The sequence below is a fragment of the Centroberyx gerrardi genome, chromosome 21, assembly GCF_048128805.1.
Source record: "Centroberyx gerrardi isolate f3 chromosome 21, fCenGer3.hap1.cur.20231027, whole genome shotgun sequence".
NCBI classification, from domain to species: Eukaryota; Metazoa; Chordata; class Actinopteri; order Beryciformes; family Berycidae; genus Centroberyx; species Centroberyx gerrardi.
Window position 1 is genome coordinate 15,994,000 of NC_136017.1, and position 1,096,901 is coordinate 17,090,900.

At 41.2% G+C, this 1,096,901-nt stretch overlaps 31 protein-coding genes and 2 long non-coding RNA genes across 47 annotated transcripts; 24 read left to right on the plus strand and 9 right to left on the minus strand.

Annotated features, from left to right (window-relative positions):
* Positions 1 to 687: 687 nt before the first annotated feature.
* Positions 688 to 27,760, minus strand: arhgef7b (Rho guanine nucleotide exchange factor (GEF) 7b). Of its 5 annotated transcripts, none has more exons than XM_078291057.1 (22): positions 27,596 to 27,760; positions 25,094 to 25,177; positions 20,060 to 20,144; positions 19,256 to 19,380; positions 18,873 to 19,071; positions 15,195 to 15,295; positions 13,613 to 13,707; positions 12,974 to 13,069; positions 11,744 to 11,866; positions 11,359 to 11,497; positions 11,042 to 11,101; positions 9,771 to 9,917; positions 9,535 to 9,621; positions 8,903 to 8,981; positions 7,339 to 7,469; positions 6,942 to 7,166; positions 6,719 to 6,812; positions 5,828 to 5,917; positions 4,929 to 5,087; positions 2,715 to 2,811; positions 2,535 to 2,589; positions 688 to 1,594 (listed from the first exon to the last, which is right to left on the minus strand). In XM_078291057.1, the coding sequence occupies exons 1-22, from the start codon at positions 27,758 to 27,760 to the stop codon at positions 1,472 to 1,474; spliced, it is 2,559 nt and encodes an 852-aa protein (XP_078147183.1). In that variant the 3' UTR covers positions 688 to 1,471. The 5 variants fall into 5 exon arrangements, with proteins under 5 accessions (XP_078147183.1, XP_078147182.1, XP_078147181.1 ...); XM_078291056.1 differs by having other exon boundaries at positions 2,715 to 2,801; positions 4,916 to 5,087; XM_078291055.1 differs by having other exon boundaries at positions 2,715 to 2,801; positions 4,916 to 5,087; positions 18,873 to 19,054; positions 19,218 to 19,380.
* A 4,903-nt stretch (positions 27,761 to 32,663) lies between these two features.
* Positions 32,664 to 64,771, plus strand: LOC139913964 (protein-tyrosine kinase 2-beta-like). Its single transcript, XM_071902137.2, has 30 exons — positions 32,664 to 32,769; positions 32,886 to 33,276; positions 34,645 to 34,823; positions 36,105 to 36,192; positions 36,421 to 36,500; positions 36,660 to 36,722; positions 37,185 to 37,239; positions 37,359 to 37,499; positions 39,403 to 39,477; positions 40,143 to 40,244; positions 41,432 to 41,549; positions 42,148 to 42,187; positions 42,739 to 42,770; positions 43,361 to 43,408; positions 44,880 to 44,974; positions 45,152 to 45,233; positions 47,971 to 48,071; positions 48,799 to 48,914; positions 50,392 to 50,492; positions 58,040 to 58,129; positions 58,515 to 58,719; positions 58,958 to 59,063; positions 59,428 to 59,475; positions 60,470 to 60,592; positions 60,773 to 60,808; positions 61,313 to 61,337; positions 62,042 to 62,085; positions 62,274 to 62,408; positions 62,607 to 62,687; positions 64,016 to 64,771. Exons 2-30 carry the CDS (start codon positions 33,073 to 33,075, stop codon positions 64,253 to 64,255), a joined length of 2,853 nt encoding a protein of 950 aa, XP_071758238.2. The 5' UTR covers positions 32,664 to 32,769; positions 32,886 to 33,072; the 3' UTR covers positions 64,256 to 64,771.
* An 8,020-nt stretch (positions 64,772 to 72,791) lies between these two features.
* LOC139913945 (inosine-uridine preferring nucleoside hydrolase-like) lies at positions 72,792 to 78,430 on the plus strand. Of its 2 annotated transcripts, none has more exons than XM_071902111.2 (8): positions 72,792 to 72,869; positions 73,180 to 73,383; positions 73,946 to 74,125; positions 75,718 to 75,829; positions 75,978 to 76,114; positions 76,230 to 76,307; positions 76,845 to 76,961; positions 77,431 to 78,430. In XM_071902111.2, the coding sequence occupies exons 1-8, from the start codon at positions 72,831 to 72,833 to the stop codon at positions 77,581 to 77,583; spliced, it is 1,020 nt and encodes a 339-aa protein (XP_071758212.2). In that variant the 5' UTR covers positions 72,792 to 72,830; the 3' UTR covers positions 77,584 to 78,430. The 2 variants fall into 2 exon arrangements, with proteins under 2 accessions (XP_071758212.2, XP_071758213.2); XM_071902112.2 differs by having other exon boundaries at positions 72,837 to 72,869; positions 73,162 to 73,383.
* Positions 78,431 to 84,305: 5,875 nt separating this feature from the next.
* Positions 84,306 to 101,092, plus strand: LOC139913965 (inosine-uridine preferring nucleoside hydrolase-like). Of its 2 annotated transcripts, none has more exons than XM_071902140.2 (8): positions 84,306 to 84,321; positions 93,449 to 93,633; positions 93,750 to 93,929; positions 94,815 to 94,926; positions 95,035 to 95,171; positions 96,041 to 96,118; positions 99,596 to 99,712; positions 100,398 to 101,092. In XM_071902140.2, exons 2-8 carry the CDS (start codon positions 93,454 to 93,456, stop codon positions 100,548 to 100,550), a joined length of 957 nt encoding a protein of 318 aa, XP_071758241.1. In that variant the 5' UTR covers positions 84,306 to 84,321; positions 93,449 to 93,453; the 3' UTR covers positions 100,551 to 101,092. The 2 variants fall into 2 exon arrangements, with proteins under 2 accessions (XP_071758241.1, XP_071758240.1); XM_071902139.2 differs by lacking the exon at positions 84,306 to 84,321 and adding an exon at positions 90,778 to 90,841.
* A 2,304-nt stretch (positions 101,093 to 103,396) lies between these two features.
* On the minus strand, positions 103,397 to 111,286 carry unc50 (unc-50 homolog (C. elegans)). The gene is made up of 6 exons (XM_071902123.2): positions 111,193 to 111,286; positions 109,712 to 109,983; positions 108,967 to 109,087; positions 105,499 to 105,638; positions 104,634 to 104,741; positions 103,397 to 104,160 (listed from the first exon to the last, which is right to left on the minus strand). The coding sequence occupies exons 2-6, from the start codon at positions 109,977 to 109,979 to the stop codon at positions 104,024 to 104,026; spliced, it is 774 nt and encodes a 257-aa protein (XP_071758224.1). The 5' UTR covers positions 109,980 to 109,983; positions 111,193 to 111,286; the 3' UTR covers positions 103,397 to 104,023.
* A 629-nt stretch (positions 111,287 to 111,915) lies between these two features.
* On the plus strand, positions 111,916 to 122,926 carry LOC139913941 (NADH-ubiquinone oxidoreductase 75 kDa subunit, mitochondrial). Its single transcript, XM_071902108.2, has 19 exons — positions 111,916 to 111,996; positions 112,913 to 112,989; positions 113,887 to 113,978; positions 115,602 to 115,709; positions 115,880 to 115,956; positions 116,467 to 116,548; positions 116,967 to 117,097; positions 117,215 to 117,400; positions 117,484 to 117,618; positions 118,157 to 118,271; positions 118,630 to 118,775; positions 118,959 to 119,087; positions 119,541 to 119,670; positions 119,895 to 120,055; positions 120,207 to 120,361; positions 120,538 to 120,713; positions 121,444 to 121,578; positions 121,879 to 121,951; positions 122,581 to 122,926. The coding sequence occupies exons 2-19, from the start codon at positions 112,917 to 112,919 to the stop codon at positions 122,670 to 122,672; spliced, it is 2,196 nt and encodes a 731-aa protein (XP_071758209.1). The 5' UTR covers positions 111,916 to 111,996; positions 112,913 to 112,916; the 3' UTR covers positions 122,673 to 122,926.
* Positions 122,927 to 143,597: 20,671 nt separating this feature from the next.
* arl6ip6 (ADP-ribosylation factor-like 6 interacting protein 6) lies at positions 143,598 to 148,326 on the minus strand. Its single transcript, XM_071902128.2, has 4 exons — positions 147,968 to 148,326; positions 147,113 to 147,166; positions 146,525 to 146,657; positions 143,598 to 145,991 (listed from the first exon to the last, which is right to left on the minus strand). Exons 1-4 carry the CDS (start codon positions 148,239 to 148,241, stop codon positions 145,898 to 145,900), a joined length of 555 nt encoding a protein of 184 aa, XP_071758229.1. The 5' UTR covers positions 148,242 to 148,326; the 3' UTR covers positions 143,598 to 145,897.
* Positions 148,327 to 149,009: 683 nt separating this feature from the next.
* Positions 149,010 to 170,701, plus strand: arhgap1 (Rho GTPase activating protein 1). Its single transcript, XM_071902119.2, has 13 exons — positions 149,010 to 149,083; positions 159,172 to 159,389; positions 160,355 to 160,453; positions 162,513 to 162,600; positions 163,629 to 163,760; positions 163,998 to 164,084; positions 165,182 to 165,280; positions 165,783 to 165,890; positions 167,163 to 167,239; positions 167,655 to 167,732; positions 168,034 to 168,162; positions 168,254 to 168,357; positions 169,420 to 170,701. The coding sequence occupies exons 2-13, from the start codon at positions 159,266 to 159,268 to the stop codon at positions 169,585 to 169,587; spliced, it is 1,293 nt and encodes a 430-aa protein (XP_071758220.1). The 5' UTR covers positions 149,010 to 149,083; positions 159,172 to 159,265; the 3' UTR covers positions 169,588 to 170,701.
* Positions 170,702 to 191,517: 20,816 nt separating this feature from the next.
* LOC139913942 (excitatory amino acid transporter 3-like) lies at positions 191,518 to 195,736 on the plus strand. Its single transcript, XM_071902109.2, has 9 exons — positions 191,518 to 191,660; positions 191,914 to 191,956; positions 192,064 to 192,135; positions 192,579 to 192,763; positions 192,885 to 192,992; positions 193,129 to 193,251; positions 193,348 to 193,542; positions 194,921 to 195,055; positions 195,568 to 195,736. Exons 1-9 carry the CDS (start codon positions 191,518 to 191,520, stop codon positions 195,734 to 195,736), a joined length of 1,173 nt encoding a protein of 390 aa, XP_071758210.2.
* Positions 195,737 to 198,833: 3,097 nt separating this feature from the next.
* On the plus strand, positions 198,834 to 200,769 carry LOC144543014 (CD59B glycoprotein-like). The gene is made up of 3 exons (XM_078290987.1): positions 198,834 to 198,897; positions 199,344 to 199,469; positions 200,663 to 200,769. The coding sequence occupies exons 1-3, from the start codon at positions 198,849 to 198,851 to the stop codon at positions 200,767 to 200,769; spliced, it is 282 nt and encodes a 93-aa protein (XP_078147113.1). The 5' UTR covers positions 198,834 to 198,848.
* A 20,118-nt stretch (positions 200,770 to 220,887) lies between these two features.
* LOC139913935 (uncharacterized) lies at positions 220,888 to 222,947 on the plus strand. The gene is made up of 3 exons (XR_011784732.2): positions 220,888 to 220,993; positions 222,269 to 222,388; positions 222,768 to 222,947. It is a non-coding gene; the product is annotated as an uncharacterized LOC139913935 (long non-coding RNA).
* Positions 222,948 to 249,412: 26,465 nt separating this feature from the next.
* On the plus strand, positions 249,413 to 253,498 carry LOC144543031 (uncharacterized). Its single transcript, XR_013507609.1, has 4 exons — positions 249,413 to 249,724; positions 250,150 to 250,206; positions 251,451 to 251,573; positions 252,978 to 253,498. It is a non-coding gene; the product is annotated as an uncharacterized LOC144543031 (long non-coding RNA).
* Positions 253,499 to 257,356: 3,858 nt separating this feature from the next.
* anos1a (anosmin 1a) lies at positions 257,357 to 288,100 on the plus strand. The gene is made up of 16 exons (XM_071902135.2): positions 257,357 to 257,405; positions 257,581 to 257,726; positions 259,476 to 259,709; positions 265,562 to 265,609; positions 272,127 to 272,192; positions 272,764 to 272,986; positions 275,026 to 275,210; positions 275,805 to 275,934; positions 277,373 to 277,578; positions 279,783 to 279,930; positions 281,589 to 281,696; positions 282,683 to 282,771; positions 284,083 to 284,254; positions 285,375 to 285,610; positions 286,037 to 286,178; positions 286,895 to 288,100. The coding sequence occupies exons 1-16, from the start codon at positions 257,357 to 257,359 to the stop codon at positions 286,945 to 286,947; spliced, it is 2,235 nt and encodes a 744-aa protein (XP_071758236.1). The 3' UTR covers positions 286,948 to 288,100.
* Positions 288,101 to 305,379: 17,279 nt separating this feature from the next.
* sts (steroid sulfatase (microsomal), isozyme S) lies at positions 305,380 to 317,103 on the plus strand. Its single transcript, XM_071902116.2, has 10 exons — positions 305,380 to 305,505; positions 308,032 to 308,206; positions 310,130 to 310,251; positions 310,849 to 310,971; positions 311,810 to 312,212; positions 312,478 to 312,614; positions 314,594 to 314,731; positions 315,170 to 315,329; positions 315,655 to 315,776; positions 316,456 to 317,103. The coding sequence occupies exons 2-10, from the start codon at positions 308,052 to 308,054 to the stop codon at positions 316,848 to 316,850; spliced, it is 1,755 nt and encodes a 584-aa protein (XP_071758217.2). The 5' UTR covers positions 305,380 to 305,505; positions 308,032 to 308,051; the 3' UTR covers positions 316,851 to 317,103.
* Positions 317,104 to 321,100: 3,997 nt separating this feature from the next.
* Positions 321,101 to 326,291, minus strand: pnpla4 (patatin-like phospholipase domain containing 4). Of its 2 annotated transcripts, XM_071902120.2 has the most exons (7): positions 326,118 to 326,291; positions 324,787 to 324,975; positions 323,543 to 323,637; positions 323,178 to 323,313; positions 322,694 to 322,759; positions 322,105 to 322,257; positions 321,101 to 321,395 (listed from the first exon to the last, which is right to left on the minus strand). In XM_071902120.2, the coding sequence occupies exons 2-7, from the start codon at positions 324,964 to 324,966 to the stop codon at positions 321,264 to 321,266; spliced, it is 762 nt and encodes a 253-aa protein (XP_071758221.1). In that variant the 5' UTR covers positions 324,967 to 324,975; positions 326,118 to 326,291; the 3' UTR covers positions 321,101 to 321,263. The 2 variants fall into 2 exon arrangements, with proteins under 2 accessions (XP_071758221.1, XP_071758222.1); XM_071902121.2 differs by lacking the exons at positions 324,787 to 324,975; positions 326,118 to 326,291 and adding an exon at positions 323,735 to 324,606.
* A 13,290-nt stretch (positions 326,292 to 339,581) lies between these two features.
* On the minus strand, positions 339,582 to 809,294 carry LOC139913931 (ankyrin repeat domain-containing protein SOWAHC-like). Its single transcript, XM_071902094.2, has 2 exons — positions 807,089 to 809,294; positions 339,582 to 339,593 (listed from the first exon to the last, which is right to left on the minus strand). Exon 1 carries the CDS (start codon positions 809,116 to 809,118, stop codon positions 807,322 to 807,324), a length of 1,797 nt encoding a protein of 598 aa, XP_071758195.2. The 5' UTR covers positions 809,119 to 809,294; the 3' UTR covers positions 339,582 to 339,593; positions 807,089 to 807,321.
* On the plus strand, positions 373,986 to 398,560 carry pudp (pseudouridine 5'-phosphatase). The gene is made up of 4 exons (XM_071902125.2): positions 373,986 to 374,057; positions 375,226 to 375,444; positions 376,790 to 377,019; positions 397,396 to 398,560. Exons 1-4 carry the CDS (start codon positions 373,988 to 373,990, stop codon positions 397,570 to 397,572), a joined length of 696 nt encoding a protein of 231 aa, XP_071758226.1. The 5' UTR covers positions 373,986 to 373,987; the 3' UTR covers positions 397,573 to 398,560.
* On the plus strand, positions 447,795 to 503,387 carry nlgn4xa (neuroligin 4 X-linked a). Of its 6 annotated transcripts, none has more exons than XM_071902102.2 (7): positions 447,795 to 448,245; positions 456,717 to 456,761; positions 459,529 to 459,534; positions 462,777 to 462,929; positions 495,867 to 496,052; positions 498,248 to 499,037; positions 502,493 to 503,387. In XM_071902102.2, exons 1-7 carry the CDS (start codon positions 447,795 to 447,797, stop codon positions 503,385 to 503,387), a joined length of 2,526 nt encoding a protein of 841 aa, XP_071758203.1. The 6 variants fall into 6 exon arrangements, with proteins under 6 accessions (XP_071758203.1, XP_071758204.1, XP_071758205.1 ...); XM_071902104.2 differs by lacking the exons at positions 456,717 to 456,761; positions 459,529 to 459,534 and adding exons at positions 451,043 to 451,087; positions 460,562 to 460,595 and having other exon boundaries at positions 447,849 to 448,249; positions 462,803 to 462,929; XM_071902106.2 differs by lacking the exon at positions 459,529 to 459,534 and adding an exon at positions 455,512 to 455,522 and having other exon boundaries at positions 447,849 to 448,249; positions 456,738 to 456,776.
* Positions 662,798 to 687,182, plus strand: prkx (protein kinase X-linked). Its single transcript, XM_071902099.2, has 8 exons — positions 662,798 to 663,531; positions 669,381 to 669,549; positions 672,541 to 672,804; positions 675,881 to 676,000; positions 680,492 to 680,587; positions 682,443 to 682,500; positions 685,048 to 685,125; positions 686,382 to 687,182. Exons 1-8 carry the CDS (start codon positions 663,375 to 663,377, stop codon positions 686,505 to 686,507), a joined length of 1,068 nt encoding a protein of 355 aa, XP_071758200.1. The 5' UTR covers positions 662,798 to 663,374; the 3' UTR covers positions 686,508 to 687,182.
* Positions 713,645 to 728,283, plus strand: mxra5a (matrix-remodelling associated 5a). Its single transcript, XM_078290977.1, has 8 exons — positions 713,645 to 713,829; positions 714,013 to 714,142; positions 715,012 to 715,402; positions 715,923 to 717,745; positions 717,815 to 720,110; positions 721,394 to 722,312; positions 722,807 to 723,133; positions 725,276 to 728,283. Exons 1-8 carry the CDS (start codon positions 713,645 to 713,647, stop codon positions 726,864 to 726,866), a joined length of 7,662 nt encoding a protein of 2,553 aa, XP_078147103.1. The 3' UTR covers positions 726,867 to 728,283.
* gyg2 (glycogenin 2) lies at positions 735,827 to 750,397 on the minus strand. The gene is made up of 9 exons (XM_071902132.2): positions 750,391 to 750,397; positions 748,592 to 748,730; positions 744,118 to 744,292; positions 741,767 to 741,929; positions 740,509 to 740,635; positions 739,123 to 739,309; positions 737,700 to 737,819; positions 736,830 to 736,943; positions 735,827 to 735,952 (listed from the first exon to the last, which is right to left on the minus strand). Exons 1-9 carry the CDS (start codon positions 750,395 to 750,397, stop codon positions 735,827 to 735,829), a joined length of 1,158 nt encoding a protein of 385 aa, XP_071758233.2.
* Positions 751,748 to 767,868, minus strand: cd99 (CD99 molecule). Its single transcript, XM_078291074.1, has 15 exons — positions 767,610 to 767,868; positions 763,768 to 763,800; positions 763,468 to 763,521; positions 762,156 to 762,191; positions 761,939 to 761,992; positions 761,698 to 761,730; positions 761,532 to 761,588; positions 761,331 to 761,369; positions 760,435 to 760,482; positions 759,892 to 759,978; positions 758,242 to 758,274; positions 757,794 to 757,817; positions 753,706 to 753,822; positions 753,515 to 753,568; positions 751,748 to 752,887 (listed from the first exon to the last, which is right to left on the minus strand). Exons 1-15 carry the CDS (start codon positions 767,668 to 767,670, stop codon positions 752,859 to 752,861), a joined length of 759 nt encoding a protein of 252 aa, XP_078147200.1. The 5' UTR covers positions 767,671 to 767,868; the 3' UTR covers positions 751,748 to 752,858.
* LOC139913946 (E3 SUMO-protein ligase ZBED1-like) lies at positions 777,489 to 782,686 on the plus strand. The gene is made up of 2 exons (XM_071902113.2): positions 777,489 to 777,596; positions 779,851 to 782,686. The coding sequence occupies exon 2, from the start codon at positions 779,903 to 779,905 to the stop codon at positions 781,943 to 781,945; it is 2,043 nt and encodes a 680-aa protein (XP_071758214.1). The 5' UTR covers positions 777,489 to 777,596; positions 779,851 to 779,902; the 3' UTR covers positions 781,946 to 782,686.
* On the plus strand, positions 777,494 to 797,310 carry dhrsx (dehydrogenase/reductase (SDR family) X-linked). The gene is made up of 7 exons (XM_071902115.2): positions 777,494 to 777,596; positions 783,332 to 783,439; positions 785,075 to 785,143; positions 789,444 to 789,545; positions 793,477 to 793,684; positions 795,299 to 795,506; positions 797,128 to 797,310. Exons 1-7 carry the CDS (start codon positions 777,494 to 777,496, stop codon positions 797,308 to 797,310), a joined length of 981 nt encoding a protein of 326 aa, XP_071758216.1.
* Positions 809,295 to 809,817: 523 nt separating the features above from the next.
* Positions 809,818 to 818,578, plus strand: LOC139913932 (septin-10-like). The gene is made up of 10 exons (XM_071902095.2): positions 809,818 to 809,953; positions 810,904 to 811,018; positions 811,901 to 812,096; positions 812,413 to 812,599; positions 814,416 to 814,577; positions 815,466 to 815,562; positions 816,063 to 816,231; positions 816,760 to 816,892; positions 817,074 to 817,261; positions 818,452 to 818,578. Exons 1-10 carry the CDS (start codon positions 809,921 to 809,923, stop codon positions 818,465 to 818,467), a joined length of 1,296 nt encoding a protein of 431 aa, XP_071758196.1. The 5' UTR covers positions 809,818 to 809,920; the 3' UTR covers positions 818,468 to 818,578.
* A 1,554-nt stretch (positions 818,579 to 820,132) lies between these two features.
* Positions 820,133 to 828,307, minus strand: cep70 (centrosomal protein 70). 2 transcript variants are annotated; one of them, XM_071902118.2, is made up of 16 exons: positions 828,171 to 828,307; positions 827,507 to 827,606; positions 827,060 to 827,183; positions 825,533 to 825,713; positions 825,082 to 825,257; positions 824,919 to 824,978; positions 823,882 to 823,981; positions 823,716 to 823,804; positions 823,540 to 823,617; positions 823,228 to 823,297; positions 822,878 to 823,030; positions 822,526 to 822,678; positions 822,017 to 822,185; positions 821,314 to 821,428; positions 820,550 to 820,629; positions 820,133 to 820,367 (listed from the first exon to the last, which is right to left on the minus strand). In XM_071902118.2, the coding sequence occupies exons 1-16, from the start codon at positions 828,177 to 828,179 to the stop codon at positions 820,294 to 820,296; spliced, it is 1,731 nt and encodes a 576-aa protein (XP_071758219.2). In that variant the 5' UTR covers positions 828,180 to 828,307; the 3' UTR covers positions 820,133 to 820,293. The 2 variants fall into 2 exon arrangements, with proteins under 2 accessions (XP_071758219.2, XP_071758218.2); XM_071902117.2 differs by lacking the exon at positions 828,171 to 828,307 and adding an exon at positions 827,735 to 827,834.
* Positions 828,308 to 830,011: 1,704 nt separating this feature from the next.
* On the plus strand, positions 830,012 to 835,762 carry cnot9 (CCR4-NOT transcription complex subunit 9). Of its 2 annotated transcripts, none has more exons than XM_078291041.1 (8): positions 830,012 to 830,184; positions 830,878 to 831,057; positions 832,683 to 832,798; positions 832,957 to 833,066; positions 833,450 to 833,559; positions 834,289 to 834,387; positions 834,471 to 834,562; positions 835,037 to 835,762. In XM_078291041.1, exons 2-8 carry the CDS (start codon positions 831,016 to 831,018, stop codon positions 835,203 to 835,205), a joined length of 738 nt encoding a protein of 245 aa, XP_078147167.1. In that variant the 5' UTR covers positions 830,012 to 830,184; positions 830,878 to 831,015; the 3' UTR covers positions 835,206 to 835,762. The 2 variants fall into 2 exon arrangements, with proteins under 2 accessions (XP_078147167.1, XP_071758198.2); XM_071902097.2 differs by having other exon boundaries at positions 830,012 to 830,155.
* A 4,356-nt stretch (positions 835,763 to 840,118) lies between these two features.
* On the plus strand, positions 840,119 to 857,130 carry plcd4a (phospholipase C, delta 4a). The gene is made up of 15 exons (XM_071902096.2): positions 840,119 to 840,143; positions 840,693 to 840,851; positions 840,974 to 841,202; positions 841,534 to 841,663; positions 841,915 to 842,146; positions 843,352 to 843,553; positions 844,215 to 844,359; positions 845,123 to 845,275; positions 847,996 to 848,163; positions 852,201 to 852,357; positions 852,884 to 853,000; positions 853,481 to 853,659; positions 853,849 to 853,981; positions 855,470 to 855,619; positions 857,039 to 857,130. Exons 1-15 carry the CDS (start codon positions 840,119 to 840,121, stop codon positions 857,128 to 857,130), a joined length of 2,271 nt encoding a protein of 756 aa, XP_071758197.1.
* Positions 857,131 to 859,484: 2,354 nt separating this feature from the next.
* slx9 (SLX9 ribosome biogenesis factor) lies at positions 859,485 to 885,431 on the plus strand. Its single transcript, XM_071902124.2, has 6 exons — positions 859,485 to 859,757; positions 860,474 to 860,600; positions 875,220 to 875,288; positions 878,679 to 878,853; positions 883,834 to 883,902; positions 884,911 to 885,431. Exons 1-6 carry the CDS (start codon positions 859,557 to 859,559, stop codon positions 885,035 to 885,037), a joined length of 768 nt encoding a protein of 255 aa, XP_071758225.1. The 5' UTR covers positions 859,485 to 859,556; the 3' UTR covers positions 885,038 to 885,431.
* A 35,103-nt stretch (positions 885,432 to 920,534) lies between these two features.
* adarb1a (adenosine deaminase RNA specific B1a) lies at positions 920,535 to 948,983 on the plus strand. Its single transcript, XM_071902110.2, has 11 exons — positions 920,535 to 920,634; positions 936,293 to 936,367; positions 938,936 to 939,870; positions 941,174 to 941,288; positions 941,600 to 941,768; positions 942,267 to 942,269; positions 943,302 to 943,453; positions 944,540 to 944,708; positions 947,023 to 947,204; positions 947,650 to 947,828; positions 948,176 to 948,983. The coding sequence occupies exons 1-11, from the start codon at positions 920,535 to 920,537 to the stop codon at positions 948,350 to 948,352; spliced, it is 2,256 nt and encodes a 751-aa protein (XP_071758211.1). The 3' UTR covers positions 948,353 to 948,983.
* A 48,102-nt stretch (positions 948,984 to 997,085) lies between these two features.
* On the minus strand, positions 997,086 to 1,001,577 carry LOC139913958 (CD48 antigen-like). The gene is made up of 5 exons (XM_071902130.2): positions 1,001,516 to 1,001,577; positions 999,879 to 1,000,175; positions 998,219 to 998,464; positions 998,029 to 998,103; positions 997,086 to 997,141 (listed from the first exon to the last, which is right to left on the minus strand). The coding sequence occupies exons 1-5, from the start codon at positions 1,001,574 to 1,001,576 to the stop codon at positions 997,086 to 997,088; spliced, it is 735 nt and encodes a 244-aa protein (XP_071758231.2). The 5' UTR covers position 1,001,577.
* Positions 1,001,578 to 1,003,582: 2,005 nt separating this feature from the next.
* On the plus strand, positions 1,003,583 to 1,010,910 carry LOC139913939 (gap junction alpha-1 protein-like). The gene is made up of 6 exons (XM_071902100.2): positions 1,003,583 to 1,003,719; positions 1,004,209 to 1,004,278; positions 1,004,860 to 1,005,105; positions 1,006,946 to 1,007,032; positions 1,007,196 to 1,007,291; positions 1,007,489 to 1,010,910. Exons 2-6 carry the CDS (start codon positions 1,004,210 to 1,004,212, stop codon positions 1,008,140 to 1,008,142), a joined length of 1,152 nt encoding a protein of 383 aa, XP_071758201.1. The 5' UTR covers positions 1,003,583 to 1,003,719; position 1,004,209; the 3' UTR covers positions 1,008,143 to 1,010,910.
* Positions 1,010,911 to 1,022,338: 11,428 nt separating this feature from the next.
* Positions 1,022,339 to 1,043,848, plus strand: gucy1b2 (guanylate cyclase 1, soluble, beta 2). Its single transcript, XM_071902129.2, has 17 exons — positions 1,022,339 to 1,022,380; positions 1,025,164 to 1,025,237; positions 1,025,372 to 1,025,466; positions 1,028,127 to 1,028,287; positions 1,031,194 to 1,031,293; positions 1,032,135 to 1,032,304; positions 1,032,414 to 1,032,507; positions 1,033,089 to 1,033,192; positions 1,033,306 to 1,033,407; positions 1,034,062 to 1,034,155; positions 1,035,357 to 1,035,553; positions 1,037,465 to 1,037,588; positions 1,037,668 to 1,037,816; positions 1,038,603 to 1,038,749; positions 1,040,936 to 1,041,090; positions 1,041,369 to 1,041,550; positions 1,043,640 to 1,043,848. The coding sequence occupies exons 1-17, from the start codon at positions 1,022,339 to 1,022,341 to the stop codon at positions 1,043,846 to 1,043,848; spliced, it is 2,199 nt and encodes a 732-aa protein (XP_071758230.2).
* The last annotated feature ends 53,053 nt before the right edge of the window (positions 1,043,849 to 1,096,901 follow it).

Here is a 1,096,901-nt window from a genome sequence, read left to right on the forward strand (position 1 = left end):
GAAAATCTCCATTCATTTTCCCTTTGAAGATGATTTCTTCATATACCAGTAACACTGAGTTTATCAGTTGTTTTTGATTAGGTAAGGTCATAAACTATCATCTACAACAAAGTTAATTGCAACAGAGCATTGTCAAAATTCAATTTGTGTTTAGCAGCCTACAATCAATCATTCAGATAATTTCCATACAGAATTGGAGCCAGTCACACAGCTACTCTAGTTTTGTTCAGTGTACCAGTGCGAATCAATTGTCGTTTATCCATTGGGGTGTAAACATATGAAGTATCATTCAAAAACTATGATATTCTCCAAAAGAATGATTGGTCCAAGAGTGTGTTCCTATGGTGTCACCGGTCAGAAAACTACATATCCTATGGAGCCATGCGGTGGCATGTAGACCGATTAAATAACTGAATACTCCTCATCTCATCCTGAAAAAATCAGTTTCATTACATTAGGTCACTTAAAGTAATAAGTGAAGCCATGGCAGCTGTTTAAATCGTAGTTAGACTGTGTGAGTAGACTCACTGCACTGTGTGATGACATCCTAACATGCGACCAAATTTGTAGTTTTTTTGTAGACATTGGCAATTGATAAAATACAATATCATAAAATAGAATTTAAATTTCCATTTAAAGATAACTTGCAACATTGTGATTCAACCTAAAATCTGGAAATTGATTGTAAGACAAAATTACTGCTGTTAGCTGTGATGAGTGAGGAAAGAAATGTCTAATGCCGGTTTGAATGGGGAATTTTGCAAGTGATTCTAATCTCAGCACTCTTAAGAAGGCTGTTTGGAGAAACCTCAAAGGAGCATGACAGGAAGTGATGTCGTTGGCTTCACAGCTTTTCGGTCAGTCGGGATTGTTGTGGTGATGGCCGGCATTTTCTCTTGGTGCAGAGTTTAGTACACAAGTCACTGTGTAGTTCAAAGTAGAGTCAGACCGATATATTAGTTTGCCGATACTGGCGTTTTATTTTTAAAAAGTCGGGTATCAGCAAGTCAGTGTGGTCCACCTCTGATATGATGGAGGTTCCTCTCTGATCACAGCTAGTCAATATGTTTTTATTATTTTTATACCAAATGTCTGACCAGGGAAATCATTCCAGTGTGGTGTGGAGGATTTTACTTAACTGCTTTAAGAAACTGCTAACCCATCTAAAACAATTTCTATATTTTAGTATGGCTTTCAATGGAGAGTTTCAGTGTCCCCTGATGGTCTAAATGAACAAAATTCTGGAGGAAACACTGAATACTTGTCATTTTTTGGCATGAAAATGGTGAAAGGATATTGAATAGCGGCACAAAATATTGGCTATTGGCAGCTTCAATCCAAAAATATCAGTATCGGCCTTCAGAAACCCATACCGTTCAAAGCTCATTGGTCGGTTTAAAGGTTGTTAAGTTTGGTCATTTAAAGATCAGAAAATGTTCTGGTCCATGGTGTTCAGATATATATATTTATCTCAGAGGTTAGTCTCGTCCCACGTCGGGTCGTTCAAGTTCTTCAGAACTCTCCTGATGATCCTCTCCAGCTCCTTCCTCGCCCGCTGCTCCTCCTCCAACGTCCTCCTCATTCTCTTGTTGTCCTGGAGGGAGAGGAGAGAGAGAGAGAGAAGGATAAAGTGAGAGTGGAAGCGACAGAAAGAAATAGGTTTGATGTGGATGGAAGTGATCAGTGATATGTTTTATCATCTCCTTGTTGTGAACGGTTGCTGAAGGTCCTACAGAAACCACGTCTTTCTACTTCTGCCACTTCCATTTTTTCCCTTTACTGTAACTGGTAGCTGACGTTGCCTTTGATGTTAACTTATCAAAAATTGATACTGGTGAATAAGGAAACTAGTGAGTCTGCTGTCAGTCTGATGGAGCTATTTAGTAATGACTACAGCTGCATAAGATTGCCTTCTTCTCACCTGTTGACTACCATATACCTGTTGTCTATTTCAGGCCATGGACCCTCATTAGATAAGATTTTGTCCCTGAACCCCCATATGGGAAGACTTTTGTTGTTGATTTAGCATTGAATTGTACAACAGTCCACACTGTAGGATGGGAGATAATAGTGGTGAGAGTGAAACATATTATTGCAACAGTCATTCTCATACATACTCTAAGTGGATTAACCTGCTGGTGAGACGCATCATTCCCTCAAGTTTCATCAAAATCTGATTAGCTGTGTCTGCACTACCACTCATGACACATGGATGACCAAACAAAAGATAGAGCGCGCCCTTTGGGCCATTCAGAGTAATGTTGAAAATGCTGGAACGCAGTGGTGAGATGCATCATGTTCCTGAGTTTTGTGAAAATCAGATCTATATCGCAAGTGACAGAGAGCAGAATGAACAAACAAACATACAAAAAATTCATGGAAGATGATCGATTGATTGTCCTCCCCCAAATTTCATCATGGATGGACAAATGAAGCAAGTTTTTCTCAAGCCCTCCAAGTGCGAAGTAGATTTCAACAGAAAACTGATGATAGTAAGATAGCTTAATAATACAGTGAAGAAACCCCCGACTCACCTGTTTGAGTTCCTGGACTTCATCTTTTAGACTGTACACAGTGTCCACCAGACTCCTGGAGGGTGAGAACAGCTCTGCTTTAGTTCACCACATACCAAGATTTCATATATTCTCACTCACACACACACACACACACACACACACACACACACACACACACACTGATCTCTCCTCTCTCACCTCTCCTCCACCACAGTCTGTCCGTTGCTCCTGGTCTCCTCCACTATGATCTTCTCCTCCTCTGGGAACAGCATGTGTACATCTTTCCTGCTAGAACCTGATTGGAAAAAAGATAACAATGTTATTAGGTTACTAAGCTCACGTCACACACAATGTGACAAGTGCTCACAGGCATACGGACACACATGCACATGAACATACTTAATCTGAATCTGCTCAACTGGTGAACATAGGATTCAAAGACTGTGATGTTTCAGAAGGGTTTGGATACTGTTAGGGTGCCTTACACCGGTTCCTAGCATACTACAAATGAGCAAATGTGAGACGATATTGCTTGGAATCCGAACAGTATCGCCAATCAGCATTCAGTGTGGGTGTAAACTTTATTTTGTACTCTTTTTATGTCTTTCCTTTTTTTAATGAAAATGAGTACCCAAACCGTAATTAGAAAAACCTTTGCTAGTTTGTAAAACCTCATTATCATAATGTAAACTACTGCTCCAAAAATGAATATTTAATCAGTTCTGACAATTGTGCCAATTCTGACTTAATTTATAGCATAAAGTTATCCTACTAATCACTTGACCAAATAGTACCTAACCTACAGGTTTATTAATTGTAGGGTTACTAAGTACAGGAATATAGGAAGTACCAGTCCAGTTTTTCACCAAGAGACAAGGTGACCGGTTTTGGAGGCCAGAACAACACAGCTCGCTACGTTTGTCAGTGTGGAAGCTTCATTGAAACTACTGGCTGCTATTTACTTTATCGTGCTGTTCTGCTGTTCACTCGCTCGCAAAGCTGTATCTTAGGAAATGGTGTTACGGCCACCAGCTGAAATGGAGCACTATCTTGCTACTTGTCCAGCTTTGTATGTATGCACTGAAACACACTTTAAATGGGGGGTTTAGATTAAATATATATGTGGAGGTGCACACGGAGCAACACGTTCACAGGGGCTCTTTCATATAGGCTGCACAGACAAATACTGTATGTACACACACAGATAAAAGGCATGCTTACTATGGGGCAGGGCAGGAAACTTTTTGTCCACTGGTTACAGTGGCTGGTTCTAAAGTTTCCCTCAGTCACTTTCACTGTACTACCTCTGGCGGCCATAGTGGAGGTCCACAGCTCTTGGGCAACAGAGGCTGTGAACATCCAATTGCAATGGGAACTGATAATTTCGCCACTGATACATCTGGTCGATTTTGTGTTTAGATGTCAGATTGTTAGCTAGCTAACCATAGTATCTGGTCAGCTGACCCTCACTATCATGTACACCTGATTTGCACACTAAGGTATCTAGTAGAAGCTAGTGTTAGCTAGTATACACATAACATTAACATTGCATGCTTTGCTAAATTAGCCTGCTAACTAGTTAGCTAGCTAACAAGGCCAAAAAACCAACTGAGTTGACTTCTCTAGTTCCCCTTTGGTCCTAGTAGAGACTAGGACCAAAGCAGGGGTTAGGGATAAAGACAAGACAGTTTACTGTGTCAATTTGGACACAAATCTACCTTATCAGACCTTGCACTTTTACTTGTGATGTTACTGAATCCTACACCCACACCACAGCAATCTTTTTAAGGCATCTCTCTTTTTCTAGCCATTATTTGTGCATAGCCAATACTCCAGTGGACCTCCATGATGGTGCCAGGATGCAAGGATTTGTGATGAAAAAGCATCTATATCCCACCAAGGAGTGGGTATACTGGGTGGGAGGGCAATACAGTGGGAGCCATTCTTGTACAGGGTGGATAATAAACTATGGAGTAGGTAGGGTGTACCCCCTGCTTGGACGCCATTACCCATGCCACAGCAGTACACAGCACCCAAACATCAACTCTTGTAAGTTGGGAACCACTGGGTGCCTGATAAACTGTGGTGATGGACCCAAGACTGCTAAATGGCAATCCAGGTGGCCACCATCTTTATACAGCTGGCTTATTAAAATCAAATGGCTAAAGGGCTTGTGGATAGGGTTCGACCGATATGGATTGTTGAAGCCGATGTTTTTGGAATGAAGCCAATATTTACCGAATATTTTGGCCATTTTCATGCCACAATTCCAAAACATTTATGAGTATTACTTGTGTGGAATCTAATCAGTATATCACATATGGGCCCAATATATTAATATATCGGTCTAACCCTAGTTGTAAGCTAGCTAGTTGGGTAGTAGGTCTGGGGTTTGTGACTGCAATGTCTTACGAGAAACCGAGGCGGTCCTGTAACTATGGGCGGTCCAGATACTGTCATAATCCGAGTCCTCTGATTGGTCAGAGCATGGTGGGTTGCCGGGGTGACCAGCGACGGTGAGGCTGGCGTCGGCGAGCACGTGGTTGTGCATGAGGTCAGTCCCTTGCCAGGCTGTACCATAAAGTAACCAGTAATAGGGGGGGAGTGGGGCAAACCATATTGAATGTTGGGAGAGGGTGGTGGGGTACAAACCATATTGAATAGGAGGAGGGGGTGGGACAAACCATATTGAATAGGAGGAGGGGGTGGGACAAACCATATTGAACGTGTGGGGGTGACAATGAACAGCAAATTGTTTGAAAAATATGGGATTTAAACCAAATGGAACCAAACGCAACAGGAAAAAAGCGGTTGTATGGGGTAAACCATATTGAATTGGAGGACGAGAGTGGGAGAAACCATTCGGAATAAGAGGGGTGTATGGGCCAAAGCATATTGAGTTGGAGTGGGGGTAGGGGTTCACACAAGGGATGATGACAATAATGATGATGAGACCAAACAAAACAGTGTGGAGGAAGAGGTTAACGAAAAGCAATTTGACAATATTGCAAACAGGTTGAGAGGGGGGAAGGTGTTTTTAACGGATTTAAAAAAGGGACATGGCGAAGGATTTAACAAGAAAAAAACAATGATTGAAGGAGGAGGAGGACAGAGGAACAAAGGGATTACAGAGGAAGAGACAGAGGAGAGAGAAAGAGAAAACACTGTTAGAGCTGAAAGCAGAGAACAAACGGTGGTTAGCAGTAAGCTAGCTAGCACTGTGTGTGCGTGTGTCCATGCATGTGAAGATGTGTGCGTATTGTGTGTTTATATGTGTGTGTAGGCCTGTGTGGGTGTGTGTGTGTACTCACTGGAGTTGAGCGTCTGTCGTGTCTTGGCGCTGGTACAGTAAGCTTCAATCACTTTCAGTATCTGAGCGTCCTCCTCGAGAGCTGCTGTACCTGAGAGAGAGAGAAAGAGAGAGAAAGGGAGAAGAAAAGGAGGGATGGAGGATTAGTTTGGTTTAGTAGCTAATGTTTCGGGTGTTTTCATAGTTAATTCGTTATTTTTTATGTGGCTGGAGCAGACCAGGCGCTGTCTTCAACCACATGTGACGGTAAGCAAATGACGTTAACTTCACTAGAGCTTATTCTGTCAGGTAACATTAAATAAATCCCAGAAAGATAATCTGTGACTGCCTTATTTTTGCTAATCACATAGTTAGCCTACTGTTTGTCAATGCTCTGAAATTGCACCAACAATATCTTTTAGCATTTAATGGTAGTTGATAGCATAAAGATGAGTGAGCATGCTGATATTTATTTAACGCTACCCAACAGAATAAGCGCAGAATAAGGTGATATTATATATGTATTTATTTATTTTTTAGGTAATATCATTTCAGCTCAAAACTCAACCTGTCTTGTGGCTGCACTGCATTCTGGTCTATTGAGGCTACTGTTGGTGGAGAGATTGGTCTCTCTCTTCTATGATGGATTTCTCCCTGTATGATTGTTGAACGTCTCTTGGTGCAAAATGGCGGCTCTAGAAAGAAGCCCTCGCTCTTTGATTCTAAGGGACTGACACCAAAACCTGATGTTTACTGCTGATGTTTCAGATAGCTGAAAATCTTTCTCTTTCATCTTTCTCCGTTTTTAAATAGTGTTTAAGTGTTTTAGGATGGATGATTTTTTTTTAAAACTGGCCACTATCAGAGTGGAGTTTTCAACAAATGTATTTTAGTTGCTTGGTTGTGTACGTACTCTTCCTCACAGTAAAGTCCTCTTCTGAAGGTTTCCTCTCCGGCTTCCTCTTAGGGAGCAGCTTCTTCATGTTCTTAGGACTCTTATTCATGTCCTGCAAACAAGGAGACAGAGAGATATGTATGAATGTATCTCTACTTTAATCAATGGACAATTTATTCCAATTTAACAAGAGGGATAGAGAGAAAAACCATCTCTACTCATTTGAAGCATGCTAGTGTACCTCCTTGTAGCAGAGAGCAGCGGCGGGGCGGAGAGGAGGTGCGGGGCGAAGGCAGCTGAGGCTCCAGGGTTTGGGGGTGCTGGGCGGCTCCAGGGGCCCCCACATGGGGCCGTCCCTCTGGGCCGTCCCATACGACGAGGGGTGGGGAAGGGTGTGGTAGGCTGGTCCGCCGCTCCCTACGCGAGACTCCGAATGTCTGGAAGGAGTGAGGGGGTGGGAGGGCAACTGGGAGGAGGAGAGGAGGAGAAAGGAGGAGAGAGGGATGGAAGAGAGGAGAGAAATCCAAAGAAAGATGTGAGGAATACACACAGATCTGATATACGTAAATATGAAATGACTGATAGTAGAGATAGAGACTGACTGATTAACTAATTCCTTAGAAAATAGGAGAACTTACCGTGTGACAGACAGACAGATGCTTGTGTGTGTGTGAGGCAGTAGTGTGTGTGTGTTTGGTAAGAAGATCCAGCCACTCCTGTAGGTCCTGCTGAGTGTTACACGCCACCTGCATCCGCTCACACTGGCCGCCTACACAACACACACACGGTTATTACATGCCAACAGAACATAATAAAACAGGCATGCTTGGACACAAGACATGCCAAGACACACACACCTGTTCAAATTAACTGATTAGTTGAGAAATTGGTCTTTCTCCTCTTCTATGATGGATTTCTCCCTGTATGATTGTTGAACGTCTCTTGGTGCAAAATGGCGGCTCTAGAAAGAAGCCCTTGCTCTTTGATTCTGAGGGACTGACACCAAAACCTGACGTTTACTGTTGATGTTTCAGATAGCTGAAAGTTGTTCTCCGATCAAACTCCATTGTAGCTGCTGTAAATATCTGTTATATAAATGTAAATATGTGTTACAGTGTTTTAGGTGGATTTTTCCTTTAAGTAATAGGATCTAAATGCTGAAACTGATATAAAAGCTAAAATGATATACCGTAAATCCTCTAATATTGGCCCGGGCCTTTATTTACCTCAACTGCAGAGGGTACCAGGCCTTTATTGGAAGCAGGCTTATATTAGAGACAGGCCTTTATTTCTAATTCCCTCTGTTTGATAAGTATATTTGCTCATATTTTAGTACAAAGCCTCCTTGTTTTCTGATCTGCTTCTGTTGGGGTACGTTAGGTAGACGTTTTTTTGTTACTGCAATGCATTACGATAATTATGGTAATCAACGACGGCATGCTCCAGAGACTTCCACCGGCCGAGCCATCTTGTGGCACTTGTACGTTACTACAAACTACAGTTACAAACAGGCACCAGGAGTTTACCGGTATCCACCGTTGTTTGCATGTAAGCTGAAGCTAACTGAAGCTAACTGAACCTGGGCGCCGATTTGTTCCCGGTGATCCGGCCGAGATTTCGGCGGGGGTCCTGACGCCGATGCGCACCGGGCGTCCGGGGCTTGGATCAGGAGGATCAATGCGGGCTGAGGGCGCGGTGGAGAGGCAGTGGCGGAGAGAGGAGACGGACACGGTCCAGCCATATACTAGGTTTTGACCTAGTCTTGTTTCCTTTGTTTTTCCCCCCGGCCTGTATTTGAGGCCGGCCTTTATTTGTTCGTGTCGACCACGCCCCCAGCCATTATCGGATACGATTACCGGCTTTTAATTGACTACAGGCCACTATTAGAGGATTACGGTAATAGAACTTTTCCAAAACAGTTACAAAGGCTTTACAAAGGAATGTAAACGCAAGCATGAACAGCCGATAGGAATCCCTTGTTTTTAATCTAGACATGGGAACAGCCAATAGCAACCTGCCTGTGGATCCCAGGCTGTGATGTGGTCCATCACACCCATGCTAAAAGTGATCAGTAAAATCTTAAAATGAATTTTGAAACGAGCAGGTAACCAATGTAAAGATGCTAAAATCAGGGTGATGTGATGTTGTCTTTAATAATAGGACTCCATAAATGTGTGTAGATTGCTACATGAGAGGACTCACCAGATATTTCAAAAGCATTCCTGAGGTTTTCTCCATCTTCTATCCTGGAGATGAGCATTCCCGACAGCGGCACTCTCCCCTTCAGAAGGACACACAGAGAAATGCATAGTCACTGGACCACAGGTCTAACAGGAAAACACTGGTCTAGAGAATAAGATCTGCATGTGTGTGTATGTGGTTAAATATGTTATGATAATGAGAATAGACAACAATGCACACACGCCCTTGCACATTTTCACTTTTTCTGTACATATAGTTCGTATAGGAGTTTTTGATATGGTGGACAGCTAATAATGCACATATGCAAATCTGCACATTCTGCACATATCAAGGGTTTGGTGCAAAAATAAATGAGTATCATATGTCATTGGAAAGCTCTTGTTGAGCTGTATCTGATGGTAAAAAGGACACTTTTGGAATTATAAACAGAATGAAGATAAAAGACTCAAGTGTCCAAGACTCAAAACAAATTTGGTGCAAAAAGGCCATAACTGCACTTTTTTATAGAATATTTGTTTTCTGAATCTTGAATACAAATGATTCCTATGTTATGTTCGTAGTAAAAAAAAAAGATGCAATAATTTTATTTTGTTTTTTATTAGGATCATTAAAGTTTCATTAATCTTAGTTACCTGGTAGATGAATCCACTCATCCTCGGACTGGCAGAGAGCATGAGCAGAGTGTGAGGGAAGAGGAGGAGGTAGCGTTCGTTCGTCTCCTGAAACACAAAGACAATACCTCTAATACATAATATCATATTCTTACCAAGAGTAGAACAGGATCTGATCACCCAGGGTGCATGTTAACGCCATGTGGAAAGGGGATCTCAGTGTCCTGGTTTTGTTGTTAGGAGGTTCTGGTGGGTACCTGACAGCTCTGTGTATGGATGATGGTCTGGGCCATGTGGAGGACAGGGCCGAGGGTTTTGATGTCATCTCCCTCCCAGTTTCTGATTGGCTCCGTTAGAATCTGCAACTCCAAGTCCTTCTTCTTCCTCACCTCCTGGCACTGAGACTGAAGACACACACACACACACACACACACACACACACACAGATGGACACATGTACAGACACACAGATGCACAGGAACACGAAAAGACACAAAGTTTGTTGTCATTGAAACAGACCATGAAGTACCATGAAGCAATATTCTTAGTGTTATTCCAAGTATTTTGAGTTTTATATTTTTTCTTAAGCATATTGAGATGAGATATAGGCTAATCAACTGTTGACTATTAGCTATATATATTGCCAAAATAAAGAGCGTTGGGCCATCACAAGTTACCAGAATAGCTTCAGTGTCTTAGCATAGATTCTACAAGTATTTATAACTAGGTTGGAGGGATGCAACACCATTCCTCTACCAGAAATATATTTTTTTCCCATGGCACACAGAGACCGCAAAGTCAGGTCAGTCAGTCAATCATGCAAGACTTCAATCCCTCAAACCACGGACAAGGAACCTGTGCCATGGTGCAGGAGGCTACGTTCATGTAGTGTATGTACGTTAATAATCTTTTGTATTGTGCTGATATTTTACTTGTACACAATTAAGTAAAAGTTCAATTATTAAACCATAGGATTGTGGGAGTTGCTATGGTTGTGCGAAAATTCATAGCTAACGAAATGCTAATGCTAACGAAACGGTGCTTGCTCACCTCGTATTCAGTAATGCACACTCGCCCAGTGTTTGTATTACAGTGTGTGTTTATAACTGCAGTGGCTACTCTATGCTGACAAAAAACTATAGTTGTGGAATTTATTAAATTTGGGCAGCGAAACACTAACAAAACATTTTGGCTAACTGGCTACTATGATACTAAAAAACAGCTAACCTAGCATAGCAATATAGTAGAGTGTGCTTATCCTGATTATTCCAGGACTGTAGTAGTTTAAACTACAGCAACAGTTGATGCTGCACACCTAGCTAGGCGCCGCAGGACAGCATCTATTCTTGTTTGTTTGGATGACAGTGACGGAACACATCAGGCTGCTCAAGAATCTCCCATAAGAGCATCATCATTTTCATGCTAATCAAACCATTCAGTGACTACTGGTGCCTTGTTGATGGGGTTATTGTCATCCTGTGTGTGTGTGTGTGTGTGTGTGTGTGCAATGTTAATGTGTGTGTCTTACCGCAAGGCTTTTGAAGGCCGTCATGGAGGCATGGAGGTCTGCTCTGTCAGGGTGTTGGTCCTAAGACAAGTATTACCAAAAAACAAAGTTCATTGCGTTTGTCAGAAAAAGGGGGAAAAAACGACGAACTAACTGCTGACTATCACTATCAACATAGTGTATGCAAAAGTGTTAGCATGGAGCCAATGATCTACTACACATGGATGATTTTGGTGTCTATGTTCTCATCACTTAACAACTAAGCTGACCAATGAGACAATCTCCCAAAAACTCACTCAGCGAGACAGACAGGCAGACAGACAGGGATCAGGCCTCACCTCCATGTGTCTGTCCAGCTCTTTCAGCAGGGTCGGGTATCGGTCCAGTCTGGTGAACGCTTTACTGAGACCGGTGGTCAGGGTCAGGATGCCAGGACTGGACGCTCCCTTTGACTCCATGTACTCCCCCAGCTCCTCACTACAACACACACACACACACACACACACACACACACAATATTAAATGATGCCCAAACACATGGACACACAAGTTGATGCCCTAACACTCACAGAGATACACAAACATAGGCATTCAAACACAGTTACACACACAAAAAACACACATAAATAAGAGCTTGGAAGGCGTGATGGCTTTTCTGGGGTTTGTCGTAATTGTGTACACACACACACACACACACATACACAGTGATTTCCCTTACTGTACCTGTGTTGAGTGAGCACGTTGACAGCAGAGGGGTGGTTGGAGCAGTAGGCCACATAGAGGGTCTTCATCTGGGGCATCAGATTCAGGAAGAACCCCCCGACTCTCTGCTGGGACTCTGGGAGCCTACACACACACACACACACACACACACACACACACTTAATCTTACACCTAAGTAGACTTAGCAGAGAATGACAACTCAGAGACACTGGTTTGGTTGGCTTCCATGTTTGTCGAAATCATTGTTTATGCAGACTGGATGACTACTGCAACTGATGCCATTTAATTGCAGTTACTCATAAAGATAAAGCTTTGATTGGAGGATGATTAAGCGTCAGTTGGGTAGAGCAAGGTGTGGCACTCTCCATACCAAAGTCCAAATTTACCTGGTAGTTTTGTAATAGAGAGGAAAGATCTAACAAAAATCCTCAGAAATGTATTTGGAAGCTAAAATAAAACAAAATTCCCATCAGGGGAATGTTCAAGATTATCATCATCATGTTCCCTCTAAGCTGATAATTTGGTGACCTATGTCTACCAATTTATCACACCGACCAAATAATAAAATCTTGTCAGTCATCAGTCGTTGCTCCACTTTGTCCCCAAAAATGTTGTCGATATTAATAGTTTTCATCGCAAATAATATTAGATGCAAGGTCTTTGCCATAGGGTTTAGTAGACAAAATGAAGAAGCAAATCCCCCTTTGCCTGTCCACTCTATAAGGGTGACTGTGTTACTTCAGTCTACCACTAGGTGTCTCTACTGCCACGTTAGCTGTCTATATGAAGCTGCTATCTGACCACAGGAGGGTTTGAGCTCCAGTTCCTCAGTCCGTCTGCTGGGTCGAAGTGCTTTAAGGTGGAGCTGGAGGATCTGTTGTTGGTTCAACAGGATGTGACCATGAGCAGGCTACTTCAGAGTATCTGCAGCTTTCAGAAAGCCACATTTAAGGCTTTTAAGACCTTTTTAATGCTACCTGGGATTTAATTTAAAAACCAAAATAAAGAATTTCTGATTGAACATGACTAGTTCTGAAAGTATAAATGGGTAGAATAAGAAAAGGAAATTAATTGTTAAGGGACATGAAGTCCAACTGTGTTTAGTAAAGCAGACAGGATACATATTGTATTACTAACCCTGTTCTGTATCTAATAGTGACTGGTGAAAATATATGATACTAGTGCATCTGTACTAGACAAAAAAAGAGAAGAAAAGAGGGGTGTACTGACTTGGTACGCTCCTCCAAGGACTGAACCAACATCTGCTGGAAGGTCGAGATCTCCTCCAGATTTCCCTGAATATGACTGATGTCAACACTGTTTAGTCTGCAGGAGAGGAGAGTAGAGTAGAGGAGAGGAGAGGAGAGAAGAGGAGAGGAGTCATTAGTAATTTAAAACCATGCTGGTCCCAACCCTCCACTCTCTCTCTCTCTCCTCTCTTTCTCCTTCTCTCCATGTATCTTTCATGCACGCATACTAATCAGTGGAGTATATACAGCAATATATGTAATATAGGATAAACCATATATATGTTCCACTAATGGATTTTTGTGTGGAATCACAATCAAAATGTCTCATTAGAATCAATTCAGGTTTCCATAGACAACCAGTGTATTGATCAATTCTACAATAAATATGTAATCAATCAAACTGCATCATATCCATCATATCAGAGGTGAACCACAATATCTAGTATGTACATTATATGTCATGTGTGTGTGTTCTTCTATACTGTGCATCTTGGATATATTGCATATATATACAGAATATTGGTACAGATTCCATGGATATTTGATTCTCTAATGTGTGTAAACTGATCCTATTAGAGCAAAACAATAAAAAGTTGATGATAAAAATCTATATATGTACTTGTCAGTGGGGTGAAGGGAGCGCAGGTACGAGGCCAGCAGACTCTGTAGTTCTCTGGAATATTCACTCTCTGTTTCCAAGATGTTCTGCAGGACCTGAGAGACACACACACACACACACACACACACACACACACACACACACACACACATTTCTGTTACTTAAACTGAATGATGTAGTGGTACATAGAAATGTTGGTAAGCCATGACCTCACAGCCACCGTTGACCTAGTGCTGAGGACCTCCAATATGGCCGCGGGAGGGTGTGTTACATCACAAAGCCACAAAGCCCTCTCTACATGTATACACACACACACACACACATACACACACACACACACACACACACACACAGACAGAATAAGCCCAAAGCCTGCATCTTCTCCTTTTACATTCCTCTCTTTTAGGCTTTCTGGGAGAATCCATTAGAGAAAAGAAGAGAAATAAACTTATTTTTTTATTTATATCTTCTTTTTTCTTTTGACATTACTGGCTGGGAACAGTTTTGACTTCAGGCAGTGTGTGTGTGTGTGTGTGTGAGAGAGAGAGAGAGTGTGCATGTACGTGTGTGACTCAGGTACCCCAACCAGTGATGGAATGCCTAGTGGGACTGTGGCAGCTTGTTGCATTATTAAGAGACACACAAACACACTCACACACACACACACACACACACACACACACACACACACACACACACACACACACACACACACACACGCACCCCAGCAGCCAACCCTGGGGCAAGGCTGCCCCAGAAACCAGTGGAATGGAAGAAATAACCTACATTACATCTGCTGCACTCACACGCACACGCACACACACACACACACACACTCACACAAGTCACACAAATTATGACATGCTCGCACACACACACACAGGAAATAATCTAATGCTATCGGGTCATTAATTGGAAGTGTGGATGAAAAATAATTGATTGTTGTAGCAGTCCAACTCAATCCACAGCACACACACACACACACACACACACACACATTTGCACTACTAAACATGCAAGGACCCTCCATTAGCTAGATTCACCCGCTAATCCTTAACCTTAACCTTAAAGCTTTTTATGTAAAATACAGCTTATTATTCTAAATCAGTGGTTTTTAATCCTGGTCCTCAGGATCCAGAATCCTGCTAGTTTTCATTCTAGCCATCTAATCAGGGGCCATTTCACACCTGGGACACCAGGTGAATGTAATTAACTGCAATTAACTAGGTAATGACAGGTAATGAAGTTCTCAAACTTCAAACAGTTGCCTCTCGCTGCCATTCGGAGCCACCAACGTGCAAAGTTGCCTAATACAGGTTTAACTCTGTCCACTACATGCCTAATTCTAACTCTTATCCTAACCTAAACCTACTCCGAATTCTAACCTTGACTGTAAACCCGAGTCCTAACCCTTAACTAACCCCCTTGTACAAGTGAGGACTGGCCAAAATGTCCTCACTTTGGAGGATCTTCCTCTTTCCTTCTTTGTGAGGACATTTGGTCCTCGTAAGGGCAGAAATACAAGTCTAACACACACACACACACACACACACACAGAGTCTCTAAAGAGTGTGATACTCACCACGTTGTAGTAGGTCTTACTGATGATAGTGGTGTCAAAACCTTTTGGGGGACTTTTCAGGGTGGCTGACTTGGGCTTGTCTGGCACTGACACTGGCTTGTCTATAACAGAAAGAGAGGGAGAGAGCAGTTCAGAATACCAGTTTAAGGCTTTTTAAGATGCCTTTTAATGCCAGTTAAAGTAAAATATAAGATCAATTTCGCAACTGAAATCAATGTGAAACTGAAAACAACTTAAGACTTATCGAAGCACACCAAGACACCACAACATGTTTAAGACTTCTAAAACTGAATTCAAGACAGGATGCATGGAAAGAGATATTAAGAGGGAGAAACAGAGAGAAAAACATCAATACTACAAATTCCCTTTGGTTTTAAAACATTTTCCTTTTGAAAACTGCACTTCTTTCAGACATTAACTAGGACTGGATTTTAACTTGGTGGACTTGGTGTTTAGCATGATGCATGCTGATAGTGACTGGGAAATATGACTGTCAACTGGGCCATATCCCTCTGTAGTTTAAGATTATTGTACACAACAAATTTCACAATGACAGTGGGTCTACAACTACATGAGTGTTTCAGTAGAATAATACAAACATCAACATGGAGGTTGAATCATTGTTTCTCCCCATTAAATGAAAACAACCAAAGAATGTCTCCCCACTTGTTTCTATTAAGTTCCAACATTTCCCAACCACAGCACTATAGCATCGCCATTACATTTATGTAGCACAGACTTTAATTCAATGATTCATTCATTCAGTCACATCATTTCACTGTCCTAGTTATTATCGTTTCAACATATAGCCAATAATAAGGCATGTTGTCCTATCCTGCCCTCCAATTAACTATTCTGCTTTACGGCCACTGAAATGTAATGCCTGAAGAGTAATAAGAACAAGAAAAGGCAGCATTTTCTAGATAATGAGGTACTTTTTGGACCTATCTGATTGGCCGGAGAAAGCCTGCAATAGAGAGCTTATTAAGGCTGAATCTGCTATAATCAGGATGCTAAAGAGGACGAAAAGAGGTATTCTCTTCCTCCCATTTCTTCTGAGCTTCTCTAGAAGGTTTTGGAGTCAAGCTTTTGATTTCTACCAAATCCTGGAACTGGTTTCCTCAACTAGGAGTCGAAACAAAGAAGGGGCTCGATCCTGCTATGCATCCCACAATTCTTTGCCTTTCACGTGTAAGGGGGGGTCTTCTTCATGGAATGAGAAAGGAACACTGGAATGACTGGACATAATCCTGAGATAGGGAGTCTCACATCAGAGACATCAACATCTCAATAACTGGGATTACAGTAATATCAGTGAACAGGATGACAGACAAGTGCTGCCCCTAATTCAATGCCATTTCATTCACTGAAGTGGTTCAAAAACATCCACAACCATCAAAACACTATGACTAGTGTCGACTCCCACTAGTCATATGGATTTTCTGCCATTCCAGTAGTATGACGGTCCTTGTTTTCTTCTCCAAGCTCTGGGCCAGGAAGTTCCCTCCATACAGCAGCTCCGGAACTTCCTGTCTTTGTCTGTTTGTGGAGCTTCCTTCCTCCCTTCCCTGCTCAGAAAGTTGCCAGCAACACAACTAACCACCGCAATCAAAAGAACCGAGAATATATGAGTCTTACGAACAGAGGGGGCAGCCATTACCAGGCTGAGGAACCCGTGGAGTCCAGTTTGGAGTTCAGAAAATGCTACACTGGTGTCATCATGACGGCCTGAAAATTGCTGACAATTCTCTATCTCTATTTGCTCTCTGTTTGCATATATACTTATTTTATTGTGGTGGGCTTTTGCCTATTCATTTTGTTAGACAGAAACTAAGCATATTATAAGCTGTAAACCAAGCTAAGAGCCTCACCGATCGCAATATAGTAGGCACACTCTGATATAGTATGATTCAAAGATAAATAGGCCAGCCAAAAGACATAGTACTGCTAGTGAGCTACTATGAAGAATAGACCAACAGGAAGTCTGTATGTGTGTGTGTGTGTGTGTGTGTGTGTGTGTGTGTGTGTGTGCAGGTCTTACTTATTGCATGGGAAAATCCCCCCCTTATTTTTGGATTCATGTTGGAAGGGTATGGGTCTATTATAGTTTATATGTGCTTTAGGCCTGACCACAAGGAAATTAGTTTTGACTACAGTGTTTATTGTATTGCAATTCAAATCGCAAGTGCAATATAATAATTTATTAGTCCTCATCATACAGCCAAACCCATATAAGATAAGTAAATTAGGAGTTCTAGTTCAAAAGCTAGCTGTTGCATTCTGAATTAGCTGCAGATGGGAATAGCCTTTCCAGTGCAGGCAAGAAAACCAAGAGTTATAGAAGTCAACACAAAATTAAATGACGGCATGAATAACTTTCTCTATGTCAGAAACAGATCTAATTTCAGAGATCCTTCTTAACTGATAGAAATTAGGTTATTACTGAACAACTCTTTGGACATGAGTTTGGACATTTTCTGGTAGCAAATTTGATATTATTTGCCAGGTTTCCAAGATTTTTTGAGATATCCAACACTTAATGTCTAGTAGACAATCATTAAGAGTGTCAAGAACGGGCGTAAGAGGTTCACAAGTTGCCCAGGTGCAAGAACTGCTATAGGGCCCCCCTACCTCAGCACGCCCCCTGCAACCCAACCTAGCCATGTCACAAAATGGACTGAATGCAAGGCAATTTTGTGAATAATGAGTGCTAATTTTAGTTTGATGATTGAAACTGTATGTTGATGCAATAACAAAAAAACAAACCCATGATACATAGCTTGAGACTGCAAGATAGTACGGATGCTTTACAAACTACGCTTGTCAGTAATCCACACATGGGACTGTTCAACACCATCAGAGACCCCTGTGCCAGTCAGGCTTGACCACATAACCAATCAATCACTTGGACCCAGGATCCCTAACTGGCACTAATAACTTGAACTCTTGACCTTTGACTCTTGACTATTGCACAGGGATACTATGTACCTCAGGAATATATCCATGGAACTATCCGAATTGCATTTATTTGCATTATTTGCACTATCTCTATTGTCTCTATTGTTGTATATTATGTTCACCACCTTTATTAGTTAGTAGCTATTTCCTTTATTTCTTTATTGCCTGTACTTGACATACTTTACTTCTTTGGTGTTGTCCGTCAATTGCTGCTATGAACCTGAATTTCCCCAAGGGGATCAATAAAGTGCTATCTTATCTCATCTTATCTTACATCTGACTTCCAGGGAGGCCATTCTGTATTTAGAGGGCAAAAACAGCTGTGTATCATCAGGGAAGCAATAAAAGGAAATATTATGTCTACTAAGCGGGAACATATCAAAAGAGAAAGGGCCCAGAATGGAACCTTGAGGTACTCCACAAGCAAAAACCTGCTGAGAAACATATAGAATTTCTCAAGGCAACAGAGAATTGCTTATCTCATCTCACACTTGACGGACAGTACCAGTACAAAAACTGAAAAAAAAAAAAAAATCGGAATAATTTATCCCAAGTATAGGCCTAATGTTTATTATGCTTTCATAATAAGCATCCAAATAATGTCCAAAACAAGGATGGGACGAGGAACCAAACCAAATTATCCCCTGCCACCACTATTACAAACAATGACAGGGAAAATACTGATGCAAAACATCTAAAAAAAATAAGAGTTCCACCCACCGCTTCCTTTAAGTTCCCGTGCATAGTTGCTGGGGAACCACCCAGTCTTGCCGTTGATCGAGCCTTCCCACCAACCCCCCTCCTCCTGCCGGCTCACGCTGATGATGTCACCCTTAGCGAAGGAGAGCTCGTCCTCATTGGTCTGCTGGAAGGGAAAGCGTGCTTTGACCAGCACACACCCGCTGCCCTCTGACATGTCCTGGGAAAGAGAAAGGAAAATAATACAAACTGAATCTTTTGGTGAAAATCCAACATGTGGAACTGGCATATCTTGACAATTGCATAGCGTTGGTGAAGGTATGCGCTCATCTAAGTGTCATCTGAGCGTTTATTTACTGTCATTACTCTTGTGTTTTGTTGTTGTTGTCGTTATGGTAACTCACCAGGCTGCGGTACTGAGGCTGCAGCAGTTTGGAGGAGCGGTGGTGAGTGTTGAGAGAATCAAACGACTTGATCCGCAATGATGAGGAGTGCTGCACACACACACTGTCCCCGCCAACACCTATATCTGGATAGAATGATTCAATTAGTACTGCACTTAAAGTACACTAAATTCATTAGCAGTCCACATAATAATAATAATAATAATAACTAACCTTTATTTATAGAGCACTTATCACAACAGACTTATAAAATGCTTCACAAGATAAACATAAATGTAAGCAATAAAATAATTAAATACAAAATAACAGTTATTACTACTAAATAACAATAACAAATCCTTTATAAAGCACTTATCAAAGCAGTTACAAAATTTACAAGATAAATGTAATAAAATAATATCAGAAAAATAAAATTTAAAAAAAAACTAAAATAAGGTTGGATAAAAGAAATAAAAACAAATGCAGAGAACAATTGAAACAGAGTACAAATAAAATAAAACAGAAAACAACTAATAAGGAAAAAATAAAATCCAGTGCAAAAAATGACCAATAAATAAGGACAACAAACGAAATAAAATACAAACGGGCAAAGGCATAGAATAATAAAAACAGAATACAAGCAAAAGCAAGCCTAGAAAAGCGTGCCTTAACACACACACACACACATTTAGAATATTTATTTATGTCCACATAAATACAAGGTACAAAGGACATAAACACTATTAATGCAAGTAGATATTGGGTCAGTCAGTTACAAAAGTGCCTGCGCCACACACACACACACACACACACACACTATGTTACCTTCAGTAGCTTTATTGAGGGCAACCAGGGAGTTGAGGACCTTGGAGAAGTTCAGTCCCTGAAGGAGATCATTGACCTCAAATGGCTAGAGAAGAAAATACAGTTTACACAGGAAAATAAATAAATAACAGGAAAGAAATTCAGCTGAGAAAGCCAATAGAAGCATAGGGGGTTTGGGGCAGAGGAATTCATGATAAATTCATAAAGTATGACATCAACTAGCACACAAAGCTTCCTATGCTTCCATACACACACCTCACACTGTAGTGGTAAATAAAAAAGAGGGTGAACTATGACTTCCAGTGGGTGATCATAAGATAGTAATCATAATAATTTCCAATATGAACAAAAATCAATTATATTTTCAGAAAAGAGCGTTAATTATTGCTTTTGTTCATACAACTTACAGCAGTTTGATAATGCTTACTATGATGTATACTATGGATTCACATTATTAAGATTTAACTAAAGGGTACACTGAGTTTCAGGGCCGTTAACCCTCCACTGCATCCCTGCTCCCACTCCAGTCTGGTCCAGGATTACTCCAAGTCTGAGCTCCCCCTTTTAATCCCCCCATCACACACACACATACACACACACAGCCACCATCAAAATACCTCCCAAGCCCCTAATCTTGTGTATACCACACACTGGCTTCTGCAGTCTCAAGGCGTTACGGGTGGAGAGATCATTTGAGCCTCAATGTGAAGGGCTTGAACTGGAGCGAGAAAGTCAATGGTGAAATATAACGTTTTGGGACTGATACGTCAAAACAAATCAAAACAGTTTTAAATGAAATATCACCACAGTAAACCATAAGACCAGCTAGAAATAGCTGGACACACACTAGAAGATTTCCTAAATCCTAATTCTGCATTCCTTTACAGATTGAGTCTCTTTCATTTAATGACAAAAGCACATAATTTTTCCACACAGTCTTCCATTTCCCCAATACAGAACAGCCACGAAGAATTATAAGAATCCACTAGGTTTGATTTACATAGGCAAATTAATAGTCAAAGCCAAAGTAGTTAATACACACTTCCACCTCTTTCACTGGCGCTGGGCCAAGATATGATATCAGATTTCCGCACACTGCTCCAATAGGAACATGCCAATACTGATTCTGCATTTGATACTGTTTTTACATGATGCATTTTAGGCATTTAGCTGGTGCCCCTATCCATATTCCCAGTATAAACTAATGTATCAAAGGACTTCTCCAATACTGAAATCTGATATTAAGAACTACATCTAACATAAAAGAAACAGAACAGAAAGAGAAGGGCCGAGCAATTCGATTCTTCACCTTCTCACTCATACAAGGATCAGATATGTCACTAATGGAGCAAAACTACAATTTATATTTAAACATATTGAATATTTTAGAGTTAATCATAATTTAATCTGATTATTAAATATTCAATGAACTCTATAGGACCTTAATAATTGCAACAACATCAGAGAACTGTTATCCTACACTACACCAGTCTCTCCCCTATGTTGACATAAATAATAAAGCCACATTTTCGCAGCAGAGAGGAGTAAACTAGCTAATTAGAGCAGAGATCCAACAGAAACCTCTAGTGAAGAGGTGATGTATCATGATGCAAAGTACTGGAATAATGATACTGCTTTGCCATTTGCCAAGGCCTTTGGGGAGATTTTGTTCCAAAACAGTGAGTATTGAATGCCAGAAATCTCAGCACCTGGTGAAGTAATCGTTAAGTCATTTATTGATCAGCAACTCTATCATCCCCCCACAGATATATTATGGTCAGTTTGCGCTATGGGACAGTAAAAATCTTACGTATTGCCCCTTTAACAGCTTTTATTGTTCCTGTTTGTTTTTGCAAAGGAACATCACCACACGCATGTTGTTTTGGTGTGTCATCTGAAGCTGCAGAGAAACACTTCAGTCATTCTCGGATGGGAAAGGGGGAGGGAACAGGGGAGGGATTGCCTGGCAGAGCTCTATCACTGCAAGCAGCATGGCTCTGATGGCTCCCACTGCTTCCTAAGAGAATGCCAAACAGATTATTTTTGCCTAATGTTGCTTGGCAACAACATTTAGCTCCGCAAAGTCAAAAAATCAATAATTGGAGGCTGAGAATAGTCCCTCAATGGTGCAACTTTTATATGGCCAAGGCTTTGGTGTGGATTACTTAGCCTGCCAATCAACTGCTCTCTCTAGAGACAATATAATAATAGCAAACACTCTGTGTGGTTGGTAATTTTTTCAAAAACAGTTTACAGAGTTCTATAACTAAATAAATAAATAAATACATACATAAACAAACCAAATAAAGTAAAAACAAGACACCACATGATATAAAGATAAGAATACAGAGTAAAAACAACATAATAGTAAAAATAAAATGGCACTGATTGTCTTCCATACATGGCATGGTCCTAATCAACTTCATTAAGTTAGAAATGCTGCTACATGTGTCTTATAATTCTGTGCATTTTAATGTGTCCTCTACAGCATTCCAAAACAAAACCAGCTTCCTAGTTTTATTACAAACGCTGCGATTGTTTCGAGGTTCATCACTTAATCAATGAAGTCAAAAACTATCCACTGGTAGTCTCCCCTATCGGACAGACAGTCAGCCTGGTCCTCTGCCTGTCCGATGTCTGTCTGGGTGAATTAGTGAGCTAACGTCACTCAGTCTGCTGGTAATGGAGGCCTTGGCTTCCAGCAGCACGGCTGACACGGCTCTAATCAACCTGATTGGAAAATCCACCGGCCGCCTGACACGCTGAATTACATCAGCCCCGCCCCTCTCCTCCCCTCCACTTCGTCATCCTCTTTCAATGTGTGGAAGAACCCACCTAAACTCACTGTACCCACCTTTTGACTGACACATGCCATCCACCCACTATTAGCAGACAGTGTGAATCCAGTGTGAATGTGTGGGACTGTATGTAGGGCATCGCCGGAAAAGAGCAAACGCGCTTTCTCGACTTTCCCTGGATAAATAAAGGTGAAAACAAATAAAAAAAATAAAAAAGTCAACCTCCTCATTACCGGCTGAGCTTTCTGCGACATCAAAGCAGCTTTCCAAGTGCAGCATGAAGCACAAACCTGCCTCATTAAAAAGCCTGCAAGCTGGGCGGGACTCCTCTGTTGCGTAATCTGCTCTTTTCTTTAATGAAGATATGGCTTTTTCCATGGCCAAGATCAATAGTGTGTGTGTGTGTGTGTGTGTGTGTGTGTGTGTGTGTGTATGTGTGGTGTCACTCTGTAACACTATCTACTCACTAACTCTCTCTTCACACCCACTGTGACAGGCTATAACCTGACGTGACCCAGAGTTTTGCACACACACACACACACACACACACAGATATGGGTTTTTGAAGGCTGATACCGATCCTAATATTTTTGGATTCAAACTGCCAGTAGTTGATATCTGTGCTTATGTAAAAAATCTTTACATTTTACCATTTTCTCTCTGACTCAAATCTGAGAATATTTTTATTGTTAGATATGACTTTGTCCAGAATTCCATGACTATCTGTATTGTAGGTAGAGAGAAAACAGTGAAACTATGATCAAAATAGTCATTCTTCTACATTCTCTTATTCTCTAATTGTGTTAACTTCTTGTAAATGAAATAATGGTGAAGTTTAACCATTTATCAATTTGCTGAGGACCCCCTGGAACCCTCTCAAGGACCCCTGGTGGTCCCTGGACCCCACGTTGAGAACCGCTGCCCTAGAACTGTATTCTTGTCAGGGTGGAAAAGCCTCTGAAACAGCATTTAGACCATCATGGGACACTAAAACTCTCCACTGAAACCCAGGATGATAATGAGAATAATCGTCAGTATCATCAGCATACATTCACGCTCCCCATAGACAACCAGTGTAGCATTGATTCATTCTACAATAAATATGTAATCAATCAAACAGCATCATATTCATCATATCAGAGGTGAACCACACTGACCGGACCAGATCTGATTCATGACTAAAGGACAATATCCGCCTCTTATATCAGTCTACCCCTAATCTCAACTATTATTGACAGTTATGTTGACACATCAGACCAGCATGCCGATGCTCATCTCTGCTTCTTGTTTCCATAACTAGAAATGAACCATAAATCATCCTGGGTGGCATTCACACAGCCATAATCCGTTTATACCTACAGTTATGAAAATACATTACATACTATTTAAAACAACAGCTGTAGGCAAGCTTGGAGGGCAAAGCCACCTAAACCCAGTTTACCACCTTTTTAGACTCATCAATCTTCATAACATAAATTCATAATATGCAGCATAGTAAGTAGTACCAAACTGATTAATGTTATATGAGTTTATGGTATATGGGGAAAATAATGCTTTTCTGAAAATGTAAATGATTTGTGTTTGTTTGCCTTATGATGATCATTGACTGGAGGTCAGAGTTCACCCTACTTTTTCACATCACTGCTTAGATAGATGTAGTGAGAGTTATTGATAATTATTGAGTTATTGATTCATAACCCAACTGTTCACTCACAGTGAGTTTATAATATTGCAATATAGATTAGCTATTAATAATAGTAATAACCTTTGTAAATATAAAGCACTTTAAAAACAAAGAGTTTACAAATTGCTTTAACAATCAAATAAAAGCAAACATTAAACTCATCAAATGAATTAAAACCAGTAAAAACAAAAAGACACTACAAGATGTAAACAATAATAGTAAAGTAAGACAGCAGTTCCAATAACATGACTTATCAGTTTCATTAATGTCATTTCATTCATTTCATTGTAAATGTTGTCACCATTCATAATGGAAACCACCTTGCTAGTCTGCTGAGAAATATTGTAATTGTGTCATTAATGCTCATTAGTACTGAGATAGTAAACAATATAACAGCAAAAACACAGGATAATCATCACAGACAAGCAAGTATATAAGTTTCAAGAGGTGACATAAAAGATGAAGTAGTGAGATGAGTTAAGCAATCTTTTATCCAGGCGTCACAATGTGGAAAGGTGTATTAGTATATTATATTAGCCTATGTTAACTCACCTCCACGCTGAAAGCCCCGCAGCCTTTAATGAACTCGGTAATGTTCCTCTGACACTCGCTGTCGCTCCTCGGCTCCTGGAAAAACTACAGACAAAAAAACGCTGTAGTGGCTGCAGATACTGTTCCCTTCTTTAAATATTGATATGTTGTTGGTAAACTGGATAAAATGGATTTTTTCGTATGACAAATCTTATTCCAGGCGTTGCTCGTGCACTTGCCACTTGCTGCTGCCTGCCAGTTTCACGTTTGCCAGGATAAGACACGGAACTTCCGGTTATAACTTTCAAAATAAAACAGATTGCAGAATTGGCGCTTCATTACCATAAGTGACATATTTTACGCTTTTATTTTGAAGGTAAAATCGGCTAACTCTCGGTCATGTTGTGGCTAACTCTGGCTAGCTTGACGCAGTTCTCCGATCCACAATCTCTCTGGGAAGTTGGATTAGCAAAAGGAGGAAATGACGTTTGTAGCCTCACGGTCCGGTGTGTGTGTGTGTGTGTGTGTATGTGTGTGTGTGTGTGTGTGTGTGTGTGTGTGTGTGTGTGTGTGCGTGCGTGCGCGTGCGTGTGTGTGTGTGTGTGTGTGTGTGTGTGAGAGAGAGAGAGATAGAGAGAGTCCCTTCTGCTACTGTAAATTTGATACAGCAGGTGTGACTATAGCATTAGCATTAGCATTGCTACATAGCACTAGATGCTAAATATTAGCATTATAGTAACGTTATTAGTAGTACTATTACTGTATCATTAGTATAATTACAGTATTAGTAGGCTATTACAACAGCATTCATAGTATTATTATAGAATTAGTACTATTACAGTAGTATTCGTACCACCAGTAGCCTACTACAGTAGTACTAGTTATAGTAGTAGCCTATTAGTGGCATTACAGTAGCATTGCAATAGTATTTGTAGCCTATTATTACATATTAGTAGTGTAACAGTACTACAGGAGTAATAGTGTTACAGCAGTATTTGTAGAACTATAGCAGTATTAATGCAGCCTAGTATGTAGTAGTATTACAGCAGTATTACAGTAGTAGGCTATTAGTAATATTACAGTAGTCTTACAATAGCATTAGTATTAGAAGTATTAGAAGTATTTCAGTAGTATTATTAGTATTAGTGGTATTAGTGGTATTACAGCAGTATTGCAGTAGTTTTGGTAGTATTAGCCTACTTGTTAGCAGTATTACAGCAGCATTACAGTACTATTCCTGAATTTCCCCAAGGGGATTAATAAAGTGCTATCTTATCTTATCTTATCTTATCTATTCGTAGTATTAATATTGTTAGCAGTATTACAGCAGTATTAAAGTACTATTAGTAGTATTAATAGTGTTATCAGTATTACAGCAGTATTAAAGTACTATTAGTAGTATTATAGCAGCATTCATAGAAACAGCAGTATTTAGTAGTAAAGCTGCCTGCTCTTATATGGGAACCTGCTCTCACACAGTTTGTTTATGTGAATCACAAACTGTTAACTGTCATCAGAACATTAAGCAGCAGGTCCAGAGACATGCAGTTGCCTACTGTAGTGAAACCACACAGGGAAACAGAAGAGGTGTAGAAATATAATCCAACTGTTGCAAACAGTCTGTGTCTCTCATGGGACAGAGACTGTTTTAGTCTGTGGCCTTTGGCTGTGTGATTTAAAATGAGAACAAATCAATATGCGGCACACACACACACACACACACACACACACACACACACACACACATACAGTAGCCTACAATGGCTGTGACCGGATATCCCACACGGGATAGCCTAAGCCTGTTTGGTCCTTTTGATCATTAAGTCAACCAACATTTTATCATGAAAGCGTCAAATAAATTCATTTTACATCTTACTTATGCACTACTACATTTTCAATGAGAACAAAAACAAAAGCCTCATATACCAACAGGCAATATCCTAATAGGGTCAGCTTACCAAAAATATTCTCATTAATCAGCTTTTTACTAATGTAATTGGTTTTTTTTAGTATTTATTGTGGCTGTGATTTTTTATTATATTTATTTGATTTTTGATTTTTTTCTGTTTTTTTTTGTAATTTGTTTTGATTGGGACTCTTAAAATGGATGGACTCTTAAAACATCTTTACTTATTTAACCATTTTTTCTTCTAGAATCCTATTTTTTTGTACTATTTTTAAGAAATTGGCTTTGTTCGTTTTTTTATGTAATTTTGTCAATTTATTTTTTTATAGTTTGTTTTTTCTTTCAGCTTGCCAAAATCATAGATTTTTTTTTTTTTTAATGGGGGGTTGGAGGGTGATACGGCTGTTAAAACATCTTTAGTTATATAACCATTTTCTTTTTCTTCCAGAATCCTGCATATATTCCTTTTTAACAATGTTTTGTTTTTTTTAGGGCACAAAACATTATGAAATATTTAACCAACCTTTTTTTCTTCCAGAATCCTATTACTAATGTTTAAGGGCTGTTAAAACATCCCTTTCTTTCTTCCAGACTCCTGTATTTCTCTCTGCACTTACTTTGTCCACCGTCCCGGGTCGCAGCCGCTCCAGCAGCCGGCACAGCACCGCTCCATCCTGCAGGGACGCCTGGAGGAAAGCCTCCGGATCCGAGATGCTTTTCTTCGGAGACTCCAGCACCCCCAGCGTGATGAGCCACGTTACCGTCTGCTCGGCCGAATTCATGCCTGGGTCTGTAACCTCATAGGATAATAACAGCAGCAGCAGCAGCAGCACTTGTTCTCAGTCTGTATCCTACTTCTGATGCGTCCTGTCCGCCGCCTGGTTTTAACATTACAGTCAACACGCACTGGCTGGCTCACATAGGCTGCTGTTCAAAGATAGAAAAAAAGATGGGAAAACGACAAATAAAAGGTGGTTCCTTTCCTAACAGCCTTTTATATTGTCCTGCCCTCTCTCACTCTCTCTCTCTCTCTCTCTCTCTCTCTCTGTCTCTCTCTCTCTCTCTCTAGCGGATGTTGACATCACATCACATCATTCACAACTGCTGCACCTCTAACAGCAGCACCAGTGTCAAGCCCACCACAGTAAAACAACACGATTTCCTTTTACAGCTTTCAAAATAAAAGCATATACATGTCTATATATATATATATATATATATATATATATATATATATATATATATATATATATATATATATATATATACGTGTATAGTTCTCAAGTCCACAAAACCATAAAGGCAGGATGGAATAGCCAATATATAGCACTGCCAAAAATTCACAAATACACACAAAAACTTATAATCAGACCGTTTGACCGTTATAGTTCAATCCATATTTAATCTAATGATTCCAGATTTATCTTGTGCGGTTTTTGCTGATCTATAGCCTACGTTTTGTAAGTGACTTTTGAAGAACTTTTACACTTTTATTTTGAAGGCAGAATCACTAAACTTCCTCTCTTATTCTCACTGTCTCTGGTTAGCTTGACGCAGCTAATAGCAGCACTCGCTAGACTGTCCCATTGATGACAACATACTGTAGCAGCTTAGTATAAGTCTGTGGCAGGCCTTATCTTTTTAGAATTGCATAACTCTAACAATTTAATTCCCACATTTCTGGAAATAAAATGTTTTGCCATTTGTAGCATCTTTCCATATCGTAGATACGTGCGGTACAAACACGCCAAACTCCAGTCAAAAACCTGGCAGTTTAATGCGGCCTCGCTTATCGATACGGAATACAATGATACTATATAACTCAATTCATTTTATAGATCAATGGGAGTCCATTTTCAATTCGGCATACACACAATCCACCAAACAGTATCTTTTCCCGATAAAATCTCAACTTTTAGAACGGTTTCACGCTGCTCGCTGCCGCTTACCACGGTGTGTTTCAGTGGAAGAAAAATGTGTGAACTGACACCAATTCTAAAAGTTAACATTTTATCACAATAATTGCTGCGTGAGAGGATTTTATATATGCCGAATTGAAGAGTGGATCGAAAAGCGCTTGAGTTATATTATATAGGGAAGTTACCTTTGCGGAAAAGCAAAGCAACATTAAAATACCAGATTTTTTAAATGTAATTTGGCGTACATTTTTCGCCATGCAAGAGAACATAAGCGAGTCTGTCCAGGATGTTTAATGTTAACAGCAGTTCATATCTTCTCACTGAACTCTAGTTTAACTCCCATGCAGACTCCAGGCCGACCTCTTCTTCCTGAGAACACTGGCACATAAACATGTTAATTAGCCTAATTGACTGGTAAAAGACTCATCCGCCACAGTGTCAAATTGGACTGTATCGCCCTCTGTCGGATAAAATAAAGATTACAAGCATTTATGCACTGTAGCCTTCAAACTTCATCTGGGATCCACATTTTAAAAAGACCCAAACCTATTTAGTCTATTAGGTAACCTACAGCATTTTATTCAAATTAGGCCTGCCTTATATCATAGGGACTTTTAAGAAGGATAAATCCCTATAACAATATTATAGAGATATTATAGTTATACCTTAGAGGATATAAAATACAACAAAGTACTATAACGTCATAATAAACTCACTATTGAGTACCAGACATTCTTTAAACCCCTATTGGAATATTCTAGAAATAATGTTTTTTGTTGGGGGGGGGACTTCACAACAAAATTTTAAATGCTCTGTAAAGGACTCTAAAGGGATTGAAGGCATCACTTTCATTAGAAGTATTATCATAAGCATTGACCACAACTGTGTGTAAACTGGAATATGAGAATCTCTCCTCCCAATGACTTCCAACTATTGTCTCTTCAGATTTCTTTCTTTCTTTGCAAGTGACAAGTCTGACCTCTAAATGGCGCAATTGTGTTAAAGTTCAGAGAGAGTTAATCATGTAGAGAGCAGGGGACTGCAGAAAGAAAAGCTTGAGAAGCACTGGGGTAAATGGGTGGTATACTTTCACCTGAGAGAACCAGACAGCCCAGCTCAAAGGAAATCTGAAATACACCAATGAATATGAATGCCTTCACTTCAAAATGAATGTAACTGTACTGAACTCACATTTGTTTGCCCATTATGAAGAAATAGTGTTGGTGAACTGGGCAGGAAATTGGCAAAATCATTCAGATTTGTGTAAAAAAAAACACCAAAATTGGTAAACATGTAGAGTAAGATGCCTGAATATTTTCAGAAAAAAAATATTTTTTCATGTTTTTTTGCTCTATTAGCTACAAATGGAGGCACCATATGAGGAAAAAGTGACAATGTGCAGAGATCATGTGCATTACTGCCTGTTCTCAGCATCGCTATCATTATCAGAACATGTTAATGGAAAGATATCTAGAGAAAATGCATCATATGTGCCAACTCATACGAAGAGAATATACAGACATACTGTATGTATAGATGAGAAACTGTGCAAGCAGTTTTTAAGTATATGATCTTCCATCAGCAAAGGCAGCTGTTAAGTCCTGATGCTTATATAATAACCATACAGTCATGTAGTATTGTGCTTCTCACCGCTCTTAACTCTGTTTAAGCTGCAGTTACAGTCAGGTTAGTGAAAAGTGACTAAATGTGCAGGGGGTAATATGTGCCATTTTTAAGACTTTTTTTAAACTAAGAGGTTTTAGGTCTGGCACCTTGCAACATTGCTTTTAGACGTGTAGTGTATTCACTATGCAAATATAGTTTAGGATTGTGTTTCTGATTATTTCAGAAGCTGCAGACTGAGACTACGCAGATGTTCCAAAGAGTGAGTACGAAGCGAGGTTTGTTTTGGTGTGAGGAGGCAAGTGGAACAATGTGGGTGTGAAGAATGTGAAAAGGTATTGTAGAGCGTTTAGGCCTTATGCATGACAGGATGTCACACTAAACGTACATAAACAGATAGTGACAGTTTTATCATTTCCATCTTCAAATTATTATTCATAATATATTCCAACTCAGAAATATGATTTTTAGTTAGCCTACTTTTGGATATAGTGGTCCTAAAATAACATTTAAAAAAAACTAAGATTTTAAATAGATAATTTATTCCAATTTACAGAGGGAAATTTGAACAATATTGTTGTCTGATCACTGACTGGGGGTCGTAGTTTATCCTTCTTTTTATTTAACCATCGTAGTACTGGATTAGGGATTCAAACCTGACGGGGTTTGTTTTTGTTAGGATTCTTCTTTTTCTTCTAATTCTTCTTCTGCTTCTTCTTCTTCTGCCCTAAAACGATCTGTACCTACAGCAATCAAATTTGGTGGATAGGTGTCAATCTCCCCCACTACTCAGGCAACAAAAATTACAGAGATCGGACAGATGGTGGCGCTGTAACAAGCAATTTTACATTTTGGCTGGTAACTTCTGAACTGTAAGGTCTAGAATAATTTTTTCCCCCCCGTCAGATTTCTTGGCTCAAGCTGAATCCAATGCACATACGGATTTTAATCCCCAGCATGATATTTTTTCCGCCAATTTGAATTTTATGCAAAACCTATTTTCTGTTATTTCAAAGTTGCCTCAATCGCCACCAAATTTTACGCACAGCATATTTCAACTGCCTACATCATCTTCATATCACAGAATTTTTATACTTGTAACTGTTGTAACTGGCCCCAAGGTTTGTCAGGTCACATTTGGCCATGCTGAATAGTATCAAAATCTTGACAAATTGGCAATTTTCCAAATGTAATATATCAGGCAACATTTCACCTGCTGTTGCAGGACTCACCAAAATGTTCTACCGTGGAGATGTAGAACGTTTCCATAATGATGAATCAAGCATCTATTCTCACTGGTAAATCATTTGCCCTATAGGCTTGGACCAATGGCTGCTTGCGTCTATATTTGTTATTACTGTTGTTTCAGTTCTGTATTTGTATCTACATCTGTACTTATCCGTGTTTTCTTTCTATAATAACACCCTAACCCTGCATACTCAAACACAGCCATCTAACACTGCTTAGAAGTCATTCAGTCAAAACCATGGAGGTGCCATCTGAAACCAGAAAGGGGGCCAAACATTTTCCATCCACAGCGTCATGCTCAGTGTGCCTCCACACTCTGCACCTGAGTACATGTGAACAGTTTTAGCTATTCTCAAGCTATCCTGAGGAAGTGGTGGATCTAAATTTGGCATAATTGCACCATAACTGAATATGACTCATATATGCTCATTAAACAATTGGTTTGGTAAAATGTTTGCAATGTCATAGCTTGTAAATTAGTAAAATCACAGTGACCATTAAACTATTTTACTCAACCGCTTAACAGCCAGTGGCTGTGTATGACTAATCTGTCCAAAAGCGCCATTTTCACCTGTGGTGCCTCGCGTCAAGAGCAACCGAGCGTTTGCTCAGGGGGCAACTCTGCTGCTTTTTGATGAGGAAGTGACTTTTGACCATGCCACTTGTTCAACAGTGGGGGTGGGTTGTGGTTTGGCCCCGGAATGTGCCATTGCCTGTGTGACAGGGGGTGACAAGGCAAGTTTCATCAGTCCTGTCAGTTTTTCTGTTCGCTGCTCTTCAACTTCCTTATTTGCCCGTTAGTACCGTTTCCTCTTTCGATCGCTGATGTTGCCTCAGGGCAAAGCCTCGGATAAGTCTGGTGTAAAACCTGCCAAAGAAGACCAAATATGACTTCTACACTTTACAAAGCAATGTGAAGCTTCTCGCATTCGCTTCCCTTGAGTTTTAAAGACGGTGGCAGTAGATTCGTGGCGCTGGGCTGTGAAGTTGGTGTCAGGGTGGTGAGTACGGAGGAATCGAAGCAGAGCTTGAATCTTCTTGCAAATCGTTCATTGAGAAAACAATGTTGAGCATGATCGTGTTCTGATTGTTGTGTCCAACTCCTGTTTCCCTCTAGCAGCGGTGTATGTACGCATGTATGTGTGACTGTGTGTGTGTGTATGTGAGAGTGAAATGGTGTGTGTGTTGTGGTGACAGAGCAAGGGATGCCTATGTACGGTAGCATGCACGCTGGGTGTGTTTCGGTGTGTGTGTGTTGAGTGTGTGTGTGTGTGTGTGTGTGTGTGTGTGTGTGTGTGTGTGTGATGTCGGGGGACACCAGCACCCTGTCCTGGAGGAGCATCTCTCCTGCCAGCCCATCGGAGTCCTCGGATGGGTCTCCCACGGCAACGGTCGCGAGGGACACCTTTATCCCGGTGAAGATCATCAAAGTGTGTTTCCTTAGCAACAGTTCCAACATGGGCAAGAACTTCAAACTGGTCCGATGTGAAGAGGGATGGACTGTCAAGGTATACTGTATTCTACTGTACTCTACTGTACTCTACTGTGTTCTGCTGTATTCTACTGTACTGCATTCTACTGCACTGTACTGTACTGCACTCAACTGTACTGTATTGTACTCTACTATACTGAACTCTACTGTGCTCTACTGCACTCTACTATACTATACGTACTCTACTGTATTTACTATACTGCACTCTACTGTACTGTCCTCTACTGTACTGTATTGTATTCTCCTGTACTGTACTGTACTCTATTCTTCTTTACTCTATCCTACTTTACTCCAATCGACTCCGCTCTACTCTACTGTATTGTACTTTACTCCGCTTAACTCTATTCTATTGTACTCTACTGTAGTCTACTTCACTGTAAAGTGATGTACTGTACTCTATGGACAGGACTCAACTGTATTTTACTGTACTCCACTCGACTCTATTGTACTCTACTCTGGAACTCTCCATGTTATTCTACTGTATTCAACAATATTCTACTCTATTATACTCTATGCTACTCTGCTCTATTCTACTCTACTCCCTTTTTTTCTTGATTTTTAATCTTTTCTTGTAGTCTATTAAAATCTGCTCTTCTCCGCTCTCTTCTACTCTACTCCACTTTATTTTAGTCTATTCTGTTCTACTCTTTTCATGTCTACCCCACTATTTTCTCCTCTGCTATACTCTGTTCCACTCTACTAGCACATCTCTACTCTCCTCCATCCTGCTATAATCACCTCTTACTCTCCTCCCAACGCCTCTCCTTTCCTTTAATCTCATCCTCTTCTGTCTTCCCATCATCTTGCAGTTTCCCTCTTCTTCTCTTCCTTCATCTACCTCCCACACACACACACACACACACACACACACACACACACATTCTCTGGGCGTCAATTGGGTGTATCAACATGTACCACACGCCTTACCTTAGCCTGAGTGAGTCCAAATTATAAAGAAGGGCAAAGATAGTGCAAAATTGCCAAATAAAAAAAAAAAAGTAATGTCAGTGGAGCATTCAGGACCAATGTTCTGTCTAAGCTGATAGTTTGCTGACCTACGTGCGTAGTAACATACAGATAATTCTATCAATGAATAGTGCGGCACATACGTATTGTGAAACTCACCACTTAGCGTGAACAAGAACAAGAACAAGAAAATCTGAACCTGCAGGCTGATAAAGATAAGGCTTTTCAGTAGTAGTAGTAGGCTTTTACGTAGCTAGGAGAACTGTGCAGGCAGATGTCAATCAAGCATGACTTGACTGTAACCTGAAATTTCAGAGAAAATGGTCTTATCAGCCAGATAAGCTGTTTGTGAGCTGCGTTGTAATGTTTTTATTCATATTTTGGTGGAAGCTTAACTGAATCAACGCTCCTATCCCAGGCAATAATCAATGTGGTGTTGACCAGCGGCTGCGTGGGGCCGGGGATAAACCACAGCCTCTGCTACGGCCTCCTCCTCAAGCACCTCAAGTCCTCCGAGATGCACTGGATTCACCCGGACCTGACTGTGTCCGAACTCACCCAGCGCTACGAGCAGCAGCACCTGGAGGCCGAGTGGAGGTCAGGGCTACTTTTTTTGCTTTGTTTTGTTTGTGCTTTTTAAATTGTTATTTACATGAATGTTGTATTTATTTCATTTTCACTTCATCAGAACGTCATCCTTAACCTTTCACATGGTTGAAATTGGTTGGAAAGATCTGTTGACCAATATGTCAGGCTGATTTTGGTCTTTTATCAAAAATCTGGTGTCATACCTCTGATATGATGGAGGTCCTCTTTTTTTTGTCTGTAAAGCCTGCAATGAAACCTTCCTTAAAGGACCACTCTGACTTTTTGGGGTTTTGGTCCATTGGTCACCTTATCCAGTATGTGACAAGAGGACTGTGTCTCTGGTAGATAGCTCTGTACGGTGTGCATGCTAACTCTTTAGCATACATATAAGTAAACGTAGGCAAATAGCATTATAATAAAAGTGAGAAAATGAGAACTTGTAGTAGCTCTAAGGTTGATTAATTCATGACACGTTTAAATCTGCCAGCACAGACATAAAATTAGAAAAATTTGGACTCAAAAACAATGTATTTTCAATGGCAGAAGATCTCTCTTCCTGCGAGACTTTAGCGTAGCTTGTTTTATTTACACTGGAAGTGAGTGAATTTAGCCAGACAGCTAAAGGTTTTTGCATTGTTGATGGACTTCACTAATGATGAAGACTGAGATTTCGTCTTCAGAATTTATGAATCTACAGTCCATAGAATAAAAAACAATACCAATTTTGGATTACTAAAAGGTTTATCGTTATACTTTGGATAATGCTAATCTCCCAATTACTTAACATACTGTATGCTGAAAGCGCACCAGACAGAACAGCCAGAGACACAGATACTTTTGGTGTCAATCCTCTCATCACATATTGGGTAAGGTGACCAATGGGCCAAACTCCCAAAAAGTGAACTTGCCTAAAACAATTTCATTAGTGTGGGTTTCAATGGAGAGTTATAGTGTCCTATGGTCGAAATGCTGTTTCAGAGGCTTTCCACCCTGACAAGAATATAATTCTGAGGTAAACACTGAATACAGCTTCAACCTAAATATATCGTTATTGGCCTTCCAAATCCCATATTGGTCAAATTCTAGCTGAAATGCATGCCATGTGCTTGTGATATCACGGGTTCACCCATCCCATCTCTCCTGTCACTCGATCAGTGGACTGTCTAATAGAGCAGAAATGGCATCAAAATAACCTAAAAAACCTTACCCCTGTTAAAAAATCCTAAAAAGAAAAACAGTGACTTGGCAAAGCTAATTGTGCAGGTTGATTGTTTGTTGTTTGTTGTCCAGATATGACCTGAGGATCAGATACATCCCCACAGACTTTATGGAGAAGTTCAAAGAGGACAGAACCACCATGATCTATTTTTACCAGCAGGTGAGTGGGTGTGTTCTTGTACTTTTATCCTTGTGAACTAGTTTGAGTTTTGGCCGGTCCTAACTTCTACAAGGGACTAGTTTAGGATAAGGACTTGGGTTTAGGGTTATGATTAGAATTAGGTTTAGGTTAGGGTGAAAGTTAAGGTTATGGGTAGGGAATGAATGTGGTCAATGGAACATCCATACAACGATAGTCAGATAAACGTGTGTGTGTGTGTATCCACAGGTACGAAGTGACTACATGCAGAACTATGCCTCTAAAGTCAGCGATGGGATGGCGCTGCAACTAGGTTGTCTGGAAATTAGGTACCACTTACACAAACTTACACCCCTCCCAATCACATTCACATATGCACAGTCTACTTGCTGTGGTGTAAGTATAAGATCGATGAAAACAGATGTACTGGAAATGGTTTCACTTTAAGAAAAAACTGAGGGCTGCTGGATGCTTCACTGTGTTCACAGGAGGTTCTACAAAGACATGAATCCAAACGGACTGGAGAAAAAGTCCAACTTTGAACTCTTAGAGTAAGTCCTGAGTGTGATTGTGTTATTGTACAATGAGAGGTTGTGTGTGTGCATCAGCTTCCTCCTCAAAAAACCCAGAACTGTCCTCCCTTTTGCAGTCATTTCATGTCTTGTTACATTCCATGACACAAAATATCTCACTGCTGTTCCAACTTACTTCTAGAAAGAACTACTTATCTAATCTAATCTACTAATCTATCCGCTGTGCTGTGCATTTGAATTGACTGTAACTATATGTCAAGAGATTGTTGCCATTTTCTCACTAACTGACTGCATCAGCTGGCTAGCAGTAAATGACATCCAATGAAGCAGAAATGCAAAAATAATATTTAAAAAAAGATATGCAAAAATCATGTTCTTCCCACTCATAGATGCCCGTGTCTTGGCTGAGAGCTTGTCTTTGAAAGGGTGCGTTTGTTTTATGGTACAGTGTGTGACGGTGATCTGACTTTCCTCCATTAGGAAGGATGTGGGGCTGGACCTGTTCTTTCCCAGAGAGCTGATTGACAGCATGAAGGTATAAAGCAGCATGAAGTCCATTCATTTGACTGGTTTCATTTACTGTTGCTGTACATTGCTTTGAATTTTCTATGCTCTGTATCTGTGTGTGTGTGTGTGTGTGTGTGTGTCTGTCAGTCCAAGCAGCTTCGGAAGCTGGTCCAGCAGACGTTCCAGGGCTACTCCACTCTGAAGGAGGACCAGTGTATGGCCAGGTTCTTCACCACCCTGGCCCAGTGCTACAGCTACACACAAGAGAGCTTCGCCTGCCAACTGGTGGTGAGTGTGTGTGGGTGTGTGTGTGCGTGTGTGTGCATGTTTGTGTATGCACACGTTTTCACAGTTTTTGAGGACATTATGCTGTTCCTCACACGCAAAAAAAAAGCTTATTTCCTGTTGAGTTTACTGTTAACATAAGGTTTAGAGAATTAATGCAGACTCAGTGGAAAACCTTTTCTAGTATACAGTAGTATTAAGAATATGTGTGTATTAGGGTTCAACTGATATGGGCTTTTGAAGGCTGCTACTGATTGTCAATATCTGATATTTTGTGCTTACATTCGATATGTTGAAAAATTTCACGCCAAATAATTATAAGTATTCAGTGTTTCCCCCAGAAATGTATTCTTGTCTGGTTGGAAACAACATTTAGACCATCATGGGACACTAAAACTCTCCATTGAAAGCCATAATAAAATTGTTTTAGGGGGGTTAGCAGCAATATTTGACATATATTTACTTTTGTTATTACATTTTAAATGCAAAAGAAGATCCGGTTAAAAAAAAAAGCTTGTTCATTATGTTATACATATCCTTGCACTACCACCGACAATGTAATTGACAGTCTGGAGCACGGTTTACGCCTTGATGTAATTACATATAGTGCTTGAAAAAATTAGATCCTCTACTGATAGCTAGCATTAACTTAAAAACGGTAGCAGGTCAGCCCATAAAAACAGATACCTAAGGCTGCTGAAAACTAACCATGTTATACCAAAGTGAAATATCCCTTTAAAGCAGAGTGAGGCAGGTTTCGATACAGGTTTTGCGGACTGTTGAGTAAAATCCCCCACACCACACTGGAATGATTTCTCTGGTCAGACATCTGATAGAAAATAATAACTACAAGAAAATGTATGCAAAGGATTTTTTTTCTTCATAGACTTCATCTTCTTCCTAGGCTTCATAGACAGACACCTTAACCACTAGGCCAACGCCCAGTGTGATAAACACACACACGCACGCTCGCTCTCACATATACAATACGTTTTTCTCTTTGTCTGGAATGACTGTGTCTTTTGTTTTATTCTGTCTAACTGTGATGTTTTCTTTATTTATTTTTTTTACCTACTTCTAATTTCACAAGTGATTTCCATCTGTGGGAGCAATAAAGTATAACTAAACACTAGCCCAACTCCCAATTTGGTGATAGTCCAACCTATGTTGAAAGCCTCAGAAAGGATGTTATAACTGTATTAGTGCCCCACATTAATCAATATAAAAATGGCTTTACAGACATCATCTTGAGAGTACAGACATCATTGGTCTTTCTTTGTTCGATGAAGATTGATTAAATTGTCTTGAACATATGACATTGTCAATTTATCAGACTGTACTAAAGCAACTGTACATTTTAATCTACCGTACGTTCAGTTTTCAAGATATTAACATTTTTTGTATGTGTTTTTTCTGTAACGTACGGTTTAGGAGGTTTGGGATCACAGTCAGTTTATGCTATTAACAGAGGAATCAGGGCTAGGGACCAGAGTACGAAAGATTCGTCTCACTTCAGCCGACATGTCCACAAAACTGCAGCCCTCTAGGCCAAAGTATTCTGATATTAGACACATTTTATCTTCAAACAATCTTTATCTCAAACAGTTCATGAGATTGCGCTCGTTTATAGTAGGTTTGTGTATCTCAGTCCCCTGAAGCTATCTTCTGATTTTGGCGCAGATAGGGCAAAAAATGAGAGAGCCCATTGGAAAAAAACACGAAATAGTGGAAAATCAAGATGGGGGACATGGGTGGTCCCATGACAAAGTTGTAGATCTAGGACATCTGAATGTGTGTACGGAGTTTGGCATCAATTAGGCCAATATTGGCCCCATATATCAGCAAACTGATATATCGGTCTAACGCTACTGTGTGTGTGTGTGTGTGTGTGTGTGTGTATCCATAGGAAGGTTGGAGACTAACAGTAGACCTGGTCATCGGTCCAGAAGGCATCAGCCAACAAGCTGACAAGAACTCAACAGTGAGCTCACACTCTCTTTCTGTCTTTGTTACGAAATTATACAAAAACCGAAAACATTTAAAGTAACAGTTTTGTTTCCTAACATTACCTTATGATATATTCCCTCTCGCCATAGTTCACAAGATATTGTTGGCTTTTGCTTAAGTGACACCTTTTTGACATTATGAATTGTAGTTGTTTTCCTTCACCAGGCATTTTGTCATATTGTAGGGAAAAAAAGTTGTTATAACATGAGATGATAGGATGAAACTTTAATGATCCTGTGGGGAAATTGGGTTGCCGCAGCAAATAGTAATAATATAAGAGCAAAGACAAATAGAATATAAATAAGAATAGAGCAAATGTTATGGTATCAAACAGAGCACAACTGATAATTACAACACCAGAACGTCTTAAGAATATGGGAACGAAAAGTATGAAAATGTATTAATTACACCGTGTATGCAGCATGTGCAAAAATATGTAAGTGAGACTGTACGAAAAAAAATCAAATATATGCAGTATGAAAGTAAATCTAAATAATTGTACAAATATTAAGATAGACCATATGTACAGAAAAATAACATCAATAATGAAAATGTCAAGGTACAGTAGCCTATCTCCTTACCTATTTAATCTTGCTTTTATTTCTGCTTTCCACATCTTTACGTGTACGTCCTCTCCAGCCCATCTGTCTAGCCAGTTTTTCTCAGGTCCGCAGTATTCGCTGTTCTATGGAGAATGATGGTCGGGCGCTGCTGACTGTCCACATGGAGGGAGCTAGACAGGTAACTCTAACCCACCTAGCCCTAGCTCCTTTAGCTGTAGCCTCTGTATTGCTAGCTCTTTTAGCCCTAGCTCCTCCTAGCTCTTTTAACTCTTCTCTCCTAGCTCTTTTCATCCTAGCTTCTTTAGTCCTTGCCTCTTTAGCCCTGTATCCTTTAGCCATAGCCTCTTCAAGGGTAATTTATTCTTCTGCGTTGAAGCTATGCCGTAAGTCTTTGCGCTGCCGCCATAGCTTACGTGCACCACAAATGTAACTGCGCGTAGGGCGACGCAAGACCTGTGATTGGCCCACTTTGTATTTCCTCCTACCTGTATTCGGTTGATGTCGGCCAATAGTGAAGACAACATGGAGCAGACCGACGAGAGACTAACTGAAGAGGTTTCGCAAATATATTGATTTATAGGACACCTCATCTCCAAATTATAAAGACTACCAGATGTCACTGAATCCATTGCGAGAAATATCCCAGAATACGAACTTCAGAGAATGTAAACACTACTACTTCTTCTGTTATTACTTCTGTGTTAACAAAGCATGACACTGCTATGTTTTGGTGGTCTACATGCAGAATAATCAACGCAGAACCATAAATGCTCGCACTGCCCTTTAGCTCTAGCTTCTTCAGCCCTATTCTCCATTCCAAAACACACCGGTCTAGTTTCACTAAGATTGCATGAGGGCAATCACTTACTTGAGCTAAGAGCGCAGAGTTTTCATCTTATTCACTAAGAAATGTATTAAAATCATGCTGTGTCGCAAACAAGTCATTGAAAAGTGCACTCTGGAAGCAAATACTCCTTTATCACCAATTGCAAGTGCAAAATGTGTGCTTCAGCTGGCACCCTAAAGCGTATAATAATTGGAGTGCTCTCTGATCTGATTTGAGTTTCTTGGATGAAAACCCTCTCCCTTGCTTGTTTGAGTTGTTGGCAACAATGCCTGTATCTTGCAGCAATGTTAGCAGCCACTCTGAATGGCCAAACTCTTTGAGTAAAGTCTTTACACCACCTTTCAAAAGATCTTATATGCAGTTTGTGGGAGTTGGTGTTGTGAAGTGCTACTGAACTGGCTGCAGTCTTGATTTGCATGGCCTCACCTACAATTGTCATTTATTAAATATATTTACTGGGAGTATCCTTGATGCACTGGACAGGTTCTTACCTATGTTTTTTGTTTGCTTTTTAACAGCCCTTGTCAGTTAACACCTCCTCCCTGGCTGTAGCAGAGAATATGGCCGACTTGATTGATGGCTACTGTCGACTGGAAACCAACTCTGACAGCTCGCTCATTATCAGGCCCAACAAAGGTACACTTCACCTGAGTGATTTCCTTCTAATAATGATGTAATAGCTTGTAATAAAATGTCCCTCTAAATGGGTCAAAAATGTAATAAAATCTAATGAGTGAAATCAGCTACTGTAGCGTAATAACGTTTCACTTTAATAATAGCAGCAACATCATTATTGACAATGATGGACAGCATCAGCAAGCAAGTAAGCAAAGCCATCAAGTCTCATAGCAAACACATAAGAGAGAGTGCAAAAACAATTAAAAATTTTTTTTAACTTGTTAAGTGTTGTGACTGTTGTGAGCAGTTGTTATATTATCAGTAAGAATGATTACCAGTTGAAAAAAATATTAAATCACTCATAATGTAATAATCACTGGTCTATGTAATGTAATGTAATGTAATAATAAGCTATGTCCAAATCCTATAGTGCCAGTGTTATCGGGAAAAATATAACAAAGTCAGTCTTAAAATGTTATTATATTATCCATTAATTTATTACATTTCATCACATTTTTGACCCATTTACAGGGACATATTCATTACATTAATATATTATTCATAAGTTATTACATTATCAGTCGCTACATAAAAACTAATGGTCTGGCTCTTACAGGAAGAGAAGCAAGATTCGCGCTGCCTGACATTCCAAAATGGTGAGTGTTTTTACTTTAGTTTGAAAAATCTAAAAATACAATGTATAGAAAAACAATGCATCTAACACAAGGATGACGCATTTAAGACTTTTTTCCAATGTGTAAAAACCACAGTGTTGGTAAATCATTGGCAGCATACCGTGTGCGTGTGTGTGTGTGACTAGGTACACTACCTTTTTGAGTGTTTTTGGGAGGTGTTTTCACACCCTCCTATTCATACCTGTTTTTTCAGCTCTTTTTTAATCTCTCCTCCCTTCTACACCCGGAATCTCTTTTCTTTTTGCGTTTCTGTCTGCTGGCACGAGAAGACACAGTCCAAAACATCCTCGTTTAACAGTCAGAGTTGCAGTTGAAATGTTGTTAATTGCTTGCTTAAAAAGAGAAATTTAAATGACTGTCAACAACTAATAAAACCTGTCATGGCTTTTCACGTTTTCGTTCATCGTGCTTGTTAGACAGTTAGAATTTTCTGTAATATTTCTCTCTCTCTCTCTCTCTCTCTCTCTCTCTCTCTCTCTCTCCCTCTCTCTCTCTCTCTCTCTCTCTTCCAGTGATGGCCCTCGTAGTCTTCAGAGAAGTGTGGGTAAGTAAAGTCTGCTAAAGCTGATCTTACACTGATGTTGACACATGCAATGACATTAGATATGACCATTGTTTTAATGTGGGAGGATTTGGGTGTTTTTTTGTCAGAATTTGTGTTGTATTTCTATACTACTAGCGAGGAAAAAACACTGTTCTAGACCTGGTTTCGGGTGACTGCTGTAGAGCCGAAGGTCATATTTTTCAGTCATTTATAGAAAATGATTATGAGTTATTCTCAAATTCTAGACATAGTACCAGTGTTTCCCCTAGCACACTTTTTCATTTCATTCATTAGTGGTTTTGGTTCCATTTCAATCTCTTGAAATTCTGGCCCCAGTTTAGTTTTTATCTCTCAAACCGCTCTGAGTATTTGGATATTGTATTTTGATAAGCACCAATACTAAGCCACGACTGCATACTTTTTTGTGATTTGGGATGACAGTTGATTAAATTATGTTTCTCATAATTCACATTTTATGCAGATGTTTAAGCAGATTTTCACTGCGGTGACCCAACACAGGAGAATGAATGTAGGGTAAACAGTGTATCACCTGTAACTTTGATATGGTTTCTTTATTTGTTTAACTCCAGGTTCTGATATTTATGCTGAGATTCCTGAAGACACGATGAACTCTGATGGTGAGTAGAGTTCGACAGAGATCTGGAAAATTTGATTCTGCAAGGACTGCCAACAAAAATGGAAATCTTGTACTAATAAATTGCTATGAATGACCCAAATCCAAGCAATCAATTAAGAAATTCTGTCCACATGGGACAGACAAAATAATGGAAACACCACATGAAAAAGGACTTGAAGTAACTAAATCATAATTACAAAGGCAGTTACACACGTGAGTCATTTTAAGTTGAATGCCAAGTAGCAGTATGTGTCAGCTTTAAAAGAGATCTGACAATCACCACTTTTAGATGTGAGTTTTCAAAGCAACAAGAGCACTAGCTGAATTTGAGTGACAATGTAGAGAATCCCTTGGAATTAAGTAATATCATTAAAAAGATGAATGATGAAACGCGATGTGAATTTTGCTCCAATTTACCTAAAATGCATGAATGTGTCTTTTCACACTCTCCTCCATACTATTCTAGTCTATGTTCAGCTCAGTTTCTAGCTGCATGTATGCCTGCCTCGGCTCTACGGATGTGCCATGGAAAACAGAAACACCCTGGAATATGATAGAATCAACCAGGATGACGCTCACCTACTAATAGTCCTAATTACTACCTAATTACCTCTTGACCAATTAGCTCTTTTATCAACACAGACAAAAAAATATTTGGTGGAATCGACTCTTCAGAGGTCGGTCCTCCACCGCTACTAATTGGCATTGAGCTTAATATGACTGACCTGTGTAGCTGCCTTTGTAATTGTGATTTAGTTACTTCCTTTTTCATGTGGCGTTTCCATTATTTTGTCACACCCTGTATACTGAAAGTATCTGAATGCAGCGTGGGAGTCAATATCTCATTCTGAGTACAAGCAGTGATCAAGTGCTGTTTTGTAAATTGGGAACCTCCAACCCACACACATGATGCAAAGCAATGAAAACATTTCATTTCTCATCTCATTCTCATTCATGTAACCCATCAGTTGTCACATTAAAGATGGGATGATGGGACAAAGGCTGAACACATGACAGAGAAGTGTTGGGACAGCAATGTGAAATGGGATGCCCCTAAATTTCATCATAGTCATCTTTTGATCTGGAATATTCATTTGTTGAATGCACAACACATTCTCTCAACTGTCCCAATACAAATTCCCCTCACTATATATGCTTCAAACAGATTTTTTCAATTTGACAATATGTCTAAAATTACTGTTAGAAATAAGTTTTTCTTTTCACCATTGTTAAAGTCAATATATAATTAAATAATTTCCATCTTCCAAGCTATTGTAATATGATTTTATTTAATGTGGGACATTAGAAATTAGATCAAAAATATCTGTTTTCGACAGATGGGAATTTATGAATAAATTCAAATGTACAAATATTTTTAGCCCAGATCTGGCAGAACAAATTCCTCAACCTTTCCCTCTGTGTGTGTGTGTGTGTGTGTGTGTGTGTGTGTGTGTGTGCGCGTGTGTGCTCAGAGAAACACAGCCTCTCCAGAGATGACGTCGTGGTGGGTCGAATCCTGGGCGAGGGCTTCTTCGGAGAGGTTCATGACGGGGTTTACAAAAGCCCAGTGAGTTACTACAGCAAAAGCATTCTAATAAAAAACACAAGCAACTTTTTACTACTAAAATGCAGGTCCTAATACTAGTTTCATATTAGTAGGCTACTCATAGTATCAGGTATGGTGTCTATGTTGGTTTGGCATCTATGTTCATCACTAAATGGGTAAATTTGTGTGTGTGTGTAGACAGGGGAGAGGATCCGTGTGGCTGTTAAAACGTGTAAGGACTGCTCAGCTGATGTAAAAGAGAAGTTTCTCAGTGAAGCTGGTGAGTAAGTGGCTGTTGCATTTACTGTTTCCTTTTAAGGTGCTTCCGTATGTCAGAGTCCTTCAGTGTCTTACCGCCGTTTCAGCTAATTGTCAAAGACAACAGGAAAGTTAAAGGAGAAGTGCAGCATAATGATACATATGATGAGCCAGAATTTGAATCTGACTAATGTCAAGGTTTTGGTGTCCCTGATTGGAAATTTGGCTTGCAGCAAAGGATATAATTAAAGTGGTAAGTCAAATTCTGAAACGTATCACTCCCTGTGCGCCAGAGGATTTTTTCGGGGAAAAGACTTACCTGATAGAGGGCTTTCAAGTGATGTAACGGACCTGCTGGCGGCCATATTGGATGCCCTCAGCTCTTGGACAACAATAGCTGTGAACATCTGATTGCATTTCTATATGTACTGTAGAGCTTGGTCGTCTCAACAGAAGTGAACAGACGTTTTTGACTGGGAACTGATCATTTCATCACTGACACATCTGATTGTGTTTAGATAATGCCAGCTTGTTAGCAGGATATCAATCGCAGTCCTGTTGTTAACACATGGTTTTCACACTAACTAATCTAGTAGAAGCTAGCGTTAGTAGAAGCTAGGGCTGCACAATTAATCGTATATTAATCGCGATGTCGATATTGGCTTCTACAATTAATTGATTGTGGCCGCGGGCGATTATTCACGCTGGGTTTAGCTTGCTCTGGTGTAGGGCTGCAACAGTTAGTCAACGTAATCAAAACTCAAATTACTTGAATTTTGACCCAGTTTGCCGCTGACCTTTCAAAGTGCGTATAAACTCTTCCATTAGCTTGGATTCAAGTGTAGTATACAATGAAGCACGGGTTACGGGGTAAAATATTTCCTTTTTAATCTCCGACCAGAGACGCAGTACACAGGCAAACGTACTACTTCCTTATTTACACTAATTCTCCCGCGGGTCCTTATGGGAAACTTCAAAATAAAAGCCCACAAACACCCAAATAGACTTCTTACAAAATAAGTGTCTTAGAATACAAATGCCCAAAAACTAAGGCTACAGAGGTGATGGTCCCGGAAAAAAAAACAACGGACCCAGTGCACCAGAATCACAGGTTCAAAGATTTGTACATTTGAATGTTTTTTTATTTATAGGTTTATAAAATACATTATGAATGTGAAGGCATTTCGGTTAACTTAAAATGCTCAAGTGCAATAAAACAAAATGGATGAATAATCATGATAAATAATCGTGATCACAATATTGAGCAAAATAATCGTGATTATCATTTTAGCCATAATCGTGCAGCCCTAGTAGAAGCTACAGTAGTGTTTGCATGTTCGCATTAATATCAGTGTCTTTGCTGGCTAGTTAGCTAGCTAACAGTTTGTTCAGGTTAACTGAGCTGACTCTTCTCAAGCTACAACTCAGAGTGTTTTGGAGTAGAGACTAGAGCTAAAGACAAGACAGTTTACTGTGTCACAGCAACCTACATTTGGAAACAAATCCACCTCATCACACTATTCACTTTTACTCAATTGACCTACAGCCACACCGCAACAATCTTTTTCAGGTGTCTCTCATTTTCTAGCCTGGTTGTTGTATATTCAGGCATTATATGCACAGACGGACATTTATATATATGAAAATGTCATGAATTACTTTGACCACAGTACACAAAAACATAAAATGTGCACTGCTTTAAAATAGAAACAAACAATAGCACAGAAGATGGGATGACGATGTGAAGGTTATTGCATGTTGTGTGAGTGAGAACATGATTGTAGTTGACTTCCTGTAGCCTGCGGCTTTGTCAACCTGCAGTCTGGGGGAAGAGGCTCAGAGCGGGGGCTGCGGCAGCCTCCAGACTAGATATGAGGGTTCGTTAGTAGAAGGTTTCCAATTCCTGAACTGAATGGGAAAGTGTGGGCTTGGAAAGTTAATGACTAATTTTCTGACAACAACAACTTTGATGTCTAATAATTTATCCCACTAAAAAATAATATCTTGTTGATTTAGGCGATATATGCAGGTTTTAAAGCTTTGTTGGCAAATGCTATTAGCTGCAGGAACCTAGCTTACGGTTTAGCGAATCCATACTCCTACACTTAATTAAGGTCCAATGGAGCTGCAGTAGTAGACTGTAATTATTCTTAGCAAATCCCAAACATGAGTGTGTGTAACTATATGAATGTGAAGCAGGCCAAGGTTTAAAAAGACCTTGGCTTGCACAAGACCTGCCTTAAGACTAAAAAGTCTTAAATTATTAAAATCCACGGCCTTACAAAGCCTTAAGTACAGTAATTAGGTCATAAATTGTATTTTTAATTACGTTTATTTTATTTTAATTCCGTTTCAAAAATTTGAGATATTGGCAGATTCTTTACGTTCTGTGATTTCTAGTCAAAGCAAAGTTGGGGAGTAAGGCAAATGCTTTAATAAGCCAAATGGTATGAATTGTGGAGTTTGACCAAAAGATGTGAATGGGACTAACAGTAGTGTTGGTTTGATTTTCGTATTTTGTATTACATTACTTGGACTTCCAGTTGGTCACAGTAAGTCTGACCCACATGCAGGTCCACTCTTAGATTAATTCACAACAGGGTTAATACAATATGTGTGGAGTAATATCATGGTTCTTTCTTTTGTCTAAATTTTTCTCTGTTCTGCTCTTCAGCTCTGTCTTTTTCATTCTCTCTCACTCTCTCTCATCATCATCATCATCATAAATAACATTAATGTGATCTCTCTCTCTGTTCCAGTCTTGATGAAGAGTCTGGATCATCCCCACATCGTGCGTCTAATCGGGGTCATCGAGGTTGATCCTGTCTGGATCGTCATGGAGCTCTATGAACATGGAGAGGTGTGTGTTTGAATGTGTTGTGTGTGTGTCTGTATGTATGGTTGGCCAAGTTGCCTGTCTGTAAAACAAGGGGACTCGTGAAATGATTTAACTGTAAAGCTGACATTGTCCCCTAGGTCTATGTACATGTATTTATGCCTGGGAATGTATGTCTATCAGTGTATAGATGTTCAAACTAAACCACTTCTTCAAAATCCAAGTTTCGTTTTCAGTGACTGTCTTTACGATTGAAGGAAGTTTAGAATAGTTGTTGATGGACCTGCTTAGTTCTTTATCACCTAGTTAGGTTTAGTTAGTCTGCTTGATGCTACAGCACTCCCCTAAGCATTTGGTTTAATGGCACATAGAGAAACAAACATTTGTTTCTAGCGAGCATTTGGTTTGATTGATTAGGGGACACAAAATGGCACAGAGAAGCAAGCATTTGTTTCGAGTAAGCATCTGGTTTCATTTATTTGGGGACACAAAATGGCGCATAGAGAAACAATCCATTTTCCTTTCTTGGGTTATTAAGAATAAAGGTCCTGGAGATTATGTAGAGATTTCACTTTCAACTGAAATGTTGAGCGTTTTTCTGTAACTGGCAAAATGATCAAAAATTAGTAGTAAAATAGTAGATAATATATAAGATACTGTATAAGATACTGTCAATGCATTGGCAATTTTGAGTCTCAAAATATCTTGCACTGAACTTGATAAGTCTGAATACAAATTTTTGACATGACAGTTGGGGAACTATCTGGTGGAGCAGCAGCACAATCTGAGCAGTGCAACCTTAGTCCTGTACTGTCTGCAGATCTGCAAAGCAATGGCTTACCTGGAGGGACTCAACATGGTGCACAGGTAACAAACACACACACACACACACAAACACGCAGAAATGCAGTGCATGTCAGATGCAGTGCAGGAAATCCTTGTTTCCTTTACTTTGATTTCAGTACCATTGCTTCCTGCATTTGTGACACATTTCTTTGCATATCATTTTGAGATACTACATCGCCTTTAAAAGCCAGTGCACCTCGAAAGAGAAATTCAGCAAAGATGCTCACTTATCCAAGGCAAACCTGACCTGTAGATAGAAAATTGGAGAATTATTAGTGTGTTACCGCATACTTTCTAGATATTTCTCTATACTTTCTTATAGAGGGTTTAATAATTTCTCCATTTTTACTTAATTTTCATGAATTTGATCCTAAAGGAAATTCTAAATGATTCTTGAACATGTTGATACAGCAAATGTGTTGAGAAATAATTGTTGTTACATAGTCACAGTTTCACAGGACTAAAAATACAAATGTACTCATATGCGAAAAATGAAGTAGAGTTATCTATGCTGATCATGACCTTCAATACTTCCTTGTGTAGTGAGGGGTAATAATTTTAATATTTTATCTTAGGTCTCACACAAGGTTGTATATAGGTTAATTCAGAGGAACTGCAAGCACAGGAGTAGTACAGTGTTTTCAGGTGTGCAGTCATCATGAGAAGTGCAAGAAGCACAGACAGCTACACAGACAGCATGAACCAGGCATTAGCCCCCACAGTTCCATCTCAGCCTTCTTCCAAACAATTCAAGTGAATGGGGTCTGGTTGTTTAGAGATCCAAAAATAGCAGAAAATGTCCATCAAATTTCTTTAGAGAACTTGCTGTACTACTGTGCACCACCCCAAACCTTTCACCAGCAAGCAATTGACGGATGGCAACGTGCACTAGCTGGCCAAGTCCAACCCTTTAGGTTTACATGATGTGTAGGTTCAATGACAGACCAAATGAGTGCAAAATTTTAGGCGTGGTAAAAGTTTTGAACTAATATCAGAAAGATATATAGGTTCTGATTTCACAAAAAGATGCAGGTAGCAGCTATGGACGACATAGCTAGTCATTTTGGTGCCATATTTACACAGGTTTTCAACATTAGTGCAGGCCGTTCTATCGACACTATTAACACTAACACTACTAATGTTAGATTAAACGTAGATTTATACCCTACTACATGAGGCAAATCTAGGCCTTTTTTGAATAACAGTGCAATCGTTTGGATACAAAACACTCGAACTATGCTGCAGGAGCTTTAGAGAAATTAGATGGACATTTTATGCCCTTTTTAGATTCCAAAATAACCAGACCAATCAAAGTGATTTGATTGTTTAGAATAAGGATGAGATAGAACTGCAGCAGCTAACCGCTGTTTGTTTGGTGGTCAGACAAACCACTGGAGATTCCACTGACATGGTGGTGAGCAGATAGCAACAAAATCTTCATCTTGAGGTGACCTATTTAATTCTCTGAGTCCCTGCCTCTATTCTATCTGTGCTGTAGAGATATAGCGGTGAGGAACGTTTTGGTGGCTTCACCAGACTGCGTCAAGCTGGGTGACTTCGGTCTCTCTCGCTACGTTGAGGAAGAAGACTATTACAAAGGTACACACACACAGAGACACATCCACAGACACACATACAGACATGTTGACCGCAGACACTGTCTGTGCTCAACAGATCAGAATGTACTGAATGAACTTTCTCTGTAAGTTAAAGAGGAAGTTCCCAATATTTTGGCTTACAAAATCTCAAAACAGACAATCCTTGTCCACTGGGTGGAGTTATGTCACCCAAAATTATTTCCCTTTGCCTCCATCATTTCTCCATCAAATGACAATAGCATTTGTATCAGCAGCTGCTACCTGGTCAATCCTGCTTTCTTTCACTGTCTTTGTGTGTGTGTGTGTGTGTGTGTGTTGGAATGGCTTGTGCTCATTTTTGAAACAGACCATCCGTTTAATGTTTGTGAGACCAAACAAAGCAGCTCGTCTTGCCCTTCGATGCACACTAAGGTCTAATGTAAACAACATGCATGTCAATCTCTCCTGGTTGAAAGTTGAGGAGAGGCTGACAGCATCACTCCTTGTTTTTGTTAGAAACATTAATGTATTGAAAATTCCTAATTGTTTGTATAGTCAACTCACATTCAGCTCTAACATACATACCTACCCCACCAGACATGCCACTAGAGGTCTCTACACAGTTCCTAAATCTAGAACACAATCAAAGCAACGCACAGTATTGTATCGAGCCATGGTTGCATGGAACTCACTTCCAGCTCAAATTGCTAAAGCACACAATAAAGCAAGCTTTAAAAAATAAGTGAAGCAACACCAAATAGCCATACGCCGTAACCACATTTTGTACATTTTTTTTTTTTTTTTTGATAGGAATATCATATCAATATGTATATAAATATGTTGTAAGATTTCACTTTGTATGTATATTCAGCGCTAGGGATGGGAATCGAGAACCGGTTCCAGTTGAGAACCGGTTCCAAATTGTCTGATCCATCGGAATCGTATGCCTCCGAGGTTATCAATTCCTTTTATCGATGCCGGCATGTTTTTCTGACAGTTGCGCATGCGCATTGCAAAAACTCATGTGTCATGACGTCAAACTCTGCGTCTACGCTGCTGGAAACTTGCAACAAGGAGTCATGGCCGAGAGGAAGAAACGGTCCAAAGCGTGGCTTCATTTCACGAAGAAAGATGACAACAGTGCTACTTGTAACGTCTGTAGAATTATCATTTCTGTGTTCACACATCGCGTTTTTTGATGTGGAAAAAGCGCTGCCTGGAGCGCTTTTTGTGAGGAGAAATAAAAAGCGGATCACGGCAACGTCACCTGACGTTAGCTGAGCAGCTGCTAGCTCACTAACCAGCTGGTTCACTTCTAGCAGACAGAACAGTGTTGTGCAACAAGCAAAGGCTTACCAGATATTTCCAATACATGTCCAGTATAATCCATACTGCCTTTAAGATCGCTGTTGCGGTAACGGACATTAACTTATTACAACGTCCCATTTCTCCACCGGCACTTTCACTTTCTCCATATTTGTTGTTGCTATGGGAAACAGCCAGCGTCTCGGTCATCGCAATTGGTCGGCTGGGAAAAAGCGGTTCACGTCACCCGGCGCTTTTCTGAAAAGTTGAACATTTCTCAACTTTTCTCAAAGCTCCGCTCTGACGAAAAAAACGCCGCTGCAGCGCTTTTCGGGAGCGGCCGCCTTTTGTGCGCCTTGCGGCCGCTTCCCATTGCTTTTAATGAGGAAAGGGCGCTGGCGGTTAGGGAAAAAACGCTGTGTGAACGCAGCCTTAAGGGTGGAAACACCAGCAATATGTTGAAACATTTCAGGGTAACCATCTAACCATCTTATTTGTTTTCCAAGTTATATCATTTTAAGAAAAGGAGCATTGTAATTTATTTTAACATGTTCAAATGTTATTAGGCAGACATTCTACACTGTTCAGACTCAAGAAATAATAAAACAGCTGCATTGACGCTGAAAACCTGTGTAGGCTTACTTTTTTTTCCACACAGAAAATTGATCGGGAATCGATAAGGGAATCGATAAAGAACCGGACCGATAAGCAGAATCGATAATGGCATTGGTATCAATAAAATCTTATCAATTCCCATCCCTATTCAGCGCTTAGGAATTTAGTGCATATCAATATATATATAAGTGTATATGAAGAAGAATATGTATAGAAGGGCTGGGCGATTTTGGGGGAATGTCTGGTTGCAATTGTTTTGATTGTTTTGACTGGTGTTGCAATTGCGATGTGATTTGCGATGTTGGAGGGAATGATGATTTTTTTGCATCGTTATTCTCGTTTTCATTGGGAAACGTGTTGAGGTGATTGTGGTGTGTTTTTTGCGGTGATCTGTGCCGGGCGGGGATGTTTTCTTGGGTCTGTGGAGTGTGGTGTGTCGGCCGGGACGTCTCTGCAGTGCGACAATGTTTGGTTTGAGGTGGTGTTTTGACACGCATTTCGCCTTTGACGGGTGTTGCGCCTCCTGCGATTTGGGGGTTGCAGTGGGCCATGTTGCAATTTCGATGGGGTTTCGACTGATTGTCCAGCCCTAATGTATAGTAATATGTTTGGGAGAAAGGATATTGTTAGTTATATTTTCTGATTTTAATATCATTTGGATGTTTTGTCTGTAAGTGTCTTATCTGTTGTCATGCTTTTGTTTTGTGTGGACCCCAGGAAGAGTAGCTGATGTTCTGCATTAGCTAATGGGGATCCTAATAAAATCCTAAGCCTTCCTAGATAAAATGACCATGACCTAGGTTATATTGGTAAGATGATGCTCCTGATATTTGACAGCTTTGGACACATTCACAAACTGGCTGTTCGGGCCTCACTGACTGCAAGTCCATCTAAAATCAGCCAAACACCTATTGTGTTCAGTCTCTGCAGTAACGGTTGCCTGGATTGTGTGGCGGAGATGATGATGCTTTCTGTATCCTTAAAGCTACACTAAGCGAGAGGGTGACAGAAACCACAACACATTTGTAAACACAGCAAGCTACTAGGCGACGGAAGCCCTTAGGACGAACTGTGCGTAAAGGCTAAAATAATGCATCTACAGAGAAATATCGCCGGATACCCGTCTCGCTTTGCCAGATTTTTCTCCCGCTGAAGGTTACGTGTCCCACAATGACCAGTGAAGAGGCAGGTAGCAAGTTTACTAGCTGAAAACGTTTACTCGTGTCGCCATTACTCGGGCCGACTTTAACAAGCTTTAGGAAAGGGGTGAAAACACAGCTGGTCCGCGTGTGTGGCTGTTCGTTTATATGATAACGTCTCACGGCAATCTCCACGTACCACACGTTAGTTTCAGGATTGACTGTTTATTGCAGGTTTAAACGTTCTTCAGTTTTGTTAAACCTCTCATGTGAATAATAATGGAATTTACTGGATTCAAAGCATTTAAAATAGTGTTTGTCAGGTGACAACCTTGTAAACTCCAAAATATATTCAGGAACTAAGAAAAACAGTCTTGTTTTTAGCTTGACCATCATGCATTTTTCAAATTTCCAAAGGGTTTTGAAAGTCTTTCATAAGCACCAAGAGCCATAGAATTGATTCAACCCATAGAGCATCATATAATCCTTCAACTGAAGTTACATGAAAATCAGCAAAGTTGCATGGTCTTCACATAACATGCAATTCCTGTATGATAATTTCTTCATTTTGCATTGCATCAATTCACAATTTAAAAAAAAAAAAAAAAAACACCACCTGACATGGACTGATTGCAATGTAGGACTGAATTTATTTTTTGCAGAGGGAATTTCAGTCCTCAGTTTTCTTGGCTGCAGAGTGTTTTAAACAGCCGGCGGAAGAAGCATCGACTCTTTTTCTTGGTCTTTTTGATCTCTGAAAAGTAAAACAGGACAGTCAGTACCTCAGTTCATCTTAACGGATGTAGCTACAGTGAACGGACCTGATGAAGAGCTCCTACCTGATGTGGTGTCAGAGGATTGTTCCACCTTCTGCTTCTCCTTAGTGCCAACCAGGCTGCTGGTTAAACCTTCCTGGACTGCAGTAATGGCAGGAGCTTCAGTAGGGAGGGTCAGAGGAACCACGGGAGCTCCAGTAGGGAGGGTCAGAGGAACCACGGGAGCTCCAGAGGAGCTTCAGTAGGGAGGGTGAGAGGAACCACGGGAGCTGTGGCTCGAACATCACACAGATTTCCCCCACAGTGACGTCAACGATCCTGGTCAGCAGCACTGGCCCAAAGCGGTTCAGCTCCTCCAGCAGGAGGTCTGGTGTGTACTTCTCTCTGATGTTGTCCTGATAGAAAGGACCTTCTCGTCCCGGATTGAGTGGGAGAAGGCGGCCTGTGGACATCAGAGAGCTTATCCTGAACGACCTTGGTGAGCCCAACAGCCAGGTCACCGAGCCCCAGCAAGGGCATGACGCACGAGAGGCCTCATCTGCCGGATGAATCCAGAAGCCCTGAAGCACTTTGGGCACAACCAGCATCGCCACTTCCTGCGGGCCAAGGAGGCTGGAGCTGGGCCACCGCTGCTGCTTCTCCCATCAGGCTCCTGGTGGCTTTCTCAGCCACAAGGATGATCTCAGGCTCTCTGTCCATGAGTGGCGCTCAAAATGAGTTGAAATACACATTTTCTTTGACCATCTTATTACTATTGGCTGCTGCAGCAAAGCCCCCCCCCCCCCCCCCAATTTCCCCACAGGAATCATTCAAGTTTCATCTTACAAATGTGACTTAGTGGAAACAAGGACTGTTGGCTTCAGGTGAGTTGAGCACCACTCAATATCTCTCATTTTCATACTGATGTTCACCTCCCACATCCGAAACAAGAAATGGGATGCCATTCACAGCGGCCGGTGAACAAAACTCAGTGCACTGCAAAACAATCTACATGCATTAGTGATCATAAGCCAAACAAGTGAATTTATTAAGTGATTTCCTAAACATGACACAAGGTTAAATCACTTGTCTCCAATCAAACAATACATTACAGCAATATCCAATAAGGGCATCCTATCTCAATGTGGTTCTCACCCTTCCCAATGCTACTGCTGCAATTGGAACACTGATCACCTAAAAATTATGGATATATTACAATCATAGAACATGATAGAAATGAAAAGCAAATGTGTAGCTGCAAACATACCTTAAGTGTGTGGCAACGTTGGGTTGCTGTTCCAACCACCAGTTAAAATCAACAATAGGCCGTTTGCTTCACATGCATTACACATAACCAGCATTCACCAAACAATGCAGCTTCCAAGTGCAAGCCAGAGACAGGCTGCTTTATACTCTCATTAGCTCACAGGTGACAGTGATTAGCTAGTGGGCAGGTCCTACCTGTCAATTACCTAGTGGGTATGTCCTACCTGTCACATTCAGATAGAAAGAAAACAGAAAGGTCATCTTAACTGTTGCTCTATTTTCTTCTCATTATTAACAGACTAGCTGAACACGAGCAGAGTTAATGATAGATTGAGTGGTGGACTGTCTGTATGTGTCTTAGTAAGTCTCACCGCTCCCTGAGAGATTTCTTGCCCTGCTCCACCAGCCACTCAGTCATGTCCTCAGCTGTCAGCTCAGATGGGGCCTGGTTTTGTTGCTGAAGCCTCAACCACTGTACCATCTGTTTTTTCTACAAGAGAATGGAAAACATCAGATGTCCTCATGTATAAGCATAAGAGACACTTAACCAGAATTTATCAGGTGTTTTCTTTTGTGTGGGCCTGAAGATAGAAGAAGATGACAGATATTTCCTCCACAGGCTGTTTGTATATCGGTGCATAGAACAATGCCTTTAAAGGAAATGAAACAATGTCACTCAAAAGCCTCTTATGCTACATTTTAATTACAGCTCAAAATCTTTACAATTTAACTGCAATAAGAAAAATGCTCACATACCTTGATGGGTCTATAGATGACCCTTTCTCCTTCTATCCAGTCCATGGATGTTTTGTTACTGGATGACAAATCAAAAGTGCAGAAACAACTACACAATCAAATGTACTACCAAGCTCAAATGAACTGAGGGTGGCCAGGGAAAAAGTTTCTGTGGGAGACGGAATGGTATGGATGGATGGATGGATGGATGGATGGAAAGCTCAGTGTAGAAGCCACACTGGCTATGACGAATAGGAGTATGATGAGAAAATACTTTACATACTTTACATTGTCTCAGAACGCTGCCCATGTATCATGGCCCTTATTTCTCCCTCTAACACATTACACTAGTAGATTTTCTCTTTTATTAAGAAGCAACTTTTACTTTGAGTACACTCGTGATTTTCCTTGTGCTTAAGTAAAACCTCAGCAAGGTAACAGAACATCTTGAGTAGAATATTTTGGTACTTTGTCTACCTCCGCACTCTTGAAGCTGCAGTCAAAGATGCATGATAAGATCTGTCCATCCATACAAAGGCAGATTTCAAAGTAGTGTCAAATATTCAGTTTTCAAGATAACATTCTGAGACTTTGTGTACTTTATCTAGACAACATAGAGATGTCTGTAAGTTATTTTTACAAGGGTTGAATGCTCCATGAGTGAAAAACTGATGTTTAGAGATGCTCTATTTTCCATTGACTGCAATAACTTACAGGAGGACAGAATTCAAGTAATTTTTAAAAATTCAATTTTTGAGATACAAATCTGAAATTTTACACACTTCACCTACCATGACTGCACAATTTTGTGATTTCTTTTCGTGAACATTGGAGATTTATTTTGCGAGAATTTGCAGTAGCTGTTTACAGTACTATTTACAGTAAAACATTTTGATGCACTATGGGCTCAATTTTGATATTTCAAAAATTTGTGTGGATCGTTTGTCAGGGACAGTCTGAAGATGCTGTGTAGCAAGTTTTGTGTTAATAGAGCAAAAAAAATGTTTGATTAGTTTTACAGTTTTTGTTGAGTATCTTTTCTGCTAATGAATGTTTCTTCTCACTTGGGCCTACATTTCGATGGAAGTTTCAAAGCTGTAGCATGTACAGCTGATTTTTATGAATTTTCAAAGTTTAGTTTTAGTCACTTTAGACACTTAATATAGTGCCACCATCAGGACTACTGACCCCAAATGGCAGTTGAGGAAGTTTGGCATGGGACTGAACCTACGTGCAAAGTTTTGTGCATTTTCATGCATGGGAAGGCAGTTTTCCTCAGAGGAAGAAGAAGAAGAAATTGGCAAATACAAGAGTTAATAGAGAGATTTGTCATTCATTTGTATCACACTTTTTTCAACTCAAAATCAAATAAAAGCAGACATCATGTTCATAATTCATCAAATAAATTAAAACAAGGACAAATCAGCAACATAGGCTGAAATAATATAACAATAGGATGAAAGAATCATATAAAAGCAAGTTTATACTGATTCTGTGAACCTATAAGCTCCTCACTTATTGCCTTTTAAAAAGTAATGTGATTTAACTCAGTTGGAGTCTGATCACTTTGAGTTAATTTTGAATCAATTTCCATCCAAAAAACCCGTGGAATATATCTCCAACCCCGATCTATCATTATTTCAAGCTTTGTAAAAGTAGTGGTAACGTCTACAACCTCAATGTCTACAACCTTAGAATGCCTTTTTTGTCCGTTTCTCTTCAAACATGTTTGACCCTCTGTATCTTCCCTGCAGCCTCTCTTAGCCGATTGCCGATCAAATGGATGGCACCTGAATCCATCAACTTCAGACGCTTCACCATGGCTAGTGATGTCTGGATGTTTGGTGAGAAACACACTTGTTTGCATGTGTGTTGTGGGTGGGTGAGACATTGACGGATATAAGATTAGTTAATAATAGGGATGGGACGATATATCGATATTCAATATATCGCAATACAGAAATCTCACAATACGTATCGTGGGGCAGGAAAATGAATCATGATATTAGCTCCATTTTATTTTGCTGTAGTAATCACAAATGAGATGGCTTGACCATCACAATTTAACAAGCTCTCCATTGAATTTATATTTTGCACTTTGTAATGACATTTCTAAATTGTTGTTTACATTCTAGCGAGCCAATGCCATTGCTAAAAAGATTTGTGACTTACTGATGATGTTTATATTTTACATTGTGTGTGTGTGTGTGTGTGTGTGTGTTCCACCAGGTGTGTGTATGTGGGAGGTCCTCTCTCTGGGCCAGCAGCCATTCTTCTGGCTGGAGAACGGCCAGGTGATCAACCAGCTGGAGATGGGGGTTCGACTCCCCAAACCCCAGCTCTCCCCTCCCACCCTCTACTCCCTGCTCACACACTGCTGGGCCTACGAGCCGCAGCGCCGGCCCACCTTCAGCCAGCTGGTCTGCTCGCTATGGTACACACACACTTACATACACTGTACATACACACATATACATATACAAACAGTACACACTTGGATATTCTTCTCATTTGTTATAGAGTATATTGCCAATATCATCATTCATTTCCCTCATGTTTCTATCCTTGTGAGGACATTTGGTACAGGAACACACACACACACACACACACAGTCACACATGTATAGTTACTGTTATTAGCTGACGTCTGTGTTTCTCTCTCTGGTTCTATAGTGACATCCACAAGATGGAGTCCGAGCAGGAGGTGGAGAACAGGCGAGACAGATCGCGTTCCATCGCCCTCCTCTTCGACTCCAACGTCACAGAGCCTCCGCCCAAGGTGCCACACACACACACACACACACACACACACACACACACACACACAAAATAATAATAATGCAGTTAAATGGTTACAATCTGGAGCTCTGGCTTTAGGATTAATAAAATCATCTCTTTGTGGATCAGAAGTAGAAGGAATCGGTCTGAAATGGCAAAAATCTCTGGGAGGAAGAATAGTGACGCCCATGGATGGAATGATCAGTTCCCCGTCAAAAAACGGGAAATGAACCGTTCTGTTGTCGAGTTGTATGTTTAGAAACCTAATCAGTTCACAGCCACTGGTGCCCAAGAGCTGAAGACCTCCAATATGGCCGCCAGAGGGTGTGGTTCTCTCTAACCCTCGCTCTCTCTCTCTGCCATAGCCATCCAGAATACAAGGCAACACCCTTCGTCGAGGCACATCAATACAGGTGCCCTTCACACACACACACACAGTCAGACACACGCGCATAAATACAGTATGCTCTCACACACATGCATTATGTCTCATAGTTGTCAGGGTTCACTGCATCTGTGTGTTTGTCTGTTGTCATGCCAACAAAGCCTCAGGGTAAGTAGACTGATCTCCCTGACTCTAACCCTAATGCTACATTAATCGTGGTTTATGGTAGACAGCAAACCATTGTTTTAAATAGGAGAATGGCGGTAATTCCCGTTAACGTTGGTTTAAAGTGCTTAACATAATGCTGAATTTTCCTAACGCCTTCTACTGTGGCGGTGAAGATAAACTGGATGTAGAAATATCTTGCAAAATGGATGGAGCTCTTCTGAATAAGCAAGAGCCTTCTTCTTCTTCTTTCTTCTTCTTCTGAAAATTTTCTGAAATTTTCTTGTCTGGAAAAACGTTACTGCCCCATGTAGGTTTGACTGAGCTATTCCAATTCCCTGGCTTTCTATCCATTTACAGTGGGGAACATACTGAATCATTTCTTAATCTTAAAGTTGTAAATTCCTTGTTTTTATTTTTATTTAGTCTCCATCTTTTTCTCTTTGGTGCTGTCGCCTGTCAATCAAACGGTGTGTCCAGCACTGCGACGTCTTTTTGATAATCAAGCAACCGCAGACAAATGATAGAACATTGCATTGCGTCAAATGTTTGTGAATGCATATGCATGTATGTAAGTGAACATGAGGATGCATGCATGAGTGAGCATTTGTGCACACATGTTGCTGTATGAACATGCATACTAGGGTTAGACTGATACATCAGATTGCCAACACATCAGGCTGATATTGTCCTTTTATTATAAATCAGGTCTGTTCCAGTCAGTGTGGTTCACCTCTGATATGATGGATATGATGCAGTTTGATTGATTACATATTTATTGTAGAATTGATCAATACTACACTGGTTGTCTTTACTGCATCCACGTTCTGTGTGTTTGTGTGTGACTGTGTGTGTAGGGAGATGGGGACAGCAGGCCGGTGTGGGAGAGAGAGAGAGAGCGAGTGGAGGACACCCTGCAAAGGCAAAGACGAGAGATGCAGATGGATAAACAGTGGCTGGAGCAGGAGGAGAGACAGCTGGTGAGAGGTCACACACATACACACACACACACACACATCCTGAATATGTACAAACAGTATTCATGAGCCCCCTTCTGGCAGCTTGAAGTTTCCTATCTGATGGTGTAAATATTGTCATATACTGTAATTGATTGATCAGAGTCTGACCTCACATGTGATTGAAATTGTGCTTTTCTGTAGGATCCTGTCGTGCAACAGGAGTCAAACATCATGAAGGTACAGCATGTTGTTTACATATCAATCAAAGGTTTAATTTCTGCTAGGATGACAAGTAATATTGAATTAAAGCTGCACTCTGCAAGATTTTTAAGCAAAGAAACACCAAAAGTATAAACCAATGGGATATCAGTTTGGGAGAGAGAATTTTATTTCATGGGAGGGGCGGGATTGTTCAAAAATCTGTGATTGTTTTATTGGTTGGAGTTTTTATGTCGCCTCCTACACGATGATGTCATCACTAAAGATTTCCTGTTTTCCAGGAAGTAAAAGTAATGAGATTTTGATATAAAAATACAAGAATACCTATTTTTTTTGGTCTTTTTTTGGGGGGGGGGCATAAATTGTCAAATAGGGGTAAAAGTCATTTTTCAATTCAATAATAATATTTTCAATAACTGAATTTTGAAACTGAATGCATGCATTGTTTAAACCTATTAAACCGATAAATTCACGATTAGACTATTCACTATTTTTGCTTCTCTCTCTCTGTGCCGTTTGCAGCCTCCTGATCAAAAGCCAGAATATGGTGAGTCATGGGCTGAGCCTCCATAAACATGTTCAAACATTTATTCAGTCATATACTATTCAGATACTATTGGACCCTTTTGTTTGTTTGAAAATCTTCCTCTTTACGAGTGAGGTCTTAGCCAAACGGTTGGTCAATCTCAGGATAGTTCCTTTTTTCTTCTGACAAACCTCTCCTCTCTCTTAGATTACATTATAAAACTTGAATGATCCCTGTGGGGAAATGGAGTCGTCAAGAAAAATAGGATATAAATAAAAATAGAGCAAATGAATTGGTATCAAACATAACACTGCTGACAAATGGAAAACACTGGAATTGGTATTAAGTGGGAATATATGTATTAAAAAGTATAAAACATATATGAATTACAGCATGTATGCAGAATGTGTACTAGTAGAACATACTGAGACAAAGGAAATGAATGGAAAATATGTACAATATTAAAATAAATATTTGCAGTATGTATGTAACAAATGAGAGAATATGAGTATGTGAAGAAAAATGTACAGCATATATACAGGATGTACAAAATGTAAATCGTGGACATATTACAGAAGGCCATATATACGTACAGAAAGGCATGAAGAAACTATTCACCCTATTATATATATTTATACAATTTACAGATGTAAATAGCATATTATATAGAATGTGCAGATTTGCAGATGTACATTAGTTGCATTACTAACTCTTGCTCTCTCTAGCGGAGCCTCCAGAGAAGCCTCCCAAGCCCGCCACAGTCACACAGGTAAAAACAAAAAAATAAAAACCCTCCTGAAAATTCATAATAGCAAGCTCAATGCAGAAATATCATAATTATGAGTTACGACTGGGAAAGTTGAGATTTTGTATGTTGAGCTCATAGGACATTATGATGACCACATAGTTCCTTATGATAGACATTAAAGGTAAAGTGCTACCATTGTGTTGCTGCAGCCTCTGCCCACAGCGGAGCTGGACAGATCTGGGGACCAGGTTTACATCGGTGTCATGGCTATAGTCAAGGAAGTGGTCCGGCTGAAGAATGATGTCAACACACTGCACCCCTCTGAGTATCCCGCCGCTGTCAAAGTAGGGCACCACTGTGTGTGTGTGTGTGTGTGTGTGTCGGTGAATTGGATGGACTGATTTTTTGATCGTTATTCTACAAAAGCGTTTTACTCAAATTAAACAAGATCATTCCTATCCTTCCTCCCTCTGTCCTCCCTTCTGTTTGTCCTTCCCTCCATCCTTCACCTGCCCTCCTCTCCCTTCGTCCTCCCCCCTCAGGCGGTGGGTGTTACTCTTCGCAGTCTGATCCAAAGCGTGGACGAGATCCTGCCCTCCCTGCACGGCTCCGTCAGGACAGAGGTAGGCCTCCTCCGACTCTCTTTTTTCCTGTCATCTCATTCTGATATTCGTCTGGTTATATTGGAACAGAGTCCTGCATGGGTCTTGGAAACCTGTTCCTGCCCCGCCCCCGTACCATGCAATACTGTATCTGTATTGAGATGAAGTGGTTTACAGTAGACCTAAGTGGTCTTATGTCTTTATGTCTATCTGGCCCCTGGCAATCTGCTTATTCAGCACCATGGAGAGCGGCACAAAGGCGGCTCCACATAGAGTTGAAACGTTCGGTTCCGGAAGTGTTTTTGACCAGCCACCAGACTCATTGGGATTTTAACTTTAGCCATAGATGCCACATTATACATCAGAGAACCCCTTCAGTCTCCGACATCAGAAAACGATAGTAAGCTAGATAGCTGTGTAGTGCAGGCGCACCAACGAGCTAACCAGCAGTTCTCTGATACCTGTTGTGATAAGTCGTTAATTAAACTTACCTAATGAGTCGGATCCACCGCTGCTTCGCCGACTGAGACGATGGAAAGCGGTAGAAAGAAGTGCAGTTGTGCACTCCTGACTGATAGTTGCAGCCAGGTACAAAACACTGGACCATGTTCTTCTTGTCTTAACGTTGTAACCCTTTACAGTCCATCGTTGTAGCGTTAGGTCTATCTTGACATGACAAGACGACAGAGCGAGCTCTGTGATTGGGGGACTTCGATGGCGCAATTCTCTCTGGGATGAGTAGTTTCTTTACCCTCTAACACCCAGATGTACACAGTCTTGTACCTTAACCTTTTTTTCCACCTATGCTAGTTTTCCCGACGCAGCTGCTACTCGTTTGAGCTGGCTCACTCCGTAGCGGTTCACGTCATTCAACTGTTGCAACACTCTGAATGGCAAGTCACGTGACCATGTGTATGCGAAAAATGAATGGGTTTTTTGCTTCCGGAACCGAGAAATAGCCACGCCCACGTGTTCACGTCTCAACTCTATTTAGTATATAACCGCCTTCCACACAATATTTAACTTCTTTCAGTGTCTGCAAAACACAGGAATTACATCCGGAGGGTGCCGTGGTCTTTATTTACTTTACTGTTCTGTCTTCTCTATATATTGATTGTTAGTCTTTTTTATCATTAAGAGTATAGACCTACACACACAAAGACACACAAAGAATTTACCCACTAGCTGCATGTTTTGTGGGCCACCCTACCCAATGCAGGACTCTGTATTGGAAGAACAGTTTATCTCTGCTTCTACTGGTCTTATAATCTGTTGTAATGCATCACAACGCACTTCAAGTAAAGTGTTACCAAACTGTGTGACAGAATGTTCTCTCTGCCCCGTTTCAGATTGAGGGGACGGAGAGGCTGCTGAACAAGGACTTAGGGGAGCTGATCAATAAGATGCGTCTGGCCCAGCAGAACTCGGTGACGTCGCTGCGGGACGAGTGCCAGCGGCAGATGCTGGCGGCCGCCCACACGCTGGCGCTCGACTCCAAAAATCTGCTGGACGCCGTGGACCAGGCCCGCGTCCGGGCCAACCTGGCGAGGCCCAGGCCAGAGTCGCCGAGTGCAAATGACTCACTGTGAAATGAGAAGTTCATCTTTTTGTACCAGTGGACACTGGTACAAAACTCACTCACTCAATCACTCACTGAATATGCTGTCACAAACTAACGCATATGGATGTGTTGAAGAAATGAAGAAATGCCTCAAAAACGTTGCTATTAACACATTTTTCATTGAAAACATACAGTATATGTATGTGCTTAACTCGACCCAACTGTGTATCAAATTCTCCAAATGACTCAAATAATCAGAGCCAGACTCCATTCACCTGGAAATGACTCATTCTTTATCTGTCAGTACTGAACAGTAGAGTCTTGATGATCCAGGCCGCCTGGGAATGGAGGCTTATTGAAAGTGTTCAAAAAGCTCAACTGACCTTCAAAAACGAATGGACAATTTTTTCACATTGCTCTATATTCCTATTCATTATACCTGTTCAGTATACAGACCAGTTCAGAGAGGTCGATCTCATCTATCCGGTGCTTTGCAGTTTCTATGTGAAAGACAGAGGAAATAAACACTTGAAAAAAAAAAGATGCATGATGTTGTTGGGACTCAGTGGTTTTGGATTTGTTCATTTATGCTTACATTTGCTTTTCTCGACTATATACTCAACCGAATTGTAACTTTTCCTATTCTATTACAACATACAAGAATTAGTGGTGAGTCCCTCTGCGACAGCTGATGTAAATTAATACGACTAAGTGACTCAAGGGGTCACCAAAGTTTCACATTCTACTGGCAGCAGCAAGGAACACAGGCGCTGGGCTACACTGAAGGAATGTGTTTACTGAACATACATGTGGAAAATTAGGTCAGTGAAAGACTCAGTAAGACTCAGTAAGACTCAGTGTCAGTAAATTTTCGGTATACCGTCCAACCCTATTCTGTAGTGAACCAGAATCAGATTTGAGCAGGCACTCTGCAGTGGGAACAGCTGAGACTGCAAAATTTACAAGCCTGTGATATATTTTAAGTGGAACCAGAAGCGGTGCTCTCTCCTTATTACATACAAAAGAGAGAGTAAAATGCGGAATTTGAAGTTTGCAAGCAACTAATTGAAGCCCTAAGGATTTATTATAGCATCTTTGAGGTGTCTCTTGGTGCCAAATGGTCTTTTACTCAATGTGAGAAGCCCAGAAAAGTGTAAGTACACATACTGTAGCAGCCATCAGGTACGTTTTGAATACAATCAAAGCAATTGACGTAACATTACACCCCAAAATGTTACTGTGTGTCATTTCAAGCTTCATAGATAGTAAATCCAGTGAGATGTCAGCCCATAAATCCAAGAATCTATCTAAGTATGTACTTCGTCATGCTCAGGTGAAGTCAAAATCATCACAAGTACTTACTAAGTACACACACACACACACACTTTAAATGCACCTTTCTGGTCAATTATTTGCTTAGGAGTTAAGAGTGCTATCTAAAGATTCCCAAACATGTTGGTCTGGTTAAGCCTGTAATTGAATTTCTGCTGTGAAGCCTGGGGGCAAAATAAAGAAATGTTGCTCTCTCTCAAACGAGAACAAACACATCCAGCTCATGCAGCTTTCCCTTAACCGAAGGGGCGTGAATCCAGGGTTCATCTCGGGCCTCGGAAACCGAAAAAGTTCCATGTGGCCTTTGGAAATGATCGGGCGTTCAGAGAAGCGTTCTGCTCTTCAAAAAGCGAAACTGCTGTTATATCTGGTTGTGATCAGGGTGAAGCACTGTAGTCACAAAAGAAAGAAATCTCTGCAAAGAAAGACCCTCTGCGAACCGCACAAAATGTCATAATCCTCGCAATAAAAAAAGCTCAGAGCAACGCCAACTCATTAAAGCAAATGTCATGGGTTTTAAAAGAGTTTTGAGAAAATGTGCATTCCGTTCCGTGAGAGCACTGTGAGCAAAACGTAAAGGGTTAAGATTTAGAGAGTTCAGACTCAGTTTTTCCACTGCGGTAACGCGAGCCGCCGAGTGCGAAACCATAGTCAAGCCAGCTGCCGTCTGAATTTCGTTGCGCCTAAAGTAGTGTAATTACAAAATGTGTTCGTGTAAGTTTTGGTTTGGAGGGGATTTTGAAGTAGGATATCTCCACGTTGGTACAGTAAAATGTAACCAAATTTGTACCAGTGATAGAATAAGACATTAGGAAGTGGATGCCATGACAGTGGTGAACTAACCTATTGAGGAATTTGTTTGGTGAAAGGTCAAAGTTCATATAAATGTATGCGTTTGTGTAATTTTTGGTGTTGGAGGGCATTTCCAAGTAGGATTTCTCCAAGTTGGTGCAGTAAAATTTTACCAAATTTGTACCAGTGATAGAATATGACATTAGGAAGCGGATGCCATGACAACAGTGAACTAACCTATTGAGGAATTTGTTTGGTGAAAGGTCAAAGTTAAGAGAAATGTGTCTGTGTGTGTAATTTTTGGTGTTGGAGGGCATTTCCAAGTAGGATTTCTCCAAGTTGGTGCAGTAAAATTTTACCAAATTTGTACCAGTGATAGAATATGACATCAGGAAGCGGATGCCATGACAGTGGTGAACTAACCTATTGTGGAATTTGTTTGGTGAAAGGTCAAAGTTAAGAGAAATGTATCTGTGTGTGATTTTAAGAAAGATTTTAAGAAAAATATTTCAAAATTTCCTGCAATGATAGAAGAGGAGATTATGAGTTAGCAACTACAACAACTATTAACTAAACTACTAAAAAATTTGCGGATGTCACACTTGTCACTTGTCACAGTTGACAGAAGAAAGATCACCAAGTGCAAACCTACGTTAAGCATACTTGGTCGTGTCACATTACTTATAAATGTTATCATTTACAGATATAATAATTCTCATTGCATTGTGAAATCGTACCATTTAGAAAACTGTGCTATACAAGTAGTTTCCACAGCTTGAACACCCTGTTATCCATCATCCAACCACAATATATTAATGTGCTCTTATCCAATCAAATGATTGAGAAAGATGATGCTAAGCCAATCATCTGAATGGACTGGCTTTGTTTTCTCATAAGATTTGATCACAGTTTAATAAGACACCATAAAGTGTGGTGCATTGGAAGTGTCTGCGAAACACTGCAAAAATGTTTCAGCAAAGCCCAAAATAGATGAAACAAACACACCAGACTGCCTACAGAGCTAAGAGGTTATTTTATTTTGCAATTTCCACAAACAGGTACAGTGGGATGACTCGACTTTAATACTGTTAGAGAGGACATCGGAAACAGCAATCTTTAGGATTTATCTGATAACCCATTGACAAAATAAAACTTACAACAGGTCAAACATGAGGAAAAAGTACAATACAAACCGATGTCAGCATTATGTTCATAAAAGAACACAGAAAGAACATGAAAGAAAACGCGTATATGTATCTTTCAGGACCTTCGCCTCGCTCAGAGGCCGTCCTTACCGTAATTACACTACTTTAGGCGCAACAAAATTCAGATGGCGGCTGGCTTGCCCATGGTTTGGCACTCGGCGGCTCACGTTACCGCAGTCAGTTTCCCCTTTGGCTGTATAGTTGGTCATGTAAGGACAAGTTGTTCTGTTCCCATTCACTCAGCAGCATTAATGCCAAGACAGCGATTAAAGTGTTGGTCGCTGAAAACTCCACCATCTTAGCCACAGTAAGTTCCCTGTTTTCGACGCGTTTCCTATTGCAGTTGATTCTAGATGCAGGATTTTGTAATTACTGAGTCGCAAGGTTTCCGCAGGACACTTTTTAGTAGATGGCAGGTTTATTGTGTGGTGGGGAGCAATGCAGCTGTATAGAGATATGACTCCAGCATCTGCATCCACTATAGCAGTAAAAACTATGGGGCTGACTGTAATACAGGAAAAAACAACATGCACACTGAAAAAGATCTTCTTTGTTGTGGTGCTGGGGGTAAAGTGGCCCCTTAGTTGACTTGGTAACACTTTACATTAAGTGTTCATTAACTAATGTTAACTAATGCATTTACTAACATCAATTAAACATGAATAACAACATTAACAAAGATGAGTTAATGTTATATGCAAATTAACAACTGTATTAATTAATGTTAAGTAATAGATGAAAAGTTTCAATTTAGATAATACATTGGCATTAACAAACATGTATAACATTACTTAATGCAGTTTATTGTGCATTTAATATGAACTCATCTTTGTTAATGTCACTATTCATGCTTAATTCATGTTAGTAAACACATTAATTAACACTATTGACTATTATGTGTAACTACATTAATTAATGCAGTTGTTCATGTGCATTTAACATTAACTAATCTTTGTTAATGTTATTCATGTTTAATTCATGTTAGTAAATGATGATGATGATGATAATACTTTATCATGCATTAGTTATGCATTAGTTAACATTAGTTAACGAACACTTAATGTAATGTGATGAAAAAAAATAATGTAACAGTCTACTACTTTTCATTTACAAAAATATAAATAGGTTAAGTTTTAAATTTAAACCAAAGCTAGTTCCATATGTCTGGCGCTCTGAAATCTGGAATCCAGTATACCTCTCTTTAAAGGAGCGCTTCCTTTAAGTCACGACAAGTCTAGACAGACCTACATTTAGGTCACCTGACAGGATGAACCAGTAACTGGAGATCCTGCTGAGCAGTATATTATTTTATTGGCAATGTTAAAAAGCCAATTACCTTTCCGCATATCCCTTTGAGGTAAACACACCCACACTAGTGCTGGGCGAACAAGAACGAACAAATCATTTTGAACAAGTCATTCTCGAACGCAAAACATACCGAGTCTGCAATTCAAACCTGCTCTTTGAGGAAGCAGTGCATTGTTGAACGAGCTGTTCATTCAGGTTTTCGTTCAGTACGTACCTAACCCGTATACTGAATACTCGAACTCGACTCAACGTGGCAGCGGTACTGAATGCTTGAGATGCTGCTCGTCTCGGACATACTGTAAATGCTGAGCCTGCAGTGTTTAGCGAGGCACGCGGCTGTAGTTTTCAGCTTGGTTGGTAGTTACTTGTTTTGCGTATTCGTGTAATTAATCTTTTATTTTTTCTCAAGCAATATTACAAATAATCTGAAATAAAAGTGTACTTTTGTACTTTGCTAATTCTTTTCTTAACAAATAAACACACATGCACCACACATTACTATTGCAGTGTTTCTCCCAACATATAAAATAGACAAGTAGAACCAGTAAAATTAAAAACTTTAAAAAATAAAACACTTTGCATGCCTTCGTAGGTCACAGCTTAAAAATGGAATAATAAAATAATAAAAGAAATAAAATTGAAATGTATACGGAAGCCATGCATGTATTACGTTGACTCCCTCACAATACTAGCAAATTAGCATGCACTTATGCAGGCCGATGAAGACTGATGAAGACAATCTAAGGAAAAAACTTGAAAACCCCAAAAACTGGAGATTGAGAAATTTGAGGTACTGGTTCAAAATGAACAAATCACCAAAAAGACTCAAACTGCCCAGCACTAACCCACACTTGCCAACTATGTCGGTTGTGCCAAAGATGCTCTATACACACAAGATGATGCATTACAAGCTGCGCCAATGGTATGAAATGGTATACACATCCTGTCTCCTAAGTGGGCGTGGTCGCCTCTCCCCCCCCTTCCCCCCACCTCGTTTGGAAGTGTTGTGAACGTCGTGTGATGGATGAAAGCAGAGACGGTTTAGAAACGAGACGGCGCAACTGCGAGTCATTTCCTGTATCTGAACTGAACTCCAAAAACAGTTAAATAAGAATAACAATAATAGTATTATTAAGCAAAGAAACACAAGTTTTAATTCAGTTTTAACTTTTAATTCATGGTTTCACGTATAAGTCCCTTTAAATTTCTGTTTATCCAGTTGGAAAGCGACATCGGCAGCACTGCAGTGAAACCAGACCGACGGGATATATGATGATGTTGCCAGATCTCGCAAGAGTGTGTTGCTGAGACAGAGACAGGTCTCGAACAAATTTAATTTTCTCCTGATTTGTCTGTCTGAAAAACGCCATTTTAGTGTCAGAATGTTCGGAAGATATGTTATGGGGCCATTATTGTAGCAAAACTATTTGCAAATGTGTGTGGAGAGTTGTGTAACTGTATCTCAATCCGTGTGTGCGTAATCAGATTTGTAAATGTGTAAAAGAATCTCTAAATGCGTACTGAGATTTGTGAATGTGTACAGGAATCAGCAAATGTGTGTGCGTAATCAGATTTGTAAATGTGTAACAAAATCTCCAAATCTGTATTCACATTTGCAAGTGTATTGAGATTTGTAAATGTGTAGACAAATCTGTAAATGTGTACATAAATCTGTAAATGTGTAGACAAATCTGTAAATGCGTACATAAATCTGTAAATGTGTAGACAAATCTGTAAATGCGTACATAAATCTGTAAATGTGTAGACAAATCTGTAAATGCGTACATAAATCTGTAAATGCGTACATAGATATTAATGGCTGAAAAGTCTAAGTATTTTGCTCAAGAGCTGGAAATACAGACAAGTCATCAGTTACAACTCAGGCAGGCCTCTCAATTGGCTGTCTTTTTACACGTGACTTTTGCTACACTTCTGCCGTGGCAGAGATCTGCAAATGCGTGTGGAGATTTGTCTGTACCGCTCTGCCCGCACTGTGCCTCAGTAGCTGTACAGCCTACATACCACCAGTCGGCGGTAGGGCACATGGGGACACAAGGGGCGGGGCAGTGGCGAAACCCACGTGACACACATACAGGAAATGACTCGCAGTTGCGCCGTCTCGTTTCTAAACCGTGACTGCGGTCAAATAGTAAAAAAAAATACGTCCTAACTCCTATTCCTAACCACTTTTCCTTGACCTCGTTGGAAAACGTTATGAGGTCAAGGAAAGATGTGAAGGAGAATTCATAAGGACTTAGGAAAAGACAACCGCGGTGCTAAGAGAATCCGACTGCACTTACACTAGGCTACGTAATTATGCCGTGCCGGTCTGCCGTGGTGAAACTACAATGTTCCGGAGATGGACTACTAAAAGCGCATCTTAGATACTTCGCCCCGTGCGTTCTTACCGTGTTGTTTCATGCAGGCTATATAAACGTGGACAACCCAGTGAAAAATATTACTTCATCACCAAGGTTGGAATTGAAATAAAAAAGGAATATAGGCTACCAGTCACAAAAGTGAAACGGGTTAGGGGTTGTCACATTGAGAATGGTTGCTCACGCTCACCCTCCTGTCCACTCATATTTATCGACATGAATCCCAATTAGTATGATTGTATGAAAATTATTGTTAAATTCATGCAAGATAGGCATAACCTGTTAGGCCTACAAATCTACTACTGTACATATCATCATTCTTAAGTTTCAAACATGTTGAATTAAAAACATCACCTGGCTAAAGACGTCTCATATCCCTTTTTCTAGAAAGACAGACTTCTGTGTTATGGTTAATATGCTGATTATGATCTGATTATAAGCCTATGCATATAATAGCTTAAGAACCACCACACAACTCAGTAAACACCTTGAAATGTTGACTTGATTGTGCTTTGAAGTTGTTATGGCTGATACAGGCCTTTATTAAGGCAAGGGTTTCAGCATCTGTGACTGAAGTAAAATTAATTAGTGATATTCCTAAAGGCTGGCAATACAACAACGCTCAGAATGAAGAAATAACTAATGCAAACTGAGCATAGGTTACGCTACAACGTTAACTTCACTTTGATCATTTTACAACAGCAGCGTAACGTTCATAGTTCGCCTCTATGGGTTTAACATATTGTTGACAGTTCAAAACATATAAGCATATTAGCAAGTTATGGCATAAGATGGAACATGCTTAATAAGCAACGGTAACTTGCTCGATGATCTGCGTCCCTTGTCGGTCATGATCGTTTGTTTTCGTGAACGGCCGAATGGTGCGTCGTTGCTGCCGCAAAGAATTGTGGGACGGCATTATCTCCTTTCCTTTCGTAAAGGATGGTCCAGTGTATCCTATGCTAAAGGAGCTAAGTAAGGAAGCATTGAAGCACCTTTCCTTAGCATGTAGAGAATTCGAACAGCTCTTATCATGGCTGCCACTTAGGTACTTCCGGGTCATTTCACTCAGTTAGGAACCTTCCTAAGCAAAAAAGACTATTCGACCGCAGCCCGTCTCTGGTTGTGCACTGTGCAACACCCCTGCTCTGTAGTGCATGATGGGAAGGAATGAGGAGGTGTCTCTGCAGCCCTGGTGGAAAATTCCACAACTTACTAAATTGGATTACTTTCATGAGATAAAACTGTTCTTCTACCTGGTTTGTTTTAATGTTGTTTTTCTAAAGTCCATGCAATGACGGTGTGAAACAAGTTGGAAAATACATTCTGCTATATTCCTATGTAAAGTGACTCATATATTCCCTGATATTCCCTGACTTCCCTAAAGAATTTATCAGATTCCCTGACTTTCCCTCTCTGGAATAACTCACAACCACTGGCTTGCCTGATGCATGCATAACCCCGGCCGTGGTTGGGGTTTGCATAATGCGTGCATGAGCCACTCCTCTTTCTGTTTTTTTTTTTTTTTTTTCTGGGCTATAAAGGGGAGTACTATGGGGCGGGACAATCACCAGCATCTCTCCTCTTGATGCAGACAGCAGCTCAGCTCAAAATACCAATTTGGCAGGTAAAGATATTCCAACTTGCTTTTCACTGTTTTGAACCATGGAGATTTGTCTGTGTGGGTTTTTGCATGTGTGTCAAGCATTGGTTACCTTAAAAATATAATCCACTGAAAAAATAGTGATAACCTGTTATCATTATCATCTACAACCGTGATTATCCATTATATAAAGATGTTTAAAGTTATGTTTAACGAGGTCACTTCTCAGTAAGAGTAGTAGAGAGTAGAGAGTAGTAGGAGTAATCACTAGTGTACAATACAAATATTACTCCTCAAACCTGTATGTGCTACTCAGAAGTGATTCTACCTTCAGACTGCAGATCTGGTACGAGATAAGATGAAGAGGAAGTTGGTGATAGACGTGGACACAGGGGTGGACGACGCCCAGGCCATCATGGTGGCCCTCGCGGCCCCCAATGTGGAGATCCTGGGGATCACCTGTTGCCACGGCAACACACCCCTGGAGAACGTCTGCAAGAACACACTCCGTGTCCTGAAGGTCTGCAAGAGACTGGATGTGAGTTTGCTACAAGAACTTTTTTTTTTTTTTACAATATATCATCAGTCAACCATAAGAAAATTACGCTCAGTTTAACATCATGTCATTAACTATACAGTTGCCGCATAAAGTATTTAAGCCCCTACATTTTTTGCATGTAGTGTTTATGTCATGCTGTGATTATAACAATTATGCACTTGCAATGTGCTTATAATGTCCTTATGATAATTTATAATGCCTTATGAGCACCACTTAGAGTAAAATGTTACCCTCTCTCTTTGTCTCTGAGTGTGTGTCAGTATTTGTATACCGGATTTCCTCGCTCACCGTCTTCTGTTGGTGGCATCGTTAAATCATATCCTTGTTGTCATGTGAAAACCACAAAATGTTGATTTTCCTGTTTTAACGTCTCCTCTGTGGGTTGAGGAAATTCTGAAACCCTTTCAATACCCCACTGGATAACCTCAAAAATACACAGTGGTCAAGCTGAAAATCGTCTTTCTCAGCCCCTAAAAAGTTGATATTTTGGAGATGCAACACAGTGGCGATATATGAAGCTAAACCGATCCTAAACCACCAGATCCCGGTGTACCGCGGCTGCTCGGAGCCCCTGCTGGGTCGGAAACTCAATGCCGGTTATTACCATGGGAAGGACGGGCTCGGCGACGCCCCGGACCCAGATGCTCCGGGCCTGGAGCTGATGCAGAAGGAAGGAGCTGTGGAGGCCATGATCAGGATGGTCAAGGAGAACCCTGGGGAGGTGGGACATTCATTTATGCATTCATCCATTCAAACTTTATCTTCTTTGGATAAATCCAAATTTGGAAATTTGGATTGCAGACAGGGTTTGCAGTAGGGTTTGATCGATATGAGTTTTTCAAGGCCAATACCAATATCAATATTTTTGACTTGAAGCTGCTATTAGACGATATCATGTGCCAATATTGACAATCTTCAAATTTGACTAGTTTAATGCCAAAAAAGAAAAAGAAAAAATTAAGCAGCATTTAGATAATGGGACACTCTAGAACTCTCTATTAAAACCAACATAATAATAATAATTATAGCTGCTAGCAGCAATATGGCGGCCAGGAAAAGCTTAGCCGTTTAGTCATGAGGGAAAAAAGGTCCATTAGGTCTATATAATGCCTTTAGACTGTTAGAGGAACTTCACCTAAACCAGCCAGCATGCATAGGTGTATCATATCTATATTTATTTGAGCTGAAATGTACTGAGCAGGTCTATTTCCCTATTTCACCCACTAGACTTCCAGCAACTGAGCTACGCTAACCGTTTCCAGTCCTTAAAATTGCACGCAGAGACGCAAAAAAGGCGTCCACGAGTTTGTCTGACTCTGACTATGTAGGAAAAATTCCCCAAAAACTGAACTATCCCTTTAAAGGACTACACTGGCCTTTTGGGAGTGTGGTCCATTGGTCACTTTACCCAGTGGAGGATTGGCACCGAAGTCATTTCTGTGTCTCCAGTGGATGCTTTAGCATACAATGTGACAAGTAGGCGATTAGCATCGTGCTGAAAGTGAGAAAAGGAGAACTTGTAGCAGTTCCAAGGCTGGAATGTTAGTTCAATTTAATGACATGCCTAAACGTGCTAGGCTTGTTTAGATAATTGGTCAAATTTGACCAAAAGAATGCGCTTTAAATGGCAGAAGATCTCTCTTCCCATGAGATTTTGAGCGCAACTCATTTTGTTTACACAAGAAGTGAGCAAAGTTAGCCAGACAGCTAAAGTTTTTGCATGAGATTGTTATGAATCTACAGGCCATACAACAGAACAGAATGGGCTGTGAATTTGAAGGATGAGAGGGGCAAAGGAGGATTGTTCAAATCTGTGATGTTTGAACTTAGAACTTTGAACATAGAATTTGTATGTATGCCTACTGGTACGCCATGAAGTAACCACTAAAAAACTGGAATGGATAGTAAAAGTGTACGTTCCATAAAGTAAAAGTGATGGGATTTTCATATAAAAAATACATCTAAGAATGCAAAAAAGCCATAAAAACTCTTTCTCTCTTTCAAAACATAATGTCAAATTCTGCACTAGCTAGATGGTAAAGAACATATTTCCTCATCTGTTTTTGTCACTACAGATTGGTTCTTCAAATTGAGGTTCAGAAATTGTTGACATGAAGCTACAGGATGAAGCAGAATCCACTTCCTTCCTGTTTTGCAATTTTGTTTTCTAGATGTGCCACGCTACAGTAGCTGGTACATAGTTGACCAACTTTAAAGGGATATTGCAACATTTTTACATTTTAGCCTGTTTTTTCTCCACAAGGCACTTTGTCATATTTTGTTCTCTCTCTCTCTCTCTCTCTCTCTCTCTAGGTGAGTCTGGTAGCCACGGCCCCCCTCACCAACCTGGCTGTAGCAGTAAAACTGGACCTTTCCTTCCCTGAGAAACTTAAGGGGCTCTATATCATGGGAGGCAACACCGACTGTACGTTTTGCGACATCCATTTCAAAATTTTACTTCTTCAATTTGCCAAGCTTGTTTTTTTTTATTTTTCTCACATGATACTCCTGTGATTTCCATTTCTGTACTGAAAGTATGACTGAGGAAGAACTATTACTGTGTATGTGTCTAGCCAGGGGCAACACCACAGTGTGTGGAGAGTTCAACTTTGTAGCAGATCCTGAGGCCGCCTACATCGTGTTAAACCGATACTCCTGTCCCACCTACATCGCTCCCTGGGAGTTCAGCTGCAGGAACATCCTGCCATGGGTGAGGTTGACAACACAACTTGAATTTTGATTTGTGTGGATTTGACAAGACATACCCACACATTTTGCAATAAATGCTTATTAATACTTTTTTCTTAAATCTTTTCCTACCTCAGTCTTTCTGTGACACCTGGCTGGCCCAAAAGACCGACAAGGCTGCCTTTATGGAGAGGATTTCTCGCCACACCAGGAAGGTAAGAGTGTGCAGATCATGCCGATGCAGTGCACTACAAGGTATTCAGCTTTGTAGCATAGAACTTGAATGGATAGAACGGTCATTCCCATTCAAATCAACATTCCTGGGTGGTTGGAGCGGCGGCCATTTTTACGTGTACGTGGGCTAGCTTCCGTTAAAACCGACTTATGCACAAGTCACTGAGAGCAGACGAAAGGAGCTTCTTCACCGCCTGGCCTTGATATATAACTCCATGACTTTTCAATGATTTTCCATAATTAAGTTAGGCACTTAACATGACCTGAAAAAAAGACCTCCTGATTTGTTAATGATGTCTTTCATCTCAGAAAAGTTCTAAATGGGTAAAAACAAGTAAAGTGTGCCATCATGTAATTAACTAAAAGGTTGTACCATACATCATTCAACCCCAGAAAATGTTTTCACAACTGGTTTACTATGTCATGCTCTGATTAGGATTATTATGCACTCAGTGTTTTATAGCACCACTTCAAGTGTAGTGTTATCCATAAAAGTATTGAATGAATTTTTATTTCAGGTTGGCCAGTCAGACGAAAATCAAAAGGAGCTGGTGGCCGGAGAAGGTTTCAATTCCTGTGACACCTACGCCATGTCTGCTGCCATCGACGACACATTTGTGACAGACAGTGAACAGGTGAACATCTACTGCTGTTACACCTTTAGCTTTTTCTTTGTCAGCAATACAACTGAGATGCAGTATTACATATATAGTTATCCAAGTACTGTATCCGAGAAAGACGCTTAACCCTGTAACTGTTGTCAAATCACTGCTTTCTGTATTTCTGTTGGTTTCATTTTCAACACATTTGCAAAAAATACTGCAAACAATTTTTTTCATTGTCATTATGGGGTATTTTCTGTAGATTGCTGACCAAAAAACTCAATTTAATCTATTTCAAATTCAGGCAACAGCACCACAAAATGCAGAAAAAGTCAGTTCATCAATTCACTGAGTCCCCCCTCAATGTTGTTGCAACTCTTACTGGTCCCTGATGGAGGCCGATAAAGGCCATAGATTACTTAATGCCCCTTTAACTCTGCATAATACATATGGATACTAACCATATATTATCTTCCTCCAACCTGTTCTCTTCCTCCTCCAGGTCGCAGTGACAGTGGAGCTGGAGGGGACCTACACCCGAGGCATGATGGTGCTGGATCATGTGGAGCTGCTGAAGAAGCAGCACAAGGCCATCATCATGAAGACGGTTGACCTGGAAAAGTTCAAGAAGATGCTGATGGACTCGCTGAAGTAGTACGAAATTGTGATGAGAAAAAGCAAAAGGGATGAATTTTGGTTAATCAAAATTAACAAATACAGTTTTTCACCGTAAACAATGTAACAATTTTTGCCATGTTTACTCATGTGGAAAAATAACTATTAATTATTAACTATTAACATTTGTATAAAATGGCTGTATAAAATATTTTTATCATGACTATGTGAACAGGTTCAAAAACATGTTGATGCATTCTGAGATAGTCCTTTCCCCATCTTCCCATCTATCACCCCAGTTTACCTGAAGTACAATGCAATACACTCTCACAATTCATAGTCAAGTGTTTAAGTTCCTGGCAGCGGCAATCAAGTAGAAATTACATCTATTATAGTTGGCAAAGAGCCTTATGCATTAAACTGGCTTTGTTCATGGGAGTGAACAAGTCAGGAAAGATTTATAATTGAGTGGGCAAGTTAGGGCAGTGATTTCTCTGCATAGACGTGGTACCATCTTTCTTATGTTGACAATGTCTTTTTTGTGTGTGTGCTTTATATCTGTTTTTAACAAAAGCCCATCTAGGGACAAACACTGCAAATTTAAATGTCTTTTATTTTATGTTCTATGTCTATGTATCTGTCCCTATTCAAATCAACATTGAATGAATGAATGAGAAGATGGGGATAATGAAATGTGAGCAGACAAGACAGCAACTTACAGTCCCACCATATAGTCAGCACCAGTCTAAAACCGGATGTATAAAACTGTAGATTGAATACTAAAAATATTTGTATTTACAAAAGTGGAAACATGCATACACAGTCTTTTCTCAGATTTACAAAACCCTGCTTATGGCATTGTTCTGTTTTATAAATCTTAATCATCATGGTGAAACTGTTTTCATTTTCCTAAGATTTTCATAAAATTAGCCATACATGGATGTTAACATTAGCCATAAATTAGCCATATTTATTAGCCATAAATGGATGTTAAATAAATGGGTACATGGATGTTAACACACCCCTGTTTAACCTGCTTTTGACATCAATGCCAATAATAGAGACCAGTCAGAGCATGTAGACACCTTCATTAAGTTCTTTAAGTGTAATTTTAATGGCATTAATAGATACCAGTCCGAACATATAGACACATTCCTTACACTGGTTTTAAATGTAATTTTACTAGTATAAATAGATACCAGTCAGAACATGTAGCCACCTAACCCTAACAAGTAAAGAGCAGTGTAGCTGTTACGGGTGGATGCCGTGTAAACCTTTCCAAACCAAGTGGTGTGCTTTGTCGCTATAGAAGCCTGATTCAGTGTGTAATTGTTAACATGTGCATCAGTGAGGGGGGGAGGTGTGAGAGGAGAGAGGAAATGTCCACTGTTGCGATGCGCCATCTTTGCTAGCCTGATCTCCTGAAGTTTCGTGAAATGAGCACAAAGTCTAAAAATGTGAACACGAAAAGTGAGAGAAATATGTTTTCCCACCACGAAAGGATTATGTAAAGGAGACACGACTAGAAACAGGTAGTAGTCTGACATTGAAATAACATTATGGAAACTAGGGGAGTTGTGGCTGGGGTGGTGGGTGGGCCTTCAACTCCAGCAGTCTGGGATTGACCAAGAAGATTTCTACTGTGAGTGAAGTTTTAATTTTTAGCTAAAGTTGTTCTTATTAACCATGACCAAAGCCATGACCCTAACCCTAACCCTCTATCCTCAACTAATTTTTTTTAGTTGCCTAACCTTAACCTAAACCATAACCTTAACCAAAGTTGTTTTGCTTGCCTAAACTTAAGCTAACCGTTAGCGGTGAAAATGGCATGTCATGCTATTGTCACAATTCGTGGTGGAGGAAGGTAATCTTCACATAATTTGTGTCCACAACACGTAGTCTGTGTTTTCAGTTTGTGTTCATTTCACAAAGTTTTATGAGACATTGTTCTTTTCATACATTAACTGTGCTGTGTGTGTGTACCGTGGATAAGTCAGTTATAGCAGTAGGCTACATGGAGTATGTTCAGAGATAGAGATTATATGGGGGTGATGTTGCTTTATATATCCAAAAGCCATGTCCCTGCAGTGCTTAGATGTGGCTTTATGTCAAAAGAGGTTGAGGTGTTGTGGTTGCAAAGAGTGAACTAGGCCTATACTTTCTTGTGGATCTGAACATTAACTGGCTTTCTTCTTCTTGTCCACTTAAAAAGAAGCTGCTATCTGTAACCAATAGCTGTGATATGTTTGCTCCCATGCTATCTCAGTTCCCATTGCTTGCAGTGATCACAACCTAGTCGCCATATCAAGAAAAACCAAAGTACCAAAAAGGGGACTAAAAATAGTATATAAGAGATCATTTGAAATGTTTTGTGAGGATTTATATATTGAGGATGTAAAAAAGATATGTTGGGGTAGTCTAAATTAATTTATGGGAAGAAAAGCTGACAACTCAAAATGCATCCCCTTGATAATGCAAATCACTTTAATAATTATTTTACTACTAAAGAAAGCAAAATTAAGCAAACCATGCCAACATCTGCCAGTGATACATTTGTCACCTGTATCAAAGACAAAAAAAATTAAAGTTTCAGTTTCATGATGTTAAGCTTGAGGAGGTAAAACAAAAAAAAATTGTTGCTGTTTACTAAAACTGAGAAGCCAGATGGGAAGCTCTTAAAAATGCTAGCAGAGTATGTGCAATTCCCATTTGTCATTCATTTAACCTCAGCTTAAAGAGAAGCATATGTCCCCAAATGTGGAAAGAGTCTATAATAACACCCATAGCCAAAAACTGAAAACTACCACATATAGCAGTGTTTCTCAGTCCTGGTCCTCAGGAACCAGATCCCTGCTGGTTTTCTACTCTACCTAGTAGTTAATTACATCCACCTGGGCTCTTTCTAAATATGCGTTCTTGTGCATTCTTGTGTCCTGACGTGTTTTACGCAGCATCTAACCGCTGAAGTACAACTCCAAAACAAAAGAACAAGAGGACAGACAAACACAGGGTTTTAATTGTCTTGTGGGGTCCCACCCAGAAAGGGGGTGGGATGGGAGGAGTGGCGTTTGCCTGTCATGAAACACTCAATTTGATGACTTATGAAGGAGATTTGAGGCTACAGCCGCAACAGTAATGGTATTCATTCATGGTACTTCTTTATATATTATTTGTTTATGCTAACTTGGAACTAACTTAACCCTAACCTGCCACAGCATAAAGCACTGTAAAGGCCTTTGTAGCCGCTGATCCTGCTGCCTATGGTTGTATAAAAGTTGAAAATCACAAATCCCCACAACCACAAAACAAAAAAACAAAAAAAAGGAATTGAGGTACGATAATAAGACATCATCCGTGCTAAGGCATTACCGTGCCTTGCATGAGAACAGAGAGGAAAATGGAGGTGGACCCAGCCAAGGTGGGTCATTTAAAAATGATCATAATATAGCGTAAGATTTTTACCATGTTGAGTTTGGTTAATAATGCAACTGAAAGAAAATGATAGTAAGTAGTAATGATAGTAAGAAGTAACAGATATTTACATAGCTTCTCTCTTTTCTTTTCTTTTTCCAGCAACCAGAAAACAAGAGCTGGATGAAGCCTTGGTTAACAGGATAGTGAAGGACACACAGCCATTCACTATTGTGGAGGATGTGGAATTTAGGGACTTTGTACACAAATTAGACCCTACCTACATTATGGCAGGTGTGTACGTGGTATGGATAAAGCAAAAGAGTATTTTCATTTTACATTTGACAATTAACCTCTTCAACCCTAGGCCTATTTCTCAGGCCTCCTGCCCCAAATGACATGCCCCAAATGAATCATGAATAGCTCCTCAACCATAAGGCCTATATGCATATTTCTGGTTTCTCCTTTGATAGGTAAGAAGCTAAGGAATATGAATCCAGTGTAAGTAAACCTATATCTATTACCATTCCAGAGTAAATGGGGATGCAATAAAGGAAAAAATAATATTTTCATCCTCGCCTAGTATATAGTCTAAATTTAAAAGGCAATATCACCATTATAACCAAGATCCCATAGATAATGATGCAACTGAATGTCTTCTCCTACTCTTTGACTACAACTGTAACTGTAAATTTGATGAAAATACAACATTTATGATACAATTTATAAAGATATACTCAGGCGGTCTCCATGTTTTGGCCATGTTTACTGTTTACATGTTGACTGTTTACTGGGAATTTTACTTCAAAACACTATTTATTTCAATATAGCCATGTTACAAATAACATAAATCTCCCAAAAACATTGAAATAGTAATAAAAACAATGAATATTGATCAATATTCAATATTCATATATGGGCCACATAGCTCCATTCTATACAGACAGATTTATGGAGATCGCTGGGGTCTTTCCTCACACGTGACCTATCGTTGTTTTCAGCTCAGTCAGACGAATCCAACGGTATAAGGCTCATTGGTGTCAGTACTTCGGTACAGCCACCAGATGGCGACGAATGCCTGAGCTCCCTCCATAGAGCTCCATAGAGAGCCTAAGTCCCTCCCCTTCCGTTGTCCCCCATGGGACCTTATTTCGGAAAAAATATGTACGGTAGTCAACGGCGAGAGACAAATAATTGTTTGATCCCGTGAATCCCGAATTGTGCCATGAATTACACATATGATGTTTTGTCAATTTTGCAAGTCAAGAAAGTCGCAGTTTGTCGTAAAACAGTAAAGTAACGTTTAGTTTTGTGTGAAACCGCTCAGTGAACTACATCTCTCGTCTTGCACAATATACGTCACCAACACCAACATGGAACGAAACATACGAAACACACAGGCATCGCGTTAACGTTAGCCCCCACTGTACTAAAACTATCCTAAACCAGTTTAAATCCGTTCGTACTGTCTACCTTCCAGGTTGTGTATAATACTACTGCTATCTGAGAGGGACTTCGCTTCAGCGGCTCTGGGTAGCTTGTGGAGAGAGAAAGTTACGTCACTTGCGCGACTTTTGGGTGTGTAGTCTTTCTAATTACGTATTTTCACAGTCTTATACTTCAACAGTTTTACGACAAACTGCGACTTTCTTGATTTCAAAATTATCTTTTAAATTGACAAAACATCATATGTGTAATTCATGGCACAACGGGATCAAACAATTATTTGTCTCTCGCCGTTGACTACCGTACATATTTTTTCCGAAATAAGGTCCCATGGTGGTCCACCGGAAGGGGAGGGACTTAGGCTCTCTATAGAGTCTGGACCAAAATGGCTGGTGAGGAGAGCTGGAAGATCGCTATGAGTCAGAAACAGTCTCAAACTTACGGTAGAAACGTGAGTAACTAAAATCTGACGTTTTTGGCGAAAATAACATAAGCCTTGGTGAAATATTTTGGCAAGAACATAGATTTTTGTCAGTATGACTGTAAAATGTGAATTTTGACTGCTACTTTTCCCCAGAAATGGCGGACATGTATCGTTCCCATTCGTGGTGCGTTTAGGGTCATTGGAAAGCTCGGAATTTCTAGTTTCCGGCGATACCAAGCATGTTATTGTAGACTGACGAGAAAATGATCCCGGATCTTTTGATCACAACTTGCTCTTATATTTACGAAGTTTATATTTGTACGACTTCATTGTTAAAATACTTTGTAATAAGACATAGTTTGGTCAACATACAATTGGTTTACAGATTCTGAAAGCTGAAGACCCCATGTTTTCAAAACAGTATAACATTCATATATTCTATAAATAGACTATCTTCCATCGCGATTTTGCTGCAAGATGGCTCAGCTGCCCCCGCAACCGGGGGCGCTCGTTAAGAACAAGTACTGTTTTTCTTTCCTTCAGGCTGTAAAGGCCATGGTGGAGGCCAAATATAAGGAATGTAAGGAGAAGCCCAAAGTGCAGAAGGTGGCTGCGCTGAGCCTTACTTCTGATATGTGGACATGCATGAACACGGATGCCTACCTAGCAGTTAACTGCCACTTTGTTGATGACAGCACTCATCTGCATTAAATTGTATGAGTACTAAAATTCCCTCAGGCACACACTGCTGAAAATACAGCAAGTGTGAAAGCCTCTCTCATGGAGGAATGGGGAATAACAAATAAAGTAACGTGCCTTGTTACAGACGGTGCTGCTAATATGATCGAAACACACTGGAACAGCACCTACCACATGTTGCATCATCTGTTGGAGCTCAGCTTTAGCTAACTTGCACACTGACATCTCCCCACTGACATCTGATAAATACACCAATATTGATGGGTGCTTTTGTCTGTTGTCTCCGTTTAATGATGCCGCCTCCTATCATCATCATCATCATCATCATCATCATCATCACAACAACCGTCAACATCACAAGCTGCTGAACCTGTAGCCCCAGGTAATTTTTATTTTTTGGTTTTGAGTTGCATTTGTATTAATTACTACATTCACTAACGAGGTCTGTGTACACTTCTCAGGTAACAAACTGTGGCGTCATCTGGACAACAGTGTAATGCAGTCCAGGAAAACACAGAATGTGACATCTGACGCCACTGAGGAAGTCCAGCAATACCTGACAACCATATATTGGACGACTGGAGCACCCACTTGAATACTGGGAAAGACAGAAATTAATTTACCCTCGTTTCTCCAAGTTGGCAATGGGGTTTTTGTGTACTCCAGCCTCATCTGTACCATGTGAAAGGGTGTTTTCAAAGGCAGGAGAAATAATCTCCAAAAATAGAAATCGCCTCAGCCCCAACACAGTGGAAAAATGATTGTTCCTAAATAAAGGGTAACCAGGGTAACACACAGGTAAGTACATGCAGAGAAATAGCAGCAGTTAAATGGTTTAATTTTGCAATTATGTTAGCAGTATCCATGTCTCCTGCCTTGTGTGGGACTGACTTCCATGGCTGCCAAGAACCGCAGACCAATGAACCCTCCTACGTTACATAAGCACAGACATTACACACAATATGAAATGTGAGTCAACTCCATCACATTGACAATGATTTGTTGTTGAAAACATCAATATTATGGATATGCAATATCATGGATAGACAGTTATCTGTCAAACAGGACACCGAGGGTTTGGTTTAATGGTACCCACTCTACTGTGAATTGCAGCGTTCCCCAGGGAAGATGTCTTGGTCCTTTATTGTTCTCTATTTTTTACAAACAATCTGCCACTGGGCTTAGACAAAGCCAGCATAGCTATGTATATGGATGATTCTGCAGTATACGTTGGCATCTTCAGTTAATTGAACTGTAAACAATGAACTGCTATCAGTTTGTTTTAAAATGGGTCTACAGTAAGTTGGTCCTTAATACATCTAAAAGCAAGAGTATAGTATGTTGAACTAACTACGGTTACGAAGAAGACCTCAGTTAAATCTGGTACTCAAGGGTGAGGCTATAGGGCAAGTTGAAGAGGCTAAACTGCTTGGTGTGACCTAAGACAATAAATTGTCGGGGCCAAAGCATATTGATAAAGGTGCTATTAAAACAAGGAGTATGCTGTATGTGGTGAGGCGATGCTCTTTTTAGCACTGGAGTCAATCAAACAAGTTCTTCAGGCTCTATGTTGTCAAATCTCCACTATTGCTCAGTTGTATGGTTAAGTGCCATTAAGAGAGATTTGGGGAAAATCACAGCTAATCCAAAACAGCCCTTCACTGTTCATATGGAACTAATATCAATAAAAATCCATGCAAATCTTTCCTGGCTTAAAGTAGAGGACAGATTGAAAGCCTCATTCTTGGTCTATATCAGGAATATCTTTGTGTTAAAATCACTAAAGTGCTTGTATAAGCAACTTAGATATAGTTGGGACCGGCATTCTTATGCCACTAAACATGTAGTTAGAGGTCTGTTTACTACTCCAATATCTAAAACGAGCTTGAGACAGCGCAGGGGAATGTAGAGAGCCATGACAGCTTGGAACTTCCTGCCATGAACCCTTATAAACTGCCCTCCAGATGTCAAACTCCTTCTTCACATCAATGTAATAGTCAATGGATTGTGTGTGTGAATGATGGTACCTCTAAATTATAGCCTAAATACTATTGTCAATGGTAGACAGGTACTGTGGATTTGGTGCTATTAGATGTTTCCTGCCCCGTGATCCAGTGTCTTACCTCCTCCTACCTTTGCCAACTTCGTCCCCATGAGTGTCTTCAACATGTGTGCATGTCTGCGATGTATCACACGCTTTTGAGAATAAATCTCCCAGTAATACTATACCTCTTCTGCTGCATCTCATCTATGAGTATATACATGTATACATCTTTTATTCCAGATTGCCGGTCACTGTAGAGTTACGATACCGAAATCACCCCCACCTCAGACGCTCGTCGTCTCATCAGGCGTGCATGAATGAAATTCAGCTTGCCTTGTTTGCCAATTTATAAATATCATGAGTAACGTTAGGCTATAAATATGTATACATATATACATCTTTTATTCCGGAACTTGGGCGATATGTCAAATTTTTCTTACTGGCCACCGTCAGCGCATCAATCGGCGATTGCCGATGTATTCGTGGTTGGGTAAAGAGAGTGATTAGCACTACATCTAGCTAGCTAGCTAATTCTGTCATTACTATTCTGTCAGGGTTCGCACAAGGTCGTTAGAGTAACGTTAGCCTACTTCAAGTCCTTGAATTTGGAGCGAAAAAAATCAAGTACCCAGTCACATCATAGATGAGATGCTGGACCTAATGGGCAAGATGCTCGACCACCAGTTGGTGACAGAGGTGTCCAAGTCTCCAGCCTGGGGCATAATGGTTGACGAGACGACAGACATCTCTGTCACCAAACAGTTGGGTCTTGTCGTGAGGCAAGTAAACTGTTCAAATATGATCAAAATTACTCATGGTGCAGCTAGAAACTGAGAGTGACAATAGTGTTACTTTGTTTTCTCCAGCTACCTAGGTCCAGATCAGACTGGAACTGTGGTGGTCAAGTCAAGGCTGGAGACGCAGCGACCCTAACAGAGATCATCCTAACCATTCTAACCAGCCAGAAGAAGCTCCCCATGACAGGGTTTTCATCGTTTGCCAGTTATGGAGCATCTGAGATGATCGGTGCGTTTCCAAAAATTAAGAATTATTTGGTTTTATACTAGTTTTAACATACTTTACTTTTAAATTTGTATTCAAATGTGTATCCCATTTCTAGGCAAGAAGTCTGGAGTGGGGCAGCGGCTCACAGATATGTTCCCGGGCTTGATCACGGTCCACTGCGTGTGCCACTGACTCAACCTGGCCGTGTCAGACTGCATCAGTCAGACAAAAGGGGTACCCTACCTGACACAGTACGCGAGGACCTTGGGAACCATCTTCTGGTTTTACCAGGGATCCAGCAACAGGACTGACAGCCTCCAGGAGATGGAAAAAGTTTTCGATCTCCCACAATTAAAACTGCAGGTTCGATGAACTGCCATAATGTGTGATACATATCTATTATATAACCAAGCAACTTTGTATGCAAAGTGTTACCTTTGCTTTTCAGGGAGGCAATCAGACAAGGTGGGAGAGCAGCAAGGAGGCAACAGATGTTGTCCGCCGGATCCTGCCAGCTCTGCTGGCAGACCTGTCTCTGCAGGCCAGGAAGGAGCCCACAGCTCAGGGGCTCTTCAACTTTGCCAAAAATGAGTTCTTCCCCCCAGCCCTGTGTCTGATGCAGGTAAGAGAGTGACTTTTCTTCATAGCATTTTTACTATTTCTAGACTGTTATTGTACTTTTCTACTATTAACTGTCTTTTAACATTTTGGGGTGGGGCATATACTGTATATGGCAGATTACACATCATGTTATCTTTATTTAGCTCAACGTCTGCGGTCTGGACAGGGGCAGCGAGGGCAACGGCGGCTGCCAAGCTGAGGGAGGGATAAATGACTGAGGCCTCGGGAGACACCAGCCAGAGGAGAACCTCCTGCAGTGATTTAGACTGCAAGCAAATAAAAACAATGGAATAATGTAATTTTAGTATGAAGACTTATTTCTATGTTGAATGGTAATTATTAAATGTACTGCAAATTGTCACTGACCCTTAGGTCTGGGCTCTTGACCCTCTCTGTGAATATGTTCCACTCTTGGAGTAGGACAGACTCCTCCAGTCTGGGGATCTGCTTTGCCAGAGCCTGCATCTCCTTCACACCAAAGTTTGGAGCAGGGTTTGCCAGCAGTTTACTCGGTGTGAAAACACCAAAGTTTTGCAGTTGTCGATGTTTTCAACCAGCATAGTGAGGAATGGTTCCATCACCTAGTATGAAAATAAACCATGTCAAATTGATAAATTATAAATATTATGAGTATATACACTGTATATATATATATATATATATCATACCGTTTTCTGGAACCTCTCCCAGACGCCCTCTTTGAAGTAGGCAGGAATTTCTTCCTGGAGTGCCTTCAGCCCGGTGTCGGAGGTCAGCCAGGAGTTCCACCTGTCCCTAACTAGGATCTTCTCCTTAAGTAGGACCAGGGACGCCTTCAGTGCTGTCACCTATAATACATAGTTACAACACAATAATGTCACAGATGACGGACATCGTTCCATTCTTATAAACTTATACTATTTTAGACTTTCATTGTCGACAACTACAGTGGACAACTACATACCTCCTGATCCACTTGAGAGAAGAAAAGGGTTCTTCTTTGGAAGATTTGGAACTGCCTGTGCAGCTTCTCGTGCACCACCTTAAAAGTAAGGATTGTTAATATGATTTGTTGATAGCACAATCATTGCATTCTCCATTCAATTTTCAACCATTGAGGAACCGGCTCAAGGATGACCACCTTGACGTGTGCTGCAGGGTGGCCATTGACGGACCAAAAGCTGATGACATTGACTACCATGGCCTTGTCAGATCCTTTTATCTAGTCAGTAAAAGGAGGAGGGTGAAATGCTCTGAAGCAGGATGTGACCTCTGCAATTGACTGCCTCCCCTCTCCCAACCTCACACCCCTCTCTTCCAACCCCACACCCCTCTCACACAACCCCACACCCCTCTCCTTCAAACTCACTCCCCTCCCCCCCCTTCCAATGTTGTAATAAAATAATTGTTTTTAACCAGTTTTGTTAATTGGGGTTTCATTTACTCAAGCATAATAGACATTTTTGTTTATCAACTGGTCAGAAATAACAGGAAAATGCATAGATTTCTGTCAAATAAGGTAACACAGACTCATTGCCTTTGGCAATGTACGCACGACAGTAAGCATGATCGGTCCGCATACGTGCGTAGGCCCCCCCCCCAAAGGCCCATTCTGAGCCAGGAAAAACCCTGAAAATTAGGAATAAATTCACTATTATTTCATTCATTTGAAGCTAGGTCAGTGAAAGGAATGACTTTTCCAATTAGAGGTGTCACTGCTCACACACCCCCACCTACAGTATAGACAGTTGTCCAGCTCTGTGCAAAATCAATCTTCTAAGATAGGACACCTCAGACAAAAGGCCTTTTTTTTGGCCTTTTTATTCATCTCTTATGTATATAGAAATTGTAATGATTTAAAACACATGCAGAACTCATTTACAAATAATATAAAAAGTGTATTTCCTTTCCATTTATAATTGTGGATGTGATATTTACAACAGAATGCTAATAATATCAGAGATGTTAACATCTAGGGGCAACATAACTCATAAGATGTTATTTCAGAACACAGGCTGTGTGTAGAGACAATAGATTTTATGACTGGTGAGTTTTGCTCCATGCAGGTTGCCGCTATTGACAATGTAGCCAGACGAGGGAATGCTAGTGATATCACATACAGAAAATGGGCTCAAATGCAATAGAAACAGGATGAACACGCACTTCAGCAGGAAAGAGCCATGACAGCCTTGCTGAGACACAGTGATCCAGTTTCACTGAAAAAAGAGGCATCAATGTCCAGCTCTTTTAAATATATATTTTACATTAGTTCTTTAACAGTTGAGTGTTTGGATTTGGAAAGTTGCAATGATACAATTCTCTTGCCCTGAGGATTTATTAACATGTTCTTTGTTGGAAGCTTTACAGTACCATGAGTGCATATACTTTTAGAATAGGTCAAACCCTTAACCTGTGCAGACTGGACTGGACTCCTAAAGGATATCTTGACCATATCAGGTTCTTCTGGTTAAACAGGCTGCATACGACACCCATTTGCAAGCGGCTCAGCACTGGTATGCAACTTTACCATAATTCACCTTGTATCTTGTAAACTTTGTGGATTTTTTCCCTTAGCTGAACGGTAATGAATAATTTTCTATTCAAGTCTATCTTTTTAATTGTAAGAGCTGACTCAGTGTCAGATCTGGCCTCCAGTGTTAGGGATTGTTTTCGAGGACCCAAATGCAGACACGGACAATAGGTAGATGGAAAAGGGAAAAGATTTATTGGTGGTTGGAATAGGGTGGAGTGAGACGAAGGCAGCGGTTGGAGTGGTGGAGACGATCCGGACTGGGCTGGCTGACGGGCGGACGAGCAGATGAGCAGGCGGGTTAGCAGGTGAGCGGACAGGCTGGCTGGTGGACAAGCAGATGAGTGGCAGGCAGGCGAACAGGCAGGGAAGCTGACAGGCTGGCAGGAATGGCGTGGGCAGGCGGAGAGACACACAGGGAAATCCTGGACACAGGAGAAACACGATCAAACGTACAGGACAAGGAACACAAGGATTAACTCTGACATGTGAATACAGAGCGACCGAGAGCGTGTCTACCATAGATTAAAAGGAACAATCTGGCGATGAATGGATGGCAAGCCAGGGTAGATATACTGGTGGTGAAGAGTAATGAGGTTCAGGTGTGCAGGTAAATCCGGAGCCCAGGAGCTGGGGGGAGAGAGGGAGCCACGCCCACGCCACACACACTCTAACAGACACAGACTAACACAGAGAGACAGACCAGGGAGGCGGAGACACAAGGGAGGCAGGGAACACAGAGAAACACAAGGAAAACTAGAGTCACGGCAAGAGCCGTGACATCCAGTTTAAAAACCCAAGAGAGAAACATGAGTAACATCTGTAACTCAGCTGGTAATAAATCAAGAACGGGGGAATTTCAGCGCAGCCACGGTTCGAAATTCTGCCAGAAGACAATTTCCTCCCAATAGCCTGGGACTTGCAGTGTCCACAACATATTGAAGGGACAGAATGCACTGACTGAACTCTTGCTTTGTAATTATGCAAATAAAGGGGTAAAACTATGTTAAACTAAACTGCATGGGCGGAGACATGCTCACATTACCTCTTGCATAACCTCTTACAGCAGAGAGACAGAAGTTCTCCTCTTACGGTCTGCAGCACTTTGGAAATCAAGTCACCTTTCATAAGTTTTACAGGTAAAAAAAACAAAACTTTTTAAATATCTCGCCATGTTTATTTAGGTATTCATGTGTCAGCAATATTTAATATGACTTCTTTGTAGTTAAATTGTCTAAAGAATGGATTAAATGCTACTTCAACAAGTTAGAACCACATGGACATCCATGGACATTTTTTTCTTTACTGCTATTTGAATATGTAACTATTTGTGGCTCTATATCACAAATAGTGACTCCATATAGGATGTTATAAGCAGGGGAGCTTCGGTACGAAAGTAACACTTTTTACTTTTTCCCAGTTTACTCCGGTATGGTGAGAGTAATAAATACCAAACTGACAATTTGTTTGCCTACGGAGCGCACTGAAGAAGGGCGTCTTGCCCGAAACGTCTGTGCGGCAATAAATATAGATTGATTGATTGGGGTGCTGTCCTGGAGTATTTCCCCCCTTTCAGATGCAACTTTCCGTATGTTTCTGAGTAAAATGATCTGGACATAAACAGAAGGAGAACACAACTTGCGCTGTGTTACTTTTGTACCTCCCGTGTGGGACAAAAGTAACACAGCTGCGTGCAAAAGTAATAGCTGTCAGAAAGCGTGTAAGATGCGTCTTATGATTATTTTTTTGTGATCTAATACTGTTTACTTTTAACAACGAATCTTGCAGACCCAGTTTTATATTTGTGCCAATTCACCAAGCCAACATATTAGGCTACATAGCCTAAATATTCTTTGCATCAAGTTACCAATGTTGTGTTAACACAATATTTTGACGCATGATACAAATGAATGGCAACAAGCATCCTATTTTCTCATTTTCTACCAAAGTATTTAGTGGCTGAGGTTGCCAATTCTATTTCAATTAACTAATCAGGCTGAACTTGCAGCTTTCAACGGCTCTGATTCAGTAATGTTATAAGTAAAAGTGAACAGTCTGATAAGGTAGATTTGTTTTGAAATTGAGATGTAAACTGTCTTGTCTTTAGCCATAGTCTTCAAAACACACTGAGTTGTAGCCTGAGAAGAGTCAGTGGTGAACTGTTAGCTAGCTGGTTTATTGGCGATATTGTTTTACCTGACGATGGGCGTGGCATTCGAAGTATGGCACGCTCCACAGTGTGTCTATAAATGTTTTACATAATTAAGCTTATTGTTTCTGAATTGCTTAGCAGAGTTTCATGGGTCGGCTCTCTGAAAGTTGACAGTTATAGCTCTATATGATAACTTGGCACATCAGCGACTACTCTGCATTATAGCCTAAATTTGCACTCTGTCGATTTTATTGCCGTCACACTTTTAATGACGTCAGACAACAAACAAGCTTATTGATCAGTAAAAACTCATGACACTGTAGGCTGCTTGGGATAAAACTGTTTGTACACAAACACTCACATATGCTTGGGATAAAACACTGTGTCTGCCATTGTAGAATACTACTCACAAAAGCTAACGCGCTAAGATATAGCTGCAATGCTAACGCGGCCGCGGTAGCATTGTACGCTACTAACTCACTTCCCATGCAACATTATTTCCCGCCAGTGTTCTATCCACTACACCGCCGCTCAGAATCGGCTGTTCCAGAGCGTCTAATGTTACGTTGATGGTTTCTTTGGGGCTTGGAAAGGCCAGCTCCAACAAAAATGAATGTTTTACCATAAAAAAGTTATCTCATAGAGTTGTAAAAGTTGGATGCCTGTTCAGTTGACTAAGTGCCAATTGACTAGCAGCCAATCAGAATTGAGGTGATTGCTCTGGATATTTCAATATTTGGATTGCACTGTGTGTTTGGACATTGCCCATTGTTCCAGAGTGTGTGTGCCTGCAGTAAAGTGTATTTCATATACAGTATTCACCTGTTTAGTACATTACTAAACAGGTATTACTGGTCTCTAGCTGCGGTGCTGGCCAGCTAGCCTCATGTAGGTAAGCTACATCCAATACCAGTATATGTAGAGAGTTAGGAGTGTGTGCTCAAGACTTACTGTCAGGCCAGAAAAGCAGATTTAGAACCAGCTGAAAACAGAGGACAGTCGTTGGGACTAAAGTGAGTCTAAAGGGAGTCTTCATGTATCATATGATGGCATAGTTGTGGTAAAGGCAGTGGGTAGTCGTACACCATCTACAGCTTGTGCCATATTGCTTTTTACATAAATAATTGGTGAAATAATGCATTATCTGAACTGATGAGGGGGCAAGTTCAAGTTAGTAGGGTCAGTGGTCACATCAGCCGATGTTGTTGAAACTGATAGGGAGGTGGATTAGTGGATGCAATGTTGTGAGCTAAGTGTAAACCTAAGTTTTGATGCAGTTTAAGTTTCGTATAGGTCAGATCAGTGTTGAGATGATGCACAGATGAGGGTGACTGTAGGACAAGAGAATGTATGTTGAGCCCCCAGGGGTCGTGGGCCTAATTCAATGAGGAATCTGATTGGAGTTGCCCATTTGATGACTCCAATGATATACCTGCTCTCGCCCTGACGATTATGATGCATAACACACATGAAAATGTATGTATGCTTGCATGCATGTCTGCTGGGGGGACATGCGAAAGACAAATTTTCATGCATCATTCGGTCTTGGTCATCTTCTTCATCGACTTCCTCCTGCTTCTTCCATTTCTTCCAGATAAGATGAAGAGGAAGTTGGTGATTGACGTGGACACTGGGGTGGACGATGCCCAGGCCATCATGGTGGCTCTTGCGGCCCCCAATGTGGAAGTCCTGGGGATCACCTGTTGCCATGGCAACACACCCCTCGATAATGTCTGCAAGAATGCACTCCGTATCCTGAAGGTCTGCAAGAGACTGGATGTAAGTTTGAGCTTGTATGTGGGGAAAATGTATGTGATTCAATGAGGACCTCCTGCTGTGTGTGGCTGTGGCACCATCACATCTTACATGAAGCTAAACCGATCCTAAACCACCAGATCCCGGTGTACCGCGGCTGCTCGGAGCCCCTGCTGGGCCGGAAAATCCATGCGGGCGATTTCCATGGGAAGGACGGGCTCGGCGACGCCCCTGATCCAGATGCTCCAGGCCTGGAGCTGATGCAGAAGGAAGGAGCTGTGGAGGCCATGATCAGGATGGTCAAGGAGAACCCTGGGGAGGTGGGTAGACCCTCAAGCTCCACTACAGCCATCGAGCATCCAAGCTAAGAAATTGCCATGTTTCAATTCTCATTGGCTGATGTGCACATTCATCCTCATATAGTGCATTGAAATAATGGTAAATACCGTTGATATTGGTTGTTTTCTGGTGCATGGATCTGGCATTGAAACCACTAGATAAACCACTGGATAAATGGCAACAGCCTTAAACTTCATGTCCATCATTTACACAATAAAAAATTAAAGACGCACAGGTGGAATATTTTTCTGAGCCTGTTGCTGATAATCGGCTAGCTTTTTATTCAGTACTGCTGATCAGCAGCTGCTTCTCCTGCTGCTGACTGTCAGAGGTTTTTAACCCATTGCTGAGATGGTTAAGGTCAGCAGAGTTGAGGTCAAACCTTTCAGTTCAAACACTGTGAGATCAAAACAACTCCTACAGGTGGTGGAAAGGCACACCACCTGTGTTTCTGTACCCATATTATAGTGGTCAGGGTTACTAATAATCTTCTGATAAATGCAGATTCCAGTGTGTTAGTGCTGCCTCTGACATGATCGATCAAGCTATTCTAATCGATGTGCAGTGCCCGTTCAAAACGTGCCTGTCTGGAACGGGCCGATTGCTGCTTGCAGCTTTCTCGAGAACCGCGCGTGCCCGTACCGCTCGTGCCCGTACCGCTCGTGCCCGTAGTGCAAATATAGATAATAGATATATTATGGTTATTTTGTGCAATGAGCCAGTCAAATATTACTGATTGTTCCTTTAAGAAATTTTAAAGAGATAATGCAACATTTTTTAATTTTAGCCTGTTTTTTTTCTCCACAAGGCACTTTGTCATATTTTGTTCTCTCTCTCTCTCTCTCTCTCTCTCTCTCTCTCTCTAGGTGAGTCTGGTAGCCACGGCCCCCCTCACCAACCTGGCTATGGCAGTAAAACTGGACCCTTCCTTCCCTGAGAAACTTAGGGGGGTCTATATCATGGGAGGCAACACCGACTGTACGTTTGCGCATGTGTGTGTCAACGTCAACTGTATATTTTAATATCAATATTGCATACTTTCACTAAACATAGAGAGAAAATACTTACTTGTGTGTATATGTCTAGCCAGGGGCAACACCACAGTGTGTGGAGAGTTCAACTTTGTAGCGGATCCTGAGGCCGCCTACATCGTGTTAAACCGATACTCCTGTCCCACCTACATCGCTTCTTGGGAGTTCAGCTGCAAGAACAGCCTGCCATGGGTGAGGTTCCTATGATGGCTACCACAGAATTGTAATGATGATGTCATGAGACTCATGAAATTGAACGTTTAACATAACTGTTGCTGGAGGGTTCAGTCAAATTGTGTCATAATAACAAATCAGCTTTATGCATCTTAGGCACCAAACCTACACAGTTTCAAGGAGGAAAACAAAATATGAATTAGTGGTTTGATTTGTATAACTGTTATTGGATCTATGTAACCAGATAACGTATAATTTACTTATTTCAGTTGTCATTTGTACACTACTAAAATGAAACACATTTGAAATGCATTGGCATGATCAGCACAAATGGCTTACACTTAAATTCAGTTTATTTGAGCTCTATTTGAATCAATTTCATAAATGATAATACTTAATTTACTTGATCCAAATTGTTGGAAATTTGTCATACAATTGAAATGTGTAAACTTTACAAAATAGACTATTACAAAACAGAATATACATATTTTGTACACTTTAAAGTAAATTGAAAAAACACATTTTAAAGTACATTTTAAATGTGTTGATAGATATATGCATTCCAGTTGTGTGTTTAATACATAGAGCAATATTTTACAACCAACATCACAACCAATTAAGCGCCACCATCATTGAAAACCTCCCAAAAACAATGATTTGATAAATCTTGATCCAACCCACACAACATTAATGGAGGTGTGGGTGCGTGTTAAATTTTCTGACGAAGTTGTTTCACAAACTTTCAATTGCATTACAATCAGAGATGAGATGGTGGCTCTTAATTGATTCAAGAAACCTTTTAAAATGATCACTCCCTGACTTACTTGATCACACAGAATTAATGAATTATTGTTTGTTTTTTATGAAACTCTCATTTTCTACCTCAGTCTTTCTGTGACGCTTGGCTGGCCCAAAACACTGACAAGGCTCGTTTCATGGAGAGGATTTTCAGCCACACCATGAAGGTAAGAGTGTGCCAGTCATTTTGGTACAGTAGGTACACTGGAAATGTCTAGAGCAAGTTTACAAAATAGCCTAATAAATGTTAATGGATTACAAGAGTCTGATTACAAATAGTGACAACTGTAATCTGAACAAAAAAGCAGTCTTCTGATCATAGATGAAACCACGATTACCTATTGGATTACTCTGAGAAGTGTTTCCACAGTCAAAAACATTTTGATTGTTAGATTATGGATAGAATTCTACTTAAACATAAAATAATAAATTCATCATGGTTGTAATTTGATAATGCTATTCAAAGTACAGTCTGTAAAGCGGAATCAAAATTTGTTTTGACATATATGTCAAAACATACTCCCAGTACAGTTATATTTTGGTAAATTGTCCCACTGGTCAACTTAATTAATGAGAACATAGACACCAAAATCATCCATGTGTCCCCAGTAGATCATTGGCTTTAGTGTTCCATGCTAACACTTTAGCATACACTACACTGTGTTGAGAGATAGTAGGTGTTGGGCCAGGCCATGTGGTCAAACAAAGGAAAGGCCTACATGTAAGATTGAAAGCCTAAAACACCGGCCTAACAAGGGAATCAGAAACCTGAACTCTAGCCCACCCGCTGGGCTGGGACCTTAAACAAAGGAAAGCAGCGCCAAAATTCCAACAGGCCCTGAAGTTCACACCTAGGTGCGAACTGGCTGAAACCCAACCTCTGGTCTCTCATTGGACGAGACTCGGGAGAACCCCGGGATGTCCCCATGACGTCACCAAGAGTATAAATTCCAGAGATACCTTTCCTCATCGCCCCTTCTTGCGGCCTCGTTGCTAACAAGGTGGTACCTGAAACGTTCGAACTGTTCTTTTGTTTAGCCGAGGCGCAGTCTTCAACTCGCGGGACGAGACCAGACTGTTTAGTGTTAGCCATAACACTGTTGGATCCAGAAGGATTAGATTAGCCGTCCGGCATTCTAACTCCTTACACGCACTGCCGTGTGTAGCAGACCTGCAGAAGTGGACTGGAAGAGAATACAGCTAAGGACACTCCTTCCCTCCAAGAAGACAACGTAAGGATACGTTTCGTCAACCAAGTCGACTCCTGGCTGACATCTTCGCTGCCTACGAGGAAAGCCAGCTGGCCGTTGTTCCGTGCACGGAGAGATAACGGTCCCGCAGATTCGCCTGGGAAAACCCCTCGGATCGATAAGACGGACTCAACCACACACCAATCACTCGAGAGTGATTCCCAAGTAAAAGGCTTTGGTTCTGGGCAGAGACTAGAATAGGTGTGTTAAATAAGCTTACTGATCAGAAGCTGTATTTGTGCGTATTGGGAAGCGCATCGGACCGCCGCGTCCATATTATGCTGTATGAATAATACCTCAATCATTATGCTTGCTGCTTAATTTGATTGTGTTAATGTGAAGCTGATTTGTGTTCAATTGCATGCCGCTGAGCTTGCATCCATGTTAGTAGCCACCGTATAGAGCCAATATACTGCCTTTTACCAGTTCAAAGACCAGTAACCCGGCGTACTATTTCCAAGTCGTACCCCGAGTTCCTGTGTGGTAAAAGGCTATTGTTGTCTCTAGACGGCGAGTAGAACCTCTAGGTTTACCCTGAGTGTTCCCCCCTTTCTCTCTCTCTCTCTCTCTCTCTCCCTTACTAACCCACACACACACACACACACCCACATCTCACTACACATTCATTGCTACCTAAGAATTAGATGGTGTTGGTTTAGCTGCCTAACTCCAACTCCATCTTGGTTCCAAAACCCCCTTTGTTCAAACTGCGCGGTCACAGCCGCCATCTTGAACTCTCGTGAGACGTCCCACTCACGTGGTCACGTCCGCCATCTTGCTCTCTCTCTCTCTCTCTCTCTCTCACACACACACACACACACACACACACACGCACGCATCCATACGTGCCATATGCTGTTTGTGCCTTTATGCTTGTTAGTTAGACTGATAGTTATAGTTGTATAATAAGTTGTTGATTAACTGCAGTGTTATTGATTATTGATTGATATTGCTAAAGTTAAATAAAACTCCATTATACTTTTAAAGAGAAGTTGTCTGTGATTCCTTGTGCATATGTGTTGCAATAACTGCTGGTTGTGAGGGCCTGTGTACGAATTCACCCTTCACTGTTCACTCATAAATGTACAGTGGTACTTAAACACTGTCATTTGGGGGTGAACAGCCATTCTGAGACTGTATTGAAGGTTCGGTTATTGGTCCCTGATTCCAGGGTGGTGCCCCGTTAATATTGACTCCCGTCAATAAATTTCTGAATATTAATAATTTCATGATTATTAATTATTAATTGCTAATAACCAAACCTGCCCCTATCAAAGCCCAACATAGGCCATTGGCATCATCTCAAAAGTGATAAAATGAGAACTTGCAGCACTTGTACAACTGTATTTCCAATGTATTTAACCATGGCGGCCTGTCATGGTAATCATTACCTGCCATGCTAAAAATTATGGATGCAGCAAACAGGTTTTCTGGGGTCAGTTCAGATTTTTTAACAGTGTGATCGTCCAATCACTGATGACCTATTTAGAATGTTTATTGGCCATGAATAAACCAATTAACAGAATAAGTTACTTGTAGGGGAAGAAATTATGATCTCAATAGGAATAGTAAGTACTTGCTGCCATGCTTTTGTTGATATCAAAAGTGTATGTTTCTCATAATTAAGAGTATGACTTTACCTGTTTACACACGTCAAACCAAAATTAGGTTACCGTATTTCCTCTAATAGTGGCCTGTAGTCAATTAAAAGCCGGGTCTCCGATAATGGCCGGGGCCGTCGTCGACATGAACAAATAAAGGCCGGTCTCAAATACAGGCCGGGGGAAAAAACAAAGGAAACAAGACTAGGTCAAAACCTAGTATATGGCTGGACCGTGTCCGTCTCCTCTCTCCGCTGCTGTCCTCTCCACCGCGCCCACGGCCCGCATTGATCCTCCCGATCCAAGCCCCGGACCCCCGCCGAAATCTGGGCCGGATCACCGGGAACACATCGGCGCCCAGGTTCAGTTAGCTTCAGTTAGCTTCAGCTTACATGCAAACAACGGTGGATACCGGTAAACTCCTGGTGCCTGTTTGTAACTGTAGTTTGTAGTAACGTACAAGTGCCACAAGATGGCTCGGCCGGCGAAAGACTCTGGAGCATGCCGTCGTCGATTACCGTAATTATCGTAATGCATTGCAGTAACAAAAAAACGTCTACCTAACGAACCCCAACAGAAGCAGATCAGAAAACAAGGAGGCTTCGTACTAAAATATGAGCAAATATACTTATCAAACAGAGGGAATTAGAAATAAAGGCCTGTCTCTAATATAAGCCTGCTTCCAATAAAGGCCTGGTACCCTCTGCAGTTGAGGTAAATAAAGGCCCGGGCCAATATTAGAGGAAATACGGTAGTTGAGTAAAGTTGTAATGTTGTATTGTTGTTATTGCAGATGGTCCAGACTGCGAGGTATCAAAAGGAGCTGGTGTCAGGAGCTGGTTTCACTTCCTGTGACACCTACGCCATGGCTGCTGCCATCGACGACACATTTGTGACAGAGAGCGAACAGGTGAACATCTATTGCTTTTATCCCTTTAACATTTTCCTTTTCAGCAATACAACATACATACTGTACATAGCTATTCAAGTACTGTATCTGAGCAAGGCACTTACAGTAATAATCCGCAACATTTTTATATAAATAGATGTCTGTTTTGCTAGAATTTGATCTTCATCTTAGTTGGATTGGTGAAAGGAACAGGTGTGGATATGAATGTCCCAGAATGAGGGAATCGATTTCTTCTTTTAAAATGTGACATAGATGCAGTATTAGAAAAGTATGGAAATGGTGTAAAAACATTTAACACATCTGTTTTCATTCCATTTGAATGGACAGTTTTATAATCCGCGGCATTTTCATATGAATAAATGTCCGTTTTACTACTTTCTGTAACACAATAGTGATTCAGCCTATATCCAGTTCATGAAAGCTTTTCCATTTGCTGTTCTAAACACCCGGTGTCTGGTAGCTCTTCCCTGGGAAAAATATAGAGACAAAGTAAAAACACCACAGCAATGAGTGCTTGGCACCACAAACAAAGCCAAATAAAAAAGGACGGAAAAAACATACAGATCTCCCAGTTTACCCTAGTTTAACTTCATTAGACACGGGCATACTCACTTATCTGAACATGTGACAAGAGTTAGGGCGATGGAGAGCAGCGCAAATGTTTAATATCATCTTCCTCCTCCAGGTCGCAGTGACAGTGGAGCTGGAGGGGACCTACACCCGAGGCATGATGGTGCTGGATCATCTGGAGCTGCTGAAGAAGCAGCACAAGGCCATCATCATGAAGACGGTTGACCTGGAAAAGTTCAAGAAGATGCTGATGGACTCGCTGAAGTAGTGTGGTTACACTGAGGCAAATTATTTTCCACTGAATGCCACTATTTCCCTCAGGAATTTCCTCTTGGTGGGCTGGAAAGGCCTTTTAACCATTACACCAGATGACACTAAAACTCTAATTAATACCAGCACACATTAAGTTCTTTTAAGCATTATGGCACCTCCTATGGGTGGAGCGACTCACTGACAGAAAATCATATGAGAATCATTTTAATTTAAGATGGGGAACCATCACTTAGATCATAAAAGCACAAATAGATTGATTTTCTGAACCAATAAAAAAAACTAGAAAAGTCTTAAGTTTCACAGTACACATGAACCGACATGGTAACAAGGACAAGAAGACCTCACGTCTATTAGATGGCGAGTAGTCATTCAGATTGGTGGGTTTAAACATCAATATATCATTGATAAATTAATTGTGATACCTTGGCATCAATACCATAAACAAATGAGCCAAAACGGAGATCGCAGACACTCTATCTAATCTCTCGCTTTCTCTGTCTGACTTTATCCACCGAAATAAAAGTGTTTGTGTCCATATTCAATGTGTAAAATTTCATTCTGATAGGGTGAAAGGTTTTTTCCCTATTCACCTGTGGTGCTTCACCTTCCACTCAATAGTCTTCTACCAAACTCTACCGTTTACAATCTGACCTGACCGTCCAAAACAAGGTCACTCTGCCAGTAACGCACTTTCACCCCACAGCAGTCTGTGCTGCGGCTCCTGTGGAGCCTACAAATGTTTTTTGGAGATATTCTGACAAACCCCATTTGGACTCAGTGTTAGCAGCAAGAGGCAACGGAGCTCACCATTTCAACCAACATCTGACTCTGGAGTAAATATTGTCTGTGGGTCCAAGTACTACAGGTACTGTATGTAAGAGACAAATTATATATAGGTTAAAAATTGCCGAACTTATCCTTTAAGTCACTGCAGCATGTACCTTTATCACTTTTAGGAAGAGGATTGATAGTGGATAAAAGAAAAAAGAAAGGGCCTGTGCTTATGGACTGGGAATGTTCATATATAGATAAACACTAGGCCCGTCTAGTCGGTGCAAGGAAGGTTACAGGTGACTCTCCCATCAGGTCTTGCATCTTTCCTCATCCTCTGCTGTTGGCAACGTCTTCACACCTGCTCCTCTGTGATGGGTCGGGGGGGGAGCTCTGGTTGTGCAGGTTAGGGAGGAGTGCTGGCATACAAAACGACAAGAGAACGAGCTGGAGTCATTCTTGGCAAACTGACTCTCTGCAGTCTGGTCTGGTACTGGGACTTGGCAAGCCTGACAGCCTCGTTGTACAGGTAGTATTTATCTCTACCTCCCTCAAAGTGGTGGTATACTTAAGGCCCTGACACACCAAACCGACTTGTTGCACTTGAACACACCGCAAAGACTACACCCGACGGCCAACTAGCACGTACGTTCTGCGCCTGCGTGAGGGGAAATAACTCTCCATACCTTATGTCTGATAAGAAGTTGCAAATGGCACTGGCGTTGTCAGCCCTTGGTCTTTTGGTTGTGGAAGAAGAAAGGAAGAGGCGGAGGCGAAAAATAAGGAGAAACCGCACTAAATGGGTGAAATCATGAATAACGTTACTCCAGCGACAGGCTCAAGGGGCTTTCCCGAACCTGTGTCGAGAGCTGGAGATAAATGAAACCTCCGATTTTAAAAATTTCGCTCGGCTCTTTCCTGTTCAGTTCCACATGTTGAAGGAATTTATCAGTCCAATCATCCAGAGGCAAAACACGAACTACCAATCAGAGTGATCTCTCTCACCGACGGCTCCGACGCCGATTCAACATGCTCAATCGGCCGAAAAGACGCCGACAGGGTCCGACTAGTGCCGACGGTGTGGGACACACCGCAAAAACTAGGGACACCGACGCTTACCGACGGCCCGACATTGGCCGACAGCCGACCGTCGGCCTGGTGTGTCAGGGCCTTTACAACAAAGGCTGCTTTAACTCACAATTGGTCTTCTTTGGAAAGCAGGTCTCTTTGCAAAGTACTGTGTCAAAAGCGTCACTCTTAAGGCCTTAAGGCCTCCAGGTTCAGAGTGCTTTGGCCTCTGGGTTCCACTTCAGGACTGTGGTGCTGAATGGTTTGACAGCCTGTATGTTGGAGCCATCTGCACTATTGCATAATCAGAAAGGAATGCACCTTTAGTTTTCCCATGCTTTTTCCTCACGTCGGGCAGTTGAACAGTTGTCTATATTCTAGGACTGCATTCTTGCAGTGGGTACACTTGCCTAGAATGAAGCTTGGAGAGTGCAGAGTACAATCATTAACAATATGAGAGGCTTTTACATTCTGAAGAACCATAGAGGACACACTAGCACATCAAAAGGGATTTTCATGAAGATGCAATGGACTCACTGAAGCCATAGTGAACTGTGAATGAAGCAAGTGAAGAATTTCTCTTCATAAAGATGCATAAAATATGAAGATAAAAGATTAAAACATGAATAGGTTAACTATGTATCTATTTAAATAGATTTTCACATTTATATTTTTACATGTTCCACCACATAAATCAATGACAAAGTCTAACAAAAGAGTAGTCTATTATCTTGTTAAATAACCTTGAGAGCCCTGCAAAGGAATGTCCCTCGTAAATGGAGCAAATCATAAATCATTCCCCAGAAACATCCAGTCCTTTTCGTCTTCTGCCAATGAAAATCCATCTGTTGGCCACATATGATGGTTTTCTGGCACTTCTGTACATAAACTGGCTCAGCAAATGGTGGCCTCTGCTGGGAATTAGGCGCAATACAGATTGGACCCATGACACATGGATCACATTTATTAATACAGACAATAAAACTGAGTCCACTGAGGCAATTCCAACTTAAGATAAAACCTTTTTATTGAAAGTGCTTTGGAATGTAGGCCTACACTTTGAGAAAACAGCTACGCCCAAAGAAAGTCACTCACTCGCATCCCACTCTCCTCCTCTTCCCTCTTATTCTCTTCAATAAGCAGGATTTAAAGTATTTTAAGTCTTTTTTTTTTAAGAAAACCGAACGAAATAATAGCAAGCTTTTCCTCTTCAGAAACAATCCGTGGTGTGTATATTACAACCGGCCAGAATACTATTTACAAATCATACAAAAGAACAACAATAAAAGCTGTTATCTGCATCTGTCCCCTGGTTTCCACAACTAGTCCAAACTAATTGCCGTCCATTGACTTTGCAATTCCAGCTCAACATGAGAGCCAAACAGAAAATCAACTGAGAGTCGATTAAGAGTCAATTCACCGCAAGTGAACCAGGAGTAAACTGAGAATCAACTAAGAACCACCCAGCGTCCCAGTTTACTGAGAGTCAAGTAGGAGGTCGAGTAGCACTCGGTCAGATATTGACTGACAGCCAACTGGGAATGTGTCAACTGGGAGTGAGTTGAGAGTTGATTCGCGAGTCGGTCCGGGAGCCAACTGGTGTCCCACCCTCGGTAAGCCGCACTGGGTCTACTGGACTCGGTACTTGTAGAACCAGCAGAGTCCCTGTGTGAAGTTCCAGCCCAGAGAGATGGACAGGATGTAGATGAGGCCGAGGAGAGCGAAGGGGTACAGCAGCACCACTGTGTTTTTCAGGAAAGGTAGTGCTGTGTGGAGAAGAGAAGATGAAAAGCGGATTGTTTATCTCCACCACCTTGAGCCCATAGCCAATATTCAAGATCTTTAAATTTGACCATTTTCCTGCCAAAAACTTCAAAATATTCCAAGTATTCAGTGTTTCCCCCAGAATTGTATTCTTGACAGGATGGAAAAGCCTCTGAAACAGCATTTAGACCATCATGGGGCAATATTTGTGTGGAATCCATTCAAAATGTCTCATTAGAATTAGTTCATGTTAAGATCCCATAGACAACCAGTGTAGTATTGATCAATTCTACAATAAATATGTAATCAATCAAACTGCATCATATCCATCATATCAGAGGAGAACCACACTGACTGGACCAGATCTGATTTTTGATCAAAGGCCAATATTGGCCCAATATACACTGGTTCTTTTGCAAATTTTCTTTGACAAAAAGTAATTTAACTCAGTGTACTTAAATGTGAGGGGACTCACCGTTGTACCCTAAGAAGGTGATGTAGAGATAATACCCGATGGCTACCAGCCACAGACTGTTCCCTACAAAGTAACCCAGGAACCAGTCTGAGTTTATCACCACGATATCTGAAACACACAACAAAACAAGAAACCGTGAATAACAAGATTATATCCACTAAGCCAAGTCTGGGTTTGTCACCACAGTGGCTGAACAAAATACACAGTGTGCAGTAGATATAATCCAAGCTCTTTGTGAAGTTCATTTGTCTCAAATGTATGCATCCTAAATAGCTTTTCACTTGATAACTGTTTTAAACCTTTTCAATAATCTGTTGTGAATATTCTAAAATATCATTACTGTTGGAATTAACTTATAGCCAACAACTTGGATATGGAGTGCAGATAAATGAGGTTCTTGTTTGTATATTAATACTTCATGAAATATAGTACTATTAAAGTAGTATAATATTATAGTAAAAACTGATCTTGGGTCTGATTATCACTACCACGTTAGTACCAATACCATGACATTTTGAATTTTAGTGTATTTATAAAGTTTCATTATTTCTCCTTACAACCACAAACAGCTAGGATCATTAGCATTGCTCATTCAAAACAATGAGCACCATTTGCCACAAGCTAACAATGGCCCTTTGCTTTAAATGAGAGAACATTATGCATAATGCAATTGTTTACAGTATATTACTTGAAGAAAAACCTATTAGCCTAATATTTTAGATTTAAAAAACATCATTTGAAAACAAAATCATGAAATGGGAACAGGGAATAGTATGGGACCTTCAAAACAAGTAATAAGTGACACACACACACACACACACACACACACACACACACACACACAAAGGCACAGTCTACCACTCACGGTTGATGAAGAAGAGCTGTAGGAAGTGCAGGATGACTAGCAGGGGGTAGAAAGCGTTGAGGTGAACATCAAATGCGTAGCCCCACTCCACATCGTAATCTTTACTGGGGTGTTTCAGCAGGTACTTGTTGGTGATCACCCTACGAGAGACAGAACAATTCAGATTTCACATAAAGAACCATACAAGTCAATTTTATAGTCCAGGTTTTCACAGGATCTATGTTTTAAAATCATCTGCACCCCACAATTTGAGTATGTTCTATATTCAAAGTCAGATGTAGTTGAGGTTTTGTACTTTAAGGCACTGTATGACATTCACACTCCCATGATTTAGATTGACAATACAACTTCAAGTACAGTGGCTGTTCAATCAATCCAAATGAAACATATTTCTTCCATCTGATGGATTCTTTTAGGGCTGCAGCTATCGATTATTTTAGTAATCGAGTATTCTACCGATTATTCCATCGATTAATCGAGTAATCGGATAAGAAATACTTTTGCTTTATTAAAGAGCAATAGTAAATATACAAAAGAGAAAAGCTGTCCGCACGAAGCTGTCCATACGACACTGTGATTTACTGAAAAGGAGGTGAAATAATAATTATTATTGATATTTATTACTAGGCCTAAATATCATACAAGTTCATAAGACTGGCTAATGTACATTTATTTACTATGTTGAAGGGTTGCCCTACACCTGCTGACCCTACTCACTGCAATCAAACTAAACTGAATATACCTGCTGTATTGGACTGGTGCATTTTAGGCTCCAATTGCTACTTACACCACCTGATATTTTGCTTTCTGGGGTATTTTATGCATCACTGTGAGGGGAGTAGGTGTGTGTGTGTGTGTGTGTGTGTGTGTGTGTGTGTGTGTGTGTGTGTGTGACCAAGGGCGGATATTTCATTTCACTGTTGGGGGGGACAATACACAGAAAAATTTCTCAAGAGCAATTCCTGAAGGGGACACCAAAGGTGCCGCCAAAAGTACTGTTGTATTAAATGTATATAGAGGTCCATTATGAAACATTTCCATAAGCACTTCATTCCTTTCTTATGAAGATTTTATCAAATTGCCTTTGATATTATTGGGGTCTTTCTACTTGGCGTTTCGGTGCACTGAAAAATGATCGGATGTCTGTTTTTCTTTTCTCTGCCATTGTAACTGACTGGCTGACAAATAGGCACACACACACACACACACACACACACACACACACACACACACACACACACACACACACACACACAGCATGCAGGTTATTTACAGTAGTAGGTGAGATGCAACACCCATTAACTGAACTAAAGCTAATATATGCCTAATTAGATTTTGTTTTCCCGAAAAAGCAGATCTCTAATGTTTTGCTGTCAATGTGTAAAAGTCCAGAACGCTATGAAGCCTGCCAGAAACTTACTTATATTTAACATAATGTTTGTTGTAATTATGTCTTTTTTATTAATTAAGTCTTCATTTATTTCCAAAATTATGAACAAAATAACATAGTGGCAGCCATTTTACATGCAGTAAGAAAAAAATAATATACTTAGAACCTAATTACATAGGGTAAGTTAATCTTAAATATTATATTATAGAAATATTACTGTTACCATCTACAAAAGATAAAGTATTTTGGTATGAAATCCCGCATTTTAATTTAACCAACTATCCTGTATCATAAATACATGTCTGGCATTTGTAACAAACCAAACCGCTTGAAAATCGGTCGAAAATTCAGTGAGTTATGATGATTTTAATTGTGGATAGACCTCCTGCCTCCATACACACACATGCATTAGGAGACGCGGCTCCGTACCAACACGCTGACGCACAAGATTCAACCGCGAGGTAACGGAACAAAATGTAGTCTGATTACAATTGTAAATGTGTTTTATTCTATTGAGTGGTAGAAGTAAAGAAAAATGTCTGACACATCCTTTGTTTTAAGTTAACCTTTGCAAAGTAGCTTCTTACTGGAGGTCAGCCACCACTGACACACTTCCAGAGATCCTCCACACACACTCGTACCGAGGGCTAATGTGTGTGTGTGGGGGTTCGGGGAGGCAGGTAGGCAGTGGACCAAACCACTGTGAGGCATATGAGAGAGGGACTCAATCTTTCGAAACTTAAAAACGCATTGTTTTGCGTCTATAATTAGCACAAGTGCTTTCAATGCATATTATTATATTATTTAAAATTATATAGTTATGTTTACAATGATATATTGAGGGGGACAACTCTCTGTTAGTCCCAGGAAGGAGGGGTCCGGACCCCCCTGTCCCCCCCGTGATTTCCGCCCCTGTGTGTGACTATCATAATAATAACATGAATGAAGCTCAGGCTTTCACAAATTGACTGCAGCATTTTATTTTCTGTGGTTATTTTCTTGAGCAAAACTTAGCTAACTTAGGGACATCATAACTAGCCACCATATTGATTTACGTTCTTAACTAGCCATTACATATAGCCATAATTAACGTGCATTCTTTACTAGCCTTCATCTCATCCCGTTTTAATATTAAGTGCTGACTCCGCCCACCCGGCCAGTTTCGGCGTACGCCGGTAGCAATTACAAGTGGACCCTATCCTACAGTCCCTGCTCTCAGCGGAGGGAGGGAGCTACGCTGTGTGTGGGAAGCGCTGTGACCGTCAGACCTCTCTGGATTAGACAAGTAGAGAAAACCGGCATCAGCCGAACCAATTTATTGCCAAATGCTTTGGGATTCAACACATTAACATTGCTTCCCATGGTCAGAAAAAGTCGGCAGATTTGTCGCTAGTCGCTTTTGAGAAATAAAGTCGCCAGGGGGGTCTGAAAAGTCGCTAAGTCTAGCGACAAAGTCGCCAAGTTGGCAACACTGGATCCGAAACTTTGGACACTTTCTGTCGTTTTCTCTGGCCTGTCTCTTCTCTTCGCCCCTCGCTATTTTCTCTCTCTTTCTCCAGCGCGTTGTGCAACAGTAATAATCATCCGTGCGAAACACTGAGCGTGTATATAGTTATATGGATTAAACGAAGCTTCGATGCAAAGAATTTGCATCGATGATTTTTAGTAATCGAGTTACTCGAGTTTCTCGAGGAATCGTTTCAGCCCTAGATTCTTTTCTATGTGATTTTTGAGGATGTTATAATGAGAGGTTGGTGAAGTCATCTTGTGAAACAAACTCCTATACCAGGACTAGAAAGAGACGCATTCCACTTCCATTATTAAAGAGTAACTCCACATTAAAAAAGTTATGAAATACAACAACACCTTTTATATTGTCAACATTTGAGCACTAATGTGCCAGTACCAGATTTATCTCACTAAACCTGGCTCAGTATTTATCTCACTAAACCTGGCTCAGTTCGCCCTCCAGTGGTTAAAATGAGCAGTTGGAGATGCATCTGTGCTCAAGGACATGTAATGCGTTACATTCAGCCTTGCATTTGATTCCATCAATGGTCACCAAACCTGCTACTCACCACATGAGGGTGGATATGAGCAGGCCAACTCCAATACAGTCAATGAAGACCACCCACAGCAGCAGCTTCAGAGTCTCGAAGAAGCCCATGTCCAGCACCAGGCCAAAGCCTATTGTTGACACTGCACAGGGACAGAGGGAGAGAAAGGATGAATTAAAGAGTGCAGTCTTGAAATTTGACCACAGGAAGAGAGAGAAGGGAAAATGAATGAATATATGCTTCCCATCGTCAACACTAGGCCAAAGTACACAACATTGCACATGAGGAAAGAGAGAGGGAGAATGAGTGAATGAATGCTGCTGTAAACAATGAACAGCTGTAGGCTGACGAGTGTGTTTTCTCAAAAATCTTGCCTGGAGCAACTTTAAATATTTATTTAGCAAGCTTTTAGGAAGGGATCTTCCATCTTTAATTATCAAACGTCAAAGTAATGATATGCAAACCTTTCCTGTCTATTCAATTACACAACCCTTTTTCTCTTTTTTGTTTTACAAAATGATCAACCTTTTGCTAGGGCACGCCTTTCCTTTAACGTGTACTGTACGAAACAATGAGATTTGTAAGACTAAATGAGAAAAGGTATGCAAAATATTGCCTTGCCTTTCTCAGGTTTTGAAAATCTATTTCAGAAAATGTACCTTAATCCTATGTGTGCATGTCATAAGATCTGTTGTCAGACTGTTGTATGAAAGAATGAATGAACGAATAAAAGAAACAATCAGAGGAAGATCGAGTATAGCCTCACCACATAGCCAGATGCTGAGCACCACCAGGAAAGCGGGATCGTCCCTGGCCCACTGGTCCTTGGTCTGTTTCCTGTAGTGGAAGTTGCGGTAGACCCTCTGCGGCGAGGTGAACAGGTAAAGCATCTGCCACAGGGCGAACTCAAAGTCCATCTGCTTGAAGTGGAGCAGCCGCCGTAGGTACTTGTAGCGTTTGGCGCCCGCCGTGTGGCGCGCGGCGTCTCTGGAGCTGAGGGCGCCGTTGCCCTGCTGTGAGGTGGTCGGCAACATGGCGCTGAAAAACATATTAGGAGAGGGGATGGGAAGGGAGGTTGGTGAGGATAGATGGGAAAAAGTGGAAGACGGTGGGAAAAGAAAGTCAGGTAGGCCTGCTGTACCTAGACCCATTACATTCCATTCTCTCTTGTATGGAGAGAAAGTCACACCAAAATCTGGCAATCCGGCAACATACACATGGATGGAGTTTGGCATGATGTTCTCTCCACACAAGGTAGTCCGAACGGCCTTTTCACATACAGTACATCTGCTTTGTATATGCTTAACCCCAAAGGGACGCTAGATGGCGTTGATCTGGACATGCCGTTACTAGCTAGTAATGGGGCTAGTACAGTATCAGGAAGGCTTTTGGCCCAGCCACTTCTTGCTGCATAGTATGAGGTCAAGATTTCCTCCAGTTTTAAATGAGTCATGTTGAAACTCAAGGTTTAAGTAAATGCAAGTGAATAGCAGTAACACCTTGAGGCCGTTCTGGCTACATACAAGAGAGAAGGGAGCATATCGGGTTCTAGGTGAATGCTACATTTAACCACAGCTGAAAGGGGTTTGTTAGAAAAGGCAGAACATCCAGAATGAAGGGAACAGCATTTAGGTGAGCTAACATACAAACATACAAATTGTTTTTAGCTTGCTTGAACGCAACATTCCTGTCCCACGCAGTGTAGTGCCAGTCTCAACGGGGGTACTATCACGCCAAATCCTGTGGTTAGGTTTACAACTTGACATGTGGTTCAATATCAATTTTTAGATATTTTCATGAACTTAGAATGCATACTGCCCATTAACTTGCTATCACTAATGCGAGTCTATCGTTAACTATACGCCAGAGAATATCTTAAACAGACTATGTGACACATTTGTTGACATGTCAACACAGCAACATACAGGACGCTAAACCAAAGCTAGCTGTCGATTACATCAAAAATTATATATGACCACGTGTATTTGTTCGTATATGAACCAACCAAAGAGCTAGCTGCCTGCGCAATATCCAAGTTAGCTAATTCACCCTCTACAAGTGCTGATAGTTTATTAGCTTAGTCAATGTTGTGTTTGCTCACACAGTTAGCTTGTTGCTAACTAGTCCATTCGTCAGAGCTGAGAAGGCCTAGTCAGTCTCGTTTGTAATTGTACGTGTTGGGACAGATGCAGTATTGACTTTATTATAATGCGTAAAATGAATTTAATTTCTCTGAAATACTTTTACCTGTTTGGCTAAACGCCTTCGCAGGAGAAAGCACCAACTCTTCTTGCTGGTTATCCAAGAATCCTGAAGATGCTTCCTGAACTGTCGCTAAACTGAACACGTCGCTACTTCCGGCAACGCGCTGTCGATGATGGGAAATGTAGTTCGAGGCGAAAATCCAATTAATTCTATTTTTAGAAAAGTAAGAATTTATGCCTTTCCTTAAAATACTCTAGCCTCGTATAACATACACCGATTTGATGCCATTTACTATGATCTATACCATGCATTTACATTACAAATATTTATTTCAGCCTAAAAAGGGGGATAAACGCTCTTCTGCAGATAATTAGATGGGTAAACTGAGTTTAGGTGGATTTCATGTGTGTGTGTGTGTGTGTGTGTGTGTGTGTGTGTGTGCGTGCGTGCGTGCGTGCGTGCGTGCGTGCGTGTGTGTGTGTGTGTGTGTGTGTGTGTGTGTGTGTGTGTGTGCGCGTGTGTGAATAGCAAATGAAGTCTAACGGGGCTTTAAATTGTCTGTGCTGGTAGTAATATGTCAATGCAGATGCATACAAAATACAATTCCTGCTCTGTAGATGTGATGTATGTTGCATTTATAGATACTGTAGATCTCTGCTATCTGTGAATTTTGCCTGTCTGAGAACGCGCAAATGGAAATGTAACTTTTATTGTGAAGTTTAGAGCTACGTTAATTTCAAACGGAAGTAACACGCAGCTACTTCCGCTAGTTTCGCCATAGCTAAGAGACTGGTTGTATCCCTCAGATCACCGCTGTTCTGGTCTAGAAGGCCAAATAGCGACAAGGTAAGAACCAGAAACACGTTATCCTGTTATAGACGTGGAAACCCCTTACACTGCTTAATTGCAACACCCGGGGAAAGCGTTGTATTTGACTTTGTAACCTTGTGGGGTTATTCCAGCAGTGCAATGCCCGTGTCCTTGAGTAGTACTCTGAGCTAACGTTATGCTAGCTTGCAAGCAAGGAGTCAGATTGGTAGGTTAACTCAGTGCATGCTACTTAGCTTGCTCGCCAGCAGTTACCTCAATGTGTGTGTTTTGGCAGTTTGACCTTCTTCCTCTGCTTGTGTCCTCCACTCTGCAAAACAGTCTGTATTTCTGTGGAAGATTTATTGACATGTCAGCTAGATGCCCGTGGCTCAGTAGGACTTGACTGTTATTGTTGACAGTGACAGCTACTAAGCTAGCTATAACTAGCTACGTTAGCACATACTGCTGTATGGAGATCATAAGCCAATGTCCATTGACAAATCTGGGAGCTTAATGTTATCATGCGTATCTGCAAACGTACACACCTCGTAAAATGCTTTTTACTAATCGTCCTGAGTCACTCTACAATTCGGCACACATCCAGTACATCAAGCAGCACTGATGTTGAAATAACATTTCAACATCAACTAGTGCGGTAGCGTCCAGTTTTGGATGCTGATGCTACCGAGTTGGAATTTATTGTAATAAATGCTGCTTAGTGTTTTCAAATCTCGCCTTTGGATGCATGCCCAATTGAAGAGTTGGTCCTAGCAATTCAGAAAAAGTCTTAAGCCATGTTTTACGGTGTGTACACGTTTGCGGACAAGCAAAGCCACTTTAGATCGCCAGATTTTTGAATGGAGTTTGGCGTATTCACTTAACTGGATCTAGGTTCATTCCTATTCCATACCTGGCTGTTACTGGGTGCTTTCTCTCTCTTTTCCACTTCCAGCGTCATGTTGCGTCTGCCGACCGTCGGGCGAGCTCTGGCTGGAGCAGCCAAGGGCAGCCTGGCTCCATCTAACAGTGGTAAGACCTGTGTGTGTGTGTGTGTGTGTGTGTGTGTGTGTGTGTGTCATTGTGTGTGTGTGTCATTTTGTGTGTCTCAGTGTCAAGAAGGTAACCAATTACTTCACTGTAATTTAGTAGCTTCTCTGTGTACTTGTACTTTTTGAGTATATTTTGAAATTAGTAATTTTGCTCTTGCTTAATGTTTAGATGTATCATAATAGTATTATGAAGTATTATACTTGGCTACATTTTAAATTGCATCCATTACAGAGAACAACTTTTGTAGGCAGGGAAGGAATCAGTCACTTTAGTTTGTCTTTTGTTGGATCCAAGTCATCACAAGAGTCAAGGTTAAATATGACATATATCAATTATGTATGTTAAAGGCATTGTATTGCCTATGTAACAGTTGTTATAGTTCCATTTGCATTAGTTTGACATATTTTGATTTTATTATCAATTTTCAGTTATAATAATCAGTTATATTTCAGTATGCCAGGCATTGTTTCCTAGTTTAGCTTTCTGATTTTATAGTTTTACTCTTATTGGTTTCAATTTTTTTTTTGTTATTATTTTGATGGCGAGGTTCGAGCAGAACGTGTCAGAAGTAGGTATTACATATATATGACTAATATTAAAGAAGGAATGTGCAAGTATGCATTATTGGAGAATCACCTTAGGATGTTCATAGTATTAATAAATATATTGCTAGTTCTAAATAATTTCAAGATTACTTTTATTTTTTGTCTCACTTTTATGTATATAGAATGTATTTTGAGTTCTGTTTAAGTTTTTTCTTCACGCTTCTATTTTATTCTAATTCCAATTGGGGGAAAAACATGTTTTTTTTAGTGTTCTCACTGGTGAAGTTCCAGTTGCTTATAATAACTTGGGCCTTTGTGTGTCCCATTTCAGTGCGTACCCCAGTGCGTGCTGCCAGTAACATGGTGGAAGTGTTTGTGGATGGGAAACCAGTGGAGGTGGAGCCTGGAACTACTGTCCTGCAGGTAACAAAAAAAACAACTGATCATTTTACTATAATGGCTGTGTTTACATGCACACAGTATTCTGGATACTGGCTCATATCCCAGAGCAGATCAACACACAATCTTTGTGTGAAAAAAAAAAAAGATCAATGGTGTTTGGCAACATCACAATCAGTGATGCCAAAGCAGGTATTTAGCCTTTGACAGATGATACAAAACACCTTTCTGTCTTGTGTGATTTAGTATTGATTTGCCCTTTAGTAACCCACTCTTGAATATTCTTGTATCCATGTACCCACCAATGAACACTATTTCTGCCTGTCTGTGTTCTGCCAAAGATTTAGCTAGCATAGTAACATGGGTACAATTACAGTGAATGGATGCTGGATCTGAACCACTTGTGCGATTTAGATTCTTGGCTGCCTAAGGTGATCTTTTCAGAACTTTACACCACATTCTGACTTAATCACTAGTCAGGGGAAACCCAGTGTTAAGCATTTTTTAACAACTATCTTTAAATAAAGTGCTACTGTGACGCCATCTGCCACCCAAACAACCAAGATTATTAACATCTTTCTTAATGAAAAGATGCAATTCAGTTTGATCTTCACTCCAGAAGTGAGAGGGCCTGGAGTTACCAAGGCTAAAAGCCACGTTTTGAACCAATATCTCTACCCATGATATCATACACTGACTGCAAAATCTGACAGTAAACAGGATCACATGCAAGGAGGTTTTATGTTTGTATCCATATCTGCTGATGGGGAGAGAGAAAGTGAAGTGGAGCAAACTAGTGGAGTAGAAAGAAAGCCCAGTGTGCATGCAAGAAACTAGACTATCTAGAATTTAAGTCCAATTTCAGCCTGTAACTCATTAACACCCAGAAATTAACTAACTTCTAGAGGTGTGCCAATGCTGAATTTGTTTTTTTTTTCTTTTATAACCAATATGATTGCTGAGTACTTTATGAAGTAAATCGGCTGATACAAATACCAGGCTGCGTATTATAAAACAATTGCAGGAAGAAGGGCATCAATTGTGTTTATTAGCTCGATTTGATAAAGTTATGCACTGACTATTGTATCGATGATCAATCAAATACAAATATATGAGTATAAATCATAATAAAAAATATGCTGCATAACATAGACCAGAGGATATATTGCGACTTACTTTTTTTATACAGGTCAAACAGCTTATTGATTGACTCAAAAACAGTTAATTCTGAATAGGTTAACAGATAAAAACAGTTCATTCAGAATAGGTTAAAAGATAAAACGGTTTATTCAGAATATGTTAATAGATTAAAATGTCTTATTCAGAATAAGTTAACAGATAAAGGTGAATTTGGTAGGCTCCTTTTCTATACAGTAGCTGCTCTGTCTGTGAACTTCATAAATGGCAGCATTTCAGCATTTTCACTTGTCAGGAGACATATTTCCTCCCACCAGAAAAGTTTTATATTACACCAAAGCGCATGTCATTAGAGTATTGATATCAGGAAACTGTTGGGAGCTGGATCGGCGTTGACCCCCATGTTACAGACACTCACTCAATCAGTGCACCTCTACTAACTTACTAACCGACCCCACCTCCCACTGGATCCATGTGGTATTGGTTGACGACTGTTTCCTTTCCCCTCAGGCGTGTGAGAAGGTGGGAGTCCAGATCCCCAGGTTCTGTTACCACGAGCGTCTGTCGGTGGCCGGGAACTGCCGCATGTGTCTGGTGGAGATCGAGAGAGCGCCAAAGGTAACAGAGCGTACCCGATAATGATACTTTTGGGTAGAAATTGCAGATAGCCGTTATTTTGTGCCGATATTCAGCATCTTGACAAGCTTCATGCCGAATGTTTCTTAGTTTGTAATGACATGTCAGTATTAATACTGTGTGTGTGTGTGTGTTGTCATCAATCCCCCCAGCCGGTGGCAGCCTGTGCCATGCCAGTCATGAAGGGCTGGAACATCCTCACCAATTCAGACAAGACGCGCAAAGCCAGGTATACACACACACTCAAACTAAAATATTCACTATCTGTCTATGTTTCCATCCAAATGTCATCCGAATTTTACGCAAACTTTTGAAATGTCGCAAAAAATGAGAATTGTGTGTGTGTTTCTATCAGATGTCTTGAAGTGATTAAACTGTTATAAACAGGCTTTCTGACTATAGAGGAGAAAAGGACACACATCCACACTAAAAATTTAATGAGGGTCTCCCATTTGTCTCCACTGATTCTTGTTTTCCAGTCGTTTCCTTCTTAATTTCCAGCTTTTTGTTCAACCCCTGAATTGCTGATTATATCCCTGAAATTAGTCTGAGACGAAATATGCCATAAATTGAAATTAAACTCTGATTTATCCTTGTTGATCTATGCAACTAGCATTTCAACTGCATACTGGACAAGACTGTAAAGAGTGTGTGTGTGTGTGTGTGTGTGTGTGTGTGTGTGTGTGTGTGTGTGTGTGTGTGTGTGTGTGTGTGTGTGTGTGTGTGTGTGTGTCATCAGAGAGGGAGTGATGGAGTTCCTGTTAGCCAACCACCCTCTGGACTGCCCCATTTGCGATCAGGGAGGAGAGTGTGACCTACAGGTAAACCTCAGTTTAGGATGTGCAAGTCGACAAATATGACTCATGATTTGAAAACTAAAGGCTAATAGCTAAAGCACTTGCTGTCTGTTTGCTCTTGTTATTATAGCTAAAATTATCATATAGAGTGGGCAGTTGTACAGTGGCTATAGTGGATTATACTGCGTGTCCTTTCAAAATCTCAATAGATCTAAATCATTAAGCACTTAAACTAATGGATAGTTAATAGGAATTTATTTCAGTTTGTTTCTAATGTGAAAAAAAGTTCCATATTGCTGCTTTAAACTGAGGTAGATGCTTAGCTGCGAGTATTATTAAGCATTCTACCCCTAGGAAATATATCCAGTGATCCTATTCCTACACACACACACACACACACACACACAGAGTTTTAAAACCCCTCTGCCCCCTGTGTCACCAGGATCAGTCGATGCAGTTCGGTTCAGACCGCAGTCGCTTTTCAGAGGGCAAGAGAGCGGTGGAGGACAAGAACATCGGGCCACTCATCAAAACCATCATGACCCGCTGTATTCAGTGCACACGCTGCGTCCGGTGAGTGTGTGTGTGTGTGTGTGTGAGAGAGAGAGAGTTAAACCATGCCAATAAAACTTTGAATTGAATCGCAGTCGGTGTAGTTGATGAATTCCTGTTTTTTTGTTTTTTTTCTAGTTTTGCCAGTGAGATCGCCGGCGTGGAGGACCTGGGAACGACGGGGAGGGGAAACAACCTGCAGATCGGGACGTACGTGGAGAAGATGTTCATGTCGGAGCTGTCGGGCAACGTGATCGACGTCTGTCCCGTCGGCGCGCTCACCTCCAAACCCTACGCCTTCACCGCACGACCGTGGGAGACCAGGTAGAGAAAGAGTAGTCGTGGTCGTAGTCTTTTGCTTCCTCTCTTTCTCTCTCTCCCTCTCTCACTCTTGTGTCTCTCTGCAGGAAAACAGAGTCGATCGATGTGTTGGACGCGGTGGGGAGCAACATCGTGGTGAGCACCAGAGGAGGCGAGGTGATGAGGGTGATGCCCAGACTCAACGAAGACGTCAATGAAGAGTGGATCTCTGACAAGACCAGGTAAAACACACACACACACACACACACACACACACACACACACATAGATCGGATGAGAAGCAAGCCAGAAGCTTGGGTTTAGGAATTGCAGAGGGCCTCATGTTAAAGCAGAATGCCTGGAGGTCCTTAAAATGTCTTAAAAAAAAGTTTAAGTAAATTATCTAAAGGCCTTAAAAGGTCTTCAATATGGTCAAATGTTGTTTGAGTCTTAAATATGGTTTCAGACGTCTTCAAAACCTTTTCTTGGTGCACTACTTTCTAGTTTTTTGGGGGTTTTTTTCTACTTTTTAGACTTAATTTTGGGGTGAAAGTGGTCTTGATTCAAATTGTATTGTATTCAAATTGGCAAATAATGTGTTGACTGCCAATATTCTAGATGCTATGGATGCTAAATGTTTCTAAAAATTTCAATTTACAGTCAGTGCTGTTGTATTTAAAAGGGGATTTAAAATGTAGAATTTATTTTGTGTTACTATTTAGCTTGATAAATGAGGCACAAAGAGCACAAATTCCAAGTTTTGTTTGTGTGTCTCCTTAGGTTTGCATACGACGGTCTGAAGAGGCAGAGGTTGACCCAGCCAATGGTGAAAGACGCTTCAGGTCAGCTGACCCCAACCACCTGGGAGGACGTCCTCACACGTGTGGCTGGAGCAGTAAGTGTGTGTGTGTGTGTTATAGCAGAACCTAACGAAGGCCATCAGGATCCAATAGCTTCCTGTCCACCTGGTATTAACATGTATTCAGATCTAGATGTAGAATTTCTAGATGTGATTTAATCATTTTCATTTTAATAATTTTGAAGAGATGAAAGTAAAGGGCTTGGGAGCTGCATAAAGAATCAGGACTTGGAGAATTCGGCATCAAACAATTGCAACACTGAATAGAAGTCAGTCTTTGATGGCATCAGTGACAACTGTAACATACGTATGCATTGTATTTCTAAGTGTGTATGCAGGAGTACACCTATGTAATATGTGTGTGTGTGTGTGTGTGTTGTGGTTGTGTCTGTAGCTGCAGGGGGTGCAGGGCAGTGAGGTAGCAGCCATAGCAGGAGGCATGGTGGACGCTGAAGCTCTGGTCTCCCTCAAAGACCTCCTCAACAGACTCAACTCAGACAACCTCTGCACCGAGGAGCTGTTCCCTATGGCTGGGGCAGGGTAAGAGTGTATGTGTGTATTGGTGTGTGTGAGAGAGTGCTGATGCACCGAACAACAATGTAAAATCAGTGAAATCCCTGCAGTGTCCAACTATCCTGAGCAAAGCAAATGGCCTAATGTGGAAGAACACACACAGTTATGTAGTGTGTTCACAGCCTTAGTATTGTCTTGCTCTCACATTAGTGCTGACCTGCGCTCCAACTACCTGTTGAACTCACGCATTGCTGGCATTGAGGACAGCGACCTGCTGCTGCTCATAGGAACCAACCCACGCTACGAAGCCCCGCTCTTCAACGCCCGAGTCCGCAAGAGGTAAACTCACGCATTTATTTGGAACAAATTTCCCAAGTCAACTTTTCTACCATTTCTCATGTAAGCTAGCTCAGTGTGTGAGGACATTGTTTACGAGGAAAACAAATGGATAGGCAGGGGTGGAATTAGTTTGTGGATAATCTTCAATCTGATATTTAGAGGCGGTGACAACAAAAATAAAAGTGTTTTTTTTGATCGGCAACTGTAAAATTACTGAAATTACATTACTCATTAATGGGAAAAATAATAATATTACTGTAACGCATTAGAACCCAACAGAGGCCATGACACACAAACACAGTATTCCTTCTTTCACTGCTTGCTCATTTGCTCACTGCCTTCCAATTTGTCACTCAGTCATCTGTTGGTATGTTTAACCTACCTCCACTTCTTTCTCCCCCTCCTCCTCCTCCTCCTCCCCCTTCCTCTCCCTTCCTCTCCTCTCTCTGTTAGCTGGCTCCATAATGACTTGCGTGTTGCCTTGGTGGGTCGCAGCGTTGATCTGAGTTACACATACGACCATCTAGGAGAGGAGGCCTCAGTACTGCAGGAGCTGGCTAATGGTACACACCCCTTCTGTCAGGTAATGGACACACACACTCTAACATTAAACTATCAGCTTAGAGGGAACATTGGTGCTGAATGCTCCACTGATGTGACTTCTTGTTAGTTTCCAAATTAATTTCTGGCAATTTGTGCTTGATCTTTGCTCTATTATAATGCTAAAATCCTGAGGGGATCCTACCTTTAGCGTCTCTTTTATATAAGCTGTCCCAATCCCCCCGCAATCCTTGTTTCTGTCTCTAGACCCTTTCATCTGCCAAGCGTCCAGTAGTGGTGGTGGGCAGCAGTGCTCTGCAGAGAGAAGACGGAGCGGCCATTATGAGCGTCGTTTCCTCGATCGCTCAGAACGCCAGAACCAGCAGTGGAGTCGAGGAGGGGTGGAAAGTCCTCAATGTCCTGCACAGGTATAGTCGGAGGGATATAGTTAGTGCTGTATTCATGTCATATGGGAGTAATCGATTATTTCCAATTGTTTATGAATACCTGATCGGCCCCAATTAGTTGATGCTGACGTCTCCTGCTCTGATTGGTCAATGTGTGTGTGTTCATCACCAGGGTAGCCAGTCAGGTCGCAGCGCTGGACCTGGGCTACAAGGCCGGGGTGGAGGCCATCAGGAAGAACCCGCCCAAAGTCCTGTTCCTGCTGGGAGCCGACGCCGGGTGTATCACCAGAGCTGACCTGCCCAAAGGCAGCCTGATTGTCTACCAGGGTACACACACACACACATGCAGAATACACACATACCGTGGATACCAAAATACTCTACACACCCTTTCAGATTTTCTAGTTGTTGCCTTGAGGCCTAAAATGAAAAACTGTCAAATGACTTGTTTCACTTTTGTTTGCATGAGTGCCTTCAATCCTCTGCCTCCCCGGTTTCTCCAGGTCACCACGGCGACGTAGGAGCACCAATGGCAGACATTATACTACCCAGCGCAGCATACACAGAGAAGAACGCCACCTACGTTAACACTGAGGGGAGGAGCCAACAAACCCGGGTGGCTGTCACTCCTCCTGGAATGGCCAGGGACGACTGGAAGATCATCAGGGCTGTATCTGAGGTAATGTGGAAGTCCCCTCCTCACTCACTTTAGCATACACTATGTTGAGTGATAGCAGGATAGCAATAAGACTGACCTTTTTTTCAGTCGAGTGTGATTTTTTTTAGCTGAACACAGTCTCCCATCACCCACCACCTTCACTTACACAGTCCAAGTTTTGTGGGAACAGATGTCTTTCCACAGGGAAAGTAGTCCCTGCTAGTTAAAAAGCTGCTACAAGTTATGATTTTCTCTTGAGATATTGGTAGTAGCTAATATCACTCAACACAGAGCATGCTAAAGTGTTAGCATGGAGCTTGCTATCACTCAACATAGTGTATGCTAAAGTTCGCAGGGAGCTTGCTATCGCTCAACATAGTGTATGCTAAAGTGTTAGCAGGGAGCTTGCTATCGCTCAACATAGTGTATGCTAAAGTGTTAGCATGGAGCCTGCTATCGCTCAACATAGTGTATGCTAAAGTGTTAGCATGGAGCCTGCTATCGCTCAACATAGTGTATGCTAAAGTGTTAGCATGGAGCCTGCTATCGCTCAACATAGTGTATGCTAAAGTGTTAGCATGGAGCCTGCTATCGCTCAACATAGTGTATGCTAAAGTGTTAGCATGGAGCCTGCTATCGCTCAACATAGTGTATGCTAAAGTGTTAGCAGGGAGCTTGCTATCACTCAACATAGTGTATGCTTAAGTGTTAAAGTGTAAAATTATAGTAACATAAATGTTTGTGTGTGTAGCTGGCTGGTGTGACGCTGCCCTATGACTCTGTGGACGAGGTGCGATCCAGACTAGCGGAGGTCTCTCCTAACCTGGTCCGCTATGACGATGTGGAGGAGGCAAACTACTTCAAACAGGCCAATGAGCTCGCCATGGTACGTACACACACACACACACACACACAGTTAACAAAGTACAACAGTAAAGCATGAGATGGGATTTTAACTCCCAAAAGTTGCTAAAACACAAATTACAATCCACATCTGCCCACCTAGATGCTTGCTGTACTGTTGTGGCCTTCTGTAGACTTTTTTGCACATCATGTATATAAGGTGTAAATTACTGTTGTTACTTTACACATTCTCATAATGAAGACAGAATTCAATGGCTTAAGGGGTTGTTGAACCAGGAGAATCTCACCTGGCTCTCTCTCGCTCCCTCTGTTTGTATCTCAGGCGGTGAATCAGACGCTCCTAGCAGCTCCTCTAGTGCCACCTCAACTCACAGCAAAGGACTTCTACATGACAGGTGAGTGTGAAGTCTCATATTCAGCATCAGTCCACACTTCATTTTGTTCTGCTAGGCTTTCCAAGCATGAGGAACTGCTGGCTATCACGTCAGCATCTGTCTTTCTACCCATAATCCCTTGCGTATTGGGGTTGTTTCCTGTAGTTTGTTCAGACTATGTTCTCACTCCTATCAAACCGCACCACAGTTCTCTTGTTAGAGGACTGAGACTCACATTTTCAGGCGTTTTGGTTATTTGGTGCCACCTGAGGTCGAATGGCATCATTCTCACCTGGACAAACAAACCGAACTGAAGGAGTAAACGTGCACCTAGATCAGTACAGACCAGGGTTAATATGCCAAACATGTTTTGTTTTCTTTAATGAAAATAATTGGACATCAGGCTGGGCTTGACAGATTTTAGTGTCTCTGTTTTGGTGGCTAAATTTAACTCCAGGTAGCCTTATTATGGTCTTAAAAAAATCTTAAATTTGTCTTTCTGAAATTTGCAGATATCCTGTTCTAAGTGTGTGATAGAGAGAAGGAGAAGGCGTGTAAGATGGCACACAATTTTGTCAGTTTTTGCCCTAAATTGACCATCTTCCTATATGTTTCTCCCCTCCTGCCTCTTTTTTTCTTTCTCTCTCTAGACTCTATCAGCAGGGCTTCCCAGACCATGGCCAAATGTGTCAAGGCCATCACAGAGGGAGCCGACGCCATCGATGAGCCCTCCATTTGCTGAACACCTGACAACTCCATCACTAACTCATCACTAACTGACGCACACATTTCTATGAACATATACAAAGTACACTTACACACACACACACACACATACACACACACATACAGTGGTGTCTCTCCTTAATTTAAAGTTGTCCTTGCTGCTTGTTGTACACAGTTAATCATTTTCACTCCCGAGTGCGAGGGAGAGAACATGCTTTGTTGAAAAAAGCTCAGAAACTTATGAAATATGAATAAAATCCTACAAAATTGTGTCTTTACTCCAGAGTGAGTTTTCTGTATTTGTGTTGAAAAGCATTGTGTATTGTTTGTTTTTGCATATGGAAAGTCTCACAAGTCATCTGTATTGTTTTCACATTCACATTGGAGCTGAATATCTGATTTTTTATTTTTTTTTTATTTTTACTTTGCGATTTAACTTGGAAAACCTGTCAGAAGTGGGTCAAACCATCAGATTTTTTCAGGGGGGGGGGCTTCATTGGACCAAACCACATACCATATTCTCACATTGTGGGTTCAAATTCAAGTAACCACCTGTTAAACACTCGGCCTTTCTCCTGTTTTACAAATGCAGAAATGCCCAACATCATATTAAAAACTATAGGATTTGGGTAGGGGGGGTTAAAAATCTGTTTTTTGTGTGTCTGTAAATCCAGGCCTAAGATCATCTTTGCTCCTTATGTTACTGGACAAATGATAACTACAGTTTTCACAAGACACAACATCACATGAATGAACTGATAAGTTGTTCCTCTTAATTGTTCTTATCTCAGTTGATTCTCTGTCTAAAGCCAGGGGAAACACTATTTGTGGTCTTTGGTTTGTCTTGTTGGGATTTGAACTCTAAACCAGGGATGCAGTGGGTGTTAAACCCTCCTCAACTAAATTTACCCACCTTTTTAGGCTGATATAAATCTTTATGATGTAAATTCATAGTAAACATCATAATAAATACTATCAAACTTATGTAAATTATATGAAGATAGGAAAAAGGGGGGAAAAGCAGCATAACCTAATGCTTTTCTGAAAGTAGAATTTTTGTTAATATTTGTGCTTGTTTGCCTTATGATGATCACTGGAGATCACAGTTTACTCACCTTTTTATTGAACACTGCACCACTGAAACTGTAGATGGGCATGCTGGATTAAATCCTTCTACATTAGAGTTGAGTTTGCAGTAGAAAAGTCCTTCTCCAGTCAGGAAGCGGTGTAGTCTAAAGCTGCTCATGGCCTGCTGAGCGAAGATAAGAAACATGACGTCTGAACATTTTGGAGGTCAGTGCTTTCAAACAGCACTTCACCCCTCAACAAGAGGCTCTATTGCTATCACTTCTGTTTCAAACTCTTTATTGTCTGTCTCTTCGGATTATTTTCTTTTTGCTCACCATGATGAACTCTAGTACCTCTGGTTTCCACGCTACCAATAGCAGCCTCCTTTCCTCCACCGGTGGGGGGTCTGGGGGGATTTCTGAGTTCAGCTACAACTCGTTCTCATCCGTTCTGAGCAATCCAGGTGACGGGAACAGCCTCGGCACTGGAAGTCTACCAGCGAGCAGAGAGAGAGCGGAGATCTTCACAGCTCAGGTATCTGCCACAGACATTCTTACCAGTTCTCATCTTACTACTGCTACTTTAACATGGACCAACAAATCATCTGTGTAGCATTTGGATACATAAACCCATTTTCTGCTTCTGTATGAATCTCATTGTTTAAACAGGGATGTAATCTGACTTTTTTCCTGTTATGACAGCTATGGAAAGATCAGATATGTGCTATAAAGGATTGAAATTTGAGATTTTATAATCCTGTGCATCAAAATGAAACTTGATTAAATACACCTTTTATCACTACAAAAACTAAACCCCTTAATTTTATCCCTGAAATGTCCTTAATTTCTCATTACATAAACATTCATTATCCATTAAAATTAACATAGCTTTAAAAAAGTAAGGTTAGTATCATGGGTTTATAAGGGATTTATTCATGGGTTCATTCATGGAGACACTAGAAATTAAGGTATTTTTTATGCCTTTTGTGCAGGTTTACAGGTTATTAATGAGTTATTAAGGGAAAGTTCCTGTCTCCCTGAATTTACATTAAATTAGAAAGTAAGCAGTCAAACTTAAGGGGTGTTTAAGGAGGTTTTTTATGGGGTCTCCTCAAATAATTACTTGCTTAATTGATTTTAAGGGGATTTTGCATGAATTAAGGGGTGAATTAATGGAAATGTAAGGTTATTTTAAGGGATTACTGGTTCGTAGACATCCAAAAAGAGAATTTGAGACAGTTTAAGACTTTTTCAGACTGTAACTTTAGGTAATTTAAGACTTTCAGACTTCAGGTTCAATTTCGATAAAGTTTCATGTAGTCTCATCTAACCTTTCACCTTCCCGTCTCCGTGTGTCTGTCAGATCGTGGTCATGTGTGTCCTGGCGGTGACGGTGATGTTCGGCCTGCTTTTCCTCAGCTGCGGTCTGCTGAGGAGGACTGAGGGCTTTGTCGACCCCCCGGGGGACGAGAGGAGGACGTCCAAGGATGGAGGGATGTGCTGAAGAGGGATGGAGGAGAAAGAGACGACAGCCTCCACCACAGAGGAGGAAGAAAGACAAAGCCAAGGTGGAAAGTGGAAGCTGAAGATGCTGAACTTCCTCCCTCAAAAGCCTGTTTAGAGGAATGACAAAAAAAATAGCTTGCCCCCACTAACCCCTTTTCTTACAAAATATTAACATTTCCAACGATGCAACCATCTTGTACCTTTTGTTCTTATGCTGTTTTTATGTTGTTTCTTGTATTTAAAGTTGATGTCTTTGGATTGGATACGACTATCGCTAAGCTTCCTTCAATCTGTCCATCACATGCGAGATCTCAGACACCAGTGACTGGATTTTGTTGAAACTTGGGTGAATGATGCATGTCACCACTGCATTCCTATATTTTCAAAATGACACTGATTGGCCCAAGGTAATAATCAATTTGTTCCGCTGCATTTTTGCTGGCTTGCTGAACATTTGAACTGCCTCTTAACACCTGGAGTTGAGTATCTGGCACGTGTGGATGTTTCAGGGTGGTGGGTGAGAGACTGCACGGCCAGACTTGCTTATTGCCACTAGAGGGAGCTACTGCTGTTGGACTTGCATTAGAAAACAGTGGGCACAACACGCAGTACACTTATCCCACAATTGATCACATTCAGGAGTCCACAGTCCAGTCTTCCCAAACGGTGAAGGGAGAATTGCCAATATGACAGAAAAAGAAAACTTTCCAGTGTAAGCTATGCATCATAATAACATACCATTTTGTAATTAAAGAGTGTTATACGTTTTTATAATTAAATGATGTAAACCACCACTTTCTGTCATACCTGGGAAATTTTAAATGCTTTTATTTGTTATGAGAGCGTTGAACCACGTAATGAAAATAAGTATTGTGTAAAGGTTAGTCTTTTGCTGTCTCATATAAATGACAAGCATAAGCATATATTTTAAATTGTACATAGAAGCAATTATGGACCACACAGGTTTATAGAATTAAAATATTTGTAATGTGTAATGTATTGAAAATCAAATCACTCTTAACATAAAATAAACTTCACACAGTGTTTCAAACTCCAAACTATACATATTTACAATAATACAGTACTAACTGCAGTTATAACTGCAACCGGAAACAACATATTTGGGTGGATAAGGGCGTCCCAATGTGCACTGAAAATCCCCGCTACTTGGACGCTGTGGACAATTACAGGAAATACATAAAGTACAAAGTACTAAGTACAAAAACCGCAAGTGTGAGTAATGGGGCAGGCCCACTGTATGGCATCGTGGCTTGGTGGCAATATTACCTCATAAGCAGAAGATTCTGCCCCAGCCATTTCAGTGTGGAGTTTGCATGTTCTCCCCACCCTCTGGCATGCTGGGATAGTACTTGCAGTATACCCAGAAGTATAATGATTAATCCTGACCTACCTTTGGACACACAAAGGTAGGTCAGGATTAATCATTACCTGAATAGGCTCAGCAGAGAATACTGACCCTACATCTGTTGAGATGTTTGATTGGATGATTCTTTGAGCTGTTTCTGATTCTGTGGTTACAGTATCAGCAATTTGAGTCAACATCATGTGTGACGGCACGTGATCGTAATTATGTTGGGGAACATCTAAAGAGAAGCTGGCTGGAGTACAATGTATCGCACGGTTCAATTTGCATTAATATATCTCTTCCCATCGATTCACATAGGTAGTAGGAGTCAAAAGAAATGAGGAAAGGAGGAGAAGTTTTTTTTTTCATTTAGTGCAAACAGTTAACAGTACAAAGAAGTCAAAGACAAAAACAAACGGCATATACATCGCTGATGAAAAGACAATGGATTGTGAGTATGATGTAAATCTGGAAGTTAGGCAGACACTACATGAACTTGTTCTGAGTGTTATTTTTTTTTAAGATTTGGGTAATGAGATTACGAGACGTATGCTACAGTGGATATGTTGTGTATGTTATGTATGTTTAGCTATGTATGTATATGCTTGTGAAAGGGTTGTATGTACAGTATCAGGACAGGATATGCATGTGTAGGTATATGTGTACTGTGTAAGTGTTGGGGTGGGGTGAGGGAGGGGGATGCGGAGGAACCGGAACCAGATACAGCGACATCTTGTTATAGCTAAGGTTCAGGAACAAAGACCACGCCTCAAACACACATTCAATTTCCTGTTCCACCCTATTTAAACATGCTTAACCATTACCCTTCCTCTCTCGAAGGTCTCAGTTCTCGCACCCCTCCCCCACAAACCCCTTTTTTCTCTCTGTCTTTCGCACTCTTCTCTCTCACTACAGGAACCACAGGGGCAATGATGGAGTCGGCGAGTCGGCGAGATAGTGCCCCCACCCTGATTCTCAATTCCCTGGGTTCCTTGAGCTGACATCAACCCCTACTCATTCCACCCCTCGATTCATCCCCTCGTCTCGACCCGATTCATCCCTCCACCCTCCACCCTCGTTTCATCCCTCCATTCTCGACCCCTCGTTCGCTCAATAAATTGTCTAACTATAACTCATAGTGGTGTGGTCTTTGTTAGTGAATTTAGTTTTGTTGATTGAGGGATGACCAACATTATTTTCATTGTGTCATTTATTAATCTTACAAGGAGCAAGCAGCAATTCAATTTGGAGTATTTTCTAATTCTAAAATAATAAAGGACTAAACATGACATTACAAGACATTACAAAAAGAAGCAAAGAAAGGGTAGTGACTCTAAACGTCTGCTCTGCTTACACTTGCAAAGGAAATTAAATGGGCAAACAGGAGGAGGAGATACGCCTGCACCTCAGACTGTTCTCAACGTATGTGTGGGGGCTTGACCACATGGACAGCTACAGGTTGTTTAGAGCAGTGGTTCTCAAAGTGGGGTCCGGGGACCCCCAGGGGTCCGTGGCACTCTGCCAGGGGGCCCGTGAAAAGTTTTCAGATTCATTCATTTAAATTATCATGATATAAAAAAAGTTTTTTTATTTTATTTTTTTTTATTTTTATTTTTTTTATTTTTACAAAAGGCTTCATAGTTCAACGAATAATATTTTATTTTTTAAATCTAAAATAGTTCATAGATTACGTTCTAATCTAACGAATCTATAAATTTAAAAGTCAAGCACGTCACCCGTTACCGTGGAAACAACAATAACTGGTACGTCAGTCAGAGAGCGTCTCCGGCAGCTAGCATGCTACGAAGATGGACAGATTTTTAAAACGACCGGTTACGGCTACAAATGAAGTAAATGAAAAACAAAAAACAAAATTAAGGAAATACGATGAGGAGTATCTCCAATATGGATTTATTGAAGTGGAAGGGAGGCCGAAATGTCTTATATGCCTGCAGTGTCTTGCCAATGAGGCGATGAAGCCTGCCAAATTGAAGAGGCACCTCGAGACCAAGCATACAGATTATGTAAAAAAAGTCTTTTTTTACATTAAGAGGAAGAGCGAGGACTACCGCCAGCAACAACAACGGATGGTGACAAAGTAGTGGTTTGGGATTGTAGCAATGTTGCAGATGTTTTGCAATCTACTTGATACATATGTTGCAATGCAGGCATGTGTTCAGTTTGTTATAGCCTACATTTATTTTATGATTAGACTTTTATCAATCATTACGTATGAACTAAGAGTGAAACACTTTTATCTTGATAAGTGTGTGTGTGTGTGTGTGTGTGTGTGTGTGTGTGTGTGTGTGTACTGAAATGCACTTCAAATTAGCACTTTTCTCTTGATTTCCCTTTGATATTTTGTTTAGGTACAGTGTTACTTGCAGCTAATTGATTGATTGTTTTATGGGTATTCTGTGTTGAGATGGTGCAAATATTTTTAATACATATCTAATATCTTTCTAATACATTTCTCTTGTGTTGTTCTCTCACATAACTAAGACTATAGAAGTGTAAAAAATAGGCTACGTCAGATTATTCCAAGGGACATACTGTACATGTCAAGTCAAGTCAATTTTTATTTATATAGCCCAAAATCACAAATCAGAATGAGGGGGTCCCCGGTATATTCTCTATCTTGTAAGGGGTCCTTGGCTGAAAAACAACTGAGAACCTCTGCAGTAGCCTATATAAATGTAGCATTACTTCAACACAAGTGAGTACAAAATACAGATAAACCTACAGTTACCAAATTAGCTAGCAATCTTGAGAACGACTTTTTGAATTCAGCAGGAAAGATAGTTAGCATACTAGCTGGTTAGTAAGCTACTAGCTAGCCACCTATGCTAGTCTCTGGTAGCTAGCGATAAGAGATTATTCAAAATGGCCACCATGTGAATAAGGTCATACTTAGCTTTATATGACAATGACATTTACCTTAGACACCATTTGTATCACATATTATAATAAAAAAACATATATATAAAACATATAAAATACAAGTTTTACATATTTTTCTTATTCTTCTTAAAAATATAAAACTTGTATTTTTTGTCTGAGTCTCTAACTTTAATCAGTTAGATTAAAGGTAGACAGGGTTGAGACCATAAGCCAGCCACAAGGCTGGTAGGCCTTTAGTCAGACAGAGACTAGTTGTGCCAGTTATCAACACTCCACTGTAATAAAGGAGAACTAGTTTGTGTACTAGGATAGTGGTATATAACGTGGTCATGTACCAGTAATGGATACTAGCTACTAATAAAGGAAAATAAAACTGTAATTTGTTGCCTATTGTACAAATTAAACCAAGTAATAATGAAAAAGGCTGCTGCATGCTGCCAATTTAAGTTGCCGCCTTTATAGCATTTCAAGCACTTTCTGCTAAATTACTATAATAGAGAGGTGATGGGGCATAAAATTATTCCGTTTTGGGGAGCTGATGATTGTTCACATCTTTCCATGTGTGGTTAAGCCTCAAACACCTAACAGAGGACTGCCATTGAAGAATGCACCTGTCTGGCTTTTGGTTTGACTGATTTTTTTCTATTTTTGTTTGGACGACTAAGCCCATAAGATAAAAAAAGAAAAAAGAAAAAAAAAAGCATTGATATGAATGGAGTAAACCAGCACAAAAACACAAGCAATGATGACAAACAATACTTATTATTTAAAATGTATCAATTTTTTTATTAATAGTTTTATTAATAGTAGTAGTTTTCCAGAGGGAAGCAAAAAACCTGCATCCTAGGCCAATATAGGAGTGCAGGAAAATTCTTCCCCGACCTCTTTATTAAAAAAGACGATCTGCCCCTGGAAAATGGTGCTTATAATTAGGGGTCCCAGAGCAACCACATTTGGCAGGTGGGTTCCTATGGCCCCCCACTACTCAGGCAAGGCCATTCACCCATGGCCTTGCCTGACCAGATGGTGGGTTATAACAAGCAACTTTACGTTTTGGCCTATAACTTCTGAACCGTAGGTCATAGAGTCAAAATTCCTTTTCCACTGAATTCCTTGGGTCATTCCGCATCTATCTACATACACGTTTCCGTCTACTAGATTTTCCGGCATTTTGAATTTTGTCCAAAACTCTTTTTTCGCTATTCCTCCTAGGCCGTTCATGTTAAAAAAGTCAAATTTTGCGATTTTTCGCAATCTGCTTGGACCCCGATTATTGCCGCTTGCGGCTATATTTAAACAATGAATCTGTCTTCATCAGGCATGACGAATATGGTAAAGCAAGAGGGGGATGCCGTTTGGTAGAAATGACATAAGGGAATTTTCAAAATGTTGAACTAATTTTCTGTTGAATGCTGAAGTTATTTTTTCTTGAATGGGTATCATCAAACTGTTCTTTAACATTTCAATCCACTCCTCTTGTAATATTCTACAGATTTTATCATGCACTTCTGGGAAAAAATTAAAAGTAGCGATGATCTGCTTTGCCAAATCCAAATGTTCTTCATACAGTCTGTCTGAACTCTCTGCCAAAGACTCAAGGTTCCTACGAGCATTTGTTATATTTTCATGTAATTCTTGTTTATTTTGTTTACTACTTTCTGACATATCTCTGAGTGTGTGAAATACAGTACTCTTCTTAAAAAATTCTTTTAATTTGGTATGTTCTAATTTGAAAGGGGTCTTCATGCATTCTTCAAAATATGGATAAAAACCACTGCTGGGGCTGGAGACGCTATCAAAAGTTTGACTGTTAAAATATTTTGGGCCAGTAAATCCCCAAAACTTTTTGTAAAGTACATGTGTGAGAAGTCCATATTTAAAGTACCATTTCCAGGCTTTATGTAAAAGTTTAAACATACAAGGGTCAGTGTTTGCTTTTCTTTTTAAACATGGGCTATTATTTGTATAAATATTGAGAATTTTGGGGGGATTTACTTTGCCCTTTTTGGCGTGATGTAAATATGGTTTAATTTGTTCAATTAAAATTTCTTCACTATGTCTGTTGTTTTTAAAATCTGGGTAAACCATTGGAAAAAACTCTTCATGATTGTTTTTCATCACTACACTAGCAAATGCATATTGCTTGTCCTCCAGTTCTTTCACAGGCTTATGTTTCATGTAGAATTGGAAAATATCTGAGTACACTGCATCATCTTCTTCTACGGAATTTGGAGACAGATTCATTATGTAATTATAAACTTCTATTTCGTTACTAGAGTTTATTGTTTCCCAATAGTCTTTAAATTGTTCAATATTTTGAAGGATTATATTGAAATTGTGTTTCAAAATTATAGGGCCAAATAGTTGATCCTCCTTCAGCTTATCCTTTTCCTTGAAAAACAGAAATGTGAGAATTTATTTAGTTAATATGTAAAAACAATATTCTAAAAACAGTGTGATATTTATAAATGAAGTTATTGTTATTATAACTAAGGTTCGGGAACAAAGACCACGCCTCAAGCACACATTCAATTTCCTGCTCTACCCTATTTAAACGCACCTAACCATTACCTTTTCTCTCTCTCGTATGTCTCAGTTCTCTCATCCCTCCCCCCCAAACCCCTTTTTTCTGTCTTCCATGCTCTTCTCTCTCAGTACAGGAACCACAGGGGGAAATGATGGAGCCAGAAGACTCCCCATCAGCGAGACAGTGCCCCCACCCTGAGTCTCAATTCCCTGGTTCCTCGAGCTAACCATCGACCCCAACTCATCCGAACCCTCAATTCATCCCTTCATCTCAACCCCTGATTCATCCCTCCACCCTTCTCTCAATAAACTGTCTAAATACATCTCATAGTGGCGTGGTCTTTGTTAGTGAACCATCTGCTGCATACTAATGCCCCAGGTAGCAGAAGTAGTTACATTCTGATGCTGTGAGTATTGGTATGGCAGGTTTAAATGCACTTTCAATTTCTTGTTTATGCACTTTATATTTCTTGTTTCTACGCACTTTTAAGATTTCTTGTCAATTGTAAAGTACATTGTGATGCTCTGAGTATGAAATGTGCTATATAAAGTTGGACTTGACTAATAATAGTAATAATAACAATAACACCATAAATTGTTATTTAAACAGTATATGTTATCTAAAAATATTTTTTTCACCCTATGAGTCTCACTAATGGTGTTATTTTATTTACACAGACAAGACTAGCATATAGGTTTAAAAAAAAAAAAAACATTACCATTTTCTAAATGTTATTGTAGAGATCACCCAGCAAGCGTTCGATGAAGAATTTAGTGATCTATGGAGGAGGAAATGAAAAACCAGGTATACATATGAGTTAGTCAGGTGATCTCAAAAGCTACAACACTAGCTGTTAGGTGTTAAAGTTCTCCAATAAATTCTTAAAGGTCCAGTACAATGAGAGTCACATTTCTCAATCACGTTATTGGTTAACAGAGGACATCTTTAATGTAAAGTTACCCAAATTATTGATAACTGTTTGAGAAAAGTTTTAGATATCCAGCTAGCTGCTTGCCAATCAGGATGCCTCAATAATGTATTAAATGGAGTTTGTAGCATTCAGATTTTTACTTCCCATTCATTTGAATGAGGCGAAAATATCCTGAAAACTGACATTTAACAGGTTGGTGAACAGATTCAACAACAGATCCTGCTTTTAAGACAATAAAGCAGTCCTGGGTCCTTCGTCATTTTGCATTTCTATCCTTGCTTTACACTAAAATTAGTATTTAAAAATAAAAGTAGATCCGGTCTCCCAAACCAAGACCAAATGTTAATTGAAAATCACAGTAGCGGGATCTGTTGTTGAATCTGTTCACCTATGTGTTAAATGTCAGTTTTCAGGCTATTTTCGTGGCCTCATTCAAATGAATGGGAAGTAAAAATCGGAACGCTTTAAACTGGTCCAGCTGCATCTGATCTCTTGGTGAGTAGTTTATATTCTGGTTTTCATGGTGGTTAAAGTCGAGATGAAACGGCATTTCGAGAGTATCTAACTTCCGTATCGTGACGTATTTCCGAGTGAAACAGGAAAGACAGGCGGGACATAACGTTGGGAGGAATTTGATTTGAACGTTGAAAAGTGGGTGTGCTGTTGCTAGCTAGCTAACTAATGAATCTTAGCCTCTTAGCTCTGTGCGCTAAAAGTTGAAGATTGATTGATGGGTGGATGTCATGATATTATTGGTTGAAATTAGTTACGGGCATGCTTACGTAAGCACACGGCATATTTTGTTTTACAGGAAGAAAACATGATTGAATTTTGATATAAGAATACAATGAAATTGATTTTGGTATTTTTTTTGGCATATATTGTTAAATAGGTGCACAGTATGACCGGGGATGTGATCTAAAAGGGTTAAAAAGGCATTTTTCATTTCATCTCGTCCTTAAGTGCCGAATAACCCCCATGTTAAAACTAAGTGGACTATTGCTTTAAATACAAGTTGCTCTGCTAAAAAGAAGAAAATTATCACAAAATTGTCATTACTTACTGGTAAATGAAGGAAGAGTGGCAAATAGTGGACAAAAAAGTGTTACTTTCTCCACCCCTTGCTGCAAGGGGTAGAGAAAGTTGGTTTGCTACAGGAAGTTGAGATTTTGAACTTGAAAAAAAAAAGAAAATCTTATTGGTAGAAAAGATTTTTATTATATACTAGGCTATATCTCAAAAAAGGTCTTCCTGTAGTAAATCCTGTTTGTCTACCCCAGCAACTAGGTGACGGAAATTGCTTGCATATTGTGTATATATACTATACTGAATCCTTTCATTGTCCAATCATTTTGGAGAATTTTTTGTTCTTCTTCTCAAAGTCCCACCTTCAGAGAATGACTGACAGGTCAGTAGACCAACAAAATGTTAATGCACTGGGCACTGTTACGGAAGCAGCTTAATGTGTAACTCTACATTAAAACACTTTTTTTGAGTTGTAAACTGGTATTTAGTACTATATAGTTATGAAATGCAACAACGCCACTGTCAACATTTGAGCACCAATGTGCTGATGCCATATTTATCTCACTAAACTTGGCTCAGTATTTATCTCAGTAAACTTGGCTTAGTTCGCCCTCCAGTGGTTAAAATAAGCAGCCAGTGTTCAGTTGGAGATTCAGCCATGTTCATGGACAATTGTCCTAAGATACATCATTTGGTAAAAAAAAATGTTCACACCCCAGCCTATCAGTGTGTGAACATCACCATGAACACTCCACTCTGTTCCTCTTGTCACCAACCCCAAACCCCCCTCCTTCCCCCACTCTTCACACCCAGTGTCTCGGATTTTTTAAAATCGTGCAGTAGGCGGAGAGAAGCTCAAACTGGGTGCAGAAGGATAAATTTGCTGATTTTGGACCTATATATATACTGAACAAAAATATAAATGCAACACTTTTGTTTTTGCTCCCATTTTTCATGAGTTGAAATAAAAGATCTAAGACTTTTTCTATGCACACAAAAGGCTTATTTTTCTCAAATTTTGTTCACAAATTTGTTTAAATCCGTGTTAGTGAGCACTTCTCCTTTGCCAAGATAATCCATCCACCTGACAGGTGTGGCATATCAAGATGCTGATTAAACAGCATGATTATTGCACAGGTGTGCCTTGGGCTGGTCACAATAAAAGGCCACTCTAAAATGTGCAGTTTTATCTTGAAAAAAGACATTTATTAGGCACCGAACTATGGATCTCACATGACTAGGGCTACAGATATGCATTTTTTTGGATTATGGATTATCTTGGCAAAGGAGAAGTGCTCACTAACACGGATTTAAACAAATTTGTGAACAAAATTTGAGAGAAATAAGCCTTTTGTGTGCATAGAAAAAGTCTTAGATCTTTTATTTCAACTCATGAAAAATGGGAGCAAAAACAAAAGTGTTGCGTTTATATTTTTGTTCAGTGTAATTTGTCTCTTACATACATGTAGTATTTGGACCCAGAAGAAGAATTCAGGAGGAAGAGAGGAGAGAAACAGAGCCCACTACAATACATCACTGTAGGCCTGTACAGACTACTGTTCAAAGTGGTTACTATGCTGCTTCATTTACACCTATGTATGTTGTAACAAATGCTTAGTAAAATTAAGAATTGTATTAATTAGTAGTGGACCAGTAGCAGAAAACACTAGGGACAGCAGGAACCCAGAGGGTACAGATATAAAGTTTAACCGGTATATATTGAATATTTGGTAGGAGAAGAATAAACAACAAGTGCATTCAGTGTCTTACAAGGTAAGTTCAAGTCACAATAATGCATACTGAACCACAGATTCAAAAAGAAAATAAACTAAAGTGTGCACAAATAAACCCCGGGTAAGTATCAACAAGTCCTTTGGCTCAGTCCAGTGGTTGGGCTTAAGCAGTTGTGTGACTGAAGTTCATCCTTCCAATACAGCAGTGTGTGTGTGTGTGTGTGTGTGTGTGCGTGTGTGTGTGTGTGTGTGTGTGTGTGTACAGTTCAGTCCTACCGCACTTGGAGAGGAATAGGTGAATGTGTGTCTTCTAAGTGTCAGTCTTCCATCTGTAAGCAATAGGTTCTGTGTCCTTTGGGTGTGGCTCGCCATCCAGTTACTGGAAATAAGTTGAGTTCCTCTGATGGGCGCCTGATCTTCTAAAAGGATTCCAAATCTAAGGAAAAAAAACTGACCTATGGATAAGGCCAGAAATTACACTCATGCTACTACTATGAACTCTACTGACCATAGGTAAAAACTTGACTGCAATCAATATCATATTCTAATTCAGTAATCTCTGTTGTACAACATAAATATCTCAATTAAATTTACAAATAGCCGTTGTTACATTCATAACCTTCAGGAAACCAAAATAATTAGCATATGTGTATATATATATAGCGTGTATAACCTTGGTTAAATTAGTAATCTAATTATAATAATGTGCACATAAGTATTAACACATTGGAAGGTCTTAATAAACTCAGGTTGTAGCTTGTAAACCATGCTTACCTCTTTGCACCCTGTAGGCTTAGGTGGCTAACAAGAGAATGCACTAAACACTGGGCACAGCATTTTTGCTAGCAGCATGACGATAAGTGCAACAATTATTTTTAAAAATTGAAGTGCAACAAAACAAGGTACATTAAATACACTAACATGACAGAACATGTCTATACATAAGCATTATGTATATCAAACCCAATATATCAATCAAGTTTTTGGACTGCTAATACTAGCTAATGTAAGAGTGAAATTGTGTTTTATGGGCAAAAGTTGTGTAAACGTAAGTTAAACATGGGTTTACTGTGTTCGTATTGAATGTTGCCTGTCACCTTGTCTGCATAGGTTTAGGTGATATAGTGTCAGCCACTTGGCGGCGCTGTGGAGACAGCGGGTGGTTTCGGGGAGTTGAGTTGGGAGGAGAGTTGAGGGGGGAGGAGAAAAGAAAGAAGGGGAATGGCCGCATGCTGATGGTGTGTTTCAGACCTCACTAGAAGTTATGAGGAAAACCCAGAACGTGTTGGACTGATTTATTCCCTCACACACACCCACGTCGCTTACACTAATACTTACATACTACATGGCTCTTTTTCCGTCAGTCTAGCTTCTGGAAGCTTCTACTCACCAATGGAGGGGAATTCACGGTTCTATATCATTCTTCCTGACCGCCAGAGGCAGTGCTTAACACTGGATATCATCCTTCTCCCACACGCGCAGGTCGAGTTGTTTATACCAACAGAGTCACCTGTGACCCAGGATGACGTAAGGCGCTACCAGCCCCACAGTATAAATGGCCCTGTCATCCTGAGTTTTGTCCCTTCTGTCTTCTTGTACAAATTTGCAAATACAGGTCAGAAGTAGCACAAAGCTAAAAACAAAGACTATTTAGACTAGCTGGCGGTTTTTCGTGTGGAAGCCTCGTAACCAAATAAGGTTGGAGCTACAGGTTCCGTCCTCCAGAGGCTGCGACTTGCCGACAGCTGTCTGTTTTATTTATTTATTTTCCGTCAGAGTGGTGTTTTCGCCGGTCTCTGTTACCACGAGCTGACAATCGCTTCAGCGGCCAGCGCTAGCAGTGAGTTAGCCCTGGTACAGGTGGGTATTATAGCCTGTTAAGTTTAGAAAGATAAGTTTAGTTAAGTTGCTTGATTTATATACAGTGAAAACTGTTTTTGGTTCTCGTATAGCGCAGGCTATCACCGGGCATAGAGTGTTTCCGCTCGCAGCCACAAGATAGCCATCAGCGTGTGCAGGTAACGGCAGGTGCTTTCGATTGCCTCGGCGGGTTAAGGGAAAAAAAAAGACGTCTCCGCTACGGTGTCACCCTGGCCGCTCTGATCCCGGAGGCGGTTAGCACTTATTGGAGCAGCATTTATAGAGGGAGTGTTTCTGTGAGTGTTTCAATTTGGTCGATATCATGCTGGGGGCTCATGTTTGCAGTACCTGCATGGCTCCTCTTCAGGCTGATGATGGTCATGATGAATGCCCCTCATGTCTGGGTGTGGAACACCTGAGGGAGGGGTTGTCAGAGAACCCATGCATGAACTGTAGCTTCATGCCTAGGGCTCTGAAGTTAGCCAGGCTAGCCGGGGCGGAGGCTCTATTGCTTAATCCAAGCGAGCTACCCCCATCTGGTGTTGCAGCAGCAGTTGTACCCGGGCCAAGACGCCCCTCAGCTGAGACAAAGGGGGGGCCCCCCCAAAGAAGAAGGCGAAAAGAGTGGACACTCTGGCTGCTAAGGTGGATACTTTGTCATCTGAATTTTCCCAGATTAAAGCTCTGCTTCTTAATCTCCAGCCGGACAGGACAGTGATGGAAAGGGCCCCAGCGGACAGCCCTCATTCTAGGTCTTCCCTTGCCCCTGAATGGGATGATGATGTTCTATCCACCAGAGCCTCCTGCAGTCAGTTCTGTGGAATGGGGACTGAGCAGGAGGAGGCAGAGGCTGCCTCCCACACATCCGAGGCCAATTCCCAGGGGACTGAGCATGGTTCCAGGGAGGGCTCGGAGGCCGGCCCAGCTGCAGTTAAGCCGGTAATATGTATGGCTCTAGCGCGCTTGGGGCTTGATGAGGCCCCAGTGGCGGCTACTTCCTCAAGTGCCTTCTTTAGAGGAGCTCCACAGCATTCTGCCTTCGTAGTACCACCCTCAGAGCCTTACATTGGGGAGCTTCAGAGGTGTTGGCCGGACCCTAGATCCCTCTCTCACCACAACAGCAGCAGGGCCCTTGCTGCCATGCGGGAAGCAGGCAGCTATGGACTGGACCGCATGCCTGCTGTGAAACCATCGGTTGCTTCCCTAATTGTGTCGCCAGATGAGGCCTTGAGACCTGCAGCCCGCTGCCCCAGGCCGCAGTGTCGCATCACTGACAATCTGTCCCACCTCATATTGGCCCTTTCCCAGTCCTTGCAGGCCTCAGGGGCAGACTCCTCTACCCAGTTAGGGAAGCAACCGATGGTTCCACAGCAGGCATGCGGTCCAGTCCATAGGTGATTGCTTCCCGCATGGCGGCAAGGGCCCTGCTGCTGTTGTGGTGAGAGAGGGATCTAGGGCATTACAAGAAAAAACAGGACGGACAAACCCGTCTTTATTACTGTCACAAGCAACCATTTTTCACAATGGATGCACACACACGTGCACAGCGGCTTGCACACACACACACATGCTTCTTTCTAATGGCGCTGTGAAATATGTCCTCCGCATTTATCCCATCCTGGCTCATCCTCCTCCACGGGCAGGCCAGGAGCGGTGGGCAGCTTGCAGTGCAGCGCCCGGGGACCAACTTCTTTTTTTGACCATCGCTGGTCAGGCGACGATCTTCTTGCATGTTTTTAGTGGGGGGTTCTTATCGGTGTTATATGGAGGAAACCCCAGGTGAGCACGGGGAGAAAATGCAAATTCACACAGAAAGGCCATTTTTACGAGATAACCCACCTGGGGGTAACATGTCCCCAGTGCCAACAGCAACCCAGGCGGGAATCAAACCCAGGACCTTCTTGCTGTGAGGCGACAGCGCTACCACTGCGCTACCACTGCGCCACCGTGCACCGTGCACCAACACTTCACTGCAGGCATTTGCATTCATGACAAGACAGCTTGGTAGGCTTATGTCAACATTAACACTGGCCCGCTGGCAGGTATGGCTAGCACAGTCTCCGCTGTCAGAGCCATGTAGGAGGGTCCTCTGCTCTCTCCCTGTGGTCCCAGGTGAGATGTTTGGTCCTGGGGCTCAGCAGGCACTGGAGCGCAGCATTCACGCGAATCACACCAGATGTCAGTTTGCTAGTCTGAGAAGGGAGCCTACATCCTTTACTAGACAACGGCCCCCCCTAGGACAGGATAGCCGTCACTTCCGTCCACCAGCTCGCCCTGGTGGCTCCTATGGGGGCCCACAGTCCTCTGAGCGACCAGACCAGCACCAGTGTTTTCCCCGGCCGCCGGCACGTAGGGCACATAGGGGCCGCATGTTCAATTAGCGCCCCCCCCCCCAAGGGCCCCTAAAGGCCAGGGGAATAATGCATGAGACCACGGGGCTGGGCGTCGGCCGCTTCTCCCAGCAGCACCTCAGCTACTGGGAAGAGCACACATCAGACACTTGGGTGGTGGCCACGCTTTCCCAAGGGTACAATCTCCAATTCTGATGCCGGCCCCCAATTTTCAGCGGGGTCAGGATGACTGTGGTCAACGATCCCGCAAAATCTCTGGCGCTCAGTCAAGAGATATCCGCCCTCCTGGAGAAGGATGCCATAGAGCCTGTAGATCATCAAACACAGCAAGGTGGGTTCTACTCAATGTACTTCCTAATTCCAAAAAAAGATGGTGGTTTGCGGCCGATACTGGATCTAAGGGAACTAAACCAGTTCATGAAGGTTTTGCCCTTCCATATGCTGCGCACTGCAGACGTTCTCCAGGCGGTAACGCGGGGAGACTGGTTCACGTCCATCGATTTGAAGGACGCGTACTTCCATGTGCCAATGGCGCTGCGTCATAGGCAGTTCCTGCGTTTTGCTTTCAAGGGCCAGGCGTATCAGTTCAAGGTGCTCCCATTCGGCCTCTCTTTATCCCCTCAGGTTTTTATGAGGTGCATGCGGGCAGCTCTGTCCCCGATGCAGGCCAAGGGCCTTCGTATCCTCCCGTACTTGGACGACTGGCTAATCTGTGCCCCGACTCCGGAGCGTGCAGTACAGGACACAGCAACCCTCCTTTCTCATGTGTCCCAGCTGGGCCTTACTGTCAACTTGACCAAGAGCTCCCTCACAACCAGCCAAAACGTGGTGTTCCTTGGATTGATGCTGGACTCCCAAAAGATGATGGCCTCCCCGTCGCTACGGTGGGTGGAGGACATACTCAGTCTACTCCTTCGTTTTCAGAAGGGCAGGAAACTGACGTACAACCTCTTCCTCAGGCTGATAGGCATGCTGACAGCTGCCTCAGCTGTAGTTACGCTGGGCCTCCTACATTTGCGTCCTCTCCAGGTGTGGTCAAATGGCCTGTATTTGGACCTCAGATGGGACAGGCACAAGAAGGTCCGGGTATCCGGGCGGTGCATCCTTGCCCTTCAGCAATGTAGGAGCAGGGCGTATCTAACCAGGGGCGTCCCCTTGGGTGTGATCCCCTCCCGCCGGGAGGTGGTGGTGACAGACGCCTCCACTTCTGGCTGGGGGGCGGTGTGGCAGCACAGAATGGTAAGGGGGCTGTGGAGCACACGGCAGAGGCAGGAGCACATAAATGTGGTGGAACTCCGCACAGTGTTTCTGGTGCTCAAACACTTCCTGCCATCTCTAAAGGGCAAGCATGTCCTCATTCGATCCGACAACACTTCAGCAGTCTTCCATATAAACCACCAGGGGGGCACCAGGTCTGTCCAGTCACTGCGGGTGGCACGGCAGCTCCTGTTGTGGGCCTTCCCTCGACTGGCGAGTCTCAGGGCCATCTATCTACCAGGCCTACAGAATACTGTGGCAGATTTCCTCTCGCCACAAACCTCCTGCAGGGGAATGGAGGCTCCACCCAGAGGTTGTGGACATGCTCTGGTGCAAATACGGCAGGGCAGAGGTCGACCTCTATGCGACGGAGGCCTCGACACATTGCCCCCTCTGGTTATCCTTGGCGGAGACTACAAGCCCACTAGGACAGGACGCGTTGGGCTATCCCTGGCCGAACCGCCTCCTTTATGCTTTTCCACCAGTTCCCCTGATATTGGAAATGCTACACAGAGTCCAAGAGGGCAACCACAGACTGTTGTTGGTGGCCCCATATTGGCCCGGGAGACCCTGGTTTCCCATGCTACACAGGCTCCTCGACGGGGAGCCGTGGCCCCTGCAGAGGAGGCAGGACCTGCTGTCTCAGCTGGGGGGACGCATTTGGCATCCGAACCCGGAGCGTCTAAAGATGTACGTTTGGCCTCTCAGGGGTCGGACCCGCTTCTGAATGACTGTGAAGGAGGTGGTTGAGACAATCTTGGACTCCAGGGCACTTTCCACCAGGCTGCTTTATGCAAATAGGTGGAGGTTATTTAGTGAGTGGTGTAGGGCTCAAGAGGTGGTCCCTGAGCGTTGCTCCGTGCCCATGGTGTTAAGGTTCTTGCAGTCCCTGTTGGAGGGCAATCGGTCGGTCTCGACCCTGAAGGTGTACGTAGCTGTGATCTCAGCTCGGCATGTTGGGGTGGGGAACCAGACTGTTGGAGCACACAGCCTTGTTGGTCATTTTTTAAAGGGGGCTCTGCGACGGAAGCCCCCCCAGTTAATGAGAGTTCCCTCATGGGATTTGCCGTTGGTACTTGAAGGCCTTTGCCAACCCCCTTTTGAACCTGGAGGGCAGCTGGAGTTGAAATGGCTGTCTGCTAAGACAGCATTTCTGCTGGCCATAGTTTCAGCCAACGGGTGAGTGAGCTTCATGCCCTGTCTGTGAGTCAGGCATGCATGATCAAAGAGCCTGCCTGTACCCTTTAATGTTAAGGGCCATTCCACCAGGAGTGTCTCCATGTCCTGGGCAGCATTGAGGGGCGTGCCTCTAGGTGACATATGCGCGGTGGCTACCTGGGCTTCGCCGTGCACCTTTGCCAGATTCTACAGGGTCAATGTCGCTGCTCCCCAAGCGATGGCGACTGCTGTTCTACCTCAGCCCGCAGCCTGCTCTCAGTGAGGTGGGTGAGGGATTCCTCGTGACCTTGTTGGTAATAGTCATCCAGTGTTAAGCACTGCCTCTGGCGGTCAGGAAGAATGATATAGAACGACAGTTACGCATGTAAGTACGGTTCTATGAATTCTGGATGACCGCCAGAGTTCCGTGTCACTCAGAATCCTGACGAGAAGATTCTGTAGGGACAAAACTCGGGATGACCGGGCCACTTATACTGTGGGGCTGGTAGCGCCCTACATCATCCTGGGTCACAGGTGACTCTGTTCGTATAAACAACTCGTAGTTACATGCGTAACTGTCGTTCTATTGCTTGAATAAGCTGTTTGGCCTCGGTGCTCTCTGAAAAGAATGGTGTTTGGCCTCTATCCATGCTGTTCTTTGAGTTATCACAAAGTATGAGTCAGTGATATTAAAGAATATAAATTTGAAGTTTGGTTACATTTCTTACCATTTAGGTAACAAAGCTCTGCTCTTACCAAGAATGCAGCTTCTACAATGACGCTATGCAATCATTGGACAGCCAGAGGCAGGCAGAACCATCTGATTGGTTTAACTATATTAATATTAACCCTTCCTCTCCTTTTGTTCACCATCATATAATTTAAAAGATTTCTTTTATAACCGAATTAACAAATGATCAACTCTGGGCTACAATGTTCATGTTAAAGTGCACCAGATTTACTGTATGCATTTTGCTTTTGAAGTTTTTTAAAATCTTCTCCCGGGGGATAAAACCCCCCAATGTTCTGAAATCCTAACAACGCCCCTGATTGAGTCTGACTCATATTTCCCAGCAGTTATTTCCTGACTTAATAACGCTGGTTTCAAGGTGAAATCTTTTTTATTTAATGAAAATGTTCTTCCCGGGGGTGGATAACCCCGGACCCCACTACATGATCTGCTTCTGCTTTTGTGCTTCCTACCACAGTTGGAAAAAAAAGAGGAGACACACTGCTGTGCAGAAGTTATAACTTTATTGTTGGTTTTCATGCAAGTTCAATCTCCATGGCAAGATTCAGTATATTCTGTTAATTCATTTTTATGGGGCTCTTTGTGAATGGGATATAAAGATGCATAGACAGTAAACAGCTTTTGCTGAGTAAGACCATAGTAAGGATATGAGCTACTATCCAGAGCGCTATACCTGTAAATTATTCTATGAATACTGTTCGTTACAGTTAAATACAATGACAATACAAACAATACAGACAATACAAACTGTTCAGTAGGCAATATGGCTTCTATCCCTTTAATTCCACATAAACCCATGGAAAAAAATTGACTAACATTTACAGTATGATCCCTTTTTATTACAAACAGTTACTTCTTCCAACAAGTAGCAGGCTATTGATTATAACCACTTAAAACCTAACTGAGGAACTGTGAAGACCCAAAATTGTTTCAACTCATTATAATAAGACAGTGTACCAGACATTCCCAGCCTTGACTACCAGTAGAGGCAGACAGCACATCACAGACGGCCAGAGAAAAATCTGTGTTTTATGATGAATCAAAGTTTCAGGGAAAAAGGTAAGGTAAAAATTCATCCTTAACAAGAATTCATGTTTTATTCCTGTGATGTTGGGCAGTTCAGTATTTGTGAAGGTAAAAATTCCTTCCCAAAGCCAGAAACCAGGGAACCAGAGATAGGCTTTAATCTGTAGACTATATACTGAGCTGTCCAATATCACAGGAATAAAGCATGTGGATAACGTATATCTCAATCATTTATGTCCAGTGACAACATAAGTGTATATTGTTCAACTAAGGTAGAGATGCTGGCAAAGTTTAGGAAAACAATATGCATAAAAACTGTAGGTTTGCCGCACACTTAACTGCTTAACAGACAATCTTGTTTCGATTATCTCTCTAATTTTTCAAAATGCAAGAAAAAACAAACACATTTCACAATGCTGCTTTGTCAGGTTTACTCATCAGCCCAGTAATGCAGAACAGATATACTGTATACAGTATATGCGATATGCACATTCGGGATGAACCAATACCATTTTTGACAGCTAATCCCAAAACTGAGTGCTAAATTTAAAGTATTGGTACCAGGTACCAATCCAATCTTTTACTTTAACTAAACAATATATACATATTTTGGGGTCACTGGACAAGAATGATTGAAATATACACTGAGCAAAAATATAAACGCAACACTTTTGGTTTTGCTCCCATTTTTCATGAGTTGAAATAAAATATCTAAGACTTTTTCTATGCACACAAAAGGCTTATTTCTCTCAAATTTTGTTCACAAATTTGTTTAAATCCGTGTTAGTGAGCACTTCTCCTTTGCCAAGATAATCCATCCACCTGACAGGTGTGGCATATCAAGATGCTGATTAAACAGCATGATTATTGCACAGGTGTGCCTTGGACTGGTCACAACAAAAGGCCACTCTAAAATGTGCAGTTTTATCTTGAAAAAAGACATTTATTAGGCACTGAACTATGGATCTCACATGACTAGGGCTACTGTATGCATTTTTTGAAAACCAGTCAGTATCTGGTGTGACCACCATTTGCCTCATGCAGTGCGACACATCTCCTTCACATAGAGTTGATCAGGTTGTTGATTGTGGCCTGTGGAGTGTCGGCCCACTCCTCTTCAATGTCTGTGCGAAGTTGCTATTTTTGTTCAGTATAATTTCCCACCATGTGAGAAATCGGATATACTTCTACTTGTGAAAAAAGGCAGAAAATCAAGCGGTGTTGCTTTGATTTAATCTGGCATGTTGTATGTGGTCCTTTGTGGTTCTTTAATGGGTTTTAAAGGAACAGTCACCCCAAAATGAAAATCCTGTCATGATCAACTCACCCCCATAACTCCATTGAAGTTTATATGACCACCAACCAACCAATTTCCTCTACCTAGAATAACACTACATAATAATCCAAATATAGGCCTGTTAGAAAGTGCAATTGTTTGGATGCAAAACACTTGGATTATGCTGCATGAGCTATTTAGAGAAATCGAAAGGACATTTTATGCTGATGACCTCTAAACAGCCAGACCCCATTCACTTCAACTGTTTAGAATAAGGCTGAGATAGACCTGCAGTAGCTAACTCGCTGTGTGTTTGGTGGTCGTCAATTTCACTGGAGTTTCCAATGACATGGTGGTGAGTAGATGACAGAATTTTCATTTTGGGGTGAGCTGTTTCTTTAGAAGAACTGGAGAAACTCTCAGATCCCATTACCCTGTTTTAGCCTGGTACCTACCCAGCATCAGATACCAGTGTAGCTATCAGAGCATCCCGACTGTGTGTGTGTCAGGTGAGGCTCCAGATGACGGTAAGCGTCGCCATGATGCCGTTCAGGACAGCAACACTGTAGCCCACATGGAAGCCCTGGGCCGGTGCATGTCTGGATAAACACAAACACACACATGTAAATAGACATGATTTCCTGTTTTTACTGCGTTGTCTTCATCACAGCCCGGCACTCTGTTTGGCCTCAAGAAAAACGTTTTCCATGTAAGGACTGCCAAAATCATACTGATTATGACAAATAGGCTTGTGAGAACTTTAACCTTACAAGTATTAAATACACACACACACACACACACACACACACACACACACGCACACACACACACACACACACACACACTTTTGTCAGTGTTGTTCAGATTCAACCATTCACCAGGAATATGTTGGCGAAAAACAACGTTACACTTATCATCATACATTAAAATAAAGGTTCGATAGCTATGGATTTTTGAGGTCCAATACAGATACTGACAATTTCGGATGACATATGTCCTGCATACCATGTACCATGGTGGAGGGACATACAAACATATTGACTAGCTGTGGTCAGGGAGGCCCATACATCATATCATAAGTGGACGTCATTGACGGGCCGATAGCCGATTTTTAATAAAAGGCAAATGTTACCTGAGCTGGGACAGTGCCAGGGGTGTTGGGAACACCATGCCAGGTTTGTATGAGTCGAGGTAGGTGAGCGTCCATGAGAAGGCGCAGCAGATAAATCCAGCTGACACGGACAACACCAGGATACTCCAGAAACCTGCTCACAGACAGACACAGTCAAGTCCTTCTCACACTCTAATCTTTTTAATCCAAGGCTGACGGACTCATGGTCGTTTGGATTTTTGTTGAAGAAAGTTCTTGAAGAGTAACTAAACCCCCAACCCAAATCTGTGTAAAGCCTTACATTTAATGGTACAAACCATGCTACTGAAATTGTCATCTGTTATTGGCTGATCTTTGGTGCCAGGTGATGTCACCACCTGGCAGGCTTTACACAGATTTGGGTTTGGGTTTAGTTACTCTAACCATGAGAGAGGTATTATGGTTACTCTAAAAATAAACATAGTCATTTTCAACTAGGTTGTATAGAATTAAAGAAACGTTAAATGAAGATGATAGGTCATTGCCATTCTACAAGAAAATACCGTTTTAATTGGAATCTGTAAGATTGGTGTTAAAATAGGGACAAAATTAAGTACATATGATACTCACCAAGCATCCTGACTTCAGTCCCATCCTCTACTCTCACTCTCTCAGCCCGCAGTTCTGAAGGACAACGATTATCATCTCATCATTAATCAACACTAATATTGGCATTTGGCACAAAAGATGGCAACATCACATCCTGTGTACTGGTAAATGCAAAAATCATGCAGATCAGCACTTTTCAAGCTATCAGTCGGTGCCCCAAAATATTGCAGGCTTGTTTCTGGTTGCTATATGGTTGCCACATAAATAAATGTGTTTTTAAATTATTTGTACTTAAAGGCAATGTACTTTTTTTTTAGGATAGTTAACAATGGAGCCAAACACATTCTTAACTCATAGTTTTCTCATCTGTTATTGCACGTATCTTCATCATCATTTTTATATTTCATCTATTTTCATACTGAATATAGTTCATATTCTTGGTATATTTTCACATCATACATATTTAGTTTTTCTCTGTATGGGTATGCTATACTCCTGTTATTTTGCAGCCCTGCATATGCTGTAATTCAAATATTCCATACTTCTACCCAATACATTCTAATGTTGCGTTATGTTTAATACCACCCACACGCTCTACTCTTATTTATACTCTATATTTTCCTTGTTGTATCCTGTTCCCGGCTGCTGCAACGACCCAATTTACCCAGATGACCATTAAACTGCCATCTTATCTTATATTTTTAGTTAGCACCTCAATGACAACTTTAAGTACAGTAGCTAAACTTGTTCAGAGTAGTTTCCACAAGACAACATTGCATGTGCCACATGCGCGTGCACACACACACCCACAGACGCACACACACACCTGCACACACACACCTACACCTACACACACACACACACACACACACACACCTTTCAGAAGCGGATAGAGGAGGGCGCAGAAAGCACCAACGGCGGCCAGAGCGAGCGCGGAGCCGAGTGTTGACAGCACGAGGACGGGCCACGGTTTGGAGCCGTTCCGGTAGTCAATCCGCTGCCCGCGAGTCATACCGGGTCCCTCTCCTGAAGCGACATTGATCCCCGTTCCCAAAGAAACAGTCGCTGTATGCTCCAAGCCCTCTGTCGACGATAACCGACCGACACTTTCACCGAAAACGTCCGTATCTATCACTGCACTCCTTGGCATTCCGCTGCAGTTTAACTCACGGGAAAGTTACTTTGTCCGTCAGAAAAAGTAACCGACCGACAGCTTAGTTTCCAACGACCCGTTCCTCACTGTAATAGGTTATAGTGCGCACTACAAGTTCAGTGTTGACCACTGGTAACAGCCAGCATAAATGTTTTGACGTTAAGTCGTAGGTCAGGTGCACTTCCGCATTCTGATTGTCCCTCGGGGTGTGCCGTCAGTGTAGTTTTTTTGTACTCAATTCCTGGCGTCCACAGTGTACAAGGGGAAAGGGAGAAACAAGAGAATAAAAGCCAAAATAGACAAGTTTTTCCCCTTATGAGCATGAAAAGGAGAAAAATAGCAACTTCTCTGTATGTGTGATTGTTGAACCTCCGTGTGAAATTGTGGCTCATAGAAACCTTGCTCTTTGATTCTGAGGGACTGATATTACCATTGATATTTTAGATAGCTGACAATTTTTCTGCTAGCAAACTCCAGTTTAGCTGTGCTGGAAAAATCTTGACGTCACATTGTCTATGTTTGGCCATTTATCTACACAGGAATAAGAAAAATACACCACCAAACACCAAAAAGGAGCCAGAAATGCAAGGCATCTCCAATAGCTGTTTTTAAATAGTGTTAAAGTGTTTTAGGGTGGATTTTTCCTTTAGGGCACTTAATAGTGCCCTTATTTTGACAGATACATGTGTATGGTATAATGCATGCTTTTATTTTGAAAAGCAGTAACCAGAAGTGGTGTTTGACGCAGATTCATGTTGCTGTCAACAACACTGATCAAGTCAACGACGGTAACAGACACCCAAAACGTCCTCGGCTGATTTCAAAGATATTACACCACGGTAAATAACCATATCTATACTATAACTTTACTACTATAATATGGAACGCACAATCAACTCTGAAGCGCGGCGTTCGAGCGAGAATTGCACTTTTGTCGCACGGTGTCATGAGGCTAATTTTCGGTGCTAACATTGATTAGTTATACTGCGGCGATATGGTTCATGGGTGAATTTCAACGCAGAATAGCAAAAATACGTTTAAAATTACATTTAAGACTAGTGTTGGTAATTGCACCCAGACATAACGCCAAGTGAACCATACCCAGTTGGCCGATCCAGCTTGCTAACGTAGCGTTATAGCTTTGCAACAGTTTGTCAGTTCAGGTGGCCTCTTTGGATTTTATCAACTAGCTTAACTGTTTTGTCTTAGTTTGGTCTGCTGATAGCTAACTGTAAACTAGTTGGCAAGCTGCTCACTTGTTGCTGTTGCTCAACTAATGTAATGTTAGTTTGTAACTATAGCTAGCCACTTGTTAGCCCCAAACCGTGACGTTCCCTCTTGTATGGAGAGAATCTCACGCGAACTCCATTCAAAAATCCAAAGAGATTATTGTGTCCTTGCTTATCGTCAAACATGTATACGTTGTAAAACATGTTTTAATGCATTTTTAGACTCAGTAGGTTCAACTGATAAAATCGGCATCCACCAAGCAGTTGTTATTGCAATCAAATTTCAGCCTTATTGGTTCACCCGTAACTATCAACATTTTTTTCCACCAAAACACACCGTGGTGGGCGGTGGCGTACAGTATGAAGTAATTTTAAAAGTGAAAATTTAATTGAAATAATATCTGCTTAGTGAATGAGATGTATGCCGAATTTATCAAAAGACCCTCATCCCTTGTGAAATAATGGTTATGCAGCAGAGGAATAAGCGTACCTATAACGTGCACAACTAATCTGTATATCTCCGCCATTTATGTTTAATATGCACGCAATACAGTTAGTTTATTTTGTTTCTGAAGAGTCAAATTTAGGACGGCTACCACTAAATGCAGAGAAAAAGGCATCAAATCAGGGTATGCTGATGTTACTGGTATTCATAATGGCTAATACCACTCATGCTGTTGCATCTGCTAACAGTAGTTCTGTGCCTTGGTATCAATCTCACTGCTTTGCATAAAATTTCTCTGTAGACTATAGTAACCACTGAACTGTATGAAAAGTCCGTACCACAGACAAGCTGTTGACAAGATCATAACTTGCTGGTTGAGAACAAAAACACACTCTGTGTAATCATTCCAGAGGAGAGCCGCTGTATTTTGGGGTGTTCACACCCAAACACCCTGTTTCCTTTTCCAAAGACACCATGGTTCACCACAGTCCTAATGTTTATTATGACTGAACCTGCCCACTTTTGAACAGTCCCTCCCTGCATTACGTCCTGCCCTAACATCCTGTTTCAACCGGAACTATCATTGTGGCTTTAACATTTTCACTTGGTGGCACCGATTTTGAACTAGAGCTCAGCTTTTTGTACATGATACTAGTTCATGTTTTATAAATGAATAGTCAATATGCTCCTGCACTGAATCAAAACTACTTAGGCCTAAGTGCAAAACAAAATGGTATGCTATGATATGTCTCGTTGATTATAAGATCTTTGGATTGTTCCCCTTCTGTTTGTGTGTTTGTCACACACTGTATCTCATACAGCACTGATCTATTTTTGATAAAACTTGGGTGAATGATGCGTCACACCCCTACGTTCAAGCATTTTCAAGATTACACTGATTGGCCCAAGGGTGGCGCTACAGTTACAGGTCAAAACAAGGTGACATATTTGTCACTGACTGGCCCAGAGGGGGATTGCATCATTCTTCTGGGATGACATGTTCACTGTTGCCTTGTTTATGAAGGATTCATAAGACTTGCTTGACCTTTAACAACAGCCACTTCACACATGGATATATCAAACATGGGTTATTTTTTAGAAGGCTGCCACATGTGAAGTTATAGACAAAACATGGTGTTACATCTGGTGGGTCCAGGTAGCTCACTGGGCTATGGCACATAATGTGGACTCGTGACCTTCAGTTTGAACCCTACAGCATCCAGTGGCATACTGTCTATTAAAGCAGAAATGCCATAAAGAGAATAGTGGGAAGTGAAATGTGCGTAGCAGTATGTATGATGTTATGGAAATGCTAGTGATCATAGTGTGTGTAATGGCCAGCCTTCACCCCTGCTTGTTTAGCTCTGTGGTAACAGGATTAGAATGATTTCCAGGGTTTTCTGCAGTGTAGTTTTTTGAGGAACCGATGCCCAACCCCCTGGAGAAAAAAATTCACTAAGCTTCTTTTCTCCTCTGTCTGCTGCTCCGCTCTGCTCTGCTCTGATAGAGAGGAGGAAGGGGGCAGGGTGTTATACCACTGGATTCCGCAGTAAACCGTTTCCCCACACATATGCAGACACAGTAGCGGGGCTGCACTGCCTCCAAAAGCAGCACAGCGTGTTTTATTAACAATACTCAAACATACACACCTATAGACAGGTGCTGTGGCCGGGTGGGGTCGGGCAGGGTGGCGGATGCTGCACTGCACCACTGCTGTAAAAGTAATCCTGGAGGAAACACTGGAACTGGCTTATTGGCCGGCTGGTGAGTTGACTGACTGGCTACATTGACTACAGGGATAGATGGCTGACAGAGTGACTGTATGGTTAGCTAGCAGACTTCTGACTGGCTGGCAGGCTAAGTGGATGACTGACTGACAAAATCGTCATTGTCCTCTCCTCTTATATCGCCAGCAAGTCAATTTGTAGCAGCAGAGCAACTGTTTGTTTTCTAATTGGCACCGTTATTTTTACCGCGGCGCCGTTGTCTTCAAGTGCCAAGTCAGGAAAGCTGAGACCCTTCACTCTGTACCTGGTTGCATGCAAACTTCATTGTGGTGTGTTGACATTAATTTTCAACAAATCAAGTGGGTTTTTTTTAATGAGCAGCCTTTGCTTATTAAAATAAAGTAAAAGTTGTATTACTGTAACTATAAACCTTCGCATCTTTGCTATGATTTTTCTCACAACTTCCAGAATCCTTTTCTTGTAGATTACATCACACACAGCTGGAGAATATACTTCTGGGTTCTTCATCTATTAGTTTACATGGACTGCTGCCATACTGTGATGTGTGTAGTGAGCTATAAGCTATGTTTGCTAATTGTTTGTTACTGTATTCTATAGAAGAGATGAAGGCAGCTGATCAACTAGGGAGCTAGAGAGCTGAGATCACATTCTAATAAACTGATCATTATCGTTATATCAGATATACTGTATATACACAACACTAACAACATAACAAGCTAGGGGTAGCTCCTCTACCTGCTTCTTTAAAAACTCTGCCTTTTTTTTCATGCCACTCCAACTTCCCCAAGCATCTAGTCAAGAGTTGAGCAAACCGTGTCCTGCGTATGAGAAATGTTGATCTTGGTTCCAGTTAACTGAAGTCACATTCAGTAGAATTCTCAGACTTCCATCACAAATTCCGATTTTAAAAGTTTCAGAAATGGCTTACATGGATTGATTGTTAATGAATCGCAGGCTTGTGGTTTTTAATGTAGAAGAGTGTCTCTTCATACCGAGTCCCTAGTTGGAACACAGATGGCTAAGCCTGGGCACACACTGCGCTACTGAAGAGACTGTGAAAGAATTGGACATCACACACTTAAAGACTGGCAGTCACAGTTGGGCAACATGCATATTTGACAGACAGTTGGATTTGAGGAACACACACACACTTGACGGCCAGTTGGATTTGGGGAACACACACTTGACGACTTGTTGGATTTGGGGAACACACGCTTGACGACTTGTTGGATTTGGGGAACACACACTTGACGACTTGTTGGATTTGGGGAACACACACTTGACGACTTGTTGGATTTGGGGAACACACGCTTGACGAATTGTTGGATTTGGGGAACACACACTTGACGACTTGTTGGATTTGGGGAACACACGCTTGACGAATTGTTGGATTTGGGGAACACACGCTTGACGACTTGTTGGATTTGGGGAACACACACTTGACGACTTGTTGGATTTGGGGAACACACGCTTGACGACTTGTTGGATTTGGGGAACACACGCTTGACGAATTGTTGGATTTGGGGAACACACACTTGACGAATTGTTGGATTTGGGGAACACACACTTGACGACCAGTGTGATTTGAGGATCACACACTTGACGACAAGTAGGATTTGGGGAACACACACTACCCAAGTTCTAACGCCATGCAACATCCAAATCTCGTGATAACACAACCTCTCGCGCTACTGCAACACACAACCGGAGCATTTTTCTTTCTGCACTTCCACCTGGTGCTCAACTCTCATTGGTTGTTGCCTTGCCTCCATTCAGACTTGAGCGGTTGACCAGCTCACACTACAGGACAACGTCAAGACTCGAGTTTGAAAAATCAAACTTGTTTGAAATAACGGTGATGGTCCTGACTGAATCAGGAGGCAAGAGATCAAACTCCTGAACACTCACACACACTACAAGATCATCTGTCATCATTACATCATGGCCTAAAAGTCATGTAGTGTGTCCCTGGCCTAAAGAGCTAGCCTTTTGCTTTACCTCCGCATTGACCTAAACTGACTAACCTGCTGTGTGAACAAAACAGGGATGTGACCAGGAACACAAGAAGCATGAAATAGGAATCCCCCATTAGAGATGAGTGGGAGCCATGTGTCCACAAAAATGACGTTCTTGATAGCGTTGTGGTTGCTGACTGAACGGCTGACTGTGTGCCAACAGTTGTTTTCCAGTATCTGTGCGTTCGGTTGGGCGGCAGCAATAGGCCGACTGTGTCTGTTGGTTAGTAGCGATATTTATTTAAAGCAACATGCTGTCACCCAGCATAACATCACATAGTGGGGAGAGCGCAGAGACACAGTGGGGGTGGGGGTAAACGAGAGAGAGAGAGAGAGGGAGTAGAAGGAAAAAGAGGAAGTGCGAGAGGAGGGAAGGGGGGAGAAAGTTAATGTGTGAGAGGCGAGAGCGAAGAGGAAGCGAGGCGCGGGAGGGAATCATTAATTTGAAGCAATTACATTACGCCGCCAGCTCGCTGCACTCTACGTTTGCTCTCTCAGTCGCTATTCTTGAAGCAGCTCTAGGCAATATTTTTATGTAAAATACACCCGTCTTCACAGCCCACACCACAAAGTAGGGCTGCGATAGAGAAGAGCGGCACATCCTCCCTAATTTAGATGCTGTAGCTTCACTCCATTTGCCCAAATTAAATTCTGGTGTTGGGTGGGGACACTGGTGGGAAATATTCTTGGTGCACAGGAAGTGACAAATTGAAACTGGTAATTAAAAGTGGTAATCCTTGAGATCCTCATTTAAAAAAAAATTGCGGAAAAAGGTGCGAAGTTGCCTAGTGCAGCTTTAACATGGTTTTATGGGTTGTATATGGAATTGTAGTATGTGTACATCCTGTATGTTAGTTTTTCTGTGTGGGTGAGAGAGTATTGCTTTCTTCACTGCACTTATCCATTCAGCTCACTAACCTCATAAATATGCAATGACCTTGTGGTTGCATCCTGGTGCTTTTAATGTCAGCTTCTCTCTCTCTCTCTCTCTCTCTCTCTCTCTCTCTCTCTCTCTCTCTCTCTCTCTCTCTCTCTCTCTCTCTCTCTCTCTCTCTCTCTCTCTCTCTCTCTCTCTCTCTCTCTCTCTCTCTCTCTCAAATTTGAACAAGCTTTGTCGTTATGTAATAATTCAGCATCTGTTGCCAAAGCAAGTGGTGTCAAAGTCTTCCCAATAAATAGTACAACATTAAGAAATAGAGATAAATGAACAATAGGCAATGAATAAACCAAGCAATGCAGTAATCACAAGATGAAGCATGTATCAAAAACTACAACATGTATGGTAGGTCAAGTTAAGTATTATTATTTAGTAGCTACTGTGGAACAATGACTTTTTCTCCAGGATATAATCTAATTTTCTAAGTTTCTGAAAATTACTCAAAAAATTGTTGTGATGTTTTTATTGTTAGTGCAGTTAAGGAGGAAGTGTCGCACTGTCTCCACCTCCACCAGGTAGCAGAGTGAACACAGTCAAGCACATTTTATAAAAAATTATGAAAATGTCTCAAAAAATGAAATGCGATGCTTCCATCAGCTGGCTTGAAGTGAATAAACAGGCTTCCGATACGTAAAACTTAGCTACGTCAAGAAAAACACTTCCATGATCAGAAGACAAGTGAAAGCTAGCTTAAATGTAAAAACAAATCAATAATAGCTCGCTACTACAATTTAACAAGTAATGTTCCTGCTAACATACGATCAACAAAGGGTTAAGCCTACTAACAACAGAGAAATCCAACAAACAATATGCAAAACCTAAATCAAACAATCTAATGTTTGGTGCTGCCACCATAACAAGGCCCTAAGTCTCTGGCCAGACTCTTCTCTTCTGTGGTTCCACGGTGGTGGAACGAGTTACCAAACTCCATTCGATCCGCAGAGTCCCTCTCAATCTTTAAGAAAAGGCTAAAGACCCAGCTCTTTAGTGAACACCTTCTCACCTGATGGACTGTGTAATCTATATATTAAAAAAAAAAAAAAAAAGGAAAAGAAAAAATTCGGTAACACTTTCTATGACGCCCATGTCTATAATGCATTATAAACATACTTATAATGCGTTATAATCTGCTTATAGCACATTATAATTATAGTTATAAACACTCATAAATATTCATAATTATTTATAACAATAATCATAACACATTATAAAGCATTTTATAATTATTATAATATAATGACTTATAAGGTCAAGTATCATAATACTTCATAATTGCTGGTCACTCACTGACATTTTTTTGTAGAAAGTGTTACCAAAAATTCTTTATCTGCCTCTATGCACTCTATGCTCTGCCTCGTAGCACCTATGTCCTGTCGGACCAGAACTTAGCTTTATGGCACTTACTCTCGTTGTTCTCTCCTGACTAGATCCTTGCTTGTGTTGTATTAAAATCTCATATGTACGTCGCTTTGGATAAAAGCGTCTGCCAAATGGGAAATTGTAAATTGTAATGTTGACACGACTCACCTTATCAGGAAATCAGGGAACTTGAAGTGAACTACTTCCAGCTAGCCAAACGCTTCCACAAGCAGTCCGAACTGTAGAGAAATGGGAAATGGAAAAATCAATCTTCCATTGTAACTGCAGTGAACTTACTATAACGGTTACTACCACAGGCATTTCAGACATGGCAGTTCAACAAGGACCTAATGAAAATACTACAGCCTCTTAGACACATCAGCAGAGATACTGGCACTTCTAGCAAGCATAAATAGAAAGACGCAAACCAAGAAATGCAATTGGCAATATTCTAATACATCAACTGAAGGCCATACTTCCACAACAGTATTATACATGGGAGCGACAGCACTATGACATTTCTGGGAGGTTGTGGTGGACAGATATTGTACAGATAATCTTTGGCTGCAAATGTCAGTGCCTCATTATTTACTTGACAAATGTATTTCCATTGCTGTTTGTCGCTTCTTCATCAGCAAAAAACCTGAGTAAATTTTAACAAATGCTGTGCCAGCGCAACAAAAACAGCTTTTGGTGGGACAGCGATGCCTTTGAAAATAATTGCATTAAAAATCCCAGATGGTAGGAACACAGCTATGTTAAAAAAATCTGCTTTTCTGATTCGATTCATCATAATTCACATAAAAATGCTTTGGATGCAAACCCAGCTGCTGACTCCAACTGCAAGGATCTCCTCAGATTAGGATCAGTAACTATGGTCAGCTAGTGTGCTTTGTGTACTGCCTGTTTATGACCAAATATGTTAATAATTAGCTTTTTTTCTTATTTCTTTCAAGACTGCTTATTCAGTGTAGTCCAATTTACCATAATTCCCATGTTACCAGCAATTACGTTCACCTCCTTCCCTATATGCATTATTTGGAATATTTGTTAGTACCCCAAGAATGCATGTATGGACGTTTGTGTGCGTGGTCTCAATTGAATGTTTGTCCCAACTTAGAAGATCTTGTTAGTGATCCTCAGACTTCACTGCTATATAATGTAATCCTTTCATCAGTGAGATGGGAATGCTGAGCCAGGTGTGTTTTGGTGTTTGGAATCTAGTTTTTCTATTCAATAAAATCTACTCTAGTTACGTCTTTCAGCTCTTTCACATGCTTAACTAAATGTTGAGCTGTTAGTGTGCTGAAGAATTCTGTCCCCTGTCCCTGAGATTTAGACCTTGTTTGGAGTATTACTACCTTTGTCTTCTTTTCTTTCTTATCAAAGGTAATGATAGAGCTTGGGTCTGACTGAAGTTTTGCAGGATGTTTAGGCTCTCCTGAAAACCGTCTTTAGAAGTCAAGAGGGGAATGAAATCATCTGCGAAATGAAGGAATTTAACCTCCTTGTTTCTCTCTGGCTCTATGAGTCATGTTTTGCAGCTGTTGTGCTTTTTTTCTGCTCTGTTTGATGCTGCAGCCCTGGGAGGGAGGCAGAATATTGTAATTCTTTCCTACATAATGTTTATGGCAGAAAGGCAAGATTGTCACATTGGGGCCCAGTTCCTACCCCCAATAAGGAGATAAAGCAGAAAGCCAGCTTGGTATAAGCAGACAACACAGTAAATAATCATCTAGATTGAAAACCATGAGGCTCTGCTTCATTAATGATCAAATCAGGTAGATGGTAGGGATGGGAAGATATGCTTATCTCACAATACGATTCAATACGTTCAGGATTTAATACAGTAACGATACAATGTAATAAAAGTAAAAATAAAAGCTCAATGACAACAAAGCATGACTACATCCCTTGTAGATGGGTTTGAAATCTTTGAAAAATGTTAGTAGCATATTTAAGATTGGGAAATGGGACTGTGTGTGTGAGTTATCACTAGAAAGGCCAATGGATTAGGAGGATCTAACCGAAGGTCAACAAGCCCCCAGTTTACACTTGGCGACAGCTGGCAACAGCTGTGCAAACATTTATTGTTCACTCTCCACATGAAGTAAATATATAAATGATGCTTTTATAACTAATGGTGCAAATAGCCTGCATAAACGAATTTGTAGTCTGTAGATTTCCATTTTTTACCATGCTGGATTAAAAAAGAAGGTTGAAAAGGGCAAATTGTGCCATGGCCAAACTGCCTCTACTTAGGCTAAATGAAAAATAAATGGCAATAACAGAGCTGAATTTGAGCATTTATTATCTTTTATATGAAATATGCAAGGAAATAAAAGAGTAAGTATTCTCATTTGTGCTGAAATACTGAAAATGTCCATTTTCAAATTCCAGGAAATTAGACACCAATATATTTTCAGTGTCAGAAGTCCGTTTTCTCAGCGGTTGGTGTGGAGTCTCTGCTGTGCTCGGAGGGCATGGAGCTTCCCTGACTGTCATGTAGTTTGCATGCAGCTTCTCATGGAGCCGCGGGAAGAAGTCACACTGGGTGATCTTCTTAGTCATGCAGTGTTCATGTAAAACGAGGCATGCGCCGATCAATCGGGGCTAATTATAATAGGCCAGTAGACATTTTACGCAGGTCAGTGATGGCTGAGCACCATTTCAACTGCCGGATCATATTATAAGCCTACACTGGTTATTTATGCTTGTGTGCCATTTGATACTTTTTGTTTTTTTTAATAGAGAGCCCATCCGCTCTTTAATTGTCTGTCTTTGCTGTTTTTAATTTCAGAGAGAGTGATTTTTTTCTGAACCGAGCCTTTTGAGAATGTTTGCTCATCGGATTAATTTGCTATTTTGAACTGTGAATAAACACTGACAGGTCACACATACTCATTTCTGACTAGAATGAGTCAGACACACAGTGCTTCACTTCAACACTGGTTTCTACAGAAAGTGGGTCTGGGAAAAGTCGTAGACGTTTTTTGCACAATTTTTGAAAACCGCAATATGTAATTTCTAACAAACAGCAAAAGCAATGAGCTGTGTTTATGCTTATCAATCATATTTAATTTCCTCAAGAGCTTTTCCATCAGTTGCAAGTAGTTGATTTTCTTTCTGTCTCTTGGTTTTGCTCTTTGAAATCAGTGTCTGTGTGTAACCTGATCCGTCTCTGTCTCTTACAGGACTCTGGCTGCTACTCTGTGGAGACCTCATCTCTGTGTGTGTGGCAGCGTGTGTGTGTGTGCGCTCCTGTAGCATCACTGTGCAGCGTGTGTGATGTCTTCAGACCTGTTAGTAGATTTGGGCGAAGACCCTCCCACCCCGCAGTTAGATCACCTCAAACTGTCCCCGCTAGAGGACCAGCAGTGGCCTCCTGACCTGTCTACCATCAGCAAGTCGGGTAAGAAGGATTCATATGCACACACACACACACACACACACACACAGGACCAAGAAAAATTCAAGATGTTTAAGGCAAAGATTACATGCATCATAAAATTCAACATATTGACTATAGCTTTATTTCGATTCATTTCAATACATTGTAATAGACACTAAGGGCTGGTAAACTAAGATTTACCTGCGAAGAATCATTATTACTGGCCAAAATAATGACTATACTATACATTTTTCATTGAAATATACCACCCTACCCATTTTCAATGCTAGCTCCTATACAGAATAGGGATGGAACAATGTATTGAAATTCAATATATCGTAATACAAAAATGTATTTATTTACACTTTTTAATGACATTTTTAAATTGTTGTTTACATTCTAGCAAGCCAATGAGACAAGAGCAGATCAACAGTTTTAATTTAAAACTTTCTCACTCACTTATAAAATGGATCAAGTTTGTAATTCATCATGAAGTGACTCTCTACATTAAATAACATTGTTTCAACTAACATTAGGCTAATTAACATCCATAATGATAAGGTAATATGATGTATAATTATGATAAATAATAAGGTTAGCATGAAATAGTTGACAGTCTAGAACAACTTGACCAATACTGATCAATTCTTGAAAGACTCCATTTTTCATGTGGATGTGTTTTCTGACATTCAGGAAGCCGGTTTATTAATTAATTCAACCTAGCTGATGGAAACAAACCTAATTACCATTTTATTTTTCGCGTCACTTCAGAAGTTTGCGTGAAATTCACTTGACAGTTGGATGAAAGCCAGCTAGAGAAGTAGAAGTAAATCATAGAAGTAAATCATCATCACTCCCACTTTGCTGAAAGGAAGCCGTGAATATGCGTTTTATGAAATTCCATCATTTCCTAGCAGTGCAGCACTATGATATCGTGTTATTCCTGTGTAGATGTATTTCTGAATCTGTCTGTGTGTGTGTTCCAGAGACGGACATCTCCCAGCGTCTAGCTGCTGGCTCCCCCCATCTGTCCTGGGACCATCCCTTCTATGACATAGCCAGGCACCAGATCATCGAAGTGGCAGGTCAGTCCACCAATAGAAAGCCTTGTGATGATTGTCTCGTGTTTCTCTCCTGGGACTGCCCCTATCTCTTTGATTTTATCCCCTGTGTGTGTTTATCAATAGATTTTCAAGGTAAAAACCCCAAATCAGCTAATACAGTTTCCCCAAAATGCTAAAAAAAAATCTGTTTTGAGACCTTATGAGTTAGGAGGAACAATGGCTGCCATGGTATTTGATTTTTATTTTCTTGTTTTGTTGGTTCTTCTTTCACTCCAGCATTTTGCAGGATTTCTTTTTGGGAGTTTTTCCTGTCATTTTCGCACGCAAAACACTTGAATTTGTGGCTTCTCTGAAGGATTTCTTTAAAAAAAAAATACTTTTGTAGTGTTGTTTCTAGTAAAAGTGTATGGTTTTACTTTAATTAAAGATAAAGTTGTGAAGATCTGCTTGTTGAAAGCTGCTTTGATCAGAGATAAAATTGTGATGATTTAAAGCAGGGGTGGCCAACCAGTCAGAGACTAAGAGCCAAAAAAATTGCTGTGGTACTGCAAAGAGCCACATCATGTATATACACACAGGCACACAAACGCACTCCCTCCCTCACACACACACAGAATGAAAATCTAACAATTTACAATACCTTGCAAAGACAGAACATCTTTTATCTTACCCACCCACGCACACACACAAGCACACTTACCCTCACAAACACACACACACACACACACACACACACACACACACAATGAAAATATAACAATTTACAATACCTTCCAATAACAGAATATTTTCATGTGACAAAAGTTTTTCTCTTACCATGCTGCTTTTGACTCAGTGGGACTTCTGGCATTCCTTGCCTTCAACAATCCTCTTTAAATCTGGCTTGTATTCAGTTGTGGCCACTCGAAGCAATTCTTTCACATGTGTGTCAGTAAGAACAGATCGATGCTTTGATTTCACGTGTTTCAGGGTAGAAAACACAGACTCACAAACGTACGTTGACCCAAACATTGAGAGTAGCTTGAGCGCAGCCCGTTTGACATTGGGATATTTTTCCATTGGCACAGTTTTCCAGAACTCCACGCCACTTCATATGATGCAAGCGTTACTGTCTCCGAATGCTTGGCAAATTTTCGGAACAACTGAGTCTGTTTTTCTGCCTGACTTTTCAAGGTGTTTAACTTGTGCTTGTGAAGTTCAATACCTTTCGGGAATTCCTGGTCGATGTTAGCATGGAGTGAGCTGAAATGGCGCTGTAGATTTGAAGCCTTGAAATGTGCTAATGACGTCTGGCATATCAGGCAGAATGGCTTGCCATTATGTTCAACAAAAAAATATAAACTCTCCCACTCTTCTAAAAACGTCCTGTGTTCGTCTTCATATTTGCGCTTAATTTTACATTTCCCTGCCATTTTTAGAGCGAACTTGCCTTAAAAGAAAATGTTGGAACGCTCAACAGCAAAATCACCGCAAAGTTGTTTTTTTTTCATTTCCAAGGTGATTGGTTCGCTATACATAAGCATGGCCTGTAACAGTCAGTGTGTTAAAAACTCATACACACACACACACACACAGACAATTTGATGTGAATTGAAGAGCCGCATAAGAACGAGCAAAGAGCCGCGGGTTGGCCACCCCTGATTTAAAGGGTTCCAGTCCAAAACACTATCCATCCATTTTCTAAAAATCTGTCAATGCGAAATCCATCACTCAAGTTTTCAAAAATACAGATGATTCTTAACTCAATCACATAACTGTTTTCTAGGTGAATGTGTGAAGATGACTCATGACTGTAATAGTAACCGATATTGGACTTTAAATTCATGCTAGGCAATTTTTGTAAGAGTACACATCTGTTTCTTCAATCACTTTGGAACAAAAACTCTTCATTTGTAGAAATTGGTGTGGCTGTCGCAATACTAATTAGTTTAATGTTGGTAGTGTTTAATGCCTGTCTCTCTCTCTCTCTCTCTCTCTCTCTCTCTCTCTCTCTCTCTCTCTCTCTCTCTCTCTGTCTGTCTGTCTGTCTGTCTGTCTGTCTGTCTGTCTGTCTGTCTGCCTGTCTGTCTGGTGTCTCTAGGTGATGATAACTTTGGCAGAAAGGTGATCGTGTTCAACGCCTGCAGGATGCCCCCGCACCACGAGCTGGACCATCATAAACTGTTGATGTAAGTGCCAGTCCGGCCCAGCGCTGGCTCACATGTAACTCAATAGCCTCTTATCCACTGCCACACTCAGTTCTCTCTGTGCTCATAGCTTCAACTGCTGGTCAGAATCCCAAAATAACAAGTGGGCCTGTTTCCGGTGTCTCCCCGCATGACAAGGATATGATTTAGTTTGATTTAAGGAGGAGTATGAAGAAGTATATTTTTACATTCATATCCAGAACAACTTATGCTCAGATCTCAGGGTGAAGGAGTAAATTTAATCATGATGCCCCCCAGGAGAGCAGGAAACTGCTGCAGACGTCTCCTCATTGAATGTAGGCAGTTTGCGTGATTCTGTTTAGTTTTGGGTGGGTCGTCCCCCGGTGTAAATTCGATTGCTTTTTGTTCAGTGATGTCACATATAAAACTGCGCTCTATATGCTGTAGAAGTTTCCCTGATTGTGCATTGTTGGCTGGGAACTGAAGCTGGTCCTTTAGAGGCATGTGGAGGCGGTTAGGTGCAACTGCAAAGCATTTTTAGATGATTTTCTGCAGGATTCCATGACTTTGTTATTCTTGTGCGGTACAACCAGTTTTCCATAGAAAACCGATGGTCTAATTAGGAGCCAATGGGAGAGCTGAGGCCTCGAAAGACTACTTTTATACCAGAAAAAACCCTGGAAAGAGACTATTAAACTTAGATTGTTTTACTGTCATTTATTAACCCTGTATGTTAATGTATTATGGAAGCCCTTTTGACACATAGTGAGGGGAAAACAATGGTGGTCAATAGTTCATAGACACATCCATCTGTATCCATGAAGTACTTTGCATTGAGTACTGCAGTTTGTCATTTGCTCATCCAAGTACTCTTTCCATTGATAAAGTCTCCTTGCACAAAATATCTGTTTCAGCTGTCTCTCACGTACATTATAGCCATGACTAGAACCCAGCACTGACCTAATGTCCTTATATTTGAGACCCATGTCAAAGTAAAATTCAATGAATCGCTCCATGTTTATGTTCTGCATGTTGTTGTTGTTTTGCAGGTATCTTAAAGGAACATTGGATCAGTATGTTGAAAGTGACTACACACTGATCTATTTCCATCATGGGCTGACCAGTGACAACAAACCGTCTCTCAGCTGGCTACGAGATGCGTACAGGGAGTTTGATAGAAAGTAAGTTCACACACATGCACAGTTTACGACTGATCTAATCCTCAGTCTGGCCTGAAATTCCCTTTCTTTCTTACTGCATATTGAGTAGTTTGGTGAAGCGCACCTGTATTGCCTCGAGTGCAGCGGAGGATTCGTTTTTTCTGTGTTCTGTTTGTCAGTTTGTGTGTTGTCAGGTTGTCCTGCACATGTCAGCAGTCTTATATTTTGTGTTTTTTAGATGTCTCTGTCTGTTTTCAGGTACAAGAAGAACATCAAGGCGCTGTACATCGTCCATCCCACCATGTTCATTAAGACTCTGCTGATCCTCTTCAAACCACTCATCAGGTTATTATTATTATTAGTATTATTACTAAATCCATGCTGCAGGATCATGTTACCCCTAATGCAGCTTCTCTACACACAATTGCAGAATTGACTGATTACTTATAGGCTTTAATTTATTATTGTTTTATGTTTTACAAAGCAATTTGTGTAAAAAGCGCTATATAACTTTATATTATTTGCTATTAGTAGTAGTAGAGTTATGATTTCAGTTATCATCAGTATAGTTATTAACAGTCTTGTTAGCATCATACGTTTTTTTGTTACTTCCTATTGTTGGGATGCTAAATTACATAGAATGCAATTTGTAATCACCCTCAAGTTCCTGTTGTGGTAACAGATGCAACATTAAGAAATGCATAGACATTTTTCTCTGTAGTCTATTTTTTTCTATACCACATGCTTACATTGTTGAAAAAAAATCCTTCTGCTCAGCAATAAATGGCAGTTTGCCTTTCAGCATTCCTCATTGAAAGCAACAGCACTGCTGACTGTAAGCTCAGTAGTTCTGTGGTTTCAAAGGAAAAATTACTGAATTATACGGTCTACTACTAACTATACATAAAAGTGGGCGCACAAGCAATTGACTTTTTTCATCTCATTTTTAATTGTCGTCCATTTTTCTTTACCAAACACATTGTGGTAAAAATGTTTTTTATTGTCACAGTTTAACATTCCTTATTGAAATCGATGAATAGGTACCATTAGCCACACGGTAGCTTTTAGCCTTGCAGCAAGCAGTATGCTGTGTGTTCAATGAGGAATGCTACCAACAGGATGGTTTCACCATAGCTTAGGAGCAACACCCAACAAATACACTCTTCCTGGCAAAGAAAAAAAATGCTGCGTTCACATTGTGTCGTGCAAAAAAGCCAGACTGTCTGGGTCACAGAATGTCAGTCAACCACAAAAACAAACTTCCTTCTCATTGAGGTTCAGCCATTCAATGCACTGATAACAGTAAAAACAGTGTTGTGTGACTGTTTGTCAGTATTTCATTTCAAAATAGGTCATATTTTGCATTAAAAAATATCCCCACTGTAAGATTGTGAACGAGATTGTTTGCGTGTGTGTGTGTGTGTGTGTGTGTGTGTGTGCAGTTTTAAGTTTGGCAAGAAGATCAACTACGTGAGCTATCTCAGCGAGTTGGAAGATGTGGTCAAGTGTGAGCAGCTGGTCATTCCTGCCCGCGTCAGAGAGTAAGAACTGACACGTGATTTTATTCTATTGATAAATTCTACACAAATTATAGTCTATATTTTCCTTTGGTTTCATATGGCATAGATTTCCATATATTTTCATATTGTGCATATTTTTTTTCCAGATTTTATATTCATTTTCTTTGTCTAAGTATGTTGAACCACTGTCCTTTTGCACACTCTGCATATACAGTATGCTGTAAATTTCATTTTTTTTTCTATTCATATATTTTTAATATGTTGCAGTGCTGAAATTGTTGGTTGTATCATGTTTTTTACCCCTCATCTGGTCATATTTGCCTTTGCTATATCCTATTACTATTTGCTGCTGCAACCACTCAATTTCACTATTCTTCAGTCAGTGCACAACAAGCTTGTTAATAACTTGTGATATACAGGCAACTTATGGCAGTATTGTGTATTGTGGAAGAAATGCAGTACTTCATAATGTGGATCATGCATCTGTTTACCATCATCTCTCTAATCAAATCTCTATGTCCAGGTATGATAATAAGCTGAGAGCCTCCCTGAAACCGACAGCCCAGCCTCCCATGTCTCCTCCTCGCAGCCCCCCCCTCCCCAACCAGGTCTTTGGGGTTCCACTCACACTGTAAGTCTCTATCAGTCTACTGACCTGTCTGTCTGTCTGTGGGTCTGTCTGTCTGTCAGCTGCCTTCCACACATTCCACAAACCAGCGCTAATAGAAATGTTGTCATTGGCTCTGGTGCTCCATGCTAACACTTTAGCATGCTTTGTGTTGAGTGATAGTAGGCTCCATGCTAACACTTTAGCATGCTTTGTGTTGAGTGATAGTAGGCTCCATGCTAACACTTTAGCATGCTTTGTGTTGAGTGATAGTAGGCTCCATGCTAACACTTTAGCATGCTTTGTGTTGAGTGATAGTAGGCTCCATGCTAACACTTTAGCATGCTTTGTGTTGAGTGATAGCAGGCTCCATGCTAACACTTTAGCATACACTATGTTGAGTGACAGTAGGCTCCATGCTAACACTTTAGCATGCTCTATGTTGAGTGACAGTAGGCTCCATGCTAACACTTTAGCATGCTCTATGTTGAGTGATAGTAGGCTCCATGCTAACACTTTAGCATACACTATGTTGAGTGATAGCGGCTCCATGCTAACACTTTAGCATACACTATGTTGAGTGATAGCGGCTCCATGCTAACACTTTAGCATGCTTTGTGTTGAGTGATAGTAGGCTCCATGCTAACACTTTAGCATACACTATGTTGAGTGACAGTAGGCTTCATGCTAACACTTTAGCATACACTATGTTGAGTGACAGTAGGCTCCATGCTAACACTTTAGCATGCTCTATGTTGAGTGACAGTAGGCTTCATGCTAACACTTTAGCATACACTATGTTGAGTGACAGTAGGCTCCATGCTAACACTTTAGCATACACTATGTTGAGTGACAGTAGGCTCCATGCTAACACTTTAGCATACACTATGTTGAGTGACAGTAGGCTCCATGCTAACACTTTAGCATGCTCTATGTTGAGTGACAGTAGGCTCCATGCTAACACTTTAGCATACACTATGTTGAGTGACAGTAGGCTCCATGCTAACACTTTAGCATACACTATGTTGAGTGATAGTCGACCACTAGCATTATCTCAGAAGTGAGAAAATGAGAACTTGTAGCAGCTGTAACGCTAAATGCTAAGTGATCTTAAATGATATGCAGCGTCAGTGTCTATGTTCTGATCACTTAACGGTTAAGTTGACCAAGTGGACAATTTCCTAAGAACTGGGTGTGTTCCTTTAATGGTCTTGACAAGATATTTCTGCAATATGGAGCCTTAGGTACTAGCTTGTTTCTCTAACCCCTTGCTGTGTGTGTGTGTGTGTGTGTCAGGCTGAGACAGAGGAGTCCAGATAGTGATCTAGTTCCTGTGGTGATGAGAGACACCATTGGCTTCCTGTCAGAGCAAGGTGACTAATTGCATTGTTATTATCGTCATTAACCAAACTCTTTAGAAAAGTAGAATTGTTATTGGCTGTTATTTCTATTATTATAAGACACAAGGGTTAGACCGATATATTGGTTTGTCAATATATGGACAGATATTTTATTAAATATCATATATCAGCCAGTCTGTGTTGTCCATCTCTGATATGATGGATATGATGCAGTTTGATTGATCAATACAGTGGTTGTCTATGGGAAGCCTTTAACCTGAATTGATTCTGATGTGACAATTTGATTATTATTATTAATATAAGTAGTAGTTGTAATAGTAGCCTGGGTTTGAGTTTCATGCTTTTCCAAGAATAAAATTCAGGGGAAAACAGTAAATTAAAACAGTATTTTATTTTTTAAATGGTCAAAATTTTGTGTGTGTGTCAGGTATGGAGATAGAGGGCATCTTCAGACGTTCTGCCAATGTCACTCTGGTGAAAGAGGTCCAGCTCAGATACAACTCAGGTAGGATCAACACGCCTGCTAGTTTCTAACCAAGCTGCAAAGGAGCTTGTCATGATTTTCACCTCAAATGTGGCAGTCAGCCTAACTTTAACCTCAGTGGAGGAGTTAACGTATGCTTAAACCTTCCCTCCAGTAGAGATGGAAAAAAGAAACATCATTGATCTTTTGAAGATATAGCAGTTTTTGACATTGCAGCTCTTCTTTGGATTGGTGGTTGCTGTGGAATAAGGCAAAATAGGCAAAATCAAATTATTTTTTTTCTAATCTTGTGTGTGTGTGTGTGTGTGTGTGTGTGTTGTAGGCGAGACAGTGAGTTTCAGTGAGATGGAAGACATCCACTTGGCTGCAGTGATTCTGAAGACATTCCTGAGGGAATTACCTGAGCCTCTGCTGACCTACCAGCTCTACAACGACATAGTCAACTTCAGCTGTATGTTATTATTATTATTAGTAGCAGCAGTAGTGTTACTACAACCTGAACCATGTTTTTCTATACAAAATGTGTGTTTTTTGTGCTCTAGCTGTGTCCAGTGACAGCCAAGTGATGGCTATGAAGACGCTGTTAGAGTCGCTTCCAGAGGAAAACTACGCCTCGCTAAGATACCTCATCACATTCCTGGCACAGGTACAGCTAACACACAACTACTGGAATATACTCGCATAATATGAACACACATAGCCTCTCCCTGAGATACAAACACACAGTAGGCTTCACTTGCTAGCGCAGTTTCATGTTAAAATAATTGTTTAATGATATTACTGTTAGTCTCGCTCTTATGAGGGAGACTTGCAATCTACTGTATATAGTGGTCAGTTATGTCATGACAGCTAGTATGTTCTTCACATGACAAGATATGGCTTTCACATGACTCCACTTGCCTGATAGCTGCTGCCCCGAGACAAATAGCCTTGTAGCAGGAACATCAGGCACATCCTGAGACTTAGGTCAGCTAACATATGTACCATTGTCGCCCTGGATCATCAGATTGGTCCCAGGAGTCCATGTACAGTATCTATTTTACACGCTTGACCACTGAGTAAACTCTCGCTAGACCATTGTGTAAGTACAGTATACAATTCCACTCAAGGCACTCCAAAAATCTGTTAAAAAGCCTTTATTCTATTGGTCCATGGTATGCAGGACATGATGTCGACACTTTCTTTTCAACACAATAACTCAAGAACAATACATGATAGAAACTTCATCCTTACACCTCAGGTTCCCCCTATAGAGTAAATGATCTGATTAGATTTTGGAGCGCCTTGCTGCGTAAATTTGCATATTAATGAGGGAAAACTGATTTTCTTGAAACTACTATAACTCCTTAATGCTTTAAGATACAGAGTTTATATTAATACCACCCATCTGTTATATGAAGACAATTATGTATTTGAATGTATTAATGAATGCATAATACACTTAATTAATGGCCTCATCCTGTTTAGTATTCATCTTGTTTAATATTTTAAAATAATGTTTTTACATTATTTTAAAATGCATTTATCAGTGAATCAGAGAAATCTGCTGATTCGGCGTAAATTTCACACAACATTAAAAATCTAAAAATCTGGTTTGTTAAAGTATTCATCCCTTTTCTCTTTTTGTCCACTTTCTGGGGTTTCATGAAATAAAAATCTGTCTGTCTGTGTAATAAGTGGACCAACAGTAAGCTGTGTGTGTTTTTAGGTGTCTTCCTGCAGTGAAGTGAACAAGATGACCAACAGTAATCTGGCCGTGGTGTTTGGTCCTAATCTGCTGTGGGGGCGGGACAACGCCATGTCGCTCAGCGCCATCGGGCCAATCAACAACTTCACCAGAACCTTGTTGGACCAACAGCATCTGGTCTTCACCTAAGCCCCGCCTCCTCGCCCTGCATTTTCTCTTCCAATCAGCACCTACCATGGAGAACCTCTCTTCCAATAGCATTTAGTCTTTACCTAAACCCCTGGCTCTTAACCATTCGGGAGCCTCATCAGGGTACTTGTCGACCAACAGCGCTTAGACTATACCTACCCCCTCTCCTTGCCCTACCTATTACCATATCGACCACTTCAGAAGACCCTCTGGTCCAGTATCGTTCAGTTTTTCCCCTAGTCTTGTATTCTGATTGGAGCATTAGTTTGTGGTTCCAAGTGGTTTTGACTGCAGCCAGCTTCCAGACCTCACTTCCCTGTGGCTAGCCATTTTCAGTCCAGGTTAGTGCCAAATTGCCCCCTCTTGCCAGGTTTTGAATGGGGATTGATGGAAATGGTATATAAACTGCAGCCAAATAACCCCATGCCAATGTCCTACAGCCCAAAATCCAAAAGCTACTCAGTTGTTGACTTACTGTGAGTTCAGACTTCGAGCAACTTGGTTGATTGTGGGCGGTGCAAGAGACTCCGATTGCATCTATGTAGTAGTCTGCTGCTATAAAGTTTTGAACAGGCATTTTTTGCTGCTTTGGTATTGCCTCTCACAACGTTGCATCATTTTGAGTTAAAATAGCTAGCTAGCAAACACTAATGACCTAGCAGACAATCAAATCAGTGGTTTTCAATCCTGGTCCGCGGACCCAGAATCCTGCTGGTTCTCATTCTAGCCATCTAATCAGGGGCTATTTCACACCTGGGACACCAGGTGAATGCAATTAACTGCAATTAACTAGCTGGTAGGATAGAAAACCAGCAGTCCTCTGGGTCCTAATGACGAGGATTGAAAAAAAAACACTGATTTCAATTAATGCTAGGTAATTAGCACTTGCTAGCTAGCTATGTTAACACATCAAAATGATGTGATGAAAAAATAAACACAAAAAAAAATCAATAAAATGATGATGGATGCAACCGTTCTCCAACCATCCTTTCTGAGACTTTTTTTCCTAGTCTTTCAAATAAAAGTCATAGAGAACTGAGAAGCTTTGAATTGCTGGAATCAACTTCTCGTCCATTTTGTACTCGCCGGGCTGAACAAAATCTCTAGGAAAACAAAGAAGCGCGTAAATCTGATTGCCTGATTGCCGCAAAAAGTTCAGCTGTGGCCAACTTTGCTCGGCCAACAAACTTCAGCCACCTGGTGGCTCAGCTCTATTAGGCTCGCAGTCTGAGCGCACGGTTAGTTTCACACAAACATAGGCTGCCTGGCTGCAGTGTAGGCGACCTGGAGCCCTGCCAAAACATCTCCTACCCTTCCTCTTTAACCCTATGACCCTTGACCCGACCCCTATCTCTATTACTCAAGTAACTCAAGAGTTATCTGATTCCAGTCCTTATTTATACCTGTATTGAAATGTGTCTCGGGGGCCCTGTCTGGACACAATCTGGCTTACATCTTGTATCTATATTGGGAGTTTAGCAGCAGTTGGAATCGTGGTCTAGACCCCCCCCCCCCCCCCACCACCCCAAGTCTTTCTCTGTATATCTGTGGTGTGCTGTTGTTAATCTGTCTCTCTGGTGTTTTCTATGTAGTGCCAAATACATAACTGGCCTCCAGCTTTCACAGACAGACAAGGAGAGAGAAGGGCGGCGATGGGTAACATCGATAAAGATTGCTAGAGACGGACGGGTGAAAATGAGTGATACGGATAGGGTAGTTTAGATTATTAAAGTTTCCTCTAATCTAAATGGAGGAGAGAACAGAAAAGTAGAGGTGTATGTTGGCGCCTCCATGAAAGACTCAGGTTAACTTAAACAGGATAAACTTGGTACCAAACGTCCAGAACAATCTTTGAAAATGCTGTAATTCAACCAGCTAGTTAGAATATTAGCTGTTTGATTATACCAGTGGTTCTTAAATGATGTGTCGGAACCCAGAATTGGTTGTGGGTCTCCATGAAATGAGTACTAGTCTGTTTTAATGGACTCCTGTTTGGGTCACAGGCTGATTACCGCTGGTCTAGATAATATCAGCTCTAATATACTCTACTACCTTATATCAGTTTAACTACAATTCTATATGGCTCCTCCCCTTCCTCTATTTGGCTTCATCCTCATTTTATTATTACTGTTATCTTGGGATTTCTGTATTTGGTCAGCATAATTTATGTCTCTGGGATGGGACGACACGCTTATCTCGCGATACGATTCGATATGCGATACTCATCAATATTCACGATTCAATACAACCACGATAGGTGTGATAAATGATAAATGAAAGTTCAATAACAACAAAGTCTAACTGTGCAGAATTATGTTCATTTCTGAGCCACAGATGTTTCTAGCGATGGCATTGGCTGCTAGAATGTAAACAACAATTTAAAAATGTCATTACAAAGTGCAAATAATAGAATCTGGATGGAGAGCTTGTGAAATTGTGATGGTCAAGCCGTCTCATTTGTGATTACTACAGCAGAATAAAATGGAGCTAATATCGCGATTAATTTTTCTGCCTCACGATACGTATCATCACATTTTTGTATCGCAATATATTGAATTTCGATATATCGTCCCATCCCTAAAAACATTATATTGACCAAACTCCATTGTCATTATTGTTCTTCTTGTTATTGTAGCTGTGATTTTGGCATGTATCAGTCCATCTCATCCAAGTAGCTGATTCTTTTTTTTTTTTTATGGTACGGGAAAAACAGCTGACATAGCGTATAGCCGCATACAGTGAAGTGTGATATTCAAGCAGGGGAAAGTCAGGTAGAGGGCCAACATACTTGTATTTTTAGATCATCGGTGTGTTACACTTGAACTAAACAGCGGCTTAGTGTTTCAGTTTGCCCACTGGTATAATGGGAATAACAGTGTCAGTGTAGCTGGTCGATTTTGCTGTATACTGACTGTAAAATATGAAAAATTGGTCATTTTTGATTGCTAACAGCTAGTAAGACTGACTCATTTGTCATATGCTTCTGTCAATATTCAGCATTGGTCAACATCGTGAACATACTAGCTATGTCTTCACTGTTCATACCAAATGCTGCCTATTAAATGGTAGCAGTTAAGATATAGTGCTGTGAAAAAGTTTCATTTTCTGCATTTTCGCAGCATTTTTCTACATTGAATTTGGTCTGGAAAATCGAACAGGGAACAAAAACCTTTTCATTTTTCGCCGGTATCAAACTTGAAAATAATAGGCAGTATGAGTGTTAAGACAAACCCAGTGATATACCATCTGAAAACTAAAAGTAGGCCTATAGCTGACATTTCTCCCACTTTACCTAGCCTCACTGTACGTGTCTATTGGCCATGTTAGCTCCGCTGTAGCTCAAAATTAGCTGTGTGCAGGAGACCTCATATTACTCCTAATGATACTGAGTAGAATATCAGTCGTCTTACTCATAATGAACTAGTTTGACTTTTTTGTAGCAGCTGTGGTTGGGGGCGCGATTTTTGGTTTCGGTTCCACATCCACCCCAGTTTGGGTTTAATACAGGTTGTAGCACTAAAACGTTATTTGGATGCTAATACATGTTTATGTTATGGGGAGAAATCGCACTAGATTTTAATGAACGCAAAAAATAATTCGGTGCGCCACTTCAGAATGAATATGGTATGTGGGTTTAGTGACATGCACCTTATTTAAAGCTGCACTAGGTAAGATTTTTATGAAACATGCATCCGTCTTATCAGCCTAAATCACCAAGTGAGACCTTGTAGATTTGCTCTATTTGACCAAATTAAATTCTGGTGTCAGTATGGTCACTGGTGGGAAATCAAAACGTAATAGTGAAATCCATACTGTCTCATAAACAGTTGTCCAGAGAAAGCTGGACTCACCAACGTTAGATCTTCTCCTCTCTCGTCTCTTTGGTATCTTTGGTATAAAGCATGACGTCACATTACAGGATTTCTGGTTATTGAAGTTCAAATTCTTCTTACCTGTTGCTGCTATTTGGAGCTGCCAGCATGCACAGTTGCCTAGTGCAGCTTTAACAGTCCCGGCTGTGCATTTGCGTGAAGAGACTTAAGAAAGGCTTGCGGGCCTATCGACCTGAAAGCACTAATATGATACTAAGCATTATTGTTGTTTGAATTTCTATGTAATGGTTGGTTGGTTGTTCATAACGCCTTTATCCTTTTGTTGTCATTCGATGTTATAGCCCCCCATATGTGGCCGTTTTGCCTCACATTCCTCTTTTCTGGATTACTCCGTTTGGGATGCAAAATGGTGCGGGTGAAAGCAACCCATTTTTTGTTTAATTTATGTTTACTCCTCTAAATATACTACAGAATATCCCTTTAAGTCCGCAGCCAGTAGTGACGCTGTAGTGATATGTGACTCATTCCGTTGTATTCCTTTGGTTGCCTTGAATTTGGGCTGATGCGGTGCCACTGATGGAGTTTGCCCAAGTTGTGTGATGGTCTGAAGGGCCTTGGTTGATGATGCTGAAATGACCGCTGTACCAGTCTGGCAAATATATTTCTACTAGTTAAACAACTTCAAGTTACTGTAACTCAGAGGAAAGTTTGGAATCTGATTTTCCAAACTACCGCCTGTGACTGGTTTAGGAAAATCAGCCTGTAATCCTTATTTACGCTTGCGTTTAAATGTGTTGAACTGGGGTTTAAATTAAGTTTGAAGCGCTGTATGAACAGAAGCAGCTTATACCACACTTGTTTAGTGGTGTACATAACTAGTTACTATCTGGGTTATGGTTTTTATCGCAGGACAGTGCAGTAAATAATCAGCGTTGATCTGGGTTAAGGATTCGATCACAGGTCTAAACCGGGCCAGTGTGATTTGTCTTTGATTTGTCTTTTTATGTCATCAGCTATCGGAGGAATACTGTTTTTTTTTTTCCCATTCATTTACTGTTCAATATGATCATTGTAACTCCAAGGCCAAATGCTAGCGTTTCCGCTGTTCTCATTGTTAAGCCATTGTCATTTCTCTGTTGTGAATCCGTAAAGCTTTACTTTTCGTTCTCGTTCAGCATCCGAAGCCTTAATTTGATCAACTTAATTTTCTCTTCTTTATTTTTTTCTGTCATCCAGTTCCAAATCCAACCCATCCAAAGAGTTGTGTTGTATTTGAAAGTGAAATAATTCATCCCAGCAGTATATTTTTCACCCAAAGTTGTTATCCAAATCTGTCGGCGTGACTTTTAGCTGGATCCCCACAGGAACAAATCTGGAGCATAAGGGGTTTCAGCATCAGATTCCTGCGTTCCTGCGGTCATGCAGCCTTTTGGTAAATGACTCCTGGCCAAACAGTGCTGTAGAATCAGTTGTATTGTGTACTGTTGATGGCCAAAATGTTGTATTATTGTTCTGATTATCAATATGATGTGACTGAAATGCACCAAAAGATCACAGAGTTTAAAAGTTTGACTGAAGCTGAAAGCAACAAAAACAAAAAAAAGAAACATCTGTAATGTTTACTGTTGTAACTCCCAGTCATGTCAATGCTGTTGCCATTGACATGCTATTGGTGTGTACGATTGTGTGTGTGTGTGCGTGTGTGTGTTGGACCCAGCAGATTTGAATTGGAACAAATTTGTCTAATTGTTGGGGTTCAAATATAAAGTTAAAAAAATTATTTAGGTTCACAAAAAGGGCTGACTTTGGCTTTTGAACTGAAAATGAGTCAAAGTAGTTGAGGTGTGTGTATGTGTGTGTGCGTGCGTGTGTGCGCGTGCCTTATTGTGTCCCCCAAGTGATCATGTGAGTAGCTATCAAAAGTGCCAGTGTGCCCATTCTGCCATAGATTAAAATCAACCCGAGGTGCGTTCAACAAAGCGGTTCTGCTGTTGAACGCAGCTCAGCTGTAATCGGCGATCGACAGGGTTGAGAAATTGAACCTCCACATGGAATCCATTACAGATTACTGATCACCAGATCAGTAATGTAATTGACTGAGACACTGAATCGCAGTAATGTCACAGTTAATTTTTAGGTTAGTTTTGCTTTCAAAATTCTTACAATATCCACTTAAACAATTTTTCCAGTTTTACAGACTTATTTGAATTATTATCATCATATACAACCAGTGTCAGCCATTATCTCACAATGTAAATGCTCTTTTCCCTTCATATACTTTGGAATCCGACAAGCCATTTCAGTCAGTCATTTTGTTCAAATGTATCTTACATTTACAGTTTTTACACTCATTTGAACTAATAAGTTTCCATTTTTGCCAATCCGATTACTGTAATCCTGTTGCTCCTCAACTCTGGTGATCGATTACAGCCCGTTATAATCTATGGATCTTTATACTGTAACTGTTTCCATGGTGACAGTGAACATCGTTTCTCTGTGGGAGAAATGATTTGGTTCCAAGCTGTTTTATTGCAACATGTGGTGATCTTATTTTCTTAACTGGTTTTCATCTTTTACTTTTGATATGTTGTGGATATTAGTCTATCTGTATGATATAATGGTGAAATAATAAATGTGTGCAACCAATAAACAAATGGTGAATAAAAGCTTGGGTTTTTACTGGACTGCACACCACACGACTGTCTAAGGTTCCTACAGATTTTTACTCCATGATTTTTCCATGAATACACACACAGGAAAGCATACATAGTTCTACACATTTGACCAATGTGTGAACTCTTATTCCACCACATGTAAGTACCCATATACAATTCCACAATCCCCGCTAATTAACATTTTTCAACACAAATATGTTAATTCATTCAGTCATACACAAGTGGTCAATGTGGTGAATAGATATACACATGCATAACAATATAACAACACATATAATCATAAACAATCACAAGAGTATTAGTATTATACCCATTGCGTATAGTAGGAGGGAATACCATTTGACTAAGCTACCCAGTATGTCCTGTGAGTTCCATCCATCAGTCAAAATGCGTCGCTCAAATGTTAAGTCTCATGCCTGCTCAGGCGGAGGTCACAGTGGAGTAAAAGACACAACTATACTAGCCATACATAACACCAAAACCCTAAATGAGGCAATACAATCTACAAGCAATCAAACACGATCAACAATCACCCCCTACAGTACTTGACCTTATTATGTAAAAAAAAAAAAGAAATCGCAGATAAAGACAACATAAGTGATCACCTTCAATAGTAATTCAGTATGACTAAATGAATAATCAATGATAAGATGAATAGTAATTTTAAATCGATGGTTAGAATATAGAATAAATGAATAAAGGAATACAATCACTGAATCTTCACATCCCCCATTCCTCCCTATTGTCCTGTAAAGGACAAAGTATGCTGCCAACCGTACAGGTCATCCGATGTGACCCGGATCTTGTGATCAACACACCCAGAGGGAATGGAGCAAATTTCTGTCATTATTGGATTAGTTAAGATAAACAATCAGTAGAGTAGCCTTATTAGATTAGTCAAAGTCAAACAGCCCATTAGCCGCTTCATCTAGTTCCACAGAATGATAAGAGGGTGGACGAAGTTCAGATCCCCCTTTGGTCCTGAGACAACAAGAGGGCAAAAGGGGGGAGCTATAGGACTAACACTGCGGTGTCACTGTGGTGTCACTTCACCTTCCATTTCAGCTGACAGTACATGAAAACACTCATCAGCCAGAGGATTGGTATCGAACAGAAAATTACCATCACACCAATTTTTAACCCATTTACAAAAGCACCATCGCCCCAACAGAATAAGGAATCCCATCAACTCTCTCTAGCAATAGCAGTAACCTTTTCCTCCATTCACTTCAGCTTCAGGAAAATTACCTTTTGCCTGACCAACCAAAGGAATGAAACAATAGCTCTGGACTCTGGATTTTTCAACACCATACTACTATAATCAAATTGTCAAGCAATATCCCATTCTCATTAACAGAACAATAGACAGAATTAAGTGTGTCAGCGCAGGAGACATTCAGTGTGTACCATTAGAGTAGCTGACGGGAGACCAGAGTGACATTGTCAACTGACACAGGCAGATCACTATGCCAACCATTACCTCTATTGATCCCCTTAGGCACTAACAAATTCAGAGAAATAGTCCTGTTATGACAGGATTGGAAATCAACCTCATCAACATCAGGAAATGTGTCTTTAAACAGAGATACAGCTGTGACTGTAACAGAAACATGAGGACATGGTTTACCCATTATCCACAAAGTTAAACATATCTGCAATTTAGAATAAAAAACACTGAAAGTGACAGTACAGGCGGCCAGATTCACAAGTGAGACTCTAGATTTGTTCAGACCGCGTAATAGGGTCTGCATGACTTTGGTTGTCAAATCCAGATTAGCTTTGATCATATTTTCACGAATAGCTGCACCTTCCATATTGATTAACATAGAATCAGAAAGTGCTGACCCACCTACACCATTTTTGTAAACAGCCTTACCTAGGTCTTGAACTTGTGTTTGCCTTGAGTACCGTTTAACCCCCAAAAGATACAGTGTTCCCTAATGAGTTCAGTGTTTCAGATAGACTGAAACTTCTTTTAGGTCTAACATTACTCCTAACCTTCTTAGCCCTGCGTTGTGAATTAGGTAGAGCCAATTTACTCACACTCAGTCGACTCAGTAGAAATTTCACCCAAAATAAGTAACTTTGAATGCCCACCACACTTGCCCACCCAGTCGGTCATGTTCAGCTGGGCAATCACCTGGACAGGAACCTTGATAAAGAGAGAGAGTGTAGAGAGCGTTTTATGTTGGCCTGTTGGACCAGACCCAGGGCAGGCGGAGGTGAGAGTTTCGGACATCTATGCGACACCGGTTGCCTCACAACCGGAGACGTTGCATGTGTGATGTGTTGTAATAACAGGCGTTACACGGGGAGCGTCCCACCACCAGGACCAGTAAAACCTACAGTCTGCACCCCATGATATGATATAGTGTGTACAGTCAAATTTGCACGGAAATTGTTAAATGACCTTAGTGTCTGCTCTCGTGTGGGGAACGGATCACAGCACATGCCGACACCTTAGGCAAGCACTCCAACCTAGGGTAGTAATTGGGTTTCGCACACCATAGTGTTCCCTCCTGTAGATTGTGCTTATTGGCAGTAATGGTCAATTCCTGTGAGCTGGAATTGAAGTAGCAGTAGTGGAGGAGCCTTGGGTGAGGTTGAACACAGCCTGGGTGGAACCATTGCTGTGGGGGCAGATGTCCGCAGAGTAGGCAACTGGACCCTTCATAATGTCCTGAACCGTCAATGGTGGTGAAGCCCGGGGATTGCCTGGAGAAAAAACATATAACAACAAGGCCGCAGTTACTATCCTTCACAGGACATTTCAAAGTATTGTTCATACAATGGTCATACAGTATATGACTACTTTTATCATTGTACTTATCTGCGGACGAGTCTTTCCCAAAAGGGCTGAAGGTCTGCTGTTCTTCTAAGGGGCCTTAGTTTCTGCGGTCGTTTTTCCCTGTCCGTCCCACGTGGAGGTGGATGAACACCATCAGTCGGAGCAGAAACATGGCATACATGGTTGATGTGTATCCAGGAATCTTTCCCCTTCACCTTAACAGCACAGGTTGTGACAAGTCAGTCCCAGGAGTTCTCTGGTGGGCCTTAACCTGTGAGTGCATAGAACTCAGGGCCACAGTTACTCTGACAGTATGTAAGCAAAGCATTGCTCATAATATGCACATCAGCAGCTTTCAAGTCAATGCATGGAGAGGCAAAAGAGTGCATCGTGCCGTCCTGTGATCCAGTACTATTCATCAATAGGCAGTGCATCCACCCACTTGAGTCCTGTCTTTGCTTTCTACCTTTCCAGATGACTGCGGATGATAAGCACAGTGATAACGCCACTCAATGCCAAAATACTCCGCAGACTTCCTTCGCAGTGAATTCTTCCCTGTGGTCAGAATGAACTCGTTGCACTACTCCCCAGTGAGGAATGACGTCCTGGAGCAAATGCTTTACCACAGTCTTTGCTGTTTTGACCCTACATGGATACGCTTCAACCCATCTAGAGAAATGATCAGTTATCACCAGTACATATTTGTCTGTAGCTGAGTACAAAGCAACAGCTCCGGTAGAGATACCCTGGGGAAGAGGCCACAGTGCAGTTTCCTTAGCAGAAGTGTGAGCCATACATGTCATGATGGCAAGGGAGGTGGGTAGGAGACAAGAATGCAACAATTCATCAGTAAACGCAGAATGTTTAAGAGACCCAGCAGCAGAGAAAAATCCTTTTTTTCCCCACAGCATACCAAAATCATGCACTGCCCCATAAGAGTAACAACTGTGTAATTATTGGCAGAGCACCCAGAAGCTAATTCACAGGCATGTACCAAAGCATACAATTCAGTAATTTGTGCAGAATAATAGGAAGGCAAAACAACACTCTGAAGAACATCATAACCAGAGTGTCTAATCTGTGTTTCGTGGTTCACAAAGGAAGAGCCATCAGTGTATAGAATCAAGCAATAGAATAGAGGAGTGTTCAATTACTGCTAAATAACCATGTTCATGAGTTTCGCCTTTATCAGAGGCAGAAGTGTGGCTGGGTTTAACACATTGCATCGGACAGTTTCAATCCCACTAGCCATCAGCACTGCATCCCACCAAGTCCAACGTGCTCCTATAACCTGCTGGGACTTCACCTGCGTTACAACAGTGTGCACAGAATGAGGAACATGAAAAATCAAATCACGCTTCACACACATGTGAAAGAGATATAAATCCCTGAGGCGTGAGCTGACTGTCTGGATGCACGGGCACAGAGAAGAAAGCAGAGCAAAGGTCAGTCACAGAGACCCAGTAGCTCTCAGGCGGAATGCAGGAGCAGATAGTAGCGAGGTTAGCCACAACTGCAGCAGGAGCGATAACACAGCGATTGCCGCTGCAGATCCTGCATAAAGCGCCAACTATGTTTATCTGCCTTCCTCACTGGCCAGATAGGCATGTTTCAAGGGCTCTGGGTTTTTACCAGCACTCCCTGACTGAGAAAAGATTGAATTACCAGCCGAATTCTTAGGTGATGTAGGGCTTATGGATCAACATCCATAAGCCCCCCACAAGCAGGAACATTAAGAGGGTTCAGCAAAGCGTCATCAGCAGGCAGCAAAGCTCTAACCTTTCCTTTAAATTCTGCTAAATCAGGAACGTACAAAGTAGGTGAACAAACAATCTGAGCCCAATAGACAAAGAGGGAGTGAATTTCCTACCCAAAAGGTGTGAATGCTAGAATAAGGACCCACACCTGTGGCAGTTCCCTGAACGTGGCGAGTTTCTAAACTGTCCTCGCTTGTCCAGTCTATGCTTTCTTTTTCTTTTTTTTGTTTAAAAACCTACACATCCTCTGCTAGATTGTCTAAATCTTGTACACTAATAAACACCAATAACTCTCTCTCTCCCAAACCTACACAATCTTAAACCATCTCTGCATCTCTCTTGTATATCCCTAAATCCTATAGAACCTAATTGTGCACAGCCTTTAGCCAACGCTTCACAACACTCAACTCGCCAATCATAAGATCAAGATCGACTCCACTCTTATCAATTCACATGTATTTAGCAAGTTGATTCATCGCTGCAACACTGGGAGACGATCCGGATGAGATCAGAGACAGCAACCACACATAGAGGAAACTTTGCCTCACCTGTTTGTTAGTGGCAGTGGTTCGTCTCAGGTCTCTGTTTGGGTCGCCAAGCCAGCATGCAGGGTGATGAATCCGGGTCACGAATTGTTGTATGGTAATACCGGAGCACAGGAACAGACAGGAGTCGATCTGATCAGCTGGTACAGAAGTTTAACGATGAACAACTTTTACGTCATGGCAGATGTTGTGTCTCCATGACACAACATGACTGAATGATTGACCTTAAGACTGATAACCCAGAGACGAATTGCCCTGAGGAGGTACATCCTGTTAAGTTATTTGTTCCTAAGGCCTAATTTAGGTCAACCAACACACTTACTATTGTAGAAGAGACCCAGAAAGAGTATTTGACCACGGAGTAAGCTCTTATTCAGCCATATGTAAGCACCAATATGCAGTTCCACATAGCAAACCATGGCCTGCTTGATCATTGTACTTGGTTCCAGTTTAATAAATGATCTCTTAATATCAAGAAATCAATTTTTTTGTATTATTTTCTGGCAACAAGAAGTACTGTAATTGGTAAAAAAATCTCTATCAGTGGAACCATGATGTGTCAGGTCTTATCAGTCAGTCTTGGGTCTGCAAAACAATTTCAAAATTAAGAAATCCATACCTACTCAACCAGACACTCCGTCATCTTCATCACTTTCAGTATTTAAAGGTAAACTAAAATCCAAGATGTCTTCCCCTATCTAGCAATGCCATCATCATGTTGTCTCCCATCTCTCCTGCTCTGATTCATTGCTAGCTGTGTTGATGTAATAGCCTATAGAAGGTTGTTTTTTTTTCTTTAGTCCCTTATAAGCCCTTGGTCGATTTCTCCCCTCACCTGTACACTTATATTTCTTTTCTGTTTCATTGTTTCTTCATGCATTTTGTTTCAACACACACACACACACACACACACACACACACACAACTCCACTCAAACAAAACGTGCATGCACACACCTTGACAAATCATTCCATACTCAGCATTAATATCATATACTTCTCTTGGACTAAATACTGGGTATCCACGGGTCCTTGGAAAATTCAAGGCCTTGAAAAGTTCTGAAATTTCTTAAATACAATTTGTAGAGGTCTGCATGCCTCCTATCCTGACCCAAATGCTTCTACACAATATAAACACGAGTGCATTCCTTGTTCATCACAACTGTTACTTTAAGTCAGATTAAGTCAGTCTATGATTATGATGAGAAATGGACTGAAGTGTGTGTATTGGAGAAAGGATGTGTGGCATATACCTCCCTGAATTTACAGTAATACCATGTATGGGTCTGTCTGGTATAGCTCATTTGAATTTGTGTGGACAGACTGCCACCTGCTGGTTGACATGAAAATGTCAAGAAAACTTTCCAGATGAATCTCAGATCTCTACTGAGACCAAAGAGCTGAGCAGATTTACTTTCTTTTACAGTCACACTAATCACAATGATTATTCAGTGTCTTATTTCCCTCTACTGAGCAGCAAGGTGGCCATCTAGTGGATTTTAGTGCATTAGCCAGTTGGAAATGATGGTCAAACTTCTGTTTATGAACCAAATATCATTTCACCTTTGGTCAGAAAAACATCAACTGAACTCTTTTGGCTTCAAGTTTAAATTAAAGTTCAAAAACTGATCTGTTTGCCAGAAATATCAGCTGTGCTTTTGGCTTCAATTACATGGTGTACTGAGCAGTCGCTGCACTGCTGCAACTGCTACTGCTTTTCAAAGCTATAGTATTATTTTATGGATTGATAGGGGTCAAAATTAGACTGTTTGAACTAGGGTTAGACCAATATATGGGGTCAACGGCCTTTTATTAAAAATCAGATCCAGTCCAGTCAGTGTGGTCCACCTCTGATATGATGGATATGATGCAGTTTGATTGATTACATATTTATTGTAGAATTGATCAATACTACACAGCCTTCACTGAGATTAGTTAGAGACCTTACATGTTCAGTATATCAAAGGGACACAATTGCTAGTCAGTTACATTTCAGCACCATGGATAGAGCTTCTTGGTTGGTTCAGCTTTCTGGATAAATTTACGATTATTTAATGACAATACATTTATTCAGGGATAGTTATGCATTGTCGCAAATCATCCAAAACACAAGTGAAAAAGTATTTGTTTGTGGATAGTGGAATATGTGGAACTTTGTGGATCGTGGTGTGTTTTGTGCATTTCTGTGGGTTACGCATATTCAAGTCCAATAAAATCTGGTATCTGGGATCAAGATTACAGAATTCAGATTTGCAGTCTTTAAATACATCTTTCTCTTGCCGTCTGTAATGTCATTTGACATTTTACTTAATATATTCTAACACTTAACACATATGCACTTGAAAATCCAGCAACCAGTGACCATGGTATTATGAGATGTAATAACAAAATGACATGATGAAAACCATTCATTTTGTTTATTTGACGTGAATATATCCCAAGACTTCACTACAGGTATTTATTTGTTGGTGACGTCCATGGAATAGGAGAAATCGCCAAACCCTGAGTTCCCAAGTAGTATTTACCACCTGAAAGCTGAGGTGAACAGTATTTTAAGTAGGAGACTTGTATGTACCATGTTTCCCATGGGACCTGAATGCGGCAGCAGCAGTGAAGCAAAACGGTCGCGTGCACAGTCTCTTAGCAACCAGCAAGCCAGTAGTTTTTCAAATAGTAACGTTTCTCATTAATGTCTGAATGTAACGTTCAAGTTTTTAGTGCTCATGCAAACCGCAACTAACTAGTTTATCAGCTATAGGGCAATGCGTGTGTAGATTTCCACTTCATCATTATTTTTTTTTTATCATTTATTTTTTATTGTAACACCGTCAAGTTACAGACAATACAACAATATAACAGGTTACATTTTGATTGTTTAACCCAACTATCCCTATACCCCCATCCCTATCACTTAGTCATTATTAATACTTTCGTTATTACTCGGTTGGCGAACAGTCAATTTGCCAAGTGACAGCATGGACGCCGTTCGCCAAACCTTCAAGATTACGGTCACAGACACGGTCATCAACGTTAATAGGACATCTCTCAAACAACATCTGTTAAAAAACAAATTCCTTATTGCCGTTGTTGTGGCTGTAACTGTCGGTAAGTGCTACTCTAAAACTTAAGGAGGGAAGTTTTCAGCAAATGTATGTTAGCTAACGTTAGCTAATGTCCACTTAACGTTAGCTAACTGTTGAAATCAGTGATGAGTCCATGACTTTAAATGCATGTGGGTTTATTTTATAAACTTGCAGTGATCAACTAACGGAATACACAGCCATATAGGCAACAGGTATATTGAGAGAGAGATACACATTACCCACAAGTAACCTACTGCCCATGCCCAGTAGCGCACTTCCTGAAGTAAGTAACTTAAGTAAGTAAGTAAAGTTTATTTCTAGAGCACATTTAAACACAGCTTGAGCTGACCAAAGTGCTGTACAAAGAACATTAAAATACAAGTAAAAATAAAACACAAGGAGAAACATACCAACAACAACAATAAGCAACAACAAGGGACAAAATACAGAGTTATAGACATGACAACAGATTAAAATATTAGTGGGCCAGAAAGGCCAGAGAATAAAAATGTGTCTGGTTCCACAATCGTGGAGTAGCAATTGCAAAGGCTTTATCACCTTTTAGTTTTAGTCGTGACCGTGGGACATACAAGAGAAATTTGTTGTCAGATCTAAGAGACCTAGGAGCTGAGTGCCAGTGAATAAGGTCTATAATATAAGATGTACGGTGTCTCAAAGTGTCAACACATAGCAGCGATGGTCACCAACAATAGTCATTCACTAGAATGATCTACATCACCTTCCTTTAGTTTGTGCCTTCTATATAAAACAAAATGACACAGGTTAGGCATTAACATATAGAATTATAGCATGGCTGTTTTGTTATAACCTGGCAACATCTGTTATAGAGAATGAGAGTACATGGCAGTTTTAAACAACCATATTGCAAATGTACTTAAACCAACAACAATTGCACTTATCAGTATTGCATAACATTGCCAACTTACGTAGATGAATTCAGTGCATACAAACAATAGCTATAAACATTTTGAACTAAAAAAGGAAATAGAGTCACAGTGCAAATATCTTTAGTCTGCAGCCCATGAAAACTCAAAGTTCATATTTTGGATTTGGCCTGCAGGTGCGACCTGAGCGCGTTACATACAGCGCGTTACCGACCTTAGTGGGGGGGTGAGCTGTGGGCTTTGGCTGCTCAATGGTTGTCGGCTGAGGTGGTACCGGGGTTGTTTGTGGTGTCTGTGGTGTAGGAGGGAGACTGTCCAGTATGGCTGGGTTGGCATACTGACGGTCGAAGTCTCCAGGGTTGACCTGCGGTGGCGGTGGCTCGGCAACCGGAAGGATGTGGCGGCGATTCCTCCTGTATGTCTTCCCGTCGGACTGGACGATGTAGGAGCGTGATTCCTTGCACACTTCCTTCACTGTGCCCAGGCGGTCATGTCCCTTGGTGGTCTGCATCCTGATCACTTGTCCCTCCGCAAGTGGCCGTAGTGGGTGACTCGATGCGTCATAGTAACGCTTTTGGGTGAGTCTCTTGTTCAGGAGTTGGGCAGTGATCTGCTGGGTGTTTTTCGGGGCTGGCTGTAACAGTCTGGTACTGACAGGAAGAGTTGAGCGTATCTGTCGTGACATCAGACGTTCAGCAGGTGAGCCTAATTTTTGATCGCGGGGAATGTTTCTGAGGTTCAGAAGATTGAGGAATACATCAGTCCCATCTCTGTGAGATTTTTCCATCAATTGTTTGGCGCTACGGACTGCCCTTTCTGCCAGTCCGTTCGACTGTGGATACTCCGGGCTACTGGTAACATGGATGAAGTCCCACTGGTTGGCAAAGTCTCTGAAGCGCTGGCTGGTATACTGTCTCGCATTATCAGAGATGAGGGTGTGTGGTGTGCCGTGAACAGAGAAGTGTCTTTTCAACTTGGTGATTACAGCTGATGATGTTGCGTCACGGAGGAGATCAATTTCATACCACCCTGAGTATGAGTCCACAAGCACCTGATATTGTTGACCATGCCATTCAAATAAATCTGTAGCCACTGTAGACCATGGGAGGTCTGGAACTGGGTGTGGTTGAAGAGGTTCCTTCTGCTGGTGTGATCTGGTGCTATTGCAGATTGCGCATGAGAGCAGTTCCTCTGTGATATCATTGTTCATTGTCGGCCAAAAGATTGTACTCCTGGCCCAGCGCTTGGTCGACTCTAAGCCTGGGTGGCCTCTGTGCATGATATTGATGTATTCTCGGTGCAGAGAGTGTGGAATGACAGTTTTGTGGCCCTTGACAACTATCCCATCCTCCACTGCTAGCTCATCTCTATAAGGGAAGAGCGGACGAATAGCAGGGTGGACATTATGTTCTTTGGTGGGCCATCCGTGTTGAATGACTGTGCTGAGGGTCTGTAGCACCTCATCCTCTGCTGTGTGTTTCCTGAGTTCTTCTAACCGGGCAGTTGAAATGTAGCTGACAGACATCACCTCAAACGTGTCATTTTCAGCTGGGTTTTGTGAGACAGATGTGTTTGGAGCCCGTGATAGGGTATCGGCCAGATGCATGTGTTTACCCTTCTTGTAGACCAAAGTGATGTCATAACTCTGCAACTGTAGTAACATCCTTTGTAGTCGGGCAGGAGCAGTGTGAATTGGCTTCTTCAGGATTGTGACGAGAGGTTGGTGGTCAGTTTCGACGACCGTGGGCTTCCCATACACGTAATCCTTAAACTTGGTGCATGCAAACACGACCGCCAACAGCTCCTTTTCTATTTGGGCGTATCGGGTCTCTGTGTCTGTGAGTGTGCGAGACGCGTAAGCAACTGGTCTCTCATCCTGCAAGCATGCAGCACCAAGTCCATAACATGATGCATCACAGGTCAGCGTGACTGGCTTCTTCACATCGTAATAAGACAAAACCGGTGGGCTGGATAGGCATGACTTGAGACCGTCGAATGCCTGCTGGTGCTGTGGAAACCAACACCATGCAGTGTCTTTGTGTGTTAGCTGTCTCAGAGGTGCTGCAATATCACTGAAGTTTGGGATGAACTTCCCAAGATAGTTCACCATGCCAAGTTATCGCTGCAGCGCTGGAACATCCTTAGGAACTGGCATGTCAGTGATCGCCATTGTCTTGGCGGGGTCAGCCTTGAGGCCCTCGTTTGTGAAGATGTGGCCTGCATGTGGCCTCTACTCGGTGAGCCACCGGGGCGCCCCAAGCAGTGCCTTTCTTATACAGCCATTAGTGATGCCACACACTATTCTGTCACAGATAAGTTCATCAGTTCTCCAAAATGACAACTTTTAGCTTTGATCCTCAAGTCACTGATGTACGACTCAATAGTCTCACCTTGTTTCTGATTTCTTGAATGAAACTTGTGTCTCTCCATAGTTTTGTTATGTTGAGGGTTACATACTTCTCGAAATTTCCGTTTCAGGCACTCCGGGTCTTCTCTGGACTCCGCTGGAACGACAACTGCTCCATTCTCACTAGGGTTGGGCGGTATCCAATTTTTGACACCGTTAAACCTTCCCCAAATTTTCCCGCGGTATACGGTATTACCATCTGATTAAAAATCACATTGTATGGCTTGGAGGGAGCCGCCAATTCCAAATGATGAATTTATGTAGTCGCTGCTATACCGTTTCCCGCCACAAGGTGACTGCAGTGCACTTCAACTGTGATTTTCACATGACAAAAATGTGATACATGTTCCAGTTTTATTCTCTGAACAACATCAGAAACGGAATAGCAAACGTTGCATATTTACAACAGAATATTGAAACAATAACAACAAAACATGTACAAAATTAACAACATGTCATCTATTAACAACAAATATAAAACTTGAGTGCAAATACAGCGGGTAGCCTAAGGTAAATAAAAAATAGTGCAAGGACATGAAATTAATTCTCGGGCGTCTGTCAACCAAATGGAATGAAATCAACAACAAATTGTCTATGGGCTACAATACAGTACAAATAAATTAAATTAAAAGCCTATAGCAAATAATTTATCAAATAATAACAAAATAACAATAAATAACAAAAACGGCAGTAACGAAAATGGGCATAAAAGCGTATCCTACAGACCGCAACGTTAGGCTATTCTTCAAGCCTATTCTAGGTTTTTCGCCAGAAAAACAAGCATATTTACTTTTTCCAGCTTGAGCAGGGCACGTAACGGACTTACAACTTTGCCTGCGGTGCTGAACACCCGCTCTGATGGTGAGCTTGTGGCACACGCGCACAAGTACTTTCGGGCCACCCTCGACATCAGCGGAAAGCGGCTGGCTCCATTTGCCTTCCACCAGAGAAGGGGATCTTCGTCTCCGTGAATCACAGGCTCGCGACAATAGGCATTCATCTCTGATTCTGCTCGCTCCTCTATGGTGCCGAGTCCGACGGGACCTGCCGCGCCTGCCGCATCAGCTTTTTTTTGCAAGAGACTGCCCAAAGTTATCTTTTTTTTCGGGGGTGCAGGTTGGGCATCTCTCTCCTCTTCTTCTGCCAGAAATTTTTTTATGACGGTAATGAAACGGACACCGTTGCTATTTTCAAATACCCCGGGATACCGTATTACCGTATTACCGCCCAACCCTAATTCTCACCCGGCGCTCTCACCTCCGCTGTATAGACAAACGAACGCTCCCATTCTATGGCCTCCGGTCCTGCGAGATTGAGGAGGATATATGCCCTTGTTTGGGAGGCTTATCAGAGTGCGCCGCTGCGATAAAAATATCATACTCTTGTTCAAAAATTCGCCAGTTCTCTGTGATATTCCCGTCAAAAACGAGAGGGTCTGGTCTAAAATCCATCCGCCATCACCGTCTTCTAGGTGTAGTTATCCTCTCCGCTTGAGACTGAACAAAACAGTGTAGAACTCACAGGCGAAAGATCCGTGCCGTCTTCTGACACCATGTTGAAATCAGTGATGAGTCCATGACTTTAAATGCATGTGGGTTTATTTTATAAACTTGCAGTGATCAACTAATGGAATACACAGCCATATAGGCAACAGGTATATTGAGAGAGAGATACACATTACCCACAACTAACCTACTGCCCATGCCCAGTAGCGCACTTCCTGAAGTACGGTGTCTCAAAGTGTCCACACATAGCAGTGATGGTCACCAACAATAGTCATTCACTAGAATGATCTACACTAACTAAGTTACATATTCCTTATTTCATTCAAATGTCAGTAAAACACGTTAAATGATAGAGGGTCTAATTGAAAAACAATGTTTCTATCAAAAGTAACCAATTAGCAATTACACCTTAGCATATTAAATAATGGAAACGATGGAATTAGCCTGTATTCCAAAAAGTGCTAATTTTCTTGTCTGTTATTAGTTATTGCGCCACTTTGTCCCCCCAAAACACAGTCTGTTATATATGGGTTTGGGAAATGGTTTTAGATGCAAGAACTTTGCCATATCCTAGGATTTAGTGAATTTAATGAATTTATATTCATGTACCTGTGCATGTGGCAAGGAAGATGAATGGGGGAAAAAACAGTTTTCTCTTCAGCTATGATTAACCATTATTTAAAGGGCCATTTCAATGCAACAACATCATATAACTTCTCTCCTCCTACACAAGTACTCTGGCATTACGGTGGCCTGTAATTGACACAAACAGTCAAGTCATTTTCACAATAGAGAGGAGTAAACTAGCTAATTAGAGCAGAGATCCAACAGAAAAGTATAGTGAAGAGGTGATATATAGGCAAATCTTATTATTCCACCTTTTAAGTTACTTGCAGAGGGATGTTACCAAACAAAATGCCCCTTTCTCTATTCAAACATAAATCACATAAGAAATTGTCTATTTTTTGCAATTGCAATAACTGTAATGGAATACCGTCTTTTTTCCAGTCAGACTGCAATCCCATCAGATTACATGTAATCCATTACACCCTTCTAGTATCTAATCCAATATTTAGGTAATCATCGTATTCCTGTGTGATGATGTATTCTTGTATTTTTGTAACTATTCGCCTTCATTTTGTGTTATTGTCCCACAGCGATCATCACTGGCACGATTCTTCGGACGCAGGTCCCCCTGACAAACTTACAAAAATACTACATAGGCTTTCCGGGAGAAGTCATGATGCGCATGCTGAAAGTAGTGATCCTTCCTCTGGTTACATCGAGCATAATAACTGGTAAGCATCAGGCCTTTGCCATTGTTTTTTGACGAATTCGTAGCATTTTCAACATCCTCTATGGCGTGAAAAAATGTCACATGCAACAAACTTTAGACAACATAACGACAGCTCTGCATTATGATAGCATGGCATAACAGTTTGTATTGTTGCCTCTACTTTGCTGGGTATCAATGACATTACTCTTGGCAGGTGTTGCTTCTCTGAGCAAGGATCTCTCCGGCAAAGTGGCTGTACGTGCTGCTATATATTTCCTCGCAACGACTTCAATTTCTGTGACAATTGGTAAGCAACATTTTCCTGTTCCCATCTTTGTATGCAGCTTTCTCACGTACTACGCTTTCTTTATTGAGACTTTAGGAAGGACTGGAGGGATACTGAGTGAGGTGTAGATAAGAGAATCCACACCTTTGAATGCTCAATGGGCACCTATGTGATCAAAACAAAAGTTAAGATGCATAGACATCTTTGGAAAAAGCATAGTGCAAAGTGGAAAAGAACCGATCGGTCCGACAGGAGGAAAATCCTTCTCCCGGGTCTGAATGTGAAAATGTTTTCATTGGTTGGTTTGCGGGGCACTGTCTGTCATTTGGAGATAGTTTGGTTTTAAACCACATGACAAATCCAGATTCTGTGCAAAGTTTGGATTATCATTTTTGCCATAATTGTGCAGCCATAGTAAATACTGTCTATAGGATATTACCTAATGTCAGGCCATAATAACAGTTAGCAGGGGTTGAAAAAGTACCAAAATATCCTACTCAAGTAGAAATACTGTTGCTTTACTAAAATTTTACTCAAATAGAAATAAAAGTTACTTTTACTCACTTATACATTACGCGCTACTTGAAACTAAAAGACGTTAATATGATGATCACCAAGCTATGAAGACAAAGAGTTTAGTAAAATATAATACTTCAGCCAAAACATACAGCACATTAGTAAAAGCCTGCAAAAATACACAAAAAGGAACAGTACACAAAGAGCTACTCAATTACAGTAATGAGAGTAAATGTAGTTTGTTACTTCCACTTGACAGTTAGATTAACTGCAGTGAGAAGTTATGCCGATGCCAGAGCCTGTGTGAGGGGGGATGAAATATTCATAAACATTGTTTTTCTTCCTCCATCCCTGTATGAATGACATTGAACTTGCCATCGCAGGTGTTGTATTGGTAGTGATCATCAAGCCTGGTGTATCTTACGAAGTCGGAGGGGACGAATCAGATGACAGCCAGGGCGGCATCTCCACAGTGGACGCCTTAATGGATCTGATAAGGTGTGATTTGGATTGATAAGACAGTGTATGTTTAAGAGTACCGACTGGAGCCCATGCTGATTTCCTGCTTTGTCCCACAGCAGCATTCACCATTTAGTTTGTCTTCTTACCCAGAATGCTATCCTAGATAGAATACCATTGTTCACTAACGACAAAAAGACAAAGACAAATTGCATACTGGCTTACATTTACTCATCATAAACATTGTATTGTGTGGTGTCTACGATATGATTGTCTTTCTCTTGGCCTACAGGAACATGATACCTGACAATCTAGTTGAGGCAACCTTCCTACAGGTTTGACAGTCTACATATAAGTAGTGCATCAATTTACACTGCCTCTCAATATGTATCAGTAACCAGATTTTTTGAGAATTTGTGCCCCGATGATTTTATCTCTTCAGTACAAGACGGAACGGAAGTACTTTGAGATTGCAGCTGATGAAAACGTTTCTGATATGGGAATTGGACCTGAGGTAAAAAAAACAAAAAAACAACACAAAACAAAACTATAAGCTCCAGCTTTCACTCATACAATTAAATTAGGTTCCTTGTGAAGAATTGGCTTCTCCCTTACCAAGGGATTCATTTTAATAGGCAACATTATTACAAAAACCATGTATCTAGAATATCAGCTACAAAAGAAAAAGTACTGAAAATCAAATGCTCCTTAATTAATAAAGGCATAAACAATTTATAAAAAGTCAGATTTGAGTTGAGCCGGGTTCTAGTAGTTAGAGGGAGGAACAAGCAAAAAAAAAAAAAAAATCATATGATTAATGCTACACTATTGAGATTCTGACCAGGATTCATAATTGTCACTACAGCACGATTATTAGTAGGTAAGTTTACAGTTTCAGGTTACATTTCTGGTCACCGAATTGTGCAAATGCACAATTCACATGATTTGTTTTTTCAGAACGTCACCTACGATATCCGAGTTGTGGGAGAGACTGTCTCAGGAATGAATATCGTGGGCCTGATCATCTTCTGTATCATATTTGGTGTGATCATTGGAGAGCTAGGAGAGGAAGGGAAAGCCCTTCTGGACCTGTTCATCTCTCTCAACAAAGCTACTAAGAGATTGGTTGACCTTGTTCTGGCGTAAGATGAAACCATGGACAATTTAACATGCGCTTTGTTTTGGAATAACCTTGCTCTAATAATCTTTTGGTACAATCAAAAATAACTTTCCAAAAATATCCTTCTAACGTTTATTTTCCAGCTACATGCCATTGGGAATATTATTCCTGATCGCTGGAAAGATCGTAGAGATTGGTGACTGGCATGTTATTGAAAAACTTGGGCTGTTTATGGTGACCGTTCTGATGGGGTAAATTCTTCATTTCCTTACTCAGTGTTCTTGATCTTAGTCTTATAAAGTCATAAAGTTAATTTTTTTCACACTATGCAGTATGATTGCAATTTCTAAAAGTAATGTAATCTAGAAATTTTGCCTTCAATTTTAGGCTATTCATTCATGCCACAATGGTCCTCCCAGGAATCTATTATTTTTTTCTAAAAACTAACCCATATCACTACATATGGGGAATGGCTCCTGCCTTGCTGACTGCTATTTTCGTCTCATCCAGGTAAATACCCTTGTTAATGCCACCTCAGTGCCATGCAATATAACTAGAATTTACGTTTATTGTGTGAGCTAACAAACCAAACAATCTCTCTTGAAGCTCTGCAACGCTGCCGTTGACTTTCCAGTGTTGTGAGAGGGTCAACAAGATAGACAGGAGAATCACCCGCTTCATGTTGCCAGTGGGTGTCACAATCAACATGGATGGAACGGCCCTTTATGAAGGCGTGGCAGCACTGTTCATCGCACAACTAAACGAGATCAGCCTTAGCATGGGCCAGTTACTTACCATTGGGTAAGATATACTTTGTTGTTGCACTTGTACTCCAAAGGGGCATTTCACAAAGCAGGATTAGAAAGTTAGCCAAATAACTGAAAAAAGAATTATGCTTTATCTTGGTGATACCGTTTTGAAAACAAAACCTGAATATTAGGTTTAACAGTATGATTCAGTCATGCATGTTGATGGTTGCTGATAATACAATTTCAGAAGATATTACACATAACGTTTTTAAAGTTATCTGGCTAACTTGCTAATGCTGCTTTGTGAAATACCCCTACAGTTGACATTCGTATCAGCTGATATGTTCAGGCAGTGACAGGTAATAAGTAAAAAGTTGGAAAACAGATTCACCATATCAGAAGGGAGTCACACTCAAAATATAATGTACTTATTTACTTAAAGGAACAGTTCACCCCAAAATCAATGTTCACTCTTTCTACTCACTCTCAAAATGACTCTCTGTGTGTTATGTGGAAATACAAACTTCACCAGTGTTTTATCTGACATGAGTGAATAGATAACAATTGATTAGATTTTTGGGTGAACTATTCCTTTAGGTGAAACTGACTTTATATGTCAGTGTTGCATAAAACGATAGTAGTAGTGACGTTGACTTTGTTTTGTTTTTCTCAAACCCATGTCTTCTGACAACAGAAAATGTACAGGGATATCCCATAATGCCAAAGCATATGATCAACTTCCAATCCTTCATCATTTCCTAAAATGTACAAATATATTTCAGTTGTCAAAAGTTATAAAGAATCAGGAAAGTGGTGAATGAGGACATTTTTGAAGAAAATCTCCCCAGGCTGGTAACTCTAAAGTTAGTGTTTTAAATCGTACAAACCTGTAGATGGCAGGAAATGTTTATTTAGGGTTAGAATGATATATCAGTTTGCCAACATATTGGGCCTATATTGGCCTTTTATTAAAAATTGTGTAATTGTCAGTGTCGTCCACTTCTGAAATGATGGATATGATGCAGTTTGATTGATTAGGCTACATATTTATTGAAAGAATTGATCCATACTACAGTGTTTTGTTTAGTTGATTTGACATTTTGATCCGATTCCACACAAGTACGTATGAATACATCATCATTACTATGATTATTATGATCAGTATTATTGGTCTAAATGCTGTTTCAGAGGCTTTTCAACCTGGCAAGAAGAAAATGTTGGGGAAAGCATTGAATAGTCATTTTTGGGGGGAATTTTTGCCATGAAAATGGTCAACGTAAAGATATTGAATATCGGCACAAACTATCATCTATCTTCAGCTTCAATCCAAAAATATTAGGATCAGTATCGGCCTTCAGAAACCCTTCCGAGATCCCTGCTGAACGACTTGACTGGATTTTACTCATTGTCAATCTGTGGTTGATTTCTAGAGTATCAGCAGCTGCTTCCAGCTTTGGATCATCGGGGATCCCGGCTGCAGGAGCGGTGAGCACCTTACTGGTGCTGACTTCAGTGGACTTGCCTGTGCGGGATGTGGGCCTTCTGATTGGCCTGGAGTGGATTTTGTAAGTTTCACCATCACTCGGAAATACCCTAATGGACAAAAATAATCTTGCATAAAGGTCTGAACTGCTCTTAGCACAATCACCCAAAGGCATAAATTGATTCATGTTGGGTGCTAGTGTCATTTTGGTATTGCTGCGAAGTTGCCGATATTGCTGTGATACGTTGCATCTGTCTAATCAGGTGAAAGAAAGTTTACAGTGAGATGAACATTGCACTGGATAAATCATCTGCACATTTTGAATGACAGGTATTATCTTAGGGTAAATGCTATTTTCTGGTTACCTACAACCAAGAGCTGCAGGTAAACATGTAGTCCATGTTAGTCGGACTGCTATGAAATAAAATGCTTGCCTATGAAATCAAATGGATGGGGTCCACTTGAGGGGTTTTTGGCAGATGAAAACACATTTTTCCTGCTGTGAAAATATATGGGTTCCTGGACCCCACTTTGAGAACCGCTGTTCTAGACAATGAAGGTCTTTGTTCTGACTGCGGTCTGCATCCTTTGCAGAGATCGTTGTTGCACCTGCGTCAACGTCCTTGGCGACTCCATCGGCGTGGCCATCGTGCAGAGTCTGTCCAAAAGGGAACTGGACAACATGGACATGGCACGGACATCGACGGAGGACACAGATGAAGAACGAGATAACGGCGCAGAGAATCTTCCCCAGCAGCTGTAATCTTTAAGCAGTGTCAAAGTACTCGTTTTTTCATTACATTAACAGAATTCATATTTCAGTTATTTTTTGGCAAGGCATGGTGTTCTATAAATGAAATAAAGAGAGCAACAAGTGAAACGTTTTCATCAGCTACTTTAAGTTGGCAGACTGATATTTTTAATACAATATATCCAAACACTAGTCTGAAGAAATGGAATTTGTAGGGTTGAAAAGTATCCCAAGTAAATGTATAGCCTGCCACCTTGTGGTCATTATTATGACTTACACTTGCTATTCCTGAACCCAACCTAAACTGTTCATGTCTGTTTATGTTAGAGTGGGGTGGGGGTGATAAGTCAGTATGTACATGTAACCATATTCCGACTTGAATATATTTTGTATTGTGAAAATGTAAATAAAGTTGTTAAACTGTTCATGTGTTCACGTCCCCATCGGCATATTCCAGTCCAGTCCTGTGCTCTCTCTTTGCATCTCTTCCAGGCTGTGTGTTTGGATTATCAGAAACTATTTTTATCTTTATGAAGACATTTCATTTTTGGAATTAACTGTTTGCTAGCACTTCCTCTTGCCAGGAGTCTTCTGACCTGTCTGAGGTGGTAGAGACATTAGACCCATTTGTTAGGGGGAAAAAATGTTGCTTTTGCCCGTTAAAACATTTTGCACCAAGAGTAACGTCAATCCCTGTATTAAGATTGAGTTTACTTAAATACACACACATTTTATGCTGTTACTAAGCCTAATTATTTGCCTGAAAGTGCAAAGTATAGCAAATGGCAACTGTTACGTCACTCAGCTTTCCGTATTGATGGTGATCTAAAAGTAGCTCAAAACTGATATAGCTGGTAATATTGTGGTGGCAAAATGGCCTAGTGGAATCAATGCAGTATATCAAATTAAAAAGTAAAATAAAAATAAATAGTAAATCAAAATAATACAAAATCAAAAATAGCACCTTGCTGTAAAACCATAATCCTTTGATTTCCAGGCAGAGTGTAACAAGTAATTATCAGTGTTTTAAAGTAACTGCCCCAATGCCAATGCTGTCACCTAGTCAGAGCAGCTGCTGCCACTCACAGGCTTGGCAGAACCTGCTGAGACAGCAGTCTGGCAAGCCTCAGGCGTCAGTGTATAGCCTGCCACCTTCACTTACCACTGATTACTGAGTATGCTGTGACACTGACAGTTTGCTTGGCCTTTAGACAATGCCTGTCACCTTAGTTGTATCTCAAGAGCAACGCGGCTCGTAATGTAATCACCACCGAGAGAAATATTGTGATATGAATTAAGTTTGATGTTCAGATCATATTTAACGAGTAATCCATGAGTTTTTGCGATGAACCTGCCAATGCCATGCGCTGACAGCACCTGCTGCCATTCACAGCCTTGCTGAGAGCTGCTGAGACAGCAGTCTTGCCCACAGTATTGCATCCCTGTATTGCTGCTATATTGCTGATTCTTGTTGAGAAGTGATCGTACTGTGAGGGTTTGATCATTTGCTCGGCCCCTTGACAGCCTCCGTCTTATTAGCGGTTGCATCATTTCTTCCAGCCATCCGTGGTTTTGACTTCTGGCTGAAATAGCAGACAGGCCATAGTAATGCGGCTTGCAACCTGGTGTCTAATACTTTCCCATACCTTATCACAAATACAATCCCACTGGTTCCCACTGGTAATGGAATTCCTGAAAAATTATGGAATTTTGAGACAGGTATTCCTGACAGGGAAAACCAAGTAATTTGATAAAATCTCAAGGGAAGCCAGGGAATTTTACAACTGGGTCATTTTACAGCATAGCAGAATGTATTTTACAACTTCATTACATTAGCTGGTGGTTTTCAGCCCAACTGTAGTGGAAACCAGGGTGTTCACCCATTTAGAAAAACATTAACAAACCTAATTATGTAAAGTCTTGGGAAAAGTCATGGCATTTTGCATCAGGACCATGGTAGGAACCTTGAATATGGTGGTTGTGTTCATATTATGTTAATATTAATAAGGAATAATCAGCATAATTACATTACAGTTTTGTACAAATGGCCCAGTGACTCATCTTTGAGTCTCGGGAAAATGCTATAAAACTCTATTATCATTATTATTATTATTATTGTTAGTAGTAGTAGTAGTAGTAGTTTATTCAGTTAATAGATTGATTATTTACTACTACTACTATTACTACTAATACTACTACTACTACCAATAATAATACTTCTACCACCACCATTACTATAAACAATCAGCTATAATAAAGTAAAGACTGGCTGGCTCCATTAAGGCCGGCTCAGCAGAATAGAAATACATGACACAGAAAAGAAACACAAGGCAACGTAGCAATATTATCATCAGTATTATCAATATACATTTACATTAAAAAATATAACAACACAAATGAGAGCAATATCAAGTTTTCAGCTGAGACTTATAAGAAGAATTACAGTTTGTTGCTTTAATTTAATCGCCCTACACTAAGGTTACCATTCAGTAGACACAAACTACTTGAAATAATTCCAACATGTTGAAGAGCTGCGGGGAAGTGTATTTTTTCCCACGTATACCCCTACTTTATCCACAATGGGGACAAAAAGTTCTGCAATCTGGACCTTCTCCCACACTCATGCCCATTATCAGTAATCCGCCAGGCCGATGAAGTGGTATAAAAGGAGAGAGGAGGGAGAGGACGGGCACACAGCAACCTGCAGAGGGTCAGAAGGTAGGTAACAGTTGGAGTTAGATATGGACTATAAAGGCTGCTCTTCGGGGCCTTAAGTCGTTCTTTTCCTTTTTTGAACGTTCAAAGCCTGACCAGAAATGGCTGAATTTACGGCAAATAACCTCTCACAAGACAACAGACAGGCTTGGGAAGGCTACTTTCCAAATGCCATCTCTAAAATCGTTCGCTTTCAAACTTCTTGAATTATATGAAGCAATTTCCCATTCTTATGTGTAATCTGTTTTTTCCAGTAGCTGTCATTGCTTTCCTAATGTAGGCTGTGTTTCTTCCATGTGTAGTTTTTAGTCTATGGTTGGACTGTATTAATGTATGGAAAACTGACTCTATATCTGCTTATCTGTTTGTGTTTATGTATTTTCCCTGCAGACGTCAGAAGGAAACGAAAATGAAGGTCTTTGCTTTTGCTCTCCTGCTCCTGGTGGCCGTCACCTATGGTGAATATTCAATTATTAAAGGAATATACCAAGATTTTGGGAGATTGGTGGTCAACTTACCCGTTAAGTGATGAGAACATATAGACACTAAAATCATCCATGTGTCCCCGGTAGATCATTGGCTTCGCCTGCTATCACTCAACATAGTGTATGCTAAAGTGTTAGTATGGCGCACCAACACCAATGCTCTACCAGGGACACATGGATGATTTTTAGGTCTGTGTTCTCATCACTTAATAACTAAGTTGACCAATGGGACAATCTACCAAAAACCGTGATGTATTAATTTAACTTTTAGAAACTTCCCGTTGGTTATTCCCTGATATTTGGTATCAGTGCCAAAAACATGTCTGCAATATACAATCTGCTTTACATGCCGTTCTTTTTCTTTCTTCCTTTATCTCGCTCCCTCTCTCACACACACTCTGTTTGTCTCTCGTCCTTAGGTGAGGCCCTGCAGTGCAACAACTGTGTCCGCGAGGCGCCCGATAGCGGAGATTGTGTAGAGACTGTGGAGACTTGTCCTCCAGAGATGGACGCCTGTGCCATGATTAACTACCCTGCCCCTTATGGTGAGTCCTGTCCAACTGCGCAACACACACACACACACACACACACACACACCATCTCATCCTAAAGGGTAGTGCAGGGCAGGGTTAGACCGATATATCAGTTTGCCAATACTGACTTTGATTAAAAATCAAATCTGGTCCACCTCTGATATGATGGATATGATGCAGTTTGACTGATTACATATTAATTGTAGAATTGATCAATATTACACTGGTTGTCTATGGGAAGACCTAAACCCGAATTGATTCTAATGAAACATTTTGATTGGATTCCACACAAGTATGCATGAATATTTATATTTTTATAGCCTTTTCCACCCTGCCAAGAATAAAATTCTGGGGGGAAACTCTGAATACTTGCACATTTTTGGATTTTTTTGGCACAAAAATATATTTATATTTAAAGATCTTGAATTAGTATTAGTCTATTATGGGCATTCTTGGCATCACAGGCAAAAAAAATAATCAACCAGGGGATGAAAGTTGAAGTGGGTCTGTCAATTCACGTGTTAGAGCCTTAAAACCCATGGACATTTCTTTTTTTCTGGTTTTTCCAAAGTCACAAATCATTCCTTATTACCCAGCTCAGGATGATTTGCTGAACATTACTGAAGATTTGGACAATTAGGAGCCTCATTTGAAGGATTCAAAAAGTGGCATTGATATATTTCTGGCCTTCTTTGCCAACCCAAATGTACAGAAGCTCCTCTACAGTTATAATGCTTCATTTGGCCCAAAATTTACCATTTGCTACTCATGAATGATAAAATTATGGCGATCGACAGTATGTGACAGACATTTTAACACAGAAGATGTTGAGAATCTTCCAAATCTTGTGAATCGTCTGGTCCCAACTTCAGTTCATTCTCCCTTTTGCAGGCATATTATTTCATAGGCAGGACGACTAGACTAGTACTATTTCAGTAGTGTTTTTCAGACTAGAATGCAGACGCACTCTGCCCTTTTCTCAGTGCCAAAATCATTTATTGGGGTCCCCACTAACAAAGTTGCCCATTCCTATTTTATCCCCATATGGGATGTCTTTGTTTAAACGCCTGGAGGAGTTTTTTTGGGCTGAGAAGCTGCCCTTCTATAGGTCATTGCACACACACACACACACACACACACACACACACACACGCAAGAATGAAATGCAGTTAACACTTTTGTGAACCTCGTAATCTGTCCTGCAGAAAACACCTTCCACAAGTCCTGCTTCAAGTTGATTGAGTGCCTGAAGCTGGGAGTTACTCAGGGTCTGAAGGTCAGCTGCTGCACCTGGGACGGCTGCAACAAATAAGACTTTGCCTCTACTACTTGTACTACAATATGGATGTGGCTAGAGCCCAGTCAAAAGCACAATAAAAAACTTAAAGCATGGATTTTTGTTTGTCCTTTTTTTTTTCCAAGCAAAACTACGTTTAGAATAGGAAAGCAAGAATATGTTTAGAATAAGAAAACAAGAACAAAGCAAAATTAACCGACTTCCTATCAGAGATGAAGAAACAAACTAGGGTTAGAGCAGTGTACCGGTGTCGTCCACCTCTGATATATAATTGATCAATTCTGGTTGTCTATGGGAAGCCCTTAACTTGAATTGATTCTAATGCAATATTTTGATCGGATTCTACAAAAATAACATACGCGTTCTGCTTGTTTTTTTTAATTATCCTGGGTTTCAGTGAAGAGTTTTAGTGTCCCATTATGGTCTACATGCTGTTTCAGAGGCTTTTCCCCCAGAATACAGTTCTGGGGGAAACACCGCATACATCTATACGTCTAGAATATACTGTATCTGCTATTGGCAGCTTCAATCTGAAAAATACCGCTACCGCTATTTATAAAAAAAAATCTAACGGTCGAACCCTAGAACAAACAAAACGGATTTGAGAACCTGAAATCTTGTTTAAGACATGATCAACATGTTACTCTCCCTAACCTCCACTGACTCATTCAGTCAAGTTCAAGTTGTTGTCATTCATCATTATTTATATTGATCTAATGCCAAAGAGAGTCTGTTATTCATTCACCACATGTCATGTAGGAAAGGAAAACAAAGGAAAAACTGCTGTAATAAACCATAACATTCTCCTTTAGGATAACTTCACTTAGATTAATTCCTTTTTTGTCATTTTTAGGTGTAAATAAATCTACAACTGCCGGCTGGGTTTAGGTCCAGACTGAGTGTAAATGTAGGAATGATGGACATTACAGCCAACAGAAAGTTAACATTGTGATGAAGCCATGTAGGGTTATTTGGTTTAGACTCTAGTTCCTGGCAGGCAGCTGAGTATGGCCATTAGAAACACAAAACATTTTAAATATTAAACAGTTTTCGTTAACATCCATTTCAGCGGTATCTTTGCAGTTATGTGATTTTGTATTATGTAACATTGCAGATGTAGACATGATCACTTCTTACACTTACACAGTTACCTTTTTTAAGTCCAGGCTGTACAGTAACAGCTTCCGTTGTAGTTTTTGTTCATCTTTCATGAGGGGACAGGGCAGGAACTCCCTACTCTCCGAAGGAATAGAATTAGATAATGTTTTGTCTGAGGGCTACTGTTATCTAACTACTGAAAGGATAGTTAAGGTCTTTATAACACCTATCTGATCCAGCAGAACTTATCATTTGTTAGGGATGCCAATGAAAGTCAAAGGGACCAAAAGTCCCTCTGTATTCTGTAGTTAAATGTTTTGTGCAACTGTTAGGAAACTCAGGAGCTTCTGGATTGGTGACTAAATGTTCTGTTCTTTATCAGCTAAAAGTTAGTATTGGTTCATCATGATCATGATTGAGCAAGACCCTAATTCACCATTTTAGGTGCTTTCTGTAAGTGATCCCTACACTCTTAAAAAAAGATATGTCATTTTCAAAACTTCTGTATGTTTAATTTGGGGCATTTGTGGTACTTTTCAACAAAATATATGTCAATAGCAATACATATTCATACATTCATTGTCCTGAACTAGATATATGGATGTGTTGAAATTGACACATTGCCTTTAAAAAGCTAGAAACTACTTGATCAGTCTGATTGGTAACCGATTAGCCAAGATGATATATTCAGCTAAATTCTGTTATCAGTGTTCAACAACTTGTTTTTCTGAAGCAGATCAGGTCTGGAAGAAGAGGGAAGATGAAGGCTGTGTGTTTTGTTCTCCTCTTGCTAATCGTTTGTAGTAGCTATGGTAAGTCTGTCCTGTAGTATTACTCCACTTTACACCAACTTGCCTTGGTTTCCTCTAACTTGAGGATCCAATAATTATTTCCAAATTGTGTACACATTTTTCTCCAATTTCTAAAGACAAAATCTGTACAGGCAAAATCTTGACAGTCAACTGTCATATCTGTTTAATTGACGAATATTTAAAACAATTTGTAAACTGAGTTTCATGACAGTTTTTTGAAGTGTTGGGTGGGAGCACAGATAAGCAAACACACATCAAAGGTCCCTTGTTTCAATTTAGAAGTACTCACTGTATCAAGGTACATTTCCAAACCCTTATTGGTCAAATCCTACTTGGTAAATTCTTAATCCTGTCTTATTTCCGTGTACAATTCCAACTCATATGTAAAATTGATGTGACCGAATCAATTCTGGATTAAAATTTGTTGTGTTTCCAGGGGAGGCGTTGAAGTGCAACTGGTGTATTCCCAGTCTGTCAGGAGGCGGTGGCTGTCGGACTACGGTGGAAATCTGCAATGGTAGCGACATCTGTGGAAAAATTACTATTCCAGGAAGACAACATAAGTATCAGGGATGGGATTTCGTTTCCCTGAAATGATCAGGAATCCCCGTGTTTCGGACACAGTAGACCTAGATCCATTAAATCTGTGCTAGACAAGGTTTTTAGTCTAAATCACAAAGTGGGGCTCCTACAGAGAAGTTTGTCCCATCCCCCACTCTGCAGATTCACCCAATTTGGCCAAATTAAATTCTGGTGTCAGTATGATCACTGGTGGTTGTTGTCCATACAGGAAGTGACCAATCCAAACTTATGAAAAACAGTGAAACAAACAGTGAAAATCAAAAGTGTTGTTGTCCAGAGAAGGCTGGAGTCAGCAACAATGGCTGAACCTCTTCACCACCTCCTCTGTACCACACACTAAGAAGAAGACATTTAGTTTACTGACATTACCTTGCAGGATTTTGGGGTATTGAAGTCCTTTAAATTCAGTTACTTCTCGCTGCTATTTGGAGACGCCAACATGCAATTATAATGGTTATCCATCCAAAAATCCATTATTCCTGGGTTTTTCATGTCTTGATCACATCCTCGGTCATTCAGTATCAGTCATGTAGACAGTAGGGTGGGGGATAGCAATTTATCGCATTTTTCATGGATTTTTCCACACCTAATTTGATTCTAATGCAACATTTTGATGGTATTCCACATTCAGGAATATGTTATCTTGGGTTTCAATTCAGCAAATGAGTTAATGCTGTTTCAGAGGCTTTTCCACCCTGTCAAGAGTAAACTTCTGGGGGAAATACTGACTACTACTTACATTTTTTAAATATTTTTTGGTGTGTAGGCTAAATGGTCAAATTTAAAGATATTGAATATCAGCACAAAGTATTGGCTATCTGCAGCTTCAATCCAAAAATATCAGTATCGGCCTTCAAAAGCCCATATCGGTTACACAGAAACTAGTTTATAACCTCTTTATTCTCTCTGCACAGCTGCCGCCTATTTCAGGAGGTGTATCAGGAGGTCCGAGTGCGGTCGGCTTCGAGATGGAGATTTCTGCTGCACCACTGACCGCTGCAACGGAATTGGACCCATTATTAGAATCAGTCTGCATATAATTAAAATTGGAGGTGGAACATACTTTGTTTTCAAAGTACAGTCTCTCTTTTAAGCAGTTTTTAATACCCAAGTGTGAGCATGAGTCAGATTTGAAGCTGTGCAGAATTTCATGAAATAAACCCTTAATCAATACACAAAGTTATGTTGTATTATATAGTCAATAAAGACCTTCAATAAAGATAACATTTAATAAAACCCATCTTTGTTCCAACACATTGTCTCTCATTACATTTTGTATGTGTTGTTGTTTTAAAGCTGCAGTAAGCGAAACTAGAGGGCGACAGAAGCTGCAACACATTTGTAAAAAACACACAGCAAAGCCACTGCACTACGGGGGCCTACGAAGGACAAATGGAAGGCTAAATGCTGAGAAGTCTCGTCAGTTACCAGTCTCGCTTTGCCAGAACTTTCTATCGCTGAAGGTTACATGTCCCACAATGACAAGTGAAAAGGTAGGTAGCAAGTTTAGTAGTTTAACAAGTTTACTTGCTTGCTAGCTAACTAGCCAGCAGGCTAATTTAGTAAAGTTACCACTGTTAATGTTAACATGCAACTACTAGCCACTGTTAACACTAGCTTCTAGATATGTGGGAGCTAGTGTGCAAAATGTGTTTACAAGACAGTAATGGGTTAACGTTAGCTGACCAGATATGGTTAGCTGGCTAACATTATCTATATAAAAAAACTCATTCAGATGTATCAGTCAGTTTGCTGTACAGTAACTTACATTTGGAGACAAATCTACCTCTCACTTTTACTTATAATGTTGCTGAATTGACCTACGGCCACACCACAACAATGTTTAAGGTATCTCTCTTTTTCTAGCCTGGCTGTTATAGATTTAGACATTATTTGTGCACAGCCAATTCTCCAGTGGACCTCCATGATGGTGCCAGTCATCGTACAAGGAGATTCATGATGCAGCTGCAAAGCCTATATAACACTGCAATGTGTGAGTACCCAACACTGAGCCTTGTGTGTGTGTTGGTTGACCTAAAGTGTGAAAGTGTTGTGTGTGTGTGTGTGTGTGTGTGTGTGTGTGTGTGTGTGTGTGTGTGTGTGTCCTTGTAAATGTACATGAGAATATGGCCTTGTTAAAGTTTGGATTTTGTGAGAGTATGTGTAAAAGCTTATAGAACAATTCAGCACTACAGCTAGTGTATCCTGACTGAAGTGTATGATGGCATTACTAAGAGGGTAATGTAGCTATACAGTGAACAATGTTGATCCAGGGCTATGAGTAAGGGAACAACTAGGGCTTGAGTCATCATGAGTTAACGTGTTTTGGATTCATTTTGGGTGCTGTGATGATGCATGAAGCTGGTAGTGCAGATGTAGTTTTCAAACAAGATTTAATGCTGCCAAGTGCCGAAAAGTGACAAAAAAAAGTGACAACCCGGCTCAGAGGAAGGACAAAAATGGAGACCACACATGATTTAATAATAATATAATAATAATGAAGTTTACTTGTATAGGACTTATCAAAAACAGTTACAAAGTGCTTAACATAAAAAGCAAAAGTAAAATCAGTATACATGAATTTAAATGAGTGCAATGAAAAATAAAACAATAAGGGAATAAGCCACGATTAAACCTGCAATAAGCGATTTCAGACCCTGTAACCAATCCTGAAACTAACGTGTGCTACATGGAGATTTCCGTGAGACGTTATGATATAAACAAACAGCCACACACGCGGACCAGCTGTGTTGTTGTTTTCACCTCTTTCCTAAGTCGGCCAGAGTAATGGCAAATCGATTAAGCGAGCGAGTAAACGTTTTCAACTAGTAAACTTGCTACCTACCTCTTCACTTGTCATTGTGGGACATGTAACCTTCGGCGGGAGAAATATCTGGCAAAGTGAGACTGGTAACCAGCGATATTTCTCCGTAGGTACGTTTATTTTAGCCATTAGCCTTTATGCACGGTTTGTCCTTAAGGGCTTCCGTCGCCCAGTAGCTTTGCTGTGTGTGTTTACAAAATGTGTTGCGGTTGCTGTCACCCTCTAGTGGTCAGAAAAAAATCGCTTAGTGTAGCTTTAAGAAAACTAAAATAAATAAAAGGCCTTTCGAAAGAAAAATGTTTTAAGAAGCGATTTAAAAGAAGATACTGATTTAGCAAGCCTGAGCTCCTCAGGCAGGTCATGCCAGAGCTGAGGGGCCCTGACAGCAAATGCACGGTCACCCTTTGTCCTCAACCTCGAGTCAGGGACAGCCAGCAGGTTCCTGCCTGAGAACCTCAGGCTGCGTACTGGTTCATACGGGGATAGTAACTCTAAAATGTGATCAGGAGCCAGGCCATGTAGAGCTTTAAAAGTAATCAGTAAAATCATAAAATCAATCCTAAAACAGACAGGCAACCAGTGTAGGGATATTAAAATAGGAGTAAGGAGTATAATAGGAGTATGTTCCCGTCTTTGTTTTAGTTAAAAGGTTTCAGCATTAAACATTTATTTTAAACCAAATAAATGAAAATAAATATTCATAAATGATGAAATATGTTGCCAGAGCAACGACATGGCTCTTTGACGTGTTTTTAATCGTTTTTTTAATACAATTGAGTTCTGTGGCTACTGGGACATGGCTTTATTGGGCATCGGCTACATGGATGAGACTTGTTGGCAAAACACAATCATTGCTGATTTTGTTATTTTCATAGGATTTGTTGACGGTAAAAAATGCAGTAAAAAAAACACCAGCGTTATCCTTTAACAGCTCAGCTTTCAAAATGTCCCTCCATGACTTTTCCTAAACCTAATTCCTGTGTAAACCAGAGTTGTTAGATCAAAATAGATCAAATAAATTAGTTTTGTTTTTCGCCCCATTCCATCTGTTTGTATGTTTCTTTGTCTTTTAGCAGGATATCTGAAAAAGTTTTCAATGGATTTGCACGAAACTTTGTGGAAAGATTGGTCATGGGGCAAGGAAGAAGTGTTTAACTTGTCATAACAATTGCCGTGGTTTCTCACCAAAAGGCATATAAGGTATGAACAGATTCACATAACACCATCAAACTTTGTGGCCTGTCAGCAGAAATAAGCAGAGGCAAACCATCAATTATTGGCCCAATCAAACACTATGGGGGAACTGGAGAGCTCATTTCCAGTTTAGACATAACCATGCTAATTTTTCCAAACCTTGGTACAGTGGTAGAAGGACCCCCTATTGCAATAATTGTCTCAAATGCTTACAAGTGGCAATAATTTGAACAGGCATATCTCGTCCCATTTCAGGTCCAGTCATGAAAATGTGTGCATCTCCTAATGTGAAACAAGCTGGTAATGGACCATGGAAGAAATTAACTTTTGGTGAAACTGGCATATCTTGACAATTGCATAGTGTTGGCAGAGATATGAACTCTACTGAGTGCCATCTAGTTATAATTATATTTACCCTCTTCAGTTGATAACTTGTCTTTAAACCCCAAAATCCCTTGGCCTTTCTAGTGTTAACACAACAACAAATATTCATAGGTAATAATACTCTGTATCATCAGATAAGAGGTTCAATAACTTCAGAGTTTTGTGCAAACTCTCATTCAATCCAGTGTAGCATTTCAGGTTAATGTAGACAAGGATCAGTGACGTTGTTGGCTGTGTTAAATCTAGGAACGCCACTGTTTGGTACTTAACAATCACATTGAGATACAGTTACAAAACAGAGGCTATTGCATGTCGTGGGAGAGTAGGCCATTATTTTTCTTTGTTAATAAGACTAAGTCCTGCTCTAACAAAGCCAACTTAATATTACTTATTCTGATTGAAGAAATTGAAATGTTATTGGTATGTTTGATAATTTCAGTTGTAGCTCAGGACTCAGGACTTTACACAGCAATTAAACTAAAACTTGTGGTTACATCTCAGTCCTCAGAAAAAGAGTTCCTCTGACTCTTGACCCAATGTATTGTTGGGGTAAAATACTTGGATATTGTTACCTCCGGGAATACTAACCCTTGTCATAAGAGCTGAGAAACCAGAGATGAAATGGTTAGTGAACTACAAGTGGCTTCATTAAAGGAAAAATACACTGATACTTCTACACTGTTATATATAATCAATCTGTGATGTTCAGTGCATCCCAGGAGTTAAGTGATGATGGTGTGATGTGAAGGGTTGTACTTTACTTTTTCCCACCGCGCAACCAAGGGCATCACAAGCCCTTATCAGGTCAGGCAGGCAGGCACTCAACGCTTCGTGAGATGGCCTCTAGAGGGTGTCTTTGGTTGCGAGATGCAGTGTTTCCCATACATAGGCAAAATCAGAAGTTGGTCAGTGGGCCATGGGCTTGTACAGGATCTGTGCTTGTTTGGTGTACGCACTTTCCCTCAATCTACCTCATCTATTTCTACTTCAGTTAGTGACTTCCTATGTTTCCCAGAATGCCTTCGACAGCGTCCAGAGAAGGGTTGTGAACTTATTGCTTTCAATCAAAGGTGGGCGTATGGGCAAATAAACAGAGCTAGCTAGGCAACGGCCCAATCTCAATGTGCTACGGACTTTAAGGTGCATTCCTAATCGTCAAGAGTGTGAGGACTCCCTTGTGGACTTTTGGAGCCATTGATACTGACTTTCAGCAAGTCCACAATCCTGCAGAGTTTGCTTAAGGGAATTAGTTCTTAGCATAGGGGAAGCCAGAAGTGTCTAAATAAAAGTAAACAAACCACACACGGTGGGAGCCAGGAAGAGGAAGTGTACACGTAAGTACAAACATATTGCTAGTGGTGATTCAAAGCTAGCACTTTGGCGTACAATTGTTTGTCAGTTTTTTTGCATCCGACATCACACTGACATCAACATGATGTGTTACGCGCATCAGAGATCGATTTAGATCAATTTCTATACATTGACCAACTTTGGATTTTTGCCTCTGTATGGGAAATACTACATCTCGCAGAGATGCCCTCTAGAGGCCATCTCACGAAATGCATCATCTCACGAAGCGACAGATGACTGACTGCCTGACCTGAATTTCCCGTGTGATGCCCTCATGATGTGGGAAAAAGAAAGAGTAGGTGCCACCTTGAAAGCAAAAGATACTTTTAGCTTAATGAGCGCAAATAAAAAGTGTAAAAAAAATCATAGCTGCATGTAATATAGCCAATGCTTGTATTCTTTTGCTTTCTTATGCATTTTTTTGCACTCATTAACTTTTATCAAAAATATCTTTTGCTTTCAAGGTGCCTCCTAGTGTTTCTTTGTAATGAAGTATGTAATGTATGTATGTAATGAAGCTACCCTCTAGTAGAATGAAGTGGGCCGATGACCATTTGCACAACAATATTTTCTGTATCCATTAGCATAGTATATAAACTTTGCAATGTTGCAAAACATATACCTAGGCCTATTTAACATTATTCATCAACATTTTTTTTTCATTTTAGCTTAATAATGCTGTTTAGACTAAAACGCAAACAAAGTGAATTGCAAATTGCAAATGATTAATTGACAATTACCTATAAAGTAATGAATGTCAAATGAAAACCGGCCAAAACCGGCCATGGTAAGAAACATCTTGCATGGGACATAGCAACGTCAGATGCTCAGTGCAGTGCAGTGCAGCCACATGTCTTGTGGCTGCATTGCACTGCATTGAAATTTGTCTCTCTGCCTCTTCTGCGATGGATTTCTCCCTGTATGATGATTGTGCAAAAATGGTGGTTCTAGAAAGAAACTCTGATACCAAAACCTGACGTTTGCCATTTATGTTTTAGATAGCCGAAACATTTCATAATCAAACTGCATTGTACCTGTGCTGCAAATATCTTGACATGACGTTGAGATAGAATGAGGAAAAATACACCACCAAACAACAAAGTGGACCCAGAAATGCAAGGTACGTACATCACATCGTTAAATAGCTTTTTAACAGCTATTTAACAGCTATTGTGTGTTTTAGTGTTTTAGGGTGGATTTTTCCTTTAAGCCTAGAAAGTTCATGGGAATTCAAGCCTGTCTGTGTTAGCATCTGGAACTTAAGACCACTGTATTACGAGAAACAAAATCTTAAAATGGAGAATTTATCAGAACAGGGACAACTGATATTGCTGGTTCTGTCCCAAAGGCCCCATTGAACTTTCACACTTTGGAGAATTAGATCTGATCCAAAATCTCCCTGGATATTAGCCTGAAGGTGTAGTCATGCATCAAGAAAGAGCATTCGGATGCAGTTCAGTGCCAAACGTTGCTTCAGTTTCACAGTGACTATTTACTTTTGTGCACTCTCTTGTGCAACCAGAGGTAGCTCTTGCACAAGGAAGTAGTGACCTATCTGGCTGTGGTTTCCATTGTTTGATACTTAACAATCAAACTGGAATACAGTTACAATAAACTGGCTATAAATTGTTCTGAGACCACTCGCTAAGCACCAGAGCTTCACTTATACTACACTTAAACACAAGTATTATTATTTTATTTTACTTTTTCTATATACTTTTTATTTTTCAGTGCTATTTCATAGAATTTTTGCCTTTGCTTTCCAATAGCTTTAAAAAGTAATGTTTATTAGATCCTCTGTCAGATTCAACATCAGATCTTTGTGGATACAATCAGTAGATCAGTTCTGATCAACAGTTAATTGTAATATTTTAAATTTGTATGAACCTTGGTATTCTGCAGACAGCACTTTAACTAACTCATCTTTTCATCTCAATCCCAGTCTAGTTTCCCACAGCGTTTCTCAAACTGCAGATCAATTCTCCAGGAAAAGACGAAAAAATGAAGGCTTCACATTTTGCTCTTGTCCTCCTGATCGTCTGCATCAGCAGCGGTGAGTCTGCCATAAGGATTGTCTTGGTTCTCTGCGTTCCAGCTTTTGGGAGAGAGATGCTCATGTTGAAAACTATTCATTAGGCTTGGATGGCTTGGATCATAGGAATGAAATATGATTTGTGTTCAAAGGACAACAATTCTCTATGGTTTTAATCTAAAACTGCACAGGAAAGCTTTAAGAGAGGCAAGAGGTGTTGTGTTGTATCTAGGGTTAGATCAATATATTGGCTTAATGCTGTATTGCACTGATACTGACCTTTTATTAAAAATCAGATGTCAGCCAGTCATCATCATCAATTCTGATATGATGGATATGGGGCAGTTTGATTGATTACATACTTCAGAATTCAATTCTGACCATTCTTTTATTCTTTCTCATATTCTTTTTATCCTGGGTTTCAGTGGAGAGTTTTAGTGTTCCATGATAGTCTAAATGTTGTTTCAGAGGCTTTTCCACCCTGACAAGAATAACACTCTGGGGGAAACACTGAATACATTGAATTTTTTGGTCAAATATAAAGATCTTGAACACCATCACTAAATGTCATCTATCAGCAGCTTCAGTCCCAAAATACCAGTATTTGGAACTGACTTTGGAAGACCCATACTGGTCGAAAGGTATAGTTGTATCACTTGTATATGCTTCCTCTGGGTCACAGGCAGCATAGTATCTCCTTCTGTTGTTACAGTGGTGATACCCAGCTGTACCTCTCAGTCAAGCCACGTGAATTGAATAAACAAAAACTTTTTAGTCCTCGTTATCGGCCCTGAGCATGTTTCCATCCAAATTCAACCTGTCCTTTATACCGGTCCTCTGAATCAGCATATTAAACCTGCCTCCAAGAACTTAGGAAGCCTAAATGTTTTGAGCAACATGCTGAAAAGCTTTAGTCTTGCTTTTTCCATCTCAGGAACATTGATCCAGCCCCAGTTTCAGTGATACAGAGAGGATACATGCTTTTATATCATCTCACCTTGACTTCTGCTATGCCCTGTTTTACCCTCTTTAACCCAAAAAGTGTTAGAACGGCTCCAATGTGCACAGAATGATGCAGCAAGGCTTTTAACTGAAACTAAGAGACAGGACCATATCTCCCCCGTTTTAGTGTCTCTTCATTGGTTGCCTGTTCGTTTTAGAATTGATTTTACTGATTACTTTTAAGGCTTTGCGTGGCTTACAAGGCTGACAGAGTCAGTATAATCTTTTTAATCTCTTCTTAAAAAAGACTTTTGTCATAAGGCCTTTATATAATCATTTGCTCTTATTGATTTGTTTATTATTTTTATTCTTGTTGCCTTGTCTGTTATTTTATTCTATTCTATCAGCCTAGTCTGTTATTTATTCCATTGTAAATAACAGAACCATTTATTTATGCTTTTTCATTTTATTTCAATATTTATTATAACTGCCATACCTCACTGTCCTTCAGTTGTACTGATCTGTCAGCTGCCCAGTCTATTTCACTTGTTTGTGAAGCACTATTACTATTATCATTATTATTATTATTATTATTATTATTATTATTATTATTATTGTTGTTGCTTTTATTGTGATTATTGTTTTCCAGGAGAGGCTCTGATTTGCTACCGCTGTATTCCCAATAAACTGGGTGGCAGCTGCATCAAAGTAGTGGAAATCTGTACAGATGGCTACACTTACTGTGGCACTAGTGTGGTCTTACCTCCCTTACGTATGTACAGTACAAACTATATGTGTGTGTGTGTGTCCTTGTACTTCTAAAAGATGACAAAATCATCCAGTGAGGACATTTTGCTGGCCCTCACTTCTGTTAAGGACTAGTTTAGGGTGAGGATTTGGGTTTAGGGTTAAGATTAGAATTAGGATTAGATTTAGGTTAGGTTAAAGATTAAAGAACTACACCGACTTTTTGGGAGTTTGGCCCATGGTCACCTTATGCAACATGTGATGAGAGGAATGGCACCAAAATCATGTCTGTGTCTCTGGTAGATAGCTCTGTCCTGCGCATGCTAACGCTTCAGCATACAGTATGTTCAGTAATAGAAAGCTGGCCCTCCCAGGAACTGACTTTGAGGGGGAGACCAGCGCTGTAATGGTCTAAATTAATTCAGCCCACAAACCATGTTCTCGCAGCTGTGCTCATTTGCCAGACGCCTGCCTATTCCAGACCAGCGATGTGCAGCTGATGGGGTAACAAAGAGTTTTTGCACTACTTCCTCAAAGTCTGAGAGAGAACCACTGTGGGTTTGAGTTGTGGCTGGGTGTCATCCTCAAACTGGGAGAGGGAGCCCCCGAGGTCCTCCAGCATGGCAACCAGGCTCTTTCCCTTAGCTGGTGGTCCACCCTGGCCCCACTGGGCCCCACATATACATAATACCATTTGTAATTATAATGCATCATTACTTTTTGATCATTTCTATGTAATTACAGTCATTACCCTGTAATTTGTGTATCATAATGTGCTTTACGAATGATGAAAATTGAGATTTTGTCTGTTATTCATGACTATCTCTGAGCTCAGTAGCAGGAGCATGAGAATTCAAAACTGGTTTGATTACTCAGACCCCAGTTTACTCAGGCTCATTTAGCTGTAATCCATGTAATCCATATTACTTCAGAGTAGTTTAGAGTCAAGACGAGTTACACTCTAATGCAGATCAATTAAATCAAGTCATTATGTATTATTTTTTTTGACTACATACTAAAAATGACTAAAAACAACCTCAGTCTGTCCACCTACTATATTTTCAGCACACTGATATGGGAAGGCAATGAACAGACATGGTTCTTAAAATGGTTATCCTTGATTTCTTTTTTATATTTTGTCTCCATCTTTGGTGCTCAGCTCAATCAAACAGTGTATCCAGCACTGTGACGTCTTTTTTCTTGGATTTTCTGTTGATGCAGTTTGAGTTTCTGTAGGTGTCGCTCTTTTCTTTGTCTGTTCAGCCATGGTGGCTATCGCTCATGCGAACTACTCAGGGCCTCATTTCCCAAAAGCATCTTAAGGCTAAGATGACCGTAGTATCCATCTTACGAAGCCTCTTTAGTTTGTGAGGTGTTTCCGAGAAGCATCTGAACAGTCCTACAACGCTAGGTGCGTCTTGAGAAGGAGAACAACACTCCACCGTTTCACCTGCAGGACTCAACATGAGATTTGAGGCTGTTTTTATATTATTTACTATTATCTAATTTATTTTCATCTTACATATTTTATTTCTTTATTAGGCCTATATTTTTTCACAATAATGATCTCGTTATGAAATGGAGTGATGTGCCCCGTGAGAGGACAATGCTGAATTATAAAAAAAAAAAAAAAATTTAATTAAAAAAATCATCGGTTGCTGAGGGAACTGTGAAAAAGGAGACAAAACACAAAATGGGTGGTGTCAGAGATTGATGCAACTGGAGTGGTGAGCTTCTGGAGAAGGGACAGGGGAAGGGGAATAATTAATTTTCAAAAGAAATATTCAACAACTTGTTGACGTCATGTGTTGTGCATCCCTTGGCTGATGTAGCTGCAACTGCAAATCTCTCCTCCTCTTCCTCCTCCTCCTCCTCCTCCTTTCTGTCACATGGTGTTGCCCTCGCCCGGACAGTGATCAGAATCAGAATCAGAATCAGAATCAGGTTTATTGCCAAGTAAAGTTCACAATACAAGGAATTTGCCTTGGTATGTAGGTGCATACAATAAACATGGAGAAAAATAGGAAGTAGAAGTAAAAAAGCACAACAAGTACTGTAAGTCAAAGTCAAGAATATAAATATAAAAAAACAAAAGAGATAAAAAGAGATATTTACAATACAGAATGTGAAAAAATATAATAAAAAAATGTGCAATATATCTGCTATTGAAGTGAAATGGAAAATCGGAAAGCTGTACAGTTAGTGCAGGGATGTGCAAAATATTGGCCAGAGGAATGTTTACTGTACAGAATGCATAAATGACCGCATTGAGTCAGATGTGGAGACTGTACGTTACTGTAGCGTGTAGTGCCTATGGGGGGAGGGGGCAAGGGTCCGTGTCAGTGGGGGTCCCGGGCCTTGTTGATGAGGCCAGCTACAGACGGGAAGAAACTGTTCTTGTTCTTGTGGCGTGAGGTTTTGGTCCTGATGGACCGCAGCCTCCTGCCAGAGGGGAGTTTTTCTGCAGCATAGCTGTTACAACAATCTCTGCACAGGGACGATATGCTTATCTCACGATACGATTCAATACGCGATATGAGGTCCACGATTCAATACAACCACGATACGATGTAATAAATAAAAGTTCAATGACAACAAAGTCTGACTGTGCAGAATTATGTTTATATCTGATCCACAAATCTTTCTAGCTAGAGCTGGGCGACAAATCGATTTTATCAATTAATTTGAATGTATGGTTTAGGGTAGGGATGCCGCTATCGATCGGCCAGCAATCGGAATCGGCCGATATTCAGTATCATAAATATTCAGTATTCAGTAGTATAAATATGAGTTCGGAGAATTCCTATAATGCTTTATAGTCGCCGATTGCAAAAACCGATCGATGACGCAAAACACGTGAGCCATGTGCGTTTGTTTACATAATGGTCTGCACTCTGCACCGCTGTCCGCGGTGCTGAACTGGACGACGGTCGAGACCAGAGGTTTGATTCTCTGCCCGAACCAGAGCCGGGTCGGGTAGGAATTTCCCCTCCATTCCTCGGGCCTGGGCGGGGCCGGTCTCATGGTCAGAGATATAACGTCTTTTTTTTTTTTTTTTTTATAATTGGGGTGGGGAGTAAGCTATTTGGTGTAATAATCAGAATGTTATATGTATTATAACATTGTAACCTTAAACCTTATGTATCAATCACTGTGATCGATACATATTCACATCTCAGTCAGCAGGCACAGCGTCTCCTCCTCTCCTCTGGCGCCGTGCGCACGCAGGCAGGTTGATGACCATGGATCCCGTGCGTAATTCTCAACAGATTTCTGTCATTCAAATTTCTCTGTAATCCGCAAAGTCTGATTGTTAATTCCTTGTGTCAATTATGTTTTTATCACCAGTCAATCAAAGGTTACGATTTGGCACCTACGGCACCACACTCGCTTTGCGAGTCCTTTGCAAGAGGAAATAGCCTAGGCTATTCAGTAAGATCCCGCACGTAATTCTGAACAGATTTTTGTCATTCAAACAACTCGGAATTAGTTTACTTAAACCAACTTACCAACCAGCCAACTTACTAAGAAAATTTCGGTTTTAAACCGGGCTCGGGCCCATAAATGCAGCCAATGGGACGGCCCGTGCCGGGCTCAGACAGAACGTACACGGGCTCGGTAGGGTCGGGCTTGTTTTTTTGGGCCCGATCTAAGGTCTGGTCGAGACCCTAACAGCGGAGAGGCAACTGAAAAGTCTCATTTCTCTCTCTCTTAAGAACATTCACTTAGGCTATACAAAAACAAAGACTGAAATGGATATATATCTTCGGAGGGTGTCTCCATTTATTTAACTCGACTCAACGACACAGGCAAGGGCAACAGTCTAAGTCTTGTGCTTCGGTTATCTCACTAAATCAGAACGCACATGGTTTTGTTTACATAATGATCAAGTAAATATTGAGGTAGAAAAAAGAAAATGTGGATACTTTTTAACCAGGACTCAATTTGTTGGATGAAATGTATGTAAAATGGAAACTGTTAGACCTATAATACTGCTATACCAGCTGCTATAACAAAACAAAAAAACTATCGGTATGGCCGATCGGTATCGGCAGATATGGCTCACAGACGATCGGCGATCGGTGGCAAAAAACGTTATCAGGGCATCCCTAGTTTAGGGTTTAGCCCCCAGACGGCTGCTAAAAAGCAGGTAACATTAACAAAATCGATTAAAATCGTAAATCGCATGTAGGTGTGAAAAAATCAGAGATTTAATTTTTAGGCCATATCGCCCAGCCCTATTCCTACCAATGGCATTGGTTGGTTAGAATGTATACAATTTAAAAATGTCATTACAAAGTGCAAATTATATAATTTGGATGGAGAGCTTGTGAAGCTGTGATGGTGAAGCCGTCTGATTTGTGATTTCTACAGCAGAATAAAATGGAGCTAATATCATGATTCATTTGTCTGCCCCACGATACGTATTGTCACATTTTTGTACTGCGATATATTGAATTTCGATATATCGTCCCATCCCTACTGCACTGTACTTAGATGGAATGAAGCGTAGACCACCGTTAGACTTGTGCACACATCTGAAACACACCTTCCGAAAAGAATTGTGCAAATGGACAGTAATCAGAAAATTTGTGATTTTATTATTATATTGTTTGGATGCAAATTTTATCTAAATAAAAGTAATAAGTAATGTCAACATTTTCTTTTTTCATTTGAGACTGGAGATCCATGAGTTGATACTTAACAGAAAAGGGAACAAAACGAATTGAGTGGCCCACTAAGAGTTAGAAAACATTTAAAAATTTAGTCCTGGGCCAAACTCTCAAAAGGTCAGTGTGGTGCTTTAAGGTTAAGGTTAGTTTAGGGTCATGATTTGGGTTTAGGGTTATGATTAATATTAGGAACAAACAGTGATCAGACAGGAAGTATTTTTCCCAGGAAAGAGCTACCAGACACCAGGTGTTTAGAACAGCAAATGGAAAAGCTTTCATGAACTGGATATAGGTTGAATCACTGTTGTGTTATGTGAATCATAGCATTCAAATGGAAGGAGAACGCTGTAAAATGAAAGCAGACAATATTGTCTCATTTCACACCAGACTGTTTATCACATTCTGTATGTATTAAGTGTTTCACAGCATTTCCATACTTTTCTTCTCTATTCTGCAGCTATCACATTTTTCAAGAGGTGCATGACGACAACAGACGTCATCGATCTGCGAGCTAACCCCTACATTTACCTCTACCACGTTTGTGACTATAACCTCTGCAACTGAGATGAAGATCTGGAGCTCCGTAATCTGAGTATCTGAGATGAAACTGTGTTTGGAAATAATGCCAATGCCAATAATGCCTTATCAAAATTAATTTACATGGTTGGCAATTCAAATAAAGTATACAAAAAGAAAATGTCTCACACTCCTTATATTTTCTGTGACATTTATTTTACGAACGAATTTTACGATGTTTCAGCTGTAGTGCTTTCATCAGGGTTATTTTTGCCAGTAGTCTGTGCCTCTTTGGGTGTACATTCTACTATTTTTGGTAACACTTTAAAATAATGAATGTTTATAAGCCCTTAAAGTCGAGATGAAACGGCATTTCGAGAGTATCTAACTTCCGTATCGTGACGTATTTCCGAGTGAAACGGGAAAGACAGGCGGGACATAACGTTGGGAGGAATTTGATTTGAACGTTGAAAAGTGGGTGTGCTGTTGCTAGCTAGCTAACTAATGAATCTTAGCCTCTTAGCTCTGTGCGCTAAAAGTTGAAGATTGATTGATGGGTGGATGTCATGATATTATTGGTTGAAATTAGTTACGGGCATGCTTACGTAAGCACACGGCATATTTTGTTTTACAGGAAGAAAACATGATTGAATTTTGATATAAGAATACAATGAAATTGATTTTTGGTATTTTTTTTGGCATATATTGTTAAATAGGTGCACAGTATGACCGGGGATGTGATCTAAAAGGGTTAAAAAGGCATTTTTCATTTCATCTCGTCTTTAAAGCCCCTATGCAGGACACATGAACCGACACAGGATGTCGGAACCAGAAGCTGAATGCGGACTAAACGACGTGATTACAACCCACACACACACACTGGACAGAAGGAACCCCATGGTCTGCTCACTAATGTAAGTGGCTGTAGTTTCTGAACCTTCGGTAGCCCCACTCTGTCGGCAGCCGGCTATGTAACGACAAGTGAAGCTAATTTGCTAGGTTAGGTTACATAGCATAGTAGCTGTACAGGTAGATGAACAAATAATGTGTTCATCATTAACAGATGATATCTAAATGCTTGACAAAGTATTTACACAGGTTTTATTCATTTGTTTTAAAATATTTGTTAGAATATTTATTAACAATCTGTTAAACAGTTGTAGACATTTTGCAGCCCCCAAGTTGCAGCAAATAACATTAATTAAACATTTGCTAATGTTTAGTAAAACATGACTGTGACAAAGGAAAGACAAACAAAACTACAATAATTATATTTTACTGTTCACTAATGATCCCACAGCCCGTAACTTAAATTAATTTACAAAACATATTTTGCAGCTTTGGCAGCCAAAGCTGAAATCAAGGATCCTTCAAGAATCTAAGATTAATATACTATTCCCCCAGCAGGGAAATGTGGAGTTTGTCTGCACTAGCTCTAAATATTAAGAACAAACCATCAAAAGTATAATTTGTCAATTTGAGACTACATCCCAGCAGACAAGCCATCTCAACAGCCTGGCTATTAATTTTTCCTTCTGAGGGTCCGGGATTGGTAGAATGATGACTGTACTGTAGGTGACTTAGACTGATACAGATTCTAGTGTACTGTCCCATAGGGAAAACGTCTACATCCTGGTTTCTTAAAGTACAGGTCAAAGGGGGGGCCTAGTTGGAAGTGTGTGCCCAGGGGCCCGGTGGTTGGTTAATCCGGCCCTGTTTAGGAGACAGTTTACATTCCACTCTTAACTTTCAATTCACTTCCTGTGGGCAGGAATGATCCCACTAATGATCATACCCAACACCACTATTTAGGCTAGGTGGATTTTTACATAAAAATCTTGACTAATGAAGCGTAAAGTCTGTGAAGCTTAAAGTCTGTGGCTGCATTGCATTCTATTGAGGCCACTGCTAGTGGAGAAATTGGTCTCTCTCCTCTTCTATGATGGATTTCTCCCTGTATGATTGTTGAATGTCTCTTGGTGCAAAATGGCGGCTCTAGAAAGAAGCCCTCGCTCTTTGATTCTGAGGGACTGACACCAAAACCTGAAATTTACCGCTGTTTTAGATCACTGAAAAAATGTCTGCTTTCAGAGCCCTTTGTTTCTGCACTGGAAATATCTGGACGTGACGTCACATCTATGTTTCGCCAGTTATCTGCAGGAATTAGAAAATACACCACCAAACCCAGAAATGCAAGCTACATCACCAGTAGCTGTTTAGGGTGGATTTTTCCTTCAAGGCGGTAGAATTCATGGGAATTCAAGCCTGGTTATGTTAACATCAGGAAGTTAAGACCACTGTATTACAAGAAAAAAAATCTTAAAGTGGACAACTTATCAGAACAGGGACAACTGAAATTGCCTGCTCTGTCCCAAAGACCCCACTGAACTTTTTGGGTAATTATATTCCAAAATCCAAAATGTCCCAGGGTGTTAGCCTGAAGGTGTAATCATGTAACAGGAAAGAGCGTTCGGATGCAGTTCAGTGCCAAATGTTACTTCAATTTCAACCTGAATATTTACTTTTGTGCACTCTTTTGTGCAACCAGAGGTAGCTCTTGCACAAGGAAGTAGTGACCTTTCTGGCTGTGGTTTCCATTGTTTGATACTTAACAATCAAACTGGAATACAGTTACAATAAACTGGCTATAAATTGTTCTGAGACCACTCGCTAAGCACCAGAGCTTCACTTATACTAAAGGAAACACAAGTATTATTATTTTATTTTACTTCTTCCTTTTTCTATATACTTTTTATTTTTCAGTGCTATTTCATAGAATTTTTGCCTTTGCTTTCCAATAGCTTTAAAAAGTAATGTTTATTAGATCCTCTGTCAGATTCAACATCAGATCTTTGTGGATACAATCAGTAGATCAGTTCTGATCAACAGTTAATTGTAATATTTTAAATTTGTATGAACCTTGGTATTCTGCAGACAGCACTTTAACTAACTCATCTTTTCATCTCAATCCCAGTCTAGTTTCCCACAGCGTTTCTCAAACTGCAGATCAATTCTCCAGGAAAAGACGAAAAAATGAAGGCTTCACATTTTGCTGTTGTCCTCCTGATCGTCTGCATCAGCAGCGGTGAGTCTGCCATAAGGATTGTCTTGGTTCTCTGCGTTCCAGCTTTTGGGAGAGAGATGCTCATGTTGAAAACTATTCATTAAATTGGTTCAGGTCATAGGAATGTATATGAATTTCGTTCAAAGGATAAAACGTTTCTGTGGTTTGAATCTAAAACTGCAAAGGAAAGCTTTAAGAGAGGCAAGAGGTGTTGTGTTGTATCTAGGGTTAGATCAATATATTGGCTTAATGCTGTATTGGGCTGATATTGACCTTTTATTAAAAATCAGATGTCAGCCAGTCATCATCATCAATTCTGATATGATGGATATGGGGCAGTTTGGTTGATTACATATTTATTGTAGAATTGATCAATACTACACTCGTTGTCTATGGGCTGTCCTTAACCTGAACTGATTCTAATGAGACATTTTGATCAGATTCCACAAGTATGCATGAATATGTTTCTTGTTATTCTTTCTCATATTCTTTTTATCCTGGGTTTCAGTGGAGAGTTTTAGTGTTCCATGATAGTCTAAATGTTGTTTCAGAGGCTTTCCACCCTGATTCTGAGGGAAACACTGAATAACTTTTTGAGCTTGAAAATGGTCAAATGTAGAGGATTGGATGGCAATTTTTTTTTAAATTAAACTCAGACAAAAAAGGTCCTGAGCATGTTTTCATCCAAATTCGACTTGCACTTGGTCTGGTAAATCAGCATATTAAACCTGCCTCCAAGAATGTAGGAGTCATATTCGACCAAAGCCTAAATATTGATGCTTTTTCACTTGTGCTTTTTCTATCTCAGGAACATTGCAAAAATTAGATCCATCCTGAATTTCAGTGATAGAGATGATTATACATGTTTTTATTTCATTTCACCTTGACTTCTGCTATGCCCTGTTTACCCTCTTTAACTCAAAAAGTGTTAGAACGGCTCCAATGTGCACAGAATGATGCAGCAAGGCTTTTAACTGACTAACTACTTATTGATTTATTTATTCATTTTTATTCTTGTTGCCTTGTCTGTTATTTTATTCTATCGGTCTAGTCTGTTATTTACTCCATTTGTTGTATCTTTGTGTTCAAAACCATTTATTTGTGCTATTTTATGTCAATATTTGCTCCAACTGCTTTACCTCACTGTCCTTCAGTTGTACTGATCTATGTCAGCTGCTTTTATTTCTCTTGTTTGTGAAGCTCTTGGTAACTCTGTTTTGAAAAGTGCTATATAAATAAAGGTCATTATTGTTATTATTATTATTATTATTATCAGTAGATTTCTTTATTTTCCAGGAGAGGCTCTGAGATGCTGCCGCTGTGCTTCCCGTTATGGCGGCCGCTGCTATGAAACAGAGGAAAACTGTCGAATGCCCGACAGTGTCTGTGGTGTCGGCGTGATCACAACTGTCTACAGTACGTACAGCACAAACTTTGTATGTGTGTCTCTGTCTGTGTTCTAGTGCTTCTGTCCTTGTGAGAACCCAAAAGATGAAGAAATCATCCAGAGTGAGGACCTTTTGCTGGCCCTCACTTCTTTAGGAGCTAGTTTAGGATTAGAATTGTAGTTTAGGGTTGATGTTAGAATTGGGAGTAGGCTTTGGTTAGGTTAAAGGTTAAAGAACTACACCGACTTTTTTAGAGTTTGGCCCATTTGTCACCTTATGCAACATGTGATGAGAGGAATGGCACCAAAGTCATTTCTGTGTGTCCGGTGGATAGCTCTATGAGTCTGTTTATCAGATTGTGTTAAGTGTTTCACAGTATTTCCATACTTTTCTTCCCAATACTGCAGGAGTTTCATATTTCAAGAGGTGTATGACGAGATCAGAAGCCCACATTCTCAACTCTAACCCCTACATTGATGTCTACACTTGTTCCATTGACCGCTGCAACTGCAAATGAAGATCTGGAGCTCCCTAATCTGTGTATCTGTGATGAATAGGTGTTTGGAAATAATGCCATGAATCCCTTATCAAAATTCATTTACATGGTTTGCCATTCAAATAAAGTAAAGTCTCACAGTGTATGTCTCACACTCCTCCTTACATTTGTCATGATGTTTACTTTACAAACCAACGTTTCATCTATAGTGCTTTCATCAGGGTCTGTCCATCGTTGTACATTCTACTACTTTTTGATAATTCAGTTAAAGTAGTCATTTAACACATTGATTGGTTCGGTTTGCTTGTGTTATTGATCATATACATTCTCATATTCTTCTAGACAATATGCATCAGTGCCTCTTGAGTCAACTCTTTTAGAGGGGATTGTTCATGGACACAAATCTAGTCCATCTAAATTCATCCTCATCCTTCCTAATCATAGGAATGCTACCACTCACTATCCATAACCAGAAAATGATCCCACTCTGCCCACTTAAATGAATTTACAAAACATATTTTGCAGCATTGGCAGAACCTGATGAACAAGTGAAGCGTAAGGTCTGTGAGGCTTAAAAAGTCTGTGGCTGCAATGCATCTATTGAGGCTGATGTTGGTGGAAAAATTGGTCTCCTCTTCTACGATGGATTTCTCCCTGTATGACTGTTGAACGTCGCTTGGTGCAAAATGGCGGCTCTAGAAAGAAGCTGAGGCACTGACACCAAAACCTGACGTTTACTGATCACTGAAAAAATGTCTGCTTTCAAACCCCTTTGTTTTTCCGCTGGAAACATCTGGATGTGACATCACATCTATGTTTTGCCAGTTATCTACGGGAAATAGAAAATACACCACCAAACAACAAAATCGGCTCAGAAATGCAAGGTACATCACCAATAGCTTTTAACAGTGTTAATGTGTTTTACGGTGGATTTTTCCTTTAATGTAGTAAAATTCATGGGAGTTCAAGCCTTTCTACGTTAACATCAGGAAGTTAAGTCCACTGTATTACAAGAAAAGAAATCATAAAATGGAGAATTTATCAGAACAGAGACAACTAATGTCTGCTCTGTCCCACAGGCCCCATTGAACTTTCACACTGTTTGGGGAATTATATTTGATTTGTATTACCCTGAAGGTGTAGTCATTCACCTGGAAGCAGCGTTCGGATGCAGTTCAGTACCAAACGTTGCTTCAATTTCACAGTCACTATTTGCTATTGTGCAATCTCTTGTGCAACCAGAGGTAACACTTACGCAAGGAAGTAGTGACCCAGCTGGCTGTGGTAAATAGGGGATTTCCATTATTTGGTACTTTGGGATATAGTTTCAGTGAATGGACTATAAATTATTCTGTGAGAGCACTTGCTACCCACCAGAGATTCACTTATACTAAAGGAAACACAAGCAGGTGATTAAGTACTATTTTTCTTTATTTTATACTTTTTCTTCGGTGCTATTTAATTAAAATTTTGCCTTTGCTTTCCAATAGCTTTAAAGTAATGTTTATTAGATCCTCTGTCAGATTCAACATCAGATCTTTGTGGCTACAATCAGTACCTTGGTATTCTGCAGACAGCACTTTAACTAACTCATCTTTTCATCTCAATCCCAGTCTAGTTTCCCACAGCGTTTCTCAAACTGCAGATCAATTCTCCAGGAAAAGACGAAAAAATGAAGGCTTCACATTTTGCTGTTGTCCTCCTGATCGTCTGCATCAGCAGCGGTGAGTCTGCCATAAGGATTGTCTTGGTTCTCTGCGTTCCAGCTTTTGGGAGAGAGATGCTCATGTTGAAAACTATTCATTAGGCATGCATATGTTTCTTGTTATTCTTTCTCATATTCTTTTTATCCTGGGTTTCAGTGGAGAGTTTTAGTGTTCCATGATAGTCTAAATGTTGTTTCAGAGGCTTTTCCACCCTGACAAGAATAATTCTGGGGGAAACACTAAATACATTGATTTTTTTGGGCATGAAAATGTCAAATTTAAAGATCTTGAATATCATCACCAAATGTCAGCTATCAGCAGCTTCAATCCAAAAATACCAGAGTTTGAAAAACCCATATCGGTCAAACGGTAGTTGTATCAGTAGATTTATTTGTTTATTTGTTTTCCAGGAGAGGCTCTGAGGTGCAACCATTGTGTTCCCAGTACGCCAGGTGGCAGGTGCACTAAAACCGTGGAAACCTGTGAAAATGACAACGATGTCTGTGCCAGTGTCCTGTTCAAACCTCCCCTCCGTATGTACAGCACAAACTATGTGTGTGTGTGTCTGTGTCTGTGTGTGTCCTTGTACTTCAGTCCTTGTGAGGACCATCACACAGATGGGAAAAGATAAGGAAATCATCCACAGTGACCACGTTTTGCTGGCTCTAACTTCTTTTAAGGACTAGTTTAGGGTTAAGATTTGGATTTAGGGATACAATTAGGATTAGGTTTAGGCAGGGTTGCCAACTTTGGTCAGCTGGCTGGAGTAAGATTTTCATGTCATGGGCTGTAACTTTTGCGCTTGCATTTTTTTCCACAATAAATTATTATTTATTTAGCCTAAACATTCACAAACAACTGATCATTGGCTGTCACTTGTCACTGCAACAATTAAAATATCTTGCCTAAGCTGCTGAGAATTACAGTACAAAACCTAAGCCATAGTGCTAATTTACAGTATAAAAAAGATAACCTGCATTACTAATGCCTACTATCAAACAAGAGGGTATTGTGTGATTTCAAGAGATGACAGGCACATTTTTATAATATTTATTATCTGTACAGATTTGTTTGCAATATATGGTAGTATTAAGAATTCACTTAGAGAAGAGCTGGATAAGATAGTTGCTAACTTGATCTGGGCAACTATCACTTACTAAAAGTTACCTGAGTTATGTTTGATATAGAAAGAGAGAGGGAAGCTTTTTTTTTTTTTCTGTTGTGTGATAGTTGAGATAGAATAGCGGCCATTCAACACAATGCTGCTCACCTGCTCCTTCAGTCAGACTGGTTCACTGGGTGTCATGGGGTGACAGGCTGCTGAATCTGCTGGGCCTGATATCAGGGGACATTTGATTTAGTATGAGCAGCTTGCGTTGACTAAATTCCAGCTAAAACTGCAAACACTCAGAGAATATATATGGGAGGATATACCTGTTTCACTAGCTTAATTGGCTAACAGTTTAAATTGCACCACAGTTGATAAACCTTTCTTTGTGTAAAAAATTATAAGATACTGTCGCCATCTTTTTTTCTCTCCTGGATGCTTAGGCACAAAAAATGAAAAGAAAAAGAAATCACTAAATTTGTTAGTTCTTATATTTCAATTAAGGGTTATTTTTGTTGATGCAAATTTCAGTGACTGGTGAATAAAACGTTGTTAGCCCTACTCATAGTTGTGACAGCCCTGTCAGTCAGAGGCCGTTGGAATCGTCCTAACTTTCCTGCTGGAGAACACACAGCAGTGCTGCGGGAGAAAATGAACCAATCCACAGTCTGTCCATACTGTCTATGAGCCAATCTGATCTCATCATGACATGCAGGGAAAAAATATATTGTGTTAGCCGATGTGTTTAGAATAGCCTACTCACTTTGTTCAGACTGAGTCTTGCTATATTTTAAATGTTATATTTTGCATGCTTGCTATATTTTAAACTGGCGTGAGATTTGTTTGGGGAGCATGAGACGGGACCTGAACGTGTGAGTGTCACACCAAATGAGTCGGCAACCCTGGTTTAGGTTTGGTTAAGGGTTAAAGGACTACAGCGACTTTATTTGGCCCACTGGCCACCTTATATCTGATGAGTGGATGGGCACCAAAATCATCTCTGTGTCTCTGGTAGTTCTGTCTGGTGCGCATGCTAACGCTTTAGCATACAGTATGTTAAGTAGTCGTAGGTGTACGCACAGTATGAAGATAAACCTTTTAGTGATCCAAAGTTGATCCAGAACTATCTACCAGAGACTCAGAGATTGGTACCAATCCTTTTGTCGGATATTGGGTAAGGTGACCAATGGGCCAAACTCCCAAAAAGTCAGTGTAGTGCTTTATGGTTAAGGTTAGTTTAGGGTCATGATTTGAGTTTAGGGTTAAGATTAATATTAGGAACAAACAGTGATCAAACAGTGAGGATTTCTTCCAGGAAAGACTTTAGAACAGCAAATGCAAAAGCTTTCATGAACTGAATCACTATTGTCTTATGTGAATCATATCATTCAAATGGAAAGAAAATGCTGTAAAATGAAAGCAGACAACCTGAGCTTTAACCTCATTGTCCCATTTCACACCCAACGTAATAAGAGTATCAGACTGTTTATCAGATCCGTTTCACATCCGTTTCTCTTCAACTTTTCTCCTCTATTCTGCAGCTATCTCATATTTCAAGAGGTGTATGAAGGAATCGAATGCCTTCATTCTCCGCGCTAACTCCAACATTCAAGTCTACACTTGTTCCTCTGACCTCTGCAACTGAGATGAAGATCTGGAGCTCCGTAACCTGAGTATCTGTGATTAAAAAGTGTTTGGAAATAATGCCATGAATTGTGTTTCTATCCCTTATCAAAATTCATTTACATGGTTGGCAATTCAAATAAAGTATAGAAAAGAAAATGTCTCACACTCCTCCTTCGGGACATTTACTTTATGAACCGATGTTTCAGCTGTAGTGCTTTCATCAGGGTTATTTTTGCCAGTAGTCTGTGCCTCTTTGGGCTTACATTCTACTTTTTCTTAACAATTCAATTAAAGTAGTCATTGATTGGTTCAGTTTCTCTGGACGGAGCAGCAGACAGTTTGGATTTCACTGTTAAATTTCGATTCACTTCCTGTAGGCAGAGAAGTTTTCCCACCAGTGATCATACCTAGCACCAGAATAATACTAATTTGGGCAAATAGGGCGAATCTACGGCATCTCAATTAATCAGAATCAGAATCAGAAATACTTTATTGATCCCCGAGGGGAAATTGGGTTACATTGCAGTTGCTCACATTCTACAAGAGAAATATATATAAGCATAGAGAAATTCTAAGAAAAATAGAAATAAGAAAATAAGAAAGGGCTTCGGAGAATAATTTGTTACCTGGATTAACCTGTTCTATAAAGATCCTAGTTCAAAAGTCAGAGTTAATGGTCATTGTTCTGATTTTTTCAAGGTAGAGAGGGGCGTGAGGCAGGGAGACTCACTGTCACCCATCCTCTTCGCGCTTAGTATTGAACCTTTAGCGGAAGCTATACGCCAAAACGTACAGATTCAAGGAATAGTGGATGAAGGAGGGTCAACTCATAAGATAGCTCTGTTTGCAGATGATATTTTGCTTTTTATGAAAAACCCACTTCTTTCCATCCCCACACTTATGCAATGCCTGCACAAATACGCCTCAGTCTCAGGATATAAAATTAATGACAACAAATCGGAGGCAATGAAGATGTCTCCTTCCGCTGGTCCAGACAAGGATTTAGGTACCTGGGAATTATTCTCACACCCAGCCCCACACAATTATTTGATGCTAACTACAATAAGTTAATTAAACAAATAAAAAATGACGTGACACGGTGGGAGGTCCTTCCCCTCTCTTTACTTGGTAGAGTTGAGACGGTGAAAATGAACCTGCTACCTAGACTTCTTTTTCTATTTCAATCCCTACCTGTAAGAGTACCCATCTCCACCTTCAATATGTTAAATAAACTAATTTCTAAATTTATCTGGCAGAAAAAGAGACCTAGGATAAGACTTAAAACCCTTTTTTTGCCAAAAGATAAGGGAGGCCTGGGCCTACCGAATCTTAAACATTATTATTGGGCTGCACAATTAAATGCAATAGTGGCATGGATTAGAAATGACCAGGAGACAGGATGGGCTCAGATAGAGCAGAGCACAGCTAAGGGTATGTCTTTATCAGTACTGCCTTTTATTAACATAAAGTCCGTCAATAAAATTAAAATTGAAAATTAATGGATAAAACACACTCTGACGGTTTGGACAACAGTTAAAAAAATGCTAGGGGGACCAGGGTCAATTTCAAGGGCCATGCCAATGGTAGGCAATATAGAATTCCCCCCTTCCATGTGGGATAGTGGGTTTAGAAGATGGGCCAACAAAGGTCTTAGCACAATTAACCAATTATTTAACGGAACAGAACTCAAATCGTTTTCACAACTTCAAGAACAATTTATGCTTCCATCAAATGATTTGTATAGGTACCTCCAAATAAGACACTATATCACAAGTCATAAAGAAAGAGAGATGGTCAGTAAAAACCCAAATAAAATAGAAGAATACTTTATTAGTATTGCAGAGAAACGCTTTCCAACTAAAAAACATGTCTCTAATATATATAAAAGGCTTGTAGCTGACATCTCATAAAATACTTGGAACATCAAGGAAAAATGGGAATTGGAATTAAATATTATAATCGAAGACAATATATGGGAAGACCTGTGTGCAAGCTGTCATAAAGGAATCAGTAGTCAACTATGGAAAGAATTTGACTGGAAATCAAAAATCAGGTATTTTAATACACCTCTCATCATTTCTTCATATGTGAAAGAACCTTCTGTGGCATTATGTTGGAGAAAATGTGGTAAAATAGGGAACCACACACATATCTTTTGGGATTGCCCAATAATTCAAGGGTTCTGGAAAAGTGTTAAAGAAGAAATTGACAATATTTTAGAGGTGGATGTCACCCCAGATCCATTGTTATTTTTGTTAGGAGCTGTACCTAAAGGAATATATAGCACAGATCAGAGGTATATACTGTGGATACTTTTATTGATTGCCAAGAAGATGATAACTGTGAACTGGAAGGATGCAAAACCACCAACCATAACTCAGTGGGTGCAGAGACTGAAAAGGGTTTACATAATGGAACGAATGACTGCAAGTCTGCAACTGAAAATGGATACTTTTATACAAAGGTGGACTTGTGTTACGCTATACCTAGGTGTTTAACTAAGTGAGATGGGTTGATGTAACAAAATGTGTTATTATAATGGAATACCACTGAAAATGCCATTGTTCTGTTCCTCGGTAACTGATCCTGCTTTGCTGCAAATGCCCCCCTCTTTTGTAAATGTCGGTTTCTTTACCTATTTTTATTTTTATTTCTATGAGGTCCTATGTCAGGGAATGTTTTGTTCTATAAAATAATGGAAACATTTAAATAAAAAGTTCAAAAAAAAAAAAGAAAATAAGAAATATGTAAAATATGTGCATTATACTACAATATATAACAATAATAATATAGAAATAAGAGAAATAAGAAATATGTACAAATATGTGCATCATACTATAATATATACAACAGTGTAAATAAGTAAATAATTATTGCACAGTTGAATTATTGCACAAAATTGTTACCAGAATCAGTATTGCACAGTTTAAAATATAAATTATAAATTATGGCTGAATGGCTAAATTATGTTGATTTTAGCTCAGCTTTTAACACATTGCAGCCTCACATGTTGACTCAGAAATTGAAACAGATGAGTGTAAATCCTTTTATTTTAAAATGGTATTTTTCCTTTTTAACCAATCGTACTCAGCATGTTAGGGTCAACAATGCCCTCTCAGAGCCCAGGTCAATCAGTACTGGTGCCCCTCAGGGTTGTGTCAGCTCCCCAGTCCTATTCACACTGTACACAAATGACTGTACAAGAACACACCCTGAGAACTATATCATTAAATTCTCAGATGATACAACCATCCTTGGCCTAATGCACAGAGACAGCAGTTCATCAGCTTACCACTCTGAAATAGAGAGATTTGTGCAGTGGTGTGACACTAACCATCTTGTGCTGAATGTGAAGAAGACTGAGGAGATGGTGTTTGACCTGAAGGCAGTGGGTGATCTTAGGCCGTTGGCTCAGGTCTGCTCTTATAAGTACCTCAGGGTTCATATTGATAATACACTCAGCTGGAGGGTCCATGTTGAAAGTCTCTGCTCTAGACTTCAACAGCGGATGTATTTTTTATGTAGACTTAGGGTCTATGGAGTTGAGCAGAAGTTCATGTTACTATTTTACCATGCAGTATTAGAGAGTATTCTAACCACTGGCGGACTCAGGGGGGGGGCAGGGCCCCATGGTTGAAAAAGCGTCGCTAAAGTGCCCTCTAGAGTGGTGAAAACGAGAGGAAGTGCCCTATTGGCTGCCCTTCACATGGGAAAAAAATGATTGAGTGCCCTCTAGGGTGCCCCTTCATGCAATAAATTATGATGATGTGCCCTCTAGAGCAAAAAAATTCGATAACGTGTCTTAATGAATGCCCTTCTAGTGGAGAAAACGTGATGCAGTGCCCTATAAGGTGCCTTTACAATGGTCTAAACTTGACATTTCCTATGGGTGCCCTTCCAATGGAAAAGGGTGCCGTTATGAAGTGCCCTCTATGCCGCCCCTACATGACAGTGTCCCAAAGGGTGCCCTTTCCAGTAGAGAAAATGGGATGCAGTGCTGTATAGGGTACTCCTACAGGTGAGAAAACATGATGAAGTGCCCAATTAGGTGCTCCTCTAATGGAGAAGTGCCCCTCCAGAGGATAAAATGTGATGCAGTGCTGTAAAGGGTGTCCCTACATGCGTGAGAATGTGGGGAAGTTTCCTAATGGATGCCCCTCCAGTGGAGAAAATGTGATGTGGTGCCATATAGGTGCCCTTACAATGGGATAAACTTGAGGTTCCCTACAGGTGCCTTTCTGATGAAAAACTCATGAAGTGCCCTCTTAGATGCCCTTCCAAGTGAGAAAACACGATGAAGTGCCCTTGCAACGGAGAGAAAAAAATCCCAGTGAAGAAAATGAGATGCAGCGCCCTACAGTCTCCCCTACAACGTGCCCTCTCTAGGGCACACTTTCCCAAAGTGGGTGCCGTGACGGCAGTCTAGGGGTGCCGCCAAATACTTTGATAAGATTTTGAATTTACCTCTCAAACCCTGCTTACATTCAAAACACATTGTATGGCCGCTAACAAATCTTTTCTGCATTTTTGCAAGGGGCCGATAAGTCAGGCTAATATCTAGCTAGCATTTTGATGTAATCTCATCTGCACTGTCCCTGTTTTTTATTTTTCAATGTACCCTTTAGGTTAGGTTAGATTATGTTAGGTTAACTGTATTTGATAGTAAAAGACAAAGTAAATTGTTGCCAACGGTGACACAATAAAGTTTAAAATACTCATTCCCATTGTTAAAAACTTACATCTATTCCATCCATTTCAGTTTTCAGTTTTAGCCACACCCCCTCTAGAATGTTCAGATGTCAGAGGGGGCTTAATACAGTCTGAGCTGTAACCTGACATCCTACTACAGTGTGTGAGGTAGGTAATACAGCAAGCTTTCTTTGAAGTTGTAAAGATTGAGTTTTACCACTGATGCATTACTAAATACTAATGTATGTACACTGCAAGTGCTTTTATAGATAGCTGTATCACATTTTTTAGCCTAGATGCCTAAGGAGCTAGCTAACTAAACAGGTTAGCTGCTTAGCTGATTCTATGCTAACCTGTGGACTCAATTTGGAAATCAAGCAGAAGTGTAAAAATCCTTCCCTAACCTGTTACAAACAAAGCAAACAAAGCCCCTAAACTACAGTAGGCCTATAAGTCTAACTGTTTACATTTTGGGATTATGGCGTTGATAGCTTTTTTGTTATTTTGAAGGTGATAATGGTTAGTGGTGATAGACTATAGCCTATGTGAGTGCAATTTTCATATATTCTTTTTATTCACCATTTCATTTTGCATCCCTAACGAAAAATCACTATATTCTTTTTGGCACTTACAGTGTGTTCGTGATAGCCTACTCAGCGGTGAGTTTATAGTGACCTTGTGGCATAGCCTATAATCTCTTACAGTGGGCTATTACTTAATGCTTTTCTGTGGCATGATATTTTTTTGTGCGATAATAGACTATATTCAAGTTGTAAAGTAACCTTCTAAGATGTAGTTAATGTGTTTTACTTCGGAGGTGTTTGTGAAATAAACATTTTAAAGGTTTATAGTTCCCTGTGTGTTTTTATCATAGAGGTGTGGTTATACTTTTAATCTGGATCGCCTAATAACATAATGTTAATCTTAATCAAGGATGAAGACTATTTCATCATACATGATGCATCATAGCTTTTTGCGCGCTGGTGGGGCCCCATGTCGTGCAGTAGGTGCCCTTTTTATTTTTTCGCCCCTGCCCTTCAAACAGCCTGAGTCCGCCACTGATTATAACATATGGTATTACAGCCTGGTATGGTAACTTGACGGTACAGTTGAAATCACAGATTGCTCCTCTGGTACAGACTGCTATGAAAATTATGGGGGTTAAAAAACACTCGTCCCTCCAAACAATTTATAAGCAGTCTTTTATCAGACAGGCACAGAAAATAGTGTCTGATCCAACTCACATTCTCCACCCAGAGTTCCAGCTCTTTCCTTCCGGTAGAAGATTCAGGGTTCCCAAGAGCAGGCTGAACCGTTACAAACATTCATTCCTGCCTATGTCCATTAAGCTTCTCAACGCTAACATGTAATGTAGATGTTGGCCATGAGGGTTGTGCAATATGTCGCCATTGTCAGTAGGTGTGTATGTGTATATGTGTATAGGCAAACTGTTGAATATATGTATGTGCAAACTGTGAATGTGTATGGAAGCCATGTGTTGTTAAGATGTTGACGTTTTTTACTATGTAGTATGTATGATTTTATCTTCTGTGGAACTGCAGGACGGAGTCCAGAACAAATTTCCCTTACGGGGACATTAAAGTATATCTTATCTTATCTTATATCTTATCTTATCATCTCAATTAGTGGTGATGGGACACTCTTCTCTGGTGCAGCCCCATTTTGTGATTTAGGCTAACAAGATGGGTGGGTTTTTACATAAAAATCTTGACTAGTGAAGCTTAAAGTCTGTGGCAGCGCTGCATTCTACTGCATCGCGTCTATTGAGGCTGCTGTGGGTGGAGACATTGGTCTCTCTGTCTCTTGTACGATGGATTTCTCCCTGTGTGATTGTTCGGTGCAAACTTCGGTGCAAAATGGCGGCTGTAGGAAGAAGCTCTTGCTCTTTGATTCTGAGGGACTGACACCAAAACCTGGTGTTTACTGTTGTTTTAGATCACTGAAAAAATGTCTGCTATCAAACTCCTTTGTTTCTGCGCTGGAAATATCTGGATGTGACGTCACATCTATGTTTGGCCAGTTATCTATGGGAATTGGAAAAATACGCTACCCAACAACAAAATGGGCCCAGAAATGCAAGCTGCATCACCAGTAGCTGTTTTTTTTAATAGTGTTAATGCGTTTTAGGGAGGATTTTTCCTTTAAGGCAGTAAAATGCATGAGAATTCAAGCCTGGCTATGTTAACATCAGGACCACTGTATTACAAGAAATTAAATCTTAAAATGGAGAATTTACCAGAACAGGGACAACTGATATTGCTGGCTCTGTCCCAAAGGCCCCATTGAACTTGCACACTCAGGGAATTATATTCGATCCAAAATCTCCCAGGGTATTAGCCTGAAGGTGTAGTCATGTACCAGGAAAGAGCATTTGGATGCAGTTTAGTGCCAAACATTGCTTCAATTGCAAAATCACTGTTTGCTTTTGTGCAATCTCTTGTGCAACCAGAGGTAGCACTTAAACAAGGAAGTAGTGGCTGTGGTAAATATGGGATTTCCGTTGTTTGGTACTTTCTGTCCTCCGCCGCAGGGAAAGGGTGCAAAAACGCGCTAGTCAGGCAACACACTGTCAACAGACACACTGTCATTAGCTACAACCACCATCTTTCAATATGCCAAAAATACTACTTGGTATTTTTTATTTGGCATATAAATGTGGGATATATTCACATACATTCTTGAAGAGTTTGAGTCATAGATGGAAAATGAGCTTTTGTTTATCAGTCATAATAGCCTATAGACCTATTTTACCCTATCATTAACAAATATTACCCATGTAAACAAACCTTTTACACCCACAAAATTCTACAAATAGGCCTACAACTACCTCAAAGACCTACATGCCAGTAGGTCGTATTTATTATCCCATATGTGCTATTCTAATATCCACTTAATGGAGCTTTCGCAGCACTCGGGAATAGGAAGGTGAAGCTGTTCCATACAGGACGATGGATTAGTAAAATGGTCTTTGAACATATTTTCTATCAGAAATAAAATTTACTATTATTAGTTATTATTGTTTTGTAAAGGAGAAAATGAAAATCAAGTCCTTTATAAATGTTGCATCTGCCGTTTCTGAATAGGAAAACGAAAATGCCTTCTATTTCAGTTTTTCATTTGTGTATTTTGAAATGAAAATCAAATCATTAGTTTTTCATTTTTTTAATTTCTGAATAGAAAATAGAATGACCAAAAAATACATGGACCACAGTGTCATGGTTATAATGTTTTGTGTGAGGGAAAGATTGATTAAGGGACTGATGAAAGAGAGTTTAGAGGAATTATCCTTTGATAAAACTATCTATCTTTAAGTACACTCATCTATCTGTTTTCAAAGGTCAGGGAAGCATGCAGGGAGCTGATGGAGGGCCAGTTGACAGGGAGTGACGAAGCATATCAGGAAGTGCAAGATACACAACATGGCAACAGAAATACTGTGAATGTCAGTACCCAGACAGATGCAGTGGAATAGAAAAGTGAGGGCAGCGAAAGGGCATATGTGAGCAAAGGCACAGTCACTGATGACATGGTAGTCATCAATGATCATTCTTACTGTACATCAGTAGATGACTTCAGTCTGTTGGACAGCATCCCAATGCCAAGGGCTTCATCACCACAGCACAGTGAAGTATCATTTGAGTACCTGAGCAGTGAGGGGCCGTCCCATGAGGAAAGTGCAGAGGAGATGAGCTTAGAAGAGCTTGATGATGAATTTCAATTGAGTGAAGAAGAAAGGGAAATGAGCATGACTGATGTTGAGGATGAGGAGCCCAATCTCTTGGAAGACAGAAAGAGCATTGTATCTACCAAAGAGCTGTTGAAACTGTCATTGGGAGAATTGTGGCAAATGTCTAATGGAGCCACCAACAGTTTCCAAAAGCGGGTTTAGGATGAAGGTGAAGACAGAGTGCATTGATTGACACAGCTACCTGGCGTTCCCAGCCTTTGGTGAGGGGTGTGATGGAGTGTAATGTATCAGTACCTGCAGCAATATTTGTTACAGGGAATGCGTGCACTCCATTCATAGAGGTCTGTGAAACAATTGGCTTGGAGAGCCTCTCCAAAAGGCAGTGGTTCAGTATCCAAAAGGCCTATGTCATCCCTGAAGTGAATAAGACATGGTGTTTACACAACGAGGCCATAATGAGTGCAGTAAGTGATGAACCCCTAGTAGTGTCAGGTGATTAAAGGTATGACAGCCCAGGTCACAACGCATCCTATGGCACCTACTCACTCATCGACACAAAGTCAGGGCTGGTGGTAGCTCAGGAGATTGTGAATGTCACCGAGGTCAAGAACAGCTACTGGCTAGAGGTTGAAGGTCTGGAGAGATGCCTTGCCAAGCTGGCAGAACATAGTGTCTCCATCTCTGTGCTGGCAACTGATTGCAACCCTTCCGTCCAGAAATATTGCGAGAAGGTTATGGCTTATGATCTCTGGCACATTGTCAAATGTGTGAAAAAGAGGCTGCTGAAGTGCCACAATGAGGACCTTCTAGAGTGGATCAGGATGATCACCAACCACCTCTGGTACTGTGCTAGCACATGTGATGGGAGTGCAACCAAGCTTAAGGAGAAGTGGATGTCTGTGCTGCACCACATCACCAACGTCTACCACTGGGCATCTGGTGAGATGATGAGGAAATGTGAACACCCTCCCTACACCCCTGAGGAGGAGAGCAAACGCCCATGGCTCCTTCCTAGCTCTGCTGCACCTCCAGAATGTGGTGCTGGACAAACGGCTGTTGAAAAAGCTGGAAAAGGTGACAGAGGGCATCCACACTGGAACACTTGGGTCCCTCCACTCCCTCTACACAAAGTATGCCACAAAAAAGAAGAAGTTCCTGAGAGAGAGCTTTGAGGCTCGTCTTCGTGTAGCTGTGCTGGACCACAACCATAAGGTGGTCAGAGAGACTGCAAAGGCCAAAGAGGGAGAGGAGCAAATGAAGCACCATTTCTCAAAGGCTGCTCAGCAGTATGTGGTGGCACCAGTGAAGGTGGGCAAAGACTACCGCCTCAGGAAGGATATTGTGACAGGAACACTGAAGCGCTGCGAGATGATCTCCATCCGGGCAGCACTGAGGCAACACTCAGCGGAGACAGTAGTGACCATCGCCCAGCACAGAGGAGTAGAAAAGCCTGACAAAGCATTGTCAGTAGTAAAAAGTGTCAGCAGATTTGCAGGAAAGCCCATCAGTACAGCTCCCTAAGCCCTTTGGAGTACATCACCTTTTTTTATCCAGAGAGTACCCAACCCTATGTTTCAAGTGTTCATTTTTCATTTCTATTCTAATCTTCATTGCATTCTCAAGTGTTATAAGTAGTGGTGCACTAATACAATTTTTCAAGTGTGTGTGCAGTAAAAGTATCATTTTGAATACTTACTTGATACTTGGTATACACAAAAGTGATATGAAGTTTTTATTCAATATAATCAGATATCAGATAACACGAGTACCACAAAACTTTCCTTCTAGGGAAAAAATCTTAATTAATTAATTGTGAGAAAGTGTGTGAGCGACTCATCCTTTATCCATTTATAATAAAAAGGTGTCTTGCAAATAGCAGAGTGCGGGAGTTTATTCCATTGTGTATTCTACTGCTTTTCTCCGACGCACCTGCACTAACCTTTTTGGATGTGTGAGTTTTCCACTTGCTGAACAGCAACTCATCCTTTAAAATCTAATCTATATGCATCTGCGCTCTTAATTTTTACCAAAGATAAACAGCAAAGCAGTTTTGCTCAACACATTGGCCTATGTGATAATAACCTAATGTGTGCCATTGCATCAGACTATCCCCCTGAGACTGTATTGAGTGGTATTTTTTTTTTTTCTTGTTAGCCTGCATCAGCGATTCTCAAACTTTTTTTTGTTTTAAGTATGTATCAACCAAGTACCCACTTGATCCTTTGATCTTTTGAGAAAAGAATATAGAAAAAGAACAATATGATTAGGTAGTTTAATGGGAATATGAAATTGAAAGATGCCATAAATATGCAGCACATGGATTATAAAACTATTTATTGAATGGTTGTAAAACTTAGCAATTATTTGTGACAATGATACCACTTTCCATTCTTTCATCATTATGCTGTCCTCCCAGGTAACCCTTAGGGTACCCAGCTTGAGAAACACTAGCCCAGGGGTGGCAGACTCAGTTGGGGTTGGGGGCCACTGTTACAACCCAAAAGTGGTCCAGGGGAAAAAGGGAAGCAACATAAGGACGATTGAGGGAAAAATGATAAGGCGGCGGCTGGGTTTGGCAAAAAACAAGGCAGTTTATTACTGAATAAGGGAAGCTTCGAACTTCAGGGGGAACCAAGGCCAACACAACAAACAAAAATACAATACTGCCTAAAACAGAAAAACGCTAAACTGTCCAGGAAAAATAAATAAATTCTAATCTGCCTCGCTGGCCAAAAACACGAGAAAACTGGAATACAAATGAAAAAGGCAGTTCACCCCCCTACAAAGCTTCCAAAGAAGTAACAAGGTCAAGGTAAAGTCAAGTTTATTTATATAGCACAATTCGTACACAGGGCAACTCAAAGTGCTTTACATGATTAAAAGAGAGAGATAAAAACAGATGGATAAGATAAAAGTAAATAAATAAAAGTAAGAAAATTAAAAACAAGTAAAGAGTTTCTGAACACTGAAAGTTAGAGTAAGGGCAACATTATAAAATCAGTAAGATTTGAATAAAATCTGTAGTAAAATCTGTATAAAAAAAGTTCTGTCGATACAAGTAAATACATACATAAACCGCGTGCACATATTTACATATATTTGGAGTTAAAGTGCTAAGAGTTTAATTATAGGTGATGGAGAACATAAAAGTTTTAAGCCTAGTTTTAAAAGTGGTTACAGTTGGACCATGTCTAACATAATTTGGAAGTCTGTTCCAGTTGTACGCGGCATAGTAAGTGAATGCTGCCTCACCATGTTTTGTTCTGACTCTTGGAACAGTTAATAGTCCAGACCCAGCTGACCTAAGTGTTCTGGAGGGCTCATGGGGTGCAAGCAGGTCGGAAATGTATGCTGGTCCTAGGCCATTTAGTGATTTGTAGGCAAGCAGTAATATTTTAAAGTCAATTCTTTGCTTAATTGGGAGCCAGTGCAGGGACCTGAGAATTGGGGTAATGTGTTCAGATTTTTTTGTTCTAGTCAGAACTCTAGCGGCAGCATTTTAAATAAGTTGTAGCCGCTTAATAGTATTTTTCAGAGGTGGGACCAAGTCATTGTTTTGCAAGTCACAAGTAAGTCTCAAGTCTTTGCATTCAAGTCCCAAGTCAAGTCCCAAGTCAAGACAGGCAAGTCCCGAGTCAAGTCCCAAGTCAAGACTGACAAGTCCCAAGTCAAGTCCCAAGTCCTAAACTTTGAGTTTCGAGTCCTAAACAAGTCATAATGCGCTCTTCACCAAATGTAATGCCATTTTAACAGAGTAATAATATATTAAATTTACACAAATCATGAATGCTTTTTAAAATATGTATTTATTTGTTAAAAGAAGTTTGTTAAAACAAGTGCGACTGAACTTAATCATAAAAAAAAAGTAGTGCTGACATTGCACTTTCATAGCATATAAGTGGGTTATGGATACAATCCATGCACACGTAGAGTAATGCATTGCAACTGGATGCACACCTCCTCAGGCAGTAATGGAGGAAACATCAATATGTGCCAGCCTATAGCCTTGGGCAGGGGTGGGGTGGGGTGGGGTGGTGGGGGTGAGACACCACGTCAATGGTGACATCAACAGACAAAAACAAATATATGTACAGTATATTTATATATACATATATGTTCATCTTTGCGACTGATTAGGGTGTTGGTTCCAAAGACGGTGAAATATATCAGTCAACTCTCAGTAAGCCAATGAAACACTGTCCAGATCATAACAAAAAAAGAAAACTACTCAGAATCAAATATTCAATTTTATAATCACAAAGAGATTAGAATATTTTGTTAGCATGAGGCTCTTTTACGCCTCGATTCCCCTCTGTTTTTGGTGAAATACTATCACACAGTGCCCGCACTATTAACCAGTACCACAACAGAATAAATTTTGTATGTTTCTGTCCTGTCTTGTTGTATTTAATTAATCTCATATTGGAACAAAGTCTATAACTTTCTCTTCCCAAATTTGTAAGACATTTTCTGTAAGACTATTCTTCCTTTAAAGTGATATTGTATGTTGTTGCATGTTTTATGTTTTATGTCTAAATGAAATAAAAAGATAAATGTAAAAAAAAAACAATGGATAGTGTGGCAGTCTGCCAGTCTGCCACAGATAGGTTCTAGAATATAGTTCTAGAGTTACTCACCTACTTTATGGAGGAATAATCTGTGTGCGTGTGTGTGTGAGAGAGAGAACATAACAGTTGCATAAACATAACATAACAGTTGCATAAACATAACATAACAGTTGCATAAACATAACATAACAGTTGCATAAACATAACATAACAGTTGCATAAACACAACAGTTGCATAAACATAACAAATGCATAAACAGTTTCATTCACCCACAGGGTTGTGCTTTTTCTGTTATCTCAGGGCCCTATGATGCATTGCATTTGCAAAAGACCAAATTCGCCAAAAGTCTGTCAGTCATTTGTGCACGATGGGGCCGCAGTATGACGCCACCATGGCTGAAAACTCGCTCCACCGGAGCACTGGAGGCAGGCACTGCCAAGACCCTGATGGCCACTCGGAACAGTGAAGGAAGAGCCTTCATGTTCATTGCCCAGAACAAGAGGCCGTTCCTGCCTTCCGATATGTCAAGGTAGTGACTTAGCTGTAGTGCTGGAGTGGTCCCAACATCCTTCTTCTGCCTCTTATGGTATGCGGAAAACAACCCTTCCCCTTGTCCAAGGTCCTCTCGCTCTTCCTCATCAACAAGAGGCACAGGTTGCTCAGTCTCTGCAGCATCCTGCAGGATCAGTTCTGGCAAAACATGTAAAAAAAATAGCAGAAACAAAAGAGCCATTATTACTATTAGTGTTGGTGATGCAGTGGGTTAAACTGAAAAAGTATTATTGTTGCAGTCAATTAGATCAAATTATGAGAAAAAAAGTTACATTAAACTCAATAATATTTACCTTTCACTCGTTGTGCCACCTCTGCCGTGACCTCACGATTGACCAGCACATGGTGCTCCACCCACATCAGAGAAAAGGCTGGATCCAAGGCAGCTGCTTTGAGGTAGACTGGATCTGAAAAGGGGGCAGCGATTCCATCTTGTGTCCTGGCCATTTTCACATTGATGAAGATTCCAAGAAATCTTTTGTTCAGGGATGCCTGGAGACTTCTGACCAGGCCGCTCAGGAAACGGACTTGAGGCTTCAGCTTCTCAAGGTGATGATTCAGGGACAGGACAGAAGGAACAACAGAACTGATTGTGACTATCTTCTCCCCCTGTGTCAAATCTGTTGCTTCTCCAAACGGCTTCAGGATGTCCACCAACTCCTTCAACAGATTCCACTCCCGTGCTGTGAACGACAACTCCTTGTGCCCAGCCTTTTCTAGAACATGACAGAGCTTTAGATGATCACATTGGAGAACTGCCTTCACTTGCCTCAGTGTCGAGTTCCATCTTGTGTTGACAGCAGCAGGGCTGCCTCTTTGTTCCCCAAATTCAGCATCAAACACATCTTTGAAAGTTGTGCTCGTGTGCAGCAATGAGCTGAGTTTTGATAACTTTGAAAGAGAAGGAATTGTCACTTTCGTTTCTTTCAAACCGTCTCCCACCACCAGCTGGAGAGTGTGCGCAAAACACTGCAAGCGCTGTTTTTTTGCCATAGCAGTATCTACTGTTTGCTGATCTTCCAGGGTTAGGTCATGCCAGAGCTCTGGGTCATCAAGATGATCCTCGTCATGTACTTCATCTTCTTGTTCAATGGGGAAGCACACCGTGAATGCTTTCCGCATGTTGGCGGCATTGTCACTAATAATATAGTCCAATTTATCTTTAATGTTGTACTCATCACATATGGCCTCAAATTGCTCACAGATTCTTTCAGCTGTGTGTGAGCCTTTGAAGCGGTCGCAGGCCAAGAGATTGGACCTTAGCTGTATCCTCTCTGCGTCTTTCTCTATACAGTGCACAGTGACACCAAGGAACCCCCTCATCTTTCGGTCGGACCAAATGTCCACGGTGACTGAAACAAGGTCTGTGTTGCTCAACTGAGTTTTCAATTTTGAACGTCTCTCTGCAGCAAGGTTCTCTGCTTTTGATGTCAATATTCTGCGACACACTGGGTTGTACTTACTGTCAACTACTGTCAGAAAGTGCCGGAAACTCTTGTTTTCCACAATAGACAGGGGCAAGTTGCAATCAGTAACCAAGTCGGACAGTATTGCATTGGTGATAGCTTTCTGCTGTGGATGACTCATGCTGTACTGCCCTACACGGGTGTCCATGAACTGTGAGACTGAAGGCTGTTGTGGTTCATTTGTGATGCTTTTGTTCATCTGGTATTCTTCATATCTGTAAGAGGTAAGCATATTATACAGATGTCAGAAAATGCCTTATAGCCCTACATGAATTGCAGATGAAACTACTCTTTATAACTCATATTATTAATTTCATTATCAAGTTGTAATTATCAACTCTCTCTCTCTCTCTCTCTCTGTGGTTACAGTAATGTTAAAGTATATCAATGGGTTTTCTTATTATTCATATTATTAATTTCATTATCAAGTTGTAATTATCAACTCTCTCTCTCTCTGTGTGTGGTTACAGTAACGTTAAGGTATATCAATGGGTTTTCTTATTATTCATATTATTAATTTCATTATCAACTTGTAATTATCAACTCTCTCTCTCTCTCTGTGTGTGTGGTTACAGTAACGTTAAGGTATATCAATGTTTTTTTTTTTTAAGAGCAGCAACGTTAGGCTACTGCTGGCCATCCATCAATGACAGATAGCGAGCTAACGTTAGACACTGCTGATTGTTTATTGATTATATAAGACAAGATTATGACTACCAACTGCCTAGCCAGCCGTGTATCAATCTTGGATGCACTGACTGTGTCTAGGGCTCAGGCTCAAAACACACCAACTGGATCGCATACACGGCAATCCGGCGGAAATCATTCATTTTCAATGAAGGGAGTAACGTAACGTTAACGTTACGTTACCTTGCGATTTCGCTGCTGTAACGTTAGCAGATTGCAGCGCGTAGCCATCTAATTTAGAAGCCGATTTGTCATCTCGTTTCGGGTGAACATCAAAGTACGAGTCGGGGAGGGAACCCGCAACACTCTCGTCTGTTTAAACAGATCATTGCTGTACAATGGCCTTAAATACTCTGGGCTGGTCGACCATTGGCTGCAGGCACCACACCTGGGGCCAATGGGGGAAGGCAGGAGCAATGCCAACCAATGGAAGCAGGGACCAGGTTGACCAATGGAGGCGGGACCTGTAGTTAGAGGAGAACCTGGAGAACACCTCAACACATGAATACATCACACATGTACATACGGACGTAACAGCCACATTGGTCAAAATCTCACATTAAGGGGGCCGGACCAATACATCACAAACATCCAATCACTTGTTATTACTAATATGTGCCTAATTATTTTCATAATAATGCTTATTCTAATCATCTTTACTGGGTTATCAGTATGAATATAGCCTAATAGACAAACAAGGCTATTATTGCTTTGTGTTACTTTATGACAGTAAACATAGTGCAAAGACACATACTGCTAATGCCCCTTGTTTGACTTGCTTGTCATTAATGAACTACTGACTGAATGACAATAGATGTCTCAGGCTACTGCACATTCATACTGCTGGCTGAAAAAAAAGTTCACTTCAGTGAAACACAAATAAAGGCAATATGGGGGACTAGTTAGTTTAGGCTACTTCTTAGAACTCACAGACACCTGGCATCTTTTCGCCTTAACCAGCTCATCAACATCAGGAGTGAGCCTTTGAGCAAGGGAAACTTTCATTATGTCATTCAAGTGTCTGTGTGTCAGGCGAGAGCGCAGTTTTGACTTATTTATATTCATAACAGAAAATGCTTGCTCACAAATATAGGTACTTCCAAACATGCACAAAATCTCTGAGGCAAAGGCTGTCAGTTTTAGATACCTTGGTCCAAGATACTGGTAAAATGTGTTAAGACCTACATTGGCAAATATGTCCTTCAACACAGAATTGCACTGTAAGTAAATCAGTTCCATTTGCAGGTCCACTGGCACGTCAGTGAATGGCGAGGTAAACGCCTTGATTTTCGGCTCAAGTTGGTTCAGTACTTGAAAACGCAGATGAAACTCAGTCTTCAACCCTGTTATGTTGATCTTGTATTGATCCAGGATGTCATCCCCGCCTGCGCTACTGATGTCTCTAGGGCAGGGGAAATGTGCAGGATTGTTCTCTGCAAGTTGCGACTCCCACAGACTTAGTTTCTGCTGAAATGCACGGATGCTATCGTAGTACTCTGTTACAAGTTTGTCTCGACCTTGCAGCTTTGTGTTGAGAACACTCAAGTGCTCAGTGATGTCCACCATGAACGCCAGATCCTGAATCCATTTGGGATCATCCAATTCTGTCACCGCTTTCCCCTTTTGATTCATGAACAGTCCAATTTCCGTGCGCAGCTCATAAAAACGCTGGAGTACAGCTCCCCGGCTTAACCACCTCACATCTGTATGGTAGAGTAGGCCATGGCTAACATTGTGCTCAGTCAGCAAAACATCAAACTGGCGGTGGTTGAGTCCTCCTGCGTGAATGAAATTCACTGTTTTGATAACCACACTCATCACATGGTTCATTTTAAGTGATTTGCTGCATAATGACTCCTGATGTATAATGCAATGAAAAGCCCAACAATCTTTACCTCCACTTGATTGGACTTTTTCTTGGAATTTTGCAACAAACCCTGCTTTCTTCCCACATTGACGGTGCGGCGTCAGTGGCCAGACTGACAGCGCGAGCCCAATCCACTCCTAGCTTGTCCAAAGATCCAACCAAACAAGTGAAAATGTCACTAGCGGTAGTTGTGTCCATCATCGGCATCAGTCCAACAAACTCTTCAGTGACATTCAAAGATTCATCAACACCTCGGATGAAAACTGCAAGCTGAGCCACATCATTAACATCGGTGCTCTCATCTATTGCGATGGAAAAACAAATAAATGTCTTAACCTTCTCCTTCAATTGAGTGTCCAAGTCTTGCGCCAAGTCTGTGATTCTGTCTCTGTTTGTCTCGACAAACTTATATTAGCAAATGCCTGACGCTTGTCGGGGCATACCAGTTCAGCTGCCTTCAACATGCATGTTTTAATGAAGTCCCCTTCAGAATACGGTTTCGATGTCAATGCGATTTCATTGGCAGTGACATAGCTGGCCTTCACAGCTGCATCATTCATCCCACGACTATGACTATCATATTGTTTGAAAGTATTTGCAATAAAGTGGAAAAAAACAGCTGGAAAACCAAAGGGGGCAGCAAAGAGCATGTTTTCCAGCTCACCGCACAAGGAAGAGGCGTAGAAGAAGAGTGGCAGCCAAAAGATATCCATATGAAAACAACTAGGACAAGCTACACAAAGGTGAGATTTTATATTTTATTGCAAATACTTTCAAACAATATGATTTACTCATGTAACAGAAAAGGGTTCAAGGACCCCAGAAAGCTTGTCAGATTGGCAAAATTCGGTTTGGAAACCTTTCTGGCACCTCGTCAAAGTGCCGGACAACTTTTAAAACACAGGTTTTTTAACTGAAGGACTCTGGACTGGCACCCACACAGTGTAGTGCCAGTCCCAACAGGGCTAGGCTGAAGAGTGAACTGATCTTGGTTTACGGTATCAGCATCTATGGCGAACATGCTAGCATTATCAACTAGCCGATAAGCCAATTCTGTCATTGAGGAGGGAGCTGAATCTTCGTGCCCAAACTTTTACCTAAGTGCCAGCATGATTCAGTATTTAGTGTCTCCACATCAGGGATCAAAAATGTATTATCCACACGGAGAGGAGGATAGGTGCACGAACACAAAACCCTGCGGTTTTCAGCTGCAGCAGATATCTAACCCGAATCGCGACATTCCGGCCGGGAGAAATGTCGCGATCAACCCGACAAGTCTTCTGATGGTGACTCATACCGCTTATTTATTTTGCCTGTGCGTCTGCCTGCTTCGTGATGCAGAAAGTGCTTAGATTTGACTTGACTTATAGGTGGGAATGGTATATTGATCCTGATATGGTGGCGTCTGGCCATGACCGCTGGATTAGGCTAGCTTGGTTAGCAGCGACTTGATACGCATTTGTTGTGGTACGGCTTTTGATGGAGTCGATGGAGACAGTAGTTGATGGAGACAGTAGCACAGCACACACTTGGAGAGTTGTGTTTTGTGTGGTTTGGTTTTTTGGTATGCTCTAAGCACCTTCCCACGACTGTTGAATGTAGTTATTCTGGCAAGCTCACCTGCTGTTTATTGGGCGTTCCAGTGTCTCAGCACAGATGTCCCTCAGGGACAACACTGAGACCTCCAACACCTCTCTCTCTCGACACAACATTTGAAAGGTCGGGTTGCTCGTGATACAGCGATCTCGTATGAGATGCTCCAAATTGACCTCTTGGCAGCACATACTTTCAAGGTGGGTTGGCATCGGGCTACAAGCCCCGCACTGGCACCACTTAGTATTTCCAATGTGCTGACTTTCAACTTCAGGCATCCTTTCATCATTCTCCTCCGTATGAGCTGGTTTTAACACTGCATTTGCTCTAATAGGCTCAAAAGCATACGCTGTTGGGTTTCTGACTTGGTTTGTGGGTCTTTCGATCTCATCAAAACCTTCCAAATCCATTGTACCAACACTTAACTAGTCTGAACTCCAGTACTGTATTCCTACTTCCTAGTAAACAACCATTCTCGTGACGTAAGCGCTGATGAAAACAAAGATGGCGCTGCACTAGGTTACATTTCCTCCCATCTTGGTCCCCTCTCATCTAACATTACTAACTCTTGTAGAAACCTGGGTATCATCTTTGATAACCATCTCAATTTCGACCAGCATATTAATTCTGTTGTCAAATCTTATTTTTTCCAACTTAGAAAAATTACAAAAATTAGGTCATTCTTATCTGCCAAGAACTTAGAAACAGTAGTTCATGCATTCATCTCATCCCGGTTAGATTACTGGAATGCACTCTTCTCCTGCCTCACACAACAAAACCTCAATAAACTTCAGCTGATTCAAAATGCTGCAGCCAGACTCATAACCAGGTCCAACAAGAGAGAACACATCTCACCGGTTTTAAAATCACTTCATTGGCTCCCAGTCCGTTTTAGAATAGATTTTAAAATTCTAATGATCACTTTTAAGGCTCGTAGAGGGTTAGCTCCAGAATATATAGCTGACCACCTGAACTCCTACAAGCCCAACTGCAACCTGAGATCCTCTGATAGGTCATTCCTGGCCATTCCTCGGTCTAACCTTAAAACTAAAGGTGATCGGGCCTTTTCTGTTTGGGCCCCTCAGTTATGGAATGACCTGCCGGAGGAGATCAGGGAAGCTAACACATTGTCTTCTTTTAAGTCACTTCTAAAAACTCACTATTTTAGACTTGCTTTTTATTGATTTTACTGTTTGTTTGTTTGTTTTTTGTTTTTTTGGTTATTTTATCTTTTGTTGTATTTTATCATAATATTTTTATTTATTGTTTGCCCATTGCCTTTTTTCTAATTGTATGTAAAGTGCTTTGTAATTTGTTTTGAAAAGCGCTATATAAATAAAGGTATTATTATTATTATTATTATTATATTCTTCTAGACAAAACGCATATGCCTCTCAAGTCTCCAGGTAGCATCTACTACTGTAGATCCATAGAGGAGAGATTTAGCCTGCCCACACAGATTTCAATTGTTCAGACAAAAATATGAAATTAATTCACGGTACTGCTCTGTTGTCTATATTTCTCACCCATTCATTGTCAATAGAGAACCATAGTTAAGTGCTGCTAGCTTGAATCACAGAATAAAGTCTTAACTCTCTTTATTCTAGCATTTAGAGGGGATTGTTCACGGACACAAATCTAGTCCATCTAAATTCACCCCATACCTTCATACAACAAACCATCAAAAGCATAATTTGTCAATTTGAGACTACATCCCAGCAGACAAGCCATCGCTGCAGGCAACAGGATGAAGAAAGAATAGCATTTATGTTGAGGGGGAAATTAAGGCTATGGTGTGCAATATGTACTATGGGAGAAACTGTATGCATTAGTATGTCAGTTGTGCTTGTGCTGACTGATAATGTAGACTTTGGTAGTTCACTTTTGTTGTCTGTGGTGTGTCTGGACACTGTGAATGGGGAAGTATGGAACACCAGTGTGTTAATGTAGTGAAATGACTGTGACCACTGAGCCTCCTGTACAAGGCCTCAAAACTTGTATATTTTCAGAATTTGTGTCGTCGCAAAAATGGCACCGATCAACTTTGGCGGTCATTTATCTTTGTGCCATTACCAGTAAATGAGGTTCCCCCCCATCTGCTGCTGTTTGATTGTCATGAATAGTAAAATGGCATTGTTTGTTGTGTTTCTATGCAAAATATCATTGAATTTGCCATTACATGATGGCACATTTTTTCCAAACTGACCCTGGAGGAAAACCCATTTACTGGTAATGGCAGAAAGAAAAATGGCCACCACTTCCGATTGGTGCCATTTTTGCAATGACTCTAATTCTGAAATCTTTAGAGTATCCGTACATGTATATCAAGTGTGTCACTTTGATAAAAATCAGAATGATTCATGTACATTGCACCTGGACTTTTAGGTAGACGTCTACACTCATCTACCTTGTCTCAGTGCTAGATTGTGTTACTGCTGTGACTCAAGTTGCAGGAGAGATCTCTATGGAATTATCCATAGGAAAATATGAATATTCGATGTGGAAGAGAAGAGATGAGAGATACTTATCTGTGTTTGACAACTTATCTGACACTATCTGAATTGTCCTGATGCAGTAAACCCCACCCATTTGGTACTCTATGGAGTTTAAAACAAATGAGTTATTATACTGTTTGATCCATGCCATTACAATTTCTGCTCTCATGGCCTACAATTGAAAACATGGTTGTTTTTCTCGTCACATCACAAATACTGCTTGTATATATGAATTAGCTTGGCGCAGATCATTGTACACTTCTGAACCCAACATACATCTCTTCTGCCATGGCAAAATTCAGCAACATCACCAATAGCAGTGTCAGCATTGTTCAAAGCTTACTGGTCAGACTCAAACGGGAACTGCAGTTATGACTGTTTGAACAAAACAAGGAAGCAACACTAATAAAAAAGGAACAAATGAGATGTCACATTTATGCATTCTTTCAACCTTTATTTGTACAGCGAGGCACACTGTGAGAAAGCTGTTATTTTGTCCTGTTTATTGCACCATTAAAAGCATAGTACAACAATGGAATGATAGGTAAATCAAGCAAAATCAAAAGAGCTGCAAATTTCTCAACAACAGGGCCCTGCAGGCAATGAGCGATTCAAGTATTGAATCACTGCAGGAAAGCACGTTATGTTGCAATTGGTCCTGACCAATGACTGTTTATCACTTGAAGCAACCAGGTCCTTGGAGGTGATGGAGCAACAGTATTAAAGGCGAGGCAGCGGGGTAAAACCAACATGTCTTTGGTGAAAGAAGAGACAAACATTTTGGACAGACCATCTCGAAAGGTAACGAGTTATTACCAATGCAGTTTTTAAATGTAATATTCAGTATAGCTTGTACATTTACAGTTGTTTTCAAGCTTATGAAATGTGTTTTCAGTTGTCAGTACTTAATATGAAACAGGCTGGCTATTTTCAAAGTTTTTTCAATGCTTACCTGTTAAGTCTCACTTTTGAGATAATGCTAGTAGCCTACTATCACTCAACATAGTGTACACTAAAAAGTGTTAGCATGGAGCCTACTATCACTCAACGTAGTGTACGCTAAATTGTTAGCATGGAGCACCAGAGCCAATGATCTACCAGGACACATGGATGATTTTGGTGTCAGTGTTCCCATCACTTAACAGCTAAGTTGACCAATGGGACAATCTCCCAAAAAATCACAGTACTCCTTTAACTCACACTTTCTTGTATTGTTTAATTTCCAGACTGAATAATGAGAGCTGCCGCTTGTGCCATCCTTGTCCTGCTGACTCTGTATCAAGGTGGGTGCGCTTCTCTGCCTTTCACTTAGGGTTTGACCGATGTGGGTTTTTGAAGGCCACAGCCAGTATTTTCGTATTGAAGCTGACAACAACCAATATTTTGTGCTGATATTCAACTTTAAATGTTTAAATTTGACCATTTCCATGCATACAAAATTCCAGATAAATCATAAATCATTCCATGTTTCCACCAGAATTGTATTCTTGTCATGGAGAAAAGCCTCTGAAACAGCATTTAGACCATCATGGGACACTAAAACTCCATTGAAAGCCAGACTAATGAAATTCTAGGTTTGTTAGCAGCTGTTTGGAGCAGGGTGACCCACCCCACCGGTTCAATGTTAGGGGAAACTCTGGGATACAATAAGCCTGTAAATGAAGCCACAATTTACAAAAAAAAATGCATTATTGAACAATTAAACAAATGAATAAAATTTGGAAAGAAAATCAAATTTCATTGCAGATTTTGCAGACTGTTGGTATGTAGCTGTGCTCACCTTACCTAACACTGACTGGCTGATATCTGATACTTAATAAAATGCCAATATCAGCCCCATATACCTTATCAGCCTAACCCAACTTTCATTCACTATACTTTTGCACCTTGGCTCTTAGTGCCTTAACTTATACATGAGCTTTGAAAGTTGTTCACCAAAGAAACCTCAAACAAATTTTTAACAATTTGACCCCAATAGTACTAACAGTGTGAATTTTACATAGCTATCAATAAGTCAGGTACACTATTATAGATTAATTATATGTTGTATTATGTGTTAGATATGATTTGCTGGTGCTACTAAGGAGTGTCTGTAAATTCCCATATGTGTTTTCTTCATATTTTAATATTCTTGTTATATATTGCATATACCTTGATTTTTTGTATAACTTTTCACTTATCTAATATATCGTTGGGATATTTTCACATTGTACATATTTTTCATTCATTTTTTCCTTTGCCTCTGTATATTCTACCGCTGTTGTTTTGCAAATCCTCATAATGCCGTGGCTCATTAATTTTTCCATACACTCAAAGTTTCTACTTAACACGTTCCAGTGTAGTTGCGTTATATTTAATACTCCCTATTTGCCATATTCCTCCATTTTTCTATCCTATTACAGCTTGCTGCTGCAACGAGACAAATCCCACGGGTATCATTAAAGTTTCGCCGAACCTCATCCTATCGTGCGACGCACGTGGGAGTGTGATCTAACCTCTGTCATATTATTGTGTGTGTTGTTCCCAGGCGAGGCGCTGAAGTGTAACTATTGTTTCTCCAAGAGCGGTGACCTCTGCAGCCCCACCAGCGTCCAGACCTGCTCGCGGACCAATAACGCCTGTGCCAGCGTCCTGTTCCTGTACCCGCTGCGTGAGTCTATCAGCCTTTCTATCAGTGTCTCTATGTATATGTATGGGGGGCGACCAGGTGTGTACCATTTTTTAACCATATAAAAGATGGGAATACGCTCTTATTGTGGTTGAGAGGAGGGAGACTGATATTTTTAGTGGTGTGTTGTTTTTTTCAGCAGGGGTGATGGTAATGAATTAATATAGATGTAAGTCAGAACCAGTAAAATAAGACCTGTGATGTTTCCGTGGGCTGAATTGAATGATTTTGGTCTAAAAGTGCATAAAATGGGATATACACACAGGCCTTTCTTACCATTTCCCTTTCTGCTGACAGCGGTGACAGCCCAAAATGTGAGATGCTAATTTCACGACAAGCTGACAGGAATACTAAACAGATTTTCAGAGTTGGTTCGCTTATGATCTAAAAATATTTCATTTGGATGGGAACCTATGAGCAGAGGTCGAGTGTGTGGCCCGCTGCCATGTTTAAAGCACTTCACCCGGCCCCTCTGTTTGTTTTTCTCTTTTGATCACTTGGATTGACTATGTGATGCTAATGCGACCATGCCATCATTCATCACTTGTTCTGGGCTCACTTAAAAAATTGAGAGTACACTATACACGCTCTGTATTTGAAGTTTTTAACTGAGTTTTCAAACAATTTTAACTCTGTTGCAGAGTTTAAACCCAGTTACATATAGGCTACTATTACATTCATTTAAAGGTATATGTATAGCATTTTAACATCAATAAATCAGATGATGAGGAGACATTAGAATAATTAGCATTAACAAACAAGACCGAGAAGATTGCCAGCCTCTACACTGTATTATTGTGTGCCACCGAGTCAGATTTGGCGGGAAATCTGATGGATTGCTTTACGGCACAAAACAGGAAGAGGCCGCTGTTCTTCCAGAGCAAACAGAGCTAAAGCTTTCAGAGCTTCTGGCAAAGGCAGATGGTGGAAGGAGAGAAAGGTTGATGGAAAAATCACTTCCAACATGTTTATCCTCTTCAGTAAAACCAAAGAAAGTAGCATCTTCTTTGTGACAGGAAGCAGCAGGGTTTATGGGAAATGTGGTCTTAAATACCAGCACTAACAATACCACTGGTGTGAAATAGAGGCTACCAATCGTCTCCACCATGGTCTCATTTGTTTACTGTAATTATACAAAGGCATCACAAGTAATTTGACAATGATATATTGATGTGCAAAAATGCTACACGTTGCACCTTTAAGTTTAAAATAATATGAAACTTTATTCATCCTCATGGGGAAATAAGGTTGTTGATGGAAATAATAAAACAATAAAAGCAATTAAATAGAATCTAAACAATGCTGCCAACAGTTTCAAGACACTGTAACATGTTTCCAAAAGCCTTACACATGTCTTACCCTGTTCTTTGTATTTCATTCCTCCAGACAATTCCTTCCGTCAGTGCATGAACATGGCGGTGTGCCAGGGCTACATGAACATGCCTAATGTGGCGGCTCACTGCTGCAGCACCGACCTCTGTAACTGAGTTTCTCCACGGCAGGCTGGGACCAAATTTGTTTTCAGCTTTTATTCAAACTGTATAACCAACTGCTGTATAAACAAATTAAATCATCTTACTGCACTGGCAGATCATTTTACCAGTTTCAACAAATTTGACTTTTTTTCCAGGAGAATATAACTTGTTTAAGGATATTTACTTGGTAAAAGTGAAATTGTCTTGGAGAAAGTTTCTTGTTTCAAGATTTTTTTTCATTGTTTTATGATGATTTCTTGAAGAAGTCACATTGGCATGAATCAAGTGACATTTACTGAAACCAGCAAGATTATCTGCCAGTGCAGTGAGATAATTTGACTAAAAATATCATGAAATAAGCTAATAGGTCTGGAAACAAGATAAAATCACTTCACTTTTGTCATTTTTTGCAATGTGACACAGAAGACTTGCCTTGTAAAACACATGACAATTTTTCTGAATGTGATTAAAGCCTTAAAAAAGATTGGTGATATTTACATTCATAGCGATGCCCTGCGCAGAAGGGAATTACTGATTGCAATCACATCACAATATAAATGTTGTGACTTTGGTGTTCTAAGACAGTTTATGTGCTTATTTTTTAAAAACCAGTAAGGATCAGTACTGCTAAACTCCACTAGATGGCAGTAGAGTACTGAGCAGAATAATGAGAATGCATCTTGTGCATGACCAATGGCTGCATCTGACTAATTTATACATTGGGACAAAACCTTTAAAAAAAAAAAAAGATATTAATAGAAAAATAATGAACTTGATTGACACTTTCATATCTGACTTGTGATCTCCATCTTTCTCATATGATGAATGTGAATGACAGGTGGCGAGGCTTATCATTTATTAAAACCAGGTAATTTCACTTGGGGTTTAATAATAGATTATCTACTGAGCCGAACGTATGCAAATGCAATACATTTTTCAGACGCAGGCAAAGATCACCGGAAATAGAGATAGATGTGTTCTCCTTTGTGCGGGCTGCGGGGCTCGGCTCGCATGCTTTATGAGCTGATGGCTCGGCTTGTCACTTGTAAGAGTAATTTAGGATCTAAAGGCTATTGTACATTAATCAGTTTGTGAACCAGATACTGGGCCAGCCATAGTCGATGTGTGAAAAAGGCTTACTGGTGCAAACAGTTCTGCAAAATCAATCAGTTAATCACACCATGCCAGCAGGAATAAACTTTTCACTATAACTCTGTGTATCATACTTTCTGCAAGTATGAGAAACAGTCTGCTGTTGCCTATACCAATGATACCAATACATGAAAATAAAACATGAACAACAACAATTACTTGAATAAAATGTCTTGGACAACTAATACCCAACTAACTGGATAAGGAAGGGCCACCTATACACTTTTTAACAAAAAGGGTTCTATATAGCAGTGATTCTCAACCTTTTTCATATCAAGGACCCCTAATTTAGTACACATTGCTGGGGGGACCCCCCTGGAACCCCCTCAAGGACCTCTGGTGGTCCCCGGACCCCGTGTTGAGAACCACTGCTATACAGCACTAGAAAATGGTTCCTTAGATTTGTACCATAGCAGAACTCTTTTTGGTGCCATAGAGAACCCTGGGCAGTTAGCATGAGCAGTGATAGTCACCATGGCTGAACAGACAAAGGAAAGAGAAACTCAAACTGCATCAACAGAAAATCCAAGGAAAAAGACGTCACAGTACTGGACACACGGTTTGATTGACAGGTGATCTCTGGGAAGAGCAGTGCAGAAACACCACAGCAATGAGCGCTGAGCACCAAAGATGGAGAGAAAATAAATAAAAACAAACCAGGATCTTGAGGATTACCACTTTAACAAATCAGAGGCTTGTTTGACTCGCACTGTAGAAGCACCACTCTAACCAAAGAACCGCTGAAGAGCCCCCATTTCCCTGTGTGTAATATGAAGTGATAACATGCGAGCGAAGCCATTTCTTCATGTGGTCCCAGCTTAACAGTTGAGCCTCCGCAGAGCGCACAGCTGAGGATTATATGCAAACTGCCCCTAGGCTAGGGCTGTTGCCGGAGATCAACCCCAAAAATGTGGAACTCCCCTTCGTCATACCCCCCCCCCCCCCCTTCCCTCCCCACACGCAACACACACACGAACACACCAGCGATATATAACCACAGGGAAACGGCCAACCTCTTTTTTTTTACGAGGTGTTCCCCATTAACTGGGGCTTCCCTTCAGTAACGAGTGCCGGGAGCAGTGTGGAAATACCATTCAGCTCTCCATGTGGAGCCCCGAGGACCCCACAGCGATACTGGGATTCCATCAGCATCACACGCAGGGAGGAAGACACACACACACACGCACACACACATCGGCACAAACAGAGGTGCATGGACACAAACAATGGAAGAAACCCATACAGAGGGGGCACTCTAGAATGTGACCGATATGGGTTTTTGAAAGCCGATATTTTTGGATTGAAGCTGCCCATAGCTGATATTTTGTCCTGATATTCTTTAAATTTGACCATTTTCATGCCTAAGAAATCCCAAACATTACAAGGATTCAGCATTTCCTTCTGAACTGTATTGTTGTCAGGGAGGAAAAGCCTCTGAAACAGCATTTAGACCATCATGGGACACTAAAACTCTCCATTGTACAAAGGGATCTAACTGCAAAAATAGATTTAGGTGGGATTTAGCTCTGAAGCAGGATGAAGCAGGTTTCACTGCAGGTTTTACAGACTGTTGAGTAAAATGGGATGATTTCTCTGGTCAGACATCTGACATAAAAATAATAAAAACATACTGACTAGCTGTGATCAGAAAGGAACCTCCATCATATCAGAGGTGGACCACACTGACTGGACCATAGAGACAGTGCATAAATTAGGCCACGCCCATCGTGGGGGAAATCACTGCACTGCTCTCCATTCACTTTGTGTGACTGAATGTACATCATTGTCATTATTGCCCAAATTAAACATGCCTAAAAGCTGTTGTGTGGTGGGATTCACAGCCAGCAAACTTAAAAACCGTGAATTACAGTTTTTTGGGCTCCCGAGCAAAACAAGGAGCCGTTAAGAAGAAAAATGTGGATCCAGGCCGTAGGGAGAGAGGTGCTGACAGTGGTACATGGTAGAAGAGGGGGAAACTTTGGGACCTGAGACTAAGTACACTTATAATGTGGCCAGCATTTTGTCACTGGTCAGTAACTTACCAGTAATTATCTAGTTATATTTTTGTAAGATAACCTGAATGTTAAAATGTGTTTAAAAGCTGCATGCTGTCCTAACATTAGGCTGCTACTAAGCTAACATTACTGAGCCAGTTCCTCTCTATACAACAGATGAGCTGTGTTCATGTGGGTCTCAGGATAGGTTGCTCTGTACTGACTGTCAGTCCAGGGTGCAAAAGTCATGAGAAATCTCACTGACTTGTTAGCTAATGTAAGATAGTTAACTTAGCAACAATCCACTTTAACAACCAATGTCACGTCAGCGTCGCTCAAACTTATAGTCTGAAAAGCATAGCTGTATTTCAGATTTTTAAATATTAAGTGGTCAATTTATTATCTTACCTGGTGATTAAATTAAGTAGTGGTAAATCTCGAAGTATTTCACTTCAGGTCACTGTGTGGGATAATTTATCCAGCTTTATTGGAGTAATGAAAAAGGACATTGATGGAGGCCAATTAAGTTCATTTTTTCAATGTACATTTCCCTCTCTGTTGGAGGCAGTGTGCTGAAATAGTTCTTTGACAGACTTGTCTACTCGAAAACAGGAAAAACCTTGTCAGGCTGTCTGTATCTGAAAAGATTTCCTCCCGATCGCTGCTTTTGCCGGTTTGTTAGCGATATTGTTTTCCCCCACGGTGGGCGTGGCTTCGAAGCATGACGCGCTCCGCAGTGTCTCTATATCTGATATTTTAAAAAAGGCCAATATCGGCCCCATATATCGACAAACTGGTATATCGGTGTAACCCTAGTGCGCACACATTAATGAGTCAATTACCCCGTCATAGTGTGTTGTTTTTATTTGTGAAACCGTAAGCCGAGCGCTCAGCAGGGAGCTTACTGGGATATTCCTCTTCCTGGTGTGGGTGGACCACCAGAGCATCAGCTCCAGCCAGATCTGGACAAACTCACTCCATTAACGCTCTATTTTTAGGACATACCCCTCGCAGATGTATTTACGAATCGCAGCGGAAAACGAAAAGCGCTTTAGAGACGCGGGTTTTCGGGCCCCCGGCCATTTATCCAAGAGGGTATACGGGGGGGGGGGGGAGATGCACTCAATTGGGCCAAACACGGAGAATGCTATTGGCTTCTCAGGACACCTCATTACCTCCGGCTCCATCAGATCGTAAGTGAAGAGGTGTAATGGGCAGGAATGAACCTGACTCCGTCTCTAAATCAGAGAGGTAAAAACTCTCAGCTGCAGAGCCTCATTAGGCCAGAGACACAGTGCCATAAAACCCAGAGAGAGAGAGCGTACGTATGTGTGCGTTTGTGTGAATGCATATGCGGTTTTTGAGAAGTCTCGTTAACGCTGCGGGACGCTCCGACGCAATGCGGGGCCCCCTTGTGCCAGGCTGAGGAGAGCCGACGACCCCGAAAGGAGGGTTTCTTCAGAGTTTCCGACGACGTCATGCTTCTCTCCTTTCCCCGGGCGAGGAAACTGGCGGTGCCCCCCCACCCCACCCCATCCCCACCCCCCGCCTGCCTGCGAGAGATATGTTTGTGGTTACTTTAATGGAGGAGTCCATAAAAATGTTGTTGTTTCGCAGCTACCGGTGAGAATTATGGCCGGGGTTCCCTGGAAATTACAATGCCTGCCCCCCCACCCGCCCGGCCGCCCCCCCTCCACCCTCCACCCTCCTCCACCACCGAAGTTGGCAGCGCTGAGGAGAAAACACTCTCGCTCCCTGGAAGAGGTTCCACCTGTGTGTGTTAAACATCACAAATTCACCAGCCTCAATGTTTCCCCTACATTAATAGAGCAGCAAGAGGTGCCTAACCCCCCCCCCCACACAAGTCTGACAGCTATTGAAGCATCAACATCTGGCCTTATTGCTTACTCTAAGGCAAAATATTCATGAGGCTTGCTCTTGAGCAAAGGCTACATTAACTATTGTAAGGTTGTTATGGGCAATAATATTGGTGAGAAATGGAATAATATAATGATTATGCTAGTTATTCCTGGAATAATTACAGGGGTGTTCAAGTTCTTTATTGTCATATGCACAGAGAAAACAAGTTGCCCTGAACAATGGATGTTTGCTGTCCTCTCTGATGCCAAAAAAAAAAAAAAGAGAGAATAAAATCTAAATAAACATATAATGCATGTACACTAGTATAACTAGCATGAATGTAACACGTGCCACCATTTAGCACTAAAACTTCTAAACCCGCTTATAAATATCGACTAAATTTCTGGGGACAAAGTGGAGCAATGACTGGCAAGATATTAGTATTGGCTTCCAAATGAATTAATGTTGAACTTGCTCACCATTATAATGCTAAGATCAAATTTGGATTCATTTAGGCTAAAGATAAGTTGAGACCTACACCAAATGTATCATTAACCTCTGGAAAGATGCCAGCAGTTTTGAATCACTTGTCTTGTTCATAAGCAAATGCTGCAAGATCTATTATAAGGTTGTTATGGGCAATAGCATTGATGACAAATGGAAAGATGGGATGATTATGTCCATCATCCCTGAACTATATGACATGTGAGAGTGTGAAAGATCTGGATATACACATCTACATCTCCTCCTTTGTGATTGGTATAGATCTAATAAGGGAAATCAATGAGGGATAATGGCTTTTACCTGGATTCACCTCATCAGTGAAATCAATAAGGGATAATGGCTTTTACCTGGATTCACCTCATCAGTGGAAGAAAGTAGCACAAATATGCATCATCCTAAATTAGACACAGATATGTTAGAAATCACACATCCTCTTTGTATGACAATGTGAGACACTTGCCATACCTTTGTCTAAGTGAGTCCAAATGTGAGTCTTTATCATTATAATGGAGAGCAAAATCAAGCAAAAATGTATTGGGTATTGATTTGGAAGCCATATCTAAAAAGAAAGCGTTCAGGACCAATGTTTCCTCTAAGCTGATAGTTTGGTGACCTAAATCTTACTTATCTCATAAGTAATTGCTCCACTTTGTCCTCAGAGACTTCTTCTATTTATATAAGCAGGTTTGGAAGTTTTGGATGCAGGGACTTTGCCATAGCTTGAACTGACACCCATTCCAACTGGGAAGACCTGAGCACAACTGATGCCTCCCAGCATCCTGACCCTAATAGTGTACGCCTAGATCGTATAGCTCCTCCCTTGGATATACACAAGCTTAGGTTGAACTTCCATCAGATTGCTCAACCACTCACTGCATCCTCTTGGTTTCCTCACACAGCCGCCGCATCTCGAGTCCCTTATATCCAGGAGGATGCTGGCCAAACGCCGCGCCGTGTTGACGAGCCTGTCTCTGTGGAGTATCTTCCTCTGCAGCTCCGACGTCCGCGCCAAGAAGCAGCATAACAATGATGATGACGACGAGTCCTGGTCCGGGGAGAGTGTTTCCAGGGCGAGATGCGCGTCGCGGTGCCTCAGTTTACACAGCGTCGCGGCGCTCTCCACACCGCTGCAGGTAAGCGGGAACCCGAGCGAGCGGCACCGGAGCGCGTCGGCATCCACATGGGGTTCAACTGCATAATAAAGTTACTAGTAATGAAGTTCTTTAGCGCTATCATGGGTGCCGGTTGGGGTTGGCAAGGTGTGAGCACTTGCTATGTCTTTGCCTAAGTGAGTCTGATTTATGAGTACTAATTGTTGGAGTTTGTATTATTATAATGGAGAGCAACGATAAGGCAAAAATGAGTGGGAACTTATTTGAAAGCCATATAAAAAAATAAAATAAAAGATAAAAAATTAAAAAATCACATAATCTGGAGAGCATTCAGGACCAGTTTTCCCTTTAAACTGATAGTTTGGTAACCAAATTATAATATTGGAAGCACTTTCTGACTACCATTTCTACAGTAGAATTAGACCGATATATAGGTTTGCCAATAGCCTATTGGATATCAGCCAGTGTTGTCCACCTGATATAATTGAGGTTTCTCTCTGACCACAGCCTCATAAAAACAGTCTGTGAAACCTCACATGACATTTTATTTTCTTTGTGCGTTTTATTTATTCGTTTAATTGTTCCATTATGTTTTTTTGTCAATTAACTCATCATTTAAAGGCAGTAATGTATCCCAGAGTTTCCCTACCATTGAATCATTTCAGTGGTCTGGGTTTCAGTGGAGAGTTTTAATGTCCCATGATGGTCTAAATGATGTTTCAGAGGCTTTTTAAGATATTGAATATTGGTACAAAATATTGGTGATGATATCGGCCTTTGAAAACCCATATCGGTCGATATCGATAGTGCACTATAGATCTACAATGCACTCATAAGGAATTACAATGCACTCATAATTCCTTATGCTTATGAGAACACATAATACTGACACTATATCAGCACCCATGAAACATTATAGATGTAACTTGGATGGATTATAAGTACAAGCATGAATGTTTATGACTATCAGAGGGTGTCCCATTGAGATTAATAGGCTGCCTGGCAACCTTTAGTGTCCTTACAGTGCACTATAGACATGGCAGACATAGAAAGTGTTTCCATGATAATATCTTGTCAGTCATCAGTCATTCCTCCACTTTGTCCCCCAGAAATTTAGCCTATATTTATATAAGCAGGTTTGTATGTTTTGGTGGCAAATTATGTTAGATGCAGGAACTTTGCTAAAGCTTAAGTTTAGTGAATTGATATCAATTGCAACTTAGTTACTGAAAATATGTTGAAAAGTATATGTAGCGTATGTATACTCTACTTTACATGAGGCCTTAAAATGTTTTTTATTGCAATAGGAAAAATCTGAAGGCCTGTAGTGTCAACATATACTACTACTACTACTACTGCTACTACTACTGCTACTACCATCACTACTACTACTACTATTAGTAGTAGTACTACCACTACTACTGCTGCTACTACTACTACTACTACTACTACCGCTACTACCACTACTACTACTGCTACTACTACTACTACTACTACTACTACCGCTACTACTACTACTACTACTGCTACTACTACTGCTACTACCATCACTACTACTACTACTATTAGTAGTAGTACTACCACTACTACTGCTGCTACTACTACTACTACTACTACTACCGCTACTACCACTACTACTACTGCTACTACTACTACTACTACTACTACTACCGCTACTACTACTACTACTACTGCTACTACTACTGCTACTACCATCACTACTACTACTACTATTAGTAGTAGTACTACCACTACTACTGCTGCTACTACTACTACTACTACTACTACCGCTACTACCACTACTACTACTGCTACTACTACTACTACTACTACTACTACCGCTACTACTACTACTACTACTGCTACTACTGCTACTACTACTACTACTACTACCGCTACTACCACTACTACCACTACTACTACTAGTACTACTACTACTACTAAGAATAATAATAATAATAATAAGAGCTTACCTAATCAATTAACTGATCACTCACTCACTTAATCAATCAATCAATCAATCAATCAATAAATCACCCAGTCGATCAATCAATCAGTGGATAGTCCTGGTTACTTTCTTAAAGTTATCAGATATGACAGTAAGCTTGTTATGCATTGTAATCAGCGTGATTCATCCACAATATGAGGACATGATATTCTGTAGACCCTCATTAAAAGTTTCCTTTTGCTCAGCGGGGGCAAGGCCTGACCACAGGGCTTGTTATCCTGATTACATTATCCATACAGATCGCTCCTCTATCAGTAGCTATCCACCCACACACACACACACACGCATAGACACAGATACTGCAGCCAAGTACCCCTTTTGCTCCAGCCAGGCTTCATAGTGTTCTAGACAGCAGTTATATCTTTATGTATACCCACTTAGAGCAATGATAACAGCGTAGGATGATGGTCCAGTCCACAAAAGAAGGAGAAATGTGAGGGAATGCTGAATGCCTCTGTGGTGTGTTGTCTTTTGAGGAACATTGAAGCTGCGTTCACACTACAGGCCTTCATGCCCTATTCTGAATTGCTGCTCATATCTGATTTTTCTGGATGACAGTTCTTATCTATTATTGGATGTAACTCATATCCCGTAACAATGTGAACTGACAGCGATGTCGAAAACACAATAAGACAATAACAAAGATGTCACATCCGTTTTTGTTTCCAACACATTTCAATTACGGTCTGTACCTTTGAGTTTTGACTGAATTGAGGCGTCAAGTCATTTGTCTTTCTTTCCATTGTTGCGTCTAGTTGTCCTCCATGCTAACGCTGGGTCAGCCAAGCTGCTGTGGCGCCAGAATTATGACAATTGTCTCAGATGAATAACATAACATTTACTTATTGTCATGGCAACGCTGACAAATTCCGATTTGACTGTTATATACAAGTTGCATGTAGGTTGCATGCCTCGGGATCCAATTTTGTACCATGTGATCCAGATGGGAATTGAAAAAATACAACTTTGCAGCTTTTTGCTGTTCACAATGATTAGAAAATATCAGATCTGCGTCACATGTACAGGAAAAATATCATAATTGGTACACTTTGCTGCAGTGTGAACATAGCCTTAAGACATAGAGGTGCTATTGAAGAGCTTCATATTCGTTTGCATTGGATCTGGTTAATTTTACTGCCACCAAACCAAGCAGTACCTACTGCTGTTTCTCTATTATGTCTTACAAGTCCTTTGGATGGGTGCTCACTACAAGATCTTTTCAGCTAACTATGCACCAAAGTTGTGTGGGAGGATGTGATCGAGACTCATTTTGGTGTGTCCATTGTGTGTGTGTCCATTCCTAGCCTCACAGTGCACACCATTCAAGAGAAGTGAATCAGTGATAGTTCTGTGTTATCGGCAAAGGGGACGGCACTGGCGTCACGTCGTTGGCCACTGAAGACTGACCTCATGGGACGGGGGATGGGGCAGGGTGGCGGAGGGGTCAGGACGTGACCTGGATCGTCTCCCTCCAACCCCATTGAATGATGGGATGGGGTCAGTCTAGACGGCTGGGGCCGGCCGGCCGGCACTGCCCCTCTCCATCCTGTCGTAGATCATATCTGTCTGCAGCAATAGTGGCCATGGCTGTGTCACTTTTGGCCGGCAACAATAAGCTTCTGTTACCGCCAGACATAACAGCTTTGGTGCAATGTAAAAAAAAAAAAAAAGCTGCGACTATTTCTGAGCAAATCAGTTAGGTATGGGGCGTGGGGAACATTGTCAGGAAGTAGAGATGAGCCAAAAGTGGGCAACATCTCTGACAAAGAGCATTTTATCTACACTGATTTTGCCCCTTTACTTTCTACTGTTTGCTGAGCAGGCATGCTGTTTTTCAGCTCCACCCTGCTTCGCATTCATGCAGCAGCACACGCTTCCTTCTGAGAGCTGCCCGGAACAACCGCAGTCTTCCCTGAGCAGTTGGGGTTAAACGCCTTGCTCAAGGGCAGCTAGGTGTTACTTGTTGAGGGAGGAGAAAGCCGGTCCGGGGATTCACACCAGCAACCTTCACCTCGCAAATCGCGAGGGAATAAATCTGAACTCTGAATCAATCATGGTACATAGTTATTGACGGAGCAAATGGAGATGGTTGAAAGGCCAGAAAATCAGACACACACCAGACACTCACAATGTACCAACCTCGTCAACCTCGTCTTTTTCATTATGGTTATTCAGATATTTCTATTGGCTTTCAAATGAATGATAAACGCAACACAACCGATTGAACAGATACATACAGTGGAGGAAGTGTGTATGTGTGTTGGGGGGGGGATTGTATTCACAGAGGGGAATTCCTGTTTGAAATCATGCCAAGCCAAATTTCTAGAAGAGTCTAGGTTTAGATGTGCCACGAACCCCTCTTGTCTTTTTTTTTTTAGTATGTAAATTCACTACCATTTTCACTTAACACTAGAAATGCAAATGCAGAATCTAACAGACATTGGGTCTCGGAGGAACATTTTGAAAGCTTAGATGTTTCAGTTCTAAAATTCAAAACAGCAGCCAACTGACGGTGGCTTGGCCTTTCTAGTGTTAAAACTGAACAACAGAAATCAGAAAAACAATGACCCTTTTGCTTTAGAAATGGATGATCTAAAGTTTTTCATGGCTTTTACATTCTTAGATGCTCCTTGTTCACAGTAAAAAAGTGAAAATTGTACTATTTGTTGTTTTGTATTTAGAGAACATGGCTCCTCTAAAACGAGCCAGTCAAACATGGTTGGTTTGTGATGTAGAAAACTGCAACCAATCATCTTATGTTTGGGGTTGGGGGAGGGGGGCGGGGCCTCTAGTACTGCTAGCCAGTGGCTCTTTCTGGCTGCTAGAAATGCCCCCAAAACAGCCTATAGCTCTTGAGGTGGGAGAGGGGCACTAGAGACTAAATTACTAAAAAGATTTGAGATTACTTTTACATGAAAAAATTGGACAGGTTTGTTTTATAGACTCAAGGTAATGATATAAAATAAAAAAATAAAAAATAAATAAAAAGGAAAAGGACCCCCCTTTAAGCTAGGATGCCACTATCCAGGAACTGTCTTATTATTATTATTATTCTTGGATTAGATTAGATGAAACTTTAAAGTAATAATCCGCAACTTTTTCATATAAATAAATGTCCATTTTGCTACTTTCTATCACTGATTGATACCGTACAATAGTGATTCAGCCTATACCCAGTTCATGAATGCTTTTACAGACAGGAGGTGATGCATTTTACATTTACAGAAGCAACAACAGCAGTTTGTTTGGAATAAATATGAGAAGGTTGATGAAATATAAGAAGCCACAGTCTACACTGAGTGTCTTTAACATTACAGTAAGTTGGGTCAGTGGCTACATTGAATGCAAAACGCCAAAAACAATGACCACTTCTCACCAAAATCAAGCAAAACAAGAATTTTGCGGATTATTGCTTTGACATATAACACGTCTAAGAGATCAGACGACAGGAGTGCTGACGAGAAACCAATTTGCCTCTTGAGTCACATTGAAAAGAACATATATGGTCCTACGTGACCTGACCAGTGATCCTGGATCTGCACTCATAATTCATAGAGGCTTGCAGCGTTCCGCCCCAGGCTCATACTGGGAAACAATGAGGGACATTAAGTCCCACAAACTCGAGAAGAAAAACAGTCATTTGTCATTATACAGAAAAATAACAGTTATGGTGCACAGAGTGTGAACTCTGGAGCTCTATGATGTTCTCTTGACAAACTATAATTATGTTGCCTTGCTTTGAGCTGTGACAGGGCTGTAACCTGTAATTAGGACATTAACATGTATTCTTCTGCACTTAATTCAATTAGACTAGCTCATTCATTTCTGCCTCTCTTTCTCTCTTGCCTTTTCTTCTTCTCTTCAGAATAATGGATCCTTGGGCTGGTGTCACAACCACAAACAATGTGCAAAGGTAGGTATCACATATATTGCTGTATATACACATCTACATGCATGCACAAAATGGGGAAATCTGAATTAAACCGCTTCAATTCGGTGATCAGTCTTCAGATAGGAAGTCATATGGGAATGCCGGTGCTTTCTACTGCAATAAATCATTCTAGATCCAAGTGTGTGCACAGTGTGTGTGTGTGTGTGTGTGGATGCATGACTGCAGGTACACGTGTGCACCTGGGTGTGTTGTGTGTGTGTGTGTGTGTTCATTTATGTGCTGCTTGCTTTCTGGCGCAATAAATCACTCCACATACAAACAAATGACAGTGTGCGCTTGTATGTGTGTGTGTGCGCACATGTGTAAGGCATGTGTAAACCCGGTCGCAGCGCGTTGTCTCGTGTGCGTGTGTGTGTGTTTACGTGCGTGCCGGTGAACGCCGCTGTAGTGGTTATTACCCATTTCTTCCTTCCACCATTCATCACCAAACTAGGCATTTTATTTTCCGACGCTCTATACATCACAGTAGCTAGCAGTTCGCGGCTAATACATCAATGCTAGTGAAAGACCCAGGCAGTAATAGATGGAATACACGCTTGGCAAAGCTTCCCCCTGTGATATTATGCTAATATAATAAAACTTCCCTTGGTAACTTTCATGACATTATGCTGAGATAATTTTATTTCACATCCAATATGTGACTACTTAGCCTCGCTTTGGCATTTCTGGATATTTAACGGTCCCCACGAGTAATATTGTCTTCTTGTTGAGCAATGGAGATATTAACGCGCTTGAGCAGCCTCTCACTTTGGTAACCATGCGATCCTAGTGATGGGTAATTGTGGTGACATGTTAGCGCATTAGACTTTCCCCAAGCTGCATTATTAAGAGCTCCCAAAGCGAGATGTGCGGGCCCTTTAATGAACGATCACAGGGAGAAAATGGTTTGATAGTGGCGTGAATTAGTTCATGATACTGAGCGCTGCCTCATCCTATTATGCGCTGAATACAACAGTGTTTTTATCGGTCCAATAATATCTCTGTGCTTTGGTGTTGCGGTGGAGGAGCACACATGCACAAGCTGAGAAGCTCACATATAAACACATACACTGACTGTACAAAATATTAGGGACATCTTCCTGATATTGAGTTGCAGCTGCTTTTGCACAATCCACATCTCAACTGTCTCAAAGCTTAGAACTCCTTCTCTAACTCGTCTGCTTCTCTTTATCTCCATCTCCTCCTTTGTGATTGATACAGATTCAATAAGGGAAATCAATGAGGGATAATGGCTTTTACCTAGATTCACCTCATCAGTGGACTTCATGAAAAGAGGACGTGTCCCTGATATTTTGTAGATTCAGTGTAAGTCCTGTCACCGGCACACCTGCAGGCCCGCGGAGACAAAAGTCATGATCCGACTCTCCATTTCAGATTCCACTGGAACATTTTGACAACTGCCAACTTAGCAAATTAAAAAACCCTAGGATGAGTTTCTCCAAAGGTCAAATCCTCCAGTATACTCAGTGTGAAGCTTTTATAGCGCTTTTTTTTTTTTTACCTCGGGTAGAACAGTGTTCCCCTTTTAGTGGCTTTTAGTTGAGAGAGCGCTCCAGATTACACTCCTCTTTAATGGTGGTTAATTGTGAAATGAGAGGCTCTTACGGTGGGATGGGAAATCGATGCATTCCCCCAAAGGATACCTCAATAAGTGCAATTTGTTCCATGGCACCCTTATCCCTCGTGCTCTTAGTTTTCATCAGCGCACACCACCAGAACTTTAAATTTAGATGTGGTAAAAGCTGTCACAGTTGCTCTGCGATGACAGGTGTTCTCTGAAGTATTGCCACTGAGCTCCAAACTCTTTCATCTTGTTTGCAGCATCTTGATCAAAGGCAATTTTTCATTTGCGGAAGCCATAGCTTGTCTACGTCAAGGCTGCGGTTTGCTTTGTTGCGCCGCATTGTTTATTTTGGATGGTTCGTGAGTCGACGTTGGAATGGCTCTTTCTGTGTAAATAAGGCCTGCTATGGATTCTCCTGATTGGCTGCATATGTCTGCTGCGTAAACATAAACTGCTATTAAAGCCCTTGATCTGTTTGCAGTGTTAAGCATTGGCTGGTATTCATAAAGGATCACAGAGATTTGGTTTTTAGTCGGGGGTTTCACCTTTTTAGGTTTTTGTGTATGATGTTGACAAGGAGGGCCCTAAGCCTGGTGCTTGATAGGGAAGCAGTGATAGCACTTTTTCACTGCCAATGCTAATTTTGAACACTAAAATTTGAGTATCTGTACTTAAGTAGTAGTCATTAGAAAAGATGATGGAGATATAAGACTTTTTTTTCCTCATTCAAGAGAACTAACATCCTTCCTGGTGTAAAAGAAGGCAGAAAATCAAACCACTTTGCTTTGATTTCTGACACTTTACTCTTGGCATTGGGGTTTATTATTGGGAAAATTGCTGCAACCCTATTTTAGGCTGGTAATGGACCAATAGCAGGGCAATACCAGTATCGATAGATCCTTAGCCCAGCTCTTCTGCTCAGAGAAGCTTGATGAGAAGCTTGTTGAAGCTTGTTGAAGCTTGTTGAAGCTTGTTGCTGTGAGACCATTACTTTGGCTCGTGACCATTTGGCCCCATGTCGTCCTCGTGGACCCTGGTGGTAATGAGTGCTTGTTAATCCTTCTGTCACTATCTCCTCCAGGCAGACAGCCATTTGCAAGTGCCAGAGTTGATTAGCGACACACTCCCATACAGTCCAGTTCAGTCCGGCCCTCGTTTAGAAAGAGCTTAATATGGCACTACTGTAGCGTTTGAGCCATGGAGGGACATCATGTGTGTGCGTCCACGCTGGCCTCTTAGCTCGCAGCGTAGACGATTGGTATCGAGCGGGGTGACGCGACCTTCTCCGAACCCAATTTCAATAGCCTTTGGCAGTCTTTAGTGGACTCCCAGTACTCCCTGTAGCCTAGTTGGGATGTGTGACTAAGAGCCAGACGTCCTTTACTTTCGCCCTCCCTCGCCTCGAACTCACACTTTCAAGCGCATAAAAATACGTGTGAAATAATTTGCTGTAATTCGCTCCGTGGAAAAAGCTGAGGTCTTGTCCGTGGATGTTTAAAGGTCTGGAACACCCTCAAAGATGTCGCAAGTTGTTCGAAACAGGAAGCAAGAATCAAAAACAGGGCCTATTTCCTCTCTGAGGGAGTTTGCCTGGGCAGGGAATCAAACACCGGCGTGCACCGAAAGAACAGCATTATGCACGGTCAGCAGAGAAGTCGCTCGGTCCATTATCTCCGGTCAGTCATGGAGGACTGGACTGCACCCGCCTCCCAATACACACACACGCACACACACACACACACACACAACGGAATGACCAGCTGCACACTGCAGCCCTTGCATTGTTTCCCCAACTAAAAACAAGTCATGTTCCGTGCGCCAAAAGAACAGCTTGGATCCCGAACGACCTCAAACTTGGATCTAAATTCTGCAACCGAGACAAAAATACCTCCCGCCACCGGTGGGACTTTAGGTGTTTTCTCTAATCTCTCTCGACCACATCACAAAGTTCCCCCTAAGTCAGCTTTATTTGCGGTATAGTGGAAAGGAATGCTTGATTTGAGCTTGAAATGGGGCGGAAAACTAACTGACGCCGAGGTACAATGGGAATGGCACGAGAGTGGGAACGTCAGCCCGGATTAGTGGGCGAATCTTCTTCTGGAGACCAGGGAGGGTAGATGGGAGATGGCAGGGCTGGCACAAGGCTATCAGACATGCTTCAAGGACCCTCTCCACCCCTTATCAGCAAGAGTTGTGTATGGGGTGTGTAGAGCATAGTCCATTTGGCAGCAACTTTTCTTCCCTGTCTACTCTTACCCTGTACTGGTACACAGCACTGGTGCTCACTCTGAGGCAACCTAAACCCTCCTCTGTTAGAGCCTGTACCTATAAATGCGTACACACTACCACACTCATACAGTACGTATAGTGGAGAGTATATATTCAATGTAGGGTTCGGCTAATATGAGTTTTTGAAGGTTGATTCTGATACTGGAATTTTTGGATTGAAGATGTCAATAGCCGATATTTCTTGCTGATATTCAATACGGTTAAATTTGACCATTTTGGTGCCAAAACATTCCTAAAAATTCCAAGAATTTGGTGTTTCCTCCAGAATTGTAATTCTTATCAGGGTTGAAACGCCTCTGAAACAACATTTAGACCATGGGACACTAAAACTCGTCATTGGAACCTAGCACAATAATATATATGATGATGATAATGAACCACAGACAACCAGTGTAGTACTGATCAGTTCTACAGTAAAATGTAATAAATCAAACTGCATCGTATCCATCATATCAGAGGTGGACCACACTGACCGGACCAGATCTGATGCTTATTGAAAGGCCAATATCAGCCTGATATATCAGCAAATACATCCGTCTATAACCCTAAATATTTTTTTCTTGTGGTAATTATTAATCATTATTGTGAAATAATGATGCAGGCTTACAGAGTTGATGGAGTTTTGTGGTTTGAAGTTCATGACAATTCAACATTTAACGTGAGCATCTCCCTGCAAATACATTGACTGGACTGAAATTCAGAGTTGGATTCTGCACACATGGGGAGTAGGGGAGGAGGAGGTGGTGGAGGAGGGGGTTTGGGGTGTGTGTGTGTGTTGGGGGGGGGTTGAGCAGGGTGGAATGGAGCTTTTCGCAGTTCCAGGATTGTTGCAGTGCAGCGCCCGGGGGCGAACTCAGTAGGATCTCCTGCATTTTGTGTGTAAAGCGAGCACCTCAGCTGTATTTAAAGGTGGGCCTCCTTCCTACAAATTTATTCATAGTTTCCGACAACTATTACATCCCTTACACACAATACACACACACACACACACACACACACAAATACACATACCCTTCACACTCTTCAACAGCTGTTAAAAATAATCGTGTTCCCCTTGTTCGCTGTGAGACGATGCCCCAGGAAGATGAGAAATCCCAATCCCTTCCAGAGCTTTTTCGGAAAGCCGCCACTCCCTCAGCCTCTGAGAAAACAAAGTTCTTTTAGCCTGTATGCTGTGCAAAATCTCAAAAGTTGAAGTGCGCTGAGCTAGACTTTTTCTTTCTCTATAACAGAATGAATAAGTCGGACAACCACTCATTCCCTGTAACTCCCCGTAATTTCGAGTTCGTTTAGAGTTTACAGTAATTCCCGAACTTTCAGACAACCCGCCTCGTCCTTGCGATGCCACTGTATGTTGCTCTCCTCCCCACCATGGCCTCCACTGTTTCTCACTACAGCATGAAATTACAATCGGTACACACTCCCCTGGGCTGCCTCTGCTTACTGGTGCAGCATTCGGCTTTATGGTAGAGGGCAATGACGCTAATTGGTGACATGCTCCAGAAACGGCATGCTAAAGCAGCAGAAAACATTCATTAGCTTTCCACTGGAGCTTTCCACCAGACTTTTAGTCCGGTGAAAGCTCATGTCATATTCATGCCAATGTTAGAGCATTTGTTAGGAAATTAAAGCCTGTACTTACATGTAGCACCAAGCATCTCATATTGTTGTTATAACTCGCTTAGGATTGGCCAACCAAGCCATTTAGAGGGGCAATAAGTAAGATTTTTCCTGCCCCATAGCACAAAATGACCATAATATATCTGTGGGGGTTGATCGGGTTGTTGATCAATAAAAAAGCAAATGCAAAAGCAGTATTATTATTCCAGTATTTAGCATGGTGATATATTAGCTCTTCACTAGACGCTTCTGTTGGATTTCTGCTCTAATTAGCTAGCTTACTCTTCTACATTGGGAAAATGTGACTTTATTGTCAATTACAGGCCACCGTAGCTCAAGGGGATGGGAGGGGTGGGGAGATGAGTTCTATCAATGTTGTTGCAATTCCTACTGGTTGCCAATAGAGGTCGATAAAGGTAAAAAGACTAGTTAATGCCCCTTTAATGTCTTCGTCACAGATACTTGACTGTGCTTAATTTTCTTAATCAAATTGAGGAATTACATGTTTGTTTTATTGACTGAGATGGTTTCATGATGCCAAAGGCCATGAGATCCATTCAAAACCAATTGAATATTTCTTCTTAATTCCTGAAATGTTGACATATTGGAAATGCAAAGTTCTCATCTGTCATCAGAATCATAGATTTTGATCTGAAGGGCAAAGCTGATCTTCGGTCAGCGCTGCTTGATAAATCCCAGGCCTGGTTAGTGCTTCAGGCACTAATGATAAAAGTCACATTCTGAATGATTCATATTAGCATGCAGGAGGAGTTGGCGTTACCTGTAATGGAGCTGTGTCACTAAATGAAATTATCTAATACCCCGACTCTATCTCGGTTTGAGATTCTGCGAAAAGCTGTCCGCCAGCGAAACATTTTACTCATAGCCTATCTAGTAAGATAGATTCCCCTCACATCTCCGGGTAAGATGAATTGCTATTACACCATATTCATATCTTGCAGTAATCTTTGTCATTACTCACGCTAGTTTCTTTCACTTCCACAGTGCCTGGAGCCCTGCAAAGACTCCTGGGACATGAAGAGGAAAAGCCAGTGCAGAGAGCTGTGTGAGGTACACTGTGACACTCTGGACAGTTTCTATGTAGTGAGGTTTCATGAGGTTTTATGGGGTCAAAAACTTTCAGCCAGTTGATTCAAAACACTCTCTCATGCATTTTTTAACATAGACTCCATGTTAAAAAATCTATCAGTCAAATGTCAGCCTTACATAGCTCTAGTAGCATTTGACCAATATGGATTTTTGAAGGCCGATACATATATATTTGGATTTAATCTCTCAATAGCTGACATTTTGTGTTGTTTATTGTTTATGGGAAGACATTAACCTGAGAATGTGACATTTTGATTGGATTCCACACAAGTATGCATGAATATGCATGAATTAACATGGATTTCAATGGAGAATTTTAGTGTCCTATGATGGTCTAAATGTTGTTTCAGAGGCTTCTCCACCCTGACAAGAATAAAATTCTGCGGGAAACACTGAATAATTTTTTGGCCGTGAAAATGATTGAATTTAAAGATCCTTTTCAGCTCCAACCCAAAAATATCGGTATCAGCCTTTAGCAACTCTTACTGGCGTAACCCTAACTATGATCCTTGTCCTCCTCAATCCCATGTAGCGGTCGTTTCCCAAGAAGCACTGGGAGTGCGTGACCAGCTGCGAGTTCCTCCGCTCGGTGCTGGCGGTGAAGCAGGGCGACTGTCCGCCTCCGGAGAGAGCCAGCGGCTTTGCAGCGGCCTGCGTGGAGAGCTGCGACCACGACCGGGAATGCTCCGCTCAGAAGAAATGCTGCTCCAACGGATGCGGCCACACTTGCCAGCCTCCCAAAAACCTTTACAAGGGTATGCAGAGCCATGAATATTAGCCTAACATAAAAGATACAACACAGCTTCATTGTTCAACTGACGCTAAGAAATTAGCCCGCTTGCCTTGGGTGGTGATGGAGTTGTAAATTAAAATTTGGGTAAACGACCTCTTGTTAGTGATTATCTTAAGGCAAACAACCACCAATACAAAAATGACATATTTTCGTGACACATTAATTTTTGCTTATTTCCCCTTTAAAGACCCCTTTTGATACAAGTTACTATGCTGTATGCTATGCATTTCCCTCATAAAGATTTATGTCAGCCTAAAAAAACGTGGGTAGCCATACAAATTTTAAGTATCCTCACATAGATTCTTATAGAGTAAAAAAAACCATAAACATTTCTAATTAATGCAGATGTAAAGAGACATTTTACAGCCTCAGAATTCATATGAGACTCATGTTTGCCTGTCACATACTGTCAGTTGTTGGCAGTGGTAACTGCAATATTACCTCCAGTCAGTGATCACCATAAGGCAAATAACCACCAATATAAGCAACAATCAATTCTATTTTCAGAAATTAGAGGTGAATGCAATGCTTTTCTCCCTTAAAAGACCCTATCCTCATATAACATACATCAGGTTTATGTCACTTACTGTGATATACACTTGTCATGACATTCATGCCAATCTAAAAAGGTGACATCCCGGGTCTTGGGCCTTTATTGAGATAAATGAGGTATTTTCCAGGTGGAAAATCGCTTGTTTAACAAGCAGTCTGTGACTAAAAGCTCCTATATCGCTGTGCTGAGTCAGGTGGAGCTTGCCCTAGTTAGGCCTCCATTGTTAGAAGCGAGATCAAAGAGACCTGAGGAAAAATAGATCCTGTGAGTTTGCGGCATTAGGTTCAGTCTGCACTGCCGGTAACAAACATGATGGGAGAAAAATGATCCAGGGAAACTAATTTGTCCTTTTCGCACTGTGGCACTGAGTGAGCCATTGAATCCCGGCTGCCCCGGGGGAGGCTGAGTGCAGCCGGCCGCATGTCTATCTGCCCTCTCTGATGGGACACGTCCAATATGGGCAGAGAATTCGAAGAGGGATATGGGAAAAGACAAATTATAATCACGATAGGGGTTAGAATCATATCGGTTTGCTGATATATGGGGCCGATATTGGCATTTTATTAATAATCAGATCTGGTCCAGTCATCCACCTCTGATATGATGCAGTTTGATTGATTACATATTTATTGTAGAATTCATCAGTACTACACTGGTTGCCTATGGGAAGCCCTTAACTGATTCTAATGAGACATTTTGATCAGATTCCACATAAGTATTCATGAATATATTTCAGTATTTTAATAAAGGAATTTTTGGCATGGAAATTGTCATATTTAAAGATACTGAATATCAGCACAAGCATCACTGAATTGTGACATATTTACTACTACAAGCTTAATTTATTTGAAAACAGAAATGTTAACTGATTAATGTGTTAACTATGTTACAAGCTCATTTCATTGTTTTTTAGCTGTTGTGATTAAAATCAGAGGAAAAAACATTATTCTCAGTGATCTCCAGCTTATTTTTTATAAAGAAATGACAGTTTCTTTAATACATTATGACTGTGTTTGCTCAAACATGATGATGTATGAAAATAAAAAAGCATTTAAAAAAAGTTTTAGTAAAAATATATGTGAGATATACGTATATATTCCACAGACACAAAATGTCTTACAACTTGTTAGTGTAACTTACTACTGTAGAATTACAAACAAATTATTGGCTATCAGTGGCTTTTATTCATTTTTAAAAAAAATATTATTTGCCTTTAAAAACCTGTATCAATCAAACCATAATAATCGCCATGTATACAGTTTCTACTTGTCTTTTCAATTCCAGGCACCAGTCAAATGTTAGCATTTTTTTCTTGTTCTTCTTCTTCTTTAATGATGTTAATTCTACCATCCGCTTTGGAAGGTAGCCAAGCAGCATCTTTACAATTTATTGTATTTAAAAAAAACAGATCAGTTTAGTTTCATAATAAGACCACGTTCCTCTCCCAGGTTCTCCTCTGAAGCCGAGGAAGGAGCTGGGCTTCGAAGAGCTTCCCTCCGGCCAGCTGGAGGTCCGCTGGTCCTCCCGCTTCAACATATCGGCCGAGCCCGTGGTCTACGTGCTGCAGAGGAGGTGGAACTTCGGCATCCAGCCCAGCGAGGACACCGCCACCTCCTGGCAGGTGGTGGCACAGGTTAGTCTGACGCACCTCAATGACGACGATGCTGTACTAGGTAAAATGGAATAAAATGTGTCGCACATGAAAAAATCTGAGGCCTAAAATGTAGATGAACGTTGGAGACTAAAGTCCAGGACAAGTGCACATCACTGAGGTACACCGCTGTCTCCATGCACATCAACTTTAAATGTAGTTGTTGTCATGTGAAAACCTCGTAAAACCAATTTTGGGGATTTTCATGTTTTAACTTCAATTGAAGGATTACTTGGTCTTCTGTGGGTTGAGAAAATTCTCCAGCCCATCAGCTCATAAAACCATTTCAAAATCCATTGGATAACCTCAAATATATGGTGGTCAAGTTGCAAATAAGGCTATTTTTCTGAAGCTTAAGCTTCTGAAAAGTTGACATTATGGAGTCGCACAGTTTTCGCTGTGCAAAGTGTGCATCTGAATCTGGATTCAAATACAGCACCACCTACATGAGGACTTCCTTAACAACCATACATCATCTTTAGACATACTATTTAAGTTTTTTGAAACATCAGAGTACTCATGTCTGGTCTTGCTGCCTTTTTTATTCAACCCACCACCCATCCTAACCCATCCTAGACCACAGAGCAGGGAGCCAGACTGGCCGACACCCGGCCGGGCCGCTGGTACCAGTTCAGAGTGGCAGCAGTCAACACCCACGGGACCAGAGGTTTCACCACGCCCAGCCGACACATCCACTCCAGCAGAGGTCAGACAACATGCCTGTGTGTTTGTGTGTGTGTGTTTGTATTACTATTGCTATGAAGAGCAAAGAAATATGAAGAAAGTCCTCTGAAGTAAGGTCATTTTGGCCAGTCCCCACTTCTACAAGGGGCTAGTTTAGGGTTAAGATTAGATTTAGGATTAAGTTTAGGTTAGGGTAATAGTTAAGATTAAAGGAATAAACCAAGTTTTTGGTACATTGCCCTATTGGTCAAAACCAAAATCATCTGTGTGTCCCTGGTAGATAATTGGCTCTGGTTCTCGATGCTAACACTTTAGCGTACACTATGTTGAGTGATAGTAGGCTCCATGCTAACACTTGAGCATACACTATGTTGAGTGATAGTAGGCGACTAGCATTATCTTAAAAGTGAGAAAATGGGAACTTGTAGCGCAGCCTTATAGCTAAATCTTAAATGTTATGCAGCTAAGTCTGGTAGTTTTGTGTTGGAGAATTTACATAAAATATGGTACAAAAACAACTTAGGCTACTGTTTTGATCTACCGGGGACCTCGTTCCCTGTTTCCATAGGAAGTGAAAGTGGTGGGCAACGCAAGACCTCATCAACTAACACTGCACAGCAGATGAATATGTGGTTGCTCACTGAAAGTAGTTCCAAAAATATGGCTGGCTACATCAGCTATATTGAGTTAATGATATTTCATTTTTTTATTCAGCAATTAAAAACTAGGAACACCTTTTTTATTACCAAAAGGTCAGTCTCACTATCACTCAACCCTAGTGTATGCTAAAGTGTTAGTATGAAGCCTAGTACCACTCCTCATAAGTATAGTCATACAAACCTGTGTGTGTGTGTGTGTGCATCTATGTCTGTGAGTGACAGAATGGGAGTGAGTGAGATTGGCAGTGTCATCCCGAGGAATCATTGTATTGACTCTAATGAAGTAGAATCTGAATTAATTGCATTGGCTGTTGGCCATCGGTTGTCTGCTGTGTAGCTGTAATGGACATTTGTTATTTAATTTCATGCTATAAAAAAATCAAGCCTGCCTCCCCCTACATAACAATAATAATAATAATTATGGGAAAATAATGACATCTCTGTCATTCTGGCATACAATATCCTAGAGGGAAGTCTTTACTGTGATTATGGGAATAATAAAAGCAATTATAGTAATATTCACACATATGTCATCTAGATCTAAAAAGGTCATTCTATGTATTTTTTTTACACTGAGGCCAACCATATGAAAAATGTTTGTACTTTTGGTTTTGTAAGGCACTTTGGATAAAAGTGACCGCCAAACGTCTTCAAACCAGTTCAAAGGTGTGAACACTTCCAATTTGTTGCTCTGACAGGTATTCCCATATGACCTGAAAGCAGCATCAGTATATAATGTTATAATGTTGCTCAGTGACTATGCATGGATGAATATTTCCAACATCCCCTTCCCCCCCGCAGACCCCTCCAGTCCCCCGGCTCCCAGTGAGCTGAGGGTGGCCAACATGACCTTTGGCCCCGGCAGGGCGGTGTCTGCCAGGCTCCAGTGGAGCGTGCCTGCCGACCTGGATGTTCCCGTCCACCACTACAAGGTTTCCTGGAGCTGGACCGCCGCCGGAGAGCCCTTGGCTTCATCCTCCACCAAGAGGAGGAAGACGGTCAGAGCGGTAAGGACAGCCAAGCGCTACAGCGCTCTGCAAATGTCTGGGGAGTCTTGTTCCTGTTAGTGTTTAAAGGATATACAAGCTAACAGCTACACCTCATGTGACACGTCATGTAGTGTATAGTATGTGCGAGGCAGGTCTTGTAGAGTGTAATAATAGAGTATAGAGTATGCTAATTCTCCTCCTGTTTCACTGGCACTGCAAATAAGAGCATTACATTCAGACTTTTCAGTTTATGTTAGGTCTGACATCTGAATGAAATAATTGACATTCACATGGCGGCCATTTTGAACACTCAGGGTGAGAAACTAACTGGAAGAGCAAGTGTAGCCCAGCTACGTCCTTTGTATGCAAGATGCACATCATACAAACATTTATCATTTCACAGATTCCCTTAGAAAAACATATTAAAAACAAATGGATCTCAAGAATCTGGAGGCATATAGGTTCATATTTTAATATATTTTGCCCATTATCGCTAGCTATCAGAGTCTACAGGGCTTTAGCTGCACTACACTGGCTTCCTGTAACATTTAGAATTGATTTTAAGGTCCTCCTCCTTACAAAGCCCTTAATGGGCTAGGACCAAGCTACATTGCTAACTCCCTTGTTCACTACCTGCCTTCAAGAACAGCGATCATCTGCTGCTGGTTTATTGGAGGTTCCCAGCAACAGCCGAAAGAAAATCGGGGATGCAGCCTTTGTCAATTACGCCCCAAAGCTATGGAACACACTACCTATAGATATCAGGGAAGCCAGCTCGCTAAATATTTTTAAAAGAAAGCTAAAAACTTATCTCTTCACTTTAGCCTTTAACTAGCTATGACTTTCCCGATACAGGCCTTGAACTCCTCATATTTTTACTATTGTTATTCAGTGGGTTTTATTTTCCATCTTATGTTATGCTCATTCTATGTCTATTTTCATGTGAAGATGCATTTTATGTATTCTATTCTCCTCTTTATCTTATTCTCACTATCATTATCAAGTTTTATGTGAAGCACTTGGTGCATGTAATTTCTCTGTTGTAAAGCACTTTGAGCTGCATTTCTTGTATGAAAGGTGCTATACAAATAAAGTTTATTATTATTATTATTATTATTACAGCCTAGCTAGCTAGTAGCTTACTAAGTAGTAAGCTAGCTAACTAACTTCCCTGCTAAATTCAAGCAGTTGTTGTGGTTGTTTCTGAGATTGCTAGCTAATTTGATAACTGTCAAGTCCTCACTTATGTGTTGAAGTAACTCTAGTTTTATAGCCTACATACAGTATGCCAATCTTCTGGGTAGACTTTCCCACCCAAGTGTTGAAAATGGCCGCCGTGAATAAGGCCAATTCAGCTACTCTTGGAGAAAAATAGACAAAGCTTTAATATTAAAACTAACAGGTTTCAGCTTTAATTGCCTTCATCAGGATTGCAGGATGAAACGGACCATAAATACAGTTCATGGCATCCAAAATGGCCACCTCAGGGCCCACAGACCAATTACACCAATATTTAAAAAAAAAATCCTTTCACCTGTACGAGGCCCACAGGAGTTCAATTCTTTTAAGGACGTAGAGTCCCACCTTACTGACAAGAACATTACAACATTTAAAGGAAATGTTTAAAATTACATTCCTCATTTATTCCATTTGGGTAAAGACTTTTAAAATGAAAGATCCAAAACGCCTCCTCTTGGGCTAAAAGAGTTCTTCTCGATGCCTATAAAGGAAAAGGCAGACGCACAGCAGGATGCCCAGGCTCTGAGATCTGACATCAAGGAATGGAGGGAGGTAGGAAGCATTTTTGAGAATTCAAACTGGCCCATAGCCTTTCCCTGCCCTGACATGTAGGCCAATAGCATTTCCTGACTGGCTGTTGTTTTTGGGGCTTCTCCCAGTGGAAAAGCCACAAACCATTAAGCTGCAAGTGGCAGACAATGAAGTTGTCAGTGAGGTTCTTAATGCCGGCACCTGAGGCAATTTTATGTCTTTGAATGGCCAAAATGACAGGTGAGAAAAGGGAATTTCATGAACACACACCTCGACTTTCCCTTCACTTTGATCTCAATAATTTTCAGGTTCTTTCTAGTTTAGCAAATGATGCACTCTGGTTCTCAGCAAGTTTTACTGAATAAGTCTTGCACGCTAAATGCTGTATTCCTACTTCACATGTTCACTGTTGGTTCCTCTGTATGTGTATGTGTGTGTGTGTGTGTGTGCAGAGCCAGGTGGAGCTGGACAGTATGCGGTCTAATAGGAGCTACAGTGTGGAGGTCCAGGCTGTTTCCTACTGGGGACAAACTCAACTCAAGGGACCCAGAGCCGTCCTTCACTTCACCACACAACGCAGTAAGCTAGCAGACATTAGCCGTAACAAAAAAGGAGACCTTGACATTTTGAACTTCAGTTAGCTATTTTCCCTCTTGTCACATTGTAAAGGAAACTTTCTCCATTTCTACTACCAGGTTTTATTTTTTTCCTCCATTTCAGTTTCCCTAAAATGGAATGTTGGTGTGGTTAGCATTCCTGCATCGACTGCCCCTTGGTTTCAATCAGGAATGCTAACAATGAATGCTAGCAAGCCATTTTACGTCCACAACAACAACATTGTGAACTTGGAATTGTAAGCTTCTGTCTTAAGATCAAAATCAAATTATCCACATTCACAATGTTTAAATGTTACTTTTATGCTTGTGTGGTGTTATTTAATTTTTTTTATGAACCCTCTGGGGATAAGTATTTTGAAAGACAGAAAGTACATAACAGTTTTGCCAGCTGGTATGTCAAATCTTTGATGATGAATATCTCAGAGTTGCACTCCACCCAGATAGATTAATTCCAAGCTCACGCATTTCCCACAGTGTGAATGGAGAATAAAAATCCCCAACTCTGACTCAAAATGTCAAGGTATTCCTTTAAAAACCTCCTGACATTAGTAATAATACAGCCTGACAATAGCCTGACATTATGAAAAAGAAATAGATGTTTTTTTCTTATGATTTCAATGAATGCATCATTACAAAGTGATGGAAACTGCTTTTACTGCTTTTGAACGATAACATGAATAGTTGAAGGGAGTTGTATAACAGTAGCTGATAAGGTGAATAGTTTTTAAACTTTCTATGCATATATGGCCTTTTGTAGACTTGTGAATGCAAATATGATGCATATTTTGCACATGTACATAAGCTGTAAATTCACATATTCATTTCTATATCGTACATATTTTTCATTCATTTCTTTGGCTCTGTATGCCTCGCTGCTGTTATTTTGCCCTCTTTACATGCATCCTGGAACTTATTTGTTTCATTCTTTTCATTCTTATATTTCTACTTAACATGTTCTGGTGTTGTAAATGGCAGTTTCATTATGTTTAATACCCTTCAATTGGTCCATTCTTGTGTATATCATGTTTTTTTAATGTATCCTATTACTGTTACAATGCTGCTATAATGACCCAATTTCCCCACGGGGACCATTAAAGGTCCCATATTATAGGAATTCAAAATTTCCTCAATTGATATATTTATATATGATCACAGTCATTTTATGAAGATATCGTTAAAATTTAATTTTGTTTGAGTGGTTAAATTCAGTTAGTGCATTCAAGTTAATGCATTTACAAAAATCCATCAATTTTTCCAGGCAGTTGCAGACTAATTCCAGGAAATCACAACTGGACTTGGTCCCGATTGGCTCCCTCAGTAAAGACTTACTGAAATTCTTCCAGTCAGGCCAGTTTGTAGCATTTGAATTGAAAAGGCTCCACTCGGCAGGTTTACCTCATTTAGAAGTAATCTAATTGAGGAGCTGCTGTTGTCGGCCAATCAGAGTCCAGTATTGTGAGGACTTAGTCTTCAAATTCATTTAATTGAACTAATTCAATCAACTTTTAACTAAACAGCATTTATTTGCAAAACATCATGAAGAACATTATTCTTATCCTGAGCCATAGTAGATTTGAAAACAATATAATGAAAACTGAATAATATGGGACCTTTAAAGTTTCATCTTATCTTGTTTTAAAGCCACCAATGCCATGCCAGTAAACCCTCCAGCAGACATACTGGACGTCGGCACGCCATTTTACCAGGACGGGCAGCTCCATGTTCGTGTTTACTGGCAGAGCAGCACAGGTATGTATGTACAGTAGGTGGTGTGTGAGTGTTTTGTGGGAGTGACAACATCAATGAGGGAGAAAATCCCTCTTCCCCTGACATGTAAACCACCTCCCTGTCAGTTATATAAACAACGCAAAGCTTATCGTGCGTTTCAAAGGCCAATCATCTGTAATTACGCCACGATACAAAGAAGATGAAATGAAGATGATATGGTGTGATGTACAGTATTTGTAAACCGCCCACACATGTATGAACATGAAGTGCGCTTCTGTGATGCTATGGTTGTTATTCTGGCTCTTCACTGAGGTACAGTATGCCACAGCATGTAATCTTGCTCGGTAGCACACTGTGCATTGACTGTAATTATTTATTGCTTCCCTTTTTGTCTATATTTATTTTATTTAACCTTTTATTTAAACAGTTCAACCCAATTTTTAACCTTTTTTTAATACCCCCCACAGGAATCATTAAAGTTTCATCTAATGTAATGTAGTCTAATCTAATCAGTTACATTGATTAAGCAGGCATCTGGCCGGAATGTTGCCAGTTCTAATCTCTGAACTGTATGGACAAAGTGACCCTAACCCCTTCCTCAACAACTACTGTTGATGTGCCTTCGAGCAAAGTATTTAATCCTCAACCACTCCAGTGGAGCTGCTCAGTGGCCACCAGCAGAAGACTGTGCTTGTACTGGGCAGCTCCCAGTGTGAATTGGTGTAACTGTATGAATGTGAAGCAGGGTGTTGATGGAAAAGAACACAGAGCTCAGTAACCTTGCCTGGATAATCAAAGGCTTAAAAAAAATGAGAGGGATCAAGGATCTCTTCTGCTTCCAGCCAAGACATAAACAGCACATTCAGCTACAGAGAGAACAAGTGTATACACATGCTTGACTCATATTAGTGTCAACTAATAGGTTGCCAAGTCAAGTAAATCCCTTTATCGTTGGGTAACTGCTGCTGCAGGAGGGTAATTGTACGAACCTCTTGTCGTTTGCTCAGACCCTTCTGTTGAACGATACCGAATCCAGTGGGGACCGGAGTACTGTGCACACAACCACACCAGACCCATGGAGAAGATCATCACACAGGTAACAACCACTACATGGTTACTGTATGAAAGAACGACAGACATGTACACTGCTCTGTACTCTTCAATCTCATTCACTCTTGGCATTAACCCGCATCCTAGGTAGGGCTGGGTATCTAGAACTGGTTCCAATTTCGTCCTGGTTCCTGAGGCCAAAGTAACTCTACACAGCAATGTCTGTCTTGTGTAATAAAACAAAGTTAACTCCACTAAAGCTGTATGCAGTCGTTTACCCCTGAAAATGATGCACCAGGAATCGATAAAGAATCGGATTGATAAGAAGAATTGGCAACTGGCACCGGAATTGGTAAAATCCTAACAATACCCAACCCTAGTCCTGGGTGATCAGATTGTTTTCAGATAGAGCAAAAACGCATCAAATCCAGGTGAAAATGCACCCAAGATGCACTGAAGATCCGATCATCCAAACCAGAGGTGGTCAGAGACGCATTTGGCCTCATTACAAATGTAAATGGAAGTTTTGTGCGCAGATCCAACTAGAAGATACATGCAAATCAAGCAGGCAGCAAAGATAACATGTCAGGTGTAAATGTAATCCAGCTAAATCATATCTAGACACAATTTGGATATTATAAGCACATTAATGCCAGCTATAAAGGGGGGTCTTTTGATATTTTTGTCCTCCATAATTAAATTGGGGGGGACTCTGAATTTGTCTCCCTCCTGTCACGTGCCATATCTCAGACACCACTGATTGGATTTTGACAAAAAATTTCGGAAATTATGCGGAAATTTCACTGATTGTGAAGTGGGGCGCTACAATTCCGGGTCAAAATCAAAAATTTTAATAAGCAGACATATCTCCCACTCTGCAAGTTAAAGTTCAATTTAATTTGGTGTGTATATCCAACTATCTTTGCTTTACAAATTTGTCTCCAGGACTGTCAATGAAGGCCATATTCGTTTTTCACCATTTAAGTTTCTATTCCTATAAGGCTTTTTCATTTATTTACTGATTGGCAAGGGGTGACTGCATCATTAGTATAACCAACCACAAATTCCAAAAAGAAAAGATGAGCATACGATGCTAATAACCTTACAAAATGTATTTGCATTGATACATAACAGACTTGAAACTTGGTTGTAAGGCGAGGTAGCAACAGCTTTGTTTTTCTTGGCGAGGGAAACAGAAACCTGATTTCAGTGTGTATAGAGGAGGTGCATTTTAACGGCAGGTGTAAATGCAATCCAGGTAGATTAGATCTAGACACAATCCAGACACGAGACGGATATTAATGCCAGGTGGAAAGGAGGCCTTCTAGTAATTGTCTTTGTTGCTGTCTGGTCCCAGGAGAGCTTCGCCAGCCTGCAGGGCCTGCTCTTCTCCTGTAAGTATAAAGTCGTCCTGCAGCCCATCGGCAGGAAGAGCCGCCCTCTGGCAGAAAGCACCAGCTTCTTCACACCTTCCTGTGCCGCCATCCAGGCCAAGAGTCTGAAACACATCACTTGTTCTGGAGAAGTGGGTGAGACACCTACAACTGTACATCTTGAGAATATATAGTGTGGTGATTGTAGTGTACAACACAAAATCCTAATGGAGTTACAAATGATTCATTCATTCATTCATTCATTCATTCATTTCATCTAACGAATGTCAACACACCTAATTACTTGGTAACTCTTTACATTAAGTGTTCATTAACTAATGTTAATTAATGCATTTACTAACATCAATTAAACATGAATAACAACATTAACAAAGATTAGTTAATGTTAAATGTGCATGCATTACTTAAACAAACAATACTTATTACTTAGTTAATGCCAGGATATGTTTAAGTAATACATGAAGAGTTTACACTTTACAAGTGTACCAAATTATTGTATACCAAATTACATTTGGTGTAACACACAACACACTATTCATGTTAGGTAATGCTTGTTGTGACTTAAATGACTTTTGTTAATGCCAGGATATGTTTAATACATGAAGAGTTAGGGTTTCAATTTAGACAATACATTACCATTAACAAACATGTATAACAACATCACTTAATGCAGTTGTTTATTGTGCATTTAATATGAACTCATCTTTGTTAATGTCACTGTTCATGCTTAATTCATGTTAGTAAACACATTAGTTAACATTATTAACAAACATGAATAACAACATTACTTAATGCAGTTGTTTATTATGCATTTAATATGAACTCATCTTTGTTAATGTCTGTTCATGCTTAATTCATGTTAGTAAATGCATTAGTTAACATTGGTTAATGAACACTTACTGTAAAGTGTTACCAGTTACTTTATGGCCTGGATGGCCTTCTGTAGGCATCCTGCTAACATACTCCCATACTCTCTCTCATTTGTATTTGTGTATTTGTATTTTTGGTATATTTGGTATATTTGGTATATTTGGTATATTTTGGTATATCATACATGTTTCATTCATTTTTTTGTCTTAATCTCAGTTTATTCTACTGTTATTTTGCACACCCTCATAATGCTGTAACTCATATTTTTTCATACTTTCATCCATGCATTTTGATTTAATATGTTCTTGACTTTTTGCTTGCGTTGGATGTTTAATACCACCCGATTCTCTCTATTCTTACTCCTTTTCTTTGCCCGTTCCTCCAGCCGTGGCTCCTCAGAAGGTCCTGGCCAAGGCGGAGAACCTGACGGCGTCCTTCGAGGTCCGGGGCGGCAACGTGACGGCCGTCTTCAGCTGGGATCTGTCCACGGCGCGGCCCGATCGGCAGCTCACCGGCTACCAGGTGACTTGGGCGGAGGTCCCTTCCACCACCCGCCACAACAAGGACGACAACAACAAGCTGCCCCACAGCCTCATCTCCCAGTCCCAGATCCTATCCCCTGTAAGTTGAACTAATACTGAACAAACTGTAGTGTATGCTAAACCGATTTGAGGTAAAGTTCTCTGTGTAATCGATAAAGCGTTGGCATATTTTGTAAAAAGTTTTACTCTTATTTCTTAACCAACAGATTAATCTCTCCAAGGGTATACAACTGTTATTTCAGAGATCCACAATCGATTTGGGAGCATTTGACTTTCATTTTAATGCAATACATTTTTTTTTTTTGCAATAGCAAGCAATAGTTCAGTGAGCTTTTGCCATGGCTATTCTGTAGATCAGAATTTGTGGAATTTCCCAGTAGGCAAATCTCAGCAGTTTTGCTACTCGTTTAGTTGGCAGTTTCCCTACGATTTCAGACACCCTGCTGTATTTCGTAAGCCTTGTCTTCTGCTTCTTCCTCTCATTTCACTGCTTCTCCTCTTTCAGGATCATAATATTCTGGTGGTGCCAGGCCTGCATCCGGCCAGCCTCTACAGGCTGGAGGTCCAGGTGATCACGGCAGAGGGCGACGGCCCCGCGACCAGCCGAACCTTCCAGACCCCTGGATCCCAAACCAGCCTGAAGCACAGTAAGGACAGACTCACTGGGAAGCTCAAATATAAAAGCATTAGGATGTGACTTTGAGGAATCTACAGTGAACTATAGTATCTGTATCTTTGGTGCTGATCTTTGATGGCATACAGTGGCTATAAAAACTACTTTTCTCTAATTTTACTGTGGAAGTCAGTGAAGAAACTGGAGGAAAAAAGTGAAAAGTGCTCCCTATACAGTGATGGAAGGATGATTTATTTTTTCTTTGAGAAATTGAATCAAATACTGTCCTTACCTTTCACCCTAAAGTCCCATTAAGATGTACTGAAGGGACCTGATATAAGATTCCTAGCAAGAATGGTAAAATCAGAGCAATATTGAAACAAAAATATATCCAAAATGTACCTAAAGTTAAAGAATAAATTCTATATTTTATAAAGTATTTGTGACAACAGCAAGTGAGAAAAGGGGGTGAATACTTTTGCAAAAGCTAACACAAAAAGCTTTTTGTGTTATTAGAATGTTGTACTTTCACATAATACACGATACATACATACATGATAAAAAGTACTTTGCATAGATTTTACACAGGAAATCCCAAATAAATGTATTTCGAACTAATTTTGTAGCACAAGAAAGTGCAAAAAGTCAACAGTGGTGAACACTTTCTTTAGCCACTATCATATCGTATCATATGCATCACTTGATAGATTGTTTTTTTTATTGATGTATTTCTAATCTCCCCTCATGCAGGAACCAGACTGAGGAAGCATCACCATAAACAGCCAATGATTGAGAGGCACTGAGCCCAGGTAGCCAATCAGACTGCATGAACCAATTCACCCAAACTCAGGATAACGGAGATTCCACAGAACAGTAATCCGCAATGCAAAGTGCAGCCTCACCAGCTTCATGACGACGACGGATTCTCCTTCACAACTGACAACCATTTCAGTGTCCTTCCTATGATGGAGTGGGTAATTGAGGACACGATTACTATTGAAGGTGCTACATGTAGCATTTAACATCAATAAATCATTACTATTCATTTTTAGACATTAGTATAATTCCTGTAAACAAACAAGACCATCACCAAGAAGATCAGCAGCCTTTAGTGGCCTCTGTACTGCATTTTACATTGTGAGCCACCTGGTCAGATTTGGCGGGAAATCTGCTGGATTGCTTTACAGCACAAAACAGGAAGAGGGCGCTGTTCTTCCAGAGCAAACAGAGCTAAAGCTTTCAGAGCTTCTGGCAACGGCAGATGGTGGAAGGAGTGAAAGAACGATGGAAAAATCACTTCTAACATGTTTATCCTCTTCAGTAAAGACAAAGACGCAAGGGAGGGGGAGGGGGGACAGGAAGCAACAAGGTTTATTGGGAAATGTAGTAATTTTGAGAAATGCTAACGCTAACAATACCACTGGTGTGAGATAGAGGCGACCAATCGTCTCCACCCTGGTCTCATTTGTTTACGGTAATTATACCAAGGAATCACAATTAATTTGACAATGAGATATTGATGTGTACAAATGATGCACGTAGCACCTTTAAATACAATAATACAGCAATACAGAACATCAAAAATGCTCATGTTAGGACAAATGCCATATTCAATACACTAATAAGCAGCAATAAGGTTTGATGCAAGTTGTGCCAGTTAAAGAAATGGTACTTTCCTTTCGCTCCCTGCTGTTGTGTAAGTAAGCTCACCACTAGTTTGTGATATGTGGGTGTCCATCTGAATAGCATGTAGATACAGTAGCTAACTAAGTTCATTACCTGCTGTACCCCTTAATAAGTCAGTTTAATGGGATTGCATGCAAACACCCTTAGCATTGTCAGTGTCATTGCCTGGTTCCCTTCAAAACATTTTAAAAACTCTCAAATGGATTCAAGGATGAGATTTGTTGTTTTTGTAAGTTAATTTGCCCGTTTGGTAAGAACATGTAGCTCCCTATAGCCTCTATTCTGTAAATGCTGTATATACTGTTTGTCTGTATTTATTAGTTGTGGCATATTTGTGTCTGAACGAGTGTCTACTGTAAACCCAATCCCTCTCTACTGTATGTGTGTTCAGCCTTTTCTAAACCTCTAGAGACCCTGTAAAAAGATGTTTTTTAAAGTAAAGATAAATTCCATGTCAATATGTGCGTAGCCTACTTTGCACACGTGCCGCTTTTAATCTACTTATTATTTGATCTTCCTCTTTCTGCTCCTCTCATCAGCGTCTTTTTTTCAGTATCCAGCGGTGACCTTTGTCCATTGTGAGAATTTATAATGATGGCGTAACCATGACTGTATTCCTATGGGGAGAAGCAAAGCCATGAGAAAACAAAGATCTGTACTCTAATTCTACCTCCATTATTCTTTGGTTGGTGTGCAAACAAAAGGTTTGGAGAGCCCCGGGGGATATGCGGTAATGTGGATGTGCACGTACACACACACACACACACACACATACACACACCGCTAAGAAGCTCTCACAGTGCTCAGCAACCATTGCATCATGCCTCATTCCCATGCACCGCCACGTACTGATCTTCGCTTGTCTGGTTTGTGTGTGTGTGTGTGTGCATGCGTCATACTCTTTGCACACTTCCTATACAAGACATTTTCAATAATCTTCCCATAGATTTAAAAAACTAAAATAGTTGGTTCCGCACATCAGGCTGTCCTGAAAGTCCATAGTTTGGCTTCTTAATGCTCTGCTTATGTTAATGCAGCTCAGACCCACTGTATAGCGCCATGATGGAGTATCATCTAAAACACTTGCATGCAACGTGAAAAAGGATGAATGTAGTGGAGGATGCTGTACACTGCCGCTGTGCTGGGAAGTCCATTTGGATAAGGAATAGCTTGGCCCGGAGCATAAAAACCATCTTTACGTAGGATTTATGAACATTTCAAGGTCCGGGCTTTTTCCTCCACCAGCCTAAATACGTTTAACACAGTAAAAGGATGAACTGAGAGAGGAGGTTGAGAGCTGGAGGGCTGGGGAGAGCAGATAGAATAGAATAGAATAGAATAGAATAGAATAGAACTCGGTTGTCCAACTAGGTCAGAAAATTATTCCGTAACCCTTCCTTTTTCAGTCACCATAAGTACTAGGTATTTACAAGGTAATGACTAGGTATTTACCAGGTAAATACATTGCAAGAATAGTAAGTTACCATGTAATTACAGCTGTAAATCCTCAGAAACTGAATTACTTGTGATTTGCGAGGTCATTATCAACATAATTCCCACAACACAGATACAATATCATAGTTTAGTAACAGAGAAGGTGTTTCTAATAAACTGTAGTCTAATACCTTTGGGCTCTTACTATCCTAAACCTGTTATTATAGTGAGTGATTTTAGTAATTCAACTGTTTCTAAGTATTAACTTGCTTAGTCACAGATGTAATTACTAACTGACTATTCTGGTCAATACCTAGTACTTAGAGTGACTGTAGAAGACAGAGTGGCCAATTATTCACTGTGTTGTACTCAAGTCACTCTGGCTGAGAGCATCAGCTAAATGTGTAAGATATAGATGAAATGTAAATGTAATTTTTCTTCTTCCTCAGCATCTAGGGTTTGACTGCTGATATTTTGTGCTGATATTCACCATCTTTAAATTTGCCCATTTTCATGCCAGACAAATTCCAGAAATGACAAGTATTCAATGTTTGTATTCTTGTTAGGGTGGAAAAGCCTCAGTATGTAGACCATCATGGGACACTAAAACTCTCATTAAAATCCAGGATAATAATAATGATAATAAAACATATTCATGCATACTTGCGGAATCCGAAATCTTCAGATTGAAATAAGTTCTGGTTAAGGGCTTCCTGACCACTGACCCCAATATGTGACCGATGGATATGAATTCCACAAGCTGTCATCAGTCTTGTGATACATGGGGTATTTTGCATTGTTGTCAAGAACTATACGGGTCACCTACTTGGGAAATGTGCACTTCGTTACTGCACGCTTTAACGATTTTGCACCAAAAGGGCGGTGATCCCACTGGATGTTTTTGAAATATTGCACAACATCTCATGCGTGGTGTGTGTTCAAAACCCCCCTCCCGAAACACACAGAAAACTTGGCCCCGGTCGAGAGGACTCGTTTCAGAAAAAAAAAAAAATCGGGACTCTTGATGTGTTAAACATCAAAGCCGATCTGGTGTTTTCTTCTTGAAATGGACCGTGTGAAATGTGCATTTAAAGGAATCGGAATGAGCCGGCAGCCCGCTGCGCCCGGGCCGGCATGGGGCCGTCGCGGGAAACGTTTTATGTCTATATGTTTGTTAGAAATGCATTCTTTTGATTATGACTATGCACTTTAATCTGATCGTACACATCTGTTGGAGACGCTCAAGCTGCGAGTGTCTCCCTTTTCTCTCTACGGCATTCCTTTAGTCTTTGATGATCCTCTGGATGACCGTAAGTAATGATAACAATATCCCAAATGGTATTGCCGATCTTGTAATACTTGGAAGGAAGGAAGGAATGTTTTAACGCTCCGCACATGATGATTTTATTGACTATATGACATGCAGGCATTGCTTTGGCAGCAGCGTCCTGTGTCTGTTTTACTTGCTTAGTAGTGGCGGTGCGAACAGTTTACAAGGACAAAGCAGGACAAGGAGATTTGATAATGAATTCTTGGCTCCTAATGAGTAAAAAGACCTTGAAATGGAAATGTAATTTCCAGTGTAATTTAATGGGATGTGCCCCGCGCTGCGAAGTCCTTCCCCATCCTCTCTGTTCTCCCCCTCTATTTATCTGTCTGTTTCTTTGTCTGCCTCTCTCTCTGTGCACGTAATATCCTCCAGACACCGAGTTACTATGATGTGTGGCCAGCCACTTAGAAAATCAGAGCTTGTCACAGCCCAGACCCGCACTAGTCTTTTAATAAAACCACAGATGATTTGTTCGGTGTGTGGTTATCTAAGGGCGCGCGCTCTGCCAAAAGAAGAAAAATCCCAGGTTGGGTTTACAGTGTATTTTATATTTGTCGTTGTTTTCGGGTACAGCAGAATGCACGAGATGATTTATCGCAAATGCCACTCACATGAAATACATGAGCGCATACGTTTATGGCAGCAGGGTGCAGACGATCTACCGTAGCATTATGTCGAAACAGCATTATAACTCATTTTTTATAGTATGGTCATGCTCAAAGATATACAGTAGTACCGCAGTATACACTGCACAGTCTTAACAAGAAGAGCCCTACAGTACCAGCATCGTTTGGACAGTCACAAAACTCTTTCAGAAACCCTTAAATCCTTTTACTGTACATACAAGGGAACCTTTATGGTGCTATAAAGAACCATTTTATCAAGGTACTTTACAACCATTGCCCGAATGGCTCTGCACAAAGAAAAAGGAGGGTTCTTTAAGGGTTCTTTGGCTCTATATGGAACCATAATGATTCAAAGAACCCTCTGATTTGTTATAACGCAAAAACAAACTGGCAAATCAGAGATAAGACCCTATTGTGGTTCTTAAAAAGTTCCTTTAATTCTGCTGATTTGGAACATTTTATGCAGTCTAAAAGGGTTCCTTATAGCACCTTAGAACCATTTCCTGATACTATAAAGAACCCTATTTGTTGAGAGTGTGTATAAAACCTTTATGAGAGTGTATGAAATCTTCCAAATCATCCACATTCTAGCTAGAACTATTAAAGGTCCATAAAAAGATAAAGCTGCACTAGGCAAGATTTTTATGTAAAACTCCAGCTGTCAATCACAAAGTGGGGCTGCAGCAGAGAAGAGCGTCCCTTCCCCACTAACTGAGATGCGGTAGATTCGCCCACATAGAATTCTGGTGTCGGGTATGGACACATCTCCGCCCACAGAACGTGACAAATCAAAACTTAAGAGTGAAATCCAAACTGTCTCCTAAACAGCAGTGAGCAGCAAGGAAGCTGGACTCACCAGCGTTACATCTTTTCCTCTCTCGTCTCTTTGGTTTCCTTTGGTACAAAGCATCACACAGCGACTGGGTTGGTTAACATGAGCGTGCTGTGTGCAGTTTACTGATGTCACCTTAAAGGATTTTGGGGTATTGAAGTTCAAATTTTCAAACAGTTGCCTCTCACTGCCATTTGGGGCCGCCAACGTGCGAAGTTGCCAAGTCTAGCTTTACTACTTCTAGTTTGGAGCATTTCATGCATTCTTAAATGCTTCTATACAGCACCATGAAGAATTAATTTTGGACCATTTGAGCATGATGCTATAGAGAACCTTTCTATAAGGTTCTTCTTCTTTATAGCACCAAAAAAGGTTCTGCTATGGCACAAGCCTAAACCATTTTTCTACTACTTTATAGAGCCCTTTTTCTTAAGAATGTAGCGTGAAGAGAGTGCTTTTACCGTGTAGCTGGTTGGAGCAATTTCTGAAGGTTCTATCCATTATTCCTTCTTAGAAACTATATGTTATGTGAAATGGTGTTTGCAAACCATTGGTGAATCCCATGCAGGGGGGAGCAAATCAATGAAGCCCGATCAGATACTGGAGAAGGACAACGAAATGTCAACTTCCAGTCGTTCCCTCCCAGTGTTTCGAAATACAGTGTCGAAGGTGATTAACTCAGTTGTCAGCAGTGAAAAGAGACAGAGATCTGAAGTGAGAGACAGAAATGACTCATCCCCTGAAAGAGAGAGAGAGATGGGTGCATACACTGGCTTAATAATAAGGCATACAGTAATATTTAATAGGAACCAGAGGCATTGGCAGCAGCAGCAGCCGTTGCACCCAAGGTAAGGCAGTTAGAATGAATGTAGAGGTCCGTCAGTCGGCGTTCACCTCCTATCAATATATCACAGCCGTGGAAAACCCACAGAGAGCAGAACGGGCACCGAGACAACCTCGTTTCATCATTTGCATGTCCTCGAGGGGACATTGAGGAGAAAAACATCTTTTGTTCGAGGCTAGAACGACGGAGACGAACCGTTAGTTCGCGCGTTCCCTTGTCTCGCCGCCCGGCAGTCTAATTGGGTTGAGTTTATTCGCGGCCGGTCATTGTCGAGAGTCTTTGGCCAGTGAAGTGAGCCACAGAGCTGATAACAACCTTGGATTCATTGATCTCTGTGTTACTATCCACATAAATGCAGTCCAGTAGGTGTTCCAGCCTATTCATTAGATGATGGGTATTGATTCAAGCGCATGATTGGGTCGCCTTGTTGGGGAGACGGCATTCTCCCGAGTCGCAGGTTAGTAATAACCCCTATTTTGTCACCATGGAAATAATAAAAAAGATGTGAAATGATGGAACACGAGCTTATTTTTCCATTGGTTTGTACCACCAGGCTATACTTGTGACATTATGTTCATGGTCGTTCAACATATTTCACATGGAAAAAACGATAAGTGCAGAAAATTAAAGCTTCACGCCCTTGTTGGCTCTAAGCCTTTGCCATCATTGTAGATATTAAACCGGAGCTCTGAAGAGACGCTAAGTTAAATAAAGTGTGACACTCAATCCTTCATTTCCCATCCTCCTCATCAGCCGCTTCCTCCACATTGGCTGAAGTGTTAAAGCAGATGGACTGTGAAAAATAGCTGGGAGTGTGTGGAGTAGATACAAGGGGGAGTGCAATCACATGCGTGTGCAAGCGTGCACGTACGTATGCACGCACACACGCACACAAACACAAACAAAAAAAAACACAGTTGCGTGCGATAATCCCCCTAAGATCTGAGCGATGCTGTCTTTGAAGAAGTACTGTCTGGCAGTTTTCGTAATGCTGATTTGTGTTCCATGGTGGATCCAACACGGCTTCAGATCCTTTGGGGATCCATTGAATCACTATCCAGCGCTGAGGAAGCGGGAAGAGGCCTTACAAAGGATACTCCTACTGAAATCGATCCTTCTCCGGCTGATCTCAACTGCAGTTGCAGCCCTTTGAAAATGCTCAAAGTAAACTACACTGTGCAAAAAAACATAGGAGTGCTTGCTCCTTTCATGAAATACACTGACCAGATGAATCCAGGTGAAAGCTATAGTTCCATATTGATTTCACTTATCAAATCCACTTCATCCATGATGGTGAGACATAGACGAATGGAGAAGACAGGTTAACTACAATGTGAACTTTTAGCCTTGAGGCAGGAATTGTATTGTTAGTCCCGCCCTCAGTTGGTCAACTTCGGCTCCAACACTTCACTCACCTTGATGAGCTGTCTGATGAACTGGGATAATCTAGCATCGCTACCTTGTTTTGCAGAAACCTAGCTAGTTAGTTAGCTAGGTTGTTTATTCATTGTTATTTTAAAGTAAAAAAAGTTGCGTATTGCAGCTTTAAAGAAGGGTTTCAAAGCCTTGAGAAAACTGAGATGTTGATTGCACAAAAGGGTGCACAACATAACACTGGGTATAGTCCTAATAATTTGTGAAGTGAATAAACCTGTCCAGTCAGTTCTGTGCCATGCTGAGGTGTGCCACGCTACACCAAACCATCTACTGCACTTTGAATTGCCTGAAAAACAGACAGTTGACCCTATACGTACTGCATCAAATGTGAGGATTTCATTACCTGTGCCTATAATGTGGCGTATGTTTTTTTTTTTTTTAATCAATTATGAATAATCAGTCAAACCCTCATCTGAATGCATCTATGGAATATCATTTCCATTCATGCAAATAAACCCATAACTTGTCATTCTGTCACACTAAGCTGAATCCATGCATCTACGTCTGTTTGCACACAGGCATCCGCACGCTGATAAGGAAAAAGAAAGCCTCCTCTCGGTTGCAAATACATCAGAGCTGTCAAGATAGTAGAGGAGGCTGCCCTCATTTCCCACTTCTCCTCTCCCAAAATGCTAATGCCGTGTTTTCCTGTACGTCTCTGAATTAGAAACTGTCCGGTTCATTTAGCCTTACGCGGGCGGCGCTAGTGGGATTAGCGCCTCGGAGCTAGCTCACATCACGGTTGTATAGATTTCATCAGCTCTCATCATGACTAATGCAATTTCCATCAAATATTAAAAGCCAAACACGTCAAGCGATGTTATTGTTGTCTCATAGTCATTGATTGAAAGCGCTGTGGCTCCTCTGCATGCTGCCGATGGAAGTTGATTATGAATTTTTGATATTTATGCCACCCTGCAAACACCATACATCAGCACCGCATGCAGGTGTAGGAATGACTTGTCTCCAGTGCTCAAAGATCAGCTGCAGACATTATTGGCAAAGCCTTAACTCACTTCCAGACATGGCATGTTTAGACTGATGGTTCCAATTAAACGCCGCCGCCATTTAGGCAGTTGCCAACCAACAAATTGGGCAACCCACTGTCATATTCAATGCTTACTGATCATATTTGACAGTAAGAGTAATGATGTTCCTAATGCTCGAAACACTGATTGAACGGGATGTTGCCTCCACCTGTCCTGACCTTTTGAGGATCTACACATGTACCAAATCTATGCACATATGCGACCTGCATCGTTTTGTGAAATCAGAACCTAAATATCTCTCTGATATCAGAGATCAATAAAATATCAATACACTTGCCAAAGCTGGAATTTTTACTGTGCCATTATATCATATAGTGGACATTTTTGCTTGTTTGGGGTGACATATGGTATTTTAAGGAGGCTTTTCTGAAAATATAATTGATTTTTGTTGATATTGGTGGATCACCAACTGGATATAGTTTACCACCCTTTTGATTTAACACTCCATCATTTGCAAACCAGCCTTCAAAATAACATCATGGGATTGATTGTGCAAATATGATTACAGTAAATGTGCACAATATGGAAGTGGCTGGGCAGACACCTCATATCATTACTTTTTAAAGCCGCGGTTCGCAGGTGTAGCGTAAATGCATTCGCAGCCTCCTGTCGGGGGTTTGTCTGGGGCCTAATAACCTGAAATCACAGGTGGATGACGTTTTGAAAGCTTAATGGCATCCAACGGAAGAAAAAAAAAAGAAAGAAAAAAAAAGAAAAACACTGTTTTTGCAAGTCGAAATCGATGGTGTCATAATCGTGTTTAGGCATAACATGAATTATTTACAGTATACATGGAGCAAATTGAAGCTGCGAATAATGGACGTGGCAGCTCCAAAGCCATCAATTCACACCCGCAGTGCTGAAGTGAAATGATGAAGTTGTTTGTTCCACCATGAGGTGTTGATATGTTCTGATCTCCTCCTCGGGCTGTGTTTTCCTCACACACACACACACATCCCCGCCACTTATACACACACTTCTCCTTCTTCTCCCCCCATTTTGGTGCTCCCCTCCCTGAGGTACGGAGTCAACATGTCTCGCCGAGTGCGGCTGAATGAGAGCTGAAGGAATTTTTCTCAGAGCGCTAAGCATCCATTTACACCTCTGTGCACACGGGGCGGCCGGTGGGCAAGCGAACACCGAGCTCAATGGGCCGCCACTGCCTCCGTCTTCGAGGGAGCCTGAAATGAATTCGGAAAAAAACGACGATGTGTGAGGAGGCCCGGGATTTATTTTGCGCACAATACATGCTTCTTTAGTCATTCGATGTGTGGACTAGTAGTAGAATCAGGATGGAGAGAAAATATAGTGTGTCTGGCACTGTGGGCTTCAGAGCGATCCATTTTCACTGTTGACAGTTGCTTGGCTGAAATTAAATGACGCCGCATAACACAATAGATAAAGAGATATTCTGCAGCTCATATGTCACAGGCAAATTAAAGTAATAATCCATGACATTTTCATATTAATAAATGTCCCTTTTGCACCACTCTATCTAATTGCTGTAACACAGTAGTGATTCAACCTACAGCCAGTTCATGAAAGCTTTTCCATTGTCTGTTCTAAACACCTGGTGTCTGGTAGCTCTTTCCTGGGAAAAATCCTCTGGCGCACAGGAAGTGATGCGTTTTGAATGAATGAATGAATTAATTTATTTGATGATTAAAAAACACATATAGGCTAACTGCATTGCAGTCATTACATACATTAAAATCACCGAGGATGAAAACACAATAAAGCCCGAAGGCTTATTTCCATTGCGGTCCTCCAGTATAACACGTAACACAACACAAGATAAAAGCAAAACAACAAGACAGCAAGCGAAGACAATACAATCAACATATAAATAGCAGGCGGCGGGGTAGCTATGTCCACATACTCATGTTTTCTTGGTCATAAAAGTTAGAATTAAAATTGAATATGCTACATGGTATTTTGTAACCATTTCTTTAAGGCCACTTTAAACATGCTCTGTGTTTTACGTTTCCGGTTTGTTTGGAATAAACAGAAGAAGAAGAACTGGGTAGTTAGCATGAGCAGTGATAGCCACCATGACTGAACAGACAAAGAAAAGAGAAACTCAAACTGCATCAACAAGGAAATCCAAGCTCCGCCCACACTGTTTGATTGACAGGTGATCTCTGGGAAGTGCAGTGCAGAAACACCACAGCAATGAGCGCTTCGCAGCAAAGATGGAGACTAAATAAAAAACAAGATTTCGGGGATTACCACTTTAAGTATGAAACTAGGACTTAGAGCCTGGAAATTGACTGCAGCCGCAAAGCTCCCTCGGTCTTGGCCAGGACCAGAGCCAAAACAACTGGCCTCTAAATGAATGCTCATAACCTTTGCACGTCCTTCCCATAGCCAAATGAAATCAACATGAGCGCACAGTCAAAATGCCAGTATGGAACATCCTTCTAATTAGCCCGATTCTGGGGGCTAGTCGGCATTTGCCGTGTCTGCTGTGAACAATCAACCAACAAATACATGCAGATATAAAACATCGTTCAGCACGAATCGGCACGCCATAAGCGCAATCAAAGAGACGTGGGCAAAAGTTACACCTAAGATTCCTTATCTTTCGGAAAAAAAAAACATCACATGGGTCTATTTTCAATCTCACAAGATCGAGAATGCAGCGGAGTCTCTTTGAGGCGGTGTAAAAAAGAATTCACGCTGTTTCTTTCTGCACGACAGAAAGCCCACAGGGTCCTCACGTTCTGCGTTTTGATCAGGCCCTGTGTTTCTTTTTCTTTTTTTTTTTTTTGGATTGCATGCAGCACAGCGGCAGTGCCGTATTGACTCTCGCGCACGTGCATCTGTATCTCCCCGCTGTCACGTGCGCGCCCTGCCCTAATTCTGTTGACAGAAGCCCCTCGTACGTGCGAGCTCTCCCTCCCCCCAAAAAAACGGCTCGGGGCTGCGGATGCCTTTCATGGCTTCGACCTGCAGTGTGGGAAGCGGCAAGGTCGGAGCGGAGTGCCGGCGAAAACCGAAAACCACAAAATAGCCTCGGATATATCGCTCTGAGAACAAGCGTTTCTCATGAAATATACATCCGTATAGCTTCACAGGCCCACCCCGACTACACGCTTGCACCGCAGCCTCAACCGGAATGCAGTCTCATAATTTCAATTAGGTTTTATAGAGCGTTTGATATAGCTGTGAGGGAAATCAAAGCCATCAGCCATCTGTTGTGGTTCAGCCTCTACTACAAAGCAAAAAAAAAAGGCAAATTCATGCATCGAGTTCATAGCTTTTCCCTGGGCTGAAGCATCAAATGAAGAGAAAAATGATTTCAGCCAGGGCATGTTGTGTCCGCGTCCTTTTACCCTACACATTCATTTGCTAGTAACTCAATGCATTTCTCAGAAAGTGCTTCCTTGTTGGGGTCAGAGTGAAAAGATCACAACCTGTTTTTAAACCTGATTTTCCTATATCGAGCCGTCCTTCGCTATCCGCCGAACGTGGGGTAAAAAGAAGCAGTGATAGCTGTAGCTCCGCTGTTTGGTGTTATCGGACTCAAATTTGCATCATAATGCACATGAAAAGGTTATCTGCAACATCCCTGCTGTAAAGGTGTCGGCGCAAGCTACCCAGCAAGCGTTTGACGGACGGCGGGAGTTCAACGTCAACCCAAACCGGCACAAAATGTTCACAATGTGATGTTATGGCACCGTAAAAACTCCAGCTTTGGATACTGTTTTGTGCTGAAACCAGAAAGATATTTAGGTTCTGATGTCACAAAATGATGCAGGTAGCAGCTATGGACATCTCAACTTTCATTTTGGTTCTATGTTTACATGGGCAATGTCAAAATGTTCGCTGGCTACCTGCATCGCTATGAAATCGGGAGCTACATATCAGCCAGAAGCTGTTTTACTACAAATTTGTGCCATACCGTAATATCAGATTTTGAAGATTTTGTGCTTGGAAATGGGAGAGACAGCAAGACAGACAGTGAACAACACATGGGGAGGGGGATTGGGAGGGGTGGTGTGTGTATGTGTGTGTGATGTGTGATGTGGGCGTGTGTTGGGGTGGGGGGTCGAACAAATGATGGGTGCCCTATATGTGTGGAAGCCGCTCAATTTGGTCAACATCTAATCTCGCTCATCTAGAAGCCTGAATTGGATTTCTGCGGCACTGAGGACAGTCAATAGCTTATGCCGTTGTTCTCTCATTGAATAGATGTATAGAACTCACCGTTCTTTAGTGGGACACACCCTCTCATTGCATGTACAGTTGGTTCAGCTCATGAAAGGAAAGCAAATCCAAGGTAAATCCAATGTGAGAAAGCCTTGAATCCATTGGCGTATTCAAAGAACTGGGTGAAAAACTCCCCAACGCGTTTCGGCCTTGGCCTTCATCAGGGAGCAGAACATCCATTGTGTTCACCCTGTTCACCCAACAAGCCACAGCATTAAAGTTATATTCACTTTTTCATGGACACTGCCATGGATTTACTTTCCTTTCTGATGTACTGACCCACACCAAGAGCACCCCATACTTCAGATTTCCACTGGAATTTAACCCAAATAAAGCACCCATTACCCTGTTTTGCTGTTATCTTATGTTTTACATTTGTGTCATTATAGCCACCCTTGCCAGATATATGGTTATTTCATCATGACCTTTTGACTGATGACCAAATTGACCAAAATGCCCTTGCTTGGATTGCTTAACAACACTGCTCCCTGCTGGTGAAGCTGCAGCACCCTGAGATTTACCTCTCATGACCATAGAAGTGCATTTGGTTTACATTTGGAAGAGACCAGCAGCAGGTTTCCCCAAAGCACCTTAGTATTGTAAAAGAAACCGGGGTCTAGTAGCTCAAAGCAGGGGTTCCCCACTGTTTTCATGTGATGGACCCCCAAATAGACTCCCATTAAACCCCACAGACCCCCATCTGCCCCAGGGAACAGTATACATCATAGTAGGTATCAAATGAATGTAGGTTATATGAAAATAGGGTGTTTCAAGGAAAAAATGCAAATGCTTTTCTGAAAATACAATTATTTTTGTTTCTATTGGTGTTTTTTCCCCTTATGATGATCAAAGACTCAAGGTCAAACTTTATCCTCTTGTTTTATTTGCCACTTCATCACTGCACATGGGGGGGAATTGTGTTGTTGTTCATTTTAATTATAGAACTGTCTACACTGTATATGGGAAGATAATAGTGGGTGAAGAGAAGCCTATGATGAGAATAGTCATCCTTGTACATTCTATAATTGGGATATTTTTTCAAGTGGATTGAATTATAGTGAAATTAGACTATTCCTTATTTTGCTGAGGGCTCACTGGAACCCCCTCAAGAACCCCTGGAGCCCCTTAAGGATCCCTGGAACCCCCTTAAAAACCACAGGAACCCCCCAAGGACCACTAGAACCCCCTCAAGAATCCCTGGAACCCCCACAAGGACCCCTGAAACCCCCTCAAGGACCATGCAAACCTCATCAAGGACCCCTGGAACCCCCTCAATGACCCCTGGAACCTCCTCAAGAACCCCTGGAACACCCACAAGGATCCTTGAAACCCCCTCAAGGACCACTCAAACCTCATCAAGGACCCCTGGAACCCCCTCAAGAACCCCTGGAATGCCCTCAAGAACCCTAGAACCCCCTCAAGAACCCCTGGAATCCCCTCTAAGCGTCAGCTAGTTAGCGTTTGAATGACATTTTGGCACATAGAACGACACACTGAGGAGTACAGGGCAGGATAGTAACTTACACGTTCTTAATACGGAAAAAATATAACAGTATTTTACTGTGTTACCTAAAAAATAATGTATTCTAATTACAGATACTGTGAATTGTTTGAGGATTATTTCTTGGAATGCTTTTAAACTAGTGAGAAAGGCCATTTAAATAGTGTCAGATGTTCTAAATCTTTATAAAAATGTGGCACAAAGAAAGATATTATTATTATTATTAGTAGTAGTAGTAGTATGAGTATTAGTATTATTAGTATCAGTATTATAATCAGAATACATTACTGAGTTTGGGTAATGCCTTAGATTACATTACTGATTACAATTTTGATGAAGTAATAGTAACTAGTAGACTCAACTCTGTTGGAGCTGAAGAAGCGAGTGTGGATTGATTGGTTTGGGTTTCTGGTGAGAAGGAGAAACTGGGAAGTGCTGAGGCTGAATCTGGAAAAAACAGATCTATGCAAAAATATCAAGGGCTACCTCGATAATTTGGATTTCCTCTTTAAACCAAAGGCATTGATTACAAGTGCAAATGCAATTGCAGACACAGAAGCACTGAGAGGCACATTTTGAACCCGGAAATTTGGGATTAGAGGGTTGAAAGAAAGGCCTCAAGAGCTTTAAACCTGATACACAAAGATACTAACCAGGTTACTGGAAAATACAATCAGCAAATTTGAATATCGCTCACTTTGAGAATTCATATATGTTATTAAAGTCTGATCAATATTTGTGACAACACAAGCTTGGGAAATTTACATTCCATAACAGATTACTGATTATCTGGGTGAAACTGTAATCATAATTCAGTGTAACATAATTTATCAAACCTGGTTACTTTCAGTTACTTTTGCCTCCTAAATCTATTAACAATGTATTTCAATTTGCATACAGTAATTTGTTCATAATCATCATCCACAATCAGTATTAGCAATTATTTGAAGGTATGTAAAATAATGTCAGTGTGTCTATAATCTCTGAGAACAAGTATGTATTTTTCCAAAAACATTTATAATCTGAATACATTTTTGCAGTAATTGTAATGGATTACAGTTTTGTAATCCCATTCAATGCTTCTCTCCAACTCTGTGTCAATTTGAAGAACTCTCTTCCTAAAGCCAGAAACCAGAGAACCAAGATGTGTTCTGGCAACGTCATCAAGCCTTAAAATCTGAAGCTGTTCCAGAGAGAATGACTGGGAGGACGATTTGGTGCACCAACTGTCTGTGATAATTTGATATATCCAACTTTATTCTGGAGGTCTATGGAGCAGCTCCTGATTTCCCTTCTTGTTATAACCCATCGCAGGTTCACGTCTTATTTTTCTGCTTTTCTGGCTTCGGAAGCAAATTGCTCATGCTCAGAAGAACCGATTGCATGTAGGGTTCAACTGATAATTTTTGACAGTATCTTTAAATTCGACTCGATTTGATTTTCTTGTCAAAAAAATCCCTCAAATTAAAAGTATTCAGTGTTTCAGTGAGATTTATTCTTGTCAGGGTGGAAAAGCCTCTGAAACAACATTTAGACTATCATGGGACACTAAAACTCTCCACTGAAACCTGGGATGATAATAATAATATTCATGCATACTTGTGTATCTGATCAAAATGTTGCATTACAGGCCTTTCCATAGACAACCAGTGTAGCATTGATCAATTCTACAATAAATATGTACTCAATCAAACTGCATTATATCTATCATATCAGGGGTGGATGACACTGATTGCACCAAATATGATTTTGAATAAAAGGCCAATAATTATATGGTCCTAGGGTATTTCTTTTTCAGTCCCGCTGCCTTCAGGTGGTGATTGGCAGCAGCTGCTCCTGCGCAGGGTTTTCAACCCTCAACCTGTGACACTTTCTGCCTCGGCTCCACGCGGAGCGACACCGCAGAGATGAACTTTTGCCCGCCGACTTTCGCAAGAGCGGAGATAATCTTATCGCCGGGCCGCTTTTGTCAAACCCGGCCCGGTTTAAAGTCTCACAGGGTAAATGTGTCAGCCTGGGTCAAGAGGGAGCCTATAGAGCTGGGTCTCTCTGTGTGTGTATGTGTGTCAGACTCCATTGCAACTGAGCTGCTTTAGAGTGTGTGTGGCTGTGCAGTAGCATCGGAGGGCAGATCTCATATAACCGAAGCATCTCCGAAACCATCAGAGACTTTAAAGCTGCGCTAGGTAAGATTTTAATGTAAAAATACAGCTGTCTTATCAGCTTAAATCACAAAGTGGGGCTGCAACAGAGAAGAGCGTCCCATCCCCGCTAATTGAATCACTGTAGATTCACTCTATTTGCCCAAATTAAATTCTGGTGTCAGGTATGGACACTTCTCTGCACACAGAAAGTCACGACAAAATCCAAAACTGCGACTCTGACCCAGATAAGCAGTCAGAAAATGCGATCGCAGACAGTGTGCAGTTTACTGACATCGCGTTATATCATTTCTGGGTCATGAAGTCCTCCAAATTCAAACAGTTACCTCTCGCTGTCATGTGGGGTCGCCAACGTGCAAAGTCGCCTGGTGCCGCTTTAAATTGAAAGCGCTTCACATGAACAAACGCCTCCTTGTAGCCGAGTCTTCTCTCAACCCGCTGTATGCAGTAGTCTCAGTGCCTTTGTGATGGAGAAGGCTCGTCACTGAAGCTGTCTTTGAAGAGGCCTTGAAGGAGAAAAAGGCTTTAATGCATCAGACGCTACAGACTGGAGAGCGGTGGGTTTTTTTAGTTGTAGCCTGGATGCCCACATGCATGCAGTTCAATACACGCATCATTCAGGTTATATCACACACAACATACATTACTCTATGCCAAACATGTCACATGTCACACTACATGATCTGTCTAGCAAGGGACCCACATTAGGGGCCACAAACCCCCATTTAATAAGATTTTGGTTGCTGATATAGTATTGAATTTTAGAACTGTCTGCACTGAATCTAAGGAGATAACAGTGGGGAGAGTGAAACCTATTATTAAAATAGCCATTCTCATACATTCTCTCATTGGGATAATTTCTAGTGAATTCAATTCTAGTGAAATGAAACTATTTTGCTGGAGCCCCCTCAAGGACCCCCTGGAAAATCCTCAAGGACCCCTGAGGGACCCCAAACCCTCACTTTGAGAACCACTGATGTTAAGGGCTAGATTCTGCAATTTTGGACTCAGACAACAGATGCCAGTATTTCTCCATACATGCATTGAGTCCTAAATACAAGCAAGACACATCAGGTGCAGTACACAAAAAAAGGCATGAAAAGTATTTAGACAGGGATTTGAATAGCAAGGACACTTCGCATTTCTGTGGTTTGAAAACATGCTGATGCTGTCTGTGGCTGTGACCATGAAGTAGCAAGTTAGTTCTGAAAGGCAGCTTTAGAGGTAATGGCTCTGTAATATGAGCTGGAATGAAAATTATCTAACATACTTTAAGAGAAGATATGATGAAAAGATTAGATAAGATTTAAATGATCCCACTGGGGAAATTGGGCCATTGCAGCAGCAAAGACATTTTTAGGATACAATAATGTAAAGTGGAATACAGCAAATGAGGGTTTTATGAAGATGTGCACCTAACAATTTCAACACTTGGACATGTTGAGTTGAAATATATTAATGAAAAGTAGAAGAAAAGTAGTTTAAAGATTACAGCATTATGGGGATGTGTAAAAAGCTGCAGTGGAACTTAGTAAGACAAGAAAAAAATGAATGCAGAATATGTACAATATTCAAATATACCAAAAATATGAAATATATGCGACATGAAATAGGTGGTAAAGTTCTGTTCTATTCTATTCTATTCTATTCTATTATACTGTTGAATGTGTTAATTGTTAAGATTTGTATGTGTATATTTTACAAAATATTGACTATTACCAGATATTCAAAGTACTACATATTTATTACTAGATATTTATACTGCCAGCCAATGAAATGCTTGCTTGCTAATCACATGACAATTGTAAACAAAGTAGAAACTTCAGGTGCGTCAAGCTACCAGAGTTAGCTACAGTAAAACGGGAAAATAGTCGGTTGGGCCTTCAAAATAAAAGCGTCAGTTTTGAAAATATAAACGAATTATAAAGTATTGGGATGCACGGAACCACAACTTTTCAGAAAAAACCAATTGTATTTTAATTTACGGAAGATTCATCCTTAAATATGTTAATTTTCGCTTTGCTATTTTGCATAGACCGTAAAAAATACAACACGTTTGTCATAAGGGTTTTCTTTCGAAAGTTATGACCGGAAACCATACCTTTTATTCTGGCTAGCTTGACAGTAGTAGAAACTTCCTCATTTGTATTTCAGAAAATATGAATTGCTGCAGGTCGGTTTTTATCGTAGCATAGTCACATTGACAGTCAGGTTTTCCTAGAATGAATCCTTGTCAAAAAAGCTAAAGGTAAGTTTTGAACTTGGCTGAACAGGCTGAAACTCAAAATGGGAACCAACTAGCTAGGCTACAAGGTTTTCCTGCTTATATTAACTTCAAAATGTGTGCAAAGTCTTTGATCTTTTACCGCCAAAGCTTCCAAACCCGATTATATTCATTACATTTCACGTGGAGCAACAACTGATGATGACTGACAAAATATATGATTTGTCGATGTGATAAATTATTAGATGTAGGCAGGGGCGGAAATTACGGGGGGGACAGGGGGGTCCGGACCCCCCCTTCCTGGGACTAACAGAGAGTTGTCCCCCTCAATATATCATTGTAAACATAACTATATAATTTTAAATAATATAATAATATGCATTGAAAGCACTTGTGCTAATTATAGACGCAAAACAATGCGTTTTTAAGTTTCGAAAGATTGCGTCCCCCCCTCATACGCCTCACAGTGGTTTGGTCCACTGCCTACCTGCCTCCCCGAACCCCCACACACACACATTAGCCCTCGGTACGAGTGTCTGTGGAGGATCTCTGGAAGTGTGTCAGTGGTGGCAGACCTCCAGTAAGAAGCTACTTTGCAAAGGTTAACTTAAAACAAAGGATGTGTCAGACATTTTTCTTTACTTCTACCACTCAATAGAATAAAACACATTCACAATTGTAACCAGACTACATTTTGTTGGCTCCATTACCTCGCGGTTGAATCTTGTGCGTCAACGTGTTGGTACGGGGCAGCCGCGTCTCCTAATGCATGTATGTGTATGGAGGCAGGAGGTCTGTCCACAATTAAAATCCTCATAACTCACTGAATTTTCGACCGATTTTCAAGCGGTTTGGTTTGTTACAAATGCCAGACATGTATTTATGATACAGGATACTTGGTTAAATCAAAATGCGGGTTTTCATACCAAAATACTTTTCTTTTGTAGATGGTAACAGTAATATTTCTATAATATAATATTTAAGATTAACTTACCCTATGTAATTAGGTTCTAAGTATATTATTTTTTTCTTACTGCATGTAAAATGGCTGCCACTATGTTATTTTGTTCATAATTTTGGAAATAAATGAAGACTTAATTAATAAAAAAGACATAATTACAACAAACATTATGTTAAAATATAAGTAAGTTTCTGGCAGGCTTCATAGCGTTCTGGACTTTTACACATTGACAGCAAAACATTAGAGATCTGCTTTTTCGGGAAAACTAAATCTAATTAGGCATATATTAGCTTTAATTCAGTTAATGGGTGTTGCATCTCACCTACTACTGTAAATAACCTGCATGCTGTGTGTGTGTGTGTGTGTGTGTGTCTATTTGTCAGCCAGTCAGTTAAAATGGCAGAGAAAAGAAAAACAGACATCCGATCATTTTTCAGTGCACCGAAACGCCAAGTAGAAAGACCCCAGTAATATCAAATGCAATTTGATAAAATCTTCATAAGAAAGGAATGAAGTGCTTATGGAAATGTTTCATAATGGACCTCTATATACATTTAATACAACAGTACTTTTGGCGGCACCTTTGGTGTCCCCTTCAGGAATTGCTCTTGAGAAATTTTTCTGTTTATTGTCCCCCCCAACAGTGAAATGAAATATCCGCCCTTGGATGTAGGTCACCAAACTATCAGCATAGAGGGAACATCGGTCCTGCATGCTCCCTGATATGATTTTATTTTGATATATAGCTTCTAAATACTTTGCTGGGGATTTTTGCTCCATCTTTACTCTCCATTATAATGATAAAAACTAGATTAAAAACAAATTTGGACTCACTTAGACTAAGGTATGGTAAGTGTAAGGCATGGTGTATGTGTATGGCAACACTGATGACATCTGAGGCATCTCTTTTGTCCAATATTGACCAAAGTTTATTGAAATATACAGTCCTTACATCCTAAATCCTGTCATTGTCTAGGCAGGCAAGGTCCTCTGACACACTGTAGCCTACTTAATGATTTCTCATTGCACAAGGAGAATCCAAAGGTTGTGTGCAAGGAAACTCAGGAGGAGAGAGTGGCAGTTTGACAGGTTTATTCAATCTGCAGGCTGGGAGCCAGGGAACTCAAAATCTGGACGATTACACTGTTTTATAGTGTTGAATATTCATTATTATGTTAACGCAGATAGAATATAATAAAGCTATTGGTCAAAAGGTATAAGGTCATATGAACAAGACTGAACAACCAATGATAATTATAGTTGTAGCACTTTAAGGAGATGTGTAGTAAGAGGTGACAACAAGTTATTATTTTGTCAAGGACACTTGGTCAGTGTTTTCTATGAGGTTTGGGCATTTGCACATTCCAGACTCATAGTTCAGTGAGAAACACACAAGATGTTACTTTAGAGTTTAATCTTATAATGGTGAAGCAGATTCAGTATTCTTGAGTTTCAGGCACTTAAGGCGTAAATATGGGTCAAAGGTTCCATATTAAGTGAGCATATAGGTACTTTTCCTTTTCTTCCTCAACAGCTGCAAACTAGAAACCTAAAAGATATCAATTTACTCTGTCTGGTTTATCCTGCAGTGTTTCCCCTCCCTGACAAAATGAAGTCCGCATGGCTCCCATCCTGTTTGCTGCTGCTGTTCTCGGAGGCAAGCTGTGTCTCTCCTCTGGAAAACAGCAAGCCCAATTTTGTCCTGATGATGGTGGATGACCTGGGAATTGGGGACCTGGGCTGCTACGGCAACACAACCTTGAGGTAAAAAAAAAAACTAGTTCACACTCCACAGCGTTTTCATGTGGCCTTGTGGAGCATATTTTGTAATACTGCTGTGGGTTATGGGGTTTATTCATTCAAATGAATGGAAAAAAACCTAATTCTGGCAATGTAGTCTGCAGGCTATTAGATCTATAAAACTGGACACCCGGGAAGCAGTTGATTTCCATTGTTAGTGAATTCACATACAAGGCAACATTAAACACATCGTCCTCCACAAATGAAGCTGTCCCCCTCTGGGCCAATCAGTAACTAACATGTAGTTTTGTGGTTGTTTATTGTGTGGGACAGGAATACCTGTAGGTGTATCCACAGGATAACTGTGGAGCTGTCATTCACTAGACTGGACCTGTTGCTGTGTATTTGATTTTACATTGTTTATTTAATCGTTCACAGATTACAAGAAAGCATAAAAAGAAGCACTGATTGTAGAAAAGTGTGCAAGGAAGGCCAAGGAAATCCTCAACAGCTTATCATGTGGTTTTACAGCAGTCTTTCAATAAATCAGATAATGAAAATGCCTTTTGGGGGAAAGCTGTTTTGTCAAGAAAGTAGAAATGCCTGAAAATCTAATACGACATACATTGGTGGTCCTGGAGGCAAATTTGTAGAGCAACGATAGCTGGATATGCGCACCAAATTTCATGTCATTCAGACTTGCAGTGTGGGAGAGTTGACTGGTCATTAAAATTGGAAATTGTAACGCCCCCCCCTCCCTCCTTGGGCCAGTCAGTGAACGGAGGTGAGATGCATTAGCTCGCATACATGTGTCGGACAGAGACTGATCCATAGTCCTCTGATTTCACTGTGGGAGACAAAAAGACATCTCTTCATTGTTGGGTGGTGATATTGCTGTTATTAGTTGTGTGTGCAGGATCTCAAACTTTGACGGTTTCTGGTGCTATTCACCAGTGTTTTCCTCAGAATTTTATTCTAGTCAGGGAGGAAAAGCCTCTGAAACGGCTTTAGACCATCATGGGACATTAAAACTCGCACTTATTCAGTGGTAGGGGGAAGTTTACCATGCACCATATAAGTAGAAGACACTACAAAGCACTTTGAAATTAGAATTTATTGTCCAGCTCAATGATTTGACAGCAACGATATCTCACATTTTCTATGTTGTTTGAGATTGCTTTGTCTAGTGTCCTTGTATGTTGCTGACTCTTTGTCTGCTGGAATATGTGAATTGTATTGTGTATTTTCTTTGTCATTTCTATGAATGTTTTTTGTTCTCAGGTGTCTGTTGAAAAAGAGATTTCAGTGAGGCTACCTGATTATATGAATGATCCATTCATTCATTCATTCATTCATTCATTCATGACATCCCTACGTTATTGAGTTGTGATGTTACAGAGTATCTGCAGGTCCTTAAAAAGTCTGAAAAAGTATCTAAATTTAAGGCCTTAAAAAGTATTGAAATGTCTTAAATAGTTATTAGAGGTCTTACTTTTTTCACCATACAAGTGTTACTTTTAGAGTTTAATCTTATAATGGTGAAGCAGATTCAGTATTCTTGAATTTTAGGCACTTAAGGTGTAAATATGGGTCAAAGGTTACATATTAAGTGAGCATATAGGAATGTTGCTTAGTATAGGTACTTTTCCATTTCTTCCTCAACAATACAATATGCCAGACGCTGGAGATCTTGTCCTTAAACATTTAATTTCCTGGTGTCCTTTTTCTTATTCTGCTCATTTATAGTTTCAGAACTTTCATTAGCTCTGTTAAATTGAAGTGGGCTGTTTTTGACAGATTTTTGTTTCTTTATTTTGGATGATGAATTGGTCTTAGATTGAATTCCCGACAGCATTAAAAAGGCCTTAAAAAGTCTTAAATTTGGCTTTCTGAAAACCTGCAGATACCCTGTGTTAGAGCGGTGCTTGTGATTAATTGTGTTTGCAGGACCCCCAATATCGACCGCTTGGCCCAGGGAGGGGTGAGGCTGACGCACCACATCGCCGCGGCGCCCCTCTGCACTCCCAGCAGGGCGGCCTTCCTCACCGGACGATACCCGATACGATCAGGCCAGTTCAGACCCGCCGACTTAACTTTCCCCCTTTAGGAGCGTCGCAAAAAAAAAAGCTTTACTGAGTGACACGGTGCTTAATGGTTTGACTGCGGTCGAGGTCTGCAGAGAAAAAAAGCGCTGAGTCCTCATCCTGCAATCGAACCGTTAAGCAGCGTCACGTGGGGCAAATGATTGCGTCCGTCCCCAAGGATAGCTTACTTATTTGGTTTGTTATTTATTGAACGGAAGGTATTTTGATGAGTGTTGCTTTCGACCCAGTACAAACTACAGTACCCTGCTTTTACCATTTAGAATGAACTCTACCCTCTGTCCGGATACTGTATATTCACAGACAAACTCAACAGACTGTCAGTTCATGCCAATGCCATTTGACACTTCAACTGCATTCTCACTACAAACTCCTAGTCCCTCTATGGACAGTTGCTACACTGGAAACAATGTTTTTGTCTATGTATATTGTGAATTCATGTACATCCACCTGTCCACTTCTTGTACTGCATGTGAGGTACCATCCAATGACTATTGCATGTATGTATATACATTTACAAGAATGAATGTGTCACAAGACTTTCTACTTTTTCCTGCTGAACAGGTATGGCTGGTCATGGTGGACTTGGCGTCTATATATTCTCTGCAGCATCTGGAGGTCTGCCGAGTCAAGAGGTTACCTTTGCCAAGATTGCCAAACAACAAGGCTATGAGACCGCTCTTATAGGTGCATTCATTTTGGCGCTCTCTCAGCAGGCTAGTTACATTCCCTTCCCAAGAGAAGCACTTGCCTTTAATCAAGAGATTTTAAATTGTACAGGTCTAAAGAGAAACATAGCATAGTTCAAGTAGACCTAAAAGCCTATTTCCAATTATATGATAGCCTTTTGTTAATTAGCATATTATATGGTCTTGCATCATTGCATTGTTCATTCATTAATCTGTTTTTATTTAATTTGATGTCAATATCAGGTGCTATAATTTCAAAATGGCTTGAGGCCTAAGAGGTTCCCTTCATTTAAATACATTATTAGGCTAATGAAGCTGTTGTCTTTATAGTGGGCATTAAATCAAATAATACCCACTATAAGCCTAATCAAAAACTCAGTGGCCGCCACCTTTTCTCCAGCACAGACATCGTAGTAGAAAAGATCCTGCGTCGCAAGTCAGAATCCTGATGGAGATGTTGGGGAACACTTTTGAGGAAACTCTGCCCGGGACGCATAGCTGCTCCAGAGGCGCCTAGCAAGAGCTTCAGTCCGACCCGCACAATTTTGCAGATAAATCCCCACTACCCCAACTCTGAATACCAGCCCTAGAGCGAATCTACAGCATTTTGATTAGTAGGGATGGGACGCTCTTCTCTGTTGCAGCCTCAATTTCTTATTTAGACTGATAAGACAAGTGTATTTTTACATAAAACTCTTGCCTTGTACAGCTTTAACAAAGGGCACAAAATAATGCATTCAGCTCTCAAGGGGTTTTTGTCTTTTGTCACTCTGTTTTCAAGGCTTTGATTTTTTTTTCTGTATCAAATAGTTATTCTTTTGGGTGGGTTTTTTCAGGAAAATGGCACCTGGGACTTAATTGTGAGAGCAGCGATGATCACTGCCACCACCCCAGCACACACGGCTTTGACCACTTCTACGGTATCTCGCTGACCAACGTGCGGGACTGCCAGCCGGGCCACGGCACCGTGTTTCAGGTCCACAAGTACATACCGTACAGTACAGTGGGCATGGGCCTGGTCACTGCGGCCTTACTGCATTACAAGGGTGTGGTCACCGTTCGGAAAGGGCTGGTTCTGAGCCTGGCGCTGCTGGCCACGGGTGTTTTTGCGGCGTTGGTCACGACTTACCCCAACTTCAACTGCGTGCTCATGAGGAACCACAGCGTTGTGGAGCAGCCGTTCGTTTCAGAAAACCTGACGCAGAGGATGACTCGCGAAGCCGTGGACTTCTTAGAAAGGTGCGTTTTGTTTTTCCTGACCCGCATATTGTCAAATGAATTGTGTATTGTGATGATTTAAGAGAATGCTTTATAGGGAAGGCATTTTTAGACACAAGAACAAAAAGTTTATCTGAATCATAGGGCCATTTCCACCTCCAAGCTCTTGTCAGTGAATCACTCTCCATTATTTTTTCTTTGACCTGAAATGTCAATTCACAAAAAGTCATCTTGCACCAGACCTATTTTTGCCCTGGTCATTTAACAGTATTTTATATTTGTCCAGGAACACAGCGAGGCCCTTCCTGCTCTTCTTCTCCTTCCTCCAGGTGCATACAGCCATGTTTGCATCGGCACCGTTTAGAGGGACGAGCCGTCACGGTATCTATGGAGACGCTGTCCATGAGGTGGACTGGAGCGTAGGTAAGTGGAAGCTGCTTTATTTAATCAATTTGTTTTATTCTCAAAGGAGACAAGGGAGCCTGCCTTCTTTCATTTATTTTCTCTTTTTTCAACCATACCTTTTACTGTTGCAAATGCACTCACTCACTTCTGTTTAGGAGACACTTTTGTATTTCAGTCTTAAGTTTTGAGAGAAGATTTCCCGCCATACCCAACACCAGAATTTCACTTGGGCAAATAGAGCGAATCTACAGCCATTTACAGGATGGGACGCTCTTTTCTGCTGCAGCCCCACTGTGATTTAGGCTGATAAGACGGCCGTATTTTGTACATAAAAATCGAATCTAACTCGAGCGCAGCTTTGAGAACCCAATCTAGTAATCGATCTTCAAACATATTTTATCAAGACAAAATACATCCAGGTAAGATTATTTCATTCTGTGTCCTGGCTTTACCTCTTCAAGTAGTCGTTTTGCCCGCAGGGCTGAACTTGAATCCTGAATGCCGTGGTGACAGCTGATTCCAAGGGCAGCTAATATTAGAGGCTGACAGCTCCAGAACCTCTATGGAGGTGTATAAGCCAAATTGCAAAAATGTTCGTCTAAAGTGAAATATCACTTTAAATCTCATTTTTTCTTCTTCGTTTTTTTTTTTAAGCACATCAGGCAGTCCTTATTACAGTCATTTGAAAAAAAACGACCACATTGTCTTTCCACCTGAATCACTGCACAGTCTCAAGGACGGCCGCAGCATGACATGAAACCACAGTGGACTAAATGCAGGGGGCTGTTTTCCTAATGAACGTGTAATTACCCCAATTATTTTTGCTTGAGGAGCACTGTGTCAGCACGAAGGGGGAGGGGGAATCATTGTGTTGTGTTTTCACTCGCCGGATGGGAACTTCTTCTTCCTTTCCTGCCCGGCTCTTCTTTCTTTTCTCAGCAGCTCTCAGTCATACATGGGGAGTCGTGTCTTTGACCCCCTGCGCTCCTTACTCTTGGCTGTCTGAATGTCATCTAGGAATTGAAGCTCATTCTACTGTCGCACTTATTCTAAGACAATTAAACACAGATAAGAGCATCGGCCCAATGGCGAAACTGTAAAAGTAAATGACATTTCACTGTGGCCCTGGGGGACACGAGAGACTCATCATGTCTGGAATATTATGTATTGTTCAAAGCTTTGCAATTATAGTGTTCAACCGTCCTTGTTTTTGGCCTTCACAATCCTAATTCGTGATTTGTATGGGTTTGAAAATTTTTGGAGTTTTTGTTCTGAAAGAGAGTACAGGCCAGAAAGTGACTTTTGAAAGCCAGAAATCTCAGCAATTTTGTGCTTTAGAGAATAATATGATGGAAGTTATTATTACTAAATCGCAGGGATGGGATGATATATCAAAATTCAATATATCGTGATACAATAATGTGACGATACTTATCGTGGGGCAGAAAAATGAATCGTGATATTAGCTCCATTTTATTCTGCTGTAGTAATCACAAATGAGACGGCTTGACCATCACAATTTCACAAGCTCTCCATCAAAATTATATTATTTGCACTTTGTAATGACGTTTTTAAATTGTTTAGGCCCACATTCTAGCAGCCAATGCCATTGCTAGAAAGATTTGTGGCTCAGAAATAAACATAATTCTGCACAGTCAGACTTGAATCATTGAACTTTTATTTATTACATTGTATCGTGATTGTATTGAATCGTGAACCCCGTATCGCGTATCGAACCGTATCGTGAGATAAGCGTATCGTCCCATCCCTACTTAATAGTAATTCATTTGAAAATCAGTTTTAATCACTCTCTTCAAACCTGAAGGCATTATTCATCCTTCCAAATTCGGCAATACACGGTGAACCCCAGGCCCTGTGCAGCTCAGTGGGTGACAAGTGCCTGCGATCCTGCCGCCCACGCTGTTTGTGGTAAAAAAACATCTGCTGTACCGTTCATTATTTATAGGTCACCTCAGCTCTATCCTCTCTGATCTCAGGTCGGATCATGCAGACGTTGGACAGGCTGAGGCTGAGAGAAAACACGCTGGTGTACCTGACCTCAGACCAGGGGGCCCACCTGGAGGAAATCTCTGCCAAAGGGGAGGTCCACGGGGGATGGAACGGCATATATAAAGGTACGGCGTGACAAGACGTCACCCGGGACCCTCTGCTGAAATTCACTTTTACATCTCAGGCTGGCATTCACAATGGTGATGCAGAGATCTCGGAATGGAAAGGTTTATCCCGAAGAAAAGGAGCAGCAAACTCCTAGTCAATGTTTTAAGACTGGCTGCCAGACAAAGGTTCATACAGCCCTGTCAATACACACTCAGATTTGATGTAATCCTTCTGTATGGACAGAGCAGATCTGATTGAAAGCCAGCGCTGAGAGCTTTGTAAGCCGGCCACTATTTGCTATGCTCTTTTATCTCAGCATGTGGCGAGTCATTCCTTTAGTTACCAACCCACCAACCTTTCAAGACGAGACTTGCCGAGTTATGAATGCTATATGAAAACTGCTTTTCTGCCTTTGTGTGGTTTTCTTTGTACTTTACACTCTCTTGTTTGAGCAGCAGGGAAGTCCACAAATTGGGAGGGAGGGATCCGGGTCCCGGGGATTCTCAGCTGGCCCGGGAAATTCCCCGGCGGCGGGCAGGTAGACGAGCCCACCAGCAACATGGACCTGTTTCCTACTGTGGTGCAGCTAACCGGAGCAGAACTCCCAGAGGACAGGTGAGCCGGCACCGCAGCTTCCACACGTGTCAGTCAAAACAACTGCAGTTTGAAATCTAGGTCACTTTTTACGAAAAGGAAAAGGCAAAGAAAGCCAAAGCGATTCTCTGGATGTTTTTAATCACACAATGTGCTCGCAGTGAGTGTGAACCAGGGTCGTGTGTGCTGATGAAGAAAGGTTTTTCGCGGTGGTATTAAGATAATCCAACGCCTTTGATCACCCGCTTTGATCAGCCATTGCGATTCAGTGTAATGAGCAGTGGTTTCCAAGCGTGCATGTCGGAGAGTTTAATTTACTGTTGACTTTGTGTCTCCTGTTCTTTAGAGAGATAGATGGCCATGACCTCACGGCTTTGCTGCAGGGAAGAGTGAAGAGGTCAAACCATGAGTTTCTCTTTCATTACTGCAACGCCTACTTGAACGCTGTCAGATGGCACCCGCAAAATAGTAAGTCTTAACAATCGTCCTAATTAGTTTCACACTCGTCCTAATTAGTTTCACACAAAATCAACAAGATCTAATGTATAAACTGTGTAAATATCAGCTAATAACTTGCCAGAGTTTTAATTGTTGAAGCTACAATATACAATTGTTTGACATTACAATAACAGGATATATTCTACATTATCAGTCTGTGTGTGTCTGTGATCTTGTGTATTCAAGCCTAAATCCCTGTTTGCCTGAAATTGGGGGTATATACCATTTGCTATGGATGTGGCCAGCATTGAGCTGGTTGTGGCTATCAAGGTGAGGCTAGCGGCCACAAAGCAGAGAAGTCACAGCATCAACAACAATGGAGGAAAGCAGGAAGAAACAAGAGAACAGTGAAGCTATATGTTTGCAGACAAGAAGTGTTCAAAAACACTGTGAACATCGGCATTGCTTTTTTTTTTTTAATTGATGGTTGCCTGCGTTTTTCAATGCCTGTGGTGGCTTTGCCGATGCTAGTTACCTCAATCAGGCTAGATGCTGCTTCAAGGTAGACGGCTCCTGAGTGACAAGTGTTTTAAGACGGGAACTTGACCAACTGAGAGGGAGAAGGGCGGGACTAACAAAACACTTCCTGCCTCAAGGCAATAAGCTGCATATTGTAGCTTTACAGGCAGTTTTCTATGCATTTCACCAGGTAGCAGTGTGTGGAAAGCCTTTTACTTCACGCCCAACTTCTACCCGGAGAATGAGACGGGCTGCTTCCACACGCACGTCTGCTTCTGCACACCGGACGCCGTGACCTACCACGATCCGCCACTGCTCTTTGAGCTCTCCAGCGATCCTTCAGAGACCACACCGCTGACCCCCGCCACTGAGCCGGCCTTTCACTCCGTCCTGGCGGCGATGCGAGAGGCTGAGGAGCAGCACCGCAGCTCGGTGAAGCCCGTGGAGAACCAGATGTCCGTGTGGAACGTGTTGTGGAAGCCTTGGCTGCAGCCCTGCTGCTCCTCGCTGGCCCAGCTCTGCAGATGCCAGCAGGACGACCAGGGCAACCTTGGGGCCACTACAGAGGAACAGCTCAGTGGTTAACCATCGTTGACTGTAACCACATGTTCACACTACGGGCAACTCAGTTGATGGGTCACTATTCTGACCGATTGTGGGCGGTGTGAGAGGCTCTGATTAAATCTATGTAGTGATAGATATGACCAAGAAAAATAAGCTATGTATATAAAGGATGTATTTTTTGCTGTTTTGGTATTGCCTATCATAGTTACATTGTTTTGATGAGTTGACATAGCTAGCTAGCAAGCGCTAATTAGGTAGCATCGAAAACAAACAGAAAAAACCTCAATAAAATTACTTCAGAGCTTACCCTCTACCCCAACAATATTGCAAACATTGTTTTTGAGACGTTTACTCCAGTAGTCTTTCAGATAAAAGTTGTAGAGAATTGGGAAGCTTTGAATGGCTGGATTCAACTTCTCATCCATTTTGCGCTTGCCAGGCAGAATTATTATTCATGAAACAAAATCACGTTGGTAGGGAAACAAGGAAGTGTAGGAATCTGATTGGCTGTTGACTGGGAAAATTCCAGCCGTGGCATACTTTTCTCAGCCTATAAGCTTGCGGTCCATGCATAGGCCAAGTTTCCCTGGTCGCTCAGCTCTATAGGAAATGAATGGACTTCCAGTGACTTGTTGATCGTGTTGCTCGCAGTCTGAACGCACGGCAAGCGAGATCGAGCTGCCTTCTGACCTCATTGTGTGATTGTTTGTATGATTAAGAAGTGCTTCGACTGGGAGTACATATGTTTAACTTGAGCTGACCACAAAACAATGGGAACATATACCTAAACTGACATGCCTAAAATGAAGGGTTTATAACACAGTGTATGCATATATTTGGAATTTTTTGAATTGGTATGCTTTGTTGTCTTTTGGTGTGCTCAGTTAGACGGTATAACTGTCTGAAATACCTAAGATGAACATTAGGTGGATTGAGCATTTATGGTTTACTGCAGCATCTAGTGGCTTGTACCAAGAGAAAGACAAGATCCTTTGCTTTCATTCAATCACGGCCATTTGCATATTGTGTTACACTGCACTAATTCAAAATTCAAGTACACAAATCAGTATATTTGGGAATTGTTGAATTGAATGTCAGTTCAAGGGGTTAAATAGATGGAAGGCATATATACTGTATCTGCTGTCTGTGAAGTCAGCCTTGGGTTTTTCTTGTTTGGTAAAAAAAAGCCCACTTTTTTACTAATAGCTTTTCGCTACAGTAAATTGACTTGAAAAGTTTCCTGTTTACTGTATGACTCAGATGATGTGCAGAAACTACTCATAAGAACAACAAATCTTGTTGACAACAAATCTCGCTGAAAGTGTCTTGACAACTGTCAAACACCGTCAGTTCTGTTGGAATTGCCGTGTTCAAAAAGAGCGCATTTCTAAATGTAATTCTTTCATCTGTCTCATTAGAAGTAACAGAGCTACATTCACTCCTTGGATAGGCTTACATGTGTTTTCTTTTGGCAGCGCAACAATGTGTGCCCTGTCAAGCGGGCTAGATTTTCCTCTGTTTTATTGCTTTCACCGTCCCTTTCTTTTGTTGTCACACAGCGTTCTGCTACAGAGGTGAACAATTTCTTTTGTACCTTTTGTAAGTGCATAGCAGGATGCTGGAGAGCAGACTCCCTCAATAGCCTTGTTGCAATAAGAGGTTTCATTTTGGAACATTGCTACACTCTTAAATGAAAAACACTCTGACCCAGTACAGCATCTTAGAGGACACTCTGTAAAACTTTGTTTACACTGTAGTTCCTGATTCAATCAGTCTGATGACCTATCTTCACAAAGCCAGCTCAACATTTCATCTTTTTGATTGTGAAGCAAGTACTGCAGTACTGTCCACACGTCTATCACCATTATCTCTGAATACTGTAATTTCAGCTCCATTGGTTGTAAACCATGATGCAAGATCAATCTGGCACGTACCTTGCTGTGGCTTTCTGAGCAGATTTAAAACACTACTTGATGCAAGTCTAGACTACTGTACAGCATCTACGCCTAATCCTGTCACAGCGGTGGTGATTTGTGAGCGATATCCTCCGAGTGGTTGTTATAAATCAAATTTGCAGTGGCACTGCATTTAATCGCAGCAGCGCCGTGGCTGTAATCATATCAGATGATCAGCGGTAGTGAATTGGCTGCTGACTCGGTGCTGATAGAGACCAGCTGTTTATCTCCCTCCCCCCGACCTGAGTGTTTAGGTTTGGCTAGCGGAGCACAGCGCTGACCTCTCCACCAGCAACCCAGATGCTGGCGAGATGAGGAACACCAGCTGTATATCACAGCCATGCCAACGTACTACACATGCACCTCACCGATCCAAAGCAGGGCAGAGCTGTCAAAGTTTGAAGCTGCACCAGACGATCAGCCTTAAACACAACGTGGTGCTGGAACAGAGAAGGGTGTCCAATCCCCACTAATTGAGATGTAGATTCACACTATTTGCCCAAAAGAAATTCTGGTGTCGGGTATGGACACTTCTCCACACACAGAAATTGACGAATCAAAACTCAAGAGTGAAATCCAAACTGTCCTAAACAGCAGTGAGTGATCACTCTGTCCAAAGAAAGCTGGACTCCCCAACGTTAGATCTTTTGTCTCTTATCTCTTTGGTTTCCTTTGGTATAAAGCATCACAGAGCGGCTGGGTTGCAGTTTACTGATTCTGGGTATTGGAAGTTCAAAGCTCCCACTGCCGAGATAGGTGGAGGTGATTTTTCAACACCATGTTTTACATTGTGCCGCTGAATGTCCAATTCATTGTTGAAAAGCTTCAATCAACTCAAGATGTCAACCTACACTAACTGGGTGCAGTAAATTTGTCTCACACATGTAAATTGAAATCAAGACCATGAATAAAAATGAATGTTCATTAATAAATGTTTACCTTCACCGCATTTTCTGTGCATTTGCACATGCTTGAAGGAAGAGTAACACATTGCAGGTGTGTGCACTTTTGTGGTACGGTATAGTGAAGTCAGCAGCTGAATAATTACAGAAACAAATGGGCTCCTTTAGCTGGCCCGCTTCCAGAGAGTAGTCCCCTCTGGTATGCCATTATTGAGACAGAATTTTCCAAGAAGAGGAGCCTAAACAATGTATAAAAACCACCGGCTGGGGAATGTCTAGCCCCAGGTGGAAACTGTAAATTAAGGGGAGGCCTTAATTGAGCCTCATTATTAGAAACATCAGGTGGGCTTGCATAACACCAGTGGGGAAACAGTGGTGCGTACATTTGTGTGTGTATGTATGCTAAAATGATTTTGCATGTACATATCAGACACTTTTTCTACGTTACATAATATAAAGAGTTTTGAAATCCATCCATCTTTGAATTCCAGAAATATGTTCAAAGTCTTATATACTGTAAGACTATACAAGCTAATGTACCGTAGTGAAGCATGCACAAAGGCCTTTTTGTAATTGGTGCCATTTGAGCACTGATAGGTCGACTATATGTGGGGATAGTGCAACATAATCAGTTTGCCTTTGCCTCTTTCCTGGCACCACCGCCTCGGCGAAGGAGCGGGCTGTACTGTATCCTCAGAAGATCCTCAGACTTTTTCTCCCGAGGGAGGTGTAGCTCACACGCCGGTTCAGCCGGCCCCGAAAACCGATCGGCAACCCCGCTCACGTCTCCCCGACGCCGGAGGAAATCAAACGGTAACCCGGCAGCGGAGAAACCGTCGAGGTTGAAACATCCATTTCTGCGGCGGCACTTCAAAGGCAGGCCGCTCCATCCGTGTCCTGGAGGACCTTTCGACATCCATGACAGCTGTATGTACTTCCTGTGAAGTGCTGGTATTTTTATTTTTTGCTCTCTCTCTTCCCACCACCGCTTCCAGCTGAGGGAAATTAAATGCCTCCTTGGAAAATTGATGGAGAGTCCGTGTTCACACATGACTGCTTTTCATCATGTATAGCCGCTGTCACATATACGGAAGGAAAATGCCCAGAATCTGTGTTGTGATGGTAGTCCGCTTATCTGATTGAAGCCCACCACTCGCGCTTTCATGCTTTTTTTCATAAAGTCCTTAATCCTCTTAATAAAAGGAATCTTAAGGATGTGGGTAAACTGAAACGTAACACAGGTGATGTTCACATATGAGTGAATCAACAAAGTTTTTCAACAAAATCACTGCATGAGAACACTTTAAATCATGTTAATATTTGTGTGACCATTTCAATCATTTTACCACACTGTTTTGATGATGCGGTTATATGTCTTGTTACAGTACAACTTGTATTGAGAACATTTTGAGCAATTGGGTTGAATTTTATTTAGCTGATTAATAAAAAAAACAAACTAAAATCAGATGCATAAATACTGTAAAATCCACAAAATTCAGTCTGTACATGCTTTTTGGCATTTAAATCACACTTTTTCTTTACGTCCCAAGATTTGTTTTACATTGGGAAACCAATCCTCAATGCATCCAGGCCTCTTTCTTCAGAAACCTCACTGCGTCATCGAAACCCTCTTGACATAACCACTGCATACGAGTAGCCGACGGAGGGAACAAGGCCTGGTTCAGCCGTATGATGTTCTCCATGGAAAACTAAGCAAATGAGAGAAAACACAAAATATCAAAAAAAGGGAAAGACACCACAAATTTCTAGGGGAAAAAAGCCTCCTAGAAGGCCAATGATTGAGACAGCGATGAACTGGCAAAAGCTGTTATTTGCACAGAGAGTAACATAAGCTGTGCAAAGCCAAGGGGCAATGATTAACAGACATGTATATGCTACTGTATGTGCTGCAGAGGTTCGCAAACATGTTCATGTCACAGGCCCCCAAATAGATACATTACAGCCAGAGTCAGTAGTACTTTTTTGATTTTGATACTTTTGTCATTTAGTCTCAAGAAACCATATGGGAAGATTTTCATTGTTGGTTTAGTATTGAATTGTAGAACTGTGTACACTGTACATGGGGAGATAATAGTTGTGAGAGTGAAACCTAGGATGACAAAAGTCAATCTTATACATTCTGTGGTTGGGATAATTCCTAGTAAATCCTAGTAAATCGTGATATTTTGTGAATATCGCGATATTTTCCGCAATATCACATATAATGTAATTATATTACAGTGAATGGTGATAATACCGCATAGTGCAATATTTTGGCAGGACAGAATCACGATATTGGATTTTGGATATCGCCCAAGCCTACCTCTGGTATCCCTTTAAGGAACCCTGAGGGACGCCGGACCCCACTTTGAGAACCACTGACATACTGTCCTGTAATTCTACTGATCCAGCGCTCACCATTACGTTCATCTTGGCCACTCTGAGGTGGTTGCTGAAGCGCCCCCTGTGGACGGGGCACACGTCCTGCGGCCCGGCGAAGGGCGATACGGTAATGGTACGTCCAACCGGCAGGATAGGCAGGCAGTCGGTGAACCCTCCGTCGATCCATTTCTAACGAAACAAGAGCAGGTCCACAGAGGATTCTCATGGTTTAAAATGAGTCAGATAGGGAAAACAGAAATGTTCATTGTTTGTCCAATGTCCATGTTTACTCTATAGTACGTTAAGGGAGCACTGACTGGGTTGTTTGGGGGCTAAAATGCATTTGGGGAATTCAGCGAAAACCCAGAACAGACCAGAACAGAGCCTTCCCAAAAACATGAGTCAATGGACAAGGACGATCTCAAAGGATTTGGGTGAACTGAGCACAACGCTGAATACCTTTCTTTTCCTTCCAAAGAATGATTTCACCTCAGCCAGAAACATTTTGTAAGACGTTATGTGCATTTATTGTACCACTGGCAAAAGAAAAATGTTTGGACAGAAATAACACAAGGGTCATTGTAGGGCCAGTGCATCTTTCCAGCAGACTGAATTAGCCCATTACCTGTCCTTGGAACTCCACCGGTCGAATTCCAGCGTAAACAGGCACGAAACTACTGGCCAGTAGCGCCTTGAGAAATAACAAGAGAAGCAAAATGAGTCATGTCAGTAAACAGTCTTTGACCCGGAGCCCTACAGGACGATGTTTCTATAGCGTGAGACAGCTTGATATCTCAAGGTTTCACCTCTTGCAACATCTATGAAAAAATCCTTCAACATCTCAAGCAAAGGAGACTCAGATATCACTATGGGGGCCTACAAACCGTATGTCTGGCGTTGCTTAGAGACATGTACAGATTTATAATACATGTGTTCACTTTCCGAGTGTCGTTTTTGAGTCAGACCAGTAAAAGCCCGAACCAGGCCGTAGACCCGAGGAAAACAAGGACGTAAAGCAATCATAAACATTTAATGACCGTGTTTTACACTGAGAAGACAAGCTTTATGGAAAAAAAGGATGTGGCATGGCGTTGTGCTCAGCTGCGTACCTTTATAAGCTCGTCCCTCGAGGCGAACCTGGACACGATGTGGTTCTCGCCGCTTTTGGAGTGCGTTATTGAGACGTGGAGGCGGTCGGTGGCGAGGCTGTGGGCATCGCTGGGCAGAATCTCCTCTATCCCCTCCCTAGAGAGTAGCCAGCCACAGATGCTCATTTGTCAAATTTTTAATAACGGCCCCGCTGGGTGCCATAAACGCAGTGCTTTTTACGGCGACATGTAATTATTACACAATCTGTTGGCCGTACACCAAGGCACGGCCGTGCAAATCTGATATTTTGCTATTACTACGATATAACGCGGATGTTTGCTCAGTTCCGCGTGAGCGCTCGCAGTTGTATCCGGACAGTAATTACCGGAGGGTGAGCATGAAGTCGTAGCCCGGTGTCACGGCTCCAAACCGCTGCCGCCTCACGCCGTCTGCAAACTTGTAGGTGAATTCTTTGCAGTGCTGTCAGGGAACAAAACAAGCGCAATGGCATCACACCTCATTGCAATTCCCCCTCGGCCCGTGACGGTTTATTGAATCACTAAGACTGCATTCACACCTCAGGCTCACACCCAAATTGCTGCTCCTATTTCTTGGATGACTGTTCATCTATTCTAGGATGTGTAACCCATATCTGATAGGAATATGAACTGACAGTGATGTTGAAAAGACGCATGAGTAAGTAGAAGGGGGTTCCAATAGGGGTTCCAATAATCAATATTCATTTCCCTCCAAATTGTTTCCAACACATTTCCGTTACAGTATGTGCCTTCAAGTTTTGACTGTCTCCCCAAATACCAATCAAGTCGTCTCTCTTTCTTTCCATTGTTGTGTCTCTTTGGCCTCCATGCTAACGCTGCTCAGCCAAACTGCCATGGCGCCAAAATTATGACTCATTACGACGAATGATGTAAGATTTACTTAGTGTCATGGCAACGCTGACAAATTTCAATTTGAGCCTACATACATGGAGGTTGTGTGCCTCGGGATCTGATTTTGTACCAAAATGTGGTCTGGATCAGAATTGAAAAAATGTGACTCAGTGCAGCTTTTTGCTGTTCACACTGGTTATAAAACATCAGATCTGTCACATGTGAGGGGAAATAACAGAAGTCATGTCAATGTACATTTCATGCGCATGGAATTCGAAGGTTCTATCTGACTTTTTTTTATTAAAATTGAGTTATCCACATATTCATGATCTTTGAATGTTACCGTATGCTTGTGTGGTGTTATTTAAAAAAACAACAACATTTGGGTGTTAAATATCGCAAAAAATATAACGTTTTTCCATCTGGCATGTCAAATCTTTGATGCTGAACATCTCAGAACTGCACTCCACCCAGATAGAACCTTAGAATTCCAAGCTCACGGTTTGTAGAACTGTCAACACTATCGGAATAATAGTGGTGAGAGTAAAACCTGTGATTACAATAGTCATTCTTACACATTCTCTCAGAGTGATCATTTCCAGTGATTTAAATTATAGTGAAATTAAACTATTCCTCATTTTGCTGGGGAACCTCTTGAAACACCCTCGAGGACCCCCCTGGGGGTTCCCCGGACCCCGCGTTGAGAACCGCTGGTCTACTCTACGCAGTCACGCTCTACCTCTAATTTGTCTGGAGCCGTGATCATTACGGCAGCCACCAGGGCCCCAGCGGAGGCCCCGGCACAGGCCCTGAGGGACCCCAGCAGCCTCTCCCCGTGGCGGAGGAAGGCCCCTACGGCACCCAGTTGGTAGATGCCCAGGAAGCCACACGCAGCGAAGGACAAGTTCAGCACCGCCATGCTCACCGCCTGCACAGATAGAGCTGATTAACTGGGATCCATGGCACGACATTCATTAGTCAAATGTTATTAATTAGGGTTTGACTGATACAGGTTTTTCAAGGCTAATACCAGTATTTTTGGGTTGAAGCTAATAGTCAATATTTTGTGCCGATATTCAATATCTCTATATTTGACAATTGCAAGATTTCCCATATAATTTTATTCTTGTCAGGGTGGAAAAGCCTTTGAAACAGCATTTAGACAAACTAAAACTTTCCATTGAAACCCAGGATGATACTACTACTGTTCATACTACTACTACTAATGATAAAACATATTCATGCACACTCAATTCCACCATAAATGTGTAATCAAATAAACAGCATTATATCCATAATATCAGAGGAGGCCGACTTTGAATAGCCTATATGTGATTTTTAATAAAAGGACAATACCAGCCGATGTATTAGCAAACCAGTATAGTCTACTATCAGTATCAATACACAAACATCTGTTTTGCAGAGAAGAAGTAATTGGAATTGCAAAACAAAAACTACAAGACATCCTAAATATTGTATATCAGTTATTAAACATAGCCTAATGTACTAACCCACAGAAAAACAGAAATATGGCCTTAAGAAGCTGTATACATCTGACATTTCAATATAAATAAATAGGAAAATCTATCCTGGCAAGCTATTTCAAAACGCAAGTTACTATATTTATGTATGATGTATCCTTGTATGAGCCCATATTTCAAATACTGGATAATATATCGTTAGAGAAAATTCCATGTCAAATGTATGTCTGTAAATACATGGGAATGCATATAAAACATAGGCCTAGGTATATCCACGAGGGCATTTTTGTAATGTTTACATACTCGATACGCATATTTACATATATTGTTATAAGATACGATATTTTCATATAGACCATGTTATGCTATGTGGTTTCTACACATCAAGCTACATGTCAACACATCACATAGCCTTTGTTACTTTGCGTGTGGGAACGTTGTGAAGGAATAGTGAGCTGAATAAGTTTTCTATGAACCTCAGGTATGAACCTAACAACTTCATCATTTCAGACTTTCGTCAAAGGAAGACTTGCTATGTGAAAATGCAGGAAAACCTAGGCTAATAAAGTTGACCAAGAAGAGGACATACCGTGTTTAGAGGCTCAAAAGAGAAAACCTTAACGTGAATTCATTTTTTGACTGGTTGTGAAGTTAGAATAGGTACAGAGACTATATAGGAAAGAGGTAATTGGTTACTGCAAGCAAAACGTTCCTAAAAAAATGCATCGTTTTTGCTACAAACCACAATACATCTCAGCACCATTCTTTGAGCACCTTTGTCAAGCCAGACATAGTAAACACTACAACTTCCGCTTAACTTTTTCAAAATAAAAACTTCGGCCTTCAGAAACTGCTTTTGGTTAAAATCACGGATGTCGCGGAGAGTAAGCACACCTAAACTCAATTTACCCACCTTTTTATGTGCAGGATAAAGTTTACTTACAGACCTATTCTTTTTTGCTTTCCGAAAGTGTCACATTGTACGCTTTTATTTTGATGGCAAAGTCACCATGCTTCCGCTATTATTCGCAATGTCACGTTACTCCCCGTCCTGTGCTACCTTTTTGGATTTCAAAATAAAAGCTCTTTGGCGATATTGTCACAAAAGCACGCTTTTGATGGCTTTTGTCAGAAGTAGCCTAAGCCATTAGGGATGGACACCAAAATACCAAAATCTCCTAGTCAAATAGAAGTACTGTTACTTTGCTGAGAATGTAAAATTACTGCTGTAAAGTATAGGTTTAGTAAAACTACAAGTAGTAGCTCATTTAAAATGTATTACGCTACATGATTTTTCACATGAAATGCAAAAAAAAGACAATCAATAGACAGAGTTCAGTATGTGATACTGCACATGTTTTTGTTATGACTATGTGGAGCATAAATTCATGTCATTTGATTATTTAATCTGAGATTTAAAAAAAAAATTTTAAAAATGAAAATACCCTTCCCTGCCATGTTTCTGTTACTGATGTTTCTTTTGCTACTAGCTAGCTATCAACTAGCAAACTAACTAAACAACAACCAGGCTAACACAAACCAATAATTCTGTAGCTGCATGTAGCTACTATCATGGATAAATTGGAGTATTAACATTTCCTCCACATGCTTTAGCAGGTTTGATTTGTATGCATTTTATGACAGGCCAGTTTCTCTTTTGGAGTAGATTTTTTTAGTAGCTTCAATTTGCACTGAGTATGCAGTTTTGGATTCACTTGGGAGCTTTTGAAACATGCACAAAATCTTAAAGCATTGAGCCTTTGAACTCCTAGTGCTGTTACTTTGACTTGAATATCATTTGGCTAAAAGTGGTTATATTTGAGTAGAACATTTGTCATGCAACTACTGAGAGCAGGTGGTCGTTTTCCATATGGTTATTGTACAGCATGGCAACAGTATTTTTTTTATACTGTTACTTACTCCTGATCTTTTTGTCACCACCAGTCCCTAAGTTTGTATTTGAAAAGCTGCCCACTGCTATTAATGTCTATTTCAGCCATTGCAGCGACACGCTGAAGTACAATTCTGTATCTGTGAATAATGATTCCCGTGTCCTCTGATGGATACGACCCATGAGGTTTAATTGCGGTGTCCTCTTGACAATAGATTAGACTACAACTTGATCAGTCCAGAACCTCCAGCCGCCAGACGACCACACAAAAACACATGGGCCCAATTAATCGTCTGATGCTGTGCCAGCTTTTGTGCAGCGCTTCCAGCAAGGTAATGCAAGGTAAGACCTCACATCCACCGCCACTTGTCAGGCATAATGAGAGGAATCACTTCTATGAGTGTGCCACCTTGAATGAATTACATCTTTTCTCATGCGCTGGATAGTTCCGCTTACAAAATGAAGATCACACCGCTGTTAAATGCTTATACGAACAAAGTGGCTGCATTTCCAGCCAATTCTGCATCCAGCAAACACAATTCTAATGGAGAAACTCAAGCCTCCCCGAAGGCTTTCCGACCGCCCCGTCATAAAATAGCCCAAATAATAAACTAGTGTGCACTTTTGTTATTAGCGATACTTTGTCGCTCTCCTGCCTTAAGCGGCATCCCCAGAGTGCAATTCTTCCCATGCTCCCACTTCAGTCAGCGTTTATTTCCCAAGGACCCTCCGCCATAGGAATTCTCTTCGTTTTTTCGCTCTCGCCCTCCTTTGCTGGCACGTCAGCACAAATTTCCCGCTTCTTTAGCGTTGCTCATGATTATGTATTGCCTAAAGTGGATTAGGTGGGTTACGGAGGGAAAACAGAGCTTCTCTATCAGCGTCGAGGCAAGGGTGTTTAGACCGCTGAGTGAGGGGAAGCTAACGTGTTTTGTCTGGCGGAGTGCAGACGGAGATAGCGGTTGATAACTGGTTTGGAGGCAGCGTCAAAACAGAAGTGTCAAAACAGAAGTGAGTCACAGCCTGACTAGCTGCAGTTAATGCTTTAACATTGAGTTCGTATGATTATGGTCTACAGGCTGAGCTGAAATCCTAAAATAAATCTTCTTTTCAATGGTGATCTCCATTGAGAAATCAATTTGGGTCCAGGGGCAGCCTTAAGGAGTCCCTCGTCCATCAGATTATTGGCCATTCAGGAAGATGCAGTAGTGAGCAAGTCACTCATTCATGACATCATGCTGAACATCAAATTTGCCAGTGGTGGAAAGAGTACTAAAACATCCTACTCAGCACAAGTATTGTTACTTAGAGTAGTAGAAGTAGAAGTAAAAGTACTGGTTACGTTTACGTTACGTTACGTTTTAGAAAAGAGAACGTTGTTAGCTGTGATCTTTCCCATGTGATTCTAAACGGACGAGAAGTCAGAGTTCAAACGAGATTCTTTTAATTGGATAAAATAGAAATTACAAAATAAAGTGCACAGAGTAAAGCCAGATTACTCTTTTCTTCTTTGCTGACTGACCGTTCACTGTGAGTGGCTCCACAATCAGTCAATTTACGTCGGTCCAGTTTCTGATGGTTATGGAGAGACACAAAATCTGTCCTCTGTAATGGATGTGATTTAAAATGTAGTGAAGTACAATACTTTAGTAAGAACACTTAAAGGATACGGCTGGTGTTTTTTAATGCGTTTCTTATCGTCAATAAATCCTATGAAAATAACAAAATCAACAATGCGTTTGCTCTACTCTCATTATTCCCACGAACCTTTTTAGCCTTCAAACCGGAAGTCATTGGCTCCAGTTGTAAGCTAAAAACCTTGAAATACAGCTCACAAAGACATAGTTTCAGTTTAAAAAATCGCTAACTGTTACCATGAAAAGTCAGGCTGTTGTAGTTATTACCAAATCAAATTCAAATGGGAACAAATTCTTCATTACGCCGGGGACTATTTTCGGTGCTACGGAACTACTTTCCTGAGATGGAAAACGTGTTTGCGGTCGGCTTATTAAGTTGTTTGAGGAAAAAGTCGGCTGGCCCGGTGCATCGCAATGATGAAATATGTTGCCAGAGCAACGGCATGGCTCTTTGACGTGTTTTTAATAGTTTTTTTAATACAATGGAGTTCTATGGCTACTGGGACATGGCTTTATTGGGCATCGGCTACATGGACGAGACTTGTTAGCAAAATAAATTCATTACTGATTTTGTTGTTGACGGTAAGAAATGCATTAAAAAACACCAGCCTTATCCTTTAAGTAAAAAAGTTACTGACTTTAAAAAAAATACTCAAAAAAGTACAAGTAAACAAAAAAACCTACTACCTAGTTACAGTAACGTGAGTAAATGTAATTAGTTTCTTCCACTGATGAAATTTGCAAAGGGTAAAATAACCCTAGTGAACCCTATAGTGTGTAGTACTCCTTTGATCTGTGCTTTTTGCGATACTGGGCATTTCTACCTTCACAGCAACATCTTCATTAAGAGGATTAGGCCTATGAGTTGTAAGCCTATCAGTATGGAGTGTTATTAGATAATGAAACATCATTTAGGCTAGATGTGGGGAGCAGCGCTGTTTCAGTCAGCTGTTCGCTCAGCGTTAGCAGTGGAGCGGAACAGTGAACACACATTTAGTCCATAAATAAGTCCATAAGGGGCAGCAGCATCAGGTTTAGAGGCAGAGAGATTGATTTCATTGTTCATCTGTAAAAACGAATGGGGATTTGGTAGTTACATTAGCAGACATATTGTATTTGTTCTTATATATTAGGCTACATTACAGGGAATAGAGAATAATTCCAGATGTTCTTGTATTTTCCAAAATTGCCAAAAGGAGTGGAGTAATACATTCTTTTCTACTAGACATTTTGAGCAGCGCTTTAAAAAAAACCCATTTGATTGAGAATGGAGAAGTAATGTCATTTTCACCGAAATTTTCATTAGGAGACAAGGAAATGTTTAAATACATTTAATTAAAAAGCTTAATTTCCAACTCCCTAAAGGTGAGGAAAATGAAAATGAGGTAGAAGACATTCTTCTTAATAGAAATAACTAACATCTTACTGGAAAAGTATATAGAATTTTGTGTAATCGGAAAGATGAAAAAAGGCATTTTGAAAAATTATATGATAAATGGAATAGAGATTTGGACGGGAAGGATGTTCAAGTATTGTCTTAATCTTAGCCAAGAGATCACTGTAAATGAAAATCTTTAATCCGATATAAATTGATGAATAGAATGTATTATAGCAGGGATATCGTTCATAAGTATAATAATGAAATTTTGAAGAGCAGAAGCAACTTCACAAGGCAGTTTGCCTCCATTTACAAGAAGCACATGGCAATGCGAAGTCTTGCAATGCAACGAGAAAAGTTGAAAAAGTTTCATATTTTAATTACAATTACATTCGGGCAAAAATCTGGTTCTCAAATTCTCCTAGTCATTACATTTTTGTTCTTTGTTTTACTTTGTCTTTAAATGGAAGATGGAAAAGAGCTTCACATTTTAACAGCAAAAAAAAAAAAACCCATCATAAATGTTCAACAAATAATTAAACAAAAAACAAAACTTTATGGCTTGTTTGGCTGCTTGTTAAAGGTATATAATATAGGTATAGGTATATAATAAAGTATCTATCCAACTAATATTTTCACATACGAAGATACAAACATTTAGATTTAATGTTAAAAAGTTATGCATTTAAGGTTCACGTTTCATATTATTGTAAGCTGCATGAGCTTCTGAATGTCAATAAGTATTGTGGCATTTTATTCATCTGTTGAATAAATGTGACTTTTGGGCTGAAGTCAGTTTCCAACTGCAACGCACTGATCAGGATCGGAACTGTAGAATAAACAACATACAGTGATTTCATACATATCCATGTGTTTCCATGCATAACCCAATAATAACCCAAACATTTCAGTCTCCTGGACATTCACAATGTTAATATAGTCTACATTTGAATTCACTTTGGCTGCTATGGAGAAATATTCTCGACATTGAGAGCCTTGGAGAGTGACAAGACTGTCAAGTGACACACACACACACACACACACACACACACACACACTTGTCACACTGACACACAAACGCACACACCAGGTAAATTAAAACAGAAACATGTATTTCTATCCAAACCAGTCTCATAGCTTCCTCCCCCAAGGTTTAGGATCTTGGCACCTCACTCAAAATTTTTGGTCTGGCAACAGCCCTGCTTGGCCTGAATTTCCACAAAATAATGGAGTCACTTTCCATCAGGCATGGAGTCATACTGAGCAAGAGACACTTGATTCGCCTCTTGAAAAATGGGCTCAATCGCCGCAGAGAGTATGTGGACCTGAGAGGGTTCAATAATGCTGCATGTGTACTGTCGCCTGTTGTGCTGAGAACATGCTCACTAAAACCTGCACACTTAGGCTACGCTTCACCTAAATCCTTCCCACGCTTTAGTAACTCGTGCACGCACTTTACTCAATCATGGCCGCGCATTAAAAAAATCATTTTTCCAATGTCACTTGGCAGGCTCCATAGCTTACAAAGATCTTGACAGACGAAATCATTCATGGAGGACAGTGGCAGAGATTGTAGGTCTTTCTGGTTTGTAACGTTACCAGAAGTAGCCTCAAATATTTTAGTATTATTACAAGTAATGTTAGCTTGCTAGCCTACCTATGCCCAGAGATGGAAAGTACATTTACTCAAGTACTGTACTTAAGTACAATTTTAAGGTACTGGGACTTGACTTGAGTATTTCCATTTCGTGAGACTTTCTACTTTTCCTCCACTACATTTCAGAGGGAAATCTTGTACTTTTTCCTCCACTACATTTATCTGCCGGCTGGAGTTACTAGTTACTTTGCAGAATAAGGTTTTACATGCAAAACATACAATGAGCTCATAAAATATGTTGCATTGGTAGAGTTTAAATTACCCAACAGTATATGGAGCAGTTAGACCGACAACATTAAAATGCTTTTTACAGGTTAATGCTTCAATAATTTAACTCTCTGGACCGTTCTTCGAATGAGGACTTTTACTTTTGATACTTCAGTACATTTTAATGCTAATACTTCTGTACTTTTACTTCAGTAAACTTTTGAATGCAGGACTTTTTCTTTTAATGGAGTATTTTTCCATTATGGATTTGAGTACCTCTTCCACCACTGCCTATCCCAACAAATAATGCTAAACAAACGGAGAATCTGGCAGAAAGCGAGGTTTTTGTGCTCGATCTGCATGTAGCCTACCGTGACTCTCTTTTCAGTCTCAAACTCTGTCACTTGACTGAGACAAGGATAGCACTTCTATCCACAGGAACGTTGAACTGGCTCCTCATTGTTACACTGATACGGGGTACAGAAGCTCCGCCAGCGAAGGGCACACTCACGATGTTTAGCGTCGAGCTGTGATTTAATTACTTCCCTGCATGAAAAAACCCAGTGCTCATTGACTGTAAAGCCAGTGGTTTTGAAGCATAGCTGTGAGAGCGAGAGAGAGCGTACGTGCGGGACACACTCGCTTCCCAGAGTCCATGAAATTCACGGATAAAAGAAATGGAGAAGTCCAATTTCAGATATCAGGCTCATTATCCGAAGCAGAGTTATAATTAGGAGGCGCTTTTTCGAAAAATGATGTAGGAAACATTATCTAAGCCACATCCATTGCTGTGGAGGAGAGTGACGGCTGGCGTGCCTCTGTGTTCGCTCTGAAACAAGGGGGGTAATTACACTTCTCAAGACTTGGGCCGGCAGATAAAGGCCCGGAGGCTTTTTTATGGACAAATTGAGAGGGAAACAGCCCTCCTCCCCCCTTCGTACCCACACGCGCACACATGCACACACACGCATACGCACACTCATGAGTGTAAGTGCTGTTGGAAAGACATCGCAAGGTCATACAGATAAAGTAAATCTGTTAAAAGATCAAATAGTTCCTGTAGATCGAAAAAGGAAATGCGATTCACGGAGCCGGGCAAGGAGGGAGAAATCAAAGCGAAATTGAAAGCAGAGTGGAGGGGCCGAGGGCGCGATGGAAGGACAGCATGTGGGGGTTGGGGGTGGGGGGTGGGGGGGGGGGGGGGGGGGGAGAAGAAAAAGACTGGATGTGACAGATGAGAGAGGAGAGGTGATGCCTCGCTGAAAGGCCATTAGGACAATCACATCAAAACAGGGCAAATATGTACCTGTCATATCACTGGGCATCTGCATAACAGCGTATGGGAGGACGAGGGATTATTCAGCTCACTTGAACATGATTCATCATAATGTAAGCTTAGCGTTTGAGGCGTTTCATTGCAAAGCTCGGATCCTGTGAGACTAATTAAAGATTAGTTACTTGACAGACAACAAAGACGTTGCTTTTACATAGAGATACACAACTCAACATGCAACCTTGACTGAATTATGTCCCATCATAGAGATTGAGTTTACCCAAGTCTAAAGTGACAGCAGAGTTTGCGGACCTGCGTACGGAAGTTAACATTCTGAAGCAGATGCGCAGAAAGTACAATTGCATCGATCAGAGGAATAAGCAGCAGCCCATCGTCCCCGGCAATTTCTGAAATCTTACTGTGTCTCCACAGGAAAATGGAGGACAAACTATTTAAGGGAGGAAAATTGGATATCCTTCTGGAGGAGGAAGGAGGAAAAACAGTAATTGTGATTCTTAGAACGGATGCTCAGCCGGGGAAGAAAAAAAAAAGAAAAAGGTGTTCCGTATCACATTTAGGCCCCGGCCCAGTCGAAACTCAATCACTTTCTGGAATGGGAGAAGTTTCCTTGAAAGAAAAGGGCTAAAAGTTTTGGGGTCTTGCTGTAATTGGACGACTTCGCATCCAACCAACAAGGCTGCGGCGTCCCAAATCAAAGCCAGTCAAGTCAAGTGCACAATCTTGCCCTCCATTTCAACTTACCAAACAAACAGGAAGAATACCCAGCACTCCCCATGGTTTGTTGGTAAGAATCAGTGTGAGCTGCATTCTTTCTTATGATCAAGATGCTCTTTGTTCTTGAAAGACTATAATGATAGTGTCCTGATAAACTAAGTAGCCCATTAACATCAGGTCATAACATACTAGCATTCTTATTCAAACCATGTGTCTAATCGGATCTTATTATAATATGAGGACAATCAAGGCAAACCATCTCAGCAGTAGTGAATACCAATTGGAAGACCTGAATTGCGAAACATGATTTTTTGTAAGAAGCCAGACATGTACATCTCTCTTTTCATCTGATCCACTTTTCATTTGTTTCACCCTAATATTCCCCGCATTACGGCTCCGAATGTCCCTTATTTTTCTGATGAAATTATAAACATCAAATAGAAATGGTTATGAATTATTGCTACTTGCCAAACCTTGAAGCTAGTTACAAGGCTGTGTCCTCACACTGTGGGTTTTTCAGTCTGATTAAATATTTATCTTTTGTTCCAAAAATAAAGCTGAAAATCCATCTCTGAATTCTGAGGAAAAGACAGCGGGGCTTTTGTATCATTAGCCCCGAAACACATTCTCATCTTGCCTTTGTTCCTTGTCGATATGACGTTACATTCAAATACAGCAGTACTCCAAGGCTCTCCTTACAGATGTAATCAATAACTAAACTCAAGCTTGATACGGGTCGCTGTTTTCATGCGAGCTGTTTCTGTTTTTCATCTTGAGTGCTGCAAAGGGACACACTGTGGAGTCTGATAGTGTAGGTGTACATACATTCCCCATTCTAAATAAGTATGCCATCAAAACCTAACACTGGTGTGAGTTCTTGAGTTATTTTGATGCTGTTCTATTCATATCTTTCTCTGTCTCTGGTGGATAGCTCTGTCTGGTGCGCATGCTAACGCTTTAGCATACAGTATGTTAAGTAATCTTAGGGGATTAGCGTTATGGCTATGCAAAGTTTGAAGATAAACCTTTTAGTAAACCAAAGTTGGTATGTGTTTTACTCTATGGCCTGTGAATTCATGACTTCTGAAAACAAAATCTCAATCTTCATCATTAGTGAAGTCCATCAACAGCGCAAAAGCTTTAGCTGTCTGGCTAACTTCACTCACTCCCTGTGTAAACAAAACAAGTTACGCTCAAAGTCTCGCGGGAAGAGAGATCTTCCCCCATTGAAAGTGCATTCTTTTTGTCAAATTTTATGCCCCTTTAACCAATTCATCTAAACAAGCCTGTCAGGCTTGTCATTAAAATGAACTAACCATCCAGCCTTAGAGCTGCTACAAGTTCTCCTTTTCTCACCTTTGGCATAATGCTAGTCGCCTACAATTACTTAACATACTGTATGCTAAAGCGTTAGCATGCGAGCCGGACAGAGCTATCTACCAGAGACAAAGATAATTTGGTGCCAATCCTCTTGTGACATGTTAGGTGACCAATGGGCCAAAAAGTCAAAGTCCTCATGTTTGTGGATCCTTTGAGACCTTCATACGATGTAGCATTACTGTTTTGGCATTCACATAACATTTCCATGATGCGGGATTTGCCTTCCAAATATTGCCCAACGTCGGATTCAAATCCACATCTTGATCCCTCAAATCCAATAGCTATTTCAGAGACAAGAATCAAATGCATCTCCTGAAAAATCTCACAACCTTGTTTGTCAGTTTGCAGATTGCCTCGCTACAGGTGGGATTCTTATGATTGCCGAATGCCAATATTTGTTCTCCGTCAAGACTGTAACTACTGTTGGACTGAGTAAAATCTTATTTGGAATGAAGTAGGGGAATAAAGAATGTTTTGTCTCCAATCTGCTCCTGTCACATTTCTTGTTGGATGAGAAATTTTCACTGGGGAGCCTTTTTTTCCCCCCTCACACATAACACATAACACACATAACAGCATTTCATGGTTGTGCGCTGCAGGGCAAGCGAGTCTCTAAGGAGAGACAGATGCCATGTCCTGACTAATTTGAACAACATACAAATTGATTATAAACAGGCAGCCGGGAGGCATTTTGTGTTTTTCAATTTCAATGCTCAATCACATGATGAAAGCAAGTAACGAAGGCCCCTCAGAGCAGCGTTTGTAAAGGGTGATCAATACGGAGGGAGATCCAGAAATTGACATTAGCCATTCCAGGGTTTTGTTTAGGCCCCTGGTCAAAGCGGGATGTTCTCTTGATAATTCCATTGATCACAGTCGGGCTGGAAATGCTGAGCTGGGAAGCCGGCATAATTAGCTGCTACATTCATTAAAACACAAAGCGCATATTACAGTCCTTATAGCTTGTAGAGCTCTTATTGAAACGTATACGCTGGATTGTTTGCCCACTTTTCTCCAGAGGGAAAATACTTCAGGCTACCTGCTGTATGGCTGTTTTCTCTAATCTATCTCATTCTATTCATTTTAATGATTTTGATTTAGATGTAATAGACAGATTTTATTCAATCAATCTAGATTTATGGGGAGACAAGGGAGATATGCCTTTCTCAATATTAGGAGAAGAATGAATTGTCCCACCCCAATTATTTCTGCCTCATAATACATATGCCGTATTTTTACTCACTCTGCATTTTTAGAGGCACAGGCACAGCAAATATTGTGATGAGCTTTGGTCGCAAGCACAAACACCCCTTCCTCTTTCCTCTGTTAGAAACTCCTTTTAATGCCTTCACCAACAAATTAGACTGCTATTTTTCATATTTTGAGTCATGTTTGCCCTTCAGATAAGGGGAGCAGTTTAGTTATGTCGTACTGTATTTCACATTGACCACTCTCATAGTTTTCTCATGTAATTTGATTGAGTGTGTCGCCCAAAAAGTCGAAATCCAACCTACGCCCTTGAGCCTAATTACCTGATAGCACATTGGACTCCCGCATTACCCAAGACTCACTGCATTTTCCCAATAATACCACACGCAAATGCTGTTATGGTATTGAATTCACAATAACAGCCAGTGAATAGATGTTGATACGACAGCCTGCACCAACATTGAAAGCCCGTGTAAATATAGCTCCGAAATGAAAGTTGAGACGACGTCTGCAGGCGTGCATCGCTGCTACCTGCATCGTTTTGTGAGACCGGGACCTCAATATGTCTCATATCAGTTCACAGCAGTTTCCAAAGCTGTTTTAATAGGAGTTTTTACTGTGCCATAATATCATAATTAGACAATTTTGTGCTTGTTTGGGTGGATATTAAACTTGGCCATGTGGTCGCTTGTGAAATTGTCATCCATGAGAAAAAAGGTGTATTTTCCAAAAATACTAACAATAACTTTAATTACTTTTTTGTATAGCAATTTTCTAAAAACAATGTTTACAAAGTGCTTTATATAAAACACAAAGAGGCAGTGATATAAAGTACCACAATTAATTAAAATGAAGTTGAAGAAAAAGTATGGATTCAAAGTATGATTCAAAGTATGAAACTGATTTTTGCTAGTCTAACCTCATCTGACAAGTTGTTCTAAAGTCTTAGGGGCTCTGATAGAAAAGCTTGTGCTCCGGCTTAAAATCCTAGATGCAGCATTTTGAATAATGTGAGAAATGTGGGCTTTTTTCTGTTTGTTTCTCATAATCAGGCCTATAGTTTTAAAGAAACTGCCATAGCTAAAACCATAAAACCACACCACCATTGGTCTATGTATGCATTTACAGTTTTCCTATATTGACTGTAACATATATACTGCATGTGTAGAGTGTTATATGTAGTCTAGTGTCTTTTGTACTTTTGCACTGCCCCTTTACACTGTATATGAGATCCTGTTGGCAGAGGTGTGACCAAGTCAACTTTGCTCAAGTCCCAAGTGAGTCTTGAGTCTCTTGAGGCACAAGTCTCTAGTCAAGTCTCAAGTTTAAATGTAGATCACCAAGTCAAGTCCAAGTCATTAATGTCAAGTCTAAATGTAGAACAGCAAGTCAAGTCAGAACAAATCAAGAGTCCAGTATCTTAATATCTTAAAGAAAACTAAATATCTAGGACTTTTCAATGCAATATGATTTTAATAGGATAAAAACTTCATGAGTTTGATTTCTATAATCAGTTTCAACTTCAATAAATCCAATCATTCCATACAAATTCAGAAAACAGAATTGAAATTCAGTTGTGACAATCATGACAAATTAGTGTCCATTTATTGCAGCTTACCTGGTTACACCTTATTTTGTAACATACGGCGAAATGAAAATATGTTAGAAATGGTGGGCACCCAACTTCACATGAACTATTCCATGATCACACAGGTAAAATAAACCTCTGCCTCTACTAAAATACGGTGTATTTTAGCAAATCCCCGTTGCGAAATCACACAGCGAGCTTAAAGGGTTCAGTTTTTTTGAACAACTATACTAAGTAGTTAAGAGTTTGTTCCAGTCGGTGGTACTAAAGCGATCCAGCAATTGGAAGCCGCATGTGCAGCCCCCTGGCAACCTCCTCAGGCAACGCCTTGTTTGAAACAGCTCAGCCTGTTGTTATTTGGTAACTTATAAAAGTTCATATTGAGTTGCACAAGTTTACAACGTGTATATATATCTCATTTCCACTACAGAATGAGCTCCCCTTTGAACAGAGAGAAGAAGAAATAGAGAGAATTCTCAGGAGCGCACTGCATTACTCGTCAATATGATCTTATTGCTGGTTTGTTTTCCACTGGCAATACACATGGAAGCAGTTATTCTACAAAATTGGTTTTTGCAGTTTTTTGACACTCCCCAACTAATCTCTGTTACAAAGTTAAGGGGGGGAAAAAGAAGGCTGTTTGAGTAATTTCTAAGGTTGCAACGTTTTAGTAGCATAAACCCTGCGGTCATAAGATATAACATATAGCCTCTGCCATTCAGTGGACACTGTTATCCAAAGTGGCTTACAGTACCATCAGTACATTTTTAGCATGGGCGGCCCCAGTGGGAAATGAGCAGTGGTGTGCAGAGGAGGGTTAGACTGACATAACAGTTTGCTGATACTGACTATTGGCCTGATTTTGGCCTTTTATTAAAGATCCTATATTGACCGCTTCATTTCGTCCACCTCTGGTATGATGGAGGGTGAGTATTTGACTCAACAGCTTCAGGGGCGTCGGTCTGTAAAACCTGCAATGAAACCTGCTAACCCACCTAAAGGAATTTCATTAGTATGGATTTCAATGAAGAGTTTTAGTGTCCCATGATGGTCTAAATGCTGTTTCAGAGGCTTTTCCACCCTGACAAGAATACAATTCTGGGGGAAACACTGAATTTTTTACTTGGAATTTTATGGATTTTTTTTTTAAATTAAACAATCCAATTTAAAGATAATAAACATTGGCACAAAAATATCAGCTGTCAGCAGCTTCAGTCCAAAAATATCGGTATTGGCCCTCAAAAACCCATATTAGTTTAACACAGAATTTGAATGGATACAACGGTCTTTCCCATTCCAATCAACGCTCCTGGATGGTCGGAGCGGCGGCCATTTTTATGTGTACCGTTCCTACATAAAACCTCCTTGGTACCGTTGGCCTAGCTTCCGTATAAACCGACTTACGGCAAGTCGCAGCGAGGACCAAGCAGTGGAAAATTGGGCTTGCGCTATCTCCGTGGCTTTACTGTCAGCGGGGAGGCTACTCAAGGATTTTTGGACCGATTGGGTTTAATTGCGCTATATTACTGTTGGTAAGTCGTCACATTTTATTAATTAAACGTTCATCTTATAACATTACAAAGCTAACCCACTCACGCTGTGTGGCAGCCGGTGTGACACTCTTTACGGCCTTAATAGCCAAACTTCCGTTGTCACCATAGAAACCAACCATAGACGCCATTTTTTGGTGTACCAGCCAAAATACCATAGAAAACAATGGAAAGCCCGTTCTATCCATTCAAGTTCTGTGGTTTAACACTATAGTGCAGACTTATCCATGAAAACACCTATTCCTGCCCAAAAAGAATGAGTGTACATACCTGAATGTGTATTATGGCCTTGATGTCAAAAATTGCATCAGAATTCAAGCAGCACTGTAGAAGTTTACCGACTCTTTTGTTTTTTATTCCTCAGTCAAAGTCCGATCTAATGAGTCTGTTGTGTAGAGGAAATTCAAGAGTCGTCGCTGAGTTTTGACATTGCTCGGTCAGAGCGGAACAACCCCTATCTGGCACACTGAGCAGAATGCAGATGCCCTTTTCTCACTTATTTCGATTCCCCTGTGGATTTGACCTGAAAAGGTTAGGCCACTATTCCGTAAAAGTCAAGCCCCGGCTCAGCGTTGTAGTTTTCTTTTAAAAAAATGACATTTGGCTCGACACAATTTTTTGTGTCGAGCCTGGCAGTTTATATAGTGCCTTTTCTTCTCGGCAAAAAATGTGTGTGTGTGTGTGTGTGTGTGTGTGTGTAGAGCACAATGTACAGCATTTGAATCCAACAAAGGGATTGGCGAGAAGGTAAAGCACTGTTTTCTCTCTCTTTCTCTCTCTACCCTAAACAGTAGAACAATTTATGACATATTGTGTGACACCAGAGGGCAATTTGCTCTCCAATCGCCCCTTATAGGTGTGTATGAAGCTCTGTGTGTGTGTGTGTGTGTACATTGCTGTCAAATCACACGAACACATAAACTTAGCAATGAATACACCAACATAGTATTATTGAATATAGCCACTTTGATAATTGTCAATGAGGATACAAAAAAGCTGTTCAACATAATAGCGGCTATGTTTCTGTATTATAACCCGGAGGAGGCCTTGATCACTAAGTTGCTGAAGTACCAGGGAGGTTCACAGCAAAATGAGAGATACTTTAAACTCATTTACTAGAGGTTAAAATGCATTGAGAGAAACTAAGCAACAAAGCATGTTCTGAGCAGTTCATTTGAACTCTGGAGCGTTTCTTCCTTTAGTTCGGTACCAGATATCGAGACACCTGAAAATGTGAGTCTCTAACAAGAGAACGGTGATGCGGTTCATTAGGACTAAGAACGTAATCTGAACCAACTACAGGAAACGACTTCAAAACACAAGAGATTATGGGTAGAAGTAGACAGATGTTGACATCTGACAGCCAGCAGTTCCTCATGCTTGGAAAGCCTAGCATAACAAAATGAAGTCTGGACTGATGCTCATATTCTGCTATTTCTTCATGTGTTCTTAACTGGTATGAACCCATGCTGCCAAAATCTCCAACCTGGCAGGATGACAGGTTACCAAAACTCTGTCCAGTAAACAAGCGTCTTGTGACTTTTGTTTACAAGCCCTGGTTCACTTGTAATTGGGCAGTTTGAACCCAAACAAACCACATACAAAAAATGCAACAAAGTGAACTTTTCCACAATGGTTCAGACTAAAGAAAACAAACTGCAGGTGTGATCGCACCCTGAGACTGTTTGGATCAAAGGGTTCACTCTCTCCATCTGCAGAATAGATTGTTATTCACTTCTAAACCATATCTAACAACAAAAGTCTTCTGAGATAAAGATCCCTGGCGGGGAAATTGTGTAATAGAGGTCTGTAGCCTATTTGCCTTGGCATGAAAAAGTGCAGGAACCCAGAAAGCATTTTGACGGATTTTGTCACATATTATGGCACAGTAAAAAATCATGTTAAAACTGTTTCGGACTGGTATCAGAAAGATATTTAGGTTCTGATCTCGATGCAGGTACCAGCTATGGACGACTGCAGACATTGTCTCAACTTTCATTCTGGAGCCATATTTACATTTGTTTTCAACGTCGGTGCCATCGTATCAACATCTATTCAACATCAAAATGTTTGCTGGGAATGTCTAGCACCTTGTCTTTGTCTGCCAAGAACGAGGGCCAAATAACAGTCGACAAGATATATTGTTCAGTCTCAGCCTTTATTAGAAATCAGATAGTGGGGAGGAGAATAACTGCTTTCGGTCTGCATCTTTATTGTCTATTATTATGTGTTTTTTAGTATTGCTATGGACGTTAATAACATGCACATTTGTGTGGGGGAGTGTTTGCGTGCAGGTGTGTGTGTGCAAAGGGGGCAATGCGGGTTAGTTGTGTGTGAGAGTGTGTGTGTATGTGTCTGAGGGGGCATGCAACGTGCATCTGTGTGTGTGCGAGCATGCTGAATTACATCTGATGCGTAGGTGTATCCTCTGAGACATCTACCAGTTCTTTGGGGGGGGGGGGGGGGGGGGGGGGGCTGGGAGCTTGGAGGCGGGAAAATGCACAGTACCCAAGTCAGTCAAGTGGGGGAGCAGTTGCTCTGCAGCACTTTGGGGCTGCTGCTGCTGCTGCTGCTACTTCTGGCACTGGTTGTTATTCAGCTCCCTAACATAATCCAAAGAACCTTGCTCTGAAATAGATGTGCTTTACTCCCGTCAGCCGCTGTAATATAATCACTTACCTGAGAGATGTTACCGATATCCATCCATGCTGTGGTTAGGGGGGGGGGCAGATTTTGCAGCGAACATAAAACATCCCGTAGCCGTAGCCGTTGCTATAGCGATCCGGGCCGGACCCCGCCGCACGCTGCTGGTTTTTTTTGCCGAAGAACACGGTTTGTCAAACTGATAGGTTCGGATAGATTTTGTAAACAGCAAAATGGATGTTGTGACCGCGGAAGGCCCGTCGCCTTGGCGTCACAAGTCGGTGGAAAGCAAAGGTTGGGGGGGGGTTATCAGTGAGAGAATTCTGGGAGGAAGGACTGCCGCGCATGCCGGGTATTGTACTGTTACAGCGGCGCAAAACACTGCAAAAGAGGTCATCTTTCTTTTTTGTTTTTCCACCAGAACTGATTCTATTTTCAGCCCGTTCCCCCACCCCCCCCCCCCCCACCCACCCAACCACCCTCCTTGTTCCACGCCGATCGGGGTAGTTATTGCCCAGGGATTATACAGCACTTGATGCATTATTCATGACTCAGCAAAAAATAATAACAGTTCCTCCCGGGGCAAAGCAACCAGATCCTCTTTTTTTAAATTTTTTTTTTAGGGTGTTTGTGTTCCCAGAGGTTTCCGTTATGAGTTACGTCCCATAATGTACCCGTCGAGTCCGAAGGTGGGAAGTGCCGCGCGCCGTGATAAAGTGCGAACTCCGGGAGGCCGTATGCCATTTGCCGTTGCCATAGGGCCGGCCGTTCTGGTTAGCAATCAGTTCAGGCGCACGACTCACCAGCTCCAGAGTGCCTATTTGTTGTGCACTCTGGTGTGAAACAAGCTTTTACACCTTCAGAAGTGATGCCCTCCTCGATTTTTAAGTGTCCCACTGGAATTTGCCATATGAGAGAGAGAGAGAGAAACTCAGGACAGTCTGAAGAGGAAATGTTTTGGCAAGGTTTGGCCTCATAGATGTAAGACTCAGGTCCATATAATTGGCTTTTCATTAAAAATTTGGGTCACACTTTATTTGGATAGTCCAGTGTTGATACTCAACTTCCTATCCAGTGACTATAATGTGTCACTAAAAAGTCTACTACTCATAATTATATGATAAACAGTCTATAAATATTCAATGTCTGGGCTAGGGTTAATTTTAGGGTTAGGGTTACATAGTCAGTGGAGATGCACCAAATAGGCAAGTAACTCTTTATTGAAAATCTACGTTTTGTCACCTGATAGTTGAGTATGAACACTGGACAATCCAAATAAAGTGTTACCAAAATGTGATATCGGCAGGTTGTCGTCCACCTCTGATATGATGGATATGATGCAGTTTGATTGATTACATATTTATTGTAGAATCGATCAATACTACACTGGTTGTCTATGGGAAGACCATAACCTGAACTGATTCTAATGAGACATTTTGATTAGATTCTAGACAAGTATGTATGAATATGTTATTAGTATTAGCATTAGTATTGGTATCCTGGGTTTCAGTGGAGAGTTTAAGTGTCCCTAAATGCCGTTTCAGATGTTTTTCCACCTTGACAAGAAGAAAATACTGGGGGAGACATTTAATCTTTTGCATTTTTTTGGCATGAAAATGGCCAAATTGAAACATATTGAATATCAGCAGAAAATATCATCAATCAGCAGCATCTAAAAATATCGGTACCAGTATCAGCCTTCAAAACCCACATCAGTTAAACCCTACTTTGTACTGTACTTCAGTACTACAGCACTTATCTTTCTCTCTTCTTTGCCTCAACTTGAGCCTCTTTTCTCAAAGGCTTCTGAGGACCGACAAGATGACTTGTTAGAAACACCCGAGATGAGAGAACTCCCCTTTGTTATTTGAGGAGGAGGATGATGCTCATAAGATCATGCTAAAAAGAAACTGTGATCAGATGAAACGATGAAATGATTCTGTGGCTGCTTGTGCGACGCTCTCTTGTCCCTCAACAACTACCGCCGATGTGCCCTTGAGCAAGGCACTGAGCCGGAGCTGCTCATTGGCCAACAGAATAGAATACTTTGGTTGTGCTGGGAAGCTCCCAGTGTGCATGTGAAGCAGCTGGAAAAACAACCACGGAGCTCCGTTGACGTTCCCTGGATAAATAACGGTTCCCAAAAAAAAACACACCTTCTCTGGCGTTTTCCAAATGAGGAAGTGCGGCTGTGCGCTGGGGGAGTCTGAAGGTGTCCTCCATCTTTCTCCCCCGGCTAAAAGCCAGACTGCGGGAGTAATGAGCCACATTAACAACGTCGTAGATAAAACAGACGGCAGAGGAGCGTTTTAGATTCCTATCTCATTGAGGAGGTCCGGGAGGAGTGTTGAGCTGCTGATCTGAGATCCCAGATAAAGCTCCGGGCTCTCTGATTGGGAGGTGGGAGGCGTGTGTGTGTCTGTATGTGTGTGGGGCGATCTCTAATCTCGGAAGAAGTTAGAGCTCCTCGGCTGAAGACGGAGTGGGTTCCCGAGCAGGACGGCCTTGAACCGACGACTCTGACTCATCGCGGGGCGGAGATGTTCTCCCGCATCGTCTCCGAGGCCGGACCGAATTCGAGATTGTTCGATACGGACAAATCTCTTGGCAGGCTCAGGCACAAACACTATTTCTGTGCTTAGTGGGAGAGGAATGCTCGATAGTACATATTTACTCATTAACCTTATTCAATTAACTTCACACTAACCCCGTACGCCGCCTGGCTGGTCAACAAGGTCACTCTCAGCAGCATATGTGCTCTATAATGACACATTAACTACCATTGCATGGTTTTAATCAGCCGTGGGGGTATGATATACAATTACATATGGACCAGGCTTATGCCAGATCCGGACTTTTTAATTGCTAATGTCGAATGCTCTCTTTAGCAGAAAGAGCCTCACACCCACGCACGATCTGTATGCGCGCAGACACATTATTGAGTAGCGGCGGGGTGACACCGGCATGCTAATTAGCGGAGGGAATGCGCTCTTTAAACTATTATTGATGTTTTCGTAATCGTTGCCGGGCTTTGATTTTGGGCCTTGTCAAAAAACGCTGCCGAGGAAGTTTTTTCTTCCCTTCCCATCGAGCACGGACAAATCCCGGTGAGCGATGATCGAAGCGCTAATTTATGCAAATACGCCAGCGAGCGCCTTAATTACCGCAATTTCACCAGTCAGCGAACTTCTCGGCGCCATCGCATCTCTTCGGCTCATCGTCTGTGCACAGAAACAGACGGCAGTGTGGCGTGGAGACAGTGCGGCGGCCGTGTTTATCCCTTTAGGGCCCCCACGCTCTGTCCCCAGTGTATCATGCAAATAGCAGACGTAAAGAAAAACTGACAGTGAAACATCACAGGGTTGGTGTGAATAGAGAGCCTAGAGGGCCTTATACATATCAATGCTGAGGGATGAGCTGTACTTCTCACATGTTTCTCGGGCGTCTCGGGGGGATTCATTCAGAGGGTGGAAGCCAGTGCCCTCAGCAGGCCTCGCACAAAGCCCCGGGTCTCATGTGGGACGCCGAGGCTTACGATCCACTTCATCTCTCACTCCTCTCTGGCATTTGACAAAGGCTCACAGTCGGCACGGCGCGGCGCTCGCTGATAAAATGAAAAGAATGAGTAGATCAAGGTTTTTCATGTTACATCCAGGAATGTAGCAGAAGGGGAACCCACCTAAACTCGCCTTTTTATCCAGCCTTTTATTTGTGGAGTTTAGCTACCTTTTTAGAGCTGACATAAATCTGTAGCAGATATCATGGTGTGTAGCATGAAACTGGTGGAAGTCATATGAAGATAGGGGGGAAAAAAGCATACATTTATGTGTGCAGGGAAATCTTTGTGATGTAAATTCATGGTAAGTAGTGTCAAACTAATGTAAGTTATATGAGGATAAGGTATTCCCTAACAAAAAATCTCTAAAATATTACTATAATATTCCTACAGTGTGTCTGTATTAGCAAATATGCGTTTATGTGCGTTTAGAGTTTATAGTGACTTTATCACACTTAATGAGATTGATATCTCCTATGGTATCAGTATATATGATGTTTGATATTTGTATCATATCCTAAAATTCCTTATAGGATTATTTTAGTTCTATTTGCTAAGGATTCAAAGCAAAAAAAGAGCATAAATTCATGTTTATTTTCTATAATTATAACTGATTTATGTTTATATTGGTGGTTGTTTGCTTTATGATGATCACTGACTGGAGGACTAGTTTATATTTACCATTACATCACTGATTATATCATGAAAAAAGCGGGATAACTTTACCTTTCAAAGACAAATTAGACTTCTTTTCGTGTCCATATGCTACAACTACAATATGGGCTATTTGCTTTTACATGCGTCCATGTGCCATAACCAAATTGAAAGTTCTTTTATGTTTCACAGAGAGAAATAGACAAATCATACCCATTATCTTTTATGCACAAAACGGCTCTGTGTTTGGCTTATCTGTTTGTCCGACATGGAGCACTTGCTGTTTGGCCCTCAATGGGAAATTCTGTGACGATTCTCACTTTTCCCACTCTCTCTCTCTCTCTCTCTCTCTATTGACACTGAAAGCCAGACCTGACATGTGACATGATGTGCTGAAACAGAAAAACATGGATTGTTTGTGTAAATATGATGGCATCAGTCTCTGGGCGGGCTTGGCAGACAAAGGCTTTTTTTTTTACTGCAGTAAACAAGGTGAAATAGTGCAGTCGGAGTGAGCTTGTCAGGGGGATCAGATGCCACTGGGCTGGCAACAAAACGGCCCAGAGACATTGGGCCCATTTTCTGCAACACACTGCTGACTCCATCACTTCTGCCTCACAAGAGCCTTTTATTCATTCAAGTGTCTGCACCTGTGCCTATGTGAACTTGATTTGCTCCATTAAAAAAAGGCTCGAGGAACCTGAGAAAAGAACACAACTGTGGTCGTGTCCTTCTATTTATGCATCACTTTCCCCTGTTCTCCTCCTCCACACACCGCATTCACATATTGTACATATTGGTGGAAAAAAGAAATGTTCACGTCAGTCTCCTGTACCGGTAATTCTGTCTTCCAGAGATGTCAGAAAGTCAGAAATTCTGACTTCCTACAAGGACAAATACAATGGAACGGACCTTCAAGTTAGAATTCCTAGGAAACTCAAGATTTCTCAACCCTGGGTTTTCAGAGATGCAGTTATCTGACGTCGTGTCAACAATGGCGGCACTCTAAACGCTACACGGCATTACTTTTAGCAAAATACACTTCAGTTTGATTTTCAGCATTGCATGACCTTAAATCTTTAAAAACACCTGTGTGGTAAATGGTTAAACATCAGCTAATGTTCTATGCTAACTAGCTAGCTAACGTTGCCGAATATCAGCTGAATCATTTTTCGCCGGAGACTGAGGACCCATCTCTTCAGGTAACACCTGGACCTCACTTGCATTGACCTATCTATCAGGTAAGGACCCCCTTCCCCTTCTACTCTTTAAAAAAAACCTAAAAAATCTCAGATTCTACGAATACTACTTATCCCTATTGAAGACTTAGCTAATGAAGACTGTGATATACGGTCGGTTTGACTACTGTTGATAAATTGTACTTACTGTAAGTCACTTTAGACAAAAGGGTCTGCTAAACATAAATACATAACTGACATAATGTAATGTAAAAATGACAATGTAATTGGCCAACATTATTTTATTTTGGACAAAGAAAATCTCATCCATTTTTCTCCCGCAGTTTTTCTGAACTGGACCACTGGAACACACAGAGGTTGTAATTACGACCTACCAGCTGGGAATTTCTGACCTCCAATTTTGAACGGAATGCAGCATAATTACAGTGATGTGTGGATTCCCACATGACCTACTTGTAATTGTTAAAACTTGTGTGGGCTCCGAAATCTCCCACTTGGTGTCGTGTCGGCAGTCCAAGGTTAAAAAAATCTAAATAATCAGTTCGAGAGCAAATATCTGCTGCAGTTTGTTTATGGTTGATTTTAAAGTAGTCTTGGACTTTAAACATGTGAATGCTGCCAAGTTAGCAACAAGATGTGATCTTGTATGTCAGCTATGACGCGAACGCGGAATCACCTTGCTGTTGGAGATAGGCCATAGGTCGTCAGCAGCTTTTCCAGACTCTGTGTGGTGTATATGTGTGTGTGTGTGTGTGTGTGTGGGAGGGGAAGTTGAGGGTTTTTAGGACACTCTGAAAGTATAAGCTTTTCTAGGGGAGCTGAAGTTTTCTCTTTTATCAACCGTTATTGAATACTGAATTCCATAAAATGTCTGAAACTAAAAGCTTTCCTGTACTGAATACAGCAAACAAAAGGTCTCTACTGTGTATAGACTGTAGCAGAGTGAGCTCTTCCCTAAACCCTAGGTCAGACCTCATGTATCTGAGTAAAATGTCCCCTCCAGGCTGCCTTCCATTGGACCCTCAGGGAACAACAGTCCCTTGTGTGTGTCACAGAGCTCAGTCTGAATTAAGAAAACTGATGCAGGAAACCACATTTGAAATGACAAAACATTTAACTTCACAAATATCGACATTCAATTTCAAGCCAATTTCGACAAATTAATTTTTTTTCTTATTCAACGGTTCAATATGATCATGACAAATTCAAGTTTATACAATCCACATCTCTGCTGGCACTAATTTCCGTGCAAAACTCAGAAGGAATTCGCATTTAAAGGCTGTTTAAAGGCTCTATCAGGCAATAGAGAGTGTAAAAGAACACGTCAGACACAGTCAAAGGCCAATGGGGGAAAAAAAATAGATTTTAAAGGAAAAATCCACCTTCAGATACTTTCACACTGTTTGATATCAATCTGTGATGTTCAGTGCGTTCCAGGAGTTAGTGGTGAAGTGATGCAATTTACTTTTTTGGTGCACCCACTTTCTCTCAACCTGCCTCGTCTACTTCTATACTCCTCAAAATGCAACATGTCTTGTGGCTGTATTGCATTATGGACTATTGAGGCTACTGTCGATGGAGAAATTGGTCTCTTCCTCTTCTACGATGGATTTGTAAAATGAAAGAAAGAAGCCCTCGCTCTTTGATTCTGAGGGACTGACACCAAAACCTGACCGTTTACCGTTGATCTTTTAAATCGCTGAAACATTTTCTGCTATCGTCTGTTTGCCCAGTTATTCCTGGGAGTACGAAAAATACACCACCAAACGACAAAATGGACCCAGAAGATACATCACCTGTTTTTAACAGTGTTAAAGTGTAACTAAACCCTAAACCCAAATCTGTGGTGGAGCCTGACATCTAATGGTGAATAGTAGGGTACTGAACTGGCCATCTGCTATTGGCTGATCTTTGGCGCCAGGTGATGTCACCACCTGTTGTACTCTATAGAAGGTGACAACACCTGGCACCAAAGATCAGCCAATAGCAGATGGCCAGTTCAGTACCCTAGTTTTCACCATTAGATGTCAGGCTCCACCACAGATTTGGATGGGATTTAGTTACTCTTTAAAGTGTTTAAGGATGGATTCTTCCTCTATAAAAACAAGTTCAATTTGGATGGATTGAAGTCTGGTGCTTTGGCTTTTAGACCGTCTCAGCAGTCTCAACAGCCCTATCAATCATGGTTGTGGGTATAATCAAGAGTAGTAAGGTGCAATCAAAAGCATGTATATCATAGGTTTGAAGGTACAGTAACGTACAATCAAAAACACGTATATCATTCTGGAGTATTTGGCGAACACTTGATGCATTCTGTAGTGCCACTTAGACAGCCACAACTTGAAATGTCATCTCTTAGACTGCATATATTATGATTATTGTCATAAGCCTCACTGATAAATGAGATCCACGAGTCTACCCCACAATATGATGAACATTATTGCGGCTCATCAGTCATAGTCCACCGCTACTTCGGATAACAAGGAGCCAAAGCGAGCGATGTAATGTGACTCACTGTTATTAGTGTCTTTGATGATGATGGGGACAAATTCGTGGCTGAGCGTCTAATTCCCAGATGAGAGCAGCTGGGAGCGGAGGGTTAAATGTTGAAAATGGGGAAACGAGGGCAAAAATCATCTGCTGCTGTTCCTTGGCACATAACTCTGCGTATACAAGCTAGTCAATTCTTATCACAAATTCTCTCTCAAAAATATTTCTGCAGGCTCTCCCGGGGAACTTTCTCTCTCTTTCTCTTTTCTCCCTCCCCCCCTTCTCTCTCTCTCACTCTCTCTCGCGCTCTCTCTATGTGTTTTATCAGAAATCCAGTTTCTTGTATGTAATATATGGAAATTGTAAGTCATGCACCAGAAACTTGTTTAACTGGTGGATTCTTGTAATAAATGTCATATCTGCTCGGAGCACAAATAGAATGTTGAGGGGTAAAGGGAGAGAGAGAGAATGCAGTATTTCATTTAAAACAACAGCAATGAAGTGTTGATGTAAACATATTCAGACTCTCTTCTCTTCTCCCTGTTATCAGTTGTGGTATTAATATCGATTAAATACATGCACTGTAAACCATTTCATTGAATGTCTTGCCTAACCCATTATTATATAGAATATTATTATGTTCCAGATTGATTTGTAAGCACTGTGTTCCTTCCCGGCATACCTTACATGCATTAATGAGGACTTTTCCTGCTGCTTTGGATATCTAAACTCTCCATGAAAATGAGAAATTCGGAGATATGAAATCCATAACTCATCCTCAGCTGTTAATTACAATATGTGTAATGACTGGCTCCAGCCTCTGTGAGTTTATCCCTGCCATTTCCACAGCGATTTCTAGTTTTGTCCTAGATTCTCCAAATCAAACTCAATGACCACTGCAATGCAATGACAGCCAGAACTCTGTGGTGGGCCCATATTAATTACATATTAATACAAGTGATGTGGTGTTACATAAAAAGGTGACCTCCACTCAGTGATTCTCATAACTATCACCAATATAAACAAGAAAATCCATTATATTTTCATAAAAAACAAAAATGTATGTTTTTTTTCCTACTTAAACCTTCCACAAAAAAAGAACTATAGTAATGCTATAATACATTTTAGGATACTTTCCAAATATCACAGCAAAACTGAACTGTATAGATAATGTAAAATAGATGATGTAAAGTCCTTTAGGAATATTGATAGCCATACCAGGAGATTGAAAATACCATAAGTTCACTATAAACTCACTATTGACCACAGGCAAGTCCTTATGAATACAGTTATATAATTATAATATTATAATATTAAAATTATGTTGTTTTTTGTTAGGGAAGACCCTATCTTCATAACTTACATCAGTATACATTATACTTACTATGATGTATACTTTGAATTTTTGTTAGAATTTTTTGTAGAAAACCCATGTAAATACAGCACAGAAATGAAAATCATCGTCCATAGCTGCTACCTGCATCGTTTTGTGAAATCAGAACCTAAATATCTTTCTGATGTCAGCGTTTCAAAATGAATCTTTTAGTTTGCCATAACATCATATTGTGAAAATGTTCATTTGGGTTGACGCTGAACTTGGCCACCTCTTGTACATTGCTTGCTGGGTTATGTCACCCTAGAAAGGTGGGTAAACTGAGTTTAGGTGGGTTTACCCTCCACTAAATCCCTGAGCAAAGCCCTATTCGGACTAATATCACCTGAGGACGTCTAATGATTTGTAATAACTGCAGAGATTGCCGATGAAGCAAAAATTTTCAGCACAAATTACCTCCCGTAGTTTGGTCCCCTGACAACACTACTCCCTGTGCAAATCAAACTCTCAGTAATTTCAGCCCCGATTTCTTTTTCGCGCACAATTTATTTTTCTTCTAAATGTGCGATTTCAGTCTTCCTCCTGTCGTGATGAATGGAGGCAGGGGTGGAATCTATAGAGGAGGGTTTTGAGTGCAAACTTCAAGTTTTGCTTTGCTAGATCAGAAAACGCTGAATTGTAAAATCATTGTATTGTATGCTTGTACAGCTGTATCTGGGGCAATGGTGATTTCAGTGAGTTTCATTATCCTGTGCAAATGCTTTTCTCGAAAAACACAGAGGTTGGGGGTAATTAATTGATTATATGAGGTCTCCACTTAGTCCCGTACGAATAGGGTTCATGACTTATGTCCATCTTGCATCCACTCACAATATTTACAATCCGTTGGGGTCCTGGACGTATCTCAGACGTTGTATCGGTGTATCTTCGGCCTTGCGGTTCCAGTCACGCGGGAGGACAGCTGAAATCAATACAATTGCCTCTCCCAGGAGTCCTCGATGACTGACTTGGCTCCCTCTCTCTCTGGCTGTCCGGGCATTCAATCTGTGTTCCACTTTAGTAAAAGAGCTCTCATGCTCTCCTACCCTTGGAAGTGCTGAATGTCAGGACCCTTTATTATCCAGGCTGGGTAGATCTCCAAGCAGCCTCTCCCCCTGCTAACTTGTAAGTGACATATCAGAGTGTGCTGCCCGTGAGGCTGCCTGTGGGAAGAGGAGGTAATTTTGCAATGTGCTACATCGACCTTAACTTTAAACTCGCCCACTTAAACTTGACACCGGGTTCTCGTTTCATTTGAGGGGTCTGGGTCCTTTCGAGAATGCCCCCGCTTCCATTGAACCACTTACAGCGTTAGTGTACTCCAGATGGAATGACCTGTCTCTAGTTGCTCTTACCATGCCAATTTCAACTCCAGCGCATGGGATATTAGGTGGCGCGAGTTTGCTATGTTTAACACACACCAAACCATTCTAGGGCAATGGTGAATGACATGTGAATACCAAACCTAAGTGGCTTCGCCCCATAAACAAACTTTGATCAAATATTTACCCTGAAGTGCAATATTCTCATCAAACGTGCTCATCAATTTCAGTAAGCAGCATTCCCTACTTGCGTATGGTCTTGAGCTTTAATGGATCATAGCAGATACTGTATGAAGGCGTACACAGCTTGTTGCAAACATGATTTATCAGAAGTGAATGCAGCACAGAAACCTTCAACAGCGCAGAATTATCCCTTGAGGTACCAGCACTGTAATCACACTGCTTTTGGTACTTGCTCTAGTGGGCAACACTCTAAGCACTTCATGCATTCCAATTTTTCCAGAGCACATTAATATTATCCTCTAGTTCTCCCATGGTGACAGTGGAAATTATACATTTTTATGAGGAGATCACAGGAGAAGCACATCATGGAACATGCAATATTACAGTGCAATGAATTTTCACACCATTTTAGATTAAAACTTAATAGCAAGGGCTGAAGATTGAATGTGACTAGCCCATGCTCGCCTGCAGAACTCCCCACCACAGAGGCTACTCTGACTTATGGGAGACCGGAAATTTACACTTCAAATCTGTGATTCATAGATTATGACTGTTCCCTCCAGTGGTCCTTTGATCATCAGAAAGCAGAACCCAACACTGATAGAGCTAATCAGAGACCTTTTCCTGGGAACAACTGTCCACATAACAAGAACATGACTGATTTAAACTGGCATTCCGGGGCTGTAGCTGCACTAAGTGCTGGAGTACTGATCTGGGATCACTGGTCAGGTCACATGGCCTTAGTAACACAGATTTTAAGAGGAAGAGCAATCTATTTAGAAATTCATATTGTTATTTCTGTACAGTCCAATCATTATTTGTGAACATGAACAGAAAACCAGAAAGCTAAGACTAGAACATGTGATATTATCAAGATGTTGGTTTAAGGGTTGATACATGTAGCATAACATCAATAAATCTTTACCACATTCATTTTGAGACATTACTGTAAATAAACGAGACCATTACAAGATTGGCAGCCTCTACCGGTCTCTACACTGCATTTTACATTGTGAGCCACCGGATCAGATTTGGAGGGAAATTTGCTGGATTGCTTTATGGCACAAAACAGGAAGAGGACGCTGTTCTTCCAGAGCAAACAGAGCTAAAACTTTCAGTGTTTCTGGCAACGGCAGATGGTGGAAGGAGTGAAAGGCCGATGGAAAAATCACTTCCACATGTTGATCCTCTTCAGTAAAGACAGAGGGAAAACTTTGACCGAAGGAGCAAAGATCTTTCTTGCGACAGGAAACAATGGGGTTTATGGGAAATGTGATCTTAATGTTGAGAAACCCTAACAATACCACTGGTGTGAGATAGAGGCTAGCAATCATCTCAACCATGGTCTCATTTGTTTATGGTACTCATCAAAATGAGTGACAAGGAGGAGGGTGGGACTAACAATAGACTTCCTGCCTCAAGACAAAATGTTGCATATTATAGCTCCAAATGCATTTCAGTTTCCTTACATCAACATCACAATGCAAAATGACCAAAGGATAATGTAAAGGCAATGAACCAGATAGTGAAACATACCAGTGTTTTTTCTTTGACCCTAACCCTTTGATTTATTTTGGCCTTTGCACTTTGATTGACACAGTGGTGAAAAACAACATTTTAGAGGCAAATTATATTCACAGTCTGGGCACTGTGGCATAAAAGACACAAGACGCATGTAGAACAAATGAATAATTACAAGACTCCACAGTTTAAAGGCTCAACAATTTTCACAAACATCTCTGAGAACAAAGTTGCTCATGTGCAGACGAAGGGGAAGTTTCGCAACTGAGTAAAACCCAAAATGCAGAGGCCGAATTGGGCGTCATTTCACTGATATCTCTTACACAATGATTAACATGTAGTAAACAGTTTTAACTGCTGGAATTAGGGGCGGCTTCCCTTAGAAGTTACATTTACACTTCAATTTTGCCTTTTGCCTCAGGTCTAATATCTAGTCTGCTCGCTTGATCTCATATTCTGTCCAAGCTCCGCAGCTCTATTTCCTCTGTCCTCACTTAAAGTTACCTCTTTGCATATTTCACGAGCCCCGGGAAGAAAAATGATTTCATACAAATACAATGATTTGATATTCGATGCTCAATAATCTAAGCCTGCATTGGTTATGTAGCGTCACTCAGTAGTTTTGATTTGACTTGATTTGATTTGGAAAAGAAGAATAAAAACGATGCTAAGACTTATTTCCGTTACGGTCCATGATGGGAATAAACACAAGATAACTTTAGTCTCAAAGTCTTAAGTCAGTAAGGTTGGAAAAGACTATCGGCGGATGAATGTTTTTTAAAAAATATCATCACTCTTCCTTCCTCTGTTAACTGCTGTTGACAAGCTCATATAAACAGCAGTACTGGTAAAATGAACATTGTGCACTTCTTTTGACCTTTACCAAGCTACGTTCAGCTGAATTCATGAAAATGTATTTAAGTATGTATGTAAGTGCAAAAGCTAGAAATCTGTTGCTGTAACAAGTCACTTAAATGCAATCTATCAAGAAATGTAATGTTAATAATTAAATAAATGTTAATGCATATTGGGTCTAGAGTCCTGACCATCCTCATCACTCCCACTTGCCTGGTGCTTTAATATACTGGTGACTAAGACACCACTTTATAAAAGGTCCTTTGTCCCTATGGCAATGAGTCTCCAGAGTCAGTCTGTATGCTGTTAAGTGTTGACTGTGTCTCTGTTCCTGTGTACTGATGGATGGTGTGAATACAGTCATAGTCTGATAGTGTGAATGACTTATTTTGGTTTCAACTGTGCCTGAGGGAAAGCCTGAGAAAATCTTTTGAAGTTTATTATTGTACTGTACTGTATTGTACTCCACTGTATTGTGTATTGTGTTGTACAGTACTGCACCTTATTGTATTGTATTGTACTGTACTGCACTGTATTGCATTGTAGTGTACTGTACTGTATTGTATTGTACTGTGCTGTACTGAGCTGTGTTGTATTGTACTACACTGTACTGAGCTGTGTTGTATTGTACTACGCTGTACTGAGCTGTGTTGTATTGTACTACACTGTACTGAGCTGTGTTGTATTGTACTACACTGTACAATACTATATTGTACTGCACTGTATTATATTGTACTAGACTGCACTGTATTGTGTTGAACTGTACTGAACTATATTGTATTGTTCTGTACTGTACTGCACTGTATTGTACTGTACTACACTGTACAGTACTATATTGTACTGCACTGTATTGTATTGTATTGTACTGTTTTGTACTGCACTGTATTGTGTTGAACTGCACTGTATTGTATTGTACTGCACTGTGTTATTGTTATGTTCTATTCTACTCTATTCTATTTGTGGCACATGTTGCTATGGCTCCCTATATACCTGGTGCTATTGAAGATGTTGGAATACTTCCAGATAATTCAATTGCTATGCACAAGCAAAAGATCACAAGCACACATTTACACGCACACACGCGCACATATGCATGCGTGCATGCACACATACACACACACAAGGATAGACATAGGATAGACAGACCGAAAGAATTATATAGGGATGAGGTTGCCTTTGAAAAAAAACATAATACCAGTTGAAGTTTTAAAGTATTTGGGGATTTGATTTGATTTACTGAAATTCCAGTTTCAGAGTTGTCTGATGATTTTGGTCTGTCTCTGATACTCAGCAGACATATACATCTAAGTGACTAATTTATATCCACACCAAACACAAAGACATTAATAAATAGGGGCGACTGTATGACTCTAGGAGACTTGCACTCTGGGAGACTTGCTGGTTACAGTATGTGTCCTCAGTGCACACTTACTTGCATATGAGAATAAAAACAGACAGGATCATGAAATATAGAATTCAACCAGCACTTCAAAAAGTATGTCCTGCTTACTGCATGGTTGTCAATAAGTCCCTGATGCAGAAAAGTATGTTGTCAAGCAAGCCTTTTGTCAACTGGGGAGGCAATGATTACAATGTAGATCCAAACTAAGTCCAACGTAATTTACTTGAGAAATGACGTGACCTAGTTGTTGATAGTTCAGCATCTTGATGAGAAAAGCCTGTAATCAAAATTACAACCTATCTCTACAATAAAAGCCTCTTGGAGCATTAGCTGCAATATGAGAAAACATATTGCAACAATTACTATTGTGTTTGGAGATAATGCTAAAGTAAAACAGAATTTACAAAGTGCTTCACAGAAAAACAGAGGAATTAACAGAACATATGGAATAAAGGTAAATAAAACAAGGGGCCAAAAGAAAAAGAAAAAAGGAGATAAAGATATAGCATTACATAAAACAAGAAATGACTATAGAAATAAAAATCTTAAGACATTTAAGAGATGCATTGTTTGACAGAGGATCACCAGGAATGAAAAGCTGTTAATAATCAACTGCAGAGGCTTTGCAGTTGTGATACAAATCTCCTAGCAACCACAACTGCCGTCATCATAGATATCCATTGGAAAATTGGCAGTGTGCAAATAATGGCTAAATATAGCCTGTAACAACAAAAGAAATACATAAAAAAAAACGATTGTTGTAATGTGGGTGTAGATCCATTCAATATTGTTAAGTGGATAGTCTGACAAGGTGGATTTGTTTCCAAATGTAGGTTACTGTGACACAGTAAACTGTCTTGTCTTTAGCCCTAGCCTCTACTCCAAAACACTCTAGCTTGAGAAGAGTCAGCTCAGTTAACCTGAACAAACTGTTGGTTTTTGGCTTTGTTAGCTAGCTAACAAGCCAGCAGGTTAATGTTTACATGCAAGTATTAGCTACTAACGGTAGCTTCTGCTAAATCCAATAGCTAGTTGGCAAACAAGCTATTTTAATACTTGTTTACAGGTTCAAGTTCACTTATTTATGAACCATGTCTCAAAGGACTTTACAAAGAATGAGCCTACCTAGATCTAACTAATCAACAATCAATCATAGAACAGATGCTGTAACACGAGAAAGCAAAACAAGGCATAAGACACACAATAGCAAGTTGTAGCAAGACCCTGGCACCAGCAACCTTAGACTCTCTGCATACAAGGAAAAACTCCCAAGAAAACCTTATTAGGAAAAAAATAGAAGAAACCTTGGGTAGGCCAAGTCAAAGCGACATCCCCACCAGGACAGCTGAGCGTGGAATAGGTGCCGGGACAAACAGTGGAATGGACAGTATAACACGGACAATGACAGTGACATAAGAAAACAGACGAGGCAAAGAGAAACACAGCCAGGCAGAAACAAAGTGTCAGAGTTGGGACTTTGGCCGGCACTAATGACCGTAGAAGCTGGGGCAGCACCCGCCTCCGCAGCCAGGTAGGAACACTGCACCGCTGTCTGAGAAAGAGTAAAGACAGATAGACAGCCACCCACACACACACAGCCGTGCAAGGCACAACCCACACACTCAGGCAGACATGTTTAGCTATGTGCACACTCATAGAGACAGCAGACAGAGAATGAGTCTAGACATGCAGCAACCAGGAAGCAGCCATATGCCGGGTTCCTAATGGCAGATTTCTATGTTAATACTGTCTAAGCTAAGGTAGTGTCAGTCCCGAGCTAGACAGTGCTAGAGTTGGTCGTATGACAGAGTATAAGTAGGTTTCGAGTTTGGATTTGAAGGTTTCCACAGAATTAGCTTCCCTAATCGTAAGAGGGAGTTGGTTCTAGCGATAGGGAGCTCAGTAGGAGAACGTTCTGCTGCCTGCTGATTTTTCCTTGATTCTGGGGACAGTAAGGTAACCAGCGTCCTGTGATCGGAGGGCACAAGGGATATCCATGATGTGGGAGTCAAATGAGACAGCTGGGTCGAATGTAACGTGAAATCTGGGTAATTAGGTAATCCCCAAAATTGTGACTTCAGGCTTAATGGGTAGGTAGATTTGGGTATCGTCGGCATAGCAATGGAATTTGACATCATTGCTACAGATAATTTTGCCAAGAGGTAGCATGTAAACAGAAAATAGTAACGGGTCTAGCACTGAACCTTGTGGTACACCGAAGTTAAATTTAGGGCATTCAGAGATGATGTTGTTGTGGGAAACACTATGCATTTAATCATGAAAGCTCTGGGCCGCGGATGCCAATGTGGCTTGCTATAGGCGATTTAGAAGTATATTATGATTGACTGTATCAAATGTCGCGCTCAAATCGAGTAGGGTTAATAAAAATGAGGTAGAACAAGACAGTGATGGTTAGCTGACCAGATACTATGGTTAGCTAGCTAACAAGCTGACACTATCTAAACACAAAATCGATCAGATATATGAGTGTTGAAATGATCAGTTCCCAGTCAAAACAGCACAGAAATGAACAATTCTGCTGAGACAGCCAAGCAAGTGTTCACAGCCACTGTTGACCAAGAGATGAATACCTCCAATATGGCCACCAGATGGGTGTGTTATGTCACCTAAAGTTTCATTCCAAAACACTATATATCAAGCCTGGTAAGACCATCCTGATCACGTGACCTCACATTCTGTTTCGCTCCACGGATCAGTCTGGACTTCCAGCCGCCCACATCGATTTCTTGAAATTACAATGTAACCGGGCCAATCTGGGACTGCGACGTAGTTGATGACGTGAAATACAGGCCGCCGCTGGCAAAACAGTAATGGCGTGTCCCGAAGCAATGAGCGTTAACGTTAACGTTAGTAGAGTAAACACAGCCACAAGTGCAGTTATTGCAGAAATAGACTCAATAACAACAATTAAACAAGAACAAGAGTATGCACTAGCGGAGTTTCTCGGCGGAAAAGACGTTTTCGCCGTTCTTCTGACTGGATTTGAATTTGGATTCGCTGATTGGCTGAAGGAGTTTGTCTGTCAAGGCAAGTACTCCCGCCCACTGAAATCAATGTGGGCGGCTGGAAGTCCAGACTGATCCGTGGAGTGAAACAGAATGTGAGGTCACGTGATCAGGATGGTCTTACCAGGCTACTATATATCCATCCAGTGCATTGCTCTATATTTAAAAACTCCAAGTGATTATATCTGCTAAAATGGTACTGTTTTGTAAGCAAAAGCCTCAAGATAGCTTCAATAATATTCACCAGTGACTTTTATATATATTTTTATGACAGCAATCATTTTGTCAGAGTAGGCATCACATTTTTCAAATGCTGGATATCTCATTTATAAGCATGACAGCCATCAGCTATTCTAAAAATATGAGGAGGCATGGTTGCAGTTATCTGTTCTTGATCATTCTGGTTGGAGTGAGAAACACAGTTTTCAGGAAGCCAGATGAAGGATCGAGCTGGCTTGATAAGAACTACAAATTTGGTTTCACAGTCAAGATTGTCAAGACTGAATGGAAAGACTGACTGGAGAGCAGAGGGGCAGTAGTGCTGGCTTTAGTATTGGTGTTACTGTTGTTGTATCTCCCTGAGGTGTCTCAGACATTTTTATATAACAGATAAATGTGTATAAATAGACACTCATGGGGTCTCTTTCCTATTCCCTGATCATCCATTGCTGAACCATGACCTAAGACCCATGATGTAGTGGTAAATAAAAAGATGGGTAAACTATAATCTCCAGTCTACAATCATAAGGCATACAACCACCAATAGAGACAAAAAATAATCACATTTTCAGAAAAACTACTTAAAAGGACATTTTAAGGATCCCTTAAACTGAAGCGATGCCTAGCGACCCCCATTACAGGCTGCATATGCAGAGTGGTGAATAGTTCAACCAAAGAATTTCTCTTTTCAGGTTGTTTCATTTGATTCATTATCAGAGGAGGCCTAGAGGCTGAAAACTTTTCAGTATTTCACAAGAAAAAAGCAAAAATTTGAGAAAAAAATGGTAATACATGTGTATAGTAGATATATGTTTCCTTCTTATCCCATAAATCATCTCATGACCTGCCTAAATTTTCTCACGAGCCCCTGAGGGGTCCTGAGCCCCAGGTTGAGAACCACTGATGTATACTGTGAATTTCCATGTTAAAGATTAATCTCACTCTACTCCAGAAAACTCTATTCCAGAAAATAAAAGGGTGGGCAAGGAGCTGAAATTGAAAATTTGAATGGTAGAAGTGATGCTGTAACTCGCTTGCTATTATGGTAAGTTACATCATATGAACATGGTCAAAAGTGATGTGCTTGACAGATGGATAGGGGAAATAGTAATAAAATAACGTGATGAAAATCCAAACTAAGTCCCTCACATTGGAGCTGCATTTCAGTTGCAAGACAACTCTATTGGCTAATTCTAAATTTAAGAAGGAAACAAGGTCCATACACAAGGCTTGAGACAAATGACACCTTGTGTATTTTATCATCACAACTTTTGAGTGATGTGGTTATCCTCATAGAGAATAACCGCATCAAGAGAAAAATAAGCACAATTAACAAGCAATCAAGCTTAATTCAATTTTTTTTTCACCACATATTTTTGTTCATTATACCCTTAGTCATTCAGTTCCCATGATTGAGATTTGGATAAACCTAATTCCAAAATAGGATAATTACTAAGGCTGTCAGTATTTGAATTTCAGTCGGATTTGACTCATTTCAGTCACCTCATAGTCTAATTAGATGTTTAGGTGAAATTGACAGCCCTAATAATTACAATTAATGCATTTTGCTGACGCTCTTACCCAGAGCGACTTACAATTAGTGAGCAATTAGGGGCTCAGCTTGCTCACGGTGCTAGGATCAAACCTGGGAACTTGCAGTTACAGGACGGTCTCTCTAATCACAAGGCCACCCTGCCACCCAGAACACTGAAGCATCTCTGGGTGGATTTCAACAACCAGCCAACAATCAACCTCTCCTGTCACAAAGAGGATGTTGCTACTTGTCTCGCCTCCCCCTCCCTCGTGTCGCTCCATTTGTTTTGAAGAGGCAGATAAGAGCCGATAACAGCCTTTGATAACAGCCAGCATTCTGATTAGGTAAGCTAACAAGTTGGAGTTGAAACTGTGCAGTTAGAACAGTAGAACTGGAATAAAGTTGTGTATTACTTACAAAATGAAAAGGATTCCTGTCTTGTACCGTAAAACAGTCTCCTTTTGTACCGTAAATCAATGCAGCAGGTTTCCCGCCAAATCTGACCTGGTGGGACACAATGTAAAATACAGTGTAGAGGCCACCAGAAGCTGCCAATCTTCTTGGCGATGGTCTCTTTTGTTTACCGTAATTATGCTAATTCTAATGTGGTAATGTACAGTATATTACTTGAAAAGGATTCCTGTCTTGTGCCGTAAAACAGTCTCCTTTTGTACCATAAAGCAATCCAGCAGTTTCCCGCCAAATCTGACCTGGTGGGACCCAATGTAGAATGCAGTGTTGGGGCCGCTAGAAGCTGCCAATCTTCTTGGCGATGGTCTCTTTTGTTTACCGTAATTATGCTAATGCTAATGTGGTAATGGTTTATTCATGTTAAAATGCTACTTGCAGCACCTTTAACAGTCCACATCGACCTACAAATATGTTTGCACCATTGTAAGAGTGTGATACATACATCTCATAAAATAGTTGCTCACATGAAAGTAAAACTCTGGTAACTAATTCTTGGAATTACTTTGGGAACTGTGGAATATTATTGAAACAATTATCTAACAAAAGGCATTTGGTTATTTTTAAAAAAAAGTAACATTTTATAGGATATACAACATTTTTGAAATATTGAAAAACAAACATCATGGTAACATTTTTCAGATAGGCTGTGTAACTTTTTGGAACCCTTTGCAGTTTCCTCCACTTGACTGCATCTGTCATACAACATAAAGGATCAACCTGCTGGCTGTTGCCCGTCTGTATTTGTTATTGTATGGCAATTTTCACACAGAAGCCACCACCACTTCACTCAATACGACCCTTGAATTTATTGTCGATAATCTATTGGACTACGGCTCGGTTTCCGTCCCTCCATTCCTCGGTTAGTCTGATATCTCGGACACCGCTGCTCAGATTTGGACAAAACTTCCGGAAATGATGCATCTCACCACTGGGTTCCAGCATTGACGAAATGACACTGACAACGCAATTCCAGGTGAAGGAAGGTGACGTATTTGTTACTGAATGTCCCAGAGTAAAAGTCCCAACAGGTGGCATGAACTTCACCTGCTGGGATTTTGACGATGACAGGTGCTACAGTGCATATTGCCACTAAAGATATTATGCTGTAATGCCGCACTATATTTAATATTACTGCTGTGTGTTCACAGCCCACCAACACACAGGCTTTGTTTTACACCGTGAGACTAGTTTATACTTGTACTGTGCTCCTACAGGTTCATTCCTGTTTACATTCAATAGTGTATAACTAGAACAAGGCACAAGGCAGCACTAAAGCTTTACATTTACTGACCTCTTCTCACATCTTACCTAACTGTATGGTCACATTTTGAATAAACCGTTAAGTATTTATTTTATAATCACTTCATATTGTAGCCATGAGGGGGTTACGCAATGGAATAAATAACTACTTTGGCTACGTATGCTTTAAAAAACAAAAACAGTCCTTGTCTGGACAAAGCAGTGTGAAACCATGGAGACCTCCTGCATGAGGTATGTGCGCTTGTTCTTTCCTAGTAGAGCCTAATTGTGTCCAAACCTCTGAGGAGTGGAGGTTGTTCAGGAGAATGAAAACTCAGAACAGTGACACATATTGAGGTTCAAGACCAAAGCTTCATTCAGCAGATGAAGCATGCATACGTGCTTGTTCTCAAATGTCTGATTTACAGTTTCAATGCAGCATGTGTGAACAAGGATCTTGGGCAATTCCTATACATTATGAATAGAATCATTCTTCGCATTTGTTGCTCATTGTGTAGACCAGTTGGTTAACAGAATGGGGTAATGGTCCTCTTAAAGTAATTATTATTATACCATATTATGTAGCACAGCATTCCATGTATTTGTGCTGATGCATGTTTAATATGTTTTGCGTCCTATTTTACCAATTTTTCCATTAAATAATTGATTCTAATGATTGAAATGCTCTGTGTGATTCAGACGACTACAATGGCGTAATTTAATTGCCTTTTTTGCCTCTTTTATTTCCCATCCTCATGGCCCTCCCCACTTAGCCAATGAAATTATGCACTTATGACAAGACAATTAATCTCGCTGATAAAAGATGCAGCGATGAAGATCTGACTTTGTAATTTCTAATTACTGGAGTGTAAATATGTGAAGTAATGTTACAAGACTGATCCATTTCTCTATGGGAAGCGTAATGAGGCAGACTGACTTTGATGGTTAATCACTCTACAGTATCCCGGTATGCTGTGGGAATCAAAGACAATGATGCCAGTCCCTCATCAACATGCCCAGAGATAAACAGTATAATTTTCTGATCGGTAAATTGACACAAACTGGCAAACAGAGAGCAGAGTCACCCCCGAAATGTTCTATTTGTTTGGCAATGTGTGAATCTAGATTACCTTACATAACACATACTGTTAACAACGAGGCAGACTTCACATACAGTAAGTTATTGCAAAGGCGTTGGACAGTAGAAAGTGTCATTTGTGAATATCAACAAGTCTCCTACAAGTCAAAAAAAAAAGCGAGAGAGCCAAGACTCTGTGATGCCACCAAACAACACTTTCTGGAGCTGATCCACTGTCAACAAATGAGCTGGCAGTGACAGTATCCAAGGTGATTTTCTGGGGATATGTACACATTTTCTGCTTCAGAACTACTAACTACAGTGAAATGAAGCTCATTTGGATATGAAAACGTAGACAAACACTCTGAATTTACAAAGTAAGCCCCCCATTTATTGCAGTGGAGCCGCTCCAGAAAGGGTCTCTTGGTAGCAACACAGATTAGAGTCTTGGTTGTCTGGATCCTAGTTTTGGGAGAGACCGATTGACTGACTGCTCAAGATCATACAGCAGGAGTAACATTTTGATTTAGGGTGGATTACGCCTTTAAATGGTAATATCTATTTACTCTCTTAGTCCTCTTGTGGACCCTCTTGACTTTTAAAGGGGTTATTCTGATTTCTTGCTGTAAACACAATGCATAGCACTGCCTTGAGGCCTTGTTAGTCACGCCCAATTAGGCACACATTATTTCCAGCTTTCCACAGGGTTCAATTTACACAAATGATTATAGTGTGTCCAAAAGCCCGAGGCAATAGCGATTCTCAACCGCACAAAAGCTGTGGCACTTTATAGGACGCCGCATAATATTTACTTTTAACCAATCGAGAAGGCGACATTTTTTCGGGCCATAAATAGCCGGGACCATCTGAAGGGCTGTGGTGTGTCCCTCAAAGATATGAATATTTTATTGGGCTGCTTAGGGGTCACTGCACGTCAGCCGTGACAGCCACATAAATCAACCGGCATATCAAGCAGGAAGATGTTCCTGAGGTGCAGCAGACTGTTAATGCGGGGCAACAGTGACCCTTTCTCTTGGTGACACACAAAACACACAACGGGAATGCAGATAATGTGCGCACACAGCCGCACACATACACACTGTTGCGTTTGTGGAAACACACATGGGGACACATTTTCACGCGCACACGCAGATACACACACACACACACACACACTCACACGGTTTGGCTAAACTGCTACTTTCTTTTTTCCACTTTTGCTAGTAATTTAACCTATATTTCTGTCTGGTAGCTCTTTCCAGGGAAAAATCCTCTGGTCCACAAGAAGTGATGCACTTACGTTTCCAGTTTGTTTGGAATAATCAGAGGAAGAACTGGGTAGTTAGCATGAGCAGTGATAGCCACCATGGCTGAACAGACAAAGAAAAGAGCGCCACCTACAGAAACTCAAACTGCATCAACAAAAAATCCAAGGAAAAAGACGTCACAGTACTGGACACACTCATTGATTGACAGGTGATCTCTGGGAAGTGCAGTGCAGAAACACCACAGCAATGAGTGCTGAGCACCAAAGATGGAGACAAAATTAAAAAAAAACAAGGATTTTGTGGATTACCACTTTAAATAATAACCTCAAGACTGGTTGACTTGGTAAGACTAAGAAAATCATTGAGTTATACCTCCAGCTTGATTATATCTCTCACAAACTTGGTTTGTGAGTCCCACTGAGAGTAACCTTAGTTGTGACCACATTTTTTTTTGCTCTTTTTGATTCTGTATTTCCTGCAGTGCAGCTCCTGATTCTTATTGAAGGGATACATGTAACTAAAAACTAGCAGACTTGCTCGTTTCTTACTGCTTATAAGTGTTACCTTTCTGTTGACATTAGGCTCACGCTCACATTCAAGGCACACTTGAACTAAACACAGCGTCTTAACAAAGCTACAATATGCAACTTTTTCCTTTGAGGCAGTGAACTGTGTTAGTCCCACCTTCCTCCCCCGCAATTGGTCAAATTCCTGCCCCAACATTTGTCACTGCAAGCAAGCTACATAAAAAACCTAGCTAACTAGCTAGCATCCTGCCTGTGTAGCAGTACTAGTAGCTCTGTGTTGCTTCTCAGCTGTTTTGTCTCAGATGGCGCCAACATGGAAAAACAATGCTGATATTCATTGTGTTTTTGAACACTTCTTGTCTGTTTCACGTTTAGGTTCGTTGTTCTTTTCATTCTTACTGCTTTCCTCCATTGTTGTTGTTGTGACTTCCCTTCTCTGTGGCTGCTAGCCTCACCTTGATAGCCACAACCAGCACAATGCTAGCTACGGCCATAATGGTAAACGCCCCAAAACCAATTTCAGGCAAACAGGGGATTTTAGCCTGAACATACAGGGTCACAGATAAAACCAGACTGATAATGTAGAATATATCCTGTTTATGTATTGTTATTCTAATGTGAAAAAAAAGATGCATATTGCAGCTTTAAAGCAACACTAACAAAAAATTGACTGAAGATAAGTTGAAGTGAGATACAAGAGTTGAGTATTTACCCACAGAGCAACATACTGTATCTATTATTCATTGATTCCGTTTAGAGGGTGGGTAACTTAAGATTTAAGTGCCTTGACTGAGGCAGAGGGATCAACTGACCACACACTCACACTATTTGAATAGACCATCAGATCTACATCCAAATTACTGTTTTTTTTCCTTTTAACTGCTCAACAGTGGAACAAACCTGTCAAAGTTTGTCTTCAAAGAGCCCACAGTAAGCATGCCAGTGCCTTTGTGCAGAGTTACACATCTCTGACTGGATCTTTGAATTCAAATGAATCACATTTGACGGTGGTGAAAACTAGGTCTTCTCAGGCAATGTTTGTGCAGCGCATGAATAGATTAGATTAAAATATCATTTAGCAAGTTTTAAGAGACAATCTCACAGGACTCACAGCACTCTAATTATGTGAAGCATATTGCAAATAACAACAGATTAAGGAGAGTTTGTGATGATGCTCATGCAAAGATGAGGATGGCGAGGGTGGTGGTAATGATGATGATGACGACGATGATGATGATGATGATGTGTAATACCACTGGTACAACTCTCCACTAAGAGCCTGAAGCTAGAATCTAGGGCAGTAGTAGACTTGCCCAGACCACATTATAGGATCTCTAACTTTCACATTTCACAGCATACTTAAAATTCTGAAGGCAGAAATGAATCAGTATTTTATTTAACCCTCAAAAAATGAAATACTGAAAGAAAAGAAAGCCATTACAACAGGTAATTGTACAATGGATATGAGACAGAAACAAATGTGAAGGTTACCATACTGTAGATAAGATGTAAATACACATATTTGTATCCCTATGCATTCTCATTTTCTCCTAATTTGTTTTATATTTACTTGTTTCATACTGCATATATTGCTTTTTTTGTTTTAATATTTCATATTGTACATATTTTCATTCACATTCTCTTTGTCTCAGTATGTCCTGCATGGCTGTAGGTTTGTTGTATCTTTAAATCCTCTATTCTCATTTATATTCTATTTTTCTTTGCTGTATCCTATTACAATTTGCTGCAAAGACTTCAATAAAGTTTCATCTTATCATGATCCGGCAAGAAATCTGTTTTATCATCACAAAATAATTTAATGTGTGGCCACTGCATGGAAAAGAAAATTCATTTTTGCCAACTATTCCACCGGTAATTATGCTACTTATAAAGATCAAAATACTAAACTCCTTCACATAAACTCACTCATCCTGTAATCAACCTTATAATTGAAAATTGAGATGCCTCCAAATGAGTGCCATAATTACCATTATCGTCAATGAGGGGAAGCCACTTCATAACCACTTCAATTTCAAGTGCTTACAGCTTCTCTACGAGGAGTTGGTCCATCACAGGGAAAGGAGGGGAATGTGATTTTCGCTCATCGCCATCCTCATAATGATCACCATCATCGTCATCATCATCATCATCATCAACATTATCATCATGTTGTGACCATCACATTTTCTCAGGTTTAATAATTTATTACTTTTATTTTTTGTGAAATCAGCACCTAAATATCTTTCTGATATCAGCTCAAGACACTTTCCAAAGCTGTTTTCATATGAATGTGACAATTTTGTGCTCATTTGGGTTGCTGTTGAACTTGGCCACTTACTGCATGTCAGCATCCATCAAATGGCTGACTTGCCGGACAGGTATGATAATAAGCTGAGAGCCTCTCTGAAACCGACAGCCCAGCCTCCCATGTCTCCTCCTCGCAGCCCCCCCCCCCCCCCCCCCCCCCGTCCCCAACCAGGTCTTTGAGGTTCCACTCACACTGTAAGTCTCTATCAGTCTACCGACCTGTCTGTCTGTCTGTTGGTCTGTCTGTCTGTCAGCTGCTGCCTTCCACAGATTCCACAAACCAGCGCTAATAGAAATGTTTACTTTATATGTTAAAGGATTAAATCAAGTTTTGGTAGAATGTTCCATTGGTCAGTAACATTTACATGAAATATTATATAAAAATAGCTTACTGTTTCAAACTGGCAGGGACTAGTTTCCCTGTTCCCATGAAGTGAAGGTGGTGGGCAATGGGAGATTGTGTACAGCTAAATATCACTGCGCAGCGGATGAATACATTGTTGTTCACCTGAAATAGTTCCAAAAATAAACCTGGCTACATCAGCTATATCGATTTAACAATATGTAATTTTAAATTTTTTTAATCTACAGGCCATATCATAAAATCTACTAACAACTTTTTATTACTAAAAGGTCAGTCTTCTTACTTTAGACAATGCTAGGCCTACATGGCGTATGCTAAAGTGTTAGCATGCTAAAGTGTATGCTAAAGTGTTAGCATGGAGCACTGCAGCCAGGACAATTCCCCAAAAACTTGGTGTATTCCTCTAATGGTGGTGACAAGATATTTCTAAAAAGGGGGATTATCTGCACACTGGAGTAAAGCTCTTTTCTTAATACTTTATTCAATGCAGTGCAACGTTTTGACCCTAAGGTCTTCGTCTGACACAGTCAAGGCTAGCCTGGTTAAACAAGCAAGCTTGGACTCCAAATCCAGGCAATCAATTGCAGAAATATGCGGATAATCTCCCTTTTTTAAAATCACTTTTCATAACTTTTATATGCAGCACTTGGCCTAAATATAGGTTGGATGTGCACACACCTCTACTCACCTTTTTGACATTGTATTTTTGCAATCAATTCCCTAGATTTGGAACTTCAGGTGCAAGTTTGCGTACTTGTAGAGAATTTTAAGGTAGGTTTATCACCTGAACGTTTTAATTTAAAAGAATAGAGAAATCGAGTAAATATTCAAAAATCTAACAAAGTATGGTATGCTTTGGAAAATGGTTGGTAGTAGTGTAATGTGCTGTGAAGTAAATGGGCTAAAACATGCAAAAACAATGGTATGGTCCTTTAAACAAGTACATTTAAAAAAAATAATCACATTGTTTTTTCCTGAATTTAAAGATATTTTAGACCTTTAACCAACATGGCCACAACAATGAATCTGTCAACGTACTGTAAATGTCAGAGCAGAATCGTTTATGTTTCTTTTATAGCCAAAACTAGCCTTAGTTATATATCTAAAAAGTAATAAACGACAAAAAAAACACGGTCCAAATTTCGAAAAATCAAAAATCTACCACCGAGCTACTCCAAAATGTAGTTATATATATATATGTTTAGTGAACATTAGACATTAAAGATGAATTAATCATGCATAACGACTAGTTACCCATATATAAGATTCCTGTAGTACTGTAAATGCATTAAAACCAACCGTATTTATCTACAGTTGCAGGTAATGGGAATTTCTTTCTCTTTTGTAGTTAAATGTCATGCCTTTCGCCGAGCGCTCAAGGACGCCCATTTCTACTAGGTGCTCCGCTCTCCTTTTCCCCCTGGGGTGAACAACAGTATTGATCTTCACTGCCGAATTTGCATTTCATATCACTTTTCCTCATTTAAAATGGTGATTGCAGATATCTCACCCAGGACAAATGGGCGGCCGGGGAATTGCTGCTGAGGGCGATACTGATCAGCCACAGAGAGTTAACGAGCTTATCATCACAGTGTAAATAGGGGTGTGTGTGTGTGTGTGTGTGTGTGTGTGTGTGTTGATTGCTTTAGGGCCCCGTCCCTCTTGCGGAAGTGTCATGGTTAGTAATCAAAGGATAAACTGGAGGAGAATTACAAATGACTGTATCAACTCTGGACGTGACAGCGGCGACGTTAAAGGATGCGTCGCCCCTGCTTGTCTGTCACACTGTAAGTAGATGAGATTTATCAACTGAGCTTGAAGTGGTCCAGTAATGATAGAGAATGGAACTATTGATCCCCTTCTACCAAATCAAAGTGGATTGATTTACTGAGGAGGCCCGGTGGTCAATGAGTCTATCAACATTCTTGCTGTGAATTGTAATAAACACGGGCTTTAGGTTCATAGCTGGTTATAATTAGTAAGGTTTCACCGATATGGGAGTTTGAAGGCCGATACCGACTGCGAAAAATGACAAGCATTCAGTGTTTCTTCCAGAATTGGATTCTTGTCAGGGTGGAAAAGCCTCTGAAGCAGCATTTAGACCACAAAGGCTTTGTCCACACTAGTGCGGGTACATTTGAAAACGGCGTTTTCGTGTCGAAAGTTTTCCGTCCACACAAGCGTTTTCGCAAAAGTCCACACTGAACCGCCAAAACGCATAACTACTTCTTTCCAACCACAACCACCATTCCTTGAGACATTGATTTGAAAACGTTGACGTCAGCGTTTTCAAAAAGCTGTGTTTTCCCCGTCCACGCTACAACTCGAGACCGGCATTTTCAAACTGATCCACTTGGGAGAGCGTTTTCGGAAAGCTTCGTGTTCGGCGGTCGCAAACGTCGTCTTAGTGTGGATGGAAGGCCAAAACGGAGAAATAAAGATGCGTTTTAAGGCCTAAACACTCCATTGAAACCCAGGATACTAATAATAATACTGCTAAATATATGCGTACTTGTGTGGGATGTGATCAAAATGTCTCATTAGAATCAGTTGAGGTTAAGGTCTTCCCATAGACAACCAGTGTAGCATTGAACAATTCTACAATAAATATGTAATCAATCAAACTGCATCATATCCATCATATCAGAGGTGGACCACACTGACTGGCTGAAATTGGATATTTAATTAAAAGGCCGATATCAGCCTGATGTATCCGTCTAACCCTAATAATTAGGCACCGAACTGACTTCTCAATCCCACCGACCTCCGAATAGAAGTGTCTCCCGATCTAATTGTGAAGCTGCGCCTCTGCAGCAGTCCCACTCCAGAGGGAAATGTGAAAACTAACTAACTCCGTTTCTGCCTTCTGATTATTTCACCACTCTACTATTTATATCTACAGATGCGCCGTTTCAGTCAAACAGCAAAGAGTCGCTCCGGGCTAGCTTCATAGCGATTTCCCGCTACTTCTCCCCCTTGACTGTCATCTTTTTTTCGTTGCGTTGCGTTGATTTGTGGGATTTGGAAGCATCATCAGGCTTAAAAATACTTAACATCTCAGTCTCCCATCCCCCCGCCCCCCTGTCGGAGTTGTTATATTTACACGCAAAATACCAATCTTTCATCAGGAAATTGTGCCTTTTCTTCGGCGCAACTAAAGAAAGACACAGGGCTTTTCGCTCCTACTTAGCGGCTTCCGAGCCTTCAGTCAACCGGAGCAATTCCCTAAACTATGCAATTTGGCACAAAGCACACTCGGCAGGACTCGAAGCCTCCATCTCACTCTCGCTGTCCCCCAATTAGACCTGAAATCCATAGGCTCATTAGATCGTCCAGGTTAGTGGCTCCTCTCGTCCCCCCCCCCCCCCCCCCGACGTCTCTTTCACACTAACAAGACAAACTCTGTTAACATTGAGGTTCCAATTATTCAGAAAAATGTGGCAGCGGCGGTAACAATGGTGTCTTTTGTCAGTAATTTGCGGCAGCCCGTCTCCGTGACATGCTCTGGAGAATGGAACAGGCAGAAGTTTTAACATAATAAAAAGGTTTGCGATTCAAAATGATGAACAACAGCGTCTGGGCCTATTTTGAGAACTTGTAGGTCATGTAAGGGCATTGGGAAAGTTGTGGGTATATAATGACAATGGTGAGAAATAATATGACTATTCTTGAAAATAGACACAGAACTCCTCTGTATAGCAGGCTCAGTGAGTAACAAAGCTTTCTGAAATTGTATTCAAATTCTTTGTTTTTATTTGCATAATTGAGAGCAGGTCACACAGTTGCAAATTATTTCATTAGCTCCAATTAAGTTACGCTATTTATGGTCAAAACACAAATGATTTGATGTGGTATTGTGGCGGACTCTATAGACATTATTCACCATAATCTGTGGTTTGGGTATGTTTAACACACGCAGTTACATTGTGTGCTTCTCAGGGTTAAGGAGACATGGTCCCTTTAAGAAAGTCTGGTTTTCTGAGTGAGTCAGCTCGACGTAGAGTTGTTGTGTTTTTGGGCAGCGCGATGTAAATTGTCTTGCTCTGTGGGTTTCAAATAAATGACACACGAGTTGGTGTAGTCAACGAGAGAAGTTGTCCGTCTCCACATTCCTGCCACTTCTACAGTATCACTTAATTAGAAATTCCTCGGCTAGTTTACATATTTACTGATAGAAAAAATAACAATATATAGGCGTGTTTATGTTAGAATGGCCCATAATAAACAGCAGATATATGACAGCACGAGAAATTCTGATTAGTGTTCTGTGTAGTGCTGCTGTGCTCGTATCTCCAAAAATGGCAACTTTTCAAGAACTAAAGCCGTTCTTTGTGGCGTGGGTGCTATGATTTTTTTGAGAATTTTCTCAATCCACAGAAAAGCATAAAATCCCTCTGAAGTTAAAACATGAAAATGCCCCATAAATGGAGGTGCGAGGTTTTCAGCGCTGTAGAGGCGCGCGGACTACATTTCCTACAAGCCGTTGTGACAGGACGACTATGATGTTTCCCCGGGAAGAAAAAAACTCAGGAGCTGTAGCTCAATTTCAGACTAAAGACTTTGTCTTTAGCTTCGTTTTTTCCACATAAAAATGTTGAAGAAATCCAGGCGCTTGCACTAACCTCTTTAAAGGGGAAATTACTGGTTTCATTTTGCCACGCGATAGATTTTCACTGGTGTTAGTTTTCACTTGTCCCTTTTCGCCCCCTTACAGCACGCTAAACATGTCTCTGCCAAGCAAGACCTATACACCTGTGAACCATGTACTATTCGACATGGATGGATTATTACTAGGTTGTGTAACCCATTCTCTTTGACTTCTAACTGTTGTAGCAATTTTAAAAGCTTACTTATACTCGGTTTAGTTGTAAATTGTCATTCAGTCACTAAGTTAGCCCGGACGTTCCGTTCTCTTGTATGGAGACGGTTGTTCACGCAGAACTCCATTTAAAAAGCGGGTAGTTTAAGGTGGCTTTGAATATTGGCAAACTATTACACCTCGTAGAATATGAATTAAGTTAGTTTCTGAGCCGTTAGGGTCTACAGGTAAATACGGCACACACCTTAAACACCAAGCAGCACGTACTTCAATAAAATGTCAACCTTTCTTACTGGTTAGTATGGAGCCCGGGAGTGGCCATCGGGAGAAAAATTATTTATGTTGTGGCCACGATTTACTGTAACGTGCGCACGAGATACAATTCGTTCCCTCGATTTCCACTTACGTGCGCACAATTTGCCAAAACGTGCCCTCGAAATAGTGATATCGTGCTCGATATATAATACATGCGCTCTTCACGAGCTTATAAAGAGTCAGTGCACATATTGGTGATTATGTTTAAATGTGGCGCTGCCCTGGGTCTGTTCCAGCCACCCGATTGTGTTTACATGGCCAGAAGGTTAAGTGGCTAAATATGTTGCAATATTTGGGGGATATGCCTATTCAGTGTAAACAGACAATGGATATTAGCATACCAAATCCTTACTAGGCCTATCTGCAATATCTAAAAGGTACCTTTTAAGTTGCATTTTTTCCTAAAATACACAGTTTAACGAAGTCGAGGGAACGAATTGTATCTTGTGCGCACGAATGAACTAAAACGCGCGCACGTTACAGTAAATCGTGGACTTGATATAACTTTTTTTGTGTGTGTGTGTGTGTGTGTCACATTAGGATGATAGAGAGAAAAAAGATGTTCACCTCATGTTGAGAGATGGAAAAAAGTAATCTCATAACATGTTGAATGATGCATTTCTTAATAATATGACACATAATTTGCTCTTTGTCTATGGCTGCCCTTTGTGATCACAGCCACCTGTTATTTTGATTACAATCCCCTCTAGTTTGCCTACTAAAATGAATGTGTGACAACATAATTGGAATACCGTTAATATTTAATCCTAAATGACAATTAACTGAGTAGAGAAGGCTATTAATTCTTGCTATATTTTCTCATTTTAGATACAGAGCGACTGTACACTGTGTCCTTCCAGGAAATATGCGACCGCTTTGGAAAGCAATACACATGGGACGTGAAGTCGTCAGTGATGGGTAAGAAGGCTCTGGATGCTGCCCGGATTATTGGGGACACCCTTGAACTCCCCATGACAGCAGAGGAACTCCTTGCTGAGAGCAGACAAATACAAGAAAGGATCTTTCCCTCTGCCAAGCTGATGCCAGGTATGTCCGATTCCTACTGGGCATATAACACATTTCACATCCCACTGTTTACATAAGTATAACGTGTCCGATTTGCTCGGCTAATGAGTGTCCAAGCATTAATTCTTGTGTGGGTTGGTGTCCTCTTTCTGCTATATGTGGGAGTGTTGCTCCTTCTGCCATTTGTGTGTGTGTGTGTGTGTGTGTGTACATGTGTGTATGCTGCGCCTATGTATGCATCTGTGGGAGTGTTTGTGCACAGGCATGAGTGTGTGTCGTCTGCAAAAGGATTAGACCGATGTAGATTTTTCATGACTGATACTAATGTTTTGGGATCGAAGCTCCGATAGCCAATATTTTGTGCTGATATTCAGCATCTTTAACTTTGACCATTTTCATGCCTAAAGAAAAAAGACAAGATTTCAGTGTTTGCCCCAGAATTTTATTCTTGGCAGGATGGAAACGGCTCTGAAACAGCCTTTAAACCACTAGGGGAGAAAGAGATTGAGCTTCACCAATAGATATCTTAATTAGGAGTGCTGGACTAACTTCCATAGAAGATCTCCAAATGGGACTAAAAGGCGGCATGTCCCACAAGAGTAGTGAAATCTGTTCTGATTAGGCTCACTATCCGAAACCCATTAGCATTTTGGGTTGATTGTGTGCCCTTCAATAAACCTATTGCAGTGCAAGTAATCTATCATTTTGGCCCTTGTTTGTGGGATGTGCTGCCATTTACTGCCTCTTGGACAGCATTTAAACCATCATGTGAAACTAAAACCCTCCATTGAAACCCATGAAAATCTTTCAGATGGGTTAGCAGCTCCTTAAAGGAATACACTTGAGTTCTTGGGAAGTTGGAACTTAGTGTTAAGTGATGACAACATAGACACCAAAATTATCCATGTGTCCCTGGTAGATCATTGGCTCTGGTGCTCCATGATAAAAGTGTTAGCATGGAGCCTGCTATCACTCAACATAGTGTATGCTAAAGTGTTAGCATGGAGCACAAGAGCCAATAATCTACTGGGGACACATGGATTTGATTGGACATGATTTTGGTGTCTGTGTTCCTATCACTTAATGGGAAAGTTAAAGGAGTGTGTTCCTTTAAGGCAGGCTGAGTCAGGTTTCTTTACAGGTTTTATAGACATCCTTGAAGGTGTTGAGTAAAATCCACCCACACCACACTGGAATGATTTCTCTGGTCAGCCATCTGAAATAAAAAATAATAAAAACATATCCCCTAGCTGTGGTCAGGGAGGAAGTTCTATGTCAAGAGGTAGACGACACTAACTGGATGATATCTGATTTTTAATGAAAGGCCTACCGGTCTAACCTTATTCTGCAACACGTGTACCACCAGGTGTGGAGAAACTGGTTCACCACCTGCGGAAGCACAATGTCCCCATGGCAGTGGCGACCAGCTCGGCGGGCGCGACATACAAGATGAAGACGAGCCAGCACAAAGCCTTCTTTGATCTGTTCAGTCACATCGTTCTCGGCGATGACCCCGAGGTGAAGAACAGCAAACCCCAGCCGGACTCCTTTCTAATCTGTGCCAGTAGATTCGACCCCCCAGCCTCCCCAGGGACGGTAAGGAGTACAGATTAGAGATGCACCGGGTTTCAAGTCAAATTTCTTCATTTAAAGCTGCTTTAGGCAAGATTTTTATGTTTAATATACGCCTGTCTTATCAGTCTAAATCACAAAGTGGGGCTGCAACAGTTTTTCCCAAATTAAATTCTGGTGTCACTGGTGGGAAATTTTCTCCACCCAGAATAGTGAATCAAAACTTAAAGTCAAATCCGTACAGAGAAAGCTGGACTCACCAACATTAGATCTTTTTCCTGTCTCGTCCCTTTGGTTTCCTTTGGTATAAAGCATCACAGACTGGCCAGGTTGGTAAACATGAGCGTGCTGTGTGCAGTTGACATAACCTTACAGGATTTCTGGGTTTTTAAAGCTACAGTAGGTAACTTTTATGGATTAGATGTAATAAAAATAAATCGCTACGATTGGTGGAAAATGACAAGCAGGATAATATGTCAGAATCTCCGAAACAGCGGTCACCCCATTCCTCTGCTCTTCTCATTTCAAAGTGAAACGTGTGCACAGTAAACCCATCCGACCAATGAGGAGAAGGCGTGACTCCGTCCTGTCAATCAGTCCTCCTGTCACTCACTGGGAGGAATAGGAGGCAGCTTTAAGTCAAATAATTCAAACATTTACCTCTCTCTGCCATTTGAGGCCACCAACGTGCGAAGTTGCCGAATGCAACTTTAAAGTGCTTTTAAGAAAATAAGATTGTGAATTTTCTCTAATGTGATATACTTTTTAACCTGGCATTGGCCTGATATCTGATACCATGATCAGTAACGATGCTTCTTGGTAGGGATACTAGATTACTTAATTAGATTTTATTTTCATAAACTCATTTATTGTTTTCATAGTGTGGGCATTGTGAAGCCCTTTGAAACTGTAAGGGCTGTACAAATACACTTGACTTGATATGAATTAGGGGGTAGGGGTATGGCGTTCTTTCCGGAAAATGTGTTCCATTTGCAATAATTCAATGTCATAGGAAGGGCCCGCTCTCAGTCCTCCTCCGATACTGCCAGACACAAACACACACAAGTCTAGTCTGGCATTTTGATCAAATGTGGTGAGCTTTCAGGGTTCACAAGGTGTTTAAGATATATTTTCAGACACTCCGGAAGCCTATAGCAGTGATGAGTCAGCCCAAAATAGCTACCAAATATCTCACCAAATAACAGTCTGAGGCATGACCTACTTTCAACAGAAGACTGTCATAAAGTAGACCGACATGTGGGAAAATGGTGGTATTATGCTAATTTGGAGCCATCTACTGTACATCATTGTTCGGCACGCAACCCGTCGTTAGATATGTAATTGAATGTCACATTACCTCGCGTTGCTCATAGGATCTCATTCAGTTTGAACTCCAGCAAAAATCCCATATATTCTCCACTTTGAATTTGCCGTGCTAATTTTATGCAGGGAGGGAGCCTTATTCTTTTCACGCAATTGCTCTCATAACTGAGAGCAAGTTCCCTGATGAGTAGTCTTCAGACGGCGTAAAGATTCCTGGGTTTTACGTGGATTAAGATATGTACGTTTGAGCTGTTCAGTTTATATTCGGGCTATTCAATGTGCGCACTGAGGATTGGGAGCATGGCTTCGCTTGTGCACAGGTTTATTTAAACTTTGTTTCTTTGTGCTTCCCATCGGTATGTAGGTAAATCAGACTTTTCTCCTTTTCGTGTCTCTTTACTGAGACATTACCTTCAAATATAGCGTGTGCCTTTATTCAGTTTTGTTCAGGACGATGGCCCACAAAGATTGAATTGGCAACATGCCCATCCAACATTAATTGGATTAAAACCGAGTAAAATTGACCTTACAAGTTCTCAAATTATTCATAGGCTATTGTGCATTTGTCCCTATGAGAAATCACTGAAATACTTCTTTATGTCAAAAATCAGTTGTATATCAAATCATAAACAAGCTTCTCTCACAGTTGCATTGCTCACTGCATCGAAGGTTTTTTTCAAACATTTGTTATGGCCACGTCTGCATCATTTACCAATTGAGGGATGTGAGCTGGAGTAACATGTAACATGAAGTAACATGGAGGGATGTTGGCTGGAAAAACACATTACCTGGAGTAACATGGAGGGATATGAGCTGGAGTAACATGTTGGGATGTGAGCTGGAGTAACATGTTACCTGGAGTAACATGGAGAGTTGTGGGCTGGAGTAACATGTTGCCATGAGTAAGGCCCCGTGTCCACCAAAGACCTGTGAAAAAAGTGCTGGCGCTGTTCTTTCATTAATTCCAATGGAAAAGCGGCGCTTTCAGCGCCTACGACCCAAAACAGGTACCTCACCTCTTTTTAGCGCTGAGCGCCGTGAGCGCTGGACCTGTTCTCAAGTTGAAACTAGTTCAACTTTTGTGAAGCGCACCGCTCGTCAATGTCACTTCAGAGTTCTACCAACCAATGAGGATGAAGCAGGGGCGGGACCAAGAGTCGGCATCCTACCGTTTTGTAGCGAATGTTAGTTAGGCTAACGTTTAGCATAGCAACAACACCCGGAGACGTCTTCTCAGCGCTCCCCGCTCCAGCGCTCACCTGATGCAGCCAAAACGCTCAGCACCAGTGCTTCAAGCGCTCAACAGGTCGGTTGGTAGACATGGCCCCTAACGCCACTGCCAATGAGCGCCGCCTGGTGCTGCCACCACAACAAGCCCCCAGACTCTTCTCTTCTGTGGTTCCTTGGTGGTGGAATGAGTTACCAAACTCCATTCGATCCGCAGAGTCCCTCTCGATCTTTAAGAAAAGGCTAAAGACCCAGCTCTTTCGCAAACACCTGCTTGCTTTATGGCACTTACTCTCGTTGTTCTCTCCTGACTAGATCCTTGCTTGTGTTGTATTAAAATCTCATGTGTACGTCGCTTTGGATAAAAGTGTCTGCCAAATGGGAAATTGTAATTAAGTAACATGGAGGGATGTGGGCTGGAGTAACATGTTACCTTGAGTAATATGGAGGGATGTGGGCTGGAGTAACATTTAACATGGAGGGATGTGGGCTGGAGTAACATTTAACATGGGGGGATGTGGGCTGGAGTAACATTTAACATGGAGGGATGTGGGCTGGAGTAACATTTAACATGGGGGGGATGTGGGCTGGAGTAACATATAACATGGGGGGATGTGGGCTGGAGTAACATTTAACATGGGGGGATGTGGGCTGGAGTAACATGGTACATGGAGTAACATTGGGGGATGTGGGCTGGAGTAACATATAACATGGGAGGATGTGGGCTGGAGTAACATGTTACCTGGAGTAATATGGAGGGATGTGAGCTGGAGTAACATGTTACATGGAGTAATATGGAGGGATGTGAGCTGGAGTAACATGTTACATGGAGTAACATTGGGGGATGTGGGCTGGAGTAACATGTTACCTCGAGTAATATGGAGGGATGTGAGCTGGAGTAACATGTTACCCCGAGTAATATGGAGGGATGTGAGCTGGAGTAACATGTTACCTGGAGTAATATGGAGGGATGTGAGCTGGAGTAACATGTTACATGGAGTAATATGGAGGGATGTGAGCTGGAGTAACATTTAACATGGGGGGATGTGGGCTGGAGTAACATTTAACATGGGGGATGTGGGCTGGAGTAACATATAACATGGGGGGATGTGGGCTGGAGTAACATTTAACATGTGGGGATGTGGGCTGGAGTAACATATAACATGGGAGGATGTGGGCTGGAGTAACATGTTACATGGAGTAATATGGCGGGATGTGAGCTGGAGTAACATGTTACATGGGGGGATGTGGGCTGGAGTAACATAACATGGGGGTATGTGGGCTGGAGTAACATTTAACATGTGGGGATGTGGGCTGGAGTGACATGTTACCTGGAGTAATATGGAGGGATGTGAGCTGGAGTAACATGTTACATGGAGTAATATGGAGGGATGTGAGCTGGAGTAACATGTTACCTCGAGTAATATGGAGGGATGTGAGCTGGAGTAACATGTTACATGGAGTAATATGGAGGGATGTGAGCTGGAGTAACATGTTACCTCGAGTAATATGGAGGGATGTGAGCTGGAGTAACATGTTACATGGAGTAACATTGGGGGATGTGGGCTGGAGTAACATGTTACCTGGAGTAATATGGAGGGATGTGGGCTGGAGTAACATGTTACATGGAGTAATATGGAGGGATGTGAGCTGGAGTAACATGTAACCTTGAGTAATATGGAGGGATGTGAGCTGGAGTAACATGTTACATGGAGTAATATGGAGGGATGTGAGCTGGAGTAACATGTTACATGGAGTAACATTGGGGGATGTGGGCTGGAGTAACATGTTACATGGAGTAATATGGAGGGATGTGAGTTGGAGTAACATGTTACATGGAGTAATATGGAGGGATGTGAGCTGGAGTAACATTTAACATGGGGGGATGTGGGCTGGAGTAACATGTTACATGGAGTAATATGGAGGGATGTGAGCTGGAGTAACATGTTACCTCGAGTAATATGGAGGGATGTGAGCTGGAGTAACATGTTACATGGAGTAACATTGGGGGATGTGGGCTGGAGTAACATGTTACCTGGAGTAATATGGAGGGATGTGGGCTGGAGTAACATGTTACATGGAGTAATATGGAGGGATGTGAGCTGGAGTAACATGTAACCTTGAGTAATATGGAGGGATGTGAGCTGGAGTAACATGTTACATGGAGTAATATGGAGGGATGTGAGCTGGAGTAACATGTTACATGGAGTAACATTGGGGGATGTGGGCTGGAGTAACATGTTACATGGAGTAATATGGAGGGATGTGAGTTGGAGTAACATGTTACATGGAGTAATATGGAGGGATGTGAGCTGGAGTAACATTTAACATGGGGGGATGTGGGCTGGAGTAACATAACATGGGGGGATGTGGGCTGGAGTAACATAACATGGGGGGATGTGGGCTGGAGTAACATGTTACATGGAGTAATATGGAGGGATGTGAGCTGGAGTAACATGTTACCTGGAGTAATATGGAGGGATGTGAGCTGGAGTAACATGTTACCTGGAGTAATATGGAGGGATGTGAGTTGGAGTAACATGTTACATGGAGTAATATGGAGGGATGTGAGCTGGAGTAACATTTAACATGGGGGGATGTGGGCTGGAGTAACATGTTACATGGAGTAATATGGAGGGATGTGAGCTGGAGTAACATGTTACCTCGAGTAATATGGAGGGATGTGAGCTGGAGTAACATGTTACATGGAGTAACATTGGGGGATGTGGGCTGGAGTAACATGTTACCTGGAGTAATATGGAGGGATGTGGGCTGGAGTAACATGTTACATGGAGTAATATGGAGGGATGTGAGCTGGAGTAACATGTAACCTTGAGTAATATGGAGGGATGTGAGCTGGAGTAACATGTTACATGGAGTAATATGGAGGGATGTGAGCTGGAGTAACATGTTACATGGAGTAACATTGGGGGATGTGGGCTGGAGTAACATGTTACATGGAGTAATATGGAGGGATGTGAGTTGGAGTAACATGTTACATGGAGTAATATGGAGGGATGTGAGCTGGAGTAACATTTAACATGGGGGGATGTGGGCTGGAGTAACATAACATGGGGGGATGTGGGCTGGAGTAACATAACATGGGGGGATGTGGGCTGGAGTAACATGTTACATGGAGTAATATGGAGGGATGTGAGCTGGAGTAACATGTTACCTGGAGTAATATGGAGGGATGTGAGCTGGAGTAACATGTTACCTGGAGTAATATGGAGGGATGTGAGCTGGAGTAACATGTTACCTGGAGTAATATGGAGGGATGTGAGCTGGAGTAACATGTTACATGGAGTAATATGGAGGGATGTGAGCTGGAGTAACATGTTACCTGGAGTAATATGGAGGGATGTGAGCTGGAGTAACATGTTACATGGAGTAACATTGGGGAATGTGGGCTGGAGTAACATGTTACCTCGAGTAATATGGAGGGATGTGAGCTGGAGTAACATGTTACATGGAGTAATATGGAGGGATGTGAGCTGGAGTAACATGTTACATGGAGTAACATTGGGGGATGTGGGCTGAAGTAACATGTTACCTGGAGTAACATTGGGGGATGTGGGCTGGAGTAACATGTTACCTGGAGTAACATTGGGGGATGTGGGCTGGAGTAACATGTTAATATGAAGGGATGTGAGCTGGAGTAACATGTTACCTCAAGTAATATGGAGGGATGTGAGCTGGAGTAACATGTTACCTCGAGTAATATGGAGGGATGTGAGCTGGAGTAACATGTTACCTGGAGTAATATGGAGGGATGTGAGCTGGAGTAACATGTTACCTGGAGTAATATGGAGGGATGTGAGCTGGAGTAACATGTTACATGGAGTAATATGGAGGGATGTGAGCTGGAGTAACATGTTACATGGAGTAATATGGAGGGATGTGAGCTGGAGTAACATGTTACCTCGAGTAATATGGAGGGATGTGAGCTGGAGTAACATGTTACATGGAGTAACATTGGGGGATGTGGGCTGGAGTAACATGTTACCTCGAGTAATATGGAGGGATGTGAGCTGGAGTAACATGTTACCCCGAGTAATATGGAGGGATGTGAGCTGGAGTAACATGTTACATGGAGTAACATTGGGGGATGTGGGCTGGAGTAACATGTTAATATGAAGGGATGTGAGCTGGAGTAACATGTTACATGGAGTAATATGGAGGGATGTGAGCTGGAGTAACATGTTACATGGAGTAATATGGAGGGATGTGAGCTGGAGTAACATGTTACATGGAGTAATATGGAGGGATGTGAGCTGGAGTAACATGTTACATGGAGTAACATTGGGGGATGTGGGCTGGAGTAACATGTTACCTGGAGTAACATTGGGGGATGTGGGCTGGAGTAACATGTTAATATGAAGGGATGTGAGCTGGAGTAACATGTTACCTCAAGTAATATGGAGGGATGTGAGCTGGAGTAACATGTTACCTCGAGTAATATGGAGGGATGTGAGCTGGAGTAACATGTTACCTGGAGTAATATGGAAGGATGTGAGCTGGAGTAACATGTTACCTGGATTAATATGGAGGGATGTGAGCTGGAGTAACATGTTACCTCGAGTAATATGGAGGGATGTGAGCTGGAGTAACATGTTACCTGGATTAATATGGAGGGATGTGAGCTGGAGTAACATGTTACCTCGAGTAATATGGAGGGATGTGAGCTGGAGTAACATGTTACATGGAGTAACATTGGGGGATGTGGGCTGGAGTAACATGTTACCTGGAGTAATATGGAGGGATGTGAGCTGGAGTAACATGTTACATGGAGTAATATGGAGGGATGTGAGCTGGAGTAACATGTTACCTCGAGTAATATGGAGGGATGTGAGCTCGAGTAACATGTTACATGGAGTAATATGGAGGGATGTGAGCTGGAGTAACATGTCACATGGAGTAACATTGGGGGATGTGGGCTGGAGTAACATGTTACCTGGAGTAATATGGAGGGATGTGAGCTGGAGTAACATGTTACCTCGAGTAATATGGAGGGATGTGAGCTGGAGTAACATGTTACATGGAGGGATGTGGGCTGGAGAAACATGAAGCAACATGGAGGGATGTGGGCTGGAGTAACATGTAACATGAAGTAACACAGAGGAAAGTGTGCCCAAAACCCTGTGTGCAGAAGGTGTCTGTTAAACTCTGCACATTTAAACGATTTCGTTACACCCTCCATGCACCCTGCTAGTGCCGACTCCTTTGATCTTCCCTTCAAAACTCAAACACATGAATAGCAGGACACATCTTATTTGCTTATTTGTGGAGAGTCATCAAATTGCTTTAAATACCATTCCAGGTGTTCAGAGACTAATCAACAGAGTTGCACAGTCCAATTCATTTACATTTTTTTTTTTTTTTGACGCACCAATTGATATTCTATTTGATGACTCTGGCATTTATTAGTATGCAGAGTTTTTGTTTTACATCAGGAAACCAATGGGAGTGCCAGATATTCTAGGGTTTTCGGTACAGAAGAAAGGTACGTACAAAAGGACTTGAGTCAGAGTAAGACTCCATGTACCAAAATGTGAGTGTGGACATGGCTTGATTTACATGTTCATCATGTCAAAGTTGCATCGTGCAGAGAGGAGTGTATCCCCATGTGCACCACTGCATGGCAAGTCAAGTAGTAAGATATCAAGTAGTAAGAATATCGTTTTGTGTGGCAATAGCAGCTGTAAACACAATTTTTAATACATATCTATTATCAAATGTTCACCATTCAGCAGGTCAGCTATCACTGCTGCTATTATAACCCCTAACCTTAATAAAAACTGAAAGGGACCATGCATCAACTTGTAAGCACAACACCATGCATTCGTAAATGGCCTCTGGATAATGTGAAAACCAAGGTGCAGTCAAAGAAAATGATCCCAAGAGTGAGCAATGATGGTATTTTCCTTTTTACTGCATTTGGACATTTACAGCCTAATTTAACAGGGAAATCAGAGGCGTCCAATAGATATATTCCCGCTAACTCCTCTCCTCTCCTCTCCTCTCGCCTCGCTTTAAAGGCTTTTTTCGCCGCAAATAGGTCTGCCTGTGGCACGGTGCACCTGATTTTTTAATCTGGAGCCAGCCGCGGTTAGGGCTGGCATTTTTCTTGATGAGATATGAAACTGCGGCTCAGAGGGGGAATCGACAGAGTGTTCAGTGGAATAACGAATGATGATGCGTCACTCCCTGGCTCCCACTCCGTGACAGAGAGAGGAAAGGAGGGGCGAGAGAGAGAGACATAGAGGCCGAGGCGGAGGGAGGGAGAGAGAGCGAGCGAGAGCAGACAGCGGGAAAAGCTGGAGGGAGGAGGGTGGAAAGAAGGAGGTAAACAGAAGAAGCAGGCGTATGTTAATAACCCACATCCAATTGTCAGCATTCCCTACCCTATTCACAACTCAGGGTAAAAGATCCACCAGCTTGTTTTTAGTCACCAAGAGGCATGTCAGAAATAGGCAGAAAGACAGGCGCATGTCATACAGTTGAGTCCACACAGACAGGCGTATGCTAAATGAGCTGAATATTTTGTGTACAATTCACTCAACTGCTTGTGTTTGTTTTTTAGTCACAAGTGAGGCATTGCGTGGATGGACAGGAAGACAGACAGACAGACAGGTTCAGGTCATCTAGTTAAGTTTACATGGAAAGGGTTAGACTGAAGTAGCTGAATATATACATATCACTCACATTTTTATCTTTTGACACGGGTTTTCGTCTCTGCACAGCATGCCGGACAGGATTATGTATTGTGCATTTGATATACAGCATGAAAACCTGGAAGGTCGCAGGTTCGTTCACCATAATAGCCAACGCGTCCGTTCCTATCTAAGTGTCCTTGAACCTTTTATACGTTCCATTACCAGTCCAAGCGTGTGGCTGCCCATGTGCTGTGACCCCTCGGGGGGGATGCTAAAACATACCAAACTCCAAATGCCGGTAAAATTTGTCTTTGGTAGATTATTCAATAAAGGTCACCCGCCACACTGGCTCCTGATTGGCTGCCTGCTACGCTGCTGTACACAAAACGGTAGCATCTAAACTTTTCCTCCTGTTTCTCTGAAGCCTGGATGGTTAACTAGCCTCATGTTAGTTGAAATTTTGATGTTATTCCCATGTGGCGACAGGTAGCAGGTGTGAGGCCACCAAAACAAAAAGACAAAAAAGATCCATTGTGAGGACATCTTAAATTAAAAACTTAGAGTAAAAAGAGTGAAAAGTAGGGTACTGAACTGGCCATCTGCTATTGGCTGGTCTTTGTGTCAGGTGCTGTCACCACCTGTTGTACTCTATAGAAGGTGGCACCTGGCAAAAACACCAGCCAATAGCAGATGGCCAGTTCAGTACCCTACTTTCAATCATTAGGTGTCAGGCTTCACCACAGATTTGGGTTTTGGGTTTAGTTACTCTTTAAAATCTGCTCTTGTCTCTTTATTGAATGTTTCACAAACTGTTTAATTCTATACACGAAATAGCATTGAAAATAGGTAGGGCGGCATATTTTTCTGAACAATGTATATTAATTATTTTGGCTGGTAATAATGATTCTTGGCAGGTCAATTTTGTTTCAGTTTACTAATGCTTGGCAGGATGCCAGCAAGTTAATTTTGGGCACTGCATGTGTCTCAGAGGGTTCTGCGAACAGAGAAATTCCTAAGTTTCAAATATGGCTTTTGAAAACGCTCTGAAAACACCGTTGTGAATCACCCGAACATGACAAGCGCTGCTAAAGTGATGCTCGCCGCGGAGAGCACAGCTAGGAAATTGTAGCATAGCTAATTTAGGACGGTTTTATGAAAGTGACCCCCGCAGCAAGCAAATATATGACAAGATGTGATTTAATATGATACGAGGAATGCCAGAGGCGCGCCGGAGAAAGCCTCACGTCCCTGGCTGTGAACCGCGGCGCAGTTCAGTGGCCTCACCGGTGAGTAATGTGGTGTCGACACCACTGTCTGAGCTGACCAAAAGTGAAAGAAAAAGCGCCGCTCTCTCCTCCATAGAGAGCCCGAGACATTTTTCACAACTCCAGAGTAACTCTCTTGATGAGACAGGAGATTTTACTAAAGGTGTGCTCGGCAGCCCGAATAAGATTAATGAAACATGAAAGTGCGCTAGTTCATGTTCACATAGATAGGGAGGGAGAGAGGGAGAGCGAAAACTAGTTCTTCCCCTGCCATTAATCATACATGGCATTACACCTAGGGAGGGCTTTATAACCCAGATATTCAAATCAGGTGCAATTAAGACATGAACTTTTCTATTGGAACATGAAATTGGCCTATTACTGCTCTGATAGAGCTGATCACATTCAACCCCAGCCTTGCGTCAAACACAGACCAGCCTATAGGTCTAATATATAAAGCTCAGATTTAGGGTGTGTTATGTGACAGTATATGATTTAGGCAAGTGTTTGATGTCACATTCTATAGAGAAATGAGATAGTTAGGGAGCCTCATAGGTTAATTGCCCCAACTTACAGTGGCAATCTACAAGATCCTTGTTTTGTTTAATTTTGTCTCCATCTTTGTCACTAAGCGCTTATTGCTGTGGTGTTTCTGCACTGCACTTCCCAGAGATCACCTGTCAAACAAACAGTGTGTCCAGTACTGTGACGTCTTTTTTTTTGGATTTTCTGTTGATGCAGTTTGAGTTTCTGTAGGTGGCGCTCTTTTCTTTGTCTGTTCAGCCATGGTGGCTATCACTGCTCATGCTAACTACCCAGTTCTTCTTCTATTTATTCCAAACAAACAGCTGTAAACAAAACGCATCACTTCCTGTGCGCCAGAGGAATTTTGCCAAGAAAGACCCACCTGGCAACAGGTGTTTAAAACTGCATAATAGCTGTATTATATCAATCATCGATAGAGAGCTGCAAAACGGACATTTATTCAGAAAAAATGTCACAGATAATTACTTTAAATACTGGGATTATGTACTAGCCTATGTCATTATCACAGTACTGTAATTCAAAGCATGCAGTCTGGTGGAAGAGTGGAGGGTTAAGGGAAGCTTGCAGCATTAACGGCACAGAGGCTTGAGAAAGAGAAAGAGAGGCTCTCACACAGGTCGGATAGAGTCGGTGAATTCCCTCTCGGCCATGGAAGCTTTGGATCTGCAGATAATGATGCTGCAACAACAAGGCAACACTGATGCAGGGCCCGCCCGCGTATTTTTATTGGCTGTCAGCCCTCAGAAACCATCAGGGGTTTGCGCCGCGCACATACGAGAATCCACATAAAGAAGAATAATTGCAGCGCTCCGATCCAAAACGGGAATTTTTCACTATTTCCGTGCTGCGTAGTCTACGGAGTTGCCCCCCTTTATCACTTTCGCCACTTTATTTTCCTGCAGTTTGACACTTGATTGTGCCACGTGGTCGCTGACCCAGAAGGAACCGACGCGCCTAACGCAGAGAAACTGTGAGACGGATACAGGGCGCTTTAAAATGCTTCCACAGAACGCTCCAAAACAGTCCCTCGAGGTTTCAAAAGGTGCCGAGGCCGAAAAGGCTCACTTTGAAAACAAGAACCAGCCCTTGTGTCTTTTTTTCCCCCCTACCTATTCCATGAAATATGCAAGATGCTAAGCTTTTGGAGTAAACTCCGACAAAATAGTACGGGGCCGGTTTAAGTGCACTGATGGCTGAGTTGATTTAAAACCACTTAGCCCATACTCAGCAGTCCTCTGCATTCCCCTTATCTAGCGTTGTGTGCGACTCGCTCAACTTGCATTTGGATACACAGCTCCGTCCCTCCTCCCTGTTTGTATTTTTCCGAGCTGGATACTTTATCGACACAGACTTCAAATGTGCGGGGTTAAGCCTGCTGCAGGGTCCTCCTCAGATCACAAGCAAAGGAAAGGGAAGGGAAGCAGGGTTGGCGGTGAGATTTGCAGACACTCATTTTGGCTCAATGCTTATTTTTTTTTTAGTAAGTCCTTGGGCTGTCCACGGGCTTTTCTTTGAGGGACTCGCAATCTCTTTACACTCGGCACAGTGGTAGGTTATCTTCTAATGAAAATGTGGTTAGTCAATAATCGCCGCCTCTGTTGTGAATGGGTTGGGAACGTTACATGTCAGGCTGTTTTTCTGACCCTTTTTCACAAAGAGTTTCTTTCATTGACAATCATACTAATTTAGTTCTCGATTACATGCCATTTTAAGACTGCATCAGACTGGCTATATGCCTTTATAGGACTTAATAGGACTGTTCTTATTGCAGGCTAGTACCGTAGTCCTTCTAGAGGTCACTCGCTGTTTGTTTGATTTGTCGGGCTAGTTCGGTGTAAGAATAAGACGTCCGTAGATTCACAACAGACATTTATAGCATCCTCTTCTCAGCCACCCATCCATTTGACATCCTTTGGCTTGTTTACCCAGCCAGTCATTAGAACCTGGCCTTGGGCCACTGAGGGCCTCGGGATCGACCTTGAACCATTTAGGCTGTATGTGTGACCTCTGGGATGGGATGATCACACACACACACACACACTCACACACAGACTTCCTGTTCCCGTCCTGCTTCTAAGGGTCTGTCTATCATAAACACTGGCTTTATTTCCGCTCTCCATAACAGAGATGATGAAACGTTACACATCCCTCGCTCAAGCTGCCCCGGGCCCGGATCGTTTAGAAGATGCGGTGGGCAATCTGTCACTGTCGCTTATTCACTCGCCAATGCATGCAGGGACCCAAGCCCATGCGTGCAAGGATGCGCACACACACACACAGAAACAACCGTTTCCCTTAATCCCATATATTATTGCTGTGTGCGTGTGCACGATTGTGTGTGTGCTTTTAGGTGCGTCAACTTGTTACAGTATGGTTTCATGCCATTTATCAACGATGGGTCTTCCCTTCGTTACACACCGAGCCTTGCTTTCCAATATAGGCTGCAGTAGTAGTGGCTATATTTTATGGACACCGCTGTCTTATATTTAGTGCGCCATAATTCAGCCTATAAACAAGGGCAGGTGTGAGGGTGGGGATAGGATGGAGTGGGGCGTTGTTGGTGTGTTAATAGTTGATGTTAAGCAAAGGAAAAAGCCATATACCCATAAATATGGGAAGAAGCAACGACTTTAAGTGTTGTCACGATAACTGAAATTTCAATACTATCTATGTTTAAGATTGAATTCCGTATTGAATTTCATAAATGTTCAATACTTTAACCAAATATGTTCTGCAAGCTGAAATCCCATTTCAACATCACCCACAGAGGGTGTTTGCCTGCAGTTTCATGTGGATTGGAATAGTATAAATGAGAAGAAGGATTGGAATAGACAGAGCGTCAATCTGGCTCTTCACAGTGGACAGCAGCAGTCTGAGTCACGGCAACAGCATCAAACAGCCCACCATGTCCTCAACTGAATCCCAGTCCACCTAAACTGTTTGACAAAACTGGAACCAAATATGGAACCATTTGGTTTATAGACACTATCGTGACAACACTACTGACCTACTGCCTGTTCATCTGATGAGAATAGGACATTAGCTGAGCTTACCGCACAGCAAAGGCCTTTAAACGGTTTTTGCTGGTGAACATCTTCGCCACGACAGATCCATTCCAAAGTCACGTTAAGTTGTCAGGCAAAGAGACTGTCAGACATCGAGTTGACACATGCCGTTCGCCCCTGTGTCACATGCTGACAAAGTCGCTAAGTTGAACAAGCCGGGGCAAACCGGGAGGATCTGTCTCTTGATGGTGTAACTCAGAGGAAAACTTTTTGTTCCAGGCATTGTTCCTCTCAAATGCTGTAACACTGATCCAACCGAGGCTTTTCACTACAGCAGCATTCACCGCACGACACAAACAAATGACCGTGATTGGACGAGCGTAGTGGAATTGAAACGGATAACGCTGACTGTACTGCAGATGGCCAATGTTTGGAGCATCATGGATTCTTTTAGTACTTACTGTGTGCGTTCACACTTCGAGTAACTTGGTTGATTTGTCTTTCATAACATTACATTGTTTTGATGAGTTAACATACTAAAAAAATTTTAAAAATCTATCAAATTAGTTCAGAGCTTCCCATCGACCCCAACAATAGATGAAACCGTTCTCCAAGCATCGTTTTTGAGACCTCATTCAAAAGTTCTAGAGAAGTGGGAAGCTTTGCATAGCTGTAATCAACTTCTCGTCCATTTTGCACCTGCCAAACGGAAAAATTCTTCATGAGACTAAATCACATTGGTAGGGAAACAAGGAGTCACGGAAATCTCATTGGCTGCTGACGGCCGGTGACGACAAAAAGTTCAGCCGTGGCCAACTTTTCTCGACCGACAAGCTTGTCGAGCATCCGCACATTGGCCGAGTTTCAACGGTTGCTTGGCGCTATGGGAAATGAACGGACTTCTGGTGGCTTGTTGATCATGCTGCTCACAGTGTGAACGCGCAGTTACAGTATCCGCCCTTTGATAGTTTAACTGCACTCCACTACACAGCTGGAATGGACAAAAACGGCTTTGAATCTGGTCCTTTTGGATTAAAATTGCCTGTCTGATCCTTGCTTATAAGCAGATGATCTATTAAAAAATGACCGCCCGTGAACCCAGCTGAAATGTAGCAGCGCACCACTCAATCAGGTTCCTCTCATGGGGGAGCCTCTCATTGTAGAGGCCCCCTTATTGAACTGCTGTCCACAGCCAAGCAGCGCTGTCTGCAGCCAAACAAGGCTTGGATTCACTCCAAATCGCAGCATGCAAGCATCGGGCCCTGTCATCTCGCCATAACACACTTCTGTAAAGGGTTTGTGTGTGTTTGAGTGTGTGTGGGGACAGAGAGGAGGGGGAAGAGAGTGCGTTTCAGACAATAGCAAAGATATGCGCATGCACACACACACACACACACACAGCAACCGCCTCACCCCGCCTCCCCTTTGTCTCGTCTCATTCGGTAGTGCTGACTTGGGTACACAGTGAATCCAGATTCAATTGGCTCTGATGAATCTTGCATGTGTTTGGGTGTAGGCCCGAGGACAGGTTGTAAATCTTCCATGGCGCCGTTTGAAGCGGGGGACCAGCGGGGGCCTCGTCTCTCCACCGCTCCACCCGGAGGCAGGTAAAGCCAGGAGACCAGCCTGCACTGGTGGGAACAAACTTTAAAGGCTTCCTATGTCTTTGACTTTGTTCAGTCGCACACACCTTTCTTCGGTATCAGCGGTGATATCAGTCAATATTAGCAATGATAAGTCACTTTCACCATTATTGACTCGTTCCCAGTGATGTAGCGGTAAATGAAAAGGTGGGAAATCTTTGACCTCCGGTTGATGATCATCATAAGGCATCACAACCACCTATATGAGCAAATACCAGTATTTTCAGAAACACTATTTTGTGTCTTTCCTTAAAATACCTTATCCTCACAACATATATCAGTTTGAGAGTACTTACTATAGTGATGGGTGGACTTGAAACAGTGATTTGAAACGCTTCGAAAACCTTTGCGACACTGCTGTGTTAAAAGTGGCCAAGTCACGTGATTTCAGCAAATTAAGCTTTGTTACGTTTCGAAACATGTCTTGGTGGTTCGACGATGGGGGGTCAACCTCAAAGTGAACGTGAACCAAAGTGATGTACGGCAACTACTGATCTCGAATCAGTTGTCATAACTTAGGCTCATACTAACTGACTGATTCATCTGATGTGCCTTCCCGCCAATATTTACAATAAAAGCAAATAAAAATGGCCAAATGTTGTGGGTTTTCACGCAGGAGAGAGAAACAGAGACATTTTTGGCGGTGTTCAGAGAGATTCAGTTGATTTTGAGAAAAGGAGGGAGCAAAAGAAAGAGACCAAGGTCTATTGTGTGGTAGCATTTTCATGTTGTCCAGCACAATCTTGTAAAATGCACGATTTGTGAGCAACATCTGTCCTAGAGCAATAACTCCTCATCAATGTTGAGACACCTTCATTCTAGGCACCCTGATCATTCATCTGATGGGCTGTTGTATATAAGCTATACTATTGTCACACATACTTTATTTATACACAAATGATATGAAAATGAGTAAAATACAACCATATAAAGGCCTACTTATATATAAAGACCTACATATTCTACATAAACTCAGGTCTGATTATTTGAAGTTATTGAGATATTGAGACTACTCTTAAATGGAAATATATGCAAGTCACTTCCAAATCGTTGAATCATTGTAGGTGTTTTTTTTATTTTTTGGGTCTTCCCATTGCATTTACACACATTTGACCAGCAGACGTCACCAGCGTGTGGCGTTTCGAGTGTTTCGAAACAGTGAATCATTTTCCGAAGCAGTTGGTTCAAAGCTTCAGAAAGCCTTGCTTCTCCCATCGCTAACTTACTCTTATGTATACAGTGAATTTACATCATGAAGATTTATGTCAGCATGAAAAGGTGGTAAACTCTACTCTGCAAATAAAAAGGAGTGTAAAGTGAGTTTAGGTGGCTTTACCCTCCACTACAACTGCTTGTCACTTTTTCATGACCCTTTGTTACTCTGTGGCTGGGTGTTTAACAAGCAGTCGCCCTGTTCTTGGTGTGAAAATAACATTTAGTGGTTCAGCCCAGAATCTGCAGCGCTCACCTACGTTTGTATCGCTGTTGTTGTTTCCTACTGTGGACACCCACACTGAAAACGTATACACTCATGGTACAAATTGGATAAAATTGTCTACCAAGTGGCACATGTAGCTGCTGTTTGTGTGTGTAGGCGTGTGTGTTGGTGCGTACATGTGCATACTTTCAGTGCACTCCTTGATTCGGTTCAAATGATGTCTCCTCTCGTTGCTGACTTCCCCTTCCATCCGTAATCCACCCAAGCTATCAACCCAGCACGAGCCGCAATGCATCTGTGTCTGTTTTTCATCCATTTCAATGCGACGCATTGGAAGCAGATTAAAGGGTCATTTCGCCAGCTCATTGGGTAATTACCAGTTTTAATTGCTCCCAATCAAGGGAATTAGCAGGGGCCCTCTGTTGCACGCTCTTGGTATTTCCGCCGTTATTGTCCGCCGTCCTCCATTTCCAGGCTTAGTGACATCACAACAGTCAATTAGGGTTTTAAGGAGACTCAAGCAGGCCTCTTTGTTCTACCTGAGTATTAGAGTTGAGACGAACAAAGGCTCTCAAGGCTTTCTCAGAGGCTTAGTTTGTGGTAGCTTTTAGAGCTGCAGACCTATTGCAGGCCTATTTTGCAAAGGGGCATTTCAAATGCACACAGACAATTTCAAGTTTATTTCTATAGCCCTTCATCATAAGAATGTCTCAAAGGGCTTTACAGAGAATGAGCCTACCTAGATCTAACTAATCAACAATCAATCACAACAAAATGATGCAATTAAGTAGGCCATGCAACAAAATAAAGCACAAGGAAACAAAACAAAGTAGAAGACACAAGATAGCATGTTGGAAAGACGTAACAGGTATACCTAAACCATCTAGCCTATTAGCCTCACCTACCCAGCACCACCAACCTAAGACCCTCAGTGAAGACACAGAAAAACTCCCAAGAAAAGGTTAGGGTTAGAAAACATGGAAGAAACCTTTGGCAGGCCAAGCCAAAGATAGATCCCCCTCCAGGATGGCGGCACATAGGTTATGGGACAAAACAAGAAAATGGACAATAACATTGACAAGGACATATGAAGAAAGCAAATAAGACAGACATGATGAGGCAGAAAGATGGGACAGGTAGGGCCAGCACCCGTGTCCACTGCCAGTGCTACGAAATGACCTGAAGCCACACTGAAACTGTTTGAATGGCCCATTGCTGGAGAGACACTCAGTTAATTGCGTAGCAGCTATTCTTTCCAGAACTTTAGAAAGAAAGGGAAGATTATAAGTGGTCTGTAATTATTAAGGACATCAGCATCAAGGTCAGCTTGACACATTCAACACCAAACTGGACCGATGACAAATTCAAATTGCTGTTAGGATTCCTGTTGGTATTTCTGCAGCGTCACCCTTTGGACGCTAGAAAGTTTAGAACTGCAGCCAGTGATGTCAAGCTAACGGGCTAAACTTCCTCACAAACCCCCGGCACTCCCCACGCCACCACAGGATGTTGGAAGATCAGATGGATTGGATAAGAGGGAATTTGTAAAATCTTGCCCTAAACCCAACTGTTTCTCCCTCTCAGCGCAGCTTACCTCAGCATAACAAGTTCCTGTATGAATGTCTCTCTCTCTCTCTGTTTTCAGTCTTTTTGAGAAGGAATAATACGTTGTTATATTGATTTACCAATGCACTGCTCCATTGGACTCCATGTCTGCGTAAATACCATTCTCTGTTTCCAGCTTGAAGTCTTCTTGAGAAGTAGGACATTAGACTTTTCTCCTAACCTTCAAACAGCGTATTGAGACATTGCTCTCTTTCCGTCTTACTGTGGCATGTCTGCAGAGCAGTCAATGTGTTTATTGGATGCTGGGAAATGATTAACCTCATGGTTAAGGTTCAACCGTATTAATTCACTGCTATTGTTGGAACGTCCTTGTTGACGTGTGCGGTGAAAAGCGCTTCAACTGCCAATTAGGCTACACATTTTTTTCATATTTTCACATGGCTTGGCATTTCCATGTGACGAAGCTCAACAAAATTTCTGCCTCGCAAATGAAATCCATTTCCAAGGAGTTGGGATAGACAAGATTTACTGTACCACCGATACCCTACTGCTTGTAAGCAGATATGTATTACTTCCCTGTGGTGAGATACACGAGTTCCGGCCATAATCTTATATTATTATATTTCAGGCAGTAAACCCGGCTCATTGGTTGAAAAGTGCATGCATGCATGCTTTTGCTAGAACTTTCGGGCCTAATGCTGTACATGCCCAGAGCTGTAAAATGTTACCACCCTCATAAATTGAGATCAGACTCGACGATCCCTCTGAGGCAAAAGTACCATCAAACCCTCTATTTTACCCAGGCCAGGGGTTGTGTAATAGGGCCTACCCCTGTATTATACAGACACTCTCCCTGCCCACTCTTCACCCACTTCTTTGTATGTTTCCACAGTGTGCAGTAGGAAGAAAAACACTCTTACTAATGGGTAACATCACATTTTAAAGTCCCAAGTTTATTTGGCCATATAAACTTTAACTATATTGGATTCTTGCAAAGCTTATAGAATATAAGCTTTTTTTTTCAACTTTCATAACCCATTGCAAGTCATATATTTCCATCCAAGTATTTTATGCAGATTATTATGTAATGAAAGAAGAAAAGGAAAAGAAAAGCTGAATGAAAGCAGCACATTTCGATGGCATTTCCTTAGCATTGCAAAACAAAATTATGTTCACTATAGGTGGATCTGGGCTTGTGTGATTTTTTTTGCGATATTTCAAAAGCTATCTTAAAAATTGCCTGACATTTGGATGGAAACAGGTAGGCAGCTCTATTTTACTTGTGTCTACCAACACTACCAATAAGAACAAACCTTTTATAGCTATAAAATGCACATGCAGTAAAACTTATATTTAGTTTTAATTTACAAACTCATTCAATTTGAGAGTGAAAAAAATATCTCCTATTCCGAAACATAAACAAAGCCATTAGAACCAGTGTTTCAACAGGGGACGCCATGCTCCAAGTATGGATTAGGGCTTTAATGTATAGTGTGCCACCAGCAGCAAACACAGCGCTCCTCTGGGAAATGTAAAGTTCATCACATTGAAAATGGAAATCGGGCTCCTGTGTCGACTCTCTGTCACTGCCGTGTTTGTTGTTCGCCTCAGCTCTGTGCTCTGCGGGGGAAACGTGTCTGGCGGCGGCGTGGAGGGGTAAAATCCTGCAGCCCTAATAGGCTTAGAGGATAATATCACTTTGTTTTTTCCCTCTGTCTTGTCCTTGTCCAGTGCTTGGTGTTCGAAGACGCTCCCAACGGCGTGAAGGCGGGACTGGCGGCGGGCATGCAGGTGGTGATGATTCCCGACGACAACCTGGACCCCGGCCTCACCCGGGAGGCCACGCTGCGGCTGCGGAGCATGGAGGAGTTCCAGCCGCAGCTCTTCGGCTTGCCCGCGTACGACTGAGCCCAAAAAAAGACCAAAACACAACACACCTATAACAGAACCGTATGTTTCAGTCTTTTTGTAAAGCTCCATTCTTATGCTCGGACCATAATGATAGAGTGAGAATCCGATTATTTTCCTGGATGCCTGATCGTGGCGTGAGCGAATATTGACGTTTTTCGCCTGCGCCAATTAACGAGACTTAATTGTTTTCTGTCAGATCGTAATGAGATGTCACGTCTTTTGGTCGAACCCTTTTTAGCCGCGCACCTCGGGCCAGCTTATTATACGGCGTCAAGATGTGTCCCTGCACCTTAACGTTTCGAGAAGTCAACACCCCCAACGAGCGCAAGTTCGTACACCTACCGTTTTCCTTCCCCTACCCTTCTTTTTGCCTATTGAAATGCCAAAGACGCCGCTCTGCTACGTAGTGTAATCCGGTAAAGAGGTTGCGAGTCGTTCCTGACCCTTTCATCTCCGCTCACGTCTTGCCGTAGAATTCAAGTTCCCTCCCCCCCCTTTCACCGGAAAGGCTCCGGCAGAGGGCCCCCCGCCGGAAAAAAAAAAAGCCCCGGCGCCTTCGGCTTCCTCGGGCCGCCGAAATAGGATTTCAACCGCGCTCCCATCCACTTCCCCTCCGTGCCTCCCTGGCCTTTCATCCTCAAGGAGGGGTAATCTCCTCAGCTTCTTTTTTTTTTTTTTTTCTTTTCCGACTCACGCACTCGCACTCATCGCTCAGCAGTTTTACATGTCATTTACCCTCCCCTGCCCTACAGTGTGCTTCTTCTCTTTCTCTGTGTGTATGTGTGTGTCTCTTACACACTTACCATAAAAGTGATTGGAGTGTTAAAAGGGGATGCCTCTATTTTGATCTCAGGTCAAATTGAAGGCCGCATGAAAATAACACTGAATCAGAAAATGATTCTACACTCGCTGTGTAAAAGCATTTTTTTTCTTCTGCTGTGCAAATGTGTCTATGTTAACTTTTATTATCAAATAAAGAAATTCAAAACACAAACCCAGGGTATGATAATTATGTGATTTGCATTAGGTTTCTTATTTATTTTATTCTTGACTTTGATTTCCAATTTAATTAGGCTTTGGGTAATTTCAGATATATGACATTTTTCAAGAATTGACTTTCAGATGTTCGTAGAATGTAATGCATCCATGTTTAATGGATGTGGTTCTTCATTTTTAGATGGTTCTCTCCCCCACTCAGTCTTGCATGGACCAAAAGGCTGAACCAATTGCCTAACCTTTTTTCGGTTTTTTTGTACATATTCTATCCTTAGTTATACTTTTAGTGAACTTTAATAACCTTGTCACATATAGTTCACTTTAAGTCAGCAGAGGGCCAATTATGCACAATCACTGTATGGTATATAGTGGTGCAGTTGAAAGGATCATGTCAAATCCAGGACCTGGCCAATTAGCATTTATGGCTGGTTATCAGAGACCCAAATCTTACAGAAGAAAAGCTAAAAATTAAGAAGAATAACCCAGAGAATGAATCGCATTGTAGCTCTCCAACATGAAGGTGCGATTCCATCTCACAAGTCTCAAAAAGGACACATGACAACTATTTTGATATTGAAAACCAGTGTAAATATAGAGATGAAAGATGAGACGATGTCTGTAATCATCCATAGCTGCTACCTGCATCGTTTTGTGAAATCAGCACCTAAATATCTTCCTCATATCTGTTCAAAACAGTTGTTTTAACAGCTGTTTTAAAATGAATTTTTACTTAACCGTAACATCATATTGTGAAAATTGTGTGCTCATTTGGACTGAAGTTGAATTTGACCTCAATTGCTTGCTGGGTCGTGGAATGCTAACCAAGCGAAACCCCAAGATTCAAACAAAACACAATACAGTTAATTCTTTCCACAGTACTATTATATATAGAGAACTGCTACTTAATTTTGTATTGCTATACTAGAATTTAAGCTTGTTAGTTCCACCTTTACGAGTTTTACGTTTGATTCCCATTTAAAGAGTGATTTAGAGTGGTCGCTTTGTTGAGACATCTCAAGAGCATCGTACTGCAGTCTCAGCTCTGCCGCCGTTGAACGTCTTTACCAGAGTCCGTGCCTGTGTTCGGATTTTAAAAAGTCGCTTTGTCTACCGCCGTGTCACTAAGGCCCTTGCTGCTTGTATCCTGCTTGTATGTTTTTTTGTGCGTCTTTGAAATTGAAATCCAGCTCGTGAATAGCGTTGCGTAGCGTCTCATCTCATTTGTGCGCGCTCTGACCCAGCACAAGATAATGGTTTCCAGCCGACTGCTACAATCATTTCTCAGTGTCTAGTAGAGGTCTTCACGGGTCTACCCGGACCCTAGGATCCGAGACCCGACCCGGGACCTGTACGGGTTCGGGTCCACGTTTTATTATGGTCAATCGGGTCCGGGTCGAGTCCCATTCTATTACCGCGGGTCCCGGGTCTGTGTATCATTATGTGTAATAACCGAGTGGATCCGAGAAGACCCATGATCAGCGCTGATCACGAGAGAAACGCATGGAAGCGCTGTGTAACTTGCGTGATGATTAGGCTGACCATTCAGATCAGATTACAAGAGCGAAAATAAGGTGAAATCATTTCATCAATCATCATTTGAAGAGCCATACGTGATATTACGACCAATTTATCACCGCAGGAACGCAAAACTGACCAATAGAAACAATGTACTGCAACTATTGTTTTAATCATCCATTTAACATGCAATTAAATTTCCTTGTCACTTATTGTAGGCTACGTAGCTGCTAGATTCTATTATGGAGTCTCACTGTCATCTACTGGACAAACTGTAGAACGGCACAACTTGGCAAGTCTTTCTGTTATTTTGATCTCCTTTTATTAGGCTACCATATGTTGTATCCGACATGATAAACGTTTTTAGCAGTAGAACGGCATTTTTAGTAGCAATTTTAATTACCGGGTTTGTCGGGTCCATAAAATAGACCCGAGACCCGTCTCTCTCCTCTCGGACATGCACCGGGTCGGGTCTGTAATATCTCGGGCAAAAACGGGTCGGTATATATATATTTCTAAAAATTATCAGGTCCAATCGGATCTCGGAACGAATTTCCCGGGTCCATTAGGGTTCGGGTCCGTCATTTTTGACCCGTGAAGACCTCTAGTGTCTAGGTTGTTGTAAAACTTCCCATATCCGTCTTTAGGCCTTTTTGGCAGGCCGCAGGTTAGGTAACTGTACGCTGGAGCCCAGCCAATCAAACTCCTAGACATCAGAGGCATTGCGTGTCTCTGAACGTACCTGTAATACAGAACCCACGAGCGCTGCGGGCTATATAGACCCTGAAACCTGTCCACTCCTCCTTCAAAAAAAAATTAGCATTCTTTCCCATCTCTGCCAATCACCCTTCGCTTTCATCCCCGCCGCAAACCTTTTCAACTCTAATTCTGCCTGTGAGTGGAGAGGGCAGCAGCGAGAGGGACCGGGGAGAAGAGATAGCTCTCCGACATGTTTCCCAGGCCCCCGTCTCTGCCTGTGCTCGCGACTGATAGGCAAGAGTGGCTGTGGGACACATTCATCTTCGGCGTCAGGTTTTATATCCGGATTTTATCAGCGCTCAGACAAGCCGTTCCTCTACAGGCGAAGTTGAAAAACACTGGGGGCGCGAGCGAGAGACATTGTATGGATGACCTCATTTTAAACATTAAAGCCTCTTTTTTTTTTTTTTCATCCCTCCGCCGTCTTAAGGGGCTGCCATACCGTCCCCTGCAATAGAATGTGGAGTGAGCGCAATGGCGAAGCTCATCTGATAACGCGGGCAGACCCCTTTTTTACATTTCCAGTGTCATTCAGGCCCGTCTCAGGCGTGTATTATCAAAAGATATTGACTGAATGTCATATCTTTGAGGAGACGGGAAGCGGTTTTTGTATTTTTTGTTCAAGGGATTTAGAAGAAGAGAGAGAAGCCATCACCTTAGTGAAGGAAATGAGGGATTAATATACAGGAATGTCTGTATTATTGTCAGAACCATTTAAACAACAGTGATTTAAGTCGTTTAATTGATTTTTTATAACAGAAAGGAACACAATCCAAAAGTTTGCATCTAAATAGTTCACAGTATGTGCCAAGTTCTTTGCTGTATTGTCAATAGTCTTAAGAAAATCCTCTTTGTCCATACTTGGTAAAGACTTAAGCAAAACAAATAACTGTACTGTGTTGCAAGGTGGCAGAACTTTAGATAGATTTCTCTATTCTCGACACCAGGCAAAAGGACATCTCAAGTCTGCATATCTCGCAAGCACAGGCTGTAGCTGAATTGCCAAGGAGGGTAGAGCACAAAAGAATGCCAAAATCTGATTGAAGAACTTATGCTGGATGCCATTTTGTATTCCGCTGCCAACGTCTGCAGCCTTAAGTTGAACCAAACGGATCGTATGGAGATGAAGATATAGAAGACCTCTGACCGCGAGGAGCACTTTGGCTGTTACGAGATAGGATGCGGAGACCGTGCCTTTTTTTTTTTGCACTCGCTTACAAGACTCAACACTTCCTCAGTGATGCAAATAGACCTCATGTTTTATTCAGCTTCATATGATGAGAGAATAAATTTGATTACAGGAGCAGGTGCTATAGAGGACAATGTTGGGGAGGCACGTTGGCCCGCGCAAGGAGGGGTTTAATGCACAATTAAAGCAGATTAATATGTTTTGCAATAATGCTTTGCGGAATTAAACAATAATATCTTTGTTTTGCTATTCTGGGAGTTCGATATCACGGAACGATGAGGTTTAATTTGAAATGCGCTACATGCATTTTTTTTTTATATAATATTACCGCATCAAACATTAATATTATTGTATGCTTTTAATTTGAGCCTGCGCAGGTCTGCTGAATTATTTAGAATGGGAATTGATTCATTACTTAATTTTTAATCACATATATATCTATTCCGCATTGCATCCCCGCTTGTACGACACAGCCGGTGTTAAACTGGCACGGGAAAAGTGGTTTTCCTATGCTTCAACAGACATTATGCCTCAGCTGTTATCAGACTTTGGCACATCATCGCTGTTCACTCAGAGATTCTTTGCTGTGGAGGGCTGCGGGTAGAGTCAATAGTGATCTTGTGTGGAAAAGGAAATGTAAAGCAAAAGGGAGGCCATGAATACCTTACACAGGCTTTTCTGTGAAGGGGAACGATGGCAATGGAGCTAGCAGAGCACCAGCATGGCCTATCCACGGTCTTCTATTTCTCTTTATCTCTTTCTGTTCATCTTTCCTTCTTTCTTGGCTTACACTATTGGGCTGAAAACGTTCGTCGAAACCATCTGTTTGAACCGTGTATGAACAGGTGTGACGCCCTCCATCCTCAGACATTATGGCTTTCCTCCAACCAAGACGCCTCTCCATTAATGGAAGGAATTGAAATATAAATGTATTTAGTGAGAAAACATATTTAAGGAGAGCAAATGTTGCAGTAAGGGCTCCTCTGGGTTCTATAAATCGGGCCTCTGGCATCGCGGCGAACACGTCAGGAGAGCTGGGCACCCTTGATTTCCTGAATTATGTATGGACGTCAGTCAGAGGCGCCAGGAGCAACATTTCCATCGAACACACACACAAATCCACACAGAATCTCTCTCTACCCCCCTGCCTCTCTCGCATCTCCCCACTCATGCCATTAGCAATGTTCCCAAACTTGATAAAATACTGAATTGTACAAGGCAGGGGGAAATACTTCTTCCTCGTTGGACCAGTCTCAGCTACCCTGTAGTAACACTGAATAACATTGCTCTTAAAATATCTGTCAGGAGTGATTAAACAGAAACCAACGTTAATATTAGCATTTAACTATACTTGTACTCCGCTGTGCTCATGACTAAAAAGAACACCCACACATTTATAGCAGGATTAATTCTAAATGATTTGACACATGACTAATTCTCCGCCTACCTGACCAGCGGGGGACCCTCCATTTGTTAGGGCTTATTTTATAGTAGCCTTTAATGACCCGAGCTCCAAGTCCCCTCGGGGGGCCTAATGGACAGTGAGGGATGCCCCTTGTCCTTCCAGTCAAATGGGCGTGTCACCGGCCTTGCTGACTGGCCAGGAAAGGCCCCCCCCCCCGAGGAGTTCAGTCAGTTCGTCTCAAAGCCTTGCACTGATCAGGCAGGGAGCAACATGTCTGCACTCAAGGGGCCGGCCGGGTCGATGCGAGTGTTTCTCTTCCAGGTCTTCACCTGCTGATATGTCAATAGCACTCAAACCCCCAGCAACACGAGGCATTAAACAACTACAGCTGTTTGTCCTGTAAGCCCTCTTTGTAATAATGCCTTTAAACAGGTAGTGGCAGTTTAATTTCATCTGTATTTCTTTATAGTCCTTTATTGGACAGTTGGACAGGGAGAGAGAGGCAAGCGAAGACATGACAGCGCAAAAATGAATCCCAAATAAATTTCATGGCATCGCCGATTTAAATTGCACCGGTACAAAGTCAAGTCATTTCTAGATCTGGGGCCGCATTTATCAAGGCACTTTGGTCTTAAGTGAAAGATAAAAGTAAAAGTTCTAAAAGTTTTACTCCCACTCTTAGGACACGCCCAAGGAAGAATGTTTTTGACCTATATGATGACACACATTCACTGAAACGTTACCGCTTAGATAGACAGGGCATATTATTACTTTTTCCATGCCTTTTTTTAATCCAAACTGGTGAGAGTAGGACTGAATTCACACCAATCATTTCTTTTCCAGCCTCCACCTCTAATGCAAGCAGCAGTTTGGCTTTTGTTTGGTCATTACATTATGTAGAATAAACTAATAAATAAAAGAATAAAAGTTATTTTATTTAAATCATACTTTTATTTAGACAATACAGGCGCTTGCTGAGCCTATTAGATCATTGTAAAAAAAGAATTGAAACATTGCAACCCTCAATAATGACCAATGTTATTAATGGCGTGGGCTTAATCCTTGTATTTCATTGGCTATTCCTCACTAAATGTTGTGATTCATTATGTCATTTTAAGTCTTTGTTCAGCTTTGATTAGTAGCTTGAAGTGACGTAAAAAAAATTAAAAAAATTGAGAGCTGTTCTTGAGAATTGCTCCTACATTTCACTGTCAGTAGATGCTTGATTCCATTCCTAAATTGGCTCTTTAGAGGATCCTTAAGGGTAATTCACAAAAAATTGATAAGTGTGGTCCCTGGCTTGCAGCCACATTACAATGGCACAAGGTCTGGCATACAGTCATGCAGTTCACTTAGTCCTTGGTGAGCTGAAAAAGGGCAAAGCCTACAATTGTGGCACTTTCAAGAGAGGCATTAGATACATTAGATTAAGATGCTGCTGAAGTCGGTCCTCCTTAGTTCCACAGTCAAGGGGCTATGATGGCAAAAGCCCAATCATCTGTGGCCTGGTTTGGGCGTGACAAATGCCCATTTATCAGAATCATGAGGTCATAAGTATACCAAGGGGGTACACACCAAGCTCAGGTGGATTGAGCTCCAAACCATGATCCATCACCGCCTGGCTCAACCTTGGGCACTGGTGGAGGCATCTTGGCTGACTACATGGTGTTTGTTTGGGGATATTCAAGAGTATCCTGTTGTGCCACTGGAAATTAGATTCCAAGGCAAAAAGCTTGGAGTGAAAGCTGCAGTTAGCCATCGTGACAATACCTTGAAAATGACCTAGTTGTTGGTTCCTAAAAGCAAATGTTTTTCTAGGCAGCTCATCATAACTCAATGGCTGACCATTTAGGATAGGCTAAAACACTCAACCAGTTAGTATTCCACTTCCACAAATGACTGGCTGGTCATTTGCTTGGATGTGCGCAGGTGGTACTTTGGCCACCCCAAAAGCACCCACTGCCAAGAGTGCTGCACAAGCTCTGTTTCACATTACCTCTTGGATGGGAATTCAGAAAGAATCTGACCAATCAAGGCACATTTATGTCATAAACACTGAGGAATCTTAGCAAATTATTGGGCATTAAGTCAATTCAGACCTGTGTACCACCCACAGATTGATGGGCTGGTTGGGCGTCTTAATGAAACACTCCACTGATCAATAAAATTCGGCATGAGGACAGCCAGAACTGGGATAAACAGTTGGATCCCATATTATTGTGTTGGAGGTCCCCCAGGCCTCAACAGTGTTTTCCCTCTCTGAGCTGCTGTATGGGCATACACCCAGGGATGTCTTGGACCTGTCCAAGCACAAATAAGAATGAAATTCAATATGTCCAGGACCTGCAAGTAAAACTCCATTCACTGGGTTAGATTTACTCCGGGCACACAAATGTCAACAGTGACTGTTTAAGAGAAATACCCAGCTGAGAGAATTTGCACCCAGAGAGTGCTTCTGTTACTCCCCACTTCCAGTTCAAAATAACTTGCCAAGTGGCAAGAGCAATTTTTTTGTTACACAGTTTGTGGGAGATGTTGATTATGAGGTAGTGCAATCTGACAGGTTAGATGCACCACAGATTTAACATTTCAGTCTCAAAAGCTTGGTGCAACGTGGTGCCTATTCCTCTTGCTACCAACGGTGATTGAAAGCGATGAGTTAGGACTGGAGGATCCAAAATTGTTCATTCTCAACTCGTCCTTTGTGATGACCACCTCTCACTGGGCCAGAGAGCAGAGGTAGCCACAGTGCAACAGAGCTTTGCTGTGTTTTTGTCCTTGCCAGAAGACACTAATGTCATACACCAGCACACTGAATCTACCCTCTGGGTAATGGTATGTTCCTGACCTGATCGTTTTCCTGAATGCAAGCAAAAAGTTGTTTTGGCGGAAGTGAAAGCAGTGCTGGAAATGGGAGTAACAGAAAAGTCCCACAGTGACTGGTGAAGCTCTATCGTGTTTGTATTCAAGCCCGACGGCATTATAGTCTTCTGTTGCAAGGTGATTGTGGCATCAAAATTCGTTGCCCATCCAATACCCAGAGTCGACAAACTGCTGGATTGGTTTCGACACTAGGTTTGACCAAGGGCTACTGGCAGATTCCAAGGAGAAAATTATTTCTCTACTCACCTTGGGTTGTACCAATTTGTTGCTACATTCCACTCATGGACAGGATCCTGTACCCTCATGGCTCATATGCTGATGCCTACTTAGATTATATTGATATCTGTAGGGATAGCTGGCAACAGCATATGCAGCAATTGGAGGCTGTCCTGGAGTCCTTGTGGCGGGTGGGGCTCCCAGCCAACCTGAGGAAGAGTGCAATTGGATGGAGGGAGGTATGGTTTCTGGGTTACCATTTGGGCTGTGTCTAGGTACGACCCCCAGGTGGACAAAACAGTTATCACAGCCAGCCTGAGACCCAAGACCCAAAAAGGTAGTGAGGTGGCTCCTGGTGATGGCTGGCTTCTACACAGTAGATCATTCACACCAAGCTTCTCAGAGCTTGACCAGCCCCTTGAACGACCAAAAGGATGCCTCAGATCCGGTCCAGTGGACAGAGCAGTGCCCACAGGCTTTTGTCAGTGTGAAACAGGCCCTTTGTGTGTGTGTGTGTCTGTGTGTGTTGTGCAGTCTCCTAACATCTTTTGGGGAGGGGGGGGCGTGGGATGTCAGCCAGACGATGTCCCAGCCTAAGTCGGCCTGTGGGGGTATGTGGCTATAGCGGGGTAGTGATTGAGCGTCGGTTGAGAGGCAGAGAGAGAGAGCCAGGAGCGGCCCATCGGGACAACAAGCTGCACCTGCTCCTAATTAACCTGTGTGTGTATATGCTGTATGTATTTCAGCAGGTGCAGAAGAGAGGAGTCACTGGACTGAAGCTGTGAGCCAGAGACACTATGCATCTTGAAGCAGCAAGTTGTATGTTGTTTGTTCATTTATATACATTTGGACTAATCTTAAAAGGGAGGGGGGGTTGGGGGCAGTAATATTAGCACTGATGGGAACACACTTTGTGTTTGTGTGTGTTTGTGACGAATAGACAGAACCAGCAGCAAATCTCCAGTGTCCTACTATAAAGGCTGAACAGTGATTAAGACTCGTTATTGGAAGGCCAAACCTTTAGTTAGCCTTTTCCCAGGTGACTGGGAAATACTACGTGAGAGAAGTGAATGAGAAACCCTTTCTCTACTGTCAAGGTGCCGTTGTGCCAGGCACCCACACTTATCACTAGAATCAATGCAAGGACAAATGTGCTTTGTGGAAACTGTATGCAGGGTGTCACAAATTGTGGCTCACTATTAATTTCTTTACTTTTATATGGCCTCCATGGAAATAGATGACATAGGTGATATACCCCAAGAGATAGATGGTATACCCTTATATGCATGCATGGTCGTACCCCATGTATGATTAAATTATGAGGAAAATTTTAATAGATTTTGGGTAAATGCCATTAAAATGTTCATGAAATACAAAGTGGACTTACAGATTCACGATTTAAGGAACGCATGGATAGCAAGAAAGAAAGTCTACTGAGCATCAAATCAATCATGTGCAATAAAAAATAAAAGCTACATCAAATGTTATTTCAAAGAATTTCAAGTTCAAGTGAGGACTTTTTATAGTGTGGGAAAAAAAAAAGTTTTACACTCAGTGATATTAAGTCAGTGACAAATGCTGGAAAAAAAATCGAGGGGAAAGGCGTGCTCGCTAAATTAGCTATTGCTGTGTATTTTCCCTCCTGCTTGATCAATACATAGACATTCAAGGATGGATTGCTGTTATACAAACGCTATTTGAGAAAATCATTCCGGTGTGCTTTGCAAAGGTAAACACTTTCTGCAGCTGCTTGATAAACAGGTATTGGGAATCTGTTCATGGGAATATGGAGAGCCCCTCGCTGCACTGGTAAACAAACATCCCAGCATCAGTGAGATAGAAGAGGGCCCTGTCACCCTGTGTGCTTTTTGACATTAACATTTCAAAGCATCTGTACACTACTGTCCAATGTTGACCTGTATTTGTTGATTTTTTTTGGAGTGCCTGCTTCATCTGCAGTGGTATGAGCGGTGCGTGTTGATCCATGGGCAGAGAAAAGGCATGAGTCAGCGCAGAAAATCAAACGCTCATGACAAATTCAGTGAATATTGGGGACGAGAGAGGACAGTGTGCTAGTGTTGAGAAAGCTGTATTTGCATCGGTGCAGCTGCTGTGTGCTGCAGCACTACTTTAATTATGAATTGCTAGAATGATGAATTACTTATGTCTCATGAGACTTAGGATCTAATGCACTGATTATAGGCTTTGGAATGAATGAGGAAATTGAGACAATGGATGTCAGTGTAAGCACACAATTCTGGCTCTATAATAATAACTATTTTTGATCTTGTATCCATCCCTTGTGGCATGAAAAAAGAGCAAAATCAGATTTTTTTTAAAACATTTCCTCTTGGGGATGGAGTGCAGCAGTAGTTCCACAAGCATGCTACAATGCCTGCATCTCTAAATGAATGTCAACAAGGTAAAAAAACAATAAAAATGCAAGACATTAAAAAGTGGTCCTAGAAAAATATAAAGAAATCAACCCAAAATGTCCCAAATAGTAGCTAGCTTATTACAAGTTTGTAGCCGAGCATGGCCAAAAGCCATATAAGAAAAAATTGTGGTATATAAAACTTCTAACATTATACAACAACCCAGAGTTCTCTATTGGGATGTGATTCATAGATTAGATACATTTTGGAATAGGGTCCATAAATAATTCGGGCAGCAAGTTTGGGCAGATATGACTATGACTATTATTTTTTATGCTTGCCAGCAGGGCGAGCATCTACCTCTAGATCTCTACTGAAGTTGCTGAGAAACTGTAGGATTTTTATTATGTCCTTGTTGAACTACACATCTGAAAGGCCTTTGTAGGCCAGGTGATGGTCCTCATGTAACATCAGTCTTACAACTACATTATAACATGCTACCGTATACTAATCTTGTATATTGGCTAACTTTGACACAACAATTCAGAACCAACACTAATTATATTTTAATCTTGCTCCTGTGATACTGGGTTAACAGCGTTCTGCAAAGAGCCGCATATGACTAGAAAACCACACTAGGCAAGCCTAGTTTAGCCAGACCGCAAAAATCTGTAGGGAACATTGTCTGTCTCAGGAACTGAAACACTTGACCCATGACTTTCTGTCCATACATGGTCCTGGTCCCTCTTTTCATGTAGGTTAATTCGCGGGCACCAATTATCAAATTGTTGTTTTGTTGCGTTGATCTTTAAAACTTTTGTCACATAGACTACTTACATCTGTAACTTTGTCACTTTTATGGGTTATTTGTCCATTCTCACAACACTCGCCTCTCGTGTACATATGTTCCATCTATCCAGCCATCCATTTTCTAAACCAGCTTATTCCAATTCAGGGTCACAGGGGGCTGGAGCCTATCCCAGCATGCATTGGGCGGAATGCAGGGAAACAGCATGGACAGGTCGCCAGTCCAATGCTAGCGATGAACATCTGTTCATGCAATGTAGGACATCTAGTGATCAGCAAAAAACACCTTTAAATAATTCAAACTAAAATAACCACTCTGCATAACCTTCCTTACGGTATATAAAAAACCTACTGTAGGCCTACCTCATCAAATACAACATGGACAACCACCTCAATTACAATCAATGCATACAATAAGTCTTTACCTAGATAAATTAATATATTAAATCTTCATCATTAAAGTCTTAAAGTACCAAGGAAATCATTAAGAAAATAGCACAGAATTCTAAATAAAATAAACTATGTAATGCTATCCTATTCAAAACAATCACAAATTACTCGAACCTGTTATAGACTAATCAAAACTTCTCCACCAATATACACAGTTATTAAAATACTTTATAATGAAAGTGGACACATTCAACTACTCATTCACACTATATTATCCCACATCCCCACACTTTTTATTGAACTTATTTACAATAATTATTACATTTCAGTTGCAATATGATAAATGAGACTATGTGTTGCTGTTCTCTATCCCAAACCTATTAATCTGGTCCTTCAGCAGTTAATATCTTATACGTGACTGTAAACTAATGACTTGTACTATATTTATACGCCCAACCCTTTGTGCTGTCTGTATCCATGACTGTCAGAGAAAACACTTGTTAACGCTATTTGCCATGACACTCACAACTGGCAAGCATGTAATTGGCACTAAGCTAGTTTTCACTTGTCTTACATGTTTTGAATATGTATGTATTTATACCTCCGCCTCAGCAATGGTTGTTTCTACGTTTATTGAATTGGATCAGTTTAAATGTCATTAAATTCAATTAGATTTAAATTTAATTCATGAAGAGAATGGAAATGAACACAATGCTGATGTTATTTTGTGCCTCATGTGGGCAATCTGCTGCTTTTTTATTTTTTTTATTTTGTTAATGTCATTGTTCTTAGCTAAACTACAGTCAATTTCAGAACAGACTGGGGCAGTAGTGGCATGACGGAGAATTACAACCCCCCTGTGTCTGCCCCGGGGAGTTACGTGGTACCCTGACAAAATGGAATTATTACAGGAACAAATTAAGAGTCGGTCCCTGTTGATATGGCCCCAAAAGGCTGACATTTCTCTGGGCCTTTTTTCTATGCGGTGGCTGCTGCAGGGGGGGAGCCAGCCCTCCTCCCCAGACACCCTCTTCCCATGTCGGAAAACCAAATACTCTGGGAGTTGGAGGAGGATGGAGAGCTTACGCCCCCCTCTACCACCCTCCGACCAATCCGCCCCGTCCCCCTGTAGACCCGGCAGGGGCAGCTATCGCATGGCAGGGCACTTACAGAATGGATTTTAATGAGACATCAGAAGAATTAAGGCTGATAAAAAAGCCCCATATCCCCCCTAATTTCCCCTCATTAATTAGACAGAAATTTGGGCTCATCAAAGGGATCCTGCGATGGAAGCCTCTCGGTGGGGGGAACTTGGCCGGGGAAGAGAGGGGCCGCTTCCAGGGCGTTCAGCGCTCGCTTGCCTCTGGACGTTCTTGCCCCTACGAGCGAAATGGGTTGGCCCCACTGCATATTGCTCAGGGCTGAGAATCAGTGCAAGCATCAGTGGTACGGGATCTCAGCAGGATCTTTATGTGTAGTCAACGAGAGACCTCGGATTAAACCCAGCAAAAACATGTTTATTTGACATATTTACTCATCTAAACTCGCTTTTCCCACCTTTTTAGTTGTGGAATAGTGTGTTTAAGGATTGGGATAAGCGATATGTTTATCTCACGATATGATTCGCGATATGGGGTTCACGATTCAATACAACCACAATATGATGTAATAAATAAAAGTTCAATGGCAACAAAGTCTGACTGTGCAGAATTATGTTTATTTCTGAGCTACGAATCTGTCTAGCATTGTCTTGCTAGAATGTAAACAACAATTTAAAAATGTCATTACAAAGTGCAAATAATATAATTTGGATGGAGAGCTTGTGAAATTGTGATGGTCAAGTCGTCTCATTTGTGATTACTACAGCAGAATAAAATGCTAATAAAGCTAATATCGCGATTCATTTTTCTGCCCCGCGATACGTATCGTCACATTTTTGTATCACGATATATTGAATTTCGATACATCATCCCATCCCTAGTGTGTATCCATATTTTTTAGCCTGACATTAAGAAAGATTCATAAGATACATCATAGTAAGGCAAAAACAAATTGCCAGATCTTTGAACGGACCTCGGCGTGGTAGGAGGGCCTTCAAATGACAGCAAAACGCCTCGGCACGCCCCTGTGTTTTTGAATGCAGAATTCAGGAACCTCTGCTGATATTTACTAGTCATAATATGCTTCAGTAAAGCAGAAATATTACACAATTAACCTACAAGGGAAAAAAAGTAACATAGGTCTGAAGGTATTATTGATTTTTGTTTGCCATATGATGAGCACTGCTCCAGATGTACGTCCAGGTGTACGGGTCAATCAGGGTTTTCCCACCTTTTCATTTGCAACTACAACATCATTCATTGGTAACAGTCTCATTTACAATCAGATGTCTGCAATGGAAACATACCATGTATTTGCTGAGGCAGCTGTCGCGATAATCAGCCTTTTAGAATTAGTTGCATCTTCAGCGGAGAGCTATCGATTTCATAATCGCCGCTGTAGTTCTTTCTTTGACCTCTACTGTACAAGGCGAAGAGCGATCCGCCATGTTTCCCGGAGCATAATTAGAATGGATCTAATATCTTTTTTATATGCGTCCGCGACTCAGCTGAACCAGGCTACGCTCTTCCCCCTGCCAGACCTTTATTTACCCGAGTAGGCCTGCTGCATTTTGATAAGAGCCTCTGTCTGGAAGAATTAATGTAATGCCTACCCAAGGAGAGGGGTTTCAATTAGGGAGCAGGACAAGTTAGAATGGGATGAATCCAAGCAAAATGCACTAGCACCTCATCCGATACATGAGAAGAATATAGAATCCCCCCGCACTTTTGAAGCAGAGGAGTCCATCCTGTTTTTTTCTGCCTCAATGAATACTCTTTGTATACATCCACACTTCGGGCAGCATTTTCATGCAGAGTATCCTTTCTCGTTTAGGTTGATGCACCATCAGGATGTACAGAGTATTGCCCATTTGTACACATTACCCGCTTATTCTTTCGGTAAAATGTTGAAAACTCCCTCAAGTGCTGCCGGATGCAGCAAACTAGACACCGTGAGGGGGAAACTTGTGATGCATCGGCAGGAGTTAGTTCTTTCATTTTTCAAGGGAAGCAGAACTTTGGGATGGCGGAGGATGCATGCAGGGGCCTGAGCTGACTGCTGAAGGATGTTGCAAGCCAGTCCTCATGAATTCTAAATCACCGTAAATTAATTAATGTGGAAATGCCACGCCGCAAATAGACGTTCTTTGAAAGAGAGAGGAGCCGGCTGTTAGTACTTATCAAGTGGTAATGCTCCTCGTGGACGACATGAAGAAAACAGGGCAACAAGAAAACTCTCACGACTTATGACAGAAACTCAGATGTCCAGCCTTATCTCTGGTCTTTGTATCGTAAGGACCTGTCCTCTCTCCTCTCTTCTCCCCTCCTTCTCTCTCCTCTCCTCTCCTCCTTTATGCAAATTCCATGTAAGCACAAACAAGCTCAAGATCAACATCCGTCCTTTTCCTTCAGTCCCAATCCTTTCAAAGATGACACAAACCAAACGAACATTATTTCTATAGCATCCACACTTTGGATAATGCCAGAAATTGGTTTTAACTCAAGACCCTTTACAAATAATTGTTTAAGCTCTTACACGACTTGTATACATTTATCTGCGCAAAACTCACAGTCACTTTTTCTTTCTTTTCAGCCCACATCAATGTACTTGATAGACGAGTAAGGCCAAGAAACAAAGCCAGAAGTGAATATTCATTTATACACTCTATCTCTGAATGGAAGCTGAAAGTCAATTGTATTGCCGATAATGTTTGAGCTGAGGGTTTCTATGCAATGCAAAAATGGAGCTCAGTGTTTTCATTTCAGGAGAAAGCAGTATACAAAGAAAGTGTATTACTGTTATTACCATAGACAAGCAAGGCCACACCGTGTGAATTGAATATTAAAAGATACAGGATATAAAGGAAACATATTCAAAGCTTGGTGCAAAGTAACACGCTGTGGACAAATATTTCACCTGAAATATAGCAGATTGTCAGTTAAAAATCATTTCATCACTGTACAGAGTAAAGCATCACTATGTCATCAATGGCAAATCATAATGTGTGTATGGAGAAATGATTCATCTTGCACATCAGCATGGCAGGCATGACGATCCACTATAGAAACAGTTAATCTCCTGTTAGTCTAATCATCTGAATATCTTTCAGCTGTTGAACTGCCTACAGAACAGAACATATGTCATTTGGAGGACACCTTTATCCAAAAGGCCTAAGAGTGCTTATATTTGGGGGGAATCAAGCCCCTCATTCCACAATCCAGTCACTCACTAAATCAGGAATCCGGCGCGGATGTTTACCAGTAAATGTCGTGCTGGTGAGCGTTGTTGAGCTGTCCCACTTAAAAGGTGAACAGCTTTTGAGGGTTTTAAATGAGGTTCCAATGAGGACACAGAATGGGGAATAAAGGGGAGACAGGAAAGGAGATTTAGCTCCGAGTTAAAAGCTGTTTCCTCAAAAGAAAACCCTTTGTCCTTTACGAAAGGGAAATTTCAACTTCCTGGGCTGAAGTGAAGTCATTATTTGATAGTGCCGCACACTCTCGTGTGTGTGTGTATGTGTAATGTGGATTACCCTAGCTTTATCTATCTGGTATTTTCAATATTTTACAGGGTGTGTTGTAAATGTTATGTACCTCGTACGAGAAAGGTACATCATTTTTTTTTATAAAACGGAGTAGGCAGGCCACCCTTGACAAGCACCTTGACAAGAAAGTGGGTACAGAGTGATTCACATTCACATTCAGATTCACATTACTACTCGGAGCCTCTGGGACAAAAGCTGAATCATATGAATCTTTACCCTGGAAAATATCACACAGTTTCCTGGCCCCTTTGCTGTTATCTGGTCATAGTCGGAGCACTCACTCTCTTGACTCTCCATTCATGCCGTATTCCCTTCACCGCCGCAGGTTATATTTAATTGAAAGGTAGATTAAAGTTTAAAATCTACATTTGGTACAATGTTATATTAGCGTCTTTCTTTTGCAGACCGACTTGCCAGAGAGGTTTGAAGTAGACAAAGCAGAGCGCGCAGACCTCCAGAGGACGAGGCGTGAATCTGCGGCTTTGTCTGTGGATATCTGCCAAACGCCGTTGAAAAAGACAGACTATAACGCCAATGGGGCTCACACAAAGTCCCACTTTAGTCTGCTATGCAGCTTTTGGACATCCCTGCCTTTTATAGTACCATCTGGTATGGATCAGAAAGTTTTGTTCTTCCATGGCTGGCAAAAACTTCCTCTTATGAGCAGAAAATCCTGACTCAGGCACTGCAGCAACACAGTTACTGTAATGTAATCTCTAAATGTGACAATTTTAAAGAAGGAAGTTGAACACGAGGCAACAGTAATTGTCATCCCCTACATATGATGAATTCACCCTCTGGGCCAATCAGTAACAAATATATCACCTTGTTTTGACTAACCCTAACCCTTTGACTCAATTGAGAGACAAAAAAAGCCTTAGCTACCAAGTAGCTAGCTAGTTAGCCACTTTTCTTTGAAATCCGGGATTAGCTAGCTACATTTGCATTCCTGGATTAGCTAATTATAGCAAGCTATATATCATTTTGCTAACTGCACACACAGCAAAGATAACGTATCCTTTGCTGCCTTGGTGTTTGTTAGCTTTATGAAGTGTCCTCCATGAATTATCCAGCTAACATTAACCCAGTTGGCTGTAATATGCAATATTAAAGCATCCCAAACCAGATAATTTTGGTATCTTCACTGTATAACTCATATTTCTTATGCTATGCTGCATGTGAGCTGCACTTAGGCTGAGATGTTAGTTGCTGTCTGGCGGAGAATATCAAGTGTGTTGTTTTCTTGAAATCATCATGTCGTTCCTAATGTAGCCTACTGTAGCTTAATATAGATGTTTAGCTCAGAACATTAGTGTTGTTTCTTTAGAATCAATATTATCAAAATGTTTGCGCTCTTGACTCAAGGCTTACCAAGGAGTGGGCCAGGTGCGAGAGGCCAGCATAACAGAAAAAGCCCGCACAATGACAGAAACTATTGAGGCTCATTGGATGCATTGGAAAACTCTTAATTAAGTCCCTCTGGATGTAGTGTTTTCATATAAAAAAATCCATTTACATTCAGATTTATGCAGTCTCTGATCAACATCACCCCCTCTACGTGTTTTAGAAAATTAGGATTTTCTATATGAAGACACTACATCCAGAGGGTCTTAATGAAGAGTTGTCTCTCTGGTGCTTTCTGTAACCCCTTGATTATCTCTCTCTCCCCCCAGGGCCTTATTCTGTAGCCGTGCCCTCCATCCTTGTGGGGTGTCATAGATTATTTTGTATACTTGTATAGCTGCCTATTGTAATATGTATTTATGGAGTAAGTCCTGTATGTGAATTGTATCTGATATTCTTCTATAAGCCAACCTATTTCTTCTTAGTAGATAGTATAACAATGTTTGATTTATTCTTAATCTATGATTATCTGTATATATATATTTGTATGGGTTGTGTGTATTTCCTTGTATGCCTCTTGGCCACAATATGGCTAATGGGCTGATTGACTGATTGATTCCACCCATCAGCCTCATTCCTATAGGCTACCGCTAATAGGCTGGTTGCCTATTTAGAGCCAACATGAAAAACATGGAAGTAGTGCTGATGATGGTCTGAGGACCGAAACGTTCACCTTTTTTCTCACTTAGTCACTTTTTTTCACTATGTAAATAAATCATCTATTTTTGCATCCAATGAGCCTCAATAGTTTCTGTCAGTGTGCAGGCTTTTTCTGATTACTTTGGTTTCTTTGGAATCAACATGTTTTTTTTTTCCTGCACTGTAGGTCATAGTGTTCTGCTTTTCACTTTACTGTGGTATTAAAGTGCTGTAACTATTCATGAAAAGCACACACATGGGCATTTCTCTCTTCTCTAGGTTTTGGTGCTGAGAAGGGAGGTTGACAATGATTTCACTACAGTGTTGGGTGGTTTGTAGAAAATTTTTATATTCAGTTAACACCTGGTTTAAGGTCAAAGTGCCCACCAGGGGATTTTTGAAAAAGACACAGATGTATGTCAGTTGCATCCAAGTATGCAAACATCATAGTGGCACAATCTTGCTCTTCTGTCCAGAAAAAACCGCCTGCACAAAATATTGATAATTGAATTCTGATTTGAATTCAATTTTCATTACTAATAACAGTAAGCATAATTACTGTATGCTTTTTCAACATGGCTTTTCAGGCCTTTGCTGTTCAGTCACAGTTCCGTTCCACCTCAGATTGCCACCCACATTATTTGAAGCAGGGCATAAATGCCCCAATTAAACACAGATCGCAGCGCAATGCCATTTAAGATAATTTCTGAATTATTTATAAAGGCTCTTTCTGCCCAACTTCCTTGGCTAGAGATGGTACTGACAAAGAGACAGTCGGTAACGTGATGGGGCCATTAGAGAGGGCTCCTTTCACAGCATCAATTAACCCTACATGGTTTCAGCATTAGCTGCCCGGGAGGCAAACTCTACCTCCTGACGAAAAGAATAATAAAACGGAAATACCTACAGTACGTGTTTCTAATCACTTCAGTGAACAAACCGAAGAAATGAAGGCTTTCTTGTCGTGGATCTCGCTCTTTTTTTTGCTGCAGGAGAGTGTTGCTGCGCGGACCCCAGCTCTGTTTCAGGAATTCAGAAACTCTTCTGCATCCGAACCCCTGAAGAATGGAGGTTATTTGGAGGAATGAAATGTTCACATTATTGAAATACCAATTGATAAGGTACAAAATATAAAAGATTAATGTGCTCATACTGCCAAAAAGCCCTGTACCAAGTCAGTGACAAGACTCTTGTTGCGTGCATCAATGAGGAAATTGCACCAATTTTCTACAACAATCATATCAATCACATAACACAAATTCTAACATTCTAAAATTCACTTTTTGGCCATCCTGGCCATTTTTGCCATCCTGCTGGGACATGGACATCCATGACATAGAGCACAATGTCTATGAAAACATTTGTCAACATCTATGTCGAAATGCCGCATATTTTGCTGAATTTGACCGCCCCAGGTCTTGTTTTGGGTAGATAAAACCTTCACATGGGAAATTTGAGTAATGCTTCATTTTCCAGGTCCACAATTTCCTAATAATTTTCTAGAAAGGAACTGTTAATTTCTTATGAAGTTAACTGGAAAGAACCATGGCATTTATGTACAAATTATAGGGAAAATAGAGGAAGAGTTCAATGGAGTTGGTACCAAAAATAACTTCTTCCTCTAATTTCATTCATAATTATATGAATGACCTGGGTTACCTCTGCCTCTTATTTTTCCAATAAATAGTTCATAGCTTTGCAGTTCTTTACTGGAAACTCTCTAGAAATTTACAGTTCACTATCAACTCCACCAAACTGACCACTTCCATTTTTTTTAATATAACTTCTACATCATTTCATAGTTCATTCTTGGGTACTTCAAAAGAAATGACCAACCATTGAACTCTTTGTCTATTTTCTCCATAATGTCCCATTCTTTCCCGGAAACTTCCTAAGAAATTAACAGTTCCTTTCAAGGAAATTATTAGGAAATTACAGACCTGGAAAATAAAGCGTCACCGAAATTTGCTATTTGGGTCATTACTCATTTAAAGGTGACTAACCCAAACTATCTACCAAAAGCCAAGCTTAATATTAAACACTTGATTGGGGATTGGATGGGAGTCTGGGTTTTCTTAACTGACTGAGCCTGACTGGTTAACTTAAGTACAAATAAATGACGATCGAGATGGCCTCAGCAGTTTTGCAACAATTGCACTAAAAGCTAAACCCTTTTCATCTCTCCCTTCATTGTGTACTATCATGTACCTCCATCAAATTTGCTTTTGTGCACCTTTTGATACATTGGTGCTTTATTTGATGGGTGGTAGACCTTGAGTAGTTTATGGGAATGAAAGACCTTTCATTCATCACAATGGCCAAACCGAACCAAGCGATGTTTCTTTTGAACCACTTCCCTTTAGAAATGTACCGTGTAAGTGCTCTTTAATTCAAGGATTGTATGTGCCCACATACATGTACTGTACATGCTTGCGTGTGTGCTTTAAAGCACACGCAGTCCCCCCTCTCTCTCTCTCTCTTTCACACTCACACACACCTTCCTTTCCCCGACTCAGTGTTTAATGAGCGTGATCATTTATCTGCTCCATAGATAGTTTATCACCTGTCACATGGACACTCTTAACCTCACAAAACGTCACGGCACATTCTCTGTCTTACGTTAGGTAAAAAACGAGCTGTTCTGCTCGTGTGTACGCGGAAGATAGTATTTATATACCCACTGCAGTCGCTGCCTCAGCCGAGTGGAGTGTTGCCGTATGAAGTGGGATTGAATTAGACAGGCTTAACCGAGGAGAGGACTGCATTTGAAGAGGCTTTTCACGTGTAGAACAATGCTGCGAGAGACTCAAATGGGGCAAGGGGGTTGAAAGACGTATTCAAATGAGAAGAATATAGGCTGGCCTAATGAATCATAATTAAAAAAAAAGTTCCTCAGTCGAGCAATACTGTAATTGGATAGCACATGCAAAGGCGCAGAGCGCAGCATCAAGGCTGTCTTCCAGGCGAAACTAGCCGCTGGCTTGTGTGTAAATCGTTGGGTTGAAAGGATTTCAGACCGCAGCTGGTAGAGCACGGCATACTGGCCAAATGAATTTACTCTGAGAATGCAGACAGGCATGAGATCAATAGTAATTAGATTCCTAATGTGTTTCACTTTGCACAAGTTTGTTTACATGGCACAAGTTTTGTGGTAAACTTCCCAAGGTGAAACTATACAGTGCAGAGGAGACTTTGAAGGACCCATATTCCCCCAAAAACCTCGGACCGCTCCGGCAGCGCGAGGAACGGATTCAAGTTCAATACGTTTGATTAAGTCACGTCATGTCTGTCATCATCCGTTCAAAGGCAGCGACTTAAAGTCGGCGCTAAGTTTGTCTTCATTTGCATTTCAAATTGCCCCTGGAATTGTTTTGACTCATCATCTCATTTGCTTTTATTCATTTTCATTACAGTCATGAGCTAATGGAAGATTCGCAAATGCGCCGTGACACACCACGCATGATTACTGCTCAGCCAAGAGTCGCTTGACAAGTGTGTCGGGCCCCTCGTCGCTGCATTGTGCGCACAAGATAAATAAAATGAGACCTGTCACTACGCTCCGTACAGACTCGAGTGGTTCCAGGTGGAGTGCTCTTTCGCCCACTATTGGCTGGCAACAGGAACGGTGCCAGTTCCAATAAAACAGTAAACCAAAGGTATTCAGATTAAAAGGGATCTTTGTTTTCTACTGCGGTATATAGTTTTATTGGTTTTGTGTTAGAGGTTTTGTATTGTCTTTTTCTGTCTAATCTAGACTGTAGATTTGGAATCCTTAATTTTTCCTTTTGCCAAACTGCTGCTTTTGTTGTTCCACATGTGCACTTGAACACAAGAACAGGACAGATTTACTGTACACGGTGCAAGAGATCCCCATGTGATTGTACCTTACCCAGGAACTAGGCTACACAGGCGCAAACCGACCCCTTTGACGCAATAATCCATTTGCTCTTGGCGTGACTCGACACCCGAAATCAACACCGCCGCGCGACTCCAACACGGACCACCTGCATCCCCCTCCGCGAAGGAGATCTTCTGGGCTCCCGACGGGGATCATGTCATCAAAGTGGCATGATTGAGGTCAATCACACACACCCCCCACCCCCCCTTCCTTTCCCGCTCCCTCCCCCCTCCCCCCTCCCCCCTCCCCCTCCCCTGCCCCGACGTCATCTTTTTACGACTGGCAAAATGTTAAATCAATTTTAGGGTCACATTTATCCCGCGGTAATGGCGCGCCTCTAATTGGCCCCGCAGCTGAATCCCGTCAGTCACCGAGGAGGAGGAGGAGGAGGAGGAGGAGGAGGTGAAGGAGGAGGAGGAGGAGGGGGTGAAGGAGGAGGAGGAGGAGGAGAGGAGGGGGTTGTCCTCGCTCGTTTCAGACCGTGACAAGCGGAAGGGGGGCTCGGGCCGAGACCAGCTGCACCGCCACCGCCGCCACCACCACCGGCAGCCAGTGGCGGGAGATGTCAGCCTCCGCCTCGCGATGACTTCATCTCAGTCGTAAGAGAGAGAGGCACGGCAGCCGCTTTGAAGCCTGCTTTGAGAAATCCATGTTGATCGTGACCCCCAGCAGGAAGGGATGGTCTCTTGAACCGCGGCGGCGGTTGTTGATGAGTTCGCGACAGGAGCTGGATGTGCTGGAGGGAGCCGTGTCTCTCTGATGTGCCGAGGCCCGCGGTCGATGAGTGCGCCGGACACTGAGCTGTCAAGCATAAAGCTCTGCACTCCACATAGAAGGTGGATCTATTCCACCATATAGACATATATAGAGACATATATAGAGTCCTGAGCAGGGTTACACCCATATATTGCCAACATATGGGGCTGATATTGGCCTTTTATTAAAGGGATAGTTCACCCAAAAATTAAGATTTGGTCATTCTCTACTCATCCTCATGCCAGTACAAATTCAGATGAGTGTTTTTTCTTCATACAACTTACCAGGAGTTCTGCAGGCTCACTGCCAAATTTACATTTTTGGGTGAATTATCCCTTTTAAGAATTGAATATCAGCCAGTCAGATATGATGGAGGTTCCACCCTGGCAACAGCTACATAAATACAGTCTAGAAAACCTGACAATTTTATTTTGTTTTCCCATTTTATTTATTCATTCATTGTTCAAGGCAGTAATGTATCCCAGAGTTTCCCTTACTATTTACTAAGTAGGGTGGGTCACCCTGCCTTAAAGAGCTGTCAACGCACCTAAAACAATTTAATTAAACAAGAGAGTTTTAGGGTGTTTTCACTTATAGTTCTTTTTAAAGGAACCAAACTCGCAAAACTTCACTTTTTAAGTGAACCAAAAAGTGAACCAGCTGCATATGAACTCAGTCCTCTTTGTGTTCACAATGTAAGTGAACTTACAAGAGGACTCAGCTCTCTTTTTCAAATCAATTGGACCACAAAACGGACCACAAACGAACGTTCAGTTCGTTTTAGAGGGTCTGAGATCATTTGGTGTGTTCACATATGCACAAAAAATTGTCATTGGACTGAGTCCACTTGAGAGGCTGAAACGGACCAAGTGTCCTATGATGGTTTAAATGCTGTTTCAGAGGCTTTTCCACCCTGACAAGAATACAATTCTGGAGAAAAGACCACAATTTTTGGTAAAAAATGGTCAAATTTAAAGATATTGCAGCTTCAACTCAAAAATATTGATATCCGAAATTTGTGTTGAATAATGCTCCGTGAAACATCTGAGAACATAAGGCTACTATGGGAGAAGAAAGGCGAGGGACGTCAACACATGCTGGCCAGATCGCTGCATTGAACGTCACTCATTTTGACAAACACCGGTGTGCAATTCGTATTCGCTCTTTTCTACGAATCTGAATGATGTGTGGCATGGCGGCACAGACAACATTTGTGTGTCAGGAGCGTAAATGGATCAAGGGGCTCTGTTTTTCTGGCGGAGTTCCCACATTACGCGTGTTCGCATGAGCTGTGGGGGGTGGGGATAAGCCTGAATTGACTCTATTTAGGTCCTGGACTCCCGGACCCCCTGTAAACCCCTCCATCTGCATCGATTCCATTAGTTCAGTCCATTGTGTATTGATTCTTTATTTGACCACTGTGAATAAAAGTGCTTTTCCGCTCATGGGGTGCTTAGCTGTGCTTCGCCCGCCCACGCGATTCCTGTTCAGTGTGCTCTGCAGACGATTTATAACCAGCGTGGCTTACTGTAACATGTGTCCACTGCAGCATAGGAGTGTTGAGTCATACATGAAAACATCTCTATACAGTAGCCTATAAAGATGCAACATACAAGAAAAAATGCATTTTTATTGAATAAAACAATAGATTATACTGACATCAAGTTATTTTACTGCCCAACTTTAACTTCTGTTTGTTTGAGCTAATTCACCTGTGATACAAGACCAGATTTTGGGCAGCTGAGTGGTCCAACAGTCCCCGGGGATTTGCCTCGGTATTGTTGCTGTAATAAAATGACGACTCTTTGTCTCCGGTTGCTGGCAAGATCATACGTTGCCCAGAAGATTGCCAAATGTACCCGCAGCAGCGTCAGACACCGACACAAGTGCCAAGCGGCAGCGATTGTTAAACAAAGTTGTTTTTCTTTTTTTCTTTTTTTGCTGAATTCAAGCCACATCTCGTATGCACAATCCTATCAGTAGCGCGCCGAGAAACGAAATTTTGTTTCCGAGGCTGTTAAACCAAATGAGCTTATTACAAAAAAGAAATATTTTGGACCGGATTTTGAACACGACTCCAATTGACTGTCAGCCAAAAAACAGAAGCTGTGTGCATAACCGTAATGAAGAAAAGATGGGAAGTAATCGTGGGATTTCCCTGTTGGTTCACCCCTTCCTCCCTGGTGCATGTAAGAGTGCGTGTCATCTAAATAATCACAGCTGAATAATCCTTAACAAAGTTTAATGAAGCGGGAAACCTTAACTCATTACACTAACTTAAGGGACTCTCTGCCTAGCCTTTCGTTGAGTCAGAAAATAGCCTTACATCTGTTTTACATTAACGTGATCTTGTAGTATTTTGAACATAACTATGTAGTTATTATGCCTCGCAGCCCGGCTCATTTTAGATACAGTTTGGTTGAGCTGTACTGTATGAGGCGGGCGCTGCTGTGGAGGGATCAGGTCCAAACAGATGATATAGTCATTTATATAATCAGCTGTCAGGCTTCACAGACCCCGGCTAAACGATGGATGATATTACCCTGAGGCTGGTTCAATACCTAATTTAACCTCCTACTCTCCTGTCTTTAATAATATTTCAATCAAACATGGCAATCGACTTGATTTACATCTCAGGTGCAAGAGACATACAGTCACATGTACACACAATTGTACACAGAAAAGCTCCTTATACTGATATACTGTATAACCTATCTACCATTATATGACCTATACACATATACTTTATAGTGCACATGAAGGTAAGACTGATATATCGATGTGATATTGGCCTTTCAATAAAAATTGGATGTCCGCCATGTCAGTGTTGCCTAATGTCAATATGATGGAGGTGAGGATGGGAGTGTCTAATCCACCTAAGAATTTCATTAGCGTGGGTTTTTTATGGAGAGTTTTCGTGTTGCATGGTCTAAAATAAAAGAATAACATTCTTTTATCCTTGTCATTTTTGCATTTTTTTTTTGGCGTGAAAAGCACAAACTGAATCCCCAAATTTTAAAATACAGCCCAAAATATCGTCTATCTGCAGCTTCATTCCAAAAATATCAGTATTGGTATTATATTATTGTTACTGCTGCTACATCCATTGTTTTTATTCATATTTGATTGCTCTTATTGCTGTATTTATTTGTTTTCTTTTTATTTATTTATCTTGTGTTGTTTTTATTTCTTCTAATAGTATTTTAAATGTTTGAAATGTGCTATATAAATAAAGTTTGACTTGACTTGTCGGTATCGTCAAACTCACATATAGTATAGTATATATAAACAAATCTGACATATATAGTGTCAGATTGCTACAATATATCCATATACTGTTACAAGAGCGGATATTGAAATAAGTATTTTCTTGCAGTGTAACATTACAGTGTGTAATAAAGACTGACCCGCTGTGGTAAAATAAAAATGGCGGTGTGAGGCAGAACAATGCCTCGCAGCTGATTTCCAGTCACATCGTTAACTGAAATCAAAAGGGTATTGCGAGGCTGTTTTCCCTCAGTGCCTTCCCCAGACGACGGCCTCGAGTCGTTCGGATTTAATAATATTGTTCCTTTCCTAATGTAAAGGTCACCTCTGCATAAAAGTTGATCCTGGCCATGATTGATTTGCCTGTGGCTTACCTCAGCCTCTCATGCCATGTACCTGTAAGTCAATGGACAAACCTCAGCTTGGGGTTTTCTAGTCCGGCATGACAGGATGGTGAACCTCAAACACAGAGATAGGCAGTATTTAAATTAAATGTATTAGAAATACACCACCAGTCACCTGATTGAATGTACTATGGCTAAAGGCTTCTGCTTAAATGCTTGAAATTAGTTTCTTAGACAAATATAAACAGTGAAGTTGATCCTATGTATGAATTTCTTTCCAAAGCCTTTGCCTTTCCATCAAGGCAAAGGGCGGCTACTTTAAAGAATCTAAAATATAAGATAGTTTTGATTTGTTTAATGGTTTTTTGGTCACTGCATAATTCCATTTGTGTTATTTCATAGTTTTGATGTCTTTGCTATTATTCTAAAATGTGAAAAATAGTAAAAACAAAGAAAAATGTGGTGTGTTCAAACTTTTGACTGGTTGTGTATGTATTTCATTACTTTGATTATTTTGGAATCTTAAATTTGAAGAAATAAGATGTCATTTGTATCAAGGTACTTTCAGATTTCCTCAAGGTTTCAGCGACAAACACAAGCCCTGTTTTTCAGTTTTGACACTGTTTGAAAATGAGATATATTTGTCTACACATTAAGAAGAGAGAGCAAGAGTAAAAATTAAACATTTAGGTATAAAAAGAAAAAAAAGACAAGTGAAGTCTAACAGAAGGGCTTTAATATTTTAAGGAGACCAACCTTTTCTACAGTTATATGTGACACTGATTTGATTCTGGCACTTACCGAAGATAGTTTTAATGTTTTTTATGCAAAGTACTTGTTTTTATGTAAGGCTTCATACTTGATTTTATTCTATTTTGTTTTTGTCAAGTTGCCACCATCTAGTTACAGATTTTTGCCCAACTCTGCTCCAGAGTCAGAGAGGTAAATGTGAGGGAAAGCATGGCGAGATGCAAATCAAATGAACAGGAATACATTTTTAGCAGAGCTTTAATACAGCAGAGTGAATCTGAAGATTTACAAAATCCCACCATGTATCCTGGGTTCATGTTAATGCATAAAACCAATGGGAAACAATACAATCAGAGCCTCTTGAACAAGTTCCTCAACAGCATTCCTCCATTTGCGAATGCTTGCATGATAATTGCTTATGGAATCATTTATACCGCGTATTCTCTGAGATTTTATATTTCTCTGTTTACAAATCTTGCTCTGTTTTCATAGTCATCGCCCCTATAATGCGAAGAATGGCGCCCGGCCCGGAGTGAATTTTCCCACTAATATCTGAACACAGAAACACAAATCAATCGCGGGGCGCTGATAGCTTTTTGATTAAGAGGCCCCCCCAGAAGCCTAATGAAGAAAGCTCTCTCTATATATTCCTCCTCCTCTCCTGTTGCCTTATTGGAGGGGAAGTTAGATTCTATTAAAATCGAGGGCCCTCGTCTTGAGATGGCGTGGTTAGCGAGGAACATGCAGAGCTCTGGACGTGAGGGATGAAGAGAGCGAGGCATTACAGATGGATGGCGGGCAGTGGGCGTATTGATCGCGGCCCAAAACTCATCAAGCCGTTCCAAGAAAATGTCCTATGGATTCGACAGCCAGCCGACTCGGCCCTCACGATTCCTCAGGACCCCTACTGATGGATCCGCCGCCGCGTGTCATGGGACAATAAGGCCGGCCGGCGCATTTGTCAGCGATGCCGGTTGCGAACTGGTATATATTTTTTTTTTTTTTCCCTGAGATCCTGATTGCATTCATGTGACTGCGGCGAGATTCCCGCTGAGGTCCAGACATCAACAAAGAAGAATCCGCAGCTTGGACTCGTGACAAAGTTGCCAAGTCTCGCCAACGTTACTGTACCAGACAATCACAACAATGATCACCTCTGAGAAGTCTTCTTCACTGTAAATGTGATCCAAAACATGTATGGCATGAATTATGCATCATGGAACATCTTCAATATAGAGTGCATACAAGTATTAAGTATGGAAATGGAGAGGGATGGTAGCATGACAAAGCTTGACAATTAGGGATGGGACGATATATCGGAAGTCAATATATCGCGATAACGAAAATGTGACGATACGTATCGTGGGGCAGAAAAATAAATCATGATATTAGCTCAATTTTATTCTGCTGTAGTAATCACAAATGAGACGGCTTGACCATCACAATTTCACAAGCTCTCCATCCAAATTATATTATTTGTATTTTGTAAAGATATTTTTAAATTGTTGTTACATTCTAGCAAGCCGATGCCATCGCTAGAAAGATTTGTGGCTCAGAAATAAAATAAATAATTCTGCAGTCATACTTATGTATCATATCGTATTGTGAGATAAGTGTATCGTCCCATCTGCATTGGGAATTGAAAACAAGAGTGAATCCAATAAAATTTTATTAAATTAGAGGTATTTGATTAAAAATACAGCCTTCTTCATTTTTCACAGACCTCCAAAGTGACAATTAAGAATTCAAGTTGTCCTGAATAAATGTGTTTTGTGATGGTATTATGGGATTTTAACATTTTACACAGCTTTAAACAGACAGTTTACAGTAGCTCTGGGCCTGTCTGTGAGATATGAGTAGTCCCACAGTTGTTAGCCCCCCAAAAATGTATTAACCTATACTGAAAATTCAGGTTGGCCTGAATATGGTAATGCACTTTTTGTGTTGATATTGGGAGATTTTAACATTTTACACAGCTTTAACAATGACACAGTTCACAGTAGCTGCCAGTATAAAAAGCCAGAGTTTAAAAAACTGCTTGAAAGCATGTTGTTTAGCAATTTCATTCATTTTATTTCTTTATGAATATAATTTAACACAGTTTCCTACTTCGCCATCAAGTCCTTGTTTAACATCAGGACTTTTATTTATGAAAAATCCATACCAGAAGTAAAAAACAAAAACATAGACACACATTATACCTTATTGACCTCCATATGATAAATGGGAAGATTTCCATTGTTGTTCAATTAAATTCTATAACTGTCTACATTGTATGTGTGGTGATAACAGTGGTGTGTGAAACCTATGAATACAATGGTCATTCTTATACATTCTGTATTTGGTATATTTTCTGGTGCATTCAATTATAGTGAAATTCAACTATTCCTCATTTTGCTGAGGACCCCCTGGGACCCCCTCAAGGGTCCCCGGACCCCACGTTCAGAACCGCTGGCCTATACATGATACCCTCCATGTGTCCAGCAGTGCCTCTCCTCTTCGCTCGCCCTCCCTCGTTTCATAAGAGGCTTTCTGTGTCAGTGAATTTTCTGCACCCATGCTTCCCATCCACACACTAACCCCAGGGGCGCAGCCTTGTTTTATGCATGTCCTCTTCCCGTTGCGAGGCCCATACATGGTCTCACAGTGGGGAGAAGTGGGCCAGGGCTGCTGCATGCCACTCACTTGGGATGTGCAGGGCTGCTGAATGCCACTGATGGTCTGCCTTGAGCCTTGCTGACTGTGGGTGAATGCCCCCCCTCCGCCCCTCCCCTCGCCTCGTTCTTTTTCACACACACGCCGCACACTCTGACTCCGGGAAACTGACTGTAAAACTGTGATTGCATAGGTCACTCGCTCTGCTACTGCTGGATTAGAGGCGAGCAAATATCAGCAGTGAAAACATTAAACAACACCGTGAGCATGGACTTAGCCCCCGGAAGAGATGGGTGGGGAGGAAGTATAGCAAAAGCATGCAATTTCTCTGGACACATGGTGGATAATATTTTTGCTCGGCATCCACACAGATGAGCTTAGGGGTATCAGAGCAAATCATATGCATAGGAAAGGGTTAGGTTGTTTTTTTGATGTACTGATTCACACTATCCATACTATACTGTTATACTGTGGTTAGCATGTTGGCTGAGCAAGTGGAACAGGCCCCCAAGCATTTGCTTATTTCATTTAATAGTGTTACAGTTAATAATACTAACCCAGCAACCACCTAGTAACACCCTAGCAACCACTAGAAATGACCTAGCAACCACCGAGTAACACCCTAGCAACCACTAGAAATCACCTGGCAACCACCGAGTAACACCCTAGCAACCACTAGAAATGACCTAGCAACCACCGAGTAACACCCTAGCAACCACTAGAAATCACCTGGCAACAACCGAGTAACACCCTAGCAACCACTAGTAATCACCTAGCAACCACCTAGTAACACCCTAGCAACCACTAGAAATGACCTGGCAACCACCGAGTAACACCCTAGCAATCACCTAGCAATAACCAAGTAACACTCTAGCAACCACTAGTAATCACCTAGCAACCACCTAGTTCCACCCTAGCAACCACTAATAATCACCTAGTTCTGTTTTATAAATCTCAACCTTTATGAAACTGTTTGTATGTATGTGCACAAGCCTAATGCCCACTCCTTAGTCTTATGCACAGCTGTTACGTGCTGTGAGCAACAATAGCAGATAATACAAATATAATAGATTGGTAACACATGTATAGTCTAATTTATCAGCCGATATGTGCGTTACTTTTATTCCACAATACTGTATGATTTGGTGACAATATGTAAATCTATTTACTCTCGGTAGAATAAACATTAGGCTTGTAGAAAAAAGGATGTTAATCACACGCATACACATATAAATGTTTTCATCTTGAAACTCTTTTGAGACCGAATAGGCTTTCAGTTTAACATGGTGTACAGAAAAGATTAAAGCTCCAAAAGAAAAATGTCCCTCTTTGATTTTATCCTTGTCTTTGCCACTTTGCTGGGACACTCAGCTGGCTCATAAAAGTCTGTGTACCCATGTTGTAAAGCATGGAGGTATGCACACTCTTAAATCCCAATTGGTGTATGCATTCTTCTTGTCCTCAAGCCTGTTTGCTTTGTTTTACTACTGTAACACTACACACTGTTTACATGAATATGACTTCACTAGTTGTCGAAATAGAGGAATTAATGTTAAGGGGAAGAAGCAACAGCACAGAGGGATGAAAGTGAACTGGCGGATGCGTGATAAAGACACCGAGGTAGTCACCGATTGGTTGCTCTCTGGTGTTCAGAATAATGAAACAAATGAATGGTTTGCAAGTTAACGCACCGCTGCATCGCGCGGAAGTCCCTTGACGGCCCCGCAAAATAGTCTTCGACAAATTAGCTTGTAGATTGCTCCGTGCAAACAGATAGAAAAGGAAAAAAAAGACAAAAAAACAACATTGTTTCTCCATGGAAATTCCAACCCTACTGTAATATAACTTCATTTGTATGCATTAACATCACAGGCTTACGGTACACAATGAATGTGCTCAGCCTCTTAAGGAGCACCTTATGTTTCCAGTGATATAAGTTAGCAGACTGAAACTTATTATGTATTTAAGCATATACATTATGCTGTTTGCATCCCAAACAGGACAAGGCATTGTGAAGCAGTCGCGTTGTCTAGAATACTTAGAAACACGTGCACTGATTCCCCAAATAACTTCAGAGGGGAACGCCGAGTGTGTTCAGATGCGCAAAATACTGCGGATACTAGCTTATATTCCAGTTGAGGTCTCATTCGAGATAAGCTGTTCATATGCATCTTCATATTCCAGTCATGAATATCCCTGAATACACAGAATGTTTCTAATATTACCAGAGAGATGGAAATTCCACAGACTGCAAAAAAGCAAAAACAGGCTGAGGAAGGTGTTAACATGCCTCGGTATTCCAGCTAATATTGGCATATTCCAGACTCGTCACTAAGTGGACTAATGACCCTCCATACAGTGTCTCTATCTGCAGGGGAATCACTTTCCTGGTTTGGTAAGATGGTAATGTCTAACAATAACAATGGATTGTACAACGTCTTTTGATAATAAAGGTTTTTGGATATTTTGTGCACTGTAAGCACATTTGATTGGCTATCTGATGAGGTAAGCACTTGAAAGTGGTTGCTATGTTGTTTTTGTATTGTGTCTTCAATAGATAGGAAAAATCACTGGTAATAAAAAGCAAAAAAAGGTGTCGCTAAAACATTAGAGGTGCTGTTTGTATCCATAACAGTCAGAGATAGAGGTGCTAACAGTCCCTTGTAATACGGAATCATCTTGTAATTAAAAAAAAAAGTAGTATTCCTTAATGTTGAGGAAGGATAGTTACAAGTCAATTAAAGCTGCATAGGCAACTTTGCACATTGGCGGCCCCAAATGGCAGCGAGAGGTAATCATTACCCAGAAATCCTGTAAGGTGACATTAGTAAACTAAATCCAGCTCTCCAGCTTACTGTTGTATTCTGCAACATGCTCTGTATGTGTGTGTGTGTGTGTGCGTGTGTGTCTGTGTGTGTGAAAACTAACTTGATAGGAGGAATATAGAAAGATAGGGACAAACAGCAGGTAAACACTCTGCTGTTGCTGTTGTCTCTGCTCAGTGTGCTCTATATAGGCTGTACTGTATGTGTGTCACAGACAGTGCATTTCTGTCTGTGATCTCTCCACAGTGGTAGGTCAGTGGTGTAGATCTATAAAGTCAAGCATCCTCCTCCTCCAAAAGACCCCATGCTGGTTTACAAAAAGAAAAAACCTGAGAAGCTTTCCAAACATATAGATGGGGGTGGAAAACGCTATTTGCACGGGGAGGCAGTGAAAATGAATTCGAGGCCAACTGTAAAATCGGAAGGATTTTCCAACGCTCATGCAAAGCAGGAGGCAAACGCAGAGAAATCGGAAAGCGCAAGCCTCAAACAATGGTCCAAGGCCGATCTGTCCATCAAATTTCATAGAAATCTGACTGGCAGACTAACTAAAGGGTGAAAATATAACGCTTTTGTCGGAGGTAAATAAAGAATCTATAGACTTTTGTAGTATGGACAGATGTATTTTGATTAAAAAAAGCCTTAATTTATGCTTTCTTTCCCCTTAAAAGACCCCATTCTCATAACTTAGATCAGTTTGCTGTGATGAATACTATCAATTTAAGTTATGAAGATTGATTTCAGGCTAAAAAGTTGTTCAGGACAGTTTTATTGTTTGTACTATACTATAACTATAATGAACTATGAACTAAAACCTGAATAAGCTGCGAATGAATGGCATGAAGAGAAAGATGTGGCATTTTTCCCAAAGCAGCAGAGGTTCCATCTTGATAACAACACAGGTTCAAGTCTTTGTTTTCTGGTAAAGGTGACACCCAGAAAAAACACCCAGGGGGGCTGCCTGGGGATAAAGGAACTTTTTTTGTTTTTTTTGGTTCTGAACTGCTTTTGTGTAGAACAAGTCAAACATTTTAGTCTACAAAATTAATTGTCCCTTGTTCATTGTCTGCGGAACAGCTTCATATTTTACATATTTTAATGACATCCTAGCTTCAAACCATAGTTTCCTAGTTTGTGGCTCTGAAAGAGAAAGTTGCTCATGGTCACATATATTGACTGGACTGACAATAGGAAAAATATGCATTCTCAAATTCAGTTGATTCCACTTTAAGTCAAAAGTATTTGTTTTGGGCCACTGGACGCCACCTACAGAAACTCAAACTGCATCAACAGAAAGCCCAAGCTCCGCCCACACTATTTGATTGACAGGTGATCTCTGGGAAGTGCAGTGCAGAAACACCACAGCAATAGATCTCACAGACTACCATTTTAATTGTCCTTTGGTTGCCTTCGTTCAAAGTTGGCAACCCTTGTCATAGAAGCACAATTATTACATAACTTGCCAAGACACTCACATCTAACTAGGAAATACACAGGTGACTGCCAGAATAAACACTGCAATAAATGAGGAATAGCCTACAAAGTGCATTGAGGGAAGATGGAGTGTGTTTTTCTGGCATGGTTTCTACTTAACCCCCCTGGAGGGAAAGCTAACACCATAAAATACAAAGCTATTTTTGAGTTTTCACCTGCATCCCATACGGCATTCCTGATGAAAACGGCCTCTTCCTGGATGTCATTGAGCCCTTCCGCATGTTAAGAAAGCTTGATGGAGAATCTATACCGGCGCAACTGTGGTGGCCCAATGCCGTTTACACACTTTATCTCGGCGTTTCCTTCAATCTGGCAGTTCAAGTACCACCGAAAAAAAAAGGAAAAACGGGTATCAGGCATCGGTGGAGTTGCTTTTACTCACTGAAGGATGACTAAGACCCAGGTGTTGAACAAATTTCCTCATGGGTGTAACGGCACTGCGCTGCTCATGTGATTTCCCCAGTCACAATTTGACTTTCAGGCTTAACTGAACTAGATGCATATAAATAAGTTAATTGACAACTGAGGTAGAATGAATAAAAGCAAGTGGTGCTTTTTTTCAAAGAGATGTGAGGAGATGAAAGGATTTGCTACTCGTTGATTGTTGAAGAAATTATACCTTTTCCCGGTGCTACTGCCAGTCACAACCCATGGATATTTTAACCATAGCTGTTCAGTTGAAAATCTCGCAGGATTACTTCACTGCCAAACAAATAATCCATCCTGTTTGCACAATATGGTGTCAGGCAGCTGTACAACTGTGGCCTCCCACCCTTCCACTTACTAGTCCAATACATACAGCTCCAATGCTGCTATAATGAAACATTCATAGCCAACATAGTTTATTTCCGCTACTTTCCTCTACTTTCCTCTACTGACTCGCGCAGCCTGGAGACATGCATGATTATACAAACTAATGCACAGTGCTTATAATTTTATGTGATTAAACAGAATTCGGAGCGCTGCAACATCCAGCGCGCCTGCCAACGCCTAATGGCCTCTCAGTGACCAAAGCCAGTACACAGTGTGTGTGGTGTGACCCGCTTTTTCCAGGTCAAGGTGATGGATTTTTGTGTTTTTTTGGCCCCACGGCCCCACTAACATTCTGGTTTTTGTCTCAGTACTCAGTAATAGAAAAGACTATGTTCAGATAGCAGGCAAATCTGATTTGTTTGGACAAATCTGATCTTAAAGGATCATAGACACATACTGAATAACCCACAGCTGAATGATCACACTTTCAAGCTATATATATGCGCATATACCTTTGACTGAAAGCAACAAGTACACGCCCCTTCTCTGGGGGTTGGTGAAAAGCATTCTGGGAAATGTAGGAAATCACTAACTGAAGTAGAAGTAGCAGATTACAACACTTCATCGCAAAATAACAGAATGCACCGATCACAAATGGATGATATCTAACAGTGTAACAGTATCCAAGGGTGGATTTTCCCTTTAAGTCTGACTGTAATTTGCTCTATCCAACAATTCTGGGTGCTTCAAGCTAGCAACATGGCAATTTTGCCATTGCTTTTTCTGTCTGTGTTTTTTTGTCTGACAGCATTTTCTGATGGATGAAACCTCTTCATCTGTCCAAGCGCCACTATTCTCTCCTGGCTCTCCTCCATGCTCGCTGTTGAATGCTCTTTTTGTTACAGTGTGTGACGTCAAACACATGTCTCAAGGTGAGCGAAAGGAAAAACACTTGAAATCCAATGAGTGGTCAGACTGAGTTGCATTTTCTGATGTGCAATTTGTTCTGTATTTCAAGCCACCTATGAATGTGGTTTGAATATGATCTGAAAAGACTGGATTCCATGTGTTTTTTTGCTGTGCAGACTTTAGAAAAAACATCCAACTCATATTAGACATGTGAAAAAAATCTGATTTGAGTTGCCTATCTGAACATAGCGTCTTTTTGTCTGTTTGTTCAGCCATGGTGGCTATCGCTGCTCATGCTAACTAGCCCCACTAGTCACTATTGTGTTGCTATTGTGTCGTGTGAGACAGTAGCAAAACAGACATTTATTTAGATAAAAAAGCATGATTATTACTTTTAGTCACAAGTCCAATGCAATAAAGCCAAATGAGGGACATTTTGAGAGATGGCCAGGTGACAACATGGCACAAAAAAGAAAATGACAACAAGGCATATATGATATGACAGAAAAGCCAGTTAGAGGAAAATACCTGAGTAGGATCTCTATTGTTCACTATTGTGACTGGGTGATTGACTTGAACTGGATTAATCACTTGAAGCTATTCTATCAACTTGGTTTAACAAGAAACCCATTTACGTAAACACTGTTGCATTGTATCCAAATTCAGTTCTTTCTCACTCAAATACACATTATGCTATAGCTAAACTAATAACATGCACTGATTAAAATCCATGCCAGACAGCAGCTGCAACACCAAAATATGCTACTCACTTTAGATTTTATGATATCCCATGCATATTGTGATCCATGACACCCCATCTGTCTGTCTGTCTGTTTGCTATGGCAGCTGCCATTTACGATTTGGATCAAAAGCCCCGTTGGTCAGCGGATCGCCTGGAAATTGTAGCGGTCTAAGGTTGGGGAGAAACTGTGGGCAATATCAATCCAAATTCATGAGACTCACGGGTGACATGGGACGTCTGCGAGCCGCACTCCTCCGTTTCTGAAGCGAGGATCACCGACAGGTCAAGGAGAGGGAAGGGTGGAAATATCAATGCAAAACAGAAAGAGTGGAAGTAGCACTGGCATTTCAAAATGAAGAAGAAGAAGAGAAAGACGAATGAGAAGAAGGGTACCTATCTCTGGACAAAGACTTTGGACAAAGAACTTTTAAGAACATTATTCTGCCCATGCTGAACATCTTCATTATCTACAGAAACATAATGGGTACTTCTAGTTATTCAAGCACTATCCTTACCATATATTTCCCAGTATCTCTCTTGTAGTCTAATTCTGTTGACAAAGTGACCCATGAAACTGATACCCGTGGCTTTGCAGTATTTGCTCTTTTCTTTACATATTGTACCATTTGCGTAACACTGTAACTACAGAGAAAACTGCTGAGGAATCTCTTCTTTAAAGCATCCTTCTTAATTTATCTGGGTAGAGGAGTTAATAAGGGATTATTTATTCATGCAGAGATTAATATTTAACAGTTAAATCAAAATTCAGAGAAGCCCTGTTTTTATTTCATCATACAGTATTTACAGAATCTTGCCAGCTGTAATTTCCGCTACAGTGTTCTCTGGATTGGTGTGTTAACTTTTTACCTAATGAAATTTTTAAATATTTTTGGGGAGTCCCTTTGCCAATTGAAGACAAGCTAAAGTTGTCCATACACTGCTAGACTGGGTATGAAGTTCCACATGCTTTGTACTAGAGTTAGACTTTTTAAAGGTCCGTACCAATACCGATAGTGGATCAAAGCGGCCGATAGTGAATATTTGCCGGTATTATGTTTCATTTTGACCATTTTCATTCCAAAATATTCGAAAAAATTGACAAGTATTCAGTGTTTCCCCTAGAACTGTATTCTTGTCAGGGTGGAAAAGCCTCTAAAACAGCATTTAGATCATCATGGGACACTAAAACTCTCCACTGAAAGCCAGATTAATAGAATAGTTTTAGGTGGGTTATCAGCTCCTTAAGGCAGAGTGAGGTAGGTTTCACTGCAGGTTTTTACAGACTGTTGAGTAAAATCCTCCCACACCACACTGGAATGATTTCTCTGGTCAAACATCTGATATACAAATAATAATAATGATGTATTTGTGCATACTTGTGTGAAATCTGGTCAAAATGGTACATCAGAATTGGGATTAGACGGATATATCGACTTGGACCAGCTGTGGTCTGGGAGGAACCTCCATTATATTGGTAATGGACAACATGACTGGCCGATATCTTTTTTTTTTAAGAAAAGGCCAATATCGGCCCATATATATCGGCCTAAGAGCAATTTGTACCTGTGTGACACATGTACACGAGACAAGTCAGACAGTTAAAACTGGTCAAAGAAGGCGGATAAGAGAGATTGCCACCGCAGAACAAGCCGTCCGCCTCATCTCTATTGCATCAACACAGAGACGGCTGCGTGTCAAAAATCCAATAAAGTGAGACGAAAGGTCGCCGCACTTGTTGCTAAGTAGACACTGAAGAGGCCTCGTCCTCGTCTTCATGCGTCAATACGAGAGAGCCGGCTCATACTTAAGAATCCCATCGTCATGCCTCAGCGGTCCCTTTACTGCCTTTATGTATCTGTTTGCTACCCCGAGGCGACAGGAATCGTCTGCGCTTAAACACAGAGGAAGAGAGGAGTCCTCGCCGTCTCAGATCTACCCTTCCTCCCTCCTCCCCCCGCCCACCATCCCCCCATCTTCCCCCCCTCTCTTTCTCTCTGCATGTGGTTACTGCCACTGTTTGTCTAAATCATCAGAGGCGAGCTTGTCGTCTGTGAAGTAGTAGTCGCCGCGCTCGTGCCCCGAGTCTCTTCGTTGTACAAGGTAGTGCATGGCCAGACATTGTCCATCCATCCACTCATCCATCCATCCGCCCATCCAACCTCAGTCCATTGGTCTCTGGTATACATACTGAAATCCGATTTCTCTTTCGCTCACCAAAATGCAGATTGTCAATCATGTCACTTCATCTCATAATATTTATGTCCTTTAAAGGGGCAATGAGTGCAACTTTTGCTGCCCCACAGTATGAAATGATCCTAATATATCTGTGGAGGTTGATAGGATTGTTGATCAATACCAATGACTCAACCATTACTTGGCCAACTGCTGAGATTTCTAGCTTTCTGACCCATACTTTGTTTTGGAAAAAAACTCCCCACACCCATTGACTTTTCAAGATACTCCCCCATCTACAAGCATTTTCAACTGCTCGATGATGGAGGACAGTGCTCCATCATCGAAAACAAATGACAAAGCAATATTATTATTCCAGTATCTAGCATGGTGATATACTACCTCTTCACTAGACGTTTCTGTTGGATCTCTGCTCTAATTAACTAGCTTACTCGCTTATATTGCAAAAATGTGACTTTCTTGTTACAGGCCACCATAAGGGGTTGTGGGGGCGGTGCCAGAGACTTGTGTAGGAGGAAAAGTTCTAGCAATGTTGTTGCAATTCCTACTGGTCGCCAATAGAGGTCGATAGGAGTCATAGATTACTAAATGCCCCTTTAAAACTTACAGTAAACACCTCATCTCGCTTGTTCCCCATCTACAAGTATCCTAACAATCCATTTTTGACAAGTATGCTACTGTCTGAGCAGCCTGACGCCTGTTTGATTGCCTTTTTGATCTGTGTGCATACGTTTATTTCCGTTTATGCAGTTGATAATGTGGATTTGAAGACATATTGGATTTGGCCAAATGTGTCTCTGACCACTTCAGGAGCTGGTTTAGGTGATCAGACCTTCAGTGCATCTTGGGTGCATTTACACCCGGATGTTAATGCGGGCGGAAAGGAGGTTCATTCATATTCAGATTCCAAACTTCGCTGCCACAGGTCACAGATTCCAGGTGGACTTCTGAATACCACTTTATTTGCCTTCGCCCAGGCAGCCGGCGAAGTTTCCTCATCAGTCTCATGAAAGTCACTTCGTCAGTCTGGGGCCTCGCCGCTGACTGAGGTTGATATAGACTTCAGAGGCATGGTGGATACCCCCAACCGCTACGGGTTATGATGTAGGCAGAAGGAATAAATGATGACGATATCAAAGGGAGTGCTGCCTGTTCTGCGCAGCACCGATTCTCTGCCTCCCCTTATCCTTGGGCTCTGCGGTTTGGTCCCGTTGTAGGCCTGTTTTGTACAGCATGATATTGAGAGACGCTCGGCTGATTTTATTTGCAGGTTTTTCTGGAGAGAACTTGACCTTGGTGGCAGGGGGACACCCATCAGAACTCAGCTATAGCATCCCCTTTCATCATTATCTAAATTTAAGTGTAGCCTGTTGAAGGCCAACGGTATAGTCCATGGATTATGAATTACGCTTGTCCTTGCTTGCTTGAGATCAAATACAAAACTGTACGTGAATCACATACATAGGTCTGCATCTACATACATCAGCCAAGAACTCAAGTTTTCATTACACTAGGACAAGAGAGGTCATTTAAAAGGGCACAGAAACATGAGGAAGAGTTCCAGGATGTGCGGCAAATGTTTCATTACAGGTGTCTAACAACCAATCAGAGATTTCAGCAAAATAATATCCTCCTTCATGCATTTTCATCTCCCAAAATAGTCCCAAAGTCCCAAATAGATGCACATTAGAGTGACTGACACTCATATTCTAACATTTAGCCCCAGGGATGCACATGGGAAGATTTTAGTTGTTGATTTCGCACGACCCAGTGATTAGAAAAGTCACTCCTATGCACATCTCTAATTGGGATAGTTTCAAGTGAATTAAATCACAGCTAAATTAAACTGCTCCTCATTTTGCCAGGGAGCCGCCGGAGGACCCCTGGGGGTCCCCGGGCCCCACATTGAGAACCCGTGCCATAGCCCATGCCAGAGCTGCCACAACACAGGCGGCTGGTTAAGGGTGATGGAGAGAATGCGGCAATCCATTGGCTGCAGGCTTAGTAAATTTCAGTCGGTGTAGTCCAATGGCAACGGGAGCTAGAGAGGGAGAGAGAGTGAGTGAGTGAGAGAGAGAGAGAGAGAGAGAGAGAGAGAGAGAGAGAGAGACCTGGTTTCCCTATCACTAATCTCTTCCTCGCAATACACTCGCTCTATGAGAGCAATTAGATTCAGCACAATTTCCAGTGCCTCTGCAATGACTCATTGAAACATCTTCTTCAGTGCTGATAAAGCCGCATCTCTATTTTTTTCCCCCCACATAGGACGTCTAGTTTGGCTGCCTCCATTTATCCGGACTGCGCTCGTTATTACTTTGGATTTTGCAGAACAGCAGACTGGACGTGGAGTTTATACATCTTTTTTTTTTCCTCCTATGTGGCGTCTATTTTGCCTGAAGTCGGGACTTACATAAAAAGAGTCAAACGTTGGAAATACTGGCAAGGTAAGTGTGTTGTCGGGTAGATGCGATGCTGAGCAGCACCCACAGCCTTTCAGCTTTTCCTCCGGCGGGCACGCACACACACACACACACACACACACACACACAAAGAAAAACACACAAAATTATAGACAAGCCACTGAATTTCTGTCCGTTTTCTGGCGGTGATTTCTACCCCCCCTCTCCCTCCTCCTCCTCCTCCTCCTCTTCCTCCGTTAGATGGCTTGTCCGGACGCGCTGTACAGTCCTATAAGAGACTAAAGGGAGCCTAATCCACAGGGAATTCATCCAGGAAAACGCTGTAATCCGAAAGTGCAGGTAGACCCGGTTTTCAAGTCATTCTTATATTCATAACTTAATATGAGTAGCCGGTAGATATAGAAGGGAAAATAAGGCGAAGGTTTTTTTTGTTTTTTTTATCCCCGCAGCAATAGCCGGTCATTATTGCGCACTTTCCAAACGCCTCATCCGACTCCAGTTTGCTTTGAGGTTTTAGTGGTTTTTGGTTGATAAATATCGATACATGATAAATGTTGATGAACAGCAGCCATCACTGTCAACACACTGAAGATGTTGATCATCCGGTGGCCACATCACAACGCCTTCGGGCTATTTATCACCTAGGCACGGAGCCGTGTAAATCTTTCTTTAAGCTTTTATTCCTATTAGGATACATAGGCGGGCCACTTCGCCCGTGCGTAAAACGCGAGCGAACTCGGCGCCAAAGCAACAGCTCGGTAACTTTGATGCGACATATGAGGACAAGGGGAGGCTGCGGGCTGACAGACCGCAGTTCTGATCTTTTACAGTATGTTTCCGAGCGCTTTCCCTCAAGATGGCAAAGCGTTTAAAAGCCATTTCACACCTCTTCCCCGTTCTCCCCCCCCGCCCCCATTACAACACTCCTCTCCTCTATCTTCCTCTCTCCCCCTCTCTCTCTGTCTAAAACGGCGCAAGGTGCAGCAGGGAAAAAACGGGCATCTTCCAGCTTTGTGCGCATCTCCATCCAGTTACAAAGCAGCCACAAGATGGTGGTGTGGATATCTGGATGGTGATTTTTTTTTTATTATTATTTTTTTTAGGGAAAGGAGAAGGGGGGGTAAAGAAAAAAAAAAAACAGTGCCTTTGCATGAATTTTACAGCTTCCACTGCTAATTCTGTGATTTTACAGCTTGTATTCAGGCTGGGTGGGATTCAAAAACTCTGCTCGGATGCCTGCGGTGGATGTGAGCTGCGGCTGTCACAGAGGCTGGGAGCCCACATGTGACCTTGTGTATGTCGTCATCTGTATGTTTCCTAAAGAGTGCACATACCTGTATCTGAGATTTATATGATTCATAAGTCTATAATGAGCATAGCCTTCTTGCTGGTTCTTCAACTTGACATAAAAAGCCCATAAGGACACAAATAGTGTCATTTCATAGACAATAGAGGCTCCTTGGATGTGTTTTTTGTGAAGATATTACGTGTGTGTGTGTGTGTGTGTGTGTGTTGGGGAAGTGGGTGAGCAGTGATCTGTTTTACATCAAGATCCCAGAATCTTCAAACCTACTCAGGACTGCACTGGTAGAAAGATATTGCATGAGGGACGATAATGGAGAGTCATTTCTTCTTCTAAGGGGGAAATAAATTACGAAAGAACCTTGAGCGGCTCCCTCCAGGACAGCATAACCTGTCTCTCCATTCTGGTGCATAGCAGAGATTGGTTTTTGCCATCTTTGGCGCAAAAAACCTGGATAATCAAGTGTGATTTCACACTAAAAACTCTTTGTGAGGAAATTGAGCACCATGCCAGGCAAATTTTCGAGATTAGTAGGGAAGCATGGGATCCATCCATTAGCTTTACTAAAATTGTTGTTCGACAGTGATTGAGTGAGCTGGACGTTTTTGGAACTGAATATTTCTTTTTATTAGATAGCACATTATGCTAAATATATTCATGGATGTCTCCTGTTTTATGTTTTGTTCATTCCAACAAATAGCATTTTTCAATTTCCTCCCAACTCATGACTGTATAAACAGGGTAGTAATTTTTTTTCAATTTTGATTTTTCTTTGACTTAAATTGACATGGGGAAACTGGTTTCTGGTCATAAGTTCATAAGGTTGTTTCTTAGTACCACTCCATCCCTGTCATTCAGGATGAAAGTCAATGCGAATTCAAAGTGGGGGAAAAAAAACCACTAAAACATATAAATCACATCAGTTGATAACCAAGTCCTAGGTGATCAAAATAACATCAAAGATTCCTGGAAACAAAAACTGAGGAAATCGATTTTGCTTTCATATCTCAAAATAATCTTGGCGGTGGGCAGTATGTTTGGCTTCAGAATACGTCAACACACTTCTGCCATGAATCTTTTGATGATTCAACGGATGTGTACGGTGACCCCAGTCTCCCCTACTGCTTTTCAGAAAGCACAAAGCGAAGGGATTTATATCTTGTGTCGAAAAGCCAAACTGGAGCTAAATCTGTCCAAAATCATGTAGTTCCAGTGCGTCACAAATAGGAATAACTATCGTACAAGATGAAATTATTTGTCCTTTTGCTCACCGATGCTTGCTTCCGGTTTCATGGTTTCAATTGAATTGAAAATTGTTTGTGAATTACTTTGATATCTGTTCTTATGGGGTCATTATGGCCATCATCCCACGTGGCTCTTAGTCACTGGCATTGAGCAGTGTAATTTTTATCATCATACGGTACATCAACACAGGGTCACTGTTAGCATAAGGATACTAAGTAGGCAGCTGTTTGTTGATGCATCTGTCCAAACCATATGCACTAAGACAAATGACTAACAGGTAGACAGCCAGAGCGCGCAAGAACCTCCCATAGTGTCTAACATGGTGTGTTTACCGGGCTATCTGCTATTGATAATTCATTTTGTGTGAAGCAAAAGCCTCTGGAGCTCTGAGGAAGGGATTAGCGCACAGTAAGGCGTCCTGTTGTGTGTCGATCCCACACACACTCATTACTCCATCATTCCTCTGTCATGTGTACAGTATTTTTTCCGCAATGAGACCAAAAGAGTAGACAGCGGTGAAAACAGTTCCGCTCAATAATTCTAGGGAAATCAGTTAACTAACAACCTGACTTAACTAACTTAATCCTTGGCTTTGCATATTTGCGTTGCATAAGGGTGTTTGAGCAGCACACAGCATTGCTTCAAACCTATTTTTGTTAAAAAAATCATGTATTTTTCATTTTATTACTAAGATCAACAGAGAGTGGCATGTGAAAATGGCCGTGGTAGCATTAGCTTTGATTCAAGGCCTTGCTTTGACTTGCTTTGATTGCCTTCTACAATCTGAGTGGCAGCTTCAAACTTTTCATCACCTCCGCTTATATAGTCATCGCTTGCCTCTGCGAAGGTTATTTCTTTCTCTGTGACACAAATGTGCTGCACAATCCCAGAGACAAATGTAACTGCAAGAACCTTTAAACTGCACTGTGCAAGGTTTTTATGTAGAAATCCAGTCGTTTTCTCAGCCTGAATCACAAAGTGGGGCTGCAGCAGAGAAGAGCGTCCCATCCTTGCTAAATGTGAGGCTGTAGATTCGCCCTATTTATCCAAATGAAATTCTGGTGTCAGTATGGGAACTGGTGAGAAATCACAATGACAAATCAAAACTTCAGCGTGAAATCCAAAGTGTCTCCGAAACAGCAGTGAGCAGCGCTCCGTCCAGACAAAGCTGGACTCACCAACATTAGATCTTATCCTCTTTCATCTCTTTGGTATCTTTGCTATAAAGCATCACAGACTGGCCGGGTTGGTGAACGTGAGGGTGCTGTGTGCAGTTTACTGACGTCACCTTACAGGATTTCTGGGTAGTGAAGTCCTCAAAATTCAAACAGTTGCCTCTCACTGCCATCTGGGACTACCAACGTGCGATGATTGCCAAGTGCAGCTTTAAATTGTACAGCTTACCATTGCTACAATGTCTGTTATAGCCTGCTGTTGACGGTGGTGAAGTGCATGATGATTCATGAGGATAGTTGCGTACTTGTGTGCTTGCATACAGTCCTTGGCATCATTGTGTTGTTTGGATCGACCCTTAAGTGGCCATTATACTAGTACATCAACCTTTCATGAGATACTGTACTAGGCTGCTAAGTTTATGGTTCTATTTTCATGAAAGTATTGTCATGTGTTACAAGCTAGATTGAAACATGAGCCTGCATGTTGGGTGTAGTATAACACACACACACTAGAGCTTCTCCTGCCACTGAATAGGTGTGGTGGGTCACCCAGCCTTAAGGAGCTGCTAACAAACCAAAAAGGATTTCATTAGTCTGGGTTTCAATGGAGAGTTTTAGTGTCCCATGATGGTCTAAATGCTGTTTCAGAGGCTTTTCCTCCCTGACAAGAATAACATTCTGGGGATAACACTGAAACTCAACATGCAACCACATGGGCGTGCACAAATGTGCACATGTGCATGGGGGCACACACACACACACACACACTTACAATATATATGTAACACATTATTACTAGCAATGGTTCAAAGTGTCTCTGACATTTTATACTTAGGAGAACAGCGTGCCTGCAACGGGATCATTTCATAATAATTGAAATGCAAATGACAGCGACAGCCTTCATTGGTATTCATAAGACTTATCCCCTGTAATCATTAAGAGTGAGAACAATGTTCGCAATATCCCGTGTGCCACTGCCAAGGAGAACCACAGTACATGCTTTGCATTCAGTCTAGGGCCATCTGAAGGACAGTTTATCATAAAACATCACATTATCACAAACACTGTACAATATGTTAATTTATCACAGCAACAATTACCAGCCTGTAACCCCATTTAACAATTAGCAAAAATTGCACTTGTTTAACATTTGTAAAGCATGGCTGCATTCACCCCTTTTCACTATTTGATGTTTTGTGCCACAGCATCAGCTCAGTGATACTTTCAGCTGAATGAGCTGCCATGTGAGTCAGCTGAATATACAGCCTCTGGTATTCTATACAGTAATCCATTACGTTGCTGTAGTATAACCACCTTTGTAGGCAAACAAACAATGATGAATAACTTGTGGTCGTACTTGAACACCAGCCACAAACAATAAGCTGTGCTTGTGGCAATGTTTATCCCATTGGTAGGATATGTATGCAGCATTATGTGAATAAATACAACGAAAAATACACTTGCACTGCCATACAGTAAAAGGAAAAACCCACCAACAAGAGGTCTAATATCTTGCCATAAGCACCATGTATGCTAATAAAGTCATTAATTAGGCTTATTAATATATTAATTAGCAAATAGTTCTACGTCAACACACTTGTCTTCACATAACACATGGGTGGTATTAATATAAACTCTGTATCTTAAAGCATTACGGAGTTATAGTAGCTTCAAGAAAATCAGTTTTCCCTCATTAATATGCGTATTTATGCAGCAAGGCGCCCCGAAATCTAATCAGATCATTTACTCTATAGTTGGAACCTGTGGTGTAATTATGAATTTTCTAGCATGTATTGTTCCTGAGTTATTGTGTTCATAACAGTGTGTCACACAGACACACAGATGCCATCATGACAACATAATGTCCATGCCATGTACCACAGTGGAGGGACATAATACAATTGACACATTGTCAGTGTGAGTGTATGGCAGATGCACTGTAGCTGACAGCTAGCATCGCCTGCACAGCACAGACAGCATGTTGTCACGTAAAGACCGAGCCGAACGATTGAAAATACCTTTTAAAATGTCAACAATGCATGTGTGTCAATTGAAAAATTAAGCACTGTGATGTTACTTCCCAGGCAGTTTAATCAATACATGAACAACTCTCTCCCAGTGCTACTGACACTTTCTGGAGCCGCTCCATTAACAATGTATTGGAGCGTGACTCGGTGGACTCATACCATGTTTGCTTGAGTTTCTACAGCTCAATGGCCTTTACTCATAGTAACACTTGTGAACCTGGAAATGTACTTAGCCGTATATCCCTGTGAAATAACTGTCACCGTGTCCGCAAAGCCACTCCCCTTGACATTTCAGAAAGAACCACCTGGTGACATCACAGATTAGTCTTTGCTCTCCTTTGTCGCCTCGGTAAAGATTTGTCCATGTGCACAAACGAAGTCAAATTTATTAATGAAGCGCTTTTTACAAAACAGGCTTGTAGAGCTACAAAGGACACAACGATTTGAAGATATGAGGCCAGAGCTTGTGTGTGAAATGCATTGACACACTGTCAGTGAGAATGTGTGTGTGTGTGTGTGTTGATACGACAGCTTGCACCAACGTTGAAAACCCTTGTAAATATAGAAGCAAAATGAAAGTTGAGACGACGTCTGTAGTCGTCCGCTTGTTTTTGTGAAATCAGAACCTAAATATCTTTCTGATATCAGTTCACAACACTTTCCAAAGCTGTTTTAATGTGAATTTTTACCCTGCCATAATATCATGCTGTGAAATTTTTGTGCTTGCTTGGGTTGACGTTGAACTTGGCCACTACCTGCACGTCGCCATTCATTATATGCTTGCCAGGAGACCATAGGAATAACACATATGACACTGTGTTAGGGTAGATTTTCACTAGCATTCAAAAAAAAACAAAAAAACCATGGCATGGTGCTTGCTGATCTGTTCCCAACCAGACAAGCCCACATGCCACAGATCCATGCAGTTTTGGTCAATGGCCAGCAGCTTGACTCATTTCTGTTGAGTAAATTATGCGGGAAAACTGGTTAGTTTAAAAATCTTGCACTTGCAAAGATTGGCGTGTACTTTGACTCTATTAGCGGAATTCCACTCAGTTATTCATGTTACCCATTCATTTATATTTGATATCAGAAAGAAGTCAGTGATGGTCAGTATGAGATTTAATAATTGATTTAGCCTGACTTTGAGTGGCACACAGTGTTATTTGAGTGAGAGGGTAATTAATCAACATTTTGGATTGGCGCAGCCAGGCATGAGATTTCCTCTGACCAGACTACTTAAAAAAACGTCTCAAGACCTGAGGGCAGTGGAATGAGGCAAGAGCTCCGACAGGAAATTGAATTAACGGCTTGCATGCCATCTGGTTTTGACACAAATGTCCATGAGAAGCCTCCAAACACACAGAGCAGATTTCTAATTCATGGGGCTTTCCATAAGCTCCCCAGCAGCAGAGGACCCTGAGAGATAAATGGCATCAAATTATTTCAGCCAACCTAAAGAGCCGAGTACGCCTCCCCGCGTTTTTGAAATAACGATTCTTTCGAAAAATAGATGAAATTTCTCACTTTTAGTAGTCCAGGTTGACAGGTCTTATGAGCGTACGTTTCACGATGAATATTGAAAATGAAGATGTAATTGGCCTGCAATTGTGTGGTTTGAGCATGCAACTTTTAAGATGGATTGACGGGACCGGGCAGTATTTCAAACATCTTTTCTGCATGCTTCAACACATTCCAAGATCTCAGGACTTCACTGTATGGTTTCTGTACTGGTGGATTTCACCCTTTAATCGCTGCTGATGTGAGAAGCAACAACAAACAGTACACTGGCACTCAATCTGGCAATAAATCACTGCAACACATCTGCCATACGGATAAATGGATTAACATAATTACCAATGATGCTATAGTGGATCAACTCAAGGTTTTATCACTGTTGTTTTTTTTTGTTTTTCTTCCAGGATATCCCATCAAGCTGGAGCTTTCCCCAGGTAACCAAAGACCATCTTAGGCTCTCTCCTGCTCCCTGGGAGGACGGGGGGAGTTGTACAGCAGCCACCGATCTTCATGCAGGCTCTCGGGATGGGGAGCTCTGAGAAAGCTGCTTTGTTTGGCCGGGGCTCCGTTTCTCAGCTCGCGGCCTGAGGAGGGAGCGGGAGGCGGCGTACCGGGAGGGCTGCTGGGGGGGAGGAGGAGGGCGGCCGGTGGGGGCTGGTGGGGACCCCGAGGGCGGACCGTAACCACGACCTGCCGGGCTCGGGCTCAAGCACAGCGGGAGCATGTCAGCGCCAGGAGGCCCTTCATGGATGTCTCGCGCCGCGGCCAAGGCCGACCTGCTGCTCTGGATGGGGCTCGTGTCCATCTGTCTGGCCTCAGTTCAGGCCCAGCAACACCCCGTGGTCACCACCAATTACGGAAAATTGCGGGGGGTTAAGGTGACGTTGCCCAATGAAATTCTGGGACCGGTGGAGCAGTATTTGGGGATCCCGTATGCGTTGGCCCCCACGGGGGAGAGGAGGTTCCAGCCGCCGGAGCCGCCCATGTCCTGGCCGGGCATCAGGAATGCTACTCAGTTTGCCCCGGTTTGTCCTCAGTTCTTAGAGGACCGCTTTTTACTCAATGATATGCTCCCTGTGTGGTTCACCGCCAACTTGGATACAGTGGTTACCTATGTGCAGGAGCAAAACGAGGACTGCCTTTACCTAAACATCTACGTCCCCACAGAGGATGGTAGGTCCTTTAACTTTGTCTCGTCTTTCTTCTGTCCTCTACCTTTTCCTTCTTGTCTTTGTTTTCTTTTCGTATGTCTCACTTCTCTATGCAGGTCTACCTTGAACTTTGAGGTAGTTCACGAAATGACATGTCATTAACCCAAGGATTCCCAATGTTTTTTCATGTCAAACACCCCCAAACAGATTTGTGTTTGGCCATGGATCCCCATTTGGTAAAAACTGTCCCACAGTCCTGCTACCTGAGAGGTTATTTGTTGTTAGATATGTTAAGAATTAGATACATAGATCTTATATGTTCTCTCATTGCACAAACTAGAGTTGGGGTCGTTACTCAAAAGAAGTACTATATGACTTGTTATTCCTGACTCATTTTCAAAAGAAACATCATTACTTAACTTATTACCCAACTTTATTTCTATTATTTTTCCATTACACCCCCCAAAATTGGCAATTACATCATCTCTTACCTACGGAAATCAAGTCTGTTTCCTCTCTTGTGAAGGACTTTGTGAGCATTCCATGTCCAATGTTCTTGCTTGTCGTCCTTTTGCTGGATAAAATCAAAGTTTACTGTACCACCATTTTTTCATCTTGGTTGGCTCATAGGTTGGTTTAGCTCAGGCCTTTTTCGCATCAGTTGAGAGATGGAGATGACTAATTATGCTGAAAAGGAATCTCTATGGGGAAAATCATAGGTTTTGGATAATTTAACATCAATCTGATATTTAGAGGGGGTGGTGACAAAAGATGTAATTGGTAACTGTAATATTATTACTCAAAATAATAGAAAAAATGTATCACACTAGTTGCTGCTGGATAAAATAATAATATTCTGAAATGTTCAGTATCTTCTGCATGTATTGTACACAACTAGGGACACAGTGTACAGCAGCCTATGTATGCTTTCTTACTATGTCTGTTGTTATATATATTTTTCTTTTTCAGTGCATTACAACCTCTAGTGAACGACATAACGGTGAAATTACTTTTATTGTGCAGGTTCCCTGGGACCCTCACAAAGATCCTTCGGGTCTCAGTTTGCAAAATTGTTGATTTTGCTAATGGTCCAGTCTCAAAGTAGACATTGACTATTTTGTCCAACAGAGAGGAAAATCACAGAGCCTCTCATCTAACTGCTGAGAGCTCATGCTGGTTTGTACTATAGCAGTTAGAGTGCTGTTTGCTGATGTCAGATTAAAAAAAACAATCCTGAGAATGCAAGGTTCTCTATTGCTCTCAGTTTGAAGGCCCATCCACTGTGGTTTGTTTTCCACACTGCCCTATTTGAGTGAGCACTTCTGACTTGGAGTGGGTGTGACACTCATACCAGTTGAGCACTTTACCCATCCAGGTCTTGCAACAGCCGCCATGTACAGGGGGGGGGGGGAGAGAGAAAGTGTGTTAGGTAAAAGCACAGCGTGTTCAACTTAACCTAAAGCGGTTTGAGGTCAGGGTAAGCACGCTCGCCGGGCTGTTTTAGGAAGCGGGGCAGCGCAGATGGCCTCTGGAAGGATAGTGAACAACGTTAATGTGCGCCTGGCTGAGATCTTTGACAGCTCCATGCTAAATTTAGTTTGAGCTCTTGAGTACATGGTAGATTAAAGAGCGCAGGATAGGGATAATCTCGCAATCCCGGGGTCGGATGTACAGACGGCCGCTATTCTGAAATGTTTCAATATCTCCGGCAAACAAAAGTTATTGTTCTCAACCAGGGACACAATGTACAGCAGGCTATGCTTTCTCGCCTGTTTTAATCTGCATTTTTTCTTTTACAGCCAAAATAGCAGCCAGTAAATCATGAGGATATACAATATGCTGAATGAGCTCTTCAGATGTCCGCTTTCTAAACATTCATAAAGGATTCCTGCAACACCAATTGAAATTTGCCTGTTAAATTCTACTTTTTAATGTTTGCGGTGAAAACCTTGTATCTCCAAAATATCAACCTTTCAGGAACTAAGACAAACAGCTTTGTTTTTAGCTTGATGACCATGCATTTTTCAGTTTATCCAATGGGGTTTTGAAAGGGTTTCATAGACCCAAGGGAAGTAGAATTTTCTCAATCCGTAGAGGAGCATGTAATCCTTCAATTGAAGTCCAAACATGAAAATCAGCAACATTGGAGTCACGTGGTTTTCCCCCCTGACGACGATATGCAACACAGATGCGAGGCTTGCCCAGCTTAGTAAATCTACTCAACAGTGCTTTACACATACAGATAAGCTGTTACATTCCATTTTTCATTGTTTTTCATAGTTTCATTATTTCCTATTATTGTGATATAGAAAAACAAAAGCGTGAACACAGATGGGGAAAAAAAGAGTAATAATAATCTGTCTCCACACCCTGAGCTCAGTGGGGAGTGACATGTCTATCCCAGTTAGAGCTCCCTGCGCTGCCCATCATCTTTATATCCTCCGAGTTGGCCTTTTCAGAAATCCGGTGTAATGTCAAAATATCCTGCCAGCCGAGGATCACGGAGGGATTTATAGTTTTACCGCACCTCAAGTGGGTTGACAGATTAAGCGACATCTATTCTTTGTCATCTGATTTTAAGTCGAAGAAGGAAAGCCACCATGGCCCTGCACGGAGTGTGCTCAAATGGCTGCATTGTCATAGTCTTTTGAATTTTGCGCTGAATCCTTTGGCCAAGCAGACAAGGTGCTGGCTGTCTGGAGGTTAGGAAATGCCCAAAAGCTCTTTTCATTTGAGGTGTGTGTGTGTGTGTCTGTAGACAAAGAGCTGCAGTGTGTTAGGTGTGTGTGTGTGTGTGTGAACGAGAGGAAAAAAAATAGAAAGAGAGAGGGAGGACGACAGAAAGAAAGCGAGAGAGAGGACATGTATGTCGATGCAGTGTGGTGTGTGCGTGTAGAAATAGAGTGAGGGAGAAATTGGTGTGTGTGTGTGTGTGGTGTTAGGGCAGTAAAGCTGGCTTTATCAGCCTCTGCAGTAGCTGCAGACTGACTGGGGAGGTGGCATGCAGCTGTATTGTGAATTAATCAGAGAGAAGATGTTTCCTCGGGGGTTTTCTCCGTGAGGGAGACAATACCACAGCCGCCTCGTCTCCATTTTTTAATTGTCGACATCTCCCGCATTAGTTCTGTTTTACTGCTCGACACTCTGCTGAAATGTAAGACCCAGCCCACTGTAACGCCGCCTGTTACCTTCACATGCCCTTCCAGAGGCAATATGAATAGCCTGATTTATTTGATACTTGGAAACCAAATGACATTAGCGCTGCTTTTTTTGTTTTTTTGCAAAGTTTGAGCAAGCTGTTCCTTAAATTAAAATGCAGCTCAGGAACTTGCGGGCTGTCACCGTCAAATAGATTCCCTGTCCAGCACTTGGTAGAGTGAAGATGAAGTGTATAAATTGAGGTAAATATTAAGAGAAAAAATGGCCTGAAGATGTCACTGCAATTCATTTTTATTTACTTGCATCTTGAGTTCAAATGCAACCCATAATTCTGTAGACTGTTAAGTTTGCATTTCTGCCATTTGGTGTGTAGTTCAAAATCCCTATGGAAAATATGAATGGGATTTGCAAGAAACGCCAAAAATGAAGGCTTACTAGCTACACTGCATTGTGTTCCATGGAATAAAATAGATCAACTAACATCACCTTTGTGAATGTTCGTCCCATTACTTTTCATATCGATTGTCGCTAGTAAAATGCTAATCTTTCGGGAAGGAGGACTACAACTGTCAGCTAGCGTTTTGACGTGATTAGCTAACCACACTGATCAATAACAACCATAATAACTTTTCAATGCATCAGTCTTAATAATTTGAATGTATGACACAGGATGAGAGGTATAGGAAGTCGCTCTTGACCTCAGTGTTACAGCAATTTATCAGTGCTATTGTAGTCCACTTTCCCTGATGATTAGCATTTCGTTAGCAAAAATCAATATTAAAAGTAACTAAAAGAACAAAATTCACAAAGGTGATGCTAGTGGATTTATTTTAAGCCCTGGAAAAAACATGAGGGTATCATGTATCTCATGGGTATTTATTCAACACAGCCCGCATTTTCTTTTTATGTCCATTCATATTTTCTATAGAGATTTTGGACTTAACACCAAATGGTGCAAATCTTGACCACATACCATGAAGCGGCTGGTTGAAGACGGGGTCTGATACGATGGCCTCCTCCTTGAGTACATACAAAATAGATAGATGCGAAAAATAGACTCTCAAATGTTCAATTTTGTTTATAAAATCAACTCTGAATGTCTTAGAAATGGAAATGCCACGTCCAAGGCTTCTGGCATTTGGCACCCAGCACGAGACCAAGACCAAACTTCAAAATATGAGTGATATATGGATCAAATATACAAATCCTAATATGCAAAGTCAGAATGCTTTATCATAGAAAGCTATTTATTGGGTTTGTTTGATCAACATATCATTCTCTGTCTCCTGTTTCTGAGATGTTCAAAATGGATTTAACAACAAAATCTAACCCTTTCACATCTATCCGTTTTAAATATGCTTAAGGCCAGCTATGTGGAATGACCCTGTCCTATTTGATTTTTAAATTCATCCTGCAACAAGATTCAAATAAGATACCATAGGCCTCTTCAATATAACATGTAGGCCTGTTCTAACAGGCTGCTCCCTGCTTCTCCTATTAACAGTGCAGGAGAAAAAACTGTAACTGCAAAGCAATGGTGAAATCTAGAGTAAAAACTGAGAAGGGTATCCCTATAATTGTGATAAATGCCTGGACTGTAAACCAGCTAACTGTATGAAGCCTAACTCTAGATAGCAAAAAGCAGTTTAGCTCTTTCCTTTAGCCATCCCAGGAAATGACTCCTCACCTGCAGAATCACCTGCTGCTGCCTGCTCCGTTTCCCTGCTCTTTCTATTGACAGTAAGAAAGTGAAAAGCATTGGAGAAATTTCGAAGAGCATCCCTAAAATTTTAATAAATAATACCATAGGATAATTATCAACGAGCTAATTGTATAAAGCCTATCTGTAACAAGCTAAATATCAAGCAGAATATAAACTTCAATGTCATCTCCTCTAGCTATTGGCCAGCTACTCCTCACCTGAGCCAGTTACCTGTATGAAGCCAAGCTACCTGTAGCTAGCTACAGTAATAATGGCTAATATCAGGCAGAATTCTTAACTATTTCCTGTGCATGTCCTAACCCCTGCTTTCCTTCACTTTCTATTGGCAGGGAGAAAAAATAGTGCCAAAGTCGGAATTTGGACTAGTATTTGAAAAGACTCCTACATACATACTTTGACTTGATAGAAAGCTAGTATGTTAAAGCAGGTATTTAGCTAGCTAGGTGACTGTAGACAAGGCTAATCTATTTTAAACATAACATAGTTTTCAAACCAAATCCAGCATAAGGGGGCGATCACACCGAGAAGCGTCGCTACAGGCGCAGCCGCGTCAAAAACGCCTCGGCAGACTGCGTCGGGCAAAACAGCTTGGTGCGCCTGTGGAGCAGGGTTGCGTGTGCAACTTTTTTTATGCGCGCCTAAAAACCGCCAGAAAAACGCGACGCGCGTCGCAAGAGAAGAGCGCGCCCCAGGCGCGCCGTACCATAGGAAAACAATGGTTTTGGTGGCGACGAGTTTCTAGCGACGCTTCTTGGTGTGATCGCCCCCTTAGTCAACTTACATTTCATTACTTTTGAAATAAAAACAGTCGTTTACTGCCATTTTGCTGGCTTTCTGAACATTGGAACTGCCTCTTTAACACCCGAAGTAGAGTATCTGGCATGCGCAAATGTTTTAGGCTGGCTGTGCGGTTCTTGCCACTAGAGGGAGCTACTGCTATTGGACTTGTATTAGAAAAAAGTGCGGGAGACAGATTTACATTTCACATCAGATTCCGTCTTCGTCGCTTCACTTCATGTGGCTCAAGATGCAAGTAAATAAAAATGAATTGTGTTTTTGAGAATATTTTGAGGGCTACAGCAAACATGCTGCCACATTTTGAGAGACTGACTCCCTTAAGACTTTACCTTTCCCAGTTTTGTCTTTTTTTCAAGGCAGTGTTTTCACTAATGCTAGAGCTGTGATCTTCTGGCCCTCTCTCGAGCACTAAGTGGCCTTTCAGTAGCCCAGAGTGGTTATGCAAGGAGCTGCCATTCTGCATTTCACCCGGGTGTTTCTGACAGCCAGTCATACACACGGAGAGGCGGAAGGAAATGACTCCAGGCCAGGTCACGGCACGGCAAAGAGAGAGAAAACGCAATAGACGTCGTAAACTACCCTTCTCTCAGTCTCCTCTCCGCCGCATCAAAGGCAAAGAGATAAAACAACAGTCAGAAAATGACATTTGGAGTCTGCGATCTTGTGACATGCAGTGTTTGGTTTCCGTCAGACTGTCTCAAAGGTAGCCTTGGAAAAAAAAACAGGATGCTGAATGCCAGTAAATGATACAGATCAACATGGAAACAGTCTGGACAGGTTTTCGTTTTGTGTGTTTTGAAGGCCCCAACCAACCAGCGTGGTTTATGTTATAAGGCCATTGTGAAATATTGATTTAGTGAGGCTGAGGGTGCGCAGACGTGTGTTTGTGTGCTTGTTCTTCCATGCATTCTGATTTAAGTGCTTGGAGGCTTGCATATATGCTGTGTGCATTTATGTGTGTGTATGTCAGTTTGTGTGTGTGTGTGTGTGTGTGTGTGTGTGTGTGTGTGTGTGACCAGCTAGGGCAAATGTGGAAGTTCACACTTTGCCAAGTTAAACTGACATGCCACTTGCCCCTTGTTTGTACAGCTTTAGGTCCTTCACTGAGCGACTATATAGTGTAAACATTCCACCATCCTGACTATCCTGCCGCATTATGTGCCTGCGGAGACCTAATCTCCACTATTTACTGATCAGTGAATGCTACAGCACACATCATGGAGGTAGAAGTGGAGCACAATGAGACGAGAAGACGATACATTTTGAATGGTAAAAGATGTCAATGAGTAGCGACATAGGTAATGGGCTTCAAGACATTTGTAATCAATTCAGTGCAGTGAAGTAGCTTTGATAGTAATAAGCCCATGTCTTTTTTTTGTCATTTAAAGGTGCTATGTGTGGTATTTTCATATCAATAAATCATTATCACATTCATTTTTAGACATTAGTATAATTACCGTAAACAAACAAGACCATCGCTGAAAAGATTGTTAGCCTCTGCCAGCCTCTACACTGCATTTTACATTGTGAGCCATTGGGTCAGTTTTGGCAGGAAATCTGATGGATCGCTTTACGGCACAAACCAGGAAGAGGACGCTGTTCTTCCAGCGCAAACAGAGGTGAAGCTTTCAGAGTTTCTGGCAACAGCAGATAGTAGAAGGAGTGTAAATCTAATGGAAAAATTACTTCCAACATGTTGATTCCCTTCGGGGGGGGGGGGGCGGACAATGGTTTATGGGAAATGTGGTCTTAAATGTGAGAAACACTTGCACTAACAATACCACTGGCGTGAGATAGAGGCGACCAATCGTCTCTGCCATGAGCTCATTAGTTTACGGTAATTATACTAAGGTATCACAATTAATTTGAAGAAGACATGTTGATTTTTTTAAAACATGCTACTATCTAGCACCAAGGCTCAGAGAGCACTTTTGGAATTTTGAGTTACACTTCATAAAATTTACTAAAACATACTTACCATGAGTTTGAAAGCCCTTTTGGAGTATTCATTATAAATCCCCAGAGGGGTTGTACAGGAATACCCATGAATATAATTTTAAGATTAAATTCTGACTGTAATGGTTGTGACTGTTGCCCAACAGGTCACCCTTTTTTTTCTGATTGTTTGAGCTCTGCCTCTCACAATCAACTATTAGCTATGAAGTACTGACTCAGCAGCAGGCCAGCCAAGAGTAAACCCAATGCTTATGACGCCTAATTTTAATTATGAGACCTGAATGTGAAGGTATACAATGAGACTTGTGTAACAGAATTGATGTTTATGTTACAAAGTGCACTCACCATCCACAGTTACATTGTTTCTCCTATGTCCTTTAAAAAAAAGTTTTTTTAGGCGATCATCAAAATGGAACTAAATGGTGAATTCAGTGCTTCTCGTGTCTTCTGAGAAATATAAGCTCTTCATGCCGAACTGATATGCTTCCTTTGATGCCGCACAGTTACTGTAGAGTTAATTAGACTTTGCATCACACTAGTGTGGGAGATTTGTTTCAGTTGATGGAACTGTTTGGTCACAAATTGCTGTTTTGTCCCCGCCAGACTGCTGCCGTAGTCCTTGCTAGTCGATGCACCAAAAGACAGTTAATCATACCACAGCTTGGTTGTACTATTCAGCTTACAATGAATATGTTTCCATTTGTTTTTCTCAGCCTGCACTCACAGCGCCCCAAAGTTTTTTAATGCATTTTTAAGTCTTTTTTTGGGTGAAAGCTGCTGTTTTTTTTTTTTCTTCTTTTTTTTTTTTTATCTGTTTCCCCTTATCCCCTCTACTTTTCTCCTGTTGTTGACACTAGGGGCCAACTCAAACAGACAAGGCGCAGATTTCAACAGTAATGATGGTGGCGATGATGCAGGTATTTTTCTGTCTTTTTTCCCTTTTTGACAAAAAAGCCTGACACTTGTGCATGACAGAGAACCTATTTGACCTCTTTTTTTAATTGATTTGTTTTGACCCCCTCCTACCTCTCCCTCTCTTTTTTATCCCCGATGAAGTGCATATCAATGCACACCTCTCAGCTCTTCATTTTTGGATCAACCTCTTTCCTCTTTGGAGATCTAGATCATTTAGACACAAATCAGAGCGTCCCGTCTGAGGCGAAAGGGCACCTCTAAATAGGAATGAGGTGGACGTTCCAATAATCACCACTTACCAGAAATGCTCCTTTTTCTGCCCTGTTTTTGCCAAGTCAAATGTAATTTAGAATTAAACTCTGCATGCGATTTCGCCTCCTCCGATGAATTAAATTTTTACAAAAAATCATGTCCCTCTCCCCCTTTCTACATTTTCCTTTTTTTCTTCCTCCATTGCTCGGTGAAGCATGAGCACTAACCCATGTTGTTTTGACAGTGGAAATTTGTTCATTGGTGGCTCTGTGAAAATCACTGCCACATATTTCTTTTTTTCTAATATTAACACCTCGCTCTTGTGCATGGTAATAACCAAGTGGTGTTTTTTTACTGTGTTGGGTAATCCGTGGGGATGGCGGATAGCAGGGACTTGGGGTGAGGAAGCCATAGGAGTCGTTTCAGTAAAAGGGCACCATTTGTCTTTTGGGGAAAGACAGGCAAGTGCCAGAAAAAGCACTGACATTTCTGAATCACGTTATTGTGGGCAGTTGTTCAGCTTTGAAGGATGCCCCACTAGTGATATTTTACATAATCCTTACATTCTTTTCCATGAGCTAGCTTTATCCAGGTATTTCGATGTTGAGTGCAGACCGGGTTCCAACCTTTGATGCTGATGAAATGGATGTAGAGGAAACAATTGTTTCTATTCTGTCAATTTTGCTTTTTTGAACAAACTGAGATTTTTAAAGGTGCTGCCTGTTGCATTTTAACATCAATACATCATTACCACATTCATTTTGAGACATTAGTATAAGACATTATGAGACATATAAAAACAAACAAGACCATCACTGAGAAGATTGGCAGTCTCTACCAGCCTCTACTCTGCATTTTACATTGTGTGCAATCCAGGTCAGATTTGGCGGGAAATCTGCTGGATTGCTTTATAGCACAAAACAGGAAGAGGGCGCTGTTCTTCCAGAGCAAACAGAGCTAATGCTAATGTGGAAGGAGTGAAAAGCCGATGGAAAAATCACTTCCAACATGTTTATCCTCTTCAGTAAAGACAAAGATGCCAAGGGGGAGGAAGGAGGATGAGGGACACAACAGGGTTTATGGGAAATGTGGTCTTAATTTTGAGAAACTAGCACTAGCTGGTGTAAGATAGAGGCGACCAGTCATCTCCACCATGGTCTCATTTGCCTATGGTAATTATACCAAGACATCACAATTAATTTGACAATGATATGTTGACATTTAAAAGTCCTACACGTAGCACCTTTAAAGACAGCAATGTCTAACCTGAACTTTTATCTCCACAGGGGAAGGATCCCTACGTTGACCACATGAAAAGATACCTCTTATTTTCTCAAGGAAACTGTAACCATTTCATTTCCAGAGAAATATTTATTGTAACCATTACACTGGTTTTAGTTATGTGCTGTAGTGACAACGGATATTCTAAATGGTTACATTTCCTCTGGGGTTTCACAACGGCGGTTAGGAAACACCTTCACGTATTGGATTTGCTTCCTAACAGATGTAGCATAGTTTGCCTCAAATGAGCAGGGCCGGATAGTTGGAGATGGTAGTCTGTTGTTAAAATAGATTACAAAAACACACCATCTGCCCACAGCTGTTGCGGGAAAAGCCAATATGTGCTTTAGAGGTACAAGAGGAAACCCTATGCCTTTGAGTACGCTCTCACCTACAAGCACAAGTACCCATTTTGGGACATTGTTATCTCATTCTTAGTGTGTTTAAAGATATATGAGCAAAAGAACTGAGTGTCAGCTTTTGATTATGGACCCTGTGGTACCATATAGGATGCCAGCAAAAAGGCCAATGGTTTTCACACTTGAAGAAAAGGTTTGCATACCAGAGATACAGTAGTACGTTCGTGAAATGCCTGGATAAACCGTGTCTTCAGGCTCCACCAAGGCTTGCCTATGTTTTCAGGAGAGCGTGCACGATCGATGCACTCTGACTGTTTGAACATCTGCAGTGGCAATGAATTACTCCCCTGGCTCCCCTGTGGTTCCACCTATACCTCAGTGCCTGCTGCAGAGCCACCTCACAGCACTGCAGACAACCTTTCTCCAACCTTATGTGCTGTTCGCTCCGAAGCGCTCTCCCGGCCAAAATAATTTTTGTGCAAGTTTTTTTTTTTTCAGTATGAAATGAGCTTTTGTCAGGCAAGTGCTTGCCTGAAGAACGCTATTTGAATCAAACATCCCCCCCAATTTTAATTATTCAATTACGTCTCCAGAATAAGGACTTTTTGAGGGTATTACTTGAATTGCTTTTTAAGATTTCCCTGTAATTACTTTTCTCTTTTGCAAAGAGACACCGTGGCTACCCGTGGCTAAGTACATCATGGCTTGTTCAAAGCAGAGGGGCTGCATAGAGGGTTTTTTATTTTTTTTTGGCGGAATAGTTTGACAATATACTGAACATACTGTTTTAGAGCAGTTATTTAGCTGTTCCTGACAGGTTTGTGTTTGGCTGTGGGCCAAGTAAAGACTTTTTGCGCCTCAGGAGAGAGTGGCTGGCTCTAGTTGGCATGTCAGAGAACTGTATTGAAGAGGAAGTAGACTCCTGTCTGTGGGAAAGGGGGGGGAAGGGGGAGGTTGTGTTGTGTTGATGGCGGCGGGGGGGAGGTGGGCGGATGGCGGGGGGGGGGGTGGGTGGGGGCACACATTACAGCGCCCTGCACCTCCATTAGCTGCCATTTCCATTCGGCCCACTGACAGTCGGAAATGCTGAAAGCAATGGAAAATTCAGACGGACCCCCTTCAAACGCACTCGCTAACCAACCCCCCCCCCACACACACACACACACACACCGCCGCCCCCCCACCACCCCACCCACCCCCACCCATATAAAGATGAGTAATGTGCGCAACGCTGCGCAGCCAGTAGAGGAATATATTATCCCCCAGCCGGGGTGGCAGTGATGAATGTCCGGGACAAACTCACTGCAGAGTCACCCAGGCAGCTCCAGAGGCCCAAGAGAGAGAGAGAGAGAAAGGGAAAGAGAGAGAGAGAGAGAGAGAGAGAGAGAAGAGCACTTGAAGCAGTTTGATTTCTTTAGTTTTAAGTGCACTCCACGCTGACAGGATGGGGACACTGTGCCCCGAGACCACCCTCTTCTTGCCTCGCCATAAAACATGCCTCTAAATCTGCAGGGGATCTTTTCTGTTGGATCAAAGCGCCCTGAGTGACCCACCACTCCCCCCCCCCCGCCCCATTTCCAACTCCCAACGACTGCAGCGCTACACCAAAAAGAGATGGGTTAGCAACGAGTCGATTTGCCTGTTTGTTTGATGGAGAGCCAGCCGGATAGTTTTGTCTCAGAACGTCTGGGGCCCCGCAGCGGCCAGCGGATGGGTATCAGTTTGAGACCCTGACAACTTTATGGCCGCGCTCTGTTTTATGTGCATCTGGAGTTGTCGCCACTTCAAGGTTGTTTCCACCGCCCACGACGTTCCACCGGGCCCTGCTCCTAATGAGGAACCAAACGATCAACGGGAACTTATTGACACAATCACATTGCTGCCTCTGTAATTAGCGGGTTGTATTTAAACCGAGAGGATCTGTCCAGGGTTGCGACGTTGACCCTCGGCTCCTCCTCGGGCCTGTCCCTTGCCGCACCAGCTTGCTGTTTACAGTGCCAGCTCGGTTGCAGGTGAGGAGTCGCGAAATAGATGCAGACACATTAGCGAGCGCTAGGCACCCACTCAGAGCACAGCGGAGATTAATAACCTGTCACTGTGGGTTGCTTTCTACTCCTTCTTTTCTCACTGTTTTCTTTTGCGGAGGAGGAGAATGATACACTCCCCTCGCCTAGCGCTAGTGCAGCCCGCCTGCCTCCCTCCCTGCCTGGCCCAGCTGAGCTGCTTTCTGCCAAGCCTGCCGAGGAGGTGCGGAAAGAGCCAGCCTTCCGTTTGCCCGCCGTTGCATTGCACATCTTGCCACAGCCAAAGGCAAATGCAAGGCAAACCAATAATCAGTGTGTGCAGAGCAGGCCTCCACTTAAAACAAATTACACAGGACAGACTGGAGCTGTGTAGCTGGTTTTTCCCCGCCGCTCCCTTGCCAGTGCGCCCATGCCTCGGTAGAATGAGCGGCAGACGCTGTTTGAAATGCCTGATTGCGTGATTCTGAATAACATTCACACGCTCCTGTGCATAGGCGCAGCACCGCGGCTTTGAATCTCGGCACACAACAACAACAGCAACAGTACACAAGCTGGCCGGCTCCCTTCTCAAGTCGGTATTTTTCTCAGCGGATGCTCTCATCCTGAATGACATTTGAGAGACTTCCAAGGAGCCCGGTCGGCTGGGCTGTGGATAATGGGTTCGTTCAGCTGTTCATTCCAGGCAGCCGAAGCTACTGTAGTGCAGGAGATCTGAGAGATGCCGGACGGGCCGTGCGAGGACAACGATATGATACTTTCGGAGGCCTTTTTTTTTCTTTTTCTTTCCGGGGTTGAAAGGAGTAAAAACGAGTGGAAAAATACGTCCAGCAGCATCGATTCTGAGTCAGACTGCCTGTTTTTGAGTCCTGAGGCGGAATGGTGGATGCTGAGCTTAGCTTTCTCCAGACCCTAAAAGTCAATCGAGAGATCCCGATGATGAAGATGCGACTAGCTGATGTATTGTTCCTGCTGCTTGTTGGGGGGAATTATATCTTCCCATTCCATCTTCTTTCATGCTAAGGCCCCCACTCTTAATTTATAATCACCACCTACACATGTACTAATCACCCAGCTTAATCACAACTGGAGAGGCTTGTAAACAAGGTATTCATCTGGCCTAATTGCAGCATTCCCCGCATATTTCACAAAGAACAAATGATGCAGGCAAGAGGGGAGATAGATGCGGAGATTGCAGGGTTGAAGCCATGGAAATTCTCATCAGGTTTTGCAGGGGAATGCTAAACCATATCTACATCGCCTCCAATAGAGTGTGTTTCCACCCTGCATCCTTCCATAGGTACTGCATTGTATAAATGATCGCATTGAAATGAGTTGATTCATGTTGTGTACAGGCCCCAAGGCATAATTGTGATTTGCTGATCCATCAGGGGATGCAAATCATGAGCAAATTGATTTGTTGTGAGGTGAGACAACCAAAAAGGTCAATCTAATTTTTCTGTTGTGCAGACATTGATACTGTAAGTGTTTTACATTTGCCTGATTATTAAAATGTCATCAGTGGCACGTGGATGAATGTAGAGGATCATGATATAGTCCGTGTTCCCCAGATAATAATCACAATGTTGCTCCAAGCTGTTTCTGGTATTTGTTTTGGACAGCGGATTTGTTCTGTCTAGGGCTGTAGCTTCAGTTTAACACCTGATTTACAGTAATTGAGTTCTACCTGAAGCCAGTTGTAAAGCCTAGCCATTAAACATGTAGACGTGGAAAACATAGAAAACCTGTGTAAATATAGCACCAAAATGAAAGTTGAGACATCTGTAGTCGTCCGTAGCTGATACCTGCATCTTTTTGTGAAATCAGAACCCAAGTATCTTTCTGATATCAGTTCAAAACAGTTTCCAAAGCTGTTTTAATATGTATTTTTACTGTGCCATAATACCATATCATGAAAATTTCAGTTGAGCTGATGTTGAACTTGGCTACCTCCTGCACGTCGCCGTCCATCGAATGCATCAAAGAACAAAGTTCTATGTAGCTGCTTTTTTTTTCTCTTTTATTTTCTTTGAGACAGCAATGGCTGCAATTGCTGTAGGAGTCTCACGAGTGTGCCCCCTCTTTGCAGACATCCATGATGAGAACGGGCTAAAGCCAGTCATGGTTTACATCCACGGAGGGTCCTACATGGAGGGAACTGGCAACATGATTGACGGCAGCATCCTGGCCAGCTATGGGAACGTCATCGTCATTACAATCAACTACCGACTGGGAGTTCTGGGTGAGTCGACTGATTTGGGGCTTTATTTTGGTTGGGAAAAAGTTGATTGATGGAATGATTGAGTTTATTATGAGTTATTGATTTAATGATTGATTGAATGACTAATTGGCTGGTTGATTTTTCATGTGGGTAAAAGCTCTCTTGGAGACAAAGTACACTTACTTTCAGTGTGTCTTCACTATTTGAACAACAAGGTGTACATCCAAGGAGGTAGACAGTGAAAATCTTCTTAAGCTCTTTTTGATTACATTTTTGAATCCTAGCATGACAGCATAATAATAAAACCGATAGACCTTTCTCACCGCGCATTGACAGATCGCCTCGCGCTTTTAATTAAGACGGGCTTACTCACGGTCTGTATGTTCCGCAAGCACCGCGATGGTGCGTTTCTCATGTCATCCTTATAGAGCAAATATGCTGAAGCAAATCAAAAAGGTTAATCTATTCAGATGCACATATGTATGCAGAGATGTTTTAAACATTTCACTTGTTTTGATTTAGTGCAGAGGTTTTTTCGCCTCCAGCTCTCATACATTATGTCTTTCCAGCGCCAATCGGTCTGCGATGGTAGTTTGCATTTTTCTGGGATTTTCCTTCTTTAGAATGGTCGTATTCAAATGCAGCGTTCAAGAGATAAGCAAATGCAAATTGAATGAAGGCTATTACATTTGCAGCCGTTTCATTTTTTTGCTTTAATCATTCTGCGGCATCAAACTTCAAGCAGCCTCGGCGTTCTACACGGGGAAAATCGACTTGATCAGTCGTTTGACGCGCCGATCCGAGCCGCGATCCACGCCGCTGCACTGTGCATTTTATTTTGTTGCATCTGTAAGATGAAAGTAGTTTCTAGCACACATGGGACTACTTTATCTTGCCTTTGACATAAAGGTTTGAGGTCTGGGTTTTCTGTTGCCTGAGAAAATCTGTGAGTCTGAGAGGAGGTTGATAACATCGAAACATTTTGAGTGAAAGAGTATTGAAGTTTCAGCCGCTCTATATCGAAATGCCTTTCGGAGAGAGCTTGGCCGTGGCCATTTTCTGACAGTGCATTTTATCCCACTCCGTTCAAGTTGCACCAACATGTACTGTGGAAATGGTGGCTGACGAGTGTTGTAATGGAAAGGATATGCTTTGCCATCTTCCTCGGATATTGTTTAATATTGTTTGTGACCTCTAAATAGGCCAGAGAACAGATGTTTGAGGTAGTGTTCACCCTTGTAAAAGACTTTAAAGAGTAACTAAACCCCAAACCCAAATCTGTGTAAAGCCTGACATCTAGTGGTAGAAAGCATGCTGCTGAAATGGCCATCTGCTATTGGCTGATCTTTGGTGCCAGGTGATGTCCCCACCTGTTGTACTCTACAGAAGGTGACATCACCTGGCACCAAAGATCAGCCAATAGCAGATGGTAATTTCAGTAGCATGCTTTTTATCATTAGATGTCAGGCTTTACACAGATTTACAGAGATGCTTGATATTTGGCCTTACTATTCAATTATGTCTGGTCATGAATATTAAAATGATGATGATGATGATGATGATGATGATGATGGTTGAGATGGCATTGGTGGTGATGATGAAGACGACCATGCTTACCAGCATAGAATTGAATTGCATATCCAAGCTAACTGAATGATATTTGGGGGTAAAGCAACTCATGCACCATGTAGTCAGGGCAAAATGGCCTCAATAAACCAGTCCATATGCTGAGATTACTGCAAAAATTGGTTTATTCCAGCATTAGGCAAAGAGAAATGCTAGCGCTGATTCTCTCATACTTTTTTACATTTTTCACTTGAGCACATTTGTTTGGCTCTACCCATGACCCTTTCTTCAAGGCCATTCAGCTAGCTTGGATATTTCTATTCATAAACGTTATCTTTATGTTACATTTCACTATTCTCCCCAGTAACTGTTCTAAAACCCTACAACATATGACATCCTTGTCCTGTTTTTCAACTCACGGTAAACTTGAAATTTTGTGTCTTTGCTGCCATTTTCAATCTAATTTAATGGGGGAAAAAAAATCTTTGTCTAGCCATGGAAAAAATACATATTTTGCTCTGGCTAGCTACCATGGCAACCGGCCCTCATGTTCGTACAAAGAAAAGTGACGCCTCTCACAGTACCACTTGAAACACACTTGCAGAATCCCATTCCAAGGCAAATGCACTTGTATGGAATTAGTTTGGGTTTAGTTCTTATATTGTATCAATAGCCACATAACACTTGGACTGGTATGAGATGCTATTTTTCATTCAGCCTTCAGTGTGTGCCGCTATGAATTTGAGGCATCTGCCATGCGGTTTAGATGCTGTTTGCATGCAAGACATGGTCTCTTACCAGTGAAGTGAAGCCACAGTACATTCTTATTCACATGCTACTACCGCCGCTGCTCTGCTCTGCTTACCATTTGTTATAAGGCCGAGCTGTCTGCACCAGTCACTATATTTAGTTGCCTGAGAGCCGGGGGGAAAAGGTGTTCTGGAAAAGTGTGCACTGCGGAAAGGAAAAAAGAAATGAGGCGAGAGAGAGAGGGAGAGAGAGAGAGAGAGAGAGAGAGAGAGAGAGCAAGAGAGAGGGAGGGAGAGAATGCAGATGAGAATACAGATAGAGACAACAGAGAATGCTGAGTGCAAATAGAGTCAGATAAAAAAGAACAGAGAGAGAGAGGAAGAGAGAACCAGAGTGAAAATGTAGGAATGGAGATCTTGTTAGGCGTTCAAGCTACAATAGGCAAGATTTTGATGTAAAACTCCAGCCGTCTTATCAGCCTAAATCACAAAGAACTGCAACAGAGAAGAGCGTCCCGTTGTAGATTCACCCTATTTGCCCAAATTAAATTCTGGTGTCAGGTATGGTATGGAAGAATCCAAATTTAAGACTGAAATACAGACTGTCTCCTAAAACAGACAGATCTTTTTCCTCTCTCATCCCTTTGGCATCCTTTGTTTCCCATAAGAATGCCTTTCCTCTGGTGTCTTCGCCTCGATTTCACATCTGGGAAGAAAATAGCATAATTTAAATTTTTGTGGATTGTTCCTTGCATTGGCTTTTCAAACAGTAAAACATTTGTTAAACATTTCATCGGATTACAAAGAATGAAAGTAGCGTACCTAGCTGCCTCATAATGAACGGAGATCACGCTTGTTTGCGATCTTATTATGTGAAATCACACGTCCATTGATTCTAAATTGAAGTTGTCAGGTTATAACTTAGTCTACTTGTCATTTATGAAGCGCATCTCCCCCATGATAATTTCCTGTAGTGGCAAAACAACAAGTAAGTTCAAATTATTCATGCAGTTACCTCTCGCTGCCATTAGGAGGCGCCAATGTGCAAAGTCGCCTAGTGCAGCTTTTCCCCCAGTCAGTCTTTAGTGCAGTGCGCTGCTGAGCTGAAACAGACATCTCGTGTTAAGAGATGACAAGCTCTACAGCTTGCAATGCTGCTTTCGCCGCTGGGCCTGATAAGGCTAGAGTGTGTGAATGAAGTGAGAGAAGTCATCAGACACTCATCACCCTGCACCACTTTAACCTCACACACACTCTGTTGGACATCTGTCAGTCGCCATATCGCTCGTCTCCTTGCACGCTTTCCCTCAGTTGATTTAAAGATGTAGGACTACCTTGCTTTTTATTTGCAGAATCGAGTTTACCACCTTTTTTAGAGCTGATATCCATCTCTATAACATAAATTCATAGTATGCTTAGTAAGTGACATCAAAGTGATGTAAGTACCTGAGGATAGGGTCAAAACAGAAATGAATGCTTTTGTAAAGACGTAATAGATTTTGCCTGATGGTCACTGGCTGGAGATCATAGTTTACCCTCCATTTTATTTACTACTACATCATGTTGCATTCATGTTGCATTCAAAACAGAAAATTGGGGGAATAAAAAATACATATATCTCGCAGACTACCCCTTTAATTTATATTTTTTTCCCTTAAAAGACACTATCACTTACATCAGTTTCAAGCTACTTACTATGCTGTTAATTATGAATTTTGGGGAAATCCTCAAGATCCTGTTTTTTTTTAATGCATTAAATAAATGAGAAACTGACATTTAACACATTGGTGAACAGATTCAACAACAGATCCCGCTAAAATTAGTATTTAAAAATGAAAGTAGATCCGGTCTCCCAATCAGGAGCTATCCCTCCTAAATGGTATCCCTCCGCTATGTTCTCTTCTATCAATTCACCATATTCACACGGCGGCCATTTTTCTCCAGGTTGCAAGTCGTATAAACGTAGGGAATCTGACAAATCGTTATCATTTCACCGCTTCCCGATTGATCAGCAACTGAAAACACAATGGATAGTGAAAATCCGGAAGGACATCGGGCCATATTTCAAGGTAAAACAACATATTTGATAACCCATTAGCTGCCGTTAGACAACAGCTAACGTTAGCATTCATCCACTTCCTAGCTAACATTATCGTTTGATAGTGTTACATGATACGATAGGAAAGGCGTAAATTAATTCTGAAATATCAACGCACATCTTGGACACATTTATGTAAGCCTGGAAGTAAAACGCACCGGATGTAATCAAGCTTGCAATGTAATGTTAACTGTCTTGCTGTCTTTTCACCCGACCTCAGAAATGTTCTGGTTAAGTTAGTAACGTTATGTGACATTATGGTCACTGGAACTCATATTTCTAAATATGTGTCCAAGATGTGCATTGATATTTCAGAATTAATTTACGCCTTTCCTATCGTATCATGTTAACACTATCAAACGGTAATGTTAGCTAGGAAGTGGTTGAATGCTAATGTTAGCTGTTGTCTAACGGCAGCTACTGGGTTATCAAATATGTTGTTTTACCTTGAAATATGGCCGGATGTCCCTCCGGATTTTCACTATCCATTGTGTTTTCAGTTGCTGATCAATCGGGAAGCGGTGAAATGATAACGATTTGTCAGATTCCCTACGTTTATACGACTTGCAACCTGGAACACAGCAGTATGACATTATCCTTTTGATAACAGCATTTGAGCTTCCCACCCTGTGACGTCAGAGGAAAATGGCCGCCGTGTGAATATGGTGAATAATGCTATTTGGCGAAATTCTGTTCTAAAACGTTGGACCAACAGTTGAAAATCACAGCAGCATGATCTGTTGTTAAATCTGTTCACAAACGTGTTAAATGTCAGTTTTCAGTCTATTTTCGTGTCCTCATTCAAATGAATGGGAAGTAAAAATCCAAATGCTACAAACTCGGCCAGCTGCATCTGATCTTGGTAATTCGTTTATATACTGGTTTTCATAGCGGTCAAGTGCTGAATAACCCCCATGTTAAAACTAAGTGGAATATTGCTTTAAGATCCATGCCAGCCTAAAAAAGGTGCTAAACTCTATTCTGCAAAGGAAAAGGTAGGGTGAACTGAGTTCTAGCAGCTTTTACCCTCCACTACACCCCTATCCGTAAGCCAACACAAGCCCAGCGTCCACCGGACTGTAACAGAATCGAGTGCAGTGGGTCGCCGGCGCGCACAGACCTCCGTTCTGGCAGCGGGATGCGGCGGAGGATGGACCCGAGTGCCAGGACCGGGGCCCGGGGCCTGGCCAGGCTTTTGCGGACTCGCTTTCATAACGCCGAGTGCCATCTGCCTTCAGAGAGCTGTCACATGGGCTGGGGTGACGGCGAGCTTCATTACGCTGCGCTGGGATCTGTCAGAGGCACATGGCGCTCTCCATTTTCTCCCTCTCTAGCCCCCCGCTGCCTATTATGGCCAGACGTGAGGCGACTGCCGATGCCGTCGGTCCTCCTTCGCTCCAAACCAGGGGGAAAACCCGCCTTAGTCCAGTCTGCCCACCTTTTTATTTCTCATACACACTGAATGCACAAAATATTAGGCACACTTCCTCTTTTCATGAAGTCCACTGATGAGGTGAATCCAGGTAAAAGCCAGTATCCCTTATTGATTTCCCATATTAAATCTGTACCAATCACAAAGGAGGAGATGTAGATAAAGAGAAGCAGACGAGTTAGAGAAGGAGTTTTAAGCTTTGAGACATTTGAGATGTGGATTGTGTAAAAGGAGCTGTGACTCAATATCAGGGACATGTCCCTAATATTTTGTACACTCAGTGTAGTGTTTCCCTACTTTACTTGAAGTGCATTGTGATACATTATAAACAGATTAGACACCCATTAGAAGCACAGACAAACCTTTCTAACAATATAATCATCAGACAAACAGAAAATGACATTCAATTTAATATCATGTCATTAACTACAGTTACCCCATAAAGTAGCGTTTGACTGATATGGTTTTGAAGCTGATACCTATACCGATATTTGTTTTGAAGCTGCCAATAGCTGATATTTTTACATTTTCATGTCAAAACATTTCACAGAATTGTATTCTTGTCAGGGTGGAAAAGCCTCTGAAACAGCATTTAGACCATCATGAGACGTTAAACTCTCCACTGAAACCCAGACTAATGAAATTCTTTTAAGGTTAAATGAGGAATTAATTTGCAAAAACATAATTGAACAATTAAATTAATACATAAAATGTGCAAGGAAATAAAATGTGAATGCAGGACTGTTTTAATGAAGCTGTGGTCAGGGAGGAACCTCCATCATATAAGAGGTGAACGACCCTGACTGGCTCATATCCAATAGGCTATTTAATTAAAGGCCAATATCGGCAAACTGATAAATCAGTCTAACCCTAATTCAACCCTCAATCCAAATTTTGCAGACTGTGTTTATTATATCATGCTGTAATTATAGTATCTGCAAACACTTAACTTGAAGCGGTTTTCAGAAGGCATTAGAAGCACATAGTGAGTGCATGATAATCATCATAATCATAACGTGATATAATAAACATAATATGAAAAAAAAAAACAGGTTCAGCACTTTATGCGGCAGTGGTGAAGTTAATAACATGATATCAAACCGAATGTATTTTTCTGATGTTTGTCTGATGATTTTATAGTTTAAGAAAAGTTTCTCTATGCATCTAATGGGTTTCTAATGCTTATCAAGTTAGAAGGGTCATATATGAATTAATGCTATTCACAAATACAGTTTCTAGTTAGCATTAGTTGCTGTTTGCCTTATGTCAGAGGTGGAAAGTAACTAAGTACATTTCCTCAAGTACTGCACTTAAGTACAATTTTGAGGTACTGGCTCTTTAGTAGGGAAAGAGTATTTCCATTTTGTGAGACTTTCTACTTTTCCTCCACTACATTTCAGAGGGAAATCTTATACTTTTTCCTCCACTACATTTATCTGATGGCTGTAATTTTACATGCAAAACATACGATAAGCTCATAAAATATGTTGCATTGTTAGAGTTTAAACTCCCCAACAGTATATGGAGCAGTTAGACCGACAACATTAAAATACTTCTTACAGGTTAATGCAGTAATAATTTAACACTCTGAAAGAATGAGCAGTACATTTTACTGCTAATACTTCTATACTTTTACTTATGTCAAATTTTGAATGCATTTTTTCCATTATGGTGTTGCTAGTTTCGCTTAAGTAAAGGATTTGAGTACTTGTTCCACCACTGCCTTAGGTTGATTACTGACTCGATTTCATAGTTTTTACCAGTTTTACTTTCACTGATTGACTCCCACAGCCCCCCCACCACCCCCACTATTTTCCCATCATTCCTCAATCAGACTCAGCTAAATGCCTTCTCAGGGTGCCCCGCTAATGCCACAGCGTAATTATGATCTGGCTGTTGTCAAGCAGATACACTTGTTTTCTCTTATTTTCTTTTTTTTTGCTTTTCATAATCCCTGGGTTTAAAGGGGCAACTGCGGTAACGCCCACATTTATTCCAGTTGATTGATAAAACAACCCCCCCCCCCCCCTCTGACGCAGCATCATCACGTCTCATTTTGCGAGAGATTTTCTTCTCAGGGTCGCTGACTCATATTACCCAAGCAGTTATTGTGCCATGAAAATAACACCACCACAGAGATGGTTTTTTTTTTTGTCCAACTCATAAATGTCAGTGCAGAATATCATCTTTTTCCATAACGCTTGGAAGGAGGAGTGTGATGTAAAAAAACATGACGCTTCAAAACAAAGATCAGAATGAGTGGGATACATTTTGTTAATCTGACGTGAAGAGTTGTATCAAAGTGATGTTATTGATCCTACTAGTAATGCTATAGTGCATTAGCAGCCTGGTAAATGCCTGAATGTATGTATGTGGCAAAACAAGGCATAGCTATAATTACGTTCTTGTTTGTCATTAACCTATTGTATAAAAGAAAATAATAGATATATGCATTTTTAATCAATAGCCCTCTCTCAATAGAGTTCAGTTAGTGGCATTATCAAGAAATATCAATGTTTTTGCCAGTTATTCTTAAGAGAGCAAAGCACAGTCTTTCATTTCCACATTCTGAAAGCTAATGTTTTTCTTTCTAAACAGCCACAGTATAGAAAAATAGATTGTTTCCCTTTAAGTGCTGTAGTGGTTTTACAGTGTGTGTAACATGAGGCTGATGCTACGGTATATACTATACTGTATAACAGCACTCCATTTATATTTAGAGGCGACGCATTTATCTTCCACTACCCTCCGTTTCCCATGTTGTTCTATTCTGTTCCACTGTCCTCTATTCTATTCTAGTATGAAAAATGACGATCTATTCTATTCTATTCATTCTATTATATTCTATTGTATTCTACTCTATTCTACTATAAAATGACTATTCTATTCTATTAATTCTATTATATTCTATTTTACTGCCCTCTATTCTATTTGATTCTACTCTCCTCTATTCTATTCTACTCTATTATGAAAAAATGACTTTTTCTATTATATTCATTCTATTATATTCTATTTTACTTCACTCTATTCTACTCTACTCCACTCTATTCCCTTCTATTCTACTCTTCTCTATTTTATTCTATTCTATTCTATTATGAATAATTACTTTTTCTATTCTATTCTAATCTATTCATTCTATTGTATTCTATTTTACTCCACTTTATTGTACTCTACTCCACTCTATTCCATTTTATTCTACTCTACTCTGTCCTATTAAATTCTGCTCTACTGCTCTTGATTCTCCTCTCCTGTATTCGATTCTGCTCTGCTCTTCTTTATTCTCTTCTCCTCTCCTCTTTTTCTCCTCTCTCCTCTTTTCTCCTCTCCTCTCCTGTATTCGGCTCTCCTCTTTTCTCCTCTCCCCTCCTCTCCTCTTTCTCTCCTCTCCCCTCCTCTCTCCTCTTTTCTCCTCTCCTCTCTCCTCTCCTGTATTCGGCTCTCCTCTTTTCTCCTCTCCCCTCCTCTCCTCTTTTCTCCCCTCCTTTATTCTATTCTATTCTGCTCTGCTCTTCTATATTGTGTTGTACTCTACTCTACTAGAGGCCTGTGTATCAGCCTGAGGGCAGGTATTCTCCCAGCCTCCTCCTCCTCCTCCATGACTCCTGCTCTGTGAGGGCGCTCGTGGCTGGGAGGAGGAGGTCATCGCCGCTCTAAATTCCTCCCCGGCGGCCGAGCGACGACGTCGACCACAGCGGAGGGGAAAGAGCGAAACGTGCCGTTGCAGCGAGCCGCCTCCGCTCCACGCGGTTTGCGAGTCAGGGGGGTGAGGTGACGCCTCCTGACACGACACAGACCGCGGAGGGGCTGCAGCTGCGGTCTCCGATCCCGCTGGAAAAAAAAAAAAAGCCCCCGCGACAACATTGCGTTTCCTCTTGGCCGGCGCACGCGACGAGGGCGAGGGGAGGAGGGTGAATGGAGTCATCTGTCGCTTTGGCAAAACAGTCATTAACATGACAAATGGTGCTCTCTGTGTGCTTTTGACAATGTGTGCCACTTTTCATGGCACTGACTAATCAGCGGCGTTCGCTCGGGCCTCCATTACATCAGCCCTTCTCCTCCTCCTCCTCCTCCATGCGACGGCCTTTACAGCTCTGATTCAGGTTATTGAGTTAAAATGGCACTCCGGTGAAATCGCTGACACCTATTGCATTGCAAGGGCAGCGAACAGTGTTGTTGTTGTTTGGGTTTTTTTCCTGCAGAGCTATCTCTCACTCACTTCCATTTTTTTTTTAGAACTTCTTGGAAAAGTTTTTTTGGTTATGTAACTCGAGCCTCCGTGTTTTCCAGCCAAACCTTGCTTTTAAAGGTCACTGCTGTCATAGCCCTTTGGTCAGCTTTCATTGTAATTCTGAGCAAAACCTGAAATATATTGATATTCATGTTGAAATAGTGCATTCTCTCCCCCTCTACTGTTTGAGTGAATTGGAAGTGATAGAAAAAATGCGGGCGAGCAACGAAATGTTGCTCAAAAAGAGTCATTGTCGGCTGAAAAAACATTACATTTCCAGCGTTTATTAGCTTTTGAGCCGCTCTTAATGCCGAGTCTGTTAGCTACAGCAGAGCTAAAGAACGCAACAGATGCACTGGGGGGGATTTGAGAGGGTTGAAAAAGCCCAGATGGTTTTTCCCCGGGAGTAGACGGACGTCACTGCCGGCCTCAACCTGCACACGGAGGCTGGAGTGCAGCTAATACCGGCTGATAAAATGTCCGAAAGTGGGATAGTGTTTAAAATGGTTTTTGGTCAGTGGCTGAGTAAATCTCCATGATCCGAGGCTATGTTTCTAAATCTCCCCAGGCTCCAGTGACAGATGATGGCTGCATCAACCCCCCTCCTCCCCCTCCCCCTCCTTCTGTTTTCTCAGCTAATGTGTTGCTGGTGATATACTTTGCTTTGAGTAAATGCCGCAATAAGCAATGGATAGTGAACATAATTGTACGCTGCATTGAATTTTCAGCAATTACAATTGGTTGAGATGGCTGCTCATTTCGCTTGAATTGAAAAACAGCCCAGCAGGTCTGGTGGATAATGAAAGAGAATAGCAAATCGCCAAGCCAAATGGACACTTTGACAAAACAAAACAAAAAAAAAAAGCCAAAACATCTAAATCAGAGATGGCTAAGTGGAGCAGCATAGTGGCAAAGATAGTGGCATTAGCTTTTAATCTCTGACAGCAATGTGCCAGAGTGTTGATTTGCTATTTTGGGGCTTACTGAACTGGTGTCTTTATTGGGGCTCCAGCCCTCAGCTGAACAGTTACAGTCACTCAGAAAATCAACACGGCCCATTTCCCCCACTGGCTCCTGGGATTGCATGTGTCACCTCCCGTGACCCTTGCACATTCGAGTTTAATCATTGCCATCAAATGGCAATGGCAAATATGACATTTCTCTGGTTCATACAGAGGCACATGTACAATTTACTCAAAATGGCATGCCACTCATTTTTTAACATCATGTGCCACATATTTTGTAGATACTGTGGCTTTAGAAAACGGTGCCATCTTCACACCAGTAACATGTAATTTGGTGGATGCTTTTATCCGGAGTGCCTTACAGTACTGTGAGTGTATACATTTGTAGCATGGGTGGCTCCAGTAAGACACAAACCCCCTAATCCTGGCAGTGTTAGTGTCTTGCTCTAGGGGATTGAACCCCTAACCCTGGCAGCGTAAGTTTCTTGATCTAGGGAATTGAACCCCTAACCTTGGCAGTCTTAGTGCCTTGCTCTAGGAAATTGAACCCGTAATCCTGGCAGAGCCTTGCTCTAGAGAATGGAACCCCTAACCCTGACAGTGTTAGTGCCTTGCTCTAGGGAATGGAACCCCTAACCCTGGCAGTGTTAGTGCCTTGCTCTAACCAATGATTCACACAGGACCTCAAATGAATGCGTACTAGACTGTTTTCGACAATTCTGACCTACATCTATCAAAACCCCATTACAAAAAAAAACACAAATGAAAAACATGCAGTTTAGCGATGTCTGATTGAATTTTCTTGTAGCTTGATTTGTTTGCTTTTTTATCTTTGTGTGTCTTTTTCTCTCTGCAAAGCTGTCCTATTGAACAACACAGCGGGTGGAAACTGCTTGGTTACGACATCCTTGAGCTATAATCCATACACAACTTCTTTATACCATCAAATGTAAACCATAGACAGCACTATTCAATATACTATACAAACATACAATGTAGCCGACACTTAAGAATATTGATCGATAAAGAGTAGCTTGTACCATGCGAATGTAACGCTATGCAGCTTAGCACAGCTTTGATTTCACTGAAATAGAAGGAGAGAGGGATTTTTTTTCCCTGTGGTCGACCTTTATCTTCAGTCTTCAGTTTCTTTTTTTTTTTTTTGTGTCACCCATTATCTACACATCAGAGCTGATGTGCTGCATTAGCATTTCATTTTCAAAGCATATTCATCTGCACAGTTTAAGATGTCACCACACCCCGGCCCTGGGATCTGAATGGTAACTCAACTAAAAGTGATAACATCAAACAGTAAACAGCATTGAGAAGAGATCCGCAGTTTGACAGCTTTGTTATGGTCGACTCAAAAGATGTCCGTGAATATACTATAGTATTTGCCAGTGTGAATATTAAAATCGTATTCACTCTCTGGTATGGCTCAAGAGCCGGATGTCTGCACAAAAGCTCAGTATCTCATTCAACTCCTGCAGACAGTTACTACATCAAAGACAGCGGTTCCTTACACTCGCAGAAAGGCATAAGCTCCCGTCAGAGGATATTACTGAAGTTCTCTTATCTGCATGCTGTCACTCCTGCATTAGGATGGAAGTGGTATGGAAATGAGAGAGATATAAAGAAAGAAGATGAGGATGGACATTGCTTCTCATAGCCATTGCTCAGGGATTATATGATCAGCCACTGAACTGTGCATGTACTTCTACAATGGCACGATGTACCCAAGGGAGCAAGGACATTTGAATTGTGACAACACTGTATCCACCTGTATTCAAAGGAAAAATCCATCCTAAAAAACAGGTATTAGTGATGTACCTTTCATTTTTGGGCCCACTTTTTGTATTTATTCTGTATTTATACTTTATTCAAAAGTAGATAAAGCAACAATGGAGTTTGATAGTAGAAATTTTGTCGACTGGAAGGCACGTTCAAGCCCGTTCTCTCAGGGCTGTTGAAAGGCGTTCTGGGAAATGTAGGCAATCACTAGCTGAAGTAGAAGGAGACGAGGCAGGTTGAGGGAAAGTGAGTGCACCAAAAAAGTTAATTACAACACTTCATCACAAAATAACTTGCTTGGAATGCATTGAACATCACAGGCTGCTGATATCTGACATTGTACCCAAGGGTCGATTTCTCCCTTAAAAGGCTTCTTGTACACTGCTGAGATACTCTGCTCCCAGACAAGTAAAGGACAGCTGATATCGTAACACTAATTAAGGCATGGTCCTTTGGAAGCCTGTTTCAAATTACATGAGCTCGTATCTGATCGGGCCAGGGTTTTCCTCCGATGCATGACTCGACATTTCAGAAATATTGATCTACAGTTTAAGTCTCCTTTAGCTACCTTAACGAATGATATAATGCATGATCCGAATGAGGTCATGGGGGCTGCTATGACATTTCAAAACCTTGTCAATTTTGTTAAAGGTTACAGGACTTAGACACAGAAATCAACATGGGATTTTAGTTTTGGCTAAATAAAAATAATCAGAAATCTGCTTAATACATTAGTAACAGGTATTCATTTAAAATGTGTGCTTTCTAGGTAGCAATGGATTCCTATTCTCCCATAGCAAACCTTGGCCTCTCTTAAAAAATATATGTTTTTCTCTTGTTTCTTCCAGTGGCAACACAAAGCAATTCAATTTCAGTTCAATGATGGACATTCGGCTTAAGTGAGAGCGAAGCGAGAGACAGAAAATAGATACTTCAATTTCTTTTTTATCATGAAATTATGCCATTTCCCCCTATTTTCCTCATGGTTGCTCATTTTGACGTCTTTAGTTTCTAATCATGACAAATGAATTTATTGGAAATAAAGTGTGAAATTAGTTTTGAAAATAGAGTCATCATATTGCAGTTAAAGTTATCTGAGGTGACGAAAACAAAAGCGTCCATCATCCAACATCCATTATGTCCCTCCTCCTCCTCTCCCTCCTCCACCGCCTCATTCTCATCAGTGTCTTAAAAGGGAATACCACTCAAATTAAGAACTTATGTATGTTATTCCTATGGGCTAGGGGAGTCCAATCAATCACATAACACAAACAGCTCTCTCCTAAGGCTAGAAACTCCAGGCACTGGTGTCATCAAGATGTAAACTCGTTCCTTTTCTGCGGAGCAGCTCCAGATTTTGCGGGGGCTGATTTTTGGCAACAGACTGTTTGAGTGTTTACCCGCAAATGAGAATGATTCTGTATTAATGTTTCTAGTTCATAGCCACAAAACCTACCTGTATCCATAGTAAATTCCCCTGGTTGCTCTTATGGCCGCCTTCACTATCTTATTAAATTCATTCTCCAGGAGCAGCTCCAGGTTTGACATTTTGATGCCAATACAGGTTTAAGTTTTAAATATTGATTGGACTGTGGGAATAACAACAAATTGGTAACACTTCATCATTATTATAAGGCATCATAAGTCCATCTTAGTTAAATTCTAATTGTTAAAATCAGAGCCTGACATAATAAACACAATATCGACAAACTGAGGGGTTGAATACCTTATGATTCAACTATATAATATTGAATGGACTTCCAAGTATTACCAAAAATTCTTAGACTGAGCTGTATTTCCCCTTTAATCCTCACCACTAACATCACAGCAACACTGCAGTCAATGAACCATCCCATGGTTGCTGTGTTTTTTAACATCCATGCTGAACTGCGCATTGGTCTTTTAAAGTTCTAATCCCACAGTACCACCAACTGGCTCAGATGCCATTTCTCCAGGCATCACCAAGAGGGGTCACAGCCCTTCGGTGGTCAGCTGGGATTCACTATTACCAGCCAGAGCCAAACATCTATTGAAGAAGCGACGGTGAATGAAGCCGGAGCCAGCGTGTTCAGTGACCCAGGTGTACACCCACAGACACCTCGTGAGCCAACAGAAAAGATCACTCTCCGGCTTCATCCATCTGGAAGCCCACACAAACAACTATATTGTTGCCAGAGCTGAATTGAGGGTGAAAAGGTAAACTTTATGTTCCACCGAGACCTGCCGGAAAAGCAGAGCCGCCTCAGTTCGGGCCAGAGGAGGTCGAATCCGACGCTTACATAATGCCGGAGTATCCGAGTGTCAACCCGCGGATTACCGGACCACCAGGACGCGACGAGCCTCTGCCAAAACCCGGAGCCGAGCGTAGCCCGACGCAGTCCGCGAACCGGAGAGCCGGGCTCATTTGCATTATATCTGTGGGGTAGAGCGTTCCCTAGATGCAAAGCTGATTAAAGAGTGATGTCGCTCAACAACTTGAGGGCAGAGAGAGAGAGAAGAGAGAGATGGCCGACCACCAAGCGGGCCGACGGTGCTTTGATGTTCTGAAGACACAAGCGTGGAGGCGTCGGCTGTTTGTTCTCTCCCTAATTAACCCGTCTGAATCATAATGAATGTGCATATGCTCTCTCATGGCGCTGCTCGACTCACATTCGCCAGGGTTCTGCATGCATGTAATAGCCCTGTTTCACAAAGAATTCTTTCTATTTGCCTCAAACCTGCGCATCACCAGGTGTACTGATTTATTTTGCATTGGTGCCAGCAGCGAAAAGTGAATTTTGTGACAATTCTTGCCTTAGATGAGAGGTTCTCGACCATTGGCTCATCGAGGCTCAAGAGTACGCACTTTTTTTTCATGCCAACCAATCACTACAGCTGCTGATTTCAGTATGAGGGACAAACTGAATAGTGAAATCAGCTGCTGTAGTGTTTGGGTGGAATGAAAACCTGCAGACTGACGGTTGAGAACCACTGCCTCAGATTAATGATGTGCTGTTATACCTGAGCGCCCAGAAGATATCACCTGTCAAACCACAGGAAGTCACCGCATTCATCCGTGATAATCACAAAAGCAGCCGTTAAAACTTGGTGAGAATGCACCGCAATCAACCCTGAACTGAATGCTGCGAGGGACAGAATGAGGTGTTGGAGAAAAGATATATATCCCCTCCCATAGCGGTAACCATGACAACTTCATTGCATTAAAAAGAGCAGGGCATGCCATCCTGCCAATTAGGGATCCATTATTGAAGGGCAAATCACTTTCAGCAAGTCTCTCGAGGCAAAACCAAGGACTAGCACAGTAAATAATGCCGGTGCCACTGTAGCAATTATTTCGACATGTTTTGCATATCCCAATTATAGAGTACTATGGCACATTGATTTCGCACTTTGGTTTTTTGGGGGTGGGAGGGGTGAACTGTGCATCAAGTCATTTACAAACCTGTCAGCTTTCAAGTAGGAGTCGGTGCCTGCAAGAGCCGTGGCACTTGACAAAGAGGATTAGCAGCTGCCTTGACGTGGTTATATGTTTGCTTAGTATCGATTCCTCGCGTAATGTTTTCACTTCTGTTGACTTGGCATGATCGCTGATGTGATGGAAACCACCCCACAACCAGCGGAAAGGCAGGGCAAACACTACACCATCAAGTGACACTGACACTCTTTCATCCGTGGCCCATGGTGGCAATTTGACTCCATCATCAGCAATCGCACTGATTGATTGTCTATTAGATCATGCAGCATTTCCTCCCTGCCACTCCACATGAGTTCATAGCAGCTTGAAGCCCAAACTGTACATGGCTGCATTTGATTAGGGCGTAAGGAACTACTCAGGTAGTGTTAATGGATCAGCATTCTGGCTTGACGTAACAATAAATGTGGGCTAATGCTAGGTTGAATAGAATTTCTGCCGGCACTCTTATTCCCTGCTTTATGGTGGAGGTCAATTTTCTCATCTCCCTTGATTGATTTTCTGAAGTTGGAATGAACATCATAACAAGTGAAACATTTTATGTTTGAGTTTGACAGTGGATACTGTCTGGAAAAACACCAGCTGTGCGGAGAATGCAAACAAAGTGATGTTTGTTTTTTGGATGAAAATTCAACTAGCATGGCTATGTTTTTTTTCTTGCTCTTGATCTCTGCCTTGATCTGCTCTTGCCCACCAGACAGCCTCCATCTTTTTATTCGACAGCAAGGGCTATTTCCTTCCTTGTCTCTGTCTTGTTTCCCAAGACCCATTTGCTCCCCTTTTTGTGGTCAGCTCCATGTTCTGAAGGTAGTTCCTCTCGTCCCGCCTGACCAAGCATAGTAAGGTTGTGCTTTGTAGGTGTACTTCCATGGTCACACTATGCATTAAAGGTCCCATATTATTCAGATTTCATAATTTATGTTTTCAAATCTACCATGGCTCAGGATAAGAATAATGTTGCTCATGGTGTTTTGCAAATAAATGTAGTTCCATTAAAAGTAGAATTTAATTAGTTAAATCGGATGAATTTGATAACAAAGTCCTCACAATACTGGACCCTGATTGGTTGATGACAGCAGCTCCTCTAATTAAAATGAGGTAAGCCTGCTGAGTGGAGGCTTTCCAGTTCAAATGCTGCAAGCCTGATTGGATGGATTTCAGTAATTCTTTAGTAAGGGTTAGTCTGAAACTGCTGTTTTGACAATGCAATAACTTTAAATTTAACCACTTAAACAAATTCAAATTTTAACAATGTCTTCATTAAACACCTTTGATTAAATATTTATATAAAACATTTGGAAAACAAAATATACCCTCTGTATTTTTGAGTGGTGCTGCTGTGCGTAGCATTTTTAAATACCGATTGTCAGGTTGCTTATGAACCTCCAAATCAGAGGCCAGAGGCTGTCAATCATCTCAGTGATGGTCTCATTTGGTAATGGTAATTATACTAATGTCTCAAAATGAATGTGGTAATGAGTCATTGATGGGAAAATGCTACACATAGCACCTCTAACTAACAACAGGTCGCATGCATTGCAAGTCAAATACCTCAAATAACTTTACATATTCATGGTTGAAGGGGCTCTGAGTGTGGCAAATACAAACCTTAGTATAGTATAGTACTTTACTATATATACTGTATGTAGTGTATGCTGTATGTACTGTATGCCACTGTCTTCAAGGTCCTTTATTTCCTGTATCACTCCTCCATGGAGCAACAACCTAAATCAATATGGCATTTTTTATTTTTTTTTTTAATCTGGGATTGATTATTTCACTCTGAATGTTTGATGTACCTGGACTGTATTAGGCACAGTGCTGGGCTTGTTACAAAAAAAAGCGATATATGATATATATGTTATCACTTTACTTATTACTCCCCTTTACTTGTTACTCCCTGGAAGCAAGTACTTTGTTACACCACTTTTTATATTCATTTTCCATTGCATCCCCAAAATTCAAAAAATCAGGTCAGTTTCCTCTCCTGTGAATGATCAGGAAACCAAACAGTGCTGAACTCCAATGTTCCTGTTGTCCTTTTACTGGATAAAATCAAAGTAGTGGGAATACTGCCACCCAGAAAAAGTCAACTTTTCTACCATTTCTCATCTAAGATAGCTTAAACTGAGAGGACGGCCACTAACACTGAAGAAACTGGCAGATGGTGGTGGGATATAGTTTTTGGTTACTTCTAATTCAGTCTGGTATTTAAAGGTTTGATTGGTAACTGTAATATTATTGCAGAAATTGAAATAATAATTGTGTTACATTATTCTTTGCTGTATAAGTAATGTTACTGTAACATGTTACTGAGTAATGGGTTTGGCTTTGGAAACAAGATGGCTGCTCAGTTAGCTGCCGTAAATGCTGTATCTGAACCTCAGCTGTCCTCTTTACATCCACCTGAAGAGACTCAGACAACAGCATCATTTATTACGAGGTTGGTTTATACTCTCTTAAGAGTGGGACTGCTGAACTGTTAGCAAACATAGCTTATAGCGTATTACATACCGTAGGCTACATAGAGCAGTGTGATTTATTATAAAATGTCAGAGTATGTGTTGTCTTACCATCATAAAAAGATTTAGCTATATTGCCATACAGCAGTCCATGTAAACTAATAGGCAAAGAACCCTTTTTTTATTGAACAAAAAACAATGTACAACTGCTAGGCAGCGTCAATGTTTGAACACACAAAGTTCAAAGTTAAGCCATCAATTTGTGAAAATCACCATACATAAAAAATAATAGTAAAACAATCATTAAAAAATAAAATAGATGGCAGTGATGTAATATAATTACACCACATCGAATAGTACATCTTTATAGCAATTGTTTTTTTTTATAGCAAAAATTTGATTCACTTTTCCTGTTGTAATGAAGCTTTAGTGATTCTAGTGAAGAGGCAAAGTCATCATGAAAGGCTTGAAATCTGGCTTTCACTTTTGAGAATATACTTTTGTGGATATAAAATTTCCCCATTAAGATCATTAAATATGATCTAAGTTCATTCTCCCGTCGTGTTACGTCTTTGAAACTCATCTTCACGCAAACACGATTATGGGAGACTGAACTGAAGATTTCTAGTTAAAGCTAGATTTTAACATTGATACTACTTTTACTTTGTTTTATTAATTTAATAAAGAACAAAGTCGAGTTGTACACAATGACTTTTAAGTTTCATAGATACAGAGAGTGTGGTGTCTCATATCTGTTTGCCCTGGCTGAACTGGCTCTTGAGGACCGTGGCTCTGTCCTAATAAGGCCCTGGCTGGCTGAGTGTTGCATAGTTGACAGAGAGCTGGGTATTGTCAGATGGCTGGTTCACGTGCGTCTGGCAGCCCTGTGGAGGGTGACCTGCAAGACCCTGATGGATTTGATAGCCCAGCTTTTGGAGGACAGATGGTATGTGCTGAGGTGACGGTAGTGGGCTGCGGTATGTGTGTGTGTGTACGCGCGCGCACGTGCCCGTGCGTGCGTAAGGGCAGCTGATGAACAAGGGGATTTAATGCCTTGTGACCCAGATCCACCCTAAGCAGTGATGTGTGCCCAGTGTTTCAGTGCATGTGTTGTTGTAGGGTTTCACTGTGTGCGTGTGTGTGTGTGTGTGTGTACTTCAGCTGTACCCCGTATACTTCCCCATCCGGCTGTACAGTATGTTTACATCCCTGCATTATCTGCTTTTATCACACAAATCCCTTTTCGCCTCCTGTTTTTTTCAAGCGGTATAGTGGCGAGGACTGGAAAGCGACTATAGGGACGCCGTTGACAAGTGTGTGTGTTGGAGCTACTCCCCCTCCATCACTGTCACCCGGCTGTCCCCCACCTGGACGAGCTGTCATTCCGATGGAGAGCCCCCTTCCGCCCCTCTCGTCCCTTCACCCCCCCATTACTTCCCTCCGTCCCGCCTGTCCTCCCCCACTCTTTGCTACAGTCTGCAGATTCGCCGCACACACAGGCTTGATACCTGTGACAGCCCTGTCACACATCATACACCCCTGCAATATGTACTCCATCGGCAGCAGGGGCTGTGTGTGTGTGCAGCTGGGGTCGGAGCAGGAAGCTTGTTAGCCACCCTGCGGGCCGGCCGTCACTTCCACAGCCTTGTATTCCCTTATTTTTTCTTCTTTTCTTTCCGCAGAACCCCCCCACCACCACCACTGCCCCAAAATGACAAGCGTACGCGCCGAGAAGCCAGCGAAATTTACACTCTGCACACCATAGTGTGTCCCCGTTTCTGCCTCGGCATTCCCGTCGTGTCGCGTCTGCACTGCCGGCTCTGAAAATGATTTGAATTCTAATGTTTGTTATTAATTTATTACCCACGGAGGCGAATTAACTTGCATCCTCATTAACACTCTATCAGGGGATAGGCTCCGTTTCACATAAAAAATACTCACAGATATTAGCGCGGTATTAATCAAATCACCCTAATCGCCTCCTTGTCCTTGCGCAAAGCATCTTGAAGGTTGGGGTTTGCTCCATCGATATGACTAAGTGACTCCTTCACCCCGGTTAAGACGGCTGCTTCCCGGGAGCCGCCATGCGGAGAAACATCTACATGTTTCATTTCGGAAACTTATTCCTCTCCGCGTGCCCTCATTCCGTCCTCTGCCGAGTGCGGATCTGCTACGGCTGGCTAGGTTTCGGGAGCAATTTGGAAAACTAAGAGGGGGCTGACATTCCCACTCAACTCAGCTGTACCAAGGAAAAGGGAGGTGAGGTAGGGCGGGGTGGGAGCAAAGGCGAAGAAGAGAGGGAATATTTTGGAGAGGAGGCCTTTTTTCATACCAGGCAGGCAGACACGCGGGTGCCTGTTTGATTCCTCTTTGCCGGCTGTTTAGAGGGTTTGTCAAGAGATTCCACATCAAGCCTGTCAGTCTCCTGGCGGAGCGCGTGCGCATACAAGCGGGTCACGTGGCGCGCCCCCGCCATGATCGGCTTTAATGACGCGGGCGTCAGAGCGACGGCGACCCTGCCCTGGGCTGAGCGGCGCGTCACGGATGGGGAAGCTAAAGGAAGAGGAGAGAAAGAAGGTAGACTCAAACTCAGACACGCGGTTCGAGTCTTGACAACTCCGCTGACGTTTATGAAGTGACGAACACTCGAGAAGCGGCGCGCCTCGGGAGTCGCCATCATACGGCGAGGTGGAATGAGAACAAATGAGCGCGCATCTCGCTAAGGTGATTCCTCCCAGCTTTGTGCTCACCGCATCGTATCTCTATGGATTTTAAATGGTGTCGCGCGATTGAATCTCTAGTTATTGCTCTGTCTGAGCAGAGGTATATTAACCCAACACAATATGAAAGTCCACCAACCTGGAATACAATTTGATTGACTCATGTTCTCCCCCCCCTGCCATCACCATGCGCACTGTTTGCCTGGGTAATATGAACTATTCCCGATTCACCACTCTCATTTCACTTCTTCTAGTCCAAGCCTGCCATTTTCTCATTCAATTAGAAAATTAATCACCTGATTAATCAAATTAATCTGAAGAGTTTTCATTCTGAAATGAGATATCCACTGATGGAAAAAAAAGCCATAGATGTATAAACATACAGACGTTTTCAGTTAACATCTTCGCATGAAAACAGTAATATTACTCTAGAATCTTCTGTATTTTTGTAATACTGATTATTAACTGTGCTTAACATGTTCCCTCGCAAAGAAAACTGACATATTGCCACTTGGAATAAAAACCTTCAAATCCTACTCTGCTATTAGAGGCTTAATTGGCCCGGCTGCTTGTCGTCCCTTTAAATGTCAATTTCTGCAAACCAAGCGGAGGAGAGCGTGAAATGAATATCCGAGCGAACAAACCCTGCAAAATTCAAAGTCATAGGTCGGAAATTCTGTTGGTATAGCGTCGAGGAGGCGAGTCAGCAGTCACAGCATGCAAATGAAGAACGATAAATATTGGCTGTCCGGGCCACTTCTATTGTTTGGGGAGGGGTAATAATCAAAAATGCTTTCATTACACGCGTGGCTATGGGTAATGAGACATTTGGAGTATAGGAAAAGTCTCTCTTTATTTGCTTTACCTTACAATGCCTCGCGCGCTGTAATGGCATCTTTTCCCCATTTCAAATGCCTGCAGTGTGGGGGGACTCGTGCACGGGTGCTTGTGCTTGTGAATTGTTTGTGCAGTTCTGCAAGCTGTGCAAATGTCTCCCCGCGGATGTCAAATAGATTCTAATTAGCTCTGCAGAATTTAATGAACATACGGCGGTGGATCACTGGGGTAGCGCCCCGGCTGAATGGATGTGTAACCAATCGCACTTTCCACAGTTCGGAGGGGCTCGCTGCAGCAAAGTGTCGTTCTGGCACGCTCGCGCTCGCCCGCACTCTTTCTTTCTTGCACGTTTTTGACTTTCACTCCACGTGTCCCGGCGCGCGTTTGAACGAGCACGAAATTTTCACTGTGATATTACGCCACAGTGAAAAATGAACATTAAAACAGCTTTGGAAAGTGTTTTGAACTGATATCAGAGAGATATTTAGGTCCGCGTTTCACAAAACAATGCAGGCAGCAGCTATGGACGACTACGGACGTCTTGAACTTAAATTTTGGCACAATATTTACATAGATTTTCACACTGATTCATGTTTAATTGTGTAATCCAATGTCACAGTGCAGTGGACACGGACACCACCTCTCCACCTGCATTAGCATGTGTCCTGGGTGATCGGATTGTAATCGGAGCAAAAAAAAAAAAAACTGCATCAAATCCAGTTGTAAAGATCCAATCACCCAAACCACCTTCTTAGATCTGATGTAGCTGGATTATATTTACACCTGCCATTAAAATGCTGAAATCCTCACTGAAATCCAGTTTCTCTTTCACACATCACTTCTTCTGGTAATATTTACATCCTCTAAAATTGACAAACACCTTGTCTCGCTTGTTCCCCCCCCACCAGTTTTGCCTGGTTAAATTTGTATATGAATGTTTATTTCCATTTTATTTCGCTGGATTGGAGACGCACTGCATTCCCACTTTGTTGTTAATGAGGCCACATGCGTCTCGGACCACCTCTAGTTTGCATGATTGGATCTTCGATCTTGGGTTCATTTACACCTGGCTGCAATCTGATTACAGTCCGATCCCCCAGGACACATGTTGGTGCCCGTCGGAAAAGTGGTCAAAGTGTAAACGCAATGAGCCTAAAACCCCCATATAGCAAAGACAGAAATGGAACTTTAGTATTCAGATCTAACAAGGAAATCAAATCAAACAGGCAGCATGCAGCTCAGATAGTAACATACTTGTCAAAAATGGATTGTCAGGATACTGGTGGATGGGGAACAAGCAAGATGAGGTGTTTGCTGTCAGTTTTAAAGGACATAAATATTACCAGAGAAAATTAGGTGTCATCAATCCACATTTTAGCGAGGGAAAGAAAAATTTCAGTGTATATAGCAGAGATGCATTTTAATGTCAGGTATTAATGTAATCCAGCTACATCAGATCTAGACACAATGTTAATGCCTGATGTAAGGAGGGCCTTAGCTCACCGGACTGCAACACTACATTGCACACACACACACACACACACACACAAGTTTCAATCCCAGTAGATTTCTTTGTGCATTTGTGCTCAAAGCCCGCTCGTCCCGGATAAGCAAATGAAAATGAACTCGCCTATTGTTGTTCCCTTTGATGCCGCGAATCAGACATCTTTCATCGTCAAAGTAAACAACACGGAGGAGACATTTGCCTTCTTGCCTTCTCATTGGGAGAGAAGTCAGATCTCATCAAAAGGTGCCTTGCTAAAAAAAATTTAAAAAAAGAGAGAAAAACCAAGACACCAGATGCATATTGTTTACCTACATCAAATAGTCCCCAAATAATTAAGCAGAGCAACATCTGGTGCCTGGTGCTGTGTGAACCATTAAGAGAGTATAATTCACAGGATGGATGCGCTGTCTTGATGAATCAATTCAACCTCCCATCAAAGAAGACCTGGGTAGGTTTCAATTTATAGTTAGCTACTTGCTTATTAAGCTCATGATACTGGATCGGAGATGACCTTAAAGGCCAGTGTAATTTTATTTTTTTCCTATTGCCATTAATGTCTATGAAAAATCTAAACCCACTGATGTATTTGCCACAGTCAGAAGCTACTACTGTTTGTTCTACTTCAGGTTTGTCTTACCTCCTGGAAGTCATTGTTGTTTTTTCCTAACATGACTTTATAATGTCACAATCATTGCAGATGCAGTCTAAAGTAGTTCCCATCTGTCATTGCGCGTTCCAGTTTAGTTTTTGCCTCTTCACTGCCACCGTAACAGTGCGCAGTAATGAAGAAAGTGAAAATAGTCCCCATTAAACTCAATAATTAGCTGTGTGATAAAGTCATTTTAGGAAAAAATACAATACATATGTTTAAATTATATATTACATTAGTCAAGGCAGCAGTTTGTCTTTGAGCTGTTTTTAATGGATTTTTGAAAACAATGGGAGCCTATGACTACCAAGAGGTAGAGCAACCTGCAGTAGTAGTAGTAGTAGCTTCTGATTGTTGCAAATACATCAAACTAAACCAGTGTTATCCTTTAATATAGCCTCAAAAATCCCTGGTCTGTGCAAAGAGCATAACCTAGCCAACCACAGCTAATCTGCAGATTAAGTGTAAAAAAACAAAACAAAACAGAGAGGTCAAGGAACTTGTAGAGGAGTGTCCACATTTGCCTTTTCCAGTCATAATAATCATAATGCCATCATGACATCATAACATGCGACCCCCTGAAATGCACCGGCATGGGTTGATGCACTTTGACAGCTGTGGTGTGTTTGTTTCCCGGTTTAACTGTCAATCAGGGGATATTATGTTCGACACCAGGCAACCACGTGCCCCAGATGTGCTCCGATGCTTTGCCCTAATTACACACAGACCCCAGCTGCACCAAATCTCCGACTTCGATTGTTTTTCTTTCAGCCACAACCTGGCTGCATTTACGCCTTCCGTCGTTCCCGCGATTCCGCTGCAGTCAAAAGTCGGTTTGGACAATTTAATATCTTGACGGACAACACGTTTCAAAACATTGCTCAGAGTGAGTCGGGCTGACCTTGCTGAGCTTATCCCGAACCGTTCCCTTCCCATCATTCCCTTTGATAATTAACGTTTCATCTGGGAGCCGCAGGAGAGATTATCTTCCGGACAGAAAGCACAATTAACCACTATTACTGTCACGTTGTCACTGTGCTCTGCCTCTTTCCGTCGGATGGCATGATAAAGGACTTATGCTCTCACTGCCTTTTGTTTCTTCACGCTGTATGGAAAGCGTAGATAAAGCGAAAACCCATCCTTTGCATGTTATTCCTATGATTTCGCCTAAATCAATATTTATGATCATGAGCGAGCCGTCTCCCAAAGCTGGAGGCCGGAGGACCGAGGCTCTAATCTGCGAGGCATGGAGCTGCTCCATTAACAATTAATTTGCGAGCGACTGTGTGGACTCACAGTGTGTTTGTTTGAGCTTTAATGCCCAAATGATGATCTCTCATTTTAGCGGCGAATGTTATGAACTAGAAAATTGTGCCCATAACCCCATAAAATTACCCAACTTTCTCTCTGAGTGCAAAAAAGTCAGACTGCCTTTAGGTTTCGGCGGAGCATCTCCTGGTTTTCTTTCTTGAGGTTAGGAAGAGAGTCTTGGGTTTAGTCTCTGGTTTTGGGAGGGACCTGTTCACAAATCTAGACTGAAGTGTCCAATTGAGTACTATTATAGATTATAGATTTTATGATTATAGATTCTGTTTGGAAACAGAATGATCCTGGTAATTGTTACAAGTTGCGGCTACTTTCAGAACGTCAACGAAAATGTATTCGAGAAAGCGCATGCAAAGGAAAGCAGACATTTTGTTAATATTCCCCCAAATCTCATGCAGTCATTTCTCATTTGCACTTTCAGCATGGTGGCTATCATTATATCAAGAGGACAGTTCTTCCAAGTTACATCAAGAAAAACAACAAAACCCACATCTTGTTTAGCTTCCTGCAACTTAATGTTCAAAAATCTCCAGACAACATTTCTCCATTTGCAGTGTGTGCAGTGTAATGAAAGTAAAAGCGTTCACTGACTCATACGGCACTATGGCCTGTGAGCATGTTGTGCTCAAAGCTCAAGCCCTTGGCATTATGCCAGGACGCTGTTTGTCCGAAGCCTTGCAGTGCCATTTTGTGTTATTTGTGTCACTCATGCTGGTTTGCTGTCATCTGATGATGTTGGCTTTTAACATTAAATTGCAATGTGTACAGTAACACGCTGTGGCATTTAGATAGCACACTGATGGTATTTCAGGACTGGGTAAAAAAAAAAAAAGCATTTTAAATTTCAATTCAGACGCTTTCAATTAAGCTGGTCCAGAACTGAGGAACTGCGCGACTGTGCCATCATTTGCCGCTATAAACATATCACTGTTGTTGGGTAAAAACCTCATATCTCCAAAATGTCAACTTTTTCAGAAGAAGAACTCAGAAAAGCAGCCTTGTTTTTAGCTTGACCACCTAATGGTCTTACCATTAGGTAAAGGTAGGTGACTGCCTTGGGCCCCAGCCGCCAGAGGGCCCCACAAAACACAGGAATAAACTTATTTTTAATCAATATAAAATAAATATACTTATTGAAAAACACCCCTCTTTTTGTTACAATACATTATTTCAATCTTGGGTCATGGTCACCCCTCTACTCAGTCAGGCTACAGTGGGCTATTCCACTTCTAGTGAGATTTTGCCACTTGACTTTAAGCTCATTTTCCTCGCCAGTCAGTCAGTAGCTGAGAGAAAAGCAAGAAAAATTAAAATAAGCAAAGCTAGCCATGTGGGGCCCTTGCATGCATACTTTGCTCAGCCCCAGTTTGAAGGTAATGTATAGAAAGGATGGATTAAAAAGGGAAAAGGTTGAGATTCAGGGGGGCCCATGCTTGCCTTTGCCCATAGGGCCCCCAAATCACTAAGTCCGCCCCTGTTGACCACCATGTATTTTTGAGTTTATCCAGTGAAGTTTGAAAGGGTTTCATAAACCCAAGGGTTACAGTATTTTCTCACCCCACAGAGGAGAATGTAATTCTCCAGTTGAAGTTAAAACATGAAAATTACCGAAACTGGAGGTTTTCGCCCAATGACGACAAATGACAGTTATTTACCAGCGTCATCGAATGAACGCACACGGTGAACTTTACAAGTTAGAGAAAATTAAACTTGTTTACCGTCACCCCCCTCCACTTTTCGAATGGCTTTAAAAACAAAAGTGCGGTCAGCCGTGAGACCTCTCGTCCCTCTGCCATTCCAACCTGGGCTGTGTCCAGTCTGTGCTTTGTGGCGAGTGACCTACATTAAGCTCCCAGCCCATGTCGAGGCAGCATTAATACAAATAGGGGGGGCAGCGGGGTGGTGGGGGGATTAATGCATCCCTCCCTGAGCAATGGGAATGCTGCACTGATGATGAAGGTCTACCTCCGGGGCCCAATGAGACATCACAATGTCACTGACAGCACCGCAAAAAAAAACAAAAAACCTTATCTCAAAACAACGGGATTCTCTCTCTCTCTCACGTATTGTACTGCATCTTGTGTCTTAAGCTTTTTTAAATCTGATGAAGTCCCTTGTGGGTAAAGCCCTGATGTTACAGGCTGAAATAATAATCCATGACATTTTCATATAAATAAATAGGCCTACCCGTTTTTGCTACTCTTTATCACTGACTTATATAACGTAGTAGTCATTCAACCTATACCCAGTTTGTGAAAGCTTTTACATTTGCTGTTTCTTTGTAGACTATGAGCAGTCTGTGTGTTGAGAGACATTGACCCCAACAGCTGTTGAAATGAAAGTTTTCTGATGCTTGTGTTTTCTGTTCAAATGGCCTTCTGTTGCAGGGCAATCACCCCAACTGTTGTTGAAATGCTTTCGTGTATTGTAGGTTTTTCTCTGCAATTTTTTTTGCTTTGAAAAAAATATATATATATAGCCGCAAGCGGTGATTGCGGGGTCCAAGCACAATTTAATAAGACAGACAGATAGACAAAACATTACAGAAGGTAGAAAGACAGACACAAAAACTGACGTGAAGATTGAACATGCAGTCTAACACCGGCTTTTGTGTTGGCCCGTGACTTCTGTCAAGTTAATCTTTTCATTGCAACCACATTGCTGGAGTTGTTCACAACGGCCAAACTTTCTATTATTTGTCCTTGATGACTAACGACTTTGGAAAGGACAAGTCTGGATTTGCTCCCACAACCTTCCACATGAAAGGCTGATGCTTTACCTACTGAGCCAAAGGCCTGTTATAGATTTAGTGAGGAGAAACTAACTAAAGGGAGAAGTAGTGTGATACTGCAGCCTATGATTGACAGACTGACAGTGCTAATCACTTTATAGAACATTGTAGTGCTCTCCATTAACGAATAAAACAATAGTAAGTCACATGGGCCAGAAAACTGCTGCTGCACTGCTCTCTATGGGTTGAAAGGTCTGGCCACACCCCAATCAGTGATGACATTCAGGTATTTTGCCATTGACAGATGATGTCAAACACCTGCTTTGAGTTTTCTGCACTGTGTGATTTAGTGTTGATTTACTTTTCATGAAACTTCAAAATGGTCACAGTTCAACAGGGGCTTGAATTCACAACCTCGTGGTTCGAAGACCTGAGCTTTACCATTCTGCCAACTTCCACTTTGGTGTGTGCCACAGTGGGGAAACAAAACAAAGGGACAAGTGATAGGTCATAGGTGATAGTCCAAACCATATTGAACGCCTCAGAAAGAATATTATAACTGTACTAGCGCGCCACATTAATCAATTTATCATGGCTTTACAGTAATCATGGCTTTACAGACATCATCTTGACAGTCCAGACATCATTTGTATTTAGTTTGATGAAGATTGATCAAACTATCTTGAACATATCACATTGTCAATTTATCAAACTATTTGCAGCTGCACATTTCCATCTACTGTGCGCTCAGTTTTCAAGATATCATTATAATTTTTGGGCTGTTTACTAATTAAGGTATGGCGATTTCAAAAATCATGTTGTTTTTTTCCTGTAATGTACGGTTTAGGAGGACAACACTGTGGGATCGCAGTCAGTTTTTGCTATAAACAGAGGGGGGCGAGGAATCGGGGGTAGGTACCAGTGTACGAAAGATTTATCTCACTTCAGCCGACATGTCCAGAAAATGTCAGCTCTCTAGGACATACGGCTGATTTTTAATGAATTTTTGAAGTTGTGACTTTAATACCAATGAAGATTTGCTTATTATGCAATAAGCCACACCCACTTTCATCAATAATGACCAAATTTCATGGATCGACTTCATCCTAGAACATGTGTAAAAATTTAATTAATTTAATAAATTTAAAAAAACATAAAAAATGGGCCATAGGAGACCACCTGACAAATATGGTTGCTGTAGGACTTACGGTTTCTGAGCTGCAGATACTTTTAGCGGAGAAAAAGAAAGAAAGAAAGAAAGAAAGAAAGAAGACGAATTCCAGCAAATACAATAGGGTTCCAGCACTACGTGCTTGGACCCCTAAAAAACAGATCCTAAACACTTTCATGAAGTACCAACAATGAGACATTTAGTAGGAATATTTGTATTTGAGTAGGTCACATTATCAAAAGTTACGAACACGGAATTGACTTTAAAGGTTATTAAAGTAATTGTCTGTGACATTTTCATATAAACAAATGTCTACTCTATCTCTGATTGAAATGACACAACAGTGATCCAACCTATATCCAGTTCATGAAAGCTTTTCCATTTGCTGTTCTAAACACCCGGTGTCTGGTAGCTCTTTCCTGGGAAAAATCCTCTGGTACACAGGAAGTGATGCGTTTTACATTTCTGGTTTGTTTGGAATAAACAGAAGAAGAAGAACTGGGTAGTTAGCATGAGCAGTGATATCCACCATGGCTGAACAGACAAAGAAAAGAGAAACTCAAACTGCATCAACAGAAAATCCAAGGAAAAAGACGAGTGATTGATTGACAAGTGATCTCTGGGAAGTTTTATATATTTCGTGGATCTCGAGGATTACCGCTTTAAATACTTCTTGAGCGTATTGACAAGTTTACGTCCAAAACACTCTATTTATATTTGTTCGTCATCCAGTGTTTCTACCTGCAGCCCTGCAAAAATTGCCATCATTTGTTTAAATGTTGTGCTTGCAATCCTTTTGTAGGAGTAGGTGTCAATTTTCTGCTAATGGTAGATATTTCATTTTGCAGAGAAACTCTTCTGTTTTTATTAAGTGTGTACCATTAGAGTGTTTTTCCATTTTCGGTATTGACAGCACTCCTCTGGCTGCGATTTCAGTAGTGACTCTTTGATAGACACAGCAGGGGCAAAATATCCAATGGATTTCCATGTCGGCCCCCTAAATTAAAGCGATATTTCATTATGTTCCACCCTTACATTTAAAGTACCGTCAATATTTTACATCATGAACTTGTCAACAGAATGAATGGCCATCAGAAACGGATCATGCTGTGTTCGCAAACCCTTTCTTTCTATGTCACTCTCACTGCATTTCTCATGGTGCAAACAAGGACTTTCAGCAATTCTTATGGCTTTCTTTTCATCGCAGTAATAACAGCATTTTTTTTAGTCACATTTTCTCATGTCTGACCCTCCAAAACAACCAAAATCTGTCGTGTTTTACATCTTATCTTTCAAGAAAAACAAGTCTGGATCTATTTGATAGCTATTTACGATATTTATAAAGGGCATTTGTCAGAGAATGTACCAGTATGATAACTGGCAATTATGAGCACAGAAATAGAGTGGGAAGAGTCTGCCTGAAATGCCCTCTTCTGTCATTCATCTCCTCAATATGAAAAGTCGAATGGATATAATTTATATCCATCGTAACAAGTCATTTAGTCTATTACTGAGTCCTAAAATTATAATTTTCTCAAAATAAGTGAAAAAATCTGCCAAAAGAGTTAGATAATTTCAATTGTTTCCAATGCAAATAAAAAAAAAAATAAGATTTGAAGGCTGAATATGAGACTAAGTGACTTGTTAACATGGATGTTTTTTGCAGTGTATTATTTTACATTTAAAGTGCTCTCTTGGTCTCTTCGGTTTCACACAAGTGAGATAAGTCCCCCTCTTTGTTTTTTTTGAGACGCTTGTCCGCACCACATCTCTAGGCGGTAGGCTTAGTAATGTATGCAGCCTATTTTCAGGACACGGGCGCTTTGAAATAGAAGCTCTGACTAATCTTCACACGTCCTGGGGAGCGCCTGGTAGGCATTGCTTCTCTCTGTTCAGCGCCTTTACGGTGAGAGATGAGAGGTGGAAGGAAGGGAGGGGAAAGGTGGAGAGGAGAGGGGGAGGACGGTGAGGGGAGAGGAGCGCCAGGGCCTGCGGTCATCCTACAGGGGTGTATGAGGCTGCCAGGGGCCTTGTAATCCAACCCCCCCCCCCCCCCCCGCTCCTCTTCCTCCCCACTACCTCTCCTCTATCATCCCCTCCACCTCACCATGACAAACTGGATCTGCTCTCTATCAAAGAGCCACAGGCTACCTTTCCTCTTTTCCTCCGGTCTTTCTTTCCCCACCGGTCCTCATCCCATTTGTCATTTTTCACTGACTCCGTCTTGGTCGTCTCACGGGGGAGGGGGAGATGCCGCCGGTGCCAAGTGCTTGGCCGCAGAGCTCCGCGCAAGCCTGGCAAAGGAGGACGACCAGTTACCCTAGTGGCAGTATTTAGGAGGCCACTTAATGGGTTTAGGCACATGTGCTAATTTGTCAACAAGTTTCTAAATTTGGAGCACGCTGCCAAGCTGGTTGGACTGGCACTTGACTGGGAGGGATCTCTGTTGGAGCACCGATTTTTGCCACGGTTGAAAATCAAAATCAAAGGCCCTTCACACGCTCCACTATTTGTGTATCGGAGCTTGAAGCACCATAATTCAATGCTGAATGGCTTTACAAGTAGGGTTAGACTGATATTTCGACTGATTATTCTCATTATCCTAGTGGTGGAGAGGTTTGGAGTCTCATGGTCTAAAAGCTGTTTCAGAGGCTCCACCTGGACAAGAATAGAATTCTGGGCGAAAGACTGAATACTTGTAATGTTTTGGAATATTTTGGCATGGAAATGGTCAAATCTAAAGACAATGAATATCCACACAATATGTCTACCAGCAGCTTCAATCCAAAAAATACAGTGGCCTTCAAAAATCCACATTGGTCGAACCCTTTGTACAAAGCTCAATGTAAAATCAGCCATTTAAAGGAGCAATTTGCAATCTTATTGACCCCAAGTATAACCCCAAAGCTATAATGAAGCTATTCATACACTGAGTACAACCTGCTGTTTCCATTAAACACTATAGATAAGCCAGCTGAATTCAGCGAGAGCTATGATCCCTTATTGATTTCAGCAATTAAACTCACTTAAATCATGAAGGAGGCAGGTTAAAATGGGATTTTAGGCCTTGAGACGATATAATACAGGCATGGATTGTGCCAAAGGAGGTGCAAATTACTCATTGGAAGGTGTTTCTAATACTTTGTATACTCATTCTGCATCACATCAATGGCAAAAAAGCAACAACTTTTGTTTTACTTCGTAGCAATATTGAGATTAATGGATTTTTCTTGTCTGTGTCTTTGCCAATCCAGGGTTTCTAAGCACAGGAGACCAGGCAGCCAAGGGAAACTATGGACTGCTGGATCAAATTCAGGCCCTCAGGTGGATTAAAGAAAACATCCAGGCCTTCAAAGGAGACCCGAAGAGAGTGACCATCTTTGGCTCTGGCGCCGGGGCATCGTGCGTCAGCTTGCTTACACTCTCCCATTACTCAGAAGGTATGTCTGAACATATGCATGCAGACGCAAACACACTTTTCGTCGTTTTCTCATTTGTGCTGTATTTCTGCCTAACCTCATGCTTAGATACAGCAGCTTCACATTAAGGGCACGGTCACACCAAGCTCTGGAGCTTTAGTGTGATTTATTTGGGCAGGTGAGAACAATGCCATTTGAACTCAGGTGGCACCGAGCGGTTATGCTTGGAAAGCCTAGCACCTGAATCTATGGTGTCTCTATTAGTGAGGATGGGATGCTCTTCTGTGATCTAGGCTGATAAGAGGGGTGGATTTTTAGTCAAAAATCTTGCCTAGTGCAGCTTTTTAATGAGTTTTCTCTATTTCCATCCACAGTGTTTGGGCACAGGACTGCGAGTATAACTAAATTTGGATTACACACCAAAAAAGCAAGCAAACACTTGCCAGAATCCCAAAAAAAGAAACCACAGCGGGGGCGTTGTTATTGCTCTGATTCGGTAGCTCGGAGAATGCATAGGATGAACAGAAGCTGACAGCTCTGTAGTAGCGGAGTATCGGTTATTCAAATAGCCTGCTTTCGCCTTTATTACTTTTCATGAGATTACGCGCGGCATCACATTTGATTGCCACATGTAGCGGGATAACAGCGCGTGTCCCGGTTCGCTCGAGTGTAAAAATTTGTGCCTCGGTTGCTAGATATTTGTGTGGCCATCCGCGAGGAAAGAGGTGGGCGAAATGGGAACAGATACCGCACCATCCTACTGTATTTACGTCTTTATTTTTTTTCATTAATGGAAATAGGCGTTCTAGATAGCTCAACCAGAAGGTCATTGTGGTAAAATAACAGTTCTTCTTGGATTTCCCCACGGCCCCACCGCAGACACGCGCCGACAAATGAATAGTTATGTGCAGCCGAGTCTCGTCAGAGGAAATTTATCCGACCTGCGAGGAAAATAGCCTGACCCGATCTGCCAGTAAAGAGGCTTGGATCTCAAATAATGCATCTCGTGGCTCCCATGGTTATTTTCTATCCATGTGGGACAAATACAGCCATTTTGGAAAATGCACCTTCCCACGAAATCAACCCCTCTATCTTGTTGGTAGAAGTCCATCTGGTTTACCGTGTAAGCAATCAGAGGGAGACTTTCTACTTTGCTTTTTTTGTCTTGTGGTGCATTTATTAGGTCCGTTTCATCTTTCATCCTGTACATCAGGGATTGGAAATGGCTTACTTTACATTTAGATAAAAGTCTATGCTTCTGATGGGCAGAAATCATGCTGGCGAGATTCAGCAAAACACCCTTTGCCCTGCTTACCTTTGTTGGTGCTGTGTAGCCTGGAAATGCTCTTTTTTTGCATTTGCTCCTGTAAATTGAAGCTTTGTGTGGCTCTTGTTGTAAACTCACCAGCTTGCTTCTTTGGCTCCGCAGCCATGCTTCAGCAAACAGGCAAAGGTCATAGAAACCACTGACACACCCTGTATGCAGAGTATTTAAGTTAACATCTGACTCAAGGTTTAACGGATACTCCTCATCCGACTAACAGTAAGAAAAGTAAATGCTCCTCTGCTGCTAACTAGGCCTTGCGGGATATGTCTGCTGTGTGCTCAAAACATACTTTTCAAGTCGCCCTGGTTGAGTCACCACTGTGTGTTTGCAAGAGTATAAATAGCACTCCGTGGAAAACAAAAATAAAATACACATACTCCAGTGTTCCTAGTGTACTGTGGCCTATTTGTTGAGTGGCAGTTCATGAAGCCGCACTACCAATATTCCAGGATGCAGAAATTGCCTGCGGCGTTGTTGCAATATAAACAATGAATAGCTTTTGTGTTCAGTTTCATTCATTAGGGGCACGGGAAGATGTGACGTCGATATTGTGAATCATCTTTTTTTCCGGCTTCAAATATTTTTACACTTGGATGGAAAGAGATAGAGTTAGAGAATGGTATGTTTGACTGATTTGTAGATTGACTTCTGACATTCATTATGCATCAAAAGGGTGTGTCTTTTGATGTTCCTCCCAATAAAATCCCCAGAAAGTACCGACTATTACCATCGCGCAGTGCTAAACCATTTTGTCCCAGGAGCATATTTAAGCCCATTTCTATGCTTTTAACCAAAGCGCATGGTTGTCGCTTTTCACCTAATGTGACGCCTGAATGCTTTGCTGCCAGCATGTCTGTGTGTGTGTCACTAATACCAGCTGCAATCTCAGATCTGTTCCAGAAAGCCATCATCCAGAGTGGCACAGCGCTGTCCAGCTGGGCGGTTAACTACCAGCCTGCCAAGTACACGCGAGCGCTGGCGGAGAAGGTGGGCTGCAACATGCTGGACACCATCGACCTGGTGGAGTGCCTGCAGAACAAGAACTACAAGGAGCTGATCGAGCAGTACATCACGCCCGCCAAGTACCACATCGCCTTCGGCCCCGTGATCGACGGCGACGTCATCCCCGACGACCCGCAGATCCTCATGGAGCAAGGCGAGTTCCTCAACTACGACATCATGCTGGGGGTCAACCAGGGCGAGGGCTTCAAGTTTGTCGACGGCATCGTGGACAGCGAGGACGGGGTGTCGGCCAACGATTTCGACTTCGCCGTGTCGGACTTTGTGGACCATCTGTATGGCTACCCGGAGGGCAAAGACACGCTGCGCGAGACCATCAAGTTCATGTACACGGACTGGGCAGACAAGGAGAACCCGGAGACCCGTCGCAAGACCCTGGTGGCTCTGTTCACCGACCACCAGTGGGTGGCTCCGGCGGTGGCCACGGCCGACCTACACGCCCAGTACGGGTCACCCACCTACTTCTACGCTTTCTACCACCACTGTCAGAGCGACATGAAGCCCAGTTGGGCCGACTCGGCCCACGGCGACGAGGTACCGTACGTGTTCGGGATCCCCATGATCGGCCCCACGGACCTCTTCAACTGCAACTTCTCCAAGAACGATGTCATGCTGAGCGCCGTCGTCATGACCTACTGGACGAACTTTGCCAAAACAGGGTGGGTTCTCCTTTCCTTTCTTTGGGTTTGCCAGCATTTTTATTTATTTTAAACCTTCATTAATCAAGGCAGACTGAAACCGAAGACATTGAGCATCTCACACAGGAATAGCTAGAACTATTCCTGTGTGAGATGCTCAATCTCTTCGGTTTCAGTCTGCCTTCGTGTTGCTTAGAACTGAAACAAGGACAGGCTACATAATTAGTTCACTCAACAACAAAAGTTTTATAATGATTAGTGTTTCAATGATTAACTTATGAGTCACCAAGATCAAGTGTAGGTTAATAAAAAAACAAGTCAAAGCCTCCCTTGGTACTGCAGCAGTGGTGGATTTGATGAGAGGATTTGTTCAGCGTTTATATTTGGATCACGTTTTTGTTCCATGCGCCTTGAGATTAGGTATCAGGGTGTTTGCGGCCCAGTCATACTGAAAATTCACTTTAAGGTGAATAAATAAAGTCTTGATCAGCTTCATAGGCTGTAGCGTTCGCTCCCTTGCTCTCCGGCTGGCTCACATCCAGTTGATGCCAGATCAGCAGGGGATTGGCTGCCTTATAGACATTTTGGGAAGGCTCTTTTCTCTCGGTGCCTTTTCAGTGTGCTTCCAATAAAGCAGCAACTGAAAGCAAATTCATCACTGGGACTGTGCCCATTTTTCAACAAGTCTCTCCCACTCTTTGCAAAGTCTCCCCGTCGTGAATCACGGCAGATTGATGTTTTGAAACTTTTCCTGATCTCGGTACAATGGACAGTTTGGGTGTATACAGAATACAAGCCTATGCGGTTGTGTTTATTTATTGCTGCTATCCTATCGCTCTGTGGATTGTATGTGTCCGTACTCTAAACTGTACATGTATCAACGATAGGAATCACTCAGCAGTCTATGAAAGCAGCTGTTTTCACAGACATGCAAAACTGTTCTTGTGTCAGACGGTGTAAGATCGCACTGAATACATTACAGCTCATCCGAGCACATGAAAGCATCTGTGTCACTGCTCTCTGCTGACATGTATATCACAGAAATGTATTCCTAGTGACAGTGAATTTTCTGTTTTCATACACCTGTAAGACTGACAGGGGCATAGATTTACTACCTCATCGTATGGCAGCTATCACTGTCATTATCAACAGATTGCATGCTTAATGCAAACATATGCAAGCAAAGTATGTATTTAGCAGTTCAATAAGCATGGGAAGCCTTCAGCATCATCTTTTTTAAAGAAATTCAGTGGCAGAGGAGCGGCATATTGTTCCAGCATATGTTTGCACTGAGATGACAGGCCTTAAGTGAAACTCCACCACATGTTACCATGCCTTATGTGTCGCGCAATATGTAGCCACCAGTTGGAGGGCAGACCTTGCATTATGGCAGTCTGACATTTTTAATGAGGCTAAAATGCCATAACCACATTAGGCTAATGCAGATCATTTGAGGTGGTGTTGATTGTGCAGATTTTGCACAAATGTCAGGTGTTTTTGTGTGTGTTTGCCTTACCTTATGTTAGAATCCCTCTGCATTTCTGTGGCGCTGGAGCTGACAAAACGCTATGCTTTACGCTGCATATCAAAATATGAATCACTGTAACTGATCCCTGTTGGGGGTTGGGGGGGTGGCCATTACCTACCACGTCCTATTTAGGAATGACTTAAAGGAATTTTTGGGGGGTTTTCTCCCTTTGGTTCCTTTGGCTTACCTGTTAAGTGATGAGAACACCAAAATCATCCATGTGTCCCTAGTAGATGATTGGCTCTGGTGCTCCATGCTAACACTTTAGTATACACTATGTTGAGTGATAGTAGGCCACTAGCATTATCCAAAGTAAGAAGACTAACCTTTTAGTAATAAAAAGTTGTTTTTGTTTTTTGCATTCATACATTTTAAAAATGAACAAGCATTAACTCAATATAGCTGATGTAACCAGGTTTATTTTAGGAACTATTTCAGGTGAGCAACCATGTATTCATCCGCTGCACAGTGATTTTTAACTGTACACCTGTACACAATTGTCTCCACCACCTTCACTTCCTATGGAAACAGGGAAAGTAGTCCCTGCTAGTTCAAAACAGTCTGTTATTTTTCTATCATATTTCATGTAAATTTTACCAACCTCCTACACAAAACTACCAGACTTGGCTGTAGCCTATATCATTTAAGATAACTTACCATTTAGCTTTGCAGCTGCTACTGGTTCTCATTTTCCCACTTTTGAGACAATATCACTCAACATAGTGTATGCTAAAGTGTTAGCATGGAGCCTACTGTCACTCAACATAGTGTACGCTACAATTAGAGAGTAGAGAGAAATGTATATGATGACTGCATGCTGAGATGACACAGAGGTTTAACCAGCAGAGTGAGAGCAACACTGCAGTCCACTTGATGGACAGAGCGGTGCTGACACACACACACATACACACAAACATGCTTAGGCATGCTCATGCTTACACACACACATACCGCCCACAAACACTTACACACAGCCTTCTTAGCCTTCTTTAAATACACACATCTATGCATTCATACACACACACACGCATACAAATCAGCACATGCAGCCTTTTCACACAAACATACACGTATTCACACACACACACACACACACACACACACACACACGCATACACATAAACACATACAGCCTTCTCACTCAAACACACACACTCACTGATTTTTCGCCTCTCACACGGAGGCGACGGTTCATCAGTGTCCCTCGGTGGCCCCCAACTGCAGTGCGTGACTCAAGATGAGTCCTCGCTATTCAGTATTCAGATAGAGACCCCCCGCACCCCCCCTCGCCCACCCACCCACCGCAGTGAGACGGCTTCAAGGTTGTTGTCTAGCCTTCACTCCCCCTCACCTCTCCAAAGTTAATGAAATCGCTGCCACAAAGTCGCCGGAGAGCCAGCTCAATTCCAAACTCAAGAAAAACACCACGCAACGTTGAATATTAAGAAATTGTGACAACAGACCTGGAAACTTGTCATCGGGATGTAAAGGACACTGAACATTTTGTCAGCTCGTGCATTCAAATTCTGAGTCACCTCGGAACGCATTAGCTATGAACAGAGAGAGTGGAAAATAGAAAAGGCTTTGACTTTTTTTTGAGTAATGACTCATCTGCAAGTGTCGCAAATTAGTGCTAAGTGAATCTAATGGACAGTTACATTGTTGAATTGTATTACCATGCTGCCTTAAAATGATTTGAATGAAAAGCCCATTTAAAGATTCACACAAAGGACTACTTTTGAAATGTGGTCTTTATGACTCACAATTAAGATGAATGGAAAATTCTGCAATCTAGCATTTTTCGGGTATTTTATGTTTCCATAAAAGTATAATTATTGTATGATCATAGATTTGGAGTGAATGTCCAACCCTATAACAGGCGGCATAAATAAAGACAGATCGGCACTCTGGTTTCATACTGCTTTCTCTTATCTCTTCTCTTCTCTAGGGACCCAAACCAGCCAGTTCCGCAGGATACAAAGTTCATCCACACAAAGCCCAACCGCTTTGAAGAGGTGGCCTGGACCAAGTACAACCCCAAGGACCAGCTTTACCTTCACATTGGCCTGAAGCCTCGAGTCCGAGACCACTACCGCGCCACCAAGGTTGCCTTCTGGCTGGAGCTGGTTCCGCATCTCCACAACATCAACGAGTTATTCCAGTATGTATCCACCACCACCAAGATCCCTCCGCAGGACACCACGCCCTACCCATACACCAAGCGTTTCCCCGGGAAGAACAACTGGCCCTCGACCACCCGCCACCCCGGGGTGCCCCCCGCTAACACCAAGCAGACCACCGACCAGCGCAAGAGCGGCGACCTGACGGACGAGTCGGCCGTGGTGATCGAGACCAAACGGGACTACTCCACCGAGCTGAGCGTCACCATCGCCGTGGGCGCCTCGCTCCTCTTCTTGAACATCCTGGCCTTCGCCGCGCTCTACTACAAGAAGGACAAGCGGCGGCACGAGTCCAACCGGCGCGTCCCCACCCCGCAGCGCAACTCCACGCCGGCTAACGCGCCGTCGGCCGCCAACGACGTGGCACACCTGCAGAGCGAGGAGCTGATGTCGCTGCAGATGAAGCAGCAGCAGCTGGAGCACGAACACCACCACGAGTGCGAGTCGCTGCAGGCCCACGACACGCTGCGCCTCACCTGCCCGCCCGACTACACGCTCACCCTGCGCCGGTCGCCCGACGACATCCCCCTGATGACGCCCAGCACTATCACCATGATCCCCAACTCCCTGGCTGGCATGCAGCCTCTGCACAACTTCAATACCTTCGGTGGCAGCCAGAACAGTACCAACCTGCCCCATGGCCACTCCACCACTCGGGTATAGCTCCGCTGGGACCGGACGCCGGTGCCGAACCCTTCTGGATCGGTGGGGGCGCGGCACTAACCTACCATGGAAAATACGCGTGACTGACTGTGTGAAGCACAGACTCAAAAGTCTCAGCGGATGAGATGTTATTTTGCTACTATGCCTTCTTGAAAAATATATATAAATTGAATATGAACTTCTCATGAAAATATTAAAAGTGAATGTTACTATAGTAATACTGTATTTGGAGCTAAGCTTCGCGGAAGGTTTCAAAGGAGTTTTACCAAAAGAACAGGCAACCAGGGGATGACTGTTACTATCCTTAGAATGCAATATGAACGGTTTCAGTGTTGACAAAGAAGCCTTTTCAGAGGCTTTTGTGCCATAAATACATAGTAGGAGAACAGTGGCAACAGTTGCTCAAAAGCAACGATTCAACGTCTGAGCGGCGACACACCATCCTTTCATGATCCTCCATGTGTTATACACCTGACTTGGGCACAGAATTTCAAACTCCCCCAGCCTGAAATGTATTTATGAAAACTTTGTAAAAAAAAATAAGAAAAAAAAAGCTATACAGTTGTGAGTGGAAATTTAAAAAAAACCCCAAAAAAACAAGATATTAAAAGAGCTTCTTCTATTATTGTTTTCATTTTGGTTGGAACCTTTTTTTTTTTTTCTTCTTCCAGCTTGTGCTTTCTGTTGAGGTGCGTGTAAATATATCAGTACCAGACATGATTCATTCTTTTCCGATTACAACCTGTGTTTCATTATTTTTTCACCAAATGACCAAAATGCGAACACAATCCCATTCTCTATAGGCAAACCATTACATACTGTCTTGTGTGTTCCTTTGTGTCCACTCTTGAGACATTGCATGTCCGAGAAGCGCTTTACTCTCCATTTTCAGACATTTGCTTTGTCTGAGAATGAGGACTGACTGGATCCATTCCCATCACCCGCTATCATCTTGTTATGCTTTCAATAGTTTTCTTTGTGGGCTTTTTATGTCTTGCAATCTCAACACTGCCTGAGCTTACAATGTGACCAGCAATGTATTATTTAGAAATAAAAAGGCAGTGAATTTTTGGTATCAATATTAGTTGGATATGTTTGTAAAGAAGTATATGTTAGATATTTCAAATTGTCATATGCTAGCAATATGTAAAGTATTGTGCCAGGCTTGTGATATTTTGGGTTACAAAAGCAAGTGAATGAGTGTAAATATTAATGATATTAATTATTATAAAAAGTACAACAAAAGTAACCATTAACCCTCTTTTCAGTTCTGCATCCTATTACAACGAAAAAAAAAAAATTCAAAAGGAAATACATCAAAAAGATTTTAAGCTACATTTGTAAATTCTATAAAAGATATATTCTTGCCATTGGTCCCTAAACCAGTCAAGATAACAAGGGTTTTAACGTAGAGTTTGAAAATCCTTAGTTTGTCTTATATTTGTTTGCGGTTTTGCCTTAAGTGATAGAGATATTTCTGGCTGGACACCTGTATAAACTTTTTCTGCAACATTTTTAATAAAAATATCACAGTATTTTCTAAAAAAAAAAAAAAAAAAAAAAAAAAGAAAGAAAAAAAAACCCGGTAGGCATCATTGGGTTTGATTGTATGGCTGCATGTACAGTATTACAGTATGTGTGAATGTGTTGGGAATGAATGTATGTCTGTGTATGTGTGTTTGAGTTGGATCATATGGAACCAGCAAACATTTCTGTGTATTGTGTAGGATCTTGCTCAGATTTAATTAAATTACACTTCAGCAGAGTATCGCTTTGTTAGCACTACAATACAAAAACCCATTTTCATATATAGCAGATTGACTCATAGAGTTGCAGTGCCTTCATTTGTGTAGATTCAGATGTATGGTGTTTCACAATGCGCCGAATGGAGTTATCGAGTTAGAGTTAATCAATACTGGCAATCTAGCACTTGAAACTTTTAAAACATTGAATTGCATTTGCAAACAGTTTGGCCTGCCAGCTAAGCTAAATTCTGTGACTCTTTCAGGCTTTGTGAATTGCTGTTGTGCTCAGTAAGGGAAAACAAGCGGCTCCTCTGAGCTGAATAGCAAAGTGTGCTGCCGCGGTGGTTACAAGGCCTCCCCTGATATTTGCATACAGACTCTAAGTGTCCTGTATTCAGTAAAATTGCCTTGAAATCCCCTCCTACCTCCCTTCTCACCATTCAATGTATTGATCCCTTTTGGAACAAGCCAAGCAAATTAGCTTTTGACTTAAAACCGAAGTGACAGGGGGAAAATTGAAATCTTTAATAGTAATCTGCAGTTACTGGGGCGCAGTGGATGTCTCCATACAATCTCCTGTGACATTTGCGAACCTTTCCATAAGTAGAGGCTGATGCGCAAAATGGCTCTTATGAGACGGGGGAAAACTTTCTTTCATTAGCAAAATTGTTTGATCCATAATATATTATCCACCGAGCGAGCCTGATAGATGTCGAAATGAATATTTATTTCGGAACTTGTGTGCAAACAAAGCAGTACGAACGCGCAGGCCCCCTTTTAATTGGCATGTTGTTTATGCTTAGGGTAATGGGGTGGGGGGGTGTAGCAGGAGGAAGGGGGGCGGCGGCGGGGGGGAGGGCGGCTGAATGCGAATACTGGAGACTCGGCTGGAAGTTAATTAAGCTGGCAACAGCGCTCCATCACTCAACCGCGGTCTCAGAACTGTCATTCAAGTGTACCACTCTCCAGGCAGCCATTACCGAGGCGTATCGATCGCCTCGGTGACAAGGTAGCGCACCAAATAGGAGCGGGCAGGGATGATGGGTACGTGTGTGTGTGAGGGGTGGGGGTGTGTGTGTGTGTGTGTGGGGGGGGTGGTGGTAAGGAGTTTTCAAGACGCCGCGCGAAACCCCACTGCGGCCAGCCGAGGCGAGAAACCTTCGCCGGTGCGTTCCCCAAACAGGAATTAAAATGCAGGTAAATACCTCAGCAGCGGAGCCAGTTGATTGCATTCCCTCCCCGGGTAGCAGGCCGCCGTAATAGATGAATATGAAATCTTCCGAGCCGATATATATTCGGTTTAAGTGCCGAGGAACGCTCCCCTCTGCAGACCGGCCGAGGTACCGATAATGGCCTCCAGAAATCCCCTCCACATTTTTTACTTGGAAAAAAGTTGTCCTCGACTCGTCAATAGTTTCCTCGTCAGATGCGGCAGAAGGCACCTGACCCGCAGGAGGTTTCTACATCAGTTGTTGTCCATGTAAATGAGTGACTCAGAGGTGATGGCAGCAGAGGATCATGGGACACATGCCAGCTGAATTTCTAGATCCCCTGGCGCTATGGCTTCTACACACACAAAACGCGCCTCCACAAAATGACTAAACCTGGCTGCCTGCTATTAATGAGTCAGAGAAAGTGTGTGTGTATGTGTGTTCGGATCTTTGTATACGTCTCTGGGATACAGCAACACAGATATGATTTTCTCGAGTTTAAATAAAGGTAATAATAATAATAATAATATCTGCTACCAGAACCCTTCATGCCACCAGATCTAATTTGTCATATCCAAAGATATTGAAATACCTTATAATTTCTCCACCATTCAGCTGTATAGAGGGCTTTCAGGTGATGTAATGCACCCATCTGGCGGCCATATTGGAGGTCCATCTCTTGGGCAACAGTGACTGAGCAGCTGATTGTGTTTCTAAGCGTACAACTGAGCCATCTAAACAGAATTCATTAGTCATGGTTAATTTCTGTGGTGTTTTTGACTGGGAACTGATCATTTCATCGCTGATACTGATTTTGTGTTTACAGCTTGTTAGCTAGCTAACCATAGTATCTAGTCAGCTAACCATCACTGTCTTGTAAATACACCTGGTTTGCACATGAGCTAACAAAGCTAGTGTTTGTAGTGGCTAGTAATCTTGCTAGCTAGTTAGCTAGCTAACAGTTTGTTCAGGTTAACTGAGCTGACTCTTCTCAAGCTACAGCTCAGAGTTTTGGAGTAGAGACTAGAGCTAAAGACAAGACAGTTTACTGTGTCACAGTAAACAAACAGTGAACAAATGTACCTTGTCAGACTGGTAACTTAGAACAATTGACCTACACCCACACCACAACAATCTTTTTCAAGTATCTCTCTTTATCTAGCCTGGTTTAGTCATTATTTATGCACAGCCAATTCTCCAATGGACCATGATGGTGTCAGACCTGGTTATTAGGAGATATGTGACACAACTGCAAAGCCTCTATAGACTGACTGGTTTGGAGACATAGGAATAAGACTCACGGAATCAGTGTTGCAAAAGGTACACCAAAGATGGTGGCTGGCCTGTTCCATCCATTCATTTGTGTTGACTTCAATTGTACAAATATGTTGCCTGCAATTTGGTGCACCAAAATTGGACTTTGATCTCACCCACTCCCGTTGACTTCCACTGTCCATTCTATGGGCTTCATTTCTCTGTAATGGACTGGCCAGCTGGACCCCAGTGATCCTGAGATGGACTAATGCTGTAAGCTGTGGGCATCTGGGGGAAGCAGCTGGGCTTCTCTAATGTGCTCGTTTCTCTTAATATTTCACTTTCTCATCGTCTCGTCACAACAACATCTAACTAATGCCACTCAATTAAAACCTATACAATCGCCAAATGCAAATTGGGCGAGCAGGGGGGGGGGGGGGGTGGGACTAAAAAAAAAAGTCTCTTTTTGGTTGGGGGAGGGATGAAGTGTAATTATGCCGGTGAAAGTGCCTGTCTGACTACTGAGCAGATGTACTGCCATCTTGTGTGCTAAGCTGTTTTGCAATGGATCTCATCCAACTTCACATCCATTCTGATGACAGACATGTGGGAATCGGTTTGGCACAACTGTATGATTGTTCACCGTTTTTCCTCTGGTCCAAGGAATTATAGCCCTCTCCTCTCAGTGTTAGGGTGTTTTAAACACCGCAGGACATCTTGCAGTTTCTTTCAAATATGGTCATTGAGCACAAAGCTGTCCCGTTACCATATGTTGAAGACAAGGGTCTGTCAAGAAAATGACTGAAGAAACTATGACGTGGGATTTTCACCCCAATCGTCTTAATTAAGTGGAAGCGCTTAATTGCAGCTGAATATTAAAAAAAAAATCTTTGGGCTTGGAGCCAATCCTGAGGCTAGATATTAACAAAATCTTTAAAGGCTTGTCAACCATCTGAGTGAGATTTCATTTAAGCTTCCAGAGGATCTATATTTCAGTTTGTTGAGCAGTCTACAGACTTTTACAATCAATTCAAATCATTTGGTGAGTAAATGCTCTACACCACCTGAAAGTACAGAGACTGCGATTGTGCAGAACGCACCAAATTAAAGTCTTAAGGTAATGCACTGTTAAGTACTCTGAAGAGGCTGAAAACCCATATAAATATAACTCCAAAATTAAAGTGGAGACATCTTGGTAGCTGCTGCCTGCATCATTTTGTGAAATCAGTACCTAAATATCTTTCTGATATCAGGTCAAAGCAGTTTCCAAGGCCACCTGCACATCATTGTCCATCAAATGCTTCCTGGGAAACATTAAGAATTACTTGCAAATCCTGTTAGACCCGGGTCTTCATATAGAACAGTGTCAGCCTGGCTAGAACAACAGACGGGAGACCGGTTCTCGCTCTGATGGGAGCCATAGCATGTAGGACGATGGGGTCAGCGGCGGATGATATTTCGCCCCGCCGCGCTCCGTCGCCAGATGAAACGGCGGCGATGATTTATGGCGGATCACCGGATGGCGGGAGCGCAGGGAGGCGAGCGCGTTGCACCGGCCCCGGCAGACACGGGCAAAATTGGGTTACTCGCAAAATGTAAAGGGTCTGTCTCCGACTAACAAATTCAATCATGGCCTTCCTTCCCTCCAGGTCATTTTAATACTGCCGGATTACCAGAGATCTCCGTCCAAACGAGGAGGCCATCTCTCTCTGCCTCTTTATGGGAGACAGAGAGGAGGTGTTGTCAAGGTGGCTCTGCAGCTGATATGTGGACAATTCTTGGTTTTATTTTTATTTTCTGGACAGGTTCATGATAATTTCATTATGACACAACATTGAGTTACTAATTAAAGCCTTACAGTCTTAAAACTGCAGGTTATTTTGGTTGCCCTGTACTTGTACTTCACTATTACATTTTAAGCATGTGTACGATTCTTACTGTAATCAGACATTTACCTGCAATCTAATGCATTACGACATGCATCCCATTATGTACATTATGGCACATTACTGTATGTAATGCAGTGAGTATAATGACTCTAACGCAAGGTGCGCCTATGAGGCCTATAATGCCTTATGAGTAAGTGCTACCGTTATTTTGTGCTCAATATAAGCACACCCAGACACTGTTATAGCCCTCTGCGAGACCAGAGTTTATTAGTGGGGAAGAGTGTATTCACACAGAGGCAGCACAGCTTCCCGGTCTGAATTGATTATTCCACAGAAAACATGTGTATATTAGCCGTGGATTGGCTGCGGCCCTCTGAGGCTATTCTCTCTCGCTCCTCCGCACTCTAGAATCGCGGTGCCTTTAATATTTGCTTAATTCACACCTCAGCGCTCGGGGACGCAGCTCTGTTCACTGCTAATCAGCATCAGTGGTAGAAAATGAGAGAACATAGAGCCGCTCTCCTGCATTAGGCTGACCGTGTTTACAGAAATAATGCTTCATTTAGATTAATGGCGGTCCAGTGGGTGGAATATAGCTATAATCTTAGGTGGTGCAGTTGTTCAGAAATTGTGTCGCATAAATGGATTCAAATATGATTGTTTGACGCAATGTCCTACAGACATACCATACGATTTCTTAATGTTGTGTACCGTATGTTATGTTTGTTATGATGTCTTGCATGCTAGACATTAATATTTAACTGGTCTCACACAGCCATGCCCTTCCCAGCACTTTGTTTCACTTTGTTTTAGCGCTGTGTCAGCGAAAGGTCCGGCCAAAGCTGTTATAGAAGCTGCTATTCCCCCATGAAACATCTGTTGTATTCAACTATAAAGAACTTTGCAGAAAAAAGATCATGCTCTTTTATGCCAGTGGAGAAGCTTTGAGGTTGTGAGCCATTTAAAGTTTTCTATATTTTTATAGCGTATGTATTAGATATAAATAATTTGATCACAACCATTAGAGTTGACCTGTGAGAAAATAGGGAGGGAAAAAATACAGTGCTTTTTCAAAAACAAGCATTAGCATGGATTTTTCTGCTTCTTCCTCACTAACTACACTTTGAGCCTGAAAGGTTTATGGGTATGTGAAAAGAAAATATGAAAGGACATCATCATCTTGAACTGCTCACAAAACTGCATAATGGGTTAGAAGCCAGGATGGTGTTAATGGGGTTACCTGTAATTATCGAGGTAACGATGCCACATTCTGCCCTTCTGCGCATCTCTAAAAAGGCAAAAGAGAGCAAAATTCACCTTTAAAATGAGGACAAAACGGAGTACTCCTTTTTCCCTCAACTGACTTAAAATAGACGGCATCATCATGCAGGCGCTGATCCCACAGGACGCCGTAGGATCTAATCAGCAGTACGTAAAGACCGAGGATGAGAGCGTTGCTCATCTGTCAAGCAGGAAGAAGATGCTTCGCCGTGACACCTGGAAGAGATTGCATTGATTCTCGGCTCGCCACCTCCACAACGCCGTTAATGTACACAAAGGCACTGTATTATGCATTAGGGAGAAAAATGGCAGCAATGAGGGCGCATGGGCTTTCCTTATGCGTATCTACCGAGCGAAAGTGCTTACCCGACAGGAATCAAAACACGAGACGACCCTGTGTGATTAAATGCATTTTTGGAAATCACATGCTTTGACACAGAGCAATCATCCGCAATCTGTGACTTCCCTCTACTTATCTCCAAAATACCATGCGTTGCTTAAGATGCCTCGCTCTCTCTATAGGGGTTCCATAACTATGTCTAGCATGCATTTATCGCTCATGCTAGGTGTGAATAATATTACAATAGTAATAGTGCAATCATAGTCAAGTGTAGGCTACAGTCATACTGTACTATTAATGCAAGCAAAGTGAAATGCACTTCTTTTCCACTATGGCTGTATAATTGAGACTGATATTAGCATTAGGGTAATAAAAATACTTTAATACATTCAAAATGCTGCCAAAAGTCTGTTGAATATTACGCCTTTGCTGTGGGCTACCAGGTAGTTTAATAGGAAGCAAAACAGATGGCTTAACAGAAGTCACTCATCTCTCCTCCCCCTCCACGTTCATAGTAGTAGGCTTAGAAAAAGTAACTTAATAAGGCCAACAACATATAAAGAGTTCTATTTCAAAACTGTATTACAGTTATTCATTTTGAATGTAGAATTATGGATCATTTGAATTTACTTACCTGAACAAAGTGTCTTTAAGAGGTAGTGTGTGTGCAGGCAAGATGCTGAAAGCACCAGTAAGGTGATTTTAAGCTAACTCAGTCGAGGAAAGAGCGTACAGTTTTCATAGCGTGTGGTGAAGTAGACAGATATATGCTCAATGTTGTCCACCACGGATATAATGGAGGCTGCTCTCTTTTTTTCACTCAACAGTTTCTGAGGTGTTACTCTGTAAAACCTGACTCACTCTGCCTGAAAGGACTACACAGACTTTTTGGAGTTTGGCATTGGCACCAAAATCATTTCTGTGTCTCTGGTAGGTAGCTCTGTCGGGTGCGCATGCTAACGCTTTAGCATACAGTGTGTTAGCATTAACCAAGTATAAGGATAAACCTTTTTATACAGCGCAAAAAACTTTAGCTATCTGGCTAACTTCACTCACTTCCTATGTAAACAACAGTTATGTTCAGAGTCTCGCAGGAAGAGAGATCTTCTGCCATTGAAAGTACATTCTTTTTGTTGAATTTTATGTCTATTTTAGCAATCCTCTAAACAAGCCTGGCAGGTTTACATTAAAATTAACTAGCCATCCAGCCTTAGAGCTGCTACAAGTTCTCATTTTCTCACTTTTAGGACAATGCTAATCACCTACAGTTACTGAGCTATATGCTTAAGTGTTAGCATGCTCACTCACTCATCTACCAGAGGCACAGAGATGATTTTGGTGCCAATCCTCTCGTCAAATATTGGGTAAGGTGACCAATGGGCCATACTAGCCCTGCTTGCTAACCCACCTAAAAGATTTTCATTAGTATGGCTTTCAATGGAGAGTTTTAGTATCTCATGATGGTCTAAATGCTGTTTCAGAGGCTTTTCCATCCTGACAAGAATAAAATACTGTGTGGAAACACTGAGTCATTGGCATGAAAATGGTATATGAAAAAGAAATATTGGCACAAAATAGCCCGCTGTTGGCTGCTTCAGTCCAAAAGTATCAGTATCGGCCTTCAAAAACCCATATTGATTCAATCCCAGTATTGTGTTTACCTTTACTTTGGAACCTTTGGATACCCTCATGAGTTGTAGAAATCAATTGTGGACATACCTGTGGAATGGAAATAAGCCCGGTTTCTATTTTTTTCCCATGCTACTTCAGTCTATGGATTGAGTTTTGTAAAGTTGCCTTGGTACTCACCCTTGGCATGCATAACACTTCTCAGCCATTATACCTGATCCATTCACATGCTGAACCTCTATCTCATCCAAGTCCACCTCCCTCAAACTTCTTAATTACTAAGGTGGATTTTGGAGAGTAATGATTTTTGAGTAAATATCAAAGACTGGGCCCTTGGGAAACATATTCAGATATTACTGATTTCAGTGACTACCTACATGGTATTTGACTTCATTAAAGACTCTGCAGTACACCAAGCTCTTATGTTTCTGTCAGTTTTTGCCAGAGCCCCAAAGAATGTAAAAGAGGCCGCCTTATCGCACAAAAAGCCGCACTGGTGGTATTTTTTTCATTTGCTGTGAAATTCACTAAGTTGTTGATCCTATAAGACGACTTCCTTTCTGCCACTATTATGCTGGCTCTAGTTATAGTCATGCAAATACCATGGTAATCCAATTTCAAAGTCTAGCAGCGACTTTAATGCCGCAAAAACAAGCTATGAAAAGCTGAAGAATACTTAAATGTTGACTTCCATTCGCTCACTTGGGGAGGTTTTCATCAGGGTAAGCTGGTCTGAAATAAATCAATAAATGGTTTAATAAATGCCCATTTGCCATTCAATAAAAAAAGAGCAGTTTTTTAAGTAATTTCCAATGGCATTTCCACAGCGCTCCAACAAATTAAGGCTTTTATTTGAACCCTACAACATGGGTAAAGAGCCTTTCAGTGAGTTTTACTCTCTTCCCTTCTTAACACAGGAGTTAGACTTGCAGCAGCACATGGATACATTATTCTATTGTAACACTGTAATCTCCCATATTCTGTCATCTAAGGACATGTTTTAGATGCAGCACCTGTATTTTATTCAAATCAATTGAAAGCAAGATGAAGCTACTGTATAAAGAATGAGATGTGATACAGTACATCAATTTATGATGCTCCACCACCACCGCCTCGAATATTTGCTCAATAGTTTCCAAACTGTATATCATTGCTAAGTTTCCATTCTGACTGCACTGCTTTATAGAGTGCATGAAGGGCATCTAACAATACATGTCTGCCTCTGCAGCAGGACCGGTGCGCTGAATGTATTGGGAGTTTATTGATTGCCCCTTTTTTTTTCTTCTCAACTCACAGGCAGGCGTCAACTGGGAATTCAGCCTTTCAGTGAAAAAGCTCAGTACCCCGCATACCTTGGACAATTAACAGAGACAGTGGAATGTAGCTCAGAAGGGGTCCAAAGCAGACTAATTAACAATTTGGAGCATGTGCTAATTGCTACACAGTGGCACAATGTGTGTCCTAATCAACGCCTCGCCTGTCAGAGTGACCGAGACAACACACACGCGCTTTTCTATTTGTCATGTCTAGGCAGTCACAACGGTTCCTAACGTGCAAGAGCGAGCGAACAGCAGAACGGTGCAAAAAAGTAAATCGCAGCCAGTAGTTTCCATGAAGCAAACACACTGACGGCGAACACAGCGAGACGAGTCCTTCTGGTCACCTTGTCTATTTCATTTCACAACTAAACCCTGCTTCTGTGGCTATTGGTGGAAAATTGGACTTGTACTTCCTGCATCCCTGCATTCCCTGACCTTACAATGAATGAACCTGTAGATTAGCTACTGTTTGGTAAAGTGCTTAGTATGATAACTTGCAGGTGGGCCTACTGTAAATTAAGTCAGAATTGGTACAGTTGTCAGAACTTATTAAATAAATATATATATAAAAATAAATACATTTTTAGAGGATTAGACTGCATTTTACAAACCATCCAAAGTTTTTACAATTATGGTTTAGATACTCATTCAGTAAAAATAGGAAGACATGAGAGAAAAGTGCAAAATATAGTTGAAGTAATAATCATTGCTAGTCTATCACAGATTGATTGATATTGCTGTTTTGCTACTCTCTATTGCTGATTGAGCGTGATAGCAATAGTCATTCAACCTACATCCAGTTCATGAAAGCTTTTCCATTTGCTGTTCTAAACACCTGGTGTCTGGTAGCTCTTTCCTGGGAAAAATCCTCTGCTGCACAGGAAGTGATGTGTTTTATGTTTCCGGTTTGTTTGGAATAAACAGAAGAAGAACTGGGTAGTTAGCATGAGCAGCGATAACCACCATGGCTGAACTCAAAATGCATCAACAGAAAATCCAAGCTCCGCCCACACTGTTTGATTGACAGGTGATCTCTGGGAAGTGCAGTGCAAAAACACCACAGCAATGAGCACTGAGCACCAAAGATGGAGACAAAATAAGAAAGCACCACAGCAATGAACGCGTAGCAACAAAGGTGGCCACAAAATAAAAACGAAAACAAGGACATTTTGGATTACCACTTTAACGTCCACACTGTAAGCTGACTGGATCCCGCTTTGTACCTCAGCGACACTTTCCAAGCGATATCGTCGGACGTTCACACTAGCAGTGTGTTAGGAACCAGTGTAATGCAGCCCCCTGAATGTATCAGGCAGAAGCCAGTATTGTATATTTGTTTCTTTAAGGTCTGTCTGACAAGGACAGTGGCCATCAATCAACATTACTGTCTCACATCTTTCTCCTCGCAGGCAGATGGGGTGGTATTAATGTGGCAGTCAAGCACAGTATCTTTCCGTAGTGTTTCCGTTATTGTGTTGAAACAGGAGCTAGTATTTGTTTTATCACCCATACAGACACACAATATAGATGTCATTCATGCAAGGAAAGATTATGTGCTTCTCTTGGGGATTCATTGGAATTCATTGATCTTTTGAGTTCAACTGGAAGAAATCTAAGATGCTTTCATACAAGTACTGCATTCCAAACATTACTGTACATTGGAAGATCTTACACAATTTATACCCATTGAATTCTACTATTTCTACATGTAAAGATATAGGCTAAGCAATATCTCTGTCTTTTGCCTTGCCAACAGAGAGACCACCTTGCACTTATTTTTTGAATGTCCTATTGTGAACTAGAAGGCAAATCGCTGCCAATGCTGAACAATCCTACAGCTTGCTGTTACACCCAAACACATCATTCCTATCACTTAAATTACAGTAGTTAAATTGATTTCTTGACCCTGCAGACATACCCTTAGGATTTGGAGTCAAGTCTCTCTAGTCTCTAGTTTCATTGTCTAATTGGGGAAATCCAAGATCACCACCAAAATCTAATCAATTGTACCTAGGCCCAATGCATATCTGTCCATCAAATTTCATGGAAATCCGTTCATGTTTTTGAGATATCCTGCTGACAGACATACAGACAAACTAACAATTATTTTCTTTCTTTTTTATTATATACTTATTATGTATTTATTTATTATATTTATTCAACTTAAACTTTATTGTCCTGAGGGAAATTTGGTTCGCAGACAGAAAAATACATAACGACCACATATAATACGAACAATAGTAAGAACCAATAAATGAAGCCACAAAGATTTAGGATTACACACCTACCATACTAAAATGCTACAGAGCAAGTAAGCAGTAATGTGCAAACAGGCAGAACAAATGATAAAAACAATGTACAACACCATCGAAATGCAATACCTTGATAGTACAGCTACTCATTTCATTAGAAGATTTAGTCTGTTAATGGCCACTGGCACAAAAGAATCTCTGGTACGCAGTGTTTTTTAAAAGACTAAAATTGAATGTCATTCAAATTTAAGATTTAATTTTTCTTAAAAAGAACATGCATTGCTGAACCCTCTTATAGATGGTGTCAGTATTACAGTGTTGGTAAAGATGATCTGAAACGTAAATCTGTAACCATGACTTTGGTTCTGCAAACATTTGTCCTTAGATACCTTACACCGAGACACAAAGTCGTCTACCACAGGTCTGTGTTCTGACTCATCTTCATGTAGGAGGCTAACAATGACAGAATCATCTGCCAATTTAATAATATGCCTGTTAACATAATTACTCTGGCAATCATTTGTATATAAAATGTAGGGAAGGGACCAGAGAGAACGTGCCCCTGAAGAGATCCAGTGGAGGAATAACGCTTGGAGGAAAGGACACTGTTAACCCTCGCACACTGTGTCCTGTTTGTCAGGAAATTCATTATCCAACCAATGACGGTTAGGTCTAATTTAAAATTAGAGAGGAGTTTCTCAGCAAGTACATGTGCTTGGATGTGTTAAACGTGGAACAAAGTTAACGAATAAGAGCATTGCGTGACTCCCTCTGGCCTCCAGGACTCCAGCAAACTGTAAAGGATCCAGTTGACCTTCCACCTGCCTCAAGACGTCTCTTGTGACCAGTTGTCCAAAAGCTTTCATCACTAATGAAGTTAGAGCTACTGGCCTGAAATCATCAAGAGCTTTTGTATTTTTCTTTTTTTGAAAAATAGAGGCATGCTTCTAGACCTTTGGCACTATTTGCAATTGGAGGGATTGCATGAAAATAAATTAGAAAATGCCACTGAGCTGTTCAGCACAGGTCCTAAGAACTTGACCAAGTATCTCAAGTATCTCAGGTATCTCAAGCATCTCAGGTATCTCAAGTAACTCAATCTCAGGTAAAAACTATTCAGATTATCAGCCATCTGTTTATTAGATGTAAAACCATCAAGAGAGATTTTGCTATATCCCCTATCATATGAGCCTGTCATAGAATTCAGCCTTCATATTATTGCTTCCCAGTTTAGACTCAATCTTATTCTCATACCCAAGTTCGGCTTTGCTGATCTCTGCTCTGACCTCTCTTCTACCTTCCTTAAAAGCATTTGCATCACCATTAATAAAAGCAGCCTTCTTCCTACAAAGCAGACTTTTCAATTGTCTAGAGAGCCATGGTTTCACATCTTTAGGAGGAACTGCAGACCACGTCAGTTCGTCAATACAGCCTGAAGAGTCCTGAAATGACCAGTCCGCGCAGTCGAGGCCCCCCTGCAGAGCAAGAGAACTGTCATCGGTCCAAACACCGACTTGACGCTTCGGTGCCTTATTCCCCCTCTTCAGCACAGTCCTGTATACAGGAAGCAGGTGCACTGTGTTGTGTTGTGGGCCGTGAATCCGAGCAGAGGACCTGCCATGGATCTGTAAGCTCCCTTAACGGAGCCATAGCAGAGATCCAAGGTCCTTTCACCACGAGGAGGACGAGAAATATATTGATAAAAACTGTTTTTCTTACAGTTGCAGTGGTTACAATAAAACTCAGGGGCATCAGGGGAGATGGTCTGAAGTGTCTGTGACGCATCAGCAAAAGACTTAACATCAGCTTTGGGATGAATGTAAACCACAGTTATGAATATTTGGCGGAATTCTCTCGTAAGGTAGAAGGGCCTTACTGAAGGTAATGTCAGGTAAACACAGTCGCTTTTTCTCTAATTTTTATGTAATTCTTTAATTAATGGAGTGATATGTTCTTTATTTACTTAAGTCTGTCCTTCATGTCTACTGTGTGTTGCTGTGAGACAAGCTAATTTCCCCTTGGGGATTAATAAAGTATCTACCTACCTACCTATTGTTATATTGACAACACCTGTAATTTGTGCATGTTGACAAAAAAAATCCAAAGCACAGCCATATATTAGAGAAGTTGGGGTTTTGATTAGGCTATACAAACATTTCTCAGTGGCAGAGCGGCTCTGGAGACAGAAACAATCTAATTGATTTAATCGTCAATGAGCCAAAGAACCACAGTGTTTTTCAAGTGCAAATTAGCTAACTGGCAAACTTGAATGGCACACAAGGAACTCTGGTCAAATTATGAATAAAAAATATAAATGGCGATGACTTTCATTCATTCATCACCACAGGAGGTCAGCAGGCTAGCTAACTAGCTTATCTAGATAGCTATAGGCTAGTATGGCTAATTTGAACTTGGAGGGTCAGCTAGGCTAACTAGCCAACCTAGATAACTTAGATTCAGGGGCGATTCTAGGATCAGACCTTTAGGGGGCCTCAGCCCCTAATGAGAATGTGACATGCATACAGTGCCTTGCAAAAGTGTTCAACCCCCCTGCTAAATCACTCATTTCACTGGATAACAATTAATACATTCATATTTTTCTATATATGATATAGAACAATAATACTTTTAATGAATTACTAGTAAGTAAAGTAACATGAGTTTTACACCACAAAATATTTTTTAAGAAAATTAAAAATTGAATATGCTGTTTGCAAAAGTATTCAACCCCTTTCACTTTGGCAAACCTCAATTCAGTTAGGTACACAGTGTTACCTTCAGAAGCAACCTACGATAATTAGTAGGTTGGTGGTCTATTGTAGTGTATAATAATAATGGTTCAGAATGAACAATCACAGATTTCAATATAATACACCTGTTTTAGAGAGGACCCTCAGTTAGTTAATAAAAGCTGAGGCAAAGACTCGATCATAATGACCAGAACTTTCCAAAGTAAGTAAAAGATCAAGTTATAGCAAAGCAGATATGAGGAGAAATGTACAAAACATTGTTTCAGTCTCTGAACCACATGGGGACAGTCCACCATATCATCAAGCAATGAATGAATGTGGGCAAAACAGAAGCTGCCTTGGCATTATAACTATGTGGTCTTGACTACCTGTCCACTTTCTCACCTGGTTCTTGCTCTCTCTCTGCGATTTTGACAATTTTGACGATTGAATGACAAACACTATTTTCTGAAAATGGCTCAGAAAAACCCATTTATCTTCAATGTACTTGGACATCCCATACATTTTCTGAATGGTCTAGGTGTCTAGATTCTGGGTCTAGAGTTTCATGAGGCTGTGATTATCCTAGAGCTCACAATAGGTCATTTTATACAGTAAGGTCAAGTTTTTAAAAATGCTGTCATCACATTGAAATGGTTACTATGAGGCCATATTTCATCACACATGAATGCAACTGGGCTCTTTGTATTTACATGAGTCTCAGCTTTGTAGCCATAGCCAATTTCTACAATTCCATGACTGTTTAGGTACCACAGTGTGCAGAAATAGGGAAAGAAAAAAAGGCGAGAATAACATCTTTTCACTGCATGCAGAACACTCGGTCTTTAGGACCAGGAGCTCATATGCCCTATGTAGTTGACATATGTCAGACATGCATGGCTGGTACCTACATATTCGTCTAGATACCGGAAGCTCCGCTCTAGCTTAAAAATTGAGCTTGCGAGAGCTCGTCAAACACGGACTGCGCCGTGGACCCGGTACCGGCAGGTCGGTCGGGCTTAATTATTATTATTTTTTAGGGGTGCTGAGATGAAATTTAGGTCTGCTTGAGCACCCCTAAAAAGAGTCTAAAATCGCCAATGCTTAGATTAGATTGTATTTTTTCAGTTAGTACCTCCAGGCTTCATAATATTAGCTTCCTCCTCTCTTACCTCTGGCCTTTTTCATTGGGCTTCAGTCTAATGTTACTTGGGCAGAAAAACTGTGGTTTAACTCAACCAATGAGATTATTTCTGCCTCCAGAGCAGCTCTGCCTCTGAGAAATGTTTGTACAACTACAATTACAAGGTGTATAAATAAGGCAAAGGGTAGTGTTTCTATTAAAGGTGTGAGTTTAACTGACATCCCAGTACATGATAACATGCCTCATGAAAAAGTATGCTTGCACAGGCACGATTACATTCCAACAAGGATCCTTGAGAAAACTATCTTGGGCATCTCCCTGGGTTCAGCTGGAGCTGCTGGAGTCATTCAAGCCCATGGAACTCAAAGTGAGTAAAGGGCCCCCCTGGGATGGCATCTCTCTCTCACAGCCAAGAAGGAACAGACAACTAACTTGTCCCCAACCTCTAGCTGGTCTTAATATGTCCTCCATGAAGACCCATCTCTGTTGTTATCGCAGACCCGAGGCAAGTCTAGAAGAGCATGACATCTGGGTCTCTCAAGGAAAATGCAAATGCTCCCTGACTAATCTAACCCACTTTAGCTCAAAGGGAAATCACTTCAGACTTGAGGATGACACCGGGGTGAGAGGGTGCCATACTTAAAGGAGAAGAATTACCTCAAATTATTTACACATTATTTATGCAGCATAAATTGATGGATCTGCTCTAATTTATCCGCAAGGCCTCCACATTGAAAAGATGTTGTTTGATAACAATGAATCATTTTAGTTGCTAGATTAAGTAGAGTAGAGAAATACATCTTTACCCCACTGTATGCTGGCATTTATTGTGTCCATTTTGAAACAAGGTGGATTTTAGTGTGCGTTTGCAACATATACTGAGGTACAAATTAGCTAGCTCTTTCCATTAGCGTTAGTCTAAGAACTAGCAGCCTGCATCATGTATTTCCAACCTTTAATACTTGAATGCTTGTAACCTTTGACTGACATTTCTGAGTTGCTTAGTCTGGAATAGGGTTAGACTTACATATTGGTTTGTCAATCATATTAATCCGATATTGGCCTTTTATTAAAAATGTGATAGCAGCCAGTCAGGGCCATTCACCTCTGATATGGTGGATATGATACAGTTTGATTGATTACATATTTATTGTAGAATTGATCAATACTACATTAATTGTCTGTGGGAAGACGTTAAGCTGAATTGATTGATTGATTGATTGATTGATTGCGACATTTTGATTAGATTCCACTCATTAGTATGCTCTGTATTATTATTATCAGTAACGGCCTATGCATGGTTGAATCTGCTTCTGAATTCTGATTCTGAATTGATTGGTCACTGGAACAGAAACATCCCTTTAAGCAGGGAGGGAGATCATGTGGGTTGGGCGGTGGGAAAGAAAGATGGAAAAAAAAAATTGCTTTACACGGCCTTGATCGGCCTTTACGTCGTTTTTGTCTCTTTTTTTTGCTATAGCCTTTAGTTATTCTCACTGATGTTTGATGTAGCAGAGGTGGGTGGGTGGGTGGGTGAGGTGTGTGTGTGTGTGTGTGTGTGTGTGTGTGTGTGTGTGTGAGGGGGCGGGGGGGGGGGGGGTTCTGGCGCTGCACTGTGTAGGTTGCTGGACTTCCTCGTTGGGATCATTAAACCCCTCCGTGGCAACAGAAAAGCGGAGCTTCATTCATTATGTATTCTCCCTCTACGGTTTCTGTGTTTTTTTTTTTCTGAGGTTATGCAACATGGAACCACAACAGCAAGTAAATTTGAAAATGAGACTGAAGCTATGAGACTAAACAATTTCGGGACCCCGGATAATTGAGAGAACTTTGACTTTGTTTATTCTAGTTTGTTATTCAAAGGGACTGAACTACTACCCTCAATTCAATTGAGGACTGTTTTCTTTCATTAGGAGTCGAATTGGATTGATTTGAGGTCACAGCTATTTCTTCATAAAGGGTTGAAATAATGATTCTTTTCACCGATTTCACGTTCATTGTTAATAAAAACTAAAAGCCTATGGCAATACAGTTGCCCTTTTTGATATGTCTATTGACTGGGCTTGTTCCTCTGCTGGATATTATAGCTGATCAAATCACAAAGTGGGAGGTGATTGTTTTAAACCTCTAGGCACGATGAAATCATAATACACTATGGTTCATAGTCTATTCGGTACGAGTGCTGCAGCATCCTTGAGGTCAGCATGCAAGGTTGTCAGCTTGAGTTCTCAGGGATAACAGGTTGTTGGATCCTTGAACAAGGCACTCATCCCCTCCATTTAAGTTGTTCTTTCTTTACGGGCTTTTGAGCATCTAGAATCCATCAGGAATATACACAAATCTGTAGAAAACAGGCAACTTTTGATCTATTTTCTTCCAGTGAAAACATGGATGTGATGTTTTCCAGTGTCATATCATTGATGTTATTTACCTTTAGACTAAATGCAATTTTTTTTTGCATGTCCAGCCAATATAATAGGCACAGATTCAGTTTATGCTAGTTCATTATTTACATTTACCACCAGAAACTACAAATCTGGAGTGCTGTCCATTCCAAACAGGTCCAGGTCAAGACTCGGAAAACGGAGAGTGATTTCTCATTCACCCAATGAAATGTTGCTCATGCTCGCGTTATTGACCAAAAAAAAAAAAAGGCAGCAGTTTCCTTCTGGCGCTTGCTTTTACAAGCGGAGGAACATTGCGAAAACGCTCATGCATCATGCTAGTTCAGTCGGAGGAGGTTTATTAGTACACGTTTCCCAGAGCTAACAATGACCTTGATGGTCCGTTTACGGGGGGGGGGACCTGCTCAGCGCTTACAAAATGTCCACAGGGGCAATGTAAAGAGGCAGGGAAAAACACGGGAAACCAAAGACAGAGGACATAAATGTTGAAAAGAACAGGGGGCTAAAATCAATAGAAATGGCATCTTATGCACCGTGTCAACTTAGCATCTATCAGCAGGCTGTTGGAAACCCCAATGGGGAGTGAAAGAGTCAGGTTGGAATGGAATTTTTGATCCCAGTATGGAGTAAATACACACACCCCTCCCCTAGGTATTGTAAAATGTATTAATAGGCATGGGCATGATTGAAAATTCAATGTTTATGGGTACTGTAAGTGTGCAGGCTGGTGCTTTTGTGTGTGTTTGTGTGATTTCACCTACAGTACATATACTATATTTTCATCTAAACTTCAGAATATGCATAGAGATATATTTTTAAATCTACAAAAATGACAGAAATACATTCTTCCTATGTAATGTTGTATCTTAAGGAATGTCATCTACATGTACAAATCCATTTTTTTCATTTTTTTTTTATATGCATGCATGTTTCTCCCAAGGCATTATTAAATCACAGTCAGCTACTAATGTTTGCTAATCTCCATTGACGCTAAACATATTTTAACCGCAATTCTTAATGTTTCTCAGTTGGATGCCTCGTCATCGCAGACGTACCCTTTGATCTTGTGCTGGCAGTAAAGCTGCAGCGCTGGAATTAGGTGGAATTCCTGCTGTTCAATAAAATAGAATAAAAAAAACATTTTCTGACTCTTTAATAACCTCTGAAGTCAGTTTTGTGTTCATAACTTCCCGTAAGCTGGCCAACACAGAGGCAAATTGAGAGAAATACAAATATTACTGTTGGAGCTTTGTGATAAGTGTTTGGGATCAGGAGGTTTTTTAGTTTCAAGCAAAAAGCCAACAACACAAAAAAACATTTCAACAGCAGCAGCAACTATTGCCCTGCAACTGAAGTATATAACTGAAGAATATTGTCGAAAACACAAAAACGTCAGAAAAAATTTCATTTAAACAGCTGTTTGGGCCAATGTTTTAACATCCAGGTCAGACGTCCTATACGCAGCTAATAGTCTACAAAATGTTTGCCGGGGCCCTTCTGGGGGGAAACGGCTTAAAAAAGAAACAGGGTAATACATCATCCGAGAGAGGATATGTTGCAGCAACGGGGCGAGGCGGCGGAATAATGAATCTGTTCAGACAAAGTTCACACCGACAATTAAAGAGGAGGTGATGCAGAGGACATGAAAGGTCAGATATCAGGGCACCGAGGCTGTCAGAGTCGATGGCCCGGAGAGACGTGGAGGCCTGACATTATCACCGCCTGCAACAACCCTATGAAGGCAAACGAGTGTGCGGCTTTTCCTCTAGCAGCTTCTCAACCTGGTTAATTCACCCTATTTCCATAGCTGTAGCCTAATAAGACTGTGCAACTACCAGCCCAAATACTGGGCCACCTGTACAGTTATCATGTACCATGTGATGAGTACACAACCTCATTTAAGATTTGACCTAAACTGGTAATCCTCGAGATCCTGGTTTTTCTTTATTTTGTCCCATCTGTCAATCAAACAGTGTGGGCGGGACTGTGACGTCTTTTTCCTCAGATTTTCTGTTGATGCAGTTTGAGTTTCTCTTTTCTTGGTCTGTTCAGCCATGGTGGATATCGCTGCTCATGCTAACTACCCAGTTCTTCTTCTATTGATTCCAAACAAAGCAGAAAACGCATCATTTCCTGTGTGCCAGAGGATTTTAGAGCTACCAGACAGCGGGTGCTTAGAACAGTAAATGTAGAAGCTTTCATGAACTGGATATAGGTTGAATCACTACTGTGTTATAGCAATCAGACTGGTATTTATTTATATGACAATGTAGCAGATTATTACTTTAATGGATGTATATCTACACAGTATAAATCATAAACCTGATTAGCTTAAATAACAGAAACAAATAAGGTTAAATGTTGACAATCTGAGAAAGATTTGAACGCCCACTCCTCCTTGACAGTCCTACAATAGCAAGGCAGCGATCCAAAAATGTGGTGACATAACACACAAGTACCAACTCCAGTGTTTCAGCCACAGTTGATATGAGCCAGCGACTGCTGTCCGCTTAAGATGCAAACTTACGTTACCCTGACGCCGGCTCTAATGTTAACAAATGAGCTGCCAGCCATGGGAGAGACACTCTGCCTGAACGCAGCGGGCAAACGCATGAATCATAATCAATCAATCCGCCAATCAATCATCGATCTACGCCGCCACCCCGGCTCGACTCGGCGGCGGAGCGCACAGACGCCGCCACCACTTCCACCGCCTCCGCCGCCGCGCTGGTTAGGGCCGTCCGGGGGAGCCGGGCTTGTAAATGACGCAGTGGTAAATTAGTCCCACTGGGAGGCCCTCGGAGTGGGTTGTGCATTTGCCCAGCAGGAATAATAAGCCTACAGTCAGACTCCTAATGCGGCCGTCCCTCGGCACTGCCAGGAAGAACCCATCTGAAGCGCAGTCGCCACAATTACTCCGCCTGTCATCCTCCCTGAAAGACTTGTGTGTCTAATAGCCTTTGCCACGTATGCAGAATATTAATACTTAATATGTGTGTAGATATTAGAGTACATAATTACAAGGTCTGGGGCGAGAGCAAATAAATAACGACTGTGTTCGGGGTGGCACCGTCATCTATTCCCGCGAAGGCATTCGGCGCGTGAAATATTTGTCTCTGTTTTTAGGATGATCATCATCGCAGCTCGGTGTCACTGTCAATACACCAACCGCAATTAATGTTCCCTAGCATAGGCTGTTTGAACTGTGATCAAGATGCTGTTCATTCGGCATGTGCAGTTGTATGAAGAAGCTCAGTGACGTTAAAAAGTGTTTAAAAGGGGGGGGGGGGGGGGGGGGAGTTGTGCGAAAACAGCGACAGACTGCGTGATTGATCTCTTGAAATAATCTTCTTAATTCACATTTCTAGCACTTCGCCAGGTGCCACTGACACGTGTACCTGACTGGATGCTTTATACTAGAAGCAATTTCATTGTCAGAGACTGTCAAAATGCCAGACTACAACAGGTGGCTAATATAATCTACTCGACAACAAACAGTATTTGAGAAGTGCATGTGCTTGTGTGTTTGCGTGCGTTATTGCATGCTGGAACATAGTGTGGATGCTGCGTCGAGAGGCCACCCATGCCGTTCTGTCTCAGTGTCTCAGTCTACATACATAAACAAGTATATGAAGTATTTTGTATGCAAATTCTCACTTAGTGTGTTGCCCTGACAACAGCGCCGCACTTGAGTCTGCAACATGGCAGATGATCTGTGATGATATTATTTCTTCTATATATAGGCGTTCGCTAACAAATGCGTTCAGTGATAACTCATTTGTTGGCAGGCGCAGAGTGATGAAACATGACTGACATTGAGAGAAGGGGACTTCTTCAAATGAAATATTGGCTATATCTGTCTTTAGTAGTGTCGTCTTTAGTGTTGCCAATAAGCCAAAATGAGATATGACATTTACAGCTCTTAATCAAAGCTGTCACCCCACATCTGTAAAGGGGGGTTTCTACTGTATATCTGTTAACAGTATATGTTAAAGCAGTGATTCCCAACTTTTTTCATATGAAGGACCCCTAATTTAGCACACATTTGGACCATAAAATCATGTCTCTTTAATCCAAATCTGAGAATATTTTTATTGTCAGATATGATTTTGTCCAGAATTCCATGACTATCTGTATTGTAGGTAGAGAGATAACAGAGAAACTATGATCAAAACAGTCATTCTTCTACATTCTCTAATTGTGTGAACTTCTTGTAAATGAAATAATGGTTTAGTTTAACTTCATCAATTTGCTGGGGACACCCTGGAACTCCCTCAAGGACCCCTGGTGGTCGGCGGACCCCGCGTTGAGAACCATTGTGTTAAAGGATCGGCAAACAGTTGTATTGCAGGTGTCAAGGAGCACTTACGATATAAATAAATACCTTTATATTAAAACTAATTCCACAAAATAGCTTGCATCTTTCTCAACTAAACTGCAGTGTAGTGTATCCCTTCACTATGCTATTTCTGATCATGCACCAGGCTGTAGCCCTAGAATATCTCAGCTGTCACAACAGCTTTTTGCACTCTTGCACATCTCTTTGTAACTCTCTGCCTAATCCTAACTGCCTCTCATTGAAGGTGCTACGTGTAGCATTTTAACATCAATAAACCATTACCACATTAATTTTGAAACACTAGTATAATTACCGTGAGCAAACAAGACCATCGTCAAGAGGATTGGCAGCTTCTACCAGCCTCTACACTGCATTTTACATTATGTGCCACCAAGTCAGATTTGGCAGGAAATCTGATGTATTGCTTTAAGGCACAAAGGGAGATTGCTTTACGGCACAAAACAGGAAGAGAGTGCTGTTCCTCCAGTGCAAACAGAGCTAAAGCTTTCAGGGGTGAGGGTAGGAAGCGACAGGGTTCATGGGAAATTATGTTAATTTTGAGAAACACTAGCATTAGCAATACCACTGATGTGAAATAGGAATGGCTATGGTGTAATTTGTTTACAACACTATATAAAATAACTGCTGGCCTGCACTTAACATTACGGATTGATGATACCTAACAGTGTAAGAGTATCTGAGTGTGGATTTTTCCTTTAAATGTAATACCCATTTATCATAAACACTGACAGTCATTGATAGAACTTGGATTGCATTGACTTAAAGGAGTCAAAGGGAAATACTTGTGTATTCCACTTTTTGGATGATTTGCATTTGTTGTTATGCTTCGGGGCGAGGGCAGCAGCAGTGTCACGGGCTGTACGTCAGGAACCACGAGGAGAAACGATTAAGCGTAGAAAAGTTTACATCTAACAATCTCAGCACAAACTATATTGTCGCTTCTGTGCAATTTGCAATCCAAACAGTGCTTGACCCGGAACTCGCTGTAAGTTACCACAGTGATTGCCTGAAAATAACAAGGAAGCTATTTTTCTAGACATCAGCAAATGATGGATTATGGGTTTGAAGACATCTGTCAGGGGGATATTTGATAGTTTCAAACCAAACAGGATTCTATGAGAAGATGATTGTAAATGGACTCTTAATTATATGTCTCAAGATACTGAACTAGCAATGGTAGAAATGCATTTGAGTGCCATTTGTGTACCAAATCGGTGTCAAAATTTTGTGAAATGATCACAAACTCTGAAATGCAAATTATGTGTTGTGGCCAGGAATTATGTGACAATTACATTCGTCCCAGATGAATCGGATTATGTGACAATAACATGAATTTTAGGCAAGTAAAACAACTTTGGTTAAGGTAAAGGTTAAGGTTAGGCAACTAAAACTTTGGTTAAGGTTTGGGTTAAGCGAGTTTAAGGTAAATGTATCCGCCAATTCCCCACCCTGACCACCACACGACTTACTTTCCACCGCGCTATTTCAATGTCCTGTTTCTAGTCGTGCCTCCTTCACATAATCCTTTCCTGCTGGGGAAACATATTTCTCTCGCTTTTCATGCGAGGAGCATGCATTTGCATTTTAAGACATTGTGCTCATTTCACAAAATTCAATGACTTATCTATTTGCACAGGTATTTTACCGGGGAGCTTCTAGGCCAGGTCCATCTCTGTGGGCCGTTGATATTTTCCCGATTCCCATGTTGTTTACTGACCTATTTGTTGCAACAGAGATTCGGGCATGAATCCATCTGCACAGTATTTCTCCTCTGCTTGCACTCATCTGCTTGTACTCCAGTTATGCAGACACAGTTAGTCTGGGCGCCATAGCCAACGCAGCTCTCTTCTATGTGTCATAGGTTATGTTCGGAAAGAGTAATATGATGGAGAGCACAAATTATCATTCCATTTGGGCGCAGAACCATGTAGGTGGGCCAGAAAATGAAAAAAATGCTATTTCTGCAAACCTTACTTTTTTGTGTTGTAATATAGATACAGCATGATGCCAGTTGTCTATATTTTGCATTGAAGTGGACATCAGTGGAGCTAAAACCAACAGTACGGCGTACCTGCGTTTAACATCATTTACCACCCAAACTCCCACTTATATTGACTAATTTCTGGGAACAAGTGGTGCAATAACTGATGACTGACAAGATATTATTATTTGGTCAGTGTGATAAATTATTAGACATAGGTATTAGACGTAGCTTAGAGGGAACATTGATCCTGAATGCACCCCTGATGTGATGTTTTTAGATATGGCTTCCAAATAGACTTCTGGCCATTTTTACATGATCTTTGCTCTCCATTACGATGATAAAAACTACAAGATAAAACTTAGACTCACTTAGGTTAAGGTATGGAGAGTGCCACACCTTGAAGGCCCATGGAAGTGATGGAGAGAGATGGCTCTGCGATAAAGACAGCCCATAGGGTGTTCTCTCTCACCCACAGGACTGACAACGCCGGATAAATCGGCCCGTTAACCATCTATCTGCTGTGACTGACAGCTTTAAGTGAACGGCACCAAGTCAGCATATCTGATAATTGGCAATTGTCGAAGGGGGAGCAGCGCGTGTGTGTGTGTGTGTGCGTGATGGACGGATGGATGAAAGGGCAGGGTGGCGGTGCCGGGGAGTTCGACCTCCTACTCCTCCTCGTCTTTATCTCTTGTCACTCGCTGGCAAGGAGCCCTTCCTCATTTCATCGCCGTCTTTTTCATCATCTCCCTTGACCTTTCCGCGGGATGGCCTCCCTCGGCACCGAGTCGCCTCGTTCCCCCCAAAACGCCGCCACCCCGACTTCACCTCACCATCAAGTCCCAGTCCCCCCCCCCCCCGTCCTCCCTTCACCCCAGAAGTGTCAGATGTGGTAACTGTCAGACCGAGCAGCTCTCCTCGACTCACCCGCTCATTAATTTGAATGACTCTCGGTGATTCGGGATCCCGTCCTTGACTTCCGACGGCGTGACATCTGTGTCGCCATTACTGTAACGCTACCGGCAGCGGCAGTGGTTGACGTGCCGCTCGCCACGGCTAGCGGTGTGGATGATGGGACTGATCGGACAAAAACGGGAAATCCTCGGGTAAAAATAGTGGCTGGTGCTCGACTGCCGCTCCGGCGGATTTTTCGCGTTGGGACGGTTCTCGGTTCTGCCACCGCCTGTCTTTCCACACGTACGCTCTTTAATTGGGTGGGCATTAGCAGTAGTCGTTGAAAGAAGCGGGTCCTCCAACACCCCCCACCCCCCCTCACCCCCCCTTCCTGCTACCTTGGGGGTGGTCCTTGTCTCTCATCCAGCAGCACCTCACCATGTGATCTCATCAGACAGTCCGGGCTCCCTTCCTCCTGAGTGGGTGAAATGACATGCTCTAATGACAGGGCCCTTGTTTCCACTCAAATTACCATGCAAAGGATGCCGCCGCCCGCCTTTGGCTCTCCATGAGGATGCCATTTCTGTCTCGGCCGTCACCCCCCGCCCCCTTCCCCCCCTCGGGCATGCGGAGGACCATGGGAAAGAGACGCATTCTCTTTTCTCCTACCTACCTCCCCTCTCTCTTTCTCTCTCTCTATTCTTCTGAGAGCTCATTTCGGGGAAATTATTCATGAACCTGGCCGATGTACAGTAATCACTTGTTCGGTCCCTCGGAATATCCATTTGTTGTAAGGGGCTATAAATGAATTCCTTAGAGGGGTGCTGTGAAGTAGCAATATTTGAAGGGAATTCGTATACAGGGTAATCTCTGCCCCCCCGTCCTGAAGGCTCAGTGCTCACACAGAGTCCTGGTCAGCAAGAGAGAGAGAGATACCTCTTTGTCGTGTTTCACTGAAGCATTTGATTTGGTGCTATTTTAGGAATTTTTCCATTGATTGTTTGAAAAAATAGGACTGAGGACTGGTGCCTAATTCTGCCTTGAAAGTCTAATTCCAATGTTGGGCCGCAGAAACGATTGCCACCTGAAGGTAGACATTGAAAAATTCATATACCATACAGATCTGCATGAAATTAAACTCCCACAGTGACATGTGCTCTATATTGGTACAGCATAAATGGGATTGCGTAGATTAAAATATGCCGAGTGATTACGCCGCACCTCTTAATTTACAGCTAAAAAAAAAAAAGTCGATTAATTCCGATATCTAAATGAGAGTGTGGGTTGCTTCGCAGGATAAACCCATAAGTCCTCTTTAAAAAGAAAAGAAAAGATGAATGATTCATCAAACAAAGAGAGAGAGAGAGAGAGAGCGGGGAGGAGGAAGTCTGTAGGTGAGAAGTAATGAACTTTAAATGAATAAGAACAGAAATAGAACCAAGGGAATGAAAAATCAGATATTTCTCTTGGGGGAAGGTGGTAAAAAGGCGACGAATCAATGCCAAAAGCTTAGAGGAGCATGTGAAGGATCGCGTATAACAGCCTCTCACTACTGTCATTGAGTAAATTGCACCCAAAGGGTACACATGCAGTGTGATGTAAAAAGGCAGCTTACAGAAGTAGCGGGCCATACTCACTTGGGAGAGTTGGTCTAACATCCACTTGGGCTCAAAAGGTGTAATTGTCAATAATGTGCCTGTTAGTGCATGGGCCCATTATCAGTTAAAACACTTTCAATTGTTTGATTTAGCTTTACTGAAGTGCAAAATCAAATGGGTATATAGTCGGGGTTTGACTGATATGGTTGTTTGAAGGGCAATACTGACATATTATATTGTATGTGGTGCCAATATTCAATAGCTTTAAATGACCATTTTCGTGCCAAAAAAAAAGTCAAAACAGTACAAGTATTGAGTGTTTATCATAATTTTATTCTTCTCAGGATGGAAAAGCCTCTGAAACAGCATTCACTAAAACCTTCCGTTGGACACTAAAACTCCATTGAAACTAATATTAATAATGTGACATTCATGAATACTTGTGTGGAATCCAATTAAAATGTTGCATTAGAATCAATTAGGTTAAGGGCTTCCCATAGACAACACGTGTATTGATCAGTTCTACAATAAATATGGTGGATGACACTTAATAATGATATCAGGTTTATCAGGAGTGCTGCTTTCCTCATTAAGCGCAGACACTCGGTACACAATGTTTTGATGCACTGTGCGGTGCCAGACCCTTTGGTAGCCACGCCCACCAAAAGCGACTTTTATCTAATTCTAGTTTTCTACTAAGTGAAGGCGCTCTGCTCACATAAGGGAACATAAGAGTATATGCATGTACACGCTATATACTGACTTCTTCTACCAGGACTTTTCCCCATACAGACTTCTAATGAATGATTTGAGCTTATTGGTTGCGTATATTCATTATGAAAGAGCAACTAAACCCCCAAACCCAAATCTGTGTAAAGCCTGACATCTAATGGTAAAAAACATGCTACTGAAATTATCATCTGCTATTGGCTGATCTTGGTGTTAGGTAATGTCACACTGATGCAAACTTCAATATCAAAACTCTGGGTGTGTTGAATGTATTCCTCAGTTCAATATCATTGGGCTTCATCTCCCTTAGTTAACTTTAGCCTTCTCCCCTGGTTACCCAACATCATATGAGCTTGTGTGTCCAGTTAGTAAATAGCATGTATGTGCTAAAACCTGACGCTGCCTGTATTTCGGCTTATGTCTACCCAGAATGACTTGTGGTTTTAGGCTCATACCTTCATTTTGTTTGAACCCTGTGGAACATAACCACAGCATTGAAAACTGAGCTCATAACTTTGTGTAAACAACACCGCAGTGTAAACTTGCTTACACAGACAGTTCCTTGTAGTACAACTCGGAAATGAAAACTGAACAGAGGATGTTTTTGATGGTAAGACAGCACATTCTTGCCATATCATATGTCATTACATTCCATCATTTTCATGTAAGGTTAAATAAACATTAAAAACCAGCAGTCTGAATGCTTAATAGAGGCTTGCAGTTGTGTCACAAATCTCCCAGCAACCATGTCTGGCTTCATCATGTAGGTCCGTCAGAGAATTTTTAACAGCCGGGCAAAAAGATATGTGAAAACGATTGTTGTGGTGTGTGCATACATCTATTCAGTAATGCTATGAGTAAAATTGAATGGTCTGATAAGGTGGATTTGTTTCCAAATGTAGGTTACTGTGACACGGTAAACTGTCTTGTCTTTAGCTTTACTCTCTACTCCAAAACACTCTGAGTTGTAGCTTGAGAAGAGTCAGCTCAGTTAACCTGAACAAACTGTTAGCTAGCTAACTAGCCAGCAGGCTAATTTAGCACAACTGATATTAACATGTAACTACTAGCCACTGCTAATGCTAGCTTCTATTACATACATTAGCTATTAAGCAAACCAGTGGTGGTTAGCTGCTAGCTAATAAGTTGACATCATCTAAACACAAAAAGGATCAGATCTTTCAGTGATGAAATGATCAGTTCCCTGTCAAAAAACGACACTGTCTATGCAATTGTTGAGACGTCCAAATCTTATCTACCTACCTATCTCCAAAGTTTAGAAATGCCATCAGCTGTTCACAAATGCCATCAGCTTCTGTTGACCAATAGCTGAGGACCTCCAATATGGCCGCCAGACGGTGTCAAGTCACCTTACGGCCCTTTATACTTTCCATAGTATTATATATCAATGTGTATGGTAAGGTGAACAGCTAGTAATGCACATATACAAATCTGCATGTTCTGTCCATATCTATATCATTTGATATGGGGAATCTTATTTTTTCAGTCATGCATACATGCATGTATGGCCTTCTGTAGATCTAATATCAATACACGCACATATTGCACATCCTGTATATATATGCTATAATTTCATTTCACATATCGCTTTTCTTCATATTCTCATTTTGTTCTCATTATTGCACATATATTGCCATTTTTATGATTTTTCACTGACTATTTTCATATTGTACACACTTTTCATTTGCTTTTTTCTTTGCTTCAGTAAGTTCTACTGCTGCTATTTTGCACACCCTCTTATCATACTTTTTTCACACTTTCATACATTTTTACCTAACATTCTAGTGTTGCAATTGTCGGTTGCATTGGGTTTAAATTCCCCCCATTCCCCGCTTTATTGTTACTTATATTCTATTTCCTTTGCTGTGTCCTATTTCTACTTGCTGCTGCAACGACCCAATTTGCCCACAGGTTCAACTTTTTATCTGATCCCATTTTACCATACGCCTCCATTACCTATTTCCCTGGTTTTTACATTAACAAAGTGAAGTACGACGGCACACGAGAGGGTATACATGACAGAGAAGTGGTATGAGGCCGAGCACAGGCCCTTATAATGGAATATATTCCTTGTCCACACTCGAGTGACTTTAAGAGGGGCTATAAATAAGCAGTAATATACATGTACGGTAAGTTGGGGAGGTAGTCAGTACACAGATAAGATTTCACTTTCAAGCCCTGTGAACTTGAAAGAACCACCTCAAAGTCAAAGTAACCACAGGAAAGTGGAAATAAATCAAGCAAACGACATCTGCCATTTTTTTTTCATATTCTGTACTATATGAGCTGTGAATTTACATATTTGATTTCTTCATATTGCTATATTCCTTCTCATTTGTACATATTGCATCTCTCTTGATATTTTAAAAAAATAATTTTTCACTTACGTCATACTTTATTTGTTGTTATATTTTCATAATTTCCTTCATTTTTTCTTTGTCTCATTATGTTCTGCTGCTGTTACATTGCACACCCTCATAATGCTGTCTTTCATATTTCTTCACATTTTCATTAAATCATTTGTAGTTAATATGTCCTTGACATTTTAGAATTGTCAGTTGGATTATGTTTGATTCCCCTCATTTGTTAAAATTTGTATTCCAATTCAACTTTTTCAAAAATCTAATATTGTTGATTCAAGTTGATTGAAGTGTTCCTGGAATAACTAACCTCCATGTATAAGCCCAAATGTTGAAAGTATTGAAAACTAGGTGCCTTTAGCTACTGCACGTACTGTGACACAACACAACAAGCAGTTATTTGCAATATAACTTTGCGGTTGTATCTGCCCTTGTAAAAATAAACTGTACATGATGCATGTTCCCACTCACACCCTCAGTCTCTCCTGGCCTCCCCTCTGCTGCCATAAATTGGCTGATGATCCGTTATGTTGCAACAATTGCTTCAGGTTAGTCAATTTCATTTTACCTGTTCATAAAGTTGGTATGACTTCCATGCATATGTAAGAGAACAACACCTCAACACACACACACACGCACACACACACACACACACACACACACACACATACACAGGTACATACATATGCCCCCTGAGAGGGGGCATATGTATGAGAAATTAGTTAGTTATTAGTTATTTTAATGGAGAGTTTGATGAGTTGAATTGAGCCGATTTCCCTTTTCGCCAGCATAGAAAGCGCAGATGTTTACTGTCACTCATATCTGATTATTGTACTGACGACAGCAATGGATGTAAGCATTGTCCAAATTACACGTTGTCATTAAGTGCACATGATGTTGACACCATGCAGATAGTGCTCATGTGCTGTCTGCCAAATAATAATATACTAAGCTGAACTTGCGCCATTTTAAATCCAAACGACCTTAGATTAGCGCTGGCAAGGGAGGAAGGAATTCCATTTTCTCTCATTCCTGTAATGACGTAGCTCATCGTTTTTACATTGCATGGGAATGATTATGTGTAGTAATGTTCTCTTTCCTCAAAAAGTAACTTTACTCTGAGCATATTAAATGAACAACTGACGACTTCGTAAAGTAATAAATTAGCTGCCACATTTTCATATAAATAAATGTCTGTTTTGCTACTCTATCACAGATTGATGTAATTCAACCTATATCCAGTTCATGAAAGCTTTTCCATTGTCTGTTCTAATCACCTGGAGTCTGGTAGCTCTTTCCTGGAAAAATCCTCTGGCGCACAGGAAGTGATGCGTTTTATGTTTCCGGTTTGTCTGGAATAAACAGAAGAAGAACTGGGTAGTTAGCATGAGCAGTGATAGCCACCATGGCTGAACAGACAAAGAAAAGAGAAATTCAAACTGCATCAACAGAAAATCCAAGGAAAAACAGTACTGGACATGCTGTTTGATTGACAGGTGAAAGTGCAGTGCAGAAACACCACAGTAATGAGCACTTGGCATCAAAGACGGAGACAAAATAAAAAAGAAAGGATCCTGCGTATCACCCCTATAGGTAAACTCTCAGCAACGTTAGCAGTACTTCTACTTGAGTAGGATATTTTAGTCCTCTTGCAGCCCTGGGCGCGCTGGGTATCGCGTGAATAATTCACAGAATACAATGCTGTTGTTGCACTCCGTTAAGTGAGGAAGTGAAATGACACCGGGGAGCCTGTGGGTCTTCCAGCTCACCGGTGTACGGGTGTAGGATTTGCTCCGACCGTGATCTTTGCTGTGACTGTGGAAGCTGGAAGGGGGGGGGGTGAGTTTCCAACGTCTTGACCAGCATGTCTTTGGTGGATCGATGCAACTTCACCAGGGTGGGGGAAGAGGACACGGGTCACAAGGCGTCGCATAAGACCCCGACCTCCCCTTCCCCCTCCCCTTTCGTGGTCATTACCGAGCCGCCTTACGGACCGAAGAAAAAAAAAAACCCCATCAGCAACACGGAGGTCAACGCGCTAACCTCTGTCGATGAGTATGACTCAAATCGGCGAGTATCTCAACCACCTCCGCCGCCAAACACCCCCCCCCCCCGCCTTCTCCCAGCTGAGAGCCCAATTAAAACCCAGCCTCCGCTTTGTCGCCGCCGAGAGGGACTGCCGATGCTCGATTCTCCCGATAAAACATGCACAATCCGGCTCGGCCGAGGGAACCTGCTGAGAGTTTCGCGTAGGTGCCGAAACAAGGATGCCGCCATCAATTATTTAGCGCGAGGTGAATATTTCACACATGCGGGAGGTGGGGGGGGGATACGGGTCAGATCCTGTGGATGTTTGGCGGATAAATATTTAAAGATCAATATTTTATAGGTGTGAAAGAGAGCGAGGGGGCCCAGGGGAAGTAGTGCGCGCGCGCGGGGGGGGAGGGGGGTGCGGGAGTATGGATGAAAGGCAAATAGCGGTTTCAAGGGGAATGCTAGGGCACCTTAGTTTCACTACAAAGTGAAAAACATATTCTTGTCGAAGAGATTTGGGGATGTTACGCCTTTGAATTAAAGATCTTCGAGTGTCCTTTGTGTCTTTAAGGCAAGTGTATCATTCACAATTCAAGAAAAGAGTATGGATTGAGGCGTACCCAACCCAGTTCTCCTACTCAAAACGAAATTATGACCTACATGTATTATTGACGATGAAGTATACGGCCTTCTCAAAGGAAACCCGCGAGAAATACGGGGCAAAGGTGTGATGCCGAACATCCTACTGCTACTGTAAACGGAACAATGAGGGCGAAGCATTTCCTCGCCTTGTTTGGATTGGTCTCGGGTTTCGCGTCGCCCGATATTGGCCAGGTGTTGGGAGATTTACCCGCACAGATCTTCACCTTCAAACTTAATTAGAAATCAAATCGATTGGATCAAGAGCAGATGTGCTCGTCGGGTTGGTGTAATCTGAACGGACACAGTATTTGACCGGGTATTTGTTCAGCGCTTCGCTCTCCAATCGCAGAAAGCCTTAATCCACTTCCCTTTTCATTTCATGTGTAAAAAAAAAAAAATAAAATCTGCTTTTTTTTCAGAGTGGATGTTTATTTTTGGGGGGATTATTACTTTGGTGGCGGAGCGGGTGTGATGATTTTGTCAGCATACTGTTGAGCCGCTTATTGATCCGCAGTTAAAAGAGACACATGCACGCACGCACATACACACACACACACACACACACACACCAGTACCATTTAGTGTGGTCATTATTTACCTCACCTCAAGACATATTTACAGCACATACAAATTGATTTACCTAAGACCACCCTAAATGTGACCACATTATACATATAGATATAGAAAGATATAGCTATATACTGTATGTTTTCTGCTAATGGGACCTCTTTGTGTGATAATTGCGTTGTACAACATAATGTCAACACTTCTGCATATTCTATAATATACTGTATATTTCCGCAGCCTTAGTTTCTACATATCACCCCATTATCATCAAACACCAAACAGATGTACAGTATCATCTGCATGGGTATCATCCATTCTATGCATTGGAGAAAAAAAAAAAAGAGATGAGTTTTCAAGTGCTTTTAACCAGGCTTTCCAAGCCCATCTGGCATAACATCAACATAATGACAACTATCTCTCACTCTGTAATTCTGCGGGTGGAGGATCTTTGTCGTGCATGATAGTTGTCATCATTCCAGGGGCTGTTTTGCATTTTGGGACGCTTTCATTTCAAACAGAAAAGGATATAATTCTGTAAGCATAGGTACAGTGCCCCTCCATTTGTCCTTTTACAAACTAGCAGCAGGACTCTTTTTTTGTCAGTTGCTACTGCTTTATTAGAGTCAATTTTAAAGCATAAGTCCAGCCATTTTTCACCTGGACCCTATTTTCCCATCTTTTTTCATCATATCGAACCGTAATCTCATCAATTGCTTCACTATAGAGCTACTTACATCTTGCTTGCCTGGCAACAGCTCTCCAATACAGTCCTAATGGGACACTCAAAAGCACCCAAAAGAACATTTTAAAAAAACATTGTAACTGTGTAATGAGACATGTTGGTGAAAAGATGTAAATGAAAATGAGCGAAAGTCAGGCCTTCCTCCTGCAGTTTTGATGCTACCTTGGCCATTGCTTTAGCACTAACATGTGCATCTACATGTGCCGCTGTGTCAAGTAGTGCAAAATAAATAGTGAAAGTTGTCAGGTCAGGGATGAACTGAAAATTTAAATATATACATGTCTCATTACGGAGCGAATGTGTTGAAAAAAGACATGCTTTGGGTGCTTTTGGGGTTGATTTTTAGTGGCCATTGGCCCTATAGGAATGTATTGGAGAGTCGTGCATCCAGGCAAGCAAGTAGCTCTATAGTGAAGCAATTGACCACATTTTGGTCAGAATCGATTGGTATGATGGAAAATAATGAGAAAATAGCGTCCAGGTTGAAAAGGTTGAACTACACCTATGCGGTGAGAAGGTCCCAATATCTTCCCCATATCTTCCCCATATTAAAAAAAAAAGAAATTACAGTTGTTTTTTTCATTACATACCTCATTCTTAGATAACCTCAACCTGTTGGAGCAACCATGAAGATATACCTCGGTACAGCCAGTCTTCCTACACATATTGGGATGCAGCTCTGCTTATTTCCATGTCATGTCCCGGGGCAGACAATAGACAATAACATTAATCACATGCGGAGCTCATTGTCAAACAGAAAAAGGGACGAGATCAACACTGCATCATTGACAAACAGATAAGTCAAAAGCAACCCTATAGATCTTAAGTCAATACGACTGGTCTATAAGTGGGAGCATAATGAGTTTTCACCAAGCCGAGCCCATGATGTTTATAGAGGCCCAATCAGACTCAGGTGGGTAGTGATGGAAAATCATAAGCCTCATATAGCCCAGCCTGTCTTCTGGCACAAAAGGACCCTCATTTACATGTCACAAGGTGATCCTGAGCTCTCTATTGACCGACTGGGGCGAACAACTGATGTGTATAAATTGCATCTGTAACAGGTATGGACGTTTGGTTTCAGGCTTGGTTACGGGACTGAATTTGCGAGCACTAATGTGGGGCCGGTCGATCACGGATTCATTTTGCCATTTAGCTCGGGTCTCTTCCTATTATATAGTTGAAATGAGAGTGCCTTTTCATTCTGTCAGCTCGGCTTAAAGTTGGCTAAATATGGGAGAAAGTGAAATCTAAAAACTGATTGCGTGCAAGTAGAATACAAATCAAGACGGATTACAAGGACGGAAAGTGGGCGATGCCATATTATTCTTGCGGGAGAAGCCTCGGTCGTGCCTCTCGCTCAGGTTCCCGGGACCGTTTATGGCTCAGATGTCCTTTGTAAAAACCATCAGAGGCATTTCTGTAAGACTGGATGTCTCATTATCTCCGGTCACTGTTGTTGTACCAATGTGACTCCATCCCTTTTGTATTACCGCCTTAGGTTAGCGCCGCTCTTTCCTCTTTTGCCCGTGCCAAACCGCAGCGCAAAGTTCATCTTCACGTCCCGCCCGCGGGTCATTATCTCTTTTTCGGCTCTGTGATATGCGGTTCTCGTGGAGCTATACCTCCCCGGCCGCCCGTTTTTAAAAGGACAGCCAATGGGAGAGTGGGAAGAAACGGGAGCGAAAGAGAGAAAGAGAAGAGAGAGAAAGAGAGAGAGAGAATGGTAATTCCTACACGGCATCCAGCCTCTCTGCCACAGATGACCCCCAGAGTATTGGTCCTGGCAGCCAGCTACAATTATCATTCAGCAGGAGTGAAGGACTCTGTTTGATATCTGCCAAGGTAATTTAGTGGGAGAGATTGAACAGAGCTTTTTTTTCCCCCGGATTGTGACTGACCCCTCTGCATATGGAGTGCGGACGCCTCCAGCAGCGGCGGCGGCGGCGTCCCGCTTTATGCCGGCGACAAAAGCTTTTCAAAAGCGGCGAATTCCGAGAGCATACCAAAGAGGCTCAGACAAGTATTTACCTGACCGTGCCTCGACTTGGATAATGCCAGCCCGGCTTATTTTCTCATGAAGTCGGCGAGACCTTTTAGGGGTGTCACGGTGATAGAACTGTTTGTCAGTTTGCTTTAAGTAGGGCGTCAATTAACAGTATCCATCACGGAAGACTTACAATTTGGGTCGGAGGAGCTATTGCGCCGAACAATTTCCCGGATGCATCTCTATCATGTTAATCATCCCCTCCCTGTGATCAACACCCATGGTGGTACTGTTACACCTTCTACTGATGCACATTAATCATTTCCACATCATTCACTCCGAGCGTCACTGCATCCAAAACGACGGAGGAGCCCCATTGCAGTCGCTACATTTCTCCTTCAGCGTCTGCTGCACCTAAATGACATTTCATAAGCTATGAATAATTCAATCGCAGATGCAATGTTTTTTAAAAAGTTGTTTAGGCATCGAGCACAGCCTCGGTAAACAACAAAGCAGGAGGCTCACGCCGAAATTAGTATTTTAGCAACTCCACATTAAGCATAATTAAGTGTTTTAACAATCATTTGTAAAGCCTAATCTTAGCACACAAGCCTTCCAATGGCCCTTTAAAGATTATTACATTCTCTGCTTGGGAATTAAACCATGAAGATCTGGACATGTTTAAAAGATTTGGACTTAATTGCTGCAAATTAGCAAATTCACACCCCAGGCTTTGTGATTATTGTGGATTCTGAAATCTGAGTCTCTCTCTCTCTCTCTCTCTCTCTCTCTCTCTCTCTTTCTCTCTTTTCTCTTTAGCAGTGTTGTGAGGTGCATCATCAACAGTTTCTCCACTTTAAAGTCAAACAGCTGAAGAAAGCGAGTTGGGATGGGATGGGGGGGCGGGGGTAGTAGAATAGAAAAACATTTCAAAGTGCTCTCGAGTCGACGTCCGTCCCTTTTCCCCCACTTATAGGGAGATATGCATGGATGGTGAAGGAGGGAGAAGTGTTGACCAGAGGGGGATACTTTGGTCTTGCTGGGGGAAACCAAGGAGAGCCGGCAATAACAAGGTCAATCATCGCGCCAGGGGCAGCGCACTGTGAAAGGGCCCTAATATTGTGTTTGTTACACTCAATACAGCTAAATCACGTCAAAGCGACCTGGGATTGGTTGTCGGTGCCACTTTTTTACCCAGTGATGTTATTATTTAGTGGTATTAAGTGTCACCAGTGGGCTATATAACCCAGGACACCAGCAGTATCTTGGCCATGCAGTGAAATATCTCTCCAAATTGTTTATTCCACCAGATTAACTACTCAGGATAAATGCCTGGATGCACTAATACAAAAGTGCCACCGCCACCATATTACAGCACTGCAGTCATCATTACAGAATAATAAGTGGGCTTATGTCACAGGACAGTTATCTAATAGCTAGTTCAGCGACGTGGAGTGTGTGATCTTTCTAATACATTGCATACATATGCGTGGAATTTGACATTTTCCCACAGCGAAGCGCTGTTTTCTTGCTTGGGCTGTGCCAATGTGTGCGGAGTAATAGTTGACATGCATAATCAGATGATGTAGCATGTATAATCATCGATTTATAAATATCAAGAGGCGCGTCTGTTGCCGCGGGGATCATTGCAAAGTGTCAAGCTAATTCTCTGAGGCAAACAGGGTGAAGATTTATGTACACGCTCGCCTACTCTTATGGTGTGACAAGGAGAGGGATGACCCAATGCATATCTGGTTCACTTTTAGTGCTTGATAGATGGAGCCGTCCAAACATGACTGTACCCAGCTTAATCCTCGGCAAAGACTGTGTGAACTTTATATACCTTCGCTATTGACAGCGGTGACTTATTGGAAATGTCTGGAACGTCTTTGTCCCCGTCTCCTACACCTCGCGCTGCACAGGAGGGGCTCGCAATGACGTTTGGCCGTTGCTCAATCAGGCGCAAAAGGATTTACGATCCTGGGACGTCATTCGCTTTCTCAAGATTTACACATAATGCATTTGTATCATTTGCTTTTTATGTGTTCTTGAAAGCATGTTAGCTGTCATTAAATTAATTGTGAAGATAACTTGGATCATGTCTAAAGATCACGCAGTAAAACACTATTGATTTGCCAATATGTCTGCAGACCTATTCCAGTGTCAGACATCGCTCAATCAATCACGTTTCATGATGCGTACGGAGCGTGAGCCTGCGTAACTCGCTACACTTGTGAGTCACTCCAAAAATTTTTGCCGAATTTTACAACCCAGTCACGCTTCGGCGCTATGCTATGGTGATGCTTTCCAAAACATTGTACAAGCCATTAAAGCTAGGAGGCTTCGCACTTTGGCTGCTCCAAGTAGCTGCAAGAGATAACTGTTTGAAGTTTTTGAAAGTTTGAAGGACTTCATTACCCAGAAAACCTGCAAGGTGATGTCAGAAAATGTCTTCTTATCCCATTGTTCTATGTGTTTTAGTTATTTATTGTTTGTTTGTCTTGTTTATTTGTTTGTTTGTTTTTACTTATTTGTTTATTTCTATTTTCATATATACATACATATCTTTAAAATGTATTTCCAATGTACCTTTATGTGTATCTATTATGAAAGAGCATTATATCACTATATATGCATTTTTGTCAAACTGCTCAAATAAAGATAATTGAAAGAAAATGTCTTCTTCTTAGTGTGTGGTACAGGAGGAGGTGAAGAGGTTCAGCCATTACTGGTGAGTCCAGCTTTCTCTGGACAGAGCGCTCACTCACTTTTCTTTTTTTGGAAACAGTTTCCCACCAGCGACCATACCGACACCAGAATTTGATTTGGGCAAGTAGGGCAAATCTACAGCTTCTCAGTTAAAGGACATGGGACGCTCTTCTCTGCTGCAGCCCCAATTTGTGATTTATGCCGATAAGATGGGTGTATTTTTACATAAATATCTTGCGTAGCGCAGCTTTAAACTCTTTCAAGCTCATGTCATGTTAAAAACGGGAACACAGGAGTGTCAAAATACTTATGGGAGACTCAATATGACAATATAATACAGAACCTAATGTAATTTATGTGGATCAAGAGGATGGTCATAAAGAGACTGAGCTTTACAGAGATTTTCACTGATCTGATTTTTCTTTTTTCAGAGATGTCATGGGGATCATTTGGAGGAGACAGGTCCATCATTGCAAGGAAAGTCTGCCCTTTACCTGAGTAGCAGCAGTCCTGTGCTCAGACTGGTGTGGGCAAAAAAAAAAAAATACTCTGCACAGCTGGTCCAAGTGCTAAGAAGTGCTTAGTGAACTCTGCTAAATCCGGTGTCACTGCCTTCCCAACTGTTTAATTAGAACAGCAGATGTGATAGTGATCCCCCATGGACTGACAGCTATTGCCCAATGGGAGTACGCTGAACGCCGTCTGGTCAAGCCCATCTAGAGGAGGTTTGATTTCTCCTGGCTTCGGCGTGAGCTCCTCTCCTCAGGCACAGTTTGTTTTAGGAAACCGGCTTTCTTTAGCGAATGATTTTTCACACATATTAAAAGCTAACTAGGAGATAGGCTGAGATGGCATTAGAAATCATGCATCGTATAAATTACGCTAATTACAGTAGCTATGTGAAATAGTTTGTGCTCCATACTTCTTCGGTTTCTATTCTTTAGAACTTTAAATGTAGAAGTGAAGCATCCTATTGGTGTTGGAGTAGCACTATTACTAGAATATTATGTATGAATTGTATAACTTGAGTGGAGGGTTAGATAGGTCAGTGCAATTCACTTCATACTTACAAATCCTGCCTCTCTTAAACAATTGGAGCCAGAGAATGGCACTTAAATTTCTGCAAGACAAACATACCTCCAGTAGCGGCGTTATTACCTTTTTGTGGTGTAAATCGAATGCAGCTTAGGCTGAGTGATGGACCGGAGCAAGACAAATCTCTGTCCTCTGAAAAGTGCTGACTTTAAGGCAAAAAATGGTAATAGATTCTCAAAGTGAGGGGCCATTACTGGGGCAGCATGCAAATGACGGGTGAAGAAATAATCTACAAGGTGTTATTGAGCCCTTGGTTTAAAGAGGAAAGGAAGGCCTCTCCCCATTCCCCCAGCTGAAGCGCCATAATGTGCGGCTTGTAATTAGATATTGATTCGCTTTTGTCAATGAGTATTTCAAACTAGTGTCCTCCTCCTAGAAAGAAGGGAATGCATAGAAGTCTGAATGCATCTTGTTAAGACTAAAATGTAATATCTTCATACAGGTGTGAGATTGCTCCGGCGCCGAGTGAATAATTACAGATCTCTAATGTAAAGAAAGAGCAACTGGTAATTTTGTTGCGGCGTAGTAATAGTTTAAGTGTCCTTGTGACATTCCTTTACCTCTTAATGCATTAAGCTTTAAGAAATGCCCACTTATTAAACTGCTTTCTTCAGTAGACAAGCAAAATAATTATATGCTTGCAGAATTACATGTCGAAAGCATGTAAATGCAGAAAATAGGTTTCAATCAAGTCAATCAGTATCAATCACTGTTAGTGCCATACGGTTGAGGAAAGTACAGCGACTGCTCAAGTGGAAAGCATTCAAAAGAGACAATTTTCTTCCTTGTTCCACATCCGGACGTATTCCACAAGGTATAAGAGATGACATGAGAAACCGCATTGTGCACTCACACACAAGGTCGACCAAGTATGAAAAGAGCACTTTCTAATTACTTTGAGCACTTTGCAGTTTGTGAATAGCGGCCGTTCTTTATGTAGCACTTGGCCTCGCTTAGCAGTTTCATCGCACGTCCCTGGAACCACTTGTGACCAGCGGACCAGTTGTGGCCAAATCGTTGTCTGGGCCTTTTTTTTTTGCTATAGCTTCAGCAGAGAAAACACACACATGCTCAGATGATAAACAGCAGCTGCAGAAAGTAATGAGGTTTGTCTCTGCAGAGGGTAACGTTGCTACATCTCACTTAGGGCCCTGGTGTCCCTCTGACCGAAGAGTTTCTGATGGAACTGGCCGTTTTTACGCTTTGGGATTTTTCGTGCAAGTCTCCAGTCTGTGTTTTCAGGGAGAGACAGGTCCAGACTGATTTACTGGTACAAGAATTGTTCATCTTGAAAGTGCAGCGAGGACTTTAGAGATGAACACGTCTGTTTGGAAAAGGGTTGACAGATACAAAGCCTTGGACTGGACAATCTTAGAAGTCTTAGAAGTGTTTCTGGTACAGACCAGATGAATTGCGGCCCCAACTACCTTCAAAACTACTTGTGTACTTTGTGATTTTCCAAGTTATTAAAGGGGAAATGAGTACGATTTTTACAGCCCCGTAACAAAATTATCATAATACCAATGTGACAGTTGATAGGGTTGTTGATGAATACCAATGACTCAATGATTACTTGGCCAGGTGCTGAGATCTCTGGTTTGGAGTTTCAAGACACTCCCAATTCCCAGATCATCCAGATCATCAATCTGTGATGTCCAATGCATTCCATGAGTTATTTTGTGAAGTGTTGTAATTTACCTTTTTGTTGTACCCACTTTGCCCCATTTTGCCTTGTCCAGTTCTACTTCAGTGAGTGACTTCCTGCGTTTCCCAGAATGCCTTTCGACGACCCCCAGAGAACTCTCCCGCTGGCTTTTACATGCAGGTGGAAAGAGTGCTAACGTCAGCAATAGCAACAGTAAGAGCAAGAAGTCACGCCAACAAATGATGTTTTGAGTAAGGGGTGTGTTGAGACAGTAGGGAAATTGGTCTCTCTGCCTCTTCTATGATGGTTTTCTCCCTTCTCCCGTATGATTGTTGAACATCGGTGCAAAATGGCGAGTCTTGAAAGAAGTCCTTGCTCCAGAACCTGACGTTTACCCTTGATGTTTTAGATTGGAATAAGAGAAATGGAAATAAAGAAATGGAATAAGAGAAATACACCGCTAAACAACTAAACAACCCAAGTGTTTTAGGGTGGCTTTTTATTTTAATACCCCTTGAAATCATGAAGTGAAATCCCATTCTACAGTAAGCGCAGTTTGAATTATTAAATTGCTCAGAATTGTATTTGTAAAAGCTGATGCATGACATTTTGTGTTACTGCAGGATCTGAAAGGTGATATTTCTGTTCCTCATTCTCCGTTGCGGCACAATGTTATTGTGTACGCTGTGAATAAGAGGTAATTAACATGAAAAAAACAGAATGTTTGAAAGAGATGAATCATCCTAAATTGCGCTATTATATGCTTGCCAAACTGTGCCCACTGATCTGTATAAACAAGTTTTGCTGATAAAAGTTTGAGGATAAATATTACAAGGCCGATATGAGAGACTGGAATATTAAATCTCGGGGTGACGTGCCAACTCATGATCACGTATCTCCTCCTGTCAAACTCCAGTCAGTGCTTTAGCTGCTTGGGCTCCCCTGTCAGTAATTTGATCTGCCCCTACCTCCTTAAACTGATGTATCTGTCCTATAAAATGAAACAGACGGCCAAGGCTTTACGTATGGTGATTTAGGCGGGCATTGAGTCAGCAACCTGTCCATCCTAATGGCTCTCAGCTATGGTGTATGGCTAAACTAAGAGATTAGACCCTGATTTTTTTTTTTTCCCCGTCTTCAAATTAGCAAGTCCAATCGAGTTTTTATGGTCATTTTCAATAAGATGACTGGCACAGTGGCATAGGAAGGGGGATGATATCGCAAAGAATTGTCAGGTTTCAGTTCCTAGTTTTAGCATTAATGCGTTTTAAATGTCTAGCGCTTAAATGTATGCAGTTATTGCGGGGAGATGTCCGGCATCTGGCAATTTACGCGAGTTCACATCCCACTGCATCTGCCTAGAAGACTTCTCTGTGGCATTTAGCCGAAAGGCTATTGCATTATAACTTCTAACCTCCCTCCCCAATTCACTCAGCAGCTTTTTAATGAATTTCAATGATGATAAAATCCTCTGCATGGGCAAGTCAGACCAACGTATGGCAGCTCACTTTGCTGGAGATGAACAGTGTACAAAAGATATATGATTCATCTGATATGGTAAATTAGTTAAAAGGTGTCAGTTGAATGTGAACCAAAGTCTGTACATTGGGAAGTCAAAGGATTGTGCATTAAATGTAACGCCGCCGCTCTTCCCCAGACTTTTTCTGATTGCTTTAACTCTTTGAGTGTATTTTTACCCAAGCGGCTATTGTTCTTTTCCATCTTGTTCTTCTGCTGCGTGCCTCTAACCTCGTTTCCCTGCAGAGGCTCTCTCTCTCATCCTTCCCCTTAGCGCATCTTGTACTTCAGATCCTCCAAGAACCCGCTTTCCCCTCCCCTCCCTCCTTCGCCTCCTCGTCTTCCCCCAGCCTTTTACGTCTCCGTCACCCCCTTTCGCCCTGTCTGCATCAATACTAAGCCCTTTATGTGATCCTTGGCTGGTTCAATAACGCCATGGGCTCTTTTGGGTCGAGGCCCCCCTCCAGGGTCCCTCCTTGGCAAATAAGATATCGAGGGGACAAATTAAAATGCCGCTGTGATTGTCTATAGACTCTGCTGCAGTGGGTTTGCACTGGGATCTCTGGGGTGTTGAACGTACAGCAGGGAGATGCTGTGAGACAGTGACCATGAGTGGGTAGAAAGAGCAGGAGAAGATCTACGGAGAGAGGTTTTGTCCTTACAAAGCCTCTGCATCCTGCTATGGGTAAATGCCATTTGCTCACATGCACGTCCATTTTTCCTCATACTCTTAAAGCTGCACTAGGCGAGATTTTTATGTAAGAATACACCTATCTCATCAGTCTAAATCATGAAGTGGTGCTGCAACAGAGAAGAGTGTCCCGACCCCACTAATTGAGACGCTGTAGATTCGCTCTATTTGCCCTAATTAAATTCTGGTGTCAGTATGGTCACTGGTGGGAAATCTTCTCCACACAGAAAGTGACCAATCCAAACTACAAAGTGTCTCCGAAATGTCTCCTGAGCGAGCGCTCCGTCCAAAGAATGCTGGACTCACCAACACTAAGACTAGATCTAGTTTACTCACTTCACCTTACGGGATTTCTGGGTAATGAAGTCCTCCAAATTCAGTTACCTCTCGCTGTCATTTGGGGCCAACCAACGAGCGAAGTTGCCTAGTGCAGCTTTAAAAAGGCTTTCCTCAGGTTTACATAATCTCCATACTTATTTGCTAATCATGCTAGCAGTCATGCTGCATTCATGTCATGTCATGAATATATACATATATGGTTCTTGATAAATGCATCAGCCTAAAATGTAAATGTTCAATGTAAGCCTATTTACCCAAGCTTCCAACGGTCCCACAGGCACAGCGGTTTGTTCCATCTGTTTCCCTGACTGTAAGCAGGATATCTGAAAAAGTTATGAATGGATTTGCACAAAACTTTGTGGAATGCTTGGTCATGGGGCAAGGAAGAACTGATTAACTTGTCAGGCCAATTGGCCAAAGGGGGGCATGGCAGTGTGCACGGCTTCTCACAAAAAGGCATATAATGTATGAACGGATTCACGCAACACCATCAAACGTTGTGGCCTGTCAGCAGATTATTGGCCCAATCAAACACCATGGGGAAACTGGAAAGCTCATTTACAGTTTAGACATAACCGCCCTGCTATTTGTTCCAAAACTTGGTCCAGTGGTAGAAGGGCAGCACTAATGGCCACTGAACAGACATAGAGCTGATCTCATTTCCCATTACAGGGACAGTCATGAAAATGTGTGCATCTCCTAATGTGAAACAAGTTGTTAATGGAGCATGGAAGAAAGTAACTTTTGGTGAAAATCCGACATCTGGAACTGGCATATCTTGACAATTGTATACCGTTGGCGGAGGTATGCGCTCTACTGCGTGTCATCTAGTTTGCAACTTTGCAACTTTCTATATGTTGCGTCTTTCCTTTGAAACAAATCAAAAATGAAAGTATTGTCAGATTACTTATCTCACTCTTGTTTTTCAGAATTCCTATTTACAGTAAGGGATTCACTGATGATCATAAGTGGCGCACGGCATGTACATGACATCTGATAATTAGAATATTTCAATTAAAGTTTTAGCGTGCATGTACTCACAGTCATTGTCACATTTCTTTCCTTTGTTCACAGCATTTATAGACAATTTCAAACAATCTGTCAGACTGTCAGACTGTCAGACTACGAACACGGAAGTCTAATATGGAAGCATGCTGATGGCTTTCTTGTTTTCCCTCATCTCGCGAAACACCGGCAGAGACAGCTCCTGTTCCAAGGACAATGCGTTTGGCATTTACCGCGACTCACGAGACGTGTTTATCAATACGCCGCTTGTTCCCAAAAATCATTGTGCCGGCCACGTAAATTATTGATGTCTCAAAGGATCGCCCTCATTTGAGAGGCCTCAGAGATACTTTAAACTGATGATGACTCAATTTGGTGGCCCAGCCCAGGTCAAGGCACACAGCTCGATACGTCAATACCAGAGACAGTCCCGAACGTCATGTGCATAGACAGCACGCATGCACACACACACACACATATACTGTAGACCAGCGGTTCTCAACGTGGGGTCCGGGGACCACCAGGGGTCCTTGAGGGGATTCCAGGGGGTCCCCAGCAAATTGATGAATTATTAAACTGCACCATTATTTCATTTACAAGAAGTTAACACAATTAGAGAATGTAGAAGAATGACTGTTTTGATCATAGTTTCTCTGTTATCTCTCTACCTACAATACAGATAGTCATGGGATTCTGGACAAAATCATATCTAACAATAAAAATATTCTTAGATTTTGGTCCGAGAGGCAAAATCTCATCAAATGGGGGTCCGTGTCCCTAATGTGGACTAAATTAGGGGTCTTTGATATGAAAAAGGTTGAGAATCACTGCACAAGCACATATATATTTCTGTTGATTTTTTTCTGTTACTGACATCTGTATGCTTCCTATTAGTGCAGTCAGTCAGGCTCTAACAGAGACCAAGTGCATATTGTAAGGAAAATATATTGATTTTCTTTGCTGGGTTTGTTGTTTTTTTTATGCAGCAACCTAACAAGTCTTGCATGCACAAACTTACTTGGCCAATAAAACAGATTCTGAAAACTTTGTGCTGATATGCAAGCAAGCACATACACACACACACACACACCAAATATATAATACAGTGGGAGCTTAACATGCAAGACTTGGACCGCAACCTGAGGGACGATACAGTAGCTGCCTGACTTGTGCTGATTTTAACCAGCAAATCTTTTGATTCCTGCAGGTCTGATTTTAAGTATTCCTTTTGATGGCTTCCTTTATGTCTTCCTTCATTACTTTCCCTCTCATATAAGCTTTTACATCTCCAGTGGGCATGTAATTATCCATGAATCCACGGGGAAAATACCCTCCATGCAGTATGAGTGTCTAAGTGTTGCGAATATTTGTCTCATCCATTTTCTAATTCAAAGAGTCGGAGCCCCTTTGGAATTCCCACCTCTCATCTCCCATGCCTTTACACGCTCTTTGCCCAGGGTTTTTCTTTTTTTTTGATTTGCCATTAAGTTTACAGCTGGCTTGTGTTGCGGGCTGCATTTTAGAAAAAAGGAGGATGAGGGAGCGAAAAAATCAGTGGGGACCGTCACAACAAATCCCAAAGCGCTGAAATGAAGATTAATGATCGCCTGACCCAGCGGAGCCCGAAATCAAGATGGAAACACGGGAGCCAAAAGAAAAGGCGAAGAGATCCGGAGCATTCCGTCCGAACGTACCGAAACTGGCCGTTTGCGGATCTCTCCTTTATTAATTTCGGAGATAGTGTATCCACCGTTACCTGTGGGAGATTAATACTGCAACATGATTAATTATGTAAACATCGTTATCGGCGCGAGATGCTTACAGATCGCTACGGCGGGACGCATTTGGATTCTGTCAGCATAGGCTTGTTTACCCTCGTCAATGGAGGGGGAGCGTCCAGCAACAAGGTTGTTCAAGGTTGCAGGTCCTCTATGGGCTGTGATAGGGGGAGCCGCACCTACATGAAGCAGGCGGCCTCATTGATATTCCACACTTACAAAGTTGTAATAGAGAACTGAAATAGAAAACCTATTCAGCGCCTTATAAGCTTGTCAGTTTGTAATGAGAACGAACGATTATCAGTCTCGCCCCGCTGATGCCCAGATGCTCCACTGAGACAGAACCGCCGCAACTACACTGCAGCGTAAAACGCGCCTATCCTGCGCATCACACAGCAGAAGAAAACGATTCGACGTGTAGATCGGGCCGCTCGGTCACCGCTTTGAGCGAGGAGGAAGGCACGCAGCCGCGACGTGACACAGAGGCAGTAATGGCCGACTGTCATCGCGGGGTTCATTTTCACACACCCTGCCACTCATCTGCGGTGACACATCGTCTGTCAGCCGTCAGGGGAACAGTCACAGCGGTCCACTTCAGAGGAGAGAAACCACTCCACAGCGCTGTGGTAATTATAACAGCGATCTAGACAGGATTAAAGGATGTCAGCTGAACACTTCACATGCTGATATTGACTGTTTTTGGCAGCGAACCTTAACTGCTACATTAGAAGGTTAGGCGCAATAGCTATGTTTCCACCTAACTGTCAAGCAATTTTTTGAAATGTCGTGAAAAATTAAATGTTAGCTAACTCACACATGAATGGCAAAGAAGAAACTCTGGCCAAACTATGAATAGAAAAATATAGATACAAAAATACAAATGGGAATGACTTCTTTTTCATTCATGACCATGGCATTCATGATGTTGGAAGTTCAGCAGCTAGCTAATAGCTTACCTTGATAGCTATAAGCTAGTACGGCTAGTTTAAACTTGGAAGGTCTGCTAGGCTAACTAGCTAATAACTAACTTAGTACGGCTAGAATGCATTTTGTCAGTTAGTAGCAAGAGCACTAGGCTTCATAATATATTCATAAAACTGAGGCAAAATTTTATCCAATTTTTCCATTTCCATTAAGCTTTCCTGATTCGACACATCGTAATTTGCATAAAAACACTTGGATGGAAAAACAGCTAATGTGTCTGTGTGCAGTTTCATTATAAAATACAAAATACATATCCATTTTGATGGGGGGAAATTAGCTGGAGTTGATTGGTCAGTTTTCAAAAACAGATGATCACATCCTCTAAAAATTACTATTTTGTAAGCAAAGGGTGGCTCATGTCAGTAATATCCAATTGTTTGTTTTACTTTCATGCCAGCAATAACTGTCAGTGTAGGTGACACATTTTTCAAGTGGTGGACATCTCATTTTGAAATGAAACTCTGCATATACGCCTGTGTGGGAGAGCATAAGAAAGCAAGCCAACCAGAGAGAGAGGAAGACGACACAGAGGCACACAGCTGGAGGCAGAGCGTGTGTGTGTGTGTGTGGGGTGAGGGGGGAGGATGGGGGGTATATTACCCCGTACCAAGCAATTCGCCGTAAATGTGTTGTGAACAAAAGACGGCCGCGGATCATTGGTCAGAGATAGTGCGGCCGACGGACGGTGGTAATGGGGTCCTGGGTTATATGTTGTTTAACATCGGCTCAGCCTGGACTCCCCTCTCAGCAAATACAGGGATCCTCCTCCCAGACGTGGGTATCAGGTGGAGGAACATACCAAGGGCACATTATCTAAACCCGCCAGACACATCTTCACCTTTTTGAAATTGTCTGCCCTGACCCTGTGCTACCAAGATTTCATCATGTTGTACAATTCAAATGCCGTCGGCTCCGAAGGGGCTGCCACACACACACACACACACACACACACGCCAATCTATTCCCATAAACCAAAGACTTTCTACGCAGCTGCCCAAATGAAGTTGAAAATGCTCATAGACGCATTGAAATACAGCTATAAGGATAAAGCGTTAATTTCTAAAGTAATGGCCCCAGGAAATGGAGTGATGTGTGAAGAACAAGCAGGGATGCAGCTGAGGAGCTGAGCTGGATTTTTGAAGGCTGATACCAATATTTTATGGAATGAAGCTGCTGTTAGCCGATATTTTGTACCAATATTCAGTACTAATATCTTTAATTTTAACCTTTTTTATGCCAAAAATTACACATATTCAATGTTTCCCCCAGAGTTTTATTCTTCTCATGGTGGAAAAGCCTCTGAAACAGCATTCAGACCATCATGGGACACTAAAACTCTCCATTGAAAGTAATGCTTATGACTTAAAAGGCAATGTTGCGTTGAATCAGGCAAGCGAACCACAGAAATTTAAAACCTTGTGTGATTTATTGTAAACCTTGAACTGTCTCCAGTCCATCCCCGCCACAAAGGCAAAAAATTAAGACAACTGCGCGACCCTGAAGATAAATTTAGACCATCCAACTTGTCTCTTCAGGCTTCTGTTGTGTGGTGTAGTGACCGACCCCTGGAAGTTTGCCATCGATCTTGATTATATCAGAGAGAGGAGGGGGGTCACGTTAGGACAGCAAGGCCCACCAGATGGAGGAAGAGTAGGATTTGGATTTGGCACAAGTGGTAACACTTTACAAATTAGTTCTTGGCCCTCTTTTATTCTTTTTATTTTTAGTTTAAGCACTTGTCTTTTCTGTAGAAGAGGATGTGGAGCACTACAAATCAAATATTAGTAATGCTAGTGTACTTTGATTTAAAACCGTACTATGTTTTATATAGATTCAAATGCATATAAATGAAGGGCATCCAGGATAATTTGTCGTTAGAGTTGCCACCAAAATCGCCACTGATTCACTCTCAGAGAAGACTTGACAGACTATGACACTCCATAATGAAAACCCCTTTCATTATAATCTAAGTTATTGAGTCTTAAATGAGGTTAGGTCACATGAAAAATGCCGTAGAAGCAACCATTATTACCAGCACATTCTGTCCTTTTGATTTCAGCCTCGGACAAAGGGCTAACAGTGGCAATAATGGTTTCATTTTGTGCTGCGGGAGCGAGGATTGAAAATTGTGGCCTGCCACCTATTGATGCAATCACCTGAATGGCTACATCATTCAGCCTGCAGCCGCTATAAGCAGCATTGTTTGCCTGGAGAGTTCACTGAATCGAGCCCATCAAACGGACGCCGGGTTGAAAGAGGAGCAACACCATCAGGACCAGAGGATGGATCTGTCAATCAGCGCGTTAGCTTGAAAAGACAAAGAATTCATTGGAAGTCGTGATGTGACCCTTTGACCCTTAATCCTGCTTAGATCTCTTAGGCCTCCTGCACATAAACACACTTTAAAACATTGCAGGTCCTTAAAACCACATCCACGCTTCCAGGGCTTGCAAAACCACCTAGGATCTGATTCTGGAAACGGTTTGAAAACGGGTTTCAGTTCTGATGAGGAACGACTTTCGAAACTTAAAGGGGAATGCTTAGTAAAGTCACTCTATCAGTCGGTCGGCCTCAAAAATTTTAAAACTTTACTGCGCATATGCCATTGTGGGACACAGCTATAAACACTCTATGGGCCTAATTACTGCATCACTTTGAGTTTAGTTCAGTTGGTAAAGCATAGGTTTGCTAGAGATCACAGGTTCTAGTCCCGAGTGAGTCAATTTAGCGCTACCGTTTTGTCGCCTATTATCTGGATTCCCCCTCCAAACGTCCTGGCCAGCCCGGTCCTTCTCAAAGCGCCAAGCCGCCCGCAGCTTTTCACGAATTATTGACTTTGAGAGCGAGGCTTTTTAACCTCCGCGGCTGAAATGTGTCACGACGCTCGGAACATCCTCCATTGCTGTGTGGTTGAAAATGCCAGTAGGTGGCGGGGGGAGGGGGCTTGAAACTGAGTTTTCGGGTCAGAAAGTGAGTTTTGAAGGCCAGAAATCTCAACCAGGCAAGCTTCACTTATCTAAAGACATACTATCAAATCATTCTGCATTTTCAGAAATGTTTCAAGTTTTGGTAACTTCATTTGGTAAGTAGAAAACAGGTAGTAGGTAGGTAAACAAGTAGAAAAGACCTTTTTTGACAACATTGCTTTACTTGCACCACCAATGGCAACACTGTGAGCATCTCATAATGAGCATTTTATGTTTTTACATGTGAATGTGTACAGTCACTGGAACGCTATGGAATCCACTTCAGTTTAGTGACTTAGCTAAAATATTTCCAAAACAAAGTCCTTTAAAGTTTGCAAGTGTGTATGAATCCCTCAGATCTGTATTCCTCAGATGCAGCAGGGCGCTGATTGAGTCTAATTTTGATTATACAACAGGCTACATTTATCAAATCAGACAAACAAAGATTTGTACATTTATAGCATAACTAATTTAACGCAATCAACTTCTAATTAGACTGTGGAGAGTCATGAACATTTGCTGAATTTCATATTTTGAATCAGTTTCAGTCCCAGATAGTGTCTTTCAAAACTCCTAGAACTTACTGGTGCCCCCTCCAAGGGGAGGTCAGAGGTCATCAGGTCCATTTGAGGGACGGTCAGTAGATCTCATGGGCTTATGACAGCAATACCAAATGGCTCAAGTGTAACAGATCAGCTGCTACTGGCCTAGACGGAGAGAGAAGCAAGCGAGGGTGTTATGACGAGCTTGTGACCGGAAGGTCGTCGGTTCAATCCCCCCGGACTGGCAGGATAAATCTGGGTGGGGAAAGTGAAAAGCAGCGCTTGCCCCTCCCTCATTACCACCACTGAGGTGCCCTTGAGCAAGGCCCTTAACCCCAACCGCTCCAGTGGAGCTGCTCAGTGGCAGCAGATCAGACTGTGGTTGTACTGATCAGCTTCCAGGTGTGAATGTGTGTGAATGTGATCAGGGCGTTCCTGAAAAAGAGAGCATTGCTCTCAGTGAAACTCCCCTGAATAAATAAAGGTGAAAAAAAAATAAAAAAATAAAAAAATTAAAAAAAAATAAAAGATCATCACAGGACAAAAACACAATCGGAAGGGAAAAGGAGCACGAACATCAGCCAGCTAGGCCATCAAGCCCCAAAAACAACTTTAAGCAGCTGAGATAGTAAAACAAAAAAGATTATTTTAATTTGACATGGGGCAAAAAATGAAAAGTAAAGACGAAGAAAGTTAAAGCAAACATTTCAGCCTGTCAGACTGTCATCGGTGTTCTGGTTACAAGCTGTACAGCGCTTCTTCAAATAGATAGAGGATAACTGCCTAGAGCTTACTTGAGTATAGGTATTTAGAGTTCTTTGGCTGAGGACTGCTGTCCATAGGTAGACAACTACACAGAGCAACATGGCAACAGTAAACATGTCATCCCCCAGGAATGATGAAGTCCCTGTCTCGGCCAATCAGTAACAAATAGGTCACCTTGTTTTGAGCTGTAACTGGGTCAATCAGTGCTCGCTTGTTGCTGTTTAGGAGACACTATTGTATTTCACTCTTAAAGGATAACTTTGGCGATTTTGGACCTATATATAATTTGTCTCTTCCATACCTGTAGTACTTGGACCCACAGAGAATACTGACTCCAGAGTTAGCTGTCGGTTGAAACAGCGAACTCCGTTGCCTCTTGCTGCTAACAATGAGTCCACCGGGGTTTGTCAAAATATCTAAAATAAACCAGTCTGTAAAATCGATATGGTGACCAACCAATGTATTTCTATCCACAGCCTGGAAAGCAGCAGCACCGCACCATTTCCACTCAGTGGATTGTCTTGAACTATGTCATGTTTACTCTCAACTCCCCTGTGGAGCCCATTTGGACTCATTGTTAGCAGCAATGGAGCTCGCCGTTTCAACCAACAGCAGACTCTGGAGTCAATATTCTCTGTAGGTCCAAGTACTACAGGTATGTAAGAGACAAATTATATACTGTACCTCCAAAATCACCGAACATATGCTTTAAGCTTTGAGTCCTCACTTCTCAATCGTCCTCTCAAATGTTGTTGTTGCTTTCGGATTCTATCTGGATCCTTTTTTTCCCCCACATATAGCAAAAATGAATGGGATTTGAATCCTCTTCGCCAATCATTCTGTTCTTAAAAAGAGTGAAATAATGTAAGTAGAAATGACATATAACAAAGTTATTACATATTTGAATGTGTTACTGAACTTAAAAAAAATATTTTGCCAACAAGCATCGTTCGGGTGTTGAGTTATCACAAAGCCACAAAATCCTGGAATGCTAAGCTAAGTATGGCTAGCAATTTTTACTTTTTTCATTGCTGCGTTGACACCTATCAGAATCACCTTAACAAGTAAAGAAATGCATAATAGAGGAGCCATTAAAAAAGCAAAAATAGTAATTATTTGTGTTGGATATAGTTAAAATGCAATCATATTAACACCCCTATCCGGAATCCCTTATTTGGGGGGGGAAATTATGTCACGCTTGAGAGGACAAGTAAGTGGGGATTGGACGGTCTTCTCTGTTGCAGCCCAACTTTTTGCATAGAAATCTTTCCTAGTGCAGCTTTAACTAGACTTTAGACAAGATACAAACCAGTTCAATATAGATCAATATGAAGAATCCACAACAAGAAACAAATACAATATTAAAGCATTCCCCACCTTAAAGTTACAAAAACATAATCAAAAAAACGATGGAATCCCTTAAGGGGAATTACTACGAAAAAAAGGCATCCAGTTGTACAAAACTGACCGTGTGGCAGGTTCTACCCTCGTAATATAAATAAGCTAGACAAGATCTTTGAAAACATCTCATGGTGCATGTGTTGTAGCCAAAATGTCTGGCTGGCATGACGACACTTTCCTCTCCTCGCTTTTACCTCCAGCTAATGGCTCTATTTCACGGCCATTTACCTCTGGTCATGTGGCTCCGCTGACTCATTAGAGCAGATTTCTGTGGAGAAACAACTGAGTAATCCCCAGGGGAGCGCATGATACTTCAAACATAGCAAAGTGGCACAACGCAAGAGGCAAGAACACTGATACTTGCGAGAGCACTAGGCAATGAGAAACGGAATTTCGTATGCAGATTGGGATAACTGTCCGGAGACCGCAAACAGGCCAGCTCACCCGGCGCTGGACAGTCAAACTGGTGACTGTTTACCGGGGCCAGTCATTTATTTATGAGTGTTTGGACGGGCCTGGCCACTTTCCTGGCTCAACCTGCTTTTTTATCGCCAGTTTATTTCCCCGAGGATGGAGGGATGGATGAATGGAGGGCTGGAGGAGCGGAGGGTTCTCTTTGCAGAAGAAAGCCTGTACCCTGTATCTAAGAAGCGGAGGGTCAGCACATTTTGCGAGATAGATGAGGAGCAGAGGGACTAAGTATTCACTGTTAACTGCAAAGCTGCCGGCATTTATTCTCATTGCCCGCAGAACTGCATTTTGCTATTGCATTTTTTTTTGTGTGCAAACTGCTAGTTTAAGAAGGAGTCGAGTTGGTCCGCTTTACTGGTTCTTGAAGTAAACCTGTGGGGAAATAGCATTACCATACAATTTGCAGCAAAATATCTCAGTCATGCTTACTGTTGTTTTGATTTTGCATCTTCTCTCTCCACTATCTGCAATCTGCCAAGCAATAAAAGTGCTGCAATGGATGGAAAATTCATCTGCGATGGTATAGCCTAGGAAGATTGCCCCAGTCCTGCAATAGTCGTGCATTAGTGCTTCAGTGGCAGCTGTAGACATTTCTCTCTTGAATGTTATACAGTAAAATCAGTGTACTCTAAAACAAAACAGTTTTTTGACACTGGATGCAATTCCTTGCATCATATCCTGACTGAAAAGTGAACAAAATTTGAATTACAAATAATTCTTTTCAGGGATGAAGCAGGAAAAAGTGGGACTTGTGTGACAGCTCCATCTGAACCAAACATCCTCAAAGACATAACCTTGATGGTTGGATGCCAAGCGTATACTATATATAATTCCTGTTTGAACTGAGTGACGTCAGGTTACCATTTTACCTTCTCTATGCGGGAAGAGGGTGTCCTCCAATGCACTGCCTGCCGTGTGTCCTTAACCCATCTCAGCCTAGAAAGTTAATCATGCTTTTATTGCCTTCACAGTAAAATGGAGCTGGAGAATACTTGGATGAGAGGACGTCTTTTTCTGGTGCAAAGACAAAGGCCACAATGCCTGCTGTCATTTTCCCTGCAGAACCATAAAGTATTTCATTACGGAAATGAACTCATCATGGAGATTTTAGTCACGTTGCGTTGAGAGAGGGAGAGGAAATGGAGTTATTATGACTTGTTTGATGTCAGATAATTGTACATATTGGTGACTCAAGTTACTCAAAATATAATTGTGAATCTCCCCCTCCCTTTTTGTCTTTCTAACTCACTTACTCCCACATATAGGCAAATCAGCTCTAGCTCCTTCCAGCATCAATAGTTGCCTCCAGGTAATAGTGCAGTGTAGTCAAGGCAGATGTCACAGATGAGTATTGTGGCTGATAGCAATGATTGCAACCTTACCATGAGCCCATTAGAGCTTTGGCATGCCTGTTGTTATTTGGCCGTAGTTGGGTGTTTTGAGCAGCAAGCACTGACTGCCAGAACAGGTGCAGTAATGGCTTGTGCTGGCTTATGGCCATCGGAAGCCCAAAATGTACTTGCTTAAATTTGACCAACCAGTGAAGTGTATAACTTAGGGTGACCAGATGTCCCCGAATGTCCCCACTGAATTTCCCTCTATGCCCTCTTTTTCTTATTTCCCTCTCATATTTTAAATAGAACAGTTTCAAGCTTATACTGTATATTCTACTTCAAAGGGGTTTTGAAACCACTCAAAAACCATTTTACGTAGCTAAGTTGCTATAAATAAACCAATCAAATTTCAAATTGCTTCTCTTGTGCGCTGCACAATCTTACAATCTCGCTGCAGACAAGCTAGCTATTGTGTCCAAAACTTACATGACTGCTGAACCACAAATAACTTGGATATTGTCCAAAGAATCTGGTAACCTTAGTATAACTATAGAGGGCTTTCAGTTGACGTAACACCCTGGTGGCCATTTTGGAGGCCCTCAGCTTTTGGGCAACAGTAGCTGTAAACAGCTGGTTGTGTTTGAAAATGTACGACTTGTCCATCTCAACAGAATTAAATAGACATTGTTAAGTTCTGTTCTGTAGTATCTGGTCAGCTAACCATCACTGTCTTGTTGTAAACACATCTAATTTGCACATGAGCTAACATATCTAGTAGAAGCTAACGTTAGCAGTGGCTAGTAGTTTCATGTTAACATTAACATTGGTTGCTTTGCTAAATGAGCCTACTGGCTAGTTAGCTAGCTAACAGTTTGTTCAGGTTAACTGAGCTGACTCTTCTCAAGCTAAAAACTTGTGTTTTGGAGTAGAGACTAGGGCTAAAGACAGGACAGTTTACTGTGTCATGGTAGCCTTCTTTCCTGGAAGATATATTGGGGATAGATAAATGAATAAACTAACAAATAAATACATAAGGCCTAATTAAGTTAAATCAATCAATTAACCAATCAGTAGTCTTCTAACCAATTCTAAGCAAGCATTCTAAGTATGGTTTGTTTCTTGAAAGTCAGACACCTAGCATTAAGCCAGATGAGTCTAGAAGCCTACAAGTTAAGCAACAAATGTATTAGTATGATGGCAATGAAACATACTGTTCTCATGTCAAATTTCTATGCAGCATACTTTATTCTATTATAGTATATGCAGCATATAAAACTGCCACACTGTGGTCTATTCTGTCTGGACATGTTGACTATATTTGACCAAAATAGTTCTGCCTAATAAATATATTCATGATACACTAGAGTTGAGTGTCTTAGTTTTAACCAAAGTCACGGATCCATCATTTCCTCCCCTTCTTGCATCAGGGCCACATCTTCAGCTTGGCCTCTTGAGCTCACATAAAAGTGGCAATGGGGAGATTATTTACGAGCCGGAATATTAAGTGTGAGGTCTTTCTTTTCCTCTGAGCCAATGGCTCAGCATTTTACTGATAGATTTATGCCCCGGATTAATGTAAAGATGGCCGCGTGTGAGGCGAGATCGCTATTTCAAGCCTGGCTCCCGCTGCCTGTGGAGGTGAGAGCAGCCACAGCCTGCTGTCTACAGTGTGGCGCGATTGTGGATGAGCTCCAGCTGTCCGCGGGTGCCATCTTATTTGTAAGCAAGCGTCAGCCATCACAGCAATCGGCAGACAGAGGTCAGAAGCGGGATGGCTGACCTGCGGGGGTGAATCACCATCCCCTATCAGGCCATGATTTATGCCATGCCAGGTTAGCAAATCAGTCAGTTTAAATGTCTGTCGTGAGTGAGCTAATATTTGTTATGATTATGAAGGAAGCCATTAAAAATGTCCATCTAAATATGTATCTACGTATACGTACTGTAGCGCATACATCATGATAGCTGTGTGCATGCACAATATCCACATAGCTCTTGGCGTCAATGTCGCATCTGATGCATATTCATCTACAATGTGTATTATTCATGCAGGTGTGACGGTGAATAAAGAGACGAGGCTGTGTCTGACTCTCGGCGCGTTATTTTACCCCTCGCCGAGAAGCATGTCCCCAGTTAACATCATGCCACGGCAAGGTCAGCTGTAAGTGGAATGCTCCCCATTAATTACAAGGCCTCTGCATTATCATGCGCTAAATACACTGTAACTTTCAGGCAGCCCTGTGTTTACAAAACAGCTCTGGATTCTGTACCCTGTGTAGGTCATATTTTAAAGATGCCATTAATCTTCTTTTTAATTATGGATATAATGCCACTGTATAAAGCCGGATTAGATGCACAGATTGATCATCTTCTTTTTTTCTCCCTTATATATCCGCTGACAGTGTGTGGGCCTGTATAATTATGAGGCAGCGGGGGAGGCGGCGGGGAGGGGAGAAGTCGGGTAGGTGGTGGATGCTGAATTTGCAAGGGAGCGCGTATCCTAAAGCCGCTTCATGTGAGTGTGATGTCTTCATCCAAGCTGACAAACCAGACTGCATGGGGTTGCTCTGTGCCAAGCATGCACCCACATTAACCTCACTCTCTATAGTGCGCTATATGCACATCTCTTAATTAGTTAATGAAGTCATTTTAGCTTAAATGAACAAACATCACTCGTTTTCTTAGATAATAATCCGTAACATTATATATTATCACAACTATAGCATTGATTTTGAAGTTGCTAGATAGATGGCTTGCAGCAACACATTTGAAAAGAACACAAAGCTTTTCTTAGAACTGATTACAGTATCTAAATGAAAGCTGCGCTCAACTGAATTGCTTTAGCTTTCTATGATGGTATCATCAAGTAATAATCCTTGACATTTTTATGTAAATGTCATGCTGGGCGCACCAACTCTTTCAACAAAAACGTTATAGTTATGCATCAAGGGCTAAATGCTCCCAAGCATTGAAATACCAGAATTTAATTTGTGTACTTTTCACCTTTCATACTAATATTTAACGTAATAATCTGTGACATTTTCATATAAATAAATGGGTTTTTTTGCCACTCTCTATCGCTGATTGATATAACACAACAGTGATATAACACAACAGTGATTCAACCTATATCCAGTTCATGAAAGCTTTTCCATTTGCTGTTTTAAACAGTCGGTGTCTGGTAGCTCTTTCCTGGAAAAATCCTCTGGTGCACAGAAAGTGATGCGTTTCACTTTTCCAGTTTGTTTGGAATTAACAGAAGAAGAACTGGGTAGTTAGCATGAGCAGTGATAGCCACCATGGCTGAACAGACAAAGAAAAGAGCGCCACCTACAGAAACTTAATCAACAGAAAATCCAAGCTCCGCCCACACTGTTTGATTGACAGGTGATCTCTGGGAAGCGCAGTGCAGAAACAAGCGCTTAGCACCAAAGATAGAGATGAAATAAAACAAACACCACAGCAATGAGCGCTTAGCACCAAAGAAGGAGACAAAATTTAAAAAAAAGAAGACCTTGCGGATTACCACTTTAATATATTAATCATAGCATCATTAAATATGTTTTACTGCAGTAAAATGGGACTGTGTGCACACTCATACCATTGGAAACGGCCTAGAAATGGCAATAGCCCAGGGGTATTCTGTGCTGCAGTCTTGATCATCCAGTAAACATTGTCTCCATATTGGGAAGAAGAGGGAAGATGAGGCCACACTTCAAAATTCTGGGTTACATTATACTTCAAAATGCAATCCTTAACGTCTGGCTATGTCTCTTTGACACAAATCAGTTAAATGGCTCGCAGGAAACGGCGCCTGTTGCCACGGCGACTGAACAAAGGAGCAGGCAACTTTTGAACCTTTGAACTGTAATCTGCGCGTCGACTTATTGTGCATTTCACACCGCCGAGCGCCGAAACGTCAAGGTTTCCGAGGAAGGCCTGTCAAGTATCATTTGTATTTGAGATTCGAAGATTTCCAACACTGTTGTAATGTGTTGTTTATTATTCCGGCTGTCAGTCAGCGGGCCGATAGACTGAATCAACACACAGTCATCGCTTTGTAACCAGAGACAATTCTGTGTCTTTTATTTCGAGATGCAATCGGGATTTTATTCAACCGTTCCTGCATGTTTTTTGGAAGAGTATCAGGTCTTTTTAACACCAGCGTTCACCAAAAATGACAACACTTTTACAGCTTCAGTACACTGAAAACTCATTTTTGGCTGAGTGCTTCTGTGAAAAGCTCAGACAATAAATTTTGGGGGTGGAAAAAAAAAATTTCTTCAATCAATAAATCACTATGTGAGCAAAACCAGAAGTGGGGAATCAGTGTTTCAACAGGAGGATCCATACTGCAAGATTGAGAATTCAGTAGTTGCAATGTCTTCATTATGTTATGAAATGTGGGAATAATTCTTGTGCTACTCTTGCTTCTCTGCATCTTCTTGTGAATATATTACCTCTTGATGAATAATCATATAAATATTTATGAAAATGAATATTTAAAACAATAATCAGTATGATATCATCAAGCATTCCAGCTACAGTGTTTATAATAGCTCAAATGATGAAGAATGCAGTGTTAGTACTCTTTGGCCAGCATTTCCACTGCCATTTGAAATCATGAGTCATAGCATTTTTTTTTTCTTTCCCCTTCTCCATAAAGCAACAAAAGAGTGGAAGAGATGGTAATTACCCAACCTCCAGCACAAGCCCCAGAGATGAATGCATACATTAATTGTTTTAAATGTGCTGATAATGATCTTCCTAAATTGCAATGCAGCAAAATGTAATTGCGCGATCGGGGGAAGAGGGGGCTTTCGCGCACAAAGCGTTCGGCGGGGTCAAGCGCGACGTTGCGCATGCAGAGGGTTCCTATCTTTGATCTCCTTCGTGACGGAGATTAGAAAAGTGAACTTTAAGGGCCTTTGCGGACTTGAAAGCGGCGGGAAGAGCCAATCAGCATAATCTTTCCACTTTGACATCACGTTGAGAAAGTGAGGCCGCAGCACGACATCGCAGGTTATAAAAACCCCTACATATTCATATTTACCGTGCAGCAGATATCTGAGAGTTTGCGATGCAAAAGTTAAAGCCCCGCAGAAACAAAAGCCTCATCGTAACCGAACAGTAAGCAATCATCTTGAGCTTGACACATGACAGCGAGGAAGGTCTCACTTCAAAACATTTTGAAGCGAGGCGCTTCGTTTTGCGGTGGAACACAAAGAACGAGGCGACAAAAAAAAAAAAAAAATCATCCTTGTCTCCATCTTGACACATCAATCCTCAGCCCACGGTGCTAAATACTTCAAGTAGAAGTCAGCCAAAACGTCTTCGGTCCTTGACGACGCTCCAGGTAAAGCGTCTTCCCAGCATGACTCGAGAGGCCAATGAATAGCCGTCTCCAATCTGGCCTTGCACCCCTCCGCCCCACCCTCCCCCACTCCACCCCCCCGTGCTTTGTGAGTCTGTTGTGCATAATGTATTGCAGCAGCAGGACAGGGGTAATTACCACAATCAGGAGGAGAGGCGCATCAATCTCAGGTGAACTGCGGGGAGTAAATGAAGCAGAGAGGAAAAAAAGGAGAGAGCAGAAGACGGGAGGGAGGGAGGAGGTGGAGTGAGAACGATGAGAGTGTGCGTGAGAAAAAGAGAGAGAGGGAGGCAGAGAGAGGGAGAGATTCAGAGCCCCATTTGTTGGTTCTCCAAAAAAACTCCAAGGCTCCATGTCAGAAAATTGCCACCTGCATAATTAATCACAGTGAGAAAATCTATTTATCTATCTTTCCTCCTCCACCTTCCCCCTATTGCGATCTCTTTGTTCTCGCACAATCTCCTTCATCTCCTTTTTTTTCGATGTTTTTTTTCAAATTCTCCATTTCCAATTCATGCAGGCACTTTTTTTTTTTTTTTTTTACATTTTTTCCCCCCACTCAGGCTTCCTCCTCATCGTTACCCCTGACACTGTCGGACAGCGACCATATTCACGCATTACAAAGTAATGGAGCCGACTTTTTTTCCCGTCTTCGTGTCTTTTTTTGGGGCGGGTTGATGATATGTGTGTGTGCAGCCGTTTTTGCCCTGCGGACACATAACTCCTCGCTCACGCTGCTTGAGCAAAATTTCGCTGACTAAGCGGGCCGGGAAAGTTGCCGAGCGGCTGATCCCCTCCCACCCCCCACCCCACTCCCCTACACCCAACCCACGCACCCACCATCACCACAGGGCAAAACTCTGTTCAAAGATAGACGGCTTCCACTGGGGAGGCTCTGATCAGATCACCCTGTAAAAAAAAAAGATTTTTTTTTTTAAACGAGCAACGGGGAAGTTTGCAACGGGGATGGTTTCTTTTTCTTTTCCTTTTTTTTTTTTTTTTCTCTTTTTTTGGGGCTGCAGCTATATCGGACTATTTCCGAAGGGCTAAAAAGGGGCCGTTTTTCTGGAGTGTACCGCTGAAATACTTTAAAGCGAGCGTCCGTAGGGAGCGGAGGGAGTCGTCCGCCGGCGTAGAGATTAGAAGCTGGGCTGGGAAAAAAAGGGAGAAGAGGCAGAAACTATCACCCAAACCCTAATGCGCCGGCACCCGAGGGACCCGGGAGGCAGGTTTATATGGGCCACTTGCTCTGTTATGGTGAGCGTGGGTGAGGTGAGGGAGACTTCATTAGGTCGCTATAGAGGAAGACGTAGAGGAGATTGTTGGAAAAGTGAGAGGAGAGAAGAGAGGAAAATGAAGGAGGGAGAGGAAAGGAAAGAAAAGGAAACAAGAGGACAAGAGATGAGAAGAGAAGAGAGGAAAAGGAAGGAGGGAGAGGAAAGGAAGGAAAAGGAAATGAGAGGATAGGAGATGAGAAGAAAGGAAAAGGAAGGAGGGAGAGGAGAGGAAAGGAGAGGAGGAGAGGACAGGAAGGAGGGAGAGGAGAGGAAAAGGAAGGAGGGAGAGGAGGTAAAAAGGAAGGAGGGAGAGGAAAAGAGAGGAGAAGAAAGACAGTAACATCTTATATGTTTTCCTGGGATGCTTGAAAGCATAATTTGGGTCAGTGAAGGCGACCAGACGATCCGCACCAAATGTCAAGTCTTATCTAATATACTGTATATTCATATCATAAAAACCACGCTGAAGACATATTCAACGTCACACATAGAACAGTCACTTTCAAAACAGACATCGCCATTAGCCACATTTTTTTTACGTAAACCCATTCGAGGGCCATTTTTTTTCCAGCGATGTGTAATTGTGCGCCGCGCTCCTGTTTCAAGTGTACTTCTATTCGTCATAATGAGGAACACATAATGGCCGTGCACCTGCTCGGGGTGAATTATGAGACAGAGCCTGCTGTCAACATTTTTCATGAGGCGCCTTCATCTTAAGTCTAAAGCCAGCACTTTTTGTTATCTGGCCTCAATCAATATTCAGAGAGATCAAAGCCCCAACTGTGGCTTACTCAAACTGGCCATTATGGCAATTATTTAACTTGGGTTTTAATGGGGAAGACACTGTTAAGTTGCTGAAATGCTGTCGCCCACTTGCAGATAAAGTAGCATTGACAAGCCATTTTCTTTGTTTCAGTGTATCAGTTGAGAACATGTGAAGAAATAGTTGTATATGAGCAGCAGTCTAGACTTCATTTTGTTATGCTAGGCTTTCCAAGCATGAGAAACTGCTGTAAACATCCGTCTCCTTTTACCCATAAACCCTTTTGTTTTCGGGTCGTTTCCTGTAGTTAGCTCAGATTATGTTCTCACTCCTAATAGGCCCTTTTCACACATGGCTGCCATACTTCCGCAGGGTATAGCTTGGTTCTCACCACTGCTAGCAATGTTAAAAAGCCAACTTTCTGTCGCCTATAACTCTATCTGTGATCACTTATTTTGTGTTTCAACATAATGTATAACACAATACAGGTGTTGTCACGGACAGATCTTTCTGTTTCTGTTGTCAGACGACTGCAACACTATAAAAAAAGTGATTTGATCAAGGGTCACAAAATGCTAACAGTACAGAAATTACCTTTAGCCTTGGTTAGTTAGCATGTTATGACCCCCGATCACAGTTACTTGCGCAGTCGTCTGACAACAGAAACAGAAAGATATGTCAGTGACAACACCTGTATTGTGTTATACATTATGTTGAAACACAAAATAAGTGATCACAGACAGAGTTATGGGCAACAGAAAGTTGGCTTTACGTATGGCAGCCATGTTTGTGAAAAGGGCCTATGAACCGCACCACAGTTCATTTTTTAGAGGACTGAGACTCACATTTTCGGATGTCTTGATGCTGTTATTTGGTGCCACCTGAGTTCAAATTACATTAATCTCACCTGGCCAAACAAACCGAACTAAAGAAGTAAACGCTGCAGAGTTCAAACAAACTGCTCCGAACATGCTTGAAGTGACAAATTTATGCTTCTTGAGTTGTTTGTGTTTCTACGCAACGACAAGAATGCTGGTCTCAGATGGGGTTCAATAACAATTTCATCTGCTTTGCTTGTGTGTTTGCTTGATAACATGTTCTGTTCAATTACACCAAATCCATTTTTTGATTGTGCTTTGAAGCGTTGATATTTGTTTTAGCTGCAGAAGTAATTGCGCAGAAGTTGTACACAGTGCAAGGTTAAGCAACAGCAGCCCCTGGAGGAGACTTTCTCCCTCAACCTCCCCCCTGTTAGTCATTCCATCCTGTCTCCACTGATCTGGTTTGTTTTGCTCTTAAAAAAAAACAAAAACTCATGATTAAAAAAGACTTGGTGAGTGTTGTTTCTTTCATATCTTATCTGGCTTTGTAGGGCGGAAAAAAAACAACCAAACCCAGTGAAACTGAGAGAAATGAGGGAGAAGAGGCTAGGCAATGCATAATAATCAAAAAGGAACATGAGAAAGCATAGATGTTTGAGTAACCTTAGGTTCACTTTAGTTCAGTTTACTTTCAGGCATTTTTTTTTAGAAGCATAATGGGGCGCAAACTAATTAGCGTTGATCAGAACTATTTATCTTAGAAGAGTTCAGCCATTGAAATCACCGAAGGGCAATCTCACATAGTTCCCAACAGAATGTCCATTAGGATGAAGTTGCCTTGCAACCAAAACAGTTCCAGGAAGTATGCAAAGTTATTGGCCCCTTGCTGTGTCTGTTCACAATGGGGCTCTCATGGCACTGATGACTCAGCACTTTGACAAGAAAAGTTGGATCAGAAACAAATGATGAAAGGTATCAGGACGGCCGTACGTGTAGGAGGTCAACCCACTAAAGACCAACACAGTAGGAAAAAAGTGTGCTGCATCAAGTACAGTAGGGTGAATGTGGCTCTCTAGGTTCACCAACATCTCTATCTTCCCTTGTGGGAGCCTTTGATATTCAAACTCAATGGGGATTTTGAGCCACGGAGCATCACTGAGATAAGGCATTCTTAAACCTTTTCAGCCTACGGCCTAAATGAGATACTTATTAGACATTAAGCTTCTCATTTTGGCCTTGGGCTTAAAGAGTCGAGGAATAAATTAGATTCCCTTTGCCTTGGGACTCGCGGAAACATACTTTATTGTGGCTTTCGTCATGTGGGCGCCTTCCAAAAATAGGCAACTGACCCATTTTTCGGTCCCGACCCGTGGTTTAGGGCTCACTGATTGAAAGTGACTGCCGTACATGGTGCCTTGTCTGTTTCGTTCCTGCCTGTCCACGGCACCCACTGTACCACCTTGTCGCCCACAGGGACCCTCTGTACTCTCCCGCTCCCCTCGTCCTCGTCTTGCCCAATAGCTACTAATAGAGATACAGCTCCGTACGCCGCGGGTACGTGCGCGCACACATAAACAAGCAGGCAAGGTGAAACGCAATGAATATCATATCAGCGTTCCGTCAAGGGCAGCTGGGTAGACAACAAAACCCGACTGGTACGACTGAAGGGCCGTACCTTGAAGGGGAACACATGCCGTCGCTCCAGGCAGAAATGCTGAGTCCACGCGCACTTGAAGACTAACCGCAACAGCATCGCAGGCAGCCGCGGTTGCTGCTACGATCTGAGCACATCACGCCGGGTCGCATTACAATCTGAAATCCAGTCATCTCTCAGAGAGCGACTGATCCCGGCCGGCTTGGACCGTCCCATCGTGAACGGCAAACAGAATCAGTCAAAACAAACACTCCGAGAGACTGAGAGGCTTTGGCCGGGACTAGAAATTGTCTAAAAGTGTTTAAAGCTGCACTAGGTAGTTTGCGTGCAGGCGGCTCCAAATGTCAGCGAGGGGGAACTGTTTGAAAAACTTCAATACCCAGAATTCATGCAACGTGATGTCAGTAAACTGCACACAGCTCGCTCATTTTTACCAACCAGGTCAGACTGTAATGCATTGTACCAAAGATACCAAAGGAACGAGAGAGAAAAAGATCTAACATTGGTGAGTCCAGCTTTCTCTGGACAGAGCGTTCACTCACTGCTGTTTAGGAGACACTTTGATTTTTCCTTGATTCCTCACTTCTTGTGTGTGGAGAAGTGACCATACCCAACACCAGAATTGAACATGGGTAAATAGAGTGAATCTAAGGAGTCTTAATCTGGAGGGAAGGGACGCTCTAATCTACTGCAGCCCTACTTTGTGATTTAGCCTGATGAGATGTGTATTTTGACATAAAAATCTGACAAATGCAGCTTTAAAGGTGCTACATGTAGAATTTCTCAAAATTACGACCACATTTCCCATAAACCTCATTGCTTCCAGTTACAAAGAGGATACTGCTGCATCATTGTATTGAAGAGCCAGTAAGAGAATAAGAGCTGATAACATTATCTAATAGCCAATACAGTACTGTCAAAATGAACCCAACTTATTGAATCAGAGGAGGTTCACAGATCTGCTCCTAGCCCGGTCCAAGAGGTCGGCACCGTCATCGCCGGCGGGAACGCTCGCTCCAATTTCTCGTCCCTCTCAAGCCAAAAAGGCTCAGGAAACGATCCATCTCTTTTTACTGCGTGTGAAGGGAAAGCGATATGCAAATTTCCCCGCGCTAATGTGTGCTGTGGCCGGGCATTACCGGGGCTCCATTTTCACATTTCTTCAAAAACCACCCTCATCTCGGAGACGCAGCGCGCCTGACCGTCCAAACGGCGGGCAAGTGGCAATTCGCACTTATTTCTGGGCCCCCCCGAACCACCCAGTGGACCATGAAATGAGTTCATTTCACTGCACCAAGATGCAAATGACTGGTGCTACAATAATATCACACCCTGTCATAATCAGTTATGCATTTTGAAAGGGGAGGAAATGTGTCATTTTGTGTCAGTTTGTCAGTATTGTCTCCCGGTTGAAAGGACGATGAGTCAGAAAGCGATGCATGAAGGGGTTCGGCGGCGTAAACACACATTGTACTCAGTTCTTTCTCACTGACTTTACAAGGGTTTTTCATTTTGCTGTGAAAGACTCCTGTGTAATGGCCACACTGTACTTGTTACACTCATTTCCTCATTTTTTAAGCCGTTCCATATCATGAGCACGCGGAGACGCTCCTTTCTCTGCCATTTCATCTACATAAAAACCTAGGTGATCTTCCTATCAGGGAAGCCATACTTTTGAAGCCGGGCAGTGATCACTGGGCTTATTAATCTAGAGATAAATGCACGCATGTTTCCATATGCCAACAAAGGAGCTATCCATTACTAGGAAATTAATATATGGTCTGCAAAGACAAGAAAGGTTGTTTATACCAATTTCAGATATTGGTTTATTTTTAAAACTCCACTACTGTCAGGTTACACTTCAGTTTAATGAACAAATAACAGGGTAATGTTAAGAATATTGTATACTTGCTTGGAACACTATAGCAACTAATAATGTACTAACTGCATAAGGATGGGACGATATGTTTATCTCATGATACGATTCATACGATTCAATACAACCACGATACGATGTAATAAATAAAAGTTCAATGGCAACAAAGTCTGACTGTGCAGAATTATGTTTATTTCTGAGACACAAATCTTTCTAGCAATGGCATTGGCTTGCTAGAATGTAAACAACAATGTAAAAACGTCATTACAAAGTGCAAATAATATAATTTGGATGGAGAGCTTGTGAAATTGTGATGGTCAAGCGTCTCATTTGTGATTACTACAGCAGAATAACATGGAGCTAATATCGCGATTAGTTTTTCTGCCCCCCCGATACGTATTGTCACATTTTTGTAATGCAATATATTGAATTTCGATATATCGTCCCATCCCTAGTGCATAATGAAATCTAAAAATACAATAAAAACCTCATAATGTAATAAAATGATGCATATGTGACATAATAACCACATGACATAATTTTGCAGATTATGTGATACATTTTTGTTATTACATTATAAAATGAGTCGTGTACTAACTTTAACATATAATGTAATCAGATACCAAAATCATCATCATTTTGTGTTCCATATTTAATAGAAAACTGTGTATAAACTGTTAAAATAATAGACTAATGTTATACGAAAACCTTCATTTTTAACCAACCAATGCCTCTTAAACTATGATAACAGCACTTTAAATCAGCAAAGTCTCACGGTTTTTCAGATGCGCAGGTCAGTGAACACCAGAACAATGAATCAAAAGAATTTAACCAAACTGACTTTTATTGCAGTAAATTATTAGAGAACCTTTACTCCAAGATATTACAGTAACATTGAGGAAAAAAATAAGAAGTGATCAAAAACTCGTTAAACAGAGGTAATAATCAACATTACAAACAAGTTTTAGCAACAGCATTGAGCAAAAGTGAATAGGAAAATAGCTTTAGTTAAGTTTCTAAACAGTCATTATTCTGTCATCCGTCTGAAAAAATGACAAAATTTGAGCATTTACATGAATGTTTCATGAGTTGCTATACAAACACAGAGTATTCCAGGCAGGGAAAGTCACGGCTCAGTAGAAGATGGGCTTTTTATGTGTTTTTCTTCTTAATGACTGTCTTGCAGGGCTGTTATTTAGTAATACATACAGTAGCATTAGGGGTAACATTTGCTGAAGTGGACAATGTTGGATGAATCGCAATGTATTTTGCCGCTTACTGTATTACGGTTATGGTATGTTTTTTTCACTGTGGCATCATCAGATAATGTGTTTTTTAGTGGTTTGGTGAAAGAACGTTCTGATTCAGCTGGATTCTAGTGAATTGGGATGAACCAGCGGCTCGGCCTATAATGGCAGAGTCCCATTGCTATCTGTAGGTAGTGGAGCTCACAGTGAACAAGCATTCTCAATTATCCTCTGTGGGGCCCTATGCAGTGGATGAGCGGTAAATTGACAATCATACTTCTCTGAGAAATGTCAGACACAAGTTATTAGCCTGCCAGCCTATAAATAGAAGATGGCACATTTTCATGGCCCGCATTATCATTTGCCAACAGATGCGCCGGGGAGAAAGGGAAAAACGCGCCGAAACAGTCCATTTAGTGGCGAGGAATAAAACTCTATTTGTTTTTATCATTAAACAAGGGGGAATTATTGAATTGAAATATGTGTGGCGATATTACATAGCGCTAAATAGCTCGGCGCCGCAGTGATGAATTTCAAGCGCGCAGAGGTCACGGAGGGGCCAGCAACAATGGATGCATACAGTAGATATGCATGGAAAGTCTGCGGGGGTGAGAAATAATTGCACGCTCATTAAAGCTCCCTTGTTTTTCTTGCATTTTCATCTCTGAAATTACGGGGAGGACTAGACGCGACTAAAAACTAGGACACATGCGCCGGCTCTGCTCAATTCCTGCTGGTCTGGTTCCTGTCTTTTGAGCACAGGCGCTATCTCGAAACCAGAAGCGGCTTGTCACCGGTGGAGACACTTTATTACAGCAATTGTGGAAGAGGAGCATCCTCTCAGCCTTCCATTAGGTGATAGGTCAGCGGCATCATGCATCACGGCATGTAGGGAAACATTTAACAGTACCTGACAACAGAGCTGTCATCCACACGGGTCTGTCTTCATTCTTTCTATCAGTCTTCCTCCCAGATATAGACTTTATGAGGCTGTGATCATATAGGATGCTTCACTGAGCGTGCCCACGCCTTTTTTTCAGGTATTTTTAATGGTTTGGTTGCAGCAGGCGAGTGTCTCCTCCAAACTATGGATTAGAAACTATGGTTCTGGATGTGACACATTTTGGGCCGCTGTCCTGGATGCTCCAAGATGAACATGTCTTATCGTTAGCCAGGCTGTGCATTATGTCAGTGCAACACTAGCAGAGCTCTTGGACACGAAGATAAAAGTCTCTGTTCTCCTATAGGAGGACATCATGTACCCACATCCTCTGTTTCAGAACGGCCTCCTCATCCTATTCTTCAGGAGCAAGCACAGCCACCGCTAACTTTCTCTTGTCCATTCTCTATTTTCAATGTTATCCCCTTTGTTACTTCAGGTTAGCCCGCAAACACTAATGAGATAGCTTGGGAGTTGTTGTCAAACTTTGTGTTGCATAGCAACCGGAGTGATGTAGCACCCATGTCCTTTGAGCTCTTGCTCTCTCTGTGAGCAGCGACGCTCACAGCTGCACGCTGTGTTTGAGCAGGAGAGAAAAAACAAACCTATCTGAACACGCTGTAATCCTGTAATTACAAAATGCAGCAATGCAAAAAAGCATTTTGTGTTAAAGGTCAATGTAGCCATCGTATTCCATTTTTTAAAATGCTGCTTAACTCTTTGTCATTTTCAGTAGTTCAGTGGATGCATCCACTGATAAAGTAGCAAGAGATTTTCTTTCTTTTGGAGGAAACTAAAGTGCAGCACAAGGATTTTAAGTTTAAAATTGATGACACGGGCTGACCAAAACACTCACAAATATGGTTGAATATGGGTGAGATTTGTGCCACAAATGAATTTTAATTATGTTAATTTGTGTGATCAGTGAAATTGAATGTTGGCATTTGAACCTGAATTTTTTTAAACTGAACTTGTATTTACTTGTTTGAAATTCAGTTTTTCTGCTGTTGCCATCTGAATATATTGACTTAGTGAGCACGCTAACAAGCTAACAGGTAGCATATTAAACTGATACAACACTGAAGGGACCCACTAGCTGCTGAGTCAAGCAGTATATCTCAGTTATAGTGGTGCTGTCAGATTTGGGGACAATGAGGGCCTCAGATTTGAAAAATTCAGATCCAAATGCCAACATACAATTTCACTTATCACATTAAAAATTCAAAACCCATGATTCAAATTAAGATGTCGGGTGGCACAAATCTCACCCCATACAAACTTTCTTTTTGTCTTTTTTGGATTTCCCTGTTCTCCCAAAACCTCATCAACGTTTACAGATGTACACTGGAGAGCATACGGCAAATGCCAAATCATTACAAAGCGTTTGGTGTAGCAGCAGAGAGCAGGACATTCACAAACACGGCCGTTGAGCGTTACTGAACATTACCCCCCTGCCAGCAGCATCATTTCAGTGTGATGCACCAGCCACTTTAAAACTTACTTATGCTGCAGTCACTTTCTATCTGCAATACGTTTAAACTGGAATACTTCAATTCTACGCACCAGTCACTTTATACTTGAATCCTGGGCTCTGTTAATACCATAATACGCTATGCATCAGTCACTTTAAACCACTACTGTTACCACTGCTATTGCTATTGCCACTACTGCCACCACCATTACTATGATTTTTACTATGATTACTATAATTTGGTAACACTTTAGATTATGGAACACATATTAACTATTAATAAGTTGCATATTAACATGCATATTAATAGTGTATTGGTTCATTGTTAGCCATTACAAACCACTTATTAGCACCTTATTCTGCACTATTGTATTCTACAAGTATAGTCCATTGACTATGGGTTTTCCTTTAATAGCCCCCTAATTAGTGTTTATAGCAGTCAGTAAGGAAGTATGCTCAGTATGGAGCTTATAAGGTGCTTTCTGAATAGCTTTAATGCATATGAATCATTTGAACATTTCGAATGGTTTGCAATACACAAACAAAAGATTGGTTTCCTAGCCAAAATGGCACAGGAAATGTTTTTATCCATTTAACAAACATGAGAAACCAGAAGAGAAATATGTCTAGATGTGGCTCCAATTACAAAGAAATGCAGAATAAGGTGCTAATAAGTGGTTTGTAATGACTAATAATAAACCAATACACTACTAATATGCATGTTAATAAGCAACTTATTAATAGCTAATATCTGTTCCCTAATCTTAAGTGTTACCTATAATTTTTATTATTATTGAATAGAGTCAAAATGCAGAAAAAGAAAAAATAAGACAATGTGAAGGGAATACCCGCTATGCTGCAATGCACCTACTGGTCTACAATGTAAAATAAAATAAAAAAAAAAACTCACAAAAAGAGGTTGGGCAGTCTTTATTTGTCAAAATATTCCTAAACTACACATGGGGGTAAGTTCTACTAATACTGTTCATCTAACTGCATTGAAAGACACACACACACACACACACACACTGTTGTGCCTTGTACTGTCTTGCTTGCACTGTTTTCTGTTTTCGCTCTACTCTTGCTTGGATTATCCTGTCACCTCACTTCTATGAGGTGAAATGTCAGTACAGATGAACTCAATTGAATTTTCTACATTTTTACATGCCGCATATATATAGACATGTATTGCATTCACTGCGTCTTTTTTTTTTTTTTCTGCATGACCTCTTTGTAACCAGTCAGTGTTGAGACATGAAACAAAAAACACAATGCTGACATGGGACAAAATTGAATCCATGAACTTATCAGGAAGGGCGTAGACATCAGCGGGCATCCAGGATGTTGCCTTGTTAATGAAAACTGAAAAGGCCTTCACAGAGATGATTGTACACAATGGACAGCAGAGTGGGGATGATTTCAATGTGCATTTACATTGTTGTGTCTAAAACATCCCCAAATCACTGCAGAAATGACCCATCTGCTGCACTTTTGCGAACAGTAGTGAAAATAATAGAGGAACATGCTATCATCATGATAATTACTAAGTAAATTATACGTAACTTTGCCTGTCAGATAAGTTGTTTATTGATAATTTCTATTTCATATTCATATAAAAGTCAATTTATATTAGAAAAAAAAAACCTACTCTAAAAATATACTTTAAACACATCAAACACAGTAAACTAGACTCAGGTAGAATTATTTCAATAGAAATTTTGCCTGTGTACAATAATTGCGGAAAAAAAACAAAAAACTGAACACTGGTGGTAATAATAGATCTCAGTTATTGTTGTACTACTTATTGTACTGCTCCCAAACTTAAATGGAGGTGTGCTGAAAACTGAAAATATACAAATTCCACCAAATATCACTTCAGAGGAACATCACAGTCCTGTAAGTATCCCATGATTGGAATCCATCGTCTGTGACATTCGCATGTGACTACATGTCTAGTACTTTCAATAGGTAAGCAAAGCAAGTGTTTCCAAAGTATTACATAGTAATTATTCAGTAACTTACTACATTAATGTAGTAGTGTTATCATGCTAATAATTACTTATTATCCCCAGAAATTAGCGGCCTTTACCTGAGAAATTACACATTATAATTACAAATAGTTACTAGTTATTACCAGAAATTAGTTATTTTCTAATAATTTCTATGTAATTACACAGTAATCAACCTGTAATTTATGTTCCGTGTTACCGTATTTTCTGCTGTAACAACATAATTTCTCCAGGGGAATTATTAAAGTTTCATCTCATCTATTGGTGATTTTATATGGGCCCCACTACTAAAAATTAGAGCTGGTTTGGGTGTTAGAACAGCTTTAGGTCATGACCTATGTCCATCTGTCTTGTATGATACTGAATAGCTCCTTAATGAAGAGCAAGATGTTGCATTCCTTAATTAGCCAATACGGAAGATGATTTGCTCCATATTTCCCTACATCAGTGATACACAATTATGAATAATAATGAAATCAGTTTCATTATAAAACATGACTATACAGAAAATTTGATTGCAAACCTAGAGGCGGCAGGCAGCTCTCTCTCTCCTCGGTGTGCTCGCTCGTTGTGTGTGTGATAGCGCCTGTCCTCATTGGCTGTTGCCAGGTTGAGGAGTCGCGAGCGGGAGGGTGGCGGGAGTCACACTGAGATTTTAAAATGGCCTCTTCCCCTTTTTTCAAACCGTTCTGTCAAAGGCAACAGATTGCAAAAATAACACTTTGAATATGGAGCCGAATATGAAAGGGTTCGGCAGCGTGGGAGGGAAGGAACACAAAGGGAACTGCAAAGTGGGCTGCAGGGTGTTTTTTGTTGCTTATAGAGGAATATGTGACATCAGGCAACACGTTTCAGGAAACGGCCATAGTCAAAACACAAAAGTCCAGGAGATTCAAACAGCGTTTTTACCATTTCTGCCACCACAGGCATCACCTGAGCCTGATACTGTAATGAGATTACACTTGTCCATTGTTATTTTATATGTGGAACATGACTGTCATTATTATGTCGTTGTAGTACTACACATTGGTGATGTGTACTATTTAGGCCGATGCATACTATTGCAGAAAATATGCTGTTATACTGTGTACTATACAATCTGTCATTGATGTAATCTGATGAATGATCCTAATGATCCCAGTAATTCTGACTATTAATATTGAATAACTAAACAATGCTTAACTAATCATGGAAATTACAATGTTTCTGTCTCTGCGCTTTCAATCATAACGTAAATATTTGAACAGATATCAGTTATTACATTCATAACAGACAGCCTACGCAATTCATAAACATACAGGTCATACATTTATGAGCGAGACAGAGAGAGAGAGAGAGAGAGGATTATTCAACATAGTTGTTCTATTCAATTTAGCTTCATTTGTATAGCACTTTTCACAAGCCATTTAATAGGTTTCGGAGCTTTATTACAAAATGTTGCACATTAAAAAGAGAGGGGGGAGTAAAAGGAATAAATGTTGCTGTTGTTGATATTTTGCACTGATTAACTTCCCTCAATATGTTTGTTGTTATTGTTAATCAAAAGGCTATTTTCCAATATAAAGAACGTTAAACTATAAATCTGGGTATGATTTTTCTGCAGTCAGCATTCTACTTTGACTGGCTTACAGTACCATTACCATACATGCTCACATTATGTGCACTGGAAGCAGGACCAAAGGGAGAGGCATGCCATTTGTTCATTTCACCCCATATGTATATTGTATGATGAGCAACAGAGCATGGAGCCCCTAAATAGCAAATACTGTACAGGAGACCATTGGGAATAAACTTTGGCTAAATCCTTCTTTCAAATATCACCAGAACTGAGCATTTTAAAGCTGTTTTTCAAAAAATATCCTAAAGCAGAAAAGCAGAACCCTGGACCCCCCCTAGTAGGTAATGTTTCCTTTTTTCACCTAATGAAGCTGACAACTTGTGTCAGCGTGGGGGAGTGTGGGGATATAAAACCAAATCCCCACACTCTATGAATGACCTCAGACTTGCAAATGACCTGAATGAATTCTACTGTAGATTCGACAGACAATGGTGACTGGTGCGTAGAATTGAAGTATTCCAGTCCCATCACACCTCTCTCCATTCTGGAGAGAGACATTATCAAGCTCTTCAAAAGACAGAACCCCCGCAAGGCAGCTGGACCGGACGCTGTCTCACCCTCCACACTGAAGCACTGTGCAGACCAGCTGGCTATATCTTTAACACCTCACTAGACAAATGCATGGTACCTGCCTGCTTCAAAACATCGACCATCATCTCCGTTCCCAAAAAGCCGAGGATCACAGGCCTTAATGACTACAGACCAGTAGCCCTGACCTCTGTGGTAATGAAGACCTTCGAGCGCCTCGTGCTGGCCCACCTCAAGGCCATCACCGACCCCCTCCTCGACCCACTGCAGTTTGCCTACAGAGCCAACAGGTCTGTAGACGACGCAGTCAACATGGGACTCCACTTCATCCTCCAGCACCTAGACTCCCCCGGCACCTACGGCAGGATCCTGTTTGTGGACTTAAGCTCCACATTCAATACCATCGCCCCAGCTCTTCTCCAGGACAAACTATCCCAGCTGAACGTGCCTGAGCCCACCTGCAGGTGGATCACTGACTTCCTGACAGACAGGAAGCAGTACGTGCGGATGGGCAAGCTTGTCTCTGAGCCCCGGACCATCAGCACTGGAGCCCCACAAGGCTGTGTGCTCTCTCCTCTACTCTTCTCCCTCTACACCAACAACTGCACCTCTAGCCACCCTTCTGTAAAACTCCTGAAGTTTGCGGACGACACAACCCTCATTGGAGATGAGTCCGCCTACAGGAAGGAAGTTGACCACCTGGCTTCCTGGTGCAGCCAGAACAACCTGGAGCTGAATGCTCTGAAAACTGTAGAGATGGTTGCAGACTTCAGGAGGAGCCCAGCCCCAACCGCCCCCCTCACCATGTGTGACTCCCCAGTTAACACTGTGGAGTCATTCAGATTCCTGGGAACAATAATCTCCCAGGACCTCAGGGGGGAGGAGAACATCACTGCCACCACCAAGAAGGCCCAACAGAGGATGTTCTTCCTGCGGCAGGTGAAGAAACTCAATATGCCGCAGAAAACGATGGTCCAGTTCTACACGACCATCATTGAGTCCATCCTCACCTCATCGATCACTGTCTGGTACGCTGCCACCACCGCCAAGGACAGAGGCAGACTGCAGCGGATCATCCGGTCAGCCGAGAAGATCATCGGCTGCAACCTGGTTGCAGCCGATGATCATCGCTGATCCTTCCCATCCCAGTCACCACCTCTTCCAAAGACTTCCATCCGGCAAAAGGTTCCGGTCTATCAAGACCAAAACCTCACGCCACCTGAACAGTTTCTCCCCCATGGCAGTGGGGCTCACAAACAAGCCCCCTGCCTCTCACTGACTCTCTGCCTCTCACTGACCCAACGACATTGCACACATACACAAACACTCACACACACACGCACGCACGCACACAAACACACACACACACACACACACACAAATGCACTGTTGTTCCTGCAACACCAACATCTCCCACCTCACCATACAATTAACATGTGCAATACATCGTATATATTTTGTATATGTTGTTAATATTTTGATATTTCTTGTATTTTGCTATATTTATGTACCTTATGCACCAACCACACCAAGTCACTTTCCTTGTATGTGCAAACATACTTGGCATAATAAAAGAATTCTGATTCTGATTCTGAATTCTGAACTTCAGAAATCTCTGTTTTGCTAGCAACCGTCAAATGTGAGGTATGGACACATTTTGATACTGTAAATAGTTTGTATGTTGTTTCTATGGAGTTTTTTTTCTACAAGTGATGTGTTGCGGCGAGAAACAATAGTTACTTTATGTCCTTGCTCAAATTTGCTATCTATAAATTAAAGCGTAATCAGCAGTGTCACTCTAGAATCGTGTATCTTGCTCCCTGCTTTTGTTAACGATGGAAGTGTTAGCTTAACGTTAGCTAGTTAGCTTGTTTTGTGTGAGTTAACGCTTCTGAGTGGTTTATTTCAGTATTAATCTAGGTTGTTTATCAAAAACTTGATATTGGAGCGGCAGTTCTTTTCAGCTCTTCTGTTTGCTGTTCTGTGGGTAGCCTTGAAATAACTAGCGCTAAGCTAGTTTTCACTTGTTGGGTGTGATTGGGTAATGAAAGCTGCAGTAAGCCCATGAACCAGCTGTGACTTATTTGCTGTGACTTATTTGATGTCTTTCATCTCTTTCAGTGAAAAAATATAACAAAAATACCGTTGATAACAGGTCAAACTTAATTTGTGCCTCAGTATTTGTTGACAAAATAGCGCCTTTTGAATAGCTGTACAATGTATCTTCCATTTCTCCTTTCCTTTATATTTAGGAATTCAGAACAGATCAGATCAGTTATTAAGAGCCATTTAGCACATTCCATTACATTGATGTTGCTTCAAAGGTCAATAACTATTCAGCATCAATGACTGTACACATGGATTTAACTTGTTTTATATGTTGATTTTGACTTATTTTCATAAATTAGCAACAAACTATCCACTGATCATGTGTGATACAATTTGCTGTCGCTATAGTACCTGTTAGTTACCTAAAATTAGCTAGTAATTTCTATAAAGTTACAAGTATTTACTCCAGTGCAGTGTACTTAAGTGCAACCACACAGCTTTTGCAGCATGCGGCACTATTATTCCCCTGCCTACCTGATAATATTGCGAGTCTTCAGCGGGATGAGTCCGTGGGGAACTGGATTAAAGCGAGGGAATCATGATGTGCTCTTAGCCCCGGCCGTCACAAGGCTCCTTCCGCCGCGCTGGGCGCATGACTCACCGCTTAATTTCCTGACTCTGACCAGCGGACGGATGAGAATCAATCTGTATGCTAAGTTTCCCCGTACTGATCCTGAAAATGACAGCCATTATCCAGATTTACATTTTATCCCCTGCTAAAATAATGACAATAAATCATCGGGGGATGTCACGGGTGTCGATAATTACACAGTGAATGGCGAGTGAGGAGTTTGTCTTGGAGAGGCCCCGCGATCCGCTAACAGCCAAGTAAAGGGGGGGAAAAGATGACAGTGAAAAATGAGGCTTGGTTCGCATACATGGGTGAACAAACAGGCGATGCATCATAAATAAGTGATTTTAGTTCATCTGTGCGCTAATGTTGCCTCTCCCCCCCCCCCCCTGATCGCAGACACTCAAAAGAGTGTGTGTGCATATCTCTGTATACTTCAAAGTGTTTCCAAGTGACAGCAATAGATTACATGAAAGCAACAACTATCTGCAACAATCCGCTTTGCTGTCTCCATCCTGATAGCATCAGTGAGGAACAAGGAGGCCCGAAATAATACAACTAGCTGTTTAAGATGTGTCAGCCTAATGATTTCATACGTCCTCTCTTCTCTCCGTGATATGCTTGCGGAAATCTATCTGATCGCACAAAGAGATCGGGCTTTGGTCTTCTTTTAGCGAGATCAAGCTAAGGACATCAACCATTTCCGTTCCATCTGACGGGTTTAAGTGGAAACACATGCCTTACAACGGTTCGTCATTTGCATTCCTTCCCTTCGGGGATAGAACCGAGCGGAATGAGGTGAAGATACATTGCGGTGTACCCATGCCGTATTCCTCAATTTGACAGAAGGACGTTGAGAGGGAATGGTGTCATGACCCGCGGAAGTGAAGAACATATATTCCCTGTCAGGCTCGGAGAGAGAGCTGATGTGAAACCGACTTCGACGTGGGTCAACATGTTACAGGGCTAATTGAGTGAAAATTGCCTTTTCCTCAAGTACCAACTGTCAATACTGCTGGAGATACGCCATGACATGATTCATCATCATTAGAGGCATTATACTGTATTTAAACCTCCAGTACACACTTGACAGCGGGTTGTTTTTTACATCGGAAACATTGTTGCTTAGACTATCCAATTAAAAAAATATATAGGTTAGCAGTTCAACTTACATGATCGGAAAATGTCAGAATGCATCACCATAAAGCATTATGAGATTGTTAAAAGTCATATATTTATCCCTGGAGACCCTGCTCATTAGTCATTCATGAAGTCAACATATTATTTCAAGTCAAGTGGCTTATTACCTCATAACTGTGTTATATCAGGTTTTTAAAACTTTGATGCATTATGGTATTTTCTAATGTGATTATGAAGTGATTATTATTTGTTATGTTGGCCTAACCCTTACGACCAGATTAAATACATAGCCCCATGGTAAATATAGAATTTATTATGGTGCCATACCATATATGTGATGCAATATGATCTTTACTGACATTTACTGATGTGATTATGCTGTGATTATAATATAAAGTGCTTATGATGGGTGTGTAATACGTTATGGTGTTGTTTCAAGGTCCATTGTTATAATTTACCTCTATTAATATACATATATGATCAAAGATATTTAATGAAGATGTGGTTAAATTTGATTTTGTTTGAGTGGTTAAATTCATTTTTTTCCAGGCAGTTTCAGACTAATTGGCTCCCCTCACTTAAGAATTACGTCCAATCAGTTCACAGCATTTCAACTGGAAAGCCTCCACTCAGCACGTTTGCCTCATTTGAATTACAGGAGCTGCTGCTGTTGGCCAATCAGAGTCCAGTATTGTAAGGACTTCGCCTTCACATTCATTCAATTTAACTGCAATTCAACTTTTAACTAAACAACATTTATTTGCAAAACATCATGAAGAACATTCTTATCCTGAGCCAGTATTAGATTTGAAAACATAAATAATGAGAACGGAATGCTATGGCACCTAGTGTCACCTACTTGCCAGGCAGCGTTGGCCTCTTTGACACCGGATTACATAAGAGTTATATTAACTCTTGAGTGATTTCAGTGACACAGCTTCCTCGCCGTATTGTTACTGCAAATGTGACTCACTCCAAATCACCCATACGACTCACGCACAGCACAGGAAGTACAACTCTCCCTGAGTATGTCTCCAGTAACTACAATAAGTACATTTATTCAAGTGCTGTCCCCAGGCTACACTTTTGAGGAGCATGTATGCTTACTTATAAGGATCTTCCCTTTTAGGGGACTCAGTAGCCTAAAAAAATGTTTTTCCTATTTTTACTTCCGCTACATTTATCTGACATCTGCTGTTCTGTTTTGAAGAGAAAAAGTTTGCTTTAAAAAAAAAAAAAAAAAAAAAAAAAAAAAAAAGCCGTAAGTTCATGAAAATGCTGCAATTTTAATATCTGGAAAAAAAACAAAAAACAAACTGGGACCACCAGCTCTTTAGAATTATGCATCAAGATCTAAAAGCACTGAAATACCAGAACTTTATATGACAGACAGATGGACGAATCGGGGCCGATCCATTTAACATAACCTTTATCATTATTAAGTATTAGTCCCTCTGTAAAGGATTTCCTACTGTCTCCACTGTTGCTGGAACTCTCATCCATGCAGGGCTCACTTCATCTTCCACTCTTACCCATGCTGCTCTTTTCATAAGAGTAACTAATTCTCAGGGGAGCAGCTGCCAAGGTCAAAACTCCCCCCCCACACACACACACACACACACACAACCCCCCCATCCATTTTTGTGAGAGGAAGCTGCCGTCCACACCCACCCCCCCCCCCCCCCCACACACACACACACACCTCACACCTCACACCCCACCCCACCCCCCGGTAAGTGTCAGGCCCTGCTGGCATGTCATGAGAAGCGACATAAATCAGCTCGGCCTCGTATCTCATCAGTCCTTGGTCTAGATTAGCAGGTGCAGCCAGGCAAGCAGTTTCCCCGCCAAAAAAAAAAAAAAAAGCTGGAAGAGTAGTTTCAAACTAGAGGAAATTAGGACACTATTTAACACAGATCACCCAGTGAATCTGATACTACTACTACTACTACTACCACCACCACTACCCACCACCACTACTACTACTACTACTAATAATAATAATAATAATAATTACTACTAATAGTAATAATAATACTGAAAGCAAATGTCAAACTCATCAAATCATTTAAAACAAGTAAAAAACTAGAAGGCACCAGAGGACAAAGGACAAAAATAGGTGGTAAAAAAATATAATAGTAAAAATAATATGACAGGATAAATCACATAAGAGCAATAAAATTAAAACATAAAAATATGTATTAACACAAGGTCAAAAAATACAAGGTCAAAAGTCTTAAGCCTAGTAATAGCAGTAGTAGTAGTAGCAGCAGCAGAAATAGCAGCAGCAGTAGTAGTAGTAGTAGTAGTAGCAGTAGTAATAATAGTAGTAGTAGTTGCAGTAGTAATAGTAGTAGTAACAATAGAAGTAGTAGTAGTAGTAGTAGCAGCAGTAGTAGTAATAGTAGTAATAGTAGTAGTGATAGTAATAGCAGTAGTAGTAATAGTAGTGGTAATAGCAGTAGTAGTAGTAATATCACTAGTAGTAGTAATAGCAGTACTACTAGTAGTAGTAGTAGTAGTAGTAGTAATGATTATATAATATATGAATCTATTTAATCAGATAACTACACATTTGTATTGTGACTTTCCTAGGTGATCTAGTTAGAGCACTACAGCTCAATGACAGTTAAATAGACTTGCTTCCTCGTCAGTATCAGCGATATTCCCACTTGGTATCAGTAATTTTGATAGTGTGCAGCCCAAGTATCACGTTAACGGGGCTCAGCGTCCTAATTCTGACATTTTGACAGACAAAGATGGAGTTTATCTGGCTGGCGAGAGGGGCTCTCTGTCAGTCATCTACACTGCGGTGTGGAGGGCAGACCAGGGGTTCCTCTGATTGGCTTAGTGTCAACATCACCTCTTCCCTCTGCCTGAAGACAGGTTTAACCTCGTGCCATTTCATACCGTGTTATTGATATGGCCTCGCCTGACACCGTTCTGAAGTAAACCTCTTTTCAATCAGTGCAAACCGCCTGCTTATAATGCTTAAGGCGGCACTGTTTATTACAAACTGGATGGATGCTGAGTTTTATCATATTCATTTTAAAAATCAGCAAAAACATTACTGTAAGCTCGGGTTTAGCATTCAGTGTTAGAAATATAGATGAAGTGGAAAACAATGCTATCTCTGCTTGGGACCTTGATTTACTTTGGCTTTACCCTTTATTGGGCATGCAGGTGCGATTAAGTGAATTGCTTCAGCGGGGAAGATGATGGCACAGATCGGCATGCTGCGGAACTCTTCTTGAGGCACATTGAGGTATGAAGCAGCAAAGACACCTAGAGTGATTCAAATGACTTGTGCTTCTGTTCATGTCCATCCATCTCATCCATGTACCCAGCTGCTTTATCACATTTTCGGCTCCCAGTGACCAGATGCTGTTAGCGGTTGCGTGCCTCCGCTTTGTCTCCCGGAGATCGCCGACTACAGGTGGTCTGTCGTGCCGACGCCGTACGAGGCGTGCCCAGACATACGCGCCCTTGCTCATTAAGCGAGCGGAGGGCCCACCCTCGGGCCCTACATGGGTGCCGTGTTCAGCGGGGTGCCACGTACAACAACCATCTGGAATGGGAGCTCCCTGCCCTACTGCACCCCACTGACATCCGCTGATCCCTACGCCAGACTGGGAGAACTGACACAAATGGGGAGTTTTTAATATGAGCCTTCCAATTTCATCCGCAGCTGTTTCGGATATCACTTTGGTTTGTTTGCGAGATGCTGAGGCGGCATGATGCTGAGGCGGCATGATGCCTCGACGTCGGAATGTGGCCGCTCAGCAGTTTGTGGATTGCTGAACTTTTGTCGAGTACGAGCGGAAAGCACAAATAGATTTAATAATAAAGAGATTGCCCTTGCTATTTTCTCACATTTCAAGAATCCCTGAAGTTATTGAATGGCCGTAAGTACCTGAGAAGCTTATCAAGCCTGATGCTTAATGACGGTGGACTCCTGATTTATTTACCACTATTTTTGTCAAACCCATCCAACAGTGTCCATATGTAAATTTCCACTCTTCCCAGTTGAAAAAGCCAAAAGATTGAATAGTTGCATTGTGCTTTACGGAGCCCGGGAGTGGCCATCGGGAGAAAAATAATTTGTGTCGTGGCCACAATTTACTGTAACGTGCGCACGAGATGCAATTCGTTCCCTCGATCTGGTTAAGATGAGCCCTCGTTTTGGTTTATTCGTGCGCACGAGATACATTTCATTCCCTCGATTTCCTCTTCTGCACAAATTGCCAAAACGTGCCCTCGAAATAGTGATATCGTGCTCGATATATAATACATGCGCTCTTCACAAGCTTATAAAGAGTCAGTGCACATATTGGTGATTATGTTTAAATGTGGCGCTGCCCTGGGTCTGTTCCAGCCACCCGATTGTGTTTACATGGCCAGAAGGTTAAGTGGCTAAATATGTTGCAATATTTGGGGGATATGCCTATTCAGTGTAAACAGACAATGGATATTAACATACCAAATCCTTATAGGCCTATCTGCAATATCTAAAAGGTACCTTTTAAGTTGCATTTTTTTCCTAAACTGCACAGTTTAACGAAATCGAGGGAACAAATTGTATCTTGTGCGCACGAATGGACTAAAACATGCGCACGTTACAGTAAATCGTGGACTCGATATAACTTTTTTTCTCTCCCAATGGCCACTCCCGGGCTCCGTAGTGCTTGGATTGGCTGGGAAGAGCAAATGCCATCAGTATCCAGTGGTCCATAGACAATTATTCTCCACAATACTATATCGTAATTATTTGTTTTGACATTGTCAATTTCTACATTCTTGAAGCAGCATGACTTTTATCGACCGCTATCGGTGACCAGTAGGAATTTAAACAACAGATCACAGAACAATTGATCAAAAACCCAATGAACCCCCACAGCCTATATGTCATTTTGCGCTATGGGGCAGAAAAAACCTTCCTTATCATCCCTTTAAAGAATTCCAAACCTAAAGTAGACCCTGTTGCCTCTTGAATTCCTCAGTAACAAGATTACAACGCAACTGCAACATTTTAGCAATTTAACTGTGCAGGAGTCAATCCTAGCCGCATAATGTAGTTGTAAAACTTGTTAATCTCAACAACACTGACACGTTAAGCTTCAGCACATTTATGGGTTTTTTTCCTGCTGCTGATCCATCCTTTCCTGTTTAGACAAATTGGTGATTGCTCTCTTAATAACATTAATCATGCATTAATGTCATTTACTCTCTGTGCCATCAGGTGCCTCAGGACTAAACCCACTTCTATGTTAAACTGCATCCATAATCAAGGACTCATGAATACGCATAGGGCCCTCTGATTATACCTCTAAAGATGTAAACAAGTATAATTAACAGTGTGATTATCAACTTTAGAGGAATTAATTACTTTTGATGTGTGAACATCTTAAGGAGCACCCTTTACTTTAAGAGCCTGTTAGGAAATAAGAAGAGGCTGCATCCTGTGTGTCATGACCAAGTAATACAGATCTATGTTCCCATGCTCTATGATGGAGTGGATAAAATGATGATTAAGTGATGGGTTTAGTGAAACAAATCAAAACAATAGATACTAGAGATGATCAATACTTGATGAACATAATTATTTATATTAGGGTTGGACTGGTATATCAGTTTGCTATTGGCTTTCATTAAAAATCAGATATCAGCCAATGAATGTCATCCACCTCTGATATAATGGATATGATGCAGTTTGTTTGATTACATATTTATTGCAGAATTGATCAATACTACACTGGTTGTCTATGGGAAGCCCTTAACCTAATTAAAAAAAACATTCAAATGTCACATTTTGATCAGGTTATAATTATGATTATCATTATGATTATCCTGGGTTTCAATGGAGAGTTTTCGTGTCCCATGGTCTAAATGCTGCTTCAGAGGCTTTTCTACCCTGACAAGAATAAAACCCTGTATACATGTAATTATGTGGAGTTAAAATCATATTTAAAGATATTGTCAAACCAAAAATTGGTCAGCATTGGCCTTTAAAAACCCATACTGATCAAAACCTTATGTCTATGAATCACATCTCTAACTGTCCCAGTAATACTACTGTATACATTGTGCAGTATTTAAAGAGTACAAATCAAATGTTGGAATTAAGTGACACGCTACAAATTAACAATGTGACCAATGCTGCTTCACTTGAGGACAAACTCAAGTTGAAATTCTTGATACGTACACAATGTAGCGTAAACCAAGTCTTCTGCTGTTTGGAGACATGCGAGCACTTCACCACAAGGGCTTGTTCCGAGCAAACAAAGCTGATTTCTTGGTAAAGCCTCGAGTCGCTCCTTGAAGGTTACTGCTAATTGGGACTATTTATCAACACACTCCAGCCAATAGTGACAAGTACATGCTCTTTTCCCTGTTTCTCATTACCACTATCTGTAATGAGGGGAGAAAGTATCTTTGAATTTACATACAAGGGCAAGCCTGGGAAAGAGTAGAAAGGTAGTTGAGGAGCTAGTCAGTCCCGGAATAAAGAATTTGTCATTCTTTGTAGGATTCTTTCGATGCAGAATTGAGGTTGATAGTGTAAGTGAAACATATTTTTTGTTGTAATGCATTGTAATCAACCGCTAACTTAACAATACCAATAAAATAAATCCTTGCCAACCAAATTGCCTCTTTCGAAAATTAGGCATTTTCTCTTGTATACATCTGGTTAAGGGAGTCTTTTGTCAAGTTAAAGGACTACTCCGACATTTTGGGAGTTTGGCCCATTGGTCACCTTAACCAATAGGTGATGAGAGGATTGGCACCAAAATCATCTCTGTGTCTCTGGTAGTTCTGTCTGGTGTGCATGCTAACACTTTAGCATACAGCATGTGAAGTAGGCTAATCATAGGTGATTAGCATTATCCAAAGTATGAAGATAAACCTTAGTAATCCAAAATTGGGATTGTTTTTTCATGTTATGGCCTGTAGATTCATAACTTCTGAAAACAAAATCTCAAATTTAATATACCTGATCTTTCAGGCAAACAACCACTTATTCAGCTGCTGCGCTGTTATTTCTTTTTTTAGCTGTACATAGTCTCGACTGGGACAACTCCTTCTCTGTGTATTCATGTTCGAAACAATGAGGTTCAGTGTCAGTAAAAAAAAAACTTGTCTTGACCATTAGTGAAGTCCATTACAAATCAACACCGCAAAAACTTTAGCTGTCTTGCTAACTTTGCACACTTCCTGTGTAAGCAAAAAAGTTAGGCTCAAAGTCTCACGGGAAGAGAGAGCTTTTGCTGTCGAAAGTCTATTATTTTTGTTGGATTTTCTATTTTACCAATCCTCTACACAAGCCTGTCAGATTTAGACACGTCATTAAAATTAACTAACCATTCAGCCTTAGAGCTGCTACAAGTTCTCATTTTCTCACCTTTAGTATTATGCTAATCGCCTACGATACTTCACATACTGTATGCTAATGCATTAGCATGCGCACCGGACAGAACTATCTACCAGAGACACAGAGATGTCTATGGTGCAAATTCTCTCATCACATATTGGGTAAGGGCCAAACTCCCAAAAAGTCTGTGTAGCTCTTAAAAGTGAAATATAAAAATAATTACTGGATTGTAAAGGCATGCCCTTGATAGCATCAAAACAAGGGATAAAGTGCGGCTTTATTAAAGGCCTGAAAACCACTGTGACCTTGTGTTACTGCACAATAATAGTTCTGAACAGAAACAGATTGTGATAGGCGGTGGATTTGTGCGGAAAACAGGCATTCTTATCTGGTAATTATGGATACGACACTGTCACATTTCATTCCAATTCGTACCTGCTATCTGAATTGAAACAAAAAAACAAAACAAAAAAAAAACAGCTGCATCTCATCTTAAATCCGAATGTGACATACAGTACGCACTCCGGGCCACGGAGAAATTGTCAAAAAGACGAGCGGAAGTGAATATCCTCGCACACAAACTAACACGGAGTCTCATTTGAGCTCTTTTCTTTGCTCAGAGATTACCAGTGCCAGGTTGATTTAATCATCCACATTAACACAACTAATTAGAATTTCCCCACCGATGTTGCCGGAGAGGACCTTGGAATAGAATTACCTTGAGATGCTGTTTGTCCTCCAGGCCATTGGTATGCAGGGACCGTCCTGCTTCTCAGTGCGCCTGACAAGTCTTATCTTCAGCAGTCGTCCACAGGTGTTCCCTGTCACAGGAGTGTGATCAAAATGCTGTGCAGAGGCTGGGGCTGCAGCCAAATGCTGTTTACCCACCAGATTACAGGCAGGCCTTTGGGTCCCTGGAAGTAAAGCATCCCCACATACATCTTCACTCTTAACGGTAATAGTAACCGGTGGCTGCATCCTACACACCGGAAAAAATCACACATTTCCATTTAATACGCTTTATTTAAGATTTTGTGGTTTGATTTTGCTTGACAAAAGGATAAGACACTTGAAAATGTGATAGCATAGTAGAATGTCCAGCATGTCTCCAGTGATGGGTTATATTGGTTTACCAGTATATGGGCCTTTTATTAAAAATCAGATATCAGCCAGTCAGTGTGGTCCACCTCTGATATGATGGATATGATGCAGTTTGATTGATTCCATATTTATTGTAGAATTGCTCAATACTACACTGGTTCTCTATGGAAAGCCCTTAACCTGGATTTATTCAAATGTCACATTTTTATCAGATTTGATATGTTTTATTATTACTATTATTATTAGTCTCAATGGAGAGTGTGCTATGGTCTAAATGCTGTTTCAGAGGCTTTTCCACCCTGACAAGAATAATAGTCTGGAGGAAACACTGAATACTACTTTTTTTTTTACATGAAAATGGTCAAATGTAAAGGTACAAAATATCTGCTATCGGCAGCCTTCAATCCAAAGTATTGGAATCAGCCTTCAAACTCCCATATCGGTCGAACCCTAGTGATAGGTGTCCTCAAAATGTGTTTAAAAATCAACGTTTGGACTCTTGCCATCAAAATAACATCAAATTCTAAACAGTATTTTTCGCTGGCAAATCTGAATCTGAAATCATGGCCATGTTCTGTGAAGACAGACAGACACAAAATTCTGCAACTCATCCAAAAGTTTGGGATTTTTTTTTTTACCTCCTAAACTTTGAAGAGTACTGTGGCACCGATGAAACATCAGAGGCGTGGAGGTTTGCATCGCACTTTTCCAATTCCTCAAAGCGGCTTCCATATACAGTAGTAAGGGAAGTCATTTTATCCACCGCTTCTACATGTGTAGCACCCACCTGGGTGACGCAGTACACAGATAGACGTAGTGTGTGTACTATTTCCAGCGATTCTGGCTTGGAATGAGTTGCTGTTTCTCTCCTTGGCAGGTTGACGTGGCTTTTCGCTCCCTGTCTCTCTGCACTGCTGAAAATGTATAATTTGACTGTTTCTGTGGAAATCCACTTTTGGGTAGTTTTATTTTTTATTTTTTTTGAAAGAGACTGCTATCTCGGTGTCAGCGTATTTCACATTGTCCAGTTGATGTTCTTTCCAGATATCCAGTTCGCCTTGATGAAGTATTCCTTTTAGATGTTTCACCGTTGGGATGGTTTTCTCAGCACAGTGCGGTGATTCATATTTTCTCAGAACAATAGATACAATACCAATCAAATCCAGAAATTGCTTTGGGGCATTTTCGCTTAAGTGTTTTGGCTGGCTCTCGGGTTGAGTTGGTGGAGTGAGAAGAATGAGTGTTATTTTCTAAAACACCCTTTGGTTATTCCATTTGTCAGGCTTTCAGCTGCATGCTGAAAATGTTGTTAAGCGCTGTTTGATCCGGCAGCCAGCTGGTAGACACTGACTAAGGACTGTTGGAGCTGATTACCTTCAAACTGGCACGTCGAAACAGACCCTCCAAATCAGAGAAAATATATTTCATAGCGGGGAGCGTCAGAATTAGCTGAAGATGTGTTACCAAACAGGAAAAAAAAGAAACAAATCAAACTTCAACTCAGCTGTGCATCTTTTAAGTTGACAGATTAGCTGCTTTTTTCTTCAATCAAAAGGCATATGGCTCCTGGAGGCCCTTGGAGTTTTTATCTGTAATAGAGGTATAACATGCTGTTGGCTCACTGTGTGCCAGAGATAGAAAATAAGAAAAAACAGTTTAATATGATATTTTTTTCCTTTTATTTTTTTTTTATTTGTCCCTGTTAAAGAGACTATTAAATTGTCCTAGGAGACAACACTGATGAACTGGGCAGGTTTGCTGATCTAGAGCAAAAATAGGTTATCCGATTGATCTCACTGAGCAATAAAAGAAACCAGAAGGCATGAGGTCTTTCTCTGTAACACCCAAACAAACATCAGCTAACTTAAGCTACCGATGTTGATATTGTACTTTTATTAAATATTGAACATCAGACAGTAGATTGTCCACCGTCAATATGGTTCCTCCCTGCAGGAATTAAAAAAATATATATTTAGTGTCCCATGATGGTCTAAATGTTGTTTCAGAGGCTTTTCCTCCCTGACAAGAATACAATTCTGGTATGAAAATGGTCAAATTTTAAAACATTGCATATCCGCCAAAAATATCGCCTATTGGTGACTTCAGTCTAAAAATATCAGTATTGGCCGTCAAAAGCGTAACCACCATGAATCGCCGCTGGTTCAGGGATTGAAAGCTGAAAAAGGACCATACTTTTGGAGGAACAGAAGTGATTTGAGAGAAATCAAGAAACAAGTTAATGACATTCTTTTACATACAGTACTAACAGTTGTTATAATTTTAGATGTAAATGTTCTTTGGGCAAGGCCTTAAAACATCAAGCCCCATAAAAACCTCTAGAAAAAAGTAGCATTTATTTATTTATTTTCTATTTTATTCAAAAGGCCAAATTTCCTCCCTACCGTATTTGGTATGATCCTCCTTGTCCTAATCACATATAAACAGGGTGGGACATTGGAAAAGAGAAACACCACATGAAAAAAGACTAACTTTGAATCTGCTAAAACAGAGTTACAAAGAGCCTCTTAATATGACTCACACAGGTGAGTCATATAAGTTGATTGCCAATTAGCAGTATGTGTCAGCTTTAATAGAGATCTGACACCTTTTCAATGTGAGTTTTCAAAGCAGGATGAGAAAACTAACAGACAAGCAAGCAATAGAGAGTGCAGAATTACAGACGCATATCAGTCACAAAAACTGCAAAATTATTTAATGTGGCAAGGTGAAAAGTCTGGACAATCATGACAATAAACAGTGGAGGCAAGTGGAAGTTCACAGACAGGGATAGATGAACACTTAACATGATGCTAAACACCACAAAACTACAGACTCAAACATACTGAATTGAACCAACAGCTCTGTGACACAGTCTCAGCAAAAACTGTACTGAGCTTCACAAAGCTGGTATTTATGGCAGGGCTGCCATTCATAAACTGCTTGTATCAAAGTCATAACCTGGTTTAAGAAGAAAAAGAACATGGAGTCCTGAGCAGAGGAAAAAGTAATGTTGTCTGTGAGTCTTTCAGCCTTTTTCCTCCATCCAGACAGGTTATGTTTGGGGAAAAATGAAAGAAGCCTTCAACCCACAATGTCTGTTGCTAAACTGTTAAACATGGTGATGGTATAACACCATCTGGAAGTTATTACATTAGGCCTGATGGTTGATCTGAGGCCACTTTACAGGACCGGGAGCAACACTGTTCCCTCATGATATTCCCATATTCCAAGATGATAATGACCCCGCTTGTTTTATGAACAGTGGGACAAAGTTTCTGGCTAAGTAACATTAGACTGAAGCCCACTGAAAAAGACTAGGGGTAAAAAAGGAGAAAGCTAATATTATGAAGCCTAGCGCTCTGCTACTAACTGAGAAAATGCAATCTAGCTCTGCTAAATTATCTAGGTTAGCTAGTTAGCCTAGCGGACATTCCAAGCAGCCATACTAGCTAATAGCCATCTAGGTAAGCTAGTTAGCTGGCCTGCTAGCCTTCAAAGTTCATGAATGCCATGGTCAGGAATGAATGAAACTGATGTCATTGACATTTATATTTTTTTTATTTATAGTTTGACCAGAGTTCCTTCTTACTTTGCCAGTTAGCTAACTTGCGTTCTGAAAAACTGTTCTTCTTTAGCTCCGCCCACTGAGGTTTAACTCAACCAATGAGATTATTTCTGCCTCCAAGAAATGTTTGTAGAACTAGAACTCCAACTGCCAGCCATGCCGTAAAATGTGTGACTTTCACAATGGCTACATCCGTACCATCTGCTGTAAAATTCAGCATGGATATCTCTGGTCGGCACTATAAGGGAGAGCACTCCTCAGCTGGGTGATAAAGGGTAGCCGGGGCAGGTGGGCCACTCCGTCATTGTCACATGTGGTTACTACAATCCCTGTCACATGAAGCCTCTCCATCTCAATGTGTCAGAGCTGTCAACATGTCACATCAAAAGTAGTCAGAGGACACAGTACTTTTTGTTTTTTTTTACTGCGCATCTCGGCTCTTGGGAATTTTGTATAAAATGAAGCGATAGTCTAGTTGTAGTCAGTGTAGATTATATCAGATTATTTATGTTCCTACTAAGGCATCATTTGAACGAGTACTGTCACTGCAGTGCAACATGAAGCTGTGCATTCACAGAGCAAACACTCAGCGTGGGAAAAATGTTTGGGCTTTCAACGCGCATTTCGTCTCTGTCACCCGAGCCGCTCATGAAAAAAACAAAAGAGGTGCGAAACATAAATATGTATTACAGTATATCTAAGGTGAGGGTTTATGCTTTCGCCGGTCTGTATGTCCTGTAGGGTAATTTTAAATTCACCATGCCGCTGTTTAATGTTGGAAACCATTGGTGGTGACAGAGCCCCTAGGCAGCCAGGCATGAGAAGGCATCAGATTGCTGGATTACTTGTGACATTTTGGGGCTATTGTTTTCACAGCTCATAAGGTACCTAAATCAAGTTTCGACATTTCACACCTGTAGCTGTAAAGAAATGCGTGCTCGCACTATATTTTGTTTGCGAAAACAAGACACAGAGGAATAAGGTGTGTGTTTATGTGTGCGTGTTGAGGCGGGAGCGTGGAATGAGAGACAGAGAGCGACTGCATATGAGAGCGAGATTAAATAACAAATGAAAAAAATAAGATTGTGGGTGTGTGTGTGTGTGTGTGTGTGTGTGTGTGTGTTACGGTGAACTTTTCTTAAGATACGGGATCAGGGAGGAATGGTAATGCATTTAGAAGCTCGACTGTGTTGCTGATTCAGAGGTCAGAGCTAAGTTAGTAGAAAAAGTGCTGCCTGGTTTTCTGGGCTACAGCCTGTGAATTCATGTGGACTGTGAGAGTATTGGGAGACAGCTTGAATGGGCAAACAGGCTCGACGTGATTATCAAAAAAATTATTTATGCACTTACAATTCAGCCACGATATTCAGCAACCTTTTACAAGTAGGGTTTGACTGAAATTAGAACTTTGAACTCCAATGTTTTTGGATTGAAGTAGCTGATGCCTGACATTTTGCGTCTTTGAATTTGAGCATTTTCTTGCTAAATAAATCCAAAAAAGTCCAAGTATTCAGTGTTTCTGCCAGAGTTGTATTGAATTATATTGTATTGAAAAGCCTCTGAAACAGCATTTAGACCATCATGGGACACTAAAACTCTCTCCATTGAAATCCAAGATAATAATAATATGAAATATGTTCATGCATACTCTTCTGGAATCCAATCAAAATGACTCATTAGAATCAGTTCAGGTCTTCCATTTGACAACCAATGCAGTATTGATCAGTTCTACAATATGCAATTAATCAAACTGTATCATATCAGAGGTGGACGACACTGACTGGACCGCATCTACACCTACTTTACAACTCACAAAAATTGTACAAGTGAAAACCGGCAAACAGAAACCAAACAAACTTGCAAACAAAAACTATGTTGCAAAGAGTCCAAGCTCCCCTAGGTCTGGGTAAAGGTGATAGCACTCCGCCACTGAGCAAATGCCTGGAAAGGAGGAATCAGAGTACTGTTGCCAGTCAAAAAGCTCCCTTAAAAGCCTCGGCAGCCTGGCACAAAACACACTCCTCACTGCACCGAATTCATCTGAGAGAGATAGACTACACAGGTCAAGGACTCCAAAAACACAAGATCCTGTTTAAAAAAAAATTTTTTTTTAAAGTAGGGCTGGGGGACGCTGGGGGACGCTGGGGGACGCTGGGGGACGCTGTGCGACGTGATTGCGAGCTTCTGAGATTTTCACGCTCTAAATGACACATCACGGTCTACCATGTCGCGCAGCTTCCATATGGTGTTATGACATAATTTATGTCTTGTTTAGACACAGTGTGACTGCTGCAGCGCTGGAGTAGAGGCGCTTCTTTTTTTCTTTTTTTTTTGGAGTCAAAGAAACACGAGTATTCTCCAACAAGCCACATCACCGGCACATAATTACCCATTAGAAGATCTCAATTTCACTTAGAAACAGCTTACTTGTTAAGGGATTTCATGACTGCATAACGTAAGGGATTAGATCACATCCAATTCCTCCCGCCGTCATGATTTGCAAGTCAAATCGATCTGAAAGGCATGCATGCATGCGCAGGACCTGTAAGTGTGCATTAACTCATTTGTCGAGTTAACGCACTATATTGTGGTCTTAGCCGGGGTCTCTGTGGTGGCATATTGTCCAAGGAACACATAACGATAGATGGAAGTAATGATAAATTCCATCACCTACTTTCATGTACTACTTTTTGAATTTTCTCAGTAACCTTTCAGGGAGCATGAGCTATCAAACTCGTAGCTCTGTGAAGTGGTAAATAACAACGAATAATGGCTCGCAATAAACGGCCATCACTGGAATATTGTCAAAGCCAGATGTTTTCCTGCCAAATATTAAGTAGCAGAGCAGTAGCGCCAAACAAGGCAAGGACACTGGTGCTGCCATAAAGGTAGGGCCACGAGATTTGAGCTTGTAACTATGCCAAGGGGAGTTTGCGAGCAATACATAATGCAATCGCCAAATGATAACTGGGCGAGGTGTTCCAGACATGAATGTGGAAGCCCTGGCACCATCCACATTCACTTATTAAAAGAAAGTCCAGAGCCCCAGCAGTCATTAGCAGTCTGTCTCAATCTTCTGCTACAAACAGGCCTTGTCCTTGGGTAAAGCACAAGCAGAAAGTACTTGTGTTTTCGTTACGGATGTGACAGGAAAACACAGCTTGTGCGCCATGTTGCCGGGCTCAAGACGTCTTTGGCATGCGAGCCCTTAGTTAACCAGCAACAAATTATTGCCAGCCTCTGGGAATAGCATAAAAGCAGCGTTAGCATCGCTTGAACATCTGTTATTGTCATATTTCAAACCGTTGTATGCTTTTGTTACATTGATGACAGGGATATCAGTCAATTTAAGAGCTCAGATATCTTCCTGTGGCGCAGGACACTTCAATCAATATTGGCGAACGTAAACAAGTCTCCCACAAAGCCAGAAATCAGACTTATCTGTGTGAGGTTGGTCTGCAGGCTGGAGCTGCGCCACTGACAATAAGAAACAGCCTGACTGGTGTTTTTACAACAAGAGCAGATTTACTTCATAGCGGTGATAACTGTTCTGAACCAGAAAATATATCCATATCTTCAGAAATTCACCTTGAGGGTTATCACTGTCACTCTGTACATCCTTTTAAACTGAGTTCATTTGTGTACTGATGTGGCATCATAGATTATTTCATTTCAAGTTGACAATACTGGCCTTTTATTAAAAGTCAGATATCAGCCAGTCAGTGTGGTCCACCTCCAATATGACTGATATGATGCAGTTTGATTACATATTTATTGTAGAATTGCTCAATACTACACTGGTAGTCTATGGGGAGCCCTTAACCTGAATTAATTCAGATTACACACATGCATACATGAATATGATTTATTATTATTATTATCCTGGGTTTCAATGGAGAGTTTTAGTGTCCCATGATGGTCTAAATACTGTTTCAGAGGCTTTCCCACCATGATAAGAATACAGTTCTGGGGAAAACACTGAATACTTGGAATTCTTGGGTATGCATGAGAATTATCAAATTTAAAGATGATGAAATTTGGCACAAAATAGAAGCTATCGGCAACTCATTGGCACTTCTGCGGACCAATCTGCAGACCAGATCCCAGGGTCAACCACAGCACCCACGGAGCAGTTGTGGGGTTCAGTGCTGTGCTCAAGGGCACTTTGGCAGTGGTGGTGGGCCCCCCTAAGACACAACGCCAGCCATCCTCCAGTTACTACTCTGTCAGTGTAGAGAATGAAAGCAGCCACCTGCTGGTTAATGGGGAGTCTCTCTACCTCCAGGCCAACCTGCCACGGAGTGGAACGAAGTCTTCTTGCGGTAGGGGGAAGAGTATTGAATGTTCACTCACACCAACTGAACTGCTGTAAGGCACTGGAAAAAAAAAAAGTGAATATTTCCCTCAGAGATGCCAAAAAACAACACATACGATTCATGTAAACACACTTCGTTCCAATCTTTTTTTTATGCCAGTTTGAATACTATTTTTGCAGCCTGGTCTCACAAAATTTGGTCAAATGAGCGTGCTGCATGCACAAAAAGTGAGAGAAATGCATTTCTCCACCAGGAAAGGATTACATGAAGGAGACTACACGCAGAAAAATAAAGGTGCGAACTGGAACCGAAAATAATTCTTCGGAGTGATGCCATAGAAGAACCATTTCTGGTTCCACAAAGAACCTTTCATTAACTAGACTTCTTTGGTTCTTTAAAGACTTCTTTAAAGAACCATTTCTGCTCTGTTTTGCTTTATCTGCCCTTATATAGCCTCATTTGCAATTGCACAATATGTACTATGGAGGGGTTTGGTTGTTTTCCACATTTTCCATCACCCACAATCCAATAACTAAGAATTAAGAACCTTTCAATATCCCAAAGTTTGGGATAGGTTCCTGAAACGTTCTTTCTAATGGTTCTTCTATGGCATCACTCCAAAGAACCATTTACGGTTTTGTATTTAACCTTTATTTTTCTGTGTGTAGAAACAAGAAACAGAAACAACAAGTAGTTTGACGTTGGAATAATGTGGTGGAAAGTAAGGGTGTGGAGGTCGGGGGCGGTAGATGGGAGGATACATTTACCTTCGACTCCAACGACCCGGAAGTTCAGACTTCGTGCTCATTATGCAAAATTTCGAGATATATTCGTAAGGCAAGGGATAGATGTATGATGATCAATTGCGCTCCTTTGTGCCTCGGGCTGCAAGACCTGAACTGACTAAGCGAAGCCCCAGAGCGACGCAATTGGACGTGACCAATGTTCAAGTCAACAACCGTGGATGACTGGCAGCCAAAGAGGGCACAATAGCCTCTCAGCACCTTGAGCATTGGCCAGGCTCATGATATGATAACGAGGTACGGGCTTTTATTCGCACCTCGCGCTCTCTCTCTCTCTGAGATCCCCGTGCCAGGGGCGTTGTTGGCTCGCGATCACTGGCGACGGCGGCCTCGGCGCATCCAGCTGCAACCTGGCACGACAGCACAGCAACATCTCGTTCCGCCGAAACAATGAGCCGCATCTGCGAGGGGTGTCTCGAGGCCCGAGGCGTTGTCATAATGATGCGGCGAAATGACGGGTCCCTTTTAGGTCCCTTCCTCTCCCCCGCCAGCCGAGGCCCGGGCGCTTTTTGATGTCGCGCGATTGATTCACTCGCGGGGACAAGTGCTTTCTCAGCACCGAAACATCAACTCAGACATCGGAACATTCCAGACAAGTCCAAACTGAGAACGGGCTCGGGCGTTTCACAGTGGGGTTTTTTTGCATTTGTATTGCTTCGGTACACACTTCTTGAGAGGTGCATTTTTTCTTTCCCGAAATAGAAGAGATGAGGACCCGCAATGTTTGCCGTCCTGGAAATACGTTCCCCTCGGAAATCCCCAACATGAGACAAACAAACATCCTCCCCACGATACATTAGCTATTCATTCACATTTGCATGGTTATGTCGGATGCTGCCAAGACTCACTCTCTGTGCAATGCTAATCAATTCCTGCAGCGGCTGGATAAGACCACTGCACCCTCCCTTTGAGCGAGAGCCAACACTAATATGAATGACTCATTTGCAATGTAAAACAAGATCAATTAGTAATCCAGCATGGAGGGTGCATGCAAACCACCCCTTAACCTAAAATATAAAAACCTGTTTCTTGAAATGACGGGGTGTTGTTTTTTTTCTCATGTCTAACAGGATTACACAGCTATGCATGGGCATACAGTGAAGTGGATTGTCAGTGGATTGTGAGGCTGCAAAGGAATCTGTTTCCCTGTATTTTCTGACAGTAAAAGAAAAAGACAAATGCATTGTACAACTGACTCCAAACATCTTTTAAAGTCATTTCAGACCTTTCCTATAGACAATATATTGAGGTCACCGCAAATATGTTCCCGTCAAACATTTTTGAATGCATCAAGACCTTTGCACCTCCAATTTAAAAAAGCCGTCGCACTGGAGACCTTGCTCCGCGGCAGGACTCACCGCTGCCCTTCTCTGTCACTCTTTATCTCCCTTTTTCCTCTCTCTCTCTCTCTCTCTCTCTCTTGCTCTCTCTCTCTCTCCATCCTTTCTCTTTTCTCCGCAGAGCACCGCCGTCAAGTGAGCAGCACCAGAGAGAAAAAAAAAAAAAAAAAAAGATTACTCTTAACACATAATTCAAGATGCAGGGGTTGAGGACCTCATTTGGGGAATATTGCATCTCTTATCCCATATTCCAACTGAGCACAGTGCTTTTCTCCTTTCAGCCCTTTGTGTGGCGCTTACCAGCCAAATGAAAACAGCTGTCCTACTCTTGACTGTCAGGACCGTTTAATTATCTTGTTAAGGCAGAAAAGGGATTTTGGTGTGCTATGATCAAAGTGCATATCATTGGAGGGACTGGGGTAAATTCCCAATGTCATATCTGCAAGCTCCCCAGATGCTCCCTAGGCTTCGGTGCTGTAATAGCACTCTAATGGGAGTACACACTGCCATGCCTTCGGCTGCTAAGCCCCTATGCATAGATATTTATTGCAGGGCCCTTAAGTGTAAAGTTTTACACATAAATGGATTTTATTTGATTATGGCCATAATGACTTTTACAGAGCACTGTAAAGTCTGGTGGACTAATCAAATGTGATTTGCCCTCCATTTAAAATCTCAAAAGATCCATTAGCTCCCTCTGACCTTACTTTACGTTTCACAATATTTCTGTAACTGGTGTCATTTGATAGCCTTTACCAAATGGTAGTTATGTGAAAATGTTACCCCCCAAACCCCAAGTCACCATTTGCATGCCGTGGACACAGGTTGAATCGTTAGAGGTTGCCCTTCGGTCAACCGGATGGAGAAGGACGATGGCATTTCACACGCTCATTTTGTATTCATATCTATTGTACTACACGTCGTAAGTGGATTACGCCGTCCGTCGCCTCCCCAGAGCGCTGTTGAGGAAGCGCTGACTCGGCAAAACATTAAAAAAAAAGGTAGGAGGGCCTCCTTGTCTGCTTATCAGCCCGTCGCATACCGCTAACTGTACCTCGCTTCCCACCAAATCCTCCAGGACTTGCATTATCAAGAAAGCACAAGCATTATGCCTGTGCGCTTAATATGGACGAACACAAGTCCGCCTAAAACTGCTACAACAGTATAAAGCTCCTCCTCGACCGCCAAGGTTCTATGTGACGCACTGAGCTTCTTTCTCCGGATCAAATGCATTCATGCCAGTTAAAGGCATTCTACTTGTAGTCATTGCATTAGTGATGCTTTTATCATGTGTTCTACATTGCAAAGGCTATTGGAGAAACAACCTTCCAAATAATGATATCCACTCGTGAGCCGTTGAGATAAAACATAATGGACTTTTACAGGTGCATTAAAGCACATTAACTGTCACTGTGCACACACACTCGCAGTCGCTTTTCTCTGTGTGTGGGGGGGTACATCTCCGAGCATGTAGCGCATGTCGATGTGATGTGTGTGTGTGTGTGTGCACTACTGCGTATGTGAGAAGCCTGATAAAGACTGGCTGGAGTGCTGCTGAGGTGTGGAGTGCTGCATCCTAATGTGCTCCGGTGAGCGTGTGATGGAGTAGTAACACTCTGTGACGCTCTCGCCGCCGCTCAGCTGAACATGAAATGAAAATGCGGTAACATGCGCTGAGGTCCATTTGAAGGAAGGCAATGCAATCTTTGCATCAGCGCTGCATCACATTATGGATTATAAAGCACTGGGGGCTACATTTTCTGGTGTTTGGTGCGGATTTTCAACGGTTTGCTTCACCTTATTTTATTGGGGTCTTTGCGCTGAAAGCTCATTAGTACTGAGAGTGCTTGATCATATGATGGTTTATAGGTTTTTGCAAAAAGACCTGGTTTGCATGGTGGCGTTCACACAGTTTGCATCCCACAGAATCATAAGCTCAATTCCAAGACCAGGTCCAGCAGAGTTTCAGTTAAGATCAAGTCAAGACCGAGACGAGAGCACATCAAGTTCTATTCAAAACCAAGACCAAAACAGCCAATGAATCACATTCCACATCCAGCTAATCAATGCATATAGGAACAGACAAGTCAATGCAGAGAAGTTTGAGGACCAAGTCCCTTAAGTTTGTTGGGGGGGAAATAAACCAAAAATCGATAAAATTACCCACTTTTTCCAAGTTTTAGGCAGGAAAAAGTCAACATCCGAGACTGAGACGAGTCCGAGTCTAAGCAGACGCAAGTCCGAGAAAAGTCCAAGACGTCAGAAAAGTGGTGGGACTTCAATGCTACAACCATGATTGTCATACTGAAAGGCAAATTGCCAACACCCCAGCATGCACAGGCAAGAAGAGATCATCCCGCTCTAATAATGCAACTGCTTCCTCTACATTGGCATAGGCTGCTTTTATGCCACACTAAGCTCATATGTTCAATTATTAAACCCAGATTGTTATTTGATCCTATTCAGTGGGTGTGTTACCTCTCTTGGCATGGATAAGGCCTTCAGCCGAACGGCGGATCATAGATGGAGAGAAAGGGGGGAATCAGCCCATCAAAGTCCCACCGTGGCCCCCTCGCTTCCCTTTGAGGAACGGCTCTGAGCTCTCCCCCATTGATGTAGAGTGAGCAGAGGCGCCCCGCTGCGAAGCCATCACATAGGTGTCACGGGCGCAGACATGGTCGGATCTGTGGCGCGCTGCCATGTCACCGCCGCACAATGACGGGAGGTTCAAAAGCCCGTTGATACCCGGCAAACTCGGAGGCACTGTACTTATCTATTCCCGTTTAAATGGAGTCAAATACGATAAGCGGTGTTTTCGCGGGGGCCCCCATTTGATATTTGCATTTCAAAAGCGAACGGAGCATGTGTGGCAGGAAGTGGAGCATGCGGCGCAATCGATCGCGTTAATATATGGAAATTTGATAATCACGCAGATTTTGTTTGCCGCATAAACAGCAGTGCTGACTTATCGAAATTCAAAAAGTAGCACCAATTTCCCTCCCTTGTTTCTATGTCCTATTTTCTTCTCAGTTCACATTTGGTGTAGATGAGAGAACGGAAATGACAGAGTTTTGACATTCTGGATTGCAAAGAGAGGGGGAGTCAAGCTGTGCATAAATGGCTGGTTATCAGTAGGAAGTGCTGAGGCGTAGCTGCGTTGTACGTGGAGGCCCTGGCAATGAGCTGCTCTCTGCAGACTGCTCTTCCTGGTGTGGTTGGCTAGCCACGCCATCGCCAGCCCCCTTTCTCAACCAACAGCAAATCAAAGATGAAAGGTTTCTGCTCACTGTGGTAGCAGTAAGATTAAAAAAAAAAAAACACAGTTCTGTGAAGACCCTGGTCAGATGGATGAATAATTTTGCTGGAAAGACTACACCGTTGAGAAACGGGGCACTCTGATGTTTCATTGTGTGTGTGTGTGTGTGCATGTTTCCCTCAAACGTGATGAGGAGAAATTAGAGATTCTGGTGCTTTCCTTGATTTTTGTACCGCCACATGTGGGCCCATTTCAGCTAATGGGTGCAAGCCTACAATTACGCAGTCAGCTCAATACCAAGCCGCTAATTGTGTTAATAGTCTGTGATCAGGTGTTAATGTTGCAGATACGACATCAATCCCCTAATCAAGAAAGAAATGCATGAGCGTCAACTGGGTATGGCAAAGTGTGCTACTTGTAATTGTATTTTGTAGTTCATGAGGAGCAAAGATCAAGCAAAAATAGTCAGAAATATACATATGGAAGCCACCATGGCATGGCCTTGTTTTGTGTGCTAACATAAAATGTTTCAGCAAAATCACTAAAACTAGAATATGGCCTTATGTAATGTAATGTGCTCACAGATTGGTTTTAGTATTATCTTTCCCTTCTAGCAGCCTAGGGTAGAAGTAATGAATTGCATTTACTGCAATTTACTGGAATTTAGTAGCTTTTAGTGTACTTTTTTTTTTAACTTTTTGAAGTCAGGAATACTTTTACTTTAATACTTAGCTATATTTTAAATCTCAGTTACAGAGCACAAACATTGTGGGCTTAGAATTGCATCATAAATTGGGTAAAAATATCTGCATCAAACCCACAGAAGCATGTGAAGGAAACGTTAAGCTAACTAACTGTAACATTAAATACTCAAATTTATTCATGATAGTAGCTTAGTTAACATCCATCCAGCTACAGTATCATTCGTTTCCTTTGTGTTAGCCTGGTTGTTGTCTAGCTAGTTTGCTAGCCTTGCTAGCTAGCTGGATAGCTAAAAGTAATATTACTACACTGATGTTTCTTTTGCCGAGTAATGGGGATGGACTTCTTTTTAATTGTCACAGATCAAATAAAAACATGAATTTCAGAATCTTACTGGTATAACACCAGGTGCTTACCAGGTGCTGTAATCTGTCATTTCTGTCACTCACGTGGCCCCTATTTGTAATGCCCGATGTAGCAGCTCCTGCATTCTTTTCCACTATTTCCTCTATTTTTCTCATTGTCCTGGCACCAAACTGTACTTATTGTTTGTTGTTTGGGTGAGTTGGGTTTGTGTGCTTATTGTAATTATTGCATAATTATTACTGAGTGCTTATTGTGCTCTTGTAATCCAGATGCCGGGTGCGCAAATCAGTAATTGCGTGAAACACCAGAAATCGATCTGGACAGGATTAAAATGACCCCAGAACATCAGAGTTACTTCAACAGTAGTTTTACTTCTTATTACTTAATTAAGCAAAGTAATAATACTTCTACTTGAGGTGGATATTTTGGTAATCTCACCACTCCAGTAAAAAAAAAAAATCCCATCAGGGAGCATTCAGGACCAACGCTCCCTCTAAGCTGATAGTTTGGTGACGTCTAATAATTTAGCACAGTGATTAGTAATAATATCCTGTCAGTCATCATCCATTGCTCCACTTTGTCCCAAGAAATGTAGTCGCTTTAAAGCAGGTTTGGATGTTTTGGCGGCAAATGATATTAGATGCAGGGACTTAGCTTAGGGTTTAGTGAACTGACACCCTCGGAGAACTGCATCATCGGATGAAGGTGATCACTTAATCATCATGTTTTTAGTGAATCTGCCTTTCCCCCTTATGGGATGACTGGACTCCATGCTAGAAAATCCCGCCATAACACAACGGTTCACCGTGGTAGGATTTAATGTTTGTGCTTCCTTTAATTGTACCATACCCCCCTATATCTCCCATTACTCTCTCAGCCTGCCACCCCTCTCAGCTCATCTATAATTCAGTGCAAGTGCGCTCCTTGACACAGTGCAATTAATTAGTCTTTTTGTTCATTAAAGGCATGGCTTTTAGAAGACCATCATGTTTTATTTTTGTTTTAATTACTTTGTGCTTTGGCAGGCTTCTATTTTCAAGATGTATGGAAGGCAGGCCCCGACCACTATCCAATTAGAAAGAGATATCCTTGTTTATCCGTCCAGATTGAGGAGAAAGGAACATCAAGTGTGGCTTCGGAAGGGGGCGGGAGCGAGTGTCACACTGCCAATCTGATATTCATTTTATATGGGATCTAATGCGATTTACATACCGTCGAAATGATCTTCAATACCGCCGGGTCAATTGATTTTCCATTCAGTTTTAACCTACCAAGGGGCCTCATAATATATGAGTTTCTACTGCACAGCCATTTTGACTTGACTTGACTTATTAATTCATGCTTGCAGTAAGGAGTACTGAAAGCAGCGCAAAATTTTACATAAAAAATCGTAAATATAAATAAATAATAAACATAAAAAGAGTACATTTGTACACATGAAACAAGACAAAGTACAAAAATATAAAGATTAAAAAGAAATTAAAACATCAGCAGAATGAATTTTTAAGAAGTATATGTACATACTTTTATGTATTCACTTTTACATGTATATATACGTATATAATATATATATATATATATTTTTTTTTAAGACTTCTGACACAAAAAGGCTACCGACGTGTCATGATTATGGGTGAGGAGTTGATGTGCCCATGAACACACTGCATAAATATCAATGCTGTTAATGAAGTGACATGTCAGTAGCTTCAGCTATGACCAAATGCATAATTCTTTGTGCGTAATTGAAACTGAATGTCGCTATGAAAACATATCACAGTACAAAAGATCACATTAAATAAGGGCACTTCACATTCCATACAGGTACTTAACATAATTGCATGGTGCAGTTTGCTCTATATTCAATATGCGCCAATGTATGGTGGAGAACCAAAGAAACAGACCATGAAAGAGCACCATATAAATCCACTGATTATAGGACGATGAAGTTCACCCACAACACAAAATGTCTTTATATCAGTTAATCTTCCATCAAGGATTTTGCATCAACTCTAGTCATGTGTTTTCAAAAGGAAACAAACACAATTTCAACACAATATCCCTTCCTTTTGTTCATAATTTCAGTATCTCAGGATTTCATTATGGATGTCACCCCTTCTTCCCAGAGAGACTGTTTCTATACCTATACACTGGAGAGCCAGGATATTGTGGCTGGCTTCAACAGTCTTGTTTTTAAAGGTCTAGCTGTCTTTCCTATATAACCCAATGAGCATGCACAATAAAGAAAATAATCACATTCTAAGAACTCCATGACTCGAGTATTTATCTGATAGCATTTTTCAGTTCTGAAAAAAGAAAAGTCCCACACTCTTTTCTTTTAGTTTTGCGCTTTACTGATTCCACCACTCTCAAAACCATATGCAAGGGACTAGTTGATGGAATATTCTCTCTCTTTCTTTTTTGATTCATACTCATACTCATACTCACTTATTGAGTCGGCCTTATTTGTTGCATTAACCGACCAAGAATGTGGGTAACCACTTGCTTTTAAAACGTTCCATAGTTTCAGTAGTGTGTTCTTCATAGTATTCATCCCTATCACAAATTCTATAAACCCAATGAAGTGATTGGGGGTGTTCTTATAAGTTGGTTTCCCATGCAAAGTAGTACTAAGTTTATCACCATTTTTAAACAGTGTAACATCCAACAAGGCAATTTGCTCCCAGCTAAAAGAACAGGTGAACTTGATTGACTCCAAACAGGTGTTTAAATAAGTGACCAATTCCTGAAGCTGTTCTTCTGAACCAGAGCATATCATGAATATACAGTATCTGCCCTAAAACTTAATGTATTGCACAACGCAGTGGTTTTTCTATACATGTCCTTCTTCAAAGTCTCCCATGGATACATTTGCATAATTGGGAGCCATGGTTGACATCATGGCTGTGCTCTGTAGTTGGGGCTGGATTCAAAGTAGCTGGATTCAAACATGAAACAGTTTTTCTTCAAGACTAAATCCGCTAGAGTTAGTGTGATGTAGTAGAGGAGCCAGAGCGATATGGAGCCAGGGCAAACCAAAATATATTATATCAGTTGAGGAATTTGTGGACAGTTTCCCAGTTATCATTCAGGCCCTCATCAAAGTCATTTGACAGGCTGCTCCATATTAAACAAGTCCAAGTTTTCCAGCCAAGAATCCCTCGAGGTTTGCGCTCATTCCAGTTTTGGAGATCCAGGCCCAGATTCAGTAAATACAAAATGTCCAAATCAGAGTCTATTCGCTAACTGTGCGCGATAAGTGGAAAGCTGCCGAACAGCGCTGGTCAAAAAATAAAACCTGTTTGCACCTGTCATGGTCATGCATAATATTAATTTGTAGGTGAGGCCGTATAAATCGGCATTGGGCCCAATTCTCCAAGAGTTCGTAACACCAACTTCCCGAAATTATTAGCGCATATAAGATCTTTTGAAAGGTGGCGTAAAGACTTTGTGCAAAGAGTTTGGCCATTTAGAAGTGGCTGCTAACATTGCTGCATTGTCACCAGCATTTCAGGGAAGCAAGGGAGATGGTTTTCATCCTAGAAACTCGAAGGAAGGGCACCTTAGGACACTTTTGGACGGAATGCGCAGGTTGCCCCTCGCAAGGCAATCTTAGTGAATCTGGACCAGATATATAGTCAAATAAATGATGGACAGTGGCTCCATCTATATGATCTGTTGTTTTTTTCACAACACACCATGAGACAACAACAATGCACCATGAAGAACTCCAAGATTATAGATAATACTGCTGACCAAAGTGTCTTCACAGCTGGGCAGCTATACAACAGGTTGCCTTTATAGTCACTGATAGCTCAGATTGTTTTATTGACTATCCTGGACAATATTACAGGAGTGCTGTGCACTCTACACTATTTACCGTGTATTGGATTACTCTATCTTAAAGACTTGGGTAGCAAAAATGTCTGTCTGCCTCCATATTGTCTCCTATTCACAGTATTGTGTCAGCGTAAAGCCACATTCAATGAATGGCCACATTCAAGCCAAATTAGCAATCTATGAAAAACTGATTGTGATGCCAAAACAGTGGATTTCATTGATTTTCTCCAATTTCAAAAGACAAAGACAACTATTTTCTCTCATTGTCCAAGAAATGAATGCTATTCTTTGAAATCAAGACACTGTTTCCCTTGATGGAACAGAAATCATCAGGAAAACAACTGACAATACCGTACAGTATAGTCATCAATGCCTATGCTACTCAAGCCCCATTGAGTCAAGCACAACTCAATTGTGTCCATACAAAAGTCTCATTCAATAGCAAGGCTGAAGAGGCTACATTCATAAGGATTTGATCCAGTTCTGACTAAGAGGCAGGAGATGCTGACAATTGTTATGTGTATGCAAGAGAGGATCAATGAGAAAGCAATCGACTGCACGTGTTCAAATGTCAACATCTTATTGCTAAAAACATGGCCTCGTTTTAAAGGATAAGTTTGGTGGTTTTGGACCTACATATAATTTGTCTCTTACATCCCTATAGTACTTGGACCCACAGAGAATATTGACTCCAGAGTCCAAAATCGCCGAACTTATCCTTTAATTCAGTGTCGATGCTAGTGTCCATCGCTGATTCTGTGTTTTCCAGCTGCGAGGGTGACGCTGTGCCAGATGGGACAGGACAGAAGAGAAACCCATTCGACGCCAAACCTCCTACGTCGCATTTCAACAATGCTGCAGGAAAAACCTCTATCCCAGCATGCTCTTTGTCGCTGTGTACTTTATCTTTCCCCTGGCAGCGCTTCATGTGAAACGCAGCGTAAACGTCGGGCTCTACCGCCTCACCACCTATTGCCCTCATTAATTGTACCTTAAGTGACATTAAATGCAAGCACTGAAACTGCTCAGGTGGCTCTATCGGTAGGAGAATTACTTGCTTCACGGGACCGGTTTTAATTATTTGTACAGTCATTAAGTGTTGATGAACTTCCCGGACGATCGCAACTAAACATCTGTGTTTCTGCCTCATGGAGACTCAGCAGCCATGTTTGACAAGTCTCAGCGGAGTTCCGGGAGGCTTGGAGTAAGTCAACAAACAAATTGCCTATGAGACAAACCAGTTGGAAACATATATCAGACCAAGTGAGCGATTATTAAAACTGCAGGCATGGCAAATAGGTTAAACATCTTCAGGTGCATTGTTGATTTTCAGTTGTCTTTCCTTAGAGATGCAACATTACGTACGCTGGAAGAAATTACGCTCCTTCTCTTCTCTTTCCTGTCACAGCCATTAAACATAATTTTAGAAGTAAAAACTGCATTGAAGAATGGGCTGGCCAGTGGTTGTGGGGCCTGCATTAGTGGCAAGAGTGGTGAGATCATGCAGATAACAAACCCAAGTTTCTTTCTTCCCAAACAGAACATGCTGACGAGTTCAAGTCAGAGCGGAATCTCAGAGAGGGAGACGATAAGATCAAAGGCGCTCCACCAATCACTGCTCTTTTGAAGCCACGAAACGCACGCAATTAAAACCGAGCCGAGTTTTGGCTTTTATACTTGTTTATGTACTAATATCTGCGAGGCGTGTGTCTTTTTTTTTTTTTCTCCCCCAGATCTTCCTCCTGTGTCACTGGGCGCGCGATGCCTCAGATCAGGTATTTATGCGCCGAGGCAATATGTGGCGTCGGTCCACCCGCAAAAGCGAGAGAGAGGGATGAAAGCGGGAGACACATCTGGTCAACTGCAAAGTTATGCCTCCCTGAGGAACTCCTACGAGCGTCTCTGCCGGCGCGCACCACTCCTTTTGATTTTAATTAGACAGGTAGCCGGAGAGCCTCATTTGCAGACCAAATTGTAGAAAAACTGTTTGATCCTCATCGGCCTGCAATGCGTCAAGATACACCGACGTAGCATCCCAATGCAGATCGGGCCTAAATTAGTAGTCCTGCCTATTAATTTTGATTGGCTGCAGCCACGTCTCTCAGAAGGGATTGTTATCCGAATGGATGATTTATCGGAGATTCCCTGAATATGAATTGGAATGTAAAGCTCCGCTGTGTTATGTAGCGCTTATACTTTGTGAATTGGGTCATTCCGCAGACTTTTGTTTTTCAGATGGAGCAAGGCATCACATTAGAGCACCTTGTCTGTACTCATTAGTATGCCATGGACACATCAACCCCGTCCATCCGCCCTGCCACAATGTTGCAGTCAGGCTGAATTATAATCACTAGTCGAGAGTCTCTAAAAAGAAAAAAGGCGAGGGGGGGGCTGGGTGGTTAGGGAGGCGGCATTCACTAATAAGCTACAGTGACATGTATACATTAGGGTTCGATGCACTCATCGAAACGCAATGGAAACGCAATACACATACCACACACACACACACAAATCAGACAGTGCTGCACTATCAGTTACACATCAGTTAGGTTGGTGTATGCATTAAAGCTGCACTAGGCAAGATTTGTATGTAAGAAGTGGGGCTGCAACAGAGAGAAGTGTGGATCTGGTTCTTCTTTCTTCCGCCAATCAGGTGCTGCCAATGCACCCGGTTGTTTTGCCCGCATTTTGACCACGCACACTCTCTCACGTCCATTTCTGCGTGAAGTATGAACCAGACGTAAGGAGAAGACATTTAGTATACTGATGTAACCTTGCAGGATTTTTAGGTAACAAAATCCTTAAAGTTCAGTTTCCTCTCGCTGCCATTGGTGTCACAAATGTCCAAAGTTGCCTTGTGCAGTTTTATGTTTACGGTTTGTTTGGAATAAACAGAAGAAGAACTGGGTAGTTAGCATGAGCAGTGATAGCCACCATGACTGAACAGACAAAGAAAAGAGAAACTCAAACTGCATCAGCAGAAAATCCAAGAAAAAAGACGTCACAGTACTGGACACACTGTTTGATTGACAGGTGATCTCTGGGAGGTGCGGTGCAGAAACACCAAAAGATGAGAAAGATGGACAGAAAATTGAAAAAGCAAAGATCTCGCTGATGACCGCTTTAACACAAGAAAGCACATAAGCAAACATTCCCGGACGTACATCAAAAACCGCCTCCTATAACCTTACTTCAATAAAGCGATTAATCAGTGTCAGGGTTGTGCTCCGGCCCCCGTCACAAATGCTTCACCTTCACAAGATAAAAGATGGTCATTTTCTCTGTCATTGTCTCCCTATTGGATGCACTCCACTCCCTCGACGCAACGACCTTGGCCCGCCGCGGCCCACCTGAGGTCAGTCTATCAACAGCCAGCGTGAGCATTTAGTCAGCCAGCGCCTAAAGGGACAGGTGAGGATAACAGCACTCCTTTTCTCTCCTCCTCGAATCGCACACACACACATGCCGCTGTCGAATTCTGCCGAAAATGTCAAGAGATAACATAGGAGAGAGCCGGCAAACAGCGAATTAACTGGATTTCTTTCTGTGGACGTGTACCTGACTTGAGCTAAATCAATCAGTGTTGTCTGGGACTTTAAGCTCCTGGTAGCGCGGTTATATCACTAATCCAGAGGTACAAGGGGTGTTGCATTAAGATGAAACCGTTGCAAATTGGATGTTGCAGGGGAACAATGCTCGCCCCACTCTCGGGCAAGATTGCTTCTCAACTGTTCCTCATTAGAGGGACAATCGCTTTGGGCTTCACACCGGACAGGCAGGCAGGCAATACAATTCTGTTAAGACTTTTCGGATTCCGTGCGGCAGAAATTAGGCCCCATTTCACTGACTCACTGACTGACTGACTGACTGCTGAAAGCACATTACCTGCAGACAGGCAGGGCCGGCTGTAGGAATAAGAATTTTTGAAGTGGTATGCAAGTCTGATCTGGTCTGAAATGTTTCGATAGATAGATATTAGGGATGGGACGATATATCAAAATTCAATATATCGCAATACAAAAACGTGACAATACGTATTGTGGGGCAGAAAAATGAATCGCGATATTAGCTCTATTTTATTCTGCTGTAGTAATCACATCATCACAATTTCACAAGCTCTCCATTGAAATAATATGATTTTCACTTTGTCGTGACATTTTTAAATTGTTTACATTCTAGCAAGCCAATGCCATCTCTAGAAAGATTTGTTGCTCAGAAATAAACATAATTCTGCAGAGTCAAACTTTGTTGTCATTGAACTTTTATTACATCGTATCATAGATAGATAGATAGATAGATAGATAGATAGATAAACAGCAACACTTTATAACTTACTGGTCTTGTTCAGGTGTATTAACCAATGGAAAAGTCCACAACAATACTGTCAACAATACTTTAATCTTAAATACTTAATGATCTCCATAATACATAATGTGCCGTAAAACTTCAATTAAAAGCCGAGTCCCAATTAAACGCCGAGTCCCTTTTACTGGCTGGGTGTGGCTACACGTTTTGACAAATAAAGGCCGGTCTCAATTAGAAGCCGGTTGCCATTGACGCTGAGAAGCAGTTTTTTTTTTTTTTTTACTTGCATTCAAACGTCAGTCACATTTGCTGATCGCCATGGCGGCACAGTAGGTAGGTAGGCTACCGGTATTTTGATAGGGGCTCGCTCGCTCTCTCTCTCTCTCTCTCTCTCTCTCTCTCTCTCTCTCTCTCTCTCTCTCTCTCTCTCTCTCTCTCTCTCTCTCTCTCTCTCTCTCTCTCTCTCAGTGCATGAGGTTGGCCTAGATGCGCTGTCTCGGAGCGAGATCAAATGAATGATTCGTAATTGATATGTTATTCAATAGCCTAATTTTTATACAAGTAATATTCATACGGTACTGGTTTAAATAAACAATTTGATAGTATTTCCCATCTTTGCTGAGCAAGAGTTTTGTGTGAAAGGAATTAAAGGCCTGTCCCATATAGACGCCTGTCCCAAATATAGGCCGGTTGAGTTCAGTGTTTGAAGCAAATAAAAGCCTGGGCTATTAATTGAAGTTTTACGGTACTAACAAACCACAAACTGCAAATTTTACATATGTAATATACTGTATAGTGCTTATGAAACAGATTTTAAAGGCTCCCTTAATTTTTCAATAATGTGAAACCAATGTTTACAACTTATCATTAGGCAGGCAAATCTTTGGCAACTTCGGAACATATGAACAACTGTGCTTTGATCAAAAGTGCCGTCAGTCAATGCAAGGCTGAAAAATGGCTGCCATCCAATGTCTTTCTATATGTCTTTCTGATCATCCTGGCGTGTTTGTGATAAAACATCAAGGAAACCCGAGAACATCAACACAAAGCAAGCATCGCTGATACATGCAGGGATAAGTAAATGACGACGTTTGTATTTCATGTACTGATTAATGATCTTTTTCATCCAGGAGCCTGCGGAGGAGGTTTTACCCTGCTATGCACAGCGCAGTAAAGATCCATTCATATTCAATGTATGTTCTGCCTTCACACTTTTCCTTGAATTGCAAAAATTGCCACAAAAAAAGCACATTTTATACTTCACGTTATAGTTTTAAAAGCTGCTCTAGGCAAAAATACACCAGTCTTATCAGGCTAAATCACAAAGTTGGTTAAGTTGATGTGTGCAGTTTACTTGTGTCACGTTACATGACTTCTGGGTGCTGAAGTTCAAACGGTTTTTCCAACAGCTGCCTCTCGCTGCCACTCGGAGCTTTAATACAAAAAAACGAGCACACTGTTTGCACCTGCGTTTTATCGATGATGACTACTTCCAACGTTCGCTAAACTTTCCTCCACTTTTCCTCCAGGCAGTTTCTCCCACTCTCCGGCTTGCAAACTCCATTTCCTCAAAGTCCCACTGAACAACCGCGGATTTCACAGTCCGTATTAGTAAAGAGTCTTAGAGATCTCCGCTTTGTTGGACCGCATGCGGAGGACAGTGACATGAAAAATGGGAGAGGAAGAGAAAGGGATGACACCCGCTGAAGATCGTGAATCGGATTCAAATCTGTAATAGGATTACACGGTGTGCACTTGAGCCCTCTGAGCCACCGGAGCACCACACCATGTTGGCCTCTGAAATCACTGTGAAGCTTATGTTGTGGCCATATGAACTGATTCTAGATAAGTTCTCCTACTGTTACATGCTATGATTATAAGCCCAGGTCTCGCTATTAGGGTGAGGCAGATATATCAGTTTTCCAAAATATCGGGCTGATATTTGCCTTTTATTAAAAATGGGATATCAACCAGTCACTATCGTCCACCTCTGATATGACGCAGTTTGATTACATATTTATTATATAACTGAACAATACTGTATAACTGAACATTAAAATTAAATTACACAAATATGTATCAGTATTATTATTGATTTCAATGGAGAGTTCTCTAAATGCTGTTTCAGAGGCTTTTCCACCCTGACAAGAATACAGTTCTGGGAAAACACTGAATGCTTGGCATTTTTCATAATTTTTCAACATTTTGGCATGAAAATGATTAAATTAAAGATATTGAATATCAGCGCAAAATATTGGCTATCAGCAGCTTCAATTCAAAAATATTAGTATTGGTATCGGGCTTCAAAAATCCATGTATGTATATAAAAAAAAAAAGCCTTCTCTTAGATCAGCACTACTCTAGAACTTCATCTATACAAGACCAGCCGTCTCTTTAACATTGTATATAAAGTGTTAGCATGGAGCCTACTATCACTCAACATAGTGTAGGCTGAAATGTTAGTATAGTGTATGCTTAAGTGTTAGCATAGCACTCAAGTGTATGCTAAACAGTGTTGGGCAAGTTACTTGGAAAATGTAATTACTTCTTTAAAAAGTAATCACATTACTTTACTTATTACTCTACAGGAACAGTAATTAGTTACGTTACTTTCCGTTACTCCGCCCAATAAAAATCTAAAATCTAAAATCTTTTTAAAACGGATCTCCGTTATTGAAACACTGAGGAAAAAACTAGTAAGAGCAGAGCTCCTGACCACAGCTAGGCCTGCTGTTTAGAAGTGAAACAACGATTGTATCTCATAAGGAGAAACTTCTCTAACCTGTTGTCAGACAGTCTGTTCCTTCTGGAGGTGAGCAGCAAACTTCCTAAACTGAACAGCCGCTCCACAGGCGCTAGCTGGGTTCGGGGTAAATGTTTTTGATGTTTGAGAACTGGTTGAGGGTCTCAATTCCATATCCTCCTGATCTCAAATAATCCATCACTTCTTTTTCTGCTGAGTAGTTGTTTGTCCACCAGCGTCCTGCTCTGAAATCCAGCTTCTGTTGTTTAGTCGGAGTGCATTTGTCGTTGGCAGTAGATGCCTCCTTGTTGGGTTATTTTTCCCTGAGTTTCGCATTGCTGTGCTGTCATATTAGATGCTTTGATAAATGAAGTTATTATTATTATTATAACTAAAGTTCTGGAACAAGACCACGCCTCAAGCACACATTCGAATTTCCTGCTCCACCCTATTTAAACACGCCTAACCATGACCTTTTCTCTCTCTCGTATGTCTCAGTTCTCTCATCCCCCCCCCCCCCCAACCCCTTGCTCTTTCCTCTCAGTACAGGAACCACAGGGGGAAATGATGGAGCCAGAAGACTCCCCATCAGCGAGACAGTGCCCCCACCCTGAGTCTCAATTCCCTGGTTCCTCGAGCTAACCATCGACCCCAACTCATTCGACCCCCTCGATTCATCCCTTCATCTCGACCCCTTCATCTCAACCCCTGATTAATCCCTCCACCCTCCACCCTTGTTTCATCCCTCCATTCTCGACCCCTCTTTCCCTCAATAAACCATCTTAATACATCTCATAGTGGCGTGGTCTTTGTTAGTGAAATTGGATGTTGTGTTTTTCGCTGTGGAAAGCGTTTTACTGCCACACAAAGTTTACAACGGACGATAATGTTCTTTGCATCCTTGAGTGAGATAAATTCAAAGTAATGGGAAAACTTTCAGCTGCTCAAAGTCTGCGTCTCTCCCTCACCCTTCATCTTTTGTTTTGCTTTTTTAGCTAGTAGCCGTCGTAAACCGGCCCATGCAGGTCCTTAAGATACATATGAGAAAAAAAACAAACAGGGATTTGGAAAAAAAAAAACGTAGGAAATTTCAAAGCAGAGAAAAGAAAAGGTTGATGGGGTAACGCAGTAACGGAGCGTTACTGGGATTAGTAACTGTAATGTAATTACTGAATTTAAAATTGTAATCCCTTACACTACTACAGTTACTGAACACCCAACACTGATGCTAAAGTGTTAGCATGGAGACTATCACTCAACATAGTGTATGCTAAAGTGTTAGCATGAAGCAACGGACACTTGGATGAATTTGGTGTCTATGTTAATGGCTAAGTTGACCAACAGGACAGTATCTGAAAAACTCGGTGTACTCCTTTAAGTTGCCTCCAACTGCACAGTACATTGTGAACATGGTACTGTTAAAATTGGTGAGCGAGTAGCATTTTCAAAATTTTATATCTCGTACTATGTACGGCCATATCAAACAAATAACAAGATACAGCAAGGTATATTATAATACCAATCGACTAGATACAGGAATAGAAGGATCGGTGCAAGGAAAACACCCTTTGAATGACTGTGAAGATCTTTGCAAAGACGACAATGTTTGTGCACAGACTTCTTCACCTCTCCCAACAGCCAGCCTTATCTGAGGCTCGCTTGTAGTGGAAGGCTTCGGGAAGTTTTTGAGGAAAGTGGGGCAGGTAGACTTACAAAGGCCCATCACTTTCTTTATATAGTACACAGCCTGTCCAGAATATAGATCAGGTTGCGGCATGGTATCTGCTCCTCGCTGTTCTGTCCTTGAGAGGTAGGGGGGTGGGGGGAGGAAAGAGAGACGTTGAGTATCTCTTCCATTGTGGACTTTTGGGAAACTTGGTCCATCCACGGAGCTAACAGCACTGGCAACGCTTTTGATATCATTGATTAGCCACAGACAGACATGGGAAACTGAATATAGCGCTATACACAAGTAGGTCCTCAGAGTGCAGTGCTGAAAATCGTGTCCTTGAAATATTGTTTTCAGACTATTTTCCAGCATGGTGTCATTGGATTATGCAACAGGACAGACGGCTGGACACTCAACGAATGCTTCACATGCACTGAATGTACAAAATATTAAGGACATCTTCCTGATATTTCAGCCCCTTTTGCACAATCCACATCTCTAAAAGCTTAAAACTCGTTCTCTAACTTCTCTTTATCTACATCTCCTCCTTTGTGATTAGATTTAATAAGGGAAATCAATAAGGGATAATGGTTTTTACCTGGATCAGTGTACTTCAGGAAAAGAGTAGGTGTCTCTGATAGTGTGTACATTCAGTGTATGTGGTACCTTCATGATCACTTGCCAGTAGTTTAGAGCGCACAAATTCCTCAAATTCAAGTGGTTATACAGAAAGAGAGATAATCCTGACCTCGCCCTATGATCTGTTGACCAGTTAACCATCAGATGTTAAGCTTTTTCATTTTAGGTGTCAAACAGTTTCTTCTGGACGGATCCTAGCTACTTTCCCCTCACTGTCGCAAGGTCAGTTTTCTCGCGGACGGAGATAAGGGAGAATTCCCCATCAGCGCTACCAGAGGTCTCCGAGTGCACGCCGATAACGCCGCACCTGCACTATCTTCCATGTTAAAATCCCTCGCCTTGTTAGCATGTTAAATGATGGATCGTCCTCTTAGAGTATAAGGGGCCTCCGTATCCCATGGCTGGAAATCCCAGCGCCCCGCTGTCCGATGATAGATTACTCCGGCTTTATCTCACCCCGCTGATTATTCCTCCTGTATCGCGAAACCCAAGTCTGAGCGAGGGGGATGTGATCTTCTTGTAATGTGGGGTGAAACAGCTTGATTATGCTCATGTTCATTTTTGTCTCGTTATCAGCCGCGGATTACCGTCTTCGCATTTAAGCAGCGGCCCGTTTGTTATTATTGTGTCCCACCAACACTTAAAACATTTTTTTTTTTAAATCAGGCACTCTTCTGTTTAGAAGATGGATGGCGAAGACAGGGAATGCACTTTCATTACATTGCCTAACCCTAATAGCTGTCACATAGCTTTCTGATTTGTGGCAGACATTATGCATTAAATATTATCTACACTGAGCATGACATGAATTAACTAGCTTCCTCATTGGCATCCATAGCCTTTCGAGTCGTCAGGATGAAAGCAGCAGGGAAATGACCTATCTAAACTCATCTATCAAATTTATTATTAAGCTAACAATCATTCACACAGTAAGATACTAATTGCAAGAGATGCTTTAAAGGGGGGGTGGAGCATTCCAAAGATAGCCTATTATTATTAACATTACTAATAATAATAATCACAGCTGGAATATTACTGCATAAAACGTGCAAAATCATGGGCTCATCATAATTCAGCGTGGTGTCTGACCTTCAGCTGTGAATGACAGGCGAGACAATCTGATGACACACTTGCCTCCCAGTTGCTTGCCAGAGTGTTTTACTTCGAGTTTTGTACCTCCGGCTGAGGTCATTTCTTACGCCAACACACAGAGTGACACGCAGTAACATACAGCATAAATAACACGCACTCTGTAGTATGTAGTGTGGACTCCAGATCCAAAGTGTAATGTCAAATCAATGAAGAAGAATAGCTGGGAATTTCTCAGCGCATAGAAAAACTAGACAGTAAAGCTAGACAGAAGTAATGTGAAAGATAAAGCTCATATATCATAATATATAGTGACAGAAATGATCATATACACACACACACTCAACAAAGTGAGAGGTTGTGATTTATACTAATGTGCGGCGCGTTTCAAGGGATCACCTCCACCCAATGATGCAATTCGTTCCTGATGGGAAAAATGTCTTTCGGAATGACAATGCCCCTATCAACAAGGGATGAGTGGTCATCCGGTGATTTGAACAGCATGATAATGACGCTATAGCCATATGCTAATGCCTATTCATTTGTCGCATATGACCCCGATTGAGCGCTTACGAGAGATTCTGGAGCTGCATCTGCAACTGTCTTTTTGAAATGTGGCGTTTCTGCACTGCACTTCCCAGAGATCACCTGTCAATCAAACAGTACTGTGACGTCTTTTTCCTTGGATTTTCTGTTGATGCAGTTTGAGTTTCTGTAGGAAAAAACGGATATGTATTTACTGTAGCCTATTTGAAAATGTCACATATTATTACTTTAAAGGGAAAATCCACCCTCGGATACTCCTACTTCCACTGTTAGATATCACCAATCGTCCTGTTCAACACATTCCAGGAGTTCTTTTGTGATGAAGAGCTCTAATTTACTTTTTTGTTGTACCCACTTTCCCTCAACCTGCCTCGTCTACTTCTGCTTCAGTTAGCGATTTCCTACATTTCCCAGAATACCTTTAGACAACCCCCAGAGAATGGGAACGAGCTTGCTACATCCAGTTTACGCTTAGGCGGAAAAGGCAATCGCAACAGCAACTGCGATACTAAGAGCAAAAGAGCGAGACTTTTTCCAGTCGACAAAAAGCAAAAACGAGAGTTGTGGCATTTACTTAGGACACAGCCTGTCTTGTGACTGCATTGCATTCTGGTCTAGTGAGGCTACTGTCAGTGGAGAAATTGGTCTCTCTGCCTCTTCTACGATGGATTTCTCCCTGTATGATTGTTGAACGTTGGTGGAAAATGGGCCCAGGGATGCAAGGTACATCGCCAAAAGTTGTTTTTTTAACAGTATTGAAGTGTTTTTGGGTGGATTTTTCTTTTAACCCCCAACCGCTCCAGTGTAGCGTCTCAGTGGCCAACAGTGTAAGACTGTGCTTGTGCTGGGCAGCTCCCAAGTGTGAATTTGTGCCACTGAACGAGTGCGAAGCTGAAAAGAGTTGCTGAAATGGATTATACAGTACATGCTCAGCAAATCATTCCAGGGTGAATGAAACATGCCAGAAAGAAAAAAAAAAGCCATGCCTTCACAGTGTTTCCATTTATTTTGTTAATACAGACATACAGTAAGGGAATAGCATCCTGTACATACAATCTCAGCCGCGGCAATCTCATCCCAGGTGGAGCCACATGAGATAAATGCAGGTACAGCTAGGAGAAAATAAGTGTTATTATTGGGGCCTGAATCGCATTCGTGCCCTGTTGGGGGTCGTGACAGCTTTGGTGTGGTTGCCACTGTGCGTTGTTATTCCATCTCATAGCTGGCATATTGCTGGCAGGTCCTCCACGTCTCCAAGTGAACGTTGTGTTAACACGACTTAACATGGAGCTCATGTCGCCACTGACAGTGACGAGCAACACCGAGCAACAACCAGCTGTGTCTGTCTGCAGAGTGTGTGCATGCGGCTGTGTGGGGTATGTGTGTACGGTGGGGTGAGGGAGGGGGGGTACACCATAGCGCAGCATAAAGCCACGGCTCTAAATCGTCCACAATAAAAACAAGCAAGGGAAAAAAATCTATAGAATTATTCATGGCTATTTTTTTATTCAACAAAAAGATGACAGCGTGCGGTAGCAACACCGACAGACGGAGGCCCCATGGTACATTTCTGAGATGAGAAAATAAACTGAATCAATATCCCCACTGTTGATGCCATGTGGCAGAGATTGATACTCCGCCGGTGTATATGAAATATGCATGCCTTTTCTAAATCCGAAAATACTGTTTTTGCGGAACCAACCCGTTAGGCCGAGGCAAAGTCGCTCCGTTTCTAGATTCGGTTACAGCGGCTAAGAATACACGCGCCTTCGCCCTCTGCTAAATTTCTGATTTGTTGCACTGATCAGTATCGGAAAACCAGGCAAATGTGAAACGCTCGCCGCCGCCGCTCAAATGTTTACCCCACATAACTCCAAGAATATCATGAAATGCTGCATTTAATAGATGCCTCCCCATGTTTGTCGTTCCGCAAGAGAGCACACACCTAAAGTTACATAAAAAGATTGTTATAGCCTTCCGTCTTTTTGGTTTATCACAGTTGATGAAATAATGCTATATAGCAGTGGCCAGATATACCAAATATACCAAAATCTGTAAGAGAGAAGGGGTGCGCACAATACTTTGCGGGTTAAAAAGCAAGTTCTGTATATTTTGTGTCAAACAGAACTCGATTCTTAACCCATAAAGTACCGTTAACGTCAGCTAGCATTACCTTTAGCTCCCAGTGCCCGAAAGCTGCATTTTGGGGAAACAAAGGGCTTTATTGGAACTTTGATGGCAATGTCTACATACTACTATACTGCATACTACATGCTAAGACCTAGGAGGAAAGCTGAAAGTTTGAGTCACGACTGACCAGCCATTTGGAAACTGCACACAAAAATGAAGGCTTACTAGGTCATTTTGTATAGAAGTCTTTGTGGTGCTAGCAATGACACGACCAAATCAACGTCATCTAGCGTCCCTTTGGGGCTAATGAGGCAACTAGGTAGGTTGTAGGTTGTTGGCTGTAATCTGATGCATGATTTTAATCGGTCAGTCCTTGGTCTAGGTCAGAAGAGGCAAGCTAGAGCCAGAAACCACAATGCCAAGAAAAGACATCACCGGATATCTTATGCAGTTTTTCGAAAGAAGAAGAAAGATAGGTTTGGTTAAATGATTATCCAAATATGGAAAGACAGCAAAAAATCAGCCAGCTGTGTGCTGGCGAGCTGATGACCATAACGGCCAGATGGACACTGGAGTGCTAGCTTGGACTGACACTTGACTTGGCTGATAGCTTTATGGGTAGATGCCTACAAGCTACAGCTAAACTCTTCATTGTTTCCAAATGCAAAATGGCTTTTCGAATGGCTTTTCAAAGATGTTGCGCTTTGCCAGAGTCATTATTTTGCACACCCTGAACTGAACAAGAGAGAGGAGAGGAGGACAGAGACAAAGAGAGATGAGGGGAGGGGAGAAATAAGAATTCAGGAGGGAGGAGAGACAGAGCCCATTACAGTATATCACTGTACCTGTACAGACTGCTGTTCAAAGTATGCTGCTTCATTTACACTTATGTATGTTCACATCAGAGTGCACCAGATATTGCTTTTGAAATCCCCCCTCCCCCGACCTGGCATGAACTCGAGGTGAGGACACACCACCCGGGGCAACACATTTTTGGCACAGTTGCTAAGAGTAAAAGAATGTTTTCAAAACTTTTCACAGGATTACAAAGAATGAAAGTAACATACCTAGTTTCCTCGTAATGAACGGAGATCACGCTCGTTTGTGATCTTGTTATCTCAAACCACACGTGTCCATTGATTCTACATGGAAGTTGTCAGGCTATAACTTAGTCTACTTGGCATTTATGAAGAACATTTCCCTCACAATAATTTCCTCATGCGGTGGCAAAACAACAATTCACACCGAGGACAAAACGAGGCCAGGGAAACATCTTTTAGACATTTGTTAACGCTGCGGTCTCTAGCTGCTGGGTTGTCACCTGGCTGTTAGGAATGTCAACATATGACCGCAGCGATTGATATGATGTCATGCAAAAACTGGATATAACCTACCTATATATTCTGTATATTGCCTTGTTTTGATTAGATTGGAAAATTTTACTGTCCTCATTGAAGCATTTTTTTTGCTGCTTAAAAACACAATTACAGCAGACAACAGTTATTTCAAAATTCAACACACAATTTATGTCACACAGGAGAAGTAGAATCACCCATTAAAATGCATACTCTACAATAACAATACAGCTTCAGAGTTTCAGTGCTTTGTTGTCATCAACCCTCAGGTGGCACGCACATGTCAAGATAAAGTACATACTATAAAGTGCACACCACATAATGCGGTATCAGATTTAAGTGAAAAATATCATGCAAACAAATAGTAAGCTGCTGGTCGCCAGAGAGTAACACCCAGAAATTGTTCTGTGTGCTAACACAAGTGTTTCAACAACATGACTAAAACTAGAATATGGCCTAATGTAGTCCAGCACTAAAACAATTACATTTGCTCACTGATTGGTCTGTCTTTCCCTTTACTAGCAGACAAGGGTGGAAGTAATGAACTACATTTGCTGTTGACTTTTTCGAGTGTTTTTTGAAGTCTGCAACTTACTTATAATTATTACTTTTAATAATATTTATTGAGTTTTTGTTTGTGTATACAACCAAAATTATTGTGTATGTTGCAACTTTACTTTTACTTACATATGTTTTGACTGAAGTACTGTACTTTTCTACATTTTAAATCTGAGTTACAGAGCACACATTTTGTAGGGTGTCTAAGCTTTCCGTCAGAAACTGGCCAGTTATATATCTGCATCAAACCTGAGCAAGCATGTGGAGGAAAAGTTAAGTTAAACTGTAACATTAAATACTCAAATTTATCCATGATAGTATCTTAATTAACATCCACCCAGCTACAGTATTATTGGTTTGTGTTAGCCTAGTTGTTGTCTTGCTAGGCTGCTAGCCTTGCTAGCTAGTTGGATAGCTAATAGCAAAAGAAGTATAGCAAAGATACTGAATAATGGAAATGGTCATTTTCTTTTTCTTTTTTCAGATCCAATAATGAACTGAATTTCAAAATGTTATTTTATAATGCTCAACATGTGTAATATCACATATTGTTCGCAGTGTTTTTGCATGGTAAAAATTATCTGGAACAATGTTAAGTAACTAAATAACTTACTCTGAGCACAATAAATTAGCTTTCTACTTTTAATAAAGTTACTAAGTGAAATTTCCAGAAAGTAACATTAGTTCTAGTTTAAGAGTGTGTTTTGGTACTCTTTCCACCCCTGCTAGCAAGAAGTTAGCTTACTGGTCACTTTCACACTGTATACATTCTTTGTTGTGTATTTGTGTCACATTCAAAAAGCCAGGCTCCACCATTCTCCTCCTAGCGGTATCAAAACCTTGCAGAGACATACTGCTTGCTTGAGAGGGGTAATCCATCATTGCAAAAAATGTGTCAAGCATTGCTTTATAATGCAAATATTAGCACTTATAGGCACTATTTTCAGCAGCGCACTGTTATTCATTTATGGTGGATGAGAGTAGGCAAAATGATGCTCGACTTCAAGGAACGCAGTTAATGGTGGAAAGTTCTCTTTAGTGCTTTCTGCTGCCATCCACAAGCCAAGAGTGTTGGAGGAGCTCGGCCCCCTACCTGGCTGCTGTCGGCTCAGTTGACTCAATGGAGTATACACCAAAAGTCTTTGGGATGAGCGGTTAAAAATTCACCAGAGGAAGAGGTGAGGGACTTGTAGCAAAACTGGGACAGAGGCAGTTTTGAAGAAAAAAAAAAAATCAAGAAACTTTTTAATAAAACGTTTTCAATGCAGAAGTAATGCATTTTATACACTATCTTCCTAATATTGAATGTTGAGTAAATTCAATTTGAAAATATTTTTTTTAATGCAAGTCTAGGTAGTGTGGCGAGTCTAGTGGCCAGCCAGCAATGCTGTAATGTCGGTGTAAGCTCAGTTATCACATAGTGACTGACCGGCTTGGCATAACACCATCAGTGTACTGTAATGCACTGACAGCCAGCGTAACCAGAGTAAGCCAACACATGCAATCCTGTCTGCAAGGTCTCTGCAACTATTTTTGTGTCTCTATGTCTCTATTCTAAAAAGCTATGTAAGATTACTAATCCTTAAAACGATTATAGGCATAAACTACAGTTGCTCTGTGTGTGTGTGTGTGTGTGTGTGTGTGTGTGTGTGCGTGTGTGTGTGTGTGTGTGTGTGTGTTGGTGCACACCACACGTAGAAACCTCAAGTTTAATCAATGGAACCCTATGATATTACTATACTATACTGTACTATATCATGCTATACTATACTATACCATACTATACTATACCATGCTATGCTATGCTATACCATACTATACTATACCATGCTACACTATACTATACTATACCATACTATACCATGCTATACTATACTTTTCTACACTATACCATGCTATACTATACGCTATATTATACTGATGGTGTCAGTAGTTTAACCCAAAATTTTCTAAAAAGGAAACAGATTCACTCAAATCAGAATCATATTCAGAAATATTTTATTCACAAAATGCAATAAATAAACAGAAATGTGTCTAGGTGCAGAGACAACTCAAACTCAGACATTCACATTACATACTGACACACATGATCAACAGAACCTCAAATACAGTGTTGTTCAAGACATGTTAAACAGCAGGCTACACATAACACTGTACAAATACCCAATATTCAATATAGATTTCATTCCATATTATGGCATATGCTGGTCTCTCTGCATATGATTGCTGAGATGCAGCTGTACTGTCATACATATCAGGGCTTGACTGATAAGGGTTTTTGAAGGCCGATACTAATTGCACTATTTTTGGATTGCAGCTGCAATATCTAGCTGATATCTTGTGCCAATAGTCAATATCTTTAAATCTGACCATTTGTAGGCCAAAAAAAAGACAAGTACTCAGTTTCACTCAGATTTTTTTATTCTTGTCAGGGTGGAAAAGCCTCTGACATGATTTCAACATTGTCTCTCTGCTTTAGCTCCCATTATAACCCAGGATCTTTTTGGCTATGTATAGCCCAGTTTTAGACCAAGCAGTAAATACATTACAGGTTTAAACAATGCATAAACAGCTCTAAATACCACAAATATGCACCAGAGAATCCATATGTACAAGATAATGCTTTATTTTGTCATATACCACCCAAATGACAGAGTCTCAGATGTAGACATAGACCTCTCTCTCTCTCTTTCAAGGGCTCTTTTTCAGTTTGCAGCAAAGATCCCTGTCAGTTCTAGTCCAGTATCAAATCTTCCACTCCTAAGTAAGATCCCTGAACCAATTAAACAAGTTTTCTAGCACAAAATATTCTGGAAAAGTTGAACAGCTCTCGCCCATTCAAACCGCAGAACTCAGACTGCCTTACCAAAGACTATTTGAGATGTAACAGCGATGCTGACAATGTGTCAGTTCTTGCTTAGCTGGATTTAATTGGTGTTTTTGATACAGCAGATCATAATATTTTAATGCATCGCCTTAAAAACAGTGTCGGTCTCCCAGGACATGTGTTAGATTGGTTTAAATCTTTTCTGGCTGGAAGACATTTCTCGGTCTTGGGAGTCTATATTTCTTGAACTATTATTATCACATGAGGGATCCCACAAGGCCCCCTACTGGCTGTGTCGCTCTTCTCTTTATATATACTCCCATTAGGGGGACAAGTCATGAGAAAACAGTGTGTTAACTTTTGTTTTCTATGCTGACACCTATGTGTGTACATCAGCGTCGCCTGAAGGGTTTTCAATCACTCATCAGGCTTTTCTGCGATTGGATCAGCTGACATGGGAACCAAAACATGGGAGGTAAAAGCAAAAAAAGTAATAATTACTGAAGATGAAAACAAATTTTACTCTCACCTAAAATATATCAGCAAAAGTGTTCTTTTAGTGAAGTTGGAGCTTTTCTCCAAGATGCCGAAGCAGTAATGCGTGCTTTTGTAACCGCAGCAAGTTGGAACAAAAAACAAATCAAAGGCTTCATTTAATTGCGGTTCAAGAGACTTGCCTGTTCACTTAGGGAACAGCAGCAGAATACTTGAATCATCTTCTGATATCATATAAGCCCAAACAAGTCTTTAGATGTTCTCGTCTTGACACATGTAAGAGAAAAGCTAAGGAGGCTTCATACTTCTTTTATATGTTACACTACTTTAGACTTATGGCGTATGACTTTCAAATGAGTGTGTGATAATGGATTCAAATGTGAATATGGATTTCACTTTTTAAGTATTATTTTGACACATTTAATTTTTTTAATTAAAGGTCCCATATGGTATAAATCAGGATTTCCCTTGCCTCTGTGATTATAAAGGAGTTGGATGGTTTATCTAAACATGGTGAAAGTATCAAAACGCACGGTCGCCAACTAAATCCACACAATCCATATTAGAAAAGCAAGCCTCTAAACGAGTCGTTTGGACTTCCGTAACTTTGTGGCGTCACAAAGGTTCACTCATTATCATTTTTGTAAGAAATAATAGACTAACAAAGAGTTTTTTTTCAAAGCTGTTGAGCGGTTGTCATTGTTTATTACCGGAGAGTTTTCCCTACCTGTAGCTGCCTGTTCTGCCGTGTCTGTGGCGTCTCATGTTTCATTCTTGAAACGGTTAGCCAATCAGAACAGAGGGTCGTTAATATTAATGAGCCTTAAAGACACAGCCATAGAAACAGCCTGTTCTTGGTAAGGCTCTGAGAGATGCTGGAAAATGAACGTGTAAAAATGGATTGAGAGTATGAATAGAAGTCCCATAGAATATGGGACCTTTAAGCTAATTATCACCCAACTTTGTTTTTATTGTGCTGTTCTGAAAAGCAATTTGTGCTACAATTGTTGAGCATTTTTACAAAAGTAGGCATTTAAAAGTACTTCACAAAATAATATCAACCATTATTGTCGTAATGGGAGATTAATTATAAACCTCTTTAGTGAAATTGCTTGACGTCATAGAGACATTTTTTTTCTAGAAATAAATCATTCCTGGCAAACAGTGAGCATATCCAATTGAACTTAATTGGGCTACATAAATTGAGTTCATTAGTGATTGAATTTGTTGAGTACACAGTTATGGCAAACATAATTTTTTTATCACAATCAAAATTGAGCATGCCACATTTCTATCAAAACACGGGAGGGCAATTTTCGGATAATATGACCACCATTGTTTGGCGAGGCAGAGACAATAAAATATTTCTGCCACTTAAATTAGTGTTGGCTCAGATGCATTCAAATCCATTGTCCCAAATGTTCCCAAGCAGCACAAATTGTTCCAGAAATTGACCTTTGACTGATCAGAACTTGATCATAAGCTCTAGTTAGGCTCTAGATAGGGGAGAGACAGAGAGTCAGAAATGTGAGGTGCATGTTATTGCCTCGTCACTCTGCTATTACGACTAGCTGAGGACACATAAGCAGGGAGGAAATTGAGACAGCCGGCTGGGGGTGGAAACAGCCTTGAAAGCTCCTTGTGACATTTTGATTTCTTTGCCGCTGATAAGTCAACATTATTCCGCGCTTTCTTTTGCCGTGTCAAAAGAGCCCCCCCCCCCCTATAAAACCTCTGAATCACAGGCGAAGGACACCGAGGAGCCACGGCGCGGCATTGTGCTTCCTCATACATCCACCGCGTTGAACAGTGACAATGCACAGCCCGGCTTTGTTCAGTGCAACAGTGATTTGTCGCTTCAGGCTCATGGACAGTATCACTAAGGCTCTATTGTATCGTGTCCACCTCTGGGCTTTTCAGAACACATGTGGGCAGCGTTTTCTCATCATATAGTCAACATGTCAGGTTGTAAATTACAGCTAATAAGTGAATAACTCAACAAAAGACAAAAATAACCTCCTTGCAAGTGAATAATTGCTTACCGAATTGACCTCTGCCTCTGATGTTCCAATAATTAGTTTAGAACTTTGCAGTTGTTACCAGGGAACTCTTTTAGAAATGAACAGTTTCTTATCAACTCCACCAAACTGACCCCTTCCATTTTATTATATAGCCACTTCATAATTTCACTACATAATTTCATGGTTCTTTCTTGGAAATTCCTATAGAAATTTCCAAGAAATTATCAACTCTTCCATTTTCCCTATAATTAGTGCATAATGTCCCGATTCTTTCCAGCAAACTTCCTAAGAAATTAACAGTTACATGACAACTCCTTTCTCGGAAATTACGGTAATTACACTAATGTCTCAAAATTGTGCGGTGATGATTTCAGGGATGCAAACATGGTTAGGGGCACACACACACACACACACACACACACACACACACAAAAGAAATTCACAGGCTAAAACAATTAAAAGACTGAGCAAAATATGGGTGTGGGTCAAATAGGATACACACAGTACACTTACAATGTAATTTTAGACTAAATTTCAATGAAGTGTAAATTTAATTAACAGAATAAACGTCTCCAATCTTCTTGGATGTTCAAATTCAAGTAGTGTATTGTCATGCATTAAAAAAGCAGAGCATTCCAATGCAATGAAAAACTTCTGGCTACTCTTTGGATAAAATATGTCAATCATACAACTATACAATATACACTATACAAACCATATCACCATACGCAGAAACGCATATATACTCCATGTAGCCCATATACACATACACATATCCATCCATGTTTACATATGTACATATACACATCCACGCATAAACACATACACGCACCATATATACACACAGTTACTATATACACGGCATATGTACACATTGAATATACACTGTGTCCCGCCATCCATCCATTATATCCTGCGCACACTGCACACATTACACATAGCCTTAGTTACACAGGAGTCTTTGGAAAATTACCTGGCTGCCTGAATCTTTTTTTTTTCGAGTTGGCGGGTCATTTTGGGTCGAGTTCGGATATGTTTATGTGTCGGATCGGGCAGTCGCGGTTTGAAAAAACCCGACTCACTATTAGCCTGTTAATTTTCACACCACAAACTCAATAATTTGATCAGCTAAGTTATCTAATGTTGCTCAACATTTCTCTGGCTAGCTAACAGAGGATTCTATCCAGATTTATAGTGCCAGCAACCTCAATAGTACCAAACATATTTCTAGCTTGATTAGCTATCGCTTGTCAAATCGTAAAGGTAAAAGAACCCAAGAACACCCCCCCCCTCAAAAAAAAAAAAAATTCTCATCGGCTCTACACAAATCACGTATGTCACCTATTTTGGATTAAAAATGGTGAATTTCGCTGAAAGGTGACTAGTTTGCATCCCTGTGATTTATTTATTAATGATAAAATGCTACACATTAGATCTTTAACAGTTAGCAGAATGGTGGAAACGGTGGGCTTTGTCATCCCAGTAACATGAAGCCATCTGAATGCCTGTAATTGCAGATGAGGTTAAGACAGAAGCTTCCAAAAGCAAAGCGAAAGGCCTCTAAACTGACATTCATTCTATTAAAGCGAGGCTGGGAGAGATGCAGTAAAACACAATAAAAACGGCTCAGGCTATTCTGCGGAGAGAAAATGCCGGGGTCCCACCCCAGAGAAAGGTTGCCTCACTCTGAACTTCCAGATATAGAATGGCCTGCGTGAGAGTTAGCTCCTCCACCGGGAGTCCTGTCGATGTTCTCCTCCGCTCTCCTCTCGCTTTGTGTTGTCAAAGCCTGTGTCGAGACCGCACATTAGAAAAGGTGAAAGGGCGTCCGTCTGTTTTCCTTGCGCTCGTCTTTCGCTCGGCTAACACGGCGAGCTGCGGGCGAGCTGTCAATCGCTGTCCGACGGGAAGAGGTGGGTGTATCATCAGAAGCAGAGGAATCCCTCCCACTCGAGGATTTGTATTCTCATACTTGTGTGGATCTTCATTGACTTCATTCATTCCCTTACCAGCCTAATCCTAATGCAAAGGGTGGAAGTAACTTATTACATTTACTCACGTTACTGTAATTAAGTAGCTTTCTTGTGTACTTGTACATTTTGGAGTATTTTCTAAAGTCAGTAATTGTACTTTTACTTAAGTATGTTTTTACTGAAGTACTGTACTTAGCTACATTTTAAATCACATCAATTACTGAGTCCAAATTTTGTGGGCTTTCCATAAGCAACAGAAACTGGACCATTGTAAATTGGCCAATTGTAGAGCCATTTGCAGTGAACGGTCAGTCAAGAAGAGAAAAGTAATTTTGCTTTACTTTGTTTGTGCACTTTATTTTGTAATTTCTAATTATCAATTAAAATAATCTAGTTTAAACTCTGTCCATTTTAGTACATTTTAAATTAGGTACTTTTTTACTTTTACTTAAGTTGATTTTTACACCAGTACTTTTACTTCTACTTCAGTAAAATATCAGCAAAGTAACAGTACTTCTACTTGAGTAGGACATTCTAGTACTCTTTCCACCACTGCCTAATTCTGATCTTAACCCTAAAGCCCTCTTTCTTTATCCTCTGATGAAGCACTACTGATTCGAAATGTCTGACCTCAACTAACCTAAACCTAATTCTAATTCTAATCTTAACCCTAAACCCAAGTCCTAAACCTAAACTAGCTCTTTCAAGAAGTGAGGAGCTGCAAAATGGCCTCATGATAGACGATTTTCCTCATCTTTCTATCCTTGTGAGGGCATTTGATCCTCATAAGTACAGAAATACAAGAGCACACACAAACTGAAGTCTTGCCTATACACAAACACTTGTATGATATGATATGATATATTCTCAGTGACAGCACCAAATACTCCCATGCATCATATGAACACACACATGCAAACACACACACACAAACACACAATACCTTGGGCTGACGGAGTGTTAAGGAGTATCAGTTTGGTGTTTACTTGTGTTTCCTGGTCAGGGGTGAGAGGATCAGTGTGACCCTAGAGGGGATGGGGGGTAGGGGGGTTGGGGCGCTGCGTGAGTTAATGTTTCACATCTGACAGATTAAGCGCACGCCGCCAGACGTCGAGTCCAAGCGGACGCGAGGGAGCTAAGGGTAATGGATCAGAGAGAAGACACATTCAACCACAGAAACCCTCTCACAGAGCCGTCATTAGCGGCCGGTTCTCCACCACTGTCCTGGAAGCATTACGGAGGAAGCCCGAGGTCCATCTTGTGGCTGCACAAATCCATCCAGACGGGGTTTCACTTACTGGAAACAACTTCCTCGCTCTCAGTGCCGCGTGGCGTACCTGTTTCATCATGTTCTAAAAGAGTGTAAATGGCAGAAAATTATAAAAATCGAAATGATTGCAAATCACGCCTCTAATATCCCGGGTAAATCCAATATTTGCGATACTTGCCGCTGATCTCCAGTGTCAGGCTGAAAACAGAGGTTTTTACAACATCAATATTACGCCCGTGGCTTGTTTAAATAAAGCGTCTGTCGCGTTTGTTTGTACTTGTTGCACATACATTTTCGACAGGGAGAAACCTCACCTCTCGGCTCCCTTTCAGGATCAAGACTTTATCAATCATTCAGTGATGTGAGAGTGCCGCGGGCAACAGATACTGAGAGGATTCGACCTTTTCTTCTTTTAAGACATTGGGTCCTTACCGCTGTGGTATAATGGCGAGCTGTGGGTGGATTCTGTGAGAGGGGAACACAGCGCACACTGGGTGCTTTCACAGAAGAAGAAAGCAATAGGCCAAAGCTAAGAAAGGGGGAAACTACAGTGGAAGAGCTGACAATAGCCCCGAAATATCACCATCAGCCAGGGGCTCCGCATGCACATAACATCACAGGACCATAAAATAAAACATATTAAAGGAATACACCAAGATTTTGGGAGATTAGCCCGTTGGTTAACTTAGCTGTTAAGTGATGAGGACATAGACACCAAAATCATCCATGTGTCCGTGGTATGCTAACACCTGAGCATACACTATGCTGAGGGATAGTAGGCTCCCTGCAAACACTTTAGCATACACTATGCTGAGCGATAGTAGGCTCCATGCTAACACTTTAGCATACACTATGTTGAGTGATAGTAGGCTCCATGCTAACATTTTAGCATACACTATGTTGAGTGATAGTAGGCTCCATGCTAACATTTTAGCACACACTATGTTGAGTGGCATGATCTGATTTCCTAGGGTCATTGTTATTTGTGGAACAAGAAATGGCCCCAAGGATGCACATTGTCACCGTATATACCTGGACATCCTACTATAGAACGAGGAAACCTCTGTCTGTCTGTCCGTCCGTCCGCATCCATTTTGCTCCTCAACGGGTTGGCCAATCAATCTCAAACTGCACATGGGCATTGAACATTGGCATAGGCAGGGACTGACGGAGCTGATTTTTCCATTTTCCCAAATTTACGCTGTTTATGCACCTTTTTGGCAAGTCTGCGCGGAGTTGTGGCTCACGCATCCCCGGAAGTCTGCACGTAGTTGTGGCGCGCGCATCCCCGGAAGTCTGCACGTAGTTGTGGCGCGCGCATCCCCGGGTACGGACTAGTAAGAATGATTGGAAGAATTGCTTTCCCTTGGTACAAAACCAGACTTTGTACTACTAACTGAATGTCATAAGTGGTCCAGAAACCATGGATATAGCAAGAATAGCTCGTATTTTGTCATACCACGTTGTGATATTGACAATGTAAGAACAAGCATCATGAGAAAGAAGCACTTCCACTGTAATTACAGTCAGAGAATAGATGCTTTATTGAACAGACAAACGGTCTGTGAACTACACTTCTGACACTGCACCTGGGATTGAAAAAACAATAATCCTGAAAGAGTAGAAAATGTTACATTTTCTGAAGGAAATGTGAGTGTGCTTGCTGAGTGCAAAGAACATAAATTTAAAAGTGTAACGTTGAAGTCTATAGTTGGTTGGTTTTATTGCTACCTTTTAGAAAGAACCTTCGCGGTCACCATAGGTAACTACTCATCTTCTACAACTCACATTACCTGTGGTGTACCGCAAGGTTCTATTTTAGGTCCAATTTTATTTTCAATCTATATGCTGCCACTTGGCCAAAATATCCAGACACAATGTCTCTTTTCATTGCTACGCAGACCACACACAGATATACCTTCCCCTGAGACCTGGTGACCCAAACAGCCTAGCTGCTGTTGTAGATTGCCTCAATGATATCAACTGTTGGATGGCACAGAATTTTCTTCAGCTCAATAACTCAAAATCAGAAATCATATTGTTCAGTCCCCCAAATTCTATCAGTCATATTGAGAGTGGCCTTGGTCCTCTGTCCGCAAATGTGAAGCCCGTTGCCAGAAACTTGGGAGTACTATTTGACTCTGACCTAAACTTCGAACCACAAATTAAAAAAATTGTCCAGTCCTGCTTCCTTCAACTGAGAACCATCTCCAGAATCAAACCAATACTATCACACAGCGACCTGGAAAAAGTAATCCACGCCCTAATCTTCTCACGACTAGACTACTGTAACTCCCTCCTTTCTGGCATCAACCAAAAGTCACTCTCTCGCCTCCAACTAGTTCAGAACGCAGCAGCTAGGCTTCTTACTGGTTCTAACAGACGACATCACATCACCCCAATCCTGGCTTCTCTCCATTGGCTCCCTGTTCGGTTTAGAATCGATTTTAAGATTTTACTGATCACTTTTAAAGCACGTTTGGGTCTGGCTCCAAGCTACATAACAGATATGTTGACCCCATATGAGCCAGTGCGCAGCCTTAGATCCTCAGGCGGGGCCCTTCTGGCTGTTCCAAAGTCTAGACTTAAAACTAAAGGTGACCGTGGCTTTTCCATCAGGGCCCCTCGGCTTTGGAACGACCTGCCTGAGGAGATAAGGCTAGCAGAATCAGTGACTTCTTTTAAATCACTTCTTAAAACCCGTTTTTATAGACTTGCTTTTATGTGATGTCGTCTTTTTATCGTCTTTTTATCTTTTATCGGCTTTTTATTGTCTCTTTATCGGCTTTTTATCGTCTTTCTATTGTCTTTTTATGTCTTTTATCTTTTATCTTAACTCTATCTTAATTTTATCTTACTTTTATTCTATTATTTTATTTATTTTGGTTTTCATCCTACGATTATACCACTATTTACTTGAATGTTTGCTCTTTTCCACCTCTGTCCTATGAATTTAATCCCTGTTTATTATTGTTTTACTTTTAAATTCATAATTTGAGTATTCTGCTTTTATTTTGTCTGTCAAAGCATTTTGTAAACTCTGTTTTTAAAGGTGCTATATAAATAAATAAATAAAGTTATTATACCACAGCATTTCAGGAAGCATTACGTTTTTCAAGTAGGACCAATTTTAGAGGAGTAGGAGCATCGTGTATTTAATGGCTCTAGCTGGAATTAATTATTGCATCACCAGCTCATGATGCAACAATTTACTGTAGCAAAACTGAACATTCTGCCATTCATTTCAATGGGCAAAAAAATAAAGTATTGCTCGGTCATAGCAGGATGCACTGATACGCTGAATGTTTTGATGTATAAAAAATTTTAAAAGTATAAACAAAAATCTGTCTGCCATATCTTGAAAGAGAATACGCTGTGTTCCTTTGATGACCCATTTACATTTTTTGTGGTCACTTGTCCTACCATTGGGTCTGTAGGAGACAAAAAAAAAAAAATCACTGCACTGAATACATACAAAATTTTTAGAAAAGCATCATGACAATAAAGTAATCATGTCAACATACCTTACACTTAATAAATTAGGGCATCAATTACCGATTGAAAAATGTCTATTAGCTGTGACTGGGCATTCAAATAGATTGCTCAATAAATATGCAATTATACTGAAATACTACTCAGCGGGTCATGAGGAAACAATGTGGATGGCCATTAAAATAGCAATTCCAAGACATTAGGCTACTTGAACTTTTGTACCTTCATGTAGCATGAATGTTCTTGTACTGCAAGTGGCCAGTGTGGAGGCACTGGCTGTTACTGTAAAAGGTAGAGGGTATCTCAACTGAAATGTAGGCCTATTCCTGATTGAACAGGGACTTCATACTTGAGATGGAAATTGAGTGTAACCCTGTAATCCTAAAAAGGTCACTTGTATGCAGAAGTATGCTGTACTCCGTAAACTTCTCATTTTATACTTTAGCATACACTATTTTGAGTGGCTTCATGCTAACATTTTAGCATACACCATGTTGAGTGATAGTAGGCTTGATGCTAACTCTTTAGCATACACTATGTTGAGTGATAATAGGCCTCATGGGGCTCATCCCTATGTTCCCTCAGCCCTATGTTCCCTCAGCATCAGAGGGTTAGGGTTTAGGGTTAGGGAGCGAAAACATTACCTCATTGGCGGAGGTACTGATCTGAGGGAACATAGGGCTGAGGGAACATAGACACGCTCCCTTTTCTAGCACTTAGCACAGCATGGTTTTTAAGGGTTTTACCACAGATGACACTCAACTTTTAATGTTCATATGCATGCTGAACATTTTATGTCATTTCCATTTTTATCATACATAGCCCTTTAACATGTCTGATGCACACACGCCCTACAAACAGCGCTTAGCACTTACCTACATGATGAATGCTAGTTACCTGAAGCCTACTATCACTCAACGTAAAACTCTGTAAAACATAGGGTTACATAACATAATGTATTGTACGCATATATAAAATAATTAACCGCCAGAGTGACTTTATAGAATTTCCATATACCTTTGCATATATTGGACCTAAATCTAACCATACAAAGCCAAATAACATCAATAAAACACCATAGGATTTAAGTACACTCTTCTCATCACTTAGTGGGTAAATTGACCATTGGATCATGCTGTTGGGATTACAAAAAGTAGAGCTTTTACGGTGGTGTACTGTAAATAATGATGTAGATTTTGCAAAGTGCACGTTCAACACAGACTTGATTGAGTGTGACACTGAATGACACTCCCTCGTGTCTAGTCACACTGAGAGGTGATTTTCCACTGGTCTGTCGGCTTCATCTGTAGTCATGCAAGAAGGTACATTAAAATCAGAAGACCGCGCTTAGTTGAATACTAATATGATGCAATTGCATCCCACCGTCCCACAATTATATTAAAAGTCAAGTGTAAAATCTCATACCGATTTGCATTTTATTTAATCAACTTTCTTTTCTCAAGCCTCTGAGCCCCTCCAAAGCAATGTGAAGCAAATTGGTGTGTGTGCGTGTGTGTGTAAGGAAATTTAATGCATTTCTTTCTCAGGAAGACTATTTAAAGAAGCTATTCAATCGTTTTCCAGTACACCAACTAAACATGCACAATGGTCACACTAAGGGCAGCGCATACCGTTTCTAGCAGCCATAACCAAAGTTAAATGTTAGTCAGAAAACACGAATAGACCGCACCTTGAGCAGATGATTTTCAACCAGTGTGACATCTCTGTTTCTCCGTGGCCTCAAGTGAACAGCATCGCAATTTGGTTATCAAAAGAAAAATGTTGTTTAAAGGTGCTAATACATCACCAGACAGGTGTTTGCCTGCACCCCGGGGGTCCATCACCGCTGCCAGTGCCTTGGAACAACAAAACCAGGCAGTCTTGAGGGCCCTTCTGGAGCCTGTTTATCCCATGTTGGTTTCAGAAATAACCCAGCCGGGGTTCGGTAATAGCTGCAATCAATAATTGATGTCTCTCTCAGTGTGAAATTCCCAGCTCAGAGGCACACAACATGACTCACGCGCTTGAATTGTTTACTACCTGCTATATGGGAAGTGGTAAAAACAAACAAAAAAACAAAAAAAACAATTCGCATCCCAACTCTCGTGTTCGATATTTTCCACATTTTCGTTGTTGCCTTAGCAGTGTGGCCTTTGCAATTAATCTCAGTTACAAAGGATACGCTCTGATAAGAAATGATGAGGAAACCGTGCACGAACATCCAGCTTTGTGGATTGGAGATGAAAAGACTTTACGGCTAGATCACTGGACCGGAGAGAACAATGTTAAATGTCTTACTAATACATTATTGTAGCATGAGCATAAACACATTTTTCAACCATAGGATTTGCATGTAATGTACTTAACCTTTCCCCCCGTGTTGTGTTGTTGAACTTTGAATGCCGTCAAATTGCGAGGGACTGGCTTGCAAAATCTTTTCCCTATGAGGACCGCTCACTTTACAAGGTTTCGGTAGTGCTGGAGCAAAGATAATAAAAAATGCTGTGAGAGACTTGTCTGACACAATTCTTTGTCCACAAATACACACTTTGCCCATGAGGACTCAAACCCAAATTAAATTGTCAGAGACTTGTCAGACATGATTGTTGTGCTTGGTTTGGAGAATTCAATCCAAAAATGAATCCCAATATTCTGTAATTTTGATGTATTATCTCTGCATCTGCATCAACTCGTGAGTCCATTACCTTTTGTTTACAAGACCTAGTTCACTTGTAATTGAACCTCAATGAACCGAATACAAAAATACAGCAAAGTCAACTTTCCCATTATGATTCAGACCAAAGACAACAAACTGTAGGAGTGATCACAGCCAAAGTTTCATACCATCAGTTATCTAGTCATTGGTCGATGCAACGACAGGCTCTTTACTGATGTAGGACTATTCAGGCCTCCTCACCTGATTGAATGGAAAACACTGAACAATGAACGGCGGTAAAGAATAGACAATGAGAATCAACCACTTCACCTTTCCACTCGAAATCAATGTGCAAATGTGCAACTCCGAAAATAATTTACCACAAGTGGCCACACTTTATACAATAACAAGCCCAACCACTGTTTCTGATTACACACAACACATTTTCTCACATTCACCAAGCTCTTTTCTTTTTTACGACCGAGTATAAAATACCAAACCACCTCACCAAACTGTTGCTTACTTTTTATTTAAATGCCCCGCAGGTCATTTCACAACAGTCATTTGAAGTGTTGCTTTAGCACGCCATAAAAAAAAAATGACATTCTGCAACTCATGACATGAGCCAATAACCTTTCCCTGACCCCACAAAAAAACAAGTGCAAAAGGTCTAACTGCATGTAAGATAATGCAGTCCGAGCTCACGTGGGGTCTTGTCGGTGCTGTGTGTCGCCTGTCCACCTCCAAATGCAAAACACCAACCTTGCTGATAGCTAAAATTTTGAGCTGATATTCACTATCTTTTAATTTGACCATTTTAATGCCAAAATAAAAACAAATAAAAAATTACAAGTATTTAGAATTGTTTTCTTTGCAGGGTGGAAAAGCCTCTTAAACAGTATTTTAGAGCATGGGACACTAAAAATAATAAAACATATTCATCTATTTTTGTGTGGAATCTGATCAAAATGTCTCATTAGAATCAATTCAGGTCTTCCCATAGACAACCAGTGTAGTATTGATCAGTTCTACAGTACATATGTAATGAATCAAACTGCATCATATACATCATATCAGAGGTGGACGACACTGACTGGACCAGATCTGATTTATAATAATAAAAGGTCAATACTGATACAGTATATTGACAAGCTGATATATTGATCTAACCCTCCTATAATGTCCTGAAGTGCAGAATAATTGCTGGGCTTATAAACTGGTTACTAATGGTCTTATATCCTTAAATATTCCACTGACTGTTGCTAATGTGAATGTGCCTGGTATAGGTCTGTGCGTGCCTGACTGTTTTTTGTGAAACTTTGCTAGCTAAGCTAGCTCCCTTAGCGCCACATCGTCAGTACCAACTGGCCATTGGGGCAAAGACTTAGAAGTCTTTATATATAGATATATATATAGATATATATAAACACTCTAGCACTAATATTTTCATGGTGTCTTGCTCATTTTTCTTTTTGTTTGGGTGACTTTTGTAGACTTGATAGCACCTTAGTGCTTTGCTAGCTAGCAACAGGAAAGTAGGCATCGTAAATGTCACTTGCTGCATCAGGGCTAGCAGATCAACTTTTGGTTTTTACAAACATTTTAAAGGTGCAATAAATACGATTTTCTGTCACCATGGCACAAAATGACCATAACACCCCCACCCCACCCCCCTCAATTTCAGAAACACCAGATTCTCTACATATGTTCTGTTGACCTGACTCACATTTTGCACATCATGTGTATAAACTTAAATTCACATTTGTTTTCATCATATTCACATATTCTTTCCCATTTGTATATACTACATATTGTATTTTTTAGATGTTAACATTCCTATGACTTTTCACTTATTTCACTCTGCATGTATTGTAGATTTTCATTTTGTACCTTTTTCGCTGATCCAGTGCTTGTCAACACATTTCAGCAGATAATAGCACACAGTCCAGAGAAATCTCAATTGCTGGTTAAAATGACTGCAGCATTACAGACTGTTGACACAACTAAGTGTTTCCATCACAACAGAAGAGGCAGTTCTCAGCAGCATTACTGCTGTGTATCGATTCTGGATAAGCTCACCATAAAACATGTCTCTGAATCTGGGATGCTCAGATGTATTTTATTGTAATATGAAAATGGCTTTTATTCTCTGACCAAAGACAGTGTAAAAACATATCGACAAGTCATCACAATTTTCTATAAACATGAAAAGGAAGTGTGCCTTAAAGTAACAATCCACAACTTTTTCATATAAATAAATGTTGGTTTTGTTACTCTCTATCACCAATCGATACAATACATTAGTTATTCAACCTATAGCTGGTTCATGAAAGTTGTTACATTTGCTGTTCTAAACATCTAAGGCCCTATTTCCTCTGCTGCACAGGAAGTGATGTGTTTTATGTTTATGGAAGAAACAACAGCAGCCTATTTGGAATAAATATGACAAGGTAGAAGAAGATATAAGAAGCCACAGTCTACATTGAGTGTCTTTATTATTACAGTACGTTGGGTCAGTGGCTACATTGAGTGCAAAACACCGCAATGACTAGTTCTCGCCAGAGGTGTCGCCAAAATAAAATAAAAACAAGAATCTCGCAGGTTATCACTAAACCCCACCCAAATCTGTGGTGAAGCCTGACACCTAACGGTGAAAAGTAGGGTACTGAACTGGCCATCTGCTATTGGCTGGTCTTTGAGCCAGGTGATGTCACCTTCTATAGAGTACAACAGGTGGTGGCATCACCTGGCACAAAGACCAGCCAATAGCAGATGGCCAGTTCAGTACCCTACTTTTCACCATTAGGTGTCAGGCTTCACCAAAACTTTTTCTGATCCATTTTAAATGTTTAGTCCTGAAAAAAAGTGGCATGTGACTGTTACCTGGAGTGTTAAAATATGAGGCTTCAAAAGGTTGGTTTTCTAAAATGGCCTCATTTCTATGATTGAATTGCAAAGTTGGTCCACTCATGCATCACATTTAAGTGCCACTCATGGTTATTATAGTTTTGGATTTTTCATTAGTTTTTATAGTTTTCAATTTTTATTTCAATTTCAGTTTAGTTTTAGTTTTCAGTGTGGGTTTGGAAGTTTTTGTTACGTTTTTATTGTCTTACAAATGTTTAGTTTCAGTTCTAGTTTTAGTATTTTTGGTCAGGGTGGTATGTTTTCAACGTATAAAGATAGAGGTTCAGAATCATAGACTGTAAAAACAGATAGAGTAGTGAGTGTGACATCACCCATTGGCTTCTGAAGGGCTGTTTTGAAGCCTGGAGATTGGATTTACGATTGCCGCCATGTTGACATTTTTTGGAGCCGGAGCAGCCAAAGCGAGGCTTAGGGTGGAATGCACTATTGGCACCTACTATTGGCCCATAATGACCGATGCATGGTGATCACTAGATAGGCGATTAGATAGGCTGTTAGACTCTTAGTCTTGTTTAACACCTAGTTTACGTCTTATTTTTGGTTTACTGTAATGACCTTGATCTTCAAGTCTCCATAGGTTTACTTTCAAAACATTTACCAAGAAGCAGCTGTACCAGCTGTTTATTGTGGCGTTAAAACAGACTCTGTGACCGAAGGGTCGCCGGTTCAAATCCCCAGACTAGCTGGGAAATGTGAGTGGGAGGGGAAAGTGAGTCCTCCCTTGACAACCACTGTTGATGTGGCCTTGAGCAAGACACTGAACCTCCAACTGCTCCAGGAGCTGCTCAGTGGACACCAGTAGAAGACTGTGGTTGTACTGGGCAGCTCCAAGTGTGAATGTGTGGAACTGTATGAAATTGAAGCAGAAGCTCTGTCAACTTTCTCTGGATAAATAAAGGTATGTTTATATAAAAGTAAAGGTCAAGCTTTTATATGTAAAGATATATATAAGGTTATTGTGTAGAATGGATTTGATTGGCATCCCTTTTTGTATTTCAGATCATACACATAGTTTTGAGTCAGTATTCAGGTGGTTCAAAGTCAATATTCATCTGTAGCTGTTCTGAAAGACTGCCTAAAAATCCATTCATTTTTGCGTCTGTGACAGGTGGGTATTTTTTTTTCATCTGACACAAATGGGTTATGATGTTTAAAAAAAAACACTACACCAAAGGATTTATTAGTTATCCTGAGACGTGACGGGAGAAAAAGTGTATTAGCTGCACAAACAAAACAAGTTTAAGTTTATTTGCGCGGCGATAAAACAGAAGCTGAATGATACAAAAAAAAAAAGAAGCAGTGATAAAATGTGATGTTAAAAAAACAACGGCGAGAAAAGAGATGCAATCGATCATCTGTGCAGGTGAGATTAAAAAACAACAACAAGGGGCTTATAGAAACATCTTCGCCTCAAAACAAGACGAAAATCAAGATGACGAGCTCCGACACAAATGCATTGTGTAACAGAATCTTAACAACAACAGAAACAACCTGGCGGAAAATAGAACCATAATAAGATCCATAAAGTGACAAGGGAAATAAAAATATATTAAATTAGCCCCAATGCAGGGAAATAAATCATAGGGGAAGCGAGTGTGGTAATGACTTGGAGTCGGTGTGTGTGTGTGTGTGTGTGTGTGTGTGAGAGAGAGAGAGAGAGCGAGAAAGAGTGTCAGTCAATTACTCGAAGTTGTGCTCATAACACATTATAAGCAGACAGCACGGTAAACCCACCTAAACTTAAAACCTTTGTATTTGTCAGATAAAGTATACTCACCATTCTAAGCTGATATGAATCTTTATGATATAAAAATCATAGTGTACATCATAGCACACAGTGTCTTAATGATGTAATTTATAGTAAAACCCACCTATTAATTTACCACTGCTTATAAGGCATCATAAGCGCATTATAAGCACATTGTGAGTGCATAATAATTATTATAATCAGAGCATGATTTAAATAACTGCAAAAACTGAAACAAAACTGAATGTAATTTTCTGATGTTTGCTTGCTTCTAATGGGCTTCTAATCTGCTTGTAATGCATTACAATGCACTTCAATTAAGGTGTTACTGTCATGTTTTCCACTGCGAGCAGCCAACAATCAAAATTTTGTATTGAGGTTAAAGTAATATTCCACTGCATTTTCATATAAATGTACATTTACTACCTCTACTACTGATTGATACCATACAATAGTGATTCAACCTATATCCAGTTCATGAAAGCTGTTCTATTCTTCTGAAAAATCTTCTGCCGCACAGGAAGTGATGCGTTTTATGTTTCCGGTTTGTTTGGAATAAACAGAAGAAGAACTGGGTAGTTAGCATGAGCAGTGATAGCCACCATGGCTGAACAGACAAAGAAAAGAGAAACTCAAACCGCATCAACAGAAACTCCAAGCTCCGCCCACACTGTTTGATTGACAGGTGATCTCTGGGAAGTGCAGTGCAGAAACACCACAGCAATGAGCGCTTAGCACTTAAAATGGAGGCAATATCAGAAAACGAGGAACTCAAGGATTACCACTTTAACTGTGTATGTGTGTGTGATGCGGGCTAATTCACTGCCGATCATCACTAAAGCATCTCAAGGTAATAAAAGCTCTTTGCTCATCAGTGTCTGATCCTATGCCGAGTCACAGAGAGAGAGAGAGCTGCTGTGGTCTGCCATGTCTTACTCATAGCGCTGCTCTCATTGCTATTTACATGCATTTTATCACACAGCGTCTGTGTGAAATTATCCGGATTTTCTCACAAAATGGGGATCGGGGGCCCCATCAAAAGCAGCGGTATAGAAATATATCCCCACTTTTTTGTACGTATATCCACCGCAACATCAGAGAGGGACAGCCTCTCCTCCGGGGTACACAGTGGAAACACAGTAAGCAGTGTTTTGCCCCAGGGCACGCAGTCAGGTATTAAAGACCCGGTGCAGGAATTTCAAACAAGACTATTTTTAAACTCTCCTGCCAATTTGCAGTCTCTCCGGGTGATTACCACCAGAATAACTATGCTAATTGTTTAATAAGCGCACTTTGCTCTGCTTCAAAGGAGAGATTTTTGCATAATATTTCCCGCAAGTTCAAAGCTGTCGTTATGCTGAACAAATGGCCCTGACTGTGGAGGCTGCTTTTAAATGCACCAAAGAGAACAGGGTTATAAGACGGCCATGTAATTGCGTAATTAAAACAAGGTTATCAAAGTCTAGAGCATACCCACTTTTGTCACATATTTGCCATAAAAAAAAAACCTATAGGCTGCTTCTGCGCTCTTGTGCTCCGGGCCTTACAGATCTTAATTGGGCACCGGTGTCAAGTACTTAGGCGCTATCTAATGCGATTCAATTTATTCACTTTCTTCTAGACACAAAAAAAAAAAAAAAACGCTGGCTACACAATGAGGAAATCACTTTTTTGGGGGGGGGGGGGCGTGTGTCTTTGACTAAGTCCTCCAATTGCCCCCAGCAGATTTCTTAATTCAGAGGAAAAATTCCAGCCAAGGTTGATTGAGCTGAGTCCCTAATCTCTCTGCTTTCAGAGTAGGTGCAGGCGGGTGGGGGAAGGGGGGGAGCAAAGCAGTGGCTCCTTGAAGTTTTCCCTCGCTAGGTTTCAGTAAAAAAAAAAATGACAAAAAAAAACAGTCTCTTCATCCATACACTGCTGCCTACCTGCCATGTGGCGTCTCCAGGGGGGGAACTGCGGGAGGAAGCGGGGTTTTTATTTTTATTTTTTTTGGCATGACAGACACGGCGTCGGCCTCGGCTAAGGAAGCGTAACCCCCCTCGGAGGTCCGAGTTGACTGGCAGTTAGTCGACAAGGTCATGATAGCAAAACTGGCTGCATGGCTCGGAGCCACTGCATTAATCCTCTCACTCTGCCCGCGCCGCTTTTGACATTTCAGCCACTCGATTACATCACAGCCGGGAAAACAAAGCGAAAGAACATCATCGGTGGCGATGTTTTGCATCCAGAAACCTGCCGAATCTTGATTTCCGGTACATTCGTGTACGTATGTTTGCTGTGTTGAACGTACTGACAGGTGCGCTTCTCGCTTCACTTTGATGTGTCATGTTGTGACATGTTGTGATTAAAGACTCACACGTCTTTAATCAGTCACTCAGGACCTAACGTATTTACAATACAACAGCAGTTGTTAGTAAAAGGTCTCAAGGCGCTTAAATATTCGCTCTTTGCTGGAATAGATCGTCCCCTCATGAGCAATGAATCATCCACCCACTGTGTTATGTCAGATTCTGCAAAGAAAGAAAGTAGACATTTCATGAATAGAATCTCTCTCCCTCTCTCTCTCTTTCCCTCTCTTCATTTCTGTCATCCTCCCATTCCTCTCTTCTCATTTTCTTCAGTGTTTAATGTTTAATTTAAGCCTTCAGTGCAGAGCGGAATCAACAAGAAGGTGACACAGCGGCGGCGGCGGCGGCAGCGGCGGCAGCCAAAGTTCCACAGCGCCCCCACATGGATCTGAAGGGAACTCCCCCACCACCACCACCACCACCACCCCTCCCCCTCCCCTCCCGCCTCCCCTTGGCCAGACATGGAAAAGAGACAAGCCTCCTGTTTGCTAAGGAGGTGTAAGGCGCAGCAGGCACAGTTCAGCCATAGCCAGAGGGGCTTTGCTATGTTTAGTCGGGAAGCCATTATGTAAGTCGTCATTACGTACTCTCCAGTCCCCCCCCCCCCCCCCCCCTCCATTCTCCTCCTGTGATAGACAGCTGGCGTGAATGCATGCAGACAAGGAGAGGCTGAGAAGGAGAGAGGGGGAGATGGAGGGGGAGGCAGGGAGAGGGAGAGATGCTTTAGCGGTTTGATTATGGACGTCCCACAAAAGGCCGGAATTCGAGCTGCTGTCGCCCCCCCTTTTTTTTCGGTGTTGTCTTCGCTTTAAATAGGTCCGACCCGTGATCCTGCTGGTTTCAATATGGGACAATAGTGGGACACTGGACCTTAGAGAGCTTATTCAGAAGTAGTTATCTTATACTGTACATTGTTTTACCTTGCTCTTTCTTTTGTGACTTTGACTTTGTATGTTGTTGGTCTGCAACTTTTATATCTGTCTCGATGCTTCTTTCCTACCCAGGTCTCCCTTGGACAAAGAAACTCTTAATCTCAATGGGACTAACCTAGTTAAATAAAGGTTAAAGTAATAATCAGTGACATTTTCGTACAAATAAATGTCCTCTCGATTGCCGATTAACACAACAGTGATTCAACCTATAGCCATGAAAGCTTTCACATTTGCTGTTCTGAACAGCCAGTGTCTGGTAGCTCTTTCCCGGGAAAAATCCTCTGGCGCACAGGAAGTGATGTGTTTTATGTTTCAGAAACAAAACAGAAGAAGAACTGGGTAGTTAGCATGAGCAGTGATAGCCACCATGGCTGAACAGACAAAGAAAAGAGAAACTCAGACTGCATCAACAGAAAGATGTCAGTCCTGGACACACTGTTTGATTGACAGGTGATCTCTGGGAAGAGCAGTGCAGAAACACCACAGCAATGAGCGCTGAGCACCAAAGATGGAGCCAGAATTTTTTAAAAACGATGAATTGTGGGACTCTTTATTATTGCAAAAAATGACATTGAGTACTCTTAAATTGACACCACGACTGCTGAGCGAACGGCACTTCCCAGTGAGTTGCACATTTATCAAGTTGTTGTCTCGCAGCGGCAGAAGAGTGGATAAAAACATACCCGAGCAACAGCTCCCTATCTTAATCATCTGCGGCGGACTCTGACAGCCTCCTGTATCGAGCCGCGTTGTGCCGGATTAACTCGTTTTCCCCAAGAACACTCGGGATATCTTTATCTTGCCCGCTCTCGACGGGGGCGCCGGGGCTTCTGTTCACTCGGTGTCTTTTTTCCCAGAGACACATTGTACCGAGGCGGGTGGGGAAAATGTGCGCGGACAAAATATTTGCCTCATTACCTGGACTCGTCCGCAGGTGGTTGAGATATTGGGCCATCAAACGCCCTAAAAGCCCAAAGTACAAATCTGCTAGAGGGTGCTTTCATCTGCGCGGTGGCCTTTTATAGCCTGAAATAGATGCAGGGCAATGCTGTGGAGGCAACCTTGCTGTCGTGGCTCTGCTTTTTAAAGTGAGAGAATGCACTGAAATGTCCCTTCTTGGCTGGAAATCAATGTGTTTTTCTTCATGTGGTCACAAAAGGCTTCAATCCTCATCAAATCAAAGCGTTACAGTGCATATACAGTGCACTGTTGGCTTGATATTGTTGGAGAAAATTACACCATGTCACTCCGTGGTTAATATTGTCAACAATACTACCACTTTCTTTTCATGCCTGTTTAGAGACTGGGTTTTTGAAGCCAGATACCAGAGACATGCAGCTTTTTAAAGCTAAAAAGCTGCTGACTAAAGCTGCTGATACTATACTGCCAGCGATATTCAATATCTTTCAATTTGATCATTTTCATGCCCAAAAAAATCCAAGTGTTCAGTGTTTCCCCCCAGAATCTCATTCTTGTCAGGGTGGAAAAGCATCCGAAACAGCATTTAGACCATCATGAGACACTAAAACTCTCCATTTAAACCCAGGATGATAATACTAATACTAATGACACTACGACACTGCTAGTACTAGAAAAAATAGTTGTCGCTTGTGTGGAATCTGATCAAAATGTCTCATTAGAATCAGTTCATTTTAAGGGTTTTTCATGTTAGTGTAGTATTGATCAATTGTGGAATAAATATGTAATCAATCAAACTGCATCATATGAGAGGTCGACCATACTGACTGGACCAGATCTGATTTTAATAAAAGGGCAATATCAACCCCAGATATTGGTCTAACTCTACTTTGTACAGCAAAATGTAACAGATGAGAGCAATCCGACCAGAGAAACTCCCCCTCTCTTTGTGCCAATGCCAAGCTGATTGTGTAACCGCTCTTTAAAGTAAAATACCACCATTTTTGACATTTGAGCTCCGTATTTTTATTGACTGGACAGGAGTTAAAGCCACCATTATTACTTTTCCCTGTAATAAGTTGTGTAAAAAAATAAAAAAAAACTATTTCAATTTCAGTAATAACATTACAGTTACAAGTCATTACCTCAAAATATCACATTAGAAAAATATGATTTTATATATATTTCTACTTTGCTTTTATCCAGTGAAAGGACAACAAGAACACTGTTTGGTTTCCTGATCATTCACAGGAGAGGAAACTAACTGATGCTGATTTTAGAAGATGACATATTTTTTTGTTTCGTAACTGTAACATTATCGGTGAAATTGAAAATTGTGTTGAAAGGACGTGTTCGCTGTTTAGGTTCTACTGTTGGAGACTGTGTTTGCCCTGTGTGTATTGGATAGCGGCCAAACTGGAGGTACATAAAACTCTACAGTGAAGTAAGTGAGGAAATTTTTAACACAAATCAATCATCATGATGGTAAAAACATGGAAAATAAGGCCCAGGTTGAAAATAACCTGAATTATCCTTTAAAGTACTGGTTACTGGAAAAGTAATAATATTACTGTAACGCCTTACCACCCAACACTGGACACTTTACTGGTATAGGTTTAGAATTAAATAGGATCCTTTATGCTACATTTAGCTGCCTGAACAGAAGAGAGAAACACAGTCATTCAGTGTGTTCCCGGCTCCCTTTGACCTTTGTGCTTCAGTCTCATTTTATCTGGGCAAACTGTGGGCTTGCAGAATATGTCTTTCACGCCACTCTGGGCTCTCTACACCTTATCAGTTAGAGCGGCGGAATAATGGTGCGAAAAAAGCTCTCTGTTTGAGATTGATAAAGGCAGGGAGACAGTTTTTCCCATCAAACACTCCGGGCTTATCGGCGACGCTCGTCTCGAGAGGTCGTCGGATACCGGCTATGCTCTGAAGAGCGCGTCTGGCCCTGGAGCCGTCCTCGCCGTTTGAATGTTTCGGGATTGCAAAAAGAGAGACCTGTTCGGTACGGCTTAGTTTCTCCCACAGTCCCGGAGAACCGGGCTTATTCATAAAACATCACGGGCGTTGCCTGCGACGCTGGCTCGGTTGCAGCGACAGATGGCCAGACGATCACTGTGTTGCTGAAACAATAGCCACTTTGCAAAAGCGGTAGCGAGTGGGGCTTGTCAGAGACGGGACAGCTCCAATTGCCCTGAAAACGACATAGAATGCACTGCTCACTGTCAGAGGCTAGAGCTACGTGGGAAAACAGGCAATCGTGTATCTGTGTTGAGATCTGCTGTATCGCATCCTTGAACCCACAAACTGTGGTGCTCAAACACGGGAGACCGGCCACCATTGCCACATCATCATACTATAAAGCAAGGAATCTCTGTCTGTATGTGTGTCCTTCGCATATATCTCGAGAACCGTTCGTCCGATCTACTTCACATTTGGTGGGTGTATTGCTGGGGACCAAAGGACGTGCAGTGTCGGATTGGACACACGACACGTTCAATATTAATAAACTTTGAATAAACAAGCGAACAGCGCTCTGTTCAAAGCAAGCGACTGATAGCCTACGCCTATTGTGTGTGGGGTTTTTTGTGAATGGGCACTGCACTAGTATAGTTAAAGCTACAATATGCAATAGACCAGAAGTGTATTATTAGTCCCGTCCTCCATCCTAACACTTGTCACTCATGTTGATGAGCTGTCATCTAGCCTGAGTTTGAGGTAAGAGACAGTACTTTATATAGAGACAGTGCACTCTATCAGTTTTGAATGGAAAAATCTGTTAACGCTAAAGATGGCGACACCGACGACGTAAGACGCGTCGTCAACAAAACTGGCCAATCGACGCACCTTTGTGTTCATATCATAAAGAAAATCCACCAATCATTAAGGTTTAAGGTTCACACATCCGCAGAACTTTGTTTTTTACAACTGATGCAAGATGGGGGCAACAGAGCCGGGACAACTTTGACAATAATTTGAAATAATAATTTAAGAACATATTCCCAGATGTTACCGTCAGCTCCCTACTGTGGACTGCATGCATGACATGACTGGTAACAATTCATAGTATGGCAGTGACAAGTGGATGGCGCTGCGTACGTGAAAAAAACACGTTTGATAATAATGATAATATGTACTGTCAGAACTTTGGATATAAAAGACTCCCCATTCAAAGAGATAGGAGTCTTTTCTTGTTAGTCACGAACTTACTGCCTGGAGGGCGTTGCTAGTGTTTTCTATATATTGTCAGAATCTGCTTTGTTTGTGTTCGTTTATGTGCTAGAAGTGTGATTTTGAGACCTGTTCCTCTATATAATGGCAGTGAATGGAGAGAGAGAGAGAAAAAGCAATTCTCCAATCTCCTCTACCGGAGCAACAGATAATAGAGAATAGCAAATTTGGGGGTTATATCATGGAAGCTACACAACCTAAGGTATTACCTTAGGTTGTGTAGTTCAACATCGCTTCAACCAGTTTTCCCAGTGATTGTACTTTCAAAAGGTTGTCGAAATCAGCCATTTGAATCAATCAGACTACATCTATTATTTCTGTTGTTTGTTAAATGGGAAAAGTGTTCTAGAAATGTTGTTTTGGGGCAAATTGAGCCACATGGATAATGAGAATAGCCTGGCTTGCCCGAGGCTCTTGTCAGTGTATATCCCTCTGTTGTCAGGACCGCTCTCTGTTCTGCAGCCTTGACAACTTAGTCATGCTGCGTTCGCTTGCGGAAACGCGAGAGCGAAAAAGAAAAACCTCCAAAACAGAACCGGCTCTGTCGAAGATCAAGCAAAGTCAATCCAATTCGAGTCGATTCATCGCATCATTTGTTCAATATGTATGTATATTTGCGGTGTTGAAAGACACGGAGATCATTCGCCACTGTAAATCATGGCCCGCAACTGATGCAACACATCAAACATGCACACGCCAACGGCTCGCTACTGTCTCATTTACAGTTAAAATACTCTTGATGGAACATTATTAGCGATGCTGCCCTTACAAATGTTTGTGTGCTGCATTTTGTTTGAGTAAATGAGGCCAACTGTGTATTTCTGCAAATTAGCACAGAGCAGGATGCCACCCACACAGACGCAGCAAGGTGTTCATGGCAGATGGGAGAGGATCAAAGCACTTTTTTTTTTTGTTGTCCTTCGCTCATAAACCTAGATTATAGTGGGCAGATTCGCAAAAAAAAAAATGCAAAGGAGTTGAACGAGAGGCTTCCAGTGGACAGCTGCCAAAAAGCGAGCGGTGCCAAAGCTTCGACTCTTTAATACCGGAGCAGAACCCGGGCCTCGCTTCTTGACGAAACGTCCATTTTATCGGGGGCTGTAAAGTCAACATCTGGATCTCATGCAAACATAAAGTCCATCAGTAAACGTTTGTTTCATTAACCTTCCCAACTGACCTTTAGAGTCTAATGTGAATATTTGCCTTACTGCTTTGCCTACTTGCTGATGTTAAACTATTATGGCGGGTGTTTTTGACTGGAATGGCAGCTCAAAAGGGATCCTGTCAGCGGCCCAGTTTCTTTTGTTTTATTCTGAAGACATTTCTAACGCTCATATTGATTGACTGACTGCTGCTGCTGCTGTGTTTGTTTGAGAGTTCAAGCTGGATTCAATCTACCAAAAATCTCTGTAACCCTAATTTGATTCTTCAACCTGACATAAGAGGAGTGTACAACAGCTTTATCATCAAAACTGAGGAACAAAATCTGGCTGTAGTCCCACGATTCAAATTAAGTTTGGATTCTCTGGACCTCCGGCCTTGTAGGCCTCAAGCCTAGCACATTCAGCTGGAACTCAAGAGTCCCCACATCCTGGTGGTACATCGTGGTAAGAAACAACATGCCTCCAAAACATGCCAAGGGATCCTCACCAGAGGATGATGCACCTGTAACAATGGTGATACTTTCCCAGCTACTACTAGAAAACTTTAAATGTTTTGTACAGTTGATCATTGAGGGTATGAACAAAAGGCTGGACGATGTCATCAGAGATGTTCAGGGGTTGAAATCCAGCTTGGAATTCACCCAAAACAAGGTGGACACGGTGACAACCGAGCATAAGGAAATGGAAGCAAAAATAAAACTGCTTGAGAAGGATATAACTAAATCAAAGGAGGAATTGGACACACTGAAGACAAAATTGGACTACATGGAGAACCAGTCAAGGAGAAATAATATTTTAATCAACGGAATTGCAAATGAAAAAGGAGAGAACTGGAATGAATCAGAAAGTAAAGTCCGAAACATGCTTGCAAGCAAAATGGCTCTAGATGGCAAAAATTGAGCTTGCTCACAGAGTTGGCCAATATCAGGAGGGCGGGCGGCCCAGACAAATAATAGTCAAATTTCTGCATTTCAAGGACAGACAGACCATTTTTTCATCTGCAAAGAGGCTGAAGGGCACAAACATTTACATAAATGAAGACTTTTCAGAGGCTGTGCAACAGAGGAGGAGAGAACTCTTGCCCAAGCTGAAAGCTGCCCGTGAAAGGGGAGACATGGCCAGCTTAAAATATGACAAGCTAGTTATAAGGCCCAGGAGCAGAAATGCTCAAATATCAGTTTGAAAATTCGTTGTTGTGTTATTGTTTGTGTTTAGTTTAGTTTTTTTGTTCATTTTTGTTTTTTGTTTGGTTTTTTTTGTTTTGTCTAATGAATACAGGTCATTCAATTCTTCAACTCAAAGGTCTGACTTTAGTCCATTTGAATATTTGCAGTCTGAGGCACAAGATCGATGAGGTAATTAACATCATGCAGTCAAACAGCATTCAAATTCTAGCCTTGTCAGAGACACACTTGGATCCATCTTTTGAGGATGATGAACTGACGGTGTATGGTTATAAGATATTGAGAAGGGATAGAAATAAACATGGCGGGGGAGTAGCTTTTTATGTCCAGGATCATATCCCTGTTAAAATAAGAAGAGATCTCATGAGGTATAATGTTGAAGCACTGTGGGTACAGGTTCATTTACCACACCTAAAGCCTATCCTAGTAGGATGCTGTTACAGGCCTCCTAGTGCTAACATACAATACCTGGAAGAGATTTATGACATGTTTGACACAGTTTGTGACAAAAATAGAGAAATATTCATACTAGGTGATTTAAACATAGATTGGCTTTCAGCACACTGCCCATTGAGGAATAGACTATACTCTGTGGCAAACGCATGTGGTTTACAGCAAATTATGACACTGCCAACTAGAGTTTCCACAAAGAAATCAGCTACATCATCTACTTGTATAGATCACATTTTCACAAATACTCCAGAGTACTGTTCAAAGGCTGTTTCAATACCAACTGGATGTAGTGATCATAATATGGTAGGTGTCACAAGGAAAACGAAATTACCTAAAGGAGTCAATAGGGTAGTCTACCGTAGAACATACAAACATTATAATCAGGAATTGTTTATAACTGAAATTCAAAATGAAGATTGGTCAGAAGTGTCTAGTGATGATAACCCAGATTCAGCACTTAACAAATGTATGGAGATACTAATGAAAATAGTTGATAAGCATGCACCCCTGAGGAAAAGTACAGTCAGGAGAAGATGTGCACCCTGGTTAGATGAAAATTTTAAAAAGCTAATGCGTGAAAGGGACAATGCAAAGAAAAAGGCAAACAGTTCTGGAGAATCAAAGGATAAGGAATACTATTGTGCTTTGAGAAATAAGGTAGCTAAGATGAACAAAAAGAGGAAAAAGGAGCATTTCCAACAAAAAATTAATAAAGCCAAGAATGACAGGGGAAAGTTATGGAGCACTCTAAATGAGATTATGGGCAGAAATTCTCACACTGTGGTGTCATATGTAGAACACGAAGGAGTTTTCATTACTAAAGCACCTTCATATACATTATTCGAGAAAGAAATTATGCATAGGAAGAAATGCACGTTTGTGTTCCAACAAGTCAACAGTGAGCTTGTTGAAAGTATTCTAATGTCTCTTCCTGATGGGAAATCATCAGGTATTGACAATCTAAATGCAAGATTGGTCAGAGATGTGGCGAAATATCTGTCTGTTCCTATTTTTCACATATTTAATATAAGTTTATCTAAGGGTATATTCCCAGAGAAGTGGAAAGAATCCAAAGTAATACCATTGCCCAAGGATAAGAGATCCACATTTACAGGAGCAAATAGCCGACCCATTAGTCTTCTTCCAATATTGAGTAAGGTATGGAGAAAATTGCTTTTGAACAGATCCAGAAATATTTTTTTAGCAATAGGTTAATAACTAAATTTCAGCATGCATATCGGGTGGGTCACTCCACATGTACTGCTTTAACACATATGACAGATGAGTGGCTAACAGAAATGGATGCTCAAAGACTAATTGGTGCAGTTATGCTGGATTTTAGCGCTGCTTTTGATCTGATAGATCATGAAATACTGTTAAAAAAATTAGAATGTTATGGTTTTTCATCCTCTGTCATGGATGGGCAGCTACCTATCCACAAGGAAGCAAAGAGTCTTTTTCAATGGTAGCTACTCTGATAGTGTAGATATTCACTGTGGTGTTCCTCAGGGCAGCTGCCTTGGCCCATTATTATACTCAATTTTCACCAATGACTTACCAAGTACATTAGACAATACTACTGTGGTTATGTACGCTGATGACTCTACATTATATTGCGTGGCACAAACAGCCAATAATTTATCAGAATTACTAAATAGAGATTTGGCAAAAATTTGTGATTGGGTGCAAGGAAACAGACCGGTGTTAAATATAACAAAAACAACATCCATCATTTTTGGGACCAAATTCAAACAAACTGCAGATGCTTTATTAAATTTGTCTATTGAGGGGCAACCATTGAAACAAGTGAACCAAACAAAACTTCTTGGAATCACTTAGGATTCCCACTTGTCCTGGTCAGCTCACATTGAAGGAATAGTGGCCAAAATGGGCAAAGGTATCGCCATGGCACGGAAATGTGCCACATATATAACACCATCCATTCTTAATTCATTCTGAATTATATGGTCATCAGCGTCTAAGAAAGAATTGAACAAACTTCAGTTGGCACAAAATAGAGCTGCCAGAGTAGTACTTCAATGCTCAAAAAGAACAAACGTTATTTCAATGCATAAATGTCTGTCATGGCTGCCGGTTCAACACAGACTTCTTACTTCCCTTCTCGTATTCTTTAGGAAGGTTTTATCTTCTAGTAATCTACATTCTTAGTAGATCAATTAGAATATATAGAGAACAGTCACACTCACTTCACCAGAAAGGCACTAAGGCGACCTAGTACTTCCCAGACCTAGGACTAATTATTTAAAATCTACAGTGTGCTATAGAGCCATATTTAACTGGAACAAGCTACCAGTATCCACCAGGCTGGCAAAGAATAATTACACTTTCAAAAAGGCACTCAAAAGTGAACTGATGAAACTGACCATGTAAACTTTGATTTTATTTAATGGTTATAATTGTTATTATTTGTTCTATGTTTATATATATATATATATATATATATATATATATATATATATATATATATATATATATATATATATATTGGGGTTTTTGTTTTTTTTTCCACTGGATTTAGTTTAAATTAATTTGTTTCCTTTTATTATTATTATTGTTGTCTTAAGTATTCTCTTATCTTATTATTGATTATTTGTATTGTATTGCTTTTTGTGAGGACCCCAGGAAGACTAGCTGTCATTAATTTGCCAACTAATGGGGATCCTAATAAAACAATAAAACAATAAAACTGACTCTTCATATAGAGAGTGACTGTGGGACTAAATGAGGAAGGATGGGACGATATGCTTATCTCACGATACTATACGATATGCGATATGTGGCTTTACGATGCAATACAACCACAATACAATGTAATAAATAAAAGTTGCACAGTCAACAAAGTCTGACGCAAAGTCTGTGCAGAATTATGTTTATTTCTGAGCCACAAATCTTTCTAGCAATGGCATTGGCTTGCTAGAATGTAAACAACAATTTTAAAATGTCACTACAAAGTGTAAATAATATAATGTGTATGGAGAGTTTGTGAAATTGTGATGGTCAAGCGTCTCATTTGTGATTACTACAGCAGAATAAAATGGAGCTAATATCGCGATTCATTTTTCTGCCCCACAATACACATTTTTGTATCACGATATATTGAATTTCGATATATCGTCCCGTCACTATAAATGAGTTTTAGTATTTCAATTTTTGTGTAATAATTTGGAGAAAACTGACCTGTATTTGAGTTATGGTGGGATCTGAATGTTGTGGTGTGATTATTCCATTACCAAGCAATGAGTTACTAAATACTGCATCAGCAAGTTCCTTAAAGAAGCTATAATTAATATTAGGGTTCGACCGATATGGGTTTTTGAAGGCTGATACCAATACCAATATTTTTGGATTGAAGCTGCTGATAGCTGATACTTTGTGGCAATATCTTTAAATTTGAACATTTTCATGCAAAATTTATTCTTGTCAGGGTGGAAAAGCCTCTGAAACAACTTTTAGACCATCATGGGACACTAAAACTCTCCATTGAAAATCAAAATGTTGCATAAGAATCAATCCAGGTTAAGGTCTTCCCATAAACAGCCAGTGTAGTATTGATCAAATAAATATGCATCATATCCGTCATATCAGAGTTGGACCACACTGACTGGCTGATAGATGATTTTTAATAAAAAGCCAATATCGGCCCATATATCAGTCTAACCCTAACCCTGACTGATATACTCCGAAAACCCTGATTAAAGCTTTAATTATGCAGCAATAAAAGATATATTCATTTTTTTTTAAATCCCCCCTGATATCCATTTACCTCGCTTTGATACCTCTTTGGATACAGGAAAAGGTCATGTTAGGACAGGGACAAAGAGAATGCGTGAGGAAGAGAGCAGACAGGAATTACGACCATCGGGGGCAGATTTCTTGGCGAAGGACCATTATAAGATCCCGCAGATTTACCTTGTGTCCTCACTTTTAAATGTGCCCCCCTCATCATCTTGAACGTCACTCCACTAGCTAAAACACCGGCCAGGAGGCAGCATTAACGGCGAGGGGGGGGGGGGGGGGAATAAGAGAAAGAGGGATGGAAGAATAAATAAAGAAGGGAGAGAGGGGTGGAGGGGGGGGGGGACACAGTTTGCAAAGGCAAATTACACAGCCGGGTGGCCATATTATGACTGACTTCAGCAGATGGGGAGAGGCATTTATGAGAGGGAGATAATGGTGGCGGCAGTACACTAAAACACCCATAGAGATGGATTGCGGTCGTGTGTCACATGTCTTGTGTCGGAAATATCGCAGCTCCTTTTTATCCAATACCGCTAACTATCAGCATTCAAATCTGTCATTCCTCATGCTCTATGCGTATCAGTGAAAGACTTCTGTCTCCCATAGCACACAAAGGCAGGTACGTACATAGAAAGTAGGGATGGGACGATATATCGCAATTCAATATATCGCGGAAAATGTGACGATACGTATCGCGGGGCAGAAAAATGAATCGCGATATTAGCTCCATTTTATTCTGCTGTAGTAATCACAAATGAGACGGCTTGACCATCACAGTTTCACAAGCTCTCCATTGAATGTATATTATTTGTACTTTGTAATGACATTTTTAAATTGTTTTTTACATTCTAGCAAGCCAATGGCATCGCTAGAAAGATTTGTGGCTCTGAAATAAACATAATTCTGCACAGTCAGACTTTGTTGTCACTGAACTTTTATTTGTTACATCGTATCATGGTTGTATCAAATTGTGAACCCCATATCGCGTACGAATCATATCGTGAGATAAGCATATCGTCCCATCCCTAATAGAAATGTATATAGGGTTTGACTACGATATTTTTGCATTGAAGCTGCCCATAGCTGATATTTTGTACCAATATTCAGTCTCTTGAAACAGTAGAGCTTTTTCACACCTGAATATAAGGTGACAGGTGCGTAGGAGAAGAACGTAGGATGGCAAATAAAGACAAAGCTCTGCACACTGTATACTCAACTATAAGAGCAATGCTATAAGAGCGTCTTTATTAGGAACAATGTTTTGATACATCAGGTTATCTGGTAAGTTCAGCAGACAGTGTGTGGGAGCTGTTTCCTTCAGTATTCAGTATTTCTTTAAATTTGACTATTTTTATGCCAAAACATTGTAAGTATGCAGCGTTTCCTCCAGAATGTTATTCTTGTCAGGGTGGAAAAGCCTCTGAAACAGCATTAAGACCATCATGGGACACTAAAACTCTCCACTGAAACCCGGACTAATGGGTTTAAAGGGTGACACCACCTATGGTAGGGAAACTCTGGGAGACATTACTGCCTTTAAATTAATTTTGAAAAAAACAAATGTTATTTCAGGTTTTACAGGCTGTTTTTCTGTAGCTGTGGTCAGGAGGAACCTTCATCATATGAGAGGTGGACAGCACTGACTGGGCGATATATGATATTTAATAGACTTGTTTATTAGTCTTGTTTACTAGGTAATTCCTCTTGGTCCTCTGCTTTCTAGTTTTAGGGAAAAGAATGTTCTCACATGTTCACAAATGTTCATAAATACTGTGAAATCTGACATTGACACAAATCTAACTCTTAGTGATGAGACGATATATCAGAATTATATATTAATATATCGCGATACAAATATGTGACAATGCATATCGTGATATCGCGATATTTTTATTCTGCTGTAGTAATCACAAATGAGACGGCTTGTCCATCACAATTTCACAAGCTCTCCATCCAAATTATATTATTTACACTTTGTAATGACATTTTAAAATTGTTGTTTACATTCTAGCAAGCCAATGCCATCGCTAGAAAGATTTGTGGCTCAGAAATAAACATAATTCTGCACAGTCAGACTTTGTTGTCATTGAACTTTTATTTATTACATCGTATCGTGGTTGCATTGCTTCGTGAACCACATATCGCGTATCGTATCGTGAGACATAAACATAAACATATCATCCCATCCCTACTAACTCTGCAATGACAGTTTTCCCCAGAAACATTTCCAAGAGTTTTTCTCAGGAAGAAAGTGGCACAGCAGAGATAAGGGATGAAATTCCTTCCTCTCTCCTGATTGCTGCAGCGATTCTTAATAAACCTCGTCCATGCAGATCATTACCTGATATCAGTTAAAACCGTCTATTGTTCGCATCATAATTTAAACTTTCGCTCATCGAGATAACTAAATTCAATCACATCAGGTGAATCAGAGGCACTCCAGGAAATCCTTATCTTTCAGGCTTTCTGCTTTCCCGGCTCCAGCCTTTTCTTCTCTTCCCGCTGCATTTGACAGACAGCTTTAGAAGAGCTTCAATGGTATCATAGTGGAGTGCCAAATAGTTTCACAGCTTGAGGACACGAGTGCAAATGTTAGGCCACCTCGATTTAAATCAAATGCATCTTTATTCCATTCATGCCGCAGACTGCCTGAAAAAATCAGGCCACACCATGAATACTAATACCAGCGGGTCTGTTTTGCATTGCTAATGTGGTCAGAAAACTTTAAAACTATGAGGGGATTTGCAAATGAGAACATCTAAATTGTGTTTGACTAAAATGAGTATGGGCATGTTACACGTTCTGTACTTTGGAAATAGCACCGATATGGTGAATGTACCCTGGTTTGTTGACTCTAGATGAGACTAATGCCATAGTTAAAGCAATATTCCACTTAGTTTTAACATGGGGGTTATTTGGCTCTTGACCACCATGAAAACCAGAATATAAACTAATCACCAAGATTGGATGCAGCTGGACGAGTTTGTAGCATTCCGATTTTTACTTCCCATTCATTTGAATGAGGCCACGAAAATAGCCTGAAAACTGACATTTAACACTTTTGTGAACAGATTGAACAACAGATCCTGCTTTTAAGACAATAAAGCAGTCCTGGGTCGTCGTCATTTTGCATTTCTATTCTTGGTTTACACTAAAATTAGTATTTAAAGATAAAAGTAGATCCGGTCTCCCAAACAGGAACGATCTGGTATCCCTCCGCTGTGTTCTCTTCTATCATTAAAAATGCTATTTGGCGAAATTATGTTCTAAAACGGACCCACAGTCAACTGAAAATCACAGTAGCAGGATCTGTTGTTGAATCTGTTCATGAATGTATTAAATGTCAGTTTCAGGCTATTTTTGTGGCCTCATTCAAATGAATGGGAAGTAAAAATATGAACGCTACAAACTCGTCCAGCTGCATCTGATCTTGGTGAGTAGTTTATATTCTGATTTTCATGGCGGTCAAGTGCCGAATAACCCCATGTTAAAACTAAGTGGAATATTGCTTTAAGTAGGGTTATGTCAGTGTAAATGGAAAAATTGTGTAGGATACACAGATTCAAGCCTGTTATATTCAAACTATCAGCTTCCATATGGCCCTTAATTCTTTTCTGTCATGTCCTTACTATTGGAACTCAACTGAGGACTGAGGGCAGCTGCTTGGTTTGGGGTATTTTGAGTATAGGTTAGTAGCACACGTCTTGAGTTTCCTCCCTAACCTCCTGATAACCTCAGCCACCCCCCATCCAAGTATAGCCTACCCAGACATAGGCTATTTAAAGTAGGGTTACACCGATATGGCTTTTTGAAGAGCGATAGTGATATTTTTGCATTGAAGTTGCCAATTGCCAGTATTTATTCTTTAAAAAAATGCAAGGATCCAGTGTTTCCCCCAGAGTTGTCTTCTTGTCAGGGTGCCAAAGCATCTGAATCTGCATTTAGACCTTCATGGCACACTACAACTCTCCACTGAAACCCAGACTGTGTCTATTACCAGTATATTTTGGTCCTTTTTCACCCCTGGTTTATAGATCAACGGATGGTGCGGGTCAACCATATGGAAGTATTGGGGGGGGTCAACCAAGGAGGTTCTATATTCAACACTACCTGTCTTAGTGCCACGCCTTTCCTATCATATCATTGGCTAACGTCCCGGGAAAGCTTTATTTTCATTGGTGGTCTATTGTCAACACTGCAGCTCCTCGCTTCTAGCTGCATCAAGCAAGCGAGAGTTAGGCCGAATAGTACCGATTACTCGATGTAGCCTTCAAAATAAAAGCGTATTATTTGTAACTTTTGAAACAAAATTAAGGATTGGGGTGTACGGAACCATAACTTTTTGGGAAAACAAAATAGTTCTATTTTTATTTACTTCGTACTTTTCCTTGAATACAATGTTAATTTTCACTGTGTTACTCTATATTATTAAATTAACTTTGTAACCAGTGTTTGTTAATGAATTTTATTTTGAAACTCACAACCGGAAAACTTTGTTATTCTAGTTGACTTGACACTAGTGTCTCTTCCTTGTTGATGTGGACAGAAGGGAGAACCGCTGGGTGAGGCTTGTTGCGGCAGCTAAGGAAGGAATGGGGAAAAGGTGCCAGCTTGAGTCAGAAAAGGGATGGGACTCATCGAGTTAGCGAGGTGTTGAAATTGCCTTTCATTTCGGACTAACCAGCCTTTTTTTTAGGAGCTGTTCGTATGTCGCTATCCTTTCATAACTCCAATGGTGCTGTGTGTCTCCTATTAGCTAACCATGGATGGTTAGCTGCTAACCGAGCTAGCTAACGCTACATGCCAGTGCAGTGCACCTGCCACCAACAAGCATTGGTTTAGCCTCTTTGTTTCACTAATGTCGGAAGCTGAATTATTGTGTGTTAGTTAAATAAGTGCACTTGTTATAGTAAACGTTAGCTGCTTTTGCTGGTCAGTATTGACAATGTGTAACGCCTCAGCCACCACGGTCCGAAAACAACTCTTGCGCTGCCAAAGCTAGACAAAGAAGATGAACTACCGTTAGCTTACTCTCTCTGCGTCCAAAAATGCATGTGTTGCAAACCAATGATATCTGTAGGCGTCCTGTTGGATAATCACAACCCCAAATAGTCAGCTAGTCTCGCAAAGAAGAAGAAATGGCCTCCTCCAAAGCAAAGGTTGGAGTCAACAATGAGACCAACTCCCTCAAAGAAAGTAAAAGCAACGCCAGCAATTCTGTGATGTCAGCTGGAGAAGCATCACCAAATAACCGGATATATTCCCTGGATGACCTGGAGACCATTGCCACAGTGGGTGAGTTGCAAGGAACATGTATATTTGAACTGCCCTACTACTACTACTACTACTACTACTACTACTACTACTACTACATAAAGCGCTAATGCAGCATGGTCCCCAAGGTAAATATATAAATTGACACATACACAGCTTGAATTGAATGCCTTTTCTAGCCCCAATATGTTCTGTTCTCTCTGGACTGATGGGACTGAATGTCAAGCCAAAATCCTTTCAAAAATAGGGCATGATAATATTTGATATTGCCTTCCACACCTCATACAATTTAAGGCCTATTCCCAATCATTAGGATTCACTTTTCAGTTCGGCATACATTCAATCCAGCAAGCAGCCGTTATCTCAATAAAATTTCAACGTGTATAACTGTTTCGCCTGATATTCCCACAGTCTTCTCCCACCAAAATGCACCATGGAGGCTGATGGTAAGCAGTGTGAACCAATTCTAAAAGTTGAGATTTTATTGAAACTAAGTGCTGCTTGATGGATTATCCATATGAAAATTTACCAGAAAACCCTAACCATTTGAAAAAGGTCCTAAGTTTTGTTGGAAGAGTTGTGTACATTTGCCAGTAAGCAAGGCAGCATTAAATTGAAAGACTTTTAAGTGAGGTTTGGCATTATGTACACTCATTACAAGAAAATGTAACACATAAGGCTAGTCCTTTCCGTGCTTGGCAACGACAAGCCCTTAAACGAAGTTAGTCAACAATTCTAATTACCCAGTTGACAAAAGTTTGAGTCATACCTACATCATGGGGTTAGGCAAGAAATTACTCATGTCAAAACAGTGTTCTCCCTCACTATTTTGTGCGCAGTTCAGTCTCTACCAACAGCTTATATTATTATGTAGACCTGTGTAATAGCTTGTCAATATCCTATCAGATAGCAAAGGCTTGAGACTCTATTTCATATGGAAGTTTTCCATATGTCTTCACTCTTTCATAACTCAACTGCAGTGACATTGGTATGCTTCACTCCTTATCCTATAGTTCAGCCAGTGACCTAAGTGCCTATGAAAGAATATAAATAGATATCCAGTTTAATCAGGCACTGGGTAAACTTTGATGGCCACATGACGCCTCGTCAACTGGACCAAGGATTACCGCTTTCAAGAGCAATGCAGCTCTCATTGGAAGAGAAGTTCTTTCTATTCAGTGTGGTCGAGTGGTTTTAAAACTCCTCATGTCCATGTCCAGGTCTGTCCCATGGATCTCAGTTGCATGGTAGCTGTCCTAAGGGAATTTCGGAGACTCGGCCGAAAATGAGCCTCAACGCTCCAATTAATAGTTTATAAGCTTACCCCTAAACCCGTCTACCCGGTCTTCACCTCAGTCCTCCACATCAAAAGAACAATGCTTTTATTGCAGTCAACATGAATCACTTGTATATTGGCCTGTCTGTGTGTTGCGTTTAGGCTGTCTGATCATAATAGGCCAGACGTTGAAGGAATTGATATCAGAAACCAATGAGAGATGATAAGGCCTGTCTTGAGTATACCATCTTAATAGGGTCTTTTTTGTAGAATGATTCAACATGTATTCTGATTTATGTTAGCATGCTGCGTACTTTGTGGACGACATCTAGCACAATAATATGCATTAGGCTACATGCAGGCAACAAGGCCCGAGCTTAATGTCTGTCAGGGAGGTGTGCAGCAGGGAATGGTATTCATCCCATGCTGTTGGGAGAAAGCTCGAAGCTTATGAGCCCCGCATAAAAATCCAATTTGCCAAGCCATTTTGTCTGATGAGAGGGATTTGCTGCCTAAAACAAATCAGCTAAAGCTCTTTATCTGCCCGCTGTTGTTTAATTGTCATTGAAATCATGAGGCAACTCTCTTGCGCCATTAGATTTATTCGCTACTATCACATGCTGTGGTAGCCTATATGACCAGAGGAAAATACCACTGTAGGACAACTGCATAGTGCCACACTGACCCTACCGCAATCCTATCAGAACAAATCGAAATTGCAGTTGTTGCCAGGAAGCATATTCATTCGCAATATCTGCAGCTTTTACATACTTTGAGGGATTTGTGCATCTGGCTATTGTCAATCTGTTACTTAAAAGAGTTGCATCCTGCCAGTAAAACAGGAATTTCAAGAATCACATGAAGTGCAGTCAGTGTGTGTGTTTTTTTTCTCAGCCCCAAAAACAGAGCAGGTGGAAGAAGAAAAGAGTCGCGCTGACCCAGTTTCTGCAGAGCGAACTGTTTGTCACATTACCTTGTGAAATCAACCGGCCATTTCTGGGCTCAATCTCACTGTTGCCTTTGCAGCCTCTGAATCTGCTACAAGACTTCTGACTGACTGTAGGTTGAGTGTAGGTTACCTGTATGTTGGCGGTGATGATGTCACCTCTTACCTGAATACCCCATACATGCCTCACACGTGTTGAGAAATTTGCACAAAGCAAGCCTTGTGCGGCGGAGGGACTGTTTGTCCCGGGTGAAACATTACACCGGTTCAGCAGCTTCTCATGCTGTCAGGCAGTCAGGGGGCAGATACCTGACAGCTCTTCCTATCTCATCATCTAAAACAAAGGCCGCTTCCACTCGTGTTTTACTGCTGTCACGCGAAAGCCTCGTAACTCCAGTTTTGGTGATTGCCATATGTTATCTTCAATTTAAGCTTCATGGATTGAAAAAACTCTACAGCCCTCTGGCTTATGAAACCAGGGTGTCTGCAGGTGCTGAATTCATATGTTATGTTATCTAAATTCAGTGCTTGAGAAGGTCTTGAATACAGTTAAATATAGTAGTTTAAGCCTTACCTTCAGTTTCAGAGGTCTTAAAAACTTGGTTTTCTTGGTGCACTGCTTTACCAGCGGGAAATCAGCCCTGTTAAGCAGACCTATACTCTCATAGGTCTAGAGTTGATTTCATTTTCTTGTTTATTCCAGTTGCAAAATTGGCCTCATATTTCATTCTAACTGGCATTAAAAGGCCTTAAAAGGGCTTGAATGTAACTTGATGAAACTCGCAGACATCCAAAAGCGTTTGATGATCTGAAAAATGCACAGTAATCAAGGCAGGTTTTCTTAGTTCCTGAAAAGTTGACATTTTGGAGATGCGAGGTTTTCACTCGACAGCAACAATTTACTGCCATCCCTGTGTTGCCATGACGACACTCACAGGGCTGAAACAAAGGATCTTTGCAGGTAAAGCCAAGCAACAAGACGGACAAAATTTCATTAGGAAGTTGCGCCATCAGAGTTTTGCATCTGACTCAGACTGGCTGTTCTGTCACATGTTGTCATCAGCCTTTTATTCTCTTCCCTATTGCTTATAACGCAACATGACAGAGGAATGAAATGACAAACTCTTCCCTAGGAAAGAAAGCAACAAGAACTAGAAGGGCACTCGGAGAGCGCAGACCTCCACCAAGGTTCGTGCTATTATTGCTTGTTCGTGAGTTGGATCCGGATCCGCTCCAAAATTTAATGGGTTCTTCCTTGGCCCATGCTACACCCTTCCACGAAGTTTCATGAAAATCGGGCCGGTAGTTTTTCCGTAATCCTGCTAACAGACAAACAAACAAACAAACGGCACCGAAAACATAACCTCCTTGGCGGAGGTAACCATGGATGCCAGAGGAGGGCGAGGCCACAGAAATTGTAGTCACTCTAGCTGAAGGCTATATAAAATTAAACCATAGCTTTCATTCTCAATTTTATGGATTTTTTCTTTCCAAGCGCATGTAAACCAGATGATAACAGTATTTTCTACAGGTTGGCAGGTTACTTAGGCCGGCGTGGGAGTTGCTGTGTATGAATTTATTTTTTTTTCCCCTGTTCAGTCTATTCAAATAATGGTGGACTTGAAGTTGTTTTTTTAGTTGTATGTGTATATGTCTAAGGAAGCAATATTTTGGCTGCGTTTTTATTGACATTTCATTTAAACCCCATTTCCACCTGGTATTAAAATCCGATCTGTATCTGGATGTCTTATCTGGCTAAGGAAAAACGCATGTTAAGGTGTAAATGCGCACAGCAGGCATTACAATCGGAATGCGATCGGGTGTGCCAGAGCGCCTCCGGATGTGATCGGATCTCAGCCAGGTGGAAATGCAATCCGTGTTCACTATTTGTTAAAAAAGTCCCGCCCATGGGGTAGAAATGTCACGACTCGCTCTGAGGTTTGCCTTCGCTTTGCTTCACCAACCGACTCCAGCACACTCTTCATCGGCTCCTTTCCCTCATCCGTAGTGAAGGAGTCACTGTGGTAGTGCTCACAGCAGCTGCAAACACTGCATCAAATACATCCCATCGTCGTTTCTGTTGCCTCCTATGAAAGAGTTGTAAAAGACGACCATTTCGTTTCGAGTCGGAACTGCAAGTCACGTGACGCCCTGGGTCCCTAAAAGACTTTTTCCCATAGACAGCCCATAGAAAAGAAACACCTGGCTTTTGTGCAACTATTTGCACACTCAAATAAACGTGTTGCTGTGACACCAAACCAACCCTGAATATCCCCAATGATAATACAAATTAACTGATTTCTTTCATTAGCAAAACTTGCATTTAAGTTGCATAATAAATGCAATCCCATCTTCATAGACAGTTCACATATGATTCCACCATTTGTTCCCGGAGAGCTTTAATGTAATTTGATTATAGTCAAATGTTCTGAGGTGTACCCACCTTTGATCCAGTGTGCTTCAATCCAATAACTTCAATCCATGGGTACAACAGAATAATAATGGCTACAAGCAATACTATCTTTACATGGAGGCAACACAGCATGTTCATTGACATGGCCTATGTGGTCTAGATGTGTGGCTTTGGGCAAGTTAGGCAGAAAGTAGTCACAAACAAGACTTTCAGCAATGTATGAACGTATTCTTGTAAGACCGGCTTGTCTAGTTAAAAACACTTTTGGTAACAAAAAATGATATTTGTGACTAGTAAAAACATGAACTGAAATGCTAGTAAAATCTGTGAGGATTGTTTCACAAATAGCCTGAGACAAAATATAATATAGATATACTGTACATTGGACATATTTTTTGGCTGAGGAGAGGAAACAGTCTAAGGGAATCGAGCACTGAGAGACCAGGCTATACAAAGTTAAGACAAGCTCCTAGTTTTTAAAGAGCAGGGGTCACAGCAGAGGTTCAGATGAGACAGAACAGTACATTTTATTGGCTCCGCGCAGGTTGAGGATGGATGGATGAACTTTTGATAGCTCAACTCCACCGAGGGGCAGGAGATCTCTGTGGAAAGCAGCACAAGTTTGAACAAAAGAGCGAAGTATTTGCAAAAGCAAGGGCAAAAACTACACCGATGTATAATAAGCTGTTACGGGGGAGAGTTACAATGTTCAGTTGATTTTCAATATAAGGTAAGGCACTGTGGATATAAGGCTTTGCAATTAGAACAGGCCAAAAATAAGAACATGTGAGCTTCAAAGTACACGACTCGCTTACTTGCAAGTATGTAAGAATGGCTTCATTTAATGTATATGTACAATATGTAAGATTAACAGATGGAGATGCATTACTCATGCCTGACAGGCTGCTTTGATTTATAATGTGACATTCTTAAATAGCAATGGATAAATATATACACTGAATTACAGGTGGAAATGGTTAGACCGAGGGTGAGATCAAAATCATCAGTCAAGCAATAACCACAGCAGAGTGGAGAGACGGAGCACACACTGCTAAAATAATAATGATAATGATGAAAGTGCATATAGCTTGTGAGTGCTGTGTGGTGTTCTGACACTGGGTCTCTGGTTAAACAGAAAAAAATAGAAATGTGGCAGCTTGTGTTTATCCTGTCTACTGTGGATGCCTATCATGACGGCTAATCATCACTTCCTCGCCCGTCTCCCACCTCCTCAGGCACGGGGACCTTTGGCCGAGTCTTCCTGGTCAAGGACAAGAAGAGCAGGGCCTTCTACGCCCTCAAGCAGATGAAGATCCCCGACGTGATCCGACTGAAGCAGGAGCAGCACGTCCACAACGAGAAGGAGGTGCTGACAGAGGTCAACCACCCCTTCCTCATCCGATTGTGAGTCCCCCCTCCCCCGGTGTTTCCCACAAGCACCTTGAAGAAGTAGACAACTCGGGGGTGTGTGTGTGTGTGTGGGGGTGGGGGTGGGGGGGGGGGGGTCATACTCCCCTGGGTGAAACTTGAATGAACAAGCTTTGTTTTAGTGTCTTCTTGTGCTCCTGACACCTTGATTCCATTCAAAATACAGAGTTCATCTAAAAAACGGCACGATTTACTGTACCTGCCAGATTATCTGATTAGGTTAGAAGAAACTTTACTGATAACCGGGGGGACAGTGGGTCATTGCAACAGCCAAAAATAGGACATAGATAAGAATAGAACAAATAGAGTACTGGACATAATGCTACAGGTAATCACAACAAAAACAGAGAATAATGCATCAAAAAATAAATACAGCATGTTTGTTGACAGATTTACAAGTTAGCAGAGGTTTGCAGTTTACTGATCTACAATTTGCAGCATACTGTATATACAGCATATATACAGGATGTGCAAAATGTAAACTGACTCTCCACATTATTAAATGTTGTTAGGTATTCACCATATCTAATTTACAGATGGAGAAAACATATATAGAAATCTTTCTATTCATGTAAATTTGCATCAATAGCTGTTTTCATGATCAGATATTTACAGATGGAGGTAGAAAACAAACAGTAAATGTAGTGCTGAAACGATTTGTCAAGTAATCAATTAGTTGATTGTCAGAAAATGTGTCGATTTAAAATTTTGATAATCGATCGTTTTAGTCATTTATCAAGTAAAAATACCAAAAATTTGCTGGTTACAGCTTCACAAATCCTAAGATTTGCTGCTTTTCTCCATTTCATATCATTATAAAAAGGAATATTTTAGGGGTTTTTTGGCTGCTGGTTAGAGTAAGTGAGCAATTTTAAGACATCACTTGGGCTAAATGATTAATCGATTAATCAAAAAATTAATCGATAGGGTAAACAATAATGAAAATAATCGTTAGTTGCAGCCTTAGGTAGAATGACACAGTCTACCTCAGACTATGAGAAGCAGAGTATTACTTTCACATTTATGAAACACTTCTACAAACACTTGTGCACTTGTGAAGAGCGATTGCATCACATTGCAACCTTCTTGGGTTTCCCGGAATGATCGATTCAACCGTAACCTTGCTAAAGATGAGTGTCTCGCCACCCATTACCGATCTTTCACATGTCGTGGCACAGAATTATCCTGGACTGCTCAGAATGAAGTCTTGAACTAATGGAGCGTGTAAAAAATTGCTAGGTGTTGGCGTGGTTTGCATGCCACTGCGTCTTGCCAGCGTCCAAGGTCAAAACATTGCATTTTTTTGCATATTCAGCATTTGAATGCGGAGGTGTCGGCGGCTGCATTCAAATTGATTGTTGTGGGAGACCCAAGAAGGCTGTGATGCAATCGCTCTTCCCCATGATGACAGCAAACGTCATTCAGCCTTCCGTTTATACTTGCATGTATACTGTATATATGGAAGTATTTTACACATACATATTCAAGTGTTTCATAAATTTATGAGTATTTAGTAGTTTGCATGTGTGAGTATTTCGTGTATAACAGCCAAGTTTGAAGTCCTACATGGGCTTTCATATCAGACAACTGGAGTTACAAATGTAACCTATACTGATAATTGGAACACAATATGTAACAACTAAACTGACTGACGCACCTTAACTGTGATTTCATTTCAATATACCGTGACCTGTCATTGGTTATTGTTTATTTAATTGTCCTAGCCAGTTGGCAGCATTGCATGTCAACTCGAGTCAGATTGGCAAGTAAGGGCGTCGCACACATGTTCACCTCATTAGTGTTGGGGAATTTTATACATCTGTGTGATCACACTGTGAGCAGCTTGGTTGATGGGTCTCTCCATTCTGCTGTGGTATTGCATGGTTAACATCGCTAGCTAGCAAGCGCTAATTAGGTAACATTAATCCAGAATAAACAGAAAAAACGAATAAAATCACTTCAACAATGGATGCAACCGTTCTCCAAGCACCAGTCGTTTTTGAGACGTTTATTCCTGTAGTCTTTCAAATAAGAGCTTGGAATGGACTTCTTGTCCATTTTGCACTTGACAGGCGGAAGATGAAACAAAATGGCAACGACTAAAAAGTGCTGTCCAACACACCGTTACAAACACGTGAGCAGTGTGGATCATAGAATCATAAGTTTCACATTTGCTTTCACAGTAGTGGGCTCTGTCAGATTGGATGAGACGCAATAGGAGAAAAGCTCCTTCTGCACTGGCACGATTTAAAAAAGAAACAAAGTGTAGAGATAGATAGGTCTGTTTGATGTGCGACTACACGGCTCCTAACACCAATACGGTGGTCGGATTCAGGGGAATTGCATTGCATTAAAAACAAAAAATTACCGGCTGGAAAAGAGTCAGTAATCTGCTATCTGGCCAGCCGCCCGCACTTATGGAAAACACTGGTGCCCCCTCCATCTTCATCAGTGGCAATGCTCTCTTGCTTTTATTTCTCTAAAGTGCCTTTGCAGCTGAAGTAGTTGTTGCTTACTGCTCCAAACCACACTGGGTAAAAAAGACTATGAGAATGATACATACTCTCATTGTATCAGTTTTTATGTTTAACTGTCAGACAGCGGTTTTAGACAGTTTTACCCTCTAATGGATATGTAGGACAGTTGTGAATTGGTATAACAAATTTTGAAGTAAACCATGGCTTGCAATGATCGTTCTGTTCTGTCTCACATGGCAATTAATGAAACACCTCTAGATCCCAGTCTTTATTTTACATTCCCTAATTGTAGCATTTCACCCGCTCTGTGGCAGTTTTGATACGGCTGACAAATAATGGCGGCGCACACACTAAGCTGAGTAAATACACACGCACTCAGGTGTAGACACGGGTCTCCAAACAAATATTTAAAAAGAGGCGACTTGTTCAAATTTAACCGGCTGCGTGTGGTTTTTTTTGGGGCCCGTGCGTCCTGTTTGTTGTCCCTCAGGTTTTGGACCCACCACGACGAGCGCTTTCTGTACATGCTGATGGACTATGTGCCGGGCGGTGAGCTGTTCAGCTACCTGCGCAGCCGCGGGCGCTTCAGCAACGCCACAGGCCTCTTCTACACCACCGAGATTGTATGCGCCATCGAGTACCTCCACTCCAAAGAGATCGTCTACCGCGACCTGAAGCCGGAGAACATCCTGCTGGACGGCGAGGGCCACATCCGCCTCACCGACTTTGGCTTCGCTAAGAAGCTCACCGACAGGTGATAAAAAAAATTATAAATATCCCTTTTCAAAACACAGTTACAAAGCGATTTATAAAGGAGTGAAAATAACTAAAAACAGATCAAATTGACAGCGAAAGCAGTAAAAGCAAGGTAAGAGATATACAAGCAAGGCAAGAACCATAAAAAGCACATAAAAAACAATTAATGAAAGGTAATTACATAAAATTACGTCTACAAAAATGAGTTTTAAGAAGTGATTATAAAACAGATGATACAGATGTAGCAGCCTGAGCTCCTCAGGCAGGTCCATTCAAAGTGTAGGAGGCCTGATGTTTGTTTTTTGTATAGACAGCCAATAAGAACCTCTTGTCCCCAGGCTGTGATCTTGTTCATATGGGATTTAAAAGCTCCTCTGCCTCAAAAGTATATATAAAATCTTAAAATCAGTTCTGAAACTACTGTAAAGATGCTATATATATATATATATATATATATGTAGTAGAAAAATTGCCTGTTTTGGGATGAATTTTCATTGTCTTTGCTTTCTCCCAGCAAAGTGGGGGGTGCCGCTACTGAATGACAGTTAGGGAAACACTGGTCTTTGCTCATGCTGTTTGATGCTTGAGTGATTGCTAGTTGCAAGCGAATGACAAAGCAGCTGTCAGCTCATGTGTCAGAGCTTATACTGTACATTTCCTCTTGGGTTGTGCTAAGCAGGCTATACTTAGATTTAACTTGTTTCAGTAAAATATGGGTTTTTAACTTGTACTTGGAATCAAACTTGGAAAAGATACAATTACATTATATACAGAAATTAACTTCTACATACAGTACAGGGCCTGTGAAATGCTTGCATGTCTCATCTAGTATCCACATTTTTCCCTCTCTCCTTTAAAGAATAACTCCGGCCATTTTGGACCCAGTCCCTGTTTTCCCACCTTTGGGAAATGAATGCAAGAAGAAGTAAAAAGCCTTTCACAGCAGTACTCTGCCCTCCACTTAGAGTTAGCTTCACCCTCAAGCTCTTGTTATTCCCCGGTCGTGGAAGTGCTGTTACATTTTCTGGGATGAAAGTTGCTCTCAATATTTAATTTAGTTTGACAAATTATCCAGTGACTTGATTCACTTTTTAAATAGTTGACATAAAGTTTACACCACTTTGGAGCAAATGCTGTGCTGGACAAGGACAAAGAGCTGTCCTGCTCTGTGGTGTGTGTGTGTGTGTGTGGTACATGTATGGATGCACACGCGTCCGATCAGATACAAATCAGACCTGTTAAGAAAGAAAGACAGAAAAACTTGAATACCCGTCACAGAAACTCATTTCATCCTCATCCAGCTGTGCCCAACCCTACTCCCCTCCTGTAAATTTGGAAGGGTGGATTGCTGTGCGATATGAATACTGTCGCTGATCGCATGGCCAACGGGCTTTTGTTCAGTGTCCTTGAAAAGCTCATATTCTCCTAGAGGGGAATTTGAGGGAATCCTCCCGATCCCAAGACACCAGTTGTGTCGTGACTCAAGGACAAACTTCTCAGATTGATGTCATTTAGTTTGAATTAGATATACAGTGAGCCGGGCCTCCCGGCGACCCCGGCAGAATTGAAAAGATGTACTCGAGAAGAGGCGGCTCCGTATCTGCAGTGCAGCCTCGGTACCGCAGTGTTTCTCGCAAGCGTTTCGCCGAGTGCAATGTTGACCCCCGCTGACATGTAAACATAATGGAGTAAGATTACATTTTCCCCCAGACTGGGAGAGCAAAACAGATGGGGAGTAGATACCTCTCTGATGTGCAAGTGACCCACTTATATAAATGGAGGGCAGCGGAATTGCCTGGGATGGGATGCAGCAATAGGAAGACAACTGCCTCGTTGCCACCGGCACTCCTGTATCTTCTATGGGCTACGTGATGGAGTGTCACCACAGTAGAGCCCTCCCCGTGCTGCCACAGTGCCCCCTGCTGGCCGACACGATCATTAACTCATTAACTGTGATGCCCTGTATGATGACAGACGATGCCCTGAAGAATAACAATGCATGTGTCTTATTTCCGCTGTTGCCGATGCGTTTGTCCATTAGCTGGAAACGTCCCGACGGTTATTCCCCCGAGATCAGGAGCCTCCTCATCCTCCGACAGGCCCCCATCATTTCCATACAAATTACCGTCGCCATGGCAACTGGCCGAAAGAGGTCATTACCCAGGTGATATCGGTGACAGACGATGAAAAGCCCGGCGCCAGGCCGAGTGCTCTTCATCAGAGGACGAGTGGCTTTCACAGAGAACATGGTTAGTGTTTGTTACACATGCACAGTGCGTCAGTCAGCCGCTCTGCCAAGCAGGAGGATGTGTCACTTGGAAATAACAGTGAGAGGCATAATCTGCTTTATACAGTACTTCCTGTTATTGTTCTCGGTTGCCAGGCACCATTCACTCACTGTTCGATACTTCTATTTGGAGCGACTCCACTCTCCTTCATTACTCGTTCATTCCGCGGCTGCCCGGCCGGTGCTACCTAACAGCTCGAGATCTATTACTCCTGTATCCACACAGAAGCCCCGTATCCTTGTAGTACTACAGCGGATGACACAGCCAGGTCGGATGGCACGGGCGGATCACTTTACCTAAGGGTGTTGTCTGCCCCGTGTAACAGGAGTCTCCCCTTTTACACATTGTGTAGAATGTGCAGACATATACGGACTAAGCGGAGGGGAAGCAGAGCCTATCACTTACCACCAGTCAAACAACAGTGGCCACTGAGCACGCTAACAGACTGAGAATGTGGGTGATGGGTGCACTGGTGTCAGACACCAGTGCTAAAAGTCACGTAATGTGATGTGGGCAGCCTATGTAAACAGTGATGATGGGGCACTATAGGGCTAGAACAGAACTATAGTGAAAATGTCAATATTGGTAAAATTCCCCATCAGCAATGCCTCAAAACTCATAAATGGATGGATGTGATAAATGGATGTGGCCTTAAAACATGCTCACACAATGAATGCAAATAGTAATGAACCTTGCGTGTAGGTGAGGACTGCTTTGATTAAGGACTTGGCTTTATCAGCATGAGATGAATGTTAAGACTCCCTCTGTTTCACTCCTCTTCACCAGGACCTGGACACTTTGCGGCACTCCTGAGTACCTCGCTCCCGAAGTCATCCAAAGCAAAGGCCACGGCCGAGCGGTGGACTGGTGGGCCTTGGGCATCCTCATCTTCGAGATGCTGGCTGGGTAAGTGCTAGTAGCCTCCGCCCCATTTTAAACACAAGGGGGCACTCTCCTCCACAAGAGCAGGCTGTGGCAAAGCAGCACAGGACAAGCACTCTGTACAGAAGTAGCAAAGAGCAATTAGGTTTGAGGGTTAAAGCCACAAACAGTTCACCTCAACAAATGCGGTGGCATGGAAAGTAACAGGCTGGCATCTGCTGCTGTGCCCAAGTAGCGTCTCTGGGAAGTCTGTAAAGTCTGAGAGATCAAAGAAATGCCACCAGAAAGAATTTCTCATGAGTTCTATAACCACACACACACGCACACACAGGTGAGTCACAAACTGAATTCTCATGGGAAAAATCCCCCTGACATAAAACGCTTTCAACCATTTCTCATCAGCACAACCTAATGCTGTTTAAGATAATCTATCAAATCAGTTGGAAGGATTGATTGATTAGACAGAACTCAGTGAGGTTTACAGAGTGGTGGCAGCGCCTGACAGATAAGAGAATTAAACAGCGGAAAACACTTTGTACATGCAACACGGGAAGCGCTGTTCAATTAATTGCGCCACTGTTACTGTCTCAGTGTGGGAAATCTATTCATTGTGCGCCCGCTGGATATTGCGGGAGGCCGCCACAAATGAATCTCTGAATGGGAATCACTGGTTTAGATGGAGAACAAACAACGTTGATCCCCTTTAGAAGGCACCACGGTTAATTCCACTGTTCTCCATTGTCTTTGATGAATAATAATAATGTCTTTGTGTTGTTGCCATTCTGAGAAATTGGCTGGTGATTGATTTTTAAAATTGACTGAAAAGTTTTAGGGAGAATCCAGTTGTGAGTCCAGCTGAATTGTTTGTGCCAATGATCAGTATCTTTTATTCATATCTTTGAACATTTTCATACAAGTGTGCAGCGTTTCCCCCAGAATTTTAGGGTCAGGGTGGAAAATCCTCTGAAACAGCATTTAGACCATGGAACACTAAAACCGTCCGTTGAAAATCCGATAATACAACAATAGATGATAATAATAATAAAACATATTCATGCATACTGGAATATGTGGAATCTGATCCAAATGTCACATCAGTTCAGGTTAATGGCTTCCCATAGACAACCAGTGTAATATTGTTACATTTTACAATAAATATGTAATCAATCAAACAGCATCATATCTATCATATCAGAGGTGGACGACGTTGGTATCCAATTTTTAATAAAAGGCCAATATGAACGTCATATGTTGACATAACCTTGATTGGCACATGGCTAACCACATGAATATGGAAAACTCTCTGCAGTCGTCCTGAAATGTCAAGTATGGCCCTCTCTGCACGTGAGCCTGACCTCCCCTTGGCCCTCTCATCTCCCAGTTTTTTAATGCAGTCCTAGGAAAAGTTGCGCGGCCTCGAGTATGTGGAAGGAATGCGACCTTCTCTGAGCGTTCGTGCTTTGAAGTGTTGCTGTCCTGGCAGAGACCGGGCGCCGCGCCGCCCTCAGCACTTCACCAGACTCGTCCCAGGAGGGGCACTCTAAGGCCCCCCTAGACAAAGAGCTCCCTTCATCGCATGGCTCACCTAAAAAAAAAAAGAGAAAAAAAACTCCTTACCGTCGCATAGCTGTTTAGTCAAAGGTCCCGCTGCAAGAATGTAACGGCTGCTTCCGAAAAGTTAATGGTGGCCGGTCCTCCTCTTCTGCGGTGAAGCACAAGTCGGAAAAACATCCAGTAAAGGGTCCTGGCCCATCATGGTGATGATGTGACCTCTGCAGCCCATACGTGTGTGTGCGTGTGTGTGTGTGTGTCTGAATGAAAGAGAGAGTGAAAGAGAATGAGATTGGGTCTTCCTGTCCATAATCCTACCTTAAGGGGCAGTTTTCTCATCTTAATGGAAACCAACCATCCTGTGTGTGTGTGGCTGTGTGTGTGTGTGTGTGTGTGTGTGTGTGAGTGAAGCTGTACAGACATGGTGGTATAAGTCTGCCTCCTACTCCTCTCTCTGAGAACCTGCCTCCTATACTTGACTTAACTCCACCTGATGATGATCTGCTTGGATGTTTAACCAGATCAACATGATCGCAAATTAAAACAAATCCTAGGGCAAAGATGCATTAAGGAAAGCCAGGCTGGTTTCTTGCGGTTCCAGTCCACCTGCCTTTGGTTAGAACCTCCTCACCTAACTCCCCGTGGCCTTGGAGTTTGGCTCTGGGTCAGTTTCATTTTTAATTATTAAAAAAAGTTACATCAAAAAGTATTTTAATGTCAAAAGGAATCCCAGTATAGAATTTTAATTGTGTGTCTATCCCCGGACTCAATTTTCCCGGATTGACTGAATTAAAATGAAATTGACCCTTTTCTGATCTCCTCACCTCTCCTCGCCTCCCCGGCCAGCCCTCGTCCACCTCAGTTTGGTGGAGCATCAGCCCGATGATTAAAGATGGAGATCCTGGAGGAAATGCCCCATCCTATTACTGAAGTCTTTCACCCAGGAAGTCGAGGAGTCACGGAGTTGAGGGTAGTTTAGGTTTGGGACCTAAGTTTACTAGTAGTTCTGTTTCCTGTATCATTTTCAATAGCTTTTAGAGGCGGTGTGAATGCATGCAAAATCAGTGGAAGGAGATGAATGCAAGATGGATGCAACTTCGCTCTAGGTGATGAGGCGAAGAGGTGTTTGCTCCAGTCGAAATGTTTCAACCTGAGACAGAAATTTGCCTGACACAGTAAAGCGAAAGCCACTAAACTTCAAGTAGGACTCTAAATTTCTCCCTCCCATCTAGTGTTTACAGCGGGAAAGATGTCCATTGGGTATTTGTGGCCAGTAACAATGATCAGTGACCAATGGCATCTGACCAAAAAGTTCATAAAAGCTAGACTCCCTAAGGAAGACATTGGTGGTACTGCTGATAAGCCTGGTGCAAAAGGATTAAAATGTAGCAGGATAAAATGAAAATATAATGCTGAAGCACAGTTTCAAGAAGTCAAGCGATTAAACTCATGCGAGTAAATTGAGTCTGAACATAGGGTTGATAGGGTTGAAAATTAGCATGGGCATTGTCACACCTAATTGGTTTAGAGCAGTTATTTTGAACCCCGGAGTGGTTTACCCCGTAGTTGGGTTTGTTTGGCCATATGAGAACACAGCAGTTGCACTCCAAAGTGCAAGACCAGAACAATTGGACCAAGACCTTGCAGAGTGGGAGGTTTCTGCACAAAGCACTGTTGGGGGTCCTCACCTCATCTGCCTTACTGCAAAACACCGGACTCCCTCCTTTCCTCTCCTTTCTCCTCGCTGCGTTCAGTGAATCTCCTCAAAATCTCCCCCTGCTATTGTCATTACATCTCAGCAACTAGCAGCATGTGAAATGCCAGACTATAACCACAGCCTTGCCAACATGCCTCCCTCACTAGGGTTAGGCCGATATGGAGCCAATATCAGTGTCGTCCACCTCTGATATGATGCAGTTTGACTTCATATTTATTGTAGAATTGATCAATACTACACTGGTTGTCTATGAGAAGAGTTTTAATGTCCCATGGTTTACATGTTGTTTCAGAGGCTTTTCACTCCCTGACAAGAATACAATTCTGGGGGAAAACACTGAATACTTGTTTTTTGTTGCTGTTTTTTGTATGAAAATGGTCAAATTTAAGTATTTTGAATATTGGCAGAACATATCAGCAGTTTCAGTCCAAAATATATCTGTATCAGCCTTCAAAAACTCATATTGGTTGAATCCTGTGTACCAACGTTTGAGTACAGGGCATGCACCATTGATTGAAGCTTGAGTGTTGTCAGAAAACGGTTGTATCTTGTCGTTCTCCCCCCTTTTTGCCACAATGACCCAGATTCCCCAGCTATGACAGCATCAGCTTTAGATCCTCGCTGGAAATTTAAAAAAAACAAAACACTGGAGTCTGTGGTGCACACCCAGCCCCCAGACGCCCCTATCCCACAGTCTCCTGACTCTGGAGGTTTTGACTGGGAAGGCAAGCGGCGTGTGACAAACTGGTGCGATTATTCGCCTGTCTGCTCCATGCGTAATGCATTTAGGGCCGGTCCCATTATGTAATTTGTGGGTAATGACTTGTCCAGGCCGGAGCAGAGGGGAGAACAGGAGCACTGGGAAAGCATTCAGCTCAAACCCTGCGCTCAATGGAGTGCAGCGGCAGCAGAAGGCCCGTGGGTGGTAGAAACGCGCGCACGCACGCACACCGAATGGTCAAAGTAGCAGCGCACAAAGGCTGTTAGGCTTGCATCCTCACAGAAACGCCAACTTGTCAGAGGCCCACAATCGCAACAATGACCTCTCCACATGCTTCAAAGCACTCATCTATTGTTCATTCACCTGCCGTTTCACTTAACGCGGCCCGTATTCCTCTTACCTGCTTTACCGGCTCCTTGCGTCATGCTGTTTTCTCGCACAGCACGAGTTGCATTTACGCTCCATGCCAGTACGAGCAGAGCTTAAGAAGGGCATGTCAGCGATGACATTGTGTTTCTCTCAACAGGTACCCGCCATTTTTTGATGACAATCCATTTGGCATCTATCAAAAGATCCTGGCCGGAAAGCTGGAATTCCCACGGCATCTGGATTTCTACGTAAAGTAAGCTCAGGGCAGAGGGCCAGGGTCAAATAACACATGCCAAGAGTGTGTGTGTGTGTGTGTGTGTGTGTGTGTGTGTGTGTGTGTGTGTGTGTATTTTTATTTTTGTGGCTTTTATGTCCTTGCATGTACTTGAATCCCTATCTTTAGCAGCATTTGTGTTAATTGAAAACCAAAACATGGCCTGTAGTTGGACATGTTCATGAGCTGCGACCAGCGAGGGAATTATTGGCTCCCTATTGAGGGGTATTGAACACCACCCAACCCCACCCCCCCAGCATTCAAATGACTATTTCAGGGTAATACTTCAAACAATTGTGGGAGCCATAGTGGCTGTAGATGGGGTCTTTAAGTGCCGCGGCGTCCCTTTAACTGTGGGGTCAATGAGCTCCCTGGAGCTAAAGAGTCGGTTCAGGTGGACCTGCGGCCGGTAATGACACACCCAGCTGATTTGGACTCGTTCCCCCCACCGGTCACACCGCCCATTAAACCAGCTGGAGGGCGCAGGAATGTGCTAGATTACAGGCTCAGCGCACTCCGTATGTGTGTGTGTGTGTGTGTGTGTGTGTGTGTGTGTGTGAGTGAGTGTCTACGCACTCACTCAATCAGTCCTGACACTGGCCCAGGAGAGGCCAGACACACACTGCTTCCCCCTGATAATTCAGCGAACCTAAAGCTTCCCACTGTTAAGCCATCTATCTTCTGGCCAGCAGACAGAGGGATTTTTAATATTTCCACCATTTATATCACTCTTACACAGTCCCACGTCACACCATCCCATCCATCAAGAAGTGAAAGCCCAGGCGAAGTACTGCAGGCAAAGTGCTCCGTCTCGAGCAGCGGCTGCCGCACAGCATAGACAATGAGACGGGCCTTAGATGTATCCCAGTATGACCCCAGTCGTAACAGACTTGTAAGGCATTAGTCATAAAATTAGCCGATAGTTAAGGAGTCGGTGGACAGTTGACCTCGCGTTGACCCGACCTCTCCCTCCATTTCCTGTCTTCACTCTCCATTACCTCCCTTTTCCTTAGCAACTCATAGACTATATGGTATGGAGGCTTATTGTGTAATTCTGGGGATTTATTTGGGGGCGGTGATAGCCTAGAAGTTCAGTCAACTTTCCCTTATCCTTTATAAATAAAGGATACAAAATATTTAAAAAATCCATATAGGCATTTTATTTGTGAGTGTACAGTGTTGACTCTTTTTTCACAGTGAAGCAAAATGGACTTTTAAAACACAACAAATCCACGAAAAGGCATAAATACAAATATTTTCCTATCAGGCTGATTAAAATCATATTTTCCCGTGAAATATCACTCCAAAGGGCCTGTCTTTGAGCGTAGGAAGGATTTCGACAAAAAAATGAAAAATAGCTGACTGTCAACATCCAGCCAGTGTATTTATGAGGCTGTCAGCAGCTCGTCGGATGTGAGATATGGCACCTTTATCGAAAGCTCTCCGTTCGTCAGCAGGTATCGCATTTCATCCGAAAACGTACACTCTGCCATTTTAGGACTCCTGTGAATCATCCCCGTTCCCCTCATCGCAAGCCCGCGTCATATGCACATCTTTATAGTCTTAGAAAGTTCCTATCTGCAAAAAAAAAAAAAAAGTGCTCGCTTTCTTCAATTAAAAGATTGTCAAAGGGACACAACTCACTTAGCCAGCCCTCGTCCCCTTTTACAGGCTATCGGGCTACCCTCGCTGTGAGCGCATCCGTCATCTTGACAGTGCTGAGAGGACCTTTTGCTGTTATTTTTTTCCCCCTCCAAAGCCTGCACTTTTCAGCGATATACAGTGTTTGATCCACGGACTGACTTCTTTTGTCCTCTTTTTTTTTTCTTCCCAGAGACCTGATCAAGAAATTTCTCGTCATTGACCGAGCCAGACGGCTAGGCAACATGAAGGTGAGTTGATAAGAGTTCTCGACCACCCCCACCCCCACTCCTCTCCACGTGGCAACTCACCGTATTTTGTAGTTTGACGTCACCGGTCTGAGAACCACGACGGGACAGGAAAGGGCCTACGGTGCGACTGCACCTCTGCATTTGTTTCCAATTAGTAAAATACAGAGGGAAAGTTACAGGAGAGGTTGTTGAGTCTGTCAGACGCTTCCAACGGGATGGATGCAAAACGTCTGCGCATGATTATGTTTGTAATACGTCTGATGTGTAATCTAAATATTGTTACTCCCTGATGAAGAAGTCCTTACTCTTCCCAACAGGATGAAATTACTTTTTACTGAAACACAGTTGCGCAAGTGGAGTTTGGCAGAGGGCCTGTGTCTTACTGTGCAGGAAGCTACCACAAATCTCACATAAATAGCTCCAAACAGAAAGCCCAATAAGCAACTTAGCAGCAATACCTCCTCTAAGCTAGCAGCCAATTTGACCCCGCACTAACCTCAACTTTTCCAGTCAATGGCCCCCAACTGCTGCTTCATGTGCAATGACGCTCACTCAGTAAAGCGATATGTTATTTCTCTGGAGTGAATGAATCTCCTCGACACCCCCGTATCGAGTTTGCCCCCTGATTATGACAGGGGGATTAGGAAAAACCGCCGTCACCTCGGATAAATCTGCTACATTTTTCAAGCGGTTCAAGCTAAAACCTCCCCAACGGCAACGCCGCAGCACCTAAACGGAGCAGAGCATCTGAAATGTGGAAGTAAAGCATTTTGACTAATTTCACTGTGTACAGCCTCGGGAATTTGAGGGACATTTTTTTCTACCCAGCGATCGCCTGGAAGAATTACAGAGTGGAAAATTGCTAAGTGTGTACATTTTACATGTCTGCGAGCCTGCCATTTTCATCACTCATCAATGGGAGTAAGTATTCCCATTTTAAACTGAAGGACTGGAGCGTTTCAATTAACATTACTCAAAAGGAGTGGGAGAACGAGAGCCGCTCTCAATAAAACAAATACTAGCCTAAGCCAAGTGATTAACTCGACATAATCCCAGATAAGATGATATTGATTTGTGGCTGCCAATATTCCTCCACAGAACACAGTCATGTTGCTAATTCACACAACACTGACGGTGCTGCGCAATCACAAGCGTTCTGTCCAAACTGACTTTTCTCTTTGTTTCATTAATTGTATATTCAAGGGAATCAAAGGTAAACCAGATAAGGGAATAGGGAAATGCTGTTTTTGTTTTGGTCTTGTTAGTCCAATTGATTTCTCCAAAGTAGGTTTAATGCCAGTGTTAGTGTCACATGTCCAGCTGATGCAATGTTAAAATGTGGTATTGCATCAGAGTTACAAGATTCTAGGTTTAGATCGCTATGGTTTTTGAAGAACAATTTTGGATTGAAGGTGCCAGTAGTCAATATTTTTGGCAATGTTCAGTATCTTTAAATTTATTAATAAAATGTGTATGTAGTATTCAGTGTTTCCCCCAGAATTGTATTCTTGTCAGGGAGGAAAAGCCTCTGAAACAGCATTCAGACCATCATGGGACACTAAAACTCTCCATTGAAAGCCAGACTAATGAAATCCTTTTAGGTGGATTAGCAGGTCCTTAAAGGGTAACTTCGGTATTTTTCAACCTGGACCCTATTTTCCCAACTTTTTGTGTCTAAGTGACTAAAGTGACTAAACAATTTTTGAAATTGGTCCAGTTTTGAGCGACATCGCTTCAGCCGGCAGCCGTGAAACGAGCTGCAATGTAATCTGACGGGGCAAATCGCACCGTCAATGTACGTCCACTTAAAGTGCTTGTTTTTGCCACTGACAGGCTCAGATTGTTATTATAAGTGTCTGACAACATTATGGAAAGGACCCTACAGAGAAATGAAACGTTTTTCTTTACCTTTCGCTTGATCCAGTCTGTGTGTAACCAAGTCTCGCGAGAGTTGAGTTGTTGCAGGAAGTTACACACAGACCGGATCAAGCGAAAGGTAAAGAAAAACGTTTCATTTCTCTGTAGGGTCCTTTCCATAATGTTGTCAGACACTTATAATGGTGCGATTTGCCCCGTCAGATTACATTGCAGCTCGTTTCACGGCTGCCGGCGATGCGATCTCGCTCAATACTGGACCAATTTCAAAAATTGTTGTCCCCTTTAGTCACTTAGACACAAAAAGATGGGAAAATAGGGTCCAGGTTGAAAAATACCTAAGTTACCCTTTAAGGCAGGGTTTTATTGCAGGTTTTAACAGACTGTTGAGTAAAATCCTCCCACAGCAAACCGGAATGATTTTTCTGGTCAGAAATCTGACATAAAAATAATAAAAACATGCTGTGGTCAGGCAGCGAATACTGACAGGCAACACTGACAGGAACACTGATATATCAGCAAACCTACAACACTCACATGTCAGAAGTCATATAGAGGATGTTAGGTCACTCCAATGAAAGAAAATTGAGTTCAAAAATTGTGTCCATTGACGCCAAAGTGTACGCCTACATTGTACTATATGTTTTTATACAATTTCGCTTTCTGTTTCAGAATGGGGCGGATGATGTGAAAAAGCACCGGTGGTTCAAGACGATTGACTGGGACGCAGTTCCTCTGAGAAAACTGAAGGTGAGCGGTGTTATTCGCCATTTCATTAACATTCGCTTTTCATCTATGCTTATTTTACTCTCTCGTACTATTGGGGTCCAGAGGACAAAGGCTCTTTAGCATTTCTGACATTCCGTCTACATCTGCTTCACATTCATTTGCAATTCATGTTTTACTCATCTCAAGGCTTAAAAATCTCTTGTTAATCTGTCTCTTCCCGTTTATCTACATAAATAATTGAACTGGATTTTAATAACAAAAAACACTATGGGGTTCCTAGGTGTGGAAAGTCTAGAAAAGTATGAAAATTGATTAAATGAAATTCATTTTGGCATTTCCAGGTCTTGAAATGTTTGGGAGTTACAGTGTGGGAGTTCTGTCCCCATGCACATATGACTACCCATTTGATATAGTTGTAAACCTACTATCATTTCTTAAATCCTAATATTTGTAAGGGAATAATAGTCCTCAGATATAGATGTGGCCTAGACTAGTTGGCAGCCATATTATCCAGCCACTATCAGCATACATCATATTGAATACCAACCATAATCTTCAATAGGTTTGGAAAAAGTATGGAATTCTGAAATGGAAAATGTGTAGGAACCCTATTGATATATTCTTTTGTCCAAAGCCTTACTGTACTTAATACATTTTTTTTTAGCATGAATTGTCCCAGTGGGAACCAAACCCCTAATCCTGGCAGTTTTATTGCCATGCTCTACGAATTGAGCCATACAATAGGTGAATCAATAGCTTTCACCATGTCACTCTATTTCAGGAAAAGCGTAGATGTAGCTTATATTTTTTCAACTTGGTGTAGAGCTGCAATGTGTACATTTTAGGAGGAAATTTGACTCTTTGTACCGTCTTAAAGTTGGATATATCTTATGAAGTAATCACTGAAGTGCCAAGGAACTCCATTTGATGCTAAAAAGCAGCTTTTCCACTCCATCGGTTCTGCAAAGAAGCATCTTGTGGGCTTACCGTTCACTTTCCTTCTTAAGTTTACTTCTTTACTTGTGCTGGGACAAGAACATTCTAAGCATAGAAACTTAGAAAAGGACTAATCATTTACATAATTATTTACAAATGCTTAGAATGTTCTTGTCCCAGGACATTCTAAGCATTTGCAAATGATTATTCAATGAGTCCTTTTCTTCTTCCCAAAAGCACAAAACGGTAGCAAATTGAACACATCCCGACATCAAGCATTTGCTTTGTATTGTTGAAGAATGGCATTTGAACTTGTACTTTGTGTTGTGATGTCTCCACAGCCACCCATAGTTCCTAAAGTTTCCCACGATGGCGACACCTCCAACTTCGACGTCTATCCCGAGGACGACTGGAAGAAAGACGCCCCCGTGCCTCAAAAGGACCTGGAGATCTTCAAGGACTTCTGAACACTGAACTTGGACAGTTGGCATATTTATTGGTCGAATATTATCTACATTGATAGAAATCATTTTAAAGTGATTTTACTGTTACAGGTACCTATCGTGAAGAAAACGCTTATTACCAATGGCGAGGGGTTCACATTTTAGGAATGAGAATGGCTCCCTTCTAATGAACTCTAAAGAAAATGGTTGATGCTGTGACATCAAATATCATAATACAAATGCATCAAGATGTTTTGGGATTTTTTTCATTTTTTTTCTCCATATTTTTATTTATCTTTCTTAAGTCAAACCTTTGCTGTTTTTATTTGTTTTTGTTTTTTTATCATGTACTTTCTCTGAGCCTGCTCATATTATGCAAAAAAATATGGTTCCTTTGAAACCAAATGACTGTTACTTTCTATGTTTGAAAAATAGAGCAATCAGGTCTTTTTTTATATTATCATGTTTTATATTTTGTCTCAGCTGAGAAGTTATTTTGGAAATTTTTTGGGGAAAACAAATGCTTAAAAATGCTGTTTATTCATATTTAAATGTGTATAGATTGACTCCAGACTACATGCTGCCTGGTAGTTTGTATCGGGCTGTGCTGAGTAGCTGGTAATGACTGGTGCGTAATGCTTTGTCCCTCAAAGCTTTGTAATTGTCAGCTGGCCAGTAGTCATTAAAATGGGGGTTTTTAGACTCTTTGCAATGAGCTAATATGTACTCATTAGTCAGCCGTTTTATTGAAAACCCAAGACCAGTAGCACTTGTAAAAAGGTGCCTTACATCACAGTTTGACGGGCATGATGTCTTGACATTGTAAAAAGTTCACTTGAAATTGTGCTGTGTTCAGCTATCGACACACAGCACAGGCGGTACTAATGAAAGCCGTGCTGTTAAAACCTTTGACTCTTAGTATATGTGACATAGTGTGGTAGAGATGGGACTGAATTCGCTGTTATGTTTTTCCCCCTGTTACGGTAAACTTTTTGCCTCAACTCTAGGATGGGTTTTCATTCACGGGATCATTCACAGCCAAAGTACTTTGTTACGCTCGCCGCCGTACGGTCACATCTGTTCTCACAAATGAGCAACTGATTTTTCCCAAGACAGTTTCTGCACATAAAGATGGATCATCGCCATCGTTCTCATGCCTTTGAAGCAAAGTCGTGTACGGTAGAGAGCCAGGGACGTGAGGCCCTGAATGTTTGTCTTTTCACGCAGTAGAATAACAGTACAGTTGGCCTATTCAGTATTCATTGGCATTTCATTTAACAGTGTAGGGTTAGACCAATATATAAATGTGCTGATATATTTGGACGATGTTGGTCTTTCAAATCAAAATCAGATATTGGCCTGTCAATGTTATTACCTGCCAATAAAATGGAGGTGAGGGTATGATTTTACTCGACAGTCTTAGAGACTGTCGAGTAAAATCATACCCTCACCTAAGCTGCAATGAAACCTGCCTCACCCTGCCTTAAAGAACTGCTCACCCACCTAAAACTATTCATTAGTCTGGCTTTCAGTGGAGAGTTTTAGTGTCCCACGATGGTCTAAATGCTGTTTCAGACGCTTCTTCACCCTGGCAAGTATACAATTCTGGGAGAAACACAGAAAACGTGTCATTTTTGGGGAAACGCCCAATATGTACATATCGGTCGAACCCTAGTGTCGTCTATTTACCAACAAAGAGTGTGATCATTACTGACTGAAGATACCCTTTGTGGCATTAATGGACTCCAAACAAGGGGTTTCCAGCTACTGAAGTGTGAATTTCACAGGTATAATTCACATCCGCATCTCCCTCCTGCAGCGAACAGAATATGTATGGACATTAGTAAACCGTATTAGACGTTCCATTCAATAGCAGCCCTTTGTCTCCCTCTTTAGATCTCAGTTTTATAGAGTAGAATTAAAATGATTGCTACTCTTAACAATGCCTATAATACCACACACCACTTTGTATTTAATGCTTTCTGGTGAATAGAGGAACTTGGAGTGCACTCAGTATGGAGCTTGTCCATTTAGTGCAATTTTTTATACAATGCATGTATTGTCTGTAACCCCCCCCTCCACTCCCAACCCTCTTTTTTGTGGCATTAATTGTCTCACCCAGGAATATATTTTATAATCCTGAACCTTTGCCTTTAAAAAAAAAAAAAGTTGTGCTCGATTGTTTCTTTTTTTTTTGGTAGGAACAATCATACATCATTTTCTACCCAATACATAATAATGCCTTTTAATGTCACTCCCTTTATAACTTAAATTACAGAACTTAAAGCAATGGCAAGTGTTTGTAAAAAGGGTAAAAACAACCCCGAGCTTTGGAGGTGTTTCGACGAACGGACGCAACGAGGAATAAACATGTTCTCTCTTCTCTTATGCTCTTGTCCTGCCTGGTGTTTTTCTTGTCCTCCTCAGTCACTCGTATTCCCAAGTGACTCTCAATCGGCTGCACTCGAGGTGCGTTCTGAAGGTCAGCCAATGGCCTGTTTACTCCGGCAAGGGTTCATTTCCAAAATGGAAATATGGCATTTGGGAAATGAACTCTTCATTTTGGTGTCTTTAAAGCTGCGCTAGGCAAGATTTTTGTGTAAAAATGCAGTTGTTTTATCAGCCGGAAATCACAAAATGGGGCTGAAACAGAGAAGAGCGTCACATCCCCACTAACTGAGATGCTGTAGGTTCGCCCTGTTTGCCCAAATGAAATGATGGTGTCTGTATGGTCACTGGTGGGAAATCTCCGCACAGGAATTCTGGGTATTGAAGTCAAACAGTTCCCCCTCTCTGACATTTGGAGGAACAAGTCACATGTGGCTTTGATTTGTTCCAATCCTGATATTTAAATTCAGATGGTTGATATCAAGAATGCTTAGCAACATTTAGGCTTTTCAACAGTAGCAATGTGTTGGTGATTTCTATTTGGCTGAACACTTCATGAAGAGGAAACCTCTGACTTGGCATTTCCCAATCCATAACATATGCTCTGCATTAGAGCTGCAACTGGCATTAGTGGTCTTCTGTGTTCCCTGTAGTTGGTCCTCGTATTCAAAAGTATTCATCGCAATTTAATTCAGTGCTTTAACTGATGGTAAGCACTTCTAACAGCGCAGCAGTCCCTTGAGTTTTCATTTCCTCTCTATGTCTAAGGAATCCGAAGGATTTAATTTGCCAATGCGAACTTGGGAGTGTTAATGTGCTGAGGGCCCTGTTTCAAGTAAGGGCCATTATGTTTACAGTGGAAAAGTGAGTCATGTTTTGTCTGGAGCCCCCTGCTAGTCTCGCGCTCTGGGTGATGACATTCAGGACTGCAGCGGTGCACGGCCCCAATAGTCAGGCTAATGAATGCCTTATGAACCGCTTTAAAGATGCATTCAGTGGTGTGAGGGCGCAGGGTGACACTGACCGCAAATATTTTGTGACGGGAACTAGTCGACCTCTCAGGGGCGTCAATTGACCAAAACCTAAATCGCTTGTGACCAAAAGTCATTATAAAGAGACTTAAAGTAATAATCCGCAAGGAAGTGATGCGTTTTACCAGTTTGTTACCAGTTTTTTCCAGTTTGTTTGGAATAAACAGACGAAGAACTGGGTTGTTAGCATGAGCAGCGATAGCCACCACGCTAGAGGGAACAAGATCAAATTTGAACTGACTTAAGCTAAGGAACTAGTATATACTCATCTTTCTTTCTTGAAAAACCGTATACGGTAGTTTTAAAAATGCTGCCGGCCTTTAGCACCTTGGCGATCGGGTGTGTTCCATTCCATAAATACACTTCCCTTAGCAGATCTGACAGCATCTGCTGGGTTCCAAAGCACAAGGTGGACGTGAGAAAGAGCAGCCTAAGAAGCTTCAGATCTTCCCCTGTGGGATCTCCGGAAAACATTTAATAAAGCGTGTTTCTGCAGCGTTGAGTTTCTTACTGTACCTTGCTCTCCCTCGGGGAATATCACCTTCATGAACCCTGGCCCTGCATCAGCTGTACACACCGCTGTTATAGCTGTGAAATGGCTTCACCATGTGTGGGCGGTTGCGTTCCAGCATATGTGCTAGTAGCGGGAGGGACAGCGACGGTTGTAGATGATGTAATGCTTCAAGAAAGGTGTTTCCGTTCACTTGGCAGCTCCAAATGGCAGTGAGAGGTAACTGTTTGAAAAATTTGAACTTTGATACCCAGATAACTCAATAAACTCATGTTTCTGTGCTTTATACCAAAGGAAACCAAAGGGACGATAGAGGAAAAGATCTAACGTTGGTGAGTTCAGCTTTCTCTGCTGCTGTTCAGGAGACACTTTGGATTTCACTTTTTAAGTTTTGATTCAACATTTTCTGTGGGGGGAGATGATTTCCCGCCAGTGACCATTAACAGCAGAATTTCATTTGGGAAAATAGTGCAAATCTGCAGCGTCTCAATTAGTGCAGATGGGACACTCTTCTCTGCTGCAGCCCCACTTTGTGATTTAGGCTGATAAGACCACAGGATTTTTACATAAAAAATCTTGTGTAGTGCAGCTTTAAGTGATTTGTTCAAACTCATACCAGGAGGTGAAGAATTCTCCACAGTGCCCCACTCAAAATGAATGTAGGCCTAGATGCATTTTTTTGGCTTAGAAGGTGCATACCATTTTACCTCCCCGCTACATCACCCACAGCCAAAAACAGTAATACCATAATAATGAAAGTCCATTCGGATATTCCACAACAGCAATCTCCATTACAGATGAGGTACTGTCAAGCAAAATGAACTCTCCCTGAACCCTGCATGTAAATGGTAGTTTGCGAGCGGTGCAGACGTAATTAGAGCCCTAGCAATGAGGCTACAGGCCACAAACAAATAGAGGCGACCCCACAGGCAACCATTCCTTTGGCTCAGTCAAAGCAAGGTGACATGCTTAATAGGGCCAGCAAACTCAATTTTGCATGTTCTCTTTTTAATAAGACAGTTCCGGACACTTAAGCAGCGTTCGGAATGGTTCACTCGTTCACGCGCCCACTATTCCCTATGGAGTGTTTGTCATATAGTGAACTATTTGGGTAACAACCGAATTAAGTTTCGGGAACGACATTAAACATCATTGCTTCAAAAAATGCGGCGGATATAAAAAGGTTAGGGTTAGAAATAAATTGTTGAAATTCGAATCATGTGCAAGTGTGGTTTTGTCAACTAAAGTGCTGTCTCCTAATGGTAGGAAGTTGTTTTGGTTTGGCATACAATTACGTTTTGGTTTGGCGAACAATAAGCTCATGAGCTAACGTTAGCTAGCAACTAGCTAGCTATTCTTCTTCTCCAGTAAGACACGATCGCATTGCATTGTGGTATACATGAGAAATTGTAGGTTACATCGTCTGTTCACCTCCGTTTGCAGTGCAATTGTGGGTATTTTATAGTGAACTATATAGTGAATCAAATTAACCGTTGAGAATTCGGACACTAGTAAAAAAATGGTGGACACACTATATAGTGCACTATTTCTGTGATAGGGAACGGTTTCGAACAGAGCTTTAGTTTCTCTGTTGCAGTATTCAGTTTCAGTTCAGTTACTCCCGTAGCACATTATCTCATGGCTGGGTCTTGAATTTAAGCCTCCAGTTGTCTGGATTTGGGACCGGGGTTTACCCAGTATGGGACTGTAAAGGCCAATACTGATATTTTTGGGGTTGAGAGGGGAGACCAGAGTGTGTCCTTGCTTTATGCCTCACAAAACCATTAAAGTCTGCAAAAAAAGGTGCTCAGTGGTGTCAGGGGTAAAGAAACACTTTAAAAAAGGAAGACAAAGGCACTATTCGTTTGTGTGCAAAACTTTAAAAAAGCCTTTATTTTTCAACAGCTACCATCCTTGGCTTCCTTTGGACTGGAGCTGCCGATAGCCAAAATTTTGTGCTGATTTTTTAAAAACGACCACTTTCATGCATAAAACATCACAAGTATTTAATGTTTCGCCCTCAAATTGTATTCTTGTCAGGGTGAAAAAGCCTTTGAAACAGCATTTAGACCATCATGGGACACTAAAACTCTCCACTGAAAGCCAGACTAATTAAATTCTTTTAGGTTGGGTCAGCAGCTCCTGAAGGCAGGGCGAGGCAGGTTTTACAGACTGTTGAGTAAAATCCTCCCACACCACACTGGAATGATTACTCAGGTCAGACATCTGACATAAAATGATTAATAAAAAATCTAATTAACTAGCTGTGATCAGGGAGGAACCTCCATCATATCATATCATAAATACCGATATTTAATAAAAAGGCAATATCGATGCGATATATCGTCTAACGCTATCTGAAGCCTCCTTTTTAGTGTCATTAGCCCTTTACAGCCTGTGAGCCCCACCTTAGCCAAACAACAGGGCAGAGTTGTTTACACGCCTTGTGATATCGGCGCGCTAACGGACCGTATAATAACAAGCCTTTGCTTTTCTGGAGCACTCAGGTCATGTTACCGCCGGTTGCTCTGCGATACCTGTCATCAGGAAAGGTTGTGAAGCACCACCACACCCCTACTGGGAAGGCGATGACACCTCTACCTCCACCCACACACCACCCACACACACACACACACACACAGCAGGGTGCCACTCGTCTGGCCACGCACCGGTTTTAATTATCAGCTTATCAGTCCAACTGTGTTAGTCCGGAACCCCCGCAGACCCATTTACCAACATGCACAAACATGCTTTCCATCTGCTATCTATAACCTATAACCTATAATCTATAGTTTTCACTTTTCATTCATTTTTTTTTTTTTGTCAGTATTATCTACTGCTGCTATTTTGCACACCCACATATTGCTGTAACTCATATTTTTTCAAACTTTTCATTCATGCATTTCTACGTCTTCAACATGTTCTAGTATTTGACATTGTCAGTGACATTAAGTTTAAATTGCCCTCATTTGCTTTTTTTTTATTTATCCTGTTGTAGAATAAAATAGAAGAGAAGAAATGTGAATAGTAATGATAGTTGTCCACATTTAACAAGATACATTTTTAATTTTCAGTAACATCTTTAAATTCCCCCCATTTTCTATATTCTTACATTCTTCATGCTTATTTATAATCTAGAGAAGAGCTGTGGTAGACTTTTAAAACATTTCAAAACATTAAAAAATAAAAATTCATTCACACTTTAGTTCTATAGAACTTCCTTTTTTTATTAGTTCAGACTTGATGAGCTGATTGACTGGATTTCTGAGAACAGTGTCAGTGCAGGAGAAATACTTTGGGGCTTCTGATGAATCTACGACTTTAATTAGAGGGCACTTGGTGTTGGAGTGAAGCGTGGATCACTTTGATTTGAGAGGCAGCTATTTGTAGGACCTGGCCGGGCCCCGGTCAATGGGCCCTGGGGCCACTGATGGTTAAAACACCAAGGTACATGATGCCAAACTTGCTTATTACAAAGCTGGATTTGTATCCAGTGATGTAGTAATTAAATCGCTGATCATCACAAGGCAAGAAAACACCAATTCAAACAAAACTCAATTATATTTTAAAGTAATAATCTGCAACAGATGGGTTTACCCTCCACTAGATCCCAGGGTACATGGTGCTGAATTTCCAGCACTAAAGAGGACAATATTCACAGCTGGATCCAAGGGTGAAAGTAATGAATTACATTTATTCTTGTTACTGTAACTGAGTAGCTTTTTTGTGTACTTTATTTTTCTGAGTATTTTTTGAAGTCAATAATACTTAAACATAAGTAGGCTATGTTTTTAGCTTGCGTATTGTAGGCTACTTTACATTTTAAGGGTTAGCATCCATTTCGAGGTACAAATTTCATAGGCACTCCATAAGCATTGCATCAGAAACTGGCTATACTTGTTACAATTTTACCAAACCTGTGCTAGCATGTGGAGGAAATAATAAGTTAACAAACTGTAACATTAAATACTCAAATTCATCCGTGATAGGAGCTTAGTTAACATCCATCCAGCTATTGATTTGTGTTAGCTTGGTTGTTGTCTAGCTAGTTTGCTAGCCTGGTTAGCTAGTTGGAGAGCTAATAGCAAAATAAACATTGATGAAATGTAATGCAATAACTGGGATTTACATTTTCTTCTTTTTTAACTCTTTTCTAAACCCTTATCTTATTTTTAGAGGCTCAACACACTTTATGAGTAATATCGCATACCTACTGAACCCTCTTGTCCTTGTTACACAGAGGAAACAATGAAACAACGTAAAACAATGTATGTTTTTTTAAAGTAACTCAGTAACTTTTACTCTGAGTACATTTTAAATTAGCTACTGTTTACTTATTCTTAAGTTGCCGATTTTTACACCTGCAATTTTACTTTTGCTTAAATAAAATTTCAGCTAGGTATTTTTGTACTCTTTCCATCCCTGGCTGGATCCATATCGAGTGTGTTGTTGTTTAATACAGATAGTGTTCTAATGGGATGGTTTTACATCCACATTGGGCACCTTATACATGGGAAAAGTTATGTGTATGACGTTTCTAGGACAGACATAATTTCAGAACAACCAAAGCCACTTTGGGTAATGAGATTGAATTGTTCGTCCGGCCGATCATGGCAAGCCTACCTATTTATTCATCACAATTGAATAAATTCAGGTTAATTTGTCGTTTCAGGCTGAGCAGAAAAACGTTTTGAGGAAATTTCTTGTAATTGTGCCATTTCCATTCAGCTTTTCTAATGTGATACGTCAGAAATTGGGGGGGGGGGGGGGGGGGGGGGGGAACTTGAATGGAAACCCAGCTTATGTTTATGTCCTGGTGTCTGTTTGTGTGCATGTTGGACCGAAACTCCTTCAAACTTCTCTTTCAGTAAATGGACACACATGCCTGATGCGTCCCATCCATCACCATAACAGCTCAACAGCTGGATGTGATTGAGCGATTCTCATTGCTCTGTCCCCAAGTCCTCTAGGGGTGGGTGGGTGGGGGGGCAAGTACACACACACATACACACACACAGATTCATGCGCATAGAGTTGAGTCTCTCTCTTTCCATTTTTCCTCTCTCACTCACATCAAACCAAACCTCTGGAGAAACCCCGTTTTGCAAGGCACCAGTAGGAGCTCAATCATCCAAGCTTCCCCAAATACCTCCCATGTGTTTAGAGTGTAAAGCGTGCAATTTTTTCCCCAGCACTGTTATCCCTCCGAACGTTTTCATTTCACTGATTGATTTTCATATTAGCCCCCCACCCCCAGACGCCACTGTGGAGGCACTTAGCCGTTCGGCCACGCTCATTTGCACATTAAGCCCACTTAGCCTCGTGACCCATTGAGACACACTGAGTAAGTGTTTCGCCGGTGCCCTGGCGCTCGGTGGACGTTTCGCTGTCGAGCGCGATGCGGGATCGGGGCCCTATTGGAGACATCTTCTTGGCACTGGAGGAAGGAAACATTAAACACAGGCTGATGGCTGCAAGACAAGAGAAAGATTCATCATCCCTCTGGCCAGGAATGCATCCAAACACTGCTGCCTTACTCACTTGGCCGCCCGCCCCCCCCCCCCCCCCCCCCCCCCCCCCCAGTCAATGAATCATCCTAATTCCCGACAGTTAATGTTTCTTCTTTACAAAACTGCATATCTGTGGCCATGTTTGATAGTGTGCAAGCGCATCCATTGGTCTTATTCAGTAAGTAAGTCACAAAGAACAGCTACCACACCGCCAGGGAGTGTATTTTGATATTTCGTCCTCCTGTGAAAGGACCGGGGAAGAAATTCATTACCTCTGCCAATTCTCCGTCTTTCCCTTTATGAATCATGAATAACTCATTGAAAGTGTCCAGACACATCAGTAACCAAAGGGGAGACCTTGTTATCATGGAAATCTGGTTACCTCAGACACTATTCAGATAGTTTGCAGTCTGCAAGCTGAGGGTGAACCTCATTGTTGAAATGCAGAGTAATCTTGTTTTTCAAGCACAGGCTCTTCTCCCTGTCATCACCCAGTTATTACTGGCTGGCTGATTTCAAGTCTTTGTGTGTGTGGCCGTGGGTGTCGGTGTGTGTCGGTGGGCGATTCGTGCATGTGTGTCGGTGCATACTGATATGCCGATGTGCAGGCATGCCTGTTTGAGCGCATGTCCGTGTACATGTGTGTAAATGATGACTTATGATGTGGCTTGGGCTGTTTGCCAGTCTGTCTTTTCTTTGAAGTGTGTCTGGAGATGTTTTATCAGTGTTGATTAAACTTGAAGAGGGGGCAGCTATATGGAGTCTAGGCCTCGGGTTGATGGAATATATTTTGCTGGAGAGGAGTACAGCAGCAGAGCCAGAGCCCGCATAATATCCGAGGACAATCAGTGGCTTTTGAATTGTTTTGGTACACTCAGCCTCCCCTAGACATTGAAACTTTGGATGTCCCCGCCTGTAATAAGCCGCCATGAGGCAATTATCAGTTTAATTATTGATATGAGTGAAGGAGCAGAGAATTCTCCCATACAAACTATCTAATTTTAATTTCAAAAGTTTGGAAACGTACTAGATATTAAGTAGATATACACAAAACTTAATATCTACTTAATATCTAGTACGTTTCCAAACTTTTGAAATCTAAACTTAGATAGCTTTGCTATGGGCCAAGAATCTCTGCTCCTTCACTATATCAAAAATTTAAATGTTAACTTTGCTAATTGGAGGACTTCATTACCCAGATCGTAGGTGACTATACTAAGCCTTTCAATGTGAGGGGAGGTGTTGAAGAGGTTCATCCATCGTTGGTGAGTCCAGTGCTCACTCAGTCCTGTTTAGGAGACACTTTTGAATTTCACTCTTAAGTTTTAGTTTGTTCCTTGACCGAACAACAGAATTTCATTCGGTCAGATCGGGCGAATCTACGGCATCTGACTTAAAGAGGATGGGACGCTCTTCTCTGCTGCAGCCCCACTTTGGTTGCATGTATTTTCCCATAAAAATCTTGCCTGGTGCAGCTTTAATGCAGCGTGTATATTGGGAACAGTGCGAATCGGATACCACCAAATCTGGAATTTACTATCTGAAGCAGCCGTTGTTCAGTTGTTGGGAGTGTTTCTTCCTCCCTCCATGTGTCTGTCTGGCGGTGGTCCCTGCAATCCCCTTTCCATATGCTCATCCAGCCTTCATTGCTGCGTTGCTCAGAAGGTATCCATGTGTTTCTGTTTTAAAGATGCATCCGCTAAACTCCCAGTACACGGAGGCCCGCCGTCCCATCTGCCTCCTTGCGCGCATTCCCATATTTTGTCTTGATGGACTACCTGTATCAATTTTTTTTTACAGTTATGTAAGCATATGTCCTTATATTTCACCTGGCAGGAGGAGAGTCTGAACCCATCTCTACTTATGTTCCAGTTCTGACTTGTGTTTGGCGCTGTCTCTCCCAATTTGTAGAGTGTGAAATGATCATGAAGTGGAGAGTTGGTTCATCTTTACAGTACCATAAGTTCCTTTTGATAGGAGTATCCCAGCGAGCATTTGATGGACGGCGACGTGCAGGAGGTGGCCAAGTTCAAAGTCAACCCATTTTGACAAGATGACATTATGGCACAGTCAACATTCCTATTAAAACAGCTTTGGAAACTGTTTTGAACTGACATCAGAAAGATGTTAAGGTTCTGATTCCACAAAAAGTAGTTTTCAACGAGTTTTCAATGTCGGTGTAGGCCGTCATATCAACATCTGTTCAACGTCAAAATCCAAAATGCCATTCTTTCCTTTGTTTACACCTCTAGTTAAAGAAGTAATTGAAATCTCCCATGTTTGGGGCCCAAGCAATGGGTGCCACATGCCAGATTTTCCCATTTTGGACTGACTCTATTGGTTCCATTGTACCAGGCGAATTCAGTTCAGCGCAAACTTAGCTATCGGAAAGGATTTCATTACCCAAGGGTGGCATGATAACACAAACAGGCTATTATCATCACATGAATTGTCGCTGTCTGTCTCGCAAATGTGCGAGTTGGCTGGAGCCGAGCTGCGTTTGGCTGGCCTGCGCATTTAATGGTGCGGTCTCAGTTCATTAGAGTTTCACTGGAGTGTCTTCCCATCTCTTTCTCAGTCTATTAACTTACAAGCAATCTGTCCTTTTTTGAGGCCATTCAAGGCTGTGGGACATTATAGTAAAATTCATGACATTTTTGGTCCGGGTCCTGTATGGGTGTGTAGAGAGTCCATACACCCCGCCTTTGATCGTCTATTTTCATTTCCCCCCAAATGAATGGATCTCAGTACACTTGCAGCAGCTGTGACCAGTTTGTATCATTTGACTCTCCCCCTCTCTATCCCTTTACAGTCTTCAGAGAGGTCAGGTTGATGTTGGGTTCACAACTTTTCACGCCTAACAGCATCCCCTTCCTTCCTTTCCCCCCCGCTATGGGGATCTCCTTGGCAATCTCCCTGTTTGCTTTGTAAAGTTGATCTTTGTTTTCATTTTTTTTCTTCCCCCCTAACGACCCCCATTTTTTTGTTAATGAGGTCCCACCGCTCACGCCCTTGTTGAACGGGAAGGCTGGGAATGAGAGTTATGCATCAAAATGCCGTCTGGACAGATGGTTTCCATCAGCTCCTGGTATTTTTTCATGCTCAGGTGCGGCTCCCTCACCTCAGCCTGTTGATTCATTAGCAGTGAAAGGCCATCGGCAAGCCACATGGCGGCGACTGCGCAGGGATGGAGGAAGAGGGGCTAAGGGATACACGCATCCACCCCTTCCACAACTGCTGGACAAGGATTAAAGGGGCATTACGTAATCTATGACCTTTATCAACCTCTATTGGTAACCAGTAGGAATTGCAAAAACATTGATAGATCTTATCTCTTCCTACATTCCTAAGTCTTTGGCATGCAAGTAAGCTAACTGAAGAGTAAGCAAGCTGAAGAGTAAGCAAGCTGAAGAGTAAGCTAGCGATTCAAGCAAAGATTCAAGTATGGGCCGGAAAGTTTCGAAAGCCAGAAATCTCAGCATCTGGCCAAGTAACTATTGAGTCACTGGTGTTTATCACTATCCTATCAACCCCCACAGATATATTATGATCATTTTGTGCCACTAAAATTCTTACCTATTGTCCCTTTAACTTCAAGTCAAAGTAGGTCCACACAACATTCTTATTGCGGTAAACAACGTTTCAACTGAGTTGGTTGGGTTGACTCATAAATGCAGTCTAGTGTGCAGTCCAGCTCACAGTCAACCGTTAAGAAATAAAAGTCTTAAAGGAAAGGTCTAAAGTCAAAGTCTTCATTAAGACCCGCCGGTTGTACAGTGCAGGCAGGATATATCTAGTAAGTTTCTCTCTGTAGGAGGTGCTTGGGGATGTCACCTTCTCACCATGGGAGATTCACCTTCTCAATCCCCATATGTTTCAGGGAGGAGACACTGTGGTCCCATTGCGGAGAAATGCGCCACCAAGCTATTCAAAGGGGATTATGGGTACTGGCTCAAACACGCCTGACGAACACCTACTCGCTCCAGATGTTTACCGCAATAAAAATGGGTGGGCAAGAATGATGAACTATTTTATTAAAAAATCTTTCAATCATTACTCTGATACTATGAGTTTAGTTTTCGGAATGGACCCTTTTCACAGCAGCCATTTTGATGTGTCATAGTAAACACAGGTGTAAGTAATAACATTAATGATGGTTCCATTCCATTTAGGTGTGGTGCCAGGCCCTGGTATTGCGAATGCTGGCTCATTGGAATGGCTGTGGCACACCTAAATGGAAAAGAACCATCACTAATGTTATTAGTTACAGCTGTGTTTACCCTGCTATGACACATCAAAATGGCTGCTGTGAAAAGTGTCCATTGGTGCTGTATTGGCAGTGAAATATTGCTAGCGGTGCGTCCCAAAACTCCCATCCTCACCTCCATCATATCAGCATTGGGCAACATCTGACTGGCTGATATACAATTTGTATTGAAAGGCCAATATTGGCAAACCCATACATCAGTCTAACCCCATTGCTTACCGCTTACCACAAGTGTTGCCTTTCAGCTGACCCCCAATCCTTCACTCAAGGTATAATTGAAGTAAACACAGGCTTTCAACGCACACTTCACCAGCGTTAAAACAGCCACTGCCTGCACAGCAGCGTTGCAAAGCGTGTATTTTGGAAACTCTCAGCTGTATGAGCTGTTCTGGACCGTTGAGCATTATTCTCTGGAGAGGGATCTCTTCTCCTGATGGAGACAAATGGGCCTGGCCAGATTCCCCGTCCCCAGCTGAGGAAACAGAGTAGCTGGCCCGCGCCCAGGGGAACGGACGCTGCCGAGAGGGAGACGCTCGAGGGAAGGGAGATTTGCCGACTGAGCGGACGTGCCGCTGATTTGAAATTATGCTCCCCGGTACTGATAGCTCCACGGGGAATATCAGGATCAGGGATATCATAATATAGTCTGGTTTATCTCTGTGATCTGGGAACTATGTGCAACTCCAGGACCGATTTAAGGTCACTGTTCAGGTCACAGGACCAACGTCTCTATGACTGGAAGAGAAAATCCACCCTGAGAACCATGAAACGAACTTATGACGTTATCAGGAACAACTGTCATGAGATCTGTCAGCGGTGCTCAATGATTCTCAATGGGACCGCCAAAATTACAGTATGCATGCAAAGTATCCAGGCATATGCGCTTCAGAAACAGGTGTCCGCCAAACAGCATTGCACTCCCATGAAATTTTAGCTTGCAGATTATTATTCCCTCGCATAGCTTTCTCATGATCTAGCTCCCTTCCCAATCTTGGTGTAGTGGAAATGCCAGACAAGGGAGTAATTTACAGCTGATTTGTTGCTCCCTTGACTGTGGAAAGACCTCCCCATATGGAAGCATCTACAATACACAGTCGTGTGTGTGAGTGTGTGTGTGTGATGCCGTATGTATATATTAGGGTTTGATTGACACCAGTAGTTTTGAATTGAAGCTGTTGATAGCCGATCCTCAGTATCTTTAGATTTGACAATTTTCATGCCAAAAAATTACAAGTCCCCAAGAGTTTTATTCTTGGCAACTTGGAAAAGCCTATAAAAATAATAAAACATATTCACGTGGAGTGTGGAATCTGAGCAAAATGCCTCATTAGAGTCAGTTCAGCTTCCCATAGACAACCAGTGTAGTATTGATCAATTCTACAATAAATATGCAATCAAACTGCATCATATCCATCATATCAGAGGTGGACCACACTGACTGGACCAGGTGTGATTTTTAATAAAAGGCCAATATTGGCGTAATATGGTCTAACCTTAGTATGTACAGCACATATCAGAATTTAATAAGTGCTCCAGGCAAAAATGCCCATGAAATTAAAAATGACACGACATAAAAGGCCCTCGATAATTAGCACCCTATTTTGTATTTCACCCTTGTCAAACATTCATATGGGAATGTGACTACTTCTATGGGCCAGCATAGAAGTAGTGGGAGCCTATGATCGCACAATTCATTCCAGTGCATTCTGGGTGAGAAAAAATGGGTCAGTTTTTGATCAGAAAACAACCGAGCATGCAGCCTGAAGCAACAGAAAACGTCTCTGTCTGTTTATGCTTCTCTGTTTATGTAATGGTATATTATTATTCAAAATTATTCAAAAAGTGGTACAGACGAAGTGTTTATTTGCCAACATGCAATGCAAATGTATTATTTCACAGCTCAGTAAAATTGCCCCCAAAACAGACCAAAATACCCCCCCCCAAATTTTTTTTTTTTACCCAGGTACAACATCCTTGCATGTGCCTATTGTCATACATATGTGTGTGTGTGTGTTCAGTGTGTAAGCACCCTTGCACATGGCTATAATCAGTGTGTGTGTGTGTGTGTGTGTGAATTAACAGCGAAACCAGCTCCCCAACACCTGGCAGCGAGTTACAGGGCATCTGACCTGCTAGTCCCTCAGCCTCAGGTGGCACTGGGTTAGCGGCTGCTTTATGGTGGCAGGCAGGCAGACCACTGTTTTTTTTTATTCATTTCTTTTTTTTCGGCCAGCCAGCCAGTCGAACGTATGGCGTCTGGAGGGTCTGAGCACAGCTGCAGCACAGCAGGCGGGGGCGGGGGTGGGGTGGGGGGGGGGGGGCGGACCGGGCCAGTAGGAGAATACAAAAAAAAGGCGAAAAGGGGACTCGCTTCGAATTGTGGAACTGACCTACAAACCTGTCACCGAGCGGACGAAAATAACGTGATGAAGGAAAATGGCTGCCAGGAGCTTCCCCTGGGCTAGTGATCAACTTTGGTTATAATACATTTCTTCTTTGTAGATATCTTTAGGAAATGTGTTTGTTCTCTCATCTGACTGTAAGGCTGCCATGGGATTTTTCCTGTAAGAGCACAATAGAAGATAACACATTACTTTACAATGGTCTTATTCAAATGTATTAACATATGTATTAGCCAATGAAAAAGTAGTGTAAGTACAAAATATTACTGTGTAGGTGCTTCTCCCTAATCTCCCTAATACATAATATACCTACAATGGTACCATAACACTTTTATAATCAGAATACAATATAGTATAATACACCCAATATTCCAACACTCATTTTTCATAACACATTTCATATTTCATAACACAGTAATACCAGATTCATTTAAATGCATGTCAAACTATATTATGGAAATATATACATTAGTAATAATACACTTATAACATGCTGCATATACCTACCAACAAGATCACTGTTTTGTTCTTTTTAAAAAATCACCATGAATGGTGGTTATGATACATTAATTCACTGGATATTTGGTTTTATTTGAGTCTGTTTGGTTGTGCTGGGATCTGTGCTTGTGTTTGGTCCTATGTGGTTCTGAGCGACTGTGGTGTTTGTTTTTGCGTTGCACTGTGTCTGCTAGGTGCGCCCGACCACAAGAACAGATGTTATTCCAAGTCCCCTCGGCGTGTGTGTGTGTGTGTGTGTGTGTGTGTGTGGTGGAGAGGGGTCTGGTCCAGCTACATCACAGAGCATGGAAACTTCAGCACTGTCTAGCTCAGGCAAAATCAAGAACACATTGAGAGGATCATCAAGCGGCTGTGCAGGAAATGAGATTACAGTCGGCGGATACCGTGAGTCAATTATTCAATGAAAGGATAGTTTCTCTGTGTGTGGTAAAGCAAATTGCACCTCAAATACTGTCTGTATCACAGGTGTCATGGAACCCTTCAAGAACCACTCAGTGGACTGCTGTTGATTATGCTTTATTTACGTGCACGGGAGAAGACCATTGCCGTGGCAATCAAATGAATCTCTCTCACCGGACGCTAGACACCGATCAGTATTTATACTTGCTCGGGGGGTGGAGCTTATAGAGGAAGTAGAATCTTACATACAACCAGCCTGCAGTGACACCTACAGGTCTGGCGGCGCACAGCATATATATACACAATTCTTCCACACAGGTGTGTAGGGTTAATTTTAGAAAATAAAATGGCTTCTTGCTGTAGGTAGATTTGAAATTTGAAATTCATGCTATTCGCAGATGGGAGTTTAAGTTTCTTGGAGGCAGAGCTTCTCTGGAAGCAGAAATAATCTTATTGGTTAAGTTAAACCTCAATGGGTGGAGCCAAAACAAGGGTTTTTCCAAAGCCTAAGGAGGTAAAAGAGGAAGAAGCAAATATTACGAAGTCTAGCACTCTTTCTACTAACTGAAAAAATGCAGTCTCGCCATACTAAGTTAGCTAGTTAGCCTAGCTGACCTTCCAAGTTCAAACTAGCCATACTAGCCTATAGCTATCTAGGTAAGCTAGTTAGCAAGGATGCTAACCTTCCAACATCATGAATGCCATGGCCATGAGTGAATGAAAGTCCTTACCGTTTGTTTTATATTTCGACCAGAGTTCCTTCTTTGCTGTTCAAGTTTGCCAGTTAGCTAACTTGCGCTCAGAAAAACCGTACAGTACTTTGACTAACTGAACCAATGAGATTATTTCTCCCTCTACAGCAGCTCTGCCTCAGTTTGTATAACTAAAACTCCAATCTGCATATTATTCACTTTCTCTGAGCGTATCATTTTGTCTGAATTGGACATGATGTGATTTTGCCAGTGTTTATTTCAAAGTCACAACAGCTTCGACCACCTGCCTGCTCTCATCTGGTCGCAAAAATGAGTATAGATTTTTTCAAACTCAACAGGCCTTTCACAAGTCATCTCAATGAGCGATGAAATGAACTCCTGGAACCATGCTCTCCACTTCCAAGAATCATGTCGGCAGTCATGTTGAGCGACACATGTCAGCCTCCCCCCAAATGTCATCACGCCAAGGTTCAGGCTCTTACATGGGGTCGTAACCCCCCCGAGCTAGAAGGACACGGGAAGAGAAAATCAGTGCTGGTCGTGCTGCACAGGCGAACACATGTTAACCGAGCGAGATATACGTCTGAAAAAATGTCCAAGGGTGAAGAGGTCAGGGAGGATTTTCCATTTGGCGACGAGTTTCTCTCCTCTGACTGTAAGGCTGACTTTTCACTGGGATGAGTTTCACTGGGAACGACTTGAACCAATGTTAGAGGAATGCTGAGCAAAAAACACATTCATCATATAGCTATACATGCTTAATATATCTTGGTAAGACTTTAGATGTTGCTCATAGGGCATCATAAGCACATTAAGAGTGCATTATAATCATTATACTCAGAAATCATATACTGTAATACACGCAATATGCCAAAATGATATGGAGTGAGTACTTTCTGGGGCAATTGTATTGTTAATAACAATTTCATAAGACAGTAATAGCAGATTCACTGTATTACTATGCATTACTGATGGGGTTATAATGTAGGAAGAAAACATATATACTTATAATCAGGGATGTAGTGGAGGGTAAACCCATTAAAACTCAGTTTACCACCTTTTTAAGTCTTTATGATGTAAATTCATAGTACACATAGTAAATAGTGTCAAACCGATGTAAGTTATAGGGGATTTTAAGGGGAAAAGAACACAAATGAATGCTTTTCTGATAATATCACTGATTTTCATTTTTATTTACCACCATATCACTTCCTATATCTGTACTACCCTTTACCCAAATACTGCTGCAGCCCTGAAGGTTAAAATCGCGTGGGCGCGTGAGAATAAATCTTAAGGGATTCCGCTTCACCTCGCGCTGCCTCTCTCTCTCTCTCTCTCTCTCTCTCTCTCTCTCTCTCTCTCTCTCTCTCCTCTCTCTCTCTCTCTCTCTCTCTCTCTCTCTCTCTGCCCGGGAACCGTTTGTAGAGAAGAGGGATGGAGCGCTAATCCCTTTACCTTCTGCTGCCTCGTCAACCTCTCGCGCACCGGAGCCCGGGATGCGTCTGCTGCAGATGTTGGGGATTTCACCTCCTTCACTTTCCAGGCATTAGGCTTCCCCCCCTGGCGTTTACGTAACGTCCGAGCTGTAGCCAAACGCTGTCTGGCGCGGGGCTCGCGCAGGGCTTTTTTCCAGGCGAACCATCGTTAGGACTTCAGAAAGTCACCCAACGTTGTATAACTGGCGCACATACGAAGGCCATATGTCTCGGTGAAAGGGATACAGCGGTGTGTATGAAGGCATGAACGGCTCTTCTCTATCATTTTCTCCTCTCTCCCTCACTTTTTGTCGTTCAGTCTGGCTTTCTCACACACACACACACACACACACAGACATTTACACACACACGCATCGTTTCTCATATGTTTATTTTCAGGTGCGTCATGGTAGCTGGTTGGGTACAGTGGGTCTACTCATCCACAGGCCATCTCCTTACTGGCCTACATACTAGGGTTCGACCCATATGGAGTTTTGAAGGAATATTTTGTGCCGATATTCAATATCTTTTCAATTTTGATCATTTTCATGCCAAAAAAAAATCAAACAAACTGCAAGTATGCAGTGTTTCCCCCAGGAATTTACACACTAAAACTCTCCTTTGCAACCAAGTATAATAATAAGAGCTATTACATGCACATTTACAGCTGGATACATGCATGATTTACAACTGATTCATCACTCCCTTGACCGTGTAAAGACCTCCACATATGGAACCATGTACAATACAATTCAACTGATACCAATATATATTTGTGCCAATATTCAATATTTTCAGGCGAAAAAAATTGCAAGTATTCAGTGTTTACCCCGGAATTCTGTTCTCGTCACGGTGGAAAATAGTAAATGGAAATTCGGTTAAGCTCACTGATCAATTTGGGTTTATTCCAATATGAATATAATGGAATAGCACATTCACAGCAACGAGCGCTTCCCGCTGTCAGCGCTAATTGGAGTCTAAATAAGTTCAGTAAAGAGTAACAGAATTCATTACTTGAGAATATACTCGATTGATCTTCAATACAAGGGATCCACAGCACGGGGCGATATGAGAAACTCTGTGTTTTGGTTAGTTTTTCACGATCAAAGCGACCACCCTTCCGTTGCTGAAATAAATTTACTGTGTTGACATGATTATCCGACTCCACTGTTTTTCTCCGGCCTTTTATAGATTTTGTCTCAGGCTGTAAGTAGTTGCCGCAACTGAACCGAATGCCTGTGGTCCATGACCCTCTCATCACAGACCGAGCCTCGAGGAAGGAATCCCCATTGTAAAGATTAAACACTGAGAACTTAGCATAACAAATCATGTTTTGATTAAAAAACTCTAATCATTTCATTGAATGACTCAAACAAAAACGATTAAGTTGAACTGAGCGAGCGCGGGCCTTTTTACCCCAACTCACTTTCAATGTTGTGTACTCTCTGCGCTGAACAAAAGAGATGCCAGTGTTTGTTTTAATCATATCTGTTTACAATGAAAAGCCAAGAGATTCATCTTGTATTCTAGAGAGAAGACTATTTGAATTCAATTGTGCAAGCCAGTACAGCTGCATCGCTGCACAACTGTAATTCACAGTGATACAGTCACACTTGGCAAGGATATAATAACAGTCTTCCCGCTCTGGGGATGATGCAGTTTCACAAAAGCAGTCAATACATCAATCAAGTTGTGCAGGGTTTGCTTTGTTATCTTCGGTCTGTCAGCTAGCTGGATCACCTATCAAAGTTAGAAACAAACATGACAAATATGAGGGATTTTTACCAAACATCATGACATTTTCATATAAATAAATGCTACTCTCTATCACTGATTGCTATAATACAATGCTTCAACCGATGTCCAGTTCATGAAAGCTTTTACATTTGCTGTTCTAAACACCAGGTGTCTTCTAGCTCTTTCCTGGGAAAAATCCTCTGGCACACAGAAAGTGATGCGTTTTCCGGTTTGTTTGGAATAAACAGAAGAAGACGAACTGGGTAGTTAGCATGAGCAGTGATAGCCACCATGGCTGAACAGACAAAGGAAAGAGAAACTCAAACTGCATCAACAGAAAATCCAAGCTCCGCCCACACTGTTTGATTGACAGGTGATCTCTGGGAAGTGTTTAGCAACAAAGATGGAGACTAAATAAAAACAAACCAGGATCTTGAGGATTACCACTTTAAGGAACATGTACATAGTTGTACTGATGTTTGTTTTCCTGTGTGTAGGTCCACTAAAATCTTCACAACCATTGGAGATGGAGCTATGAAACACAAACCTGGATTCTCAGTTTGCTGCGTGACAAAAACGAATCTGTACCGTTAATCTACGATGGCTGAGGCTTTGGCAGGGATGAGACGTGTTGAAGTCCCCCGCCTGCTTTTAATGTTGCATTACATTCCACCACTCATGGGATCCCATTCACATTCTAACTCAATCAAATACCCTGCTAACAGACAGCCTCATCAATCCTGAGCCACAATCCATCAAACCAACCTGCATGGTTAGCATGTTTTTCCAGATAAACGGCCTCCTTGTTCCATTCAGGCAATAACTTTGAGAACTGGCATTGAGTTCCAAGACTGTTTAGAAGAATAATTTTGTTTGCATTGGAATTGATGGCTGTAAACTTCCATTTTATTGGCTCCGAGTTCATTTTGGGCCATTTTGCATGGTCTAGCACAATTATCCTCAGAAGCCCTTTAGGTTGCTACACTTTCTTCCAGTGAGCTTCAACATCTATTTGTTTCCCTGTTCACCATCTGGCCAGGAATGAGGATCGGTCTGCTGAAAATCAATTGGAAAATGTTCAAGGCGGACTGAGCCTGTCCATCAATTTACATTCATGATTCCCCAAAAGAGCGCAATGGACTCTTAAGCTTTATTGTGTTATCCTGACCCTTTTCTTTTAATTCATATCTTCTGTCTTAAGAACTGTGCAGGTGTAACTAATTGAAATGTATCACATTAATTCAACCAATCAGTCTCCTCTAGTTGGCCAGAAGTGAACTGAGGCATTTGAAAGTGATGAAATAAACTTTTCCCAAACTCATTGGTCTGCAGTTTAAACAATTTACCTATAATCTACCTATTATCATTAAGTGACCAGAAGTGGAGACTCGAGTCACATGAGTTGGACTAGAGTCAGACTCAAGTCACAATATCAATTGCTTGAGACTTGATGCATGAAGAGAAGACTTGAGACTTGACTTGACTTGGGTTCTGGTGACTTGGGACTTGACTTTGACTTGTACTTTGATGACTTGAAAAGGTTTCTAAAGTCTTGACAAAAGATCTTGTGTTTGTGTCAATTACTTAGATTGAAAGTGATGAGATTTGTTCCAGCAGAATTTTAATTGTCTTCTGAATTTGTATGGAATGATTGAATTTATTGAAGTTGAAACTGATTATAGAAATCAAACTCATGACGCTCTTACCAAGTTTTTATCCTATTAAAACCATATTGCATTGAAAAGTCCTAGATATTTAGTTTTCTTGATGTGTTCTGACTTGACTTGCTGTTCTACATTTAGACTTGACATTAATGACTTGGACTTGACTTGGACTTGACTTGGTGATCTACATTTAAACTTGAGACTTGTGCCTCAAGACTTAAGACTCACTTGGGACTTGAGCAAAGTTGACTTGGTCACACCTCTGTAAGTGACTTTTCAAGTAAAGATACCCAAAAACAGCAATGAAAAATGACCCACGCATAACATAAAATAGAGGTACGCTGAAGGAAGCAACCCAAGGAGTGAAAATCACCTGTGTTTTCCTTTTCAATACCTTAAAGTGAGCGGATAACCTTAAAGTCTATGTCTAGATTGGTTTAAGCGGTCTATGAAATAATCATTCTTCACATAAAGCCGTCCGGTCGTGCACTGCGGCTCCGATGATGCATAGAGGCTCTCTTCGGGAGGTACATAAGGGCGCATAGCACCGCTGACCTTACCTCCATGTGGTTTTGGTGCAGGTGTGCTACGGGCCCGAAGTGACACTGTGATGGATGGAGGCTCTCGGCCCCTCCGCTCGCCGGCCCTCCGTCACCTTTGAACCCCGCTTTCCTCGAACTTAAACCGTCATGACAGAGCCGACGCTCAGCAGCCACAAGGCCTCTAGGGCTGCGGCACTTAGGTGATGTAGATCTCCAGGGTATTGAGGAAAAAAAGAGGAGGAGGTTTAGGGGCCAAAGCTAACATCCCCAGCAAGCAACGGCATTTCACTAAAGTGCTGATATGAGTTCAAAGCAGCTTTGGAAGCCATTTTGAGCTGATATCACAAAGATATTTATGTGCTGATTTCACAAAAAGATGCACGACTACAGACACCGTCTCAACTTTCATCTTTCAGACTGTCGCATCAACATCTATTCAATGTCAAAACGTTCACTGGGATACAGTATGTATGCCCCACTGTGTTTATGCCCACTGTGTGTGTGGTGTGCAATCAGCAGTGGTGGAAAAAGTACTCAAATCCTTTACTGAAGTAAAAGTAGCAATACCATAATGGAAAATACTTATGCATTAAAAAGTATTTGCAGTAAAATGTACTTAAGTATCAAAAGTAAAAGTCCTCATTCTTTCAGAGTGTTAAATTATTGAAGCATTAACCTGTAAGAAGTATTTTAATGTTGTCGGTCTAACTGCTCCATATACTGTTGGGGAGTTTAAACTTTAACAATGCAACATATTTTATGAGCTCATTGTATGTTTTGCATGTAAAACCTTATTCTGCAAAGTAACTAGTAACTCCAGCCGGCAGATAAATGTAGTGGAGGAAAAAGTACAAGATTTCCCTCTGAAATGTAGTGGAGGAAAAGTAGAAAGTCTCACAAAATGTAAAGTGCCAGTACCTCAAAATTGTACTTAAGTATTTGAGTAAATGTACTTAGTTACTTTCCACCTCTGGCGCTCACTGTGTGCCTGCTTTGTGCAAAGTGCATGGGTTTGCGTCTAGACATTCTGCATGTTGCGCGCATGTGAGTCAGTGTTAATGAAAGGGCTTTAACTTTGAAGTTTACCTTTTCACCACCCAGCTCTGCTCACTTTACAGGCAGGGATGAACTCACTTTAACACCTTTTTAAGGCTGACATGAATATTTTTTAGGTAAACTCATAGTATTCATAATAGTAACAAACTGATGCACTGCAAAAAATCTCCATCTCAACAAGTCATTTAGTCTATTATTGAGTCCTAAAATCATCATTTTCTTAAAATAAGTGAAAAAATCTGCCATTGGGGTTAGATAATTGCACCTGTTTCCAATGCAAATCAACTCGTTTTTAAGAATTTTGTAGAATGAAGTGTCATCTTCTTGATAGTAGTGCAGTGATCTGCCCTTTTTCTGACTTGTTTCAAGATACTGACACTCATTTCTAGACAAAACTAGCGAAACTGCATTGGAAACAAGTGGAGTTATCTCACCCCACTGGCAGAATTCTTCTGTTGGTTTAAGAAAAATAAGATTTAAAGGCTGAATATGAGACAAGATGGACATTTTTTTCAGTGTGTAAGTTGCAGTATGTGAGGATATGGAAAGGGGGAAAAAAGGATAACTGAATGCTGTTCTGAAAATATAATAGCAGCTTTTTATTTACCTCGATCACATCACTATTTACAGTGCTTGCACAGTTGCACAGCAGAGGCAGAAATGCCACGGTTTCTCCTATCAGTTCAGCTTTAGACTTACTTTTCCCATGCTGCTGCAAGTTTGATGTCAGCTTTTTGCGGTGGAGCATTTCTCATGCTTTTCAATATGACTCACTCAACATGTCCCACCAAAATGCAGCATAACGGGGTGTTCAGTAGCAGTACAGTAGTTTCGTATTCGCAGTCCAAGCCCCACCGCTGCAACTCTACCTCTTCTCTCGTCTCTCTCTCTCTCTCTCTCTCTCTCTCTCTCTCTCTCTCTCTCTCTCTCTCTCTCTCTCTCTCTCTCTCAGTTTCACCACAGAAACTTTGGTGGCTCCTCCTGTCCTGTTGCGTCTCCACTCGCTGCGCACTGGAGAGGCTCTTCCACTCATTCCTTACTTTGGGTCGATACTGCCACTTATAGTGATCTTTATCCCCAAGATCAGAATCAGTGCTCATTTTGTTCTCTGGACACATTTTACAGCTTTTTTTCCCTTCGCTGTAGAAGTTTCAGTACTTTTTTTTTTACTTGAGAAATATGCGTCTTGACGTGTAGACTTCATCCACTTCACCAAAGCCATGTTAAAATGGAATATGAGGAGTTCTCCGCAGAGGGATTATCAAGGTTTTGAGGTAAGAGTATCTATATTGCATGACACTGGTTTGAGTTGAAGTCATCCAATATTTAGCACGCACTTTTAGGTAAAAAAAAAAAAAAAAAAAAAAAAAAAAACCCGAGCGCGGTGTGCGTAATTTACCGGAGTTCATCCATTCAGCTAGTGATGAGGAGTGAAGAAGTCAACCGCAAGACTTCAGCCTGCCCTAAACTCATGTCAGCACTTGCCCGTAGGCTATTCTTTTGAGCGAATAATTTGAGCTTTGAAGGATGATGACTTTCATCTCAAATTGTTTTATTCAACGTCAACCTCATCACAAGAATGCCAATTTATGGTAGTTTGCGCTGTCCATCATGGGTTTACCTTTGTACTTAGGAAACTTCTGTGTTTAAATTTATAATTTATCATAATCATAATTATATTATGAGTACTACTACTACAGTAATAATCATAATCATAATTATATTATGATTATTACTGTTAGTAGTTATTATTATTAGTTATTAGTTGTAGTATTAGCAGTAGTTATTAGTTATTAGTTATTAGTTGTAGTATTAGCAGTAGTAGTAGTATACTACTATTACTAGTAGTATACTACTATTACTAGTACCAGTAGCAGTAGTAACAGTAGTGCTAGTACTAGTAGTAGTAGTAGTAGTAGTTGTTGTAGCAGTAGTAATAGTAGAAGTAGTAGTAGTAGTACCAGTAGTACTAATAGTAGCAGTAGTAGTAGTAGTACTAGTACCAGTAGTACCAGTAGTAGTAGTAGTAGTAGTAGTATCAGTAGTAGTAGTAGTAGTAGTAGTAGTAGCAGTAGTAGTAGTAGTATCAATAGTAGTACCAGTAGTAGTAGTAGTAGTAGTAGTAGTAGTATCAGTAGTAGTAGTAGTAGTAGTAGTATCAGTAGTAGTAGTAGTAGTAGTAGTATCAATAGTAGTACCAGTAGTAGTAGTAGTAGTACTAGTACCAGTAGTACCAGTAGTAGTAGTAGTAGTAGTATCAGTAGTAGTAGTAGTAGTAGTAGTAGCAGTAGTAGTAGTAGTAGTAGTATCAATAGTAGTACCAGTAGTACTAGTAGTAGTAGTAGTAGTAGTAGTAGTAGTAGTAGTAGTATCAGTAGTAGTAGTAGTAGTAGTATCAGTAGTAGTAGTAGTAGTAGTAGTATCAATAGTAGTACCAGTAGTAGTAGTAGTAGTAGTAGTAGTAGTAGTAGTAGTATCAGTAGTAGTAGTAGTAGTAGTAGTAGTATCAGTAGTAGTAGTAGTAGTAGTAGTATCAGTAGTAGTAGTAGTAGTATCAGTAGTAGTACCAGTAGTAGTAGTAGTAGTATCAGTAGTAGTAGTAGTATTAGTAGTATCAGTAGTAGTAGTAGTAGTAGTAGTAGTAGTACCAGTAGTAGTAGTAGTAGTAGTAGTAGTATCAGTAGTAGTACCAGTAGTAGTAGTAGTAGTAGTAGTAGTAGTAGTAGTAGTAGTATCAGTAGTAGTACCAGTAGTAGTAGTAGTAGTAGTAGTAGTAGTATCAGTAGTAGTAGTAGTAGTAGTAGTAGTAGTAGTACCAGTAGTAGTAGTAGTAGTAGTAGTATTAGTAGTACCAGTAGTAGTAGCAGTAGTAGTAAGATTATTATCATTATCATCATTATTGTTTCTCTCCGGCCAGCTGCTGTGACTGTGCCTCCCGTGGCTGAAGATGGACCGCCCAGCTGTGTGCCTCCTCCACACTCTGGTGCTGCTGATCATTTTGCCCCCCGCTGCCCCTCTCCCCTGCCCCCGGCCCTGCTCCTGCCCCCAGCCCACAGAGCTCCACTGCACTTTCCGCTCCCTGATCACCATCCCCGCTGCCATCTCCAAACAAGTGGAACGCATGAACCTGGGGTTAGTCCTGTTGGCACCCTCAGCGCTGCCTTGGCATCTCTGTTACATTACTATACTGCAGCCTTGCTGTCGTGAATCTTTAGATTCCACTGTTCCTGTGCTGTAAGACAGTGACTTTATTTTATGGCTCAGCAAGTCAATAGTCCCTTTCCACCTACACTTGTTTTGCTGTTTTGGTTCCAGGTTCAACAGCATAAATACAATCACAGACAAATCGCTGGCTGGTTTGAGGAACCTGGAGCTTCTGATGGTCCATGGGAACGACATCCACAGTCTCCCTGATGGAACTTTCAGGGATGTCATATCCCTACAGGTACAATGGTCGTAAATGTGTTGACTATGAATGAATGAATGAATTTCTGCTATTCTGCATCCAGGGTGCATCCCATAATATGACCTAGCATCTGCATCAGTGGGTCTCAAAGTGGCATCCAGGAACCTCCAGGTCATCCTTGAGTGGAAACATGCTGTCTGCAGATTTCACAAAAAATTAAAAAATTATTATGACCAGAAATAGTCAAGCTGTTATATGCCTCCACTGGTGTAGGATTGAATCAATCTTGTCTCTCCTCTCCCCTACTCTCTCTCCCTTGTTACTTCCCCACTGTTTAAATAAAGAATAAAGGTGAATGGACTGTCCACTCTCCTTTAAAAAAAATCTAAATTCAGTCCAATTTTGCTATTTCACACAGGTAGCTCAATCAGTGACTAATGGCAGCACTGGTGTTCTGATTCAGCTTCAGAGGCTGTGCCATTTTGCGGTTAATGAAATCCTTTTTTAGCAAATGGGAATCCAAATCAAAATATGAATATAAAGGAGCATTTATTAGCAGCTCCTTGGCATGATAAAAGCTTAGTTAACCCTTGATCCACATAACTAAAAGCACAGTGAAGCACAGTTTAAGTAATACATTTGTAATAATTTTAGCAACAACTCTTGTTTAGTGTGTTTAGCATGTTTAGCATTCATAGCATGCTATTGTCAGTTTCCGTGTTATGAGATTATATGAACATGTTTTAATAATGTTGATAATTCCTGAGAAGTAATACTACTTATAGCATGTTTCACAATGCTTGTTTAGCATGCTTAGCATTCATAATGTTATTGTTAGTGTCCTTGAACTTTTTTAATAATGTCAGGATAAAGATGACTTTCTTTCCTCTCTTTCTTCATTGGTTTAGATGCTGAAGATCAGCTACAACAAACTGAGGGAGATCAACAGACACACGCTTCAGGGTCTGTGGGCTTTGGCCAGATTACACCTGGATCACAACCGGCTGGAGTTCATCCACCCAGACGCCTTCCAGGGCCTCACCTCCCTGCGACTGCTCCAGCTGGAAGGCAACCGGCTTCAGCAGCTCCACCCGGCCACCTTCACCACCTTTTCCCTGATGGGCCACTTCCACGTGTCCACCGTGAGGCATCTTTACCTGTCGGACAACGAGCTGATGACGCTGCCCTCCGGGCTGGTGGCAGCCATGCCTCAGCTGGAGAACCTGTACCTCCATGGGAACCCGTGGAGCTGCGACTGCCGCATGAGGTGGCTCCACGACTGGGATAAAACCTCACCAGGTTTGCCCTTTCGTTTCTGTATAGCAAATTAATTTAGATATTTCTCTTTTCTTGTGTGGCACTTCAGTATAAAGTGCAGAGACTTGTTGCTTTGAGTGAGGGCGGCATGGTGGCTAGCACTTTCCACTCACAGCAAGAAAGACCCGGGTTTGATTCCCGGTCCTTTCTGTGTGGAGGTTGTTCTCCTGGGTTTCCTCCCACAGTCCAAAGACATACAAGTCACATGGATTGGAGACTCTAAATTACCCATAGGTGTGATTGTGAGTGTCTATATGAGTTGAGCCCTGTGATGGACTGGTGACCTGTCCAGGGTGTTTCCACCCAATGCATGCTGGGATACCCTCTAGCCACCCGTGACCCTAAATGGGAATGAGCGGGTAAAGACGATGAATGAATTGTGATTGTGATTTTAGAGCATTTACAGATGATAAATCACGATTGTTTCATATCTTATTTGAAGTTGCCAAATTAGCAGTAATGTAATCAACAATAGCGCTGCTCTTGTTTTCTTGTGCTCTAGGTGTTTTGAAGTGTAAAAAGGACCGGGCCCTCCCCGGCGGCCAGTTGTGTCCCATGTGCACCTCCCCCAAGCACCTCCAGAGGAAGGAGCTCCAGGCTCTGGACAACATGGCCTGCAGCAGCCCCGTCATCAGCTCTCCTCAAAGGGCCACCCCACCTGAGGACACCGAGAGCGAGGTCATGACCCCGGATGAGTTCAGGGAACCGTTCGGCAACATCTCCCTGGGCATGTCTGACGAACACGGGAATAAGGTGGATCTGGAGTGCAGTATTGGCGAGCCCAGAGAGATCACCAAGATCAACTGGGAGCAGGTCAACCAGCTCCAGCTGGCCTCCAACATCACCTTGTCAGTAGATCTGGAATGCCCTATCGACAGGGAAAACTATGAGCGACTCTGGAGGCTCATTGCATACTACAGCAACGTGCCAGCCCACTTACAAAGGGAGATTATGCTGAGCAAAGAGCCTTATCATAGCTACATGTACAGACAGGATGCAGAGAAGGACGCGCTGTACTACACAGGTGTGAAGGTTAATATCGTGGCCCAGCCGGCGTGGCTGATGCAGACATCTGTAGACCTTCAGCTGAACAGACCTCAGTCCACAGGGAAGAGGGTAAAGTTGATCCTGAGCACCCACCTCTCAGAGACCGTGGAGGCTGAGCTGGTGCGGAGACAGAGGAGGACATGGGTCATGATTGAGTCCACAAACACTACTCGAACAGTGTTGAGTGCTGTAGTGGGAAGCGCTAGCCAAATGTACTGTAACGTGCAAAGTTCTGACCAAGCGGTTATCCATTGGATGCTGCCAGACGGCTCCAAGGTGGAGGCGCCGTACAGCAGTCCAGACAACAGGCTGTCTGTGTCTACTGACGGACAGCTGGCCATTAAAGCCGTCGGCCACTCAGACACAGGAATTTACTACTGCATCGCCAAGGTTCATGGAGATCTTGCCATCCTGCCATTCCGTCTGACAGTGGAGGAATCCTCCAGCCCTCCTCCAGGGGAAGATGGCTCACCTCCACCTATCGAGGGATTTGCGGGGGACCCCATCTCCCTGCCTTGCACGGCATCTGGCTCACCTGACGCTGAGATTAACTGGATTCTACCAGGCAGCAACATAGTAAGTTTCAAGGCCAACTCCTCCAGAGCGTTGGTCTATTCCAATGGCACTTTGCGAATCCCACAGGGGCAGTTATCGGACAGCGGTTATTACAAATGTATTGCCATAAATCAACACGGTGTGGATACACTGGCTACAAAAGTCACCCTCACCAGGCGCACAGGGGTGATAAGGCCATTGAGGAAGTTTCCAGCAAGACCTCAGTCAGCCTCGGGGGTCAATACCAAGATTAAAGTCCCCACAGAGGATGCAGAGGAGGCATCTGGGGATGGGGAGGTCACTCAGGAGGGGGCTCCGGTGAGCCGCCTGGATCTTATGAGAAGGAGAGGTCCAGGAGGGGTGGGAGCAGGCAGGAGGGGTGGCCATCTATCCAGGGGTATGTGGCGGAGGCCGCCGGTGCTGCGGAAACCAACAGGATCACGCGTTGAAGACAGGAAGAATACCGTCGAGACCAGGAGAAGGATAAATATGTCAAACAATAAAATAGACCCGGAGAAATGGGCAGACATTTTGGCTAAGATTAGAGACAGAACCGGTCAGAATAGCGTGACGCCAAACCCAGTTCAACACACCACAGAGAGGAAGCAGGGTGTAGAAACAGAGCAGACAACACAGTCACAAGACAATACAGAGGGATCGTCAGAGGACGGGACTTTGCAGGAGGAGGAGGGCCGGGTTTACACCACAACACCACACAGCCCAATGCAACACACCAACAAGACATATAGCACACACATGACCACTCAAACCAATGATATACATCGTACACACGTGACACCTAACACACACAACACACAAGACACACATGTGGAATCTAACACTTACACCACACTTAATACACGTGACGTGACACCTAACACACAATACACACGCAGCACACATGCTACAGCAGACCCACACACAACATATAGTACACAAAAAGTACACCACACAACTCACGACATGAACCCACACACAACCTCAAGTGGTGTGTTTTCCCTTCCACAGCCCACATCTGTTCCCCAGAGCACTGTCACCCGTTGGCTGACTAACACTAAAAGTGCAAGCAGCAGCACTTCGTTGTACGACAAGTCTCGACAAGGGAATCAAAGCACTAACACAGATGTTGATGTAGTCACAACAGCTGATATGTCTAAGGCATCTGAGGGGAGCGAGAACAAGGATACACGTCATGTTGTTGCCAGCTCTAATGAGGACAGAGAACCCTCTTTAGGTGGAAGTCAGCTTAGCCCGTCAGTAAACCCAACTGAACTAGAAACAAACCGAGATGAAAATGGAAAATATCTTAGTGAGACCGCAACAACATCGCCTTCACACACTCAGTCAAAGGACACAACACTTGACATTTTGCGCTCTCAAGCACTGCTCACAACATCCTCTCCGACAACGACGCCTGTGCTCACCCCATCGCCCACTCGCCTCCGACACCCTAATTCCAGGAGGAGGAACGGGGGTCGGAGGAGAAGGCCTAACAGAAAGAAGCAAAAGCTGAATCGACTCTCCCGCTTTAGTACCGCCACACCTGCGGATGCTACCCTAGCAACAGCCAGGACCACTGCCTCCACACGGCTAAAAATAGAACCATCAGAAAAGACCATAATCACAACAGCCAACTTCAATACCACTGTTCCATTCACTGGCGGCCAAGCAACGTCATCAGGCAGACTGAGTCACAAAGAAAGCACAGTCTCCAGGCATGACGACGAGGCAGCCACCGAACCCTCCTCCCCACCAGCCTCTCTCCCCGAAACAAAGGCCAGCCTTCTCCCTCCGGCCAAACCACTGTTCAAAAGCACATCAGCCACACCATCATTTCCAACGACCTCTCCAGGAGCGGGTCGCGGAGAGACGAGCGCTCCGAGAGCCTTGGGAATCTCGGAGAGCGCGTCTCCTCCAGAGCGTTCGGATATGCCCACGTCAGCTAGTCGGCAGAGGTTTACGAGCACCCCTCTTCCGCCTGTTAAACCCTTAGAGGAGACACAAAGGGTAAGCATTACGGGAGACCTTGGACCTGCGCCACGTTCTGACAAGTCCTCCGGGAATTTTCACACTGCACTGCAAGTGCAACCAGATGTAGAGCAGAACCAATCAGGCCATCAATACACACCCACCGAAAAGGCTGAAAAGATGCCTTTCAAAGAGATCAGCGGGCGTTTTCCACTGGAGCCATCCTCCTCACCTGCTTCCTTGATCCAGCATGAAATCAACACCTTTGGCGCACACACTCAAAGTGGCTCAATTACAACAGCAAGCACACTTTTTGAGGGAGTTTTGGAGACAGAATGGATTACCACAAAGAGGCCTCAAGCATCTGAAAGTTCTTATCAGAGTTCTAGTCGAAATAAAACTACCAGCACTGCCTCAGACGAGGACAAGCCTATAAAAGAAACGGCCCACAGAGGAGTAAATGTTGATGCTCCCAGTACGAGTACCATTATAACAACACCTCCCTCCTCTACCACATCAAAGCCCTCTCCTGTGATCCCGTCCTGGGGGAGGCCACATGTCACATTGCCCGAAACCTCATCCACGGGAGGCAAAACGGGACCCCCATTGAGGACCACCGTGCAGGGGGGTCCCAAGTTCAACCACATCCCAGACAACCACAGCCAAGACCAGAAAATCCCCTTTTCCCCAGACAAAGACCTCCCTAACATCAGCAGATCAGAGCCTAACACAACAGCAGCCGCTCATCCTGCAACTCGCTCACCCAACCGCAAAAAAGGTGTAGGTGATAGTACAAATCCAACCTCCCCAGCCCCAAACCAGACCAGTGGACAGACACTCAAACAGACAACCACCCTTGCCCCTACAATTACCGCAACATCTCTGTCCATTGCACAAACTGATACATCCAGAGAGGGTCTGAGAACAGGGACTGCTTTGATTCAAGATGTGTCCACAAGGCATCGGCTACCTGGATTAGGCTCTATTCCAAGAGGGAAGCCGAGGATAACAAAGACCAATTTCGAGACTATTACTGTGAATGCCGAAGCAGATGCACAGCTTCCCTGTGAGGCCGAGGGTGAGCCCATGCCCTTCCTGTCATGGACTAAAGTCGCCACTGGTATGTATGACTCAATCTCATAACTCAGCTTTACATTTTCAACTCAGTCTTGGCACTTACTACTTCAAGTCCACTATTTTGTAAGTGATTATTACAACAAACCCTGCAAACATTTTGACATTGAATAGATTATATGACAGCCTGCAGCAATGTTGAAAACCTGTGTAAATATAGTGCCAAAATGAAAGTTGAGAAACGTCCATAGTGGTCCATAGCTGCTACCTGCATCGTTTTGTGAAATCAGAACCTAAATATCTTTCTGATATCAGTTCAGAACACTTTCCAAAGCTGTTTTAATATGAATGTTTACTCTGCCATAATATATTGTGAACATTTTGTACTAATCCGGGTTGACTTTGAACTTTGGCCACCTCCTGCACGTCACTGTCTGTCAAATGCTGTCAAATGGTTCTGCATCATCACTGCAAATGTAGGTTACCTGTGTGTTTATGATATCACATGTCTAACTCACTATATAGCACAGTGGTTGTGCCTTTTTTAACTCCATCCCCTGACAACCGAGAGTTGTCCGTACATGACCCCCGACATGGACGAGGCTGATGAACTGTGACACCACAACAACTTTTAATTTCCTGTTTCAGACTGAGTAATAATTGGAGGAAGCCTAGGGGCTGCAGATATCACTTATTTCACAACTATCTAATCTAACACAGTATTTTATACCTCAAGGGATAGTTGCATTATAGTGGTAAATTCAGAAAGATTAATCCTAAAGATTATGAACATGATATATATATAAGCCTCCCGAAATCATCTTCTGATCTCCTGTAACATCTCAGCCGTTATGGTAACACCCTCTGTTATAGCACACACACTTATATTTTTGCACACCCTGTAATCCTTCACATATTGTCTTTTCTCATACTCTCATATTCCTCTCATTGTTATTATGTATTCCACATATATTGACTTTTTTTCCTAATTTTTATAATTCTTCACACTTTATATAATGCACAAATCTGTGCATTTCTGTCTCAGTAAGTTCTGCTGCTACAGATGCTATTTTGCACATTGTGTTAATGATACATTTGGCACATTTGTGTGATATGTTCAAGTATTGGAATTGTTGGTTGAGTATGTTTATATAACCCCCATTTTGCTATAATCTTATTTATATCCTGTTCGTCTTTTGATGTATCCTAGTACTGCTTGCTTTGCATGGGCTATTTCCCATGAGGATCATTCAATTTTAATCTAATCTAATGTGTGAATAAACATTGTCCTTTATCATGTTTGACATGTCCATATTTTCATTCGCACAGGGGCAAGTGTTGCTCAGAACACCAGGGTCCAGAGATTTGAGGTCCATCCCAACGGTACACTAATCATCAGGAACACACAACCCATGGACCGGGGCCAGTACCTGTGCATGGTGCAGAACCAATACGGTACCGACAAGATGGTGGTCAGCCTCATGGTCCTATCTCAGCACCCGCGGGTGCTCCAACCTCGGCACCGAGACGCCACTGTGTATATAGGCGGCAACATCGATTTGGAGTGTGAAGTCCAGGGGCACCCTACCCCCCGAGTTACATGGGTGCTTCCTGACTACGTCCACATGGCCGCTGCCCCGCTTACTATCACTTCTCAACGAGTGGCGGTCCATAGTAATGGCACCCTGCGAATCACCCAGGCCGGTTATACAGACAGAGGGATTTATAAGTGCATCGGCAGCAGTGCAGCAGGGGCCGACACAGTGTCAGTCCGTCTCCATGTTTCAGCGTTGCCACCTATGATCCAGCAGGCGCAACATGAGAACACCACCCTCCCAGAGGGCAGCACCGCTTACATCCACTGCACCGCCAAGGGCGCCCCCCCGCCCGTCATCCGCTGGATCACACCTGATGGAGTCCAGCTCATCGCTTCCCAGTTCGTTACTGGACGCAATCTCCTCGTCTTCCCCAACGGGACGCTCTTCGTGCGTGGTTTGGGCCCGGGGAATGCTGGGAGGTACGAGTGCACGGCCAGTAATTCGGTGGCAGCCAGCAGGAGAACGGTGATCCTGAGCGTACGGAGGAGCGCCTCCTCCTCCATCAAGGCCAGGATCGCCTCCTCGTCTCCCCAGAGGACGGATGTGATCTACGGGGGGAAGCTGCAGCTCGACTGCCTGGCTGCAGGAGAGCCAGAGCCCCGGATCATCTGGAGGACTCCCACCAAGAAACTGGTGGATGCTCAGTACAGGTAATGAATAAATGAATGAATGAATAAACAAGCAAACATATAAATAAATGAATAAAGGAATAAATGAATAAATAAAATGCTCACATACATAGATAGGTATATAGGTAGAGAGATAAATAAATAAATAAAAAATACATTCCTAAAAAAATACCCAAATAAATAAATAAAAATGCCTGAATAACTAAATAAATGCTTAAATGAATTCCCTAATAAATGAATGCCTAAATTAATGCCAAAGTTAATAAATAACAAAATCTGTATGGATTTGTCAGGTGGTCTGATTTTTAATCAGAACTGAATATATGAAAAAAATTATAAGAAAAGCTTACAGTAAACAATAGGATGACAGATTCTCAAAAAACGTAACTGAAAGCATCATGTACGTTCATATTATTAATGTTAAAATTAAATAAACAGAAAATTCCTTTGAACTCACATTCCAGCAGCAGTAACCAAATCGAAAGAATGGCCATTGTCTGTGTTATCTTTTACAGTTTTGACCCCAGGATCAAGGTCTTCTCCAACGGCACTATGACCATCCACTCCATGACCGACAAGGACGGCGGCGACTACCTGTGTGTGGCGCGTAACAAAATGGGGGACGACTACGTTCTGCTGCGGGCCAATGTGCTGACCAGGCCGGCCAAGATCGAGCAGAAGCAGCAGCGGTCCAGTCAGGAGGTGGCGTACGGCGGAAACCTGAAGGTGGACTGCGTGGCCTCTGGACTCCCCAACCCCGAGATCAGCTGGGCGCTGCCGGACGGCACCATGGTCAACCCGGACAAACAGACAGAAAGAGTCAGCGGGGGGCGCAGTCGCAGGTGTGCGCTACTCCGTGTGTCCCTCCAATACTATTCCTACACCCACTTTCTGTACAGAACAGTGTTAATAGATTTTCTAAATCATGCTAGAAAACAGTTCAAAATATTTTTCCACCATTCAAGTGACGGCTTGTTTGCTTCGTCTTAGACCGCCAAACTTAATTCGCCTTTCTTGTGTTAACTAGGAGTAAAATTATTGGTGTAAAAATCTACTTAAGTAAAAGTATTAAGTTAGTTATTTAAAATATACTCTATAGTGTAAAAGTTACTGATTTGCTCTAAAAAAGCAAACATTGTTGCATGTTGAGAGGACAATATGTGATATTACATGCTATAGACAATGAGCTTTTTAAAAATAAGATTCTGAAATTTATGTCATTATTCAGTCTGTGATTAAGAAAAAAAATGCTCATCCCTATTATTCAATAACTTCACTAGGCTACGCTGATTCTTCTTTTGCCATTAGCCGTCCAGTTAGCTAGCAAAGCATGTGAACTAGCTAGAAAACAACCAGGCTAAAACAAACCAATGATACTGTAGCTGGATGGATGTTAACTAAGCAACTGTCATGGGTAAATTTGAGCATTTAATGTTACAGTTAACATTTCCTCCACATGCGTGAACAGGTTTGATATAGATGCAATTTACCTTTGACCAGTTTCTGATGCAATGCTTCTGGAGAGCATATAAAATGTGTACTCTATGTATTCAGTCAAAACATACTTAAATATGTAAAACTACTAACTTAAAAAACTTTAAAAAAGTACAAGTACACTAAAGAGCTACTCAATTACAGTAACACAAGGAAATGTAATTTGTTACTTCCACCTTTGATGCTGTTTATTTGTCACATTTTATACGCCATAAAGATAACAGCAGTAGGGCACATGCACTTGAAATGTCAAATGTAGTTTTTGTTCAGTTTCATTTTATTTGTCAAAAAAGTCACAGTCAGTGGAAACATTAATCTCATATGATGTCATGACAGATTTTGTTTCAGTCAAGTTAGATATCTTTAGCAAACAAAGTCAAAAAACAGACCCAGGTTTCATGGGAAGGTCTGCAACTCTCCTGGCCAGTGGTGTTCCTAATAAGCCCACATCTTTAGCTTTGCCAACATATCTTATTTTAGCAATAAACACACAATAAATTAATCAATTTAGCATCTTTAGACTCATTAGTAATGGCAGTATGCCATTCATCAAATTATTGCCGATAAAACACGGAAATGGGCACACATGTTAGAAACTCCAGTGGCAGCTCACAGTGGGGTGCACACTGGAAGATGAATGACTTCACTTCCACAGAAAATTACTTAAAAGAACCAGTTCTGGCATGTACAGGGATACAACAAGCACTTCAGTTGTAATTGTCTTTTCCTGGTTTGAAGTACATACATGTTACATGTTGCCTGTGAAAGTTGGTCTGGCAGGGTTTAACAACCAAACTAGCTATTTTTTCCATTTCAAACACACTATAGCTGACTGAGCACATAAAAACATTCACATAACATCAGATACCAGTACTTTTGTTGCTCATCTGCCAAAGAAAAGCCTTGGGCACAAATGCTGACACAGAAGCTACATAATTGGTATGCAAAGCTCCCACCATATTTAGTAATAGTCTCCCTTTATATGGACAAATTTGATTAATTGCTTGAAATGAATACCACAGAATGTGAAGCAATATTTATATTTTCATCTATGAAAGCAGTCTTCCTGAAGATTTGTGGACTCAAATCTTCATTTCTAATTGGACAATTGATAATAGTTATTTACAGTTGTCAGTCTTCCCAGAAGTGCATATTTTTAGCCCACAGTCTTGCCCTGTTTTAATGCCTGGAAATACATGATATCCTTTTTTTTGTTGGGAAGGAACCCAATGAAATATCAAGAAAATCCATCAAAATGATTCTCATTAAGGACAGACATACCCAATTGTATAAAAAATTGTTTAATGATAACTTTGAGGCTACCTTGTTCTACATACAGCAACAAACAAATGAGCACATCAAATTTAACCTTTTATAAACATTTTATGGATGTAATGTTCTATAACTTATCATTACCAGCTTCATTACAATTGTCAAAGTGTAACAATCTCTATCCCTCTCCTCCCCATCTCTGCCTGAATGGTACGTAGGTACGTGGTGTTTGGCAACGGGACGCTGTACTTCAACGATGTCGGTATGCGAGAGGAGGGTGACTACACCTGCTACGCCGAGAACCAGCTTGGCAAAGATGAAATGAAGGTTAGAGTAAAGGTGAAGGTTGCGACTGACCCGCCGCAAATCCAGAACAAAAACCACAAGATCATCAGGGTTTTCTACGGTGAGACGGTGTCGCTGAAGTGCAACGCCAAGGGGGAGCCGACGCCGGTTATCACGTGGATGTCCCCCACCAACAGAGCCATCTCCCCGACTCCAGACAAATACCAGGTCCTGAATGATGGGACATTGGTGGTTCAGAAGACCCAACGCTTTGATGGAGGTAACTACACTTGCACAGCCAGGAACAGTGCAGGCCAGGACCACAAAGTCATCAGGCTGGAGGTCCTGGTTACTCCTCCAACAATCAACGGATTGATTGGCACCGCCAACACCATGAGGGTGACCGCAGCCCGGGATCAACGAAAGTGGGTGGACTGTGTAGCGAAGGGAACCCCCATCCCCCGCGTCATGTGGGTCCTACCAGGAAACATGATCCTCCCTGCACCGTACTACAGCAGCAGAATGGCGGTTCACCATAATGGGACCCTGGACATCCGGTCACCCAAGAGGACAGACTCAGGTCAGCTGGCTTGTATCGCTCGTAATGAAGGAGGGGAGGCCAGGCTGACGGTTAACTTGGATGTGAAGGAGGTTGTGGAGAGGCCACAAATCAGAGGCCCGAAAACAGATAGCCTGTCGCTGACTGTGGGGAATGCCATGACTTTGAACTGCTCCTTCGAGGGCACCACACTACCCCACGTCACTTGGGTCCTACCCAACGGAACTCCTATGCTGAGTGGCGCTCGGTTCTCCAAGTTTTTCCACCGGCCCGACGGGTCTTTGATCATCAGCAACCCCTCTGTGGCTGAGGCTGGTATGTACCGCTGTCTGGGGCGTAATTCTGGAGGGCTGGTGGAGCGGACCATCACACTGTCCCCAGGGAGAAAGCCAGAGATCAGCAACAGATACAACTCTCCTGTCAGTATCATGAACGGGGAGAACGTTTTGCTACATTGCTTATCCAGTGGCAAATCCCTCAGACTAACATGGACGCTGCCCACTGGGGTTGTCCTCAGCAGGCCACAGAGAGCTGGACGATACGCTGTTCTGTCCAACGGGACGCTGGCCATCCAACAGGCATCAGTCTATGACCGGGGGTCCTACGTTTGCCGAGTAGCGAACGAGTACGGTAGCGCTCTGCTCTCGGTGCCGGTCATCGTAATTGCGTACCCGCCTCGTATTACCAACGGCCCTCCCTCTGTGATGTACGCCAAGCGGGGAGTTGCCGTCCAGTTGAACTGCATAGCGGCTGGGATCCCTAGAGCAGAGGTAGCATGGGAAACACCCGATAAAACCCGACTGGCTGTCAGCGCACAGCCACGCCTCTTTGGAAACAAGTACCTCCATCCACAAGGTTCCCTCATCATCCAGAACCCGACACAAAGAGACGCCGGCTACTACCGATGCACGGCCAGGAATGCCATCGGCGTGGACTCTAAAGCGACGTATCTCAACGTGTTCTGAAGAAACTCAAGAAATCGTTCAGCATCACCATATGCCCAAGGAACTGCCGAGTTGAAAGCAGCTAATGCTTTTAAGCATCCAAATGTTGTAAAAACTGCTGTCAAAATGTACAAAAATTATGTTATAATGGGTTGATTGAAGCTGTTGTGTTTAAGAAACCTGCAATGTTGCATCAGGTGTGTGCTGTGCAGAGGCCATGAGCGAAAACCATCATTTTGCATCATTTTGTATGCCATAGATTAGCATGCCCGCCACTTGGTGTGTAGTCCAAAATCTCTATGGAAAATATGAATCACCTTTGTGAATTTTGATCTTTTAGTTGCTTTTAATATTGATTTTTGCTAACAAAATGCTAATCATCAGGGAAAGTGGACTACAATAGCACTGATGCATTGCTTTGATGTGGGGGTCATGAGCAACTTTCTCTCATCCTGACTGTGTTTTCAAATTATTACGATTTTCATAGCATTACATTGAATAGTTATTGTAGCTGTTATTGTTCATATTTAATTATAGTTTCCTTGTTCTCATTAGTTGTTCTTTTCCAGTGTTTTTTTCCAGTTCTTGCTAGTTACAGGCTAATGACTGTTGTAATTCCCTTTCCCAAACAATTAACATTTCGCTAGCAACAATCAATATAAAAAGTAACAGAATTGACAAAAATTCACAAAGGTGATGTTAGTTGATGTTTTTTATTTCATGGAACATAACATAGTACTATAGCTAGTAAGCCTCTGTGTAGCACAAATGATTGGATTCTTGCAAATCCAATTCATATTTTCCATAGGGATTTTGGACACACCAAATGCTGGAAATGCTAACTTAGCATACAAAATTACATCAGACTTTGCCTCTTTATAGGCTACACTTAAAGTGAAAGGTGTTTAATGTTAAAGCAATTTATCCTTCCACTAATCCCATCATGATCAGTGACCAAAGACTATATTGATAGCATTCTACAACTGTACAAGGAGACGTTTGCTTTGATAATACAGTAGTTTTCTTTTCCATCTCTTCTGACAATGACAGTTTATGTCAAGCTGTATAGAACTGCATAGCTTCACATTTTTTTTACCTAGAAAATATTGTTTAACTTATATAATACAAAATTGATCGGAAATATGTATAATGTTGCTGAGATTGATTTTTTTTTTTAAGGCAGGTGACAGATTGTTTTTCTTTTTTGGCATATTTTACTCAACCAAATTCATCACAAACATTTCTTGGCATCCGATACCATTTCATAAACCTCCAACTCAAGTCATTTTCACTTGCTTCAATAACTGGAGTCACATTTTTCAATAACTGTGATTGTTTCCTGCTCTCAGCAGTGTGTGTCATCTTTGAATCAGCTTATGAAAAATGCTGATGCGGTCTCTGCTATGTCCTCATTTGTAAATTATTTGTCTTTGACAGACTGGTGCATAACAATTTTTACATATTTTAATAAAAGATTTCTACCCATTTTTACTAAGCTCAGTCTAAAAACAACAAAAAAAAACTCATGAAAACTTTTTTTATTGCTGAGGTAGGGATAGTAAAAGATTGAAAAATGATGACTCAAGATTGTGTGCCACTGTACTTTAAATGACATCCTTAAGACTGAATAATGTTTATATGAGAACTTGGAAAAAGGAGCATTTGCCAAGAAAAGGTTGAGGAAATATACACAAGAACTTTTTAAGGAGTTAAGAATTATATGTATTTTTCTCTTAAAATTAGTCCAAAGTTACGAGTTGGAAGGATTTTCATCCAGCTGGCCTTAGAGCGCAGAGCACAGATAAAAGTCTGAGAAAATATTCAACTTAGCATTTTGGATGAAGGAAGTAGGTCACCATTACTCTCGAAGAGTAAAAACTTCCAATCATCGCTCTGGGAATTACTGTATTATACAGTCACGCTCTCCTCTTCCAGAAAGAAGGAACATCTGGATTCATGAGGAAATCCCCCATTAGTTCAGCAGATTCTGTCTCAAAGAATCACACTTTGAAAGATCTTAATGTGTTCGATTCGCTGTATTAAACCTATTATTTATCACAGCACATTCAAAGTCAAGGCGCTGAGGTTAACTAATGCAATACCTAGACTATATTTTCTATTGTGACTTCCACCCCGATGCAATTTAGCCTCGTTCTTTCAGATGAAAACATTTTTGCTGTGGCTTCGCTTCATTTTCCACCCTGTAAATTGATTGAGCCGCAGTGATGCATGCTTTTCTCCACTTTTTTCCCACATGGCACAAAGAGGCCCGACCGCTAAACCGGATTGCTCGCAGCGCTCTGCTTTGCCGTGACCTCTAGGTATTACAGAGCTGTCTGTCTGTCTGTGACCCGGGACCTGGTCAAATACAGATCCGGAAAAGCTCCACATCTTGGGCCCACCTGTTTCCCTCACGTGTGGCTGCTAGCGCTGAAGTAGTTACGTTCTCATTACTGAAAAAAGGCAGTCGTCGACGTTAAGTAATGCCGTGCTCTTGGATGTTTACGCTGTTTTACGTGAGCGATTTCTTCCCGCCGCTTTACTGTTCTGACTCGTGATGGTCTATTATGCAAACAGGCTCACCGACATCATAGGACATCGAAAAAGAAGTCGCTATTTGGGGGGGATTATTCGCAATCAAGGCACATCCTCGACCCAGACGCCGCAGAAAGAAGTGAAGCATTAGTGAGGGGAACCTCCTATGATCTGTGGCTCCCTGGTTGGAGATTTTAACATGGTGTGCTAGCTGATTGACAAATCAAAGACGGCACAAAGGGAGCTCGGGCGGTGGAGAGCCTGTGTGTCCTACAGCAACACGATCAATACATTCGAACATCAAGGCGCTTCATATCTGAGCAACAGAGAAACCGGGTTTGAAGAGAAGTTGAAAAGACGACTACAAGAGAAAACACTGGGCTCTGTCTTCTGTGCATGAGAACAGAGTGTGGATGTTGAGATTCCTTGGTAATGAAAGCAGTGCTTGAACTAACCCCCGTCTTCCTTTCTGCGGCTCGGCGGTTTGCTGTGATGTTGACAGCGTTTTCATGACGTTCAGATTTAGCGCTTTGAGCTCATTTTAATTCCAAGCGCGCGCGGGTGTGATACCAGCGTGTGCGGGGCGTGCACGTGCTTCGTGAACGCTCGTAGGGAATCACGGCGGTCCACGCGGAGTGTTTCTGTAAATCACTCACACAGGCTGACTCTGCAGGCTGCTGCGTGACTCCTCTGACTCGTTCAAATGCCACCCCCCCCACCCCCCCAATCGGATGTGAAATGTTGATCTCCGAGCGGCGTCCTCCAGCAACCGAGCACCGTGCGCTCTGACAGCATTAGAAGTAAAAGGTTTGACTAATGTTAAGTGCAGGAAGTGTTTATGTGTGCGGTGTCGAGGCATGACTCGGAGCAGCCGGGAACATAATGTTGCAGGTGCCTGCAATAAGCACATGGCACGGAAATGCCTCTGCCACAGAGAAACGGGAGCACCTGTGAAAGGCTTAAAAGTGGGAAACGTATTGTCTTGCACATGCAAAACTGATTTGGAGCGAATCTGAATAGTTTTCAAAGGGTCATACCCAGGCAGTGATACATTTTTCGGGCAATACTACCCAAGGAGTTACTTCAGCTTTGTAATTAAAAAGGAGACGTTTGTCAGGAAATAGTGTGCTTAGTTAGTTTCCTGCTGCTGGGAATGTTGCCCAAAAAATTGTTGAGTGTATTGCGGCCCTCGGCCTCTGTCAACCATATAAGGAATTCGAGACTTTCCCCAAATCTGACAAATAAAGTGATCTCTTAGGTTCCAGCTGCTGTGCGGTGACCTTTGGATCCGCTCCCCGCGTCTTAACCTTTTGCCGTCTTCGTGGGATGCGCTTGTTTACGGTCACTTGTCACACACTTAATCATTTAATAAACCAACTCAGAGCATATGAAGATGTGAAGAAGAAGAAGAAGAAGAGAAGTTGAAAAGACGTGTAGGCCAACATGCTGCTGAATGCAATTTAATTTAGTCTACTGTAGTTAATCTGGTTTAGATTAGACATTCTAAGAATTCTTGTCTAATTTGCGTGTTGCGCTCCCCAATAAACAGCAACATGAGAATATCTGTATGGCTTTCTTATAGTGCTCTTTGGGGAAAAAATGTATCTTAACAAGTCAAGAGATACGGAAATGTGGATGGACTTTGTTTCTTTTGCCGTTAAATTGCTTCCTTGTCAGATTGTGGGTTTCTGGTTTGGTTTGCGGCCTGTTTTCAGTCGGCAGCCTGCCACTGGGAGGACAAACTCCACCCGGCCGTTACCTCACCGCCCGACCCGGAGCCTTGAAACGAGCGCACCCTGTATTCCCCTCCACAGCTGACTGTCATTACTTTTGCGATCCCCAATTAGCCTGATGGCAGAAATTGTGGGTCATTAGAATCCAGAGCCACCGGTCGAACCGCTGATCAAATTAGCAGACCGGCTTTGAGCATGAATCAAAATAGTCATGCGACTGCTGCCTGCCGCACATGGTGAAGTGGAGGAGGCGGTTCAAAACAGTTAACCGCACGACATATGGACGTGCTTAGGATTCTGTGACAGTTATCACATTTCTTTTTCAGCCATACTGCGTGTATATGTGTATATGAGGGCAATCACTGTGTGTCTCAGATATCGGCTGTGGCTGACTGCCATGGACTTGTACACCTGCACACACACGCAGTTTCTCTCCTTGCTCTTCCTGTATTTTGTTCACTAACACACACACACACACACACACACACACACACACACAGCCTCTTCCATAATCACCCTTGAATCCCAAGCACTCTCTGAAGCAGAAAGGTAGGACACACATCAAGCCATAAAAGAGCTGCAGATGGAGACATTATCAGGACAATTTGTTCATCGGAACAGACCTGTGCCCCATTGAAAAGAAGTGGCAGAGTGGAATACACTTCAGTTGAAAAGAAAGAATAAACAAGTGGGGATAAAAAAGAGAGAAAAGAACCCAGGTGCTTCGTCAACCCTGTGTCCTGCCTTCCTGTTTTACAAGGACCTCTCGGTCTCGAAAAACAGCACCCGGAGTCTTTAACCTGGGTCTTTAACCAAGCGTGGCGCTCAATTTCATCCTCCTTGAGACGAGCATTAATGTACCTGACAGCTGTGGAATTTCTAGAACGCATATGGGTGTCAATGCCATGTTTTCAAAACAAATACACTTGTTCAGTATGGTGAAATTCCTTGTGGGTCACTGTAGCATCAGCGCTGGCTGTGTAAGCGAGGTCAGCTGATGTCACTTAGAGCAGTGGTTCTCAAGCAAGTGCCATCAATCAAAAATGCAGATTGGAGTTTTAGTCATACAAACATTTCTGAAGGCAGAAATAATCTCATTGGTTGAGTCAAACCTCAATGGGCGGAGCCAAAGAACAACCTTTTTTCAGAGCGTACACGTTAGCCAACTGGCAAACTTGAATGGCAAAGAAGGAACTCTGGTCAAAATATACATAAAAAATATAAATGGCAGTTTTGGCCATGGCATTCATATTCTTGAAAGGTCAGCAGGCTAGCTAACTAGCTTATCTAGATAGCTGTAGGTTAGGTTTGAACTTGGAAGGTAAGCTAGGCTAACCTAGATAGCTTATAAGGCTAAACTACATTTTTTGAGTTAGCAGCAGAGCACTAGGCTTCATAATATTAGCTTCCTATTCTCTTACCTCTTGCCTTTTTCACTGGGCTTCAGTCTAACATTACCTAGCCAGAAAAATGTGTTATTTGGCTCCGCCCACTGAGGTTTAACTCAACCAATGAGTTTATTTCTGCCTCCAGAGCCTCTGAGAAATGTTTGAAGAATTAATGTCGCATTCACATCATATCGGAAGAAACAGAGCGGGATGACATCTCGTTGCTACAACTTGAAAGCGTCCATGTGTTTATGAGTTTAAAATCAACTGTAAACGAACTGCAGCAAGACGTTACACGCTTTCCGTGGGTAGAGATTTTTATTACCTTGGACTGCCGACATTAGTGGAATCGCCACCATGTTTGCCATTTGTGTTGACACGCTTCTGCAATTCACAGCAGCAAGTGGGCGATATCGTAGCCCGCAAAAAATTCCCATGTCCTACTTGTAATTAGGATGTTGAAGTGAACGTTTTTTCCCAGTCGGTGGGTTGTATCGAGGGTAAATCAGACATGACGCGAACACAGCTTGAGGCTCCAATGTGCCAACTAAGCACTACAGCAGCCGATTTCACTGATCAGTTCCTCCTCTCTTCTCGAAGGTGTGCTAATTAGTGAAATCAGCTGCTGTTGGGTTTCGGTTGGAACGAAAACCTGCAGACTCTTGGGCCTCCGTGGCACACGGTTGAGAACCAAATAAAGATATCACCGCTCCTGCGGTTGTTAGTCTGGGGAAAAACCAGTGTTTAACAGTGTTATTTCAAGAGCCTCAGAGTCATGCAGGGGGGTGGGAGGGAGTTGGGACAGATCTCAGATTCCTTTTGCCTTTCAGATCTTAATGAATGAGGCGGTCAAGGGGAACCGGCAACTTATCCCAGATCGGCGCTCGCACTTTAATCTTGATGAATCGGAGTCAAACGGGAGCTGTTCAGCTGAGAATAGCTGTGTGCCAAGTTATCTTTCAAGGCAATCATCATAAGGCCCTTTCATTGACGGCACAGCGCTGGCCTGATCTCACCTTCTCGCTCTGTATACAGCTCGCTATCGCCTCCCCATCACTGAGTCACAACAGTATAGGAGGAATGCCTATGAAAATTACATGCGCCATGTGCCCGGTAGATAAGGATCATACAGCATACTGTTGACTGCAGTCAAGACACCTCTTAATCTGTGTTCCTGCTTCTCTGATTCCCTGCCATGATGAGGAGAGCGCCAAAGGAAAAGCCACAGTGCCCCCTAGTGGAAAAATCCACACACAACCTCCTGTGGTCTCAAGTCTAAATCAGTGCATAAAGTAGAAATGAAATTGCTGCAGAATTTGCTGCTGTGACAATTGAATTTCTCTCCAGATGAATGAATAAATATACTGTATATAGATAGACAATATCTATCTATCTGTCTATCTATCTGTGTATGTGATCTTGAATCACAAGGAAATTGGTGAAAGATTTGTATTTCGTTGACAAGAACTGTTGACAAAAATAGAAAAGATATTCATAAAATGAGATATCCTCCATTCAAAAAGTGATGGGTAGCACAAGACAATCATGGTATTTCATAAAGAGTAATAGTTAACTTAGGTCACACCGGTTACACTTTTACAGACTGGAACATTTATATTTTGATACAGAGTGATTAACAGGTAGAGTTTTTCTTTTTGTAATGTAGTGTTTTGGAATAGAACTTCATCTCTAGAACCAGAAAGCAAATCTGAAATGGAAAGCTATGATTTAGTTTCCTCAAAATAAACACAACTCTACGTCAGCACATTATCTGGTCTAAAATATTGCTGAGCCCACAGATATCAGACAAGCTGAGGATGAAAGCAGAATAGGAATGCAAAACAAACAATGTAACAGTGAGTCAAAGTTTGAGTTGTCAGTGCTTGAAACAGACCTGTGATCAATTATAAGGTTGGGTTGGGTACTTTTAAAATTCATTGAAAATACATTAAAATTGTAGTCAGTAATCAAACTCAGTAATGTATTCTTGTTACTTTTAGTTCACCTCTGATTAAATTGCCATATTTGAGGTATAAAGGTACAAATAAGAACAAGTGAAAATTACGTTAACGTAAGTTTGCATTCAGACACAAATTTCCCTCTGTGCCACATTTTGTACACTGCAAAAAAATCCATCTTAACAAGTCATTTAGTGTCATATTTAGCCTAATTTGTCTTAAACCAAGATAAAAAAGAAATCTGCCAGTGAGGTGAGATAACTCCACTTGTCTAGAAATGAGTGTCAATATCTTGAAAGAAGTCAGATGAAAAAATCTGCCAATGCGGTTAGATGCTTTCATTTGTTTCCAATACAAATCAAGTTGTTTCAAGAATTTTGTAGAATCAAGTGTTATTTTCGTGATAGTAGTGCAGTGACCTGCCTTATTTTAAGAAAATTACAATTTTAGGACTCAATAATAGACTAAATGACTTGTTAAGATGAAGATTTTTTGCAGTGTAAAGATGCAAAACACCTGACACTACTGAAATGGCCTTATGAGTTTCTCACTTTAAAAACATTCACAGAAGTAATTCTCTCATTTTTCACAAGCAGCCTATCTGTAATCAGAATACAGTTACATTTTACATTTATCAACCCTGTTTGGAATCCACTCAGTTCCTTTTCGCTGATTGTTTGACCTTGTTTGATGCAGCTGGATTCTCCTAAAAGTGGAAAAACCCTTGTATCTTCTGCCCTGTGCTGGAGAAAGCAAATGCTCCAAGCAGTCGACTTCGACTTGGGCCTGAAAATTTGACTCTGGCCCGAACCCAAAAACTCCAGTAGCCCCAAGGGAATCAGCCTTTTTCTGAGTCCAAATCCTACTAAAGCCAGAGATTACAGATATATTTTTAAATAACAGTATTTTTCAGCAATATCTAATAGGATTATAGAGATATATTGGTTTACTGATATTAGCTTTCTAGTAAAAATGGGATGTAGTGTAGTCTGTGTCGGACTGGTGTGATTACATATTTATTGTAGAACTGACCAGATTCCATGAATGTTTTATTTTGATTAGTTTTGTCCTGGATTTTAATGGAGAGTTTTAGTGTCCCATGATGGTCTAAATGCTGTTTTAGAGGCTTTTCCACCCTGAATAGAGTGAAATTGTGGTCAAATGGTCAAATTTAAAAGATTTGAATATCAGCTTCAATCCAAACACATCAGTATCACTATCAGTATCAGTCAAAGCCTTATATCTGCAAACCCTAGCTTGACTGACACCCGAGGAACTAAGTAAGACTGACTAACTGAAAGGACGTCAAATGAACACTGGACCCAGATCTGTCTGACATTACAGAGGCGTTCATAGGTGTAGATGGGCTAATCCAGGAAGAGGTCCAGTTTGCTCTGGATGTGACTGAAGGCGTCTCTGCCCAGGTAGTCGGCCTGGCCCGCCTCCCACAGCCTGCGATGCTCCAGCCGCTCCGCTTCCACATCAGCAGCCGTCTGCAAACACACACACAAAAAAAAAAAAACCTGTGTTGATAACAAATCAGCAGAAATCTTCAAAGGGAATTCAACACAAGAACTAGTCTCTTTTTTCCCCCCCTCGACTTAGCTGCAAGTTGTGGATCTGATCTCTCGTTTCTTATGCGGCAACAGAATGTGATTTTAAAACGAGAAAAGTTGAAATTTACTCTTAGGGGAGTCGGGGAAAAATATATATTTCTCTCGCTGGGAACCTTTCATTACGTACTTTGAGAAACTGTCAACACTTGCCGCTAACTGACGGCTGAGCGGAATTCTAAACCGTTACATTCACGGGCCAAAGCATAGCACTTTAGCTTTGGTATCCTGCATAAGCTGACATGTAGATACAAAACACTTCCATATTTTATTTATTTATTTATTTATTACATTTCTCCTCTGTATCTGATTATGTATTTATGTTTATTCGGTTAATATGCAACCCCAGAAGGAGGTGTTTAATAAAAATGTTAAAGGCTGGCTGAAGAAAAATCAGAGCTGTATGCATTTTGAATCATCCGATCAATAACGACTTGATTATTTTACTGTTATTTGTTGTTGTTTTTTCATTTTTCCTTCTTTAAATTAAGCTTCATAATTGTATGTAACCTTGATATTTTCTTCCTTTTTTGTTTTTTCTCTTAAGAAAAGCCTAACTAGGGACAGGAGTTGGAAACTAGCAATAATTTCTGTATGCAGAATATCAGTTGCATCAACCAGCTGAAGTGGCACTATGTTAATTTGCATTGTCCCTATCAAATAAACTATATAAATAAATACAGTAAATAAATAAATAAAAAGCCCATATCGATCGAACCCTGATCTGTGATTATATAGAAAGGAATGGTTGACATACAGGTTCTGTATGGGTGTCTGAGGCGCCCTCTGCACCCATAGGTGGGTCCTGGCTCTCCGGCTTCTCCGACTCTGCTGGCTTGTCCTCCACCGGTGTGTTATCTGGGTGTGAACACTACAGCCACCACACAATATCATGTCACACTGTCCACATATATAGACAGAAAACGCAGCTAAACGTGTGAAAAGTTAGTTTTATCATGCGATTAGCTATTATGAAAGCATAATATAAGCAGTCCTTGATGTATGTGCGTGGGTGGTGTCTTACTGGAAGGTGTGTGTCTGCTCAGCATAATCTCACAAGCTTGTATAATCACAATGCATCAAGTAGAAATGAATCAGAGGAATGGCAGAAACGCAATGAGAACCTGAACTCAAAGGCCTGCGGCAGATAAAGAGCTCTTTTTCTTTTCTTTTTTTTTTTAGCAGAATCCCATGCAGTCGAGCAGAAACACCCATAAATTAACAATCCCATCTACACTCTACCAGAACTAACAAGAGGCACTTGAGCTGCCTAATGTCCCCTCAACAATCACCATGATATATTAAACATTACAACTTATGATAATGAGGCCATTAATTAAGCTAATTAATGCATTAAATGGCTAATATTTCTATATCAGCATACTTGTCTGCACATAACGCATGAACTCCATATCTTAAAGCATTGTAGTGACTTAAAGAAAATCCCTTAATCTGCAATTAATATGCAAATTTATGCAGCAAGGTGCTCCAAAAGCGAATCAGATCATTCACTCTATAGGGGGAACCTGTGACGTAAGTATGAAGTTTCTATCATCTTGAGTTATTCTGAGTTTTCTGCACAATATCACTATCAATAAATATCATAACACTTGATCTCTAAACTCACCACCTCCCTCTCTTCAGACGGTGAATGGGGCTTTTCGGCAGGCGGTGAAAAACACGCAAGCAGCGAGTTAGAAACGTCCAGGTTTTCCCTGAACGGCGTCTTGGCGTCACTCTCCTGGATCTGCACGAGAGAGGGATGTTAAGTGGCGGGACGACGACCAAGAGCGGGGACGGGCGACCGTGTGCCACGTTTGGCCGCGCGTCTGCAGGTTTTCATTCCAGCAGCTCATTTCACTGATTAACACACCTTCAACCGGAGAGGAGGAACTAATCAGTGAAATGAGCTGCTGTTGAGGTCTGTTGGAAAGGACACCTGCAGAGTCTTGGCCAAATATGGCGCATGGCTGCACATCCCCGGTCTATATGACAAGGAGGACAGGCTGAAACTGCTGGATGGTCTGTGTCATACATGTACACTACCAGTCAAAAGTTTGGACACACGTGTTTTTCTTTATTTTTACTATTTTTTCACATTTTAGAATAATAGTAAAGACATCTATGAAATAACACAAATTGAATTATGCAGTGACCAAAAAAGTGTTAAACAAATCTATCTTATATTTTAGATTCTTTAAAGTAGCCGCCCTTTGCCTTGATGGAAAGGCAAAGGCTTTGGAAAGAAATTCATACATAGGATCAACTTCACTGTTTATATTTGTCTAAGAAACACATTTCAAGCATTTAAGCAGAAGCCTTTAGATCAAAATGGCTTTAAGAGAATGAAAAACATAGTACATTCAATCAGGTGTGTCCACACTTTTGCCTGGTAGTGTATATAGGATTATATAGGATTCACCAGCTACAACATGGCTACACACTGCGAAAAATATATTTAATTCAGTTGCTAGGTTTTGCTTTTTGTTTTGAATTAGAAGTAGGGAATGGAAATTTCAGTACAAATTCCTCAATATTGCAGAAAGGTTTTGCTTGAAGCAGAAAATGTTTTTTTCAATAAAGAAGTGGTGTGATAAATAGTGATGGAAATATATTTGTTGGATTAAAAAACAATGTAAAATGCAAGACGCCTTCCCTCCAAGCAAGAAATATGACCTACATTAGCTGACATGAAAAATATTAATATTTTTCTGATGGGTTTTTTTTTTTTACATTCAGGAAGCTAATTCATTCACTTCAACCCACCTGATGGAAACACACTTAATTCTTTTATTTTTTGCGACATTTTGAAAGTTTGCTTAAACTTTGCTTAGTTGGATGGAAACACAGATGTTGTGGCTTCTGTTGAGTTGTTTAATACGCAATGATATTAAAAAATTCTCATTCATGTCATGTCGGCACCCAGATGAAGAATAAACAGAACTGAATGAGAAGACTCTTGTTTTATCAATAAGCTGGCATTCCCATTGGGGTGACAATTTCCCCCTTGGGTCACAAATAAAGTTTTCAAACCGCATGGACGCCCGTACTTGTTGCAGTTGCTCACAGTCTTCGCTGGACTGTGTCTGTGGTGGGACGGGGGTTGCATGACTGAGGTACTCCTTCCACCACTGGGTGACGAACCGTCCCATACTGCTGTCTGACTGGGTGCCTGAGCTGCAGTTCCACGGTTTAACTGCTCCTTGGAAATGGACAATCTTTGCACTGTGGCCAAACCTGTGCAGAAACAAAACTCCAGCATGTTGATTCATTGCACTGATCAAAAGTCTATCAGTGGGTAGAGGATGGCATTAACATGACAAGGATGACAAGGATTCAATTTCAACACACATGCTGCTGCTGCTGCTGATGATGATGGTGATGCATCCATTACATAATAACATATTATTATTAAAGCTACCAAACATATGATATGATACGACAGCCTGCACCAACACTGAAAACCTGTGTAAATATAGAGAAAGTTGAGATGTCTGAATTTGAGAAATCTGACAAAAAAAAAATTTCTCATATCGCATTGTATCTTATTGTAGCGTATCACATCGTATCGTATCACATCGTATCATATTGTATCTTATTGTAGCGCATTGTATCATATCATATCGAATTGTATGTTATTGTAGCGTATCATATCGTATCATATCATATTGTATCGTATCGTACCGTACCATATCGTGTTGTATCATATTGTATCGTATGATCTGTAGTCGTCCATAGCTGCTACCTGCATCATTTTGTGAAATCAGAACCTAAATATACCTATATAATTCTGATATCAGCTCAAAACAGTTTCCAAAGCTGTTTTAATCTGATTTTTACCCTGCCATTATCACACTGAAATTTTTGTGCTTTTTTGGGTTGATGTCAAACTTGGCCACAAACTGTACATCAGCGTCCATCAAATGCTTCGTATGCCAGACGATATGTCAGAATACTTTCTAAATGTACCCTCCCTCTCTTCCCCACTGTAATCGTAAAAGTAAAGGTGCATGCTGGTGCACCTGCACAGATGTGACTAATGTGTTAATGCAATTTGTGATTTCTCATAGCATGAACTTGGTCCGGTCCAGCTGAAATGACATACTGTCATGTACATTATGTACACATATCATGTAGAGTCAAACTATCACGAATCAATGTACTGTGATGTAGTGATCAGCAATGTAATGGTAAATAAAAAGGAGGATAAACTATGACTTCCAATATATTTTCAGCACTAATATATGTTCTTTTTTTCTGTTTTTTTCCTATCCTCATATAAATTGCATTACTATACTATTTACTATCATGTGTACCATTAAGATTTGTGTTAGCCGAAAAAGGTGGTAAACTCCATTCCACAAATAAACTGAGTTTAGATGCATTTATCCCTGTGTATAATGGAAAATAGCTCCAGGCGGTGCAGGAACACTCACTGTTGGAAAGCAGGGAGGTAGGTGTACACTGTGTTGGCACTGAGGTTGTAGACAAAGGGCAGGTGTTTACTGATGTCTGTCACCGCCCAGCTACTGAAGAAAGTGTTTAGGAGTCCCTGGTCCCCTCCTGTAAACGAGGAATACAGCACAAGACGCAGAGAAGGGTGTAGTGAGACAGATAAAATGTCAATCTATTCCGAATATAGAAGAGAGAGATGAAATAACTGAAACACCACATGAAAAAGGACTTTAAAGTTACTAAACCACAATTCCAAAAGCAACTACATGGGCGAATCATATCATACAGAGTTACAAAGAGGCCAAATAGCTAGTGCGTGAATTGCAGGAGCATCGGTCACAAAAACTGCAAAATTATCTCATTTGACCATTTGACCACATTAACAACAAAGTGTCAATGCATTGTGTCCACAGTCCACATACAGGAGCTATGTTACTGGAAGTAAACTTTGCTGTCTGTTTGTTTTGCTGGTGCAAAGCAAATAGGCAGCAGGCAGCTCGGACAGTAACATACTGCCAAAAATGGATTGGCAGGATACTGGTGGATGGGGAACAAGAGAGGCGAGGTGTTCACTGTCAATTTTAAAGATTGTAAAGTGAAGTGCGTGACAATCTGGTGAGGGAAAAAAAAATCAGATTTCAGTGTGTATAACGGAGATGCATTTTAGGCCTCCCCCGTCACCAGATCTAAACATCACTGAAGCTTTATAGGAAGTAGATTCCCACCTCCTTCATCCCTCAAAGAACTTTCCTTCTTGAAGAAAAGTCCAATATCCCAGTACACATTGGGAGGGTCTTGAAACTCCAATAGGTAGGGAGGTTTTGTTCCAAAACAGAGTACGGACCACAAAGTGAGCTGATCAGTTGAATTGATCAACCCCCTGCAGTATATTATGGTCATTTTGTGCTATGGGACAGTAAAAATCTTACTTACAGCCCGTTTATTAAGGCTGAGATATTCATACATTGTTAGGTGTTATACCCCCTATATATTGCCAGTGTAAATGATTGTCCTGAACAAATGGATCCTTTTCATTCATTTTGAAACAGAGAAAGGCAGACAGAAACTGAGAAACAGACTGGGAGAATATTATGCTATGAACAAACGCTGCCTTTTCTTTTGATTGTGCATGAATGTATTCCATTGATTGGTCCAGTATTCAGCGTACACAGTGTTCTGTGCCCGTTAGCCCAAGCAGAATCCTTTTAAAGTGCCCGTGTAGCAATATTAATGGCGCACCATCAAAGCTGCCACGCTGCTGGGCGTGATCCAGGAGCCGGGCGTGGGTGTTCAGGGAGGGCCGGAAGACAAACACCCCGGAGTTGAAGCAGTCCGGCCAGCCGGGATCCGGGGCGGCCGACAGCTCGTCTCTCTGGAACAGCTCGTCCACGTTGCACAGCACCTGAAAGGGAAAAGGTTGAGAAGAGGTCAAGGAGTTGAGAAGAGGTCATGGAGGTTGGTCCAAAAGTTGTATTGGTGTGCGCATATGTGCAGATTTTTGGATTCAAGCTGCCAATAGGTGATATTTTGTTCAATATCTGACTATTTTCATGCCAAAATATTACAAGTATTCAATGTTTTCCCAAGAATTGTTTCTTGTCCAGGCGGAAAAACCTCTGAAACAGCATTTAGACCATGATGGGACACTAAAACTCTCCATTAAAACCCAGGATAACAGGAATAAGAATATCCATTTTCATACTTGTGTGATATCCAATCAAAATGTTACATTAGAATCAATTCAGGTTAAGGTCTTTCCATAGACAACCAGTGTAGTATTGATCAATTCTACAATAAATATGTAATTAATCAACCTGCATCATATCCATATATCAGAGGTGGGCCACTGGACTAGATCTGATTTTTAATAATGGCCAATATTGGCAAACCGTTATATCGGTCTAACCCTAATGTTGAAAACTACTGTTATTAGCTTAAAAGCTATAACCCATGGAGCTATTACCCAATTACCCGACCTAACCCGATTTTTGCCCAAATTCTAACCCTAACGTCATGCATGTGCACAAATATGTACATGCAGATTGAATACATTGATTGAATACCCAATATGACCTCAAGAGCCTATGTTCATCTCTATTTACTCGGCCGTGGCGTTCAAACATGCCCCGCTAACATGAGAAGATGCCTGTTTGCTCCAAAAGAAGCAACAGATTATACCATGGCCACTAAGGTCAGCGTTGGGTATTGATTTCAATGAGAGCATGTTTGACATCCATGACCGCTACACCCAGCCATTACCCAACAGTTCATAACATAAATGGATGAACCTTCAAAGAGTCAAACAAACTGTGTTGACTCTCTGATAGATTGGAATCTACAGTGTCATTATTGAGCCAAACTTTCCACGTGCTGTGGAGTGACGTGTGCTATATCTGGTTTGGCACGGCAAGATGTATTGCTTTATTTAGACAGAGCTCAGTGTGTTTTTTTCTATGAGTCATTCCATTAAAAAGCCATTAAAGCTGCCGTAGTGTGGTTTGAGTTTTGTAAAGACATGAATGGAAGAATGAATGACTGAAAGAATTAAAACTGTAATTATCCTAGTGGGTAAATTATTTATCTGAAATGATTCCTTTTGTGATGCAGTGTTGTTAGAAGATATAAAACCTTTCAGGCCCACAGTGACATTCTTATTTTCCTACTTAGAGTGTCTTGTACTACTCATTGCCAGTCACAGATTAGAGGTATAGTTATACAAAGTAATCTTGTACCAAAGGCTTCCATTAAGCTCTGTCCAGTTTGTTCTTAGAGCGGCAATACAACCTCCCAAACGCAGGGGGCGCTATTGAAAACTGGTTCACTTTGTTTCCAGTGGGAACACGAATAAAGGTAACAAGCGGAAGGAGTCGGGGCTCCACTTCCTTCCGTTACTAGAACTTCTGGCAAGTCATCCATCATTACTAAAACTCAGCAGGGTGATACAAACATTTCTCGGAGGCAGAAATAATCACATTGGTTGAGTTAATCCCTAATGGGCGGAGCCAAAGAACCACAGTTTTTCTGAGTGCAAGTTAGCTAACTGGCAAACTTGAATGGCAAAGAAGAAACTCTGATCAAAATAAAGCTACATAAAAAATATAAGTGGCAGTTTTTTTTCATTCATTCATGACCATGTTATTCATGATGCTGGAAGGTGAGCAGGCTAGCTAACTAGCTTACCTAGATAGCTATATAGGCTAGTATGGCTAATTTGAATTTGGAAGGTCAGTTAGGATAACTAGCTAACCTAGATAGCTCAGTATGGCTAGATGGCATTTTTAAGTTAAGAGCGCTAGGCTTCATAATATTAGCATCATCCTCTCTTACCTCTTGTGTTTTTCACTGGGCTTCAGTCTAAAGTTACTTAGCCAGAAAAACTCTGGCTCTTTGGCTCCGCCTACTGAGTTTTAACTCAACCAATGAGATTATTTTTGCCTCCAGAGCAGCGAGGAATTAGAGAAATGAAATTTATATTAAAACTCCAATACACTTGTTAGTCACTCTAGAATCAAAATGGCTTCTCAGTAATAGATAACATTTAGTAATGCAATTGTAATATGTTAACTGTACTGTATCTATGGTAGACTCACAAGTGTGTCTGCGTCCAGGAAGACACACTTGCTGTACTGGGTCAGGGTCCAGCAGTGGATCTTGGTGAAGGTGACGCCGAGCTCAGGACGTCCCAGCCAGGAAAGGTGGACCCGGTCCCTGCTGTCCATCACATCGACCAGGATAACCTCATCAAACACCTTTTCAAGGGCAGACCTATGGGGAGGCGAGGATTAGTTAGACCAATATGTGTTTTTGAAGGTTGATACAAATACTGAAATTTTTGGATTCAAGCTGCCAGTAGCCGATTTTTTTTTTTTTTGCCATTACTCAATATCTTTAAATTTGCCCATGAAGCCATATCATCATTTTTAACGTTGTCTTTTGCTGCCTTTAAAGATACGCAGAGCATCAGAAGTAGCAGCAGGATAGGAGGCAGGGAAAAAGCTGCGACAAATAATTTAATGGAACAAAAAGGATCTTCTTGCTGAAGGTGATAATGTATGATAGAAAATGGACATCCTGTTCAGACAGCGCTCTTGGGACAAATTAATATGAGAGAGATGCTCCAGGAGTCATTAGAGCTGCAGTATTGGATGAGATGGTGCCATCGGTTTTGTATGTGGGAGGTTTGTGTGTGTGCGTGTGTGTGTGTGTGTGTGTGTGTGTGTGTGTGTGTGCGTGTGTGTGTGTGTATGTGTGTGTGTGTGCTTGTACGTCTATCCTTATAAGGACCAAATGTTCTCACAAGGATAGCAAGAAGAGGAAAATCCTGCAAAGTGAGGACATTTTGCTGGTTCTCACTTCTACAAGAGGCTAGTTTAGGGTTAGGATTTGGGTTTAAAGTTAGATTTAGGATTAGGTTTATGTTGGGTAATGGTTACAGGAATACACCAACTTTTTGGGAGATTGTCCTGTTGATTAACTTACATAGACACCAAAATCATCCTTGTGTCCCCAGTGGATTGTTAGCTCCGGTGTTCCACTGGCTTTGGTGCTCCATGCTAAAACTTAAGCATACACTGTGTGGAGTGATACTAGGTTCCATGCTAACACTTTAGCATATACTGTGTGGAGTGATACTAGGTTCCATGCTAACACTTTAGCATACACTGTGTGGAGTGATACTAGGTTCCATGCTAACACTTTAGCATACACTGTGTGGAGTGATACTAGGTTCCATGCTAACACTTTAGCATACACTGTGTGGAGTGATAATAGGCTCCATGCTAACAATTTAGCATACACTATGTTGAGTGATAGTAGGCCACTAGCATTATCTCAAAAGTGAGAAAATAAAAACTTGGAGCATCTCTAATCTTAAATGATATACAGCTAAGTTTGGCAGTTTTGAATAGAAGATTGGTAAAAATGTATACAAAAAATAATACAAAATATAATATAAAATAAAATAACAGACTGTTTTGAACCAGCAGGGACTACTTTCTCTGATTCCATTGGAAGTAAAGGTAATGGGAGACTGTGTGCAGCTAAAAATCACTGCACAGTGGATGAATACGTGGTTGTTCACCTAAAATAGTTCCAAAAATACAGCTATACTGAGTTAATGATATCTAATTTTTAGAAATTACGAATCTGTAGGCCATGTAATAAAATCCACTAACAATGTTTTATTACTAAAATGCCAGTGTTCTTACTTTGAACTTTGTCACTCAATATATAAACTTCATTTGTATTGTGTTGTTGTGTTTGTTATTGTATTTGTTACAAAGTGCTTCACAAAGCAAGTACAATATACAACAGTAAGACAGAATAAAATACATACAAAAACATAATGGAAAAAAAAAAAAAATTCAAGGAAGAGATGTAAAAGAGGACGTAAAATTAACAGTAAAACCAAATCATGACATCAGGCTTTGACAAAGGCTTTTTTTTTATATAAAAGAAGGTTTTAAGAAGGGATTTAAAAGACGCCACAGAAATGCTTGCCTAAGCTCATCTGGCAGGTCATTCCAGAGCTAGGCGCCCTGACGGAAACCAGCAGGGCCCCATCCACAGATCTTAGGCTGTGCCCTGGTACATAAGGGGTCAGAAGATCAATTATGTATCTAGGGGCCATGCCATATAGGGCCTTGAAAGTTAATAATATTTTAAAATCAATTCTGTAACTAACTGGGGGCCAATGCAGGGAGGCTAATACAGGGGTGATATGTCCACATCTATTGGAACCACAAGCAAGCCTAGCAGCAGCATTTTGAACCAACTGGAGGCGGTTTGATCCCTGACTTATTCCAGAGTAAAGTGCATTACAATAGTCCAGGCGAGAGAAAATAAAAGCATCAAAATATAAAAATGACCAAATTTTTTAGATCTTCTTGAGTTGGAAGAAACAAGACCTTCTTAACTTACTTAGATTTCTAGCAGCCTGCTTAATATTATCTGATAGGCTGCCGAGTTTGTCATAAAGCAGGTTAATTTGGTGGTCCAAATAGGATAGGATGAGTGATAAAGAACATCATGTTTGCGAATAACATTACCCAAAGGGAGCATATATATTGAGAACAGTAGAGGGCCAAGAATTGACCCTTGAGGAACACCACAAATAAACTGAGCTATAGATTCTATATCTCAGGTTACTTGTGGTGTTTAGAATGATAGAAGATGAAGATGAAGCATTTCCTACAACAACAGAAAAGGTTCTGTTAGAAACGTAGGAATGTAATAGATCAAGAGCAGAGCCCATAAGGCCAACCCAAGTTTCAAGGCGATGAAAGCAAAAACTTTCATATTTCCACTGTACAAGGATCCATTATTGAGAGAGTTACAGAATATAAATACCTTGGTATTTGGATAGATGGCAAATTCACATTCAAATTTCATATAGACAATCTTGTCAACAAATTACGACAGAAAATTGTTTTTTTGTATAGAAATAGAACTAACTTTCCTATGTTTTGTAGGAAAAGGATTGTTGAAGCTGTTTTTCTCTGTCATGGATTATGGTGATGTAATTTATAGGCATGCCTCTGCCTCTACTCTTAAGCCCTTGGATGCTGTTTACCATTCTGCTCTTAGGTTTATTACTGGTGATGTTTATAGCACTCATCATTGCATCCTGTATGAAAAAGTTGGGTGGTCTTCTCTGTTAGCATATGTATTTATTTATCTACAAGGCCCTTATTGGGAAGCTGCCATCTTATATCACATCTATGCTAGACTGGTCCTTTGGACCACATCATACTCGGTCTAATGACTGGCTTTTATTGCAAGTCCCTAGAGTTTGTACTGAGCTTGGGAGATCTGCCTTTTGTTTTTATGCTCCGACCGCCTGGAACTCTTTGCACAGCACCCTAAAAATTGATACTTTAGTAACCCTTGGTCAATTTAAATCTATGATCACTAACAACTTAACTTCTGTTTGCACCTGTTTTTACTGATTTGTTTTATATCTTGTATCCTTTATCTTTTATTATCTGTACATACATACTTGTTTTAATTGATTGTTTTTTGTATCGTGTATCTTTTATTAACTGTACTTATATACTTGTTTGAATTGATTGTTTTCTTTTATTGTATTTTTATTATTATTTTATATCTTTTATACTCAACATCATTGTAAATGAGGGCCAGCCCTCAATGATTTTCCTGAGTTTAAATAAAGGTAATATATGTAATAGAATGGTGTGGTCAACAGTATTATAAGCAGCACTCAAGTCTAACAGGACCAAAATAGAGCAGTCGCCTCTATCTGCTGCAAGGAGTAAGTCATTTGTGACCTTAACAAGGTCAGTCTTGGTACTATGGAGGCCTCTAAAACCTGATTTAACATATACCATTGGTATTCAGAAAAGCTATCAATTGAAAGGAGATCAACACCTTAGACAAGAAAGATAATTTGGAGATGAGTCTGTAATTGCTAAGAAGGAGGGGATCTAAATGAGGTGTCTTCAGTAAGGGCTGGACTATGGCATGTTTAAAAGAAGAGGGAAAAATGTCAGTGGCCAAGGAACTATTAATATTGGATAAAATACAAGGACTAGCGCTTGCAAGTATCTCTTTTAGAAATTTTGTGGGAACAACATCCAGCTAGCAAGAGAGGAATTGATTTGGGATATAGTTTTCTCTCAAATTAATAGGGTGAAAGGTTTAAAATGGGTGAGTGCTGCAGAATTTACAGGGGAGATAGAGAAGCCACTTGGGTCAGGTAAGATTTGAGCGCTGATGTTCTCCACCTTATTAATAAAATAATAAATTCCTCAGACTTCTCAGACGTTAGCATACACTATGAAAAGTGTATGCTAAAGAGTTAGTGTGGAGCACTGGAGCCAATGATCTCCTGAGGACACATGGATGATTTTGGTGTCTATGTTTTAATTACTTAATACAAGTGTATTCCTATAATGCTACAGGTAAGTGAATGAATATTGTCAGTGAAAAGTCCTCATGAGTATAGTAATGTTTCAGAGAACTTGTTTGATAACTTGATAACTTTGTTTCATAGGAAATGTATCCTGCTTTGTATGTACTGTGTTATTTGTTCACACCATATCCCACCGTGATTCCTTTGGGACGTTCGGCGTGACCATGACAACGATGCGGCGAGTCGTCCCGTGCCGCCGCAAACTCTGGGCCACCACTGTGGCTCCCATGCAGTACGCATTTGTGGTGACCAGGGTCACGAACGCCTCGCCAGCTGCAGAGGGAATGGAGAGGTGCTAGAATTAGACTGATATTGTCTTTTTATTAAAAAATCTGACATCAGCATCAGTCACTGTCATCCACCTCAGATATGATGGATATGACGTAGTTTGATTAGATATTTAATATAGAATTGATCAACATTACATTGGCTGTCTATGTTAAGTGCTTAAAGTCGTATTTAAAGGGGAATGCCACCCATTTTAAGAATTCACATATGTTCTTCTTGTGCCTGAAGACTGTTCAGTACTTTTGAACACCACTCTAGACCTAACCCTTGAATTTGTGATGTTACTACAATGTAAAATCTGGTACTGCTATATAGACAATGAATGGGGCTCTGACTTTGTTGACCCATAACATTTTTGTGTAAGTTATTGTACCTAAATGAGGTTTCAATTCTGGTTTATACCTGTTAGCAGTGCTAGAGTGTAAACTTCGTTTGTAGTATGTTGTATTTTTATTTCACTCTTAACTGTGGATTTGTCACTTCCTGTGTGGAGATTTCCCACCAGTGACCATACTGACACCAGAATTTCAGTTGGGCAAATAGGGAGAATCTACAGTATCTCAATTAGTGGGGATGGGACGCTCTTCTCTGTTGCAGCACCACTTTGTGATTTAGGCTGATAAGACGGCTAGATTTCTACATAAACATCATGCTTAGTGCAGCTTTAAACTGAATTGATTCTAATGTGACATTTTGATTAGATTCCACTCAGGTTCCATAAATTCCATACACAAATTATTAGCGTCCCAAGATGGTCTAAATACTGTTTCAGAGTCTTTTCCACCCTGACAAAAATAACATTCTGGGTATTCAGAATTTGGATTTGGATATGGGATTTTTGGGCATAAAGATATTGAATTTTAGCCCAAAATATCAGCTGTTGGCACCTTCAAATATCGGCAACGGTATCGTTTCCTCTTTGAAAAGGAACTGCTACAACCATTTTTGCCCTCATTGGACTAGCCGTCTTAAAAATGCCTCCAAGTAAAACTTCCTCACAAATTAAATATTGGCTCCCTCCTAAGGATCTAGGTTAAATCTATGCGGGATTTACACAAAGCCCATGAATGCTTCCTTTCTATGCAATCATTTCCATGAAGGCTTTACCACATGGATAAAAATGGTGTTATATGTTCACTAAGTGTGTTGTTGTGACAGACGTGTCAGGGTTATATTTTCCTGGCTTGCTGTCGGACGCACTGGCATCTAACCTTTTGTCTACAGCTATCCCCCGAGCCCCCGGGGATGGTTGTAGTGTTAAATTTCAATTGGCACACTATTCCGGCAGTCTCCAACACTGCGGCCTGCCAGGCATGGCACATCGCTGAGTCTATTCTGATTCCCTGTTGAAGTGGGTCACTGTGTTCTATATAATTTAACACCTCTGTAGGGCAGACCAGGAGGAATTACAATTTCTGTTTCCCGAGGTTCAGTGCAGAATTCGGGGTGCAATTTGAGGAAGCTTGACTCTTGTTTTTGTACAGGTTACTCAATCGTCCTAGAAAGGGTCAACCAGCTGGCCCAACCACAAACATTTACTCCTCGATAGTGGTCTGATGCATGCCAATTTAATCTTAGAAATGTTCAAATCTACATATTTAATCGTCTACTCAGAGAATGCCACCACTAATGAATGAAGACCTACCTGACATTGTTGATGACTCTGTTTATCCAAAAATTTCCCTTTCTCTTCCACTAAAAGGGACTCAGGAATTGGATCGGAAATGGATAGTCCAGTTGCTGAAGCGATCATACAGTCACGGTCAAACATGGAATGAATCCATTTGATAGTCCCATGTTACAGCAGTCGACATCGGAAGCGTGCTTAACATCAACAGGATGAATTTGTGTCCAATCTGAAGTCACATCCCATCTGGATTGTATGGATTTTAAGGAAGAGAGTCGATCAGAGTTTGGTCATCTGGTTGCTCAACTGGTTATTCAACTAGATGAAAGGGAGCTTTGCCAAATATTGCGCAATAGGCAGGACCTTCACAGCCTGCCCTCTCATTCCACTGCTGATGGTAGGATCATATGTTAATCTTCCTGTTCTACAAATCAGCAGTGCAATAAAGAATCATTCCTCAGTAGTATTTTATAATACCCAATACTAGAATCCAATGTAAAACACTTGAATCAATAATAATGAAGCAGGTGATGGTAAAATGACAAAATCCTGATACACTGTACAACACCACTTTATTGAAAACATGTACTACAGTACACAAACTGCAAATCCACTCTTCTGAGAAAATGACACTGAGACAAAAACACAAGTAACATTCATCCAATCAACGAACATAATATACCCGGATAAAGTCTATGCTTGTAGAACTGAAATGGAGTAAAAAAAAAAAAAAATCTCCCAAAATACACTTCAAATTGAGATCATCATTGCAGATATTGAAGGAAAAAATCAAAGCACATTGCAGCATTCAGCAAAAACCAGCGGGGCATCTATACACATAACTCTTAAGTATTTACAGCTCACAAGGATGAGGGTAAAACTCATTTCAATATTTTTGCATCATAGCAGGAATTCTCCCACCATAATCCCTCACTGCAATAGTTTTGATTCTCTGACATTTTATGTGCTCGTTGCGGCTCCAATAAGATGATGATACACGGGCAAGACTGTGAGGCGATGGGGATGTGGCCAAGAGCAAAGTCACTGGTGATAACAGAGAATTATAATGAAAGAAATGCTGATGATCGTAATTGCAGGCGAAATTGCCCCATCTGCATCGCCTCAAAGTGTTGCCGATGTTTCATGGCTGCTGTTTTGCGATGGCAAGCAAAAAACATAGAAACAAAGAGATAAAATTGATAAAACGCACACATAAGCTTAGGATCAATCCCCAAATGAAATAATGCTGAGGACTATATATATGTTACATATGTATATAATGAAAAAGGATTGTACATACATGATCCTAAGCAATATTACTTACATATATACATATGTATATATGTATATACATATGTATATATACATATATACATATGTATATATGTATATGTATATATGTTAACACATACACTGAATGCACTAAATACTAGTGACATCTTCCTGATATTGAGTTACAGCTCCTTTTACACAATCCACATCTCAATAGTGTCAAAGCTTAAAACTCATCTGCTTCTCTTTATCTACATCTCCTCCTTTGTGATTGGTACAAATTTAATAGTGTCCCTAATATTGTGTACATTCAGTTTATGTATACATGTACTAACTTTCACCCTTTGCATTTGTTTAATATGGCAACTGCCCAGCTTCTTTTTTTAAGGCACATTACAATCAACATTTGATATGAAAAGCTGACTCCTTCTGTTGGATTTGCATCCAGTTACATGATGATTATATGAATATGGCAACTTACAACAAACAAATCTGTGTAGCAGGCTGCAGATAGGATTATATGGTTTAAGGCAGACTTTCGAGATGTGCATTTGAGATCTAAGGTGCTAAAAGGAAAATACATCTGATCTGGGCCAAACGCTATATGCAAATACTTTTTTATGGTTTGATTCGTCCTACTTAGGTGCCAGATGGGTGGGGTTTGCCACATAGGACGGTGCAGTGAGTGCCAGCAAGTTTACAAAATCACAGGAAAGTATCTTTACTGTGATTGTAACTTGACATGATCTAAACTGTCTGATGCAGTAAACCCCACCCACCTGGTACTCCAACTAGATTAAAATAAACGCAGTTATTTGCAGTTTCTATGCCATAAGAAAAACAAGAACAAAAATGAATGCATGTGTACAGTAGTGAAACATACCACAAAGCTGCAAAACGGCTGTCAGTTTAAATCGTCACAGAAGCTGTTCTGACAGTTATTTCAAATGTGCTAAACATGAACGCAAAAAAATATATGAACGCAACAAAATAAATGTAACAAACCTATACTATATTTTAAGTTTACATTTTTCAAGTTCGGGTCTAGTTGTATGCATGGTTTAAACAAAGCAGGAGGCAGCGAAACACCCAGAAAGGCTAATCTTTCTGAACAAAGATGACAAATGACAGTTATGTAGACTTCAGTTTTGTAAGCCAACTGATGGAAGAGGTCTCTAACATCTTGTTTCTCTGTGTGTGTATGGAGAAGACAACTAGGATGTCCTGAGCAGGTTGCTGAGAACTGTAATTAGAAAGAGCAGAACAATTAATCACATAAGTTTCAAGGGATTCATTCCAACATCGTATACATCCATTTTTTAAAAGGCAGCTGTTACTCTCAATACATTCAACAATATTCCCAAAAATATAGATGATTCCCTCCTCCAAAATGTTACTGGTTTACAGGCCTTGGGATAGCTTAACAATAACCCATTATATGTTTAATGTCTATGTATTGGGAGAGTATGATCTACTTTTTACTAAGGTTTTGCTACAAAACTCTTCCTTTATCATGATGAAGTTAAATATTAAGTAAGCAGATGGTGAACTATGGTGTATGCTAAAGTGTTAGCATGGAGCCTGCTATCACTCAAAATAGTGTACGCTAAAGTGTTAGCATGGAGCCTGCTATCACTCAACATATGCTAAAGTGTTAGCATGGAGCCCATGGACACATGGGTGATTTTGGTGTCTATGTTCTCATCACTCTCATCACGGGTAAATTGGCGGTCCAACCTCCCAAAAACTTGCTGTATTCCTTTAACATCTAATTGGCAATGAATCACAGCAGTGCAAGCAATAATACTTTTTCTACAGTAAACCAAGTCCCAGATAATGGCAAATCATCTTAATAGAGAAAGATACCTACCTTGAGGTTCAGAATGAGTGCCATGATGGCCCTTGCCACTCTCTGGGTCTACCCCTGAATAAAGGACATTTATATCATTTGGACTATTATATATCTCCTTGACAACATCGAGTGTGATAACAGTAAAATGCCAGTTTGAATATATTGTTATACAAGACATTGTATTAAATGATGAAGTCAAAGATACTGACCTCCTTGCAGCTTGAAGCAGAGCTTTTTCTTCTGGTAAGCAAAGTAACTGGACGCTGCACCCAGAAGAGCTACTCCTATCGCACCGGCAATTCCTGCAATCTGTCCAGATCCAGCTTCTGAGAAAATACAAAGTTTGTGTATGTTAAAAACAATTTGATATAAACATAATAATCAGTGTTCTCTATTTCCAAAACTGTGTCAAAAATTTGTCATTTTGTGGTTATTCCACAAGGTGGCAGTCAATAGCTTTTTATGACAGCCAGCATCAACTAACCAATAAGAGCCTGGAAAAAAACTGTAATGAAATGCTGAAGTTGTGTATTCTTGGATCTGCAGACAATACATTGGCAACACATACACATAATGTGCATTAACAACTTCAATGGAAACAATAGAAAATCTGTTAGTGGAATAACTAGGCTTGAACGGCATGAATAAAAGCGAACAAAGCAGCGGTAAAAGTGGAAGTCGAACACACCCAACCTCAAGGGCAGGGTGGGGCAGAGAGGCAGCAGACAAAAGGATCATGGCATTGAAACGCATTGGCTGCACGAACAAGCCTCACTGTTCTCCTGACATGCACAAACTGGGGTTTGGACTTAGAAGCCACACTGAGTCATGAGTGAGAGGTGTGTCTCGTGCTGGGGTAGCGTACGAAAATAGGGCGTTGCCTGTGAGGGGGGGTGGGGGGGTGGGGGTGGAGAAAAACACTGGATGCCAACCGAACATGACTTACTGCTGGAAAATGTTCAGCATGTGTACAGCACCGTCCAATTCCCACACACACATGCAAGATACTTAAAGCGGCGGTATAGAATCTGCCCGCCACACAGTGTAAATGCGTCATTTCAATCATGGATCATGAGATCATAAATCAAAACACATTGTGCACTCTGACCATCCCACAGGTTTTATTAAGACCATAGCAAACAGAAAACAAATCGATGCTGCAATTGAATCTCTATGACAATAAAATTACATCTTAAACAATACTTCCCAAGATTTTCTTACATTGCGATGTCAGCAGCATGGTAACAAAGGACCTTCACAACAAACTAAAAAAGACAGTTTTAAATAAAGAGAGCCCGCCAAAAATAAATATATTGCCAGTTACCAAAGAGTACAAAAGGGACAATTCATAATGTAGGAACTGCCAGGGGCGAAAGTCATCATCTGATCAAATATCTTAAGTAAGTTTCAGCTCATTCAAATTGAATGCGTTTGCTTAATGAGTAGAAACGGCTTGTGGTTTATGTTTGCACTTCAACACACAACGTGTTGGATTGGAGTGCTTTGAATGTTGGCTATGTGAAGAATGTGTGCTGACTACTGCTAACTGTGGCACCTCCAAGGTCTTTGGACTGACAGCTACAGCACAGACCTTGTAGCAGGAACCAGGCGTGTCACGACACAAGGCAATGAGAGAAAAAAACACACACTTTAACAGACCCCTTTCCGTCCACAAATATGAAGATAATAATTTCTCCACATATTAGACAAGTTTTAATAAAAAGGAATAGGAAAACAGCTTCTGCACACTTTATAGAAGCGAGTTTCTGAGTCTTTTACAGGAAAAGCATGATAAACCCCAAAGTATTCTGTAAAATTATTGATGCTTTGTGTCCACAATGGGAGATAGAATGTCCTGAAAACCATACTGGATGAATTATGTTTTGCCAGTGGAAAAACTGGCTCCCTCTGGCATATGACCAACTATGCAGCAGAAAACAGCCTGGAAAAATCCTGAACATACTCCTAAAATCTAAACATTAAATCTGACTGAGCAGATCTTTATTATTATCCAGTAACCAAGAGTCAAAGCAGTCTTTTCAGTAACTTATCATGTGTCATACAGTTCATTTCTTATCATATGTGTCATACAGTTTATTTCTTATCATGTGTGCTGTGCAATGATGAAGTGGTAAATAAACATGTGCGTAAACTCCAGTCAGCGATCGTCATAAGGCATCACAACTACCAACTTACCAAAATCAATCATATTTTCTGAAAATGCATGCGTTTCCCCCTTAAAGTACCGTAACTCAATACTACTAACTTTGATGTATACAATGAATTTACATCATGAAGATTTATGTCAGCTTGAAAAGGTGGGTAAACTCCATTCCACAAATAAAAAGGTGTGTTTAAGTGGGTTTATCCTCCACTACAACCTTAATGCTGTGCACTAAAAACAAATGAATGACTCACAGCACTTCATAAGCAAGAGGGATGGGTGGAGTGTGAAAGACGAAAGAAGGAATGCACACACCCAATTACAGGGTGTCTGATAAGTGTGGAACCACAGGGATAAGAGTAACAGCATATTCTTCTGATGAGCAGTTTTGATACTCCTTTAGGCTGTGATCAGATAGGGAGCTTTTTTCGCTAGTAACAGATTCTGGTTGCTATGCAACAAAAAGTTTGACAACAACTTGCAAGCTATTTAATTAGCATAAGCTAGCTAACCTGATGTAACAAAAAACATAGAAGATGAGGAACCCATTCTGTGGGCACATGATGTCCTCCTATAGGAGAACAGAGAGTTTTATCTTCTTGTCCAAGAGTTCTCCCTAGATGGAGCCTGACTTAAGCACTATTCTTGCACTGACATAATCATGGTGTGGCTAAAGTTGAGACATGTTCAACTTCACCCAAGGGTGTACCCCAAAACACGCTGCGTCCAAAATTTGAGTCACATAGTTTGGGGGCAGACACTGCAACCCAACCACTGAAAATGACTGAAAAAAGGCGTAGGCATGTTGACAAAAACATCTTATGTGATGTGAATGTGAATAGGAAGAGAAAACAGCTTCTGCACACTTTATTGAAGCAAGTTTCTGAGTCTTTTACAGGAAAAGCATCATAAACTCCAAAGTATTCTGTAAAATTATCGGTGCTTTGTGTTGACAGTGGGGGATAGAATGTCCTGAAAAACATATTGTGTCCAAAACGTGACTCACATAGTTTGGGGGCAGACACTGCAATCAAACCACTGAAAATGACTGAAAAAAGGCAGAGGCATGTTCAAAAAAGCGTCTCATGTGATCACAGCCTTCAAAAGTGAGTCATTTCCCTCTGATTCCAGACTTTTCGGACACCCGACTATATTTCTGAGGGTCTGTCCCAAGGCGTCTTCCAGAACACCTCGAACCAAACATTTGTAAACCGCCGGTCAGAGCGCTACCTCAGACCTGAGAACCAACCAGACTCTGTCAACGGGCGAGATCACTTCCTGAGAGACCCCCGAGGCTCATGGGAAAGCCTCCAGCAGTTCCATGGCCCTCTCTAACAGGGGTGCCAGCATTTGCTTAAAGTTGGATATCCAAAAATAGACTTCCTCTGGCATGTTAGCATTTAGCATCTTCAGGAATTGGGCCCACGGAAGGTCTAGATCTGCAACGACACACAATCGTAGCAGAGTTTTAGCCAGGGCAACCCGACCAAGAGTACCAACATGGCACAAAACTAACTAACCCCAAAATTAGATAAGGTGAAACTTTAATGATGGGGAAATTGGGTTGTTGCAGCAGCAAAATAATAATAGATTGGAAATGTAATTTAAAAAAAAAATGGAATATAAATACGAATATAGAAAATGGGGGGGTATTAAATCTAACGCAACCGTCAATTCCTAGGTGTCAAGAAGATATTATGTGGAAATGTGAATGGAAAGTATGATTTGTTTTGATACAAAAAGAGCTACAATGCTTGTAATACTTCTTGGGTGTCTTTAAAAGAGTCTGGTATAGAAAATACACGTATGTAATGTTAACAGTGACGGATATTAATGAGCTATTGGTGCTTTCAAAATGCGGATATGACAATGAGGACACAAGCATAAGAAGAAATCTGAAACGAAAAATCAACACAACATGTCTTGGTCTGTCAAGGCGAACAGAAGCAATCATAGCGCATGTAACACCGCAGCTTCCTCTGAGACAGGAAACAGGAAATTCCCAACAAGTGCTCCGGAAAATATCATTTCTACGGGGATAAATAACCATGGCCACCATAACGCTGACAAAGTCAAGACAAAAGACAGAATTTTCTCCCAAAACAGCACAGAAAAGAATAGAGTTGCATTTACCTTGAGGCGTATCACCAGCGCCACCTGTGAGGAATAACAAAGTGGAATTAACCTCTAATGTTGCAGCTGAAGGCAAGTCATTTGTTTATAGGGTTAAACCGATATGACACTGATATTTATGTATGGAAATTTTCAATATCTTTAATGATTTTATTATAAAATCCCAAGATTTTAGTATTTTACTTAGAACTTTATTCTTGTCAGGGTGGAAAAGCTGCTGAAACAGCATTTAGACCATCATGAGACATTAAAACTCTCCATTGAAAGCCAGAATAATGATAATAATGGTAATAGTGCTAATGCTAGTAAGTGCTCAAAATGAAGACCACATTTCCCATAAACCCCTTTGCTTCCTTTCCTCGTGGTTTAATGATATTACAATGTCTAACCCTAATTATTTATTTGAATAAACTAAAGCTAATACACAGAAAGTAGAATAAAACTGTACCATGTGGATCGTATCCAGGGTCCTGGGCATGGCCTAGATTCAAAACCAAACAGAGAAAAGCCAAGTGAGACACTTTGGAGGGTGATTTAACTCTTTTTTAACTTCTTTTCCAGCCTTCCTTCCTGCAAACAGCAAAAGCCCCGAGGACGACCAGCGCTGAAACTCCGTGTACGAATGTTGTGTGTTGGCTCTCTAAATAGAAATGGACAATAATAGATCAGCATTCGTGCCCCTCTGGTGTGCTTCCCCTTTAGTGTAGAAGTTAAGGGCTCTGTGTCCATACCATGATATACCGCTACTGAGTCATTTCATGTTTTGCTTTAAAGCATTTGTATAATCCCAGGGGAAAGGGTCTGTGCGAGGGCGGAAACACTGCCAGCGTAGTTGCAGTTTAATGACAGGTTACTCCAGTTCATATCCACCCCTCTGGTTCATGCGTACTATCATGCAGAATCAGATCTGAATAACAGGCATGTGGCTCTAATTACACTGGTAAGCTTAGGGGTTTTTCTTCTTTTCCCCGTTTTCTTTCTTCGGGAAAAGAACGAGTAATTACTTCCATGCTCTGACTCAGCGAGCGTATGGAGGGAGAGGAAGACAAAGAAAAGGTTTTGAATCTAAATAAGCTCCGTTTGAATTTGGCAACAGTGGGTGTTGTTTGTTTTCAAATGCTACCACCTTTGAGAAAACTCGTATTAACCGTGATTCCTTTAGTCATTTAACACTGAGAATGGGCTTTTTCAGTCTTCAGTTGATAGATGTAATTTCAGAATCTTAGAGAGAACACGACACAATAGGTTTTTTCTAGTTGTGCAACAGGGAAGAGGTCATGAAAAACCATGACAACCCATAACAAAACATAGTCGCCAACGTCTTGTGTATTTACTCAGCAGTGGTGGGGCAACACAACTACAAAACTGTCATCACTGCTAGATAAAATGAGGAAGAATACCATATACTGTAATATCACAATTACAAGTATTGTAATTTAATCCACTACCCCCAAAAAACATAAACAAGTACAGCTCTAATGTCTAAAACTAGTGCTTTTATCCTCATAAACTACGTTCACACTGCAGCCGAAAGTGTCCCAGTGATGGTTTCTAATCAGTGTGTACTCCCAATTCCCAAATTTGTCAGCATTGCCATGACAATAAGTAAATGTTATGTCATTCTCCTGAGATAAATGTCATAATTTTGGTGCCATGGCAACTTGGCTGAGCAGCGTTAGCATGGAGGACAACGAGACACAACAATGGAAAGAAAGACAAATACCGACTTGACGCGTCAATTCAATCAAAACTCAAAGGCACATACTGTAACAGAAATGTGTTCAAAACAAAAACGTCTGTTACTTTGTATCTTTTCGACATCACGGTCAATTCATATTGCTGTGGGATATAGGTGACATCCTAAAATAGATATGAACTGACATCCAAAAAAAATCAGATATGAGCAGCAATTCAGAATAGAGTATGAAGGCCTGTAGTGTGAACGTAGCTTTAACGTATCCAGGTGAGTTTTGGCCAAGCAACCTGCACTAACAAACAAAACTAGGACCGAAAATTGCAACAGCGGTGCTATCAAAACCAAAATCACCTTAACTACCACTTTTACAAAAAAATGAAAGGGGTGGTACTGATGTCCTACCTCCACCTCCTCCTGACTTGCCCCCATCAGGCTTGTAGTCCCCTCCGCCCACATCAAACAAGTCTTTGTCATCAAACGATCCCCCACCTTTAAGAAATGATCAATACAAGCTTGATTAAAGGATGAGTATGGTCAAATTCACAGACATTTTGTATACGTGTATGTTGGCTTTTCTCTAAATATATCATGGTTCAGGAATTGTTGCGATGGCAGTTTTGGCGCTATCTATCTATCAGCAAATTTAATGATTTCCCCTCCTGGCTCGTTTTCAGCCAGAACTTGCCAGTCTACCAGAAGGTGATTTCTCAGGTTTAACCCGTTTGTAATGGTGGCAGTAATATTCCTGTTGGCGCTAAAATGTCTCATCACAAGTACAGTACAGAGACCATATATTGGTTTACCTGCTGAACATAGATTACACCAAAATATTTCTGTAAATTAGATTCTCCACTGCATGACACTTCCGGTCCTGGATGGAATTAATATTTATGTAATCAAGAAGTAAAGAGACCAGAAATCAGTTTGAAACATTCGTAGACTTACCCCCTCCACTCGGGTTAACAGCGGGTTTGTCAGGTTGGGGATTGGGATCTGTGGGTAGAAAGACATGAAGTACGTCAATAAGCAGGTAAATGTAGTAAATGTAGTAAACAGCAGATGCATTAAGGTGACCTGAAGGCAGAGGGTCTGCAGGGAGCAAAATCACCAGTGGATTATAAAGTAAGAATGAATCACCCGAAACTGATTGTAAGCCAAAAGATAAGATGGACGGGCCAGAAACACATAAAAGCGGGAACCAGAGAAGAAGATGCAAGAGAACCCAGAACCAAACAAACCTGAATATACAGAGACTAAAGCAGAAACCCAACAGGAGAATCAATTGAGCAGATTTCAGTAGAGTGACATTAAAGTTAGGGTTAGACCAATACATAAGTTTGCCGGTATACCACGCTGATATTGGCTTATTATTAAAAATTGGATATCATCCATCTCTGATATGCTGGAGATGATTCAGCTTGTTGGATTATTGCAAAAATGATCAATACTAAACTGGCTGTCCATGGGCAGACCTTAACCTGAATTGATTCTTATGCAAAAATAAATGCATATGCATGAATATTTTATTTTTCACATTCTTATCCTGGGTTTCAGTGATGAGTTTTAGTGTCCCATGATGGTCTAAATGCTGTTTCAGAGGCTTTTCCACCCTGGCAAGAAGAAAATCCTGAAGGAAACACTGAAACCTTGTAATTTGTGGGGATATTTTTGGCATAGGTCAAATTTAAAGACAGTAAATAAACAAAATATCAGCTTCGTTCCAAAAATATTGGTATCGGACTTCAAAAATCTATACTGGTCAAACCCTAATTACCGTAGAATCCGTTCTAGTTTCATGCGAGAGACTATTTCCCAAGAGCACCTATCACTGACAACCTTACCTGGACCGAGAGCATCCTCTAGATCAAATCCAAAGCCATCTAGGAATGTAGAACATCAAAGAAATACACATCCTCTTTAAATTTGCCTTGACTCTCCAAATCTTTGTCATGTTTTTGCCTTCCTGTTGCCTTTGCCGGCAAACATCTAACTGTGGAATTCTGCTTCAATTAGCATTTAGTCATGTGCAGTGCTGTTCTTACCGCCGCCAGACGGCTTCTTTGGATCTGCTGGTGGACGAGCAGGACCTTTGGTGGGTCCTAAAAGATTGAAAGAGGCATTAGAGTGGGTGCAAGAAGTCCTACATGGATACAAAATGAAAGCATGAAAATTGAGTAAATTAAAACATATATCATTAAAATAAGGTACCAAAATCTAAGGCATCCAGAAGATCCAGCCCATCTGAGAACACAAAGAGAAAAACACTACTGAGGTTACTTTACATTACAGACATACTCTGTAAATCACAATCACTTCCAATCACAATTCACTTTTATCATTTACACAGTATTAGATTCACTAGTAAGCATATATAATACAAATATTTTTGCTGTGAATGACAGCTTACCGCCACCGCCACCACCGCCACCACCGCCACCACCGCCACCACCGGCACCACCGGCACCACCGGCAGCTGGTTTCTTAGGCTTCTCAGTCACTGGGTCTGACAGGGGAAATGGTTCATTTAGAGAGAGCGCAAACCATTGTTATAACATTTTGTTGTCAACGTCAGAACATTTTTTCCATGTTTTTTTTACTGATGTACAGTAGGTGTGATGTCATCACAGAAGAAAAACAATGGCTTAAACCTGAAAAATGTAATTTACCTGGTCCAAAAGCATCAGAAAGGTCTAGCTCATCACCTGGAAGGGGAAAGAAGAAGATGTGTAATTGCCCAAAAAGCCTTATTCACCTGAATCCTTAAGCTTAACAAACATTTTAATCCATTTTAGGTTTTGAGTGGAGTGATGGATTCAAAACACATCAATGAAAGACTGTGAGTTGGACTGTAATGTACATTCAGGTCATGTAGAGCATTCACGCACCAAATGAATTGGATTGAAAACGATTGCAAGTACATTGGCTTTCCAAACAGACCAGTATAGTACTTCATTTGAAGTCTGACATTGTTTTCATAGTTTGTGGGTTATCCCCACCGCAAATGCCCTCTTTAGCCTTGCATCTCGTATACGTATTTTCTTTAGTTATAATTTAGCTGGATTACATTTACACTTGACATTAAAATGTGTCTCCGGCATACACAGTGAACTTGAATTTTGCTTTTCCTCACAAAAACACAAATTGTATGAAGGTGAGTCAGGCTCAAAACATCTGAGAACATGCACAATAGATTATAACTTGTGTTTTGGGATTTTTGGTCCCAAATATGTAATACAAGCATGTGTAGGAAATGTTACCCAACTGTAACATTAAATGCTCACATTTATCCATGAGAGTAGCTTAGTTAACATCCATCCAGCTAGAGTTGCCTATTGTTGGTTTGTGTTAGCCTGGTTGTTGTCTAGCTAGTTCTCTAGCCTTGCTAGCTGGTTGGATTGATAGTAGCAAAAGAAACATCAATGTAGAAACGCTATTTTCATTATTTTATTTTTTTTATCACAGATCAAATAATGCCATTAATTTCAGAACCTTACTAACCTCAACATAGTCTACTGTATAACAACATTTATATAGATGTTGAACAATGTCCTCATGTACTTTTTACATTTCATGGGAAAGATCATAATAACAATGACAAGTAGCTCAGTAACTTTTAATTGAGCGATTTTTACACCAGTAATTTTACTTTGAAATATAAATGTAAGATTGCATTTTATAACATTTTAGCAAAATAACAGTACTTCTACTAGAGTAGGATATTTTGCACTTGAATACAGTTTTTCTTTTTTAAATATGACAACTCAGTATTTACAGCTCCACAAATCTGTGGTTACATCACCATGTGTGGAATCTGTCAAAGTTTTGACAACTAGGCCTATCCATCTAGCCAGGACACAACAAAACCATTTAGTACTGTTAACCTTGCAGTATGAAAGATAATTGAGCAACTCCAACTGTTGGATGTAATCATGGATGTTATTCTAGCTAGACTTGTGCGACAGGTGAAAAGATGCAAACCATTGGCTTTAGGTTTCTCCTGGGCCTTTGGGGCCTTCGGTGCATGTGTTGGATCTAGGGAACAAAGAAGAATGACCGGTGTTATTAACTGACAGCAAATTAACGAACATTTCACTTGAATTCATGTCTGCTTTACAATACTGCCGCTGTATATGGTAGGAATACTGTATGTCTGTAAGGCTAGGCGCAGATCCAGTTTGTGCTTATTTGCATCCTGCATATGGCCATCAACTATTAAGAAATATACAGTATATACAGTACAAAATGTCATACTTAGGATCTATTGAAGCAGTCACTCACCATTGAGACCAAGGGCATCTCCCAGGTCAAACTCTGCATGAGGAAGACATGAATACCGTTACAAAACAAAATCAATTGACCTGACGGACCAATGTGACAACATGAAAGTCTAAGAGGTTCCTTCACACGCACAGTAGTTCGTTTTTCAAGCTCAGCCGTACGTTTAGATCAATTTTGATTCTTAACTACTAGGGATGGGACGATATGCTTATCTCACGATTCGATACGCGATATGGGGTTCACGTTTCGATACAACCACGATACGATGTATTAAATAAAAGTTCAGTGACAACAAAGTCTGACTCTGCAGAATGATGTTTATTTCTGAGCCACAAATCTTTCTAGCAGTGGCATTGGCTCGCTAGAAAGTGGGCCTAAACAATTTAAAAATGTCATTACAAAGTGTAAATAATCCAATTTGGAAGGAGAGCTTGTTAAATTGTGATGGTCAAGCCGCCACATTTGTGATTACTACAGCAGAATAAAATGTAGCTAATATCGCGATTCATTTTTCTGCCCCACGGTACGTATCGTCACAATGTTGTATTGCGATATATTGAATTTCAATATATCGTCCCATCCCTATTAACTACTATTCATCCACTGCTTTCCATCAACCATTCATGCCTCTAACAACTGCAGCAAAACCACCGATCACATTACATTCTGTAGTGTTCCTACATAATGGAAATACACACACGTGCAGTGTTTGGGTTTTGCAGGGAGTCACGCTGTAAATTTGTTGGTTGCTAAGGCCTGCTGATACTTGGAGCAGCTTGGTTGGCATGAGTCACCACTGAAACTAGTGAGTGCTTTCCCCACAGAAAAGCATATGCCAACACTCTTTGCCCAGGAGGCTATAAAACTCTTCAAAGAAAAATGACCATGCTACAGTGGGCAGTATTGTGACATACAGACCCCATAATGTTCTACTTCAAATAGCAAAGGGACTGCTGATCTAGTCTGCACACTCACTTTCAGTTTATCTCCCACTGTAAAATATTGCGATATTCGCAAAAATATTGCGATATTCGCGAAATATCACAATGTTCTATATTATCCAGTATCGGCCCAAGCCTATTAAAAATTGGATATGGGTCATCCATCCCTTTTTTTTACTCTTCAAGGGTGTCAGTCTCTGAAGCCTGCCATGAAACCTGACTCACCCTGCTTCACAGAGCTGCTGACCCAAAAAAACTTTGTTTGTATGGGTTTCCATGGAGAGTCTTAGTGTTCCATGATGATCTAAATGCTGTTTCAGAGGCTTTTCCACCCTGACAAGAGTAAAATTCTGAAAAGATGTACTTTTTGGGAATGTTTTGACATGAAAATTGGCAAATTTTAAGATACTGATATCGGCACATAATATCGGCTATGAGTAGCAGTCTTGAAACTCACATATTGGCCCGGTGTAACCCTACTTCTTCAAACAGAGCGTGCCATCTCTGTCTTGCATGCCTGTGGTTGGCCCTACCAGTACTCAACCGCGTTTGTACAGGAAGTAAAGACAGCAGCCAGACAGGCAATGGGGAATATATTTAGAGTGTTACCAGCTAACAGAGCTCATAGACACGCTGCGTTGCCTTTGTCTGTTCATTTGCATTTTATCTGAAGCAAGCAAGACTATGATTTTACATGCCTTTTTGATTGCTGTGTCTATTGTACGGCCTTCTGTAGGCCTGTTGATTTAGCACATCCTGAATACTGTAAATTCACATATTTTTCTAATTTGCTATATTGATGGATATTGTACATGTATCAGGATTTTTATATATTTTCATATCGCACAGATTTTTCATTCAGTTTTTGTTCTGCTGCCATTATTCTGCACAACCTCCTACTGTAGTTCATTTTTATCCTACTTTTCATCCATGCATTTCTACTTAACAGGTTCTAGTGTTGAAATTGTCTGTTTTAACATGTTTAATACTCCCATATGCTATATTTGTATTCATACTGTACTTTTCTTTGCTGTATCCTATTGCTATTTTGCTGTTGCAATGACCCAAATCTCCCCACTGGGATCATTAAAGTCTCATTTTATCTTATGCTAATAACTAGAAGGGCACTCGGAGAGCGCAGACCTCCGCCAAGGTTCGTGCTATTATTGCTTGTTCGTGAGTCGGATCCGGATCCGCTCCAAAATTTAACGGGTTCTTCCTTGGCCCATGCTACACCCTTCCACGAAGTTTCATGAAAATCGGGCCAGTAGTTTTTCCGTAATCCTGCTAACAGACAAACAGACAAACAAACAAACGGCACCAAAAACATAACCTCCTTGGCGGAGGTAATAAGGAAGATGTAAAACAAGTTTACCTTGAACTACACCCTAAGGTGCTGAGGTGCTTTTACCATCTTCCCTCATCTCATCTCATCCCATCTAATCTCATCTCAATTCATCTAATCTCATCTCATCTCGACTGCATAATGTTGATGGTAGTGAAACTTTGGGTTGCTGCTTCCCCTTTAGCAGGAAAGTGGTTTCCTGTCAAGTTTTATTCCTGCATTTTGGCTGATTTTAAACCACATTTTGTCCACAGACGTGTGCTGATTTATATTCATGATGCTCTCTCATCATCACTGAGTGTTCTCCTGTCTTAGGTGAAGTGCATAGGCAGTGGATGATTATACTGCTCAGGGGCCCCTGGGCTAAACTTTTTATAGGCAAACCAAACCTACCTGAATTTCTACCCGAAAAATGTGAAAAACATCTTGTCTCAGGAATTTATCAGATGCACACATCACAAGCTGTTTTCACTTCAGGCAACTATTCCAGTGCAATAGAAAAGAAACCCTGCAAATCTTCTCTGATCACAGAAATCATGTGTTACATCTCAACAGTGATAAAAATAACTGATTTAATCAACCGGCACAAGTAATCCCAGAAGTACCACTACATAATCTCACTTGACCAAAGGCCTACAGCATAGCCTATATCAATTCTCTCTCCACAACACCCTTACCATGCCCATACCACACAGACAACAACTTTGGGGCCCCTGCGAGTCGGGCCCCAGCCTGGGCTACAGGCAAGGTAAGCCTATGTGCACAGAGGTAAACCTGGGCCCTTGCAAGTTTTGAGAAATCCTTCATTCAACGGGTCTCAGTTCAAGGAAGTAGCTCAGTTTCTGGGGGTCACAGATAGGGTCTCTAGGGTTCCTAGACTCACTTGAACATCAAATTGAAGTTATTTCGCAATGAATTTCAATGTCTGGTGTGGTGAAATTCAAGGACTCGAAATGGACATGTTTTGGACATGACATTGGTCAAAATTAGACACCATACAGGCCTCATTTTTTACGCTTGATCTTGTCAAGTCAAGAAATCATGGTGAAATTATTCATTTTATACAGTGTTTTCCTCAGGATGATCCTAGGACAGCGAGCTGAGACATATAGGTGAATTTGGGTGCTATATTTTACTAAAAGTAGGCTACTTTCAAGGCCATATTTTATTTTTTCTCATATCCATAGACTTTTTTGCCTGTCATGATGTAGGCCCACAGTAATGCACATAATGGAAAATGGGAATGGATTCATCAGGATGAGTTAACCTAGTTACTGACCAATTACAGAGGACTGCTGCAAATGATACATGAGTAAACTTTTCCAGTTCACAATCTTATTAGTCCAGACTGCAACATGTCCTAGGTTAGATAATATGCCCTCTAACTGCCAACTAACTTCACTAAGTTTTGTAAACTTAGCCTCATTAAGCCAGGCGTCACCTTAAAAGGCAGGGAAGCTTAAATACATACCGTAACCATGTAGTAATCATTATACAACCTACCGACCTCTAATAATAGTGTAAGAAGGGACACTTTAGCCCAACAGTAAGCTTACCTTGTGTTACTGTTTCAGTAACAAGGAATAGAAGTAAAACGATCCTCAAACAAAGCTTCATGTCGACTGTAATGTTCCACTTTTTTTTCGCAGCTAGCCTACTTTAGACAAAGTTATATCTACCCGACAAAAAAAGTAGTTGTAGTACTTTTAAGTAGTCTTGGCTACCTATGTTTTGTCATTTGTTTAAAGAGGCTATGTGCGGACACAGCGTTCTTGTGTGGACTGGGAATGAAGGCGAACCCAGTTTGGTGTCTTGTTACAGGTTGTTATGACTCAACTTTCCCTTTGAAAGCACAGACTGGGTGTGGCAGCGTTTGAGAGGGGCGTTAAATAAGTCATAAAAAAAATCCCAAATAAAGCATGCGTATTATCTCAGAAACATAAGTATTATTTTATACAGAAATGTAATGGAAGCTAAACCCAGGCTTAACTCACCTAAAGTTTAGCCACCATTTAATTTGTGGAACAAAGTTTAGCTAGCCGTTCTCTTGTATGGAGAGAACGTCAACTTCTCGCCGAACTCCGTTCAAAAATCTGGCAATTTAATCCATCCTTGCTTGTCGGCAAACGTATCCATCTGATAGAAAATGACATAAGACCTTTCTCAAATCATTAGGTTTCAACTTTTATAACTGGTGTGCCTGTTAGTATTATGCTATTTTGGTTATTCGCAATCGTCTTTCAGCAAAACCATAGCGGGGGGCGGTGGCGAGTAGTGTGAACCAATTATAAAAGTTGATATTGTATTGAAATAAGGTGCTGCTTGGTGCATCCAGTGTATGCCGAATTTACCAGGACACCCATATCATTAATAAAAGGTCTTAAAATGTATTCTACGAGGTATGCGCCTTTACCGACTAAGCAAGTAAGCCTTAACTGTTATATTTTTGAATGGTGTTTGGCGCAAGTGTCACGGAACGAGTTTTCCCACCTTTATAGCCCGACATAAATCTTTATTGCATACATTCATAATAAGCAGCATTACAGGTCATGTAGAGATGGGGTTTTTATGGGCAAAAACCATAAAATAGTGCTTTTCTGAAAATATAATTGATACCACTACAACTGTGATTATTGGATTCAGGGAAGTCAATGTTAACCTTTCTTTCTCATGCAAGACGTGCTGCGACTTTGAATTTTTCATGAAGCAAAGCAAGAGGCCAAAGAGCACAAGGGGCACAAACACACCTGAACTTCTGTAGATAAACCTGATTCCACATGAAAACAGTCAGTAGAGGAGTTGGCTGGTTTCATACCCACACCTCCAACAGGATCTGGGTTTTCACTGAGACGTTTGTGCCATCTAGTGTAGACAGTCTATTATTTTGAAAATCTTTTTATTTCTAATCATTGGCTCTGGCACAGGCCATTGGTTGACCCACTCCATGTGTCATCATATTCTTCTAAGTAATTGCTGTGGTTAGGATTTCATTGCTTGATGAAGATAATGATGATGATGATGATGATGATGATGATGATGATGATGATGCATCCCCATGCGTCTGGTATATGATTTACCACCAAATCTTCCATATTCACTACATTTCTGGGGAGCAACAACTGCTGATTATTATTGGATCAATGTGATAAATTATGAGTTGTAATCACCAAACTTGCTTAGAGGGAACACTGGTACTTAATGTGTTTATGATGTGACTTGTGTTTTTTTTTAGTTTTTTTTTTAGATGTGGCTTCCAAATACATTTCTGGTGTTTTTTATTTGATCTTTGCTCTTTGTTATAAAGATGAAAACTACAAGATCAAATACCTGACTGACGCCCATGGAGAAGGTGGATAAAGATGATGATGAGAAAAGGAAAGAAAGAAAGAAAGAAAGAAAGAAAGAAAGAAAGAAAGAAAGAAAAGAAAATGTCCTTAACTTGAATTCATGAATAATTGGTATGGTTAGATTATTATGGCTTGATGATGATGATGATGATGAGAAAGAAAGAAAGAAAGAAAGAAAGAAAGAAAGAAAGAAAGAAAGAAAGAAACAAGGAAGGAAAGAAAGACATATTTAACTTAAATTAATAAAATAACTTATTTTCATTTTTGTCAATATTAGTAATTGCTGCAGTTAGATCATCATTGCTTGATGATGATGATGATGACGATGATGATAATGAGGAGGAAAATGATAAGGAGGAAGATGAAGATGTTTTATGAGGATGAAAGAAAGAAAGCAAGAAAGAAAGCAAGAAAGATGTCTTTAACTTGAATTAATAATTGCTTATTATATTATATTGTTATAGATTATCATGGCTTGAGGATGATAAGGATGAAGAAAGAAAGAAAGAAAGAAAGAAACAAAAGCGCCTTTAACTTGAATCCAGGAATTCCCTCTTCTCATTTCTGTGTATGTGCTATAGCCTACGCTTTTTTTTTTTGCCAGAGCAATAAACGGCGCTTGTGCAGACGCTTTCTCCCAATTTGCCGCCGCTTCACGCCGCACACTGACCAGGCTGATGCGTGTCCAACTCCAATGCGGACGTCAGGGAGGACTTGGCGGCAGTGTGTGTGTGTGTGTGTGTGTGTGTGTGTGTGTGTGTGTGCGCGCGCGCGCGCGCACGTGCGTGCGTGTGTGCGCGCGTGTCCACAGCTTCATTGACAACAGCAGGGCATCTTTGACGGAGGATCCCCCCCCCTCCCCCCCGTCTGCCGAAATGCAGTCTTTCATCTCTCCGGTGTCCAAGGCGATCCTGGTGGCTCTGTTCATTTTTGCCATTCTGCTGATCCTCTATGTGATCCTGTGGTACATCTGTCGAGACGTGGACTGCGACCACGGCATCTGATCTGGGATGGACTTGATTCACTTGAAGCAGGCGAACAAGGAGACCCCGGCGAACAGGGTGACCCTCATCGGTGCGCACCTTAAGGTGACCCCCTACCCCCTACCCCCTATGCCCTCATTTCTTATTTTAACTGCAGTCACGCGATGCGAGGGCTGTATTTTTTAATAGTAGCTCTTGTTTTGGAAGTAGATTCCTATTCAACATGTTGCACGAACTGGGGCTGCCATCAGTTTCGGAAGGGGGAGGGGGTGGGGGGGATTTAGCAGAAAATAGCTGTCTTTGTGTGTTAAGTGGTAGTGTTGATATGATGTTATGGATATAATCTCGGCAAAATTTGACCGACGTCTATACACTGAATGTACAAAATATTAGGGACACTTATTCTTTTCATGAAGTCCATTGATGAGGTGAATCCAGATAAAAGCCAGTATCCCTTATTGATTTCCCTTATTAAATATATACCAATCACAAAGGAGGAGATGGAGATAAACAGAAGCAAATGAGTTAGAGAAGGAGTTTTAAGCTTTGAGACATTTGAGATGTTGATTGTGTAAAAGATACTGCAACTCAATATCAGGAAGATGTCCCTGATATTTAGTACAGTCAGTGTATATTCCAAAAAGGAGATGAAAACATGAACTGGTTGGAGACGGTAAATAAAAAAAGGTGATTAAACTATGACCTCCAGTCAAGCAATGACAAATAGAAAAATCTGTAATATTTTCAGAAAAGCATTGATTTACGCATATTTTTAAAGTCCCTATACACTTAATATGGTATATGAATTTAAGTCAGCCTAAAAAGGTGGATAAACTCTATTCCGCAAAAAAATTGTGGGGAAACTGAGTTTAGTTTGATGTTTTTGGAAAACGTGCAGGTAATGTGTTCATATTTGGATGTGTACATGGAAAATGCTCTCTTAAATTCTGTTGCAATATACCATAGATCAATTTTCATTGCAGTACACATGGAGAATGCTCTTTCTTTTCTCTTCTTTCTTTCTTTTTCTTTCTTTCATTGCATTCTGATAGGGTACTCTTCACATCCACCCAATTCTTATGATGAGGAGAGTAGAAAAATGATTAGAATCGGTGGGAAATATGTTCCATTTACTTCTAATAGATGTCTCCGCCTTGTTATAAGTCGACATTAGTAGCATTGTTCTCTTGTTCATACTTTGGCGTCTGATAATAAGCCAAATATTCTCATTGAAAAATTGGATACAGAAAAAGCAAGCTCCCAAAACATTCTGAAAACCTTAAAACAATTAGATTTCTGTTTGTATGTGTGTATTTATCAGATGTAGACACCATGTCTCATTTCCGGTATATACACTTGATGTTTCATGAAATCAGTAACGGGTAAAACTTTGAACTTCTCGTCTGTCTCTGTCTTTCTCCTCCCTGGATCTCCTCCTGCTGTCTATCAGTCTGAAGCCTCCTTGCCATCTGAACAGATCCATATGGTTGTGTTTGCAAATGTACCATGTACTGCAAATTTAAAGCTGCTCTAGGCAAATTTTTATGTAAAAATACACCCATCTTATCAGCTTAAATCACAAAGTGGGGTTGCAACAGAGAAGAGCGTCCCATCCCCACTAATTGAGACGCTGTAGATTTGCCTTATTTGCCCAAATTAAATTCGGGTGTCGGTATGATCAGTGGCAAGAAATCCAAAAGTGTCTCCTAAACAGCAGTGAGTGAGCACTACGTCCAGGGAAAGCTGGACTCACCAACGATGGATGAACCTCTGCACCACCTCCACCCCCTCCAGACACTAAGAAGAAGACATTTAGTGTACTGACGTCATGTTTCTGGGTAATGAAGTCCTTAAAACTTTGAAAGAGGGTGCAGAAACAGGCTTTAATTCTCTCCCACTGCCACTTGGGGTTGCCAAAATGTAAAGTTGCCTTGTGTAGCTTTAACATTGTACCTTGAATGCTTGTATATCCGTTTCATAAGCCAGTAAATGGGCTTGCTCTCTGCGCTAGCAACATTTTATCTGCCTCAGTCACCCTACAGCTATCCCTGACTTGAGGAATTCCCAAAAATAGATGACATGGAGGTCTGAGAGATGTATGGGCAGCAGCGTTTCACCAGAACTTTCTTTAGAAGTGGGATGTGGTGTACAGTTGTACCATAGCAGTTCCGCTGGGTCGGTCACATCTCTTTTGGAGATGTGTTTTGCAGATGACTGGTTTCTGGATCTTGCAGCTCGTCTTCGGGGTTGAGGAGGCTCAGACCGTGTACGGTTGTCCCTGATATTTAGGGGTTTCTAGACCTTGGACCTCTCTATCGGCGGTGGAGAGGCTTGGACCTTTAGGTATCGTCTAATGGTGGAAGGTTCTGAAACTTGCAGCTCTAGGCACTTGGGGTGGTGGAGGTTTCTGGGTCTGACAGCTGGGGTTTGGGGGTGAAGAGGTTTGGAGCTGTTGGCCCCGGATGGATGGTGCTGGTGGTATTGACCGACGGACGTATCTTGTGTCTTGGCACTGGGTCGGTCAGTACTGGATAGGGGCTTCAGCAGTCTGAAGCTGACAGACGAGATTGTTCTTCAACCTGGTACTCAATACCCTCTCACTATGCTTAATTTCAGTACCAACCTGGCAGACGCAAAGTGCTTTCTGTAGAAAGAGGCTTTAATCAAAATCTATCAGAGGTAGGAATTCTTCTGAACGAGACCCAGAGTCCTAGATTCTACGAGTTAAGCAAACTTGTCTCTTGAGGACCAACAATAAAACATACCTTATTTTTACTGTCATTCATAGGATAACAATGCTCAGTTAGGCCAACTTGTTAGAAAAGTCTATAATATAATTCAACTCTGGTGTCCTTTTCCCCTTTCTTCCAATATCACAGACTGGGAATTTGCTTCTGACCAAGATGATGCTCTGTATTGCTGAGTTGTTATTACATTCTAGTAATATACGTTACACTTATAACTTTATGACAATCTTGGTAATATGATAAAGGACTGCCAGCCACATCGGCAGAAGAAACATGCTGTTTGAAGAGAACACTTAAATGTTTGGTTCACTTTTCCCCCTCTTTCATCAGCTTCGTGGAACTCAGTCACTACATTGATATACAGTATGCCAGATTGTCAGAGTCATGGGTGTGGTCGGATGAGTCGCATCCATGTGTCTAGCACAATTGGAACCATTGATATATGCAGGATATTTTTAAATCATAACGTACACTGAGTGTAAAAAATATTGACATCTTCCTGATGAGTTGCAGCCCCTTTTGCACAATCCACATCTCAATTGTCTCAAAGCTTAAAAGTCCTCTAACTAGTATGCTTCTCTTTATCTCCATCTCCTCCTTTGTGATTGGTATAGATTTAATAAAGGAAATCAATAAGAGATAATGGCTTTTACCTGGATTCACCTCATCAGTAAACTTCATGAAAAGAGTTAGTGCCCCAAATATTTTGTACATTCACTGTATTATTCTAGGATGACCTATTATTCTGTTGTTCTTAATTTTAGCCAAGAGCTTGCAGATTGCTTTTACAAACACCAGCAGCCATCCATGTTGACATCATCTGTTACTTTGAGAAATTTTTCCAAGTAGCATAGCTCCCATTCATCACTCACCATCTGCTGTGCCAGTGCCAGCGGCCAGTAAAGAATGCGCTAACCTGGCTGTTTTTGGCATCTTTTTGATTTTTCTCTGCCGTCTGCCGTTGGACGTCTTTAAGACGTCGAACCTTTTTCATGGTTGATGTAGAAGGCGCCTCTTTTCCAAACCGAGACGTGATTTGAACTAGTTTGAACCCTCTCCTCCAGGAAAACCTTTACAAAGCTGTAAACAGGATGCAAGGTTTATTACCACACTCTTTTGTTTGGGAGTGGAGCAGAAAGGAAAAACAGCATTGGAAAACATGAACAGAATTAAAAGTTTTTCAATTACTCTTCATAAGGGTGAAATATGTGGCTTAAATATCAGAAATTACATCACTAAGTCACAGTTTGCATGACAAAGAGGCAGAGTCCGGCAAATTGTGAGCCTAAAGTCAGTTTAATTAAATTCATTTGCACAATGCAAAGCAAATGGTTCAGTCATACCATTATTTTGTCACTTACATACTGCAGTTGTAAAGCATAAAAGACTACTTGAAATGTTACTTATAATTCATCATAAGTCATATACACATCATAAGAAAGCTATAATTACATAATAACTGCATCAGAAAATGTCATAATGCATCATGAATCTGGCTTAAGCAGGTTATGAGGAAATAATATATGTATCACTTGAACCTTTTTCTTTTTGATGCCACTATGATGTAATTATAATGTTCTTATGAGGTGCTTATAAACAATTAAATATATAGGCCCCAGTGGTAATTATATTACTTATAACAGCCTCATAGCCTGCTCATGCCAGATTCATGATGCATTATTGTATATATTATATTTCTTATGCAGTTATGATGTAATTATAATGTGCCTATGATGTGCATATGACTTATATTGTGTTATAACCAACAATTCATGTATAGTCTTACCACATAATCTGTCAAGGATCTGGCAACACAATGCTTTCAAGCTCAGATCGGGAAAATACACTGAATGTACAAAATGTTAGAGACACTTCTTTTCATGAAGTCTACTGATGAGGTGAATCCAGGTAAAAGCCATTATCCCTTATTGATTCCCCTTATTAAATCTGTACCAATCACAAAGGAGGAGATGGAGATAAAGAGAAGCAGACAAGTTTGGGACAACTGAGAGTGGATTGTGCAAAAGGGGCTGGAACTCAATATCAGGAAGATATCTCTGATTTTTGTATATTTTTTGTACAGTGTAGGATACCTTGATAGAATGAATGAAAATGAATGAATGCAAAATGATAATGATAATAATCGAAATTCATTGAAAATGTACTTTTTTTTCTTTTGTACAGATCTTTTGTACACACAAACCCTAAACTGTTTTTTTAGAGAGGTTTTTAAAGAGGTTCCTCCTGTAGCTTAGCCAGCCAGCCCACCCAGTTTGCTTCTTGTCTCTAGTGGTTATCTTGGGGATAACCTGGAATATCATCAGACAGTCGTTGACATTAGGAGTGCTTCCTGCCACGACCTGGTCATCCAAGCTCCCTGACAGGATGTGATAGCTGTCTGGTGGGCAGCGATCACCTTAGGAAGAGAGACAGGACATCAGATTGAGTCTAACAGTGTTGACAGAACCTGATGATGGTGGTGAAGGAGCTTCAGCTCTTTGTTAGATGTCAATTGGATATTTGTTGCTTACTTTGAGCACTGAGGCAGACTTTATATCCCAGACAACAGGTTCTTAACAGTCAACACAGTCTTCTACTGTCGAACACTGGGAGCCACTGGAGACTTCATTCCTATAGTCTTTCAAGCAGAAGTTCTAGAGAACTGGGATGCTTTGAATGGCTTCAATCAACTTCTCATCCATTTTGCACTTGCCAGGTGGAGCTGTTGTTCATAAAACAAAATCACATCATGGCATGTCCACGCCTTACTGAGTTGTTTCCATAACATACAGATCTCATTCCCACACGGTAGTAACTTGTGACCATGACATATCGATCTTGTTCCCACAAGTTAAAACAAATAATAAAAAAAAAAAATGTCACCTCCGTATGGATTGGACAACTCTGCAGAATTTAATGTAATGAATTTAATGTATTTTCATGCAAGGTAGATTTTGACAGAAAGAAAGAAAGGAAGATAAGAAGGAAGGAAGGTAGGAAGGAAGGAAGAAGACAGAATGCAGTGCATCAATCAGTGGATTCAACTGATAAACAGTTCTCAGTATGACTTGACATTTGCTGATTGGACTTCATTCAGTGAGTTTTAATACATGAGAACAACTGAACTTTCACCCAACTATTCACCACTGATTCAGTCAACTTGAAATTCCAAGGCAGCAAGGACACTAATGTTTTTAAGTTAAAGTGCATTCATATTTTTTGCACTTTCTCATCTTTAAAGTAGGACACTTTAAGGATAACACTAATTTAAGAATTCAGATAGGCTTTCTTATTACAGCCTCAGATAGTCTAATCAATCAACATGGTGTCAATGTGATCAAATTTATCAAATTGATCAAGTATTTTATTTCTTCCAAATTACATCAAATTTCTAGGCTGTAATAATAATAAGGATATAATAATAATAATTACATAGAAATGTCATCTTAGTATTCAAGCATTGGAGGAAACAATTGCCATTTGGTATAATTTGCTTAAACATTCTGAAATCTTTGATAGTGCCATAAGACCTAAAATATAAAATAGCCTACCCCGATCCCCAGGAAAATCATCCTATCCTCCTTCCATCTGTGTGACTGTGTTTCTGGCTGTGAGAGACAATGGTGGATATTCACTAATCCAAACCAAATAGTCCCAGCTGACAGTATAATAGAAAAGAATGAGATTCAGTGTTATTCCTCTGTAAGACCTATTACACTGACCAAATAATAATAATATCTTGTCAGCTATCATCAGTTATTTCTTCACTTTGTCCTGCTCACAAGTTCATCAATTTGATAGACCCATGCGTCACTTGGCAGAATAGAGTTAACCACTTTAGGCTGATATAAACTTTTCTGATATTAAATTCATACACATCATCATAGTGAGTTGTATCAGGATAAGTTATATGAGGATTGGGTCTTTTAAGGGTAAATGCATAAATTAATGTTTTTTTACCTTAAACTATGATTGGTTTTTGATTAAATTAATAGGCTAGTTGTTTTGACTCATGATGATCACTGGGGGTCAGTATGTATTAAACTTTATTCCACAAATAAGAAGGTGCGTAAACGGCTACTAGGCCTACATCACCTGTTTAGGATTTACACACGTGACCACGGTAGACTGTTATTCTCCAGCTTTAACCTACAATGCCATACATGCATAAAATGTATTGGGGTAAAAAGGGGTACGCCTAAAAATAAGCTTTCTTGCCTTGACAGCTAATCCACACTATTTTTGGCGTTTTGTGAGGCTACTGTTTTCTTTGAGGGTGGAACCACGCAACGACCGGTCCCATCCAGGCTGCAACCCGGACTCCATAGTGTGACACACAGTCGGACTCGGAAGCAGAAGGAGAATGTTGTGGCTGCTCTCGGTCTTGCTGCCTTTTGTGAGGCTGTATTTATGTGGAGTTAAAGTTCTTCTCTATCAGCTGTTCAACAGATCTTTTACCTTACCAGGTCAGGTCAGCTTCTGTTTGCCAAATGTCTATTACTGTCTGCGAATTCGTGTTCTTTAAAGCTCTATTTTGCCAGTATTTCCGATAGGTGCTGTTTGTGTGCCAAACTCCGTTAACAAATCTGGTAGTTTAATGTTGCCTTGTTAATCGGCATATGAGCATACCCGGTGGAACATTACTGGAGACGTTTTAGGAATAGCTGGGGTGTTCTGCTAAATTCAGCATACATCCAGCCAAGCAGCACCACAATATTAACTCTTAGGATTGGTTCTCCCCGTTATTCCCACAATCCACTTCCACCAAAACAACGTTAACGTTACACCGGGAAGGGTGTGAGAACCAGTTATAAAAGTTGAGATTTTATTGAAATAAAGTGCTGCTAGGGGGTTCACATGTATGCCGAATTTACCATAAGACCCTAATAATTCTTCAAAGTTCAAGTCATGTTCTAGAAAGTGTTTACATTTGCACATAAGCAAGGCAGCATTAATTAAACTGACATATTTTAAAGGAGTTTTGCGAGACTGACTCTGTCTCGACGAGGCTCTGCTATAGCCAGCTATTGTGGCCTGACTAATCACGAACTTAACATTTTATAAACACAGTTAAATGTTATGTGTAAAACGCAAACCTTCATTTATCAGGAGGTATAGCCTACAAAGTACTGTTCACTACCTAATGTTAGTTTACGCAGTATAACAATTCTTGCTAGCTAGAATTTGAGAATGGCCAGTGCCAAATGATGACAAGGCAACCTCACAGTCAAAGCCATTGTTATTGTCAGCAAAATGTTGTGCCACTGAGTCTCAAGGATGTCTAACCTGATGCTTTGTCTATCTGCTGGACTAATTTCATTGTGTAATTCAACACATTTTAAATTAACAGTAGGTTTCATTGAGCAAGACTAGCCCAAAGATATGTATTGAAGTTAATGACCTTTAGCCTCAATACTGCCCAGTCTGAACATCACATGATTTTGAAATCTAAGATCCTAGAGAAAAATACCACAGAATATCAGCATTCAAATAAATTAAATCTAGGACGTTTTGGTAGAAACATGTCTCTCTGTCTGCCATTGTCATATAAAATAGTTTTTCCCACTTGGAATAGAACCTGGAATAAACCTAAGTTTCTTTTTTAACATGCGTAGTTAAATAAGCCCACCTAATGATTGCAGGAAGAGTATTTTATGCTGAGACCCCTGTTTAATTCAAAAGAACAGTAGAAATGCCAATATTTTGCACAGCACTGAATGCATGTTCATGTTGGAATGATAGAATGTGGGATTGTTCAACTACACATATCAAAAGATTTATTTCATTCTTTGATGTGTGTGAACATACACTTCATCAGATCATTTTGTTTAGAGTTCATGTCAGCAGTTCATTTGGAATCTTCAATCAAAAGGAATTGATTCAGTATGATGAAATACTGTGCATGTAACTGTAGCCACATGCAGAGAGATTACATGTTCTCAACCATTCAATTCAGGTTTATCCTTTATCTTTGTACTGTTATGAAATTATTTGTCAAATTGTCAAATGAGCACTACACCATTTGAAAGCTTTATTAATAAGCTTACTAGTACACATGGTAGACAGCCCCCAAATCCATGTTTTTATTGAGAGATCACTAATGGAATTAGGCTAGTTATTAGTTAGTTAAAAAGGTAGCACTCATTCACAATGTTATCATTCTGAATATTGAATCAAAATTTTGTAATTATTATAACACATGAGGCTAATCTCTGTTAAAACATGTGATACCAGAGTGAAAAATCACGAATGCGTTGCACCCTGACACAATGGAAGGGATTGTATCTTCCAACAGTGAAAGGGTTATACTCTTGGGTAACCTTGTAATCTTGCAAAGAATGCAGGCTATTTAACTGGACATAAGGGCACAGCTTAAGCCCCTGTTATTCATTAGGCATATCTTTCACCATGACAAAAAGATAAGGCCTGACTAACACAGAATTTTAAAGTATTATACCAATAATTGGGGAGGAACATTACAGCTAGTCTCAATACCTTCTGACTAGCTTTTTAAGGTTGGTTTAAAAGTCTTATATCAACAAAAAATGCTTAATAATTTTAAAATGAACATTGCCATTTCAACTGGTTGGGATCCAGCTGATATTTAACTGAAAGTAGGCCTACTTATTTCAAAATCTCATCTCAGTATAGGTTCACAAATAGTTATGTTTTTATCATCTTGTAAACATCCTCAAATGTTTATTTCACTATTCTTGTTAGGTACTCAGTAATGAGCGAAGGCATCTAAACGGACTGTTTACCAAAGGAACCAATGGAGGGTAGAAGTGCAGGAGCTTCATCCTCTGGCCTCAATCTTGTTGCACACCCGCGGGCAAAAAGCAAAGTCTGGAGATACTTTGGCTTTGACACGGATGCAGATGGGTGCATATTGCACTGGAAAAGGATATACTGTCGCGTATGCATGAGCCAAATTGCTTACTCTGGAAACACCTCCAATCTGTCGTACCACCTAGAAAAGAACCACCCTGTAGAGTTCAGTGAGTTTGTGAAGAGCAACACAGATCAGATTCGCGAGGCGTTTGCTACAGCATTCTCCAGGATCAAGCCTGAGCCTCCTGGCCCACATCTTCAACAATCCCAGGACACAAACTCGAGGCAGAACTTAGGCTATGAAAACAGACGACAGAATGACCTGACAATAGCTGTCATCAACTTCATCTGTGAGGGGATGTACCCTGTATCTGTAGTTGAAGAGCCTACTTTCAAGACCTTACTGAGAACCGCCGATCCTGGATACTCCCCACCCAGCAAAAGCGACCTTGCAGTTAAAATGCTTCCGCAGATGTATTGCCGTACCCGTGAGATTCTCCTGACTGAGGTAGCCGGTGTTGTGAACTGTGGGGTCACCACAGACCTTTGGCAAAGCCAAACCCGGAATAGAACTTATATTTCACTCTCCATGCACTCTGTTAATCACAATAGTACAACTGGCTTCTCTGTGACCAGCAAGTGCCTTAAAACTTTTGAAGTGCAAGAGGACAATACAGCGGAGAATATCACCAGAGCAATGTATGAAGCCTTTGTTGAATGGGGGATAACTCATAAAGTCAGCGGTGCCACCACTAATGGTTCAGTGGATATTGTGAAAGCATGCTCTCTCCTGGAACTATCAGTGGAAATGCCTTGCCTTGGACACACCATCAATCGAGCAATGGATGAAGCTTTTGCGCTGCCTCGAGTAGACAGCTTTTTAGGATGTTGCCGCAAACTTGTCGCTCATTTCCGGGAAACGGCAATGGCAATGTATCTGCTGAGAGAAAAACAGAAGCAGCATGGCCTTTCCCAGTGCACACTAATCACGGACTGGGGCAGGTCTTGGTTGGCTGCGCTGGCAATGCTCCAACGGCTTAAAGAGCAACAGCTTGCTATAACTGCAATGCTTGTGGAGAATTCCAACAACCATCATTTGAGCTTTGATGGTGCTGACTGGGCTATGGTGGAGGGCTTGATTGAAGTCCTCCAGCCCTTTAAAGTTGTGGCAAACATGATCACTTCCTGTAGATATCCAACCATCAGCATGGTGAGGCCTGTGCTTCATATGCTATTGAACACTACCCTCAAGGTGAAGGAAGGAGACCTCAAAGAGATCAGCATGACAAAAGAGGTAATCTCCAAGGTGCTGTCCAGCATCTATTCACAGACGCAGGAGATTTCAACATTCCTCAACGTTGCTACATTCTTGGATCCACGGTACAAGCGACTGCCTTTCTTGTCCTCTCAGGAACGCTCCCAAGTTGAGAGTAACATCATTGAGGAGGCAAAAGCAATTCTTGAGAAACAGATTGCTGACCGACCTTGTAACGACGATTTCTCCTTGGCGTCTGATGAGCCACCTAGCAAAAAGCAGACACCACTGACAGAACGTCCAGGTAGCAGCGCAACCCCAGACAACCCATTGGCTGCCATATTTTGCCAGTCTGACACGGACCAGAGCCAGGAAGAGCTGCATGCTCAGGTGGTAGAGGAGCTGAGCAACTACAAATCACAAAGGATCCTGGGTCTGAACGAAGACCCTTTGCTTTGGTGGTCGAGTCATGCGGCCTTGTTCCCCACACTCCCCAAGGTACTCCAGAAGTACTGGTGTGTTCCTGCCACCAGTGCCCCATGTCACAGATTGTTCAGCTCCTCAGGCACCATTCTCTGTGGGAAGAGGAACCGCATAGCTCCAGCACTAGTAGATCAACAGGTATTCCTGTACGAGAACTCGCGGAGCTATTACGAGCCTGAGCCCAGTGAAGATGATTTGGACGATGTTTGGGATGGGAACTGTACTCTGGGTCAGCCACTGGAGTGATTGTGTGCATACCAATAGCATAAGGTCAAAGGATATAGGCAGTATGATTTTAGACCATTTATATTGTGTGGCCCATATGGAAGACCCATTCAGACATTAAAATCATATGATCAAGGTGTCTGTATCGGTATTCAAAAGTAATGGACCCTTGTAAAACATATTCTTTGACTTAAATTCTCTTATCCAAAGTGTAAGAAATATATTTAGGGCAATCTGTAACTTTTGCTAAAGGTATAAATCAATTGTACATTGCACAAAATAAGAGAAAGTCACTGTAGACTGCTAATGTTCACAACAAAGTGATCCTAAATCATAAATATGGCTTGGATTTGGTTTTAAGTAGCCTACAAAATCCTTTTAGAACCTTTTATAAATGCCACTCATTAAATTAAGCATGTTCTATCTGTATAAAACATGCAGTAACGTCTTGTCAGTGTCATTATCAGAACAAAGCAATGTGTGCTGTAACTAAAAGAATTCTAGTGAACATAGAATAGTAATGTCTGTTGTCCTTCATTATCTGTGCATCTTTCACTGTTCATTACAATAGGCTTCCTACAAACATTCATTTTGTATGAGCAGCTCAGTCAGATTAATATAGGCCTTGTCTTTTCTGGTGTTCTCTGTTGCATTGTTAAAATGTCATTTAAGCTAAATGGTAAGTTTAGTTTTGCTTGAGAGAAATATTTGTAATATGGGTTTGGCTACTCCTAGTGTTGACAATGTGGACTTGTAAAAATGTCATGCTCTGCAATATACTGTCATATAAAATATGTTGTAAAAACATTATTAAAGTAAAGCTTTTATTCAACGGTTTGCTTGGTTGGTTGATGTCCAAACTTTCCATTTTGATCGCAATATTGATACATTTTTATGAGTACTATTGCAATTTTCCTTGTTTCATAAGGGCGACAAATGCAGTTTTATTTAACTGTCATAATTACAGCATAGACCTTGTCACCAGCATCAGAAATGTTATGACTCAAGGTGCATAGATAGATAAGCACTTGGACTGATTGGACTTCCGTTTTGTTGTCAGTTTAAAAGCTGTGTGGCAGCCAGCTGTCTGACAGGGTCGTCTTATCTGATGGATGAATTGTTGCAAAGAAAACAAGATCTTAAAGGCTCCTTCCTCCCTGCAAGGTCAGGATTCAGATCAATGAGACTCATTGACCTGGCTGCAACTCACCTCAAATGCTGTGTTAACCTTACCAATGAGTTCCACTGCGAAAATCACAGCGTACACCAATTCCAAAAGAAAGACTAAATATAAACAATGGATGAGTTAAAGTCAGATGGGAACTATTGATTTTCTTTGATGGATGATTATTGAAAGTGAAGGATTGGGTTATGTTCTCATGTGGTACCCTCTCTCCTCTTATACAGTCTTACCCAAGCAAAATGGAAGGGTTGCCATAGTGACTGGGGGTGCCCGTGGAATGGGTTTTGAGACCGCAAGACACCTGGCAAGCCTTGGCATGCATGTTGTAATAGGTAGGCTATTGTACAACACACCATTACTGTGCATTCACTCTGCCAGCAACCAGGTTGATGGGTCACTGTTCTGAGTGCAAGAGCCTCCGATTGCAGTCAAATCATGTATTTTATGCTGCTTTAGTATCCTTTCATAACTTTACATCAGAGGTGGGGACTCAAGTCCCATGACTTGGACTAGAGTCAGACTCCAGTCACAGTTTTAATTGCTTGAGACCTGACTTGATGCATGAAGAGAATACTTTAGACTTGACTTGGGTTCTGGTGACTTGGGACTTGACTTTGACTTGTACATTGATGACTTCAAAAGATTTCTAAAGTCTTGACAAAAGATCTGGTGTTTGTGTAAATGACTTAGAGTGATGAGATTTGTTCCGCCTGATTATAGAAATAGCCTACTGATTATAGAAATCAAACTCATGATGTTCTTACCAAGTTTTTATCTTATTAAAACCATATTTCATTGAAAAATCCTAGATATTTAGTTTTCTTTAAGATATTAAATTGATATTGGACTCTTGATGTGTTCTGACTTGACTTGGTGTTCTACATTTAAACTTGACATTAATGACATGGACTTGACTTGAACTTGACTTGGTAATCTACATTTAGACTTGAGACTTGACTAGAGACTTGTGCCTCAAGACTTGAGACTGACCTGGGACTTGAGCAAAGCTGACTTGGTCACACCTCTGCTTTACATTGTTTTGATGAGTTCACATAGCTAGCTAGCGAGCACAAATTACATACCATTAATTGAAAATAAAAATAAAAATAAAAAACTCAAATTAGTTCAGAGCTTACCATCGATCCTAATGATGGGTGGAACCGTTCACCAAGCATCATTTCTGAGATGTTTATTCCTGTAAAGTTGTAGAGAACTGGGAAGATTTGACCGGCTGAAATCAACGTCCATTTCGTACTTGCCAGGCAGAAGTATTGCTCATGAAACAAAATCACATTGGTAGGGAAACAAGGTAGCGTGGGAATCTGATTGGCTGTTGTAACTGCAAAAAGTTAAACCGTGGCCAACTTTTCTCGACCGACAAGTTTGTTGACCATCCACACATTGTCAGTTTCCCTGGTTGCTCATTAGCCCTTTAGAAAATAAACTTCTGCTGACTTGCTGATCATGTTGCTTGCAGTGTGGACGCACAGTTATCAATTAATTTATGGTCTAACCCAATTGAAGTATTTTGAGTTTAACTGTCCCGAGGTTAGCATTTTCTCTAGCACAATAATGCCCCAGAATGCAGCATTCAGAATAGAATTGAGGTAATGATTTTGCCGTAGAATCACAAAAACTTTACTTTACTGAACTTTAGCCTATATGTTGTCAGATGCTCTGTGAATACATGTTCTGTCATTATGTCTTGGTATATGAGGTTTTGTATTCAGTAGCCAAAATGACTCAAATTTGACTCAATTATTCAAAATTTTAACTTGCAAAATTTTTTACATATACAGTATGTCATTTCATAAATTTCTTGGTACATGGCTAATTAGTATGAACGCAAATCAAATGAGCTTTAGGCAGAGTCTTGTTGAAACCCAGTGAGGCGGTAGTGTTTGAGGTGAAGTGGATATCTGCTGGACGTCTGCCCAACAAGCCTTTCTCATCTCCATCATCTCCAGCTGGGAACGAGGAAGAGGAAGGCTTGGCAGCTGTCAGGAAGATTCACGAAGAAGACAGCGAGGGGAAAGGTAATTCTCTCTCTGTCTCTCCATCTCTCTGCCTCTGCTCACACCTCTCATCTTAGCACTATTCATACAAACAAATATAAAATAGTCCAAACATTGTGTATTTAATCTTCAATTCAATTTGATCACCTCTTACATCCTTATAATGTATGCGAGAATCTCTTTACTTGAAGGGAAAGTCCACCCTAAAACACTTTAACTCTGTTAAAAGAACAGCTTTTGGTGACCTACCTTGCATTTATGTGTCCATTTTGTTGTTTGGTGGTGTATTTTTCTTATTCCCATGGAGAACTGGCCAAACTTAGATGACGTGATGTCACATTGAGATATTTCCACAGCAGCTACAATAGAATTGGAAGAATATTTTTGACGTAAACATCAACGGTAAATGTCAGGTTTTGGTGTCAGTCCCTCAAAATCAAAGAGCGAGGGCTTTTTTCTAGACTCACCATTTTTCACTGATGTTCAACAGGAAGAGATACCAATTTCTCCACCAACAGTAGCCTCAATAGACCATAATGCAATGCGTCCACAAGACTCGCTTTGTTGCTCCTATTATTGCTATCGCTATTGCGCTCTCCACCTGTAAAACCAACAGCTGGATGGAACAAGTTCAGGCATGTTCTTTGGGGGTCTGTGAAAAGGCATTCTGGGATACATAGGAAATCACAAACTGAGGGGGAAGGTTTAGGGAAAGTGGGTACACCAAAAAAGTACATCACAGATTGATGATATATAACAGTGTACTAGTATCCAAGGGTGGAAGTTTCCTCTAAAGAGTCAACAAGAGGGGCAACTTTTCTCCAGTTTCATTTTTTTCATGATTCTCATTTGCTCTAATACAACCAAATCCATGTTTTTGCCAAACAAGAGCTGAGGAGTCAAATGTTTGCCAAGAATGAGGATAAAAGCGTCCCAGCCCGCTGAACATGTTGTCATGCAGATGTGATTGGGACCGAATGTTCGGGGGAAAAGGCATCTCTTGATCCCCGGCTGCACCTGCCCGCCCTCATTTCTGCTGTCAGCGCTGACTTGGACGTCGGGCTCAAACAGGCTTATGTATCACTGTCATGTTCTCGTTCACAGTGACAAAGACAGACAACAGCGTGACAGCTAGTTGCTGCATGTTCACAACTCTGTGGACCTTCACTGTATTTCCCCACTCTCTCGCATATGCCCCCCCTCCCTCTTTCCTCTCAGCTGTTGTGTATTCTGTCAATCTGTGGCTTGTGACAAGTGGACTAGACAAGTGGAGAGGCAAAAACTGTTTGAGAATACCAACAGGTCTATAAATATATTTTCCCCCTGCAGATGATTATGCCCAGAATGCATCACAAAAACAAGGGATTCTTCCACCCCCTGCTTTGCAGCTCCCAAAATATGAGGGTTGTCCACAATTGTCTCATGTACTGATGTGTAATCACAATACTATTTTATAATAGGCAATCAACCATGGCACTTTGTAACCTGTGTTCAGATTGAATAGAAGTCTAGTGCAACGGGAATGAATGAATGATGGCCCATCCCCCACCCCGAGCTTTGGTTCATTGGCGACATATGGAGGCGAGAGGAAGCTAGTTTCTGTCTTGTCAGATTGCGTTTGCTTATTCACCAACTGGACATTGGCGGGGTAGGACAGTCCTCAGGGACGGCGACTTCAGGTTCCATTAAGCGTCATTCAGCGCTCCTCTATTCACTTATTCAAGACTGTCTGGTTAATCAGGCAGGACTTCATTGATACTCCCTACATCAAACTTAAAAGGAGGTCGTACCAACTGGTACATCAGGAGCTTTAAAAAGTCCTGCGCGCTCACTCAGAGGCACGTCAAAGAAATTAGTCTGGAGTAATCATACAGTGCCTCAGGATGTTTTTTAATGTGTTAATCCTTGTACCTGAATTTGGCTTGTTTGTTCATACCTAGCAAACACTTTGACGTTGAATAGATGTTGATAGGACGACCTGCACCAACGTTGAAATCCTGTGTAAATATAGTGCCAAAATGAGTCCATAGTCGTCCATAGCTGCTACCTGCTGCTGCTGTCCTGTTTTGTGAAATCAGGACCTAAATATATTTCTGATATCAGTTCAAAACAGCTTCCAAAGCTGTTTTAATATGATTTTTTACTGTGCCGTACTTATCTTAATAGGATAATTTTGTGTTCATTTGGATTCACGTTGAACTTGGCTACCTCTAGCATGTCGCCATTTCATCCAACACTCTGTGAAGAAAATGTTTTTTTGTGTCCACCTTTTTCATAGGATGGCTCATATCTCTTTTCAAATGGTCAGTCCTGCCAGTATACAGTCAACTAGGTATGGCACAGCCTAAAATTCTCAACTGACTAGACATGGAAGCGGGCCAGCTTTTCAGCAACTGTTGAATAAAGATATGCGCGCGTGCGTGTGTGTTCATGCATGTGTGTGCTCCAGATGGCATTACGCCTGGCACTGTGTACCCTCCAACTGGCACCCTGGCATCATCGCCACTTTGTGCTTGCCTCGGTGATGGAGCTTCCATTCTCTGGCACTGAGACCAAGCATTGCCAGTTGAGGTGACACAAATCTGTTAAAGGCAACAGCAAATGGTTGCTCTTTCTGTGTGTAGGTTAGAAAGGGTATAAATCTGGATTTACGGTCACGGTTTCTGGCAATTTAGACTAGCTTGCTGTTTCTGAAAGTGTAAGGACAAATTCACACCAAGCATGTTTGGAGCATTTTATTTGAACTCTGGAGCATTTCATCCTTTAGTTTGGTTTGGCCAGGTGAGAATAATGTCATTTGAACTGAAACGCCTGAAAATGTGAGTCTCAGTCCTCTTCCAAGAGAACTGTGATGCGGTTCATAGGAGTGAGAACATAATTGAACCAACTACAGGAAATGACCCCAAAACTCAAGGGTTTATGGGTAGAAGGAGACGGATGTTGACATGTGATAGTCAGCAGATCCTCATTTACAAGCCCTCGTTCGCTTGTAACTGGGTAGTGTGAACCTAAATGAACCAAATACAAAAATGCAGTCAAGTGGACTTCCCCACTGTGATCGCACCCTCAGTCAAACTGGTTTTCTGTCTTTTTTGCAGCCCATAAAAAGGAGCAAAGACTACATTTCTAGCTGCATTCCTTTCAACACTGAGCATATGCTGCATGAAAATCCTTCCATATTTCTTCATCATTCATGTGCTCTTTGGATGACCTTGCCGTTAAGCCAGGAGCAAGCCGCATGCTCTGTCACTCAAGATTCAGATCTGCAAGGGTTTTGTCGACTGTGGCAAATAAACTCTCGCTCTCTCTGTGTATTGCTGGGTGGCTTTGTGTTTTTCTGTTTGCTTCGACTCTTTCATTCGAAATGGACCTCAAATGATGTTTCACTTCAGTACAACCTTTACATATTATAACACGCATTTCCCCTGATGACTTAACGAACAGTCAGCCACAAATATTGGCTATCCTAGTGTCCGCAGAGGACTAACCCATTTGCTTTAATTTTGAAAAGCTGGTCTAAAACACAAAATTGTACAAACTACAGTGATTTGATCCTGGCCATGGCCACAATTTCTAGCAATGTCGTAAGCAATGTCGTAAATGTTGAAAAAAAGAGATTATCAACAGTACTATGCAGTATTATGGCCAAGCTAATGATAGTAAGCATGCCACTTACACACAAAAAGCGCTTTGTCTCTGGCTGTGTGTGAGAAACATTACTAATAGGCCAGCTGAGTGATTTGCTGAATTCTAATTAGGGTTTCTGTATGTCCTATGTACTGTGTTTAATGGACATTTTGTAGCTTAGTATTACTCAAAACCCTACTTCATGTCATAATTAGTGTAACGCACAATATTGCCTGAATGTAGGACTTTAATTGATTTAATTATGTGCTTGAGCAATCAGTTCAGAAAAGCCACAAGCAGTGGCAAGTGACTCAAGTGTAACATGCCCATTGTTGTTCATAAATCCTATTGTACCAGGGATTGTAGGGGACAAATTCTAGTTTCACAGCCATACAGCTAACTTTAATCTCCAGGGCAGACCTACAACACCCATTGGCTGATTCATTACTTTCTAATGTGTTTTCTATTCATAAAATAAAGTTACTGCTATAGATTAAAATGGACCACAATTGCATTTATCCATTGTAATCATTCTTAATCTACCTTCAGATAATGCTTAAATTGGTCAGACCAACCCATCAAGCCAAAATTCAGACCAAACTGTCTATTTGCAATATCGTTGTCAGATTTCCCAGTCATATGAGTGAAATCTGTTCTAACAGGCCTTTATGATTTTGTTTTTGTTTTTTTTCAGTTGAGTTTGTCTTCCTGGACTTGGCCTCCCTGGAATCTATCCGACAGTTTGTTCAGAAGTTCAAAGCCCGGGGTCTCCCCCTTCACGTTCTGGTTAACAACGGTAGGCTTCATTTTGGTTTTATTAAGGTTTTATTTTGACTGTAAATGAAAAAAGTCATAATAGGGTTAGTCAAAGAGTCTAAAAAGTCTAAATGTTTTACTTAACTTCCTCACCAAGCACTGTAATTTTGATTTATTGTATAAAACTTTTTGCCCAATATGTCATTTATGCCTCTCTTGATCCAAGCCCTCCATTCACTCCACTGTCACATTCACTTCCACAGTGTTTATTGGTAAATTTGTAAGCTGATATAAGGGGGTTTCGATTTCAAAGGATAACGCTGGTGTTTTTTAATGCATTTCTTACCGTCAACAAATCCTATGAAAATAACAAAATCAGCATGATTTTGTTACAAGTCTTGTCCATGTAGCCAATGCCCAATAAAGCCCAGTAGCCATAGAACTCCATTGTATTAAAAAAACGATTAAAAACACGTCAAAGAGTCATGCTGTTGCTCTGGCAGCATATTTCATCATTGCGATGCACCGGGCCAGCCAACTTTTTCCTCAAACAACTTAATAAGCCGGCCGCAAACACGTTTGCGATCTCAGGAAAGTAGATCCGTAGCACCGAAAATAGTCCCCGGCGTAATGAAGAATTTGTTGAATTTGATTTGGTAATAACTACAACAGCCTGACTTTTCGTGGTAACAGTTAGCGATTTTTAAAATTGAAACTATGTCTTTGTGAGCTGTGAAACACATTGTTGATTTCGTTATTTTCATAGGATTTGTTGACGGTAACAAATGTATTAAAAAACACCAGCCTTATCCTTTAAAAAAAATTAAGGGCCGCATAAAGCTCATGGGTTATTTTTGAATTAAGCTCCTAATGAAAGATGTCTCTGGGGAAAGATGTATACCTAGAAAACGGTCAAGCCAACCTGTCAGCCTTTCTCGTTCTTTTTAACAGATCAATTAATAATTCACCAACTCACTGAGCTGTTTTCCCCAGGCAAATATTAGGGTCAGTTGATGGATGCCGAAGGACAAAGGTGTTTGTGCCACCCCACTGAGAGAGAAATGAGGGAGTAAAAGATGTTCAGTCTCACTGTGCCTCATTGGTTCGCTGCTCAGTGGTTTCTGAATGATTCAACGTTTTTTTAGGCCGTACAAAACATCCTGCAGTGACTGTGAATGAGGATGTTACAGTAACAGATTCATATCGACTCATATACATGAAAACCGAAATTTGTTCTTGGTCTAAAATCACTTGAAGAGCTTTAGCTGTTGGTCCATCCTCTGTGTCTCAGAAAAACATAACTTCCTATCATGGATTGGAATAACTAAAAGGAAGATGGATGGTTTTTGGGAGCTTGTTCCATTAGCTGTTAAGTGATGAAAACATAGACAACAAAATCATCCATGTGTCCCCGGTAGATCATTGTCTCTGGTGCTCCATGCTAACACTTTAGCGTACACTATGTTGAGTGATAGTAGGCTCCATGCCAACACTAAAATCATATTCCTAGTTCCTCTTCTATAACACTTTAGCGTACCCTATGTTGAGTAATAATAGCTCCATGCTAACACTTTAGCGTACACTATGTTGAATGATAGTAGCTCCACTAACATTTTAGCATACACTATGTTTTTTTTTTTATAATTATTTTTATTAGGGACCAACATGACAATGGACAGATATAGTTACAGATATTTCGTCTCTCATTTTTTTTTTTTTTTCCTTCCCTCCCCTCACATCAGGTTTCCCACCCATAACCCAGACTACATGTATAAAAAATTCAAATTTAAGTAACTACGAGCATAACAATATGGTGACATATACATTGAGTTTCAATAGAACTGTTAGATACAAATAAATACGCTCAATTACACAAAATTGAATGGAGTTGGGTATAAGGGAGGAGAGAAACCAAAACAAAAACAACAAATAAATAAATAAATTAAAAAAAAAAATTTTTTTTTCTTAAATAAAATAAAACAACAAGAACAAAAATTACAATAATAAGACAAAATTCTGGATTGCATACTGCTTGATTGCATCATGATTCTGTGTTCACGCCATGAGACCAGACCACAGTCCTCACAACACTTGGCCTGACAGAGGTGGCCATTTTTTTAAAAAAAAGGGGGGGGACGGTCAGTTTAGGGGGAGGGTTTTTAATCTTTTGAAGTAGGATATTATAGGATCCCAAATTGAATGAAATTTTTTGGTTGATCCCCTAATAGAGTGATCTTTTCCAGCCTAAGGAAAAGCATCAAGTCACTAAGCCAGACAGATGCTTTAGGTGGTTTAGCAGATTTCCACTCCGACAGGATCCTTCTCCTGGCTATTAGGGAGGCAAAAGCAATTGCATCTTTTTTGCTATTTGTCAGAGATATGTTATTACTCGATACCCCAAAGATGGCTATCTCGACTTTTGGTTGTAAATCAATATCAAACTGCTTGGACAGGGTTCCGAACACTGTAGTCCAAAACCCTGCTAGTTTAGGGCAGTGCCAGAACATGTGAGCTAGATCTGCCTTTGCAGTGTGACATCGGTCACATTTTTCATCAACACTTGAGTATATTTTAGATAGTCTGGCCTTGCAGAAATGGATACGGTGTAGGACTTTGAACTGTGGACGTACATGTGGACGTACCATTCACTCTATCTAAAGCGCTGTCCCAGGTCTCCTCAGGTATCTCGAACCCTAGTTCTTCTGCCCAGTCTGCCTGAATTTTATCCAATGTCGTTTTTCTAAGAGACATAATGATATCAAGCAGATAGGAGATTAGACCCTTTTGGGTGTGAGGGAGTTGCAAAATGGTATCCAACCATGTTTTTGGCGGCAGATTTGGAAATGTTGGGCTCAGTTTTCGAACACATTCCCGGATCTGGAAATAGCGAAATAGGTGTGACGAGGGTAGCTTAAACTTATTAGAAAAGGTACTAAAATCTGCGAAGGTTCCATCAATATATAAGTCACTGAACTTCTGAAGACCCAACTTCTCCCAGTGTGAAAAAGTGGAGTCCAGTTTAGCCGGGGGGAAGGAATGGTTGTTACATATTGGGCCTTGGATAGAAAAATCTGTTAGATGGAAGTTTTGTCAAATTGAGACCAAATTTTGAAGTAGAAGATACAATAGGGCAGGTGGTATATTGTGAGGGAGAAAGGGGTAGCTTGGCTGTGACCAATGCTGGGAGTGATGTTGATGGGCAGGAATTTGTTTCTGACTGACACCAGTCTACATTGGGAAAGTGAGACCAGTGGACAATCTTATAAATGTTTGCGGCCCAATAGTAGTTCCTGAGGTTTGGAAGGTTTAATCCCCCCTCCACCCTGTGTCGTTGAAGAAATTCCGGATGTTTGCCTCCCCATAAGAAGGATGAGATCAGCATGTCTACGGATATAAAAAATGACTTTGGAAGGAAGATAGGTAAACATTGAAACAAATATAGAAACCTTGGTAAGATATTCATTTTTATGCAGTTGATTTTACCTGCCAGGGACAAATGAAGGGCACTCCATCTTTGGAGATCAAGTTTGATTTTGCCAGTCAGCGGTAAAATTATTATCTTTCAGGCCAGAAAAGGTTCGAGTAATATTGATGCCTAGGTACTTAAAACCAGATTTAGACATGCGAAAGGGCAAAGCTCTTTCTTCTATTTGTAGGGCAAGGTTATTGACAGGGAAACATTCGCTCTTTGACAGGTTCAACTTATACCCCGAGAAGGTACCAAAGCTGCGTAGGGTCTCCACTACATGCTGGACAGTTGACACTGGGTCCGATATGAATAATAAAAGGTCGTCAGCATAAAGTGAAACCCTGTGCTCTATGCCCCCTCTATGAATACCCTGAAAGAGTGGTGAGGATCTAAGAGTTACAGAGAGGGGAGCATACACTATGTTGAGTGATAGTAGGCTCCATGCTAACACTAAAATCATATTCCTAGTTCTTCTTCTATTTTCTGTGGCTCTGTTATTTAGCTGGAATCATGCTGGTTCCTGAGAGAAAGACAGAGGATGGCTTCGAGTTGCACTTTGGCCTCAACTACCTTGGCCACTTCCTGTTGACCAACCTCCTGCTGGATATGCTGAAGAAGTCGGGAAAGCAGGACTGCTGCTCTCGCATCATCACCATGTCCTCCGCAACTCACTACGGAGGGATTCTGGACATGGACGACTTGCAGAGCAGGTAAGAGGAGCAATGAAACGCCTAGTCAGCGGCAAAGACTCTTAAACTTTGGACCAGGGGGAAATTTGCTCATTTGCTGCAGTTGGGCAGTAGGTTCACCAGTCTGGCTGCCTAAAGGCGATGGTATACTTACAATGTCAGACTTTCCCGAAATAGAAACACAGTCGAACACGTCGTATACTTCATATTGTGTATTTACATTTAGACCATTTGCAGATGATCACTCCTTTTGTGCGTACAAACCTGACAAAATTTGTTTCTGTGGCAAGTATAACGTGGCCTTGATAGTCGAAGGCATGCATACTGACAGTTCGTTCAATGTGCTATTTAACATGGCCATCTAACCCCAATGTGTCCCAGTCTGCCCCAGGGGAGGGTATTAGCTGACATTTGCAAAATCATTATGATACAACATATAATGTAGCATGCTGTTACTTGCAATACATGATTGCGGTATCATCTTTCCATGTAAACATAGGACATAGAGGGGAGATAAATAGGAATACTTGTGATAATTTTCCTACTATGACTAGGAAAGCTTTATTCTTTTATATATTCTATTATATCTTGAAATCAATCTCCCATCCCGATACCAAATACAAATGTGTAGACGGTCAAATATATCATTTTCACCACACAAACATACAGCCTCCCCCCTTTACTCATATTGATGCGGTTATTGGTTTTGATAGCAATATTGTCCCCATGGATAGCACAAAGAAGAGCAGAGGCTCCTTGCTCAAGGGCAGCACAGCGGTGCGTCTCGCCCGCAGGTTGAGATCTGATCGATGGCATCGTCATATCTCAGGAAATGAGCAGATGCTGGCTCCGCTGTGACTCTAGAAATAATCTGTGCAGGGACAGGGAGGTGTGGTGGTTTAGGCTTTTCAAGGTCTGATAAACTGAAGAGCGATGGCCCCATGGGGAGATCATCCTCACTGCCGGTTCTTTGTTTTTTTGAGAACGGATTTCATTCATACAAAATGTATTTGTGCTTAGTGGGCTTTCATAACATAGTTAAAAGCAAATATCTTCAAGATGGCATTTCTGGCAAAACAATATTTATTAGGATTAGACCCATATATGGGGCTATATCGGCCTTTTATTAAAAATCAGATATTAGCCTGTCATTTCGTTCACCTCTGATATGATGTTGGTTCCTCCCTGACAGCTAGTCCCAGTAGATATATCAGTCTAACCCAAATGATGATCTGTATATGAGTCTAACCCAAATGTGGCATTTTGATCAGATTCCACATATGGATGATTTTATTATTTTTATATCAAATGTCTGACCAGAGAAATCATTGCAGTGTGGTGTGGGAGGATTTTACAGTCTGTAAAACCTGCAGTGAAACCTGCCTCACTCCTGCTAACCCACCTAGAACTATTTCATTAGTCTGGCTTTCAATGGAAAGTTTTAGTGTCCCATAATGTAAATGCTGTTTCAGAGGCTTTTCCAAGTGTGTACTACAACCAAGCTGCATCCAAAACATCATTCACCTGACCATATACAGTACCCTAACCCTTTTCAGCTACCACAGGGCTTCAAAAATATGTCTCGACAGCTAACGGGAACACTTTCCTCACCTCCTCCCTCCCTGTTTCCCCCAGGACCTGCTATAGTGCCCACGGTGCCTATTCCCAGAGTAAACTGGCGCTGGTCCTCTTCACCTACTACCTGCAGGAGAAGCTGACGGCCGGCCGCTTCCCGGTGACCACCAACGCCGTGGACCCCGGCATGGTGGACACAGCGCTGTACGACAATCTGTGCAGCCCGGCGCAGGCAGCCAAGAAACCAGTGGCCAAACTGCTGTTCAGGGTATGCTAACTTTGCACACTAGAGTCCCATTTAAAAACATTACGATTGACATTTGATAATTTTTCCTGCTATTACAAGGAAGGTTTCATTCTTGTGGGAAACAATACTGTGACTTCTTTTTCCTTGGATTTTCTGTTGATGCAGTTTCTGTAGGTGGCACTATTTTCTTTGTCTGCTCAGCCATGGTGGCTATCACTGCTCATGCTAACTACCAAGTTCTTCTTCTGTTTATTCTAAACAAACCAGAAACGTAAAACGCATCACTTCCTGTGCAGCAGAAGATTTTTTTCAGGAAAGAGCTACCAGACACCAGGTGCTTAGAACAACAAATGTGAAAGCTTTCATGAGCTGGATATAGATTGAATCCCTGCTACGTCAATTGGCGATAGAGAGTAGCAAAATGGACATTTATATTAAAATGCCACAGATTCTTACTTCAAAGCTATGTTCAGAATGTGTCACAGCTGGCACACTATTAATCGCATTAGCCACTTAGCTGCTAGCTTAGTGGCTAACGCGATTTTCTATTGACCGCAAAATAGTCTGCCTTCTGCAACTAAACAAAGCAACGGATGGTGTTGAGATTCACCTCTCGGCACACACGCACTATAAGCTTTTAGATGATTTGCACATTTCTGTTATTTTAGGGCGTAGAAACCTACAGAAAATACTTCGTAACGACGGAGAACTACAACGTAAAATGTACCAACTGCCGGCTTGTGCAGTGCAATGGAAAAAGAAATGAGGAACCCATCCCTGGAACCACCTTGGTTGGTTTTTGCCACAGAAGGTTCCTGAAGGTTCTTTTGCAGTGGAAAATGGCTAAAACTCTTCACTACTAGTCTACTTGACCCTGACAGTTTGTTCTAAAAATACATGCAAGACTGTATTTCCCCTAGCTTCATAGCTTCATAACTCCACACTCGCTGTTCCAGTGCAATGTTAAGACAGATTGTAATTACCGTGATCTTAGGGATTGTGACAATTGCCTTCTTTCATTTTCAAACAAACTCACATCAAAGATATGCTAATAGGGTTGCCGTCTGTGGATAATTAATAACCAGAGGTGAGAAAAAGGCCTTCTCAATTGTAATTTTCACTCACCACAAAGACTTTCTCATAAGAGTACACTGAAGCGTCAAGCCTCGAATAATGATTGCAGCAAGTTTTTGTTCATTTTCATTTATTTAATTCAAAAAGGGGCATAGCTGTGTAAGGTGCCCTCAAATAAAGAGAAATGTCGTAGATAGCGATTAGCAGCTGGTTTTCATTTCCTGTGCATTTCATTTAAAGATACAAAACCAATACCAAACTATATTTCACCATAATGATTTCCTTTGAGAGGATTCATCCATTTAATTCTACAGTCCTCTAACAGGATATTGCATCTAGTGTTGAGAGGGTTTCATGATATCTGCATTACGCTTTAGACATTTGTAGATGTTTATGTAATAATTAGCCAGCTAGGGTGCCAGCTATGCTTGCTTTAGAAGTGGAGTATGTTTACACTGCACAACCACCACTCTTTGACCAGAGAATTCTCGGAAAATAAACTCATTAAGCCACATTTTCTTCAGCAAAATCTTTTGATTGTGTCATTCTTTTTGTATGTCCTTCCCAGACCCCAGCAGAGGGCGCGTCCACAGCCATCTACGCTGCAGCTGCCTCTGAAATGGACGGGGTGGGCGGCTGTTACTTGTATAATGGCCAGAAAACACAGTCAGCCGACATTACCTACGAGGCTGACATACAGGCCGAGCTGTGGAAACGGAGTTGTGAGCTCGTGGGCCTTCAAGAGGCCTGAGATACCAGGCTGTGACCCTTACCTAACGAATAGTTCCACATCTTCTGGAGCCATGTAAGGCATGAGGTCAGGAATTGACAAGTGATACTAAACTACTATCTGAATTTTTGTTGCACCACTACCCAACCGTCCCGCATTACAGACCATCCACACCAGTGTACACTGGTGGTAATGGCTATAGATACAAACAGGGTTATTTGCGGGGTGCAGGTAAATGGCTAGCATTGCTTTCATGATGCCTGTTAGCATTACAAAGCTATCAACGCTTTTTCATCTGTTCACAGCAGTAACGGCAAACTATGTTAAAGGAATACACCAAGTTTTTGGGAGATTGTCCAGTTCATCAGCTTAGCCGCTAACTGATGAGAACTCGGACATCAAAATGTCCCCAGTAGATTGTTGGCTCCAGTGCACCATGCTAATACTTTAGCATACACTATGTTGAGTGATAGTAGGCCACCAGCATTAACCGAGGTAAGAAGACCTTTTCATAATAAAAAGTGGTTTGTGGTTTGGCCTGTAGATTCATACATTTTAAAAATAAAATATCAATTACTCAATATAATTCATGTAACTAGTTTTATTTTAGGAACTATTTCAGGTGAGCAACCATGTATTCATCCGCTGCACAGTGATTTTTAGCTGTACACAGTCTCCCACCACCTTCACTTCCTATGGAAACAGGGAAAGTAGTCCCTGCTAGTTCAAAATAGTAAGTTATTTTTGTATCGTATTTTGTGTAAATTTGACCAATCTCTGACAAAAAACTATCAGACTTGGCTGTATATCATTCATACCATTTTACTTACCATCTAGCTTTAGAGCTGCTACAAGTTCTCATTTTTGAAATAATGTTAGCGGCCTACTATCACTCACTGTATACTGAAGTGTTAGAATGGAGCCTATCACTGAACAAGTGTATGCTAAATCATGACGCACCAGAGCCAATGATCTACCAGAGACACATGGATGATTTTGGTGTCTATGTTATCATCACTTAACGTATAAGTTGACCAATGGGACAATCCTACAAAAACGTGGTGTATTTCTTTTGGAGTCAATAAAGCTAACATCATGACAGGCCCAAAAACAGTAGAAAATGGGTGTTTCTCTTCAAACTAATGATACAAGAGTCTGCTGGGGGGTAAGAATTTTACCTTTCACATAAATCCATCCCAAACCAACCCATTTACATCTACACAGCACAAACTGCAAGCTACTGCCTCAGCTGTTGATAATTACTGTTATATATAGAGATGGTTTAATTTATGTGGCATCAATAATTGACACCTCTTACCTGTACCTTTTGTTTTTCTACAAGAAAATATAGTTAGGAGGAACAACCTTTGTCATTACAAATGTACAGAGTTCTCCATGTGCCAAATATTGTTGTTATGATTAAAGACATACTATGTTAGCAAACCAAAAGAGATAGATTTTCACATTTCTATTGGTACCATGCCAAGCTCTTCTGGTCGTGCAGCTTCTCTGTGTTAAAGTGGCTAATAATTACAGACAATCTGAGCACATGAGAAACACTGACATGCAAATGCCTTAGTAGTGCCTATTTAAGCCTACAAATACCTGGCACTCTTCCCAGTTTCTAGGAGGTTAGAGCTGTTTATGTATCGCTCAGAGTCACAGATGATGCGTGTATAATGCTGGTATCCTGTAGCTCTTCACTGTCAATAAGGATTCATTGAAGGGAAAATACACTCTCATTGAGAATTCACATATGTTATGGCTGTGATATTGGATGGTTCAGTCTAGATGCATGAATATGAACAACCAATCCAATCAAAATATCATGTTAGAAACAATTCAGGTTAAGGACTTCGCATAGGCAACCAGTGTAGTATTGATCAATTCTACAAAAAGTATGTGATAAAAAAATTGCATTATTTCCATCATATCAGAGGTGGGTGACACTGACTGGACCAGATCTGATTTTTAATAAAAGACCAATATTAGCTCAGTCTAACCTTAGAGCTGTCCAAAATCATAGCAATAGCAGAAGTGGATTCTGTTTTAGGGTGAATTTTCCCTTTAAATAACATGAGGCTTGCCCTTGTTTTGCCCTTATTAAAATGTATTTTTACATTACTATCATAAACTAGCATTTACATTATAATATTATGTAGCATATCAGAAAAAAAGAGCCCCACTACTGTGATGGCACTGGCTTTGGCTGACAAACCAAAATGTTGCCAAAAGGATGTGTGTGCCATCTCTTCTTCACTGTGAAAGGCAAAAATGTCACCAACATTGAAAAAGCCTGCGGTTACAAATTATTTTTTCATTTTTGGATTATGTTAATTTTGGCTATGTAGATATTTTTCATACATTTATGTAGAGAAATATTTTTCAGATGGTTACGTACAATGACTTTAAAGAATTTTGGATCTGTGTATTGCAGGCGAAAAGTCTAATTTATGTATTATTGAGAAATTTGAGTGCTATTGTTCAATGATTGGTTGAATCAAAGACAAATCATTTTCATTATTTTTAAATGTAACAAATTGCATTTGCACATACTTTCATGTAGCTAAATTTCCCTCTGTCCGTCCAGTAATTAATATGTGTGTTACTGACCATGTTGACAAGATAATGTCATACTTTCTGTTCAAGTATTTGTATAAAAGTTCATGTAAAAGACATTGTCTTGTCTCAAAAACACCCCCTGGTCTATTATTATCAATATGTGTCAGTATTACCCTGATAGATGTACACATTTCAGTTGGAAATTGTTATCCAAGAAAATTGTCTAATTTATTGTTGATTATATTGCACACCATGATCACTGTGAATGATGCCTTTTTTCCAATATTTCTTGATTTATAGCATCATGTGAATTCAGTCTATTTAAGATTATTATGTTGACCTTGTGTAATGGATTGAGGAAGATGTATCGCTTTTGACAAGAACATGTAAATCAGTAATAAACAAATTGCCTTTGAGAGTACCAGCCGATCATTTTCTCACAAACTCCAGTAAATCTATTTTGTCAGAATATAAATGCCAAGACATCAACTATACAGCCAAAATTGGACACTTTTAATGGTGCTGATTGACTGATCGGTAAACAGACTGACTAAAATATAGGTGGATTGGAGTTTTAGCTCTATAAACATTTCTTGGAGGCAGAAATAATCTCATTGGTTGAGTTAAACCTCAATGGGTGGAGCCAACCACCACAGTGGAAAGGTTTGTTTCTGATTCCAGTTCCTGTGACTTTAGCTAAGCATGATGGACTTGTCCGTGCTCTTCTTCTCTGGTGTTCATACCAGTTAAGAACACATGAAGAAATAGCTGAATATTAGCATCAATCCATACTTCATTTGGTTATGCTAGGTTTTCCAACCTAGCTGGCTGTCACATATGTGTGTGTTTTGGGGTTGTTTCCTGTAGTTGGTACGATTATGTTCTCCTAATGAATTGCACTGTAATCGCAATTCTCACTTTAGTCAGAATTCTGACTTTATTCTCAGAATTCTGACTTTAAACTCAGAACTCAAATACATTTTTCACATGTGCTAAGCTGACTGAAAAAATGCAATCTAGCCACACTAAGACATCTAGGTTAGCTAGTTAGCCTAGCTGACCTGCCAAATTCAAACTAGCCATACTACCCTATAGCTATCTAGGTAAGCTAGTTAGCTAGCTGCTGATTCAACATGAATCAGTCATAAATTAATGAAAAGTCATTGCCATTTATATTTCCTTCCTTCACCGTTCAAGTTTGCCACTTAGCTAAGTTGCGCTCTGAAAAAATGGTTCTTTTGCTTCGTCAATTGAGGATTAACTCAACCAATGAGATAATTTCTGCCTCCCTAAAATGTTTGTAGATGTAAAACTCCAATCTGGAAAACATAGGGTTGTCCAAGCTGGATACTTACTCACTGGTAAGTAGGGCTGGGTATCGTTTAAAAAATTACGATACCAGTACCCTTAAAGTGATACCGATACCAATAGAGTACTTCATTCGATACCTTTTTTTTACGTTTTGGTGGCATCTCATTACGCTGAACTGCCAACTCCGTCACATACACTGCGCTCGACTTCACCACCACAGACTGCATGGGTTGTAGCTGCTGCGGTAGTGGGCCAATCACATGTCGCATTAAATCGAAGAACGCTTGCGGTGATTGGCTGCGAGCAAAACCATACAAATAGTAATTTTTTTCTAGATCTGTGTACAAAAAGTATCGAATGCAGGTATCGTTTGACTGGAGAAGTTTCGATACTACTTGGTACTGGGTTATTTCGGTCGATACCTTAAAGGTATCGAGTACCGATACCCAGCCCTACTGGTAAGTGAGGCTTGCCCAGGTTAAGTGCGTTGGATTGCAGTGATTAATCTCCATCACCCAAACAGCCACCATTATCAAAGCCCCTCCCCCCCTGTTCTGTGATGAGATGAGCTCTCAGCATCAGTTATATTGAAAAGAGATGAGTGACCCCATCGCCTGGGCTGATTGGTATTAGCTGTTGTGCTATTCTAACAAGGAATGAAAAGAACGGGATGGTGAAATGCAGTGATTAGATGTAAATGGGGACAGCATGATTCCCGTGAAATCACACTGAGAGTAGAGACATCATGTCCTGTCGCTTGCAAAATAGCATGATGGCAAACCTGGAGAGAAATGTAATTGGAATTCTAGAGGTGTGTTTGATTTATCCTTGCGGACACTTGCATTGCCTTAAAAGTGAACGTATTATATGCAAGGAAGGATAAATCAAACACTCATGTATTTATCCTGGTCTTCATAAAATGTGTAATAACGAGGTTGAGTGATTAATTCTATGGTCCATCCAACACTTATATATCATGGAACAATAAACATATTACTATCTAAATGTAATTATAACGACTATTTCCTTTGGGATTTTGAAAATCAAACCACTCCGGTTTGTACAGGAAGTGAGTGTTGGGTAAAAAAAATGCATGGGCATTTTGAAAACAGATATTTCAATTGTAAGATTCAAAGCTTGTCCTTTCTACCGCTAAGTAACATGCCTGGCCTGTAAAGCGAATTGATCCTGAGAAATAACCCTGACAAATCTGTGCTTGTACTCTCCAAATTGAGTGTGCCCCGGTGGATATTTCAAGACAGCTCCCCTAGACAGGAAAATAGGATTTGGCGTATAGAGGCTAATCCTGGGACCAGATAGATACATCATGTGTGACAGCTGAACATTTGCGAGCAGACACTTCAATGCGTTTTGTGTCTGGTCCGGCCAAAACTTCATAAGCCTGGAGACTTACGAGTCAAAACCAGGCTGCTGTGTTCCCTTCACGAACACACAAGTCAGATGATGGACATGGAAAGGCTTGAAGAAGAAATTCCATGCTTCCGGTGTATTAAAACACCAGGAACTTGTGTCCAGTTGTGAGAAATGACTGTTGACCTTCAGAGGAAACATGTTGACTCTGGCTGAGATTGATTATGTTCAGTTCAGCAGAGGGGAGAAATGTGATTAGATGTAATTCAACCCATCAAGGAGGTGTCTTTGACAATGTGAAGGTTAGCCTACTGGGAATTTAATGCCGCATGGGAGAATTGATGATTCATTCACAAGGCAAACTCCCATTAGCCATAGATTATCCTCCTTTCCCTGTGCAGAATCCACACTGTATGATCCACCTCTGATGATGCATAAAAGACACAGTAATACCAGAGGATGCTTCTGGTGGAGTCCAAGCTTCATGGAGATTTCATGATAATCCCTGACCTACATCGCCATCTAGTGGGCGCTCTCACAACATATTCAGACTGATGTCCACATCTTGATTATTTTATGTCAGGGGTTCTTGAACATTTTCATGTCACAGATCCCTCAAATAAGCCATGGACCCCATTTGATTTTGTCCTGGAGACCCATATAGGATCTTTTTGTTGGTGATTTAGTGTTGAACCATGTAACTGTCTACACTGTACATGGAGAAATAATAGTGGTGAGAGTGAAACCTCTAACTAGAATATTCGTGTTCATGCATTCTCTGATTGGGATGATTTCTAGTGAATTGTAGTGAAATTAAACTTTTCATTCATTTGCTGGAGATCCCCTGGAACCCCCACAAGGACCCCTGGAATCCCCTCAAGGACCCCTGGAACCCCTTCAAGAATCCCTGGAACCCCCTCAAGGATCCTTGGAACCTCCTCAAGGACCCCTGGAACCCCTTCAAGGATCCCTGGAAACCCTCAAGGACCCCTAGAACCTCCTGAAGGACCACAGGAGCCCCCTCATGGACCCTTGGAACCCTCTCAAGGACCCCTGGAGCCCCCTCATGGACCCCTGGAAGCACAATGAGAGAATGTATAAGAATAACTATTTGATTATAGGTTTCACAGTCACCACTGTTATCTTAAGCAACTGTGCTCTTCTGTACTAAATCATATCTAACAACAAACGAATCTTCTCAGAAAGGGATCCCCTGCAACCAAATCATATTCAACAGGTGTCCGCAGCCTGCATTTAGTTTGAATTTGAATTAATATGAATGGACAGATCATGCTGTTGCTCAGAGGTTAAACGGTTATTTGAAAATATGGAGAAAAGCCTCTTATGTTATTAGCTCTCACAGTTCTTTGACAAAAGTAGCATTGTTCTGATCTGTTCCTTTTGATTCAGCACTGTGGTTGTCATAGCTGTATTGCATAAGCTGAAGCTGTGGGTCTAGTTGATCAGCCAACAATTGCACAATATTGTGAATGTGCTCTGGAGGTTTCAAGGTTCACATTACTGAAAAGATTTAGATAATGAAGAAAAAAATAAGAAAGTGTTTCAGGATACATAACGTATTCTCATGCAGCTAACAAGAAGACAGAAATCAGACATGGTACTTTATATAAGTGCAATGATGGTATTGTTTATTTAATACAGTCTGTTAAGCCTATCCCTGGATAAGCCACAGTTTATAAAGAACACACCATTAAAATGTCCCTCCCGAACACCCAGGTACCGAAAAAAGCTCATATATTTACTATTGGTTCCAACCCTTTAAAAGTGCAGATTCATATTATCTAACAGAGTATAATGTGTAACTAAAAATCTAACAGCTATTTTTGTCAAGGTAGTACATTGTGCATTGTATTCTATGCCAAATAAGTCAGAGATACATAGAAATGGGGAAAGAAACATACAGTAGACTACATAAAAAGTACCACATTACACTGTATTTATGACTGTTAAGACTTAACCTACAATATAATGCAGCAATTTCAGGCTGACATCTAATGATATGTTCTTTAAGCGCTACCCGGTCTACAATGAAAAGGTGCTTTAGGTCTGTCCAACCCAGTTCCACTGACAAACAAGTAGTAGTTTTGTAAGTGTTCAGCTAATTAATTAAAGTGAAGTAAAGGATATTAGACTTTCAGTCAAAATAGTAATGTGTATGATTAAAGGAAAAAATGCAGAGCAAATATTAATAGCAAACAGAAAAAAAAAGTTGCTTGGCCTTATGTGTGAGGTTTAAACTTGAGGTTGCACTGCGATGAACTGGGTACCATAATGACAGGGCGACAGTCTTGGCTTCTTTATATGGAAACACTCGACAGATTCGAGCGAGCAAGATGATCCACTCTGAAAAATTCTCCACTTTTCCAGCACTGACAAAATAAGAGCCAGAGAGTTGATACAAACCCATCACTGAATTTGCACAACATCAAAAATGTCAGAACATGGGAAATTACCATCAATAGAGTCTAAGGTTCACAGAAAGTCAACAACCTCTCTCTAGCTGGTTCCAGTGAATCAGATCTTAATGACAAGAAGCAGCATGTTGTATTGACTGAAGAATTTGTGCGTGGGTTATGTGTATATCATAATGCGACTGTAGCACAGGGTTCCCACCATGGCCTTGATGTAAAATTTGATGTAAAATTCAATGACTTTTCCATGACTTTCCATAAACAAGTCGGAGCACTTCCATGACCTAACAATGTTCTTCCTTCCTGGTTTGTTAATGCTGTTTTTCAGCATTCTAATGCAATGAATGTGTCAAACAGGTTGGAAAATACATAAAGTGACCCATTTGTAAAATTCCTTGAGATTCCCTGACTTCACCAGAGAATTGATGAAATTCCCTGACTTTAGCACTCTCTAGAAAGCATTAGTATTGCCAGGAAAGGTCCGTAATTTGATTCTACCCATGCACATTGGTAATTTCAGTCAGTCATCTGGACGGTAGATTTACTGGAGGGTAATACAGGGACATGGCATACGTCACCCACAGTACAGAAAAACAAGCAAAACATTCTTCAAATGCCTCTGTATGATTGTAAAGAGTAATACTGGTTATACGGCTCTTGTAATCCAGATGGCAGGTGCGCAAATTGGTAATTGCGAGAAACGCCAGAAGAGATTAAAACGACCCCAGAACATCAGAGTTACCTCAAAATACAGATGGTCATTTCAGCCACAATTGTTACTGGGTTAGTCGGAGAAAATGACCAACATGTTTGTTTTGGATGGGATAAAATTCCTGGGGTCCTGTTAAGTAAAAAGTAAAAATTGCCAATGACCAGAAGTCCCCATGTAATACTAATGCCGTCTGGAGAGAGCTTTTCCCAGAGAATTTATCAAATTCCCTGACTTTCCCACAGTCAAATTCCTTGACATTTCCAGAGAATTGATCAAATTCCCTGAATTTCCCCCAGAGAATTGATCAAATTCCCTGACTTTCCCCCAGAGAATTGATCAAACCCCTTAACTTTGCCTGTCTGGACTCTCAAAATTCCATGATTTTACAGACATTCCGAGACCAGTGGGAACCCTGGTAGCACTAAATGCCATGTGCTTGCTCTCCTACAACCTTGTGACAGAAATCTGCCTACAGTGATCCAGATTACAGACTCAAGGACAAGTGGCTTTAGCGTCTGTCATGGACAGATAAAGGGAAACAGGCCGATCTGAAGTCACATCAGAAGGAATGTCACCATCCACGTTTTGAACATCTAATCTGGGTTATTTTCTCAAACTGGTGTCAGCCAAATGATTTGGCCTAGCTCATACTGATACTAACATTACAAAGTTTTGGTGCCAAAGGAGCATAAGTGGAATTTTGGCAGACAATGAGTATTATATATCATTTGATATTATACATCTGATGGTCAAAAAGAACACATTTGTAATGATAAACAAAATTAAAATAAAGGGGAGAATCCAAAAGAAAACCCTAGATAAAATTTGGTGCAAAAGGGGCATAACTGCACTTAATAACTTTTTATAGTATATCAAGGATGAATTCCTATGTTATGTTTTGAATAATATATGAAGTATTTAGAAAAATGTCCCTTATGCCCCTTTCGCTCTTCTAAACCCTTGACAACATCATCTAGAACAACTTTTTCTCTAATAGACAAGTCTCTTCTTGTGTTGCACTGGCACACCTACATTTTAAGCTTAAGTTAAGGTCTTAAATAAGACACTGATGGTTCTTGGTTGGGGAGTTAAGAGGCTATGTCGGGCTAATTCTGCACTACAGCAGTAACTACTTCTTGTGTGTTCACAGACAAACATTGGCCTTTCATTAAAAAACAAAAAAGTCAGTTTCATCCACCTCTGACATGATGAAGTTGTTTTGATTACATATTACAGCAGTTTTTGATGGGAAGCCCTTAACCTGAATTGATTCTAATGGGATATTTTGATTGGATTCAACACAAGCATACATGAAAACGTTTCATTATTATTATCATCCCATCTTTAAATGCTGTTTCAAAGGCTTTTCCACCCTGTCAAGAATATAATTCTGGGGGAAAACACTGAATACTTTTAATTATGGAGATTTTCTTGGCATGAAAATGGTCAAAAGATACTTTATATCTACACAAAATATCAGCCATCAGCAGCTTCATTCCAAAAATATATGTATTGGTATTGGCCTTCAAAAACCCATGTCAGTCGAACCCTGGCTCCAAACCATAGTTATACTGGCTCAGTGTTTCTATATTCTGTAAGATAGGCTGTTACCACTATCATTCCTGTTCTATTTTGGCGGGTACCTCACCCAAAAAGATTTGACTTGGGTCTGGACTTAAACGAGCCTTTCAAAGAGCCCTCCAGCTCCTCTGTGTCACGGAACGACACGCTGTGCACGATCTGCGATGTCCTAAACCGGATCTTCTGCTTCATCCTGCTGAGCGACGATTTCCTCCTGAGGGGTTTCTGTCTGGGACGGCCCTCCCCATCCGCCGAGTCGCCCTCGCTGTGGCTGAGGAGCCTGAGGGGCTTCAGGTTAGACTGGAGAGCCTTGGAGAACCTCCAGCGGGCCCCCCCGTCCCTGCCATCCGTGTGGTCAGATTCAGAGCACTCGTACACCCCGATGATGTCCCGTATGTCCGCGGTCGCGCTGTTGGTGAGATACTGGCAGGCCTTCTTCCCACTGTAGTCCCTGATCTCCACGTCGGCGTCGTAGGCGCCCACCAGGAGCTTCACCACCTCCATGTGGTTGTGCATGGCAGCCAGGTGCAGGGGCGTGTAGCCGGTGCTGGACCGAACGTCGATATTGACGGGCACGCCGTGCTGCTTGGCGAAATTGATAATCAGCGCCAGCAGCTCGGGCTTGCCGTGCTTGGCGGCCCAGTGCAGGCAGGTGAAGCCGGTGACAAAATCCTTCTTCAGGACGAGGCTGGGCTCCGTGGCGAGGAGGCGGTACAGGCTGTCCCACACCCCGTCCGAGGCACACATCATCCACTCGTGTTCCAGCGGGTCCAGGGTGACGGAGGCCCCATCCTCCTCCAGGTTGCAGGACACCAAGGAAGCCGAGTAACTGTCGCTTCTTGTCAAGTCTTGGTACCTGGAAGACAGATAAACCGAGTTGCGCAACACCATGCTGCGCCTCACCTGGGGCGAACTGTTCATCATGGCCTCGATGAAGTGTTTCCGGCTGCCTTTCGGGGTGCTGTTCCCCTCGCTCCCAGACAGACTGTGCGAATCCGACTGCCCCTCATCCTCCCCATCGTCCGACTCCGGGTGGCCGGGCAGCAACCTGTGCTGTGATCCTCTGGAGTTTCGCCGCCTGCTCACCACATTAACACCCATCTGGTCAGCTTCGTTCAGGCTGCCACGTGACACAGCTAGTGAAACAGACTCACTCTCAACCTGTCTGTCAGCTGAGACTCTGGGATTTAGTCCAACACATGTGTCTACCTGTCCTGAAGTACCAGTTTGTATAGGTCCAGGCAAGGCGAACATGGATCCATCTGCAGCTGCTGGGAGAGGCGAAGCTTCAATCACTGCAATCTGTGGTATCTCAGGCGGTGTCTGAATGCACTCCTCCTTGGATTCACTCTTCCCACCTTGAAAGCTTAGTCTGATCCCCATCTCACTTGAGCTATCTGCAACTTCCTCAACTACACAAACAAACGCATGATAGTTACTTTTCTCGTCTGTTTTGTCGGCCGAAATGGTCGCAGAAGGAAAAACATGCGGCACCCTCACCTTGCTGTCATTTCCGTAACCTGAGCCAGGTGATATTTCTTGTTGCACTTCACCGCCTGCAGCACAGACTTGCACTGGCTCGGTGCCTGGCCCGTTGCCAACACAAGCGTTTTCTCTCTCCGCACACTTCTCCGAACCCCGAAACTTTTTCTTCAGACAGACAAATTTAACTCCGCTCTCCGCTTTTACGAAGGCAATGTTGTCAACATAGCTCTTAAATTTCTCCCGGATAACTGCCTTCCTCCCCGGGTCGTCCGGGAATAGGGCTTTAAAATGGTCAATTAAATCCGTGTTTTTCACTCTGCCCCCTCTCTCCGTTAGAAAATCCAGAATCGCTTCTTGGGTGCACTTGGTGGCCATTTCAATCAATATAAAAGCATCTATGTTTCAACTAAATACACTCACTTAAGCCTACTAACTATAGGATAACGTTAAAAAATAATTAATGTAACATATAAACAGGCATTCGAGCCGTCCCGTCCCATACTGGACTATCCAACGAATCGCCCTTGGCGCAGAAATGAATGCGGTAGAACCGTTTATGATGGCAGACGAGGACAAGTGCGAGTGATAACCTTTCCCTGCGTTTTATTTCTATCGTTTAGGCGTTCTCTGCCGCCTAGCAACCTAAGCGCAGGAAACTGTGACACTTCAGGCGCCATTTTGGACCCAACTAGGTCTATACGTATACGGAGAAAGCCTTATCTCGGAGCCAAAATGGTATTAGTTTCAAAGCCCCCAAAATGGACCGTGCCATTTATTGTATGGGGGTGGTGCGGGATTGAAAACGTGCATTTTCTGCCTGACATTACAAAGTACTGATGGATTTCAAATCTTTTTGACTAATACTTAAGTATAAATGTGTATATATAAACAATTTTGCAAGGAATGTATAAATTATTAATCTCTAAGAGTTGGTATTTTTGTCTTGCCACCTCCAAAAGTCAGCTCTCCATCATGAGCAAGAAAGTTTGTAATGTTGTGACTTACCGATGGAGGGCGGTAATATGCCTTGAAGCACCTAAACCGCAGAATTCCCTAAACGAAGAAGAAGAAGAAGAAGAGGAAAGTTTGTTTCAAACTCTTATAGACGCTAGTTGATAAACATCTGGCTACTTATTTTGTTGTTACGTACAATTAACGAGAATCCATAGTAGGAAAGATGAATCCATCAGATACTGCGCAGGGACAAGGGGTAACTACTTGACTTTTATTGAGAATATTCCTTTGCTTTTTCCCTAGGCTAGCAAACTAACGTTAGTTAGAAAGCCAGATATAGGCAAGGTACGTTATCCTACTAATTAGCCACATCGTTAGCCATGTAACGTTAGCTTGCTCGATTATATATAACGTTTCCACCACTGGTAACTGAAGCTTAACATCCTTTTTGACGAGTTCTGTAGACCTAGCCTTTATTTTGTAGTATTAAGTGTGATAAATCAACCGCACAAGCTCATTCTTCATTAAGTTATATTGTCTGTCATGCCTAACAAGTCGCCTTGTTGCTAAAAATTGCATTATCTTTACGTTTTTGTATTACACTACTGTATTTTATAAAAGTTCTTTCAATAAAAAGTTATTCCGTTGTAGAATTGTTTTATGGTCAGTCTTCCAATGACCGTCGCCCACCATCTGTGCCCCCGTCTTTGTGAGAAATCAGTGCAGAACATAGCACAGTATGCATTAACCTTTCTCTTGTGTGGAGAGGACGCTGCGACAAACTCTATTCAAAAATATGCCAGTTTAATGTTGCAAAACTATCTCATTACCTGTATAACATGACATAAACCTGTTACAAATAAATGCGAGCCACTCTTCAGTTCGGCATAAATTCATTACATGAAGTAGTTTTTTTTTTCAATGATATGTCAACTTTTAGAATTGCTTTCCCTTTTATTCCCAGTATGCCGTCAAGCAAGGCAACAATGACAGTTTTTGAACTGAGTTTGGCGTGAGGTTCTGTCCATACAAGAAAGGCTGGTGTTGGGCATATGTTACTAGAGCTGAGAATCTGCTTATGATGTTACTAGGGATGTGGAACAAAGTACATTAACTGTCTGATACCCAGCTACACAGGACAGTATAGAGTATATTTCTGTATATATTTGCTGTACTTCATACAGATCATGACTTGTCTGGGTACAGGACACAGCTGCCCGCCCCCTTTCCCTCTCTGGTCATGTTGGCTTCGACAGTCTCCCCCACCAACTGGTCAACAAATCAACATGTCAGGGCTTCTGCTTCAACATCCTCTGTATTGGTGAGCATCATCATTGTTTTCTATGATGTTTAGACACTGAAGCCTACAGATGGTGAATGAGATGTATTTAAGATGAACTGAAGTGCTGCTTGGGTGGATTATATGTATTCTGAATTTACCAGAAGAACATAATGATTAAAGGTCCCATGTTGCGGAAAACGGGACTTCCCTTGCCTCTTTGATTATAAAGGAGTTGGATGTGCTATCTAAACATGGTGAAAGTATCAAAACGCACGGTCGCCAACTAAATCCACACAATCCATATTAGAAAAGCGAGCCTCTAAACGAGCTGTTTGGACTTCCGTAACTTTGTGGCGTCACAAAGGTTCGCTCATTATCATTTTTGTAAGAAATAATAGGCTAACAAAGCGTTTTTTTCTAAGCGGTTGAGCCGTTGCCATTGTTTATTTACCAGAGAGTTTTCCCTACATGTAGCTGCTGGGCTGTGGTGTCTCACATTTCACTCTTAAAACGTTTAGCCAATCAGAACAGAGGGTCGTTAATATTAATGAGCCTTAAAGACACAGTAACAGAAACAGCCTGTTCTTGACAGATGCTCGAAAATGAACGTGTAAAAATGGATTGAGAGTGTTTTTGATACTTGACACCACACAAACGGTTTTTAACAGACCTCAAGACATACAATAAAACAAAAGTGTAGAATATGGGACCTTTAAGCAAAGTTTTTGAGTCATATTCTATGTGGCATGTACCTTTGCCCATAAGCAAAGCCACATTAAATTTGTAGATTCTTGAATGGAATTTGAATTACATTACATTAAGGAGAGCCCCAATACGTGCCGTTCCCTTTTGTAGGTATGGAGGGAACGCCACGTATCGGGGCTCTCCTTAATGTAATTCTACCTCTACTCTGACTCATAGGTGAAACCGGTATCGGCAAATCGACTCTGATGAACACGCTGTTCAACACGAACTTCGAGAACTTTGAGTCGTCCCACTTCGAACCTAATGTGAAGCTTTCGGCAAAGACCTACGACCTGCAGGAGGGCAACGTCCGCCTAAAGCTCACCATCGTCAACACAGTGGGCTTTGGAGATCAGATGAACAAGCAGGAGAGGTATGTCAGGAGATGTTTCTTTGCTGATACCAACTCTTCTTCTGTAATGACTACAAAGCTGTTTAAAAAGCAATGTGAGATCATTCTTATCCTTTTAAAAACAGTGAAAGTCATGCTGGGAGACGGAGACAAACATGTAGCCTTCAACATGACTGAATTATGTCATTTTAGTTTCATTATTCCAGTATCGATAATACCTGACTGTGCCCTCTCTTTTTTGACAATCTTCACTCCTCCTATGAAACCTGTGTGTGTGTTAGGGGGGGGTAAGTTAATAACTATGTACGTAACTTTTCTATTTCAATGTTGCGTCCAGTTACCAGCACATTGTGGACTACATCGACACGCAGTTCGAATCCTATCTGCAAGAGGAACTGAAGATCAAGCGCTCCCTACACAACTACCACGACTCGCGCATCCACGCTTGCCTGTACTTCATCTCGCCCTCGGGACACTCCCTCAAATCTCTGGACCTGGTGACCATGAAGAAACTGGACAGCAAGGTAAGATGGTCAGCGTATCAAACTCGCACTTTTTCCCACATCCACAGCTTTTTTTTGTACTGCCTACTATTTGTAAAATCTTGCTTTTTTCTTGTGCTAGTCACACGTTTGCAATCAAAATCTTCTCGGTGTCTTAGGTGTGATAGTCCCTGCTTGTGCGGGTCATATAAGTGCACATATCCTCTCACAACTTCAGCCATTCTAGCCTCAAACTGATTCATCTTGGAAATGAGCAGAGGAAAGAGGAACGCGATGTAAACAAGAGAAAACAAGCCGGAAACATGCACACACTGCGGCGATCAAAGCCAATGTGAAACTTCGCTTTGGTCACAAACCGTCCATTTTGCCTGTGCAAACACTCCAAATAATATTTCATTTCTACTATACTGCCACCTTTATTCTCCTGCGTTTCAATGGAGAGTTTTAGTGTCCTGTGATCTGTTATGTCTAAATTACGCTGGCATGTCAGCACTAAGAAGAACAAGAATAAGATTCTGGTAGGAATGCTTTGAATTTTGGGGAAAGTTTTTAGCAGGTCAATCCAAATATATCTGCATTGGCCCTCAAAAAACGATATCAGATTAACCTTATTTAGTACATTTGGTTTAATACATCGGACAGAAAGGAAGACTGCAATAACAGCACTGTTAACTTAGATTTGCAGCGATGATTTGCTTGTTTATTCAATGATTGATTGATTATTGGTGAATCCTTTGTGTAGAGCTGTATGGCAGTGGAAAACGGGGATTGGTTGCTTTCTAGTCATGCAGAAACAGGACTGAACAAGTCTGACATAGCAGTGGGCTGAGTCAGCACAGGAGCCTAACAACTAGAGAAGTCCCTCCCAAAGTGTTGGTTTGATGTTTCACTGTCATTTCACGGGAAGAAAAGGGTGTGAAGGATTATGTCACCAGCAGCGTGGGAAATTAACTTTTTGATCCGCTAGGCATTGTGTCTGGTAGACTCCTAAATTCTGCCAGCCTGCACATTTTTTATCAGACACTTTTTCAAAATCAGTGTTAAAGGCTAAATATGACAAAAGAGTGGTGTCCAATTTCAGACACACTCTCTATAATGGGATTTGGGGTCTTTATATGTAAGATTTGAAATTTGTTGATTTGCTGACTCCTAGTGGTAGTGCAAAAAAGGACACTATTGCAAAGATGGCCCTGTATCTCTGGAGGTCAGCGATGTAACTGTAGTCCCTTGGGTAGACACTCCACCTCCTGGACGTCTTGTTGAAATACCTTTTTAATAGGGGGCCTAAGCACCTCTGGTGATTGACAGGTTGCCAATTATGGGCTATTATGGCAGTCGTAAACTCAATCTTTTGGCTTCAAAACGGCCCTGCAGAAACCTATGGGTGACGTCACACTCACTATGTCCATCTTTTTTACAGTCTATGGGCCCACCCAGTAGTTCGGTTCAAATACTCACATTTGTGTATGTGACACTGCAGCTCATTTGTCAAATTATCTATTTTGGCAACAAAATACAAAAAAGAATCTCAGGAATGTTGTTTTGGGGAGTAGAAATAATACTGAAAATGTATGTTTTGCACCAATGGAGGGAGGCAGAGGCAATGTTAGGAAGGCCTATAATGGGACTATGATATTACCTTACCAACGTTGCACCCAAAACAACAAAAACATATTTGCAAATTATTTACTTTGCTCATTTTCATCATTTTTGTTTGGAATCTAATTGTATAACACATAAAGCCTGTTTATTTTTTCTTTACACTCTGGAATGTTTTTTTTTATATTGTAAACAAAATTAGAAGAAGACTGACCGTTGATCTTTGATTCCACCACAGGTCAACATCATACCGGTCATTGCCAAAGCCGACACAATCTCCAAGAGCGAGCTCCACAAATTCAAGCTAAAGATCATGAGCGAGCTGGTCAGCAATGGTGTCCAGATCTACCAGTTCCCTACAGACGATGAGACGGTGTCCAGCATCAACTCTGCCATGAATGTGAGTACCAATTACAAAAAAGCTTTTTGAAGCTCTACCAGCATCACAGTCATATCAGTCATCCAGAGCTGAATTCAATTGCAAGTCGTCCAAAACATTAGATGAAACTTTAATGATCCCCCTGGGAAAATTGGCTTGTTGCAGCAGCAAACAGTAATAGGATACAGCAAAGAAATATAGAACATGAATAAGAATAGAGCAAATGAATAATAATAATAAATATAACGCAATCGACAATTCCAGCATTTCAAGAACATATTAAGTGGAAAGTATGAAACGATAAGAGTTACAGCATTTTGAGGTTGTGCAAAATATACAGACAAAGAAAAACAAATGAAAATGACAACAATATATGCAGTCTGAAATAAGTGAGAAATTCTGAAATTTTGATAGTGCAATTAAATGAGAGAGTATGTAAATATGAAGAAGACAAATATTCGATTGTTACATACATGATGTGCAAAACGTGCACAAGTGCAAAGGTTTTTACCTTTTACTGACCAAATAGAAAAATGGACCGAATGATGTCCATGAGGATAATTTTGTGTATCAGTTTTGTGTAAGAGTTATTTATTCGATTTGAATACATCTCCCGGTGAAAATGACTGCTTGTACTAGTTAGCGTTACTATGACTTACTGGGATGTTGTGCGTGGGTCATGTCTCTCTCCCCGTAGTGTAACTTCTTCATGACAATGTAAACACTTAATATGAAAAATAAGACTTTTCCTGTGAATGGAAGACGGAACGTCAAAATAAGAGCTAACTTACTGCATTCACTCGCAGCTTGTTCACTTATACTCTGAGAGGCGGAGCTTGCCTAGGCTTCCTGACTGAAGTTTTTCAGAGTATTTCATCCTTCCTGAACTTTCCCTTTAACCTCTCCCAGGGTATCCTGCCCTTTGCTGTTGTTGGGAGCACAGAGGAGGTGAAGATTGGGAATAAGATGGTGAAAGCACGCCAGTACCCTTGGGGCGTGGTGCAAGGTAAAGGTTTTATGTCTTACTTATTGAAGATGTATAATTTTTAAACATCAATATGATTGTCAAATTAATTGTGATACCTTGGTATAATTACTGTAAACCAATGGCACCATAGTGGAGACAATTGGTAGCCTCTATCTCATGCCAGTGGCAATCCAGCAGATTTCCCGCCAAATTTGACCTGTGGCACACAATGTAAAATTCCCAACAAATAATGTGAATTTACAGCTTATATGCATAAAGCGCAAAAGGTGAGTCATATTCATATGCAGAAGGTCATACATATGTACAAAACTGTCCAGGCATGTAGACTGGTTTTGAAAAATGATTCACCTTATCAGATATATTCAGTTGACATGTACAGAATGTGCAGTTTTGAATATGCACATTACTAGCTGTTGACCCTATCAAAAACTCCCTCCATCTCCCGCTATGCCATCTTTGGCTTCGGTACAACACGCCAGGAGGTGCAAGAAAATTTGTTTTTGGTTTTTCCCTCTCAGTGGAGAACGAGAACCACTGTGATTTTGTCAAGCTGAGGGAGATGCTGATCTGCGTCAACATGGAGGACCTGCGGGAGCAAACTCATACGCGACACTACGAACTCTACCGCCGCTGCAAACTGGAAGAGATGGGCTTCCGAGATACAGACCCCGAGAGTAAACCAGTCAGGTACCGGCTGTACTCAAGCTTACTCAACACAAAGTCACATAACGTCCCCAATATCCCCACACATCTCACTGATGGATGTGGAGGAACAGTCTGAAAATCACACTTCTAGCACATAAACAAACACGAACAAAGCAGATTCTGACAATGTATAAAAAAACTAGTCATGCTGCTGAATTCTTTTTAAGTGATTTGCTTTCTTTATGTTTATTAAACCTTTCAGTTTGAACAAGTGTAACATCGAAATCCAGTCAGAGGAATCTTATACTGATGGAACGAAGAAAATAATAAGTTTATCAATAATTGTAAATAGGTGAAAAAAAGCGAGAGACTCGTTTTTTTTATAATGTCAGAATCTGCTTTGTTAAAGTCCTGTCTCCCATCTTTTTTCACATGACAATATCAGTAATCATAATAACTATAGTTATGTGTCTCATTATAATACAGTTGGAAATCTTGCTCCTCGCCCTCTTGACCTACACCTACACTACTGATGTGCGTGTGTGTGTGTGTGTGTCTGTCCGTCATCAGCCTCCAGGAAACCTATGAATCCAAGCGTCAGGAGTTTCAGGTTGAACTCCAGCGGAAGGAGGAGGAGATGAGGCAGTCGTTCGTCCAGCGGGTGAAGGAAAAAGAGATGGAGCTGAAGGAGAAGGAGAGAGAGGTAGAATCTGCCACACAAACTTTCAAGTCTGTTATGTACTGTAAGTCTGGAAAATTTCTAGGAACATCTGTACGTAGCAAGTAGCTTGATTACGTCGTTTGCTGGATTGATCCGGAAGTCAGGTTTTGTTAGGTTCCAGTTATCAAAACAACAAACTTCCTACCCTATCCTTCACATCCAGCTGCAGAACAAGTTTGAGCAGCTGAAGAGGATGCACCAGGAGGAGAAGGCCAAGCTGGACGAGAAGAGGCGGCTGCAGGAGGACGAGATCAACATCTTCAGCAAAAAGAAGGCCGCCGCCGAGCTGCTCCAAGGCCAGACCTTCAACACCAACAGCAGCAACCTCAAAAAGGACAAAGACCGCAAGAAGTAAGACACACATACACACACAACATGTTTATCTATCTTTTCTCTCTCTATGCCTGTCAGTATGACTGGAAAATATGACTTGAAATGCAGTATTTTTTCTAATAATCAATTAAAGGTGCTATGTGTAGCATTTTTAAACATCAGTTTATCATTGTGAAATTAATTGTGATACCTGTTATAATGAGTGTAAACAAATGAGACCATGATAGAGACGATTGGTAGCCTCTATCTCACACCAGTGGTATTGTTAGTGCTAGTGTCTCAAATTTAAGACCACATTACCCATAAACCCTGTTGCTTCTTGTAAGATATATACACAATACTGGGTTTACTGGTTTGATATTATCACAATATTTTGAGTAAAATCAGAATGAAGACAATTATGACTGAAAAAAATCCCATTTTATTTATGGGGGAAAATAAAAGTGCAAACCATAAACAGGTGGTGCAAGTTGAATTTAAAACTTTTAAAGGCATTTTTAATGCCAGTTAAAATAAAATTAAAGACCAATTTCATCCCCAAATAAACAAAATTTTGACAAAAATTTGTATCACAAAATTTTGTCAAACTTTCATTACATCCCTACTTTAAAGGGATGTTTCAACATGATCAGCATTACCTTTATCACCTCCAAAAGATTATGTAGCAATCATGAAGCTTGTGGAAAGTAAACTTAGGTAAAATGTCCTTTTAAACTTGCCACACTTTGATAGTAATACTGATTTAAACTTCAGATTGATAGTAAGATCACTATACTAGGTGGATTGGCAGCAGTTTGCCTCAGTGTGTCCAGTAGTCCACTCAATTCATACATATTCTGTGGAATGGGTCGTAGAATGGGTCGTAGTTATTGTATCACCATCCTGAGTTACAGTGGAGAGTTTTAGTGTCCCATGATGGTCTAAATGCTGTTTCGCAGGCTTGGAAAAACTTCCAATTTTGGGAAAAATGTAAATAGTAAAATGTAAAGATATAGCAGTAGAAAATATTCTACTAACAGTATGAATCCAAAAATATTGGTATCGGCCTTCAAATCCATAGTGGTTGAACCCTAGTAAAAACAGTCACAGTTGTTTTGGATTGAAAACCTGACAGCTTTGGTGTAAACCGTCCTTTCCATCTTGGTTGAGAAATTTACTCATGCATATCCTTCTTGAATCATATTCATTTTATTTATTCCTTTCCATAGTGCTGGATTCATGTGATGGAATGAAGAGGACCAAAACCCCACTGTCCAATGATAACTAAATATGCAATCACCACCTTCACTGTAGCAGTGGTTATACGGTGTCTGTAGCTATATGGTAATTGTCATATATGAGATGCTTCAAGTCCGGAGGGCTGAAACCCTTTCGTTTATGCTTTGGTTTATTATTTTCCTTGTTTTCCTACATTTTTGCAATTTCCTGTGAGATGGTATATGACAAAGATATTAAATTTAGCAAAATGATAGATATTGGTGGTGGCTTATATAAAAAATATGACCCCAATCAGAAGATTGGGGTCATATTTTTTTTTATTAAAGATATAAAAATGTAATCTTTGAAAGGCCATAACTCTGCCGTAGATCTGATTGCTTTATGAGTTTTTTATGCTTATGAGGTTTTTTCCCCCTAAGGCTCATTCAGTTTTTTGACCAATTAAAACCAAATTTGGGACACATGCAGAAGGGATGGAAATACACTAATATGGCCGCCATCAACCAGTGAACACTAAACACTAACACTAAACTGGCTGTAACCCAAAGTCCATTTGTGCAATGAACACAAAGCTTGGTATAGGTGTCAAAGAGAGGCCAGCAAGTCTGCAATGGCATCCTGAAACGGCCCTTAGGGAGCACAACAAAAATGTGTTTCTTAATCCACTCATTGAGATGCATGAGATTTCACATGCTCTAGGACTATGTACTAGTCAAAATATAAAGTTAGGTTATGATTGGTGAAAGTGAGCGGGGTCTAGCCCATAAGAATCATTGAATAGCATGTAAATCATGATTAAACTGATAAGACGTCGTGGGCTGCAGCTATATTCTAAATATGCATTTAATCTTTAATTTAAGTCTTTAATCCCTAACCCTGTGTACTGTATACATTTTGCTGCTACAGCTAGAGGAGGCCAAAGGTTCAGGCTCTGAGCTCTGATTCAAAGCATTTCAAGGGATGAATGCTGATATTGGATCAGTTATGCTCTTTTAGCTGTCTATAAATCTGATTTGTAAGTGATTTCAGATCAGCATTCCCACTCAGATATTTCCCACTGGCTGAAGTTGGATTTTCAGCAGTGTTCTGTATTACGCTTCTATTTCAGGCGAACAAGGTGTTAAGCTGTAACAGCCAAATAGGTACGATGATTTGGGTCTGTATAAATATTGGGCAGTATTATCGATGTAGATGTTTTTCTTTCGTTTCTCTCAGATGTATGCATGTGTAATATTTTCAGCTTTAATTATAAAGGTTGCATTTATGCTTGTGTTCACCAAATCAATTTAGCATTTATTTCACTAATCCTCTTACACTATTGTTCTCCAGCACTTGTTCTATTCCAGCCATTATATGCACTTTGCTTTGAGTGAGACGATCATGTTCTTTCCTTATCTCAAGTGCCTTTTTTATGTGTGGTGCCACAAGTCTGTTTTATGTATGTGTGTGTTAAAGTAACACTAAAGTCAAGATGTATGCATGTGTAATATTTAGTGTTAAAGTAACACTAAAGTCAAGAATCAAATGATACAACATTCCTCACTTGGCTGTTACACGACTTCTCTTACTGCCATTTATATTTTATAACAACAATGTTGGGGAAATTTTATGCAGTATTTTAACTATAACTGTAAGCTTATATTTAACTTAGAGTAGACGGATACAGATAGGTGTCTGATATGGTTTTTATTCACAATAAAAAAGCATGACTTTGCAATATGAACCTCTTTGCCTTGTTCTTTATTCTCCCACACTGTTGCACATTTTTATATAGCTTTACCCATTACAGCTCATTCATAATATAATCAAAGTTGACTCATTAAAAAAAATGATCATAACACTCCACACTGCGCCTGTAATTTCAAAGACCTCAGAGCTGGAACAATGTCATCCAGATGACTGACTCCTGAAAGAAAGAAGGAGCAAAAAGAAAGCAATGAGATAAAGTACTGCATCATTTTCAGGACCTAGAAAAACTACGGCAAGACAGAATCTGGACAAGTGTATCATGCTCTGTCAGAAATTCAGGCCACTTTCAACCCTACAAGCACACATTTCTCCTAGTTTAATTTGTCACGGCGTATTTACCCAGAGTCTGTAACAGTTCCATGACCAGAGAATGGAAAGCAGGGAAGAAGTCCTCATGCTGCTTCACCTTGATGATGATACTGAAAAAGAAAACCACAGTTAAAACTAGTCCTACAGTACAACTGGCTTTGTTCACTTTATCTTTGACTGAGCTCTGCATTGAGATCGACCATGCATCACACATTCTAAACAACACATGTAAATGTAATAAAAGCTGCATAAGGGTTGTTTACATGTGTGGTGATTGCAAACTTAAAACGGACCTATAATTTGCACTACAGTAAATACCACTAATTCACTAGCTACTCTAAATGGTAACTAAAGAGGGTAACCAAAATTATACTTCTGTGTTTAATCAGCTTTTTTTTTTGAGAGGGGTCAATTTGCCTGTTTGTAATTATCAATAATCTAGAAAAAAGCCTGAATGCAGGAGGTGAATACACATACTGTATGTTCCGCCCCTTCTGAAGTAATCAATGCTGGTTAACGTAATACTGTCATGTGATTACATTATCCAGCAATTTTCAACCCATCTAGAGGGACATTTTATTACATTATGGCAAATTATCACGTGATCCGTCAGATATTACATTATCAGCTGTGACACATGCTTTTCCTAGTTTTTGAAGCGGCATTAGGCAAGATTTTAGGTAAAAATCCACCCGTTTTAGCCAAGCAAACAGAGAGCGTCCCATCCCCTCCAGCGTTCAAACACCAACAAATAGAAATTCGTTCACACACTAGATAGTACTGTGTATCTGAACCTGTCTATGTCAGCGTCTCCCAGCAGGTTGTGGAGCTGCAATCCAACAGTGTCTTCAGTGGAGGAAACCAGTCGGGCCACCTGGTTCACCACCTCACTAGGAGGAGCTCTGTCGTCTGACACACAACCACAAACACCAAGAAATCATGAACAAGGAGGTGTAGGTAGGGTGAACAAAGTGGGTTCAACCAATATGGGTTTTTGAAGAACGATACTGATATTTGTGGCCTGAATGATCAAAATGTCACATTAGAATCAATTCAGGTTAACAGCCTCCCATATACAACCAGTAGTATTGATCAATTCTACAGTAAATATATCCATCATATCATCCAATATCCATCATATCAGAGGTGGACCACACTGACTTCCAGTCAGTGTGGTCCACCTCTGATATGATGGATAAGATCTGATTTTTAATAAAGACCAACAAGAGTCAAACCAATATATTGGTCTAACCCTAGTAGTAAAGCATTTTCATTCTGTACTTACAATGGAAAATATAAGAAAATCTTAAAAATATTGATGATTTGGATAATAATCATTCTTTAAACACAGAATTTTGGTACATCTGGAAAGAAAAAAGGGCTACAAATTTTTACTACAGAAGTGCATGTCTTATTCTGTTGTGCGTAAACGGAACTTAGCGCGTGCTCGACTACCGTACAAATGTCCTAAATTGACTAAAGTAGACATGAAGCTACCTAGCTCCAGAGCATCTCGGAGGTTTCTCATGGCGTTGGTCATCTCCCCCAGCCTGGTGTACACCTCGTTCATGCGCGGGTAGACTCCGCTGAGGGAGCCCACGTCAAACAGTTTCTGGAAGTGGGACACCATGGACTCCAGAGTGTATCTGGTGGGGCTTCTGAGCACCTAGCAAGCCAGAGGAACACCACAGAAAGAAAACACTGTACAATCCACTACGATGTCTGTGTTTGATTATGGAGACATTTTGTATTCACATGCTGGTTTACCATAGTGCCTTGTGTTTTATTACAAGAGATACATTTCGAACTAATCATTGTGACTGCTGCTGCTACTACTACTGCTACCACCACCAATACAACTACTACTACTAGGCCTACTACTACTACTACTACTACTACCACCAAACAACAAAATAGACGAAGAAGTGCAAGGGTTACGGTTAACACTATTATTAGGGTTAACACAGCATGAATTACTGTGGTCTGTACTGCCTGTAGTGTTATACCTTCTCATCGTCAGTGGAGGTGTTCTCCAACATGGTGTCCACGAGCAACATCATGTCCTCCACCTTCACAGCTTCTGCAGCATTATGGCCACCGTCTGATGGCTGCCACGGCATCAGTCTTACAGTCAACATATTCAGACCATGGTGCAGGTCCTAACCACATGCACACAGAAATTCAACTCAGTTCAAGGTAGAGCATACATCCACATGAGGGAATGCGAGGCAATTGTTTTTTGAAAACCTCTTTTGTAAAAGAGGATGCAATTGCTAATTTTGGGGGTGTAACAGAAAGGTAATATAAGCCTGAGCTCTGGGCCAGGATACTGCAAGCCTACAGGCGGTCGGTCCTCACCTTCAGTGAATCCAGCTGCTGGGCCCAGGCCTCCAGTGTGGGCAGGAGACCCTGAAACTCGGCCAGCTCCAAACCAACACTGCTGGGTTTCTGTCTGTGCAGCCGCAACGGAGCTTTGGGACAGGTCAAAACGGCGCTCATCTCATTCAGTAACTGAAATATTGGAGAGGAAAATCACGTCAGTTATGTATTGAATATCAGCACAAAATATCCACCATCAGCAGCTTCAATCAAAAAATATCGGTATCTGCCTTCGGACCCTAGTTGACACTTTACAAAAACTCCAAAATGAAGGGAATTATTTATTGGAATATATATCTACTAGATCTTGTGGAATCAAACATGCTTACATGGCGATACTGAGCACAGTTTCCTGCTTCCAAGTTGCGCATCTCAGTTTGGTTGTTTTCTTTAGGCAATCTGCAAAGGCGAGTGGTACATAATTGGTACACACAGGCAAAATGGGTATAGTAGTCAATACCAGGATACTTTGACATAAACTCTTAAAGGACTACTACGACTTTTTTGGGAGTTTGGCCCTTTGGTCAAACAAGACGGTTGGCACCAAAATCCTCTGTGTCTCTGGTAGATAGCTTTGTCCAGTGTGCATGCTAACGCTTTAGCATACAGTATGTTAAGTAATCGTAATCCAGTTTTCCTACCTTGTGTTACTGTGTTTGTTTAATCCCTCCAAACGGCGGAGCTGGTGTTTGTAGCACTTCAGTTCTTTAACTGTCGGCCTGCACAGAGGAACATTATATCAGCGAGAACACATGTTGATGCACCAAAGAAGTTTGCTTTTCTCTAAAATCGGATGCACACATATTCATACACAAACCTTTTCTCCAACTCTTGCTTCAAGCGCTCAACTTCCCTCCTTAGCTCTTCTCTCTGAGCTTCGCTCTCCGTTTGCTGTTCCTGGTAAGACTTAGGAGAAACGCAAAGGTATTATCTGCTGCTTACGTCAAACATTTCTGAAGATGAATGCAAGTTTGTCAGGTTACCTTTAGAATGGTTTTGAAGGTGGGAGTAACATCGCCATGCACCTTCCTAATACTTGTTTGATCAGACGCTCGAGATCCTACTGGTTCTCCTTTGAAGGACCTGGGCGGAAGGGTGGGGTGAAAATGGACTACTGAGTAAAAGTAGATGCAACACTTGAGGTGTTGTTCATAGTAGAGTTCGATTGATATGAAGGCCAACATCAATACCGATACTTTTTTAACATAAGCTGGTGATTTAGTATTTTGCGCCAATAGACAGCATATATTCATGTAAAAAAAAAATGTAAGTGTTTCCCGCAGTATCTCATTCTTGTCAGGGTGGAAAAGCCTCTGAAACAGCATTCAAATGATGAGACTCCCCATTGAAACACAGGATGATAGTACTACTACTACTAAAACTAATAAAACATCTTCATGCGTACTTGTATAAAATTCAATCAAAATGTCTCAGAATCAGTTCAAGTTAAAGGCCAATTCACATGTAATGACTATAAAGATACTATAAACTATAATGGTACATTGTTCCTAAAGCAATCATACTGCAACAATGTTGTTTTATTTCAACATTTTTTTTAAAGTTTCATTCCCAAGTTGGTGGATGATTACTTTACTGGCTTGCTTTTACTTTACTTGCTCTCTTAAGTAACTAAAAGACAGGATTATATCGTAGGATTTGGGTTCATGAATTGCTGCAAAGGAGAGAAGAGCTGGGAGAATCAAGAGAAGGCATAGCAAACCAGTGTAATATTGATCAATTCCACAATAAATATGTAATCAAAGTGCATCATATGACCCTGGCTGGCCGACACCTGATTCCCAATAAAAGGTATATATCCGTCCAACACTAATTCATAAGGCATTATAAGGCATCATCAGCACATTATGAGGGCATCATAACATAATCGAAACAAAATATGTGCTATAATGCATACTGCAAAATCGTAGACGAAAAAGTAGACGAATACCAACTGTATAATCAAAGTAAAAAAGCACATCAGCATTGAACATGAAAAAGAAGTGTGGGAGGCGTATCTTACCTAAGCTCATCAAGCAGCTGAATCATCTGAGTCTCATAGAAGTCGATCACATCCAACACTCTGCAGATACAAGAGCAAGACTTCAATATCTGACCTCAAACTAGATAAACTAGACTGTATGAATATTCAGTCACAGGTACAAGTGAATCAGTCATGCTCTTACTGCTGGTCCGCTGAGGAGTTCTGCTGGTCGGCTGTCTGGTAGATCTGCTGGAAGGCCTGGCTCTGCCGGGCCAGTCGCCTCTCCTCTTCCTTGACGGTGAAGTAGAGTTTCCTCTGAAGCTGAGCCACCGCCTCCCTCTGCTTAGACAGCTTCTGCTCCAGGGCCTGGCAGCGCTTCTGGAGAGGCCAACAACAAACAAAACTGAATAAAAATATACTTAAATATAAAAATGACTGCCTTGAAAATCACTCCAATTGAGGTGCCATTGAGAAGGGATGGACCGATATGGGTTTTTTCCAGACTGATACAGATGTTTTTTGGATTGAAGCAACCGATAGCCAACTTTAAGTTTGACTATTTTCGTGCCAAAAAATTCCCCAAAAGTATTCAGCGGTTCCCCAGAATGGAAAAGCTTGATGTGGATGACAATGAATGAAAACCCTTGACGTACTTGTGCGTCTTGCTTGTCCTGCTGCAGCTGCTGCGTTTGGCTGTGCTGCTGCACGGCCTTGCTGAGGTACCGGTCCTCCAGGTCCTGGACTTTGGCCTTCACCCCGTCCAGCAGCCCCTCCAGCTCTGTCGTCCTCTGGGACTGACGGGCCGCCCGGCTCACGTGCTCCTGAGCCTCCTCTCTGAAGACAAACACATTTCATTTGAACCTTTGCTAATGAGCCTAATGAACAAACAATGCAAGGATGTCCATATAATATGCTAATCAATAAAAGACTGTCATATAATTGGAAATAGGCTTTTAGGTCTACATGATCTATGCTATGTTTTTCTTTAGACCTATACAATTTTAATTTTCTCGATTAAAGGCAAGTGCTTCTCTTAAGGGAATGTAACTGTCCCGCTGAGAGAGCGCCAAAACTTACCTATGGCAGAAACCTGGCAACCCAGTGTGCAGGTGTGAAGAGGGGTCATTTAAATATTATCAAGATCAACTGTATGCCCTGGTATTACTTTTCAGGGGTAACTGGAGATGAAAATTTATTGGAGATGTTCGCTTTGGAGAGGCTGTGGAGAAAATCCTCTGACAGCCTGATAAAATAGGACTGGTGCTGCTGACAGACGGTTCCCCCCTCGTCTGGGTGAAACCCAGCCTCAGGTTCAGACCTCATACCTGTACTGAGCTATAAGGCAGGGGAGGCGTATCGCTATGATACTCATCTGATGCCGACGAGATTGGGTGACAGGAGGACAGGTGGTCGGCACAACACCGCGCATGCATTATTAAACAGACGGTCGGACACAAAAAACCTGACAGTAATGCTGTTCGATATCAACAGTCTGTGATGCTCAGTACATTCCAGGAGTTATTTTGCGATTAGGTGCTGGAATTTACTTTTTAGTGTACCCACTTTTCCTCAACCTGCCTCGTCTACTTCCTATTCCCTACATTTCCCAGAATGTCGTCTTAGATCACTGAAACACTTTCTCGACATGACATAATGTCTACGTTTAGCTAGTTATCTACGGGAATAAGAAAAATATCTCTGTAATATTAATGGATGAGAGATCTCTGTAATCAGTCTTCAAACTTACAGAGATGGGAGTTCCATTTATGCCTTGTCATCACACCAAAACTGTACCATGCATCGTACGTAACTTCTGCAACTGACATTGATGTGCTTGAACAATAACAATACAGCATGGCTGCAAGAGAGAAGAAAAGTCGCAATTGGACCATAGTTGAGACTTTGGTCTGATCTCAGTTTGGGGTGAACGCCGCTTTCAAGTTCAATTTGAACAGATTGGTTCTTTCCCAAAGGAAATTACACAGTATTCACCAACAATCTCTGGGTTGTCAATTCATTCAATTTTTTCATGAAGGTCTACAGACTAGGGATGGGACGATATATCGAAATTCAATATATCGCAATACGAAAATGTGACAATACGAATCGTGGGGCTAATATAACAAACGACTTGAGATAAAAAGTTCTAGTGGGATTCACTGGCTGGCGGATTGCTTTACTTGAGCTGGTTGTTAGACTGGATGAGCTCCTGAATGAGGGCTTGTCTCCTCTCAGAGTCTGCGAGCATCGTCCTCAGCGTCGTCCTGATCTCACTGGCAGACTTCTTGTCCAGCAGAACCAAATCTAAGGGCATACGGAGAAACACGCGATACAGTCAACACTAATCAGGAGAATTCATACTGACCATGTTTCCTCAGTTTCTATGGAGAGTTATAGTGTCCCATGATGGTCTAAATGCCGTTTTAGAGGCTTTTCCATCCTGACCAGAATAAACTACCGAGAGAAACACGGAATACTTGTCATTTTCTTTACATAAAAATTGTCAAAATGGACTTTCTGCTCAAAATATCAGTTATAGACAGCTTTAATCCAAGAATATACGTATCAGCCTTCAAATTCCATATCAATTTAAATTTTGCATGGAGTTATTAACTCTTCACCCCTACCTGAAAGGTTCTTATTCTCAACAGGATCAGCAAAGTACACTGGCTTAAATCCATTGTGCTGGAGAAGTTTATTCACACCGTCCCACTCTGTCTGCTCCTGCTGCAATACAGACAAAATACAACATAGAGGGAAAAACGTTAAAATGGCAATCAAATATACAATACCATGCAGCGCCTTTCAGTTCGGAGAAGAGGAAAAGACAGAGAAATCTGTGGATTTAGCTCTACCTGAAATTGCCTGTAGGTCCACAGATAAACATATGTCTTGTCTCTTGAGTGTAAGTAAGAATTTGCACTCTTGCTGTCCATTTCCACTCTTGAATGTCCTCCACTCAGCAAAACACTAGCTACTCAAAAGAAACATTAGTTCTGCTTGTTTAGATTGAGAACACAACTAGGTGGCTTGCTGTTTTTTTTAGTACAGCTGGTAAATCACCCTTGGGTGTCTTCCCTGAGTGAGCTGGCTTCAGTCAAAACCCACATATTATCAAGTTACTACAGCCCCCCTTCTGAGAAGAGCTTCAACTACCATAGCAATGAATGAAAGATGACCCTCTATCTCTTTCACACACACTTCTCTCCCATTCTCTAGTATACATGATAACCCCCCCCCACACACACACACACACACACACACACACACGTTATTCTTGTTTAGGTTTACCTGTTCCATCGCCTTTTCCCGGCTGCAGGAAACAAAATAGCAGACAAGTCGTTAGATCCCAGAGAACTACAGAAAGCCTTCAATACGTTCTCATTCTCTTTTGTATGTAGAGAGCTTAACGCTGAACTCCATTCAAATATCTGGCAATTTGAAGCTGCTTGCCTATCGGTAACCATACACACCTCGTCTAATAAAAAGTAAGTCCTTTTACGAATCGGTAAGTTCTTCTGGCACATTCGGCATACAAACGACCAACCAAGCAGTAATTGTATCTCACTATATTCAACTTTTAGAATTGGTTCACACAGCTCGCTACTGCCCTCCACTGTGTATTTTGGTGAAAGACTGTGAGAATAACTACTTCTAAAAGTTACAATTGATTGGAAAAAATGCTGCTTGATGTATCCGATAGATGCCGAATTGAAGAGTGAATGTTAATTATTCATAAAAGTCTTAAGTCATGTCCTTTAGGGTACGTACGTTTGTCAACAAGCATGACCGCTTTAAACTGACAGATTTTTTCACGGATTTCTGCGTTGCCATCTGTCTGGAAAGTATCGGGGCTACAACGAACTAAGTTACAAGCAATACAGTAAAGCTCGTACAACAAGCTATCAACCAAACAGCAAGTAGCGTTAGCTAATCTTAGCGCTTATAACGAAGGTACCGTTACATATCTAGTATTTATTTAGCTACCGTTAGCTCACTTTGCAGTTAATTTACGTTACAGCGTTCGTTGTCTACAACCATGCAAGGAACAGTGAAGACGCATAGCATTAAATTTTCAAACGCCAGGTGTTATCGTTTGTTATTGATTGTGTAGTTATCCGACACTGCAAAAAGCAATTGCTAAAAAGCTACAGTTTAGTATATTTACATTTTCAAACCACAGGCGTCTGCAGTTGACTCTTCTCTTCTTTGATTTTTCTTCTTCTTTTAGGATTTCCGGCAGTTTGTAAAAGCTTCTAGGCGTATTACTGCCCTCCACTGGTCGATACATAAAACTCGTTGCAGCACTAGTGTCCCGTTAGCGCCACCTACTGGTTTTGTGGAAAAACGTCCTCTAAAAATCTCGTCCACTTAATTTCTTGTCTTTAATCCCAATAATCACTCTTGCCGCTTCTATTGCCATCTCAGTCCTTTTTTATTTCTTCCCTGCTTCTTTTGCACATATTACAGTCATTGCACTAGGCCAAGTACCTTTTCTTTCCCAAACGTTCAATCCATTCTTCTCTTTGACCTTCAAGCTTTCTTTCAGTTCCTTTCTCTGTTCCATTGTCCACTTTGCTCACTGCTTCTGCATATGTTATTAATACAACTTTAAATTCTTACAGGGCAGTTATTTGCTCCTGCCACATGGTATAACGTACAGTGAAGGCATTTGACATCACAATCTTCTCCATCCAATTTTTCAAAGATAAAGTTTCTTTTTCATTCCTAATGGTGTATCAGTAAATTTACACATACAGGCAGCTGCTCTTGTAGACTTTTGTTGATGGACTTGAATGGGTTTTATGCCGTAAAGCCATATATAATAAAACTTCTGCTGTGTTCATAGTTTGGCAGATGCTATCTAAGATCTGAGATCTTTTTCTATTTACCATAGCAAAACATACTTTTTTAATTAATTGATAATTTGTATTTTATTTTCAATATTGGAGTGCTGTATATTTACAGAAATGGTGCTTTTATTTTTTTAAAAGGTGGACCGGAAGTATTATTCTTGTTCCGGTGATTTCCATGACGCTACACACTGCTGTACAGTAGGTGGCAGTATGCACCTTTGATGTGGATTTGCGACCTGACAGAAGAAGAATACTCATTTCGGCCGGTGCAACATTGACAGCAACTGCACTAGCGTCTCTGTTTCAGCAGAGTATTTCTATTTCCATTCTCCAAAAGACCTGACACTTGGTAAAATTGGTTCTCAACAGGCCTCCGGGGACCAAATCCAAGCGCTGCAGAGAATGCTGGCTACAGGAGCAGTAAGTTTCACAGTGTAATTTCTGCCAAGGTAACTTAATAGGCTAGGTAGCTAATGCTAGCGACGTTGACATTAGCTGGAATAGATACAAAACCACATCCACTGCTGCACGAGTACAGTTACAGTTGTGGTGTTAACGTAAGCGAGTTGTCATGGCCGAGAGTTAAGAGGTTGAGTTTTCGGCTACGAGGCTAACGTTACTTAAAGTTTAGCCCCGATACGTACTGTTCTCTCTCGTATGGAGAGACACTCTGCGCAAAACTGTATTCAAAAATCACTCAATTTAATAGTGTTTTACTTATCGGCAGATGCACACATGTCATGGAAAATAAAGAAGTACCTTTTTACTTATATTTATGACCACTCTTGAATTCGGCATATATCCAATACACCTTGCAGCTCTTATTAAAATACAAGTTATATTTTTAGATGTGGTTCATACTGCTTCTCACCTCCTCAATGTGAGTCAGTGCATTTTGTATGTGGTAATAATAGGTGAACCAGTTCTAAAAGGTAAATCTTTTGTATTTCTGATTTACCAGAGTGCCTCATCGATTCATAAAAGGAAAAAAAATCTTAAGTTTTACGAGGTGTATACGTTTGCTGATGAGGAAGGCAGCTTTAAATCGACATATTTTTTGAATGGAGTCTGGCTCCACTGTTGTCGCCTTACAAGAAAAGAACGGCAGGTACAGGGAGATACATTTTCTGTATTGCTTTCAGGCTGTAACCACAGCGCTGGCGCAAGTGGATAGAGAGAAGATCTACCAGTGGATCAACGAGCTGTCCAGTCCCGACACCAGGGAGAATGCGCTCCTGGAGCTCAGCAAGAAACGGGAGTCGGTACCGGACCTGGCGCCCATGCTGTGGCACTCCTGTGGCACCATAGCTGCCCTGCTGCAGGTGAGCCGCTGCAGTGTTTTTCCACAGGTCTTAGGTTAGGCCTGCTTGTGGTGTAGACTTGAACGATGCAGAGAGAAGTGTGTGAATGCAACGCAATGTAAATAGGGATGGGACGGATATCGGAATTCAATATATCACAATACAAAAATGTGACAATACATATTGTGGGGCAGAAAAATGAATCATGATATTAGCTCCATTTTATTCTGCTGTAGTAATCACAAATGAGACGGCTTGACCATCACAATTTCACAAGCTCTCCATCCAAATTATATTATTTGCGCTTTGTAATGACATTTTAAAATTGTTGTTTACATTCTAGCAAGACAATGCCATCGCTAGAAAGATTTGTGGCTCAGAAATAAACATAATTCTGCACAGACTTTGTTGTCATTGAACTGTTATTACCTCCGCAAAGGAGGTAATGTTTTCTCCCGCATCTGTGTGTTTGTCCGTCCGTCTGTCTGTCAGCAGGATATCTCAAAATGTTGGGCACGGATTTGCACAAAACTTGGCAAGAAGGTTGGTTATGGGCCAAGAAAGAACTGATTAACTTTTCATGTCGATTGGCCAAAAGGGGGCGTGGTGGTGGGCGTGGCATATCACCAAATGGTGCATAACTTCCTTGCGGGGTGTTGTCACACATGGCGGATGTCTGTGTTCTACTGAGCACATTTTCTAGTTTATTAGGCTACATTGTATGGTGGTTGTATTGAATTGTGAACCCCATATTGCGTATCGTGAGATAAAGTATAGTCCCATCCCTAATTGTACAGCTCAGGCAATTCAGAACAATAATGCTGCGTTCAAGTGCTGGTGGGAAAGTCCAACATCCAGGATTTCAGTGTTGTATTCAAGTGCTATTTTCAAGCGCTCTGGGTAAGTCAAACTCAGAAGAGATAACATAAACAAACTTAAACCATTATGGCTGCAGATTTGTAAATTCAGGCTGCAACTTTGCAAGTTGGTGAATAGGTCAGCATTGGGACGTTTGCGCTCTACCTAATGCCTTGTAGTTTACCTTGTTAAACCTGAACATTAGGCTACATTACTTACAACATTACTTATACTGACCTAGTAATAAACAATATGTACAACCCCAACATGACGTGACTGGCACAGAGCCAGAATGCACACACACCAGAGCCAGTGGACACTGGCCTTCTAATCCTTCTCAAAGTGCCAAATTACATGCTTGTTATTATGTACATTTGTTGTTGATATTGTTCTTACATCTCTAATTGTTCTTATTTTTTTCCATTTTTCTCTTTTTCCCTGCTGTTTTTACTATGGTCTATTTGGCTGTAAAGCACTTTGCAAATATTGTTTTAGAAAAGTACTATATAAAAAAAGTTTATTATTATTGTTAAATTGCCAGATTTTTGAATGGCGTTTGGTGTGATGGAATGTATCAGGTCAGTGTATGGTGCAACACTGTGGACTTCCTGTCTGACCACAAAACTCTGTTTAACTAATGGGTCTTGTCATTGCGGAACACAGCACCAACCACAAAAATATAACTGTGGTATGGAAGTGTTAACAGTGATGAGGGAGCAAATGAGAAATACAGTGAGGATGATGATGGTGGCACTGACTTCCCTCCCCTGCATACCTTTCGTTGCTAGGAAATCGTCAACATCTACCCGTCAATCAACCCCCCCACCCTGACGGCACACCAGTCCAACAGAGTATGCAACGCCCTCGCGCTCCTCCAGTGTGTGGCCTCCCATCCAGAGACCAGGTAGCAGACAAACATGCCCAGAACACACATTCATATTTGAATAATAAAATAGGAAGTAAATATCGAAATTGATATTGAAAATTGCACTGAACGTCATGGAATAGTAGTGAAATGTGTTAACTCTTACACTTCTGACTCTTGTGTTTCGTCCTTCACAGATCTGCCTTCCTGGCTGCGCACATCCCACTCTTCCTTTACCCGTTCTTACATACTGTGAGCAAAACACGGCCATTTGAGTACCTCCGACTCACCAGCTTAGGGGTCATAGGTAAGCGAACTGAGTTCCATTGATCTCTTATAACACTAAGTGAAAACAATTCTTGGGTCGCACATCTGCAACTCTCAATTTTTATTCTCACTGTTTGTTATCGTTGGCCTGCATCCTATGACTGCTGATGTGGGTCCATTTTTTATTTTCTACCCTTGTAATTGGGGTTCGACCAATATGGGTTTATGAAGGCTGATATCAATATATTTGAATGGAAGTGGTCAACGGATTTTCATGCTAAAAATTAAAAGTATGCAGTGTTTTCCCACAGAATTTCATTTTTGTCAAGGAAAATCCTCTCAAACAGCATTTATGAAACTAAAACTCTATCTATACAGTTCCTACCTTTTATCTGATTGGTTCCATGTGTTTACCCTGTCCAGGTGCTTTGGTGAAAACAGACGAGCAGGAGGTGATCAACTTCCTGCTGACGACGGAGATCATCCCCCTGTGCCTTCGCATCATGGAGTCCGGCAGTGAACTCTCTAAAACGGTACTCTCACCTGAGGTTATAAATGGACCAGTATTAGCCAGCCAGCTAGTTTTCCACTAAAAACCAATACAAATTAAAATAAAGAATACAAGTGATGTTTAAAGCATCATAAAGAAGTCGGACACTGATACAGATGAAACTCAAAAATACAGACAGAAAACACAGTAAGACACACAGACTAAAAACAAAGTTACATGCAATACACCGATATACAAAGTAACCTGAAGCCACCAAGTACTAACAAAACATACTAGTAGAAGCAGATGCATTGAAGCAGACAGACAGATAAAATATAAAGTGACATTAAAGCATCTACAGTGCCTTCAGAATTCAACCCCCCCCATGACTTTTTACACATTATGTGGTGTTACAGCCTCTAACATCCAGTTAAAAATGGATTAAAGTGGTATTTTTGTCACTCATCTATACACAATAACCCATAATGTCAAAGTGAAGACTTTTATTGATGCATGAAAACCTGGAATGTTTTGAGTCAGTATCTAACCCTTTGTCAGTGAAAATTGAGTAATGGTGCATCCAAATTCCTCGAGATGTCTTCCACATCTGCAAGTTAGACTGGGAGAAATCTACAAGTGACTGAAAACATGCTTTCACTTTGTCATTCTTCTTGAATTCTGGCTGTAACACCACAAATGCAGAAAAACTTAGGAAAAACATGGGAAAATATTTTAAATGGTTTGTGATGAGCAGTCTTGTTTTCCCTCCTAGGTTGCAACCTTTATACTACAGAAAATTCTCCTGGACGACACGGGGTTGGCATACATCTGTCAAACCTACGAGCGCTTCTCCCATGTTGCTATGATTCTTGTAAGTTCCTCATGTCCTAATAATGTAATATTTCTCTGTTCATTTTTTCATCTCGGCCTTACGTCTTCCCCCCTTTATTTCAGGGCAAAATGGTTCTTCAGCTTTCCAAAGAGCCTTCAGCCCGCCTGCTGAAGCACGTTGTGCGCTGCTACCTACGCCTGTCCGACAACTCCAGGTACTATAATCAAATCGAACAAATAAGTGTAGTTCTTAATAATAGACTTGAATTTATAAATGCACATTCCAAGTATTCAGTGTTTCCCCCAGAATGTTATTGTCAGGATAGAAAAGCCTCTGAAACAGCATTTAGACCATCATGGGACACTGAAACTCTGCATAGAAACCCAGGATGATGATGACAGTAAAAACTAAAAAACATATTCATGCATACACGTGTGGAATCTGATCAAAATGTCTCATTAGAATCAGTTCAGGTTAAGCGCTTCCCATAGACATCCAGTGTAATAGTTATCAATTCTACAATAAATACAGTAACGATCAAACTGCATCACATCAGAGGTGGACCACACTGACTCGACCAGATCTGATTTTGAACAAAAAGCCAACATAGCCAAACCAACATATGTACCTTGAATCCAGACTGTGCAGTTGTTATTTTTGTCCTCTCTGTTTGTTCCGTGGTGTGCAGAGCCAGAGAAGCCCTCCGGCAGTGCCTACCGGACCAGCTGAAAGACACCACCTTCGCCCAGGTCCTGAAGGACGACACCACCACCAAGCGCTGGCTGGCCCAGCTGGTGAAGAACCTGCAGGAGGGCCAGGTCACCGACCCCCGGGGCATCCCTCTCCCCCCGCAGTGACTCCCTGCTCCTCACCGGCCCTGAGGAACACCAGCGAGGACCTGCCCGACAGATGACGAGCCGCTAGATTCGATCACGGACACAAACGGCACTTGTTTTCTAGGTTTTTGAAAGACTTGTAAAGGAAAAGGCTGGTGCCTGTCTATTTTTGTGTGCAGATACGCAGGCAAACTGCTCAAGCTTGTGTTTTGCGATCAGGTGGTGACAAATTTTGTCTCTGGTGCCATTTCGTTCCCATGGCTTTAAGGTTTCAAGGACATTCACATTTGTTGCCTCGCCATGTGTTCTTAGCTACACTGTTCAATAAATTGTTGCACAACATTAAACTACTAGCATACTCATTCTGTTGCTATAACACTGTGTTGACTAAATTGCCTTTACGGGCTATGGTATGTAATGCCTTCTGCATCAAAGGTAGACGTGGTTTACAAAACATGTTTCAAAGGAATGTTCTAACTTTTTTTTGTATGATAATATTCTGGAGAATAAATGCTATTTGGAGATGGAAGGTGATGAATATATAATCCAGGAAAGTTAATACTTGTGTCTTTGCTGAGACAAAAATGAACACAAGAACAGAGAACATGTTTACATTTTGAGATGGGCTGTGCGCTTTATGTCGCGCCATCAATGAAGGTGCACAGGCTTTCATTTTCCTAGCTGACTCTACTATATAGACCAGTGATTCTCAACCTTTTTCACATAAGGGACCCCTAATTTAGTACACATTAGGGCCACGGACCCCCATTTGCTGAGATTTTGTTTCTCGGACCCAAATCTGAGAATATTTTTATTGTTAGATATGATTTTGTCCAGAATTCCATGACTATCTGTACTGTAGGTAGAGAGATAACAGAGAAACTATGATCAAAACAGTCATTCTTCTACATTCTCTAATTGTGTTAACAATTTCAACAGTTCATCAATTTGCTGGGGAACACCTGGAACCCCCTCAAGGACCCCTGGTGGTCCCTGGACCCCACGTTGAGAACCACTGATATGGACTACTATACTATACACTGTACTATAGATTATAGTGCTGTTTGATGCATCGTTCGTACGTCGGCCATTCGCTAAACCGCCATGCTGACAGCCGTAGCTGACTTGACATCGGGCCATGTATTGTAGAGGTTGCTGATGGGTACTGTAGTAGATTTTTAGGAGGCCATTGGAAGGGACCCCCCCCCCCCCCACCCCCCTGCCCCCATTTTACTTTTGGCTCCGACTGTGAAATCTGAGCCGGGAAGCCGAGCCGCCGCCCTGGATTATTAATGCCTCGAAACATGAGCAGGGGACATAGATGAAGACAAAAAAGAATATTAATGTTCAAAACTCCACACTTGAACTCACACTTGTTATTTTTTTATGGCTCTGTCTCTGCGCTCTCGGGAGCATAACCGATCTCAGTAATGGCTCCATGTCATTAGAGGGGAGCATTTTGTTAATTTGATGGCTAAGCTCTCCCTCCGGCCCTGTCCTCATGCCCTGCAGCAGGCAGCTAAACTGGCCTGATAAAAGTTTCATGACCGAGGCTTAGTAACATTAGACGGGACAGTCTCCAAGCAAACAGGGTGGCCTGCTGTGTTGTACCTACGCCGGCCCTACACGTAGCATGCTGGTCCTGGGCCAAAAGTTGGGGTAACAGGCTGGGTCTAACTCTTTGCCGATGACGCTACCTTGTATGTGAGAAGATGGGCTGCCCAATTCTGTGTCTGAAAACCCCAGTTCAATGTGGCCAACATGACGACTCTTTGAATTAGATACCGTAGGTCCGCTTGCTAATTGTCTGATTCTAGCTGCCTCACTTGGGTTTCATTACAGCAGGTTTAGTAGGCCTACTTGTGTGTACGAGGGTTTAAGTAAGTGTTCTCTTGTACAGAGTAACAGTGCACAAGCCAATAATCCAGTTTCTAAAGAGTTTTGAAAAAACAAAAGCTGTTGAAACTAACACTGCAACTAAAACACCGGAAATTTTACAGTTTTAAGTATTGATTGTTTTCAGTGACAATTCATGAGCTTGGAATTATAAGGTTCTGTCTGACTTTTTTTGTAATCAAAATTGAGTTATCAATTTTGATACTGATGATTGACTTGATTTTGCTGTGTAGTAGTAATGCAGTAACATAATCCTGATTTCCTTTTGAAATGCTGAAAATGTTTCACTTTTAAAAGCAGAATTTCCTTGTAAGAGCTAAACCTTCTGGTGATTTCAAATTAAATTATGATTATTCTTTTACCACAATCCTTGGACTCCATTCTTCAGTGCCCAGATGTAGGCACAATATCATGTTTCTCTTTTAATTAGCATGTCTCTTATATATCCTACCCAGTGGTAAATAAAACTATGACTTCTACTGGTAAACTGACTTCCAGTTGGTACATAAACAAAAATCAATTATAATTTAAGAACAGCATGAATTTATGCTCTTTTCCACCTTTAAATCCCCTATCCTCATATAACTCATATAATTGCTACTTACTATGATGTGTACTATGAATTTACATTATAAAGATGTATGTCAGCCTGAAAAGGTAAATAGTTTAAATGGGGGTTTACCCTGCACTACACTCCTGATCCTATGTTACGACTTGCTGTAATGGAGAATTCGCAACTGTGCCATTAAAATACACCCCTTGGAAGAGTTCACGAAACACAAAGCGGAGCCAGACAGGTGATCAAGCAATGGGACAAAAGGGGATGGAGAGAGAGGGACAGGGAGGAGGGGCAGATGAGTGTCGGTGTGTTGACTCTGGGTGTAGTTGTTGCTGGCTTGCATCATTGCAGCGAGGCATGCAGAGGGACAGCAGCTCCCTGGCCATACGATCTGTCGTTCGAGCTCTGCGAACCAGCCAGCAGCATCGACCAAGACTCAGGGACGATCATGCAACAGGTGAGAGATACTCTGTAGGCAGCAGCAATGTCATGGCTCCATTGGTAGAATCTAAAAAAACTTATTTCCCTTCCTCCTCTTGCCTGTTTTTCCTTGATCTTTCCTTGCAAAGGTCTATGAGGGAAGTCACTGAAAAGAAACATGTAAAAAGTGGATCTTAGAGCATTCAAATGCAGTCTTAAGCTCTAGGTCTCCTCTGTAAGGCAGTTTCTAGGGATTTGATATTACAAATTGAAACAAAGAATCTAATAGTGAAGTCATTAGGCTTGCTGTAACAGTGGGACACTTAATATGTCTTGAGATATTTGACAACATGTCAGGAAGAGAGCATGGGAAGGTTTCGTGAGAGAATGATGCAGTCTGTAGCTCCAAACCATCAGTTCAAACTCATCTTTCTAAATGCAAATGAAACTCTTCTGCATAATGAGAGCTTACTGGAATTGGGATCATGATGTTCAATACAATTTCACTTTCAAAATGATATGCTACCAGTTATCAAGTTGGAGAGATAACATGGAAATGGTTTAGAAGCGTCATTTCTGCCTTGGCAAGCTAAATGATTAGACAATTCTTAACACATAGACAGCATACTGTCAATGTCTGGTCCTTGGCTAATGCTCAACAGAGTGGTTGAACTATTTACATAAAGCACATGTCAGAGAAAATCCATTTACACAGTAGAATACAGACAGTAGAAACAGATATTGCAACTGGCTTATATTGTTTTTTGTATACATTATTTGCCCTTTTACTGACTTTCATATTACTTGTCTTTGTTTGTTGCATCATGTAGGTTGATTTATTGTTTAAAAGGTTCATTCTGTAATTCTGCCATTATGTTACCTAAGTTAGTGACCCTTTGGAACAGTAACAACAACTGAAATCCCAATTGTTGATTCAAACAAGAATTGGGTTGTGCACTTTGAGTCGGCTCAGGTCATGAGTGAAAGGAATGCTGAAACCGTGGCAGAGATTTGGGGAGCTTAGTTGGCTTAGTGAGTTCAACGCCGGCGTGAAACAAAAAACGCAGGGCAGGACAAAAAAATGCAGTGAAAACATACGGTAGCAGAGCGCGACCCAGCAAAAACGCCATCCAGACCGGCTTACTGAGCTCCCTGGCTACACCATAGAACAGGATGGGGATGAAGGCTGAACAAAGAGGCTGCTGGTGCGATGTGAAGCGGGTGCCAGACTACTTGCCTACACCACACGGTCTAAATCAGAATAAAAAATCCAGTGTGGTTCTTCAAAAGTTCCTTTAATACTGCTGATTTGGAGCATTTCATTGATTCTTAAATTGTTCTTTACAGCACTATAAAGGTAAAGTCTGTGTAGAACCATTTCCCGGTGCTATATAGAACCCTTTTCGTTAGGAGTGTATGCATCCCTAAAAGAGACCATATTTCTGGTCATAAAAGGAGACGAATAAGTTCAAGTCCATTTCTTATTCATTAGGTACAGGGTTTTTGCAGGGTTTTCCCTACATTAGAGAAGAATGCGGTTGTAAAGTAGTAAAATTTCAGCAATTAATTTGTTTGTTTTCTTTAAATGGTCAGAAAAAAAACTAGGAGGGCTACCTAAGAGTGTTAAAAGGTAGTTAAAGCCCTGCAATGGATGCAGTGGCTTAGCTAAAACAGCCTTTGAAATCATTAACTATGTGTGTGGGGTGAACAGGAGTAGTAGTGTAGCTATTTGGGAAGAAAAGCTCATCTGATATTGCTTTGGAATTGGAACAACAAGAGAATTCAAAATTACTATTGGAAAGCCTGCATTCTGAAGTTATGTTTATATGCAAATACTCTGTACATGGCAGATTTCTAATGGAAAAAACGTTTTTTTCTATGAAATTTCCATTAGTATATCTTTGTTCAACTGTATACATGGTGGTTTGAAAAATGTAAGCTTATCTTAATAGCTAAAACGTCAACCTAATGAAACTGCAGCATATGTTTTTCAAGTATGGCATTGCCTTTTCTTTATTGTTTTGTTTTTTCAGATGGCAGAAGCGTGAGAAAACAACAAATGGCTTCCACAGGGAGTGGCCTCCGTAAGTCTCTTATTGTCTCCTGTAATGGGATTGTGGTTTACGTTGATCAAACAAATGATCAGACTGAGGACAGTGTACATTAGGCTGATATTGGCCTTTTATTAAAAATCAGATCTGGTCCAGTCAGTGTGGTCCACCTCTGATATGATGGAGGTTCCTCCCTGACCACAGCAAGTGAATATGTTTTTATTATTGTTATTTTTATATCAGATGTCTGATTTTACTCAACAGTCTGTAAAACCTGCAATGAAACCTGCTAATACACCTAAACGAATTTCATGGCTTTGAGTGGAGAGTTTTAGTGCCCCATCATGATCTAAATGCTGTTCCAGAGGCTTTTCCACCCTGACAAGAATAATGTTCTGGGGGAAACATTGAATATTTGTGGGTTTTCTGTGCATAAAAACAGTTCAATTGAAAGATATTGAATATTGGCACTGCTATTGGCAGCTTCAATTGAAAAATATAGGTATTGGCCTTCAAAGACCCATATCGGTCTAATCATAGCCTATATATATTTCTATCTATCATGCGTCTCTCTCTCTCCAGGCATCCAGGGGGATGACAACCTTCAATCCATGCTGGTGGGGACGGTGATGAGGAAAATCAAGTCTCGCACCTGGAAGAAGCAGCGCTACTTCAAGCTGCAGGACGACTGCACGACCATCTGGTACAAGTCCAAGAAGGCCGGCAACGCCCACTCCACATGTAAATAGCAAGTGATTGACTGATGTGTAACTGATTGGCTCGACTCCAGAAAGCTATACTACCTGAATGTGTATCCATGAAGACAAATATTGCAACCTGAAATTCATGGTCTTTGTGCCCAGTTTCTGTGAGTGATGTGGAGGCAGTGCGAGAGGGTCACCAGTCCGAGGTGCTGCTCAGCATCGCTGATGAGTTCCCGGCCGACCGGTGCTTCACGCTGGTCTTCCGCGGTCGCAGGGGCAACCTGGACCTGGTAGCTGAGTCGTCCGAGGAAGCTCAGTCCTGGATCCGAGGCATGAGGAAACTGATTGAGAACTTGGAGAACATGGGCGAAAGGGAGAAGCTTGACCAGTATCCTTCACACAAAGGTCTTAGGGCAGTGGTCTTCAACCATGTATCATCAATGCCCAAGAGACCAACCAAACACCAGCCAATTTCTCTAATTTGTTCCCTCCTCACTGGTTGAAATTGTGCTAATCAATTAAATTAGCTGGTGTAGTGAATGGTTGGAGTGAAAAGTTGCAGACTCTTGGGTTACATTGGCACACAGTTGAAGACCCATGTCTTAGGGTGGAATCGTACTGTCGAGGAAGAGCTTATCTGCAGCAGGGGTTTCAACAATTGAGCAGTTGAGTGTTTCATCCTCATTGAATGTGACGCTCTCCTTAAGTGGCATACCCAGATGGATTGGTGACTGGTTCAAGAAGGCGGACAAGAACAATGATGGCAGGATGAACTTCAAGGAAGTGCAAGACCTGCTGAAGATGATGAACGTGGACATGAATGAGCACCACGCTCACCGTCTCTTCACGGTGAGAACCTTCGAACCACAGTTTTTTGGAGTGCAAGTTAGCTAACTGGTAAACTTGAAAGGCAAAGAAGGAACTCTTACATCTTGTCTTTTTTTACTGGGCTTCAGTCTAATGTTACTTAGCCAGAAAAACTGTGGTTCTTTGGCTCCACCCATGGAGGTTTAACTCAAGCAATGAGATTATTTCTGCCTCCAGACCTCTGAGTTTTAATGCATCTGTCCATAGACCCATGTTCTTCTCTCTCTTCTCAGATGGCCGATAAGTCTCAGTCGGGTACGCTTGAGGACGACGAGTTTGTGCTGTTCTACAAGATGTTGACCCAGCGGGAGGATGTACTAAGGGTTTTCCAGGACTACTCTGGTGACGGCCAGAAGCTATCCCAGACGGACCTGGAGGACTTTGTGAGAGAGGAGCAGCTGGAGGGGGACGACATCCAGCAGTATGCCAAGCAGCTCATCGAGCGCTACGAGCCCTCCGACACAGGTACATAGACTAGGTTCAGACCAATATGATTGGGGTGAGTGAACTACATTGACGTTAAAAGCTCCACCTGTTGGCATCAAAGAGCTGTGGTGGCACAGTGTTTTTGTAGCTAAGAGTATCGCTGCTACTTCCTGGTATGTGGATGTACAGCGCACCAGCCTCCAAATGGTTGATGCTCTTTTGACTTCTACCTGGTGTACAAGCGCACACTGTATTTCCCTTAATGCAGGGCTCTGCACCGCCTGAACAGTGCATAACCTAATTCCCCTAAACATGGCAAAAGCATTACACATGAGCAAACGAACAAATGCATGCACACACAGAGCTCGACTCTTATAGGCGCGCTCCTCCCGAGCACCTAATAATCAGATCTGCTCCAGTCAGTGTCATCCACCTCTGATATCATGGATATGATGTTTGTTTACATACATAATTGGTCAGTACTACACTGGTTGTACTGATGGGAAGCCTGAACTGATTCTATTGCAACATTTTGATCAGTCAGCACAAGTATCCAATTTTGGGGAATTTTCTTTGCATGAAAATTGTCAAATTGAAAGATATTGAATATTGCCATAAAATATCAGTATCGGCCTTCAAAAACCCATACCTAACCCATACCCAAATCCTAGCATATCATAGGTTATCACTGGAAATATTTTGATACTGATAAAATATTCAATTTGTGTGTTTTGGGGTGCTTAGTCAAGTGATAACTACAATTTTTGAAACCTTCAAATCACAAGATTCACAACCTCACCCTCACCCCAAAATTAAAACCAATTCAGATTAGCTGTTGTGCTCCATGGAAACACTAGATTTTGCTTTACGCTGTTTTACAAAATTTTTGCCCAACAAATCAATACACCGTTGAACACCTTGTGGAATCTGACGTAAGGATGGAATAAATTGTGCCACACAGCTGATATGAAGCGCTTGTTATAGTTTTATGAATGTGTTATAAACCAGAGGTCATATGATATATTACTGGTACTATTACTGCCCATTATCCCTCACTATTGAGACAGATCATTGTGAGTCCTATCGTACTGTCCCATGGTACAGATCAGTGTACTATTGCATGTTGGTATAAGATGAAGCATTGCAAAGATCTTGTTCAGCCAGACTTTGGCATTTTTAGGACATGATATGTAAAAACTGCCAATGGAAGAGTAGGTTCTGACGTTACCCTGATGGTTTTTCAGCCAAGCTGCTGAATGCCATGACATTTGACGGCTTCTTGATGTACCTGGGCTCGGCCGAGGGCTCCATCTTCAACCCACGGCGGCGGGGCATCTTCCAGGACATGAGCCAGCCGCTGTGCCATTACTTCGTTTCCTCCTCCCACAACACCTACCTGATGGAGGACCAGCTCCGAGGACACAGCAGTGTGGAGGGTTACATCAGGTAGCGGGACGCTGGCTTATTATCGGTCACTGCTGGATTAACCCGGCGTGTTAGAAATCGATGGTGTAGCTATCAAACTTCCAAATTCAACCAATGGAATAACAAAAAGGTAGCTCTGCATCTTAAAACACATCTGTCCCATCCAACTACAGAATTCATAAAATAATACTGTAAGCCATTTAGTAGATGCTTTTATCTAAATCAACTTCCAATACCATTTTATAGATTTCAGGGTTCCCTCAGCGGAAATCAAACATCCAAAGCCATCCACTTCTGCCTAATGCTTGTTCTACCATGCTCCATTGAGCATCTGAGGAGTAATAGAAAGAGATTTGTTGATGTTACCTTGTTTTAATCTTCCATCATCCATCATTATACAGCATTTATTGATCAAATGGAGGCAACACAAGTTAATTAAATGAGTGTCCTGACCTCGTGCTATTTTGAACTGATTCATTCTGTTACATAAATTGTATTAATCTTGAATACAATCTAATAAACTGTTGCATTAGGACTGATGGCATTAACAAATGAAATTAACTTGTAGCCTGGGATAGACTCCAGCCCCTGTGACCCTGGATTAGAATAAGCGGGCAAATAAAAACAATGAATGAATTAATCCATGAATGAGTGAATGAATGAACTTGTGGTTGCTGCTCAGGGCTCTGAATCGTGGCTGCCGGTGCGTAGAGGTAGACTGCTGGGATGGTGCCAATGGAGAGCCCATCGTCTACCACGGACACACTTTCACCTCCAAGATACTCTTCAAGGATGTGGTCAACGCACTGGGCAACTACGCTTTTAAGGTAGCATCACCCATGTTGTAAAAGCATGGGAGGTTTCACTTTGGGAATTACTGCCATTCTGGAGCCAAATGCAAACCTGAAGGGTTTGGTTAAAAAATGAGACCTTTGGCAAATAACATCCCCTCTTACAAAAATACTGATTATTTTTTCCAAAATAGATATACAGTTTTGGAACAGAGCTCTTAAAATATTTGTAGGCTGCGCAGCTTACACAGTCCCAACCCTCTTGGAAAGATGATCATGTATGATCTCAATGTAGCGTTTCAAACAGATAGATCAAATGAGTGGAAGACCAAGTTCTACCATGTTTTGTAATCCCCTCATGCTGGCATTGCAATTGTTTTTGCTTTCATTGTTGCCCTGTAATGCTGTATCAACAAACCGCTCAGCACCTCATTGTATATTTATAAGTGGGAGTACAACCGTGCGATGATATCCAAGACATATCTGAAAGGCCTATAAAGCGAACCAGCCAGGCATCTGCCACGGAGCACCAGCCTCGTGCCAACGCGAGCAGCTGCCAGGTTCACGTGCATGTCAGGGCTTGGTGTGTATGAGCATCTGTCCGCAACTGAATATTGTGGCCTCATGACCCCTTGTCCATCCATCTGTCGGTCTGTCAGCCTGTCGGTCCAGCTAAGCAGAACCCGTAGGTGTATGGCAGCAGGCGTATTAGCTTTCCCCTATGATAATGCTCTTCAGTGTTAAATTACGGCTTCTCTAACTCCCTCCACCCCTCCACCTCCTCCTCTCTCCCCTCCAGGTATCGGAGTACCCGGTCATCCTGTCCATCGAGAACCACTGCAGCGTTGAGCAACAGAGAGTCATGGCCCGACACCTCAACCACATCCTCGGTGACAAGCTATTGAAAAGCACATTGGATGGCAAGGCCCCCATTGGGCTACCGTCTCCTGAGGTGAGGCATACAGCCCGTAGTCCTGACTCTACCTCATAGTATGTTGTAGCTAGAGAGCTGGCATTACAGTTTTGAAAAGTTTTGTCAGTCTCTAGTTAAACAGTTTTTCTGTCACCTTTCAGGTGATGACCCCACCCTCTAGCGGCCATATTGGAAGTCTTCAGCTCTTGGCCAATAGTGGCTATGAACAATTGCATTTTTACATGCCTATGACTTGGCCCTCTCAATAGAATTCAAGAGACATGTTTCATTTCTGTGCTGGTTTTGTCTGGTAACTGATCATGATTGATTTTGTGTTTAGCTAACCTATCTGGTTGGCTAACCATCACTGTCTTGTTGTAAATACATCTGATTTGCACACTAGCTAACATATCTAGTAGAAACTAGTGTTAGTAGTGGTTAGTAGTAACATTAACAAAAGTTGCTTTGCTAAATTTGCCTGCTGGCTAGTTAGCTAGCCAGGGGCGTAGCCATAATTTCAGAAGTGAGGGGGACAGATTGTTCAGGAGTAAGATGACTTTTATTGAATTATTTATTGAAAGATCCTCTCCCATTCGATTTTCACAAACATAAATCAACAGATTTCAAATAGTATTATAGGCCTATTCATCATAACACAAACTAAAGTCTACAGCCCGTCTTATTTGTTGAGCATAATATTCATGGCCATGATCTAGCCTAAGTGAAGCACCCAAACGTGTTTCTGCGCCTCTCCTTAGTGTCAGCAAAGAGAAAGTTGCACGCTCCAGAGAAGAGTGTGCTTTTTTTTATATTTAGTTAATAGTCTGAATATTGAGTGCGTATTCTGCTACTCTGCCAATGAGGCTTAAATTGTACATTTTTAAGTCGTTTAAACCCTGCGATCTAATGACTGCATGTTGCTGTGTAGATGACTGTCACTTTGATCTTAGACCGGTTCCAGAGACAGTTCCAGCAGAGCTATCCTATGCGCAAAATGATAAGACATGCTTTGCCGTGCGCAATCAGCAGGTGTTAACGGCCATCGCCTCTTGATAAATCACGGCCACTACCAATTTCCATAAATCCCTCCCTTTATTTTGTGCCTCAGCCTTGGTACACCCACAAATGCATATGCAATTAGACCACACCGCAAAAAACGGCCGTCTTAGTAGATCAGAAAACAATGCGATTTGTGGTGGCGCAAACCTTTAGTAGATCCAGGCCTAAAGCAGTTATAGGACTATAGGACTGAGTTATTATAGAAATACTGTAAGCGCACTTATTATTGGAAATGACTTAATGATATTAGAAACGGCAGCAGAGTGCGATTTGTAAAGAAAACAGAGGGGGAAAGGAGGAATGAAACTGACAAATACAAGTGCAAACCGCTATCATACAAGTATTATTGTTTCCCTTAAGAAAAGAGAGAGAGAGAGAGAGAGAGAGAGAGAGAGAGAGAATTCTGAGTAGGAATTTGGGAATAAAGTGCGGGGGACAGGGGACAGATACGGGAACTGCATGGGACGTGTCCCCCTCGCGTACCCCGTGTCCGCTACGCCCTTGTAGCTAGCTAACAAAGCCAAAAACCAAGTTTGTTTGGTTAACTGAGCTGACTCTTCTCAAGCTACAACTCGAGTGTTTTGACTTGAGCCTAGAGACTAGAGCTAAAGACAAGACAGTAACCCACATTTGGAAACTATTCACTTTTACTTACTTGGATTGGATCTACAGCAACACCATGACTATCTTTTTCAGGTAGATTTAGACATTACTTGCACACAGCTAATTCTCCAATGGACCTCCATGACTGCGGTTGACAGGAGAGCTGTGACGGAACTTCAAAGTTTGGTTGCCAACTCTATTCTATGTAATCAATCAAATTGCATCAAAATCATCATAGAGCTGGATGACACTGACTGGACCATATCCCATTTTTAATCAAAGGCCGATATCGGCACAAAACATTGGTCTAACCCTAACCAATAGGTCAAACATGAGTATCATTTTGTTGTCACGGTCATTTGTGTCAAACCGACAGTGAATTGACCCGAGCTTGGCTCTCACCACTATATATGGTGGTGTTAATCGAGGCTATCTTCTGCTTGGCTAGGCAGCCTGATCCCTTAGGGCCTGAAGAGCACAGTGACCCAGAGGGCACCTTCACTTTCTCCCCAAAGCCTGTCAGAGCCTCCTGGGCCATATGATCTGTGTCTACATGCAACGCTGGCGCCCTGAATTATTAAAAGCCAGAATATTGTTCCCCTCCTGCAGTGCTGGAGAATATGACAGGCCTCTTTTCAGGGTGCATTTTCTCTGAGTCTAATACCCTATTTGTATCACCATTTTAGGAAATATAATAACTTCTGCAACTAAAAAAAAAAAACCTTACCTTGTGTCCTTCAGTTTAATCAAGTTTTCTTTCATATCAATGCATTTGTCTGACCCTGCTCAATGTCAATCCCTGTTCACAATATATTGGATTTTCCTTTCTCATTACAATATTGAACAGATTTACCAATGCATGTTTCTTACTGATGGTAGGATGCTGGACCCACAATGACTATTTACTAAAATAACATAGCAAGATATGTATTCAGCATAAGGAATACTCTGTTTACCCCTATTTCTTGTGCCCTTCACTGTTTACTTTAATCAAGTTCAGTTATTCCCGGTTTCTTTGAAGAACACAAATTCACTGAAGATGAAACTGTACATCAAGTCAAGTGTGACACTGGGATTGTCTTTGACCTCTTTGTCAGGATCTCAAGGGGAAGATTCTGCTGAAGGCGAAGAAGATCGGTGGTCTGGAGGAGAGTTTCAACGGGATGGTGGAGGACTCTCTCACCGGCGAGGTCAGTGATGAAGATGAGGCGGCCGAAATCGACGAGGACAACCTCCACCGCGACAGCCTCCGCCGCAAGCCCAAGGTGGGTCAGTTTGCTAACCTGTACACCGGTGAACCCTTTGGTCTCAGACCCAGACACCTCATTACGCACAGTCTGGTGAGCCAGACTGACACCGGAACATGGTCCATGGTCGAGTTCAGTCACTTCTACGCTCATGATACATCCGTCAACATCGAGTCAATTCAGGAAGTGGATTTGAATTTGTGGTTGGAACACTTCTCAGATTAAGCTGACTGGCCCATAATTAAAAATGAAGGCACTCCGTTTGATTAAATACACCTTGTTTATGAGTTAATTTACTGAATTACAGTTTGCAGTTACATTAGAATCCCCATTTGCTGTCCGGTCCAGGTGATTTGTTTGAACACTGTACTGTTCCAACAGCTGAGGGACCTGAGAACACCTAGGGCAAGTGAATTAGTAATGATCTCCCTTCCCTCAACAACTGCCATTGAGGTGCCCTTGAGCAAGGCACCGATCCCCCCCAACTGCTCCAGGAGCAGCTCAGTGGCCACCAGTAGAACACTGTGGTTGTGCTGGGCAGCTCCCAGTGTGAATGTGTGATCATTCAACATCATAGATACTGTATACCAAGAGGATTTACAGGTATAATACCAGTACAAAACACAGTGAGAACAATCCTCCAGACTCCTCATAAAGTATACAGCTGACCCATAAAGTATTCAACTCTCTAAATTTTTTGCACATTGTGTTTATTATGTCATGCTCTGACTATAATAAATTATGCACTCACAATATGCTTATAATGCCTTATAATGAGCACCACCTCAAGTAAAGTCTTAGCTCTGTGTCTATTCCTTCCTGATCAGTATATCTGCCCTTCATTTCACAACATATTTCTTTAATATTGCATATGAAACATTAATTAAGGTTGCCACCACAGCCGAGTCTTTAAATCTTAATCTGCTGCTGTTATTTAACTGCACAAATAGACACAACCCATTTGTTTTACCTTTATTTTAACATATGCACTTTGAGAAAATGTTCAATACTAAGTAGAATATTTTAGCAGTGCTTGGAGTTTTGAACATGGAAGAACCACATAGCACAAAAAACACAAATCCACTTAGTTTGCCTGTTTTTTCACATGGCATTCTCGCCTTATAATGCTTCTCCTTAGTACCAAATGCAATATTACAGCCAAAGCCAAAACCAAAGAACCCCAATATATGTTTCCCAAGTGTGTCGAGTTTGATTCAGTCAGAGTTTGGTTGCCTGTTTACTATTAAGCCGCCTGCATAAATGACTGGAAATCTGGTCACCTTTTTATCCAGCGGAAAAGGATTGCATAAACCTCTGTCATCCCTCATGAAAGATACATGGGATTGAAGGCCAGGGAGCAGACACTGGGTGTTAGATAAGGTGATCTGCTTACACACTGTGATAGGGGAGAGAAAGACAGAGGCAGACAGGGAAAGACAGGAAAAGAAAGAAAGAAAGAAAGAGTATTAGACTATTATTAGCTGCTCAGGAGGAGTACCTCTACAAGAGCAGTGTTAACAGGTGGAGTTTTTAAACTCTATGTAGTCACTCCAATCATGCATGATTACTAGAATACCGGTAGTTGAATTGAATTGTTGCTGAATATTTATTTACTATATTACTGCTGATAACACTGATATTCATTTTTCTTTTCAATTACTACCAGTCTACTAGTCTTTAATTACTACTAATCATCTGTGAAAGGCCCACAGTGGCCCCACATGGGCCCCACAAAGCCCACAGTGGCCCCACATGGGCCCCAAAAGGGCTTGTTTGCTGGGTATGTGATGAGAGGATTGGCACCGAAATCATCTCTGTCTCTGGTAGTTCTGTCTGGTGTGCATGCTAATGCTTTAGCATACAATATGTTACATAAAACTGCCAGACAGCTGTTGGTTCGTAATAGATTTCACTAAAGCTGAAAATTAAGATTTTGTTTTCAGAAGTTATGAATCTACAGGCCATAAAATAAAAACCAATACCAACTTTGGATTACTTAAAGGATTATTTTCATACTTTGGATAATGCTAGTCGATTACTTAACATACTGTATGCTAACAGTTAGTGTGCGCACCGGACAGAACTACCTACCAGGGACACAGAGATGATTTTGGTGCTAATCCTCTCATCACATATTGGGTAAGGTGACCAATGAGCCAAACTCCCAACAAGTCAGTGTAGTTCTTTAATGTCTATAATATTACCTCAGTTGAGGTAACTGCTTTGGCAACACAGGTTTCTGTCCTGTCATGCTAGTTTTGAATTGAATTGAATTGAATTGAACTGAACTGAATTGACCTGTACTGAACTGAACTGAACTTAATTGAACTGACAAAGAGATGAATGGAAAAAGAGGCAAGACGACAGCAATGCATTTCAAATCTACAAGTAGACAAGAGGGGAGAAACAGAATAAGATAGATAGAGAGAGAAAGAGAGGACAGTATCTCATGGTTGCCATCCTGACATTCTACCATGTAAGAGGCCAGACTAAGCCAGGCCAGGCTACGTAAGGTGAAGGTTGTAGGCATAGTGTCCTCTAAAATGGGACACTTGATCCGCTGAACGCCACTAATTGCAGTCAGGAATCACCTCAGTTGCTAAACACTGTAGCGCCTCTGACTGTCGTCGTCCTCCCAATCACAGTTATCTTTCTCTGGATATGAGCTAGACTCTATGGGTTAATATCAAGGGTGAAAGTCATGAGTTGCAGTTACTCTTGTTACTGCAATTGAGTGGCTTTTTTGTGGACTTTTTTGAGTATTTTAAGTTAGTAGTTTTACTGGTAACACTTTACTTGTAGTGCATTGTGAAGCATTACAAGCAGATTTATAAGAGCATTAGAAACAGATAAACTTTTCTTACAACACAATCAAAGACAAACATCAGAAAGTGACATCCAGTTTAGTATAATTTCATTAACTTTACAGATGCTCCGTAAAGTATTCAACCCCCTAATTTTTTCCACATTGTGTTTTCCATATAATTAACTGTCATGCACTCACCATGTGCTTATAATGTGCTTACGTTGCCTTATAATGCCTTATGAGCACCGCTTGAACGCGCGACTATGTCCAGTACAGCAAACTAAGTGTGTAAACGAAGCAGTCAGCAGTTAGAGCCATGTTTATTGATAAGCATCTGAGAAGCATGAAATGCCACACTGGGACTCCTGTCAACACGGTCATCGGAGGTGAGGCCAGCGTCGGGTTTGGCAGTGATGTGAGCTCGGCGGTGCCCTTGCCGATGGTTTAAATGACTTCAGAGATGGCTGTCTTGTCGTCTTGTAGACCGATGGGGAGGAGGGAGGGGGGGGGGGTTGTCTCTGAAGCTTGGGTGGACCAGCCGGATCAGCTTTCATGAGGAAGCAGGCAGGCGTGCGCCGGAGGAGCCTCGGAGGTTTCGCTATCATTCTGGTGTTTTGGGCCCCCGCACACCTCCTGAACTTTACAGTCATGGAAGCTGCACTGGCAACAGACCTGCTTTTGGTTGGCATAGCGGTTGAGTATCGCTTACACCATCCAAGGGGGGGGGGGGTTGTCTCGGGGTTTCGCTGCGCTCGGGGTGCTTCCACCCATGACAGGATTCCTTCACATCAGAAGGGTTTGCCCTGCCACGTGTCAGTGATTAAAGTAGCGATCCGCAACATTTTCATATAGCTAAATGTCTATTTTGCGACTCTGATAGAACACAATAGTGATTCAACCTATACCCAGTTCATGAAAGCTTTAACATTTGCTGTTCTAAACCCCCTGTGTCTGGTAGGTCTTTCCTGGAAAAAAGCTCCAGTGCATAGCAAGTGATGCGTTTTATGTTTCCAGAAAAATAGAAGAAGAACTGGGTAGTTAGCATGAACAGTGATAGCCACCATGGCCGAACAGGATGGTTCATGAACTGGCTTTAGGTTGAATTACTATTGTATGGTATTTATTTAACGGACATACAGTATATTTACATGAAAAAGTTGCAGATTATTACTTTAAAAAACACCTATGCGTATTGGCTTCTGCCTTCATCAGGGTTTTACCCTCATTATCCTTTGTGGTCTTCTTCTAGAAATCGAAGCAACGTCTGTCCAAGGAGCTGTCAGACTGCGTCGTTTACTGCAAGAGTGTCCACTTCAGCAGCTTCAAACACTCCCGCATCCACTCCAAGTTCTATGAGGTTTCCTCTTTCACTGAGCCCAAAGCCCGTAAACACCTGAGAGAGGCCGGTGAGTCCAGTCATCCTTCAGCCATCTTTTCTTCATTAGCCCTCAAAACATTTGTGGTTGATGTGAATAGTAGGGTTTGACCAATATGAGATTTTGATTGCCATTATTGATAATTTGGGATTTTTGGATTTTATACCAATACTCAATATCTTTACATACTCGACCATTCTCGACCATTTTCATGCAAAAAAAATAAAAAAAATAAAATTGTATTCTTGTCAGGGTGGAAAAACCTCTGAAACAGCATTTAGACTATCCTGGGTTTCAAAGGAGTTTTAATGTTTTAATGTATTTAACTATGGTCTAAATAGAATTCTGAGGGAAACACTGAATACTTGTAATTTTGGAGAATCGTTTGGCATGAACATGATCAGATTTAAAGACATTGATGATCAGCACACAATATCATCAACTGGGGTTTTCAGTCCATAAATATTGGTATTGGTGTCGGCCTTAAGAAAAACTCACAACAGTTGAGTAAATTGTAAAGTTTGACTGTGTCTCTGATGTAGTATCTCTATTTCAGGGGCAGAGTTTGTGCATCATAATTCGCGGCAGCTGACCAGGGTTTATCCCAGTGGCTTCCGAACCGACTCCTCCAATTTCAATCCTCAGGAAATGTGGAATGCTGGGTGCCAAATCGGTGAGTGCAATTCAAAGATGTTCAAAGAGAACTTTTACTGTATCTCAAGCAGGCGTTTGGACCTCTTTTTTCAAATAAATTGCATTTTTGCAACCCTTTTTTCTACTATTAAAGCTGCACTAGGCTAGATTTTTATGTAAGAATATCTTCTTCTCTCTGCGATGGACTGCCGACCTGTTCAGGGTGTTTCCCTGCCTTCCCCTCAATGCATGCTGGGATAGGCTCCACCCCCCTGTGACCCTGAATACAAATGAACGGGTATGGAAAATGAATGAATGAATCTTCTTGTCTTCAGCATACTTATCACCTACCAACGTGCAAACTTGCCCAGTGCAGCTTTAATAATCATATTCCCATTCTCTCAAAGTGCCTAAAGACAGTGTGTTCTCAATATAAAGTCCATGCCAAGAATAGGTTGAAATGAATCATTGTGGTAAAGGAGTAAAAAAAGAAACCTTCTTTCTTTTCCTTTCCACTCAGTTGCATTGAATTTCCAGACTGCTGGGGAAGGGATGGATCTGAACGATGGACTGTTTAGTCAGAACGGACGCTGCGGCTACATCCTGAAGCCTGCCTTCATGAGACAAGCCGAGAGAAGATTTGACCCAGAGACGCCCAGACACCGGGACGGCTACCAATCCCTGATTCTCACCATACAGGTAAAAAAGGACAGGAAAGCTAAGGAAGGAAGGAAAGGAAGCTATCTAAGAAATACTCGATCCATGCAGTCATTATCATAGATGTCATTATCAGTCATTAACGTTATCAGTGGAAGCTTCATGGATGAATAATCCATGAAGCTTCCACTGATAACCAAGTCCGAATTTGTGCGTTTATGTGTTTTGAAGGTGATCAGCGGCCAGCAGCTGCCCAAAGTGAACATCAAAGAGGGATCCATAGTGGATCCGCTGGTCAGAGTGGAGATCCATGGAGTTCCCCTGGACCAAGCCAAGCAGGAGACCAGATACATTGAGAACAATGGTACAGTAAAGGCCAGGCCACTGCTCTTACAGCCAAAGAAATGAAAGAATGAATGAACCCTCTGCAGTTTTAGGTTGATTAGCCATTGAAAACACGTCTACATGGTTCATAGACATCTAGGCTACATTTCGGTTACATGGGGTTGAAAAGTGAAAGTTTAGTAGACGTCTATGACCTAGACCTAGACCTAGACCTTATTACCATGTAATTTCAACGACTATCTATATGTTTAAATGATGTTCAGTCGACAGCTAAGATATGAGGTAGACTACTAGACTTACTTTTTTCAACCCTATTTAACCAGGTTTTAGCCTGGACATTTAACCAATGTATTTCCAACGCTTAAGTTTAAATGTGTAAACATGGAATAACGGTGAAGTTTGCACACAGTGTTAGCTTCAGTTCTTTTATTTTTTACTTAGAACATGAAACAATATAGGACAGAGTTCATATTCTAACAAAATAGTTGAAGGGAAAATGACGAAAATTACTAAGTAAAAATACAAGTAGTAGAATGTAAAAACTTCCTAGGAAAAACACTTATTTTTTACTTAGAACATGAAAAAATAGTGAGGACATACTATATCTGACATTGAGGGTTCATAGTTTATGATACTGAGTTTCACACTCAGTAACACCTTATATGACTGGTTGTTAGCAGAGAATGCTTGCTAGCTAGCTAGAGAGCATTCATATTGTGTCACGCAACTTGCTAAAAGTCAATGAAGCTAGACAATTTATGGATAAAAAGAAGAATACCAAAAGTGCAGATTTTCTCTCTTCCTATTTTCTGATTTCTTTTAAATCCGTTGACGCTGGTGCAGGGAAAACAACACTGCCAACTGACAGTACTTCAGCCTACAAAAGAGCTGAACGTTTTGGGCATGCACAATGTGCTTCCTCAAACTTCATTCTTCTTCTTTTTTTTTTTATGGCGGTTGGGTCCTCAAACTTCAGTTTGAGCAATATCAATTTAAACTATTTTAGCACAATATCCTACTTCGGATGTGCATGTTTCCTAAATTTAAAGTAATTTATGCTATGTTTAAGCATTTTTAGATATAAGGGGATCCATAGGGATTTTGGGGTATATGACAAAAATAAAGCATTATCATATGGACTTCTCTGGTGGTTTTTGATATTTACAGATGTTACGCATTGTTTGTATGTAATAATGTATTTACTGCTTGGTCTAAAACAGTATACATAGCCAAAAAGATCCGGGACTATATGAGAGCTAAAGCAGAGACACAATGTTGAAATCATGTCTAGCGCTCAGTGGGAATGAAGGGATGAATGAACGAATGAACAAACAGATTATGGATGGATGAGTTTCCATATGTCAGATCTGTGTGTAGTTTCACAGTGAATTGTGACTTGTCACTTTGCAAGAATGCATTTTCACTTTATAAAAATTGTGCAACATTTCACTAAGAGCCATGTGAGTGCTGACACTGAACAAGACACGCTTATTTGTCATATTTACAGGGTTCAACCCTGTGTGGTACGACACCCTGCGCTTCACCATCCATGCTGCTGAACTGGCCCTGGTGCGCTTTGTGGTGGAAGACTATGACAAGACATCCAAAAATGACTTTATCGGGCAGTATACACTGCCTCTCAGCTGCATTCAGCAAGGTAAGGTTGATAAAGCTGAGCTGACTTTGGAGTGTTACAGCATCTTATAGCATACTTTGACTGTATAGTGCCTGTGCTGTCAGAAAACTTGCCTCTTTGGGGACATAAAAATGAAAGCGTTAGTCTGTGGTAACTATTTTTGTTAACTGTTTTGTTCTACGTACATCAATAACAAACTGGGCTAGATTTCTCCAAATCGTCTCAGCACAGACAATCATTTTTCCATTGTAAAGCGTCTTGCTTTTGAGAAACCGAAGCCTCAACATTAAACCTGCAATAAGCGATTTCAGACCCTATAACCAATCCTGAAACTACCGTGTGTTATGTGGAGATTTCATTGAGACATAATGATATAAACCAACATCCACACACGCTGGCTAGCTGTGTTGCTGTTTTCACCTCTTCTAAAGCTTGTTGTCAAAACCCGAACCGACTTGTAGCTCCTCCTGACCCATTCAGTAGCTTTTCATTTTTTAAAACTAGCTTGTCTCCTCCCTCGCTGTTTAAAAGTGGCGAAAAAAATTCTCATAATGGCGGAATCGATGAAGTGAGCGAGTAAACTAGTAAACTTGCTGCCTACCTCTTCACTTGTCATTGTGGGTAACCTTCAGCGGGAGAAATATATGGCAAAGTGAGACTGGTAACCGGCGACACTTAGCTATTAGCCTTTCTGCACGGTTTGTCCTTAGCGGCCTCCGTTGTCCAGTAGTTTTGCTGTGCTTTATTTACAAATGTGTTGTGGTTTCTGTCACCCTCTAGTGGTTGGAAAATTGCTCATTGCAGCTTTAAAGAAAAATTCACCCTAAAACACTTTAACACTATTGGTGATGTACCTTGCATTTCTGGGTCCATTTTGCTGTTTGGTGCATTTTTCTTATTCCCATGGATAACTAGCCAAGCATGGACAACGTGACGTCACGCTGAAATATTTCCATCGCAGCTACGATGTCGTTTGATGGCAGCAAATGTTTCAGCAATCTAAAACATTAATGGTAAACATCAGGTTTTGGTGTCAGTCCCTTAGAATTGAAGAGAAAGGGGCTTCTTTCTAGAGCCGCCATTTTGCACCGGCGTTCAAATTTCATAAGTTACAAGAGGCAGAGATACCAATTTCTCCACTGACAGTAGCACTAAATTGACCAGAACTTATGCAGCCACAAGATATGTGGTGTTTTGAATAAGGGGTGTGACTCTCACTTTTTCTCAACTGGAAAAACTCTCGCTCCCCAATCACTATCACTCTCTCCACCCACACATAAAAATCCAAAGCTGAGATGCTTAGGCATGTTCAGGCACGTTCTTTGGGAGTTTGTCGAAAGGCATTCTGGGAAACGTAGGAAATAACAAACTGAAGTCGGTGAGGCAGGTTGAGGGAAAGTGGATACAACTAATCATTCTTGCTTTGTTTCCTGTCCCCAGGGTATCGTCACATTCACCTTTTGTCCAAAGATGGAACCAGTATTCCTCCATCCTCCTTATTTGTGCACATCAGGATCACAGAGCTGGAATGAACCGAGCTTCACCTCTGTACATTTCTGAATAAAACGGCTGTGCTGGTCTGAAGTCAGTTCATATGGTGACATCAGTCGAGGGTAGAATCATTCAGAACGATAGAAAATACTCGCAGTTCCTCAAAATAGTATTCAATATTGTTTTATTTGATGTGAAGAAAATACTACGCCAAATGTTTTTGTAGTTCTTAGGCAGTAGACGTATATTAGACAGTGAGTGGTTTTTGTTCTGTTCACTATAGTGTGTGTGTAACCTGTTCCTGTGCTGATGCATTACTGATGAACCTGTGTGATTGGCATTACTTGAACTCTGCTGCTCATGTTTGGTGTACTATAAGTATATAGGACAAATATTTGATGCTGTCGTCATACAATTGTGTTGTGTTTGAGAGAAGAATGTGCCACCGACATATGTAGATCAGGCTATATGTATTCTGTCAGTATTTTCCATAAACAAAGCATAGCACTTCATGGACGGTGTTCGAGGACATTGTCTGGCCACTTGCAGTCCTTGGCTTTCACCTTGGTCAAGATGGAAAGCTTGAAATGCATTTCTATACACAGATGCACAATATCATTGCTAGTTGTCAACTCGTAGAATTGGCCTGTAATCCCAAAGTGTCTCTGAAACAGGATACGGAATCACGGATTCTTTTTTTTAACCTTTATTTATCCAGGGAAGGTTTACTGAGCGTCTATGCTTTTTTCCAGCAACACCCTGCCTCACATTCATACAGTTACACACATTCACACTGGGAGCTGCCCAGTACAACCACAGTCTTCTACTGCCCTTACAAAAAAAACAAACCCACATGGGAATTCACAGCACATACATGTGCGTTTTGGACACAGGTTGATTTTCATACGTGTGAAATTTCCCATTGATATTTTCACCCGTAAATTCTTTGCATTTGAACTGAAGTTTTCACATGTGAAACAAATATTGAAGTATCTAATGGCAGTAGAAAATGTGAAAAAAAAATCACATGTGGACCCCCCCCCCCCCCCCCCCCCCGCTTCATCTAGAAATTGACTTTTTTTTTTTTTTTTTACATCTGAAGTAAAAACTGTCACATGACGTCAGAATACAACATGAGAAATATTGTTCACATGTGCAAACCAACATGTGTCCAGAAAGCACATGTGCTTTGAATTCACATGTGGGGTTTTCACATGTGACAGTATTGTGAGTGTGGTAGCCACTGAGCAGCTTCACCGGAACCAGATTTTCCCAATCGTTCCAGAGATTTGAATCCATGATCAGTCACAAGCCCACTCTTCCACCTGTTACATTACCACCAGATTCTTGTGCATATGGTTATCGTGATTCTAGCAACGCAATTGATTTGCACGAATAACATGGTTTCTCTATGAATCCCAAGGAAAAGAGCAACTGGGTGAAATCAGAATTAGTACTTACAGGTAGTCTTGTGTCATCTGATGTTGTTTTTGTTGTATGTAAATATTCCCCACTTGTGTAAATGTTGTGTTTTGATATTTGTCTATTTTTGTATACACTGTTACAGATTCATATTATGTATAGCTCATGGTAGTATTATAATATATATTTTGCTTGTTTTATATTGATGTAGAAGACCACAGCTATCTGCAAATAAATATGATTTTCATTTAACACCTGGGCTATTTTATTTACCATTTTGTTAGTGAGCGTAAATAACAATAACAACAATATTAATATCGGCGAGAGGTAACCCAAGATATTTTGTAATTAGTGTAGTTAAGTTTCAAGCCAGTGAACTGGATAGCGGAACCATGTGGCGAAGAAAAGCATGCGGAACGTTTAATCTTTCCCCGCTGCTTTCCACGGACCCACTAAACCGAGACACCAGTCACGCTTGTTGTTGTGCCCAGTGTCAATCACCCAGAATAAAATATATTACTTCCGGTATGAATTTTCAGAGTAAAATCTTTATTGACGAATATGTGTTGCAAATGTTTCTATTCAATAATATAAAGGTCCAAAAATTCAAATATATTTGTAAGTAAGAATCTTTAGTAAATGATAAAGCATTTCCCCCCAAATGTCCTTTTCACAGCATATTTACCTAGCCATATAAGCCTACATGAGATGCTAAGTATGGGGCTGCCAATAATATACAGAGAAAGATGCACATAAACTTATACCAGACAACTTGGAAGCATGTCTACTCTCTTTTAAGAAGTAAATTCTAAACCATGGCTGTGGCAATTGCAAAACTGTTCCGAAATGCGAAAGAATGGGAGCCCCAGTACCAAGTGAGAAATTATGCGTTTTTTATTTTGAAAACAAAAGCGTCTTACTTCCGGTATTAGTTTAGCTAACTCTGGCTAGCTTGACGCACTTCACACGCGACAGGGGGGAGCACTAATGTGTTTACTTGTATGCATAATAGCAAACGTTTACAAGTTCGTTTGGTAATATTAACATGGTTGGAAAGATAAAACATGTCCGTCAGAAGCTTCACCAGGAGGCAGTGAAGCTTGACAGGCCCAGTAGCCTCACACAGCCCACCTTGTTACCCCAGACTTCGGAAAAGGCACCGAAACCTGCCTTGGATCTAAACAAAATAAGTCGCTTTCCACCGCTGGAAAGTAGGAAGAATGACGACTCAAAGGATAATAAACAGGTATGTGTTGAGAAAATCGCAAAATGAATAACTTCGACCATTCCATAGCCTATCACAATCAACGACTCTGGTATGGAGAGAACGTCATGCCGAAATTCATTAAAAAATCTGTCAATTAGCTAAATGTGGCCTTGCTTGTCAACAATTGTACGCATTTGGTAAAACACGACATTTTACAAATTGACAGGTCATCTCGTAAGTGTAACATACGAGTAGGTAATCCAGCAAGCAGCAATTATTTGGATAAAATAACTTTTAGAATTGTCTCACACTGCTCCCTACTGCCCTCCCTGATGTTTTCTGGTGGAATAACAGGCACATTAAAGTTGAAATGTTATTGGAAGTGAGTTCTTCTTGGTGCCGAAAATAAGAGAGGTATTTCACGAGTTAGAGTGTTAGGGTTTGAGTCATATTTTATGGGGTAGTTATATATATTTTGATGATAATCAAGGCTGCATTAAATTGACAGATTTCTAACATAAGTGTGGAGTGACGTCATCTTGATATGAGAGCAGGGATACTTTTTTCCCCCCAACAAATATGAAATTTAGATTCTTATTGACAGACACGTCATATTTTGTTAATATGTGCAAACTTTGTAATGTAGTGACTCTTTAGTGAGTGATTCCTTTGAATTCAATTCAATGTTTATAATAATAAAAGACATATCAGGGATACATGTACTTTTACTTACTCATATTCTCTAAATCATACAGACACAGGCAGCGAGTTCCTTTCCCACTGGGATCTTTGCTGGCACTAAAATCACTCCGGAGGCCCTGGTGCAAACACTGAAGTTTGAGGAACCTCCAGATGTGGTGGTCCAGATACCTGCAAAAAAAGGTAACGTTGGCTAGCTAGCTGGATGTTAGCTTCAATACCTGCTGTTCACTCTGTGTGGAGGGAACATCATGCCAAATTTCTTTAAAAAATCTGGCATTTCAATGCTTTCTTCCTTATCTGCAAACGTACATAGCTGATAGAACATGACTTAAGATGTTTTATGAATTGTTATAAGATACTCCAAAATGCTATACTGTATATACATTTTGGAAAAAACTTGCTACCTGAAATTCATCAGGCAATATTTGAAAAACATAAATGATCCTGTCCTCAAAAAATGAGCTACTTTATATGTAAATGTCTTAAAGGAACACTTTGCCATTTTTTAACCTTATCTCCATATATTGGTCCTCACTATGAGACTGCACCATGTCTGTCTACTCGCTCTGTGTCTCGGAGACGGACTGTGGAAAGTCCCAAAATTCACCCACCGTTGAGGTCATCGGCGGGTATTTCCAACTCGTAGAAACTACAAACGCTCTCTTCCTGATAGGAGTCAGGCTGCCCGCCACCTGAGGCAGAGACGAGAATCCTGGAAGCAAGCGGTTGTAGTTTCCGCAATTTAAATAATAAAATAAATAAAATCATAAACATAAAATTCAATAAATATCACCTTATAAGTTATAAACGTCCGCTCCAACCTCACTGAACTAACCCTAACCCTAACAAAGATAATGGAGAGGGAATGCATGCTGTCTAAAAATACAATATTATCATACTGTGCATGTGCAAAATTTAAAGAGTAAACAAATCTCAAGCCCAAATCATGTGTAAAGCCTGACATCAAATGGTAAAAAGCATGCTACTGAAATTGCCATCTGCTATTGGCTGATCTTTGGTGCCAGGTGAGGTCACCACGTTTTATACTCTACAGAAGGTGACATCACCTGGCACTAAAGACCTGTCTGGATCTCACACCACTCTCAGTAGCTTACCAAGACCTTAAACAAATTCCTCTGTTTTGCCTGATTCTAATAAGCCTCTGGCAGAACAAAAAGATATTGGTCTGAATGTGAAACTCTCTCATCGACTCCCAGCCAAAACAGAAGCAGTCTAGTCTGACTGACAGTGTTTTCAGTGAAGATGGAAGTAATCGTGAGAACTGTTAATAATGTAACCATGGAGAGTGTGTTTATGGTGTAATGTAGTTTGTTGGCCGTTTGGAAACAGCAGTGATAGTATAGGGCAGAAATGTCTTGTGTTACTATTTCTAACAAATATATTAAAAGGGCAGATTTTTAAATTTGATCAAAATATGGGAGAAATGGGGAATGGGAGTGTCTTGAAACTCAGAGGGTGGGAGTTTTTGTTCTAAAACGATCCAGAAATTGAGTTTAAAAACCATAAATCTCAGCACCTGGCCATGTAATTGTTGAGTCATTAATACAACAACAACCCTATCAGATATAGATATATTATTGCCATTTTGTGCTATGAGACAGGAAAAACCGTACTTATTGCATCTTTCAAGGAAAATTTCCACCTCAGATACTGTTACATATCATCAATATGTGATGTTCAATGCATTCCAGGAGTTATTTTGTGATGAAGTGTTGATATATACAATTTTGTTGTATCCACTTTCCTTCATCCTGTCTGTCTTGTCTACTTCTACTTCAGTTAGTGATTTCGTACATTTCCCAGAATGCCTTTCAACAATCCCCAGAGAACACCTGCGCTGATTATCAAAACCAAGAACGGCAAGTCGATACTTGTGTCCTTGTGGAGAATGTTCTTCCCAAGTTGTCTTGGGGAGAACGATCTTCTCATGAAAGTAAGCACAGAGAATCTTCCTTGCAATTTGAGACGGACTGTGTGCTTCACATCACGTGCGTGATCAATTAAGACACACAGCTGTTAATTTTCCCAGCTGTTAACCGGCTCTGTACTGTAGACTACAGCGCTGCTCGCAGTGAATCTTGGGGCTTTCAATTCGTTCTCGTCAGTCAAGTCACCATCCGATGCGTCCTCGATATTTTGAGGTTGGCAAGGAAACTTCCGGGGTTTCTATTCGTCCTCCGTCCTGCCGTTCTTTTGATTTGGAATCGTGCTTCGGCGGTTAGATATTACGTAAAACACATCACGGAGGACACAAGAATGCACAAGAACGCGTATTGATAATCAGCCCTGGACTTGAGTGAGTTTTTCCAGTCAAGGAAAAAGAGTCTTGTCTCTTACTCAAAACACAACCTGTCTTGTGGCTGTATTGCATTCTGGTGACTATTGTCAGGGGAGAAATTGGTCTCTCTCCTCTTCTACGATGGATTTCTCCCTGTATGATTGTTGAACGTCTCTTGGTGCAAAATGGCAGCTCTAGAAAGAAGCCCTCGCTCTTTGATTCTGAGGGACTGACACCAAAACCTGACGTTTACTGTTGATGTTTCAGATAGCTGAAAAATGTTCTCCTATTAAAAATTGTTGCTGTACTGGAAACATCTCGATATGATAACAACAAAATTGATGCAGAAATTCAAGGTACATCACCAATAGCTGTTTTTAACAATGTTAAAGTGTTTTTGGGTGAACATTTCCTTTTGAAAGATATTCGTTGAGTTGGAACACCTTTCTCATAAACCTTAGAAAAATATTAGGCTTGCACTTACTGGGCCTGCACTTAATAGGATTTAATGGTTTAAGGAGGAGCTGAACCACCACATGTTGGGAAGGTGCCAGTTACCATAGAATTATTGAGTGTTGATAAAATGCTATAGGACCATCTGTGTCAAAGACCTTTTTCTTTCAGGAAGATCAAGAGGGAATGTGGTGGACTTCATATGAGATACCGTTTTCGGAAACACTTTAGATTAGGGAACACATATTAACTCTTAATAAGTTGCTTATTAACATGCATATTAGTAGTGTATTGGTTCATTATTAGTCATTACAAACCACCACTCGTATTCTACAAGTATAGCCCATTAACTATGGGTTTTCCCTCAACAGCCTCCTAATTAGTGCTTATGGCAGTCAGTAAGGAAGTTGTGGCACATGAATTGGGCTTTTAGTATGCTTTGCTCAGTATGGGGCTTATAAAGTGGTAGTATCACATATTATTGAGAGAAATTATTAAACTATTGGGGGAAAACCCATAGTTAATAGTTAATATGTGTTCCCTAATCGAAAGCGTTACCCAGTTTTCCAGCATAATTAACTAAGTTTATCAATCTACCTCTCATAACTGCTGCTGCCATGTGTCTAGATCTGAATATTAGTCCATCTATGACAAGTACTGTGTTGTTGCATTGTATTCTCTCTGGCCACTAGATGGTATGTAAGGCTCGCGAATCTCCTCACTCATGCTACAGCAGCACCACAGTAGACAACAGTAAAGGTTTCTTTGGGATTTCTGTGCCGCTAATTAAGGCTACTGCAGCATCTCATTCCAGCTTTGAAATGGCAGCTTAAAAGGGCTAGCATAGAAATCTTAGCGGGGCTGTCAAGTGGGGGAAAAAGAAAAAAAAAAAAAGAATCCAGCGAATGAATGAAGGCCAGTCGTAGCATCTCCCTGTGACTGGGGATCTGTCTGTATGAGGGAGTGATGGATCTGAGCCTAGTTGCTAAGCGTGCTGTGCCGCATGAAGCCTTTGCCAGACAAGGGCCCGGCGCTATTTATAGACCAGGCACAGTATAAATTTAGCTCATGCATGAAATCAAGGTTTAGCCGCATCAGTGTTTCCTCACTTCAACTCGTTCAGGCTGGTGCTGATGCCAACGCCGGTGTGCGTGTGTGTTCAGGAGTGTTTGTCCCGAAAAGACACCCGTTGTCGTGAGGGGGTTTATGTCTTATTTATTTATTTATTTATTTTCAGTTTACAGTCGGTCACCCATTGGAAATCAAGCAACAGGATGCAATTAACATGGATGGAGAATCTCCTTTGTACATGCTCATTTTTTTGTCCTCATTATGGCTTATGACGGCTAAAACGCTGTATCACTTTGACAATATATGGAGTCAATATTGGCCTTTTATAAAATATCAGCTAGTCAATATTGTTAATATTTAAATGCTGTTTCAGAGGCTTTTCCACAATTCTGGGGGAAGCACTGATTATTTGCATTTTTTGGAATTATTTGGCATGGAAATGGTCAAATTTAAAGATATTGAATATCGGCAGCTTCATTAAAACAATATTGGTATCCGCATTTGTTTTCAAAAACCCATATCAACCCGGTGTAATGATGGAGTGGATGCCAGTGACAGTCTGCAGGCAGAGGCTTCTGCCTTCAGCTACAGCACAATGCAAGACAGAAGTAGCTGCGCTGTCTCCGCTTTAAAGTCACAGTGAAGTGGCATTTTGGGGGCACCTTGCCTACGTAATTTGCCATATTTCCAGTTGAAACAGGATGCTGGAGCGGGACATAGCGCAAGGGGGGATCGTTCAAAAGGGGCAGACGGTGTAAACCGATGGGATAGCAGTAGCCATTGGGGAGAGAAAGGCTTTTTTATATGATGTTATATGAGGCGGAGGTGGGGAATTGTGCAAAGATCTGGGATGGTAATAATAAGTAATGGGATTTTGTTTTAAAAATACAAGAAAATAAAAATATTAAATGACTTTAAGAGCTACATCTGCCTAGCTGTCTCTTCTTAATCCAGTATAGCAGGTAGCAGGCCTTCATCTGCTTCATTTGTATCCACTTAAACTCACAAATGAACCCCCACTGCAACCCGCAGCTTGCAGATGCATGCCTCGAGTGCTCGTAAATGAGCTCCTGAAAGAGGCTACCGTTGCGACTGGTCAGCGGCAGTAAACTGTCTTCAGGAGAGAAAAAAAAAAGTCTGAGTGCAATTAGGCTAATCAATTCAGCTTTAGATCAGGGCAACGTCCTTTATTCCAGGATCGGCCGTTGTGTGCGATGAAGTATGAATGGTTTTCAGCATCAGCAAACATGCCACGGGGAAGCACTGTACATATTTGCAGAAGCTCCATTCCAGTGCTTTAATTCCCTGTAGAGAGAGAGAGTGAGTGAGTGTGGCCTCCTTTCTAGATGGCCTGCCACCACAGGGCATTGACTCACATTTGCTTCGCCATCATTAACCTCTTATGCAGTTGTGTTGAAGATGCGAGCGCCCGGGTTTTGTTATTTCACAGTAAGGTGATGTACATCAGTAGTTTAACCAAAAAATGTGAATGGTACCAGCAGTAGTGTTGGTTTTATTTTCTTATGTATTACATTACTGGCACTTCCAGTTGGTCACATTAAGTTTGAACCGTATGCATGTTCACTATTCGATTTATACAGGACAGAGTTCATACAATATGACAAACATGATGGAGATCATGTCCCTAAACATTTAATTTCCTGTTTTTTTTCTTATACTGCTCATTTAGTTTCAGAACTTTCACTAGTTATGTTCAATAGGAAATAAGCTGTATTTGTGGTTAAATTGGTCTCAAATTTAATTCCAGGTAGCATTAAAAATCCTGCAGATGGAAGAATGAATTGCCCTGCAATAGATAGAAATTCATGAGAAATGGAGCGTTGCTGATGGTGAGTATCGTCTAACGATGACAGGTAGTTCAGTATAGGCCGCTGTTCAAGGTTCAGCTTGTAGGTCATCAGAAGTTTAGTTTGGTTGCAGTGGGAATGTAAAGAAGTTACGCTCACACAGCTAACATGGTTCTTTATATGTGTTCAATGTTGTCGAAATAGTAAAATGTCAAATTGTTGAATAAGTCTAGTATATATCAGTATTTATCATCAAGTATATATCAAATTATTATACTATATTGGGCCAAATTTATTTATTATTTTCAATACAGAATTGCATTCTTGTCAGAGTGGAAGAGCCTCTGAAACAACATTTAGACCATGGGACACTAAAACTCTCCAGTGAAACACAGGATAATAAATTACGATAATAATAAAACGTATTAACGCATACTTGTGTGGAATCCTGTTAAAGTGTCGCATTTGAATAAATTCAAGTTTAGGGCTTCTCATAGAAAACCAGTGTAGTATCGATCAATTCTACAATAAATATGTAAACAATCATATCAGAGGTGGACCACACTGACCGGACCAGATCTGATTTGTAAAGGCCAATATCGGCCCCATATATTGGCCTAACCCCTACAGTGAAAAGTGATGACTCTGTCAGTTGGTCAGACAGCCCCCACGGCCTTTTGACGAGGCGCTCTGTCTGCAGTCTAATTAGAGGTATCGTTTCACTACCAGACCCTGGAGAGAAGCCCCCCATCTCCTCTTTATTTTAAGGTCAGCTCCCTAAAGACTGCCCGCCTGCCCACTTCTCTCCTCTCGTAACCTCTCCTTTATCCCCCCCTCCTCCTCCTCCCTCCTCCTTTCATCTCGTTGCCATTCATTCCTCTCCTCTCCCAATTTTCGCCACTGTCCCTCTTCTCATTTACTCTCTCCTTTTCTAGGCATGGGAATGATTGCGCGGTTAAGCCTTCGTTAGTCGACATTCAAACCAGAAGTTATTTCAACTGAATTCATCACTTCACCTGCCAACGTTCCCACCTTCTCAGCATTTCTCCCCATTTTATTTGTACCCGTCTCTTTTGTCTTTATCCAATTTGGTGCGAGGCTCATTGGCTAATTTGCCTGTGCGGAGCTGTCATGTTTCCTCACATTGTCATAATGCGACTGCACAAGTGCATCAGAGCATGCAGCGGAATAATAAAAAATGCTGCCATCGGTTATCCAAATGTGAAACTCTATGATGCTGTGATGGCGAAAAGACAGTGTTCATCTACACCCAGAAAAGGGAGGGTTCTTCAAGGGTTCTTTGGTTAGGGTAGTGGATCTATACAGAACCATAATGACTCAAAACACCTTCTGATTTGTTCAAACAACAGGGGGATAATGCCGGACAAATAAATGCCTGTCAGATATGATTGCTTCCAGGGGGTTTCAATGTTTGGTGAAATTAGTTGAAATTCCCAAACCTAGTTTTCCTATTTTTTTTCTTCTTCTTCCTTTCCTCTCCCCTCCTCATCCGCTGTTCCTCAACCTCTTCCATACATACTCCTTTGCCCCTCCACCCACCCTTCCCTCTCCTTTATCACCTTCCCAAGCTTCAGTGCCCACCACCACCACCACCCTTTAGGTACAAGCTGTCAATCCAGCCTTAAAGTAGAGGAAGGCGAAGAGGCCAAACAGGATGCAGGGAGTGGGGCAGGCGGGGGTTGTGGGGGGGGGGGGGGGGGTTTAGTATTGAGCCACCCGTAATCACAGCTATCCATTTCACCTAACAGCGAGAAGACGATGCTCCCGGTGGGAACGGAGTGGTGGTAAAGCACCCTCCCCATTCTCCCCCCCCCTCCAGGAACACTATAGCCCCCCCACCCCTCCAAGCCCCCCCGCCCACCCACAAGTGATTGGGTTTCCCCACTTCTACCCGCATTTGTAGTCCGCAGCAGATGCCTATCTTTGCCTGTTCTCTCGCTGCAAACAGCAGCACAAACACATTTGTTGTCGAGCGCTGTGGTGGCAGATAAAGGCCTGCCAGGATCTCCGGAGTGCATGGACTCTCTGGAGATGCTACGCCTGTCTGAGCAGCGCCCACCGAGGTACCAGCAGATGGGATATTTACACTGACACTGAGGGGACTTCATACGTCCGCGACGATTGTCAGTCTTCTGTCAAATCACTGTGTATTTGAACAAAAGGCGCTGCAGTGAAGAGTGTACCTTCAGCTGAGCAATCGCGGAGGATTCGCATCATTTCTTGGTCCCTTTGTCATCACCTCTCCTCAATAGCCGGGGAAAGTTCTGCATATCTGCATATTCAAAATGGCAGATGTCACCAATGTCAAATCTCAACGCCTAACTATTAATTTTGACCGATATGGGTTTGTGAAGGCCAGCAAGTAATCAGTTTTCCCTAGAAAAGCCTCTTAAACAGCATTTAAATCATCATGGAACACTAAAACTCTTCATTGAAGCCCAGGATGATGATGATAATAATATATAATAGTAATACTTGTGTGGAATCCAATCAAAATGCTACACCTGCATCATATCCATCATATCAGAGATGGATGACACTGACAGCCCTATATCCGTAATATCAGTCTAACCCTTGAAGTCAGAGCTCATTATAAACACTGTCTGGAGGGTGTGGAGCCTTGAAGGATCTCACTGGCCCTGCTCTTCCTGTGGTTGACCACCCTTGTCTAGACATGCCTTTGGCCATGGCAGCCACCGCTGAGTGAAACTGCCCCTCAGAAGTTTAATCCTAATTGATGTACTAGGCTAATAGCCCAGTTAGGATCACAGAAAGCCTGGCCATAAGCGTACTTGTTATTATAGATGGAAAACAACATGGGTAACAGAGAGAGAGCTTAGAGTATTTCGGGTCTGCTAACAATGGCTGTATTAACGAGCCAAATTAACCAATCTCCAATACACCTGCTGAATGAAAGTTTGTTTTCTCTTATAATGAGGTATTCATTATACAAGAACGACAACTTCTTGAAGGGTATCTTTCAAATTTGTCTACCAGCCTTCAACACTGTCTGATTCGTAGTCAGAAGCCCCTCGAAGAGAATGACCGAGCCCCTCCATCCAATAATTTACAGAATTTGAATAATTGAAAATGCCCTCCGTTGAATCTTAAATTACAGATTTGCTTAATTGTGCTAGGTGGCGTGGATTGATTATTTGACAACACTTGAAGTGCATTGTGATACATTAAGCAGATAACAAACCCATTCAGAGATCAACTTTTCATACAATGTAGTCATCAGACAAACAAATCAGGAAATTGCATTCAATTTAATATCATGTAATCAACTGTACAGTTTCCCCATAAAGTATTTAACCTGCAAAATGTTTTTGCAGATTGTTTATTATATCACACTCTGATTATATCATGCACTCACAATGTGCTTCTAATGCCTTATGAGCACCAATTCAATTAAGTAAATGCTGTTGAAGCAGTGTATAACCCTGAGATGTTGTCTGTCCTTCTCTGAAATGATCATATTATTGAGGAATTGAGGATAAAGTCAAAGACCATTTCCATGAGGCCTATTGTTCTGTGCACAGAGATATCCTGCCTACTGGAGATGGGTGGAAAGACTGTGGAATATGTATAACGAGAGACAACATTTCAGCAACCACTACAGTCCCCAAGCCTGACATTGGGCTAGATGGGATCAATAGGCCAACATACAGTGATTCTGCTCCTGCTGTTTGGACAGGACAGAGGCAGAACACATCAGATCCATCTGTGGTCATTGAAATGACGTGGCCTATTTGCTGGCTCTGACCTTTCAACTCTACAGAGCTGGAGCTGTTGCCGATCAATGGACAGAAAGGAGGGCAGCACACAACATTGTACATCCATTTAGTTTTTCTTGGTGTTGTGCTAATAAGGTATATTTAAAGGAAAAATCCACCCTAAAACACTTTTAACACAAAAACAGGAATCGGCAATGTACCTTGCTTTTCTGGGTCCATTTTGTTGTTTGGTGATGTGTTTTTCTTATTTCTCTGGATAACTGGCAAAACATAGTCAATGTGATGTCATGTCAAGACATTTTCAGTGCAGCTACAATGGAGTTTGAAAGCTGAAAATGTTTTGGCTATGTAAAACATCAACGGTAAATGTCAGGCTTTGGTGTCAGCCCCTCTCTTGCCATTAGTATCGCTATCAGTTCCATTATTGCTCTTTTGACCTGCACATAAAACCAATGGCTAGATGCAACTAGTCCAGGCATTCTTTGTAGATTGTTAAAAGGCATTCTGGGAAATGTAGGTAATCACTAACTGCAGTGGATACAACAAAAAGGTAAATTACAGCACCATCACAAAATAACTCCTGGAATGTATTGAACATCACAGATTGATGAGATGCAATCATTTAAAAGCCCTTTCACATCGAGAATTAGAACAATAAAGATAACTATAACTATAAAAACATTCAAATCGTTCTAAGCAAATTTAATATCTGTGTTCCTGACAGTCGGGTTTCTAGACAAGAATGCAGTGTAGCAATGTCCCAAAGTTCATGAACTAGTTGGCTAGCTATATTTATACGCCCAAACATGTCTGACTGTTTGACTGAAAGCAATAAGTTCTCGCCCCTTCTCTGGGAGTTGTCGAAAGGCATTCTGGGAAATGTAGGAAATCACTAACTGAAGTAGAAGTAGGCGAGGCATGTTAAGGGAAAGTGGGTACATGAAGAAAGTAAATTGCAACGCTGTCACAAAGAAACTGCTGGAATGCATTGAACATTACAGATTGATGATATGTGACAATGTAGGAGTATCTGAGGATGGATTTTTCTTGTTTTGTCTTTTTTTAATTGTGTGTAGCACTGGATTCCTGTGGTATAGCATAATTTATAACAACCCAGTGCATGCCATAAATTATACCAACTCCCAGTAGGCTGTGTTTTAAATAAACTGACATGCATCAAATGGCTGCTGGGATTGCTGTAGGCCCTAGTTGTCATTGATTCATGCAAAGTACTTCATCATGGTTTCTCTTAGGGCTGTTGGAAGCTTTCTAAAGAGCTATTTGTGACCAAGACGGTACTCTAGCCAATCAATCCACAGCTGTAATAGTAAGCATAGCTCCTCGTTCTCACATTGTTTTCAGTGACATGGGAATAATGGCAGTGCTAATGGGATTCGCTTGCGTGTTTGGAGAGGAAAAAAGAATGAAAGACTGGATGGAGAGAAGTGCCTATAGCCAATATTTTGTGCCGATATTCAATATCTTTAAATTTGGCCATTTTCATACCAAAAATTGTATTCATTTTTATTTTATTCATTGTCTGAGCATTTGATATGAGTTCTGACAGTTTAGTTTTTCATAGCTACATTTCGAGGCTGGAGAAGGTTTGTTTGCTTGTGTAATGTTTGCAAATGTTAAAATACAGAGTTATGATGGGTCAGGAATGTTTCAAAAACGCATATTTTCCATCCACAAGTCAAACGCTTTTGGAACATATGGAACTATACTAGGGTTCAACCGATTTTGAAGGAATATTCATGCATATTTGTGTGGAATTTGATCAATATGTCGCATTAGAATCAATTCAGGTTATGTTCTTCCCATAGACAACCAGTGTAATATTGATCAATTCTACAATAAATATGTAATTAATCAAACTACATCATATCCATCATATCAGTGGTGGACCACACTGACTGACCGATATCTAATTTTTAATAAAAGGCCCCATGTATTGTCAGACCAATATTTCTGTTGAATCCTCATTCCGACACAGTCACTTCACCCCCGCCGTTCCTAGAAATGGCAGTCAAGGTCTTTACTGCATTGCTAATTACAAAGGCAGTGCCATCGGGCCACTAAAAATAGACCACTGCAATACTGCCACTTCATTCAGGGAGGGGCCCATCGATCCTCCTCCCGTCCACGCGAACACGGAGCCGATGGCTGGTGGCGTTCATCTCACGGTCAATGGTTTGTTTCATAATCAAAGCCCTCGAATGAACCAGATAAGACCATTTTAAAATGTTTTATACAGACAGCGTACTTACATTTGTACAGTTAACCCATATCACTTGGAAGATGAATGCACTACATTACCTGAAGGCAAAACATCCTCTCTGTCACTGTAAATGCACAGAACAATCAAATGTGGAGTCATTTTAGATGAGATTTGAATGCGGGTCATCTAAACTTTAAAGTTTAAATTTTAAATGACCTGCAAGATTCTTGTTTTTCCTTGATTTTGGTGACACCTTTGGTGAGAAGCGGTCATTGCTTTGGTGTTTTGCACTCAGCGAAGGGACTGGCCCACGATACTGTAATGATAAAGACACTCGATGTAGATTCCAGCTTCTTATATTTCTTGTACCTTCTTTTAGGGTTAGAGAATTTTCAGACAGCAGGTGTTTAGACATCCAATGTAAAAACTTTCATGAACTGGCTATCTGTTGAATCACTATTGTATGGTATCAATCGGTGATAGCAAAACAGACCTTGAAATGAAGAAGAGAATGAGAGACAGAAAGGAGGGGGAAAAGAAAGGAACATAACAGGTCATCTGTGGAATACTGTCATAGAGTTGGTTGTTGACAGAGGATAACAGAAAACCCCAAGCATGGATGTTTTTTTAGATGTTTTGGGGGGGATTTTTGCATTTATGACATTCATGACAAAGGTCTTGTGTCGGATTCGAACTCAGGACGTCATGATTACATGATGTTTTTGTTGGTGTGGTCGTTTTCCCTGTTCCCTGACGTCATCGACTGATCCGTTCCACCCTGAGCTGCTTTTGTACGTTTCGTGACATTGTGTCATGGTATCTTCACACCTCAGTTTGTTTGCCTGGGCCTCTAAGGAAGAGCCGTATGGTTTTTGTCACGGCACGTCGGCGAAGCGTCAGTCTGTCCGCCGGCCTTCGCCATTTATCCCTACATGTCGGATGTCAACTCTTCTGCCTGTCATGAAGGGCAGGGATCGAAACAAACATTCGCTCAGGGTCCAAACCAACCTGTTTCGGCCTAAATGTACACTACCAGTCAAAAGTTTGGACATACTGCACTTTTTCTTTATTTTCACTATTTGCCACATTTTAGAGTACTAAAGACATCAAAACTATGAAATAACACAAATGGAATTATGCAGTGACCAAAAAAGTGTTAAACAAATCAAAACTATCTTATATTTTAGATTCTTTAAAGTAGCCGCCCTTTGCCTTAATGGAAAGGCAAAGGCTTTGGAAAGAAATTCATACATAGGATCAACTTCACTGTTTATATTTGTCTAAGAAACTAATTTCAAGCATTTAAGCAGAAGCCTTTAGATCAAAATGGCTTTAAGAGAATGAAAAACATAGTACATTCAATCAGGTGTGTCCACACTTTTGACTGGTAGTGTATAAGTAAAATCAAGTTTATACATGCATGCAGTATTTGCAGAGATACTTGAACTGAACCAAACAGATCAAACACAATAAATCAGCATCTTTCAGGGACTGTAGGAAGTTTTTTCTAACAGTATTCTCTTTGATTATTCTTAGTCTGCAAATTGCGATATAAATACACAAAATCTGCAGTAGTATCATTTGTCTGGCTCTGTCCACTTAATATAGTTTTCATCTTCTTTTGGACGCCCATGATTCTACCACTTAACATCTCTGATAGGGAGATCATTAGGATTTCATATCTTGCACGAACAGAGACGTTCACATCTTTCTTGCCACAAATTTTAACAACGACTTTTTTCAATTCAAGCCAAGTCACGCTCCCTGATTCGCTACTTTTAAGTATTTTCTTTTTAGGTATTTTACTGAGACTTTAGGTTGAAGGCATTCTGTGTTGCTTTCCACAGATTTGGAGCAGCAAAGTTTAGAAGTTTACTTTGCTTTCTCTCTTTCTCACACACACTCTCTCAAACACTCACACACACACACACACACACACACACACAATCTATCTCTCTGTCTGCCACCCGGGCACCACTTGTCCCTGAGGATGTCCTGACCACAGGGAACCTCAAGGTGGCTGTGCTGATAAAATAACGATAAAAACGCAAGAAAAAAAAAAAATCAGTTTCCATCCCAGCCTAGGATGTTTTTCCCAAAAGGGGGGAAAATAGTCAGGACTGATGTTCTTTTTTTTTTTTTTTTTTTATAGCTGACTCTCCTCAATGTGCACCCCATGTGTCTGACTATATTGTTATTTAAAGGCCCAATCTGTATGTATGGGGTAAAATGCAATAAATTACGATAGGTCAAGAATGTTCCAAAATAGCATATTTCCATCTACAAGGCCAGCTCTTCAGGAGCATATGGAAATATACCTGGGGTTCAACTGGTACGGATAGTTGGATATCCATATCACATTTTTGATGCCAAAAAATATTCAGTGTTTCCCCCAGTTATTCTTGTCAGGGTGGAAAAGCCCCTGAAACGGAATTTAGACCATCATGGGACACTAAAACTCCATTTCTTATGATCTCATGATAACAATAATAAAGCATATTCATGCATACATGTGTGGAATCTGATCAAAATGTCATAGAATCAACTCAATGTAAGGGCTTCCAATAGACAACAAGTGTAGTATTGATTAATTAACGCATCAGTGGCCAGATGCAGACACACACACACATTTTGATATGAAATTTTATATTAACTTCTCAAATATGTATGATTTGATGATAGGAAACTCTAAGCTCTAAAAGACTAGAACATGCATCAGTGAGTTTGTGTCCAGACTTGGCTCTTATGTTACATAATAAATATATAATCAATCAAACTGCATCGTATCCATCATATCAGAGGTGGACCACACTGACTGGACCAGATCTGATTCGTAATAAGAGGACAATATGTCGGCAAACGAGGGACTAACCGTAAAATCTACCCAAAACGTAGATTGTCCAATAAAATGCTGATTGGGTCATAAACAGGGCCCAGCGTATGTTGTGATCCAGTTTGAAATGTGTAATTGCTCATTCAGCTCCGTTCATTCGGGGGCGGCGGAGGGCTCGCCGTAGCTCGCAGCCAAAGACATTCCCTCGCCGCCTTTGATGTATCTTTAACACATTTATGAATTTGCCTCTCTTCATGTTTAATTAGCAGGCTTTTCCCTCTGCTGAGTGGAGCCAAGCTGTGTTTGATGTGTGCTGTCACGTAACACTGTGTGTGTGTGTGTGTGTGTTTTGACAGGCCCAGAGGAGAAGAAAGTCAAGTCGAAGAAAGAGAAGATGAAGGAGAGGAGAGAGCGCTGGCTCAACAGTGAGTGTAACTTCCACCACTATTCATATTTACTAAGCCTCTTAGTAAGCACTGATGCCATTAACAGATATCAGACTAATACCAGGTTAGACTAGTGTATCAGAGGATTTGTTCAATAAACAGTACCAGCAGTGATACAGTGGTAATAGTACATCTCTACTTCTTAGAGTGAGACTTGACTGTGTACTGCATTTGATAATAATCTTTAAGCTGAAACAGGCCTTAGATCAGCACTGTTAAGAACTAATATACTGCAGCATGTAATTGAAATGATCCTTTGGCAGCACTGGACTGACAGGAGCGTAGAAAAGACAACATCTTATCCCCATTTTAGTTTCCCTTCATTGGCAACCAGTGCAGTTTAGAATTGATTTAAAAACTTTATCAATCACACAATCAGCCACATTTTGAACGAGCACCTAGCTTACTTATTTATTTTTTTATTATACTGTGAATTTTCTCTATACTATTTCACTTTGTTCCTTCATAATTTATTGTTCACCTTTTTATTTATTCCTCTTGTTTCTATACTGTTAACTGTTTTTAACTGTTTTAAAGGAGAATGCCATGTCATTTAGAGTTCTAGCCCATTTACTACAGTCTATGTCTAGTTTAGATTTCCCCCAATAATTTTGCAATGCATGCTGTATTTAACTAGATTTTTTAACATTTACTTGTTTTTCGTTGTTCTAAAAATAAACACTTTAAGGTGTCAAACCTAGCATGTAATTATCTTCTTCTTCTTCTTCTTCTTCTTCTTCTTCTTCTTCTTCTTCTTCTCATTATAATTATTATTATTGTTATTCCAAGATGTTGATATCCCGAAGACCCTCAAGAGCTGTCGTGCCTACATGACTCAGAATGAAGTGTACAAATTTGTCTCTCATCACATGGGACAGAAAATTGCCATTGGCAGAACCCTTTAATAAAACACAGATATAAAAACACACCAATTACACATTAAATAAATTATGAATTAGACAGAAAATATGACAAATAGTGCAGATTGCCCCTTGAGAGTGTTTATTGTTGTGAGGATGACAAGGGACTACAGCAGAGGCCAATGGTCCTCGAAAGACTTCACTGAATTCTGAATTCATATAGAGAGCTGACATAAAAAATGCGCTTTATGCTTTATGGGATGGGATGCTTTTCTGATCGGAGGATGAGACGCTTTTGGGATGAAGGTCCGCCTTTGTGTCTCTGTAATTACAACTCCTCTCCCCATCACCACCACCACCATCATCTCCTATAATTGCGATCAGGCTCGTAACTCTATCTATCTGCTGAGCCAATCAATTCCTCGGTAACACAACACGTATCCTCTTCATGCATATAATTAGGTACTAATGGCTGTGCGACTCGCTCTTACTGAAACCCAACACAGGCTCCGCGGACTGACAGTTTTCAGAAATTAGGAGGAAAGAAATGGAGATAATCTTTTTTTTTAATCATAGGCACAGCATTCGGGAAAGTAGAGTTTCACCGATATGGGTTTTGAAGGCCGATACCAATATTATCGAGTTAAGCTGCCAATAGCTGATATTTTTGCCACTATTCAGTATCTTTTAAATTTGACTATTTTCATGCAAAATGGATTCAAAAAGGAGAATCCATGCTCACACAATTATTCAACTATTACACAATGTTTCCACTCTAGGTCTTCATCAGGTATCTGGCACAGGAAGAAACAGCAGTCCATTTATAGTCAATCAACCATGAATGAAAACTGGTGTGCAATAATAATTGACAATTGAAAATATAATTGTGAGGGCTACTCTCTTTAGGCTACATATTTCCAATTAAAAGATGTTTTAGGGGTGTGTGTGTGCCGGATGTTTTACTGAAATGCGAGAGGAGATGTCATTTAAACAAACAGCCACTCAGAATGAGAAGGGACCCCAGAAGGGACAAATTTCAGTCGAGTCCATAGTTTTCAATGGCAAAGAAATTAGTTGTTCTATATGCCATGTACATGCCACTGTGAGGTTTATGAGTCAATGCTTCAAAATATAAACTCATACATAAAATATAATTTGTTTTGCTTTGAAAAATGGCAGTAAGACAAAGGAAAAAGGTTAATACAAGCACATGGCATAATTTTGTCTCATTGTCTTTTACATCACCTCTTCTGCCGCTTTCCATCCCTGACTCAAACTACACCCAAACCTTTAAAATCCCCCCTAAATGTTGTTTATAAGGGAGTAAATCCCCCTCAAGCTAAACATGAATTTTGAGCCCTGATATTGCTGTCCCATGCTTTAATTCCGCCCACACCAACTACAACAACGTTTTGCCCAAACAGGGCTTCATCAGGTTACAGGATATGACATTTGCAACACTTATATAGCCCCATCCATCAGGATGTGTCAATTAGGAGCCAGGTGGAACACCCTACAACACTGAAGAAAAGCTTCCCCATCAGCCAGTTTAATAGGATCAAACGTATTTGTGGCTCCGCAGAGAGATATGAAAAACTAAAACGGGACATGAAAACACGTTTCCAAACTCCGGGGATATTCTGACTCCTGGATGGCTTCTAAACGCTTTGACAGTATATCACAGGAGTGCCTTAGACCCAAGGAGAAAGTGATAAATGAAAACAGACTTCAGTGTTTTGTCACCTACTCTCCGTCGGGAATGAATTTAAAAATATCATAAAAAGACTCTGGCACATAATAGAGATGGATCCCCGGATCCCCAAGCTGAATAAAAAATGTTTTATCATTCATTTTCCACTACAACTATTCTTTGAACAACATAAAACCAGTGAAATGATTTTCATTTAGCCAGGAAAAAGTGCACTATGGATAATGCGTAGAGTGTAATTTTCTTTCTGTTTTTGATAGTTCATCTAATTTGTTAGAACTGCTTGACAGTTGGTTGACTGGTGACAGACTACCTTTTAAACTTTTAGATGCCTCAGGTTGACATTTTTTTCTTTAAAGTCCCCATGAAATGAACTCCCATTACTTTTACTTGCTGGAAAACAGAGTATCTTTAATGGTGACTTCATGCTTCACCAGTAGGCGTAAACATACATTTCTAACCAATTAAACCATCAGATTTTTGAACAATCCCGCCCCTCCCATCAAATAATACTGTCTTTCTCTCCCTGACTCATATTCCATTGGTTTAGACTTTTGAATGATCCCTCACATGCATTATGTCCCACCCCAACATCCTGTTCCAACCGGAAATGCATTAAATCAAGGAACTAAAGATGCCATTTCATGTGGTCTTTAAATGGAATGCTGCTTGTACCAGAGGAAACCTTTCGTCCTTCATCAGTTTGGCCTCTGTGCCCATTTACTGCACTCCCCATTGTTTTGTCGTGCTTTGCCGTAACCCGCCCTCCTGTCCTGTGTTTGCATCTCCATCTCCTTTCAGAGATCAGCTCCATCAAGCAAGCGCGGGAGCAGCAGGTGGCGCAGGCCCGCAGGCAGGCCATGCCCGTGGTGGGCGACATGAGACCGCTGGCCGACGCCTTGCCCGAGCTCTCCCAGCTCATTGCCCCCGCCGCCACCGCCTCCGCCGCCCGCCGCAAGAACAGGAAAAACACAGCGTGAGTGTCAAGGTGACCGCCGTACGGGCGTCAAGTGTCAACGTGACAGTTCCCTGTCCGTTTTCAGGCTTGCCGGCCCATATTCATCGCATTTCTCCGGTCACAAGAGCTGATCGGTTTTTGCCCTTCAAATTGTGCTTCCATGGTCAAGAAGGCGAGGAATCTTATCCAAGATCAGCACATGTAGTGTGTTGCACTTGAGAAAAATACACACCGATGTGCCCAGTTCTGTCTAGAACTACAGTCTTTTCACAGCAAAGATTAGCGCACTGATGAGCCTCCATCTGCTGCCTGTTCTCTCACTCTTAGTAGCACATTGTTAGTTGTTTAATGAACAAATATTTGTATAAAAGGTTCAGTGAGGCTGAGGCCAGATGATGAGCTTGATTCCTGCTGCTTTTGTAGTGACTAGAGAGCAAGTTCGTCTCACACCTCCAGACATCTGGCTGCGTATCGCTATGGCTTCATCCAAATTGACTCCGTACCAATTTTCTGCCATTCAACAGTGTTTTTGTCCCTTCCCACCTTCCCTGAGGTAATTCCGTATTTAGCGTGGCCAGACATTTGTATCGCCTGTGTTCCTCGACACTCTCGTCACCAGTCGACTGTCAGAATCAGTAATTTAATATCCTCTTCTTTAGAAGAGGTGGCTGGATTTTCACTACTTGAGCAGGGGGCCCGGGGTAATGAACCATGCTAGGAAGGCTTGTGTTCGCCAGATTGTGGCGGCATGCCGAGCTCCGTCTTCTCTGCCTGGACTATCGGCTTCAGCACACAATCCTATCAAGCATCGCAGTGTTGGAGTACAGATTAGGAAAAAAATACAATAATCACGTAATTTAAAATGATGGATTACGTTAGTCAAGGCAGCGGTATGTCTCTGCGAGCAGTTTTTAATGGATTTTTGAAAACAATGGGAGCCTATGACTGCCGGGAAACTGTCTGTTCTAGTGCAAACATGCAGTAGAACAGACAGTAGTAGCTTCTGACTGTGGCAAATACATCGGTGGGTTTAGACTTTTCATAGACATTAATGGCAATAGGAAACAAATACAATTATAATGGTATTATCCTTTAAGATCAGGGGTCAGGCCCCCTTCACCATCTTACTCTGAAAGCCATAACTGATTTAATGTCTCAACTCATTCTAGCTGATTGACTATGACTGATAAGATAGAGGCAGGTCCTTTTAAAGGTGCAGTCTGTGGATTATGGAACGATAAAGGGGCAGGGCTTCACATAAAGCCAGAAGGACAGAAGAGGACAGAGGCGAGGTCGGCAAAGACGAGCCTCCTGATTTGATGTAAAAGCCCAATAAAAGCCACACATTCCCTTCACAGGCAATCCGACAAGCCGCCTAAATCACGTCAGGCTCGGCCTTATCCTGTGGAATTTTTCAATTACCCACCCACTCTTTCGGAGCTATGCATGCCTCCAAGCCCGTTTTAGTGCGCCTCCGTCCCAGCTATTTGACGCAATAATCCAGTTCTGCCGGGGGCAGGGAGGCCGCTGCAGAGCGCCTTTTATTGTGATGGAGCAGTTATTCACTCGGTCATAAATGTCCGGCTGAGTTCACAGCTCACAGCAAAGGCCTAATTCTCATCCCATCCAGTTCTGCACTAACGAGACATAAGTTGAGCGGACTACAAGACTGTGGCTACGGTCACACTTGTCATTTCAGTGCAAGTTTTTGTATTTATTTATTTTTCATGTGTCTCCATTACTTGTTCCTGCTGTTCCTCTCTATCTCTTTACATTACACCAATGTGCAAATTGGCTGGATTGCAAAAAAACCCTCCAAGGTAAAAGGGCGGCATGGCTTAAACATTTAAAGTAATAATTTGTGAAATTATTTTGCTGCTCTTTACCACTGATTGATATAACACAATAGTGATTCAACCTATACCCTGTTCATAAAAGTGTTTCCATTTGCTGTTCTAAACACCTGGTATCTGGTGACTCTTCCCTGCGGAAAATCCTCTGGTCCACCGGAAGTGATGCGTTTTACGTTTACGTTTCTTTACGTTTTCTTTGTTTGGAATGAATAGATATAGTAGTGATAGCCACCATGGCTGAACAGACAAAGAAAAGAGCGCCACCTACAGAAACTCAAACTACATCAACAGAAAATTCAAGGAAAAAGACATCACAGTACTGGGGACAAAATTAAAACAAGGAACTCAGTGAAGAATCACTGCCATAACTTAATTATGAATTATTCATTGGCCATCAGGGGATGTAAAAAAAATGAACAGAACTTATCAACTGCATTGTGCAGTTTCTTTTACTTTTCCTGAATAGTATTTTTTTATGCAGGTGTAATAGATGGATAGGTAGATTCTTTGGGCCAGTTTCATGTACATGGATTAAGCCCAGTCCCAGACCAAGAAACTGTGTGTCTGTGTGTGTGTGTGTGTGTGTGTATGAAAAATTCCAGTAAGTTCACAGTGAATATCCTAGGTTATAGCACTCAGTTGCTATTTTCACTGGTGAATATTCATTGGCTTGTGTAGCCAATGAATGAGTGCACAAATTACAGCCTACAATAAGAGCTCACATTTATGTAGCAGCAGTCGTATTTAAATCAAAAGGTGCTCTAGGTTACAGTCTCTGAAATTCAGCTCCATGGCTCAAGGCTATTTCAGAATATTAATAATAACAAATGTTGCCTACTAGCTGGAGAGGTGCTTCCACCATTCATTTTCACATAATCCATATTTTTTCCACCACAAATAAAACTGACAGTGTTTCTACATTCTCTGAATTTAATCTCCATATTATCATAAAATGTGTAGGGCAACAAAAATAGGGAATTCAAACAGAAAGCTCTAAGCAGCAATCTTTTCTTCCTTTGGAGCTAACCCAACTGGGCCGTTTACATTCTCACCCTACACCACTCCAATTCATCGCAAGTACATACACTGAAAATACATACAAAAGTCAGGAAAGACACGTATTGTATGCCGCCTTGTTTGCCATAATCCAGTAGTGATAAAAATATCCCATTTCCTCCCTTTCAATACTGTCAAAGGCTTCTTTCCCTGCAACAGCAGCTGGTCAGAAACAAGAAGCTCAATCACATCTGTAATAGCTGACAGTTATGTTTATGTATGTTGCTTCTCTTGAGTTGCATGGACTAAGCTTAATATTTCCGTTCCTCTATCACTTCGCAGCTCTCTCTCCTTCCACATGACCATACATGCGTGTCATGGTGGAATGACCCAAACACTCTACAGGGGGAGCAGAATGCTGCGTCTGCTGTGACTGAATACTCCAGCCATTCTCTACCTCTTCTCTAAAAAACTAGCCACGAATGAGCGCTTTCTTCCTTGAAAAAGATGGGCCAGGTACTGCTTTGGTTGTAAGTGACGTTGACGGCACTGGCAAGCTGTATGCCAGTGCATGACTTTGCCTTGTTGTCTTCAACCGGATCTTGCGTCTGCTCTTGAAATAGCATCTCGAGGCCAGCGGAACCATTTTCTTCTATCCATGCAGACAGCGAATATAGATACTGTAGCTAACGCCTGCTTTCTTAAACCCCACACACATTCCACAGCAAAAGTTTAGGAGGGTTCTGGAAGAAGCGGCGGCGCTCACTCAGCTTGGTAGCTATTGGTTGCATTCCATTCCAGTAGCCAATCCAGCAGTGTTAAGAAAATTTAAATACAAGAAACTGGCACACTTCCATAAAAGTCCAAGAGTTGGCAACCTTCGGCAGTAGCTGCATTCACCACTGGCATCAGGGAGTTTCATTCCACCTTTCAATATAAAAGCTGAAATTACTTATTGACAAGTAGGACGTTAAACTGTAGGGTTCTAATTTAGTTTCAGTCCTGCAATGTTATGCAGAATAGCAGCAGTTGTGCTTATACTGTTTTTGAGGTGATACAGCTTCAACCAATGCTGAAGCTGGAAACAATAAGAGCAGATTATCCTTACAAGTCATTCCTTTAACAACATTAAGCACTTGGCAGATGGGGTTAATTAAGCGTAGATCATGTGACATGCAGGCTACAGTATTGCCTTTAGGCATTGTTTGTGCTTTGAATTCCATACGTGATGACGTCCAACACTGACAGAGCGACAGGCACAGTTGAGTTGTAAAAGGAAGATCATCATCACGTATTTTTGGATTGAAGGTCAAAGTTTCGTGGTATGAATGCATAGGTTCAAATCACTCATTGCAATGAACGAAATATGTGAATAAATTGAATGAATTTTAAATCATCTTGTAATTGTTTAGTTACTTTGAGCGCATCCACTGCACAAAATTGTTGCAGTCTGCCGCTCACTGCTGCCACTGGTGGTCGAAAGCAAGACTGCACCATTTTTGTGCGATGGAAGCGCTCAATCGAAGTAACTAAACCATTAGAACAAGTCGGTGGCCCCAAATAACGATGACGATTGATTGCGTTGGCTGGCCCACACAAATAGCACCAAAGCCCTTTACTGAGCCAGGAAAAACCCTGGATTCTCTTTTCATTTGCCAACGTCAAGCTCTGCGTCTTGTCCTTCCGTGTTGTTATGGGCAACGTTGATATTTGCGGTGTGTAATTTCTGAATCATTCCTCGGCCGAACTCCCCGAGGCCCCTATGTCCTCTGTGAACCTCTGGAAATGTTTGCAGTCCTGCGCCTGCAGTTCCTATGACTTTTTTTTTAATCAAACACTTGTTTTGCAGTGGTTTTTGTCAGCCTAAGAGTAGGCCTGTGTTTTTGATGCTGTTTTAGAGGCTTTTCCACCCTGACAAGAATAACATTCTGGGGGAAACACTGAATCCTTTTTTTGGCATGAAAATGGTAAAATTTAAAGATTAAATATTGGCACAAAATATCAGCTATCGGCAGCCTCATTCTAAAAACATTGGTATCTGCCTTCAAAAACCCATATTGGTCAAACCCTACTGCTCACTATTCACTACACACTTATTTATTCTTATGTAACAGTGGCCTTGCCTCTTTCTCCTCTCTTCTCCTTGCAGGCCGGTGAAGAAGAGGCCGGAGCCGACCGATTTCAGCCTGATGAAACTGTCACAGAAACGCAAACTCCTGTAAGAGGCCTGTTTTTTTTCCCCTCTTCCTTAAATGGTTTCTACCTAATACTTATCAAGGCACAACTACTGCAGCTGATTAGATGCGGTCAGGCATGTGGTACACGGTATGCAGGACATGATGTCATCATGGTAGTGTTCGTGTGTGTGTAGAAACTCTCTTGTGAAGACAACAATACATGATAGAAACTTACACCACAGGTTCCCCCTATATAGTAGATGATCTAATTAGATTTTGGAGCACCTTGCTGCATAAATTTGGATATTAATGAGGAAAAACTGGTTTTCTTAATACTCTTACTTAATACTTAAGACCTCTTTGTTAAATATAACATATAACCGTAAACACAACTGGTTATGTTTAATATGATGGCGGAATATTAGGCAGCGCAAGTGTCTCTTGTTAATTCATTTACATGGTAATCAGGAATGTAGTGGAGGGTAAAACCACCTAAACTCAGTTTACCAACCTTTTTATTTCGGGGATAGAGTTAACCACCTTTTTAGGCTGACATTAATGTTCATGATGAAAATACAATGTATAAATCATACTATGTAGAATCAAACGTTATAAGTATATAAGTTATATGAGGATAAAGACAGAAGTGTGAATATAATTGATTAGTTCATATTGGTGGTGGTTTGCCTTATGATAATCACTGAATGGAGGTACATAGACCCTCCCCTCCTTTATATTTAACACTGCATCACTGATTGTAATCATTTACTACACTCTTCAATTCAAAGTAATTTGTGAACTGCAAAATAAATGAACACTTATCACCATTATTTGAAGTCCCCTTCACAGATAAAAAGGCTGAAATTAAGAATTCAACTGTGCTCAATTGTTTTGAGATGCTTGAGTAAATAAATCATCTTTTTTTCTAACTTCATCCCCATAGTAACAAAGACACAACCCCTCTATCAACATAAGCATCCTGCACAATTAGACACTGAATTTGCAAAAGCACAACTCCTTACTGTCGTGTGTTTTCACTCGGGTTGCAGGGAAACGGAGACCAGCCGGTTCGGCGAGGCAGTAAAGAGCCTCGCCGCGAAGACGAACCCTCTGGCCGATATCGGCGAGCAGCTGAGGAAGAGGATGAGGCAGGAAGAAGAGCAAGGCCCCAGCTAACATCAACAGCAGAACATTGTGAGACTGAACAGCTCCTAGAGAGTTAACCAAGTCCCCATCCCACCCAACCCTCGATTTTGAAGGGGAAAACGCCACCCCAGTCCACCCTCGGTTTTAAATGGGAGGGACCCGATAACCTTGCACCCCTTTCCACACCTCTCAACCTGCCAAAATGGCACCGTTGGTTGAAGGGTGCTGTTCACTTGTCCCAGACAACAAGATAAAGGGACGGAGACGCTATGAGGGGCCATGTAAAAGCACAATTGACGTGCAGAGCCTGGGTTTTTTGTAGCATAAAGTATAGTAATTGCAAATGTCTACCAGGAAGATCCTTTCAGTTTTCTTGTCCACATTTCCTAGTTAGTAATAAATTGTGCTGCATTCAAAGCTCAAATTTTTTGTGAATTTTCTGTATTCCTGGTGATTTTTTCACCTTTCTTCACCTCAATCATTGGCAAGGAAATCACAATATGTGTCCCAGATTTGCACCTTCTACTTCGCATTAGTATGTGGTTTCACATTTCAGATGGTAAACTAATATTCACTGACATTTTCATATAAATAAATGTCTGTTTTGCTACTCTCTACTGTCAGTTGATAGAATACAATAGTGATTCAACCTATATCCAGTTCATGAAAGCTTTCCCATTTGCTGTTCTAACACCAGGTGTCTGGTAGCTCTTTCCTGGGAAAAATCCTCTGGCACACAGGAAGTGATGCGTTTTACGTTTCCAGTTTGTTTGGAATAAATAGAAGAAGAACTGGATAATTAGCATGAGCAGTGATAGCCACCATGACTGAACAGACAAAGAAAAGAGAAACTCAAACTGCATCACACACTGTTTGATTGACAGGTGATCTCTGGGAAGTGCAGTGCAGAAACACCACAGCAATGAGCTCTTAGCAACAAAGATGGAGAAAAAAGAGGATTACCAGTGTGTAAGTAAGGTGACAAAAGGCAAAAGTTGGGCTTAACCCCCCCCATGCAGCCCTCACTATGATTAGATTTGAGGTAAGAAAAACCTAATCAATAGAAGATTCAGTGCTGGCTCGGGCCATTAGGATTCATTAATAATGGATACTGAGGGAAGAATACAGTGTCAAATTAAAAGTAATCAGAGCTCATTGTTGGCTGCCTTCTATATATACTGTATGTATAGACAAGTGGATGTATTCCTTTATTGCACCCACTGTATATTAAGCCTCACGCTTTATATCCGGCAAACAGATGAACAAATAGATGCAATATGTAACTGGAGGGAGACAATGTAACCTCTGAAAAGTACAAAGAGAGGAATATTCCTGTGGCTTTTTTGGCTTTGTTTTGATGACGAATTGAAGAGGACTCTTCTGTGAGTCATATTTTTCCCAGCAACAACTGTACAAATTGCAGCATAAATATTTCTCTCAATGGAGGAACGTCAGCAAAGAGATTTTACTTCCATGTATGACTAAGTTGTCAGCACAGGTATGGACATTCTTTTGTTTCTTTATTTTCTTTAATGACTGGGATATAATTTAACTGTCCTGTCTCACATTCCTGCGCTGTCAAATGGTTGCATTCAAGTCAAGCTTGACAGAGACACTCGTCTCCAGGTGATACTCAGTGACAACAGAGGATGAGGTGGTTCAAACACACAGGAGATAGGAAGGAACAGGATTAAAGCGCCATGCTGTAACAAGTCTCCAGACAAGCAAAAGACCTCATCCAACTTGTGTTGAAGCCTGGGATTTCTAAAGAGGATTAAAAACACACACTGAATGACATACAGGGGGTTAGGAATTACGCAAGCATGGGACATGGAAAAGGACTAAATCACAATTACAAAGGCAGATACACAGGTGAATCATATTAACTTGAATGCCACTTAGCAGTATGTGTTATCTTTAAATAGTAAGAGTGATAGTAGGCTCCCTGCTAGCACTTTAGAATACACTATGTTGAGTGATAGTAGGCTCCATAACACTTTAGCATACACTATGTTGAGTAATAGGCTCCATGCTAACATTTTAGCATACACTATGTTGAGTAATAGGCTTCATGCTAACACTTTAACATACACTATGTTGAGTAATAGGCTCCATGCTAACACTTTAGCATACACTATTTTGAGTGATAGTAGGCTTCCTGCTACCACTTTAGCATACACTATGTTGAGTGATAGTAGACTCCATGCTAACTCTTTACCAAGTGATAGTAGGCTCCATGCTAACACTTTAGCATACACTATGTCGTTGTAGTTTTTGTTGTTCTATCTTTATCTCAGTCTCCCTCACTCTCTGCCTGTCCATCTTATGGAGACAGCATTCATGTTGTACTGGTGCTTTGGGCAAGTTTTAGTCAGTTGGTGGCCTGTAAGGAGAGTAAGGGTCAGAGTGTCATTCAGATTTCCTCTTTGCTTTCAGTTTAGCCTCAACTTTCAGTCAACACTGATGGACCAACAGAGGCTGCCTCTAGAGACGAGACTCTGCAAAAGAACCTCATCACATTTGGTTTATTCCCATCAGTCTCACTGGAGAAAACGTTTTTTTTCAAAAGGTCCTTTTTGAGTTGTTTTGCAAGATCTCCATATTTCACTTTCTTCAAAAGGCATAAGGAGAAAATAATTGGGGTGAAAGAGCGCCTTTTTGATTTTGTACCACTGATGTGTGTGTACATTTCTCAGCTAAGCACACTGTCTGCCTCTCTGATTTGGTCTGTCTCAAGATGAGCATTGCCCCCCTCAAGCTTGGTTGCCTATTTCTCATACATGAGTCATTTATATCTGCAGTGGGATGCTGGCGGAGATGGAAAAAGAGACCAAACACAATGACTGACTTTTTTGTTGCAAGTTTAAAGAAAAACAACATTGCTTTGAGCATTTTTACTCAACCTTTATTTTACTAAATAGTCCCACTGAGATTAAAAAAAATCTTTTCAAAAGAGATCTGGCCAATTAAGCAGCATCATAAAAAGTATGTATACCTTAATTAAACATGATATTAAATATGACTATAAAAAGACATAGACATAAGCATAGAGAGAAACCATTCTCTACTGTACAGCCTGAGTGGACCTTGGTGATTAAGCAGACGTAACTTTGCTGCAGGGCTTCCTCTCTCGCCTGGCTGCCTCCTTTAAAAACAGTGTCAATGAGTCATGGTGAACTAGAATTAACCTGAGCACGTGTTTTCACATTAAAGTTCACCCCAAAACAAGATTAAAGGTCCCATTCTGTTGAATTTTCATGATTTTGTTTTCAAAAATGCTGTGGCTCAGGATAACAATAATGTTCTTCATGATGCTTGCAAATAAATTTACTTTAGTTAAAAGGGTATTTATTGGTTGAATTTGAATACTAAGTCTTGTGGGGTGGAGGGTTTCCAGTTCAAATCCTTCTTCTGAGGAGAGCCAATCAGGACCAAGTCTAACCATTAATTAGACCAATACAAAAATGAAAATTCTGTAATTTTCTAATCCCTCATGCCAGTTGAAACACAGGTGAAGCGTGTTAGTCCATATAACACACAGGAAGGTTGCCAGCACAACTCCTTAGCAGGCTTCTCCAAAACAACAGAAGTTAATGGAGACCGGTTCTTTAGAATTCCAAAAAGAGCAAAAAATGAGCATAAAATGAGTCCATTCAGCTCGTGCAGCATAATCCAAGTCTCCTGAAGCCAAACGATTGCACTGAGTGGAAAAGACCAATATTTACACAATTATTTAGTGCAAATCTCCACTACAGCCATTGTTTTCGAAAACTTGCTTGCGCACTCCCAGATCTCGCGTGTTCACGTTCTGCTTGACGAGACCACGCAATCTTCCCCACTTCCGTCTTCACACTGCTACTCAGGTCTATGATGTCACATCTGAAAGAGCTCTGCTGAAAGTGCTTCACTCGTGCCCTTTTTGGAACTCTAAAGAACCAGTCTCCATTGACTTAAGTTGTTTTGGAGAAGGCTGCTACGAATTTGTGCTGGCAACCTCCTTGGGTGTTATATGGACAAACTTCACCTTGTTTCAACTGGCATAAGGGGGTGTAGATAATGAAAGAATTTTCAGTGTTGGATGAACTATTCCTTGAAGTTAGAAGCATTCAAAACAAAATTCACAAGTATTCAAACGGGAATTACAAAGTTTGCAAAACTTTCTTATGACCATGGAACCTCAAACAAGAGTACAAATTCTTTCCCACAGAGATTCAAAACTGAGCTTCAAACTTTGAAAACTAAGTTTCAAGCTTTCAGAACTTTTCTTCAAGCTTTTGGATTGTGTCAGTTCTTTCTCTCCATAGAAAGTGAGTTTTGAAAGTCAGAAATCTCAGCACCTGGCCAAATTTGAGTCACTGATGTTGATTGACAACCCTATCCCTCACCCTGATATGGTAATTGTGTGCTGTAGGGCAGAAAAAAATCATACTTATTGCAGCTTTTATACATGTTAGATCATATTAGGGCTGAAACGATTCCTCGAGAAACTCGAGTAACTCGATTACTAAAAATCATCGATGCAAATTCTTTGCATCGAAGCTTCGTTTAATCCATATAACTATATACACACTCAGTGTTTCGCACGGATGATTATTACTGTTGCACAACGCGCTGGAGAAAGAGAGAGAAAATAGCGAGGGGCGAAGAGAAGAGACAGGCCAGAGAAAACGACAGAAAGTGTCCAAAGTTTCGGATCCAGTGTTGCCAAGACTTAGCGACTTTTCAGACCCCCCTGGCGACTTTATTTCTCAAAAGCGACTAGCGACAAATCTGCCGACTTTTTCTGACCATGGGAAGCAATGTTAATGTGTTGAATCCCAAAGCATTTGGCAATAAATTGGTTCGGCTGATGCCGGTTTTCTCTACTTGCTTGTCTAATCCAGAGAGGTCTGACGGTCACAGCGCTTCCCACACACAGCGTAGCTCCCTCCCTCCGCTGAGAGCAGGGACTGTAGGATAGGGTCCACTTGTAATTGCTACCGGCGTACGCCGAAACTGGCCCCGGTGGGCGGAGTCAGCACTTAATATTAAAACGGGATGAGATGAAGGCTAGTAAAGAATGCACGTTAATTATGGCTATATGTAATGGCTAGTTAAGAACGTAAATCAATATGGTGGCTAGTTATGATGTCCCTAAGTTAGCTAAGTTTTGCTCAAGAAAATAACCACAGAAAATAAAATGCTGCAGTCAATTTGTGAAAGCCTGAGCTTCATTCATGTTATTATTATGATAGTCACACACACATACACACACACACACACACACACACACACACACCTACTCCCCTCACAGTGATGCATAAAATACCCCAGAAAGCAAAATATCAGGTGGTGTAAGTAGCAATTGGAGCCTAAAATGCACCAGTCCAATACAGCAGGTATATTCAGTTTAGTTTGATTGCAGTGAGTAGGGTCAGCAGGTGTAGGGCAACCCTTCAACATAGTAAATAAATGTACATTAGCCAGTCTTATGAACTTGTATGATATTTAGGCCTAGTAATAAATATCAATAATAATTATTATTTCACCTCGTTTTCAGTAAATCACAGTGTCGTATGGACAGCTTCGTGCGGACAGCTTTTCTCTTTTGTATATTTACTATTGCTCTTTAATAAAGCAAAAGTATTTCTTATCCGATTACTCGATTAATCGATGGAATAATCGGTAGAATACTCGATTACTAAAATAATCGATAGCTGCAGCCCTAGATCATATGTGCACATAAATAGAAGAACATATGAATTTCTATAATGTTATTCCTATGATCTTGAGACTCTTCAGTCTGTTTGGAACATGGCCAACAAAAGCTACAAATGAGACATTAAGAGCCAAATGCTGGAGCTTTTCCATTGGCATTGAGTTGGTTTTGTGGATGCAGTGATTGGTTCCCACAGGATGGATGGGCACATTTTCTATTTGCACCATAATGAGATATATCTGGGTGTAAAAGCTCAAACATATTCTACAAGTCCACAAAATCAGAATGGTTGTCATTGAGATTAGTAGATTTTGTCTCTTCGTGTCACCGCAGTATCTAACTTTGGGAGAAAGTTGTTTGTGTTCACAAATATTGATTGAACAGTCTGATTTAATTTCCATTCCAGATTTGTTTTTCTTAAAGCTTCAACAGCAGCCTATTAATAGGCTTATAGAATTAGAATTGGAAGAACAAATAGTGTCTCAGCCATCAGACCATCAGTTTTATATTGGTACAGCAGTGAGGGTGCCAGTCTCACCCATTCAGATGCCATTGACTTGAATGAGCATGTTGTTTCTCTGTTGTTGTATGGGATGTAGTGGAGGGTAAAGCCATAAAGCCACCTAAACTCAGTTTTTGATACTTTTCCGAAACTATAATTGTTGTGTTTTCATATTGGTAGTTGTTTTCCTCATTATGATCATCGACTAGAGGTCATAGTTTACCCTCCTTTTTATTTACCATTTTGTTACTGATTGGATGTGATTTGTATTAATGCCAAAACATCAATCTATGCTTTTAGCCATTAAGGCTGACTAAGATTGGAACAAATAAAACATGAATCATCCTGGAATATGGGGTAAAAGGATAGATGGGTAGAAGGGTAAACTATAACCTCCAGTCAAGGTAAACAACCACCAATAAACAAAAATCAATTGTATTTTCAGATCATGAATTTACTTTGTTTACCTTAAAAGACCCTATCCATCTATAACATAAATCAATTTGATGCTACTCACTATGATGTAAAGTATGAATTTACATCATGAAGATTTATGTCTGCCTAAAATGGTGGTAAACCGACTTTAAACTGGTTCACCCTCCACTGCCTCTCTGTGTCTTTTTGTGTTTTTCCATTCATCTTCCCACCAAGATACAGTACTATCACAGCTGTTCAAGACAGAGCCATGGAACAAAAAGCAGAATGCTTAAAAAGAAAAAAAACAAAAATGAAAATCCATCACCTTGACCTGGAAAAAGCAGGTCAGGCTTTATTGTTTGCAGTTTCCAGTGCGATGCCCAACCCTCATCTCGGCACCACATGTAATCCTGGCATCTAAATCCACCCCAAGTGCTCTGTTTCCTAAATGATGTTTATGTGGAATGTCTGAACTATTAAATTGTAATGAGTTTCCTCAAAGTCCTAAATTTATGGTTCCAGAAAAGGGAGGAATGTTAATAACTGGTAGTAATTCCAGATGTTGTGAGGGATCTGGAGTCCACGGTTCTGGTTCACAGGTTTCACAAATTGTGTGAATTGAGGGCTGTATGCTCGCAAATTGCAACTGTCAGTGCAGTTTTTTATTTATATTTTTTATATTTTTTTATATTGTAAAAGCAATTTAGTTCAAATACTGTTACATTACAGTGTTGTTTTTTGGGGAAATCTGGGCTAAATATAAAAATTGCTAGTTTGTAATAAAATCAGAAAAAAAAAGTTAAAGGATACTGCAAAGAAAACTCGAATACAAAGAGTTAATATGGCAAATGGGAGGAATTACACATACAGAACTGACAGTTTCAACACTAGAACATGTTAAGTAGAATATGAATGAAAAGTATGAGGAAAAGTATGGATGTAGGATATGGATGCTGTAGCATTATGAGGAAAAAAGGAATGAATGTAGGCTATGTATGATATGAAAATACACAAAAAATATCTATATGCAGAATGAATTAAGTGCAAAAATTATAAAATATCAAGATGCAATATAGGACAAACGAGAAGGGTATGAATATGAAGTAAAACAGAAATGTTAATTTACAGCAAATATACAGGATGTTTTATGTCATGTTTTAATGGAAATGATATGAATGTTTTCAGATGGAACATTTTTTAGGAAAAAGGGTAAAATGGCAGGAAAATCATATCCATGGGAACATTCCAGGTAGGTTATTATAAAGCCGTTTTAAATGTAGTGTTACACATGGCTTATAAAAACATGTTTCTGTCAATATTAAGGCAAGTGTGTCCAATCACGCTGCCTGTCGCTGCGTAACGCGCCAATGTGGCCTCATTTTCCTGCACCCACCTCTTCCCTCCTGTCCAATAAGAAAAGGCAGCTTTTAGAGCAGTGAGGAAAGACCTTGCCAGGCTGATATTGCCCAGTGATTTGGTGTGTGTTTTTTTTTCCTCCCTCACCCCGCATAGCTTATTTACTCACCACCATTGTGTTATTCCAAGCCGTCCATTGGGAACAGCGGAGTTTTACGCGTTTTCCCCGCCGCAGCATCACCTGCGTCGGACCGGTCGGTTGGCTTTAGGAGAGACTTCAATCCTCTACCCTTTGACTGAAAGCACCTTTTTCACAGAAGCTCACCGTAAGTACCCGACAATGGCTTGCTTTCATCATTTTTTGCTTGAATTCACACAGCCTACACTCAGACGCCCGATGGAGAGATCTCAATGCCGAACTTCATTAAAGAATCTGGCGATTTAAACTTGTCTTGCTTGTCGCCAAAAGTACATGCCTCATAAAACACAAGACAAAACGTTTTTTAATCAGTAAGGGACACTGTTCAATTCGGCATATACATGAGCCACAAAGCGGCTGTTGTTTTACTAAAATTTCAACTTTTAGAACAGGAATACGCTACTCGCTGCTGCCCACCACGGTATATTTTAGTGGAAGAAGATTATTGGAACTACTGGGAACAACAGGCGAAGCAATTGTAAAAGTTGAAATTTTACTGAAATAAGAGCTGCCTGGGTTATTATCTGTAAGCCGAATTGAGGAGTGGTTACTAATGAGACAGAAAGGATATTGAGTCGTATTTTTTACGTTATGCACATTTGCCGATAAGCAAGGATACTTTAAATTGCAAGATTATTGAATGGAGTTCGGCATTTCGTTCTCTTCACGCGAAAGCTCACTGATGCATGCGTGATTCTGAGGATCCTGCGATCACGACTCTTAAAATATGTACGTAAGGGTTATACTGCTATATTTTGAGAGTTCATTTGTAGCCTTTTCGTGGTGTAGGATAGTCCATTTAGCATTATTTACATGAACTATTCCTTTACAAAGCCAGACACCAGAGAATTTGGATCTTGATACTTGATTCTACCATAATGTCATCAAGATGTCAGACCCGGGTAACCCCGATATATATTCTGTCCTGTATGGAGAAAAAGTCACGCCGACCTCTATTAAAAAGCTGGAAATGTAGTGTTGCTTTGCTTATCAGCAAACATACATACATCGTAGAACATGACTTGGGACCTTTTACGTATCAACAGTCTCCACTCGTAAATTCGGCATACATATAATCCACCAGGCAGCACTTCATTGCAATAAAATCTCAATTTCACAGTTGGCTCACATAGCTCGCAACCGCCCACGACAGTGTATTTTGGTTGAAGAAGTTTGTGGGAATAACGAGCAAACCAGTTATAAAAGTTGAAATTTTATGTAAGCAAGTGCTGCTTGGTGTATTGGAAGCATGGCGAATTGAAGAGAGGAGCCAAATCATTCATGAAAGGTTTTATGTTATATTTTACGAGCTATGTACTTTTGTCAATAAGCAAGGAAGCATTAAATTGGCAGATTTTTAACGTAGATCGGCGAGAGGTTTTCTCCATAAAAGAGAATAGGGGCTAGACGTTTCCCTATATGATAACACTGTTACTGACAATTACAGGTATAAAAAGTCTCAAACATTCTCTGCGTTCACAAAATCATCAGTCATCTATTTGATGTTTCACATCTAGTTTGGTGTCACAGTTGGAGTGTTCTGGCTTTGGTTATAGCCTACATGTTCAAAAATATTTTGTACTGTCATAGACCATAGGAACAAAATATACATTCTTAAATCTGCCCCTTTTAGGCTAGTTCAAAATAAGTGAAAATAAATCAGTGCACAATACGCCTGTTTTCAGCAGGTTTTCACATCACAATGCCTATTAGTGGTAAGTCTAATAGCAAATGAGTGTTAACATCAAAATGTGATACCACAGGGCATGATGAAAATGATAATCTCCACACAGAATGTTTCAAAAGTGATCATTTGTGATAGAAGATTACACACTGTTCACATGAGGAAATATTATGGAATGTGTTTCATCCATCATTTTTGGCAGGAATCCTATAGGCTCAAACAAAGCAGACATTTCCAAATGACAACAACCAATACTGTTAGAGTATTATGAGAGTATTTGAGTATTGGTTAATTTTTTTCTACATTCTGTGCAGTCAAGCTCATTTGAAAAACAGTTAAGCCTCAATTCCAAATGACTATATGTTCCTCACTGATGGAAAAATAAATTGTTACATAGGTCCATTTGTATTGCAAAGAGACTTGTATCATATTGAACTAGTCAAAACCACAATGTAAAAGCTTAGTCCTTGTTACTCAAAATGAAAAAACATGTCAAAATTGTACATTTATGACTCTTAACTTTGAGATTAAGTGAATTAAACATCCGTTTTTTCTGGAAAACGCGCATTAATTATGCACAACACATTAATAGCCTATTCTAGTACGAAGAATGGTTTATCATCACTTGCTATTCCCATATGAGGGAAGCTGCCGTCGGCTACATCAGAATGCCTATTTGGCAGATTCATTTGTGCTGCAATTACTTTTAGCCTCTGCATGGCTTGGCTCAATTTGCCGCAGGCGTTTGCTCTTGTCCTCCACTTAGCCTACATGCACCAAAATAGAACTAAAAAGGCAGATGACAGAATACATGTTCACTTGCACGCATGTCTATTCAAAAAATCTATTTTGCATGACTCAGTCAGCGGCCATCGTTAGAGAGACTTGACTCATCCCTTGGCATTCACATCAGTCATAATAAAGGTTATAAAAGTTTGCATTGTCCGCTGTGGAGGATGACTTTCCTGATGTTTTGAATGTAGTAATGGAAGGAGGACACATCGGCGAAAGGATGTGATGAAAGAGAGGAATTTCATCCCTTTAATTCTGTCCTTAAAGGGACACTTTGACATTTTGAATTCCACGTGTTCATGTTTTTTCGTCAGGCACTTCTCTCATTGAAAGTGCACTGCACTGTGTGTGCGGTCCTGTCCGACTCTATATCCCGTAAAGTCAAATTCCTCTTTCATGTAATGTACTTGCTAAATGTGATTTTAATTCTGTTTTTGCCCGTCCCCTCTCAAATATTAGAACTACTTAGGAGCAGCCTGTATTATACCACACCATGTGGTATCTTGGAGTAAATCCCGGCCTGAGCGGCGGGACGCTGTGAGGTTACAGACTCGGGGATTAGTTGGGGAGATTGGGTGGTCGGAGCTTTTGGAGATTGGTGAATCCCCCTTTTAGACAATTAATGTGCCTCCAGCTTAACCAGATGACTTAAATTACTCTGCAAGTCACTGTCACTCCGCTGTGCATTCAGGTTCAAGTCGAGTTGGATTGAAATGGAAAGACACTGCGGGTGACATACAGCACTGATCATTATGGATCATGCCTTGTTTGCTGATGTCAAGCTTGACAGCGTTTACTTTGGCCATCAAATCGATTTGTGCTCTTGCAGGCAGAGTGCGCGTAACGTCTTTTTGAATCGAACTGCGAGACATTGAGACAAGAGTTAGATCGATGTACAGGTGTGCCGATATATCGGGACAATATGGCCTTTCAATAAAGATCAGTGTTGCCTAATGCTGATATGATGGAGGTGATTGGCTGATTATACTCAACAGCTTCAGGGGTGTCAGTCTGTAAAACCTGCAATGACACCTGCATCACCTAAAACCCACCCGAGAATTTCATTAGTCTGGCTTTCAATGGAGAGTTTTAGTGTCCCATGATGGTCTAAATGCTGTTTCAGAGGCTTTTTCCACCCGGACAAGAATACAATTCTGGGGGAAACACTTAATACATGCAATTATTTTGTCCCTCCACCATGGTAGAAACATCATACTTACACAACAGGTTCCCCCTATAGAGTCAATGATCTGATTATATTGCATATTAATGAGGAAAAACTACTAAAACTCCTTAATGCTCTAAGATGGAGTCCATATTAATACAATGTGTCATGTGAAGACAAGTATGTTGACATAGAGATATTTGCTAATTAACACATTTATTAGCTTAATTGATGCCCTCATTAGCATAACTGATTTAATTCATGGTGATTATGGCAGGACATTAGGCAGCTCAAGTGCCTCTTGTTTGGAATTTGGCATGAAAATAGTATTTTAAATGTGCAGAATATCGGCACAAAATATCGTCTATCGGCAACTTCAGTCTAAAAATATCTGTATCAATATCTGCCTTCAAAAACCCCCCAACGGTCCAACTGTAATTGAGATGCTACGAAATGACAGAATTGAAAAATCACTGAATATACGCTCGAGTGTGATTTTTAACTTTGCCCTTGAATGCTATCATCTCCCCTTGTTACAAATCCTTTTTGTGCTGGATGTCTGGCCCGCCACATTACCCCTCCCCTCCCTCCAGTCGGAGGAACAGTGCTACCTTTGACCAAACTCGGTACCTTTGTGACTTTATAATACGCCTCTGAACTTGAGACGGAGCGAGAAAGGAGAGCGTCGAGCTGCTCGGGGATATAACGGCGCACCTCTTTTATCTTGATGACAGCTTTGTCCCGGGGGCGACTTCAGGACAAAAAGGAAGTGCCCTTATCTCAGAGAGAGGCAAGACTCTGACGGAGGACAAGAGGCTACACGCTGGGTAGATCTGCCCGCTAAAGATCCTCAAAGGTTTGCGCGATCACAGTGCGGCGAGGTGTCCTACCCTTCACAGCACTACTAGGTAAAGTTGCCACTGCTCAAAGAGTGTTCAAGGACTTTGCACCATGTGGCGTGACAAGAGGAAAGAGTGCCGAGAAATTCAGATCACCCTGTGCGAAGCTTGAGCCTAAAAGGGTCAGTCAGTGGAATACAAAGAAGGCGAAAGTTAAACTCATTCGCAGCGTCTGTTTGCATTTCTTCGTCACTCATAATGATGCAGTTCCAGCAGTCCAGACCTCATTAGCTTCTTAATCATAAAGTTACAGAGCGAGAGAGCCCTCTCTTGTTTGAGTCAATCACCAAGGCTAATATTAGATCTGCTTAGTAAGTCAGAGGGAAAACCGGGGTGAGACGGGGAGCCGAATGCTGATCTCATTCTGAAATTCACCGACGGCTTGGCAGATGGGTTTTTAACAAAGGTTTAATTTCACACCGTTAAAGGTGGGAATGTGTTGTGTGTTTTGCAAATACTTTAAGTCGTTTAGATTGGAGGCAATTAAGTCTCAGGTAGCATTCACAGCAAGAGTTGAGGAGATATCGGAGAGCGTTTTAAGAAGCTCTCGGCATTCTCTTGCCAAGCAAAGTAATGAAGGAGCTACACAGGAGAACAACTGGGTTCTAACAACAGGAGCAGAGGTGCAACCACAAAAAATAGTCTAGAAGTACAAATCTGTGGGCGCCACACTCTCTCTATTAAAAGGAATGGAAACATGACATGACATGTTTCAGCTCAAAAAAGGCAAAATCCTAATAAATTCCCTCTAGACTTGGATGATTTTAGAGCCAGGTTTTGGTACTGTGTGTGTCCAAGACAGAAGATTGATTCCAATATCGCCTACAGTTTATAGTACTTTTAAAATGAGATGTTCAAACAGACTGTGAACATAGAAAACATTTCACACTAAAAGATCAACTCTCATGGAGTATTGCCAGTGGGTGTTAGAAGTATGTTTCCTTGTCCATCTCACAGCAGGAGTTCATCCAGATTTGTCCAAATTCCAGTCATGGAAATCAAATATTTCTAAGTGGAAAGACACTAGGAGCGCTTCAGATATTCCTAAACAACCTCTCGGAGGTTCTCTCTCTCGGAGGCCAGGAATTGAACTGGAAAGGAAGAAAGGAAACATGATGACCACAAATATGTTCTCGCGGCATTAAAAAAAATCCCCAAAAGCCTTCAATTGAAGAGGCCTAAGACATTAAAAAAACAATATTTAATGTCTTAGCCCTCTCCAGTTGAAGGCGTCTTTAACTTTCAAACCCACATGAGTTCCTGGATTTGTATTTTTTATGTCCTTAGAACATATTTGTGGTCATAATATTTCCTTTATTTCCTTTTAAGTTTGAAATATTGTCAGCAGTTTGCAACTTGATCAGGAGACAAGAGACCCGGCCCTTAACCCCTCTCACACTAAAAGATTAGCTATGTTGACCATTGGCGCCGACTCCCCTATATCTGCCGAGTCAGCAAAGGCTTAGTCTGATTTTGACGTCCAGTCGGGGTGGCAAAAATCAGGCCTAAAATTGGGTTAAGTCGTGTTGTGCGAACCCCAGCATAAGCCCTCTCAATCCTGCCCACTGGACAGAATACCCCAGATATTGGTTTTTTACTTTCTCCATACTTTGGCAAAATAACTGTACAGGCAGCATCTTTACAGTCTTATTTTGGGGGTGTAAGATAAAACTTAAAGGTGCAGTGCGATGACAAATGCATTTCCCAACCTCCAGGTATAAGGGCATGTAAATGTAAAATTACCCAAAATATTATAACGCTCAGTGTGCTCATTTTGAGGAACTCTCAGCAGAATCAATCTGTTTTAGATATCCGATTTACTTGCGGGTGAAAAGGACATCAAATATACCCGAATGTTAACGAACACTCCGATTCAAGTCAAACGGATCTTTAAGGCTGATCTCCTTTTCCCCACCCTCAAATTTTAGCGTCCAGTGTGTCTTTTGTGTCAATACTCAGCTTCTCGCCCCATTTTTGCTGCCTCAGTTTCTGAGACGCTGATGCGAGCGTTCCCCGAATCGCGGCCCGAGTCAGCGCTATTCCTTTTCCTTTTCCCGTCTGTGTCTTGCTGTTTTTTTTTTCTTTTACTTTCTTTTTTTTTTTTTGCACAAGGTCACGCCCAGCCCTCTGTAGCGCCGTGTTGTGCTGCTGTCGAGCTCGCTTTAATATTTCATAAGTCGTCACTTTGATGAAGCGGCCCTCATTAATGGGAGCCGGGCTATCGGTGCTTAGATGTCTAGGTGCTGAATCATTTATCACACACTGTGATTTTCCCCCCCGTCGGCTTCACCTTTTCCACTAGCTCTCTCACGCTCATTCAGGCAAAGGCTCACCCACAAATGCGCACACTAAGACGAGTCATCGTTTCGCATCCAGCTGCATTAACAACGGCGTGACTTTAGAGGATTCACATTGACCAAGATGTCATAACACACACATGGCAAGGAATCTCTGTGATGTGTATGTGTGTGTGAGAGAAGACGTACTGTATGGGCATGGGTGTGTGTATATGAGTTGTATCTGTAAGAATGCAGTGGAGGTAAACGGCATGTAATACCGGCGTCTTGCCGGCGTCTGCATCAACAGTTTATGATTACCGTTGAGATATTGTAAGTGTTGGTGATTTTATTACCTCTCGGCTACAACTATTGCAAAAGACACCCGCACACCGTCTCCAATTGCACATCATAAATCAAAAGTTTTACAGTACAAGCACCTTTTTGGTCTTGATCAGAAGCCAGATGATGGAACTAAACCAAAATATTGTCTAATAAAACAGATTTTTCTTTTTTAACGAGGCAATAAGTAAAGGTTTTACTGCCCCCAAAGCACAAAATAACCTTAATATATTTTCAGTCAGGAACACTCTCTAGAATCATAGTTGCACGAACGGTGATACAGTTGTATTTGGCGGTACAGACTGTTCTCTGCTCTCCGTATGTATGAATCCAAGCAGTGGGCAATTGAATTGATAAGGTTGTTGATTAATAGCGATGACTCAATGATTACTTGGTCAGATGCTGCGATTTCTGGTTTTCAGAACTCACTTTCCAGTCCATACTCCGTTTTGGAACCCCTCCCACAGTAATCACTCACTGTCAGTTCTCATTCATCTTTAGGGTCAGACTGATATATCAGCTTGCCAATATTGGCCTGTTATTAAAAATTGGATATCAGCCAGTCGATGTCATCCTCTGATATGATGGAGGGTCCTTCTTTTTTCACTCTTCAGGGGTGAAAACTTGCCTCACCTTAAGGAGCTGCTAAACCACCTAAAATAATTCGTCTGGGTGTCAGTGGAGAGTTTTAGTGTCCCATGATGGTCTAAATGCTGTTTCAGAGGCTTTTCCACCCTGACAAGAATACAATTCTGGGGGAAACGGCGAATCCTTTAATATTGGTGCAAAATATCGCCTATTGACAGCTTCAGTCCAAAAATATTGCCATCAGCTGTTAAAATCCTTTTATTAATCCATAATGTGCGTTGCCATGTTGATTCCTAAAGTGAGGTTCATTCACGCATAAATAATGAGGTCTTTAATGCATGAATCTGTCTGTCTTTGCACTCTGCGTTACATCTAGTTTCTGCCTTAAGCTTGCTGGCCTGGCCTCTCATCGTCCTCAGCAAATGATATATTAATAGATATTGGGAGCTGGCCAGTCGTAACCCCGCTGCTGGATCTTTTCATGTTTTGGTGAGATGGATTCCACAGAGATCCACGCACACCTCCGTCCATACAACTGGCCATGGTAGATTTTCTGCCTTTTTTTCTTTTTTTTTTTTTTTAATAATAAGTGTTGGCAGTTCACCTTCATCCTCCAGCGTTTGATTAGTTTTTGTATTTCAGGGAAGAGAAACATGGAGGCAGGCAGGAGGAGATGGAATAGTGCTGCATGATTGTGGCTAAAATGATAATCCTGATTACTTTGCTAGATACTGTGAACAGTGTGAACATTAGTCTCAATAAATATATTTCACTTGTATCAACATCTTGAGTATTTCCAGTTGTAGCAATCATATCACCTTTTCTCTGCCAATTGTGATAGAGATAGAGGAGATAGAGAGTACTGATCCAATCCATTAGCCTATTGTTTGGAGTTATTGCAAAATAATGATCAAAACTGAGAAATATAATGTGTTTTTCTACAGTGGAGATAACTAACCTTCATATTTTAGGCATTTTGCAGACCGGCAATGAGCACTACATTATTATACAGAACAAACTTCTGTGTGGGTAAAAGGCAGAACATTAAGTTGCTTGATTTTCTGTTCTCATTTGTGATGATTACAGCAGAATAAAAATGTAGCTAATATTGCGATTGATTTTTCTGCCCCACGATACGTATTGCGATATATTAAATTTCAATATTTCATCCCATCCATACTGTAACCTGGTTTTCACCCGGTTTTCACACATTTTCAGCCAATACCAGTTTTGGTATCATCCCTAGAAGCAACAGCACAGTGTGAACCAGGATTCACAACCCATGTCGAAGTGGTGTATGTAATGTACGCATTAGCAGGACAAGATATAAATTGCAAAATGCTGCTGAAAAGCATATAGATTATATGATGTTGCACCAAGCTAACATTAAATTTAAATGTATTGGTTTCTTTAAAAGGGACAGCATCAGTGCATATTTTCTAAATGGGCCTGAACTATCCAAAAGCTAATTTAATCTCCAATGCCTGGCTTGGCATATATGCATGTATATTATGTATTGGTATATGTGTGCGTGTGATATCACTGTGCAGTCTCTCCAGCATCACAAGTCGATGGGCCATCCCTAACCCAGTCAGACAAGGGTAAAATACAGTCCTGGTTACTATGACAACAGCATGATATTGCGCTTGTCCTATGAAAATCTTCTAGCTTCTGATTTTGGTGCTTTTCACTTTGAACTTGAGTTGATATTGCATGAATACACGGTCCTTTTTATATGCAGAGTAAGTTGTATAAGCCTAGAAGCCATGAAACCAATTTTGTTTTTTTGCTAGTGTTTTCCCTAAAGGAGCGGAGGGAGTCTTGCCTATCTACCTGTGTTTATTTGGGTGAGAGAGTATTCCCTTTGACGTTTCTGCACTTTTTTTTTTTTTACATCTTTCCACCAAACTCCTCAAAACCGTTCAAGATGGGACAAGAACCAGAATGCTTACTGGGGATGTGGGACAAATCCACAAACTTAACCTAGAATGGTTCAGGCATTTGGCAGGCATGCTTGCTTTTTTGGCTTTGTACATTATATAGGGATTGGACGTTTTGTGGGAATGCACTTTGAGGTTGGTGCATGTTGTTCAAAGCACAGTAGACACAGAAGCACAGAGCTGAAGGTTGGTTCAATGCTGCTTATTTGAATTTCTTGCCTTTTTTTAGGTTTTGACTGAGCCTAAGTTTTCTCCTAAAAATGTAACCTAGTTTTTTTGTCACTAATCCACTATCCTGTATTTCAGGAAGAGAGAGAGAGAGAAGGAAGCAGCCCTTGCCTGTTCCATGCGGCGTCTTCTTCCTTTGATGGTCTTTGAATAGCCATTTAGTCAAGGAGTTTGTCCGTTTTTGATGAATAAGGTGATTAATGGTTTTGTGGACAAATCTGAGCGTTTCCACTTCGTTGTCAATGAAATATCAAGTAGTTGTTGAATCATTTAAAAGGTCAGTAGGTCTACTTAAGCTGGTAGTTCTTCTAATACAGTAGTAACACTTAGCTGGTTCTCAGCAACTTAACAACTTTGGCTTGTGCGTTCTTTTACTGTTCCTTTGCAATGATTTTCGTGATGGGGATGTTCAGCCATTTTAAAAAAAGCAAAAGTGTCAGATGTGCTTCAGATATGTCATTTTGGCAGTGAACTGTCTATCTGTGGAAATGGATGTCTCATGACAACATTTGGGCTGCTGTCAGCGGAGATCGTTCATGCCCATTGGTCAGCAGACCCGGGGCGAGTTCAGTGCCGTGAGGTAAAGGGACGTCGGTCTCCTCCATGTGCCCACATTCGCTCTCATCCGCAGATCTGAAGCCAGTCGACCAACTCTCCCGAAAGTAGTTCCTTACTTGCTGTTTACACCTGTCCGTGGTTGTTAGATCTGTGCAGGCTCAACAGTAATCATATGAATATTGAATGGCACTGCACCGCCATTGCTGAGAAACACACAAAACGAACCAGTTATGTACGTGGATCTTCTCCAACTTTAATGGGGTAAGAAGGTTGAAAGCGAATTTGCCTGGCATGAGTCCCTCATTAACACAACCCCTTTTTCATTGGCTTTAGCAGTAGCAGTAGCAGTGCTGTATTTTCAACTAGCAAATAATAAGGAGTAGGGCTGCAGATTTTGTGCTCCTTACACCAGGTTATGCATCTTTGTTCACTAGACACAAGCACTTTCTGACTGGCAGCCCTGCCATAAATGCCAGCTTAGTGAAGCTCAGTACAGTTTATATTGAGAGTTTAAGAGGTGATGGTTCAATTCTGTGGTGATTTTTGTGCCTGTAGTTTTGTAGTGTTTAGCATCTATCTTAAGTGTCTGTCTATCACTGTCAGTGAGCTTCCACTTGCCTCCACTGTTCCTCTTTGCCGATGCAGTTTGTCATGATTTTCCAAACTGTTCACCTTGACACATTCAATAATTTAGCAGTTTTTGTGATCGATGCTCCTGCAATTCTGGCTCTTTCCTCATGTTGCTTTGAAAACTCACATGTAGAGTGTTGATTGTCCAAGCTCTTTTAAAGCGGACACATACCGCTAATAGGCATTCAGTTTAATATGACTCGTCTGTGTAGCTGTCTTTGTAATCTGGTTACTTCAAAGTCAAAGTCCTTTTACATGGGACACTGGTGAGACGGTGGCCCTCCAACACCTTGTGAATGTTCCCCGTTCCGTAAAAATCAGCCAGTCGACACCTGATCACTTCAGCAGGATTATCCTTTGATTATCCTAAAGGTCACAAAATCCCGACGGGAACCCGGGAGGTGATTTGATCTCAGGCCAGAAGCGGCTGATGGTTATGTAGTTAGAGATTAATCTGGCTGCAATATCATCTGCCCAACACGGCATTGTCTGGCACCAAGTAAATGATCCCCGACTTGACCCTGATCCTCTGCCTGCTCCACTTCTTCAAGACGCCGTGATTGAAGTTAAAAAGCCTGGAGGTGGATTTTAAGGGTGCGGGCTGCAGATTGTGTGTGTTGGAGTAAGATATGCCAGTAAAGATGTAGGCTAACTAAGGTCGCTGCCACAAGCTGCTTATGTAACGGCCGCAGAGTGAATCAGAATGATTTTTTTCTTTTTGTCGTCATCGTTTTTGACAAGCAAACAAATGAGTACAGTCGTGAGGAGTCTTATGTCGTGATGCACTCTTGAGTCTGGTATCACTGTGTTTGCGCATCTGTGTCTGTGTGTGTCGATGACTCACAGAGAGTAAGTCGTTTCACCTGGGAATTAAAATAAGAGCTGGTGGCAGTTTACACTTTGAGGATTTACCCAAATAAGACCATGCTTGCTGATTCATTGTTGTGGAGGATTTTTTTCATGAGAGGAAATGGTGAGGATCAAGACAGATTTGAGATTTTTCTTTTTTTCCCCTTGCTGTACAGTGTCAAGTGAGGACAGGATGTGAATTGGCACAGAGAATAAAAACAAAATCTCTCCCTGGTTATACTTTCTATTTATTTTGGACTTTTCTATTAAAGGAATGAAGCCCTCGTTTTTGGTTGTAGTATTTCCAGTCCCCTCTTGGTTGCCCTTACCATGACATTATCAAAGTACAGTGGTCCATCATTTATTTGTTCTGCTCTTGATAGCATAAAGCAATACAGCCGTCTTATAAAACCATGTTTTGTCTGATGTACTTTTTATGCAAGTTAGCTGTAAGGCAATCTTTTCCCTGGATTCTAGTTTACTGAGCTCCTTTTCACACGCTTCGCAATCATTCAGTTCTATGTATTCACACTGGGAGCTGCCCACTTCAACCACAGTCTTCTACTGTTGGTCACTCATTCATTTTATTGGAGCAACTGGGGGTTAATTGCCTTGCTCAAGGGCACTTCTCCATTTTGAGAAGTGCCCTTGAGCCCTTGAGTGCCTGTTCTCCAAAATGAACTGAGAACCTTCCGGTCAAAAGCCCACTTCTCTAACCTCTAGTCTACCACTTCTACTTCTTCTTTGTGTTTGCCATACTGATGTCCAATTGTCATAGAATTCAACAAATTATTTTTTATCCTACATTCAGACCGAACATAAAAAGAATAGAGGCCGTGTGAATGTGGGCAAAGTCAATGGAAGGAGGCGGACGAAGCAAGATGGAAGCAACTTCACTGTAGGCGGCGTGAATTGAGGTGAAAATTTCTTTGCTCCAGTTTGTTCGACTTGAGTGAGAAATTAGCCTGACGCAGTACAGCGAAATCCAATTTGCTTCAAGCAGGACTCCATGGAAAAAAGTCCATTGGGTATTTTTGACCAATAACAGTCACCAATGACATCTGACCAAAACGTTTAGAAAAGCTAAGCTCCCTGAAGAATGAATGGTGTTGCTGCTGCCAAGCCTGGTGCTAAAGGATTCAAATGCAACCGTAATAGAATAAAAAAAATAGAATGCTGAATTTCAACTAATCTACATTGTCTCATCAAGAAAAAAAAGATGTCAACCAAAACCACTAATGATAATGGCTGGATTATTGAAAAGATGTCAACCAAAACCACTAATCATAATGGCTGGCAATGAACAGCTATTTGCATTTGTAAATGTACGACTTCGCCATTTCAACAGAATTGAATAGACATGCTTAAATTTTGTGCTGTTTGACTGGGAACTGATCGTTTCATCACTGATACACACATCTGAGGAATTTGTGTTTAGATAATGTCAACTTGTTAGCTAGCTAACACGTTAGGCTTATCTGCTTAGCTAGCCAACACTGTCTTGTTGCAAACATACTTTATCTAATGTATCTAATTAGTAGCTTTAGTAATGGCTAGTAGTCCTATAACATTAACATTAACTAGCTAGTTAGCTAGCTAACAGTTTGTTCAGGTTAACTGAGCTGACTGTTCTCAAGATGCAACTCAAAAATGTTTGAGACGGTTTGAGACTAAAAACAAGACAGTTTCTGTGTCACAGTAACATTTGGAAACAAATCTACCCTGCAAACTTCATCAGACTATTCACTTTTATTTATAACCTAGACTACTGAATGGATCTACAGCCACACCACAACAATGTTTTTCAGGTATTTTTCTTCTTGCCCGGTTGTTATATATTTAGCCAGTAATTGCGCAAAGCCAATTCTCCAGTGGACCGCCATAATGGTGCCAGCTGTGGTTGTTAGATTTGTGACGCAACTGCAAAGCCTCTATAGATAAATGTCAACCAGAACCGCTAATCATAACGGCTAGGACTGTCGTACTGCTGTTTCTGTTGCTTGCTTGTCGTCAAGCCAGATTCACTGCTTATTTTTTGGGTGGGGGGGTCATTGCATCATTTCAGTGTTTGTCATCTGGGTGGCCTGGCGGGGTCCACACTGTGACAGGGAGGGTGCGACTGGGCCCCTGGGTGCTGCTACTGCAAGGAGACAAGGTGACTTTCTAACTGCTGTACAATAGAACAGAGGAACTGTGCGTGTGTGCATGCGTGTGCGCATGTGTGTGTGTTTGGGGTGACTGCAGTGACTCGGCCAAGTGTACTCAGCCATATCCAGGCTTCTTTTTCACTGCCACACACACAAACACAAACACAGGCAGACACCCCTGACCCACCAGCTGGGAAGGAGGATGTGTGTATGTGTATGAGTCCAGCTCAGTGTGTGTATGTGCATGACTTTTTCTTTGTGTGTGTTCGTGTGTTACTAGTCTCAGATGCCCTTGGTCCACCAGCTGCCTGAGTTGATCTTCACTGCTCACCTTGGTCCTCTCACTCTGATCATCGGAGATAGAAATTTGTCATAGTTTCAACCTACAGGAAGCTTTTGGTTGTGGCAAGCAGCCTTATTCCAGCTAGGGTATTATAGATTTACAGTATCCGTGTGTATTTAAAAGATAGCCTATCAAAAAACCTTTTTGGCCATAATGTGCTTTAGCGCACCCTGAATATTCAAATATTCATTTAGACCACACACTGAATATCCGACCATGAGAAAAAGGACTTGTGCACATCCCTATAGCATACCATGCTTTGACAGAGCAGATAGAAGCAAGGGTGGAAAGAGTACCAAACTATCCAATTCATATATTACTTTTACTTTGCTGAAATATAGTAAGTAGAAGTAAAATTAGAAGTACAATTACTGGTGTAAAAAGCTACTTAAGTAAAAGTAAAAAAAACAACAAAAAAAACAGACATTCTTTCACATATTTCCCATGAAATACAAAAAGGACGAGGACACAGTTCAATATGTGATATTACACTGTTTGAGTGCTGTAACAATAGGTTTCTGAAATTGATATAAGTATTTAATCTGTGTTTAAAAATAACTCAAAATACTAATTCCTATCATTCATATGTTTCTTTTGCCATTAGCTATCCAACTAGCTAGCAAGGCTACTGAGCTAGCTACACATTCAAAAACAAGGCTAACACAAACCAATAAGTCTGTAGCATGGATGGCTTACTGGCTTTGTTAACTTAGGTACTATATTGGATGAATTTGTGCATTTAATGTTACAGTTAGTTAACTTGGGCAAAGTAAGAACGCACACCATGTCGGTGATGGTGCAGTTAGCTTAGCGTTTCCTCCACATGCTTTAACCGGCCATGGACAGCTGTGTACTCTGAAATAGATGCAAAGTAAAATACTTCTGTTATACTATATATACTACTACTCAGTTACAGTAACATGAGTAAATGTAATTTGTTACTTCCACCCTTGGATAGAAGCAATTTCCCCACCCCACCCCCCACCACTGCCACGTCTGTCTCGCACCTCCAGCTCACAACTGTCAGTGTCGGCGAGGCAGCACCCGAAGGAGACAAACCAGCCAGACACCCGGACAGGCCTAGCCTTCCTCTTCCCTCCTCCCCCTCCTCCCCCCTCTCCTCCGCTGGCAGATGACATGACCGCCGGCCATATAGACTAGACAGGCGAGGTATCGCATCCACCCTGCTGCAAATGGGAGGGAAGGGGGGGGGGGAGGAAGGGCAGATGCGTGTTTGCGTATGTGAATTTTGAATTTCAGGATTTACTTGCAGTATAAATTGTGCTCTTGGCAGAATTTGCACAGTTTCTAAACTGAACTGAAACAGTGTCAATGGTGGTTTTTCTTCACATTTGCCCTAATGCTGCATTCATGGAAGTGTTCACGTGTTCAAACTGGTATGAAGCCATTAAGACGCCACAACGTTACAATGTCAACCACAAACAGAAAATCCATCCAAAGTAGTTGTGTCCATTTTAAGAGTTGTGATCACAAAATGACTCATGATGAAAATCGTTAATTCTGTTCATTTTATTTGAAATTAATATATCATTCCCTACACTTGACTAACAGGTATTTGTTGTTGGTGATGAAGTCGGAGAAATCAGATTCCATTTCTCTCAAATCACCTAGCTTTTACTGGCATGGACCAAAATTTAATGGGCACAAATGACACAGTCCTGTCCTATCCTTTATTGTCTGGGTTTCACTTACCTATAAAACTCTTTTCCTTATATTAGAGTATCAGAGTGACTCTAACTGTTTTTCTGATTTTCTCTGTAGTTTTTCAACAGTCAAACCCACATCGCTGTGTGAAAGCCACCCCAATGCTTACTTACAGTATTGAATGCCATTCTTAAATATAGATCAGTAAATATGAAATATATATCAACATGACATGGTGGGACAATTCTGAAAATATTAGTACATGCAAAAAAAACTAAGACACCTAAGACAGGGAAAACCTAGATTCTTTTTTTCTCTTGTGGTCTATAAAGAAAAGACTTGAAGGAGCGCGTGTGAGGTATCCTTCAGAATAAAGGTATCATTATCAAGCTACTCTCCGTGGCTCTCCGCCTTTTATGTTTTTCTTTTTTTTTTCCCGGAGCTTTTATCTTCGCGGCCACTCCAGTGAATGAGTCCCCCGAGCGTTGTTGAATTACGCCAACACAGAGGCCGCTCGATGCGCTGTCTCTTACCGTATTGGAAAATGTCTGTCTTGATGGTAGCGGCCGTGCCGAAGGGACAGCTTGCTGACGGTGTCCGACACACAAACTGCAAGCCCACACACACACACACACATGCTCACTCACACATATACTGTATGCCACGCACTCGCCCACTCTTCACTCCCATGCATTATTGACACAGAGGTGAAATATGAAAGTACGGGGCACCCCATGGGACACTCCGCTGCCCTCGCAATCCAGGAAAGGGTCAGACCCCCGCGACCTTCAGCATTATAACACCGGTCACAGGTTCTCAGTGTTAAAAACGTAGTCAGTATTAGACTTAGACCGATATATGGGGCCGATATTGGCGATGGAGGTTCCTCCCTTGATCACAGCTAGTCAGTATATTTTTATTATTATTATATTTATATCCAGGGTATCCATGGCTGCTTAGCAAATCTCAAAGCTTTTGGCACAATTTAACCATCCAAATGTTCCAAACACTTGAACACCCTCAAAAGTGGCAACATCAATGCCAGGATGAGATCAAATAAGTTCTAAAAATAGCAAAGGAAAAGGAACATTGGCAGTGTAGAAGTGAGATATATTTGCTGGGGAAAATGGGGAACTCTGGGCAAAAGAAGGATAAAAAAAAATTCAAGGTGACTGTCTTTTCTGAAATAAATAAATAAAAAGCCTTTATTTGACTGCCATATTACACACAGTATGGGCCAATGTATTTTAAATGTATTCCTTTTCTACATCTGCAGTGGCGGCGGAGATCCAGAGGTCTTATGACTGGGAATATGATTATAGAAATATCATACAGTCGTGTCTGAAATGCTAACAGCATACAGAGTACCGTAATACATGAGGTCCCAAATGTAATCCATTTCTTACAACAGATTGGTGATACATTGTTTTATATTAAAAACAAAGTTTGTGCAGTCTGGACAGTCTGACTGTGCAGAATTATGTTTTTCTGAGCCACAGATCTTTCTAGAAATGGTATTGAGCTTGTGAAATTGTGATGAGCAAGCCGTCTCATTTGTGATTACTACAGCAGATTAAAATGTAGCTAATATCACGATTCATTTTTCTGCCCCACGATACGTATTGTCACATTTTTGTATTGCTATATCGAATTTCGATATGTCGTCCCATCCGTAGTTTTTAGACAAAATTTGATGGAAACAAGGATTTAGTAGTAGTTTGATTTTTGACATTAACAAATGTTTATTCCCATTGTAAGTGACAAGTATTCCTCTTTGTGCTCTATTCTGGCAATGAGACAGTCAAATTAACACAACACAGTCAATTGCTACGTATTTGCAGGTCAGCTGTACAAGTCATTGTTTATAGAGAAAAGAAAGTTTGACTTGGAACAATTTGTGTCCTCGTGGAAAGGTGAAGAAGTTGGAGAGGTGACGCTAACGCACCGAAACAGGAACACACACCCCTGCAAGGTTTGAATAACCATGAGATTTTAGACCTATGCAGCTTGGGGTGTGTCTGTGTGTGTGTGTGCGTCTCTGTCCTGCATCCTCTCCACACTCTCTCGTTTTTTAGACAGATTATTTCTTTATATAGCGCAAGTCTTCTTCTTTCCGCTGATGCCCCGCTGCAGGTACACAGCCTCCGTCGGCCCTCAGCGCTACTCCGACTTAATCTCCTTCCTTTGAAAATGATTTTCGAAAACAGATTAGATGCAGGGGAAATGAAAGCCCCATCTGTCTCTCTGAGCCCCCCCCCCCCTCCCCCACCCCTTCCAACACACACACACACACACACACACACACACACAGTCACCGGCTACTGTGTGCATTAAGGGATTGGCTGCATTGTCCCTTTGACATGCTGATCTATTAATACATGAAATATTCACCAGTGTATGATTAAAATATTCACCGGCTCGCCAGCGATCTGCGGAGAATAGTGGCGAAGCTCATCCAAACTTCAGACACCTGAACTGCTCACTGTCCTGAACAGGCTAATGAATAAAATATGTGGTGATGCAAAAATAAAAGGTTTTCAGCTGCAAAATAACACTATACCAGTCATTTTGGAATACAGTTTAGCATCGTGAATACATTTTGCATAGGTATCTTGTATATTTTTTCATCTGAGTTAGGAGTTGTAGGAGCGGACCTTAAGGAGATCGTCATTTTAGTGTAGGTCTAACTGTAGGCTTATCTTGTCCTTGTCAACCCTCCCCGAAACCTTAACCCACCCCACCCCCCTCGCTGTCTATTCCACCCTATGAAAAATATGCAAATGCGCAAAAGTAGGCTACAGACATCCCCAGTGTTTGCTTTGCATTCGGATTCACACACACTTTTCCTCGTTTCAGACCGAAATGTGCATCCTGTCGGTCTATCGCCGCTTTCTTTCTTGTCGTTGCTTCACATATTAGGGCTGTTCGATTTTCCTGACGTGCAACGCCCGCTCGACCTCACTGACGAGGCTTTAAACTGGATGTATGCCCAAAAGCAAGCGCACCAGAGCCAGACTTGTGTTTGTAAGTCCCGGGGCAGTGGCTGAAGCTGAACTGTCCCTCTCGGATATGGAGAGGGAACAGCTAAGGTCACGCAAGCAGTCATGTAAAATGCTCTGAGGATGATACATTTCCCTGCAGCTCGGACAGGAGTGTGCTGCTTCATGACGCATCCCACCTTAATACTTCCCATAGAACTGCAGCATGCTGAACTGTGTTGCGTCCCGACTAGGGTTGTCATTTTTTGTAATGAATTCTTCATTTAAAGGTCTAATGTATCCTGGAGTTTCCCTACTGTTATTTTTTTGCCTTAAGGAACTGCTACCCCAAAAAGAATTTCATCAGTCTGTGTTTCAATGGAGAGTTTTAGTGTCCCATGATGGTCTGAATGCTGTTTCAGAGGCTTTTCCACCCTGACAAGAATAGACTTATGGGGGAAAACAGAACAGAACAATCCTTGTAATTTTTTGGCATAAAAATTGTCAAATTTAAAAATATTGACGAACCCTAGTCCTGACCATTCAGCGTGCGTTGCTGTGCATCAGCTGCAGGCAGCATTGTGGAAATTTCAACCCCCCACTGAAAGGCTTCCGCCTCTCCTCAAAGGCCATCTGCTGGTCTGCTTCTGGTAAACAATGGCAGCTCTGTTAAATGCCCTGTTTCTTCATTTCTAAGCGACTTCCAACTAAGGAGACGCGGTCGCCTCTCAAACACTTACTGCAGGAATGTTGGATTTCTTCATACAATGCGGAGAAGTTGCCAGTTTCAGTCTCGGTCTTGCTGGCAACTGCAGTCCTGACTCTCTGGACTCTTGGTGCAGTGCTGCGCCAGGGGCCGCCACAACATAAAAATTACCACTGTTAGAGAAAATGGAAAATTAATTTAAAAAATGCCCACATCTTCCCTCAAATGCTTGTTGCCTCTGTGTTTAGAATTAGCACTTTTATCCAAATAAAGTATGGTATCAGCTCAAAGCTCATTTTGTTTCATTCTGTCTCCCCCTGCAAAAATCCAACCAAAGCAATGTTTAAAAGTGCTATGTATATCCTATGATTGCTCCTGAGTGACAGCTATCCCTGAGGATGAATACCTAGGGTACATTACATATCATCTACTGTATATCTGGTCAATAACTAATATGGGTTTACCATTTCCATGTCTATTCAGCCAGCCTTCATGGCAAAGCCTGCAGTCTGATTGAGCTGTCCCAGTTTTCCATGCGCGCCCTTAATATATACCACCAAACCAGAAATGAAATACACTCATGTGCTTAATTAATTTCATACACATCTGTTGCAGTTCTGCCTGAGTGCCTTGTTCCTAAAACATGCAGAATTTTCTAATTGCGCTCTGAAATCTTGCCGCGAGGATGCACAAAACGACGCAGCGATTCAGCGGGTACGAGGCACAGATTAGGCTGTCAAAGTATGGACGAGTTCAGCATACAGAGTATTCAAAGAAAGAATAGTTCGCTGTTGCTTTTGCGCGTCTCCCTCAGTCACAGTGACTATCGGCAAATGTTAAACATGGTGGTGGATCTGTAATGGTATGAGGAGAGGGATAGATAGACACTTAACAGTCTCAACAAAAACTGTACCGAGCTTCACAAAGCTGCTATTTACGGCAGGGCTTCCATTCAGAAACTGCTTGCATCAAACAGTCATAACCTGGTGTAAGGAGCACAAAACCTAGAGCCTGAAGGATGGAAAAAAGTAATGTGGTTTGTGAGTCTTTCAGCTTTTTTCCTCCATTGAGACGGGTTTATGTTTGGGGAAAGACAATGTCTAACTACTACACCTACTGGGAGTCATTAGGTCTGATGGTTGATCTGCATGGTCATATAGCGGCCAAGGAATATAAGACCAGGAGCACCCACTGTTCCCTCATGATGTTCCCATGTTTCAGGAGGATCTAAACATCACTGAATCTTTATAGGTAGTAGATTTCCACCTCCTTCATCCTTCATAGAGCTCGAGGCTTTCCTTCTTGACGATCAGTCCAATATCCCACTACACACAGTTCAGGATGCAGGATGACAGCAGGATAAGGAGTACTGAGGCTGTTCTGAAGACAAAGCGTGCCTCAATATTAGTTGAAAGTGTTTTAAATGTTTTAGGCGTGGGGTATAAAGGGTGTCCACAACTGGTTTTACACCAGGACCAGTTGTTTGGCAAGCTACAACACAATATTCTTCTACGTTATTCTTTTTCTGTGACTCTGTACAAAACCCCCATGACCCACTTTTTGGATCCTGACCCACCAGTTGAGAAACACTAATTCAACATATCTCAAATGGTTGTCTCCACTTTTGAGAGGGTTCAAGTGCCTAGCAAGTGAAATCACCTTGAGTTCAAAATATTTGAAGTTATTGCAAATGCATTTTTGGCTCAACTCTGTCCACTTGAAGTGTAAGCATGGTGGAATGTAGTTTATCTCAAACTATGTGCCGAGTGCCTCTATTTAGGCGTCATTTGTACATTCAGTAATGCAATTGTTGATTAGACGAACACGAAAAAATACAATAAATGAAATGTGGAGCTGAATTCACAAAGTTATAATCATAAAAATCAGTGGACACAATTATAAGAAATTGAGAAAAATATAAAGAAGACTAAACTGATGTGAATTAAAGTGAAAATAATGGAGTAATGCAATCAAATCAGCCCACAATGAAGGATTTGTTTACACTGCAAGTCAACGTTGGTTTGGCTTTCCATGTATTTTTTCTTCCTGTTTTTCTTTGTCCGTGTCCAAGCTGTAATCTGCACGGTCTGGACGGTAATTTTGATTAAACTACTATAGGCTTGAATTCATGTTGAACTGGGTTTGGACAGTTTTCTTTGTTTTGGGAAAATCCCGTAAAATACTATAGGCTTGACTTCAGAATGAACTTGCTTTGGACAATTTTCTTCGATTTGGATAAGCCCTTAAAATACTGCATTGTTGGCTTCGTGTACGTAAGTTGTGGAACGTTTCTGCTAAACCTCTGCGCTGTGCTCTGTTAGTGTTGGATGAGAGGACAGTCATTCTTCAGATGGTGATTAGTGTGTTGTTTCAGGTTGGACGCAGACAGTTCATCCTCATGGCTTTCTGACAAACTAAGCAGCACGCATTCTTTGTATAATTTAGTGTGCGTGTGTGTGTGTGTGTGTGTGTGTGTGTGTGTGTCTGAGATGGAGTATGTTACATACATTTGCATTTTAATGTGTTTATGGTCTGTTTATGTGCATGTGCATGCGTTTGGGTATTGTGTGCGTGTGTAAGAGTCTGCATGTCATGGATGGGTTATTTTGCTGAAACCTTTACTTCACTTTTCAGTTCATTTAAAACGCACTTGGGGTGAAAGTCTCTGTCTGCAGGACCTGACAATGCCTTAAAATGTCTTAGATTGAATTATCTAAATTCAAGTACGTAGATAGGACTTCCATTTTTTTCAGTTTCATGTTCATTTCAGTGGCAAGACTGGACTTATATTTTATTCTAACTAGCATTAAAAAGGTCTAAGACATCTTGGAAGTTACTGAGCTACTGTTTTACAAAAGCCAAAGTGGTTAGATATGATTTTTTCCCAAGCAATGCAAAAAGGATGAGAGACAGTTTTAATAAAAAAACTAAAACTTGACAAAATAAAGTGCATAAACACAATAAGGTCAATTCTCTTCTGACTAACTTCACTGCTAATAGCTCCACAACTGGCCAGTTTCTGATTGACCAGTTTCTGATGCAATGTTTGTGGAGAGTCGACAAAATTTCAACTCTTAAATCATTGTGATTTAAAATGTGGTGAAGTAGGCTACAGTAGTAAATAAAATAAAATTACTGGTGTAAAAATCTAAATTTGCTCATATAAAATGCACTCAAAGTTACAGAGTTACTTTAAAAAATCAGACACATACATGGGAAAGATGGAAATCTTTCCTGTGTAGCGCAAAAACGGAGGACGGAGGATTCAATATGTGATAGTGCATGTTTTTTTTTGTCTGTTGAGGTTTATAAACATACAATTCTGAAATTTATATCATCATTAAATCAGTGAAAAACAAAAATGAAAATACTCCTTTCCATTATTCAGTAATGTTGCCAAATTGATGTTTCTTTCACTATCCAGCTAGCTAGCAAAGGCTAGCAACCTAGCTAACCTCTCAGACAATAACTAGGCTAACACAAACCAATAATATTGTAGCTGGATGGATAAATTTGAGTATTTAATGTTACAGTTTGTTGACTTAATGTTTGCTACACATGCTTATATGGGTTTGATGCAGATATATTTGCAACTGCCCAGTTTCTGATGCAATGCTTATGGAGACATACTTGAGTAAAAGTGAATTTACTGCCTTCAAAAAATACAAAAACACAAAAAGTGTAATTCCTTACTTTCAACCTTGCTGTATGAGAGTGGGAGAAGGTCTGCATGTACAATTAGTGCATGTGTGTTTTTGCCGTGTGTGTGTGTCCCTCCCTGTAACTTCAAGTCATTCTTATAGATTTTGTACTGAGTGGGAAAAGCCCGTATTCCCTCTTCTTGCACATTGAAATGTGGGAATGTGTTTCCTGTTGCTTCTTCCCAAGCATTTAGAGAATAACAAGCTCCTTCAGCCCTGATGAATGTTAAGATGTGTATAAAGGAGTGGGAAGAGAGGGAACTGTGTAGGAAGAAGGAATATCATATCATGCAGTGCATCCAGCCTAAATCTGTGGGCTGCCAGTGTGTATATGTAAAGTACAACAGCTCCACCTACAGGCATTTTGTTATAATTACATGTTTTATTGACAGTCTAAACTGAAGACTAAAGGTGATTTTACCTTGATGCTGATGATAGTCAAAAATCCTCCAGAATTGTATTCTCGCCTCTGAAACAGCATTTAGACCATCATGGGACACTAAAGCTCTCCACTGAAACCCAGGATAATGATAATAAAATGTGTATTCATACTGATCAAAACCTGTCTTTAGAATCAGTTCAGTGTCTTCCTGTTTCAATTGATTTTATGAATATGATGCATTATTTTGGTTGTTAAAGCTCTTTGAAAGACTTTTTTTTAAACAGTTTTACATGAATAAAGATTGCTATTATCTGTAGTATTATTTGACATGGTTATGTTCTTCATTTCAGAACACAAAACTGATCAAGTCCTCCCAGAGCCTGCGGCAGACATAAGCCAGGTTGGTTGAATTACTTATTTCCTTTTTACAGTTTGTTCAAAGGTACAGCATTCCCACACTGGAATGCTGTATGTATGGAAAACCTGGAAAAGTCATGGAATTTTAAAATGGCATTTTCCAGGCCTGGAGAAGTCATGAAAAAATGATAAAAGGGAGAAACGTTTTGGAAAAGTCATGACATTTTATTTGTGGCAGAGTTAACATAATATTGTAATCCTTGATTTTAAAGTGAAAAACAAACTAATGCTTAAAGTTAGTGTAGTTTTTGGAAATGGGTCATGGAAAATTTGAAAAAGGGGTCTTGGAGAAGTCATGGAAAAGTTTGGGAATTTCATCAGTGAAAAGGTGTGGGAACCCTGAATATTGATGGGAACCCTAATATTGATACAAGACTTGGTTTTTAATTGGAATGTGGCTGTTAAAGGTTCGGAGACACTGCATCAGACTGTAGTGTTTCCCTAATAAATAAAACAATAAATGGAATATAATGGAAAGGAATGACAGCACAGCCATAGAGCAAAACCATTTCTATATTACCAAGGGAATACACATTTTCATTCATTTTCTTCTTTGTCTCATTATGTTCAATTGCTGTTATTTTGCACGCCCTCACATTGCTGTAACTCTCATACTTACCATTCATCCGTTTCCATTTAATACTTAACACGTTGGAAATTATGGCTGCTGCAGCCCTAGGGGATCATTTCATCTTATCTTAATAGCAATAATTATTATCATAATGCCTTGGTAATGTCTATATAGCTCTGTTATGATTCCATTATAGCCCACAAGGGGGCGATGTAGGCTTTCCACCTGTCCAAGCCTCACCGGGGTTCTGCAGTTACAACTCACGCCTCACCAGCTAATGGCTGAATTGAATGAGTGAAATGCCAATACCAGATAATGTCCTCGGCTATTATTTCTAATGCTGTGTTCACATTCTGTCACGAACACACGAAAAATATGATCTCCATTATCCAGTTACAAACCATAGCTCATCTCTATCTAATACGGCATCGCATAAAGCATGTCTGGAGCACTGCTAAGCCCTACTGGGAGGGCCCGTTTCTATTGGGTGCTTAGTTGCATAGGAATGGCCCTCTCAGATATGGATTTGGTATAATGGGAGACAAGCACATTAAGTGAAATGAAGTGACTGCTCTGTGGTGTAGTTCAATGCGTGGAGGTCCAAACACACAGGGAGAACACTTTACTTCAAGTGATTATTATAAGGCATCATAAGCGCATTACAAGCACATTGGGAGTGCCTTATAATAACAATAATCAGAGCATAATGTAATAAACACAGACAATGTAAGTTTTGTCAACATTAAGGTTACGTGGTGAGAACATAGACACCTTGATGTATTCATTTAAGTTCAATGTAATTTTCTGATGTCTGATTATTTTGTAAGAAAAGTACCTACAATACATATTGTATAGGGATGGGACGATATATCGGAATTCAATATATCGCAATACAAAAATGTGACCATATGTATTGTGGGGCAGAAAAAATAATCAATATTAGCTCAGTTCACTCATGAAGTAAATTAAAGGTAACTTGGGGCAGCCTATGAGACAAGGAAAGTTACTGAATACTATTTTCCTATACTTTGCACTTACTTACAGTCAGCATCATTATCATAAAGTCATCATATGTTTTTGCTGTTAAAGGAATACTTTGACATTTTTTGAGTTTTATTGGCTATTTTTCTTCACTAGACACTATATTAAGTGCTTGGTGAATCTATATTTGAAAAGTCAGTGTATTCTTTTAATAGAATGAAGAACTTTGTTTTCAATGTATAATGACCAAGTAGTTGCTTGTACTCTAAAAAAAAAAAAATACTCAAGTCTCTCCTAGAGCTAAACAATGTCTGTGTTTATAGATTGTTATCTTATAAACCATCAGATGCCTATTGATCACCTTCATAGCTGTTCTTGTCTCACAGTCAAACATGGGATTTGTCAACTGTGCTTTCCTGGGAAAATAAGATTACAGTTCAGGCAGAGAATTTTTTTTTTTTTTAGTTCTGGTTTTCTTTTTGTGTGACAAGAGATAACCCCTGTTGAATGGGATCATGAACGCAAGATATTACAGTTACAGTGCCAGTTAAAGAATGAGTGTGTGTGTGTGTGTCATTGGTTGTGTGTAGATGTATACCGATATATGGGGTCGATATTGGCTTTTATTAAAAATCAGATCTGGTCCAGTCAGTGTGGTCCACCTATGATGGATATGATGCAGTTTGATTGATTACATATTATAGAATTAATCAATACTACACTGGTTCTCTATGGAAGACTTTAACCTGAATTGATATTCTGAGACATTCTGATCAGATTCCACACAAGCATGAATACATATGTTTTTCTAGTTATGATTATTATGATCCTGGCTTTCGATGGAGAGTTTTAGTGTCCCATGATGGTCTAAATGCTGTTTCAGAGGCTTTTCCAAGGATAAAAAAAAGGACAAGGATAAAACTCTGGAGGAAACACTGAATATTTAGAATTTTTTTGAATTTAAAGATCTTGAATATGGGCAGAAATGACCAGCTATTGGCAGTTTCAATCCAAAAACATCACCATTGGCCTTGAGAAACCCATATTGTTTGAACCCTAGTATCTACGCATCATTATCGGAGGAGGGAAGGTAGAGAAGTGACTCGCTGGATAGGCATTTCACGGCATTTTTCATCAACGGCGCCAGCTTGCCAACTTCATCATAGCCGCGAGTATGGATTTCAAGAGTGGAGGGTGGAGAAAAAAAGAGAGAGGAGGCAAGAGAAGAAGAAAAAGCCAGAGAGGGAGGGAGGGAGAGAGGGAGGGAGGAGACTGAGAAAGATCCCAGCCCGTTTATTTGACAGCCGTTTACCACGCCGAGTCAATGTGCCAACAGCTCTCCTGCCTTTGTCATGGTCGACTGGCCGCCCCTCCCTTCCCCTCCTCTCCTCTCCCCAAAGTTGTACAAGGGAGGGTCTGTATCTGTACTTAGCACTAGGCTGAGAGAGAGGCTCACGTTAGACCCTCCAGGACCAGCTTAGGGGACAGATCGGCGTCGCTAAGCCCCGCGACCATGGCTCTGCTGCTGGACGGCTCTCAGACCACGGCGGCCTACTACTGCCTCATCCGGCGGAGGTTCAAGAGGAGGCGGAAGAAACGCTCTGAACGCAAAGGTACTCCACCTCTACCTGGCTGCAGGACTCGCGTGGGTGTTTGTTTCTGTGTTTGGAGCCTAAATGAAGTCTATTGAATTTGGAAAGGATGCTGCTTAGCGGTTCACCAAGCAGAGGATCGTGTTAGTTTGCTTGAGTTGAAGCTTGGACAGTATTGTTTTTGCCTATCAGAACGGGGAAGGTCAGATGAATCTCTGCAGGTTACTGACCTAAACTGATTGATCTGTTTGTTGTTGTGTAGCTTATGTATTGTGATTACCTTGTTGTGAAAAAAGGAGCATCTTGGGACAAGGCACCATTCACAAGAATCTGACATTTAAGTATTCTTTTATCTCATCTCATCTTAGTTAAAGTAGTAAGTAGTTTAGCCTTATTGACAACTAATTTACTGTCTACCAAATGACAAAAATAGTGTATGCAAAGGAATCAATTTTAAGAATCGGTGTTTACTTTTTGAATATCACGTTTGATATGAAACCAAAACTTTGTGGGTTTTTTTTATCATGGAAACAGGATAAGTTGATAGAGAGTCCAAGTGTGTTTGATGCTGCAACAGTGACAAATGGATTAGCTTCATTAGGCATCATGTATTCAAGAAAAATGGGAAAACAATTCTGCACACTGCAAATAAAAGGCTAAGACAAAAATGTTCATTTAGTTCAGAAAAACTAATTTATTGCATAAGTGCCCAACTTAAATGTGCAAGTGAAAAAATAACTATATGTACAAAAGAACTAAGGAGCAGACGTTTCAGCTACATGCTTTCATCAGTGCTCTTCAGACAGCACCAACCGTAAATTACAAATACACAGTGGCAAATATGCAGTATTTTGGCCTTATTGGCAATGAGCTTACTGTCTACCAAATTGTGAGCTTGGAATTGTACTGTTCTATCTGCTTTTTTTATATATATCAAACCCCTAACCCTTTTTTGTATTTTTGAAGAACCTTTTTGGGGTTAAATATTTAAAAAGACAGAAAGTACACAACAGTTTTACTAGCTGGTATGTCAAGTCTTTGATACTCAAAATCTCAAAACTGCACAACCTTGTAACTCCAAACTCACAAAATGTCAGAAATAGTGTGTGCAAAGGAATCAGATTTAAGAGTTTGTTGGTAGTTTTGAGCATTACATGTTTGATATGAAACTAAAACCCCTGTTCTTTATTATGGAAACAACACAAGTTGATAGAGTCCCAGCTCAGGATTCTCATCAAAGTTTTTTCTGAGGACCTCATAAGAGCCAGGGAAGGGATTAGCTTCATTACTTAAGGGTTTGCATGCATGTATTCAGACACTAATCACATATGCTTATAGTGCTACACCACTAACCAAAATGTTATTAATGGTAAGGTTCTGCAATACAAATCACTCGATTCCTCTGAAGTCTTTATCAGTGACTGACCTTAAGCAGGGAGGACAACTTCTGAACATATGAGATTTAGTGGCTGACAATGAAAACATGGGTGAACTTACATTTTAGGTTTGAGATTTTTGCAAATGGTCGATCTTTATCTTTCACTAGCTAGCTGATCCTAAATCAGCAACTCTTCAAGGCTTGACAACTATGTGTTCTATTAACATTGAGATTTTTCTTCATGTAGAATGTAGCTCTGAATGTGAGTGTATTCAGCTGCTCAACTTCCTTAGTTTAAAAGGAGTAAAATACTAGTTTAGAAGGTGCTGTTTGGTTTGGTTGGAGTTAGGTGTTGCCAAACTCAAAACACATTAAAAGAAAGTGAAGGTAGGCTACTCTTCATCCTTTATCAATAATTAAAATGCTCTTCATTTTAGTAGCACACCAGTAAGGATGTTTCAAATGTCTTTGGTACAATTGCATATGTTTCAAGGCAATAGGAGTGTCAAAAGCCATGGAAAGCATCATCTGTATGCTTCAGTTTTCAGTGTACAGAGAAACGGGTGGCCAGGTACTGCGTCTTTCATTTCAGGAAAACCCACCTCATAATAATAATAATCATAACAACAATAATAATAATCTCCCTAAATACATTGTTCTTCGTTAAGATTCTGAGTACAACTTTCTCTGTGCTTTTTCTGTCAGCAAAATTCAGAAGTTACTTATTAGAATAGTATTACTACTACTACTGCTATTACTGTTGCTACTGCTTATTACTACTACTACTACTACTACTACTACTACTACTACTGCTGCTGCTGTTGTTACTACTAGTAGTACTGCTACTACTACTTTTACTGCTACCACTAGTGCTGCTATTGCTACTAATATTGACCTACTGCTGCTACTACTAGTACTACTAATATTACTAATACTGCTACTATTAACACTACTAGTGTGACTACTACTGTTACTATTACTACTATTACTAATAGCCTCTCTAATACCTTGTTCATTGCTGTTGACAAAAGTTACTTGTTGATAATAATAATAACAATAATAATAATTAATATGCAAATTACTTCAAAAAATCTCAAAGTGCTACAGAAAACAATATTCAGAATGAACAGAGAAATCATTTGTCGCTGGCCAATATCAGTATCATATTGATGGGAATGGATTTCTGTACTTCTTCATAAATGGACATCCTGGTTAGTTTTGAAGTAGTTGACAGACATTTCAGGGGAAATGTCACAGTGGGGAATTTGACAGCAGCCCCCATCCTGGTATCTATCTACTAATATAACTGTTTCATAGCTCTGCTCAGGCTCAACTATAATATACAGAAGAACGTGCTTTGATTTGTTTTACTTCTGCATGGAAGTCATTCACCCCTACAACCTCCCTGTCAAACTCCACTCTGACCTAAATGGCATTAGTCACATGTAATCTTCTGATTATGAGTGCCTGAATATGGTCAAATTTAAGAGAGCATGCATTTTGCGCACCTTCCAACCTAAAGCATTCAATTCAGCACCGATACAGTAGATGTTACAGGATATATTTAGTTTTGAGCCGTTTTTTGGCGAAAGTGTCCCTAGTTGAATATTTGTGTTGTTCTAGAGATACCGTTGAGTCCCCAGGCAGAGACCAGTAATACGGTTCTGCTGAAGTAATTTTCTGTTACATCCTGCTTCATTGGGTTTGTGCATGATTGCAGACGGCTGCTAATATTTTCACTGGCTGAAAACATCAAGTGCACTTAATCCTCACATTAATTCAAATTTCCTCTAGCCCCATAAAAAGCCAACACAGCAATCGCAGGGTTTTTTCAGCTCTTTATCCCACTTGGGAATATTCAATTTAGCCTAACTGTAATTCATGGGAAAGCGGGGTAAACTGTATTGTTGCTTAAAAAACTTAGCCATTGTTCATACTTTGCATGCGGGGATAGTAAAAAAAAAAAACATCATTGCCGTGTCCCTGCTAAGCGGGGTGTTGTGAGATGAACTGAAGTGTGAGTTTAATCTACTGGGAGCGAAAGTGAATTTCAGACAAGGTATAAGCGGATGTGCTCCGCGATGCGTATACGGCACGCTGCGCTAAGGGATGTGTCTGTCGGCCCCGAACCTCCGCCGCAGATCTCTGTCTGGCAAACAGCCTCCGCTCTGTGATTTGGTGGGGTTGATACAGCACCTCCCCCCCCCACCTCCCCCCCTCCCCCCGCACCCCTCCCCCTTTACCCACCAACACCTCACCCTCCCTCCTCCCAGCACCGACCCTCCCAGCCGGAGGTTTTATTTTGCCTGAGGCTCTGCTGATAACCGGAGTCTCCACCGAAACCCCGAGGCTCTGGGTTGTGAGCTTCGCCGGGGGCTTTGACACACAAGCATCCCTCCTCCCACCTCCACCTCCACCTCCACCGTCCATCACGTTGCCCCTTCAGACAAGTACAGGAGGAGGCAGCGCCGTTCTCTCCAATTCCTCCTCCACGCCATTGACTGATCTCCCATCACCTCTAATAGAGATGCCGTAGCTTCACCCTGCTTGCCCAAATTAAATTCAGGTGTTGGTGTGGACACTGGCGGGAAACCTTCTCAAACCACAGGAGGTGATGAATCAAAACTTAAGAGTGGAATACAAACTGCCTCTTGAACAGCAGTGAGCGAGCTGATGTCTGACCAGAAAAATCATTCCAGCGTGGTGTGGGAGGATTTTACTCAACAGTCTGTAAAACCTGCAGTGAAACCTGCCTCACTCTGCCGTAAGGAGCTGCTAACCCACCTAGAAGAAGCTCTTTAGTGTCCCATGATGGTGCTGTTTCAGAGGCTTTTCAAAGAATAACAAGAATAAAACCCTCAGTACTTGTGATTGTTTGGCATGAGACCGGTCAAATTCGGCACAAAATATCAGCTATCAGCAGCTTCAATTCAAAAATATAGGTATTGACATTGAAAAACTATATCGAACCTTAGTATCTGTATGAGTATGCCTGTGTCTGTCATTACCAGAAGTAAGCTAGAGAAGTGACTGTCACTTGAATGGCATTTTATGGCATTTTTCCTAGAAGTTCTGGCTGGCAAAGTTCATCAGAGTGTGGATTTCAAAGTTGAAATCCAGTCGGATATCAAGAAGACATAGCTTACTTGTTATGCATCAGTATCGGCCTTCAAAAATCCATATCAGTCGAACCCTAATGCCCCCCCACCTGCCTGTCCGTCAACCCCTGGTCTCACTAATCCTGAGGCCGTGGGGTGTGAAATTCAACATCAGCCCCCAGCTTCCCATCCCTTCCCCTCTCTCTCTCTCTCTCTCTCTGGGAGATAGCGGAGGACCTGGCCCGGCCTTGACTGGGGTGAGGAATACAGCGATAGCCATCTGTTGTGAGCAGCGGGGCCAGTGATGCAGAGCGAATGGGGTTGGAGGAGAGTCACTGAACGCAAGGGGAACCTGAAATCTCTCCTGCCGTCCTTCTGAGACCTTATGAAAAATAAAAACCCCTCAGGAGAGCGACTGAGCCCTAACGCACTTGCCTCGGCGCGACCAAAGCCTGTCACCCCAGTTTACCTTCTGAGAGAGTACGTCATTGGGCAGCTATCACGCAGGCCAAGAGAAAACCAAATGAAAGTTTTACGTTTTACATTTTAGGTATTTCACTGATGTTCTTATCCAGAGGGACTGGCACAGTAGAGTACGCTTCAGTTCCTAGATCACCAAATATTACAAGCAAACGAAAATAAGGAGTGCAAAGGTCAGGATCATGACCATATCGTGTAAGAGTGCATGCAAGAGTGCAAAGGTTTTTTTTTGTTGAATATGAAAGGTTGTATTTCACTTAGGTAATCATACATTTGCTTTTTAAACTTTCTTTTGTGTCTTGGCTAAATTGACTCCATAAGATTATGTACTGAGGCCCAAGCATTCCTAAACCTTTTCATTGCAGCACCACTCACCATCTACAACATTAGTGCTGTCTAATTAAATAGACTTGGAAAATCATTTGGCAGATGATTGGGATCTTACAGCTTCCTAAATTTATTGCTGAAGTTATGACTTGGAGAGTTTAGCTGGGGTTGGACTTAACAGTCTGATGCAAAATGGAGAATTAAAGCTTTCACTCACTAATAGTGTAGTGTGGTAATTGGCACTCTCAAAACCAACTTGCCCAGAAGAAATCCCCAGCTCAAAACTGCTATGCCAAATAGGTATTAAATAAATAAGGTCGTTCATTGCATTTACAAATTACCCTTCACTTGGATGAGAAAGTTACTTGGATCATGTAATGTAACACTTTTTTTTTTTGTCCCACCTGGTAAAATCACGTCATAGCTTATAGAGTTCTCATCTGAGTAGAAACATTTGAAAGATCTAAGGATAAGAAGAGGTTTTTTTTCCATTCACCCATATGACATTGTAAGAAGACGGTACTCTCATGGGAACGCATTCTTGCTCTTTTGGGTTACTCAGCGTTGGAGCGTGGCCATGTGTCCCAGTTGGCCACCGCAAGCAGAGCTTTCACAAGCATGTAGTCGGTAGCAATTTTCAGGCCCAGGAGGCCAGGGCTACCTGTGATGGCGTTAAATGAAAATGAGAGTGTGTGCCAGGGGAACAGTGGAGAAGAGTGAGAATAAATTGGGAAAGTTGCACAGAGTAGACAGCGTAGAGCACAGTCTTGAGGCTGACTTGGAAAAATAGCTTATTGCAATCTATAAGCATTCAGGTATTACAGCCGCAGTTATCTGCATTTCTGGTTTGTTTGGAATAAATAGAAGAACTGGGTAGTTAGCATGAGTAGCGATAGCCACCATGCCTACACCACCACCTACAGAAACTCAAACTGCATCAACAGAAAATCCAAGTTTGATTGACAGGTGATCTCTGGGAAGTGCAGTGCAGAAACACCACAGAAGTGAGCGCTTAGCACCAAAGATGGAGACAAAATTTAAAAAATTTGGTATTTAAGGATTCTGTTTTCAGAAGAGTTACGTTAAATGTCAAAATCTCTAGATTGTAATTGAAAGGTTTTTTTTTTTACAGCAGGAGCTGTTACTTCATTAAAAAAAGATTTGTAATTTTCAACACAGCTCTATCTCATTTGCCACAAGATGAATTTGTGCTACTTTTCTAAGCAACATATGTTAACAATAACCTATATTGACACAACATATGAGCATATGTTATGTTGGAAAGTCAGACTCTCAAACCACACACTCAGAATATGACACACTGTCTTTTTTGGCGTTGAAATAACAATAAATAAACAGGATATATTCTACATTGTCACTCTGTGTGTTCATGCCTAAATCCCCTGTTGGCCTGAAATTGGCTTTTCAATGATGTTGGGACATTTTGGTTGTGGCTATCAAGGTGAGGCTAGCGACCACAGAGCAGGAAGTAACAGCAGTGGAGGAAAGCAGGAAGAAAAGAAAGGACAACGGAACTAAATGTTCAAGAACACCGCGAACGTCAACGTTCCTTTTTTTATTGCAAATTGTCTGCGTTCACCATCTGCTTTACAGTGCCAGTTACCTCAGCTGCAGACCAGATGACAGCTCATCAAGATGAGTGGCAAGTGTTGGAGCGGGAACTTGACCACCTGAGGGGGAGGAGGGCGGGACTAACAATACGCTTCCTGCCTTAAGGCCAAGAGTTGCAGATTTCGTACACACTTCCGGGTCATCTGCAACACCTCGAATTATGCTGGATTGATAGAACTAAACACATTAGCTGATTTCATAACCGACTCCTATGGTCTTCATTTGCGAACGCGCTTTCAAAGCATTCTCTCTTTGTTTCCGCTGCAGTTTTGGAAGCGGATGATCCACTTCGTTGCTTTACCTTTAGAGAAGAGGACACTACAGCGGGTTGAATAGTTTGCTGTCAGCAGCACCGATCTGTGGGGGTGTATTGGGGTTGGGTGGGGGAGGGGTGGGGGGCGGTGGTGGTGGTCTGCGCGGAGGTCCCGGTGGTTAAATGACTTGCATTAGCGTGCGGAATTGATACAGCGTTTCGCCCTGCCCCCGGAGCCATGGCCACGGCCACACAGCAAATTAAAGCCGTCATAAAGATTTCACAGAGTGCCTGTGAAAATGCTAGAGAGATGGCCGACCCACCAAGTGTCCTTGAGAAGCAGCGGGGATTTTTTTTTTTCTTTCTGTAGTTCAGCAGCACTGGTGCGGTTGACCTATATTAGGAGAGCTGTTTTAATGCTGTATCACAATGTATCACAAACACAGAGGGGAAACCCACCTATACTCAGTTTACCTACCTTTTCATTTGTGGAATAGAGTTTGACATAAATCTTCATGACATAAATTCATAGTATACATCTTAGTAAGTCATGTCAATTCATTTGAGGATAGAGTCTTTCAAGGAAAAATGCATAAATGAATGCTTTTCTGATTGAATTGTGTTTATATTGGTGGTTGTTTGCCTTATTATGACCATAGTTTACCCATTATTTCATTTACCAATACATCCCTGTTCACACATATTCCCAAGGAGGTGGAAATTGAATCAGAATTCTGTTTTGCAGTATAGCTTGTTGGCTTATTCATTTATTTGCTTGCATGATTCACACCTAATTTAATGGTTTTCCGGGATTCTGTCATTCATTTCTGAGTCGTATACGTGATTTTGTCTCAATCTACTGCAAATGTCACATTTCCATCCACCACCAAAAAACCTGAATAAGTAAAAAATAAATAAAAAAATAAATACATGAATACATAAATAGAAACTTTCCAAGACCTGCAGGTTAATAACCTTTCTATTTGTACCTGTCAAGCCGAAAAGGTCAAGCAATGAGCTTGTTGAATCGAGCGAACTTCCCCGAAAACGTCTCTGTTTAATTCTTTTGTTCTCATGCACACAATCACAGTTAGAATGTCAGGAGTTTGGTTTCTTTGTCAAATCTTCAATTAGATTTACATTGTGGTACAATACCATACTGTAGATCCCATTATTTGATTTAGGGCGGCTTAATTATGGAATGCATGCCCTATCGACTGTTTTTAATAGATTCACAAAACAATTTCAGTTTTAATTTACGAAAAGTTATAGCCTGACACTTTTTCCCATCCGATGTGACGGCGTGATAAAGATAGAAACTTCCCTCCAGTGTTTCCAGGTGACTTCTCTCAGTCCCTTCACATCCACCATCTCATCACCTCTCCCGAGCCTATCAATATGTCACACCCTCGTCCGTCAGGGTCCGAATTCGGCACGTCTCAAAATGTCATTTCATGGGGAGAAAATGGAGTTTGTGTGCGAGAGAAGCGCAGTGCTGCCGGCAATGTTCAAGAAAGTTGTTTTCTTTTTTTCTTTTTTTTTGTGTCACATGTTTGGTGCCTCAATTTTTTTTTTTCTCGCCCCCCGCTGTCTGCCTCGCCTCTGGATCGATCCATCTGCATTAGGCCGCTAAAAGAGTTCTCTGACAGTTGTTTTCAGTTGTTTTCCCTCTCAGGCTGCGGTTGTAACTCGCCTCTAGCACCAGAACATGGCTCCGAAATCCATTTATCACTGTCGGCTCAGTCGCTAGTTACCGCTGATGGCTGGTGTCCGAATTCCCTCTCCCTCTTGATGGGGTTTCCTGAGGGCTGTACAAGAGGCTGACATAGGCTAATGTCCCCGACTTGATGTTCTGCAGTCTGAGATGTTCAGTGGCCAACAAATGTATGCTATGATTTGTTGCTTCATAAGCCTCTTTCCCCCAAATAAATCCTCACGCTGTATTTTGTGGAATTCGTGAAGCCTATCTTCTGATTTAGCAGTCCGGACGTTGTACATCACTGTTCTATTCTTCATTATGTTAATATAGTTATTTTCTGTTTTTCCCCCCACAGGAGTCATCAGCAAAGCAATGACAGAAGGTATGTAGCTACTATCGTCAATCTTATCAATCGATAAGATTGACGATTTTGGACCTATATGTATAATTTGTCTCTTACATACCTGTAGTATTTGGACCCACAGAGAATATTGACTCCAGAGTCAGCTGTTGAAACAGTGAGCTGGTCCAAGTACTACAGGTGTGTAAGAGACAAATTATATATAGGTCCAATGTCGCCGGACTTATCCTTTAAGTCTTAATTTTTAAAGGGGCTCTAAGTAATCTATAGCGTCTATCAACCTCTATTGATGACCAGTAGGAATTGCACCAACACTGATAGAACTTATCTCTTCCTACACAAGTCTCTGGGTGAGTTACAGTGGCCTGCAATTGACACAAACATGAAAGTCACATTTTCACAATAGAGAAGAGTAAGCTAGCTGTTTTGTCATTTGTGTTTTTTTGGCTTTTAAACCTTTGTAGCTGTAGCTCGCTCATAGCAGAATCCTCCATCCCAGAACAGCTGAAAATGCGAGTAGATGTGTGTGTGTGTGTGTATCGGGCAGTAAAAACCTTACTTATTGACCCTTTAATACCATTTCAGGTAGAAACAGGCTTGTTTGCAAAGGTGCTCAGTTTGCGAAGGGTGTCGTAGTTAGTGTGCTGTGGTGCATGATCTTTGTGTCTGAGGCAGGAGTCTATTGGAGGGTGGAAGTAGACAGCATAAATAGATTTTCATCTATTTTGTCCTGGTTGTCTGATAAGCTGATTCGCTGTACGACATGGATGGCAGGCCACGGATTTCTTTAATATACACGCCGCTTCCCGTTCCCGTGGGCTATTTATCCTCGGGAATCTCATTTTGTCTCCAGTTTGTTGATGGTCCTTTGCATTACTGCTCAACAAATAGTGTTTCATTTGAGGTATTCCTATAGAATTTGAGCAGCATATACCAACATGTGGAGAATCAACAATCAAAGGTCTCATTAAGAACCCACTATATCATTTGTGAACATGCAGTACTATTGGATAAATCATGAGACAAAAGGTATATGCTTATATGAAACATAAGAAAAATTGTGTTTTTAAGAAAGCAGAAAGACAATTTCAGCATCAGACAAATCAGATTGTGTAGCAAATGGCAGCAAGTTGCCTAACTTATACAGTACTTAACATAATAAAATTTAAGAATTCTCAAAAGTTTCTATGTTTCGCCTCTTGCCAACATCACACAAGTGACAAACCTTCCGGTTAACTACATTTGTTGACATTTTACTTCCTTTCCCCAGCTAATTTTCTTCTTCCATTATCTTGGGAATGGCAACCTAAGCTCCTTTTTCCCTCTACCCGTCTCACACAATAGAGCCAGTTGAACGCTCAGCCCGTTACCCTGATAACATTGTCATTTCTAATGTTTGGAGCCACGTAGTTGAGTGGCAGCGGGGCATAAGGCCATATCTATGAACAGAGAAGCGATTATAGAGACCAAGTATGGGGCCTTTCCTGTCAATCCCATTGGCTTGGAGTTTTGCTCTGTTCTTCTGCCAGAGGAAAGCAGATTAGCCATTCTATTGGGTCTAATTGAGTTCTTGTCACTTGTAGCTGAGCATAAAAAACATTGTGAACCACCAACTTCTATGTATGGGATTCTTGCACAGACAGAAAACCAACACAGTCTCACAAACACACAAATAACGTGAAGGTTACATTCCTCCACCACAAAAGGATTATGTGACAATAGCACAAAATGGACACGGCATTTTTCATGTGTTCTGTCATGACCCGGCTCGTGAGCCATGACAAAGAAGGGAGATGCATGGTTTTAATGGAGAAAAGAATCACGTTTATTAACAAAATACTAACAAATCCATACCAAAAAGGCATGAGATGTGTCATTCAGTACAATCAGTAGTGTCAGTGAGTGGATGTGTGAGAGATGTAGTGTAAGAAAGTGTTGTAAGGTGTAAACTAAAAGTTAGCAAAGCGGCAGAGCCAACCCAAAACAAAACATGCTGCATCGGGGAGAGAACCTCCTCAGACTGGGGAGCGGTCTGATCTTAAATACCCCTGGGAGACTGGCCAGGTGCTCCCAGTTGCACTAATGGAGAAACTTCACCTACCAGGGACCTGAGGGAAGAGACACACAGACAGGGAAATACACACAAACAGGCCCTGATAGAACAGGAGGCCGTCACAGTTCGTTACATGAAAAGCTAGTGGTTAGGTTTAGGTGCGTAAAACAATTTCGGTTAAGGTTAGGGGTAAGGCTTTGGTCATGGTTGAATAGAAAATTTCTTGTCACGAGTTGGGAATTGAACCTGGGTCGTCGGGTTCAATCGTGTTCAGCTTAAAAAAAATATGGTGTGGATCTGAAAATGAGGATCTGAAGTCCCAAAATCTGAAACAAATGCAACTAAATCCACGTCAGATCATTTGGAAATGCAGATTCGACAATCTGTAAATGAATGCAAAGTAACATGTGCTTTTTGATGTAAAAATGCACATTAAGCACTTAAAATGCTATTTTTTTTTTGTATAAATATTCTATATAATTCTATATATAAATATATATGTGGAATTGTTTCACATTTATTCAGATGTTGGTTAGCATATGGCAAAGTCATATATATTTGTAAATTGTCTATATATGAGACATTCCTGATTCCATATTCATGCTGCATTATGTTGTTTTAAAATAAAAATGTAATGGGAATTACAAGAATGTATTAAAAACCAAAGAGAGTCTGAGGCAGTTCAGCCTTTATTTTATATTGGCAATCTGAGATGTTAAAACTGAAGTGTTCACTTGGTCCCCCATACTGTCCATGCTTTGACTGGCTGATACCATCTACAGTGATTCAGTAATACAGAATGAGGATATATTTCTTCCATCGCCGGACAATATCTTATCATATGAAATATCCATACTGAGCTAGAAGCCAGATATGTTATACTTGATGTGACTGTTTAGCTGTAATCATTCTTAAAGTGTTCTGCACAGTATGGTAGGCCGTCGGGTGGTTTTGCGAGAATAAATCTTCAGATTGGCATAACGTGAATGTGAAGTATGACTCTATACCATGAATCTGTGGAGGGGAGGAGGGGTGAGACTGATTGAGAACGCCATTTGTAGTGGAGGGCATTTATCTCTCATTGGACTGCTTGTCCAATACAATTAAGGAAAAGTATGATGGTATTGTGTTATCAGTTTATCCGTCGTAATGATTACTTAAAAAGGTTGCCGTGGCAAGATGACATAGGGTCCGCGGTTAAGCTCTGTTCCTGGGCTGGATGCATATCTAGTTTCCACTCAATGTATGGTGAAAGTCCACATTGCTTTTACACAATCTTGGTTTGATTCGGTGGTGTGAAAACCTCAGGACAAGCATACATATCCAAGTGATCCTAGTTCTTGAAATACACATCAACTTCATGCTGTAACATTTCTCATCCCATCTGCTGTTTTGTTTTGTTTTTTTGACTACAGATCTATTAGTAACTAATGGGGACATTAAAGCAGCATATGTCTATTTCCATGGTCACTGTGCTGTGCCACTTTTTGCTGTCCTCTGCTAAACTGCACTGTGCAAAGCTAAGCTGAGAAAGACACTGTCCATGGTGCTGAAATATGGCTTATCTCTTGTGAAACCTGTTTCAAGGGCTTGCATGGCTGTTGCCCTCTCAGTAATACCCATCTATCTCTACCCGCTTGGCAATGCTATTATAGTGCCCTTGTTTAAACAACAGCCATATTGTCTTCGTTGTTGGGTAATAGCCATACAATATGCAACATAATTCATCTCCAACTTGAAGTTTGAGTCTCCTTCTAATGTTCTGCCCTAGTCCACTGCGAAACTCTGGTGTTATATTATGAACATTTTGCCTGATCTGGGATTCTGTTTGCCATTTTTTCTTTGGTGGTGCTGAAATGTTGAGCCAACAATGATATGAGAGGGATTGAGACGTGGAACAAATTCAGCTACTCTTGTAGGCCGTTTTGGCAAAAAGCCTTCATGACATGACACAGAGAGAATGGATCTTAAATGCCTCACCAAAATGGCCAAAAGAGTTTTTAATTACAGAAAAATTGATGAACAAAGTATGAACAAAGGTAAACATAAGGGTCAGGAGGTCATGCCAAATAGAGGAACATCCATTGGCTTCCAAGAGTAGCTGAAGTTGTTCATGCACCTTGGTTGTATGGCAAGGCAGCAAGAGTTTTGTTTTTCCTGTGAAATTGAAGGATGGAGGAGTGGGAACGCGATGAAGACACACTGAGACTTCCTCAGTGATGCTTACTCAGGCTGCAGTCCCCCGCATCCTTCCGAGATAAGATGCCAGGGTCAGTCTGGAAAACCGACTCTGCTCAACCGGGCCAGATCCCACATCATCGTCGAGCACCTCAGCCAGCCAGAGGAGCGAAACCCCCGCCGCCCTCGCCCCGACAAAGCGGCAATAATTATCCCGTAATTTCTCCCGGACGGAGTTTATTTATTTATGTCCACGGATGACATGTTGAGTGACAGTTTCCTGATTAGGCTGGAGGAAATAATGGCAGCTCAATGTCTCTTATCGGCCTGAGAGGCGAGTACCTCTGTCTGAGAGGGGTAGCTTAAGGCAGGGTGATGGTGGGTGGGGCGGGTGGGGGTTTGCTAACTGAAGGGGAGAATTACGGTAGGTGACGAGTTGTGACACATGAGCAAGCGAGGTGTTGAGGGAAGGGAAGGGTTTGTTGGGTCGCAACAGGAAAATATTAATGACTGAACGTAATTGCTTTAAGGCTCTCGCAGAGCGTTGCCAGTGCAATTTGTTTTAGATCACAGTTATGACAAAATCTCCCTAAGGTTTTTGAAGAAATCAACACCATGGCATGATATAAAAGGTCGTTTGTTCATTCCATGTAATTTGCATGGATCTAGTAAAGCCAAATATCAAGCAAGCAAGTTTTCACCTTTTCTGAAGTCTCTCACCTATCAAAGATCTTTCAACTTCCTCGTTTTTCAGAGGTTTGTGACAAAATAAATTATGAAAGGTGAAACTTTTAAAACTTTTTATGTCTGGTGTCTGTATTGCATTGCATTGCTATTGAATTTATGTGGCTTGGTATTCCACTGATATGCTATCTGGTTCTCCTCTTTCAGCTTGCGTGGGTCTCTTCATGAAGAGAGAGAACCAAATATACTTTTCTCTGCATATGTATATGATGTTTCCCTGTTAGACCTCAGGTTTATCTCTGCCTCCCATAATTGAAAAGTATGTCAGTCTGATGATATTGTGATATGGCAAATTAAGTCAACAGATTTTAAGGTCAGAGATATTGGCTCTTTAGTGTGTGCTGACAATGTGACTGATTACATACAGTATTTTTCTAACATGCACATAGTTCATGATAGAAGCCAAGTGAGTGCAATATAATCAGACCAGTATATAATATTGGTATAATACACACATTGTGCAAATACTATGGTGGTTAAATACTGCGGTATACTGTGGGTGTTCTCTGCGTTTTTCAGCTTAATGAACCAAGCTGGTTACCAGTGAGCCAATTTCATTTCAGTGCATTTGTCTGTCCACTATGTTCATGAAAATAATGCTCTGCTACTCATGTTTCATGCCACACATTCATCTCCTTTCCCTTTCCACCACTGAACACAACAAAAGGAAAGAGAAGAACAAAAATAAAAGTGACAGCCACTCACTCTGTCGGTGTACGTATTGAATAAGGCATCATATCACAGAGAACAGAAATGCACGTATATGTAGGCCTGTGTTTAAGCTTTTCACAGTAGAAATGCAGTCAGAACAACTGTCGAAAGTAGCGTTGTGTAAGTTAAAGGGGAAAACCTGACAGTTTGAATTTTAGTATTTCTGGTATTTTTCTTCATCAGACAGACAAAAGTATAAGCAATAAATACGATTTTTGCGAATCTCCCTTGACAGAATCTCCATTTGAATGAAGATTCTGTCCCTGCTGTGTGCTTTCTGTTGCTTAAAGGGTTGGACCAGCAGTTGATAGGGCTGTTGATCAATACCAATGATTCAGCAATTATTTGGGCAGGTGCTGAGATTTCTGGTTTATTATTACAGTATTTTGCATGGTAATATATTACCTCGAGACATTTCTCTGCTCTAATTAGCTAGCTTACTCCTCTCTATTGTGAAAATGTGATTTGTGCAGAGACTTGTGTAGGAAGAGATAAGTTCTATCGATGTTGTAATTTCTACTGGTCGCCAATAGAGGTCGATAAAGGTGATTGTTTCAGTGAGAAATGTTCAAAATGTCAGTGGTTGATGGACAAAGTCAGCAAAAAGCTCTAACAATGTGACAAAAAGTCCTGGTAAAGAAAAATATCAAGAGTAGAATATAAAGAGTAGAATTCAGCGTATCAAGATGTATCCCTCTGGGGTTAGTTTGATTATGATATGTAGTACCCTAAAAACGATTCGCTTTATTTGTTTATTTCCTCCAGGTCGAGCTGGAGCCCGGCCACCTCGAAACCAACAGAGGCTGCTCGCCATAGAGGGGGACGAAGAGGAAAGCATGAGTGAGTCCATTGCTCCAGTTCAAGTCAAAACTATCGCTGTAGATGTTACTTGTTTGTCATGGAACTGCAAAACCATTTTCATTGAACTGCAAAATCATGTCTTTTTCAGCTTTGAATATTACAATAATATGATTTGATTTTTGATAAACTGTATGTAGGGACCTTGTTATATACCTCAAAATGCCATTGGATTCAGGTTATGGAAGAGATGGTTGCATATAGGAAAAGGGAATACAATGCCTTAAGCTTAAGTCTCCCTTGTGCACCATTTTATTCTTCTAGGTCTTGTCTTCTAGGATTGTCCTTGAAAATGTGGCATCCAATTCTTTTTTTTCCCCTGCTCAGGAGGCAGGATCAGAGCTTAATCCTGGGGTCAGGGTGTATCTACTGTGTTATTTCAGTCTATTTTGATGACGGATTCTAAGCTTGTCCCGCTGCTCTCAACAAAAAGCCCCCTAAAGCCCCCTGAGCTCCACCTCTGGATTTGGAGCATAGGTCTATTTCAACCTCAAATCACCTGACCCAGAATAAGCCCCAGTAGGATTTTATGGAAAAGATGGATATAGCAAGATACTACGTGAAGTTAACATGCAAGGCCAAGCAAACAAAATAAACACCGAGCTTTACTTTTATCTCGCAAAATTCATAGGCCGGTATTTCGTCCCCGACGCCTGAGCTTTTTGAGTATGTTTTATTCAGAGGGAAAAGACGTGTGGCTTGATAAGTTGGCTATTTAGTTGGAAGAATGATATGATCAAGCATCTGGCTGAGAAGGCAATCCATTTTCAAGCCGGAGTGGCTGGATCTGACTCTTTGTCAGGGTAGACGGAAGGGAGTCTGTGTGCTCGAAGACGTGAACCAGATAGGCAATTTGGCACAGCGGTTTGGCCTGCCGCTGCTTTGCCCCAGTGCTAACTGATGGGCCCCTTTCATACACTTCATTATTTGTGTTCGGACACCAATAATCCCTTCCCTGTTCTGTGTAAGCCAAAGTGAAACCAGTCGGGAGAGCGTGTGGATTATGCCTGACAGCGTAGGGAGGGTCGGTAGCAGGCTGATGATGGAAGTCGTCAAGGTTGGCCAAGGACTTTTTGCCTGAACTACAGTATAAGCAGAAAGAGTTGTGGTAGGACAATTCCAATCTTAGATGCCAGGTAACACATTTAGATGTATAAAGAATTGACCCAACAGTTGGACGTGTCCTGTGGATTTGATTCTTAAGCAATTGCTGTTTGTGGTTCTAGAGGATACTATTGCTTGTCGAGCTGCAGCAGTGGAGTCACAACAATATGTTGCACTATTAAATCTCTCTCTCCCTCTCCCTCAATAGGCCTATAATCACTCTCCCCCTCTTGTTGCTCAGGGCATTAACCACTATTGTGTTTTTCTTGTTTGAGTTTCCTCCCCCTCTCGCATGCTTGTTATTTACTTTGCATAGCCTACTGTGCTGTGACGGCAAGCCAAAGACAATTCTGTCTGGGCACTGTGCACTTTGTTTCAGGACGTGGTGACTCTCAGTGCATATTGGCTTTCATGAAACTGAATTTGGCTCACATTGGTAGTTGGTATATAAATATCTCAACTTACATAGATTGTATGTGCTGACGTCACTTCACTGCAGTGTCTGAACTATTGCTCATTTATCAAACAAATCCCCTATGTGTCACCAAAAAAATGTCACAGCCGTATAATTTCTGACAACTTAATACAGAGGAGCTAGTCTTATATTTTAGATTTTTACCCATATTCATTCTAGTGTGGCTCCTGGTTTCCGCTGTTTGAAGTAACCATATATAACCAAATGGATCCTGAGAGTTGATTAGTCTCTTGGGCAGTTTCCTTCAGGCTCATTATTTCAAGTGCAAATCCATTTTGGGAAAGTTGACATCCTTGTTTGCACCCCCATCTTTCCCCACAACCCCCCTCAACCTGCATTTTATAGAAGGATTATTTTCTGTCCTGAGCACCGAAAGGAGTAACCTATCGAGCTTTTGCTGGAGGATGTTATAAATGGAAATTTACATTAAGTTCCATCAGCTTTGTTAACAGGGCCTGGTGATATGTGTTCCCAAAGCACAGAAGAAACAATACCTTTTTCAAGATGGCAGTGTAGTTTTAATTCGTCCTGTAGTTTGCAAATTTGTAGGAGGGCAGTTATAGGCTAACTCACTGCAACTAATGAACTAATATGAACATTTTGCTTTTTTATGCTGATTAAGCTCTCAACCATCATTTTACTTTGGTAAAGGAAGTATTAAAAGTCAAAATATTTGATATGCCATTGCCAATATGTTCTCCTAGTAATGAACCTGGATTACTCATGATTGTTACTTAATATTTTGGATTTGTAATTAATGTAACATGAATTTGCTCAAAAGCCCTTATTCATAATAACTGTAGTAATATAATTTACTGTTGCTGGATTATTGCAATGCCACCACCAAAATATTGATAAAGGAACACACATCACTTGTTCAGTTACAAAGAGAGATAAAGGAATCTCTAAATTTTACATTTACAAGATCCTGCAACGAAGGCGTTGTAAGTTACTCTTTCTGGGCACCGCAGGTTCATGCAGCACCGATGTTAAGGAAAATCGGAACTTGGACAACCTCTTCTCCAAAGGGGGGGTTGCAGCTGAGGCTGCTCAGCTCCCCAATGGGAATGCTGGGGGTGGGAGGAAGCGGCCCTTAGAGGAGGGCAATAATGGGCACACACATTCCAAGTACAGGCCCAAGAAGCGTAAGAAAATCCCCGGGCCCATTCTACCTAAGAATGCCCTAATGCAGCTGAACGAGATCAAGCCGGGGCTGCAGTACAAACTGCTCTCTCAGACCGGGCCCGTGCATGCGCCCGTCTTTGTGATGACTGTGGAGGTCAACGGGCAGCTCTTCGAGGGTTCAGGTCCTACTAAGAAGAAAGCCAAGCTGAATGCGGCTGAGAAGGCCCTGCGCTCCTTCGTCCAGTTCCCCAATGCATCTGAAGCCCACATGGCCATGGGTCGGACACTGTCCGTCCACACAGATTTCACCTCCGACCAGGCCGACTTCCCGGACATGCTCTTTAACGGCTTTGAAACATCTGCCCCGGCAGACGACCCATTTTACCTTGCCTCCAACAGTAATGGTTCCTTCAGCTCACTGGGAATAGAGTACCCATTGCTAGCCTCCCCTGTCCCAAACCTGGTCCAGGCCCCCTTACCTCCGGCCCCCTCCACCTTCATCTCCCCTGCAAGCGGCAAGAACCCCGTCATGATCCTCAATGAGTTGCGGCCGGGCCTCAAGTACGACTTTGTGTCTGAGAGCGGGGAGAGCCACGCCAAGAACTTTGTCATGTCGGTGATGGTAGATGCCCAGAATTTCCAGGGCTCTGGGCGGAATAAGAAGCTGGCCAAGGCCCGGGCTGCCCAGGCTGCTCTCTCTGCTCTCTTTAACATACAGCTGGATCAGGCGCCGTCACGACAACCCATACCCAGAGAAGGACTGCAGCTTCACTTGCCACAGGTAAGCATGCTCTATTAACGACATGCTTTTGTTGGTTAGTTTCATTTTCATTTTGTTGGGTCTTGTTGAAAGACGTGACCAAGATAATGGCAACATCAAAAGTTACTGATGGCATACAGTTGTGTTGCATAAGGCTGTGATCACATAGCGTTTTTTTTGCCTTTTTTCAGTTATTTTCAATGGTTTGCCATGGCAGTTGCGTGTTTTCTCCGAACTATTTCCTTTGTGTTTTGAACGCGGGGCATGTTTTGAATGCAGGGTGTTTTGGGGTGCTACCCTGGGTGCTCCAAGTTGAACATGTCTCAAGATTACCCGCACCACACATTATGTCAGTGTCAGACAGAGAAAAAGTTAGCTGCGTCTGGAGGGACGTAAGCAGCCTCTTACAGTGAGTTATAATCGCTTACTTTCTCTTGTCTATATTTATTTTCAACAGCATAGTCCTTTGTTACTTCAGTTTAGCTGTTTTTGTGTTTGAGCAGGAGAAAAAAGCATCCTATGTGATCACGGTAACACTTCACAACAAAATCAGTATAACGTGAAAGAGGTGAATATTATCCTAAAGATTTGGTTTGTGACAAAAACTCATAGCTGTATGATGCAGTGGCTTGTTTGATGTTATGCTGCAACCAACTCCTTGTCAAATTTCCGCTAACGAAAGATTTGTCTACAACTGTCACCACTCATTACAAACCTCTGACGAAGTTCAATGCTGTGTGCACTGGGAATCTATTTACACATAACCTAATCCCTGCCTGTAATCCCTGCCCACAGATAACAATGGCGCTATCTTAATTAACATCACCCCTGAGTGCTATTCAAACACTGCTATTGATTATACAAGCGTTTCCCCGTTAGTCTGTTTTAGTTACAGATCAGTCAGTGAAGCAGAGGATTTGACTGTTGTAAGCCTCTCAGATGTCTGGCTGTCATTCACACCATGCAGCCTTGCTTAATTGAAATATAGTGTCAGTGTGGATAAGAAGGCCTCTCAAATAGCAGTTGCCTTTCAGTAATATTTCATCGCATTGTTGCACTGTCTTCTGCTATTTGCTCATTTGTATTGAGAGACAAAAGCAAAAGCATTTTTAGTAATTTCTCTTTGGAAACTGGCCCAAGTTTTCCCCTCTGGTTTCTTTTTTTCAACCAGTTCTACTTTTGTTCATACTATTCAATCAAACAACACTGCGGTCTCACTCCAATCCATAGCCCCTTCCTCCACCTCCAACAGCTTCTCCATTTTCCACTACCTTCCTTCCTCTGTAACGCTGTTTTCAAATGTTTGTCTCGGTTGCCGCCTCAGGTCCTTGCAGATGCCGTCTCTCATCTCGTCGTCGACAAATTCAGCGAGCTGACGGACAATTTCACATCTCCCCACGCTCGACGGAAAGTCCTGGCTGGTGTGGTCATGACAACAGGTATTGTCGGTCTGTTTTTTTACCCCGTGATAAATCAATATTGATTCCGGTTTACTTCAAACAATCCTCAATTCGAACATACTTTCGGAAAGTATTCAACCCCCTGTCCAAGAAGACCTAGACTGGAAGCTTTCTATATTTGATTTTCAATAAATCTGCTTCCAAACACATGTTTTCACTTTCATTGTGGGGTATTTTGTGTAGATTGTTGAAAAAATCTAAATTTATTTTGAATTCAAGCTGTAACACTTAGCTGGAACAAAGTTTCTATGTTCCACTGCAAACGTCTTTCTTCAAATTTGCCTGTTCAGGCACAGACGTGAAGGAGGCCCAGGTCATCTGCGTTTCCACAGGGACGAAGTGCATAAATGGCGAATACATGAGCGACCGAGGGTTGGCGCTCAACGACTGCCATGCTGAGATTGTGGCTCGCCGGTCACTCATCAGGTACCTGTACTCCCAGCTGGAGCATTTCCTCAGGTGAGTCACACTACGGTAGAGAGCTAAAGGCTGCGTTACTGAGACTCGCTCCACATACGCCATTAATATGCATCTCGTATACGGATTGTGTCTAGATAAGGTTTAGTTGGATTACATTTACACCTGACTTTAAATGCACCTCAAGTATACCAGCCTAGCTGCGGGTCAGGGAATATCAGGGAGTTTTTCAAATGGGTCACTTTACATGAATATAGCAGAATGTAGTTTACAACTTGTTTTACACATTCATTCATTGCACTGGATGGATATTTTCAGTTCAACTGTAGTGAAAACCAAACTGTTCACCACTTTAGAAACCAAACATTTTTAGGTCATGGTAGTGCTCCATCTTGGTTATGGAAAGTCATGAAGTATCAAGTAGGAAAATGTCTCAAATGCAGTTATTAGAGATCTTATTTTTTCAACGTTATGACATGTTTGTTTGCGCTGCATGCCCACATTGAGATGAATACAGAACAGGGTTAGTAGTACAATAAGCAAGTATGTTTTTGTAATTGGATCTGCTTTGATAAACACAATTGAACTTTATGCCCATCAACAATTAACTGCTTGTTTTCCTTTTTGTTATAGTTATACTGCCCGTGTGTTTCAGAACTTATGTTAGCTATGTTCAATCAGAAATTGGCTGCTTTTGCCATCTTTGTTTCCTTTTTTTTGGTTGTTAAATTGGTCTTAAATTCAATTCCACTGAAAAATGGAGCACAAAATTTGATTTTGTTTGCGTGAATTGGAGATTGCATTCACACTTTGTTGTTAATTTTTGTCAAATGGGTTTCTGACCACCTTCAAAGGTAGTTTTGATGATTGGATTTTCAATGCATCTTGGGTACATTTACACCTTGATTTTATCTGATTTTGCGCTGTCCGATTACAATCCGATCACCCAGGATGCAGGTTAATACAAGTGGAAAGAGGGTTTGAGATCTCATGTTAGCTGCAGAAAAGTAGGATTGGAATTGTCAATAATAAAATTTTTGTCTTTGCTCCTTGGGTGTTATGTTGAGTAAGGGGAACTATTATTATTATGATATATAGTCTTTTTTCTGTTATTGTATTATGATTTTTTATTTTTTTTTATTTTTAACTCCAAATTAAGTTACTGATATTTGATTTATATATGAAGCTTATGTTTTGTCTTGTTTCATTTATATTATTATGTAAGAAAAGAAAAGAGATTATATTATGGTTAATCAGCCTGACATAAAATGAAATGTGTTAAATAAAAAGTAATAAAAAAAAGTAATTGTCAATAATAACTCACTATGTACCTATTATCAGTCAGCTGAAATGAGGTCCTTTTAAAACTGTCATGCAAGATGCTATTTTGAATATGAATACATGCAAAAGTATAAGGATCTTCTCAATTTACTAAAGGTTCAAATCACATTATGTGTATATCCATAATGACAACATAAAACTTAATCTTTATTGGAAAATAATGTCATCTGACTTTTGCTGTCTCCTGGTGCATGGCCAATTACCAATCGTCTCTCTTTGATTGTGTCCCTCCAGTAACAAAGAGGAGCACCAGAAATCAATCTTCACCACGTGTGACAACAGACATGGCTTCAGGCTGAAAGAAAATGTTCAGTTCCACCTCTACATCAGCACCTCCCCATGTGGGGACGCCCGCATCTTCTCACCTCACGAAGCTGGAGTGGAGGGTTAGTGGATAAAGTGAAAAAATACATGGTGTTAGATGTTTAGTATGGCTGCAGTGAAGAGTTTGCTGAGTTTAAGTTATGTGTGGAAGTTGCTCAGAAAGGCTGTAGATATGCAGGCAATGCTATTCATATTCAGATTTGGACTACGCAGAGTCTTAAATCTCAAAAAAATTGAAAATATTTAAATCAGCCATTTCCCTCTTTGCCAGAAATCTGCTGTTTTCTACGTTGCCTCTAGCCTATCAAGGAATAGTCAACATCATAATTCAAATGTAGGTATATGTATTGGCCTGTTTAACTTTTTTTATTTTTATACAATAATAGACAGCTTTATTTGATCTTGGGTTTAAGATCAAAGAGAGAAGCATTGCTAATCATCAAATTCTTCACTGATCTGCTTCTGGTTATCACTCATTTATAGTGAGGCTATTATCAGTTTAATTATTTTGATTTTTTTTTTTTTTTATGAGTTTCATTCACATAAGTGGATCTAACCCAAAGTGAAATTCAAGGTCTGTGTTTAAGTGTGCAGGATCAATATCATTTATGTCAACTGAATGATAGAGGAATTTACTGCTCAACTCTAAATCTTGTGCTTTTTGCTTTGCTTTTTCCTTTTTGCACATGATTTGGAAGAAAATCACGATACTTTTCTGTGTGATAATAGCACCTAGTCTAAAATGAGTTGTGACATTTCATTTTGGATATGAATAGTTGATTTATTAGAATAATTAAACGGGTATTAAGTAATCTATGACCTCTGTTGGACCAGTAGGAATTGCAACAACATACATAGTACCGCCCCCCACCACTCTCATCCCCTTGAGCTACGGTGGCCTGTAATTGACACAAACAATTCACATTTTCATAATGTAGAAAGTAACAGTAACGTCTAGTGGAGAGGTAATATATCACCGTATATATAATATATACTGGAATAATAATACTACTTTTAGCCAGAGCCCTTAGATCATCATTCCCTGTGTGGCTACAAGCAACAGTATAGCATGAAATTTGACAGCGTTATAGCTTACTGTAAGATCTTCAAAATGGCCACGCTTGCATTTGATGTTTTTTCTGCCACAGACCAGGGAGACAGACATCCAAACAGGAAAGCCCGTGGGCAGCTACGCACTAAGATTGAGTCTGGGGAGGGAACCATCCCAGTACGCTCCAGCAATACCATTCAGACATGGGACGGAGTTCTCCAGGGCGAGAGGCTGCTTACCATGTCGTGCAGTGACAAAATCGCCAGGTTTGTATTTTATCCACCTCCCTTTTCAGTGGTATCTTTAGAAATGGATAATCTAATGTTTTTCATGAGTTTACACTCTTGGGTATTCCTTGTTTAAAAAGTGTACTATTTGTTGTTTTGCCAAAGTTGTATTTAGAAAAAAACATGGCTCTGAAATGGGCCAATCAGAACATGGTCGGTTTGTGATGTCTGCAATCTATTCTTTGGCCTGTATATTTGTGTTCAGTGAAGATACTTTGAACTTAAACCACAATAGGCAACTTCACATGCTGGTGGCTCTAAATGGCAGCGAGTGGTAGCCGTTTGAAAAATTTGAACACTCAGAAATCCTGTAAGGTGACGTCAGTAAACTGCACACAGCACACTCATTCTTACCAACCAGGCCGGTCTGTGATGCTTTTATACCAAAGGAAACCAAAGAGACGAGAGAGGAAAAGATCTAATCTTGGTGAGTCCAGCTTTCTCTGGACGGAGCGCTGCTCACTGCTGTTTAGGACAGTTTCAATTTCACTCATTCATTCATTCATTTCACAAGTTTGAATTTGTCACATGCTGTGGGCGGAGAAGTGTCCATATTGAATCCAGAATTTAATTTGGGCAAATAGGGTGAATCTACAGTCTCTCAATTAGTGGGGATTGGACGCTCTTCCTTTTTGCAGCCCCACTTTGTGTGTATTGTTATGTAAAAATCTTGTGTAGCAGCTTGAAAGATGCCTTTGTGCTGAAAAGGCAAACATATGAATGACAAAATAGTACATGGGATTCCACAGAGCCTATAATCTAGCTGTATTATATAGTTTTCCCGTTCGAAACAGCCTGCAGACGCACTTTAGGTGTTGAGGGGCGTCTTTGACCAGAGTCAGTTGGAATCCTAATGATTATGATTATGTGCATTTGTAAAGAGGCTAAATTATCTCGCTGTCATGCCGCAATCACTCTTGTTTCTCTCTCTCCGTCGCGAGCTGCAGTTCTCCAGATGTCATTAGGGCACTGGAGGTTTGATTAGGCTTCTTGATTAATCTCCAGGGAGCCGGTAACAGCTAGGACCCCCTTGGGCCGGAATCAACTTTGCATTTTCAGGAGAATTACCATGAACAATAATGTTGATTTTTAGATTCCTGTGTTTCCTTGTGCAAGATTTGCTCAGGCTCTTGTCTCCCCTTAATCGAAACTGCTTGCCTTTTCCTCCTCCTTTCCCTACTTGTCAAGGTAGTTTTCAAATCTAGTGCACCATATTACTAGAATGGCTGAAAAGACCCTTGAGTGGATGGACAATCTTACTAACCATAAGATTTTGTCGTGTTCTTCTGCATTAGATGAAATACAGATTAAGAAGGTAAACTGTGAGATCCTTGTTTTTTTATTTTGTCTCCATCTTTGGTGCTAAGCACACTGTTTTTGCACTATTCTTCCCAGAGATCATTTGCTACTTGTTTAGAACAGCAAATGCAAAAGCTTTCATGAACTGGATATAGGTTGAACCACTGTTGTTATACCAATTGGCGATAGAGAGGAGCAAAACAGACATGGATTAATGTTAAAATGTCATGGATTATTAATTTAACATGGACTGTTCCCAATAAAGGAACCCAATGAAAGTCAGTCGTCAAAGAAAAGAGAGGTCTCATTATTTTAAAGACAGCTTACATGCAGTAGCTTCATATGATGGGAGTGTAAGTCATGAAAAGTTTCATTCCAAAATGATAAATCCTACATTTGAAAAAAATGTGAACTCTTACAAATTGGTCACTGCTATGAGAGTGACAGTCACAGTTACTGGCTTCTTCAGATGTTTGCTTATAAAATAGTTTTAAAGTAGGTTCGCGCACAGAATTCTGCTCCACGAAGAGTATACAAACAACATTTTGACCTCAATTGGTCTTGGTCAGGTGTGTTGGGTCAAAACGTTGTTTGTAAACTTTGGTGGGGCAGAATTCTGTGTCCGGAGCTAATTTAAAATTATTGAGACTTTTCTTGCCCAGCACTTGTAGAAAAATTGGATATATGTACCAGAAGACATTTGAGTTTGCTTATAAAATAGTAACATTATACAGGTTACGGTCAGCTTTTGCTTTGGAAACATTGAGCAATGAACGTGAGGTAACAATATTTGATGGAAATTGGATGGGTATCACTACAAAACCAAACCCCTTAATTTTATCCCTGAAATGTCCTTAATTTCTCATTACATAAACATTAATTATCCATTAAAAATAACATAGCATATCGTGGGTTTTTAAGAGATTTATTCATGGGTTGATTCGTGGAGACACTAGTAATAAAGGGATTGCCCCCTCACTGTTTCCCCTGTCAGGTGGAACGTGGTTGGATTTCAAGGCTCTCTGATGAGCTACTTCACCGAGCCCATCTACTTCTCCAGCATCATCCTGGGCAGCCTCTACCATGCCGACCATCTCTCCCGAGCCATGTACCAGAGGATTACCGAGATCGAGGATTTGCCGCAGTCGTTCACCTTGAACCGACCGCTTCTCAGCGGTGAGAATTTGACTCCACTTTTACCAGACTTGTACAGCTCAGTCACTTTCAGTGATTTTTACAGGCTGATGTTACACCTGGCATTAAATGCATCTCGAGTATACCAGCGTATCTGCGGGTCCTTGAAAAGTCTGAAGAACAGGGTTCCCACTGCTCATGGAATTTCTAGAACGTCATGGAATTTTGTGGAGATGGAGATGTATTCCAGACAGGGAAAGTCAGGCAACTTTAAAATTCTCTGGGGAAGTTGGGGAATATCAGGGTATCTTACAAATGAGTCACTTCACACGAATACAGCAGAATGTATTTTCCAACTTATCTCACACATTCATTAGATTTTTTCAGCCCAACTGGAGTGGAAACCAGACGTTAGTAATCAGCCGTTAACTCCCTCGTGTTCACTGGAAACTAACTGGAAACCCTAACATTCTGCCGTGTTCTGCAGGAATAAGCAATGCAGAAGCTCGTCAGCCGGGAAAAGCACCAAACTTCAGTGTGAACTGGACGTTGGGAGACCAAGGACTAGAGGTGATCAACGCCACCACAGGGAAAGACGACCTGGGCCGACCCTCCAGACTCTGTAAACATGCCCTCTACGGCCGCTGGGTGCGCCTGCACTGCAAGGTACCAGACATCAGACAGACAACACACTGTACTGTAGTTTTATGTGGTTATTGACCGATATGGGTTTTTAAAGGCTGATACTGATACTTTTGGATTTAATTATTCTTGTCATGGTGGGAAAGCCTCTGAAACAGTATTTAGAACATGGGACACTAAAACTCTCCATTGCAACCCTGCACAATAATAATAAGAAGAACTTTTTCTTTATACTGCTATGTTTATATTTTCCATGCTACATGTACATCCTCTTTCCAGTGGTTTGGCAGGTACAACTTTGCCATTCCACTCTGTCGGTGAGGCTTTGTCTTCACTGTCTAATTGCACCCTCCCTGTCCTTCTTCCCGTAGCTTTCCTCAACTCTGCGGATCCGAGCGGCGAAGCCCGGCACGTACCACGAGGCCAAGCAGGCGGCGGTGGAGTACCACTCTGCGAAGCAGACGCTCATCAAAGCCTTCCACAAGGCCGGACTGGGTGCCTGGGTGAAGAAACCCATAGAGCAGGACCAGTTTGCACTTGCCACCTGAGTCGCTGTTGGGCCGGGGGAAGGTGGGGGGGGGGGGGGGGGGTGTCAAACTTCTTGCTTTACTTTCTGGAACTGTTTTGGAAGCCTATTGGGAAAGAATCGGAACCTCCAGCGATTTCAGTAGCGGAACTCTTTTCCTTATACTGGATTATCATGGAAATGGATTGGGTGTGACTGGGGAAGAGAGGCACCAAATGCCGACAATCCAGAAGTCATGCTCCATGAATTTCGCATTCCACCTTAATTTTTTATAGTCTCGTGCTACTTCCCCTTCGGCCAGCACTACACATTAAATGTTGCTTCAAAACAAAAAAAAATATTGATTGCTCTTATTCAGTCAATTATGCAACTTTATACAACAGACACAAGTGAAAAAACTGAACTTGGGAATGGAAAATTGCATACAGTATTGTTAGTTGAAAATGGCACTTGTCTATGTAAGTAGAGTAATTTATTAATTTTGCATGTATGAATATACCAAATTGATAGGAAGTCTACAGTACACGGTTTGCTGTCATGTTCAGTATTGGGATATTTTGCTTTCCATTTCATTCCGTGTTCCATGTATGTTGTGATAACTGGAGAATGTCCTCTTGCAATTTTTTAAATCAGTGTTATTTTATCTGATTTCTTGCAGTTATTTTACTGTAAATTTGCCGTTACAAGGACAATGTGTTTTATTTTAAGTTTTTTTTTTATACTTTAGAATTCTGATCAAGAATACTTTCTAAAATGTCACTTGAATCTTTCCTGTTCCTTTTACAGCAAATGACACACATAAATTACTAAAGAACATGTTCTACATTTGCTGTGTGCTAAATTGCGGCATTAATTGGGTATTTATTTGCACACTCAGATGGGTAAATGGACAGTTCAATGGGTTGTTAAAAGATAGTCATCCATAGCATGGCTCTTGCCCCTATCAATGCCATGCAGATGTACAGCTCCACCATCTATTTTGCTGCATTTAAGGGTGCGATCACACCTATAGTTTGTTTTCTTTGGTAGTGGAAACGTTTTTTATATTTGGTTCCTTTAGGTTCCCACTGCCCAATTACAGGAGAACCAGGCTTGTAAACAAAGGTCACATGGACTCACAAGTAGCTTGTTTATTGGACAGAGTTTTGGTAAGCTGTCATCCTGCCATGTTAGAGATTTTGGCAGCAGGGGAGGAGTCAAAACAAATCTGATTCCAATTCCTGTAACTTTAGCTAAGCATGACGGACTTGTGTACGCTCTTCTTCTCTGGTGTTCATACCGGTTAAGAACACATGAAGAAATAGCTGCATATGAGCATCAGTCCAGACCTCATTTTGTTATGCTAGGCTTTCCAAGCATGAGGAACTGCTGACTGTCAGATGTCAACATCTGTCTCTTTATACCCATAAACCTTTGTGTTTTGGGGTCATTTCCTGTAGTTGGTTCAGATTATGTTCTCACTCCTAACAAACCGCACCTCGGTTCTCGTTAGAGGACGGAGACTCACATTTTCAGGCGTCTCGGTGCCGTTATTTGGTGCCACCTGAGTTCAAATGGCATCGTTCTCACATGGCCAAACCAACCTAACTAAAGGAGGAAATGCTCCAGTGATCAAATAAACCCCTCAGAACATGCTGGGTGTGAACCATCTCTCCTGTCATTTGCTCTGTTGCACTAGTATAGGGTAAGAATAACCCTTATGCAATGAAACGCAATGAACATTTCAGCGCCTGTGAATCTTTCTCACAGTGATCGTCCATATGCAGTCATTTACAGTAAAGCCAAATCCTAGGTTACCTTACTGTACCTGCATTCACATCCCAGAATCCAGCCACTAATAGCGTTGTTGTTGGTGTTGATACATAACTACATAACTGAAAGCTCACCAAAGATGATGTCAGCATCTGTCGAACCATTTTGTTTCTGTATTTTTCGTGTGGTTACTGTTTTCCAGACACCAAAAAGATTTCCTTTTTTGAATAATCTGCCTCTACACTCCATGTTTCTCTAACCATTTAATGTAAGTCTGTGATAACGTGTGTGACGTGTCACGTGGTTGTGTTTTGTGTATTGTTCTACTCTTACAAACCAAACAAGACAGAATCCCAAATTCGTAAATCATGTGTTTTTTCCAGCGCTTAAATGTTCAATATTTCATGTCCTGATCCAACTTGGATTTGTCTGTCTTGTTCATTTTTAAATCCCCTTGTTGTACTGTATGTTGCAACATCTGTCTGTAAATCCTATCTTTTTCATATATAAATATATATATTTCATTTTTTTTTATTCTTTTAGAGCTGTGAACGTCCTCTTGACCTTAACCTTCAGCCTCAAACTTTGACTCGATCATACAGAATGATCATCACACAGTACATACTATATAACTTATTTACTTTTAATGTATTTTGAATTCTTCTCATGAAATATTTTTGAATGTTCATTCCTTAGTTCCTAAGTTGATAGGTGGAAACATGTTTTAACTTTGAGGATGTGCAAACTTATTCCCTAGCATACCTTGCTCTAGGCTCAGGCCCTCAGGGGTTTTTGGAGGTGCCAGCCGATTAAGTTTCCACAGGATTTGCCACTGGCACTTTTTAAAAGGGAACCAATGACTTTTTTTTTCTCCCATTGACCTTGAAGTAAAGCAGACGTGAATGAATGGGGAAAAGATGGTCCGCTGTATGTCGGTCCTCTCTGTCCATATGTTGGTGATCGGTGACCTTCTGCGGTCCTGGATGGGTTTGTGCACTTTGTTATTGATTTGCCCCATATAATATAGCAGGAATGTGGGGCCTAATGCATGAGCTCTACTTGTAAAGCATGAAAAAAAGCATCAAATAATACAAATATAAAACATGTAGAAAATGAGTCAAGTCACTGATCTAGAGATTTAATAAAATGCTAATATAGTCATTTTGTATGGTTGTCTTTGCTTTTAAATGAGGAATCCAGCAATGGTAAAGTGTTTTGAACTTAATGTTGACACCGGAGTCTTAAACTTGCAATAAGCGATATCAGACCTTATAACCAATCCTGAAACTAACTTGTGCTATGTGGAGATTTCATTGAGACATAATGATATAAACCAATATCTACACAGCAGCCAGCTGTGTTGCTGTTTTCACCTCTTTTCTAAAGCTTGTTGTCAAATTCTGCTGCGGAAAACAAAGCTTTCCCATTTTTTTTAAAACTAGCTTGGCTCCTCCCTAGCTGTTTAGAAGCAGCTCTCACCCCCTCCCCTTCTTGAATTTTTTTGCATAATGGCAGAATCGATGAAGCGAGGGAGCAAACTTAGCAAACTAGTAAACTAGCTACCTACCTCTTCACTTTGTTGGACACGTATCCTCATACATCTGTCAAAAGCGAGACCGGTTGCGGCAACGCTTCTCCGTAGGTATGGTTAGCTTAGTTTAGTTTAGGTTTCAGTCACCCTCTAGTGGTCAGAAAATTTCACTATTGCAGCTTTAAAACTACAGTATGCAACTTTTTGTCTTGAGGCAGCAAGTGTATTGTTGGTCCTGCCCACCTCCCCCTCAATTGGTCAACTTTACACCCCAACTCTTGTCACTCATACTGTGTCTCTGTGGGATAATACAACACCCTAAATGGAAAACCCAGCAGACTAGCTAGCATCCTACCTGTCTAGCAGTAGAGCAGCCAGCTCTCTGTCGCTTCACAGCCCTTTCATCTCCTCTAGATGGCACCAGCGAGGACAAACAACCTGAACATTCAGCTTCACTGTTCTTTCTCTTCTGACTGCTTTCCTCCATTGCTATTGCTGTGACTTCCTGCTCTGTGGCTGCTAGCCTCACCTTGATAGCCACAACCAGCTCACCATTGGCCAAAAGCCAATTTCAGGCCAACGAGGGATTTAGGCATGAACACACAGACTGATAATGTAAAATATATCCTATTTATTTATTGTTTATTACTTTGAAAAAGTTGCATATTGCAGCTTTCAAGCAATGCTTCTACATTTTTAGACATTTTATGAGCATTCAGGTGTAATGTCAAAATGCCAAAAGTCTCTTCAGTACAGAGTAAAATACTGGGAATGGTGCAACGCTTTTGTTGTTGTTGACATAATGCCAGGCAGCTGCTGTTTATCTGCTGCTATCTAAAGCTTTCCTGACCGCCGTCTCCACATGGGGTGTTAAGGCCTATTACTTTGTGTCATATCAGCCACTGGCACCTGTGCAACATGAGAGAGCGAGATAATCTCACTGTGGATTACCTGTCCTCTCTGCGACACCAGGGAACAGCCAAGCCCCTACAAAAAGAGAGACCTTTCAATATTGACTTTTTTTTTTTTTTCACATGCATCGCTGGCCCCATTCCCTCCCCAGCCCACATACGGTAGCATAAAACAAAATGTAGAAGTTTTTTTTTTTTGGTCTGATTTCCAGGCCTTGGGATTTCAGCTGATGGTTAGAGTCTGGCAAAAAAAAAAAAAAAAAAGTCAGAAGTCAAACAGCTTCAAGGTTGAAGTGGGATTAGTGAAAACAGCTCTTCATACTTCCCCACCTTTCCTCAATTTATCTGCAAATTATGTTCCTGGGGTAAGTCTCTGAAAGGTGAAACATAAAATGGACCTTGTCCTCAACAAGTTTAAGTCTTCCCTTCGACCACTTTATAACACTTGAGTGTGCCAAGGTAACTACATCGCTTTTTCCTAGTCATGGTATGCAGCTTGCAATTTTTTTCTAGGTGCTGTTAGTGCTGGTTATCTTGATTTCTAATTTGTTGTTAGTGTTTGCAAGATCTCTTGTGTTAAACTATTTTCATCACCCTTCTGCTTTTTAGAGTAGTCTATCAATTAGCTTCTTGAAGGATATGACTGCCTAATGGAAAATTTCCTATCTTTTTAACTTTAAAAGAATTAGAATTTTAGAATTTTTAAAAATCGTGAAATACAGAGACTTTTTGCACTGTTAAATAAAGCTTCTTGACATAAAGTTCCAAGTAAAAATAGGCCACAAAACTCATTAGAAATTGACACTCTGAACAGCCCTTACTGTGGAAATCAAGAGGTAAATTCAGACCTTTCAATCAATTTCATCACAGTTTACAACACCTGAGAAAGTAATCTTCTACAAATCATGTCTCTTGTTTATTGAGCATCTACTTAAAGAGTAACTTAACCCCAAACCCAAATCTGTACAAAGTCTGACATCTAATGGTAAAAAGCATGCTACTGAAATTGCCATCTGCTATTGGCTGATCTTTGGTGCCAGGTGATGTCACCACCTGTTGTACTGGTGAAATATTTTGCTCAGCGATTCCCAGAGCGAAAAGAGTTCCAATGTGTTTATCCCCTTCAGAGAGGGGGAGGAGGGACAGGAAGTAAAGGGGTTTATGGGAAATGTTGTCTTAATGTTGAGAAACACTAGCACTAACAATGCCACTGGTGTGAGATGGAGGCTACCCAATCATCTGGACCATAGTCTCATTTGTTTATGGTAATTATACCATGGTAACGCTATTAATTTGACAATGATATATTGATGTTTAAAATGCTACACATAGCACCTTTAAGTATTGTTTCTGCTCTGCCTTTGATTTAAATTGGTGGGGGGGGTCAGAAAGAAATAGTAATTTAAAACAAATTTCCTGCATTTCTACACCACCTAACCTCTTGGATTAAGTCAAGAAACAGCAACCCTGTATAATGTTAACCAAAAATGTAAAATTATGTTATATTACTAGATTTCAGCATTGAGGTACTTACATTCATGATTTTGCATAGGCATACTAACCTAAAAACCTATTATTGGGAATCGCGAGAAAGTTTCAGAGCGACAGACACAGAGCGTCCCCGTAACCATAGCAACTCACTCTCACGCCTGCCTGCGTGCGCACGGCGCGAGAGGAGAGGGAGAGACGCAGAAGAGCCGCTGACTGAGATTACTCTTACAATATAATAGATTTGTGTATATTTCTCGCTATTCAGATGGTCTGAATAACTCTCTGCTGCACGGTGCTGCTCTGTCTCGTCTCGTGCGCTGTCAGTGTCTCTTTTCGCGCCACGACGTTATCAGTTATGAATTTGTTTTTCACTGCCTGAGAAAATGGACTTGTGGCGTGAGAGCGTGTGAAAAGTGTCAATTGCGTGAGTCTCACGGTCAATGCGTGAGAGTTGGCAGCCCTGTGAACTCGCTTGACATTATTATGTATGAAATTGCCAATCAGATTTATTTACTTCGCCTATTACTGTAATCGAAGGTGCCGGAACGCCGTTCCGGCCCACTTTAACCCCTGTGTGCAGCCCTGGGGCATAATTTCCACTGGGGACAGGGGGGACATGTCCCCCCCTCTTTTCAAAATCCCGTTTGTGTCCCCCCCACTTTTTTAACCGCAAAAATCGTGCTTAATGCGCTACTGTTTGGCCAGCCGTCAGATTCTGGCTGAGAATGTGAATTGAGCTGCTGATTGTAAGACCCTGATATACTCCAAAAAAAATTGCCACGGACGAGTAGCGGCCACAGACAGCCTGCCTACGCGGTTCTATAGTACATTTTGGCGTCTGTGGAGTGTTGCCAATTTGGCGACTTTGTCGCTAGACTTAGTGACTTTTCAGACCCCCCTGGCGACTTTATTTCTCAAAAGCGACTAGCGAGAAATCTGGCGACTTTTTCTGACCATGGGAAGCAATGTTAATGTGTTGAATCCCAAAGCATATGGTAAATTGGTATGGCTGATGCCGGTTTGCTCTACTTGCCTGTCTAATCCAGAGAGGTCTGATAGTCACAGCGCTTCCCAGACACAGTGTAGCCCCCCTCCCTCCGCTGAGAGCAGGGACTGTAGGATAGGGTCCACTTGTAATTGCTACCGGCGTACGCCGAAACTGGCCCGGGTGGGCGGAGTCAGCATAACAAGTGCAGCATTATATATTGATATGCAAATTATCGTATGACATCATCTGGCGACTTCTAGCGACTTTCTGAGCAGCCAATAGCTACTTTCCTTGGAAAAGAGTTGGCAACACTGCTGTGGACGCGGACGTGTTCCACGCATGCGCACTTGAAAGATTGCTCACTGAATGAGGCAAAAGACATGTATTTTGAGTGACACTGAAAAGGTAGAACCAAAGCCTATCTAATCTCAGGTATAACCAATACTCATAATAAAGATAACTACACACTAGACTTACATAAAAAAGCTAACACATTCATTGGCAGTGCTCTTATAGTATTGACAGTGTGTGACTGACTTCTAAAAAACTTCTAAAAAGAAAAGTTTCATATTCTTTGATACATTTTGTATATGTTTGTTGTGATTGAAGTTGCAAATGACACATTATCTATCGATAGTGCCACAATAATGTACCATAGATCTGTCAGTCCTATTCTTCAATATATATATATATCCATAATTGAATAACTCAACATGTGAAGTTCAGTAAAGTTGTGGGTTAAACAATACAGAAAGAAAGAAAGTTTTTCTTATGCATATTTAGTATTATTCTGGCAGAATTTAGCATGATGACCAACTTAATTATTTCCCAGATTTTGTATTGGTTACTGTAATCCCTAAATGTATGTAGAAATGCAGGAAATGGGATTCAAATCGTGAATTTTTTTCTGGGGGAGTACCCAGTACCCCCAGACTTCCCGTTTTATTGTGTCCCCCCCACTTCTCAAACCAAAGTTACACCCTTGGTGCAGCCAGTTATAAAAGTTTTTACCTGAAAGTAAAATTATCATTTATGGCTTCGGGTTCATTAAACAATGATCTTGGTGGGTCTGTAGAAGCAAAGCACTTAAAGTCGAGATGAAATGGCATTTCGAGAGTATCTAACTTCCGTATCGTGACGTATTTCCGAGTGAAACAGGAAAAACAGGCGGGACATAACGTTGGGAGGAATTTGATTTGAACGTTGAAAAGTGGGCGTGTCATAACACCCGAAGACACACCGAAGTACCATGCTGTTGCTAGCTAGCAAACTAATGAATCTTAGCTCTGTGCGCTAAAAGTTGAAGATTGATTGATGGGTGGATGTCATGATATTATTGGTTGAAATTGGTTGAGTCCTGCTTATGTAAGCACACGGCATATTTTGTTTTACAGGAAGAAAACATGATTGAATTTTGATATAAGAATACAAAGAAATTGATTTTTTGTATTTTTTTTGGCATAAATGTTGTTAAATAGGTGCACAATATGACCGGGGATGTGATCTAAAAGGGTTAAAAAGGCATTTTTCATTTCATCTCAACTTTAATGTTTAGCTGCCACATAGCCTAGGTGTCAGGCCTTGTTTTGAATGTTCAGTTAATCAATTTGAAAGCGAAGAAGTGACTTCAATCCAACAAGATAAATATAAATAAGGACAATTTTATTCCACCCTCCCCCTTAGCATAATATTCCACCTGAGGAAGCAGACTTTGGAGCAACGCCCATGTATCCTGTCCCCCTCCATCAAGCTCTCTGGCTAGGTTGCTGAAGTTGTCCATCCATTAGGACATCTCTTCATTTGTCACAGCTCGTTTCCTGAGCAATCAAACCCCATTACCCACCTAATGGGCCTCCTCGTGAACTTAATGTACATACAGTACTCAGCAGATGGTAAGGGAAACTGCTCCAACCACTGTTTCTTTGTCTTTCCATCTCAGAGCACCAACATTGTAAAACTGCATGCACAAGGGTTTGAGTTTGAGCATTTCCAATTACCCCTGTAAAATATTTAAAATTGGATATTTGAGTGTAATGTTGCATTTCTTCCTTTAGAGGTTTGGATAGTAACTGGATACCTGCATCAGCTTTACTGCAGCTATTCTGAATGAAAACAAAATGTATTCTTTACCTGATAAATAAAATAATGTATTCTGATTACAAATGCTTTCCCTGCATCAGAGAATTACTTCTTTTAAAAGTCAGAAAAGATAGTCATTATTTCAGCTATGAGTTCAGCTCCTCTATAAATTTGCTTGTGCCTCCCTTGTTTGAAAATTTGTTGCATGGAAAACAGCTATTGACTACATTGCAGGTTTTAGGTCTCTGCAGACAGTCCTGCTTTGTAATTGCAGCAGAGCTAAGACGTTGTAAACTTTCGTAGATGGTGTTGGCAAAGATATTTTTTTACTGTCACACTTATGTTAATACCAATATTTCCCACATACATTTTGCCTCAACTTCCCTTCTCATCCATACAACAGCGGCTCCTTATGTTTAATGAACTTAGTAAATACTGTGGTGATTAAGTTGTTAATCCAGTGTAAAGGACTGGTAAACACTATTGGGAACAAAACAATAGTTATGGATGTGACTGTGGTTCTACGAAATCTGTCTGCAGGAGCCATATAGGAGCATGGTGGTGATGGTCAGATCATTACTTGCAAGTTGCAGCATCTGGGAAAAACTTTTCTCATGGATCTCTTAAATACAGTGGGAACAACGTCAAAGAGACTCTTTGATTTTAAAATCTTGATTTTGTGCCCTCAGGGAATACACTTTTAAGATAAAATATCCAAGTCTTCCCTTCTTTTTCTAATGTGGTCAACATTACCACCTCTATGGTTGGGTTTTATCTGTTTAAAGGGAGGGTTCAGCGATTTTATACGCCTACCCTATCAATCACTAATCAAGCCCCCTCTTAGAATGTGCCAAACGTTTTTACATTAGCGCTTGCGTTTCTGTGAAATCAGCAGCCACCTCATATTATCATTTGTTAGCAATGATAGCACAAGTCAAAGTCTTAAAATCACTTGCAAGCCATTCTGTATACTTCCATTGCTGTGATAAGAATATATAATAGAACTTGCTCAAAGCACTTGCTCAAAGCACTTGAATGTCAACATTTTGAAAGCAATGGTTTCATACTCTCTTGAACTTGCACTAGCATTGCTAACAAATACAAGAGGCTGGTGCTGATTTCTCAGAGACAAAAACTCTGATGTAAAAATGTTTGGAATGTTATAATAGTTGACATGGTTAATAATAAATTGGATAGACCTGAAGTGAAAGTCACATGACCACATCTGCTTCTCTGACACATGGACAAAGGCCATGCGCCAAAACACATTCTGCATTCTGTTTACTAAGAAATCTTTGTTGTAATTACTGAAGGTGTTGCTGCAATTTCCTCTTTCCCACTGTTACCTGACCATTCTATGCACCATGCTAGTGGGTGAAGTTGTACCAGAATACCATTTCAAGGCCATACATATCAACTCCCAAGGGAGTTAGCTCTGGAGGTACACAGTTCTCCCTATTTTCACGCTATTTCGCCTGGATTACGTCAAAGGAGGCACTTTTGTAGAGCGTGCTGGTGTTTCTGCAAGCTTGATGCTAACACGACTTCTGCATTCTAAGTGCTAGCATAATCCAATTAGCTGGATCATAAACAGCCGGGATATGGAAAATCAAATGTTTCTGTAACAGTATAGGGGTTCCTTTCAAGTTTTCAATGTAAAAAAAAAATCTTAACTTCTGCTACTGTGAGCGCAAAACTCTGTCGCACAGGTAGGCTAAACAAACATTTAAAAATCTGGCAAGACCTTCTCAGAATCTTTAGGAGACACTCTTCATTTCAGCATACATATAATCCACCAAGTAGCACATATTTCAATAAAATGTCATGTTTAAGAATTGTTTCACCTGTTCACCACACCACAGAGGGCGGGTGTGCGAGCAGTGTGAACCACTTATAGAAAATGAGATTTTATTGAAATAAGTGCTGCTTGTTGATTGGATTATTGCCAAATATTATTATTAATAAGGCCTCAAGTCATGTAGTAGCAGGTATGTACTTCTGCGGATATTAAGCCAGGCCATATTACATTGCCAGATTTTTGAATGGAGTATGGTGTGGCATTTTCTCCATACAAGATAGAATGGCACATATCACTGCTACACTCAATTCAAAGTATGACCATATACACATTGCACTGACTAGTAAATTCAATGAATTTGTTCATTTAACAGCAAAAAAATCAGGTTTAGGATCATCAATCCTAATCCTTCCTGTAGGCAAACTGAAGCGGGTCTTGATGTTAGCTTAGTTAATTGTTTGATTTATCCAGAACAATGCTAAATGATCTGAGAGCTGACAGCAATGGACCCAAAAGTCTTTGGCATGGATTTTTTATGGGGGTGGAACAATACAAGAGATTTTCCTTGCCTGAGGAAAAAAAATAAGGAAGGGTAACATTCAGGAACCAATTTCTCCCTCCAATCAGGCGAACACGACCATCCTTGTTTGGAATTACAAAGTAAACTCTACTCACTGACTGAGACAGCGACAGAGAGAATAAACAAAGTGTTTCGCAAAGCTCGTCAGCACAAGTTTAAAGAATGATTGGCTTTACACTGCTTAAGATATTTTCATTTTCTTAGCAAACTGCTAAGACACTTAGCTATGAGAGGAATGAAGAAGAAAACGCAGATATCAGCTTTTTCTGTCACTGACAAAGCATAGAGGGCCTGCTGTTGTTGGGATGAGAAATCTTGAGAATCAGACTTGGCAAAAAGATGGTTAGCCTCATTAGCACTGAGAGACGCCTCATTGATGCTGGCATTGGCAGAGCTACAGGCAGTGATCTGTTTCCCTCGACAATCCCCGAGTCACTGCCCTGTAACCGATCCTTCAGTTTTCCTTTGTAGATTTGTTTTTTCAAAATTTTACCTTTCTTCTTCCTTCTTTACAGCTTTAACATAGTCTAGCTTGTTTCTTTTAGTTCTATTTTATCTCTAGTTATCCATGGCATGTCATTGGAACAAACCTTAACAGTGTTGTATGACGCTATACTGTCCATACCAAAATGTAATCAGTAATGCAGATAGAAAAATTCTTCAACATTCTTCAACGTCAAAACCTGACTATAGCTGATGTGACAGATTTTATGTCAAAATCCATAAATAAATCCAAAATCCTTATCAGTCTGAATCAAGCTATAGTTCAATAGTTTCAATAGTTTTCCCTGACATCTTCTTTTGATCACAAAAGAAGTGATGAATTGAAACTTAAAGACTTATTCCCATCAGACATGTCTCAATAAAAAAAACTATTTTGACTTAAATTAGTTTGACTTCTTGGACCTAAATTTCTATCTATCCATTTCTCTGGATAGAGCAGTTTTGGATTTCACTCTTAAGTCTCAATACATCACTTTCCCACCAGTAACCACACCCAACACCAAAATAATAATAATTTGGGAAAATAGGGTGAATAAATGGGGATGGGACACTCTTCTCTGTTTGCAGCCCCACTTTGTGATTCAGGCTAATAAGATGACTGTATTTTTACATTAAAAGCTTGCCTAATGCAGCTTTAAATGAGACAGACAGTAGGAAAACTGACAAAGACCCAATCTGCAGTAGGAATCGTTAGTGCCTCTTTCTTATCTCTAAATTATAACCTCTGTGGATGACCTGCTCAAACATATTAATTGAGTATTTTATTTGTCATCCACCTGAGGATGCTTTGGGGAATACACCCCCCCCCCCCCCCCCCCCCCCCACCCACACACACACACACATAAATCAAGTCATCACTTGATTCTAGACTTTTACAGGCTGGGGTTCGACCAATATTGGTTTTTGACCCGAAAAAAATCCCAGAAATTCCAAGAAATTCCCAGCATTCAGTGTTCCCCCAGAATTCTATTCTTGTCAGGGTGGAAAAACCTTTGCAACAGCATTTAGACCATCATGGATCACTACAACTCTCCATTGAAGCTCAGGATAATGATAATAAACCGTATTATTGCAAGGAATCTTATCAAAATGTGTCATTAGAATCAGTTCAGGTTAAGGTCTTCCCATAGACAACCAGTGTAGTATTGATCAATTCTACAATAAATATGTAATCAATCAAACTGCATCATATCCATCATATCAGAGGCGGACTACACTGACTGACTGATATCCAATTTGTAATAAATGGCCAATATCTGCCAGACATACAATTTATTGGTCTAACCTATTATAGACATATTGTTATTGATTTTTACATTTAGCCAGTAACTATGAGTAATCAATAAAAGCAGGGATCAAATCTGAAATTCTAAACACAGTATCTTGAACATGATGGTGATAAGTATTAGCATCCAACAACCTCAGCCAGCAAGGTACCATCAAGGAGATGCGATCACCTCACATAAATCACACAGCATAGGTCAATGGGACCCTCTACTTCGTTCAAGGCCTAAATTTCCATTTTAATTTTCTGCTCAGCGGAGTTGATGTATGCGGTGACACAGTGAGTAGCCAGGCTCTTCAGCCCGTTCCATCCCAAACGCCATTATTAAATGACGATGACCTTTCCTTGCTGGATCTATGAACAGCAGACTCTCTCACACAAGGAGCCAGGTAGGTGTGTCTACTGCGCTGACACTAGAAATTTACCATCCGGTGTGTAGAGAAATGTCAGGAGACTTGCAGGGTGATTTTTTTTAGTCATTTCAGGCTTGGGGTTCGACCGATATGGGTTTTTGAAAGCTGATACCAATATGTTTAGAGTGAATTTACTTTATTCCAGTATTTCTTTAAAGAGTAACCGAACCCCAAACCCAAATCTGTGTAAAGCCTGACATCTAATGGTAAAAAGCATGCTATTGAAATTGCCATCTGCTATTGACTGATCTTTGGTGCCAGGTGATGTCACCACTGTTGTACTCTATAGAAGGCACCAAAGATCAGCCAATAGCAGATGGCAATTTCAGTAGCATGCTTTTTACCATTAGAATGTCAGGCTTTACACAGGTTTAGGGTTTAGTTACTCTTTCAGTTTGACTATTTCCATGCCAAAGAATACAATTATTCAGTATTTCCCCCATAATTCTATTCTTGTCAGAGCTTCTGAAACAGCATTTAGTCCATCACAAGACACTCTCCACTGAAAGCTATAATAATGAATCTCTTTTAGCTGGGTTAGCAGCTCTTTAAAGAAGGGTGTCCCCCCCGCCCCTATTAAATGGTAGGGAACCTCTAGGATACAGCCTGTAAATGAACAAATATAGGAACCACCAGTAATCCCAAAATATTAATATTTATTGCGTACATGAAAACATATGAACATATGTGGAGTATACAAAAGCATAAAATATACAAAAGCACAAAATAATGAGATGGCTGTGAAATGCAACACGGAACATCCTCTCCCTGAAGAAAACATTGTTGGCGCAACGTGTATTGTGCATGTATCCACTCAATAAATATTTATATTTTTGCATTACTGGCAGCTCTATTCCCTATTTTGATTTTTTTTTTCCCCCTGAGCGCCTTGCCTAGTGTTTCCACACTTTTGCTGCCTTTAAATGAATAATTTACAAAAAAATGATTGAGCAATTAAATGGAAAAATAAAATGTGCAAAGGAAATAAAAGGTTTTTACCATCTTCATGTATCAGTCAGATGATGAGATGACCAGTCAATATCCAATATTTAATAAAAGGCCAATATTGGAAAACCTACTACAACTGACACTTGTCTTATTGACTAGTAAGTCAATAATTTTTTGTCTCACTAGATTAAAAATTCATGCCAAAATGAAGTATCTTGACAAGTACTATAACTCCAATTTAGAGGATGACGGTATAATTTGTACTTTCAGTGAACTTGAGGTTACTTTATTTTTCTCCAAACATTATAGAATATTTTACATGCTTGTGTTATTAATAGAGAGAACTGTTGTGCACAAATATGAGTCCGTCAATGCTTGACCACTCACTATCATGCCAAGAATCCGCACACTGTTCACCAATAGGAAAAAAGATCCTTTTCTCTGAGGCAAAAAATATATATTTTGAATGATCCACATGCTGTTCAAAATGCAAAGTACAGAGTGCTCAAGTGACAAGTGCTGTACAAACGATCACATCTTCAGCATATTTTGCATTCCCATGTCTTAAGATGTGAGGAAAGTATAACAGTAGAAGAATCTTCTCTCTGACAAAGAAACCCCCTTCTGCTAGACCTTTAAGTAAGATAGAATCATTTAAACAAATAACAAGACAGACTATCTATGCTGGGCAACATTTGCATTTTAACGTGCTTGATTCATGCTATGTTTGACCTTTCCATGCAATATGCTTGTCCACCTGTGGTAGAAGGTGCCACCAGTTCGCAAATGCCACCATCTAGCAAAAGTTCAAGAATCAGTAGTGACATCCATATGTAATCTCAATGATATTACAATTTTAAATATCCATGACCAAGTCAAACGATATTAGAATATTTACCGTGCCGAAAGTCTGTTTGAGCTGTGGTGTGAGAGTGTAATGTGAGACATGAAACAATAGAGCAGCACATGCTAGAAACTTCATACTTACACAGGTTCCCCCTAGAGAGTAAATGATCTGATTAGCTTTTGGAGCACTTTGCTGCATAAATTTGCATATTAATGAGGGAAAACTAATTTTCTTGACGCTACTGTAACTCCTTAATGCTTTAAGATACAGAGTTGATATTAATATCACCCATGTGTTATGTGAAGACAAGAATGTTGACATAGAAATATTTGCTAATTAATGCATTCATTAGTGTAATTACCTAATTACCATACTTGGTTAAGGTTAGTATGTTAGCTCAAGTACCTTTTGTTTTTAATACTGGTATCTAGTCCCTGAGGTGGCTATGTTGGATGTCATTTCATATATTTATTTTTGACTATGCATGCAATCCTGTAACCTTTATGAAGGCTATTTCAGCTGAAACACATTAGTTTTTAATATTAAAGCTTGTTCAACTGTCCTCCAAGAGTAGCTGAATTTTTTAAAACACATTTTAAAAAAAATCAGCAATATTTTCAGAGTGGCCCTTTACTTAAAAGGTATACATTTGCACACTGATAAGTGATAATCTTTGTTTAAATGAGTCCTGGGAGAGAACACCTTCCACTGTGAGGAAGTGATGAAGCATACTGCCATCTTGTGGATGTTAATGTTCAGTGCAGCATCAATTTTATTTCTGGAACCGGCTGTCTTCCCAATGCCTCTCTTGGAAAGGGGTGAAACAAAATCTCTTGCAATTCACACTTCTATTAATGTGCTTGGATAGTGTTGTCAAATATTTCATATTTGTGTATTATACTGCTACTATTTTGCACCCTTTCATAATGCTGTAATTTGTATTTTTTAAATTGTCAGCTGAGTTGTATTTAATACCCACCACCTAATACGCAGCTTGTGGAAATGCTGCCTTCAAGTGCTGTCGGAAATATCCTAATGAAGGGTTCAGCACACATGAATGGCCCAACAAGGTGGTAAATAGGTGTTTTCTATGATAGATGTGAGGTCTAGCAGGCAAAGAGCGTGGAAGCCATGTCAACAAGTGATGGCAAAAAAGATGTATTTTATTTGGGGTCCAAGCACTGCAGGTGCTGGAACCCTGTTGTTTTTGTTAGGATTCTCTCGCTTCTTCTTTTTCTGCCTTAGTCCTTTCCTCAGAGACCGTACTGTGTATACTGTGATATGCCAGCGCAAACACGCCCATAACCTGTTGCAACTGAGTGCAATTTGCCCCTGTTTTGCGTCTGATTGCAATTATCAATGTGGCAAAGTATAAATGTTGTAGAGAAAAATGTTTTTTTTTAGACCGCGAGCTGCAAGTCCTGACGGACGAGGTGCAGAGGCATTCCTCAAAACTTCAGGCAAGAAATTTAACCGGGACTGAGAGAAACCATATTTGGGATTTAATATCCCAGTCTGTCAGTTCTGTTGGTGTTTCCAAACGCACACCTTCAGACTGCAAAAGCAGATGGCATGATTTGAAGCGGAGAACAAAGGAGAATGTAGGGGAGCTTTATTCATTTATTTTTCATGACACAATTGCATCCTGTCACTGCATCCTTTGTTTGTCATTGCATCTCACTGCATCCCAAAATAAACTAGAAGGGCATTCGGAGAGCGCAGACCTCTGCCAAGGCCAATCCAGTCTTCTATGATATGCAAATGTGCAAGCGCAACCAATATACGGATCCGCTCCAAAATTTAATGGGTTCTTCCTTGGCCCATGCTACACCCTTCCACCAAGTTTCATGAAAATCGGGCCAGTCGTTTTTCCGTAATCCTGCAGACAGACAAACAAACAGACAAACAAACGCACTGAAAACATAACCTCCTTGGCGGAGGTAATACTGTAAATGAGTTTGAGCGGGGCTGTCCATGGTGCTGAATCTTTAGGCTAAAATAAAGCCCACTGTGCTGACTAGTGAGATAAGTGAAAATATTTTCAGAGTGAGAAATTGAGTTGTATTGATTGTTTGGTTGTACTGATTTATTTGCTTTTGTTTGTGAAGCAATCTGTGTTAAAGTTCTATAGTAATAATAATAATAATGTCAAAATATTATTTACAGACAATTTTATTTTTTAGGTCACACAAAGGTGGAATTGTTGCAGAGACATTTGCAAGGTCAATTCAATTCAATTCTCAGTAACGTAAATCAACAAGTGATCAAGTCTGGGCGTGACACCCCTTATAAATCCGCTTCAGTTACCACCAACTCTCTGAAGACTCTAATAATTTCACTCTAACTGCGTGTGGCAATTAGCGCCGACCTTTGTGAATTGGACTGTTTTTGCAATGAGGCTCATTTGCATAGAAAGGGGCCAATTTTGCGCCAAATGTATGCATATTACCTAATTTAAATACGTGCAAATAGCACAGGAGCACCGAGACGCTATTGCGTGGCAGCGCAGTTAGCGGTGCATTTCACCCTTTGCGAGTGCTTTGTGAATTACACAGTATCTTTTTTTCTTATTTGCACAGGTTTAGCGTCAGCAATAGCCGCGCAATCCTTTTGTGAATTCGCCCCTGAGTCTTTAATTTCCAGAAGCTCCTGCTAACAAGAGCACCAGTGGTCACTGATGCTTTTACTAATAAATGATCTGAGAGAGATCATTTAAGATGGAACCATATTTTACAGGCCGAAAATGAGAGGAAACATTCTATCTATGTGTCTGTTTATCTTAGAATCAAACCTTGTAAAATACGACCCATAAGGATGAAGAGCTCTATACACATCTGTTAAATTAGCTTCATTATCATGTGAGTCTTAAAGTGAGAAACTTACTTTGTCAAGATCCATGGTCCTCTGAAGTGGACGAATAAAAATGGTGGCATGTCCAATCTGGGTTTGTGGATCTTTCAAATGTTTCACATGGTCCCCCTCATTGGGGCAGGGGATGAGGATGAGTAAGAATGAAGCTGTCCACTCACAGCGGGGCACCATCGCCTTGTCCACCCCCTTCCTCCAGCTGGGTATGGACCAAACATTCTTGCAACTTCAGCTAGGATGGGATGAGAAAGACATGAGCCTAATGGGTCAAATGAATCATATCAAAGTTTATTTGTCACATACACACTATACAAGTGGAAGTTAAATGTCCATTCCATTTCCAATAGCAGTACTAGTCCATTAGTAAATTAATTCTGAAACCAAGGTTAAAGCCCAAGGGATCAGAAATCAAGTGTGTGAGGGTGGAGATATGGGAATATGGAGAGGAATATGGTACAAGTACATAGCTGTGTAAATGAGCATAATTAGCCTCCTTCACCCAAAATTTCCATTAGGCAAACTACTCATTAACCTTTTTCCACACCCAAGATGTACTTTCTTGCAACTTGGTGGGGTGGCACATACAGTAAGCATGTTTTCTAGGAACTTATTTCACATTTCCTGCAGCCCATGAAACTCCCTGTGTCCAACATCTGCTCACTATAGACAAAATAAGACGAGATGAAGCTGTAATAATCCCAGTGGGGAAACTGGGTCGTCACAGCAGCAGAACAGGAAACACCGCAAGATGTGTTTTCATTCCAAACCCTCTTCAGAGACACATTAAACATGACACAGCCTTTCTTTGGTAAGTCGTGTGTTCACTTGCTGCCCCCCAGTGGATCAGTCATCTTTGGACAGACCATAGGTTGTGGATGGCCTGTGCACAGCAGGACTGTTCTCAGCTACTGGTGAAACATGTTTGCTTCTGTATTTGCTCACTGCTGTACTTTATTGTTGCAAGGAAGATTAAAGAAATGTAAATATGAAACAGGTCACCAATCTGTCACCATTCCCCCAGCAGACCTACAAAACAATGAATACATAATAACAAAGATCAAGACATCACACAACATCCATCTAACAGTTGCATCAATATACTGCCCACCCAAAACAACACAAAATCAAGTATTCTTCTCCAAGCTCACTCTCCGACTCTCCTCAACAATGATGACCCAACACATATCTGTTCTGCCACCTTGACTAAAAGGCAAAAGATTAAGTCATCCTAGACTTAATCTTTTGCACCTCAGACTTAGCCACATAACTTCACAGTTAGTCACGAGCTTGGCAGTGACCGCCTCCCCATTCTTGTCTCTTTCAGTCTACAATTTTTGTGTTTTTCCTCTACATGACCTCTACAGACAACACATAATTAACCAGCTATCAAATATAATATAAAACCCCCATAATCTGGATTAGACATTCACCGAAGCCTGGGAACCCACCACTCCGCTCATCACCACCAAACCACCACAGCAACAGCTTCTGTCTGACCTGTCCAAAACAGGTCAGACAGTGACTTTACAGGTCCATCAGTTGCTTCGCATCTAAAAATGAAGAGTTAGGCCCCTGGAGAAGAACATCAACACCAAGCTCATAACCTCCACCTTCTCTGCATCCTTTTCACCACAGCACCACATGTATTGAGTGAACAGTCCGTCTCAATGAAAACCAAGACCAGATACATCGGTAAAACTTCTTCTACAACACCCTCAAAAATAAAAAGTTGTGGGAATGCCTAGTATAAATGGAGGGAGAGCGTCACCACCCTATACATCTAAATTATGTCCTCTGCACTGTATTTTTTTAATTTCCAGTGATTCATTTTCCCCAGGATTTTCTAATTCTTTGACCAGGAATTTTCAATCACTCTGCGTGGCAAAATACACTGAATATGGCTACAAAATATAGGGACATCTCCCTAGACATCGAGTTGCAGCCCCTTTAGTGCAATTGGCATCTCAATTGTCTCCAAGGTTAAAAATCCTTCAACTTGTCTGCTTCTGTTTATCTACAACTCCTCCTTTGTGATTGGTATAGATTTAATAAGGAAAATCAATTAGGGATAATGGTTTTTAACTCGTGATCTCGAGATAACGGCATTAAAAAAAAAAATTGCAAGCACGGCCGTTCTCGGCTTCTGTAGATTTCAACACTAAAATTGTGCAGTTTTCAATTAGAGTTGGCTGTGAATTGGATGCTGGCTAACTAGCGTATGTGTTGCCAGGTTAGTTTCATTAAATAACCTTCCAAAATACATTTGTGTAGGTTTCATTTTTGTTTATTTATATAGCCCGTTGTCACAAGCATGTCCCAAAGGACATAGTAAATTGATATATAAAAACACGCACTTCCCGCTAGGAGTCCTATATTTTATTGTTATGAACAGCAGGAAATGGATGGATTTTGGTGTTACAATATCTAATCCTAAATGCCTCTACAATTCAAATAGAGGCTTGATCTTAGTTCAAGTGTTTTACATAGGGAAATTTGATATCAAACAAGATTTTCTAATTGACACTCCTCTACAATTCTTAGATATTGACATTGGAGTGCAGTTTATTAGTAAAGCATGTCCAGGCAAATCCCAGGAAACAATTCTCTTAACTGTGGGTGTGTTAAAAAAACCCAACATAATACATTTTATTTGTAGAGCTAATCTCAGTGGGCATCTCATTGGGGCACCTATCATCAGACCCAAAGAATCATCTTAGTCTTCTACCAAAAATATTTCAAAGTCAATATAGGCCTATGTTTCATGTTTCATGGCTTATGTCCTATGTGTTATAATGTGTGGCTGAAATAAAATGAAGATCTTTACATGCAGCCAACTCACTTTCAGGGCTCATTTGTCATTCACAACGGTCACAAAGCTGTGTTGTGAGTGTAATACCTGATGGAGTGTTTTACTAAAACAGAGGAGGAACTTCCTTGTGAACTTTGGTTGTAGTTGTGAGAACTTAACACCATTTATCAGAAAAGGTCTTGTTGTCCTTATCAATTGTTGGACAGAGTTTGATCATTCCAAGGCGGAATTCGCTCCATCAGCCAATACCACCAGGCTTCTCTCTCCTCTCCACCAGCCAATACCACCAGGCTTCCCTCTCTCTCCTCTCCTCTCCTCTCCTCTCCCCTCCCCTCTCTTCCTCTCCTCTCCATCGGCCAATACCACCAGGCTTCTCTCTCCTCTCCACCAGCCAGTAACACCAGGCTTCTCTCTCCTCTCCTCTCCTCTCCTCCAGCCAATACCACCAGGCTTCTCTCTCCTCTCCTCTCCTCTCCATCAGCCAGTAACACCAGGCTCTCCTCTCCTCTTCTCTCCTCTCCTCTCCATCAGCCAGTAACACCAGGCTCTCCTCTCCTCTTCTCTCCTCTCCTGTCAACCAGCCAGTAACACCAGGCTCTCCTCTCCACTCCTCTCCATCAGCCAGTAACACCAGTCTTCACTCTTCTCTGCTCTCCTCTCCACCAGCCAGTAACACCGGGCTCCTCCACTCTCCTCTCTAAGCAGCCAGTGATGTCTAACCAACCAAGTACATCAGGCTCTTGCCTTCAAGCAGCCAACATCGACCACCAGTAAGTTTCTCTTGACTCTTTTACTTACTGCTGTCCTATCTCTTAATACTTTCTTGCCATTGTCCTTCCTGATTATAGATAACAGGAAACTTCAGCTTGCATTACTATGTATAATATGGACCTCACTATCCCACCCTTCTTTGTTGTTTTTCTCATCGTAACACCAGGCTCCACTCTCCTCTCCACCAGCCAGTAACACTAGGCTCTCTTCTCTTCTCTTCTCTTCTCCTCTCCTCTCCACCAGCCAGTACCACCGGGCTCCTCCACTCTCCTCTCTAAGCAGCCAGTGATGTCTAACCAACCAAGTACATCAGGCTCTTGCCTTCAAGCAGCCAACATCGACCACCAGTAAGTTTCTCTTGACTCTTTTACTTACTGCTGTCCTATCTCTTAATACTTTCTTGCCATTGTCCTCCTGGTTATAGATAACAGGAAACTTCAGCTTGCATTACTATGTATGGACCTCACTATCCCACCCTTCTTTGTTGTTTTTCTCATCCAACAGCAACATCCTGGTCTCTTCTACTCTCCTTTTTAAGCTGTCAACAGGAGGCTCTACCTGCAAGCAGCCAATAACCCCTGGCTCCTCTTATAAAGTAAGTCTTACCTGATCTTACTTTGACCAGTTTACTACTGCAGTTGCTTACTTACTAATTTTAATTTCCTGATCATAGATAACAAAAATTAAGTACTGCTTGTAATATTATGTTTGATGTTAATATCAGTCTCACTGCCGCCCCTTCATTTTATTTTCATCATCCAAACTGCAATGCCCTGCTCTTGTCTGGGGATGGGACGATGTGCTAATCTCACAGTTCGATTTGATTCACGATGTGGGATTCATGATTCGATTCAGCCACGATTCAGTGTGATAAAATAAGATGAATACAAAGTATGATTGTACAACATTGCCATTATTTATTTGACAAAACTATAAATCTTTTTAGCAATGTGTTTCTTGCAATGGTAAAGAAGAATAGCAGCCCAATCAGAATAAAAATGCCTCATATAACCACCTTAATCAGAATAAACTGGCCCATTCTGAATGAAATTTCATTCTGTTTGAGAGGGCTGGTATAACCCTTTCATAATCCGGTCTATGGATAAAATTTCGTCATGTAAACACTCGTTCCAATCACTTTCTTTTGTTGGAATAGGCTGCACTTGTTATTAACACCGGGGCGCTCGGGCTTGTCGTTTTGATATCAAGTGCTGACTTTGCCTAACCGGGACAGTTTCGGCATACGCCGGTGACAATTACAAGTGCACCCAATCATTGTGGTGCAAAAACAAACGTCTCTGAAACTTTTGGAGTCGAATGTTCTGATAAAGCTGTTTTAGAAAGAACAACAGTAAAGCAATAACGATGCCAAGCGCCCGACCATCTTTTAAAAACGTAAGCCCATGTTAGATTCTGTAGGCTATTTTGCGCATGTCAGAAACTTTTATTCTGATTACCTACTGTGGAGCATATAAGCACACACCATGCGATCCTTATTTAGCGTTCATGTAAACACCTGCAGGGGAATCAGGGTCTGTTTGGAAGCCACACCGCGCTGTGAAAGAATGCTGCCACTCGTCTCACCGGCCAAGCTCTACTCAAATATCCTCTTCCTTATCCGCCATGTCTGCCGCTTGCCTTCGCGGTTTTGCATTGCAAAGTGTTCGCACCCTCCGCTGGTCAAACTGTGTAATGGGTGGAGAAGGAGAAGGAAGGGCAGAGGCAGGCAGATTACAGTAAACGGCAGACATTGTAGCTCACAGGGTGAACTGTACGTCCGATGCACATCGTTATATTCCACGATGCACATCATCATGATTTTACATCGCAAATTATCGCATTACGATATATCATCCCATCCCTACTCCTGTCACTTCTTCAACCTGCAAACACTGGGCTCCTATGTTGTACACAAGTGCTGTATGTATCTTGGGTTTTGCTAATACTTACCTTAAGTCTTGTATTTTCTCCACCAACAAAGCAAAAGCATGTTGAATTGAACATTTATCTGAATTGTGTGGTTCTTTTAATACATTTCATACATGTTAAAGCAACAACTGCAAAGATTGAAAACTGATAATTGAATTGAACATTTTCATGAAACTACAACTTTCAGTTAACATTTTCCTCAGTGGACATGAACAAAGCCCAGTGTTATTTCATTTATCATTGTCTCATCTCCCTCCCCAGGAAAACTTTGATGTATGTGCCGAAGTAGAAGGCATCAACCTTGGCCTTGATGTCTTTGATGAGATCATCCTCCCTCCACACCCTCTCCACAGTGAAGTCCCTCTTGGTGTCTGTCACCATATCACACCAGGCAAGGCCAGTGAGCCCAAGCTGGGCTCTTAAGTTTCAAAGAAAAAACATCTGAGCAGCATAAGATATGAAATGTTGATCAAATATTTTCAGTGACACAATTTAAGTGGTGCACTTAATTTTGCACACCCTATTTTTCATTTATTTGAATTTTTGAACTTCATAAAAATATATAGATTATTTTATTACAATACTTTAGTGTCATAGAAACTGACATTTTGTAGCCCAACAAAGTGTGCAAAAACTCAAGGAGTATACTAACCTTTTCACAGCACTGTAACTGTCAATTTAGAACATTTTTACCTTTCAATCATTCTTAATTGAAAAGTTTTAGTCAAGGATTACAACATTTATCTTTTTAACATTAGGGCCCAATTTTGGATGGATGTCTTCAGTGACCTGAAGGAAAAGAAACACTTCAATGGGAGCCATGCACATCAGTGTTTTTTTGGATGTCTTGACGAGAGACGTTGCAGGATGCAAGAGGACGTGGAACACACACCGTTTGACCGACTGGACAGTCCCGCTGTCCGTCAGGAAAACCAGAGACAATGTACAACTTGCCACACAGGTATGCATCTCTTCAACCTTTTCAACAGGATGACTCATGTCAGTGCTTTTAAGTGGAGAAATGACTTGCTTGTCAGTTATGTTCCCGAGCCTCTCCTTCCTCTTGGATGAAATAAGCCATAGTAATAGCATTTTACAGTACAGAGATTGTAATTTGATATTGTAGCTATATTATCACAACTGTAATAATCTGAGGCACACGGTCTGGTTCCTGTGCCCACATCACAGTTATAATATACATTTCAAAGTCATTCCCTTTCTTGTGAATGCTTAAACAGGTCCCCTTTAAACTGAAATAGGATACTTAGACTATACTGAAACATTCAAACAAGAAATGTTTTATTTGACTACTAGGTTTAGTGGAAGATAATGTGTCATAACAGCGGTCCCAGAAACTCTACAGCATCTTGAGGTCACCCTGCCACCCCTTGGTCGTCCCTGTGGAGATGCAGCTCTTCAAGCTCGGTTTGAGGAAATACAGAGACAGAGGGGGCTACACATGCAAGTCAACTGGGCTAGTGCTGTGGAAAATTACATGACAATTAAATGCATCTCCGAATTAGCCCCAACATTGCAATGACACTGAACACTATATTAAAGTCATGTTTGAACTTTATGACGTAGTGTGGGACTCAATATTTTTATACCATTTGTGCGGTGTAGTTAAGTGTCAGTAGAAGGGTACAGTTGTTCAGTGTGACATATTCCTCACAACTGGTTTTTAGTTTCAGTCACTGTTGCCCCACAGCATTGCACTGCGTTTCACTGTCAGCATATTAAGGTCCTGCGATGGGCTATGCATAGTGTGCCAAGCCAAGTGGCGGGTCGTGCGTAAATAGTAAAGTACGGCACTGTTAGTTAGCTATGTTTGTAGGAGAGTTTTCTCAACCGACAGAAGAATGCGTTTGTTTTCTGAAGAGTGCGCTGGTAGGCCAACCTGCTTAGTTCATAACCTATTAAGTTCATTAATGAAATTCAGATAAATTAGAATAGAGTTAAAAAGATCATTTCTTACTTCTAGCTCATTATGGACTATTAAAAAGCGGTTTTGTTAAAAGGTGTTAAAAAGACTAGTAGAGTGTAACTGGATAAAGTCTTTAAAAAGTTAAATTACTTACCTACAGGAGATGCATCCATCTTTTAAACTGAGAAAAGGTGTATCTATCAGTCCTTTGGAAGATTAGAAAGATCTAAACACTACTTACCTCCATAAGAGGGAACACTGTTCCTGACTGCATCCCCAGTAGGATCCCATGTATGGTAAAGTGCCAACTCCTCCCACTAGCCAATCTTTCAATATAGTGCAGGCTTTATAAAAGGGAGCTAGTTTGGTAGCTGGCATGCACTCCTGACTCTGCCTGCTGAGCCCATGTTTCCCCTGCTGTGGTCTTTCTGTGTCTAATTCCTCACCTTGAGGTAGATAGGGAGCTAGGTAATTTCATGCTACTTGGGTCTTACCATGTTTTGTTTGTTGTGTTTGATTCCCTTAACCTACTATCTCCTAGACTGGTAGCTTTCCTGTTGGTGGCCATTGCTGACACCTGCTTTGGGTAGCAGAAGGCAATCTGTAAGCTGAGTGAACGCTGGCTGGTGCGTCATTCAGCTGCTCTGGTTGAAATCAGCCCGTGATGAGTCAGACTTAGAGCACCTGAGGTAATATTTTGGTTTACTGTAGTGTTAGCATGGCACCTTATTAATGGTATGTCTTTTCATAGGTCCCTGCCACCGCTGCTGTTTTGCCTGTTGATTTATGTTTGTGTTCAGCTTCGGAGTGTGTTGCCCTGTGACAGTGTAGTAACTTTAGTGTTGCTCTTGTTATAAATTGCAACTGATTTGTCTGTAAACCAACTGGTATACATAACTCTCCCCTATGGGGCTATGTGTCCTTGAGTTCTAGTAGGATGCTACAGTGGAGCTGAGTGCCGCCCTGGTGGGGTTAGTCACCCTGGTGAGGTCCCTCCACTGCATGCTGGGAGTAAGAGCACTGGGCACTTTGTACATTTGGTTTTGCCGTGGTCGCATCATGTGTGGTGAGTATCTGCACCCCCTGGGGCACCTGCCTTTTTTATAGTCTACCTCCCTTCAGTGTTTAGCCTTAGCCCACTCTAGTGTTTTTATTAGAAGTTGTAGTTTTAACTAATTGTAGATTTTATCGAGACTGGAATTAGTCTAAACCTAAAAGAAGATGCTGTATTTTGTACCTTATTGTAATAAACTATCCATTTGCTGCTTTCATAATAGTCTATTGCAGTTTTATGTCAGCCTTGACTAACCCATTCCTTCCTCAGCTTCTTCCAGTTGCCCTTTGAATTTTTAATAAATTACATTTTTCGTTTGGGAACACGTCTCTGTCTTCCTTTAGTGGATGAACCTTTGCATTACTACTTTGGGTTTTCAGTCTAGTGCTTAATGAGTTCTCTCCTTGGGTGAAATTCCCAAAGTGGCATCGTTGGCTTCCCACTTCCTTACCACCATGTCACAAGTGCATTCTTATCTGTTGGTTGAGTCTAATGGGAAATGAGGGGGGAGCTCTTCCACGCTGGTTCATTCCCGATAAAGCTGATGGAGATGCTTTATCGGGAATGCTTTGTTTTCTTTTATTATTTAGTGTTGGGCTTTGATAGGGGCAGGTTTGGTTATTAGCAATTAATAATTAATAATCGTGAAATTATTAATATTCATAAAATTATTGACGGGAGTCAATATTAACGGGGCACCACCCTGGAATCAGGGACCAATAACCGAACCTTCAATACAGTCTCAAAATGGCTGTTCACCCCCAAATGACAGTGTTTAAGGACCACTGTACATTTATGAGTGAACAGTGAAGGGTGAATTCGTACACAGGCCCTCACAAACCAGCCATTATTACAGCACATATGCACAAGGAATCACAGACAACTTCTCTTTAAAAGTATAATGGAGTTTATTTAACTTTAGCAATATCAATCAATAATCAATAACACTGCAGTTAATCAACAACTTATTATACAACTATAACTATAGGTCTAACTATCAAGCATAAAGGCACAAACAGCATATGGCACGTATGGGTGCGTGCGTATGTGTGTGTGTGTGTGTGTGAGAGAGAGAGAGAGAGAGAGAGAGAGAGAGAGAGAGAGAGAGAGAGAGAGAGAGAAGGCAAGATGGCGGACGTGACCACGTGAGTGGGACGTCTCGCGAGAGTTCAAGATGGCGGCTGTGACCGTGCAGTTTGAACAAAGGGGGGCTTTGGAACCAAGATGGAGTTGGAGTTAGGCAGCTAAACCAACACCATCTAATTCTTAGGTAGCAATGAATGTGTAATGAGATGTGTGTGTGTGTGTGTGTGTGTGAGGGGGGGGTTAGTAAGAGAGAGAGAGAGAGTAAGGGGGGAACACTCAGGGTAAACCTAGAGGTTCTACTCGCCGTCTAGAGACAACAATAGCCTTTTACCACACAGGAACTCGGGGTACGACTTGGAAATAGTACGCCGGGTTACTGGTCTTTGAACGGGTAAAATGCAGTATTGGCTCTATACGGTGGCTACTAACATGGATGCAAGCTCAGCGGCATGCAATTGAACACAAATCAGCTTTACATTAACACAATCAAATTAAGCAGCAAGCATAATGATTGAGGTATTATTCATACAGCATAATATGGACGCGGCGGTCCGATGCGCTTCCCAATACGCACAAATACAGCTTCTGATCAGTAAGCTTATTTAACACACCTATTCTAGTCTCTGCCCAGAACCAAAGCCTCTTACTTGGGAATCACTCTCGAGTGATTGGTGTGTGGTTGAGTCCGTCTTATCGATCCGGGGGGTTTTCCCAGGCGAATCTGTGGGACCGTTATCTCTCCGTGCAAGGAACAACGGCCAGCTGGCTTTCCTCGTAGGCAGCGAAGATGTCAGCCAGGAGTCGACTTGGTTGACGAAACGTATCCTTACGTTGTCTTCTTGGAGGGAAGGAGTGTCCTTAGCTGTATTCTCTTCCAGTCCACTTCTGCAGGTCTGCTACACACGGCAGTGCATGTAAGGAGTTAGATGCACAAACAGCTAATCTAATCCTTCTGGATCCAACAGTGTTATGGCTAACACTAAACAGTCTGGTCTCGTCCCGCGAGTTGAAGACTGCGCCTCGGCTAAACAAAAGAACAGTTCGAACGTTTCAGGTACCACCTTGTTAGCAACGAGGCCGCAAGAAGGGGCGATGAGGAAAGGTATCTCTGGAATTTATACTCTTGGTGACATCATGGGGACATCCCGGGGTTCTCCCGAGTCTCGTCCAATGAGAGACCAGAGGTTGGGTTTCAGCCAGTTCGCACCTAGGTGTGAACTTCAGGGCCTGTTGGAATTTTGGCGCTGCTTTCCTTTGTTTAAGGTCCCAGCCCAGCGGGTGGGCTAGAGTTCAGGTTTCTGATTCCTTTGTTAGGCCGGTGTTTTAGGCTTTCAATCTTACATGTAGGCCTTTCCTTTGTTTGACCACATGGCCTGGCCCAACATTAGCACAGCATGTGCAGGAATCCGTGTGGATCCACAAAGAGTTTTGATGCACACCCTTCAGTTTAACCCACAAGGGCGAAGGAGGTTCTCTGTGCCATCACCGCACAGCTTATGGCACATTGATGGCAACCACAAACTGATAAGGTATTTGAAAATGAGTTAAGTATCTTGAGAAAATGTAATGAATTGTTTCAGCTATGGTAATAAGCAGAGTTGTGTAAGTGGTGTTGTTGACAGTGCACAGAGAGAAATAATTATGTTCAGAGAGAAATTACTATAGATTAATAAGAAAAGATCAGAATCAGCTTTATTGGCCAAGTATGTACACATACAAGGAATTTGACTCTGGTTTTTCGTTGCTCTCAATGTACTTACACAGAATAAATATATAGCTAAAAACAAGGATGAACAGAGGTAAACCTAAACATTTAACTACTATGTACAACGTAAACAACACTAGGGCAATAGTGCAATGGTAAGGAATTAAGGAGTGATGAAGAGTAATGCAGTTACTGAATTGGGCTGCAAGGAAATATTTAGGTGTGTCGTGTTTGCTGGTTTGTCAGCATAAGATTTAAAGTACATACTTGCTCTAGATTTACTCTGTATATTAAAGGGGCTTGAAGGGGTGAATTTAAGGATTCACATGTGTTACTCCTATGGTCTAGTCGTGCCTTCCAGTCTGCATTTGTAATCATGAACAACTTTCCCAAAGCTACAAACCAGAAAAAGAAATCTCTAATCTGTCATATCAGTGTACAGCCTGGAGCTGCTCCATTGACAATGAATGGGAGGCTGACTTTGTGAACGCACACAGCATGTTTGTTTGACACCCAAATGAGCTTTATTTTAGATTATTGCTATTGGTTATCAACTAAAAAATGTATTCTTATTCCCAGAAAATCATCCTGACTACTACCACAGTCACCTCCATCTTTGCTAATTGATTCTCAATGGAGCTGTACACTGGTAACATCACATGGGGGCCGGACAAACTCTGTTCTCTGGTTTCAGGATATAGGAGACAGTAGTGAATGTTCTTTAATACATACTGTCCTAGGGCATAGAAACACATGTTAATGCTAAAAGTCAAAATACTCACCAGAATTTCATATAAATCCACCAGAATTTCATATAAATCCACTTGGCTGTAGTCATCACGTGCTTCCTGTATGATGTCAGTATCTTTGATGTGGGGAAGGGGAACACGTTATACAGGGAGCATACATTACCAGTTACTACAGCCAAGCCACCTAAAAGTGGATTTACATCAAGTTTTGGTGAGTATTTTGACTTAAAAGTGTTGCAGTGACAAGTGATGCACCTAGTGTTATTCCCCTTTAACTTTGTTCCATATCAATTTCAGATGGCGTATTGTCGTGCATGATGGTGTTGGTGTACTTAAATGCAGCCAGCAACAATGGAGCATCAGCTGTGCAGTATTGTCTTCTGATTTTTTGCAGGATGAGGTGTCCATGGGGTTGCGGCCCTCTGCCTGTTGAAGGAGTGGCAGTGATCTTGGGAAATGACCTGGCTGGTGATCGTGTTTGGCCTGAGATACCTCCCTCTCCTGTAGTTTCCTCCACACCTTCCGTAGTGGAGTCCACTAGTCAGTGTCAGAGTTTTCCAGAGATCTTTCCAGCCTGTGCAGTAACCCGTGCCCACAGCCGTGCTCAAACTGACCTGGGTAGGAATACAGAAGATGAAGAAAAGGTTATTACCCCTTGCCTGCTTTTCTCTTGCCTTTCTCCTGCAGTGACTTGGTGTTGATGTTGCAGGTCACTTGGGGGTCCATAACGCATACAACCGGGTGTTGTGCTACTTCTATTGGCCACCGTTGAAAAGGGACATCTCGGCTTACCTCAAGACATGCCATACTTGTCAACTGACTGGTAAGCCAAATCGGGTCATTATACCAGCTCCCCTGTTTCCTATCCCAGCAGTTAGCCCACCCTTTGAATACCTGCTTATTAACTGTGTTGGTCCGTTGCCCAAGTCCAAGGCTGGAAGCACTTATCTGCTGACAGTGATGTGCCGAGCGACACAGTACCCTGCTGCTTACCCTCTGCTGCTTACCCTCTGCTGCTTATCCTCTGCGTAACATCACCACAAAATCTGTTGTTCATTCATCTCCATCTTTGGCATACCCAAGGTTATACAGAGTGACCAGGGAACAAATTTCACCTCACAAATGTTTGCAGAGATCATGAAACAGCTACGTGTTAAGCATGGCCAAGCTAGTGCTTACCATGCCCAAAGCCAGGGAGCTTTAGAACGATTCCATCAAACCCTGAAATCTTTGTTACGAGCATACTGCACTGAATTGGACCGTGATTGGGAAGAGGGTTTGCCTTGGCTGATGCTGGTTGCTAGATGGGTATAGCCTATTTTAGCCCAGGTTCAAAAGTTTGAAGTTGACACTGACAGTCTGCACTTTGACATCACAGTTATTGTCATTTCATATAATTTCATGTCCCAGATAAAAATTAATATGGAGATACAATATTAAACAATGTGTCATACTGTGGAAAAAAGTTTATGGAGCTCACAGTGTAAGAAATTAAATATAATAAAACAAGTAAGCTTACATAAATATGATCCCTGCTCTAGAACCTAGGGTGAGTACAGCCAAAATCCCTAATTCATGAATCAGTTTTTATTCAATCAAATACACGGCTCAAGTTGGATTATAACAGAACTGTACCACTATTTTTTGTGCGTTTTACATTTGATGCTTAAATTATCTAATTGTTTGTCTGTTTTCTCTTTTTGCTTTGCTAAGAACTTGACCTGCCAGAAGATGGGGAGAACAACAAGTTCCAGAGAATGCCATGCCTGGCCCACACCTTTCAGCTCACACTGAAAGATGCCATGAAGCACCCAAGTGCTGACTCAGTCATAACGAAAGCAAGAAAGCTGGTACATGCTGTGAGGAAATCGTCAGTGGCAAATGAAGAAATGATCAAAAGGTGTGTGGCAAAACTCTGGTCCGGCATATTAGCACACGCTGGAACAGCACTTTTGATATGCTGAGAAGACTGCTGGAGACCAGAGCTGAACTGAACCAACTACTTGAGGATTTGGGCATTGACACACTTCTCACAAGCGATTGGGCTAAGCTGGAGAACCTTGTCAAGCTGCTTGAGCCCTTTGCCATTCACACAGACCAGCTTGACAGCCAGTCACTCTCACAAGTAGTGCCATGCCTGCTCAACCTTGAGGCACACCTGCTGACCTTGCGAGAACGTTTCGCTGTCATTCTTAGCCCTGATTCCACACAGTTTGATGCTACACCAGCAGGAGCCTGCCTAATGGATCCAAGTGTTTCGCTGGTTCTTCAATCACCAGACACAGTGCCACTGAGGAGGACAGCACAGTCCTTTGTGCAGAACCTGCAGCTCAGTATAACCCAGCTACTGCTTCTCAGTATGATGTTGCCACTGCATGGGCCACTCAAACTCCAACAGGAGCCTCTCCTGCTGTCCTTCAGAAATACCGCTTCCTTGCATCCCGTATAGAGGTCAACGTGTCATCCACAAATCAGCCTAATGTGACCGATAGTCTGTTGACCGAAATGAAGAAGTATGTCAACGACGTCAAACAGGGTGTGTTTAATGAGAGACCATTGCAGTTCTGGAGATCAAGAGAGGCTGTCTGTCCAAAACTCGCCCCTGTGGCATTGGATCTCGTTAGTGCCCCTGCCTCACAAGCCTTTGTGGAGTGCATCTTCTCTGTGTGTGGAATGCTGTCATGTGGCCTGAGAAACAGAACAACCACATCTCTGGAGCAACGTGTTTTCCTCAAGATCAACAAGAAATTGTTGCTTGACTGAAGTATACCCATCTCTCTCTTTCTCACCCACCACCCACACACACACACGCACGCACGCGCACACACACACACACACACACACACACACACACACACTTGAAATCTTGAAAAGCTGTATTTGAAACAGCTGATTCATTCATAATGCAAGGGACTTCAATTTTTTTTAGTTTACAATGTTGGACACAAGGCTATGTAAACTTAACATAGAAAAGCAAAGCACATCAGCTTCCAGCTGAGATGGAGCAGTATCTTGCCAGCTGTCTGGCTCTCAGTGTACTATCAGGTACATGTGCACTTTTAAGTGTCCAAAATATTCACTGTATTAATGATGTCAAGTACAACATGTGAGGTATTGTATTGTTAATCAACTGCAATGATTTGCCATAGAGCTGCAGCACCTGCATCTAGTGCTGGGCAGTCCAATTCGTTGATTAGTTAATTTTGAGTTGGTTCATCTAAATGAATTGAACCTCTAGAGTTTATTGATTTTTTTCATGTTTTTTTCTCAGATTGAGCTCCCTGAGACTCCTGGCTCCCAAGCAATGTCATGTGTGGCTCATGAATGGGTTTAATACATGCTGTTCATGTGTGTCTTTAGTCTATTGGCTATTTTTATTTTTACCCGGCATCTTGTGTAGACTGTTTACATATTTGTGCCCATATCTAAATTTTAAGTACTGTTGTTGTGTCCAGTTGAATTTTTCTGGTTAATGACACAAACACACTGACTGACACACATCTTTTATAGTTGTCTTTTGTGGATGGTTGTTCATCTGTCCTAAGTGAATACATCTTTTAAAATGGTATGATGTTTTGTTGAGTTTTTATTACACAATACTTTTTCTGACCTTTTTGAATCTCGCCCCTGACAAATACCCCATATTACAAAAAAAGACTAAAACTAACACTGAAACTAATAAAAACTAAACTAAAACTAAGCATTTTCAAAAAATTAAAACTAAACTAAACTAGCAAACCCGCTTAAACTAAAAACTAATTCAAACTAAACTGAAATTGAAAACAAAAAGTCAAAACGAAATAAAAATAAAAACTAATGAAAAATGCAAAACTATAATAACCTTGGTGAGTCCAAAGATTAAGTTTGAGTGGTCTGAACGTTGCCAAAGAGCTTTTGAGGATGTTAAAGCTCTCCTTAGTTTTGCACCTGCCCGTCGTATGGGAGAGCCGTTTCAGTTAAAGGTGGATGCCAGTAATATCGGTGCTGGAGCTGTGTTGTTGCAGTCTGATGCAGCTGGAGTTGAGCGTCCAGTCAGTTACTTTTCACGCAAGTTTAACTCTTGTCAGCTAAACTACTCCATTGTGGAAAAGGAGGCACTGGCCTTGATCTGGGCGCTACAGCATTTTGAGGTTTATGTGGGGGTGGTAGTCCTCTGGTGGTCTATACTGATCATAATCCTCTTACATTTTTACACTCCCTACAAAACCCTAATCAACGCTTGATGCGGTGGTGCTTGTTTTTGCAGCCGTATCACCTTGATATTCATTCATCTTATTAGTTAAATAAATGCTTCCTTTGATTTCCGTGTGATCTTCCTCATTTGTTGCAAGCCTGAGCCAACTTGTAACAATACATTTATATTTGGCACATTTATTTTGTATACACACAGGTATTTTGCTGGTGACCAGTTTTAGTGTCTTATTAATAAAAATAATGAGTGTACAACATACATTTTGAGACATCCATCTTCCACCTGCCACTGACCACTGACCAAGAACCGTCTACCTACCTTTGACATGAGAGAACAACTCTGTAGGCCATCGAGGGCCGTAGACCGCAGACCAGGTGACAGCTTTCAATTTGTCAAGCTATGGCCACCCTCAGTGGAATTTTAGCTTTCATTTGTTTAATTAAATAAACTGAATTCCTTATTCAATAAACTGTATTAATAATAACGGTTACGTAAAATGTTTTGTTTATTTATTTTGTTAGTTAATTGATTTTTTTTATTTAATATACTGTATGAATAACAACATAGTTTAATAGACCAGTTTTCCATGAAACATAAGATCTACCACGTTTAAGCAAAACCTTTGTACTTAACCTGATTATCTACACTGTTTTGTCACAATTAATAATAGATTAATTAATAAATAATTTATCATATTATCAAATTCCTCTTCTTCTTCTTCTACTTATCATTATTATTATTATTATTATTATTATTATTATTATTAATTAATCAAATGCTGCTGTTATGTCAGTAATAAGTAGGGATGCACTGAATCCAGGATTCGGTTTCAGCCGCTTTTCCATTTTGTGTTGGTCTGTTATTGTGGTCAGTGAGTGTATGTATAAATTATTGAATAAATAAACAAAACCTTGTAACTGTTGTTATTCATACTGTATATTGAATAAGGACGTAATTTAACTTAAATCTAATTAATTTGAAATTATTTCAGTTCAGGTTTTCTGTGGCCACCCTCGATGGCACACAATGTTTCTCTCATGAATCAAAGGTAGGTGGGCGGTGGAAAGTGGTAGGTGGAAGCTGGTAGGTAGATGGCCACTAATGTACATTGTATGAGTGTAAAAACTAAATATTTTGTCTGTCCATGTAATGTTTTTGTTACTTGTAGACAGGGTAAATGTTTTGTGGTATTGTACTGTTTTCCTAGTTTTTCAGAATTGACAGGTTGTGGAGGAACGTTTATGTGGGAGTGCTTGATCTCTTCTACACAATCTTCACAAATCTTGAGAGAGAGGGCCTTCTTTTTTTTTTTTTTAAAGATTTTTCTTCAGGCATTTTGATGCTGTATTGACAGAGATAGTGTGAGAGAGAGACAGGAAGGTATGGGAGAGAGAGAGAGGGGAGGACATGCAGCAAATGACTGCGTGCTGGATTTGAACCCCGGTCGCTGCAGGAAGGACTGAACTTCATATGGTACACGTTCCACTCGGTGAGCCACCGGGGCGCCCCAGAGAGAGGGCCTTCTGAATCCAGATGAAGAAGTTCATCTCTACGCGCTACACTGGTGTTTTCTCCCACACATACAGAAGCACCTCCAGTTTTTCAAACACGGCTGGAACTGCCATCGGTTGCACACTGAGGGAAATCAGTCTCCGCTCCAACTCTGGACTCGCCACGAACACGAGGATTCGCAAGACCCCATGGTTTGCATTTATTCAATTTAAATTATTTTATGATAATGAGAATGAATGAGAAATTCATGAGAATTTGTCTGCTTAATTATGGTGATGCTCCATAAATCTTATTGTAAAAAAGGAGCAGAGACCTATATAGAATAGGTTAGCTGGTTCACATGAATTCAATGACTGCTGGGAAATTGTACTTAAACCCCTTCATTGATGTGTTATACTGTAGTTGTTAAGGAGTTTTAATAGGTGTTAGCACTCACCAATTGTAAGTTTTCAGTTTGTTTTCTGATGAGAGTACTGCAGCCATAATGAAATAAAAAACGGTGTGTGTGTAAGACAGCACTGTGGGCATACACTCTCAAATTCAGGTCAGTCAGAGATGGACGGTAGGTGCATGCATGCTGATTGTGGCGTCATGAGTTGTCAGAATTTGTACACTACTCTACTCCGATCTAAGTATTACGGATTAACGTTGCCAAACGAACATTTACGCTAGCAACCTTGTAAAATTAACTGCATGATGATTCTCAGATTTTGCTGTATCAGACGCAGGCGGAGATTGTGCACATGGTGCGCCGTGGGGCCCGATGGTTTCATGCTTGTTAAACGAAGCAAGGCTATAAATGAACAGTTCTTTCAATTGTAGGTTGATGGCATGGCGTATGGAGTTGACTGGACAGACCCTAATTGCTTGGCTTCCTCACTAACACTCTAGGTATGTTCACAGTTGTTGGTAAAACTGCAGAACAGCAGCTGCCTGTGATTGGACGAGAACACAGAAGTTGGCACTTTGACCAAAACACGCATGTCGGTTGTTTAAAGGGGCTTCGGGCACCTTGTAGGGCCTTCGAAGCGCTTGAGCCATGGCAAACTTCTATGTTCTTGTCCAAATGCAGCATCCACTACACTGCAGTTTGACACTCATGAACAATCCTAGACTGTTTATGAGGAAGTGGAGTGATTAGGGCTCAGATTGGGACAGGGGATAGGTGTTGTTTCAATTAAATGATTCAATATGTAGCAAAGGCAGTGCCTACTTCTGGCTAGAAAAGGTCTTCCAAACTGATTTTGGTGGACGTTCCAATGAAATAACCTACCTTTAACAATATTTAGTTTTTTGGAACAAACAAAATGTTTTGCTGTTAAAGGACCATGGTGTATACACGCTTATTGTGTTTTAACCCATTTACGACACAGCACACACTGATTTTTTACTTGATTTCCCTCTTCTTTAAAACTAAAATGTTAAGGTGATAAACCTAGCTTAAAATTCTCTGTAAATATTGTGATTAAAACAATAAATACTGTCAGTGAACAAAGACTATCCCTTTAAAAGGGCTCATGATTGTTTTGTATGGGATCTTGAACACAATAATAAGGAATTGTCAATGCCAAAATTCATATTTATTGTAAAGCAGGCTTGAGAATAAAACACTTTCTACATTAAGCAACTTCAATCTGTGACTAACTCACCATTTACAAAAAAAAAAGCATTGAATTGTATGCAAATTGACTGCCCTCTAGTTGGTAGCAAAATATAACAACTTTAAAGTTATGAAATATAATTTCTTTGAAATTAGAACTGAAATGTTTTTGTAGATTATCTTTTCTCAGAATCAGAAGGTTCAGTCAAGGCACTACAACATACATGCTGTTTAAGAACATTGCAATAAATGAACAGTGTTGACTGATTTTGTCCCTGTTAACAGCTTTTCCAAGCTTCAAAACAATAACTGAGTGAATAACAGTGTATGTAATTAACACAGGTGTATTAAAGTAATATTTCACCAAAAATCCATCTCTGCATATTTCCCCTTACCCCTTAAAATTCTCACATACGGCTCCATTCATTTTGAAAGTACACCTTAACACACTTTGCACACATTTTGGGTGAAATATTAATTTCACAATCTCCTCAAACCGCTCCAAACCCAGTATCAGTGCTCCAAATGGCAGCTAGGATGTCTCTCTCAAAGATAGAATAGTCTTTGTAATGTCCAGGAAGCTTAAGCAGGTGGAAGCAGGTGGAAGTTGCTGTCCACCACTTTAACATCCAGGTATCTGGAGCACGTTCCATCCTACCCAGAACTGCACCAGGACCCCCAGCAGCTTTGGAGAGGCTACAAATAAAGAGGAATAAGTCTGTCACCAATTTTGACCTTAGTTCCTAAAACAATTTCTTTGTACCCCTCAAGGACCTCCTACAAGATAACCTTTAAAGGATTATGAAGGTGGTGTTACTGAGGTGGTGCACAGACACAAAAACGTTCTCTCTGGAGGCTCAGAGTCAGACTGAATACAATGCTGCTGGTCTACTGGAGCTCTTAGCCAAAGACGCCCTCTAGAGGCCATCTGACGGACTGACTGATTGACCTGAATTTGCCTTCTGATGCCCTCAGCTGCGGCGCAGGAAGAAGAAAGCACTTGAACAAGAGAACCTATGATTTAAAGCACTGATGGTTGTTAACACTTAAAGGAATAGTTCACCCAAAAATAAAAATTCTGTCATCATCTACTCACCCTCATGCCAAATGAAACAGGTGAAATTTGTTAGTCCATATAATACACAGGGAGGTTGCCAGCACAACTTTGTAGCAGCCTTCTCCAAAACAACTGAAGTCAATGGGGACCTGTTCTTTAGAGTACGCGGTAGTACGCGGTAGTACGCGGTAATATGCGGTTGTATGCGGTATTATGCAGTTGTATAGTTGTATGTGGTAGTATGCGGTTGTATGCGGTTGTATGAGGTAGTATGCGGCAGTATGCGGTAGTATGCGGTAGTGTGCGGTAGTGTGCGGTACTATGTGGTTGTATGCGGTAGTATGCGGTAGTATGCGGTTGTATGCGGTTGCATGTGGTATTATGCGGTAGTATGCGGTATTATGCAGTAGTATGCGGTAGTATGCGGTAGTATGCGGTATTATGCGTAGTTTAGTAGGACCCAAAGGGAGGGAGGAGAGTCCGAGAAAGGGAGGAGAGTCAGAGAAAGGGAGGGAGGAGTGAGAGAAAGGGAGGGAGAAGAGTGGAGAAAGGGAGGAGAGTCAGAGAAAGGGAGGGAGGAGAGTCAGAGAGAGGGAGGGAGAAGAGTGGAGAAAGGGAGGAATGTCAGAGAAAGGGAGGGAGGAGAGTCAGAGAGAGGGAGGGAGAAGAGTCAAGAATGGGAGGAGTGTCAGAGAAAGGGAGGGAGGAGAGTCAGAGAGTGATTTCTCTGACGCTCCTCCCTCCCTTTCTCTGACTCTCCTCCCTCCCTCCCTCCCTAAACCGGAAGTAGTGTCACACTGAAGCAGCACGGTGGCCAGGGAGGGTCTTGTGGTCGGGGGTGGAGGAGGGACGTACGCCTTTGCCTTCCATGCCGGCGGCCGGGGTTCGATTCCCAGCGTTTACAATGGGCATTTCAACCGTAACAACAGTGACAATTCAATTTTTAACGAAGGCTTTTCTTGTTTCCCTAACCTTAACCAAACTTGTTTACTTGTCTAAACGTAACCGTTAACCAGCCTTTGGGAAGGCGCCCCCCTGCCCTGCCTCCACCTCCCACCCTGCCCCCACGCCGCCGCAGGGTCCCCAAGGCTCCTCCTGCGGGCGCCCCCGCCGCGGGGGTAGGGCCAGGCCAATGGGTTGGTCCAAGTCCAAGTGAGCTGGTTTTTGGTGGTCCACAGAAACGTGCTCCGGCTTGCCGCCGACGTCCACCACGAAGTGCTTGTCCCCGGCCTCCAGGACGCGAAACGGGCCGTCGTAGGGAGGTTGCAGGGGCCCACGGTGGGCATTGTGGCGGATGAAATCGTACCCTGCCGACTGTAGACTTGCGGGGACGTGAGACCGTGGGAGGCCGTGATGCGAAGTGGGGACCGGTGCGAAAACACTGGCGTTGTCCCGGAGCGTGGCCCATTGGCAGGCTGCAGACCAGGGAGCCGTGGTGTTAGGGACGAAATCCCCTGGGACCCGCAGCGGCTGGCCGTAAACCAGTTCGGCAGACAAGGACTGGAGGTCCTCTTTAGGGGCGGTCCTGAGGCCCAGCATGACCCACGGGAGCCTGTCGACCCAGCTGCTGTCCTTGAGGCTGGCCCAAAGAGCGGCCTTCATGGAGCGATGAAACCGCTCGCACAACCCATTGGCCTGTGGGTGATATGTGGTGGTGCGGTGGAGCTTCACCCCCAGGCCCTCTGCGACTGTGTTCCAGAGCTCGGACGTAAACTGTGGGCCTCGGTCAGAGGAGAGGTCAGATGGGGTGCCGAACCGGGTGACCCAGGACCCGATGAATGCCCGGGCCACCTCGGTGGATGTCGTCGACAACAGCGGGACGGCTTCCGGCCATCAAGTGGTCCTGTCCACCATGGTGAGGAGGTAAGTGAAACCGTGGGAGGGGGGAAGGGGGCCCACCATGTCCACGTTGATGTGGTCGAACCTCCTTTCGGGCACCGGGAACTACGCCAGGGGGGCTTTGGTGTGGCGGTGCACTTTAGAGTGCTGGCACTCCATGCAGGTGCCAGCCCAGTCTCTCACGTCTTTTTTGAGCCCGTGCCAGACGAACCTGGCCGCCACCAGCTTTATAGATGGCTTTTTGCCCGGGTGGGAGAGGCCATGGACGGCGTCGAACACACACCGTCTCCACCCAGAGGGAACGACGGGCCGGGGCTGACCCAAGGAGACGTCGCACAGGAGTGTGGTGCCGGCGTCGTCGAAAATCACATCCTCCAGCTGCAGCCCTGTGACAGCCGTCCTGTAAGCCTGCACGTCGGTGGCCTGATCAGCTGCCATGCGAGCGTAGTCAAGTCCCAAGTGAACGGCCCCCCACGATGGCCCGGGAGAGGCAGTCAGTGAAGAGGTTGGCTTTGCCAGTGACATGCCGTATGTCTGTGGTGAACTCCGAAATGTAGGAGAGCTGCCGCTGTTGGCGGGCGGACCACGGTTCGGCCACCTTAGCCATGGCGAACGTCAACGGTTTGTGGTCCACAAAAGCCGGGAACTGGCGGCCCTCCAGCAGGAAACGGAAATGTCGAATGGTGAGGAAGAGGCCGAGGAGCTCCCGATCAAAGGTGCTGTACTTCCGTTCACTGGGGCGTAACTTGCGGCTGAAGAAAGCGAGCGGTTGCCAGGCACCGCCCACCCACTGCTCGTGCACTGCGCAGACGGCATAATCTGAAGCGTCCATGGTGATGGCGATCGGGGCCGTGGGAGACTGGTGCGCCAGCATTGCGGCGTTAGCCAGAGCAGTCTTAGCGTCCGTAAACGCCTTGTCCCTCTCCACGGACCAGTCCACCGCGTGTTTGTTTCGCATAAGTCGAGCAGCTTGGGGGATAAAGTGGCGGTAAAAGTTCACCATGCCGAGGAACTCCTGCAGGGACTTGATCGTGAGTGGGCGCGAGAAATTCGTGACGGCGTCCACCTTCGACGGGAGGGGGACTGCCCCGTCTTTGGTGATGCGGTGACCAAGGAAGTCGATGGTGGTCAGCCCGAACTGGCACTTGGCTGGGTTGACTATCAGCCCGTGCTGGCTGAGCCACTTGAAGAGAGTCCGAAGGTGGGACAGGTGTTCCGCTTTGGAGGTGCTGGCGACGAGGATGTCGTCGAAAAGGATAGACGAAAAGGAAAGGCAGGTCCTGTAGCACTGAGTCCATGAGGCGCTGGAAGGTCTGTACAGCGTTCTTAAGGCCGAACGGCATGCGCAGGAACTCGAACAGTCCAAATGGGGTGATCACCGCCGTCTTGGGGACGTCCAGCGGGTGGACGGGCACCTGGTGGTATCCACGAACGAGGTCCACTTTGGAAAAGATGACTTTCCCCGCCAGGTGGGCGGAAAAGTCCTGGATGTGCGGAACCGGGTAGCGTCCGGCGTCGACATGTTGTTGAGACGGCGGTAATCGTCGCACGGGCGCCACCCGCTGTTGGGCTTCGGGGCGATGTGGATGGGTGAAGCCCACGGGCTGTTGGAGCAGCGAATAATGCCAAGGCGCTCCATAGTCTCGACCTCGATGACGAGCTTGGCCGGGTCGAGGTGCCGGCCCAGGCGTAGATCGGGGGGCCGGTGGTGGCGATGTGGTGTTCCACCCCTTGCTTGGCGGTGGATGACGAGAAGGTGGGCTGCGTGAGGTCTGGGAACTCGGCGAGAAGACGGAGAAACTCGTCCGCTGCGGAAAGCATGCTAGACAGTCTGATGGAGTCTGCTCCGCTGAGTGTACACGCGTATGAACTGAAGGTGACAGCGTTGATCAAGCAGCGGTGTTTGACATCCACCAGCAGTCCATAGGCGCATAGGAAATCCGCGCCGAGGAGGGAGACGGACACTTTTGCCGTGACAAAGTCCCAGCCAAACTGCTGTCCGCTGAAACACAGCGTCACGTACCTCGTGCCATAGGTGCGGATGGGGCTGCCGTTAGCGGCTATCATGGGGGGGCCGTGTCCGCCGGCCAGGATGTCCACTCCCGATGCCAGGATGTCCACTCCCGATGCGGGCAGGACACTCCTCTGCGCGCCCGTGTTGCACAGGAAACGCCGTCCGGAGATGGTGTCCTGGATGAACAGCAGCCTGCCTGCTTGGCCGACGCTCAGGGCCACTACTGAGTGCCGGCCCTGGCGTTTCCCGCCACGTCGAAGTTGCATGGCGATTGGCACCACTTGGCTTTGGGCCCAAACTTTGCGTGGTAAAAACACAGGCCGGGGTCCTGCCGCCGACGAGGAGCTGTTGCTACAGCAGCGACCGTTGTGCCTCCAGGCAGTGGTGAAAGAGCTGGGGCAGGAAGCAGAGCGGCCGCGCAGTGTTGTTGACCAGCCAGGAAAAATTTATCAGCCTCCTCGGCCAGAGCACGGCAGTCAGTGATGGCGGTGTTGGCCAGGGCAGCCCGTACCTGGGAAGGCAGCTATCGCAGGAGCAGGTGGACGAAGAGGAAATCGGGTTTGTGCCCATCCAGGAGATTTAGCATCCTGTCCATGAGCTCAGACGGCTTGCTGTTGCCGAGGCCTTGCAGAGAGAAGAGCCAGCTAGCCCGCTCGGTGTCGATAAGTTCAAAAGCTCTCAACAGGTGGGTTTTGAGTGTCTCATATTTATCCTGCAGCGGGGGAGTTTTGAGGAGGTTCACCACTCGGGATGCAGTTGAACTCCCGAGGGCCGACACCACGTAAAAGTATTTTGTGGCATCCGCGGTGATCTCCCGAAGCGCGAACTGCGCTTCCGTCTGGGCGAACCAGGCCGAGGCCGACGATTCCCAGAACTCCGGTAGTTTGAGGGAAACTGCGTTAGTCGCCATGTTCAAGCAGAGCTGTCACTGGAAACGTCCAGCAGACAAACGTCGGGGTCACTAGTGTAGAAGTGGCAGGAAAGTTGAGATGGACAACTTCTCTAGTTGACTACACCAACTCGTGTGTCATTTATTTTAACCACAGAGCAAGACAATTTACTTCGCGCTCAAAAACACAACATACGTCGAGCAGACGTCAGACTCAGAAAAAAGAGTACCATGTGAGTCCTCAGTATCCTGCAGGTAACGCTGGCCTGTCAAATTACCATCGATAACCACATGCTCTGAACGCCATCTGAAACATATTGTGGCCCAAACCATTACTGAACCACCTCCAAAGCGGTCACACCGTATGCATGCATTCGCAAACCGCTCACCATGCCTACGGTACACCCGTCATCACTGAACAGTACGTTGTTCCACTGAGCACAACAGCAATCATGGTTTGAGTGGGCACATGCCCAGTTGTTCCTACGACGCCTTGTATTGTCTGTCAGGATCATGCCAACATATGCCCTGTAAGGATACCGTGCTCTTGGAGGCATCGACGGACGGTCATGCTGTTGATTCATGCATCTTCCAGGCGTCTCGGCAGCTTTCACAGATGGTGAAAGGAACCTGTAATCTACAGTATGCTACATTTTGAAACAAATCAGACTATTCACTTTTACTTTCCTGCATTCATGCTTGCCCAGCCCCTCCCCCACCCCAAGGAGCTAAAAGATGCAAGCGCACTTTTTTTTTTACCAACCTATATTCTATTTCCTATTCCTGTATACCTTAGAAAATCAGAAAGTGCCCGACTGCAATCACACATTTCTCAAACATTCCTAAAATTCCCTTAAAAATTCATCCCCATCCAATCCCACTTTATCTTGTCACAGTGTTGCCTTCTCATCATATGTATTACATTTCAAATGTTCTTTAGCAACATTGCGGTCATCACATTTGTCTAAATTACATTTTGAAATTAGAAAAAGAGTTAAGTTTAATCATGTATGTTCAAATCTTAGTCTTAACTTAATCTTAATTTATTCTAGCTCTTCCCTTTTAAAAACACCACATAGGGGAACATTTATACAGGTAGGCAAAACCAAAACAGACACAACAGACAAAATTACAATTTATTCTTGTAGATAGAGATAGATAGATAGATACTTTTATTAATCCAGGAGGATATTTAGGCAGCCAGTATCTTAAATACGGCACACAATTAAATACACACAATAAAAATTTAACAATACACACAATAAAGATTTACCTGTATAAAGTAACTGCACTGTACATAAACATAAGATACTAAAAACTTTAAACTACTTTAAACTACAAGGTCCTGTACATATGGAGATTGTTCATGCAGTAGATAAATAAATAATACCACAATGCAAAAAATTATTGTGCAATGACATAGTAAGCAGGGCTAAAAAAACCCCAGTGAAATAAAGCAAAAGCATAGAGCAGAGACATAGAGCAGAGCATCAGGCCCAGTACTCAACTTCCCCCCGCCCCCGTTGGGAAGAGTTGAAGAGCCTAATGGCTCTGGGGATAAAAGATCTCCTGAGTCTGTCCGTTAAGCAGCTCTGTGACAGCAACCTGCCACTGAACATACTCCTCTGCTTCATTATGGTGGTGTGTAGTGGGTGACTGTCATTGTCCATGATAGACAGCAGTTTGCACAGGGTCCTTCTCTCTGCCACCGTCACCAGAGAGTCCAGCTCCATGCCGACCACAGAGCCAGCTCGCCTGACCAGCTTGTCCAGCCGCATCGCGTCTCTCTTGTACATTTACAGCATTTACAAGCTATGTCCTTCCAAGAAAGGAACAGCAAGCTACTGAATAAAACACAACATTCCTCACAGCCAAAGTAAATAGCAAGTGTGTCGAGTTAACATAGTGCTGAGTTAGCTAACATGTAGTGGCGAGTTAGCGTAGTGTCGAGTAGCTATAACTAACACAAATTAGTTGAAATACAACAAAATTAACTCACAGCCAAAGTAAATAGCGAGTGTGTCAAGTTAGCCAACATAGTGTTGAGTTAACATGTAGCCTAGTTCTGCGGTAGCTAACGTAGTGCCAGTGTTGGGTGTTACAGTAATCAGATTAGTTTTTTGTGGCAATGAGTAACTTAACACGTTAGTTTTTCAATTTATGTAATCAGTTATTAGTTACTTTCTCAAAGTTACATTTCACTACTTTTATTTTTCTTTCAAATGGTTAAATGTTTAGTTAGTGCAAATAAAACAAAATGAAGGTATTACGCTACATGAGGTTGTTAAAAGCAGACTGTAGCAGGCTGGTGGTGCGGTGGAGGCTTGTAAGTTACAACTCGCTTTCAGAATGAACACAACAATAAACTGCAGAAATTGGAAATATTCACATTACTTTGAACTAGGGCTGAAATGATTCATCGAGAAACTCGAGGAACTCGATTACTAAAGATCATCGATGCAAATTCTTTGCATCGAAGCTTCGTTTAATCCATATAACTATATACACGCTCACTGTGTTTCGCACGGATGATTGTTACTGTCGTACAACGCGCTGGAGAAAGCGATAGCGAGGGCCGAAGAGAAGAGACAGGCCAGAGAAAACGACAGAAAGTGTCCAAAGTTTGGGATCCAGTGTTGCCAACTTGGCGACTCGTCACGCAAGTGTTTACATGAGCACTAAATATAACGATCGCATTAAGATGTGCGTTTACATGCTCCACAGTATGTAATCAGAATAAAAGTTTCTGACATGCGCAAAACACCGAATCCAGCACTCTAACACGGGCTCACGTTTTTAAAAGATGGACCTGCGTCGGTTATTTCTTTACTGCTGTTCTTTCTGATGAAGCAACAGTTTTATCACAACATACGACTCCATAAGTGTCAGAAAAAGACGTTTTGTTTTGCCCCCGCAATGATTGGGTCCATTTGTAATTTTCACCGCTGTAAACCTAAACTGGTCCGGAGAGGCGGAGTCAGGACTTGATATAAAAACGGGCTGCACCGCCTACATCAAGCCCGAGTGCCCCGGGGTTAATAACAAGCACATCGATTCAAATCCTCCCAGAAAAATAGGGTAACGTAATTGACGTTACTTGCGTTAAATGCGCGAGCATGTACAGAAAGAGGCAAGATAAAGAAAGTGATCGGAATGAGTGTTTACATGACGAAATTTTATCCATCGGCCGGATTATGAAAGGGTTATACCACCCCTCTCAAACGGAATGACATTTCATTCGGATCGGCCAGTTTATTCTGATCGAGGCGTTTATATGAGGCATTTTTATTCTGATTGGGCTACTATTCTGATTAAAAGGCTCCATGTGCCTAAGCAGACCACAGTCAGCAGTCTGTCTCCGTTAGTCTACCTGTCTGCCACTGAACCAGCCTGTGTCACATTGTGGCCGGTTTGTCAGCATTAAGACTCTTACATCATCATTGTGAGCAAAGTCAGGCCACTGGGTCTCAAACTAATGCATCACTGTTGGTTACTTGATGTGTGTGTGTGTGTGTGTGTGTGGTAGATTGTTATGAGTTTGTTAAAGTTTGATGTTAAAAGACTGTTAAGGTTCTGACTTAAAATGGATCTACAGTGCACCGCTGTTTGGGTGTCTGTATTTTGTTTTTGTGCATTTGAAGTGTGAGTGTGTGTGTGTGTGTGGTGTGAGGGAGAGAGAATTAAAAATGGATAACCATAGGTGAATATATATATTAATACTTTTTATGTTGTTGTTTTTTTTTCAAGCAAGACAAACGTTACACAAAAGTTAGTTACACACAAAAGTGCGATTACAAAATGGTGGCTGGTAAAAAATATGAGTGGCTGGTAGAATTTAGAATCCAAGAAAAAGTTAATTTCCAACACTGAGTATGATATTTAGGCCTAGTAATAAATATCAATAATAATTATTATTTCACCTCCTTTTCAGTAAATCACAGCGTCATATGGACAGCTTCGTGCGGACAGCTTTTCTCTTTTGTATATTTACTATTGCTCTTTAATAAAGCAAAAGTATTTCTTATCCGATTACTCGATTAATCAATGGAATAATCGGTAGAATACTCGATTACTAAAATAATCGATAGCTGCAGCCCTACTTTGAACTGATCAAAGAGAAGGGTAGGAACATTATTGTTAACTGTAAGTTTAGCTTTCACTATCAAACCTGAAGATTTGAATTGAAAGCGCTTGTGAGTGCAGTCTGCCGTTGGTATTTTGAGACCAGATCGGATCAGTTCAGGCTTTGTTGATCACCGGGGTGAAGTTAGTTTGAAGTTTGATATTTACCAGCTGATGCGCCTTTTAATGTCAATAGCTCCGTGTCGATAGCATAATTTTTCAAATTAGGCTTTTTTATAGAGAGGAACACAGAGCCAATGTTTCACAGTGTTGATAAAGTCAAAATCACCAGGCATCCAGTCGGTCCAAGCCCCCACTGAGTATTTACTGTGGAACTAGGTAACTGAAAGCTACCTTGATGTTTTCTTTAGACAACGGTAGCTTGTAACTTAAGGTTGTCTCAAACGTGATGATTAGTGTTAATTTCTGTAGGCCTACAATAATAGTGATGACATCAGCAGAAAATTTATTTTAAAGGCATGTTTTTAAGTGGGTAACGTTAAAGTACTCTAACGTGTTACTTTTAATAAAGACTAACTTAGTAACGTAACTAATTACTATTTACGGCAAGTAACAAAGTAAAGTAACTGTTTCAAAAGAACCTTTCCCCAACATTGTGTAGTGCTGAGTTAGGTAACATGTAGTTTTGAGTAGATAACATAGTGTTGAGTAGCTAACATGTCGTGTCAAGTTAGCATGTAGTGTCAGAGCATGTACCACCGGGAACACTTTCATTATTAGTCATGAGTGTAGCCGTGGGTGTTGATAAAATATCGGCTGGTGGAGATTTAGGAATGTTTTCCTCCTCTTTCCCTTCATCTTTCTCACCCTCCTCTTTCCCTTCATCTTTCTTATTCTCCTTGAACTTATCCTCCTCTGTCTCATTCTCTTTCCCTTCCTTGTTCTCATCCTTTCCTTCCTCCTCTTTCTTGTCCCCTATCCCTTCTTTCCCATTCTCCTTTTTCCCTATTTTCTCATACTTGCTCCTTTCTTTTCCTTCCCTTTCCCTTCCTTTCTCATCCTTTCTCCCTTCCTCCTCTTTCTCTCCATTCTGACGGTTCTCTCTCTCATCCTCTCCCTCTTTCTCATTGTCTTTTTCTTTTACTTCTTTGCTCATCCCCTCTTCCTGTGTGTCCCCTCCTTTGTCTGTTTTCTCTGTCCTCTCTTCTTTCCCTTCATCAGTTTTCTCCCTCTCCTCTCCTCTCTCGTCTGCTTGCTTTACATTGCGGTCTGTGCTGGATCTCTTCTCTGTTGTCAAAGCCCTGGGGGGTTTGGCTGGAAGGGAACCCACCGGTGAGTCCTGACACATCTGCTGTGTCATTCCTTCATTCTGGTCTTTTCTGGGTGACACCAGCTTCCCTTCCTCCCTCTCCTTGACTGTCTCCTTAACAGACAAATTCCTTTTGACAAACCCCTTGCTCTCTGGTTTATCGTTGCTCTTGATTTCTTGCAGCAATGGTTGTGATTCATCTTGTTCCCTCCCTCCCTGTTTGGTAGCTGGTATCTTCTCAGTAGGAGATGAACGGATGATAGGTGCTGGGCCGTCTTTGTCCCTGTCTGGTGTCTGGAGGGCAGCAGCAACGTGGGATGGAGGGATGGATGAGGGGATGGATGAATGGATGGAGGTCTTTGTTTCATGGTGGGTTGGTTGTTCAGGGTCCTCACTTCCTTTGCCTGGTCAGACAAACATGGACAGGATGGGAAAAAATGTCCAATGTCTCAACAAGTCAATATTGAGTTGGATTAGTAACAGTAACATTATGCTGGAAAAAATAAATTGAGACTATGCTGAACAGGGTTGGGGCCATTCGTGAATTGAATTGAGAATGCATGTTAAATTCCAATTCAATTACTCAAGTTGGAATTGGAATGGCACCCAGCTCCAAGGAAACAGAATTGGAATGACAGGAAACTGAATTGAATTCCATTAAATTCAATTAAAGTCCACTTCTAAGAGAGGTCAAGATATTTAGGCCTGAGAGATGTAATCTTAGTGATGTGAAATTACTCATTATTGTGCTTTAAGGTTTGAGGCATCATGTATTATAGTATAGCAGAACTAGACAAAAGTTTATTTGATGGTTTCATTGTAAATTTAAATAGTTGAAGTTACATAGGCCTACATCAAATACCACCTGGAAGGTACCTGTAACATTTTTAATTATATTCAGTATTGATAATTTATAACACTATGTGTAATCTCAGATATTTGGTAAAAAAAACAAAAAAAAACATTTTTTTTCCCAATTCATTTGTGAATTGACCCCAACCCTGGTATTGAAGTCATTAGCTATCATAAGACCTTTGCTTACAAAATAGTGAAATAGAAAATTTTGAGAGAATGTACACACATGTATTTTTTCAATACTGAGAAATAAAAACAAAGAAATACTTTTCCCAAAATGGATACAAAAATATGCAATTTGTGATAAAAGCTACATGGAAACTTACGTTTGACACGCTTCATAAAACAGTAGAGCAAAGTCGCTGCAATCAGAATGCAGACCAGAACACCTAACACAATCCCTAAAATGATTGGCAGATTACCTGTGTGAGACAAACACATCATTTAAAGGTAACATTTCAGCTCATCAAGATGCAAGTAAATACAGATGAATGACAGCTGCTCAGACTGGTTTACCTGCAGAGCCACAGTCCTTGGTGTTAAAGTCCTGTCTCTTTTCACTGACTGCATTTTTCACTTCACATCTGTAGTTGCCTGGCTCTGCAGTAGTAATGACAGTGACATTGTACATGGGACTCCATGTCGCCCCCTCCAGGCCAGGCCCTGACCAGTGGTACTGCAGTGGATGGCCTTTGGCTGAGCAGTGGAGAGTGGTGGTGCTACTGGTCTTAACACAGGAAACCACAGGCTGAGGTACTGGGTCTGGACAAGGAGACAGAGGGCGGCAGTGAGGAGATCGAGAGGGAGAGAAAGAGAGAGAGAGATGGAGAATTAGGGAGAATTTTTTAATGAGTTCCAAAATCCAGACCCTTAGAGAAAATATTTTGGCCATTTGGTCAGATAATCTCATGAAAATAAAGTCAAAATTCTGAGAATTCTGACTTTATTCTCAGAATTCTGACTTTTTTCCTCAGAATTCTGACTTTATTCGCAGAACTCTGACTTTATTCGCAGAATTCTGGCTTTATAGCAGCAGCTGATGGTGACTGTGTGACTGTCAGGTATACAGCTCAGCATTGTAGGATGGCACTTGTATTGAAGAAACCACCAATCTCTTTTGTTTGACTTCCTCACTTCCTTCACTCCTCACTTCACTCTCCACTACAGCCTATTTAGTGCACTTGACATTTCCTCAGTACTCCTTAGAAGCACCTTGGTCTCTTCCACCAATCGTTTACTTGATTGCGTTCACCTGTTCATCACTACTTAAGCATATCACCAAAAGGTGCATGACTTCCTTTGTGGGGTGTTGTCAAACATGGCGGAGGTCTGTGCTCCACTGAGCACATTTTCTAGTTTAGTTCCATTTCTGTTATGTCCATATCTTTCTTAGTTTCAAGTTATCCAAAAAACGACCTTATCCTTCAGTATGGATATTTCATTTCAAGCGTGACTTGATTTTGATTTATTGTATTCATGTACATTGTTAATTGTTTTAATTTTAGGGGTCCAAGCATGTACCAACTTCTTTTTCTTCTTCTTCTTCTTCTTCTGCTTCTTCTTCTTCTCTAAACCGTAACACCAACAGCAGCCAAACTTTCCAGATAGGTTGGAAATCTCAACCACTACTCAGAGGTATAAAAAATTACACCAATCGACCCCATGGTGGCCCTATAACAACCAATTTTACATTTTGACCAATAACTTCTGAACCATAAGTCATAGAATCAAAATTCCTTTTCTCCTGGAATCCACATCCCACATTTACCCCAGAGGTCATCAGGTGTTGGGCCCTGCCAATTGCTGCTTGCAGCTATATTTTTCTTTGTCTTTGTCTGCTTTCCAGATAAGTACCACTCCAAATCGTCCGTTTCATCAGCCCATGTGTGTTGTTTGTTCCTACTGTGTGTCAAATAAATTACTGTTAAAAGGACTTCACTTAGCTTCCTCATTTATACTGTCATTCTAACCGATGCCACATGATGGTAGTCACCAGCCAATCCTAACTCCTATTTAATAGCACTGCTCCCTCATATCACAAGGGAATTCTGAATGAACTTCCTCGATGAGAATAAAGAAAACCAACCTAAAAGTTTCTATTCACAACCTGACCCATCTCAAATAAAACAAATATAACTTAAGTTAACAATGAAATGTAATTCTTTACAGTACATACCATGCACTTCCACCTCCTGTGTGAACTTGACTAGTTTCCCTTGAATGATAAACTCGGCATTGTACCTGCCACTTAAGGCCTTGGTCAGGCCTCTGACTGTCAGCTCTCCTGTTATGTTGTTTAGTGAGCTTTTATCTTTAAATTCTCTAAATTCCCGGTGCTTAAAGTCAGATTTAGTGTCCCACTCCACAGCCTTGTCAGATCCATGCTTCCAGAGGATGTATGTTGGGATCCCAGTTATCCCAGGATCCAGAGTGAAGCTTCCGTTCAGAATTCCGTTCTGAGTGACAGCTTTGCCTACGGTAAAAAGAAATATACAAAAATGTAAAAAGTGATTATTTGCTTGATGCGTTTGTTCTTTGTTCAAGAATATTTAAATTATGTTGATCACTCTCCTTGGCTTGCAAGGTTCTGAAACTAGAGTTCATTCACCCTATACACACCCTGCACACACACACAACTATCAGGAGTAAATACCATAGGAGGAAGTATAGGATTACATGAAACTTTAATGATCCCTGTAGGGCAATGGGATCATTGCAGCAATAAATAATAATAGGATACAGAAAAGATGAAGAGAATATAAATCAGAACAGAGTAAATGGGAATATCAAACAGAACACAACCAACCATTTGAACACTCATTCATATTAAGTAGAAATATTTGGATTTGAGTTTGAAAAAGTATGGATTACAGCATTAAGAGGGTGTGCAAAACAACAATTGTAGTAGTAGAAATTGCTGGGACAAGAAACTGTGAAATATGTGCAGTATGAAACAAGTGGAAAAAAAATCTATATATATATAAGTTTGTTGACACCAGATTTTTCTTTATTTTTACTATTTACTGTAATAGTAAAGACATCAACACTATGAAATAACACAAATGGAATTATACAGTGACCAAAAAAGTGTTAAACAAATAAAAACTATCTTGTATTTTAGATTATTTAAAGTAGCTGCCCTTTGCCTTGATGGAAAGGCAAGGCTTTGGAAAGAAATTCATATAGCCTAGGCATCAACTTCACTATTTATATTTGTCTAAGAAACACATTTCAAAAATTTAGGCATAAGCCTTTAGATCAAAATGACTTCAGGATAATTAAAAACATAGTTAAATTCAATCAGGTGTCCCCAAACTTTTGATGGGCAGTGAATACATAATAGAGGAATATGGGAATATGAAGGACAACTGCACCATATAGGCTATTTACTGACACCTGACACCTTGAGTCCAAATGGGACCAGTGCACCTTGCAAGAAACTTAATCTTAACGGCATATTAACATGTAGGCCTATTTCGGTATTGTTTTGTAGCCTATATTTATGTGTGAGTAGCTGTTCGAGTGTGAAAAACGAAGTTTTGAGTTCGTCCTACACAGCCTCTCAGTAGGCTATCCCTACACAGTAAGGTCACAGTAATGTGACTAAACTGACTTTAAAATAACAGCTGATAGCTCGTCGAATTCAGAAGCAAGCTTTGTATTGAAAAGATTGACGGAAACGAATGTAAACGTGGTAAAATTAATCGATTATACGCCTATATCCGACGGATTAATTTTCTAGTTATAAATGTGTTAATCTACAGAGATGATTAGCAGTCAGAGTCAGCAGTAGCCGAAAATGATGGGACTCACTGTTCACTGCTCCAGAAAGGAAAAATAAGATTATAACATCAGGGAAACGTCTGTCTGCCATTACTCTCACAGGTAAACCAAAAGTGAAAGTGGAGATTTCAACCCGCAGGAAGTCAATTCGCCCCCCACAGGAGGAGAGAGGGAACTGCATGATCCTTGCAGTTCCCTCTCTGTCCTGTAGGGGGGAACTGCATGGCAATATACTGTATATAAGACTGTCTCTGTACATAGACATACTGTACATACATAGCCTACAGAACAGATACCTTTAAATACATTTCTTAAAGAAAAAAAAAGTTGCAGTGTTTACACAGTTCTCACTTATTTGTATTTATATTTTTTAACTGCAATGTCTACATTTTTCTATTTTAATTTTAAATTATCTTTACATATCTATATATAAACTCACTCGCACTTTATTAGGAACACCATACTAATACTGGGTACTAGGTATCAGCTTTCAGCTCAGTGTCAACCGGCTACCAAAGTGACATCCGCCTCCAGGTTGGACGTGTTGTGCATTCTGAGATGCTTTTCTGCTCACCACAGCTGTAAAGAGGTTATCTGAGTTACTGTTGCCTTTCTGTCAGCTCTAACCAGTCTGGCCATTCTCCTCTGACCTCTCTCATCAACAAGGCGTTTCCGTCCGCAGAATTGCCGCTCACTGGATGTTTTTTGTTTTTCGCACCATTCTGAGTAAACTCTAGAGACTGTTGTGCGTGAAAATCCCAGGAGATCAGCAGTTTCAGAAATACTCAAACCAGCCCGTCTGGCACCAACAACCATGCCACGGTCAAAGTCATTGAGATCACATTTTTCCCCATGCTAATGTTTGATGTGAACATGAACTGAAGCTGCTGACCTGTATCTGCATGATCTTATGCATTGCACTGCTGCCACATGATTGTCTGAATGGATAATTGCATGAATAAGCAGGTGCACAGGTGTTCCTAATAAAGTGCTCGGTGAGTGTGTATATAGGCTATATATATATATATATATATATATATATATATATATATATATATATATATATATATATATATATATAATTTTTTTCACACTTGTTTTGGCAATGTAAACTTATGTTTCCCATGCCAATAAAGCCCCTTTGAATTGAATTGAATTTAAATATATGATGTGCTATATGTCATATATGGAAAGGAGCTTCCGAGTGAGGGAAGTGAATCAATTAGCAATTACACTGCTCCCAGACTGATTATATTAGTCAGCAGAAAAATAAAGAAAGAAAGAACGAACGAAAGAAAGAAAGAAAGAAAGAAAGAAAGAAAGAAAGAGAAAGACAGACAGACAGACAGACAGACAGACAGACAGACAGAAAGAAAGAGCATTTTACAGAACACAGTGGTTTATTGGGCTTACATTTTACCCCACAACAAAAAATAATAATTTTACCTTAAAATAAAACTATGAAATAGATCAAAAGTTGTCGTATGGTTAGACTTTACAGCCAAGCAGGGCTCCATGTTTTGAAATATGTGAGAAAATGTAGGCTACTTTTATGGAGTATTACAGTGACTGCTTTACGCCACTAGATGGCGGCGCTATGTCTGTATTTCTTTGTCCCGTACACGCTACATCTGGATTCGTTCAACCCAAGCAACCAGTGCTGCGTCAAGCTACCGCACACACAAACGCACAACTAGACAGGAAGAGAAGCGGTCCGGCTTTCAAAATAAAATTCTCCAACTCCATGCATTTTCAGACTATTCACTTTTGCTGAATTGACCTTGAACCACACCACAGCAATCTTTTTCAGATAACTCTCTGTTGAAGCCTGGTTGTTATACATGTAGACATTATTTGTAAAAGTTACACTTCTCCGGACCTCCGTGTCAAATTGCTATGCTATTTCAGGGTTTTATTTTGGAGGTTGTGACCGGAAGTGTTATGTTTCATTCTTTATGAAGTGACAGTGGTCCAAAAAAGTGGAAAATCAGTGTGAGACTGTTACCGTTAAACCACCACGTCAAAGACCACGATAGCAAGGAGAAAAGTTTCTTAAAACTCTAATTAAACTGCCGCTTAACTTCGCATGTAGAATATTGCTGAATCTGTCAGTCATAAACCCAATTTTCATTTTTTTTAGTCATGATGGAAGTTTTTTCCTGACATCAGCTAAGAGGATTATTTTACATTTTCTAACTTTATTGGTCGGAGTGGGTCGTGTGTTTCTCTGCCAGGTAAACTGCTGGAAAAGGCAGGTTTCAACTTTTAATACACATCTTTGTTGTTTTCTAGTTGTCTAGGGTGGGGTTAACTTTGTGGGTATTAGAGTGAGAAAAAAGGACAACGTTAGAAAAACACATCATCAAACTTTTTAGACATCAGTAGCCTAACGGTTTGAAAAGGTTTTCAAATGATTTATTTTTTCTAGAACAAGGAAGACTCTTGTTATAAGGAATTATGGAAAATCGCAAGTTTCGGGCAAAACGTGTACCGTACTGTCTGAGGGAAAACTGATCTGGAGTCTGCTGCACTTTAATCTAGCCTACTGAGGCTTTTTAGCCAAGTCCTCTGTCTTCTATTCCTCTTTGGGGGGTTTCACTCAGTTATATATAATATATCACTCGGTTAGTGCAGTAGAACAATGATACAACACAAGTTTTCTTACACTGTGTGTGTGTGTGTGTGTGTGTGTGTGTGTGTGTGTGTGTGTGTGTGTGTGTCAGAATGGGGGACTGGAGTGCCCTGGGGAAGCTGCTGGATAAGGTCCAGGCTTATTCCACTGCTGGAGGGAAGGTCTGTCTGCTTATAACACACATTTTGTACAATTTTAAGTAAATTGTCTAAATCTAGTCAGTATTTGAGAAGGAATCAGCTAGAGTACTTTGCATTTTTCATGTTTGGAATACAGTTAATACTGCTAGTACTACTAGTACTACTATGACTGCTACAACTACTAGGTACTACCACTACTACTACTACTACTACTACTACTACTGCTACTACTACTACTACTACTACTAGGCCTACTACTAATACTACTACTACTACTACCACTGCTAATACTTCTGCTACTACTGCTACTACTACTACTACTACTATTACTACTACTACTGTTACTATTACTACTATTACTACTGCTACTACTACTACTACTACTATTACTACTAACTACTACTGCTACTATTACTACTACAACTACTACTACTTTTACTATTACTATTACTATTACTACTACTACTACTATTACAACTATTACTACTACTACTATTATTATTGCTACTACTAGGCCTACTACTACCACTACTACAATTACTACTAATAATAACATCCCATCTATCCCCCCCCCCCCCCCCCCCCCCCCCCCCCCCCTCCAGGTCTGGCTCTCGGTCCTCTTCATCTTCCGGATCTTGGTGCTGGGTACGGCGGTGGAGTCGGCGTGGGGCGATGAGCAGTCGGCTTTCAGGTGCAACACACAGCAGCCGGGCTGCGAGAATGTCTGCTACGACAAGTCCTTCCCCATCTCCCATGTTCGCTTCTGGGTGCTGCAGATCATCTTCGTCTCCACGCCCACCCTCCTCTACCTCTGTCACGTCTTCTACCTGATGCACAAGGAGGAGAAGGTACACATTGGTCTGCAATGAGATTCTAGATCTAGACATTTGGCCACTTGGCACTGGATCAAGTGGACACACAAGGTGCGTTCACACCAAGCATGTTTAGAGCGGTTTATTTGAACTCCGGCACAGTTTCTCCTTTAGTTCGGTTCAATTGGCCAGGTGAGAACAATGCCATTCAAACTCTGGTGGCACTAAATTATCACACTGAGACGCCTGAAAATGTGGGTCTTTGTCCTCTTCTAAGAGAACTGCAGTGCTGTTGGTTAGGAGTTTGTTAATCCAAACAAACTACAGGAAATGACCCCAAAATGGTGTAAGGTGACGGATGTTGACATCCGATAGCCAACAGTTCTTCCTGCTTGGAAAGCCTAGCACAACAAAATTAAGTCTGGACTGATGCTCATAATCAGCAGTTTCTTCTGAGAATAAAGTCAGAATTCTGAGAAAAAAAGTCAGAATTCTGTGTTTAAAGTCTGACTGACTTTAAACTTCAAACTTCAAACTCAGAACTCAAATACATTTTTCACGTGGCCCTAATCCTCTCCCGTACTTAACTGGTATGAACACAGGAGAAAGTAAATTACAGCAATTAGCACGGACAATTCAGCTCTCCATATCGCTCAACAATAAAATAAACACCGGAATCGGCCAATATCTCCGGCTTGTCTTTGTTCAGCCAATCCTGGATGCATCCATGTTGTTTCAAATTTCAGGTGGTGCACGACCTCGTGTGCGACGGGCAGTTATTTTGGCCACAATTGTGTCATTTTGGCCATGTGCACTCCATTGTGTCCATTTCTGCATGAAGCATGAACCAGCTTTAACCTGACGGGACGACAAGTTACCAAAACTCTGTCCAATAAAACAAGCTACTTATGAGTCCATGTAACTTTGGCCTACAAGCTGTCGTTTCCATGTGGCAGTGTGAACCTAAAAAAAACAAATTAAAACATGCAACGACTTTTTCATGATGTGATCAAAGAAAACAAACTGTAGGTGTCATCACACCCTTATTTTGAATTTGCTATAGTGGTCACTCTGGCTTTGTGCTTTGGTTAAATTGAGATATGAAACAGTGCATGTTCAGTTTCCTAAGGGTCAGTTTAGTTTAGTTTAGTTTAGAAGTCCTAGAAGTGAAATTATATGATAAAAAAATGCAGCGATAAAATACAATCATTAAAAACACAGAAAGATATGCAAATTACTATATTAGAAAGTGGTATATAAAACAAGTGGCTCATAAGAAATCAAAAGAAACAGAAGAAATGAAGAAAGAAAGAAACGGCAACAAAAAATTCAAGATGACAAGAAAAGGGAAAGGAAAGCTCTCTGCCTTCAGAGAATAGCTTTCCTCTTCCTGCTGTGTGTGTGTGTCTGTGTGTGTGTCTGTGTGTGTGTGTATGTGTGTAAGAGAGAGAGTGAGAGCAGTCAAACACGTCATCTCCTTCATCTCCAGGGAATACATTTCCACTGAGTGTAGTATTGTTGAGACCACACACATTCCAATGTCAGCCCCATAAATTGGCAGAGGTATATTGGTATCACCCTATGCTAAGCAAGTGTGTTTACATGCACCCCTATAAAACTTTAATCAGACTAATTTGCATGCTTTGCTTTTCAAGTGGACTCATATCAGTATTTCAAACAGATTAGCCTACAGTAATATTTTAAAACTTTAAAACTTCAAATGGAGTTCCTTATGCATATGAACCGTTAATCCAATGCAATAGTCCAACTACAATTCACTGGGGTTGGCTAGATAATGCCATTGCTGCATGCATGTAAATCTAATTGATTGTGATTCAATAGTGTTTTAATTGTGGTTCTGGTTGTGTTTCTGCAGCTGACTGTAAAGGAGGAGAGGCTGAGAGAGATCCAGAAAAGAGGAGAGGATGTTGAGGTTCCACTGAGGAAGCTTGAACTGAAGAAGGTTGATAATTTTGAAAAAATAAAATAAAATACCCCCCAAGCCTACCAGATAGTCTTGATACTCACCGTTTGATCTCGATATTTGATGTTATATCATATTGGTATTATGTCATGTTGGTTTGCTTCTTATTATTAGTTCATTTTGTTATCATTATTTTCCCAAGGTGAAGTATGGGATTGAGGAGCATGGGAAAGTTAAGATGAAAGGAGCGCTGCTGAGAACCTACATCCTCAGCATCATCCTCAAGTCCATCTTTGAGGTGGGGTTCCTTTTTCAACAGATTTATTAAATATGTAATATATCTGTCTTGTTAAGAGATGAAGCATTTATTTCCAAAATGTTGTATATTCATTTTGGGGGAAAAACATTACCATTAACTTTTCAATATCTCTCTAAAAGTTTTGTCATTTTGTCAAAGAATAGCCCTTTTTCTTATCTTCTGGGTTTTCTGCTCAGGTGGGCTTCCTGTTCATCCAATGGTATATCTATGGCTTCAGCCTGGCAGCACGCTACGAGTGTGAGCGCTTCCCCTGCCCGCACAAGATTGACTGCTTCCTTTCCCGGCCCACCGAGAAAACAATCTTCATCATCTTCATGCTCGTCGTCTCTCTGGTCTCCCTCCTCCTCAATGTCATTGAGCTCTTCTACATCTCCTTCAAGCGGGTCAAAGACAAGATGAAAGCTTCGGAAAACGACTTCCACTCGGCGGGGATGCTGAGGCCGGGAGTTCGGGATGTGTCGTACATCTACTGCAACGGCTGCCCGCCTCCCTCTGCCCCGATGTCCAACCTGGCCTACAACTTAGACACAGCGGACAAGACCAACTCGTGTAGCAACTATAACAAGCAGGCCAGTGAGCAGAACTGGACCAACTTCAGCACAGAACAGAACCAGCTCGGCCAGACGGGGAATAGCAAGAACAACAACAGTAGCAAATCCAACTGCCATAGCCAGGGCTTCCAGAGCTCTGAATGCCACTCTCCAAAGGGTTGCTATGAGCTGCCGGGGAAAATGGGCACAGTTGGAAAAGAGCTACACCTGCTGAAACAGTTGGACCGGTCCAGCAGCAGGGCCAGTAGCCGAGTGCGGCCAGATGATTTAGATATCTGATGTCTAAGGGCCCGATTCAGACCTTGACCGCCCCACTCCACCATTCCAACCATTACTGTGGGGACAAACTGCTTCTGTAAGATGAGACCTTGAAGAGATGAATAAGCAAATGAAGGTGTGACTTCCTTCACATTATGATATGCAGAGTCTGACTCGAACCAAAGTCCATTTCCACACTCCTTTCCTTACATCCCTGAAACCCTGCAATATGTCTCGTGCTCCCATTGGTTTCCTGACATAAAACAAGAAATCTACGCAATAATAATCACTGAAGACATCAAATAGGATGTGAATTGAAAACTTGAAGGGAGTGAATTGGGCTGTGCAACACTGTTGATTGGTGTCTGAATAATAGAATGGTATTTAAAGCACTTTGACCACTCTCTACAACAAGCAAGCAATCAAAATGTGTCCTGCCATGTTTCATCCAAGTACACGGCACTACCAGGATGACAAGAAATCATTTAAATGTTCTGAGTTTAACAGAGGCACATGATCAAAAACACACATTCAAGGACAGATTCCATCGTGTTACTTTCCAAACGTCATCGGTACATCAACCAGTGTTTCCCATACAACTATAATACTTGGGTAGCCCACCCTGGTAAATTAATAGCCCAGATGTTTTGGATTAATTTTGAGTTGTGATGCATGAAGCTGGTGGTTTTCGCCAATTTAGTTTTCAAACAATCAAGATTTAATGCTGCCAAGGGCCGAAAGTGTTCGAGTTGAATGAAAGCAGCACACCAATATAATAATAAAAAGAATATAACAAAGAAGACGTCACCTCATTTTCAGGGCCGAAAGTGTGTTAGCAAACTACAGTGACTATAATTCATTACACCTATGATGCAGAAATGTAGCCTCAATGATAATAGTCATCGACGCTACATTGAGTATAATAGTCAGTTAATATTATATGAGTTACTGGGCTCGCTAAATGAAACATCAATAACAAGTTACCGCCAAAATAAACTGACAACCTGCAGGAATCATGTATGTAATAGCATCAGGATGCCGAGTGCACAAGATAAAATTTATAGGAAAAAGAAAAGACAACATTCCATGAATATTTAATTGGTATGTGATGCAGACATAGACATAACAAGTGCTTGCGTAAAGTTTCCATGCAATGAGCAATGCAGCTGGAGAGTGGCTTGTCAGCAAGTTGAGCGGAAAGCAGTTCTCACAGAGTAACTCATCTTAAATCATAAATCTTATTTTTCATATAAAACATTGTGGAGACATTGTAGAATCATCAAATATGATCTACATAATTTAAGATTTTGTAAAATATATTTTACGTTTTTGTCCCAAGGACAAGTTTCCAATTCAGTGTTTGTGAATTAAAGGCGCACTCCGTTTAAATTCAGTGCCTCAGCGAAAAAGAGAAAAGTCCATGGCCTGATTTTCCACTATACCGATGAGGAGGACAAAGAAGCCAAGATTTTAAATAAACCCAGGCACAAGAGAAGGCACGCCTGAAATCCTCAGTGTTCACACTGAATAGTCCAAGTCTGAATAGGAACAGCTCAGACATGCAGATCTCAATCCACATGAGACTCTCATAACTTTATGCAGTCTGAATCAAGCCCCAATAGAATGACTTCTAACTCTTTACTGGTAGGTATAAATCAGGGAAGGGCTTGGGACAGTAATCACGCAAGCCAAGAGCTTCTAAACATATAAACTCACTGCACTGATATGCATTACAAATGTTGCAACCAGCATTCTTGCAAAGAAAGACCATAGATTTGTCTCAGGGCAAGACTCTCCAAGTCTTGAACCCATGAGTCCTGTGCTTGCCACAGAGAGAGACAATCATGGTACTGATCAAGTTAGTTCAGAAGCATCCAGTCTAAAGGTTAGCATTTCTACTAGAGGAGTTTATTCAACTTATTCAACTTTGGTTGACTGATTGATGGAGACTATCTTCGTTCGACCAACTGCATGGAACAGAGAGGAAACCCCACCCAGTCCAACGATGAAAGAATCTCCGTTTACTTCCTGGAACTATTTTTGTTGCTAGGCAACACTCTTGAACATTCCGTTATGAACTATTGGAGCCCCTGTTCATGTCAGTGAGAGAAATCTTTTACAGTGGAGACATTGTAGAGATTTTCCAAAGAGAAAAGTGCCTTTGACCTCTTGAGGTGATGTTTATTTTCACATTTTGCACTTCATTTTTGAAGCTTTGCCTCAACTGAGTGAGATGACAGTAGGTTGACAAAGCCTCTTAGCACTAAGGTGTGGTCAGTGGTACATTCCATTTCTGACAGTACCAACTGTTGAACAAGGGCGTTGTGACTTAAGACCATGGAAAATACTTGATGTCGTTTAACATTCCACTTAAAACAGTATTTTGAATTTATTTTTTGCAGTAGTTCAAGTAACAATCAGCATTCCTACACCATTTGCATAGATACCGAATGATTATTTGATTGCTCAATTGGTTGACTGACTAATTGATTGCTTGATTGTTTAATTAGTGGCTATATATTTATTAGAATTTATTAGAAAGTACTTAGGAGAGATTTTGCAGTTTTGTATTTTTTGTATCATTGAATAATATAATTTTCTGTCCTGATAAACTTTGAATAGATGCTGCGGGTAGGAATCCATCTTCTCTCCCAGAAAGCTGATCAATGCAAACCTTTTGTTCATATTTTATATGTTTGTCAGTATGAATAGTTTTTGGTCTGAATGTCAAACCATTGGTGACTGAATGATCTGTTTTATTCTGGTAAAGGAAACAGAATACAGTAAAACCAAAGTAAACATTTTGTTCATTTCATTTTCTTCATTGCATTGCTGGAATCCCTGAGAGAATTTGCAAAATGATGTCACAGTTACAAACTGCATTGATGAAAGACTTTTGAAATTGAGTTTTATTTTCTTTGCACAAAAATGTCCTCAGAATGTCCTGGAAAGATGAGATTACATTACATTAGATTACATTACTTTATTGATTAAACTTTATTGATCCTGTGGGGAAATTGGGTCAATGCAGCAGCAAATAGTAATAGGATACAGCAAAGAAAAATAGAATATAAATAAGAACATAGCAAATGGGGGTATTAAACATAACAATTTTAACACTAGAACATTTAAAATATACAGTTAAAAGAAAATGGATGGAGAATACAAAAACCTGTATGATACATGTATTTGAAAAATATGAGAATATATAGGCTACAGTCTGAAAATAAATGAAAAAAGTGAATTTACAGCATAAATATAGCCATTGAAAAATCATCATACATGATGTAGGCTACCGTACATGTGTGCAGATACAGTATATACCGGCTTTACATATGTTCAGAAAAAGTCAAAACGTGAACAAGACTTTTCCAAATCCATACACTACTTGGCATACAAATACTGTAGGGATCATAAAAACTGTATTTCTGCTTCATTGTATGAATGGATTATAAAATGAGAGTTGAGGCCCTGACATGTTGAAGTTTAGTCAGTTTGACAATGCTTTAAGGAAACCCCACCCAGAGGCGCTCCTCACTAAAAAGTCTATATATTTGCCCTTTAGCTATCTTTAGAATGCCTTGTTAGCATTGTTAAGCACTCACCACCACTAATGGTTACTGTAATGCTAATTTGCAGCTTGTGCTATTCTGTGGTTTGCATGAAGGAGTCTTAACGATGCCATAACAAGCCATTTTTTGTTAACTGAGATGCAATGCAGACACTTTTCCCCCAACACTGGAAAAAATGCCTGGTGAGGAAAAATAGCAGACTATAATTCAACAGCTCAGTTTGTTTCTATTACAGTAATCCATTCTGAATCAACATGTGTCTGTGCGAAATTCAATTTTTCATTGTTTTTTTTTTATCTTGCCAGCGGGAAGAGAGGTGGAGGCAGAGTAGCTACTACAACAGTATATTTTAAAGCAGTTTATTTTGAAGAAATTGGTATCTAAAAGCCAGGATGTGGTTCATGTCTTTTTTAAAAGGTTTGTCAGCAAATTGCCCAGGTCTTGTTAGGAATAAACTGAACTCAAAATGTCCTGGTGTCTTCCTAGCAGTAGAGGGACTGGGACAGATCCCAACTATTTATCCATGCTAAACAAAACCATGTGTCTAGCAGACAGTAAGGGAGTAAGGGCAATGAGCCATCCTGTGGCTGTGTGTGTGTGTGTGTGTGTGTGTGTGTGTGTGTATGTACTGTTGGCAGGGCATTGGGCTGCTGGCCACATGTGGAAAGGTTGTGGGGAGTGAAGGAGGGGAGGAGAGTGGTTGAAAAAGAGAGCCTGACGGGTAGAGGGAAACAGGAAAATGGAGGAAAAGAGAAACAGAAGAAAGAGGAAAGCACTGGATAACTGTCTAGGATGTTTAAAGTATTCATCTGTGACATTTTCATATAAATAAATGTGAGTTTTGCTAGCTACACTCTATCACTGATGGATACACTAAACACTGGTGTCTGGTAGCTCTTTCCTGGGAAAAATCCTCTGGCACATAGGAAGTGATGCACGTTTGGAATAAATAGGAGAACTGAGTAGTTAGCATGAGCAGAGATAGCCACCGTGGCTGAACAGAGAAAGAAAAGAGTGACACCTACAGAAACTGAAGTGCAGCGCAAAAACACCACAGCCGAAGTTGACGTAATTTTCGTCAACCCCTGTGTTGACTCTATGTCAATGTATGTTAGCTAGCTATGGTAGCTAGCTAGTTAGCTACAACTTCACAGGCTACAGTGAAAAAATGTCAGCAGTTACTGTCATGAGCCTGAACAGCGTCTACACAGGCGGATCAGTCCACTAGTTGGTACATTTTACGTTGTAGTTCTCCATCGTTTCCAAGTTTCTCAGGCCTAAAATAACAGAGACATGCAAATTATTTAAAAGCTTATGCTACGTAGTGAGCCGAGAGGTGAATCTCTATACACCATTCGTTTAGAGTTACAGTTCCACTTCGGCTACCTATGAGCGCTTAGCACCAAATATGGTGCTAAGCACCACAGCAATGAGTGCTTAAAGATGGAGACAAAATAAAATAAAAACGTCCCATGGACCACTTTAACAGTAACACAGCTTGGAAGCACACTGACATTCTCTAGCATTTAGACTCCAGTTTGGGATGATGTAGCCTATCCATGAGTTTACAGGCAGTGACACCTGCTTGCTAGCACAAATGAATATAATTTATAACCCCTGGATAACTTAGATTTTCAGGAAATTATGAAGGAAACAATATATCTACAATATCTCTCTCTCTCTCTCTCTCTCTCTCTCTCTGTGTGTGTGTGTGTATCACCATCTTCACAAACTATGAAACCATAAATGAAGAATACGCAGTATATAGTTGCTAAATCTCATTACTCCAATGACTGTGAGTTGCAGTGTTGTGTACCTTCATTCAAGTGAGTCAAATCTACCATAGCTTGTATAATTGTCTTCACCCAGAGTGCAGTATTGGACACAAGTTCATCTGTCAAATAATGACATTAATCAAGAAAATTTGCTTCTCACCAAATGAGCTATGAAGGGTCAGTTACACATGAAGCCAGCTAGCAGACGGCTTTTGTCTACATTATGTAACAGCTGTGTGTTGCATAAGGAGAAATGTTGGTGTGAAAGGGTAAAACTCAGAAACAACATGTTTCAGACTTGGCAGGCAGTGTACTGGCTGTCGACCCAGCAGAATGAACCTTGCTCCACCAAGGTTCATAGCAATGTGTGTTTCTAACCGCAATGGCGAATCTATGCTGACAAAAAATATTTTTGCTAGAGCTGTGTTTTGGAATTTATTTAGTCTGCCCCTCTCATCCACATGAGGGAGGGAGCAGAGAGGGAGGGGGTGTTTTTTCTTTGTTGTATACTTTCAAATTGTTGCTCATTTCTTCAGAGTTGCTTAGCCCAGCTTTAAGGTACACCTTAACTAGTAGAGAAAGAGACCACTAACCAAATCATTGTCACTGAAAGTTATGTTTTCACCTTCTGTGGCCAATAACGTTCATCAAATGGTGTAACTTAATTTTAGTTTGGTCTAATGCAATTCCCCCTATTACTAATGGGATGTAAAAATGTTATTTGTTTTATTGTCAGCTAGCTAAAATTGTAGTTTGGTTCTTAATCAGTTCAGTGATCTAATTTCATGTTGCTGTTGTAAACAGCGCTGTATTTGTTCCTCCAGCTCTTCCAGCAAGATTTCCCACCCATTAAATTGGTGCACCATGCCAACATGTACAGAAGATGGAGGTCTGGAGAACTTCTCGTCAGAAAATGCTGGATAAGGAGACCTTGGGGAGCCAGAGGACAGCATCTCTGGTTTATCTTTCTGTCCTGGAAGAAACAATTTTCATTTTTTAGTTTTGCATCATTACCAATTACCTATGGTGTGACATGTGGCCCTCCCTAAAGCCCAAACCCTCTGTTTCCCTGGTGCTCGCGTTCTGGACATTAATTCTGAGCTCCCTTCACTTTTAGAACAACACCCTTCAGCCTCAACTGTCATTCTTCACGTTGGCTCCAATGACATCAAAGCACAACAGTCAGAAAAACTGAAAGAGGACTTTATGAGCCTCATCGACACTCTCCTGGACTCAAGGGCTCAATGTGTCATCTCCGGCCCTATGCCTTCTCCATGCTGGGGCAACATAAAGTTCAGCCGCATACTCAATCTTCACATCTGGCTAAAAGGCTACTGCAGATCACTGGGAATTCCTTTCATTGATAACTTTACTACATTTCTGGACAGACCGCTTTTTAGGCATGATGGTCTTCACCCAAACTGGACTGGCTCTCGTCTGCTAGCTAACAACATGGCACTGACGCTAAAATCACACAAATCCTTTTGCAACTGACATGGGGTTAGTCCATTCCATTATATTAATAACTGTGCTCTTAAGTGTGATATTCCTGTCATTGTAAATGCCACATACTGTGTCAATCTTGCAGCTATACCGAACAGAAATGTTAAATGCTTGCCTGCGGTTCGGACCCCTGACGGTAGTCCATCTATTAACCCGGTCTCACTGATTCCCGTCATCACAAACTTTAGGCCCAAGAAATGCGTCCCTGCTCACACAACTACAGCCAATGGTAGTAACTTGATCCAGATTACCTACAATCATAAGCAGTCTGTGCAATCCATCACTCCAGCTAAATTTGCTCTATTCAGTGCTAGGTCTCTGTCAAACAAAACCTTTATCCTGAATGATTTGATCACATCCCATAATTTGGATTTTCTGATTTTTACGGAGACCTGGCTAAAGACCGGGGACTGCTGCCATGCATTTAGTCGAACTCTGCCCTCCCGACTACGAGGTGCACTGGCCGTGGTGGGGGCCTTGCTGTCGCCTACAGCAACCATTTTAACTGTAAACACATCGCTGTTGATAACTTTCAGAGCTTTGAGATGCTCATGTTTAAAGTCAACTGTCAAAACCCTGTCTGCTGTATTTCAATCTACCGCCCCCCCAAACCTAACAACAGCTTTTTAGCAGAATTTTCTGAATTTCTATCCTCCATTGTCCTCAATCATGATAGAATTATTATTGTAGGGGATTTTAATATCCACGTCGATGACCCATCTAACCATTTTGCCATTGAATTCCTAAACATTACTGTTTCATTCAATCTGGTGCAGCATGTCTCTGGTTCAACTCATAACCGAGGCCACACCCTTGACCTCGTATTTACTCTAGGCCTGACTATTAACTCCCTCTCATTGATAGACCTTGTCTCCGATCATAAATGTATTCTATTTGACTCCTGCATCCAGGCAACTTCTCCAATTCAGAAGCGAACAGTATGTTCCCGCATCTTTAATAACCAGTCTGCTTCAAGTTGTCATCTATTTTCTCTGATTTATATAATAGCCCTATTCAACCCTCTAACATAAATGATCTGGTTAGTAATTTCAATAACCTGTGTTCCTTGGCGTTAGATGCCATTGCACCTATTACGACCAGGTCAGTAGCAGCCACCAAATCATAAATGATGCTATCCGTAGCTGTAAGCAGGACTGCAGGAGGGCTGAGCGCAGATGGAAAAAGACTAAACTCAATGTTCATTTTCTACACATGAAAGAGCTTTTGACTTTGCTCAATCAAAAAATCAAGGATGCAAGAACAGCTTACTTCTCAGACTTAATTACTACTAATAAACACAATCCCCAAGCTCTGTTTACCACAATCAATCAGCTTGTACAACCTGCTCCCGCTGCTATCTCTGCCACCTCAACTGAAGATTGTGAATTGTATTTATTAATTTTTGTCAACAAGATCAATAGAATCAGATCCAACATTGTGCCCCCGTCCTCCGCTTCTGAACCACCTAGTAGTGTTTTAAATTTACTAACCCATTTTGCCCCCATTACCATGCACAACCTCATAGAGACAATTTCTCATCTGCGCCTGCCTTCCTGCCATCTTGATATCTTACCCTCCAAATTCTTTAAAGAGGTCCTACCTGTCATTGGCCCTGCTGTACTCTGTACTGTATTATAAACCTGACCCTCACCTCTGGTTATGTCCCCGATCAATTTAAGACAGCTAGTGTCCAGCCCCTTTTAAAAAAACCTGGTCTCGATCCATCCGTTCTGAACAATTTTAGACCCATCTCAAAATTACCTTTCATTTCCAAAATACTGGTAAAACTTGTCGCTGAGCAGCTTCTTCAAGTTGTTGAAGGGAATAATATCTTTGATAAATTTCAATCTGGCTTTCGCCAAAAACACAGTACTGAAACTGCTTTGTTAAGAGTCATGAATGACATTCTTGTGCAGGCTGATAGGGGGGAACACTCCATCTTGGTCTTACTCGACGTGAGCACTGCCTTTGATACCATTGACCACTCCATCCTCATTAATCGACTAAATACATGCGTTGGTATCTCAGGGAAAGCTCTAGAGTGGTTTGTGTCATATTTGTCAAATAGACGTTTTTCGGTCTCTATGGGTAACTACGTGTCCTCATCCGCTCCGCTGTTGTATGGGGTGCCCCAGGGGTCAATCCTTGGTCCCATTCTTTTCTCTCTGTATATGCTTCCCTTGGGCCAGATAATCAGTCGCTTTGGTTGTATATCCTATCATTGTTATGTGGATGACACCCAGCTATATTTTTCAGTAAAACCAGATGATTTTAGTAACCTAGACACTCTCCACAACTGTTTAGCCGCGATAAAGGACTGGATGTCACTCAACTTTCTTCAACTAAATTCTGACAAAACTGAGCTTCTCATTATTGGCCCTGAAAATACTACAAATGGCATTTTTCAGTGTATTGGCCCACTTGCCCCCTATGTCAAAACTAACGCTAGGAATCTTGGCGTACCCTAAATTGAAATTCGAACACCATGTCAACAAATTGGTTCAATCCTGTTTTTTTCAACTCAGAAACATTGCAAAAATCAGACCATTATTATCGGCCTCTGACTTAGAACGTATCATTCATGCCTTCATCTTTTCCCGTCTTGACTACTGCAATGCCCTTTTCACCTGCCTTAGTCAAGCTGCCCTGGCACGTCTTCAGCTTGTACAAAATGCAGCAGCTAGGCTATTAACTAGGACTGGCCGTAGATCTCACATGACTCCGATTTTAGCCTCACTGCAATGGCTGCCAGTGAAGTTCAGGATCAATTTTAAGATTCTTTTAATCACTTATAAGGCACTACACGGCTTAGCTCCTGCCTACATTTCCGAGCTACTAAGCCCTTACACTACCGAGCGGTCACTTAGGTCATCCAACCAAAACCTGTTGGCCAGACCGCGTACCAAACAAAAAACCAAAGGCGACTGCGCTTTTGCTGCCCTGGCACCCGGACTTTGGAACAATCTCCCCCCTCCCATTAGATCAGCTGAGTCTGTTGACTGTTTTAAACAACATTTAAAAACCTACTTTTTTAGGATGGCCTTTCTATAACCTTCGATAACTTCAAGGGTGTGCTCTGGGTGGTGACTGGTTGCTGTATGCTTTCTGTGTTCGTATGTGCGTTATGTCTGTATGTACTTTTGAATGTTTTTTTCTTGTATGTGCTTTGTGTCTGTGTTCTCTTTTTCTCTCTTTCTGTGCCGATGTTGATGTAAAGCACTTTGTAACCTGTTAAAAAAGGTGCTATATAAATAAAGTTTTACTTACTTACTTACCACTAAACAAGGATAAAAACTTTGATTTATGCTCTCAAATTGAGTCGATGGAGCCTTTATAGCTTCTTAGCTTGAAGACTCTGCTCCAAAACAGGGATGTATGGCATGGGAGAGAGAAATGTATAGTCTCTGTCCTCTCACGTCAATAATGGTGAACAGGTAGCTGTTCTAAAGGCAGTTCGATATGCAGTTCGAAGTTCAGAGGAAGACGCGAAAATAACGAGCGTTGAATGCGCTGTTTTGTTGTGTTGTGTTGTGTGTTAGTGTTGTGTAGCCATTAAAATCTCACTCGTGTAAACTCGGACTCTGAGAATTTACGTTCAAACTAGCCTATGTTTGAACTTAAGTTTACCTGCTGCAACAGGCTGCTGGTTGATAGGATATTTGTGATGCAACTACAAAGCCTCCACGCTATAGATAGCAAAGAGGAAATGAGGCTGCAACGCTAATCCTGCACGGCCATTGTAACACAGCTGGCAGGTGTGGATGTGTGTGTGTGTGTGTGTGTGTGTGTCCGGTCCTCCCCATTGTCCCCAAGTGGAGCCCTCTGCCTTAGGAGAATGGCTTTCCTCTTCCTGCTGTGTGTGCGTGTGTGTCTGTGTGTTTAAGAGAGAGAGCGCGAGAACAGTCAAACACTTAATCTCCTTCATCTCCAGGGAATACATTTCCACTGACTGTAGTTTTGTTGAGACCACAGATAAACTCAGTAGAAGACATGCACGCACGCACACACACACATACACACACACACACACACACACAGATGTGAGGGTTGCAACAGCCTATAAATAGTTGACCAACTGTTACTGCTTTCTCCTCTCTCTGTTTCTTGTTGTCTCTCTCTCACACACACACACACACAGACACACACAAACACACACACACTCAGAGCACTTCCTTCCCTCTCTCCCTCTCTCTCTCCCTCTCTCTAACACACAGTCAACCCACTGCTTATGCCATCAGCAGCTAAAAGGGGAAAGTTTGACTCAGAATTTACTTACGTTCTCCACCCCATAGACCTCACTATAGCGAACTGTGTATGCTCTGTCGAAGCCAATAGTCAAGTCATGTGTCACTAAACTCTACAAAACTCTTGTTTTGGGCCAAATGGATGTGAATCCTTTAGATTTAGAGCACAAAAAGCACAAAAATTGGTGTGCATGAATAGTTTGATGCCATGATAATTTTCAGAATTAAAGTCATTGCATAGATAGACCTGCAATGTGCCCATTTTTCTTTTCTCCAGTGCAGCAAATGGGTGTTCCTGTATGTTCTTATGCTTTGATGGCCAAGGAATACAATAGTCCTAAGGAAAACATCATAAAATGTTCAAATCATAATTCAATGGAGAATTCAATGATTTTGTGTCAAGAAATACAATGAAATTCCAATTTCATGAGAAGTGAGAATTTTCTCATATGCCTAATTGTCATAGATAGTAAAATGATAGTTCTGTTTTCTTAAAACATAACAAAATTATGATGGTTTGTTTATTCAAGAGAGTATACTGTGTACCTTCCTTCAGGAGGGAGGGCCACAATAACTATCTCTGTGGATAGTATGTAGGCAGCACACCAGAGAAGGTTCTGGTAGGATTCAGTCCTGGGCGTACATGAGGTTCCAAAGGCGGGGTTCTTCACCAGTACACCATCTTTGGGCATATAAAAGAACATTTTCACCACAAAGTCCTATTAGTCGTAAGTGCCGGTTTCTGACACACAACAGAGGAATTGAAGACTAGACTATGTTTTTTTTTAACCCGCCTGAATCATTATGACAAGGCACTACCGCCTCAGTCACACAGTAACAACAGGCATTCTGCGGTAGGGAGTTCGGTTTGCTGTGAGTCAGAGTGTGTGTGAGGGGGAGAGAGAGAGAGAGGGACAGAGAGCAAGAGGGAGGGAGAGAGAGGCAGTACCCTTTGTGAGTAAGAGGCAGGAATTTAATGACTTGAGCTGAAATTTTAGTTGAGCTGTGCCTCCCTGCATCGCTGAGAGAGGAAACACACCACATTAGTCCCAAGGCTTTCAGACTTTCCCCACCAGGAACCCACATTTTAAAAATAAATTTTCAGGCCACCCATTTCTCTCCCCTCTAATTTTGCTGACTAAGAGGTAGGGATGGGACGATATGCTTATCTCACAATACGATTCGATACGCAATATAGGGTTCACGATTCGATACAACCACGATACGATGTAATAAATAAAAGTTCAATGACAACAAAGTCTGACTGTGCAGAATTATGTTTATTTCTGAGACACAAATCGTTCCTGCAATGGCACTGGCTTGCTAGAATGTAAACAACAATTTTAAAATGTCATTACAAAGTGCAAATAATATAATTTCGATAGAGAGCTTTTGAAATTGTGGTGGTCAAGCCGTCTCATTTGTGATTAATACAGCAGAATAAAATGGTGTTAATATGCGATTCATTTTTCTGCCCCACGATACACGTTTTGTATCGCAATATATTGAATTTCGATATATATCATCCCATCCCTACTAAGAGGCTGTTAGAGTTAGAGTGGTTGACCTGTACTGACCAGCTGATCTCATGAGTTTTTGTAGTTTGAGAGTTACCGCTGGTCAGGAAAGAACCTCACATTCAAGCTACCTGTCTGGGCAGGAGGTTTCAGGTAAAGCTGCACTAGGCAAGATATTTATGTAAAAACCAAGCCTAAATCAAAACATGGGGCTGCAACAGAGAAAAGCGTCCCGTCTCCACTAACTGAGATGCCACAGATTCATCCTATTTGCCCAAATTAAATTCTGGTATCGGTATGTTCTTTGTCTGGCCTATTGGGGGGTGGGGAATGGGGGGTGTTGTACTGGGCAGCTCCCTGTGTGAATGTGAAACAGAGTGGAGCTGGAAAAGAGCACAGAGTTCAGTCAACTTCCCCTGGATAAAGGTTAAAAAAAAGGATAAAAAATGAAAGAAGATATGGAAGTAGGGTACGTCCCTGTACATAAGGACCGGAGTTAAGAGGTCAGAGATGTAGCTTGAGGCCAAACCATTTATTGCCTTATAGGTAATCGATAAAATCTTAAAATGTATTCTAAAAGTAATCGGAAGCCAATGGAGGGACACTAAAATGGATGCATATAAGGAGTTACAATAATCTAGACGGGATGAAATAAAAAGTAGAGGATTGTGACCCAGCAAGCAATCACATAAAAACAGTAGTGAAAGTGTCTGAGAGGCTGTTCTCTCTCATGCTCTTATCACAGAGAGTTTGTTCAGCACGTGACCCAGCGGATGTTAAGCCTCGACCCCCTCTGGACTTAAACCTCAACCTCTGGCTGGATGTCAGTGTTTTCCCACGACCAGACCCCACAAAGCACACCAAGAATCTCATTGACAGAAAGCTCTCATGATCATATTTTATCAGACCAAGTTTGAGATCACAGCTCGATTTGAAGTACTTTTTCTAGCTGCACACAACCCTACATTATCATTTTATGTTGTGTTTTTTTTCTCCACCATGATTTGTGTGTCTAAAGTGCGTCTATTGTGTGTTTCTATTCAAGTTGGTTGGTGGTTTATACATGAGGAGTATATACAGTATGTAAGACTAAGGTACACATCTTTAAAGAACAACTCTTTAGAAATTACACAAGCACATTTTGGGATAGCACCTCACATTCTTATTTACGTAATCCAAGTGTATTTTCAGATCAGAACAGTGGATCTGAACAGTTACAGAAATACTTTTGAAATAAACATCTGAACCGCCAGGTAGGACAGGTTTTTGTACTTCTGCGAATAAGTTTTGCCTCTTTACCACACTCATATAGTATATGAGAGATGTAAAAAAGCTTTTCTACCCTCTGTATCAGGCTGTTCCCTGACTGTTGGAGAGGCTGAGCTAAAGATGGTTCTATAATCGTCATAAGCAACATACATTAAGACTGTCATGGCACGACTGTTGATAGAGAAAAGGAAATTGAGTGCACACACACATACACACACACCCTTCCTCCCTCCCTCCAATCCAGGCTCTTTGATATAATATTAGTGCCAGACCATATCAACTCTATCCTTGTTAACCCCATTCACATGTAGCTTACTATAAAGGACTTAGAATGACAATGACACCGGGGGTGGCTAGACAGATCAACCCAAAGCCCTACGTACACAGAGTTTGGTCATTTCATGTAGTATGTGTGCCAGCTGATTTTTAAAATGTTGCCCATCTCATCATGAAGTTGGGAATTGAAGGCTGCTGTTAGGTCTCTACAGCCAATACTCAGTTGGCAAGGATGTGTTTGTGTGTGTGGGTCGTCCAACCTGACCACACTCTTTCTCTGCATGACTCTGGCTACATGGTCTCAGCCAAGTTCAGAGGAAATGGGTCAAAGCAAGGCAGCATGTGACCAGTGGGCGACTGGTTCAAACCGTTCTATTTATTCAAATGCAACAAGATGGGTGTTGGGAAGGAAAATTAACATTTTTCCTCACTTTTCCTTTACGCTGGATGTATTTCATAACAAGTGGGATGCCATCCCTTCACTTCCTGCAAATGTCCATTTGTATGTCACTATTAAATATCAGAGGTGTGACCAAGTCAACTTTGCTCGAGTCCCAAGTTAGTCTCAAGTCAAGTCCCAAGTCTAAATGTAGATTAGCAAGTCAAGTCCAAGTCAAGTCCATGTCATTACTGTAATGTCAAGTCTCAAGTCTAAATCTAGAACAGCAAGTCAAGTCAGAACAAAGAGTCCAGTATCAATTTAATATCTTAAAGAAAACTAAATATCTAGGACTTTTCAATGCTTTTTGATTCTGGGTCTTTATTGGCCTTTATGTGAAAAAAACATAATAAGAAAAGACAATTTTAGCTCACAGTCCCACATTACTGAGGCTATTGACTGAAACTTTTTCAAGCATATGAACCACTCAAGGTGTAGTGTACTTTATCTGCCATAGACCCTGTTGAAGAACCACAAAACTGGAGGCGGCACTTCTTTCAAACATACTCAAGTTTTAAACCATGAAAAAGTGTAGCAGTACAGCATTCCTGAAAAACATTCTACCCAAATAAAATAACTGAAGTATTTGTACCAACCTAAGACCATTAACCCCATCTAGTGGACAAATATATTATGAAATACAATGATTTCTAGAGGATTGCCTCAACATTTTCATTAGTTGGTTAGTTTTCTTCAGCTGCTAAAAGTCAAAATGTAAAGGTATCCTTTTAATTGTCAGCATGTTTAAAATTGAAACAAGTCAAATTCACTTCAATCACTAATTATGATAACCCTTGAAGAAGGATATACATACACATACATATACATCCTTCATCCCCACTTTAAATCACTTACTACAGTGATACACACTATTCACAAGTGATGAAAGTGAAAGTGATGAACAATCACTCACACACACACACACACACACACACACACACACACACACACACACAAGCCTATATGTGTATAATTGTCTTATTTTGATTTCATATTATTTATAAAAAGGCAAAAGAATTGTAGTGGTGGCTGGCTGAAGGGATGGATAGGAAAAACAAAGGGAAGTGAGAGAGAGAGAGAGGGAAGTAGGGAGGGGAAGAGACAGAAATATGTGTGCGTGTGTGTGTGTGTGTGTGTGAGAGAGAGAGAGAGAGAGAGAGGGAGAGAGAGAGGGAGAGAGAGAGAAAGAGAGAGAGAGAGAGAGAGAGAGAGAGAGAGAGAGAGAGAGAGAGAGAGAGAGAGAGAGAGAGAGAGAGAGAGAGAGAGAGAGAGTGTGTTCAGTTAAAGTGCTTTATGCATCCAAGCCACTGTTGTTAATGCATTCAGCTGGATTACATCAGATACACACACATGGTGAGTAAACCTATGATAATAAAACCTATTGGAAATTTGTTTTTTGAAATAAATTAAAATAGCTGATGGTCAGCTGATAATTATCTGATGGTTAACTGATCTGATGTTATTCTTGAAAGCAGAGAAGATGAAATATATATATAATCATATATGTACTGTATATATATATATGTATATACAATATATACTGAGAGGGTCAACTAGTAAATCCCATTTGGAGTTCTGGGGTTTCCTAATCTGATAAATTGAATACTTTGTCTGATAAACCCTGATGGGATTGTTATCCTTGCTGGGTTTTTATTTTCAAATTTTCCTGTTTTTTCTTTATATTATTGTTATATGTTATTAATAATATATTATTATTATTTAATGTGTCCACTGTTGGGGTGGGAATAATTAACTCCCAATAAATAATTCATTTATAATTGTATACAGTATATTAATAAATTGGATATTAACTCACAGATTAAAAAATAAAAAATAAAAAGGTGGTTTTGTTGATGGTATGCAGTGATGCACAATGTACAATTCAAATTGAGTTAATTTACACTGGAACAGAATATCTAACTTAAACCCCCTGCTACGCAGAACTGACCATCTCATGAATTGGATATTACCTTTTTAGTTGGGTTTAAATCAAAATGTTCTGGTCCTTGTGGCCTCTGGCCATGTTAAAATTCCTTAAAGTCTTTAAAGAGTAACTAAACCACACCCAAATTTGTGGTGAAGCCTGACATCTACTGGTGAAAAGTAGGGTACTAAATTGGCCATCTGCTATTGGCTGATCTTTGGTGCCAGGGGATGTCACCACCTGTTGTACAACTAAATAGGACTGTTAGTGGGAAGCCTTAATTACATATCTGATATCTGAATCTCACAATGGAGTGTCCAAAAGAATCTGTTCCAAAGTGTTCCAATAGTGATAGAATTTTCCTACTAGGTTATTACTAGATGACTTTTTGATTCAGTTAACACTATATATTCTGTAATGACAATGCCGACATAGCAGTAAAATTGCTTTTACATGTAATCAGACAGCAATAGGTAGAAGTGTCTAAAACACCAGATAATGTATAGTGTTTGTGTGTGTGCAGTACGGGTTCATCAACAGCTGCCTCCAGTCTCTGGTGATGGAGAGGTTTGGCCAGGAGACCTGGGACAAACTGAGGTTTGGACTCTAACATCACATGCATTACAATCGACTGGATAGGCTCTTTGGATGAAGATGATGATGATATCATGTCACCTTATGCCATGCAATTTCATGTTATGCAGTGTATAAATGTGTATGTGTGTGTGTAGCTCTCTAGCAGGCGTCCAGGACACCTTCATGACCTATGAGGTTTACGATGACATCCTGACCCTCAGGCTGGTGCAGGAAGCCTGTTTGATGCTCGGTAGGAATAATAATACTTCTATATCCTGCATCTTATAGTGGTAATCCTTGTTGTTTTTGGTGCTAAACTGTCATTGCTGTGGTGTTTTGTTTTATTTTGTCTCCATCTTTGGTGCTAAGCAGTCATTGCTGTGGTATCTGCAGGTTCTCAGAGGTCCCAGGGCTGCCCTTAAATACTTGTGTGTAATATTGCTGTATTCAATGGCTAGACTTGAACACTATAACACAGATTTTATATAAAACAAGTACAATAAACAATTCTAAAATTAAAATAAACAACATTAGGGGGGTGTCCAAAATTATGCCCAACATTACCATGAGCCCCACATGAGGAACTGTACCTATCCTGGATCTAAAGCTGCATGCTCTATACTTTATAGGTCCTATGTACATCTGACAAAGGTGTACATTTATGTGTTTTTATGACATTTATGACTTACTAGCTGCTGGTTGCTGCTAAAAATGGAGGAATGGGATTGTCTAAGGTGTGAACTTGTGTGTGTGTTGACGGGTAGTTCAGGTGTTAACAATGTCCCTGCTGAGGTCTAACAGGTTACACCCAGTAGGTGTCTTGGGTGTAAGGTGTCACCCTGTCTCTATATGACCCATGTCATCACTGGATACACATTTACTGCCTCTGTTTTCACTATCTCATATCCAGGAGGTGACATTTTTAATTTCTCCAGTCAGGCTGTCTCACTGATATCCAAATCTCTTTTTCAAAAGAGACCAGAGAACAAAAAAACATAAAATGACAAAGAAAATACACAGTGCAATTCAGTCACAGAGTAAACAACACACAGGGACAGACATTATAAAAAAAACAATTATAAATATAATAGAAAATGTGAGATATCATTGCTTCAAAATCATTGTGGGGGAAGGAAAATTCTAATTTCAAAGTTTGCAGTCTGTTCCATTTACGGCACATAGCAAAGGAAAACATCTAACTAACTAAACTAACAAGTCCTGTGATCTGGCAGCATAATCACTGGATTAAAACCCAGTAGAGATGTGAGGTAGAGGGAGCCAATAAGCCAATTTGTTTGTTACCCAGTGTTCCTACAGACATTTGTAATCTAGAAAGTATTATTTTAGACACTTTCTGCCAAAAAAATTGGTTCTCCTGGTGAAATCTGGTTTCCGCTAACCAGACCAGTTTGTTGAGCTGCCAAAACCTGTCAGCTCCACAGGGTCCAGTATGTTGTGTGTTCTATGTTATGACAATAAACAAGAAATTCTTACTCAGGGCATGTCAGTAGGGTACTAAGCTTTCCTGCCATTGCAGTCTTATTGGTCCTGCTCTGTTCTCCACCTGATAATCTTGCCTGTATTCTACTGGGAATTGGCTATAATTGAATATCTACTTGCTCCTCTTGATGTAATATTCAACTGGGAATCACTGGGGATGTTTTCTTCATCAAACATGCCCATGCTGGGAGATGGACTAATGTCTGACTAAGCTGTTGATTTGAAATTAAGGACACCATAGTCAGAAACAAATGTGCATTCAATAATATGGGAGATTAACTCAGTGATTTTTATCTGACACAAATTCAACCCACCTTCACAATCCCGCAATTTTGCCCGCTCACCATGACATTTCCACATCAAACAATTAAATCATCATGAAGTCAATCATCTGATGATGTCCATAGCAATCCGCTGGAAAGGAGTTTCAGTAAGAAACTCTTTTGATGTCTTTTGGCACTCTGGACAGGTTTGGCAATGTTCAATGATGTCCTTGAGCCTTAAGGTAGGTGGTCTGCAGTTGGTTGGTACCACCAGTCGGTTCTCTGACTCCTCTGCCACATACAACATTAAATTTTCCGACACATACCATTCCCTCTGATCAGTCAAAATGCTAGGATCCTTTCTTTTCATATAAGAGAAGTGCAAGTGAGGGGTAAGTTCTCTGCAGTTCTCCAGAGTTCTCAGGGATCTGCCATTCTTCAGAGGCTTTTAAGGTGCACACATCAGTTGAGAGCAAATTTCCAAACCTTATCAACACAGCTCTGCTAGCTCAAACTAGTTGTAACTAAAACATTTGCCAGCGAAAATAATTGTCAGCATAGATTAGCCATTGTGCTTACAAACACACATTGTGATACAAACATTTGGTCAAGCAAGGTTCACTCTACACTGGGGAGAGAGAGCGCTGTCTCCTTAGCATTGGGCAAACTTGATAAATTCCAAACCACAAAAACACAGCTCTGCTAGCTCAGTCTAGTTCTAGTAAAAAATATTTTTTTACTGATTGCTGAAAAGGTGTTAAAGGTGTTTATCAGACTGAAAGACGCTGAGCATTCTGGCATGGTATTTACCAGCATGCCACCATACAATCCTGCTACACATAAAGTTAATAACAGTTAGTTTGATGTTAAATCAATGATTGAATTTAAATTGAAATAACATTGATTTTGTGGCGGTGTCAATCCATTTTCAATGTTGTACATTATTTCAGGGTATAAAACTGATGATCAATGCTTTATTTTAAAGTTGATTCATTGTCATTTGCATTGATACATTAACATTGATTCTACATTAATATAATGTTATTTTGCTCTCTGGACAGAGGGAGAAAATGAAGGTGCAGGAATTCAGTGACAATGTCTGTGTGCATTGTGACGATATCGCGCTGTATCTGTGTTGATATTTCAGGTGTCTCATCTGAGGTGGTTCTCAAGCTGTTTGGAGCGCATTTCTTCACTTTCTGTAAGCAGGCGGGTTACGACACCATGCTGAGAACACTGGGAGGAAACCTCACCGAATTCATAGAGAACCTGGATGCTCTACACAGTTACTTGGCCCTATCTTACCAGGTCTGTGTGTGTCTTGTTGGACTTTTGAACTATTTCCTTACTTAGTTTTCTTCACTAGACACTTGACATTGGTGGGAAAAGGTTTCTGTCTTGTTTGTTGTTTGTTGTTGCAGTGTCTGTGTTGAAATCTTAGCTTGTGGCTAGTGGTACTATATAGACCCCAGCCAAAAATGCCTATAGTGACATACCCAAAATGAATTAAGAATAGCTCCACAACTACCATCATCTGCATCATCTTGACCTCTATTGATAGGTAAGAACTTGGGGGATTTATTCCCAGTGGCAGTAAGCTTGTGACTGTTACTATGCCAGAGTAAACTCAGATAAACCAAAGGAGAAATTTTAATTTGTATCCTCGCCTAAAATTTATCCTAAACTACACATGGATAAGACCATGATAGCAATGATTCCATGCACAGAGACAGCAACTCCTTGACTACATCTGTACTAAAGTAGATAGCAATACAACAAAGCACATAAATTCTACAAAGGTTTTAGTGAGGATAGGCCCAGGCACCCTCTCCCTTTTGGCCACTTGGATACCCAATGTACCCAAAGTGTGCCAAATTATGGAGCTTTTTTCCTATCTTTAATCAAGAGCGTGGTCTTTCAATTTGAGAGCATGATTTATTGATTTCACGTTCAGATTTTGTAATGCTTTCCCTCAAACCCTGTCCTCGCACTCAAATATCTCCTGCTTGCACTTAGATTTGCTCTGCTTCTGCTCAAACTGTATGCTTGCACTCAGATATAATGTTGCTTGCACAGATTTCCTGCGCTCCAGCTTCAGCCCTTCTCCTCGCACTCAGGCTGCTTCTGTGCGCTCGTGAAATGTCTGACATTAAGACAGTAGAAAACAAAAGTAAATTCAATGAGCAACTACATTTTAAAAACGCAGTTGGTGTGTTGTGTATATATCCTTCTCTTCAAATGATGTTTACCGTTGCTGTGTCAAAGTCTGCTCTATCAGAAAGGTTTCACATATTGGAAATACGGTAAACTTGCAGGTATCATATCTGTAACATATCTACAATTAAATCAGTTACATTGCAGACATTAAGCACTAGCTTTCCAGTTGAACAACAAGGGGTCTGTTACTGTTAAAGCTGAGGAAATCCTTAAATTGTGTCACAGATATTATTCCAATTTATTCCAATCTGAGTTAATGCTACAGCGTGATTACTGGAGATTGAGATACACATTTAGCTACTCATAATTTCTCTGGGTTTGACTGGGTTTATAAGCATTAATTAATGGCTTCATTAATTTTTTATAAATCATTTACTAATGCTTTGAAAATCATTTAGAAGTCATTAATAGGCAATGTAACTGATTTAATTGTAGATATGTTACAGATATGAATATGATACCTGCAAGTGGGGACGTGTTTACCGTATTTCCAATATGTGAAACCTTTCTGATAGAGCAGACTTTGACACAGCAACGGTAAACATCATTTGAAGAGAAGGATATATACACAACACACCAACTGCGTTTTTAAAATGTAGTTGCTCATTGAATTTACTTTTGTTTTCTACTGTCTTAATGTGTTAGCTGGTTACTTTTGCTGTTGGTACTTTTCCCATTCCTAAACACTAAAATACAGGAAAAAAAGAAACACGGCGGCGTCCATTTTGTTGTTAGTTGCCTAGCAACAATGTTCCCATAACGTACAACACTTGAAAGCCAAGCATATTATCATGGATGTATTCTTGTGCCGCAAATATGACTTAACCAATTCAATTTGAAGGAAGTAATAGCACCATTAAAATAAAAAACTTACTTGAGGTCCTTGACTTTGGCGGTCCATATTGGCCAGTGATCCGCGAGACTCCCGCTCCTGAGTCATGAAGGTGACGTCGTTTTCCCCTCTAGCACACCGACGGGAGGCCGGTGTGCTATACGGCTACTATTTTATGTAGCTATTATAGTAAACGAAAAAGTACGGGCGCTGGTATATACATTAACTGTCCTTTTATTCCAAAAGTCGTATTTAATAAAGCCCCGGAGGGCGGGAGTGGATGAACCCGGTTAAACAGTAACCGCCCGTACGGGACGCTCTAAGAAGTACAGCGAACGCACCCGCAACGAGGCAGGGATCATTTCATTGGTCAACACTACACCTGGCATTCTATTGGTTGGGGAATTTTGACAGGGTTGTTGCACAAAAAATCCGAGAGCAGAGCAGAAATCCGAGAGCAGACGTTTCACGAGCGCACAGAAGCAGCCTGAGTGCGAGGAGAAGGGCTGAAGCTGGAGCGCAGGAAATCTGTGTGCAAGCAACATTATATCTGAGTGCAAGCATACAGTTTGAGCAGAAGCAGAGCAAATCTAAGTGCAAGCAGGAGATATTTGAGTGCGAGGACAGGGTTTGAGGGAAAGCATTACAAAATCTGAACGTGAAATCAATAAATCATGCTCTCAAATTGAAAGACCATGCTCTTGATTAAAGATAGGAAAAAAGCTCCATACCAAATGAGTTGTTTTACCTCTTGGAAGGGAATCTGGCCAAGGGAGAGGCCTTGTAAACAAAGGTTATGTCGAGTTGGTGAAACTATCAACTTTTTAAAAAATAAATTTTAATTAGTTTAGACAGTTGAGTGACATTTGTTTTTGTCCCCTTGTGAGACAGTTAGATCACCATATATGTCAGGATTTCATTTTCATTTTTAGAGAACTGTTTTTATGTGTTTTTTTTATATGATTTGACTTTTATGTATAATTTGTTGTCTAGATTGTTTCTTAATTCCTGTGCTGTGTTTTTTTAATGTACGCAATTACCTGCAAGAAAAAGTTAATAATTAAAGTTAATAATAAAGTATATCAAATCAAATCAAATCAAATAGAAGTAAAAAGAGAGAATACTTTCAAATCCAGAAGTAAACCAAACCTCCTCTATTTGCCAGGAGATGAATGCACCGTCATTCCGCGTGGAGAAGACTGAAGATGGGAAGATGCTGCTTCACTACTATTCTGACAGGAAGGGCCTGTATCATATTGTACCTGGTAAAAATATTACTTTATTACCTTCTACCATATGGTGTCATAATAAAATATATAACATGCGACCCCAAATGGAAAAACACGCACATAGTCCGTGATAGGTTTTTTGGTTTGTTTTTCATAGATTATTGGTGTTTGCTTTCAGGGCTTTAAATTGGAATTGGAAATTATATTGGAAGTGCCTTGAAAGTCCAGTGGGTGGGGAGGTTTTTTGGGGCTGGAAAGTGAGTTGTGAAAGCCAGAAATGTCAGCACAACTAACTAAACTAACTTCTGGGGACAGTTGTCTTGTCACAGATCCAGACTCTGAGCCAAGTGTCCACAGAGTCTGCCCTGGTCCCCGGACCCTCCTCATCCCATTCTTCCCCTTCTCCGAACTTCCAATATAATCCCTGCTACCCATGCGCTGTTGTACTGTCACTCATTCAAGTGCTGTCCAACCTCGTGAAATGCCAACAAAACACTTGGCAGCAGCAGCACTTACTGTTACAATTGGGATCATCATTTGTTCCCCCTGTATTAGAGGAAAGCTACTATTGCTCAGTCAAAGAGGGAGAGAGAGAATATTCTGTTAACAAGTTGATTCAAGGCAATAGGGAGACTCAGTCACAGGATATCAAAGGTTCATGTAAACAGCTTAACCTAAATAAGACCTTAACCAGTGTAAGGCCAGTAGCCAGGTTACTCTGGATTACTGTCCAGCAGCCAGGTTACCATGGAAAACATACTGTAGGTAACCATTGACTCATTGACCACCCTTTCCACTTCTGATCTCTAACTTCCTCCCTTCCACTTTCCATCAATACTGCCCCCCCCCCCCCCCCTTCCCGTCCATCTTGCGGCAGGCATCATGGAGATGGTTGCCAGGGAGTTTTTTGATAGCGAGGTGACCATGGCGGTTCTCGACCAATCGGAGGATGAGCAGACGGGGAACAAGGAGCATGTTGTGTTTCTGGTCCAACAGAGCAATCGAGCTGGCAAGACCAGACACCAGGACCATGTCAGAGATAGGAGGGTGGGTGGGACAGTCTGTGTTTATATGTGTGTGTGTGTGTGTGTGTGTGTGTGTCTTGTGTGTGTTTCTATGTGTTGGTCCAACCTATGTTTTGTGTGATTCTCCCCAGGAGACGACATTGAGGGGGATGAGGGAGAGGTGTGCATCGCTTGCTGGGAGGAGGAGTGGCTGGGACTTGGTCAGGACAGTGGTCCTAGGAAAAGGTTTGACTTGACTGCATGTTATTACCTTGGAGTTACAACACACCATCTGCATTCTGAATAGTTTTAACATACTGAGTTCTTTGTGGTTGAAGGTGCTGACTTTCAATTGCTGTACAAACTTACACACGCACACACTACTCATACAAGTGAAAAATAAAACCTCCCATCATCAAATAGTCAACTTTTCAGAGCATGTTATTTTCAGATTGCTGCCCATGTATTTTTGAAACCTGACAATATCCTTTGAATAGTTTCATGGCCCCAAATATCATTACATGTATTCAGCACAGAATAATGGAGATGTTCAGCTCAAGTAACGTAATATTTATACCTAAAGAGCCTAAAGCGTCATGACTACTGACATTTTAATAATGGGTGGCTCGAACCACCCATAGGAAACTTCATCTTAGGCAGCTTTAATGCCACGCACTACCCATTGAGCCCATTTAACCATAAGGACTTATACGTGAAAAGAAAATCAGCATTTTTGTTGAGAACGTTTTCAAATAACAGCAGTGCATGACATGAAACAAACCTATGATAATAATGCACAGTATGGGTGTGTTTGATATACCTCCCAGGCGGCCTCCGGTGCACCTTCAGTCCATGCTTCCCTGACAAGCTGTGGATGGAGGAGGAGGCTTTCTGCAATGCTTTCCCCTTCCATATTGTCTTTGATGAAGATGTAAGACTCCACTCTATCTCCATATAGCTCTATCTTAGTCTTTATGATGAACTTAGAACTCACTGCCTCCTTATTTTCCCCTATCTCTGTCTCTCTACCTATCTGTTCCTCAGCTGAAGGTGAAGCAGACAGGAGTGAACATTCAGAAGTTTGTTCCAGGTCTCCAGACCAGAGACACTAGACTGGACCAATACTTCACCATCATACACCCACAGGTACAACACACTAGAATATAATAGACCATGAACCAATCCTTCAGTTGTCTACATCCATACAGGTACAACAGAATGGAATATAGTAAAGTACAATAGAGCAGAGTAGCATATAGATTAAACCAGCATACAGTACAGTAGGAGAGTACAGTAGAGTGCAGTACAGTGTCATTGAATTGAGTACAGTACAGTAGTAGCAGAGTACATGAGAATACAGTACAGTAGGAGTGTGGAGTACAGTAGAGAAGACCTGTTTAAATGATGATTAACTTATATTCATGCCAATAGAACTTGTTAAATTGAAATTGAAAATAGAGTCTAGGACAGTGCAGTACAGCAGAATAGAACAGCAGAATAGTAGAATAGAGAAGAGCTAAGTACATTACAGTACAGCTCAGTAATAGGGTAGAGGAGAACAGAGTAGACTACAGTACAATACAGTTCAGTCAGACAACTCACGTATGAATAAAGATTTCATTTTGGCATCGAGGCTCTATTTCACTCCCTGTGAAAAGCCTTAATGCCAGCCAAAAGCGAGCAGCAGCAGAGAATAAGCAGTGAGTTGGCCAGCTTCGCTTCATTAGTGCAGTAAAATACAGTAGAGTGCAGTAGCAAACATTAAACCAGTCTTGTGCAGCCTCTGTCTCTGTCCTCCAGGTGACTTTTACCATTGAGAGCATCAGGAAATTCATCAACAGTCAGTTTGTCCTGAAGAGCCACAGAGACAAACACACCACGCTCAAACTACGAGGTGGGTTCAAACAAATAGAGCCACATTGTATTCTACCAAGACACCACGCTCAAACTACACGTGGGTTCTAACAAACAGAACCACATTCCATGTACAAAACAACTAGGCTCAGACTATGAGGACGGTTCTAACAAGTCACATTTATTCATAAAGCTAATTTTAAAAACAATTGAGTTGATCGAACTGCTGCACAAGGCCAATAAATATATAAAATCCCACTTAACATAGAACATCGACATATCACTGCCAGAAAAAAACACAAGACATACACATATCACCAGACAAATCAAGAGGACTTACAGTGAAAGCTAGAGCCGGGGACTTGAAAGAATCAACAGGGGGGCTGATCTGATGGAGAAATGAAGGCTGTTCCACGGTCTAGGGGCTGCGACAGTGAAGGCACAGTCACCCTTGAGCTTATAATTTGAGGGAGGAATAGCCAGATTGCAACAACAACCAACCAGCTCAACATTGGGAAGACCAAGGAGCTGGTGGTGGACTTTCGAAGGAGCAGGAAGCCCCCAAACTCTGTCACCATCCAGGGGGAGGAGGTAGAGATGGTGAACTCTTATAGGTTCCTAGGAGTGCAGCTCAATAATAAACTGGACTGCTCAGACAACACTGAGGCCCTCTACAGGAAAGGACAGAGCAAACTTTTCGCAGGAGAAGATCAATTCCATGTTTGTTGTGACATCCTTCAACCACTAGGGGGGCCATATCACCCGGCCACCTCGCAATCTCCACCCACGGTCTCCACAATCCGCTGGGGCCGAAATCACAAACAACAAACGAGAGCAACATCAGCAACAGTAAATTGAAGTTCAGATACAGGGGGAAGAAAAGAAAAACACAACCTGGAAAAGTCATATGTAACAACATTGCACGCTCATGTAGATTGATTATTCAGCAAGATTCTCAACTCCACTTGCCCTGCTATTAAAAAAAACTGCAATGTAATTCCATTCGAAGGAATAATCTCATATTAAATAGTATAATAATGGCACCGTGCGCGGATCATTCAACTTATGCAATTACAAATTAAGTATAGGTATGGTATTCTGTCAAAGCATTTACAGGGATCTGTTCTGGATGAACGGGCACATACAGTATATATATACAGTTTAAATATCTGTAGATCAGATGTTGTGGGTGATGTCTCTCAACTATATTTTGTGCCTGTGTTCTATCAACATATCTGTAGGTCAAATGTTGTGGATGGGGTCTCTAGGCTGTATGTTGTACCTGTGTTCTCCCAAGCTGCGGAGCCTCCAGGAGCTCCAGGATGGAGGCCTCCACCTGGCTGACCTGGCTCAGCATGACGCCACCAGAGACCTGGTTCTTCTCAACCAACAACGCCTAGCTGAGATGGAGCTCACCAACCAGCTGGAGAGAAAGAAGGTAGGATGGATTGATGGAAGACAGACTAGACTATATATACTGCTAATACTACTGCTGCTACTACTAGTACTACTACTATTACTACTGCCTCTACTGCTACTACTACTACTACTACTACTACTATTACTACTACTGCTGCTGCTGCTGCTACTACTACTGCTACTACAGCTGTTGCTGCTGCTGCTGTTTCCCTTTTCTGACAATAGTTAGATACTCTCAAAATATTTTAAAAAAATAATAGATTTGATGTAAAATGTGTGCTTTTAAATCACTCCTTCAATCTTGTCTCAAAGCATATTGAGTAAACTTCAAAACACTACACATTCAAGCCACATAGGCCTATGTCTTTTAGTATTTCAACAGACTCCTTAAGATTGAATTATAATTATAATTATAACAATAGTAATAATAACAATAATAATTTGTTTTATTATCATTATCATTAATAATAATAATAATAATACATTTTATTTTAAGTGCCTTTCATGGTACCCAAGGTCATTGTACAGTCATGCACAAAATTAGAAACATTAAAAAGTACAATAGCACAAACGAGATGGACAAAACAAAAAAAATGATCAAAGCATAAAGCTCAGAGTTTAAGAAGACAGGGGGAAGGCAAGTTTAAAAAGAAAACTTTTAAGAAGAGACTTTAATGAAGTAATGGAGGTGGTGGCATGGAGATCCTGGGGCAGAGTGTTCCACAGCTTGGGGCCAGCAACACTAAAGGACCTATCACCCATGGAGAGGAGCTTAGCAAGGGGGCTAATTCTCTAGTAAAGCTGAGAAAACTGTAAAAACTATCAAATTAATTTGGAAATTATTTGATGCTTAAAAGGAACTGATCTGATTATTTAAAAGAAAAATCAAACACTTCTTAATATAATATAAATACATATGCAACATAAATCAAATGGCTTGAATTTAATTATTTGTTACTCTTGAATGAATGAATGATTTAGATTAGGGACACAAAAGGTAGTTAATTGCAGACACCTCACATTCATGTCTAAGTCAGTCCCTGTTACATGGCTAGAATGAGTTGGGAACCGTTGTCTAAAGTGATTTTTCACTTTGGTCGAGGGTTTTCATCACACACACCTCCATAGCTGTTCAGAAACAGGCCAACATTTTCTGCACTGGTGATGCCATAAATGCCAGAAATGTATCAGGGGAGCATTCAAGACCACTGTTCCCTCTAAGCTGATAGTTTGGTGATCTACATCTAATAATTGACACTGACACACTGACCCACATTGACCAAATAATAATATCTTGTCTTATCTTGTCAATGCTCCACCTGTCCCAAGAAATTTAGTCGAAATAAGTGGGTTTAGAAGTTTTGGTGGTAAATGATATTCCATTGCAGAGACTTAGTAGCAGAGACTGTCATAGTAGAATATTCTACTATGGCAGTCTTTGCTACTAAGTCTCTACTGCTACTAAGTCTCTGCATTCCATGTGGCAAGTGGGCCGGATGAAAGTGGGGGGTATGGGCCAGACTTGGGCCAGAATAATTTTGCTATCTGGGATGATGCCCCTGCTTTTTAGTTAGGTCTTGCAGACTAAATATACAGCAGTATGACATTATGTCCACTACTGCATCACAACAACAAGCAGAAGGTAGCATACTAAAACTACAACACTCGTAAGGACTGGCACTGTAATGGTCTGCATATGGACTTCAAATATCAATGGTTTAGTATGGTCCTAGTGTTATGAAACGGTCATGAAACATACTATATATTTATGTTTTTACAGTGAAAAATATCTAATTTACAAATCAGAGGTTTCTGTAGGAGTCTATCAACGTTTTTTCAACAGGCAATAGGAAACTGATGGGGGGATGAAACATGGGAGACAAAATTGTTCAGTGTGTGTGCGTGTGTGTGTGTGTGTGTGTGTGTATAGGAGGAACTGAGGATCCTATCACGCCACCTAGAGGCTGAGAAGAAGAAGACAGAGACTCTTCTATATGCCATGCTGCCTCGCCATGTAGCCAATCAGCTTAAAGATGGGATGAGCGTAGAGGCAGGTCAGTCTGTCTGTCTATCAACCCAACTGTCTATCTCTCTATCTATGTGTCTCTCTATTGATGCGTCTGTCTGTTTCAGGGGAGTTTGAGGTGTGTACCATTTTGTTCAGTGATGTGGTGACCTTCACCAATATCTGTGCTGCCTGTGAGCCCATCCACATTGTCCACATGCTCAACTCCATCTACTCCAAGTTTGACCGCCTCACTAATGTACATGATGTCTACAAGGTATTATTAGTAGTAGTAATAGTAGTGGTAGTAGAAGTAGAATTAGCAATATCAGTAGTAGTAGTAATATTTATAGTAGTAGTAGAAATAGTAGTAATAGCAATGTTATTATTAGCCGCAGTTGTAGCAATAGCAATGATAGCAGTAGCAGTAGTAGTACTAGCAGTAATCGTAGCAGTAGCGGTAGCAGTAGTACTACTATAGAACTATAGCAGTCCTATAATACATTTTAGAAGGATACCAAACAAACATAATAACAAATCTTTAAGTGCCTATAGATATAACTATAAGTCCCTAAAGGAATATTAGTCAAGTCAAGTCATACTTCATTTGTATAGCACATTTCATTCACAGGAAAACTCAATGTGCTTTACAAGCAAAAACAATGAAAATCGCAAAAATGTTTTAAAATAGTAGAAATAACAAGACATATATATAAAATGTGATAAAAAATACACATATATTTAAAATATGCATATATACACACATACATACATCCACATACACACATACAGCCATATATACAGTACATGCACACAAGGTTAGTCGAAAGCTTGGGAAAGAAGGAAAGGGAAAGTTTTGAGCCCAATTTTAAAAGAGCTTAGAGTTTTGTACGGTGGTAAAAAGCTGATCTTGTGACATGGTTAATATGGCTGTGAAAGTTGAGGTCAGCAGCATCCATAATGACTCCAAGGTTCCTTGCTTGACCTTAGTGCTGGGTCAGACTTCTGAAAACAAATAACAAATGTTCTTTTATTTGCATTTGGGTTTGTTTATTTCCTTCAGGTTGAGACTATTGGTGATGCGTACATGGTGGTGGGCGGAGTTCCAGTCCCAACGGAAAGCCACGCCCACAGAGTGGCAAACTTTGCCCTGGGGATGAGGACAGCTGCCAGAGAGGTCACCAACCCTGTCACTGGCAAACCCATACAGGTGAGGATTTCAATGTCAGATTAGTTATGCTGCAGTCCTAGTGTGAGCATCGTGTATAGTAGCAGTCATACCACTGTGCTTTCCATTCCCACAATGTGACCCCTGCCTGTTAATTCTGCTCAACAACAGCTATTTTAGAAAAATTCACTGACAGAATGTAATCATGGAGCTGAAAGGTGACATTTTAATGATGCTGCAACATCTGGTGTAGTGATATGAGTTATTAAAAGTCAAAAAGGAGAAAGAATTAAAATGATTTTGTTTGCCTACTGTGATATGGAATAGACCAGTATGAACACAGAAAGAACCTCTGGCATAAACCTGACACCTGACAACGCCATCCTGGGAATAACACCCAGAGAATTTATTTTACCACACACACTCACACAAGAGAACACAAGTTCGTAAGGAGGAGCAGACACGAGGTTTCCAATGGTAAAAAAAGATACTTTTATTGGTATAAAGGACCAAATGTTGCAAGGGAAGAAGAAAAATATACAATTTAATTGGGCACAAGTGGTTTCAAAAATATAAAAAGTGTGGTCCTCTTTTTTTAAAGAAACGGACCACCCTCCCACCCCTAGTTTCTTGCCACTGAAGAGCTTTCTAACTATACCAGTGACATCTACCAAGGTGATGGGCTTAGACAGTCCAGAATCTTCCAGCACTACCTCCTGAACAGAGGGTCCCTCATTTGAGGTCAGCATTTCCCTGCCGAGAAAGTCATGAATAGTTTCCAGGACCTCTTTGAGGTGCTCCCACACCCAGGTGTTTGCTTCTGCAACTATAGTGTTTGTTTTTTTTTTGTCTTTTTTATTAGATAGTGGAAAGAGACAGGTAAGATTGAGAGGGGGGGGGTTGGGGCGACATGCGACAAAGGTCCTGGCCTGGATTCGAACCCAGGACGTACATGGTATGCACTTTAGACCACTGATCCACCAGGGCGCCTCACTATAGTGTTTTAGGCTTCCACTATCTCTCTGCTGAATCAGGAGTCCTCCATGCCAGTGTAAATGCAAAGTTTTACACCAGCCAGGCCTGGAATGCCTCCCCATTGTGATGAAACAACTACAAAATTGATCTTCAATCTTTGGTCAAAGGTGCTCTGGTACCATATACAATTATGAGGCTCTTTGTGTTGGAACATGGCTTTTGTTGTGGACAATCCATGATTAGCGTATAAGTCCAATAACATGACACTGCTTGGGTTAACATCAAGAAGGCCGTTCCTCCAAATCACGCCTCTCCAGGTTTCCTACTTGTTGCAAACATGAGTGGTGAAGTCTCCCATTAGGACAATACAGTTGGTATATGGAGCCCTCCAACATGCCACCTACCATCCCCTAGAGCAGTCATTCTCTACCTTTTTCATTTCAAGGACCCCTGATTTAGTACACATTAGGGCCACGGACCCCCATTTGGTGAGATTTTGTCTCTTGGACCCAAATCTGAGAATATGTTTATTGTTAGACATGATTTTGTCCAGAATTCCATGACTATCTGTATTGTAGGAAGAGAGATAACAGTGGAACTATGACCAAAATAGTCTAATTGTGTTAACTTCTTGTAAATGAAACATTGCTGAAGTTTAACAATTCATCAATTTGCTGGGGACCCTCTGGAACCCCCTCAAGGACCCCTGGTGATCCCCGGACCCCACATTGAGAACCACTGCCCTAGATGGTCATATACTCTGAACTGCTGTTAAGTACATATGCGCAAACATATGCAACACTACTTTGTTTTATATCACAATCCAGACTAGGGCTGGGCAATATGGTTGAAATCAATATCATAAGGATTTTTCTCGATATCAATATATATCACAATATGGTTCATGTATGCAAAATCACGTTAAATAATCAAATTAATGTTCATCTCATTGAACCGAATGGTAATGTTAGGTGTGATGTCAAACAAAACAGAAATATTCAAATAATATTCCTACCATACCTCATTTTATGAGAGTTTTTAAGTAAAATTTGCTTGTCATCATCAATTTAGACAGCAGAAATGTGTGTCACGATATTAAAATATCTTCATATCATCACGATATGATTCCACTGAAAGACGATAAACGATAATATTGAATTATCGCCCAGCCCTAATCCAGACCACTACTTTGCTCATGTATGCCAACCAGTGTGTATGTACATGTGTTGTTTGTGTGTGTATGTGTGTTTCAGATCCGTGTGGGCCTCCATACAGGTCCAGTGTTGGCTGGGGTGGTGGGGGAGAAGATGCCTCGCTACTGCCTGTTTGGAGACACCGTCAACACTGCCTCCAGGATGGAGAGCCATGGAGTCCCTGACCACATTCATCTGAGCACGTCTACATACAGGTGTGTTTATGTGTGTGACACCTGAGTCTCACCTGCATGGCTCCAGCCAACAGGGACCTTGTTAACACATGAACTACCTGGCAGCCTCCCAAACCCCTTAACAAACAAACACACACACACAGACACACCCACACACACACACACACACGCACACACACACACAAACACACACACACAAACAGTCCTCCCCTTTCTCTCAACTTTTGTCTTACTCTCTGCCCTCCTTTCCTCTCTGTCTGTCTGTCTGTCTGTCCGTCTCTCTCTCTCTCTCTCCCCAGTGTGTTGAAGGATGCAGGTTTTGACCTACGGGAGCGTGGACAGATTGAGGTGAAGGGCAAAGGTCAGATGACCACGTATTTCCTATTTGGGAACTTATGGGCGTCAGAAGAGAGCATCATGGGAAGAGAAGCTGGAGGGAGCCGTCTTTACAAAGAGGACCTGCAGGGCCAGAGAGTGAAAGGTTAATTACAAAATATAGGGTATTATTAGAACAAGTATGAGAATGGAAAGGGCAGGGTGTGCATGCGTATGGCTGTAATGTAAGTAATAATACAAAATAATAAAAGCAATAAAAAATAACAAGTAATATAAACTCACTAAGACACACAATACAAAACACAAAGACAAATAAATAAAATAAAAATAATCATTTCAATAAAAAGTCAATAAAAGGCCTGTCTGTACAAGAACATTTTTAGACGTCATTTAAAACCACATTTAAAGTCACCCCTGATCTTAAATTTTGACCGAGGGATGGCCAGTAGTCCCTGGTCAGATGACCTAAGAGTGAAATGAGGGGGCAAGAGTTTGCTAATGATCCATGTCACTAAGTGACTCAGTGCGTCATGCTTACATCTCAATTTGAAGAAAACAGTTTGTATGTTTTTCACAAAGAGGGCAAGAGCTGATCCAGAACCTTCAGAACAATATGTTTATGTATCAGGTGAGAAGCTTCAAGTGGTCTCGAACTTCAAATAATAATAATAATACATTTTATTTATGGGCGCCTTTCATGACACTCAAATTCTCCCACAGAACAGTAAGTAAAAGCATGAAACCGTTAGAGTGTTAAAAGCAGGCTAAGCATGTACTGGGGAAAATCTAATTCATTCTGCACAACTTAAGACACATCTGAATTATTATGCAGCTTAAGCTGCTAAAATGTATTTCCCTGCCATGATTGTCCCACATATAAGATACTGCTTGACTACCTGGTCTCAACCCTGAAACCCATACAGTCTATATACAAACAGGCGCTTAAGGTTCTAGATAACAAACCCAAAAGCATCATTGTGATGTACTATATTAATATGGCCTCCTGAGTTGGGAAAATCTTATTAAATTCCATGACACCTGTTTAAAATAATGGCCTAGCATGGTCTAGCACATCCCCCCTTTAATCACACAGAAAACCCTAAGTGACAGGTTTACAAGATCTACGTTGCAAGGGGACATGATGTCCCATGGAGGAGAAGCTCCTTTGGTCAGTGAGCATTGTCAGTGAGAGCTTCCCAGACCTGGAACACACTCCCATTAAACATGCAGCACAGTGGGGCATCCTGGTAGCTCAGTTAGCTAAGGTGCGTGCGATTTAACCACAATCGAATCTGTCCTGGGATTTTTGTCGTATGTCATCCTCCCCTCTCTCTCCCTTAATCTTTCCTGCCTGCCTCTACTATCAACTAGGCAAAAAAATGCACAAAAAATAATAATAATAAAAAAACATACAGCACAGTAACACCTACTGTTCCTTTTCACATTAAATCCTGGCTTAAGGATGTATCCTTCCACTGTTACGCCGACAATACACAGGTCCACCTGGCAGTAAATCCCAACAAGCTGTCCTGTATTGAAACTCTTATAAGCTGTTTTTCTGATATAAAGTTCTGGATGTCTAACAATTTTCTGATGCTTCATTTTATTTAAGTATTTGTATTAATTAGCACCAAAATTAGCTCCAAAACAAACAGAGATCGCATCATGGACACCTTGGCTCCTTTAGGTCTTCACTGTAAACCACAGGAAAGAAATCTATAGGGTTATTTTTGACTCAGATCTTGCACATGCCTTTGTCACGAGAAGACTAGACTATTGCAATTATCTTTTCTTTTCTCCTGCCTTCTGAAAAAATCAATTGATCATTCAAAATGCAGATGCTCGCATACTCACCAAGACTAAAAAAATGCTTTCGTTTTAGCTTCCCTACACTGTTTGTCTGTTAGTTTTAGATTTTACTGATTACTTTTAAAGCACAGATGGGTCTGGCTCCCTTCTTTTAAGTCACTTAACTTATACTTTTAAACTGGCATTTGTGTAATTGTCGTATTTATATTCTATTCCATTTATTAATTTTTTAATGTTCCAGCCTGTTTTATCATTTTTATTTCTCTTACTTTTTATTCTAATCTGCTTTGCTGTACAGTTATCTTTCAAACATGGATCATTAGCGATCGAGGTAATTGATTGAGGCGATTGAGGTAACTGATTTTTCATTTTGGGGTGAAATTGTCCTTTATGCCACATAACTTTTACTTTTCTCTTTCCCTTAGAGTCAGGTGACCCACACAACACCATGACTGATGCTCCCATCAGTTATGGTCAGAGAGACACACCCTCAGATGGAGGCATGACCCCTGCATCCAGCCACCCAGACACAATCACTCCCTATGCCTGGGACATCACCCAGCCATACCAGGCATTGACCAGCTACAACACACCGTCAAACCATTTCAACACCAGACTCTGCCTCTTACTCTGACTGTCACCTTCTCTGTCTCTGTCTCTCTCTCTCCCTCTCTCACAGCTGGATCTTAATGGTGTGTGAATAGAACGACCACACACACGCACACACGCACGCACGCACGCACACACACACACACACACACACACACACACACACACACACACACACACACACACATTTGCATGGAGATGGCTAAACTTCTACTTGTATCCTGTTGACAGTAGAGTTTCCTGTACCCGTTTATTATGGTTTTGGGAAAAACAGCAGTTTAGCTGTTCAGTATGGTCATGCAGACATCAGTGACTCACATTCCATCTATAGTAGGATTAGACTGATATATGGGGCCAATATTGTCCTTTTATTAAAAATGGGATCTGGTCCAGTCAGTGTCATCCAGTCATACAGTTGGTTACATATTTATTGTAGAATTTATCAATATACCACACTGGTTGTCTATGGGAACCCTTTAACCTGGGACATTTGGCTTTAGGACATATACATACGTGACAGTGGTATAAATAGCAAAGTGTTGCATGCTATGAACAAATAACCAGATGACACCATGTTTCGCCTACATGTTTTTTTGTTTGTTTTTTTTGATCAAAAAAATACTGGAGCATCAAGCTTTGAATTAAAGGTACAAAGGAACTGACAAGCTTCAAGTAAAATAAAATTAAGCTTGAAGTATGACATTTCTGGAACTATAAAATGTTAGGAAGTAAGCCTTTAATCGGTTTATCCATTTATATTTACCATATATATCACCATATAATCTATATATCATATTAATACATTTTATTTATAAAGCATTTTATGATGGATGTAATAATGGTAATACATAATAATAGAAAAATAATAAATGAAGGCAGTAAAATAATGAAACAAGTATGTATATTAAAACAGGTGACCCCACTTGCCCGTCTGCGCCCACATCGCCAACTCCTGTAGACGCTCCGTGTCTAGTTCTCCCCACCGGCCTATTCCAGCCTTAATTACTCGCAGCACAGACATTAGTAAATCACCGCAAAGAACTATTATACGCAACATTGTTATGATTCCTCTCGTTTCTATTATTACTGTGAAATATGCTGGGGGTAAGAAAAAAACCTGACCAATCACCTACACAGCCTCAAAGCTTTCTCCAGAATGCAACAGTGCTCTCACACAGAGCTGCATAGCCAACTATTCATAAAAGTGACTATTTCTTTTACTTAAGGAATCGCTATTTCATTTTTTTTATAGCCTAGTTAGCTCTTATAGCCTAAATAAAAGTGAGATAATAAAAATAAAAATGCATTGTTCTGTTGATATAGCCAACAGACTGAAGCAGCAGCTATTATAGGCATTGATTCCCAAGTCCTCAACCTGCTGTAGAACCCAGTTAAACCTGCAGCATGTGTATGTTGTGACTGTTCAGAGCTATACTGTACACTTGTGTGCGTGGGTGTGTGAGTGAGAAAGAGCAGGACTCTCATTCATGGGGGAGTTGTCTGTAACAGCCTCATCCTATGTAGGAAACAAAGGACAATATTATAGGACAAATAACTGTGTAGCAGATTTATATTTCGTCCACTATTCAGCCTATCCCTTGGTAGCGAATTTGAAAACATAATTCGGAAACATTGGCATATCATTGAATCTGACCCTACCTACACTCAACAAATGTTTATCTATACCACCCTGTGTTGTCTACAAGAGACCTCCTAATTTGAAAAACTGGCTAGTAAGAGCGGATCTTCTGCCATAAGTCCAGCCCCATTTCCTCCAGTCCATTCCTGATGGCAATTACAGATGTGGTAATTCACACATTCACTCCTTCTCAAAAAAGAAGCCTTTTGGATTTGTACTCTGGACACATTAGCCCCAAAAGGGTTAAATGAGGCTTTTGACTTGAGGCCTTTTCTATAAAGACTCGCCTCCATTCTGATGGCTTCCTCTGGTCAACTTCATATGATCAACTTTCTTCCAATTAATGTCCTCTATATACCGCTTGTTTCTCCAGATCATTATGCTGTCTGACCTATTGCATTTCTTTAATTGTTACTGCATATATGGGTCATATTACCTATTACTTATTGTTGTTGTCATGCTTTTTATGCTCTCTACTAGCTCTCTACATGCCCTCTGTCAGCTGTGGGTACAGGACTATTTTGTATTACCACTGCTTTTAGATCAGCAGAGGCACCTCATAACAGTTTAGTACTGACCCTCTTGTCTTTTCACTTAATATGCCATGATATTATGACCGTTTTACTGACCTGATGTTCCGGTCATGTTATATCCAAGTGATGTAGATTGTACTGTATAGGATACTAATATGTACTATTTTTGGATTTGAAATTTATTGTATTTTCTTATTTATGTTTTTCTCATTTATTTTTCGTATGTACTATTTTTGCATTATTTGGGTATTTCACTTGTTTTTCACTTTAAATCTTTATTCACCTTGAATCAGGTGACCTGTCAGGTGACCCCCTCTAAGAGGTATTTGTAGGATGTGTCTCTGTAAGCATTCATGTCTGAAGAAGAGCTCACACTCGAAACGTTACATGTGGTGGTAATAAACACCATTGGAGCAATTTCTAGTGTGCAGACTCTATCTTGTATTAATTGACTCTCTTTCTGTCCAGCACCTAGTATTAGTTTGGATGTGCGTGCTTTCTTGTATCTTTACGCTATTCAGCCTATGCCAGAAAGTAAAGTGCACGCTGTACTGGCCTTGTAAATTGTTTTAACGGGGAGTGACATATGCTGCATAAAACACGGGTGAGTTTCTTTGCAGAGTGCCGGAAGCAGCATGTTATGGTGGAGGGACATTACCGTGCAGAAAAAGAGGGAGTAATCCCATAGCAGGGAGAGCGGGGCGATAATCTCAGAATCTCTTTACCAGCATAATCAAAATATAAAAAAGACTTAAAATGTTTTCATATTTTCCATTTGGGAATGTGCAGTGTAGAACTGATTAACCATTTAGGAGCTTTATTGCATGTGGGAAGTAGAACAAAAAAGAAAGAGATTAACTCTAGCTACAGTAAAGGGGCTTGTCCAGGATTTGAACCAGGGCCCTCTCGCACCCGTAGCAAGAATCATACCCCTAGACCAGCGTTTCCCAAACTATGAATTGTGACCCAAAGTGGGAACTGTTGGTGGTGGGTCGCCAACTGGTGAGTAAAACATATAACAAGTCTATGACGTGAATTTATTTTGCCTAATCACAATGGGCGACTTGTGCCCTGTCGTTTTCTACTGCGCTGCAGTCTGTTCAGCTCCGAGCCTGTTTCCCACCCCTCTCGCAGTCCGGTGCTGAATAGCCTACATCCTCTCGGCCTAGCTAAAGTGAGTGATGCGCTTCTATTTCTGTCACTGTCAGTCAGAATACGGTTTCACCTATCGCCGTCAGATGCCACTATGTCGAAGCGTAAATACAAAGAAGAATATATTTTGGTTGGTTTCACCAAAGCGTTGCGAAATGACGAGAAGCGCCAATAATGTGTTTTGTGTGGAGAAGTGCTGAGTAATGAGAGTTTTAAAATGAACAAATTAAACAGACACCTTCGAACAAAGCACCCTCAGCATCAGGGCAAGGAAAAAGAGTTTTTCCAATGCAAAAGGGAACTTCAAGAGACAGTGTTGATGGTGGAAAAGTTACGGTTACAGTTACTGTGTGTGTGTGTGTGTGTGTGTGCAATGGGGGAGAGGTGGGCAATAGGAAGGAGAAGGTGAAAAATTTTTAAATTAAACACATGTTGTGAAAAAGTACATGTTGCTGTGAATGTGAATTTGTAATGAATTAAATACATTTCCATATATTTCAATTCATGGTTCTTTGTGTTCTTTGGTTTTATTGATAATTTACTATCATTGATGTCATGGCAACTCATGTATTTTTGTGAGTTAGGGTCCCCGAGAAACACCAAATTTCTCTTTTGGGTCCCAAGCTGAAAAAGTTTGGGAACCCCTGCCCTAGACCAACAAGTCCTCTATACCAGCTCTTTGTGTTGGGTCTCCAGGTTCTTCTTCTCCTTGACCTTAATTTCAAACGCTCGTTCCATCTTCCTCCTCTATCTGGGCTTGAGGACTCATGCCTTTGACTGTCTCATGTTTGGTTAGCTGTCCTTTGTTGTTGTCCTTTGTTGTTGTCTACGTGCTTCCTGCTACGATAGATTTCATAGTGAATGTTGTTGGTGATCAATGGTGTTACTACCGACCACGGTACCAACCACAGTATTTTGAGTGAGCCTGCTTCCACCTGCAGGTCCAGGTGTCCTTTGTGTTGGAGCTCCAGGTTCTTCTTCATCTGTTTGTGATGCCGCTGGAGCTCAGTCTTTGAGTTTCTAGATCTTCTCCTTGACGTTCATCTCAAACACTCGTTCCATCTCCACCTCCCTCCCCCTTAGTCCTCCTCTATCTGGGCTAGAGGAATCATGCCTTCAACTGTCTCATGTTTAGTTAGCTGTCCTTTGTTCTTCGTTGTTGTCTACGTCATTGTAGGGCTGTTAGCTTCCTGCTACAATAGATTTTATAGTGAATGTTGTTAGTGACCGATGGTGTTACTACCGACCACGGCCAAGGGTAAACGATTCTTGATTTTCTTGACCAGCTTCATTCTCTCTCCAAGTCTCTCTGAAAATGCAGTTACAGCTACACTTGGTTGGCTTAGCTTTTTAGGCTGCTTGTGGTAATTTACCATAGGCTTTTACTTATCTGCCTTGCTTTTCTTTTAGTACCGCTCAAATTCGCTGTTAAAGCTTTAGAGAAATTAGCAAGAATTTAAACATACACAACAAACAAAATCCTCCCTTTCTGTTCCCTCCCTCGGCCCAGCTAGGTTTACTCTGTACTAGAGAGAGCAGCGTCTAGGCAAACTTAAATTCCTTAAATTAAAATATTTTTTACACATAGATTAGCTCCCACAGTGTCAGAGCCATAGCTGCAGTAGGCTACCAAACACCAGTTGACTGACCTGAATGTGGCTTCTTCAGGTCTTTGCGGGGGAAATAACTGGTATATTCCAGTCCCAGTATTCAGTTTGGATTATGGCTGTTTCACCTCATCTCTTCTGTGGATATATTAGTTTTCTCTCTGCAGTTTGCAGGGCAGGCAGGACTACACTGTGGACGTGTGATTGACAGGCAGAGGCGGGACTGCTTCTTGCGGAAGAGCTGTCCTGATAGGTTGTTAGCGCCCGGACTGCAGTGCCCGGATTTTTTATTTATTTTTTTCTCAGAGCATTTGATTTATTGATAGCTGACGCAAGATGCAAAGAGAATTTCAACAAATATAACCAAAATGCTTCTAAAATAAATTGCCTACCCTAGCTTTAATGTTAAGGTTTTCTTCCCATCATGTCTCTGGGAACTGGGAACTTGATTTTGACATTGATATGTTTCTTGAACTGTTGGCACTGTCTGCCTCATTTTTTCATGTAACTGTTTCATGAACTCGATATCAAGGGAAAGTAGAGGTAGCAGTGCACTGTTCTCGGGCATCTGATGTTTGCTGACCTGGGACTCTGCTTGGAGGTAATATATATATACCTTGTTATATTTGCTTCCATCTCTTGTCTTTCTGTCTCACCGTCCTCTTCTTTCTCCCCCTCATCTCTCTGCATTTTGTCTGCCTGTGCAAAATATTAAATAAAATAAAAATATATACAGTATATATCTTAGTGATTAATCCTCTATCTTATTATATTTCTATTATAATTAATAATAATAAATTTTAAGATAAAGTCACTGAATCTATTTTTTTCCTTGTATGATGAATATGAAGGTAAGTTAGCTTGCCCTGCCACCCTCTGAGTCCTCAGTCTGCCTCTCACCTGTTGTCTTGAGAAAGGGGCAATGCACTGTGCAAACAATCTCATTTGTGTTTTGCAGTTGCTCAAATAGTTTAGGGGCATTTTTTCAAATAGTTTAGGGGCATTTTGTTCAATTAAGCGAAAAGGGGAAGGTGCCCAAGCACCCAGAGCTCCCCCCTCTGCACATGCGTGGACACAAGAATCCACGTCTACCCATATTTCATCACTCCCACTAGACACACTCTCAAGTCCCTGGATCTTGTCACAATGAAGAATTGGGACAGCAAGGTGACCTAAGAATCCAGTACTGTGCAATACAACAAATTATACAGTATGTTACTCATTATTCAATTTGTTATTCAGATTATCCTTTTCCACACAGGCGAACATCATCCCTATTAGATTTATAAATTTACCTGAACATAGGCTCACTAGAAAAATATTTATGTGGGAACTCTCCAATAGTTATCCATGGGCCAATGAAGTAAAGTCTTTATTTTAAATGACAGATTTATCTTTTATTTTTCATAATAGGTTTAACTTGCAGGAAATGAAAGATAAGCTATTCCTTATGCATAAAGAAAAGTGGTCCACTGATATCTGGTATGAACCTAAATTAAGGACATACTGTCAAATACTGCTTGTTGCGTTGCCATTAATGTCACGTCACTGTGAAGCTCTACCTGCTCCACAGAGCGTGCTCAACTTTGATGCGTTGTTTGGACTTTGCGCCAAAATAAGATGGTTGATCACTCAAGCGGTTTGTGTATTGTCCCATGACCTTAGAAGAGTGTAGATTACAGTCAGTCCAAGCCATTTTGGAGATATAGGAAAAGAAAAGAAAAACAAAGAGGGATCGTCCAACGTCACAATGTTTCACAGCGGTCTATAACAAGCCCGCCATGTAAAACAGAGAGTAAAACTGGAAAGAAAAATAAATAAATAAATATGGAGAAAGCCAGGTCCATTGATGATGTCTTCACAGTCTCACAACAGCTCAGAGAGATACATATTGTTACATTATAGGGAAAGTAATATGGTGTGCTCATATCTTCATATTTGGGGTGGTATATCAGAACTAAACTAATCATGCTGGCTAGCCACATGTTGCTCGCAAAATCCATTGGTGTCTCAAATGTGTGACTCTCTAATTGAACATAACTTTGAGACAAGATGGGTGCAATAGACGGAACTGCACTCCACTCTGATAGAGGGCTCGCTTCACTGGACTGAAAGCAGTGCATTTCTTGGCGAGGGCACTGCTGAGATCAGGATAAATTCTCAGTGTATTTCCCTTGCACTTCAGTTCGTGGTGTCTAGCCCATCTCAGAACAAGCCCCCGGTCCCAGTACCTATGAAAACATAAAACAAAAGCTCTTGCAGGTTTTCACGTCGCAAATGTCGCAACGTGATCCAGCTCGAGGAGAGACCTGTTCACAAATCTAAACCAAGTGTTACATGATTATGAGAATGATATGAATTCTGTATTTTCTCTTTTAAATATCACTGTCACTTTCTTCCTTTTTTTGTAATCTCAGCAGTACCATGACCTCATCTCTCCTATCCCAGCTGCTGCCATCAGTGGACCCTGCCTGTTGTGTCCAAGCCACTACCAACACTGTGCTCTTTCTCCAAGCAGCTGCTACTGCAGGTTATCCTTCCAGCTGGCCAGCAACTACTGGCCTTTGCTCTGATATCAGCTAGTGAGTTTTTCATCTGCATCTTACTTTGACCAGTTTACTGCTGTAGTTAAGTACTGCTGTCCTTTGTTGCTGCTCCCTTATTGTCCTTCCTAAACTCTTAGTGTCATGTATGAAGGTTACATCACTCTAAATCTAGACACACACTACACATCTGTGATTTACAACAGATTGCAGAAACGGCGGTCAGTTCACACTAGCCCACCAATCCTTTCTAAATTTCTTGTTATGGCTTGAGAATAATGCAAACATTAGATTACGGTAAACACGAAAGGACACAGGGCTCAATGAGGATCACACACTAAACCACAGGGACAGCTGACACATGCATTTCTGTTACATGATGGTAAAGAAATGCATAGCCAGTTGTCATTTGGCTACATAAGCCACAGGTACAGCCTTCTAGTTCAGATACGATCTTGACATTTTCCCAGCACCAACATGCCTCACATTCAGCTTCTTAGCGGAACAGCAACAAAGAAATGTATAGGTATGTGAATTGTACATGTTGGTGCATTCATACCATCTCTACAGGGGCTACCTGTGTGTTATAATTACCTTGTATTCATGTTTTGTTCTCTCTTTATTAGCCCTCAGTGAACCATCATCTACACCTATCCCTTCTGCTGGACCAGCCTCTGCATCCTCTGTCCCCCGCTGCTGCAACATCTTCTGTTTCCACAATCCAACCCAACGGACTGTCAGTCTTTGTCAGTGCATGACAGTGCATAACACTGTCATGCACTCACACTTTCTCAACAGTTGTAAACATATCAAAACAAAAAACAAACTTGCCCACCACACAAACTTCCCAAAGTTTTTGAGCCAGGCTGAGCTCCTAGGGTGCGACTACTTTAAGAAATTGAAGGTAAAGGTCACCTAAGCCATTATTTAAGATTAAATGAAATCTTTAAATTAATTCATTAAAAATGGTACCAAATAAGGTCCTTTTTTTCCTTTTCCTAATGTCAAGATTGACCGGATTGATGACATGCTTGAGATCTTGGCAGAAATCATCGAGGAGTAGATTCTCATTGAGATCAAATCCTCACAGGCTATTGGCCTGGAAGTCGAAAGTACAGACGTGTCTACGTCCAGGCAACTTGATTTGCATGTCCGGTAATGGGAACATTTTATTTTTTTATGTCATAATCCCATATCATAATGAGCTGTGAATGCTAAATACTTACCTCTGCTTTCTTTCAGATACCTGGATAAAGAGGGACACCTGTTGCCGATGGCAAAGCAGACACTGTTGTGACAGCAATCAAAAACATCATCTTGAAGAAGGTACTCCCAACAGAGAAACTCTATGGACTTGGGACTGACGGGGCATCCGTTATGACAGGTAATGTTATTATGCCCAGATGAGATTATTCTGTTTCTAGTATCCCATGTTGTTTGTCACTAATTCATTTTATGGGGTTGCAAAGCAACTTACAGAGAGCTTCCCAAAGATTGTGGCTGTGGCTTACGCTGCCCACAGATTGGCCCTTGCTTGCAAGGACTCATCGAATGATATAAGGTACATGGCCACTTTCAGGGACCACCTTCAATACCTTCATTTATATATCAGAAACAGTGCAAATCTTACTGCAGCACTCAAGGCAGCATCCACCACCAGGGGTGTCAGTGACTTGAAAATAAAGGTATTAATACAGTAATTTGATGTAGTAGTAATCTCCTGTCTATTCACAACTAATCATTATTTCTATAATTGCAACACTTCCAGGAAGTGAAGGACACCCGGTGGCTCTCCCAGCACATCAAGACCCTGCAGAAGAACCTGAGCACGGTCCTTGCAGCCTTGGCAGAGGAGGCAGATGTGAAAAAATTAGGATCTTGTCATGAGCGAGCTGGTCAGCAACGGAGTGCAGATTTATATATAGCAATATATATATATATATATATAGCAATTTTTTCTAAGAAACCTAACTGTAGAAAAACGTTCCCTGAACCAAAAAGTGTTTGCTCACAATTTGCAGCTGTCGCGTCGACCACGCCACTTTTACTTGCCGTGCAGTACAGACACAGAAGCGTTGAGCCTGAACTGCTCCTGCAACAAAAGCGTCAAGTGACTGAAACCCATGGATACATGATGTGTAAAATGTGCAAAGGTTTTTACCTTTCACTGACCAAACAGAAAAATTTATTGAATTAATTATCCATGAGGACAATTTTGTGTGCCAGTTTTGTTTAAAAGTTATTTACTGGATTTGAGATTACCTGAAAGTTCTCTCTGAAAAGTTATTGTTTGAACTTTTGATATCAGCACTGACAAGTATTTAACAGCCAATCATTAGGTTAAAGTATGTTATCAGGCTGTGTAAGGTATGTTTCCCTTTGTTTTGTTTGTGATAGAATTAACAAGATAGAAATGTTTTATTATTTGGGCTGTATTTTATGGCAGGATGCATGAATAAAGTATATGCATGAATCAAGTATATGAGAGTCAAACTCATATGTCAGAGTAGAAGTCAGATGTCGGAGTAAATTCAGGATTGAATTAAAGCATTTTCCCTTTCTGGATAAACAAGGCACACATGTAAAAACACTCAGGATTCAACAGTAATGGTGGCCCGATGGCGTGGGGCAAGTGAAAAGCCACGTCAGGACAGTAAATTCAGCAGTCACTGTCCCGAATGTCTACTCAAAAAACAAAATGGGATTTTGTGCTGACTTCTGCTTGTAATATCTTAAAGACAGAAAGAACTTGCGGCCCATGATAGATCAGATGAGCCTTAAATCCTGAACTTTCCCTTTAACCTCTTCCTGGGTATCCTGCCCTTTGCTGTTGTTGGGAGCACAGAGGAGGTGAAGATTGGGAATAAGATGGTGGTCTTCTGCTATGCCATCTTTGGCTGCGGTACAACATGCCAGGAGGTGCACCAAAATTTGTCAAATGTTCCTCCTCCTACCACAAATACAAGATGGAGACAAGGCCTTTCTTGAAAGATCGTCCTCATGGCATGGCGTCTCACATTATTGCCTGGCTAGATACTGCTTCATCTTTGTATACTGCAGAAGATCATGTGATCAAGCAAGGCCACTTCAGTTTTTGTCAGTATGGTGGAAAAAGCAAAGAGGTATACAATCCGACCAGTATTGGCTCAATGAAGGGTCGAAAAGATTTTGAGCTTGTAAAAAAGATTCTGAGCTTGTGAAATGATTTTTGCAAATAATTTGAGACTTGCAGTTCACCATTTGTGAACATGTAAAAAAAAATTGCATGAATGTATTTTAATGTGTGAATGTGTAAAAAAGATTTAAGCAAACAAAAATAATTTGTAAATGTGTAGAAAAGATTTGTAGTTGTAAACAACATCTTGTGAATGTGCAAATAACATTTGTGCACAAATGATTTCAAATGTCAGGTTACAAAAAAAAAATCAGAGCAAACAGACATAGTTTTGTGAATGTGTAATAAAAGATTCAGAGCAGCAAACTGCATGAAAAATGTCCCTCAAAGTTTTTAGTCTGTTCATGTGACATCCAGGTTACAAGCACAAATTTTGACCCTGTTTTGCCTCGGGAGTCTACTAGCCAATGGGATGGCATTTTACTTTCCAAATAAAATGATTCTTCCCCTATTGCAAATGCAGGCTAATGTTGTCCTTCCATGACTTTTCCTACAGTATTTGGACATGAAATGCCGCTGTTGATGGAGACGTGAAAGAAAATGGACTTGGAACAAGCTTACGACACTTACAACGGGGCATGAAAGAGACACTGATCTGGCCTTTGCTGACTGAGAGGAAAGATACAATTCCCCTTCTCTTTCCAAGGACCTCTGACACACTGCACTCCGCAGGTAAGTGAGGTAATGAATGGTAGTCTACTAATAGCGGACTTTGACTCTGGCAGCCATCATAGTAATTACATACATCTTCTCATCCAAGGGGGGTAAAGAGAGCTAACTCCACTCTCTTTGCTCATCCTGGGAGGTGGGGAACTGAATGCAACCACAGACCTGAATTTACAAACTTGCAAAACTAAGTTTACAAGCACAAACCTACAGCTATGTAACATATTTAAAATTCCATACAAGTCAGCCGATCTGCAGACCATGTGTAAACTGACCTGCACAAGTTATTCTGTCAGATCATATTGGACAGGATAAATTGGCCAACACAAGATGAAGACGAGGGTGCATTCCATTTGGCCAAAATGCATCCTCTCCTTCCTCGCGGCCTCGTCTCCTCGCTGACTCGCAGAGGTGGGAGTAAGTCATACGTGTGCAAGTCACAAGCAAGTCTCAAGTCTTAACCTTCAAATCTCAAGCAAGTCCCAAGTCACTGTGTTTAGACTCAAGCAAGTCAAGTCGAGTCACTGCTAAACGTCAAGCAAGACAAGTCAAGTCATTGCTCATGTCAAGCAAGTCACAAGTCAAGTCACCATGAAAGAAGCGCTTAAAACAAGAGAGAAAGGGGTACAATGACGAGCCATGTCATGAGAAAACTGCACCAGTTAGTTAGTTAGTTAGTTAATCTCTACAACTTGGGATGGGTATGGTTAGGATTTTATTAATACCAATACCACTATTGATACTGCTTATTGATACCAATACTTATCAATACTCTTTTGAATGCAAAATACTAATAATATATAATGTTGTTAAAAAAATTATCAGTACTACTTTTATATTAGTTTTGGCAAAAAATATTTAACAAAATAGTTTTGTTGATAAAATGAAATAGATTGTTTTCTCAGACAAAACATGATGATGGGACCAATTGGTATAGATACTGTAAATGTCTGGTAGTTGTTGATACTTGAGAAATTTCTGTTTCTGTTGGTCTTCACTAACTTAATGGGAATATGACTGTAATATAGTGTGTGTCCACCAATCACTAGTTATTGCTACCTTTGTGAGCTGCAGGTATGTTTTTCTTTTCAACCTTCTTCCTAAAAAATATAGGCTGCTCTGGTTACATTAGGTTACACTACTGACATTTTAAAATCACGTATTACATTAAAACAGACATATATGATAGCATATAATATTGGTATGCTATTTCATCTCTAAGCATTTTGTCATTTTTCCTTTAATTAGGCCTTCCATTGACAGTTTTCAACATAGAGGATAGTGACGTTAAAATAGAGAGTTGAAATGACTGATATTAGGTGTGGAGGGTGACTAGCATGTCTGGATGATCATGGCAGTTTTGAAATCTTTATCTAAGACCCTTGAATGTTGAAATAGATTATCATACCCACAACAGTTTCCCACTTTGTATTTATTATGCGGCACACACCTAGTACCTACTGTATAGGCAATTGTTCAAATTGCGCGAAAATGAAACATATATTCTATCTGATGATTACTATTTTCTGCTGTGGATTGTGTAGACTAATACATCCATTAATTTAGAACACTGAAATTTTAATCCTCATCAAGGAAAAATACCATCTTGTTTGCCTGATCTCGCAGGATTGCATTTGTCACACAGTTGATTAGAGAGAGGGAGAGACCATTCTGCTGTGGTTGAGTTACAGTAGCTGCAGGTTACATGAGACATTTTTTTTCATTCTGAATGAAATGAAAAAGTGTTTGTTTGAGCGCTAAATATAACGATCGCATTAAGATGTGCGTTTACATGCTCCACAGTATGTAATCAGAATAAAAGTTTCTGACATGCGCCAAACACCGAATCCAGCACTCTTAACATGGGCTTACGTTTTTAAAAGAAGGACCTGATTGGGTCCATTTGTAATTTTCATCGCTGTAAACCTAAACTGTCCCGGAGAGGCGGAGTCAGGACTTGATATAAAAACGGGCTGCACCGCCTACATCCAGCCCGAGCGCCCCGGGGTTAATAACAAGCACATCGATTCGAATCCTCCCGGAAAAAAGGGTAACGTAATTGACGTTACTTACATTAAATGCGCGAGCATGTGGAGGCGAGATAAGGAAAGTGATTGGAATGAGTGTTTACATGACGAAATTTTATCCATCGACCGGATTATGAAAGGGTTATACCACCCCTCTCAAACGGAATGAAATTTCATTCGGATCGGCCAGTTTATTCTGATTGAGGCGTTTATATGAGGCATTTTTATTCTGATTGGGCTACTATTCTGATTAAAAGGCTCCATGTGCCTAAGCAGAACTAGTGAGGGACCGCAGAATGATGAAGCTCTGTCTTGAAAAGCTGTCAATTCATAAGCTGTCTTGCATTGTTTTCTAGGTGTTTTCTAGACACTGTCTTTCAAGCCTGGGTGGCGCGCACTGCACTAAAAGTCACCCAATCATGTTTCAAAAACAAAACGTAACTTCTCAATATCTAGAAAAATGCAAATATTTAATTTAAAAAAGTCAAGTCCTTTCGAGTCATCTGTCTCAAGTCTAAATCAAGTCTCAAGTCATGAATACCAAGTCAAAGTCAAGTCGAGTCTTTTATCAATGTTAGTCAAGCAAGTCTCAAGTCCTCAAATTTGCGACTCGAGTCTGACTCGAGTCAAGTCATGTGACTCGAGTCCCCCACCTCTGCTGACTCGGCATCCAAAAATGAGCCGCCATCATTAAGGATGTTCCAATTGGTTAACAGACGCATGAAGGACCCTTCATGTCTCCTCGGGTGCATTGTCTTGGGCAAGGGGCTCCAGCGCGATGGCAAAAAGGGCTGGTGAGAGAGGGCAACCCTGCTGTACTGAGCGATGTAAAGCAAATGTGGTGGATTTGTCACCGTTAGTTAAAACAGAAGACATTGGGCAAGCATATTGTTTTTACCCATGATCAGTGTTGTGCAAGTTCACACTTCACAAGAGCTAGCTCAAAGTTCAGTTCACACAGATTAAAATGAACTAGTTCACGTTCATAGTTCACAATTTTGAATTTTGAACTAAGTTCACAGTCCCAAAAAATGAACTAGTTCACGTTCATTTCTTCCGTTTTTTTTAAATGAGCTGCTCCGAGCTATTCTTTTTCAATAGAACCTCCTCCTACCCATCCATCCCCAGCCCCCAATCATTGCCACTGCCCACTTCCCAAACTAAATGAATTACTGTATACTACTATGGAATCACAGACAGAGATTACTTTTAAAAGCCAAGAAAAGCCAATGTGAGTATATGTTTTACCACTTAATGTGTCATATTATGCAGAAACTTGACTTGGGTGGAGGAACTTTGCGGCTGTTGGCTCGTGGTCTTACCCTTTGTTAATGATTTCTTGTGATCATCATTCACTCGCAGATATTTCCCAAGACTGGTCGGATGCTCCAACTCGATGTGTTGTTTCAAATTTGTTGCCAATGTGGATGACATTCGGACTTGTTTTTTCAGACAGTGCCGTAAATCCTCGGGTGCCGTAAAACACAGTGCGTGAGCGTCTCGCGGGAGCATCGTTCACTCTCGCGGGAGTGAACGACGTTCACGTTCACGTTCATTAGTTGCAAACGGATACGTTCAGTTCACCGTTCACCAAATACATGAGCACGTTCAATGAACGCGCTCTTTTAGCGCGTTCATGCACAACACTGCCCATGATATAAATGATTCGCCAAACCCAAATCTGTAAAGTGACTTAAACATGTATGGCCACTCAACCTGATCAAAGGCTTTCTGTGCATCAAGGGATAGAATCGCCGCTCCACTGGTCTTCCCATGGTCTGCATATGTAGTATTAAGGAGGCGCCTTACATTAAAAAAGGAAAACCTGCCTGGAATGAACCTCGTCTGATCAGAGTGGATAATAGATGATAAATGCTAATTTAGCCGGTTAGCCAGCACTTTAGTGATTACCTTTCTATCAAAATTTTGGAGTGCAATGGGCCTAAAGTTGGCTGGGTCTGTTTCCTCTTTACCTTTTTTTTAATATAAGACAGATGTTGGCCTCATACAATGTTTTAGGCAAAGCTTTGTTTTCCTTAGAGCTAGAAACCATTCTGAGGAGGAGCGTAGGATGTCATAGAATGTCTTATAGAATTCGCAACCAAACCTGTCGGGCCCAGCTGCCTTTCCAGATGGAAATGACTTAATAGCAGAGGTTATTTCTTCTACTGTGAAGTCAGAGTCTAGGTCCTTCCTAGCAGCATCTCTAAGTTTGGGCATATCAAGAGAGTCAAAGAAATCATTCAAGTCAGATTGGGTGGCGGCACATTTAGAAGTGTAAAGGTCCATGTAAAACTCTTTGAACCGGTCATTTATTTCCTTGGGTTTAGTCAGCAGGGTGCCCGCTCTTGATCTGATACCATGAATTGCCCTTGTGGCCTGAGCCCCTTTAAGCTGCCGCACTAACAGTCTCTCTGGTTTACCACCCAGTTCACTATAAATTCTTTTAATCTAGTGGTAATGCTGTCGACAAATTTTTCCTCTGTAAGTAGGGAAGGGTTAAAACGCCAAGAGTAGTTTTGTTTGGGAAGAGAGAGATTGAGGGACATTGTCAAGGGGCTATGGTCAGAAATTAATATATTGTGGTATTTTGTATTGGTGACACTAGAAATTAACGGAGAATCAACCAGAAAATAATCTATTCTACTATAAGATTTGTGAACATGAGAGTAATAAGAATAATCCTTGTCAGTGGGGTGTTGGACCCTCCATATGTCTACTAAATTCCTTGATTTCATCAAGTTGTTTAGAACCTGTACTGATGTTATATTTGGGGGTGGATGAGAGGACATCCTATCTAAATAGGGGTCTAAATAACAATTTAAGTCTCCACCAATGATTATGTTTTGATTACTTGTATCTGGGAGTAGGTCAAAGACCTAAGAAAAAAGTGTGGGTCGTCTATATTGGGGCCGTAAATATTGAGGAGAGTTACTGGAGATGAGTTAATGGTACCAGAGACAATAATATACCTGCCATAAGGGTCTGTGGTCATAGAGTTGAGTTGAAATGGAATATTTTTCCTAAATAGGATAGCCACACCACGAGCCTTGGAGGTAAATGGTGATTGATAGACCTGTGATATCCAACTGCACCTCATTCTGCGTTGCTCAGTCGCTTTGATGTGAGTTTCCTGCAGAAAAATCACATCTGCAGAAAGAGACTTAAGATGTTTAAAAACTTTACCCCTTTTAACAGCATGACCAAGCCCCTTGACATTCCACGAGACTAGTGTTGCCACCCATCTTAGTACTACCATGAGACCCTGGCATATGCAAAAAAGAAAACAATTACTTCAATTGAGCACAAACTTAAAAAGCAGTGAGAAGTGGTTGACAACGTTATAAAAAAACGAAACAAAAAGAAAAGACAGAGAAAAGAACAAACATCTGAACCATCAGTAAGAACGTTTTCCCATACCCACCCTCCCTTGTGTTTCCCTGAACAAAACACACATATTCCCTTCTTCATCCAAAGCTGCCGGGCAACTGCACTAACCAACTCGACTACTAGCACAGACCCCTCTCCTCCATAAAAGTTGATATCTATCGTATATGATACCGTTGACCAAATGTCGTCAGGATTGGGAAAAATTTGCCAGTGGCCGAACTTGAGGCATGTGACACCAAATCAAAATTAGCCATAATAATAATTAGGTACATGTGAAAAGTTCCTTTCAGCCAGGTAACAGTACAGCCTGCAAAGTTATTGAACTATTTTAAACAAACAATTCCCTCCTCCAGTCCAGTTGTTTACATAGTAACTAAAAATACAAACTATGTGAACATCTTCAATATCAATGTATGAGTCTACTCCCCTTCATGTGCGTGGGTCCTTTCCACAAACAGCGGAGCCTCCTTTGGATCTGAAAAGACAGTGGGCGCTCCATCCTGATGGTAAATGTGAAGCCTGGCCGGGTACCGTAGGGTGTACTTGACTCCTCCATCGAGTAGGGCTTGCATCACGTCTCGAAATGCACGGCGTTGATTCATCACCTCGCTGGTATAGTCAGGGAAAATGGGCTCAATGGGCTGCAGTCTACCGAGGCGCAGGATCATTTCTTTTACTTGGAAGTGATGGATGTGCGCCAGGATGGTGCGCGGCTTAGCACCTGTAGCCGGTTTCGGCTGGAGAGAGCGGTGCGCGCGGTCGACATTAACAGGATGCGGGAAATGCTCTTGCCCGAGCAGCTTGGGAATCAGTTTAGAGACAAACTCAGTGGGTTTACCCTCCTCCTCGCCCTCATGTATTCCCACGATCTTGATATTGTGTCTATGGGAGCGGGCCTCCAAGTCGAGCACTTTGGCTTGGAGCTGGCTGCTGTGCTTGGCTAGTTCTGAATACTTCCCCTCCAGTTCCAGCATGCGTATTTCGTGTGACTGAAACATAGTTTCAAAAGCATCAAAGCGTTCATTAATGCCACGGAGATTTGACTTGGACATCTCCTTGCATAGTTCTTTGCACATAGCATAAGCATCCGTTGGCTCCTCCGACACGGTGGCTGACTTGCTGGTCGGGCTATTGCTAACATTAGCACTAGCAATGGTGGCTTGACCACCAGTGGGTTTGGCCTGGTTGGAGGTGTTTGTCTTCGGCATTATCAATTTTTTTGTACTTCGATTTGAATGGCGAAATAAGAAAGATAAACAATAACTACTGGCCTATGATTAAATAAAAAGTTACAGAGAGGAGCACTGCCTAAACACGTCTACTCCATTCCCATGCGCACTCCGAACCCCCTTTTGTTGTATTTATTTGAACTAATTTACTTTTGTATTTCATAGGCCTACTGTTAGGGGGTTGTTTTCGTGGACCCAGATGCAGACACGGACAATTGGTAGGAGAGAAAGGAAAAAGGTTTATTGGAGGTTGGAATTGGGTGTAGTGGGATGAAGGCAGCAGGTCGGAGTAGAGGAGATGATCCGGACTGGGCTGACTGACAAGCAGATGAGCTGGCGGGTTAGCAGGCGAGCGGACAGGCTGGCTGGAGCTCGGGCAGATGTGTGGCGGGCAGGCGGACAGGCAGGAAAGCTGAGAGACTGGCAGGTGTGGCGTGGGCAGGCGGAGAGACGTGGTGGTGATGATAGGAAGCAGGTGAGCAGACGAGCAGACCGGTGATGAGCTGATTGCAGGCAGCTGAGCTGGGAGCCAGGAGAACAGGGATGGGAGGAAAGACCAAGGGCTTCTAGTGGCTGGCAGGAGGATGGCAGGACTGGGGAGTGAAAGGGGTGGTGACCAGGACACAGGGGCACACAGGGGCAGACCATGGCAGACACAAGGGCTAGGGCCAAGAGGGCAGACACTAGAGCTGAAAGGGGCAGATCATGGCAGACAGGGGCAGACCATGACACCTACTGCTGCTGGTGCAACACGGGGGGGATGGACATACAGCTGAAATTGTAAATGCTTAAATGTACAAGAATAAATTGTAAATTTTGGTTGGGCCTACCTGTATAAATGTGTGGTGTTTTTTAAAAGGGAAGAGTTGAGAGAATAAATTAAGACTAAGATTTGGACATCAACTCTTTTCACGAGGCAAATTCAGGTCATGCATTCAGTCAGTCAGTCAGTCAGTCAGGTAATGCTTAGTGAGATGGCCTCTAGAGGGCGTCTTTTGATGAAGAGATGGCCTCTCGCCGATGGGCTAAATGCCACATTCAGTCCCAAACTGATAATGTAAGCAGGAATGCAGGAAAGTAAAAGTGAATTAACTGATTTGTTTCAAAATTTTGGTTACTGTGACACTGTCTTGTCTTTAACCCTGTAGTCTACTCCAAAACACTCTCTGCTAATGCTAACTTCCATTAGATATATTACCTAGTGTGTAAATCAGATGTGTTAACAAGACGGTGATAGCTGACAATATGGTTAGCTAGCTAACAAGCTGACATTATCTAAACACAAAATTGATCAGGTGATGAAATCAGTTCAAATTAACCATGTCTATTCAATTCTGTTTAAACAGCCAACTCACAAGTTACAATCAGCTGTTCACAGACACTGTTACTCAAGAACTAAGGACCTCCAACATGGCAGCCACAGTGTGTTATGTCTGCGCAGCCTCTGTGTTGTCTGGGTGCTGTGACCCTGGACCTTACTTGTAATGTTGGTGATCCAGGAATTTAAGCTTATCCTACTGTTGATGTCATTGTTAATGTCTCTAGATAAGTGAGCCAGAATGAATAAAATGTATTATGGGGGGGTCTTTTGAAATAGAAATGCTCATGAGGTGGTATAAAAGTGTAATGCCCCCTGATTCACAACTCCTGTATCATAGGCCTACTTTAAAACTACTGACTTTACTTGGTGAGATCTGATATAGAAAAATACATTATCTTCTACAATAATTGTTGGATACGCACAAACTCCCATTTGCCACTTCTCTCAACAGCGAAAAAATATGGGTTTATTAGTGACATTTTCCAGTCAGTTTGGAGCTTTACCTACCCATCTCACTAGGTGTTGAATGTTTAGAATTCAGTATGCTAGGGTTCAGTATGCTGTGGTGGCTCAGCTGAGTTGCATGGTGATATATTACCTCTTCATGAATGTGAGTGTCTGTCTATCAGTGTTAGCCCTCTACAAACCAGTAATCTCTTAAAATAACCTTACATTTTCATTAATTGACATTATTTCACCCCTTAATTATTAATTTGAGTATTGAAAAATATATTTGTCCACAGGCATGGAAGATAGCAAAAGTTATTCCGCTTACAAAGAATTCAGCTGCACCATTTTCTGGTACAAATAGCCACCCTGTAAGTTTGTTACCAGCTTTAGGAAAGGTAATGGAGAGAATTATTTTTGAACAAACTTATTTTGATGTTAATAACTTAAACACAGATTATCAACATGCTTATAGGCCTGGTCATTCTACATGCACGGCTCTGACACAAATGATAGATGATTGGCAAAGTGAGCTAGATAATAGGAAGTTAGTGGGTACAGTTTTACTTGATTTCAGTTCGGCGTTCGATGTTATAGATCATTTTTTGTTGTTAGACAAGCTGAAACAGTATGGCTTCACTTTTACTGCATTAAAGTGGATGGAGAGCTACCTGACAAATAGGAGGCAGACAGTTTTCTTTAATGGCAGTTTGTCAAAGATCAGACATGTTACTTGTGGAGTACCTCAAGGTAGCTGTTTAGGGCCGCTATTGTTTTCTGTCTTTGTTAATGATCTTCCATTAGTTTTAGAAAAGGCTCAAATAGCTATGTATGCGGATGACTCGACAATATATGCAGCTGAGTCATTTTACATAAGGAGTTAAAGTTAGTGGTAGAATGGGTAACAAGCAACAAATTGGTGCTTAATGTTGGTAAAACAAAGTCTATTATAATAGCAGGTATCAGTTAAAAGCTGAACCAACACTGAAATTTAATATAAACAATATACCTATTGAACAAGTACAAGAGACAAAACTTCTGGGTATAACCTTAGATCATAAATTATCATGGTCTAAACAAATTGATAACATTGTGAGCAAAATGGGAAGGGGTGTGTCAGTTGTAAGAAGAGTTTTAAAAGTTATGCCACCAGATGTCATTAGACAAGTTCTAAATACTTTAGTTCTGTCACAGCTTGATTACTGTTGCGTGATTTGGTCCAGTGCTTCAATGAAAGAGATAAAAAAATTACAAGTAGCTCAAAATAAAGTGGCACGTTGTGCTTTACAGTGCTCTTACAGAACTAATGTAATAGACATGGATGACAGTCTGAGTTGGCTAACTGTCAGTCAGAGATCCTCCTATGCTTTGTTAAACTTAGAAATGTAACGGTGACACGATCACCAAAGATATTATATGAAAGGTTATTCTCTCAGTTTGCTCAACACAATTATCAAACATGATATGCAACAGAAAGAAGGTTCATGCTACCTAAAGCGAAAACAAGTGTGATACAGAATACTGTCATGTACAGAGCCATGGTCAGGTAGAATTCATTGCCAGTGCATATTGTTCAAGAGAACACTAAAGATTGGTTCAAAATTTTGTTAAAACAGTATCTCCAAATACTTCAGGAACCATAATTGAATTCTGTGTGAGTAAACTAGGAAAAAATGGTGTAGGAAATAAAATGTATACCTGGGTGAAAGTAGAAATCCCCTTGGCAGAGAATGAGAAATTTATTTTAATACCCTATTTTCTTGGAATTACATGTGTGAAAGCGCAGGATGGATAAATATATAATTTAAGAAGGTCATTCGGACAAGGATTTACAAGTTTGCTATTAATTCTTGAGGAATTGTGATTGATTTATAATTTTTGTGTTTGGCTTAATGTCTGTTGAAAGGATGACAATATTGTTTCTCTTCCGTATGTACTTGATTGTTAATTCAATGAGATGAGCTGTTTTGTTTGTTGTGTTTATGTGGTTATAGTGTGTATAAGTGTGTATGATTGTGGTGGACCCCAGGAAGAATAGCCAATGCTTATGCTGGTGCTAATGGGGATCCTAATAAAGAAAGAAAGAATTCATGCCCCTTAATTCATGTGAGAATTATAAATTGAGCATGCATGAACAATATGAACAAGAGAGTAAATATGACAGGGAAAGTCAGAATTTTCTATAATCCCCAATACTCTTTTCTCTGTATTCTCATACTTTCTCATGAATTGCATATATCTTGATATTTTTATGATTTTCATTTATTTTCATAGCCCTATTGCATATATTTCATATTTTAGTATTTTATACAGTGCATATTATCTATCTAGAATAGAAATTGTTGGTTGTGTTGTGTTTAAATACGCCCATTAGCTCTGTTCTCATTCATATTCTATTGTTCTTTGCTTTATCCTATTGCTATTTGCTGCTGCAATGAACCAATTTCCCCACAGAGCTCATTTACATTTAATCATATTTTAATTTAATCTGCCTTTTGGTTGACACTTACTCTGCACAATTTACAGTAACATGATGCCATACTTTTTTTTGTGTGCTTCACATAAAGCCACAGGCTGTTGTGTTGGGGAAGCTATAGTTTAAAAGTCTAGTCTAGAACAACAGCAAAGCTTCCCCTAAAGACAAATATAGTTTTGTCGACTAAAGTTACTCGTGCAAAGCTTTTAGTAGTAGGTAGTAGCAGTTCAAACTACTTTGTAAAAGAGAACATATCTACATCTGAAATGTCATAATACAAAGTATTTTATTTGAAATTAAAGTTAAGTAATGTGTTTCACGTGGCCACAGTCCACAATTGCCTGTTATAAAGTAGTCAGCAAAAATAATTTAAAGTAGTCAGCAAAAATAATTTAAAGTAGTCAGCAAAAATAATTTTCTTTTATAGCCAAAAATAGTACTTGGTTGCCTCAAAATGACAAAAAAGTAGGCTAATACACTAGTAAATACACTCCTCCATGCAGTGTAACTTGAATCTTGTTGACCAGTGTAGTGAAACTTCTCCCCGGCATGTGTGTTAATCTTGATACACCCCACACCCCACCAGGCTGTAAATAACAGCGTCATTTAAAGATGAAATGTTTCTACCATAGGCCAGATCTTTCTACTTCTCAGTATTTACAGTATTTTTAAGATTGTTTTTTTTTACATTTGTGCCTTAAAGGGTAACTTCGGTATTTTTCAACCTGGACCCTATTTTCCCATCTTTTTGTGTCTAAGTGACTAAAGGGGACAACAATTTTTGAAATTGGTCCAGTATTGAGCGAGATCGCGTCAGCCGGCAGCCGCGAAACGAGCTGCAATGTAATCCGACGGGGCAAATGTCAATGTACGTCCACTTAAAGTGCTTGTTTTTGCCACTGACAGGCTCAGATTGTCATTATAAGTGTCTGACAACATTATGGAAAGGACCCTACAGAGAAATGAAACTTACTTATTTATTTAGACAATCTGTATGACTTCCACCTACTCGGCCCATTACTGTCCTCTCCAGTGCTGCTGGATAAAGCCACGTCCTCCTCATCCTCCTTCCCCACCTTGAGAGGCTCTGACCCCGGCCTCTGTTCGCTCCTCTCCCCGCTGTGACAGTCTCTCCACCGGGACCGGTTCGCCTCGTGTGCCCGGCGGCTCCCCGGTGTGCTCTCCGTTTCGGGACCCCCTCCCTCAGTCGCCTCGAAGAACGGGTCGAAACCCGGCAGTAAGATCCCGTTCCACCCCACCGGGGAGAGGAGTGGGGAGGGCGGCTTGGGTGCGGAGAGGCTGCCGTGGAAAGTCCGAAGGGCTCTGGCAAACGCTTGGGCGTGATAACGCAGACCGGGAGCGCCATAAACCACGCCGCCGTACAGAAAACAATCGTTATTGGGGTTGAAGATCCGCTCCGATGAGGGTAGGAGAGTCGGGTCCCCGTGAAAAACAACTTCCTCCGGGGTGTAGAAGCAGGACGGCGGCGGGGAGGCGACGGGACGGCTCGCCTGGTAAAGGGACCATTTCCCCGGTGGAGGACACTGCTGCCGGGGCTCGGGGTAAGTAACAGTAGCCTCGGTAGTCCGGTAATCTCCCTGCTGGATGGCCGTTATGGTCCCTGAAAGTTGTGTCGTGGCTTTGTCTAGAGAGTTGGACCGACTTGTTGGCCCCAGTCTCGGTTAAAAACGGTGAATTAACGGACCCAAATTCAGATTTGGACACATAGTAGGTGCAGCTTGGTAAATACATGGTGCATTGTAGTTTACTCTTTCTATAGGCTGGTGTTGTGTTTTTTATGCGTAGGCTTTATTGAGACTTGATTACACACTATAACAAACAGACCGGATCAAGCGAAAGGTAAAGAAAAACGTTTCATTTCTCTGTAGGGTCCTTTCAATAATGTTGTCAGACACTTATAATAACAATCTGAGCCTGTCAGTGGCAAAAACAAGCACTTTAAGTGGACGTACATTGATGGTTCACATTTGCCCCGTCGGATTACATTGCAGCCCGTTTGGCGGCTGACGCAATCTCGCTCAATACTGGACCAATTTCAAAAATTGTTGTCCCCATTAGTTACTTAGACACAAAAAGTTGGGAAAATAGGGTTCAGGTTGAAAAATACCGAAGTTACCCTTTAAGTTAATAACGTTGCAACAATGTCCTATTGTAAAGTACAGGATATTCCATGTTGACAACGTTGCACAGACGTCGCAAAACAACCTAAAACTGTATTCTGACATATCAATTGTTGCAGATAATGTAAAGGATGCAGTCCAGAAAACGTCATGCAGCACTAACGTTGAACAGACGTTGTAAAACTACCTTAAAGTACCTGTTGTTACATTAACGTTGTAGTAATGTAATGTTGCAATAACGTCGTTCCAACATCATAAATGAAACGTCACAATCACGACGTTGCAGGGACATAGTGTGTTTGTAGGGTTAGCCTGGTTAATGGAAGAGGCTACAGCTACAGCTAATGGATACAGCTAACAGGATAGGCTACTACCCAAATTAGGACTGGATTGTTAAACGACTGTAATAAGTCTAATCTTACAAGTATTGCGAGTTACCAGAAAGTCGACATGGGTACAGATAATAAAGTAGCCTATAGGCCAAAGAGGTGCTATCAATTCTATTGGCTTTGAGGTTTTTAGGTTATTTGTGCTGTACTTCCACTGTCAGTGGACTGTCTCGTCTTCAAGCTAGCCAAAAAAATAGTACATGCAAACTTTCAGAGTAAAAGCCTGATTGAAATGTTGCAATACAAAATACCAAAATGAAAATAAAGAATACATTTAAGGGGGTATCTGAAACACGGTTGTTGTTTAAATGTAACTTGAAGAACGACATAATAAAGCTTACTCGACTGCACGTTTTTATTGCGAAGGTAAATCACTTTTATTCTGGCTAGCTTGACGCGGAAGTTGTGATTGGCTCACTGTATGGTTAACCGCAATTTCCCTATGGCACATATTTTCCGGGTTCTTTTTGAGGATGAGGATGTTACGAATATTCAGACCTCTATGTTTGCAGGTAGCCCATAAAGTAATGCTTGGCTGCCTCCACTACAATACCAGTAGCCACAAAACTGAAGTATCCCTTCCTTAGCCCACTAGACTATATGACGGCCTCCCTGGTCATGGTTGAGAAAAAGGAAAGGAAAAATCACCTAACAAAAACCAGCCATTGGTTGTTGTTGTTTGGACATTTCTGACTTTATGAAATCTTATGAAACATCTGCAAAATCAAACTATTCTTTATTTTACCATGGAGCCCTAGAATGCTTTAAAAGAGCATTGGAAGTTGTGGGACCCCAGTTTGGAAACCACTGGACATGGAAACATTGATTTTCAACCAGGGGCGGACTTAGTGATTTGGGGGCCCTAGGCAAAGGCAAGCATAGGGCCTCCTGAATCCCAACCCTCTCCCTTTTTAATCTATCCTTTCTATATATTACCATCAAGTTGGGGCTGAGAAAACTATGCATGCAAGGGCACTTTTTGTTTTTCTGCAACATTTGTGTAGCTTGCTTTTGTTGTTTTGGGTGTTACTTCTCTCCCAGCTACTGATGCAGTGGCAAGGTGGCGAAATAGTAACAAAATCGTAGACAAGTAGCAAAATCGCACTAGAAGTTAGTGCGATTTTGACTATAGCCTGACTGAGTAGGGTGGGTGACCATGACTCAAGATTGAAATAATTTATTGTAAAAAAAAGAGGGGTGTTTTTCACTAAGTATATTTCTTTTATATTGATTAAAAATAAGTTTACATTAGTTCAATTCTTGTCTTTTTTGGGGGCCCTCTGGCTGCCGGGGCCCAAGGCAGTCGCCTACCTTTGCCTAATGGTAAAACGGCCCCTGGTTTCAACTGTTGTGTGGCCCAAGTCATGTATTCAGCACTTGTGGAATGCGATACTAAGTTGTGTACACACACTTCAGCCCCACCCAACAGATGGAATTGTTGAATCTGCTAAGGCACATAACTTAACGTGTATGCAATCGGCCTTAGAGTAGAAAGCTAATGGGAATACCGCTGAATTTTGCATTCATATGATATTTTACTTGTGTCAAAGCACAGGTTAGTGTTGATTTATGAGCATTTATTACTGGTTCCTATAGCCAGACAAGAGAGAGGAGTTTGTACCAGCCCCTAATCTGTGATGTCACATTGATGGAAAATGTGATTTAAAATGGATGATTTTCTCAAGATAGGGATTATTCTCTGGTCAAGAGTTGTTCCTGTTGTGTGTAAAAGCTGAAACAATGGGCCAAATGCAAGAACATTTTCGTATTCTTATCTTAAATTTCTCGTACTTTTTTCGTGAGGTGGACTCGTACGAGTGTGCCACGTCAGATTCACCAAACGCTTGTATCTTCAGAAAACAGTCGCAAATGACCTGCGTAAACATGATGAATTCCACCTGTTCTAAATGAACGTGCGTTCATGAGAATTGTGAATTTGCATAATTGACGCCCCAATAATGCCATATAAGGTTAGGCGTCCGGCCCATATGTCGGGAAGCTTCATTCATAAAACTGAAAGGAAGACTAAGGAGAAGTCTACCAGCTCTGAGATTGAAGTCCTACTATTAGAAATAAGTCAACCAAAGCATATAATATTTAATATAATTCAATACTGGAATCAAAGGCCCTGCTAAAGCCAAGGAATGGGGAAAAATAACTCTGTGCGTTCCCTTGCGATAAACAACTATAGTATTTCTATACATTTTAGATGAACACTAAATAAATATCACAACAAAGCTATAATTCCCTATAGGAATATTATAGTGATACTACAGAAGACAAAAATACCATGATAAGGTCACTATAAACTCACTATTGAGTACCACAGACACTCTAAGTCCCTATCGGAGTATTATAGGAATATTATAGGACTGTAGTCCTGTAAGCAAGGCGATCCATGACTGCAACAGGAGGGCCAGGAGGAATTCTCCGTTACACAGACAGATGAAAGAATAGGCCTATACCTGCCATAATTGGCGATATAGCTGTCAGGTGTTCAGCGATGTCGCTCTGGACAGCGACTTGCACCTCAACCTGGTAAGACCTAAATTTAGATTTACTTGCACTTACCCACATTTAAGTTATCAACTGGAGTAAAATAGCCTATAAATCAGATTTATCTCCCTCTATAATGTATTTCCCCCAATACAATCTAACCTTGCCTTTGTCTCATCTGAGTGTTTGTCAAATAACCTGGCAATTATTAGTGTTTTTTGTTTTGTCTTTGTATTGAGCGCATTTATAGGCTACTAACCCACATGGATACTTATGAGATTTTCTGCGGCTCTGGTAAAATAAATTACGCACTACCTTCTTTTGAAAAAGCCAACAGTGCTCCCTTGCTATTTTTCCTGTGACTGTAACCACTGTACTGGTTAATCTTAACATGATTATACATTACTTTACAGTGTCATTTATATACCGTAAATCCTCTAATATTGGCCCGGGCCTTTATTTACCTCAACTGCAGAGGGTACCAGGCCTTTATTGGAAGCAGGCTTATATTAGAGACAGGCCTTTATTTCTAATTCCCTCTGTTTGATAAGTATATTTGCTCATATTTTAGTACGAAGCCTCCTTGTTTTCTGATCTGCTTCTGTTGGGGTACGTTAGGTAGACGTTTTTTTGTTACTGCGATGCATTACGATAATTACGGTAATCGACGACGGCATGCTCCAGAGACTTCCGCCGGCCGAGCCATCTTGTGGCACTTGTACGTTACTACAAACTACAGTTACAAACAGGCACCAGGAGTTTACCGGTATCCACTGTTGTTTGCATGTAAGCTGAAGCTAACTGAAGCTAACTGCAGCTAAGAATAGAATCTATACAGTTATATCATATCGGCGTTTATTTCGATGCATATGCGCGAGCTCAGTCCACCTGACAGCCCTCTGTTCTGTCGGCGGAGAGAGAGACACAGACAAGCATGGAGGTTTCGGCGTGCCCCCAGAGTTTCCCGGGGGCACGGTTCCGGCCAATGCCGATAGCTGGGCGCCAATGTCTTCCCGGTGATCCGGCCGAGATTTCGGTGGGGGTCCGGGGCTTGGATCGGGAGGATCAATGCGGGCTGTGGGCGCGGTAGAGAGGACAGCGGTGGAGAGAGGAGACGGACACGGTCCAGCCATATACTAGGTTTTGACCTAGTCTTGTTTCCTTTGTGTTTTTTCCCCGGCCTGTATTTGAGGCCGGCCTTTATTTGTTTGTGTCGACCACGCCCCTGGCCATTATCAGAGACCCGGCTTTTAATTGACTACAGGCCACTATTAGAGGATGTACGGTATTTAAACTCAAAATTTCTTCAAAGTGACAGAGATACAATCCATTAGCCAACAACAAAGTTTTTTTTTTGCTTTGGAGAACGGCAGATTGATTGTACGTGACTCGTACAACAGGTCTGGACCACTCGTACATTTTGTAGTTCGTACCTAAGAGAAAATTGTAAATACGAGAAAATTGGTGAATGCAGCAAGTTCTCTTAAATCGCTCGCACGAGTGATTTCAGAACGAATCTGTTCTTACAAGTGGTTCTTGCATGAGGCCCATTGTCTGTCTCTTATGTGTTTGAGCAAGGCAACTGCTCTAGTGCACTGTTAACTGCTCAGTATTTGGCATAAAAGGCTTGTGAGTGTGCTGGGCGGCTCCTTTCCTTTTTCTCCTTTTGGCTCAATTCAGGTTGAGTTTTTAAAATGCTGGTTAAAAGCTTGAGTTTTCATTTTAGAAATACTGTAAGTGGTTGCCACATTCTTACCTTTGTTGGGTTAGGGTGATCTTTTATATATGCGTTAGGGCTGAACGATATTGACAAAAAATCAAATTGCGATTATTTGACAGAATATTGCAATTGCAAATTTTTAGAACTTAAATTGTTTAAAGAAAAGTGATTTTGTTAAAAAAAAAAAAAATGTCAGTGTGCAGGATTTACTGAGTTTGAGTATGATGAAACGTTTTCACCAATATTGTACTTGATTCATGGACTAAAGATTACCTGCAGCTCTAAAAAACCTTGTTTAGAAATCCATTTTGAACACCCCTTCTTAAGCAATTAATTGCAGCCTCTGTGATTTGCAAATTGCAGAATTTCATATTGCGATGTCGATTTTTTTTTGATTAGCCTAATTGTTCATTTTCTTCAGTGTCTTCAGGTGGTTGATACAGCTTACCATGCCTCCCTAAGATCTTTCACTAATTTTAAAGAGTTATACAGTTGGGTAGGTTGGCCTGCTCTTGCCACCCGTAGGCTTGTACACTGGTACAAATTCATAAGGCAATTCTTGCCGTGCTCCCATCCCATCTCTGTTTATATTTTGCGGGAAAGTACTGGTCAATACTCTTTGCGCTCTCAAGATGTTTTTATGCTTTCTGACCCAAATGTACAGTAGTACAGAGATTGGAAAAAGGGTGTTTATGAATTCTGCACTTTCTGCCTGGAATATTTTCCTGAATGACTTAAAACTGAACAAGTTCATCTCGCTTAACGCTTGTAAATCCAAAATGACAGAATTGGAGGCTAATTCATTGGAATGTCACTGTTTTTAATTAACAAAGTTCTCAACTGTGTAGCGGACTATTCTTCTTCTTAAATGTTTTGTTAGTTTATGCTGTATTTTGCATCCTATGCTTTTATTGAAGTCTGGTTTTATTGTAGTCTGTCTGAAACCATTTGCTCTTATCTGTGCTGCTGCCGATCTTGGCCAGGTCTCCCTTGGAAAAGAGGTTTTTGATCTCAATGGGACTTCCTGGTTAAATAAAGGTTAAATAAAAATAAACTAAAATAATATCATGCAATTTTCTCAACCTAAGGAATGCAGGTTTCACCCATCACAGAAAACTGAAAGGCTGGAAAAGTGTTGTATACTCATTTTCAACTTGACTGATAAATTGTTCTCTCCTTGTAGCCCAAGAGGAAACATACATTGCACTGGGAGGAAAACTTGACTTGGAGCCAGACACTTCTGCTGTTTCCAAACCCATAAACAGCATCCTGTGGAAACACGGGGCCAATATGATGGTGGAATGGTTCCAGGGTACACCTATGGTCTACGATGGACAATTTTGAGGCCGGACACACCTGGATGTAGAGACTAGACATTTGGTTGTCAATGATTTGGCTATAAATGATGGTGGAGTGTATTCTGTGGAGTTCAACAACAGGCTCCAGAGCAAGAAATATAAGATTGTGATCAGTAAGTATGAATGCTGTCCCGTGAAATAAATTTTAAGTGTGTGTTCTTGTGTTTTTGTTTTTTCAAAGTGTGGTCAAGTTACACAATGCATTGTAGGGATGGGCATTTTAAGTAATTTCAATATTCGAGTACTCACATTAAATTATTATATATACTTGAGTACTCGCAAAAAAAAAACTAACATAAAAATATGGTCCGAAATTAACACCCAAGCGAAAATGCGGGTAGGGGTCCGTGTCCGACTGGAAACACACAAGCGGAACCAAAGTTTGGCTAACGCTAAACAGTTAATTTCGTAGGCTATAGGCCTGTAAGAATGTCTATTACTATCTAATGCTTTCACATTTATGTAAATTAGCCAACAACGGAAAACAAGTGCAATTTGAAATTCATTTATTGAACAACCAGGCTACCTTGTCGGCACTTTGCAGATCAGCCCTCAACTTCCCCACGCTTTCCTCATACATTTTCTCCACTCTCGTAGCTGTTGTTTGCCGCGATGGTAGCTTGTACTCCGGCTCAACAAACGCCATCAGCTCGCGGAAGCCTTCTCCTTCCACAAAGCTTAACGGGAGCATATCTCCAGTCACCATTTTCATGATGAGCTGGCTAATCTTCTCTGCCCTGGTGGCATCACAACGGCGTGTGCTAACACTGCTAGCAAATGAGGTGATGCGAGACTGCCTGTTATCTGTCTCCGCTGTTTTCTCCTTGTGCTTAATGCGTAAATGGTTAATCATCGAACTAGTTCTATGATACGCAAGTTTAACGTTACATAGCTTGCACTGCACATTCATTTCGTCTATTTTGTCGAAATACTTCCAAACATCACTCTTATGCCTGGTCGCCATTCTGCCTGTAACGTTAGATCCTGTAACGATGCGTGCGCAGATCTATCATTTTTGCTAGCAGTCCCGTCCAAAAAATTTTAACTTTTAATATAGAACAGGGTCAATTTACGTTTATATTTATTATATATGTTTTTTTTACAAAGCAAAAAAAATATAAATGCGAGTACTCTATACGTTGAACCGTTGAACGAATACTGACGTCCAAATCGAGTACTCGAGTACTCATGCCCATCCCCAATGCATTGAAAAATGTTAAAATTTTAAGGATAGGTTAAGGGTTAGGTTTAGGCATTTTAGTGGTTAGTTTTATGCTAGGGTTAAGGATTTATCTAAGTTCTGTTGGGCTTTGATAGGGGCAGGTTTGATTATTAGCAATCAATAATTAATAATCGTGAAATTATTAATATTCATAAAATTATTGACGGGAGTCAATATTAACGGGGCACCACCCTGGAATCAGGGACCAATAACCGAACCTTTAATGTAGTCTCAAAATGGCTGTTCACCCCCAAATGACAGTGTTTAAGTACCGCTGAACATTTATGAGTGAACAGTGAAGGGTGAATTCGTACACAGGCCCTCACAACCAGCTGTTATTACAACACATATGCACAAGAAATCACAGACAACTTCTCTTTAAAAGTATAACAGAGTTTATTTAACTTTAGCAATATCAATCAATAATCAATAATACTTCAGTTAATCAACAACTATTACACAACTATAATTATAGGTCTAAACTAGCAAGCATAATGGCACAAACAGCATATGGCATGTATGGATGTGTGCGTATGTGTGTGTGTGTGTAGGAGAGAGAGAGAGAGATGAGAGAGAGGGAGAGAGAGAGAGAAGGCAAGATGGCGGACGTGACCACGTGAGTGGGACGTCTCGCGAGAGTTCAAAATGGCGGCTGTGACCGCGCAGTTTGAACAAAGGGGCTTTGGAACCAAGATGGAGTTGGAGTTAGGCAGCTAAACCAACACCATCTAATTCTTAGGTAGCAACAGGGGTTAAAGTGGGCCGGAACGATCCGGAACGGCGTTCCGGCACCTTCGGTTAATAAGTAAATAAATCTGATTGGCAGTTTCATACATAATAATGTCAAGCGAGTTCACAGGGCTGCCAACTCTCATGCATTGACCGTGAGACTCACGCATTTCACACGCTCTCATGCCACAAGTCCATTTTCTCACGCAGTGAAAAACAAATTCATAACTGATAACGTCGCAGCGCGAAAAGAGACACTGACAGCGCACGGACAGACGAGACAGAGCAGCACCGCGCAGCAGAGAGTTATTCAGACCATCTGAATAGCGAGAAATATACACAAATCTATTATATTGTAATTTATTCCCATGCATGGTGGTCAGAGTAATCTCAGTCAGCGGCTCTTCTGTGTCTCTCCCTCTCCTCTGGCGCCGTGCGCACGCAGGCAGGAGTGAGAGTGAGTTACTATGGTTACGGGGATGCTCTGTGTCTCTGTCACTCTGAAACTTTCTCGCGATTCCCAGTAATAGGTTTTTAGGTTAGTATGCCTATGCAAAATCATGAATGTAAGTACCTCAATGCTGAAATCTAGTAATATAACATAATTTTACATTTTTGGTTAACATTATACAGGGTTGCTGTTTCTTGACTTAATCCAAGAGGTTAGGTAGTGTAGAAATGCAGGAAATTTGTTTTAAATTACTATTTTTTTCTGATCCCCCACCAATTATGTATCTTACCCCCCCACCCGGAAACAGGGTTCCCCCACCTGCCAAATCCCACTTTAACCCCTGGGTAGCAATGAATGTGTAATGAGATGTGGGTGTGTGTATGTGTGTGGTTTAGTAAGAGAGAGAGAGGGAGAATAGGTCGGAAGCACTCAGGGTAAACCTTGAGATGCTACTCACCCTCTAGAGACACAACAATAGCTTTTACCACGCAGAAACTCAGGGTACAACTTGAAAATAGTACACCGGGTTACTGGTCTTTGAACTGGTAAAATGCAGTATATTGGCTCTATACGGTGGCTATTAATGCAATTAATGCAAGCTCAGCGGCATGCAATTGAACACAATCAGCTTTACATTAACACAATCAAATCAAGCAGCAAGCATAATGATTGAGGTATCTTCACACAGCATAATACGGACGCGGTGGTCCGATACGCTTCCCAATAAGCACAAATACAGCTTCTGATCAGTAAGCTTATTTAACACACCTATTCTAGTCTCTGCCCAGAACCAAAGCCTCTTACTTGGGAATCACTCTCGAGTGATTGGCGTGTGTTTCAGTCCATCTTATCGATCCGGTGGGGTTTTCCCAGGCGGGTCGGCGGAACCGCTATCTCTCCGTGCACGGAACAACGGCCAGCTGGCTTTCCTCGTAGGCAGCGGAAGATGTCAGCCAGGAGTCGACTTGATTGAAGAAACGTATCCTTACGTTGTCTTCTTGGAGGGAAGGAGTGTCCTTGGCTGTATTCTCTTCCAGTCCACTTCTGCAGGTCTGCTACACACGGCCGTGCGTGTAAGGAATTAGAATGTCGGATACTCGAACAACTAGTCTAATCCTTCTGGATCCAACAGTGTTACAGCTAACACTAAACAGTCTGGGCTCGTCCAGCGAGTTGAAGACTGCGCCTCGGCTAAACAAAACAGTTCGAACGTTTCAGGTACCACCTTGTTAGCAAACAAAGTCGCAAGGAAGGGGCGCAGCAGAAAAGGTATCTCTGGAATTTATACTCTTAGTGACGTCATGGGGACATCCCGGGGTTCTCCCGAGTTTCGTCCAATGAGAGACCAGAGGTTGGTTTTCAGCCAGTTCGCACCTAGGTGTGAACTTCAGGGCCTGTTGGAATTTTGGCGCTGTTTTCCTTTGTTTAAGGTCCCAGCCCAGCGGGTGGGCTAGAGTTCAGGCTTCTGATTCCCTTGCTAGGCCGGTGTTTTAGGCTTTTAATTTTACATGTAGGCCTTTCCTTTGTTTAACCACATGGCCTGGCCCAACAGTTCAGACGAGAGGCAAGGCCGAATTTACTTTTATTATTACGATTATTTTTTGGGCTTTTTGTCTTTATTGTTGTTATAGTTTTACAGTAGAGATTGACAGGAAACATTAGGAGAAGGGTGGGGGACGTTGCGTTTATATGGTATGCGCATTAGACCACTGACCCACCAGAACTTCCCGCTAGCAAATTTTTTTTAAACAAAACAGACTCTGCCTTCTGGTTGACCTGCCATGCTCCTTGCTTTTTATTTCAGTCTCTGTAAATAAATTATACTGTGTCAAAGAGCTCAGGGAAACCCCCCAAGACTCTATTTTCAAGACAAAATTTAAAGGTGAGGTATTGTTGTAGAGCTGCTGTACTTCGGCAAGTTTGATGCTGCACAAGCAATCCAAACATACATATACACAAACATAAACAATTGGGATATGGAAAATGTACAGTATGTGCAAAAGTCTTAGGCACATGCAAAAAAAGTCTATAGAACGAAGATGCTTTCAAAAATAATGAAATGAAAAGTTTCTAAATATCAAAAAATGTACTATAAAGAGCAGTCTACTGACACACTAATTCAGAAAACACAAATAAACATCTAAAACAAAATGTATATAAAAAATCGGCCTAAGACTTTTGCACAGGACTGTATAGCGATTCCTTTCAAGTTTTCAGTGTAAAGAAAAATTAAACTTGCGCATAGCCTGACCCAGCACCCTGCTGTATCCGGCCTCGCTATGTAGACGCTACTCACAATGCATATGTGGCAGAGAAATGGACATCAATGATATTTGCTCTGAACAGTGGTCTGGCCATTCTATTGATGTTTTTCTGAGTTAGCATGTTTTTGGGATTACAAAATGTTACCAGTTTTGCTCGATGGACCCTTGCCGTGATTAGGATTACACACATTTTAAATTCTGGACCAGTTGACTTGTGATAGTTTATAGATGAAGTTTCAGCAGTTGCTAATTACTCCTGTTTCCAATAAGCTATCATACAAATGCCAAGAGGTTGCACATTTTCAGAATTACAACCCTATTAAGACACGGACGCACCTGACTTTAAAGAGTAACTGAACCCCAAACCCAAATCTGTGGTGAAGCCTGACATCTAATGGTGAAAAGTAGGGCACTGAACTGGCCATCTACAATTGGCTGGTCATTGGTACCAGGTGATGTCACCTTCACCTGGCACCAATGACCAGCCAATAACAATTAATTGCAGCCTCTGTGATTTGCAAATTGCAGAATTTCATATTGCAATGTCGATTTTTTTTTTATTAGCCTAATTGTTCATTTTCTTCAGTGTCTTAGATTAGATGTTCTTTATGTTCTTTATTGTCCACAAGGGAAATTAATTTTGTTCAGGTCAGTATCATACTAACAGACAAGACAGTAAATATATAAAATAGGTAAATAACATCACAGTAAAAAAGACACCACAGTACAAAAAAAAAGGAGGTATGATTCTAAAATCTACTAATTCTGGGAATGTGTGTGTGTGTGTGTGTGCGTGCCTGCATGCATGGGGGGGTGTTAGCACAACAGGGCCAGTTCTTCCAGGCGGAGGGGGCAGGGGGGTTCCGGGGGGTTATGTTTGTTAAGAAGCCTGATAGCAGAGGGGATGAAGCTGGCTCTGCCCCTGTTTGTTTTGATTACAGGGGCAGCATATCTCCTACCAGAGGGCAGGGTCTGAAAGCAGGTGCTGAGGTTATGAGTTGAGTCCCTCGCGATCTTACTTGTGTTCTTCACCGTCCTCTGGTCATAAAGCCGCTGGAGGGTTGAGCACTGCTCCCCGCAGAGCTTGGACCCCAAAGTGATCACCCTCCGCAGTTTGGCTTTGTTGGTCTCTGAGAGCCCCTCATACCACGCCAGAAAAGAAAAGGTGAGGAGGCTCTCTATATGGCAGATGTAAAAGCTGTGGAGGATGGAAGGGGCTACGTCCAGATGCCTCAGCCTCCGTAGGAGGTAGATCCACTGTTGGCACTTTTTGAAGATGGTTTGTGTGTTGTCGTTGAAGGTCAGCCCGCTGTCGATGGTGGTCCCGAGGTACTTGTAGCTGCTAACCCTCTCCACAACCTCTCCGTTTAGTGTCAGCTGTGGGACAGGGTCAGCCTTCCTCCGGAAGTCTATGAGGAGCTCCTTTGTCTTCCTCACATTTATCCAGATAAAGTGCTCCTCGCACCACTGGTGTAGATTCTTCGCTTCCTCCTCAAAAGGAGGCGGTTGAAGAGATGACAGAGAACGCTGGCTAGCTCATCTGAGCATTCCTTCACGACCCCCCCTTTAATGAGATCAGGTCCCGGTGCCTTGGATGGATTGAGCCTCCTCAGGCCCTGCCTCACCTCCTCCTCTGTGAGGGCGATTGGCTGACCCCGTCAATCCTTGATCTCACGCTGGAGTTCATTCCTCAGCCCCTCTGTTGTTGCACTGAAGTCCTGAGTGTCAAACCGACAATAAAAGGAGTTCAGGTCGGTGACAAATGCTGCCTCCTCTCTTTCCCTCCTTTCTGTGATTCTCTTGGCTGGGACTTTCCCTGTGAGGACAGAGAGGCCTTGTCAGGCCTGCCTCAGATTGCCAGTTTGAAACATGGCCTCCACCCGTTCCTTGTAGCGTCCTTTGGCTGGGGCTATCTCCCTCTTTAATGCTATTTGCGCGGCTCTCCCCTCCGCTCTGCGCCCAGTAGCGAAGCTCTGCGCTTAGCCTGAATTGCCCTTTTCAGTTGAGCTGTGAGTCATGGCTTGTTGTTTGGGTAGCACTTAACAGTCTTTGTGGGTATTAGCATACTCTCACAATATTGGATGTATGAAGTCACCGCTGTGACAGACTGTTCGAGGGAATGGTCCTGGGTGAAAACCTGCCAGTCTGTGCAGGCGAAACAGCCCTGCAGGCTCTGGGTTGCCTCACTGGACCACACTTGAACTGTTCTCTGCTTCACCTTCTCATGCTTCAGCTTTTGTCTGTATGTGGGCAGCAGCTGAACAGCAAAATGGTCTGAGGTGCCTACGGGTGGTTTCTGTAGGGATCTGTAGGCCTCTTTAATGTTGCCATAACACAAGTCCAGCTGCTTCTCTCCTCTTGTGTTACATGAAACATACTGCTCATATGTGGGCAGCACAGTGTCCAGTTTGCAGGTGTTAAAATCCCCCAGGATGATCTTGGGTGCGCCAGGGGAGGCAGTTTCTAGCTTTTCAATACATTGGTAGATTGTCTGAGAAGCCCTAGTTGTATTAGCTGATGGTGGAATATAAACAGCTGTCACAATCACCTGCCCGAATTCCCTGGGTAGGTAAAGTGGGCGCAGGGAAATAGACAATAGTTCCAGCTCATCCGTGCAAATTTTGTCTTTAACATGCACAGAAGAGCACCAGCGTTCATTGATACAGAAACAAACTCCCCCTCCCGTTTTTTTTACCTGTCATGTTCAAGTCTGTCCGTGTGCATTGGTCCAAGAAATCCATATAACTGAAGAATGTCGTTCTGTAAATCCTCAGATAGCCAGGTCTACGTAAAACACAAGATACACGCATCCCTGTATTCTTTCAGGAATCCGATGTTGGTGTTTAATTCATCAATCCTGTTCCGCAATGATCTAACATTCGCGAGGAGAATAGTTGGGAGCGGTAGTTTTGTTTTGCGTCTCTGAAGTTTCCTCCGTATTCCCCCACCCGCTTGCCTCTCTTCCTCCTCCGCACACGGAGCTCGTCTCTCCGCTGGAATTGGTGTCCGAGCCGCCTTTGCTGTCTGATCTCCGGTGGTAGAATATCCAGGTCTATTTTTCCCTCACCGTGTTGTTTGATGTTGAAGAGCTGCTCCCTGGTGTAGGAGGTGGCTTTTCCCCTCTTTTCCTCATGTAGGCAATGGCAGTGAACCTCCGTGAGAAAATATATCGCCCCGAAAATAAAGTAAAAGCAGTTCATTTTGCAGTCCATTTGAGCCTCCTGCTCCGTTGTTGTTGCGAGCCGTAACACTTAGTCGAACAAACAAACAATCAAACAAAACACACTACACTCTGACCATCATGGTTCGCCAACAGAGCAGCGCCCCGGAGTACACACACATGTGATTTTGCATGGTTGCCCGTGTGTGCACCCGTGTGTCTTCAGGTGGTTGATACAGCTTACCATGCCTCCCTAAGATCTTTCACTAATTGTAAAGAGTTATACAGTCAGGTAGGTTGGCCTGCTCTCGCCACCTGTAGGCTTGTACACTGGTACATCTTAATTCATAAGGCAATTCTTGCCGTGCTCCCATCCTATCTCTGTTTAAATTTTGCGCGAAAGTACTGGTCAATACTGTTTGCGCTCTCAAGATGTTTTTATGCTTTCTGACCCAAATGTACGTACAGAGATTGGAAAAAGGGTGTGTAACAACGCATTATGTAATAACACCGCATTATGTAATAACTCGACAAAATGTAATACATTTTCACTTCATTATGTAATAACACCCGCATTTTGTAATAATCTGCCGCATTTTGTAATACACAGCCTGAACGCAATATGTAATAAATTTCCCCGCATTTTGTAATAAATTATTATATATTGCGGTGGTTATTACAAAATGCGGGAGTTGCACTTTTTTTTATGATGAAAATGTAATAATACAGTGCATTATGTAATAACCAACCAAAATGGATGTCTTCATCTGTACACATGTTATATTTTTAACAATTAAGCTAAATTAAACTTCCCAAATATTAAATTAGACCGGCGTTATAGTTGACTCTGATCTTAGTCTAAATAGCCACATAAAAGCAGTAACAAGATCAGCTTTTTATCATCTTACAAATACAGCCAAACTCAGGGACTTCATGTCAAAAGCCGAGCTGGAAAAACTGATTCACGCTTTTATTTCTAGCAGACTACTGCAATGGTCTTTTGACAGAGCTCCCCAAAAAACCATCAAAAAGCTTATTCAAAATGCAGCTGCTAGAGTTCTTACAGGGACCACATCACCCCGATTCTTCCTGTCAGCCACAGAATTGAATATAAGGCAATGCTGCTTGTTTATAAATCAATACATGGAGTGGGACCAAATACATTACAGACATGTTTAAGGAGTACACTCCTGCCAGGCCTCTCAGGTCAAGTGGGAGTGGGCTGCTAGTAGTGCCCAGTGCCAGGGCTAAACTTGGTGAAGCAACCTTTAGTCACTATGCTGCGCATCTCTGAAACAGACTCCCTGTCGATCTTAAAAGTAGCCTAATCCTCGAAACTTTTGAATCAGAACTGACGGGATTACATTTCACTGTGATTGTACCTGAATGATTACACGTGACAAATAAAAACTTGATTGATTGATTGATCAGGACTCAAAACCACACTGTTCATGGATGCTTTTAGTTAAGTTGAGTTATTTAAGTTCTTTAAAAAATGTTAAACTTATTTTAAATCTTGTTTTTATCTACACCACTTTTTATTTTTTTCATTGTTCTTATAAATCTTTTAATCTTTGTAAAGCATCTTGAATTTCCACTGTGTATGACAAATAACCACCGCAATATGTAATAATTTATTACAAAATGCGGGGAAATTTATTACATATTGCGTTCAGGCTGTGTATTACAAAATGCAGCAGATTATTACAAAATGCGAGTGTTATTACATAATGAAGTGAAAATTTATTACATTTTGTTGTGTTATTACATAATGCGGTGTTATTATGTAATGCGTTGTTACAGGGTGTTTATCAATTCTGCGCTTTCTGTCTGGAATATTTTCCTGAATTACTTAAAACTGAACAAGTTAATCTCGCTTAACGCTTGTAAATCCAAAATGACAGAATTGGAGGCTTACAAAGTTCTCAACTGTGTAGCGGACTATTCTTCTTAAATGTTTTGTTAGTTTATGCTGTATTTTGCATCCTATGCTTTTATTGAAGTCTGTTCCTATATTTGGTTTTATTGTAGTCTGTCTGAAACCATTTGCTCTTATCTGTGCTGCTGCCGATCTTGGCCAGGTCTCCCTTGAAAAAGAGGTTTTTGATCTCAATGGGACTTCCTGGTTAAATAAAAGTTAAATAAAAATAAAATAATAACATGCAATTTTCTCAACCTAAGGAATACAGGTTTCACCCATCACAGAAAACTGAAAGGCTGGAAAAGTGTTGTATACTCATTTTCAACTTGACTGATAAATTGTTCTCTCCTTGTAGCCCAAGAGGAAACATACATTGCACTGGGAGGAAAACTTGTCTTGGAGCCAGACACTTCTGCTGTTTCCAAACCCATAAACAGCATCCTGTGGAAACACGGGGCCAATATGGTGGTGGAATGGTTCCAGGACACACCTGTGGTCTACTATGGACAATTTAAAGACCGCACAGAACTGGCTACATCGACTGGACAGTTGGTTATCAATAATTTGGCTATAAATGATGGTGGAGTGTATTCTGTGGAGTTCAACAACTATCTCCAGATCAAGAAATATAAGATTATTGTGATCAGTAAGTATGAATGCTGTCCTGCGGAACAAATTTTAAGTGTGTGTTCTTGTGTTTTTGTTTTTGCGAAGTGTGGTCAAGTTACACCATGCATTGAGAAAATGTTTAAATTTTAAGGATAGGTTAAGGGTTAGGTTTAGGCGTTTTAGTGGGTAGTTTTACGCTAGGGTTAAGGATTTTTCTAAGTTCAGATGAGAGGCGAGGCCGAATTTACTTTTATTATTACGATTATTTTTTGGGCTTTTTGTCTTTTATTGGAAACACAAGGGGGGAGGGGAGGTGGGATGCGATAAAGGTCTTGGGCCGGATTCGAACCCAAGACGTAGCGTTACATGGTATGCGCCTTAGAACACTGATTCACCAGGACGTCCCGCTAGCTAAATATTTTTTTAACAAAACAGCCTCTGCCTTCTGGTTGACCTGCCATGCTCCCTGCTTTTTATTTCAGTCTCTGTAAATAAATGATAACCCCCCAAGACTCTATTTTCAAGACAAAATGTAAAGGTGAGGTATTGTTGTAGAGCTGCTGTACTTCGGCAAGTTTGATACTGCACAACTTGTGCATTCCAACTGATTGTGCAATCCAAACATAAAACATACACACAAACATAAACAACCGGGAAACGGAAAATGTACGGTACTGTGCGAAAGTCTTGGGCACATGCAAAAAAAGTCCATTGAGCGAAGATGCTTTCAAAAATAATGAAATGAAAAGTTTCTAAGTATTAAAAAAATGTACTATAAAGCACAATCTACTGACACACTAATGCAGAAAACATAAATAAACATCAAAGACAAAATTTATGTAAAAAATCTAGGGTGCCTAAGACTTTTGCACAAACCCCGCTACACAGTACTGTGTAGCGGTTCCTTTCAAGTTTTCAGTGTAAAAAAAATTGAACTTGTGCAACTGTGAGCATGAGCAAAGTTGCATCCATCTTGTTCCATTTACCTCCTTCCATTGACTTTACATGCATTCACACTGCCTCTTAATTCTTTTCCATGTTCGGTCAGAACGTAGGGTTAGGGAAAGAAGCTGAATAACTAGAATGACCTAGACTTTTCTCCTGTTTTCTCCATCAACAGTCCCAAAGCCCACGGTGTTGCTTCAGCCACTGGCTTGTACTTCTTCCCAAGGGCGGATATTTCATTTCACTGTTGGGGGGGACAATAAACAGAAAAATTTCTCAAGAGCAATTCCTGAAGGGGACACCAAAGGTGCCGCCAAAAGTACTGTTGTATTAAATGTATATAGAGGTCCATTATGAAACATTTCAAACAAGCACTTCATTCCTTTCTTATGAAGATTTTATCAAATTGCCTTTGATATTACTGGGGTCTTTCTACTTGGCGTTTCGGTGCACTGAAAAATGATCGGATGTCTGTTTTTCTTTTCTCTGCCATTTTAACTGACCTGGCTGGCTGACAAATAGACACACACACACACACACACACACACACACACACACACACACACACACACCCTGAGTGAATTCTGAGAAAAAAGTCAAAAATGACATAGTCAAAATTAAATGGTTACTGTTCTTGAACCCCTTTGACTACAGGCATAATCATGGTTTTCTGAAAGGTGTGTCAGAGTAACAAAATAACAAAACTAGGCAGACCTAGTGCAAGCCGGGCCTCCTCTTGGCTGTCACACCCTAGTATAATATGTGTTCTGTACTGCCCTTGACCTGCTCTATCATTTTCAGTCACATTGACCCCTGGAGACATTTTGAGTTTAATACAATGTTGGAAAGAGGGGCATTTATGCCCCTTTATGTCACCAAACTATGTTTTTGAGAAAAAGGGCCTCAATGTTTGCAGTCTATTTTGAGACATTTATTCAAATATATTAGAGCTATCATTCAAACATAACATAACATACTAACATTAAATTTCCAGTCTTGAGTGCCCATACACACACAGACATGTCCGCACACACATACACACACACACACACACACACTTTGAACTTTAACCACAGTTAAGGCTCACTTGTGTATGGAGATACACTTCAGCAAACTTATGTACACACCACACGGATGCGAGGAAGAGTCACCGGTGTCACTCTCAACAGGTCGCACATTCACCGGCACCGGAGTTAGAAAGTAGACTATAGCCGGAAATGAAGTCAGTCCACTGAGCCTCAGACGCGGCGAGATGGGGTTTAATATTTGAGATATTTCTGCCGGGAATTAATTTCTATGTTGTTTAATAGTAATAATTTCAGTCTGTAATAGATCACTGATTTCAATTCAACTTCTTTTTTTTTATCATTTATTTTTTATTGTAACACCGTCAAGTTACAGACAATACAACAATATAACAGGTTACATTTTGATTGTTTAACCCAACTATCCCTCTACCCCCATCCCTATCCCCCACCCCTCTCTCCACCCCCCTCCCCTCCACCAACCAACAGGATAATAATACCACACAGACATAGCATCCTTATTTAGCCAGGAGATCTTTTAAGTTAGATATCAAATTTGTCCACATCAAAATTGTGTTTGGTCGTGCATCATTGACTCTTGCTGATGATAGTTCCAGGTAAGAAATGTCCAAAAAGCTCCGAAGCCAGTGAGTACTTGAAATATCATGAGGTGGTTTCCAACGCTGGACTACAATCTTCTTAGCTGCAGTCAGGCCTGCCAGCCAGACTTTGCGTATTTTTTCCGTAAGGGAAAGGTGGGAATCATCATTTAGAAGATGTACAGCAGGTTCCATTGGCAATTGTACCCCAGATAGTTCTGCAAGGGTACTAATAACCTTCCCCCAAAAATCAAAAACCCCTGGACACTCCCATACAACATGTAGAAAAGAGCCAAATGAGCAATATGGGTCAGGTACCAATCCCATTCGATGTCTAATTCTCGGCGTTAGATATGCTCTATGACAAAATTTCAAATGTATATACCGATGATTTGGGTTTTTTGAAGCACGAGTAACAGTATCCCAAATTGCATCCCAGTCTAAGTCTTGTCCCAATTCAGATATATCCCTATCCCATGCTTTCATTCCTGATGTAGGCATATATTTCTGGGAGTTTAAATTATCATAGATATATGACACTATCCGTTTTGGAGCACTCTGGATCCAACTTAAAATAGGATGGTCTTTTAAATCTGACCCCCAGGGAACCCCGTAGGCTTTACAGGCTGACCTTACTCTGAAGTAGAAGAAAAGAGAGTGTTTATCAATATTGTATTGAGAGACAAGTTCTTGAAAGTTAAGGATATTATTTGCCCCATTAATATCTTGAAGAGTTTTAATACCTTTATCCTCCCAAGTTTTGTTAGTGAATGGTTTCCCCCCAGATAGAAGGTGACTATTGTTCCATATCGGAGATGACCTGCACCATACGCTTTTAACTTTTAGGAATTTTTCTGCTGCTCTAAACACTAGTAGCATATGAGTTAAAATTGGACCATAATATAAACCACATTTTTTGGTAGACATACCTATAAGGAAAAAATCCTTCAATCTTATTGGTGCTATTAACTCTTGTTCCATATTTTTCCAAGATGAAACTTTATCTTCCTCCATCCAATAGTTGAGACTTCTTAATACAAATGCCCAGTGATACAGTTTGAAATTTGGACATGCCCATCCCCCATCTGACTTTTTGAATCGAAGAGCTGACCACTTTATGTTGGGTCGTTTACCATTGCAAACATAGCATCGTAGTAAGGAGTCCAGTTTTTGCCAATATCCTGTTGGAGGTGCAAGTGGGATCATTGAGCTGATAAAATTAATGCGGGGTAAGATGTTCATTTTGATGACCGATGTACGGGCTGGGACTGATGCTGGGAGGTGTCTCCATCTTTTAATATCCTCTTCTATTTTTTTCAAAATTAAAGAGTAATTTGTTTTAGCTATAGACGATAGAGAAGTACTAACTCTAATACCCAAGTAAAGGACCTCATTTGTAACATTAATCTGGGGAGGGAGGGACACCTTACTTTTGTCTGTATTTATCAGTATCAGTGCTGATTTTGACAGATTAACCTTGTATCCTGAAAGATATCCAAAGTGCTCCAGTGTTTTTAAAACAAAGGGGAGAGTTTGTTGAACATCTGCCATATAAACTAATGTGTCATCCGCATAGAGTGATATTGAGTGTGATGTTGCCCCTATTGTAATAGGGGAAATCTGAGGACAGTTTTTAATTAGTTGTGCAAACGGTTCGATGGATATATTAAAGATTAAAGGAGACAGAGGGTCCCCTTGCCGTGTGCCCCGTTTTATGTCAAATAAATCTGAGAAGCCTCCTCCCACACATACCCGGGCTGAAGGATTAGCGTACAGTGTTTGAATCATATTGATAAATTTATCTCCAAACTTAAATTCTTTTAGAACCCTCCAAATATATGGCCATTCAATATAATAGCAGGCCACAGGCAGGCGGGATTTTATGTGTTGCACTCAGTATAATAAAGCCCGTTTGATCTGGGCTAATTATTTTCTCAACCACTGTCTCAAGTCTACTGGCTAAGACTTTGGAAAATATCTTGAGGTCGGCATTTATCAATGAGATTGGACGATGATTGACACATTCCAAGGGGTCCTTACCGGGTTTGGGTATAACAGTGATCAGGGCTGTATTTAGATCTCTATGGAAAATGCCATTTTCAATAGCATAGTTTAGTGTTTCTAACCATACTGGTCCAAGAATATCCCAAAGTGCTAGGTAGAGTTCCACCGGTATGCCATCTATACCTGGTGTATGGCCCTTGTTTGTAGCTTTGACTGCTTTAAGTAGCTCATCCAGTGTAATAGGAGAGTCTAGAGTTTTGGTGTCCTCTAATGACAACGTAGGGAGGTCCAATCCACCAAAAAAATTGGTAAAGTCATCTTCAGAAGGAACTGAGCCACTTGTATACAGTTCTTTAAAGTAATTCTTGAACTCTCGTTTATTTCCTCTGTTGAAGATACTACTCCACGTTTAGCACATCTGATCGCTGGTATGGACCTTTTAGCTTCTTGTTGCTTGAGAGTTAGTACCAAAAGATGGCTCGGTCTGCTGCCTTCTGCATAATATTTATGTTTGGTTATATGGATCACATATTCTGCCCTGCGTCTTAGTAAATCATTCAATTCTGCTTGTTTTGTTTTGAGCTCATTTTCTTTTATGGTGTATCTCCTTTTAAGATCATTCTCCAAAACATTACATTGTTCTTCTAGGGTGGAAATCTTTTGAAGCCGGCTTTTATGTAGGTGGGAACTGAACCATATGGCGTTATTTCGTATGAAACCCTTGATGGAGGCCCAAACTACTGTCATATCTGCGACACTATTTTTGTTTAAAGTTATAAATTCCATCAGTTTTGTTCTCAATTGTGTTAGAAATTCGTCGTTTTTTAGAAGGGTGGAGTTAAACCTCCATCTAGAAGCCTTATTTTTGATATTCCCATAATTAAAAATAGATATGACTGGGTTGTGATCAGATAGATGTCTGGGCAAAAATTCTATTGAGTGTACCGAAGGCAGCAAACCAGAGGATATAAGAATGTAATCTATTCGAGAGAAAGTTTTATGTCTTGTGGAGAAGAAGGTATAGTCTTTAGCAGATGGATTATGCACCCTCCACACATCAGTTAAGTTTAAATCTGTTATAAAGAGATTAAGTGCTTTGGACGCAGATTCTTGAGAGCTTGTTAGAGTTGAAGAAGATTAATCGAGGTTATTGTTTACAAAAGCATTCATGTCCGAACCAACATATAGTTGGTAGTCACTTAGCTTCAATAATTGTGAAGTAATTGAGGGAAAAAATTCGGCCTCGAATATAGTTGGGGCATATAGGCTAACGAATGCAAGTTTTTGCCCTGAATGGACGTACAGCAAAAAGCCAGATGTCCTTCATTGTCGGAGCCAATCTTTTCAATTGATACATTTATGCTACGTCTCATTAATATCATAACTCCTTTTGTACGAGTACCATCGATGATGCCACAACAGGTTTATAAAAACGGTTTTGAACCTGGAAATGTCACTAAGTTTAAGATGTGTTTCCTGCAATAGTGCAATATCTATCTTCTTTCTGCCTAAGAAATCTAAAACCTTTGAACGCTTGTAGGGTTGAGTTTAGTCCTCTAACATTAAATGATACAATATTGAAACTTTCCAATTTATCTGTGTTGCTAATATTCCCCTGGATCTGTTGTTGTGAGTTGGTGGTGGAGCCCTGAGTTACCCCCCTCCCATTCAACCCCTTACCTTGTAACATCTGTGAGTGTCACTTAGCAATGTCAAACACTAAACACTGACTGCTCCCCCTCTAGCATCAAAAAATTAGAAAGGCAAAGTGGTTCCCATAGACAGTCACATCAAAAAAACAAAAACCAACAAACAAACAAACAACACCTGGTCAAACTTAATCTATATAATTAAGACCATTCCCATCTCAAAAATAGTATAACACATAGGCTAGTCAGTCTCTTGTGGGAGACTGTTGCTTTAATAGACCATCGCTTAACGACAACGTCAATGACGTCATATCTCGCGCCCAGGAATGTAAACAAGTTTACTGGAGGCATAAGCCAAATTGAACATGTACTATTAAAGTTATTCAAAATAAGCTACTGTTTTTCCAGCTTCATTCGTGATAAAGTATAACATTTGGGTGTGTTGAATATCACCTTAGAAATAAACGATATAGTCTGGACGGACTTATATCTCATTACCATGTTATACTTGTACTAACAAGTTAACTGAGCCATTGCATTAGAACTCTAGCCTGCAATGCTCAAAAATAAATTGGCCCCTTATTTAACTAAGTAGAAAGGTGCATCAAACGATTTTCCAATGAGAGAATAAACATAAAACATCACCCATAGGATGTTAACTTGCCCGTGTCTGTTAGATTGCGAATACAGGCTGGTCAAAGTTCTTAATGCAGTTCCATCTCCTCCTGTAGAACTTATGCTCTTTGCCCAGGGTCTTCTTCCATACCTTCCAGCACCGATGATTTCAGGGCTTCTTTCGCCTCCTCTGCCGAGTTAAACGACATCCTCATGCCCTTGTGATTCACTTTCAAAATTGCCGGATATATAAGGAACGAGTCGATCCCCTTCTGTTGAAGCTTAGCACGGATCTCCTTGTATTCCTGCCGTTCCTGCATCGTCCCGGGGCTGTAGTCGGCGAAGAACTGCAGCTGGGTGCCGTCAGGGAGAGTAGGTTTGGCTTTCCTCGCGCCCTCAAGGATAGACTGTCGGTTGGTATAGCGTAGAAGTCTGAAAACCATGGTCCGCGGTCTCAAAGTGTTGTTAGAAAAAATCCGATGTGCTCTATCGATTTCCAACAGAGTGCTGTGGGAGCTCTTGAGCGATGGGATCCACTTAGGCAACATCTTCTGAAGATAACCTCTCGGATCGTCGCCCTCAGCGCCTGTCGGTAAGTTGACCAGCCGCACGTTGTTTCTCCTGGATCTATCCTCCAAATCATTAAGCTTCTTCCGTAACTTAGTCACCTCCGCGAGACAGGAGCTAGTATCTTTCTCATTCTTGCGCAAGTTAACCTGAATGCTGTCTATCTTGTTGAAGACCGTGTCGAATTTCTTAGCATGATCGTCCGATTGTTCTTTTAATGACCGGAGGATGTTGCCATTCTCTGCCATATGCTTCTCTATGGGGTTGAGAGCTTTTTCAAGCGAATCCTTTAGCATGATGGCTACCGTTTCTTGCAGAGATTCCATCTCTGTTGCCATTGTTTGCTTGATTACCATAGCTACTTCCTTGGGTAAATCGCTAGCTTGGTGTCGTCTGCTGAAATCTTGTTTCTTAGTCAAGCTTGGATCTTTTTTTGAGGCCATGCCTTTAGTTAAATCTTTCTCTGAATCAAACTTGTGTTAATACTGTCTATGAGCCCCAATGAACGCGAAAAAGGAGGGTTTTATGTCAGTGCTCAGTGCCGTGCTGCCATTTTGCCTCGTGCCTCACCGGAAGTTTCAATTCAACTTCTCTCGATTCGGTTTCTCTCTCTCTCGCTCTCTCTCTCTCTCGCTCTCTCAGGTTGCGATGCCTGACAACTATGTTTTCCGCGGAAGAAACATTGTGATTGGACAATAAAGTGAACGATGACACACCTGTTGCTATGCAGATGTTCATTCAAGGATTTAAAAGGAAGCTTGTAGTAACATGACTCGCCGCCTCTGGAAACTCCCGAAACTTGTATACAAACTTTTAAACTAACCATTGTCGATGTAAAATGAAGACAGATTCAGCAACTGCATGGCTGGTTTCTCGCCACAAATGTTTTCAGAAACACATTTCGGTGAACCATTTATGTAATATAAGAGAAAGTTTCCAAACGAGCCACCATGTTTTTCCAGTTTGAAATCCGTGACAGTGCAAACAACGCGATATCACGTATATCACCATAACTGTGTAGGTCTTGACGCCACTTCTTGCACGTCTTTCAACAATTGGGAGGCAGTCAGTCAGTTAGCTACTTTCACTCTTCTAGGCCGGTCCCAGAGGCCCAGCAAAAAACAGCTGCCCATGGCTGTGCCTGGTCAGCTTAGCAATGGAGCCACAGCTACAAGGCTGACCAAATTCTGGTTCCAAGTTAAAAAATACCTCCAAAAATGAGAATTTGGCAGTGTTTTTTTTAAGGTAATGTGGAGGCTCTAGAAGGACACTTGGTAACCAAAAATATGTTTTTTTTTATTTTACAATGTGTTTCTTGTCACTTCTAATGTTTTGGAGTGTTCCAAGACCTCTCTAAATGTGTCCAATTGGGCATAATGATATCCAGTGTTATCCAAATGATTTTTCGCCCCGCACCAGCAGGGGCTCTATGGATCTCATTGTTGGTCGTTCGGTCGGTCGCTCTGTTAGATTGCAGACTCTCAATCGGGAGACCCGAGTTTGAATCCTGGCAGGGACTTCGCTTCCACAGAATGGCTGTTATGTCACTAAGCAACATGCCAAAATGTTTTGGGAACTGTAAAACGTGTTTCTGCCATCCACAAGACCGTTGGCCATAATTTTCTTTACATATCAGGTATCTAGTATGATTCTAAGGGTCTCTTAACCTCTAAGTGTCCTAATTATTCCAGTTGAAGCAGGAAAAATAAACTTGATAAACAGCAAATGAGCCGAATCATACCAAATAAATGGGTAGATGCTTACCTCTTTTTTGTGGAAAAAAACCAAAAACATAATAACATGAAGCACCATGTAAAAATTGCATCAATTAAAAATAGCACAGAAAGTAAAAAACATTAGAGGTCATATAGGCGTTTTGAGACTATAGGCATCATGTGAGACTGACTAATGTATGAAGTTTCTTAGTAAAACAAGTTTGAATATTGATTAAAGGAGTAGTTCACCCAAAAATGAAAATTCTGTCATTATCTACTCACCCCCATGCCAGCTGAAACTCAACAGCGAAGCCTCCAAAACAACTGAAGTTGCTGGGGACCTGACTTGACTTGAATTGACGGTTCAAAAAATAACGGAAAATAACCATAAAAAGGCCGTTTAGCCTTCAAAATAAAAGCGCAAGATTTTAAATAGGTAGAAATACTGTTACTAATACTATACTATAATACTGTAATACTAATTACTTTGTATTTAATCGTCAAATTGAATAAGTCAGCACCCATATTAATGTTTGATGTCCACTTTAGTCTGCGTTCTGCAGACTAAATGCAGCGTTTATAGTTAAAAATGACACATTTTATGTAATTTTTCATTAGTATTATGACATCAACCATTAATATGGGTGCACACTTATTGAATTTGATGATTTATATACTTTTTTAAGGGTTTTCTTTACCCCAAAAAAAGGCAAAAGGGTAACAAAGCCAGTAGTGCTCTATTAATTGAAAAGCAATTAAAACATAATTGTTCTGGGCCCAAAATAAAATACAGGCAATTAAACAGACAAGCACAGATCCTGTACAGAACCACACCGCGTGTGTTCACTGACAATCAATGATGCATGTGGGCAGGAAAGACTAGAGTGAGAGAGAGTGGTGGTGGAGTGAGGATAGTCTGGGTAGTAAACTTGGGGGTTTTGTTGCGACCTTTTGGTAACATGAAGACACAACAATGATGGATTTTAGTAGACGGTCGAGTGAATTTTGTTTCTGTGCCTTTAGTTAGATGGTAATTTAATAGATGTAGATTCATTTACATAATTAATTAATTTATTTGAAGTATAAATCACATGTATATAACAACATTGGTATGGTACTGTTAATGATGTTGCATCATTTGGGACTGAAAAAACAAGACATGATTTTATTTGTAGTAAAGGTTATTTGATTTTTAAACTTTGTTGTTAGTAATTTGAAAATGCAGTAAATCTATGTTTTCACAGATTTACTGGAAGCTAGTTTGTAGGTTTTTGCAGAGCACTAACCAGGACGTTATGCAAGGAGGTGAGGCTGCTATATGTTTTTTCACTGATTTACCATTGTTTGTGTGTGTGTGTGTGTGTGTGTGTGTGTGTGTGTGTGTGTTACAGGCAGGAGATAAACGAGGAAACGCCACTAAAGACACCTTCAAATGAATGAAGTCATGTTTGGTTTGGTGTGGTATCTCTCTCTCTCTCTCTCTCTCTCTTCCACTGCAGACTTGTTTCTTTGATCTTTGACTATCATAATGAAAGGAACGTGGAAGGAATGTGCAGACTTTTTTTTTAGGTTGTTAATATCTGATTAACAACATGAGCTGTTACACAATCCTGTTGCCAAAGTGACATGAGCTTCAGCAGCTTGCTTTTATAAAATAAATTCAAGTTTCAAAAACAGGCTGAATGGTTTTTAGACTTTAGTTATCAGGTAGGGAATTTTCATTTAAACCAGAATTAATGCAGCAGTGTACCATCAAATATCAAAGCTTTTGCTCATAATCTACAGTGGACTGCACAGAAATGTGAAAATATTTTTTTTACATTCAGTTAAGTTGTATTATAGACTTTTTGGACCACCAGTAGATTCAAATGTTACTCCTTATAGAATAATAATAATAATAATAATAATAACCTTTATTCGTATAGTACCTTTCATACACAACATGCAGCTCAAAGTGCTTTATATCAATAGAAGGCAGATAAAAGACAGATAAAAAGATAAAATTCATATAAAAGAACAAGCAAAATGCATTGCATTAAAAGAATCAAATCAAGTAAAATAGAAAGATAAAAGAACACAACAAATACTCCCACTTTTAGATGCACATTGTGAGTGAACCCATATGTTTTTCTTTAATTTTCAAATGACAGATTGCTGGCACGAGTGATACTGCATGTTCTTTTTATTGCCTTAACGCCATATCTATAACCATTTAACAATTGTCTTTATGATGTGATGATACTATAATTTGTGTTATTTCTCATGCTTTATGCTAGTCCTCATCTCTTCCGCTGTTTGCAGGTCAGAGTGGTGAGGTAGCCAGTCCAGTGATGCAAAGGGCACCATAGATAAGACAATATTGATCATTCTTGATCACTAGTTTTATTTGCCCCCCAAACACCTTTGTTCTATTGTTTATTAATGTACATTGCACACTGTGAAACCAACTGCCAAAAATGTGGGAGTAACCTTTGATTCAGACTTAAAGCAATATTCCATTTAGTTTTAACATGGGGGTTATTTGGCACTTGACCACCATGAAAAACAGAATATAAATGAATCACCAAGATCGGATGCAGCTGGACGAGTTTGTAGTGTTCAGATTTTTACATGGTGAACAGATTCAACAACACATCATCTTAAGACAATAAAGCAGTCTTGGGTCCTTCGTCATTTTGCATTTCTATTCTTGGTTTACACTAAAATTAGTATTTAAAAATAAAAGTAGGTCTGATCTCCCAAACAGGAACTATCTCTCCTAAATGGTATCCCTCTGCTATGTTCTCTTCTGTAAATAAAAATGCTATTTGGCAAAATGATGTTCTAAAGCGTTGGACCCACAGTCAATTGAAAATCACAGTAGCGGGATCTGTTGTTGAATCTGTTCACAAATGTGTTAAATGTCTATTTAACTATTTTCGTGGCCTCATTCAAATGAATGGGACATAAAAATCTGAACACTACAAACTCGTCCAGCTGCATCTGATCTTGGTGAGTAGTTTATGTTCTGGTTTTCATGGTGGTGAAGTGCCAAATAGCCCCCATGTTAAAACTAAGTGGAATATTTCTTTAATGTTGATGAACAGGTAATGAGAGGGCTGCAGAGAAAGTCGTTCATGCTTTTATCTCCTCATGTTTGGACTACTGTAAATCTTTTAACCCCCTATGAGACAAAATGTACAAAATGTAGTTTTCAGACTAGAAGTCAATCGACCTGGATCGACCTGCCTCAGTAGCTCAGACTGTCAACTATTGAATCACTTAATGCTCAGAGTCTTGCTTTTAGTGATGCCT

Bases quoted from the DNA above. Each gene is read 5' to 3' on its own strand.
- LOC139913945 (XM_071902111.2), top strand. From the start codon at position 72,831: ATGCAGACAGCAGCTCAGCTCAAAATACCAATTTGGCAG. The intron at 76,115-76,229 runs GTGAGGTTGACA...TTCCTACCTCAG, and splicing joins GCAGGAACATCCTGCCATGG to TCTTTCTGTGACACCTGGCT. The intron at 76,308-76,844 runs GTAAGAGTGTGC...TTTTTATTTCAG, and splicing joins TTTCTCGCCACACCAGGAAG to GTTGGCCAGTCAGACGAAAA.
- arl6ip6 (XM_071902128.2), bottom strand. From the start codon at position 148,241: ATGCCAAGGAGTGCAGTGATAGATACGGACGTTTTCGGTGAAAGTGTC. The intron at 146,658-147,112 runs GTGAGTATCATA...GTCTGTGAGCAG, and splicing joins GACTGAAGTCAGGATGCTTG to GTTTCTGGAGTATCCTGGTG. The intron at 145,992-146,524 runs GTAACATTTGCC...GTGTTTATCCAG, and splicing joins CTGGCACTGTCCCAGCTCAG to ACATGCACCGGCCCAGGGCT.
- mxra5a (XM_078290977.1), top strand. From the start codon at position 713,645: ATGGACCGCCCAGCTGTGTGCCTCCTCCACACTCTGGTGCTGCTGATC. The intron at 715,403-715,922 runs GTTTGCCCTTTC...CTTGTGCTCTAG, and splicing joins CTGGGATAAAACCTCACCAG to GTGTTTTGAAGTGTAAAAAG. The intron at 717,746-717,814 runs ATGCAACACACC...CATCGTACACAC, and splicing joins CCACAACACCACACAGCCCA to GTGACACCTAACACACACAA.
- pudp (XM_071902125.2), top strand. From the start codon at position 373,988: ATGTCTCTGCCAAGCAAGACCTATACACCTGTGAACCATGTACTATTC. The intron at 374,058-375,225 runs GTTGTGTAACCC...TTCTCATTTTAG, and splicing joins CATGGATGGATTATTACTAG to ATACAGAGCGACTGTACACT. The intron at 375,445-376,789 runs GTATGTCCGATT...GTGTACCACCAG, and splicing joins CTCTGCCAAGCTGATGCCAG to GTGTGGAGAAACTGGTTCAC.
- arhgap1 (XM_071902119.2), top strand. From the start codon at position 159,266: ATGTCTTCAGACCTGTTAGTAGATTTGGGCGAAGACCCTCCCACCCCG. The intron at 163,761-163,997 runs GTAAGTTCACAC...GTCTGTTTTCAG, and splicing joins TACAGGGAGTTTGATAGAAA to GTACAAGAAGAACATCAAGG. The intron at 167,733-168,033 runs GTAGGATCAACA...TGTGTGTTGTAG, and splicing joins CCAGCTCAGATACAACTCAG to GCGAGACAGTGAGTTTCAGT.
- nlgn4xa (XM_071902102.2), top strand. From the start codon at position 447,795: ATGTCAGCGCCAGGAGGCCCTTCATGGATGTCTCGCGCCGCGGCCAAG. The intron at 448,246-456,716 runs GTAGGTCCTTTA...TGTTGACACTAG, and splicing joins CTACGTCCCCACAGAGGATG to GGGCCAACTCAAACAGACAA. The intron at 499,038-502,492 runs GTGGGTTCTCCT...TCTCTTCTCTAG, and splicing joins ACGAACTTTGCCAAAACAGG to GGACCCAAACCAGCCAGTTC.
- slx9 (XM_071902124.2), top strand. From the start codon at position 859,557: ATGGTTGGAAAGATAAAACATGTCCGTCAGAAGCTTCACCAGGAGGCA. The intron at 860,601-875,219 runs GTAACGTTGGCT...GTGTTTTGACAG, and splicing joins CCAGATACCTGCAAAAAAAG to GCCCAGAGGAGAAGAAAGTC. The intron at 875,289-878,678 runs GTGAGTGTAACT...ATCTCCTTTCAG, and splicing joins GAGAGAGCGCTGGCTCAACA to AGATCAGCTCCATCAAGCAA.
- unc50 (XM_071902123.2), bottom strand. From the start codon at position 109,979: ATGTTGCCGACCACCTCACAGCAGGGCAACGGCGCCCTCAGCTCCAGA. The intron at 105,639-108,966 runs GTGAGTAGCAGG...TGTCTCTCGTAG, and splicing joins CTCATATCCACCCTCATGTG to GGTGATCACCAACAAGTACC. The intron at 104,742-105,498 runs GTGAGTGGTAGA...TGTGTGTTTCAG, and splicing joins ACAGCTCTTCTTCATCAACC to ATATCGTGGTGATAAACTCA.
- LOC144543014 (XM_078290987.1), top strand. From the start codon at position 198,849: ATGAAGGTCTTTGCTTTTGCTCTCCTGCTCCTGGTGGCCGTCACCTAT. The intron at 198,898-199,343 runs GTGAATATTCAA...TCTCGTCCTTAG, and splicing joins CCTGGTGGCCGTCACCTATG to GTGAGGCCCTGCAGTGCAAC. The intron at 199,470-200,662 runs GTGAGTCCTGTC...TCTGTCCTGCAG, and splicing joins TAACTACCCTGCCCCTTATG to AAAACACCTTCCACAAGTCC.
- LOC139913958 (XM_071902130.2), bottom strand. From the start codon at position 1,001,576: ATGGCAGACAGACGTTTCCCTGATGTTATAATCTTATTTTTCCTTTCT. The intron at 1,000,176-1,001,515 runs GTGAGTCCCATC...TTTTTACCGTAG, and splicing joins CCTTTCTGGAGCAGTGAACA to GCAAAGCTGTCACTCAGAAC. The intron at 997,142-998,028 runs GTAAGTTTCCAT...GCTGCCCTCCAG, and splicing joins TTTTATGAAGCGTGTCAAAC to ACACCAGACAGGGACAAAGA.
- LOC139913932 (XM_071902095.2), top strand. From the start codon at position 809,921: ATGAATCCATCAGATACTGCGCAGGGACAAGGG. The intron at 811,019-811,900 runs GTGAGCATCATC...TCTGACTCATAG, and splicing joins CTTCAACATCCTCTGTATTG to GTGAAACCGGTATCGGCAAA. The intron at 815,563-816,062 runs GTAAAGGTTTTA...TTTCCCTCTCAG, and splicing joins CCCTTGGGGCGTGGTGCAAG to TGGAGAACGAGAACCACTGT.
- LOC139913964 (XM_071902137.2), top strand. From the start codon at position 33,073: ATGTCGGGGGACACCAGCACCCTGTCCTGGAGGAGCATCTCTCCTGCC. The intron at 59,064-59,427 runs GTGCCACACACA...TCTCTGCCATAG, and splicing joins TCACAGAGCCTCCGCCCAAG to CCATCCAGAATACAAGGCAA. The intron at 62,688-64,015 runs GTAGGCCTCCTC...GCCCCGTTTCAG, and splicing joins ACGGCTCCGTCAGGACAGAG to ATTGAGGGGACGGAGAGGCT.
- cd99 (XM_078291074.1), bottom strand. From the start codon at position 767,670: ATGAAGCTTTGTTTGAGGATCGTTTTACTTCTATTCCTTGTTACTGAA. The intron at 763,801-767,609 runs GTAAGCTTACTG...TTCCTCATGCAG, and splicing joins TACTGAAACAGTAACACAAG to AGTTTGACCTGGGAGATGCC. The intron at 759,979-760,434 runs GTAAGTCTACGA...CATTTCTTAAAG, and splicing joins TGTTAACCCGAGTGGAGGGG to GTGGGGGATCGTTTGATGAC.
- cnot9 (XM_071902097.2), top strand. The intron at 833,560-834,288 runs GTACTCTCACCT...TTTCCCTCCTAG, and splicing joins GCAGTGAACTCTCTAAAACG to GTTGCAACCTTTATACTACA. The intron at 834,563-835,036 runs GTACTATAATCA...CGTGGTGTGCAG, and splicing joins CGCCTGTCCGACAACTCCAG to AGCCAGAGAAGCCCTCCGGC.
- LOC139913939 (XM_071902100.2), top strand. From the start codon at position 1,004,210: ATGGGGGACTGGAGTGCCCTGGGGAAGCTGCTGGATAAGGTCCAGGCT. The intron at 1,004,279-1,004,859 runs GTCTGTCTGCTT...CCCCCCCTCCAG, and splicing joins ATTCCACTGCTGGAGGGAAG to GTCTGGCTCTCGGTCCTCTT. The intron at 1,005,106-1,006,945 runs GTACACATTGGT...GTGTTTCTGCAG, and splicing joins TGATGCACAAGGAGGAGAAG to CTGACTGTAAAGGAGGAGAG.
- gucy1b2 (XM_071902129.2), top strand. From the start codon at position 1,022,339: ATGACACCGGGGGTGGCTAGACAGATCAACCCAAAGCCCTAC. The intron at 1,037,817-1,038,602 runs GTATTATTAGTA...TATTTCCTTCAG, and splicing joins ATGTACATGATGTCTACAAG to GTTGAGACTATTGGTGATGC. The intron at 1,038,750-1,040,935 runs GTGAGGATTTCA...TGTGTGTTTCAG, and splicing joins TCACTGGCAAACCCATACAG to ATCCGTGTGGGCCTCCATAC.
- LOC139913942 (XM_071902109.2), top strand. From the start codon at position 191,518: ATGAATGACATTGAACTTGCCATCGCAGGTGTTGTATTGGTAGTGATC. The intron at 191,661-191,913 runs GTGTGATTTGGA...CTTGGCCTACAG, and splicing joins GCCTTAATGGATCTGATAAG to GAACATGATACCTGACAATC. The intron at 193,543-194,920 runs GTAAGATATACT...GTTGATTTCTAG, and splicing joins GGCCAGTTACTTACCATTGG to AGTATCAGCAGCTGCTTCCA.
- cep70 (XM_071902117.2), bottom strand. From the start codon at position 827,815: ATGGACAGCAAGAGTGCAAATTCTTACTTACACTCAAGAGACAAGACA. The intron at 825,714-827,059 runs GTAAAGCAATCC...GTTTGTCTTCAG, and splicing joins CAGTCTAACAACCAGCTCAA to AGAGGAGGCTCAGGAGCACG. The intron at 823,298-823,539 runs GTAGGAAAACTG...TCGCCTTTGCAG, and splicing joins AACAAACACAGTAACACAAG to ATTGCCTAAAGAAAACAACC.
- LOC139913965 (XM_071902140.2), top strand. From the start codon at position 93,454: ATGAAGAGGAAGTTGGTGATTGACGTGGACACTGGGGTGGACGATGCC. The intron at 94,927-95,034 runs GTACGTTTGCGC...GTATATGTCTAG, and splicing joins CATGGGAGGCAACACCGACT to CCAGGGGCAACACCACAGTG. The intron at 95,172-96,040 runs GTGAGGTTCCTA...TTTCTACCTCAG, and splicing joins GCAAGAACAGCCTGCCATGG to TCTTTCTGTGACGCTTGGCT.
- sts (XM_071902116.2), top strand. From the start codon at position 308,052: ATGAAGTCCGCATGGCTCCCATCCTGTTTGCTGCTGCTGTTCTCGGAG. The intron at 310,252-310,848 runs GCCAGTTCAGAC...CCTGCTGAACAG, and splicing joins ACGATACCCGATACGATCAG to GTATGGCTGGTCATGGTGGA. The intron at 315,330-315,654 runs GTGAGCCGGCAC...CCTGTTCTTTAG, and splicing joins GCAGAACTCCCAGAGGACAG to AGAGATAGATGGCCATGACC.
- pnpla4 (XM_071902120.2), bottom strand. From the start codon at position 324,966: ATGGCGGTGCTGAACTTGTCCTTCGCTGCGTGTGGCTTCCTGGGCATC. The intron at 323,314-323,542 runs GTAATTACTGTC...GCTACTCTCTAG, and splicing joins GACTTCATGCTCACCCTCCG to GGAGGGGATAGAGGAGATTC. The intron at 321,396-322,104 runs GTGAGCGCTGGA...TCATTTGCTTAG, and splicing joins TGGCCAAGATGAACGTAATG to TTTTCCATGGAGAACATCAT.
- LOC139913941 (XM_071902108.2), top strand. From the start codon at position 112,917: ATGTTGCGTCTGCCGACCGTCGGGCGAGCTCTGGCTGGAGCAGCCAAG. The intron at 115,710-115,879 runs GTAACAGAGCGT...CAATCCCCCCAG, and splicing joins AGATCGAGAGAGCGCCAAAG to CCGGTGGCAGCCTGTGCCAT. The intron at 118,272-118,629 runs GTAAGTGTGTGT...TTGTGTCTGTAG, and splicing joins TCACACGTGTGGCTGGAGCA to CTGCAGGGGGTGCAGGGCAG.
- prkx (XM_071902099.2), top strand. From the start codon at position 663,375: ATGGCCTCCTCCAAAGCAAAGGTTGGAGTCAACAATGAGACCAACTCC. The intron at 669,550-672,540 runs GTGAGTCCCCCC...GTTGTCCCTCAG, and splicing joins CACCCCTTCCTCATCCGATT to GTTTTGGACCCACCACGACG. The intron at 676,001-680,491 runs GTAAGTGCTAGT...TTCTCTCAACAG, and splicing joins ATCTTCGAGATGCTGGCTGG to GTACCCGCCATTTTTTGATG.
- dhrsx (XM_071902115.2), top strand. From the start codon at position 777,494: ATGTTGTGGCTGCTCTCGGTCTTGCTGCCTTTTGTGAGGCTGTATTTA. The intron at 789,546-793,476 runs GTAGGCTTCATT...TCTGTTATTTAG, and splicing joins TCACGTTCTGGTTAACAACG to CTGGAATCATGCTGGTTCCT. The intron at 793,685-795,298 runs GTAAGAGGAGCA...TGTTTCCCCCAG, and splicing joins ATGGACGACTTGCAGAGCAG to GACCTGCTATAGTGCCCACG.
- adarb1a (XM_071902110.2), top strand. From the start codon at position 920,535: ATGGCTCTGCTGCTGGACGGCTCTCAGACCACGGCGGCCTACTACTGC. The intron at 920,635-936,292 runs GTACTCCACCTC...TATTTCCTCCAG, and splicing joins GAAACGCTCTGAACGCAAAG to GTCGAGCTGGAGCCCGGCCA. The intron at 944,709-947,022 runs GTTTGTATTTTA...TTCCCCTGTCAG, and splicing joins TGCAGTGACAAAATCGCCAG to GTGGAACGTGGTTGGATTTC.
- LOC139913946 (XM_071902113.2), top strand. From the start codon at position 779,903: ATGGAGGGTAGAAGTGCAGGAGCTTCATCCTCTGGCCTCAATCTTGTT.
- anos1a (XM_071902135.2), top strand. From the start codon at position 257,357: ATGCTATTGGCTTCTCAGGACACCTCATTACCTCCGGCTCCATCAGAT. The intron at 275,935-277,372 runs GTCAGACAACAT...TCCCCCCCGCAG, and splicing joins ACACATCCACTCCAGCAGAG to ACCCCTCCAGTCCCCCGGCT. The intron at 284,255-285,374 runs GTGAGACACCTA...CCGTTCCTCCAG, and splicing joins CACTTGTTCTGGAGAAGTGG to CCGTGGCTCCTCAGAAGGTC.
- gyg2 (XM_071902132.2), bottom strand. The intron at 744,293-748,591 runs GTGGGATATGGT...GCCTCCCCATAG, and splicing joins AACGTCCCAAAGGAATCACG to GTCTGCCCTTGAAAAGGTGT. The intron at 741,930-744,117 runs GTGAGTCTACCA...TTTCCCTTTCAG, and splicing joins TCCTGGACGCAGACACACTT to GTGCTGTGCAACGTGGACGA.
- LOC139913931 (XM_071902094.2), bottom strand. From the start codon at position 809,118: ATGGCCACCAAGTGCACCCAAGAAGCGATTCTGGATTTTCTAACGGAG.
- arhgef7b (XM_078291055.1), bottom strand. From the start codon at position 27,760: ATGAATTCGGCCGAGCAGACGGTAACGTGGCTCATCACGCTGGGGGTG. The intron at 11,867-12,973 runs GTCAGTACACCC...GTGTGTGTGTAG, and splicing joins TCCTTGGAGGAGCGTACCAA to GCTCCCAGAGTCCCAGCAGA. The intron at 5,918-6,718 runs GTACGTACACAA...TCTCTCTCTCAG, and splicing joins GGACTTTACTGTGAGGAAGA to GTACAGCAGCTCTCGAGGAG.
- plcd4a (XM_071902096.2), top strand. From the start codon at position 840,119: ATGGCTTCCACAGGGAGTGGCCTCC. The intron at 840,144-840,692 runs GTAAGTCTCTTA...CTCTCTCTCCAG, and splicing joins TTCCACAGGGAGTGGCCTCC to GCATCCAGGGGGATGACAAC. The intron at 843,554-844,214 runs GTAGCGGGACGC...GTTGCTGCTCAG, and splicing joins AGTGTGGAGGGTTACATCAG to GGCTCTGAATCGTGGCTGCC.